The sequence below is a fragment of the Budorcas taxicolor genome, chromosome 13 (genome assembly GCF_023091745.1).
Source record: "Budorcas taxicolor isolate Tak-1 chromosome 13, Takin1.1, whole genome shotgun sequence".
Lineage (NCBI taxonomy): Eukaryota > Metazoa > Chordata > Mammalia > Artiodactyla > Bovidae > Budorcas > Budorcas taxicolor.
Window position 1 is genome coordinate 32,283,503 of NC_068922.1, and position 1,153,433 is coordinate 33,436,935.

General features: G+C 41.4%; 5 protein-coding genes and 2 non-coding genes across 9 annotated transcripts; 5 read left to right on the plus strand and 2 right to left on the minus strand.

Moving 5' to 3' along the window:
• Window positions 1-12,580: 12,580 nt before the first annotated feature.
• CACNB2 (calcium voltage-gated channel auxiliary subunit beta 2) lies at window positions 12,581-429,521 on the plus strand. The gene is made up of 14 exons (XM_052650516.1): window positions 12,581-12,700; window positions 25,719-25,811; window positions 297,194-297,313; window positions 381,313-381,435; window positions 383,802-383,938; window positions 386,919-386,995; window positions 393,375-393,508; window positions 397,195-397,275; window positions 397,736-397,794; window positions 407,275-407,384; window positions 424,901-425,052; window positions 426,814-426,909; window positions 427,940-428,125; window positions 429,036-429,521. Exons 1-14 carry the CDS (start codon window positions 12,581-12,583, stop codon window positions 429,519-429,521), a joined length of 1,974 nt encoding a protein of 657 aa, XP_052506476.1.
• On the minus strand, window positions 421,753-421,859 carry LOC128058950 (U6 spliceosomal RNA). Its single transcript, XR_008200545.1, has one exon. It is a non-coding gene; the product is annotated as a U6 spliceosomal RNA (small nuclear RNA).
• Window positions 429,522-435,182: 5,661 nt separating the features above from the next.
• NSUN6 (NOP2/Sun RNA methyltransferase 6) lies at window positions 435,183-519,621 on the minus strand. The gene is made up of 11 exons (XM_052651112.1): window positions 519,547-519,621; window positions 516,427-516,582; window positions 511,054-511,133; window positions 496,736-496,845; window positions 495,695-495,848; window positions 476,910-476,991; window positions 471,493-471,612; window positions 459,583-459,727; window positions 443,717-443,865; window positions 437,176-437,301; window positions 435,183-435,398 (listed from the first exon to the last, which is right to left on the minus strand). Exons 1-11 carry the CDS (start codon window positions 519,619-519,621, stop codon window positions 435,183-435,185), a joined length of 1,413 nt encoding a protein of 470 aa, XP_052507072.1.
• Window positions 519,622-571,838: 52,217 nt separating this feature from the next.
• On the plus strand, window positions 571,839-667,174 carry EPC1 (enhancer of polycomb homolog 1). 3 transcript variants are annotated; one of them, XM_052650571.1, is made up of 15 exons: window positions 571,839-571,898; window positions 640,679-640,838; window positions 649,211-649,356; window positions 649,771-649,977; window positions 650,334-650,482; window positions 651,602-651,761; window positions 652,737-652,913; window positions 652,994-653,083; window positions 653,170-653,318; window positions 655,261-655,613; window positions 663,021-663,139; window positions 663,219-663,305; window positions 664,283-664,424; window positions 664,530-664,893; window positions 666,872-667,174. In XM_052650571.1, exons 1-15 carry the CDS (start codon window positions 571,896-571,898, stop codon window positions 666,942-666,944), a joined length of 2,379 nt encoding a protein of 792 aa, XP_052506531.1. In that variant the 5' UTR covers window positions 571,839-571,895; the 3' UTR covers window positions 666,945-667,174. The 3 variants fall into 3 exon arrangements, with proteins under 3 accessions (XP_052506531.1, XP_052506529.1, XP_052506530.1); XM_052650569.1 differs by lacking the exon at window positions 571,839-571,898 and adding an exon at window positions 600,993-601,404; XM_052650570.1 differs by lacking the exons at window positions 571,839-571,898; window positions 663,219-663,305 and adding an exon at window positions 600,993-601,404.
• A 101,726-nt stretch (window positions 667,175-768,900) lies between these two features.
• Window positions 768,901-815,153, plus strand: KIF5B (kinesin family member 5B). Its single transcript, XM_052650397.1, has 26 exons — window positions 768,901-769,026; window positions 775,912-775,999; window positions 783,310-783,383; window positions 784,373-784,477; window positions 784,957-785,005; window positions 785,519-785,574; window positions 785,660-785,747; window positions 785,887-786,011; window positions 787,319-787,423; window positions 787,668-787,813; window positions 788,448-788,596; window positions 789,017-789,210; window positions 790,066-790,134; window positions 793,564-793,770; window positions 795,647-795,790; window positions 802,520-802,708; window positions 803,366-803,483; window positions 804,193-804,254; window positions 804,351-804,460; window positions 805,481-805,582; window positions 806,314-806,374; window positions 806,484-806,555; window positions 806,916-807,020; window positions 808,088-808,304; window positions 808,815-808,941; window positions 812,686-815,153. The coding sequence occupies exons 1-26, from the start codon at window positions 768,901-768,903 to the stop codon at window positions 812,690-812,692; spliced, it is 2,895 nt and encodes a 964-aa protein (XP_052506357.1). The 3' UTR covers window positions 812,693-815,153.
• Window positions 815,154-820,539: 5,386 nt separating this feature from the next.
• LOC128058965 (U6 spliceosomal RNA) lies at window positions 820,540-820,649 on the plus strand. The gene has a single exon (XR_008200558.1). It is a non-coding gene; the product is annotated as a U6 spliceosomal RNA (small nuclear RNA).
• A 48,416-nt stretch (window positions 820,650-869,065) lies between these two features.
• On the plus strand, window positions 869,066-984,459 carry ARHGAP12 (Rho GTPase activating protein 12). Its single transcript, XM_052650878.1, has 19 exons — window positions 869,066-869,111; window positions 887,462-888,233; window positions 928,478-928,741; window positions 935,826-935,966; window positions 937,084-937,164; window positions 945,348-945,473; window positions 948,397-948,471; window positions 948,801-948,815; window positions 956,301-956,362; window positions 965,411-965,492; window positions 971,131-971,232; window positions 973,790-973,888; window positions 976,854-976,956; window positions 978,378-978,494; window positions 980,544-980,642; window positions 982,800-982,877; window positions 982,980-983,114; window positions 983,355-983,457; window positions 984,215-984,459. Exons 2-19 carry the CDS (start codon window positions 887,547-887,549, stop codon window positions 984,387-984,389), a joined length of 2,544 nt encoding a protein of 847 aa, XP_052506838.1. The 5' UTR covers window positions 869,066-869,111; window positions 887,462-887,546; the 3' UTR covers window positions 984,390-984,459.
• The last annotated feature ends 168,974 nt before the right edge of the window (window positions 984,460-1,153,433 follow it).

The following is a 1,153,433-nucleotide window of genomic DNA, read 5'->3' on the forward strand; positions in this document are numbered from 1 at the left end:
GAGATGGGAATACCAGACCACCTGACCTGCCTCTTGAGAAACCTGTATGCAGGTCAGGAAGCAACAGTTAGAACTGGACATGGAACAACAGACTGATTCCAAATAGGAAAAGAGTACATCAAAGCTGTATATTGTCACCCTGCTTATTTAACTTATATACAGAGTACATCATGAGAAACACTGGGCTGGATGAAGCACAAGCTAGAATCTGGATTGCCAGGAGAAATATCAATAACCTCAGATATGCAGATGACACCAGCCTTATGGCAGAAAGCAAAGAAGAACTAAAGAACCTCTTGATAAAAGTGAAAGATGAGAGTAAAAAATTTGGCTTAAAGCTCAACATTCAGAAAACGAAGATCATGGCATCTGGTCCCATCACGTCATGGCAAATAGATGGGGAAACAGTGGAAACAGCGGCTGACTTTATTTTTTGGGGCTCCAGAATCACTGCAGATGGTGACTGCAGCCAGGAAATTAAAAGACGCTTACTCCTTGGAAGAAAAGTTATAACCAACCTGGACCACATATTATAAAGGAGAAACATTACTTTGCCAACAAAGGTCTATCTTGTCAAGGCTATGGTTTTTCCAGTAGTCATGTATGGATGTGAGAATTGGATTATAAGGAGAGCTGAGCACCGAAGAATTGATGCTTTTTAACTATGGTGTTGGAAAAGATTCTTGAGAGTCCCTTGAACTGTAAGGAGTTCCAATCACTCCATCCTAAAGGAGGTCAGTCCTGAGTGTTCATTGGAAAGACTGATGTTGAAGCTGAAACTTCAATACGTTGGCCACCTGATGCGAAGAGCTGACACATTTGAAAAGACCTTGATGCTGGGAGGGACTGAAGGCAGGAGGAGAAGGGGACGACAGAGGATGAGATGGTTGGATGGCATCACTGACTCAATGGACATGAGTTTAAGTAAACTCTGGGAGTTGGTGGTGGGCAGGGAGGCCTGGCGTGCTGTGGTCCATGGGGTCACAGAGTCGGACATGACTGAGTGACTGCCCTGAATGACCTAGATGGGAAAAGAATTTTAAAAAGCGTGGACACATGTATACCTGATTCAGATTGCTGTGTGCATCTGAAACTAACACAACATTATAAATCAACTAGACTCCAATAAATTTAGAAAAAAAATCAGAAAAATGGAAAATAGCAAATGTTGGTGAGAAAGTGGAGAAATTTGAACCCTTGTATGTTGCTGTTTGAAATATAAAACAGTACAGCAACTGTGATAAAGATTTTGTGGTACCTCAAAATGTTAAACCTAGAATCACCATTTGACACAAAAACCCACTCCAAAGCATGTACCCAAAAGAACTGCAAAGAGGTAGCTCAGATGGTAAAGAATTTGCTTGCAAGGTGAGAGACCTGGGTTCAATCCCTGGCTTGGGAAGATCCCCTGGAGAAGGGAATGGCAACCGACTGCAGTATTCTTGCCTGGAGAATCCCATGAACAGAGGAGCCTGGCGGGCCTCAATCCATGAGTCGCAAAGAGTTAACACTACTGAGCAACCAAGCACACAGCATTCAAACAAAAACGTGTACATGAGTGTTATAGCAGCACTATTCACAACAGTCAAAAGGTGGGGGAAAGAATGTTAATAATGGATAAATGGATAAACAAGCGTGACTTATCCATGCAGTAGACTACTATTCAACCGTAAAAAGGGGTGAAGTTCTGAAGCATGTTGCAACACGGATGGACCTTGAAAATATTACGGTGAGTGAAGTGTCAGGCACAAAGGGATGGATATTATACGATTCTACTAAAAGAAATGTCTAAGATAGGCAGCTCCATGGAGATAGACAGATTACAGGCTTCCAGGGTCTGGGAGGAAAGACAAAGCACACGTTATTATTTAATGGTACAGTTTCCATTTGGAGAAATGAAAATGTTTTACAAGTAGGTAGAGGTGACAGTCACACAATATTGTGAATGTACTAAATGCCACTGAATTGGATGCTTTCAAATGGTTAGTTTTATCTTATTGGAATTTTATCTCAATAAAAAAGAGATTGCTAAAGTACCAAGTGAAAAAAAAAAAAAAGTACCAAATGATGTGCTAGCTTAAAATAAAACATGAAGGCTCACAAATATGTCACTAAGTATCGTAGTAATTGCTGGAAAGTTTTTGTTCTAAATATGTGTTAGTGACTTAGAAAATAGTGTTTATTTCCATATCCTTTTATAAAGACAACAACCTGAAGCTAAGTGAAGACTCATCAACTAAAAGCATTAGAATGGCTGTAATCAAAAGTACAGACATAAGAGAAAAATTAAGACTCTGACAGCTCAAGTGGCATTCACTGCAGATCTACTTGCCAATAGAAATGTGGGAACAGTTAAAAATAGACAGGATGAACAAATCATAACAAATGGTAGGGACTCGTCTGTAATAAGGTTGAGGTTGAATTCTTCATTGTTTTCACTCGTATTTCTTCCTGTCCTATTGCAATCGAGATACATATTTTGCTACATTTTACTGGTTATGAAATAAATATCTGAGCCCAGAATTGGAAGTGTGTATTGAGCTGAGATTCTGTATCACTTTTCTGAATCTTGGTTTTCTCAACTGTGAGATGGAAATAACATAGACTTCCCTGGGAGTCCAGTGGTTAAGACTTCACCTTCCAATCCTGGGGTTGTAGGTTTGATCCCTGGTTGAGGAGCTAGGATTCCACATGCCTCGTGACCAAAAAACCAAAACATGAAACATTAACAATATTGAAACAAATTAAAGACTCAAAAATGGTCCACAGAAAAAAATTAAAAGATGAAAATAACAATATCCTCTTCCATGCCAGTAAGAAGCATCACAATAGATCATTTACGTAAGGCAGACTGCCTGGCATAGAGTCAACAACTATTAAACATTGAAAAGAAGACCCTTTCTATCCTAGAGCCATCTCCTTGAGATTTCTGCTTGATAGATATTTGCTCCATATTTCAGGTCTCTTCCAGGGAGCAATAGGAGGAGGAGTTACCTCAGTTTTGAAAATGGGAGTTTTTTAAGGAAAAGTACCATGGAGTTTGGCGCTTCCCTGGGGGCTCAGCAATGAAGAATCTGCTGGCAGTGCAGGAGCCGCAGGAGACATGGGTTCAGTTCCTGGGTTGGGAAGATCCCCTGGAAGAAGGCATGGCAACCCACTCCAGTATTCTTGCACGGGGAATCCCATGGACAGAGGAGCCTGGTGGGCTACATCCATAGTGTCACAAAAGAGTCAGACATGACAGCTTAACAATTTAGCACACATGCACATACCTTGGAGCTCTGAAACTAAACATGAGCCTTTTCTGTGGTTTAAGGGCTACTCCATATAAAGTTCGTGATACACTTAGAGATTCTCATCAAGGGGCATCTCTGAATAAGCACATTCCTATTGCTGTTTCTTGGAGAAGGCAATGGCACCCCACTCCAGTACTCTTGCCTGGAAAGTCCCATGGATGGAGGAGCCTGGTAGGCTGTGGTCCATGGGGTCGCAAAGAGTCTGACTCACCTGAGTGACTTCGCTTTCACTTTTCACTTTCACGCATTGGAGAAGGAAATGGCAACCCACTCCAGTGTTCTTGCCTGGAGAATCCCAGGGACGGGGGAGCCTGGTGGGCTGCTGTCTATGGGGTCGCACAGAGTCGGACACGACTGGAGCAACTTAGGAGCAGCAGCAGCATTGCTGTTTCTATGAATATGACTTTCACTTAAATTTTATTTATTTATTTATTTGACTGCACCAGGCCTTAGCTGCAGTACATGGGACCTTCCATCTTTGCTGTGGCATGCAGGATCTTTAGTTGTGGTATGAGGAATCTAGTTCCCTGACCAGCGATCAAACCCAGAACCCCTGCATGGCGGGTGCAAGTATTAGCCACTGGGCCACCAGGGAAGTCTCATGATTTTCTAAATGTTTAATCATCTGAAAATATACATTGAGAATCCAAAAGCTAGATTCTTACCTCATGCCCTATACAAAACTAACTCAGAATGAATCAAAGACCTAAAGGTATGGCCTAAAACTGTAAAACTCTTTGAGGAAAACAGAAGGGATACATTTTATGCCATTCGATTTGGCAATAGGCAATTTAAAAAAAAGATAAATTGGACTTCAAAATCACACACTTTTGTGCATCAACGGATACTGTCAACAGAGTGAAAAGGCAACCCATGGGATGGGGGGAAATAATTGCACATCATACATCTGGTAAGGGATTAAGATCTTATAGCATAGGAGTTCCTTATATGTATGTATTCTAGATCGGACACAGCTGATGTGACTTAGCAGCAGCATAGCTCACAAGAAAGAAACAAAAACCCATTGAAAAATAGGCAAAGGACTTGAATAAACATTTATCCACAGAAGATGAGACAAATGACCAGCAAGCATATGAAAAGATGCTCAGCATTACTAATCATTAGGGAAATACAAGTGAAAACCACAATGAGATATCACTTCATACCCACTGGGATGGTACTAAAAAAGAAAGAAAAATAACAAGTGCTTGTGAGCATGTGGAAAAGCTGAAGCTTTGTATACTGTTGATGAGTATGTAAAATGGTACAGCCACTATGGAAACCAGTATGGAAGCTCCCCAAATAGTTAAAAATGCAAATACTGTTTGATCCAGCAATTCCACGTCTAGGTACATACACAAAAGGACTAAAAGCAGGGATTCAAACAGATATCTATATATTGATGTTCATAGCATTATTCATAACAGTACAAGGGTAAAGCAAGTGAAGTGTCCAGTGATGGATAGATGGATACACATAGTAGATACGAACAATGGAATATTATTCAACCTTAAAGAGGAAGGAAATTCTGACACATGCAGTGACCTGGATAAGCCTTAAAAGTATTATGCTAAGTGACACAAGCCAGTCTCCAAAGGACAAATACTATAATATTCCACTAGTCAATTCATAGAGACAGCAAGTAGAAAGGTGGCTGCCAAGGAGTGGAGGAGGGGAGGACAGGGAGTTTAATGAGGATGGTGTTTCCATCTTGGAAGATGAAAAATGCTCTGGAGATGGATAATGTTGATGGTTACATAACAGTATGAATGTACTTAATGCCACAGAATTATACACTTAAAAATGATAAATTATTTGCTGTATGTTTTATCACAGTAAAAAATAAAAAAAGAAACACTGAATGTGTATGAGAAGAGTTTCATCCCAATTAAAAAAAAATAATAGCAGTAACTTGGGCTATAACTTAGAGTTCAAGAATATTTGGTTTTCTTAGGAAATTCAAGCAGGCACTCAGTCCTCTCAGACAGCACTGTTCAACAGAAATACAGTGCAAGCTAAGGGTCTAATGACAGAAGCAATTCAGATTTTTTAGTAATTGTATTGGGCTTCCCTGGTGGTTCAGAAGAATCTGCCTGCAATGTGGGAGAAGTGGGTTCAATCCCTGGGTTGGGAAGATCCCCTGGAGAAGGAAACGGCTACCCACTCCAGTATTCCGGCCTGAAGAATTCCATTGACTGTATAGTCCATGAAGTCACAAAGAGTTGGACAGGACTGAGCAATTTTCACTTTCACTTTATTCAAAGAGAAATAGGTGAAATTGATTTTAATAATTAATGGATGTATTTTAATACCATAACATCTATTTATTTAACATAATATACTCAAAATAGATCATTTCAACATAGAGTCAGTGTAAAACTGTCTATGAGATATTTTAGTCTTTTGGGTGGGATACATGTAGGGTGCCTCACTTTGGTTTGAAAGTGAAAGTTTCACTTTGGTTTAAAAATGTTTAAAGGTGGAACTAGTTAAATTTCAAGTACTCCCTAGACTAGGGGCTACTAAATTAGCTAGGACAACTCGGCAGCATTTCTCTTTTCTTTGTTTAGTGCTTATTCATTTTTGGTTGCATTGGGTCTTAGTGGCAGCACGTGGGATCTTGGCTGGTACCTATGGGCTCTTCGTTGCCTTGCTCAAGCTTCTCTCCAGTCACGGAGGGAGTGAAGCTGCGGCACCCCCAGTAGTTGTGGCTCACAGGAGCATAGTTGCCTCCAGGCATGGGGGATCTTAGTTCTAAGACCAGGAATCCAACCCACATCCCCTGCATTGGAAGGCGGATTCTTAACCACTGGACCACCAGGGCAGCATATTTTCCCCTGGAGAAATTAGTCTCTGAAACTGAGATGAAACACCTCACAAGGTAGTCACATCTTAAATGATGCTAATGAACAACTGTGGAGGGAACTACTCAAAAGACCTGCCTCAGCTTGACAGTATGACAAGTTAGGAGTATTAAAACGAGCTACTTAAATGCAGAAGTCTGGACAGTACCTGTTTCTGGACCTAAAAGAGAATGAGAGGAAGGAAAGCTTGGTTTGCTCTCTGAGATGTGTTTATTTCTGACTGGGCAGGCCAAGAGTGAGCCAGGAAAGAGTGGAAGGAGGAGAGGAACACTGGAGCAGTGACGGTGGGTGGGGGTGGGGTGTGAAAGAGCAGTGAACAAAGGCGCATCTGTGTTTGGGAGAAAAATATGATTTTATCTCAGAACTTTCTTTTTTTTTATCCTTACATCACTGTATCCCAAGGCCAAAGGAATTTTTTTAGAGGTTGAAGATTGTATTCCCCAAGTGCAAAAGAGTCCTTCTTCCTGTTCCCTGGTTTATGGAGCGAACCCCTAAAGACTGAATCATGTGTTATATGTTGAAAGCAAGGAATCAGAATCAAATACTGACTTCACTTACAGACATGTTAATAGGAGGGTTGATCAATCTGAAATGATGTGTGTTTAGCTGCTTCTGAACAGTTGTGTTCACATAAATTTGCCTTTAAAAATGGTTTATTAAGCTCTGATATTTATTTTTTTGGCCACACCATGCAGCATGTAGGATCTTAGTTCCCCGACTACGGATCGAACCCACCCCCAACCCCTTGCCCTGGAAGCACAGAGTCTTAACCACTGGACTGCCAAGGAAGTCCCTAAGTTTGTGCTAATCTTTAGTGAGTGTGGGACAAGGGATCTAGGAGTATCAAGATGAACACGTCATACAGGGACCTACTGTAGAGCACAGGGAATGCTGCTCAATATTCTGTAATAACCTAAATAGGAAAAAAAATTGAAAAAGAATAGATACTTGTATATGTATAACTGAATCACTTTGCTGTACACCTGAAACACAACACTGTTAATCAACTATATTCCAGTATAAAATGAAAATTTTAAAAAAGATGAACAGAAGCACCTAGTTTTGTGCAGAAGAGAGACATGGTCATTTTCTTTCAAGCTGGTAAGTTCAAAACAAAACAAAACACTTTTTTCTTTTTAAAGCAAGGAAAGGAATTTCATCCCACACCAGAGCAATAAGGGTAAGCTTCCTGGAACAGAATTTTAAAAGCAACTGGTGTTGCTGCTAGTGAAATAGGATGTCCTTCCAGGCAGAGGGCAGAACGATCAACCATGAAACAGTGAGTTGTGGGTAACTGTCCAGCAAAGAGAAATAACTTCAAAGGTGCCATCTTGTACATTTAAAGCATCGCTCATTATAACCTGTGTTGCCTAGTCTACTGTGTATTCAGGAAGTGTAGGAGTCGTACTTCATTCAGTGCCAATATCTCTATTGCCCTGGATTATAGCAGACACACGCGTATACAATGGCATGGATGAATAACATTTCTGCTATTCATAGCAGGCTTATCTCTAGCAAGTACATGAATGCAGTCATCACATGCAGCAATAGAAATATGAAAATCTGTTTCTCCAGCCAGAAATGCAGTCTTAACCTGGGTGGCAGAATAATTGAAGTCCACCAGGCAACTGAAAACAGGTCATAGAGTTGGGGTTTAAAAAACTCATGTGTAATTCCCGCCACTTGTCAGCTATTCAGGCTTGGTGACGTCAGTCTTTGCTAGTTCTTCATCAAAATTCACTCTCCTAACTGGACCATGGTTCACAGCTTGACTTGTAGGTTTTTCATGGGATAGAGTTTTAGCCAATAAAATGTAAGTAGGAGAGATCCAGACCACTTCCAAGGTTGGCCAATAAAAATTTGCAAGCTCTACCTGTCCACCATGTATGTTCCATGGCCACATTTTCCAAAAATTTGGTCCTAAATGTGAGCGTGAAGCAGAGCCCCTTCTGATGGTGAACCACTTATCCCAGCATCAAAGGAATGCATTTCTTGTTCCTTAATCCACTAAATACTTAGAGCTTATTTGTTATAGAAATTTGATCTATGCTAACTTAGGGAACAGTAATACCTACTTCACAGATGAGATGACATATATAAATCCTTAGCACAGGGCCTGGCAACTTGTATGTAAGCCAAAGTACCAGTTGTTATAGTTATAATTTGGATGAGAATCAAATCATAAATTATAAATCAATGTGAAACTAAAAACTAGAAAGTTATACAATATTGGATATTCCAGACCTCTGTCTCTTGGGTAGTTTTAAGAAACTCATGAAATCTTATTACTTCTAATGAAGCCTTTACTTTGGAAGTGAAATTAAGCTTTCCCCAACCACTTACACATCTCAGTTGTAACCTTTCACTATAGGCACACATAACACACACACACAGATGCACACACATGTACAACTCTCTTATATGGCATATATTTGCATCTTTATATGCTTTTAAATAATAATTAATGATTCAGGTCATTCATTTTATACTTTTCAAAAAGCAAGTGTGTAATTTAGTGGAATATATCATAACAGTTCATATACCAGTGACCGATACAGGTATACCCTTATGAAAATGCCATTAATAATGTCTGAAATCTAGAACCATAAACGAAATGGAAAATGATTTACTAAGTAAGAGGGGAAATCACATTGGTGCATATCTGTTCTAAAGAACTCTTACTCCAAGGTCTTAAATACAACCACAAATCTACAGGCAAGAGAGAAGTAAGGTAATTATAATCACTGGTTCTTCCATTTACAAGGGGGGGGGGGGAACCCAACTCTTATAAAACCTCTGGCTTCCTTGGCCAGTGTTTCTTTTTAGCCTCTGTTCTCATCTCAGAGTGTTAATAATGCCCAGAATATGCCTGTCCATTACAACGACTAATGAGCATACCGGAGTTCACATACAGCTTGAACAAATTAGTCATCTGCATTTAAATGACTCGGCTGATGATTGTACCTCCATTATTACTGGGGTGCATCTGCATACCTTTTAACATTGAAAAGAATTGGGCTTTCCATATCTAATTATAGGTTTCATCTGTGGCTTTTAAGTACTGCACAAGTCAAGTTAAAAACAAAACTGACCATAATTTAGAGAACATCCATGATAAATTTCCCAAGAATTTACCCCCCACCCCCATCTATTCTGGCATTATTCCCTTTTTTAGGTAGGCGCAATGTGGTGTTACTTTTTATTTGAAAACTATGACAAGTCAGGCTACAGCCTGAATGGGTACAAAGTTTAATGTTACTGTTCAATATAAGCTAATTAAATTACACAGGTTATAAGGAAAGAATTAATATAATCCTTTCATAAAAGTTGTGATTAGGTAAATGTCTTTGTATCTTAAAATTTGCAAAGTTATATGCTATCTTTTAAAACATATGAAAACAGATCATTCATTCATCCATTTATGCAACAGGAGTTTTCAGGTTCCAACTAAGTGTGAGAGACCATGCTGGATGCAGGAGACACTACCATGAGTAAGACCCAACTGGCTGCCCCCAAGGAACTCTGTCTAGTGGCAGAGACAAACAGAAAACACCGTTCTGTATCATAAATTAATGGAATGAATAAAATACACTCTATCATTTAAACGTTTAATTCAAACTTGACTTGCCCTTTGGCTATAAGCATTATTTTAAATGATTTGCAAGGTGGTTTTTCTATTTTGTGGTCTCTTTAAAAATCTGATGAAAGATAAAATTCTACTTCCCAAATGTTCATAATTAAAAGCAAATGCACAGATAATTAAGTATACTATAAGAAATCCAACAGATGTCATGGGAAAACAAGTTTCATCAGACCTGACATTTTAAAAACAATATTAGAATGCATCTGTCATTCATTCCTTCAAGTATGCATTAACTGGTTTCTAAGTGCTTACTAAGTAGACTGTAAACTACAAAATTCCTGATCTTCATTGTCCATGCTTCTAATCAAGATCCCAAGTGTGCTCAAGTGAATAAGCGTGGCTCCCACACACACAGAATTTACACTCTAATCTAAAACCAGATTTAATGTTATCTGTTCTTTAACGTTCTTAAGAGGGATTAAAACATCCTCTTAAGGAAATATCAGCAGATCATGAAGCTCAAAGAGATTATAACTCCAAAATCTTTAAATACCTAGTCTTTTCCACTTTCTTATTTACATACATGCATACATATACACACACACACATGCAAAACTGCTGCTGATTGTTATAAATGAAACTTAAAAAAAAAAATCTTAGCCGAGGTTTTCAGAAGGCTGCTAGCCATGGCTGCAAAGCAGAGAGTGCCACCTCCCTCACTAGCTGGATACCCACCCATATCCTAACCAGGAGCTTCCTAACTCCCACTCTGTTGCTTTACAAAATGTGATTTTATTATTATTGTGAAATGTTGTTAACCAGTTTTTCACTGCTTCTGTTTAACCTTGTCATGTCTCTTCCCTATTTTGGAAATATTTATTTTTCTTCCAGCTTTATAGAGATTTAATTGAATTACAACACTGCATAAGTTTAAGGTACACAGCATAATGATGTGACTTATGTACATTATGAAATGATTGTCATAATAAGTTTAGTGAAAACCATCATCATATAAATACAAAAATTTTTTTAATAGAAAAAAATAATTTTCCTTGTGATGAGAACTCTTAGGATTTACTCTGTTAACAGCTCTCACATGTAACATAGAGCAGTGCTCATTATATTTCTCATCTTGTACATTACATCCCTAGTGCTTACATACGTGATAACTGGGAGTTTGCACCTTTCATTGCCTTCCGCTGATACCCCTCCCACCTCTGGGAACCACATATCTAACCTCTTATTCTACAAATTTGTTTTTGAACACCCAGTAACATTTAAATTACAATGACAGTATTAACACCAAAGATTAGAAAAATCAGCAATAACATTTTGAATATGCCCAAATCTTTAACCATACCGACACTAGTTCTTTAAGCCTGATTGAAACAATGTATGATGGAGATGGATACGTTTATCTTTGCGAACAAGGACTGTATCCCAGAATAATTTAATGTGTGCTCAGTGGCTTAGTCGTGGGGACTCTTTGCGACCCTGTGGGCTGTAGCCCGCCAGGCTCCTCTGTCCATGGGATTTCCCAGGCAAGAATACTGCAATGGGTTGCCATTTCCTCCCCCAGGGGACCTTCCCAACTCAGGGTGGGAACTAGTGCCTCCTGCATTGCAGGCAGATTCCTTTATCTCATGGTTTAAGAAAAAAAAAAAAAAAGGTATCTGAATGAAGTCTATTGTAGTAAATTTCCATATGTATATTTCAGTATCCAATGTATACTTTCTATTGTTACAAAACAACACTGATGCTGGAAAAACTTGTACTATAGAGTTCCGCCGTAGTAAAAGTTGTTGAAATAAGAGCTACCCTATTTGTGTGTGTGTCTGTGTTTGTGTGTGTATATATATATATATACACACACACATACTCTTACTGGGAAGAGCTGAAAGTTCTGTTGTGAAGGAAACATTCTTACTATGGCTGCTACTCTCTGATCAAGATTCAGAATCCTAAGGAAATGCTTGTTATCCCCAAAACGTGACAGGAAGACTTCTCAACTCTACCGAAAAGTCAAGAAGCGATTTGCAAAGGTGAAGACAAACCGGAGTCGTAAAGGAAAAACCTTCGGACGTGGAAGTGGTCTATTTGGACCCGGCAGCCCAGGCCAGCTGCAGATTCGGGTGGGGGACCGCAGTCCTCAGTTCGCACCCATCAGCCCCACGTCTGGTCCGGCTCCTCACTCCTGCCGTCGTCCAGTGATTTCCACGGCCGGTGGGATGGGAGGTCCTTGGGAGGCACTTGCTCCGCGGGGCTGCTCGAGGCCTCGAGAGGTTTCAGGAGCGCAGGGTTGGCGCGGAGCCTCGCGGGTACCCCGCAGCAGCGACCTGTTCCCGCCCGCGGGGAGCGGAGGGAGTGGAACTGGGCAGCCGGGGGAAGGAAGCCCCCGGGCGCGAGGCCTCGCTTTCGCGGCTCTGAAAACTTTCCAGCGCGCGTGCCACGGCGACGCGCGGCGGCTGCGCCCGGGGCCCCGGCGGCCCGCGCCTCCCGCGGGGAACTTTTGGGTGTTTCGGTGGCCTGTCACTCTCGCCGGCCGACGCGCCTCCCCCTGGGCTCGCGCGGCCGGAGCGCCCTCCCTCTCGGCGAGGACCTGCCCAGGCGCCGGCGGCTCCCGTGCCCGCTCGGCGCTCGCCCCGCCAGCGCCCCCCGCCGCCCGGCTCCCCCGCGCCTTGCGTTTCAACCTGGCCCGGCCGCGCCCCACACCCTGAGCGCCTCGAGCCCCCGGGCGGCCCCCGGAGCGCGCAGGAGGGGAAAGGAGGAGGGGACCCACCGCCGGGGGGTGTGGGGCGGGGGGGGCTGGCTGCTGGCTCCCGGCCGACTTTTCGCCAATGGTCCAGAGCGACCTGTCCAAGTCGCCTCCCACAGCGGCGGCGGTGGTGGCGCAGGAGATCCAGATGGACCTGCTGGAGAACGCGGCTCCCGCGGGGGCGCTCGGAGCGGCCGCACAGGTAGCGAGAGCGCCGCGCCCTCCCCTTCCTTTGTGAGCCGCCCGGGCGCCGGGGCTCCATCCCGCCCGCCGCCTGCTCTGCTAGGGATCCCTCGCCCGGCCGTCCGCTCCGGCCTGGGTCTTCCCCGCCGCCGCCGCCTCCTTCCCTCGCGCTTTGCCACCCACTTCTCCCTCTCCGGGCGCCGGCGCCCCCAGCTCCTCTCCGCCTTCCCGCTCTCCCCCCCAACCCCGGCTCTTCTCCGGCTTCCATTTTCCTCTGCTTCCCCAAAGCCAGTGGGAAGGGGGCGGGGGAGACCTCCAGGTCCTCAGACGCTGCCCCCCGAGGCCAGCCCTCCTCGCCCCTTCCCGGGAGAGGCGCATGGACAGCCATGAATCAGGCGGGCGGACTGGACCTGCTCAAGATCGTGAGTCGGCGGTGGGGGGTGCGGGGGGGGGTTCTACAACTCTGCTCCGACGCCGACCCTTTTAGACCAGCTCCGAGCCGGGGTGGGAGTAGGGGGCGTGTGATGGGGTGGGAGCGGGCAGGGGGGCGTGGGAGGGGGCGCTCTGCCCCTGCCTCCCCACAAGCAGCTGCGACCCCCCTGGGCACCCGGGCGTTACACCGCTGGGACAGCTCGGCTCCCCTCCTGGCACTGGCCAGGTTTGCCTGGACCCCTCGCTCGCTGCAGAAGAGCGCAGAGTTGGGGACGCGAAAGTTTTTATTTTTCCCTTGGTCTTGAAATGTTAGCCATCTCAGAGAGCTCCGAGGCCACCTTCTGATGAGTATTAGCGGTTTCTGGGGAAATTCCGGGTTGCTGCTCGTTGTGAAATAGGAGATGTCAGTTGTAGGCACTGGGCAGTGATAAGGTGGCTTTTACGTAAGGCTTTGGCAGGTACAGTTTGGATTACAGACACCTCCAGTTCTCAGCGGTAAGGAGTCTCTCAACTTTTCTCTTAACAGGGAAATATTTTAAGACTCCTAACTGGGCTGCTTGGCAAAGAGGTTAGGGTTTCATTTCAAGCATCACTTTGGAGAATGTCTCCGCTTAGTGATGCTGGCTTGTTGATTTCAAACCTCTGCTTGCTAGATTGTAAATTGTGGGAAGATTCTATAGTTTTATACTTATGTCAAATTTCCAAGTACATAATTTGTGTACTTGATATTTGTATATGCTGGAGAGAATGCCTTAGTCTTATTTACTGTAGTAAAGTCGGCAGGAGTGGGCCACAGTAATAAAATGTTTGGCTGCTTAATTGTTTTCATAGGTGATAGAAACTGACTGCTTTAGCGATTTTAATACTGTTAATAATGGTAGTTCCAGTGGCATGGTCATGGAGCTTTGTTGAACTTTCTTTATCACTGGGAATTAAAAGTGCAGATTAAAACACACCATTCATTTTGATTTGAAATGCAGGGAAAAAATGTAGAAACCAATCATCTGTTTAATCAGAAATCCACATCTTTTGTAGAGGAATTCATTCTCTCCTAGAGGTAAAACAGCTAGATTTTAGTCAGCCTTGGGCTGTTAGGCTGCCAGAACCGAGTGGGGACATGTAACTAACAACCTACATTTCCATCTGGCCTCTGCCAATGGGCCTGAATTCTTACCAACACCTGTCACGTTTGTTCTAGGCTCCTGATTTTATCTAGATACTCACTAGGTTAGATGAGAGCAAGAAATGCACTCAGGGACTTCCTTTTTTTTTTTTTTAGGATGAAGGTCTTAAATATTGATGGAGAAAAGGACTTTTAGATCCTCTTTTCTCTTTGATCTTCCTTCAGGGTTGTTTTTTTTTTTTTTTTCCTCTCCAGTTTTTATTCTTATGATAAAAATAGAGTTCCTGAATTCCTGGAGATCAAAGTTAGGGCAAAATAGAAAGCATGACTGCATGCAGATAAGAGACACTAATTTACTTAGTGATTTATGTAGTTAAACGTAAGGCAACAAGTATTTGTGATGTTGCTGCAAACATGGAAGTGATTCAGAAAGGAGAAGACGTACTTTCTACCTTCATAGAATGTACATTCCAGTAGCTGCAAGGGTGATGAATGGATGACTATTGTATGGCATGGGGCTCTAAGAGAAATACTGAATCTTAGATGGTTGCTAAGGAAAAGATCACAGATACTCTATTTGGAGTAATCTGTAAGGACTTCATGGAAGAGGTAGCATTCAAGAAGGGGTTTGAAGTCTGGGTCAGATTTCCGCAGACTATCAGAGAGATGCTTCAGAGCTCTTCAGGGAGCTATTCTGACTGCCAAGTAACAGCAGTTACAAGTCTGATACATTTGTAATCCCTAGTTTGAAAAGCGTGGACAGGTACAGATTAGAGCTTAGTCAAGCAGAAGTCTGACAAGGCAATTGAGGCCGCATCTTGAAGGCTTTGGAACCTGAAATGTAATGAACAACAAAAAGCCTTGGAAGAGGTTGAGGGAAGGAGCAGAGTAACAGCTCATGGAGAAGATTCGCCTGGGAGCATGCTGTATGGGAGCTGGGAGTCTCCGGAGTCCAGAGGCAGAGCTGCTGGAGGGGAGACTGATGTAATGGTTTGGACAAGGAGTAATGAGGTCTAACCTGAAAATAGAGAAAAGATAATAGATAGGACAGGACTACGGATGGACACAGTCCAGAGACCCAGTCCATAGGAATTACAAGTGATTGAATGAGAGAGGCAGGGAGGAATGGATAACAGAGGCAGGTAAGAGGCATAAACATTCAGCTGCATCAGCATCCTTCTCCTTGTTCTCCCTTCCAAAAATGAAAGCATTTTCCCCTAAATTGTGTTCATATCACAGCCATTATCTGAGGGAAACATTGCCTTGTTTATTTGATATCTAATAAATCATGTCATCACAGGGCTGTGAAAACTCGGGAAGGCATCTCTTCCATGTCTCTGGGCAGGCTAGGCCAGCAATAAACCACCTGGGGAAAAAAGACTGTCTCTGGAGCATCCCTCTGTTTTGCAACACTGAGTCACTGTAATTCCCCCAAGAAATGGAGTTTTCGTTTGTGAAATCTCTCTCTCTCAGCAGTCATTGGTCTGAAGAATCCTTTCTCTTTCACCTCTGGGTTATACTGCACGTTCTATATGAACAAAGCAAAAGATCTTTTTTCCTGTCAGAAATCCTGCCAAGGGAGGGGGCACCCTCCTACTCTCTATTCCTAGGAGGTGGTCATAAACAAAATAGATCTATTTCTTACATGAGAAGCAAGTGACAGTCTAACTGCAAATGCTTGAGAGTTTAGATTTAAGCACATCACATCCCTTTTAAGGTAACCTGTTGAACAGTCTCAGTGCAAACTTGGACACAGTCTGCCTCCAAAGTCAAGTTGCTGACCGAACGCTGTCCTTCCAAAACTCCAAATCTGTGCCGTCCACTGCAGTAGCCACTAGTCACATGTGATTTCTGAGCACTTGAGATGTGACTGGTTTGAACTGAGATGTGCTGTACGTGTAAAATACACATTTTAAAAGACATCAAAATATAGATCAAATAAGTAGGCAGGTACATATCAACTAAAAATGCAGATAACTTAAAAATACAAAATACACGTGACATATATATATGTATACATATATTTAGGTATACTTAGAGGAGGAGGGCAGGAGAAGGCAATGGCACCCCACTCCAGTACTCTTGCCTGGAAAATCCCCTGGACGGAGGAGCCTGGTGGGCTATAGTCCATGGGGTCACTAAGAGTCGGACACGACTGAGTGACTTCACTTTCACTTTTCACTTTCATGCATTGGAGAAGGAAATGGCAACCCACTGCAGTGTTCTTGCCTGGAGAATCCCAGGGATGGGGGAGCCCGGTGGGCTGCCGTCTATGGGGTCGCACAGAGTCGGACACGACTGAAGCGACTTAGCAGCAGCAGCGGAGGAGGGCATGGCAACTCACTCCAGTATTCTTGCCTGGGAAATCCCATGGACAGAGGGGCCTGGCCTGCTACACTGCATAGTGTCACAAAGAATAAGACACAACTGAAGCAACTTAGCATGCACACACATATATACCTATGGCTGATTCACACTGTATGGCAAAACCAGCACAACGTTGTAAAGCAATTATCCTCCAATTGTGTGTGTACTCAGTCAATTAGTTATGTCAGACTCTTTTGTGACTCCATGGACTGCAGCCTGCCGAGCTCCTCTGTCCGTGGAATTTTCCAGGTGGGAATACTGGAGCAAGTTGCCCTTTCTTTCTCCAGGGGATCTTCCAGATCCAGGGATGGAACCCATGTCTTCTGCATTGCAGGTGGATTCTTTACCTCTGTGCCATTGGGGAAGCCATCTTCCAATTAAAAATGAATAAAAAAAATAGAGAGAGAGAGATGAAGAAATATCAAGGGTATTATCTCAATGAAAGTCAATTTCTTTCAGAGGTTCAGAGGAGACCTGTATTTTGCAGGAGACCCCTGTTTGATTCTGGGTCTGGAATATCCTCTGGAGAAGGAATAGGCTACCCATTCTAGTGTTCTTGGGCTTCCCTGATGGGTCAGCTGGTAAAGAATCCACCCGCAGTGCGGGAGACCTGAGTTTGATGGTGGGGTTGGGAAGATCCCCTGGAGAAGGGAACAGCTACCCACTCCAGTATTCTGGCCTGGAGAATTCCATGGACTTTACAGTCCACGGGGTCACAAAGAGTTGGACACGATTGAGTGACTAAGCACAGCACAGCACGATGTATCAGAAGTGCAATCACAGGGACACGAAAGTGAAAGTCGCTCAGTCGTGTCTGACTCCTTGCGACCCCATGGACTGCAGCCCACCAGGCTCCTCTGTCCATGGGGATTCTCCAGGCAAGAGTACTGGAGTGGGTTACATTTCCTCTTCCAGGGGATCTTTTGAACCCAAGTCTCCCAGCAGGCGAATTCTTTACCATCTTGACCACTGGATGCCCTTTGATACATTTAGCCAGATCCATTATTACAATTCACTTGCTCTGTTGCCTTTTACCATTTTAATAGAACTACTAGAAAATTCCTATTATGTAGGTGACTTTTATTTCTACTGGACAGCATTAGTCTAAAAGCACAGCACTGGGAATTCTCCAGGGAGTTAAACAGATCTGGATGGAGGCTGGGTGGATGCACACTCAGGGTGAAAGGAACTGAGACCAGGATGTAGCAGAGGAGGAAACGGGTGAAGCAAGAGCAGGATCTCAGCACTTGGGCCTCAAAGAGCTGGTAACCAGGACCTCCAATTGCACCTGGAGATGAACGCACAGTAAGCAGAGGGCCTGTTTGTTTTGCTCCTGGCAACGAAACCCGGCTGGCTCCACCCCATCCGAGTTTGCCAGATGCTTCTCAAGCACATTGTCTAATACAGCCTGGTCAGGGCAACATCCTGAATCCTGCAGCAAGGTGCTTTATGTAAAAAGAGCAGCAGCTTTTCCCCCAGGTCAGTACCACTTTCCACAGACTTTTTGGGGTTCGAGGTTCAGTTCAGCCTTTGCAGCCTCTTCGCATAATGGACTTGGGTCCTGGGCTTCCATGTCTTGCCCCTCTAACCTTGCTTGTCTAACCCTTGCTTCCAGCCTCCGTCACTTGCCTCTCTGATGGGATTTTGTTCTGGCATTGCCTGGGCGAAATTTACAAACCTGCTCATCAGGATTTCTGAGCGCGTTTTAAACCTCAAAACATAATATCTGTCTATCTGAGTGACTGGAGATTTAGTTGGTTTTGTGGTTTTATGTTCCTATTCTATTTTATTTTCCTGTTATGTAAAGAATTAGTTTACCTGTTGCTCTATTTGGTTGCATTGAATTATATAATCTGTTGCCTTAGTCCTTTTAAGAAAAGCTGAGTATGGGATGAATTGGGAGATTGGAATTGACATCTACACAGTATTGATACTATGCATAAAATAGATAGTTAATGAGAACCTACTGTATAGCACAGTAGGTTCAGTGCTCTGTGGTGACCTAAATGGGAAGGAAATCCAAAAATGAGTGACTGTAAGTATACATATAGCTGATTTATTTTGCTGTACAGTAGAAACTAACACAACACCGTAAAGCAATTATACTCAAATAAAAAGAGCGAGAGGCTGAGCAAAATGTGTTAATCCTGTGTGTGTAAAGAATTAGCCCTCCTAGATTTTGTGACTGTGGGGACTTGTCTTGGTCCTGCCAAGAGTTTATGGCACAACATGGACTTTCACAATGACAGGGAGTTCAGATTAATTATGACACCACTTAAGTGACTGGGACTGTCTCAATAGTTCTTTCCAAACATGGCTGGAGGTAAACCGTGAAGAAGGTAAGCTTGGCCCTTGACCATCTCCCGCCCTGACCTTGTCTCCTCTCCCTTCTCTACCTGAAGAGCTCTATTTATTCTGTTTCTTGATTCCTTTCTGCTTTCGTGTAAACCAATGCATATGGAGAACTTGCTCTCTTCCCTTTTCTAGGGAGGAGATATCTCACTGCCTTCTCTCGTAGTAAAGGACCTGATAGCCTCGTTCACCCAAAACTGATGGTAAATGAGGATATTAACTGTCTGAGTCCTCTCCATGGAGTTTTGGTTGCCTTTGCTTCAGACCCTAAGATGAGGAAAGTCCGCATTTGGAAGGGATAAATCGCAGTGAATGCTGATCAAGAGGGCTGGAAACTAATTTCAGGTTATCAGCATTATGCTCACAGGGAGCAGTTCATAGGGAGGAGAACTGTTACCTTATTCATCAACCAGAGAAGCTGACATCTTCAAAACTATTCCCAGGGGCCACTAAGCCAACTTTGTGTGCAAAACTGGGCTAAAGTGTCTAGTTAACTGGTGTCTGCTGTAATTAACTACCGTCTGCTTCCAATCATACAGAGATTAGGTTTCAATGATCTGTGGACATGTGACCATTTGCTGAGTTTAAGATTGCAATCCAACTTTAAAAGTTATTTAGTATCAAAGAAAACAGTCTTTCAGATCAAGATGATCTTAACATAATCTTGGTGAATGGTGGATATCTTTTTAATGTCATTCATATATTTGTGGTAATTTCTTAAATTTTTTCCGGTTTCTGAAATGTTACTTGTCTACTGTTTTAGGAGAGGTAATTTATTTTTAATTTTTGTATTGAGGGTATAGTTGCTTTACAATATTGTGTTAGTTTCTACTGAAGAGCAAAGTGAATCAGCTATATATATACATAGATCACTTCCCACCTCCCCCTATTCCACCCCACTAGGTTGTCACAGAGCACCGAGCTGAGCTTCCTGTGTTATACAGCAACTTCCCACTAGCAATCTATTTTACACAGAGTATATATGGGGGTTTCCCAGGTGGCTCAGTGGTCAAGAATCACCTGCCAAGCAGGAGATGCGGGTTCCATCTCTGGGTTGGGAAGATCCCTTGGAGAAGGAAATGGCAACCCACTCCAGTGTTCTTGCCTGGGAAATCCCATGGACAGACGAGCCTGGCAGGCTGCAGTACAGAGGGTTGCAAAAGAGTCGGACACAATTTAGTGACTAAAACAACAACAGTGTACATATATCAATCCCAATCTCCCAGTTCATCCCTCCTTTGCCCCCCACTGCCATGTCTCTGTTCCTGCCTGCAAATAGATTCGTGTGTACCATTTTCTAGATTCTGTCTATATGTTTAATATATGGTATTTGGTTTTGTCTTTCTAACTTATATCACTGTGTATGACAGACTCTTGACCCACCCACATGCCTACAATTGACCCAGTTTCATTCCTTTTTATGTCTGAATAGTCGTCCCTGGTAGATATGTGCCATATCTTCTTCTTTACCCATTGACCTGCCCATGGACATTTAGGTTGCTTCCATGTTCTGGCTGTTGTAAATTGTGCTGCAATGAACATTGAGGTGCATGTGTCTTTTTTAATAATGGGTCTTTTTCAGGGTATGTTCCTAGTAATGGCACTGCTGGGTCACATGGTAGTTCTATTTTTAATTTTTTAAAGAACCTTCATACTGTTCTCCATAGTGGCTGCATCAACATACATTCCCACCAACAGTGTCGGAGGGTCCCCTTTGCGCCACACCCTCTCCGTTTATTGTTTGTGGACTTTTCATTGATGGCCATTCTGACCAGTGTGAGGGGATACATTATTGTAGTTTTGATCTGCATTTCTGTAATAATGAGTGATGTTGTACACAGTTTTCTTTTTTTCCTATTTGCTGTGGTTGACGTCGCTGGTTTTATTAAGCTATGTGCGTGCTTTGTGGTGTCCGACTCTTTGTGACCCCATGGACTGTAGCCCGCCAGGCTCCTCTGTCCATGGGATTTCCCAGGCAAGAATACTGAAGTGGGTTGCCATTTCCTTCTCCTTATTAAGCTAATATAACTATTAATAAGAGGCAATGAGTGGACATTAGTGACTTTTAGACTGTAGGGATGTATCCTAGAGAGTATTATGGGTTACACTTGGCACTCTTGACAGCCCGGCCATGTTCTCTTCCTTTACATCCTGAAACTCTATTAATCATTTCATATATTTAATAGCAGATGTTTAGATACTTAGTGTTGCTAAAAAAAATTTAGAAACCGCATTGCTCATAAAAGTAGCTGCATTTGAAGTAGCCAGTTAAGAAAACTATACTTCTTTTCCAAGTTTAGGCAGCTACATATTTGAATACTTATTCTTTCTTGTCTTTTACCATTTGGGTGAGGGTTGGCCTTCAGTTTGTTTTTTTTTTTTTTAATTCCTTCATCTGAAACAGTCTGATCCTCACTTTCTAGAATTTTGAATAACTTATATAGATGACATTTTAGTAAGTTAGACTCAATTTTAAATATGTATGGAACTTAATGTAGCTTCATTTGGGAATGATAGTATTAATTTTCACTAACCTTTTTAAAAGCATGTAAAGATGGACTATTAGCTTTGCAAAAGTTGCTTTAATTATTTTCTTCTTGATCCTGGATATTGTTATAGGAAATAACTCATTATTGAAGCATCACTCAACAGTTACATTTTTTTTTAAAAGGAGATTATAAGAGAGAAAGTACTGCTGAAATTAGTAAATAGAAGTGTAATTAAGCATATCTATTTTAACTTTTAGTAAACATATATAATGAATAAGAACTTGCTTTAACACTGTTAAGCAGAAACACTTTGAATAAATCATCCCTCATACATTTAAGTGATTGAAGGAAAAGATATTTTTTCTCAGTACTATCACCAGGGGACTTTCCTGGTGGTCCGGTGGTTAAGACTCCACACTTCTAGTGCAGAGGACATGGGTTCGATCCCTAGCCAGGGAACTAAGGTCTCACATGTCGTATGGCCAAAAAAATAAAAATAAATTATCACCAGTTTGTGTGCAATTTAGTATGCTATCTTTTTTTAAGTGTATCAGCTGTATCTTAGTACAGTTGAAACCTATAATAATCCAACTTGGACACATGGCATTTGTAGCTAAGTACACCTGAAATAATGTTTATGAACAGTGTCCCCAGGGGCCAGGAAAAATTAAAATGACTTTTTAAATGTGTTTCATTTTTTGCAGAGAACAGCAGCCTCCCCTGGGACTGGCTGTCTTAAATATTGTGTGGTTCTCACAGTGCCTGCTGGGCAGTGTCAGCAGCCATGAAAAAAGCTTATACTCCAAAGCAGCTGAATAGTAAAAACATATTTATCATTAAAAATCCAAAATAAATGATAATGGTATGACTTCAAAGCAGCTTTTTCCACCCATGTCCAAACAATGCTGTTGGGACACGAACAGCATTTGGGATGATAGAATATTTTGTTTTTATTCTCAAAGATAATTTATACTCCAAATGAAGCTACATAGTAAATTTAACATAGACCTGCCCTCACCTTCCCTCAAGGAAATATGTTAGGCTTTAAAACTGCTTTCAAGGTAATAAGTATTTTACCACATGGAATAATATAAAAAATTTATTTTTTAATTTTAAGGAGACTTTCAAACTTTCACATTGCTAGGCCTTGGAAGACACTTCTGTGCGAACCTTTCCATAATAGTTGGAAAAGGAAGAACATTGTTGAAAGAATGTTATTTTTCAACAGTTTACTGCATAATGTTTACAAAAGTAAGAAGAATATGCTGTTACGTGAAGAGAACCTTGTATTATGAAAGCCCAGCCTAGATTGTCTTTCCTTTTATGAAGTCGAGAGTTAATTAAATGCCATGGAAACACATTTGTATTATATAAATCCCTTCAGTACTTGGAAGAGAACAAACATATTTAAGGCAAATTTTTGCTTTAAAATTATACCACCCCTCTCACTGATTGCAAATTCATCTAAATTACTCATAACACAAATGTTTGTAAGAGATTTCAGCTTGCCTAAGTGCTATGTATATTATGGTTTATATTTCTATTTTAATGAAAACCATATGAATGTGTAAAATATAACAAAAGTAGCATTTTCAAAACCCGAACATGGTGATTTTAAAAAAGCAAAATTTTGTTAATTCTGATCATCCAATGAAGTCTCTGTGGGCCTTCTAAACACATAATACATTTTAGCCCAATTTTTCTCCACCCTTGTCACCCTAATGTGGGTGTCACATTTTATAATATTATTTTGAGCCCTTATCATGTGCTAGGTCTTACAGTAAATGTTATAAATACATTCCTTCATTTAATACCTAAAACCACCTAGAAGGTAAGTCTTACTATTTTAAGGATGAGAAGACTGAGGTTTAGAGAGGTTAAGAAACTTGCTCAAGGTCTTCAGGATCCCTGCCTGTGTCTATTTACCTGTAAAGCTCAGTGCTGAGCTATTTTTTACTTACATTTTAATCTGTGATTTTCTCAGTACCTTTATTCCTATCTAGAATTAACCATAGATGAATGTATAGTTTATTTTTAGTGCTCTGAAAGTAAGCTGTAGATATAGTTTAAAAAAAAAGTAAGTTCCTTTGTAGGTGTTTGTGCTCGGCTTTATCCTACTACTGAGACAAACTGTCTTACCTTTAACATCCTGTTCTTAAATGCTTACTACTGCTACTTATTATTACAATTCCATACAATCTATTTTTCTTGCCTTCCCAGCAGAATAATTGAGTGATTAAAAAGCAGGCTTTTGAGATGAACAAGGTCCTGCTATATAGCACAGGGAACCATCTTCAATATACTGTGATAAACCATCATAGAAAAGAATATAAAAAATAATATATATATGTGTGTGTGTGTATATATATATATACATATATAACTGAGTCACTTTGCTGTACAGCAGAAAGTAACACAGCATTGTAAATCAACTATATTTAAAAAAATTTTTTTTTAAAATAAACTGGTGAAAACCATGCTTTTCCAGAACAGTTCCTCAGAGCTGTCTGAGAAGCTGTCTTTCAGGCTGTAGTTCTCAGCGGCTCAAATAAAACTCTTTTCTATTCCTATTAACAAAAGAACAAGCTTTTCACATCATATTCAAACATTACAACAATGGGCCAGAAAAATTGTACAAAATGTTTTAATTTCATGTAATTCACTACCACTTCCATAGCTCTTTCGACATCTCCCAAAACCAATCTCTAAATCCATACAATATGAAGAATTGACACTGCTTCATTCATATTTCATCTAGATTTATCAACCTATACTAATCTATCTATATGTAAAGGTAGTCAGAATTTATATTGTAAAGGTTCCTGAGCCATCATGTGCAAGGACCACACCAATATAGGAATACCTGTGGAATTACAAATTAAAACATGAAAAGAACCAAAAAGGGGCTGTTCAGCACTGCTGGGAAACAGTATTTCATTATGCTTTCAAACCATGGTGCTGGAGAAGACTCTTGAGAGTCCCTTGGACAGCAAGGAGATCAAAGCAGTCAATCCTAATGGAAATCGACCCTGAATATTCATTGGAAGGACTGATCCCAAAGCTGAAGCTCCAATAATCTGGCCACCTGATGTGAAGAGCTGACTCCCTGGAAAAGACCCCGATGCTGGGAAAGATTGAGGATAGGAGAAGGAGGCGACAACGGACGAGTTGGTTGGATGGCATCATCGACTCTATGGACATGAGTTTGAGCAAACTCCAGGAGATAGTGGAGGACAGAGGAGCCTGGCATGCTGCAGTCCGTGGGGTCACAAACAGTCAGACGTAACTGAGTGACTGACCAGCAACAGCTGCATTCATCTCTCTGAAGGGTTTTGACAAGTTGCTTTCCTCTCACAGTAATTTTGCCCCAGTCCCTCCTACACGTAAATGTTTATTTTTTTAAATGTATTATCTTTAGTGGCCTCTGCCTCTTGACCAGAGATATGCTAACAGAGCTTAAATTATTTTAATTCGACAGTTGTTGTAGTTGTTTAGTCACTAAGTCATGACCAACTCTTTTGTGACGCCATGGACTTGCAGCCGGCCAGGCTCCTCTGTCCATGGGCTTTCTCGGGGAAGAATACTGGAGTGGGCTGCCATTTCTTTCTCTAGAGTATCTTGCCAACCCAGGGACTGAACTTGCATCTCCTGCATTGGCAGGCAGATTCTTTACCACTGAGCCATCAGGGAAGCCCAATTCACCACTATGAAATGCTTTCTCTAGAACCCTCTCCTCCCTATAAAGTCACTGATTTGAAATAAATATTTGTGATTCCACCAATCACTTTTTAAAAAACGTTATTTTATTGAAGTATAGTTGACTTACAATGTTGTGTTAATTTCTGCTATACAGCAAAGTGATCAAGTTATGTACATATATGCATTCTTTTTCATCTTTTCTATTATGTTGAATAGAGGATGTTGAATATAGTTCCCTGTGCTGTGCAGTAGGACCTTGTCATTTATCCCTCCTGTATATGAGTTTGCATCTGCTAACCCCAGACTCTCACTCCATTTTCTCCCCAACCTGCCTCCCTGGGCAACCGCAAGTCTGTTCTCTCTGTGAGTCTGTTTCATAGACATGTTCATTTGTGTCATATTTTAGATTCCACATATAAGTGGAATATGTTTGGTCTCCAATAACTTTTTAATCGTGCTCATGTGATGGCAATTTATCCCTTGTCTTGATCTAGAACATTTTCTGGACGTAGGTCTAGATTCCTGTGTGAGGGTCTAATAATAATCTCACTTGTCTTTGGTTTTCTTTTTTGTAGTCATATGGAAAAGGAGCCAGAAGGAAAAACAGATTTAAAGGATCCGATGGGAGCACTTCTTCTGACACTACCTCAAATAGCTTCGTTCGTCAGGTAAAGGAGCTTTTTAATTCACAGTTTGAAGAAGTCTATGAAAATGAATTCAGTTTTGTTTTTTTAAGAGGTGGTTTTAACAGTGTCATCCCTGTGATTTATATAGTCTTATTGTACTTACTTTTAATTGAAGTGATATTGTTCCATTGAATGTCACAGTCATTCGTTGTTCAGTCACTGAGTCATGTCTGACTCTTTGTGACCCCACGAACTGCACCACACCAGGCTTCCTTGTCCTTCATAATCTCTCAGAGTTGGCTTAAACTCATATCCATTGAGTCTGTGATGCTATCTAACCATCTCATCCTTTGTCGCCCCCTTCTCCTCTTGCCTTCAGTCTTTCCCAGCTTCAGGGTCTTTTCCAGTGAGTCAGTGCTTCACATCAGGTGGCCAAAATATTGGAGCTTCTTAATTAATATATTTAAATTTTAAGTGAGACTATATGTCGTAATTACATTCTTTCCCAGCACGTTGGGGAAAGAGAAATGCAAACTTCATTACAAAGGATTTCTTCATAACAGAGTGAACTCCTATAGAAATGATTCCAGGTTTGGGGGTTCATTGGGGAAGTGAAAGTGGTGGTAGGGGTTGGGGGTGGCAGGCATCCATACCGCCTGCTCTTAGTTGAGATAAGGGTGTTCCTCCAGCTGGAGTTTTTTTCTTCCCATCTGGGGCCTGGCTTGGAAAAGAGATTAGCCCTGCTCTTGAAAAGGCCGAGGGTACTGAGGTCAAATAGAGCACAGGGTATCTTGGAGTTGTAATTGAAACTGCCTTTGGAGACAAAGCCTTTGTCTCAGTTCACGTGGATTCTTGCTCAGGAGTTTGGGACTGCCCCCTAAGCAGTGTCAGGATCCCTAACATCAAAACACTCTTGTCCTCGGTTACAGAAAGAACTTTCATTCCCAGAGAAAGAGCAGAGGCAACCAGATCTCTGAGGACAATAGGTTACAGGTGAGGCTAAAGTCTCATCAGATATAGGTACACGAGCATCTTAAGCTGATGCTTGTCAGTGGCAGGGGAAATGTGGGAGGAACTTGCTAGGGTGACTGCTCTCCCAGTGCAAGGACCTCCCTTTTAGTTAGGCTCATAAATCATCTCTTGTCTGTGAGATCTCACTCCAGGAGATGATTGGCCGCCACAAGCGCTGCGCCATCTCTGTTGGAAAGGAAACCATTTCCTCACCACTTTTCGGGTCCTTTCCCCTTGTTTTTCCCCCAAGTTAGTTAGCACCTGTTCAGCCCAAACATGTTGACCTGTTACGTTCATGGGGACTTTGTTTTTGGCTTGTCGCTGCCTCCTTCCACTTTTCCGACACAGACAAAGGATGACCCGAGTTCAGCCATCCGCTCCCTGCATCAAAGGCACCAACGGTAAGTCTGAGTAACCTCAGTAACTTTCCAGGCAACTGGAAAAACTTTGGTTCTGGTCTCTGCAACCTGGGATATATTTTGGTTGCAGGAAGGTAGAAAAAGAGAGCTATTTAAGAAGGAGTGGAACTTTTGTGGCTCAGAGACATTGAGAAAGGAAGATGAAGCTACGTGAGGGGCCACATTCTGATGGTGGCAGAGTTGCTGGGCAGGGTGTGATGGGCCCTAAGGGGGTGTGTGTTGGCCTGAGGTTGTCGTGGGCAGAATTCAGGTGTTCTGGGTCTAAGTGGAGAGCCTCAATCTTGGCTTAGGTGAGCCCCTTAAAGGAAAATCACCCAAGGCCTTTCCCATTTCAAGCCTCCATATTTATTCTGCCTTTGGGACTGGGAGATTGACCCTGGAGGGCTAGAATCCACACTCTGAGTAATCATCTCAAGACTGAAGACTGAAGGATCTGAAGCAAAAAGAAATAAGCTTCTTAGGAAACAGAGGCTACAGCAAAGCCCTGCGGAGTGACTGGTCAAAATTGCACGGAAAGAAAAACTGCAGTGTTTCTAGTGAGCAAAGATATTGTGATAGAAATAAATTGGGACTCATTGAACTCTAAAAATGTCTTTTTAAGACAGTTGTTGGGCACCATTTTCCATTTGTCCCTTTGACTCTGAATTCTCCTTTCATGAAGTTTTGGTAACTTAATCCATAGGGATTGCTACACTGCATATAGTAACTGGACTTTGTTTTTCCTTCCGATAACTTCCTTTTGCATTGTGTTCTTGGTGATATATGAGATTATGTGCATGAAACAGTTATAAATGATAAAGAGAGCTACCAAGTGACTTAGTATTAATTTAAATATATATTTCCAAAGCACATGTGAGCATGTAAGCAGATTGGAAAAAAGACTATCCTAAAAGTTTGTCTCCTTGAAATAAAGGTTTAGCTGTTTGAATCTCAGTGTAATGAGGTGCTTGCTGTGACCTAGATTTGGGGTATAATTATATAGGCATCATGAACCCCAAGGTGCCCCGTTGATCCTGTCACAGAAGGATAACCAGGATCTTTGGCAAGAATGCTGAGTCAGGCACTATATTTTTCCTTGGATAATTTATTCTCTATTCCATTAGAATCACGTTCATATTTTGCGACCATTTGAAAATAAGCATAAGTCACCCTGGCATTACTAAATATTTAATAGATTAAAGTTTCACTGGAGGATTTGCAGAAATGCGGGGTAGGTGGTAACAATAAGTATGTGTTATGTTAAATCATTTGAAAGTACTCCTTTTCAATGTTTCCTTCTTATCATGTGTAGTTGTTTTGTTAAACAGGTGACCTGTATCTATATTCATTACTTGTCTGTGGCAAGAGTTCGTGTATAATCGGTATTGGAATGGTGTATTGTCAATAAAACCAGGTTCTATTTAAAAATATAATTAGGTTTTTTCCCTGTCCTTGAATTAAAAATAATTTCCATGTAATTTTGAAAACCTTACATTTAAACATTTTCACAAACTGTATATGATGAAGACTTTAAAGTACTTGGGAAACACCTGGTACTTTGAGGTGGTCTTAAAGATAATGAGATTTAAATATTTTAGAGGTTGAAAATGTGAACATTTTACATAAAGAAAAGGATTCTTTTTTTTTTTAATTGAGCGTGTCAGAGAGTCTATTATAGATTGAATTGGGAACCCTCCCAGAGTTCATAGGTTGAAGCCCTAATTGCCGATGTGACTGTACTTGGCAGTTAAGGTAGTAAAGAGGTAATTAAGGAAGGCAATGGCACCCCACTCCAGTACTCTTGCCTGGAAAATCCCATGGAATGAGGAGCCTGGTAGGCTGCAGTCCATGGGATCGCTACGAGTCGGACACGACTGAGTGACTTCACTTTCACTTTTCACTTTCATGCATTGGAGAAGGAAATGGCAACCCACTCCAGTGTTCTTGCTTGGAGAATCCCAGGGACGGGGGAGCCTGGTGGGCTGCCATCTCTGGGGTCGCACAGAGTCGGACATGACTGAAGCGACTCAGCAGCAGCAGCAGCAGCAGCAGCAGCAGCAGCAGCAGCAGCAGCAGCAGCAGCAGCAGCAGCAGCAGCAGCAGCAGCAGCAGAGGTCATAAGAGTGGGGACCTAATCTGATGCCCCTGTAAAGAAGATGCCCCAAGAATGTGCGTGCACAAGAAATAGGCCATTGAGAGGACAGTGGGGAGAAGGTAGGTGTCCCTGAGCCAAGAAGAGAGATCTCAGCAGCCAACAACCCTGCCAGCACCATGACCTTGAACTTCCAGCCTCCAGACTATGAGAAAATACATTTCTGTTGTTCTGTTATGGCAGCCCTAGTAAACTAATACAATTATCTACATATGTAGACAGTTGGGCTTGAAAGTAGATCTATTTTTTCTTTAAAAAATATTATTTTTAATTTTAATATAATTTTAAAAGGTTTTTAAAAATAACTGTAAAAGGCTTATTTTTAACTTTAAAAATTTTAATGTTTAAACATTCTTGGGAATTCCCTGGCAGTCCATGGTTAGTACTCAGCATTTTCATTGCTGAGGAACTAGGTTCAATCCCTGGTTCGAGAACAAAGATCCCACAAGCTGAATGGTGCAGCCAAAACAAAAATTTTAATTAAAAAGATAATCAGCATTCTTATTGATATGTAACATACATACTGAAAAATACACAAATTGTAAGTGTTCAGTCTGAGATCTCACAAAGTGAACCAACTGCCAGGTCAAGAACTAGGTATCAGTATTACTAGCACCCAAGATGCCCCCTTTGACCTCTATCAGTAATTCTTCCTTCATGCTAAAGGTAAGCAAACATTGTCCCTCCTTCTGAGACCATAATTCACTTGGCCTCTTTTGTGGATTTTGTATAAACGGAGTTATTTTCTGACTAAATTCTTTCATTCGACCTTACCATTGTTATGTTCATCTATGTTGTATGTTTCAATAACTGGCTCATTTTCCTTGCTGTATAGTATTTCGTTGGGTGAACATGCCACAATTGGTTTATCTCCCCTGCTGTTGCTGGACTTTGAGTCATTTCCAGTTGGGGTTATTGAGAGCCATGCTGTGACATGCATTCCTGTATCTTCCTGTGATCTTATATGTGAATACATTGTTGTTCATTGAATAGACTGCTGGGTTATATGTGCAGCTCGAGTAAATACTGCAGGACATTTATCCAAAGGGATGAACCAGTTTGCACTCACTCAAGCAGTGGAGGACAGTATTTGTTGTTGCATAGTTTCACCCACACTTGGTATTGTCAATGATTTTTCATTTCAGTCATTGTTACAACAGACAGAGCAGTCATAGCTCATTGTGGTATTAATATCCATGTCCTTGGTAACAAAGCCACAGTTTACCTGTGGCTGGATCTAGGGTGCATTGTGTGATATAAATATGTGTCATTGTGTGGCATATGCTTATAAATGTATGAAGAAGTGAAGTCGCTCAGTCCTGTCTGACTCTTTGCAACCCCATGGACTATAGTCTACCAGGCTCCTCTGTCCATGGAATTTTCCAGGCAAGAATACTGGAGTAGGTTGCCATTTCCTTCTCCAGGGGCTCTTCCCAACCCAGGAATCGAACCCAGGTCTCCTGCATTGTAGGCAGACACTTTTACCATCTGAGCCACTAGGGAAGTCTGTAATTTAGAATACATTTGCATATATAAATGTATATGTAATATGTATTATAAAATATATAAATATATATATATATAAATTTAGAATCTGAACAATCATATGAGAGTATTTTGTTACTCTCTATGGTAAATGGCCCATTAGTCATTGTAATCAGGCCTATTTGTTGGAAAATTAAAAATAGCTATTTGTTGGAAAATTAGAACTATTGGAATATGTTGGAACATATTGAAATATGTTAGCAGATGAGAAGGAAAGAAGGCTACAAGTAAAAAGGTAAAAGCATGGTTTCTTTTCCCAAACTTTTAGTTGTATATTTCTGACCATCATGTGTTTGTGTTGCTCTAAGTAATTCTTTCAGCTTCCCTCATAGCTCAGTTGGTAAAGAATCTGCCTGCAATGAGGAGGCCCGGGTTCGATTCCTGGGTTGGAAAGATCCCCTGGAGAAGGAACTGGCAACCTACTCAAGTATTCTTGCCTAGAGAATCCCTACGGACAGAAGAGGCTGGCAGGCTACAGTCCGCAAGAGTCGGACACGACTTAGCGACTAAACCACCACCAAATAATTCTTTCAGAAGGTTCGTTAGTCTTAAGGAGCGATTGCTTATAGATATGTTTCTACTTTAGGTCCACAAACAGGATAGCAGCTACTGTAAAAGAACTTTTCTTTTCTAGATCAGAACACCATTGTGTTGGTTGACCAGTTCACCCTAAGCTAACCAAATAACGCAGCTTCTGGTTCTTCAAAATCATCGACCTATTTAAAGTCCATGATATTCCAAAGATGGGGATGAGAGGCTCTTTCCCTCATGAGCTTAGTTCATTTCTCCCAGGACATGGTTTCCATGCTGAAGCTCAGGGAAGGGTCTGAGTTCTGATCAGTGAGTATCACTGTTCACTGAGGTTCACATCACAGTCGTGGTCCACACAGATTGTTGGCTGTGTGTGAGACTGTTATCAGTGGGGCTTCCCATGGGCTGTGTAAGGTTCTACTCTGTGTAAGGTTGTTGCGAAGTAGCAGCCTAGATGACCTTGGATATCGTATATTTCAAAGATTGAACTCCTTTTCAGAAACTGCAAGGAGGAACATCAATTAGAAGGAAAGTTAACTGTGGTTGATCTGTTTGCTTTTTCAGTCTCATTCCTTTGTGTTGTACTTAAAATGTTACCGAGATGCAAGACAGTTTCACTACGTACTGAACTTAGAATTTCCATAGTTCTATGTTATATAAATTATGATGGTAGCAAATTTATATCAAAGGTTTTTCTTCAAGAAGAAGATTAATTTTTATTGTCAGTTTGACTTTCTTTGTAAATAGGTATGGGCATGGGAGACAGGCTAAACATTTAATGCCAGCGAAGGTATTTTTGACTAGTTAGAATTCACCACTAGATATGATTAGCTTACTTCTTGGGAACTTTAACACATGTAAAAAAGTATGATGGTAACTAGGTGAAATGAGGCAGGAAGAGAAGTTTTTTAAAATGGAGGAGCTTAGATGCTCAGATGTGGATCTGCCATTTCAGAGGTCATTTGTGTTAGTATGTGGTGCATAATTAACGCTCTGTTTTACAGTATCTGCTGTTTATAGCCTACGTTTGGAAAAAGTACTTTCTGTAATTTACAGGGAAGGTATTTTGTATCTTCCTTCTACAACGGATGGTGCATCTGCAGTCTAGTTTCATCTTCCCACTGACTAGAACCCATGTTTGCGTGGCAGATTTTCCAAGTTTGGATGGAAAGATGTTTAGTGTTATAGGATACAGATGTTCTTGCTTCACAGGTGCCATACCAGCCTTTCAAAAAGTGAGTTTATACCAACCTTGACATTTGTTCCAATAAATTTTTGATATTCATTTAAAAAAAGAGAGAAGCAGGATGGTGATAAGAGCCTGGGCTCTGAAGCCAGTCTGAGTCTGGATTCTGCCTCTGTTATTTACTAGCTGGCCCTTGGACTAGTGGCTTCATCTCTGTGTACTCAGCATCCTCATCTGGGAAATAGCGGCCGCATCAAAAGTTGGTTGTAAGGATCACATGAGTGAAAACTGGTAAATTGCTTAGAATGGTACCTGCTGTCTAGTTAATACTGTTTTCTTGTTGTTCAGTCACTAAGTCAGGACTCTTTGTGACTCCATGGACTGCAGCACCCCAGGCTCCTCTGTCCTCCACTGTTGCCCAGGATTTGTTCAAATTCATGTCCATAGAGTCAGTGATGCTATCTAACCAACTTGTCCTCTGCCACCCCTTTCTCCTTTTGCCTTCAGTCTTTCTCAGCATCAGGGTCTTTTCCAGTGAGTTGGCTCTTTGCTCAGTGAGGTGGCCAAAGGATTGGAGTTTCAGCTTCAGCATCAGTCCTTCCAATGAATGTTCAGGGTTGATTTCCATTAGGATTGACTGGTTTGATCTCCTTGCTGTCCAAGGGACTCTCAAGAGTCTTCTCCAGCACCATACTTCGAAAGCATCAATTCTTTGGTGCTTGGCCTTCTTTATGAAATACTATTTAAGAGTTTATTGCTCTTACTTATAAACACTATTCCATATTTAGAACATTAGTTAAAACCTGAGTAAGAAATAGACCATGGCAGAGGAAATGATAATGGTTGTTGACTGTTACCATTATTTACTGTATATTCTATCTATAGCTCCATTTTACAAATGAGACAAATAAGACCCAGAGAGGCAACTCGTCCACAGTCACATGACAAGTAAGGTTGGGATCCAGGGGGCTGATTCTGCATCTGTGCTGTCACTGATGATGCTACACTCCTTTGTAACAAAGGTCAAAATGAAAATCAGTTGCAAGTGCTTCCTTCTTTCAGCCAAAGAAGACGTGGAGAAAGATTCCTACCAGTTTTTTTAGGATGAATCCAAAGGTATTCTCTTAACTTCCTTCCTTATAGGAAGGTGAGGATGTTACTAGCATTGTCAGTTTTCCCTAGCATCATGATTTTAAAAAGAAAACAGTGTCATTTCCCTCTTCTTTCCTCAAAAGTTGCTCAGATTCCCAGTTGGTGTCACCATTTTTGCAATCTGTTACTCTTACTGATCCCTGAGAAGTATGATTGGAAGAGTGGCTATTTTTTCCTTCCTACTACAAAAGTCACAGAAACAGGCACTCTTTGGAATTGCAAAAGTCCATTTTTTTTCCCTCAGTTTTTGAAAAGATAAATTTGAAAATGAACTCAACTCTGAATCACCTGCAGTATCATGCCATTGGTTTTGAGGTTTAACTGAGGCTGATGTTAGCCCATAAATCATTCTTACTATGAATCTGGGTAAAGTTAGACACGTATACAGCACCTGGGTTTAACATCAGACTCTTAAAAAAATTTTTTTTTGGTTCATTAGGGCCTGTGCTTTGTGAATAGGCACTTTAATTTTAATTTACTAAGGGGTGAAAAGTGTTAAACATGACTTAAAGGCACCATAATTAGAATTAATGAAGATTCTTGCTCAGAGTGTTCATGTCCTAAAAGTTATTTAATATATCAAGCTGTGGTTATCTTGGATTTATTATTAAGATAATTAAGTTATCCAGGCTGTCTTTGATTATAGTATAAACTCTTTGTACTCTTTGGCTGTGTGCTGTGAACAGATCCATCAATAAGAGAACTTCATTTCTCATAATAAACCTGGAAAAGCTACAGTTGTTAAAATCCTTTACATTTCGTGCCCAGCATGAATTTATAGTTGATGATGATAATTAAGTTTTCATAAAAATTGGCTGTTTCCTCCCAACTTAATCTAAAGAAAGGAAAAAAAAAATCTGAGTTCTTTTGTCAGAGATGGAGAGGGAGAGAGAAGAGGAGAGCTGGTCATTTATTTTTACATCAGTACCTAAGCAAGTAAATTAATTTACTGGAAGAAAAATAGGAGGGTAGAAGCAGCAAGGCCTGCTGGCATTGAAGGATAGAACATTTGTGCTGTTCTTTTTAGGAGATTGTGCAAGAATGGCTAACTGTATAAATTATTGGATTCTGCCAAGGTCAGGAGGAACTATGTACATCTGCAAGGAAGTGCTAGTCATCAAAGTGAAAAGCAGCTTGTGAGGGGTGGAACTGCTTCTTCAGTCCCATTACTTCTCTCTTCTACCCTCTTCTCTTCTTCCTCTCTTGATAATTCTTCATTTTCTTAAAGACATGTTCTCCCTGGCTATGTTTATGTACCTGGCAGTATTCCTAGGATGAACACCAAATGATAAGGGGATAACTGCCAGCTAGCTTTATTTTAGTGATCCCTCAGCCTGGCAGCTTTCATTCGGGGTTCAGGGTACCCCATCCTCCGAACTATCGGCTATATTCTGCCAAATGTATCCAGGACTCACCAGCTCTTCCCACCTAATTTTTATAGGCCACCCTAGAGTACCAACTGGGCTTCCCTGGTGGCTCAGATGGTAAAGAATCTGCCTGCAACACAGGAGACCTGGGTTCAATCCCTGGGTTGGGAAGATCCCTTGGAGAAAGGAATGGCTACCCACTCCAGTATTCTTGCCTGGAGAATTCCATGGGTAGAGGAACCGGGCGGGCTATAGTCCATAGGGTCACAAAGAGTTGAACACAACGGAGTGACTAACGCACACAAGAGTACCAACTAGAGTCCTTTGTGCAGAAAGTTGAACCTTAGAAATCAACAAGTATTCTTGCACTTTGTAAGAAGCATCATTATTTGGAGGGAGTGGGTAGGAGGAGGTTCAAGGGGAAGAACTTTGCAACTAATCTTGGATTTTGCTCATCAACCTGTGTATGCTGCAACTGTCAGGAAGTAATCCTGTCTCGTATAAGGGCTTCCAGGATACAAATCAGGATGACAAAATGGAATGAACCACACATTTAACAGAAGGTTGCATGACGCTTTTCGGAACACGGTATTCTAAACACATTCCATTGCTTTCCAGTACCATGTTCTTGGAGCTGCTATTTTAGACCTTTTCTTCGTTCCGATTGGCTTTAAATATGAATGATTAATCACAGAGACACACAGTCTATTTTTTAGTTTTGTTTTGCAGAAGACAGATTAAACTGTGATAATGATTACAGACTCCAGGCCTGTGTGGACTGATATGTTTAAGGTTGGGTAAATCTCTCAGCCCTGAAATACTGGCTTGTTGCCGTGTTAGGCTGTATTCATCACAAACACAACTATAAATAATAATGCAGTAGATTTATTGCCACTGTGATTTCCTGTAAATGTCTTTATATCTTATTAAGCATTCATTTAGATTTTGTGAATGGCAGAATTGGTTCTAAGTTCTCTTAAGAACTCTTCTTAAATATGGCAGTATAAAAATATTGAGCCTTAAAAAACGTTCGCTGTCCTTTCCATGGTATATGCCTTTATGTTACTGAGAATGTTGTACATTTTTCTTTGAGTTGACATAAGTAATTTAGAAAGTATTTTTTAAAGTTTGATTTTGCACTTCAACAAATCACTAGCCTTAACATGTCTTTTTAAAAAATTTATTTTGAATTAGAGGATGATTGATGTACAATATGGTATTGGTTTCTGCCATACACCAGCATGAATCAGCCACAGGTATACATATGTTCCCTCCCTCTTGAACCTCCCTCCCATCTGCACCCATCCCACTCCTCTAGGTAGTCACAAAGCACCAGATTGAGCTCCCTGCGTCATACAGCAAATTCCCACTGGCTGTTTTACATATGGTAATGTATATGTTTCCATGCTACTCTCTCATTCATCCCACCATCTCCTTCCCCCACTGTGTCCACAGTTCTGTTTTCTGTCTGCATCTCCACTGCTTCCTTGCAAACTGGCTCATCAATCTTTTTGAAGATGCTTTTTGTAGGGGAACAAGGGCATGGTTCTACACCAGTCTTCCTCATTTTCAGTTTGTTTTCATGTATTTGGAACACTTACCCTGTAAACTAGGTATGATTAAGGTTCCTCATTATTAGAATAATTTTGTGGATTGACAGTTTTTTATCTTTGCCTATCTTTTCCCCACAGAGTTAAAAATACCAGTTTACAACCCAGAATCATTTCTGCAGGTGTTCTGAGACTTTAGACTCTGAGATACGTTTCAAATTATAATATACTTTCCTTTTATGCCCCATTTTCTTCCATTATTCGTCTTCTGCTTGACCAGTCCATGCAAAGTCCTAGCTAAACTCGCCCCCTAAATTAATTGAGAATGTACAAGTGATCTAATATGGAGTAATTAGAATGACTAAGAAAATAGGTTTTCATTAAACAGTGAATTTCCAAGAAGTGTGTGTTTCTGCTGAACCCTGAACTTAAGGAATCATGCTGAAATGGTTAGTTACTTCCCTCCAAGTTAATGATTCACATGTCTCAGGTCTTCACAGGCATCATACCCAAGTCCGGTCCAACCAAGAAATAGTTCTCTTTTCCCTGTTGTGTCTTTCATAGATGTAAATATCATCAGCATCTTTGTTCTCTATTGACATGTTTTGATATCTTCATACCTGATGATTATCAGATGCTAAGGAAATCCTCTTTGAGAGTTTGACTGATGTCTTGAAAATATTTGCAATAGTTTAACAATTACGTATTCCCATCTTATCATTTTTCCACATTCGTGACCAAGTGTGTGTCTTTATTGCAAAGACCTGAGATGGAGAAAAGGAACTGATTGCCCCAGCCCTGCCCCAGAGCTTATCACAATGCTTCCTTTCACCCTCTGCTTATTTTAAAGTTTGAGAATAAAGGAGGGGGGAAAAAACGGGAAAATGATTCACTGAGGGAGGGGAGAACTTTTATAGAGTCTTCTATTGACTCGTAATTGGGAGAAAATAGAAAGTTCTTCAGGAGGTCCCTTGCTACTATTTCATCATCTGTGTCATCCCTGTAAGCTAGTCCTGAATTTTAGAGGGTTATTTGGCTTAGGGCTTTACATCTCCCTTCATATTTCTTTATGTCTTTGATACACATAGAAAAGTACTAACTTCCGTTCCTTCTTATACTTGACATCTGGTGATAGAAGAGCCCAGGAGACAGCCTGACTCTTTGGACTTCTGACAAGGACACTTGAGCTAGACTGTTTTTCCTCTCCATCCTGAGTGTCTGGGCATTGTGACCTCACCAGTTCCTCTTTCCTGGAAAGTGCTACTTTCTCTGACTCAGGGGTCTTTTTCATGTAGATGTAACCTTGAGGTTTACTCCCATGGGAAGATTTGTTAATTTCTTTGGCCCAGGTGCTGTTATCTCAAAATCGAAAAATGGCCAACCACTTTTTTTTTTTTTTTTAAGCAACCCTCTCCACCCAAAACAAGCAAGGAAACTTTTCATTTTAAAGAAAAATAACGTGGATAATGTATTCCTTTACTAGAGCTCTCATAACAAAGTATTGCACACTGGGTGGCTTAAACAACAGAAATTTATTGTCTCACAGTTCTGGAGGCTAAGAATCTGAGATCAAGGTGTTGGCAAGGAAGGAAGAAGTTGTTCCAGGCCTCTTTCCTTGGCTTGTAGGTGGCTATCTTCATGTTTACATGGTGTTCTCTCTGTTGTGTGTCTGTCTACAATTCCCGTTTTTATAAGGACATCAATCATACTGGATTAGGGCCCATCCTAATGACCTCATTTTAATTTAATTACCTCTCTAAAGACCCTGTCTCTGAATAAAGTCATATTCTGAGGTGTTGAGGGACAGAACTTCAACATATGAATTTGGTAGGGACATAATCCAACTTGTAACAGATAGAAACACTTATATAATTAGCTTCATATATAATTTGTTTCCTTATAGCTCGAGTTTTTCACATAATAATAGACTTACACTAAAAAGCACTGACACCAAAACTGACAGAAAAACATTTTTTTGCTAGAATATTAAAGGAATAAAGAGATGCATTTCCTTCTTTACGTCAATGATTGATGTAGAAATGGAACAACCATGTAGTTTTGCAATCAACCTAATAAACTAACATCTTAATTATGAACCCACTTTAATTTTCTGTATCATTTCATGAACTTATATTTAGATGATTCAGTTTCTTCAGAGTATAAGATCTCTTCCTAAGACTTTGATCCCTTAACGCCAAGGACATGGCCAATATCTGTAAAATGATAAAAGGCCTGAGGCTTTTAAAGAGTCAACTTCTCGGTATAACCCAGAATCCAGTTCTCACTTTAGCATACGGGTAAAATGTGTACAAACTGTGGCACATCCACAGTAGATGTTTTCTTTGCACTTAGCTTCATGACAGCCATGAGTACACAGACATAGACATTTATAGATACATGTGTGAGTGTGTGTTCTGTGACCTAAGTTTTCCTTTTACCCTTTCCCTCTCATTTAAAAGCAGCTATATTTTAAAATATAATCTTACACCTAAATCATACGTGTCAAGATTGGAGCTACTATTTTAAAATAATTTCTGTACTTGCATTTCTCACAGTGAATTATTGTTCACTGCATTCTTGGAGTTATGACTTCAAGCTTATAGATGTTTAATACCAAGAAAAATGAGGAATTAATGTCCTCATGTAATCTTTCTCTCTGGCAATTCTAGGGAGAGCTGCAGCAAGGAGAAAAGCCACATGGTGGGCCAGAATGCCCTGTTACGTGTTAGTGACTCGTGGGGAAAAAAAAATCAAAGCTCATAGGTCTTCTCTTGCTGATTTATTTGAGGATGCTTACTGGCTTGCCAAGGTGAGGCTTATACAGAAGAACATTATTTACTTTCTTCTAAGTCTGATTTCAAGTGGTGTTCCCTGACTAAGCAGGATGTGTTTAAGGAGTCCAGATGAAATCCCTACGAACGATTTCACAGTCAAGTGTGTTGTTAGGATCGAAGCTGGACGTGAGCATTTTTATTTTTAAATTTATTTGTCTGTGCTGGGTCTTTGTGGCACTCAGGATCTTGCTGCTTCACGTGGGATCTGTCGTCATGGTGCACAGACTCTCTAGTGTGGCATGTGGGCTCCAGAGTGCGTGGTCTCAGTTGGGGCCCTCAGGCTTGACTTGTTCCTTGGTGTGTGGGACCCTAGTTCCCCAGCCAGGGACTGAACCCATGTTCCCTGCATTGCAAGGCAAATTTTTAACCACTGGACTACCAGGGAAGTCCTAGGACATGTACCTTTTGGAAATAGTTCACAAGGGGTTCTGATGTTCTCTCATGATCAAGTACTATTACCTGAAAGGAATCAAGGGGTCAGAATGGATCATGAAGGAAAAAATTAGGTTGACAGTGACTACTAGGAAAGTGGTAAACCAAGGCATGACTTACTGACATAGAAATGACCATTCCTGAACTTGTGGTATGTACTATGGTAGAAGAACAGAAGAAAATCCTGTGTGAGCCCTGAATAAGTGATCTTTTATTCTGAATAGTAAGGAGAGAGTGCATCTGAGCATGTATCACCCAAATAGTTTTCAATTTAAAATTTCAATTTAAATTTAACAACAATTTCAAATTGAAATTTTAAGTTAATTTGAAATTCCAAAGGTAAGTGTGCAGTGTGTTTCTGAGATGGTAATTACCTTTTATGTGTGTGGAACCTGGGTGTATGGAGAGATGGATGAGAGGTGAAGTTGGAAGTGAAGGCATGATCTCGGGGGATCATGGGGTGCAATGGCTTGAAGCAGGCCCTTGTCTTCTTTGAAGAAAGAATTCAGCAAAGAGAGATTGTGAAGCAGGTAGAGCATTTATTAGAACCACAGTATGTGTGGAAGAACACCCAGGTAGACTCAGTGAGTTATGCACTATAGGAGTGGCTTAAATCACTTATATGGCGGCAGTTTTCTGGGTTCCTTCTGGCCAATTAACTTGCTCCTGCCCATGTTTGATCTGACTCAGGGCCCTCTCCTGTGTCCACGCACATCTTTCAGCCAAGATGGATTCCAGTGCAAGGGTTTCTGGAAGCTTGGCAGGACACATTATGGGCTGTCACCCCCTTCTCTTCTCTGACCCGTAAGGATCTGTTCTGTGGGCTGTGTGGTCTGGGCGGTCTCCTTGACCTCAAGAGTGAGAAAAATGTGGTTGCCTTATCTTTTTACTCAAGCAGGGCTCTGCTCCTGTTGTATCTTTATCAAGAAGTGCCTGGGACCCAGCTAACTCCTGCCTCAGAAGGGCACCAAACCCCCGTGGCCTCTCTGTCGTGATGGATTACAGTGTGTTGTCCTGAGGTCTGGAAGGGTTTGCAAGAATGCGCTGATGAGTTGGCTAATTGGAAAAGCAATCAGTGTCAAAGAAACTATTTGAATAAAGATGATAGTGATCATTAACGTTTATTGAATGTGACGATGTGCCAGCCACTCTGATAGGCACTTTATTTCATCATTAACATGCTCACTGAGGTGGGCACCATTAGTACCCCCATTTAAGAGAGGATGAGTTGAGGTTTAGATAGAATAGTAATTTGCTCAAGTTCATACACTTAAAAGTACATGGTATTTATTAAGTCAAATTGGTGTCCTCTTGGAAATGTTTAGGTGTTTGTTGGGCAATGAGAAACTTTAGACAATAGTGATGATGCTCAAAGTCTGGAAGAAAGTGGCATGGCTGTCCTGGGTCATTGGGCTGAAAGCAGCGACCTTGACTATTGACTAAGGGTGTAAGGCAAGGGGTCCAGTCTCCCGAGCCAGGACTCTGCCAACACTGGACATAGCCTTGGGTCCCAAGGGCTGAGGTGGCCTCAGGGTCCAGCACAATCAAAGACTCAGGAGGGTCATTTGTTTTGTATTGAATGTATATGGAGAGAGAGAAAGGTGTTCACAGTTAGGAAATCTGAGTGGAGGTTGTATAGGTATTACTTTAAAAATTTTATTGAAATATAGTTGATTTGTGGTGTTGTGTTTAACTTCTGTACAGTAAAGTGTCTCAGGTATACGTACATACATTCTTTTTCTTTTTTCCATTATGTTTTATCACAGGATGTTAAATATTGTTCTCTGTGCTATACTTTAGGACCTTGTTGTTTGTCTATTCTCTATATAACTGTTTGCCTCTGCTAATCCCAAACTCCCGCTCCATCTCTCCTCCAGCCCCTCCCTCTTGGCAGCCACATGTGTGTTGTCTAGGTCTGTGAGTCTGTTTCTGTCTCATAAATCAGTTAATTTGTGTCACATTTTAGGTTCTACATGTAAGTGATACCACATGGTATTTGTCTTTCTCTGTTTGACATAACTTCACCTAGTGTAAGAATCTTCAGGTCCATCCATGTTGTTGCAGTTGGCATTATTTCATTCTTTTTTGTCGCTGAGTAATACTCGTGTGTGTGTGTGTGTGTGTGTGTGTGTGTGTGTGTGTGTGTGTGTGTGTGTACCACATCTTTACTCATTTGTTGATGGACATTTAGGTTGTTTCCATGTCTTGGCTATTGTAAATGATGCTGCTATGAACATTGGGGTGCATGTATCTTCTTGAATTTCACTTTTGTATGGATATATGGCCAGGATTGGGATTGCTGGATCATACGGTAATTTTATTTCTAGGTGTGCTTTTTTGAGGAAGCTCTATACTCTACTCCATAGTGGTTGTATCAGTTTACATTCCCACCAGTAGTGTCGGAGGGTTCCCTTTTTGCCACACCCTCTCCAGCATTTGTTGTTTGTAGGCTTTTTAATGATGGCCATTCTCACCAGTGTGAAGTGGGACCTCCTTATGGTTTTGATTTATGCAGGTATTATTAATTGTGTCTTTTACTTTTTTTAGCTAGGGGCAAGAGGAAGACTTAAGGTGGGAGGATCTAGGCAGGGTGTGAGGTGGAATAAAGGGCCAAAGCTCTTGTGAGAGAGAACAGGACCCCAGGACCACAGTCAGAGTGGCTGCTGGTGAAGGCCTGCCCCACTAGGAGCGCAGAGAACAAGCAGTGTCACCCCTCGGGGAGTGCATAGCCATGACCTGCCTGCCACCTCCTCATAGATGTTTCTCGACTGAAGGACCTGACAAAGCAGAGCTGGCAGACAGAGGTTGATTCTTTCTACTGGCAACTTGATGAAAAGTTTCACATTTTTAAAATCCTTGAAAAAAATGATTTACAGTGTTGTATTAATTTCTGCTGTACAACAAGGTGAATCAGCTGTCAGGTCAGTTCAGCTCAGTCGCTCAGACGTATCCGACTCTTTGCGAACCCATGAATCGCAGCACACCAGGCCTCCCTGTCCATCACCAACTCCCAGAGTTTACCCAAACTCATGTCCATCGAGTCGGTGATGCCATCCAGCCATCTCATCTGTCATCCCCTTCTCCTCCTGTCCCCAATCCCTCCCAGCATCAGAGTCTTTTCCAATGAGTCAACTCTTCGCATGAGGTGGCCAAAGTACTGGAGTTTCAGCTTTAGCATCATTCCTTCCAAAGAAATCCCAGGGCTGATCTCCTTCAGAATGGACTGGTTGGATCTCCTTGCAGTCCATGGAACTCTCAAGAGTCTTCTCCAATACCACAGTTCAAAAGCATCAATTCTTCGGTGCCCAGCTTTCTTCACAGTCCAACTCTCACATCCATACATGACCACAGGAAAAACCATAGCCTTGACTAGATAGACCTTTGTTGGCAAAGTAATGTCTCTGCTTTTGAATATGCTATCTAGGTTGGTCATAACTTTCCTTCCAAGGAGTAAGTGTCTTTTAATTTCATGGCTGCAGTCACCATCTGCAGTGATTTTGGAGCCCAAAACATAAAGTCTTTCACTGTTTCCACTGTTTCCCCATCTATTTCCCATGAAGTGATGGGACCAGATGCCATGATCTTCGTTGTCTGAATGTTGAGCTTTAAGCCAACTTTTTCACTCTCCTCTTACATATCCCATCCATCTTGGACCTCTCTTCCACCCCACCCCTCAATCCCACCCCTCTGGGTCATCACAGAGCACCAAGCTTAGTTTTCCAACAGATAAAACCACATGCCAACACAATACAAGTAGATTTTCCTCATTGTCATCAAGTTGAAGGATAGAGGGTTTATAGCCCCTAAACAGCTGCTTCTCTGAATGTCATGTTGTGGCTTTTTCAGTGAATTTGTGCAAACCCTTTAAACAGGTTCTCTTAACAGCGGTTTCCCCTGGAGTAGGAGGAGTCCTTAGCAGTCTTAAGTGTTGAGAACCAGCCATTCTGTTGCTGCCTCAGGCCATATCTTTGTGGGAGAGCAGTTGTTTGAGAAAATGAGGTTATTTGGTTACCAAGAGACACTGCCCTTGACCCTATCTAATTACCCTCTTTTGGAAGAATTGCTTAGTATCTGTTAGACAACTCTGCATGCTAATGGTCTTTGGGGAGCTGTTCACAATATTCCCATAAAACAGTTCAAAACAACTTCACTAGCATTTTCCACAGTTGCTCTCAACTGCAGTTAGTGTCAGCTGCAGGAAGCATCAGCATCCTGAAGATGTGGCATGTCCTATGAATATAATAAGCTATTTTAATGATTAAGAAATGATTGTACATAGCCAGATTTTTAAAGTTCTTATTAATTTACTGGCTGCACTGGGTCTTTGTTGCTGCATGCAGACTTCTTCTAGTTGCAGTATGTAGGGATTACTCTCTAGTTGTGGTGTACAGGCTTTTTCATTGTGATGCCTCTGTTGTTGCGGAGCTCGGGCTCTAGGCACGTGGGCTTCGTTGTTCAGTGAAATCTTCACAGACCATGAATTGAACCCATGTCCCTGCATCAGCAGGTCGGTTCTTAAACGCTGTACCACCAGGGAAGTCCAGCATGTAACCCGAGTTTCAAACACGATCATTTCAGTACCGCACACCTGTGTTTAGTCTTTTTTATCCAAAAAAAAAAAAAAAAAAAGAGAGAGAGAGAGAGAGAAAGCAACTCTGGGCTCAGGGTTGAAGATATTGACACTTTCTTATGAAATGATGTCTCTGGTCATTTTTTGGTTGTTTATGAAAATGACCTGAGAAACAGACAAAGTATATCTGTACTTCTTGACTCAGACTTTCTTTGTACTAAGTTTACTGGGCCTCAGTTACTCAAAGCTGCTTGTTCATTCACTGATTCATTTATTCACCAACAGGCACCATGTCTTTGCCAGGAATGGGGCCAGACAGAAATAGCAGGGTTCTTTCCAGTTATACGATAAACAAGTCCTAGGTGAGTGCTGCATGTAATGGACAGCATAGTGACTTGAGTTAACAATACCGTTATCTGTGTTTGAAAGTTGCTAAGAGAGTTAAGTCAACAGTCTCATCACAAGAAAACAAAAATTGTAACTTTACATGGTGGTAGATATTAACTGTGTTCTTGCCTGGAGAATCCCAGGGATGGGGGAGCCTGGTGGGCTGCCATCTATGGGGTCGAACAGAGTTGGACACGACTGAAGCGACTTAGCAGCAGCAGCAGCAGCAGCAATTAACTAGATCTATTGTGGTAATCATGGTGATCATTTCACAGTATACACATACATCAGACCATTATGTTGTACCCCTAAAACAAATCCAATGAGATGTGTCAGTTATATCTCAGTGAAATATTAATAACAAGGCGCCTAGATTAAAGTATTAACTGCTTTAAATATATTAGTGCTTTAAAGCCCATCATTAGGAGTTCTGTAATAGAGGTATGTGCACAGTGCGTGGGATACACGGGGAAGGGACTGAACTCTGTCATGGGAAAAGGAGACAGTGTCACCAAGAAGGTCTGGATTGAGGTGGGTATTGAAAGATGGGGAGAAACGTTCTAGGGCTGGGGTCCCCAACCTCTGAGATCTAATGCCTGATGATCTGAGGTGCAGCTGATGTAATAAAAGAAGACAGTAAATGTAATGTGCTTGAGTCTTCCCCAAACTATCCCCACCACACCCATGGAAAAACTGTCTTCCATGAAACCGGTCCGTGATGCCAAAAAGGTTGGGGAGTGGCTGTTTAAGGTGGAGAAATAGGGAAGGATGGGCCAGGCTAAAAAGCTTGCCCTGTGTCAAAGCAAATGTAGAAAAATGGCACATTCCATCTCCTGTGGCTGGTGGGTGGGTGGGTAGAAGATGAGGCCAACCAGGTTATGGAGGAACAGCACCCCTGCTCCTGTGCGCCCCCTAGAGTACACTGGTGGTGTCACGTGCCTTTTCTTGCCAGAACCACCTCTGTACCGGAGGAAATATTTTCATATCTTTCCAATACTTATTCACATCCATCAGTTCAGAATAAACTGTTCAGAACCTACTCCATCTCAACAAACACCAAATAAGGGTTTTCTCTCATAGCTCTCTCTGTAAGCGTGGGGCATTTTAAAGGGCAGGATGGATATTAACAGATGCCATATGCCTTCTTACTTCCCTTCAAGCTGATGTTAGGTTGACCGTGGCTGTTTACATTTCTGTGTTTGAAGAGTTGTAGGTTTCTGGGTCACAAATGTGTTTTATTTTAGATTTCATGTCAAAAGCATCTATTGAGAAAGCTAGGCTCTACATAGAACTTGATCTTACGTCTATAATATGTATGTGACTAAATATGTACATATATATGTATAAATGTGTACATATTTCCAGTGATGTATGACTTTAGAAATAATAGACATAATCTAACATTGTTATTAAGGTCATAAGTATTTCTGTTATACGTTAGCAGTGATTAATCTTAAAAAATCAAGGCAGTTCAAATCTGAATTAATGGATGAGCACTTTATTTTAATCTCCAGACATAACTCTTCCTGTATATGTCTTTAAGAGATTATGTATACTTTCCTCCTTTGAGGGTAGTTATTGGGCACCAACTCTTTTGCCTTATGAGGTATAGTCCCTGGTAGGAAAGAGGAAAAGTGTTGAGGGTCCCCAGGCCCCTCCAGACTGAGGGAGAGAAGGAAAGGAATGAACAGAGCCGGGAAGTCCTTTGAGGTTCTCTTCTAGATCCCACTGGTTTCCCATTTCCCTTCCCAATTATCAAAACTAGAACTGGAAAGTTTCTAGAATCCTGAGGCTAGCCTTACCATCCCCTGTTATCCACCCCCACCCTGTTCTTAAAGGGAAAGTTGCTCAGTGGCTTAGTGGCTAAAGAATCTGCTTGCAGTACAAGAGACAAAGGAAACCTGGGTTCGATCCCTGGGTTGGGAAGATTCCTTGGAGAAGGGAATGGCAACCCACTCCAATATTCCTGCCTGAAAAATCCCGTGGACAGAGGAGTCTGGCGGCTACAGTCCATGCAGTCGCAAAGAGTCAACAGGACTGAGCCCTGCTATAGTACTGCAGTATAACACATACCTAGAATCATTCTTTTGTTGTTGTTTTCCATTCGCTAGTTGTGTCTGACTCTTTGCAACCCATGGACTGCAGCACGCCAGGCTTCCCTGTCCTTCACCATCATCGTGAGCTTGTTCAAACTCATGTGCATTGAGTCGGTGATGCCATTCAGCCATTTCATCCTCTCTCATCCCCTTCTCCTCCTGCCTTCAGTCTTTCCCAGCATCAGGGTCCTTTCTAAGAAGTCAGCTCTTCACATCAGGTGACCGAAAGTATTGCAGCTTCAGCATCCATCCTTCCAATGAATACTTAGGGTTGATTTCCTTTAGTATTGACTGGTTTGATCTCCTTGCTATCCAAGGGACTCTTCAGAGTCTTCTCCAACACCACAGTTCAAAAGCATCAGTTCTTCAGCACTCAGCCTTCTTTATTGTCCAACTCTCAAATCCATATATGACTACTGGAAAAACCATAGCTTTGACTAGATGGACCTTTGTTGGCAAAGTAATGTCTCTGCTTTTTAATATGCTGTCTAGGTTTGTCATAACTTTTCTTCCAAGGAGCAAGCGTCTTTTAATTTCATGGCTGCAGACACCATCTGCAGTGATTTTGGAGCTCAAGAAAATAAAGCCTGTCACTGTTTCCATTGTTTCCCCATCTATTTGCCATGAAGTGATGGAACTGGATGCCATGATCTTCATTTTTTTGAATGTTGAGTTTTAAGCCAGTGTTTTCACTCTCCTCTTTCACATTCATGGGTGTACCTATGGCTGATTCATGTTGATGTTTGGCAGAAAACAACAAAATTCTATAAAGCAATTATCCTTCAATTAAAAATAAGTAAATTTAAAAAAAGAGGCTCTTTAGTTCTTTACTTTCTGCCATAAGGGTGATGTCATCTGCATATCTGAGGTTATTAATATTTCTTTTGTCAATCTTGATTCCAGCTTATGCTTTATCCAGCCCAGTAGTTCACATGATGTACTCTGCATAGAAGTTAAATAATCAAGGTAACAATATACAGCCTTGACATACTCCTTCCTGATTTGGAACCAGTCAGTTTTTTCATGTCTGGTTCTAACTGTTACTTCTTGTCCTGCATGTAGGTTTCTCAGAAGGCAGGTCAGGTTGTCTGGTGTTCTCATCTCTTGAAGAATTTTCCACAGTTTGTTGTGATCCACACTGTCAAAGGCTTTAGCGTAGTCAATGAAGCAAAAGTAGATGTTTTTCTGGAACTCTCTTGCTTTTTCTATGATCCAGCGGATGTTGGCAATTTGATCTCTGGTTCCTCCGCCTTTTCTAAATCCAGGTTGAACATCTGAAAGTTCTCGGTTCACATACTGTTGAAGCCTAGCTTGGAAAAATTTGAGGGTTACTTTGCTAGCGTGTGAGATAAATGCAATTGTGCAGTAGTTTGAGCATTCTTTGGCATTGCCTTTCTTTGGGATTGGAATGAAAACTGACCTTTTCCAGTCCTGTGGCCACTGGTGAGTTTTCCAAATTTGCTGGCCTATTGAGTGTAGCACTTTCACAGCATCGTCTTTGAGGATTTGAAATAGCTCCGCTGGAATTCGGTCACCTCTATTACCTTTGCTCATAGTGATTCTTCCTAAGGAAGAATGCTTGACTTAGCATTCCAGGATGTCTGGCTCTAGGTGAATGATCACACCATCATGGTTATCTGAGTCATTAAGAATCATTCTTAGGTTCTATTTTGTTGTTGTTGTTCAGTCCCTAAGTTGCGTTCAACTCATTATGACGCCATGGACTGCAACATACCAGGCTTCACTGTCCTTTAGCATCTTCCAGAGTTATACTTGCTTTACAGTGTTGGGTTGGTTTCTGCTATACAACAGTGTAAATCAGCTATATGTATACATATATCCCCTCCCTCCCTGCCCATTCCCAGGTCATTACAGGGCACTGAGCTGAGCTCCCTGTGTTATACAGCAGGTTTTCACTAGCTATCTATTTTACACATGGTAGTGTGGGCTTTCCAGTTGGCACTAGTAGTAAAGAACCTGCTTGCCAATGCAGGAGACACAGAGACGTGGGTTTGATTCCTGCGTCAGGAAGACCCTCTGGAGAAGGGCATGGCAACCCACTCCAGTATTCTTGCCTGGAGAATCCCATGGACAGAGAAGCCTTGTGGGCCACAGTCCATCGGACTGTGAAGAGTTGGACACGACTGAAGCACATTAGCGTTCACGGTGTATATGTCAGTGCTACTCTTTCAATTCGTCTCACCCTCTGCATCCCCCTCTGTGTCCACAAGTCCATTATCGCATTTCTATTCCTACCCTGTAAACAGGAAAACAACAGTATAGATTGGGGATTGGGGGAGGTGGGAGTGCAAGGGGGTGGGAGGCCACCCAGCGTTTTCTCTCTCAGTGGGCTACTGTAGCTTGTCTCAGAAATCCTTAGGTTGACTGTGGGAAATTGTATTTATCCTCTTTGAGGCTCTGCTCTTCAGTACCTATGTGACCTGGTAAAGTTACTAGAACTCTCAGGTGCTCTGGGAAGAAGGATCATAATTCAAAAAGGAGCCAGGTGGCTGGTAGGAGAGTCGTTCAGCTTGCTTCTGATATCCATCAGCACGAACACAGCTATAAGGGAAAATGGAACATTCACTAGGTGATTGCAGCTTTAAGCCAAGTGTCATATCCAAGCACCTGAGTGCAGACTACCTACTTACCAAACCACTGAGGCTTCTCAACAAATTCCCCCAGCCCCACACCCCGACCTGTTCCAAGTAGTGTTTACCTCTAAGCACCTTTGGTGTGGAAATTCTGGGAGAACCATTTGTGATGGTTCTTGCAAACATCCCACATTCCCATGCATGTAAATTTTTTTTTTTAATTGTTGATGGTCTGATTTTGACTTCCTTTGCCAAAGAAAGCTCAGGAGGCTAGTCATCAGGTTGAAGGCACTGCTGCTGAATAAACCAGCTACTAGGAGAATTTTTAATCAACACATAATGTGATTTCTCCTCCCCCAGAAATGAGTTCTGAGCAAAGGGTTTCACATCAAAGGACCTTCATTAAGCAAAAATGGGATTTCAGGATGGTCTCTTGGTGTAGATTTGAAATCCACCCCCAGTCTTTTTTCTTCTGAAGTTATATTTCGAATACACCAGTTACTTCTCAGTGCCATTTTGTTCATTCTCTGACTTCAGCAGCTAAAAAAATCCATTTTTTAAAATTAGAGGATTGTTTTACAATTGTTTTACAATGTTGTGTTAGTTTGTGCTGTACAGCATCATGAATCGGCTATATGTATTCATGTATCTCCTCCCTCTTGAGCCGCCCTCCTACTGCCCGCCCCCGTCCCACCCCTGCAGGTCATCATAGAGCACCCAGCTGAGCTCACTGTGCTATGCAGCAGGTTACCACTCATGAGTAAGGAAGTGAAAGTTGCTCAGTCGTGTCCGATTCTTTGCAACCCCATGGACTGTAGCCCGCCATGCTCCTCTGTCCATGGAATTCTCCAGACAAGAGTACTGGAGCAGGTTGCCGTTTCCTTCTCCAGAGGAACCACTCAGGAATTGAACCCAGGTCTCTCGTTTTACACGTGGTGGTGTATACAAGTTAGCGCTACTCTCTCAACTCATCCTACCTTCTCCTTCGTAAAATACCCATTTTGTCCATTCAGCTTTTCACATTCTACTCAAACACTGAATATAAGCTCCCAGTTCTTTTTATTGACATGCTTTCTTCTTTGACTGTGTCTTTTTTTAATACCATGAGAGACTGACTTGGGTGATTTACTTGAAGATTAGTTGGACTATAGACATCCATTTTGAAAAGCAAGTGTATTATTTTCCCCCACATGTAAGACTTGGGGAGTGATTTTTACTTGTGGCTCCTTTATATAGGCCAGTGGTGATAATTTGACCAGTGCTTGTGTTTCCTTGCAAAGACCTTATAAAACCTGCTTAATCTGGAGACTTTATTTTTTTCTACAGTCTATTCATAGGCAAGAGATTTTTAAAAAGCAACTGTTTCCTTCTGTTCAGTTCATTCAGAATCCCCATCTTAAGTGTACATGATAAATACATTATACCAGTAATAACTGCAATAGCATAGAGCTTCAAAGAAATTCAGGAGTGATAATATTGGGTTATTGGTAGTAATTTTTTAAAAAACAAATTGTTTGATAAATGTGACATGGGTTAGAAAAAATATGTCCTGTTGTGTATGAGAACATCTGCATGTTTACAAGGCGATTCCACCTGAAACACTGGCTACCATCATTATTTTATGTTTCAAATAAATAATAAAGTACCAATATAATACTTATAATAAGCTATAATTTTCTTTTTTACATTACACAATTTTATATAAATCCTAAAGTATTTTACACATGAAGTGAAATCCTTTTACTCTCTCTGAAGATGAAAACTATTTTTCATGTAAATTATTAAAATTACATCAAAATCTTTATTACCCCAGACTGCATATTTAGTCAGTTGAGATGTTGCAGCCAGAAGCATGTCATCACCTAGACAATTTATTTGATTTAAATATACTATACTTTATAAGTATACTTTATAAATAATATTCATGTACTATATTGTATTAAAAATACAATTGACCAATACAATCTACATATAAGTTGTAATAGTGTACTGTATATTAAAATACAAATATAAAGTAATAAATATTTTTGAAAACTTGCTGAAAATATATACTAGTATCATTCTGATTTTATGACTACAAATAGGTGTTTTTTCTGAATATAAAATTAATATATGCTCACTTAAAAATAATTCAGAAAATAAAGATTGCACATGATTCCATGACCCAGACCTGTTTATATTTTAAAATAACATGTGAAAGGTTCATAAGAGGAATGGTGACAATATTGCCCTTTGAATAAAGTTCTCTGATTGAACTCATTGGAGGACTTTGTTCAATCGATTTTAGACTTTTGTCCAAATGATTATATTTTACAAGGTGGATATTTTATACAAGGTGGTGAAGACTGACTCCTTTATTAAAAAAATTTCCTTCTCAGGTCACAGTGTTTGTTTCTGTGCTGTTCGGGGTTTCCCTGTTGGCTCAGATGGTAAAGGATCTGCCTGCAATGCCTAAGACGTGATTTTGATCCCTGGGTTGGGAAGATCACCTGGAGAAGGCAGTGGCCACCCGCTCTAGTATTTTTGCCTGGAGAATTCCAAAATGCCTGGTGGGCTACAGTCCATGGGGTCGCAAAGAGTCAGACAGGACTGAGCAACTAACACTTTCACTTTCTTCATTAATGTTTATGGACCCATTCTTCCCCCTGTTCACATCTTCCCTCTAATTTCCCTGTGCTGATTTTCAGAAAGATCCTTCTTTCTGGAAGAGACACGGGTTAGAATCCTCTGTGGCAGGAGGCTGCACCTACAATCAGGCTGGCTTAAGCTGAAAGTAGATTGGTTGGGGCGGGGGGCTCATTGAACTTTCATGCCCAGGCGTCAGGGACAGGAGGGGTGCCTCTGTCCTTGGGGGCTTGGTCTCTCTGCGTCTCTCAGCTCTGCTCTCTCCATGGGTGCGTCATCCTCAGTTGAGGTGCTGGCAGGATGGTTCCCAGCAGCATCAGATCTCTGTCCCCCCACGTTCACATTTCCTTGCGCATCCTAGACTCCGACTGAATGATTGTACAGCCGTGGATGAAGCGCTCAGGCTGTGGTTTCTGATTCACCGATGGCCCAGACCCAAGCCCTGTGCTCACTTGGCGGGGAAGGAAGGAGGAGCAAATTCAGTTCCATCTAAGGCATGACATGGACCAAGTGGGAGAGAAGTGGTGACTTCCCAGGGGAAATACGCAAGGTCTGTTATTGGGGGAAGGGTGAACAGGGGTAGAATGGTGGCAGAAAGAACTGAGGTCCACTTTAGAGGGTGAATGAAGCCTTTTTTTTTTTTTGTAGTTAAAAAATATTTATTAGAGTTTTGCTTATAAATGAAGCCTTTTGCCCTGTGAGCTCCTAAGAGTCCTATTCTTAGATTCCTAGGGGTGGATCAGGAATGAGTGAATCTCAGAAAATATAGCTCCCTGGGAACATACATGTACATTTATCTATCTAGAAATATGTGTTCATGACCATGTGTGGCGCCCCTGTAGTTTTGGAAGTATCAAATCTTAGTCTTTGTTGTAAAACCACTCCAGTTACCAGTATAAAATTTGAATCTTTTAGTGTTGTGTGTGTGTGTTTTTTATGTGTGTTGAAAAAGCCCTTATGGAGTCCAGAGGACTGGCTAAATCTAATTATTATGGTCTTAGTAACATTTGAATGACAGTGATGGACTCAAGGTAGAAGGGAGAGTTTGGCTGGTTGTAGAAACCAGCAAGTTGTGTTCTTGATGATTTTTTTTTTTTTTTTTAGCTTTGAATATAGTGTTTTCAGGTTTTATCACAAGACTAGACATCTTGAGATATTTAATGAAATGTTTGAGAATCTTAGTAATTGGGGGAAATGAACATATTGAGATTGTGCTTTTTAAAGAGCAATGATACCTTTTGCTGAATCTTAATTTAGTGGAAAGGGAGATTTCAGTTGCTAGTTTGTGAGGTGTTAAGCACTATGTGTGTTACCACTGGCTTTGTCATGAAAGTACCTTTGGCATCCATCCAGAGAAAAATACTGTATTTGTTTTCAGATATTTGAAGTAAGGATTTGGGGGGTTGTGAATGTCGTTATCCCATTTCCAGCTCACATAAACAAAAGGGAATGTGTTGCCACTCATAACTGTCAAAGGCGTGGATATTATCAGAAATAAGATGTTGGTAGGACTGTGTCTCCCTCTTTAAGTACTGGAGTCTCTCCTCCCACAGACAACATATCATCATGTAGGCAGGAACATAACAATTGGAAGCTCTAGGCTCCCTTCCTGCCATCTTTCATAACAGAATAAAAGGCTGTTTCTCCCTGTTTCCCCTTTGTAATTCCAATTCGGAGAATCACCAAGAGGGACTCTTCACTGACCTGCTGTAGTTCATGCACCACCTTTGGGACCTGTCTCTGCAGACAAGGGTGAAGTACTATGGTGGACCAGTTTGGTTCAGATGTGTGTGTCAGGGGTGGGCAGGTAGTATGGTTAGAGTGGGGGAAGAGCAGACTAAGGAAAGAGGGTGGGAGGATCTTTATCAGAAGTCAAAAAGGAAGGCAAGGCAAGTCAATTATGAGTGGAAAGAGTTGACTTCGCTTACCCACAATATTTGTATGAGCATTGCTTTGTCCCCAACCCAATGTAGAGAGGAAAGCAGCCATCTCAGAAACATGGGTCCTTATCACTCCCTCTGTCTTCCTCATGAAGGGACAGACCTTGCTTGAGGCACAGATCAGATGAAGGGTCAAGCAAGGGGAAAGGTTAAAAGATCTACTCTCTGCAGGAATTACATAACCAACATTCTTCAAGGTGTGAAATGCCAGCCCTTCTGTCTGACTAGCTGATTGAAAACGCTTTTCTCTTAGTTTGGATTTCACTTTTTCCTTCATTCGAATGTCTTAGATTCCATTCATGTTGTACTTTCTTGTCTCCCATGTATGTTTTCATACATCATTTCTTTTCTTTTTCATACATCGTTTCTTTCCAACTATACATTCTCTTCTGAAGGTATGGCAATAAAAGTTCAAAGAAATTCAGCCCAAAGTCCCAGAGCTAGGAAAGGGCAGAGGCAAGATTAAAAAAAGAAAAAAAAAAAATTTTTTTTTAAATTTATTTGGCTGCATCAGGTCTTAGTTGCAGCATGTGAGATCTTAGTTCCCTGACCAGGGATTGAACTCATGTCCCCTGCATTGCAAGGAGAATTCTTAACCACTGGACCACCAAGAAAGTCCCCAGAGGCAGGATTTAACCCTGGTGTCCTATGCCCATAATACCACCCCAGGCTGTCTTGGTTGTCAAGTTTCTATTCTTATCTTAGGGTCACAAGCATTCACTGCTAAAAGCTGATACCTATTTTATTTTACCTTCAACAATATCTGTCTTAATTGACAAGTGCTAAGACTAGTGTGTTTATATTAGTCACTTAGCAGCAAGATCACCTAGCCATTTTGAGCACAGACTCTGGAATCAGACTGCCTGAAGTCAATTTCAAACTTTCAAGTTCTCTGACTTCAGGCAAGTTACTTACCCTTTGTGAGTCTCAGCTTCTCTTCAAATGGGAAAAGTTATAAGGCCTCTCTTATTAAGCTTTTTCAAGAAATGAAAATGTTGATGTAGATGAAGGAAAGATAATTCATCAAATACTCTGCTTTATAACAGCACCCGGCCTGGTACCAGGTAAATATATAAATATTGGCTTGAAAGGTGCTAATAACAGATTCAGGTCAATGGCTTGTTTTAGGTCACTGTATATATCTTTAGAAGGGGAAAAAGTGGAAGCAGGGGCAGATTTTCTTTTCTTGGGCTCCAAAATCACTGCGGATGGTGACTGCAGCCACGAAATTAAAAGATGCTTGCTCCTTGGAAGGAAAGCTATGACAAACCTAGACAGCATATTAAAAAGCAGAGACATCAGTTTGCTGACAAAGGTCCGTACAGTCAAAGCTATGGTTTTTCCAGTAGTCATGTACGGATGTGAGAGTTGGACCATAAAAAAGGCTGAGCACTGAAGAATTGATGCTTTTGAATTTTGGTGTTAAAGAAGACTCTTGAGAGTCACTTGGCCAGCAAGGAGATCAAACCAGTCAATCCTATAGGAAATCAACCCTGAATATTCATTGGAAGGACTGATACTGAAACTCCAGTCCTTTGGCCACCTGATGTGAAGAGCTGACTCATTGGAAAAGACCCTGATGCCAGGAAAGATTAAGGGCAGGAGGAGAAAGGAGTGACAGATGGTTGGATGGCATCACTGTTCAATGGACTTGAGTTTGAGTAAACTTAGGGAGATAGTGAAGGACAAGGAAGCCTGGTGTGCTGTAATCCATGGGGTTTCACAGAGTCCGACACGACTCAGTGAACAACAACAACAAATATATCTTTACAGGATGCCCACAGGTGAGAGATGTATTTGTAATGGAAAGATTCTAGAATATGTTAAGAAAGGTTCCTGAGAGCTGTAGGCCATAGGAAATTTAGGTTTAATTTTGACTTTGGGAGGTGGGTTAGGAGTCCTTAAAAAAATCAAGTTTGTGGTTTAACATTTTCTACCTTTGAATTTAGAGGTAGATGATGAGTCACTGAAGTTTCTGAATATGGAGAGAGATGTTTCCTATTATCGAATATAACATGTTTTCTTAACACAAAAAGTAAGAACATGGTGTGTTTTGTTGATATTCAGATGTTTGTATCCCATGGTTGGGCTGTGTCTTGTTACATTTTTGTAGGATTTTAAAATGCTTGGCAATTCACTAAGACTTTCAAATGTTTGGATTTAACATTTCCATGAAGTACCACAAGCATCCTTGCAGATAGTAAGCTCAGGGTAGTTTTTCAGCAGCAAGTTGAAGCTGCTAGTCTGAAATGCCCTGTATTAAATGAGTAAATGTATACTGAGTTTGATTAGAAGTTTAGTGTTAGACACTTAAAGAAAGTGAAAGAGATTGTTCTATAATAGCCACTGAATAAAGTTTCTGTTCTATAAGTTACCTTTTAACTGCTTTGAAAATATACCTTGCTGCTGCTGCTACTGCTAAGTTGCTTCAGTTGTGTCCGACTCTGTGTGACCCCATAGACAGCAGCCCACCAGGTTCCCCCGTCCCTGGGATTCTCCAGGCAAGAACACTGGAGTGGGTTGCCATTTTCTTCTCCAATGTGTGAAGGTGAAAAGTGAAAGTGAAGTCACTCAGCTGTGTCCGACTAGTAGCGACCCGATGGACTGCAGCCTACCAAGCTCCTCAGTCCATGAGATTTTCTAGGCAAGAGTACTGGAGTGGCTATACCTTACCTTTGTTTAATTTGACCATTATTTTAGAGAATAAAAATTTAGCACCTTTGAAAATGGGGAGATTGAAAGACTTATTTCTGACTTCAGATTTGCTTTATTGTTTTCCTCAAGTGTATGAACCAGATAGCTGTTCTTTCTAACATTACTCCAAATTTAAATAGAATTTAGACTCGTAGAGCGTGGCCTTTAGATTTTTTCATTGGACTAATGAAAATGTTTAAAAAAAAAAACAAATTCATCTTAAAGAATCAAAACTTTTAACTTTTGTTTCAAGACTTAAATTTAGGAACAGAAGTCAAAATGAAGACTGTTAGAACATTGATGTCATACAATTATTTGGTACATTTGTAGCAACATGGATGGACCTAGAGATTGTCATACTCAGTGAAATAAGTCAAAGAAAGACAAATATATGATATCACTTACATGTGGGATCTAAAACAATGATACAAATCAACTTAATTACAAAATAGAATTACAAACGTAGAAAACAAACTTATGCTTACCAAAGGGGAAGGAAGGAAGAAGGATAAATTAGGAGTTTGGGATTGACATATACACACTATGATATATAAAATAGATAACAAGGGAACTCCACTCAGTATCTTGTATTGATAATGACCTAAAATGGAAGAGAATGTAAAAAAGAATGTATATATAGCTTACCTTCTACCAGTTGACTTGGTTGTATATTAGATGAGCAAGTTGGATGCAAGTCAAAGGACTGGGTCAGAATAAAGCTATTATTAATTCAAAGATTCTATAGATTTACATAAAAGGATTTAAAAACAAGACCCTATTGGGAGGGAAATGCTGACTAGCCAAATTTCTAAAATTTTTTAATGAAATATAGTTGACATACAATGTTGTGTCAGCTTCAAGTATGCAGCAAAGTGATTCAGTTTTTTATATATATATATTCTTTTTTATGGTCTCTTCCATTATAGGTTATTATCAACACAAGATATTGAGTAGAGTTCCCTGTTCTATACAGTAAGTCCTTGTTTATTATCTATTTTGTATGTAGTAGTGTGTATATGTTAATCCCAAATTCCTAATTTATCCCTCTTCCTCCTTCCCTGTTGAAGAAATAATGAGAATGATTGAAATGTCAAATCAGCATTTAGGACCAGATGTTTTAGGAGGAGTGGTCATTTTGTTAAAGTTAAGGTTCCTGTTTGCTAAGCCTTTGGGAATCTCTCCACACACACAGACACACACATCAGTACATGTACAGAGTCATTGCCAGGAGACTAGGAGCTACAGTCTTCTTGATTTTAAATTCAGAGCCATCTGCCCTTGCTCTGCCCTCAACTGTGTGTTGTCCAGTAAAAAACAAACACATTTTGTGCTTTTGCAGGAGAAACCTAGAGTGAGGAGCAAGTTCTTGCTGTTCTACTTGCAGCAGACACTTTAGCATTGAGATTGGATTGAGTTCTGAATTCAGCACATTAGAGATGAGGACGCCTTTTATGTCTTCATCAGTCATTCCTTGTATGCCAAGGAAAACTGCATATTGATTCATGACCACATAGTGTTCACTCAGCTTATTATTTAAGAGTCATTATTGTGAGTGTCCTCGTATTTGGTTTCATAGCATAGGGTGAGGAATGAGAAAGCCTCAGTGATTGTGAGGGGAAGTGACAATGACCTGCCACCCGATACCCACCAGAGGACACTGCTCGATTTGGTCTCTGATCCCTGGAAGCTTACAGATTTCCAGAGGAGCTAAAATCTGCACACTGTGTTCAGTAGAAGAGAGTGGGCGTGTCTTAAAGAGGGAAATAAAGTGCTTCAGGAGCTGAGTATTGGAAGACTGTGTTCTCTTGGGGGAGGAAGATTATGTTCTTACTAGGGAATCATGAAAGGATTGCAGAAGAACTTAGATGTGATCCACCGATAGCGGGAAAGGAAGGGCATTCTAGGAGCAGTGACGAGGAAATGCAGACATGGCAGAGGAAGAAGCTTGGTTTCTGTAGAACAGGGAGGAATCTTTTACCTGGCCTTCAGGGGGCACTAAAAATCCATGACAGGCAAGTGTGGAAAGGTGGGTTGAAGGAAAGGCTAAACAGATAGATCACCAGATAAAGGAGTTCGCATTTAGAGGTTGGAGACAGATGGAGAGCTACCTTCTCCGTTTGAGGGGGCTGTGGTGGAGAGGGCCCCTAGGAAGTAGCTGTAACTCGGAGAAGCCTGGGTCCATTTCAGCGTAACAGGAGAGGGATATGGGCAGTCTGTCTACTTCAGCCTAGAGTTTCAGGGGACAGAGGGGGAGAGCAAGGGGGAAATAAGAGAAAACACAGAGGGGATGCGTGGGGCTTAGCAGAGACATCACTTTGCTGACAAAGGTCCGTCTAGTCAAAGCTGTGGTTTTTCTAGTACTCCTGTATGGATGTGAGAGTTAGACCGTAAAGGCCGAGCAGCAAAGAACTGATGCTTTTGAACTGTGGTGCTGGAGAAAGAAGACTCTTGAGAGTCCCTTGGACAGTAAGGAGATCAAACCAGTCAGTCCTAAAGGAAATCAACCTTGAATATTCATTGGAAGGACTGATGCTGAGTCTCCAATCCTTTGGCCACCTGATGCAAAGAGCCAACTTACTGGAAAAGACCCTGATGCTGGGAAAGATTGAGGGGAAGAGGAGAAGGGGTGACAGAGGATGAGACGGTTGGATGACATCACCGACTCAACAAACATGAGTTTGAGCAAACTTAGATAGCGAAGACAGAGAAGTCTGGTGTGGTGCAGTTCACAGGGTTGCAAAGAGTCAGACACAACTTAGCGACTGAACAACAACGAAGAGTCCCAGAGTTTGATGACAATGACAGTGAGAAGGGTGTAGAGGTGGGCGAGGGGGATACCCTCCATTTTAGACAGTGACTGGGGTAAAGCATTTCACTCACATGGTGGTCTCCTTGTACCTGGGATTTAGGTTGTAAAGACATTTAGTGAAGAAAAAAATACAGAAGCAGAAGTACCCTTTCAGTTCAGTCAGTCAGTTCAGTCGCTCAGTCATGTCTGACTCTTTGTGACCCCATGAATCACAGCACGCCAGGCCTCCCTGTCCATTGCCAACTCCTGGAGTTCACTCAAACTCACGTCCATCGAGTCAGTGATGCCATCCAGCCATCTCATCCTCTGTCGTCCCCTTCTCCTCCTGCCCCCAATCCCTCCCAGCATCAGAGTCTTTTCCAGTGAGTCAACTCTTCGCATGAGGTGGCCAAAGTACTGGAGTTTCAGCTTTAGCATCATTCCTTCCAAAGAACACCCAGGACTGATCTCCTTTAGGCTGGACTGGCTGGATCTCCTTGCAGTCCAAGGGACTCTCAAGAGTCTTCTCCAACACCACAGTTCAAATGCATCAATTCTTCGGCACTCAGCTTTCTTCACAGTCCAACTCCACATTCATACATGACCACTGGAAAAACCATAGCCTTGACTAGACGGACCTTTGTTGGCAAAGCAATGTCTCTGCTTTTCAATATGCTATCTAGGTTGGTCATAACTTTTCTTCCAAGGATTAAGCATCTTTTAATTTCATGGCTGCAATCACCATCTGCCGTGATTTTGGAGCCCCCAAAAATAAAGTCTGACACTGTTTCCACTGTTTCCCCATCTATTTCCCGTGAAACCCTTTAGAGTTCTACAAATCCCCTCTAAAATACAGAATGTATTGTGTTGGCCCAAAAAGTTCATTCGGGTTTTTCCATATGGACAAACCCGAACGAACTTTTTGGTTAACTCAAGATATACAATTCAATACAGCGTTGAATTCATCTGATATTCAGAAAGCAGCTGGCTTGTACTTTGGAGGCATATTGTGTGTGTTTTTGAAGCTAAACGCCCATCTAACAGAGCAGGGTAACCATCCTGGGAGGACAAGATACCTGAGTGATGGTAAGATGTAGTACCCCATCCCTCATCTCAGATTCTCAGGGAACACATGCTCATCCTCGTCCCTCTCCATTGTTTAGTGATTCTTATTGAGGTTGCAGAGTTGAATTGGGATACTGTGGGGATGCTGTGTGTGTTTTCTAGGGATTGAGGTCTTGATCTTTGTCACAAAGTCAGGGCACATTTATTGAGGGCCTACTCTGAATTGGGCACTATTTCAAACACTGATGAAGGAATCAGTCCCTCCACAAGCAATTCCTAGTGATTTTTAAATCATTTCACATGGTTCTTTAAGCATTAAGCATACCTTATTAGTCTTTTTTAAAAGCTTAAGTGATAAGGAAACTTCTGAGATTTATTCTTATTCAGGAAACTTTTATTAAGTATCTTTTTAGTGCCTGCTTATCATCATTTAAATACATGCCAGACACTGAAAATCAGAGGAGTTAATCAGAGGTTACGTTCTCAAGGATCTGATTGACCAACAGAATCTCTTCTTTTTCAATGCATTTTATTTTTATTTCATCAGGGTAAGATAAGGTCCCCAAAAAGATATTGATGGGGGTGGAGGGATCTTTCCCCTTTTATTGTTTCATTTAGCATGACTGATAGAAGCAACTTGGGCTAAAGGTGAGAATATTGGGGGTGAGAGTGCATAGATCCTTTAGATGGAAGGCTTGCAGAAATTCAGATGAGAAATCTGAATCAGCCTTTCTGCTTGTATTGCCTTCTGCTTCTGAAGTTGATAAGGACTGGCCTCGGTGTTGCCATGGGGATGGGGACTTAGAAGGAGCCACCATTAGCAAGTCTATTTGAAACTCTGAGAACCTTTGAGCCACAGGGAAGTGGTGCCGAGTAGGGCTGGTAATGGATCCCTGGGGGACTGCTTGGGTGTTTCAAGGACCAAACCCTGTGGGGAAGGAGGCGAGGGAGTGACCAAATTACAGAGTAGCATCAGACTCTTCACTCTATAGAGAGAGAGACAGTGACCTTCTGGCATCTCTGTGTTCTAGAGAGACATGCACAGGAACAAATCGTTGATTTCTAGGCTTTACTTTCAAATGGGTTCCTACTGATGGAATAACTGCCAACATTTCCATTGCAATGTAATTACCAGGAAATAAATTACCAGGGACTTTAATTTTTCACTTCACCTCCTTTTAGCAGAATGTCAGAAAACACGATAGCATTGTGAGGTCTGGAGTGAGAAAGCTTGTAAAGAGCTTGGACGGTAGCCTTTGCTATCTTGTAAATTGTTGTGGAAAATTGATATTTATCCGACAACCATCAAGGAGTGTCCTCTGTGCCTCTGGATCACAGCGGGGTGATCGGATCAGCGCACCCACAGTGAACTGGCATCACCCGTCTTTCTTTTCGCAGTCCTTTCCCTGCACTGCCACCTCCTTTCCACTTGGTCTCTAACATGCGTGCTCACTCCTGCTGAATGAAACCTTGATGTTTGGGCTCAGATATACCTTTTTTGATATCAGAACCTCCCATAATGAGCCATGCATATTTACCTCCTTTCTTTCAAATGGTTTGACATCTTTGAACAAAGTGAAACTCATATCAGTGAATTTTTAAAGACAGAACTCAGTTTCTCCCAAGGACTTGAGCTGAACCATTTATGTTTGAGTTTGGGCCTTACATGTTTGCCTGATGGCTTCTTGGCTATTGCTTATTTTCTTTTGCTTATTAATAAACATGTGTGTGCTTATGTTTAAGAGGTACTTTACCAGGAAAGAAGGACTTTAAAACTCTTTGCATTCAGATGAGTCATCCAAGCTGCATTTCCCCTCCAGGGGTCTTAAAACAAAGCACACACACACCCACCTTTGGCTCATCATTGGCAAATGATGCTCTCCATGGTATACTCCTTGGGTAGAGATGAGGCTCTAAGAAAAGACGCATCCTGAAGATTCCATCCCTATGCTTGTATGTACAAGTTGGCATGACTACGGGGCCGGCTTCCTCTACTGGCTGGAACCAGGGCTATTTATAGTGTCTTTTCTTGGCTTCTGAGTTAGCGTATCAGTGTGTATTTATGCAAGGGAGAGCTCCGAGGCCATATAAGACTGTAGTTGGGAAACCTAGTAGCCCCATTTGCCTTCTTCATTCTGCAGGGAGAAGAGTGATAGTACATTTTGCCAACACAGAAATGTAACAGGGATGGAGTGACAAGACACATTACTCCAGCTTCACTGAAACCACAGGTGGTGTAGACAAGGCATGAGGCAGAGTCCACACAGGGATAAGAGTCGTCCATGAGTGACAGAGGCCTCATCCCAGATAACAGTACTGCTGTCAGTGGCCCTAGATGGTCATTTGTTCCTTTTGGAGGTGGACAGTACCACAAATTCCCTCTCATTACCAGAGGCCTGGATGTTTTCACTGAGGCCAGTGATTGCCCAGAATGATGCCAGGGCAGGCAGGGTGATGTCATGGAAAGATCACAGGCCAGATAAGACTAGCCTTTCATCTTGGGTCCTATAGTCACGAAGCTGGTGATGTTGTAAAGGTCACCCTCCCCAATCTCCACTTTAGCCTTCTGCAAAATGGGAAAATTATATCGACCCCTCACAGGGCAGTTATGAGGGGCAGGGGTAATATAAACTATAAGTCTGGCACAGAGCAGGTGCTAATCAAATCCTGAAAACTGAGAGAAATAAAAGAAAATGGAGCCAAGGCACTCTTTTCCTTAAGAATCCATATTAAGGGTTTTAGCCAAGTTGAAAAAAGAGACCAAATGTATCTTTGGGGTCCATTTCCCTTTTCTTCTGCCTCTGTGCCTGGCATCCCAGGGTCATCTTGTCCTTTAAATTCTCCATCTTAGTAAGCACCAGGTTTGACCTCATCTCAATCTCCTCTTGTCTCCCACAAAGCTTCCCTCCTATAAGAGACTATGAGAGATTCTCACAGTCAGTAAACATAATCCTAATAGTGAGTATATATAAGCCCAGAACTTTGGTTTTAAACCTTTTTTCCTTTGTGGCACTGGGTAATTTTGCTGACAGTACTTACACTCGGCTAAGTTTTAGGCTTTAGAGAAAATAACCAATTTTCAACGCTCTTTTGTCATAAGGCCACAAGTCAAAGTTTTGAAATGTGAGGTTAATTTTAAGAGCAGCGAAGTGAATCCTAAGAAAACCTAGTGACCTCTGTGGGCATTCTTACAGCACACTGCTTGCCTTTTTTCATACAGGCTGATTTTATTTTTTCCCTTTTTTAAAATTTAAGTATAGTTAATTTACAATGGTGTTAGTTTCAGGTGTACAGCAAACGGATTCAGATATGTTCTTTTTCAGATTCTTTTTCCTTATACTTTATTATAAGATACCAAATGTACTTCCCTGTGCTATATAGTAGGTCCTCGTTTATTTATAGTAGTGTGTATCTGTTAATCTCAAATTTCCAATTTTTCCCTCCCCACTTTTCCCTTTGATAAACATAAGTTTGAGTCTATTTGGTAAGTAAATTCATTTGTGTCATTTTCTTTTAGACTCCCCATATAAATGATACCATATATTTGTCTTTCTGTGACTTACTTCACTTAGTATGACACTCTCTAGGTCCATCCATGTTGCTGCCAATGGCATTGTTTTTTACGGCTGAGTAATACTCCACTGTATTTATCACCACATCTTCCTTATCTCTTTATCTGTTGATGGACATTGAGGTTGTTTCCATGTCTTGGCTGTTGTGAATAGTGCTGCTATGAACATTAGGGTGCAATTATCTTTTTGAATTAGAGTTTGCATCTTTTCTGGATATGTGCCTTGTTGGATCATATGGTAGCTCTATTTTTAGTTTTTTAAGGAACCTCCATACTGTTATAGTGATTACACCACTTTACAGCCTGATTTTAGTATCGCAGAATAGATCTATGGGTGAGTGGCAGATAGTAGGAAGCTAGTAGGGGTCCACTGGGTGACTGGGGGAGCAGCCTACCCTGAGTGGACCGTGGGCTGCCTTCTCTTTGACCCACTTGGTCTGGAGTGCTTGTTTACTGGTTTTGAAACTCAGGTAGAATAGGTAGACATATTAAGAAGTCAAGAGTGAGATTTCCCCACCTGTCCAGTGGTTCAGACTCTGCACTTCAACTGCAGGGGCGCAGATTCAGTCCCTGGTCAGGGCTTCCCTGATAGCTCAGTTGGTAAGGAGTTCACCTGCAATGCAGGAGACCCTGGTTCAATTCCTGGGTCAGGAAGATCTGCTGGAGAAAGAACGGGCTACCCATTTTGGTATTCTTGGGCTTCTCTGGTGGCTCAGCTGGTAAAGAATCTGCCTGCAATGCGGGAGACCTGGGTTCGACCCCTGGGTTGGGAAGACCCCCTGGAGAAGGGAAAGGCTACCCACTCCAGTATTCTGGCCTGGAGAATTGTATGGACTGTATGGGGTCACACAGGGTCAGACATGACTGAGTGACTTTCACAGGGAACAAAGATCCCACTTGCCACCTAGCCAAAAAGTAAAATAAAAATAAATAAAATGGGCCAAGATATAAAAAATGCTATTATAGAGAGAATCAGATAATATTTTGTAGCAAGAACTTTCCAAACACTGTCATAATTTGCTATATTGCTTTTTTCCTAAGCATCCATGTAACACACCCTCATAATAGAAAATGTGAGAAAAGTCTAAAAAGGTTTCAGGAAGAAAATAAAAAATTACTCATCATTCCCTCCACTTAGAGTTGTAACCATTACTGATGTCTTGGAATCTTTCTGTCCAAATCCCTTTGTCTTATCTCTTACTCATATACGTTCAAAGACATATGATTATAACACGTGTATATAGGAGTTGAGAAAACAGTGCACAAACAGAATTGCAGTATTGTTTCCTTTTTTTCACTAATAAGAGACAGGGGAGCAAGGTAGTTGAGAGTCTGTGTGTCTGGACAGACCTATGTTTGAATCCAGCAAAATGTTATCTGATGGTGGAGAGAATTTTTGAGTGTCTCTTATCTCCTCTGTAAACCGTAGATACCAGCACCTCCGCACACACCACGGAGTTGTAAGGGCTTGGCGAGAGGTTCTCTGTAAAGTGTTCCGGGCCCTGCCTGCATCAAGTCCTGGTTCCCTGGCTGGCAGCTGAACAAGCAGGCACTAGCAGGCTTTCCTGTCCCCTCTCTGTATCCTGTCCTTCTAAGCATTTAAGGAAACCCTACTGGACATTTAAAGTCCACTTGACTCCTATGTTCATAGCAGTACTATTTACAACTGCTAAGATACGGAAACAATGCAAGGGTCCACTGACAGATGAATGGATAAAGAAGATGTAGTGCATATATACCATGGAAAGCTGCTCAGTCATAAAAAGAACAAAATAATGCCATTTATGGCAGCATGGATGCAATTAGAGATTATCATGCTAATAATATATTAGATATATGGTATTTGTCTTTCAGACAGATATAACTTATGCAGATGATATAACTTATATGCAGAATCTATTACCAAATAAGCCTGTCTACGAAACAGAAACAGGCTCACAGACATAGAGAATGGATGTGTGATTGCCAAGGGTTGGGGTGGAGGGTTGGCCTGGGAGTTTTGGTTAGCATATGCAAACTATTACATTTAGGATGGATAAACAACAAGGTCCTACTGTATAGCACAGGGAACTATATTCAATATCCTGGAATGAATCATAGTGGAAAAGAATAAGAAAAAGAACATATATATATGTAAAAAGAATATATATATATGAGTCACTTTGCTTTACAGCAGAAATCAATATAACATTGTACGTCAACTACACTTCAAAAAAATTTTCACTTGAAACGCTATCCCATCAGTGGAAACTTTCCACATGTGGGGGATTTTCCTAGACATGGCCCTCCAGTTGCCTCTAGAAGGCCGTGTGGTACAGGGATGAGGAGTTCAGACACCTTCCCAAACTCCCCACATTAAGGACTTGCTCTGTCATTCACTAGGTCTGGACCCTGGGGAGACTTACTTAACTCCTCTAGGGCACTCAGTGCCCGTCTGTGGGGGTGATATAGTTACAGTACCTGCTTCATAGGGCTGTCAAGACACTGAAGAGAGCTCGTCCATGAAAAATGCTTGAAATAGTGCTCAGCCAGTGTTAGCCATTATTTCACACAACATGCTTCCTTAGGGGTTGGTTATTTGGGTGTTGCACTCATTTTTGAGGAAAGCATGGATTTTATCTTAACCATCTTAATTGTCACTGCCAACCTATCCCCATGCCAGGCCTGGGGCAGGTGTTCAGTTTATAGGTGTTGAGGTTAATTGCATTCTGTTGAAAGCTGCAGGAGAAAGGCAAGTTTCCTGAAATGATGGCAAACCTAGATTTTACTGCTGAGGCTTCAGGGTTTGGGGAAGAATTAAGCACCTAGGTTCACAACACTGAAGGAAACTAAAAGCTTTTGTTCACTTTTTGTTTTAAGACAGTTTTAGATTTACAGAATTGCTGTGAATGCGGTATGCAGAGTTCTCACGTGACCACCACCACGTCACCTGGGTACTCAGATCTTGTGAGCTAAGTCGCTTCAGTTGTGTCCAACTCTGTGTGACTCCATGGACTGTAGCCTAGCAGGCTCCTCTGTCCATGGAATTCTCTAGGCAAGAAGAGTGGAGTGGATTGCCATGCCCTCCTGCAGGGGATCTTGCCAACTCAGGGATCGAAACTGCATCTCTCACATCTAACCTGCATTGGCAGGTGGGTTCTTTACCACTGGTGCTACCTGGGAAACCCCACTGAGATTTTAGGTCAGGATGATATGCTCACTACCATATTAGTGAACCAGTACGGATACATCATCACCAGCTAGAGTCCATCTTTCATTCAGATTGCCTCAGTGTTCTCTTTCTCTTCCAGGATCCCATCCAGAACACTACATTCTGTTCAGTCATCTTGCCTTAGGCGCATCGTCGCTGTGACAGACTCTCAGACTTGACCTTGTTTCTGATGACTTTGACAGTTCTGAGGAGTACCGTTGATGTAGTTTGTGGAATGGTCCTCAAGTGGAATTTTTTTTTAAATGGAGATTTCATTGACATGCTCTTAAGAAGTCACCCTTTTCAAGGTTACAGCCAACTAACTTTAAGAGAGTCCCTGGGTAGCTTGATTTTGTTCAACTTAAACTTTATTCACCAAACCAGTTCCCTTAAATTGTATTCAAAGTACTTGCAGATGGGAAACATGTTATTTAAATTACATGTATATGGTGAGCTCAGCTGCTTGTGGTGAGTGTTGATTTGAGCTGGGCTATAGTGCATTTTGGCAAAAGGTACCCAGAAGGTCATCTTGGGTTTGCTGTTGCCCTGGAAATGTTGAAAGGAATGAATTTGTTCTGGCATCTCGGGCTGTTTTGGACACAGTTTCTAGCAGGGTACTTGTTTTTATATACTAACTGAAATAGTACTGATGTCAGAGTAGCTTGCATTTGGAAAACAGAAAGGAAAGTGGAAATACATCTTTTACCTTGACGGAAGGCTGGCAACAGATGGGCAGAGATGATCAGAAAGCAGAAATGAGGATGTGTGAGTGGTACCCTGATGGGTACATCTTTCCTTGCATACTCAGCTCATTCATTCATTCAGCAGTTCTGTATTCAGTGCCTACCGCACTCTAGACACTCTTCTTGGTGCTCAGGACACAGCAGACAGCAATGAGAAAAAAACAGATTCCCGTGGTGCTGACATACTGGTGGTGGTGTTCGGTCGCTAAGTCATGTCTAACTTTGTGATCCCATGGACAGCAGTACAGGAGGCTCCTCTGTCCTCCAGGGTCTCCCGGAGCTTGCTCAAATTCACGTCCATTGAGTCAGTGATGCAGTCTAACCCTCTCATCCTCTGCTGCCCTCTTCTCTTTTTGCCTTCAGTCTTTCCCAGCATCAGGGTCTTTTTCAGTGAGTCCACTCCATGCACCAGGTGGCCAAAGTATTAGAGCTTCAGCAATAGTCCTTCCAATGAATAGTCAGGGTTTATTTCCTTTAGGGTTGACTGGTTTGATCTCTTTGCATTTCAAGGGACTCCCAAGAGTCTTCTCCAGCACAGACGGTAAACAGATCAATGTGTGTCAGGGGTGATAAGTGGTTTTAAAAAGCATAAATTGGAGTCAGGTGATCTATAGTGGTACATGAGAGGTGTTGTAGAAAGACCTCTTTGAGTGGGCCTCTCAACAGAGACACAGATAAGTATCTGATTGAAGGTACATCTACACCATGGGATCTCCCTTGGGAATAAAGTTCATTCAATCAAAATCATTCCAAAAATGAATGAAGTAGTATCTATATAGCTGTCCCTGTGCTCTGGCACTGGGGACTTAATGGTCAGTCGGGTACACTGTCCTGACTTCCGAGGAACTTCCTGCCTTGAGTGGGGACAAGGTGGCAATTAATCAACAAACTGTGAGAAATGCTGGGAAGGAAGGGCACAGGTTGCTGTGAGCCATAAGAGGAGAGAAGAGGAAGTCAGTCAAGCTGGGTAGTCACAGAAGGCTTCTTTGAAGAAGGGACACAAACTGAGAGGCAACAGCAGGGGTGGAATGGGCAGAAGTGAATAGGGCTTTGGAGGAAGACCAGGGATCATGGATACCAGGAGCCAGGGAGAATTGTGAGGAAAAGCCTGCAGTGGCAGAAGCAGCTAGAGCATCAGTTACACATGAGTAACAGGAAGTTCTCCATCACTTGCTGCCATCGCATTCTGGAAAACGGCCATCCTGATCTTTATGAGGCTTCCCTGGTGGCTCAGTGATGAAGAATCCACCTGCCAATGCTGGAGACATAGGCTCGATCTGTGGGTCAGAAATACCCCCTGGAGGAGGAAACGACAACCCACTCCAATATTCTTGCCATGGACCGAGGAGCCTACAGTCCATGGGGTCCCAAAGAATCAGATGGGTCTTAGTGACTAAAACAGCAACAACAGTAATCATATTGTAAAGTAAAATAAAGTAAAAATAAAAATTTAAATTAAAAAATAAATAAATAAATACCCAGTAAATGATAGCATTGACTATCATTTACTATCAAGTTGACTTGCTTGGACATTTTTGTAATTTAGGGTGTACATTCAGTTTTGTAAAGATAACTGAAATATCCTGTTACGTATCAACTTTCTGATCCTTGGTTTGAATAGCGAAAAATGGTTACTTTAATAAGGAAAAGAAGGGATTCTTTTTAGGAAGATGGTCCATAACTTAGCACATAAAGGGTTCTTTTTTTTTTTTCTTTCCTTTTTTAAAAAAAGAGTGTTAAGGGAAATTTTAAAGGAGCTGTTGAGTTATACAATATGGGCAAAATAGCCCTCAGGGGATGTTTTTTCATCTAATAAAATGAATTATCTTTGTTTAAAGCTTTTCCTCTAGTACATTCAGTAACTTAATGATGTGCATCAACTTTTAAGACTGTTTTGATTCAGCACGCTCGAAGTCCAATGACTTTATAAAGACTGAACAATGCTTTTGCTAAGGATGCAAAAATGCCTAATCTCTGGCTTTTAAAATGTTTCTGCCTTTTTAGGAAAATCAAGATGTGATTGCGGAGTCCTTAAATGAAGGGCTCATCCCAGTGGTGGTGGTGAACGATGCCAGGGGCTGGGGGTAGTGTGAGTTTCCTGGACTGCCTTTATCGTGTTTGGATAATGACGCTTCCTCGCAGGTAGACAGACCTTGTCTAGTGACATTTGCATACTGTACTCAGTTTCAGGTTTTCATTAGCTAAAACAACAACAAACACACCCCTCAATGTTCCAATTGCTGTTTAAAGTTTTCTTTCCAAAGCTTCACATTTTCAATCAGCTTAGGGCCATTTTCTTTGTATATTTCTAATCAAATTTTTTATTATAAAAGTAACATACACTTAATTTGGAAAATTTGGGGACTATAGGAAAATAAAAAGATACCTAATTTCAGCTTTTACTAAAAAGTAAAAGATATCTGCCTATAACATATGAAAAGGATATTTTATTAATCTTAAAAAAATTTTTTTGGCCATGCCATGTGGCATATGCACCTTAGTTTCCTGACCAGGGACTAACCCTGTACCCCCCAACAGTGGAAGCATGGAGTCCCAACCACTGGACCACTGTGGAAGTCCCTGAAAAGAATATTTTACATGTTTTTTTTTAATTATAAAAATAATTTATAGAGGTTGGGGTTAACATATACACACAACTATACATAAAATGGATAGTCAACAAGGACACACTGTCTATAGCACAGGGAACTCTGCTCGTATTTTGTGATAACCTATAAAGGAAAAGAATCTGAAAAGGAGTAGATATATGGAAAAATGAATCATTTTGCTGGACACCTGAAACTTACACAACATTGTAAAGCAGCTATAAAACTAAAACCTTTTAGAGAATATATAGTTAGTATAGAAAAGAAAGCTAATATGTAATGCTGCTAAGTCACTTCAGTCCTGTCCAACTCTGTGCAACCCCATAGACAGCAGCCCACCAGGCTCCCCCGTCCCTGGGATTCTGCAGGCAAGAACACTGCAGTGGGTTGCCATTTCCTTCTCCAGTGCGTGAAAATGAAAAGTGAAAGTGAAGTTGCTCAGTCGTGTCCGACTCTTCGCGACCCCATGGACTGCAGCCCACCAGGCTCCTCCATCCATGGGATTTTCCAGGCAAGAGTACTGGAGTGGGGTGCCATTGCCTTCTCCAAATATGTAATGAGATACCCACTATTAAGATATGGGTTTTTTTCTGGTGTATGTGTGAGTTTTGTATTATAAAACTTGAACTCAGATCGGTAGTTCTGAGTTCTGGGAAGAGTTAAGAAATAAACTTTAGAGGATTGTCTAGCAGAAAAAAAAAAAAACCAGTTCTTTCAAAGTATCTGCATCTTGGAAATCTTGGACTTTCCTGTTTTGATAACATTCTGATATTTTCAGAATGCCTAGTTTCATAGTTTTAGTTGTGACATTGAGGGCTTTATTTTGAAAGAGAACTTAATGCTTACAAATAGTCCATTAAAAGTGAAATTATTTAACCAATAATTCTTATTAATGAAGAGGAATTTAAAAAAGAACAATAAGGAGGTAAACATAATTGCATATCTCCTACAATACTGCATTTTTATGTCCTTTTTGGATGCACATATTTGAGAGTATGTGTGTATTTTTAAGGGCTTTCCTGGTGGCCTGGAAAATCCCATGGACAGAGGAGCCTGGTAGGCTGCAGTCCATGGAGCCTGGTAGGCTGCAGTCCACGGGACACGACTGAGCGACTTCACTTTCACTTTTCACTTTCATGCATTGGAAAGGGAAATGGCAACCCACTCCAGTATTCTTGCCTGGAAAATCCCAGGGACGAGGGAGCCTGGTGGGCTGCCATCTCTGGGGTCGCACAGAGTCGGACACGACTGAAGCGACTTAGCAGCAGCTGGTGGCTCAGAGGTTAAACTGTCTGCCTGCAATGCGGGAGACCTGGGTTTGATCCCTGGGTATTTTTAAACAAAATTATTTCATATTATTTGCATAATGCTATCACTTATTTTCCTCCATGACCATTGGGTCCTTTTTCCATTTTGCTTAGCAAGATGTTCTATTAGGGTTTTCAGTGGCTCTATAGTATTTGACTTTCTAATAGTAGTAGTTGAAGCAATTTTTATTATAAAACATTTTGCGTTGTCTTCATTTTTCCCCATTATTATAAGAAGAATAATGGTGAACATTGGTATCAGATTATTGCCTGGAGATAGATTTCTGGTAGTTGAATTGCTTAGCATATGAGTACAAATATTTTTAAAGCTCATATTTTGTTGCCAATTTATTCTCCCAGAACAGTAGATACACTGCCCCCACATTTTCTATCACATCTTCATCAACATTGGATGTTACCATTCTTTTAAATTCTAGCCTACCTATTAGGCAAAGAAAACATCTGTTGGTTTTGGTTTTCCTTTATCTGGATCGTTTTGATACCATATTTTTTACACAATCCATTTGACAAGTGTTTATGGAAGACCTGTGGGCACATTCTGTTGAACCTCAGCGCTTGGCTGATGACCTCAAACACATGCTGCAAGCAAGATGGTGGTGACTTCAGACTCTGATAGGAGAGACTGGGAATGGCAGCCCTGGGAACTCGGAACCTGTTCATATTTGCTTCTACATCATGATGGGTGTACCTGCCGCTCAACTGGAAACTTACTCTTTGTGAGGGTGTAATTTTTAATGAGATATCTTTAACAATCAAGTAGTAATTATTGTAATTTGGGGAGACTATGTGATTTGCCATAAAATGATTTAAGTTAAATTTTATGAAAAATGTTTTCAATGTCAAAATTTCCATTTTTTGCTAATATTTAAGGGCTATAGAATCCTATAACTAGGGGAGCTTTGGGACAACTTGAATATTGGTATTCAAGTGTTTGGAACCTATGACAGGGAAACGCAAATGTGCTTGCATCAAGTCAGAGGTGATCGCAGCTCTCCAAGAAAAGTATGTTTGTTGGTCTAGCGGAGCTTGTCAACCTGCAAGGGAGGAAATCAGCTTCTCCCCTTCCACCATACAAATACACCCAAGATATGGACATTCTTTAGGTCAAAACAGTTGAACAAGCTGAAAATCCCCTTTGGTGAAGGTGATATTGTGGATTGGGGTATGGGATATGAAGGAAGACTGTCCACTCCAGTATTCTTGCCTGGAGAATTCCATGGACAGAAGATCCTGGCAGGCTACAGTCCATTGGGTTGCAAAGAGTTGAACGCAATTGTTGGCACTTGTGGAAATATTCTTTAATTGATATCACCTTTTAAATATTTCTCTCTTCCTAGGGTTTCTTCTTCCCTCCCACTTAGTTCTTAAAAGAATTACATTTTTATATGTGTATAATTCTCTGCCACTGTGCTTTCCTGTGACTGTGAAGATGATAATCCTGATCCATGCCTACAAGAGATATGGACCTCCCTGCCAGAGAAGATGGTTTGAGGGGAGCCATTATTCTGTGGAAAGTGTTTGTTCTATGTTCTTGAATAAGGCTTTCTTTTACTATGAAATGAATGAGTCACATGGGTTTTAAACCTATGACCTTATTCTATAGGGTCGTGTTCTTTTCCCAGCTGATGAGCTGATGAAATGGGACCACAGTCAATGTCAAACATTGGGTTCTTTGAGAGGCAGACTCTGAGGCCGAGTTGAGTAGCTTTATTAGGTTTATTATATTTTTTAAGTGGTATAACTTTAGTTCAACACTGTTGGAAAGACGTGGTGGGAAAGGAAGCAGGCTCTATGAAGGTGCAATAAACATCAGTGATCAAGTTTTCTTGTTTCTTATGCAAACAAAGAAAGGACATTTGGCCCTGAGGATGGAGATAATTTTTATCTTATTGATTTAACTCTAAGGATTGGCATTTGTTCAACAGGGGCGGAATACATCCCTAATGCAAACAAAACAAATAAAAAGAGATAGAATCAGTTGCAGCTTTTGTGTGGAGTCCAAGTCTCCATTTTTAACAGTTCTGTAATGGGAGGTGGTTTCCTTTAGGAGTCAATGATACTTTATCCCCTGTTGGTGGGAAGACTAACTCTCCAGGTCCTTCTGTCCTTCTGACTGTAAGTTGGAAACCTTGAGCACCACACATATTCCTCTTCATGTGGGATTGTGGGTCAGTGGTCACAGATGAAAAAGGGATGTGTGGAGGGACGGATACATTGAGTGCTGAGATTGACATGTACACACTGCTACTATATATAAAATAGATAACTAATAAAGACCTATTAGTCAGGGAACCCTACTCAGTACTCTGTGTGAATTGTGAAAGTCACTCAGTTGTGTCCAACTCTTTGCAACCCCATGGACTATACAGTCCATGAAATTATCCAGGCCAGAATACTGGAGTGAGTAGCCTTTCCCTTCTCCAGGGGATCTTCCCAACCCAGGGATTGAACCCAGTTCTCCTGCATTGCAGGCAGATTCATTACCAGCTGAGCCACAAGGAAAGCCCAATACTCTGTAATGACCTATAAAGGAAAAGAATCTGAAAAGAGTGGATATATCTATACATATAGCTGATTCACTTTGCTGTACACCTGAAACTAACATAACATGGTAAATCAACTATATACTCCAATAAATTTTTTCTTTAATTTTTAAAAAAATAGAAAAAGGGATGTGGGTCAGAGACAGGTCTCAACTCCATGTGGTTGTGCTGGTCATGCTTGTTGATTCCTCTGCAAGAGGGGGATCTGCTAAGCTCCCCCAAGTGGGGCTTGAAATTGACCTGTCTCTCTGGCTGGTCTAAAGGAAGGGTTGCTTCTTTCTAATGAGTCTCTCTGGAGGAGATCAACTTTGCTGATTGAAACAAAGCCACTGTACATGCTGGTAATAGTTCTGCTCAGAGACCCTGGTTGAAGACCATTTTAACTGTGTGTCTGTGTTAAGGCTCCAGTAAAGCTCAGATGAGCAATAGCGTTGTGGTAACATCACAAAGAAGCCTTTGGATGATCTTGCCCCCTGAGCCCCTTCATTATTAGGGCTCCATGAGGCCCCAGGATGTTTAACTCACATTAGTATCCTCTGCACTTTTTATTATAGCAGACTCTCAACAAATGCTAATCAGAAAGGGATTCTCACACTAGCTTTGTTCCCATGACCCCAGAGGCACGACGATCTGTGTAATGAAAAAGACATAGTCACATGGGTTTTTCCAGATACGTAGGGTCCAAGAATATGATGGGTGTAGGAGTAGCTTCAAACCCCTCAAGGATACTTCAGCTACTCTTTCAATAGAAGACCCAACCAGCCAGCCACCCACCTGCCATTTTTCTCTATCTGCTCCTGAGATCTCACCCATCTGAGTGACCCCCCCCCCCATCCAGGATTAAGTGTGGGAGACTTGGTGGGGGAGGGAGGATGTCATGGAACATTTTCTGAAAGAGGCAATGTCTTATTGAAATCTTATGATAGATTTTGATAGAATGTATCCAGGCCAAGGATTGGGGAAGGTGGCAGTGGTGGGAGCCAGGGGGATGTGGGTTTGAGGGAAGTGGAGAGATGGGGAAACTCAGGCAGCATAGTGTGGTCCAGAAACTGAATGTTACCCGTGAATGAGAGACGAGCAGGAGAGAAAAGATGGGGATGTATCATAAAAGGTCTTAAAGCCATTGTGCCGAGGGCAGTGGAAAACTTTTGTAGGGTGGTAAGCAGAGTGTGGCATCCTTAGATCCGGTTTTGAAAGAGCATCTGGTGGCAGAGCAGAGAATGCACACGAACAGTGCACCGTGACAACAGCAGGGGCCCTCCCTAGGTATTTAAGGTCAACCTGCTGTGGGACGATGAGTGTAGCCAACTATGCTGTGATGATGGTTTCAGGCGCACAGCAGAGGACTCAGCCATACATACACATGAATCCACTCTCCCCCCACACTCCCTTCCCATCCAGGCTGCCACACAGCATTGAGCAGGGTTCCCTGTGCTATACGGCAGGCCCTGTTGGTTCTCCATTGTAAGTGTAGCCGTGTGCCACATCTTCTTTATCCACTCATTTGTTCCTGAACTCTCACCCGTCTTTTGACGCTCGTCTCTCTGCCACCTTGCTCAGCACACATGCGAGTCTTTCTAGTTATGACGGCTGATTAGTGATGAGGAAGTCTAGCTACCTGAGGGCCTTGAGCAGCTCTGGGTCCCTGGGATGCGGGAAGCCAGGTGAACAAAAGCTTCTCAGTTTAACTGAGATAGAAACGCAACGTTGTAAAGAACTGTAGGCCATCACTAGATTGTTAGGGATTTTTTTTTTCTTCTCTCTGTCCTCTGGAAGGAACTCCTCGATGATTTTGGACATATTTACAGTTGAGAGCTCAATCCTGTGTAATTCTCAGACACCCTCTGTGCTTCTGGATTGTGCCCCAAGGGCCCCCAACAAAGGCTTGAAGGTGGTGGGTTTCTCTCTGCAGTTTCCTCCTTAGATGAAACTGTTCGTTTGGAGACAGGAGCCCATAGTGAGGCTCGGGGAGAACAGCCCATAGCAAGGCATGGGGAATATGGCCAAGATAGGTTGTAATCTCCTTGTCATCAGGAGATTTGCCCTTGAAAGAGGACTCTGAGGCCATATCCAGATTTGACTTCATCTTCACAGACCTTTCACCATTCTATACTGAAGTTTATGTTTTAGGAAACAAACATCCCTTTAATTATGCTTTTAGCAGCCCCTATCATGGTAGGCAGGGGAACACAGCATAGATTTCATGATATGGCTTGGCTTTACAGTGATGGCTGATCTCGAGTTGGTCAGAAGATGGTTCATTTCAGAAATGAAGTGTGCTTCCCATTTAAACTTGTAGCTTGACATTCAGCATTTAGAGAACTGCATGTCATCTGATGATCTGTAAGTTTATAGTCTCTAAATTTGAATTTTTTTTTATTTAAAAATACATGGCTCAGAATAATGAAGATAAGATGTTGCTTTAAATATCATTTCTTTAAATATCCTGCGATTGCAAAGGAAGAGTTCAAGATCTTCTCCAGAATACTTTTCCAGAATGTAATGGGGTTTGCTCTTTTTCACTTTGGTTATTTTAGGCAGTCATTAAACAATTGTTAGCCAGTTTAGTCAGTTTACATAAAACTACATATTTGGAGGCTTTAAATGCCACAGGAGAAGTTCCAGTGTAAACAGAGGAGAACAAAATCAGCGCTTAAAACGGAAGCAGCCTGCACGGGCCCTCATTCCAGGGCAGGAGACGCTCACACGGACAAGGCTGCGAACACAAGCCGACTCACCCCAGCAGTTAAAGAGGGCCTGGGGTGGTGCATGTCTTCAGGCTAGCAGGAGGGGTCCAGAGGCCAGGGCTGGCTTCTAGGTCCCCGGGAGTCAGCTCGATCCACTCTGTTCTGCGGTCACTGATGATGTCTCAGACCCTGGTCAATGTCTCATAAAAGCATTCCACTCATCAAGAGAGTGTGGATTATGAGCTGCTGGCTCGTGGCCAGCGGGACACTCCACAGCCCTTGGGCAGGCGTGCCAAGAATGTCCTCTGTTGAGACAGTCATTGCCCAACGCAGTGGAGACGGCTCTTGATCAGAGTGACACCTGACTTTGGTGGCGAGCTTGGCAGCCCACTGTGCCTTACAACTGGCTCTGGCCATGGTCGGTTTCTCTGAGGGCTGCTGCTGCTAAAGGAAGACAGAGTAAAAGCTGCTGTTGCACCCTGTGTAATATCCATGAACTTGACCTGACTGTGAGAGTCTCTCCTTTGTGACAGAGCAGCCTGTTACTTGTTCATTAGCTGCAGTGCATTGGTACTCTTTTTCTATTAATTTTAATTGAAGTGTAGTTGCTTTACAATGTTGCGTAAGTTCCTTCTGTACAGCAAGTTCAGTTCAGTTGCTCAGTCATGTCCAGCTCTTTGTGATCCCATGGACTGCAGCACGCCAGGCTTCCCTGTCCACCACCAACTCCCGGAGCTTACTCAAACTCATGCCCTTTGAGTCGGTGATACCATCCAACCATCTCATCCTCTGTCGTCCCCTTCTCCTGCCTTCAATCTTTCCCAGCATCAGGGTCTTTTCTAAGGAGTTAGCTCTTCACATCAGGTGGCCAAAGTATTGGAGCTTCAGCATCAGTCCTTCCAATGAATATTCAGGGTTGATTTCCTTTAGGATTGACTGGTTTGATCTCCTTGTAGTCCACGAGTCTCTCAAGAGTCTTCTCCAGCACTACAGTTCAAAAGCATCAACTCTTCAGGGCTCAGCTTTCTTTATGGTCCAACACTCACATCCATACATGACTACTGGAAAAACCATAGCTTTGACTATATGGATCTTTGTCAGCAAAGTGATGTCTCTGCTTTTTAATATGCTGTCTAGGTTGCTCATAGCTTTTCTTCTAAGGATCAAGCATCTTTTAATTTCATGGCTGCAGACACCATCTGCAGTGATTTTGGAGCCCCCAAAATAAAGTCTGACACTGTTTCCATTGTTTCCCCATCTATTTGCCATGAAGTGATGGGACCAGATGCCATGATCTTAGTTTCCTGAATGTTAAGTTTTAAACCAACTTTTTCACTCTCCTCTTTCACTTTCATCAAGAGGCTTTTTAGTTCCTCTTCACTTTCTGCCATAAGGGTGGTGTCATCTGTGTATGAGGTTATTGATATTTCTCCCAGCAGTCTTGATTCCAGCTTGTGCTTCATCCAGCCTGGCATTTTGCATGATGTACTCTGCATAGAAGTTAAATAAGCAGGGTGACAATATGCAGTCTTCTTGTACTCCTTTCCCAATTTGGAACCAGTCCATTGTTCCGTGTCTGGCTGTAACTGTTGCTTCTTGTCCTGCATACAGATTTCTCAGGAGACAAGTAAGGTGGTCTGATATTCCTATCTCTTTAAGAATTTTTCAGTTTGTTGTGATCTACACAAAGGCTTTAGTGCAGTCAGTGAAGCAGAAGTAGATGTTTTTCTGCAATTCTCTTACTTTTTTCTATGATCCAATGGATGTTGGCAATTTGATCTCTGGTTCCTTTGCCTTTTCTAAATCTAGCTTGAACATCTGGAAGTTCTCGGTTCACATACTGTTGAAGCCTAGGGTGAGGAATTTTGAGATTTACTTTGCTAGCATGTGAAATGAGTACAATTGTGCAGTAGTTTGAACATTCTTTCACATTGTACAGCAAAGTGAACCAATTTTACATATATATATATAAATATATATCCCTTCTTTTTTACATTTCTTTCCCATTTAGGTCACCACAGAGCATGGAGTAGAGTTCCCTGTCCTATGCAGTAGGTTCTAGTTAGTTATCTCTTTTATACATAGCAGTTTATATATATGTGTCAATCCCAATCTCCCAATTCATCCCACCCTGTGTTCCCTCCTTGGTGTCCATAAATTTGTTCCCTACATCTGTGTCTCTGTTTCTGCTTTGCAAATAGATTCATCTGTGCCATTTTTCTAGATTCCACATATAAGGGTCAATGTACAATATTTGTTTTTCTCTTTCTGACTTACTTCACTCTGTATAACAGTCTCTAGGTCCATCCACATCTCTGCAAATGACGCTGTTTCATTCCTTTTTATGGCTGAGTAATATTCCATTGTATATATGTACCAGGTTGCTTCCATGTCCTAGGTATTATAAGTAGCACTGCAGTGAACGTTGAGGCGCATGTCTCATTTTGAATTACGGTTTCTCCAGATGTAAAGTACATCGGTGCTCTTGAAAACCAGATTTCATCTGTGGTCTCTGCTGTGCCTTTTTCAAATTCTGAATTTCTAGTTCCTCCTGCCCACAGCATGACGTGTATTAAGAGTAACAGTAGTAACAGGTGACACTAAGCACTTCTTATGTTCCAGACTTGGTTTTGCAGGTTTTATATATATTAGCTCACTTGATCCTCAAAGTAAACCTGTCCAAAGGAAGCTATGGTTATTATGACCATCCATATTTTACAGGGTTTTCCCCAATAGCTCAGCAGGTAAAGAATCCACCTGCAATGCAGGAGTGCAAGTTTGCTTTCTGAGTTGGGAAGATTGCTGGAGGAGGAAATGGCAACCCATTCCTGTGTTTTTGCCTGGAAAATCCCAGGACAGAGAAGCCTGGTGGGCTGCAGTCCATGGGGTTGCAAAGAGTCAGACACAACGGAGCAACTGAGCACAGTTGACCACACGTAAGAATTCAGGCCTTATTTACAGGTGTGTATACAGAGATTCCATTGCTTTCAACTCCCAGTTTGATATAAAATTGCACCCACCATGTGAAGCTGTTCAAGCACACAGTGCAGACACAGTGACAAGAACGCATTTTTGAGTGTGGCCTTGATGCTGATCCATTGGTAAAGCAAGACTTGACTTTTTTGCTGTCCTCTCATCTCGTGGGTTTCTAAACTCATCTTCCTAACAATGGGCTACTCTATCTTAAAAAAAATTTTCTTTTAACTATGTGCTTTTATTTTTGGTTGCACTGGGTCTCCATTGCGGTGTGGGCTTTTTCTGCTCGTGGCGGGCAGGTGTTCCTCTGTGTTGCACAGGCTTCTCATTGCAGTGGCTTCTCCTGTTGTGGAACACAGGCTCTAAGCTGCATGGGCATTAATAGTTGAGGCATGTGGGCTCAGTAGTTGTGGTTCATGGGCACTAGAGCACAGGTTCAGTAGCTGTGGTGTATGGGCCTGTGGGATCTTCCCTGACCAGGGATTAAACCCATGTCCCCTGCATTGGCAGGCAGATTTTTATCCACTGAACCACCAGGGAAGTCCCTGTCTCTTCTTTTATGCCCCCACTATGAATGAAATGCCTCTGTCCATGTGGCCTACTTTGTTTAAAATTGAGGAAGGCGTTAGAACAGTTGTCTTCCAGGCAACAAATCTTCAAGGACCAGGTAGGTTCTCTATGTTCCTGGTTTTTCCAGTAAAGAGGCTTAAAAAAATTTTTTTTAATTGAAGGATAATTGCTTTGCAATATTTTGTTGGTTTCTGCCATGCATGAACATAAATCAGCCATAGGAATACATGTGTCCCCGCCCCAGTACAGAGGCTTTTGATTCCATCCTATTGAGTCCTCCTTGCTCTTCCTGAATTCAGGATGTTCCATTTGGATTCCCTCCCTCCCCTTTCCTCTCTTTTCATTCTTTATGTGGCACCCACTTTTTTACCTGTGCATTGCTTTCCAATAATGATCATTACATTGGTCAACAATTTTCAAAGTTCTCCGATGGCCGGGGCTGTGTGTTATTCATCATCTCTGTTCACTGAGCACCTAGCATGTGGGCCTGGCACATAGGGACGCTCTGTAGATGTTTACTGAATGAGCAGATCCCTTCCTTCCTCTTCCTTCTCTCCTTCTGCCAATAACCTACTCCAGACACTCATTATAGTTTCATGCCAAAGGTATATACGTTTCGCTGTTGTTGCCTGTAAGTAACAGCAAAGACAGCTCAACCTGGCTCAGGCAGGCAGGAATTTTATTGGCTGACAGAACTCGAAGTCCAGAGACAAAGCAGGCCCCATGATGGACTTCGTCCAAGCCTTGCAGTGTTTCTTTCTGAATCTCTCGGTCCTGCCCTCACTTCAGCCATCAGCAGGATGGTTATGAGAGTTCATATCCCCTTCCTACAATTAAAAATAAATTAAAAAATAAGTTCAAATCTGTAAACCCTACCATAGCAACATCCAAACTTCACTTTTCCTGGAAATGTCTAGGAAATAGCACTTGGCATTTCATCACTTGGAATCAGGTCACAGCTCTGCCCATGAACCAGCTCCAGAGGCCAGAGGATAGCTGAATTCTGATTCATTTGTGAACCAGGCAATGGCCTGGAGGATGAGATTCCTTTGAGATAAAAATGCAGTTGTATCAGCTTCTCCTGAAGTTGGCCTCTTATGGAGGGTAGAGGGGCTTCCCTGATGTCTCAGTGGGTAAAGAATCCATTTCCAATACAGGAGACACAGGAGACGCAGGTTCAATCCTGGGGTGGGGAAGATCCCCTGGAGAAGGAAATGGCAACCCATTCTGGTATTCTTAAGCTGAGTAAACTTGGTGGGGAGTGTTGAAGGGGGATGAATTGGGGGGTGGCGGCATGTCATAGTCAATAATATTCAGTGCACAGGGGGCTTGGCAAAGCTTCCTAATTGGTGTCCCTCCCTCTGGATCCTCCCTCCTTTTCATCCTTTCCATGTCAAGCCATTCAATTAATCTCTCCAAAACATGACATTCATGATAAATACCTATGAAGACATTAAATAATCCCCCAAGGCTGCCTAGAAAATATTCTGATGTTCAAGCCTCTGACTAAGACAATCCCATTTTATTCTTACAGATCAATCACCCAGTTCTCTTGCATCTAAGGCTGGTGCTATAAACTGAATGTGTGTGTCCCCTTCAGATTCATACATTAAAATCCTAACCCCCAATATGATGGCAGTCAGAGGTGGGACCTTTAGTCGTTAATTAGATCAGGAAGGTGGAACCCTCATGAATGGGGTTAGCGCCCTTACAGCAGAGGCCCCAGGGAGAGTTCTAGTCTCCTTTCTGCAGTGTGAGGAGGCAATGAGGAGAAGGCTTTCTGCAATGGAAGGAGAGTCCTCACCAGAACTCAACCTTGCTGGCACCCAGTCTCAGACTTTTAGCCACCAGAACTGTGAGGAACACATTTCTGTTGTTTATAGGTCACCTCATCTGTGACATTTTGTTACAGTAGCCTGAACTGATAAAACAACTGGGATCTAGCCAAATGGATTTACTAATTACTCTCTGATAATGTTGTTCATACCGTTGCTCTTGTACTTTCATTTTCTCCACAGGGAAGAATTGCTTTCCTTCTCTCTGCCTATCAGAGCCCTAACCTTGCTTTCAAGATCCATCATTAATTATTCTCTCTGAAGTATTTTACGACCACTTGGCTTTGAATCAGTCTGCCTCACTTCTCAAATCTATAGCATTTATGAAGATAGCTTGGCACTCAACATGTGTTGCTTTGTAGCATTGGATAATTTTTTTTAAATTTTTTCTAGTCTATCTAAAGATAAAGATATAGATGCACTGGGACTTCCCCAGTAGCTAAGTGGAAAAGAATATGCCTGCAGTGCAGGAGATGCAGGAGATGTGGTTTGATCCCTGGGTCAGGAAGATCCCATGGAGAAAGAAATGGCACCCCACTCCAGTATTCTTGCCTAGAAAATCCCATGGGCAGAGAAGCCTATTTGGCTACAGTCCATAGGGTCACAAAGAGCTGGACATGACTGAAGTGACTGAGCACAGATTCTAGAGCTAAGTTACTGTCTTGCAACTAGTTAGTGCGCACTGAATACTTTATATGTGCCCACTGAGAAAAGTGGTCACAAAGAACCATGGTAAAGGCATTGAAAACAGGAAGGTTCGATCCAGCAATTTGAAAATCAAATATTAACTGATATTAACTAATAACCTATTATGTGTCAATCACTGTTCACAGTTCTGAAACTTACAGCAATGAATCACCCAATGTCCATTCCTTCAGTGAGCTTGCATTTTTAGTAGAGAAACAAGCCAGTTAATATACAGAAAGTCCCCTGCATCCGAACAGATTCTATTCCAAGAGGACGTTTGTAAGTCCAATTTATTTGTAAGTTCAACAAAGTTAGGCTAGGTACCCAACTAGCACAGTCGACTGTAGAGTGCTGTATTAGGTTTATGATACTTTTCACACAAATGATAAAAGACGTAAACAAACACAAAGAAGGAAACATTTTTAATCTTACAGTACAGTACCTTGAAAATGACAGTAGGAAAACACTCCAGCTGGCACACAGGGACACTGTCCCATCTTTGAAAGTTTGCAACCTAAAGTTCACATGGAGGGGATTTAATGTTTAGTGAAATGTCAGATATGCCAACCTCAGGGAAGAAAAGCAAAGGAGGATCAGAGGACAACAGTGGGCTGATATTTTGCAGGTGGAGTTAGCAGGGAAGCCTTCTGATCACAGTCTTGAATGGTACCCCAGGGGACAATATGAGACAGAAGGAAGGCCCAGGGCAGAAGCGCTGGGGAGAAACCTTGCTTGGTGTGCTTTAGAGCAAGCAAGAAGGCTAGCGTGGCTGGAGCGCACTGATGGAGGGGTGATGGGAGGTGAAAATACCCGGGGAGCCAGACTCTGGATAACATAGGACCTTGTGAGCCAGACCTGAAGTTCAATTTTCACTGACACAGGAGGACCTTTGCAAGACTTTGATCGGGGCAGTGGCCTGACCTGACTTACATTTTGAGAGAATCACTTTAAGAGTCTTTTGGAAAGCCATATTGAGGGGAAGAAGACCAGAGAGGAGGCTATCGTAGCAGAACTGGGAAGAATGAGGGTAGCTGGGATAGAATGTTGATGGTGAGTATGGGGTGAAGTGGTTGGATTCTGTATGTTCTTGAAGATAGAGATGGCAGGATTGCTGATGGATTAGATGTGAGGGTGGCTCAGATGGTAAGGCATCTGCCTGCAATGCGGGAGACCCGGGTTCAATCCTTGGGTCGGGAAGATCTCCTGGAGAAGGAAATGGCAGCTGATTCCAGTCTTCTTGCCTGGGAAATCCCATAGGCGGAGGAGCCTGGTAGGCTGCAGTCTATGGGGTTGCAAGGAGTCAGGGGTGTGTGTGTGTGTGTGTGTGTGTGTGTGTGTGTGTGTGTGTGTGTGTGTGTGATTACCAACAAAGATAAAAAAGAGACTCGAAGATAAGTGAGATAATAGTGGCTTTTCAAATAGAATAGTTGTAAAAATTTTTACTGAAGTATGGTTGATTTACAGTGTTGTGTTAATTTCTGCAGATAGCAAAGTGACTCAGTTATACACATATATATTCCTTTTCATATTCTTTTCCATTATGGTTTATCACAGGATATTGAGTATAGTTCCCTGTGTCATACAGTAGGACCTTATTGTTTACCCATCCTGTATGTACTAGTTTACATCTGCTTATCCTAAACTCCCTGTCCTCTCCTCTCCCATTCTCGTCCCCCTTGCAACCACAAGACTGTTCCCTTCAAATAGAACACTTAATTTAGTTTATGTTTTTTAAAAAATCAAATAAACATTTCTAAACAGTGGACATTTTAAACGACGGTTATGAAAATATGTCCAAACGTTCCAAGATTATTTAAAAATGCTGAATAAATTCAAAATAAAATCAAAGCAGACTTAGAATGACCATTTGCATTGGTGACACTTTGCCATTCTGAAATCTCTATATTTCAATCATCTTTTTTGTTACATTGCCTTCATTATACTTTAAAATTTTTGCTGTGTCAAAAATCTTCATTGTAAGACTCACGAGTAAATTGAAAGTATTTTGATTAATAGCCTCCATATATTGTACTGACTTTTAAAATTAATCCTGCTTGGTATATAATCTTTGGTATGTCATTGGGCTTGCCTGAAATTTGAATATGCCTCATTTCCATTAATAAGAGAAAGGGGAAATTTGATTGAATGAGTACACAAGAATGAACATAAATACTTCAAACTATTAAAATCTAAAACTCCTATAAAAATGATCCTTTGTTTTTATAACTCATAGGCATGTTTTCATGTAGGATTTGATTATTCATCATTATCCCTATTTAAATGAATTTTTTCCATTTTTTGCCCCTGATAAACCTCCTTACAAATTGAGACATTTAGTATTTTTATACCAGATTTTTTCTAAGAAATTCAGAACTTTATTAATTTCCTTTTTTAACAATAGTCTTATAATTGTCAAGCAGCAATTGTTTGTTATTCCCGTTTCTTAAGTGGGGACAGTTTAAGAGATGGCAAGATGAGTAATTGCCATTGAGAAATTGCTTTCTCATGCCTCCATGCCCAAGGTTAACCTCCAGCTAGAACACCTTGCTTTTAGAAACAGCAGATTTTGGCACTTCACTTATGTTTTGCAGTGAAATTCACCTCCATGACATTCATGCTTACTCTACACAATGAGATAAGAATTTGATTTTGATAGAATTGTAAGGCTGGTTGGTCGTTGGCTTCAGTTTATGGCCAAATTCAATCTGTTGGATGATAATTTTTTGATGTCCCTTCAGGGGATTTATTTTTTGTTTGCTTATCTCTTATTAACTTGTTAGAGCCATTCATTGCTGCATCACTCCGTTTTTCATTCACTATCTTTTGCTAGCAACTGTGTTTGCTTGTTCATTAGAACTTTCAAAATAGTTGGCCCATTAGATTTCTCACCTACTGCCTCTGACAGACTCCAGTATCATTTTTAAACCTCTCATACCATCTGAGGACCAGGTAGAACAGGTGGAATTTCAAACCTCCCTGCTCTGTGTCTGTTCATCTGCTTTGATTCTCAGATTTTCTTTGACAAGTGACCACATATTTCATTACATCACTAAATAGAAAACGATTAAAGTACTGATCTCTGTTGAAGGGCTCCTTCATGGAAATTTCACTAACTCTGTGTTCAGAGATGCTTCCCCAGTTTGGTGGTAATACTTGCTGCTTGGGTTTCCTGAAACAGAAGGTATAACTAACTTTATTGGGTGAAGGAAGTTGATTAAAACGTTGTGTGTTAAGACAAAAAAAAGAAAGATGATAGATGACTTCCCAGCATTGCCAGGATAACTCTACTGATTCCCTTGGTTGGGATGGACAGAACTGTGAAGGCCATCTTGCATGGTTTGGAAGACAAGTGACCTCAGGGTGAACAGATCTAATTTCCAGTTCCTTTTCTGGTAATGATTGAGAAGACTATCTTCCCTATGCCCCAGTTTCCCCAGTTCTCAAATGAGGTATCTGCTGGAGTCTGAATGTGTCCCCTCAAATTTCATATGTTGAAATCCTAACACCCAAAGGTGATTGTATTAAGTATTGGGCTGGCCGAGGAGGTCATTCGAGTTGGCTGGTAACATCTTATGCAAAAACCCCAATGATGTTTTTAACCAACCCAGTGCATGGGGTCTTTGGGAAGTTATTAGGTCATGAGGGTGCAGGCCTCGTGAATGGGATTAGTGCCCTTATAAAGGGGATCCCACAGGACTCCCTGGCTCCTTCTGCCGTGTCGGGACACAGCAAAAAGGCAATCTCTTAACCAGGACTGGACCATGCTGGCACCCTGATCATGGACTTCCCAACCTGCCGAACTGGGGAAAAGATAAGCTACCCTGTCCCTGGTATTTTATTATAGAGGCCCCCAAACAGACAAAAGCAGCACCAAATGTTATAAATGTTGACAGTCTCTTCAGAGTCAGAGAGACCTGTATCCAAAAATCAGCCCTTCTATTTACTGCAGGTTATTTCTGAATGCCTCGAAACCTTCCTTTCCTCATCTGTAAAGTGAAGATAACAATACACAATTGCTAAGGATTTACAAATATAGAGATGATATGGGTTATGAATTTAGCATAGTGCCTGGAACAGAGACTGGCTAAATAAATGGCAGCCAGACAGCATGAACTGAGAAGTTTGGACCCGAGTCCACAGATCCAGACTCTCATTCAGGTGCTCTCTGGGGATGTTGATCCATCCTATGTGATGCCCATGTTGTGTAACCTCCTTCTGAAATATATCTTCTAGAAACATCATGTTCTTTGCCCCTGATGACTTTGTTTCAAGAGACATTCACTTTGTAACCTTTGATATTTTTACACTGAAACATTGTCTCGACATATACACTAACATTGTAGGATTAGATCAGTGTCTGATTGTCTCTGTTATTAAATAAGAGGAGGCTTCTGTTGATTAGAAATCTCAGTTAACAGAGTTCTCATTAACAGAGCCATCACTGAACACTGTCTCCATTATGTATTTAAGCTTCCATCAGTCACTCTTTGAAAATATCAGACCATGTAGCTCAGGGGCAGGCTTTGGCAATATTCTGCAGTGTCTCCTGAGTACACAGGAAGCACCAGGAAATAAGCACATGCTCTCTGGCCAGAGCATCCAGATCTGATTGGCTCATTTTATATTTCGCTCAACGGCAGGGACATAGACATAATCAGGCTGACTTGAGGGAGGGAGGGATTGTGACGGAGTGGGATCACAGTGGGCAGGCTGTGAGCAGCGGCACACCCTCTTCACAAGCCAGCCAACTGGTATGGATAGTTTGAAGCATGAGCTCCTGACTGAAACACAGTTTTGCACCTGGGCTGGTAACTAGCCATTTTTCCTTTTTTAAATTGAGATGTGATTGACATGGAATTTATATTTGACCCATGTATATTGCAATATGATTGCCATTGTAACCTTGTCTGACACACCTCTTGAGTCAAATAATTATGTTTCTTCTACTGGTGGAAACAATTAAGATCTAATCCTTCCGCAAGTTTGATGTTTATAATACAATTTTGTTGTCTCTAATCCCTGCACTGTGTGTTAGATCTCCAGGATTATTTTTCTGCTGGTTGCACATTTGTGCCCTTAAAAAATATCTCTCCTGTTCTCTGTACTCCACCTCCAGCCCCTGGTAGCTATCATTCCTCTCTTCTGTTTTTTCAAGTTTGGTTTCTCATGTAATTTTATCTATTTAAAGTGAAAGCAAGTTTATTTAGAGAGATACAGTTCCACGGGCAGAAAGCGGTCTGTCTTGGAAGGCAACAGCTCCAAGTTTGGTTTTTTAGGTTCCATATATAAGAGATATTGTACAGTATGTGTGTCTTTCTCTGTCTGACTTATCTCACTTAGCATAATGTCCTCAGGGTCCACCCATGTGATTGATATAGCCATTTTCCCTTGTTTGATGGCTTTCTCCTTTCCTGTGTACATTCTTTGGGTGACACACCATGAATGAGGGCAGAGAAGCTTTCATTACAAAGGTAGTGGGTACAAAGGTAGTGGGTTGTTTTTTGTTTTTTTTTTTCCCCAGATGGAAATATTTTATTATTTTCCATAAGACCTCAACTAGTTTCTTCCTAAAAGAAAGGTGACTTAATAAGGGAGATAGTATAACTAAGTAAGTAAAGACCCATACATACGTACATATGTGTGTGGACCTATAGAGAGAGAAACTTAAAAGTAACTTATGAGTGAGCATTGATTATTTCAGCAGAGGCTGAAGAATGAGCAGTACAATTACATATAAGGTAATGAAGAAGGCACAGTAATTATGTTGTAATTTCCCTACTCTGTTTTTTTTTTTTAATTTTTATTTTGTGTATGACAGCTATTGCAAAAAGCCAGTTGTTGGAATACAAAACACTAAATAAACAAAGACATGTCTTGTTATTATAGCATTTTATAGACTGTCTTTGGAAACATAAAACATTTTCACACTGTGTGTTTCTCTGCTTCTGCCAATTATCCATTGTATTTGTGCTTATTCTTTTATGCATGGAAGTTTAGCAGGAAAATGCAGTCATTTTTGAAAGGCTCAATAAAAACAGGCTCATTCAAACAAAAAACAATCAGATTGCAAAACAGCAAACACAGGAGGAGCTTATCCTTATAGGAGAAAAAATATTAAAATTTAACCTTATGTTGAAATAGACAAAGGGACCTACTGTGGATGTCACAAGTGCTCATTTTGCTTTCACTGCTCTGGGTTGGCTTACAGATGGTCCATGCGATAGTTGCTATAGAAACCAAACCTTTTTCATCAATCTCTCTTTGTTGCTGTGGTGTGTTTGCGGTTGCTGCACGTAAACTTTTGTACTGAGTGTCATTTGTTTTTCGTGACTGGCCTTATAATGAAGCCTATCGATTTCACGTTAACCAACAATGTAACATGAAATGATGCATGACCAGTAACATCAGTTACTAAGTAGAGTAGGTGGACCTAAAATCATTTGTAGATATCACTGTGCGTTTGTTAACCAAGCTAGAAACTAATATGATTAGGAAAACAGGCTTGAATTCAGAGGTGGAATTTTTTTTCTTAAGTGATATTTTTTTTTGGTCTCGTTAGGGCATGAGATCTCCTGAAAGTTAAATCTGTAACAGGATTTGGCATTCCTGCATGGTAATTGTTGCTCTGACATTTGATGTGTGACCTTAGGCAGATCATAGCCTCTGGATTTAATAAAATAAGAAAACTGTGACATAATAGATGTATATATGGTAAGTTCCAGGAGGGCAGGTATCAACCTGTTTTGATTATCCTTGCACATTCAGAGCCCAATTACAGTACCTAGAAAAAAGAGGTTGGAACGTAGTAAACACTCAAAAGTACTTGTTGTGTGAATGAATAGATATGTTGTGGTTTCTAATCACCTGGGCATCTCCTACTATAGTTTCTATGTTAATAGCAATGTCAAGAATAGACATTTATTTCATCTTAATTCAACATATACTTATTGAATTCCTACTAGTGGTAAATGCTTCACTTCCAGCTGGGCTCCATACACTGTACATAGATTTGGCTTGTAGACTCTTGGGATTCTATGATTCTGTATTCTGAATTCTCTGATCTTACTAATCTGTAGATCTCAAGTGACTTTTGCTTTGGTTTCCATATTGTGTATATTTGAATATACATTTCCTGATTTTTCCTTTCAAGTTACATTATTAACAAGACAGTTGTCTATCCAGGGCTTAGAAGCATGAATCTTTGAATCAGACAGACTCTCATGTAAACATACTATCTCTGCACCATTGATAAGGTTAATTCTCATTGCTCACCCTCAGGTTTCTCATCTGTATAGTGGGGATAACCATACCTGCCTCATATAGTCATGGTAAGAATTAAACGAGATAAAGATACAGCGCTTCATAAAGTACTAAGCACAGCATTAAGTGAAAGAAATCTCCATAAATAGTACTTGTTAATCTCTATGTATGCAGAAAGGATGTGCTTGCATCTCATTTGTGGAGAAATCTGTGGGTTTTATCATTTTATCTTTCTCTTTAATGCTTCTAACTGTGCTATGCCAGCTGTTACTTCTCCGTGGGGAAAAATGTCTTGATAACCTTTGGCAGATAACTTATCAGTCATTTCAGGCCATTTTAAAAAAAAGTCTGATGCAATTTAAAATCCCACATAGGCTTCAGTCTAGTCTCCACGACCTCCAGTCCAGATTTCTGAGTCTTGGGATTGGCTGGGGCTTGGTCTGTTTGTCAACTCTTCCTTCTATGCCAGCTCCCTCAAGTTGGAAGGAGAGGGTGGTATTTAACTCTCTCCTATTCCTCATCAAGCCAGACTCCTGTAGTTTAGATGAAAACTCAGGACAGTGAAGATTTTATACCATCTTGAGACATGGGAGAATGTCCTTGGTCTTGCTCTGGTCTGTTTTGATTCTATCCATGGAGGCTGAGGGCTGTGGTCAGCTCCCAAAGAGAGAGTAGGTGTGGTTTTCAGTTTCCATTGATGGTGAAAGTGAAAGTCACTCAGTCCTGTCCAACTCTTTGTGACCCCATAGACTGTACAGTCCATGGAATTCTTGAGTCCAGAATACTGGAGTGGGTAGCCTTTCCCTTCTCCAGGGGATCTTCCCAACCCAGGGATCGAACCCAGGTCTCCTGCATTGCAGGCAGATTCTTTACCTTTACCTTTATTTCATCGGGATCGAACCCAGGTCTCCCACATTACAGGCAGATTCTTTACCAGCTGAGCCACAAGGGAAAGCCAAGAATACTGGAGTGGGTAGCCTATCCCTTCTCCAAGGGATCTTCCTGACCCAGGAATCAAACTAGGGTCTCCTGCATTGCAGGTGGATTCTTTACCAACGGAGCTATCAGGGCAGCCCTTTTGCATTTATTTCTGCCCTAATTTTTAAGATTTCTTTCCTTCTACTAACCCTGGGGTTCTCCATTTCTTCCTTTAAAGGAGTTTTAAAAAGACAGCTCTCTCCTTTTGACTCTGGCAAGCAATCCTCTTCTCCAGCTTTCTCCTCGAGTGGAAATCCTCTTCCCTGGGCTGCTGCTAAGATGTCCCTCCAGCTGCTGCCAACATGGAACCAAGGAGCTGCCCTGCCCTGCAGTCCTGCTCCCCCTCTCCTCTGGTCCCCTTTCTCTGCCATGTTCCCTTTTTTCCCTGATGGCTACAGCTGCTCAGCATGCCTTCCTCTTCCTTTAAGACACATCCAAGGAAATATACAAGATGTCGACTTAGTGTGTCCATGCATTTGCCCCAAACCCCACACTCTCCCATGAACCCCCCAACATGCTCTGCCCCCTCTCTCAAGGGACTGCTTGGACAGGGGGCAAGGGTGCTTCCTGCTGGCACTGTGACTGAGTGGGCAAGACCTCAGGATGGAGTTGCCAGTCTCCTGTAAAGTAAGACATGCTCCCATATACGTATCAGTAAAATTTTAAAATCCATTCTGCACAGGGACTGGTGTGTCTTAGTTATTAATAATAAACATTTTATCCCAGAACGTTGCAACACGTACGGTGGTGGTGGTTGTTCAGTCGCTCAGTCATGTCCTACTCTTTGTGATCCCATGGACTGCAGCACATCAGGCTTCCCTGTCCTTCGCCATCTCCCGGAACTAGCTCAAACTCATGTCCATGGAGTCGGTGATGCCATCCAACCATCTCATCCTCTGTCGTCCCCTTCTCCTGCCTTCAATCTTTTCCAGCATCAGGGTCTTTTCCAATGAGTTGGTTCTTCACACATATGGTTATCCCTTACCAGAAATTAAAGTTTAGAACATATGGAAGGCATATGGTGCACCAAGCTCTAATGTGAACACCTGCAGTCCTGGAAGGCTTAGAAAATCATTTGTACACATTCATTTACCTTTTGATTCTTCATTCATTTTTCTATCTTTTGAAATCTTTTGAACATGTACCTTCTAATCTACATGATGTATTATGTTGCATAGCATATAGAAGAAGCTTAAGCTTCATTTGTTACTTAAGATTGATTACTATGAAACAAAGTCATCATTGTACCAACAGGGAGGAAAAAGCAAATTACTAATTGCTTTGATGTCAAATTCTGCATAGCAAGTTGATGTGTACATATTTTGTATTGCTGCTTTTTTTAAAAAAAAAAATGGTTCTTTTTAAAGTCCTGCATTTTTAAAAGATGCAAATATTAGATGCATTTTAAAGTCAGAAGGACACTAAAAGAACAGTTGAACACAAATACTAAGACCCAGACTTATAAATGTGTAAATAAGCTTTTTTTCTTAGGCATTTATGGGCACTTCAAAAAGACTATTTTATTGGCAGTTCTTTTCAATGAATCTGGCCTGGAGAATTCCATGGACTGTATAGTCCATGGGGTTGCAGAGTCGGACATGACTGAGTGACTTTTCTACATACATATTGCTAATCTTCATTCTTTATTTTTTGGTCACCTTGTTTGTTAAGTTTAAGTCAGCAAATAGACGAGTCCAGCATGAGGGAAGTCTGAAGGCCTTTTATATAGTCATCTTAGCTCTTAAAAGGCAGCTATCAAATTTACTATTTTGGAAGTCTAAGCTGCAGAAGGTACCATGTTTAGGGAGAGAAAGGCGCTTAACACAGACAAGTTCTCAAGAATTCTGAGGAATTGGTAAATGGACCTTTGCATATTAACCCAGGGTGCTTCTTCTCTGTGAGATTCCACGGTGTATGCTCATTGTCTTGTTTGTTGACAATGAAATTGCTTGATGTCAACTGGAGAATGAATGCCCATATTTAAACAGAAGCTGAAATACACCACGCAAAACCAATAGACTCTCTTCCAAATTAGCTGTCTTTTATGATCTACACAATACTTCCTTTGCCTGTGTGGGTCATGGGCTTGACTTCATGTGGAAAATAATGTAAATGTTATGACCTATTCATGTGTCCAGGGAGATCTACCTTAACAATCACTTTTCATTACACTCACAAAAATGTGGCTTAACTTTTTCTTAATCACGTACCTTCAGTAAGAAACAGTTGAACGGCAAGATCAACTTTACAGAGTCCTAAAAATTTTCTTTGGTGGACGGATATGTTTCTCAAGGGACTTTCTGCTTTACCTGACAAATTATTATATTTTCAAGGAAGACCTTGTTTTAATGGTCAGATTTACCTGTTTTTGACTTTTACAGCAGGAAATTGAAGTAATGATGTGGTTTTCCAGATGTTTCCATCTTTTCATGAACTGAGTCATTTTATAATCTCATACCTAATTTTTAACTGAATTACACTGACATTGAGAGGATCTATCTATAGATTTATAAAAATATGGCAATCTTTTCACCTATTTATGCTTTATTGAGTTGGGAGGAAGTTATACATATTAGTTATTGATTATATTTATACATAGCATATTCAAACTTGATATTTTGAACATTATAGTGTTTTAATTAGTGCCAATAAATTTGTCTTAAGGGCAACATGATAGAGGTTTTTTCCTTTAAACTTAGAAACTAGTATTTCCAAAACCATTAATTTTCTTGAGCAGTTTATGTGCTGAATATCACTTTGGACACATTTAACAGGAAAAATCAAACATAATCTGGAAAAAAAATCAAGACTTTTATTTTTTGTGAAGATAAAAATATTAAAATAGTTTGGATCTGCAAAGTAGAAAATAGTGTTTTGTCATTGACAACTAGCAAAAGCTATTTATAAATGTTTGAGTTTTGAAATGGATAGAGGGGGACAAAGGATGTCTTTTTTTTTTTTTTTTTTTAATACCATGAGGCACTTAAGCTTTGCTAAAGTTGATGGAAAAAAATCCCATCTGAGTTTACAGAAGGAGAGAAAGTTATACCCCTCCGTTTGAAAGTGAACTGTTCTCAGACACGTTTCTGGGGGCTCCATTTGGGAGCATGGCAGGGTTGGGGCATGCCAGGCGAGTACTCGGATTTTTAGACTGTATTGAAATATACTCAAGTTGGTGACTATAGTTAATTTTATGCCAGTGTAAGGATGTGAAGGAGATCATGTAGCTCTCTCTATTTCTGTAGAAAGAAGTATAAGCAGCCACATGTTTACGTGCATATGCACACATATAAACTCCAGGAGATGGTGAAGGACCGGGAGACCTGGCGTGCTGCAGTCCATGCGGCCGTAGAGTCAGACACGACTTCGTGACTGAACAACAGGTTTATAATGGTGGTCAGTACTGGCTAATTAAGCTTAGTTACTGTACACCACTCTTAATTTGGTCCTCTTTGGACAAAGGTGAAGAATTTTTTGCCAATAGACTTTGAGAGTTGGTGGCAACTGGGGTGGAATGTCAATCTGTAGAGGCAATAAATGGAGTGTAGTGGTGGCTAAGAACCTGGGCTTTGGGATTGTACAGAAGAGCTGGATTTAAGCACTGGCTCTGCTGTTCATCAGCTGTAACTCTAAGTTATAATTACTTTTTCTAAACCTTGGTTTCCTTGTCAGAAATCAGTTATAGTAAAGGACTGTACTTCCTTGATCTGTTGCTCACATCCCATATACTATGACTATATTATTGTTAGAAAGCCACAATTTAAAAGTCAATTAAGTTTTCCTCTCAAACTATGTAATCTTAATTGAGCTCAAGGAACTTAAATTTTTTTTTTTTAATCAGTATGAAATATTTAGAAGATGTCGTATGTGGGAATTCCCTGGTGGTCAGTGGTTAAGACTTTGGCTTTCACTGCCATGGACCCAGGTTTGATCCCTGGTTGGGGAACTAAGATCCCACATGCTATGTGGTGTGGTGAAAAATGAAAAAAAAAATTTTTTTAATAGAATATGTTGCATGCATATGAGGGAAAGTGGAATAACAGAGATGATAAGAATATGGCTTGAAGACTCAGTATATGGGTCTGGATCATGGGTCCTCCCTTTTCCTGTGCCTTTGGACAAGTTTCTCAACCTTCATAACTTCCTCTTTCTTCAACTGTCAGCGGACATCACTGTAACCACCTTGCGGAATTTGTGTGAAAATAAATAAGGTGAGATCCAAACCACCGAGAATGAGGCTTGGCTCACGATAAGAGCTCCATCAATGTCAGCTGTTGTAACTCTTGTTGGTGTATGAAGAGACTGGGGGAAGATACACTAAATTGGCTTTCAGATGAGCAAGGGTAAGAGACACAGAAGAGGGGAGGAGGAGGAGAATGGGAAATGATGGCAGCCAGAATGGAAAACAGAAGGCAGGAGCCTCGGCTGGTGTTGAAGTGTGACAGTAGAAGTACACGTGTGACTTTCTGCGTAGGCATTGGCATCATCTCTGGAGTATTAGTCTTTGAAATGCATAATTCTCCATTCCTTAGATAAACATTTATTAGGAAATGACTGGTTTCTTTTTTTAAAAAAATCTTATCATGCAGTTTAACAGACATACAAAAAGGCATAAATGATAATAAAATGAAGTATAGTGCACCCATCACCATCACCTAGCTTCATAAAGTGGATTCATTTTTTTATTGCTAACATGCTTGATTCTCTTTGTGTAGCACACCTCCCACCCTGCCCCCAGCCACTGGCAGAAATCACAGCCCTCAATTTCTTAAATCAGTTTCATGAATTTTTCATATTTTTAGCATGTATGTATCTATTTTTAAGCAACAGACACCACTGAGTAGTCTTATACAACTTCCTGTAAGGTGTTTGTACATGTTTCAGTTTTATATAAAGAGTGGAATACTACAGTATGGGTCTAACACATTTTTTTCCTGCTAAACAGTATGGCTCTGATTCACCCATAATGTTACACGTAAGAATGGTTCACCCATTTTCATGCAGTGGAGTATTATATTGTGTGAATTTAGCACGATTCATTCACTCCTTCTTCTGTAGATGGGTGTTTCGTTTCCCTCTTTTTTCCTTTTGGCTATGACCAGTGATGATTCTATGAATACCAAGGGGTGTGAATATGGGTAAAAATGTGCAGGAGTTTCTCTAGGGAAGTCTTTCCCGACCTTCTCTGAGTTATGGCTTATGTAGGAAGTGATTGGGGGGCTGTGCTGGGTCTTTGTCGCTGCACAGGCTTTCCTTTAGCTGCAGCAAGCAGTGGCTACTCTGTAGCTGTGGTGCGAGGGCTCCTCACCACGGTGGTTTCGGTTTCGGAGCACCAGCCCTAGGGTGCATGGGCTTCAGCAGTTGTGGCATGTGGCCTTCGTCGTTGCCACTCCCGGCTCTAGAGCCCAGGCTCAATAGTTGTGGCTCACTGGCTTAGCTGCTCCATGGCACATAGACGCTTCCCGGACCAGGAATCAAGCCCATGTCTCCTGCATTGGCAGGCAGATTCTTTACCAGTGAGCCACCAGGGAAACCCAGAAACTAATATTTTTGCAGGCTGTTCACAGCTTCAGGAACTGGCCCAAGCTTCCAGACCTCAGCTGCCCCTAAAACAGAGTGGATTGATATCTTAGTTACTCCTGGAACTCATTTAGCTGCAGTAGATTAATTGAGAAGCTCTGCTCAAGGTGTGCCTTGGAGTGGAATGGCCCAGCTCTAAGGTATGCATATTTTAACTTTACTAGATGTTCTCAAATTGTTCTCAAAATAGCTGTGCCATTTCCACATCCCAGACAGCAGCATATAACGGTTTTTACTCCCGCATGTCCTTATCAACACTTGGAAATGTTGGACTGTTCATATTTTTGTCCATTTGATCCACTTTTGCTTTTATATTTCAAATGTATATCTTTTGCCATATATCTATCATTTTGTATTGACAGATGCAATCTGTTTGCATTTTGTATTGAGTCATGCTGAGTTTTATTTTTAACTGGAGTACAGTTGATTTGCAATATTGTGTTTCAGGTGTACAACAGAGTGATTCAGTTTTTTTCATATTATATTCCATTATAAGTTACAACAAGGTATTGAAGGTAATTCCATGTGCTATACGGTAAATCCTTGTTGCTTATCTCTGTTTTGAAAATTTTTATTGGAGTAGAGTTGCTTTACAATGTGTTATTTCCTGCTGTATAGCAGAGTGAATCAGCTATACGTGTACATATATCCCTTCTTTTTAAAAAATTCCTGTCCACTTAGGTCACCACAGAGCATTAAATAGAGTTCCCTGTGCTCTTCAGTAGGTTCTCATTAGTTATCCATTTTATACAGAGTGTATGTATGTCAATCCCAGTCTCCTTTTATGTATAGTATTGTGTATCTGTTAATCCCATACTCCTAATTTATCTCTCCATTTTTCCCTTTCCCCTTTGGCAACATAAGTTTGTTTTTTGTATCTTAGTCTGTTTTTTATATAGATTCATATTGAGTTATATATTCCCTGTAGTAACCTTTTCTCAGTTCTAAGTGTTACAAATATCTACTCTCAGTCTATAAGTTGTTTTCCACTCTTTTGAATACATACAAATTTTAAATTGTGAAATTCTCAATTTTAACAGTTTTTTCCCTTTATGTTTTCCATTTCTCATCTTGTAAGAAATGCTTCCCTAATAGTAGAAGGGCACAAAAATATTCTTATAAGTAAACATAGAATTTTTTAAAATTTTCTTCTTTGTGTTTATGATATGAGGTAGGAATCTAATTTTATGCTTTCTGTTTGGATAATGAATTGTCCCAGGGCTACTTTTCAAGTGGTCGTTTTCCCCCCACAGATCAGCAAAGGACAGCTCTATAACAAGCACTGACTCTGATTTTATCTTTAAGTTTGCTAAATTTTGATTTTTGAAATAGAATTAAAGAAAAAAAAAAAAAGCCTGTAATTCTTCTTGAAATGAAAATCACTGGGTTGAAAGTAGGAAGACTTTGAGTTCTGAACCAGATTGAGAGCAAGCACTCCAGTCCTGACCAAAAGTAAACACAGTATATGTGATCTGGGTCAAAAGTGTTAGACGTTTTGGGTTTGAGTCCAAGTTCAGATTCCTCCACTTTGGGAGTTTGTGGAAAAGCCCATGCGCTAGAAAGGGCAGAGAAAACACTGCCTGTATAAATGGTCACCTCATACAACTAGAGGGTCACTTGTGGGAGCAATGTGGTCAGAACTCATTTCCGGCTTGTTCATCGGTGGTTCTTGGTAGCTGCTCACATGATTCAAAGCCTGGATACCGAGGAGTCCCCTGTGGCAGGTCAAGGGGACTGAGTCGTGGTAGACCCTTCGGGTGACAGGGACTCAGCTAAGTAGAGTGAGTCCTTAACCCCTTTGACCTTGGTTTCCCCATCTATTAAGCAGCACTTTCTCATGCCTTTGGTCTCTGAGAAGAGTGTGGTGTGCAGTTGTGTATAATATCAGTCACCGTAAAACCAGAAAGCTGATCCTATGTCTTCCAGAATCTGTTGTCTTTGCTCTTTCAAAAATTGGTGCTGTTTCATTTTATAATGCTTGAGAGCCATGTTTGAAATAAATGTGAATTTAAAAAAATATTTATTTAACTTCACCAGGTCTTAGCTGTGGCACGTGGTATCTTTAGTAGTGGAATGAAATACTTAGTTGTGGCAAGAGATACTTAGTTGTAGCATACAGAGTCTAGTTCCCTGACCAGGGATCGAACCAAGGCCCACTGCACTGGGAGTGTGGAGTTTTACCTGCTAGACGACCAAGGAAGTCCCATAAATGTTAATTTTAGAAGACTCATAAATTCTACTTTTTGAATAATTTATCCACTTCGTTTCACAATGGAGATTATCTTACAAACAGAAGTTCAGTTCAGTTCAGTCACTCAGTCATGTCCAGCTCTTTGAGACCCCATGGACTGTAGCACACCAGGCTTCCCTGCCCATCACCAACTCCTGGAGCTTACTCAAACTCATGCCCATCAAGTCAGTGATGCCATCCAACCTTTTTATCCTCTGGCATCCCCTTCTCCTCCTGCCTTCAATCTTTCCCAGCATCAGGGTCTTTTCCAGTGAGTCAGTCCCTCACATCAGGTGGCCAGAATATTGGAGTTTCAGCTTCAACATCAGTCATCCCAGTGAATATTCAGGACTGATTTCCTTTACGATTGACTAGTTGGATCTCCTTGCAGTCCAAGGGACTCCCAAGAGTCTTCTTCAACACCACAGTTCAAAAGTGTCAATTCTTCGGTGCTCAGCTTTCTTTATAGTCCAACTCTCACAGCCATACATGACCACTGGAAAAATCATAGCTTTGACTAGACAGACCTTTGTTGGCAAAGTAACGTCTCTGCTTTTTAATATGCTGTCTAGGTTGGTCATAGCTTTTCTTCCAAGGAGTAAGCATCTTTTAATTTCATGGCTGCAGTCACCATCTGCAGTGATTTTGGAGCCCAAGAAAATAAAGTCTCTCACTATTTCCATTGTTTCCCCATCTATTTGCCATGAAGTGATGGGACAGGATGCCATGATCTTAGTTTTCTGAATGTTGAGCTTTAAGCCAACTTTTTCGCTCTCCTCTTTCACTTTCATTAAGAGGCTCTTTAGTTCTTCGCTTTCTGCCATAAGGCAGATATATCTGAGGTTATTGATATTTCTCCTGGCAATCTTGATTCCAGCTTCTGCTTCATCCAGCCTGGCATTTCGCATGATGTACTCTGCATGTAGGTTAAATAAGCAGGGTGACAATATACAGCCTTTACATACTCCTTTCCCAATTTGGAACCCGTCTATTGTTCCTTGTCTGGTTCTGTTGCTTCTCGACCTGCATACAAATTTCTCAGGAGGCAGGTAAGGTCATCTGTTATTCCCATCTCTTGAAGAATTTTCCAGTTTGTTGTGATCCACACAGTCAAAGGCTTTGGTGTAGACAATAAAGCAGAAGTAGATGTCTTTCTGGAACTCTCTCGCTTTTCCTGTGGTCCAGCAGATGTTGGCAATTTGATCTCTGGTTCCTCTGCCTTTTCTAAAACCAGCTTGAACATCTGGAAGTTCACGGTTCATGTACTGTTGAAGCCTGACTCGGAGAATTTTAAACGTTACTTTTCTAGCTTGTGAGATGAGTGCAATTGTGCAGTACTTTGAGCATTCTTTGGCATTGCCTTTCTTTGGGATTGGAATGAAAACAGACCTTTTCCAGTCCTGTGGCTACTGCTGAGTTTTCCAAATTTGCTGGCATATTGAGTGCAGCCTTTTCACAGCATCATCTTTCAGGATTTGAAATAGCTCAACTGGAATTCCATCACCTCCACTAGCTTTGTTTGTAGTGATGCTTCCTAAGGCCCACTTGACTTCGCATTCCAGGATGTCTGACTCTAGGTGAATGATCACATCATCGTGGTTATCTGGGTCATGAAGATCTTTTTTGTATAGTTCTTCTGTGTATTCTTGCCACCTCTCCTACAAACAGATCATGGGTGAAATCTTCTACTGGTAGAAATGTGTTCAGCTTTATGGATATATTTTCAGTGACACACATCATATTTTGTGACTTTCTGTGTGACACTGCTGTAGAGGTTGGAGTGGGAAATTATTTCTTGATCTGTAACACTGTGGTCTTAATATACCCCAAAATATCTCTTTTAGACTACTTCTAAAGAAATATAGCCTAATGGCCGAGAGAACCATCTGGACTCAGATCAGAGTTTCACTGGTCATAAACTTGGAGGATGACCTTGTGGAATTAAATGACTTTCTTCTTTCAGTGTTCTTTTTCCTATGAAATGGAGAAAATAAGAGTAATTCATCCGCCTGGTTCTGAATTTTTAATAAGATAACGTATGTGAAATACTAAGTTGTTTGATCACATGCTTTGTCTCCTTGTGTTATTTGATGTATTTCCATGATTCTTGACTTATTGTTATTGAATTAAATCAGCTAACTCACTCTGAACTCTTTACCCATGACTGTGGGTATTTCCCATTTTACTTCCTAATACTCTTAAATTTCTTTACACAGAGTTAATATTATTGGCTTCTACACTTACTTGGATCAGATTTTATCTTTAAAAAGAGATTCCTTTTATTATTTATAGGTGGTGAAAAACTGTGAAGATAGAAAAGTTTATAAAAAATACTCTTAGAGTATTTACCTACTTTTGTGCATAATATAATCTCCAAATTCTTTGGAACGTCAGATTTCCAAAAGACACATATTAATGTGTGTGTGTGATAATGCAGGTTCCATCTCTTATAGGTTAAATTATTTCAGAATTATTTATTATATTGCTTTTCCCAGCTCTGTCTCCTTCTCCAGTTAACAGGATAGACAGAGAAGAATCTTCAGAGGCACGTGTAGGGTGAGGCTGCTGTGCCAAGTGGAGGGTTGTTCTAGTGACTGTAGAGGAGAAGAAAGTGTCACTCAGTTTATGCAGCCTCAAATAAAACAAAAAGCCAAGAGTTCAGACCAAGAAAGAAATATGTTATGTGAGACTTCTTGGTTTTCTTCGTACAGAGTAGAATTACTCCTAAGAGGTCAACTCTGCCTCATTTGCACATGACATTTTTATTGTTAAAATTGCATGTTTTATTCAACACAGTACATCTTGTTTTTCTTCTAATTTAAAGACAAACTTTTATGAGATTTATCTAGCAAGTGAATATAGATTCCTTGCCCTGAAACTTGCATGATATTTTCCATGTGATCATTCTTGTCCTAAGTTCTTTTTTTAATATTCCATTTTATATGAATTTTTCCTAGTAGTACTGACTAAAATACTTAAGAGACTTAAGCGTATGAAATAAATATAAGTAAAAGATTGAGTCTTGATAACTTCCTCAGGTTATCCTAAATGTTGTTCTCTGAACAAGAAGTATTCCTTTAAAGTTCTATTAGTAAAAATCTAATTCCTACAAATCCAATATAAACCCATGCTCATCCATTACTCATGTCCTGTTGTTCTCTGATTAGAGGTTAGCAACCAGGGAACACAGAAGAATTAGTTAATGATAAGGTAGGTTGTTCAAACTCCACATCAGACTTCAAAATATATGTCTTTCATGAGACAGCCCTAGTACTTTTATCTATAAATGTCCTTAAAAATACTTGACTGCCTAGATTTTTTAATTCAAAAAACTTTAAAATGAGTGAACCAGAGAAATGAATTATTATAGGACTACAACCAAGATCAAGAAGTTATTATCTCTCTGCCATTTTTTCTTCTACACACAAACCCACAGGAAGTCACATAAATGGATTTCTAGAATTTTTGCTTCCATTGCCTATTCCTGGTAAGGGTACCGTTGATCTTATTTATACTGCTGTTTATCTACTTAAACTTTTATTTCACACCTGTATCTTTTGATTGAATATTTCTGAGGAAGCAGTCACCTTTCTCCAGAAATGCACATACATCTCACTTCCCATTACTTTATTTCATCTTTTTTTTTTCTTTTTTAACTACCGAGGATCCTGTGACTAACTTGGAAACAAGTGATTCTGCCTGGATTGGATTAAAAACAGAGAAACTGAACTTTTGCAGCCATCTTTACCTTACACAGAGCTGCACTGAAAAATATTTATCAGCTGCTCAGGGAAGTCGCCCGCCATGCCCTTGCTGTGACAGCTTGTAGCTCAGCTGCTGGATAGGAGGAATGTGGGGACAGTTGAAGAGACAGGAGACTGAGGGAGGCTTGGGATGATAACTGTGAACCAGTAAGGATTTTTTTTTTTTTTTTTGGAATGTAGTTGCTTTTCAATGTTGTGTTAGTTTCTGCTGTACAAAGAAATGAATCAGCTATGCGAATACATATATCCCCTCCCTCTTGAGGCCTCCCATCCTCCCACCCCCCGCCCCCAGGTCATCACAGAGCACCGAGCTGAGCTCCCTTGCTGTACCGCAGGTTCCCACTGGCTGTTTTACACATGGTAGTGAATATATGGCAGTGCTACTCTCCCAGGCCCACGCATCCATTCCCTACTTCTGCATCTCTGTCCTGCCCTGCAGATAGGTTCATTTTTTCCAGTTTTCTAGATTCCTCATATATACATTGATATACGATATTTTTCTCTTTCTGACTCCCTTCGCTCTGTATGACAGACTCTAGGTCTTGAGTTTTTCAGAAAAAAAAAAAATTTGTGGCAGATCCTTGGACCTTCTTGGCTGTGCAGTGCTAACTCTGCAGAGCCCAAATCATGATAATGGGACTCAAAGGGCTATTGAACCTCTCACATTACTAGCAGGTTCCCGACGTATCATGGGAGCAGTGACATCTAGTGTCTCCTCTCAAGACAGCAGTGACTCTGAACTAAGTGTGTTTATTTCAGAAATAGCCTAGGTGCACCTAGAGATGATCATACCAAGGAAGTCAGAAAGAAACCAATCGCTGTATGATATCACTTATATGTGGAATCTGTAATACAGTGTACAGGAACCTATCTATGGAACAGAAAGAAACTCGCAGACACGGAGACCAGTCTGGTGGTTGCCAGTGGGGAGGGGGTTGGGGCAAGGGTGGAATGGAAGGTTGGAGTTAGCAGATGCAAGCTGTTAGAAACAGGAGGGATAAACAACAAAATCCTCCTGCATAGCACAGGAAACTTTATTCAATATCCTATGACAAACCATAATGTTAAAAAATATATAAAATAAAATGTATATATATATATAAATGAGTTACTTTTCTGTGCAGCAAAAATTAACACAATATTGTATATCAACTATACTTCAATAAAAAAATAAAAACAGCAGATACTTTATAATGCAGCTACGTGAATAAAAAGTTTATAACTCTGGAGAAAAAAAAAAATCAGGTGGACCTGGATTGAATCATGTTTCCAGCACTAAGATGAGAACTCCTCTCATATTCAATTTCCTTACTATAAAATAGAGATATCACTACCTAACTCACCAGGTAGTTATAAAGATTAAATCAGACAATGTATGGCAGCTCCTTAAAGTGTCTTGTGTATATGCTATATTTAAAATGGATAAGCAATCTACTATATTGCACAGGGAACTCTACTCAGTGGTATGTGGTAGCCTGGACAGCAGTGGAGTTTGGGGGAGAATGGATCCGTGTATTTATTTGCATGACTGAGTCCCTTTGCTGTGCACCTGAAACTATCCTTTCATTGTTAATCGGCTGTACTCCAATATAAAACAAAAAGTGAATGTTTTTTAAAAGTGGTTTGTGCCTAATAGAGTCTCTGTCTCTGTCTCTCTCTCTCTCTCTCTGTATATATATATATATATATCTATCTATAAAAGTTGCCCCGAAAAAGAAAGTAGCCTGCACACAAGATGATTCACCCAGAGCCTGACTTTCATCATGATCCCATGAATCTAAGTCAGGGGCCTGGTCTGTTCCAGATTTTCGAGACCACTGGGGCAAGTTGGCCTGGGAGGCCAGACATTTTCTTGTATTTTGGCCACATGCCACACAGCACTCAGCCCAGAGGTTCCCTGGGAATAATGCACTGCTGGGACCAATCTGAGGATTTGCAGAGCCTAACAAGTGAGCCCAAAATTTATTTTAATAAAAAGGCGGGGGAGTAGGGTAGAGGCTTAAGCCAGGCCCTTTCTGCTAATGCATTTTGACAAAAATGGTCATTTTGAATTAGATGGGATTGGAAAGCTCTTAAGGAATAAAAATGAAAATCACCAAAATCTTTTATGCTTGTACGTGTTCTGAAGTTTGCTGCTCATTATCAGAATTTTTTTATGCCTAGGATTTGATGAATATATATTTTATTTGTACTTTTTGGTGAACACAGCACAGACCAAGTGAGTGAGTTTGAGAGAGAAGCTTTCTAAAAACAGTTGCTACAGGGACTTCCCTGGCAGTCCAGCGGGTAAGACTCTCCTCTCCCAGTGCAAGGGGCACGGGTTTGATCCCTGGTCTAGGAACTAGAATCCCACATGCCGCATGGCACAGCCAAAACATTAAAAACATATATAAAAGGTTGCTGCAAATCCTGTCCACCCTTCACTCCTAAGCCCTGCCACCCCACCCCATCGTCCACCCCTGAGACCATGTTGATATTTAAGAATGGCCTGTATTTGATGGTTTCTATTTCTAGCTTTAGTCTAATGTTAATGGCAAGGAGATGCTGTTTTTTTTCTCAATTGTTTCTTACTTAGAAACATTCCTGCTGGGCTGTGCACAGCTGAGCTTGCAATACTATGGATCTTTGAAATTTCCAAAGATCTCGTTCTTGAACTCTCATTTGATCTCCTTCTAGAATTCCTTTTATTTTAACTTAAAATTAGTCTTAGGGGAATTCTCCGGCAATTCCCCCAGTGGTTAGGACTCCATGCTTTCATTGCAATGGCTCGGGTTCAATCCCTGATTAGGGAACTAAGACCCCGCACGCCATGCAGGCCTGCTTAATTAATTAATAAATAAAATAAATCTTGGGGATAACATTGCCTCTTGCAGAGTCTGTCAGAAGAGCTTTTACATATGTCTCTTCCCTGGTGGCTTAGATGGTAAAGAATCTGCCTGAAGTGCAGGAGACCCAGGTTCAATACCTGGGCTGGGAAGATCCCCTGCAGGAGGGAATGGCAACCCACTCCAGTATTCTTTCCTGGAGAATCCTAGGGACAGAGGAGCCTAGCAGGCTACACAGTCCATGGGGTCACAGAGTCAGACATGACTGAGTGAATAACACTTTCGCTTACTCTTTAGTCCCTTTAGTTTTAAGCAAAAATGAAAAATACATAGTTATTTCATTAGTAGTAAGCATGTTTTTGGATTAGAACTTTTTGTGCCATTATTGGTACCTGACTTGGTTAGTGATGTCAAAAACGGAGTGCTAGAATGCCTCTGTCTCAGTGGTTTTAAGACATTTAGTTGTGGACATGCACACATATGTGTGTATGTGTATATATGTGTGTGTGTATGTGTTTTGAAAGCTTGTGCAGAGTGACATAAATGCTTATCTTCTGTAGGTTGGGTTTGGGGGAAGCAGGCTGAAGCGCCATCTGCTGGTTCCTTTCCTTTTTCATAAAATCCTTCTAGTTTTTTTTTTTTTTTTTTTTTTGTAATACATTACAGTAAGTCCCCTACATAGGAACCTTCAAGTTGTGAACTTTCAAAACGAGAGCATGCGTTCACATGGCCAATCACATTAAGTCAGTTCATGAGTCTGACGTACATTGACATGTGTGTGCACCCTCTACAAGTGTTAATACTTTTGTGTATTTTATTGTACAGCACTGCCTAGAGTACAGTAGTGTGGTATCTTTGTTTCAAGCCCATGATGTCTGGAAGCAGCATAAAAGCAGTGGTGACATATCTGGTACTGCTGTACTTTTCAAGGTCCTGTATTGTGAGATTAAAAATGTTTTCCCTATTTTTTGTGTTTGCTTTTTATGTATTATTTGTGTGAACAGTAATATAAACCTATCACAGTATAGTACTATATAGCCGATTGTGTTAGTTGGTTACCTAGGCTAACTTTGTTGGACTCAGGAACAGAGTGGAGTTACAGACGTGCTCTCCAAAGGGAACTCATTCATATGTAAGGGACTCACGGTATTGGAAATTCAGCAATGCCTCTTCAGATTCCAAAACAAAGGTCTTGTGAAAAGCTTCCTAAAAAGTCACATAAATCCATATATTGTTTTTTAGATTTCCTTCTGGGCTATGCGAACAGTGACCACATAACCCAGTCAGGATGGAGGTGCATTTCTTTAACAAGTCAGTTTGTTTGGACCAAGTTCATCAATGCCTAGAAATAACCCAGAGATCATTCCTGGGCTGTAAATAGATCCTTTATCTTCATTCACTTCTTCATATATTCACTGAGCAAATATTTACTTAACATGTGCTGTGAGGCAGGCAAGGGGGATGCATCAGTGGACAAGTATATATCTCCTTATCCTGGATCCGCTCCAGGAAATTCTCGGCCCACGTGGGTTTACATTCTAATGGGAGATATAGTAATAAACCACAAATCTCGTAAATAAGTCTATTATTTAGTATGGCAAAAGCATGGAAATACTGCAGGAAAAAGTGGAAATGAGGATAAGGGAGATGCATGGGGAGTGTGTGTTTCAGGTTTAAGTGGGAAGGTTGGGATAGTCCTGGTTGAGAGATGGTCATTTCAGCAAAGGTAGATATGAGCGGTAAGTCACGTACGCTTCTAGGCAGAGGGAATAGCCACTGCAAAGACCTAAGGATGAAGTTTACCTGGTGGGTCCAGAAGCACCTAGAAGACCACGTGGCTGGGGTAGAGAGAATGAGGGAGCCAAGGCATCACAGGAGATGAGGTGAGCAAGGAACCAGACCAGCACATAGGCTAAAACATTTCTTGTCACCCTGTCTCCACCCCAGGAAATGCCTGCCCCAAATCATCTTTAATGGTCTTTCCTTGCTTCAGATGGTTGAGCATATTCTGGCTTTCAGTAGGAGTTACACACTATTATGAAGAACCCTTTGTATCTTTGATATCATTCTGTCACGACTGTCTTGGCCACTCAGCTGTGTCTGACTGTTTGCGACCCCATGGACTATTGCCCGTCTCTGTCTGCTGGGATTTCCCAGGCAAGAATTCTGGAGTGGGTAGCCATTTCCTTCTCCAGGGGATCTTCCTGACCCAGGAATCAAACCCAGGTGTCCTGCATTGCAGGCAGAGTCTTTACCATTGAGCCACCAGGGAGTCACAATTGATGTGCCTTTTTATCCCCTGGGTTACATTTTGTGGGACCCTCTAAAGGTTTGGGGGAAGGCTGAATTGTAAGAGATCCTCCCTTCTGGGGCTGGGATGACAAAAGCCTGGCTTTAGCAATTTAATAGAAATATGTCTTGCTTGACTAACTGTAACAAATTTACATTCTTTTGTTAGAGCTTGTCTTACTAAACCCTGAAACTGATTTTTTGCCATTAATAGGATGGCCATCTATCATTTTTGCTAATCAATTCAAGTAAATGACCTATTGATTAAGTCAAATAGACAAAGTGATTTGTTTTCCTGCTATATTGATCCCCATTGAATCTCCTTCAGTTCAATTAATTTGAAATTGTCAAAGTATATATACCGTGGGGTGTGAAATATTCTCCGTTGTAACCATTTTATTCCATAGCTGAGAGTTTTTTTTTTCTTTTCTTACTCCTTTTTAAAAAAACTTATTTATTTATTGGCTGCATTGGATCTTAGATGTGGCATGCAGGATTTTTCCTGCAGTATGTGGACTTCTCAGAGTTTTTTCTGATATACAGCACAACCATTCAATCAGCTCTGTGTGTGTATGTGAGAGAGAGAGAGAGAGAGAAAGAGAAATTTAACTCTTACTTTAAATTCTACCTCTAGAATTCAGCATTTTACTTTTCCACTCATGTTCTTACAAAAAGACAAGTGAATTTCAGAGATGTGTTGTTTACATAAACTTTTCTTTTTTGCCTTAAATATAAAATGACTCAGCAGTCACTACTCTTGCAGTAGGGGTGTAGGGAATACGTGATTTGAGCTGGTGGTGAAAAACTGGTGGAAATCAGATGACCTGATCTTTAGTTTCCAGGTGCTGTTAGGAAAGACATTTGACATTCTCAGAAAGGTCAGACTCTTGAGGACCAGATATTGTCAATTAAAAAAAAATATTGAAGTATAGTTGCTGTACAATGTTGTTAGTTTCTGCTGTACAGCAAAGTGAATCAGCTATCCATAAACATATATCCCCTCTTCTTTGGATTTCCTTCCCATTTATGTCCCCACAGAACATTGAGTAGAGTTCCCGGGGCTATATGGCAAATCCTATTTAGTTATCTATTATATACATAGTATCAATAGTGTATATGTCAACCTCAATCTCCCAGTTCATCCCATCACCCCATCCTGCCTTGGTATCCATATGCCCGTTCTCTATATCTCTGTCTCTATTTCTGCTTTGCAGATAGGTTCGTCGGTACCGTTTTTCTGGATCCCACATTTACGTGTTAATACACAGTATTTGGTTTTCGTTCTAACTTCACTCTGTATGAGAGTCTCTGGGTCCATCGACGTCTTTGCAAATGGTATGATTTTATTCTTTCTATGGCTGAGTAATATCCCACTGTATATATGTGCCGCACATTCTGTATCCATTCCTCTGTTGACGAGTGGTATAGTTCCTAGAAAAGCACTTCCTGATCCTCTGCCATGTCCTCCAGATGTTTGCAACCCTGAAACAAAACAAATTGTCAGATAGGCATGAACTCGCGCAGAAGACCTGTTAGAAATTCTGTGCGCCTGTATCTTAAACAGACAGTTGGGGCCTCTTTTTTAGAGTATAAAACCTTGGGGGGGAATTCAGGTATTATAGGCTTATCTTCTTGTTCCTTTTTTTTTTTTTTTTTTTTACATCTGCAGTTCCCTGAAGTTCAATAGCTTCTATTATTTACCTTCTCTCAGCACTTTTGCTTTCCATCTTAACTTCTCTTCTTAACTGATTCCTTATTGGATATCATTATCTGTTATTTCTAGAGCCTAGAGGACTCAAAAGGATGAAGTTTGAATTTTTCCCTCTTATAGGAAAATATACTCTCCCTTGTGTGTGATACAGAGAAATTAGTTTGGATGGGGCACAGGGCAACTCTGGCTGGCTGGTTGCTTTGCTCTAGTTAGAAAGATGCTCGGCTGAGAGAGGAAATACTGAATCCCAGGCAACCTGCTGGTCTCTTGCAGAGGTTCCCAAAGGTCTTCATCCTTCTTCCTTAAGTCTTTAGAATTTTCAGAACTTCATACCTGTTTCTTTTACAAGCAAATATAAAATTCATTCCATGGACAAGTAGCAGTAATATTGACTGTGGCACAGAGCCATATGGAAATGAAGAATTTAGTGCTACTCATGGCTCACTGCCATTTTCTAATTCCTGGAACTATTGTTTTCTTCCATTAGAATTCATTAGATACGTCACAAGTTTCAATTAAGGAGCTTTTTGCTTGTGAACACTTAAAAACATTTTAGAATACCTTTACAAATCCATTAAAAAGAGGTAAAATGTTTGAAGAGGTTTTCTCTTTCTCCCCTAATAGTTTTCCTTTTCTTCATTGAAGCCAACCCAGAATCTTGGACTGCATTTCATGTCCTATCTTTATCCAAAACTGCAATGTTTGCTTTCTAAAAATAGCATGGACCATGTCGTCTTTGAGGCAGAGTTGCTCTGTATTAAAGTGTTGCAGCTAATAAGTGAAGATGGGATCAAAGACTGTGAATTTCATCGTTCTTCATTCCTGATGATTGGTGACTGGCTGCAAGTGGAGATATTAGTAGTTGCTACCTTGACAAAGGTAGGGAGAGCCTGGATAACGTTCCTCCTGATAGAAGTACAGAACATAAGTATGGAGAGTCCTGGCCAAAGCCAAACATGAATCCGATCAAGCCTCTAGACCTCGCTAACCATCTACACTGAAATATGTAGAATGAAAATCTGGATGCCAAGTCCAGAATGTGTAAGACTTTCCAGGACAAATGGCCAGGTTTCTTCATAACCAAATTGCCAGGGAGATGATGAAAAGAGATGGTAGGAAAGCTGAAGATTAAAAGAGATGTGAGAGCCAGGAGCCAGTTGGAGTGTCTCAACCTCGTTTAGATCCTGATGTAAACAAAAGGTTAAAAAAAATTGTATGAGATGATAGTGCAGTATGAACACAGATTGGACATTTGCCAATGTTAAAGAATCACTCTTAACTTTAGTGCCTCATAGTGATTCTGTTATTAGGTTCTTTTTGAGTGAGTGAGTGAATGAAGTTGCTCAGTCGTCTGTCCACGGGATTTTCCAGGCAAGGGTACTAAAGTGGGTTGCCATTTCCTTCTCCAGAGGATCTTCCCAACCCAGGGATTGAACCCGGGTCTCCCACATTGCAGGCAAACACTTTACCGTCTGAGTCACCAGGGAAGCCTTAGGTTCTTTTTAAGTAGTTCCAATCTTTTGGAGATCCATGCTGAGAAATTTATGAATTAATTGAAAGCAAGTTGTACTGAAATCAGAAAGGACATAGAATACAAATTACGTGAAACCTGTCTTAAAATTCTATTTCCCACTATTAAATTGTTCTGTTTGAGTGTTCTGTGTGTTGCTTATCTGATTAATAAATCAACATCTAATGCAACTTGAGACTCTTGATTTTTAAAAAACTTTTATTGAGGTATAGTTGATTTACAGTGTTGTGTTTAATTTCTGCTGTACAGCACAGTGACTTGGTTACACACAGATGTGTTCTTCTTCATATTCTTTTCTGATACGGTTTATCACAGGATACTGAATATAATTCCCTGTGCTACACAGCAGGACCTTGTTGTTTATCCATCCTGTATATACCAGTTTGCATCTGCTAATCCTAAACTCCCAATCCTTCCCTCCCCCACCACCCTCCCCCTTGACAACCACAAGTCTAGAGAACACTTGATATTTTGTTCTCAATCACATGTGTCTATCACAGGCATTGAATACAGACAGATGGAGCCGCTTAAGTAGAATCCTGAGAATTACTAATTTTGCTTCACAAATAATTATTTTATTTTGGTATTTTTTTCTTAATTTTCACATCTTCAGTCTTCAACTATGAATGATAGTTTAGACATATACTCGACACTCCTACTTATATAATACTGAATATTGATAATTGATATAAATAACCACTACACACACCTCCGTAGGTATCATATCCTTCAAGATGATAGCCAGCAATAAGCATACAGCCAGTATATGTTAAATGAAAAAATGAAAAAATACTAAAAAGAAATTTTTAGTATTGGGTTGGCCCAAAAATTCGTTTGGGTTTCCGTAAAAGCCAGAATGAACTTTTGGGCCAACCCAATATTATTTTAAACTTGTTGTGAAAGCCAAAGAATTTTATGCTCTTAATATATTCTTCTTGTTCAGTAATTACTGATTAACAAATTCTACAAGGTTTTTAAGAGTAATCATTACAATTAAAAAGCACCTTTTAATACTTCTACAGAAAAAGCAAAAACAATGTTCCTTATTCCTTTCTTTTACATTAAGAAACTTTTTCTTTAATAAAAATATTATGTAATCACTAGTGAAAAAAATCAAAAGTACCAAAGAAGCCTTTATTCTGTCACCAGACACAACCACTATTAACATTTTTATTTCTTTCTAGTTTTTGTAAAAACAAAGTTACACTCACATTAAGAAGCATTCCTGTCTTCAATTTTAGAGACAGAATCCCATTGTATCAATATTTTTCTTTGAAATTTCCACTTGGTATTGTTTTTTCTTTAATAAGACAGAAACTTTGAAACTTTTTAGAAAATGGGAACTCTTCTATACAGTGAAATGTGTGCAAAAAGCACAGACCATAAACACAGTCACCACCTTCTGGCAGTATATGACTACACCTTCAAAAGAAGAGGAATGTGTAATTTTTAAAGTTTGTTTATATTCATTGTTTTGCCCTGAAAACTGTGGGCCTATTTTAATTTCTAGGAATAGGTTTAGCTTGTTAAGTCATCCTTTTAGATGGACCTAGGTGGGCTACCACCTATGGGGTCGCACAGAGTTGGACACGACTGACGCAACTTAGCAGCAGCAGCAGAGGTTAGTGTATAGGAACAGATTGTACCAAGATATGAAATATTCCTCCTTTACAATGCTTTCCCTCCCCAAAACTATGCTCAGTTAATGATGCTGTTGAATTTTGTCTTCTTTGACAAAGAGTAGCTACAAAATCTGGAGCAAGCCATCATATGTGTTTTTCCCTATTTATCTGCTCGTTTTATTGGAATATATTTGCTTTACAATATTGTGCTGGTTTCTGCTCTACAATGAAATGAGTCAGCTATATGTACGCGCATATCCCCTCCCTCCTGGACTTCCCTCCCAGTCTCCACCCCATCCCGTCCCTCTAGGTCACCCCAGAGCACCCAGCTGAGCCCCCTGTGCTGTACAGCAGCTTCTCATCTACGTTACAGACTGTCGTGTGGATGTGTCAGTCCTGATCTCCCAGTTCATCCCACCCCCCACCTCCTGTTTTCACATGTCCCTTCTCTATGTCTGCATCTCTGTTCCTACCCTGCAAGTAGGTTCATCTGTACCATTTTTCTGGATTCTACATATATGTGTTAATATATGATGTTTGTTTTTCTGACTGACTTCCCTCTATATGACAGTCTCTAGGTCCGTCCTTGTCTCTGCAGCATGGCACAGTTTCATTCCTTTTTATGGCTAATTTGACTCTGATGCTGGGAGGGACTGGGGGCAGGAGGAGAAGGGGACGACCGAGGATGAGATGGCTGGATGGCATCACGGACTCGATGCACGTGAGTCTGGATGAACTCCGGGAGATGGTGATGGACAGGGAGGCCTGGCGTGCTGCAATTCATGGGGTCGTAAAGAATCGGACACGACTGAGCGACTGAACTGAACTGAACTTCCATTGTATATATATGCCATATCTTCTTTATCCATTCCTCTGTTGATGGACATATACGTTGCTTCCACGTCCTGGCTAGTGTAAATAGTATTGTGGTGAACATTCTGGTACATGAGATCTTTTGGAATTATGGTTTTCTCCAGGTGTATCCCCAGGAGTGGGATTGCTGGGGCCGGGGCCGGGGGAAGCAGTCCATTATATTCCTCCATGTTGGGAGAAGTCAGGGGGATTTCTCATTATTATTAATTTTTATTTTTTACACAATTTTTTTGTTGACTGTATAGAGCTTCTCCATCTTTGGCTGCAAAGAATATAATCAATGTGATTTTGGTGTTGACCATCTGGTGGTGTCCATGTGTAGAGTCTTCTCCTGTGTTGTTGGAAGAGGGTGTTTGCTATGACCAGTGCATTTTCTTGGCAAAACTCTATTAGTCTTTGCCCTGCTTCATTCCATATTCCAAGGCCAAATTTGCCTGTTACTCCAGCCACAGACCTGATTATGGCTCAGATCATGAACTCCTTATTGCCAAATTCAGACTTAAATTGAAGAAAGTAGGGAAAACCACTAGACCATTCAGGTATGACCTAAATCAAATCCCTTATGATTATACAGTGGAAGTGAGAAATAGATTTAAGGGACTAGATCTGATAGATAGAGTACCTGATGAACTATGGACTGAGGTTTGTGACATTGTACAGGAGGTAGGGATCAAGACTATCCCCATGGAAAAGAAATGCAAAAAAGCAAAATGGCTGTCTGGGGAGGCCTTACAAATAGCTGTGAAAAGAAGAGGAGCAAAAAGCAAAGGAGAAAAGGAAAGATATAAGCATCTGAATGCAGAGTTCCGAAGAATAGCAAGAAGAGATGAGAAAGCCTTCCTCAGTGATCAATGCAAAGAAATAGAGGAAAACAACAGAATGAGAAAGACTAGAGATCTTTTCTAGAAAATTAGAGATACCAAGGGAACATTTCACGCGAAGATGGGCTCAATAAAGGACAGAAATGCTATGGACCTAACAGAAGCAGAAGATATTAAGAAGAGGTAGCAAGAATACACAGAAGAAATGTACAAAAAAGATCTCCAAGACCAAGATAATCACGATGGTGTGATCACTCACCTAGAGCCAGACATCCTGGAATGTGAAGTGGGCCTTAGAAAGCATCACTATGAACAAAGCTAGTGGAGGTGATGGAATTCCAGTTGAACTCTTTCAAATCCTGAAAGATGATGCTGTGAAAGTGCTGCACTCAATATGCCAGCAAATGTGGAAAACTCAGCAGTGGCTGCAGGACTGGAAAAGGTCAGTTTTCATTCCAATCCCAAAGAAAGGCAATGCCAAAGCATGTTCAGACTACCACAAATAGCTGTGAAAAGAAGAGGAGCAAAAAGCAAAGGAGAAAAGGAAAGATATAAGCATCTGAATGCAGAGTTCCGAAGAATAGCAAGAAGAGATGAGAAAGATGGAAAAGGTCAGTTTTCATTCCAATCCCAAAGAAAGGCAATGCCAAAGCATGTTCAGACTACCACAAATAGCTGTGAAAAGAAGAGGAGCAAAAAGCAAAGGAGAAAAGGAAAGATATAAGCATCTGAATGCAGAGTTCCGAAGAATAGCAAGAAGAGATGAGAAAGCCTTCCTCAGTGATCAATGCAAAGAAATAGAGGAAAACAACAGAATGAGAAAGACTAGAGATCTTTTCTAGAAAATTAGAGATACCAAGGGAACATTTCACGCGAAGATGGGCTCAATAAAGGACAGAAATGCTATGGACCTAACAGAAGCAGAAGATATTAAGAAGAGGTAGCAAGAATACACAGAAGAAATGTACAAAAAAGATCTCCAAGACCAAGATAATCACGATGGTGTGATCACTCACCTAGAGCCAGACATCCTGGAATGTCAAGTGGGCCTTAGAAAGCATCACTATGAACAAAGCTAGTGGAGGTGATGGAATTCCAGTTGAACTCTTTCAAATCCTGAAAGATGATGCTGTGAAAGTGCTGCACTCAATATGCCAGCAAATGTGGAAAACTCAGCAGTGGCTGCAGGACTGGAAAAGGTCAGTTTTCATTCCAATCCCAAAGAAAGGCAATGCCAAAGCATGTTCAGACTACCACACAATTGCACTCATCTCACACGCTAGTAAAGTAGTGCTCAAAATTCTCCAAGCCAGGCTTCAGCAATACATGAACTGTGAACTTCCAGATGTTCAAGCTGGTTTTAGAAAAGGCAGAGAAACCAGAGATCAAATTGCCAACGTCCGTTGGATCATGGAAAAAGCAAGAGAGTTCCAGAAAAACATCTATTTCTGCTTTCTTGACTATGCCAAAGCCTTTGACTGTGTGGATCACAATAAACTGTGGACAATTCTGAAAGAGATGGGAATACCAGACCACCTAACCTGCCTTTTGAGAAACCTATATGCAGGTCAGGAAGCAACAGTTAGAACTGGACATGGAACAACAGACTGGTTCCAAATAGGAAAAGGAGTCCGTCAAGGCTGTATATTGTCACCCTGTTTATTTAACTTATATGCAGAGTACATCATGAGAAACGCTGGGCTGGAAGAAACACAAGCTGGAATCAAGATTGCCAGGAGATATATCAATAACCTCAGAGATGCAGATGACACCACCCTTATGGCAGAAAGTGAAGAGGAGCTAAAAAGCCTCTTGATGAAAGTGAAGGAGAAGAGTGAAAAAGTTGGCTTAAAGCTCAACATTCAGAAAACAAAGATCATGGCATCTGGTCCCATCACTTGATGGGAAATAGATGGGAAAACAGTGTCAGACTTTATTTTTTGGGGCTCCAAAATCACTGCAGATGATGACTGCAGCCATGAAATTAAAAGACGCTTACTCCTTGGAAGAAAAGTTATGACCAACCTAGATAGCATATTGAAAAACAGAGATGTTACTTTGCTAACAAAGGTCCGTCTAGTCAAGGCTATGGTTTTTCCAGTGGTCATGTATGGATGTGAGAGTTGGACAGTGAAGAAGGCTGAGCACCAAAGAATTGATGCTTTTGAACTGTGGTGTTGGAAAAGACTCTTGAGAGTCCCTTGGACTGCAAGGAGATCCAACCAGTCCATTCTGAAGGAGATCAGCCCTGGGATTTCTTTGGAAGGAAAGATGCTAAAGCTGAAACTCCAGTACTCTGGCCCCCTCATGCGAAGAGTTGACTCATTAGAAAAGACTCTGATGCTGGGAGGGCCTGGGGGCAGGAGGAGAAGGGGATGACAGAGGATGAGATGGCTGGATGGCATCACTGACTCGATGGACGCGAGTCTGAGTGATCTCCGGGAGATGGTGATGGACAGGGAGGCCTGGCGTGCTGCAATTCATGGGGTCGCAAAGAGTCGGACACGACTGAGCGACTGAACTGACACAATTTTTAAAGGTTACTTTCCATTTACTTGTTTTAAACAAAATATTGGCTTTGTTCCTCATGCTGTGCAACACACCCTTGAGCTGACCTTACCCCCAGTGCTGTGTGCCTTCCCCTGCTCCACCCCTATAGTGCACCCTCCCCACTGGGAGCCACTAGTTTGTTCTCGCTGTGAGTCTGCTGCTTTTTTTTTTTAATATTTGCTAGTTTGTTGTTCTTTAGATTGCACATATCAGTGACATCATATAGTATTTGACTGTCTCTGTCTAACTTACTTAGCATAATACCTTCCAGGTCCATCTATGTTCCTACAAATGACAAATTTTCATTTCTAGGCTGAGTAATATTTCATTGTATATATGCATCATATCTTCTTAATCCATTCATCTGTTGGTGGGTGTTTTGGTTGTTTCCCTATCTTGGTATTGTAAATAATGAGCACTGGGGTGCATGTATCTTTTTGAATTAATGTTTTATTTTTTCAGATATATACCAAGGAGAGGAATTGCTTATCATTCTATTTCACTTTTTAGAAACCTCCATACTGTTCTCCATAGTGGCTGTACCAGTTCCATTTCCATTTCCAGTTGCATTTCCCTTTTATCCACATCCTCAGCAACATTCGTCATTCGTGTTCATTTTGATGATGGGCATTCTGACAGGTGTGAGGTGCTAGCTCACTACGGTTTTGCTTTACATTTCAATAGGACCTTTTTAATATTGGATATTACACAACCTGTGGTCAAATGATATGGGGGTGAAGAGAGTAGAAATATGGCTAAGTGGCTTAAAAATTACCTCCATTTTATTAAATCCTGGTGCAAATATCCTATATGGCATTTCAACATATTACAGCAGTCTGTCACAATAAACACTGTTGCCCATTTATCACAACTGGAAGCTGAGGTTCTGGAAGTATGATCTGAGTCAGGATGGACTCAGGTTTTGTGACAATGATCCTCCTCCAAACAATACTCAGGTATTTCACACATTTTTGTAGTGGGGAGCAGGCTGATGAGGAATGCTTTTCTGTCTCTGTTCACCATTTCAGCAGGAGTTGGGCTCATTTTGTCAGCTTTCTAAGAGTGACTGAGCGATCTGAGCTCTTTTGCCAAATTATTTTAACCCTGTTTTAACAGCTTTTGTAGACGAGATCTCTGCTTCCTGCTCCTTAATTTGCTCTGACCCTTCCTAGCTGGTTTGTGACGGAAGTAGAGTTTAAAATATGATCTTCCTGAGACTTCCCTGGTGATCCAGTGGTTAAGACTCTCCCTTCCAATGCAGAGAGCGTGAGTTCAATCCCTGGCCAAGGTACTAAGATCCCACATGTCACAGGGCATGGCCAAATACAAAACCATGATCTTTCATCTGCCAGCATTTCTTAAGATTTGTGAACCTGTGGTCTGTCAGTTGATCACTAGTAAACTAACCCCTTAAACGTCGATTGAGTGGCTACACTCTGTCTTGTATTTGCATATTGTTTTATGGTTTACAAAGACCTTCCACAGCTATCATCTCATTTAAATCCGACCCAGAAACACAGGGATGCCACAACCAACCCTTCTTCACACGAAGAACAGATGTTCTTGTAGGGTCAGGACACTCCTGTCTTTTGACTGCAAATATTATGGTATTATTAACATATAGCTCCTGGGTTCCTGGGTTCCTGGGTTCTTTCTGATGATGCTACTGTCCAGCCTAGGAATCAGGGACAGAAAGGGAGAGGGAAGGAAGGTTACTTAGTAGCTGTGATTTTGAAAACAAAAGACTGGCCACTTGAATGTCACTGTTACTTCGCTCAGAGCTCCAAGGATGGCATTTTAATAGCACATTAGATGCAGAAAAGGAAACCTTCCTTTTGAAAAGACTATGATGATAACAAACTTTAAGTAAGAGTTTTATGTTGCATGATATATTGGGGTCAGTAACACTTCACAGAGGAACTGGGTCTTCCTGAGGGAGTCAAGATTTATCCCAAGCGAAAGGGGGATAAGTGGCAAGACTCTCCTTCCTGAGTAGGGAATAGGAGACACACTCGGAGGGTGTTAGAGAGGGGAGGAGTACGGGGCAGGAGGAAAGGTATAGGTGGGGGAGTGTCTGAAGCTTCCAGAAGCTCCTGTGCCAGATGTTGCTTGGTCAAAGGATGGATGAGAATCATGACCCAGAGGGGAGGGTGGACTGGTAGAGGAAGAAAACCCCAAAATAGGATGCTAACATTCCCTCAATTCCGTACTTAATTCCATCATAACAAACTTAAGATGTTTATTCCGTCAAAAAGGAGAGAGAGTTGCTTCAAGTCTTCAAAAAAATTTTTTTTCTTGGAAGGCCATGCATCGCCTTCATCTGTTGTATTTCAAGTCACTGTACATGTTCTTTTGTGGAAAGCACTGCCTGCTTTTCTTTTACAAAAATACCTAAAAATCATTTCAGGAATGTAGAGAAATATCCAACTTAAATAGTGAAAAAGTGTGCCATAATAACTGCCGCACTGCAGTCATTTCTGCATTTCCCATGTTTCTTAAGTAACTGTCTTGTCTGATTATACATAGTGTAAAGGTACCTGCTTTATATTATACCTAATATAAAGGGCCGTCTCTGGTGGCTCAGAAGGTAAAGAATCTGCCTGCAATGCGAGAGACCTGGGTTCCATCCCTGGGTTGGGAAGATCTCCTGGAGAAGGGAATGGCTACCCACTCCAGTATTCTGGCCTGGAGAGTGCATGGGGTTGCAGAGTTGGACACGATTGAGTAACTTTCGCTTTCAAAGGTACCTGCTTTCCTAAAAAAGAGGAAATGTCAGCCATCAACACCTTTATATCCTTTCAAAAGAGAAGGCAGCCTTTGGTGGTTTAGTTGCCAAGTCGTGTCCCACTGTTTTGCATCCCCATGGACTATAGCCTGCAAGGCTCCTCTGTCCATGGCATTTCCCAGACAAGAATACTGGGGTGGGTTGCCATTCCCTTCTCCAGGGGATCTTCCCAACCCAGAGATCGAATGCTTGTGTCCTGCATTGCAGGAAGATTCTTTATCACTGAACCACCTGGGAAGCCCTATTGTGTTGTACATAAATGCAAACCTTAAAATTAAAAGGTTGGATTATTTGATGGTATCTTTTAGACTCAGGTGGAAAGCATCTTGTTTATCCTTCAAGGCAGCATAGAGGAGCAGTGAAGGGTAGGACCTCAAGAGACAAAATTCCTAGATTGAAATCACAGCTCTGCTCTGTCCTTGCAGTGTGACCTTGGGTACGTAACACAGTGTGGTCACAACACTTGGAAATGTGCTTGTTGGGGGGAGGGGGGCGAGCGAGGATGATTCTATGGTTTATAGTTCAATCCCATGCCTGTTGTGCTTTAAGCAAAACCTAATTTTCACCCATTTCTTGTTTTCGTTCTTCATTTAATTAATTTCTTTGTATTTTTAAAAAGCATCCTTACAGTGGGAAAAAAATACCTATGTGTAAGATAAAATATCCCAGTTGTGTTTCTTACATAATTGTGTGAATAATGTTGGTATAATTAGTAGGATACATTAGTTTTTCATTAGTATGGATAATATTGGTGTGTTAATAAAGAAAAAAAGACCAGAATGTTGCCAATCCAAAGACTAAATCCACAACTGTAGTGACATGATTTTATTTATTTATTCTTAGAAAACAAGAATGATTATTCCCATATTCAGGGGTTGAGGCAGAAGTTCAAAACTTTAGTTGTATTTCTGCTTGGGAAAATAGCAGAGATCTAAAATTAGTCTTAGAAGACCACAGATATGTACCCAGCCAAATTTAATATGGGATTTTAAAGTTCATGGAGTTAAATAGTTTAAGGCAGCACTGTACAAAGCAAATAGAAAGTGCACTTTTAAAAATTTGGTGGGGGGGGGAGTTTTATTTGGTAAGGTATCAAAATCATTTAAGGAATGTATTTACATTTTTATGATAATGATACTTAAAATACTTGGCATCATAAAAATTGTGTTAACTATGATATTAACATAATAAGAGATTTTTCTTTTAAGGAATTTCTTTGGTAGATGTCATATTGGCTACATCAAAAGAAAACACTCCTTTGTGGTAAAAGTTCGTAATTCTAAGCTATGGATTTCTACACTTATACTTAAGTTGCTAGTTATGTGTGGTGATGACTAGTGTTAAAATTGTGATGTTATATCTATAAAACAGAAACAGACTCTCACACACAGAGCACAGACTTGCAGTTGCCAAGGGGAAGGAAGGATTGGGAGTTCGGGATTAGCAGATGCAAACTAGTATATATAGGATGGATAAACAAGGGCCTACTGTATAGCCCAGGGAATTACAGTCAGTATCCTGTGATAAGTCATAATGGAGAAGAATATGAAAAAGAATATTTTTCATCTGTAAGTCAGCCTCAAATCAGTTAATCCTCTGTAAGTCAGCCTCAAATCTGAGGGTGTGTGAATTCAGGTGAGAGCAGTCATTTTTAATCTGAATCACTCAAGGACCAATTCTTAGTTCATCGGTTGTGTTCTAAGACTAGCTGCTCCCAGTTCCTAACAGAGAAAATTGCTGGCATCACATTCTACATAGAAGGTTCAAAAGGGCTAATTTATATATTATTGGAGGGAAGGTGGCAGGAGATCACAGCATCCTGAACCGTCTAATTCTCCAGCACAGGCAGTGCCATCCTCAATGGAATACACAGGGGGACATGATAAAACTTGCAAAAACATCTGAAATCAACAGCATACGTGTCTACAGTAATGTACAACTTCCTTGAAGTTAGAAAAGCAAAGCAAAACAAATGAGCTCCATCTTGTGAGAAGACCATCCTCTATCACATGTATCTGTTAACTATGATTCTTAAGCAAATGAACATAATATGAGTAAAAGTATATCACCTGTGGTATGATTAGAACGATTTCCAGTAAATAAGAACATTCGATAGCGTTAGTGTGCATGCTCATTTTTTGAAATTTAAAAATATTTTCAGGATATATGATACTAAATAGTAATAAGAGACAGAGAAATCATGAGAAAAAGCTAGTTTGTTCTTGGAAAAAAAGGAAAGATTCTTAAAGAATCATAGACATTTAGATCTATAAATGAAGAAATGAAAGTGAAAGTCACTCAGTTATGTCCAACCTCATGGGCTATATGTACTACAGTCCATGGAATTCTCTAGGCCAGAATACTGGAGTGGGTAGCCTTTCCCTTCTCCAGGGGATCTTCCCAACCCAGGGATCGAACCCAGGTCTCCCGCATTGCAGGCAGATTTTTTTACCAACTAAGCCACCAGGGAAGGCCAATAGAAAGAATATTGGACATCATTTTAGTCAAATCTCCTCATCTGACTAGATGGGATGATAGCCTTTATTTCCTTTAAAATTGTAAATTATCACTTACAGTCCCATGAAAACTAGAACTCAACCAGGAGAAGGAGATCCAGTGTTGGGGCAAGTTGCGTTGTTTTTGAAACTTGTAGTCAACAGTTCTATGCATGAAGGGTTTAAAATAAGCTGGAAGTTCCTCAAGGGGGAAAAAATAAAAGAAGGAAATTGTCCAATATGCCTCATATGCAGCCTAGGTCAGTGAGGGAATTAACAGGAAAGTTTAGTTGGCTGGAGTGAAAGAACCAAAGAGATTCTGGTTTGGTTTTGTTTTTTTAATACTCTAACAACAGGTATAGAAATAGCTCTGGCTGGCAATAGCATAAACGCAAACTGGAAGATACTGGCCCAAATCCTAGGTGTCTGGTGATGCCTGATTCATGATGTTGTAGTGGGCTGTTTTACCTTGTATGTGTTTGAGCTCTCTCTCCTCAACTAGACTGTCATCTCATTTCGGACCTGTGTTGTAGATTACAGTCTGTTTCCTGTCCACCACAGCTTACCTGCACCTTAGGTGGCACTTCTTTATTTTTTAACTTTTATATAAATTGAAGCATAATTGATTAACAATGTTGTTTCAGGTGTACAGCACAGGGATTCCATTATACATACAGAGGTATCTACTCTTTTTCAAATTCCTTCCCCATTTAGGTTATTATGGACTGTTGAGCAGACTTCCCTATGCTACAGGGCTTCCCTGGTGGCCCAGAGGTTAAAGCGTCTGCCTGGAATGCAGGAGACCCGGGTTCGATCACTGGGTCGGGAAGATCCCTATGCTATACAGTAGGTCCTTGTTGGTTATCTATTATATATATATAAATAATAGTATGACTTCTTAAAAACTTGATTATCTATTAACTGTTGATTAATAACTGCACTTTATGTTCCTTAGCTATGTGATTCAAAGGTAAAGAATGATGAAGACATACCTTTCCAAGTCAGATTGTCTCTCTGACTCTCTCTCTCTCCAGGAGTTCTGATTCCTTCCTGTGTCCTTTGTTCAAGACTTAAACTAGGAGTGACAGCCCTCAGTACTCCACTAGCTTAAAGCTCTTTGTAAGCAGCAAAAAAATCATTTCCTTTGTAAAAGTCTTAGCCATAATAGTGATACTATCTGCAAAACTACATATTTGGAATATTGCAAACCCCTATGTAAAATACACTAATGCCTTAGTTTGGAAGTTTTCCTCTACTGGTTTTATTTTATTTTTCTTCCCCAAGTACATAAAAACGACCACAGAGGTATTTCTGCAAAATAGTTCAAGCTCTCTTTTGAAGATAACATAATATTTTATGGATTTTTTTTCCTTTTTGGCAGTTAATCACTGAAGGAAATTTTTTAAAGCATAGTAAGAAGAATTAACCTGGAGGGAAGTGGAGGGAGCAATGCCAGTATTACTGACCATGGCACTTTATATGTAATCACTTACCTAATTCTCATGACCTCCCTACCCAGAAGGTGTTGTGATAGTTCTGGCTTCACAGAAAAGGGAATTTAGAAACAGCAAGAGTTAAGTAACTTGTCCACAGTTACTCATCCAAGAACTGGATTCCAGCCCTGGCTCCAGAGGCCGTGTGCTTGATCAGTGTACTTACAGTCCTTGAATGTACAAAACGTATAGGAAAAGGGTCATTTCAATCTCCGATTCATGGCTTGCAGTGTTTACTTCAGGGAGGATAAAAAGTGTATTGAGTTATCTGTGAATCTTTTTTTTTTTTTTTTAATGCTTTTTGTGTTTGTATGGGATGGGGGAGTATCCGAATTATACTTGAACTGTTGACCTCAGAGTGAGTTCATGTCAACCTGGTGGTTTAGCTGAATTCTCTGAAGTCATCTTCTTTTCCTATTGGAATTTTGGGAAAGTTAAAAAAAAAAAAATCCTTTCGTGTATTCATTAATAATCTAAGGCCGAGTGTCCCAGTATCTTTTAAATAGTTTGTACAGCTTGGGAAAACACAAAGATACGTTACCCACATGTGTTTTTGACATGAAATTGGCCAGAGTCCCGCACAGCAGCCACGCCCCCCCATCGGACATGCCCCCGCATCACTGCAGCGTGACTCCAGGAAGACACTGAAGTCCCACAGGCAGCTTCCCGCACCGCAGTGAAGGATGGAGCCCTTGAGTAGGTCTCTCAATTTATTAGCAATGCTGCCTCGCTGATGTGTTTAGTGACCTTCACTTGTAATTTTTGTGTGCTGTTTTAAAAACTTCTGTAAGCACTTGAGACTGGGGAACTAGTCTCTAGTGGAAACATCTGTTTCTTTCTATGACTGTGTCTAGCTAGGTTTCTTTGTGTTGGGTTAAAAAAAGGGATCGTGTCCTAAAATCAGGAAAATGAGTGGGGGAGGGGCACTGCACTGGGAGTTGAGGGCTTGATCCCAGCCTCTGCCAAAACTGTTGCCCTAAGGAAGAAGGGTCAGCTTTTGGAGGGTCCCTGTTGAAAGAGCCAGGCCATTACTGAGTGTTAGCTGGTAGGTGTTGTGCCATGTTCTTGCTTATTGCCTTTTTATCCCACTCTTTTTTATTAAAAGTTTTTTTTTTTTTTTTTGACTGTAATGGATCTTAGTTGCAGCATGCAAACTCTTAGTCACAACTTGCTGGATCTAGTTCCCTGACCAGGGATGGAACCTGGGGGCCCCTGCATTGGGAGTGTGGAGTCTTAGCCACTGGGACACAAGGGACGTTCCCCCACTCTTTTCTAGATTCTATCCCTATATAAGTCATTACAGGGTATTGAGTAGAATTCCCTGTGCTACACATGTAGATCCTTATTAGTTATCTATTTTATATATAGTAGTATGTATATGTCAATTCCAGTCTCCCAATTTATGCATCCCCCACCCTCACTTTTTCCCTGGTAACCACCAGTTTCTTTTCTGCATCTGTGACTCAACTTGTTTTTAAAGTAGATTCATTTGTACCATTTCTTTAGATTCTGCATACAAGCAATATCATATTTGTCTTTCTGTGTTGTTGAGAATGTAAGTTGGTACCGCCGCTATAGAGAACAGTGTGGAGATTCCTTAAAAGCTTATTGCCTTTTATCATCGGGCTTCTTTGAGCTCCAGCTACACGTAAAAGAAGTATTGGATTAGCCAAAACATTCATTTGAGTTTTTTCATAAGATGTTGTACTCTCCCAGGTTCTGTGGGGGCTTGAAAGAACATAAAAGAAGGTGCCTTTTCTCAGAGCTTATCCATCAACACATGGGCTACCTATGTTACAACAAATCTTATTTGAAAATTCATTTCAGTAGTAACTTGGAGTTAAGATTTTTCCCCATGTCCCTTCTTCTGTCTCCTCACCTGTAATAAACAGGACCAGCAATAAGCTTAGGAGAATTGGTCAGTGTCCATGTCTTGGGCCAAGAGGGCTGCTGCCACTAGGTACCCTTCAAACCAACCAAACTCCCCCAAGCCTCCAGTGTGTTCCTACTCAGAGCTTTGGAGGCCCGGCTACTGTAAGCACAGGACTGCAGACCAAAGGGCGAGAATACACATTCCTGTTTGCTGGCACTGAGACAGGCGGGGCTTAGCTATGAGGCTCAGGCTGTGCCATTAGCCTCTAGCCATAGAGGTTATCTTGTTTAATATCTATAACTTACCCTAGTTATCTGGGAGAGACACATGTTCTTTTTCCTTGACCTGAGGTTGTCAGGTGATGTGACTGGGGTCTTGTTTTCCGATGGGCTTTGTACTCAGTGAGGGTGTATGGATCACTTTTTTATCTTCAATGTATCTCAAATGAGGATAAAGAATGCAGCCTTGGTGGGACTATAAATGGTGCAGCCACTATAGAAAACAGTATGGTGGTTCCTCAGAAAATTAAACATAGAATTACCATATAATTCAACAATTTCACTCTGGTTGTACATTCAAAAGAATGATGGGGAACTCAGAGAGATCTTGGAACACCCAGGTTCAGGGCAGCATGATTCTCAATAGCCGAAACCTGAAAGCATCCCAAGTGTCAATCAGTGGATGAGTAGATAAACCAAATGTGGTCTGTCCATACAATGGAATAGTATTCAGCCTTGAAAAAAAGAAGGGAATGCAGACACAGGCTACAGCACAGATGAGTCTTGAAGACATTAGGCTCAGTGCAATAAACCAATTACAAAAGGATAAATTTTCTATGATTCTCTTAGGCATCTACAGCACCAAGATTCACAAAGAAAGGAAACAGAATGCTGGATGTCAAGAAAGAAAGCAACTTCCTTTTCCAGGAGAAAGGAGGGGTCTGTTTGGTTAAACTGTAAAGACTTAATACAAGATGGGTGAGATTGGAGGTTGCTTCAGGCTGGGGGATGTTGCTGCTCTGTGCCTGTCAACAGCTGAAGGCAAGGCAGCTGGTCCCCACTGGCCCAGCCTCAGATGTCAGGCTGCCTTGTTGTGACTGATTCAGTCAGCAAGAGGAGGATGGGATGCTGGCTGGTTAGCAGAGCCCTGGTCAGGGCTTCTGAGCCTCGGGCTCCAGGTGGATTGCATCCTGATCTGGGTTGTAATCCTGGTCTATACCATCACATCATTCAGCCTGATACAAGCCTGGTTGCTACAGCAACACCTAGATCCCTAGAATGAGGGGGGATGACTGTGAGCATAGGTGTAAACGTTTTTGTATGGCCAGTGGGTGGTTTAGTTATTGCCTGGATTTCCAAGGCAAGAATACTGGAGTTGATTGCCATGTCCTTCTCCAGAGGACCTCCCCAACTCCGGGATCAAATCCAAGCCTGGTGCATTGGCAGACGAGTTCTTTACCACTGAGCCACCAGACATTGCAAATCCATGAGGAGCAGAGGAAGTAGAGGAAAGAGAAGGGGGCTCTGCTGTAGAGCCTCTCACTCTCCCTGACAGTCATTCATCTTATCCTTTGGTCCAGAGCCATCCAAGTAGGTCTCCCTAAGAGCGCAGGGCCACCTTCTTCAGAAGGTCGAGTGTTGGTATTAGTTAACATGGATAAAGGGAATGAAATCTACTAGTTTAGCATGAAGCTGTTGCAGAAAAGACACATTCTCTTAGAAGACATGTATTTGTGTCACCAAAAAAGCCAGTAGTACCAAATCAACTATACTCCAGTATAAGATAAAATTTAGAAAAAGCCTGCACTCCCAAAAGAGTAGACACATTGAGCACCTCCTAACCTACTCACTGTCCAGCATCCTTGCTGTTCCCTGAGGCCATCAGCATCCTTGGAGGTGTGGTCTTCAGTGATCCAGACACCCATCTCCCTACCCCTTCCCTTTCTTACCCAGAACTTTGCAGCCTGAGCCCATCCTTCAGCTAAGATCACCTTTTGGAGAATGTTTCATTCTGACATGGTAGCTTATCAAATAGGGAATGTGCCACGGAACTGAATATACTCCAGAGCCCAGCCACAGAGAATTATGCTCTTTCATAGGCCCAGGGATACTGTGCATCAGCCACAGTGCCAAGCAAGGCAGACACAAAAATGGAAAATGGGAAAGAGAGAGAGGCCCTGCTGACCTGGGGATGTCACAGGCTAAGGGATACGGGCACCTCCAATATGGTTACATATGCTATAGATACAGGAAGAATGGTCAAGAGCAAAAAAAAAAAAAGTAGCAACTCACTATTGAGGAGAGAGATGGGGAAAGACACTGTGAATTGTGTTGCCCCAAAAAGATGTGTCGAAGTCCCAATCCCCAGGACCTGGGAATGTGACCTTATTTGGAAAGAGTCTCTGCAGCTGTAATTAAATTAAGATGAGGTCATACTCTTGTTTGTCGGGGTGGGGTGGGTGGGGGCTCATCAGACATGATCGACATCCTTACAGGAAGAGAAAACTGAGATGCAGACGCATCCACAGGAGATAGCCTTGTGGAGATGGAGGCAGAAATGTACAAGCTGAGGCAAGTCAAGGACCACGGGCCACTCCAGAAGCTAAGAAAAGGGCGTGAGACAGATTCTCTCCTAGAACCTTCGGAGAGAAAATGGTTCTGCTGACAGATAAGCAAACACAGAAAGTGGAGGCAGAGGACAAAATGAACTGCTCACAGAGGGGTGCCTGACCAGGTACTGGGACCCACTGGTGTGCCCCCAGATTCCCAGGGCAGAGTGGAGCTGTAAGTAGGAGAGGTGGTGGAAAGATAGGCAGGCATCTGCCCAGACAGGGTGTATGTGCCATGCTAAGACGTCTGGACTTGATTCACTGAGGATTTCGTGGCTGAATGTTGGTGAAAAGGCACTCGCAGCCTCTCACGCTCCGGGTGCCGCTCGTGCCGTAACTTAGAGCATATCCTAGTTTGGACCTGATGTTGCCTTGTCCCCTGGAGTTCTTCCAGACGGAAGGCTTGGCCAGATGCAGGCTGACTCTCAGACTGGAAATATGGAGACTATTTTCTGAAACATCTCTGCTCCTTTGCATTTGGCATCTGGTTTTCTATAGCAACTCCCATCTGCCCCAGACGCAACCTTCTGATTGGCATAGGGTATGCTCAGATTCAAACCGTGATTAAAATCTGTTTTGTTTCTCAAATTCTTGGCACCGTTTCTGCTTCCAATTCCAATCCAGTCCTCACTTAACAAAACCAAAACATTTGATAGCTAGTCTTCCAAGACTGGCTTTCCACGGTGCATTTATTCTGCACCGTGGAAAGCCAGGGTTTTGAGGACTGGTTCAGTTTTTCAATTCTTATTTTCTTATCACAAACCCACTTTAGTCTTCCTGTGTTTCTCATTATTTGATTAAGGATATTTCCAAATCTTTTCTGACTAATATGTTTTCTACCTAATGTGAACCTGGAAAAAAAAAAATCTAAGGGTAATCTAAGGATCTATTTGCTAAAATTTCTGAAAGGACCATTTCTAAGTGGTTTTAAATAGTGTAGCCTGAATGAGTCGACTGCCAAGGGGTGTGGCTGGGGAGTGATTCGAAATTCCTTCATGATCTCCTTGAAGAATGACGTCACATTTGCCTAGAATAGCTTCATTCAGATAATAGTAACTGTTACAGTGTTATTATTTTTAAAACAGTGTGGAGAAAAGTACGAAAGGAAGATGGCAGAGGCCTGAGTCTGAGCCTCATCAGCTAAGCTAACAGCAAACCATTCAACTATTTTTGGCCTCAGTTTTCCAGAAAATGAAGGAAGGTCTGATTAGATTATTTCCAAAGTCTACAGTTGTGCAACCCTGAGCTTCTTTTTTAATTACAGAAGCAGTGTATACTCTGAGGAAATACTTTACCATTTGGTGGCAGCTATAACCCAAATGCTTTTCTTAGTAAGTTTTGAACCTGGTGGGGGGAAAAAAAAAAAAAAAATCTTCAGGGATGGCCGTATTTTTTGGCAAAGTCTGCCACCTAGTGGTGGCAAAGATGGACACAGTCTACAGTTAGCCCAAGTTGACCATTGAATACAATTATTATACTCACTTTTAAAACCTTGAGTCTTTTTAAAAGTAGGAAACTGTTATAAATGAATATGGATCCTTATTTTTTTCAGATCCTATTTTTAGTTTCTAGACAACCCCCTTTCCACCCACCATGCCACCACCCACCATGCCACCTCCCCCCAACTTTCTAATCTTACAAAGCACTAATGCTTTTATTTGTCTCATAGAAGGACCTGTGGGTTTTAGGCCCCAAGTCCACACCGTCAGGGCATGTGTGCCTTATATTTGTTCTGTGTATCCCTTTAGAATCTGGCATAGACAGCTACCTCTTCTGTGTGGCAACCTTACATGACCCTTGAGTAGCCTCATTCTAAAAAGTATTTGAAAATCTTAAGCATGAGTATTATCTTCATAAAAATATTGAATGACTGGAATCATAAGAATAGGTCACGCTCTGAATACTCATCCCAGAAAGTATGAGTATTCTATTGACATTAGAGAAATGCCGAAAACCATATTCTAGTTGACATTTTGCTGGGTTCCACTTGGACCCTCTCTTGGACAATATTAGTTGGCAGTCCAAAAAAACATGTTGCAAAAGATTTGCAGTGACTCAAATAGCTAAGCATCTTTTCTTACAGTTATAAAACAACCCAAAAGATGATTAAAGTCTTTGAAGAAAATTGTTTCCTACTCAAAAGGATCGTTGCCCTCCTCTGCATTTTGGGAATTTGCCTGCAGTGACATGATGAGAAAGTGCAGGCCATAACCAGGTAACTCATTATTCATCTTTCCCACCCACCCTCCCCTGCCCCAGGGAATAATTCCAACTGCTTTCTGAACACCTCCTCTTGATTTTTCTCAGAGATGCCTCAGACTCAGTGATGTCCAAAACTCAACTTCCTTTCATTTCAGTTCAATTCAGTCTGTCAGTCATGTCCGACTCTTTGTGACCGCATGGACTGCAGCACACCAAGCCTTGCTGTCCATCACCAACTCTCAGAGTTTACTCAAACTCATGTCCATTGAGTCAGTGATGCCATGCAACCATCTCATCCTCTGTTGTCCCCTTCTCCTCCCGCCTTGAACTTTCTCTAAATCTGGCTTATTTCCGAACTTTTCTCCCTTAGAAAATGACACTTCTCACTAACCTGTTAGTTAAATGCACATCAGGAATGCTAGAGTCATAACCTTGATTTTTCTTGAAAGCATTTATGCGTTTATTATCAAAGAGTTGGGGGGGGTGGGGAGAGCCAAGCTGTCATCACAAGCATTTTTATGTTTAAACACTTATATTTAAGTTATTTTAGCCGCCGTTTTCTGAAATGAGATGGCTAAGGAACAGAGTGGTGAGGAGACTTGTCCAAGGTCACAGAACTTGTAAGTGATAGACTGAGGATGTGAACCCAGTCACTGGGATTTAGAATCTGTACTCTCATGCAAGAGGCACTCTCTTTAAATCTAGGAAAAACTTAAAGCTCAATGAGGTGGGGGGGGGGGGGGGGGCGCTCTGCAGAAAGAGAGAGGCAGTGGAACTTCCCTCAGCAAAGCAGAGGGGTCCTGAGGAGAGGTGAGCCTGCTGTCCGCCAACCCAGCCCCTCCGCGAGCGAGAGACAATCAGAGGCAACAGGGGTTCTGTCTGAGCAGTTCCGCTTTATTGCCGCAAGCTCCGGGGGGGGGGGGGGGGGGAGGGGTTGCGAGGGACTTTCCATAGTTGCAGCAATCACATTAAAGGTCAAATTGTCATGTGCCATAGTTGCACCAATCATGTTAAAGGTCAAATTGTAATATGCCATAGTTGCACCAATCACGTTAAAGGTCAAATCGTCATGTGCCTTCATTATAACAGGAGTCTATGGTCTTCATGCACTGTCTAGTGCACGGAAATCAAGAGAGCCAATCAAAAACTTTAACATAGACCACGCCCCTCTCTCTTCCGCCAGGCGCCATCTTAGTTTCCAACCTCAAAGCTAACCCATCTTTTTTAAGGTTTCCCATTTAGGGCCCCACAGCTCAAAATCATCATTATGTTTAATACTGATTCTGCAATTTCAGACAATGCAACATGACATGAATTATAAATAAAAATGAATATTGAAAAAATATGGATTATCCCGTTTAAAAATTAATAAATCTATCAAGTGAAAGGCATTTTAGAATAAAAATGTTTCAACAGAGGTTGATACAAAAAAAAAATGCATGAGACACCACTACAAGAGAGTCTTCAAAATTCCTTGAAGAGACTGTAACCAGAAAATGTTTACTTTGCTTATGTGTGCTGCACTATGTTCCATTAAATATACAGGTGACCTATAAAGGTACTTGGAAAGCAGAAATCAAAAGTTAATTAACAGCAGGCGTTAAAGTGAGGCAAGGAAAAATAAACGTAAAAACTAAGGTGTATTTGGAATTTCCAAGGATAAACTTAAAAGACAAGTATATATGACATAATGATGCTACAAGATAAGCATCTTCATTGAGGCCCCCTCTCTAGGGTAAATATGAATATAAGACTTGGAGGGGGATGGGAACATTGGCCAAATGGATAGATTGGCTAAATGGACCTCATTGGACAGTGAAGGATCAACTGTCATAGGTGGCTTCCAAATGGGTAGATTGCATTGGCAACTTGGATAAATTGAAGTGTTATAAATGCAATTAAGGAAAAATAGCTAAATTTTTGAAATATGGAAAAAATATCAGACTTTGTATATTGATATACAGACTAATATTTTTTAGTTTATAAACTATCATTTTAACATTTTTAATAAAACTGAAGCAGGTTTAGCAAACATTCGGCTAGATATGAGAAGAATTTGTTATAGGACTTGCAAGAATGCTAATAAATTCCCTCAATTTCATAAGCAATCTAGACTGGCTCTCATATTAAAAATGACAAAGAATAAACACAAAGTTCCTGGTAAGACACTTATTTAAGTTTTAAAAAATGGTAATTCATTAGACCCCTAGATAGCAGTGTGGTAGGAAATTTTGTGTTTAACAGTAAGACCAGGGACTTCCTTGGTGGTCCAGAGGTTACGAATGAGTTTGATCCTTGATCTGGGAAGATCCCATGGGCATCGGGGCAACTAAGCCCATGAGCCATGATGCCCTAGAGCCTGTGTTCCACAATAAGAGAAGCCACCTCAGTAAGAATCCCAGGCACCACAGCCAGAGAGTAGCCGCCACTTGCTGTGACCAGAGAAAGCCTGAGAGCAGCAACCAAGACCCACCACAGCCAAAAGTAAATACATAAAATTTTAAAATGCATTCCTTAATTATAATAAAAAGGAAAGATGAAGAAACAATAAGGCCAGACTGCCTCCTTACTGGTACCACACTGGAGAATGGGAAAACAGGAAGAAAAAGGAAAGCACCCACACCCCCAAGACAACCTGGTAGAGTTTAAAGAGCCAGGGTTTTGATGTCCAGGGGGCTTTGAGCTGGAATCCTAGCTCTGGCCCTCACCATCAGTGTGTCCCTGGACCTGTCACTTTGCCCGGGAATCCTGTTTCCTCCACTGTGAAACTAGTTAGTATACCAGCAGAGCTGTGTTGTGGGGAGAGATAGGATGCAAGGTGGAAGATGCTGGCTTTTGTCATTGACTGTTTTAATGTGCTAATTAGGAGGAGCCACCTGGCTTCTCCATCCTACAGTGTCCTTGCTATCTGCTGCAATGACCTTGGCTGCAAGCCTATTACAAAATCAGAAGGGATTTTAAGAATTAAAAAAAAAAAAACCCATTCCAAAAAAGTTCCTTTAGGGACTTTCCTGGTAGTTCTCTAGCTAGACTTCACCTTCCAGTGCAGGGAGTGTGGGTTCCATCTCTGGCCAGGGAGCTGAGACACCTCATGCCTCGTGGCCAAAAAACCAAAATGTAAAACAGAAGCAATATTGTGGCAAATTCAATAAGGTCTTTAAAATGGTTCACATCCAAAAAATATTTTTAAAAAGAAATAAAAAATGGAGTTCCTTTAGAACCACAGATATCTGATTTCTTTGCTGAGATCCATATAGAATAAGATCGTGGAATTCAGCAATGAATGTCAAACATTAGAATTTTACTTTTGAACAAAAATCATTTAAAAACTCACATTAAAATTGTGAGACCATTTCCCAACTTCCATTGTCAGTGACAATGGGGGACCCTGAAGAATGTGAGTTTTCCTAATGTGCAAAGTAATCTGTCTTTTTCAGAAAATCACCAGATGTCTGCAGGTGAAACGTGATACCAATTCATGCTCATAGCAGAGACCTCCATTAAGTGCACCTCAGCAGTTTTATCTGGGGGTTTTGATTTCATTAGCAAAGGTCACATTTCTGCACAGCCTCCCCCATCCTTTTGTCAACCTTATCTAGGAGGACTTGAGTGTCCTTAGGGCTTGTTAGAGAAGCATCCTTGGAAGAAGAAGGGCTTGCTGCCCAGCACACACAAGCCCAGTGGCTGACAAATGTCCCCTTAACGAAGTCCACATCTGAAGCCCTCAAACCTGTGAAGATGTTACCTGATGTGGCCAAAGGGACTTTGCAGATCTTGTTAAGGATCTGGACCTGGGAAGATTATCCCGGATTATCCCAGCAGGTCTAATGTAATCACAAGGATGACAGGAGACACAGAATCAGAGAAGGAGATGATGACAATAGAAGCAGAGGTCAGAGGGATGCGATCACTTACTTTGAAGTTGGCAAGGGACCAGGAGCCAAAGAACAAGAACCCAGCCGCCTCTCAAAGCTGGGAAAGGCAAGAAAACAAGTTTTCCCCTCAAGACTCCAGAAGGAACACAGCCCCGCTGACACTTTGATTTTTTTTCCCCAATGAGACTCATTTTAGATTCCTGATCTCCAGAACTGTTAGGTAATAAACCTGTGTAGCTTTGAGCCAATGCATTTGTGGTCATTTGTTACAGCAGCTTGTTGTTGCTGTTCAGTCGCTAAGTCGTGTCCGTCTCTTTAAGACCCCATGGACTGTAGCACACCAGGCTCCACTGTCTTCTACTATCTCCTGGAGCTTTCTCAAATTCATGTCCATTGAGTCAATGATGCTATCTCACCATCTCATCCTCTGTCACCCCTTTTCCTTTTGCCTTCAGTCTTTCCCAGCAGCAGGGTCTTTTCCAATGAGTCGGCTCTTCATATCAAGTGGTCAGAGTAGTGGAGCTTCAGCTTAAGCATCAGTCCTTCCAATGAATATTCAGAGTTGATTTCATTTAGGATGGACTGCTTTGATCTTGTTGTCCAAGGGACTCTCGGCAGTCTTCTTTAACACCACAGTTCGGAAGGAGCAATTCTTTGGTGCCCAGCCTTCTTTATGGACAGCTCTCACATCCATACATGACTACTGGAAAAACTATAGCTTTGACTGTATGGACCTTTGTCAGTGGGAAACTAATGTAGGCACACAGTATGCAAAACTACCCACTGTGTGTCTATGGTATGTTTCTAGGTGAACCAGGCTGAAACTGCCAGAAGTAAACCTACAGTGTTGTTACCTGTGTTCCTTTTTTTTTTTTTTTTTTTGCCAACCGAGTACAGAATACGTTTAGTCTTTGAAGTTAGCCATGTGGTTACCTCTCCTCCACCAAGAATCAAGAAAGTTGGCTCCAGCCAGCCATTATCCACTCGTGCAAGGTATATTCTAGGGCAGAGTATAGGGTTTTAATTTAAGAGAGGTTCAGAATCCTGGAGAGGAGACTTCCCTGGCAGCCCAGTTAAGACTCTGTGCTTCCATTGCAGGGGGCACTGGTTCGATCCCTAGTGAGGGAACTAAGATCTCTCATGCCACACAGCAGCCAAAAAGTAAACAAATAAAAATAAATTTAAAATCCTGGAAAAAATAAAATAAAATAAAATCCTGGGGAGGTCAAGGCATAGGGTTAGAAGTGTTCCTACTTCAAGAATTTGCATTTATTTTTATTTGGGCTGTGCTTTCAAATATGCATTGTTCTTGTATTAATCAGGAGCTGGGAAGCAATCTGAGGGCATCCCTGGTGGCAGTGGGGTGGGGGCTGGTGGAAAAGATGTGAAGCATGAGCATTCACTGTGACCCGAGGAGGAAATGTTCAGAAAGGATGCTTCGTTGGCTGTTCCACTCCAAGAATCCAGAGAATGGCTCTAAGCAGAAAATTCCAGTGCCCCCTGGCTCCCCAAGGGAAAAAGCCTTCAGTGATTGGCTGGATCATTATTGGTTAAACACTAGCTCTCCATTCAGACTTCTCAGCACTGAAGCCCCACTCCACTTCCCCTTGCTGTGTGAGCTTAAGCCAGTTAAGTAACCACTCTGTGCTCAGTTTCTCTGTGTGGTGGTGACAGTTGTTTAGTCGCCAAGTTGTGCTCGACTCCATGCCACCCATGGACTGTAGCCTGCCAGGCTCCTCTGTCCATGAGATTCTCTGGCCAAGAATACTGGAGTGGGTTGCCATGCCCTCCTCCAGGGAATCTTCCCGACCCAGAGATCGAACCCCTGTCTCTTGCATCTCCTGCATTGGCAGGTGGGTTCTTTACCACAAGAGAACTGGGAAGCCCTCCTATGTGGTAAATTGGTACAAAAATATAGCTTGAACAACTGGTGTGGAAGTTACAAGGAAAAAAAAAGTAAAGTGCTTCACACATAGGAAGCACTCCATAAATGTTAAACCATTGCTATAATGCTGACAACCTTGAAGAACGTCAGAATTTTGAAAAGGGGAAACCAATAAGCTCCTAGTTCTCTATTTTTCTAAAAAAATTTTTTTTACTATATTTTCCCTACGTCCTCTGTCACATAAATAAGCCAAAGATGCCCCCTGTGTATTGACCCCTATGTTGTTTATTTCCTCACTGAGAGCTGAAATCTGTTAGCTCAAAAGCAGGCTGGTGCCAAATTCAGATTTGTATATATCCAGTTGTTTTAAACATAGCCCAAATGAGCAGATGTTGACCCTTTTGTGCCTCCTTGATTTGCATAACCCACGAAATCTCACCTCACATCTGCCAGCCATAGATGAGTTAGAGCCTTGTGGTTACGAGGCTCCAGGAGGTTACAGCTCTTTGAGGTCTCTGACCCAGAGACTCCTCGCCACATTCTGAGAGACATCACGCAGATACTGTAAGCCTCGCTTCCACCCCTTCTCCCTGGAGAATTCTCTGGTCATCGTCCCCTTCTGAGTAGCAATCTCTGTGTGCCATAGACTCTGGACCAACATCTGCTGGAAGGGACATCCCCCAAATACAAATCTGTCAGTTGCCTAACAAAGCTTGGGTGACCTTGGGTCACATCTTTTCCTTTGATCAGCCCCCAAATCCCTCAGACCCCCTGCATCCTCTTTTCCCACTAATACCAATTCCCGAAGAACATTCAAGCATATTTTTGCTTCTGCCTCTTGTAAGAAGCCCAAGAGAACCAGTGGACAGAGAAGCACATGTTTTACTTGCTTTAGAGTTGCCCCCATTTGGGATTTGAAGTGTTGGATATGGAAAGATTGTTAGGAATGCCCAATGGCTCAAATGATTCTATTCATTCTGTCCCACGTTTTTTTTTTTTAAAAATCATACACTGTGATCGTAGGTGTATCTGTTGGTACTTTCCAAAATAAAGCTACTGAATGAGAAAAAATGAAATTCAAATCTATAAACTTAAGCTTAGAAAGTCAGTAGACAGGGGACACTGCTCAATATTCTGTAATAACCTAAATGGGAAAAGATTTTTGAGAAAGAATAGATACTGAATCACTTTGCTGTACACCTGAACCTAACATAACAATTGTTATACAGCTATGCTCCAATATAAAATAAAAATTTTAAAAAGAAAGTCAGTAGAAAGCCTTACTTCTGCAGAGCCAATTAAGTTGATGTTAGGACCCAAATGAAAGAGGAAAAATGTTTATGTCAAACATAATGAGTTGGTTCTTTCTAAAAAGGAAACTTCATAGTTTCATAGTTATTTTGCTTTTGGAAATATCTGGCTCATAAATGAGAACAATAAAATACTACTGTGGTCTGATAGTAAAAAAACAATAATAATAATAATTGGGCAAATACATGACTTTTTTTGGAAGTACTTTATTGCTAACCAGATGACGCTCCCCAAGTTCCACTCTCTCTGATCTTAAAATTGAAAGACCATTTTTTGTTACATCTAGCATTCTTGTAGGCTCCTCAACTAATTAAATCAGACAGGGGAAGGGAGAAAATGAGATTGTCTCATCCAGTTCTTTGCTTCTATGTTGCCCCATTGTTAGTGCAGTGTTATTAAAAGATGAACTTCTTTCGAAGGCATCTGAGAAAGGAATGTTTGTGACCTCATCTGACATATCTGAAGTTCTTCCTGTTAATCTGTTCTGTAATTTTATATCTTTATAACCAACATCTTTTCATAGTCCACCCCTCCCATTGTCCTCACTTTCCTCCTGACTCTGTGCAGGTACCGCGATCCAGGCAGACATTTTCCGCGCGCTCTCTTCCCCTCCCGCCTCCGTCTCCCTCTCCCCTCCCCTCTCGTTCTCTCTGTGTGTCTTATTCTAGCTCTCTCCCTTTGTCCAATACTGCTGGGAAACCCAAGCCAGGCTAAATATGGTTCTTATGGACTCTTCGCTTGAACTTGAGTCGATGAACATGGTAGAAGGAAAAAGCCACACTGTAAGGACTGTTTCCCTAAGTTTAGGGCCACACATCTCAACTTGCTCTCAGTGCCACTCATCAGCCCTGGTTCCCTGGCCCTTCCACTTGGCCACTCCTAAGATGCCTCTTGCACATCCTCCCCTTTGTCCTCCATCTCCAATACTTTCTCATCTTCTCACTCTGTTAATCACCTTTCTTCTGATTTCATCTGAGAAAACAAGAACTCTCCCCAAAGCCCTTCCTCCCACTCCCTCTATTAAACCTGGTGGTACCCAAGCCCCTCTGCCCTCCTTCCTGTGCATGGGTCCCATCCCCTCTGGTCCACCCAAGGACTTTGCTCCTACTACAATCTCTCCTGAAGCATCCCTCTCCCTCATCTCTTTCCTGTAATATTTCCATTCAAAGGAAAACATTCCTTATTCCCATATTCTATTGAAGCCATGTTTTCATTTTTCCTCGCCAAAGAATATCTCCTTGAAAACAGCTCTCTCTACTCACTGTAGCAAGTTGCTTTCCCTCCTTCTTAATGGAACTTATTTCAGTCAGTCTTTGATGAAGCCCCTTCATTGACTGCAGTCTCTCATGATCATCAGGAGCCTCTACAACGGTCAGATCTCAGTCTAGTCTACATCAAACTTGACTTTGGTTGGTGTTGAGCAAAGCCAGTTACTCCCCTCCATGCAGAGCATCACTCTCCAGTTTTCTCCCCCCTTCCCTCACTGCTCACTTCTTTGTTGGGTTCTTCTTTTCTTCTCACCTCTCAGTGGTGCCATGCCCCAGGAATCAGTTCCAAGACCCCTTCTCTAACCATATTTCTCTAGGGAATTTCGCTAAAGGTCATGGTCCTAAAGATCATATATGCTGACTTCCAAGTTTATAGCTCAGCCCAAGCCTCTTTCATTTATACTAGGTTGCCTACTTGACATCTCCACATTGGTATCCTTTAGGTCTCCCCAAATCCATATCCCCCTCGAAACTGCTTTTTGTTTGTTTGTTTTCTCCTCCCAAGTCTGCTCTTGCCTAAGTATTCCTCTTCCTAGTGAATGGAACTACCACTCACATAGTTGTCTAACCCTCATCTGTCCCCCTTCCCAAATTAGGTTATTCTTGACTCCTCTTCTTTCCCTCTCCAACATGAAATTCTGGGTCCATTCTGTCACCTAACCTTTATTTTTTAATTTTTAGTTTATATTAAAGTATAGTTGAGTAACCATGTATTAGTTTCAGGTGCACAGAAAAGTGATTCAGGTGTGTGTGTGCATGTGTGTGTCTTCTTTTCCAAATTCTTTTCCCATTTGGGTGATTACGGTGTATTGAGTAGAGTTCTGTGTACTGTACATTAGGTTCCTGTGGGTTATCTGTTTCAAATATAGCAGTGTGTACATGTCAGTTCCCCTCCACCTTTCCCCTTTGGTAAACATAGGTTTATTTTCTAAGTCTGTGAGTCTGTTTCTGTTTTATAAGTAAGTTTATTTATATCATTTTTTAAAGATTCTGCATATAAACAATATCATGTGTTGTCTTTCTCCGACTTCCTTCACTTAGTATGATAATTTCCAAGTCCATCCGTGTTGCTGTAAATGGCATTATTTCATTATTTTTTATGGATAGTATTCCATTGTGTGTACACACACACACACACACACCCCACACACATCTTCTTTATCCATTCATCTGTCAATGAACATTTAAGTTGCTTCTGTGTCTTGGCAATTGTAAATAGTGCTGCCAAGAACATTGGAGTACATGTACCCTTTTGAACTTACACTGTCGGTGGGAAATGTAAATTGGTACAGCCACTATGGAGAACAGTATGGAGGTTCCTTAAGAAACTAAAATAGAGCTACCATATGATCAGCAATCCCTCTTCTGGGCATATATCCAGAGAAAAACATGGTTGCCACCTTACCTCTAAAATATATCCCAAATCCTGCTGCTGCTACTGCTAAGTCACTTCAGTCATGTCCGACTCTGTGCGACCCCATAGACAGCAGCCTACCAGGCTCCTCTGTCCCTGGCATTCTCCAGGCAAGAGTACTGGAGTGCGGTGCCATTTCCTTCTCCAATGCGTGAAAGTGAAAAGTGAAAGTGAAGTCGTGTCCAACTCTTCGGGACCCCATGGACTACAGCCTATCAGGCTCCTCTGTCCATGAGATTTTCCAGGCAAGAGTACTGGAGTGGGGTGCCAGTGCCTTCTTTGATCCAAAATCCTACCACTTTTCACTGTTTTCCCCCCAAAAGACTTTAAGACCAAGCCCCTGTTTCTCACCTGAACTGCTGCAATAGTTTCAAAAATGCTACTTAGCTCCTGGGCGTCTTCATACAGCAGACAGAATGCCACTTGTAAGATGTAAATCAAATCATATGTCCTTTTCAGAGCTCACCAATGGCTTCCATTTGCAACTGGAATAAAATCCAGTCCTTACACTGACCTGAAGATCCTAAATGATCAAGCCTCTGGGTATTCACAGGGCTCCAGCCACAGGTACCATCTTACTCTTCCTCCTGTAGGTCCAGGACACTCCCTCTCCAGACATTTGCCTGGATTTTTTCCCCCAGGTGGTCACATGTCTCACTCTTCTGCTCAAAGTTCATCTTTCTAAAAGGGTTTCCCTGACCAACTTATACATAGTAGAAACTTACACCTCCATTATTCTTCTTTATCCCTCTTCACACAATTCAGAAAAAAATGCATATTGACTCTTAACATGTTTTTTTCATTTCCATTGCCTGCCTGAATCCATGAAAGTTGAAGTTTTGAGCTGTTCACTGGTATATCTCCACTGTCTGAAATGGGGCTTGATTCACAGAAGGTGCTTAGAGATATTTTTTGAGTGAATGGAAAAGTCCAACAAATTCTTATTATTTGCCCAGCAAATAAATGGAAACAGCAAGTAAGTCTTAGCTTAGGCTGGTAACCCCAATTAATTTTGTCTTTCCCCAAGGCCTTATTCTTCAACATCAGCTTTGCATTTCTTCCCTAATCTTTCTCTTTGAATGTTTTTTACTTACATCGGGAAACTTAGCCCTGGTCTGTTGTCTCGCCAGTTGTCCTAATGGATTTAATTTTTCCTCTATTTTTTCATGAATGTGTCAAATTTTCTGTTTTTTTAAAATTTCCCATTACAAGTTCATTTCTTCCTATCTTCTATATTTTAATATAAATAATTATCTTTTTGCATTTATTTTCTCTGAAGGGATTTTTTTCTCACTAAATTTGTTTTGTATATTATTCTCAGTCCTTTGACTTTAGCCTGGTGTTTTCAATGTCAAGGAATATTTCAGGGTATTTATTCATTCACTTATCTAACCAAAAAAACAATTATTAAAACCCTATTACATACTCATAGCATAATTTGAAAAGGACCCAACAATAGTAAAAAAATATCAGTTTATTTTCACAGATGAGCTTAGTAGAAAACAGAAAGTTTGGCAATCTGGGAGAATATTTCTGTGAAATTCTCAGCAAACTCTTAACAGAGTCTGCACACAATTTGACTCTAAGTGTTATTTTCTTTACTTTGTAAATGGAAAAATTTGGATTTTGTGAAGCTATCCAAAGTCTTGTTTAGTGACTATCTACAGAATCTTGGCTGCCCCTTGGACCAGTTAGCACTTCTTCTTAGCTCACACACCCAGGAGGTACCCAGTAATCTTCCTGAACTGAATGGGGCCTCCCAGAGCAATCCTTTCATCTTCCAAAGTAATTAAATTAATCTGGAAGCACTCAGTTTCATATTAGGGTAGAAAAGAATAATACTACATGCTTTCCTTTGAAAAGCATATTAAAGCTTAAAAAAAAAATGCACATTAAAACTATAAAATACAGACTTCCCTGGTGGTCCAGTGGTTAAGACTCCACATTTGCAATGCAGGGGGTATGGGTTTGATCCCTGATTGGGGAACCAAGATCCCACATGGTGCGCCTCTTAGCCAAAAAAGAAAAACAAAACTAAAAAAAAAAGAAAAGGAAGCCTATAAAATAGAAAATGAACCCAAGGTGATATTAATGCCTAATATAGTAGTCTGCTTTTTAGAGAACTTGCTAAGTGATTTTGGGCATTTATTATCATATAGACTTGTTAGTAATTTCAAATGTAGTTCATTTCTCCTAAAATGCGGACAGCCAAATACTCTGCTGTGCCTTTTCTAGCTTCTGTCTAATCCTCCAAAACCAGTCTTAAAGAAATGTGAAAATTGGCCAATTTAATGGCATGCTACAAGGCTGTTACTGTTTGAGTGTTAACACATCTTTTTTGAATTAGTCCTTCGGGCCTGTCTGCCCTCGGTTTTAGCTCATCATTTTTGAAGTTGTCTGGTCTAAATGTAGAAAGGCTTCAGCAACCTAAGCCTTACTTTTGGACAAACTAAAGATTAAATATATCCAGATGGTTGTGAGCATCATATAGCCACACTGTAGTTGAGTGTAGAATGAAAAACACAGCAAATTCCTTTTGAACTTGGGGTTCTTCTGTTACCATCTCCCCATCTCTGCTCTCTGAAGCCCTCATCGAAAGACCCAACATCATGCAGGCATAAGCTCCAACTCCCTCCGAGGTCTGTTCTTATTCTCCGAGTGTACATCTGCTGAAACTACTTTCTTTTTCCTGTTATCTGAAATGTTTCTATGAAAATGAAGGGGTTTAGAAGACAAGCCGTTTGCTTTAACTGCAACCGCAAATGGAGATGGGGTAGGCTTGTCTTTTTTTTTTTTTTTTTTTTTTGGTGGCTGCAGGATCTTAGTTCTCCAGGGATCAAACTTGGGCCCCCTGCACTGGAGCAGTCTTAACCACTGGGTCACTAGGGAAGTCCTGGGGTGACCTTGTCTTAAGTGTTTTCCTCTTTCATTATACTGAATACACCCAGCTTGATTACTCAATCTGTGTTGAACAAGCTTCTTAAAATCAGTCTTAAGATCATCATCATTTAATTTTTATCAGAAGGTCATCAGTCAATGAGAAATAGTATTCAGTGGATTTGTTTGAAGGATAGAGTCCATCACTGTCGGAAACTCTGGAGGCCTAGTGTTTGGGATCAAGAGCTTTGGAGTTCAACAGATCTGGGTTCAAATTTTTACTGCTTATGTGTTGTAGGGCCTAATCTCTGAAGTCTGTTTCCTCATTTTTAATCTAGGGATAAATAATAATGATACCTTCTTCAAGTTGATATGAGGAGTAAAGGAATAATGCGTCCTAATGTCCACAGCAGTAGATGTTAAGTCTTTTGGTTATTGCTCTTGATGATGCTCAGGGATCAAGCCGTATCTGTACAGAGTTAGGTGTCTTGGCCAGCTCATTCTCCCCTGACTCCCCCTGAGTATTTTATTGAATTTCCTGTGGTGTGGGACTTAGTTTCCAGCCCAGGTCAGTCTAAGAAGCAACTCTTTACCACCCATAGTGGCATTTCCCCTTAAGGGTGCCCCCAGGAGTGCTGTTTATCACTTTCCACAATTCTCCTTTTCATGGGGACCTCCAGGAGAACTCAGGGTCCCATGTCAGTGCCAAGCAGAGACATCCTTTTGAGCATTCAGCTTATTTTAAGCTCATGGACAGTAAATTACATAGCTGACCGAGTTTCCCTTCTTGAGTTGGCTGCTGGAAAGCTTAGACCCAAATGGATGGCTCATTTGTCGGCAGTGCGTTGGTTATTATGGGATGCATTTTGTGTCCTTTGCTTTATTGTTTTACTTTTTTTTATTCTCTCTTCTCTTTCAAGCAAATTAAATGTTATTTTACAATTTATTCTTATAAGTTGCCTAAACTAACTGCTGAAGCAAGGTGAGGCATATATAGATAGAAAAATAAATAAAGAAAGTGAAGTCACTCAGTTATGTCCCGCTCTTTGTGACCCCATGGACTACATGTAACCTACCAGGCTCCTCTGTCCATGGGATTTTCCAGGTAAGAATACTGGAGTGGGTTGCCATTTCCTTTTCCAAGACAGAAAAAACAGATACAGATATGTAAAGTAAGGCTTCTAGTAAGCTAGCCTGTATAAATGGCTTAGAGCTTGTCTATCTAGCAGATGTTTAATTTTTGTCAGAAGATACTTGTTCTAGCAAATGAATTTTCCAGTGGGTAAAATTTCAGACTTTGCATGAAAGAGAAAGGAACAGGTTCAAAGATGGGAAAGTTTTGCATGAAGGTAAGTTTGATTTGGGAAGCCAGTAGGGGAACCACTGAGCTCTTGATGGAGAAATGTCTTGTATGATTGGATTAGTTAATTAGCTTATTCATTGTGTACAACCCCAGGGTCAGCTTATAAAATGAATTTTTAACCTTTCATAGAGAGTATAAGACCATGAGCTCAGGAGCCAAACTCCTGATAGAAGTCCTGGCTCTGCCATTTCCTTGGGTAATTAACTTCATTGTGCCTCAATTTCTTTGTTTACAAGTAAGGTATTTTAAAAAATTTTACATATGGATTATATATCTGTCCAAGAATTCTCAAATCTATGAGTGTTTCATGGCAACTTCAGAGAAAATGTGTGTTTTCTTTCTTGGTCTTTCCAAACAAACAGAAAAGCAAAATAGTTTCTGTGAAATATTTTCTTGTGTTAGCATCATAGATTTGTTTGTGAAATGTGACACCATAAATAGTGTATCTTGCCTTTTTCCACCCAAAATATTACTGTTAGTCACTCAGTGATGTCCGACTCTTTGCAACCCCACGGACTGTAGCCTGCCAGGCTCCTCTGTCTGAAATCTTCCAGGCAAGAACACTGGAAGTAGCCATTTGCTTCTCCAGGGAATCTTCCTGACCCAGGGATTGAACCTGGATCTCCCACATTGCAGGCAAGTTCTTCAATATCTGAGCCATCAGGGAAGCCCCTTTCCACCCAAAGGTCAGTGGTTTCTTTCTCACATACATATTGTATTTCCTTAGAGCTATAATGAGTGAAAGGAATGGATGCAATGTATTCTCTGCAAAAATAGTGTCATATGGAAAAATTTTAACACACAAACATTCTTGGCTGTTCCCCCTCTTCTTCCTCGATGCCTCTACCTCTTATACTAAAGAGAATATATCTTGCCTCTTCAGCATTGAAAGAAAGTGAAGAGCTACAGAAATTAAGCAAATCTACCAAATATGAGGCTGCGGCAGGCAGGTTGAGGGAGAAAGAATCTGGAAACTGGCCGCTGGAAAGGGGGTTTATTTGGTGTGTCTATTTGTGTCCAGAATTGAAGGCAGCCTCATCAGGGGCTTTAGGGGAGAAGGGAATTAGGGAGGGAAGGAAAAGGATTTTTTGAGAAATGTTGCAGGAGGGTATAGGATTCTCTCTAATGTTCACTCTGAGCTATGCAATGAAAAATTGACTTTTGATGTTCAATTGATTTTTGTTGTTGGATTGTACTTCTTTCAATAGGATTGAACTACAAGAGATCTGAGTTTTATTAGGGTTACATAGTTTTCTCACAGTCTTGAATTGCACCCTGCGTATTCTAACTTTGTAACACAATCTATGTTTTAAATTTGTCATTTAAGTTTGTTGCACGTTTCATGTTTATTCATTTTAAAAGTATGACTTCATCTCCTCCAATTACTTTGCATGGAGTTATTTTATTTACTTCCGCCCTTCTCTGTAAAATGAGTAGAATAAGCAAATGATGATGCTGTCTTTACTGGGAAGAAATGCCTTGTTGTTGGTCTGAAAAACCACAACAACAAACACTCAGAAAGAACAGCACATAAAAAGAGAACCCAGACACCTTGGTGAGAAGTAGAAAGAAATAAGTTTCAGTCTGTAGAAATTGGAATAAATTACAGGGGTGCGTCTTGGTGGCTAAAAGAGTCAAGTCCAGTGTAAATGCAAAGGACTAGCTAGAGACTCTACTCAGGATGCTAAAGAGAGAAATGAGGATTGGCCAAGAAAAGGAGCAAACTGGGACTGACCTGAAAATAAAGATGGATCATGGATTGCCCTAGCAGAAGCTGCGCTTCACAATGGATGGTAGTATCCAGAATGGAAAGAATTGGGCCACAAGTGTCTTTTCCATTGGTCTTCTTTTTTCCATTTTCTGTACCTGTCTGTTTTTGTTGCCCGAATATCTCATAGACTCCTCCTCTTACCTTACCTACCACCTCCGCCACCATGGACAAGGCGTTGTTTTCTTTCACATGCATAATTGCAGCAGCTTCTTAGGTGGTCTCCCTGTTTCTTTTCTGGACATCTTTCCATCTAGTTTCAGCTCCATTACCAATGTGTGTTTTGTTTTAACTTTGATTTATCTATATATTTATTTTGGCTCTGCTGGATCTTCGCTGCTGCGAGCGGGCTTTCTCTAGGTGCAGCAAACGGGAGCGACTCTCTAGCTGGCGGTTCATGGGCTTCTCATTGCAGAGCAAGGGCTCTGGGCGGTAGGGGCTTCAGTAACTGCAGCGCATGCGCTCAGTAGATGTGGCTCACAGGCTCTAGGGTGCAAGGGCTTTAGCAGCTGTAGTGCACAGGCTTAGTTGCCCCACAGCATGTGAAATCTTCCCGGACCAGCGATGGGGCCTGTGTCCCCTGCATTGGCGGGTTGATTCTCAACCACTGGACCACCAGGGAAGTCCACCAAGGTGTGTTTAAATGATGCTCATGCCTGTCGACTGTATGAATAGAATCCCACTGCTCTTAATGTAAAGGTGAAAATCCTCAGCTCACTGATCTGGCCATCATCTACGTCTCCATCCTCATTTTGTCCCACTCTCCCTCTTAGTTTGTTCTCCTGCTGTTTACAGGTAGCATCTCCCTTCTGACACAAAGACCTTTGTCAGTAACGTTCCTTCCATTGGACAGGGCTACTCTGTCCCCGTCCCCTGCCTCAGCCCTGCTCCATTTGGTTAATTCCTTTCTAGCTTCAGACCGCTGCGTCATAGCTCTTCTTCAGGGAAGTTTCCTGCCTCGTTTGATTCTAGAGGGTGTCTGCTCACTCTACGTTTTCATAGTATTCTGTACTTTCAGAGAACTTACTGGTGCCTAATTATGTTTACCTGATTATGGACTCAACTTGTCTTTCTCCCTCCCTGCAGTCCAAGACCACAATTACTTCACTGGTCCTTTTACCCACTAAGACCAAAGCGGACACTCACACATGGCGAATAGCACTCCTTTGGTGGTGTTGACTGAAGGGATGAATGTGGATGTTGGGCTTCATTTTTTGTTTCTCTTTTTAACTGAAATTAGTGGATAACCTGGATGGGAAAAAAAAAATCTGAAAAAGTAATATATATAACCGAATCACTTTGCTGTGCATCTGAAACTAACACAATATTAACACAAATATTGTGTAAACTAACACAATACACTTCAATTAAAAAATATTAAAAATTTTTTTATTAAAAAAAAATAGTGGAGAAGTTTTTGGTGCTCTTAAGAACCTCCAGTCTCTGGGGGACTTCACCTTCCAATGCATGAGGTATGGGTTTGATCCCAGATTGGGGAGCCAAGATCCCACATGCCTCATGGCTGAAAAAACAGAAGATAAAACAGAAGCAATATTAAAATGGATTCATTACAAACTTTAAAAATGGTCCACATTAAAAAAAAATAAAACATGCTAGACTCTGAGTGGTTGCAGTTATAACAACAACATAGTCTGAAGGAAGAGTTCAGTGGGTACGTATATGGGCTTGCAGTCTCTGGTGAGAGGAGGGCCATTCATTTCCTGAACCCAGAGCCACAGAAGAGTCATAAGCACTCAGGCAGCATCAGCCCCAACAAGTAAGCTTCAGCTCCTCTCTGAAAGCTGCTCCAGATACAGTTTCATTTGTTGTCATCAAAGAGTTTCTCCAAAGCATCACTTTATCCTGTTGGACACCCTCTGTGTACTTTATCCCTTGTAACCGCTAGTAATGGAGAAAGTGACCAGTAAATAAACTTGAATCCTCATCCTTTATAAAGACTGCCCAGAAATAAATCTCTTGGGACTTTTCCAATTCCTGACCTTGAGATCCTAGGCATTCCTTTGCAGTTCTATTGAATGAGTTGCGGTGTCATTCTACCTCTTGTTGTCACTTTTTAATATTTTACTTTTAATATATCTCACGTTTAACAACCAAGCAAATTTAACAGTTCATTAGTTTTGCGATTTGGCTACATGAACCCAATAGCTAGTTTTATTGACCTGATTTGATTTAATTATTTAGTAGACAGACATTTATGGCAGACCACCACAGTAGTTCAATAACTTCAAATTTCTCACTAATAGAGAGTGATCGACTAGTTTTTACAGCCAAACAGGATGGAGCTTTTTTTTATTTCCTGTTTCTTAATAGAACCATGGAAAATTTCATATTGAAAGGCTTTGATGGTTCTGTGCGTCCTACAGGATAAAGTGTAAACTCTTTGCTATGATGTTCAAAGACTTCCATGGTCTCATCCCAGCTCAATCTCCTGTTCCAATCTCCTGATGAGACTGGCTTCTTGTCACTTGTTCCCACTCCCATTCCCTCACCTCCTCCACAATCTGTGGATTAAGCATTTGTTCCAGAAACTCTTTGAGGTACTAGTTGGCCAAAAAGTTCGTTAGAATTTTCCTATAATATCTTATGGAAAAACCTGAAGGAACTTCTTGTCCCATCCAATACTTTTAAAATACAGGTTTAGCATCTGTGGCTGGGGTCTTAAACAGTATAAGCAGATCTCACTGTATTGTGCTTCACAGATATGGCATTTTTTATAAATGGAAGGTTTGTGGCAAGCCTGCAGGTCTTTTGGTGCCATTTTTCCAACAGCATTTACTTTGTGTCTTGTGGTCACATCTGGGTAATTCTCACATTATTGCAGACTTTTCTTTATTTTTCTATCTGGTATGGTGATCTGTGCTCAACACTCCTTGATGTTGCGACTGACTCAATGAAGGCTCAGATGAAAGTTAGCTTTCTTTAGCAGTAAAATATTTTAAGGTATGTACATTGTTTTATTAGACATCATGCTATTCACACTTAATAGACTACAGTATAGTGTAAGCATACCTTTATATGCACTAGGAAACCAACAAACCCCTGGGACTCACTTTGCTACCTTAGCCATTTTATTGCAGTGATCTGGAAGTGAACTCTCTGTATCTCTGAGGTCAGCCTGCAGGGTTTGTTTCTTTTATGCGCTGTATAGCCCAAGAAACTTATGGGAAAAGAATCTGAAAGAGAATAGGCACCTGTATATGTATAACTGAATCACTTTGCTGTGTATCTGAAACTCACACAACATTGTAAATCACTTATACTCCTCTATAAAATAAAAATATGTACCAAATGAACCTATGAAACAGACAGAATCACGAACATAGACAACAGACTGGTGGTTGCCAAGGAAGAGAGGATTATAGGAGGGGTGGACTGGGAGGTTGGGGTTAGCAGATGTAAGCTTTTGTATGTAGGATGGATAAACAACAAGGTCTGACTGCATAGCATAGGAACTCTATTCAATATCCTATGATAAAACCTATTCAAAATCCTATGGAAATAATATAAAAAAGAATGTGTGTGTGTACATATATATATCTGAATCACTTTGCTGTACATTAGAAATTAGCACAACACTGTACATGAACTATAAGTGTCAGTCACTCACTTGTGTCTAATTCTTTGTGACCCCATGAACTGTAGCCCACCAGGTTCCTCTGTCCATGGAATTCTCCAGGCAAGAATATTGGAGTGGATTGCCATTCCCTTCTCCAGGGGATCTTCCCAAACCAGGGATCAAACCTGGGTCACCTGTATTGCAGGCCGATTCTTTACCATCTGAGCCACCAGGGAAGTCCTAGAATACTGGAGTGGGTTGCCATGCCCTTCTCTAAGGGGACCTTCCCAACCCAAGGATCGAACCCAGGTCTCCTGTATCGCAGGCGGATTCTTTACCATCTGAGCCACCAGAGAAGCTAAATGAACTACAATTTAAAATTTTGATTAAAAGGTAATAATGGAATGATGAAAACACGAAAGAGTCTAAATGTAAGCAACATAGGGATGGTTTGCCAGCTTCATTGCACTAGGGACACAGGCTTTCTGACTTGTTGCTCTTTTCTTCTAAATATGAAGTATCCTTTAATGTAAGCAGATGTCCCAGCTCCCATCAGTTTACTTCCATTCAAGACAGCAAGAAAGGAAGAATGAGAAAAGGGAAGGCATTAAGTTTTGGCACATGTTATTTCCACTCCTACCCCACTGAACACAATCTGGTTACCTGGTTGGCCTTACCAAATTGTGAAAACAATTTCTCTGGCGTAGCCCAGGAGCCTCAGGTCCATTTCTATTGCCCAGGATGAAGTAAAGAATTCATGATGAGTGGACTCCAAATATCCATCATACCTAATATGTCTGTGTTACCACACTAAGTGTTAGGGATGGAGAGATGAATAAGGAGTGAGCTTAGCAGAGAACGAATGTATCATAAATATTGAATCTGTATATATTCTTCTTTACATCCTATACAAACAAGATTTATTCTGTATATAATCTGTGGTTTTGCATTTTCTGCCCCCTTGCCTGAATTCTTTCAGCCCCCATTTTCCACTGGATGCAGTTTTACCACTCTGCACAGAGTAGCCCAGTGGGACTTCCCTGGATGTCCAGAGGTTATGACTTCACCCTCCAATGCAGGGGGTGCAGGTTCAGTCCCTGGTTGGGGAGCTAAGATTCCACGTGTCTCCTGGCCATAAAACCAAAACATAAAATAGAAGCAATATTGTAACAAGTTAAATAAAGACTTTAAAAAATGGTACACATCAAAAAAAATCTTAAAAAAGAAAAAAAGAATAGCCCACCTTTGCTAATAAGCCTTCAGTGTTCCTTCCGGGGATAAGTAAGGGTTGTGTTGTTGGTATTTCCATAGCGCTCAGATGCTATGTTCTCTTTTCCTGTCTTTGTTATTAATGGGCAGTATTTTGTTTATTTTCTACCTGTGCCACCTAGGACAGTGCCAAGCAAGTATTAGCAGAGGTGCTCTATTACTGTTTCCCAAGTCAAATTAGGGTTTGGCCTCCTCTTGTGGATTCTAGAATGGCAAAATGAGTGAGATCTCTAATGAACTGTGGATCTCTCTCATATTGTGTATAATAATATCATAGTGGATAGGAAGTTAAGTGAATGCCAAATTAGATTCATGGAAGAAATCAAGTTTCCAATGTTTTCCTCTTATTCTAACTTTGAGTTTGTTTTTTATTTTTATTCATTTATTCTAGTAAATGTGTACTGGTTGAGGATGATATAGGGTCCTTAGAAAAAGCTGAAATTCAAATGATACATTCTCTTATATTACTTGGTATATTTCTCACTAAAGTTGATTTCAAAAACCAGAGTGATATCCTACCTTCTGTAAATCTGTCTTATGAGTTCCAGAAAATGTTGCATTTTTTCTCCAGGACTTACTTCAAAATGCAATGTGCAACATGACTCAAAAATTTTATTTTACTTTAGGCTCCTGATATATTCACAAAAGGAACTTTATTGTCTGTCTGTAGTCTACTGATGTATTCCCAAAAGGAGCTTCATTGTCTGTAGTCCATCCATGATTCCCTTTTGAATCTTCAGCTATATGGAGGATTAATTAGTATAGGATAAAACCACAGAATTTTTGCAAACTTTTTCAATTGTATAAATTACTAGCTATTTAAAATATGATTGCTTATGCTACTTATAAACAAGAGGCTTCCCTGGTGGCTCAGATGGTAAAGCGTCTGCCTACAATGCGGGAGACCTGAGTTCGATCCCTGGGTTGGGAAGATCCCCTGGAGAAGGAAATGGCAACCCCACTCCAGTACCCTTGCCTGGAAAATTCCATAGATAGAGGAACTTGGTAGGCTACAGTCCGTGGGTTCGCAAACAGTTGGACAGGACTGAGCAACTTCACTTTCACTTTCATTTCTAAACAAAACACTTGACCATTTGGAGACTCAGGTCTTCATTAGTCAAATAAAAACATTGAACTAAGGCAGGTTTTTTCAACTCAAGGGTACAAATCATAATATAGAGTTGTTACTTTATATCTTCTTCTTCATCATCATAGCATAGACTACAAATAATAATAGAATTGTTACTTTAAATCATAGGTTTTCAGGAAAGAACGATAAAATGTTGAGAATTAATAGGCTTGCACATTCCATCTGCCTGAAGGGCTTAATGGTGAGGCATCTCAATTTGTGACATGAAATAGTTAAAATATCTTCTCAAGTGGCAACAGTATATGAAGTGACATGGGTGTGGGAGTGAATGTGAATCGATAGCTGTGGCTACATGAATCGTTGCTTATCAGAATGGTTGATATCATATAAATTAATAGTTTAATCCCCAAATGCCGTAATCATTCATCTTTTCAGGTGTGACATGTACAAGGACTTTTAGAAAGAATGTTGCGATTGACTCCTTGTCAGCAAACTGTGTCTTTAGAAAAAAGATGCAAATTACAGTTTAGGAGGAATATTCATTTGTGAGATCACGGGCTTGGAAGGCAGGCTTGTTGGGTTTCTCATATCTAAATCATAGGTGATATATTAGCTAATTAATTAATTAGCTCTGACTCAGATCAGTTTTGCTTGCCAGAGTTACATTTATTTAATGGGCTTTCACGTAGAAAATGAGCATTTTGGCAGTGAGGAAAAAAAAAGCACAAAAATCTGTGTAGCTATAGTGGTTGACTGTGTTGGGTCCTGAAGTCACTCCTTCCTACGGTTCATGTGAAGCACGTACTGCAAGACGAAGCATCTGACAATTTGGAGGGTGGTTGTGTAGTCCTGGGAATCCGGAGTGAATTAAAGTCTAGACTCTGTAATTTTTCAGGGGAAAGGGAGGAGGGAGAAGTCGCAGATCAGATATGCCCAAAGTGATACGGAGGCAACACTGAAGCAGGGATCCTGCTGCCAATCTGTGCACAGGGAGGAAGGCAATAACGGCAGAGCAGCCGCGGGAGCAGCCGCGTTCTCTGAGGCAGTCACATAAACACCATCAGGAGTAGGCCTCCTCTTGCAAAAAAGCAGGAGCCTGCAGGCTTGTGAGATGCAAAGGTTCTCTGCTGTTTGAAAAGCTCCCCAGTTGAGAATGGCTACTGTCAAAACGTTGCCAAGAAACTCTGATGATCCAGACAGTCACAAGTGTGAGTTAGCAAGAGTCATTTCAGGAAAATAAATGATACTTTGGGTAGATTTCTGGTCAGTTTCTTCCCTGAAGAAGAAGAGATCAGATTCCCCAAAAAAAGAAAAAAAAATTAGGGAAAAACAAAGTTTGGGCATGCTTGCAGGAACAGTGGTGTCTTTAGAAACTACCTAGGAGGCAGAAGCTAAGTGTTGATTTGCCCATGCTTCTTACCTGGGAGTGGAAGGTGGGGAGAAATGGACAGTGGCTCTGATGAGAAGCGGAGGCACAGTGCAGCTCGGTGAAACCACACGCTGACTGCGTTCTGCACGGCTCTTCATGCAGTGCTGTGGGCTGGTGCATCGGAGGCGAGCACGGGTGTCCTATGTAAGTTTCTGTTGCTGTAAATTGCAGCTAGGGGCTGAAAATACTATCCGTGTCTGTCTGGTGCATGTTGCCTCTTTCAGATGTTTTTAATCCCTGTGCTGAGGATCAGCCAGAGAATCAATCATTTGTACAATGAGTTTTCCAGCCACCTGAGGTCTATGAGATTCTGAGATTCTTTCCGGAGACTTTTTTTTTTTTTTTTTTATGTATCTTTCATGCCGGGTTACTTTGATAAGGTCGGAAATAGCTTGCACTGGGATTGCTTGGGAAATGTATTTTCTCAGAGGTCTGTATCAGTTCAAACCAGTTGATATTCTCTTTTACGTAGAGTAGTGCTGTTTTCATTTTTGAATGATGGCATGAAAAAAATCTTTTTAGGGAGAAATACCACGGAGTTTGTCAAATTAAAGATAGCCAAAGAAGCTCCTTTTAAATCCTATTTTGAACAGCTTTAGTAAAAGAGTAGATGATAATTATTTGATGCATGACACAGCTGTTGCAGTTACGCTAGCATTTACAGAAGCTTCATCATTCTGTGACTCTTTCACTGAAATAGCCCTTATTTCATGGACCTGCTGTGTTTTGCAAAATGGCTGTCTGAGTATTAAATTCTACAAGGCAGGCTTACACAAACAGTGAAGTATCACTACTTAAAATGATTGGATGCTAATTGAAAGATGCAGTGCAGTATGCTAGCCGACAAGCTCGGAGGAAGTGCTGGCTTTATTTCCAGCCTCCTTTTGCATTGCATGTGGCTACTTGATTTTCGGGGAGTGTTGTGAAAGGCAACAAGAGGTTTATGCAGGCTGGACAAACTGCGGTGCTGAATCGCTTAACACTGATCTGAGATTCCTGGCTGCAAAATGAATAGGAAATAGACAAAGAGCTCATCAGTACTTAAGGGCAGAGTGTAAAGAAATCTGTGACCTTGGAAAATTGGCCACCATAAGAGATATATGTGACACGTCCAGGACAAACAAGGTCAAAATCTGATACGATCAACCTAATAAAGTTATTAGAGACCAGGGCTGTGGAAGGGTGTGAAAGGAATAGTTGTATTCCTATCAGATCCTAAGAGAATATTCAATTTTATTCAATAGTAAAAGCTTACAAAGTCTCTTTAACTTAAAGGTTTTTGTAACAGTCATCTATTCAGGGTCATTTGTCATTTGGACTCAACAGTTGACATGTAAGGAATAAATGTAGTAGTGCCAGCAAGGATTTTTAAAGACGACATCTGCAAGAATGATTTTTTCCAACAGCAAGATTAATTGCTTTTAAATAGGATTTGGAAATAAGTATTAGAAAGTTTTTAAGGTATAAAATTATCCACATAAAGAAAATCTTGAAATTAAAGATAGAAATCATTTGAAATTTAAAATCTGGATTTTTATAGACTCATGAAGATTGACAATTCCTTAGTTTCATGTATTTCTGTTTGTTCTTATATAATGAATGAGAAGAAATCTGTGAATATGTAGCCTTCTCACTAGAGGAATTCTGAAAGAATCTGAAAACCTCAAACAAAATAGTCATTATTTTACCCAGCAGATTTTTGTCCTTTTTCTGACATCATGTAAATAAATAGAAGAGACAGCATAAACCGTATCTTCTGGGGTCTCTACTGAAAGGTTAGAGATTTGGTTCATCTGCTAATTTTCAAACTTTTTTTACCCTATGTTTTGGTGAAGGAGCCACAAAATATACAGCACAAATATACCTTGAAGATTAAAGAAATTCATATGCCTTGGTCACTAGAAACAAGCTTTCCTTTATTTTATACCATTTCTGTCTCGGGAACGCTAACCTGTAACCCACTTGCTGCTCTTCTAGCCTCTTTTCTCTGGCAGTTTAATGTATGGATTGCCGTTTTCTTTATAGATGGTCAACCCAGCACTGTAGTATGTTAAATCTGAAACATGTTTCATTTTCCTTGGAGGAAAAGAACTCTTCATGTATATATCTGACCATGAGAGCTCTCACTTGCCTGCCAAGCAGACAACATGTGGAGTCGGGAAGCTGCTCATTGAATAAACAGGTGGAGAGCAGGGCAAAGGACACACAAGCCCATAGGCAGCAGGAGCGATGAGGCCTCATCCATTAAGGGCACTGTCCTGGTGGCCTTTCTCTAATTGATCATCAATTTAGGGGGATGATGACACTGTCCTGGTGGCCTTTCTCTAATTTATTATCAGTTTAGTAGGATGATTACTTAGACCATGCCAGTACTAAATTCCAACTAAAGCTTTGGCATTAAGTATGTGTATATGTAAAAATGCACATATTAGGTATAATGGATAATTCAGTCGTTTGTATAATCCAGTTATTAGTATAATGAGTTTGTGTGTGTATCTCAGTCCTCCACTACTTCTTATACCTTATTTTAGTATGACAGTTTTCTCAAGGCCTCCTCCTAGTCTCCCATCATCTCAGAAAGAATATATGAAAGTTCTGTGGGTTTTGAATAAAGTTACATACATTTGCAGTGTTCTTGCCTGGAGAATCCCAGGGACGGCGGAGCCTGGTGGGCTGCCGTCTATGGGGTCGCACAGCGTCGGACACAACTGAGGTGACTTGGCAGCAGCAGCAGCACATACAGTTGCTATAGTCCTTTGTTTCTCGGTTTTTCCCTCCCACAGCTGCCACCTTTATTAGACGCCCTCTCCTAACTTGTGTAATGTTGTCTTCATATTCACATATTGTCCACTGACTGCCCTATAGTCTGTGGCCTCTCTCCATCTCTGTAAGACTTGATGCATAAGCCTCTTTTTGGCATTATTGAGTATCTGAAATTACAATCAAGTCTTCAAGATTTTATTTGTACTGAACAATCATTCTTTTAGAACCCAGCTCCTACTTTTATCTCAACTGTCCTTCTATTGTTATTTTATTAAATGACAACAAAATCTGTCAGCTGAATAAATACTCTTAAACATAAAAAGATATAGAAGCCTCATAAGCTGAGTGTGCATCTTGTACAACACTTCTAAAATATGGACATTTGCATGCCTTGGGGGAGCAGAGATTGATACTGACTCTTTTGGGGTAGACTCTATTGAAGTGGAGTTTCCATGCAGAAAAGTGCAGAAATCTTCAGTGTCAAATCTGGTGAAAGCCCCCAAAGTGAACGACTTTGCGTAACAACGGCAAAATGAAGAATCCAAGTATGTCAGAACCCTTATCCAATCCCCCCCGCCACCAGTCAGCTCCCCATTCCTCCAGTTCAGTTCAGTTCAGTCACTCAGTCATGTCCGACTCTTTGCGACCCCATGAATCGCAGCACGCCAGGCCTACCTGTCCGTCACCAACTCCTGGTGTTCACCCAGACCCACATCCATCGAGTCAGTGATGCCATCCAGCCATCTCACCCTCTGTCGTTCCCTTCTCCTCCTGCCCCCAATCCCTCCCAGCATCAGAGTCTTTTCCAATGAGTCAACTCTTCGCATGAGGTGGCCAAAGTACTGGAGTTTCAGCTTTAGCATCATTCCCTCCAAAGAAATCCCAGGGCTGATCTCCTTCAGAATGGACTGGTTGGATCTCCTTGCAGTCCAAGGGACTCTCAAGAGTCTTTTCCAACACTACAGTTCAAAAGCATCAATTCTTCGGTGCTCAGCTTTCTTCACAGTCCAACTCTCACATCCATACATGGCCACAGGAAAAACCATAGCCTTGACTAGATGGACCTTTGTTGGCAAAGTAATGTCTCTGCTTTTGAATGTGCTGTCTAGGTTGGTCATAACTTTTCTTCAAAGGAGTAAGTGTCTTTTAATTTCATGGCTGCAGTCACCATCTGCAGTGATTTTGGAGCCCCCCAAAATAAAGTCTGACAGTGTTTCCACTGTTTCCCCATCTATTTCCCATGAAGTGATGGGACCCAGATGCCATGATCTTCGTTTTCTGAATGTTGAGCTTTAAGCCAACTTTTTCACTCTCCTCTTTCACTTTCATCAAGAGGCTTTTTAGTTCCTCTTCACTTTCTGCTGTAAGGGTGGTGTCATCTGCATATCTGAGGTTATTGATATTTCTCCCGGCAATCTTGATTCTAGCTTGTGCTTTTTCCAGCCCAGCGTTTCTCATGATGTACTCTACATACAGGTTAAATAAGTAGGGTGACAATATACAGCCTTGACGTACTCCTTTTCCTGTCTGGAACCAGTCTGTTGTTCCATGTCCAGTTCTAACTGTTGCTTCCTGACCTGCATATAGGTTCCTCAAGAGGCAGGTCAGGTGGTCTGGTATTCCCATCTCTTTCAGAATTTTCCACAGTTTATTGTGATCCACACCGTCAAAGGCTTTGACATAGTCAAGAAAGCAGAAATAGATGTTTTTCTGGAACTCTCTTGCTTTTTCCATGATCCAATGGACGTTGGCAATTTGATCTCTGGTTCCTCTGCCTTTTCTAAAACCAGCTTGAACATCTGGAAGTTCATGGTTCACGTATTACTGAAACCTGGCTTGGAGAATTCTGAGCACTACTTTACTAGCGTGTGAGATGAGTGCCATTGTGTGGTAGTTTGAGCGTTCTTTGGCATTGCCTTTTTTGGGGATTGTAATAAAAACTGACCTTTTCCAGTCCTGTGGCCACTGCTGAGTTTTCCACATTTGCTGGCATATTGAGTGCAGCACTTTCACAGCATCGTCTTCCAGGATTTGAAATAGCTCAACTGGAATTCCATCACCTCCACTAGCTTTGTTCGTAGTGATGCTTTCTAAGGCCCACTTGACTTCACATTCCAGGATGTCTGGCTCTAGATGAGTGATCACAGCATCGTGATTATCTTGGTCATGAAGATCTTTTTTGTATAGTTCTTCTGTGTATTCTTGCCACCTCTTCTTAATATCTTCTGCTTCTGTTAGGTCCATACCATTCCTCCACAGTACCCTCTAATCTGGCTGCCAGCATCATGGAAGCTGTTTTCCTGTTTCCAAATTTTATATAAATGGACTCATTTCATCTCTACTCTTGTTTTGTTTGGTTAATGTCATTCATCATTCTCTTGGGAGATTAACCCATATGGTTGCACATAGTTACATCTGTTGCCTGCTGCTTCTGCTGGCTGTATAGTACTCCATTATGTGACTCGACCATAATACAATGACCCATAACTGCTGTTGAGAGGCATTCAGGTATTTTACAGTTTGGGACTATTGTAAATACTGCTGTTATAAATATTTGTGACATATTCTTTTATTGATGCTTACGTATGCACTTCTGTCAAGTATAAATCTAGGAATAAAATTGCCAAGTTATAGGGCATATACATTTATTCAGCTTAAGTCAGTACTGGGGAAGAGCTTTCCAAAGTGGTTCAATCAATTTATACTCTTAGCACCGGTGCCTCACCCAAACCTGAAGTTGTCTTTTAGTCAACAAGTGCCCCCATACATGGCTTGACTTGGTATTTCTCTGATGACTATTGAAATCAAGCACCTTCTTGTATATTTATTGACCAGGGGAATAGCTGCTTTTGTAAAGTACCTGTTTGAGTCTCTTGATTCTTTTTCTATGAAGTTCTTTGTCTTTTGAGGCTTGTTTGTTTGAAAAAGAACTGACAAAAGGAAAAGGAACTATGGTTAGCATAATACAATGATTAGTGACAGCGTGGCATATTCAGGCAGAATTAAAGTGTGGAATCAAATCGACCTGGGTTTGATTATTAATGTCATCGTTTATTTACTGTGTAATAGTGGGGAGGTGTTTTTTTTCTTTCTTTCTGAGTTTTAGCTTTCTCATCTGTCTATTTGGGAAAATAGGGCAAGCTTGGAGGTTCTTTTCATTTTAGAGTTAAAGTGAAATGCTGTTTGTCAGCTCCTAGCATATTGTCCGCTCCACAGTTGTTTTTCAGACTCTGCGAGCCACAGTGAAATGAGATCATGAGTTGGATGGACTATAGGAAGAGAGCAGGAGGGGATGGTAGGGAGGAAAATGGCAGATAATCGCTCATTTTAAAATTGAAGTGCAGTTGATTTACAATATTATGTTAGTTTCAGACATACAACATAGTGATTCCGTTTTTTATAGATTATACTTCATTTAGTTATTATAAAATATGGTCTGTATCCCCTGTGCTGTATAATATATCCTTGTAGCTTATTGATATGTAGTCATTTGTACCTCCTTAATCCCTACTCTTACTTCCCCTCCCCACTTCCCTCTCCCCACTGGTAACCACTAGTTTGTTCTCATACCTGTAAGTTCCTTTCTGCTTGGTTATATTCACTTATTTCATTTTTTTAGATTCCATATGTAAGTGATAACATACAGTCTTTATCTTCCTCTGTCTGACGTTTCACTGAGCATAACACCTTCCAAGTTCATCCACGTTGTTGCAAACGGGAAACTTCATGTCTTAGTAATATTCCACTGTGTGTGTGTGTATCTTTATCTAACAAAATACATGGAGCCCTATCATTTCATTCGACGTTAAAACGAGCTTTAAGAGTACAAAAAAACAAGGCAAGTGATAACACCATTTTATAGATGGGAAAACTTCCAATGAGAGAAGAAACTTCATTGCCACAGGCCATGAAATCTGGTAGGGGCCAAGCTGAGATTCAAATGGAAATTTATTTCTCTTCCATATACCACATTTTGTGCATCTCGTTTGGAGTGTGGTTGTAACTTAAACATAATGGGATTATAATTCTATTTAATTAACACTAAATTTTGTAGTGCTTTTGAGTATAAAACCCAGTTATCACTGAACTTGAGAAGTACCAAAGTTGAAGAAATAAAGATTTCTGCTTAGCAGAATTGTAGGTAATGTATTTTTTAATATAGTTTTTCTCACCATTCATACTTCTTCCAAATTATCCTAATTGTCTTATTAGGGAAAATAAATTTAAGCTAAAAACTTATTATGTATGTTCTGGAAATGTGTTTTTATGGCAGAAAGACTTTGTAAAGAGTTTCAAGAGGCATCAGTTTTTTTCTCCGACAGATAAAGGAATAAAGTTCATATGCATAAAAGTTTTAATAGAAATGTATATATCTACATCAGTTCAGTTCAGTTCAGTCTCTCAGTCGTGCCTGACTCTTTGCAACCCCATGAATCACAGCACCCCAGGCCTCCCTGTCCATCACCAACTCCCGGAGTTCACTCAAACTCATGTCCATCGAGTCGGTGATGCCATCTACATACGTATATATTATATGCATATTTATATATTGTATATCTTAAATAATGTAGTCCTTTTCCAGCTCTGTTTTAAGATGTCCTTGAAGGGTACTTCTTGACTTTTAAGACCTGTGTCTTTAAAAGTTAAATTTATGCATGTTTTGCCTGACCTACTCTTAAAGGTATTTTCTCAAGATTTCTCAAGATTTGGGACTCCATGTGTTTTTAATAGTTTTTAATTTGGGCCATATTAAAATCCTTAATTCAATCCCTCAAATTTGTCAAGTGCCGTTAATCCTAAAAATATTTTTAATTCATGCTCATTTTTCTGGAATGTGAAAATATTCTTAAGATGATGGATGCTTATATCAGAGCAGTAGACCTCAGCTTCAGAAATGACAACCATGAGTATTTAAAATATTTCACAGTTAAAATGCTATTTGACGACTTCAGTTTTTCAGAGCTTTAAATTTTGCTTTAATTATAAGCTTTGGTATGTGGGGACATTTTATTAATAGAAAAATGAGAAAGATGAGCAGGCCTATAAATGTTAAGGAGCACAGAGGGGGAAGATGAAATTAAGTTAGCAGTTTGCAACCTCTGGGCGTGTACTGAAAATAAGCTTGTTGATGAAGTTTCAGAGACCGTGGGATCCTCTAAGTTGCTTTTGAGTCTTCTCAGCTCATCTCGTTATCACTCACTGCTTTTCTTCCCACTGGAGAGACAGTTTTGATTGTGAACTTATTTTTAGGAAGATAACATTTAAATTTTTTCAGTTATTTTGAGGTATATATTTGACAAATAAAATTATGAGATATTTTAAAGAGTACCTTGTGATGATTTGATAAATGAATAAATCATGAAAGGATTCCACCCATTTAGTTGATGAACACACCATCCATCACATACTTATCTTTATTCTTTCTTTCTTTTTGATGGGAATATTCAAGTTCCACTCTTGTGGCAGATTTCAGTTCTACAAGACAGTGTTATCAGCTCAAGACACTATGTCATTTATTAGATCCACAGACTTTATTCATCTTAGAGCTGAAAATTTGTACCATTTTACCAATCTTTCCCTATTTCCCCCAACCTCCAGACCCTGGCAACCACTTTACTATTTCTCTGTTCCTGTGAATCCTTTACTTCTTTTTTCAACTCCACATGTAAGTGACACCTTGTAGTATTTGTCTTCCTGACTTATTTCAGTTAACATAATGCCCTCGAGATCCAACTGTGCTGTCACAAATGACAAGATATCCTTCTTTTTCATGGCTGAATAATACTTTATTGTGTATATGTTTGTATGTGAAGTGAAAGTCACTCAGTCGTGTCTGACTCTTTGCAACCCCATGAACTATACATTCCATGGAATTCTCCAAGCCAGAATACTGGAGTGGGTAGCCTTTCCCTTCTTCAAGGATCTTCCCCACCCAGGAATCAAACTGGGGTCTCCTGCATTGCAGGTGGATTCTTTACCAACTGAGCCATCAGGGAAGCCCCGTGTGTACGTATACCAATTCTTAATTATCCAGTGGGGGGTGTGTGTAGACACACTCACATACACATACACATTTATCAGTTCAGTTCAGTTGCTCAGTCATGTCCGACTCTTTTGAGACCCCATGGACTGCAGCATGCCAGGCTTCCCTGTCCATCACCAACTCCCGGAGTTTACTCAAACTCATGTCCATTGAGTCGGTGATGCCATTCAACCGTCTCATCCTCTGTCATCCCCTTCTCCTGCCTTCAGTCTTTCCCAGCATCAGGGTCTTTTCCAATGAGTCATTTGTTCGCATCAGGTGGCCAAAGTATTGGAGTTTCAGCTTCAGCATCCTTCTGATGAATATTCAGGACTGATTTCCTTGAGGATTGACTGGTTGGATCTCCTTGCAGTCCAAGGGACTCTCAAGAGTCTTCTCCAACACCACAGTTCAAAAGCATCAATTCTTCGGTGTTCAGCTTTCTTTATAATCCAACTATCATATCCATACATGACTACTGGGGAAAAAAATATCTTTGACTAGACGGACCAGATATATGTGTGTGTGTGTATACACACACACACACACACACACACACACACACACACACATTTCCCACATCTTGATCTATTCATCCGTTGATGGACACTTAGGCTGTTTCCTGTCTTCCCTCCTGTGAATAATGCAGGAAACTTGGGAGCAGGAAGATGTGCTTTAACATATGTGTGACAGACTGGAGCATGGGCACAGAGTCTGTACATTGTAGGCCTTCGGGCAAGTCACTCCATCACCCTGGGCCTCTGTTTCCCTTTCTGTTAATGAGGAGTTACTGCAGAACCTTACCCATAGGTTGGCCGTAAACATTACACGAGTTAGACAGTGAAAATACTTACGGAAGAAGTGCTTAATTGTGAACTGTTTTAGTTATTGTCATGCCCCCTCCCCCTACATCTGAGCAGTACTTCTCCTGGGGTAAGAAAGTTGCTGAGAAAGAGCCATCACTTTTGGAAGGATGAATTCATTGTTTTAAAGAAGCCTCTGTAAAGTTTATCTAATGACCAGGAACTGTGGTCATCATTGTCCACCCATTCATTCATGAAGCAGTTATTCAGTGCCTGCTCTTTGCTGAGGACTATCCTGAAAGCTCAAAATACAGAAGAGGAATTGAACCCCTAATCCCCACCTTCAGGAAGGCCTAGCCTAATGCTGGAGTTAAAGGAGTATATGAGAACACTACAAATGTGTTTGACCTAACAAGAATATCCAACAGTAGGAAAACAAATAACTTACTATGTGTACAGGGAATAATACCAGCATTAAAGAGAAAGTTGGATCTGTATAGACCAATAGAAAAGGAGGTCTACATTCTGAGAATATGTTATGTTCAAATTAAGTTGCAGAGCATTGTACATAGTATAATCATGTGCTCTATACCTGTGTTTATGTCTATATGGGTATTTGAGTTTATGTCTTTATAAGTATTTGTGTTTATGTCTATCTGAGCACTGAAGAATTGATACTTTCAAATTGTGGTGCTGGAGAAGATTCTTGAGAGTCCCTTGGACTGCAAGGAGATCAAACCAGTCAATCATAAAGGAAATCAACCCTCATTGAAAGGACTGATGCTGAAGCTGAAGCTCCAATACTTTGGCCACTTGATGTGAAGAGCCGACTCATTGGAAAAGATCCTGATGCTGGGAAAGATTGAAGGCAACAGGAGAAGAGGGCGGCAGAGGATGAAATGGTTAGATAGCATCATTGACTCAGTGGACATGAGTTTGAACAAACTCTGGGAGATAGTGGAGGACAGAGGAGCCTGGCTTGCTGCAGTTCATGGCATTGCAAAGAGCTGGACATGACTTAGCCACTGAACAACAACAACTATATGGGTTTTTGTTTCTGTTTGGTATTTGTGTTTATGTTTATATCAGTGTTTGTGTTTATGTCTATTTGGGTGTTTGTATTTATGTCTACATGATATTTGTGTTTATGACTATATGGGTATTTGTGTTTATGTCTCTCTGGGTGTTTGTGTTTATGCCTATATAGTATTTAAGAAGAGGCCAAGAAGGCTATACCAATGTGTGGGTGGCTTACAGAAGTGGGCTTATCAAGGACCAGGTGGGATTTTACTGTTTATGTTGCTAGACTTTAACAATAAGTACTTTTATTTTTATAATAAACATTGAATGTGGTAAATGCCTGTATCCCTTACCTCGCTCCAGAAAGGCTTATCAGATATAAAATAATGTATATAACACCTATCCTAGCCCATTAAAAAACAGTCCGCTTGAAATGCATGGAGTGAAAATAATCCAAAAGTGGAAGAATCTGTTAGCTGAGAAATTTCCATAAGCACTCCAAGTACTTTGACACAAGAAAGGTAGGTTTTGGCTGATTCTTTAGGCCTGTCGTTTGAGGGGGTACTTGATGTGCTCAAAAATGGGAGAGGGCTCAAATACTTTGCATTGCAGGCTAGGAACTGTTTCTCAAAGAATGGTCAAGTTCTTTTGAATTCATACACACTCTGAATTGCCTTAATTGTCAGAATATTTCCTAGGTAAAGGAAGGTCTGAAGGGATATACAAGGTCTGAGCAGAGTAACATAAATCATCTGAGGAGATATTTCCATTAATTTATGCTGGCCTGGTGAATCATCTTCCTCCAGTCAAAATGGGCCAAAGAGTCAGATCCATTGGTTTTGGCCCCATCTGACTCTCTTGAACCATCTCTCTCTTCACTTCTGAGATGCCTCGTTTGCCTGTTTCCATAGATCTCCTCCTATTTCTTCTTCCACACAGAATAGATTTTCATTTTCTTTTTATATTGTTATTTCTTTTCATGGTCATACCTCTGTATTCAATTCTTAGAGAAACTGATGAACACCAACATACATGTGAGGAATGGTTAAAAGAAGGAAAAGCTAAAGAAAAGTGCCTTAGTAGAGATGGCAAAAATGATAGCTGGGACTATTCTGTGTCTATGCTGGTGGCCACTAAATCAGTATGTCCAGCTCAGATCTTTCCTCCAAGTTTCAGACCCGTAGAACCATCCAAAGTCTCCCCCTTTCTTTATCTGGAAACAGCACAAACACTGCAGGCATAGCCAATGAAGATGGAATTCAGTCACCTTTGTCCTGGTCTTCCTCATCTCTGCTGCTCCCTTCCCTCTCCCACCAAACTCATCTCTAATTCCACTGCACAGATCAGATTAAAAGGTGCTCCCAGTGGTCCAAACCAGAAGTGAGCCATTGTCCTTTCTTTCGTCTCTGAGATCCAGTCATCCCTTTCAATCACTTCTGCCTCAAGAGCTCTGGAATCTATTCTCTTCTCTCCTCCACCCAGCTACACCCTAGTCTAGGCTCCAGTTATTTCCCCCCACATTGCTGTGGGAGCTTCCTGACTAATCTCCCTGTCTTAGCCTTCATTCTTCAACTTTCCTTTCTCCACCTTGCAGTCACTGTTGTGATTTTTCTCAAAAGTAAGCATGTTATTTTCTTGCTTAAAATCCTTAGTGGATTTCCATTCTCTGGGAATAACAGGACAATCCAATCAACATGTTATATAATACAAGGCCCTTCTTTTTTTAATTAATTTTTATTGGAGTATGGTTGCTATGGGTTTTCCAGTGGTCATGTATGGATGTGAGAGTTGGACTGTGAAGAAAGCTGAGTGCCGAAGAATTGATGCTTTTGAACTGTGGTGTTGGAGAAGACTCTTGAGAGTCCCTTGGACTGCAAGGAAATCCAACCAGTCCATCCTAAAGGAGATCAGTCCTGGATGTTCTTTGGAAGGACTGATGCTAAAGCTGAAACTCCAATACTCTGGCCACCTCATGCGAAGAGTTAACTCATTGGAAAAATCTCTGATGCTGGGAGGGATTGGGGGCAGGAGGAGAAGGGGATGACAGAGGATGAGATGGCTGGATGGCATGACCGACTCGATGGACGTGAGTCTGAGTGACCTCCGGGAGTTGGTGATGGACAGGGAGGCCTGGCGTGCTGTGATTCATGGGGTCGCAGAGAGTTGGACACGACTGAGCGACTGAATTGAGCTGATGATTGCTTTACAGTGTTGTGTTAGTTTTTGCTGTACAAAAACATGTGGATCAGCCATATGTTTAATATCTCCCCTTTCTTGTATTGCCTTCCCATTTAGGTCACCACAGAGCATGGAGTAGAGTTCCCTGTGCTATATAATGGGTTCTCATTAATTATCTATTTTATACATAGTATCAGTAGTGTATTTATGTCTGTCCCAGTCTCCCAATTCATCCTACCCCTCCTTCCCTGCTTGATGTTCATACATTTGTTTTCTATATCTGTGTATCTGTTTCTGTTTTGCAGATAAGTTCATCTGTACCATTTTTCTAGATTCCACATATATGTTAATATGCAATATTTGTTTTTTTCCTTCTGACTTTCTTCACTCTGACAGTTTCTAGGTTGATACACATCTCCACACATGACCCAGTTTTGTTCCTTTTTGGTGGCTGACTAGTGTTCCGTTGTGTATAGGTACCACATCTTCTGTATCCATTTATCTGTTGATGGGCATCTAGCTTTCTTCCATGTCCTAGCTATTGTAAATAGTGGGCTGCAGTGAACATTGGGTTGCACATATCTTTCTGAGTTATGGTTTCCTCTGGTATATGCTCAGGAGTAGGATTGCTTGGTCGTATGGTAGCTCTATTCCAAGACCCTCCTTGATCAAGCCTTTGTTTGTATCCTAGGCCTTAACCCTTAGCATCTTCACACTCTAATGTCCCAGTAGCGTTAATGTCGTTCACTTCCCACCATCTTTGGCCTCTGCTTCTCATAGAGTGCTCCCAAGTCTAGGGCAGGCATCCTTGCTCTTTTTCAATAGCAGCGCTTCCTCTATCTGATCGTAATCACTCCTCTGTGTGTCTGACACCCACCTCTGACGTTCAGCTTCTGTTTGTTCCCTTTGCAGTGTCCCTATTGTCCAGCAAGAATGCCTGGCCTTTGCCCAATGTTCAAGACATTTTTATTGAATAAATAAATCAGGCTAGAGAAATATTATCAAATTCTTTTCCATGACCACCCTTCTCTTTCTGATGGTCATTATAATAATGCAATTTTAATTCTATATTTACATGAAGTGCATTATATACATGTGTATATGTGTCTAAATAGATGTACACATGTATACACACAGTTTTCTGATCATGTATAAAGTTAGGTTCTTGGTCTCTTTTTTATCTATAAACCAGAAGATTAATTTTGTTGCAAGAGTTTGAAACTATGTAATCATTTACTCTTTGGGCCTCTTTTCATTGAATAGGGTAGATTCTGGTTATTTCTTTAAATGATCACAAGGAAGAATCAGCTTGTTTACCCACGGCAAGGACCTGCTTGAGTGTAGGAGAGAGCCGAGTTTGATTTCAGTGATGATGTTGTTGTTCAGTTGCTAAGTTGTGTCTGACTCTTTGCTACCCCATGGACTTTAGCACGCCAGGCTTCCCTATCCCTCGCCATCTGCCTGAGTTGCTCAAACTCATGACCATTCAGTCTGTGATTAACCCAAATGTTACAAACTAGCTTCATTTTAAAACAGTGATTATTAGGACTCCATGCTTCCACAGGGGGCACTGGTTTGACCCCTGGTCAGGGAGCTAACATCCTGCAAGCTCTGCAACCAGGGGGGAAAAAAAACACACACACACATCTTTCACCAAATAGGTAAATATGTTTTAAAAATGTTTTGTAAAATATTTGCTCAAGAGGGAAGGGATATATGTATACTTATAGCTGATTCACATTGTATGGCAGAATCCAACACTACATTGCTAAGCAATTATCCTCCAATTAAAAATTTTTAAAAATTTGAAAGTGTCTTTAAACACAGCCATTGAAAAATTAAAAACCCACCATATTGTTTTTTGAAGCCTTGAATTAAAGGTTCTATGTGTTACCTAACGTCTTTGCTATATATAACTTGGGGACATCTATTTTAGGAAATGCCTCCATCCTGCTTTCCCCACTGAAGCCCAGGCAGGTAGCAGTGCTCTGATGCAGCCTTTTGTGTTGTTGGTTCAGAGGCCTTCTATTGCCAGATGACCTTTCTGCTCAATATATCTGCTTCCCATTGAGCTAGGCTCCTCTATTTGTTCTTTCTTGGTATCACCTTGATACAACAGCCAATTCTCTTCTGTTTGAATCAGAAGCAGCTTCATTTTTTTGTTTACTGGGTTTTTTCCTCTTGTACTTTTGTCATGAGGCATTCACCATTCTCCTCTCCATCACCAAGAGAATAAATAATTTATATAATCCACTCTGATTTCCAAACAACAACGCAGAATGGACTCTGAGCAAAGCCTCAGAGTTCCTAAGGCCCTGAGTATGTTAGAGTTTCTCTCTCTCACTTTGTGTGTGTGTGTGTTGGGGGGTGGGGGGCGGAGGTTGATGGTCTCTGATTATTTGAAGCTTCCCCAAATGAATCAGTGAGTCCTCATTGGTCATTTCATTATCGGAAAAATCAGATTGTTCTTTTGAGCAGATACAAGACTATGAAATAAAGTGATAGTCATTCAAAGGGGGCAGATCGAAACCTTTTTTCTACAAAGATTAATAGGACACACTGTCATCAGGAACAGAAGCTTCTTGATGATTTTCAAGGGTTCCAATTGAAAGGGGTGAGAGCAGGATGGCAGGAGAGGGGAAATTTAAAAAAAGAATCAATCAAAAGATCAAGAATTTCTCTTCTCTCTCAAGGTAACACACTTTTATGTATTAATCATCACTTTCCAAAGCTTTATAAAGAGAACTTAAGATAATTTAGGTCTTTCCTGGTGGCTCAGATGATAAAGAAGTCACCTGCAATTCAGGAGACTTGGGTTCAATCCCTGGGTTGGGAAGATGCCCTGGAAAAGGGAATGGCTACCCACTCCAGTATTTTGGCCTGGAGAATTCCATGGACAGAGGAGCCTGGAAGTCAGAATTCCCTGGTGGCTCAGATGGTAAAGAATCTCCCTGCAATGTGGGAGACCTGGGTTCGATCTTTGGGTTGGGAAGATCCCCTGGAGGAGGGCATGGCAACCCACTTCAGTATCCTTTCTTGGAGAATCCCCATGGATAGAGGAGCCTGGCAGGCTTGCAATTCATGGGTTGACAAAGAGTCAGACTTAACTGAGCAACTAAGCACAGCACAAGATAGTTTAGTGATACAGGACAGAAATCACCTCTTTTTCATTTAAGCATAGAATTCATTGGCAATTTACAGCGATGTTTTTGAGTGTGTTCTCTGATCACTGGCCTAAGAATTCTTGGAGTTGTTTGTCCAAGAAATGTAGATCCTTGGAACCATCCCATACCCTTAGAATCTGCATCCCATCTTCATTTTAATTTTGATCTTCTCTCAGTATGATTTCTGTACACAGAATTGTTTGAGGAGAGCTCAGAGAATCAAAGAACATTTGAAAATCAGGATAGAAGTGTCGGAAATCATGGCTGGACCCTTCTTCTGAGATGAGTGTAAAACTCATCTCAAGTTGGCTTGTGTCAAGCTTCACATTCCTGGGGGAGAGGGCCACAGAGGATCTTTTCAGGCCAGAATAGGGGAAAACTTGGCAGACTCCTGTCAAGCCAGCATATGATAGAGGAAGAGAATTTCCAAAGGAAACTCTATATCTTGTTTCTGGAAAAGAGAATACATCCAAGATGGCAGAAACCACAGATGATCTTTACGCATACAAAGAACACGATCATATGGTTTTCTTAATGATCTGCACTTTCCTATGGTTAAATCTTAGAAAGTAAAGCTTGAACATCTTCAAGCTTAGCAGTGATGATGTTTCTCAGTTATATAAACAGGGATTATGGACCAGGTAGTTAATGGCAACTGGAGTTTGTAGGAAAAATCCAGAATTGCCTATCCAGTAGAATTAGTGCTTGATAAAAACTTGTCAAGAGTAAAGGCCTGTAATTGTCTATTTCTGTATATCTCTGGTTTTGTTATTAAACTCATTACTAACTTAAAAGAGTAAAGACCAATATTTGAATTGATCTAAGTAACTAATAATGACAGTTAAGATTTTATTCAGACATTTTGTAAATATTGACAACTTATTGAATTATAATATTGAATTACCACTGAAGTTTATAGTATTAGTTAACACTCAAGAGTCTATCAATAAAAGAACTAACGTAAAATAACATATTATCTCCTCCTAAGGTATAGCTTTTATTGCTTGATTGGTTCATGCCATTAGTTTCTCCTTGGGTATCACTGACCTTACTGGAACTGTTGGATCCGAGCAGACACAGTTCTGGTAAATGTCTACCATGAGAGATATAATGTGGATGTCGTACTTCTAGAAAGTTCTTTTGGGGATTTTTACTGACCTCTCATTGTGAAATCATTGTAGGTGCCACAGAAAGAAATAGGATATCCTGTGGGTGACAGTGTGTGGTGGGTCACACTGACAGCTTTCCTTAAAAAGGAAATTGCTGAAGTAAATTGACCTGTCCATTTATTTTGATGAAAATAAATTTCAGCTCTAAAAAAATAGAGAAGGGAGATAGGCGCCCCAAAGTGTAAAGGAATAAGGATTAATGCACAAATGTGGAATCTTAGAAAATGGTACAGATGAACCTATTTGCAGGGCAGGAATAGAGACGCAGACATAGAGACTGGACGTGTGGACACAGGGCGGGCAAGGGAAAGATGGAATAAATTGGGAGGTTAGGATTGATACATATGCCCTACCATGTGTAAAATTGGTAGCTAGTGGGAAGCTGCTGCAAAGCACAGGGAGCTCAGCTCGGGGCACTGTGATGACCTAGATGGGATTAATGGTGGGTAGGAAGTTCCAAGAGGGAGGGGATGTATGTATACATATAGCCAATTCACTTTGTTGTACAGCAGAAACCAACACAAAAAAATTTCTACTCTGCAGATTTGAATAGACAGCAATACAAGCAGACCCTAGAACTTGTGATCTTGTATTTGAGCACTCTCAGCAAAGTTTGCCTAAGTTTTGTCTGATTGAAGGTGGGTGTGGAGGTCAAAGCTTCCACTGGTCATGACCTCTCTTCCTTTGGGATCACAAAACATTCTAAAAGAGAAATGTGTGTACTTTTTATCTTATAGGGCAGATCTCCACTTCAGTGAAATTCTCCTGATTTAAAAATGTATTCTTTTAAGGCACTCTGATCAATCCCTCTTGATACAACCAATTTCATAGAACTTTCATTTCTGAACTATGATTATAATGTACTCATTACCTTTTAAAAATAATAGGATTATTATTTCTACAGCCCAAGAAGCACTAAAAATTTTGAAATGAATCTCTATTTCAAAGGGAGAAGCCATCACTGCTGGACGATACTTCTCTGATTTTTCGTCTGCTCCTTTATTGCACTATTTTTTTTCCATTGAACTTGACTCTTGAGCCATGATTGGCAGGATAATCAGATTAAAGAATACTCTTAAAAGACCCTGATTTGGGTTCTGTTTACCTTAGAGCTTCATGAAAAATGAGATGACAATTTGACTTTTTTTCTGAGTTGATTGGATATTTTGTATTTACTCTACCTTTTTAAGTCCTTGATGAGACTGGCACTTCTCCATGGCATTTTACGTACTCATTAAGTCACTGAGGATTTCTTTCTGTCATCTCTGCTCCATTACTACCTACAGAAAATGGCATTCATTTAGAACTGGTACAGTTTCATCTGTGGTTAGATTGCAGGGTACAGGTCATAGTTAACTGCTAGAGCTCTGAAGGGTCAGTGCAAGTACTGATGTGCCATCTAAACACCAGCTTTCAGAATGTATCTTCCAACATTATCCTGTTAATGCTAGTACTTCTTCATGAAGGGGAGAGATTAGCCTCAATCAGGCAATAGATATGACACGTGTTTTTGAAGATCAGCTCCTAGGAACTGATGGAAGGGCATGCGGAGAGAAGATTTCTCATAGTAAATGAATTGCTGCATGAGGAAAATAAAGTCTATTCATTTTCTCCCACGCAAGAATGGTTTTTCAGTGTTATTTATTTTAAATAATGGCTCTGCTTTTTGTAAAACCTAGACTAACATAATAAGTGTTTTCATTAATGGCTTCTAAAAATTGCTGTGCAGCCCAAGTAAACTCAAGATTTTAAATTTCTGAGTAAAGCTTCCCCATCAGCTTTTATTAGTAGTAATATGAACTGACTTCTCTGATTTCAAAGTATGGGACCTAATTGCAACCAGAGTATGAGACTTTGTTCAGATTAAGTCAAGAATTTATGATTCAACTTTTCTTCATTCCTGGCCAATCCTCCATAAATGTCATTAAGTCAAAGTTTTAAAATATATTTCATAGTCATTCCAAATAATAACTAATCATAAATACAGAACATTAGTGTTCCATGCATTGCTTTCAGGTTCATATAAAATATTCGAATGGTTGCATACTTAGGGCAAAAACACAATGAACTCAGATAATTTCATAATAACTTAATCTTAGAAGCAAAGAGTGAAACAGATATAAACAATATAAAGTGAAAGAAAGTGAAAGTGAAGTTGCTCAGTCATGTCCAACTCTTTGCAGCTCCATGGTCTCTAGCCTACTAGGCTCCTCTGTCCGTGGGGTTTTCCAGGCAAGAATGCCGGAGTGGGTTGCCATTTCCTTCTCCAGGGGATCTTCTTGACTCAGGGATCGAAGGTAGGTCTCCCGCATTGTAGGCAGATGCTTTACCACCTGAACCACCAGGGAAGTCACAAGCAGTATAAAGAAGTGAATAATTATGTCAGCTTATTAGAAATGTCGATCACGTCCTTGCCAGCCTGTAGCCTTTGGTGTTGTGAAATTGCTGCACTCATTGTTCCTGCCACAGGGCAGCCCTCTGTGACCCACATGAACTATACTCTCTCCCACCCCACCCCAATGGGCAGCCAAAATGTGTTGGATCAAGATAAAAGTTTGGCTTAGAAATTTGAGTGGGGAAGACACAGATTCAGTTAGCATTGGAAGCAAGAGCTGAAAAATTGTTGTGCATGAGAGTCATAGTCATTTGGACTCAGGGCCAAGCCAACATTTTGAGTGTAAGTATTCGGTTGGCCAAAAAGTTCATTCGAGTTTTTCCATAACATGAACAACTCAAACATTTTGGTAAACCCAGTACTATAAGGAGACAGAAGCTATGTGATGAAGAGTATATATGTGTGTATGTGTGTGTGTATAAATCTCTCTCTATATATATATAGAGAGAGAGAGAAATGACAAAGAGAGAATTGTCAGCGTCCCAGGGTACAGAAAACAGATTTCTGGAGGCATGAGTTTGAACATACGAAATGGCTCCTAGCCTTCCTGAAAGTCTGATTGTTCAGCTTTTCTGAGTTCCTACAAATATGTGTCCTTTAATCAAGACCCCACCTCTTGGGGGCACGGCAGGGGCTCTGTCCTTTTCAACCAAACAAAACAAGGAAAAAACATAATCAGCTGAGGAGAGTGAATGCCAAATCTTTGCATAAACTTACATAAGGATGCATTATATAAGGGAGAGATGAAATGTATATATAGCAGTTCATAAAACAGGTGATAATTAAAGTGTAATATCTCATGCACTATAAAATTAAACATTTAATTTTTAGCTTTATGTTTAGGTTTATTCATTTGTTCAGTATTTATCTGGTGCCTAGCACATACCAGATTCTGTTATTTAGGGGGCATATAAAGATAAGTCAAATAATCCCTTTCCTCAAGGAATTTATATTAATAGTATTTATAGTAATTAATAGTGTACATATATAATGATAGTACTCATATAATTTGCATAGTATTATATAATTATAGTGATTAATAGTGTATAACACTAATAGTATATAACATAGACTAAAACAGCATCTCTTTTTAAAAAAATCTTACTGTTTTTGAATCCCCAAACTGTTATCCTCATTTAGACAGATCTTCTGTGGGAATTTGTCTGGGAACCAGTTTCCTATAACCAGTTATAATGTGGCTATTTATGCATAAGTTTTGGCTCAAATCCTGGATCTAAGTGTGTAGCCTGAGTCCTGTTCAGAAATAGATATTTTCTGGCAAATGTAAAGATTTGTGTATCCACATATCTAATTAGAAGGAAATGATTGTTCTTAATATGACAGTCACTGCTTAGAGTAATTTCAGGCCTAATCATAGAACTGCTACACATGCACCCCAAGAGATGCAGGATTTGGATTAAGACTTGATGTGGGAAGAAATAAGAAGCTATCTTATTCATTGTAAATTTACCCTGATGTGAACAGAGGCACTCAAGCTTGAAGACACTTTTGGCAGCTTAGACAGTTGGATTCAGATGGGGAAAGAAGGACCCCATTCAGGAGGACCACACTCTCAGATATTCTCAAGATGACGTAGTAAGAGGATAAGAGTCTGAGCAATGGTGGCTGTTGACAGAAGGGAGAAAAGAAATACAAAGACGGTGATCCTGGTTTCTCTTATTTTTACTCATAAAACATGGTTTATTTATTTTTAAGATTTTTTAATGTGGACCATTTTAAAAGTCTTTATTGAATTTGTTACAATATTGTTTGCTTTTTTAAAAAAATACTTTGGTTTTTTTTGGCTGCGAGGCATGTGGGATCTTAACGCCCTGACCAGGGATCAAATTCACATCGACCCTGCAGAGGAAGGTGTAATCTTAACCACTGGACCACCAGGGAAGTCCTCAGTCATGGTTTACTTAAATGAAATTGCGTTTATAATAAAGGAAATAGAAAATGGTTAAGGTAGCCAAAGATAGTCACTCTGCTTTTCACAACATATTTTGGGTTAATTGCTTCTGGAAATTCTTAATTAAAAATTTTTTTGTTAAATTTGGGTTGAAATGGAGGATGCTTGCAAAGCTCATGAATCTTCACTGTAGCCATTCCTTCACCTTTTTTCTTATCGAGGACATTTTAACTGAGTTGGTTGGCCAAATTAATGAAATCTGAATGGCCTTAGCTGTGTTTTTGAAAGCTGTCCCAGGGCTGGTACAAACAAATAGTTCTGTTCTTCCTGGAAGAAGTTCAGACAGCCCCTCCCTGACTCTTCCTCATTGCCACTTCTTCCCTTCTCTGCAGTGTTCAGTCAGAAAGAGCAAGAAAATGGCTTTGCAACTATTGCTCAATGACACATCATTATTGATGAGGCCCTCCAAGGGGGCAGGAAGCTGTGGTTAGCCCCTTGCTTGAAAAGTCATTGTCTTATGACACTTGTCATTTCCTTGCCCTCTCTGCGGCATGCTCTGCTGGGATGTGTCTTTGAAGTTCACTTGGCAGACACTTGTATTATCATTTCAGGCAATATTTTTTTGTATATAATATGTCATAGTAGTATATATTAAAATGATGAATATGGTTCTTGCCCTTGAAGAATTTGTCATCCACAAAAGGTCAGCATTTAGTTGATAAGTCATCACTGGATGACCAATTTTCATAAGAAGTCTCATGACCTATTGACAGAATTTTAGGCAACTTACTAGTAATATTCAGATTGGAAAGACATGGCCAATGGCACAAAAATATGCTTAATACATGCTGGGATAAATAAATAAATGGTAAAAATAGCTTAATTCTGGTTGGCTTTTTTTCCCTTTCCAAATGATTTTTTCCCAGATATACAAAATATGAATGCAACTGAGATTCTTATGCAATAGTTGGGTATCTATTTGTAAGTGACAAAATTTCCTATTTAAATAAAAAAGTAAACATTGGGAAAAACACTCAGATTGATCTAAACTAAATACAGATCTCTTCAAAGTCCTTGGTGTTATACTAAAAGCCCTGACTTGAGCTAAACAAAACAATTCTGACAGCTGTTTCAAATCATCAGAGCCAAGTTTTTATAACCTGTATGTTTCAGTAGTCCATAAATTTATTCATTATAGTATTCAACATAATTAAAAATAAATGTTTATATTGCTAAGTTTATGTTGAATGATTGAGTCAGTTATTAATTTTGAAGGGCCTTTGTGCAGTGCACAGACTGTACTGCTGTGCATGGCAGCGTCACCCGCACTTCCTGCATTGCCTATCATCACTTTTGCAAATCTCAAGTAACTTTCACATGCATGATTTTCTCTGATGTTGGCTTCAGCCACATTAGGTAGATTTGAAAATTATTAATATTAGCCTTCCCTTACAAAAAAGAAATCTAAGACTCAAACAGGTTTATATATTGATCACACAATAAATACATCATGAAAACCAAGCAAGAACCCTGGAGCAGGTAGATCTCAGGCACTGAACCATTGTGTACTTTACTATTCAACATGCTTTACATGTAATTTTATAAAACATGCACAAAAACTCTGTGGCGTTGGTATAACTGCAGTCTTTGTGGATAAGGACCCAGGTCCAATATAGTTAATTACCTTGTGCTAGTTTCAATATTTTGTAAATGCAGGTGTCAGAATTCAACCCTGGTCTGACTCCAAATCTTTGCTCTTTCTGCCATGCTTGAGTCTGATTGTTAGATGTAGATGTGTCCTTATGAAGTAATACTCATCAGTGTTGGATAGCTGGAGTTTAGGAAAAAGCACTGCTTAGTAAGAGAAAACTGCCTATGGAGGATATGCTATGGAAGATACTGCTCGTATTTTTAATAGAATAGGACATAAAGTGGTAATACTTTCAAGAAGGAGAACCACTTACTTGTCAGCCTGTACTAATTGAGCATCTATTAAATGCCAGGCAGCCATTGGGGAACAATGTGAGAAATGACTCTAAAAGTCAAAGCACTTACTCTCAAGGGGACCACTATCTAATAAGGTTACTAAAGGGCCTGTATGTGAAAGCTGCAGCTACTCAGTAATCTCCAAAAACCTCTTTCAGGAGGGGCTCACTTAGTGAATTCGCTGAAGAAACACAGATTTGGAACGTCTGTTCCATTCTCTCCACTGATTCGAGTGGATACATATAATAACATACCTGTTTCCCCAAAGCAGAGTCTGAGACAAGGATTCAGTGTATCCAATCTATTGGGCTTGTGGTCCCTGGGAGATAAGGAATGAGGAAAACCAATATTAAAGATCATTATCAAACTTTCCTGGTGATCCAATGGTCGATAATCTACCTGCTAATGAAGGGAACACAGGTTCCATCACTGGTCTGGGAAGATCCCACATGCTGTGGAGCAACTAAGCCCACACTCAGCAACTACTGAAGCCTGCATGCAGCAGCAAAGACCCAGTGCAGCCAAAAATAAATTTAAAAACATTTTTACAGATCATTATCAAGGTTGTGGGCAAAGGGGACTAGATTCCACCAGCTTCCCTGAGAACTGTACCAAAACCTCCCCAAATTGTCCACTGTCAGGATGATGGCAGTCAGGAACATGTGTTCACCAGCTCCTGCCCTCTGTTCATTCAGTTGACTCTAGAGGCAGTGAATCCCACTGTGCTCCACCCCCCCCACCCAACCACCAACTTCTGGGAAGGCTGGGGGACTGAGCAGATGTTGGTAGAACTGATGCGTTGAATAGAGTGGGAAGTTGCCTGGCTTGGGCTTGAAGTAGGACTCAGAGTAAATGGCAGCCATGGCTGAATCAGAGGTTGGTTAAGAGAATGGGATGCAACAAATCTGTCTCAGGTCTCACAATGGGTGGCAGTACTGGTCAGCTGTTCTTATTATAACTGAAAGATGGACCAACCAACCAAGCAGACAGATGTTGGCATCAGACCATACAGGGTCAGATCCGGGTGCTCCAGTGGTCATTTGCAATTTCCTGTAAATGAAAAGGGTAACAGTCCCTGTCATATAGGTTATTAAGAAGACTCATTAACTCAATGAGATAATGTCTTATAGCATTCTTAGCAGGAATCTTTGGGGAAATACAGACCCTGAAAGACCTATATTAACTGGACCAGGCATTTATTTTTAAGCATTTTTTTTCTTTATAGTCTAACTTGTTAACACACAAGTCTAACTTGTTAAACAGTTTATCTGTTTCTGCTCATTAAAATTCTACTAAAAGGTCAGTTAAGAGATTCATCTGCTGGAGTATCTTTCATCTATGGGATATACTTGGTTGGGCACAATAAAATTCAAATCCTTTATTGCAAACATATGTCCGAAAGGAAAATGCTAAGCCATGACAAGGAATAAAAACTTCTCCCGTTCTCTCCCTAGAAACTAATCCAGGAGAGTTGGCATGGGAATTGAGATGGGTTGTGAGTTCATATTGATAATTACTTCTATTGTATTCCTCCAAAGCTTCCAAAGGCCATGAGACCTTTGCACATCTTAATTTACTGATGATGAAAATTGCTTGATCATTTTGAGGGCACTTTTGTGTTCTTGGCAGTATGCTTGATCTTTGAAATGGAAAGGGTATGAAGACTGAAAAAAAAAAACCCACTAATCTTGTTTTCAAGAAAGATCTCTCTTACTGAAGGAATTAAATGAGAATGATTGAATTTTAGAGATAATGGAGAACTAGGGAGTACTAAATCACACATTTGGCCCCATTTTCACCACCCAGGGCCAAATAAGAAATTCACCAGGAAAGGAATTCATTTGGGACTCTTTGAGAAATAATTAGCTAGATAATTAGCTATGTTGGAGATACAGGTAAGCATGACTAGCAGAAATCCCATCAAATCCAGGTGTACATGCCCAGTTCCTCACCCAGCTGTGTGTGGTGGTTTGGGATGTGTTGTAGCTGGTGTCTACAGGTGCCCCTCTGCCCTCCGCAAGAGCCACGTGGCCAGTACTCACGCCCTTGTACTGTCCCTTCCCTCTGAATCTGGACTGGAACTGTGACTCAGTCCTGACAAGTAAACTATGGTTTAAATAATGCTGTGTGATTTTTGAGGTCAAGAAAGAACCTTTGCCTCTCTCCCTGGGGTATCTTGGAATGCTTTCTCATGGGACACTGTCTCATGGAACCTACATGGCATGCCATGAGACACTGCAGCCACATGGAGAGGTTGCGTGTTTTGCTGTGGTCACCAGCCCCAGCTGAGGTCCCAACAGATGGCCAATGTCATCTGCTAGGCATATGAGTGAGCCATGTGGGATGTCCACCCCAGTCAAGCCTTCAGATGACTCAGCCTCAGCAACCATCCAACCACAACCGCATTGGAGTCCCCAAATGGTAACCCCTCAGCTGAGCCCAGTGACCCCACAGAACCTTAAGAGATAATATTAATTAATTGTTATTTAAGCCATTAAGTTTTGGAATATTGTATGTAACATCAGTAGTTACCTATCACAGAGTATAAATCAATTATTTATCAGATATCAGAATTTTATTTGAGCACATGGTCATTATAAGACAGTTTAAAGATGTGCTTTCTTTTTTCCTTTGTGGAGTAATGTTTATCAGTTTCCTCTTGATACTTTTACAGATGAAATTCTTTTTTCATTGAAATGTAGTTGATTTGCAGCATTGTGTTTAATTTCTGCTCTATAGCAAAGTGACTCAGTTATACATATAATTTTTTCGTACTCTTTTCCATTGAGAGTGGAGCTCCCATCCACAGCATATTGAGTATAACTCCCTGTGGTGTATAGCAGACCTTGTTTATCCGTTCTGTATATTAGTTTACATCTGCTAATCCCAAACTCCCAGTTCGCCCCTCCCCCGCCTCACCTTCCCCTCGGCACTCCCCAGTCTGTTCTCTACGTCTGTGAGTCTGTTTCGTAGATGTGTGCGCTTGTGTCCTGTTTTAGATTCTGCAGGTGAGCAATGTCGTGTGGCATTTGTCCTTCTCTTTCTGACTTACTTGATAGAAAAATCTCTAGGTTTGTTAATGTCACTGCAAATGGCGTTGTTTCATTCTCTTTTTGTGGCTGGGTAGTAAGGCAATGGCACCCCACTCCAGCACTCTTGCCTGGAAGATCCCATGGACAGAGGAGCCTGGTGGGCTGCTGTCCATGGGGTCGCTAAGAGTCGGACACAACTGAACGACTTCCCTTTCACTTCACTTTCATGCATTGGGAAAGGAAATGGCAACCCACTCCAGTGTTCTTGCCTGGAGAAGCCCAGGGATGGGGGAGCCTGGTGGGCTGCCATCTCTGGGGTCGCGCAGAGTCAGAAACGACTGAAGCGACTTAGCAGCAGCAGCAGTATTCCACTGTGTACATGAACCACATCTTTTCCCATTCATCTGTCAGTGGATGTTAAGTTGTTTCCATTTCTTGGCTATTGTAAATAGTGAACATAGGGGGACATGTGTCTTTTGAACTGTAGTTTTGTCTGGATATATACCCAGGAATGGGATTGCTGGATCATATGGCAACTTTACTTCTAGTTTTTTGAGGAATTTCCATATTGTTTTCCATAGTGGAGGCACCAATTACATTCCTATCAACAATGTAAGAGTGTTTTCTTTTCTCCACACCCTTTCCAGTATTTATTATTTACAGATTTTTAAATGATGGTCATTCTGACTGGTGTGAGGTGATACCTCATTGTTGTCTTCTTTTAATTTCTATTTTATATTGGAGTATAGTTGATTAATAATGTTGGGTAAGATTCAAGTGTACAGCAAAGAGATTCAATTATGCATACACATGTATCCTTTTTCAAATTCTTTTCCTATTTTGGTTGTTACAGTATACTGAGCAGTGTTCCCTGTGCTATACAGTAGGGCCTCACTGGTTATCTATTTTCAATATGAGAGTATGAATCTGTTAATCCCAATTCCCAGTTTATGCCTCCCCCCATCTTTCCGTTTTGGTAACCATGAGTTTGTTTAAGTCTGTGAATCTGTTTTGTGAAAAAGTTCAGTTGTATCATTTTTTTTAAGATTTCACATAGAAGTGATATTGTATGGTATTTGTCTTTGTCTGACTTTCACTTAATGTGATAATCTTCAGGTCCATCCATGTTGCTGCAGCGGCATTATTTCATTCTTTTAAGTGGCTGCATAATACTCCATTGGGTGTATATCACGTCGTCTCTATCCATTCATCTGTCAGTGGACATTTAGGTTGCTTCCATGTCTTGGCCATTGTGCATAGTGCTACAGTGAGTACTGGGGTGCATCTGTCTATTTTGAATTATAGTTTTATCTGGATATATGCCCAGGAGTAGGATTTCTGGATGATATGGTAAGTTCTATTTGTAATTTTGATTTGCATTTTTTGGATAATTAGGGTGGTCTAAGTGATGACAAGCACCTTCACATAGCCTATTGGCTAAACAGATGAAATCCTTAAATTTAGTGTGCCTTGGACCCTTTTGTAGTCTGGTAAATCCCTGGGAATTATTTCTTATAACAGTACTTTCAAGTGTATAATATGAGATTTATAGAATTACAAGGGAAACTAATCATATAATGATATACTTTTCAAAATATATTAAAAACCAAATCTTTGATATGGTAATATGTACTTATTTTTACATATTAAATAATAATAGTGATGATTCTACTGAGAAGACTCATGTACTCTCTCTAGATTCTCACTCTAACATTTAATATACTTGTTTTATCACATATCTATCTAACCAGCCAGCCAGCCTTGCATCATCAAAACATCCTAACGTTTTTATGCATGTCAGTGTAAATTGCAAAGCAAATTGCAGGTTTCCTCTAAATAACTCAGCATGTATATTATAAACTAGAAGACAGACATACTTCCAGATATCTGGAGTAATTATAATCTGATATGAAAATATCTGTGATTTCTGTTGCTGGCCTCAGAGGTACTGCCAACACTATTATGGTTTTTTGCGGACATGCATAATTGAAAGAAATGCCAAAATTTTATCTGAAGTTTATTATTGAAAATAAGATGTTAATTTTTCCTTTCAAGGTGTTGAACTTTCTAAATTCTACTCATAGACTCCTTGGGATCTAAGGACCGTAGGTTAAGGAGACTTACTATGTGAAATGTGTAGATAATCCACAAATTAAGTGAAAATTGAAGTCAACTATGTAAAATAATATAGGTATACTTTAAAACTCAAGTTTTAAAAATTCTGACATTCTTACCTTTAGGATTTTGTAGGGAAATTAATAGATGAAGCTTGAACACTCCAGAGAGTCACTGAAAAGAAAAAGAAAGGAAAAATTATTGAATGGACATCAACATTACTTTGCTAGGCCTTCTGTAAGTGCCAAAACCTGGGCAGTTTAAAACAGTAAGAAATATATGGACTCACAGTTCTAGAACCTAGAAGTTTGAGATCCGCCTATCTGCAGGGCCATGCTCTCTCTGATGGTTCTGAAGAAGACTCTTTTGCATCTTCTAGCGTTTGGCGTTTGCTAGCGTTTTTGGCATTTTTCGGCTTGGAGATGCTTTGCTCCAGTCACATGATTGTCTTCTTCCTGCACGTCATCCACCATTTTCCCTCCATGCATGTCTGTCTCTATGTTCAAATTCCCCTTTTCTGTAAGGACAGCAGTCATTTTGGATTAGGGCCTATGCTAATAACCGCGTTTTAACTTGATTACCTCTGTAAAGACCTTATTTTCACATAAGGTCATACCGTGAAGTACGGGGGGTAGAACCTAACCATATCTTTTTAGGGAAATATAATTCAACCCATAACAACATCAGACCGTGACGATACAAAAGAACAAAAGGTTAGTTGTAGTTTGAAATCAAATATTTCTAGTCAGATCTAAAATTAAATGTCTGGAGTTCCATGGTCTGGTCTTACTTTTCTACAACTTCCTTCTCCAACACTCAACTTATGCTGAACATCCCTTCATGAGTTTTAGGAAATATAAACTATAAAAACACACATCTAAATAAGGAATCCCTAGCACTTATGTTTTAGTCAAAACACTAAGTTTCACATTGCTTTCTCTCTTTCTTGATAGTATTAGATAGTAAAAAAAAAAAAAAAAAATTGTAACAGAACATTATATTCAAAGGACCATTTTAAAATTCATAATGGAACAGCAACTAATTAGTCTAACAGCTACTGAGCAACCATGAGTACTGTTTCCCTGAAGAGAAAAAATATAGTAGACATGGACCAAGTCCTTAAGGAGTTCTAGCATCATAAGACAAATGAGCTTCACCCACACACACAGACTTACAGGGAAAATTTTCATCTAAAAAAGCCTTTCATCTCTACCCCTGTGTCTGTTTTAATTTTTCTTCAGATTTTAAATGGGGAAAATTTTTAGCTCATATCTATCATTTTAATTGGAATATCAGAGTTTTAAAAAAATTGCTATTGATTTATACTAACTCAACCAAAATCATCTGAAATCCACTTCATAAGGTAGTTGTTTTGAGTAAGATCAAAAAGATAACACACTTACCACATTTTCAATAAATGTCAGCAATCATTATTGACATACCTATTGAAGGTTTAGCACAGAGTCATGATCAGGTTCTTGGCTTGCTGCATTGATATTTCTGTGGGTAACTGTAGAGCCCCATTTGAGCTATTTTGTACTTTACAAAAATTTGACCCAAAGTATTTCTTACGAGGAGCGCTATAGCATCGTTATTTTCAAGATGAGTAAGAACCATAATTCCAGAGAATTCTTAGACACTTAAGAGCAACATATGATCCTTAAAATACACATGCACACACAGAGTTTACTTTTGGTTTTGTTTCCCTTGAGTTTTCTTTACAAGGAAAAACTTTTTTTCTATTTCTTTAATTTTGTATCTATGTGAGATGACAGGTGTTCACTAAAGTCACTGTGGTCATCATTTCATGGTATATGTAAGTTAAATCACTATGCTATACGCCTTAAAACTTCTTCAGTGTTGTATGCCAATTATATCTCAATAAAACTGGGAGGAGGCAATATTTTATTTCGAAAATTATAGAATAATATACTGGAAAAGATCCAAAGGAAAAAATGCCGATGCCATTTGATTTCACAGAGAGAGGAATCTAAACAGTGTTGCTTTGGCTCAACATATCTTTGTGGAAAGGGATTTAACATCTCTAAATCTTAATTTCTTCCTCTTTAAAGTGATGTACTTATTTCCAGGATTATTTGGCATGAGACTATATAAATTCCCTCGTGCCATTCCTGCATATAATAGATGCTTAAGAAAAGTGACTTCCAGCGAAGCCCCTTCCATGGACTCCCATGACCTCCACCTCTCCGTCAAAGTAGTTACCCTGCCAGGAATAAAGTATTTTTTTCTAAATATATATATTTTATTGAGGTATGCCTAAAATGTTTCAGGTGCACAGCAAGGCGATTCAGTTATACATATACACATATATTGTTTTTGAAATTATTTTCCATTATAGATTATTACAATATATTGACTATAGTTGCCTGTGCTATAGAGTAAACCTTTGTAGCTTAACTATTTAAAAAAAATTAGAAATCTAGCATCAGGAATAACATTTTTGATGAAATGGAAAAATGCTACTCATTATTTTTTTTTCCTGTACTAATTTAACTTTCCATCAGAGAGAACATTAGAATTTGGAAGAAAACCAAAGTACAGAGTGAAATGGCTGGTTTTCCCCTGCTCTGTTTGTATCTGAGCTGCTTCAGGTAGCCAACTTTTCTCCTGTGAGCTAGTTCCCCTGGCAGAACCTTCCAGAATGCTCCAGTCCAGTGAGGAAGACAGCAGCTTTCCAGTCGCTTGATGTGGCTTGCCTGGGGAGAAGGCAGAGGCCTGCCTGTATAATCCGATTTTGTCAACTCAAACTAATCACTACTGGTAGTAGCAAAATTTAGCCTGGATCTGCTTAGTTAATCTAGATTGACAGGAGGTAAAAAGAAACGGGACACAAGGACACAGAAGCAAGGGGAGGGGACCAGCACTGATTTCCAGCCTTGCTCTTCCATCTGGGGCCTCTCATTTGCTCCCCTCTTGGGGCTTCTCTTTTTCTTCTCTTATAAACAAACGCTCCTGGTTGTTAGGAGACCAGCCTTGCACAGAGCAGCCTCACCAACAACAGGTGCAGAGGGAGGCTCCGGGCTGCGCAGAGTGATCTCTCCTGGCTGAGGCTGAGCAGAAGGTCCCACCAGGCGCAGACTGTACCTGAGACTATGTATTATTTATTGAAACTGAGCTCCGCTTTCTCTTTATCCTCCCGGGCAGCCCTGGAGTCAGGCGCCTCTTAAAATGGATGCCGCCAGCAGCTAACCTACCAAGTCTCCTAAATTCAACTTGCTTTCCCTCTTTTTCTTGCTAAGTAACTGTCAGCCAGCGTGGCCAACCTTTTGTTTACTCTTGGGGAATCCTTGGGAGTTGCAGTTTAGCAGCGGAGGGAAGAGTTCCTCTGTGCCTTTGGACATTTCCACCTGGAATCAAGTTGTATATTTTAAGGGGATACTGCACTCTGGGTTTTGTCCGTTTTGTGGACATAGAGGAGACCCTTATGCAGCAGCTCCTGCCCCCATAGACTGGGTAGTTACAGCGGTGATCTGTGATGTGCGTGTTTACATGCTTAGCCCTGAGAAGAAAAATGGGCTCTCTGAAGGTGATCTTTATTTTTACTTATGATATCTGTGTCTGGCAAACCAGGGAACTTTTTGCGTTTGGGTAACAGAGACTTTTGGAATCTGCTTCCCTGGATTGTCCATGCTGGTGAGATTGCTGTTGGCCACCTCAGCCCTGCATGCTGCCATGCTAAAGACACCTAAGGGTAAAAACGTCTCTTGGGTAAGTAGACAGTGATTTCCTCTTTCTTCGAGATAGATCTAAAACAGAAATGCTTTGAGAACTTAAAGACATCTAGGGGTTTCGTGTTTGGGAGAAAGTATTTGCCTTAGAAAATCACAGAAAGATCTTTCTACATGTTAGACATCCTTTGGCAAAAGCTTGATGATGTACTTGCTAAAATATAAACTATAGGACATGAACTCTTTACTTGTTTGGGCATTTTTAAGTTGCCTCATAGTCGCATCTACACCCAGAACTTAAAATTTATGAATCCAAAGTTATGATTTTAAGATGTTTTTAATCCCAGAATTCTTTAGGTTCGATAAAGAGAGTGTCAGTATTTTGGAGGGGCATTAAGTCAAATTTTAAAGGTAGCACATGTAGAGTTTACAGTATTGGGGGAAATTGTTCCTTTTGTGTTAGAAACAAGATAGAAATAGGTATTTCTCAACTTCATTCGATTAATTTCTGTTAATCCATAATAGACATGTATAGTGAAAGCTTAACATTCCAGGAATAACAGTATGTTAATCCTAATCAAATTTGACTCCTTAATGTTGTTTCAAATCAGTTTCCTACCAAAAATATAAACTAGATTGAGCTCAAAATAATGAGAATAGTCTGAAAACTTCTAAAAAAGAATGGCTATAGTTCCCTGGCTGTCTGATTTCCTGAGCCTGATGCATTAAAATTAACAGACAAATGGATTCCCTTCTACTCTCCCTTCTACTGTGCTTCACAAGTTCTCACAGATGAACTGTGTCTCTTACACCAGTGTTTTAGCCGCTGCTCACACCTACAACCCAACTATACTTGTCACAGAATTTGACGTGTCTGATTATGATTACAGTTTTCTTAACTGAGAAAAAGAAAGGATTCCATCTTTTTGGTTAAGAAATCATTTTTACTACCTTAACTTGAAATTCGCTAATTGGGTTTTTTTTGTTTTTGTTTTTGTTTTTGTTTTTTTTACATTTTATGACATAGTACAATTGGTCTGAAAACAGTTATTATGATTTTTTTCTATTATGGATATTCTTTAGGGTATTTAACAAAGACATGTGTCTTAGTTTAAAACACAGCTCCCAAAATTATCTCAAAAAGTTTACAAACTTCTCCAGGTTATTCATTATTAAAAATTAGCATACGTATAGTGGATTCACTAATTGTACACTAGAAATTAACACACTATTGTAAAGCAACTGTAATATCCCAGTTAAAAAAATGAATATTTCTTATCTTGATATTACTGCTTCTGTGGCTTTTTTATCCTCCTCCTTGCCCCCCTTCACAGTATAATCAAGAGAGAAAACTCAAGGACCAGGGAGTTTTCATTCCCTCTCTGTCCAGATGGCTCCAATGGCTAATTCCAGGGTCCATAGGGGTGTCTGCCACTTTCTCCTGGTACATAAACACCGAAGAAAGGAGTAATTTCAAAAGTATATCCCCTCCTTCATCTGCTTAATCCTCCTAAAAGATTAATTCTCCCAAAGCAGTGCCTGCTTAACAGAGTGTTTCTGCCAGGAGGGCAAAACTTGAAACATTTTAAAAGCTTAGACCACTGTTGGGTTAGGTTCCCTTCAGACTCATTTATGCTAATATTTTTTTAAAAATTCAAGTCACTGGCTAGAAATTTAGAAGCAGTTCTTCTCATAGAGTCAGAATACTTGAATTTTCTTAGGTTGGAATAGAATGTTCCTGGTTTGTTGTATTTGGTGACACAATTCTCTGTAGCAGAGTTTGTCAAAAGCAAAGTTTACAAATTTCATGAGTATGACATTATAGAGAATACTGTCATTTGGGAGGTGTGTGTTTTCTGTTCAAGGAATGAATAGTCAATGTTTCTGAGTATTATAGAATGCCTTTATTTGGAATAGAGGGTGCAGAGAGACACTTTCAAATGTTGGCCATCACCTCTATTTCAATCAGTGCTGGTTGTTTTAGGTGGTGAATGACATTTCTCTGAGTCCTTTGACTATATTAGGTGCAGTGAAATGTACCCAATATATCTGCCTTTGCCATCGCCAGTTTTCATTTGAACGTTTGTTTAGACTCAAGTTCAAGAGGAGAATAAAATAATTCATCATGTCTCAGACTACATCATGAACTTTGCGATAGTGAGAATAGGTCCATCCCTGGTTCCTCTAGACCAGGGGTCCCCAACATCTAGGATCTGAGGCCTGATGATCTGAGGTGGAACTGATGTAATAATAATAGAAATAAAGTGCACAATAAATGTAATGTGCTTGAATCTTCCCCAAACCACCCATCCCTGGTCCATGGAAAAATTTTCTTCCATGAAACAGCTTGCTGGTGCCAGAAAGCTTGGGGACTGTTGCTCTAGAGTATTCCTTAGACATACTTGGCTCAAAGTGATAAATGCAAATACGTATTGCTGACAATCACAAGCTCAGGGTGAAAATGAAAGTCATTCAGTTGTGTCCGACTCTTTGTGACCCCATGGACATACAGTTCATGGAATTCTCCAGGTCAGAATACTGGAGTGGGTAGCCTTTCCCTTCTCCACCCAGGATCTTCACCTGGGGATCTTCTCAACCCAGGGACAAACCCAGGTCTCCTGTGTTGCAGGTGGATTCTTTACCAGCTGAGCCATAAGGGAAGCCCAAGCTCAGGGTGAACCACTTTTCTTTTCCAATATCATGGTATCTGGTCTGGGTGTCTGTTTAAACATCCCTGAGAGGTTTCCTGGCTGTAAGGTGAACAAGAAGGTGTGTGCTCCATCACTGAATCATGTCCAACTCTTCTGCTACCCCATGGACTGCAGTCCACCAGATTTATCTGTCCATGGCATTTCCCAGGGAAGAGTACTGAAGTGGGTTGCCATTTCCTTCTCCAGTGGATCTTCCCCACCCAGGGACTGAACCTGTGTTTCCTGCTTTGTCAGGCAAATTCTTCACCACTGAACCACCAGGGAAGCCCTAAACAAGTGCGTAGTAACTACCTATTATTTCTCTGAGATGTAGTGAGAATTAGCAAGTCCTCTTTGTATAAGGGTTCAGCAGTCATTCAGTAGATGTTTATCAGTTGCTTTTTTTATGATAGTCTCAGCACTGAGTCAACAGCAGTGAGTAAGGTACTTGAAAATCTGTGTCCTCAAAGAGCTGAAATTCTAGTAAAGGGAAACAGGAAATATATGAGTAGTGTGTGAGATAGAATAAGGTCAAGCAAGAGACATGGACTTGTCTACGAAACAGAAACAGACTCACAGATGTACAGAATAGGTTTCTGGTTTCCAAGGGAGATGGGGGATGGGAAGGAATGGCTAGGGAGTTTGAGGTTAGCAGATGCAAATTAGGATGGCTAAACAACAAGGTCCTACTGTGTAGCACAGGGAACTATTGAACTGGGATAAACCATAAAGGAAAAAAGTATACAAAGAATCACTAAATATGAATATAAATAACTTGGCTGCACAGCAGAAATTAACATTATATACTTCAGTAAAAAAGTCAAGCAAGAAATGGGTTAGACATTGCTGGTCATTGGAAGAGGGTGTTGCATGTTGGTTGGTCCAGCTATTTATGCAAGGGCTTCCCTGGTAGCTCAGCTGGTAAAGAATCCGCCTGCAATGTGGAGACCCTGGTTCGATTTCTGGGTTGGGAAGATCCCCTGGAGAAGGGAATGGCTATCCACTGAAGAAGATAGCAGAGTCAGTCACAGGGGAAACATAGTAATTGAGCATCTCCGGCAAAGATGTCAGGTGCAAGGTCCAAAGACTGGAGCATGTGAGGAGTGACAAGACAGCCAGTGTGGCTGGACTATGGTTACCTTCTTGAAATTTCCCTGGGTCTCTGTATGCATATGTCTATCTTTGTAATTGTTTCCCTATGGATTCCAAGGCACGCTGACATCCCTCCCTTCCAGTCCCTGGAGAGATGGTAGGTAAAGGCTTCACAGGACGGTACACCTGTACAATCAGCAAGGTGATAGCAGGAAGGACAGAGGATGGGTCATCATGACACACTCATGCTCTACCCATGACCCTTAAGAATCGAGAACTTATTTTTAAAGTAATTGAGACAGTCTCACCGATGAGTGTAATGCAACTTTGACATAACAGAAATGAGAATAAATTTTAAAGTAATGTTAAATTACTTTAAATGTTACCTAATGTTACCGTTAGGATTGAGCCAGAGAATTTAGGAGTAAGAGTCCAGATTTAAGGAACACAGCTTTTCCAAGAGCAATTTTTACTTTTTGGTATGCAATCCAAAACTTCATCGTGGAATCTCTGTGGATTCTTGGACCATAAAAAACTCTTCCAAAAATCTGTTTGGCAGAGTGGGGGACAGGACATGGTCTTGTGGACATTTGTTCCTAAAAGCTGTAGGAACGCCTTAAGGTTATATATCTGACTTTATGTCAGATTGACCTACTTTGTTGAAAAGTTATCTCACCCTCAAAATATAAAAATAACAGATCCCACTTTGTGTCCTGTCACTGTGCAGACTGCCTTGCTATACTTTTAATCCTCAAGATCCGAAATCACTCATACTGAGCCATTTGTTATTCCAAATCTGTGGTCTTATATAAAATAATTGCTCTCTGCATATAGTGTATTTTATTAGTTGTTTTTCCAGTTTTGATTATGTGCCATAAGAAACCAATAAAATTCATTTAAAAAAATAAAGAGAGAATATAAAGAATATAAAGAAATTGCTGTCATTTAACCAAGTGCTTGAGATTAAATAAGAACTCAGAACTTTAGGTCTGCTTTCTAAAGATACTTCTAGCAAATGCATTATTATGTGCATGTTATTCTATTATAAAATTAGTGTTATTAGAAATTGTCTAAAAGACTAACATGAAAACTCAATACACTCCACACACTTGCTCATTTCTGAAGTGGAAGAGGTGTCCTCCAGGGAAGGAACCCATCACCTTTCTTTGGTTATTGGCTCCATAGATGTTTCATCTTATTTTCATGTAGATGTCACTCTCATATTGTCAAGATTCACTGTTCCCCTCATTTTTTAACCTCCCTGATCACTGTAGATATCTGCAGGTCACTGTAGATATCTTGATGACTCCAAAGCTGACTGACTTCTTGATTGTGCTTCATTTGATATATACATTTCACTGCAGCATCCAAATTATTGGTTTCAGACAATAACAGTTTCTGAAAATATCTAATTTTATCTGTTCCTGCTCTGAACATATACAGTGTCATCAGAAATACTGTTTCCCTCTTATTTGCTCTCCTCTCTTTCCTTGTTGAGGTATGTTGGAGGATTTACTAAACTTGTTTCTAATACTTGGGAAGATTTTAATTTTTTCAACTTCACTCACAATTGATAGGAAATCAGGGTGTCTGGTGACAGGGTGTCTGATCAGATACATTGTTTACTTTTGCTCACAGCTGTTAAGATTCTTCCAGAAATTCATATGTGAAGACAGCTATTTCTTCTTCCAATGAGTATTTGTGTTTTTGTTTTTTTTTTAACTCAATAAAAGGACTCTTTCTGGGCTTGGTAAATACTGATGTACGTTACTTTATAGAGTGAGTCATGCAGCACTAAAAGGTATGTATCTTATGAAGCCTGCTACTGTTAATTATGTTTTTAACATTAAAAATAATCATATTTTAAAGATAACCATAGTTCTCTAACTTAGAGAGCTCTCATATGTTTAAAGGGAGCAAATTGTCATTTACTGTCTCCAAACTAAGCTTTTCCCCTGCTTTCCTGATTCATACTTTTTTAAATATAATTGATTCATAATGCTGTGTTACTTTCTGCTATTTAGCAAGATGACTCAGTTACACATATGTATTCTTTTCTGATTCTTTTCCCATTATGGTTTGTCTCAGGATATTGAATGTAGTTCCCTGTAGTTTGCATCTGCTAATCCCAAACTCTCCATCTTTCCATCCCCTGCCCCTCCTTCTTGGCAACCACAAGTCTTTCTCTATGTCTGTGAGTCTGTTTTTCTTTTGTTCTGTTCAGTCACTTAGTCATATCTGACTCTTTGCAACTCCATGGACTGCAGCACTCCAGGCTTCCCTGTCCTTCACTGTCTCCTGGAGCTTGTTCAAACTTATGTCCATTGAGTCGGTGATGCCATCCGACCATCTCATCCTCTGTCACCCTCTTCTCCTCCTGCCATCAATCTGTCCCAGCATGAAGGTCTTTCCAATGAGTTGACTCTTCATATCACCAGGAGCAGAAATGAGAAATACACACACACACACAAACATTAGAATGTTACTCAGCCATGAAAAAGAACGAAATATTTGCAGCAACATTGTTGGACCTAGAGATTCTAATACTAAGTGAAGTAAGCCAGACAAAGACAGATATCATATTATTTAGACATATAACTTCTCTCATATTATTTAGACATAATATATAATTTAGATATAATTTAGATATAATTATATCTTTTATAATTATAATTATACATACTATTTAGATATAATTTCTATCATATATAATTTCTATCATGTATTATTTAGACAATAATCATATTATTTAGACATATATGTGTAAAATGCAACAAATGAGCAAATGAACCAATCTACAAAAGAAAATCCTTCATTGGAAGGACTGATGCTAAAGCTGAAATTCTAATACTTTCTCTGGCTTACTTTACTTAATATGATCATCTCTAGGTCCAACCATGTTGCTGCAAATAATTACTTCATTCTGTCTCATGGCTGAGCAACATTTTATGGTGTGTGTGTGTGTATATTTCTGTTTCTGATGACATCATATTCTCTCATGCACCAACATCTGAAACCTTGTTGACAGTATACCAAAAATGGAGAAAATACAGACTTCAGAGACATTCTGAGTTTGAATCTAGTTCTCACACTAACTGTGAGATCTTGGACAAGTTATAACCACCAAGGTTTAGTGTATTCATCTCTGAAATGGGGATAATAAAGCTTTTTCCATAGGACTATTTTTAAAATAATGTGTATAAGTGCTAATCATAGTGCTAACTCTTACAAATAAGGTGTTCAATTCCAGTGTGCTTCCTTCCTCTGTCCCTTCCTTGCCAGTCCCACTGGTACAGCACTAATTCAGGGATTTCTTTTTTAGTATTTATTTATTTGGCTGCACCAGCTCCTAGTTGTGGCATGCAGGATCTTTAGTTACCATATGTGAACTCTTAGTTGTAGTATATAGGATCTATTAATAGTTCCCTGATCAGGAATTGAACCTGGGCCCCCTGCACTGGGAGCACAGAGTCTTAGCCACTGGACCACCAGAGAAGCTCCAGGGATTTCTTGTCTTGTCTCTGCTAGACCCTTACCTGTAGCAGTCTTCATATTGAGGGCTAACTTCCAAAGTTTCCCTTCTCTAATCCATTCCAAACACTTCTCCTAGTCAATAAGTGCCCCTAAACCCAGATCTTCATCAGTTCTCTGTCAGATCAAATCCTTTACAGATTCCTCAGCATCCACAGCTAGAGTTAAACATTTCTGAACTCAACTGACTCCTTTCACAAAGAAGACAACTGAGAAGTCTGGAATCAGGGGTTGGATGAGCCAAAAATGCTCCTGCTTGTTCCTCTGGCTTCTTTCCTCTTGGGTATAGACAATACCCCAAGAGTTGACTCATAGGAACAGACTCTGATGCTGGGAGGGATTAGGGGCAGGAGGAGAAGGGGACGACCGAGGATGAGATGGCTGGATGGCATCACGGACTCAATGGACGTGAGTCTGAGTGAACACCGGGAGATGGTGATGGACAGGGAGACCTGGCGTGCTGCGAATCATGGGGTTGCAAAGAGTCGGACATGACTGAGCGACTGAACTGAACTGAACTGATTGAGCCTTAGGTATAGACAAAGTGAACTTCCAACTGGTGAAACTTTCTCTTCGCATTTGCTGGGAGGACATCCCCGGTCCTTCTGGAGACAATCTGGGAGTGAGGGAAAGGTTCAGTTCCATTTCTAGTTCAGTGCACCATCCTCGCATGCAGAGGTTCTCCCTGGCTCCAAACATGTTTCCCCTTGGGGTAGCATCTCTGCCTGAGCATTCCTGAGTCTGAAGATCATGACTGAAGGCCAACAGAACGTGGATCAGGAAGGATGAGGAAAATCAAATAATTATCCACAAGTCACCAAGTATTTTTGCTGAAATTGTCCCTCTTTTTTTTTTTTTAAGTGGGCCATTTTTAAAGTCTTTATTGAATTTGTTACAATATTGCTTCTGTTTTATGTTTTGTTTTTTTTGGCCAAGAGGCATGTGGAATCTTAGCTCCCCAACCAGGCATCGAACCCAGGCCCCCTATGTTAGAAGGCAAAGTCTTAACCACGGGACCACGAGGGAAGTCCCTTCCCCTTTTTCTATTTGGGTGAAGGTTAAAAAACATAGACAGTGTACACAATAACCTACATGAAAGATATAATGCAAAATCTAAATGAGAATGCTACATCCAGACTGAATAAGAAGTGTGACATTTCAGGGAGAAGAGGTCAGTCTGTATCCTCATTCACCTTCAGTGCCACAGCTGAGGCTTTGAGGGCCTAAGAATGAGATGACCAATGGGGAATGGTTCCCTAAAATCAAGAGGTGACATAATTTGCAGTGAGTTACCAAAGCCCAGTCTGTTCACAGGGATCTGAGTTGGTGCCCCGTAGGGAGATTTTGTTCTGAGTGTCTTGACCTTTGTGCAAGCTGGCTAGGAATAACAGCCTCTGCGAGCAGTAGCCGCCTTGATCAGCAAGCATTTCAGGGAAAACATTCCCTTGCAGTCCCACTGTTTTGTGGGACTCCTCCTTATATATAGATAGAAGGTACATGGACATGATGAGGATGGAATGGTTACTTCTGCCCTGAGGAAACTGCTGTGTGGGGTTTGGAGGACCCTTGGAGAAATTCGATGGAGACAAGTTAAGGATGCTACTCTTAGAGAAAAAGCCGGAGAGGTCCCAGTGTGAGTGATTTCAAATTAAGTTACTAAATAAATGCTAATCCTGTTTCAAGGATTCATTCACCCTAGGGTGACCGGAAGTCCCATATTAGACCTGTTGGCCCACAATTATTAATAGTGTCTTCTTTCATCCTCAGAAGTGTTCTGGTTTGGCCAACGAATTACATGACCACTCTCATTGATACAACAGAGTATGAATGAATGATTAAGGTGGAGGCGGGTAGGGAGAAGGACTGGGAAAGTGCAAGCTTGAAGGTCAATGTGAGTAGGGAAATGCAGATAGACAGACTAAGAGGATGTCAGACAGGAAGGGCATCAGCCCTGTGTCTTCGGGCAGGTGAATTAACTTCTTCAGAAATCACTTTCTTTACTTGCAAAATGAGGATCTGTATACTTACCTCATGTGGTATGAGGATCACTCTTAAGAATGCAAGGAATATACATGGAGGAAATGGGTCGTGTCATAAGAAAGAGCAGTTAGGCAAGGGTTTTACTTGGCCGTGCTACATGAAATTACCTCAGGTGCCAATCTAGATTTCTTAGCCTGACCTTGGAGAATGTCAAGTCTAGTCCAATCTCAATGTAAGTTTCTAGCCTGGTTCCCTGCCACTGCTTCTTCTTCCTTAACTTTTCTGAGCACACTTGAAGTATTCACACCCGTGTGCCTGAGTTGACTCCCAAATCCCTGAAATCTCATTGCTGCTACTTCTGAGCCAAGTTCCAAACCAAGTCTTGTTGGCAAAGGTCATGCAAAGTAAAAGAGATCATTAGAATTACCCTCACTCTTGTGTAAGGGAAGTTTGCATTTATGTCATTCATACTGGCAGAACATACTATAATAAAGTTCAAAATTCTAGGTGTTCATTATGTCATTAATAATTGACATGTTTGAAATGCAGGTGAAATTTCTACGTTTTTATCATCAGCAATGATATGAGGACTTCTGGAAAAAAATTAAGAGGTTATTCAGAAAGAAATTTCTTCCCTTCTTTCTGGGGAGGAAAGAAGAAAGGGACTTCACCTAAGGACTAAGGCTAATCCAAGAAACTGAGATGAAAAGTGAGGAAAGAGCACTATTTAAATTTCATCCTACCAAAAAAAAATCAAAAGTTAGAGACTCTCAACATGCAGGGGAAGGTCCCATGCCTTTCATAAAAGGAGGCTCATGAGTTCAGGAGTGCAAACATATCAGTATTCACCTCACCAGGGAGGTTTGGTATTTTTATCTCAGCACAGTTTGCTCGTTTTTAGCTCTTACATAGATGATCTTTATGAACTTCCCAAGTCACATCAGGAGACTGAAATGAGCTGGCTTCCCTCTACTCCTGTGAAGGGAAGCAGCCAAAGGTGGGCGACAAACTTCGTCCTTCTCTTCCTCTGGTGAATCAAGCTCTGCGCTGTGGATTTACTGAGCCTTGGTCTATTGCTGAGAAAAGATGTGAATATCTTGCCCTTCCCCAGGCCCAAGAAAAGAACCCAAATTATGCTCTATTTAAGTGAATGTGGCCACAAAAACAGACTGGGAATAAAAATACTCCCAACCTATCAAAGCAGAGGGAAGAGATTGCCTTGACATAGATCCCCCCAAATCACCAGTATCAGGCATCCCCACTTGACACAAGAGGAATCAGAATGGAGTTAGAGGTCTGAGATATTGTCACAGTGATCCCTGGAACTTACCTAATTGGTCAGAGCAGTTTGCTGGGGCTTTTGTTACCACAGTGATCTTCCTAGCTGCTTGCTCCACGTAACCAGAAGCAGCCGCAATGAAAGCACACATTTTTATTAATTTTTTTAAATTGAAGTATAGTTGATTTACAATGTTGTGTTAATTTCTGCTGTACAGCAAATTCATTGTTATTCTTTTTAGAATATTCTTTTCTATTATGGATTATCACAGGATATTGAATGTAGTCCTCTGTGCTATACAGTAGGACTTCACTGTAGTTAACATCTGCTCACCCCAAACTCCCAGTTCTTCTCTCCTCTGATCCCCTCCCCCTTGGCAACCATGAGCCAGTCCTTTATGTCTGTGAGTCTGTTTCTGTTTCATAGATAAGTTCCTTTGCGACATTTTAGATTCCACATGTAAGTGATGTCGTATGGTGTTTGTTCTTTTTGACTTACTTTACTTAGTATAATAATCATTAGTTCCATCATGTTGCTGCAAATGGCATGATTTTGTTCTTGGTGGCTGAGTAGTATTCCATTGTGTATACATACCACATCTTCTTGTTTATCCATACATCTGTTGATGGACAGTTAAATTATTTCCATTTCCTGGCTATTGTAAGAAGAGATGCTGTGAACATAGGGCTGTATCTTTTTGAATTTTAGTTAAGCATCACTACAAACAAAGCTAGTGGAGGTGATGGAATTCCAGTTGAGCTATTTCAAATCCTGAAAGATGATGCTGTGAAAGTGCTGCACTCAATATGCCAGCAAATGTGGAAAACTCAGCAGTGGCCACAGGACTGGAAAAGGTCAGTTTTCATTACAATCCCCAAAAGAGGCAATGCCAAAGAATGCTCAAACTACCACACAATTGCACTCATTTCACATGCTAGCAAAGTAATGCTCAAAATTCTGCAAGCCAGGCTTCAGCAATACGTGAACAGTGAACTTCTAGATATTCAAGCTGGTTTTAGAAAAGTTAGAGGAACCAGAGATCAAATTGCCAACATCCGCTGGATCATGGAAAAAGCAAGAAAGTTCCAGAAAAACATCTATTTCTGCTTTATTGACTATGCCAAAGCCTTTGACTGTGTGGATCACAATAAACTGTAGAAAATTCTTCAAGAAATGGAAATACCAGACCACCTGACCTGCCTCTTGAGAAACCTATATGCAGGTCAGGAAGCAACAGTTAGAACTGGACATGGAACAACAGACTGGTTCCAAATAGGAAAAGGAGTACGTCAAGGCTGTGTATTGTCACCCTGCTTATTTAACATATATGCAGAGTACATCATGAGAAACGCTGGGCTGGAAGAAGCACAAGCTGGAATCAAGATTGCCAGGAGATATATCAATAACCTCAGATATGCAGATGACACCACCCTTATGGCAGAAAGTGAAGAGGAACTGAAAAGCCTCTTGATGAAAGTGAAAGAGGAGAGCGAAAAAGTTGGCTTAAAGCTCAACATTCAGAAAAGGAAGATCATGGCATCTGGTCCCATCACTTCATGGGAAATAGATGGGGAAACAGTGGAAACAGTGTCAGACTTTATTTTTGGGGGCTCCAAAATCACTGCAGATGGTGATTGCAGCCATGAAATTAAAAGACACTTACTCCTTGGAAGGAAAGTTATGACCAACCTAGACAGCACATTCAAAAGCAGAGACATTACTTTGCCCACAAAGGTCCGTCTAGTCAAGGCTATGGTTTTTCCAGTGGTCATGTATGGATGTGAGAGTTGGACTGTGAAGAAAGCTGAGGGCCGAAGAATTGATGCTTTTGAACTGTGGTGTTGGAGAAGACTCTTGGGAGTCCCTTGGACTGCAAGGAGATCCAACCAGTCCACTCTAAAGGAGATCAGCCCTGGGATTTCTTTGGAAGGAATGATGCTAAAGCTGAAACACTTTGGCCACCTCATGCGAAGAGTTGACTCATTGGAAAAGACTCTGATGCTGGGAGGGGTTGGGGGCAGGAGGAGAAGGAGACAACAGAGGATGAGATGGCTGGATGGCATCACCGACTCGATGGACGTGAGTCTGAGTGAACTCTGGGAGTTGGTGATGGACAGGGAGGCCTGGCGTGCTGCGATTCATGGGGTCGCAAAGAGTCGGACACGACTGAGCAGCTGAACTGAACTGATGCCCCAGGAGTAGGATTATTGGTTCATACGGTAATTTTATTTTTAGTTTTTTGAGGAACCTCCATACTATTTTCCACAGTGGAAAACACGGAAAGCACATATTTTTCAAATGCAAGCAACATTTTAAATGTGAACCAGGTGTGCGCAGGCTTTTTAGACTGGCAGGTGGATTGCAGCCTCCTGCAGTCTGGCCTCACAGATGCAGTCTGCTCTCTGCATCAGCTGTGTTATAGATCCACACCTGTGAACAGGCGTCCTTCAAACTTTGAAACTTCACAGGGTCCCTCTCGCACCCTTGGTCCCATGGCAGAGTCGTAGTAAAGGAAGTCAGCTTAGCACCTCACTGGCTACTGCTGCCACTTCCGGAGATGAGGGAACAGACAGAGCTTATTTTTGTTTTTCCCTAAAGGCTGTGAGGGAGGACAGGCAGAAAAAACAAGGATGTGAAAATATTTGAGAGAAGGAGGGAAAAAAAAATCAAGAACAAACACACTTCAGTGCCACCTGTCTCAGATGACACACTTGCCTCTCTCCGTAAGAGCCAGACCTGAAGCCTCAGAAACTGTTGACAGTTCACACAAGTGTCTTCATTTTCTGCCACTTTCTCAATCTTCCTGTAAAAATACTGTAGAGAGCTGTGTCAGAGGACGGCTTCTTGAGACAGGCTCAACATCTGGGTGCCATTCCAGCTCTGCCCTTGACCTCGGGGGCACTAGTCATTTATCTTCATGAAGACAGTGTTTCTAGTCTGATCCACAGGGGAGAGGTCTCTATCCTGTTTGCCTCAGATGGTTCCAGATATCTCTGAGAGAAAGAGTCTTGACACTATAAAACATCACAAACATGTTCCTATTTTATGAAAATGAGACTATAATCCATTCACTTTTGAGAAAAACCACCAGTGTTTTAAAACACAGTTTCAAGTCATGATGGCAGTGAACCAGGGAATTAGAGTCTGTCATACAGAGTGAAGTGAGTCAGAAAGGGAAAAGTAAATATCATATATTAATGTATATGTGTGGAAACTAGAAAAATGGTACAGATGAACCTATTTTCAGGGCAGGAATAGAGACACAGACGTAGAGCAACGGACATGTGGGCATGCAGGGACGGGTAAGGTGAACTGTGTACTACCATGTGTAAATTAGTCAGTGGGAAGCCACTGTATATCACAGGAAGCTCAGCTTGGTGCTCTGTGGTGATGTAGAGGGCTGGGATGGGGGTGCTGGTGGGAGGGAGGGGATATATGTGTACTTTAGCTGCTTCACGCTTCTGTACAGCAGAAACCAACATAACACTGGAAAGCAGTCATACTTCAATGGAAAAAATATTCTGTAGTAACCTTAAAAATAAAAAACAAAAAAATAGACAGTAGGCAAACATGCATTCCCTCCCATGAGGAATTGAACTCCCCTGACCATCTCAGAGAATGGAGTGTAACCAAAGATAATACATACATTCATTTCAAATATTGAGTTGAAAAGATGGCTTTTCCCCAAAATTTTCAGGTGAAGGATAAGTCTGTGCTCATTTTCACTCCATGTTTTTCAGTGTAACCTAAACCTGTTAATATCTATATTCAGCAAAGCTGCCATGGTTGCCTGGCAACCAGGCTTAGTGGGCTAGCAAAGCACCAAAGGAAGAAATCAAATGCAGCTCACAAAACCTTGATTTATGCTTCCGTTGGACAGAAAATTCATCCTCCATGTGTGCTGTGTGGATTGTTATTTTCCAAACATAAGTACATCTTTCAGGATGAAAGCTCAATGCTATTAGGAGTTCTAAAATCATGGTCTATTAGTTAACGTTTGATACATACAAAGGAGAAATCTGTCTCTGCTATTCCTTCTTTAAAACAGAGGTAGTTTTTTTCCTTGTAGGTCAGATTGTACTTTTCACTCTCACTTTTTATTCCCTCTGCATAGAAATATATACATTATTCTTGGAATCAGATGTAATGGAAATTGAAGCATCAACATCAGGAAATAGAGGTTTAGGATTAATTATGGCCAAAGGTTTATTTTTTAATCTAATATAAGGGAGTAAAAGAGAATAATTCAGATGACTTTTCTTATGGAAATTTTTATACCCTTCCATCTTTATCTACTTTCTTCTTATATTTTCCCCCCATGGAGACTTTATCACCTCTAAAACTAAGACTTTATCATCTCTAAGATTGAGAATAAAGAATGGTGTTTGGGTTGTATATCATCTACTTCATGGACTGAATAGATTGTGTGACTGGGAAAGAATTAGGAGTTTGAAACTCATATTATTGGGACTTCCCTGGTAGTCTAGTAGTTAAGACTTCGCCTTCCAGTGCAGGGAACCACGGTTCGATCCCTCATTGGGGAACTAAGATTGCACATGTCTTGTGGGCAAAAAGAAAAAACAAAACAAAACAGAAAGAGTGTTGTAACAAATTCAATAAAGCCTTTAAAAATGGAAAAAATGAAATTCATATTATCTATTGTTTTATTATCTCTTTTATTTCATAGCTCAGATTTTCAAAATTCAATATTCTGAGGAAAAGTAAATGAAAGGATTCTGAATCAAACCCTTTTTGAAAAAAGATTGGAGAATACAATAAAGCAAATAACTGTGATGACTGAAGTGAAGATGTGAAAAAGTCTGACACTGATAGAATGAACTTATAATATGGGTGGGAATCAGCATAAATCCTCAACACCTTCAGTCAACCTACCTTTTGGTTCCCATGTAATAGGGGAAGCAGGCCTTTCATTCTTACTTAGTAGTCAAGTAGTCTTTTATATCTACTTGACATTCTTTCTTGTATCATTATTTCATGGTTGTTATGAATTATGATTGGTCAAGACAAACTGAAATTCCAGATTTTATGTAACATCTCCTAATGTGAATGTGTTGACATCGCTAAAAACTAACAACCCCAACGTGTCAAGCCAGAATATGCTCATGTTTGCCGTTCATTATGCCCAGTGCAAGGAGAGAAGAGGGTTGGTGGGGGATTCCTAGGGGATTCTTACGTGTTAAGAGGCTGCAAATAAAAATGAGGTGCTCTCTGGGAGGTAAGACAAGAAACAGCATCTTCTTTGACACCATACTGTCTAAGGATGGAGAGTTTTCAGGAGGAAGAAGAGAGGTGTACACTGGGATCAAAATGACTTTAGTCTCAAGGGCATTGGTGGGGCTTCCCTGGTGGTCTAGAGGTTAAGACTCTGCACTTCCAATGCAGGAGGCACAAGTTCAATCCCTGGTTGGGATCGAAGATCCCACATGCCACGCAGTGAAGAAAAACAAATGGTGTTGCTGATCATTGGTGACCTTTGAAGAGGAACTTCAAAGGAGTTAGTGATAGTCCAGAAAAAAAGCAATGATTTACAAAGAATGTGTGGGTGATAAAGGCTAGAAACAAGCAAAATACACCCCACATTGTCCAGAAGGAGGAAGTAAACCACCGTCATTGGAAAGGAAGTAAATTGAGGGAAATGTGGGTGTATCTGTAGCCAGAGAACATGTTTCTGGAGCAAGTGGAAGACAATGAAACCAAATACAGAGGTCTGGGGTTAACCTTTGAAAGAGTTAAGACTATAAAGAGAAGCAGAACATGTACATTTGTCTTAATTGCAGTTGTGTTTGAGCTGTTTGTTTTCGATATCCCTCCTCTCTTAAACTGGAGACAAAGATTATATTTCATTTATTTGTTTCACCACTTGAATATAATACTAGTTCCTACCTAGGACAGCAGTGGTTCCCAACAGACATGACCAGTAAGTAGATGTTACACAAATTAAAAGGCAGCAACAGAGGTGGAAAAGGGGGATCACGTAATTTGATGTTCTGGATTTAAAAAGATGTAAGGTCACTAAGGAGTGGGCAGTGTTGGGGAAGTGGCAATAAAGCACCTGTCTCTTGTTAAAAACATAAAAGATAAAAATGTCCAAATCAGTTATAATAAAAGAAATATGATTAATTCAAACATTAGCTCCCCAGAAATATTTGCCATACCGCAACATTTTAGATTTTCACATTCCTTGCAGGATCATTATGAAATGGGAAATGCATTTTAAAACTGCAACTCTGTAGAGGCAGCCACAGGAATTCCTTGGGTAACCGTTGAGTTTTGTCCCAAGGTCACTTTCAACAGCTCATGGGATCTGTTTGTTGGGGTCATAATGCACATGAGTTGGATACACACCAGCCTCCCAAAAACAAACCCAAACATGCCAAGTACAAGAGCCAGTGAAGTTACAGAAGGCAGACAGTATGTTGGACACCTCTGGCTCTTGGCAAAATGAGCCATGGGTATGACTTGACAGCTTTTTTGGTGAACAAGTTGTCCCCTTTGTATGAAATGTCATCAACTCACAGATGTGTTTGCTCATGTCAGCCAGAAAATGAACCACTTTCCAAAATGTCATTTTAACACAAGAGTAATATTTGAACATGAGCTTACTCCAATTCTGATTTGGTTTGGAAGCATCACAGAACTACCTTTCTTTAGTTTTAAAGTTGATACCCTGTAAGTGATAGGGTTGTATTTTCCCTCTCATTGTCAACCACTTTTTTTCCCACTAAAACTAGCATTTTCAGGATTAAAGGAACACTCTTGTCTGACATGGTCCCCAAATTTTGTAATATTAGATGGTAACTTTCTGGACTATAAGTCTTTTATACTTTTTACAAATAAAAGGGAGAAATGAGAGTGAGTCCTGGATTTTCTAAAAAGAGGGAAAATAGAGGAATATTCAGAAACAGAAAATGTCAAAACATCCCCAGCAGTTACATTAATACCAGCTGCCAAGAATTTTAACATTGAAGATAGAAGTTGACTAAGAAGTTGTTTTCCCCTAGAATTGGAAGACTGGTGGTTCTGGATCAGAACCACATGGGTTTCTCTTCACTCATCCAAGGGCTTGAACATGGTAGACCCTTAAGAAGCCGTTGGTTTTATTTGATGCAGGAATTTCTATTTGCTTCAGAATGGATGTCCTGAGAGTCTACTGAGAATGAAGCAGGCATCTGTTTTTAATCATGCGTGTAACAAATGGATTATTGATTAGACAATTAGAATCCAGCTAGAGAAGTAATCTAAAATGAACATGCCATTTGCCAGTTTGAGATAAACAAAACAGAACAGTATCTCTGAGATCAGTTGTTATATGATGAAATAGTGGGTTAGCCAAAAAGTTTGTTCAGGTTTTTCTGTAATATGCAATGGAAAAATCCAAACGAACTTTTTGGCCAACCCAGTATTGTAAGAATATTTATTCTCTTCATCTACCTAATGACTATTGAGTACCTGCAATGGGTCCTGGGGAATATGTGACCAAGTTGTGGCTCTCAAGGAGCTTACATTCTTCTGGGGGCTGGGAAAGGCATGAGAGAAACACACAAATAAATATGCAGGTGGTAAAGACAGAAGAAACAGGGTAAGAAGATTAAAGATGATGACAGGGGGTCTAGGATGGATTTCTCCTAAGCGTAGTCAGAGAAGGCCTCTCTTGATAAGGTACCATTTGACCACACACATGAACATTTGCTCCAGGAAGCTAGAATTTGATGCATGATTCTGTTAATATTCCAAAATGAGGGCAGTGTGACTCACCCAAGCCTATTTGTAGAATACTAAGTTATAAGTTTCTAGTATCTGCTTTATTGTCAGACAGTTTCTTCTAAACTTGGAGTAGTACAGCTCTTTCTTTTTTTCTGTTGGATTTTCAGAAATATGTTTTAAAGCTCAGTCTTGGAAATTCTAGAATTTGCCAGTTATGGTTGCATTTTATAGTTCCTAAACATTTTTTTACCCTCTCTCAAATGAAGTCAACTTTCATGGTAATGATTAGGTTTTTACTCTGTGAGCCAAGAAAAACATGCCATCGAACACTTTTTTTTAAGGTTAGCTATATAAAATATGTAGGTTATTTTTCCAGTGATCTTTTTCTGAAAGTTTTTCCCTCAACTTTTTATGTTCTTGCACTATATATATATTTTTTCTTACCTCTTTTTTTTTTTATTCTGGCCACAGTGAATGCTGTGGAGGGGAATGTCAAAATAAAACAAAATGATATGAATTGAAAAGTAAATGTCTCCCTTCACCCCACAATTCCTCCCTCAATTTTACTCCTCAGGGAAAACCACTGTTAAGAGTGTTTATAAATTTTAATTCATATAGTAAATACTAGTATAGATTTATTTTTTTATAAGCTTATGTTTTATTTTTTTTTTTACTAGATTTAAATGTTAAAATTTCTCCCTTATCTAGTAATTTACCAACTCCAGACACTTTGAAAGAAGAGGAATTTGAAACATATGACCTCTTACTTATCATAACTTCCAGGTTTTGATAGTTGTTTTATTGAATTACACTCTGTTTTGTAACAGGAATAAGCCTTTAGCACCATTCTATAATATGATTTTTTTAATTGAAAACTAATAGTACTTACAAGATCATGATTATGAGAATATCATTTACATATGGGATCCATGGAGAAGGAAATTTAATCTAATGTTGGTAAAAGGTGCCTTATCTTCCAGCCATTCTCTTATTTTCTTTCAAGTTTCCTCTACTTAGTTCCATTCAGCTGACCATGTGGTTAATGTCACAGGAGATCCTTGTTCTTGGACTTTTTTGTGTTGTTTTGCTGGAAAACCTTTGAAAACTAGAGGTTTGTTTATATTCATATATAAATGTATATTTATATATGCACATTAATTACATATACTTACAGTGTATATGTGTACTTTCAAATTTTCTTCGTTTTGATCTTATACTTGATTAATCATTTATCTTGATATGAAATTCTAATTTCAAAATGTATTTTCCCCTCAGAACATTTTTTCACTGTTTGTCTTCAGGGAAGCAGGATTGCTGATAAGAAACCTATAGTAACCTGATTCTTTTTTTTCCCCTCTCTGGGAGCGTTTCATATTTTACCTTTATTCTTGACTTGCAAGTTATCATCAGGACAAGTCTAGGCTTGAATCTTTTTCACAATCATCCTGTTGAGCACTGGGTGGAGATTTCAATCTAAATACATCTATGTTTCTTATATTTTCTTCATTCTCTTAAAAGATAAACGTTAAAACACCAGGAGCGACCCATATTAACCTCCTCCGTATTTTCTATCACTTTTTATGGTTGTTTATATACCTCCACTTTGGTCTTCAAACACATCCATTTTATTAATTATCCTCACCATTGAATTTTTGTATGCTGGCAAGTATATTTTAATTTCCAAGGATATTCTTATTGCCTCATTGACACTTTTTAATAGTTTGTTGTTCTTATAAATGCAATCATCTCTTGACTCTGAAGATAACTAATTTGGAATTTCTGTTTTATTTAAATCTGTTTGTTCTTTGCTTATGTTTCCTCAAGACTCAGTTTTTCTCTTTATTTTGCATCTTGTCTTTTAGCCTGTATTTTTCCTTATATTTCACATCTGGTTTTCCTTATTCATTCATTCATATTTATGAGTGGTTGCTTCCACTGGTTCATATAGGCAGGTGGCATGACCTCACCTACAGGCAGACCTCATTTTATTGCATCTCACTATATTGTGGTTCTCAGATGCCATGTTTTTGTTTTTGTTTTTTTACCGAGTTGAAGATTCTGGCAACCCTGCATCCAGCAAATACATTGGTGCCATTTTCCCAACCCCATTTGCTCACATCATGTCTCTGTGTCCCATTTTGGTAATTCTTGCAGTACTTCCGAATTTTTCATTTTTATTGTATGTGCTTTGTTGTTCTGTGGATCAGTGATCTTTAGTGTTACTATGGCAACTGATTTTTTGTTTTGTATTTTTAAATTTTGTACATTGATTCTTTTTTCAGACATGCTGTTTCCCAGTTAATAGACTATAGTAGAGTGTAAACATAACTTTTATGTGCACTGGGAAGCCAATTCGTGTGACTTGCTTTATTGTGATATTTGCTTTATTGCGGTGGTCTGGAACCAAACCTGTAATATCTCCAAGGTCTGTCTGTAATTTTTCAGTTTTGTTTCTCCAGTAGGCCCATCATCTCTGAATTGCAGGGCCAGCTGGGGTTCTGCAAAGATGGATAGGTCTCAATGGCAGTCAAGCTTCCCTGTAGGGCATGTAATCAGGGAACCACCAGAGAGGAACCCCACAGTCGCCCAGGTTAGGAAGACTCCAACTCTGGAGAATGGAGCACTTCACGTAGTTCACTCCTGGGAGGACCTGTTTTTCCTTCCCTCATAGTAGAGCCTGTCCATGCTTTTCAGGATGTCAGTATTTCCCTTAAAGTGCTTCAGTCTCAACACCTTTTAAAATGCATTTATATATGTAATACCCCTTGTCTTTTTAAAGCATGTAAATTGTCTGCTGCCGGGGTCCAGCCCCGGTGGATCCAGGGTAATTCGAAGGTGGGGACGGAATCGGCGTCCTGGAAAAAACTTAAATAATTACAGATATAGAGGGAGATTAGAAACAGATAGTGTAGTAGGAAAATTAATGGAGAAAAAGAGGCTGAAGAACTGGTTTACGTGGAATACTAATCACCACCTACGTAGGCCACAGGCGTCTTTCCGTTCTCCCGAAGGAGAGGAGGCACTGAGGCCTCCCCGGTCCGATCTTAAAAGCCCCAGCAAAGTTAGTAGGCTTGGTGCGTACCCTCGTACCGGATGGGAATTCAGCCAGGAAAACGGGGAGCGAGAAAGAAATGACACGGGGGAATCAGTCTTTCCAGAAACTGATCCGATTTCTTTATTTTTCAGGTTTGTTTATATACCTTTTTGTTATACATAGGGATGAATACAGAGTCATGCGGGGGTCAGCAGACCTGACCCTGGTCACAATCAGGTGCTTCATATAAAATTATACAAAGGTCTTATGGGTTTTTACATCATCTTCTAGCCATGAGGTCTGCTGACATTTTATGGCCCTTTCTGATACTGGTCAGTTAACCAGAAAACTTATTTTTCCAGGGGTGATTTTTTCTTAAATCAGGCGCCACCCTCCAAATAAAGTTGCATTCCTATAGGGTGAGGGTGTAGTGAGTTACAATCAAGAAAGGAATTTACTTAACCTAAGGTTTAACATGATTAATCTTAAAGGTTAATACTTATTTCTCCTATATGCTAGTTATATTCATTATCAGGGCAGGAATATGGAGATTTAGCAGCAAATATTGGCTCAACAAATGTAAACCCTTCACCAATGTTCCCCTTAAGATCTATTTTGTTTTAAGATAGTGATAAAGTTACATTTTTACATAGCATAGTGATTTATAACAAAGTACAGTGATCTATAACAAAAGAGAAAATTCATTAACTCAAAAAGTCTAGTATTGCTAACATCAAAAAACTACTGTATTTCCTTTTCTATATTCCAAATACATTGATTAATATATTCCCAGGTGCCTAAGGATATGGATGGCAATCATTGACTCATCAATGAAAAAAGCCCTACGCTAATACTCCAAACTCTCTGTGCTGTTTATGGTTGAGAGGTTGTCACACGAGCTAGTCTGTCAGCAGAGAGGTTTGACCTGAGACATCCTTGTCACACCCAGGGCAGGGAATTAGCAGTAATTATTGGCAGGACAAATGAAAAAACCCTTCACCAATATAATTTCTAATCAACCCACTAATACTATACTAATGATCTTCTAACTTCTCAAAAGAGTCTGTATTTAGAAAGTTTTAAAACATCCAGTGCCTCTCACAGTTGGGAGGCTGTAAACAATCACATGCGGCCGGACGAGCCTGATCAGGCAGGCCACAGAACCTTCAGAGTTCGTAAATTGAAACACTCTTGTCACGCCCAGGAATTTTTATTAACTGGAGCTGCAAGTTAACTCCTTCTCTGAGAGAAATGGTTATGGGGGAGAGCTCCCCGTAAAGTACTCTGGTTTTGGGGGTAGATGCTCGGGACCAGGGGGTTTCCTGAGGCTTGATCACACCTTTGCATATGCCAAGCTTCCTTCCTCATGACCTTTGCCATGGGCGGAGTTCCTCACACTGGCTCCCAACAGTCTGCCACAAACTTTCTAAGAAAATCTCATGAAATAAATTAAAATTATAAATATGGTGCAATTTAAAATCTCTTAAATGTTCAGTACATTCATAAAATGAATAAATTTTCAACTCAGAATCCCATGTCTAAATTGATTATAGTCATATATTTTAATTTGGAATGGAAAGGCTCATCTCTTTGCACTGAGCCAAGTTGTCTTAAACTTTAAAAATATATACAATATGAAAGATGCACAACCTCCTTTGCAACAAAATAGTAATTATATCTGTTCAGCCAGTGAAATGATTCCCATCTTAAGTTTTCCTAGACTTACCTACCAAGAAAATAATTTATGTCATCCCATTTCAACCAGTTAAGATTATATAATGACTAGAAATGTTGGCCCAGACTCTAAATGGATCCTTCTCAACAATTACAATGAAATACACCTAACTTTCTCAAGGTCGCTTTCTCCGTGTCCTTTAAATGTGTATGTGTGGCGGGATGAGCTTGTGGGTTAGGACAGGAAAGTGTTCTTTTTTTTTTTTTAAGTAATATTGAAGTATAGTTGATTTACAGTGTTGTGTTATGTCTGTTGTACAGCAAAGTGATTCAGTTATACGTATACATATATCTTACTCTTTTTCAGATTCTTTCCTATCTAGGTTATTACAGACTATTGAGTAGAGTTCCCTGTGCTATACAGTTGCAGTTGTTTCTTTAGTCAGTAAGTCGTGTCCAGCTCTTTGCAACCCATGGTCTGTTACCTGCCAGGCTCCTCTGTCCATGGGATTTTTTCCAGGCAAGAATACCGGAGTGGGTTGCCAGTTCCTTCTCCAGGGATCTTCCCCACCCAGGGATTTCCTGCATTGAAATACCTGCATTTCCTGCATTGGCAGGCAAATTCTTTACCACTAAACTACCTGGGAAATAAACTACCTGTTTATACAGTAAACAGGTAAACTACCTACTACACTAAACTACCTCTTCTATACAGTAGATCCTTTTTATCTGTTTTAGATAAAGTAGTGTGTATATTTCAATCCTAATCTCCCAAATTTATTCCTTCCTCACCTCTTTTTCCCCTTAATAACCATGTTTGTTTTCTACATCAGTGACTATTTCTGTTTTGTAAATAAGTTCATTTGTGCCATTTTTTTTTTTTTTAGATTCTACATATAAGCGATATCATAGGGTATTTGCCTTTCTCTGTCTGACTTAAAGGAAGTGTTCTTAGAATTCATGTGATCCAAGTCCTTCATCTGTCCCTTGGTCTCTCTCCTGTGTGCATGGGGTTGGATTTTTGCCTCTCGCTCTGTAGCTTTTAAGATCTGTGTTTGCCTTTCCACTAACTCTAAATACCTTTGCTAAAACCTTCCTTCTTTTCATGTACTTTGAAATCCTTAAGAACACACAGCTCTTGGAGGGTGTTCAAATGATATCCAGCTGAGCTCCAGAGAGCTCTCATAACACTACTCTCTGTCACAATGTCCAAGGTCACACTGCTGACAATTACTGATAGAAACAAAACAAGTGACTGCTGACCTCTAGAGGATACTTAATGCAATAAATAGTATTTTTCTGTACTAATAACAGCACTGATGTCACAGGGCTTTCATGAATTGGAGTCGAGATAAGGCAAGTCGAGTGCGTGGCACAGTGTTCCATACTCAGGACCACCAGGTGATAATGACTGGTATTTATTCTGGCTGCATTAGGTAAAATGCTGTCAATAACATATTTAGATGAGAGAGAACCTTTTAAGTGCATACTTACATGGTCGGTGTCTTCTGTCTCCCTTATTTTCCCCTTTGTTTTGAGTAATATTAGCTTAGTATGATTACAGTAATAATTTAGCTTTCTAGCAGAGTCTCTCAGCCTTAGCACTTCTAGCATGGCGGCTGGATAGTTCTGCATTGTGGAGGGCTGTTCCTTCCTCTGTAGAGGGTTAGCAGCATGCCTGGTCCCTACTGACTAGACATCAGTAGCAGACCCTCTCCAGCTGTGACAACCCAACATATCTCCAGACCTTGCCTGTTGTTTTCTGGGGAGGGCAAAATCACCCCTGTTTGGGAACCACTGTTTTGTAGTGATACCCATTTGTATAGTTTTTTGTTTGTTTGTTTTTAATGTATTTTCCTGTTTGCTTCTCTGAACTTGGTCTCCTTTTTGAAGAATTCTTTCTTTTGCCCTAAAAGCCTCATGGAACATGTCATTACTTCTTTTTTCTCCCAAGCTCAGCGTCTAAAGATGACCATGTAACTGAGATTCATTTCAAAACTTTATTTAAGTTAAGAATCAATCCACTGGGGGGAAATGTTTCCCATAACCCATCAGATTCTTGTGAGTCTGACTTTGCTTCTTAAGTTCGTTGTTGGTTAAGAGAATTTTGGATGTATTCCACTGAGGGAAGTTGTACACACTACTGCAAAACTTGTATTTTTCTAGTTAATCATTTTCAAAGAACTGTTCTGTCAGTGGTTAAAACAGAAATAATGGCTTCAGGTCATCCATTTATGATAAAGTTAATTCCTTTTCATTGAAATATTTAAGGTTTTGACAAAAGAAATCAATTAACTAGGGATTCTGGACAACCAATAAATACTTTAATTTGAAGTGTAAAACGCCGTATGATTACACAGTAACTTTAGAGTGCTATTAGCTTTTTATAATCAGTAAATATTGAACATTGAATGAATGGATGAATGAACATAAGTATACATTGGATTTTGTCACATAGAAACTCTATATATTTATTTATCATGAAACAGTCCCACTGGTGTAGTTAATTCCTTTTAGAAAAAGGAGTTGTTATAAAAGCTTTGTATACCACTGTTAAAAGTTGAAATGTGGGGAAAGGGAACAGTTTAATTGGTCAACCCGTCATAAAATTATCCTAAGGAATATTTCCCCTGTTAGTGAGTTTGAATGTTAAATTGTTCATTTTTTATAAAGTGAACAATTCAACTAACATTAAATCGTTAAAGTGAAAGTCACTCAGTCGTGTCTGACTCTTTCCGACCCCATGAACTTTAGCCTGCCAGGCTTCTCTGTCCATGGAATTCTCCAGACCAGAACACTGGAGTGGGTTCCCTTCCCTGGGGAATCTTCCCACCTCAGGGATTGAACCCAGGTCTCCCGCATTGCAGGTGGATTCTTTACCATCTGAATCATTTATTGAGGAAATTGTTATATCAGTGAAAATCAGGTTTTTAGGGGTTTTTTTTTTCCTGTTTATCCTCCTTGTTCAAGTCTGAAAATTGCTTGCCAAGAGGTGAAAACGTATTTAGACAATTAAAATTCCACAGTTCGTCTTCCCACATTCATGGGGAAAAAAATTGTGAACTACTAAACACTCATCCAAAATTACCAAGCCAATCAGTTACCATTACTCTCAGTTACCTTTCAAGTACTTTTATTATAGAGTAACATGTTTGTCAATATACGAACACTACTGTACCTATTACAACAAAGAAATTACTATAATACAAAGGTTTTTCTATATAGGAACAGTGGTGTGCCAGTAAATGTTTAATATGAAGCTGTCAAAAAAAAGTTATGATCTGTAGCATTTGCCAAATTTCTGTCTTGTAAATACTCCTGCTGTGGCCACTTTCCAGCTATAATTGTGACTTCTCTGAATTGGAACTGAAAAGAGTTACTCACTAGCACACCTTACATCTATTAATATGAATATTATGGTATTTCCATCATACAGGCACAATAGACATAAATAACCTTGAGAGTATAGATAGTAGCAAAAGTGAAGTCGCTCAGTCCAGTCTGACTCTTTGCGACCCCGTGGACTGTAGCCCACCAGGCTCCTCCGTCCGTGGGGTTCTCCAGGCAAGAATACTGGAGTGGGTTGCCATTTCCTTCTCCAGGGGATTTTCCTGACCCAGAGATCGAACCCAGGTCTCCCATATTGCAGGCAGAAGCTTTAACCTCTGAGCCACTAGGATTACCAGATTTTGATTTTCAAGTATAATCTTTGTTTTTATTCATTTTCCTTAGTTGTACATTTTATGATTGACTGTTCAGTAATCCTGTATTTGAAATTGGCCTCTCAAACTTTGTGAAATTTTAACAATCAGTGAGGCCAACTCCAGGAACACACCACTAAGATTTTTTCAGTTTTATCGAATTGACCAAAAAGTTCATTTATCTTACAAAAAGAGTTAGGAATGTGTTATGGAAAAGCCCAAATCTTTTTGGCTAAACCAATATGTACTTTTTCTAAAAGGTGACTAGGTACTTAAAACACCTATTTCCCAAGTACTTTAAAGTAATTTCTTTGCACTATTAGTGTACATCTCTTCACTTCTGTAGGTCTAGTGCCTCAAATAGGAGCTGACATGTTCTAAGTTCTCAATAAATGTTGGGTAACTGACTGATCTTAAAAATATAAACAATAGACCTCGTAGACCAAAAGAAAGTTCAGTTTGCTCCTGCTGATATTACCTCAAATTATCTCTGAATTTAAAATCCCTATTATTTTCACTTTCCCATGTACCTGAAACTATCACAACACTGTGAATCAACTATACTTCAATAAAAATTTTAACAAATGTTTTGAAGTCCCTATCTGTGAATAGACAAGGTCTTAGTCTACATATAAATCCATGAGAATAAATAAACGGTTCCTCCCTGGATTATCTTCAGGTTTCCCTCCTAGCATCATGCAAAATCTTTATAAAGGGACCCTTGGTCCCAACAGACCCTTCCAATTTCATTCTCAGGTGTTATTTTTGATAATTACCTACCCCAAGGGAGACTACATTTCTTAGGAGAATGAAGATGAGCAAAGGTGAGCTCCCTTTCCAGGAACAAATGCTCCTTCTTACTCCTGCCACCTCCTCAACTGAATAAGAGTCAAAGGAAACATCCTTCTCCCCCGTGCTCTTGAACATAGCAGTGTGCTTATTGTTCCCAGTTTACCCTATGACCCTTTTTACCAAAGCTGTCTTCACAGAGGTCTCCAAGCCCTTCTACTGGCTTAATCTAATGACCTCTTTTCAGCCTCTATCCTACCAGATTTCCTCCTAGAGTTTGACCCTGATGGACACTCATTCTTTCTTGACAGTTTCCTACTTTTAATCATTTGCTAATTCACCAAATGCTTACTGCGTTCTCCTCAGAGCCAGATACCACTCTGGACAATGGAAAATCAGTCACAAATAAGACAGACAAGTCTTTGTCTTTTAAAGTTTCTATTTTAACTGAGAAAGACAGCAAATAATTAAAACAAATGAATCAACAAATTGTGTAATAAAGTGAAGCCTTCTCCTTAGAGGTGACCTTTGAACTAAGACCTGAAAGGCAAGGGAAAGCCACTCACAGATGTATTGGGAGGAATGTTGGAGGTGGAAGCAAGTGCAAAGGCCCTGAGCAGGGCTGAGCCTTGTGTAATTAAGAAACAGAAAGGCCAGCGTAGCTGGAGTAGATGGCCAGGAGTGGGGATATCAGCATATGAGGTCAGATAGGCAGGCAGTGGTTATATTCATGGTTCTGCTTCTCTAGCTTTGTTCTCTAGTCTCCTCCAAGGGCATAGTCTGCTCAACGTCATTTCCCTCTCAGCCCCTGGTCCTTTTTATTGTCTTTCCCTCAAGACTGTGATTTCCTCTGTAAAGTGACTGCTCATTATTAGAATGAATTTCCTCCTCTTTGGTTCTTCCATAAAACTGTTTGGAACTGTTTGGTGGTGTTTTGGGGGACTCTAGAGAGCTCTGATCCCTTATGTCTCAGCGCAGAAAGAATTCAACAAGAGGCAAAGTGATAAGTGATTCATTAGAATAAGATATTTGTGAGGCTTATAAGCAGGCAGGCAATAGGGTGTCACATGTGCCAAGAACTTCATGGGTTACAGTTTTATAATCAAAGGAAAAGTGGGGAAGGAGAAAAAAACTACTTTCTTTCCTCATTCTTGAGTAGATGTCATGCTTCCATCTTCAGCTCCTCCTCCAGGTTGGACAGGGGAATTTTCTTATGCCTACATGATCAAGTCAGGACCATCGTGCCACTATGGAAAACTTATTTCAGGCCTCAGTATGATGAGGGTCTTTTACTTTGAAATGCCACCTTTCCATAAATTATTATTTTTTATGTGTGCAGAGATCATGTCTAGGAATCATTAACTTACTGAGCTCACTGGGCAGAATGTTGGTCTCATGCCACTATTGTTTTATTGTTTGAGGTCATGTCTCTTCTGCTGCAGGGGTTTTGTTGCTAAGCAAGTCTGCTTAATTTTCTGGTTAAGCAAAACTGCTTTCTTGAGCAATTAATAATTTACTGTGGTTGTGGTCTCCCAAAGCCCCCTAAAGTTCCCTCTCTATCTACAATCCTCTAATGGGGTTTCTGAATTATTTGATTATCTTATTCTTTCCCTCTCATGTTGACCCTTTTATACCCAGACCTTATGCACCCTTCAATTTTTCAATCATCCCAGAAGCTTGTTGAGTACAGGGAGTTCATCTTATTTATTCTTCAGCAAGGGCAAGGGCTTTCTTGTTTTTGGTTTGGGTTTTGGTACTTTGATATATAACTACAAAATAATTATTTGTTTAATTGAACAAGTGAGTATTTCATTAAAATATATTGCCCTACCAGAATATGAAAAAACTAGTGCTTTCAACATAGCTTATAAAATTAGGCCCTTGCACAAAAAATGACATCTGATGAGAAAAAGCAGAATATAATGTTTGAGAGCAGAAGTCTGGACCTAGACTTCTGGAACAAAATCTTACCACTGCTACTTATTAACCATGACCTTGGGCAAGTTTCTCAACCTCTCGCCTTTGTTTGAGTCTCTCATCTGTAAAATGGGGATAGTTTTATGCATCCCATAGAGTTATTTTTTAAGGTGGAATGAATTAATACATATAAAGTCCTAGAAAAAAAACCATAAAACTCCAAAGCTACTGGCTCTTCTTTATTAATGGGCTAAAAACTTTATACTGTACTTTGGTAGTTTATAAATGGAGTGTGCTTGATTTTCACTTATGTGTCAAGCTATCCTTGTTTGGTTTTTTTTTACCAAGTTTTGGAGTGCTCCCAAAAGTCATTTCATTGCAAGTAGAATCACCAAAGCCAAGAAACCAAGGGTTTGACTAAAAGAATCATCGCCTTACTCAATTTGCTTGATTTGTGGTTAAAACTACTGTTGACAGCAGGAAAGAGCAACAGAAAGCTCACATTTTTTCCTTCTAAGGAGACTGTTAGTAAACTCTTCACTCCACATGCCACAAACTGCAGTAATTCCTAAAGAGGAACCAGGAGGAAAATTTGTGCCTTAGAAACAGAGGGAACCAGAAAGGCAAGAATTCTGGTTTTTGCTTTCAAGCTGTGAAATTTGGGTGCATCTATGCAGCTCTTGAGATGTTTTCTCAGGTGAGCAAGAAGGTGATCTTGAATCTTTCAACCACCGCCCCCTCACATTCATTATTAGATCAACTTGCACTTTAAACGCAGTGATATAACCAGACTTTGGGAGATTGTCTTAGTATGTTTTTTCTGGCTCTTTACATCCATTCAGGAATGCCATGGTACCTTGGGAATTTAACTTCTTCCACTAGTTGCCAGGAATATGACAAATGAGTGACTGAGAAGGCAATTGTTTATCTGTGTTTCACTCACTTTAATAGTCCAGATATATGCCAACCATGGGGACCATGACCTCTTATGAGTTTTGGCTTATTAACAAAGTGCTTTTTGCTTTCTGTCCTGTTATTTTAAATTTCTTTGGAAAGTTGGGGTTTATCAATAGGGAGAGACCTTTCTAGAACACAGAAGTCCCTTAAGAGTATTTAACTCTGATTTCCAAGAGAACAAAGCTAATGGTAGAAATCTTTAAAAGCAGCTGAATAACACCCAGATGAAAAGTGACTTATCTTTTCATGGATGAAACCTCATGATTTATAATAAGCAGACAGTAGGCAGATATTTTGTGGTTTGTAGTTGTTAATTATTAAGATTCTTTGCTGTTCACTGACTCAGTGTTTTGCTTGTTGTTTTTTTCTTGTATCAATTCTTTTGTCTTATGAAATATCCTACATTTCTCTAATTTTACAAAATGACCTTGGATGAGATGGAGTAAGCAGATTAGAAACAATGAGTTGAGGGCTATGAAATATCTCTAACTACTCCATGATTTTATTTCTTCTAAAGAAAGTTGAATGGTATTTTATATTAGGTACAGTAATCTACGATTTAAGACATGAATCAACATGAAAGAAATAATGACTGTATTTGTGAGCTTACAGCCTAAGTAGATGACACATTGTCAAAATATGACATTAAAGGAATAAATTCTTTCAGTGTCTTATTTTTGCATTAGAGACCACAGCTGGCTAAGTCATTTAGGTTAACGCACTTTAATGTTTTGCATATGCAGCAGTCATAAATTTATAAAATATAATTCCCATGTAACTTCCCCCTTAAAAAGTCTAAAAAATAAAACATTTCCCAACAACCCTCGGAAGTTACCCTCCACCTCCTAATCTTTCCTAATCAGTACAAGGTGGGACCAGTTTCCAGGACTCGTCTATGATATTGGTTTACAAGATATTTCATTGTAGAATCTATATCACGATTTATATATCCACTTCTGCTGATGACCATTTGAGCCGTTTCTAGTTTCTAAGCACTACTAGAATCATAGTGTAATACAGCACAGCACAGCACCTTGAAAATTACAGTAGTACAGCACAACAGCTGGGCACGTTTGCATCTCTGAAAGTTTGTGACTTGAAGGATTGTATGTAGGAGGCTTACTGTAGTGAGTCTCTTTCAGGCATGTTTTTTGGGATTTGCAATACAATTGCAGTTTCTTTAAAACACATCCCTGGGTTGGGAGGATTCCCTGTATGAAGGCATGGCAGTCCTCTCCAGTAATCTTGCCTGGAGAATCCCATGGGCAGAGGAGCGTGGCGGGCTACAATCCATAGGGTTGCAAAGAGTCGAACACGACTGAAGCGACTTAGCACACATGCAAATGGGAAAGCATCAGTCCAGTTATTGCAATCTTAGAGACAGATTGCATGCCATCAATAACCTGTTGATAGACAATAGATAGAGCACTTTGCACAATGGTATGATGTAGGGAAATATACAAAATGTCATAAACAAAGGAAATACTAGTTTAATCATGTAACTGAACATAAGAGTGAAGGTAATAGCAAAGGAGGGGAACAAAATCTTGATTAATATTCTAGTTTACAAAGAATTAATAGGCCACTCATTGTGTACTTATTAGGCATCATCTGTGTTAGACACCAGTGATACTATTAATAATATGAGTGAACAGAGTTTCTCCTCGTGACATGCTACAGACCAGTGGGGAAGGGGAGCATATCAGGTAACTATTTGCTTATACAGAGTGATTGGTGCCGTAACAGAGAATTATGCCAAAGATGACCAAAAGGTCTTTCTCTGAGAAGATCCAAGATCTTCTCAAAGAAAGAGAAGCTAGAATTGGGTCTGAAAATATGGGTTGACCTCCGCCCAGGGAATCCAAGGGGTAGGTCCCTCCCACAGTGCAACTGTGTTGCTGTCATTGTCATCACTAATACTTATTGGGTGAATAGATGATAAAGGAATATTTAAGGAGAAATGAGTAAGACAATTAGAAAAAAGAATAAACAACAACAGAAACATTTTTAATTAAAAAAAAAAAATTTTTGTACTATGGTTGCTTTCCAGTGTTGTGCTCATTTCTGCTGTTCAGCAAAGTGAATCAGCTCTGTGTATGTGCATATCCCCTCTTTTTTGGATTTCCTTCCCATTTAGGTCACCAGAGAGCACTGAGTAGAGTTCCCTGAGCTATACTGTAGGTTGTCAGTAGTTATCTATTTTATAATAGTAGTACATGTACATAGTACATGTCAGTCTCATATTTTTTTAAATAATGTTGATTGGGAACTTATGGGTGCCAGACACGTGTTTAGCATTTTATGTATGTCACTAATGTATTCCTCGTGCTAGCGCCATGAAAGCTGTATGGTTAGTGCACACAGGCATTTGACCTATGCTGTTTAGAAAGGTCCTGCCTTGGGGTTGATACTCTGTTAGTGCTTGCTGGAAATTCTTCATAATTTTGAGCAAAGGGCATCACATTTCCATTTTGCACTGTGCACTGCAAATTATGTGGCCACCCCAGAGTGTCTTCACTGTTTAGCTGCAGCAACTGGGTCCTGTCAACAACAGTCACTTGTCTCCCTGGGCCACACAGCTGTTCAGCAGAAGAGTCAAGACTCAGCCTAGTTCCTTGTGATGTTGACTCTCACTGGCTTCACTCCTGTGCTCATCTTCTTTGCTTTCCGTTTTCAAGATAAATTAGCAGTAGAAGACAAGGGAAACTATCGTTAATTCAAGTAGGATGCTGAAATGGAAAGAAAGAAACTCACTTGTGGAAAGGGAAAAATAAATTGAGAAGTCAGTTGAGGATGAGTGAAACATGGTTCTCATCAGCACTACCTTGAGTTAAATGTGGAAATCCAAAATAAATAGTTGATGTAAAGCCTTTCTCTGGAGCAAATGGAGCTTTGAAATCAAAATCACATTCCAGCATGTCTTTGCTCGGTCTGGGTTACCCAAAGTGCAATCTGGTGTTGACCCAGCTCTGTTCTGTCTTGGTCATTTATGCAAGAAGAGCCACGAACAGAAGACGCATGGTATCACCATCAGGGAAAACAGCAGGTGGGACTGCATCAGGACTGTTGAAGCATCTCACGGCATTATATTACACACTGCAAGTCAGTCAGATCCCGTGTAATGTTTAATAACACAGCCCACTTGAAGAAGTTCTGCCTTAAAAGGTCCCCATCTTTCTGTGGAACATGGAGCTTTACTCCTCAAACCATGGGATGCACTTCAGTTTTCAACTTATGCTTCTTCAAGTTAATTCAGTGAGTAGGAAGTAATGATTTTTAAAAGCACTTTCCTAGGCCACCCTCCCTTGAAGACAAAAGAGTCAATTTTCCATGATATTAAATACTGATATTCGAGAACATTCCTTATTTGTTCATTCCATTGGAGATCAGGCCTGGAAATGTATTCTTATGGTATTCCAAAGCACCTGCAGATTTCAGAGTCCGAGTGAAATGACCACAAAAGAGCATGACTGTTATATAAAGAACATGTTTTCTTGTAAGTATATCCATTATGTGTTCATAATAAAAACAGCATAATTCTCTTTCAGTTCATTTCTTTAGTCTCCAGAGTATCAGATGTACTTCACTGCTATCTTGTGGAAATACGCACATCTGGAAATACTTACTTGCTCCCCCAGTGTTTTTTTTAATGACCACATTCGTGTCTGTAGTCGACGAGGGCAGAAGTTTAAGACAATATCTGACCAACTTCCAGGGTTCAGCAGGCTGGGGCCTTTGGAATCAGGATGGAGTGGGAACCTGCAGGGCTGGTTTGAGATTTGGGGCCAGAGGGAATTTGTGTCAAAGACACAAGTGAAGGCAGAGTGGAAATTGAGGATAGATAAGAAGTGCCAGAGGCTGGAAACAAGATAGTAGGAATAGATACCAAAGAGAACTTCCTGTGGGGAGCTGATGAGACTTCATAGCCAGTTCTGAAAAGAGAACCTAAAAAGATCCAAGGCACCTGGAAACAGGCTGTGTCATGGCAGTCTCTATACAGCCATCTAAGGATATTAAAAGGCATCATGTGCTAGGTTTCATGGTATAAATTCAAGAGCAAAGAGAATTCAAGGTTGAAAGACTGAACAAGAAATGATGAAAGTAGCCAAGAAAACAGGAGAAAATACCTGGCCCTGAAGCACTGGTTTCCTACCTTGGCTGCGTGTTAGAATCACCTGGGGAACTTTGAAATCTCTACCTACCCATGTTGCATCCCAGATCAATTAAGTCAGACTCTCAGGGGGGTGGGATGGAGGCACCAGTACAACTTAAAGCTCCCCAGAGATACCACTTTGTAACACAGCCGAGAAACAGTGGGAGTGTGTACCTGGTCCTTTTGGCTTGGATTATCCACTTACATATCATACACAATGTAACTGACAGGCTAACCACTATTATACTTGAAAATACTCAAGTCATACTTATGTGGTTGGTCTACACATAATGCTTAAGGAGTTCTGCTAACTAGGTCTCAAAACATATCAAAGACTGGGACTTTTTTAAGAAACAGCTCATTCTGCCACCCTAATTTAAAAGGAGTGTATATCCTGGGGAAAAAAACACTCTAATTTGAAAAGATATTTGCACCCCAATGTTCACTGCAACATTATTTACAATAGCTAAGACATGGAAACAATTCAAGTGCCCATCAACAGATGAATGGCTTATGAAGATGTGGTGTGTGTGTGGTGTGTGTGTGGGTGTGTCACTCAGTCATGTCTAACACTTTTGTGACCCTCTGGACTGTAGCCTGCCAGGCTCCTCCGTCCATGGGATTTTCCAGGCAAGAACACTGCAGTGGGCTCCATTTCCTTCTCCAGGGGATCTTCCCAGCCAAGGGATTGAAACCATATCTCCTGCATTGCAGACTGATTCTTTATCACTGAGTCACTGGGGAAGTCATATAAATACATATTACTTATAAATGTATAAATCATAAGAAAAAATGAAATAATGCCATTTGTAGCAACATGGGTGGACCTAGAGAATATTATACTTAGTGAAGTAAGGCAGGCAAAGTTAGACAAACACAATATTTTATCACTTATATGTGGAATCTAAAAAATAATACAGATGAATCTATAGTCAAAACAGAAACAGACTCACAAACATAGAAAACAAACTTATGGTTACCAAAAGGGGGGAAGGAGGGACAAATTAAGAGTATGCGATTAACAGATATAAACTGCTATACATAAAATTGGAGAAGGCAATGGCACCCCACTCTAGTACTCTTGCCTGGAAAATCCCATGGATGGAGGAGCCTGGTGGGCTGCAGTCCAAGGGGTCGCTAAGAGTCGGGCACGACTGAGCGACTTCATTTTCACTTTTCATTTTCATACATTGGAGAAGGAAATGGCAACCCACTCCAGTATTCTTGGCCTGGAGAATCCCAGGGTCGGGGAGCCTGATGGGCTGCCATCTATGGGGTCACACAGAGTCGGACACAACTGAAGTGACACAGCAGCAGCAGCAGCAGCATACATAAAATAGATAAGCAACAAGGTTTTACTGTAGAACACAGGGAATTATATTCAGTACATTGTAATAATCTATGATGGAATATAATCAGAAAAAATTAACTGAATCACTATGTTGTATACCTGAAACTAACACAGTATTGTCGATCAACTATAATTAGAAAAAAAAAAAAAGGCCAGTCTGTATTAGTATTTCACACTAAGACATTTATCCTGAAGAGACTCCTTACACTGATGTAGACCTAGATCTGGGGTACAATGAAATGAATTCTCTGTTATTTGGAGTTAGGCAAGCTGCAGGGCTCCTGACCTACATGTACAAACCAGACCCTAGGTTGGAGATTTGTGGTATATGATCTCATTTGATCTTTAGAGTAAAGAAATGTAAAATTCTTCACATCTCCCCAACGCTTATTTTTATAGCATGTCTAGTTTTTCATGTGGTTCTCAGGGGACAGGTTTGACCTCACAGACTTTCTGAGATGGAGTCTCAGGGTCCTCAGATGCCGCTTGGAGAACCACTGACTGGAAGAATGTGCATCTTGAAAGCAGTCAGGACTCCTAATCCACACATAGAAATAGTTTCCAGTTTTCACTCCTGGTAGATCTCTGTGCTCTTTCCTTCACTTGCAAGGATTTTATTTTTGTTTTTGATTGCCTTTCTGATCTTTTCTTCACTCAGCTGTGGTCCAGGATACGTTCACGTTAAATGTGTGTATTCTGAGCCATTTAGAAATAAATACTGTTGATGTGGATACACAACCGTGCTACTAAAGAGAATGATAAACACTCAGGAGGAAGAAAAGTTTGCCCAAATAAAGTCCAAAGCAGTTGTTCATCACATTTTGAAACATGAAGGGTTCTGCTTGTAATACATCCCAGAGTTCCACAAACAAAACAAATAGTCTCAAGTTTTTCTTTTCAAAAAAGTGAATAATTAATCTTGCCTATTGTGTTTTTAAAACGTGATTGGAATATATTTTTTTCTTGGAGATGGTTCTCCTAAGTCATCTCTTACTATAAAAATAATGGAGTGAGGGAAATATAAGTTTAAAAAATAAATGTTTGTAGTCAAAATCAGGAAGTAAACAATTACATTATTGTGATTCACATGAATTTATGTCCGGAAAGTAGGATTCGTTTCTCTACTTCACTGGAGAATTAGTAAAATGAAATCACATGGTAAGAACTATTCATTTAAGCTCTTAATCTTATTTTTAGCAGTCTTATAATTCATTTTAGTTGTGTTCATTTAAGTGTAGTTGATTTATAGTGTTGTGTTAATTTCTGCTTTACATCAAAGTGACTCAGTTCTACACATATATACATACTTTTTCCTACGTATTTTTGTAGTACCTTTATCCTGAATTCATTGTTTACTCCTGGTCTGTTTTGTTTATTTTATTGTGTTGAATTCATAAATTTGTGCTTTTAAAATGTAGAGGTTCATCGAGAGTAGAATGGTAGTTGCCGGGGACTGAGGGATGGGATAATAGGATGAAAGGGTACAAATTTTCAGCTCTAAGATGAATAAGGTCTAGATTCTAATGTAATCATGGTGACTATAGTTGAAACCACTGTATTGTATAATTGAAATTTCTTCAGTGAGTAGAACATAAATGTTCTCATGCCCCTCCAAAAAAAAAGAGGTAAATATGAGAGATAATAATTAATTAACTTGGAGGAAATCCTTTCATAATGTATTCAGTGGTGTATATCTTGGCTCTAATGAATAGTGCTGCATTGAACATTGATGTGCAGCCTAAGTCTCCATCCATAGATGAATGGGTCAAGAAGATATGGGTGTATGTACAATGGGATATTGCTCTGCCATAAAAAATAAAATCTTGCCATATGTGACACGATGGCTGGATAAATTAGAAGATATTACACTAAGTGAAAAAAGTCAGGCAGAGGAAAATAAATACTGTATGATGGCATTGCTGTGTGAGATCTGAAAACAAAAGAAAAATAGACTAAATACAGAGAGCAAACCAGTGGTTATCAAGGGATGGGAATAGGGGCTGGGGAAATAGATGAAGGGAATTAAGAAGTGCAAATCTCCAGTTATAAAATAAGTAGGCCACAAGGATGTAAAATACGGCATAAGGAATATGGCCAATAAGATTATAATAACTTTATATGGGGACAGATAGTTACTAGACTTATTGTGGTGGTCACCATTTCATAATATATAAATGTCAAATCATTATATAGAATACCTGAAAATAACATAATATTGCATGTTGACTACATTTCAATTAAAAAGTATGTGTATGTCAAATCACCAAGATATACAATTTCAATATCTTACAATTTTACACATCAATTATATGTAGTAAAACTGGAATTTTAAAAGAATTCCAGGTTCTTTTTAATGTTAACATAAATAACTCATTAAAATAACATTCACTATTTAATACTTAAAATGTTTGAGAGGCTCCATATGGGTATATATTATATAATTGAATGCAAACGTAATTAGATATCAAGTATACTCCTTTCTGGAGAAGGCAATGGCACCCCACTCCAGTATTGTTGCCTGGAAAATCTCATGGACGGAGGAGCCTGGTAGGCTACAGTCCATGGGGTCGCTAAGAGTTGGATGACTGAGCGACTTCCCTTTCACTTTTCACTTTCATGCATTGGAGAAGGAAATGGCAACCCACTCTAGTGTTCTTGCCTGGAGAATCACGGGGACGGGGGAGCCTGATGGGCTGCCATCTCTGGGGTTGCACAGAGTCGGACACGACTGAAGCAACTTAGCAGCAGCAGCAGCATACTCCTTTCAGAATTCACTATGGCAACAGCTTTGTTGTTGTTCAGTCAGTCAGCATTGTCCTACTCTTTGCAACCCCATGGACTGCAGCACGCCAGGCTTCCTTGTCATTTACCCATCTCCCGGAGCTTGCTCAAACTCCTGTCCATTGAGTCAGTGATGCCATCCAACCATCTCATCTTCTGTCGTCCCTTTCTCCTGCCTTCAATCTTTCCCAGCAACAGGGTCTTTTCTAATGAGTCAGCTCATCGCATCAGGTGGCCAAATTATTGGAGCTTCAGCATCAGTTCTTCCAATGAATATTCAGGGTTGATTTCCTTTAGGATTGACTGGTTTCCTCTCCTTGCAGACCAAGGGACTCTCAAGAATCTTCACCAACACCACAGTTGAAAAGCATCAATTCTTTGATGCTCAGCCTTCTTGAGGGTGCAACTCTCACATCCATACATGACTACTAAAAATGGCAACAGCTTTAGTTTAAGTAAAAACTAGATGAAAATTAACCAATCAAATATTACTTATTCCAACTAATTTTTTTATCCTCTTGTGAATGCCCTAGAGATTATCATTAGCAGCTCTGAGAATATTACATAAAGACTTTTTCATTGAACATGTTTACTAGAATAATAGTTTTAGAATTGTTCACAGTGGGACAAAGTGATTAACCTCTAATTTGAGTGACCAGTTGAACAAGCTCTTTTTGCATTGAGAGACTCTGACTTCTTGCTCAAGTCACCTAACCAGTCAGTTCATGGCAGCAGAGTGGAAACTCAGTTCTCCTGGCTCTGAGTCTACTGTACTCTTCATTGTCCTGACTGTAAATCCAGGTTTTACTGGACTGTGGACCGGGTGGTGACTCTAACAACAATAAGAGAGTGTGTTCATGGTGGGGACATTAAAGCTGAAACTAGTGTGGTTGATGAGCTATAAATTCTACCCTTATCCCAGTGCGAAGGCCAACATGGTGTAAAAATCATTGTATAAGATGCCCTCAACTGTTGCAATTGCTCTAAAGAAAATCAAATAGGGTAAAGTGAGAGTTAGCAGTTGCACCTCAGTCTCAGAGTTTGGGGGCTTCTTCAAAGAGATGAGTTTTGAAGTGAGACTTGAGTGATGTAAGATGGAGGCAGCCAGGCTCATGTCAACAGGGAAAGTTTTCCGAGCAGCTGCAGAGCAAGTACAGAGCCCTGACACAGGCACGTGCTTGGTGTGGCCTGTGGACAGAAGGAAGGCCAGGGTGGCAGCAGCGTGGCAGGGAAAGGGCAGAGTGAGGGGCCCTGAGGACAGGGATGTGGCCAGAAGCCCGTTCTCACCAAGCCATGAACACTATGGTTTTCTCAGTTGAGATGAGAAGCTACTAGGAGATTTTTAAGCAGCAGAGTGAGAGAAGCAAATCCATGCTTTAAAAAAAGAGACCATTTGGCTTCACTCTCAGGATCAGACAGCAACCCTGCCATGAATCAGGGATTCTCTCTAAGGAAGTCAAGAGACAGGTAATGAAGATTGGCTGCCAGGGTGGACAGGACTCGCTGATGAGTTTTTAGTCTGGATCACAGGAGGGGCTCCGGGTTCTTTTCATCCTAATGTGCGAGACTGCCCATGTAGGGGAAGAATCAGTAGTTCTTTTAGAAGTACGTAAGACTCTTGAAAAGATTCATCAACATGGGAAGGTGTCTAGTTGGCATCAATCCAAGAGCCTGGAACTCAGAGGCTTGAATATTTTGGACCACACCTCACAGAAACTGCAAGAAGGGGTTCCAGGAGTGGGAAGTAATCATTCCTTTAACACAGGTGAGAAGTGGAAATTTCAGGGGGAAAATCCATAAGATAGCAAGACAAAGAAGGGCTGGGGAAAGAGGATTGGGAAATGAGACCAGAGTGGGTATCGCAAAACAGTAGGGAAGAAAACCAACATGTAACGTAACCTTCCTAATCCCCCAGGACACACCTCACAGCAAATAATACAAAGACAGTTGTATTGAGGGGAAATATTGAAACATTAAATATAATATATAATATAATATATATAATATATAATATAATATAAATATAATTGATTTACATAGATCCATTCAACTACTATAGTCATTTTTCTTTTTTCCTGTTTAATTTCTTTTAATTTTTATACATTTTTAAAGGCTAATTTCCATTTGCAATTGTTATAAAATATTGGCTGTATTCTTCATGTTGTACAATACATCTTTGAGTCTGTCTTACACCCAGTAGTCTGTACCTCCACCTCCCTCACCCCTGTAATGCCCCACCACTGGTAACTACTTTTTTTTTTTTCTGTATCTCTCAGTCGGCTTCTTTTGTGTTGTATCACTAATCTTTTTTTATTTTTTGTATTCCACATATAAGTGAGATCATATAATATTTGTCTTTTGCTGTCTCACTTCACTTAGCATAACACCCTCCAAGTCCATCAATGTTGCTGCATGTGGCATTATTTCATCCCTTTTAATAGCTGAGTAATATTCCATTTTATATATGTATCACATCTTCTTTATCCATTCTCCTGTTGATAGGCACTTATGTTGCTGCCATGTCTTGGCTATTGTAAATAATGCCAGCAGCTTTTCTTTCATCTTTAACCATGGAAAGACATTTAATGAAATGAAAAGAGAGTTTTACAATATTAAATGCAGATTGCAAGTACCGAAAAATTACAAACTATACCTTTTCAAGGTCAAATTTACAATGGAACAGAACCATGAAGGTATAAAGAGGTCAGAGGGCCCTCAAAATACCCTCTTCCCTTCCATTATTCCTAGAATTGTTCAAAGTGGCAGCTTTGACTTAAAGTTACTGGGGCTTCTCATTAATAACAATACTCAAGGATATTTTCAAGTATATCTTATCTAGTCACAAGGCAAACAGGAAGATGGATGCTGCAGGAGAGAGTCCCTTTCAGTTTTTGTAGTCAGTTGGTTGTCATATGTTTGAAATTAACACATCTCTAAAAGGAAGGAGAAGGATGAGATGGCTAGATGGCATCACTGACTCGATGGACGTGAATCTGAGTGAACTCCGGGAGTTGGTGATGGACAGGGAGGCCTGGCGTGCTGTGATTCATGGGATCGCAAAGAGTCGGATCCGACTGAGCGACTGAACTGAACTGAAAAGGAAGTTGTTTAGCCAGTGTAAATTCTTAACTAGTGATAAAGTCTATGGAAAAAAGACAGCTATTTTATCAAAGAGGAAAACGGGGTAAGAAACCAGGTGAGTTCTCACTGCTAAATTTTTTATGAAATAAAAAGAGAGGGCCTTTATGTGAGTGGCTCTGATTTAAATGAAGATTTTCCTTTCATTGGCATTTATATGAATTGGGATTTAGAAGAATAAAATCTGAAAAAGGAAATTCAGTAGTACCACTATTCAGGTTAAATAGTATAGTTTTGGAACAAAATTGCTTTGCTCATGCTTACCTTCTTCTCTATCAGTAACCAGTAGCTCTGTTAGAATTGTCCCATGAGGTAAAAAAATAAAATAAAATTTATTAGTAATACAACTGTATTCCAGTAAATATTTTTTAAAATGTATTAGTAGCAACTTAGATGGAAGGAAAACTCAGTTGTGGATGTGACTTTTCTTGTTTTTGTTTTTCAGTCTTTGTTTACTATGACATTTGGAATTGTTTCCTATTTTTACTTCTTAAGAAAACCATGTGTTTGGCTGTTATTTACAAAAAACACATGTGAGGTTTAGAGTATCCACACATGCTAGAGATTTGTTTTGCTGTTATGATTCACTGTCTGGTTAATGCATACCATAATTATCCATATTTGTGCACATATCATGGCCATTTGTAATCAAAGACAATGCTATTGAAGGCATAAACTCTAAACTCGGGTGTGATCAAGGGAATTTTTTTTTTTCACAATCCTTGCTGGTTAGGTAAACAGTCTGGACTTTGAAGTCTGGAGTGGCCATTTGAAATATGTGACCTCTAGAATTCTGTTTTTTTTTTTTTTTTTTTTTTTTGTCTCCTGGCAACAAAACATATTTATCCTTTGGCCACTACCTCCTCATCCAGAAAGGTCTGCTGCTGTTTTAAGGTTTAAAACAACACATGGGAAAGTTGTCTCAGAATGAGGATTTGGTGCAACCGAAGCCATCCTCCAAGGCTTTTCTGTTTACGTAGACAGGCAGTAACCATTGGGAATACAAATACAGCAATAAAAAGAACCCTTCTCTTGGCAGATCAGCAAGCGTGCCTCTTTAGTTATAAAAATAGCACTCAAGGAGTTCTCTGGTTAAAATGTCATTTTCATTAAGCTTTTTTCACAGTGTAGCAAAGACTTGGAGGTCAAGTTGAGGGTGCGGTGGAAGGAGACTGGAAGGCACAGTATTAGGGATGTGCCTGCCAGTTAGGACTGCAGAAACTTCAGGGCCTTCCATCTGAAATCTGACACCAAGCAACTTCAGTCATCTCTGGGGGCTCCTCTCATAGAGAATCATAGAGTAACCAGGCACTTGGCTGAGCTCCCAGGAGCTGTTCTGGAGCTACCGCACGCACAGCGGTCTCTTCTCCTGCCCCTCCCTGCAGCCCCCCCCCCCCATCACCTGCCCCTGGCATTTAGGCAACCTGACAATACGAATGGAATCTCACATCATGTCTTGGGTTATAACTTAAAGTCCTTCCTATCCATGGCATTGATGCAGAGGGCACCTTCAAGTTACTCAAACTCAGCATGATTGCCGCATTGAGCTGGATAAATCTTTGTTGTAGGGGGTGACCCGGGCATTGTCGCATCCTTGGCTTCCATCCACACCACCCCCCATGTGGCAATGTTTCTTAGTCATTGCTAAATGTCCCCTGGGGAGTGAAATCACTCCCAGTTGAGAACTATTGAATTATAGGAAGAAAAACTAATATTTATTTTGCATTTCTGATTATGTCAGATACAGACTCAATGTTTTATGTAATCCTGAACATTATCTTTTGAAGTCTAACCTCCTTTTCAAAGATTGGGAACCTGAGGGGTGGCAAGGATGGTGTGGTGGTGGTATTTTTATTTTTTTTAATTTTTGGTTCTTTTTTTATTTTCCAGTACCCAACAATGAAAATGCATTATAACCAAAGAAATTCTCAGTGACTCCTGTTAATTTTTGCCTAAATTATCACCAGGCCTGTTTTTTCATTCTCAATAGTCTGTCATTGATGCTTAAACTTCTTCCCTAATATCTCTTCCTCAGCTTCTCTCTTCTTCTTCTTCCCAGAGATTACAAGAAAATACCCCTCAATCCCATTTTGAAAGCAAGAAAGAGAAATCCGAGTTAGTGTGTGAAAAGAATGCTATAAGAAAATACTACTGCTTAGTATTAGAAAGTTTATCAGTGCTTAGAAAGGGTTTGAAATCCTTGTATGCCTCATTCAGAATTTCCATACCTTCAGTTCAATTCAGTTCAGTCGCTCAGTCATGTCCGACTCTTTGCGACCCCATGAATCGCAGCACGCCAGGCCTCCCTGTCCGTCACCAACTCCCGGAGTTCACTCAGATTCACGTCCATCAAGTCAGTGATGCCATCCAGCCATCTCATCCTCTGTCATCCCCTTCTCCTCCTGCCCCCCATCCCTCCCAGCATCAAAGTCTTTTCCAATGAGTCAACTCATACCTTACCTTCCTCTTATTCGAACGCCACTTGTCTTTTGCTTGCCTGGCATCAATATTCAGTAAATATTTTTCCATTGTGGTGGCATTTTAGCAGCACGATATACTAATGTGGGGCCAGATGTGGAAAGCAAGCCATCATGTTTGCCACTGTCAGAAAATAAACTGTTTCAAGTTGAAAACTGGTGTCCAAGTATAATTTCCAAAAAATTTTAGATTGTTTCTCTCAAACAAATAGAGAATGAATATGAGATGACGGTGTTTTCGACATTCATTGAGGGAACCAGCAGGATGGTAAAGTCCATTTAAAGGATTATGGGAGAGACAGGGTACTTATAGCTATTGAAAGAAAAAATACTGGGCTAAGATTATTAAATTAGATACACAACTGGTTACTGCTGTGCAGGGCAAAGAAATAAAAATTCGAGGTGTTTATCTTTTATGCAGAAATCATTAGCAGTAGACAAATTCACTTCTGGACAAGTTATTTGCATTTCTGTCGGTTTCCTACGTGTTAATATCTGCCCTCACAGAGACACAAAATATCCCAATCCATAGTAACTACTCAAGTTTCTAATTTCCCTAGAAAGTTAGATAATCCTTGGTTGCCTGTTAAATACTTAAAACTTTTTTTTAAGGTTGGAAAAGTAATAAAAACCTATTGTAGAAAGTTTTAAAACTACTAATTTTTTAAAGAGGAGAGAAAATAACCATGCTCAAAACCACTACCCAGATGCAGCCACTATGAATAGAATTCATATGTTCCCTTACAACATTTTTTTTTAATTTTGGCTGCTCTGAGTCTTCATTGCCGTGGGTGAGTTCTCTAGTTGTGCATTCCAGCTTAGTTGCCCCATAACATATGGGATTTTAGTTCTCCGACCAGGAATAGAACCCGAGTCCCCTGCATTGGAAGAAGGATTCTTAACCACTGGACCAATGGGGAAGTCCCCTCCTTTCAACATTTTTCCTAAATATTTTTAACAGTGGAGTAATTAATGTGAAAAAAATATATAAGGCTATTTTTTATCTTTTCCTTACTAACAAAGATCATGTCATATCCTATCTATGATTTTAACGTCTCTACAATAATCTGGCCTTTGTTGTATCATGATCCTTTTCACTCTTTTTCCTAATTCATTTCTTTATTATGAACTTTTTCAGAATATAAAATAATGCAGACAGCAATATAATGACCAGTGGTGCAGATCCAAACTGGTTTAAGAGAGAAAATATCACTCAGAGAGCTGCCCCTGCCCCCATCAGCCCTCCAAATGTCCTCCTGTCCAGATGGAACCATTCTTCTGGGTTTGGTACTTATTTTCATATTTATCTTTATATTTGTAGCTCATCCATAAAGTATTAGGTTGGCCAAAAAGTTCACTTGGGTTTTTTGGTAGCATCTTATAGAAAAACCTAAGTGAGTTTTTTGCCCAACCCAATTAATGGTATTTTTGCATATTTTCAAACCCTGTTCAAATCACATCACAGGTTCTTAAGGTATTAAGGTCCTGAAACTTGGTCTTTTCTCTCCACCTTAGGTTTGTGGAGAGTGATCTGTGTACTTAGAATTCAGTCACTTTTAGTGCTGAATACCATCTACAACTGTGTTAACCCCCTTTCCTCTTGAGACACAGTGAGGTTGGTTTCCATTTTTTACTGTGACCCCTGTGTTGCTAGGGACATTCTGCACCTGCACCTCCCTGTGTACCTGTGTGAGCGCTTCTCTGGCTGCTTATTGAGCAATGGAGTGCCTATTAGTGGGCCTGCACATCTGCCTCCTATGACATTCTACGAAGTCTTTTACATGACTGTACCAAGTTACACTCCCACCAACAATGCATAAAAGTCTGGTGGCTCTGCATCAGGGACTGGCAAAACTCTGTGAAGGACTGAATAGGAAAGCTTTTTTTAAAATTAATGTATTTGGTTGTGCCAGTCTTAGTTGCAACATGCAAATTCTTAGTGGCAGCATGTGGGATCTAGTTCCCTAACCAGGGATCAAACCCATACGCTCTGCATTGGGAGCATGGAGTCTTAGCCACTGGACCATCAGGGAAGTCCCCTTAGTAGGGGAGCTTTAAGCCGTGATGAGCGACGTGTTCTCTGTCACAGCTACTCAACTCTGCTGTTGTCAGACAAAATCAGCCATGGACAGTTCATAAGTGAATGAGCCTGACAATATTCTAATAAACTTTACCCAAGGACACTGGAATTTGAACTTTGTATCATTTTCATGTGTTCCCAAATACAATTCTTCTTTTGATTTTCTTGAACCATTTAAAAGTATAAAACACAGTCTTAGCATGTGGGTTATGCAAACAGACAGCTGAATAGATTTGGAACCCGGTCATAATTTGCCAATCACTGCTTGACATCTTGTCCAAGATCTGGCATTTTAAGATATGTTAAATGTTTCCACTCTACTGAGTATGAAATGATAAATTGTGAATTTAATTTGCACTCCTGATTAGTAGTGAAGTCAAGCATTTTATCGTGTTTATTAGCCATTAGGATTTTCTCTCAATGATTTATCTCTTCATGGTTTTTTTTTCCCCCATATTTTTTAAGATTGTGGGTATTTTATTTATTGACTTACAGGAGTTCTTTCTATTTTCTGGCTGGTAATCCTTTGTTGCATGCTTTGTAAATGTTCTCAGTGTACTGTGGTTACGATTTCATTTTTGAAGGAAATCTTTTGATGAAAAGTTTTCAAATTAAAACTGAATGTATCCAAGTGATACTTACTTGACTGTGAAAAAAAAAGTTATATTTTTCATACACATTGAGAATGTGAAAGGTAACCACAAAAGGAAGATACCAGGACTTCCCTGGTGGTCCAGTAGTTAAGACTTGGTCTTCCAATGCAGGAGATGAGGGTTTGACCCCTGGTCTGGGAACTAAAATTCCACATGCCTCATGACCAAAAAACCAGAAGATAAACAACAGAAGCAGTGGTGTAACAAATTCAGTAGACTTTTAAAATGGTCTACGTTAAAAAAAACAAAAATCAAAAGGAAGATACCACTTTCTGAGGTGGGAAGAGAGGAAATATTTCTTCACTGGGCGGAAGTAGAATGCGCCTCACTTTTACTCCAGACTGTCTTCAGTTCCACTCATTTCCTTGAAGGGAAACAGTTTTGCAACCTGAGGTTCTCTAGTGAAGACAGTGTCTAAGTGCCGATTCGAACCGGGCTGCCCGAAGGCATGCATCTGATCTTCAGGAAATGTGACTTGGCTTTCACAAGTTTGCAGGCTTCTCAATTCCAAGCCAGCTGACGTCTTTCAGAGGAGAAAAAGGCCCTCCCCCTTGCGTTAGTTAATTGACTCTGATGGACTTCTCTGGCCGCCTAAGTGGTTCTGGAACAGAGAGCACTGTTGTAATCTGAGGAACTTTCGAAAGTCACCCTGGCCAAGACAGCACACCCCCCAAGCCAGCGAGGAAAAAGGAAAGCTGTTGCAATGCTGGTCAGCAAAACAAGACTTGGCTGCCGGGAGCTTTGTTACTGAGTTCTTGCTCCTGTGAAGGCCTCTGGAGAGCTGGGCCCACTTGGAGCTGGGCTGCTATGTTTGACAGACGCCTCATGTCTCCTCAAACTAAGTGCCTTCTTCCTGGGGTAAGCTTGTGGGCAGGGAGGCAGGCCAGATGCACGGTGTGGTTGCAGGAAAACAGGGATGTACCGCCATGTAAAGGAACTCAAGCAAAAAATCACTCGGTGGCTTCCCTTTTTCAAAGCTTTTCTTATCTAGCCAGAAATGTTGGCATTCACGGTGTGACTACATCAGTGTCCATGGAGTGGAAGCCAGTAAGATTGGAATTTGGTTGTAAAAAGTGTATCTTAGTGAGATCGATTTAGTAGCTGGGGAGAGAGAGAGAGGGAGGCGGAGAAATTTGCTGGAAAATGAAAATGCTTTTTCCAGCTGTAGGCAGTCACTTGTCGCTTCAGGGACAGCCCAGCCACTGAGCTGTTTCTGAGGCTTTTCTATGTAAATCAGAATAATGTGACATCCTATGTGCTTGCAATTTAAGATTTGATTGCCATTTGTCACATTAAAAGTTTTTTTTTTATTTAATGAAGTTCAAAAATGAGAGTCTAATGTTTAAAATATTTAAGCAGAAAGCTTTACCTCTCAAGGATGTGATGTTTGGGCCTTTGGATTTAGTTTAGAACCTTTAAAGTAAAGAGCATATTATTACTAGTCCCCTTCCTGGGAAGGCTTTGGGGAAAATAAGTAAATAATTCTGGAACCCAAATATGAATTGTATCATGTAAAATTCACAAGGTTACAGATATCTGTGCAATAGGTTACGAAAATATCATTATAAAATCAATGAAGTACAGCTTGTCGAAAAATTCTTTCTAGGTTACTGCTTTTGTTTCTAATTGTGCCAACCTGTGCTATATTTAATTTCACAGAGGGGGAAAAAAAATACTTGCAAAGAAATGCCTGTAGTTTGGAAATCATTTGTTTTGGGTTGGAGCATACAGAAGCGTGGCACAGGCAGTAAGATGCTTTGCTTAACCTACTGGATTTCCATGATGTTTCATTTTATTTTTTTTAATTGATTTTAGTGACATACAGCTGATTTGCAGTGTTGTGTTAATTTCTGCTTTAGAGCCAAGCCAGTTATATATATATATATATATATATATATATATATATATATATATACATACACACATATATATACACACACATATATATATATACACACACATATATACACACACACAGTTTTATGTATATATACACACACAGACACATTCTTTTTCATATGCTTTTCCATTATGGTTTATCACAGGATGCTGAATATAGTACCCTCTGCTCTACAGTAGGACCTTGTTGTTTATCCATTATATACAAATATGTATATATAAAATGTATTTCACTTGAAATTTTCCAGAGATGCAGTTTTCCTTGCTTGTGTTGGCTCTCATTAGACTTTGTGCACTTCGGTTATATTTCTTAGGCTCTGGCGTGGCTGGCAATGTGTACACTAATCATAAAGGATTTCTAGGTGTTGGATACTTCACATGTTTTTTAGTTTTTCAAGTACCACCCATGTTTAGTTCAGATTGTTCAATACCTGTTTGTTTTAAAAGACATCTGGAATCATCATTTTCCATAAACTTGCCTGCTTTTTAAGAACATCGTCAGATACTCAAAGCTGCTAAAGTAGTAGTTTCTGCTGAGGAATTCTGTTATAAATTCAAAAAATTATAATCTATAACCCAAACTGCCAAGCATCAAAACTGCCAAATCTATTCCACTGATCATTTTCAATATTTTCATCCATGAAATTGGGTGCAAAAAAAAATTATAGTTTTTAAAATTGGAATGTCAGTCTGTGTGATGCTAGAATAATTACTTGAATAATTTATCTGTTGATCTCATCTCTATCTTGAAGTCTTATGGAGAATCTTCACAAGCATGTTTACCCTTTTAAGATGCTTCCTCTCTCCCAATCCTAGAGTTTTATTTCCTAATGCCTAGTCACTCCTCATTTTAACTAACACCTATGTTTGAATAGGGTTGATAAATACAAGGATTTTTGTTTGAATGGTTAAAGATTTAAAATAAATCTTTACAAAGACTTTAGAGGATTAAGAGGTATTAACTTCCAATTATAAAATAAATAAGTCACGGGGATATAATAGCACAGGGAATTTAGTCAATATTTTATAATAACTTTGTATGATGTGTAATATATAAATATATTGAATCACTGTGTTGTACAGTTGAAATTAGTATAGTATTTTAAGTTAACTATATTTGAATAAGATCTTCCCAGGTGGCTCAGCGATAAAGACTCTGCCTACCAAAGCAGGAGGCGCGGGTTTGATCCCTGGGTCAGTAGAATCCCCTGGAGGAGGAAATGGCAACCCACTCCAGTATTCTTGCCTCGGAAATCCCATGGACAGAGGACCCTGGTGGGCTACAGTCCATGGGGCGCCAAGAGCTGGACATAACTTAGTGACTAAACAAAACTTGAATAAATAAAAACTTTATTCTGTTCCCATTTAACACTTTCATCTAGTCATTCCCAAAGTTCCCCAATGACAGTAACTTTTCTTTCAATTCATACAATAAAATAAATGGGTGAGGACTAAATATATGTATATGTATTATAGAATAATTTTTTAGAATGTTGAATAATTTTTTAGAATGTTCCAAAAGCACATTTGGAAATTATACATTTAATACTCACCTTGCATTAAAATAAAATGAGTAAACCAATACAGTTTGGTAGAGGTAATTACTTTTTCATTGCCAAGGGCAAAAAAATATGACTAGTATTAAGTATACTTTTATCTCTATGAATTCTGCTGTTATTGCATTGTAAGTTTCTTTAACATAATATCCTTTATGACAGCAACATGTGCCATTATTTTTAGACCAAGATAGTCACTCCCTCTGTCTCCTTTCCTTCCTCCAAATAAAAATGATCTCTCAGATTTGTACAGGTCTTTCCATTTATTCAGTTCTGTTACCCGTGATTTCAGCTTTATCTGACTGTGATGAAGAGCAAGTGTTTAGAACTCTGCTCAATACTCTGTAATGACATACATGAGAAAAGAATCTAAAAAAGATACATATATATGTATAAATTATTCACTTTACTGTACACCTGAAACTAATATAACATTGTTCTTCAATTCAGCTCCATTGTAACATGAAAATAAATTGGAAGGATTAAAATGAAAAAGAGCAAATGTTTGTATACAGTGAGACCTGATTTTGGATACTACAGTATCCCCTTAATAACTCTGTGATGTGGCAAGTTTTTTTAATCTTCTCTGAGCCTTGGTTTCATTATCTGTAAAAAAAAAAAAAAAAAAAGGTATAATAATATCTGTGTTTCTAGATATTTGTAAGATTTTTTTTTTAATCCCAGTACATATAGACTGTTTAGCATAGCACCTACCCTTATTAAGGGAATGCACATACTCACCTACATTTTCTTCAGTGGCTAATAATAAAAGAATTTAGCTCTGAGATCCCAAAATATGATATCAGGAGAGTCAGCAAAGGAAAGTTATGAGTTGTTTCTTGTTTGCATATTAGAAGAAAGATAGAAAGATTAAAGTAAATAACAACCCTGTGAAATGAGACTCCTAAGTGGATCCAGTACCAGGGGGCCAAGAGGCTAAGTATAAAGCCTCCCAAACTATATGCATATATTTGAGTCCATGTGTAATATATGTCAACATCTCCTAGCATGGAAAGATTCTCCAAGTGATGCTCAACTTCCTAATGGTTCAATAACCAGAGCTCCTGAATGGAAATAAGCCCATGAGAATAAAAAAATATATTGGAGGATAAATATTCCAAGAAGTCTCATAAGTTTTGAACTTTTACTTTATCTTTTTATTTACGTTTTTACTGTTGAGCACTTTTGACGGGGGAAAGGAGCTCTTGTATTCCCATATATTATAAAACTAACAGTGATCTAAGGGTACAGATTTCTGCACCATTTTTCAGGTATAATTTGTATTTAAATGAATGTATAATGTCAGAAAGTCGTGGAGGCTAGTATTTGTAAGGATTCTTTAAAGCAGCAGTCCTCAGGGACTGCTGAAGGAAACCAGGGACTGGTTTCATGGAAGAGAATTTTTCCATGGACTTTGAGGGAAGAGGATGTGATGGTTTGGGATTGATTCTCCTAAGGAGCATGCAACCTAGCTCCATCACGTGCACCGTTCGCAGTAGAATTTGAGCTCCTAGGAGAATCTATTTTTCCTGAAGCGCTCTCTAGTCTTTCCCATTCCCTTGTCTTCCTCTATTTCTTTGCATTGCGCTGACCTGGTAGGAGGCAGAGCTCAGGAGGTAATGTGGGCGATGGAGAGCAGCTGTAAATGCAGAGGAGTTTCACTCTCTTGCCTGCTTCTCGTCTCCTGCTGTGTAGCCTGGTTCCTAACAGGCAAGTACCAATCCCTGGCCTGGGGCAGGAAACGCCCCCACCCCCGGTTTTAAGGATGAACCCATGAATATATGGTTTGTCACCTAGATATGCCAGGATGTTTGATCGCATCTTACCCCCATAAAATAATATGTGAAAATAAAAATTTTCTGCAATCCTAAAGAGATTTGCCACGTTACTTTTATTGTTAAAACTGAAAACCCTTAAAAGAGAGCTTTGCATGTCAAAGTAATTAGAAGTTATTAGAATTAAAAATGGAAGAAATATTAAAGGAAATGTGCCTAGGAACATGCCAGAATCTCACTGCTTTGGGTCAGATATTTTTCTTCTGGCAAATCACATCCCATTCCTTTTCCACAAGCATACATACTTTTTTAGTTGGAGGTACTGTACAGACTGCAGGATTCTGCCTTTTGCCTTCAGCTGTACTTTCTAATCATTTTTGGGATGGGAAGCACTGCACTGGGTCCCTTGAGTTTTGTCTAGTCGGAACGTGTGTGTCTGTCTAGTTGCAGTGTGTAGCCTAGGGGCTTGTGGGATCTTAGCCCTCCAACCAGGGACTGAACCCATGTCCCCTGCATTGGAAGGTGGATTCTCAGCCACTGGACCACCAGGGAAGTCCCTGTAATCACTTTAATCACATAGTGATACAGCATTGTGTGGACTTATTAATGCCTTAACTCTTGCAAATAGAGTGGTCAATTATTGTTAGTTAATTTTAGTTAATTCCATAATTTCTCTTTTATAGATAAACAAATCTGTCACACCAATTTTGAGCATATGGTTTTCAGCAAATAACTTCTCTGAGATAAATTCTCAGATGTGGAATTATTTGCACAGTGAGTGGGTTTGAATGTTCTTATGTCTCTGGCTATAATCATTCTTTTCAAAATGATTATATCAGTCGACGGTGAAAGCATAATATTATTAATATGCTAATTTTGCCACCATACACCCCACATTAGGTGTTAATAATTGCCCTCAAATGTAAATAATTATATAGCATATCACTTTAATTTCTGTTTAGGAGACTAACTAGCAAAGGTATATGTTAATCAGAAATTCGTATATTCTTTGCATCTCTGTGTAAATTATTTTATTAGATTTCCTGTGTTTAGATTGCAGTATCAATTTTATTTGTTACATAGTAAGAGTAGCTCTGTAAAGAATAAACTGTTGGTTTTTCCCTATCCAGTCTCACCTATCAAAATATTTCCTTTCATAAAAGCTAATCGGATATTTATATTGTGAGACCCTCCTCATATCACTGAAGGATAGATTAGTGCCAGGCAATAGGGTATTAATTTCATTAGAAATTGGCACTAGGCCAGTCAAAGGATTAAAACTTCCTTTTGGAAAGTAGAATACAAAGCTTTTGACTTTATTCAGATATCTTATTTTGTGCAGCAGTCAAAAACTAGTGTACAAATAAGAAAATGACAACATCTGACTCAAGTTGCAGTTCATATGAAAAGTGTATTCTGTCTCACCTTGAGGGTCATAGATTTTGCACGTAGGACAGCAAGTCCAATAGATTGTCAAGTTGTTGTTGATTTCGTTGACTTAGAGGAAAATGCGCAACCTAAGAGATGAGAGTTCAGGTTTTATTTGGGGACCTTACTGAGAACTGTAGCCTGGGAGACAGCTTCTCAGTAGCTCTGAGGAAACTACTCTGAAGAGATACGGGAGAAGCTGGTTTCTATATGATTTTTGGCTTGAGGACACAGGCAGTTAAGAATACTTCTTGCTAGAAGATTACTTCTGGTCACAAAGAACGGGGATCACCAGATAATGACTTTAGCACTTTACTCTGTATGGGAAGATGCAAGAATCTGGGTTCAATAAAATTCTTCCCGAAATATGTGTGTGTTAGTCGATCAGTCGTGTCCAACTCTGCGACCCCATGGACTGTAGCCCGCCAGGCTCCTCTGTTCATGGGGTTTCTCAGGCAAGGATACTGGAGTGGTTTACCATTTCCTCCTCCAGGGGAACTTGCCAACCCAGAGATGGAACCTCTGTTTCTGGGATTTCCTAGGCAAGAGTACTGGAATGCATTGCCATTTCCTCCTGCAGGGGATCTTCCTGATCCAAGGATCTAACCTGGTCTCATGCATTCAGGCAGATTCTTTACCATCTGAGCCACCAGGGAATCCCCATACATCTAACTATCCAAGGGGCTTGTTTCTCCGAAGCACCTGGGGCCTCGTCCTGTTTCTCAGCAGGAGCTCTTCTCCCGGCGCACCATCAGGCAGCAGCTGCAGCAGCGAATGTCTTGCTAGAACTGGGTGGTAGGCAGAGCCTTTTGTTTTCTGTTTGCACATCGGAGCTGTCGTGGCTCTAGACCGTGCACCCTTACAGTTTCCTGCTTGGCTCCCCCTGCCAGGGGTCATTCAGGGCCTGTATTTCCCTCTCCGCTAGGGTTGGAGAACTGGAATTCTCTGTACGCTTTCCCGGTAAGGGACATGCCATCATCTCGACCTTAATATTATCTGATGTTCTTTGTGAACCTCACAAACATTACTTACATGTCTTTATCTTTTTCTTGAGGTATAGTTGGTTTATAATGTTGTATTAATTTCTGCCCTACAACAAAGTGATTCAGCTATACACATGTATACATTGTTTTTTATATTCTTTTCCATTATGGTTTATCCCAGGATATTGAATACAGTTTTATACGTAGTTCCCTGTGCTATGCAGTCGGGCCTTGTTGTTTATCCATTCTATGCGTAAAAGCTTGTGTCTGCTAACCCCAATCTCCCACTCCATCTTGACGACCTCCTTTCAGCAACCCCGTCTGCTCTCTGTGTCTGTGAGTCTGTGTTGCATACCTAGGTTCATTTGTGTCATATTTTAAATTTGTGTTATATTTTAAACATATAAGTGATATCATAGTATTTCTTTCTGACTTATTTCACTTAGTATGATAATCTCTAGTTGTATCCTTTGCTGCAAATGGCATTATTTCATTATTTTTATGGCTGAGTAGTCTATGGGGTCACACAGAGTCAGACACAATTGAAGCGACTTAGCAGCAGCAGCAGCAGCAGCAGTATTCCTTTATATATCTATATGATACCATATCTTTATTCATTCATCTGTTGATGGATGTTTAGGTTGCTTCCATTACTTGGCTACTGTAAATAGTGCTGCTATGAACATAGGGGTGCGTGGATCTTTTTGAATTATAGTTTTGTCAGTTGCTCAGCCATGTTGTACTACTTTGACTCCATGGACTGTAGCCTGCCAGGCTACTTAAACGCCTTTAAATCTCGGTTCAATTATGTAGCAATTTTGTTACCTGTTAGTGGCATTTGAGACATCAGAAAAGAGAAAAATCTGATCCCTTTAATCATATCTAAGATCCTTATTGTGCAAGCATTATGCAAAATAGGTCCACAGTCCAGAAGGTTCCCCACACCCTGATACCAGTGCCTCCTTTACAAAGTTAGTGTTGTGCTATCCTGGGTCTCCTAATCGTCTTAGTCACTCGAAAACAGAAAATGGCTTTGATTTGAGAATGCAATGGGAAGCTCAATGCACTGAAATGAGAAGCACAAGATTGTTCTTGATGGTAACTCTGGTTTCTTGGTTTGGGAGGAGTTGATTTACATCTCTAGGCTCACTTTATCACCTATAAAATTAAAGTCATCATTCTTATCTCTCCATCTGCTCAACATGAGAGCCTCTGACAGCCCATCAGCAGTGATGCAAAATTCTTAAAGCGTCTCAGAACAGCTGTTTATTTGTTTTGTCTTTCTTTTGAAGCCCTAGCCATTGTTTAAAGAATGTGCTTTCAATATCAGTATGTATTCAGTCAAGTATTTTAACCTCGGGTCTCTTTTATTTATTTATTTATTTTTTGGCGGGGGTGGAGGGGTGCCTTTTGGGGTCTCTTCTGTCTTGGTACTAACACAGGTGTTTCCACAGCTTGAAACCTGATGAGCCCAAGATCCTTTCTGGGCTTGAGTCCAGGTTTATGACCATCTTCATTACTTAGGTTAATAAGCTTTTATTTGGTTGCTAAGTCGTGTCCGACTCTTTTGCGACCCCATAAACTGTAGCCTGCCAGATTCCTCTGTCCTTGGGGTTTCCCAATCAGGAATACTGGAATGGATTGCCATTTCCTTTGCCAGGGGATCTTCCTGACCCAGGGATCAAACCTGCATCTCCTGAATTGGCAGGCGAATTCTTTACCACTGAGCCACCAAGGAAACCCTAATAATAAGCTTCAGTGCTCACTAAAAATGTATACATGAGTAGAACTTTTCAAGACCCAAGTTCCACATGAGCAAGTTCTGTGCATCCTTCACCACTCTACTTCCAAGGAGTTTACAATAGGGTCCATGGTAGGCTGTGAATAATTAATGCTAATTTGATGTTTGGGGATTTTTTAAAAGAAGTTTCCATGTGCACTCAAATATAGCTGTAAGAAAAAGAAGTAACTTCATGATAGTGACAGAAGTATCAATCACATACAAGTAATGTGTGTTGAGTATGACCCAGGTAAACTTAAACGTGATCTCTATTGTTGGAGAAATTAATATTTATTCAGATAATGTAACAAGAGAAAAAATATGTATGCCACGTGCAAATACTGAAGAATAAAGAAATATAGGTCTCTAGACTTCACTTTCACTTTTCACTTTCATTCATTGGAGAAGGAAATAGCAACCCACTCCAGTGTTCTTGCCTGGAGAATCCCAGGGACAGGGGAGCCTGGTGGGCTGCCGTCTATGGGGTCGCACAGAGTCGGACACGACTGAAGCGACTTAGCAGCAGCAGCAGCAGAATATAAGTAACACAGATGTTTAGAAAATTCTCAGGGTAAAAGATTGGTTGAAAATTCAGAAGTTATGGAATTCAGTACAGCATAACCACCATGGAACAATAAGCTCGTCATCCATCTCTTTAACACAATTTAGCTAAATTATGTATGTTTTTCACTGTAAGCTAGGATATGAAGATCTGAGATGATTACGTAGCTGAAACTGAGCTCAGTAAAAGTTTCTGTTTTTTAAAGAGATTTCCAACCTGTTCTGTCTGTTTTGTCTTTCATAGGAAGAGTGGGAATTTACAGGCCATTGTGGAAAGTGTGACAGGATTCAGAGCTCCCTTGAGAGCCATCACTTGACTGCTTCTACATGACTTTTTAAGAGATGTGATACCATAGCTGGAATGGCTCATTGGTGGAAACACTGAGGGTTGTTTGTTTAGAGAGGCCCAGAAAGGACAGTTGTCAGGGAACTCAGTGTTCATAAGAGATACTAAGAAATAATTTGTGTGAATGATAAATGTTCCCCATTCCTGATGCACTGTCTGCTCTTGGGTTGAGAAAGTACATATTTTATGTATGTATTTTGTTTGGGGTTTGTGTTCGTCACTGCATGCAGGCTTTTTCTAATTGCCATGAGCGGGACTGCTTTCCACCTGCAGTGTGAGGGCTTCTCGCTGCAGTGTCTTCTCTGGTTGTCGAGCACGGGCTTTTAGGCGCAGGCTCAGGAGTTGTGGCGCGTGGGCTATGTTGCTCTGCGGCATGTGGACTCTTCCCAGGCCAGAAATCAAACCTGTGTCCCCTGCATTGGCAGGCAGATTCCTATCCACTGCTCCACCAGGGGCGGAAAATATGTATTTGTTTAATTTCTACAGCCAAATGAGAGTACCTGCCTTCCTGGGACTGTTTTTCATTCTAGCAGCATCCTCTTAGCACTCATATTGCCATTAAAGTAAAAAACATGCTGTAGAAAAGCAGTCAGTCACAAAAGGGCAGATAACTGTATGCTTTCATTTATACGAGGTAGCTGAAATAGATTCATAGAGGTACAGAGTGCAAACGGTGGTTGCCAGGAGTTGTGGGAAGTAGAAAATGGGGGGCTAGTGTTTAAGGGGGATAGAGGTTCCATTTGAGATGATGAAAACAGTTCCACAGATGGATGGTTGTGACAGTTGCCTAACAATGTGAATAGATGTAATGCCACTGAATTGTACATTGAAAAATAGCTAAAATGGCAAATTGTATGTTGTGTCTGTTTTAGTACAATTTTTAAAATGCAATTTAGGGACTTCCCTAGTGGTCCAGTGGTTAAGACTTCACCTTCCAACGCAGGGGGAATGGGTTCTATCCCTGGGTGGGGAGCTAAGATCCCACATGCCCCTGGGCCAAAAAACCAAAACATAAAGCAGAAGCAATATTATGAACAAATTCAATGAAGATTTTTAAAATGGTCCACATCAAAAAACAATCTTTAAAAAAATTTAAAAAACAAAATGTGATTTTAAAGAAATTTGTTAGTGTGCATGTATGTTGCATGAAGCCAAATACTTTCTAGGTATTATCTTATTTAGTCTTCATAGCAGCTCAGTGAAGGAGGCACATTGTCATCTCCGCAGATGAAGAGTCTTAGCACAGCCAGCAATGTCTCAAATCTAGGGCCATGCAGAGGATAGCAATGTAAACAGATCATAGCCCAGTGGTTAGCCTGCTGCACATGTGCACACGCACACACCCACGCACATGCACAGCTTCCTTTTTTTCCTCCCCCAGATAATTGCACTCTAAGTGCTCAAGCAGTCAACTACTGTTGCCTTCATTTAGGAATAAGGATCCAAGTTCATGGGCTTCTCCTTGACATTTGAGCCTTGAAAGTCCTGTAGCAGGTAAGGCTGCCACCCTCCCCAACCCTCCAGGAGTCAACTAGGCCCTAAAGGCCTTTCCAGCAACAAAACCCAAGGCCAGTTGCATCCTGGCTTATTAGGCAGAATCCATGAAAATTACCTAATCAGCTTACTATAAAGATCATCTCAAAATTCACTTGTGTTTCAAAAAACCCTCTCTAAACAAGCCATTTTTTAAAACTTTTTATTTTGTGTTGGAGTGTAGCCAATTAACAATGTTGCAGTAGTTTCAGGTGAACAGAGAAAGGGCTCAGCCATACATATATATGTATCCATTCTCCCCCAAACTCCCCTCTCATCCAGGTTGCCACAGAACATTGAGCAGAGTTCCGTGTGCTATACCATAGGTCTTTATTTGTTGTCTGTTTTAAACAGAGCAGTGTGTACATGTCCATCCAAAACTCCCCAACTATCCCTTCCCCCTGGCAACCATAAATTCGTTTTCTAGTTCTGTGAGTCTTTCTGTTTTGTAAGTTCATTTGTATAATTTCTTTTTAGATTCCAGATATGAAGGATACCATACAATATTTCTCCTTCTCTGTCTGACTTACTTCACTCAGAATGACACTCTCTAGATCCATCCTTGTTGCTGCAAATGGCATTATTTTGTTCTTTTTAATGGCTGAGTAATATTCCACTGTACATATGCACCACGTCTTCTTTATCCATTCCTCTGTCAATGGACATTTAGGTTACTTCCATGTCTTTAAACAAGCCACTTTTAATAACATATTTTTTTTCCTATCTTCTAGACTGGTCTATTGAACATGTTAAAAAAAATAAGCTGTTTTTTCCTCATCTTAATGTCCCAGCTACTTTTCAGGGGAAAAAAAAAAAACAGGCACACAGGCTCATTCCTATAAAGGAATAGATGTAAAAGCCAAATAAGGATATTTTCATAAAGAATGCATGTATACCTTTGTTTCTCTTCTTTTTTTCATTGCTAAAATCTGTATTTCTAACCAGATTTCATTTAAGGTGTTTTTTTGGTTCATTTTTGTTTTGACTTGTTTCTTTTGCAATTACTGACTTTGAATCAGGTATATTCTATACCCCATCATTCTGTTGAATTACAGATTAGAAGACAATTCAGTGATAAAAATTAGTTTTATAAAATTAGGAATAAGATGCTTAGATGAACTGAACTGAGTTAGAGATCTTTGCTGATTCTGCTAAGTATGCCAAGTTGCTTCAGTCGTGTCCGACTCTGTGTGACCCCATAGACAGCAGCCCACCAGGATCCCCCATCCCTGGGATTCTCCAGGCAAGAACACTGGAGTGGGTTGCCATTTCCTTCTCCAATGCATGAAAGTGAAAAGTGAAAGTGAAGTCGCTCAGTCGTGTCTGACTCTTAGCGACCCCATGGACTGGAGCCTACCAGGCTCCTCCATCCATGGGATTCTCCAGGCAAGAGTACTGGAGTGGGGTGCCATTGCCTTCTCCTGCTACCTACTAATTGTTGCCTCTTAACATTTCTTTTTTCTTTTTGGCCACACTGTAGGATGAGGAATCTTAGCTCCCAACCAGGGATCAAACCTGTGCCCCCTGCAGTGGGAGCATGGATTGTTAAGCACTGAACTGCCAAGGAAGTCCCATCTACCAGTATTTTTTTTTTTTTTTTTTACTAACTGAAAAACAACAAAGTATAATTTGTGACCCCATGGTGGACTGTACCCTGCACCAGGCTTCCTGTCTATGGGATTTTCTAGGCAAGAGTACTGGAGTGGGTTGCCATTTCCTTCTCCATACCAGTATTTTTTAACTGGGCAAGATGATGAAATTGAAGGCTACATTCAAAGATTTCGGTGTCTTTCAAAATCTTGCTGGGAACACAGGCTATTTCATTGTTCCCATTTTCTACCTTTTTCTTTCTACCATGGAAAACCAGATGGTCCATAGCAGCTGAGAGAAATCATTGCCAACCCAGCATATTTGCATAATTTTCTCTCTGCCCTTAATCTGGAACAAAGGAAACAAAATAACAGGCCACGATAATGAAGTAAATCAAGTTCTTAATTACAGAATTAGGAAACGTTTTAACAGTATTTAAGATTCCCTGCTCATGTTCCTTTCAAAGTCCTCGAGTCCCTTGTAAAATGTGATTTTCCATTCCAAGGTTTTTCCTGGTGAGTTCATCAATTCAGCAAGGCAGAATGCTGACAGTTTTTCACAAACCTGAGAAAAATAATTATGACATTTAAGATACAGAAATAGACACGCAAAAGTTCAGATCCTCACCCTTCTTGATGCTTTCTCAAGGCCAGTTCAGTTTCTCCTAATAAGGCGTTTGACCTGCTTGCCAAGCTCTGACAGATGATATTTTTTTACAGGTCTGTTCTTTCAGTGTGTTCAGTACAAGGCCTGAGCTGAACAGGCTAGATGAGCCTTATTCACTGAAGGGGAATTCAGCCTAAAAGGACATTTTAGCACCCAAGTCAACCGCATTAGATTTCATTCTTACTCTTTGGAAAGATAATGCCTCTTTATTTGGAATGCATGTGTTCCTTCCAGTGGCGAGAAGTGAGGTGACTTTTATACATCATGTCCCATTACAGGGCTCCTCTGTAGGGAAGCAAGGAAAACATGGCATCTGGGGCTGTTAATTCTTAACAACACCAGTAGGATGTAATTGCTTTATCACAGGGGACCATGAAGATAGCACATGTCAACACCATACGAATGCTCTTAGATTATGAAATCTGGTCAGTGACTTACATTATCGTGGACACGTACTGAAATAGACAACAGTCGGATTGATAAATTATGAAAGAGAAGCCAGTAACAGTCAGCAAATGATAAGCAAGTACATGACTTGAAAACATTCCTGGCGTTTCATTTATCAGAGCTCTTACTTGGGTATGCTCCCTGCTTGTTGCTTTGAAAGAGTTTCTCTTAATTATACTCGTCATTATTTTCTAAATGAAAGTCACTCAGTCACGTCCGACTCTTTGCAACCCATGGACTATACAATCCATGGGATTCTCCAGGCCAGAATACTGGAGTAGGTAGCCTTTCCCTTCTCCAGGGGATCTTCCCAACCCAGGGATTGAACCGGGGTCTCCTGCATTGCACACAGATTCTTTACCAACTGAGCTATCAGGGAAGCCCAAGTATGTATTTAATCGACATATGAATGACAGGGGAAACCAAGGCTTAGTCACAGACCTGTGTTTCACATCAGAAAGGAACCATTTCTTCATATCATTTCATAGCTATTTTTTAAGGGAGGGTGTTTACATGTAAGATTTAACAGCATTTGAAGTGATTGGCTAGTATATTGGATTTTCTCATCTTCTGAGCAAAGAGAGGAACATGTCCATTTGTATCAGTAAAATCTGTGAATGGAATATGAGAATGGGGATATATTTTCTTTTTTAAATTTTGTAATTTTAAAAATTTATTGTTTACTTATTTGGCTGCATTGGGTCTTTAGTTGCATCATGCAGAAATCTTTCATTGTGGCACAAGGACTGTCTAGTTTCAGCATGTGGGCTTGTTTGCCCTGTGGCATGTGGTATATTAGTTCCTTGACCAGTAATCAAACCCATGTCCCCTGCATTGCAAGGTGCATTCTTAACCACTGAACCACCAGAGAAGTCCGCCTGAGGGCGTATTTTGAATCTATCAAATGTAGGATGTCATCTCTAGTAAAGCTGTAAATTATAGTAATATATTTTAAAAAGGTTATTTTTCTTATTCGTGAAATGTTTTAAGATGTTCTGTAGCAGAAAAATGTGATCTGTTCAATAAGAAAAAAATAAAGGGAAAAATCTTCTTGTAATTTTTTTAGAGAAATATGATTCCTCAACAGTAATATGGCTGACACTTTGATTCTGGATGATCTTACATTTTAAAAATAGCATTGGACTTCAAAAATTTTATGATTCTGTAGGAAATCTCTATTTTTATGTACTTGGAAAAATCTTTTGTTAAGAGCATGACGCTTCTCGGCTGTTTTTCACTCAATAATTGTATGCTATGAACTGTGTAAGCATTTCTTTTCTTGACAGTTGACTGCTTTGTGTTGATTCAGTACTAGGTCCACATCAAAGTAAAACGAACCGCAAAGACATCGAAAACTAATTGAAGGGAAAAGAAAGCAAATGCTTCATGAGAGAGCATGTACTATTCCAGGGATTATGAACTATTGACATTTGTTTCTGAGAGTATGAATTTAGATTTCCAGTCTAGTCTTTAAAAAAATTCCCTTGTACTGCTCTGTGGGAGTTGATGGTTTTATGTTAATCATATCTATCTTAGACTGTCTGTTTCGTCTATTCACTCTGACAACAACCATTATCTATTTCTTTGCCCAAAGGCATGATCATGAAATATTACGAGCAAAGTTTTATTCCTACAGTAAACAATAAATCTTCCCAGTCATTGGTCAAACTGTCAGTATTCCAGTTAATATTTTGAAAGCTTTTGATATTTATTAATACCAGCAAGTGGTTGGTAGCTTGATGAGAACTTCATTAAGATTAAGGTAGAATTTATGTTTCTTTAGCCTTAATTAGATGAGTGACATTGAACACATTCCCCACTGTCTCTGACAGTCAGTTGCCTCCTCTTTACAACAAGAAATAATACGAGCCTTCTTGACCTCAAGAATCAAATATATATGAAAATCTTGAATATCAGTTCAGTTCAGTCGCTCAGTCGTGTCCGACTCTTTGTGAATATAGTAAAGCACAAACTTCCTGCCTGGAAATTTGACCTCTCTTGGGAACAGTTCCTTTGATAAAGTCCCATGAGAACTTCCACTGTGCCTGGTCCCAACCCACAGCTCACTCTCTGCCCCTTCTGCCCTCCACCACTTAAAAAAAAATAATTTTATTTATTTTTGGCTGCGCTGGATTTTTGTAGCTTTGCGCGGGCTTTCTCTAGTTGCAGGGAATAGGAGCGACTCTCTAGTTGTGATGGTGCAGACTTCTCATTACAGTGGCTTCTCTTGTGAAGCACAAGCTCTAGAGCACATGGGCTTTGCAGCACACATGCTCAATAGTTGCAGCTCCCGGACTCCAGAGCAGACTCGGCATTTGTGGCTCTTGGGCCTAGTTACTCCAAGGCATGTGGAACCATGTCTGACCAGGGATTGAACTCTTGTCCCCTGCATTGGCAGGCTGATTTTTAGCCTCTGTGCCACCAGGAAGGTCCTCCCTCCACTACTTTACTATGCCCTTGAAGAGGCCAAAAAGCTGTTGAAAGAGTCCTAAGGAGATGAAAATGGCAATGCCGCCAAGACGGTTATAATGGGGCCTGAAGGGAGCAGAAGAGTATAAGTGAGCAGGCAGTCGTGTTGGGTGCTGCGCTTAGTTGCCCAGTCGTGTCCACTGTCAGCAATATTTGTATATTGCTGACACTGTCATGTCTACTTGTTTGTTTTGCAGTTAGGACCCTGGAGAAGAGGAGGCCATCTTTAGAACTGTCTCAGGACACAGTGGGGCCAAAGGCCCAAGAGCAGAAGAATGAATGGGGTACTTAGGAGAAGTAAGTGGACGCAAACAAGAGGAAAGCGCTTCTCTCATTCTGAACCTAAGTTGACTCTCTACATATTCTATGGTGGATTGGCAGGGGTTCAGAGAATGAAACCATAACACAACCCATTAGAACCCCATGTGCTTTCTTTCTTCAGAAGTCACTTCTGAAGGGAAGATGTTACCGTGTGTCATGGTGCTTGACATGAGACTTCCAACACCTCATGGGAGTTTCCCGATTTTGGGGTTCTAGACAAAGGAATTCCCTTTTGTAAATCTTACTTGCAGCTTTTCATTTCTAGGCATGAGTCTCCTTAGAAAAGTCAGGAGTCGTGTCCTCTTCAGTCGTATCTGACTCTTAGAAATGCTCTGTGCTGTGTAGCCTACCAGGCTCCTCTGGCCATGGGTTTCTTCAGGCAAGCATACTAGAGTGGATTGCTGCTTCCTTCTCCAGGGGATCTTCCTGACCCAGGGATTGTACCTGCGTCTCATATGTCTCCTGCGTTGGCAGATGGGTTCTTTACCACTAGTGCCACCTGGGAAACTTAGAAAGTCATTAGATTTTATTTTAAGTTTTTAAAAACCAGAGTTTCCATATGTCACTCACCATTGGGTGTTAATTTTACATATGATTTGTTCTCGGGATAAGTGGTATCACACGAATGATTGAAAAAATCCAGGCGACATTTATTCAACTGTGATTTAATTTCTTTTTATACTATGGCAGAGGCTCCCCTCAAGCCAAGCGCTCTAGTTATAATCAGAGTATCTGGTGTGAACCCCACTGATGAGGCTCCCTGAGTTTGATCTGATTTTTTTCTTTTTCCTGAAAAGAAATATTTAGGGGGGGGTTCTTAATAACTCATTAAACCTCTGGCCACCTTTTCCTTTTTTTCACTTGTAGATTGTTTGGAGAGCTATTTTGCGGGCACAACCTATGACAAAAATTGCCAGTCCCCTTTAAGAAGCCACCTCCCCTGACCCCCAAAAGTAGATGTCAGTTTCAAATGATGTTTCGACATGATTACAACTCATGGTCTTCCTTTTTTTAAAATTTTTTTTTAATTGAAGGATAATAGCTTTACAATGTTGTGTTGGTTTTTGCCATACAACAATGTGAATCAGCCATGCGTATACTTGCATCCCCTCCCTCTTGGATCTCTCTCCCACCCTCTACCATCCCACCTCATCACAGAGCACTGAGCTGAGCTCCTTGTGCTTTAGGTTTCAATGCTACTTCATATTCTTAAACTGGCGTGTTTTGGCCAAAACTCTTGAATTTTAAATATTATTCTCTGAATTCTTTTGATGTGAAGATTGACTTTTATGCTTTCTGCCATTGTGAGTGGCACTTAAGAGCCCAGGGTTGTAAATTTGAGTCTCCAGCACAAAAGGCAAACTAAACTCTTTGGTATTCAAAGTGAGCCATCAGTTCTGGAACAGGGTCTAATGCTGGGAGTAACAGCATCCCAAGAGTGTGAAGTAGCACAATGCTATTGCAGGATAGGCACTCAGGAAAGATGCATTACTTAATAAATTGATGGTGAGTCAACACTGGAAGAATAAGGGAAAGAAAATTGAAATGTCTTTGACATCAGCTCTTCAAACAACCTCAGAAATAGGTGATTTTTTTTTCCCTCTATTGTATCGAGAAGGAAACTAAAGCTCAAAGACTTTGGTTTTTTAAACAAATATTTACTGTGTATTTATGATTAGTTATTTATCCCTAAAAGAGTCATGGGAAATGGGTCTGTATTTCCATTTTACAGATAGGGAAACTGAGGTGCAGAAGTTTTAAGTGATAGCTTTGGTATGGAGCTAAGATATGAAGGGGCAGGGCAGGGCTCAAGGAAGGCAACTTCAGAGATCATCCCCTTGAACTACAAGGCATTTCAGGCATCAGGTTAGGGCCCTGCTGGGTACACAGCTAGCACATAACAAAACAAAGTTGTCAGATTTCAAACCCACCTTGTTTCCACTTTCCTTGTTGAAAACCCAGTGAATTCTCTACTGTTTGTAATAAGGAGCCATGAATGGCTTCTAAGCATCAAAGCCAACGGCTGTTGTCCACCATCCTCACACCTCTTAATCTTCCTTTTCAGCCTCAAGCTCATTCTCTTTCATCAGGTTCTGTTTTTTCTTGCCTTCTCCTTCTCTGAGAATGACTTCTCTCTCTTGGCTGGCTTTTCCCCTGTGGACGTAAAAAGTATGCACAACCGAAAAGTTGAGAGTTATGTTTCACTCGGTGGTAATTTTTAGAACTTCAAGCCCGGGAGACAACATTTTAAGTAACCCTGAGAGAACTACTCCCAGGAAGTAAGGGGAAGGAACCACCTAAGTTTTGCAACAAAGCGCAGATTGTTGGAACATCAAAAAAACATCAAAAGAACATCAAAAGATTATTGTTACTTAAAGAAAACCACATATCCTAAGTTAAGGAATTTAGCACATTTCTGTGCCTGGGAAATGAAATTAAAAGATGCTTCCTCCTTGAAAGAAAAGCTATGATGAACCTAGACAGCATATCAAAAAGCAGAGACATCATTTTGCCAACAAAGATCCATATAGTCAAAGCTATGGTTTTTCCAGTAGTCATGGATGTGAAAGTTGGGCAATCAAGAAGGCTGAACATCGAAGAATTCACATAGTTTTCAAACTGCAGTGTTGGAGAAGACTCTTGAGAGTCCGTTAGACAGCAGGGAGATCAAACCAATCAGTCTTAAAGGAAATCAACCCTGAATAGGAAGGACTGATGCTGAAGCTCCAGTACTTTGGCCACCTGATGCAAAGAGACAACTCATTGGAAAAGACCCTGATGCTGGGAAAGATTAAAGGCTGGAGGAGGGGACGACACAGGATGAGATGGTTGGATGGCATCACCGTCTCAATAGACATGAGTTGGAGCAAACTCTGAGAGATAGTGAAGTACAGGGAAGCCTGGCGTGCTGCAATCCATGGGGTCAGAAAGAGTCGTATATGACCGCAACAAGCAATGGGAAAATGCAGGAGTCTAGGCTGGCTGAAATCATTCCTTTGATGTGCACCTCAGCTGTCTGGGGCCAGTATCTTGTGTTTTTACATCCTGAGTTCCCTCAGGACTCACTGTAGGGAGTGGCTGCAGTCTGATGGCAGCTAGATGGCTGGTATTCTTTTCCTTCCTGAGTTCCCTGAGGTTCACCGGCTCTCGTTGGAGGGCTATAATTCCTGATGTGTATGACGTTGTTTACTGATAAATGGCAGGAAATACTCCATTTCTCACCCCACATCTACTAAAAGTGAGTGCTGTCTGTCTCTTGTACTCCCTGGACTCAACCATCACCTTTACATAGCCAACCTTGAATAAAATTTAAAAAAAAAAAAAAATCCAGTTGTATAAGTGATTTGGCTTGTTCCGCATCTCTCCATGGTTGCTCCACCACTGCTAGCATGCTTGAAGTGAAATTCTTAATTGTTCTTTTCCAATAACCTCCCCTGAGTGCAAGAAGCATAAGCTTAGGAACCATCCCAAACCAATGCAATTTCTAACATCTGTATTATTGTCATCGCATATTTATACAAGTCTAGGTCAGCTTCATTAATAGTGAATGGTCAGTCTGTCTGATTGATGGTTGTTCACCTAATGATTTAAGTCTCTTTTAAGTGTTGCTTTCAATATCCATCCAGTTATCCTTTTCTTTTTAGCCATCTTTTTTACTTGGAAGGACTTAAAGATGTTTGTTTAAAAAAAAAAAATTTCAGCTCAATTTGTATTTCAGAATAGTAATGATCCATTTAGCACTGTGGGTATTTTTGTCTTGAACAACTACTTAAAAGATGTTTATCTGAAGACCTTTTCTTCCAAATGTTCTGTTTGTAGTAATAAATACTTGTAAAATTCTTCAAACTTTGACCAGTTTTATCTAATTATTCCTTTATATTGTGTAATGACTGTTTCCTCCTGGTTTCTTTTCCTGTAAGTGATTATATGAAGGTTCACTTTAGATCCTTAACACAGAAGTACCCTTAGGGGAATTGATTTTAAATTCTTTTTTAATTTTTTAAATTAATTTTTATTGAATTATAGTTGCTTTTCAGTGTTCTGTTGTACAGCAAAGTATATTGGCTATACGTTTATTTATATGCACTCTTTTTTGGATTTCCTTCCCAGTTAGGTCACCACAGAGTGCTGAGTAGAGTTCCTTCTGCTATACAGTAGGTTCTCATTAGTTATTTATTTTATACATAGCATCAAGAGTGTATATATGTCAATCCTAATCTCCCAATTCATCCCCCCCACCTTCCTCCCCTTGGCATCCATACTTTTTTGATACAGGCACTGTGGAGAACAGTGTGGAAGTTCCTTAGAAAACTGAAAATAGAACTATCACATGACCCAGCAGTCCTACTCCTGGGCATATACCCAGAGAAAACCATGATTCAAAAAGATACATGCACCACAGTGTTCACTGCAGCACTATTTATAATAGACAAGACATGGAAGAAGCCAAAATCCTTTTTTTAAATTGAGATATAGTTGACATATAACTTGACATTAGTTTCAAGTATACAGCATAACAATTACATACAAATATATTATGAAATTTGGAAAACTCAGCAGTGGCCACAGGACTGGAAAAGGTCAGTTTTCATTGCAATCCCAAAGAAAGGCAATGCCAAAGGATGCTCAAACTACTGCACAATTGCACTCACCTCACACGCTAGTAAAGTAATGCTCAAACTTCTCCAAGCCAGGCTTCAGCAATACATCAACCGTGAACTTCCAGATGTTCAAGCTGGTTTTAGAAAAGGCAGAAGAACCAGAGATCTAATTGCCAACATCTACTGGATCATCAAAAAAGCAAGAGAGTTCCAGAAAAAAACATCTATTTCTGCTTTATTGACCATGCCAAAGCCTTTGACTGTGTGGATTACAATAAACTGTGGAAAATTCTGAAAGAGATGGGAATATCAAACCACCTGACCTGCCTCTTGAGAAATCTGTATGCAGGTCAGGAAGCAACAGTTAGAAATGGATATGGAACAACAGACTGGTTCCAAATAGGAAAAGGAGTATGTCAAGGCTATATATTGTCACCCTGCTTATTTAACTTATATGCAGAGTACGTCATGAGAAACGCTGGGCTGGATGAAGCACAAGCTGGAATCAAGATTGCCAGGAGATATATCGATAACCTCACATATGCAGATAACACCACCCTTATGGCAGAAAGTGAAGAGGAGCTAAAAAGCCTCTTGATGAAAGTGAAAGAGGAGAGCAAAAAAGTTGGCTTAAAGCTCAACATTCAGAAAAGGAAGATCATGGCATCTGGTCCCATCACTTCATGGGAAATAGATGGGGAAACAGTGGAAACAGTGTCAGAGTTTATGTTTTGGGGCTCCAAAATCACTGCAGATGATGACTGCAGCCATGAAATTAAAAGATGCTTACTCCTTGGAAGAAAAGTTATGACCAACCTAGATAGCATATTGGAAAGCAGAGACATTACTTTGCCAACAAAGGTCCATCTAGTTAAGGCTATGCTTTTTCCGGTGGTAATGTATGGGTGTGAGTGTTGAACTGTGAAGAAAGCTGAGTGCCAAAGAATTGATGCTTTTGAACTGTGGTGTTGGAGAAGACTCTTGAGAGTCCCTTGGACTGCAAGGAGATCCAACCAGTCCATCCTAAAGGAGATCAGTCCTGGGATTTCTTTGGAAGGACTGATGCTAAAGCTGAAACTCCAGTACTTTGGCCACCTCATGCGAAGAGTTGACTCACTGGAAAAGACTGTGATGCTGGGCGGGATTGAGGGCAGGAGGAGAAGGGGACGACAGAGGATGAGATGGCTGGATGGCATCACTGACTTGAACATGAGTTTGAGTGAACTCTGGGAGTTGTTGATGGACACAGAGGCCTGGCATGCTGCAGTTAATGGGGTCACAAAGAGTCAGACATGACTGAGCGACTGAACTGAAGTAATATTATGAAATGACTACCAAGATAAGTCTAGTTAACATCCATCACCACACATAGTAACAATTTTTTTCCTTGTGATGAGAATTTTTAAGATCTACTTTTAAGAACTTTTAAGATCAATAGGTGAAGACATGGGTGAAGGTGATCAAAACTTCGACTTATAACGTATCTAAATCCTAGGGATGTAATGTACATCATGGTAACTAGAGCTAATCACACTGTATTGTATATTTGAAAATTGCTAAGCAAATAGATCTTAAAATCCTTTAAATGGAATAAACAAAAATAATAACCTGTGAGATAATAGATTTTAAAGTCCATAAAAATAATCCACAAAAATATTGCTATAGTGTGTAGCATTGTTAAATGTTGCTAAAATACAGCTAATAAGAGCGAAATCCTCAGCAAACTCTTCATAAGTGAATTCATAAATTAGGTGCTGATTGGTTTTGCCAGTGAAGAAAAGGCTGCTGGTCTGAGTTGACCGCTTATCCCGTTTCTTGTTCACATTCACATAGCGCTCCTCTCCTCCATCTGGTTGATTGATTGACTGAGTGATTGGTTACTACCTAGCAAGTCTACTCACTTGAGAATATCTTGTACCTAGTTCTGTTGATCAGCCAAGCTTGGACTCTCTACCTGCAGGCAGGCTGGCCCCTTGATCACAGTCCCGCTAAGGGGAGCTGGGCTGTTGCATCAGCCAGGCATTGTGCTCCTCGGAAGGAAATCAGCAGCGTGGACATCACCCAGCGCCCTCTGCTGCTGATTGCAGCTAAGGATGAAGAATTTATTTATGTTACAAATTTTACCTAGATGTTGATTCTATAAGAGGTCAGTGCTAGGCTTCATTCAGTGTTCCAAGGCTTTCTGGCTCTTGGTGCGATATTAAAGGAAGGAAAATTCCAATACAAATTTCCAGTTAAAAAAAGGCAAGATATATATGTGTGTATATATATATATGATGCCAATAACCCTTAGGCATGCTCTCTTCTTAGGCCTGGCTCAAATCCTTTTCCTTCTTGAGATCTTCTCTGTTCCCCATGAAGGCCCATCTTCTGATGCTGAGTTCTGCCTGTCCGGCTAGTCATTTGCTGACATGTTTCCATCTCAGATTGTCAGTAGTGTGTTGTCTCTGAAGCCTATATATGAGCCTGAGTACCACTAGTACTATTAATAGTAAGTACTAGTCAGACAGTGTTTAAGAGCATCCTTTTTAAAAAGGTATAACTAAACAGGCAGCATGATCTGGTAGCTCAAATATCTGAACTAGAAAGTCTGAATTCATATCCTTGTTTTATATACTCCTACTACCTATGCGACTTTGGGTATGCTACCTTAAAACTTCTGAATATCAGTTCCGTTGTTTTTTTTTTTTTTTTTTTTGCTGGAATAATAAGCATAATAATACCAACAAAAACATTTGGTTTAAGAGCAAGGAAACAGTTTTGGGGATGCACATTCTATATCATAAGCTGCTGTAAAATATTAATTAATAAAAACATTTATTAATGCTGTTTGAAATAAAGTGGCCTTCAGTGCAGTAAATTCTGCTTTCTCTTGTCTTTCTTTCAACATCCTCAGCCTAATTTTTCCTCTCCTACTGATCTACGTACTGTTACCTGTGACCCACATCTTTTTCCCGGGTGTCTGCCTGTTTTTATTGCTTCCTCTCTCTCTCTCTCTCCCCCTGCTTTTCCGGTTTGCCTCTTCCTGTCAAATCCCATTTCTCATGCAGCTTTCTTCTTCCTTTTCCTCCTCCTCCATGTCGTCTGCTTCCTCCTGCCCTCTCCTTCCTCTCCCTCCCTTCCTCCTCCCTCTCCCCCATCCTCCTCCCTTCTCCCTCTCCTCCTTTCTCCTCCTCTTCTTTTTCAGCTTTCTTTCTTGTTCTTCTGTCTAATAAGGTTTAAAATTGACCAGAGATAAAAGAATTTGAGTAAATTCCAGTTCAGATCAGTTCAGTCGCTCAGTCGCGTCCGACTCTTTGTAACCCCATGGACTGCAGCACGCCAGCCTTCCCTGTCCATTACCAACTCCTAGAGTTTGCTCAGACTCATGTTCATCGAGTCAGTGATGCCATCCAACCATCTCACCCTCTGTCGTCCCCTTCTCTTCCTGCCTTCAATCTTTCCCAGCATCAGGGTCTTTTCTAATGAATCAGTTCTTCACATCAGGTGGCCAAAGTATCGGCGCTTCATCTTCAGCAGAAATCCAGAAGTCAATACAATTTGTGTGGTTTTTTATGATAGCATTTTAGGCAAGTGCTATTTTATTGGTATGCACAGAATCTTGGAAGATTAGATGTGACAGGAGGGAGATAACTTCAAATCCAATCTGCTTGGTGGTTTAAAAATGAAAGCAAATGTCCAGAGAGTTAAGTGACTTGACCTGGATCCCAAAGTCAATTACCGACTGTGTTGATAGTTAAGACTGTTTCGGGTGTTAGAGGACTCTTGTTTCTTTTCACTTCTGCTAGCCACTGTATTGTGTTTCCCTTTTTAGAGTTTAGTTAAGGACATTATCTAGGGGTTTGTTTGTTCCCAGCAAGCAATCTAGCTGATTGACTTTGAGGAAGTTACTTAACCTTTCTGGCCTTCAGATTCTCATCAGAGAATGAGAGGACCAACTACTCTTCCAGCGTCTTTATAATTCTCGAGTTTCCTCCATCATATTTAAGAGCTTTGTGGTGGCCAGTTGTTTACTAGTACAAGGTGAGTTGGATTCTTGTATGCAATATGCCCTTGTGTTTCTTTCCCGGTGCCACCCAAGGTGGAACTTCTTTTGCAGCATTACCGTATTTCAGTCTGTACAACCAGTTACCCTTGTCCAGTATTTGGCTAAATTATTTCTAATTAAAACAGGACAGTTTCCTTGGCGGAAATCCTGTCCTTGTACTACAAGGATGCTTGGCAAGATGTTTGTTATCATTTTTCAAAAAACTGTAGGAAAGTGAAATATTTTTTTTTGGATCACAATGTTGCAACAGAACAATGTGACATTTGTTATTACCTCTGAAAATGGACAGAGGAGCCACATTTTTCTTCATTTAAGGACCAGTGTAGTATTAATCATTCATGGGTTTCTTTGTAAACCTTCCCACACAAATTATTCATAATTTGAAGTAAATGCAGATGGAGAAAGAAAAGAAATGCAAAGAAGTATCTTTGTTGAGATAAGAAGGATAAGAATATATTAGGTAATATAATTAGGTAATTTGTGCAAGATATAAAATTCAGTAAGTTACTAAGTCCTTTAATTTTACCCAAACTAACAAATTTCCTTTAAATTCCTAGGAAATCTTTCTGTTTCTTTAAATAACTGGGAAATTAATCTTTCTTAGTACATTCTTACTATGATTTTTTAAGATTTATTATTTGTTTGTTTTCGGCTGTGCTGGGTCTTCGTTGCTATGCATGGGCTTTCTCTAATGCAGTGGGCAGGCGCTACTCTTCCTTGCAGTGCATGGGGTTCTCATTGTGATGGCTCCTCTTGTTGTGGGGCACAGGCTCTACGCTGTAAGGGCTTCAGTAGTTGCACCACGTGGGCTCAGTAGTTGGGGCACAGGGTCTTAGTTGCACCATGGCACGTGGAATCCTCCCAGACCAGGGATTTAACCCATGTCCCCCTGCACTGGCAGGTGAATTCTTAACCACTAGACTACCAGGGAAGCCCTATAATGTTTTATAATTATTATAATCCTTCCTAGGCCTCCATGAAATGGCTGGGGCATGTAATCAAGCCACTTAACAGAAATATAAATGAGTGTCACCTGGCCCAGCATTCGCTTTCATCTCTTTGCTTTTAGGAATCAATGGCTATAGGACATCAAAAGCTGATTTTGTTTAGTTGTGGAATTTTCACTCAATTTTCCAGACCATCATTTCCTGAAAAGTGAAAGTCACTCAGTCATGTCTGACTCTTTGTGACCCCATGGACTATACAGTCCATGAAACTGTCCAGGCCAGAAGACTGGAGTGGGTAGCCTTTCCCTTCTCCAGGAGATCTTCTCAACCCAGGGATCGAACCCAGGTCTCTCGCATTACAGGTGGATTCTTTCCCAGCTAAGCCACCAGGGAAGCCCCATCATTTTCTGAAGTGCTTGCAGATAGTCCGTTTTTTGGCTTTTGGTGTCTGAGAGCCTATTTTAAGAGCACTGCCAAGCACAGTAAACTAATAGCACTGTATTCCAGCTGTGGAAGCAGTATCACTGTAGTAATGTACCCTAGCTTCCTGGAAAAGGGCTTCTTTGTGGCCATGGTGTGTATGAAACATGTACCATGATGGCAGTGAACATTCTCATGTGGTAAGAAAGTGTTTTCCGTCTCATTGACATCTAGCATTTTTCATCAGTTTGGTTTTATTTTTTTCAATCATTTCAGAATTTGTTTTTAACCTTTTCTCCCAAGTGCTTGATGTCATTACAGTAATACAAAACAAATAGCCTGTATCCAAGGGACTAGCACAAATGTTGAAACAGTTCAGAACAAAGTTTGAAATTAACAAATGTAATTTCTAATTTTAGTATCCAGTGTACTTGAGATTATTTTTGTACTTGAACTTGGATTTGAAATGCTTATCAATATCTTACCATGTCTTTTAAAAAAGTCTTTTAAAAAGTCCTTGTAAGGCAATTTAGATTCTTTAAAAAAAAAAAAATCTCGATTCCCTGGTAAAAATATATGTTAAATATAATTGAAAGTAATTGAATTGAGAGATTTATATGTAATAAAACTTCCTTTGGATAATTTTTTTAAATTGTTTTGTATTGGTGTATAGCTCACAGCAAAGTGATTCAGTTATACACATATCCATGTTGTGTGTACTCAGTCATTCGGTCATGTCTGACTCTTTGTGACCCCATGGACTGCAGCCCTCCAGGCCACTCTGTCATGGAATTTTCCAGGCAAGAATACTAGAGTGGGTTTCCATTTCCTTCTCTAGGGGATTTTCCTGACCCGAGGATCCAACCCATGTCTCCTGCATTGGCAGGCAAATTCTTTACCGCTGACGTATAGCTATATATCTATTGTTTTGCAGATTCTCTTCCATTACAGGTTATTACCAGGTATTGGGTGGAGTTCCCTGTGCTGTACTATAGGTCCTTATTGGTTATGTGTTTTAATTTATCCCTCCCCCACCACCCTAGGGTAGGTAATCATAAGTTTGTTTTCTAAGTCTGTGAGTCTGTTACTGTTTTGAAATTAGTCCATTTATAACATTTTTTTTAGATTTCTTTGGATCATTTATAAGTATTAGTAAAATCTCACCCTAAGAAATGCTTTTTTTAAAACATTAAAAATATGTATTTAAGAATATGTATGCACACACACATATGCATATTATGATATCACATGTTCTCAACCATTAAATATGTAAAAGTTCACATTAATCTATACATAGTGAATATAAGGAAAAGTAAATGTTTCTTATATGCAAATAAAACTGAAGCTAAACTTTGAGTTATAGACACATTTTTGAAATTGTAGAAAGGTATTTTAAACCATATATTACTTTGAAATATTTTATCGTTCAATTCAAATTCCATAATTACATCTCTGGTTCCTTAATATCTTGATGGATTGAGATGATAATTGGATCTAATTTTAGACAAATGTATAAGTTTGACAGTTTGACTGGCAAGAAATAGCCCTGTATGAAAGAATGACTTTCGTCTTTCTGGTTATAGTCTACTGAAAACCAAATTCCCTTGTAGATTTGTGTAGGAGCACAATAGAGGGAGGTAATTTCAATTCTTGTCAGATAGCAAAAATCTCCTGCAAAGCAACTGAATTCTAAACAGAGTAAGTTGAAATCACACAGTTTCCTATTTCATGTGATTTCCTCATTCTGTCCCTCAGAATGGTATTCTTACACTGTTTCAAAATGAGAGTTGAAGATTTTCATTAGAAATTTCAAAATGGTCTTCTCTGGAATGGCCATTATTTTAACAGTAAAAATTATGTATATTACAAATTACAATAAATAGGAAGTTATAATAAATAATAAAAGTTATTTTGTCTCTTGTTCCTTGCTATCAGGTCACCATCATAATAAGCAAAGTTTTTTTTGCAAGACTGGGCTGTGACTCCATTAGAATATTTCCAGGAATTTAAAGTGGTTGTGGGGTTAAAAGTTTTCAGAATGACACATATAAAACTCCTACTAAATAAATAATACAGAATTGCATCCAGTATTGAAATCTTACTTTCTGTTGTCATTATCTCCATTGCATGTGGCTGAGGCAGAATTTTCAAACTATCTAAGAGTTACACATAAGCATGTGCTGTCAAACAGGAAAATGGATTGACCAGAAATTTTGTTCAGATTTTTTGGTAAGATGCTGCAGAAAAACCTGAACAAACTTTTTGGCCAACCCAGTATCTTGAGGAATGATGTTAACATTTTAAACAAAGCATTCCTGATAATGAGTTCCAGGTTTTCATTTTTTTTCTGATAAAGAATATAAACCAATGCAGGAATTACTTCCTAGAATATACCCCCAAAAGTATTTTAGGAATACAAACATTGATGAATTACCCCCATAAAATACACACCTGTTGTATATGATTATGCACAGAAGCCAGTTTTTTCATGAATAATTTGCATCATTTTACATAATTTTTGCATAATTTAAGAAACCATATGCTCTATAATGAAGAAGAAAGTATTTAAAGTCTGCAATCGTGTTAAACAGTTACAGTATGAGTCACTATATATTTTTTTTAAGTGCTGCTCTAAGTGTGACAACAGAAACTTAGAGGATGTGATGCTCATTTGAAGTATGCTATTAATTTAAAGCCGTAAATTCTTTAACTTAGGCCATTTTGGTGATTGTAAGCAAATTTGGAACATTTTTTGTGTTAAGTATTGAAATGTTTTTAAGAACCTGAAAACTGTCTCAGAATATTCTTTGACATCTGAGAATTCAGTGTGTTTGTTCTATAAGGTGAGATCTACATAACTTGTTTCAAAAATTGACCCTGATAATTTTTCTAGGTTTTATAACTTGCCAGAACTGGTTAATTTTACTAAACTTCGTAAAGAACAGTTATATACATGTTTTAAAAGAATTTTTTTCAATTTAATTCCAAAGTCCATCTTCTGCTTTTCTCTCTTGAGTCAAATATTCTATCTGTGCCACTATTTTTTGAAGATTAGTCATTATTATTGAAGATGTTTTGTACTTTACTGTTGCAGAGGAAGCAATAGTCTAAACTTTGATGTTTTTAATGTATCCATACCAGAATTTCTATTTTTGTGAGGAAGTGATATTGCCATTTTCCTTTAAGATTATTGATATAGTTTTATTTTTTAATATTTGTTTTATATTGGAGTATAGATGATTTACAATGTTCTGTTAGTTTCAGTTATCCACCAAAGTGATCCGGTTATACATACACTGTATTTATTCTTTTTAAAATTCTTTTCTCATGTAGGTTGTTACAGAATACTCAGTTTTCTATACTATAAAGTAGGTCCTTGTTGATTATCTATTTTACATATAGTAGTGTGTATAATTAATTCCAGATTCCCAACTGTTATTTTATTTTTAATAAGAGCCCTATGCTAACAAGAAATATATTTAAAATGCTGCATTTGAGAAGACTACCTCATTTAAGAAGGTATATTTCCTTGTTGTCTTGAAAGAGGTTGGAACTGGGGCCAATAGTGGAAGTTGGAAGAAGGGAGAAAGTGTGTTGCTTTTCAGTTTAACAAATAGTAAGTGAATCCACTAAGAAATAAGCCACCAACTTCGCATCTCTAGAAGTATTATATCCTGCTTTGGTCACTCCCTAGCCAGTGCTGTTCAGTAGAACTTTTCCTCACAATGAAAATTTTCTATGTTGCTGCTGTCCAATATGGCATCCTGGACATGACTTTGAGCAGACTCCGGCAGATGGAGAACAGAGGAGGCTGGCATGCTGCAGTCCGTGGGGTCACAAAAAGTCAGACATGACTTAGCAACTGAGCAATGACAATATGGCAGCTACTAACCATGAGTGACTGTTGAGTACTTGAAATGTGGTGACTGAAAAATTGAATTTGTGATTAAATCTGAATGGCTTCTACTAGGACATCCTTGGCAATCCAGTTAAGACTACATGCTCCCAGTGCAGAATGCCTAGGTTGAATTCCTGGTCAAAGAACTAGATCCTGCATGCCCCAACTCGAGATACTTCATACTGCCACTAAGACCCAGCATAGCCAGATAGACAGACAGACAGATGACTTCTTTCTACTCACACTGTGCTTCACAGACCAGGAGTTCCAGCATCACATCCAAGCTTGTTAGGAACGCAGAATCCCAGGTCCCACCCTAAACCTACTGAAACAGAATCCACATTCTAGTGAGATTTCTCAGGTAATTCTTCAGGTCATTATCATTTTGCAGAGCTGGTCTGAAAGGCATTCTTACATAGACTCAATGGTTAGATGAGATGAGTGTTCCATTTCACTCAAGTCTGCAATTCTTTCCTTTCAGAGAAGTTAATTTTTGAGATTGGAAGAGAGGTTAAGAGCATAGACTTTGAGGTTAGACAAGGAGTTGAAACTCAGCTATTCTACTCGTTGGCTTTGAGTGATTTTGGATAAATCAACCTGTCGAAGCCTCAGCTCCCCTTCTGTCAGATGGGGGTGCTCATGAAATGGTACCTGTCCAGCTACCGTGAAGGTGAACTGACATAATATTAGTAAAGTGTTTACAGGGTAAACCATCAATAAAGGATTTTTTTCCTTTTATCTTATTTATTTTTGGCTGTGCTTGGTCTTTGTTGCTATGCGCAGGCTTTCTCTACTTGCGGTGAGCAGGGTCTGCTCTTTGTTGCCATGCGTGGGCTTCTCATTGTGCTGGCTTCTCTAGTAAAGCACAGGCCCTAGCGTGTGTGGGCACAGTAGTTGTGGCACTCAGGCTTAGTTGTTCCATGGCATGTGGGATCTTCCAGGACTGGGATCGAACCTGTGTCCCCTGCATTGGCACTCTGATTCTCAACCACTGTCCCACCAGAAAAGCCCTAAAGGTTGGTTTTAACCCCTATTATTGTTAATGCATATTACATAACCCCTATTATTGTTAATGCATATTACATGCCTTTCAAAGTAAGATAAGCAAACTAAACTTAGCAGGCCTAGATGATTGGATATATCTTTCTTCCAAATCACAATTAGCTTTGCAAAGTCTCAAACGATGGTTACCTGTCTTAAAGAAAAGAAGATCTGAAGTCTTCTGGCGTGATTTTTTTTCACATATTTTATATTTAGCATTAAAGTGAGAAATAGTGACCCAGCCTCTTTGAACCATCAAAGGGTCCTTAAACTGGCGATCAGAGAGCAAAGCAATCACTTCTTCATTCCTTTAAAATTCCTTTTTGCCTTCCTATGGTAGAGGTTATGGAATCCCTCCCCCCAAAAAATGTCTTAAAAGTTCTGCCCCCCTTTATTACTCATGGCTGGGGCCACAGCAAAGTAAATTCTGCCATCCTGGTTGCACAGTGTGGAGGGATATGTCTGGCAGGCCTCCTTGGGAGTACAGCCAGAATTTCCTTTTCAGCAAATTCTGTTTCAAAAAGAATGAACCCAGGGTGAGCTCAAGCTATTAGTCACAAGTTTTCATCTTTATTAAATGGAGCTTCATCAGGGAGCTAGCCTGAGTGGGGGTGGGAACAGTCTGCTAGTTAAAAATAAAAGCTCATACTTATTTAAAATTCCCATCGTTCTTTTGGCACTAAAAAAGTCATCCATGCTTATAGAATATAATTTCCAAAGTACTTTCTGTGATTTAACCATTCTGTCATTGTTGGACATTTAGATTGCTTTGCACATGCATACATGTATGTGTGTATATTACATACGTGTGTGTGTGTGATCCCATGGTGAACATTTCTCGTACATAAATTTTTTCTGCACCTTTGTTTCCTTCACATAGATTCTGAAAAATAGAATTACTGAATATGTACTTTTAGAAGAGAAATATGTCTTGACAAATGGCTGTTCAGAAACATTGCATTAATTTAGATGTCTTCCACCAGCAGTGTTTGAGTTCATTTCACTATAATATTGATTGTCACTTTTAAAAAGGTTAATTTGATGCAATGAAATAGTATTCATACATTAAAAAGTAGGAAATCCTGCCATTGGTGGCAACATGGATAAATCTTGGGGGCACTGCAGTAAGTGAAATAAGTCAGACAGAGAAAGACAGATACTGTATGATCTCACTTAGATGTGGAGTCTTAAAAAAGAAAACAACTCAGAACAGATTGGTAGTTGGCTGAAGTGGGGGGTGATGGGGTGTGAAATGAGTGAAGGTGGTACAAACTTCCAGTTATAAAATAAATCCCGGGAATATAATGTACAACATGGAGACTCTAGTTAGCAATATTTTATTGTCCATTTGAAATTTTCTAAGAGAGTAGATCTGAAAAGTTCTCATCATAAGAAGAAAATTATACCAATGTGTGCTGATGGATGTTAATTAAACTCAAAATAGGTACATATAGCAAATCATTATGTTGTACATTTACAGTGAATACAGTGTTATATATCAAGTTACGTCTTAATTTTTTAAAGAGATCAATATAAACATGGTGGTTGAAGTAGTCTCTGGAGTCACCTGCCCTGAGTTCAGGCCTTGGCCCTGTCACTTACTTGCTGTGGGACATTTCAGGCACACTCACTTGACTTGTAAAACAGGGAAAGTAGTTTCACCTACTGCATGGGTTGTTGTGAGGATTAAGGTAGTTACTCACACATGCTGAGTCACTTCAGTAGTGTCTGATTTTCTTTTTTGACTCCATGGACTGTATCCTGCCAAGCTCATCTGTCCATGGGATTCTCCAGGCAGGAATACTGGATGGGTTGCCATACCCTTCTCCAGGGGATCTTTTTGACCCAGGGATCTAACCCACATCTGTTACATCTCTTGCATTGGCAGGCAGGTTCTTTAAAACTAGCATCACCTGGGAAGAACCACCACTCAGTTCAGTTCAGTTCAGTTGGTCAATCGTGTCCGTCTCTTTGTGACCTCATGAAGCGCAGCACACCAGGCCTCCCTATCCATCACCAGCTCCTGGAGTCCACCCAAACCCATTGTGTCGATGATGCCATCCAGCCATCGTATCCTCTGTCGTCCCCTTCTCCTCCTGCCCTCAATCTTTCCCAACATCAGAGTCTTTTCCAATGAGTCAGCTCTTCGCATCAGGTGGCTAAAGTATTGGAGTTTTAGCTTCAACATCAGTCCTTCCAATGAACACCCAGGACTGATCTCCTTTAGGATGGACTGGTTGGACTTCCTTGCAGTCCAAGGGACTCTCAAGAGTCTTCTCCAACACCACAGTTCAAAAGCATCAATTCTTCGGTGCTCAGCTTTCTTTATACTCCAACTCTCACATCCATACATGACCACTGGAAAAACCATAGCCTTGACTAGATGGACCTTTGTTGGCAAAGTAATGTCTCTGCTTTTTAATATGCTGCCTAGGTTGGTCATAACTTTCCTTCCAAGGAGTAAGCGTCTTTTAATTTCATTGCTGCAATCGCCATCTGCAGTGATTTTGGAGCCTGGGAAAATAAAGTCAGCCACTGTTTCCACTGTTTCCCCATCTATTTCCCATGAAGTGATGGGACCAGATGTCATGATCTTCGTTTTCTGAATGTTGAGCTTGAAGCCAGCTTTTTCACTCTCCTCTTTCACTTTCATCAAGAGGCTCTTTACTTCTTCTTCACTTTCTGCCATAGGGTGGTGTCATCTGCATATCTGAGGTTATTGATATTTCTCCCGACAATCTTGATTCCAGCTTGTGCTTCCTCCAGCCCAGCGTTTCTCATGATATACTCTGCATATAAGTTAAATAATGATCAGTGGAGAAATAACTCCAGAAAGAATGAAGGGATGGAGCCAAAGCAAAAACAACACCCCATTGTGAATGGGACTGGTGAAAGAAGCAAGATTAGATGCTGTAAAGAGCAATATTGCATAGGAACCTGGAGTGTTAGGTCCATGAATCAAGGCAAATTGGAAGTGGTCAACCAGGATATGACAAGAGTGAACATTGACATTCTAGGAATCAGTGAAATAAGAAGGACTGGAATGGGTGAATTTAATTCAGATGACCATTATATCTACTACTGTGGGCAGGAATCCCTTAGAAGAAATGGAGTAGCTATTATGGTCAACAAGAGAGTCCGAAATGCAATACTCAGATGCAATCTCAAAAATGACAGAATGACCTCTGTTCATTTCCAAGGCAAACCATTCAATATCACGGTAATTCAAGTCTATGCCCCAACCAGTAATGCCAAAGAAGATGAAGTTGAACAGTTCTATGAAGACCTACAAGATCTTTTAGAACCAACACCCAAAAAAGATGTCCTTATCATTATAGGGAACTTGAATGGAAACATAGGAAGTCAAGAAACACCTGGAGTAACAGGCAAATTTGGCCTTGGAATACAGAATGAAGCAGGGCAAAGGCTAAAAGAGTTCTGCCAAGAGAACACACTGGTCATAGCAAACACCCTCTTCCAACAACACAAGAGAAGACTCTACACATGGGCATCACCAGATGGTCGACACCGAAATCAGATTGATTATATTCTTTGCAGCCAAAGATGGAGACGCTCTATACAGTCAGCAAAAACAAGACCGGGAGCTGACTATGGCTCGGATCATGAACTCCTTATTGCCAAATTCAGACTGAAATTGAAGAAAGTGGAGAAAACCACTAGACCATTCAGGTATGCTGCTGCTACTGCTGCTAAGTCACATCAGTCGTGTCCAACTCTGTGCGACCCCATAGACGGCAGCCCACCAGGCTCCTCCATTCCTGGGATTCTCCCGGCAAGGACACTGGAGTGGGTTGCCATTGCCTTCTCCAGTGCATGAAAGTGAAAAGTGAAAGTGAAGTCGCTCAGTTTTGTCCAACTCGTAGCGACCCCATGGACTGCAGCCTACCAGGCTCCTCCGCCCATGGGATTTTCCAGGCAAGAGTACTGCAGTGGGTTGCCATTGCCTTCTCTGATTCAGGTATTACCTAAATCAAATCCCTTATGACTATGCAGTGGAAGTGAGAAATAGATTTAAGGGACTAGATCTGATAGATAGAGTGCCTGATGAACTATGGATGGAAGTTCGTGACATTGTACAGAATTAAGACCATCCCCAGGACCCACGACTAGAGCCATCTATATGTAAATCATCTAGGACAGTAATTTTGCACACAGCAAAAGTTATGTGCCATCTGTTAGGATCATTGTTAGGGGGTGTGTATGGCCAAGAGGCCTACCTGACATTTTAGGAGTGTTGCCTTTTTTTATTTTAATTTTTACTTTATTTTGAACTATAGTTGCTTTACAATGTTGTGTTAGTTTCTGCTGTACAGCAAAGTGACTCAGTTATACATATTCATGTCTCTTTTTTTTCAGAATTGTTTCCCACATAGTTTATTACAGAGTATTCAGCAGAGTTCTCTGTGGTATACAAATACAGTAGGTCCTTGTTGATTATTTTATTTTAAATGTTTATATTTATTTTTGGCTGTGCTAGGTCTTCACGGGGGCATGAAGTCTTTCTCTAGTTGCGGCGCATGGACTGAGTTGTGGCACGCAGGCTCAGTAGTTGCAGCCCTCGGGCTTAATGGCTCTGCTTCCTGTGGGATCTTAGTTCCCCAGCCATGGATCAAACCCATGTCCCCTGCACTGGAAACAGATTCTTAACCAGTGGACCACAAGGGAAGGGAAGTCCCTAATTATCTGTTTTAAATATAGTAGTGTATATATATCAATCGCCAAATCCCAATTTGACGCTCTGCCCAAGGAGTGTTGTCTATTTGATGACTGTGCACCATGAAGGGGGAAGTCTCTTAATGGACTGAGAACTTTTGCTATTACTCACCTTTATGCCCCATGAGCCAAAAAGGAATTTCATTCAATGAAAATTTTCCCCATTTTGATTTGGTTCTGCACAACTGCAGTCAGAAATTCTGAGTCCCTTGATGCTCCCCAAAGACCATGCTTTGTGGTTATAATTCCCAAGTGAAGGAGCTCACCAGTTTGGCCACCAACATCTTCTACTACAACCCTCTCTGTCTTGAGAGCCACTGAGTGCCTGCCCAACAGGCTACTGGCAGTCCAAACTGTGTGCAGCTCTCCCTGGAGGTTTTCACTGTGGATGGTTGAAGGAAGCACCCTAGAGCCTCTTATTTAGAGGGATGTGGGGTGGGGAAGCAAAAGAGAACAAAACTTTGTGATGAAATGCAAAATCATTGACCGAAGGAAGATCACATTTTCCTACAGACCAGGCAACTTCAGCGCAGCCCACACTATTCAGAGGTGTCCGACTCTTTGCGACCCCATGAATCACAGCACGCCAGGCCTCCCTGTCCATCACCGACTCCTGGAGTTCACTCAAACTCATGTCCATCAAGTCGGTGATGCCATCCGGCCATCTCACCCTCTGTCATCCCCTTCTCCTCCTGCCACCAATCCCTCCCAGCATCTGAGTCTTTTCCAGTGAGTCAACTCTTCACATGATGTGGCCAAAGTACTGGAGTTTCAGCTTTAGCATCATTCCTTCCAAAGAACACCCAGGACCGATCTCCTTTAGAATGGACTGGTTGGATCTCCTTGCAGTCCAACAGACACTCAGGAGTCTTATCCAACAGCACAGTTCAAAAGCATCAATTCTTCGCCACTCAGCTTTCTTTACAGTCCAACTCTCACATCCATACATGACCACCGGAAAAACCATAGCCTTAGCCTTGACTAGACGGACCTTTGTTGACAAAGTAATGTCTCTGCTTTTGAATATGCTATCTAGGTTGGTCACAACTTTGCTTTATCCCATGGGTTCCTGGAAAATCCAGGTGTCATTGGTACACATTCATATTGGTATTCTCTCCAAGAAGATACTGATATTCAACCCTGAAAGGAATAGAAGTGACTGTAAAAAATAATAATAACCTTCTTCCTTCCCTAACCCCATTTGCATCTGAATGCCTGCATTGATTTAAAGAATAAATAATTACAGGTACATCAGGGTGAGTTAGTGACTCAGGATAGTCAGAATGACAGAAGAAATAGAAACCGTAAAGATACAAAACATACATTCATGTTTTGAAGGACATTGAAAGGGCTGCTTGGATCACCTCGAAAGCCATACTAAGCATGACAGCTGATGAAGGACAAAAAACGTGAACATAAGATGTCATTTGAGGTTTCCAGAAGGTAGAGAAGGCTTAGTGGAAAGACAATGGCTGAGAGGTGCCAGGTAGAACTGAGGGGATGGGTACAGAGGGCAGATGGAATTATAAGATCTCCTTGATGGGTTAATCCTGAGCTAATAAGGAAGGGAGGAGGTAGCTCTTTGGTTTAGAGTAAAGGAGAAAGGGTAGCTTGAGAGATAAAGATGCGAGGGCTTCTCTGGTGCCTCAGACAGTAATGTGGGAGACTGTGGGGTCAATCCCTGGGTTGGGAAGATTCCCCTGGAGAAGGGAACAGCTACCCACTCCAGTATTCTGGCCTGGAGAATTCCATGGACTCTGTTGTCCACGGGGTCACAAAGAGTTGGACATGACTGAGTGACTTTCACTAATAAAATTAGTCAAAGCTCATGAATTGCTGAGTCCTGTTTCAAAGGACATCTCTTGTCACCAGGGGGATTTTCCTTATTCTATAAAATACTTTGCCCTCTCTGTGACATACTTAGCCCCTCCTGTCGTGTATAACAGAACAGAGAAGCCCTACCTGGCACTCGTTGCTGGGCACCTCTGTACCCGCACTATCCTTTTCAAGTATTATTTAACATCACAACAACTCCATACAGGGGGTGCTGTCTCCTCATTTTCCAGGCACAGAAACTCAGCCTTAAAGATGTTCTGTAACGTGTCCAGTGTCACCCAACAGAGTGCTAAGTTTAACATTTGTTACACTGCCCCCTAAAGAAAAGTCCCTTTGAGATGAGTGGGGGAGCTTTTCATCTCATTTACCTAGAGTGAATGCACATATATACAGTGGAGTATTATTCAGCCATCAAAAGGAATGAACTAAAGCCATTTGCAGCAACATGGATGGACCTAGAGATGATCGTGCTAAATAAGGGAAGTCAGAAAGAGAAAGGTAAATATCACATGATATAACGCAGAAGTGGAGTCTAAAATCCGACACAAATAAACTCAGCTACAAAACAGACTCACAGACGTAGACAACAGGCTTGTGGTTGCCAAGGGGGTAGAGAAGTGGAGGTAGAGACGGAGTGGGAGTTTGGGATTAGCAGATGCAAACTAATTTATAGAGGATGGATAAACAACAAGATTCTGCTGTATAGCACAAAGAACTATATTCAATATCCTGTAATCAACCATAATGGGAAAGAATATTAAAATATATATATACCTGAGTCACGTTGCTATACAGCAGAAATTAATACAACATTGTAAATCAACTATACTTCAATAAAATTTTCTAAGTTATTTAGTAAAGACAGAAGGCTGTGTTTCAGAGGAAACCTGAGGAGCAGCTCCTACTTTTTGTGATGTTAGAGACTGAAAATGGCAGAGAGATGAGTGTTTTGTTGCATGCTATTCTTTTTTATTTTTTGTCCTGTAATTTCACCACCCTCCCCACTTTGTGTATCAATGCTGGAAAGGAGAAAGGTACATGTGTCTTTATTAATGTAAAGATAATCTCAGCGTGCTAATAGGGATAAAGTTCTTCATTAATCATTTTCCAAATTCTCTGAGAGATATTATTTACTCTTTGCATTCTGTTTTTAGAGCTGTGCATTAGGAAAATATCTGGCATTGAAATTAGAAAAAGCAGCTTTTAATTGGAGAAGACTCTTGAGAGTCCCTTGGACTGCAAAGAGATCCAACCATTCCATCCTAAAGGAGATCAGTCCTGGATGTTCATTGGAGGTACTGATGTTGAAGCTGAAACTCCAATACTTTGGTGGCCACCTGATACGGAGAAATGACTTATTTGAAAAGACCCTGATGCTGGGAAAGATTAGGGCAGGAGAAGAAGGGAACAACAGAAGATGAGATGGTTGGATGGCATCACCAACTCAATGGACATGAGTTTGGGTGGACTCCGGGAGCTGGTGATGGACAGGGACGTGCAGTGGTTCATGGGGTCGCAAAGAGTCGGACACGACTGAGCAACTGAACTGAATTGATGAAGACCTAAAACAAAACTTTTTGCTAAGTAATTTAGTTCCTTGAAACTGAGAAATAGAAGGCAATATTTGTCACAAAATAGCGCTAGTAAGAAGTGAAAATTCAGTTCTTGTTGAGCTTTATATGGGATGCATGGGGTTTTGGTCTCTGAGCCATGATCTTGATGTTCAAAGGCCTGGACTTGATAATCAGTTGTTCAGTCACTAAGTTGTGTCCAACTCCTTGAAACCCCGTGGACTACAGCACGCCAGGCTTCCCTGTCCTTCACTGTCCATCTCCTGGAGTTTGTTTAGATTCATGTTCACTGATTCGGTGATGCCATCCAACCATCTCATCCTCTCTCGTCCCCTTCTCCTCCTGCCCTCAGTCTTTGCTAGCATCAGGGTCTTTTCCAGTGACTTGTCTCTTCACATCAAGTGGCCAAAGTATTGGAGGTTCAACTTCAACATCAGTCCTTCCAGTGAATATTAGATGTGATTATCAGTAGATGCGGACAGTGAATGACTGGATGAATGGTGTTGCCTGTGTCTCTATTTGAAGGATGGTTTAATTTTCCTGGTTTAAGAATGTGTTGAAAACTACCATGAAGCTGCCCCCACATGCCTTGTACATGGATTTGGAGAAGACAACTCTTTTCTCATCAATTGAGACAGTCACTGGTTTGAAAACCATCTGTACTAAGATATTAATTTAAATATAAATAATTTCTATTAGGGAATATTTCTAAAAGGGAGGAAATTTTTCTTGTGACACAGAATTGTCCTCCAAATATATACCCTTTTTGCTCTTGTAAAAACAAAAAAAAAGAGGAATTGGAGTACAGAATAATTTGATTAAGTATCAGTACTATGTGAGCTGTATAATTTCAAGTCTGGCATATCCCGTAATACAGAAGTTGACAAACTTCCTGTCAAGGCCAAATAGGAAATATTATGGGCTTTCAGGCCATACATTCTCTCTTATCCACTCAGCTTTGCTTTTGTAACACAAAAGCAGCCACAGGAAATGTCGAATTGACTGAGTGTGATTGTGTGCCAATAAAGCTTTATTTATGGACGCACAAATGGGAATTTCATGTAATTTTCATGTCATGTGATATTGTTCTCTTGATTGTTTTGAGCTACTTAAGAACATTATTCTTAGTTCCCAAGGCATACAAAAAGAGGCAGCGGGCTGGCAGGTCCCTGCTAGAATCTGTGTGGTTAGAGCCCTGAGGATATTTTTATACCAGGAAATGTGTAATGCTGTCTCCCTGAGCCTGGTATAAAATCTGGGAGTGTACTATAGATGTCCTTGAGCTATTTTTTTAAGGTTTCTGAAAATTATGTTTGCCAGCACAAATGACCTTTGCTCCTAATTCAGATGTCATGTTTAAATTTCTACCTGGATCTGGAATTAAATGAAAATGATGATTATGAAATACACAGGGTCCTTGAACTCTTCCTTTTGGCTGTTTGGATGGGTCATTGTCTTTATGTTAATTAGAATCCAAGAACATGATATTTCCACTGCTTGTGAAAGATATTAGAGGAAAGATCTAGCCATAGCTTGTGTGTGTGTGTTTCTGTGTGTGTTTGTGTGTGTGTGTGTGTGTGTTGCAGGGCAGAGCAGGGAAGGGGTGGTATGAAGGAGCAGAAACCTGGGAGGATTGAATTACAAGGACCATTGACAAAGAAAACTCAAGACAGCATAGTTGGTGATATGTCAACATTTTAATTCTGAATGAGTGTTAATTGGGTATCTTAGTGCTGAAATTATTTGTTACCTAAAACACTGACACAATCTGAAGGTTTCTGATTTTTATAATTATATAGCACACACAGAATTTCTTTCTCTAGATGTGATTGCTTTATACAGAATGTATTTGAGGCACTCACTGTAGATCAATTAATAATTCAGAACTGTAATTATTAGACTCCACAGTGACTTGTAGTAAAAAAAAAAAAAATCTTCCAGAGTCAGCCTACAGTGTGAGGCTGGTTGAAATTTCAAACTTCAACTTAAGAAATGAAAAAAATATCTCCCCTTCCTCCCTTCCCTATAAGCCCCCTGGATCAAAAAAAAAGGCAGGAGCAGGCCTTGCTTCCTAGAGCTGATTTTCTATCATATTTGTTAACTTATTTAAGTTTGAAAGCTTATGAGACTTTCTCTGTCCAAAACCATGTTGAGGTTTCTTGTAATATTTTTTTATTGTGATAAAATATATGTAGCAAAACTTACCATTTTAACCATTTTTGAAATTTGTTAATTGAAGGATAATTGCTGAACAATATTGTGTTGGTTTCTCCATATATTAACATGCATCTGCCACAGATATACATATGTTGCCTCCCTCTTGAACCTCCTTCCCACCTCCCATCCCATCCCACCCCTTGAGGTTGTCACAGAGACCCGTACTGACTTTCCTGAGTCCTACAGGAAATGCCCACTGGCTGTTTTACATATGGTGCTGTATACGTATCCATGCTAGTCTCTCCATTTGCCCCACCCTCTTCTTCCCCCAGTGTGTTGACAAGTCTGTTCTCTTATCTCCGCATCTCCACTGCTGCCCTGAAGATAGATTCATCAGTACCATCTGTCTAGGTTCCATATATATGCATTAACATATGATATGTTTTCCTGTTTCTGACTTACTTCACTCTGTATAGTAGACTCTAGGTTTATCAACCTCTTTAGAACTGACTCACATGTGTTCCTTTTTATGACTGAGTAATATTCCAGTGTATATATGTACCACTATTTTAACCATTTTTAAGTATACAGTTCTGTGGCATCACGGACATCCATTACTCATGAATTCCCTGCCCTTTCACGCCCCCAGCCCTTGGGACCCACAATCTCCTTTCTGTCCCCGTGCATGTGACCTCTGCTGGTACTTCCTGGAAGTAGAAGCATATAGTATTAGTCCTTTTGTGATTGGCTTCCGTCCTCAGCATAATACCTTCAAGATTTTTTTTAATAAAAGCTGTTTTTAAAATTTTAAATGAAAACTTCTAGCTTTAATGCAGGTAGTTTTAAGCTTTTATCTTAAGAACAAGTGTTCCTAATTCCTTTAAAATATATATATATATACATATATATATTTAACTTTTAGGTAGATTTTATAATTTATTTACTTGTTCCTCATTGTGTTGCATCTTCATTACTGCGCACAGGCTTTCCCTAGTTGCAGTGAGTGGGAGTTACTCTGCCTGGGATTCTTATTACAGTGGCTTCTCTAGTTGCAGAGCACAGGCTCTAGGGTGTGCGGCCTTCAGCAGTTGTAAAGCACGGGCTTAGTTGCTACACAGCATGTGGGATCTTCCTGGGCCAGGGATCGAACCTGTGTCCTCTGCATCGGCAGGCAGCTTCTTAACCACTGGTGTGTTAAGTTGCTTCATTCATGTCTGACTCTGCAACCCCATGGACTGTAGCCTGTGAGGTTCATTGTTCATGGGATCCTCCAGGCAAGAATACTAGAGTAGGTTGCCGTTTTCTTCTCTAGGGGATCTTCCTGATTCAGGGATCGGACCCACATCTCCTGAGTCTCCTGCATTGCAGATGGATTCTTTACCACTGAGATGCTGGGGAAGCCCCACTGGACCACCAGGGAAATCCTAAAATATATACATATATATTATATATGTTAGTGTTAACTGGATCACCAAGCCACGTTTTCATTTTGGCTTTGGTTTAGTCAAACAATAAAAGGTTTTATTAGTTGAAAGTCCTGGAGTCTTACTGTCTAACTATGAAAAACATGCACTCTTTGCATGGGGGTCAAGAACTATTTTTAAGGAAGGTCCTGCTTAAAATTCTTTTTCAAAGTAAGTGAGAAATGATTCATTCGAGAAACTGATTTTTGCAGGTTATTTTTAGAGGAAGGCGCATCAGGCTATTCTGAATTTTTTATATCACTAAAGACAAGACGAATGGGAAAGCAAAGAAATAATATCCCAACTGGGGGAATCCCCCTTTTAGAAAATATGTGGACTTTTCTCCATGCATTCCCCACGTAATCCAGATTTTATATTAATCCACACGTTTCCCTCTCATCATGGGGGACAGTGCTTGTAAGCACTCCCCATGACAGCAGTGGATTCTCTTAAAGTAGAAAGGAAAAAGATCAGCAGAGCGGTTCACTGCGGAGACCATGTCTTCAGAGGCAGTGCCCACTGGGGAAATTGCACTGCTGGCTCTTGTCCTTTTCTTGTGTTGTCAGGAATGACAGATAGGAGTCCCTGCCCCTCCTCCCTAACAGAAGGTTGGTTTCACTGTGACTAAATTGCCTCCAGAGGTTGGAGTATAGAGGGCCAAAATCATAGTAGTGAGCCTGGCCTTCATTAAATGCATGGTTTACATGGACAGCCACGCATTCGTCATGTAGCTCACCCAGCACTCTGAAATCCTGCCGGCTTCAGGCGAGAAAGACTGCCTATTCCAGGCATCTGTCTGGACACTGTGTGGAAACATTCTTAGGGCTTCATGGATATCACAAGATGGTAACTTGAAAATGATGGAACTTCCATTACAGAGATGTTCAAGTATTTTTAACATTATTGTTTTTGTTAAGTCGCTGAGTCATGTCTAACTCTTCACGACCTCATTGACTGTAGCATGCCAGGCTCCTCTGTCCTCCACTGTCTCCCAGAGTTTGCCCAGATTCGTGTCTGTTGAGTCAGTGATACTATCTAACCATCTCAGCCTCTGCCACCTACTTCTCCTTTTGCTTTCAATCTTTCCCAGCATCAGAGTCTTTTCCAGCAAGTCAGCTCTTCACATCAGATGGCCAATGTATTGGAGCTTCAGCTTCAGCATCAGTCCTTCCAATGAATAATCAGGGTTGATTACCTTTAAGATTGACTGGTTTGATCTCCTTGTTATCCAGGGGACTCTCAAGAGTCTTATCCATCACAATTTGAAAGCATCAATTCTTTAGCACTCAACCTTCTTTATGGTCCAGCACTCAAATCCATATATGACTATTGGAAAAACCATAGCTTTGACTATATGGACCTTTGTAGGCAAAGTGATGTCTCTGCTTTTGAATACACTATCTAGGTTTGTCATACCTTTCCTTCCAAGGAATAAGCATCTTTTAATTTCATGGTTGCAGTCACTGTCCAAAGTGAGTTTGGAGCCCACAGAAATAAAAGCTGTCACAAGGAGGCAAGAATATACAATGGGGCAAAGACAGCCTCTTCAATAAGTGGTGCTGGAAAAACTGGACAGCTACATGCAAAAGAATGAAATTAGATTATTACCTAATGCCATACACAAAGATAAACTCAAAATGGATTAAAGATCTAAAATGTAAGACCAGAAACTATTAAACTCTTAGAGGAGAACATAGTCAGTGACATAAAGCAAGGTCTTCTTTGACCCACCTCCTAAAGTAATGGAAGTAAAAACAAAAATAAGCAAGTGGGACCTAATTAAACTTAAAAGCTTTTGCACTACAAAGGAAACTATAAATAAGGTAAAAATACAACCCTCAGAATGGGAGAAAACAATAACAAGAAAACAACTGATAAAGAACTAATTTCCAAAATACACAAGCAGCTCATTCAACTCAATACCAGAAAAACAAACAACCAAATCAAAAAGTGGGAAAGGGACCTGAAGAGAGATTTCTCCAAAGAAGACATACAGATGGCTAACAAGCACGTGAAAAGATGCTCAGCATCACTCATTATTAGAGAAATGCACGTCAAAACTACAATGAGGTAACACCTCATACCAGTCAGAATGGCATCTTCAAAAAGTCTACAAACAATAATGCTGGAGAGGGTGTGGAGAAAAAGGAACACTCTTGCACTGCTAGCGGGAATGTAAACTGATGGAGCTACTATGGAAGATGGTATGAAGACTCCTTAAAAAGCTAGGAATAAAACCACCATATGACCCAGTAAACCCACTGCTAGGTATATACCCTGAGGAAATGAAAACTGAAAAAGACACATGTACCCCAATTTTCATTGTAGCACTATTTACAATAGCTAGAACATGCAGGCAACCTCAATGTCCATCGACAGATGAATGGATAAAGAAGCTGTGGTACATATATACAATGGAATACTGCTCAGCCATAAAAAGGAACGCATTTGAATCTGTTCCAGTGAGGTGGACCAAGCTAGAGCCTATTATACAGAGTGAAGTAAGCCAGAAAGAGATATACTGATATAAAGAATATCTAAACATCATATTACAATAGTACAATATACTATCATAATATACTGTATCTAAAGTATATATAAATATCATATGCTGCTGCTGCTAAGTCACTTCAGTTGTGTCCGACTCCGTGTGACCCCATAGATGGCAGCCCACCAGGCTCCTCTGTCCCTGGGATTCTCCAGGCAAGAATACTGGAGTGGGTTGCCATTTCCGTCTCCAATACATGCATGCATGCTAAGTCGCTTCAGCCATGTCCGACTCTGTGCGACACCATGACCGACAGCCCACCAGGCTCCTCTGTCCACAGGATTCTCCAGGCAAGAATACTGGAGTGGGTTGCCATTTCCGTCTCCAAAATATCATATACTGACACACATAAATGGAATCTGAAGAGATGGCATTGATGAATTTATTTTCAAGGCCGCAATGGAGAAACAGACATAGAGAACAGACCTATGGATATGGTGAGAGGAGAGGAGGGAGAAGGGGAGATATATGGAAAGAGTAACATAGACATTTACAAGGCCATCTGTAAAATAGATAGCCAATGGGATTTAGCTGTATGCCTCAGGGAACTCAAACAGGGGCTCTGCGACAGGCTAAAGGGTGGGATGAGGAGGGACGTCCAGGAGGGAGGGAACATGCGTGTACCCATGGCTGATTCTTGTTGATGTATGACCGAAAACCACAAAATTCTGTAAAGCAATTATCCTTCAATTCAAAACTTTTAAAAAGAATAAAGAAAAGCTGTCACTATTTCCACTTTTTCCCCTTCCATTTGCCATGAAGTGATGAGATGCCATGATCTTAGATTTTTAGTGATGTTTCAAGCTTCTTTTTCACTCTCCTTTTTCACCCTCATCAAGAAGTTCTTTAGTTCTTCTTCGCTTTCTGCCGTTAGAGTGGTTTCATCCGCATATCTGAAGTTGTTGATATTTCTCCCAGCAATCTTCATTCCAGCTTATCATTCACCCAGTCCAGCATTTTGCATGATGTACTCTGCATATAAGTTAAATTGTCCCCCCAAAAAATTTATATTTATAGACAATACCCAAAATAACTCATCAAGTGTCTGATAAGTACCAAGGTGGGTGCCAGCTCATCAGTCAGGAGCAGAAGCTCCAAATATTAATACAGAAAGTCCTGCCCTTGTGGTAAGACCCTTCTCCACTGGGGAAAGGAGGACCTCGGTCTGTTGGCAGAAGATCAATGGCAGACCAGTGGAGTGCATACCTTTACAATGACTGGGAAGGCAGATCTGAATTTAATTGTCCTCAGCTCTCTACACGGGAGCATGGCAGGGAGTAGAGAGCTGGCACACAGCCCCCAGGTCCCATTAGGCTTTATGAAGGTGTGTGGTGTGAGTCAACAGCCAAGCCTATACATTCAAGCCCCTGTTCATCACTCGCCACTCGGCAGACCTGGGTCTAAGAGTCTGCACACAGGTGGAGAGATGTATTCTGAGAAGGAGAAATATGAAGAGAGGCTCACGCAGTCCTGAGAAACAGGCTCATGACCATTTGGCCAGAAAATTCCAGGGTCTCTGGCACCGAGACAATGTAGAGCAACCTTGTATGATATGGTAGTCATAAAATAACTGCTTATTATTCGCCTCTGTCATATCTGGCTCCCTCACTAGAATGTCAAGAGTCCCCACCCCTGCCTCCGCCAACGTTCTCCGCAGATGTGCATATTATCAGCCACGGTTTTTGGCCTCCTTAATCAATAGAGATTCATAAGAGGCCAGATAGGAAATTTAGGCAAGGCTTTCTTGGGGCCTCCTGCTGCACCAGAGGGGAACAAGAACAACAGGTTCCCTTGACCATTGTCCTCGAGGCAGAAGTGAGCTGGTTCCTTATATGGCCTGCGGGTAGGGGTGTGTCCAGGAGTCGGGCTGGAGGGGTAGCTTAGGTAGTTTGCCCACCCCTTAGGTGGTGGAGTATGCAGGGGGCATGCGCAGTAGCCTGCTTTTTTTTTTTTTTTTTCCGAGCGCTCTGCTTTTGCTCCCAGCTCTTCAGAAACAGCAGTTGGATTTTTGGTCTTTTTGTATCTTCTTGTGCATAATTTGTCCTAACTGCAAAAGCACATGGTTATTTGTAGTCCCTTACAGCTTCCCTGGTGGCTCAGATGGTAAAGCATCTGCTTACAATGAGGGAGACCCGGGTTCAATCCCTGGGTCGGGAAGATCTCCTGGAGAAGGAAATGGCAACCCACTCCAGTATTCTTGCCTGGAAAACCCCATGGATGGAGGAACCTGGTAGGCTACAGTCCATGGGGTTGCAAAGAGTCAGACAGGGCTGAGCGACTTCACTCACTTCACAGTTTCTTTGGGCTTTCTAGGTGGCACTAGTGGTAAAGAATCCACCTGCCAATGCTGGAGATGCAAGAGACGTGGGTTCAATCCTTGAGTCGGGAAGACCCCTTAGAGTAGGAAATGGCAACCCACTTCAGTATTATTGCCTGGAAAATCCCATGGACAGAGGAGCTTGGCAGGCTACAGTCCATGGAGTTGCAAAAGAGTCAGACACAACTCAGGATGCACACGCTAGTTTCTTTGTATTTTGTGGCTCAAGGAGACATTTGTCCAGGTAAAAGTACTGCAGTAAAGGGTCTCAGGTTCCAGTCTGTCTCATACACACTGCTGTTGAGGATACAGAGGTGAAAAAAAAAAATCCCTGCCCTTCTCTTGGACATTAGATTCTAATGTATGTGGATGCTGGGGGAAGGGAGATATTTAGTTTTCTGCAATATTATATTAAATGATTGTCGTTTAAATGAAGTAGAAGACATAGGTGTATCTTTGGTTTGGAGTGCTCGAGGTTGGTGTCTGTTTTCACAGTGGAAGCCTCTAGCATATAACATAAGCATACTATAGCATCTGTGTAACAGTATCGCCAGGCAAAAGGGCAAAGGTCAGCAGACATGGCCAGTAGTCACCAAGTCTTCCCTAATCTTTACCAAACTGTCTTCCTACCAAACTGTCAAGCCGTATTTTCCCCTGCCTGATGGAAGTTTTATTATCATTTAAGTTCATTATACTTTTGGACTTAAAGCAAAGCATATATTTTCATGTGTTTTGGTCCATTCAGGCTGCTATTTCAAAATATGAGAGACTGAGTGGCTTATAAACAACAGAAATATCTAGCAGTTCTGGGGACTGGAAGCATGAGATCAAGGCGCTGGCAGAGTCTAGTTCCTAGTTCATAAAAGGCTGTCTTGTCACCAAGTCCTCACTTCATAGGGGGGACAAGGGAGGTTTCTGGGGTCTTTTTACAAGGGCACTAATCCCATCATGAGGGCTCCTGCTTATGATCTATTTACCATCCCAAAGCCCTACCTCCTAATACAATCACCTTGGGGATCCAGTGTCAACGTATGAATTTGGGGGGGATGCAAGCATTCAGCCTATGGTACCATGTATTAAATATTTGCAGTTTAAAAATGCTTTATTATTTGTGAAAACTGAAATACATAAATTTCCTTTTTTAAAAAGTTTGGTTCTGCTGGTCTTCAGTGCTGTGCCCGGGATTCCTCTAGTTGCAGTGAGTAAGGGCTACTCTTTGTTGCAGGCGTGGGCTTCTCACTGCACTGGCTACTCTCATTGCAGAGCACAGGCTCTGGGCGGTCTCGTTTCAGTAGCTGTGGTACATGCATTTAGTTGCTCTGAGGCATGTGGGATTTCCTCAGACCAGGGACTGAACCCCTGTCCCCAGTATTGGTAGATGGATTCTTAACCACTGGACCACCAGGGAAATCCCATGAATTGCATTTTACCAGCAGTCTATGTCCAGTGTTTTCTGAAATATCCTTAATAGAGTCTGGATTTTCTAACATTAATAATAATTAATAGAACAAATGGCATATTTCCAGCTAATCAATCTGAAATTTGCAGCGTATTTTTAAACATGGATTTGTGTGAACCATGTTCACACATGGTTCTTAAATCACTTCCTGAAGGTAGGTTAGCTGCTTAAAGGAGGCAGTAACTGTTTTGGATCAGTAGGGTACTTTATTTCTAAGTACTACATACCAGGTCCTTTTTCAACCAACTCCCTGATCGTGTAACCTGTTTTTAATATTAAATCTCTTTGAACCAAAGTCGTATCTTTCTGGAAGTTTAGGCTTTGAGAGCAGTATATTAATAATGAATTACCAAATTACTGAGTCCTTTGGCCTGCTTCAGTATCTCACCTAGTACCACAGAATTATTTAAGCAGTCATATGAGACAAGCCCAGTGTTTCGGTGGAAACTTCAAATAATTACTTTAACACATTGTCTACAGAGAAATGTGATACTCTAAAATGTTAACATTTCATGCCAAAGTACTTTTCATTTTTGTTTCTTACCTGATATAATTCCCACATCAACATTTACTCTATTTCTTTTCTTGAAATGTGCATCAAGAGTTTTTCAGAAGATCTCAAGTTTTCTTCCCTTCCCCACATGCAAAAAACTTTCAAGGTTAAATCAGCAAATTAGGGACATTGTATATCTGCAAACTCTCTTTTTGCAACACCAAAAAGATTTTCAGAGTGTTTTGTTGCACAATTCATTTGCAACAAGAATGAGGTTTTTACTTCTAGTCAGAAAAATGGCAATGTTACAGAAAAAAAATTTAAATTAACCCCCAAATTAAAAGCATAATAGTCTACTCCTATATCTTCTGTTATTTTTGTGTACTCCCAGCATTTTTACATACATGCATGTATATGATTATGGAAATGATTCAGGTTTTCAAATTTTCTTTACTTTTTTTTTTAACCAAATATTATCACCATAAACATTTGCCTATAATGCCTTTTAGCCTTTGTAACCATTATTAAGGTTGTGTCATAATGTACGTGTATGAACCATAGTTTAAGAAATTTTCTTCTTTATTAATTGATTATTTTAGTTATTTTTGGCTGCACTGGGTCTTCGTTGCTGTGTGCAGGCTTTTCTCTAGTTGCAGCAAGCTGGGGCTATTCTCCAGTTGCGGTCCGAGGGCTTCTCATTGCGGTGGCTTCTCTTGTTGCAGAGCATGGGCTCTAGGGCACAGGGGCTTCAGTAGTTGTGGCGTACGGGCTTAATTGCCCCGTGGCATGTGAGATTCTCCCAGACCAGGAATCAAACCTATGTCCCATGCATAGGCAGGCAGATCCTTAACCATTGGACCACCAGAAAAGTCCAAGAATTTTTAAAGAACAATCACTAGTCTGGATACCTATTAGTCAAGATACGTATCTAGATACAAACCAAAAGAACGTGATTTTCCCAAAGGGCTGTACGAAAGTAAAACAGACTGTCAACAGGATGTGAAAGTGTTGGTTGTAGTGTCTCTCCATAACACTATGAACTGGTATTTTGGCAACAGTACACATTTAATAAGGAAATGCATCTTAATTTAGTGATGCTGAACCCTTTCTCCAGATGCTTATGACTAGCTGATGTTTTGGTGAATCTTGTATCCATATCCTTTGTCTGCTTGTCTATTGTTCTCTTGCTCTGTTTGGTACCAGTAAGAATAACTGCTGTATGCACAGAAAATTTTAGAGGGTAAAATCTTTCAGGACGGAAGCCCTGTCCCTTTTACAGCTCTGGGATTCCCTGGAGGATGCATGTGCTGACTGTCCTTGAATGTCTATGGACTGATGGTTCATTGTCACCTCAGCAAATTTTCCCTGGAAGGTAGGAACCAAGATTCATTGTCTGATGGTTCTGCCACTCAAGAAAAGGCTCACAGCTGGATATGCCATCTTTTGATGTGAACTTTATTTAGTAGTAGAGAGCCTGTGAAGATGTTCCAGAGTTGTTTATTTGTCCAGCTATTACTTGAATTCCTTTTAAATATATGTTGTAAAATTGCTTGAAGAAATATCTTTTTCCTGTGCTGGCTTGATTTTTTTAAAACATTCCATCTTACTAGAAGTTATATGTATAGTCACGCTTTTTTCTGCTGTGAATTTAAACTCTATCCTCCTAGGACTGGCAGGGGTAGTGTATGAGAAGTAACAGTCTGTAAACAGTCATAGAATATGTCATATTTACAATGTATATTCAACCATCTGTAAGAAAACTCTCAAGAATATTCTTTCTAGTAGCTTTGACTTACTGTACTCAGATTGCATGGGGGCAATGAATCTGAGCAGTATTTACATAACTTGCCTGTGGCTACCCAATGAGTCATTAGCAGTTTTAGGATTGGAAATATAAGTCCCTGGACTGAGGGAGAAAAATTAATGGAAAAAGAAGCTTCATAGAAAGTAAGTGTTAATCACATTTTCAGAATGTAAAGTCTCTCTTACATTCCTTGAAGAAGAATGCTATATAAATTTTAAGTATAATGTCTTCTCTTTTTAGTAGTTTGCTTGTTATGGAACATGTTTGTTTAATCTACTGACTTAGAGTTGACATTTACACTAAGTTAATGAACTTGGTATTTATTGAGGTTTATGATAAAATTCCAAGTATATCTTCAGGCTGAAGTTTTTGTTTTATTCTTCTGCTCATCATAGCAAATATTTATTGCCATTAACTATGAGTCAGTAAGATTGCTGTGGGTGTGGGTTTTTTGCGGGGAGGAGGGTTGGCCAAAAAGTTTGTTCTTATGGGAAAAACTCGAACAGATTTTTTGACCAACCCAATAGTAAGGAAAAGACATGAGAATATTTAGGAATGTTTTAAGAGTATTTGGAAACGTTTAGGAATGCTAAGGAGGACCTCATACAGCAGAAGAGTTCAAGCTCTAGGATGTGAGAAAGAAAAGGCTCTGTTTCTCTGGTAACCCTAGTCATTCATTTAACACATGATTATAGAGCATCTGTTTTGTGCCAGGCACTGTTCTAAGCACTTGGGATAAATGAGTAAATTAAACAGGAGAAAAGATCTATGCCTTCTTGGATGTTACATTCTAGTGGAGGGAGAGAGACACTAACCAATAAACATAATTAAACTATATTGTATGTTAGAAGGTGACAGCTCCATTTTTGAAAAGTAGAGCAGGCTAAAGGAGATTAGAGATGCTGGAGGGCTTTGGGAATTGCAATTTTAAATAGGATGGTTAGGAAAGTCCTCATTGAAAGGGCACCAAGACTTCCCTGTTGGTCCAGTGGTTAAGAATCTGCCTTGCAATGCAGAGGATATGGGTTCAATCCCTGGTCGGGGGGCTAAGATCCCCCATGCCTCAAACAACCAAGCCGGCACACCACAACTAGAGAGCCCGTGTGCCACAACTTCTGAAGCCCACACGCCCTGGAGCCTGCATGCCACAACTTCAGAGTCTGTGTGCTTAAAGGAAGGATCCCATGTGCCACCACTAAGACCCTTGGTGGCCTCATTTTAAAAAAAGAAATGAAAGGGTGCCAGCTGAGAAAAGACTTAGAGGTGATTGTACTGTGAAGATCTAAGGAGAAAGCTTCCTGGTGCCTATGAGGAGCTTCAGTGAGGTTGAAGCAAAAAGGAGGTTGTGGGAGAGGTGATCCAACCAAGGAGACTCAGAAAGAACAGCCAGTAGGTAAGAGAAAGACCACCAGAGAGTGGTTTGGGAAAGCAACTTTGAGAAAGTGAATGATAGGATGGGTGCTATGCTAAGTTGCTTCAGTCATGTCCTGTGTGGCCCTATGAACCGTGGCCCACCAGGCTCCTCTGTCCATAGGATTCTCCAGGCAAGAATACTGGAGTGGGTTGCCATTTCCTTCTCCAGGGAATCTTCCCAGCCCAGGGATTGAACCCGAGTCTCCTGCATTGGCCGGCAGATTCTTTACCACTAATGCCACCTGGGAATCCTGAGAGGATGGGGTAGTGGTGGTGGTTTAGTTGCTAAGTCATGTCAACTCTTGCAACCCCATGGACTATAGCCTGCCAAGCTTCTCGGTCCATGGGATTGTCCAGGCATGAATACAGGAGTGGGTTGCCATTTCCTTTTCCAGGGGATCTTCCCAACCCAGGAATCGAACCCGGGTCTGCTGCATTATAGGCAGATTCTTTACCAGCTGAGCTTCAAGGGAAGCCCTGAAAGGACGGGGAGTGATATTAACCTACCAAGTAAGATGAGCACTGAGAATTGACCATTGGATTTAACCATTTATTGCTGATGACCCTGAGCAGTTTTGAGGGCAGTGGTGGGAGAGAGTAACTTTAAAAAAGACCCATAAAGAAGAATTGAAGTGAGCATGAGCTTTTTTTTTTTTCCTACAAAGGAGAGCAAAAAAAAAAAAAAAAATGAGGTAGAAACTGGCAGAGAAAATGGAGTTCAGAGGAGGTCTTCTTAGGCAGAGGAAATAATAGTATCATGTCATCTGCCTATAATGACAGATTTTCCTCTTCCCTTCCAGTTTACACACTTTTATTTCATTTTCGTATCAGATTGCTGTGGCTAGGACTGTCAATACTATGTTGAAAAGAAGTAGTGAGAGTGGCCATCCTTGTCTTTTCCCAGATTTTAGCAGGAAGGCTTTCAGCTTTTTATCACTGTGTATTAGATTGGTTTCGGGTTTGCCATTAATAGCTTTTATTATGTTGAGATATGTTCCCTCTATACCCACTTTATTTGGTAAGAGTTTTTAATCATGATTAGATGTTGTCTTTTATCAAGTGCTTTTTTTTGCATCTATTGAGATAATCATGTGAAGTGAAGTCGCTCAGTCCTGTCCAGCTCCTTGCCCATCCCATGGGCTGTAGCCAACAAGGCTCCTCTGTCCATGGAATTTTCCAGGCAAGAGTACTGGAGTGGGTTGCCATTTCCTTCTCCAAATCATGTGGTTTTTGTCTTTTCTTTTGTCGATGTGATGTATCATATTGATTACGCAAAGGGAAATAATAGTATGTGTGTATGCTGAGCAGACTCAGTAGGAAGACTAAAGGTAGTGATGTTCACTCAGAGTTTAAGGCTGTATGCACACCTGTCATGAATTCCTATACTCCAAATTTCCTATAAGTGCTTCATTCACTCCTTTTTCCTCATTCAATTTTTTTCAGCAATATTTTGAGAAAGTCCAACTCTCCCAAGCCACTATTTTTCTGCTTCTTGCCTATTCATTTCCTTCCTCATGAATGAAAAATGAATTTTTAAAGAAGTTATATTAGCATGAAAAACTTTTGCTATCTATTACTATCAATAAATATAAGAAGCCTAAAAAACTACCCCAGCGCACACACACGGATATTGCTGTAATTATGAAGAGAAATCACTTATCCTATGCTTGAAATCCAAAACTCAAAATAATATGAGAATTTCCATCTAATGTTAGCTTTCTCAAAATGGTTCTTTGTGAAAGTGTCAAATTTTACAAATATTGGACAGAAGCTCTTCTACAAAACATAAATAGCCATCATACCCTTGGTTCGAAGAATAATTGAGTGGTAAGTGTTTTAATGTATTGTAATGTAATGTACTCTGAAAAATACGTAAGTCACATCACTGAGCCTTGGACCTACTGTTTATACTTTTTAATAATTTTCGTTTCAGTGCCACTACAATGGTTCCTATTGAACTGAAAGATTACTCAGGAGACACTTGAATTGCAGCCAGCTTCAGACAAGAGTAGCTGCCAGAGAGGCTACTGAAGACCAGCTTGCCAAACTTATGTTCATTTTCAGGGAAAAGGGGAAGTTTTCAGTAGCCAATTTCTTGACTTCCATTGTTTCCCTATTCTAGTTATCTACTTTCCAATGTAGATAAGTAACAAAAAGAATGCTTTCCAGTTGGGATGCTCTGAAGTGAAGAAGGCACATTGTCACAGGGTAGCAGGCACATTGTCACAAAACTGTGTTATACTGATGAATGAGAAATTAATCTGTTTCATTGCATCTTCATTGTGCCTTTGGGAAGATAAAATTGGAGAATCTGTGAAGGTGTGTGTGTGGAGTGGTTGGAGGGGGAGAGTGTGTCAGAAGGGAGGGAAGAAGGGAAGGGGAGAATGGGAGTGGGGAGAGTGCCAGGTTCAGCAAAGATAGAGCTAAGAACTTGAAAGTCATCATGACAAACTATGACCTTTAAAAATGGCTATGTGTGTGCCTGGCAGACAGAAACATGTTTTCTATAGCACAGGAAACTATATTCAATATCTTATAATAACCTATATCAGAAAAGAATCTGAGAAAGAATATATATGCACACACACACACACACACACACACACACACACACACACACATATACCCCCATATGTGTGCTCAGTCATGTCTGACTCTTTGCACCCCATGGACTGTAGCCCACCAGGCTCCTCTGTCCATAGGATTTTACAGGCGAGAATACTGAAGTGGATTGCCATTCCCTTCTCCAGGGGATCTTCCTGACCCAGGGATGGAACCTGCATCTCTTGTCTCCTGCACTGGCAGGTGGATTCTTTACCATAGTGCCACCGGAGAAGCCCATATGTATATATACATATATATATAATAATATATATAAGTGCATCACTTTACTACATACTTGAAACTAACACAGCATTGTAAATCAACTATACTTCAACTTTTTAAAGAATTTTTTAAAATGTATTTTTGATTAACAGAAAGATAAGTTGCATGTAAGGATCTGTTCTGGCTTTTAATTTTCTAAACTGATTGCATGTATGGAACTTCAATTTAGATTGCTAAAGTTGACCCCTATCTCCATCAATTTTTAGCTTTGTAACCTCACTCAGGTAACTTCTCTATGCTAAAGTTTTTTCATCAGTGAAAAATGGAGAAAAATTAATGATTAAATTATGTAATATTGGTGAATCCACACAGTGCCTAGTACAGTATAGGCGTTCATTCAAGATTAGCAGTGATGTGACTTCCGTGATGGCCCATTGGTTAAGACCCCTGCAGGGGGGATGGGTTCAATCCCTGATTGGGGAACTAAGATCTCACATGCCCCATGGTGAGGCCAAAAGATTTTTTTTTTAATAGCAATTGTTATTATCACTTGTCTACATTGTCTAACCTTAATAAATTGACTGCTTGAATTCACATAATATAGAAGAGTCTCAAAAACCTGACATTAGCCTTTATGAGGTAGTCCTTAATTTAGAAGGAAGAAAATCAGAGAACTCCCTTTAAAATTTATAAGACTTTATTTTCCCCATAATGTGGAATTTACTAACAACTTAAATGCCACTTCTAATTCAGAAAATCAAACTTGTGTAAGAAGTTTTTCTTCGAGGTCATGCCACCTAAATGAAGAGATTCCTAGAATACGTATTCCACACGTATTACCTACAGAGGGAGAAAGAGGAGGAAGCGTAAATAAATACACCAGCAGAATAGCACATTAGCGTCCCTGATCGTGCTTCATTCCTTGTCCTCAGGGCCTTAGCATATGCCATTCCCTCTCCTATATTGCTTTTCCCAGCGCATCCCAAGGCTGACTTGTTTTTTCTTTATCTTTTGGGGTATTTCAGTTTAAATATCATCTTTTATGATGATCTCATCTTCCCAATTAAAGTGGTATCTTCCCACCATCATTCTTTCATCTCAGCCTGTTCAGTTTTTTCACTGTAATTATTTTCTGGTAATTATTTTAATTGACCTTCTTCACTAGAATGTCAGGCTCCATGATGGGAACAAAGTCATATTCCTAGCATTTAACTTACAGTTATAGCACTTATGATCCCAAAGTATTAAGTAATGAATAAATGCTTGTGGTGGGTGTTTAGGTGTTTTGTTTTGTTTAGGGGCAAACTATAATGTCTTCACCAGTACTTATGAAACTTATACAGAGTTTACAAATTTTCCTGTGCTCCTGAGAAAATTGAAGCTAATATTTTAGCTGATACTTAATCATAACAGATTGAACTTGCATAGATTTATTACCATCACCTCTGACACTATTTTTAAGTTTATCCAAATGGCAGGCCAGTCACATCTGAGACATTCATGACTGACTGGGTTTGAATAGTAATTTTGTGACACTGGCAAACCGAAGTAAACAATATTAATGAAAATGGGCTTCATCTCAATAACTTGTGTCATTTTGAACTGTGAGTCAAGAACTCTCATTATCAGTAGGCAATTTATGGTTTTGTTCCTAAAGAAACCAACAAAGCAGAAGTCAGCAATTCATTTTCTTAGAGACATTCAGATGACTTTACAGGGAAAAAGTTAGTTTTTCTAAAACTATGAAAAGAGATGACAATATGAGAAATGAAAGAATCATCTCCCCCAGCCAAGACAAGCATATGATACAAGACAGAACCCTTTTCGTCTTAGTCTTTATCCTTGGAAGTCTATCCCATTCTGCTTTTTTTCCCTAAAAGTTGGCCTGGTCAGTAAGGAAATGGCTTGTCTATCTATGCCATATAACAGGGGTTCCCAGCTTCCAGGATCTAATGCCTGATGATCTGAGATGAAGCTGATATAATAATAATAGGAATAAAGTGCACAATAAAGATAATGCACTTGAAAGTGAAAGTGTTAATCATTCAGTTATGTCTGACTGTTTGCAACTCCATGGATTGTAGCCCGCAAGGCTCCTCTGTCCATGGAATTCTCTGGGCAAGAATAATGGAGTGGATAGCCATTCTCTTTTCCAGGGGAGCTTCCCAACCCAGGGATCAAACCCAGTTCTCCTGCATTATAGGAAGATTCTTTACCACCTGAGCCACAGGAAAGCCCTTGAATCATCCCCAAACCATCCCGCCCTCAGTCCATGGAGAACTTGCCTTGCGCGAAACCAGTCCCTAGTACCAAAAAGTACTGCTGCCATAGAAGGTCAGTTCAGTTCAGTTCAGTTCAGTTGCTCAGTCGTGTCCAACTCTTTGTGACCCCATGAATCGCAGCACGCCAGGCCTCCCTGTCCATCACCAACTCCCGGAGTTCACTCAGACTCATGTCTGTCGAGTCAGTGATGCCATCCAGCCATCTCATCCTCGGTCGTCCCCTTCTCCTCCTGCCCCCAATCCCTCCCAGCATCAGGGTCTTTTCCAGTGAGTCAACTCTTCACGTGAGGTGGCCAAAGTACTGGAGTTTCAGCTTTAGCATCATTCCTTCCAAAGAAATCCCAGGGTTGATCTCCTTCAGAACGGGCTGGTTGGATCTCTTTGCAGTCCAAGGGACTCTGAAGAGTCTTCTCCAACACCACAGTTCAAGTCCACTGTGCCACTGACTTAGCATTGTTCTGTACGTGAGTCCTGTACATTTGAAATCTTGAGTGTCTGAGATGGGATGCACTTCGGTCTACAATCGAGGTAACCTCGGGATACTATATGGAATTTGATTTTGTCCAAGAGCATTGCTTTAGGCATCATATGAAGATTTCTTACAGGATTAGATGACCCACTTGGGATCCAAGAAGCCATTCCTCAATAAACTGATGACTCTTACCCTTTTGGTTTTAAAAGAGGAAGTACAAGAGCACTCAAGAAAAATGTGAAAATAGACATGGAAATAGACATATGATCAAAACAGAGTACAGCATGAAAAAAGCCAACTTTATAAATCCAAAAATATGTGTTAAAGGCAGAAGGCAATGCTTTTTGTGTAAATATTTGACATAAATTGGAAAACAACAGAAACTTAATAAATAGAAGCATCAATTAATACAATTAACTAACGTTTCCTGTAAGTAAAGAATGCACATTTAGAGTAAAGGTCCTGAGCAGATAAGTAAGTGATCCCAGATGAGCTATTGTTAGACATTAGGCACAGGTTGCATTTTGGAACTGTATGATGAAAAGAAGTTGTAGAAAAGGAAACCTGAGATGTACCTGCCAGGGCAAATATTACAAAGTTCAACTAATCGTACTGAAGGAACCCCAGAGATCGGGGTACAGCTTGTGATGAACCTCATTTGGATTTACGAAAATGACCGCCAGCTCTTCATGACAGAAGGCAGAATGACCCAGAAAGTCCTTATGGTCCCAAAGGCGAAAGCTTAATTAGATACACCACTTCTAACTGCATAAATCAACACTTTCTAAAGGAAGGAGATTAATTGTAAGGCACATGTTGGGAGGGTGACTTGAAAACGCAAGAACTCTGGAGGCTAAATTACGCTACCATTTAATAGTGAGGCTTTTTGGGTGGGCAAATTTCAGGCAGAGGTTATCTGTGTGTCTCTTCATTCTACAATGGATTCATGTAACTTCTATAATTAAAAATATTTTGAAAGTGTATATTTCACAGATCCAAAGAATGAAATCCATGAGGACATCTGTTCAAGTCACAGCTTACATTGTAAAGTGGTCAGAGGTTAATATATTGTTGCAGATATTCAAAAGATCATTGTCAAAACTCAATGCAGAGGGTATTTTATGCTGCTTACTTATTTCAACCTGGTAACAGGTCTCAAAATGACTATGTAATTAAAAGTGTCATCTGATTATAATCAAAGGATTTTTAAATCTTACTTTGTTTATAGTGGAACAAGATCACACACAATTGTGTGTGTGTGTGTGTGTGTGTGTTACACTCTTCCTGTCATTATGGGCTTCTTAATAGGAGAAATTTTGTATCTTCCCTGAGGTGTGACCTGACCGTGTGGGGGGCCTAATGTCCTTTATGGGATATAATTGTGCTTCCTGGTAATTTTCTACTATGCTAGTCCTGCTGTGGGCATTCCTGATGGCTCCATGGTTTAAAAAATAAAAGACCCTGCAATGCAGGAGACACAGCTTCAATCTCTGGGTCAGGGAGATCCCCTGGAGAAAGAAATGGCAACCCACTCCAGTATTCTGGCGTGGGAAATCCCATGGACAGAGGAGCCCGGTGGGCTACAGTCCATATAGTCACAAAAGAGTCAGACACGACTGAGGGACTAAAGAATTCCTGCTATAGGAACCCCTCTGAGAAAATTAGGATTACCCTAGCATGTGTACTGGTGTAGAAAAACTCCTATCACCCCTGTGAATTTTAGAAGAACCAAAAAATTGCAGTGCATTTTCTGTGTCCCATGCATTTCATATTCACTTGATAAAAATATAAGTAATCTATTAATTTATGTTATGATACTACAGTGAACGTGCATTTGATCTACAGTGTTTATTCTAAAGCCTCTCCTGTATTTTCTATTTAAGTCCTGAAGATTGGTCTTAACCTAGAAATGAAAGGAATAGGGATGGGGAGGGTTGGGGAAAATGGGGAGAGGGTGGTAGGATGGAGGGAGGGAGGGGAAAAGTAAGGAAGATTTTCTTAAGAATGCTTTCTTTCATTTGCATGAAACTTTACAAAATAATTACTCCCCCCTCAAACAAAACATAGTTTAGAATGCAGTGATAGAATTTTATGTTTACTTTAGGAAACCTGGAAGTGTGTATTTCTTCATAAACTTTCAAAAAAGTAATCCCATTAATACTGGAAATGAATAAGTATGATTCTTCCCCAAGCCTCAGTCACTTTATTTATAAGAAGTTTGGGCTAAATGGTTCTATGCATATTAACTCCAGCTAATAAATCAACCAAGCTTTTACATTTGTTCCTAATTGCTGTGATAGCAATTCACATGGTTATTTATCCCAGTGACTATTTGGAAAGGTAGTTGCTCAGCTGGAGAAGCGGTTCAAAGTCATTTTGAGCTCCGGTAAATTCATTGCTTAGCGCTGTGGTTACTTTCAAGTCCTATTTCAGTGAGCAAATCTCTCTCTTGCATTTTGTTTAGGAAATGGAACCATCAAGAGCGGCTTTATATTAGAATGGATAAGCATGATTTGATTTCGATTGCCCAACAATATCATAGATCATATTTATTATCTATGAATTGCCCTATGGCATAGGATATACTTTCCGCAGCAGATTAATGGAAAGAGATCGTTAAGAGGAAAATAAAAAGGGAGAGAGTACAGGTTTCATCTTTGAGACGTTTCATCTGAAATAGAAGCATGTCAAACATCCCAGGTGCCTGTTACTGTAGAATCAAAAAGCCCTTTCCAGCTGTTTACACTTCAGATGCAAAATGGCAATTTGACAGACTAACCGGGTGCTGTGAGCGTCTGCGTAAAAAGGCTACAGACGGAGCATGCCCAGTGCGGTGAGCGCGTCCTCCGCCCTCCCCCTCCAGATCTCTGAAGATAAGCCTTGAACTTTGCACTTGCAAATGTCACTGCATACGTTTTGCACTAGGTTGGTTTTTTTTTTTTTTTCCCCTTAAGGTTTTCTCACAACTAATGTCTTTGAACAATCCAAGAGGAGGGAAGATGAGAGGGTCATAAGATGGGTGAAGTTTAGGACGAGTTGATGCCTGTCTTTGGATGCGCTTGAAGTGTTATCTTTAAAGCAATCGAAAGCATCCAAGTGTTTGTTTCCCCTTCCCACTGGGATGGGAAAATAAGAATCTCTTTGGATTGGAGTCCTCCGGGGTAAGAAGTGAAAGCCCCGGAGGCAGAAAGGGACGGAGAAGCGGGGGTTTGCCCAGAGCATGGATGGGAAGCGAGCAGGGGTTCTGCGGGGCTCAGCGCGCACTGAGGATCGGTGCCCGGGGCTGCAGCTGCGGACGGGAAAGGCGCTGTCTGGCTGATGAAGGCCACCTGGATCAGGCTTCTGAAACGCGCCAAGGGAGGAAGGCTGAAGAATTCGGATATCTGTGTAAGCTTCAGGGCTTTCGTAGAGGGGAGACGTTATTTTGTCGTTTCTGTCGCTGGTACAAGTGAGGGCTGTCTGGGGCTCCTGTGATTAGTAATATGATGCTGATTGCGAGAGCGGGAGCGGAAGAGAGTCCTCTAATCCTCTAGCTCCTTTTCCTCTGCGGTGGTTTATCGCCCTAGGAGCTCCCCCTGGGCAGGTGTTTTCCCCGTAGACAGCTTTGACGAAATATCTACTTAAAGGGATTGAAAAAGATACGTTGCTTAAAGATTGAGGGAAGCTGGCAGCTGTTGCCTTACAGTTTTGTCAGAGGAGGCATTGGGTGAATCAGAGGTACCAAAGGATGCTTAAGATCAAAGAGGGGGTCATCTATGGGAGTGGCGTGTCAGACAGTTCAAGTTAATAACTCCCTTGACTTTATGTTTGCTATTGGTTTTTTTAAAGCGTATATTCTTCCTAATTGTAAATTCTCACTGTAGCTGTGGACTGTTCTTGAAGCTCTCCTTGAAAACGGTGTGTGTGTCCTTCACTGCACTGCACCACAGAGTCGGTTTAATGATAAGAGAACTTGTTCCGGCTTCCAGAAAGGCTCCTAATTGGACCATAAGATTTAGGAAGGAAAGGTATCAATAACTTGGACGGCGTAACTCTCCTAGTGAGTGGTCTGCAAACCAAAGCTGGATGTAGGTAGCTGGTTTGCCACCAAAAGGGATTATTTTTATTCCTCTTTTCAGGAATGGACAGCACAATCTAGGAAGCTAACTGCCGTGTCAGTGAGACTTTTCTGTGGCCAGCATCCTAGACGGAATCTCTTTTAATGTCCGTTTTCCTCTCCAGGGTTCGGCAGACTCCTACACCAGCCGTCCATCCGATTCAGATGTTTCTTTGGAGGAAGATCGGGAGGCAGTGCGCAGAGAAGCAGAGCGACAGGCCCAGGCCCAGTTGGAAAAAGCAAAGGTAAAACCCTTCCTTCTCTGCCAAGCACTTTGTGCATTGTGCTGAATCCACGGTGGGCCACCTGCGGAAGTTCCTTCTGAAATGTATATCTGGTCTGTTACCGTGTTTCCTTGATTGGCTGTAAAGAGGTACAGGATGTGGAATGTATTGTCTTCCCTTGGTAGAAAAGGGCAGTGTAATACATGAGTGGTCTTGCCTTTTATGTTGTTTTATAATCCATGGGTGGATGGTTTATTTAGATGCAGAAAAATGATCCCTGAATATACAAAGAGGAAAAACTGCTTCTACTAGGAAAAGGATTTACTTTGTTTTGTTTTCAGGAAACCATTTCTCTACTTAGAAAAACAAACTTTCTTCAAGCTGATGTTTATTCTCTTAGACTTGAACAACCTTTCCCCTCACTTTTACTCCTTAGGTGTTTTATAATGGTATTTTTCTTATATTAAAAAAAATGGATTGTATTATGGTTTTCAAAAAGAAAGCAAGAAAGGATTTTATTAATTAAAGATGTCCCTCCCTTTGGAGCTCTTCTTTCTCTATCCTGTAATAATTAAGTGGAAGGGGGACTGGAAACCAGATATGAAACATAGAAGTACAGAATTTAGCGGAGACTGTTTCATTTCACACATTGCCATGATTTGGATTCTTTCTCCCCTGCAGTGGTTCAAATAGCAGCTATTTCTAAAGCATAGACTGCTATTGTTCAAGTTCAAAGGGCCTTGGTGTGTGTGATACTTGGTAATTTTTAAATGAACCTATTTTAACGAGGTCATTGGTTTTCTTTTGAAAAAAAAAATCACTGCTTTGAAAAAAGAGTAAGTGTTGATTTTGCTAAAAAAAAAAAAAAAAATCCCGGGTAACATTAGAATACTTCTGCTGGCTGCTTCGTCTCTAAGATGAGTAAAATCTCTGTGTGTTGCTATGGGAATCATGGCTTGGAGATGCTGGTCTGAATACATGGACTGCCCTTATGTAATATTCATGACCTCTAGCCCAGCTGCCATAGTAGTTTGCAGAGGAGCTGCCAGGAGACCTTGACTTAAAAAAAAAAGTACTTCTGGACATCAAAACAATGTTCTCACCTCAGCGGGCAGGAAAGTCATCTCCAGGTGTGACAGACTTGACTGCAAGAGGACTCAAAAAGGGCAGAAGCAGAAAACTGATAAAGCAAGGTGTGGCCCCATTGCCACAAACAAATCTGCTCTGCTGAAGTTAACCATTTAAAAATTATGATGTGACATATGGGTGAGAGTGGTGGACATATGCTAAGTGAAACCAGCTGATCACAGAAGGACAGACGCTTTATGATTCCACTGATAGGAGGTATCTAAAGTAGTCAAGGAGGAAGGCTCAAAAGGGAGGGGATATGTGTGTGTATATATATATATATGTAGTTATGTCTGATTCCCATTGTTGTATGGCAGAAACCAACACATTGTAAAGCAACTATCCTCCAATTAAAAAAAATTGTAAATAAAAGAATAATAAAGTAGTCAAACTCCTAGAAGCAGAGGGCAGAATGGTGGTTTCCAGGGACTGGAGGAGGAGGAAATGGGGAGATTTCACAGATAGAAAGTTTCAGTTATATAAGATGAATAAGTCCTAGAGATGTCCTGTACACCATTGTGTCTATAATATAGTACAGTTAACAGTTCTGCTCTTCATTTAAAAATTTTTAAAAGGGTAGGTTTCTTGGTAAATGTTCTACTGCAATAGAAAAATTATCAAGTTGAAATTAATGAATGTACAACCAATGGAGTTAATTGCCCCAAATTTGTCTTGTAGCTAATATATGCTGCAACTTAGAATCTTAATTCTGCATTCTATATTTTGCACCAGGGTGCCAAAGGAAAAAAGAAAATAAAGTCAAGGGAAAAAACTAAATAACAGTTTGTATTCCCGAAATAAGAATGTTCTATTTGCACTTATTTATTCATGTGATTTTTCACATGCTAAAATTAAACATTTTCTCCGGCTCATATCACATCATCATACAATCCAGTGTCTTGCAGGTTTGCTTTTCATTAACCACAAAGTCTTTAGTTATCTGTGGATGTATTTTTGTCTCTCACTGCTGTAAGTCCTGAGTTCAGTGACATAGCTGCATAGAACTTTTTTTTGGTCTTAACTGGAAAATAATTGCTTTACAATGTTGTGTTTGTTTCAACAACTCAAATCAGCTATAAGTATATTCCCACCCTCTTGAGCCTCCCACCCACTACCCCCATCCCACCTCTCTAGGTCATCACAGAGGCGGGTTGGGCTACCTGTGTTATATGGCAGAACTTTTTAGTATCTTTCAACCCAGTATGGATCATAATGTTTTCTTTAATCAAGCCAGATTTGTGTTACTTGTCATACAGACCAAAACATTTATAGTTACAGAGAAGTAGAAGATGAAAGAAAATGAAAAGAATTTAAAACAAAAGCATAATAATTGAAGGGCTATATCCTATGTTTAATAAAACAACTTACATTTATTTTTCTTCTTTAAAATTAGGCCAATTATCTTAAACCTCGGGATTCAAATATATAAGTTACACTAAAGTGAATGAGAATTTGAATATGTTCTGAAAGAAGATACAAAGAGTAGGATTTAAGTGTACTTTTGGTTAAAATCATGGTTTGGTAGGTCTGATTTCTTAATTCTGATATCTTTGAAGAAGGTATACAAAAAAAGGGATCATACATGGGTCATTCATGGGGCTATTTTTAATCTATTTTCCTCCTCCAATATATCATCGTGCCTTTGTGGGATCTATTTCAAAATGAAACCTTAAAGTTCAAAAATATATGAAATCATTGTTGATAGTTTTAAGCACTTTTCCCAAGCATTTTGAAAGATGCAAATGTTCTTTACATTTTTTTTGCGCCTATTATAACATCCTTCAAGTAGAAAGCCTTCATAACTTGGTGCTTTTAACTCACCTACCCTGCAGATCACTTGCCTTAAGTGTGTGCAATATCAAAAATACTGATCTTTCAACCAGAAACAATCATGGAATCATAATAAAGACAAATGAACTTAAAAAAAAAAAAAAAAGCCTGTGCAAGAGCCTGAAATAAACCTCAGTGGTGTTTTCAGACCCTGGCACTCTGTAAATATGTAATATATTATCCATTAATTGCCTTAAGAATACGCCCATGAAATAAGGTGATTGACAAGTAATGAAACTAGAGAAAATAGCTTTTGAAATTAACTGACCTACATAAGATTATATAACCTGGCCCTCTGTGCTTTCCATAAAGCCCAGTACTTTTCACTACTGCTTTGTTATGGCTTCTCTTAAACTAGTAAACTCTACAGTGAACGGATTTAATATTTATTTTGAGGCAAATAACTCACATGACCTTGTTTTTTAACTTGATGTTTTCTGATCCCACATGCACTTTTTGATCTTGTTCAGGTTCTCTGTACTTTGAAGAGCCTGCCCTATTAAATCTGGCGCTCTTTGATATTGCCTTAAAGGCAAATAATATAGGAATTTCATTTATTCCCACATTGATCTTTTTAGTAGAACAGCTTTACTGAGATACAATTCACTCATTTAAAGTGTAACGTTTTGGAGACTTCACTGGTGGTCCAGTGATTGACTTCACCTTTCAGTGCAGAGGGTACAGGTTCAATCCCTGGCAAAGAGCTAAGACTCCACATGCCTTGTGGCCAAAAAAACTAAATATAAAACAGAAACAATATTGTAGCCAAGTCAGTAGAGACTTTAAAAATGGTCCACATCAAAAAAAATCTTTAAAATAGTAAATAAAAAAGTAAAGTGTACAATTCCATGGATTTTAGAATATTTAGTATTGCAACCATTACTGTGGTCAACTTTAGAACATTTTCATTGTCCCCCTAAGAAATCTCATGTTCTAAATTAGCAGTCACATGCTGTTCTTCCCACCCACCTCAGCCCTAGGCAACCACTCTTCAACTTCCTGTCTCCATAGATTTGTTAGTTCTGGTTATTGCATATAAATGAAATCATCCAATAGGAGGTCTGTCGTGACTGGCTACTTTCATTTAAGTAACATTTTCAGCATTTATTCCTGTTTCCACATGTATCAGCACTCTGTCCTTTTTCCTTGACAAGTAATAGTCCATTGTATGCATTTATCACATTTTATTTACTCGTTTATCATCAGTTGGTGGACATTTGGGTTGTTTCCATCTTTAAGCTAGGACTGGAAAAGGTCAGTTTTCATTCCATTTGCCTTTCCCAAAGAAAGGCAATCCCAAAGAATGCTCAAACTACCACACGATTGACTCATCTCACATGCTACTAAAGTAATGCTCAAAATTCTCCAAGCCAGGCTTCAGCAATATGTGAACCAAACTTCCAGATGTTCAAGCTGGTTTTAGAAAAGGCAGAGGAACCAGAGATCAAATTGCCAACATCCACTGGATCATGGAAAAAGCAAGAGAGTTCCAGAAAAACATCTATTTCTGCTTCATTGACTATGCCAAAGCCTTTGAGTGTGTGGATCACAATAAACTGTGGAAAATTCTGAAAGAGATGGGAATCCCAGACCACCTGACCTGCCTCTTGAGAAACCTGTATGCAGGTCAGGAAGCAACAGTTAGAACTGGACATGGAACAACAGACTGGTTCCAAATAGGAAAAGGAGTGCGTCAAGGCTGTATATTGTCACCCTGCTTATTTAACTTATATACAGAGTACATCATGAGAAAAGCTGGGCTGGAGGAAGCACAAGCTGAAATCAAGATTGCTGGGAAAAATATCAATAACCTCAGATATGCAGATGATACCACCCTTATGGCAGAAAGTGAAGAAGAACTAAAGAGCTTCTTGATGAAAGTGAAAGAGGAGAGTGAAAAAGTTGTCTTAAAGCTCAACATTCAGAAAACGAAGATCATGGCATCCGGTCCCATCACTTCATGGGAAATAGATGGGGAAACAGTGGAAACAGTGGCTGACTTTATTTTTGTGGGCTCCAGTATCACTGTAGATGGTGACTGCAGCCATGAAATGAGTTATGACCAACCTAGACAGCATATTCAAAAGCAGAGACATTACTTTGCCAACAAAGTTCTGTCTAGTCAAGGCTGTGGTTTTTCCAGTGGTCATGTATGGATGTGAGAGTTGGACTATAAAGAAAGCTGAGCGCCGAAGAATTGATGCTTTTGAACTGTGGTATTGGAGAAGACTCTTGAGAGTCCCTTGGACTGCAAAGAGATCCAACCAGCCCATCCTAAAGGAGACCAGTCCTGAGTGTTCATTGGAGGGACTAATGTTGAAGCTGAAGCTCCAATACTTTGGCCACCTGATGCAAAGAACTGACTCATTGGAAAAGACCCTGATGCTGGGAAAGATTGAAGGTGGGAGGAGAAGGGGACGACAGAGGATGAGATGGTTGGATGGCATCACTGACTCAATGGACATGAGTTTAACTAAACTGGGAGTTGGTGATGGACAGAGAAGCCTGGCATGCTGCAATCCATGGGGTCGCAGAGTTGGACATGACTGAGTGACTGAACTGAACTGAATAATGCCGTTATGAACATGCATGTAAAAATTTTGCATGGACATTGCTGGGTTCTAAAATCATCATTTTTTTATTGAAAGACTTTTTTTTTCTTTTTCCTTTCACTTCCCTCGAAATGATCTTTCCTGTGTGCAGAGATTCTGAGTTGAGAAATCTGGATGTGGAAGGAATTGGGGCAGAAATGAAATAGGTTTGGTGTGGTATTCTTAGAAAAATGAATTAATGTGAAATTCTAAGTCAATTGTTCTCTTACCAGTAAATGTCTATTGTATTGAACTGTATTAGTCACAGTTGATGGGTATAGGAGGCATTGAAAGGCCAGAACCATAAGAAAAAAACAGACAGATAAGCAAAATATCTCTGCAGAAGGCTTCTAGTATTTGTTCAGGGAGAAAAGCTGTGGCCTTAAATCACGCTAGTCAGAAGCAGACTAGAAGTATTTTAGTCTCCAGACAGACTGCCCCCAGCTGGCAGAACAGAAAATTCTTCTTGCAGGTGGTGATGGCTTCAAACTATACCTTCCCATATGGATAGATGCAGTTTAGGTTGTAAAGTAGAAACTGGGGAGTGGAGAAGAAGGAAAACTTGGTAAGCAATGTGAGGAATGGCCAACATTAGGAAAGGCTTGGCAGTCAGAAAACATGGAACCTTCTAGAGGAAGGATTACTTTTCTGAGATCTTGTCAACTTGAAGATGTCTTTGTTCTAGTCTCGTATTTAAGTACTGCTTTGGCTGGGCATAATATTCATATATGAAAAGCATTTTCGCCCAGAATTTTCAAGACATTGCTTTGTTTTCCTCTGGCATCCAGCACTGCTGTTGTGATAGCCAGTCTCATTCTGTCTCTGAGTGCGATTTCTACATGATTTTCTCTAATACTTTGAGAGCTGTTTGAAATTTGAGCTTGATGTGAAGCTTGTTATTTCTGGTGAGCAGCATTTCATATGAATATTCATTGTGAAGGGCCAGTCTCTTCACTTCTGGAAAGCGTGTTGTTTATCTATTTATTTGCTTTTGATCATTACTTTCTCTGCTTTCCTTTTTCTAGTTCTCTCATTTATCAGATGTCTGCTTTGGGTTTTCTTCTCTACTTTTTTTTTTCTTACTATCCTTTTTGTCTTTTTGTTCTGAGTTTTTCTCCACCTTTAACATACTTACTGAAATTTTTGTTTTTGAAAATTTCTAATTCCCAACAGCTTTCCTGTCATTTCTCCTTTTATAGCTTCTTGTCTTCATTACATGGCTATAATATTTTCTCTTATATCCCTTAAGATTTCTTTTAGGTTTTATGTAATGTGTTTTTTTAAAACTTTTAATTGGATTTTATTTATGTATCTGGAGATTTCCTTCAAAAGTTTGATTTTGGGTTATCCATTCATAGTTAAGGATTTCCCAGGTGGCGCAGTGGTAAAGAATCTGCCTGTCAATGCAGGAGACACAAGAGATGCAGGTTTGATCCCTGGATTGAGAAGATCCCTTGGAGGAGGAAATGGTAATCTGCTCCAGTACTCTTGCCTGGAAAATTCCATGGGCAGAGGAGCCTGGAGGGCTGCAGTCCATGGGGTCGTAGAGTCAGACACTACTGAGCAACTGAGTGTTCAAAGCACATTCATAGTTAAGAGCAAGATATAAGGCTGAGTGGAAGCTTTCAGACTGATGGTAAAGCTTCTTGACGGCTAGTTTTGGTAGGGTAGTGGTGGGAGGGAGTTGCTCTTCATCTGGTCAGCGTCCCCAAAGGAGTCCCTGGTCTCTTTACTTTAATTCTCACTCTTTCTACTTCACTAGCTGCCACTGCCTCTTGTTTTCTGTATTCTCAGTTTTTTGTCTACTTCCATCTCATTCGCTGTCCTAAAGCTATGGGTTTAGACTTTTTTCACACACAGGAAAAAAAAAAAATAGTTTCAGGAGGAAGCATTTGTTCAATTGACCAGGTTTTTAATCTTAGTATTTATCAATAAGCATACTATAACAGAAGAAAAATGTTTCTCATATTACCTTAGTTTATAAATGCCAGAATCGTATCCAGTTGGAAATATCTCCTACCTGGCCTTTTCAGAAGAATGAATAAACAGGAATGTGTTCATTCACCTTCAACCCGAAGATGAATTTGTATTTCAAAAAACATTAGACATGTTTCTAAAAATGTATCTTAGTGAGCAAAGCATGTGGGAGGTAGGAGAGATGTGTGTATGCCTAGATCACATAGTTTCTTAAACCCACAAGATAGACTATTGGACAGAATTCAGAGAACATGTGGCAGGTATTAGAGTAGATGGCTCCACATAGGGGGGAAAAACGCATTTAATTGGTACAAAATAAAATCCAGCAGAGAGGTCTCATCATCAGAAACATAAAGTATGGGAGACATTCTTTGGTAAATATTTTAGACTCAGATTATTTTCCCACTGCTCATTTTAGTACTCTCTTAATTTTTGCGTTGAAAAACTGTCAGCCCTCTTTTACTCATAGCAATTACCTTCCAAATAGTGCTAGAAAATTGGCAAAATATGTCTAATTTCCAACATCGTGAGTTAGTTTGTTGTTCAAATATATATTAGGTTAGGCTGTAAGAAAGAAAAAGTGTGTGAAAGCCCCATGGACCTGAAAGGCTTCTGCATAGCTCATAAATATGAGTAGGTCGGTACAGTCATATATGTTGGTGCTGTAATTCCACTCATCTCAAATGTTAGTTGACAATAATAGTAATAACGCAGTAATAATGACACTTATTGAGTGATTAATGTTCATTGTAAGCAATTTGAAAGCTAGAAAAGGAAAAGGCAAAGCTCTTCATCCTAGAGCATTTTGAAATCCTCTAGAGCAGTTATCTAGATAAAAGTAAATCCCTGATGCTGGGCAAGGTGGAAGGCAGGAAGAGAAGGGGACAACAGGATGAGGTGATTGGATGGCACCACTGACTCAATGGACATGAGTTTGAGCAGGCTTCAGGAGTTGGTGATGGACAGGGAAGCCTGGCATGCTGCAGTCCATGGGGTCGCGAAGAGTCGGACATGACTAAGTGACTGAACAGAGCAGTTACAATCATGTAACACAGACAGTATCAATTCCTTTACTATCTTTCACATCAGGACAAACTACTCTCCGTTCAGTGGCTTAGGTCACAATGATCTTCTGTGCATTACTGGCCGGCTGGCAGGTGAGCTGGTGACCGGCTGATCTGGGATGGCCTCTTGCCTGTGTCTGTAGGTTGGCAGCTGTCAGGCTGGGCTGCTCCTCCTCCTCTGGGTGATCTCCCATCGCCAGCAGGCTGGCTGGCTCCTCCTCCCAGTATTCTCAGGGTTACAAGCATGGAAAGAGAGAACAGGTCCCAGAGGGCAATATTCCAGTCTCTTCTTGTTTCCTGTGTGCTAATACCCTCTGGCTCAAACTCTCAGCCTGTAGTGGGTGTGGGAGGGAATGCCCAGGGCCACAGATTCCAGTGGGTAGTTGTTAAAGCCAATTTCAGCAAACCATCTGCTGCACCCATCTTTTTTTCTCCCTTCCCTTTGGAAGAACAAATGTCTCCCTACCTTTTGACAACCCTGGCTTCCTCCCATCCCCATCTCTCCCTTCCTGTTAGTACCAACCTGAATTATACCAGCGTTAGCTCTCACTTCCTCTTCTGTCATTTCTTCCCCACTTCCTTGAAACCAATTTCTGTCTCTCTTTATTGATGGTCTCTAGCGATGTTCACTGACCTCTTATTAACTGGTCCCTGGACTTCTTTGTAAGCCTTGCCTTTTTTTTTTTTTTTCCCATCTCTACTAAGTCTATTTAAAATGACAGGTCCTGGCTACAACACAAGCCTATTTCTACTACCTCTCTTCCTTTTCAATCTCTTTCACCATTTCCCTCCACTGAAGTGTGGAAGTTTATTCCACCAAATGCAACAACCTTGACCTTCTGACTTTCTAAAAATTCTTTTTTTATTTGATGTGTAACTGACTTACAATGTTAAGTTCCACTGCACAGTAAAGTGACTCAGTTATACATAGATATATATTATATAGCTATATATATATATATATATATATACACACATTCTTTTTCATATTCTTTTCCATTATGGTTTAGCACAGTATATTGAATATAGTTCACTATGCTATACAGTAGAACCTGTTGTTTATCCAGTCTATATATACTAGTTTGCATATGCTAACTCCAAACTCTCACTCCTACCCTCTCCCACCCCCACCTTGGCAACCACCAGTTTATTCCCTATGGCCCTGATTTCGTTTCTGTTTGCTAAATAGGTTCATTTGTGTTGTAGTTTAGACTCCACATATAAGTGATACCATATAGTATTTGTCATTCTCTTTCTAACTTGCTTCACTTAGTATGGTCATCTCTAGCTTCATCCTTGTTGCAGCAAATGGCATTACTTCATTTTTTTAATAGCTGAGCAGTATTCCATTGACCTACTGGCTTTTATCTTTGGAGGCATGACTTTGGCTTTCAAACCAAATGCTATTCCTCAGGAGCCACTGCAGAGGCAGAGGGCTGCCAGCAGCTTGTGCTCTGGTGCACTCCTCCTGGATTCAGCTGAAGCAGCTCTGTTATTCATATTTTTTTGGACATATTGGGACTGCTGTGTAATTTCTCCTTTCAATATAGAATTTCATCACTGTAACAAGCTTTACATCACTTCCATCTTTCCTTTTACCATTTCATCCTTCACACTGGTTCATCATCACTTTAATTCTGCACCTCTCCCCGTGACCTCTCTCCCTAGTGTTAGTATCTCACATCTGCCTTTTTGGGAATCTCTATCAATTCAGCTATTTAGAATGGAGCTCCCCAATTCTTTCTTTCAAACCTTTTCTTTTCTGCATTTTTAAAAATTTCTGTCAGTGTTAATGTCATCCTCCCAAACCCATAGACTTAGTCCAGGCATCAGCAGGGTTTATTTCTGTAAAGGGTTAGATAGGAGATATTTTAGTTGCTGTGGGTCATGTGGTCTCTCACAATTACTCAACTCAAGGAAACCTGGGATTGGATTCCATCTCTGCGTAGACTGCTTGACCTTTGATAAGTTATGTGTGGTGCTCTTGGTTTCAGTGATAATTGCATGAGCTGGTGCCTGTCCAGTTCAGAGTTCCCAGGCAAGGGACTGGGATAGGCACAGGCAGCTCCTCCTCCTGCCTTCAACGTCAGTGTCTAATGGGGTATCTGTATTAGAAGTGATGCAGCTCCTCATTTCATTCCCCTTTCAGTTGTGCAAGATCACCAGATGCCATTATATATGGATGTTACCAAACTCACATTTGGCTGCTCGTCACTCAAGAATCCACTAAGAGACAACTGTTGGGTTAAAGGAAAGATAGCTTTACTGAGGAAGTTAGCAATCCTGGGAAGAAAGTGGATTCACGTCTTAAAAAACCAACTCTTCCTTGCTGATCAGGAGGCAGGGGCTTTTAAAGGAGAGTTTCAGGGCTGCGCGTAAGCAGAGGAAGGGAGCTACATTCAGAACAGCAGAGTCAACTCTGACAGTCATCTTGAAATTGGTCATATAGTGGTCTGATCAGTGTCATCTTGATTGTTTTAAGTAAAGTTAATCTTCAGTTCCAGAGTGGTTCTGTTCCCATTTCCTTGAGGTCAGTTCTCAGAATTGTGCAGGATGGAGTAGTTCATATCTCGGCTGTAGTCTGGTCATCATGTAGTTAACTTCTTCCACCTGGTGGGCGTTTCATTCTCTGCCAAACAGCTCAAAGGACAAGGCTCAGAATATTATCCATAGCTCCTGACGAGGAACTAAAGGTCTTTGTCTTTGTTTAATGATGAAACTATTTATTATTTTGTCTTTTTGACCATTTCCCTTTGTATCTACGTTTTCTCATGTCTCTGATTAGACTTAGTCTCTGGCTCAAGTTTTTCTACAGACAAGAGGCAGGCGGAGGACATGGGGTGGAGAATCTGTCTTGGAAAGGCCCTGTAGGGCCCTGCTCTGTTGCTTGGTCGCTACCATATTGGAGTTGCTCCTGGCTCGGTCCTGGGTCCTGGGTAACGCATCTGTACTGGCTGCTGCCCTGTGTAACCTTTGCACTATCACATGATCTTCACAGCTCATCCATGAGGTCCAGTTGAGCCCCTGTCCATCCCCAGGACTGAGGTGGTGTCCTGTCCCCAGCACTAGACTGTAAGCCCCTTGAAAGTAAAGGCAGAGGCTCCATGTTTCTTAAAGGGGCTTCCCTGGTGGCTCAGATGGTAAGAGTCTGCCTGCAGTGTGGGAGACCAGACTTCAGTCCCTGGGTCAGGAAGATCCTCTGGGGAAGGGAATGGCTACCCACTCCAGTATTCTTGCCTAGAGAATTCCATGGACAGAGAAGGCTGGCAGGTTACAGTCCATGGGGTCACAAAGGGTTGGACACAACTGAGTGGCTTGGGCCTCCCTGATGCCTCAGTGGTAAAGAATCCGTCTGCCAGTGCAGGATATGCAGGTTTGATCCCTGGGTCAGGAAGATCCCCTGGGAGAAGAAATAGCAACCCCCTCCAGTATTCTTGCTGGGAAAATCCCATGGGCAGAGAGGAGCCTAATGGGCTACAGTCCTTGGGGTCACACAGAGTCAGACATGACTGAGCAACTAAACACGTGTTCATGCTGTGTAAGGACACTGTAAGGAGAAGCTTCTTCGTCTCATGGTTGCAGACTCCTGCCTCTGTTATCAAGAGCAAGTTAACAAACGATGCTCTCTTGCTCTTCTCATGGGCTCTTTCCTGAGTAACACTTGAGTATTTTAGGAATAAAATTACATGCCGTTCCCTCCTTCTTTATGGTTATATTTATCTTGGCAGTCTACCCAGGAGTGAGTTTTAAGTTTCTTATGGATAAGAGTTACATGTTTAAAAGAGAACCTGATACTCGAATTCAACACTCTCTTCCAGTGGATTTATGGTTTTTATTAATGGAAGTTCTAGGAATCTGAGGTTTGCCCACATTCAAACTGCACTCTGGTGTAAGAACCCTTGTAAAGACTGTTAACATAATACAGACTTGTGGCAGTTTCAAAACCATAAATGGATTGGGGAAGGATTATTATAAACTTTGCTGCTCAAGCATTCTTTTTTGTCAAGAGCTGTAACTGAACATCTTTGTGATATCTTTATAAACATAGCTATAAATACATGATCCTTCTCTTTTTCTCTCTATCATATATGAACGGGGATCAACGCAAAGACTTTTAAGCACTTAAAATAGACAACCTCTCTCTGCTCTTGAGCTTTTGCCCTACCAAGAGCTAAGTGAAAGATGTTGAAAACTGTGAAAGAGCAGAATTTGTTGAATTGGCAAACATTTGATGGGTGGTTTTGTGCTTTTGAGCTAGGAGCTGGAAGAAGGGATGTCAGGGATCTGCTCGATGTGGTTTCTCCCTCAAGAATCTCATGGGCTGATTAACGATGATGCCAAAATGCTTGTCGCTGTGAGAGCTTCCCAGGTGGCTCAGTGGTAAAGACTGCACCTGACACGCAGAGACACAGGTTCAATCCTGGGTCAGGAAGATCCCCTGGAAAAGGAAATGGCAACCCACTTCAGTATTCTGGCCTGGAAAATCCCATGGACAGAGGAGCCTGATGGGCTGTAGTCCCTGGGGTTCCCAAGAGTCAGACATAGCTGAGCAAACCACAGCAGCAGCAGTGAGCCAGACCCTGTAGGGATGGGGAGCAGGTAGGTGGTGGAAATAAGGCTGGGGTGGAGGAGGGCTGGACAGCAGAAACAGGGGTTACGGGTGCCCCCATGGTGCAGTGCATGTCTCTTCAGGGATAGACCTCTGCTGACCAGTGATGTGCTTTTTCTAAGGGTTATCAAGATTGACTGCTAACTGAAGATCTCAACAAAGGCTGTTATTTGGCTTAATTTTGCTTAAATGCCATCTAATTCCAATTTACGTTTTACGATCAATGCACTGAAGTGTTTTTTTTTTTACCTCTCTTTACCGTTTTGAAGTGTATGCACTGCTGAGTCCTGTTGACCATATTCATGTTATGTAATATCTCTAGAACTTTCACATCTTACACACCTGAAACTCTCTACCTGTTGACCAACACCTCTTTCTTTCTACCTCCCTACAGCCCCCAAACTACCTTTCTTTTTTTATCTAATTTGGCTGCACCGGGTCTCAGTTGTGGCTTGCAGGGTCTTCAGTGTTCATTGCAGCACATGGGATCTTTAGTTCCCTGACCAGGTATCCAACTCGGCATTGGGAGCTGGGAGTCTTGGCCACTGGATCACCGGAGAAGTCCTGGAAACCATCTTTCTACTTTCTCTTTCCTTGATTGTGACTACCTGAGGTATCTCATGTAAATGGGATCATACGGTATTGGTCCTTTTAAAAAAAAAACAAATTATTATTTATTTGGCTTTGTTGGATCTCAGTAGCCCTATGGCCTGTGGGATCTTAGTTCCCTGACCAGGGATTGAACCCACATCCCCTGTATTGGGAAGTAGATTTTTAACCAATGGACCACTAGAGAAGTCCCACAATATTTATCCTTTTCTGACTGGTTTCTTTTACTCAGCATCATGTCCTCAAGGCTTATCCATGTTGTAACATGTGACACAACTTCCTTCTTTTTTAAGACCAAATAATACTCCATTATGTTAACAGACCACATTTTCTTCCTCCATTTATATGCTGAGGGATCTGTTGTAGGCTGCTTTTTCCTCTTGTCTACTGCGAATAATGCTGTAAAGAATTTTTTGTGTGTCTTGGACTTTTTTTTAATGATGCTGTTAAGCTTTTCCATCAGCCAACAGTAGCTTATGTTTATATGATGTCTTAGTGTTGAAATCTCCAATATCCCAAAGTATTACTTTGCTTGGTCTTTGCAACTACTCAGTGGGGAGGGCAGAGTTCCCCATTTTAAGAATGAGGAAATTGAGGCAGTGTCTCTTCAAGACATTGAAGAGTCTTGCCCAAGCTCATTGAGCTGTTAGTGGTGGAATTAGTACAAGGACCCAAGATTCTCTCCTTGCTATACATGATTTTTATTTATTTATTTTGGGCTGTGCTGGGTGTTTGCTGCTGTGTAGGCATTTCTCCACTTGGGGCGAACGGGAGCTGCTCTAGTAGCAGTGTGTGGGTTTCGAATTGCAGTGGATTCTTTTCGCTGAGGATCAGGGGCTCTAGGGCGCAGACTTCAGTAGTTGCGGCACATGCAGCTCCCGGGCCCTAGAGCAAGGCTCAGTTGTTGCGGCTCCCAGGCATAGTTGCTCCACTGCATGTGGGATCTTCCCGGAGCAGGGGTCAAACTCATGTCTCCAGCACTGGCTGGGGGATTCCTCGCCAGTAAGCCACCAGGGAAGGCCCCAGGCTTCTCTCTTGTAAGATTCTGTCCTATGTTCTTTCACCTAATCAGTGAGCCCTTCTTAGAAAGATATAAACCGAGAATGCACTAACGTTGCCTCTTTGTTTCATGCTCTGGAGGAGCTAAAGGGATAAACTTGTTTTCTTAAATAACAAAAGCAAGAAAAAAAAGCATGGCAACCGTTAAAACAAGTTTAAAAGTAAAAACACCACCTCTGCTATTTTTTTTCCCTTGCTATTGTATCTAGGTAAGTACAATTAGAGTTGACAAGCAAAGTATCTTTTTTCCCCCGCATTTTAAGTTTAGTTTATGATATTTATGCCACTGATTTGGAATGGGTGCTTTTTTACCTTTTTAATATCCTTAAAACAAAAATTTTGAGCTAAAATGTCTTGAATCTAACCAAAGAAGTAGCATTCAGGATATGTTGTATACTGTATTCTTGGTTAAATGGAGATCCAAATGGAATGTACCTAAAAAATTTTGACTAGGATCTTCCTATAGAGAAATGGAAAACTAAAGACTTCCCAGGTGGTACTAGTGGTAAAGAACCTGCCTGCCAATGCAGGAGGCATAAGAGACACAGGTTCAATCCCTGGGTCCACAGGATCCCCTGGAGGAGGGCATGACAACTAACTCCAGTATACTTGCCTGGAGAATCCCATGGACAGAGGAGCCTGGCAGGCTACAGACTTAGGGTCACACAGAGTTGGACACGACTGAAGTGACTGAGCACACACATTCAAATATCTAGGAAACAGGTTGGGTGGAGAATGCTAAAGAAACATTTTAAGTAGGGCAAGGGAGAGAAGATTGAAATTACAATGAAACTATTTGAAAAGAGATTTCGTAAGTGTTGTTTCCTGCTAAGATTAAAAAAAATGGTGAAAGAATGGTCTAAAAATTATAGCATCCAAAAATGTGACGTTAGATGTTATAATTGACTCAAGAGAGATGAGAATGTGTTGTAAAGAAAAACTAGGAAACTGCCTTAGTGATGGTTTTGAGGAAACTTTTGTGGCTTGAGAAAGTGTTAGTATATTTTAACTAAACCCTGTCTTGAAAAAGATGGAAGATACCAGTAGCTGTGAAAGTTATTTTAGTTCTAGTGATTCCCTACTAATAGTTCTTTCTACCGATATTTGTAGGATTAGCACTTGTTGCTTTAAAAAAAAAAAGTTCTTGAAGACTGAGACTAATATTCTGCTTACCCTACCCTCCCAAAATGGGACCAGAAAGTGTGTTTGGCAGGAGGGAAGCAAAAATATCAGTTGTCAGTCATCAGTCAAGTGGTCCAGTCTTTCTGCTTTCCAGATCCATTCCCTGAATTTTAAACACTTTAACTCTTCCTTTTATCTTCTTAGAGGAACCATGGTCATCTTTGAATCAAGTACTTGTTGGATCCACTGTAACCTTATGTTTGAGTCAACCTATGTTCCTTGCATATGAAAGCCAAGTGACAAGTTGATTTACAAGGCAACTTGATGTCACACACATCCATGCAGAATTATAGCAGATCATTGGCATCTGTGAGTTTAAGTAGTCTGACATGTGTGATAGTCCTCTAATGGAAATATACAATGAAGTAGAAAAAATCCTTTAAATAGACAGAAATCTCCAGATGCAAAGTGAATGAATTATTCATTTGACACACTAGTATTCAGTTACCTCCCTTGTAATATGGGTGATGCTCAGTTCAGTTCAGTTCAGTCGCTCAGTCGTGTCCAACTCTTTGCGACCCCATGAATCGCAGCACGCCAGGCCTCCCTGTCCATCACCAACTCCAGGAGTTCACTCAGACTCATGTCCGTCGAGTCCATGATGCCATCCAGCCATCTCATCCTCGGTCGTCCCCTTCTCCACCTGCCCCCAATCTCTCCCAGCATCAGAGTCTTTTCCAATGAGTCAACTCTTTGCATGAGGGGGCCAAAGTACTGGAGTTTCAGCTTCAGCATCATTCCTTCCAAAGAAATCCCAGGGTTGATCTCCCTCAGGATGGACTGGTTGGATGTCCTTGCAGTCCAAGGGACTCTCAAGAGTCTTCTCCAACACCACAGTTCAAAAGCATCAATTCTTCGGCGCTCAGCCTTCTTCACAGTCCAACTCTCACACCCATACATGACTGCTGGAAAAACCATAGCCGTGACTAGACGGACCTTAGTCGGCAAAGTAATGTCTCTGCTTTTGAATATGCTATCTAGGTTGGTCATAACTTTTCTTCCAAGGAGTAAGCATCTTTTAATTTCATGGGTGATGCTAGAGGATATAAAGTGATTAAGCCTTGGTCCCTGATTAGGAGTTCATTTAAGAGGACATTTAACTAGTAACCCCACGGGAACATACAGTATAATCTTGTTCACCTCCTCACTCGAAAATGAAAGAGACACGTTGATCCCCTGGAGCCCAGCTTCCACAGCTTCTCAGAACTGTATGCTAAGGTTTATGAACTGCCTGAGGACAGTTCTGTGTGGGGGAGGGGGGGTGTGGGGATGGGGAGGGTGTAGTTGCTTTACAACATTGTATTAGTACAACAAAGTGAATCGGTCCTGAGTATACATATAGCCCTTCTCTTGAGCCTCGCTCTCACCCCCTATTCCCACACCTCTGGGTCATCACAGAGCACCAAGCTGAGCTCCCTGTGTTCACCCAAAAGATTTTTTTCTTTAATTTTTTAAAGAAAATAAAATCATTGATATTAATAAAGGTCAGTCACTCTTTGAGAAAAACTATCCATTTGAGTTAGAAAAACAAGGTACCTTACAATCTTAGGTCTTGAAATAATTTCTTATATTTCCCTGAAATGTATATGGTATTTCCTTAGCTGAAAAAAAATGTTTATTGTAACATCATCAATATGGAAACTTTTTCAGATTTTTATTGTTTCCTTAATATTTTAATTTTCTTGGAGTACAGTCAGTCTCTTTACGATGTTGTTTCTCGTGTACAGCAAAGTGATTCAGTTATATGTGTACATATATTCTTTCTTCCTTAGATTATTTTCTCATATAGGTTTTCACAGAATATTGAGTAGGGTTCCTTGTGTTGTACAGTAGATCAAGGATTTTTAGAAAACAGTTTTTTCATCTTTTCTGGATTGTGAATGCCTTTGAATATATGATGAAATCTTTGAGGCTTTTCCAGAGAAACAGTCAGCTTACATACCATCAGCAAGTAGCAGCTTATGTTTATTCAGTGTCTCAGTGTTGAAATCCCCAGTGTGTTACTTTGCTTGGTCCTTGCAACTACACCGTGAGAAAGGGATGACAGAGGCTGAGCCCATTTATGAATGAGGACGTTGACAGTGGCCTTCACAGACCCCTGAAACAAATCCATGTATGCTACGAGTTTACAAAGTACAAGAAGAACCTTTATTAAGAATCCTAGTCTTCCTCCAGTTAGAATGGCTGATGCCTTAAAAACCATGAGTGGATGGTGGGCGGTGAGGGGCACTGTACTCAGTTGTGTCCAACTCTTTTGCTATCCCATGGATGGTAGCCCGCCAGGCTGCCCTGTTCATGGGACTTCCCAGGCAAGAATACGGGAATGAGTGGCCATTTCCTCCTCCAGGGGATCTCCCCCACCCAGAGATCGGACTGGTGTCTCTTCCGAGTCTTGGTCATTGGCAGGCAGATTCTTTACCAGTTCGCCACCTGGACAACCCTATAAACCATGGGCATAGTAGTAGTGTTAGTCACTCAGTTGTGTCCGACTGTTTGCAACCCCATGGACTGTTGCCCGCGGGACTCCTCTGTCCATGGGATTTCCCAGGCAAGAATACTGGAGTGGGTTGCCATGCCCTACTCCAGGGTATCTTCCTGACCCAAGGATTGAACCCTGGTCTCCTGCACTGCAGACCGACTCTCTATGGTCTGAACTAACAGGGAAGTCCCCAAAACCGTGGGATATGGTCCTAATTCTGGGAAGTGTTTTCCTCTGCTCCCAGATACTTGAGGCAATGACCACATACATTCTTCTCGGAATTCTCATTTCAGCTATAGTGTTTAGTCTAGTGTGGAAGCAGAGGTTGGGCAGATATACAATACTCTAAATACTTTATGTGCTGTATAGCTGTAAAGGATGTTCTGGTTTAAACACTTGTCAATGATGAGCGATTTCAATGCTGCTTTGTTTTCATATTTTCCAATAACCTGTAGGAAGGGGCACAAACTGAAAGATCCTTTCAAGTTTCACAGGAAGACAGTGAATCCTCCTGGGTTGGTTTACTGATCTGTGAATTTCTGACTTGCTTTATCTTGTGTTAGCGTCCAGAAAATATCTTCCTATTTGTTCCTGTTTATTCTTGCTTAGGGCTTCCCTGGTGGCTCAGCAATAAAGAATCTGACTGCAGTGCAGGAGACAGGGGTTCAGTCCATGGGTCAGGAAGATCTCCTGGAGAAGGAAATGGCAACCCACTCCAGTATTCCTGCCTGGGAAATCCCATGGTCAGAGGAGCCTGGTGGGCTAGTCTGTGGGGTTGCAAAGGTCAGATACAACTTAGCAACTACCACCACCACCACCCCATTCTTTGCTTAGGCTGTGTGTTGGCTTGGGATAACCGGGACACTGGCTAGCTAGGCGGAAGGGGCCCTACCTGCAGGTTGCAGAGCATTAGGCTCTGGCTCGCTATTGCCTGCTTGCTCTTTTTTTCTTTGATTAGACGGGAATCTCCTGTCACCTTTCTGGCTTCTTGGAAAAATAAATGGCATATTAAATGTTCCCAGGAGGAGACGTTTTCCTGTCAAAGATTCAGGATTCCATTGAGAGGTTCCCTTTCTTTCGGCAGCCATGTGCTCTGGTCTGGCGTAGCCTGCTGATCTGTGCCGCCAGCCCTCCCTGCGTCCTCATCCTTACGTCTCTATCCTGAGCTCCTAAAGAATTCTTCTAACTTTATTTCTAACGTTTAAAAACTTTTGTCTTGGCATATTTAATTGCTGTAGTTCTCTGAAGTTAATTGTTGTATATAACATGAGATAGAGACTTTATTTCATTTAAGGCATCTGTTCTTTCCAGAGCTGTTTATTGAATAGCATGATCTCTCTCTCTGCTGGTCTGAAATGCCTGCTCAGTCACAGGTCAATTTTCAGTATATGAGTAGGTCTGTTTCTGGACTCTTTTTCCTGTGTCAGTGCAATACTACTTAATTACTGTACTGTTAAATATTGGACAAGTCAGCCCACTGTATTCTTCAGGACAGAGGTGGATATTCTTGGACTTTTCTATATAAATTTTAGATAACATGTATGAAATTCAATTGAGAAACAAAGAAAAAAATACAAACCTAACTGAGATTTAGAATTTCATTTAAGTGTGTGGTTTAATTTAGGGTAAAATGCCTTTATTACAATATTGAGTCATCCATGCATATGAAATATCTCTCCGTTAATTCAGTTGTTGAATGTTTTATTATTTTGTCCGTAAAGGTTATGTTTACCCTTTTTGTATTTGTTCCTAAGTATCTTTTTTTTTTTTTTTAGTCACTATTAAAGTCCCTTTGTCTCACTTTTTCCCTTCCTCTCTCTCTCTCAAGTTATAGTTTTTGTTTGCTAATGTATAGAAATGTAGTTGATTTTTTTTGAAAAATCTTTACATTCATCAGTCTTTCTAAGCAATTGATAACTGCTAATAAATTTTCTGTAGATTCTTGAGTTTTCTGTCAGACATAGAGCAGTCTTACCACATGAATAAAGAAAATTCTGTTTATTTCTCCCCGATCCTTTTAACTTTTCGATTTTTTTTCACATGTTATTGTACTGACTAGTCCATCCACTGCAGTGTTGGTTGCCCATGGTAATAGTAGGCATACAGGTCAGAGTTTTTAAAGAGAATGCTTTTAATTTACTCTTAGGCAAGATATTTGATGTGGGTTTTCTATAGATGATTTAACAGGAAGTTTTCTTCTGGTTCTAATTTGTTGGGTTAAAAAAAAATCATGAACCGATACTGAATTTTTTCAAATGCCCCTTTTTGCATCTTTTAAGGTAATCATCATATGATTTTTACTTTAAATTTCTCACTGTAGTTAATTATGTGAATAGATTTTCTATGTTAAACTGACTTTACATATTGGGATAAACAACCTGTTTCGATATTTTGCTGGATTTAACTTTCTAAGATGTGTGTGTCGGGGGCGGGGGGAGGCGGGGGGGTGTGGGTTGGGGGGTGGGTGTTGTATGTGTGGTTGCAGGGGAGATACCCCTGTTTTGTACTGTTACCATGATTTGAAACTGAAGTTTGTTACTCTTGTAAAATTGGTTTGTTAGGTCTGTTTTTTTTTAATTCTCTTCCCTGGGAGCATTTACGCTGTTTCAACATTTCTTCGTTGAATATTTTCTAGAACTCATTCGGAAAATTCCTATACATGCTGTGGTTTTTGTTTTTTGATGGGAAGCTTTTTTAACAATTGATTCCAATTCTTTAGAATATCTTTCTAGTTAAAAGTAACCTATCTTTTCTTAAAAAAGAAAACTTTTAAATTCTGTTTCCACTTCATCTGTTTTAAGACTTCTTAGTCATAAACTTATTCATAGTATTCTCTTCATCTTATTTAATCTCAGTAGTATGAGGGATTGGGGGCAGGAGGAAAAGGGGACGACAGAGGATGAGATGGCTGGATGGCATCACTGACTCGACAGACACGAGTCGGTGAACTCTGGGGATTGGTGATGGATGGACAGGGAGGCCTGGCATGCTGCGATTCATGGGGTCGCAAAGAGTCGGACGCGACTGAGCAACTGAACTGACTGACTGACTGAGTATCTATATTACATTTCTTTTTCCCTTTCAGTTTTTTCCTTGATTACTTTCACTAATATTTATCCATTTAATTAATAATTCCCAAGAATAAAATTTAGTTTTTAATTCTGTTTCCTGTTTTATTAATTCCTCCCTATTAAAAAATTTCCTTCTGATTTCTTTTTTTCATTCAAGTCAGACACGTGGGCCACTATTTCTCATCCTCTCCTCTGTTAATCACATATGCCTTTTACATTTCTATTGAAGAGCCATATTTCCTTTAGTCTATAAATTTTGACATGTAGGATTTCATTATTGTTCAGTTTTAAGTGTTTTCATTTTGATTCCTTATTTCAGCTATGAATTATCAAGAAATGTGCTAATTCCCAAATGTGTGTAGGTTATCTTACTGTTGACCTTTCTCTGTTCTTTGATTTCAGGTCTGTTTCAAATGAGTCATGGCTCAATTCTATTTATTTTGTTCAATATGACAGTTTTTTTCTTTTTAAAATATAGCAATTCATCACCTTCCTTTGGTTAAGATCATACATACTTGTACTTACTTTGCACCACAGTCTTACTTTGTGCGTCGCACCTGTTGTTGTTGCTTACTCTCCGAGTCACGTCTGGATTCTTTGCGACCCCGTGGACTGTAGCCGGCTCCTCTGTCCGCGGGATTCTCCATACCAGAAAAACTGGAGTGAGTTGCCATTTCCTTCTCCAGGGGATCTTCCTGACCCAGGGATCAAGTGCCCGTCTCCTACACTGGCAAACGGATTCTTTAACACTGAGCCATCTGGGAAGCCCTTGTGCCCCTAGCATGTTACAGATTTCTGTTTTATTTCCCATCTCAATATGAGATGATTGAATTAAATCTGTTTTTACTCTTTACTAACTTGGAGGTTATACATTATACTTCTGTTTTTTACTGGCACCTTGGAAATTTCAGCGTGAATTCTTACAGTAATCTGAAGTTAATCAGTAATTTAGCCTTCCTTTTGGACAGTATAGGGACTTTAGAACTTCTAGGGCTTCCTTTGTGGCTCAGCTGGTAAAGAATCCAGATGCAATTCGGGAGACATGGGTTCAATCCCTGGGTTGGAAAGATCCCCTGGAGAAGGGAAAGGCTACTCACTACAGTATTCTGGCCTGGAGAATTCCATGGACCATATAGTCCATGGGGTCGCAAAGAGTTGGACATGACTGAGTGACTTTGACTTTCACTTTTGAACTTTTAAGCCTGATAACTCCTTTCTGACATATTTCTGCTAATAATTTCACCTTATCTGCTTTTTTTAATCCTACATGGTAGATAGTATTATTATTACTACTACTTTTAAAATCAATTCTGTATTTGTTTTGATTTATCCATTTCATAATTCTTGCCTTTGTTCACCATTTCCTTCAAGTATCAAGGATTCTTTCTGATACCATTGTTAGTTTCTTCCATGAGAACATTCTTGGTGAGAAAGTCTCTTTTTTCTGACAAAAAAAGAAAACTCATTTATGAGAGATAGTTTTGCTTAAAAACAATTTAGGTTGATATTTTTTCCGAGCACTGGGATGGTGAATTTTACCATTTTGTGGCTTCTGGCTGTTGAGAAGTCAGTTCTCAGCATGACTGTATACACTTTTTATCCAAGCTGCTCTGAGATTTTCTCTCTGGTGTTCTGCAATGTCAGTATGCTTTGTCAAGATGCAGATTTCCTTTTTTTTCCTTTTTAATTCTGTTTAGGATTCCTCATATCTCTTAAAATCAGAAGATTTGAGTATTTTACCTACCCCAGAAAATTCTCAACCATGATCTCTGAAAGGTTCAAAAACAATAATTAATTTAACATTGTTAGCTATTCTTTAGAGAAATGGCTGTCCAAAATGTCAAGTTTGCCTTCTTGTCAGACTTGGGAGAAAAGCTACATTACTGCATTTGGATTTTGGTAAAATCTTCTACTCATTTTATAAGTATTTACCTACCAAGTTAGACAGAAAATTGAGATGTTTTAAAAAGGGTCATAGTACCCAAAATAAATATAAATATAAATAAATATATTTATATATATTATTTATTTATTATTATTATAATTTATTTCCCTAAATAAATATAGGGAAAAAGAAACTGTTTCTTAGGTAGGCCAAGATTAATATGAGCTCCTCTAAAATGATAAGACTGGGACTTCCCTGGTGGCCCATTAGTTTAAAAATCCACCTGCCAATGCAGGGAACACAGGTTCAATCACTGGTTGGGGAACTAAGATCCCATATGCCTCAAGGCCAAGAAGCCAAAACATAAAACAGAAACAATATTGTAACAAATTTAATATAGACTTTCAAAAAATGGTCCCCATAAGAATCTTTTAAAAAATACTAGATAAAATGATAAAATTGAGTCAGACTTATCCATATAAACATGCCTTAGAGCTTCATAGTAACACAGAGCATTTACATGTAAGGAATTTTTTAAGTGATTGCTGGACATGTTCACTCATGTCCAACTCTTTGCAACCCCATGGACTGTAGCCCACCAGGCTCCTCTGTCCATGGGATTTTCCAGGCAAGAATACTGGAGTGGGTTGCCATTTCCTTCTCCAGAGGATCTTCCCCACCCAGGGACTAAACCCAAGTCTCCCTCACTGCAGGCAGACTTTTAATCGTCTGAGCCACTGGAGAAGTCCAGTGATTGCTGGTCACCTTCTGAAAGTATTTTATTAGAGTTCAGTGTCTCAGCTGGGACTGGGCAGTGTGAAGTGTTGGGACTGTACTGTGAGTTGAGACATGTTTTCAACAGGAAATGAGCAAAAAGAGTAGATAGGATTCTGGTCCATAAATGAGCTAGGAGAAGTGTGATAAGTACATATGTATTCAATTGTTTATCAGGAAGAGCATTTATAAATTTATATTTCACATGTTAACCAAATGGAGGATTGACGTAGATAATCTCTTAATAATTTATATCTGGGTTTAGTCAGATGCTTGTGTAGTTCTATTTATATGCAGATGTGTCCTTTTCTGAGACTTTATATGCTTTTAACAGCTTACAATCAATATCTTGTTTGCCTTCCCCATCCATTTACATTTGTCTGTGGAAAGAGAATGAATCTGCTTCTCTCCTGATGGCTAGAGTATGCCCTGAATTCTTTATCAATTTCCCATCACTACCTAAAAAACTAATTTGGCCTTTTACTATGGTTATTCCTTCTAAGAGGAAATATGTTCTATTTAAATCAGGAAAACCCTTCAGTGAAGTTAGTGAAAATATCAACTTAAACACAGGCTTTCCTTCTGATAACCCATAATATGATAAGTACAGAGCTAACCATGTTTTTCCCTTTGCTTAAAAGCTTGACATATAAATAGCAATATTCTGCTCCTTGAAAGGGCCAAAAAAATCAAGGAAATTAACCAAGGCAGAACTACTGTTCATGCTTCTGATAAAAGTCAAGAAACAAAATGGATAAGCTCCAAGGATATTTTTGTTAACCCCTTTCGTGTCCTTTCTATGAACATATATCTGATACAAGATCATTATTATCTTTTTAAGGAAGAACAGATTCATTTGGGGCTTCCCTTGTGGCTCAGTCAGTAAGGAGACCACCTGCAATGCAAGAGACCTGGATTTGATCCCTGGGTCAGGAAGATCCCCTGGAGAAGGAAATGGCAACCCACTCCAGTATTCTTGTCTGGGAAATCCCATGGACAGAGAAGCTTGGTGGGCTATAGTCCATGGGGTTGCAAGAGTTGCACTTAACGACTAAACCACCCACCCCAGATTCATTTTAGAAATTGTAATGTGATTCTAAGCCTTGTAGAAAAAAAAAAAATGAAAACTCGTTTTAATCTTCCAAAATGTCAAGCTACTCACTAAGACTTTCCCTTGACTCTGAAACTAGACACAGATTGAACAAAAATGCCACATATATTCTATTTGAAATAAGATTTAAAATTTTAAATATGGCACTAATCATATTTGTCACCCCTAGAAGTTTCCTCTTGCTCCTTTGTTATCCTTTCTTCTCATCCCTCCTGATACCCTGAGACATGTTTTGATTGATTGTGGTAGTTCCATATAGTTACAAAAGTTAAGTTAGTTAATTAATTAGTTACAAAAGTTAAGTTACCAAACTGTACTCTGTGTGTTTGCACATATGCACTACTTATGCTTCAATACAACTGATAAAAGTAAAAATACAAAGATAAGTTTTCAAGAACTTATTGGAAACAGAAACTCATTTGGTGTTATATTTCAAAGCAATAGGTAATCCAACCAAAATAAATGTTTTAACACCATTGAAACAAAGATGACTTGTGTCAGCCCCTTCCTACTGCTGCTGCTGCTAAGTCGCTTCAGTTGTGTCCAACTCTGTGCGACCCCATAGATGGCAGCCCACCAGGCTCTGCCGTCCCTGGGATTCTCCAGGCAAGAACACTGGAGTGGGTTGCCATTTCCTTCTCCAATTCGTGAAAGTGAAAAGTGAAAGTGAAGTCGCTCAGTCGTGTCCAACTCTCAGCGACCTCATGGACTGCAGCCCACCAGGCTCCTCCTAATCCTATCTATAAGCATATCTTTCTGTTAGGCTACATGATGCTGTGCTTGTTTGTTTGTTTGTTTTTTAATCTCATTAGAGTGTAACATTTTAGGTAATACTATTTATTTATTAAAATATGTATGTATACAAACACACACACATATATGTATTTGTGTATTTATTTGAGAACCTATTTGTTAGTAGGCAGTGTGCAATTCTAAAGATACATAAAGAGATGATCTAGATAATATATTTTATGCAAGGGGGTCATCATGCTCCCAAAGACAGAAGAGAGGAATATTTGTTGCAAGAACAGAAAATAGTTTAATATAACTGGATGTTTTTGTTCAGTCATTCAGTTGTGTCCGACCCTTTATGACCCCGTGAACTGCAGCACGCCAGGCTTCCCTGTCTTTCACTGTCTCCCGGAGCTTGCTAAAATTCATGTCCATTGAGTTGATGATGCCATCCAGTGACCTCATCCTCCACTGCCCCCTTCTCCTCCTGCCCTCAATCTTTCCCAGCATCAGGGTCTTTTCCAATGAGTCAGTTCTTTCCATCAGGTGTCTAAATTATTGGAGCTTCATCATCATTCCTTCCAGTGAGTATTCAGGGTTGATATCCTTTAGGATTGACTGGTTTGATCTCCTTGGTATCCAAGGGACTCTCAAGAGTCTTCCCCAGCACCACAGTTCAAAAGCATCAATTCTTCAGCACTCAGCCTTCTTTATGGTCCAACTCTCACATCCATACATGACTACTGGAAAAACCATAGCTTTGACAGTACAGACCTTTGTTGGCAAAGTGATATTTCTGCTTTTTAATATGCTGTCTAGGTTTGTCATAGCTTTTCTTCCAAGGAGCAAATGTCTTTTAATTTCATGGCTGTAGTCACCATCTGCAGTGATTTTGGAGCCCAAGAAAATAGTCTGTCACAGTTTCCATTTTTTTCCCATCTATTTGCCATGAAGGGATGGGACCAGATGTGATTTGTATTCTCTTCTCCAGTGGACCACATTTTATTGGAATTCTCCACCATGACCCGTCCGTCTTGGGTGGCCCTACATGGCATGGCTCATAGTTTCATTAAGTTACACAAAGCTGTGATCCATGTGATCATTTTGATTAGTTTTCTGTGGTTGTGGTTTTCATTTTGTCTGCCCTCTGATGGATGAGGATAAGAGGCTTGTGCAAGCTTCCTGATGGGACGGACTGGCTGTGGGGAAAACTGGGTCTTGCTCTAGTGGGCAAGACCATGCTCAGTAAATCTTTTATTCAATTTGGGGCTGTGTTCCCTTCCTGTAATAACTGGATAAGAGACCCCAATAACTAGTTTCTATTTTTTTAAGTTTTTTAAACTTTAAACCCGGCATTTCTTGTAATTCAGTTTTGGTGGCAACCATGTGATGAATGAGGCATCAAGGTCTACATTGTGCAGATTCCTCTTGATAGTATTGTTGCGTTATCAAGACCAACTCCGCCCTCCCCCAAATAGCTGTTGTTTTCACAGCTCAACAGCTTTGCTTGAACTGGGTTGGTTTATCAGAAAATGGGTCAAGAGTGGTAAGAATGTCTAAGAATCTGTATATGCTGAGGCTGACTGGTATTGATAAGCCAAGGAAAACCCTTCCTTGTGCAAATGGCAGGTGTAATCAGATGACGATCTGCGTGATATTTGGAGATGAACTTTTAGACTTATATAAATATCCCCTGGGAAGAATAAATATGTTATGGTGAATTTGGCACTTTCTAGCCTTACGTTTTTTTCTCCACAATCAAAACTATTGTCTTTAATCAGATTGAGTTGTTTTTTTTTTTTTAAGTAGCATAGAACAACTCAGAATGTAAGTATTGGGGTAGAACAAAGTGTGTTACAGTATTCATGTTCATTTCAACAAGAACTCTGGTAGAGTTGCCTGCCTATAAAGCTTTTCAGTTAATTTTGAGCTTTCTCTGAAAGGCACGTAGCATGTTGAATATAGAATAGGCATTTTAAAATAGAACAAACTGAGCATTTTGACCATCAGTTTTAATAGGAAATGTTTTGAGAGGAGATTCTTCTAATTCATAGTGGGAGTAGAGATGGAGGTGGGGAAAAGATTTCCTACTTGATATGATTTTTAAAGATTTATTAAAAATAAATCCACTGTGTCGTATATTGAACATCATCAGTTCAATCCTATTATGGTTTGGTCAAGAAAACAAACACCACTTTCAATATTTCATAGAGGGAGGAATCTAGTACTGGGAATTAGAAATTTACAAAATGTAAAGGAGCTAAAGAAATGAAGTCAGAGAAAACTACCAGTTTTCAGGTTTGCTAGTAGCTTTAGGGGAATTAAGAAGTTGCTCGTTGTGGTTATAAAAATACTTTCAACATGTGGACCCCCAAGTAGATCTCAGCGACTTGTAGCGTTTCTTGAGCCACACTTTGAGAACTGCTGACCTATTTTACTGGAAAACCTCTTGATGGCTGATGGTAGAGCAATATTATGGCTTCTCTCCTGCTTTCTGCGTCTCACACAAGTGCCTTTCTTTGGGGAAATCCAGCTGGGTTCCTTACTGGCAGAAGTTCTATAGACGTAATTCCCAGGCATCCATGCCCTTTGATGTGTGGGAGAGTACGGGGAGTGGCATGGAACTAAACAGGCAGCAGGTAATCCAACACAACATTTTGTTGCAGGAAGGGGGACCCCTTTCAGGGCCTGAGAGTTGGCTCCTGTCTAACAGTCTGAAATGAATTGTTCAAGGAGGCATATATGCTGACAAAGCAAGAGACTTTTTGGGAAGGGGTGCCCAGGTGGAGAACAGGAGGGTCAGGAAACCCAGGGGAACTGCTCTGCCATGTGGCTGCCAGTCTCAGTTCTTATGGTGGTGGGATTAGTTTCTGAGTTGTCTCTGGCTAGTTTTTCTGACTCAGGGTCCTTCCAGATGGCACATGCATGGCTCAACCAAGATAGATTCCAGTGAGGAGGATTCTGGGAGGTTGGTAGGACAGGTGGGCTGGAGTCTCCTTTTGATTTTTCCAAATTTGTCTAGTTGATGGTGGCTTGTTAGTTCCATGTTCCTTACCAGGAACTCTTGTCATAAAAAAACTCACGCAAATGGTTATTGTTGTCCCTAGTCAGAGGGGGTGGTTTCAGTCAGTATTTCCCCTAACAATTTTATTTAAAAGCCATGAAAATCTACCGAGTGTGACACTAGAGCGTCTGCATGAAGGGTCATTTCTATGAGGGTAGGGGCCTTGCAATTTCATGAATTTCCCAAAGCCCTACCCAGTTATACCCTTTGTCTCAGTCTTTGACAGATATAAAGCTATGAAATGAAGACCTAATAAATCTTTGACTATTTTCACCAAAAATTGTCAATAGATTTATCTCTCCTGAAATGCTATTTTTCTGTGTACATATCTATGTATGTGCTGCAGACACACCTCAAAAGCACTGAGATCTACTTAGAGCCCCACAAATTCTGATCCTACTCGGAGAACCATAGCATCAGTGAGCCCAGAATATTAGCCATCAACCTATAAGGCTTGACTGTAGAATAACCTTTTAAGCATCATAAAAATCTACAGTGTTCTTAGATCATTTTTAGTGAATCAATAAGTTTAACAGAGTATTTCAGAATGAAAATGAATATTATACCTTCTATGAAGAATGTTCCAAAGGATAAGAGTTAGATACTACCTTGAAAATTTTTAAGCGAGTTATAGTAAAAGAAGAGTAGAACACACATGGTGAATTAATTTACATTGTCTGTTCATTAATAGTCTGCTAATTAAGTTTTCCCTTCTTTGGTAGATAGGTTGAGAAATGTCAGCTTAATTTCAAATTTGAACAAGATCTTAGAAACCATTTCAAGCATACTTTGCTAAGCCAGCAGTTTTAGTAGGAAAGTATAAATGTGAACCTTCAGCAATAATTTATTCATGGTGAACAAAGCAGAGTCTCACTAATAAATAAAACCTAATCAGCCAGCCAGAACAGTGCTGTTTCGTTTCTGTTAATCATTGCCTGCCCTCTACCAGTAAAGAAAAATTAGACCGAGATTTGTGGATAATGGTGAAGGAAATGGCAGCCCACTCCAGTATTGTTGCCTGGAAAATCCCATGGACAGAGGAGCCTGGCAGGCTGCAGTCCATGGGGTCACAAAGAGTTGGACACGACTGAGCGACTTTACTTTGTGGACAATAGTTGGCCCTTGAAAGGGCTACTTAGACCATATACATGTGTGGGTTAATTCTCTCTAACATGTATGGCTTTATATTCAGAAGTACTGTTGCTTGCAGAGCATACTTGGTATTTTCTCAACACAAAGGCACCTGACAAAATCATCAGAGATTCTTATACATATAAAATGTTACTAGGTTCCCACTCCATGTAAATGCCAAGAACCAAATGAACTTATACAACCAAACAAGAATAAATTGTGTTTATTTTTTCCATATGCACTTAGACAAATTGCAAAAATAAATGTTCAGAAATATAAATTTGCCGAAGATTGACCCATATACCTTGGATATAAAATGAAGCTTTTTCTCCAAACACCCCTCAGAAAAGAGAGTGTCACCTTATATTTAACACTTCTGGTACAGGGAGTACTTTTTAAAAGGTTTATTTCTTTAGTTTTTGGCCGTGCTGAATCTTCACTGCTGCTCAGGCTTTTTCTCTGGTTGCAGTGCTCAGGCTTCTCGTTGCCATGGCTTCTCTTGTTGCAGAGCTTGGACACTGGGTGTGCAGACCTCAGTAGTCATGGTGCATGGGCTTAGTTGCTCTGCAGCATATGGGATCTTCCCAAACCAGGGATTGAGCCTATGTCTTCTGCATTGGCAGGTAAATTCTTTACCACTGAGCCACCAGAGAAACACAAGCACATCCTGAATTACTGTATTTTGAGTAACAAGACATTGTTTGCTGAAGGTGCATTGGCCTGAATCAGTCTTATTGGGGGGTGTTTATATAAGTCACCTGATCAATTGGACTTAAAATTTTAAAGAGAAATTTAATATTTATTTCTGGGAATATGACCTCACAGTGATAAATACGGACTATGGTGAACCTAAAGATTCCAAAAAGTACTGTTTCCAAACACTTGGAAAGGAGTAAGAAGAGTCTGTGTTTCCACTGATAATCATGAGACGTGTGTAAACCTTGTAGAAGGTTGATTTATGAAATCTGAACAAGGGTTTGGAAAGAGGGATACTTGTTTTTGTATTAGTTTATATATGATATGATATTTAAATAGTGTAGTGTAAAACTAAAATTTCCATAGACAATTCCAGGGGGACAAGTAATGCTACCTGCTCTAACAAATTAGCATAGAGATCTCATTGGTCTAACAGGGTAAAGATTAATTTCTCATGTTTGTCACAATCCAACATCCACTGAGTGGCTCTCCTCTGAGCATTGACATGGAGGTGCAGACTCCGTTTTGCAATACTGTCATCATTTTTTAATTTTTTATTGAAGTATAATTGTTGTGTTAATTTCTGCTGTTCAGCAAAGTGATTCAGTTTTATATATATATATATACACACACACACACATATTCTTTTTTAATATATTCTTTTCCATTATGGTTTATCACAGGATATTGAATATAGTCCCCGGTGCTTGTTGAACCTTGTGGGACCTTTTTCTTTATCCATTCTATGTATAAGAGCTTACATCTGAGAACTCCAACTTCCCACTCATTTCTGCCCCAATCCCTTCCCCCTTGGCAACTACAAGTCTGTTTTCTGTGTTCGTAAGTCTGCTTCTGTTCCATAGATAAGTTCATTTGTGTCATAGTTTAGGTTCCACATGTAAATGATATCATATGATATTTGTCTTTCTCTTATTTACTTCACTCAGTGTAATAATCACTAGTTGCATCATGTTGCTGCAAATGGCATTAGTTTGTTCTTTTTATGGCTGAGTAGTATTCCATTGTATCTGTTAACCACATCTTCTTTATTTTTCATCTGTTGATGGACATTTAGGTTGCTTCCATGTCTTGGCTATTGTAAACAGTGCTGCTGTGAACATAGGGATCCATGTATCTTTTTAAATTATTTTGCCTGGTTATATTCCCAGGAGTGGGACTGCTGAATCATATGGTAATGATATCTTTAGTTTTCTGAGAAGCCTCCATACTATTTTCCATAATGGCTGCACCAACTTACATTCCCACAAACAGTGTAGGAAGGTTTCTTTTTATCCACACTCTCTCCAACATTTGTTATTTGTACACTTTTTAATGATGACCATTCTGACCAGTGTAGGTAGTACCTTATTGTGGTTTGGGTTTGCATTGCTCTAATAATTAGCAGGATAGAGCATCTTTTCATGTGTCTGTTGGGCATCTGTATTTCTTCTTTGGAGATATCTCTAGGTCTTCTGCCTATTTTCCAGTTGGGTTGTTTATTGCTTTATTGTTGAGTTGTATGAGCTGTTGAGGAACTGAGTTTGCTAGCCACTGAAATAGAGCTTCCATATGATCCAGCAGTCCCACTCCAAGGCATGTATCTGGATAAAAACATGATTTGAAAGGATACATGCACCCCAAAGTAGCCAAGCCATAGAAGCAATCTAAATGTCCATCGGTAGATGAACAGATAAAGATGTGGTGCATACATACAATGGAATATTACTCAGCCATAAAAGAGAGTCGAATAAGGCCGTATGCAGCAACGCGGATGGACGCAGAGAGTGTTAAGTGAAGTAAGTCAGACAGAGAAAGGCAAATATCATCTGATATCTCTCACCTGTGGAATCTAATTTTAAACATGATGTACATGAACTTATTTACAAAACAGAAACAGGCTCACAGACTTAGAGAATAAATTTAAGATTATGGGGGAAGAGAGGGAGGAATATGTTGGGAGTTTGGGATTGACATGTATACATTGCTATATTTAAAATAGGTAACTGAGAAAGAATGGATACATGTATATGTATAGCTGAGTCCCTTCACTACTCACCTGAAATTATCACCATATTGTTAAGCAAGTATACCTCAATACAAAAAAAAAAGTTATAAAAAATGTCTTTAAAGAAAATAGATAACCAACAAGGACCTACCATATCGCCCAGGGAATTCTGCTCAATATTCTGTCATAACCTAAATGGAAAAAGAATAGATACATGCATATGTAAAAATAAATAAAACATAATAAAATACAAAGGCCCCCCAAAATAAATACTTTTTAAAAAATATAAAGTGTTAGCAGTTTTAAAAAAAATCCACCTTGCTTTAGTGATGAGGCACCTGATGCCAGATTGGTGGTGGGAATGGGGGTTAGTGGAGACCTCGCCTTTCCAGACCACCTGTGTGCTGCTTGTGTTTACACTGTCCACCCTCAGTAGTGATCCAGGTCAGTTATCCATCTGCTGTCCTGCCCTACCTCTTTCCAAAAGGCTGTGTCTTCTCCTCTTGGCCCAGGAGCTGGTGTCCAGTGCCAACAGCTCTGTTGGAAAGCCCTGGTTTATGTACAGTGCAGTCTCTCTTGCTTTAACCTTAACTCTTTGGTGCCAGTGCTTTCTTCCATGGGCCTGTGAAGTATATGATCACCTTCTCCTTAAGACCTATTATCTTCTGGGCTAAAGACCCCTAAGTCCTCATACGATACGTTTTTGTGCCCTTCTGCTGATCGTTCCTATCTGAACGTGCTATAAATACAGCTCTTCCAAAGTAGAGCACACATTGAATTAAATACTTTCATTGTGATCTAGTCAAGCACTAAATCAAATGGACTCAGAAGGCGCGAGGAATGGTGACGAAGTGAAGGTTGTTGGGGAGGAAAAGCTTTTCCTGTTCCCTCTTCGAGTTTTCCTCTGGGGACCTGCAAATTAAACTGGCATCAGACAGACTAACAGGAGAAAAGGCATCCAGTTTTATTAATGTCACATGCATGAGAGTTCACAGAAAAGAGGTGAAACTCAAAGAACTGGTTAGACCCAGGGGCTTGTGTACCATTTTCATCAAAGGAAAGGAAGTTCGGGCTCCAAACAAAATAGAAAATGACTCGGAAATATATAGGGAACATCAGTGGAAGATAAGGGCTATTTTAGTTAGGTTTGTTTGTATAGACTCGGCTTGGGGCCAAGTGCCCACCTCTGGGAATGAGTTTCCCTCCTGTTCCTCGTTTGGGAGAGGAAGACACCTTCATGAGGAAAAAGTACACCCTGAACTTGGGCAGATAAGGGGAGAGCAGAAAACCAAACCTTACTGCTTCTACTGATGCTGAATTGCCTTCATCTCAAAGTAATCCTGACAAAGAGGCTTATTTTGGAGCAGCATACTCTGACCCCCTTCTAGGTATAATCTGATGCCTCCCCCACTGCCCCCAGCCTCCCAACTCCAGTTATTCCATACTGCTTTCCTCTGGGGGCATAAGTCCTCAGCCTCTCATAACCACCTTCAAAATCGTGCTCCAAATCTCTCTTCAGATGACCACATCATGAACTAGGATTCTTGAGGCTCTCTTGTTTTGTGGGATGTTTTTTATTTTTGGCCACGCCTTGCAGCATGTGGAATCTTAATTCCCTGACCCAGGGATTGAACCCGTGCGCACTGCAGTGGAAACTTGGAGTCCTAACAACTGGACTACCAGGAAAGTCCCAAGGTTCTCTTGCTTTGCACTTACAAATTGGCTTGATTATTCAGTCATTCAGCTTCTGTCAGTTTCTCCACAAGGGTAAGAGGTCTCATCTGACCTTTAACTGAAACGCAGACTCATTCTTCATTCATTCATTCAGCTTTGTATATGCCAAGGATTGTCCCAGTCACTAGGAATAGCCATAAACTAAACAAAGCCCATGCCCTCCAGGGGATTATGGTTTAGTTGAGGCAAGCAGGCCACACCCAAACATATAAATATATGCTGTGACATAGTTGCTGCTGCTGCTGCTAAGTCACTTCAGTCATGTCCGACTCTGTGCGACCCCATAGGCGGCAGCCCACCAGGCTCCCCCGTCCCTGGGATTCTCCAGGCAAGAACACTGGAATAGGTTGCCATTTCCTTCTCCAGTGCATGAAAGTGAAAGTGAAGTCGCTCAGTCGTGTCCGACTCTTCGCAACCCCATGGACTGCAGCCTACCAGGCTCCTCCATCCATGGGATTTTCCAGGCAAGAGTCCTGGAGTGGGGTGCCATTGCCTTCTCTGTGTGACATGGTAGAACATGCTAGAAATCAAATTTTAAAAAGCAAGAGGATGCAGAGTTTGGGGAATGATCAAAAATGGCTTCTTTGAATGGGTGGCACTTGAACAGGGACCCAGATGGGGTTAGAGTGTGCACATGCAGGTGTCGGGAGGGTAGAGTTCTGGGCAGAGGGGATGACAAAGGCACCAGTTCAGAATTACCTCCTGGGTTCAGCTGGAAACCAGCGCACCTGAGCTCAGAGAAGGGAAGGCAGGTCACAGGTCACATGGGGACTCAGACCATGGGGAAGAGTTCGGACTTTGCTGTGAGTATTGAGGGCCCAGTGGAAGGTGTTGGGCAAGAAGCAGACATAATTTGATTTAAATTGTACATTGGAAGGAAGGGAGGGAGAAGGGGAGAGAGGAAAACAGAAGAGCAAAGTGAAGCGCTGGCTGTTTTGTGGAAAGCCTGTGGAACTGGGAAAATGTGAAAGCAGGGAACAGTCAGGCAGCTAATTCATTGTCCAGACAGCCATGTTTACCGTGTTTCTTGACCTACCAGTTGAGTAACCATTCAAAAAGAGACTACGGCTTGCTTAATGAGGCTTGTTGTTCATCAGCATTTGCTGACTCCTAGCAATTGTGACTTTATTTTCTAAGTACCGTCAAGCTAGGCTCCTCCCAGTTCCTTCTAGAACATTCCGTGACTGGAAAACCGGTCCTCTGAGTGAGATGAGTGGACAGAGCCAATGTGAGGGGGCAGAAGGGCCTGCCCTTGGTGCAGACACTCCTGGTTTGAATGTGGCTCCTCCTTTTGTCTCAGTGAGGTGATGTGAGACTCAGTTTTCTCACGCCTGGGAGGAGGGTGGCAGTACTACAAAACTTAAGTATGTTCAGTTCGTGCAACTTCAGGGAGACATACGTATAACTGAATCACTTCGCTATACATCTGAAACTAATACAACATTGTAAATCCACCGTACTTCAGTAAAAAAGTAAAATTTAAATGCCATTTGCAGCAACATGGATGCAAGTAGAGATTATCATACTAAGTAAGATAAGTCAGAAAGAGACAAATACTATATCACATCTCACTTATATGTGGAATCTAAATTATAATACAAACCTAAAATATGAACCTATCTGTAAAACAGAAACAGGCTCAGAGACATAGAGAACAAACTGGTGGTTGCCAAGGGGAGGTGGTTGGGAAAAAATGGAGTGGGAGTTTGGGATTAGCAGATATGCCCACCAGGCTCCCCCGTCCCTGGGATTCTCCTGGCAAGAACACTGGAGTGGGTTGCCATTTCCCTCTCCAATGCATGAAAGTGAAAGTGAAGTCGCTCAGTCGTGTCCGACTCTTTGCGACCCCATGGACTGCAGCCCACCAGGCTCCTCCGTCCATGGGATTTTCCAGGCAAGAGTACTGGAGTGGGGTGCCATTGCCTTCTCTGATATAATATCTTATATATCTGCTAAGATATTATATACAGGATGGATAAACTACAAGGTCCTACTGTATAGCACAAGGAACTATATTCAATATCCTGTGATAAATCATAATGGAAAAGAAGATGTTAAAAAAGAATAGGTGTGTGTGTGTGTGTATATATATATGTGTGTGTGTGTATATATATCTGAGTCACTTTACAGTGGAAATTAACAGAGCATTGTAAATGACAATACTTCAATTAAATAGTTTTAAAATTTTAATAAAGAAGTAAAACCCCATGTAAAATTTACCTTTACTTCAAAATGTGATTTAAGAGGAATATTTTAGATACTTAGCAGTTAAAGTAGATAACATTTGCCCATAACTCTTTCAGTAAAATGGACAGTGGTGGGCAATGACTCATGTTTCCCTCTTCGAGTCTTTGGGCACCCACTGCCTGCGTTCTAGACTGAATGGTACACCCCCTACACCCAAATTCCTATGTAGATGCCCTGACGTCAATATATGTCTGAATGTGACAGTGTTTGTAGATGGGGCCTTTAGAAAAATAAGTTAAACCTAGGCCCTAAGTCCTAATTCAGTATGACTGGTGTCCTTATAAGCAGAGATGTCTAGGGTGGCCAAATCAGGGGCAGAAGCTGTGGGGGGGGGGGGGGGGTTCCTGCAGATGACTGGGAGAAAGGGGTCTGTTCCAGACCTCTCTCTTTTCCTTGTAGATAGATAAGTCTTCCTTCTGTTTCTCTACACGTCATCTTCTCTCTTTGTGGGTCTGTGTGTTTAAATTTCCCCCTTTTTGTAAGGACACCAGTCGTATTGAATCAGTGCCCACAATAATGACCTCATTTTAACTGGATTCCCTTTGTAAAGACTCTGCCTCCAAATCGGGTCATGTTCTGAGGGAAGGGCTGCACCATGAATCTTGAGAGACATAGTTCAACTCATAACAGGTCACTGCACGGAGGATGGTGACTAGAGTCTTGTGTTTTTCCCTCTGTTAATTTATACGCGGTGCTTTCTCCAGAGGACAGTGGCGTGAAAAGAGTCAGAAAGACCTGGGTTAAAATTCGGACTTTCCCACTTACTCAGCTGTGAGTTCTCAACCAAGTTCCTGCGTCAGTTGTGTTTTCTGTGCAACAAATATTTATATAAAGATCTTAACAAGTGCCGAGTATTGTTCTAAGTCCTTTAAAGATATTACCTTATTTAATCCTTGCTGTAACTCCAGGAAATTGGTACAGTTGGTATTCTTGTTTTCTTAAGGGAGACCATTAAGTAACTTGCTCAAAATCATACAGCTAGTAACTAAGCAGAACTTAAATCCACCTGATTATTCTCAGGGTTAATGTATTTAACCCACCCTGCTGTGCTGCTGTGGATTTCTGGACTCTGTACAATAATAACTTGACAACAGTTGTGAGAATTCAGTAAATGTTAGTTTCCTGTTCTCTTATTTCATCAATTCATATACAGATAGATATAGATACATACATATAAAATATTATCATATGTCCATCTTATATAACAGATATATTTGTAAATATACATATATTTAGAGGATTAGGGAACATGTAAATATTAAGTAAATATATATTTAGAGGATAAAATGACAAATAAACTGGCTGAAGTTTGGTGAAAACTCACTGCAGTTGGAATCGTAAATTGAGAGCACAAGTGTAAACAATGATGTGGTGAGAAACAGACCAAAAGAAACAGGCTTTTTTTGGACTTTTGTCTAACCCTTTGACTAAGTTTCCCTAGTTTGACCTTTATATTTTGGAAAGATTCAAAACTGTTGTTGAACTAGTCATTCAGAGTTTGGGGTTTCGTTTTTACCCTAGTACCTGTAGTTTGTTGGTTATATAACATTGAGTTGATCATGGTTTCTCCTTAATAGAAACGTCTTGTGTAATGAGGATAAGCGCTTCCCAGGTGGCTCAGTGGTTTAAAAAAAAAACAAATCCACCTGCCAATACAGGAGATGCAGGTTTGATTCCTGGGCCCGGAAGACCCTCTGGAGAAGGGCATGGCAACCCACTTGAGTATTCTTCCCTGGGCAATCCCACAGACAGAGCCTGGCGGGCTGTAGTCCATGGGGTTGCAGAGAGTCAGACATGACTTAGTGACTAAACAACAAGTCCTTTAACATTATTCTCTTTTTCTCAGTTCCATATCAAGTTTCACTGGGAAACTGACCCCATCTGATCTCCCTCAGGGACAGGAGAGGACATTGTCTAGCAGCTGGCACTCTGAGAACTGGTGCAAATTGCTGTGTCTGATAGTTTATCTTGAACTAGGGTATTTACAGCTAGCCACAGAGCCTCAATTTAACAAAATTGCAGCACTTAGTATTTAAAAGAGGCTTGCACTTGAGGGAAGAACAGAGAGAGTTTTCTTTTCCATCACCTATGTTCTTTTGGTAAAAGAGTTTCCAGTGTCATTGGTTTCAAATTTAAGAGCATTCCTTTCCTTTTCTGTGTGCAGATCAATGTGTTTTGATCCTTATTCAGTTATTTCTAGAGCTCTCTGATTAATACACTGGAGAGATGAATACACATGAGAAAGGGTTGAGATGTCCTTACCATGTCTTATTCTGAAGACCATAGACCAGATACAGCAAGTGAGGTGAGCACAGCACTATGGGATTTTAGGAGTGGTGACAATTGATAACTGGAACATCAGGAACCTTCCTGGAATTGGTGGTGGTGGTGCTGAACTGGAGAGAAGTCATATTTGAGAAGCCACGATGTTTTGGGAGAACTTCTCATGAAACAGCAGGAGAAGAGTGTGGTCCAGAGCATAGATGTGAGGAAAGTTGAAGGTCAGTGTCCATATGAGATGAAATACAGGGAACTGAAGGATGGAGGGAGAGAAAGGGATGGCAAACAGACGTTATCCTGGGTTAGAGATGACCTTAAATGTTACTTTCTTTATGATGATGATTGTTCTTTAGAGAAGATATTGAACCAAGGAGCGAAATGACCTAAGCTTTACTTGAAGCCAAGTAATCTGACCTCAAAACATTAGGCTGCATGAAATGTTCAAGAGGACTGGGAACTTCCCTAGTGATCCAGGGAATGTCCAAGGTGATCCCTGGAACCTCCTTTCATCTTCCAGTGCAGGAGATACAAGTTCAGTCTTTGGTTGGGAAACTAAGATCCCACATGCCTCTCAGCCAAAAACCAAAACATAAAACAGAAGCAATATTGAAACAAATTCAATAAAGACTTTAAAAATGTTCATGTTAAAAAGCAATTAAAGAGAAGTTCAAGAGGATGAAAGTGAGATGAAAGCATTGGAATGATTGGGCAAGAAGTTGCAGGGACCTTGTGTGGAGAGGTGACTGTCGGACTGGGAATGAGATCTCTGCAAGGAAAGATCAACCATCCTGGACTAATAATCAGATGTAAGGGGCAGAGATGAGCCAGAATAAAGATAGCGCTCCTGAATGTGTATTGGTAGATGTTCTCCATGACGTTACTTAGCATCACCAAAGAAATTATGATCTTGCCCAAATCACGTTGCAACTCTCTGTGGTGTTATCTTCTGTATTTATACATTTCTCAAAAACCTCTAATTGTCTAATATACAGTGTGACTCTCCTTAAAGAAGATGGCCTTGTCCCAGTCCCTAAACTTATTTGTCCACAGAAACATCTTTTTAAAAAATGAATTTCTAAAAAATACTGCATTTTCCGAAACATTATTTGAGGACATATATTACTATGCTTGAAATATACCCCAAAATAATAATGTTTCTGAAAATGCAAAACTTTTTAGAAATTCTTTTTTCATTTTCTTAATAAATAGGCCTGGGTTCCATCCCTGGGTTGGGAAGATCCCCTGGAGAAGGGAATAGGAACCCACTCCAGTATTCTTGCCTGGAGAATTCCATGGACAGAGGAGCCTGGCGGGCTACAGTCCATGGAGTGGCATAGAGTCAGACACGACTGAGCGACTAACACACACACTGCTATGTTTGGAGAATGATGACGTGATTAATAAAAACTTGGAAATTGAAGTGAGAATTTGATTGGATTAAAAGGATAACACTGACATGCTAAGCTGCTAAGTCACTTCAGTCGTGTCCGAGTCTCTATGACCCCATAGACGGCAGCCCACCAGGCTCCTCTGTTCCTGGGGTTCTCCAGGCAAGAACACTGGAGTGGATTGCCATTTCCTTCTGGAGGTGTTAAATTTTAGATGCCAGAGCCCATGTAAGTTGGAAACATCTAGAAGCATGCATATTTCCTGGAACTTCAGCTAAAAGGAGAGGTTTGGGTAGAAAGATGCATTTGGAGTTATCATCTAGAGATGATCATTGAATCCACCAAGGTAAGATCAGTTCAGAAGAGAAAACTTTCTGGGATATCTGTGAGATAAAAGAGAGAGAAATGGCAACAGAGACCGAGAAAGGGTTGGTCAGAAGGAGAACTGGGATCCTTCTCTTTTAGGAAATAAGGTTGGAACTTTCAAGATTTGGAAGATAAGTTACTGACCTTGGAAAGAATAGTTTGAATAAAATGTGAAAGAGATGAAAGCCCTGTTTAGGAGATCTTGGAGCGACTTAAAGAGAAAGCATGACGGCAAAGTATATTTTATTCCTTGTATAGAGAAAGTTATCAATGAAATAAATATTGAATGTAAGTTTTAGGAAAAGTAGGACTCAGACTTTTCTTTAAGGATTAAGCAAAAGATGAAGTAGAAGAAAAGAGGGATCAGTGGGGGAGAGGGAAATATTTGCTTTACCACTAAATTCATGGATCAGTAGTTCTTAAATTTTGGCCTGCATCAGAATCTCTAGATGTCTTGTTAAAACACAGACTGCCCCAGGACTTCCTTGGCAGTCCAAAGCTTGAGACTTTGCCTTCCAGTGTAGTGGGTGTAGGTTCAGTCCCTAGTTGGGAGCTAAGATCCCACTTGCCTTGTGGCAAAAAAAAAAAAAAAACACCATAAAACAGAAACAGTGTTGCAACAGATTCACTAAAGACTTTAAAGTGTAGTCCATGTTTAAAAAAAAAAGTCTTTAACAAAATACAGACCACTCCACCCTATGCCTAGAGTTTTGGGTCCAGTAGGTCTGGGAACCCAGTGACATATTGGAACCCACTGACATATACAACAAGTTCCCATGTGCTCCTGATGCTGTCAGTCTGGGGACCACAATCTGAGAGCCTCTAGAGAAGGGAGAATGCAGAACCCAGGTTGCAGATCAAAGGTGAGCTTTGAAAGAGAAAAGACACCTGTTTATGAGAAAATGACCAGAAGTGAAAGAAGAAACGGTGGATAAAGGCACATAAAATTTTGAAACAGGGATAGAACAGTGATGGCAGTTTCTGGAATTGAAGAATACGAAGTAGAAGCCAGCAAGTTGTGACTGGGGATACTGAAGTTTTGATGGTTGTTTTGCCACAAGTTTTAATTTTCATCTCAGGTTCAAAGGATTTGTTAACAGAAGAAACCACTTGTTATGCACAAATAAACAATTTAAATACTTAATAGAGAATTATCTAACTTACTTTTGATATACAATCATTAGAAGAAAAGAGAAAGAGAAGCATTAGAGGAGAGTAACAGCACATACCTCACTGAACTGGGCCAACTAACATCCAGATTCAAACGGTGCTGGGAAGTCCCAGTTGGGAAAAGGTCCTGGACAGTGCATCTATCTGACAAGCTCGACGTTAAATTGCAGTTTTGGGGGTTCCTGCTTATAATCCTAACCTGCAAACTGATACTATCATCAGTTTGTGAGCAAAAACACAGCTCTAGTTTCACTTTAACCGTTTTACAATGCTGTTTGTTTTATCTTGGGAGTCACAGGATTTTTGTTAAATCCCAAGCATGGTTGGCCAGACCTCCAGGGGCTCAAGAATTCCAAGACCCACTCTCTATCTTTTCTATAATGCCACTCAGCTTACTGGTAACAACTGGTACACTGGCGAGCAGACACATCATTGGGGCAGTGTCCAGGCAGGTCAGAAGCAAGGTCAGAGGCCTGTCTGCTTTCTTGTCTCTGAAGCCTGAACAAGAGTTTCTCCATTTTAATTTCCCTAACAACAGTGAAGATGGACAGAATAGGGGCTTTTCTGGAAGTTCAATGATTGGAATTTCGCCTCCCAGTGGGATTCAATCCCTGGTTGGGTAGTTAGGATCCCACACTCCTTGTGATCAAAAAATCAAAACAAGGGGAAAAAAGGAAGGAATATTGTAACAAATTCAATAAAGACCTTAAAAATAGACCACATCAAAAAGAAAAAAAAAAAAGGACAAGACTGAAGAAAATGCTCTGAATCCAGTGCTGAAACCATCAAGGAAGGAAAATTCTTTGTAGGGGAGGGAAATTCTCATTCCTTCTACACTCCTAGGTTCTCCCACTTGGGCCCTATAGCGTTAGGTTGACAAAAGACAAAATCACAAGAGAAGAACAGTTGATTAACGTGGGCAGCACACATCACACGGGAGAAACCTGAGTGAAGAGTGACTTCAAGGGATGCTTAGAATTCGGGCTTCAGTAGCATCTTAAGAAAAGGACAATAGATGTTCAGGGAAAGGATAAGACCGAAGAAAAGGAGTTTGGGTTTCTAGGATGAATTTATTCCCAAGTTGTGGGAAGGTGAATAGATGGGGGAAAAACAATGAAGTAAGGTTTGTTGGGAAAAGTCCTTTTGGTACCAACTTTCCATCATCTTCCTGGCCATAAAGCCTCCCTAGAACAAGTGACTTATGACAGTCCCTATTTTTCCAAAGTTTCTACCTTTAATCACTTAAAGGAAGCTACAAGAAAGTTTCTTTCTGCATCTCTTCATTCTCATGTGCCTCCAGCTCTAAAAGAGTCCTTATGCCAGTGTGGCATATTTGGGGTGGTGTATTCTGGTCTCTACAATGGCCATGTGCGAAAGGGATGTCTCTTATATTAGACAGGCCATGACTGTGGGGTCCTGTGCTCTAGACATTGTATCAGGGGCAGCAAAGAACATCTGCGGTCATTTTTATTTTATTATTGGAATACAATCGCTTAGCAATGTTGTGTTACTTTTCTGCTGTCCAACAAGGTGAATTAGCCATATGTGTGTATACACACACACCCCGTCTCTTAGACCTCCCTCCTACCCACCGCCTCATCCCACTGCTCTAGGTCACCACTGAGCTGCCTGTGCTATACAGCAGCTTCCCCCGTCTGTCTGTTTCACACATGTGCTGTGCTGCGCTTAGTCGCTCAGTCGTGTCTGGTTCTTAGGACCCCATGGACTGCAGCCCGCCAGGCTCCTCTGTCCCTGGGGATTCTCCAGGCAAGAATACTGGAGTGGGTTCCATGCCCTCCTCCAGGGATTTCACACATGGTAGTGTATATATGTCAGTCCTACTCTTATAATTCATCCCACTCTCCCCTTACCCTCTACTGTGCCCACCAAGTTCATTTACTTAAAAAGAGTAAGAGAACACACAGCCTTTATTACAGAAAGTCATGAGGGAATTGATGTAATCAAGCTGAGTTAGTGTTTCAGCTAAGGCAGAGTCAGAGGGAATCTAAGGAGACTCACAAGCCCTGCCCCAGCCCTTGGCATGTACCAACTCCTTTCATCCTCACAGGGACCCTGTGACGTTGGTACTGTTACCCCATTTTACAGTTAAAGAAATGAGGTCATGAGAAAGGAAGGAGTTTGCCAAGTTCACACAACTAGTAAATGATGAAGCCAGGAAAGGAATCCAGGCACAGCCTCTGGGGAGCTTGACAGGCTCTCACCAAGCTGACCTGGCATTTTGATTTTCCATCACCCTTCTGCCAGGTCCCTTCCCCACGAGCCAGTGCCCAATGAGGAGACTGTCCTCCCAGGGACTGGCCTTGGAGTGCATCCTAGGGGCTGTGCTCCATCTTACTGCATTATCCCAGAGCTGCAGTTCCTTGAACACGATTGAAGTACATCTGCCGTCAGAGTAGAAAAGAGGCCCCTCGTGGTGTTGCACTTTGCCAGGTTTTGCAGCAGGAGGCAGGATGAGACGGAATGGCTCATAGTACAGACTCAGAGCCCTCAAAAGACCCCCTTCCCACCAGAATAGAAGGGCAGGGTGGGGGCATTAGGCAGAAAGCATTTCATCCACTCGGTGACTTCGTTTCTCTTCGGTATAAAAGGATTTGTTGTTTTCTCTGTTCCTGGGTCTATGTCCTCAAGTTAAGTCTGTAAACTCCAGAACTGGACTGTTAACACACAACTCCAGCAATCCTAAGGAATGATTGATTTACAACAAACACATGTGCTACATTTCTCTTTATATCTCTTCTTTTAAAGATAAAAGTCCAGGGACTTCCCTAGTGGTCCAGTGGCTAAAACTCCACACTCCCAATGCAGGGGGGAGTGGGTTCAATCCCTGGTCAAGGAACTAGATCCTGCGTGTTGCTACTGAAGAAAAAAAAAAAGTCCATGCTCTGCAACTAAGACCCAGTGCAGCCAAATAAATAAAAATAAGTCTTTTAATTAATTTTAGAGAGTCCAGCAATACTGAATCACATGGTTTGAATGAAGAAAATGCTCTTCCTACCCTGGACCAGCAACATGTTCAGCGGGACTGAGAGCATCCTTTCACCATCTCAGTTCTCTGGTGTTTTTTTTGGTTGGATTTCTTTTAATATTTATTTACTTATTTAGCTGCATCTGGTCTTAGTTGCAGCACACAGGATCTTTGCTGCATCATGCAGGATCTTTCATTGCAGTTCACAGATTCTCTAGTTCAGTGGTTGTGGCATAGACTTAGTTGCTCTGCAGCATGTGGAATCTTAGTTCCCTGACCAGGGATCGAACCCACATCCCCTGCATTACAAGGCAGATTCTTAACCACTGGACCACCAGGGAAGTTCCCTCTTGTTGGAATTTTTTTTTTTTTTTGGATACATTTTACCTCCTCACCTTAAAACTAGTGCTTTTAGTGATTATTGGGAAAGAATACATGGAGCTTGTGATGAGTCACATGATGAGGTAACTCACCCAGGGTTGCAGCTGGAGATAGAGTGTGGGTGGCAAGGGAACCCCAAGATCTAGGTGCTCCTCCTCACTTCCTGTCATGAGAGCATTTCAGCATAAGCAGGAGGGAGCCAAATAGTGCAAGAATGACCCTTACCTGATCCTTTTTAGCATTTGTATAAATTCAGGTCACCAGGGTAAAAAAGGTGGTCCAAACTCACATCTGGCTTTACCGCCACTTCCCATCACCACTCCCTCCACATAAACATCTTTCACTAATGCTCCCATGCTAGCCCCTGTATCTTTGTCTCTTTGGGCTCCTGTAACAGTACTGACTGGAGAAGGCAATGGCACCCCACTCTAGTGCTCTTGCCTGGAAAACTCCATGGATGGACGAGCCTGGTAGGCTGCAGTCCATGGAGTCACTAAGAGTCGGGCATGACTTGCGCGACTTCACTGTCACTTTTCACTTTCATGCATTGGAGAAGGAAATGGCAACCCACTCCAATATTCTTGCCTGGAGAATCCCAGGGACAGAGGAGCCTCGTGGGCTGCTGTCTATGGGGTTGCACAGAGTCGGACGCTGAAGCGACTTAGCAGCAGCAGCAACAGCAACAGTACTGACTCATTTGAAAAGACCCTGATGCTGGGAAAGATTGAAGGCAGAAGGAGAAGGGAATGACAGAGGATAAGATGATTAGATGGCATCACCGACTCAATGGACATGAGTTTGAGTAAACTCCGGGAGTTGGCAAGGGACAGGGGGGCCTGGCATGCTACAGCCCATGGGGTCGCAAAGAGTCAGACACAACTGAACTGAACGGAATAGTACCATAGAGGTGTCCCTGGGGGCTCAGCAGTAAAGAATCTACCTGCCAGTGCATGAGGTGTGGGTTCGATCCTTGGGTCTGGAAGATTCCCTGGAGAAAGGAATGGCAACCTGCTCCAGTATTCCTGCCTGGGAAGTCCCGCGGACAGAGGAGCCTAGTAGACTACAGTCCATGGGGCCACACAGTCGGACACAGGTTAGTGACTAGACAGCAACAACAAGAGAATACCCTAGTCCGGGTGACTTAAAAACAACAGACGTTTTTCTCACAGCTCTGGAGAAACATCACTGGCTCGGCCCAAATTCTGCCAGGACTTTTCACTGCTCAAAGATAGCCCCTCACCATGGTTTCCAAGGCTTCCATTGGCCTGACTGCCCAATGCCCATTCCTCTCACTTCCCCACACCACCGTCCCCGTGAGCGGTCTCCCTTCGCTGCCTCCGCAGTCTGCTCCCCAAACTCTGTCCCTCAGGCTTGGAATCCTCTCCGTCACACAGCTGACTCTCTCACATCCTCCATTCTGAGGATCGCATGAGTCAGATACGCTATCATCCATATCTTACAGGTGAGGAAACAGGAACAGAGCGGTGAAGTAACTTGCCCAGAGTCACTGCCAGTGAGTCAGCAGTCAAAGACGGTGTGATGCCAGAGTCCATGGTCTTAGCCATCCTGCTGTGTTTCCGCTCTAATCCTGTTTCTTCGTCTCTAGAGCAGGACTAATACATGGGCCATATCTCACAGGGTCACGTGGGACTCCTGGCACACAGTAAGGCAAATGTCTGCTACTTTTAGTTGGGGTAGTAATTGCCAACAGTTTATTCTCTGCCTTTGCCTTCGGTCCAACAAAGGTCCAACCAAGACCTTAGGTCTTGGGCCCAAAGTACTTGAGCTGAGGAAGACCTCCAAGGTCCTCTGCAGTGGAATACATTACAGTATTCTGTAATGTATTTCATCTCCATCACTGTCATCCCGCTCTGCTTGTTTCCTCCGCAGAACTGTAACAAAATAGCGTATAGATCTTGTCATGAGTGTTTCTCTCTTGTCTGTCTTGGTAGGATGTGAGTGCCAGGAGGCCAGTGTTCTAAAGTCACTTGTTTGCCGCTGTTCTTCCAGGGCTGAGCCCAGTCACTTTCTTTCAGTAGACTGTCTTCAGTCCCCCTTCTCTTGAAGTAAACAGGGTTGAGGGGATGGTCTAGTGGGCAATGATAATACAGCACAATGGTGGGATGATGTGGGAAGGATTCTACATCCTAGGAATATCCTGGAGAAATAGTACCACGTACTTAGGAATGAGAGGAAGTTTCTGAGAGGAAATGTCTAGAAGTTTCAAAGATCTCAAACTAGATTAAATAACTAGATTGGAGGTGACAGTATTACCATTTAATTTCTCATCGTCTTTACATCAAAACCGTGTTTTTCAACCTTTTTTTTTATTATTATTACCCCCTTAAGGGGAAATGTTTTCTAGACAGTATTTTCCTAACCACCATCTCCTCTTCCAAATGTTCATACCACAAATATACTGTGTATCTGTTTATGTATTCTATGTAGACCTATGCTTTTTACATAAAAAGAGTAACCTTTGTTATCTTCTAAGAGCAAATTCTTACCCACTTGGGGATGGGGATGAAATTTCTCCCATTGAAAATGCATGTATTAAACCATTTAATATAGATCAGAAGTCCAAGTTTTGATGAATGCAGTTGATATGTCTTTGTAGTACTTGCTCTTTAAATGTCAAATGGACTGGGTACTGTGGTTTTTTTTAGTTTTTTTTTTTTTTCCAATTGGAGGAAAAAGTGATGAAAATTTTTTAAATGTGATATATGTGCTCATTGAGTGAAAAGTCACCATTAAAATCATAGCAAGAATTTACGTAATAATATCCACCGATGTATGGTCGAGAGCATTAAAGAATGCAGCAGAGGAACTTGTATTTTTAGGGGAAAATGTGACAGACAAATGCACAGTGATCATTACACAGTTTGGAAAAGAACATGTGGGGGCTGGTTGATTCTGAGTCCTTGGTGATATATTGGGAAGATGATTTAGGTGGTGTCTAAGAAATGGTTTAGAAATGGTAATTAAATGATTAGGTAAATGAGTGCTGCTCAGATTACCTGGGAGAATTATGGGTAGGAGAGCTGTGTGTGGAAAGTTCATGGAGATAAGAAAACATGTCCAGAAAAAGAATGAGTAATCTGGCTTGTACCCTACCGCTGCTATGGTTGGAGGTGAATTCTGTTTGCAACAGTTCTGTTCATTAAAACAGGTAAATACCAGGTGGCTGTTCCTTGGAGAGTAAAGAGTGTATAGAAGTGATGTGGAGAAAGCTGGGGGAGGAGTTTTTATCATGGAAGTTAGCCCAAGGGCAAATTATATCTCACTCAACACTTTCCACTAGCTTATCTATCAGGAATTTTAAGAAGGTTAATGCATTAAGGTTGGTTAGATGGTTTAACCGTGTATTCCAGCTGTTACTTTGGAGAAGTACTTTTGGATTTTGCTTCAATATCATAATAAGAAAGGCATAACCCCTACAAGTGGCAGGCTTCTAATTCTGTCTTTTTAGCAGGATTTCTTTTCATTAGCCAAGTGGAATGGAGCTTTCCTGATGTGCAGTGAAATGAGGCGTGACTTAGCCTGATGGTCCATGAAGGATGCTCAGCAAGGGTGACATTTAGTTCCTTTAAAGTTGATGTTCCTATTTATACCAAGGAGTGTTTTTGCAGCTATATAAGAGACAAGATATTTCCTAGTTTTACGTATGTATACATCCTTAGCTTGTTTTTGCCTTTATCTTTTATTGAAGTATAGCTGTGTTATTTATTACTGAAGTAACATGTTAATTTCTGCTGTACAGCAGAGTGACTCAGTTATACGTGTATATATTCTTTTTTATATTCTTTTCCATTATGGTTTATCCCAGGATATTGAATAGAGGTCCCTGTGCTATACAGTAGAGCCTTGTTCATCCATTCTATATGTAATAGTTGGTATCTGCTAACCAGACTTCCGATCCATCCCTCCCCCAACTTCCCCGCCTCCTTGGCAAACATAAGTCTGTTCTCTATGTCTGTGAATGTTTTTGTTTCAGAGATAGGTTGGTTCATTTGTGCCATATTTTAGATTCCACATGTAAGTGATATGTGGTATGTGATTTCTCCTTCTGACTGACTTCACTTAGTATGATAATCTCTAGTTGCACCCACGTTACTGCAAATCGCGTTATTTTGTCCTTTTTCGGGGCTGAGTAGTATTCCATTGTGTATATGCACCACATCTCCTTTATTCATTTATCTGTTGATGGGTATTTAGGTTGCTTCCATGTCTTGGCTACTGTGAATAGTGCTGCTATGAACCTAAGGATGCGTGTATGTTTTTGAATTATTTTATCTGGATATATGCCCAGTAGTGGGATTGCTGGATCATATGGTAATTCTGTTTTTAGTTTTCTGAGAAACCTTCATACAGTTCTCCATAGTGTGGCTGCACCAACTTAGGTTCCCATCCACAGTGTAGGAGGGTTCCTATATCCTTGACTTTTATTCCGTATCCCACTTCCTCAGCTTCCTTCTTGACAGTTCTTCATCTATTTAGTGCCATCTTCACTTTCCTCTGTCCATGGGATTCTCCAGGCAAGCATACAGGAGTGGGTTGCCTTTTCCTTCTCCAGGGGATCTTGCCAACCCAGGGATCAAACCTAGGCCTTCCAAATTGCAGGCAGATTCTTTATGGTTTGAGCTACCCAGGAAGCCCATTTTCTTGACAGATGAATGTAAATCATCCCTTGGATGATGCATCACCCTTAAGGAACTTTCTGCCAATCTGTAATATTCCCTGCAGACTGCTAAACTCATTAAGTGGCTGACCCATGTCACTCTATACTGAAGCTTTTCTTTTTCATTATTCTTTCCAAGTGCAAACTCTAAGATCTAATCTGTTCCTTTTTCTCCACAACTCCCCTTTCACAAGCTTACAGGCTTCCTACTGTTTTCTTCTAGTGCCCCAACCTCTGCCTTCTATTATTAGGCATATTCTGTGTACAGATCTGGGCTGAAATATATAATAAATCCTGTCATACTAACTTCAAAACAAGGTGACCACCCCTTACTCTGAGTCCTAGCAGGGCTTGAATTTGTGGTTGTCACCCTATTTTAGCCCTCCTTTGGTATTGTATCAAGTTACCTCCTGAGTTCATTCAAGATTTAGCTTGTTTTTATACAACCAGTGTTCCAGTCCTTGAGATGGCTTACCACTGTTTGCGTGGACACGCTAGACACATGTCATCTTGACTGCACCAAATAATTGGACGTTATGTGAATTTCACTTGTTACTTGAGCACTTAACTAACAAATGAGAAACAATATTGGATGACAGTTGTTTGTATGAACTATAGACACTTTGTCCCTTAGGAAATTTTTCCCCCTGCTTGCACATTAACAGATTATTAACATGATGACTCACCTCTAAGGAGTTTTGTTTTTGTTTTTTTTTTTTTTTTGAAGTGGGGGAGCATAGGGTAGTGGGGAGGGGGCGAGATTCCCTGGCTATCCAGTGGTTAGGGCTTCATGCTTCCACTGTAGGGGGCACGAATTCGATCCCTGGTTAGGGAACTAAGATCCCACAAGTTATGTGGCATGGCCCCAAAAAAGAAGTTTCTTTTTTTTCATTTTTGTATAATGTTGGAGGGGGTGCAGTTTTTTATTGTGGTAAAGTATATAAATATGTATAACAAAATTAATGTTTTTAACCATTTTAAGTATACTGTTTAGTGTTGTTGAATATATTCACATGGTTATACAACCATCTCCACCATCCATCTCCAGAACTTTCTTTCTCATGTTCTCCAGCTAAAACCCTGTACCCAGTAGACGCTGACTCTCCACACTCCTCCTCCCCTCTCCCCCACCCATAATCACCATTCTCTTTTCTGTTTCTATAAATTTGGGTGTTCTAGGTACCTCATGTAAGTGGAATTATACAGTGTTTACTCTTTTGTGACCAGCACACTTCACTTAACATAATGTCTTCAAGACTCATCCATGTTGGATCATGTGTCAGAATTTCTTTCTTTCTTTTTTTTTTTTTTTTGGCAAAGTCACAAGGTATGTGGAATCTCAGTTCCCAACCAGGGCTTGAACCCATGCCCCCCAGCAGTGGAAGCAGAGTCTTAACCATTGACCACCAGCAAAGTCATCCCTTCCTGTCTAAAGCTGAATAATATTCCAGTGTATGTATCTGCCACATTTTGTTTATCCTTTCATCTGTCAGTGGACAGTTGGGTTATTTCTGTATATTTTTAGGCTATTGTAAATAACGCTGCTATGAACATAGATGTACAATATACTTCCAGGAACTTTTAAAGGAAACACTATTAATTATATTCAGAAAACTTAGGCTATTACCTTATACTATATGGCATAAATTGACATCCTCCTACACAATATAATACTTCATTTGAAACTGCTGCTAGGTAATAGTACTTTTAAATTTAAATTTAAATATATACCAGCTTCCCTTGGTAGAATAATGTTCTTTTTCAGTAGCTTCTTTATAGAGTAGAAGAAGATTAGGGGGAAATGTTTGGAGAACTAAAAATAAAAATCAGCTTAATTTTAGTTGATTATATTGTTCTCAACATGGCTAATTGGTTTAAATAATCACCATTCTTAGACTACAAATGCATTTCACTTAAGTCAGCAAACTATTTTTCAATTATTTTAATGATGCCAAAGGGAACCATTTTACCAATTCTGTAACTTTCTTGCCTTTTATGAAATATTCCCTTTAAATGTATATAAGCATTTGAAGCTGTGCAAACATTTAAGTTTAAAAAGTCCTTTAAAGTGTTCAGTTGCAAGCAAATTCATATCCTCCTAGACAGTAGCAATTCAAGATAAAATATTGAACTCCTATTGGGAAAATATATTTAACAAAACAAATACTGTGTCAGTCTAGAAAACACGTGGAAACTATCCTTATTCACTTTCATGTTCCACAATTGATTAAAATGTAGTGAATTTCGCCTTGTATTGATTCCAGTGTATAAACTGCACGAAGTGGGAATCTTGTCTGTTTTGTTTATTGTATACAGACGACACTTATTGGCTAAAACAAATGATTTATCCCAACAGTGTCATTTGGAAGCTCTTCAGTAGACTTCTTTTGTTCCTTAAAGTAAAATTAATAAACAGAATTTTAAGAAATGTCCTATAGAAGACCAAAAAATAATAAAGGACATAAGTAATAATATCTATAAAATCGAGATTTTTCTTTTTTATTGTCATCCCAACTTTGATTACCAACTAATTCACTGTCTGCTCATGCTAGTATGAAGCAAATTAAGAAGGCCAACTTCTAGTAAGCTCTTTAAAATATTTTGCTCTTGATAGTAGTTACTCAGCATTGAGGACTGATTCTCTTTATGAATTTTTATGACTTTTATTAAAAAAATCTATAGTTCTTGGCTTTTGTAAAAAAGCCAAAGAAAAAAAGAGGGCTGATTGCCCTGAAATTTACAACTGTGCCTGTGGATATAAAAATGTCACATGCATTGATAACATTAGGAATTTGAGATGAATTGTCATTTGCCCCTCCCAACTGACTAACCTTAACCCTAACCGCAACCCCCCACCCTAACTGATGGGCTCTTCCTTCTGCAGAAATGTCACCGTCCTCTGGAACAGTTCTTAGAGGAAAGAGGTGGCCCAGATCATGTACTTCGACATGTTTTTTCCTGGACTCTGATTATTTTACTTGAAGGAGGGTGGCCCCAGCTGACAGATCACCTCTGTAAAACACCAAATGCTTCAGGTTTTGAAGGGCCACGCAGTGATGCTGCCAGTCAGGAGCCAAAAACTCTTCACCTGGGCAGTGTTTCATGATGTAATCAATGCTGAAATTCACCAACATAGCCAATAATCTTTTCTCCACTTAATTTTGTTATCCATTTATTCCTTAAAATATCCAGGTACTTCCCTGGTAGTCCATCAGTTAAGACTTCACCCTCCAATGCAGAAGGGCGTGGGTTCAGACCCTGGTCAGAGAGCTAAGATCCCGCATGCCTCATGGCCAAAAAACCAAAACATGAAACAGACGCAGTGTTGTAATGAATTTAATAGAGACTTTAAAAAAATTGATGTCCCTGGCCTGGAGAAAATAGATTAGATTAATTTTCTTAATATCCATAATATTCTAGACAGTGTGCATGATGAAACTGGGCAGTTCTTACTTTCCAGCATTTTGTAAAAGCAGAATACTAAGATATTCAGGGACTCTCTTAAGAAGATCACATTTTATCATGTCTGTGTGTATGTGTGTGTGTGTGTTTGTATACAGCAGCTTCCCACTAGCTATTTGTTTTACACATGGTAGTGTATATATGTCACTGCTACTGTCTTAGTTCATCCCACTGGAGTCTTATGTTAATTCGTGTTTTACTTCTCTGTTTGTGGCTCTCAAAATATTAACATAAAGCAGATTGGGAAGAACTGAGATCTACTTCTAGCTTAATGGACTGGACTCTGCTTCCACATTTTCAGTCTTCATCTTAGTGATGACTTCTCAGAGGTTGGGTAGAAATTAGTTCTGATGGAAGGCTTTCCCATCTTCATTGCTGTACAGGATTTATACAGTCACAGCTCTGATGTTTAAATAGGACTTTTTTTTTTTAATAGCTGTAGGAATATTTCAAATTATTCATCTTTTTTTTCCCTGTGGGAGTTCTGATGTACACTTGTGTGGGGTTGAGTTGTATGGAGGTTGAGCTATCATTTGGAGTAAAATTCTGTTTTCGGCAGAGGACCGTGTGTTGAAACCCTCTCCTGAGATGGGATCCCTGTGGTTGTTATTTCTCAACCTAGTGTCCCTTCTTCAGTGACCCTCATTTCTGCAAACCGCAGTCCTTGGGGCAGTAGTGATGGTACAGCCCTGTCTTCTGACCTTTGTCCAGAATGATTTTGTGTCTATGGACATATTCCTGCCTGGATTGACTCCTTTTTAATTTTACTTGTTGTTTGAGATCATTTCCCCTGTCTAGTTCCCTTTGAATTCAGTGTCCATGTTTTTCCCCTTTAATTCTATTTAGATAAATTTAGATCTTCAGACTGTATGTCCTTTGTTTTCAGCATATTGATAAAGGTCTTTATCTGGAGGCCATTATACTTCTGGCCACCTGATGCGAACAGCCAACTCATTGGAAAAGACCCTGATGCTAGGAAATATTGAAGGCAGAAGGAGAAGAGGGTGACAGAGGATGAACCGGTTGGATGGCATCACCAATTCATTGGACATGACCTTGGGGAAACTTCAGGAGATGGTGAGGGACAAGGAAGCCTGGCATGCTGCAGTCCATGGGGTCACAGAATCAGACACGACTTGGCAGCTGAACAACATACATCTACCAAAGGCTGGAACTCCTCAGATAGTATGGGTAGGGAAAAACCAATGGCCTCAGTCTAGCCAGTGTCACCCCAGGAGGGAGTGTAGGCATTGCTGTCTCAGAGTACTGAAATCTTCCTGGAGCCCTGGACTTAAGGCTCAGGTTTCTTTTTTTTCTTTTTTCCATCTGGGATGTTTACTTATTCCAGGAATACCTCTCCACCCTCATGGTCCAGAACTCATCCAGTTCTGGGAAATTAATACTCCATCTTGGCCATTTCTCTTGAGCAGAAACCAGTAGTGTGAGATTCCCAGCTCCTCTTAATGGCAAATTTTTCCAGAACTTGCAGGATGTCTAAGGATCCTGGGACAGAAGAGTCTCAATAGAAAACTATGAGGACATATGAAAGTAGAAATAGTTCTCTTTGCTGCCCGTAAGACAACAAATGAGATGGTTGGTTTGTTTGTTTTGGCAGTGCTGAGTCTTTGTTGCTTTGCAGGTGTCAGGAGCCACTCTCTAGCTGCAGTGCACAGGATTCTCATCATGTTTGCTTCGATTGTGTAGCACAGGCTTCAGCAGTTGCAACACACCGGCTCAGTAGTTGTGGCTCCCAGGCTCTAGAGCGCAGGCTCAATAGTTGCGGCACACAGGCTTAGTTGTTCCATGCAATGTGTGATCTCCTGGACTGGGGATCAAACCCTTGTCTCCTGCACTGGCAGGAGGATTCTCTGCCACTGAGCCACCAGGGAGGCCCCACAAGCTATTTATTAATTTAAGCAAGATAGTTCATTTTCATTTAATCCAAGATAATTTTCCCTCCTTTCCTCTCTCCTCAGTCTTCTTATCCTCCTTCACTTTTAGTTATTTTTTTAATACTTTTCACTGATTCAGTTCATCACCCCTTGCTGCACACCCCACTGAGAAAACAAGTTTGCGGATGGTGCCACAATCATCCTACTACCACCAGTCTTCATCTGTATCTGTGTTTTCTTCCTCCCTTCATGTGAGAATAGAAGAGGCATGTCTCCTGCTGTGGGAACCCTCTTGTTTAGCTTCTCCCCTTCCAAGAACTTCCTGCCTCCAGTCATCATCTCTTTCCTACAGCATCCAGCCTTTCCTCTCTACTGGACCATTCATATATGACATAGTATGGAGGAAAAAGGAGTCCATCCTAAAAGCCCCCAAACCCTGGGTTGCCTGTCCTCCAGGTACAGGTTCATATCTCCACCCTGCTTCCCAGCAGACTTTCTCAAAGTCTGCACGAATCATTTGCACTTAACCTCTCCCCTTCCCACCCCTCACTGGTCCAGACTTTACCCCTCAGAATCTCAGCAACCCCAACAAATGGCTCCAAGCCCAGTCATCAATCTCTGTTTTGTCAAAGAAGTCATAAGCTTTGTGCTGCCGTTCTCAGGCTGTCAGCAGCATTCCACGTGGTTGATCACCCTCCAACTTGAAATGTCTGCTCTGGGCTTCTGTGACACCATGTGTTTTTGGCCATCCCTTGACAGTATTTTTGGTGGGTGGGAGGAGAGTTAGCATGGGGCTCCTACCTCTCTTCCGAGCCTCCCAGAGTTGGAATTCTACAGCACCCAGAACTTGGCTGTTTCTTTTCACCCCACTCTGAATTCCAGTTGATATTTCCAACTTTCTCTAGAGCTTTTCACTTACCTGTCCACACAGATGTCAAAGTCAACTTGATTGCCTACCACTGTGGCCCAATGTATTCCTTTCTCAGGTTCTCCATCTCGGGAATGGTCTCAGCCACCAATAAGTCCTCTTATTTCCACCTCCAAAAAGTACCCAGCTTTACCACTGCCACACAGATCCAAACCACTGTCATCTCTCATCTGGGTTCTGTCCTACTCTTGCTCCTTTCCAGCTTGTTAAAGAAGTAAAATTCTTTACTTTGTTATTTTTCATTATTTTATTTTTAAAAAAATTCTTTACTTAACCACTGGTAGTCCAGTGGTTAAGACTTAGGCTTCTAAGGCAAGGGATAAAGGTTCTATCCTTGGTCGAGGAGTTAAGATCCCACTTGCCTTGTGGGCCAAAAAGAGAAAAAAAATTTTTTAACAGAAGCAATATTGTAACAGATTCAATAAAGACTTTAAAAATGGTCCATGGTCAGTAGTCTCTTTTAAAAAGATTTTTAAAAATCTTGAAAAAAAGAAAAATTAGAGACAATTAGCGAAATCTGTATTTCAGCAGGGACACTGAAATAGGAGAGGAGTTGTTGGTGTTCAGTCGCTCAGTCATGTCCAGCTCTTTGCGACCCCATGGACTGCAGCACACCAGGCTTCCCTGTCCTCCACCATCTCCCGAAGCTTGCTCAAACTCATGTCCATTGAGTTGGTGATGCCATCCAACCCTCTCATCCTCTGTCGTCCCCAGGAATACATTACATATATATATTTATATATATTTAACAGGTAGGACAGTCACACTACAGTAAGCCAGTAGGAGAGAACTAAGAGGAAGCAGTCTAAGAAAGAAAATGGGGAAGTTCTGAAGGTTTTGACTCGATGACTTGATTCTTGGACCCGCTGAATTGTGGATAAGCTGATGGATATTCTTGAAGCAATTGGATATAGACAAGTAAAACCAAGCTTTCAGGATTGAATATATAGATATAAGAATCAACATGACTGTTTATACCTGAAGGCATGGAAGTGGATGAAATCCCCTGGGGAAAATGTATAGATGAGAAAGTAACCATGTCAGTCCTGCTTCTGAGCCTCTGGTTGACTCCTTGTATCTCCCCTCTGTTTCTTCCTTCAGATCTAAGTCTGCCTGTCTCGTCTCCTTCCAGCTGCCCGGCCCCTCCATTTACCCCTGGCTGTCTCCTCCCCAGGATACATGCATACACCGTGTCCCCTGTACCTTTTCAGGCTTGTTATTCACAAAGATAAGCACATAGGTCCTCTTTCTTTATAAGGGTTTTGCTGCTGAACATTTTGGCACTCAACAATCTTCAATTATCTAGACCTTGGAGGAGAGTGACAACACTTGACAAACAAATACAGTTACACCTCCTGTCCTGGGGGATGGCTTATCTGACATTCCAGTTTTGGTGCACAAAGCCAAGAATCTCAGAGTAGCACACAAAACCTCTTGGCTGTCAGAGTGATTGTAACATCTAGGCACTAAAAGTGGGGTCTGTTTTCATCTCTTTTACCTAGAAGGGCTTTCCTGGTGGCTCAGATGGTAAAGAATCTGCCTGCAATGCAGGAGACAGGAAGATCCCCTGGAGGAGGGCATAGCAACCCACTCCAGTATTCTTGCCTGGAGAATTCTGTGGACAGAGGAGCCCGGTGAGCTACAGTCCATGGGTTGCAAAGATCAAACATGACTGAGAGACTAACAATTTTACCTGTACTCCCAATGGGCTTGTTTTTATGAATATGGCTGTTAATTTTTGAATTGTATGAAAGTCCCACATGGCAGGTTCTATCTTGAAATTTTGACAAAAGGAAGAAAATCAGATTCTTTGTAGCCACTTAATTTGATCATCTATCATGCTACTGCTAAGTCACTTCAGTTGTGTCCGACTCTGTGTGACCCCATAGATGGCAGCCCACCAGGCTCCCCCGTTCCTGGGATTCTCCAGGCAAGAACACTGGAGTGGGTTACCATTTCCTTCTCCAGTGCATGAAAGTGAAAAGTGAAAGTGAAGTCGCTCAGTTGTGCCCGACTCTTAGTGACCCCATGGACTACAGCCTACCAGGCTCCTCCATCCGTGGGATTTTCCAGGCAAGAGTACTGGAGTGGGGTGCCACTGCCGTCTCCAATCATCTATTATGGGTGTCAGCAATTGTTGAAGGAATAAGAGACTCTCACTTTAATGGACCTCTTTAATGTGACAATCTTCCCTGGGTTTCCCTGGTGGCTCATCTGGTGAAGAATCTGCCTGCAATGGGGGAAACCTGGGTTTGATCCCTGGGTTCGGAAGATCCCCTGGTGGAGGACATGGCAACCCACTCCAGTATTCTTGCCTGGAAAATCCCTGTGGACAGAGGAGCCTGGTGGGCTACAGTCCATGGGGTCACAAAGAGTCTGACATAACTGAGCAACTAAGCCCAGCACAATCTTTATGTAAAAAGTCTGGTTCACTGGTGGTAGGACAACTTCTAGACCAACTATTAGAAACACGCATTCATAAACTGGACCACAGGTTTTATTGTTGTTAAGTCGCTATGTCCGACTCTTCTTGACACCATGGACTATATAGCTCAGCAGGCTCCTCTGTCCATGGGATTTCCCAGGCAAGAATACTAGAGTGGGCTGCCATTTCCTTTTCAAGGAGATCTTCCCGAACCCAGGGATCAAACTCACATCCCCTGCGTTGGTAGGAGGATTCTTTACTGCTGAGCTACCAGGGAAGGCTGACCAAGGAAGCACCACAGGCTTAAATAAATCTAAACAAAATGTGAAATTCATGTAATGTCCAAATAATTCTGACTTAATGTTTCTTTTTAAGGCATATAGCATGATGATTTCATTGATACATGTTGTGAAATCATTACCACATAAGTTCAGCTAACGTCCATTTTCTCATACAGAAACAATAAAAAGAAAAGAAAAAAGGGAAAAATAAACTGTTCTCTTTGTGATGAGAACTCCTAGAATCTACTCTCTTAACAATTTACCTGTATATCATACAGCAGTGTTAGCAATAGTCCTCATGGTGTACGTTACATCCCTTGTAGTTATTTATTTTATAAGCAGAAGTTTGTACCTTTTGACCACCTTCCTACAGTTCCCCTTCCCCACCCCCCACCTCTGATAACCACAAGTCTAATCTGTTTTTCTATGAGTTTGTTTTTGGGGGGCAGTTCTTTGTTTAGATTCCACATATAAGTAATAGCAGTAATAAACAGTATTTATCTTTTTCTCTCTGACTTATTTCATTTCGCATAATGCCTTTAAGGTCCATTCATGTTGTTGCAAATGTTAATGTTTTAAGTGAGATGATAGAAAAAGTCATTATCATTTTTTTGAGAGTCCCAGATCAGCCATCCTAAAGCCATTCTATTGAAATGACAAATTCACATTGCCATCTCCTTGTGTCACAGACATCAAATCTTTACCGATGATGGTCAGCACTCGTATTTAAACTTCAGCGTTAGATAATTTGGACTTCCCTGGTGCCTCAGAGGGTAAAGAATCTGCCTGCAATGCGGGAGACCTGGGTTCAACACCTATGTCAGGAAGATCCCCTTGAAGACCATCTGTCTTCTCTGGAAGCATAAAATCTAACCTTGAGGTCAAGAAATATTCACTGAGTGCCCAGCCTATGGCAGGCATTGGAAACACAATGATATAAGAGGTGGTTTCTACCTCTACAACTTTACTGTTTGGTGTGTAAAATAAGACCTGCATAGAAGATACAGAGCATTATGAAAAGGTCAGTGTCAACTCCTTATGAAGTGACATACATAGTAAATGCTACAGGGTTTCTCAGGGGAGAATCTGGTGAGCTTCGTAAGAGTGGTTGGGGAATCATTTATTCCATCCAGCAGCAGCAACCAGGAACCTGAAGGTGTGCTTATTTGGCTTCTCGCCCCATTCAGGTGGCTTCACCTAATGGAGCTTTTCTATCAGCCTACACGCCTCGCCAGGCAGTTGATCAGTCCCTCCTTGGCAACCCTAACACTTCTGTTCTTTCTCTTTTCCTCTGCTGAAGTACCTGGGGCGCAGTGCAGTTGTTGGCATGTCTGTCTCTCCTTGGAGGTTCTGACTCGTGGAGACAATAGGTTTTGTCTTGTTTATCTTTGAATCCCTCCTGCCCCATATAGTACCTAGAATGTTGTGAGTGTCCCCCCGCGACCCCACCCCCCGAAAAGTGTTCACTGCATGAGTGAATAGAGGAATGAATGAATTTTCCAGGCACAAGTTGATCCCTTAGGAGAGGTTACAACATTGCATCTTTTAAAATATTTATTTGGCTGTGTCGGGTCTTAGTTGTGGCACATGGAATCCTCAGGATCTTGTTTATTTGCAGCGTGTGGGAGCTCTAACTGTGGCATGCAGCACCTGGGACCTAGATCCTTGACCAGGGATTGAACCCAGGTCCTCTGCATTAGGAGTATGGAGTCTCAGCCACTGGACCACCAAGGAAGTCCCTTGCATTTTTAAATAACCCAGAGACCTATCAGCATGTAGTCATCAAAAATAAAGAAAATTAAGTAGCCCTAGAATAGGAATTCTGTTTGCTTTAGGAGAGGAAGTTATTTTCTGGGTACCTCCAGTCTTTATTAAACTGTCCTTAGTTTAAGCCTCTGGATTTTCCACTTCCTCTGGAGCACTAGTTAGCAGAAATTATGGTGCAGTGCAGTTGGAATTATGGGTTAGACTCCAGTCTTTGCCACATAGAGTCATGCGATTTGAGGCCTGCCCTCTGATTTTCTTCATATGCGAAGTAGAAGTAATTATACTTCATTTACACACCAAAAGCTGTTGACATTCTGACTCAGAAGGGATCTTGAAATCTGTAATTCACTGGAGGCACAGAAGAAATGGCTGGGGGAAGAGATGTGTGTCGTAAAAGAGGAACTTGGAAAGATGTCTTAGGCATGGCAATTCCTCTGCAGACGTCGTGCCCCAGCCATCAGCATCATGACGCGCTACACATTTGCTTTCTGCTTAACTGCCTTTGGAGTACCTCCACCACTGCTTTCGGTAAGGTAGAAATTTGCACCCCCACCGCAGATGTGTTAAACCCAGAATCTCCCTGTTTAGCTACAGTCTTGTCTCTGTATGGCTCCTTCACACCCATCAGCTACATCAGCTTTTTTTTTTTCCCCTTTGGCAACACCATTTGGCATGAGGGATCTTAGTTCCCTGACCGGGGATCAAACCGTGCTGCCTGAAGTGGAAGCATGGAGTCTTAACCACTGGACTGCCAGGGAGTTCCCTCCATCAGCTCTTTGATCTCAGATATACTTTTTTCCTTTTTACTTCTTCTGTATTTTTTAATTTTTATTTTATATTGTAGTATAGTTGATTTACAGTGTTGTGTTAATTTCAAATATACAGCAAAGTGATTCAGTTATACATACACAGATATCTATTCTTTTTCAGATGCACTTCAGAAGTCTAGGTTCCTAAATTTCTTTGGTGGAACATGCCTTCCTTCATTTCCCTTTCTATCTTCTTAAACCCCATGATTGGCCATCGGAGTCATTTCTGAATAGGGAATTTCAGTTTCAGTGACACTTGAGCCATCCTTCCATTCCACCTGCCCTTCCTGCTTGCTTCTGTGCTGTCAGCCACTTCCCTAACCTCATGGTAACAGTGGGAAGCTGTAGGGAGTTGATATAAGAGCTTTAGTGCCTTGGTGTCAATTAGGTCTGGTTTCAAATTGTGTCTGACACAGTTATATCTTCGTAATAACTTCTCGGTTTACTATTTTCAGCTCAATTTTTAGAAACCATGTGGCCTTTTAGCAAATCTTCCAGAAGGTTTTAATTCTTCAACTCTGTATTTCTGAGTATTCTGTATAGCTTTGTTAAAAATGCGTGGGATGGGAGGTGTTTTTTGGCCATACCACACAGCATGCAGAACTTCCCTGGCCAGGGAACGAACCTGTGCCTCCTGCAGTGGAAGCACTGAGTCTTAACCACCAGACAACCAGGGAAGTCCTAAATAAAAATGCAGCAGTTTAGATTTGGATCAGACTGGCCATTTGTGTTATTACTAAGCCCCACCCCCAGCAACTGAATCTGATGCAAAACAACATTTGAGCATCACCGCCATAGAATACACTCAAGTGGAGATTCCCATTCCTGAGTATGAGGAGTTGTTAATGAGATAAAGGAAAATTTGCATTGTGTTCTAAGGATCAGTGATTCTTAATTGAAGATGTGTGTCAATCATGGTGATTTAAAAAAAAAAAAAAATCTGTGGTTTGGCTCCACCTGCTGGCATTTCAGTGCAATACTTTTCAGGTGGGGCCCAGAACCCTTTTTTAAAAAAAGTATCACCAACAGGCCATTCTCTTTGGTATACTATGGTCTGATACATCTGCAGTGGAAATAAATGCATGCTGGGGATAGCAGTATTCCAGTTTAAGTTAGTAATGTATTAAATATAAGGGCGATATTGGAGTTGTTTAAAGAATTTATAGGTGTAACATTCCTGTTCAGAGTATGGGTTTTAGAGGACTATTAAGGGGTGTCTTCTGGATAATGTTTTGTGCAATCTTTGTTGCATGCTTTGTACATCTTACAGGAGTGTTTATAATAGTGAACAATGAAAACAACTAAAATGGTTAAGTAAGTGGTTATGTTAATGATGCATCCATGTTGTTAAATATTATGTAGTGATTGAATATTAAGCTTGTTACATGCATAGCTGGGAAGACCACTCATAAGTGAAAGCAGCATATAAAATTTGACTTAAGATATTGCAACTGTGTAATTCATACAGAATAGAGATTAAACTTCAGTTCAATTCACCCAAATAAAATTGTAATTGAGATCTCTGGGAAAAAGTGAATTTATAGATGTAAAATCTCATAAGTCTACAGATTTGCTACCAGTTCTTTTTTTTAAGATATTGCTACGACCAAACCCTGAAAATAATATGATGCTGTTTCTTCCCTCAATGAAATCACATTTAAATTCAGAGTCACCAGTGCTAGTTTACATTCAGCTCAAGACAGCAAGCCTTAAAATAGCCTTAATGACGCATGCAAAGCATTTTCCTAGGAACAGACTCTGGACTTAATAGTGTCTGAAGCCATCCATCAATACTCATCTGGTGCATGGGCGTGTTAGGAAGTGGTGCCAGCAGTGTGTGCTTCTTGCTGTCAGGTACACAGCCACACAGAGAATTAATGTCGCCTGCTTTAATTAGCCAAAGTGAGGAAGGAGATTGACTTCTCAATTGTTCCTGCTTCTTCAAAATACTTGTCTTTTGCTGACCATACAATAGCAATGGCAAATTAAAAATCATCTTCTAAGGTTTCTCCTGTGTTTTTAATGTGCCATAGCCTGAGCCAGGGTGTCACTGGACAAGGGGCTCGGACCCTCAGATGCTGCTTCCTGCCACGCGACTGTCCATGACCTTGAATGAGACCCCAAGTTACTGGGCTTCATCTTTTTCATTTTGAAAATGAGAGGCATGGAAATGAGGCTCATGAAAGGCTGTTTTAGCTCTCAACGTCAAGATGATGAAATGTTATGTTTCAGCATATTTCACTGAAATTTCTCACCTAGGTAAAGGGCCTCTGGAAAATATATAATGAGACTTTGGGGAAAGGAATGGGCTCTCACAGTGAGGGAGGGGAACCTTTTGAGTCTAGACCTGGCCACAGCTTGAAGGATCAGCTCGTGTTAGAATTCAGAGGCACCCACAAATCTGTTACCTTACATACAAGGGCGCGAGGGACAGAGAGGCAGGGTGACATCCAGGAACTGGGGACTCTGTTCTGTCATAGGTTCCTGGAACCAGGCCAGGGGCTTAGTCAGGTTCATGAACTGAGGCGGCGTGATCAAGCTGTACGAAAGTGAAGATGCCAGCTCACCCCGTTTTCCTCCGTGCGCTGTTACTCAGGGGACTGTCCCGCTTTCCCGAGAGAGGAGGCCTGGTTGGGGGGAGGGGAGCGGTGCAGGGATGAGCTTGTAGCTGCGAAGCAACAGGGAAACCTCCAGTTTGCGCTTTGAAAGATCAGACTCACTGTTGCTTTGGTAACCTATGCCTGCTCAGTGTTGTGGCGCCTGCTCAGCCCTGAACCTCATTCTAGGAGTAGGGCTGTAATTTTTATGTGTTTATTTTATGTTGGAGTTTAGTTGATTTACAATGTTAGTTTCAGGTAAATAGCAAAATAATTCAGTTATACATACACATATATCAACTCTTTGTCAGATTCTTTCCCCATATAGGTTATTACAGAGTATTGAGTAGAGTTCCCTGTGGTATACAGTAGGTCCTTGTTGATTAATTAAACCAGTAATTACTGATTTTTGGCTCAAGAAGCACTTCACTGGTATTTCCCCTGACCCTGCCTCCCAGCTCCCAGATAAGCCAGTCTTGCTCTTTTAAGATGTGGGGGTTAGGTTTAGAAAAGTTGATGGACACTGGGTCACACAGACCGTTCATGGCCAAGGATGGACTGTCCAGGCTTTCCCTGTAATATAATGACTATGTCTTGTTTCCCACAGAACCACTGGGAAGAGCCCTGACCTGTAATGAACCATAGCTCAGTATTCTTGGAATTTTGTGATCTCAATATTCCTTTTCAGATAGTTTCCAATTCTAATGTTCTCTAGAACTTGTTGAAGATATTTTTTGTTTTAATTTACTTTTTATTTTATATTGGAGTATAGTTAATTTACAATGTTGTGTTAGTTTCAAGTGTTGGTTATAAGTCTAGGCTTAGGTGATACATATCTGCCCAGGATGACAACTTCTGTTTGTCTGTAAGGCCCCTTAATACAATAGCAGCCTGTCTGCAATTGTCTGAAGTTCACAGTAAATATTCACTTTGGCAAATTTATGCAAAAAGTTGTTTTTTTGCATAAAAAACAGCCATCAACTTTTCTAAACCTAACCCCCATGTCTTAATCAGTAAACTGATTCAGTTAGAAAGGTCCGTCTAGTCAAGGCTATGGTTTTTCCAGTAGTCATGTGTGGATGTGAGAGTTGGACTATAAAGGAAGCTGAGTGCTGAAGAATTGATGTTTTTGAACTGTGGTGTTGGACCTTTCTAACTGAATCAGTTTACTGATTAAGATGTGGGGGTTAGGTTTAGAAAAGTTGATGGCTGTTTTTTATGCCAAAAAAACAACTTTTTGCATAAATTTTCCAAAGTGTATATTTATTAAAAGCAGAGACATTATTTTGCCAACAAAGGTCCATCTAGTCAAGGATATGGTTTCTCCAGTGGTCATGTATGGATGTGAGAGTTGGACTGTGAAGAAAGCTGAGTGCCGAAGAATTGATGTTCTTGAATTGTGGTGTTGGAGAAGACTCTTGAGAGTCCCTTGGACTGCAAGGAGATCCAACCAGTCCATTCTGAAGGAGATCAGCCCTGGGATTTCTCTGGAGGGAATAATACTGAAGCTGAAACTCCAGTACTTTGGCCACCTCATGAGAAGAGTTGACTCATTGGAAAAGACTCTGATGCTAGGAGGGATTGGGGGCGGGAGGGGAAGGGGACGACAGAGAATGAGATGGCTGGATGGCATCACGGACTCGATGGACGTGAGTCTGAGTGAACTCCGGGAGTTGGTGATGGACAGGGAGGCCTGGCGTGCTGCGATTCATGGGGTCGCAAAGAGTCAGACACAACTGAGAGGCTGAACTGAACTGAGCTGGATATATGATAATCCCAAACTCCTAATTTATCCCTCCCTGCAACCTTTCTTCTTTGGTAACCATAAATTTGTTTTCAAAGTCTGTGAGTCTGTTCCTGTTTTGTAAATAAGTTCATTTGTATCATTTTTTTTTTTTTAGATTCCACATATAAGTGATATCATATGGTATTTGTCTCTGACTTATGTCACTTAGTGTGATAATCTCTAGGTTCATCCATGTTGCCACAAATGGCATTATTTCATTCTTTTTACTGGTTGAATGATACTGTTTTACACACACACACACACACACACCACATGTTCTTTACACATCTGTCAGTGGACGTTTTGGTGCTTCCATGTCTTGGCTGTTGTAAATAGTGCTGTTATGAACATAGGGTTGCATGAATCTTTTCAAATTACTGTTTTCTCTGGATGCATGCCCATGAGTGAGATTGTTAGATGTATTTTAATGTGTCCATTAAGATATTTGAAATGTATACAGTGAAAAATAGGTAGCCCATTAGCACAGCCACTTGATTTAGATCATGAAATTCATGAGTAGTAGATTTTCTTTTTGCTCTTATAAGGGGAGGCTGTTAGGAGGGAGCCCAGTGTTGGCGGCCTCCATATTAATCCATGTGTGACCCACTTGGTAAGCTCCTCTTTCACCAAGAACAGAATACAGATACAAACCAGGTTATTTTTAAAATTCATTATTTTTAATAGTTGTTTTACAGTATTGTGTTGGTTTCTACCAAACATCAACATGACAAACCAGGCTATTTTTAAGCTTGAGGCAGACCTCAATATGGAAAGAGCACAGAGAAAAAGAAGCAATAAGGACCACACAGTAGAAAAGAAAAACGTTCTCCGATTTCTGAATAATTGGCGTAGGGTGGTATTGTATTTTAAGAGAGAACCTTAGGAAAAAAACAAATTTTTGGATAAACTTTCTTAAGTGTATATTTATAGCAAACTTCAGACAATTGCAGACAGGCTGCTATTGTATTAAGGGGCCTTAGAGACAAACAAGCTGCCACCCTGGGCAGAGATATATCAGTTTAGCCTAGACTTGTGAGAAAAGGAGGCGTTATGTTACATTGTATAGCAGATTTCTGAGCCACTCACCCATAGAAAGAATAAGTGGCATTAATATAAAACCCTGAAATGCACCATGTGTCATTTGTTGTTGTTCAGTTGCTCAGTTGTGTCTGACTCTTTGCAACTCCATGGACTACACACGCCAGTCTTCCCTGTCCTTCGCTATCTTCCCAGAATTTGCTCAAACTCATGTCCCTTGAGTCGGTGATGCCATCCAACCATCTCCTCCTCTGTGGTCCCCTTCTCCTCCTGCCCTCAGTCTTTCCCAGCATTCAGGTTTTTTCTAGTGAGTCAGCTCTTTGTACCAGGTGGCCAAAGTATTGAAGCTTCAGCATCAGTCCTTCCAATGAATAGGGCTGATTTCCTTTAGGATTGATGGATTTGATCTCCTTGCAGTCCAAGGGGCTCTCCAGAGTCTTTTCCAGCACCCCAATTCAAAAGTATCAATTCTTCAGTGCTCAGCCTTCTTTATGGTCCAGCTCTCACATCCATACATGACTATTGGAAAAACCATAGCTTTAACTATATGGACCCATGTCAGCAAAGTGATGGCTTTGCTTCTTAATTTGTTCTCTAACTTTTCTTCCAAGGTGCAAACGTCTTTTAATTTCGTGGCTACAGTCACCATCCACAACAATTTTGGAGTGATTTGTAATTTTCTTACTTATAATCATGCTTCTGTTGCAACAAGATATGTTGGGCATAGTTTTCATTCCATAATGGAGGTTCCATTTTTCTTAATTCTTCTGTTGTCTATGAAAAGATCTAGATTGAAAGTTCTCTCTAGGACTATCCTCGTGGCTCAGCTGGTAAAGAATCTACCTGCAATGCGGGAGACCTGGGTTCAGTCCCTGGATTGGGAAGATCCCCGGAGAAGGGAAAGGCTATCCACTCCAATATTCTGGCCTGGAGATTTCCATGGACTGTATAGTCCATGGGGTTGCAAAGAGTCAGACATGACTGAGCGACTTTCACACACACAGGACTATCCGTAGCTATTGTTGATAAAGCTGGAATTTTCATTTAAGGAGGTACTTAGAAAAGAAAACTCTCTTCAAATTCTCTTGGCTTTGAATGACTCTGGGCTATTCTAGATAAACTAACTTGTCCTCAAAGGAAAATGAATTATCAATATTTAAGGTATACAACATGCTGTATGTTTCTATTTTGTTGACACTTTCAAAAATTGAATTTTAAATAATTTCACACATGAAAGGAACCCTGGAATAAATGTACTTTGTTTCCAAGAATACCTTCTCGAAGGTGTCACAACTAACTTGGATAAGTTTATATATACTTGATTGGAAAAAAAAAAAGTACTCAGATCATTTGAGGATCACAGTTCATTTTTTAGCTTGTATTTTAAATATTAGAGGTATGGGATTGAAGATATGGAATCTGCTCCCTCCATGGGTGCACTGCAAATTACTCATAGCCTGAACAATTATGCGAAACCCAGCACACCTGAATTTTAATAAAATGACTAAGATACACAGGAGAAAGTATGTACATTGTAATTCATTTCTTCCAAATTCTTCTATTACACGTGGGAAGGGGGAAAAATCCTATAAATCTAGGGCTACTTGGATGCTTAAAATGTTTTAATTTTTAGCATTTCTTTTTGAAAGTAAAAAGATTTAATTTTGTTGGATGGATAGATAATGGTGTAGATATAGCTGGAGATCTCTCTATATATTTATCTATTCCTGAAACCCTTTACCTGAATTTTTTTCTGCCAGGAGGAAACACAAAGAACCACAGAGTCTGTGATGCCCTGGGTGAGAAATTTCTATAGGCATACCTGAAATTCTTAATAAAAATTCCAAGAAGACAACTTTTGAGAACCATAAATAATTAAGAAAACTTCAGGGACCCATGGTAGGGACTGACTCTCTCAACAGGCATTGACAAATTATTTAGGACTGTCTTTCAAGGCAACACTGGAAATACGTGAAGAAGACAGCTCATCACTTCTAGAGTCAAACAATGTTTTTAATTTTAAAAGTTTATCTCCCAGGTTGATCATGATTCATTCAACTTGGCTTTGAATGACTCTGGGCTATTCCAGATAAACTAACTTGTCCTCAAATGCAAATGACTTATCAATATTTAGAGCATTCAGAATAGTACACATTTGACTTTGTTGATGCTTTCAAAAATTGAATTTTAAATAATTTCAAACAGTGGAAGAAACCCTGGAATAAACATGCATTTTATTTTCCAAGAATACCTTCTTGAAGGTGTCACAACTAACTTGCATAAGTTTGTATGTGCTTTGTTAGGGAAAAAAATCACTCCAGTTATTTGACGATCACAGTTCATTTTTTAATTTGCATTTTTTAAAGATTTTTTGATGTGGACCATTTTTAAAGTCTTTATTGAATTTGTTACAGTATTGTTTCTGTTTTATGTTCTGGTTTATTTGACAAGCTCCTAGCTCCCCAACCGGGGATCTTAGCTCCCCAACCAGGGATTGAACCCACACCCCATGCCTTGGAACTTGAAGTATTAGGACCACCAGTGAGGTTCCCTTTAATTTGTATTTTAAGTATTAGAGGTATGAGATTTTTTTTTCTCTTTTTGTTACCAATCTGATTACTGAAAGGCTGATTCTCCTGGACTCTCTAGAATAAGTCCTTCTGTTTAAACACTGACTACAGTATGTACCATCACGTATAATGCAACTCCTTTCTAGAACATATCACAAGTGCCATGAATACTATTGTTGCTTCACTATTGCTCTCCTGCTAGGGTATCAGCTTCATAGAGCAAACACTTTCTCTCTCTTGAGCTCCCATAAAGAGGACATACTGCATTCAGAAGAACTCAATAACTACACAATCAATTAAAGAGGAAATGATTTGATTAGTGAGCTAATTCTACCAAATGTAAGTAGCTGACTGTTTGCGACTCCATGGATTATACAGTCTGTGGAATTCTCCAGGCCAGAATACTGGAGGGGGTAGCTGCTCCCTTCTCCAGGGGATCTTCCCGACCCAGGGATCGAACCCAAGTCTCCCACATTGCAGGCAGATTCTTTACTAGCTGAGCCACCAGGGAAACTCAAGAATACTGGAATGGGTAGCCTATCCCTTCTCCAGTGGATCTTCCTGACCCAGAAATCGAACTGGGGTCTCCTGCATTGCAGGTGGATTCTTTACCAGCCAAGCTACCAGGGAAGCCCAGCTCAGCTGCAGATAACAGAATTCAGAATTTTTATATCACTAGCATATCATCTAGAGGGCTCTCCCAGTGGCTCAGCAGTAAAGAATCTGCCTGCAATGCAGGAGACAAGTTCAATCCCTGGATCAGGAAGATCCCCTGGAGGAGGGCATGGCAACCCATTCCAGTATTCTTGCCTGGGAAATTCCATGGACAGAGGAGTCTGGTGGGCTACAGTCCTTGGGGTCACAAAGAGTCAGACACAGCTGAAGTAATGGAGCACTATCATCTAGATTCCTAGAGCTTAGGATCTATAGTCAGGGTTAAGAGACAGTGAGTAATCATACCGTTTGTGGACAAGAGAATTAGCACATTGTTCTGGAGGAAAATTTGTTAATATGTATCAAATCTTTGCAGATATAAATGCCCTTTGATCTAAAAAATGTATGTAAGGAAATGATTAAGGATAGAATATTTTTTACTTGTTTATTTTTAAATTTTTTTAACTTTTTATTTTATATTGGAGTATAGCTGATTAGCAATGTTGTGATAGTTTTAGGTAGACAGCAAAGGGACCCATCCATATTTATATTCATTCTCCCCAAACTCTCCTCCCAGGATGGAATACTTTCATGTCATCATATGAAAGTTGCTCAGTTGTGTCTGACTCCTTGTGACCCCCATGGACTATACAGTCCATGGAATTCTCCAGGCCAGAATATTGGAGTGGGTAGCCTTTCCCTTCTCCAGGGGATCTTCCCAAGCCAGGGATCGAACCCAGGTCTCCACATTGCAGGCAGATTCTTTACCAGCTGAGCCACAAAGGAAGCCCAGTACTTTAGATGTGTGCAATAGACTGTTTTTGTCCTCTGACCCCAAATTCATATGTTGAAATCCTAGCCCTGCTCAGTGAAGTTATTAAGAGGCAGGCCTTTGGGAGGTGATGAGGTCATGAGGGTGGCGCATTCCTGAATGGGAATAGTGCCCGAATCAAAGGGACTACTGGAGATGTACTAGTATTTTTGTTTTCTAAAAAGCTTGTGTATCATCTCTAAAATGTTAAGCGATTGAATTATAGATGACCTTTTCTTTCTCTGATTCACTATTTTGCAGTAAAATTTTTTAAAGGGACAATTCAGCTGGGTATATTTGGTGGGGGATAAGAATTTCAATGAAAAACTATAAACAAGTGTAAAAGCTATTATGAAGGAACACTGAATTTAAATTATTTGAAAAGTTAGTGCAAATATGAATAAGTGAAACTATGAGAAGTTATGAAATAAGTCAGCTGTACAGTATTGTCATGGGATATTATGACATGTAATAGGAATTGTGGGAAAATTTAAGAATGAGTACAAATAACTGAAAATGAAAGTGTTACAGAAGAGGCTGTAGTCTGTCTTGATAACAATACAGTGTCTATAAGAACATGTGCTTTTGTAGCCCCCAAATACCTTGATTTGAATCCTGATTCTTACTGATTAGACTCACGAGTATAAGATTTTTATGGAGATTAAAAGGCTTTTAAACTCGATTGTTTCTGTGTAGTAAGTACACAATGAATTAAGCATTTCTTAGTTCTTGTGGTCTAATAATATTTGAGAAAATAAGTCTGTTTACCAAGCTAAGCCATGTCTTTCTATTGCCACGGATATGCTCAAGTAAGTCACAGTTAATACATTATTTGTACTCAGTAACCATCTGCTTTCTCTGAAACCTTGACTCACAAAGTCATGGGGAAGTTGGATATATCCCGAACTTGACTGAAGATGTCTTGAGCAGACCTTTGAGCTGCCTTTACCAACAATCTTTAGAGTAACTACAAGTGTTAAAGTAATTAAACCAGGAGGCCATTAGGCGGGTGTCTCTAATGACTTGATAACCTCAGTAAGCACACAAGCCCCTTGTACTTCTAAGTGCATGCTCAGCCAGAAAATAAAATATAAGTACAATCAATCATAAACAGCCAAGCGGGTTTTCCCAAACAAGACGACCACTAAAGCTGTAGCCAATCACATGATTCCTTGCTTTGCTGCTGTATTTTCTCTGTGAACGCCTGGCTCCTATTGGCTGGAACGCCCCTCAGCACTTTTGGTTTGGTGCTACCTGATTTGTTTCGATGCTTGCTCGAATAAAGCCTTGAGGAATTTCCCTGGCGATCTGGTGGTTAAGACTCTGCATTTCCACTGCAGGGGATGCGGATCAAATTCCTGATCGGCAAAACTAAGATCCCACCTGGTACACAGCGAGGCAAAAATAAATAAATAATTTTAAAACCTTGGAAATTTTTATGTGCCTCAGTTTATCCTGTAACATAGATATTGTCAGAGTTTAATGGTAGGTGTTCGAATGATAACTTTGCATCTAAAAATACAACCCAGTTAATATTCAGCATTTGTCATGATTAGAAGAGTATTCATCCTTTAAGCTGATTTCTGCCTTCTTTCAGTTTGGATCCCTTCAGGATGCTGTTCTGCCCTCTCCAGCACAGCGCTAGTTAGTCACAAAGCTTGGGAAAATCTGACACCAATAAGTACGTGTAGCAACATACATTTTTAAAGTGTCCAGAGAGTGACCAGACACGGTCTCATGTTCAGAACTTGCCACCCACAGCTCTCTGCACTGATTCATTCCCTGCCAAAACATTTGGTTTTGGTCCTGGAGATACTCTGCTCTGGTTTTTTGAAGGTTGTTTTTTTTTTTTTTTCCTATTGAAGAAAAACAGAACACTCAGTGTGAAATAAACAATAACAAAGTCAGTACACAACAGACTTGCCTAAGTTTGGATCCCTAGAACTGTGTGGCCTTAACTGAAATCACAGCTGTTGGAGGGAAGAAGAAAGTGAAGATCACAGAATTAAAACAAAATATCATGTGTCTCTCCCTATTTGTCAGCCTGTACTTTGTAAAGGCTTCCCTTGCACTTGTTTAGAATGCTCCCTGGGGTATTCTTTGTAGTGTATAATTTTCTAAATCAGTACAGAATAGACATTTTTATAACAGTTTTAAATGCAAAGCAGTAGTTTGGAAGGGATACCCCTGTTGATTCCTCTTAATTCTTTCAGTCCTTTCCTTGTCTTGGAATAAAAATAGTAAGGAGAACCAGGGTGGCGACACGTTAAAAAAAAAAAAACCACTTGGAGTTAGAGATTCTGGATGATTCTGAGCTGCCCATCGTGGACTGAGTTGTTTCATAGAGCATTGTGCCTGGTCCCTGTCGAGATGGTCTTCCACCACCATACTTTTTATTTTGTTTTTTAAGTTTTTACTCTTCCAGAAAAATAGAAATAGTATAACTTAGGAAAAACCAACTAAAAAATGGGACAGCCACATGGGTGAAATTTTAACAGGTAAGCAAAGAGAATGAATGGAGATGTCAGGTTGTTATTCGGGAGTTGGAGGTAGCAGCTGTACCAAAAATGTAGCCAACCAAGAGCTAAAGAGAGTGAGCAGGTATGTTTGAACCCAGCCTCTTATCAGCTACCTTAGCTGAAGCTGCTGGGTCTGCTGTAGACACAAGTCCTGGCTAGGATCTCGATGGGCTTAAGGAAGGAACCCTGTACCCTGTAGCATCCTGCCCTGTGAAGTTTGCAGTGTTGGATTTTAAACGAGATAGATGCTAAGATGTGTTAGGAAAAAAGGAGTGAATTTTTTTTTTTAGTATTTATCTGTTTGGCTGGTCTGGGTCTTAGTGGCAGCACCTGGAATCTTCATGGCATCCTGCAGGATCCTTCCTTGCAGTGCACAGACGCTCAGGTTGTGACACACAGACTCAGTAGTTGTGGTGCACGGGCTTACTTGCTCCATGGCATGTGGGATCTTCGTTCCCCGACCAGGGATTGAACCCACGTACCCTGTGTTGCAAGGGAGAGATTCTTCACTGGACCACCACGGAAGTCCCAAGGAGTGAATTTTGATTGACTTGACATTTTCCTAGTTTTCTCTGAAAAGTATATAGAAATTTTGGATAATGAAGTAATCTTTGGTTGCAAATGACTTTGATATCAAAATAATGTAGATTAAACTTGTGTTTTTCATTAGCAATATAGACACCCCCCCCATTTTGATTTGCTTAAGGCAACTGTTTAGTCTTCTTGGGCTCCCATAACAAAATGGCATCGTCTGCATGGCTTCAGCAGCAGAAATGGGTTTTCTCAGAGTTCTGATCACACTGTTTCTGGTGAGGCCACTCTCTTTGGCTTGTAGGCGGCCTCCTTCTCCCTGTGTCTTCACATGGCTTTTCCTCTCAGCCTCTGGGGTGTCCTCTTTCTCCTCTAAGGATAGCAGTCCCATCGGATTAGGGCCACACCCTTATGACCATCTCTAAGCAAACATGAGTCCATAACAACTGAAGAGAAAACAAATTTAGGCATTTTACTTTTTCTTCTTCTTCTTTTCTTTTTTTCTGTACAGCACGCCTAAAATAAAACTTGCTTGCTCCTGAATTTATACCATGGGATTCTAAATAACTTAAGAACTATAGTTCTCCTGCTTGGTAAGACTAATCAATAGTAAAATTGAATATAGACAGTTCTGTTCTTCTTAAGAGGCTGGCTTAATTGAAAACAACTTCACCTTTCTTCTCAGGCCGGGAGACAGCTATTTTATAATCCAGAATAAAGTGCAGCACTTTTTCGCCATATTGGTGTCTTCCCCGGTGACCTGGAGGAGCTGCACTGCCTTTTGAAGATGCCGTTCTCGGGAGAGACAGCTCCACGGGGGAAATGAAGCCAGTACACTTTTATTGAAAGCGGAGTTTTATCTTTATGGCTGCGCTGGTCTTCATTGCTGCACGCAGGTTTTTCTCTAGTGGGGCAGGCTGGAGCTACCCTCTAGTTGTGGTGCCTGGGCTTCTCATTGTTGTAGCTTGTCTTTTTACAGATCACAGACTACAGGGCGTGTGAGTTTCAGTAGTTGTGGTGGAGGGGCTCAGTAGCTCTGGCTCCCCAGCTCTAGAGCACGGGCCCAGTAGCTGTGGCATGAGACTTAGTTGCCCCGTGGCATATGGAATCATCCCGGCCCGGGGATGGAACCCATGTCTTCTGCATTGGCAGGTGGATTCTTACCTACTGCTCTACCAGGGAGGTCCAGAGGAGGCTTTACTAATACTGAATGATGGCAGACTGCACCAAAATTGCAGACATTATCTCTCTTCTTTGTATAGAATTTCTCCTTTGATGACTTCCCTGGGGGCTCAGACGGTAAAGCGTCTGCCTACAATGCAGGAGACCCAGGTTTGATCCCTGGGTTGGGAAGATCCCCTGGAGAAGGAAATGGCAACCCACTCCAGTACTCTTGCCTGGAAAATCCCATGGATGGAGGAGCGTGGTAGGCTGCAGTCCATGGGGTCACAGAGAGTCGGACACGACTGAGCAACTTCACTTTCACTTTCTCCTTTGGTAAGCTTATCTATTGGATGGTTGCTTTTCCTGGTAACTGGTAATTAATCTTTTATATGACCTCAGATCCAAAGTGATGAGCTCTCTGATAAACAAATGGGAAAGGTGCTATACATCTTCCTACCTAGAAAGATAGATCTATGTATCATTATTATTCTGATCTTCACCACGTATATTGATTTTCTAACTTTGAGTACTGCCTGATTTCAGCATTCAGAAATAATGTATTTCAATTCAGTTTTTTAAGGTGAATATAATATTTTAAGGATTACCATTATTCACTCCCCAAAACACTTTTGCAAGAGCTTATCTACTTTTTAATCAACTATGAAAAAGGGAAAAATCAGATATTCCTTATCTTTTTCTTTATAAATAAATTTAACATATCAGGATTGTAACTCATTTCAGTGGTGTTTAAGGAGATACAATTTCAAATTTTGTTTTAAATATTTGCTTCTTTGCTTGATTCTTAGTTAAGATAGCTGTTTTCAATTTCATAAATATATATGTACACTTGCACTTATATATATGCATATTAATCATATAAAACAAAATCCTAATGAGACCAGCCTTAGTTCCATAATGATTCATCCGTTCGATTTTTGTGGGCCCTGGAACCATGGTAACAGAACTCTGCCTGGAGTAGGTGCTGGATAAGCTCCTGATGATTGATTCCTCTAACAGAAAGGAATCAATCCTTGAGTTCAGTCCTTTAACCATTATTAATGTGTACCTAGCACTTTGGTAAAGGCTTGGAGGCTGGCATAAAAAATAAATAGGAATATAAATCATTTACCTGAAAAGGGTTATAACCTAGTTGAAAGATCATCTCGGGAAAGTAGGTTAAAATGTTCCCAAATATATAAACTTTATTTGTATATATACTGTACTAGACACATCTATGAAATTGCTGTAGAACATTCAAAACAAGATGGAGAATGGTAGTTTTAAGGCCATTATCTTTTTTTAACTTTTTATTTTATATTGGAATATAGCCAGTTAACAGTGTTGTGATAGTTTCAGGGGGACAGTACAGGGACTCAGCCATACATATAATATTCTGTCTAGTCATGTATGGATGTGAGAGTTGGACTGTGAAGAAGGCTGAGTGCCGAAGAATTGATGCTTTTGAACTGTGGTGTTGGAGAAGACTCTTGAGAGTCCCTTGGACTGCAAGGAGATCCAACCAGTCCATTCTGAAGGAGATCAACCCTGGGATTTCTTTGGAAAGAATGATGCTAAAGCTGAAACTCCAGTACTTTCGCCACCTCATGTGAAGAGTTGACTCATTGGAAAAGACTCTGATGCTGGGAGGGATTGGGGGCAGGAGAAGAAGGGGACGACAGAGGATGAGATGGCTGAATGGCATCACTGACTCGATGGACGCGAGTCTGAGTGAACTCCAGGAGTTGGTGATGGACAGGGAGGCCTGGAATGCTGCAATTCATGGGGTCGCAGAGAGTCGGACACAACTGAGCGACTGAACTGAACTGAACTGAGTCTCCCCTAAACTCCCCTCCTATCCAGGCTGTCACATAACATAGAGCAGAGTTCCCTGTGCTATGCAGTAGGTCATTAAGGCCATGATCTTTTAAAGCTGAGGGACAGTGGTTTTAAATCTGTTATCTCTGTGATGGTGCTCATGACATTCCCACATGGCATGGCTAGCTTCCTATAAATCCATGACCTTGACTCTCAAGTGGGCTTTAGTCCTGCTTGGCGGTCCCACCATAGTTACTTCCCTTGTTCATTTAGTCTTCCACACTCTGGATTACTTCACTGAGTTTTTTCTTCCCTTCTAAAACCTCCAATACCTTCTGCCCTGTCTTTACTCCCACCTTCCTTTTCCACTGGGAAAGGAAAACAATTAGAGAGGACATCACATCACCTCTGTGGCCAGAATTTGCCCTTGATCATGCTGCCTCCTTGCCTCTGTTGGGGGCCCGTCCTCCACTTATAGACTGGATCTCACTGCCTCCTCTGCCAAAGCGAAAACAGTGTTCTAGCACTTCTGTCCTCTGGTTCATAGATCATCACATTTTTTTTCTCCCTCTCTACTGACTCATTCCCATCAGTATTGATTTTTGTTATTTCTCCTACTTTAAATGAAAAAAAAAATCGACTCACTTTTCCTACGAGTCACCCCATTTATTTCTTCCCTTTGTTGAAAAATTCCTTAAAAGAATTGTCTATACTTACTGTATCCAGTTCCTCTCCTTTTAATCTCTTTTAACTCCAATATGACTTTATGTCCAGCAAGCAGCCAAGTGGGCTCTTGTCAACAACGACCTCCAGGTTGTGAATCCATGTGGCAGGTGCCAGCATTCAGTATTTGACTGATGAGCAGTATCTGACCCAGTTGACCACTTCCCACTCCTCGAGACACTCACCTCCTGGAAACCAGGAGTCATTCTCCACTTTGCAGTTATCCACTCTTTGGAAGCTGAGGCACTCTTGTAGTTGGAGTGCCCTCACGTATGTTGATTTCCTTGGCAGTATCATCCAGACTTACCAACTTGTATCTATTTTATTTTTTGACCGTGCTACAAGACATGGAGGATCTTAGTTCCCTGAGCAGGGCTTGAACTCACGCTCCTTTTAGTGGAAACACAGAGTCTTAACGACTGGACTGACAGAGAAGTCCCTGCCACCTTGTATCTTTAGCCCAGATCTTTCTGTCAAACTTTCAGACCTTGAGCCCTCTTCCAAATTCTACTTGAATGTTTCATATCAGCTCAAGCTTTACACATTCAAAACATGTAAAACTTTGGTATAATCTATAAAAACATTGAATCGCTAATTGCACACTTGGAACTGATATAATGTTGTAAGTCAACTATACTTCAATTTAAAGGAAATGTAAAATTTTTTATTTTCGCCTCCTGTGCACTTAGTCTCCCCTGTGTATCACCTGACGAGTACATTATCCTTCTCATAGCTCAGACCCAAAGCCTTTGGCATCATTGTCGGCTCTCTTTCACACCCTTATCAACTCTATCAGCAGATAGATAGATTTAGTTGATTCTACTTTGAAAACATATGCAGAATTGGACCTTTTTTTTTTAAATCACTTCCATTGCTGCTGCTCTGATTTAACCACCTTCATCTCTCCACATGAGTTACTGTGAGCATCTCCAACTTATTTCCCCTGTTTTTACTTCAAAGTCCCCAAATCTTCTTTTCAGTTCAATAGCCATCACAGTCCTTTTAACTTGTCAGACCACATCACTCCTCTGCTGACAACCCTCCAGTGATTTTCATCTCACTTAGAATAAAAGCCACGCGTCTTGACTCTGAGCTACACAGTCAGGTATCACCTGAGAGCTCTGACTTCATCTTTGGCTAGCTTCCCTGGCCCCCTCCACTCAGCCACTCTGAGCCCCTTGTCCTGTCCGAGCTCGTCTGAGCTGCTCCCACGTTAGGGCCTCTGCCCTGGCTCTTCCCTCTGCCTGGAGTTCAGGCACCTGGATTCTCTCACCTCTTCATGCTTTTCTCCAAATGTTACCTCCTCAAGGCAGGCTACGTATACTACCATGGAAAACTGTCCCTGCCCCGTCACCTGGCACCCTGGCTTTCCCTACCATGTTTTCCACAGAATTTGTCTCTAACATGTTCTATACTTTATTTGATTATTATGTCTATTATTTATAGCCTGTCTCTCCCCCTCTAGAACATAAGCCCTTAGAGGGCCGGGAATCTTAGTTTCTGTTGGTCATTGATATAATCCAACTGTCCAAAACAGTGCCTGGCACATAAATAATGGATAGATGGATGGGTGGTGTGGGTGGGTGGATGGATAAAGAGATAACTGAAAACTCAAAAGAGGCTTTCCCTAAACACCTCATTTCACACTGCCAGTCCATCTTCTGCTCGTGGCCACTCTATTCATATAACTTTGTTTTACTCTATTCCTTATTTGAAATCATCAACTATCTTACTTATGATATCTCCTCTACCAGAATATAGGTTAATCTTTGTGAGGGTAAGAACCTGAGATAGTAAGCATGTACTTAATAAATATTCATTAAATTAATCCATTTTAGACAGGAAACTTGAATTTCTCAAATCAGTTAACTACATATGTAAATTTTATTTTATGACAAATCTGTGATTATTTGCTTATTCAGTCTGATTCAGTGTTCAGTTATCAGGATACATAAATGGTTGTTACATTCTTTTTATCACTGTGGTTTGCTTTGGTTTGCTATTAAAGAATTCTCAGACTACCTTTGATACTTTATAATAAATTACCAAAGATTTTTTGAAAGGTCAATGATAGGCAAGTATTAATAAAGCAGATAGCTCTGATCTTATTTCTGAAAGTACCTCACCGTATCTTTGTCTGAGTAATTCCATTGTAAGACTCAATGGTTACAGTCCTACCTGAGTCATTTAAAATCACAGAAAAGCATAGCAAGTTTTATAGGAAATTATTATGTACAAGAAAATGGATCAGAAACTCATTAAAATTTTAAGCTCTCTTTTCTGCAGTCTCTTATAATAGACATCTGGGTCATTTAAACTCTTTACACTTTTCAGTTTCTTTAAAAAATACCTCAAGTTGGAAGTCCTTACTATTTAAGAAAAATCCATTGTAGACTTGAAAACAAACTATGGATTACCCTTATATGTTATTAACTATTAATGGTCTCTGAATGAAAATGGAAAAACACAATTTGCTATTTACATTAATAAAATGCATTAAGAAATTATTAAGAAATGAAGAAATTGATGCCTGAAAGTTCAAGTTACGATTAATCATTGTCAGAATTCTATTTTTATTCTTATTTGAGTGAATTTCATTTTGCTTTTTAACAGTAGATATTCCATCATTAGCACATTTTTAATTAACTGTATGTAAACATTGTTGTAGCCATTAAAATGATTAGCTTCACTCTTAACTCATTAAGTTATTGTTTGGGAGGCAAGCTCAAAAGAAAGCCATAAAGCTGTGATAATTTGTTTTATCCTCCTTCATGACCAGAGATTGGGGGGTTTTGTTTTGTCTTAGAGCTTCCACGTGTAAGTGAGAGCAGACCGTCTTTCTCTATCTCACTTAGCCTAGTGCCCTCCATGGAGAAGGAGATGGCACCCCACTCCAGTGTTCTTGCCTGGAGAATCCCAGGGACGGGGGAGCCTGGCGGGCTGCCGTCTATGGGGTCGCACAGAGTCGGACACGGCTGAAGCGACTTAGCCTAACGCCCTCCAAGTCCATCCATGTTGTTGCAAAAGGCAGGATCTCCTTCTTTCTCATGGCTGAATAGTATTCCTGCGTGTGTGCATGCGTATCTCACATCTTTATTATCCATTCATCTGTTGGTGGACACTTAGGATGGTTCCATGTCCTGACTATTGTGAATGATGCTGCTATGAACATAAGAGTCTAGATATCTCTTTGACGTAGTTGTTTTGTTTTCTTTGGATATATGCCCAGAAGTGGAATTGCTGGATCCAAAGAGATTTTTTAGGTAATGATCTCCTACTTAACAATAATTATTTTCTGACAGCCTTAGGTCTAGCGACTCTAGAAGACTACGAAAAAATAATAATTGCTCCTGCTGTAAACTTAAAACGTATCTCTGACCGGCGCTTAGGGGCTTCCATGGGCCAGGCTTCCAAGGTGCCAATGGAGCTTCTTTAGGTTGTGGGAAAAATCAAGTCCTGTGGCCTCAGAACTGCCCACAATCCATCCCCCTGAACCTGCCAGCTGGGCTCCTATACGGCTTGCTGTGTAAAGCTCCTTATCTAAGGGAAGCATCGTTGGTCGTAGGAGAGCCAGGTAGGGGAGTCACACTCTGAACTGTAATCTTAATCTAAGAACATAAAATCATCATCTGTTGCCCTGATAATCATAGGCTAGCCTTCACCACCTCTTTATTTTTCTTTTCTCAGTGTTCCCTCTTCCTACCACTCCAGTGTCTGAAAAGTTGGTCATTGGGAAAAAGAGAAGAAATTTTCATGGGATCCTTTATAGAGTTGTACATTTAAAATTTAGGTCTTCCAGTGGTTTCAATATATATGTGTGTATGTGCTTGCATGCGCTACACTTAAATTCTGTATCCTCCAAGGAATTTTTAAGAAGTCCCTGAGAGAGATGAGAGATGGTGTCATTAAAAAAAAAAATCTTGGATTTATATTTTAGGGATCAGAAACTCTCTCCAATAGTGGATTGATTATACTCAAGAAAATCCTATTTCTAGTAGTAAAACTGAGTCTAATTAAAACTGCATCTTAGAGAAAAGGGCACCAACGTATACTGCTGGTTGCAGATTAAAATGGCAGGGCCCATTTGGACAGTAGTTTGGAAGAGAATTTTAAAAGGTCTTGATAACTCATGGCTTACTCATGCTACCTCTGGGAATCCATCCCAAGGAGAGAATCCTAAATAGAAAGAGGCATTCTGTACAAAGATTTTTCAAAGCAGAATATTTATCATAATGAAAAAAACCTCTAAACCTATATGTCGAAAAAGGGGTTGAATTATCGAGGTAATTTTTTAAATGGTAGAGTAAAAAGAAGTGTATGACATGAAAAACTGCTATGTTACTTTAAGAATTGGATATGGATTAGGTATGAATTGGATATGAATTATGGTTATAGCTATGGGAAACAAATTTACATATTATTTAAAATTATATTTCCATTTTCCCCTGAAATACCGTTCACATTGTCACACATTGACATATATAGACTACCACGTGTAAGATAGCTAGCTAGTGAGAAGCTGCTGTTTAGCATAGGGAGCTCACCTCAGTGCTCTGCGATGACCTAGAGGGGTGGGTGGGGAGAGAGGGAGGCTCAAGAGGGAGGGGACATATGTATACCTATGGCTGTTTCCAGTTGTTATACAGCAGAAACCAACACAACATTGTAAAGCAGTTATCCTCCAGGTAAAATTAAATAATTTTTTTAAAAACAGGATTGTGTTTCAGTGGTAGAACTATTAGGCAACTTTTACTGTTCTTTAAAGTTCATATTTCCGTACGAGGAATAGCCCTCTTCTATTATTAAAATTCGTAATGGATGTCACGAATTGGATTTCACGTCTTTCAGTCCCCTTCCTGTCTACTGTGCCTTTATCTAGAACCTGGACCTCCTTTCTGCATATTGTGGATGAATCTATATAACCATGGCTCTTCTAAACTCAGTCCTCACCCAGACAGTAGTCAGCTAGAACAGATTAACTATGGAAAATTCAGAACTGAAGATGGGTTCTTTCTATTCTAGTTGCCCCTCATCCTTCATGAGCAGTCCTGATGAAGAGCTCTTTGAATAGGGAGAAACAGCTCAGAAGAAATCCACTTGCCCACATTGTGAAAGAAACCCAGTGCTAGTTAGAGCAATACCTCTTTTCACTATTTCTGAGTTTACCTGGTTTTTTTTTTTTAACCTTGTGATTAAGCAGGTATTGCTTGATAGAGGACAAAATGTATCTGTAAATTTGTGAAGCATCAAATAATGAAAAATAACTTACTGAATGTTATCATCTTTAGTGACTGAGAAAACTCAAGGAGGACAAATATTAAAATAGAAAGTCATTGCTTTCATGATACCCAGCAGCCATGAATATAGTTTTTAATAGTCATAAGATCTAGTCCTTGGTTCTTTCTTCATGCAAAACATAGTATGTTTTGGAATTATGTCATAAAAAAAAATTTTTTTTTTAATTTCTGGCTGCATTGGGTCTTAGTTGTGGCGTGAGGGCTTAGTTGCCCTATGGCATGTCGGGTCTTAGTTCCCCAACCAGGGATCAAACCAGAGTCCCCTGCATTGGAAGATGGATTCTTAACCACTGGGCCACTAGGGAAGTTCCATCTTCTATTATTAATTAAAGTAGATTTGGGGGTGTATATGGCAGTGGCCAAGTCTTTTTCACTGAAACACAAGAACTTGGCATTTCAACCCTGTGTATGTTTCTTGATTTCCATTTGTTACAAGTTTTTATGTTGCAAACACATATTTCAGTAGTTCATCTTTACTTTCATTGCTTGGAGTGCTTTCATAAAGCACAATGGCCTTTTTCTAGTTCAGAAATGGGTGTATGTGGCTGAGCGCCCAAAGGTTTCCCATGTTGCAAATACTAAGATGGTGTTTTGTGATAAAGAACCAAATCGAGGAAAAACAACAACTGTGACATCCGTTATTCTGTGTATGTTTGTATTTTGAGGGGAAAAGAGAAGGAACACTTGTTTCTTTTTTTATTTTTTCCCCCTTTTTCCATTTTAGACAAAGCCCGTTGCATTTGCAGTTCGGACAAATGTCAGCTACAGTGCAGCCCACGAAGACGATGTTCCCGTGCCAGGCATGGCCATCTCATTTGAAGCAAAAGATTTTCTGCATGTTAAGGAAGTAAGGAGAGTAACTGCAATTTCTAGCTGCATGATTTTTTTTGTTTACCTTGAAGCATCATTTCTTACTTCTCATTGCTATGAAATAGCACGTGTATAGCCGTGATTATATAACATACACATGAAATCAGTGCCTCTCAACCTTTTCCAAAATAAATATAGTCTTTTTAAAGAAGAAAAGAGTCACAGGCTTCTTGGAATAACCTCAAGGCTCCCCCGGGCTCTGTGACCCAGAAATCGAGAACCACTGGAGTAGATGGGCCTTTTTTTATACTTAACCTGTACTTTTTCTTTTAATGTTTAACCTTGACCATGTGTCATTTGCCTCTCATGTCCCAAGTTGAAGCATCTGGGGAGAGTTTAATAATAGTATCTAGAACTCACGGTCTCTTCTCTCTGCTAACAAGGTCTAAACTCAGAGCGCTGGTGCACTTTCTCCTTCTTTGGTGGTGAATTGCTGTAGGGGAAGGAGACATGGATGGAATTAGATCCAATGAGACAAGAAATAGATATCAGGAACATCCCTTTTCCTCCACGCCAAAAGCCTCCACTTTCTGTTAACAATGACTCAATCTGTAAATTGGAAAAAATTCACTCTTAATTAAGGTTTATTTTAAGTCAACATTTATCAAAGCCAGCTCTGCCAGAGATTTCCCCTCCATGATGTTCTCAGGCTGTAAGCGTGAGACTCTTGAACCTGTAGGAATTTTACCATTGGAATACTTCCATCTAGGGAACAGCATGTCCTAGGGAGCATATGTCAGTGTAACTGCTCAGACACTAAAGGCTATGAGCAAAAGAGGTGATGACTGCCATTGAAAGAGCCTAGAGAATATAGAGGCTACCATTTCTTTAACTTTTCAAAAGAGCTGTTATTTCTATTCAGCTAGGAAAAATTGAAAGTTAAAGTGTCAGTCGCTCAGTCGTATCCAACTTTTTGTGACCCCATTGGACTGTAGCCCACCAGGCTCTTCTGTTCATGGGATTCTCCAGGCAGGAATACTGGAGTGGGTAGCCATTCCCTTCTCCAGGGGATCTTCCCAACCCAGAGATTGAACCTGGGTCTCCTGCATTGCAGGCAGATTCTTTACCATCTGAGCCACCAGGGAAGGAAGTCCCTTGGCTAGAAGGAAAAACAGAAAAAATTCTCAGAAGTACAACAAGCCTTAACTTTCACTTTACAACAGAAAGTTAGGTGAATCCAGGCTCCCATCCCAAGGGCTGATACTTAGAGAAAGAAAAGAAAAACAGAATGGATTTTCTTCTTTGAAATGCTGACTTTAAAAAAGAAAGAAAAAAAAGCACAACATAAGAGTTCCGAATTAAGTTTTGTTTGGGCCAAAATGAGGCCTTTAGCCCAGGAGACAGCACCTTGGATAGCTCTGAGAAACTGCTCCAAAGAGGCAGGGGAGAAGGCCAGTATCTATGTGATTTTGGTGAAGGAGGAGTATTTGCAATCAAGCACATATTTTTGCAGAAGGTTTCGGTCATCATCATGCAGAACTTTAGTGCTTTTCTAGATATGAGAAGATGTAAGAATTAGGCTCATAAAATCAGCTCCTGAAAACATCTATCTGAAGACCTGGTCTGCCAGTTTTTTCAAAGCACAGAGTGCCTCATTTCTGCTCTCCACCCTGAACGCCTTTCAGGGAGTGTTGAAGGTCAGTGGCTGCAGCAGCACATGATTTAGTCTTTGCAGAGGTAGATGGCAAGTGCCAGTGTGTAGTTGACAGAAATGTTCAAGAACAGGCTTGAAAAATACTATTCATTTGAGAGACATCAAACCAGATCCTAAAGGTATAGGATAAATATTCCAGGCACAAGAGAGAAATTACCAACATTCACATAAGTCGAGAAATCATTTGTGAACACCAGATTGTGATCATTATAAACCTGTTTGCAACAAAGATACATTTTGCTCTGACATCAGGTATTTCAGGTGAATGTCAGTATTTTTCACTTATAATACTTCTAACTACTCTGATTATACAAGAGGAAGACTTTCTGTAACATTCCCTAGTTCCTAGTGGTCTCTTGTCAGGAAGAGCTGTTAATCTTTGAATAGGAAGAGTTTACCCTCCTCATGGTGCCAGCAGCTGCAGTGAATTCAGGAAAATCTCACAGTCAGGAAAGTGAAGGCAGAGTCAAGCCAGAGATGGCTTGTTGAGCATCCTGAAAATACTTCATTTTTCCCATACTCAACACGTGAACCTACAGGTTTCTTGACTTGTGATATTTGAGGCAGAGTTCTCTGTAATTGCCATAATATTTCTCTCCATTGAAAAAAGTTAACCGAGAAGATAAAGGATGTGAAGATTCATTTAACTTCTGTGCACTGATCTGAACAACTTTGGTTTTTTTGTTTAGAAATTTAACAATGACTGGTGGATAGGGCGATTGGTTAAAGAAGGCTGTGAAATCGGATTCATTCCAAGCCCAGTCAAGCTAGAAAACATGAGGCTACAGCATGAACAGAGAGCCAAGCAAGGGAAATTCTACTCCAGGTAGGAGAAAAACATCAAGTTTTTGTGTCAGAGTTCAGACTGTACTATCATTCATGAACTGTTGGCTACTGTAATCTCCAATCTTTATTTTGTTAGAAAACTTACATTGTATTCGTTTCTATAATGATGCAAAAGCCATTGTCAATGACCATATTTTAGTGTCAGCAAGAATTTCTTTTGAGTGCCCACAAACAAGTCAAATAGAAGGTGCTTTGTGGTTTGGAACATCCATCTCCATTCACTAGTATTTTATAACTCTCGGGCTGTTTTAGTTCAGACTGGTGATACGGTTTACTGAGAGCATTACAAATCCTGTGTTTTAAAAACATCACCCAGCCTCTCATTTTCATCCTCTACGAGAGAGAATCAAATTAAGTGTTACCATGAAGGAAAGAAAAGAGCTAGGGTCATAGCGTATTAAATTCAGGCTTTAGTGCAGGGGAGATTCTGAAGTCCTAATCTTGCTGAAAATACTCTGGCATCAAGCAGTCATGGTAACTAATCCCAGTATCCGGAGCTGCCTGGCATGGTAGGAAGATGTTTTAGAAATGACAGTCTCAAAGACCAGCAAAGAGCAGCTCTTGTGGTCTCTGAGTTTCACTTTCACTTAAGAAACTCAATTTTCAGTTCTACCCACTGCTTAACACTTAAAGAGAAACTCGGTAAGAAAGCAGTTAAAACTGTCCTTGCAGATGGCAATTAGATGAGTTATGTAATAAGCTGGAGCCAAATGATCTTTTTTCCTAGGAGTCTTAAGGCTGTTTGCCCTTCACTAGAATCATTAGAAGGGCTCCTCGAATATGGAGTAAATGTGAAAATGACCCCCTTGCAGACAAGTACAGGAATACGATTTGCTTCTTCCAGTGAAAGGATATGATATACGCAAGTCTTTTCTTAAATGCAAACTGCTAAGCTTTTGTTTCCTGAAGTTTATGTTTTATCTGTTTCTATGAGGACAAAAAATCCTTTGTCAAAGTCCATATTTTAGTGTCAGCAAGAATTTTTTTTTGAGTGCCCACACACAGGTCAAATATAAGATGCTTTGTGGTTTGGAACATCCATCTTCATTCACTAGTATTTTTTTTTTCTTTTTTTGCCTAAGTAGGTGAAAATATTGTTTTCTTGCTTTCTTATTCAGAGGTTTTTACATTTGTCTCCAAACATTTTAAATATACTTTTGTTTTGAGGGCATAGCTAGAATTCAGCAGTATTATAAAACTCAGATTTATAAGTGATTAAAAAAAAATCCACAGAAATCAAAAGCAGTAGAATTGGAGCCTGGCTCAAGAACATGACATTTTTATGGAATTGAACGTGAAGGGCAAATTTGCATTCTGAACATTTTGGCTCTTCGCACTGTTTGCCAGTTTTACACAACTCAAATAATACTTTGATTGTTATGAAAATTCAAAGACTTAATAGTTTAGGGAAAAAAAAAAACTTCTGGAAGAAAATGTTTTGGTCTTGCTAATGAGTATTTTTAAATAACTGCCAGAAATGGCTTCTCTAAATACCACTTTTTTACTACTTTTACAAGGTGTCTGGTGTCCTTGTTAAACATGCTAGGGTATCTTTTAAGAACCTTAAAAAGCCATAGAGGCCTTCTGGTGGTTGCTTAAAGCTTTGATGTTTATCTTTTTTACACGTTAAAATGCCAGGATGGTAGCAACAAAATTCAGCCTGTCACTGGTATTTTAGTGGAATTTATATTTTCTTATGAATATTCATAAAATATTAAACATATGTAAATATTTACAAAATCTCACTCTTGGATACATAGACACTGTGGCAGATTATGTCCACTAGACCTGGGCTTGGCAGTGATAATAAACATTTGGCCATAAGATTGTCTCGCTGAAATTCCATGTCACTCTTTTAAAATATTCCTTTCCCTCCACCTCTGTGAGGGGGTCATGTAGTGTATCATTTTGCATGCAAGTCACTGGTAAAAACATCAATGCCACCGATCTTATATTAACTCCAGAGTTTCTAAGACACTAAAGCATGTCTCAGATCAAACTTTAGAATTTGGTAGTTCTGAAGTTCAGATCATTCCTAAATGAGCCAAGTTGAACCCTCCATGTTAGCCATGTTTGAGAAATGTTCGAGGTATACTCTGAGAGTTAAATCATGGAACACTGTCATGCTCTCTCAAGTGTCTTTTAGAGAAGGGATTCCCAACCCTCAGGCCATGAACCAGTACCCCCGGCCCGTCAGGAGCCAGGTCCCATAGCAGAAGGTGAGCTGCACACAAGTGAAGTTTCATCTATATTTACAGCCACTCCCCATCACTTGAATTCCCTCCTGAGCTCCATCTCCTGCTCAAAGAGCTCAGTAAATGTAACACACTTGAATTATCCAAAACCAATCCACACCCTCTGTTCCTTGGAGAAATTGTCTTCCACAAAACTGGTCCCTGATGCCAAAAAGGTTGAGGACCACTGTTTTAGAGGTTGGCAAATTTTATTATTGCTGTGTTGCTGGGTTGCTTTTTTTTAATAGATTGCTCATGAATACTTGAATACTGTACATCTTGGTACACAAAAAAGAAGCAAGCTGCTTCTGGTGTACAAGAAAAAGGAGTAGGAACCCAGTGAAAAAGAAACAAGTTTGGGTGTTAGCCTGCGGGTTCTATGCATTGCTTCCAAGAGTCTTGAAAATGAGAAACAGGAAATCTTTCCTCTTAATCCATTTGCGATCCTGGCAGAGGGTTTGTTGGGTGCAGCAGGTACCCTAGTTTTCCTCAGTCTCTCGGGGCCTTTTCAAATTAAGCCTTGAATCTGAAACGGAGACCTTGACACAGATGTTTCAAGCACTTCAGGAGCCCACTGGGAAATTACTCTTTGCCTCCTTGGAGGCAAGGCAGATTTAAAGTTCAATAAAAAACATAATGAGTAATCATCATGTTTATTGAGCAGTACAAATGTCTTCATCTCTGAAATAAGTGTCAGTTGTAATATAAACTTTTGCTTTACTCCAGTAAATCAGGAGGAAATTCATCATCCAGTTTGGGTGACATAGTACCTAGTTCCAGAAAATCGACACCTCCATCATCTGGTAAGTAGGTAGTAAGTGCTGAACAGTACCTACTGCATTTCATGCTTGTCTCCGTCTTACCTAGCTGTGGGAGTTTCCATAAACCGAGTCACTAGTTAACCCTCAAGACGTTCAGAGGGAGCAGAAATGAGAATGGTGTTAGGAACAATATGGGCAACTTTCTTTCTGCCTTTGAAAAAAAACCCAGAAATGGTGTCAGTGTGTTCACGGTTTAGAAGATCAAGATGATGAGCAGATTTAACTTTCTAGTCCCCCTCTACACGGTGGTCCCTGGCACATTGTCATGGTCTGTAAATGAATGAACGTTCACAATCAATCAGAGTGCCATGGGAGGTAAAAGAGAAGGATAAAAAAAAAGTTTAGAAAAGTGAAGAAAGAAGGACCAAGTGATGATGGATTGATGGGTCTGACATGAACTCTACCCAGGAAGCTCCATGGAACATGGTAGAAGACGTACAGAAACACTGAACAAAAGATGGAAACACTTCCAGGAAGAGTAATGACTGTTTTTTCCCCAAAGCCCTGAAGAAGAATGTGAATTTCTGATTATTTTAGAAATAAGTATTTTAGAAATAATTTATAGGTCAGTATTGTTCAAGACTTACTTGAAAAATGATTCCTTGTCTATCTGCAATTCATTAACTGAATTTGTATTTGCTCAGCCTGGCAACTCTACCATTCTGTGTTGAACTTGGAGTTCTGTATCAACAGGAGACAAATTGGTTGAATGGGGGTGAAAATTTATGATCGGAGTCTTAGTTTGCTAAGAGATGCAATTGAAAGTCAGAGGAAGATGGTAAGGATGGGCCAGTGGAGCATTTGGGTGATTTCTAGGAAGCTAGAAGTGGGAAGAGGTCAAAGACAGAGAATTCTGCCCCTGTGGAGAAATGAAGGAACAGTATAATTGCACCATGACTGCCTGGTCTTAAGGGTCCCCCTTGTTACTGATGATTGTACCTTGTTCCAAGATGTTAGCAGCTTTCATAGACCCATCCTAGCTTCTTTGTTAAAACTGGAGGATTTGTTAAGTGAGCAAAGTCTGAGCACAATAAGAAATCAACTGTATTAGAATGTATATTGATTTCCAAAGTCAAGTACTTACAACTAGCTATAATTCTAAGTTAAGTAAAATAGTATGTTTGAAATGAAACATCAGAGCCCTTTAGGGATGATGTGAGGTTGTCTTCCTCTGATTGGTGGTGATTAGATATTCCCTGAGTGCCCAATGGAAAGGAGGCTTCTCTCTACCTGTCAAATGGGTGGAGTTGCAGCGATTATAGTGCAAACCTTATTCTCTTCCTCTGTGTCTTCAAAACTGTCTTAGAGACTCCTGAGGATTGTCACTAGCTCCTGAAATAGGAAAATGCCAGTTCCTTGTGTTAAACAGCATCCTTGCCCTCAGACTGCCAGCCCCACTTCTGTCAACCCGGAAGTTTTCTGTTTCCTTTAATTGAAATGTAGCCTTCTCATCATCTTGGCGATATAATGAGAGCTAACAACATGCATTTTGAAGAACAAGTGAGTGTGTTTGGAAAGTAACATTTCATTTCTGTAGCGGATGTTATGTGCATATGTGTTAAGTTGCTTCAGTCATGTCCAACTCTGTAATCCTATGAACTCTGTCCATGAGATTCTTCAGGGAGGAAAACTGGAGAATACTGCCATGCTCATTCGTCATTCCTGAACATCAAGTTCAATTAAGAGTTTCATACAATAAAGATGATTTTTTTATTCAATATCCTGTGATAACCCATAATGGAAAAGAATATAAAAAAGAATGTATTATGGAATCACTTTTTGCTGTATGGGAAAAATTAACATGATATGTTAAATCAACTATACTTTAATTTTAAAAAGAGAAAAGTACAAATTATATTCTTTAAAACATAGATAATTTTTGAAAAACAATCTCTTCACCATCATCACCTTACAGTGTGCAAGTGCTGACATTTTCATCTGGTTAAAAAAAAAACTGTGTAAAGAAAACAAAGAGATTTTTAACTTCACCCAAGTTTTATACAGAGACACTTTTATAATTTGGAATTACTTTTCTGAATACCAAGTGCAAACCACCCTGTGAGTAAGTGAACTAGAAATATTAACCACCTACAAAATATGTGACAGATACATTGTAGGCATGTGACTGCTCAGTCTCTCGAGTCGTGTCTGACTCTTCTCGACCCCATGGAATGTAACCTTCCAGGCTTCTCTGTCCATGGGATTTCCCAGGCAAGAATACTGGAGCAGGTTGCCATTTCCTTCTCAGGTGGATCTTCCCGACCCAGAGATTGAACCCATGTCTCCCGCATCTCCTCCGTTGGCAGGTGGATTCTTTACCCCTGAAACACCAGTGAAGCCCTAGTAAGTATGTTAGGCTCCTGCTATGCTTTTGAATCAACACTACAATTTACCTAATAGACAACCTAAGAAAATTCTACAGAGAGGTTCCCCCAATCTTCTTAGACAGGTTCCACGGAAACCTATTGAACCTATCAAATGTGGATTGGCCTCCAATGATTAATCATCATCTTTTGTTTCCCAAGGCCCTATCTACAAGTAAGCTCACCCGTTATAAGACCAAAGAGTAGCAGCACTTGCCCCAAGTAAATATAATTGGAGGGTCTCCAGGATTTGGGAAAGGAAAAATTTCCACCTCGGACGTCCATGGTGGTCCGGTGGTTAAGAATCCACCTGCCAATGCAGGGGACGTGGGTTTGATCCCTGGTCTGGGAAGATCCCACTTGCTGCAGGCCTACTAAGCACACGCACCACAACCACTGAGCCTGTAGGCTGCAAGTACGGAAGCCGATGTACCAAGAGCCCGTGCTCCACAGCCAGGGAAGCCACCACAGCGAGAGGCCCGCACACCACATCTGGAGAGGAGCCCCTGCTCTCACAGCTAGAGGAAGCCCATGCCACAGCAGCAAAGATCCAGCACAGCCGAAACCAAATAACTGTAAAAAGAAAAAGAGAGACAGTCCCACCTCACCCCTGGGGAATGAGGCAGTAGCTGGTTGCACAAGCATACTGTACACCTACACGGGTGTGTCCACACGCTCAACCCTAGCACATCACTCAACTCGACCCAGCTGTCTAAGATTACGCTTAAATTTAGAGTTCAAAAAACATTTCCAAGGCTCTCTGCCAAAAACAAATAATAATTTTTAAAACCAAAGCATGCTCATGAAGAGGACAAAAATAAACTATTTTTAAAGGAGACAGTTTTCCCAAGTAAATACTAACGTTTGCCAAGGTATGCTGATGCAAGCATGAAATTTAAAAGGAGCATCTCACACCTCTCAGAATAAGAACCATCTGAGCCTATTAAAGTATATAGAATCATTTAAAGAGTCAAACATGCTTCTCAACTTTTAGTAAATTTCTTGAATGTGAAGTAGCCAAATGATTTAGATGCTTTTAGATCTAAGTTAACCAAAGTCAAGACTAGAAAACTGTGAAGTCTTCAGTTTGAGATTTTGAGCCCTTATGTCCAAATGCAGGTAAATTGCAAACCTGACTCAGGCTGTGTGTGTGTGTGTGTGTGTGTGTGTGTGTGTGTGTGTGTGTAGCCAAACATCTGGGCTATGGCTCAGCTCAACTTTTTATGCACTGTCACTCTTCCTTTAAATAAAAAACCCAATGGACCAATCATAACATTCAGTTCCTGAACTTTACCATCCCAAGGTCCTGTCAGCTCTGAAAGACCACTGAGTATCCTCAATTTCAGAGAGGTTGTCAAGTGTACTATCCCTTGAATGTAGCCTTTATAAGTCCAATAACAGATTAGAAAGGTAGAGCATATTAGAATTAACCACCAAAAGGGAAACTGATTGGGATGGTGGTTGTTTAGTTGCTAAATCGTGTCAGACTCTCTTGTGACCCCATGGACTGTACCCCATCAGACTTCTCCATCCATGGGCTTTCCCAGGCAAGAACACTAGAGCAGGTTGCCATTTCCTTCTCTAGGGGATCTTCCCAACCCAGGGATGGAACCCGTGTCTCCTGCATCGGCAGGTGGATTCTTTACCACTGAGCCACCTGGGAAGTCCTTGACTTGGATTAAGACGTACTCTAGCAGGGATTCCTAGTCAGTTAGGAACTGGGCTGTCCTGTGGGAGGTGAGCAGCAGGCTAGCCAGCAAAGCTTCATTTGTATTTACAGCTACTTCCTATCACTCGCATTACAACCTGAGCTCCGCCTCCTGTTAGATTAGCAGCGGCGTTAGATTCTCATGGGAGTGTGAACCCTAACCCCTAAAGTCAAGGCATAATATCTTGAGATTGCCACAAAATAGAAATAAAGTGCACAAGAAATGCAATGCCCTCGAATTATCCCCAGACCATGTCCCCCACCAGGTCCATGGAAAAATTGTCTTCCACGATACTGGTTCCTGGTCCCCAAATGCTGGGAGACCACTGTACTGTGGGACTAATGAAAACCTGACCCACACCCTCTCCATCTTATGCAGGAAGACACGAATAACATGCTCCCTAAACTGAGATTCAAGGAAGAGCCTCATTGGGTGGTATACATGTCAGCATTAGTTCAAACACTGGGCACATTTCATAATGTTTCTATTGTACAACACATGCTGATCCTAGAGCTTATCCAAAGGCACAGATGGGATAAAGAGAAAGACATATTTACTGGGCATATCTAACTACCTACCAGGAATTAATTCAGACCATTATGACTCATGGAGAAAGAGCATCCGACCTCAGCTTTATGCACGCAAGAGCTGATATTTGCAACACTGTGCTAACAATGCCAGGTGTTTGCTCCATCCCAGTATTTCAACCTAATCAAATAAAGAGGAACAATTCAACAAGACAGCTCATTTTCGAAAGGCTGAGTGAATCATCTAACATCCATAATAACTTCAACATTGAAAAATAACGTGACGCCTGTCGGATGATCTCTGGTCATTTGGAAAGGTTCACGGTGCCTGTCACAAGCCAGGGCAGCCAGTGTTTCAGAGGGCATGGAAGCTAAGGTGTTGAAACACCAAGCTGTCTGTCCTTTCACAAGAGTAATTTGGTCCTTAAATCTGAATGGACTGTGGTTTATGTTAAGAGAATGACATGAAAAAAGAGAGAGAGTGACATATGTAATATGAGGTTTTCCTGGGCAAGTTGATTTCTTCTTTTCTTCTTCTACTTGATCCCATCTAAAGGACAGAATAATTTTCTAGTGGGCTCAACTCCATAATATCTTCCTGAATCCTGACTCTTGAGGACATGACCCCACTCGGGAAGCTTAGGGAATTGGATGAGAGCACCAGGATTGTTGCAGGACCTCAGCTGGAGAGGCAGCCTGGTGGAGGGATGGGATATAGCACCACAGAGGCAGAAGTAGATACTGAGCTTTTGCCAAAAACAAGTCCCTTCAACTCTGAGAATTTATCTTTTCAGTCTTGAAAAATAAGAGAGTTGCCATTGATTATGCAAATACTTTCCAGCTCTGGTTTCTGCCATGGATCAAATTATGTAGTGATTGCATGTGGATACACTGTATAAACCTCATAAGGAGATGATGAATCTTTTTCATTGAAGATTTTAATTTTTCACTGCTGTTTTCAGAGCCAATGAGTTTGAAAGGTGAAAGCATGTCAAACCACAGACCTAAACCCCTCATTCTCCAGATGAGGAGATCAGTGGTATAATCCCTTGGGTTTTACTGCCCTTCTGCGATGCCTCTCATGTAAATCCAGCGAATTTATATAAAATCATCAGGAGGCTACTTAGGCTGTTGTATAAGATTCATTTTGAGGTCATCGCATCCAGTAGCTTTTAATTAGTTTTCCATCAGACCTGCCTCAAGAGTGCCCAAATCATGGTGAAATCATTTCCATCTGGTCCATCCTGGGACCCTCTAGAGTCATTTGTCTTGTGTATAACTTCTTTATGTCACTGGATTTAGGATTTTCTGTTCTCTCTGTCCCTCACATGCCTTTTATAATTTCAGTGAACCATTTCACACTGCCCTTATGTTCATCTAAGCTCAATAAGAAATTGGAGGCATAAAGTGATCAAGGTTGCTGATTATCTGAAAGCTGGTTTAAGCTATGGGAAGAATCGAAGGTTTTCTGTCCTGACGGCTGATTTGGAAAATATCAATATTATATTTGAAACTACAAATTTAAAAACTTGTTCCTCGAAAAACAAAATCTTATTCAACAGATTGAGAGGATTTTTGTTTAATTTGATGACAGTCTTTATGTGTTTTACCTTGAAACTTGACTTTGTTGACTGTGCTTAGCACTGTGTGATAGATCTTTGACTATGATTAGCTTTGTTTGCTTTTCATCTTATTTTTTTGATAACCAATTTTTTCCTCTCCCATCTACCTGATGATTTTTGAATTGTTTGTCTGTATATAGCTATAGACATAGATGCTACTGGCTTAGATGCAGAAGACAATGATATTCCAGCAAACCACCGCTCCCCTAAACCCAGTGCAAACAGTGTAACGTCACCCCACTCCAAAGAGAAAAGAATGCCCTTCTTTAAGAAGGTAACATGAACTTCCAAGCTTCGTCTGTCCACGCGCTCAACTGCACTGCGTCACATTTCTAGTCTTGTGGACTGTCTGCGTCCTTGATAAAGCCAATAACATGCATGCTTTGTTATTCTTTGTTTCTTTTCCATGCTGCTGTAGCTAAGCAGAAGCAGAAATCGGTAAGTTCACATTGACATAAGCTGTGTTTATCCTGCCCCTGGCATCATTAGCATTCAGTCCCACAGTTAATATTCAACACGATCATTACTGTCCTAAGAAAAGAATGTATCAAGCAGCTAACTGAGTCCATTCAGACCAGCTAAATTCAGTGAGTGACCTGTAGAAGCACCATTACAGTACTTAGCCTTTTTGATGGAATAACAGCTACCACCCAGGGCATTCGTTCCAACATTCTAGGAACGTCCAATGCTGAAGACTCCATTTGTAATGCACCTCTCTCGGGCATGCTTCTGTCTCTATCACTTTCTTTCCTCCGGAAATTTAACTAATAATCAAGCATATGAAAAACCATTATTCGATTCTGATTTATGATATCCAGATACATAGCTTGTACTAAAAAAAAAATTTTTTTTTCAATTCTTCAATTTTTAATTTAGTCAGTTATTTAAACTTCTAATCCACTAGGTGCAAAATCTGCAGATGAACAAGACCAGTGGAAAACTGCAGGCTTGTTTTGGCGGTTTACTGTGAGTTTTTCCTATTGTCATATATAAATCCTCTCCCCATGTTCTTGCCTCCTCCGTCACTCAGATCTCAGCATCCCACCCGTCGGACGGTGACACAGTGGCTGTGCGTAGAGCCTTTGCCACTGGCCAACCAAGATGCTACCCAGTGATCCTCTTGGTTCCCTGACTGGAAACTAGGGTACTGCTGAGCTCTCTTGACTCCAAAATCTGTTTCTTCCACGCACATTTTGTAGCTCTGAAGCATTATTTTTTAAGGATAATCTCCCCGTCCACAATCCCCCTTTCTTTCTTTTATATACCACTGTCCACCGCCTGTTGCACTGTGCTGTCTTTAGAGTCATTCTTTCTAATGTCAGCAAGTCCAGCACAACCTCTCACGACATACGTGAGCATGGAGTAGAATCTCCTCTGTCTCCAGCTCTCCACACCCTGAGCCCTTCTCTTCTGTACAGTAGGATTCTGCCCTGTGGAGGAACTCTGAGTCATCAATGAGGTGTCAGATGCTGAACTATGTTTTGTTTTGTTTTTAAAAATAAATTGTGTTTGCTTTCATTGCGGAAGACTGAGATACTCCAAGCAAAAATTAAAACCCCTGGATTTTTGTGTGAACACCAAAAGCCACAGCCAACTATCCATCCACGACAGTGGGTCCATTTCTCTGGTCCTTTCTTCTTGTCACCACTAAAACTTATAGCCAGGTGACTTAACAGGGTTCAGAGCAGCAGAAACCTAAAAATTCAGCATTGCTCAGCTGCTCTGAGCTTTACCCAACGGGAACATGAATGAAAACTGTGTTCATTGATAGGTTTTTCTGAAGTTTGCTGACTCCTAAATTCCAAAACATGAAAAATGTTTATTGTAATTCTTCCACTAAATAATTTGAACAAATTACACTTAGCAGGAGAGGATAGATAAAAAGGATGGTGTACTGATCCATAGGGTATAAAGTTCCAATATTCCATCAAATAAGGTAATTTCTGTAGCTACCCTACTGATGAAGAAGCTGATTGATTAGCAGCATTGCTATTAATAGTTGGCAGTCACAAATCAAAGGAACCCAAGACCCATCTAATACTGGGCCACTGACTATTAAAGACTTGAAATAAAATTTCTTGGGAGCTAAAATGCATGCAACTGATACTCCTAATTATAATGATGGAAAAGGTATTCTTAGACCACATAGTTATAAGGACTTCTAAATATTTTCAATCTGATCCCAGGTGGTATAAATGCAATAACTGAATAATTTTGCTGAATTAATTTCATGTCATAATCTCATGAATATGCTTATGATGCCTTCGGCACTGGTATTCATTCTTCTTCTGTTATTAATGATGTGGTCAGCTTCAATATAGACTTTTCAAAAACCAAAAAGAAAACAACAACCTGAGATGCAATGATAAGATTGTTTTCCATGTTTTAGGTTGCTTTTAGAGTGATGCTTGTGTGGCATTTGTGCTGTCACTGTACTATGTTTGTCTTGGGTTTGTTGGTTTGTTCGTTTGTTTTTTCTGTTTAAAAATGTATTCTACCTTGATTGTATCTATTAAAATTCATTTTGAGCACTAGATAAAGCTTTCAGCAGTAAAATTTGAGACAGCACAGTCACAGTCATAGCTTCTCCCCTCCGATTCTATTGTCCATGACTATGGGCAAAACTCCAATGGAAACTTTTGAATTTGAAATGCTTTTTCATCCCCTCGCTATGCCCCAAGCAAAGTAAATTGGATCCAAGTCAGAAAGTTGGTGAAGGGCCATCTTCAGCAACAGTAATGTGTTCTTGAACGGCAGCCTGATGCAAAAATGGCATTCACATCTGCAATAAGTTGACTAAATTCTTCCAGCGGTTCAGAGAAGATTTTTCTTTTGGTCTGTGTAATTCTTAACATATATGTATTGTTCAGACACTCCTCAATGCAGGAAGACTCCTGCCAGCATGATTTGTTTATCTCAGTGTCTCAGGCCATAGTTCTGTCTTCCACATTAAAGAAGTCATTTTTTTTCCCAGTCACTTTAACATTTTCTTCTATTAAAATATCCAATTTTAAGATCTTTAAACAAATAAGTTATCTCATTTGGGGGGAAATCTTTCTTGTCATTATTATATTAGAAGCAGAAGAGCTGAAAATTGTTGCAAGTTTTAGAAATGGCTACAAAGTTAGGTCCTCCCCCTGCTCTTCTAAAAAAGAAATACAGTCTTGTGGGAGGGAATGAGTAGTTATGTAAGAGAAACACCTCCTAACCAGTTCTTGAGAAGCACATGAGAACTGCAGGATGACAGTGAAGCTTGTGAGGCCGTGGAGGCCTGCTCGGATATTCAATGCATGAGAACCATCTTCCCTCCAAGACCCATAAACCTGACATTGTAAGTGTTGTAAGTTCCAAAAGACAGAAACCAAAAATCTAAAAATATAAATCCATCAGCTGTGAAGAGTGGTCATGATTCCATTTACTGAAACAAGCATGCAGGCTCCTCCAAACTCTCACAGCAAAATAGAAACTGTCAAGTATTTGGTCACAAAAGACCAAGGTTTTATCCAGGTAAGACCAACATCTAAAACCCAAAGACCTTTCTTTTCTTTGTCATTAACCACATGAGGTCTGATCATTCAACTCTTGAGAAAACTCAAATGCATCTGAAAAGCAGTATTAACCTCCGGTCAAGCCTTTTAAAAGCACCTCTCCTGCATGAGGCATGTATTTGTCTGTTCTAACTAGTTTTTTGTTCAGAAGCAGCCCCTCCTGCATTAGGAACATCAGCAGCATTTGAGGAGAGCCAGAAAACTAAACAACTCAGTCACTTTGAAACATGAGGGAAATAAAACCACCCAGTCTTGGGTTGGGTTTATTTAGAAAAAAGCCAGTGCAAAAAGAATGGCAGTGTCTGGGAAGTTAGTGCCTGGTATCACAGAGTTGAGAAAGAACAGTGTGTGCATTGCATATTTGAGTTCCCTCTGCCTTTTAACCATCTGAAGGCGTCTCCTCTCTCTGCAGACAGAGCATACCCCTCCGTATGATGTGGTCCCTTCCATGCGACCTGTGGTCCTGGTGGGCCCCTCTCTGAAGGGATATGAGGTAGGTAGCTGCCCTCTGGCACATCCTTGACCTTGCTTGCTGACCTGACCTTGCACACCTCCCTCTCGACTCTTGAACTTGGAAAAAAGCTGGTGGCAGCAAAGCATGTTGTTTTCAAGCCACGGGGTACATTGCTACAGTTCTGTTCTATTTTGTTTCCTTGGCTGTTGCCTTGGAGATGTATACATGCCACAGTTGACTCAGTCTGGGGAGACAGTGTCAAATGGAGAATGATGGAGGCCCCTTGCAGTGTTGTTAACAGTCCCTCCAAGAGTGAGTTTGGGGAACTTTGTCTTTTTTCATTGTTAATGTATCAAAGCTCAGCCACAGAAAAAGGGAGTGACCCTCACATGCTACTTTTTCCCAATGGGAAGCCTTGATTTTTAACATTAAGAGGAATAAGACTGTTTTATCATAATTAGTAATGTTTTTTCATGTCTTATTGCTTGCTCAATTGCAGGTCACAGATATGATGCAAAAAGCACTGTTCGATTTTTTAAAACACAGATTCGAAGGGCGGTAAGTATTTCAGAATTCTGGGTTTTGTGGATCTTTTCCTTAAAGATGAAACTGAAACCTGGGTGGGACAGGTGGATGGATCCTAAGAGAACACTGGCTTCTCAAACCTCTGTGGTGACAGGATGTAAGTTCCATTCAGTTCGATCTGATTCAGTACATATTTATCATACTTACTCCACACAACCTCAGCTCTCTGTTCCTACACCTGCATCTGTAGCTGAATTTGGTCAAACCCCTGCTGATGAGTCTCACCCTAAATTCACGACGAGCTGGCCCTCAGTGCTGCCCAGGGATCATATTCTATGTGCCTCTTCCATCCATTTTTCTACTCCTCTGAAAGGCTTTCACAGCATTTCCTTTCTCATCGAGCCCTTCTCCTCTTGAGCTTCCTGGTGAACTTGCTTCCTGTTGCTTTGAGCAAACAGAAGCAAGCAGAGGAGACCATCCAAGTGTTCCCAACAGCCACACACCCATCCCCCTTACTTATTTGCCTGAATGTTCTGCCTTTTCTCCTGTTACTGTGAGCGATGGCAAACCCCCTACCTGGTGCTGGATCCCATTCTTCATCTCCACCCACACTGCTGTCGCAGGCCTTCCCCTTCTCTGCTGAGCCAGGCATTGTGAGGAGCAAAATCAGACAAGGGCCTTGGCTTCACAGAGTTTACTGGGGGTGTATTGAATGGCAGCCTTGAATCAAATAACCAGTAGGCACCATAGTAACATTTCAGCCAACTTCTGAAGCATCAAAGATAGGATTGGAGTCTAAACTGGAAGCTTCTAAATGTAAACTAAGCATAGGTTATTGGGAACCTGGGAGCAGACAGAGCTAGGGTGTATTTCTATATTTTTAATGAGACACACTGGGTGCCTCTCTTCTCCACATTCCTTTCCTTTTCCTGTCTGGCAATACAAGTGCAGTAAATGGAATCTGTAGATTTCACTATTCTTTTAGATCTCTCGCTTTCTTCCTTGAACACACCAGCTGTCACGACTGTTTCTTGTTTATATTGACTTTGGTCATGAGGTAGGAGTTAGATAGGCCCCAGGCTGAACACCTGAAGCTGGCTTTCTGCTGCCCTTTGAAAGACCAGAGATGGGCACAAGTGAGATGATTAGCCAGAGACAACCTGGAAAACTGCCCCAATAAGCAACCTTCTGTTGTGCAAGCTTACTCCAGGTTCCCCCATGTGCTTTCCATGCATACTGTGCTTCTAATAAATTTTGTCTCTTTGTTGAACTCTTTCTTCAAAGACAAGGACCAAGATCTGTTCCATAGCCAGAATCAGTAGGGGAGGCAGGGCAAAGAGGGGAGCTTTTATAGTAGGATATTGTTAGTTCAGTTCAGTTGCTAAGCCTTTTCTGACCCTTATGACCCCATGGACTGCAGCACACCAGGCTTCCCTGTCCTTCATCAACTACCAGAGTTCGCTCAAACTCATGTCCATTGAGTCAGTGATGCCATCCAATCATCTCATCCTCTGCTGCTCCCTTCTCCTCTTGCCCTTAGTCTTTCCCAGCATCAGGGTCTTTTCCAGTGAGTCAGTTTTTGCATTAGGTGGCCAAAGTATTGAAGCTTCAGCTTTAGCATCAGTCCTTCCAAAGAATATCCTGGATTGATTTCCTTTAGGATTGACTGGTTTGATTCCCCTTACTGTTTGAGGAATTCTCGAGAGTCTTCTCCTGCACCACAGTTCAAAAGCATCAGTTCTTCAGAGCTCAGCCTTCTTTATGGTCCAACTCTCATCCATACATGACTACTGGAATAGTCATAGAACTGAAAGCAAAGGACTGAAAGAGACAGAAAATGGAAACTAGAATCTGTGTTTCAAAAAAGCCTTCATGAAACTTCCCTGGTGGTTCAGTGGTTAAGAATCATCCTTCCAATGCAAGGGATGCAGGTTCAATCCCTGGTCAGGGAACTAAGATCCTACACACCACAAGGCAACTAAGCCTGCATGCCACACTCAAAAAAAAAAAAAAAAAAAGCCTGTGCCCACAATGAAGACCCAGCACAGCCAAAACTAAAAAAACAAAGACTTTAGAATCAGAGTCTTCCTAATCAGATGTTCCTCATTAAATAGTTTTGCTTTGCATGACTTTATAAAATATAATTTATTTCATGCTGGGAATCACAGCTTGATCTTTGGGCCTTCAGCTTGGTCTAGGCTCTGGCCCAACCTCTAATTGGGCCCATGTAGCTTTCACTTCTGTGATCTTGACTTTGTCATTTATCATCATTTGGAATTGTCTACATGAACCTACTTACCCAGAAAATTCTGCTAGACCAGGCACTTCACTCTCTATGACTGAGTTAACCCACTACTCTTTTCTAAATGCCAAAGATGGGGGAATGAGATGGGTTCCCTGACCTCTATTTCAACCTGAGTTAAGTTCTGAACTTGGAAGATAGACTCCAGCTACAGGGTGCATCATGGACCCATGTTCTACAGTATTAGCCATCCAGATTGATTTCATTTAAGAAACAAAGACAGTATTTTCAATGTTGTATCAGTCCTCTGTTTCTGGCCCAAAGTAGTTTCCATGTGGCTTTATGAATGGACCTGCCATGGTTCCTCTGAACTCTTAAAACTGGAATTCACCACTGTAGGCCTGTGATCACCAATTAAAAATCCTCAGAGGAAGGAAGGGGCTTCCCTGTTAGCTCGGTTGGTAAAGAATCCACCTGCAATGCAGCAGACCCTGGTTCAATTCCTGGGTCAGGAAGATACACGGGAGAAGCGATAGGGTAGCCACTCCAGTATTCTTGGGCTTCCTTTGTGGCACAGCTGGTAAAGAATCTGCCTACAATGTGGGAGACCTAGGTTTGATCCCTGGGTTGGGAAGATCCCCTGGAGAAGGGAACGGCTACCCACTCCAGTATTCTGGCCCAGAGAATTCCGTGGACTATATAGTCCATGGGGTCACAAAGAGTCAGACACAACTGAGCGACTTTCACTTTCACTTTCAGAGGAAGGAATAGGGTCTGTAAAGCAGAATTTCAAAAAAGTCATGCAAAACGTTAACTCTTTCACTCAAGGCAAGACATCCAGAGTTAGTAAATCACACGCTGTCTGCTTCTGGTCGGCCAGACAGCCATAGAGGGTGGAAACTCATAACAAGTATGAGTGTGGCTAATTCTAAATAGACATGCAGTTATAGAAGGGGAAGATGGATCACTCCTGTGTTATCTATTAAACAAAATACTTTTTTTGGCCATGCCACACAACATGTGGGATCCCAGTTCCCTGATAAAGGATCAGACCCACATCCCCTGCATTGGAACTGTGAAGCCTTAACCACTGGATCACCAGGGAAAACTCAACAAAGTATATTTTTTTTTTAAAATGTAAAGCCCAAGAGGGAAAAAATATGAAAGGAAGGATTGAGGATAAAAAGATTCTTGATAGGAATTATTTTCTGTTCTAAAACCCAGTTAGGTTCTTGTGTTGATGCCCTGGAGAGCTGTCAGAATCAAGACCCTCATTGCTAAAATAGCCTTAAGTGTGTCATGTCAGAGAGATGATGAGTTATTGTTCTTTCTGTTACGTGCACTAGACAAGCCCATTTCAGTCAGATCCACCCTAAACAACCGTGTCACCCCGCGAACAAAGCAATCTTCCTGTTCACTTAGTAGGACAATGACAGGTAAATTAACAAGGAAATTGGGGGCAAGAAAGAAAAGCCACCATCAGTGATTAATTCGATTGTCCTCTCCAGTGATTCTGAAAATGTCAGGTCTTGTCACAGAAGCATTTGGCATGTGTACTGAATTCTTTAGGGAGGGGTCCATGGGGAACCCTGTGCTAAGCAGTCTTACTGGAAATCAATGCTGGGAAACATTACATCACTTTGTCGTGTGGAAAATGTACTTAGGTGTGAGGCAGGTTCTTCTGAACCTGTGGTTGTCTACCCTGGCTGCCAATTTAAAACCATCAGAGGTTTTAAAATGTAGCAGACTTAGGAGATATCCTGGCAGTTCCCTAGTGGCTCAGACAGTAAAGAATCCACCTGCAATGCAGGAGACCCAGGTTCAATCCCTGGGTCAGGAAGATCTCCTGGAGAAGGGAATGGCTACCCACTCCAGCATTCTTGCCTGGAGAATTCCATGGACAGAGGAGCCTGCGGGCTACAGTCCGTGGGATCACAGTGCTTTCACACTTTCACTTTCTGGTGGTTCAGTGCTAGAACTCTGCACTTCCACTGCAGGGCGCAAGGATTCCATCTCTGGTCAGGGAGCTGCTGCTACTGCCAAGTCGCTTCAGTCGTGTCCGACTCTGTGCGACCCCATAGACGGCAGCCCACCAGGCTCCCCCGTCCCTGGGATTTTCCAGGCAAGAACACTGGAGTGGGTTGCCATTTCCTTCTCCAGTGCATGAAAGTGAAAAGTGAAAGTGAAGTCACTCAGTCGTGTCTGACTCTTATCGACCTCATGGACTGCAGCCTACCAGGCTCCTCCATCCATGGGATTTTCCAGGCAAGAGTACTGGAGTGAGGTGCCATTGCCTTCTCTGGGAGAAGGAGCTAGGATCAGGGAGCTAGGATCCTGCAAGCCATGTGGCATGGCCAAAAAATATTTTTTAATTAAATGTCATAGACTTGTATCCCACCTGATTAAGTGAAGCCCAATGTCTAGGATAGGACTTTATCTAACTGTAAAGTCTTCTCAGGCAGCTTTGATACACTGCAAGTGTTGAGGACCACTCCTCTACACTGTATTGTCCCCTTTAGGATTTTCAGGGTCTGTCTTCTGGTGGAACCTCAAGCAGTGACAGTCCAGAAGCATCACGTAAGGAGTTGCAGCAGGACGGTGGCTCTCCTCCTGCAGCCTATAGAGCAAACCACACAAGCAGGGCAGTGGAAGCCCAGCCAAGTGGGGGATAAAACAAAGCCTGTGCTGAAAGGCAGAAAGGAAGTTGGATCACTAAAGAAAATCCTGTCCCCTGGCTGAATCCCCCCAGGCTGACTGTGAGAGGCTTCCGGCCTGGTTTTATATGTCTTGTCACCACTGTATCCCCAGGGTGTCTCCCTCAGGGGGCAGCCTGTCTCCCAGTGAGTGTCCAGGGCTCTTTAGATCCTGGTCCTCAGCAGGCCTTCGGTCCCACTCAGTGGGCCTGATTTAATGACCAGCACTTCAGGTCTTGACTCCTCCTCTGCATACAAAACCCTACCCACAGTATCCACGTGGCTCGACCAAAGGTCACCTTTCCAGAAAAGTCTTCCCTGAACATGAAAATATACCATCCTCAGAACCCGTTCTATGTCCTTATTGTCATGCATAATTTTTTTATTGGAGGATACTTGCTTTACAATGTTCTGTTAGTTTCTGCTGTGCAATAGCATGAATCAGCTGTGTGTGTGTGTCCCCTCCCTTTCGAGCCTCCCCGCCACCCCACCCCTCCAGGTCATCACAGAGCACTGAGCTGAGCTCCTTGTGGTACACCAGCTTCCCACTAGCTCTCTATTTTCCACATGGTGTATTTATGTCAAACCTAATCTAGTTCATCCCACCCTCCCACTCCCCCTGTGTCCACACATCCGTTCTCTCTGTTTGTGTGTCTGTTCCTGCCCTGGAACTAGGTTCATCTGTACTTTTTTCTATATTCCACATACATGCTTTAATATACAATATTTGTTTTTCTCTTTCTGACTTTCTTCACTTTGTATGACAGACTCTATCTAGGTCCATCAACATCTCTACAAATGACCCAACTTCATTCCTTTGTCCTGCACTGTTTTTTTGATGGCATTTAATGCCACCTGACATCAGACATCTCTTTGTCTATATCCCTGCCTCCCTCCACCCCACAAGAATTTGACTTCCATAATAGTGCTCTGAATGAAGATTTGCACCTAGTAGGCACTTCATAAGTCTGCATGGAATGACCGATACCCTCCATGCCATGTAGGTGCTCAACATGAAAGGAATATTGTTACATCACTCCACTCTACCACCCCCACCCCCAAATAAATAAAGACATTTTTAACTAATTGCTGAACACCTGTCATCTGAACTCAACTTGTGAATGCCTTGGGAAGTCAAAATGAAACTGTTTAAGTGGCTGGGTTTAATATTGCTTTTCTGGTTATATCACTTTTTCCATGTAAAGTAAAACTGTCCTCATAGTACAAAAAACTTAATCAAATACACTTAATTATTGTAAATAGGTGTCCTACTCCACAATAAAAAGGAGTGAACTATTGATACAACATCATGAGTGAATCTCAGATCCCTTATGCAGAGTGAAAGAAGCTCAGCTTAAGAGGCTACAGTCATGTTCTGGAAAAGGCAAAACCATAGGGATAGAAAAGAGCCCATGATTGACAGGGGTGGGGTCGGGAAGCTAATGGAACTGTTCCATGTCATGAATGTGACAGGACTTTATGAATTGGTCCAAATTCAGGAAACTGTATACAGTAAAGGTTACAGTATATAAATCAACAGATTTTTATTTTTAATTTGTTTTGCAGAAGCCAGTAATTCCCTTTCCACACTTTACCAAATGTCCTGCTCTCCAGAGGCAACCACTTAACTCCTTCAGTTTTTACTCCTTGCCTCTAAATCCCATGCTTCGTTCACGGTTAGGCATTCTCTCTGGACTTCCTACGATGAAGACTGTTCAGCTGCCTCATGCATAATTCCTCCTGTTTGTGTCTCTCACATCTGCACACCTGCGTCCATCTCATCCTTCACTCTCCCAGCAGTTACATCATAATTTTGGCTGGTTCTATATTTCGGATGCGTTATGACCGTGTAAATAAGATTTCAATGAGCCATGTCATATATTTGCATTACTTTTTCTGATGTGTTTTCTTTGTGGCATCTATGAGATTAATAATTTTGCTTTTTACACATGCTTAATTTTCTATATAGTTGGTGCCAGTCCAGCCACACACTCTTCCCCTGGTTGTTTCAAGTTCCTCACAATAGATTCGCACACATCCAGGTGTCCCTCAGCTGTGTCTTCCTGAACCTCTCTCCAGGAATGTCCTGTCCTGCCCCAGCCTGGATGGTTTGTCTCTGTGTTGAGTGCATAGATGTCACTATGAGACAGCTCTCTTCATTATGCCTATCACCACCTTTTGGGGGTGTGAACCCCTTTTCCCTAGATCAACTGATCTCTGTCAAGATTTACCTCCATCTTTTTTGTCAACAATATCCTCTGACAGTTTCTTTAGAAAGAGGACATTAAAACTTTTTGAGACCCTGCATGCCTTTTAAAATGCCTTTAATCAGCCCTCCTATTTAACTGAGAAATGGTTACAATGCTTATGGAATTCTGATTGGAATAATTCCCTGCCCCACCCCACCCCAGAATTTATAAGGATTTTTGCTCGATTGCCTTCTGTCTCCATTGTTGTGTTTTGGTGGGGGGGGGGGTTTGGAGGGGGGGTTCCAATCTTAATATTTTTTATTGAAAGTGTAGTTGATTTACAGTGTTGTGTAACCGTTGTTGCTGTTGAGAAGAACAAGCATTTCCATTCCTGACCCTTTGTATGGGGCCCGCCTTTTCCTCTGGAAGCTTTTAGGCTTTTCTTTGTCCCCAGTGTCATGACACTTACAAGAATATGTCTTGATGTGGAAGATTCAACCTTTCTGCTGGGCTCCCCCTTTCCATTTGGAAATTCAGACTCTCAATTCTAATTTTTTTTTACCTTCCTGTCTTGTGTTTTCCTTGTTCTCTTTTTCCTGGAGCTCTTATTATTGGAAGTTGAACTTCCTGGGCAATTCTCTAGTTTTTATGCCTTTATTCTCCTATTTTCCATCTCTGTCTTTGCCGGTTTACTCTTTAGAAGATCTCGTTAACTTGGGCTTCCAGCCCCTCTTTTGAATTTTCATTTCTCCTGTTATATTTTTAATTTCCAGAAACGCTTTCTTAGTCTGAGTCTTTAAATAGAATTTTGTTCTAGTTTCGTAGGTATAATCATCTCTTAGCATTCAGCTTTGGGCATTAGTCATAGGTGGTTTTTCTGTTTGTCTTGGTCACTCATGTGAGGAGTTCTCCTGAGATGCCCAGGGATGACTGGTGTGCTCAAGTATAATAATAGAACATCAAATAATCAACTGGAGATTCTGTGCTCCTAAGACACGATGTTTCCTGTAGGACAGCCCCACTGGGCAGTCTCCATGGGAAACCCCCAATGCCTATTCTTTGGGTCTTTTCTATTTGTTGGTCAGATTCCCCCGGAGAAGAATCTTCCATTCTGACACCTAGGGGATATACCCTTGGCTACCAAAATTCTAGGATGTGGAAGAGGACTGGGGGCTCAGCGTTTTGAACCCTTTTCTTCTCTCTGTCCCTGCTCTGTGTAGCAGATGCCCTATTTTACTTCCTGGAGAGACTAGACCAGTCAGTGGTCTTACACCACACGGGAAAAGGACGGCCACCTCATGGCTTGATGTAATAAAGGGGAGGTGGAGGGGTCTAACTGTGGAACAGACTTTTATTCAAATCTCTTACTTCTGGTGCCCCCTTCACCTTCTTCTTCAGAGGTCTGATGAGCCATTTTACTCCACATTTTCCCTGCTGCTGGCTTGTTCATTCAGCCCAGTCTCCAACCTAAGTCATTTACTCTGCCCAGCTCCCAAATTTTGTTGTGCCCATGTCTACCCTATTTGAAATGACCCCCTCTCCTCGACTCATGATTGTCTGCCACAACATCCTCTGGGTCTTCTTCAGAACAGTCCTCCTAACCTGTAATACTTCATTAATTTCTTATTTATGACCCATCTCTGCTGCTCAGCTCTCTTAGAGAGGATCTTGTTTGTCTTGTTCTTATTTATTCCTCATGCTGATCACAGCACCATACTTACAGGAGGGATTACCGCACAGGGGCTACGAATATAGACTCTCGGGAGTTCTGGGTTCAAATTGCAGCTTCATCACTTTTAGGAACAATATAGCCTTAGATAAACAATCTACCCATGATTCTTTTTTTTTTTTTGCATCAACAAAAGTGGGAGAGTATCCTCTCCACTGAAGTTTTTAGAATGATTTAATGAGTTAATCCGGGTAATGAGATAATGCTAAGGGCATGCCTGGCACTTGGTAAGCAACCGATACATGCTAAGTTAGGTAGGTGCAGAATTAAAATGAATGATCAGCTATACCCCAATAGAAAATAAATAAAAAGTTTAAAGAGAAAAATGAACGATTAAGTGCCCTAACATTTCTTGATTGAAAATATGGTCTATATTGTGGCTCAGCTGGCAAAAGAATCCACCCGCAATGTGGGAAACCTGGGTTCGATCCCTGGGTTGGGAAGATCCCCTGGAGAATGGAAAGGCTACCCACTCCAGTATTCTGGCTTGGATAATTCCATGGACTGTATAGTCCATGAGATCGCAGAGTCGGACACACACGACTGAGTAACTTTCACACTTCAGTTCACATATCATATTTGGATGAGTTTGGGGTATGCATTTCTCTCCCCTTTTATTCAGTGAATAACCTCAGATCTTCTGTTCTTTTTCGCCAACAGGATTTCCATCACAAGAGTCACCGCCGACATCTCACTGGCCAAACGCTCTGTCTTAAACAATCCCAGTAAGCATGCAATAATAGAAAGATCCAACACGAGGTCAAGCTTAGGTAAGTGTGTCCATCGCCGATGAGCTGAAGCCATTTAAACCTTTTTTGCTGAGGCTGCCAGTGAGCAGATCTGACTAGATGATAATTCCATGTGTCAGAGTGCATAGGCAAAAGAGACAGGTGTCAGCAGTAGCCACTGCTACTGTCTTAGTGATTTAACGGTATGGAAGGATTTGTTTTGAAAGGTTTTGAGTTAAAAATTCCACAGGCTGTCAGCATGAATGTATTGGATGGTGTCTGTTTTCACTAACATGAGCTTTGGTGTCTATAGACTCTAAATAAACTCCTCGCTTTGACAACAGTGTTGTCACAAGCAAAGTCATTAATATCTTTAAGGCTCAGTTTCTGTTACTGAATCAAACTCGGCTCTGCTCACCTGCAGGCAGTGAAGCCAGGCTACTGATGCAAGGTTGTGGTGAAGGAAAGGGCATTTCTTGCAGGTGCCAAACAAGGAGAACAGGCAGCTCATGTTCAAATGCTCTGAACTCCCTGATGGCTTCAGGGAAGGGGCTTTAAAGGCAGTGTGAGCGAGGGGGCTGCAGGGGAGAAGATCAGCTCGTGCACAGTTCTAGGATTGGTTGGCATCAAGATGAAGTCTCAAGCATCATCAACCTTCTGGTTTCAATCAGTCTAGCTTCTCTGTTCTTATGGTCAGCAGTTTTCATCTGGTGGGGGTCTGCTTCCTGTAAAAACAATTTAGGAATGTGTATCTGGCCTTTATATCTTTCAAGAACTGGGAGTTTGTTGTTTCTGCTATGTGGCTGCTTTATAGTCTAAATCGTTACTAGTTTCCCAGCCCAACAGCTATTCTTTGCTTCTACATTTTCACATTTCTCAATCATTAACTTTTTTTTTTAAACAATGTTGTGATAGTTTCAGGTGGAAAGCAAAGGAACTCAGCCGTAAATATACACGTATCCATTCTTTCCCAAACTCCCCTCCCATCTAGGCTGCCGCATTACACTGAACAGAGTTCCCCATGCTATGTAGTAGGACCTTGTTGTTTTTCCATTTTAAATATAGCAGTGTGTACATGTCAATCCCAAACTCCCTAACTATCCTTTCTCCCAACCCTTCCCACTGGCACCCATAAACTTGTTCTCTAAGTCTGTGAGTCTCTTTTGTAAATAAGTTTGTATGTATCATTTAAGATTCCATGTATAAGGGATGTCATACAGTATTTCTCCTTCTCTGACTTACTTCACTCAGTATGACAATCTCTAGGTCTATCCATGTTGCTACAAATGACATTATTTCATTCTTTTTTTATGGCTGAGTAATATTCCATTGTATATATGTACCACATTTTATTTATCCATTCCTCTGTGGATGGACATTTAGGTTGCTTCCATGTCTTGGCTGTTGTAAGCAGTGCTGCAATGAATATTGAGGTGCACGTATTCTTTTGTACCATGTTTATCTCCACATGTGTGTCCAGGAACGGGATTGCAGGGTCATATGGTAGCTCTGTTATGAGTTCTTAAAGGAACCTCCTTGCTGTTCTCCATAGTGGCTGCACCAATTTACATTCCCACCAACAGTGTAGGAGGGTTCCCTTCTCTCCACACCCTCTACAGCATTTATTGTTTGTGGGTTTTTGATGATAGCCATTTTGACTGGTGTGAGTTGATACTTCATTTTAGTTTTGATTTGCATTACTCTCATAATGACTAATTGCCGGGGTCCAGCCCCAGTGGATCCAGGGTGATTCGAAGCGGGGACGGCATAGGCGAGGAAAAAATTTATTTATTTATAAATATAAGATTAGATTAGGAAGAAATAGTGTCGCAGGAAAATTAAGTGGAGAAAAGAGGCTGAATAACTTGGTTTACGTGGAAAGCCAATAAAGTTCCAGACAAGGAACCTGCACCATCTACATTAGGCCGCCAGCATCCTCTTGAATAGCGGGGGGTGCCCCACCTTGGGCTCCCTCTCGCGTGGATCTTAGAAGCTGGGGCAAGTAAGTAGACATGGCAAGCCTCCACGCCCCAGATGGGAATTCAGCCAGAAATTAGAGTAAAGAGAAGACACGGGGGAAACCAGTCCTTCCAATGACTGGCCCCCCCTCTATTGTCCTTCAAGGCCTTTTATACTTTTGATTATACATAGAGATCAATGGGTAATACAAAGTTATGCAGCGTTAGCAGCCTAGACTCTTATCAAAACCAGGCTTTTCTCTCTGCATACCTGTCTTAGGTAATTTATATCATCTTCCGGCCAAAAGGGCCAATTAACATTTTACAGCCTTTTTTTCTGATAAGGGTTTGTCAACCAGGAGACTTATCTGTGTTGTTCTTCCCAAAGTCTGGTGCCACTCTCAGAAAGCACTAAAGTTACATTCTTACATAGCAAAGATACAGCAACTTATAACAAGTAAAAGGAGTACAGTGATTTATAACAAAAGTAATTAACTCAAAAGTCTAGTGTTGCTAACATCAAAACTATTATATATCTTTTTCCATATCCCATTTACATTGATTAACATCCTCCCAGGTGCCTAAAAGATAAAGAATATGGAGGCTTGGCAGCAATCATTGAGTCAACAGTGAAATCCGTCACCAGTATGATTTTTAGCTCTTTAGAAAAGGCTCTGTATCTTTAAGATGTTTTAAGCTTTGTGCCTCTCGTGGTTGGGGGGCTGTAAGCAATTCACAAGCTGTAAGAGGTCCAGCTGTTAGGCAAGCTAGAGAGTTATCAGAGGGGGTTTGAACTGAAACGTCCCTTTTAAATGCAGAAGACTAAAGCCCTGAGTTAACTTTTTCCAGAGAGTGTCAGAAGAGTGGAAAAGTACAATACAAGAAGGCAGGCATATTCTTATTTTGAGGGGTACATGCTCAGGAGATACCAGTGGGAAAACCTGAGGCCTGACTCGCCTTGCCCATCAGGCCTCTGCCATATGACCTTGTGGGATTCCTCACGCTGGCTCCCGGCAACTAATGTTGAGCATCTTTTCATGTGCCTCTTGGCCATCTTTATGTCTTCCTTAGAGAAATGTCTATTTAGGGCTTCTGCCCATTTTTTGCCCAAATCATTAACTCTTAAGCCAGCTTTTTGAGACTTAGGGAGGTCTGGGAGACTAAAGCAAAAAAGTCTTTTATTTCAAAGGACAAGGACTCAGGGACTTGGATATGGTGTCATTTCATCTAAACCCAAAAAGAGAGAGAGAGAGGAATGATACTAGCTACCTTGTGGAATTACTGGAAAGAGTAAACATAGTACGACTTCCATAAATGATGGCTATAACCCCAAATCCCTTCATACTCGGGTTATATCAGTAATTATATCAGTATCAGCATTTTCGTTTCATTTGTAAAAACAATTTGGAGATTTTAGTTAACACATCTGCAGGTTTGTGTTCGAATCCTGTTTATTATCAAGTACTAATTTGATCAAATGAAATGGCTTTGGCAACTATTCCATCTATTTGGCATTAATGGCTGCTACACATGTAACTTACTATTAGGGTTTTTTTTTATATTTATTTACTTGGTTGCACTGGGTCTTAGTTATGGCATGAGGAATCTTCAGTCTTCATTTTGGCATGCAAAATCTTTTAGCTGCAGCATGGAAATTCTTAGTGCAGCACGTGGGATCTTGTTCTTGGATCAGGGATCGAACCCGGGCCCCCTGTGTTGAGGGCTTCTGTCTGTATCTTCCCCATGAAACGAGTAGGGTGAGCATGAGGACACAGATGTGAAGGACAGCACATCTTCCCGCTCATGTTTCACAGGGAAGATATGGACAGAAGCTACTAGATGTGGCTGCAGACAGTTAACACTCGTGTCAGTGGTTGATGAGTCCTGGAAAAAGACACAGGCCAACAGGTGGAGAGTAGGCCGAGGACGAGGGTATGATTTTATGTGAGGAAGTCAGGAGAGGCCTCTCCGAGGAGGTGACCTTTTAGCAGAATCATTTGTGTTATGAATTCTTTATCCTGGCAGCTACCCGAGAGAAGAGAGAAGTTCTGGGCAGAGCGGGGGAGTAGGTGCAAAGGTCCTGAGGCAGAAGCATGTCCAGTGGGCTGAAGAGGGAGCAGGACAGCCGGTATGACTGGAGTGGAATGATGAGGGTGTGAGATCAGAGAGGTGGTGGAGGGCCGGACTGGGTCGCACTCTCAGGCCTTTAACTGTGGATGTGATAGGAAGAGGCATGGAAGCAGAGGGGTGGCACAAGGTGACTAACATTCCAGGAGGATCTCTGATGGCAAATGTGGAGAAGGGAAAAGCAACAGACAGGAGAGAGGTGAGAGGGAAATTAGGATTCTGTTGTTCTGCCGAAGCAGCTTCAGAGAGAAATAGTGCATTCTGTAGATGAGTAGGTACGTACTGAAACCGGCGCCTCTACAAGCTGATGGGATACAGAGAACAGACTAGTTACCAGTGGGAAGAGGGCAGAGGGTGGAGGCAAGATTAGGGGAGGAGATTGAGGTGCAAACTATTAGGTATAAAATAAGCTACAAGGATGTATTGTACAACATGGGAAACAGAGCTAACATTCAAATATTCATTTACTGGGCTGCACTGGGTCTTAGCTGTGGCACACTGGATATTCAGTCTTGGTTATGGCATGCAGGATCCTTACTTGTAACATGTGGGATCTGATTCCCTGACCAGGGATCAAACCCAGGCCCCCTGCATTGGGAGCATGGAGTCTTAGTCACTGGACTTCCAGGCAAGTCCTTAGAGCCAGTATTTTATAACTACAAATGGAATATAATCTTGAATCACCCTGTTGTACATCCGTGCACCTTATATAATGCGGAAATTGTCCTAGAGTTTTCTCCTTCATGTTCCCCATCTCTTTGCAACCCCATGGTAAAGAATCTGCCTGCAATGCAGGAGACCCAGGTTCGATCCCTGGGTCAGGAAGATGCCCTGGAGAAGGGAATGGCTACCCATTCCCGTATTCTGGCCTGGAGAATCCCACGGACAGAAGAGCCTGGCAGGCTACAGTCCATGGGGTCGCCAAGAGTCAGACACGACTAAGCAGCTGACACTTCCACTTCACTTTCACTTTTCACAGCAACTATACTGCGATTTTTTTTAAGTGGTGCCTTTAGAAGTATCCCTTCAGCAGAGTTGGGTTGTGGCAAGACTTGGACAGGAGGTCACCTAGGGGACTTGTCATCCATCATTCAGGTTAGAGAATAAGAGAAGCTGTAAATTAGTGACAGAGGGAAGGAGAAGACTGGCAGGAATCCAGAGGTGAGAGTCAGGATTTCTCTACTGGATGGAGAACATGAAGGAGAAAACCCCAGGATGATTTCTGCGTATTTGCTTTGAGGAAGATGGTATTATTCTGGGGATAAGGGGCTCAGGATGAGGAAGTCACAGAGGGCAGGGATCTGGGGAGGGGGTGAAAAATGACAGCTCCATTTGTGCACATGTTGGATTTGTAATACTGTGGAACATCCAGATATCCAGCAGGAAGCTGTGCACACGAAGCTGGAACTTCCAGAGAGGGCGGGGCTTAACACACAGTGGACTCTCAACATTCACAGGTGTCATAGTCTATGAAGTCACAGCAAATACTGAATTCGTGAATTCAGGGGAAATGCAGGGTTAGGTTCCTGCAAGCCCCTGGTCCCCACATTTTCATCCACTGACCTGCACATCACCTGGTTGCATCATTTTTCTATTTAAAGACTCCTTACTGGATAACCCTGGGTTCGATCCCTGGGTTAGGAAGATCCTGTGGAGAAGGGAATGGCAACCCACTCCTGTACTCTTGCCTAGAAAATTCCACGGACAGAGGAGCCTTGTAGGCTACAGTCCATGGGGTCGCAAAGAGTCGGACACAACTTAGTGACTTCACTTCACTTCACTTTTACTGGATAATCCTAAGTTCGATCCCTGGGTTGGGAAGGTCCTCTGGAGAGGGAATGGCAACCCACTCCAGTATTCTTGACTGGAGAATTCCATGGACAGAGGAGCCTGGTGGGCTACAGTCCATGGGATTGCAAAGAGTCAGACACAACTGAGCAACTAACACAGACACACATTATTTGATAGATACTGTTGATCCCCTAAACATGTAACTCACAACTACCAGCTCTACAAATCATGCCTGGATTAAGCTTATCAAAGATTTTTCTCCGTAAGAAATACTTTAGCCTTCTTGCCTTTAGAAACACTAGACAGTACTTCAACCCTACACATGGAGGCTGTTTTAAAAGGCACAAAAACAAGAAGAATGTGATACATCATAAGAGGAACACGTATTTACAGCATGAGAGGTGAAACCGGAGGGCACAGCTTCAGCTTGTGTGACTGCAGCTGAGAATGTGGCTGTTGGGGGCTCCAGTGTCCTGAGCGCCTGCAAAAGCCTCTCTTTAAAAAATGTTTTTAATATTTATTTACTTATGTGGCTGCATCGAGTCTTAGTTGTGACATGGGATGTCTGGTTGCAACATGTGGGATCTAGTTCCCTGACCAGGGGTCGAACCCGGGCCCGCACCTGCATGGGGAGCACAGAGGGACAGGAAACCATGGGAAAGATGGATCCCACTGAGGAGTGAGAAGGGTTCATGTCCCACATGCTACAGAAAGGTCAGAAAAGACAAGGTTGGCCAAATGCATTGACCTTGCTGACCGGGAATGTCCATCCTTAGACAGGTTTGTTTCTGCTCAAACAAAGCAGGGGGATTCAGAGGGCAGAGTCCTTAGACCATGTGGAAGGTGGCCTGGGGCCAGAGCCCACCCTGAGGATGGGTGGGAATCCACCCAGGCACACAGGTCATCTGGTCACCTAGGAAACGCAACGTGCACGTGCGCTGTCTGTAGTTTTGAAAGAAGGGGAGTATGTTATGTGTGTTTTGTCTTTAATTCTTTATAAGTACAAGGATTTTTAGTTTTTCCTAGGGTAGAGCAAGGAATAGGTGATTTTACAGAGAAAAAATTTAGTGGTAGGAGAATGATCAGAGGATTTCCCCCTCCCCCCACCAATAAAACATGTTGAATAATACGTTATGGGTTTGATGTGGAGCCTATAGGAAAGATTCTTATTTTGTACAAAACTGGCCCTTTAGTACTCCAGGTATGTAACTATATATACATGTGTAGACACTCGTGAAGATTGTGCATAGTTCTAAATGCTGCCATTTCTTCTGATTTGTAAATGTCGCCATCTTTATTTAATTCTTCTTGCTTTTCTTAGATCTTTCCGATTCTTCTTACTGATTTTAACCTGGCAATTATTTAGTCTTTGTATCCATTTCCCATCTCTAAAATGGTGATACTACCAAGATACCTACTAGGATTATTGTGAGAAGCACATGAAGTAGTTTGTGGCATGTAGTAGATCAGTTAATGGTGGCTGCTGTTATTAGTAGTCTTATTTCTAATTTTTTAAACAGTGCATAGTTTATATAATTCTTTTACTCATTAAAGTATATAAGATATTAATTTAGATCTGATAGAAGAAATATATCCTAGAACTGAAAATTTTAGTAAGTAGTAAGTACATAGCCAGCATGTGCTCAGTCATATCTGAGTCCCTGCGACCCCATGGAATGTAGCCCTGGCCAGGCTCCTCTGTCCATAAATTTTCCAGGCAAGAATACTGGAGTGGGTTGCCATTTCCTACTCCAGGGATCGAACCCACAAATCTCACATCTCCTGCACTGGCAGGCAGATTCTTTACCAACTGCCCCACCTGGGAAGCCCAGTAAGTAAATAGACAAATTAAAAAACAAACCAATTTCTATGTAGCACATTCTTCTCAGTCTGCACAATGGGTTCTCTGTAATGTTGCCTTTTTTTTTTTTTAAGAATATTAGCATTTCAAAGATCTAGGTCAAATTAAATCAGTGCCAATGTTGTAGTGCTTGTGAAACAGCTGGAGACTGTATGCTAGAGGAAAGTTTGGGGCCAGAGAGGATGCCTAAGAATTTTTTTCAAGCATTATTTATTATCCTGGAAGTGCTTTGAGCCCAAGGGCAGGTAGGGCTGAATGCAGGGGGTGGGGGTAGTTTATATTAAAAGCATCTCTTTCTTGTATACACTTAGTAAAAACTAAATTTGAGAAAACTGACCTAAAACTTAATAGATGAGATCAACTGCAGCAATTATTTAGGAAAGGATGAACAATCCAGTACATTGAAGATATGATGTAATAGGTAAAAATTTACTTTATACTTGAGCTTTTCGAAAACCTTCATTACATAAACAAAAGTATAGTATGTTGCATTTGGAATTGATTATATCAATATGCCACCGTATGGCATGAAGGAAAAAACCATAAAAATTTTGCAGCTTTATGTACATCATCAGATTTTCAGAGTGGTATAGGGCTTCTTTGCATGTATGGATGTCTTTATATGGGCTCATAAAAGTTCTCACTTTTTTTCTCAGTAGTAATATTGGTCAGGCATCATAAGTTAAAATGTGTATTAGCTGTGCACACAAATATGCACTTCTATACCTTATAGAAGTAAAAACACCATTTGAATTGAAATAGTAAAAGATCCTGTAATACAGTTATTTGCCAATTCCAAATCCAAACTTTAATAAATAATAAACTTAGATAATTAACTATTGCTTTATAAAATAATTCACCTTAGTGTCTTTAACCCGCCCAAGTTTATACTGTCTGTAACTGTGGTTTGGTTTTATCCCAAGTAGTTTTCTAGGAACAAGTCAATTTAGGAGAATATGCTACATCTTTGCACACATTTATACACAACTGTGCTTCACTGTCACACAAGAGCAAACACTGTACTGAAAGTAGGAAAATACAAGCAAATAAGAGAGTAAAGGAAGTGAAGCTAGATGTAGTTCAGTTCAGTTGAGTCGCTCAGTCGTGTCCAACTCTGCGACCCCATGAATCGCAGCACGCCAGGCCTCCCTGTCCATCACCAACTCCCAGAGTCCACCCAAACTCATGTCCATTGAGTCAGTGATGCCATCCAACCGTCTTATCCTCTGTCACCCCCTTCTCCTCCTGCCCTCAATCTTTCCCAGCATCAGGGTCTTTTCAAATGAGTCAGCTCTTTGCATCAGGTGGCCAAAGTATTGGAGTTTCAGCTTCAACATCAGTCCCTCCAATAAACACCCAGGACTGATCTCCTTTAGGATGGACTGGTTGGATCTCCTTGCAGTCCAAGGGACTCTCAAGAGTCTTCTCCAACACCACAGTTCAAAAGCATCAATTCTTTGGCGCTCAGCTTTCTTTATAGTTCAACTCTCACATCCATACATGACCACTGGAAAAACAATAGCCTTGACTAGGCGGACCTTTGTTGACAAAGTAATGTCTCTGCTTTTTAATATGCTGTCTAGGTTGGTCATAACTTTCCTTCCAAGAAGTAAGAGTCTTTTAATTTCATGGCTGCAGTCACCATCTGCAGTGACTTTGGAGCCCAGAAAAATAGTCAGTCACTGTTTCCACTGTTTCCCCATCAGTTTGCCATGAAGTGATGGGACCAGATGCCATGATCTTAGTTTTCTGAATGTTGAGCTGTAAGCCAATTTTCTCACTCTCCTCTTTCACTTTCATCAAGAGGCTCTTTAGTTCCTCTTCACTTTCTGCCATAAGGGTGGTGTCATCTGCATATCTGAGGTTATTGACACTTCTCCCGGCAATCTTGATTCCAGCTTGTGCTTCCTCCAGCCCAGCGATTCTCATGATGTCCTCTGCATATAAGTTAAATAAGCAGGGTGACAATATACAGCCTTGACGCACTCCTTTTCCTATTTGGAACCAGTCTGTTGTTCCATGTCCAGTTCTAATTGTTGCTTCCTGACCTGCATAGAGGTTTCTCAAGAGGCAGGTCAGGTGGTCTGGTATTCCCATCTCTTTCAGAATTTTCCACAGTTTGTTGTGATCCACACAGTCAAAGGCTTTGGCGTAGTCAATAAAGCAGAAATAGACATTTTTCTAGATGTAGTTGGCATTTGGTTGTAGTTGGGAGGAGAGGAATTCATTCACTTTGTATATTAGCAACCAGGTGGTCAAATAAAAATGTTTACAGCTTGGTAGATGTTTTTAGCCCAGTGGAACAGTCAGCTGAGATAACTTGTTAACAGTTGGTCTCTTCCTCCTTATCCTGGTGGACCTGTTGTGTCTCTGGACTATGGTGATGGATACAGGAAACCACACATGTGATAAAACTGAATAGAACTCAGTACACATACACACACACAGATGAGTACATAAATCTCAGGCAATCTGAGTAAGACGGATAGGTTGTATTAATACTGATATCCTGGTTGTCATGTTGCACTATAGTTTTCCGGGATGTTCCCATTGAGGTATACTAGGTAATAAAGTGTGCTGGGAGCTGTCGTTTCTTACAGCTGCTATGAATGTACAGTTGTCTCAGGAGGAGCATCAGTTAAAGAGTCCCTTAACAGGGACTATGGAACTGGGGTGACACACCTGATAGTGCGTCTCGCTCACTGGTTCTCAGGTGTGGTCTCCACAACAGCATCACTACTGGGAGCATTAGTTTGGAATGAGCCTTCGCAGGCTCCTGTTAAATCAGCAACTCTGGAGGCGGGGCCCTGCAGTCTGTTTCAACAAGCCTGCCAGGTGACTCTGCTGTGCGTGCCAGGGTTTGGGAACTACCGATCTTGTCATCACTGTGCAGTGAAGGATCTAAGGACCGCAGGAAGGGAAGGGATCCGTGTGGTGTAGGTAAGGCACCAAGAAATAAAGCTAAGGCTAGACCCTGGGCATCCAGACTGCTAGTCCAGGATTCCCTCCACTGAGCAGTGCGTGATGTGATTACATTTACTTGACCATCTGCCTTCTCTTAGGAAAAAAATTTATGGGCCTAGTGATCTTCTGAATCTCACTTCCTCCCTCCTCCTGACCTAATTAATCATTACAGGCATAGCCATGTCTATATTAAGAAATTAACACTTTTTAAATTCCACAACATTGCTCTGCTGGCCCAGCTACACATCTCTCCACCCAAAGGGAGTACTTCACCTATATATAGTTTGGCTGCCAAGTTCACGATTAATGTTTTTGAAGATTAAACGAATTTTTTCTACAACAGCAGCTTCTGTCTAATGTATGTATAGTCAACTAAAAAGGCAAATATAAAGAGAAAATACATTGTATATTGTCAGATATACAGAATCTAGAAAAATGGTAGTGATGAACCTATTATTGGCAGGGCAGGAATAGAGCCAGAGACGTAGAGACTTGGGGACACAGTGGGTGAAGGAGCGGGTGGGACAGATTGAGAGAACAGCGTTGACATGCATACACTGCCATGCGTAAAACAGCCATCAGGAAGTTGCTGTACGGCACAGGGAACTCCGCGCGGTGCACTGTGACGACCGAGAGGGGTGGGATGGTGGGGCTCCAAGAGCAAGGGGTGGGAGTATACGTATAACTGATGCACACTGTCGTATAGCAGAAACCAACACAACGTTGTAAACCAATCATCCTCTAATTAAAAAGTTTTTTAAAAGGCAAATATTTGTTACATTATACATATACACAATGATTATATTTTTTCTTTGCCTTTTTAACTCATTCTTTCAACATAATTTTTGAGTGCCAGGTACATCCTAAGCACTGTCCTGAGGGAAGGAATGAAAGTAATTATGTATTATTGCCAGTCTTCCTATCAGTTCACTGCCTGTTGGAAAAGTTTTCAGTCATATCATCAAAACGCAATGTGATACGTGTTAGCAGGTTGGCACAAAGCAATACTTGACCTCTATTAAGCATTTCCTATAGGCAGGCACCAAAATAAATATTTTGCACGCTGATACACTTAGTCCTCATTTCCATTTTCCAGAAAAGAATACTTAGGGGCTCCGAGACATTAAGCCTTGTTACCCAAGGATCACACAGCTGGATTAAGAAGCCATGTTGGTGCCTGGGAAGTGGGTGCCCTGAGGCAAACCTTCCTGGGTCTGGGGAAAGCAGAGGGGGCTGAAGAGGGCTTTAACAGGTTTCCTTTCTTAGGCTAAGTAAAGAAGTTGTCAAAATGAGAAATCTGTGCTTAGCGATTATGAAATGGCATTGGAACTGCTACCACATCACTGACAATCTGCCCTGAATCCCGACAAGTTCGTGTCACGTTTTAGACTCCGCGTGTAAGGGGTGTCACAGGGTATTTGTCTCTTTCTGACTTACCTCCCTGAGCATGGTACTCTCTGGGTCCATCCGTGTTGCTGCAAACGGCGTTATTCTCTTTCTGTGGCTGAGCAAGTACTCCATTGTGTATATGCACATCTTCTTTATCCGCTCACCTGTTGACAGACATTTAGGTTGTTTCCATGTGTTGGCTATTGTGAATAGTGCTGATGTGAATATAAGGGTGCATGTATCTTTTTGAATTACAGTTTTGTGTGAATATATGCCCAGGGATGGGATTGCTGGATCATATGGCAACTCTTTTTGGAAGAACCTCTATGCTGTTTTTCATAGCATCAGCAGCAAGTTTAAATTCAGTAGGTGTAAGAGATTGGGATCTGGACAGATAAACAAGGCTTTTCAGTTTCAGAAATGAACATCAGCAGCACTGACATTTCTTTTTCGAAATAAAATTCTCAGCATGATGTACTCCGTCAAAGAAAAACCACTAGTATGGGCACATTTCTTTTGAAAGCAACATTTTGTACTTGGAAGTTAAAAGCATTTTCTTCAGAATTTATTGGTCATCTTTTTATAAGGTTTATTTACAAATATGTTGCATTGGGTTTCTAAAAAAATCTTTTTAAGTTTTTAAAGAATATCTCATTTTCCACCTTAATTTAAAAAGTGTAAGGTATCTGTGTATCTGAGAATACTAGAATATATGCATATATACACACACGTCCATGATACATATATTAAGCTATTGACATAAATAGATATTATTTTTGGATATATAATATAATGGATTATTTTATGTTTATCTGTTACCCAGATTTAACAAGTATTACATTTATACTTTTTTTTTTTACTTTATTTTACTTTACAATACTGTATTGGTTTTGCCATACATTGACATGAATCCACCACGGGTGTATACAAGCTCCCAATCCTGAATCCCCCTCCCACCTCCCACCCCATATCATCTCTCTGGATCATCCTCATGCACCAGCCCCAAGCATCCTGTATCCTGTATCGAACATAGACTGGTGACTCGTTTCTTACATGATAGTATACATGTTTCAATGCCATTCTCCCAAATCATCCCACCCTCTCCCTCTCCCTCAGAGTCCAAAAGTCCATTCTATACATCTGTGTCTCTTTTGCTGTCTCGCATACAGGGTCATCATTACCATCTTTCTAAATTCCGTATATATGTGTCAGTATACTGTATTGGTGTTTTTCTTTCTGGCTTACTTCACTCTGTATAATCGGCTCCAGTTTCATCCATCTCGTTAGAACTGATTCAAATGTATTCTTTTTAATGGCTGAGTAATACTCCATTGTGTATATGTACCACAGCTTTCTTATCCATTCATCTGCTGATGGACATCTAGGTTGTTTTCATGTCCTGGCTATTATAAACAGTGCTGCGATGAACATTGGGGTACATGTGTCTCTTTCAATTCTGGTTTCCTCGGTGTGTATGCCCAGCACTGGGATTGCTGGGTCATAAGGCAGCTCTATATGCAATTTTTTAAGGGATCTCCACACTGTTTTCTGTAGTGGCTGTACTAGTTTGCATTCCCACCAACAGTGTAGGAGGGTTCCCTTTTCTGCACACCCTCTCCAGCATTTATTGCCTGTAGACTTTTGGATCGCAGCCATTCTGACTGGCGTGAAATGGTACCTCATTGTGGTCTTGATTTGCATTTCTCTGATATTGAGCAATGTTGAGCATCTTTTCATGTGTTTGTTAGCCATCCGTATGTCTTCTTTGGAGAAATGCCTATTTAGTTCTTTGGCCCATTTTTTGATTGGGTCATTTATTTTTCTGGAGTTGAGCTGCGTAAGTTGCTTGTATATTTTTGAGATTAGTTGTTTGTCAGTTGCTTCATTTGCTATTGTTTTCTCCCATTCAGAAGGCTATCTTTTCACCTTACTTATAGTTTCCTTTGTTGTGCAGAAGCTTTTAATTTTAATTAGATCCCATTTGTTTATTTTTGCTTTTATTTCCAGTATTCTGGGAGGTGGATCATAGAGGATCCTGCTGTGATTAATGTCAGAGAGTGTTTTGCCTATGTTCTCCTCTAAGAGTTTTATAGTTTCTGGTCTTACGTTTAGATCGTTAATCCATTTTGAGTTTATTTTTGTGTGTGGTGTTAGAAAGTGATCTAGTTTCATTCTTTTACAAGTGGTTGACCAGTTTTCCCAGCACGACTTGTTAAAGAGATTGTCTTTACTCCATTGTATATTCTTGCCTCCTTTGTCGAAGATAAGGCGTCCATATGTGTGTGGATTTATCTCTGGGCTTTCTATTTTGTTCCATTGAAAAAATATGGAACGCTTCACGAATCTGCGTGTCATCCTTGCGCAGGGGCCATGCTAATCTTCTCTGTATCATTCCAATTTTAGTATATGTGCTGCCGAAGCGAGCACTTACATTTATATTCTTGCCTGGGAAAGCCCATGGACAGAGAAGCCTGGCCGGCTACAGTCCATGGGGTTGCAGAGTTGGACATGACTTGGCGACTAAACAACAAATTACATTCATAATCATTTTTTTAAATAGTGCTCAAACTTCTAAAAAACAAGTTATTTTTAAGACATGGGACTCTTGTGACTGTGTGAATAGCTGTCATTAACTGATACACAGATGAAAATCTTTGTGATCAAATTTCTTTTTTATGAAACTTAACTGACAGGTATACAACATGATTTGACACATGGATATACTGTGTAATGATCACAGAAAGATTACTTACAAGTTTACGTGGTTACAGATTTTCTTCTTGTGAGGAAAACTCTTAAGATCCACTCTCTTAGCAACTTTCAAATAGACAGTATCACTAACTCCAACTACATCCTTGGGACTTAAGTGTACTTTTGATCACCCTCTACCACCCCCTGTTATCTGTATCTATGAACTCGTTGTTTTTTTTTTCAGTTCCCCATTTCAGTAAGATTATATATTTGTCTCTTATTTCACTTGGCATAAAGCTGGTAAGGTCCATTAGTCTTGTTGCAAATGGCAGGATTGTGTGTGTGTGAGAGAGAGAGAGAGAGACTCATCTTATTCCACTGAGCGGTACTGCATACTAATTTTATATCCTGCAATTTAATTCATTTATGAGTTCTGACAGTCTTTTGGTGGAGTCTTTAGAGTTATATATATATATATATATATCTCATCATGTCAGCTACAAGAGAGTTTTACTTCCTTTCCAATTTGTATGCCTTGGTTTCGTTTCCTGCCTACTTGCTCTGGTTACGTCTTTCAATACTATGTTGAAAGAAGTGGCGGGAGTGCGCATCCTTGTGTGGTTCCTAATCTCAGAGGAAAAGCTTCTAGCATTTCCACTGAGTATGATATCAGCTGTAAACTAATCAGATTTCTTCATGGTTGTAGATTGGAACTTTACTACTGGTGATCAGTGGCTTGTGAAAACACAGAGCACAGAGAAGCAAGGTTATAATTGGAATAAAAAATTTAAGAAGCAAGAGGAGAGAGCAAATAACAGTATTAGTAATGTTTTAGAACACAGTTACAAAAGGAATGATTGAAGGAAATATATATGAACAGTATGCTGTAAGAAAGCCCAGGTACTTGTTACCTAGTTTCAACCATTTACTTTGAAGTTAACCCAAGATACTTATATTATCTGTAAATATTTCAGTATGTATTTCTAAACAGTGGAGACTCCTTTTATTTAAACCATGCCATTATCATACCTCTTTTTTTTAATATTATTTATTTGGCTACACCAGGTTTTAGTTGCCACACTCAAGATCTAGTTCCCTGACCAGGGATCAAACCTGGACTCCTGCATTGGCAGCATGGAGTTTTATCACTGGACCACCTAGGAAGTCCCTATTGTACCTTAATAATAACCCCCTGGTATCATCAGGTTGCCACTCAGCCATGTATCATTTCCCAGCTGTCATATACTAGATAGATACAAACACATACATTTTATACACACACACACACACATATATATACACAAACATTTTATTCACTTCTGCATCATAAAATATATAAATTACTATTTGTTTGAATCAGGATCCAAATAAACTTCACACATTGTGATTGGTTCTTAGGTCCTTGAATCTCTTAATCCTGTTTTCCATATATCTTTTATCTCCTTGTAATTTTTTAAAGAAACTAGGTCAGTTACCCTACTTATCCTGCAGGGTATTCAGAGACTGCATTTTGCTAATTACACTGGTGTAGTTTACACAACTGTCTGTTCTCTGTATTTCTTATAAACTGGTCTATTGAGAAGCTTAATAGGTTTTTTTTCTTTTCGCAAAACTGTGTCATGAGTGGTAACGTGACCAAATATTATTTTAAAGCTCGTGTCACTAGTGGTTTGGGGCATTTTAAAGACATCCAGGTAAACAAAAGGACTCTTAGTGGTAAGAGGCAGATGACTAGTGGCTTGCCTTTTCTGGAATAATGCACAAGTTAAAATTGTCTCCAGGAGTCTTCTGCGTGGATGCAAATGCACAAGAGGAACTAAATGGTGTCCTGTAGGTCCAGGCATCTCGTTGGAGTGGCCCTTCATGACTGCAGTGGTCACTGCAAACTACATATTATCCTTTACAGAGCTGTGATATTTAGAAACGTAGTTCCTGGCTATCTAACTTTTATCTGAATCTCAAAATTTTAGTTATTCACATTAATTACATTTCAGGTATTCCATAGCAGTGATACAGTATATATCCATCATCAGAGAAAATATTCTAGAACAGCCCTTTTAACACTCAAGAGAGACAATGGGAAATAGATGAACTGAATGAAAACACTTTGGCATTCAAGTAAATTTTGTTAATATTTTTCTGTAAGTCTGACAGATTATATATCTGAGGTGCTGCTTCCACTACATAACTGCCCTTTTAAAGCATGAATGTTACAGGACCGTCTTTTTGTTGGTGGAAAATACAAGAAGTGTGTTTCTGGCTAGGTTTGTCGTAGACATTCTGAAAATCTGTTTCCTGCTATAGTTCAGCTTGCTCATAAACATCTCTAGACTCCATACCAAGAGCTGGCATGTAAACGCGGATAAGCCCGTGCAGTGACAGGAAGGCTGCTGATGGGTGCTAGGCTTGAGTGGTCAGAAACACACACAAGGAAGAGCTCTCTCCATGTTTCTATTTTACAACATTTTAATAAAATGACTCCACGGAGTGACGTTTTAGAGCCCCCAAAACAAATAAGCACAGAGAGCCAAAAAGTTTGACTCTCATAGACATCGTGGTAAACTGGAAATAAATTCCATAACTGGTTGAGAGAGGAATTCCTAAATTCTCGAGGTGTTGTGAAGGAATGGCTCTTTGCAAACGATGCCTGTTATCAGCTCTCTTACCTGTAGACATCAACCACAGCTCACCTGCCTGAGTAACCATTTTACTTTCTCTCAGTCTGGTCTGGAAATGCTGAACTTTTAAGTAATCAAGTTCTGCTTCACCTTTTACAGCGGAAGTTCAGAGTGAAATCGAAAGGATTTTCGAACTTGCAAGAACACTGCAACTGGTGGTCCTTGATGCGGACACTATCAATCACCCAGCCCAGCTCAGTAAAACCTCTCTGGCCCCTATCATAGTGTATGTCAAGATTTCCTCTCCTAAGGTAAGCAGGGCTGTGACCGTTTGTTCCGCAGTGAAACTTTTCTAAAATGTGTCCTCACAGTCTGCTTTCAGTTACAGACGGGCTGCTGCTTTACCCATCACTAAGGATTGAAGAGAGATGTGGTAGGTGAGAAGTGTTAAGATTCATAGAAGCAGAGAGTGATGATAAGTTTCATGGCTGAGAACAGTGATTTCCAAAGTGTGGCCTGTGGATTCCTGGTGGGGGAGGCTTGGAGATACTTTCAGAGGGCCTAGAAGGCCAATTCCCTGATAATCCTCAGACATTCTCCTCCTCTTCCACTGGCCTGACCTCTGTACAGATGGTGCAAAAGAAGTGGTGGGAAATGTCTAAGCAGGAAGCAAGACCACAACAGCAATAGCAGCTGCTGCGTTCTTCCTCACCATGCACTTCCGGGTTATAAAGTTTCACTTAGTGTCCTAAGCAAAATCCCATCTAGTGCCACTTTCTTAGTGGAGTTTGAAAACATTGGATGCATTAGTTCTGGGCATGTATTTTGATAGGAGATCCTTGCTCTTGTCTAGAGGCATTACTAAAATATAAATCTATGTCCCAGACTAGGTCAGAATAAGGTGCAGATTTTTTTACTGGCAACCTTCAAGTTAGAACAGAAGATGCCTCTTTCGCCTATGATTTTAGATGGATTCTTGTGAAATGTCTGAGTATTAATACGTTAATTGTGCTAGGAATTAAGATTTTACGATCATTAACTCTTTCACAATTTCTGGTGTCCACACTAAAAATACAAAAACTGGTGATATTAGTTTTAAGAATGTATTTTATCTAAGCCAAAAATATCCTATTATTTGTTATTTTAATATTTAGTCAATAAAATGTTATTGTGGTACTTTAAAAAAAAGTTCTGATGAAGTAGCAAAATTGTTTATTAAATTTTGACTCTTCAAAAAGGTGCTACAAGTATTTTTAATATTCTACATAACAAAATGGGAGGTACACGTCAAGTTCTTCAGCTGCATACTCAAAGTCAGTTATTTGAGGACAAGTACTGGTGTGATTATTGGAGTCATCCTTTATTGGAAAGAACAAATGACATGCCATTCAAATTTCAGGACAAATCAATGGAATTTAATAGAGTAGGGTTTCAGATGTCACATGGCAGCTAATCTTTAAAAAGCTACCACTTGTTTACTGTAGTATCAAAGAAAAAATATCCACAGTTATCTGAAAAGGTTACTAAAATACTCCTCCTCTTCTGAACTATGTATCTGGAAGAGGCTGGATTTTCTTCACGTATTTCAGAGTAATGTAATGTGGCAGATTAAATGTAGAAAGAGGAAACATTGGTTATCTTCTGTGAAGTCAGGCTGTAGAGAAATTTGCAAACAATTTAGCTATTTTTATTGAAATAAGTGATATTTGTTAACATGCAACAGGTTTATTCTTAAATGAATTTCACAGTTTTAATGTTTAGTATGTAAATATTCTAGTTCACATAAAAAGCTCTTGGGATTTCTCAACAGTTTTTAAAAACATAAATCATGAGCAATAAAGTTTGAGAAGTGCTAGCCTTAAAAAAAGGTTTAGAATAATCCCCATGCTGGTGGTTTTTGAAGCTTGCAACTGAGATGTATTAATTTTCCAGATCATCTTAAATATTCTATTTTCTTGCCCAGTAAATCATGAGTGCTGTATGAAAAAAGGTCCCAGAGAAAAGAGTGAATAATGAACCTTGTTGTCTACCTGAGTACAGACACTCCTGCTTAAAAACCTCATCTTTTGCAGGTTTTACAGAGGTTAATAAAGTCTCGAGGGAAATCTCAAGCGAAGCACCTCAATGTCCAGATGGTGGCGGCAGATAAGCTAGCTCAGTGTCCTCCAGTAAGTCTCTCTGTTCAGTATAATCCACTTGAAGTCATCAGCCCCTCTTTCTGTTAACAAAAACCAGACACTAGGTAAACACTTGTCCAGAAGAGAACCCTCTCCATTAGCAGTGGGCTTCTTCCCAAAGTGGAGAACGGTCCACCTCTTGCCATGAGCACGTGTCTAGGTCATGGTCGTGGTCGTGGCTTGCAAACGGCTACAGTGTGTTCCGTGGGGATGTTGCTTTGTTAACATTTCCATAGTATCCTAAATGAAACACGACTGTTGTTTCAGAACTTTGGTCGGAAAGATCGATCTATTTGGGGTTGGTTTATTGTTCACTTCTAATCTGGGAGCAAGTTGCTGGCTCTTTATCACCATCTATGAAACTGATCTGAAACCATGTAGACAGCAATTTCCAAACCAGTCAGTAAGCAGATTCTGACACCTGAACCCATTCCTACCTTGAATCCATGTTGTGCATACTATGCTTTGGGACACTATGCTTCTGGGTTTTGTTTTGGCTTCTTTTTTTAATGAGAGGATAATTACAATGTTGTGTTAGTTTCCACTGTACAGCAAAGTGAACCAGCTATATGTACGCATATGTTGCCTACCTGCTAGGTTGTTTTGGCTTCCTCATGTCCTTCCTTTGCCGCAGCTATTTCCAAGATTCAGCTTTTCACAGTCTCTATGTCGAAAACAGACTTCGTCCTATACTGTTTGGCTTATAGTCTTATTTTCTTTTTTACATCTCTCTTCTAATGTAGGGTCAATTCCTTTTTTTCACTATTAGCAAATTTTCTATCATGCCCTTAACAACTTATTACACCTGTCCACTTCCTAGTCATTGATACCAGTGATCCACGTGTGTCAGTCAACACTGACCCGAGGAGGACCGATGCTTGTAAGCTAACTCTAGAGGACAGTGTGTGGAGGAGTCAGGCAGCAAGAGCAGAGACCCGGGGGCTCCCTGCTTTCTCCTCTGAGGTGGCGGGGAGGTTGGGGGCTGGTGTCAGGGTGCCATCTGTAATGTCTGCCCCTGCAGGAGCTGTTTGATGTGATCCTGGATGAGAACCAGCTCGAGGATGCCTGTGAACACCTGGCCGACTACCTGGAGGCCTACTGGAAGGCCACCCACCCTCCCAGCAGCAGTCTCCCCAACCCCCTTCTCAGCCGCACTTTAGCCACCTCCACCCTGCCCGTCAGCCCCACGCTAGCCTCCAACTCACAGGTAAGCGGAGCCCTCATCCATGCCCAGGGTGCCAATGCAGCATTTGTTCCCATCGGGCAGCTCTCTCCTGAGTGAGCTGTGTGCCTGTAAGAAAAGCAGTGTAAGCAGCATCCTGTGAATGTAGATCCCCTCTCCCCATATTCTTTTTTAATTGGTGTAGAGTTGCTTTACAGGGTTGTATGGGTTTCTTCCTACAAGGAAGTGGAACAGCTATATGTCTATCAGCTCTATCCCCTTCCTCTTGGACTGCCCTCCCACCATCCCCCTGTCTAGGTTACCACAGACCACTAACTCTATTAAGACAGGAAAAGAGGAGAAACTTTCTACAGGCTGGCAGCACAGACTGTGGACTCAAGACTGCCTGGGTTCAAATTCCTCCCAGGCATCTAATGGCACCAACCTCATGGGGCTCTCCTAAGGGTTGCATCTCATGACCCTTCATAGATGAGCATGGAGGGTTGTATTAATAATTTAATATATGTGACTATCTTATGCTAGTGCTGGTCTCATTAAGTGCCATTTAAGCATCTGACTTTTTATCATTTTTTTTTTTCCTTAAGGCCAACATTCCCAGAATTTATCTTCCCACCTATATCTGAGCAGAGGTGTGGCTCAGTATATACCCATGTGTAGACAGATCTCAGGAATTTGTATCTGTATTTGAACCACAAGAGAACATATGAAAGAAATCCCTCCTTCCGTCATCTAAAAGAAAAAAATAAAAGTTACTCTGTTCAGAGTCTCTAAAAGGCTGAAATGAAATCTAACCCAGCTTGCTTGCTTAATTCTTTTGGTAACATCCAGTAGCATTTACATTACACTGGACGTGATGTTAATTTGTAAGGGACTGGACTTAAAAGGACTTCCCTTTGTGACGAGGGTTCTACTGCATTTGCTCCTCTGTCTCCAGAGTTCTCAAGGGGATCAGAGGATGGATCGCGGGGCTCCGGCCCGCTCTGCTTCCCAAGCTGAAGAAGAACCTTGCCCAGAACCGGTCAAGAAAGCCCAGCATCGTTCCTCCACCCAGCACCACAACCATCGCAGTGGCACCAGCCGAGGCCTCTCCAGGCAAGAGACCCTGGACTCGGAGACGCAGGAGAGTCGCGACTCCGCCTACGTGGAGCCCAAGGAAGAGTACTCGCACGAACACGCAGACCACTATGCCCCCCACCGTGACCACAACCACCGAGAGGAGCCCCACGGGGGTGGTGAGCACAGACACAGAGAGACGCGGCACCGCTCCAGGGACCCGGACCGAGAGCAGGACCACGAGTGCCACAGGCAGCGGAGCCGCCACAAATCCAAGGATCGCTACTGTGACAAGGATGGGGAAGGGGCGTCCCGCAGACGGAACGAAGCTGCGGACTGGAACAGGGATGTTTACATCCGCCAATGACTTTTCTGCCCTTTTGTGTGTTTTTTTTTTTTTTAAGTCTTGTATACCCACCACCCGCCCAAATCGATCTTGGGGGGAAGGGGGTCTACATTGCAATCATATGTGATTTGTCTTGTATATTTTGTACTGCTGTTGCTTGGATAGCAACAGCATGAAATAGAGTATTAATACACTTTTTTTTTTTCTTTTGTAAGTGCTCTCTCAATTGGCCTGGAAAGGCTGCAGGCCTCTGGTTGTCTACGGAACCTTGAACCCCATCTGGGGTAGCTGCCACTCGAACAAATCTGTTGCCGTCTGAGTGGCATTGGTATTTTAAGAGCATAGCTGATGTTTTCGAAAATGTGGTTGATGTATCCAGTGGGCCAGAACTGGCCCAGATAAAAAGTGGAGTTTCCTGATTCTTGCCGATTTTTTAATATGTAGGCAGTTGATTTGCATATTCATCCATGGACCACTGTTTCTTGCTTGTACCTCCGGCTGACTAAATTTGGGGACAGATTCAGTCTTGCCTTACACAAAGGGGATCATAAAGTCAGAATCTATTTTCTATGTACTAGTATTGTGTACTGTATAGACAGTTTGTAAATGTTATTTCTGCAAACACCTTCTTACGATAATTATATATATTATATATAATATATATATATATCAGTTTGATCACACTATTTTAGAGTCTTAATGCCAAGTCAGCAGACCTGCTTTATGAATTACAGGGACTAGAAAAGCCCACCTTCAGGAAATTTGTAATAGCATCAACTCAATGCCCATCCCCGTTCACTAGAGTCTGTACATACTGTAAATATGTGTGGCTGCTTGACTTGAAAAGGTTTGATTTCTGAATGTTTCACCATCCTTGTAAGTTTATCATTTCTGACCATAAATTATGGGAAATATATAACCAAACTCCAAGGGTTGTTCTACTCCGTGCAGTTCACACTGATTGTGACGACCACGTCCTGCGTAGCTAGTGTCTGAGGTCACAGCACTGGAGTCTAGGAGCTGGAACCTGTGTGCGTGTGGGTCTGGGGGTGAGCATGTGCAAGCAAGTGGAGGGTCTGAGTGTGGAAGACGCAAGAAGCATCCAGCCTGGGCCACCGGCGCACACCCACCTGGCTCTGCCATTCACTCTGCTGCTGCAGGAGCCGCCAGGGCGTAGCGGGGAGCTCGCTGCCAAAGGGGACTCGCTCAGAGAGCTCCCACCTGCTGGCTCCTTGGTCGTGCCCCTGGAGAGGAAAAATACGGGCCGCTTTTAACTGTGAGTGTTCCACTGGAAATGTCCGATCTCTCGTGTGTTCGAGTGTCTGTTGTAGGGAGAAACGTTTACACAGCTTGTAGAATAATTTCAAGGGAAAATCAGAGACCCTGATTCCTCCCACCCCACTGGCTGTTCCCCTCTTATCTCCTCCATCCGTCGCCTCCCGTTCCATCCCCACCTCCCCCACCCACTCCGACACTTTCACTGTCCGTCAAAACCTAGAAGTGCTTCTTATAACCAAAGTTTCTGCTCTTCAGAAGAAATCAGGGCAAAATGAGGTGACTTGAAGTGAACAAAGATGCTGAGGTTTTCCTGCGTGGGACACCTGCCCCGAAGGGGAAGCCAGAAGATGCTGAGCCTGGTGTCAGGGACACGCTGGCGGCAGCCCGCGAGGTGGCTGTCACGCTGAGGCTGAAACCTGCTGTCTCTCTACGTGTCCATCGGTCCAGTAATGCCTGGACAGGTAAGACAGTATTAGGTGTGCACGGACCTGGCACTTGAAGTCTGTTCCTGGAAAACTCCTATGATTGCCTACCTTCAGACCTGGACATTAAAAATTCTTATTTTGTTATATAAGTTAGGCTATTTTTATTTCGCTTCTTTGGTTATTCCAGGTTCTTGCCAAATATTCTTGGACCTTTACAAGTAAAACTGTTTCATGTTTAATTCCTTATTTTCCTCCCCCAAAGAAAACTCAAGAGTTATAAAAATGAATTATACATATAGTGTTTTATCAGATAATAGAGGAACCATTTCCCTCAATCTGTTAATTAGCTCTGTACTCATACCTTTATTGAATATAAGAACACTAGTCATAATATATAAATTTTCAATGTAAATTAGTCACATCATTGGGAAACCATGTTCTAATTAAAGTTACTTTTATAAAATACTTCCGGTCAGCTTTCCATCACGGTAAGATGTCCACTAATCATCGGCCCCCAACCTTTCCTATTCAAGGTTACATCCCAGTTCATGACTTTGGAATATTTAAAATCTTGAGGTATAACTGGTATGTATCTTTTTTGCTGCTACCATTAATCCCTTTCAAAGAACTACATTAACGGATTCCATTTTTAAAAATTTTGTACCTGGACCCTTCATTTCTCACTTTACTGTGAAACACATTAGTCCAAATCAGAGTGATCCTCAGAAACCTCTACTGTAGGACTGACATAAGCGCATCTGTCTGTGAAGACTGTGTAGCGGGTGCATGTGTGAACGGTGTGTACGAAAAATGTAAATGAAGAAACAATCCCAAGGACAGTGGGATATTTACTGACTTGTAGAATGTAAAATTCTAAGTCTTTTCACACAGCAAAGGTTTCAGCTTAACCAACTCGGTTGTAGAATCATGATTTTTGTAGTTAACCTAGAAAATGCTGGAAATGTTCTGAATAGTTCTGTGGTTTTTTTTTTTCCTTGTCAAACCCATTTTGGTTTTTCCTCTGCTCTCTCCTGCTCATTTAAGTTACTGTTACAAAAAGGTGCTGCTAAATGTAGGCCATCTTAGTTATCCTGTACTTTGGGACAATGCCACATTTGAACATGGTCTGCTCTGCATTCATGTTAAACCTTCACTGTCAGCTACACCAAACTGTTCAACAAGCCTGGTTTAAAGTCATTCGTATCAAACAAATAAAGAGCTGGCTTCTGCACTGTTTACTATTAGTAGTATTAATTGCCATTTCAGGAGTGATTCTTGCAGTTGAAAATATGCTAAACACTTCCCTGCACTTCCCTCTTGTGGCTCATCTTCCAGGGGTGGGGAGGTCATGGTATGCAGTCCCCTCCCCATGACAGCTAACAAGTGCCAGCTTCCAGGAGGTCAAAGGTCTCCGGGGGTCTGAGCACAGCAACGTCAACTTCCTCTCACCTTCATCCTTACATGTTCAGCAATTCTTGCCTCTGATGTTGAATTTTATTTTGTCCCTTTTAAACGGATCCATCATCAGATCTTCATTTTAATTCCTCGCCCTTGGCTCAATGACATGATGCTGCTGGTCCAATCTTGTTAACAGGTCAAGAGTCACTCTGGTGGAGACAACAGGTAATTAGATGTCTCTGGGTCAGTGGCTGAATTGTGGCTAAGTTACGTTTTTAAGTATTTGTACTTTACTACTTAAAATGTGATACACGATTTTGAAGTAAAATGTACTCACTGTGGAATTAAAATGCTTCTGTTTCCAAAATAACTATGACAACATTAAATATGTTTAAAAAAGGTATTCGTTCTCCTCCGCACTCCCCTTTCTTCCGTCTATCATGTTTTTTCTTAAATGTCTGCATTCCTTAAGATTTAATGTGCTTTGTGTTCCAATTTGGTTTTCTTTTTTCTTTTTAAAGAAACCCCTGGAAAATGTCTGTTAAAGGAACAAACGTTAATCCTATTTCTTATCTGTCATTACTATTTTCAATATGCAAATATTTTTCTTCTGTTTTGCCTGTACTGGTTATACTTTGGTGTTTGCTGGTATTAATCAAAACTTAGCATGTTTGCTACGAGGCTCCTTCCCGACCATTTCCATCCCAGCCTAGCACCTAAGGTTCTGCAGAGAGCAAGAGAAGGGATGGACTTTCGGTGTTTTAAAATCACGTTGAAAGTTCCAGGGGCATGCCGAGCCCTGGAAACAGAAGGACACAGGTCAGCAGTGTTTCCCTTTAGACATGACAATTGCTGGGTATGAGGCAGAATGAGGGATGGAAAGAAGTCAGTTACATAGTGAATCTTAGGGCACTTGGTGTGGTTTTTTCCCTCCTTCAGTAAGGGTGTAACGGTGATCTGCTCGGAAGCTGTACAGAAAGGGCAAGGTTCCTGCCTACCTGGGGGCAGGGGTCAAGGACATGCCTCGTTTCCCAGGGTGATGTGTCAAGCGCTGTGACAGGAGGAGTCAGAGGTCCAAGGGGTGCAGACAGCCCAGCTGCAGGGAAGAGTGTGAAGAAAGGCTTGCTCAGAGCAGAGGCCTCTGAAGATCTCACCTGATCCGAGACCTTGCATTCTTCACTACACAAGAGTTTCGAGAAATTCCTAATGTAGACCCTTTGTTGTTGTTTAGTTGCTAAGTCATGTCCAACTCTTTTGCAACCCCATGAACTGTAGCCTGCCAGGCTCCTCTATCCATGGAATCTCCCAGGCAAGAATACTGAAGTGGGTTGCCTGATTTCCTTCTCGACGAGATCTTCCCAACCCAGGGATCAAACCTGCATCTCCTGCATTGGCAGGCAGATTCTTTACCACTGAGCCACCAGCGAAGCCCAGTGGAGACCTGTGAAGGGGCAGAGGGAAAAAAACTATTAGGCAATTGTTTCCAACTATCCACTTAAAATGCCCAAAGGCTCAGGAATTTTGAGGTGATTCAAATTAACAAAACAGATACATTTAACATGACATGAGACACCTTTTAACCAATGGTGGGTACTTTAATAGATCTTACCTAAAAAGCATGCGGGATGAAGCGAGCCCACAGTTACAGTCGTTTTACAAAGGCAGTCCACGTATACTGGCCACTATGGGAGATGTCTGGTCACCTCTGTGGTTTGGGTGATTTCAGATTTGATGGTGAAGTGGTCTTGTTTTATCTTGATCTATCCTAGTCACAGCTGCATGGTCTGGGGTTGGTGGTCTAAGGAGTTGGCAGGAAAACACTGGCCGCTTCCCAGCTCTCACAAGACGGTTTTCTCTTTCTCACCAATCATACCTCTAATAATCTGTATATTCCATTAGATGATAAAAGGTACCCAAATTCTATAATAGTCTCATTTCTAATCTACAGAGTTAAAATTCATTTTAGTTTTTAGTTTAAAACATGAAGGAAAAAGAAAACACAATGAAGGGTGACTGTCATTTAGGAGTGATGCAGAACTCATCTGAAAGAGGGGTTGATAAATAGCAAACAGAAGAACAAGTAAAATCCTCAGCTCAGTTCCTGGCACATGATAAGTAAGTTACGGACTACACACCCTGAATTCTGAAGGAACTCATCCTTAGGAGCTCAGTAACAGAAAACATGTTTTATAACCAAATTAAATACTGCTCATTTTATTCCTTTTGTGAAATCCACTCATTTTACCATTAAAAATGACTTGCATTCTTTACAAATTAAAACAAAGACCCCAAATGAAAATACATTCCAGACACCTCCTTTTGTTTATACTCTGCTAAATCCATAAAGGAAAAATTTTCTTAAAAACGCAAAGTATAATCTCAACACACACCCTAATCCCATCCCAACCCTCCAGTTTCTTTCTCTGTGAAGCAGAGTCTCTTGAACTGGTAGAAGAGCTGGCAGCCTTTTCTGTTTCTCCAGCAACCACAACATCAATCACATGGTTTGATGAGAGTTTGGTTTAAAAAATAATAATAATAACCACATGGCACACGTTTGGAATCATTTCTAAAGATCCTCCTACTGTGCACTTTTGCATTTTACAAATTTTGCTATGAAAAAACCTATACAATCTTTATTTGCCAGCCAAACCAGGTCTTCTATGCTGGCGTCTCTCAGAGAACCAATGTCACGGTCCAGTGACCACATTGCAGAGGGATCGAATCGCTGCAGCCGTTTCAACTGTTCAGGTGACAGGCCAGCTCCCAGCATCCCTTCTCCTCCCACCTGTGGGTCCTGCTCGGAAGAACAATAAACACAGATGAACATCCTTGTGTTAGTAAGAGTGCCTGTGCACCATTCATGTTAAAAGAGAAACTAGCCCACCACCAATTCCAGAAACTGAAAAGTCAATACCTGTGTGTGTGTGTGTGAGAGAGAGAAGTGGACATGCTGCTTTTCTGTGTAATAAAGTAGGATAATGGTAAGAGCAGTCACTTGATGACTGAACTCCTAGGGTGGGCTTTATGCTCATCAAGGACCACAACATGCAGAAGGCCTGAGCACCAGTCAGCAACACATGGATTCCAGGTGCAGCTCTGCCACCTCTCAGCTGTGTGACTTTAGAACAGGAACTTGCCTGTTTCCTCATCTACCAAACAGATAAAATACTCAGTTCTGAGGCTTAAATAAATAAGGTGATATCATGCCTGACATACAGTGGGCACTCAGTAAGTGAAACATCATTATCAGTAACATCACGAGATGAAAATTCAGCTTTATTTGTCAGACCCTCCCAAAGCTGACAGAAGGCATCTGACAGGAGGCCTCTCTCTGGCCCATACCAATTGGATGATAAAAATTTCTCTTTTGTTGTTGTTTTTTAAATGTACTAGAGTATTTAAAGAGATGAGAAAACGAAGGCTGCACTGATTAGGAGAATAAAGAATCATAAGGAACTGAGTGATCTGTGCAAACCGCTACTCCAAAAATTGCACAAGCCTAACTTAGGGCACCGTTTCACAGATAAATGTTTATGTTACTGAAGATACATTTTCTTAGGCTTATATCAGAAAACCTACTGTCTACTAACGCATGGTGGGGTTCCATCTCTTGGATTATACATTGAATATATATGCATACACACACACACACAAAATTGGAGTGAATTCTCAAATCTTCTTTTCATCTACAATGTAATTATCTTAATTTTTGAGTCTAGAAAGCATCTCCAGATTGCTTTCTAGTTATGTATCCAATTACTTACTAGAATTCTGTCCTGGAAAGTCTTAAGTTAAACGTACAATGTATCTGAATTAATGTGAGCATTACTACAGATTTAAACCTAGTCTCAAACATCATGGACTGAAAAATCTAGTCATCAATGTATTTTAATAAAAACCAGAACTAAAAGGCAGTGCTAAGTAAAAGAAAGTACATGGGAGTTTTAAAAATATTCTATATCTTATCTAAGAAACCAAAGGAAGAGATAAACCTGCACTATCTTCCCCCGCTTGGCTAGTCTTTTGAATCCCAGTTATTAAAGCCTGTTTGGGCTTTGATATGTCATGAGAAAAAATGCTCACCATTTCCCCTACCAGAAAAATACAGGACTGAGAGAGGGGAAAAGGGTTTTAGAAACAAAATTCCAAATAACATGAACAAGAGCCACAAGTCAAACACGTATCAAAAATCCACCTGAGTTCTACGGTCATTTAAACACATTACTGACTGGGGGATTTTTGCAGAAATTAACACCTGTGGCTGGCAATTCGTTATGTAAGTGAGTACTGATACATCTCCAGTCAATAACATTTGGATAACAAAATACTTGTTAACATATCTCTGGTCAGTAAGAGTGAAGGCCTGGAAATCCTGGATCAGGATGTGAAAATTCCAGATGTTCCAGGACAATCTGGAACGGCTTTCATCGGAGAAACCGCCCTGAGCTCCACCAGATTTGTTTCAGGAGTTTTACATGACGTATCCCTTCATGTAACTCTCTGGGTTTATCACTACACTTACGTTTCCGTGACCTACTGGATCACCCCGAGAGAGCTGCCACGGTCCTCACCTGGTGCTGAAGCTGAAGGGCGGGAAACGTCTCGAGGGCCCAGGCAACCTGTTCCTCATTTTCTGCCAGGGTGACAGTGCACGTGCTGTACACCAGCACACCCCCTGGCTTGAGCAGCTCTACCGCCTGAAGACAACACATTTGAAATGCATATAAATGCGTATGCAAAATCACATCCGGAAGTGGAATAATCTGCAGAGGACATCTACTGAACGCTGGCAGAAGACCTCTGCCTTCTGAAGGGACAAGACAACCTCCACATAACCAGGCAGAAGAAAAAGGCAAGAGAATGGAATCAGGACGGGCCCTGCACCCTAGGGAGAGAGCTGTGAATGGAGGAGGAGAGATTCCTGCACCCTGGCAAGTCCCCTCACTGGCAGTGGAAGAGCCCATCCAGTCTGCAGCACCCAGAGGAGTGGCGCGCTCAGAAGGCCGTCACCTCCACCCCGTGCTCCTCAGTCTGAGATGTCCGTCTGCCAGTACAGGTGGAGACTGGGTATGGAAGCTCGGCCTTTGGAGACAGTCCCAGGGAGAGGCCCGGGGCTGGCTGCATGGGGACAGCTTGAAGAGGCGGCACTGCAGCAAGTGAGGCTGCACGCAGCAGCAGCCAGGGCCTGACGGAGAGGCAAGGCCCCATCGTCGGGGGGGCGGGGCACCCAAGGAGAGGGGCAGAGAAACCATAAGAGCTGCCTTCCCTTGCCTGTTCCCAGGACGATGGTCACACGCTCTGGGGGTGGGCGCGTGCCACCAACACCACTGAGGGCATCACAGGCAGGCCCAGGCCACTGCCACTGCTGAAAGACAGGCAAGCGGGCACTGTCACTCCCCTGCTATCCCGGGAACAAGCAACGGCCACCACACCTGCACATCCGCAATGAGGGAACAAGGGCCAGCAAGCATCCACCCCCTCGATTCCAGACAACACAGAGGAGTAGAAGGACCTGACCTCTCTTCTCACAAAAACACCAAAACCACAACAAACTGCCCAACCACTGCCAACATGAAACGGCTGGAACCTGCCAGTAAAGAGAGTCTGCTTCCAAAGGCAAGGAGGAGGCCACAGCAAGATGGCAGGAGGGGCGCTTTTGCAACATAAATCCCATGCCCACCCGTGGGAGACCCACTAACTAGAAAATAATTATATCGCAGAGGTTTTCCCACAGAGTGAAAGTTTTGAGCATCACGTCAGGCTCCCCAGCCTGAGGGTCTGGCATCAAGAGGAGCAGCCCCCAGGACATCTGCTTTGAAGACCAGCAGGGCTTGAAAGCAGGACCTCCACGGGACGGGGGAAAACAGAGACTTCAGTCCGGGAGGGCACATGCAGATTTCAGGTGCACTGGGACCCAGCACAAAGCAGTGCCTCCACAGGAGCCTCGGCCGGACCTACCTGTGGGTTGTGGAGGGTCTCCTGGGGAGGCGGGGGTTGGCTGTGGCTCCCTGTGGGATCAAGGTCACTGGTGGCAGAGACCCCAGGGAATACCAACTGGCGTAAGCTCTCCAGCAGGTCTTTCAGCGCTAAGACCTGGCCCGGCCCAACAGTCTACAGTGTTGGAACATCTCCGGCCAAACAACCAGCAAGACAGGAACACACAGACTCACCACCCATCAGCAGACAGGACGCCTGAAGCTATACTGAGCTCACCCACAATACTAAATGAAATAAGCCCGACAGAGAAAGACAAATATTGTATGACATCAGTTATGTGTAGCATCCAAAAAAATGATACAAAGGAATTTACGTAGAAACAGAAACAGAAACAGACTCACAGACTACAAAAGCAAATCTCTGATTACCAAAGGGGAAAGGCAGCAGGGAGGGATATACTAGGAGGTGGAGTTAACATATACATAGATACATAATCAGCCAGGAACTACCATATAGCACAGGAACCCTATCAATATTCTGCAATAACTTACATGGGAAAAGAACATGAAAAACAGTAGATACATGTGTAACTGATTCACTTTTCTGTACACCTGAAACACAACACTGTGAATCAACTGTGCTCCAACATAAAATAAAAAAGGGCATGTGCACTGCCGTGTTCATAGCAGCGCTATTTGCAATAGCCAAGGCACAGAGGCAGCATCAGCAGAGCAATGGATAAGCTGCGGTACGTATACACACCTCAGGTTTCAGAAACAGACAGCCACCAGAGAGGGAAGGCAGGAGGGAGGGGTAAATTAGGAGTCTGGGGTTAACACCTTGGAAAAGACCCTGATGCTGGGAAAGACTGAAGGTAGGAGGAGAAGGGGACGACAGAGGATGAGACGGTTGGATGGCCTCACCGACTTGATGGACATGAGTTTGAGCAAGCTCCAGGAGTTAGTGAAGGAGGAAAGGGAAGCCTGGTGTGCTGCAGTCCATGGGGTCGCAAAGCATAAGACATAACTGAGTGACTGAACTGACTGACTGACCGGGATTAATATACACACACTACTATACATAAGATGGGCGTCCCAGGTAGCACAGTGGTAAAGAATCCACCTGCCCAGGCAGAAGGCATGGATTAGATCCCTGGGTCAGGAAGATCCCCTGGAGAAGGAAATGGCAACCAGCCCCAGTATTCTCACCTGAGAAATCCCATGGACAGAGGAGCCTGGCAGTCCGTGGGGTCATTAAAGAGTTGGACATGACTGAGCAACTAAACAACTATATATGTAAGTAATCAACAAGGACCTACTGTACAGCTCAGGGAACTCTGCTCAATGTTATATGGCAGCCAGGACAGGACGGGAGTCTAGGGGAGAATGGATACATGTGTATGTATGGCTGAGTCCCTTTGCTGTGCACCTGACACTATCACAACATTGTTAACTGGCTATACCCCAATACAAAATAAAAAGTATACAAAGAAAAATATGATTATTGAAAAAAAACAATGTTCCAGACCAGATGCATTTCATTAGTTAGAGCTGTTTCAGCCCATCTGGACCAAGACTATTCCCAAATATCATCATTCAGTTTCACGGGTTTAGATACCATTTTTATGCTGAAAATTCACCATTTTTAGGTGAGACTCCTTTTTTATTTCTGTTCCCATATATTCAACTGCTTTCTCCATATTTTTCCCATCCCACACTGAATGCCTACCTTCCTCTGAAGCCTCCCAGAAAAGGATCCCCCCATCCTTCCTGGGGTACAGGCCCCAACTCTGGATCATCTTTTACGCCTCTTTCCGTCACGTTCCTGTCTGTCAAGTAAATCCTCTTGCCTCTACCTTCAGAACAGACCCAGGAGTTTCACGACTCCCACTGCTGCCATTCTGCTCCTAGTTTCATGATTTTTTTTCACCTGGATTATTCCAACTGTTTCCCACCTGCTTCATTTCCTGCCCTCCTCCCATCTATTCTCAACACAGCAACCCAAGTGGTGCTTTTAAAACCACCTCTTCTCAACTCAAAACCCTTCCCTGGGGAGTTCCCTGGTGGCCAAGGACTCTGCACTTTCATGGCTGGGGTCCGGGTTCAATCCCTGGTCAGGAACTGAAACCATGCATGCCTCAGGGGACGGCCAACAGAACAAAAAACCCTTCCGATATTCCTTGTCATCACTTGGAGTCAAAGCTCACGGCCTCAGAGTGGCCCTCCCAACGTATGTACAGCAGCCCCTTGCAGCCTTCCCCTCTGTGTGCCTGGCTTGTCCTGCCTGAGCCCCACCAGCCTCTGCGGTCTGGCAGGTGCGGCACCCCTGACTCAGGACCTCTGCAGCAGCCCGGACAGCCTGCTCCTTCCCTGCAGGGCTTGCTCCCTGCACAGCATCCGTGTCTCTCTGCTTCCACTTTGGGTGCCCCCACTCCTAGCTCCTCTCTTCAGTTTGCTCCACAGGGTCACTCCTTGGATACACAAAATCACTTCCTCATCTCTCTGTATTCCTCCCCAGTTAGAAAGGCAGGTCGCACTAGTGGTAAAGAACCCGCCTGCCAATGCAGGAGATGCAAGAGATGCAGAGTCAATGCCTGGGTCAGAAGATCCCCTGGAGGAGGGCACGGCAACCCACGCCAGTATTCTTGCCTGGAGAATCCCATGGACAGAGAAGCCTGGCAGGCTCGACACCATGGTGTTGCCAAGAGTCGGACTCAACTGAAGCGACCTGCACAGCACAGTACCAGTTAGAATAGAAACCTCACGTAAGCTGTAACAGACCAGTACCAATGCGCTCTTGCAATTGCTTCAGTCCAAGAAAACTGTGCATTGTGTTAAAAATTGTGAAAATTACTGTGATGATTCATTTAGCAAACAGAGGTGGACAGAAGGGTTTTCTTATATATCAAAACTTGTCTATAATTATGTCATCTATGGACCAAAGGAATAAATAAATTACTTTAGTTGGAAAAAAATAAAAGAAACCTCATGTAAAAGGGCAAGGGTTAACTATCATATCATCAGCACCTAGCACTGTAGCATACAGGAGCTGCCCAGTAAGTATTTGTTCAAGAAATAAAGTGTAATATGAAAATGAACCTGTCCCAAATAATTAACGCTTCTTTTTTCAAATCCCTAAATTTTTAAAAAATGTTAATGATAATCTTAAAAAAAAAAAAAGCATATACTAATATCTCTTAACCATAGTAGGCTGATCAAAATTTAAACTTTGCCAGCTGCTGTTTGAGCCTATTACATAGCTTTTCTCAACAAATCTTATCACTGCCAGAAGAATGGTTACTGTCTCCAGTGAGGCAACCCCATCAGGTGGAGGCATCCTCCCCATTTCTCAGTCATGAAACCCAAGTATCCATAGTAACTGATGCGGAGACACGTATCCACAGTCTCAACTCCCACCCTCACCCAAAGGCTCATGTGCTGGATTTTACTCTCTCTTGCACACGGTCAGCTGCTCCTCGTCACTAAGACCAACACATCTCCTCCCAAACGGCCTCTTAAAATGCCTAAATGAGCTGAAACAAACAAAAAGCCAAGTCTCTTAAAACAGGGTCCTAATTTTTTATCCTCGGCCTTCCCTGGTGGCTCAGCAGTTAAGAATCTGCTTGCCAACGAAGGAGACGCAGATCTGATCACTGGGTCAAGAAGATCCCCTGGGGAAGGAAACAGCTACCCACTCCAGTATTCTTGCCTGGGAAATGCCATGGACAGAGGAGTCTGGCAGGCTATAGTCCATAGGGTCCCAAAGAGTCATACATGACTTGGCGACGAAACAACAGGAGCAACAAAATTTTACCCAAACATCAAAGTGGGTTGTAGCTATAAGCAAAGCTGCTTCTTCTGCTTGCTGTCTCAACTTCCAGGATGCGTTCTCTCAAGACCGTATAGAAGGAAAAGCTGAAACGGTCCACTCCCGGTGCCACTTTCAGGTAGGAGAGGAGACACCAGGAGTGCTGAAGAGAAAGGCACTCCAAGACAGCTTCAGAGAGGGAATCATCGGAGCATATCCACTGTTGCTATAGCCTATATGTTTACAGTTAGAGAGCTGAGAGGAAACGGCGGGACCGTCTTCGATCCAGTGCTGCCTGCATCCTGGGAAATCCATGATATCATGTTTGCAAGGCTGAGAGAAATTCTCACGGGTTTTATCAGGGCCTCCTGTGAAACATCCCGGAGACCAGCCTGACTTGCTAAGTTTGCCTGGTCCTTCTACATCCTACACTGGATGCTGTCACGTCCCAGTTTCATGAATGAGTTCACCTCTGTTGGATTTCCCACCTTTAATTCACTAAGATGATTAGGAAGTCTATTAAAACGCTGTTTATTTATCTATTTGTCTAATTATTTTTGCCATGCCACATGACATCAGGAATCGTAATTCCCCATTCAGAGATCGAACCTGCGCCCCCCTTCAGTGCAAGCACAGTCTTAACCACTGGACTACCAGGGATATCCAAATGTTTTACATCAGTTAGTAACTCTATGTTAACAACCGTCTACTTTTAAGATAAAGCAGCATGTTTCAAATTCATTCAATGTCTCAGAGAAGAAATTCTACTACTGCCTGCGATGACAGAACGGATCAGCATGAAGGAAGACTAGGTCTCTGGTGCTCTCTGTGTGTGGTATACATAAAACTTACCACTTTAACCGTTTTTAAGTGTAAAATTCAATGGCATTAAGCATTAATTAATATATTCACACTGGTGTACAACCATCACCGTTATCCATCGCCTGAACTCTTCGAAACTGAAACTCTGAACCATGAAACATTAACTCCTGATTCGCCCTCCTGCTCCTTCAGCCTCTGGTAACCTAAATTCTACTTTCTGTCTCTATGAATTTGCCTTTTCTAGACACTATATAAATGAATCACATACACCATTTTGTGTCTGGCTTATATAACTCAGCATAATATGTTCAAAATTCATCCATGTTGTAGCATGCATCAGAATTTCATTCCTTTCCAAGGCTGGCTAAAATTTCATTGTTTGTACAAACCACATTTTACTTATCCATTCATCTACTCATGGACACATGGGTTTTTCCCACATTTTAATTAATAAAACTGTGAATAATGCTGCTATGAAAACTGCTCTCATTCTTTAAACTATCAAACTAGGTCACCTTTCTTCCACAACAAAGTAGCATCACATACCACAGTGAAGAGTTTTCGCTGTAACGGCTGGTAGGACATCACTTCTTTCAACGTCCAAGTACATGCCATGTTTGGCCTCTGTCCCATTCCACTGCAGGGAGCATCGAGAAGAATTCGGTCAAATGATTCTGGTAAGAATGGAGGTTCTCCTGTAAAGAAAATTATAAACATATTTGTGGACGGGCACAAACAGCTCCAGCACTCTAGGAATTCCACCAGAGGGCTCCAGGATCTTTCCACGCTGTCCTGGGGGTGGGGGGTGGCACAGAGAGCTTCTGCAACTAGGAAACCCATCAGTGGGTGCCAGAACTCACCCTTCTGTCCTATGAGGGCGCAAATACCCACCCCCCTACACACACGCACACTGGGAAACCTATCAGCAGGTGCTAGGACCTGCCCATGGCGTCCCAGGAGGGCACGAATAGCTCCCCTAAGACATTTGCCCAGAAGATGGGCTGAAACCACAGCTGAACCTCAGGGGCTGTGTGAGTAAGAAGGAAGAGCTGAAATCCCTCCTCACAGCTGCTCAAACTGCGAAGTCACATCTCTGTTGACAGCTTCCTAAACTCAGCATCTACAAAACATCCGAAACCGCTCCTGCAGCTGGAGCAGAAGGGACGGGTCTGGCTCTAGCAGCCATGGGTCCAAGACTGAACCAGGAAGAGGCAGAAAATAAGAACAGACCAATCGCAAGTAATTAAGTTGAAAGTATAATTAAAAATCTTCCAACAAACAAAAAAGACCAGAACCAGATGGCTTCATAGGTGAATTCTATTAAATAGTTAGAGAAGAGCTGACATCGCTCCTTCTCAAAATTTTCCAAAAAACTGCAGAGGAAGGAACACTTTCTAAGCTCAGTCTATGAGGCCACCATTAGACAAGTGTTAAGTCACTCAGTTGTGTCCGACTCTTTGTGACCTCATGGACCGTAGTCCACCAAGCTCCTTTGCCCATGGGGTTTTCCAGGCAAGAATACTGGAGTAGGCAGCCATTTGCTTCTCCAGGGGATCTTCTCGATCCAGGGATGGAACCTGGGTCTCCTGCATTGGCAGGTGGATTCTTTATCATCTGAGCCAGCTGAAAGCAAAATGTCTGTGAAAGTCGTTCAGTTGTGTCTGACTCTTTGCAACCCCATGGACTGTAGCTGGTTAGGCTTCTCTGTCCATGGGATTTTCCAGGCAAGAACACTGGAGTGGGTTGCCATTTCCTTCTCCCCTTCAGACAAAGATACCATGAAAAGAGACAATTACAGGCCAATATCACTGATGAATACAGATGCAAAAATCCTCAATAAAATATTAGCGAACCAAATCCAACAACATGGTAAAAGGATCATACACCATGATCAAGTAGGATTTATCCCAGGGAAATAAAGATTTGTCAATATCCACAGAACAATCAGTGTGATATATAACATTAAAAAATTAAAGAATAAAACCATATGATCATCTCTACAGATACAGAAAAAGCTTTCAACAAAATTCAACACTCATTTATGAGAAAAACTCTCCAGAAAGTGGGCACAGAGGGAACATATCTCAACATGAGACAGGTCATATATGACAAACCCACAACAAACATCATACTCAACGGTGAAAAACTGAAAGCATTTCCACTAAGATCAGGAACAAAACAAAGATGTCCACCCTCGCCACTATTATTCAACACAGTTTTGGAAGTCCTAGCCTTTGCAAGCAGAGAGGAAAAAATAAAAAACAAAAGAATCCAAATTGGAAAAGTATGACTGACACTGTTTGCAGATGACATGATACTATACATAAAAAAAATTCTAAAGATCCCATCAGAAAGCTATTAGAGCTCATCAATGAATTCAGTAAAGCTACAGGATACCAAAGTAATACACAGAAATCTCTTGCATTCCTGGACTTCCTTTGTGGCACAGTGGATAAGAATCCGCCTGCTAATGCAGGGGACGTGGGTTTGATCCCTGGTCTGGGAAGACTCCACACGCTACAGAGCAACTAAGCCCATCCGCCACAACTACTGAAGACTCCATGCTCTAGGGCCAGCAAGCTGCAACTGCTTGAGTCTGCACGCTGCAACTACTGAAGCCCGCATGCCTAGAGCCTGTGCTCCACGAGAGAAGCCACCACAATGAGTCGCCTGTGCACTGCAGCTAGAGAGTAGCCCTGCTCTCGGCAATTACACAGAGCCCATGTGCAGCAAGGAAGACCTGGTGCAGCCAAAAATAAATAAATACAGCAGCGTGTACGTCTCACACACACACAAAAAATTGCTTGCATTCTTATACACTAACAATGAAAGATCAGAAATAGACATTAAGGACACAATCTCATTTACCAGCACATCAAAAAGAGTAAAATACCTAGGAATACATCTACCTAACAAAGCAGAAGACCTGTACTCAGAAACTATAAGATACTGATGAACAAAATCAGAGATGACACAAACACATGAAAACATACACCATGTTCTTGGATTGGGAGAATCAATACTGTGAAAATGACTATACTACCCAGAGCAAACCCCAGACTTAATGCAATTCCTATCAAATTACCAATGACATTTTTCACAGAACTGGAACAAAAAATTTTACCATCTGTATAAAAACAAAAAAGACCCTGAATAGCCAAAGCAATCTTCAGAAAGAAAAACAGCAGGAAGGCCCTGGCTTCAGACTATACTACAAAGATACAGTCATCAAAACAGTATGACACTGGAACAAAAACCTGAAATATAAATCAATGGAACAAGATAGAAAGTCCAGAGATAAACCCACACACCTATGGTCACCTAATCTGTAACAAAAGAGGCAAGAGTATACAATGAAGAAAAGACAGCCCCTTCAATTAGTGGTGCTGGAAAACTAGCCACTTAAATGTAAATGAAGTTAGAACACTCCCTAACATCAGACACAAAAATAAACTCAAAATGGAATTAAGACCTAAATGTAAGGCCAGGCACTATAAAACTCATAGAGGAAAACATAGGCAGAACACTCTTTGACATAAACTGTAGCAAGATCTTTTTCAATCCACCTCCTAGAGTAATGAAAATAAAAACAAAAATAAACAAGAGACCTAAATAAACTTAAAAGCTTTTGCATACCAAAGAAAACAAACAAACAAAAAAAACACAGCCCTCATAATGGGAGACAATATTTGCAAATGAAGCAACTGACAAGGGATTAATTGCCAAAATATACAAACAGCTCATGTAGCTCAATATTAAAAAAAAAAAACAACCCAACTAAAATATGAGCAAAAGACCTAAAAAGACATTTCTCCAAAGAAGACATACAATGGCCAAAAAGATTGTCAACATGGCTCATTCATTATTCAGTTCAGTTTCAGTTCAGTCGCTCAGTCATGTCCGACTCTTTGCGACCCCATGAATCACAGCACACCAGGCCTCGCTGTCCATCACCAACTCCCGGAGTTCAATCAAACTCATGTCCATCGAGTCGGTGATGCCATCCAGCCATCTCATCCTCTGTCGTCCCCTTCTCCTCCTGACCCCAATCCCTCCCAGCATCAGAGTCTTTTCCAATGAGTCAACACTTCACATGAGGTGGCCAAAGTACTGGAGTTTCAGCTTAAGCATCAGTTCTTCCAATGAACACCCAGGACGGATCTCCTTTAGAATGGACTGGTTGGATCTCCTTGCAGTCCAAGGGACTCTCAAGAGTCTTCTCCAACACCACAGTTCAAAAGCATCAATTCTTCGGTGCTCAGCCTTCTTCACAGTCCAACTCTCACATCCATACATGACCACTGGAAAAACTATAGCCTTGACTAGATGGACCTTTGTTGGCAAAGTAATATCTCTGCTTTTCAATATGCTATCTAGGTTGGTCATAACTTTCCTTCCAAGGAGTAATAGTCTTTTAATTTAATGGCTGCAGTCACCATCTGGAGTGATTCTGGAGCCCAGGAAAATTAAAGTCTGACATTGTTTCCACTGTTTCCCCATCTATTTCCCATAAAGTGATGGGACCGGATATCATGATCTTCATTTTCTGAATGTTGAGCTTTAAGCCAACTTTTTCACTCTCCTCTTTCACTTTCATCAGGAGGCTTTTTAGTTCCTCTTCACTTTCTGCCATAAGGGTGGTATCATCTGCATATCTGAGGTTACTGATATTTCTCCTGGCAATCTTAATTCCAGCTTGTGCTTCTTCCAGCCCCACGTTTCTCATGATGTACTCTGCATAGAAGTTAAATAAGCAGGGTGACAATATACAGCCTTGACATTCTTCTTTTCCTATTTGGAATCAGTCTGTTGTTCCATGTCCAGTTCTAACTGTTGCTTCCTGACCTGCATATAGGTTTCTCAAGAGGCAGGTCAGGTGGTCTGGTATTCCCATCTCTTTCAGAATTATCCACAGTTTATTGTGATCCACACACTCAAAGGCTTTGGCACAGTCAATAAAGCAGAAATAGATGTTTTTCTGGGACTCTCTTGCTTTTTCCATGATCCAGCAGATGTTGGCAATTTAATCTCTGGTTCCTCTGCCTTTTCTAAAACCAGCTTGAACATCTGGAAGTTCACGATTCACATATTGCTGAAGCCTGGCTTGGAGAATTTTGAGCATTACTTTACTAGCATGTGAGATGAGTGCCACTGTGCGGTAGTTTGAGCATTCTTTGGCATTGCCTTTCTTTGGGATTGGAATGAAAACTGACCTTTTCCAGTCCTGTGGCCGCTGCTGAGTTTTCCAAATTTGCTGGCATATTGAGTGCAGCACTTTCACAGCATCATGGATTTGAAAGAGCTCAACTGGAATTCCATCACCTCCGCTAGCTTTGTTCGTAGTAATGCTTTCTAAGGCCCACTTGACTTCACATTCCAGGTGTCTGGCTCTAGATGAGTGATCACACCGTCATGATTATCTGGGTCGTGAAGCTCTTTTTTGTACAGTTCTTCTGTGTATTCTTGCCACCTCTTCTTAATATCTTCTGCTTCTGTTAGGTCCATACCATTTCTGTCCTTTATCAAGCCCATCTTTACATGAAATGTTCCCTTGGTATCTCTAATTTTCTTGAAGAGATCTCTAGTCTTTCCCATTCTGTTGTTTTCCTCTATTTCTTTGCATTGATCGCTGAGGAAGGCTTTCTTATCTCTCCTTGCTATTAGAAACACAAATCAAAACTGCAGTGAGGTATCACCTCAAACCAGTCTGAATGCCCATCATAAAAAAATCTACAAACAATAAATGCTGGAGAAGGCATGGAAAAAAAGGGACACCCCCTTCTCTGTTGGTGGGAATGTAAATTGGTACAGCCAAAACTGAGAACAGTATGGAAGTTCCTTAAAAGACTAAAAACAGAACCACCATATAACCCAGCAATCCCACTAATTGGCATATATCCACAGAAACCCATAATTCCAAAAGGTACATGCACCATCTCAATGTTCATCACAGCACTCTTTACAATAGCCAAGACATGGAAGCAACCTAAATGTTCATCAACAGAGGAGTGGATAAAGAAGATGTGGTACCTATATGCAATGGAATATTACTCAGCCATAAAAAGAACAAAACTATGCCCATTTACATGAATGGGCCTAGAGACTGTCATACTGAGTGAAGTAACAAGATAGACCCAGAAAGACAAATATGATATTGCTTACATGTGGGATCTAAAAAAAAGGCATACTAATGAACTTAGTTACAAAACACAAGTAGTGTTACAGATGTGAAAGAAAACAAACTCACGGTTACTAGGGGATAAGGTAGGAGGGATAAATTGGGAGAATCGTATTGACATATATATACTACTATTTATATCGCTAACTAACAAGGTGCTATTGTGTAGCAGAGGGAACTCAGTACTCTGTAATGCCCTATATGGGGAAAAAAAAAATCTTTAAAAAGGTTGGGTATATGTATCTGTATAACTGAATCACTCTGCTGTACACCTAAAACTAATGCAACTTTGTAAAGGAACTACCCGTGCTGTGCTTAGTCGCTCAGTAGTATCCAACTCTTTGCATCCCCATGGACTGCAGCCCTTCAGGCTCCTCTGTTCATGGGGACTCTCTGGGCAAAAATACTAGAGTGGGTCGCCATGCCCTTCTCCAGGGGATCTTTCTGACCCAGGAGTCAAACCCAGGTCTCCCACATTGCAGGTGGATTTTTTACCATCTGAGCCAACAGAGAAGCCCAAGAATACTAGAGTGGGTGCCTATCCCTTCTCCAGGGGATCTTCCCGATCCAGGAATCGAATCGGGATCTCCTGCATTAAAGGCAGATTCTTTACCAGCTAAGCTACTATGGAAGTCCTCCCGTAAAAGTTTTTTTTTTTTTTTTTAACTTATTTGCTCTCTGCCCTATTAACACAGAAAACTCCTGAGGCAGATGCAATCATCAGGAATTCAAGATCATAATCTAGAATAGAAAGTAATATGAAACAATTTCTCCATTCAACCAAGTAGCTGGTTAAGCTGATTGATTTACATGTAAAAAAAGATTAAAGACATCATTATTATTGAATAAACTGATATAGCACAAGCCAAAGTTTAATCCAGTGAGACTTAGCACCCTCAATGTCAGAAGCCACACTTCATCAGAGCTAGGACCTGAAATTAATTCTAGTCATTCTAAGGGCTGATATTTTCTTAGGAAATCTTACTGCAGACAGCCCCAGAAAGAGAGGGTACCTTTCAGGTTCTAGTCAAACATAGCAGTTGTACAATTCCTCGGTCTCCTCACTACTGTAGCCATGAGCAAGGCTGTGCTCTAGAACGAGTCTGAAGTGAAGTGAAGTCGCTCAGTCGTGTCTGACTCTTTGCGACTCCGCGGACTGTAGCCTACCAGGCTCCTCAGTCCATGGGATCTTCCAGGCAAGAGTACTGCAGTGGGTTGCCATTTCCTTCTCCAGGGGATCTTCCCGACCCAGGGATCGAACCTGGGTCTCCCGCATTGGAGGCAGATGCTTTACTGTCTGAGCTACCAGGGAAGTCTACATATCCCCAAATCCGATCTCCCATGGGTTTCCCTTTGCATTCACTTACATAACTTTCTCCACTCCAACTTCTCATCTGTTTAGTGTTACTGGAAAAAGTCATGAAACCAAATGGGTCTGCTTATGCTCCTTAACTGTAAGATATTACTGCTAACTGATTTTACACTAAGTTAGCTGATTTCCTACAGCACCCACTGCAATGTTTCAAGTCACATCCCAAGAGAACCTTCTGCTTTTCTCTGACTGCAAAACTGTTAGACACAAGCTCTTATCAATTTAACTTTTCTCTATCTACAACCATCCTTGCTTTCTTATCAATTGCCTCCAAAGAAATATCTTACCAAGGTAAGCAATTATTTTTACAATTCTTAACTTATTGACCAAAGACTTATTAATACATCTTTTGTTACCTGAATGTTATTGACCAGAAACTTAACAAATTGCTGGCCATAGGCATTAGTTTCTACAAAAATTCCCTGGTCAATAATGTGTTAGTACATACTGATAAAATCCTCTTGAAAGATATGCCAATTTACACTACCAGTAGCATGAGTGTAATTATATTATAAACCTTTTTTTTTCTTCATTATATGGTCACACTGTCTTTGTTTCCTTTCCACTGGAAGTTACCATTTTCTCATTGATTTGTTCAGAAGAGCTCTTTGTACATCAAGGATATTAATCTCATCTTTCTTAAATATTTTACAAATATTCCCCACAATTTGCCATCTGCCATAGGTTTTTTAACATAATAAATGTTTGGTATTAAATTTATCTTTTTCTTTGCTGAGTTCTACGTTTGCTTTCATGCTTCAGAATCTTCCCCCTTGTGAAATCATATCAACGTTCATCTATATCTGCTTCTTGTTACCATCCCAGCTTAATTCCTGACAATAAGCTTTAATCCATGTTGAAGTTACTTTTGTGTATGATCCTTTCCCCGCACTGTGCAAACAAAAAAATCATCTCAGAACTATTTATTGACAAATTTACTCTTCCCTGTAGGTTTGTAATGCTAATTTTATCATATGCTAAATTTGTATAGACATTTGAACCTATTTCAAGTTCTGCTCCAAATATGCTAGTAATTAAGCTCTATTTTCTTGAGCTCCAAGTTAACCCATTTCTACTCTGCTGTGTGATGCTGAGGTGGGAACTCTGAAACTACGATACTTCTTTGCCTGCTGATTTCAAGATTCACCAACAGGAGGCAGAGAAGCAATGAAGGTGGATAGAGGATGGACAATAAGAAGGGTAGAGGACAGGAGATGATCCTTCCCGAAGGATTGTTGTTTCTGTCTAAACAACCCCAAGCACAGCCCTTTGCCTCAGTAGCTACAGTTTCCAGGTTTTTCCCTTAAGTATCACAAAACAGATAGAGCCCCCTACCTCAAGCAGCAAGTTCCAGCTACCTGAGATCACCTGCTCTGAATCCTGAGTAGCAGCTAGGTAACACCCGTTTCCTTGGAGTTTTGAATCCTGACTCCAGGGAGCCTCTCCCCTAAACTTTGTGGAGAATCCAGAAATAAACCCGCGCATTTACAATCAATGAACTTATGGCGAAGAAGGCTAAAATATACAGAGGAAGAAAAAGAAAGTTTTCAATAAGTGATTTTGGGAAAACTGGACAACAACATGCAAAAGAATGAAGTTAGAACATTTTCTCACACTGTATATTTTTTTAAAAACTCAAAATGGATAAAAGTCCTAAATGTATGACCAGAAACCACAAAACTCCTCTTAGAGAACATAGGTAGTACACTCTTTTATAGAAATCTTAGCAGTTTTGTTTCACCTCAGCCAAGGAAAACAAAAGCAAAAATAAACAAATGGGACCTAATCAAACCTAAAAGCTACTGGCACAGAAAAAACTACCAACAAAATGAAAAGACAACCCACTGGAGTAAACGAGCTGACTCATAAGGGTTAAAATCCAAAGTACACAATGAACTCATAAAACTCAATATCAAAAAACCAAAAGCCACTCAATTAAAAAATTGAGCAGAGGACTTCCCTGGTGATCTGATGGTTAAGAACCCACCTGCCAATGCAGGGGACACAGATTTGAACCCTGATCCAGGAGGATCCCACACACTGCAGAGCAACTGAGCCCGGGCACCGCAGCCACTGAGCCAGCGCTCTAGAGCCCGTGAGCCCCAGCTACTGAAGGCACAGGCCCTAGACTGCGCTCTGCAGCAAGCGAAGCCACCACAGCGAGAAGCCTGCACACCGCAACTCAAGCAGCCCCCACTCTCCCCAGCTGAAGAAGCCTGCATGCAGTGATGAAGACCCAGCGTGGCCAAAAATAAATAAATAGATCCTTTTCTTTTATAAATGAGCAGGGAACCTGAGCAGGCATTTTTCCAAAGACAAACAGATGGCCAACAGACACATGAAGAGATGCTCAACATCACAAATCAGGCAAATGCAGATAAAACCTACAATGAGATATCATCTCACATCTATCAGAATGCATGCACGCTCAGCTGCTTCAGTCATGGCCAGCTCTTTGCGACCCCACAGGCTGTAGCCCACCACACTCCTCTGTCCATGGGATTCTCCAGGCAAGAATATTGGAGTGAGTTGCCCTTCCTTTCTCCAGGGGATCTTCCCAACCCAGGGATTGAACTTAAGTCTCCAGTATCCCAGGTGGATTCTTTACTACTGAGCCACCAGGGAAGAATGGCTATAGTTAAAAAGACAACAAATAACAAATGTTGGCAAGGATGTGGAGAAAAGGGAACCCTCCTACACTGTTGGTGGGAATGTAAACTCATGTAACCATGATGGGAAACAGTATAAAGGTTCCTCAAAAGATAAAAATAAAAACAGAACCACTACTAATGAAAAGAACAAAGAAGCAGAAGACCAAAAAGGAAAGAGAACACTGTCAACATTATAAACCAACTAGACCCACCAGATAGGTTTTCCCACAGAAAACCCTATGTAACAGTAGAATACGTACTCCTCCCCAGTGCACAGGGATCATTTTCTAAGACAAACCATAGGCAAGGCCATACTACAAAGCTCAACAAATTTAACAAAGGTTAAACTCATACAGTATTTGTTCTCCCACTGAAAGGAAATGAAAATAAAAGTTATTAATAGAATGAAATTTAGGAAATTCCAAGTATGTGAAAATTTTAAAACATGCTCCTAAATAACCATAAGTCAAAGAAATAGACAGGTATATATCATAAAATGCTCTGATGTGAATGAAAACACAACATACTAAATCTTATAGGAAGTAGTGAAATACTGTTCAGAGGGACATTTATAAATACCTACATCAAAAACTCTCAAACCAACAATTCAGTCCATGCATTCTTAAGACACTGAAAAAAGATGAACAAACTAAAAATAAAGAAGGAAAAAAAAGAAAACAATTACAATTAGAGTAGAAATTAATGTAACAGAGAAAAGAAAACAGGGAGATTCAACAAAACTGAAAGATGACTCTTTGAAAAACATCAACAATATTGACAAAACTTTAGCTAGACGGACCAAGAAAGAAGATTCAAAATACTAAAATCAGTAACTAAAGGGGGGACACTGCTCCTGGTCTGAAAGAAGTAAAATTGATTATAAAGGAGCACTATAAACTGTACTGTTGTTGTGTAGTTGCTCAGCTGTGTCTGACTCTTTGTGGCCCCATGGACTGCAGCCTGCCAGGTTCCTCTTGTCTACGGAATTTCAGAATACTGGAGTGGGTTGCCATTTCCTTCTCCAATAAACTATATAAATAACTTAAATGGGCAAATTACTAAAAAGATACACAGACTACTGAAATTTATACAAGAAAGAGAAAATGTGAATAAATCTATAATAAGCAGAGACTGAAACATTTTTTAAAAATCCCACAAAGAAAAGCCCGGGCCCAGACAACTTCACTGATGAATCCACCAAACTTAAATAACACCAAGTCTTCAAAAATTCTTTCAAAAACATAAGAGAAAAGCATAATTTCCAACTCATTCTATGAGACCAGAGACATCAAAACCTGACAAAGATATCCCAAGAAAGAAAATCACAGACCAGTATCTCTTACAAACACGGACACAGATATTCTCAATGAAATACAAGCAAACTCAATCCAACAATATATGAAAATGATTATACACTATGCCCAAGTGAGATTTATCTCAGGAATGAAAGGCTAATTCAAAAATCTGAAAAGTAATAGAACAAAGGTCAAAAACCACATGATCATCTGAGTAAGATACAGAAAAAGCACCTGACAAAATCCAACACCATTACATGATTTGAAATATCCAACAAACCAGAAATAGTAGTAAATTTCTCAACCTGATAAAGGCTATCTATGAGAAACCTACAGTTTTAAGCCACCTGAGAAAAGACTAATCGGGAACCAGATATGGAGGATCCCTGTCACCACTTCTATTCAGCATTGTACTAAGGTTCTAGAATGGGCAATGAGGCAATGAAATGGAACAAATGGCACCCAGATTAGCAAAGAAGAAACTGCAGATGAACTAACTTGAAAGACTCCTAATTCCCAATTTCAAAATTTCCAACATGGGCTTTCCTGGTGGTCTAGTGGTTAAGAATCCACCTGCTAATGCAGGGGACACAGGTTCACTCCTGGTCCAGGAAGAGTCCACATGCCAGGGGCCAACTAACTCCATACACCATAACTACAGAGCCAACGCCCAGCCTCTGCCACAGAGAAACCACCTTCAGGAGAGTTACTGCACTGCAGTGAAGAGCAGCCCGCACTCCCTGCAACTAGAGAAAAGACGACACAAACAGATGCAAAGATATACCGTGTTCTCCAACTGGAAGATCAACATTGTCAAAATGACTACACTACCCAAAGCAATATGTAGATTTAATGCAAATTACCAATGGTATTTTCTACAGAACTAGAGGAAAAAAATCTTAAAATTTGTATGGAAACACAAAAGGCCCCAAACAGCCAAAGCAATCTTGAGAAAGAAAAACAGGGCTTGAGGAATCAGGCTCCCTGACTTCAGACTATACTACAAAGCTACAGTGATCAGAATAGTATGGAACTAGCATTTAAAAAAGAAATACAGATCAATGGAACAGGCAGAAAGCCAAGAAATAAACCTATGCATCTATGGGCAATTAATCTACAACAAAGGAAGAAAGTCTATACAATGGAGAAAGGGCAGCCTCTTCCATAAATAGTGCTGATAAAATGGGACAGCTACATGTAAACAAATGAAATTAGAACATTCTTTAACACCATATACAAAAATAAACTCAGAATGGATTAAAGACCTAAATGTTAGACTGGATAATATAAAACTCTTAGAGAAAAACATGGGCAGAACACTATCTGATATAAATTACAGCAATATCTTTTTCAATCCATCTCCTAGAGTAATGGAAGCAAAAAGAAAACAAACAAATGGGACCTAGTTAAACTCAGAAGATTCTGTATAGCAAAGCAAACCATAAACAAAAGGCAACCCACAGAATGGGAGAAAATGTTTGCAAATCATGTAACCAACAAGGGATTAATCTCCAGAATTTACAAACAGACCATATGACTCAATATCAAAAAAAAAAAAAAAACTTAATCAAAAAATGAGTCAAAAAAAAAAACTCTTAAAAAAACATTTCTCCAAGGAGACAGACAGATGCCAAGAGGCACAGGAAAAGATGCTCAATATAACTAATTATTAGAGAAATGCAAATCAAAACTACAATAAGATATCACCTCATGCCAGTCAGAATGGCCATCATCAATAAACGGCCAACAATATACAGTGAACAGGGTGTGGAGAAAAAGGAACCCTCCTACACTGTTGGTGGGAATGTATTGGTACAGCCACTATGGAGAACAATATGGAGGTTCCTTAAAAAACTAAAAACAGAGGTACCATATAATCCAGCAACCCTACTTCTGGGCCTATATCCAGAGAAAAACATGGTTCAAAAGGATACATGCACGCAATGTTCAGCACCATTTACAACAGCAAATACATGGAACCAATCTAAATGTTCACTGACTGATGAATGGATAAAGAAGATGTGGTATACATATACAACGGAGTATTTGCTCAGCCATTAAAAAGAATTAAATAACGCCATTTGTGGTAACATGAATGGACCTGGAGATTACCATGCTAAATGAAGTCAAGTCAGACAAAGATAAATACCTTATGACATTACTTATATGCAGAATCCAAAACAATGATACAAATGAACTCATTTACAAAACAGAAATAGACTCACAGACTTAGAGAACAAATTTATGATTGCTAAAAGGGAAAGGGTGTGGAGGAGGGATGGACTGGGAGTTTGGGATTGACATATACACAATGCTATATTCAACTCAGATAATGAACAAGGGCCTACTGTATAGCGCAAGGAGCCCTGCTCAATACTCTGTAATAACCTAAATTGGAAAAGAACAGATACATGTATACATATATCTGATGCTGAAGCTGAAACTCCAATACTCTGGCCACCTGATGTGAAGAAATGATTCATTTGAAAAGACCCTGATGCTGGGAAAGATTGAAGGCAGGAGAAGGGGATGACAGAGGAGAGATGGTTGGATGACATCACCAACTCAATGGAGATGAGTTTGACTAAACTCTGGGAGTTGGTGATGGACAGGGAGGCCTGGTGTGCTGCAGTCCATGGGGTTGCAAGAAGTTGAACACGACTGAACAACTGAACTGAAATGATATATATAACAACCACTTTGCTGTATACCTGAAACTAACAATGTTGTTAATCACCTATACTCCAATATAAAATAAAAATTTTTAAGTCACATGAATCAAGCAAGAATATACAATGGAGAAAAGACAGTCTCTTCAATAAGAGGTGCTTGGAAAACTGGACAGCTACAGGGCTTCCCTGGTGGCTCAGAGGTTAAAGCGTCTGCCTGGAATGTGGGAGACCCAGGTTCTATCCCTGGGTCAGGAAGATCCCCTGGAGAAGGAAATGGCAATCCACTCCAGTACTCTTGCCTGGAGAATCCCATGGAGGGAGGAGCCTGGTAGGCTACAGTCCATGGGGTCACGAAGAGTCAGACACGACTGAGCGACTTCACTTTCACTTTTCACATGTAAAAGAATAAAACCAGAACACAAAAATAACACCAGACACAAAAATATACTCAAAATGGATTAAAGACGTAAAATAAGACCCACAACCTATAGTAAGATATGACACTATAAAGCTCTTAGAGGAAAACAGGAGGAACATTCTTTGACATAAATGACATCAAGATCCTCTCTGACCCACCTCCTAGGGTAACTGAAATAAAAATAAACAAATGGGACCAAAACTTAAAAGCCCCTGCACAGAAAAGGAAACCATAAACTGGACATAAATACAACCCTCAGATTGTGTGAAAATAATTGCAAACGAAGCAAGAGACAAAGGATTAATCTCCAAAACATACAAGCAGTTCATGAAGCTCGATATCAAAATAACAAACAGTCAAAAAATGGGTAGAAGACCAAAACAGATATTTCTCCAAAGAAGATGTATGTGTCAACACACACATAAAAAGATGCTCAAAATCGCTCCTTATTAAAGAAATGCAAATCAAACTACAAGGAGTTATCTCCACACACCAGTCAGAATGGCCATCATCAAACAATCTACAAATAATACTGGAGAGGGTGTGGATAAAAGGGAACCCTCTTTTACTGTTGGTGGGAATGTAAACTGATATAACCACCACAGAGAACAGTATGAAGGTTCTGTAAAAAACTCAAAATAGAACTACCATGTGCCCTAGCAATCCCACTACTGGGCACATGCCCTGAGAAAACCATAATTCAAAAAGACCCATGTGCCCCAACATTCACTGCAGCACTGTTTACAGTAGCCAGGACATGGAAGCAACCTAGACGTCTACAGACTGATGAACACACGAAGAAGATGTGATACATCTATCGATGGAATATTACTCAGCCATAAAAAGTGACCAAACGGGGCCATCTGCAGTGATGCGGATGAACCTAGAGTCTGTCACACAGAGTGAAGTAACTGAGAAAAACAAATATCATACATTAACACATACATATGGAAACTAGATAAATGGTACTGACGACCCTATTTGCAGGAGAGGAAGAGACACAGACGTAGAGAGCACACTTGTGCACACAGCAGGGGAAGGAGAGAATGGAATAAACTGAGAAAATAGTATTGACATATATACACTACCATGTGTAAAACAGCTAGCGGAAGTTTCTGTATAACACTGGGAGCCTGGTGCTCTGTCATGACCTAGAGGGGTGGGATGTGGGGGTGGGAGGGAGGCTCACAAGGGAGGGGATATGTGTATATGTACAGCTGATTCACAGTGTTGTACAGCAGAAACACCCAATTGTAAACAATTATCCTCTAATTAAAAACTTGCTTTTTACAAATCACATGAATCAAACAGCATCTAATCAATAAACATTCTAGGAAAACAATCCCCATAATTGATTAAAATATGCAAGTTCCTTGAGTAATTTATGAAATAAAGTCTAAATACAAACAAAGATAGAGAAATAGAGTGATGTAACCAATGCAATATTTTATTCCAGAACAAGAATCATTGCAGTTTTTGCTTTCTAGTTCTATATATCACCAGTTCCTCAAGAAAAATGAAACACGAAGAATCATAAAGCTGAAAGGCTTATATAGAATCTCAACTTCCTGAGCTGTAATATGAAACTAAAACAAACACGCTAAGAATAAAGAGTTTGACCTAGTCTTGGAGGTTTGATTCTGTATTTAAAACCAGATATTCAAAGATGAGATGAAAAGCAAAAAAGACATCTATTATGCCAAAATATCTTAGACCCACGACAGAGTTTCAAGGCCCTATGGATATTTAGGGGCTGGCACAAAGGCAGCAAAATCTGACTGTAAATGCCAATTACAGAAGCCTTTGAAAGATAAAATTTAACTCACCGTCTGTGTCCTTAACCATATCAAGTTTAAGGGCCTTTGTTCCATCAAAGCAAAATGCCCGGATGGAATTTAATCCTAACAATAATGCATTCTGCTTTATTTTTTCTACTTTTTTGGATATTTTATCCAGTGCTATCACTTCTCCCTAAAAAAAAAAGAAAGAAACATAAAAAAGTGCAAATACAAAGGAATCATGAAAATTATCATAGAAAAAATCTCATGAATAATTATATTCTTCCCCACTTTCCTGTTTCCCCCAGTTTTAAAGGTGAATTCATCATCCAAATGTATACTAACTTTACATCGACTACCTATTAAGCATTTCCTTTTCAAGAACACAATCTTGCCAGATAATTTTCTTATAATGCCATCTACTTTTACTCCACAGAACTCAAAACTGAACAGCAGTGTTAGCAATCTTCTCCCAGGTGGTGCTAGTGGTAAAGAACCTGCCTGCCAATGCAGGAGATAGATGTAGGAGACATGGGTTCAATCCCTGGGTCTGGAAGATCCCTTGGAAGAGAACATGGCAACCCACTACAGTGTTCTTGCCTGAGGAGCCTGGTGGGCTACAGCCCATGGGGTCACAGACTCAGACACAACTGAAGCGACTTATCACACAAAGAAACTTTAAAATATTCATTTGAGATAAATATTAAAATATCACCAATTTGATGTGCCCTGCTCACCTCTGGAAGAGCATGTTTTTCTGAGACATTTGCCTTCTAGAACTCTGAGATGCAAACGAATGTTACTTGTAAAATCAGCCTTCATTCCAGTACTTTCTGAGCTATGTACACATAACAAAATTCATGTGAATTCTGACAACTAAAGACAGAAAAATATAAGCCTGTATCACAGCAAAATGTTCTGAACTATAAAAAATAGATCAAAAATAATTTTACATGGAAACACTTAAGTCAAAGTCAATAGGGACTTCCCTGGCAGTCCAGTGGTTAAGACTTCATGTTCCAAGGCAGGGGGGGTGGGTTTGATCCCCACCTGGGGAGCTAAGATCACACACGCAGTGGCACAGCCAAAAAAAGAAAACATGAAAAACAGAACTAATACTGCAACAAATTTAATACTTTAAAAATGGTCCATATAAAAAAAAAATCTAAAAAAAAAAGCTATTAAAGAGAAGAGGCTACAGTTTTCTGAACAGGCTGTGATACTCATAGTCAAAGCTATGGTTTTTCCAGAAGTCATGTATGTGATGAGTTGGACCACAAAGAAGGCCGAGCACTGAAGAATTGATGCTTTTGACCTGTGGTGTTGGAGAAGACTCTTGAGAGTCCCTTGGCCTGCAAGGAGATGCAACGGTCCTGAATATTCATTGGAAGGACTGATGCTGAAACTGAAGCTCCAATACTTTGGCCACCTGATGCCAAGAACTGGCTTATTTGAAAAGACCCTGATGCTGGGAAAGATTGAAGGCAGGAGGAGAGGATGACAGAGGATGAGATGGTTGGATGGCATCACTGACTCAATGGACATGGGTTTGAGCAAGCTCTGGGAGTTGGTGATGGACAGGGAAGCCTGGCGAGCTGTGGTCCATGAGGTCGCAAAGAGTCGGACATGACTGAGCAACTGAACTGAACTGTGATAGTCACGTGGTATTTTATTTTATTTTATTTTTTCCTTTATTTTAATTTACAATACTGTAATGGTTTTGCGATACATTGACATGAATCCACCACGGGTGTACATGCGTTCCCAAACATGAACCCCCCCACCGACCTCCCTCCCCATAACGTCTCTCTGGGTCATCACCGTGCACCAGCCCCAAGCATGCTGTATCCTGTGTCGGACATAGACTGGCGATTCGATTCTTACATGATAATATACATGTTACAATGCCATTCTCCCAAATCATCCCACCCTCTCCCTCTCCCTCTGAGTCCAAAAGTCCGTTATACACATCTGTGTCTTTTTTGCTGTCTTGCATACAGGGTCGTCATTGCCATCTTTCTAAATTCCATAGATATGTGTTAGTATACTGTATTGGTGTTTTTCTTTCTGGCTTATTTCACTCTGTATAATCGGCTCCAGTTTCATCCATCTCGTTAGAACTGATTCAAATGTATTCTTTTTAACAACTGAGTAATACTCCATTGTGTATATGTATCACAGCTTTCTTATCCATTCATCTGCTGATGGACATCTAGGTTGTTTCCATGTCCTGGCTACTATAAACAGTGCTGCGATGAACATTGGGGTACAGGTGTCTCTTTCAATTCTGGTTTCCTCGGTGTGTATGCCCAGCAGTGGGATTGCTGGGTCATAAGGCAGCTCTATATGCAATTTTTTAAGGGATCTCCACACTGTTTTCTGTAGTGGCTGTACTAGTTTGCATTCCCACCAACAGTGTAGGAGGGTTCCCTTTTCTGCACACCCTCTCCAGCATTTATTGCCTGTAGACTTTTGGATCGCAGCCATTCTGACTGGTGTGAAATGGTACCTCATTGTGGTTTTGATTTGCATTTCTCTAATAATGAGTGATGTTGAGCATCTTTTCATGTGTTTGTTAGCCATCCGTATGTCTTCTTTGGAGAAATGTCTGTTTAGTTCTTTCGCCCATTTTTTGATTGGGTCGTTTATTTTTCTGGAATTGAGCTGCATAAGTTGCTTGTATATTTTTGAGATTAGCTGTTTGTCAGTTGCTTCATTTGCTATTATTTTCTCCCATTCAGAAGGCTGTCTTTTCACTTTGCTTATATTTTCCTTTGTTGTGCAGAAGCTTTTAATTTTAATTAGATCCCATTTGTTTATTTTTGCTTTTATTTCCAGTATTCTGGGAGGTGGATCATAGAGGATCCTGCTGTGATTAATGTCGGAGAGTGTTTTGCCTATATTCTCCTCTAGGAGTTTTATAGTTTCTGGTCTTACATTTAGATCTTTAATCCATTTTGAGTTTATTTTTGTGTATGGTGTTAGAAAGTGATCTAGTTTCATTCTTTTACAAGTGGTTGACCAGTTTTCCCAGCACCACTTGTTAAAGAGATTGTCTTTACTCCATTGTATATTCTTGCCTCCTTTGTCAAAGATAAGCTGTCCATATGTGTGTAGATTTATCTCTGGGCTTTCTATTTTGTTCCATTGATCTATATTTCTGTCTTTGTGCCAGTACCATACTGTCTTGATGACTGTGGCTTTGTAGGAGAGCCTGAAGTCAGGCAAGTTGATTCCTCCAGTTCCATTCTTCTTTCTCAAGATTGCTTTGGCTATTCGAGGTTTTTTGTATTTCCATACAAATCTTGAAATTATTTGTTCTAGTTCTGTGAAAAATATGGCTGGTAGCTTAATAGGGATTCCGTTGAATTTGTAAATTGCTTTGGGTAGTATACTCATTTTCACTATATTGATTCTTCCAATCCATGAACATGGTATATTTCTCCATCTATTAGTGTCCTCTTTGATTTCTTTCACCAGTGTTTTACAGTTTTCTATGTATAGGTCTTTAGTTTCTTTAGGAAGGTATATTCCTAAGTATTTTATTCTTTTCATTGCAATGGTGAATGGAATTGTTTCCTTAATTTCTTTTTCTACTTTCTCATTAGTGTATAGGAATGCAAGGGATTTCTGTGTGTTGATTTTATATCCTGCAACTTTACTATATTCACTGATTAGCTCTAGTAATTTTCTTGTGGAGTCTTTAGGGTTTTCTATGTAGAGGATCATGTCATCTGCAAACAGTGAAAGTTTTACTTCTTCTTTTCCAATTTGGATTCCTTTTATTTCTTTTTCTGCTCTGATTGCTGTGGCCAAAACTTCCAAAACTATGTTGAATAGTAGCGGTGAAAGTGGGCACCCTTGTCTTGTTCCTGACTTTAGGGGAAATGCTTTCAATTTTTCACCATTGAGGATAATGTTTGCTGTGGGTTTGTCATATAAAGCTTTTATTATGTTGAGGTATGTTCCTTCTATTCCTGCTTTCTGGAGAGTTTTTATCATAAATGGATGTTGAATTTTGTCAAAGGCCTTCTCTGCATCTATTGAGATAATCATATGGTTTTTATTTTTCAATTTGTTAATGTGGTGAATTACATTGATTGATTTGCAGATATTGAAGAATCCTTGCATCCCTGGGATAAAGCCCACTTGGTCATGGTGTATGATCTTTTTAATGTGTTGTTGGATTCTGATTGCTAGAATTTTGTTGAGGATTTTTGCATCTATGTTCATCAGTGATATGGGCCTGTAGTTTTCTTTTTTTGTAGTATCTTTGTCAGGTTTTGGTATTAGGGTGATGGTGGCCTCATAGAATGAGTTTGGAAGTTTACCTTCCTCTGCAATTTTCTGGAAGAGTTTGAGGAGGATAGGTGTTAGCTCTTCTCTAAACTTTTGGTAGAATTCAGCTGTGAAGCCATCTAGACCTGGGCTTTTGTTTGCTGGAAGATTTCTGATTACAGTTTCAATTTCCATGCTTGTGATGGGTCTGTTAAGATTTTCTATTTCTTCCTGGTTCAGTTTTGGAAAATTGTACTTTTCTAAGAATTTGTCCATTTCTTCCACGTTGTCCATTTTATTGGCATATAACTGCTGATAGTAGTCTCTTATGATCCTTTGTATTTCTGTTTTGTCTGTTGTGATCTCTCCATTTTCATTTCTAATTTTATTGATTTGATTTTTCTCTCTTTGCTTCTTGATGAGTCTGGCTAATGGTTTGTCAATTTTATTTATTCTTTCAAAGAACCAGCTTTTGGCTTTGTTGATTTTTGCTATGGTCTCTTTTGTTTCTTTTGCATTTATTTCTGCCCTAATTTTTAAGATTTTTTTCCTTCTACTAACTCTGGGGTTCTCCAATTCTTCCTTTTCTAGTTGCTTTAGGTGTAGAGTTAGGTTATTTATTTGACTTTTTTCTTGTTTCTTGAGGTATGCCTGTATTGCTATGAACTTTCCTCTTAGCACTGCTTTTAAAGTGTCCCACAGGTTTTGGGTTGTTGTGTTTTCATTTTCATTAGTTTCTATGCATATTTTGATTTATTTTTTGATTTCTTCTGTGATTTGTTGGTTATTCAGAAGTGTGTTGTTCAACCTCCATATGTTGGAATTTTTAATAGTTTTTCTCCTGTAATTGAGATCTAATCTTAATGCATTATGGTCAGAAAAGATGCTTGGAATGATTGCGATTTTTTTGAATTTATCAAGTTTAGATTTATGGCCCAGGATGTGATCTATCCTGGAGAATGTTCCATGAGCACTTGAGAAAAAGGTGAAATTCATTGTTTTGGGGTGAAATGTCCTATAGATATCAATTAGGTCTAACTGGTCTAATGTATCATTTAAAGTTTGCGTTTCTTTGTTGATTTTCTGTTTAGTTGATCTGTCCATAGGTGTGAGTGGGGTATTAAAGTCTCCCACTATTATTGTGTTATTGTTGATTTCCCCTTTCATACTTGTTAGCATTTGTCTTACATATTGCAGTGCTCCTATACTGGGTGCATATATATTTATAATTGTTATATCTTCTTCTTGGATTGATCCTTTGATGATTATGTAGTGGCCTTCTTTGTCTCTTTTCACAGCCTTTGTTTTAAAGTCAATTTTATCGGAAATGAGTATTGCCACTCCTGCTTTCTTTTGGTCTCTATTTGCATGGTATATCTCTTTCCAGCCCTTCACTTTCAGTCTGTATGTGTCCCTTGTTTTGAGGTGGGTCTCTTGTAAGCAGCATATAGAGGGGTCTTGTTTTTGTATCCATTCAGCCAGTCTTTGTCTTTTGGTTGGGGCATTCAGCCCATTTACGTTTAAGGTAATTATTGATAAGTATGATCCTGTTACCATTTACTTTATTGTTTTGGGTTCGGGTTTATACACCCTTTTTGTGTTTCCTGTCTAGAGAATATCCTTTAGAATTTGTTGGAGAGCTGGTTTGGTGGTGCTGAATTCTCTCAGCTTTTGCTTGTCTGTAAAGCTTTTGATTTCTCCTTCGTATTTGAATGAGATCCTTGTTGGGTACAGTAATCTGGGCTGTAGGTTATTGTCTTTCATCACTTTAAGTATGTCTTGCCATTCCCTCCTGGCCTGAAGAGTTTCTATTGAAAGATCAGCTGTTATCCTTATGGGAATCCCCTTGTGTGTTATTTGCTGTTTTTCCCTTGCTGCTTTTAATATTTGTTCTTTGTGTTTGATCTTTGTTAATTTGATTAATATGTGTCTTGGGGTGTTTCGCCTTGGGTTTATCCTATTTGGAACTCTCCATGTTTCTTGGACTTGGGTGATTATTTCCTTCCCCATTTTAGGGAAGTTTTCAACTATTATCGCCTCAAGGATTTTCTCATGGTCTTTCTTTTTGTCTTCTTCTTCTGGGACTCCTATAATTCGAATGTTGGAGCGTTTCATATCGTCCTGGAGGTTTCTGAGATTGTCCTCATTTCTTTTAATTCTTTTTTCTTGTTTCCTCTCTGATTCATTTATTTCTGCCATTCTATCTTCTATTTCACTAATCCTATCTTCTGCCTCCGTTATTCTGCTATTTGTTGCTTCCAGAGTGTTTCTGATCTCATTTATTGCGTTATTCATTATATATTGACTCTTTTTTATTTCTTCTAGGTCCTTGTTAAACCTTTCTTGCATCTTCTCAATCCTTGTCTCTAGGCTATTTATCTGTGATTCCATTTTGATTTCAAGATTTTGGATCATTTTCACTATCAATATTCGGAATTCTTTCTCAGGTAGATTCCCTAACTCTTCCTCTTTTGTTTGGTTTGGTGGGCAACCCTCCTGTTCCTTTACCTGCTGAGTATTCCTCTGTCTCTTCATCTTGATTATATTGCTGCGTTTGGGGTGGCCTTTTTATATTCTGGTAATTTGTGGAGTTCTCTTTATTATGGAGCTTCCTCACTGTGGGTGGGGTTGTATCAGTGGCTTGTCTAGGTTTCCTGGTTAGGGAGGCTTGTGTTGGAGTTCTGATGGGTGGAGCTGGGTTTCTTCTCTCTGGAGTGCAGTGGAGTGATCAGTAATGGGTTATGAGACGTCAAAGGTTTTGGAGTAACTTTGAGCTGCCTGTATATTGAAGCTCAGGAGTGTGTTCCTGTGTTGCTGGAGAATTTGTGTGGTATGTCTTGTTCTGGAACTTCTTGGTCCTTGGGTGGAGCTTGGTTTCACTGTAGGTATGGAGGCATTTGATGAGCTCCTATTCCTTAATGTTCCCTGAATTCAGGAGTTCTCTGATGTTTTCAGGCTTTGGACTTAAGCCTCCTGCTTCTGGTTTTCAGTTTTATTTTTACAGTAGCCTCTAGACTTCTCCATCTATATAGCACCGATGATAAAACATCTAGGTTAAAGATGAAAAGTTTCTCCACATTGAGGGACACCCAGAGAGGTTCACTGAGTTACAAGGAGAAGAGAAGAGGGAGGGGGTAGTTAGAGGTGACTGGAATGAGATGCGGTGGGATCAAAAGAGGAGAGAGCAAGCTAGCCAGTAGTCACTTCCTTATGTGCGCTCCATAGTCTGGACCGCTCAGAGGTATTTATGGAGTTATACAGGGAAGAGGAGAGGGAGGAAGTAGACAGAGGTGGCCAGGAGGATAAGAGAGAGGAATGAGAAGGAGAGAGACAAATCCTGCCAGTAACCAGTTCCTTAGGTGTTCTCCACCATCCGGAACACACAGAGATTCACAGAGTTGGATAGAGAAGAGATGGGGGAGAAAAGAGACAGAGGCCACCTGGTGGAGAAAAAGGAGAGTCCAAAGGAGAGAGTGGTCAAGCCTGTAATATCACTCTCAGGTAAACTTGGGTAGTGAAGTTTGGGTTTTTAAAATGTACAAAATTGACAACAAAAACCGAAGAGCAAAGATTAAAAATCTAGAGAAGAGGTTGGATTTTCAAAAATACAATATTAAAGAAAAGAAGCAGAAGGAAAAAGGAAAAAAGAAAAAAAAAAGCCACAAGAATTATTAAAAAAAAAAACAAAAAAAAAACACCAATAACCACCCAGAGACTATATATGGTGTTTGCCTTAAAAAAAAAAAAAAGTCTTTTTTTTTTGAATATTAATAATAGGTTATAGAAATAAAAATTAGAGGAGAAATAGAAGACTTAACTATTTAAAAAAAAGTGAGAAAAAGAAAAAAAAAAGGAATGATTTTAAAAATAGTAAAAATATATCTGGCCCTTCTCTGATGTTGTGGGCCGTATGGGATCACTTCCAAGGCGGTTCCCTCTGTTTAACTTCTTCTTTATGCTGGTTTTTTAGGCTCACTAGTTCAGTCGCGCTGTGGGGAGGGGGGATGCTGCAAACAAATAGCGCTGTCGTGTGCACACCGTGTCTCAGCCCTGCTGTACCTGTCCCTTCTCGCGGCATACAAACCGCTCCGGCTCTACAATGCTCAGCCGGGAACCGTCTGAGGCCGGCCCTAGGCTGCGTGCACTTCCCCGGTCTAAGCCGCTCAGGTTCGGCGCTCAGGTAGCCCTGAGAGGCACAGATTCAGTTGGGACTGCGTTTTGTGCCCTTCCCGGGTCCGAGTAGCTCAGGAGTTTGGCAAGTGCGATAGCTGCGACTTGTCGCCTTTTCTGCCTCTGCTGCTCAGCTTTCTGGGTGGACCGCTGGCGTCCCCTGTGAGGCAGATGATGACTGTCCAGCACCCCCAGAAGTCTTAGCAAAGAAGCCTGCTTGCAGTTTGGTAAGTGAAGTCTCTCCAGGTCTGCAATTGCCCCTTTCCAGCCCTTATGGCTCTGGCTGCCTGTCCCCGGCGGGGGATGGTCTGCAGCCGGCTTTTTCCGCTCCGTCCTTTGTTCTGTGCTCAGTCCTGGAGGTGTCTTATGTTCGAGCTTTTCGCGTGGTAGCTATCCCACAGTCTGGTTAGCTAGCCCCAGTTAGATCGTTCTGGTTGCGCGTGGGGCGTTCCTGCCGGATTCTTACAAAGCACTGCAGCCCGCGCCTCCCGCGCTTCCCTGTCCCGCCCCCACTTCCCAGTGGCGGATGCAGGCGTCTGTGCTCCTTTTCCGCTGGGGGAGTTACTGTTGGGCTTGTAATCTCTTGGTTTTAATTATTTCTTCATTTTTCCCTTCCTGTTATGTTGCCCTCTGTGTTTCCAAGGCTCGCCACAGACTCGGCAGGGAGAGTTTTTCCTGGTGTTTGGAAACCTCTCTTCTTAAAATTCCCTTCCCGGGACAGGCTTCCCTTCCCGGGACGGAGCTCCCTCCCCACCTCCTTTGTCTCCTTTTTCATCTTTTATATTTTTTCCTACCTGTTTTTGAAGACAATGGTCTGCTTTTCTGGTTGCCTGATGTCCTCTGCCAGCCTACAGAAGTTGTTTTGTGGAGTTTGCTCAGTGTTGAAACGTTCTTTTGAGGAATTTGTGAGGGAGAAAGTGGTCTTCACGTCCTATTCCTCTGCCATCTTAGGACCGCCCCTCTCACGTGGTATTTTAAAACGCTCTGTGAAATGATTCTGCAGAGATAGTGACACAAACTCTTCGATGTATTTTGCTTTTTTTCCCTTCTGGCGTGACATATGCACTGACTGCATAGACTATACAGTACTGAAGATTTGCTCATCATGTTCCTGGAGGTGACACCAGGCTGAGCAGTTGGCACAGTTCCAATTAATACCATGATGGAAAGGAAAACCATTTCAAGTAAGTGGAACTGGAAAAGTAGGCCAAAACCACCAGAATAAGGTTCCAGTGTAACTACAGTGAAGGAGAAAGTGCACTGGCTGAAGGTTGCTTTTAGAGAAGTACGAGACAGGAGGCTACACTTACACGAAGTCTGGTTAACTATATTAAACAAATCAACAATGACAACAAATCAAAAGCAGTAATGAAATCTGGGATTCAGTTCCGACTCAATTATTTCTATTCAGGTTCCTGGGATGTTGCCTAAACAGCCCCAATTTTTCAAGTCTTCACACATTCTCACCCTCTGCTGTTGACCTTGCAACACTCAGCTGGTCCCAGCTGGTCTCAGCCACGTGGTTTCCACTGGCCAATAGGATGACAGCAGAGGTGATGTAGGCAGAGATGTGAAAAGCGCTCCAGCAGCATCCTTATTCTGCGTTGTCCTCTGCCACTGCTGACCATCACTACTGCCCTCTGCTGGGCGAGCACCCTGGCCCCACGGAAAGCTGAGAGACACAGGGGCCAGAAGCAAGACACTTCAGTGGCCTCAGCTGAGCCAATGCCATCCAACCCAAGTAAGCGAGCCCATCAAGGTCATCAGAACCTCTGGCTAACCCATCACTGACCCAGTGCTAGAGCCAGGCAGGCTGGGATCGACTGAATTACACAGACTCCAGAATGGACTCAGGAGTAAGCCGTAAGCCACCCAGGCTGTGTGGCTGCTTATAAACAATGCTGATGCTGAAGCTGAAGGCCACCTGATATGAAGAGCCAATTCACTGGGAAAGACCCTGATGCTGGGAAAGACTGAAGGCAGGAGGAGAAGGGGGCGACAGAATGAGATGATTGATGGCATCACTAACTGAATTTGAGCAAACTCCAGGAGACAGTGAAGGACAGGGAAGCCTGGTGTGCGGCAGTCCATGGGGTTGCAAAGAGGTGGAAACGACTGAGTGACTGAACAACAACGTGGCTGATTTTTCCCTGCCAAATGCCCTCCTCTCAGAGTCCTCCCAATCCAGCAGCTCTGCCTCTCGAGGTTCTCTGGCCAAAACCCTAAGGAGTCACCTTCAGTCACTCTCTCATTTCACAACCCACGTCCAACCCATCAACAACTCCTAACAGCTCCAGCTTTTAGCCAGAATTTGCCCAACTTCTCACCCCCTCTGTGACGTCCCCTGACTTACTGTCTCCTAAGTGGTCTCTCTGCATCTATTCCGCCCTCTTACAGCTTGTCTGAGGCCTCGGCCAACGTAAGAAGCAATCTCCCATCTCTGGAGCAGGTGTGAAGTCCCCTCAGACCCTCGCAAAGCTCCTCCAAAATGCCTCAGGCCTGACCCCATCTCTCTGATTCTCTCCCTCGTCACTTAGTCCACACAGCAAAACTACTTAAGGTTCCCCCCAGAAGTCAAGACAGTCTCCAGCCTCAGCACATTCACCCTTATCATTTCCTCTCACTGGAACATCCTTCCCACCTGTAGATCTTTCCCAAATACCACCTTCCCAGGGCAGCTCTCCCTTGCTACCCAAGTGAAACTGCAAACTCACTCTCCCTTCTTGCCATATTCCCAAGCCCCAGAAGCCTCCCTTTGTGTCACCACAGCCCTTACCACAGTTACATATGCCTTATCTTCTACTCATTTGTTATCTGTGTCCCTTTACTGGAATGTAAGCTCCATGAAGAAGGACATTTTGGTCACTGTGCTTTATTGGTGTACCCCAGTACTCATCGTAAGGATAAGTATTTTTTAAAATCAGTCCAGCAATCAATTAAAATCTGACTCTTGATCAAGAAAGCTGTAATTTCATTGCCTCATTTTACTTTTTTTTAATGTTCTTAAAGCTTCAGCTTATTTACTTATTTATTTTTACTTTGCAATATTGTATTGGTTTTGCTATACATCAACATGAATCCGTCACGGATATACATGTGTTCCCCATCCTGAACCCCACTCCCACCTCGCTCCTCGTACCATTGTCTCATTTTAGATTCCTTTGCTATCCACCTAAAACTATCACAACATTATTAATCAGCTGTACTCCAATATAAAATAATTTTTTAAAGAAATAAAGCTATTGTAACTGAAGCTACTAGCATGTATATTTTAGGAACCATCTGGTTTTATGGATTTTGAAACAAACAGAAAAGGTAACGTCAACTTGCATACATTTCTTGAGCTGAAGAATCTCAGTTGAAGCACAGAGTGGTTACAAAGCCACACGGTAAATATGCATATGAAGAGAACAGTAGTAAAGTCTGAGCTACAGTTACCGAGGACAGACCTTCTTTTGTGACAACGCCTCAGGTGACACCATGAGCAGTTCTGCACGCGGAAGGCCTCACCTGATCGCACATCAGTGCTGCAATGTGTGTCGTTTTGCCTCCGGGTGCTGCACACAAATCTAGAACCTTCTCTCCAGGCTGAGGATCCAGAACATGACTTACTACAGCAGATGGCAAATTCTATAAGGGAAAAAATAAAATGATCAGCTGCCAGTGACTCTAGATCACTTTAAATTTCAGAAACAGAGAAAGTAGAGATTCCTGGAGGGACTTCCGTGGTGGTCTAGTGTGTAAGGATCCGCCTGCCAATGCTGAGGACATAGGTTCGATCCCTGGTCGAGGCAGATCCCACTTGCCGTAGAGCAACTAAACCCGCACACCCCAACTAGAGAGTAGCCCCTGTACCACAATGAGATAAAGCTCGTGCTCAGTAACAAAGAGCCAGAGCAGCCATGAAAAAATAAATAATTTTTCAGAAGACACTACCGGAGGTAACCCAGTACAACATCCTCGGCCAAGAGTATGTTTTTTGTAAATATACCAGTGTCAGAAAATTCTTAACTTCCCAGAGTATCTTGTGATCTCACAAGGCATCTATACACACACACACACACACACACACACACACACACACACACGCATGACACATTTCTGCAACCGATTCACCAAAAAAATGCACACTGTCCTTTTTCAATTCCGTGGTTCTCAACATTTTGGAGGCAAGAGATGTCTTATAAGTGTGAAAAAGCTTTGTATCTTTTTACCCAGAAAATGTACAAAACCTTGCCCCATGAGGTGCTTTGCTAATTCCAACCTAAGAATCTTCGTTTTATGCCACTGATGTCTCTTACAGGCATATCTGGGTTCCTATCTCCCCACCACGACCACACTTCAGCAACAGAAAGTGAAAACATTTTAGCTATTTCTGGTTAGCACTCAGAAATATATTATGAAAGATTACACAAGCCAAAAGTATCTCCATCTATAGGTATAAATTTTTATTAAATTATTAACACATTATTAGTATTCATTATATAAAGACTGGAGGATAACAGGTCAGCCTTCAGTATGATAGAATAACATTACATAATCATTTATTTTAAAAACTGCTTGGCAGGAAAACAAATAAGAGGTTAAGAAGCATAGGGCTATTTTTTATTTATTCAATTTTTTAGTGTTTTAGGCCACACCATGAGGCATCCAGGGATTGGACCTGTACCGTCTACACTGTGAGCACGAAGTCATAACCACTGGACCACCAGGGAAATCCAGCATGGGTGCTATTTTTTAAGTTCAAAGGTTTCCATTCATTCTCACGCTGAAACGCATCGATTCATAGGTACTCAGAAACTTGAGAGGGTTACAGTGCTCAAGTGAATCCAAGATCACCCCTTCAAAAGAGAAAACCAAGGGTGAGGAAGGAGACACAGACAAGCAAGCTCCCCTTCTCTCTGTGCACAGATGGGCGTATACCGAGCACTAAGTCCAACGCACGTCAGTGCTCTGCAGCCTCAGTGCGTGCGGCTGACAACAGGACTTACCAAACATATTTTAAGTGCTGTTTCCCAGGCCACTGAAATTCAGAGCCTTTTTGCTTATTACAATGCCACCTGCAACAAGGAAACAGACCAGCTCAGCAAAGCTGACAAAGAGCTCATCACTTGGGTGATCAGCCTAGCCAACGGGTACACACAGCGTGGTCGTCCACAGTGCCCAGTAAAGGGTCTTCTCGAAGAATCCAGTGCTCTCTGACCAGGTCTGCATTAACTAGAGAAAGTCTGACCTCCCTGCCCAGGAAAAGGCAATGCTGGGATGGGTGCTCGCTATTTCCCAAGCTGATGACATAAGAGATGACCGTTTCAAAAAGCTCCAGGTGCACAGCCTCAACCAAGAAGATACCTGGGATATAGCTGCAATTTCAGTTTTTTATGCCATGTCCAATCACCTTGCTCATTTTGTCAATCTTGTTCCCAACAAAGAATTCTATTGGATGGGCTGAACCAATGATGTCAAAGACATCAGGAGTGAACCTGCTGCTCACAAAATATAAAGACCTGAACAGAAAGATCAGTGTTTACATTTCAAGCATGTTACCTCACAGGACACCACTTGGGAAGTAATTTTTTTTTTTTTAATATTGAATCAATGGATAGGAAAGAAATGAAATAAATTTGTCTGCTGCCTGCTTGATGAGACAGATCTTAAGGAACATTTGACATCTGGGTCTAGGGAAACCTTTTATGTTTTACTTTTGTCGTGATCTGAAAGAAACATCAGGAGCAAAGGAGTTCGGACGACGCTTAAGGTACTTCTGATGAACGGATTGACATCTGTGACTTTCAGCAACACCTGAACATTTTTTAGCTTTTAAAAAATAGAGCTACATAGAAACTGGTCTATACAGACTATGGTTTGAAATAAATTCCTTGTTAACACGATGGTATTTAAAGGCTCTGAGGACTTCCCTGGTGGCACAGTGGATAGGAGTCCACTGCCAATCCAGGGGACACGGGTTCACTCCCTGGTCTGGGAAGATTCCATGTTTCCACAGACACTAAGCCCATGTGCAAGAACTCCTGAAGCCTGTGCGCCTGGAGCCTGTGCCCCACAACAAGAGACGCCACCACAATGAGAAGCCCGCACACCACAACCAGAAAGTAGCCCTCACTCACCACAACCAGAGAAAAGCCCACACAGCAAAGAAAACCCAACACAGCCAAAAATAAAAATAATTTAATTGTTAAAAGAAAAAAATGGGTAAAGGCGCTGGAAGGCAGTGGGGAGATAAAAGCAGGCACGAAGTTATTCTTTCTTTACTGCCTTCTCCATTTAACCTCCAGCAATTTTTGCTTTTTCACTGAAAGGTCTTAAAATCGTGGTCATCTCAATAGCATTTTAGGCCTTGTGTAGTTTCTTCTTATTTTAGGTTTTAGTAAAAATTATTTCAAACAAGAGAGCACTCACATTTTAAGTACAAGTGTAAGAAAAAAGCCAAAATCTGACACACTACTAAATGACTTGTTCTATGTGTTACAAATACCATTGCCTTAAGTTTGTGGCCATCTTAAACTTTTCATGAATCATTTTCATTTATCTAACTGACAGAGATACATGCAAATCCATAAAATGTTTCTGTTTCTACTTGACTTCTTTCAGCTCAGTTCAGTAGTTCAGTCGTCCGACTCTTTGCAACACCATGGACTGCAGCACACCAGGCCTCCCTGTCCATCACCAACTCCCGGAGCTTACTCAAACTCATGTCCATTGCGTCAGTGATGCCATCCAACCATCTCATCCTCTGTTTTCCCCTTCTCCTCCTGCCTTCAATCTTTCCCAGCATCAGGGTCTTTTCAAATGAGTCAGCTCTTCGCATCAGGTGGCCAAAGGACTGGAGTTTCAGCTTCCACATCAGTCCTTCCAGTGAACACCCAGGACTGATCCCCTTTAGGATGGACTGGTTGGATCTCCTTGCAGTCCAAGGGACTCTCAAGAGTCTTCTCCAACACCACAGTTCAAAAGCATCAATTCTTCAGTGCTCAGTCTTCTTTAGATTCCAACTTTCACACCCATAAATGACTACTGGAAAAACCAAAGTTTTCACTAGATGGACCTCTGTTGGCAAAGAATGTCTCTGCTTTTTAATATGCTGTCTAGGTTGGTCATAACTTTTCTTCCAAGGAGTAAGTGTCTTTTAATTTCATGGCTGAAGTCACCATCTGCAGTGAGTTTGGAGCCCAGAAAAATAAAGTGTGTCACTGTTTCCACTGTTTCCCCATCTATTTGCCATGAAGTGATGGGACCAGATGCCATGATCTTCGTTTTCTGAATGTTGAGCTTTAAATCAACTTTTTCACTCTCCTCTTTCACTTTCATCAAGAGGCTCTTTGGTTCTTCTTCACTTTCTGTCATAAGGGTGGTGTCATCTGCATATCTGAGGTTATTGATATTTCTCCCAGCAGTCTTAATTCTAGCTTGTGCTTCATCCAGCCCAGCATTTCTCATCATGTACTCAGCACATAAGCTAAATAAGCAGGTGACAACATACATCCTTGATGTGCTCCTTTCCCTTTTTGGAACCAGTCTGTTGTTCCATGTCCAGTTCTAACTGTTGCTTCCTGACCTGCATATAGGTTTCTCAAGAGGCAGGTCAGGTGGTCTGGTATTCCCATCTCTTTCAGAATTATCCACAGTTTATTGTGATCCACACACTCAAAGGCTTTGGCATAGTCAATAAAGCAGAAATAGATGTTTTTCTGGAACTCTCTTGCTTTTTCCATGATCCAGCAGATGTTGGCAATTTGATCTCTGGTTCTTCTGCCTTTTCTAAAACCAGCTTGAACATCTGGAAGTTCATGGTTCACGTACTGTTGAAGCCTGCCTTGGAGAATTTTGAGCATTACTTTACTAGCATGTGAGATGAATACAATTATGCAGTAGTTTGAGCATTCTTTGGCATTGCCTTTCTTTGGGATTGGAATTAAAACTGACCTTTTCCAGTCCTGTGGCCACTGCTGAGTTTTCCAAATTTGCTAGCATATTGAGTGCAGCACTTTCACAGCATCATCTTTCAGGATTTGAAACAGCTCAACTGGAATTCCATCACCTCCACTAGCTTTGTTCATAGTGATGCTTTCTAAGGCCCACTTGACTTCACATTCCAAGATGTCTGGCTCTAGATGAGTGATCACACCATCGTGATTAACCAGGTCATGAAGATCTTTTTTGTACAGTTCTTCTGTGTATTCTTGCCACGTCTTCTTAATATCTTCTGCTTCTGTTAGGTCGATGCCATTTCTGTCCTTTATTGTGCCTATCTTTGCATGAAATGTCCCCTTGGTATCTCTCACTTTCTTGAAGAAATCTCTAGTCTTTCCCATTCTATTGTTTTCCTCTATTTCTTGGCATTGATCACAGAGGAAGGCTTTCTTATCTCTCCTTGCTATTCTTTGGAACTCTGCATTCATATTGTTGTATCTTTCCTTTTCTCCACCTTATACTGGAAATAATAATAACACTAATGATAAATGCTGCCACCTAACCAGTAGATTGTGACAAATCGTATCAGTTACTGTATATGAAAGTACATCATAAACTGGATAAGGCAAAACAAACTGTTATATCACAGCAATTGATAAGCATCTGACCAAAATCTGCTAATAGTAAACCATCTGAATCTCACTCACAGCCACACGTGGAACATTAATATGTACAGCAAATGCATGCACTATTTAAGGATTAATATGCTGAGATGGAAAGCAATCATTACAATAAGCTATTAAAACAATGTTGGGCAAAGGAAGGGAGAAAACGTAGTTGAAAATCTCAGCTTTTTCTTGCTACCAAAGGTACATCAGAAAATATACAAATACACTGCAAAAAAAAAAAAGTTAACAGAAACAAAACAAATCCTTAGATTTCAAATAATTCACTGAAGGATATTTCAGCGTCACTAAATATTTGTTGTTACAAACACTTACCTGTAAAAATAAGTAGTTGGGCAGTACATTATCAAATGAAGGGCTGAGATACACTGGCTCTGTCATTCTTACGCCTACGCCTCTGAAAAATGGAAATCTAATATTACTCAGTGTAAATTAAACAGTCTATACAAATGGCATTGCCAGCTCAATGGACATGGGTCTGGGCAAGCTCCAGGAGACAGTGAAGGACAGGGAAACCCGGCGTGCTGCAGTCCATGGGGTCGCAAAGAGTCAGACATGACTAAGCAACTGAACAACACAAAGTCCACTTCTAGGGACACCCTCAACTGGTATCTCAAATAGAAGATGTTCCACCTGTTAAAAACCTTTTTCTATTCAACACAAGATACTTAAGAGTATTCCTGTGGATTATTTCTGGATTTTTACCCACAATAGAGCAGGCCACTGGGAGCACTAAAAAGGATAAAGACACATTAGGTACCACTGCATTCAGAGATGTGAACAGACTAAAAAGCAAAGACCCTCTGAGTCTTCTCTCACTGATGCATTCTCATCTTTGGTAATAGATTTATGACCACTATTATTACCCTTTCGATTGAATAAACATTTTGTGAAAGCTTCATTTTGCCAGCGACTATGCTCAGTATTTGTACGAAAAATAAAAATCTATGTAAGAATCATGCTGGTGGTAAGCCATTACAAACGTGCCTCCCTGCTTCCTTCTCAACTCTTTAGAGAGTAACTGCCCAGTGCTGACACAATCCATGGGCTGACCTTTACCACCTCTGTCCCTACTGTGAGTGGCGGTGGAAATGACCACAGAAGGAATGGCCAGGAACCAGGACAGCACAGGGGAACGTGATCCACCAAAACAGATACCACAGTCAGAAAGACTCAGAGTCTCTCCAGAGCACACGAGTACACGTTTGCGAAAAGCCAAGCATGGCCAGGTCCACAGGCCACACCAGAGGGAGAGAGAACAAGGGGGAATCAACGTGCTGTTCCAAGGAGTAGAGGCCACAGAAGGAAGCACAGTCTGTTCATAAAGACAAAGACAAGAATCAGGACATGGGGCTTCTCCAGTGGCTCAGTGGTAAAGAATCTGCCTGCCAATGCAGGGGACCCAGGTTCAATCCCTGATCCAGAAAGATCCCACATGCCGTGGGACAACTAAGCCCATGTGCCACAGCTACTGAGCCCACATGCCACAACTCCTGAGCCCTCATGCCCTGGAGCCCGTGCTCCACAGCAAGAGAAGACATTGCAATGAGAAGCCTGCATATTGCAACTAGCGAGTAGCCCGTGCTCGCTGCAACCAGAGAAAAGCCCATCCAGCAAAAACAGAGAGCTAGCACAGACAAAACTAAATAAAAAATTTAAAAAGGATCAGGATTTGAATGAGTTCAAGGGTACAAGCAGAGAAGAGAGTCCAGCGGGGAAAACAAGACAGAGCCTATAGACACAGCAGGTAGACGAGCTCAGAGCTTATGAACTGGTCTAGGCAGAGAAGCACCTACACAGATGGTGTGGACACTCCTTGCTGTAGGCTGGTGGGCTAATTCTACTCACAACACTTCTGACCACAAATGTGTGGGGTTCTTTCTCACACCCAGCAACTCTCAATCTCTCTGGACACCAAGTGGATAACCTACAATTCAGTTCCCTTCTGACAGACTGCCCAGGGTCATTGTCAGAATCCACAGGTTCAGTCCAACAAGACTGGACCCAAGCCGGGTGCCAACTGCACTGCCCAGGCTGCCATCTGGCTGTGAACGGGGAGGTCACCAGACTCTCGCCTTGGCGTTGACAGCTCACCAGAAGGACTCACAGAACTCGGGAGAACAGTGTATTTACGACTACCAGTTGATTACGAAGGATACAACCAAACAAAAGGGATGCAGGGCAAGTTACAGGAGGGGGCATGGAGGCACCACCACCCTCTCAGCACCTGGATGTGTTCAGCAACCTGGAAACTGTCCACGCACAGTCATTCACGGCTTTTCAGGGAGATTTCATTACACTGTTGTTGTGTAGTTGCTCAGTTGGCCCAACTCTTTTGCAGCCCCATGTACTGCAGCCCGCCAGGCTCCTCTGTCCATGGGATTTCCCAGGCCAGAAAACTGGAGTGAGTTGCCCTTTCCCTCTCCAGGGGATCTTCCCAACCCAGGGATCGAACCCACATCTCCTGCATTGGCAGGCGATTCTTTACCACTGGGCAACTTGGGAAGCCCAGTTTCATTACATACGCTAGACCAATTAAACCACTGGTCACTGGTGCTTAGTTCAATCTCCAGTCCCTTTTTCTTCCCCAGAGATACTCCAAAAGCGCTGTAAGTGCCAGCCTTCTAATCACACCCTTAGCTGCTTTGGCAAACAGCCCCCATTCTGTATGGGGACACAGCTGTCTGGAAGGGATACAAAAACACTCTTATCACTCCTGAGATTCCACAGGTTTTAGGAGCAAGTTGTCAGGAACCTGGGACAAAGATCAAATTTTTATGGACTTTTTTTTTTTTTTTTTTTTTTGGCAACCTCCAGTGGCACATGAACAACTAGCCAATCTGATCACACGAACCACAGCCTTCTTTCTCTAACTCAGTGAAACTGAGCCATGCCGTGTGGGGCCACCCAAGACAGACAGCTCATGGTGGAGAGGTCTGAGAGAATGTGGTCTACGGGAAAGGGAATGGCAAGCCACTTCAGTATTCTTGCCTCGAGAACCCCATGAACAGTATGAAAAGGCAAAAAGAGAGGACATTAAAAGATGACCTCCCCAGGTCAGTAGGCGCCCAATATGCTACTGGAGATCAGTGGAGAAATAACTCCAGAAAGAATGACGGGATGGAGCCAAAGCAAAAACACCACCCAGTTGTGGATGCGACTGGTGATACAAGCAAGATTTGATGCCGTAAAGAGATATATTGCATAGGAACCTGAAATGTTAGGTCCATGAATCAAGGAAAATTGGAAGTGGTCAAACAGGAGATGGCAAGAGTGAACATCGACATTCTAGGAATCAGCGAACTAAGATGGACTGGGATGGGTGAGTTTATCTAGATGACCATTACATCTACTACTGTGGGCAGGAATCCCTTTGATGAAATGGAGTAGCCATCATGGTCAACAAAAGAGTCCGAAATGCAGTACTTGGATGCAATCTCAAAAACGACAGAATGATCTCTGTTTATTTCCAAGGCAAACCATTCAATATCATGGTAATCCAAGTCTATGCCCCGACCAGTAACACTGAAGAAGCTGAAGCTGAACGGTTCTATGAAGACCTACAAGACCTTTTAGAACTGACACCCAAAAAAGATGTCCTTTTCATTACAGGGGACTGGAAGGCAAAAGGAGGAAGTCAAGAAACACCTGGAGTAACTGGCAAATTTGGCCTTGGAGTACAGAATGAAGCAGGGCAAAGGCTAACAGAGTTCTGCCAAGAGAACACACTGGTCATAGCAAACATCCTCTTCCAACAACACAAGAGAAGACTCTACACATGGACATCATCAGATGGACAATGAAATCAGATTGATTATATCCTTTGCAGCCAAAGATGGAGAAGCTCTATACAGTCAACAAAAACAAGACCAGGAGCTGACTGTGGCTCAGATCATGAACTCCTTATTGCCAAATTCAGACTTAAATTGAAGAAAGTGGGGAAAACAACTAGACCATTAAGGTATGACCTAAATCAAATCCCTTATGACTATACAGTGGAAGTGAGAAATAGATTTAAGGGACTAGGTCTGATAGACAGAGTGCCTGATGAACTATGGATGGAGGTTTGTGACATTGTACAGGAGTCAGAGATCAAGACCATCCCCAAGAAAAACAAATGCGAAAGTGTAAAATGGCTCCCTGAGGAGGCTTTACAAAAAGCTATAAAAAGAGAGAAGTGAAAATCAAAATAGAAAAGGAAAGCTATACCCATTTTAATTCAGAGTTCCAAAGAATAGCAAGGAGAGAAAAGAAAGCCTTCCTCAGCAATCAGTGCAAAGAAATAGAGGAAAACAATAAAATGGGTATTTCTCTTCAAGAAAATAAGAGATACCAAGCGAACATTCCATGCAAAGATGGGCTTGATAAAGGACAGAAATGGTATGGACTTAACAGAAGCAGAAGATATTAAGAAGAGGTGGCAAGAATACACAGAAGAACTATACAAAAAAGATCTTTACAACCCAGATAATCACGAAGGTGTGATCACTCGCACTCAGCTAGGGCCAGACATCCTGGAATGTGAAGTCAGGTGGGCCTTAGGAAGCATCACTATGAACAAAGCTAGTGGAGGTGATGGAATTCCAGTTGAGCTGTTTCAAATCCTGAAAGATGATGCTGTGAAAGTGCTGCACTCAATATGCCAGCAAATTTGGAAAACTCAGCAGTGGCCACAGGACTGGAAAAGGTCAGTTTTCATTCCAATCCCAAAGAAAGGCAATGCCAAAGAATGCTCAAACTACCACACAATTGCACTCATCTCACATGCTAGTAAAGTAATGCTCAAAATTCTCCAAGCCAGGCTTTAGCAATACATGAACCATGAACTTCCAGATGTTCAAGCTGGTTTTAGAAAAGGCAGAAGAACCAGAGATCAAATTGCCAACATCTGCTGGATCATGGAAAAAGCAAGAGAGTTCCAGAAAAACATCTATTTCTGCTTTATTGACTATGCCAAAGCCTCTGACTGTGTGGATCACAATAAACTGTGGAAAATTCTGAAAGAGATGGGACCACCTGACCTACCTCTTGAGAAACCTGTATACAGGTCAGGAAGCAACAGTTAGAACTGGACATGGAACAACAGACTGGTTACAAATAGGAAAAGGGGTATGTCAAGGCTGTATATTGTCACCCTGCTTATTTAACTTCTATGCAGAGTACATCATGAGAAACGTGGGGCTGGAGGAAGCACAAGCTGGAATCAAGATTGCCGGGAGAAATATTAATAACCTCAGATATGCAGATGACACCACCCTTATGGCAGAAAGTGAAGAAGAACTAAAGAGCCTCTTGACGAAAATGAAAGAGGAGAGTGAAAAAGTTGGCTTAAAGCTCAACATTCAGAAAACGAAGATCATGGCATCCAGTCCCATCACTTCATGGGAAATAGATGGGGAAACAGTGGAAACAGTGGCAGACTTTATTTTTCTAGGCTCCAAAAATCACTGCAGATGGTGATTGCAGTGATTGCATGAAATTAAAAGATGCTTGCTTCTTGGAAGGAAAGTTATGACCAACCTAGACAGCATATTAAAAAGCAGAGACATTACTTTGTCAACAAAGGTCCATTTAGTAAAGGCTATGGCTTTTCCAGTGGTCATGTATGGATGTGAGAGTTGGACTATAAAGAAAGCTGAGCGCCGAAGAATTGATGCTTTTGAACTGTGGTGCTGGAGAAGACTCTTGAGAGTCCCTTGGACTGCAAGGAGATCCAACCAGTCCATCCTAAAGGAGATAATCCTGGGTGTTCATTGGAGGGACTGACGTTGAAGCTCAAACTCCAATACTTCGGCCACCTGATGCAAAGAGCTGACTCATTTGAAAAGACCCTGAAGTTGGGAAAGATTGAGGGCAGGAGGAGAAGGGGATGACAGAGGATAAGATGGTTGGATGGCATCACTGACTCAATGGACATGGGTTTGGGTGGACTCCGGGAGTTGGTGATGGACAGGGAGGCCTGGCCTGCTGCAGTTCATGGGGTCACAAAGAGTTGGACACGACTGAGCAACTGAACTGAACTGAGTGGCAAGTGGGATCTTAATTCCTGGACCAGGGAGCAAACCCAGGCCTCTGCAATGGAAGCATGGAATCCAAACCACTGGACTGCAAGGTAATTCCCTATGTATTTCTTCTTATGCCACAGCAGAGTAAGTTTATGCTGCCCTGTAAGAGTGACATTATTTCAGATATTTATGACTGTCACTGTAGTGGGTGTGACAACAAAGGTTAACTCCTCTTCTCCTTCATCCCGTGCCTTTTACCCTCACTAGTCTGTTTAACACTCGGTTTCTCCAAATCTGCACCTTCACTCAGAATTAAGACTCTCGTCCTTGCTCCAATCAGGATTAAATCAAATGACTTTTAAATTAAATGATTCTTTCCCCCTGGGGCTTCCCTGGTGGCTCAGAGGTTGAAGCATCTGCCTGCAATGCGGGAGACCTGGGTTCGATCCCTGGGTCGGGAAGATCCCCTGGAGAAGGAAATGGCAACCCACTCCAGTATTCTTGCCTGGAGATCCCATGGACAGAGGAGCTTGGTGGGGTACAGTCCATGGGGTCGCAAAGAGTGGGACACAACTGAGCGACTTCACTTTCACTTCCCCTTAGCAGAAAATACAAAAACCTGAAATGTCACTGCCTCATATTCAAAAGGCAGTTCTTCGTTGAGACAACTGGGCACTTACCTTGATCAACACCTTGCCCCAACCCCCAGAGTCGGGACCAGTACTGCATGCTCTGAATGATCACTCCTCTGTAATTCAAATGACTCTGACCTGTAGGACTCCAGTCCTCTGGAAAATACTGAAACTAACATACACTTGCCACCCTATATCAGGTCCCACCTGTACTTCAGGATCTGGGTCCCCTTTGACTATCTCCTCCTGACCACACCTACCAGCAAAAAAGTATCCATCTGTTCAGTATTTAATTGAAAATAACATGACAAAGAATAATTTTAGCCAGTTACTGCTCATATATGACTTTAGTCTTTCCCTCTAATACTATTTCTGTACAATGTAACTCCATATAATAATGCAAAATATAAGACCTCATAGAATAAACAATCTGTTGGTATATTAATCAATCTGAGCCTGTGAATTATTTGACCCAACTGGCATTCAAGAAACCAACGGGGAAAAATTCACTAACTGAATGTTCCAATATACTATTAGTGAAGTTGGTTCTAAAGTTTAAAAAGAATATAAGCAGTATATAAATGCAGAACTTCTTTGTTGTAGAAGCATGCTTTTTTTCACATAGGCAGACAAAGAAATCCTAACAGAAAGCTGAGTTTAAAAACCAACACCTTCTTGATTTCCTGACAGGATGGTGGAACAGAAGGACCTGCGCTCACCTCCTCCCACGAAAATACCAAAATCACAACCGAATACTGAACAAACATCAACAAACAAGAACCAGAACCCACCAATAAAGATGTTAAAGTTTCAAAGACAAAGAAGAGGCCACAACAAGACTGCAGAAGGGATGCATTCATAATGTAATCAAACCCTGTACCTGCCAGGTGGATGAGCCAGAAATTGGAAAATAATCGTATCACAGAGGTTCTCCCACAGGAGTGAGAGTTCTGAGCCCATGTCAGGCTCCTCGGTCTGGGGGTCTGGCATCAGAGGGATGAGACCCCAGAGCATTTGGCTTTGAAGGCCAGCAGGGCTTGATCACAGGAAAGTCATAGGCCTAGGGGAAACAAATGCCATTCTCAGAGGACACACAGGTCTCATGTGCCCTGGGACCCAGCTGGAAAAGGAGTGACCTCATAGGAGCCTGGGACAGACCTACCTGCTGGTCTTGGAGGGTCTCCTGGGAGGCGAGGGGCACCTGTAGCTCACTGTGGGGACAAGGACAAGGTGCTGGGGAGTATTCGCTGGCACCAAGGCCCGGTCCCACCCAATATATCCCTTAGGATCTAGTGTTGGGAAGCCTCGGGCCAAACAACCAACAGGGCAAAAACACAGTCCCACTCATCACCACACTGCAAAGTCTTCCTGAACACATACCCCTTGAAAAGCCCTGCCCACCAGAGGAACAAGACCCAGTTCCACCCACCAGGCACCAGTCCCTCCCACCAGGAAGTCTACACAAGCCCCTTAGACCAGCCACACCCACCTAAGGGCAGACACCCGAAGAAACAGGAACTACAATCCTGCAGTCTGTGAAACAGAAAACAGAAGGTTAGATAAAATGATACAACAGACAAATATGTTCCAGACGAAAGAATGAGATAAAACACTGGGAAAACAGCTAAGTGAAGAGGAGACAGAAAAAGAATTCATAGAAATGACAGTAAAGATGATCCAAGATCTGAAAAAAGCATGGAGGCACAGAGCAAAAAGACACACGAAATGTTTAATAAACACCTGGAAGACTTGAACAACAAACAGCACTGGAAATACAGTAACTGAAATGAAGAATACACTAGAAGCAATCAACAGCAGAATAAAAGAGGAAGAAGAACAGATAAATGAGCTGGAAGATAGAATGCTGAGAAGCACTGCTGTGGAACAGAATATAGAAAAAAGATTGAAAAGAAATGTGGGCAGTCTAGAGACTTCTGGGACAACAATAAAAAGCACCAACATTCACATTACAGGGGTCTCAGAAAGAAAAGAGAGAAAGGGCCTGAGAAAATATTTGCAGAGATAAAAACTGAAAATTCCCTAACATGGGAAAGGAAACAGTTTACCTAAGTCCAGGAAGTGCAGAGTCCCACACTGGATAAATCCAAGGAGGAAAAGCCAAGATGTGTATTAATCAAACTGACAAAAATTAAAAACAAAGAAAATACTAAAATCAACAAGGGGAAAGCAACAAATAAAAAATAAGGGTTTTCCCATAAGATTGTCAGATTATTCAGCAGAAACTCTGCAGGTCAGAAGGCTTCTGCACGATACATTTAAAGCAATGAAAGGAAAATCTTACTACAAGAATACTCTACTCAGCAAGGCTCCCATTCAGATTTGACAGAGAAATCAAAAGCCTCACAGATGAGCAAAAGCTAAGAGAAATCAGCACCACCAAACCAGCTTTACAACAAGTGCCAAAGGAACTTCCCTGGAGGGAAAAGATAAGGCCACCCTAGAAACAAGAAAATCCTGAATGGGAAAGCTCACCAGTAAAGGCAAATATACAGTAAAGGTAGGAAATAATCCATACACAAATATAATGTCAAAACCAGCAACTGTGAGAAGAGTAAAATGCAGGATAGTGACAATCCACTGGAGATTAGGAGACCAGCAACTTAAAACAATCTTGTAAACATATATAAACTGCTGTATCAAAACCTCATGGGAACCACAAACCAAAAATTTTCTATTGCAGATATACACACACAAAAAGAAAAAGCAATCAAAACACACACTAAAGACTTGGTCATCAAATCACAACAGAAGAGAACAAAAGAAGGGAAAGAAAAAGACCTACAAAAACAAATCCAAAACAATTAGCAGAATGGAAGTAAAAATATATACATATCAATTATTATCTTAAATGTAACTGCATTAAATGTTCCAACCAAAATACACAGACTGGGTGAATGGATACAAAAACAAAATCTATATATATGCAGTCTACAAGAAAACCACTTCAGATTTAGGGACTCATACAGACTGAAAGTGAGGGGATGGAAAAAAAAAGTATTCCACAAAACTGGAAATCAAAAGAAAGCTGGAGTAGCAACACTAATGTCAGACAAAATAGACTTTAAAATAAAAATTATTACAAGTAACAAGGGATCAAGGGATCAATCCAAGAAGATGAAACAATTGTAAATATACACGCATCCAACATAGGAGTTAACATTGAAGGCAAATGCTAACAGCCATAAAAGAAGAAACTGACAATAACACAACAATACTGGTAGACTTTAACACAGATTTCATCAATAGATAGATCATCCACACAGAAAACAAGAAAAAACAGGCCTTAACTGACACATTAGACCAGATGGACTTATTTATGTTCATAGCAAATTCTATCTGAAACTAGCAGAATACACCTTCTTTTCAAGTGCACATGAACATTCTCCAAGATATATCACATCTTGGGCCACATATCAAGCCTGGGAAAATGTAAGAAAATTCAAATCATATCAAGCATCTTTTCCAACCATAACACTATGAGATTAGAAATAAATTACAAGAAAAAAAACTGTAGAAAAAAAACACAAACACATAGCAGCTAAACAATATGCTACTAAACCACCAGTGGATCACTGAAGAAATCAAGGAGAAAATCATAAAGATCGAGCAGAAATATATGAAATGGAAATGAAGAAAACAGCAGAAAAGATCAATGAAACTGAAAGAAAAACTTATGTCTGAAAAGATAAACAAAACTGAAAAACCTTTAGCCCAATTTATCAAGAAACAGAGGAAGAAAGCTCAGATCAATAAAATTAGAAATGAAAAAGGGGAAGTTGCAATGGACACCACCGAAATACAAAGTATCACAAGAGACTACTACAAACAGCTATATGCCAATAAAATGGACAACCTGGAAGAAATGAACAAATTCTTAGAAATGAACACTCGCCCAAAACTGAACCAGGAAGAAATAGAAAATACGAAGAGACCAGTCACAAGTAACGAAACTGAAATGGTGATTAAAACACTCCCAGCGGGACTTCCCTACTAGCACGATGGATTAGAATCCACCCGCCAATGCAGAGGACACTGGTTCAATCCCTGATCTGCCACGGAGCAGCTAAGCCCATCTGCCACAAATACTGAGTCCATGCTCGAGAGCGTGCAAGCCACAGCAACTAAAGCCTGCATGCTCTAGGGCCCGCAGGCCACAACCACTGAAGCCCACACACCCTAGGGCCAGCAAGCCCAAACTGCTGAAGCCAGAGCGCCCAGAGCCTGGGTCCCACGACGAGAGAGGCCACTGCACCAGGAAGCCCGTGCACTGCACCTAGAGAGAAGCCCCACTCTCTGCAACAAGAGGAAACCCACACACAGCAGTGAAGACCCAGCACAGGCAAAAGTTTAAAAAAGAAACACTTCCAAAAAACAAAGTCCAGGACCAAGAGGTCACATAGGTGAATCTTATCAAACGTTTGCAAAAGAGTTAACACCTATCCTTATGAAATTATTTCAAAAAATTACAGAGGAAGGCACCCTCCCAAACTTCTTCTCTGAGGCCACTGTCACCCTGATACCAAATCCAAAGATTCCACACAAAAAAGGAAAATTATAGCCAACATCACTGATAAACATAGCTAAAAAAAATCCTGAACAAAATACTAGCAAACCAAATGCAACAATACATTAAAAGGATCGTACATCATGATCAAGTGGGATTTATCCCAGGGATGCAAAGATGTTTCAATATCTGTAAATCAATAACTGTGACACACACATTAACAAACTGAATAAAAACCATGATTGTCTCTGTAGATGCAGAAAACGTTTTTGACAAAATTCAACACCCATTTATGATGAAAACTCTTCAGAAAGTAGGCATAGAGGAAACATACTTCAACATACCAAAGCCCACACGTGACAAACCTACAGCTAACATCATTCTCAATGATGAAAAGCTGAAAGCATTTCCTCTAAGATTAGGAACAAGACAAGGACGTCCACACTCATCACTTTTATTCAACACAGTTTTCGAAGTCCTAGCCATGGCAATCAGAGAACAAAAAGAAATAAAACGAATGCAGATTGGAAAAGAAAACTATTACTCCAGATGACATAATAGTATACATAGAAAATCCTAAAGATGCTACCAGAAAACTATTAGAGCTTATCAATGAATTCAGTAAGGTTACAGGGTACCAAATAAATATACAGAAATGTCTTACATTCCTATCCACTAACAACAAAAGATCATAAAGAGAAGGAAATGACCCCATTTACCATTGCATCAAAAAGAATAAACTACCTAGGAATAAACTTACCTAAGGAGGCAAAGAAGAGAGGTGAAAAGCAAAGGAGAAATGGAAAGATAAAAGCATCTGAATGCAGAGTTCCAAAGAATAGCAACAAGAGATAAGAAAGCCTTCTTCAGTGATCAATGCCAAGAAATAGAGGAAAACAATAGAATGGGAAAGACTAGAGATCTTTCAAGAAAACTAGAGATGCCAAGGGAACATTTCATGCAAAGATGGGCTTGATAAAGGACAGAAATGGCCTGGACCTAACAGAAGCAGAAGATATTAAGAAGAGGTGGCAAGAATACACAGAAGAACTGTACAAAAAAGCTCTTCACGACCCAGATAATCATGATGATGTGATCACTAATCTAGAGCCAGACATCTTGGAATGTGAAGTCAAGTGGGCCTTAGAAAGCATCACTACAAACAAAGCTAGTGGAGGTGATGGAATTCCAGTGGAGCTGTTTCAAATCCTGAAAGATGATGCTGTGAAAGTGCTGCACTCAATATGCCAGCAAATTTGGAAAACTCAGCAGTGGCCACAGGACTGGAAAAGGTCAGTTTTCATTCCAATTCCAAAGAAAGGCAATGCAAAAGAATGCTCAAACTACCGCACAGTTGCACTCATCTCACACGCTAGTGAAGTAATGCTCAAAATTCTCCAAGCCAGGCTTCAGCAATACGTGAACCGTGAACTCCCTGATGTTCAAGCTGGTTTTAGAAAAGGCAGAGGAACCAGAGATCAAATTGCCAACATCCCCTGGATCATGGAAAAAGCAAGAGAGTCCCAGAAAAACATCTATTTCTGCTTTATTGACTATGCCAAAGCCTTTGACTGTGTGTTTCACAATAAACTGTGGAAAATTCTGAAAGAGATGGGAATACCAGACCACCTGACCTGCCTCTTGAGAAATCTGTATGCAGGTCAGGAAGCAACAGTTAGAACTGGACATGGAACAACAGACTGGTTACAAATAGGAAAAGGGGTACGTCAAGGCTGTATATTGTCACCCTACTTATTTAACTTCTATGCAGAGTACATCATGAGAAACGCGGGGCTGGAAGAAGCACAAGCTGGAATCAAGATTGCCGGGAGAAATATCAATAACCTCAGAGATGCAGGTGACACCACCCTTATGGCAGAAAGTGAAGAGCAGCTAAAAAGCCTCTTGATGAAAGTGAAAGAGGAGAGTGGAAAAGTTGGCTTAAAGCTCAACATTCAGAAAACGAAGATCATGGCATCCGGTCCCATCACTTCATGGGAAATACATGGAGAAACAGTAGAAACAGTGTCAGACTTTATTTTTTTGGGCTCCAAAATCACTGCAGATGGTGACTGCAGCCATGAAACTAAAAGACGCTTACTCCTTGGAAGAAAAGTTATGACCAACCTAGAGAGTATATTCAAAAGCAGAGACATTACTTTGCCAACAAAGGTCCATCTAGTCAAGGCTATGGTTTCTCCTGTCGTCATGTATGGATGTGAGAGTTGGACTGTGAAGAAGGCTGAGCCCCGAAGAATTGATGCTTCTGAACTGTGGTGTTGGAGAAGACTCTTGAGAGTCCCTTGGACTGCAAGGAGATCCAACCAGTCCATTCTGAAGGAGATCAACCCTGGGATTTCTTTGGAAGGAATGATGCTAAAGCTGAAGCTCCAGTACTTTGGCCACCTCATGCGAAGAGTTGACTCATTGGAAAAGACTCTGATGCTGGGAGGGATTAGGGGGCAGGAGGAGAAGGGGACGACCGAGGATGAGATGGCTGGACGGCATCACGGACTCGGTGGACGTGAATCTGAGTGAACTCCAGGAGATGGTGCTGGACAGGGAGGCCTGGCATGCTGCAATTCATGGGGTCGCAGAGAGTCGGACACAACTGAGCGACTGAACTGAACTGAACTGAACTGAAGGAGGCAAAAGACCTATACTCTGAAACCTACAAGACACTGATGAAAGAAATCGAAGATGACAAACAGATGGAAAGATATACCATGTTCTTGGGTTGGAAATATTTTCAACATATTTTCAAAATAACTATATTACCAAAGGCAATCTTACAGATTCAATGCAATTCCTGTCAAATTACCAATGGCTATTTTCAAAGAACTAAAACAATACATTTTTAAAATTTGTATGCAGGGACTTCCCTGATGGTCCACTGGCTAAGACTGCATGCTCCCAGTGTAGGGGGCCCAGGTTCAATCCCTTGTCAGGGAACTAGAACCCAAATGCCACAACTAAGACCAATGAGCCAAATAAATATGTAAGTAAATAAATACATATATTTTTAAAATCTGTGAAGAAAACACAAAAGATCCTAAATAGCCAAAGCAATCTTGAGAAAGAAAAACGGAACCAGAGGAATCAGACACCTTGGCTTCTTGGCTTCAAGCTATACTACAAAGCTAAGTCATCAAAACAGTCTAGTACCAGCACAAAGACAGACTTACAGATCAATAGAACAGGGCATAAAGCCCAGAAATAAATCCAAACATCTATGGCCAATTAATCTATGACAAAGGAGGCAAGACTATATATAATGGAGAAAAGACAGTCTTTTCAGTAAGTGGTTCTGAGAAAACTGGACAGCAACATGTAAAAGAATGAAATTAGAATATATTTAACACCATATACAAAAATAAACTCAAAACAGATTAAAGACCTAAAGGTAAGGCTGGATACTCCAAAACTCTATGGAGAAAAACATAGGCAGAATACTGTTTTACATAAATCACAGCAATAGTTTTTTGAATCCACCATCTAGAGTAATGAAAATTAAACAAAAATAAATGGGGCCTAAATAAACTCGAAAGTTTTTGCACAGCAAAGGAAACCATGAACAAAACAAAAAAGCAATCAACAAAATAGGAGAAAAAGATGCAACTCATCTCCAAAGTATACAAATATCTCATGCAGTTCTATATCAAAAAATCAAACAATCCAATCAAAAAATGGGAAGATCTAAACAGACACTTCTCCAAAGATATACAGATTGCCAAACAGCTCACGAGAAGACATACAACATCACTAATTATTTGAGAACTGCAAATCAAAACTACAATGAGTTATCACCTCACACAGGTCAGAATGGCCATTTTCAAAAAGTCTACAAACAATAAATGCTGTAGAGGGTGCGGAAAAAAGGGAACCCTCCCACCTACACTGTCGGTGGGAATGTAAGTTGGTGCAATTTGGAGAACAGTATGAAGGTTCCTTAAAAACCTAAAAATAGAGCCACCACATAAAGTGATCCCAGTCCTGAGCATATATCCAAAGAAAATCATATTTCAAAAAGATACATATCAATAATGTTCACTGCAGCACTGTTTACAATAACCAAGACATGGAAGCAACCTAAATGTCCATCAACAGATAAACTGATAAAGAAAATGTGTTACATATATACAATGGAATGTTACTCAGCCATTAAAAAGAATGAAATAATGCCATTTGCAGCAACATGGATGGACCTAGAGAGTGTCATACAGAGTGAAATAAGTCGGACAGAGAAGAAGAATTACCATATGCATGTCTTTTATGTAGAATCTAAAAAGAAAATGATACAAACGAACTTACAAAACTGAAAGAGACTCACAGACTTAGAAAATGAACTTATGGTTACTGGGGGGGAAGGGATAGTTAGGGAGATTGGTGGTCATGTACATATTTAAAATGGATAACCACAAGGACATACTGAGTATCACACGGAACTCTGCTCAGTGTTAAGTGGCAGCCTGAATGGGAGGCGGGGTCTGGGGGAGAATGGGTACATGCATATGTATGGCTGAGTCCCTCTGTTGTTCACCTGAAACCATCACAACGTTGTTAATCAGCTACACCCCAATACAAAATAAAAATTCTTAAAAAAACAAACTAAAAATAGAGCCACCATGTGATCCAGCAATCCCACTCCTGGGCATAAAATCTGAAGAAAATCATATTTCGAAAAGATACATGCACCCCCGGTGTCTACTGCAGCACAGTTCAGAACAGTCAAGACATGGAAGCACCTAAATGTCCATCAACAGAGAAATGGATAAAGGAGATGTGGTGTGAGTGTGTGTGTGTGTGTATAATGGAATATTACTAAAAAGGAATGAAATAATGCTACTCGCAAGAACATGAATGAACCTAGAAATTCTCATACTAAGCAAGTCAGACAAAAGACAAATATCATATGGTATCACTTACATGCAGAATCTAAAAAAAAATGATACAAATGAACATATTTACAAAACAGAAACAGACTTACAGACTTAGAGAACAAAAATGGTTACCAGGGGGAAGGACAACAGGGAGGGACAGTTTGGAGGCTGGAATTAACAAGTTGGAATCAAGATTGCCAGGACAAACAGCAATAACCTCAGATATGCAGATGACACCACCCTTACGGCAGAAAGTGAAGAGGAACTAAAAAGCCTCTTGATGAAAGTGAAAGAGGAGAGTGAAAAAGTTGGCTTAAAGCTCAACATTCAGAAAACTAAGATCATGGCATCCAGTCCCATCATTTCACGGCAGATAGATGGGGAAACAGTGGCTGACTTTATTTCGGGGGGCTGCAAAATCACTGCAGATGGTGATTGCAGCCGTGAAATTAAAAGACTCTTACTTCTTGGAAGGAATGTTATGACCAACCTAGACAGCATATTAAAAAGCAGAGACATTACTTTGTCAACAAAGGTCCATCTAGTCAAGGCTATCGTTCTTCCAGTGGTCATGTATGGATGCGAGAGTTGGACTATAAAGAAAGCTGAGTGCTGAATAATTGAAGCTTCTGAACTGTGGTGTTGGAGAAGACTCTTGAGAGTCCCTTGGACTACAAGGAGATCCAACCAGTCCATCCTAAAGATCAGTCCTGGGTGTTCATTGGAAGGACTGATGCTGAAGCTGAAACTCCAATACTTTGGCCACTTGATGTGAAGTGCTGACTCATTTGAAAAGACCCTGATGCTGGGAAAGATTGAGGGCAGGAGGAGAAGGGGATGACAGAGGATGAGATGGTTAGATAGCATCACTGACTCAATGGACACGGGTTTGGGTGGACTCCGGGAGTTGGTGTTGGACAGGGAGGTCTGGCGTGCTGCGGTTCATGGGGTCACAAAGAGTCGGACACAACTGAGCAACTGAACTGAACTGAACTATATATAAAACAGATAATCAAGGACCTACTATAGAGTACAAGGAACTCTACTGAATACTCTGCAATAATCTATACGGGAAAATAATCAAAAGAACAGATATATGAACTAAATCACATTTCTGTACATTTATAACTAATGCAACACTGTAAATATTCTTATACTCCAAAAAAAATTAAAATTTTTTTCTAAAAATCAACATTTTCTTGAAAGATGGCTACATTCTACTCCTACCAACAAAGAGAACAGTACTCAGAAGTCTGTGGACCCAGTTACTGGAACCACCATGTCAAATAAGAAGATGAAATGTGTACCAGCTATAACAAAATAAAGGAAGCAGTCAAACTATCATCTCCCTATTACAGACCCAAAGATTAACACACAGATATATGCATATCTTCATATTCAGAAGCACTTCCAGGATGAAGAATGTACTTGTTCTTGGTCATCTGGAAAGTACTGCCACCTCTAGATGGAGGGAATAGCCTATGTCTTTAGAAGAATTAATATCAACTATAAATTCAAACTGCTAAAGTATGAAAAACTGTCCCAGGAATCAGGTAAGTGGCTCTCTTGTAGGTGAATAAATTCACAGCTTTCAGCGTGTCTCCATTAGCTGTCAACTTTGTAGTAACAGAGCTGTCTACAGAATTTCTGAAACAGCCTGAAAACACTAAGCAAAAAGAAAGACACAAATGAACCTACCTACAAAACAGAAACAGACTCACAGACTTGCGGTTTCCAAGAGGGAGTTGGGGGAAGACGTGGACTGGGAGTTTAGGATTAAGAGATATAAGTTTTATATACAGGATGGATAAACAGCAAGGTCCTTCTGTATAGCACAGGGAACTACATTCAATATCCTGTAATAAACATAATGGAAAAGAATATAAAAAAGAATATGTACATATGTATATCTGAGTCACTTTGCTGTATAGTAGAAATGAACACAACACTGTAAATCAACTATATTTCGATTTTAAAAATTATAAGAAACTGGATTATACACAGATTTAATTTGCTTAGCGCCTGCTGGTAAAGAATCCACCTGCAGTGCAGGAGACCTCGGTTCGATTTCTGGGTCAGGAAGATCCGCTGGCAGGGATAGGCTACCCACTCCAGTATTCTTGGGCTTCCCTGGTGGCTCAGCTAGGAAAGAATCCAACTGTAATGCGGGAGACATGGGTTTGATCCCTGGGTTGGGAAGATCCCCTGGAGAAGGGAAAGGCTACCCACTCCAGTATTCTGGCCTGGAGAATTCCATGGACTGTATAGTCCATGGGGTCACAAAGTTGGACATGACTGAGCGACTTTCACTTTCACTTGTAGCAACCAGAGATGATTTTACACTAACTTGTTCTAATTCAGGCGAGCAGGATTTCCCTGGTGGCCCAGGGGATAGGACACCACCTGCCAATGCCGGGGACACAGATTCAATCCCTGATCCGAGAAGATCCCACATGCCGCAGAGCAGCTAAGCCCGCGCACCACCACTACTGAGCCTGTGCTGAAGCCCCTGCGCCGAGAGCCGGTGCTCCTCAGCAAGAGAAGCCACCGCAGCCAGAAGCCCAGGCACAACGGAGACCCAGTGTGGGAATAAATACATGCACTTTTTAATTAAAAAAAATAATAAAAGTTAGGTGTAAGTCCAAACATTAATTTTTAACCACAAGTATTCACATCAGTACTGGCTTTCTGGTAAATTTTTTAGTTAAAATTTTTCTTTTTAATATTAAAACTATAAGCTTTTCTCACACAGACTGTTAAAAAAGATCTGGAGAGGCCATCTAATTCATCCTTTATCAAGATAAATAATGTTATCAAAGATGCAAAACTTTTCAACTTAAGAGACTCCTTAATCTGAGCATTTATGCTTTTAACTAAAAGCATATTTCCCCCCACCCAAAAAATGGCAGTATGTGCTAAACATGTATTTTCCAATTGAACTTATAACAAAAAAAATTAGTCATATAATGCAATTACACATATTTTTACATTATTTTACATTTTCTTTAAACCACAAAAAGCACGCTTATTTTCCCCAAAACAACGGTTGCTGACATACTTCAGTTCAGGCAGCCCACTGAAGATCTCTTTGCGGCTTAGTTCAGAAATCCCGTTTCCAAGAAATATTTTTGTTCCGTCAAATTCTTTGGCTCCTTTCTTACATTTGCCTTTAATATCAGAGTATACAGAAACATGATCTCCACCTTTCATAACTAGAGGAAAGAAGAAAGCCATATTACACTGACATACCTATTCTTTGGCAGAACCATGAAAACTCTTCAAGCTTTAAGACTGGGAAGGCCTAGGGGCATCAGTAGTGGACATGAAGCAGTCTAACCTGGCTCATGGTCTCACTATAACTTCTGACAGAAAATACAACTGTTTACTTTCAAATGTTTGACAACAATAAATCTATTTTTTTCCCCTAGGAAAACAAAGATGCAGGATAGTCTTCAAAACATCCAACCTCAGGGACCTCCCTGACTGTCCAGTGGTTACAACTCTTAATACACGGGACACCTGTTCAACCCGCAATCTGGGAACTAATATCCCACATGCCTTGAGAGGGTCAAAAAAAAAAACACCACAGCAAACATCCAACCTCAGTTGGAAGCCTTTAGCTGAACAGAAAACAAAAGGTGTCTTCTATTTCAATTATTTTCCCCATATCTAACATTCCTTAAAAGAATAAATTAAGAATACTGAGTTTCATCTCAATATTAAGATCCCAGACTTGGAATGTTTCCCCTGCAAATGACAGTTCAGCAGCCTGAGGTTTCAGCACAATTGGGTAAAGAATGGAAAACAAAATTTCACTGACATCTTCCACTCTTTTCATCAGTCATGATCCTCTAACATCATTACAAATGTCCTCAAAGGGAATAAAAGAAATGGGCAGAAAATCCACATCAGATGCCTGATTCATTAGTCCTTTTCAGATACACACCTCAGTGGGCTATACTAAATGCACAACTTGGCAAAGATCTTTGTTAAAGCAAATTTGAAACGTATCTGAGTGAGGATTTAATGAATTTTCAATTTGATGATACACATAAATGTTAGCAGCTGTTTTACAGAGAAACCTAAACGTTATACTCACATTTTGAGGCTGATACAATTCCAGGGACAAAGACATGGGCTCCTCGTAACACAGCATTGCCACACTGGGCTCCAACAATGACTTCACAAGGTTGTTGTTTTATATTCTTCCTAGAGAAGAGGAGTGAAAGTGTAAAGAGTGATGCACCTCCAACATCAACCAACCTTTTCAGGGTTTCAAACTAACCCTAAATAAATAACCTCTTTAGTCTTCATTATTCCAAATGAACAAATGAGAAAAAGTTGGAAGAAAGAAGATAAATACACAAGAAATAATTTCTTAAAAACTACAAAGGCCTTCCCTGGTGGTCCAGTGGTTGAGAATCCACCTGCCAACACAGGGAGCATGGGTTCAATCCCTGATCCGGGAAGATTCCACACGCCGTGGGACAACTTAAGCCCTTGTGCCACAACTACCAAACCCACATGTCCTAGAGCACGTGCTCTGCAACAAGAGAAGCCACCACAATGGGAAGCACACACAGAACCAGAGAGGAGCCCCTGCTGGCCGCAACCAGAGAAAGCCCACAGGCAGCACCGAAGGAGCCCCTGCTGGCCGCAACCAGAGAAAGCCCACAGGCAGCACCGAAGACACGGCGCAGCCAAAAATTAATAAATAAAGTCTGGGTTTTTTTTAAATTACAAAGAGGATGGGCACTTGAGAAGAAAATCTTGGTGCAAGGTAGTAAGTGGCATCAAAAATTGCTTCATCAAATACAACTGATGAATACAAGAAAGAAGCCGACTTACAGATACGGGGAACAAACTAGTAGGGACAGGGAGATGGGGGGGCAAGACAGGAGTCGGGGATTAAGAGGTACACACTGTTACATTCAAAATAACCCACAAGAGTCTATGATACAGGGAATATAGCCAATATTCTTTTCTATACTGAAGTACAGTTGATTTACAATGCTGAGTAAGCTTCAAGTATATAGCAAAGTGATTCATATATATTTGTATATATATATATGAATATATATTCATATATATGTGTGTATACATACATATATATATACACACACATACACACACACTCTTTTCCATATTCTTTTCCCTTATAGGTTATTACTATATATTGAATATAGTTCCCTATGCTATACAACAGAAGCTTGTTGCTTATCTATTTCAAATATAGTAATGTCTGCTCAATCCATATTGCTAATTTATCCCACATCCTCACCTGCCCCCTTTGGTAACTACAAATTTATTTTTTATGTCTGAGTCTACTTCCCTTCTGTAAATAAATCCATTTGTATCTTTTTTTTCTGGATTCCATGTACATGTGGTTTCACGTGGTACTCATCTTTCTCTGACTGACTTCACTTAGTATGATCATCTCTAGGTCCATCCATGTTGCTGCAAATGGTATTACTTCACTCTTTTTTATGGTATAGCCAATATTTTATAACTATAAATGGAGCATAACCTTTAAAAATTGTGAATCACTATACTGCATACCTATAATTTATATCAACTATACCTCAATTAAAAAAAAAATCTAAGGCAGGACTAAGGTCATAGGAAATAACACACCTATAATTTATATCAACTATACCTCAATTAAAAAAAAAAAATCTAAGGCAGGACTAAGGTCATAGGAAATGACACACAGGGTAGAACAGGCCAAGGCAGCCCTTGGGTCCCAGCCTGGTGTCTGTTATCAACAGCTCTGATGCCTACTGTGTTAGAAGGGACATGATCAAGCGTTTATACTCTAATCCAATGAAGCTCTACGTAGATTAAAACCACAACCCCAAAGGAAAAAAAAATGCTTCATCATTTAACAAGCAGTGCTGTTTCATAATAGCATTAGGAGAGAAGAGCAATAACGTTTATCTTCAAAGACTAAAACAGACAACATGTGAGAAATGCAAAAACATTTCTGAAGTGGTAGACTGGCACACAGTAAATTAATGCTTTAAACAAGATAAAGATAAGTTCTTTCCTCCTCTGCTATCCAACTTTCTTCAGTGTTCTCCAGTTTCTCACCTCCCATCCATCCCTTGAAACTGAAGCCTGGTATCACTTCTAACACTCAGAGCAGACTTTCTCAAAGGTCAGGGGTACCTATGTGATGAGCCCCAAAGAAACATCTCAAGTACTGCACCTCTGATGGGGTTCCCTGGTTGGCAACACGTCATATGTATGGTCCTAACTCCTTGCAGTTTTAAGTGCATTTTAAGTGAATTCAAGGAATTCAGTGTATTTTCTTGTCAAGATCTCCAACTGATCATATCTCAGTAAGCTTCTCAGATTTATCCTCCTCCTTCCAGGTCCCACACTCACTGCTCACTCTCCAGCTATTTCTGGACGAGGTTCATTTCTCCAGGTTCTCAAACATGCCATCATCTCTTCTCGCTTTGTATCCCAAACCTTGGCAATCTCATGGTTTCGGTGACCACTTACAAAGATAACCTATATATTCTTTATTTTACTGAAGTATAGTTGTTTATAATGTTGTGTTAATCTCTGCTGTACCACAATGTGAACCAGCTATTCTTTTTCATATTCTTTTCCATTATAGTTTATCACTGGATATTGACTATACCTCCCTGTGCTATTCAGCTGGACCTTACTGTGAACCCACATATTCTAATGATCAGTCTTTCTAGACTGATTATCTGCAGACAGCTGTGCACAGATGTCCTATAGCTACTTCACACTCAACAAGTCCTAAACAATGTTATGATTCCCTGATCGACTCCTCAAATCCTTGGAAACAGCCCAAAGCTTCATCCTCCTGTGTTTCCAGTCAAAATGACGTTATCTACCTGAGCAGCCAGAACACAAATCCTGGCATCATCTTGAATCACCTCCTAAAACTTCTAACTCAACATTCACTGAGTGACCAAACAATGCCACCTCTAATTCTCTGACACGTCTCCCAGGCCCTTCCACCCCCAACATCAGACTTACATCATCTGATCACCAGATATCGTTTCATCCAGTGATCCAACTTCTGTGTTTTATCTTTGGTTGCTTTCAGACCCTCCTGATGTCTCTGGTGTTCTTCAGTTTCATTCTGAGGCACCTAGTCATGTATTTATCTTTACTTTTGCCTTCAGATACTGTATTTCTTAAATCTGACTTTCATCAATTCTGGAAAATTCATTATATTTTTGAATACTGTCTCTCCCACATTATTTCTCATCTCTACATCTGGGATTCATTAGGAACACGTAGTACCTTTTCATTCTTGTTCTCATGACTCAGTTTCGTATTTCCTATTGCTTTAGACCTCCTTTACCTGCTGTATTCTAGGTGATGGGCCATAAGCCATCTTCTAGTTCATTAATTCTCTCATCTGTTGAGTCTAGAGTTTAACTCACTGAATGACTTTTTAATTTTAATGAAATTTTAATGTCTAGAAATTCTTTTTCAATTCTTTTTTTCCCTCTTAGGGTCTTTTATGTTTTAGATTCTCCCTTTTGCTTTTAATCGTTTTCAAGGAGACTAATTTTATAGTGCCTACCAATTAGCTCTCTTTGCTACATTCTGGGCTTCCCATGTGAACAGCTGGTAAAGAATCCACCTGCCAATGCAAATGCAAGAGACGTGGGTTCAATCCCTGGAGTAGGAAATGGCAACCCACTCCAGTATCCCTGCATGGAAAATTCCATGGACAGAGGAGCGTGGTGGGGGCTACAGTTCATGAAGTTGCAGAGACTCACACATGATTGAGTACACACTGGCTGGCTTCAGTTCTGGGGGAAATCTAATCCCTCAATCTGTTGTACATGCTGGTTCTCACTCATGGTAGTTTGATTCCTAGTGTAGCTTCTAACTATAAGAAAGAAACATGACCTGGGCTGACAGGTGCCACTCTGCAGTGCTTTTGCCAAGCACCTCAAGAACTGGCTTAGGATCCAATTCTTATGTCAATTTCCCAAACCACAGGTGTCAAGACCACATGGGTAGGATGAATTTGAACTCCAAACCCTTACAGGTATGGAACTGCTGTTGTGCATGTCATAGGTTTTTTCCCCCCAACCCAGGCTCCATGGCAAGAGAGCTACAACTCCTAATTACTGCCCTGCACTGACTTTTGGATGGTTCTCACCTCTTAGCACTAACAGCCTGTTGTTAAAACCAACGCCCCTAAGTTCAGGGGACCAAGCACCTTCTCCCTCAAACCCTTCAACCCTTAATCTTAGCTCACGCACTTACTGCTCAATTTTCAGTTACCCTTCATTCTAACCCCCGAGTATCTCACTAAGGTTCTTAATCATTCTGTTGTCCATGTTATGCCCTATTTTTTGTTCAGTGTTCCTAGGCCTAAGTAGCAGAAACAATCTCAAGTTATCTAGTTCACCATACTGCTGGAGATAAAAGACTAAAATAGCTCCCTAACTCGGCTCCAGGCTTGCAATTCATCTTCTGAAAAAAGTGTTTTCAGGCTTTTTTCGCTGCAATCCAATGTGAGAAATGCACTTGAATGGCATCCCAGTACACATGTGTGCCTATCCACACTTACATTTATAGCAACTGTTTCACGAAACACCTTCCCATGTACACTCCAGGATATTATATAATAAAATCCCTATTCCTTAAAAAAAAAAACTATAAACAACCAGTTAAACTGATTTCACAACTTACTAATAAGTCAACGTCTACATGTAGTTTGGGGGAAAAAAAAGCTTTATACTACTACCAGTATTATATTTCTAAAATCATGACTGTAACAAGAGTTATTTGGCTCCTATATTCCATGTGAAAAAATAAAACATTTCTTAGTTTCAAAAAATAACCCTTCCAAAGGACACATGTACCCCAATGTTCACTGTAGCGCTATTTACAACAGCCAGGACATGAAAACAACTTAAATGTCCATCAACAGAGGAATGAATAAAGATGTGGCACAAATATAAATAAAATTATTACTCAGCCATAAAACAGAATGAGACTGGGGCATCTGTAGAGATGTAGATGGACTGGAGACTGTCATACAGAGTGAAGTCAGTCAGAAAGAGAAAAACAAATGTTGTATATGAGCACATAGATGTAGAATCTACAAAAACGGTATAGATGATCTCATTGGCAATACATATCATACATATATATGATACGTATACAAATGTGGCTGATTCACTCTCCTGCGCAACAGAAACTAGTAATAGCACAGCACTGTAAAGCTATACTCCAATAAAAATTAATCAAAATTAAAATGAATCCTCCACATTTCACTCTAGCTCTTCTAACTTCAACATCTTTCACCAACCTCTCTGAAAACTGATAGATTCCCTGTCACTTTTGTCACAAACCACCATGTATTTTCATACCTCTGGACCTTTGCACGTACCTTCTCTCTATCTTGTGAACCCTTGCCTACTTTATCTCATCTATCTCCTTCTTACTCACCTACAAGGCTCAACTGAAATACCATGTCTTTGGAGAAAATCTTTACCTGCTTCTTTGCATTCAGCTCTTCCTCTTCTCTGCTTGGATGGTACTTAATTCATATCCCTCCCCAGGAATCTACTGCAGTTTGACTTGTACCAATATTCACCTGCTTTTAGACTAAACTATGTTTCACCCATCTGTATATCTTGGGTCCTCATACACAGTTCAGTTCAGTTGCACAGTCGTGTCCAACTCTTTGCGACCCCATGAACCACAGCACACCAGGCCTCCCTGTCCATCACCAACTCCCAGAGTCCACCCAAACCCATGTCCACTGACTCGGTGATGCCATGCAACCATCTCATCCTCTGTCATCCCCTTCTCCTCCTGCCCTCAATCTTCAAAAAATATTTTGTGAAATGGAACTCTGTAATGTTAATCAGAAAGTTTTTATGAGAATACCATTTCACTGAAAGGAGAGAATGGGAGACTATGGGGAAGAGCATTGACATAGTGGGCCAGGGACTTTCCTGGTGCTCCAGTAGTTAAGAATCCACTTGAGTTCAATCCCTGGTTAGGGAACTAAGATCCCACATGTTGCAGGGCAACTAAGCCCACATGCCTCAATTAGAGACCCACCACATCCAAAAATAAAAACAAACAAAAAACCACCTTTCTTTGGAAGGCCTGGTGATGAGGCTGATCCTTGGCTAGCAAACTGGAACTCAGAATCAGAGGATTTCCCACTCTTAACTGATTCAGTTCAGTTCAGTTCATTTGCTCAGTCATGTCTGACATTTTGCAACCCCATGGACTGCAGCACGCCAGGCCTCCCTGTCCATCACCAAGGGCAGCTCAATGTGCCTACATTATCTGTAACAATTTGTAAACCAATAATATGGTTTATGGTGGACACTGACTTCCCTTCTGGGAGGATAGAATTTGTGTACCTACCAGGCACGAGCTGCCCACACAACCAGCCCTAAATGAAAACCCTGGATGCCTGTCTCTAAGGAGCTTTCCTGGATGGTGACATCTCACACATGCATGGTCATCCTTGTTGCTGGGGGAGTTAACTGCACACTGCATGACTCCACTGGAAACAGACTCTGCAGTTTACAAATGGTTTTCCCTAGACTTCATCCCAGGCAGCTTTTATTTTGTTGATTTTGCTTCAGATTCTTTCACTGTAATAAACTATGGTCACAAGTACGACTACATGTGGAATCCTCTGAGTCCTCCAAGAGAATCACTGAGCTGGGGAGTGGTCTTCGGGAATCTTTCAACACAAGTAGTAACTGTATAAAAACATAAGATCGTATATATATGCAAGTGTCAAGGTGCAAGTCAGCACTGCTGAAGTTTTAGTGAGGGAATATAAAAGTCAATGTAGGGCCATAAAAAAAATACTAAAAGCTTGATTTTCATTAAAATGTTTTTAAACAAAAGAGTGAAGCAATAGCATTAAAGACAGGTGATGTTCCAAGAATACAGTAATAAAGACTGGAGAAAAATAGCAAGAAGGTGCTTAGAATAAGAGAAAACTAATTAAAACAGCTAAAAATGAGGTGCCTATGAATTAAAGACCCACTAAAGAGAGGCTCAAGATTATGAGAATGCATATAAAAAATACACTTACCTACTTGGCATGTATTTAACTGCATATATTAGCAACCCTTCAGTAAAAGGAAGATAATATAATTTTGAGATATCACACAATCATGATATCTCATTTGCACACATATTATCTGATATCTTATAACCCCGCATCAGAGGTAAGGGGCAGCGGCTGTGCTTTGCTGGAGCAGCCGTGAAGACAGACCCCACGTCCAAGGTAAGAGAAACCCAAGTAAGACGGTAGGCGCTGAGAGAGGGCATCAGAAGGCAGACAGATGGAAACCACAATCACAGACAACTAGCCAATCTGATCACACGGACCACAGCCTTGTCTAACTCAGTGAAACTAAGCCATGCCAACGGCCGGGTCATGGTGGAAAGGTCTGACAGAATATGGTCCACTGGAGAAGGGAATGGCAAACCACTTTCTTGCCTTGAGAACCTCATGAACAGTATGAAAAGGCAAAAACATAAGACATTGAAAGATGAACTCCCCAGGTTGGTAGGTGCCCAATATGCTACTAGAGATCAGTGGAGAAATAACTCCAGAAAGAATGAAGGGATGGAGCCAAAGCAAAAACAACACCCAATTGTGAATGGGACTGGTGATGGAAGCAGGGTTCGATGCTATAAAGAGCAATACTGCATAGGAACATGGAATGTTAGGTCCATGAATCAAGGCAAATTGGAAGTGGTCAAACAGGAGATGACAAGAGTGAACATCAACATTCTAAGAATCAGTGAACTAAGATGGACTGGAATGGGTGAATTTACCTCAGATGACCATTATATCTACTACTGTGGGCAGGAATCCCTTAGAAGAAATGGAGTAGCCATCATAGTCAACAAAAGAGTCCAAAGCGCAGTACTTGGGTGCAATCTCAAAAACGACAGAATGATCTGTTTGTTTCCAAGGCAAACCATTCAATATTAAGGTAATCCAAGTCTATGCCCCAACCAGTAACAATGAAGAAGGTGAACAGTTCTATGAAGACCTAAAAGACCTCCTAGTTAACACCCAAAAATGATGTCCTTTTCATTATAGGGGACTGGAAGGCAAAAGGAGGAAGTCAAGAAACACCTGGAGTAACTGGCAAATTTGGCCTTGGAGTACAGAATGAAGCAGGGCAAAGGCTAACAGAGTTCTGCCAAGAGAACACACTGGTCATAGCAAACACCCTCGTCCAACAACACAAGAGAAGACTAAACATGGACATCACCAGATGGCCAACACCGAAATCAGATTGATTATATCCTTTGCAGCCAAAGACGGAGAAGCTCTACACAGTCAGCAAAAAAAGACAGGGAGCTGACTGTGGCTCAGATCATGAACTCCTATTGCCAAATTCAGACTTAAATTGAAGAATGTGGGGAAAACCATTAGACCATTAAGGTATGACCTAAATCAAATCCCTTATGACTACACAGTGGAAGTGAGAAATAGATTTAAGGGACTAGATCTGATAGAGTGCCTGATGAACTATGGACAGAGGTTCGTGACATTGTTCAGGAGACAGGGATCAAGACCATCTCCAAGAAAAAGAAATCCAAAAAAGCAAAATGGCTGTCTGAGGAGGCCTTACAAATAGCTATTAAAAAAAGGGAAGCGAAAAGGAAAGGAGAAAAGGAAAGATATACCCATTTGAATGCAGAGTTGCAAAGAATAGCAACGAGAGATAAGAAAGACTTCCCCAGCGATCAATGCATAGAAATAGAGGAAAACAATAGAATGGGAAAGACTAGAGCTCTCTTCAAGAAAATTAGAGATACCAAGGGAACATTTCATGCAAAGATGGGCTCAATAAAGGACAGAAATGGCCTGGACCTAACAGAAGCAGAAGATATTAAGAAGAGGTGGCAAGAATACACGGAAGAACTGTACAAAAAAGATCTTCACGACCCAGAAAATCACGACGGTGTGATCGCACACCTAGAGCCAGACATCCTGGAATGTGAAGTCAAGTGGGCCTTAGGAAGCATCACTACAAACAAAGCTAGTGGAGGTGATGGAATTCCAGTTGAGCTATTTCAAATCCTGAAAGATGACGCAAATTTGGAATATGCCAGCAAGTTTGGAAAACTCAGCAGTGGCCACAGGACTGGAAAAGGTCAGTTTTCATTCCAATCCCAAAGAAAGGCAATGCAAAAGAATGCTCAAATTACCACACAATTGCACTCATCTCACACGCTAGTAAATTAATGCTCAAAATTCTCCAAGCCAGGCTTCAGCAATACGTGAACCGTGAACTTCCTGATGTTCAAGCTGGTTTTAGAAAAGGCAGAGGAACCAGAGATCAAATTGCCAACATCCGCTGGATCATGGAAAAAGCAAGAGAGTTCCAGAAAAACATCTATTTCTGCTTTATTGACTATGCCAAAGCCTTTGACTGTGTGGATCACAATAAACTGTGGAAAATTCTGAAAGAGATGGGAATACCAGACCACCTGACCTGCCTCTTGAGACACCTGTATGCAGGTCGGAAAGCAACAGTTAGAACAGGACATGGAACAACAGACTGATTCCTAATAGGAAAAGGAGTATGTCAAGGCTGTATATTGTCACCCTGCTTATTTAACTTATATGCAGAGTACATCATGAGAAACACTGGGCTGGAAGAAGAACAAGCTGGAATCAAGATTGCCGGGAGAAATATCAATAAACTCAGATATGCAGATGACACCACCCTTATGGCAGAAAGTGAAGAGGAACTCAAAAGCCTGTTGATGAAAGTGAAAGAGGAGAGTGAAAAAGTTGGCTTAAAGTTCAACATTCAGAAAACTAAGATCATGGCATCTGGTCCCATCACTTCATGGCAAACAGATGGGGAAACAGTGGCTGACTTTATTTTTCTGGGCTCCAAACTCACTGCAGATGGTGACTTCAGCCATGAAATTAAAAGACATTTACTCCTTGGAAGAAAAGTTATGACCAACCTAGACAGCATATTAAAAAGCAGAGACATTACTTTGCCAACAAAGGTCCATCTAGTTAAGGCTATGGTTTTCCAGTGGTCATGTATGGATGTGAGAGTTGGACTGTGAAGAAAGCTGAGCGCCGAAGAATTGATGCTTTTGAACTGTGGTGCTGGAGAAGACTCTTGAGAGTCCCTTGGACTGCAAGGATATCCAACCAGTCCATCCTAAAGGAGATCAGTCCTGTGTGTTCACTGGAGACACTGATGTTGAAGCTGAAACTCCAATACTTTGGCCACTTGATGCGAAGAGCTGACTCATTTGAAAAGACCCTGATGCTGGGAAAGGTTGAGGGCAGAAGGAGAAGGGGACGACAGAAGATGAGATGGTTGGATGGCATCACCGACTCGATGGACATGGGTTTGGGTGGACTCCAGGAGTTGGTGATGGACAGGGAGGCCTGGCGTGCTGTGGTTCATGGGGTCGCAGAGAGTCGGACACAACTGAGCGACTGAACTGAACTGAATCTGGTATCTCATTTGCATAATATAATTTTGATATCACATGATCATGATATCTCATTTGCATGTCAACCAAATGTTTCTTTTCAGCAGGATTGCTATTTGTATTGAACCAGCAATCTTTGAGCAATTACTTGAATATTCCATTGTATTCACCCTATTATTTCATACATACAAACAGTAATTGAAAACTAAAGTGCTAATTCTAGTGGCAAGGCAACTATGAGAAATGGAAATGGAACGGCTGGAAGAGAAGGGCAAACTCAATCTCATTTGTATCTCAAGATATTTCTGGTACTGAATTATACTTAATTATTAGGGAAAGTTAACTTTCTGACCTGCTAGAAATAGATTTTTATCAAAAAGGAAAGAATACCAACAGACAATATACAGAGACCCTTAAAAATTACAAATTGAATATTGGCCTAAAAAATTCTATTGATTTAAATGCAGTCTTTAAAAAATGATGGTTGCAGTATGGTGTTTAATATACTCTTGTATGGATGCAGAAAACAAACTTATGGCTACCACAGGAGAGGGATAAATCAGGAGAGTGGGACCGTCCTATATACATTATTATAAGTTAAAGAGATAATTATTACTAATAAGGACCTACTCTGTAGCACAGGGAACTCTACCCAACACTGTGTAACCACCTAAATGGGAAAAGAATCCAAAAAAAGAGTGAATATATGTGTATGTATAACTGATTCACTTTCCAGTACAGCAAAAACTAACACAACATTGTAAATCAACTATACAACAATAAACATTTTAAAAAGATACTCTTATACGGGGGGATAAATTAGGAGTTTGGGATTAACATACACACACTAATACATATAATATAGATAATCAACAAGGACCTGTTGTATAGCACAGGGAACTAAACCAAATATTTTGTAAAAACCTTTAAGAGAAAAGAATCTGAAAAGGAATATATAATTAAAGCACTCTGCTGTACACCTGAAACTAACATCACACCATAAGTCAACTATATTTCAATTAAAAAAATGAAAAAAACTTTGAAGCAAGAGAAGACTGGCTTTCAATTTTCTCTTTTAAGTTTTTCAATAAAGTTGACATTGATACCATCAACTTCAGCAGTACCACCTTACTTTAATCTAATTACCATTGGTAAAACCTTCCTAACATTAAAATATATTTGATCAAGACTTTCCTGGCAGTCCAGTGCTTAGGACTTTGCCTTCCATTGCAGGGGGTGCAAGTCTGATCCCTGGTTGGAAAGCTAAGATCCCACATGCCTTGTGGCTGAAAAATCAAAACATTAAAAAAAAAAAAAAATAGAAGCAATACTGAAATAAATTTTAAAACTTAAAAAAATTATTAAATATATACATATATTTGCTAAGTAAATTAAATATCATGTTAAATAAAATGAAGGAACCTGAATTTTATGTTGAGATTTACTTTTTGAATTGTTTTCTCTCTTTAAATTGTTTAACCTATATTTTGATATCCTAAATCGTTGTGAAATGTTGAGCTTCTAGTAAAAAAGATTTGTCAACGAGTACAAGTACACATATATTCCTTTTTCTAAAGCCCACATAAATGGGGGAAGAAAAATTTGAAAGAAAATTCAATTTTCAAGAAATCTAAGCAGCAGCTAAGTGAGATGGCTGGATGGCATCACCGACTCAATGGACGTGAGTTTGAGTGAACTCCAGGAGATGGTGATGGACAGCGAGGCCTGGCATGCTGCGATTCATGGGGTTGCAAAAAGTCTGACACAACTGAGCGACTGAACTGAACTGAAGATGCAAGTGATGAAGAGTAATTAGCTGACACAGTGAAATCTGGATCAAATCCAATTCCTCAATAGGATATGACTGTTTCTGAAAAGGAAAGGCTCTTGGATACCCAAACAATTATTCATTACTCAGCACCAAAGGGTCAGGCAGAAAGAAGGAAGGTCTGGGTATGTCATGTCAGTCCCATTCCTTACGGATAAAGCCAAAAGAGGAATTGGACTGGTAGAAGTGGTTGGTGGAAGTTTTAGGGCAGCTATAAGAAGTTCTTCATTTTTCATAGTGGAAAGTCAAAAGATACCTAATAAAACTGGTGATGAGTTTAAAAGACAAAATAGAGCTGACATGCTCCTTTCAGAAATGAAAGGTAGGTGTATGAATCCACAATCCTAAAAGATTTCTCAGTGCTTTCCTGTTAACTCACTGTCGGTGTTACACAGTTCACTAATGTTTTAATGAGTAGCTTACTCACTACAAAGAATAGGACGAAAGGATTATTATGAAGCCAGTAAGAAGAATGAAACAGAGTTACATAGATTATGGAAAACTATGGGCATCGTGGAATGATGTCCAGTGTATTCTAAAATGAATCTCAGATCTCAGAAGACCTGTGACTGATCAACTATAGTAAGTAGTTGGTTTTAAACTAAATAGGAATGAGAGAAATCAGAACAGTGGTTTCCTAGTATGGAGGGCAGAATGCAGAGAATTTTCTGGTGATGGAAATGGTGTATATCTTGATGGGGGTGAGTCCTGACTACATAGTTGTATGAATTTAGCAAAACTCGGCACACTTAAGTAAGACTCCTCCATTCACTAATGCGATGTTCCTCTTAACAAAAATATACAATAAGGAGTTTATAGACTCAATTTTAACTGCAAAAGTAATACGTGTTTACAGTAAAAAAAATAAATAAACCAGAAATGTTACAATTAGAGCCTCTTCTTACCTAGTTTCTCCCAACCTCCTCAGAGTTAAGCACTCAGAATTAATCCCTGTTAATAGTTGGGTATATTATACCCTCCAGAATTTTTTCTGTGTATAAATAAATATACATAAATCTTTAGTATTTAATTGCAAAATAAATGTGGTTATCCTACACAGAGCATCATACTTTATGTGTTTAAGTAATTGTAAATATCATCATTCATTTGTACATATAATTCTCCCACATTAAAGGCTGTATTTGACCACTAAATTATCAATACTTAAAAGCTTTAACAAAATGATTTTTATGTTTATTACTACTCTTAGGGGTATTAAAAAATTTTTTTATCACAATTAGGGATTTAAAAATGCTCTTTGGGAACAGAATTCCCATTATAATATGAAGGCCTTTTTTTTTTTTTTTCCTTTTTTAAATACATGCCTTCCAAACACAGTAAATCTTCTATTTAGCTGTGCTTAGTTGCTCAGTCGTGTCTAGCTCTTTGCAACCCCATGGACTGTAGCCCACCAGGCTTCTATGTCCATAGAGATTCTCCAGGCAAGAATACTGGAGTGGGTTGCCATTCCCTTCTCCAGGGGATCTTCCCAACCCAGGGATCAAACCCAGGTCTCCCACATTGCAGGCCAATTCTTCACTGTCTGAGCCACCAGGGAAGCCCAAGAATACTGGAGTAGGTAGCCTATTCCTTCCCCAGGGGATCTTCTCAACCCAGGGATGGAACTGGGGCCTACTGCATTGCAGGAGGATTCTTTACCAGCTGAGCTACCGTGGTAGCCCGTTCTACTCAGAGAATACAGTAATTTAACATCACTGTGAATTAATAAAATTTTACAAATGTATCAATTATGAAAATAGGAAACACTGTTGCTTTGTATTTCTGTTGTAGCTCCAAAAAAGTTTTAATTTAGCAGTGGAATCTCTTAAGATATACAAGTAAACAAATGTCTTAGGGAATGAAAAAAAATCAATCACCACTAAATGGAACTAATATGCATTCCTCTCAAGATAGCTGAGTCTATTCCCAGTGTTCTTTTGTAGTATTTTCCACGACAGACAATGTAGTCAACGTTTATCAAGTTTGTGAATTCCTATCTAAATAAAGCTGCTAACAGAGAAACTTAGTTCTATCACCAAACAGCAAAAAAAAGAACCTGTGACAAATTTTTATTTATAAGAATACAATTTGAAAATGAAATAGTTACAAACCTAGGTCCAATAACAGGAATAAGTAAGACATCCTGAAGGTCTGGATGCTGAAGAATAGGAAAACTTAATCCATTAAACTGCTGTTGAAAATAAACACAGAGGATTACAAAGCAATCAACACACTGGGTAAATTTCAAATTACAGAGCTTTTTAGTGTCATTACCTAACAGAGCATAAAGTTTGATTTAGGATTATTTTCATTTTTTTCCATGGGATACTCCAAAAAAAAAATCAAAGACTTCAAAACAACATTTTCTCTATAATTTGATTCTCAAGTTTCTTGACTTCTTTACAAGTAAAAAGCTCAATTTTGTTTAGTGTGACTTTGTAAACACAAACCATGTTAACCTTAAGTGACCTACTTTGAAAACACATATCCAATATAGAGTTGCATGACTAGGACATTAAAGACTGAAATTTTTAAATGCTGTGTGTTATATATTATCAACACTGAATGCCATGTCAGTTTTTTGTTTGCCTGTTTGTTTTTGGTAGCACCGTGGTATATGAGATTTTAGTTCCCCTACCAGGGATTGAACCCATGCCCCCCACAGTGGAAGTGCAGAGTCTCAACCACTGGACCACTAGGGAAGTCCTGCCACGTCAGTTTTGATGATGCTTCCTGGCAAAGGCTGAGGATATTCAGTATCCTCCACCATAGTTGGCCTTCAGACTAGAAACAGGTGCAGGGCCAGCAGCAAAGGTGCCAAGGCTAACTCCCAGTCTCATGGGTATGAAGAAGGAAATGGCAACCCATGCCAGTACTCTTGCCTGGAGAATCCCAGGGACAGAGGAGCCTGGTGGGCTGCTGTCCATAGGGTCGCAGAGTCGGACACAACTAAAGTGACTTAGCATGCATGCGTGGGAGAAGAAAATGGCAACCCACTCCAGTATTCTTGCCTGGAGAATCCCAGGGACAGAGGAACCTGGTGGGCTGCCGTCTACAGGGTCAAAGAGTCAGACATGACTGAAGCAACTTAGCAGCAGCAGCAGCAGCAGTCTCATGGGAGCCAACTGCGCTGGCAGCTTGAAACTGACCAGAGTGGGAGCATTTACACCACAAAAAACAGCAGACACTACAAACCAGCATTATTTTTCCTAGAAAGGGGGTTGTTTGGTATGTACCAGCACACCATGGCTGCAGACAGAAGACAACCGGGCACTCCCCGTGAACAAGGGGAATGGAGAGCAAGGACTCTGTCTATCAGAGGGCCACACACACATACTGGAAAACAAGTCTCTGCTGTGTATGCTACTGATTACATCTTCACATACTGCACCAAAGCAGTAACAATAATAGATACTTGTGCTGCACTGTAGTATCGATACACTAGCTATCGAAAGCCCCAAATCAACCTATTTCTAAGTTGAAAAGGAAAGAGAACAAAAATTCTTCGGATTTTGGAAATCAGACTATATTTCTACCAAGTCAACAGCTCTTCTGAGTTCTGCTTCCTCTGACCAAAGGGAATTTTGAACTAACCATACCCAACAGCATAGTAAGACATCTTGAGGGTGGACTCCTCATTCAAACAAACCTCTCTGTTTTTTCCCCTCTCTTCCTCATGTTCTCTCATTGTCTGATACCCTAGCAGGAGTCCCCAGCCTCTGGGATGATCTGAGGTGGAGCTGATGAAATAATAATAGAAATAAAGTGCATAATAAATGTAATGCACTTGAATCATTCCAAAACCATCCCCCTCTCTTGGTCCACGGGAAAACTGTCTTCAACTGGGAGAATGGAAAAACCAGACCCTGGTGCCAAAAAGGTTGGGGACCGCTGCCTTACAGTATCTAGACTATGATCCTTCCAAGGAGAAGATAATGAATTCTGTCATTTGTTTTTGTTTTGCTTCAGAAGCATTACACTCTCTCCACACTACAGAGATATTCTACACAGAGATCAACCTGCTCGGGCCAAGATTTTCCTTCGCTCCTTTTCTATCAGATATTAAAACAATACAGAAATAAAACTTTCATAAAACCACGTGTGCCTAACTTTCATAAAAGTATCACACACTTTTTTAACCAAACATACCACGGGCTTCTTCTTCTGTTTGTTTCTACCCTGTGCCCTTTTTAAAACAGCCTTATTGAGGTTTATTTTACATACCATAAAATATATCCATATGGAATGCAAAATTCAATGATCTTTATTTTTTTTAGTAAATTTACAGAACTGTGCAACCCTCACTAGAATTCAGTTTTAGGTCCTATCCATCACCACACAAAGATTCTTCACACCTATCTGCAGTCAATCCCTGTTCCAGCCACAACCCCCAGCAACCACTAACCTACCTCTTTCTCTAGAAGCTGCCTTTTCTGGACATTTCATACAAATAGGATCACATACTACAGAGGGTCTTGTGCCTGGCTTCTTGCACTCACTGTGGTGTTTTTGAGGTTCACCCACATGGTAGCATGTATTAGTTCACCACTTTCATTGCTGAGTTCCGTTTCATGGTGTGAACTCAACCACATTTTGTTTTTCTATTCACCAGTCAATGAACATTTGGACAGTCTCCCCCTTTTGGTTATTACAAACAATGCTGTTAATAATATTCATGTCCAAGTCTCTGCATGGACATGTTTCCACTTCTCTTGGATAGATATAGGAGTGGAATTGCTGGGTTGTACAGTAAGTTTATGTTTAGCTTTTTAAGAGACCAGAAACTTTTCCAAAGATGCCAGCCCACTTGACTTTCCCAACAGTGGAGACAGGTTCCAGCTTCTCCACATCCTCGCTAGTCAAATGAAATTTTAAAAGATGAAATTTCAATATGTGACCCAGAGAAATCTGGAGACAAAGCACCCGCTTGTACACCATTCAGGATATGCCTTCGGGATACATGTGAGCTTTGGGACATGGAAAACAAACATTTGTGATCTAAAACCTCCTTTGAGTCCCCTTTCCTGGTAGCAAGAAGCAAGACTCAAACCACCAGGTTCTTACTTACTGCCCACAGCCCCACTTTCTCAGTCTCATCTCAACCTTTACAGAAAGGGACTCAAAGCCCAGAATGATTTCATCTGCCTTGTCTTAGACACAACACCTAAGATTTCTTTCTATAAGACTGGGATCCTAGGTTATCTAAGCTCCAGGAATAATTTTCTAGAAAAGAAAACCACCTGGATCTGCCTGAGTTTTGCACAGAACAGCTTCCTTTATTCAAGCTGAAAATCTATACACATGGCTATATAAAAGTAATACTCTCAGCTGCTTAGAAAACTGTTCACACTGTATGCCTCATACAGTCAATAAAATTATCACTCATTGAAATTCACAATAACCTTTCTCCAAGTTTTACATAATTATTATACTAAGTTCTGGTCTCATACAGACAGAAACTGTGGCTAATTCTTCTTACATCATGGTCATCTCCTCACAACTTGAAGTTTATAGAACTGTTCTTAAAGACAGTATGATAAACATTTCACTGATGTGGTGATATTAAAAACAAAAAACAAACGAATCAAACAACAAGGTCCTAACGTGTAGCACAGGGAACTATATTCAACATCCTGTGATAAACTGTAACAAAAGGATGTGAAAAAGATGATGCATGTGTGTATATATATATATAACTGAGTCACTTTGCTGCACAGCACAGACAACACTGAAAATCAACTATACTTCAATAAAATAAAAAGAATTAGTACCAGTAAAGATGCTCTGAAAATTCCGGAACGTTCTATCCAGAGTAAACTGACAACACAGCCTACGATATACAAATGGGAGTCTTTTAACTATGCTTATCTCTTTCCTTCTCATTTAGGTACTTAGGGAGAAATAGGCCTGCTGACACCCATCTGTGGTTATTTGTTAGAAGAGATGTAATAACAACTGCAAAATGGAATAACTAGAACTATCCCGCATCAGGCACCTTGTTTTCCTCCATCTTACATTTCCTGGGGGACAAACTCAGTGCACGGTGTATGAAACACAAAATGCACAGCTTTGGGGTTTTCTTTCTGGTATTTTTTTTTAAATAATTTTCAAAGGTTATTTTTCACTTACACTTACTGTTAAATATTGATTATACTCTGTGTTATACAGTACATCCTTGAGTGTATCTTACACCAAACACCTAACTTACCTCTCCCACCCCTACAGAGCTGGCCTCCGCTGGTGACCACTAGTTTGTTCTCTCTGTGACTCCGTTTCTTTTCTGTTATATTCACTGATTTGTTGTATTTTTTTGGACTCCACATATAAGTGATATCATGTAGTATCTGTCTTTCTCTGACTTATTGCACTTACAAAATATACAGATTTTGAAAGCATTAAGACAATATAAACAAGAAAATTCTAATATTATCTTTCTATTTGAAACTTTAACAATTTGGGTTAGAACAGACCTCTTATGCATTTTACAATCCATTGTCACTTAGAGAAAATGAGTATTATATGAAAACTATTTTATTAGTTGAACCAAAAAAATCTGCATCATCTTATTTTTAAATATTCTTTATGCTATTTAATTTCCTTTTATTAAATTATATTTAATTAGCAAAGAAACTATCATTTGCAGAGATGTGGATGGACCTAGAGACCATCATACAGAGTGAAATAAGTCAGAAGCAGGAAAATACCATGTAATTACACATAAGTGTGGAATCCAGAAAAATGGTACAGATGAAACTATTTGCAAACCAGAAACAGAGACACAGAGGTAGAGAACCAATGTATGGACGCCACGGGGGAAAGTGGGAGGAGCTGGGAGGCCGGGATAGACATGTATACATTACTGATATGATGTATAAAATAGACAGCGAGTGAGAGCCTACTGTACAGCACAGGGAACTCTACCCAGTGCTCTTTGATGACCCAAACGGGAAGGAAACCCAAGGCAGAGGGGATATATGTATATGCATGGCAGATTCATTTCACTGTACAGAAAAAAACAAACACAACACTGTAAAGCAACTGTACCCCAATAAAAATAAATTATATTATTATATTAAAATTAAAAATACAATCCTACAGGTAATCAGTAGGCACCTCCTGATCTCTGGGCGCTCTTCAGCTATATGATCTGCCCTCATGATCGTTATAAGCTGCTTACGACAACAGCACAAACTTTTTGGGTTAGAACAGACCTCTTCAGCATTTTAAGGATGAAGATGACAAAACAACTGAGGCCCGGAGGGGCTGAGTAACCTATCCAGTTATACTAAATAAATTCAGAATCAGAAGTATTATGTTCAAGTTCTAGCATTAGCATGCACCATATAACCTTAAACAACATTCGTGATCTTCAATTTCCTTATTTGTAAACTTGTAACAGTATATCGTCCACATGATGTTAGAAGCAACATGGCATAAGCTGGAGAAATCTCCTTCTGTACATAATGACAAAAATTTGCACCAACCTTCTGAAGCTCATCAAATAATAGATTTTTCACATGCTGTACTGAGGCTAGATGTGTATTTACTCTGACCGTGGTGAATGATGGAGGATGAGACAAGTTATGTAACAGCGTTTCAAACCTCCTTTCTGCTTCTTGTTTACCTAAAGCAGACAGAATCTGAAAAGAAAAGAACAAGTTACTGTTTCAATTTCATAATACAAATTAAAAACATTAAGATATATGCATATACATTTGTGCCAACTGATGAAACATCATTCCACAATCATGCTCCATTTCACTTTTCTGTTTACATGTTGATAACACTAAGGTTATGGTGATTTTTCACAGGGTTATGCTAATAAACACCTAATGAAACACCTGATGAAAAGGGATTAGAAAATCACTACCTCAACTTCAAACCATTATTAACATTCTGAACATATCTGTTACATTTATTCACACAAATTCAGGATTTCATTCTACTTATTTATAAAAATATTAACTGTTACATCACTTCTGTAGAACTAGTTCCCTGCTAACCTCATACCCTAGAGCAAATTGGCTAGTAACCTTTTAAAACACCAGTATTTGAAGAAAACGTAACACCTGATACTGTCACCCAACAATCTCCCACAACATCAGTTTTTTTAATACGGTAATACTACATGTTAGGCTTCCCAGGTGGCGCAGTGGTAAAGAATCTGCCTCCCAATGCAATAGACACAGGAGATGCAGGTTTGATCCCTGGGTTGGGAAGATCCCCTGCAGAAGGAAATGGTAACCCACTCCAGTATTCTTGCCTGGAGAATCCCATGGACAGAGGAGCCTGGCGGGCTACAGTCCATGGGGTCACAAAATGTCAAGACATGACTGAGCAAACATGCACATTATTATTAAAAGTAACAAGCAGATACTGTCCAAAAAAAACCCAGCAAGATACCTGTCAGAAATAAGAGTTATTAAGACTCAAATAACCAAGTTTCCTTGTAACTAACTGAAGCCTTCAAGACATGTATTTCACCATTTTTTGTCATCTTTGACCATCCCCTGCCTCACAGAATCTTCATAAACCACTTGCCAGCCTAATAATCCACTAGCCTAGAAATATTAGCACTTTCTCAGTGTTTGTTTTTTTAACCGAATATTTTACTACTTTCGATACTTTTTACATAGGTATAGTTTTTCTTTTTGTAAAATCCTGTTGCTGCTGCTGCTGCTAAGTCACTTCAGTCGTGTCCGACTCTGTGTGACCCCACAGACGGCAGCCCACCGGGCTCCCCTGTCCCTGGGATTCTCCAGGCAAGAACACTGGAGTGGGTTGCCATTTCCTTCTCCAATGCATGAAAGTGAAAAGTGAAAGGGAAGTCGCTCACTCATGTCTGACTCTTCGCAACCCCATGGACCGCAGCCCACCAGGCTCCTCCGTCCATGGGACCCTCCAGGCAAGAGTACTGGAGTGGGGTGCCATCCCCTTCTCGGAAAATCCTGTTAGTATGTTTGAAAAAGAACTGGTGTCAAAGACATTTGAATCTTTTATAAAACAATGTTAATCATTTCAAAAATTCTGGAGGAAGAAAACTGCCTCTATTTCTCTTAACACCCTCCCTAAAGTTTTTTGAAATCAAGAAGCTATTTCCTCGGGGACTTCACTGGTGGTCCAATAGGTAAGAGTTTGAGCTCCCAATGCGGGGGGCCTGGTTTCAATACCTAGTCTGGAAACTGGATTCCACATACTGCAACTAAAGACCCAAATGCTGCAGCTAAGACCCAAAGCAGTCAAAAAAATTAATAAAATATTTAGGGAAAAAGGAGAATATTGTATCTTTCCATACTGTGATGCTCTTTAACATAATCTTTGGGAATAAAAACACAGAAATCTAAACCTAGAAGTCATGGCTTCACTAACATCTTTGAAAATGATTAACATTTGCGCGGCTTTACTTTGAATACAACACCAAAGATTCGGAAAATACAAAGTTGCCTACAACCAGGATGGTAGGCAGAGAGCACGAGCCTGGCAATCAATCAACATTCACTGAGGACTTCTGTGCTCAAGGCTGCCAGCAGCGCACAGAAGGAACACTTGTTGAGGACCTACAATGCCAGGTGCTCACCCTATGACTAATAGCTTAACCCTGAAAATTTAGTGCTGTTAAATGTCCTCCAACTTCACAGATGAGGAAAGCAAGTTTCAGACATGTAAAAACGCACTGAGATGCAAACCAGGGGGTTTGGGGTTCCAAATCGATTCCTTTTCCCACTGTACTAACACCTAAGTTCTTTCCCTTCAGATTTCAACATTAGGACCATGACAACAATGTAGATTCAGGAACATAACTCTTTGGACCCTCAGCTCTCTCACCTGTAAAAATGGGGATGAAATATCTACCAAAAAAAGATCGCTAAGATTAAGATGTGGAGTTTCCCAGGTGGCTCAGTGGTAAAGAATCCACCTGCCAACGCAAAGAAATGCAGAAGATGTGGGTTCAACCCCTGGCTTGGGAAGATCCTCTGGAGGAGGAAACGGCAATCCATTTCAGTATTTTTGCCTGGAGAATCCTATGGACAGAGGAGACCGGTGGGTTGCAGTCAATGAGGTTCCAAAGAGCTGGACACGACTGAGCACAGACACAAGATTAAGAAGTTCAAGGTCTGCAAACCACCTAGCACAACCAGTGGCATTTAACAAGCACTCGCTGAATAACAGCATACCTTCCACCTGAGTACGGAGCAGGCGTTGTAAGAACACATGTGTTTCTTCCCTACAGGACGTATAATTCTCAGAGGACACGGATCTTTGCTTGCTCACCCCTGTAACCCCTTCAGTGCCCGACACCTGTCGCCAGGCACACAACAGCTTTTTTCCTCCTCCCTCCTTTCCCATTCGGAAATGGTAAAAAAAAAAAAAAAAAAAAAAAAACACACACACACACACTCCATACATCTCTTAGCTCAGGAAGGATTCATTACATACCTGCAGAAAGACATGAGCATATTATATTAATGCATTGGGAAGAGCCAGTAATAAGAAACAACAGCTATAAACATTTAATTGCCTTTTAGGTTTTTTTTTTTCCCTATCCCTCGTGTGTAAATATTTGAATGTCTGCAAACAGCATCTAATATATTTATCTGACCTACCTCCTTATTCATAAAGCCCGCTTTAAGATAGTTTTCAACTTCAAGTCTCAAAGATATTTTAGGGAAAACAGACATTTTCCTACTGCTTGAGTTCTCCTCTTCTAGGAGAAATGACAGAAAACGGTGATTTTTCTCTGTCCAAGTTGCAATGAACGTCTGGGCAATGAACACCACCCACGACGTGCCAGGACCATCCGATGCCAAAGAAAAGAGAGAGGCTCACGCCCAGTTAAAATAAGAAACGCGGAGGAACTTCCACGCCTTCTAGAGCTGGACCGGCTTGGAGCGGCTTCACCTCCACCGAACCTGCCCCGGGACTTCTTCAGCGACGCTCACGGACACCACTGAAAGGCAATGCCACTCACGTGGCAGGGGTGAGGGAGGAATCGTGAAGAGTGAATCCGCTGTCAACTGCACAGAGATGTGCAAAACCACGCTGGCATCAATTTCAAAACGCGCAACCCAGATTGCTCTGCAGGCAGCGAGTTCCGGAATGCGTCAGTTCCGGCGACGTGGCCCGCCCCTCCTTCCCCCGCCCACCAATCCGCAGCCGTGAATGGCCGCTACGTCACGCCTCCAGAGTGTCCCAGCTCCACCCGTGATGCATCCGGTTGCCGCTGGCCTGGGCTGGCATCCCTTAAGAGGTTGGAGGAGGAGCTGCCTCCGGCCCGCAAACTGGTGGTGCGCTGTGTAGACCTGGCAGGACAGGGCTGGGTGCCAATTGGGAAGGGTTGAGTCATACTGACCTGATTAAAAAAGGCGGGGGGTGGTGGGGTGGGGTTGGGGGGCCGGGGGGCGGCATGCAGGTACACCTGGGTTGAATCCCGGGTGGTAAGATTCCCTGGAGAAGGAAATGGCAACCGCTCCAGTATTCTTGCCTGGAGAATTCCATGGACCGAGGATCCTGGTGGGGAACGGTCCATGGAGTCCCAAAGAGTCGGACACGACTCAGCGCCTAACACTTTCACTTTTTCAATCAGTTCACGGCTAGCTAAAGGAGTACGTCAAGGCTGTATATTGTCACCCTGCTTATTTAACTTCTATGCAGAGTACATCATGAGAAACGCTGGGCTGGAGGAAGCACAAGCTGGAATCAAGATTGCCGGGAGAAATATTAATAACCTCAGATATGTGGATGACACCACCCTTATGGCAGAAAGTGAAGAAGAACTAAAGAGCCTCTTGATGAAAGTGAAAGAGGAGAGTGAAAAAGTTGGCTTCAAGCTCAACATTCAGAAAACTAAGATCGTGGCATCCGGTTCCATCACTTTATGGCAAATAGATGGGGAAACTGTCAGACTTTATTTTTCTGGGCTCCAAAATCACTGCAGATGGTGATTGCAGCCATGAAATTAAAAGATGCTTACTCCTTGGAAGAAAAGTTATGACCAACCTAGACAGCATATTGAAAACCAGAGACATTACTTTGTCAACAAAGGTCCGTCTAGTCAAGGCTATGGGTTTTCCAGTGGTCATGTATGGATGTGAGAGTTGGACTGTGAAGAAAGCTGAGCGCCAAAGAATTGATGCTTTTGAACTGTGGTGCTGGAGAAGACTCTTGAGAATCCCTTGGACTGCAAGGAGATCCAACCAGTCCATCCTAAAGGAGATCAGTCCTGGGTGTTCATTGGAAGGACTGATGTTGAAGCTGAAACTCCAATAGTTTGGCCACCTGATGTGAGAGCTGACTCATTTGAAAAGACCCTGAAGCTGGGAAAGATTGAGGGCAAGAGGAGAAGAGGACCACAGAGGATAAGATGGTTGGATGGCATCACCAACTCAATGGACATGGGTTTGGGTGGACTCCGGGAGTTGGTGATGGACAGGGGTGCCTGGCATGCTGCGGTTCATGGGGTTGCAAAGAGTCAGACATGACTGAGGGACTGAACTAATACTGAACCTCCAAAGAAAGAATTAAACCAGAGTTTGCTTGAACCCTTCAGGCACCCTTTGAGTTTTATGAAATGTCCTTCCCTCTCTTAGGATTGCTGGCCTAATCTCAGTTGTAGATAAACAACATTATTCAATCTTTTTTAAAGCTGGGTTCATGGTGTTTTAATATCTTTATATCCTCAGGTGAAACTTCAAAATACACAGGTAGTTTTTACAGTTAGTTGAATCAGTAAGGCTAACAGTTCCCGGTATGGGAGTTGATTTCTCCTTTAAAGCCCATGAGACCTTTGGTGTAATCTTTGTGTTAAAGGTGAAAAAATTCAAAGGGAGGAGGGACCTAATGAAAAACATAGTTTCCTATCCTTAAATAGGAAACTAGAAATAATTCTTCTGTCTGGAGACAGTGTTCTTTGAAACACACCCAGTGGTCATTAACACCAAACTGTAGGGAAAGTTTTTCCTAAATCTTTTTCTCTTGAAATCTTAGACAGAGATGTTTTTAGAAGTATAATACACGCTCTAACAATGATTGAGAACATCAGGATAAAGACCATCACCACCTGGCTTCTAAAGCCAATACCTATTCTTTCCACCCTGGCATATTTCTTCCATAAATTTATGGACTTCTTCTGTGGCTAAATCATCTGAAAGTGATCAGGAAAATGTCTAGACCAGGCCTTTCCAAAAGAATTTTTGCAGCCTCAGATGGTGACCGCAGCACCAGTTACCTTTGGTATCAGTATCTAAGAGATAAGAAAAAGGAAGGAACAAGTTAAACTAGATTGTGAACTCTGAGAAGGTGGAGACTTTTGCCGCACTGCTGCATACTGAGTGCCTAACACATAAGAAACACTCAAATATGGAAGGAGTAGATGAATAAATGGATGGGTAGCTCTGTAAACTAGAGAAAGAAAGAGCTTATCAGCATATATTTGCTGGATATTAGTTCACTAGTTCAGCACACATCAACAGTGCTGAGGACATTTAGACAGTCCTTGGCTGGACATTATTTTTTATAGTTCACTACAAAAAATTGAATATAGTTCTCTGTGTTATGCAGTGAATACTTACTGTGTATTTTATATATGGTAGTGTGCATCCCATACTCCAAATGTATCCCTCCCCCATTCCACTGGTGGCTCAGATGATAAAGAATCTGCCTGCAATTCAGGAGACCCAGATTCGATCCCTGAGTGAGGAAGATCCCCTGGAGAAGGGCATGGCAACCCACTCCAGGATTTTTGCCTGGAGAATTCCATGGACAGAGGAGGCTGGCAGGCTACAGTCCATGGGGTCGCAAAGAGTCTGACACGACTGAGCAACCAACACATTTCCATTTTGGTAACCATAAGTTTGTCTGTGAATCTGCTTCTCTTTTGTAAATAAGTTCATTTGTGCTATTTTTTTAGATTTCACATGTGATATATTTGTCTTTCTGTAGGCTAGACATTATTGAAGTGACAGTTATGTTGATGAAGAGGTCTCTTGGTGCTCTAAAACTGGTCCATATTACAAATCTCGAGTTGAAATAATAAATACATATTGTCTAAGCAAAAGAAGACCCCTATAGGAATATACCCATAAAAGGGTCATTTGGGCTCTGTGTTCTATGGGGTGATGTGGCCCTTACTGTGGGGAGAGCAGAAAAAAAAAAGTCTTAGATATAACCTTATGATCTTAATCTCGGTTTGTGATGCTCTGAGGCTTGCCTTTAATTACCCCCCCCCCCAAAAATTCATAAAAACCCTATTTCCCAATATTTAATTTATTAAATAAGGCATGAGAGGATTAGGGGGGCAAAGGTCTAGAGAAGGCTGGAAATCTATCAGTCTCAACTTATCTGGGTCTCTTGCATTGCAGCCAGATTCTTTACCAGTTGAGCTACCAGGGAAGATCTATCAGGGGACTAACCTCTATAAACACATATTAAAATGGATCCTAGACCACCCTACGTGTAGAATCTGAATTCATCAAGTTTCTACTACAAAGGCTTCCCAGGTGGCCCTAAGGGTAAATAACCCTCCTGCCAATGCAGGAGATGCAGGAGACTTGGGTTTGATCCTTGGGTCAGGAAGATTCCTTGGAGAAGGAAATGGCAACCCACTCCAGTATTCTTGTCTGAAAAATTCCACAAACAGAGGAGCCTGGCAGGCCATGGGGTTGCAAAAAGTCAGACATGATTGAGCACACACTCACACACAGAACAAAACATAGAAATAACCAGAGTCACCTTGTAGCCAACAAGGTCAAAGTGGTACTCAAGAGACCTTGACCCGCAGGAACAGGATTCAGACCAGGCAAGGGAGGCCCCTAGTGTGCATGCCTCCAGGAGGCCCTCCATCTCAGGTATGAGTCCTGAGAGCACTTCCTTAGATTTGTGATGGTCCCCCTGGGCTTGGCATCATTGATAATTCCAAGACAATAAAGTTTGACAGTATTGCCCAAGCAGCAGCACAGCTTACATCAATCACAGCCTGCATGTACTGAACAACTTAGTGGACAGAATGATTCAGCCCACTGACGTTAGCCAAACTTTGTCTTCAGCCACCCTAGGCCTGGAAGTATGATAATAATAATAATAATATTTGGGGGCATGTGAGAGAAGTGGTCACAGTGGCAGACATAGAGGCACTAAAATAACTACCCAAAGTGCAAGCTGAACTATGATGAATACTGATGTCAAGTTCCACATCAGTTTTACCTTTGTAGCCCCATCCTTAAGGCAGTGCCTAGCACATATTAGGCCCTATGAATGCATGTGTGCTAAGTCGCTTCAGTCATGTCCAACTCTTTGCAGTCCCATGGACTGTACCTGCCAGGCTCCTCTGTCCATGGGATTCTCTGGGCAAGAATCTTATAGTGGGTGCCATGCCCTCCTCCAGGGGATCTTCCCGACCCAGGGATCAAACCCCAAGTCTCTTACGTATCCTGCATTGGCAAGAGGATTCTTTACAAACTAGTGCCAGATGGGAAGCCCATTAGGCCCTATATTGATAGGTAAATAATTGGATGACTAAGTATAAATAGTTCATATCCAGCAAATATTTATTTAGCAACATATAAAACAAATAAATATAAATATAAGCAATAAATCTTGCATTAGGTATGTAGGTATAGCAGCTAGAGAATAGTCAAACCCTCCCCTCCCGCCATAATGTTCAGTCTATTTTGGAAGTAGAGAAAATTAATAAACAGTTACAAATATGGTGAATGTTAAAACTAGGGAAACATGGGATGCATGGAAGAGGAAATGGCAATAAAATCTCATTTATATGCGTTAGTATACTGTATTGGTGTTTTTCTTTCTGGCTTACTTCACTCTGTATAATAGGCTTACGGCGAGGGAGGAGGGAGGGGGGTTCCTGATGGGGAACACATTTATACCTGTGGCAGATTCATGTTGGTGTATGGCAAAACCAATACAATATTGTAAAGTAATTAGCCTCAAATTAAAATAAATAAATTTATATTTCAAAAAATAAAATTTAAAAATCTAATTTAATCTAATCTAAAATGGAATCAAAGAACATAAAAGCCTTTCAGAAAAGAGAAGTGGGCTCCTAGACGAGACGGTTACGTTAAAAGAAGGTTGACTTGGAGTTAGCCAGGCAGAAGAGGCGGGGAGCACTGGGGAAGGAGAGGAAAAAGAACCAAAATCAGAATGTTCCAGCCAGAAGGAACTGTCTTGTGCAGAATGGTATGTAGTATATGAGGGGTTGAGTGGCAAGAGTATAGTTGTTTCTGGTTTTGCTTTTTTTTTGGTGGGAAGGGGTAGTCACACCTTGTGACATTGGGATCTTCGTTCCACAACCAGGAATCAAACTCACACCCCCTGCACTGGAAGGGCAGAGTGTTAACCACTGGACCATTAGGAAAGTCCTGCAAGAGTATAGTTTGGAGAGAGGGTCCAGACCCTGCTTTTGAAGATTCCTATTAGCTCTGATAAGCAAGGAAGAACTTTATCCTAAGGCCAATGGCAAGCTGTTAAAGAGATTCAAAGCAGGAGAGTAACAGGCTCAGATTCCTATCACATCTTTAAAAGATCATGTCAGATGATTGTGGAAAAAGGACTAAAACTGGCACAAGAATGGAGGCAGAAAAATCTATCTGAATGCAGTTCCAATAATCCAGGGAATGAGATCAGAGAGAGCTGGGTAGATGTGAAAGATATTCAGACGTGGAATATAGCAGGACCTAGTGACTAGGCAGATGTGTGAGGGCAGGGAGAAGAATCAAGAATAAATTCCAACTTCCTATGGACCTACCAGTATCAGCACCCATATTTCTGCCTCTCTACCTATTAACTTACATAAATCATAGACACGATTCATTACTATTTGAATTTGGCTCTTTTCTAGAGTTGTCTGGAACTACTTCCTTCCTTGGGGAGCCTTATGCATTAATTGTTATCTTCCAAAAGTTTATACTTGTGGTGCATGTTTGTTCTGAAAATGCAGTTCTATCCTCTGTGTGTGGTAGTCGTCCAACTCTTTGCGACCCCATGGACTGTAGATAGCCAGGCTCCTCTGTCCATGTGATTTCCCAGGCAAGAATACTGGAGTGGGTTGCCATTCCCTTCTTCAGGGGATCTTCCCAACCCAGGAGTTGAACCCGGGTCTCCTGCATTGCAGGGATATCTTTACCATCTGAGCCACCAGGAAATGGCGAGATGATATGGTAGGTTGAATAATAGCCCCCTCTCCCCCTCACAAAGATGTCCATGTCCTCATCTCTGGAACCTGTGAATGGCAAAGGGATTTTTCAGGTGAGGTTAAGTTAAGGACCCTTAAAATGGGGAGACTATCCTGGATTAAGAGGAGGCCCCCAGCGTAATCATAAGGGTATGCTGTACAGTCAGAATCAGACAAGGTGATATGATGATGGAAGCAGAGGTCAGAATGATGTGGCCACAAACCAAGGGATGCAGGTGGCCTCCAGAAGCTGGAAAAGACAATGAATAGATTCTCCCCTGAGCCCCCAGAAGGAACACAGTTCTGCAAACCCATTTCAGACTTCTGACCTGCAGACCACAAAATAAATTTGTGTTGTCTTAAGCCACTATATTTGTGGCAATTCATTATGGCAGCAACAAGAAACTCATCCAGGTGCTCTTAAAAGCAACAGGTCATCAACCTAGATTCTTCTATGTACAACAGGTGATTTTGCCTCTAACCTATTGCTAAAACAGAGGTAATTAATCATGTTTCTTAAATCAAGAATACCTATACACCTAAAAGCTTTATTTGTGCATACCTGTAACCTCCTTTTCATCAATCTAAGAACTTATGCTGTCTGAAACTATTCTCTTCCCCTGTCTCTGTTTTCTAACATCTCATTTCCACCTGGATCTGACTTCATCAAAGATCTCTTGCTCACTCACTCACTCGCTCTTTCTTCCTCCCCGCCTCTCTCTGCCTCCTGTATCTTCACACTCTCTCTCTCAAGAGGTTCTACCCATCAGTCTATAAACAGGTTCAAATAATAGTCACAGCAACATTTATTGAGTCTTTTCTGTGTACCAAGCATTAGACTATGATCTGCTTCATTATAGCCTTTAATCTTCTGAGATTAACCTTTATGAACAGTGGCATCTTTACTGTAAGGCTAATTAACCTTAATCTTCAAAGCATTCAATTGTACAAGTCATACAAAGCATTATCTAATCTTTTATTTTGTGTATGTTTTCTTTAAAAGACCCTCCTAAATTGTATGAACTTCAAGGTTTCACAAAACCAGGATCTATGCCTGTCTATTATTATTGTTAACCCCATATAACAAATAAAGAAACTGTGAAATCGTGATAACTTGCTGATTTATAATTTGCTCAGCATTATATAAACAGTAAATGACAGAGGAATATTTCAACATAATTATTTCTGACTCTGGAGGCTAAAGATTGATAATTTACTCATTCTTTCTCTTCAGGAAATTTCTCAACTTAGCACACCCCTTCCTTTCCAACTTCAGTTTTCCTCCAGTTCATACTTCACCTACCTTTTTTATTTTATAACCCAAAGAATAATCTATATTTACCATCTTGATTTCCTTCCCTGACACTTACTTTCAACTCACTATAATCTAGTTTCTGTCCCCACAATTCCACTACAACTCTTACCAGACTCTTCAATAACCTCCAGCTCAGAAAATGAACATTTTTTATTCATCATACTTGAGCTAACTGAACCATACTTAAATCATTCCCTCTCTGCTAAAGCTTTCTTTCTTTAGTTACTAAAATATGCTTTGTCTCCTCTGTCTCCTCCTTCCTCTAAGACTGCTTCTTCTTTTATTTGTATTTCTTTTTTTTTATTTTTCCCACTTCCTCATCCAACTTTTTAAATACCAAAAAAATGTCTAGGATTCTTTATTCTCCCTCCTCTCACTCAACTCACTTCCTTAGAGTTATTTCATTCTCAGATTTCCTACAACTTTACATAGACCCTAATAGTCACAAGTTTATACTTCTTTCTTAGCCATGTGGGAATCCCAGATATCTCAGTGGTAAAGAATCCACCTGCCAATGCAGGAGATGCCAGAAACGCCAGTTCAGTCCCTGAGTTGGGAAGATCCTCTGGAGGAGGGCATGGCAACCCACTCCAGTATTCTTGCCTGGGCAATCCCATGGACGGAGTAGCCGGGAGGGCTACAGTCCATGGGGTCACAAAGAGTCAGACACAACTGAGATACTGAGCACATCTTAGCCATGTATCATGAATTACAAACCTTTTCACTCAGTCATAAAAAGGAATGAAATTGTGTGCAGAGACATGGATGAACCTAGAGGCTGTCATAAGGATGAAGTAAGTCAGAAAGAGAAAAACAAATACCATACATTAACACATATATGTAGAATCTATTCAGTACAGATGAACCTATTTACAAAGCAGAAATAGAGACACACACGTAGAGAATAAGCATATGGACACCAAGGTAGGGAAGGGAGGGTGGGATGGACTGGGAGATTGGGATTGACATGTATACACTCTTGATGCTACGTATAAAATAGAAAACTAATGATAATCTAGTGTATAGCATAGGGAACTCTACTCAATGCTCTGTGGTGACCTAAATGGGAAAGATGTACAAATGAGGGGATATATGTACTCATATAACTGATTCACTTTGCTGTACAGCAGAAACTAACACAACCTTCTAAAGAAATTATACTCCAATTAAAAAAATTTTAATTACTAGCACTAAATATGGCTATATTTGTTTATACAGATCTACCACATAATACAAAAATGATTGTAAGACATAAAAAAGCCTATAAATACAATTACCTACTGGACATCTTCATGTAGATGCCCTACTTCCAATTTTGCAGTTCTAAATCTAAATTTAACTCTAAATCTGCTCTTGCTTCTAATCTATCTAGGCAAACAAGTCAAAGTGCAGGAACGATACTTAAATCTTCCCATTTTCTCATATCCTACATCTGATCTTTACCAAGGTCTTCTCAGTCTACATTTTATTCCTTCTTCTTTAACCCCACTGGGATTGCTAATTTAGCTCAGACAAGCATCTGTCTGACATCTGTTACCTTAAAAATCCTTCTAACTTGTCTCTACACACATACTCTCCATCCATCCTAAATCCTTACTTCCTTCGGGGCACTTTTTCTAAAATTCAAATAAAATCATATTACTTTCCCTGTTTAAAAATATTCTCTAGGACTTCCTTGGTGGTCCAGTGGCTAAGACCCTACACTCCCAAAGCAGGGGGCCTGGGTTTCAATCCCTGCTCAGGGAACTAGATCCCACACGCCACAGCCAAGAGTTCACATACTATAACTAAAGATCCCACAAGCCGCAACTAGGACCTGGTGCAGCCAAATAAGTAAAAATAAAATATAAAATCATTCCTACCCGATAGGTTCTGGGGAGTGGAGCTGTGGGGCCGGATTCCCAAATCTAGCTTCAGCCTGCTGATGGGTGGGGCTAGTTCCTGACACAGCTCACTGAGAGTTCTGGGGTGTCTCAAAGCTGGTGAATGGGGCTGTATCCTGAGGTGACTGGCTGAGGGGTCCAAGATGTCTCAGTGATGGTGTTGGCCTACTGGTGGGCAGGGCTGAGGGGTCTCAGGGGCTGGTCCTGCTCACTGGTGGGAAAGTGAAGTCACTCAGTCATGTCCGACTCTTTGTGACCCCATGGACGGTAGCCCACCAGGCTTCTCCATCCATGGGATTTTCCAGGCATGAGTACTGGGAGTGGGTTGCCATTTCCTTCTCCAGAGGATCTTCCCGACCCAGGGATTGAACCCAGGTCTCTCGCATTGCAGGCAGATGCTTTACCATCTGAGCCACCAAGATGTTCACTAAATTGAGCCACCAGTGTTCACTAAACTGATTGGGGTAATCATTTCATGAGGTATATAAACCAAACCATTATCTTGTACACTTTAAACTTATCCAGTGCTGTGAGTCAATTATATCCCAATAAAACTGGAGGGAAAAAAAATTCAGAAAATAAAAACATGTGGATCTCAAAAAACAAATGTAAATTTTAATCAGCAAACTCTAGTTGGGTGTCCCTTAATTTTCCTTGCTTAAATATTTTGAAGTAATCACATACTTTCAGCATGCCTGACAAGAAAAGAGGTTATATGAGTTAATACCTTTAACATTTATTTATATATAGACATTCAGATATGAATATGTTCAAATGTGCTACATGATAATTTGTTTTTAAACAGTGTAAGTGAAACTACAAATGGGAAAATGGAAATATTATATCTATATATCTATAGCAACATCTTTTCTGAGATGATATTGTGTAAAAATAAATTCAGAATATGTAACCCAATAGTGTTCAAATTAAATGGTAAAAATATCTATGAGGTCATTTCAAAACATTAAAATGTCGACTTATGGAGAAGCAAATTAAGCCAGAGACATTACAAATTCTTAAGAATGTTACTCTAAAATGGCACACTCTCAATTAAAGTAAAAGGTTTAGTCTGGGGAAAAATAAGCATTAAAAAAAATTTTTGTCTTCCTATTACAGGGATGTGTGTGTGTGTGTATGTGTGTGTGTGTGTGTGTCTGTGTGTGTCTGTGTGAGTGTGTTGGTCATGTCTGACTCTTTGTGACCCCATGGACTGTAGCCCACCAGGCTCATCTGTCCATGGAATTTTTCAAGCAAGAATACTGGAGTGGGTTGCCATTTCCTCCTCCAGGGAATCTTCCTGACCCACAGATCAAATCTTTGTCTCTCCTGTGTCTCTTGAATTGGCAGGTGATTCTTTACCACCGAGCCACCTGGGAAGCCCCACTTTGATCCATACCCCCACCATATAAAATTAAAATGGGTCATAGAGCTAAATGGAACCTAAATCTATAAAATTTCTAAAACAAAATATGGAAGAAAAATCTATGTAAGCTTGGGTTAAACAAAGATTTCTCAGACACTGCCTTAAAAGCATAACTGTAAAACAAAAAATTAGTAAATTGAACTTCATCAAAATTTAGATTTTCTGCTCCTGAAAAACAGTCAAGAAGAATGAGAAGATAAGCCACAGAGCAAGAGAATATACATGCCTGATAAAGAACCTGTATCCAGAATATATAAAAACTCTCATAGCTTGATAATAAACACACAATCCATGAGAAAAAACAGCAAAAGATTTGAACAGACACTTCACCAAAGATACATGGATGGCTGCCAAGCACTTGAAGTTATCAGTCATGTAAGTCAAGGGATGTCCTGGTGATCCAATGGCTAAGACCCCAAGTTCCCAATGCAGGAGGCCTGAATTCGATCCTCGGTCAGGGAACTAGATCCCACATACTGCAACTAAGACCTGGTGGAACCAAATAAATAAATATTTAAAAATAAAAAGGAAGAGAAAAGGATTTGAATTTTTAAAAAAAGCAAATGCAAATCAAGACCCATACATTTAAACTAAAAAGATTTAGTTTATCTAAAACTAAAAAGATTGCCAATACCAAGTGTGAGTATGGATGTAGAATAACAAATATTCATACGATGCCCGTAGGGAAGTAGACCCAGCTTCTGACAGTTTCTTAAAAAGTTAAACATATGTACCGTGTAACCCGGCCATTCTACATGTCGGTATACACTTAAGAGAAATGAAAGTTTGTACATGAATATTTATAGTAACTTTACTTCTTTTTGGGCGGGGAGGGTAACTTTACTTCTGAATGCTGTGTGGGGAAAAAAAGCTAGACAAAAATGTCACATACTGTGTGATCCATTTATAGAAAATTCTAGAAAACTCTGCAGTTTCAGAAGACAGATAAGTACTTCCCTGGGAGTGGGGTAAAGGGCAAGAAGGAGAGGACAGGGTTATTCAAAAAAGGCACAGGGGACTTCTCTGGTGGTCCAATGGCTAAGACTGCACTTTCAGTGCAGGGGGCGAAGGTTTGATTCTTGGCCAGGTCAGAGAACCAGATCCTGCAAGCAGCAACTAAGACCTGGTGCAGTCAAATATATATTTACATTTTTATAAAAGTGATTCCAATAAAGTTAATTTTAAAAAATCAAAGAGGCACAGAAAACTTTTTGAGTAATGCTTATATTGCTTGTCTTAACTGTGATGTAATTGATAAGTGTGTATATATATGTGTGTACGAAAACATTAAAGTACGTACTTTATAGCAACTTACTCTATGTCAATTATATTTCAATAAAGATGCTTCAAAAACAAGTAGAAAATAAGTCTCTGGTCCCCAATCATAATTAGAAATCCAAATTAAAATCAATTGTTAACAATAAATTTATGGAATTAGCTGTCTGCTGTAGCCTGAGCAGTATGCCATCTGCTTCTGAGGAACACAAAAAGGTAGCAGAGGGATTTCCTTGGTGGTCCAGTGGTTAGGAATCCACCTTCCAATGCAGGGAACTCAGGTTCAATCCCTGGTTCAGGAACTATCAATAAGATCCTACAGGCTGCAGGGCAACCAAGCCCTTGTGCCACAACTAGAGAGCCAGGGTGGCTGCAGCTAAGACCCAACGCAGACAAATAAATACATATTTTTTTTTAAAGTAGTAGAGTCCTTGCACTTAACTACCCATCACAACCAAAATACTCACAAGGCAGGTAGTCTATCTCAAGAGCATTACATACAAGGTTGGATGGCATCACTGACTCAATGAACATGAGCTTGAGCAAATTCCAGGAGAGAGCGAAGGACAGGGAAGCCTGGCATGCTGCAGTCCATGGGGTTGCGAAGAGTTGGAAGTGACTGAGCGACTAAGCACAGACACACGTAATTAACTTCAGGCTTCCCTGGTGGCTCAGTAGTAAAGAGTCTACCAGTGCAGGAGATGCAAAAGGCATGGATTCAATCCCTGGGTGAGGAAGATCTCCTGGAGTACTAAGATGGCAGCACACTCCAGTATTCTTGCCTGTTAAATCCCATGGACAGAGGAGCCTTCTGACCATGGGGTCACAAAGAGTCAGACACAACTGAACACACATGCACGTGCATAATTAACTTCAAGACTATATGTGCATACAAACACTTGTGTTTAAGATATATATGCACATACATATATATACATTCTTACACAACAGAGAAATTGGAAGGTATTTATTTTCATTATAGAGTAATATACTAGAGTTCTTGTAAGCACAGAACTGGCCTGTGCATTAAAATACTGTATCTATAAAGAAAGTAATTTGCAAGTGTCTCAGGAATCATTCTCTTGTATAAACTGTAATGTACCTCCTTGTAAATAGATTACTATAGGGAGCAGTACCCTTTAATCAGGGAAAGATCCTTGAAGTAGATGACTTTTAGATGAATTTTAACAGACGTGAAAGCTATAGAATGGAACTTGGGTAAATATTTCTGGAGGAGGAAAATACCTTCTGTGGTATGCCTAAAAGTAAACAAAAAGTGGGGATATCGTAGAGAGCCAGGGTTGAAGGTCACTAACATGAAATGTTTTTTATAAATAAATGAAAATTTAAAACTGGCAAATGTTTCAAAGAAAAGCTATGATAAGAGATATTGGGTATATTTCAACAAGCAATGTTGGCCCCACTTGGAAAATTCTCTACAGCTGGATCATCATTCCCCCTAAATTCAAAATGGATGAAAGACTTAAATGTAAGACCTGAAACCATGGAACCCCTGTGACATCTGTCTTGGTGATGGTTTTGGATATGACACCAAAAGCAAAGGCAACAAAAATGAAAATAAAAAAGTGGGAGGACTTCCCTGGCAGTCCAGTGGTTGAGACTTCACCTTCCAGTGCAATGGGTTTGGGTTCAATCTCTGGTTGGGGAGCTAAGATCCCACATGCCTCACAGCCAAAAAGCCAAAACATAAAACAGAAATGCTATTGTAACAAATTCAATAAAGACTTTTGAAAAAAGGTCCATGTCAAAAAGAATTTTTTTAAAAAGAAGTGGGATTACAGCAAACAATCAACAAAATGAAAAGATATAAAAGGAGAAAATATTTGCAAATTATATATCTGATAAGGAGTTAATATCCAAATATATATAAGGAACTCATACAACTCCAACATACAAGAAGAGCAATCTGATCAAAAACCGAATAGACATTTTTCCAACAAAGATATACAAATGGCCAAAAGCTACAAGAAAATGCTCAGCATGACTAACAATCAGGAAACAAAAATCAATGAGATATGGCCTTACAGCTGTTAGAACAATTGTCATCAAAAAGATAAATGAAAACAAGTATTGGTAAGGATGTGGAGAAAAGGAAAATATGTGTGTTACTGGTGGAAATGTAAACTGATATAGTCACTGTGGAAGACAGCTTGAAGGTTCCTGAAAAAGTTAAAAATAGAAGTACCATATGATCCAGCAATCCTACTTCTAGGTATATGTCTTAAGGAAACAAAACCAGTCTCGAAGAGATATTATATATGCACCCCTATGTTCATAGCAGCACTGTTCACAACAGCCAAGACATTGGAAACACCAAAGTGTCCATCAGCAAATGAATAATAAGCAAAATTCTTTTTCAGCTATTAAAAAAAAAGAGAGAAATCCTGCCATTTGTGACAACATTAACAAATCTGAAGGGCATTCAGTTCAGTTCAGTCGCTCAGTCATATCCAACCCTTTGTGACCCCATGGAGTGCAGCACGCCAGGTTTCCCTGTCCATCAGCAACTCCTGGAGCTTACTCAAACTCATGTCCAGTGAGTCGGTGATGCCATCCAACCATCTCATCCTCTGTCGTCCCCTTCTCCTCCTGCCTTCAATCTTTCCCAGCATCAGGGTCTTTTCAAATGAGTCAATTCTTCATATCAGGCGGCCAAAGTATCAGAGTTCCAGTTTAAGCATCAGTCCTTCCAACGAATATTCAGGACTGGTTTTCTTTAGGATGGACTGGTTGGATATCCTTGCTGTCCAAGGGACTCTCAAGAGTCTTTTCCAACACTACAGTTCAAAAGCATCAATTCTTCAGCGTCAGTTTCCAACTCTCATATCCATACATGACTACTGGAAAAACCAAAACTTTGACTAGACGGACCTTAAAATGAGTTCAGTTCACTTCATTTCAGTCGTTCAGTCATGTCTGACTCTTTGCAACCCCATGGACTGCAGCACGCCAGGCCTCCCTGTCCATCACCAACTCCCAGAGTCCACCCAAACTCATGTCCATTGCGTCGGTGATGCCATCCAACCATCTCATCCTCTGTCATACCCTTCTCCTCCTGCCCTCAAACTTTCCCAGCATCAGGATCTTTTCAAATGAGTCAGTTCTTCGCATCAGGTGGCCACAGTATTGGAGTTTCAGCCTCAACATCAGTCCTTCCAATGAACACCCAGGACTGATCTCCTTTAGGATAGGACTGGTTGGATCTCCTTGCAGTCCAAGGGATTCTCAAGAGTCTTCTCCAACACCATAATTCAAAAGCATCAATTCTTTGGTGCTCAGCTTTCTGTATAGTCCAACTCTCACATCTATACACAACCACTGGAAAAACCATAGCCTTGACTAAATGGACCTCTGTTGGCAAAGTAATGTCTCTGCTTTTTAATATGCTGTCTAGGGTGGTCATAACTTTCCTTCCAAGGAGTATGCATCTTTTAATTTCATGGCTGCAGTCACCATCTGCAGTGATTTTGGAGGATGGAGAAAGACAAATACTGTACAATCTCATCTATATGTAGAACCTTAAAAAGCCCAACTCATAGAAACAGGTGGTTTAGAGGCAAGAGGTGGAGGTGGGGCATAGGAGAAGGTGGTCAAATGGTACAAACTTCTAGTCATAAGATACGTTCTGGGGATGTAATGTACAACATGGTGCCTAAAGTTAATGACACTGTTTTATATTTGAAAATTGCTAAGAGAGTAAATCCTAAAAGTTCTCATCCTAAAAGGGGAAAAATTGTGATCATGTGAGGTGATGGATGCTAACTAAATTTACTGTGGTAATCATTTCACTATACGTATATATTTCAAATCATTATGTTCAACATCCTAAACTAATACAAGGTTATATTCAATGAATATATCCCAGTAAAACTTGGACAGGGGGCCAATGTTGACCCTATTTGGGGTGTTCTTCATAGCTGGGTTATCCCCCTCCCCCACACCCTATCTCCACTACCTCATGGAACAGAGGGAGAAAAGAAATCATTCCAACAGCCAAAAGATTGAATAATAGTTGCTGTCGATTGACTCAGAGAATATTTTCTGCTAACCACCAAGCCTGCGTTGTGCCTGATTCCCAGGAGCAGGCTCTGAGGCAGTGAGCAGTGGCATCCATATTCATCAAAGAGCTTAGAGGAGACCCTAATCACTACATTCAGAAGAGTTCCAGGAACTCTGGGAAGCTGTGCATTACAAACAGGAGGAAAGAACATGGAAAGCCAGGCTTGAAGTGGAGCCTGGAAAGGAATCTAGTCACAGGAGGAATGGGTGTGGAAAAGGCACATTTTAAATTAAATTGCTCAGAAATTCCAGAATCAATGGAGGGTCTACATGGTTAAGGTGTGAAATATACTTTTGTACAGCATTCCTTTTTGCTCATTAAAGTTCATAAAACAATTCTGAACAAGGCGGCTGACAGAGGAGAGAATGTTGGCTGATTCAGGGTAATAAATATCCCCATGTGGACACTGATCAAACAAAGGGGGATATTCATAAGGAGAATACTAGTGACTAGCAGATGCTTTCTAAGAATAGATTACAACTTTCACAGTTTCACCATGGTAATATGTAGTGTTGGGGCAACTTTGATACATAGAGAAATGTAACATTAAATGACACCCAGGGATTTTGGTATTTATTAGAAAATTCATTTTTAAGTGGAAGCTCACCAAAGGAAACTCCAACACATGCTACAACATGGATGAGACTTGAGGACATTATTGTAAGTGAAATAAGCCAGAGGAAGAAAAAGAAAAACTCCATGATTTCACTTATCTAAGATATCTAGAATAGTCACATTTACAGAAACAGAAAGTAGAGTGTAAATATCACAGGATATTGCTTGTATGTAGAATCAAAAAAAAGATACAAATGAGTTTATTTACAAAACAGAAATAGACCCACAGACATAGAAAACAAACATGGACTTCCCTGGAAGTCCAGTGGTCAAGACTCCATGCTTCCACTTCAGGGGGTATGGGTTCGATTCCTGGTCCAGGAACTAAGATTTCACATGTTGTGAGGTGTGGACAATTTTTTTTTAATTTTTAAAAATTAAAAAAAGAAAACAAACTTATGGTTACCAAAGGAACCATATGTGTGCGTGTGTGTATGTATGTACAAAGATATATATTAGTTATATACTATAACTGAATCACTATGCTGTACGCCTGAAACTAATACAACATTCTAAATCAACTATAGTTCAATTAAAAAAAAAAAACTCTGATGAGGAAAAAAAAAAACAACTATGACTTGGCTGGAGGGAAGTATAGTCATAGTTGCCAGGAGCTGGGGAAGAAGCATATGGGCAATTGTTATTTAATTGGTATAGAATTTCAGACTTGCGAGATGAAATGGTTCTGGAGATTGGTTTTAAAACAATGTGAATATACTTTTGAGTACTGAACCTCTTTTCTTAAAAATATTTAAGAGGGTAACTGTTAACTCGTATTTTTTCCACAATTAAAAAAATTTTTTAAGTAAGGAAAAAAAGAAAAGGAAGTTCACCAAGTACCCAGACTTCCTGAAAACCAATTGCAGAAGGACTGAGTAAACCTGAAAAGCACGTGGAATGCATTTGGAAGAAAACATGCAGTTGGAAGAAAAAGTATATGGACATTTCTTGGGTCCCAACACAGGCTCATTACTGCTAAATCCTTCTACATCCATTGTATTAAATTCACACAGTAAACCTGAAAATAGATACTCTAAAGTCCTGTCTTGGACATACTGTCCTGAAAAAATTGGGGTATAGAAAAAACGAATGTGCTCCCTAAGTTCTCACAGCTGATCAGCAGCCTAGGAGAACAGGATTGCCTATTACTGGGGGAAAAAAATCATTACAATGAAACTAATTCTCTTAGAGAGTTAAGAGAAGAATTATTCCCCCTTTTCCACTCTCTTTTCACTTCTCTTTCTCATGTACTGAATCCTGAGAAGAAATTGAAAAGTCAAGTTAGTCTAGCATTTATGGAGGGAATTACAAGGGAAAATCTACGATTTTCTTAATTAGCATAAAACTCTGAAGCTGGGAGTAAAAATCAAGGTGCCTTACAGAAAAGAGTGCCCTGGAACTGAGCCTAAGCAAGTACAAAATGAGTCTCCAGGGGAAAATAAAATAAGGCTGAAAACCCACGCACAGTTCTTGCATAGGTAGGCTTCAGTTTTCTTTTTGGTACAAAGCATGTCAGTCAGAATGCCAAATTAAACTGAACTTCTGCCATTTAGTAAATACTTTTTATAAAATTTAACCAAGGAATGTGTATCGTCCAGATCGCAGCAGGAAACAGATGGCACACTCAGACGGAGCTGTTGGATGGAAGTTGAAGAAGGGGCTATTTGCGGAGGTGAGGCAGGCTACAAGGAAACCACAGGGACAGTGCTAGTGACCAGAGTCTCACCACCCGAAGGCCCGCATGGACAAAAGGAGCGACCTATGACTGAGATGCAGACAGACAGGGCAGCCTGGATGAGGCTATGACCTTTGACCACTGGACGCAGCCAGTCTGCAGCGACCCAACAGGGAGGACGTTCAGGAACTGAATATTTCCACTCCCACTCTCTCTGTTCCTTCTGCCCCGCCCCCCACCTTTTTTTTTTTTTTTTTGATGTGGACCATTTTTAAAGTCTTTATTGAATTTGTTACACTATCCCTTCTTTTTTATTTTTTAATGTTTTGGTTTTTTGCGTCCACGAGGCATGTGGGATCTTAGCTCCCAGACCAGGGTTTGAACCCACACCCCCTGCATTGGAAGGTGAAGTCTTAATTACTTAACCACCAGGGAAGCCCCTCCTTCTGCTCTTCTGTCAGAGCTCCCCGCTGGCCAAACCTGACCTTAAGCCTCTTAAAGCACAGAGCCTTTAAAGGTGGGAGAGAATAGAGCGTGCTTTTGGAGGGGCCAACAGTATCCAGCATGAAGACTGACTAATATTTTATAGGTCATGTGTGAATTTAAAGAAGAACTAACAAAGGGAACAAGTCCTCTGGGGTTTTTTTGTTGTTTGGTTGGTTGGTTTTCTTTTTTGTTTATAGTAAAAATAGAAAAGATACTCTGGGGACTTCCCTGGTGATCCAGTGGTTAAGAATCCACCTGTCAGTGCAGGGGACACAGATTTGATCCCTGGTCTGGGAAGATATCACGTGCCGCAAGGCAACTAAGCAGGTGCAGCCCAGCTCCTGAGCCCACAGGCCCTACAGCCCATGCTTTGCAACGAGAGGTCACTGCAATGAGAAGCCCAAGTACAGCAATTCGAGAGCAGCCGCCGCCAGCTGCAACTAGAGAAAGCCTGCATGCAGCAACGAAGACCCAGCACAGCCAAAACTAAAAAGAGAGAAAGAAAAGATATTGTTAAGTTTGGGGAAATGTATTCCTCAAGTTTTGCTGTGATAACGCTGCATCACAAACAAGCCCCAAGTCTCAGTGGCTTACAATCACACACACTCATTTCTTACTCTCGGGTCCACAAGTCAGCTCTGGTTCAGACACATTTGACTAAGTTCTCCAGACTTAGCTCCAGGCTGTTGGGATCAGTTGTGCCTCTCTTATTCTAGAACTCAGGCTAGATGACCAATGATTACCTAGAGCGTGGCAGATGATAGGAGACCAAATGTAAGAACAGTAACCATAGCATTTCTTAACTTGTACTCGGAACTGGCGGGCTATGACCTTCACCGTATTGAATCAGCCAGTGGAAGACTTTTGACCAAGTCCAATGGCAAGAGAGTAAAGTCAATGGATGGAGAGGGGTAGAGTAAATATTTTATGAATAATAATTAATCTATAATACTTTGTAAAACTGGCTCTGAAAATATGCTTTACATAGAAGACTTCCAGGCAGTATAACTACAAAGAGATTTTACTCCATTAACTGTTTAACTTTAATTTTATTTTATTTTGGCCACTGCAGCATGCAGGATCTTAGTTCCCTGACCAGTGATTGAACCTTCAACCCTTGCATTAGGAAGGAGAAGTCTTAACCACTGGATTGCCAGGGAAGTCCTCCATTAACGGTTTTTTTTAAAAATATAATTTATTTTAATTGGAGGCTAATTACTTTACAATATTGTAGTGGTTTTTGCCATACATTGACATGAATCCACCATGGGTGTACATGTGTTCCCCATCTTGAACCCCCCTCTCACCTCCTTCCCCATCCCCTCCCCCTGGGTCATCCCAGTGCACCAGCCCCGAGTACCCTGTGTCATGCATTGAACCTGGACTGTCGATTTGTTTCACATATGATATGATACATGTTTCAATGCCATTCTCCCAAATCATCCCACCCTTGCCCTCTCCCACAGAGTCCAAAAGACTGTTCTATACAACTGTTTCTATGTGTATATATTTTTCTTATTTAAAGTATCCTCTGGCTGTGATTATACTTTCCCTGCCAATCACATTTACCTTCTACATTACTAAAAAGAACTATAAACACTATTAACTGAAATACCAGCCTGAAAGCATATTACATGTCCCTTCTCATATAAGTATCAGTCTCTGCCAAAAGCATCTAGTGAACATGAAAGCAGTGAAAGTTCACACATTACAGCCTAGTAACATTCATTTTTTCAAATCCATCCCATAACCTTTTCTAAATCATCAGCAGAATAGATACATTTTTTAAATATATTGATGATGGTTTTTATAGATTTTTATGTTTAATGTTTCCTTGCTGCACAGCAACAGTTACAGTATTTTTTCCCAGCTTTCTTCAGATATAATTGACATATAACACTGTGTAACCTTAAGATGCACAATCTATTGAATTGATACCCTTATACCCTCCACTATAATTACCAGCATAGCTTTAGCTAACATGTCCATCAGGTCACATAATTACCCTTTCTTTTTTGTGGTAAAAACATTTAAGATTATTCTGTTAGAAAACTTCAGGTATACAATACAGTCTTATTAACTACAGTGCTGTGCTGCACTTAGTTGCTCAGTCATGTCCAACTCTTTGTGATCCCATGGACTGTAGCCTGCCAGGCTCCTTTGTTCATGGGATTTTTCCAGGCAAGAATACTAGAGGTGGTTGCCATTTCCTTCTCCAAGGGATCTTCCCAACCCAGGGATTGAACCCGCGTCTCCTGTGTCTCCTGCATTGCAGGCGGTTTCTTTACCTGCTGAGCCATCGAGGAGCTTAAACTCCTTTTGATCAGACCGAATCTCTTGGCAAGCATCCTTCGCAACCTTAAAAAAACATCACAGGGTTACTTTCCAGAAGTCTTGTTTTGAAAATAGAGTAATGGTTCGGGTAACCAAAATCTTATCTCTGATGCCATCTTTGTCACTATCCAACCCCAGAACACAGCCAAGTAAGTCACCGTTTCTCCAGGTGGCAGAGCAGACTGGAAAAGCTTGGCATTTGGAGCTAAACCACCAACAATGTGGGACAGTGTAAGAACAGACTCCTACTTGGGTCTAGAAAATTTGGTCAAAACTGAATTTACTGAAAATCTATCATTCCCAGGCATTGTGCTAAGCCTAGACACAGAGTCGTAAACAAGACAGTCATTGCTTTCGTAGAGCTCAAGGAAAAGATGCACATTAAACAATCGAAGGTGTGACCAGCACCGTAAGAGATGCAGGGTCCCACGTGAGCTCACAGTCTGGCAGGCGAGTATCTCCGTGCCATGGTCACGGTCAATCGAACGACCACAGTCTGTTGAGATGGATGGTGGCCCTTGGCAACAAAGAAGACAGCGCAAATATTATTCGAAAACACACAGAGGCATCCAGTAACTCTTTATTCTGGAAGTCCTGGCCAGCAGGAAGTTTCAAGGAGAGAATTTTAGATACTAAGAAGGGTAAGACAAGAATGCTACTTTCTGAAGAAGGTGATGACGATATGTCATATTCTTTTTTCGTTACTTTAGGAAGCGGCTCAAAAGAGATCTAGCTGCCGTTTAGGTCAAAGAATGTTCTGCCTTTGTTTCCCTGTAAGAGTTTCATAGTGTCCGGCCTTACATTTAGGTCTTTATCCATTTTGAGCTTATTTTTGTGTATGATGTTAGGGAGTATTCTGATCTCATTCTTTTACATATGGCTGTCCAGTTTTCCCAGCAACACTTATTGAAGAGGCCGTCTTTTCTCCACTGTATATTCTTGCCTCCTTTGTCATAGATTAGGTGACTATAGGTGTATAGGTTTATCTCTGGGCTTCCTATCCTGTTCATTGATCTGTATTTCGGTTTTTGTACCAGTACTGTACTGTCTTGATTACTGTAATTTTGTAGGATAGTCTGAAGTCAGGGAGCCTGATTCCTCCAGTCATATTCTAGAATGCAAGTCATCCAGGGCAGCTGGCACCTAACATGGAGAGAGTGGGGCTGGGGCGATAAACAGGGACGAGAGTTTGCCTGCATTTACACCCCAGGCAGTGGACCTCTGCCTGACAGTGTGCAGTCTACAGGCATTGGGCCACCACCAGCTTGAAGTTCACGCTTGTCTTCCTCTTTCCAGCAACTCCTAGCATCAAACTGAGCCTCCCGCCAGTGGTGAGTCAGAAGGCTTCTTCTGGCTACCACTTTAACCCCAGTGGTCAAACCCATACTCAGAAGGACTTGTAACTAAGACGGGCTTCATATTTACACCTCAGGGCACAAACAAGAAATAGGTTTCCCCTCTCCTCTCTCTGTCTTTCTGTCTCTTTTTCTCTCTGTTCTGCTTTTCTCAACTTGGAGCCCAACAACTTCTCCTTTTCTAAGAAATAAGTAGCTCAATGTTTATTTTGCCTTTTCCTTCATTTGTCTAAAGGAAATGATAATATAGCCCTTCCCAGAGGCTCAATGGTAAAAATTCTGCCTGTCAGTACAGGAGATGCAGGTTCAATCCCTGGTTCGGGACGATCTCTCAGAGAAGGAAATGGCAACCCACTCCAGTACTCTTGCCTGGGAAATCCCATGGACAGAGGAGCCAGGTGGGGTTACAGTTCGTGGGGGTCCAAAGAGTGAGACACAACTTAGCAACTAAACAACACCAACCCAAAAAAAAAATTTTTTTTCTTGCTATGAGTGATGTTTTCTGAAAGCAGGCTACCAGCATTCGTTGCAGGGCTGCATGGGAAGAGTCTCTTCTGGGACCTCTCAATCCAAAGGGAATAAAGACCCCCCCACTTCTGAAAAAGTAAATTATGCCCCTGTATCTCATCCAGGAGTTATTTTTCTGTGGCTGTGTTTCTTGGAATCCTACTGATGCTCACTTTGTTGTCTTTTTTAAACTGTACAGTTTTGGAACTCTGTGTTAGAAACACTGTTTGCTTAGAGTGCATAGTTGCTTTTTTGGAAATAATTTCAGATTTATAGAAAATTTAACATTCTACTGTAAGGAAAAGCTTTCCCTTCTCCCTGTATACTTATTCACCTGTCTATGGACAAGGAATTCCTTTCTTTTTTATTTTAATTTCTTTGGCTGTGCTGAGTCTTGGCTGCAGCACATGGGATCTTTGTTACTGGGCACAGGATCTTTAGTTGGGGCATGTGGGATCTAGTTCCCTGACCAGGGGTTGAACCCAGGTCCCCTGCATTGGGAGCATGGAGTCTTAGACTGGACCACCAGGAAGTCCAATGTTTTGTCATCTATTACTGGGCTTCCCTGGTGGCTCAGCAGTAATGAATCTGCCTGTCAATGCAGAAGACACAAGAGATGAGGGTTCAAGCCCTGGGTTGGGAAGATGCCTTGCAGAAGGAAATGACAACCCACTCCGGTATTATTGCCTGGGAAATCCCATGGACAGAGGAGACTGGCGAGCTAGAGTCCATGGGGTTGTAAAGAGTGGGATATGACTCAGTGACTAAACAACAAACAACAACAATGTGTTACTATCACTACTTCCTTTGATTCTTAAAATGATCCAGATTCGGCCAGTAGAGACCCCCTTCAAGCTGGCTTCTCTGTCCTTTGACAAGCGTCCACAATTCCTTGTGTATTTCCTCACTTTCTCGAGCAACAGGTGATCACTATCATCTTGTACTTCCTCTACTTCAACCCTGGAGCCAGCCGTTTACAACAAGTTCTGGTTCCTTTCAGTGGATGTTGATATTCGGAAACCAAGATCTGGGCACTCAGAACATTTATTTCCACTGGGCTATTGTTTCTACGGCAGAGACTCAAACTACGAAATAAATGCATGTATACCCACAGACACACGAACATATAGACTCCACAAACAACTGTATTTCTCTACCTCTCAGGCTATCTATTTTTTGGAACTTATTATTTCAAACAAGCAATACTTCCAGTTCCGATCCAGTGCCTTGGGGTTCTCTTCAGCCTCTCTCCTTCCGTACTTGTAAATTCCTTCTCCAACAGTAAGAAATTGTATGTATTTGTTGGCTCGATGTCCCTGTGTGTAATTGATCTGTCTGCCATACCAGCTGCCTCCTGGCCCTCCAGGGACTCCATCAGGGAGAAGAATGGGTAGAAAGGGTGATCTAATTGGTGGGAAGGGAGGAAGGGAGGAAAGGAAGCACTAATTCTATCTAAAGTCGTCTCACTTACAGATTGTTCCAAAAAAATAAATAAAAACCAAAGGCTTACTTAAAGGGAAGTGTTCAGTACTGTTTCCCAGTGCCTAATAGGGAGAGAAATGAAGTCTGATGGGTAGTCAACTGTCTGTGCTTCTCACAGCCACACAAAGCTTCTGTTCACTAACCGTGTCAAGGGGAACTACGGAGGCTTTTCTGTAAACACTGATATTATGGTTGAGGGTGTTAACTGGGCTTCCCTGGTGGCTCAGCCATAACGAATCCTCCACAGTTGCATTTCTCCTAATTCAGACTCACGTGCTCATCCATGATTAATCACCCTGTCACTAGAGCTGTGTTTTGACTTTGTTTTATGGCTGTGTTGGGGCTTCACTGCTGCATGGGCTTTGCTCTGGTTGTGGCAAGTGGGGGGTACTGTTGGCTGCAGGGCCCGTGCTTCTCACTGCAGTGGCTTCTTCTCCTGCAGAGCACAGGCCCTAGGGCATGCAGGCTTCAGTAGTTGCGGCTCCCAGATGTACAGCACAGGTTCAGAGGTTGTGGCGCAGAGGCTTAGCTGCTCCTCAGCATGTGGGATCTTCCCAGACCAGGCATTGAACTCGTGTCTCCTGCATTGGCAGGCAGATTTTTTTTTTTTTAACCACTGAACCGTCAGGGAAGCCCCATAGCTGTATTAAAAGAAGCCTATACATGATGCCGGAGACCATCCTTCCCTAACGAAAGCTTTTATAATGAAAGCCCAGGCTTTTGGAGACTAAATATAAAGACAACAATACCTTTATAAAGAGTTATCAGGGCTTAGAACCAAGGTAAATACAGTTGCTATAAGCACTGAAAAAAAAATTAAAAAATAAAGACCCAGAGGAGATCAGCATGGAGCAAAATTTCAGACTCAAACTTAATCAAAGTATCAGAGCCATGTATGGAAAACAGAACTTTGAAATTTAAATTTCAAAACTAGAAACCCAGGTAGAATAAAAGGAAGGCAAAATGGTATAAAATCACTCAACATCTTGAGTTTATACCATGAGAGAAAGTGGGTCAACAGTGTAACCAAATAAGAAAAATACATTGATTTATTTAGTTTTTCTGCAAAAGAATGATAAGAGTTGGACCTTTCACAGGGAAAGAAATGATGATGAGATTAGTTATCAAAAGAGTATAACCTTTAAAAATTGTGAATCACTATATCATATACCTGTAACTTATATAATACTGCACATCAACTATACTTCAATAAAAATAAATAAATAATAAATAATTTAAAAAGTGAAAAAAAAAGGTTATCAGGCCTTTATCCTCCCTAGAAGAGATCTTGATATTCTTTTTAGACATAAATAGTGATGGTTTCTGGCTTTTTCAGGGTAATGATGATGGATAACAGACTCTGCAATTTACAGAATTCTAAAACATGCATAATTTCGTTTGAGGAAAGATAGGAAATTACCTTATAAACTTGTGTGAGTGTGAATATTTGATTATGCTTGGAAGACCTCAATTCCAATATATGAATAATACTCCTCACTTCTTAAAGAAGACCTAGCAAACCCTGATGATAATCTGGATCCCTTCTTAGCTAACAACTTATCTTTCATCTAAGCGAACAACTTATCTTTATCTTTCATCTAAGACAACTTTGGAAATGTTTCCTCTAAGTCCAGAAGTCAAATTTCTGGGCCAAGTCTGTTCAGCAAGTGATCAAAATGGGGTCCATCTGTCCTCTAACAGTAGAACTAATAAATAAATTGTGATCTATTCCTGAATGGAATATTATTCAGCAATGAGTAATATGCAACAACATGAATGAATCTCACAACATAATTGAACATGAAAGTATATGTTGTATAATTTGGTTTATATAAAGTTTCAAACATAGGCAAAACCAGTCTTTATCCTTATCCAGAAATAAGGATAGTTGTTACTTGTTGGGGAGTAACTGAAAGTGGGCATAACGGGAATTTCTAAAATTCTAACAGTATCCTGTTTCTTGATCTGGGTCCTATTCATTTTGTAAAATTTCATCAAGATATATATACTCTTAAATTTATATGCTTTTTAGAATATATGTCAAATTCAATAAAATAAGTATGACCCAAAAGTCTCCTTGAGTGAAACACCAATGATCCTTAAGGGTATCCACAAGTTTTTAGAGACAAAAGGCCATTCATAGGTCACTTGCTAACATATCCAGGAAAAGTCAGAATTTTTTATGACCGTGGCTATGGTAGAAGTCTTCTCATCTGTCCTGATGCCAGTTTGCTTTGACAAGACTTAGCTTTATATATTTGACTTCAATATCTCTAACACCAAGTGCCTACGATTCTATATTAGAGAACTTTTGGAAGTGAGGAGCCTCCAAGCTTATACCCATATTTCTGAGAAAATTTTCCCAAGTCAAAACTGCTAATACATGATGGAGAACCTACTCAACATCAAGGCTACTCATCCTGAGGAGGTGGTGACAACCAATCACGACAGGTGGACACCGCCAAGAAGGCAGGAAAGGTCAACTACCATCTTGAAAATGTTGAATTTAAGACTAAACTCAATCATACTGAGATCCTGAGCTCATATTCCATCTTTTAGTCTGAAGAGGCAGATGTTTTTGAAAGCCCCCACATTCCCCGAGAGATTCTTTGCCCCTTCAAAATGATGTGAGTCTGTGATCACATTTATAGCTATGGGATGTAAATTGATGGGGAAACATTGGATTTTTCTTCCTCTGGAGAGAAGAAAAAAGAGAAATGGGGACTGCCCTGGTGGTCCAGTGGTTAGAATCCGCCTGCCAATGCAGGGCACATCCCAATCCCTGATCTGGGAAAATTCCACTTGCTGCAGGCAACTAAGCCCAGCAGCCATGACTACTGAGCCCACATGCCCTAGAGCTTATGCTCCGCAACAAAAGAAGCCACTGCAATGAGAAGCCCACCCCCCACAACTAGAGAGTAGCCCTCACTCGCTGCAGCTAGAGAAAGCATGTGGACAGTAGTGAAGGCCCAGAACGGCCACGAAGACCTAGCACAGCCAAAAATAAGATGAAATAAAATAAAAGAGAGAAATAAGATTTATTTCTTCATCTCTTTCTTCGCCACAGGATTCAAAAAACGCTAATCACAGAAAAGTTTTTGAATTGTCATTTGGCTTTCTAGGAAGCAATTTAATCTTAAGGTAACATGTACTTAACTGTTCCCAAGATCCACACTTAATGGAGGCATGCAGCTGCTGAAATACTCACAGCAGCACTGCTCTGTAATAAAGTACTCAAGGGTGATAGCTTATTCCACTTATTCTCAACATTACTATCATCACACCCAAATCTTGCTCAACTGGTTAAACGTTTTTCTAATGCTTTCCGTCGCTGTTGTGTCATCTTTGCAGCTTTTTCTCTTTTACAATAATTTGTAAATATTCTTTATTCTCAACCCAGTTCATAGAATTGTTATAATATCTAACTAGCTGCTGCTGCTGCTGCTGCTAAGTCGCTTCAGTCGTGTCTGACTCTGTGAGACCCCATAGACGGCAGCCCACCAGGCTCCGCCATCCCTGGGATTCTCCAGGCAAGAATATTGGAGTGGGTTGCCATTTCCTTCTCCAGTGCGTTAAAGTGAAAAGTAAAAGTGAAGTCACTCAGTCGTGCCCCAGTCTTAGCGACCCCATGGACTGCAGCCTACCAGGCTCCTTCGTCCATGGGATTTTCCAGGCAAGAGTACTGGAGTGGGTTGCCATTGCCTTCTCCGATCTAACTAGCAGTTTTCATTTTTTCTCCATATATTTCTTCCAAAATCAATCACAGCTTTCCTCTTCCATGGCAAGTTATCCAAGGTTTAACCAAGTTATGTGCTTTCATTCTTGGCAGCTGAATCATTGAATGAATATGTCTGAAACTCATTCCCAGTGGCATTTTAATCAGGGCTCTCATAAAATAATCCCTATATTTGGGCAATAGATGATTTATTTGAATTTTATTGAAGAACAAATTATATTTAGAATATGATCTACATACATTTCCTGAGAGACTTCTAGGCCTTTCTTTGCTTATCCAGTGACAAATAACATCCACAAGTGTAGCTACCACCTAAGCAACTCATGTAGTATTTTGTAAGTCCATAAAAATGTAAAGAAACCTTTCAGGATATGTATATATTTCCAAAATCAAGAGATTAATCTGGAATGATCATTGGAAGCAAAATTTTGCTTAGGAATCAGGACTTTTTATGTTTACCCCTGAGAACATTTATCATCTTTTCTTCTTCCATCTTAAATTTCTCTACTGCTGTGATACTTCTCCTTTGAACAGCTTCTAAGCCCTTTGTTCTAAACTGACACTGTTTTTGCTTTTCTTTACGGGTCCTACTACACAAAATCTGCAAGTGGGGTTCACTTGTTTCCTTCTTGTCTCAGCACTGTGTCAGCTACTGATTCCTTCCTTGTAGTTTCAAACATCTATTAGTCCCTTCCCTCCACAGCCTAATGCCCTACGGTCTCCAGTTACATCTTGCAGTTGGCAAAGGGAACTCTCTGCTTTTCCTCACAGATAATGGCTTATGATGAAAAAGGTAAATGGCTTTGAAGCTTTTTCTGATGGGGAAAGGGATGGCACAAGAAGTTAGAGTTCTTGCATGCTGTTCAATAGTGTACATAGTAGTTTATGTGACTGTTAGAAATAAATGACAGCAGAAGCTAGCACAACATTTTAAAGCAACTATACTCCAATAAAAAATAAAAACAAAAGCAAAAGAGAATAATTTTTACAAAAATAAATGACAGACCTCCTAGTTCCCAATCCCTGCGTCTGCAAAGAATTTGATAGTATAGTCTGGTTGTCATTGTATTAGCTCTAAGATGATCTTCCATTATAGTAAGTGAAACTGTTCTCTCATTAATGGCAGCAACGGAAAGTTTCTTTTTAAAATAATGTATTTAAGTAAAACTGTCATTGAAGAACAGAGAAATAAATTACAGTAAAGATATATATCCCTGGTGGCTCAGACAGTAAAGAGTCCACCTGCAATTCAGGAGACCTGGGTTCAATCCCTGGGTTGGAAAGATACTCTGGAGAAAGGAATGGCAACCCACTCCAGTATTCCTGCCTGGAGAATTCCATGGACAGAGGAGCGTGGTGGGCTACAGTCTATGGGATCACAAAAATCTGGACACAACTGAGTGATGTGTGTGAAGTGAAGTGAAGTGAAAGTCGCTCAGTCGTGTCCGACTCTGCAACCCCACAGACTGTACAGTCCATGGGATTCTCCAGGCCAGAATACTGGAGTGGGTAGCCTATTCCTTCTCCAGGGGGTCTTCCCGACCCAGGAATCGAACCAGTGTCTCCTGCATTGCAGGCGGATTCTTTACGAGCTGAGTAATAAAGATGGGGCTTCCCTGGTAGCTTAGCTGGTAAATAATCTGCGTGCAGTGCAGGAGGCCCCTGTGTGATTCCTGGGTCAGGAAGCTCCCCTGGAGAAGGGATAGGCTACCCACTCCTGTATTCTTGGGTTTCCCTGTGGCTCAGACAGTAAAGAATCCACCTGCAATGCAGGAGACCTGGGTTCGATCCCTGGGTGGGGAAGATCCCCTGGAGAAGGAAATGGCAACCCACTCCAGTATTCGTGCCTGGAATCCCCATGGACAGAGGAGCCTGGCGGGTTACAGTCCATGAGGTCGCAAAGAGTCGGACGTGACTGAGCGACTAAGCACAGCACAGCGTACAAGGTAAAGATGACATGAGGGAGAAAACTGCGGTAATCAAATGCCTAAAGTCTGTGAAACCCCACTCTCTGGGAAACACCATACAGACTGGTGTATAATTTTGGCTGAGACACTGAGATTCTACCGTCGTTCACTCTAGTCTCTGGACGACCGACACCTAATGATGCTTCCAGCACTTCCTGTGACATAGATCTAGGTCACAATGGCAAGAAGCTTTCTGTTCAGCCGTAATCCCGTCAACATAGGACTTCACCACACTTGTTGCTGGCTGGTGATTAAGAGAAGCAGTTTCGAGTCGCCAGGGAATATATTGACAGGAGCCAATCTGTGTGATAGTCTTCAAGCCCTGCTTCCCTCATAGCTCAGCTGGTAAAGAATCTGCCTGCAGTGCAGGAGACCCGGCTTCGATCCCTGGGTTGGAAAGATCCCCTGGAGAAGGAAATGGCAACCCAGTCCAGTATCCTTGCTGGAAAATCTCATGGACAGAGGAGCCTGGTGGGCTGCAGTCCATGGGGTTGCAGAGTCAGGCACGACTGAGCGACTAACACTAACTAAAGAAACAGGAAGATCTTCCCTGGTGGTCCAGTGGTTAGGAATCCACCTACCAATGCAGGGGACATGGGTTCAATCCTTGGTCCAGGGAGATCCTACATTCCTCAGAGCACCACAGCTACTGAGCCCGAGTGCCTTAGAGACTAAGCTCCGCAAGAGAAGCCACCACAATGGGAAGCCTACGCACAGGAAGGAAGAGCAGCCCCCAGTCACTGCAACTAGAGAAAGTCTGAGCACAGCTACAAAGACCCACCAGAGCCAATAAATAAATCGTAAAGGGAAAAAAAGAAACAGGCAAGTTGGCCAGGATCAGGAAGCATACATAGATTTGCATGCCAGCTCACCCTTGGAACACCAGTCTCTGAGTTTCCCCTTATTCCGTCTCTTTCTAGAGGGCGTCCTGGGCAAGTGTACAACAATGGCACAAAGAACAGTGCTCTGGGAAACCCTGAAAGTCTACTAAGGATACTGTAAGCTGGGGACCATCTTTGCTGAATATTTGTGTTCCTGCTGTAATACTAAGTATTATTTTAACTAAAAAACGATAAATAGCTTAAGTGGCAGATAGCTGGAATGGCAATTTTGTTCTTGGCAAAGCCATAATAGGAAAAGCCACATGGTGGTGGCGGGGAAAGGGCAAGGGGTGCTGTAGGGGAGAGGAAGAAGTGGGGAGATGGATACAAAGATCTGGCGTTAGAAGAGGAAGTACATGCTTTTGTTTAAATTGTTAACAATTTACAAAATCAGAAATTAGAACATTTAGTAACCTTGGGAAAGTCTTAATACTTTTATAAGCTTCAGTATCTTCCTCTGAAAAATAAAGACAGCAGCAACTGAGCTACTTCACACCAGCTAATGTGGGGACTGCATACAATTATGTATTTAAAGTACCAGGACATACTAGATGCTAAATAAATGTGACTTCCCACAAAGTCAAAAGAGCACACGTCAAGATCTAAATGTTACTAGTCATGCAATCACGAATCAATTTATTTGTTTATGGCTCAAAGTTTTCCAAAATGTGTATGAGTCAGATTAGACAGAATTCCAAATAATAAAATGAGGCATAAATTTTCAGAATCAGAGAAAATGCAAATTAGAATAGAAAAATCAAGAAAAGGACAGAAAATCTAACATAGCTGTCCAGACCCATAAGTACTATACAAGAACTAACATGTATGAGCTACAAAATTAGCTCTGGGCCTCCTAGCAACCCAAAAGAAAACGGGAAAAATGTTCAGTTATAAAATGCTCCTTTATTCACCATAAGGGGAAAAAATATCAAATGCTCATAGCAAACATGTTTTTCAGGGTATATCACTTCAACTGTCCAAGCTTTAATTTCCTCATCTTTAGATGTTGAAGCTTAAGTAGAATGTGTATGTGGGTTCAGTCATGTCCTACTCTATGGCCTCATGGCCTAAAGCCTGCCAGCCTCCTCTGTGCTTGGGATTTCCCAGGCAAGAATACTGGAGTAGGCCACCATTGCCTTCTCTAGGGAATCCTCTCAACACAGGATTTGAAAAAGTTTTTTCTTGCAAACATGATAAACTATGTAAATGTTACTTATTATTTTATATACCTTAATTTATCCAACAGAGGAGATTTCTCACACAGTTATATCTTTACTTATTTCTGAGCTAAATCATTTTTTAATATATTTTGCTGAAATATATTTGATAGTCAATGTTGTCTTAATTTTGGCTGTACAGCAAAGTGATTCAGTTACATATACATTTTTTAAAATATTCTTTCCATTATGATTTATCACAAGACACTGAATATAGTTCCCTGTGCTATACAGTAGGACCTTGTTGTTTATCCATCCTATATATAACACCTTGCATCTGCTAATCCCAAACTCCCAGTCCATTCCTCCTCTACCCCTCCCTCTTGGCAACCACAAGTCTGTTCTTTATGTCTGTTTCTGTTTCATAGACAAGTTCATATTTTAGACTCCACACATGAGTGATATCACCTGGTATTTATCTTTCTCTTTCTGACCTACATTACTTAGTATGCTAATTTAGCTAATGAGCTAAATTATTTTACCACAGGAATACCTAGCAGGCCCAAGCACTATACTAATAATTTACATGTATTCAATTACTCCTCAAGATAATAGTAGATGTTATCATTATGCCCATTCAGATGAAGAAAGTGAAAGAAAGTGAAGTCACTCAGTCATGTCCAACTCTTTGCAATCCCATGGACTATATACCAGGTTCCTCCATCCATGGGATTTTCCAGGCAAGAGTACTGGAGATGAAACTGGGGCACAAAAATGAGGAACATTTCCAAGGTTACTCAGAGCTATAACTGATATCTGGAAATTTGGTCCCCAAGTTCATGCTCTTTAAAGATCCTGGTCCTCTAATTAAAATTAAAAGCTTCTGCACAACAAAGGAAATTATAAGCAAGGTGAAAAGATAGCCTTCAGAATGGGATAAAATAATAGCAAATGAAGCAACTGACAAACAACTAATCTCAAAAATATACAAGCAACTCCTGCAGCTCAACTCCAGAAAAATAAATGACCCAGTCAAAAAATGGGCCAAAGAACTAAACAGACATTTCTCCAAAGAAGACATTCAGATGGCTAACAAACACATGAAAAGATGCTCAACATCACTCATTATCAGAGAAATGCAAATCAAAACCACAATGAGGTACCATTTCACGCCAGTCAGAATGGCTGCTATCCAAAAGTCTACAAGCAATAAATGCTGGAGAGGGTGTGGAGAAAAGGGAACCCTCTTACATTGTTGGTGGGAATACAAACTAGTACAGCCACTATGGAGAATAGTGTGGAAATTCCTTAAAAAACTGGAAATAGCACTGCCATACGACCCAGCAATCCCACTGCTGGGCATACACACTGAGGAAACCAGAATTGAAAGAGATACGTGTACGCCAATGTTCGTCACAGCGCTGTTTATAATAGCCAGGACATGGAAGCAACCTAGATGTCCATCAGCAGACGAATGGATAAGAAAGCTGTGGTACATATACACAATGGAGTATTACTCAGCCATTAAAAAGAATATATTTGAATCAGTTCTAATGAGGTGGATGAAACTGGAGCCTATTATACAGAGTGAAGTAAGCCAGAAAGAAAAACACCAATACAGTATACTAACGCATATATATGGAATTTAGAAAGATGGTAATGATGACCCTGTTAGCGAGACAGCAAAAGAGACACAGATGTATAGAACAGTCTTTTGGACTCTGTGGGAGAGGGTGAGGGTGGGATGATTTGGGAGAATGGCATTGAAACATGTATAATATCATATGTGAAATGAATCGACAGTCCAGGTTCAATGCAGGATACAGGATGCTCGGGGGTGGCACACTGGGATGACCCAGAGGGATGGTACGGGGAGGGAGGTGGGAGGGGGGTTCAGGATGGGGAACACGTGTACACCCGTGGCGGATTCATGTCGATGTATGGCAAAACCAATACAATATTGTAAACTAATTAGCCTCCAATTAAAATAAATTAATTTATATTAAAAAAATAAAGATCCTGGTCCTCACATGCAACTAGATAGCAACTCCTACTTACAGAGCTGCTGCTAAGTCGCTTTAGTCGTGTCCGACTCTGTGAGACCCCGTAGACGGCAGCCCACCAGGGTCAGCCATTCCTGGGATTCTCCAGGCAAGAATACTGGATTGGGTTGCCATTTCCTTCTCAATGCATGAAAGTGAAGTGAAGTCGCTCAGTCGTGTCCGACTCTTAGCGACCCCATGGACTGCAGCCTACCAGGCTCCTCCATCCATGGGATTTTCCAGGCAAGAGTACTGGGGTGAGGTGCCATTGCCTTCTCTGACTTACAGAGCTATGTGGCTGCAAAAGATACCAACTCATAAGGTGAATATAGGCCAAGCAATAAAACCAGGAAGTTTTAAAATGAAAGTTTAGGGGGACTTCCCTGGTGGTCCTTTGCTCCTGCCACAAACTACAGAGCCCATGCACTCTGGAGCCCATACACCACAATGAAAGAACCCACATGCCACAACTAAGACCCACCACATCCAAAAATAAATAAATAAGCATTTTTAAAATGTAAAAGTAAATAAAATAAAAGTTTTATTTCATGTGACAGAGGTTACTATTACAGTCATCACTGGTTGTAACTTGAATGACAGGTGACAGCCAGGTACTGAGATGACAATTCCCCATCATTTTTCTTTTTCATTCAAATCACTGTAAACCACTTGTTCCTACAGCCTGTTGTGATATTATGTGGTCTTTGCTTGGCATAAATGCATCATTTGCATATTAAGTCAGCTTTGGTTCTTTCTCATTAACTCCCTGATTAGAACAGAACTGCTGTTGCAGGGTGGTGGTTTAGTTGCTAAGTCATGTCCAACTCTTGCTACCCCCATGGATTGTAGTCCTCCAGGCTTGGATACAGAGAAATTGTTTAGATGATCCAATATGTGCTTATATTATCTTTTAAATTATTATTGAAATGAAAGTGCAAAATTTAGAAATCCTCACAGAGAGCTCACAGACATCAGAATCTCTACTCCAAGAAATTGCACTTTGGAATATTCTTTACAAAGCAGATGAGCAGATGACTTCTCTGTAATCTGAGGTTCAATCCTATCTCAATCTGTTGCCAGACATACAGTACCGGAGCATCCCTCCTGCGACTCAGAGTGGGAAGTCTCCCAGTACCATCCACACTTCTTCAGGGTTCCAACCCTTTCTCCCACAGCTCTTAGGGGCATCTAGAGTAGCAAGTCCAGCTAGACTGAGTCCTATTTTTTTTTAATATTTTTAAATTGAATTAAATTTACTTACCAGGCTACACTGGGTCTCAATTGTGGCATGCAGGATCTTTAGTTGCACATTTGAACTCTTAGTTACAGCATGTGGGATCTAGTTCCCTGACCAGGGATGGAACCCAGGCCCCCTGCACTGGGAGTGTGGAGTCTTAACCACTGGACCACCAGGGAAGTCCCTATTTTGATACCACTGGGGAAAGAGAAGAACAGCAGGAAGAGATATGATTACCAAAAAATCTCTTCTAATGATACCAACTGGGGCTTCCCTTGTGGCTCAGCTGGTAAAGAATCCACCTGCAATGAAGGAGACCCAGGTTGAATCCCTGGGTCAGGAAGATCCCCTGGAGAAGGGAAATAGCAACCCACTCTAATATTCTCACCTGGAGAATCCCAGGGACAAAGGAGCCTGATGGGCTACAGTCCATGGGGTCTCAAAGAGCCAGACACAACCAAGTGACTAGGAGCACATGCACAATAGTATCGAATGCTGCATGGTGGCCCAAGGGGCACCGAGTGACCTAGGGCTCTTGGGGTTCTTTTGGCAACAGCAAATTGCCAGCATCATACTCTGCTCAGAGTACCAAGCCTGAAGGATTGCAGCTCTCAATGAGACATCTTACCACAGAGTGTTCCTACAAAGGCAAGTGACCTGAGGACCTCTCTGTAAAGGTTGAAATCCTATTCCTGATAAAGTGCAAGCGAAGTGCAGGTCGCTCAGTCATGTCCAACTCTTTGTGACCCCATGGACTATACAGTCCATGAAATTCTCCAGGCCATAATACTGGAATGTGTAGCCTTTCCATTCTCCAGGGATCTTCCCAACTGAGGGATCGAACCCAGGTCTCCCGCATTGCAGGCGGATTCTTTACCAGCTGAGCCACAAAGGTTCAGCCCTTATTACTCACCTTCCCAGGGTGAAAACTGGTCCAGAAGCACTGCTTCAGGGCTGGTTCAAAATAGAAATGAATTTAGTCTTATTTCCTGGTGTGTGTATCCCTTAAGTTAACAGTTTGCAGACTGAGGTTTGATGGATTGGTTTCCAAACGTGGACAATGAACCCAGCAAACTGATTTGAAAATATAAGCAGCTTAAGATATCTTTCAGTGGACCTTACATTTTTTTTTTAGCTTTTATTCTTTTTTTTTTTTAATTTTTATTTTTACTTTATTTTACTTTACAATACTGTATTGGTTTGCCATACATTGACATGAATCCACCACGGGTGTACATGCGTTCCCAAACATGAATCTCCCTCCCACCTCCCTCCCCATAACATCTCTCTGGTGGACCTTACATTTTAAGACTTGTAGCATGACACTGAATATAATGCAACAGTCACTACAGATAGGACAAGACAGAATCCACCACGCTAGCTTCTAGCTTAGAATTAGTGAAGTGAAGTGAAGTCGCTCAGTCGTGTCCGACTCTTTGCGACCCCATGGACTGTAGCCTACCAGGCTCCCGCATCCACGGGATTTTCCAGGCAATAGTACTGGAGTGGGTTGCCATTTCCTTCTCCAAGCTTAGAATTGCCATAAAACAAAGAGCCAATAGCATAGATCTTCACTAGCAGTTCTGAGAGTGAAGCCTGGATCCTAAAAGAGAGTGACTTTAACTCACTCTTATGACGACGGAAACCTGATCTTGGGTTCAGCAACCTTTCACACTGACTCCTAGGTACTCAATCTCTTTAAAGAACCCTCAGTGAGGATCCACCTGGCCTTTCCTTTGCTTGTGAAAACAGAAAAGGGATCAAAAATTTAAGGATACTAATATCAAACTTGTTGTGTATTTGGTAAAAAGCAAGCTGTTGGCTGCCAACAGGGCTGTAGGTTTGTTTCTTTTTTTTTTTTTAAGTTTACATTAAATGACCATATTTCCTTGTTTATCCTATATAATTCAACCTGTTGCTGCTGCAGCAGCTGCTGCTGCTGCCGCTAAGTCGCTTCAGTCGTGTCCATCTCTGTGTGACCCCATAGACGGCAGCCCACCAGGCTCCCCCGTCCCTGGGATTCTCCAGGCAAGAACACTGGAGTGGGTTGCCATTTCCTTCTCCAGTGCATGAAAGTGAAAAGCGAAAGTGAAGTTGCTCAGTCGTGTCTGACTCTTCACAACTCCATGGACTGCAGCCTACCAGGCTCCTCCGCCCATGGGATTTTCCAGGCAAGAGTACTGGAGTGGATTGCCATTGCCTTCTCTGAATCCAACCTGTTGTCCCAGTGCAATTAACAGTGACATTTTCACTCTTGAAAATGTTCTGGGTTTTAATCTAAATTATCTGATCACCCTATCTGGCACCATCCCATATTATTTTATGCCCCAGTTCCCTCTCCTGACATTTCTTCTCCCTCATCCCCTTGGAGTATCCCATTGCCATTTTTGCCCATTGGCTATTTTCCCATTTTCCAAGTCTTTCATGCCCCAAAGTTACCACTCTGTTCAGTATTCATTCCCATGTAACCCCATTCATTCAGCTCAGATAATCTAAGAAATGATTAGGAAGCAAAATCAAGCTGATGATTTCATTTAAAGTAGTCTGTACTTGTGATTTGACAAATGATTTACAACTATAGAAGGGACAGTCTTCCGAAGCCTCTTACAAAATCTCTGCCCTTTATCAAAGGAGGGTGCGATTGTGTTAATTATGTAATCATTTCCATCTGAGTTATTTTTGTGACTGCTATTATATATACTTGTTCAGTTACATAATAGGGATTTCTGACTTGGCACTCTTGATTCTGAAAGTTTGCCAACACAAAATGAAGTACAAGGAAAGACACTGGAAAGAGTTCCAAAGAAGTGGGACTACAGTGGTTAGTGTGATCTTCATGACAAATTTCCATCTTTTCCAAATGGCTGGTATTGAGTTTATGTTACTTTTACCATCCACACTCCTTCAGGGTGCCTTAAGAAAATAAATATAATATTAATAGAAGAGAATAATATGCAGGAGTAAAGGTCACTTAGAAAATTATTTTTATCAATAAGAAAATCTGAAAGCCAGATTTGACATTGGATAATAGTGTGTAGAGTATAAATGTATACATATATATATTTATCACACATATATGTTAAATAATAATTATTTCAATGGTCAAAATGTAGAAATCAATTATCACACTAGCAATCCAGCTTTGCGAGGACTGTTTCTCTTTTGCTACTTACACTTACTGAGCAAAATCAAGGCCCCCTGCTTCCCAGGGTGAAGGCCCTGAAAATGTTAACCCAACCAGACAGCAATAAGCCTTATAAAACACATTTTCTGTAAGAGGTACTGCTTCTCTTCACCACCTACACTGAGCACCAGAATTTTGAATGCAATTGTCATTTGAGAGCTCTTCAGTCCCCAAATCTAAATTACAACAATTCCTATCATGTTCTTTTAATGCAATACAAATAGATAATAGAATTCATTAAGCACAACTGGCTAAATATTAAAATACAATAAACCACCTGTGTAGACTCTGTCATTAACATCAACCCAACTCCCTCCACACTAAGGAATTATAAGAATTCTTAGCTAGATGTACCTAGGGAAATAATTTATAATTTGATCCTATTAAATTCCTGTTCCTTTGTCATCCTAGGCCTGAATTATTTGCTGACTCTCTTTTAATTTAAATAATAATTCATGTTCCATAATAGTACATGGTCTTCCGTGTATGGAAACTTGTAATGATCTCTTTCACAGAAAATTCTGGTCTCTCTTTGTATGAGTGTTCAGGTTCATAATTTAATCAAGTCTTTATCAATTGTGTCTCTATCCCCATAGCTGTTCCAGTTCCTTTTCGACCTCGCAAATCTATACGATGCAGAAATTCTTGCCAGTTCAGTTCAGTTCGGTCGCTCAGTCGTGTCCGACTCTTTGAGACCCCATGGACTGCAGCACACCAGGCTTCCCTGTCCATCACCAGTTCCTGGAGATTACCCAAACTCACGTCCACTGAGTCAGTGATGCCATACAACCATCTCATCCTCTGTCGTCCCCTTCTCCTCCTGCCCTCAATCTTTCCCAGCATCAGGCTCTTTTTCAGTGAGTCATTTCTTCGCATCAGGTGGCCAAAGTATTGGAGTTTCAGCTTCAGCATCAGTCCTTCCAATAAATATTCCCGACCAATTTCCTTTAGGATGGACTGGTTGGATCTCCTTGCAGTCCAAGGGACTCTCAAGAGTCTTCTCCAATACCACAGTTCAAAAGCATCAATTCTTTGGAGGTCAGCTTTGTTTATAGTCCAACTCTCACATCCATACATGACCACTGGAAAAACCATAGCTTTGACTAGATGGACCTTTGCTGGCAAAGTAATGTCTCTGCTTTTTAATATGTTGTCTAGGTTGGTCATAGCTTTTCTTCCAAGGAACAAGCATCTTTTAATTTCATGGCTGCAGTCACCATCTGCAGTTATTTTGGAGCCCCAAAAAATAAAGTCTCTCACTGTTTCCATTGTTTCCCCATCTATTGGCCATGAAGTGATGGGACCGGATACCATGATCTTAATTTTCTGAATGTTGAGTTTAAGCCAACTTTTTCACTTTCCTCTCATTTTCTTCAAGGGGCTCTTTCGTTCTTCTTCACTTTCTGCCATAAGGGTGGTGTTATCCACCTATCTGAGGTTATTGATATTTCTCCCGGCAATCTTGATTCCAGCTTGTGCTCCATCCAGCCTGGCATTTTACATGATGTACTCTGCCTAGAAGTTAAATAAGCAGGGTGACAATATGCAGCATTGATGTACTCTTTTCCCTATTTGGAACCAGTCTGTTGTTCCATGTCCAGTTCTAACTGTTGGTTCTTGACCGCACATAAATATTTCACAGGAGATAGTTCAGGTGGTCTGGTATTCCCATCTCTTTAAGAAGTTACTGCAGCTTGTTGTGATCCACACAGTCAGAGGCTTTGGCGTAATCAATAAAGCAGAAGTATGTTTTTTTCTGGAACGCTCTTGCTTTTTGGAAATACTTCTAGTAAGACTCGTTTTTTAAAACTATAGTTGATTTACAATATTATTTTAGTTTCAGGTGTACAACATGGTGATTCAACACTTTTATAGATTACACCCAATTTAAAGTTATTAAAAAATAATGGCTGTATTTCCCTGTGCTGTACAACATACCCTTGTTGCTTATCTAATTTATACGTAGCAGTTTGTGTCTCCTAATCCCTTACCTTTATCTTACCCCTTCCCCTTCCCTCTCTCCACAATAACCATTAGTGTGTTCTCTATATCTGTGAGTCCATTTCTGTTTAGTTATATTCATTCATAAAAAAATTTTTTTAGATTCCATGTATAAGTGATCTCATATATTCTGTCTGACTTATTTCATTAAGCATTATAGTCTCTAGGTCCATCCATGTTGTTGCAAATGACAGAATTTCCTTTTTTATAGCTGAGTAATATTCCACTACTCAAGGCTATGGTTTTTCCAGTGGTCATGTATGGATGTGAGAGTTGGACTATAAAGAAAGCTGACCTCCAAAGAATTGATGCTTTTGAACTATGGTGTTGGAGAAGACTCTTGAGAGTCCCTTGGACTGCAAGGAGATCCAACCAGTCCATTCTAAAGGAGATTGGTCCTGGGTGTTCTTTGGAAGGACTGATGCTAAAGCTGAAACTCCAATACTTTGGCCACCTCATGCGAGGAGTTGACTCATTGGAAAAGACTCTGATGCTGGGAGGGATTGTGGGCAGGAGGAGAAGGGGACGACAGAGGATGAGATGGCTTGATGGCATCACCGACTTGATGCACATGAGTTTGGCTGAACTCTGGGAGTTGGTGATGGACAGGGAGGCCTGGCATGCTGCAATTCATGGGGTCATAAAGAGTTGGACACGACTGAGCGACTGAACTGAACTGAATATTCCACTCTGGGCTTCCCAGGTGGTTCATTAGTAAAGAAATTGCCTCCTAATGTAGAGACGCATAGACTTGGGTTCAATCCCTCAGTCAGGAAGATCCCCTAGAGGAGGAAATGGCAACCCACTCTAGTACTCTTGCCTGAAAAATCCATGGACAGAGGAGCATGGTGGGCTATAGGCCACGGGGTCGCAAAGAATCAGACATGACTGAGTGACTGAGCAGTGCACAGCAATATTCTATTTTATGTACGTCACGTCTTCTTTATCCATTCACTGTCCATGTACACAGGTTGTTTCTGCATCTTGACTACTGTAAGTGCTGCTATGAACATCAGGGTGCATGTTTATTTTTGAAGTAGTGTTTTCATTTTGGGGGGATATATAATTAGGAGTGGAATTGCTGGGTATATACGGTATATACCCATATATACTATTCATATGGTAATTCTATTTTAAAATATTTGAAAAAACCTCCATACTGTTCTCCATGGTGTCTGCACCAATTTACAGTCCCACCAACAGTATCCAAAGGTTCCCTTTTCTCCATATCCTCGCCAATATCTGTCATTCGTAGATTATTTGATAAGTCTGACGAATGTGAAGTGATGTTTCATTGTGTTTTTGATTTGCACTTCTCTGATGATAAGCAATGCTAAGATTTTAAGCAGTATGGTCTGTGTCAGTGTGTGAGTTTTTTCATCACTACCCTGCAGTCTGAGGTTGGTGAGGCGGCCTTGTAAGGGAAGGAGTTCTACATAGTCCAACTTTTTAATAGCACAAAGAATAACTTTCATATTGAATACTAGATGAAAATTTCCTTTGTTGTATTTTTACTGATACTTCCAATATCATACTACAAAAAAATCTCCAACCTAAGGTTTTGCTGTTTAATCATTTCACTAAGTTCACAATAGGTCAGAATTCTGATAAGTCATATAGAAACAAGAAACTTGAGTGAGCCAAGACTAAGGGTTCATAAAATGAAGATGGCTGCTGCTGATGGAGGCATACATATTGCTCTCAAACAATATTCAGAGAGTGAATAGTGATGGTATATGTGGTTCTAGAACACTGTGTCAGCAACCTGATTATGGGGAAACATGTAGAAACATTAAGAGAACCATTTTTAAATGAGAGAAATGAGTAGTTGTCTTAGGATATAGATCAAGATTATTGAATATTTTTTAAAATAATTATATCTGTGCAACTCTTTCACATTGCCTATATTCAGATGATCAGATCCCATTGAGACAGAAGGGAAGAGGGCATGGTACAACCCTTAGAGAATGACACAGCCATTGAGAAAAGCTGGATACAACAAAACCTGACTAGAATTGATTAGGCCCAGGAGGGCGGAATGTTCAACTTCCAGTGGAACTTGAGCCTCCTGATAACACTTACTGTACTACATCTGTTGCTATTCAGTAGCTCAGTCATGTCTGACTCTGCGGCCCCATGGACTGCAGCACATCAGGCTTCCCTGTCCTTCACCATCTCCTGGAATTTGCTCAAACTCATGTTCATTGAGTCAGTGATGCCATCTAACCATCTTCTCCTGCCCTCAATCTTTCCCAGCATCAGGTTCTTTTCTAATGAGTCAGTTCTTCACATCAGGAGGCCAAAGTTTTCAGCTTCAGCACCAGTGAATATTCAGGGTTGATTTTCTTTAGGATTGACTGGTTTGATCTCTTTGTTCTCCAAGGGATTTCAAGAGTCTTCTCCAACACCACAGTTCAAAAGCATCAATTCTTCGGTGCTCAGCTTTCTTTATGGTTCAACTCTTACATCTGTACATGACTACTGGGAAAACCATAGCTTTAACTAGATGGACCTTTGTCAGCAAAGTAATGTCTATGCTGTCTAGGTTTGTCATAGTTTTTCTTCCAAGGAGCAAGCATCTTTTAATTTCATGGCTGCAGTAACTGCTGTCAGTGATTTTGTAGTCCAAGAAAATTAAGTCTGTCACTGTTTCCATTGTTTCCCTACCTATTTGCCATGAAGTGATGGGACTGCATGCCAAGGTCTTAGTTTTCTGAATGTCGAGCTTTAAGCCAGGTTTTTCACTCTCCTCTTTCACCTTTATCAAGAGGCTCTTTAGTTCCTCTTCACTTTCTGCCATAAGGATGGTAACATCGGCATATCTGAGGTTATTGATATTTCTCCTGGCAATCTTGATTCCATCTTGTGCTCCATCCATTTTGCATGATGTACTCTGCCTAGAAGTTAAATAAGCAGGATGACAATATACAGCCTTGACACACGCCTTTTCCAATTTTGTTTTTTTTGTTTTTTTTTTTCCTTTCCCAATTTTGAACCAGTCAGTTGTTTCATGTCCAGTTCACGCTGCTTCTTGACCTGTATACAGGTTTCTCAGGAAGAAGGTAAGGTGGTCTGGTATTCCTATCACCTTAAGAATTTTCCACAGTTTGTTGTGATCCACACAGTCAAAGGCTTTAGTATCATCAATGAAGCAGAAGTAGATGTTTCTTCTGGAATTCCCTTGCTTTTTCCAAGATCCAATGGATACCGGCAATTTGATCTCTGGTTCTTCTGCCTTTTATAAATCCAGCTTATACATGTGGAAGTTCTCAGTTCATGTAATGTTGAAGCGAGGCTTGAAGGATTTTGAGCATTATCTTGCTAGCATGTGAGATGACTGCAGCTGTGCAGCAGTTTCAACATTCTTTGGCATTGCCCTTCTTGGGACTGGAAAGAAAACTGAAGTTTTCCAGTTCTGTGGCCACTGCTGAGTTTTCCAAATTGACTAGCATATTGGATGAAGCACTTCAACAGCATCATCTTTTAGGATTTGAAATAGCTCAGCTGGAATTACACCACCTTCACTACCTTTGTGGACATACCTAAGTTCATGTCTCATATCTATGTAATCACAGCCTGCTGCTGCTGCCGCTAAGTCGCTTCAGTCATGTCCAATTCTGTGTGACCCCATAGACGGCAGCCCACCAGGCTCCCCCATCCCTGGGATTCTCCAGGCAAGAACACTGGAGTGGGTTGCCATTTCCTTCTCCAATGCATGAAAGTGAAAAGTGAAAGTGAAGTTGCTCGGTCGTGTCTGACTCTTTGCAACTTCATGGACTGCAGCCTACCAGGCTCCTCCATCCATGGGATTTTCCAGGCAAGAGTACTGGAGTGGGGTGCCATTGCCTTCTCCGGTAATCACAGCTTAGACTAAGTCAAACTTCTTGCCTTCCATAAAGCCCCTCATTCCTCTTCTCAGCCTAGTATTACAAAGCAATTAAAAAGTAGATAGGACTTCCCTGGTGGACAGTGGTTAAGAATCCACCTGCCAATGCAGGAGATAAGCATTCGATCCCTGGTTTGGGAAAATTCCACGTCCCATGGAGCAGCTAACCCTGGGAGCCACAACTACTGGAGCTCTGCACCCCGCACCTAGCCCCCCACCCCAAGAAGTCACTACAATGAGAAGTCACTGCAATGAGAAACTCGAGCGCCACATTGGAGAATAGCACTTGCTCGCCATACCTAGAAAAAACTTGTGAGCAGCAACGAAGATCCAGGACAGTTCAGTTCAGTTCAGTTCAGTCGCTCAGTCGTGTCCGACTCTGCGACCCCATGGACTGCAGCACACCAGGCCTCCCTGTCCATCACCAACTCCCGGAGTTTACTCAAACTCATGTCCATTGAGTCAGTGATGCCATCCAACCATCTCATCCTCTGTTGTCCCCTTCTCAACCCACCTTCAATCTTTCCCAGCGTCAAGGTCTTTTCCAGTGAGTCAGTTCTTCACATCATGTGGCCAAAGGATTGGAGTTTCAGCTTCAGCATCAGTCCTTCCAATCAATATTCAGGACTGATTCCCTTTTAACTACTGATTCCCTTTTACAACCAGGATGGACTACTTGGATCTCCTTGCAGTCCAAGGGACTATCAAGAGTCTTCTCCAACACCACAGTTCAAAAGCATCTATTCTTTGGAGGTCAGCTTTCTTTATAGTCCAACCCTCACATCCATACATGACTACTAGAAAAACCATAGCTTTGACTAGACAGACCTTTGTTGGCAGGACCCAGGATAGCCCAAAATAAATAAACATCACTTTTCTAAAAAGTAAATTTAGAGACTTCTCTGGTGGTTCAGTAGTTAAAACTCCACACTTCCTCTGCTTGGGCATGGGTATCAAGCCTCATTGGGGAAATAAGAGTCCACATGCTGGAAGGCCAAAAAAAAAAAAAGCTGAATTTAACAGAGAAAATGAAGATTACTCTTGTACTAGGAACTGCATTTAGTTATGAGGAAGAGACCCCACAAAACAGTACTTCAAAACAAATTAGTGGTTTTCTAATTTTTTTTCTCTCATGTAAAAAAAGATCCACATGGTAGGGTGGCTCCACAGAGCCTAGCTTTCTTCTTTCTGTTCAGCTACTCATGGCCTTGAGCTCTCCTCCCTGTTGTCAAAACAGAGCTCCTGACTCCACCCAGGTGTGGTGACCACACTCCCAGCAAAAGAGGGCGAAGGTGAGGAGCAAAAGGCACCTCCCGTTGAGTCAGCCCCCTTCATAAGCTTCCTCGACCAACGGACCTCTGATTAAACCTCGTTGTTTAAACCTATGTGGGAAACTTAGATCATCTAGGGGGCAAACCCAATATAAAATCCAATTTTATTAGGAACTACCAACTACAAATTGGCATTTGCCGTGGGCACTTGCCATCTACGTCTACAAGGATTAAATCATGTGCTGCTGCAGTTGCTGACCTTCAACACCTCCTGAAAGGAGTTCGGGGCAAAGATCAGAAATGAGGCGCTCTGTGCTTGAGGGGGTAGGGGGAGGAAGGGACGGAGGGGAGGAACTGGCAGGACAGGTCTTCAGATAGTTAGATATTTTCAGGAGCTGATTTTATGAGCCCAATTCCTATATCTCCTCATATCTAGAAAACCACTAAAAATCCTTCATGGTGATGACTATTCCTCATGACTAGCAGAAAACTTCATGATACTAGCAGAAACCTTCTGCAAAAATATGGACTTGATTATAAGTATTCCCCCCTCACCAAAATCACCTTTATAATGACTCTCCCCCTCCTGCCTCTTTGGAACAGTTTCTCAGAGCCATCTTAGGTGCTATCTCCCAGGCTACAGTCCTCATTTTGCCCCAAATAAAACTTAACTCACAACTCTCAAGTTGTGCCTTTTTATTTTAAGTAGACTAAGGAAAGATGGATACTAGTTAGTCAGCAAGAAGTCTCAGCCACACTGAAGGTCACAAACTGCTCCTGGGAATGACCCTTCTTGAAAATGCCACTTGGCTTGGAGTGGATGAAAGTAATCTAAAGACATCCCACAACGGGTAAAGAGATCTGAAGTAAACACTCTTAGCATTTTTTCCAAATAGTAAAGCATTTGGGAAAGAAAAAAATCTGGTGAGTTGGTGCTTGAAAATATTTTGCCAAAAAAAAATGTAATTAATGGTAAACTTCACTATTCTTAAGAAAAATATGGGGAAAGTCGTAAGGGTAAAATTTAAAGGGTTTGTCCAAGACCACACAAATAACTAAAAAAATTTGTTAGTACCATGTATATTCATTTATTAGGGCCCACACATGGAAATCTGGCCATTTTCAAACTGTAACTTTGTTTATTCCTTTATTTTTATTGAATATAGTTTCATGTGCTATACAGTAGGACTTTATTGTCTTCTAACTCTGTTTATAGTCATTAGGATTATAAGCTTTGTTTTAAGCTAAGAATATATTTTTAAGAAACAACTGGAGGACTTCCCTAGTGGTCCAGTGGCTAAGAATTCGCCTGCCAATGCAGGGGACACAAGTTCAACCCTGGTCCAGGAATATTACACAGCTAACCCCATGCACCGCAACTACTGAAGACTGCCCTCCAGAGTCCATGCTCTGCAACGAGAAGCCACCGTAATGAGACGCCTGAGTACCGCCACCAGGGAGTAAGCCTCCACGCACTGTAACGAGGAGGCTTGAGAGCCTGGAGGGTTCAGTGATGGTAAGGTCCAGAGGAGCTGTGGTGAAGTGGAGAAAAAACTCTACGCTAATTTTGAATTTACATAGCTGGAAAAACAAACAAACAACAGCAAAACAGAACAGGGAATTCCCCGGTAATCCAGCAGTTAGGACTCCACACTTTCCCTGCAAGAGCCCCGAGTTAAACAAATAAATAGATAGATTTAAGAAATGAAAGAACTGAAATGGGATTAAAGTCCATGGTTTCACAATCCCTCATTCACAATTATGAATTCTCCAAATCTTTGAAAACTGAAGGCTTCCTCAAAAGTGCAGTCAGTTTGGTGACAAAAGCTGACCCAAAATGATATGGGGATACTTACGGTCTGTCTTTACTCCATGTAGTATAACTGATCGGGTATTTCAGTACAATGTATTATTATACTTGATTATGGGGTGATTATGAGAAAGCATCATATTATTATTTTTAAATTATTGTAGAAACTCTGAATTCCAAAACATATTTTTCTTCCCCTTACAGTTCTGAGTGGTAAAGATCTTAAAATTTGCATTACCTAATTGGTTCACAATTTGATTTGTTTAGAGTTTCCCAAACTATGGAAGCTCATTTAAAACATTACATATCATTGATTTGACTTGCTTTTACAATTTCTAAGTCCTAGAATCTAAGAAATTGAACATACTATTTCTGCTCATGTGTACACAGGATTTGGTTTGCTAACAATCAGTAAATTAAAAAAAAAACACTATTTATATTCTAGTTATATGATTTAAATTCTAGCTTGAATAATGCTTTGCCTTATTTGTTTTTTTAAAAAAAGTGTTAATTGAGCTTTGATCAACTGATATGAAGTTCTTTGAATAAAAAATACCACAATTGACACTACTGAAGAGAAGCAGAAAACTAAAACAAACAGTTGCCTGAATTCTTCCTTTTGATTTTATTAATAATGTGTATGGTCTTAGATATTTGTTTCTCACTCATATTTATGTATGCACTGAGCCATAATCAATGCTGTCCCAATGCAGACGAAATACAATTTTTTAAACTACAATACCAAAACACTGTGATGCAGCTACAGTTTTGGGGGATGTTTTTTTTTTTTTGGCCAGGTCACATGTCTTATGGAATCTTAGTTCCCCAACCAGGGATTGAATCCAGGTCCCCTGCAGTGGAAGTGTGGAGTTCTAACCACTGAACCACCAGGGAATTCTCCGTTTTGTTGTTGCTTGTTCATTTGTTTTTGCAGCTATGTAAGTTCAAAATTATTACTAGCATGGAGTTTTTCTCCACTTCGCCACAACATCTTTGAATTTTACCATCACTGAAACCTCCAAACTCAAATTCCAGCATTTCACTCTCTGAATAAAATTCACTCCTGTAACTTTCAAACTTCGGTAGCACATCACTACATTTCTGGCTTTTGATGTCATTTTCCCTTTCTCTCAATATGCTGCAGGGCTATTGGCTTCATTTTACTTCCTAGAATACTCCAAGTCCCATTCTGCCTCAGGGCCTTCGCACTTGCTACAACCACTTCCTGCTGCAGCTACTGCTGCTGCTAAGTCACTTCAGTCGTGTCCGACTCTGTGGGACCCCATAGACTCTTTCTCTCCTATTTTTCAACTTTGGCCCCTTCTCATCCTTCAAGTCTAGCACCAATGCCGTGTGCTTAGAAAGAACTTTTCTTACCCCCTTCTCTATGTCTTTCCCTCCCTGTTATTCTGGAAGACTGCACTTTATTTCTTGGTGGCAATTATAATTTCCAATTATAGGTTTTAAAATTATTTTTTAAAATTATATTTGAAAATTATATAAAAAAATTATTTTTATACAATTTGCAATTACTTGCTTGTTTCTCTGTCTTCCCACAAGACTGTAAGCTTCATGAAGGAGAGAAACTTCCTGCTTGTCCATTAATGTGTATGTAGCAAGGAGCATCATGCCTAGTATACCCTAAGATCTCAAGTGAAAGTGAAGTCACTCAGTCGTGTCCGACTCTTTGTGACCCCATGGACTATAGCCCACCAGGTTCCTCTGTCCATGAGATTTCCCAAGTAAGAATACTGGAATGGGTTGCCATTTCCTTCCAGGGGATTTTCCCGACCCAGGGATCGAACCCGGGGCTCCGGCATTGCAGGCAGACACTTTATCGTCTGAGCCACCAGGGAATCCCAAGATCTCAAAAGCTATTTGAATAAACAATGTGAGAATTATTTCCCAATGTCTTTCAGTGATACTTTTTCCAAACATCTCAGTCTACATTTTACCTTAACCAAAACAAAAGATGTTCAAATCATGTATATCATGAATATGGTCTCAAAAATTCTGAAGAAAATTCTGTGGTAGGGAAGTATATAACTTAAACTATGCATATTATGGAAAATGCACAGAATATTCTAATCTATAGATAATAAAAGTATATATGTATATGCCCATCCATATATGCATATATGGGTGCATAACTATATGCATTTATACATAATGAATCTTCGTGTATATATAAGGATGGGGGAAGGGTTGGGAGAGAAAAACTCAGGGCTGGGGAGGTGGTAAGATAAGACAGTAGATAATGAAAATGACCCCTAGCAATTTTTTTCTGTTGGAAGGAAAACTGCTTAAAAATGTATCAAGAATTTTAGTCTACTCTCTTCATTAGATGACTTCTTAAGGATGTTTTCCTAATTATAATCACACGTCATTGAAATGTGCTCTCATCAGGTAACTACTGATGAGATTACAAAATAAAACATTCACTCTCAAAAAATGTCCCGATTTAAACAATAAATTATATGGTCACCCTAGCTATAGCCCTCTTCTGAGAATGTTGCCTGTAAAACGCCAACCGCGAAGAAATACCAGGCCGCGGGGAGAGGCGGGGGGTGGGGCGAAGGGCGGCTGTCGGGGAGGGTTTGTAGGGCACAGGCTTGCTCACTGCTTTCTTCACTCGATTCCTTTAAACCCTGTACTACCGTTGGCTCACCAGAAATTTCTCTGGCAAAGAATTTTATACTGAATGTGTTCAATTAACACATGTATGCGGTATTTGACATATTTCCATATTTGCTGACATTTGTGGCTTTACATTTGCAATCAATCATACTGGAGCGTTCATTTAACGTTCATCGTTTTTTTTTTTTTTAAGCTTTCGACTTCGTTTTTATTTAAAAGCCCAGTTGCAACCACCAAATACCTGACTCAGCTCACAACTAAACACAGAGCATCAAATTTCCCAGCCCACTTAATTTGAAAGCCTGCCAAGATAGGTGAAAGACCTTATAAATATGTAAAACAGGAAGTTCAAATTACAGTCAAGTAAATCTCTAGTGATTGATGTTCTTTTCAAAACAATTTTTTAAAAAACTAATAAAAAGCAGCACATTTTTGAGACATCCCCCCATCCAAGGCTTCACCCGAGTTCAGCCTGGACAATGTACTTTTAGTACTGTATTTATTTTGGATTTTTACCACTTCCTGGAGGCCTGGAGGAGCCACAGTGGGAGGATCCAAAAAAACTCAGTACCACAGCCATTTTGTTTGTAAGGCAGGCTGGTAGGATTCTATCAGTCAGCAACGGTTTCTGAAACAATTTTTTAAGAAGGAGAAAAAAGTACGCATGTCTATTGTTTGTAACGTAGCCGCTAAAATCATTATTTAATTTGTGTTTTCTGCGCAAGAGGAAGTAGTAGTGCTAACCCATTCTAATTTTTTTTTCAAGGAGTGAAAGCTCCCTGACCTGGAGACGACGTGAATTCGGTGCAAGGCTTCTCTGGGTACCTTTGGGATGTTCAATTAAAAAAAAAAAATGTTTTGATGGGGACCATTTTTCACTGGCCACACTAGGATCCAAAGGAGACCACGACGTTGGTGAATGACAAGCTGCTTAAGAAAAGCGTGCTCGTCCTTAAAAAAAAAACACACACACACATTGCAAGAAATAGTGTGGCTGGAGACATCAGAGGGGGCATTTTCCCGAGCTCGCGGGCAGTCGTGGGCTCTATTGTTTTGCAATGTCACTTGGTAGCGAGCTTCAGACTTTGTCGTTTGGGTGGCTGTGTTTTTAAAAGCCCAGTGTAAAATGGCACTCACACTGCATTTTTTTCCGAGCTGCAGGAGGCGGGGGGAGCGGGGGATAGTGCAGACTGTAGGGACGCTGGCCGCCCAGCCAATCAGAGCCCGCCTGCTTGCCATCGCAAAGTTGTTAACCCCAGAGTCTTCTGGCTGCTGCTGCCTCCTCTGCTTTCAATCTTCGTGGATATTTCTCCGATTTTTTTCCCAAACGCCCACAGATCCTGGGGAAGCCACCCCATGCAGCCACCGATAATGGAAGAAAGTCTGACTTTTTCTCTACCAGATATTTTAAAGATGTTGGAAGATCCATACGCTGCCTGGAGGCTGTTGTTTCTAGGGACACAAGTATCCAGCTTATATTGTTACAATTCTTTTTCCAGAACTGGCTTCTTCTTTGCCTCCACTAATGGTAAGTTTGTCATTTTACAACATTTATGCCATTACATCTTTGACTGAGCCACCAGCTAAAAAAGGATTTTCATTGTGTTTCTTCTCACAAAACCAATCTTGGTGTTTTTCTTTAGCTTTGATCTCTGCACATTTCCACCTAATCTTATCTGGTTAATTTTTACCAAAAGAAAAAAAAATTTTAACCTCATGATTAAAGCAAAATATTTATAAATTATACTTTAATTACAATGAGCTAAAGGGAACTCAGCTATCTCAAGATGGACTTGTTTCGTGCCAGCAATGTTGGTAATGCCAAATATGTGCATATCCTCTTTATAAAAATTATGTATTACCTAATTCGTCCAGGACTAAATGATTAGCAGGCAAACTATAGATGTAGTTTGGTTTGGTGTGAAATGGGCCTATTGTAGTTTTCTTGATGGATTGCTTAGATACAAACTACAGAAAAGCTGCCCTTGGTAGAATGAAGGTGGAGATTGACATAACCGGGTTTATATTAAGTTATGGCTGTTACTAAATAGTGGATCTTTTATTTACTGATCAGATCTAAACTTGTATTCCATGTTAGTAGTTCTCTGAGGCTCCTCATTAGATAATCTTTGCAGATCTTGCTTGTTTTTCTCCAAAAAGGTACATTTGGGAGACATTTTGTAATTTTTGGCATTTTTCTAATTTTTTTTTTTTCTATTTGCACACGGTGGGAGATCTTTTTTGTTTTGCATTGATCTGTGTTGGTGGCGCTGTAGCTCTCCTCAACAATTTATGTCAGTTTCACTAAAAGAAAAAAGGAGGAAAAAAAAAAAAGAGGTGGGGCCACATTTGATCTATTATCTTCTCTCTTTATTTCCTTAAAGAAAGTTTGATTTGGTCGAAGGAAATTATTCAGTTGTATTGTTTTAATGTTTTCTGTGAACTGTGAACTATGGGTGAGAAGAGACACGTCGTCATAACCCGTCCAGGGAGCAGCAGGCCAAGCATGCAGTTTGCAGTTGTGTTTGATCTGATCTGATCTGATCATCTCTAGATCACAATATTTTTCAATAATAAGCTGTCTGTTTACCCTTTCTTTCCTCAGTAACATTTTGTATTTTTCTTCTGTTACAATATCATCCATCCAACATCTTTAATTTAACAAAATGTTTTGAGTTTTAGTTCACTGAATGTTGTAAAAGTTGAATTTCATTTTGAACCTAGGGATTTCTTAAATAACTATTCTAAGTTTCTCCTGGGGATTTTCTAGGAGTTTGACATATAATAATGCTTACATTGTTGTTTGTTTTATTTTGAAGTGATACTTCAGTTGAATTTATGTATATCCTTGAGCAAATATTTTAGATTGAGATAATTTTTTAAGAATATGGATACAACTGCTTTTAACTTTTAAAATATTGGTATTCATGTAGCTAAGTGCAGGTTAAATCTTTTCCATCTTTGTTCTTGTTAAAGAGTTATCTGATTAGAGAATATAGGATTTTAGGCCCAAAGCCTCCTAAGAACAAAAATGTGTATTACGATATGACATAGTTTTTACTGGTCTCTGTGAAAATTTTAGATATTTATGAAGATAGTAAGTAAGTCCTTAGTTGAAAAAGAACATAGGAAAAAAATCAACAATTGTACCATAAAACAAATTATTTTGCTAAGTAAAACAAAAACAACTGAGATAGTATCCTAGACCACCTTTTCATATGATTGATAGATGATTTCTTTAGAGAGTAAACATTTTTGGAGTTATAAAGTATCTTTTTTTTCACTTTGAAATATGTAAGTGCTCATTTCACTAATCGTTAAAATTTTCAAGTAAAAGAATGTGTGAGAATGACTAGGAATAGTATTTCTGATTTTTGTGTCTCATATTTACTTATCAGTGTTGAATCCTTTCCTTGAACTTAAAAAATAATTATAAATGATGCCTATATTTTGTTTATACTCTGCTATAAAAATTTGAAAATATTCACTATAACATTTTATCTCATCATAAAATTTCAATCTTCCCATCAAGATTGGTTTTGACATTATAGATTATTTATAGTGAAATACTGCAGGTGTAAATATATTCTGTAACCCTCTGATTGTGCTGGAGAGTTTAGTTCTCTGAAGTTAATCTACTGAATAAAATATGCTTCCCAATATGTTTATTGCTAAAATATTCTGTGATTCAGCTGGTGACTTTGTGCATTGAAGTTGTGAAAACTAAAAATATTTATCTAATGAAGCCCCCCTTTTAAAAACAAGCTGACTCTGTGGAGCCCATAATATGCAATGTTCTTTGTTCTCTTATAGCATCGACTATTACATCATTGATTATGAGTAACCATTATAGTTGCATCTTCACTTTTTAAAATCTTCCATAGATATTTATGGTAAAGATATTCTTCTATCTGTGACTCTTACATCACTAAATAAGGAGGTTTAAATCTGTGAGGCAAAAGCAATTCATTGTTTTATATTATTCTCCATTTTTAAATCCACCTTGTGCTTCATTTTCACTCTTGATTCTTCAGACATTTCTTTATTGACAACATTTTGTAGACATTTAGTTTATGGGTTTAGTGAGATTATGATTAGAATGATTATAATAAACTATGTTTTATCCTGAAAAATCTTATTTATTAAATGTAGTATGTAGGGAACTAACTCAGTTTTTCATAGTAACAGTTGCTAGATCATGAACAATAAAGAATTTTTTTTTGATCTTGAAATGTTATTTCAGTCAACAATTACACACTTATTTTTTTCTGGCACACCTTTTTATCAGAGACAGTAGTAAGTAGCAACACTGACTATGTTAAAATATAGTTACCATTTTTTCTCACCCTGCTTCATCCCTCTGATGGAGGGGAGGGGTCATTGAGTAGTGAAATGGCCAAAAACCAGTTTGCAGAAAGAAGAAATAAATGATGCCAAAGAAACAGAAGATCTGTAAATCAAATTCTAAACAATAAACCTCCTAAATATGAACTTGAAATTATGAGTTTGGTCAATAATGGAAATAAACTGAACATTTTATTAAGACTTAATGTAGTAAACCCACATAATTTCCTAATTTATTCATTTGTATTCATTAGTATTGTTAAAAATTGGGAAAATTTTCAGGTCAGCAAACCTATTAGGAAAAATGCAGTAACAAAGAGAAGAAACATTTACAGTGATATAGAGATGACATCATAAAATGCTGAAAACATTAGCCAGAACCAATCTAATATAACGTGGAATAAACTTTTTTAGGAGAAGGAAAATTAGCTAAAAATTTTGCTCTCTGAAAACCAAGTGGAAGACAGACTTGAAATTATATCTATTTCTAATTCCACCCTCTTTTTGTGTGTGCTTACCTCTTCTTTTTCTCAGACATATCATTACATGTTTTGCAAAGGAAAAGACAGGGAAAGACAAGAGATCAAATGGATGTTTGTGTTATGACTTTGTTTTTTATCTTTCTGAAACAATTCTCAAATGGAACTCTAAAGGGAAGGAAAACAAAGATAATGATTTCTTTAAGAAAAAGATGAAAGGAATGGCCTTTATACTTGATTTATTCAACATTTATTTCTACTTAGGGGTTTGTTTTACATTTTCCTCCTGTTATATGCTGCTATGCTAAAATGCTAGGATACAGTATTAAGACAAAAAGGCAAGGATTCCTGCCCTCAGGGAGTTTACAGTCCAATATGGTTCAACATTTTAAAAATTCTCAAATCTAAGATCTTAGATGTGGGGGGTCCCCATCTGAGAATAAGGGCGAAATAATATTTCTGGGGTAAAGCTTTTTTTTTAAAAAAATAAATCTATATAGGGTTTAACAAGTGTCCTGTTCTTCTATTGAAGGACCATTATTTGGGACACATTGAAGGGAAAATAGCCTTCAGATTTTAGATATATCCCTAATAGATGCTGTATAAGTAGATGGTTAGCTAATGCAAATTACTACTGCAAAGTGAAAACTAAAACATTAACTTATTTGCTTGAGAACAGGAGAGGATCATTCTGGTAGTAGGAATTTTGGGTGTGTCCTTGTGAGGTCCATTTAATGGAAACTTTTTTTTTCTTTAATGTGTAAAGCCTCGTTTTGTACATTTTGCTCTCATTCTCATGAAATAAATGTCAGTGTCTATAACAATTGTGAAATGAAGCAGGGAAATACAATTTCCGTGTTAAAAAGAATTACATTAGAATGAAAACTTTTTTTTAATTGTCTGAAATAATTCCAAGGGTATTTACATGACAAACATTTTTATAATAACCATTTGTATTTTAATTTATGAAGGTAATATAATTAAACATGTAGTTAATGGTTAATTAGTGAAGCACATCAGATATGGAGCCAGGAAAGTAAGATTGCTGTTATATACAGATGAATTGAAAGGGAAGGAGCTGTTCATTAAGAATTCTCTGTGTGTGGTTTAAGATGACCTCCAGAAATGAAGTCAGCAAATTATTTTATCATACAGCCAATTAAAATACCATCTAAATGTATTATATCATATAGTTTGCTTTTGTACTAATATAGGATCCTGTGTAAAAAAAAATGAGGACACTTTATTTCAACGAAATTAATAATGGAGAGTCAAGCCATTTCTAGTCTGGTTCAACAGCTCAACAATATTATCAAGTTCCTTGGTAGTTTCCATTCTTTTACATTGCCATGATGTCAGCAATGCCTTTCCTCATAGTCCCAAGATGGCTGCTGTATCTCCAAGCATCATATCCTGATACTACAATTTCCAGAGTTTCTCTTAAGCATCTTCTTAGAAGGGAAAAAATTCTTTCCCAGAGGCCCACAGCAAACTTCTTCTTACAGTTCTTTGACCAGGTTTGTAGGAAATGCTCATACCTAAACCCTGTCTCTAGGAGATTGAAGTTACCCTAATTGGTTTAGCTAGGGAGGAGCTCCTAAAGAGGTGAATACCTGCCTAGTTTCCAGTGCTCAGTGTGGCTAGCTCCCATTTGCTTTGTGTAAACTTTAACTGCTTTGTAAAAACATTCTTCAATGATAAAACCTGTTTTCATAGAAACCAGACTGGTCACGGATACTGCTAATTTAGAAAAATAAGCATTTAATGAGAGCTTTCTATGTTCCAGCCTTTAGGATAAATGCTGCCTGTATTAAATAGCTCCTTAAATCCTCAAACAAACTTTAGAGGTAGAATAATTATTATACCCATTTTATAAATGAGCAAACTAAGCTTAGAGAGGTTTGGCCCAGGTTACAGTAAATGAAAAAGCCAGAGTTTGAACCTGGGAAGTCTGAAATCAGAACCTGGACTTCTAACTGTCAACATTGGATATTTCTAAATTTATCTTTTATAGATTGGCATATAGTAAATATTTATTTATTTATTTATCTGGTTGTGCAAGGTCCTAATTGTGGCATATAAGATTTAACTCCCTGACCAGGGATTCAACCTGGACCTCCTGCATTGGGAGCACAGAGTTTCAGCCAGTGGACCAGCAGGGAAGTCCCCAGATTGGCATATTTTAAATAAACTGTATGATATTCCTATTTAAATGAGTCCTCTAGTGAATAATTTATAAATCTAATAATCTTTTCTTGACATGAGCAGTGCTTACCTACTTTATCAGTTGTACACATCTGAATTTATCAGGAAAAGAAAAAAAAAAGATCAGAGGGTAGAGATGCAGGAAAGCTTTGTTGAAGTGAGTAAATTCATGATTCATAACACTAGGTCAAAAGAGAATATTGGCTTCTATTTCATAACTCACAAGGTACATTTATGTACAAGATGTTTCCACCTTTTCCATCCTTGGGATATAGGGAAGTTTACCCCTCTGGGACACTTTTGGGGGATTCAATGTAGCCTAGATCAGTGGACCTCAGACTTGAGTGTGCACCACCTAACATACAGATACCTGGGCCCACACCTCGAGTTTCTGGATCAGTGGGTCTGGGGTGGGCCCTAAGAAGTTGAAGCCTCCAGATGCTGCTAATGCTGCTGGTTGAAGGATCACACTTAGAGACTTTGCTTTAGAGAATCAGAGGGTACCTGCCATGGAAAATATTTTGGCTTTGAAATATGCTGAACTTTAAAGGATATAATTTAATAATTGGCAAATATATGAGTAAATACATGTGCAGGATTGAATAGGTGGTCAGGATAGCCTCCTTGAGAGTAGAGCAATGACTTGAAGGAAGAATCATCTTATGTTTCAGCATGAGCATCACATTTGAGATTATTTTTCCAGCAACTCATATTTGTGTGTATTTTTAGCTTTTTTTTTTGAAAAAATAGTAATTCATAATTTACAAATTATTTTTAAAAGCAAGTAAAAATAGAACTGAGTTGTGCTCAGTAACAAGTTACATATGAAAAAGACTTCTGTATCTCATCATTTTGCTGGGTCTTCTCAAGATTTTATCCCACCACCCACTAATGCCCCACGTTCATTAAAAGGACATGGTTTTGATGAGACTGGGAAAAAGAGGCCATCATGCCAGTGACCTATATTTAGCTCTGAAACTCAGGCTACTGCCCCAATCCACTGGAAACTCTCCATCCTCCTAAGACAGAGGTCACAACCTCCAGCTGAAAAACACTCTCAAGTACCAAGGAGCCAAGAGTTTAATTGCTTCACTGCTTTGAGACTTAAAAAATTTAGTTCTGAAAGCTTTTGCTCATTTTTCACTAAGGTATAAACTCCAAGAAACAAACCTCCAACATAAATCAGTAAAAAAAAAAAAAAGAAATCAGTGAATTCAGTGTCCTTAGCATTCTCAGAAGCCTGAATAAACATTGAGTTATTCTTTCATACTGTGGAGACCCCATCAAGAAGCTGGAATAAAGTACTCGAAGAGGCAGGTCTGGGCTGTTTTCATCCATATCATAAAACATCACTCAGCACCTAGGTAATAATAGACTCGGGTCATTTAAAATGGTCTAAATCTGCCAGAACTGTGCTGTCCAGGATGGCAGTCACTAGCCATTTGTGGCTATGTAAATTTAAATTTGAATTAATTAAAATGAAACATTCAGTAGCTACACCTGGCTGTTGGTTACCATATTGGACAACTAATTTGTGGAACGCTTCTTAGTTGTTCAGGTTGCTGTAACAGAATACCATAAACTGGGTGGCTTACACACAACAGAAATTTATTTCTCACAGTTCTAGAAGCTAGGAAATCTAAGATCAAGTGAAAGTAAAAAGTGTTAGTAGCTCAGTCATGTCTGACTCTTTGCAACCCCATGGACTGCAGCCCACCAGGTTCCTCTGTCCATGGAATTCTCCAGGCAAAAATACTGGAGTGTGTAGTCATTCCCTTCTCCAGGGGATCTTCCTGATTCAGGGATCAAACATAGGTCTCCGGCATTGTAGGTGGATTCTGTACCAAGATCAGGGAACCAGCAAATTCTGTGTCTAGTGCAGGCCCACTTCCTGGTTTGTAGCTGTGTCCCACACGTGGATGGGGTAAGGGAGCTCTCTAGGATCTCTTTTACAAGGGTGCTAATCCCTTTCATGAGGGCTCCACCCTCATGACCCCCTCAAAACCCCACCTCCAAATACCATCACATCTGGGGCTAGGATTTCAGTGTATGGATTTGAAGGCTGGGGGATATAAACATTCAGTCTATAGCAGTGTTGATAATTGCAGAAAATTCTCTTGGAACTTCAGACCACAGTAGGCTCACACTGTGGACCAGTGCTTCTTAACTCTGTCTGCACTTCAGTTCAGTTCAGTTCAGTCACTCAGTCGTGTCCGACTCTTTGTGACCCCGTGAATTGCAGCTACTTAGCAGCAGCAGCAGGCCTCCCTGTCCATCACCAACTCCCGGAGTTCACCCAAACTCATGTGCATCGAGTCGGTGATGTCATCCAGCCATCTCATCCTCTGTCGTCCCCTTCTCCTCCTGCCCTCAATCCCTTCCAGCATCAAGGTTTTTTCCAATGAGTCAACTCTTCGCATGAGGTGGCCAAAGTATTGGAGTTTCAGCCTCAGCATTAGTCCTTCCAATGAACACCCAGGACTGGTCTCCTTTAGGATGGACTGGTTGGATCTCCTTGCAGTCCAAGGGACTCTCAAGAGTCTTCTCCAACACCACAGTTCAAAAGCTTCAATTCTTCAGCACTCAGCTTTCTCTATAGTCCAACTCTCACATCCATAAACGACCATTGGGAAAACCATAGCCTTGACTAGATGGACCTTTGTTGGCAAAATAATATCTGTTTTTTAATATGCTATCTAAGTTGGTTATAACTTTCCTTCTGAGGAGTAAGCATCTTTTAATTTCATGGCTGCAATCACCATCTGCAGTGATTTTGGAGTCCAAAAAAATAAAGTCTGACACTGTTTCCACTGTTTCCCCATTTATTTGCCATGAAGTGATGGGACCAGATGCCATGATCTTCATTTTCTGAATGTTGAGCTTTAAGCCAACTTTTTCACTCTCCTCTTTTAGTTTCATCAAGAGGCTGCACTTAGAATCACCCCAAAACTTATAAATTAAATGCCTGTGCCCTATCCTCAGAGGTTCTAGCTGATTTCGGTGGAATCTGAGCATAAGTATTTTCTAAAAACTTTCCATGGGGTTCTAACATGCTGCTGGAGTTGAGGATTGCTGAGTGATCCTATGGAACAAAGCCACCACACCAGATACTGGGGCTACCAGTAGATAGTGTTGCTACTTCTCATCTCTGTCTTTCAAAAGCTACAGTCATCTAGGAAGGGAGGAAGGTTCAGACTGAAAGCATAATTGGACAGTTAAACCAGTTCTGTCCACGTGTGCTGACTGCCTAATGAATACCAGCTTCAGTTGGAAGACAAGCAGTCCAGCTGCCACTCTTCAATTATAAGTTACCTGATGCCCTCAAGAGTAAGTCTTGTATATTGAAAGACTATTCTGAAATCAAGTTATTTAAAAATAATATGAAATGTATTGAAGTTACATACCCAAAGGTAGTTCTTCCTTATGTTTTTAAATTTACCTTACAAATCTTGCAAATTTTAGATATCATGGTCCTTTAAAACTTGGTCTCATTTATGGCATTATTTAATTAAAAACCTCCCAACTTTTTATATACGTTTTACCTTTACTGCATCTGATTGCTTGCTTTGGTACTTTAGCAGGCATTTTCAAGAAGTTAAGAAGGTCTTATCCATCTCATAAATTTAACTTTTAAGTTTATTTATTTTTAAAATTTTGGCTACACTGTGTCTTGGTTGCAGCACATGGGCTTAGTTGCCTGTGGCATGTGGGATCCTAGTTCCCCAACCAGGCATCAAACCCAAGTCCCCTGCATTGGAAGGCAGATTCTCAACTGCTGGATCACTAGGGGAGCCCCTCATAGATTTAACTTTTAAATATGGTGATTCTTAAGTTCTCTTTAATGTCTCAATGCTGCATATAAGAAGGAATTCTATTTAAAAGTGTACTAAGCTGACCTCTTACTCCAAATGTTGTGAAACAACAATTACATAGATTTAAAAACATTTCTGTACTTATTCTAACTCTTTATGAAGTTAAAAGATTCTTACCTACTAAGAAAAAAGTTATATCCTACCAAAAAATTAGAGTGTTGCCTTCTCCAGTTTATTGTTTTTGTCTACTGAAGTTTCTTGATGAGCACAGGTTTTGATTACAACACAATTAGATCCCTGTCTGAGACAGTGACATAATGAACCTGTTTATGTTCACTGTATCAAAAAAAAAAAAGTTTTCTCAAAGCCTATTTTCCTGAGATATTATCATATCTTTACCTTTTTTTCAGTCAAGTTAGAATTGTTGGTCCCCACACAAGTGGCTACATCAATTGACAAGTATTTGGATTCTGCATTTCTTAATCTTTTAGAATATATATAACTGTCCTTGAGAGACCTTTGAACTTGGCAGAGTACTACAGTCCTTCATGTTATGCCTTGTAAGACAATCAGCTCTTGCAGATATTAACGGATAATTAATTGACACTGAATCTCTCTCTTGGCTTTTGTCTATGTGGTTCCAATTTCTAAGGCAATTCTTTTAACAGTTTTTTTTTTTTTTTTAACTTCCAGATAGCTCACTGGAAGCCTCTCCATACACATTTCTGTTGGAGACATCACAGGAACATTTTAAATACACATTTCTTATGTTTTCATTGGGCATGCGGGATCTTAGTTCCCCAAATAGGGATTGAACCCGTGCCCCCTGCAGTGGGAGCTCAGAGTCTTAACCACTGGACGCCACTTCCCTACTGGGGAGGTCCCTAAATACCCAGCTTTGACAGATCTGAATTCCTCGATCAGCTCTTGTTATGCCTATAACCTTCGGCCAGTTACTTAATTGTCCAGACACCCAGTTTCCTCTTCAGTGAATCAAAGTGATATTACCTACCCACCTGACTGCTATGAGATTTGCATTTAAAGCACCTAGAATAATGCCTGACACGACAAAAGCACTCAGTTCTTTTTTTCACAGATACCTCTGGTTTCAGGGATCAAAACTGGCCTTACATTCTGTGATGGAAATTAAAACATTCACCTCACCCTGGTGTATAAAGTTGTTGCAGTATTAGAGAGGCTGTCATCATCCTCCCCATGTCCTTTATGAAGTCTATAAGTCAGTTAGTTGCTCCAAGAATTAACGTTCCTCTGTTAACTGCTCTTCACTCGTTAAATAAATCCTTATCGAGCTTCTACTACATTAAAACAACAACTATATTGGACAGAGCCTGAAAGGATTAAAGAGAGAACGGAGTGAAGCATTTGGCGATTGGAGGAAACTTCATGAAGCAAGTACTTTTGACCAGAGCTTGGAAGGTGGGTGGGCTTTCAACAGGTAGAAATTGAGAGGAGACATTCAAGTAAAGAAAGTAGTGAGAACACAGGCAAAGAGGAGAAAAAATGCTGGTGGCACTGGGAGTACCAGCTGGAAGTCCAGTGTGGGCAGAGAGTAAGCTGTGATGTGCGGGGGGCCAGAGGCTGGGGGGTGGGGGAAGGGACCTCTGATGGTACCTTGGAACCAGCGCAGGGAGGACTTGGAATCCCAGGCTTGGGAATCAGGATGTTGGTCATTACCCATCAGACATCAGTTCAAAAACTTATAAGTGGCGTGGAAATGGTGACGGGATAAATAGGAAGGAACTACCTCTTTGTTAATAGACATCTGTCTACCCATTAGCCTGGTAGAGGAAAACTCCAGTGGTATAGATCTCTAACCAGATTAAGTTTTGTTGGGAAGAGTGAGAAAGGTTGAAAGTTTGGGACAGTTTTGAGTGCAGTGTGGATGCTGGGCGGCAGGGGGCAGCATAAGGGCACTGAAGAGCTGAAAGAATGCATAAGGGATTTATTTGCTTGTTTACTATTTCTTGACAACTGTTGAGTTTATAAGGCTACTTCTATTGATAATAACTTAGTGTTCTTTTCCCCCAAATGAATAGAAATTTAAAGAGAAAAGAAGAAAAATAACAGGCCAGCTAGTGGCAGAACGACATTGCTGTTCATTTGAGAGCATAAACATAGGCAGTTGTCTATATATTATTTGGGCTTCCTTTGTAGCTCAGCTGGTACAGAATCGCTGTATTATTTCCTTTCAAATGCATAAGAACTCAGAATTTTGTATAAAATGTAAAAGTATACATTTTGGGACTTCCCTGGTGGTCCAGTGGCATTGATTCCGTGCTCCCAATGCAGGAGGCCTGGGTTTGAAGAATCCCTGGTCAGGGAGCTAGGTCCCACATGCTGCAAGTAAGATATGGTACAGCCAAATATATAATTTTTTTAAGTATACATTTCAATTGGAAACACGCCTTTATAAGACTCTTTAAGACTTTGCATTTTCTTGGAAGCACACTTGTTCAGCTATACTACATTAAAGGAACTAGTGAAACAGTGGGGAAAATCTGGAGAATAAAATTTGAGTTAAATAAGGAATAGAAATTTAAATGTACATTCTATTTTACATGCCAAATATGTGGAATTTCAATTTTTAGATTTTCATGATTATACAAATTTTATTTTTAAAACTATTTTTTTTCTATTATATCTTAAATTCAAGAATAACCACACTAAACTTCATAAGATTTACCTGGCATAATTCACCTCATACTAACCTTTCTTAAAATTCTGATGGTTGGTGATATTAAGAATGGAAAATTGGAAGGACTTCCCCAGTGGGCCAGTGATTAAAATTCCGTGCTACCAGTGCAAGGGGCTTGGATTCCATCCCTGGTCAGGGAACTATGATCCCACATGCCATGTGGCATGGCCTCCCAAAAAATGGAAAATTGGAATTTCCAGGTAGATTCTTTTTCAGCTCTGGAATTTATCATTGCAAATGCTCCACTGCACTCAACAGAGAATCCCTCTCTCTCTCCAGTGTGTGAGGAAGATGGTATCACACTGCTTCACACACTGCGGGAGGAACATTCCCTCTCTGTTCCTTCATGATCCTCTCATCGTCCGTCGTACGCGTTTAGGAGGTTGTGATCCCTGGGTAGGTCCTTCGTGGCTGCTCTTTGCTCCCTCAGTTCACCTTGTCGTGTATGCTGCTTTCCATGTACAGCCACAACACCTTTTATTTGTCACCTTAATAGCCACAGAAATTACTTAACAAAATTTTTATTGGAGTACAATATAGTTGATTTACAATGTTGTGTTAATTTCTGTTGTAAAGCAAAGTGATTCCATTTTCATATATATATACATTATTTTTCAAATATTCTTTTCCATTATGGTTTATCATTGGATATTGAATATAGTTCTCTGTTTTACAGTGTATGTTGTTGTGTATCCATTCTAAATACAATAGTTTACATCTGCTAAACCCAAACTCTCATTTCATCCTTCTGCCAGTCCACTCCCCCTTGGCAATCACAAGTCTGTTCTCTATGTTTCTATTGCAAAAATAGGTTCATTTGTCGTATTTTAGATTCCACGTATAAGTGATAGCATATGGTATTTGTCTTTCTGACTTAGTATGAGAATCTCTAGTTGCATCTATGTCATTGCAAATGGCATTTCGTTCTTTTTTATGGCTGAGTAATACTCCATTGTACATACACACACCACATCTTCTTTATCCATTCACCTGGACATTTAGGTTGCTTCCACATCCTGGCTATTTTAAATAGTGTTGCTATGAACATAGGGTTACATGTGTTCTTTTGATTGAGGCTTTTGTCTGGATATATGCCCAGGAATGGGATTTGGATCATATGGTAATACTATTTTTAGGTGTTTGAGAAACCTCCATACTGTTCTCAAACAGTGGCTACACCAACGTACATTCCCACCAACAGTGTAGGAGGGTTCCCCTTTCTCTACATCCTCTTCAGCATGTGTTATTTATAGAGTTTTTAAATGAATAGCCACACAAATTGATGGCTGACTATTCCAGGATTGTTAAATACTGATTTCCAACTTTATTATGGAAAATCTGAAATGGTGAATAAACTTTTGGTTTAAGATAGTTAACCTGAAAATTAGTTCTTAAGTATCATGAAAAGAGATGAAAAGAAACTACTTTGTGAAGTAAATTTATGACACATTTCCTGTATATTTTATTAAAATCATTTGTAAATCTGAAAATAAAATGATATAAAATTATTTTAAATGTTCCTTTCAAAACAGGACATTCCAGAATACACACACACGACATACCACCCTATTTGCTTTTATAGGAATTAAGTTCATTAAGGGCAATAGCATTCTTTTCTTTTGTATCTCCCATGGTTCATAATACAATGCTTGCACAGAGATGGGGTCCAATAAATGAAATAATGTCAGAAAAACTTCTACTATGTAAAGCCTATTTTTTTTTCATTTTGATTATAGTTGCTTTACAATGTTGCATTAGTTTCTGCTGTACAGCAAAGTGAGTCACTTATACATACACATGTTGTTGTGCAGTCACCCAGTCGTGTCCAATTTGTGACTCCACGGACGCCAGATTCCCTCTCCCTCACCATCTCCCGGAGTTTGCCCGAGTTCATGTTCATTGCATCAGTGATGCCATCCAGCCATCTCATCCGCTGATGCCCTCTTCTCCTTCTGCCCCGCTTTTTTATTTTTTTAAATCCCTCTTTTTAGGATTGCCTTCCCATTTAGGTCACGACAGAGCACTGAGTAGAGGTCCCTGTGATATACAGCACGTTCTCATTAGTTATCCGTTTTATACATAGTGTGATATGTCAATTCCAACTTCCCAATTCATCCCACACATAACCTTTTTTTTTTAATCTTTTAAAAAATTATTTCTTTATTTCTTTGGCTACCCTGGGTCTTTAGCTGCAGCATATGGGATCTAGTTCCCTGACCAGGGATTGAAAACCAAGACCCAGGGGTTCTTCTTGTCGCTATTTGGTATTTTCTGTCAGTGCTTGGATAATAATACTGTGTTATTTTCTTAGTTTATTACATAGAAATTGTCTGCACTTTTCCGGTGAGAATATTAGACTAGTTGCAGATTTTTTATTTTGTTGTTCAGTCGCTCTGTGGTGTCTCTTTGCGACCCCTTGGACTGCAGGACAGCAGGCTTCCCTGTCCTTCACTTTCTCCTTAAGTTTGCTGGAATTCAGGTCCATTGAGTTGGTGATGCCGTCCAACCATCTCATACTCTGTTGCCCCCTTCTCCTCCAGCCCTCAATCTTTCCTAGCATCAGGGTCTTTGCCAATGAGTCAGCTCTTCGCATCAGGTGGCCAAAGTATTGGAGTTTCAGCTGCAGCATCAGTCTTTCCAGTGAACAATCAGGGTTGATTTCATTTAGGATTGAACTGGTTTGACCTTGGTGTCCAAGGGACTCAATATTCTTCTCCAGCACCACAGTTCAAAAACACCAATTCTTTTGCACTCAGCCTTCTTTATGGTCCAACTCTCACATCATGGTCCAACTCTCACATCTGTACATGACTACTGGAAAAACTATAGCTTTCACTATATGGATCTTTGTAGGCAAAGTGATGTCTCTGCTCTTTAATATCCTGTCTAGATTGGACATAGTTCTTCCAAGGAGCAAGTTTCTTAATTTCATGGCTGCAGTCACTGTCTGCAGTGATTTTGGAGCTCAAGAAAATAAAGTCTGTCACTTTTTCCATTTCCCCCCCATCTATTTGCCATGAAGTGATCGGACTGGATACCGTGATCTTACTTTTATGAATGTTCCATTTTAAGTCAGCTTTTTCACCCTCTTCTTTCACCTTCATCAAGAGGCTCTTTAGTTCCTCTTTACTTTCTGCTGTTAGAATGGTGTCATCTGCATATCTGAGGTTATTGATATTTCTCCCTGCAATCTTGATTCCAGCTTGAGCTTCATCCAGCCCAGCATTTCGCATGATGTATTCTGCATAGAAGTTAAATAAGCAGGGTGATAATTTCCAGTCTCGACTTACTCCTTTCCTGATTTGGAACCAGTCTGTTGTTCCATGTCCTGTTCTAACTGTTGCTTCTTGACCTACATACAGGTTTCTGAGAAGCAGGTCAGGTGGTCTGGTATTCCCATCTCTTTAAGAAGTTTGTTGTGATCCACACAGTCTTTGATTACCAGACTTGATTATTTTGACCATTTCTGCTTTAGCTTTTGTTTCAGTTTGTATCTTTTTTAATATTAATTATGAATCTTTATTTTTTGGTTTTAATGGTTTTTATATTTCAGTTTTTATATTTGTATGCAATGTGGATTTCTCAGCTCACATTTGAATATACAATGCAAGACTAGGGCTTCCCAGGTGGCTCATTGCTAAAGAACCTGCCTGCCAATGTAGATGTGGGTTTGATTCCTGGGTTGGGAGATCCCCTGGAAAAGGAAATAGCAACCCACTCCAGTATTCTTGCCTGGAAAATCCCATGGACAGAGAAGTCTGGCAGGCTACAGTCCATGGGGTGGCAAAGAGTCGGTTACAACTTAGCAACTATACTAAAAACAATGGCAAGACTACTTACACTGCTAAGTCGCTTCAGTCATGTCCGACTCTGTGTAGCCCGATAGACAGCAGCCCACCAGGCTCCCCCGTCCCTGGGGTTCTCCAGGCAAGGACACTGGAGTGGGTTGCCATTTCCTTCTCCAACGCATGAAAGGGAAGAGTGAAAGTGAAGTTGCTCAGTCGTGTTCGACTGTCAGCGACCCCATGGACTGCAGCCCACCAGGCTCCTGCATCCGTGGGATTTTCCAGGCAAGAGGACTGGATTGGGGTGCCATCGCCTCCTCCGACTACTTATACTAAGCATCCTTTTTGCTTAATCATCAATTATCACTAATCACAGTATAACATAATATAACTGGGTCTTAGTTGCAGCACACAGGATCTTTAGTTAGCATAGAAACTCTTTTCTATGGCACGTGGGATCTAGTTCCCCAACTAGGAATTGAACCCAGGCACCCTGCATTGGGAATGTGGAGTCTTAGCCACTGGACAACCAGGGAAATCCCACAGTATAACATCTTGACCCACTCACTGAAATTATTCCCCGTAAGGCATATCTTCTAGGACTTTATTTGCTTTCAGTCTTCTCAAGGGCCTTCTATACTATGTAAATATATAGTCAGGAAACACTGAAGACATCGTTTCCTAAAAATCTCGTATCTCTAATTTTCTTTTGTTAGTTTTTTCAATTTAGAAAATTTCATGTATCCTCAATTTTTTCCTACCAACTATAGAAATGGGGAGATAATCGTCAGATTTGAGAGTTGGAAGTGTTGGAAGGGATCATTAAATCTTAGTCCTTTTCAAAGTTGAAAATACTGAGGTCCAGGGAGATTAAAATCAACATCACACAGCTAGTTGGTGGCAAAGCCAGGATTAGAACCTCCAGCTTCTAAATTAAAATGCTCATAAGTAACTATGTAATACACATGAGATAGCTTACCATGAATTATTTTTGTAATTCATCGATGATGATTATAAAAATGTAACATAGCTTAAAAACTTCTTTGCTTTTAAAAGTAACCTTAAAAACTCACATAATAGATGCAATATTATCATAAAATTAGACTGTTTTCTCTATATTTACAATTGTTTTGTTATTCCCATGAAGAGTTAAGAAAGACCACTATACAGAATAAAAAAAAATAATGGTGAGGAACCATTGTTTTTCAAGGACAACATGAAAGTTTAGTTATTTGAAGCGGGGGCGAGGGTGAGCACAGATTATGAAACAACCCAAGAAAATAAAGGCAAAGAGAATTCTGTAAAGATGGAAGAAGGGTAGGCAGATGCTGGAGAAACACGCAAAAGTGTCCCTAAAAGCCTGATGTGAAGAAGCGTGTAAGGAAAAATATTCAAGAGGGAGCACTCTTTTATTCAGATAGTATTTCTTTCTTTTTAAGATTTGGGTTTTGTATGTTTTTGTTCAACAGAAAGGAGGACTAAACAGATAGGATAAACCCAGTGTAGTGTTTAGGTTAAAATGAAGGTAATCAGGACCTCTGTCACCCTACTTGGGCAACCAATTTTCCACCCTCACCTGGAAACTGTTTCTTAATCTTTAAGAAGAATACTCAGACTTTTTGATGAAATAATAACCAACACTTTTTGAAATCTCACCATAAGGAGAGAGGCATTGGAGCCATCTTGTAAGATTTTATAGGGAATCAGTGAGATCATGCTTCCCTGGTGGCTCAGTGATTAAGAATCTGCCTGTCAAGCAGGAGATAGGGGTTTGATCCCTGGGTCAGGAAGATCTGGGGAGATCTTGACTGGGAAATTCCATGGACAGAGCGGTCTGGTGGGCTATAGTACATGGGGTCGAGAAAGAGTGGAGCATGAATAGGGCCTAACAACAAGAACAAGGGAGAGCATACAGGTAAAGCACCCTGGCCAAGGCAAGAAATCTGTAACTGTGGTAGTGTGGTTTATTTATCTATTCACAACAATACCTGGAGGTATGTATTATCTCAGTATTAGAGGTAGAAGTTAAAATTTTATTCAGGTTCACAGAGCTAGGAAAGAGCAGAATTGAGATTCAAACCCAAATCATGTCTGACTCTGGAGCCAGCACTTTTAACCGCTATATTACATTCTTTTAACAATTTTTCTTAAAGTTCCTGCTTATCTCAAAATAATTCAAACTTACCATACATTTCCTAAAATTTTATATTGTGCTAGACACACTCTCTAAATAATTGAAGAAATATGGCAAGATAAATTAAAAGGGGTGAAAGAAAAAGGCTACTGAAAATAGGTAAAATGGGTGAATTTTGGTGTTGCCTTAAATATTTCCTTTTTAAGGAAGTGCTTAAAGGGCCTTAGACTAGGAATGAAATCTTCTGTGATCAACTGCATGATTTGAACAGCTGAGGGATCTTCTGTATCAGTGGGAGCAAATATATGTATGCCCTTCCTGACCACTAGGGTGAAGTTGAAATAATATAGTCTTCCCTTGTATATTTGTGTGGGAAATTAAAAAAAAAATACTTTGCAACTATCAGTTCTTTTTTTTTTTAAACCATACTATGTTTGTTCTTCATATTGGCCTAAGAGGGAGGAGAGAAAGTATTCTTTAGACCAAGCATGTCATATCACTCAGTCATGTCTGACTGTGGCTCTGTCCATTAATTCTCCAGGTGAGAATGCTGGAGTGGGTTGCCATTTCCTCCTCCAGGAAATCTTCCCCATCCACAGATCGAACCCAAGTCTCTTTCGTCTCCTGCACTGGCAGGTGGATTCTTTACTACTGTGCCACCTGGGAAGCCAGACTAAGCATAAGAGATGCTTAAGGCCCCATGATGAAATCATTTCTGTAAATTTATGCTGCTGGTAAAAGGTAGGCCTGAGATAAGCATCTGGATCTCTCAACCTGGAAGCCAGTGTTCCCTCCAGTGGTTAATGCTGTATCTCACTATGCTCTGTTGCTGCTTTGAATGCAAAATGTTATTTATCATTGGACTCTCTTTTTACACAAAGCACTTACCCTGAGAGAAACAGTAGCAACCTGTACAGAGAGGCCCTGACCCCCTGGAGAGCTTGTTTGACCAGATTTGGAGATTAAGCCATCACTGGGCAACAGCCTGGTGAATCAGTTGTCAGTGGGGGGTGGGGGGGGGTTGTTGGGGGTGGGGGAGGGGTGGGTACTGTAGAGCTTCTTGTAGATTTCAACATAAGAAAGGAAACTCCTACACAGAAACAAAACAGAAAGATTCTAGAAGATGGGTATAATAGTTTACATAGATTATTTTATATATATATCTTGGTCTCTGGTTTCATTTGAGGATTTCTTAGTTTTGTTTTGTTTCTTTAGCCAAGAGTGTTGAAACCTTTACAATCAGTGTTACGTTTTATACTGTGTGCAAAAATAAACCTCAGAAAAGTAAAATGATCTATTAACAGGAAGAGAATAAAAAATATCCTTTTTAAAAAAAATAGCTCATGTGTAATGAGCATGACTTTTGTGTCAGGTCCATGCTAAATTCTTTGCTAATGATTTCATTGAATCAATGTAACAACCTAGGTGATACATTGTGTTAGGAGTCCCATTTTATGGATGAAGAAACTGCAGTTCCAAGAGCTTAAGTTAGAGTAAAAAAACATCTCTGAAGGTCATGGACAGGGAGGCCTGGCGTGCTGGGATTCATGGGGTGGCAAAGAGTCAGACAGGACTGAGCAACTGAACTGAACTGAATCAAAGTTCCATATGTCCTTTTTAGTAGAGAAACTTTTAGAAAGAAATGTAGCTAAGCATTTCAGTTAATTTAGTATTAAACACCAAATACATTGCCAAAGTATAGCAACCTGCACAATTCTAGTGCCTGTCTTACTTGCACTGTTTTTAGCAGGATAAAAATCTTAAGAAGTGGTAATACAGATACATTTTTACATTTATAAGAACTTTATGCTTTTTCAAAGTTCATGTCAGACTTCCTAAGTAATTAAATAACTTGATCAGAAAAAAAACTTCTATTTCCTTGAATTGCCTAGGTTAGAATTTCCCAAGGTGTGCGTTTTCTTTTAATGCTGTTTTCAAAGTTTTATTTTATTTTTGGCTGCGCTGAGTCTTTGTTACTGCACACGGGTTTTCTCCAGTTGCATCGAGCAGGGGCTACTCTAGTTGTGCACCGATTTCTCATGGTGGCGGCTTCTCTTGCGGAGTATGGGCTCTGGGGTGCATGGGCTCTGAGTGTGGTGTGCAGGCCTAGTTGCTCCGTGGTATGTAGAGTCTTCCCAGACCAGGGATCACACCCATGTCCTCTTCATTGGCAGGTGGATTCTTATCAACTGAGCCACCGGGAAGTCCCAAGGTGTACTTTTATAAAACGAAAGGTAGTAATTGATAGTACATGGTAAAGGGTTGCAAGGTGAGATAACTTTGGAAAATACTGTTCTAAGCATCAGTATTTCTGCAAGACTTCTTTGAGCCTGTACATTGTGAGCCTCTATGTATTTTAAAGAGGCAGTTATTTCCCTGACTTACTGGTTTTATATGGAACTCTCATCTCAGAACATAACTTCTCAGATTAGTGCTTTAAGGAACATACTTCTGAAAAACACTAAGCTAACATCTGGGAAGAATATTGAATGAAGTGGGACTATCTCAAATTATATTGAGAAGTGAGGATTACAAGATAATGGACAATATTATTCCAATGTTATAAAACAAGAAAGTGGAAGACAAAGCCATGAAAGACTGGAAGGAATAAAAACGCCAAAAAAGTTAACAGGCTTTATTAATAAATCTATTAAAGTCAAAATATGTGTCCAAATATATGTGCTACCACAGTATCCTTGAGTTGTTTATGGCTGATCAGTCTAGTGTTGCTGCTGCTGCTGCTGCTAAGTCACTTCAGTCGTGTCCGACTCTGTGCGACCCCATAGACGGCAGCCCACCGTCTTTTCACGAAAGTGAAAAGTTAAAGTGAAGTCGCTCAGTCGTGTCCGACCCTCAGCGACCCCATGGACTGCAGCCTACCAGGCTTCTCCATCCATGGGATTTTCCAGACAAGAGTCCTGGAGTGGGGTGCCATTGCCTTCTCCAAGTCTAGTGTTAGGCAAGCCTAATCGGAATAAATTTTAAGATCTAGATGTGGTGTGTATACCTTGGTCAATAACTCACTTAAGTCCAGTTGGTCTTTTGTTTATTAGTTTCTGCAATTTTAAAGATGGAAGATATGGTTTACTTCCTCTTGTTACCAGGATTTTGTGAAGACTGGAGACATAATGCAATTAATTTTCTGCTAATGTATAACATGGGAGGTGCTGATGATGTGTCCCAGAACCTGATTTTTTTTTTGCCCTCCAGGCACTCTCTCTCCTGTGAGCAAGTACGTAGAAAAGTCTCACAAGAAGGCACTTCAAAACTTGACCTGGCTTGACTTGCCTGGTGAATGATTAACATGTTTCAGGCACCACTCAGCCTGTGACTCCTACAGTTGTCTCGGCTCACCAGAGTGAATTTCCTGCCCACACTGTCTGATAGAAATCAGGGTTGCTCTGTCTCCAAGGACCTCCTCATCCTTTTGGTTTCTCCTCACTGATCCCCCTCCTTGAATGGTCACCTGGCTTCTTCCCACCTCCTTTGGTCTCCTTCCTCCACTGTCTCTCGGCCGTCGGTGTTCCCTGGGGCTCCCGTCCGCAGCCCCTTCTCCTTGCTCCATGAATCATTCTTCACACCTGTCACCTCACTCCTCAGCTTTGAAATCACTCACTTTCCCTTCCTTTCTCTGGATGCGCCAGGGTGCTTTTTGAAGCAATTGACACAGTGTCACTGGATGTATGGTAAGGAAGAATGCATCCAGTGAAAGGAAACTGTCTATTTCACTAATGTTTCAGGGGACTATAGTAATAGAAGTAATTTCCTTTCTTGGATCATGCGAGCAATGAGAATTCACACAGTATCTCTCTTGAATGTCCTCGTCCCTGTCCATCCTTCTTTGTCTACTACCCACTGGTAACTTTCACTTAATGTTTCAGCGCAAATTTCTACTTCATGAGCAGTTTTTTCTCGTTTCTGTAAGTTTCATCCCTTCACCCCTCATGTACCATTTATACTATTACTGATCACACTCAACTAGTATGTTTTATGGACTCAAGACTGTAAGGCACAGAGGTTCCTGTGTTTCCCTGTCCCCTCCCTCTCATTTTTATCCTTCTGCCCTTTACAAACTTGGACTCACACCCTGGCTACAGACAGTGTCTGTCAGTAAGTGCCAGTCATTGGATTCAATAACATAACAATAAATTATCAAAATCTAGTTTAGAGAAATACTACCAAAATTTTTTAGTATATGTGGTTTAGTTTTTTCAAATTTTCTAATTTTCTAAGATGGACTTCTATTCTTCTAGAAAGTTAATATATATGACATTCTTCTCTTAAGTACTAAATTACTATTTAAGTTCCAGATGATTTCCTATTTATGCCTCCTGCCACTGATGGCTCAGACAGTAAAGAATCTGCCTACAATGCAGGAATCCAGGTTCAATCCCTGGACTGGGAAATTTCCCTGGAGAAGAAAATGGCAACCCACTCCAGTATTCTTGCCTGGAGAATTCCATGGACATAGGAGTCTGGCAGGCTACAGTCCATGGGGTCGCAAAGAGCTGGACACGACTAGGCAACTAACACACACAATGGCCACCTCCCCAGCTTCATCTAGTGGTGTCCTCGTTAAAATGCTGCCATAGAGGACTCCTCAGCTGCGCACCTAGGATGGTGAAGGAAAGATTGGACTTAGGGGACCTGGGATGGTGGTCTAAATTTTGGCAAAATCCTTGCTGTGCTAGGAATAGTTTTTCTATAAATTTAGGATTTTATGTTACACAATAAGATGTATCATATTTCATTGTCTTCCTTTTTTTTTCCCTAACCCCAGTAGAAATGCTGAAACCATTCTGTGGATTTTGTAAAATTCTAATTCATTCTCAGACAGACTTGTTTGGTTTTAGTCATGTATATTGGAGACACAGTTAAACTGAAATAATTTTGAGTCTGTCCTGCTGTAGTTTGCTAGGGTTAATAATTTGCCTTTTATTCTTTTAAGACATAGGCAGACTGTTTCTGGATGTATTCTGAACTATCCTATTTTCTACAAGACATTGTTCTTAAATATTATATAGAGAATTTCATGCATAAATCAATTCTGTAGAGAAATCAGCCATTCAGATATTGTTCCTGTGACAACCTATTAAAAATGCTGCTGTTTAATTGCAACATTTGCTTTCCAACATACAGCACATCATAAAAGGCTTCTCTTTTTTATTTTCCTAAATGTTATGTTGGAAGAATTACTTGATGCCATTTCTTTATATAGCTTATTATGAAATAAAAAGAAAGGGAGGGAAAACGATTATTGCAGGTGAAAATGTTTTTAGTCCTTTGGCACAGTGCTCTCAATTAAAGCACTGTATCATTTTTAATGTTGAGAGCATTGTGCATTACACATCTTAAAGAAATTAATTTCATATTTCCCAAAGTAAATACATAGTATCTTACTTTATTCTTAGCTCTCAGCTCTGTCTAGCTCTCAGTAAACATCCAGAAAAGATTTGTTGAATGCTTGAAAGGAAGAAGAATCTGGACTCCAGCTTGCAAACTGAAAGCATGATTTTTTTTTTAATCTTACTGTCCCATCAATGAGAATTTAACCTAATTTGATTACTATCCATTCTTGCCTTCCTTCTCTCCTGTCTCAGAGGAACACCATGCTAAAGTTAATCTATTTACATAATTCTTTGCTGTCAACAAACAAACATACCCACATCTTTCCCATCTTCAAGAACAACAAAAGTGATGACCTGAAAAGCCACACACACACACACACACACACACACACACATCCTTTCTTTCTCTCTCCTGACCCAAGCTCACTCTCAGTTCACTCTTCAGTTAATCTGGTTTCTGAGGCTCCAATGTGGAATCAGAACCCAGAGATTCTGGACTCAGCATTACCTCTCACCAGCTTTGTAACCATAGCCAGGACATGCAAACTTTCTAACAGGATGGCCTTCATAGATACTGAGAATTAAGGGAGATGACGTATTTAAAATGTACTTTTGCACGGCCTGACACATAGTAAATGTTCAATAAATGGTAGTTACTGTTCTTACTGATTGAACGATATAAGTTCAGAGATGAGGAAGATTGACGGAGACTTAAGAATGATTTTGAATTCACCTAACTACTTACTCATTCTTCAGATTAGGAAATTAGAACCTAGAGAAGTGATGTTGTCAAAGTGTCATAAAGGAGGTGATCTCTGAGTCGGATTTTGAAGGATGATAACATCTATTGAATGTTTACGGTGGGCCAGAGACCATATAAATGTTTGACATGGGTTGTTTTATTTAATCTTCAAAACATTCCTGTGAAGTAGCATTTCAGTAGCTAGAAGCAGATGGTCTGAAGCTGGACAGGGAGAACAGAGAGAAAGGAATAAAGAAAAATCTGGAGGCAGGAAAGACTTGGCTGATTTCTAAAGATGGTGATGAGACAAACCAGCCAGAGTGAAGAGCTTGTTTGTCTAAGCGTTAAGGAGAAATAACGTTGGAGAGTGAGGCAAAATTATGAGGCCTCAGCAACCATACCCCCCCCAAAAAAATGGCTTTGTCTAATGAGCAATATGAATAAATGACTTGGAGAAGGGAGGACACAGGCGGAAGTGGGGTTTTAGCCACCCTGATTTGGAGGCATGCAGGGCACTTCAAGGGCTTCCCAGGTAGCTCAGTGAGTAAAGAACCTGCCTACAATGCAGAAGAAGGGAGAATGCATTCTACAGTGCCAAAGACGCAGGAGATATGGGTTCAGTTCCTGGGTCGGGAAGATCCACTGGAGGAGGGCACAGCAACCCACTCCAGTATTCTTGCCTGGAGAATCCCATGGACAGAGGAGCCTGGCAGGCTACAGTCCATAGGTTGCAAAGAGTTGGACATGACTAAAATGACGAAGCACGCATGCATGCAGGGTACTGCGAATCCCTGAAGGGAGGTCTGTAGTGTACACAGCTGTGTGCTGTGTACTGTATCTACACAGCCCCAGGGACCCACGGCCTCCACCAGCCACTGGTGATCCCCAACAGGGAATGGTCGGAGAGTACAGCGCAGATTCCTATGAAGTAGAAGCTTCACCAAGGCTTACTGAAGGAATGAGTGACTGAGGGAGGACTTGGACTGAAGGTTGTTTCTAGGTGGGAAGTGATGAGAGCTGAGATGATGGTGAAAACAATGGGAATGGAAATAAGGGTGCAAATCCTAGATGCAGTTTCAAAGAAATACTAAGACTTGGGCTCATATTGGGTGTAAACTAATAAAAGGAGCTGTATTTCAGGTTTCTTGTATACAGCAAAGTACAGAGTCAGTATAGCATTTGACACATTCTCAATTGTTGTTTAAGCAGACGTTCTGTATTTGTTTTGTGTTTTTTTAAAAATACTTTCATTTATTTACTTGGCTGCTCTGGGTCTTAGTTACGGTGCACAGGATCTTTAGTTGCAACATGTGGGATCTAGTTCCCCAACCAGGGATCAGACGCAGGGCCCCTGCTTTGGGAGCATGGAGTCTTAGCCACTGGATCACCAGGGAAGTCCCAGACGTTCTATGCTTCTAAACCAATCGAAATGAATCAAGTTTCAAGGTGATGATAGTATGTGATTATTATTGCCATTAAAATACGTCCCTGTCCTTTCTACTCCTACTCCTTCTGCCCAAGTTCTTGACAGTTTTATCTCACACGTGGGTTGTTGTCATCTCCTCCTGAACCCTGGCCAAGTCAACCTTCTCATCTTCACACATGCCTGCTGGTTGCCTCCTCCCCATTTTCTGTCCATAGAGTTGCCCTCTTCTATGAAGACCTTTTCTTCTACCATTTCATTCCCATTACCAGTTGGAATAGTAGTCATCCTTCAGAACCAAATAATGTGCTGTTTTCCCCATAATGTCTGATCAACACACCTAGACTGCTTTCCTTCTGAACTCCCAGAGCACTACATGTCACTATCAGCCTGGTCCTGGTCATTTTGTTAAGTGGACATCGCTTTATCAGTATTGTATTTATAGCCTCTGCAATGATGGTACTGTGTGTTGCCTAGTTATGTAATAAATATTTGTGGCATCAATCCAAAACTGTATTAAATACTGCAAATTCCTTCCCAACGCAAAGTTTCCCTGTGGGTAAAGGTTCATATATATAGCTTCATGTTAGCAGTATGTATCTTTTGGAAGATGGAGAATTTCGTATCACTGTCGTTGGGGATACTTAAGGGAAAAAAGGAAGTTTTAGCTGGGAATAGAAAAAGTGAAAGGCCGGGCAGGATTAGTCATTCTTGCAGGTGACTTTTTGGTCGGATAAAGGATGCTGAGGAAAATTAAACTGGAGCCTTTACTGCCACACTCCCTGCCCCATAGGAGGGAGGGTGGTGAACTGAATCTAAGAGGTCTGGGACTGCAATCTATGGGTCTTTGGGAACCAAGTAAGATCTGCAAGTCAGAAATCCAGGGCATTGAGCTGAATGGGGATCAGTGGCAGAAAGAAAATGTCTCCTGGCAGGCAGACCACCTGCAAAAGGCAAGCTTAATTTGTAAGGATCTCTCTGAACCCTCCATGAAGTGTGAGTCTAGAATTTCTATTGAACAAGGAACTTAGTTGTATAGTGCCCATTATTGTTTGTGTTGTTGTTTAGTTGCTAAGTCGTGTCCAACTCTTTGTGACCCTATATAGCCCGTCAGGCTCTTCTGTTCACAAATTTCCCAGGCAAAAATACTGGAGTGAGTTGCCATTTCCTTCTCCAGGGGATCTATTGCAGGATATAGAAAATGTTATCTATAGGCTGTTATTGTTTTTAATATCTATCTATTTATTTGGCTCTACTGGGCCATAGTTATGGCACATGGGACCTTTAGTTGCAGCCTGCAGACTCTTAGTAGCAGCATTCAGGATCTAGTTCCCTGATCAGGGATCGAACCCTGGCCCCCTGCATTGGGAGCATGGAGTCTTAGCCTCTGGACCACCAGGGAGTCCCTATAGACTTGTTTTAGTGAAGGTCATATATATATATGTATTATATATATATTCATTTTCTTGGTGCTTCAGTCATGACTTAAGACTATTTTAGTTCTAGGTTCCTAATCAACTGAATTCTGCAAGGATTTTCAGAAATACAATATGTAGCCTGGCGAGACCTACCATACAAATATTCAGCCAGTATTTTCAGAATTGTTAAACGTGGCTAAGTAGCTGTCATGGTCCATGGTGTGGTGAGGATCCCTGAGTGTGACACACCCTCCCAGGGCTCTGGGTCTTCCCATGAACTGTTCACCTGGCCCAAGATACCTTTCTTCTCTTCTTTTTTGCAACCCTTGACCCATACTTAACCTACATAGTTTTCACCCTGATATTACCTCCTCCAAAAATCCTTCCCAAATGTTTTCATTAGAGCCGCTCCCCACGGATTGGGTGCCACTGCTGCCTGGTCCCAAATAGCCTGAGCTTTCATCCTCACACTTACTTCAGGTGTGGCAGTTTCCGTCTACGAGTCCTGCTCCAACCACCGTAAGCTCCTCTGGGAGTCCTGTGGGTGCTGAGTAATTGTCTGTTGTTGTTGTTTCGTCACTAAGTCTTGTCCAGTTTTTTTGAGACCCCAGTGGACTGTAGCCTGCCAGGCTCCTCTGTCCATGGGCTTTCTGAGGCAAGAATACTGGAATGGGTTGACGTTTCCTTCTTGGGGGGATCTTCCCCACCCAGGGATCCAACCCAAGTCCCGTGCATTGGCACCTCGGTTCTTTACCACTGAGCCATCAGGGAAGCCCCTGAATAATTAGCAGGTACTCAAAGGGCCCCTGAGGTCTCAAAAACACGTTTGCTGGTTGAGTCAGTCAATGCATCCTCTTAGTACAGGACTTGTAGGTGAATGTCTGCTACACAGAATTTGAGTTTGATGATAATTTTGGAGAACTGCAATCCCGTTTTCTCCTTCCTTCTCCCCACCCCATCCAGGTGGTAGCTAAACCAGACTGAAAGATAACACCTTGCTTCTGTGCCTTAAGCTAATAACGGTTCCCATCCAACCCATTATTTAAGAAGTGATTATTTTTATTATGTGTCCCCTGGGGAGAAAAGCGGAGGTACAGAGCATTTTTCGATCTCGGTGAATATTTGAAATTTTGCTGCCAAACCTATTAAATCCACCGCGACAGTCTTTCGGGTTTTTAAAATATTCTGCTGGAGAGGGCTCTCTGGATACTCATTTTCGTGTGTAATATAAACCACATGGTAGCCATCATATCCATCTAAATACTCATCTAATAGTTTTTCTTTCTAAAAAAACTTTGGGGGGGGGGGCGGTTGGCAGGAGTGCTGTAAGTCTTCAAATAATTGTAAAAAGTTTTCTAGAGGACAAGTGTCAACCCATGGTTAAATAAGGTAAAGGTAAAAATAAGTGTCAACCCATGGTTACGTTGAAGCAACATTTTCTTCCAGTGCAGAAAAATCATCCGGCTCTCAAAATGTGAACTAGGTCTTGCTTTTATATTTTTTCCGTAAAGGGTTACGGTGCCCGATAATTATTATTCCCTTTACTTCGATGACAATAAACTTGACTGTGGGTCGATAAAAATGCAGGATGAAAAAATAAATAAAACCACCAAAACCCTAGTTGGAGCAAACGTAGGACGCCTCTTGTTTACACTGAGCGCAATGATGGGAACTGACCCAGGATCCAAGCGGAGACAAGCAAATACCGTCCAGAGTTTCCTTACACGTAAAGATAATGGCCAGTTAAAAAGTTCACTCAAAGTAGCATCCCGGCCCGAATGGCGTCTGTAGTTTCGTTATAAAACTTGAGACGCCGCGCCGGCCGGGGCTGGGGGCGCCCGCTCCCTCACCCAGGGCCCGGCCGCCAGCGCTGACAGGTGCCCGGGGCCGCCGCCGCGCCGAGCGGGTGCTGTAGCTTCGCTGCACCCTCGCCTGTCAGCCAACGGCGCCGGCGGGAGCGAGCGCGGGACGGCGGGCGCGCAGGGCGGGAGGCCGGCCGTGGTCCCCGGCGTCCGAGTGCCCCGCGCGCCGCCCAGACCCGGCCGGTCCGCCCGCGACCGCGGGGGCGGGGGCCGAGCTGCCGGGCGCGGGGGAGCGGGGCCGGGCGCCGGGGGTTGGCGGGACGCGCGCTCCGTGCCGGCGCCCGGCCTCGAGCCCGCGGCCCCCCCCTCCCGCGTGCCCGCGCCGCTGCGCGATGCAGTGTGGGGAATGGCTGGGGTTGGCTGAAGAGCGCACAGTGGAGTTTTAATGTCCGCCATGTTGGCCATGGCGTATTGAGGAGAGCGAGCGAGAGAGGAGCGGAGCGTCTCGGCCTCCCACCTCCAGGCGGCTCTGAGTGCCCGGACGGCGGGCTCCGCGCTCCGCCCCTCCAGTCCCCGGCAGCGGTGGGCGAGTGGGGACCGAACCCCCGGTTCTCCATGATCCCGCTGGCCGGGGCCGTTTCCCCAGAGCGGAGAGGTATCTGCTGCGCCTGAGATGAGTAAACTGTCGTTTCGGGCGCGGGCGCTAGACGCCTCGAAGCCGCTGCCGGTTTTCCGCTGTGAGGATCTGCCCGACCTGCACGAATACGCCTCGATAAACCGGGCCGTGCCGCAGATGCCCACCGGAATGGAGAAGGAAGAGGAGTCGGTACGTGTTAACTCCCCTGTCCGACCCGCCGCCGGGCCCCGCTCCCTCCGCTGCCTGCGGCGGCGGCGGCGGAGCGCAGACCCACACAAAATGGCCGCCATCTTCTCTCCGCCGCCGACTCCCGTCGCCGGCCGGGCCTTTACCCTGGGGCCCCCGGCCTCGCCCCCCGGCCGCCGCGGCCCGGCGAGGCCTCCTCTCGGGCCACCCGCCGACCCTGGCCCCTCGGACGCGGGGCCCGCGGAGTTCGGGCGCCCGAAAGGCACAAAGGGGTCACGTGACGAGGCTGCCGGCAGCCATTTTGTGGTCGGAGCGCTTGGGCTGGGCCTTGTGCATCCGGAGAGGGAGCGGGCGGGCGGCGGGGGGTGCGGCGGCCGGGCCGCGGAGGCCCTGCGTGCAGGCCTCTCGGCGGGCCGCTGGGTGGCGCTCTGGGGCCGGCTCGGCCTCCGCGCGCCGCCGGCGCCGGGAGCGCAGGTTCCGGGCGCTCGGGTGGCGGTGCTCTCTCGGCGGCCCGCAGGCTGGCGGGGCTGCGCGGCCCACGTGGACCCGCCGAGAGGCCGGGCGGGGTGGCGGGCGTCCTGCAGCGGAAGGTCGAGGCCGGCGAGCAGCCCAGAGCCGACTTGCGTCCTACGTCCTCTTTCTGGGACTTTTGCATCCATTCCTCCGAGTCCTACTTAATCGGAGGGTTGTCAACTCCTGCTCCTCCTGACTTTTTCTTTGATTCTTGAGAACATGTTGCAGATTTTGAAGGGAACTCCGTGGCTCTTCTAAAGCCTGTGTAACTTTATTATTTCTTTTCCTAATAAAAATCTAAGTTCGCCTGATTGCTGGTTTCTCAACCTACGGGAGACAAGACCCAGTCTAAGTAGATGTTAACAGATCTCCGTTTAGAAAAAGGGTCTGTTTTATCCATCACCGAACTCAAGTGGAGTGAACTCTTAACCGGGAGATGTTTTCCTTGGGGGGGCTTCAGTGTTTAAATGTTGACAGCTTACAAACACTGTCGTAGCTGTGGCTGTCCTTGGTCGTGGAAGTTGGGCTCAGACACAAGACTTCGTCTCGTTTCCCCCAGATCCTTGTCGGTGTCATTCGATGGCGTCTAAGGAATTGCATACCTTGGTTTTCAGATACAGCCACTTAAACAGGGGTCAGTGTGTTGACAGTTCAAGAAGTCGAGGAGTCGCTGGATTGGTACTACAATTTTGTGGTGGAAAACTATACTGTAATACCTCTATTTGGAACTGTACGGAATTTTTTTAATGTAGAAATTTTGCTCTGTACTGTTGATTTTGAAAATAAAGCTGTTGAAACTGTTTGGGTTGTTCAACCTTTTAAAGTCAAAAAGTTGTGACAGTTGACTCTTCCTTCGGAGAGTAGTGTCTTTAGCGTGTGTAGTAGTTGAGATTGTCTAGTCCTGACTCCGAGCACGTTACCTATGAGACGGAATCTCCTAATTTCTTTTACTTGTTACCAACTTTGAGAGTAGAATGGTGCCGTCTGTTTATTTTTAAATAAGTGATTTGTTTTTAAAAATTAAAGTACTTGTGACTGCAGAATCTTGTCTTTTGGTTTTATTTTTGTTTCTTAAGTTTTACAAATAATGCTTTCAAGATGGGGGTTGTCAGTGTTAAGACTGACCTGGAAATTAAGTTGTGGCTATTGTTTTGCCCCCAAGGAGCTGCAGAGCTTTGATAAAAACAGCACTACACAGTACACCTTAGAAACATACTGAAGTCTGGCTTCTTTGAACACTTCGGGCTGTCTCAGGAGCCACAGCCTAAGATCAGAGCTGAACCCAGCTGGAGTACCAAGGCTTATTACATTTTTACAGATAATTTTCATTCACTGAAAGAATTTTGACGTTTGTTATTTTCTAACATGTAGAGTCCCTATTTTTCAGGGGATTTTTTTCACCCTCAGACTACCTTCTCCTATCATCCGTTTAGAATTTGTTTCACTTCACATCCAACCAAAACTATGACCAGTGAAACGGAGACCTCAGGAATAAATACTGAATAGAGGAATGTAAACAGTCCCAGGTGAAACAGCTGCTCTCCAGTCCTGTGGTTCATACTGGCCAGAGGAGGCTGTGTAGCTCAAATCACAGTATTAAAAGTAGCATGTTAATGTTGAAAACGTATACTAAGCACAAATAAAGGTAACTGAATATTGAGTTAGCCTTAGAAAAACAGTCCTTTTGATAATTCGCTAAAGAAGGATATGCTTCCTATAAAGACAAAAGATTAAAACAAACGTCTGCTTCTGCTTGACACATTAGTTAGGGTCAGGAGTTGATCACGAAAGATGGGACAGGATTAGATGACAATAGTTTCGTGTGTGTGTGTGTGTGTGTACCTTATGAAAATTGTGTGGACCATACCTGGTAATTGTTAGCGTATTTTGTTTCTGTGGTAAATGTGACGGAAATGCTAGGTCTAAACACAGAAAATAACACTTATTTTCATTTAATTTTTATATTATAAGCTGAATGCACTGCCTTAATTAGGCATATCTCTTAGTTTTTAAAAAACAACTTTTAAGTAGAAGGTCCCCTCCAAACATGAATTTTGCTCAACTTTAGAACTTAGTTGTTTAGTCCTTTTTTTTTTTAATGAAGATTGAGAAATAATTACAGATTGTAGTGAATTAATGGAGTGGACTGAATCACAGATGCTAGAGATTTATTGTCTGAACTGGTATAATGTGATACCTTGTAACTTGCTACATCAAAAAGTAACAGTTGAGAAGGGCTTTGGTTTAATGAATAACAAGTAATTTTCAAACAATAGGAAATCAATAGACTGTCAGCTCTAAATATGAAATAAGTCTCTTTGGGGTTAAAAGGGACAAAAATTTAAATAGCAGGGCCAGAGGTTGCACCACTGTAATTTTTTAGCATTTTAAGTTTATCATCTTCTAAGTAAGAAATGTTGTATACTACTTAGTGCTATGGCTTTACCTTTAAATAAAAGGATAGTTTTTCCAAGGTATCAGTACTATCGAACGTTTTCATTAAAAGCTGACTTATTTTGGTTCAAACTGGAGCTTACCATTGCTAAAATTCTCCTTTATGGGTCCTGCTCGTTTCGGAAAGGACATTCTGAAAAGGAGGCTTAGAGTGGTGCTCAGCACAGTGGGGCTGCTTGGCTCCTCTAGGGGTTTTGCTTTTTTCCCCATTGGGATGCCAGACTCTGACTCTTACTGTAAGGGTGGAGGCTTAAACTCTCTTCTGTCACAAAGACTGGTTCTGGTAAGGTGTGTGATGCAGTTAAGATGTTAACAGTGATCTCGCCTTGTTACTGTCCTACACAGCCACCTTTGGGACTGTTAGAAGTAGGATCCAGCCATCACAGGCCAACACTTAGTTTTAGTAAGGTTCTCACCAGACAAAATAGTCTCAGACACCTATCTTTTCTTTCTTCAAATTGTTCTTACTGGCCCAGTATACAGTGTTATTAAAACCAAGTTTATGAAGTAGCCAGGTAGGTATTTTTTGTTTTTAATTAGGGGTTAAATTGGGCATAGGTACATATCTTTCTTAAGAGGAAAAGTAGTCAAGCACTACATCTTCAAAACTTTATTTAAAAATATATAGTTTTTCTGTTTTGTAAAAACAAACTTAAATCACTGTGATAAGTTTAAAAGTTTGATTTCTCATTTTTTAAAGAAACTAAGAATCCTATTTTCCTTTAAAATTTTGAAAACCAAAATTTCTTAGTCCTGAATCTAGATTCCTTTATTCTGTGCACTGCATTGGAGTGAAAAGAAATATGTGAAATCTCAATTGCACTAGAAGCAAAGCTTAATTTTTACAGCTAGTTTGAATTAGGAATTGAGAATATTTGGGGTTTTTCCATTAAATAGCAAATAATCAGTTAAAATCAAAGATAACTGAGAAGCAATAATAAAGTCTAGTTTCAGCTTTCTGTCCTGCCCAAGGTATTTTTGAATCAGCAACATAGGAGGATTGAGGACTCTTACCTTCAAAAGGAGCCTCTTGAAAACTGTCAGGCCTGGTGCCTTAAGTGTTAATATTAGCTCGTTTTCAGTGTGCGGTTTGATATTTAGGATTTTGGATTAGTATCATTTGTAATCAGACTTCATTTTCTCACAAAACAAGGCTGAAAACTAATGGGCTTATGCGTCTAATGGTGTTTGGTGGGTGCTTGTGACCTGTAATGAAGTTTATACAGAACTATTACCTTTTCTGTTAATCAACAGCAATTAAAAGTACCAGCTAACTAAAGGAGAGCTTAAATCTTGTAAATAAGGAATAACAATCAGGTTCATAAATTTGTGGCCAAGATTAAATATTAAACTAGCCATTTCTAATATTTTATCTAAAACAGATTAGGTTTTACTACATCACAGTCTGTAGTAGTAGTAAGGGTAAGGTATTAGAGGGTGTATATGTATGTAATGGCAAGAGTTCTGTTTGATATATATGAAGGTGTGGATTCTTGGCTTTGTGATTCAGTTTTTCTGAAAAGGGTATTCGTTACCAGAAGTTGGTTAAAACATAATTTTAAAGCAGAGGATAATGTTTTATATCATGGAATGGTAGTGTGGTTTGTGATTCTGTTTCTTAAAAGAAGACAACCCACAAGGAAATGAGAATTTTGTGTTGTAACTTAGGAATGAAATGAATTCTGAGTCTCTAAGTGCAGAAACAGTATTGAAAGGATGAAATATGCAGGCTGAACTAGATTGTGTCTTTTAAAGTAAGCTTTTGAACCCCTAAGATGTGACTTATATTAATATATTGCAACAACTGGATAAATCAATTTAGGGGGACATCATCAGGAAAACAAGTGATTCGGATGCTTTAGACAACTTATTTGAACTACTCTCAGTGAATTACTTAGAGTTATCTTGATCAAGTTTATTAAGGACTGTGACTATAGGTAATGATTTTGAGAAATTGCAGCATTTTAAACAGAGCAGATACCTGACTTTGCACCTTTAAATATATGAATTGTATTTCATCCACCAGCCTCACTGTAGGTAGATGAAAACCAAAAACAAATTCATAGTTAATAAATCTACTGTGACCCATAATCTCAGATTTCTCTTTAATTAATAGAGATATAATCAGTTCTTTAAAAGATAAAGCCCTTCATTTATGTGTTATAGAGGTTATCGTTAAACAGTTGATTCAACTTTGGATATGCATGGTGAGAGTTTGGGAATTTTGCAACAGATTATTAAAGCAAATCATTTTGGTTGAATTTCCTTCAGTATAGCAAGTATTGGCTGGAGAAATAACGATGCAGGCTTAAGAATAAGTCCAGGGGAAAGATAAGCTGAGGTTGAAAATGTTCTGTGGATGATTTAATATAGGTTCAGATCTTTTTCTATACTGGGATGAATTGTTTTGATTATCATAGAATCACAAGTACCAGTTGTATATCCTCTGAGAAAGATGCACTTTGACATTTGTGGACTTTGACAAGTCGCTTAACCTTACAGGATGAATTTCAGTCTCTTCATGTGCCAGCCTCTCCTGACCTGCTTATGAGGGAGGTGGCTGTCAGGAGTGTCAGATGGTGTATGTGAGGATGCTATAAACACACACTGCATTGTTACCAAATACTGATTGAACACTCAGTGTGGCCTTGCTTTCTGTTGCTGTTCAAAACCACTTACGTTTGTACAGTCCTTTGTTTTTAGAATTGTCTAGTGTAGATGTGAGAGTTGTATGATGTAGGTGTAGAAAGCTGTGTCTTTAAGTTTAGGTAATTATTAATTGGAGAAAGCATCAGACTGGGAGTTATTAGACCTAAGCCCTCACCCCGCTTCCAGCTGTGTGCCCATGTGTGTGTATATGTACACTTGAGTTCGTGTGCTCTCGTGCACCTGGGTTTTCTTAACTGCAAGATGAAGTAGGGTTCTGATAGTTTTCTGTGATAATGGGTATATTATATTATCCCTGCACTAGATCCGTTTCCATATGCATTTTATAATAATCATTAATTTTTAAAATTAGTTGATGGCTTCATTTGCACACATAAACAGTTTACACAGAAGTAAAAGTAGTCTGGGTACATGGGTAATTAGTTCCAGTTTAGTCTAGAAAGCTTGTGTTTTAAAGGACTTAAAAAATATAAGTGAGTGTAGAACACTTTTACTGTTATGAGAATTTGAAATTAGAGGCAGAATTTTGTATTGAGGGTTTCAAATTCATGCTTTTACTGTAAAAGTAATTACTATAGAGTAATAGAGTCTGAAAGGGAAAGAAAATATAAATATGGCTTTTTTGAAGTATATTGTACAGAGACTTAAGAAAATATAGATAAATCCATTTTCATTTACTTTTCAGAGTGCAAATATTTATTGTTCACTTACGGTGAGCCCAGGACTGTTACAGGTCCTGTGGGTCCGACAGTGAACAAACAGTTCTCTTTCTCATGGATCTTGTGTTCTAGCATGCAGGCTCTGTGAGGGTGGGACTTTGTGTCTGCTTTATTCATAGGTGTATTTTTAGCACCTGAAATCGTGCCTGGCACACAGTAAGTGTCCAGTCTTTGTTTAATTGAATGATTGAATTCTAATGGGAAGACACAGACAAAAAGCAAATGAACACAAGTGGCAGTGGGCCAAGACAGCACAGAGTTTCTGGTGGAAGGAGGAGAATTCTGTGTGTAAGAGGGTCAAAGAATGGGCCCTGAAACTTGGCGAGGGAGGAGCCAGCCCTCTGAAGATCTGAAGAACATTCCAGGCAGACCTGAGGCACAGGGCACACACAGCCAGTGCGGTGGGGGCAATGTGGAGAGGGTTGAGGAGTGTGAGCGAAGGGCCCAGAGGCAGTCGGGCCCATTTCTGGTGAGTTGTTACAGGCGACTATACTTCCCTGGTGGCTCAGACGGTAAAGCATCTGCCTACATGCAGGAGACCTGGGTTCGATCCCTGGGTGGGGAAGAACCTCTGGAGAAGGCAATGGCAACCCACTCCAGTACTCTTGCCTGGAAAATCACATGGACGGAGGAGCTTGGTAGGCCACAGTCCATGGGGTCGCTAAGAGTCGGACACGACTGAGCGACTTCACTTCACTTCCCACGGAGTTTGGATTGTTTTGAAATGAAGTAATAAGCCTCTAAAGAGTTTCAGACAAGGGAGGACGTGATCTGAATTCTGTTTTTCAAGGTTATTGTCACTGTGGTGTGCAGAATGAGTCGTACTGGGCAGGAGTGGCTCTGACCTGGGTGGTGGTAGGGAAGAGGAGACGTGGATGGACTAGAGGCACATTTTGAAGAGCTTGGCTGACAGATCAGAATATACTAGAGGGAGAAAGAGAATCAAGGATTCAGTTCAGTTCAGTCACTCAGTCGTGTCCACTCTTTGCAGGCCCGTGGACTGCAGCACGCCAGGCCTCCCTGTCCATCGCCAACTCCCGGAGTTTACTCAGACTCTCGTCCATTGAGTCGGTGATGCCATCCAACCGTCTCATTCTCTGTCGTAATCGCTGATTTTTACCTTGAGCAGTTGGGTGGATGGGTGATTAGGTGGCTTACTGACGGAGGGAAAAATGCAAGAGGGAGGGTTTGTGAAGGATGGAGTTACTCAGTTTGCAGTGCCTCTTCTTCATGTTTAGTTGCCTGTGCAAGAATGTAATGCTTTAGAACAGTCTGCACTGCAGGTACGATTCAGACATCATGGGCTGTACTGTCAATCTGAAAGCCTTTGGGATGTGGGTGCTTCTTAAAACTGCATCGAGCCTCAGACAGAGGAGAAGCTCTTAGAGGATTAGGAAGAAAGTGAGTCTAGAGCTGTCTCAAGAGGGCAGGACGTGTGTCAGCTGTGGCCCCTGGGCAGATGAGTGAGGGAGGGTGGCCATCCAACCTGATGCATGCCGTTGGCCTATCTTGATAGTGTGGTGGGAAGGAAATCATGATTGGGACAGAAGAAATACTGTAAGATAAAGGGTCAGTGCAAGTTTGGATGACTCCTTGGAATAGTTCTGCTGTGAGGGGAGCTGAAGAAATGGCTGGGGAGGGCATGGGGAAATCAACAAATGATTTTTTTTTAAATGCGTTCCAAAGTTACAGTGGACAGAAACCAGGGAAGCAAAGCTGAGTCCTCCATTGCACCGGCCACTCCCTCAAGAGTTCCCAGGCCACAGGAAAAGGTCTACAGAGAGGTCCCTGGGCTCTCCAGCTGAAAAGTGATCTGAGCCTGTCTTCGGGGAAACAGCTGGAAGGGAGGAGGGACGTTCCCGGGACCTCACGTGGGGCAGGGAGTTGGGTCTTCACTGACCAGAGTGGAAAGACCTAATGCAGAGGGCATCCGATACAAGTTCCCAGCGGGCTATTCTAGAGTAAACTGTTCTGGGCTCACCCTAATAAAGACCAAACACTGTCCTCAAAAAGAGCCAACTAATTTCAGATAGCTGTGTCCCAGAAGAAAGCCCCCCAGTGCTTAAAGGAATACTAGAAGGTCCTACAGCATAAAACTAATGTTTGGTGTCCATTAAAAAGAAAATCAGAGATGCAGAAAAGCTGGAAAAGCTAGCTAATAACTAAGGAAGAATTATCAACAAAAAGAGACGTAGAAATAACCCAGATAATAGAATTAGTAAACAAAAATGTTAAAACAGCTATTATAAATAAGTTATTACAACTAATATACTAGTTGGACTGATGTCTTTGAAAAGAATAAGATAATCCTATTTCCTCTTCTACTCAAGGGCTTTATTCATAAAAACTGGTTGCTATCTTTCCCTGGATTAATTTCTTGGAGGGATTGGTCACTGATTAGAGCAGAAGTACTTTTTCCTTTTTAGAAGTAAGAAAGGATACGGTACACAGGTTTGAGCATTGACAGGGGGAGGATGGGGGTGTGTTTCCTCTGGTTCTTTTTTCTTTATGATGTATGAGGTGAGGTCATCACCTCAGAGTGTGGGAGCCTGCGAGACAAAGGTGAGTGTGAGATGCTCACTTACTAGAGAAATGTAACAAGATGTGATGAATCAGCTGGGGCTCAGTATTTGTGATCATTTAAATTGAGACCAGTCCACTGACTTGGGCATATGAATTCAGATATTCAACTCGAGTTCAAGACTAAAGTAGGTATATAATAAGGTTCTTGTGCAGTTGAGGTTTGCCCACCAAGTACAAAGGAGGGGAAAAGGGGGATGAGGAGATTACCCTATGTGAGATAGATGAGCATGATAGACCTGTGGTCTGAACTGGGTAATGAGGGAAGAAGACCTCAGGGAGCTGGTGCAGGCTAAGGGAAGCGCAGGCTGCCCTGCAACAGCGTTGTTGGGAGGAGGCGTTCTGGAATAAGTGAGACTGAAGTCAGCAGGGTGGCAGTTAGAGTGAAAGGCTTGAACTTAGATTTTAGAGGTATCAGTTCCTGGTTAAGGCAGGCCTAGAGGTAACCACAGGAGCGGGGACTGAGAGGGCATAGAGGAAAAGTCAGTCAGTGCGAGGGAGAGGGTCATGATAGGAGGTGTATCATCCGTCACTAGGGATGATGCCCGAGGTGGGGGTGGTTGAGAGGAAGACCGTGAGCTCTGTGACAGCAACCGGGTGGGTGCGGCCATTCTGGGAAGAAGGAGTGATGGTGTGAACATCTGAGGGGTTACGGTTTCTGGAAGGACAGCCAAGAGGCAATGGGAAGCAAGGAGGACCTTTACCCGTCTATGCATGTGTGGGACATGGGGAGATAAGCAGCTTCTTGGAAGGGCTCCAGCGTCAAAATAGGGCGAGAAGAGGAGGGAAAGTTGAAAGAACTTGGACTGTAAAGCGTTTACCTACCGATAAATCTTAATTCTAGAGAACAGCAGAAGAGTTTGGGAGTGTGGGGAAGATTGAGTTAGATTAGGGGACATTAGCTGAAAATGGTGGTAAGAGCTAGAGTGATGCTGTTAAGTCTTGAACTCGGTTGGTAATGGATGTGAGCAATGATGGGCTTTATCCAGCCAACATCAGGTGTACAAAATGCCTTCCTGCAGGGACTTCCCTGGTGGTCCAGTGGCTAAGACTGCACTCCCAAAGCAGGGGGCCCAGGTGCCAGCCTAGTCAGGGAAGTATGAATAGATCCTGCGTGCCACAGCCAACAGTCTCACGTGCTGCAACTAAGACCCAGTACCGTCAATAAATATTGTTTTAAAAATACCCTTCTGCAGCTAGAGATGGAGTTAGAGCCCAAAGGAGGGGGTTGTCCCTCTAGGTAGACGCCGGTGGCTTGATGAACTTCGAGGCCTGTCACTCTTGCTGCACGGTTGTGTAAAAATATCTGAAAAACAGTTCTTTGGTTCAGCACACTTGTTTCACGATGCAGGAGATGGGCCTTAACTGTTGTTACTGAATGTCTGCGAACGCTCCCTCCTCTGCAGTGCTTCTCAACACTGCCATTTGCTCACCCTCAGAACATTCTGGAAAGTCATGGAGATGCTTGTGGTTCTTTTTTGAAAATGTTTAGACATTTTATTTTTTATCAGTTCTTTATTGAAGCATCATTGATTTACAGTGTTGTGTTCATTTCTGCTGTACAGCAAAGTGACTCAGTTTTGTATGTATATACACACACATTCTTTTTTTAATATATTCTTATCCATCATGGTTTGTCATAGGATACTGCATGTAGTTGTCTGTGCTCCACAGATTTTCAGTTCTTGAGGCTCCTTTATGTACATCCATACATTTGAATCTAAGAAAATCTGTTAAAAGATTAGGATGTCTTTTGATTCTGTAGTTGCTCTTTAACTGGTCTCCCTACTCTAGTTTTCAAATTTACACCCCCTGAAAGTTGTCAAGGTGGTGTTTTTAAATGTGAGTCTGGTTGTCATTTCACTGTCTAAAATTCTTAAATTGCTCCTTTTTCTGATAGAATAAGATGCAGAAACCTCTTAGTGGAGTTCCCTGGGCCCTGCGTGTTCTACATTTCCAGTCTTCTTTCCCCTCCTTCAGCCCTGGAGTAGTTAGTTATTGCTGCGTAACAGATTACTTCCAGACTGTTTCACAGCGTCTGCGGACTGGGAATCTTAGGAGCAGCTCATGTCGGTGCTGGCCTTTCATAGAGTCCCAGTAAAGCTGTTGATCAGGGCTGTAGCAGGCTTCCCACGGAGAGAGGGGACCTGAGAGAGAGCAGTCTTCTGTGACTTACCTTTGGAAGTTACACACCTTCACTCGTGTCTCACGCTGTTGGTCACAGAACCAAGCCTGGAAAGTGTAGGCGGGGGCCCTTGGAGACTGGCTGCCACACTGACCACATGCAGAATGTTACTGCTCCCAGAGCCCCCGAAGTCTCGTCCCATTACAGCAGAGGGATCTCACCCAGATTGGCTCCAGGTGCAGCTGAGCTTCCCAAATGTAATATTGTCAGTGTCTCGAGTACAAATCCCTCTCAACCTGTACTGCTGACGAGGTATCTGCTCCCCGCCCTCTGCCACCACCAATATACAGTATTGGGTCAGACCTGGGGTACAAAATATCCCTATTCAAGGGGAGGCAGAGGGTGGGGCTGGTAGGCACCAGGAGGCTCTGGTCCTCAGCATTGTTAAAATCCAGTCAGGCAAATGATGGTAATTCCTTGATGATTCATGCTCTCAGTTTTGCCCTTGGGGCATTTGGTTCACCCTTTGTTTATCCTGAAGGTAAAACATGTATGTTTGCTACTGAGTTTTCTTAACTTGCTGCCTACCGAAATTTTAGGACTCTTAATGACCTTTTTTCATTTTGTATTGTCTTGTTTCATTAAGTCAAGCTGGTAATGTTTCTGTGTTTATAATTATTTTAAAAACTTTTGTGGATCTTATATGAATTTCATTGGAGTCTGTTCCATTGATTGAAAGCCGCACCCATGAACTTCTCTGTGATAAGCCTTTTTCTGCCTTGAGCTCCTGCTGCGAGAAAACAACCCTTAAGCTTCCTAAAAGTCTTGTTCGATTTCGATTGAGGAGGAATCTGAAGCTCACAGTTCTGTTTAGCAGTGTTTTGTCTGGCCCAAATGGTACTCTAAGACACCATCTTTGATCTTTCTGAGGTCTTAACAAAATATTTTATAGTCGCTCCCTCATCGTAGTTTTTAGAGCATGTTTTTCTGTCAGTGCCCGGCATTTGATCTTGACTCAGGATCCATTTCTGAATAGGAGCACTGTTTGCAGTCTGAAACCGTCAAATCCTGGCTCGCTCTTAACTGTTCTTCATTTAGTCTGTCTCTCCTCTCTCTCTTTTTTCCCAGCTGTACGTAGCAGGAGGACAAGGCAGCACTCTGAGCTCTCTGGTGGAAACCTCCTAGCCAAGTCACCTGGTTTCTAGGGACGTTCACCTCACCTTGTGGAACCCTGTGGGCCTTTTATTAGCAGCTTCTTCACTAACACTGTCCTCGAAGACCATGGTCTGATGCCAGACCATTTCAACGATGGAGATTTGTTTTACTCAGTGAGGACACTCAGTACCAACACGTGTTCGCTGTCTATTGCTGCATAACTGCTGATCCACAATTTAGCCACTTACAACAGCAAACACTGATCTTGGTTTCTGAGGGTCTGGAATCTAGGAGCAACTTTACCAAGTGGCTCTGGCTCATACTCTGCAGAACCTATTAGAGGTTGCAGTCATCACCCAGGCCCCGACACCTGGCTCCTCCCAGAGCCGATGATCCAAAAGAAAGTGTGCCAAGGTGGGTAGGAGAGCCCCAGAAAGAAGCTGCCATCTTATCGCCTTGTCCTGGAGGTGACTGCCCTCACTGTGCCTCACACTGTGGGTCACAGACCAGCGCTGGCCCACTGTGGGGTCAGGGGGATGTGCATCGGGGCAACGTGGAGATTGCTGCTCAGGACACTGTGCTGCACGTTCTCTGAGGTCTGCACGCCTGCGTTTGCTCACACTGCGCCTTGACCCCCACATGTTTATTCAACTTTATGAAGCCCTTCTTGACTCAACCTTCCTAGGTGATGTCACCTGGAGTTTTAGAAAGCAAATTCACTTACATGTTTCTTTCACTGCACTTGAAGCCCCTAGAAAGAAGAAACAATATTGTATTTAAAAAACTTAATATCCTCTGGCACAAATGTTTCTTTAATTTATATTTATATAGTTCTGGAAAAATCCAGGTACTTTACGATTATTTACATGCTAAAATGATAGTCAGATACCCACCTTAACTGCCTTTGAGCTTTTGGAGTAAGCTAATAAAAGTAGCGTTTAAGTTATAGTTTTGGTGTTTTTCTCTTAAGATCAGGAGGACATGAGACATTCTGCTGCTGCTAAGTCACTGCAGTCGTGTCCGACTCTGTGCGACCCCTTAGATGGCAGCCCACCAGACTCCTCCATCCCTGGGATTCTCCAGGCAAGAATACTGGAGTGGGTTGCCAGTTCCTTCACCAGTGCATACACGCATGCTAAGTTGCTGCAGTCGTGTCCGACTCTGCGACAGCAGCCCACCAGGCTTCTCTGTCTATGGGATTCTCTAGGCAAGAATACTGGAGTGGGTTGCCACTTCCTTCTCCCATGAGACATTCTAATGATCCAAAATTTTAAGCCAGAGAAATTGTCTTGGCCTTTCCAAAAGTAAGTTTTGTGAAATATCTGCTAAAAGCACTTGTTTTATATTGTGTTGATGTATCAAATATTTGTAAACTTACGCTTATGAAGTATAATGCTAAATATGGGGTCCACAGACATGTCTTTCTGTTTAAGGAACTTACAGTTCATATGGTAAATAAACCATAATCTGAAGCAATCTTTTTAAGTCTCTGTATCTATTTTTACTTTGGATATTTTGTGTGTTATCACTCAGAGTCTAATAAAACCATGTGAGCCAACTTCTAACATCGAGTTCCTGAAAAGTCATCTTTTTTTCTTCCATCTGAAGTAAAGATAGGTAGAATCATGCAAAAATCAAACTTATTTTACTCTAAAGTTTTTACGTTAAAATTCTTTCTCTCTGATCTGAAAGTGTCTTGAGAACCAGAATTTTGGTAGCAATTATCTTATTACCATCTCTGAATTTCCCTTGTATCTATCATAGTGATATCTTGTCATTAGACGTGAAAATTCTGTATGAATCTTTTTGCCTCGGTGAATTTTTCCTTTGTAATGCAATTCCAATAAAATAGAAAAGCCTTTTTTTTCTGTATACCAGGAAGCATCATAGAATCAATTCCATAAAAATATATCCCTTGATTCCTTTGTCTTGTGTTTTTCTGTACATCATTTTAAAACATCTGTGAGTTCTGCGTTATTGTCTGAACTTGTATACTGTGATTTTGTGGGCTATGCTTCAGAAATTCCTGCTGCCTTTCTGAAGTGATGAAGCGTCCTTGCTGAGTTGTCTGTCTGCTTGTCTTGGCTGCGCGGGGCCTTGGTCGCCGCGTGTGCGCCTGCCCGGCTGCGGTGGGCAGAGGCTCCTCTCCAGGTGTGCTGCCTGGGCGCCTCGCTGCAGCGGCTTCTCGTCGCGGAGCGCGGGCTCAGGCCCGTGGGTCAGCAGTCCAGCACAGGCGCTCCTTCACCGTGCTTGCAGGCCCCAGGGCCTCAGGCTTCAGTGGCTGCCGTGGGCGCTGGAGCACAGGCTCAGCAGTGGTGGTGCGCGGCTTCGTTGCTGTGTCGTGTGGGGTCTTCCCGGGCCAGGGGTCACACGTGCGTCCCCCGCATTGGCAGGTGGCTCCTGTCCACTGCACCACCGGGGAAGTCTCCTGTTCCGTTCTCCTTGCAGACGAGCAGAGTATAGGATTGCTGTCTGAATGACAGGGTTAATATTTTTTCCCTAATCTTCCTATTTTTAGGACGAGGCTTTTCCCCTATAAAATTTTTCAGTTGAACCTTATTAATTCTTACTCATATCTAAAACTCTTAATTCTCGAGGATGCCTTATACATTTTATCACTAGCAAGAAGCCAGTTTTAGAACTATAGTGTCCCTTTTTCTGCACCCAGCCATTTAAAATCTTTCCTGGATTAAATCTTACATTTGAATTTTTAAAATCTGTGACTTCTAAGATTCTAGTCTAGAAAGTTTTCACTAATTAGCCTGCCTTATTTGGGAAATAATGGAATATGTGTATCTTTTAAAAGTGTTTCTGGGGCCTGTTGGTGAAATGTTATGCTAACCTTATCATATTGGTGTTATTTGACTAAGTTTAATGGGTTTGAATTTATTGTGAATTAGAGTGGAGAAATTAGAGAACTAGGATGAAAGGTCAGATAGGTTAGCAAGAGTTTAAATTATCTTGAATAAAAATTCCAGTTGTACTAGTGGTGTTCAATTTCCCAAATAGCTGATGTTATCATTGTCAATGTGAAGTGAGTGAAAGTCACTCAGTCGTGTCCGACTCTGCGACCCCATGGACTGTACAGTCTGTGGAATTCTCCAGGCCAGAATACTGGAGTGGGTAGCTGTTCGCATTCTCCAAGGGATCTTCTCAACCCAGGGACTGAACCCAGGTCTCCCTTATTGCAGGTGGATTCGTTACCAGCTGAGCTCAAGGGAAGCCCAAGAATACCGGAGTGGGTAGCCTATCCCTTCTCGAGGGGATCTTCCCAACCCAGGAATCGAACTAGGGTCTCCTGCATTGCAGGCGGATTCTTTACCAGCTGAGCCGCCAGAAAAGCCCATCATCTTCAGTGCTGCTTTCTAGTTCAGGGTGCTAACATCTCTTGCCTAGAGTTTAGTAACTCCCTAAAAAGTTTTCCCACGACCACAGTTATGCCGTCCCAATATTCTTAACTGAGCCAATGGTCCTTTGTAAACTGGAATCTAACTGTGTCACTTTCTGCTAACCCCCTGTAAGGGGTATTCATTGCTCTGAAAGTGGCTTATCTTGGAGGCCTTGTGAAATGTGGTCCTTGCCTCCGTTTTGTCCTTCTAGAGCCTTTTAAGTTCACTCCAGCCACAGGATCACTCTCATTTACTCCCAGGTACTGAAACATTATTCCTCTATAATGGGTTTAGTAATCCCACTGATCCCTCAGATCTAAATTCAAGGTCACTTCCTTAGCTATCTACCCATTAGGGTAGTTCTGTTACATGCTACATGTTATGTGTTACATAGTATCATTCTCAGCAATTTCCTTTTGTAAACTTCTAGGCCACTTATGGAGATCCTTGATTAGTCTTTAGCTCCTGACTCTGCGAAGAGTTGACTCATGGAAAAGACTCTGATGCTGGGAGGGATTGCAGGCAGGAAGAAAAGGGAACGACAGAGGATGAGATCGCTGGATGGCATCACCGACTCGATGGACATGAGTTTGAGTGAACTCCGGGAGTTGGTGATGGACAGGGAGGCGTGGCATGCTGCGATTCATGGGGTCGCAGAGTCAGACGCGACTGAACTGAACTGAACTCAGGATACCTTCAGTGTTGGAGCTTAATACCACCATTATTTGTTGAGTGAATGAATAGATTGGCATATTGCTAACTTATTCATATGTGTCTAGTTGAGTCTATCCAGAGCTGTGTTTAGAGATTAGGAATATAACTCACATGGTAATTTAGAATTACTTGAGGATAGTGATGGTTCTGGCTTCCCTGGTGGCTCAGTGGTAAAGAATCTACCTGCAGTGCAGGAGACATTGGTTTGATCCCTGGGTCAGGAATTGGCAACCCACTCCAGTATTTCTGCCTAGGAAATCCCATGGACAAAGGAGCCTGGAGGGCTACAGTCCATGGGGTCACGAAAGGTTTGGATACAACTTAGTGACTGAACAACAATAAATAATGGTTCCATCAAATTTTGCCATGTAATTACTGTGTGACCAGGCAAGGCACTTAAAATCTGTGACTTAACTGTAGATCTCCTGTTTATCATTTGTAGAAGGAACGTGAACTAGTTGATCAGTGAGCTTGCCTCTGATTCATGTTCAGTGGTGGTAGGGGTTGCCTCCATTTATCGGAGAGAATATGTAAGGTTGTGCTATAAACACAGCGCTGTGAAGTCTCAGTGCCATTATTACAGAGATTGACTGCTAACTCTGCACTGTCTCCTGGGTTGATTTAGGGGTCCTGTTCTGTGCCCTCTTTCCAGGATCCAGATGACAAGACAGCCTCCATTCTCAATATTGCTGGACACCATGCTGGAGGAAAGAGCTCTGGGAGGTCTCGTATCTTGTATCAGTTATTCACATGCTCTGGTCAGAAGCCAGACATGAGGTTCTGCGTCACCTCAACTCACAACTCGTTGGCCAGAACAAGTTACATGGCTCCTTCTAACCATATGGTTGGCCAGGAAATGCAGTCCTACCATATGACCAGATGGCAAAGAACAAAATGACTTGGCGAACAACAGTCATGACAGATCTGCCCTTCTGGCCAGCCAAAGATGTGGATCACTCTCCTTCCCACAGGCAAGATATACTCATCTCTTCCTCCGTGAGCCCGGCTGGAAAGTCCTGGCTAGCCAGCAAAAAAGCTCAGAGTAGGATTTCCAGGTGTCCTGCAGTTCTGTAGATCAGGCTTGGATGTGCTTCCCCTCGGCCTGGAGGTCTGTGAGTGAAAAGATTGTCTGCACCCCTCCCCCTGCCGCACACACACACATGCAGAGTACGTGGGAATAACAGACACGTGATCCCCACAGTAACGCTCCCCTTTGGATAATGGAAAGACAGCAGTTCCCGATCCCTAGAGTCTCACTGAGCTGGCTTTAGAAGCTCTTCTTCCGCTGTATGTGGGGAATGTGCTTGTTTAGGTGCCAAGTGCAGGCTCCTAGAGGGGCTCCCAGTCCGCTGGCTTGTGTGGCTCTTGGCATTGACATCTGGGGAGACTTCCTTTCTTTCTGTCATCTTCCCTGAAGTAGATCTGCTTCAGCCTCCTCTGAAGTAGATACTGGAAGGTAAGCCCTTTGGGGGCCAAAGTTCTTCAAAGCCTGCTTCCTGCCCATGGACCATAGGAGGCCAGTTGTACTTTTGAATCGTTCTGATTTTTAATCTGGGCTCTTGATTTTTGCTTGCTTGTTGGCAGCGCAGCTTGTAGGCTTGTAATGTTTCGTTTAGCTCGGTGTGCAAGATGGCCCATCCTCTCAGTTCTTTACAGGTGTCTCGTCTCCTAAGTGTTAATCTCAGAACCTTTTGCTTTTGCTGGAAGAGCCACGTCCTTAGTGTCTGTCTCTGTCTTTCTCCTCTGAGCATTTTGTTCAACTGAAAGCATTGCCTTTGTGTCCAGTTTTAACTAGGTCTCTGCTCTGAGACTCTAATCCATTCGTGTTTTAACTGGCTATCTAGAGAATACCCTGGTCAGAGGAGTCTGGCAGGCTATAGTCCGTGGAGTTGCAAACAGCTGGACACCGCTGAGCGACTAACACTTTGTCACTTTTTCACACATCAGGGCCCTGCCTTGCTTTGAACCTTACCCTCTTTTTGTTAATCAAGGGCCTTCTCTTGATTTTTTGATTTACTGTTTGAGTTGAGAAGCACTCTTCAAACACTGCAGTTTCTTAAAATTTTGGCCTCTTCTCTTTCATTCCTGTTTACAAACTGGTCAGGTTTTTAAATTTATTTGTTTTGCGTAATACCAAACCCAGAGCAGCGAACTCACCATTTTAACGTCCAGGTTTTTTAACCTGTTTCCCTAGAGTTGTTGTTTAACTGCTAAGTCAAATCCAACTCTTTTGTCGCCCACCAGTTGGATTGTGGCCCACCAGGCTCTTCGGTCCATGGGATTTCCCAGGCAGGAATACTGAAGTGGATTGCCATTTCCTTCTCCAGGGGATCTTCCTAGCCCAGGGGAAAAAAAAACCCATTTCCTGCATTGGCAGGCAGATTCATAACCACTGAGCCATCAGGAAAGCCTAGAACAGGCTTATTAACTAAATGATCTGCTTTGCAAGCTATGGTATCTTGACTTTTACCAAATATTTGTACTGTTTACTAAGGAGCACCCCACTTACAGCCTCTGAGAAGTGTCCCTGCTTCCAGCCTCCCAAGCTAATGGCACATATTTTAGTCTTTATGTTATAGCAGTGCCCCACTTTTGGAACCAGTTTACATCAGTCTGGATAGCCCAGTTATGATGTGTATACAAACAGCTTCAAAGTATAGTTCTTTTTTTTTGTCCCATTTTATGATGGGTCAGTTGGAGAACCAGGCTGATGCAGACATCTCAAACATGGCGACAAGTGGGAGGAGTGCTGTGAAAAATTTGCATCTTCCACCAGTAGTTAAATCCTCTGGACCAGAAGTAGCGTAAGTCACTTTGACTCACAACTCAATAGCCAGAATTAGTCACCTAGCCCCAGCATCTACAGGAGGGCCAGAAAGCATGATCATACTGTGTGCCTCAGGAGGCAGCCAGAAACGACTTGATGTCCAAAACTAAAGGCTGTTACACGTTCAGTAGTTATCTTTGAAAATGAAAAGATACGTATTATAGATTACGTCGTATAACTCCTTGCATTTTTGGCAGTGTGCTGGCCCAATGTTTAGAAGACATTTGTTTAGAAGATGTAACTCCAGCTGGCCCTGTTGTATCTTTTCCGAGCTTAAGGTCTAGTCTGTCCTTCACTCTATTAAAAAAGAAGTTTTGCATTTTGATCATATTCGTCAAATTATAATACAAATATCTCACTAGAAAGCATAGTTTGCTTGTCATGCTCTGATTGAAATAAACAGATTCCTAATTAATTTCAGGTGCACACCGGTCCTTTGGTGCCATTTACTACTGGCAAGTTAATTTGCCTTTTTTCAGTTCAGTTGCTCAGTCGTGTCCAACTCTTTGGACTACAGCACACCAGGCTTCCCTGTCCATCACCAGCTCCTGGAGCCTACTCGAACTCATGTCCATCGCATCGGTGATACTATCCAACCATCTCATCCTCTGTCGTCCCTTTCTCCTCCCACCTTCAATCTTTCCCAGCATCAGGGTCTTTTCCAATGAGTTGGTTCTTTGCATCAGGTGGCCAAAGTATTGGAGTTTCAGCTTCAGCATCAGTGCTCCCAATGAATATTCAGGACTGATTTCCTTTAGGATTGACTGGTTTGATCTCCTTGCAGTCCAAGGGACTCTCAAGAGTCTTCTCCAACACCACAGTTCAGAAGCTTCAATTATTCAGCACTCAGCTTTCCTCACAGTCCCACTCTCACATCCATACATGACTACTGGACAAACCATAGCTTTGACTAGATGGACATTTGTTGGCAAAGTAATGTCTCTACTTTTTAATGTGCTGTCTAGGTTTGTCATAGCTTTTCTTCCAAGGAGCAAGTGTCTTTTAATTTCATGGCTGCAGTCACCATCTACAGTGATTTTGGAGCCCCCCAAAATAGTTTTTCACTGTTTCCCCATCTGTTTGCCATGAAGTGATGGGACCAGATGCCATGATCTTAGTTTTCTGAGTGTTGAGTTTTAAGCCAACTTTTTTGCCTTTTATAGAGTTTAAAAAAAAAAATTGACTACCTGTGTCTGCCACAGTTTGCTTCTTTGAAGTTGAGATCATGAAAGTACACTGCTTATTCTTGTTTATGTGTAGAGGAATCAACCTTTCATTCTGACCAATTTTAACATAACTCCTGAAGTAATACAAACTTTTTTTAGCATGGTTTACTTATTTTTGTAGGAATTTGTCTTAAATATTATCTGGAAGCTTTATTTGGTTAGTTCATTTCTTTCTGCTATGAGATAATGAGAATTTGTGTAATATATAAGTACTAAAGACCTCTGCCAAGAAGGAGTATAATTTCCTTTCTCTTACTTACCAACGAAAGCGATAATAATTGTGTTAAGATTAGACCTGAAAGTGCTGTTAAGTATATTCAAGATTTGCAACCATGTATCCTTCCTCCTTGAATAAAAGTGGTTAAGTATTTTTCTTTCATTTCAGTAGGAAAAAGAAAGCCAGATTTGTTTCAGGTAGCATTAAAAGATTTTAAATGTCCAGGGAGTTTATCTCATATCCATTCTGGGACAAAGTGGGTAGTATAGGTCATCTTTGCAATGAATTACATTGATTTTACTTGTGAGAATGAGGCTTCCTTATAGACTACAATGTATTTTGTTGTTTTGTGTGTGGAGAGACCTCATTGTCTGGTAAAAGCTGAAAAAGTGACTGACTGTGGTTGCTGTAGTGTGGTATCTAAATTTGTTGTGTAAAGTCCTTAAGTCTTCAGGTGAGATTTGATTATCTTCAGAGTTTAGGATTGTTTTGTCAACAGTGACAGTCTACCAGGAAAAATTACTTGGGTGGGACTTCCCTGGTGGTCCAGTGGTTAAAATTCCAAGCTTCCACAGCAGGGGACCTGGGTTCCATCTGTGGTCAGGGAACTAAATATCCCGCAAACCTTGTGGTGTGGCCCTCCCCCCAAAAAAAAATTAACTGGAGGTTTGAAATGTCTTTTTTTGTAGTATTAGTGGGAGAAAGGATTTCTTTTAAGAAAACACAGAGTAAATTTTTGAATTAGTCCTATTAAGTTACTGATTCATGTATATAGCTACAGTAAACAATTTCTATTAATAAATTCAGTTCAGTTCAGTTGCTCAGTCCTATCCAACTCTTTGCAGCCCCATGGACTGCAGCACGCCAGGCCTCCCTGTCCATCACCAACTCCTGGAGTTTACCCAAACTCATGTCCATTGAGTCGGTGATGCCATCCAACCATCTCATCCTCTGTTGTCCCCTTCTCCTCCTGCCTTCAATCTTTCCCAGCATCAGGGTCTTCTCCAATGAGTCAGTTCTTCACATCAGGTGGCCAGAGTGTTGGAGTTTCAGCTTCAGCATCAGTCCTTCCAATAAATATTCAGGACTGATTTCCTTTAGGATGGACTGGTTGGATCTCCTTGCTGTCCAAGGGATTCTCAAGAGTCTTCTCCAACCCCAGTTGGAGTTCAAAAGCTTCAGTTCTTTGGCCCTCAGCTTTCTTTATAGTCCAACTCTCACATCCATACATGACTACTGGAAAAACCATAGCCTTGACTAGACGGACCTTTGTTAGCAAAGTAATGTCTCTGCTTTTTAATATGCTGTCTAGGTTGGTTATAACTTTCCTGTGAAGGAAATTTAGTAATTTAAATTGTTATAATTAGCCTGATATAGTAATAATGCCCCAGAGCTTTATGGTTATAACTTCATTTAATCCTCAGTGCAATCTGGTAAATTAGGTAGCTTCTTCTGCCCTTCATTAGTAGGAAAAAGGGTTAAATTTGTTTTATTATTTATATTACAGTGAGCTAATATAGTAAGTGTGTATTGTACTAAGAGGTTTTGTACTAAGTATTGTACAAAGAGGTATTATACTAAGAGGTTTACCTGCATTTCTTATTTTATGCTTGTAATGGCAATTACCTCATTTCACTAGTAAGGAAATTAGGATTTAGAGATGTTAAGCCACAAGCAGATCAAACCAGTCCGTCCGAAAGAAAATCAGTCCTGAATATTCATTGGAACATCTGATGCTGAAACTGCAATATTTTGGCCACCTGATGTGAAGAACTGACTGATTGGAGAAGACCCTGATGCTGGGAAAGATTGAAGGCAGGAGGAGAAGGGGACGACAGAGAAGAGATGGTTGGATGGCATCACCGACTCAATGGACATGAGTTTGAGCAAGCTCTGGGAGTTGGTGATGGACAGGGAAGCTTGGCATGCTGTATTTGTCCACGGGGTCGCAAAGAGTGGGACACGACTGAGCATCTGAACTGAACTGAGAATTGGAATCCTAATCCAGCTTCTGACATATAAAAATGTGTGCTCTTAAATAGTATGTCTTTTTATTTGATGGAGTATCTTTTTTTTTTTTGGCTGTGCTGCATGGCTTGTAGGATCCCAGTTCCCGGACCAGGGGCTGAGCTAGAGTGCCACCCCACCCCACCTCCCCGCGCCAGGCAGTGAAAGCACTGAGTCCAGGGAACTGGACTGCCAGGGGATCCCAACAGGCTATTCTAATAAAGTCAAAATTTATTTTTCTGTACACTATGTTTTATGTAAGAAAATATCAATATTTTATGGCACCAAAACAGATTAATTAGAATGATTTGAAATTATGAAATGTTTATTTTTCTCTATCAGTGTTTGTTTCTTAAATAGTGAGTGAGTGTAAGTGAGGGAAATAATGTTTTTTTTAAACATAAGTAAGAACATTTTAAGATTATCAGAGACCCTTCTTTTTTTAGCCACTCCAGAAGGCATAACTGCAGAAATTACATGGGAATTTTATGGCTTTAGTAAAACCAAGAGACTTGATTTTATTTAAGAAAAGGAAAAAATTTTTTAAGATTATTTTTAGGTTTGGTCATAAGTGAATAAGTACAATGTATGAAGTATCACTTCTTCCCGAACTAACCATGTTATAGTATTTTCCTGTTATCTTAAAAATGAGCTATCTTAGCATTCATACAAGCCCTAAAGTTTTATATATATATATATTTTTAACCATTTTTAAAAATTTGAAATATAGTTAATTTACATTTATATTAGTTTCAGGTATATCGCAAACTGATTGTTTATATATATATATACATTCATTCTCTTTCAGGTTCTTCTCCATTACAGATTATGTAAGATATTGTATATAATTCCCTGTTGTATACAGTAGGACCTTACTGTGTGTACATAGTTGTGTGTATATGTTAATCCCAAAGTCCTAATTTGCCTCTCCCTTCCCCACTGTCCCATTTGGTAACCATAAGTTTGTCTTCTATGTCTGAGGCTATTTAAAATTTTATATTTTTGATGGGATAAAAGTATTAATAAAAGCAATGTATCAACAGCCAAGTCTTGGTTGCAACATTTACTGGTAAGAAATTACAATAGATAAACCTGTTATTTTTGATAGAACAGGGGATGGTCAAATGTAATCTGAGTTTGTGGCTCTGTTTCAGCCTTATTGGTTTATCACACAGAGTCCTTAGTCCCCTTGGAGTGGTAGGTCATTTGGTATCTGTTCTCTGACTTCTTTATAGTAGATTATATGATAGTACCTAAATGCAGTACTTCTAAAGCCGAATGGGTTCCTTTATAATTTACTTTTAATTGAAAGTCGATTCCCTTCTTTGAGGGAAACTCATAATACTAATTATTTTTATAAGAAGATTATTTTGGCTCCACATTTGGGAAATGGAGTGTCAGAGATAAACAAAGTGTTGAAAGTCCAGGGGAAGAAGTAACAGACTTTAATGTTTTTCTATTGTCCACTCAACACGATAAAGCAGTATTTCTTGGAGAAGAATATACTTTACCCTTCACTGTGAACCTCTGAACATGCGCATGATGGAAAGTAGTGAGCTACACAAGGAAGCATAGGTAAATATCTGGTCTAGGCTCCATCCTGCTTATTCAGGTGCCTGGGTGCTGTCAGTAGTTAAGGCACTAGATGAGCTTTCATCTAGCAAAGCACTTGGAAGAGTAAGAGAAGTGAGGAAGTGTGCCCTTCCTTCCTTGACTTATCCAGTTGTAGCTTCCGAATAATCCTAGTCCCCACGATGCTGTCACTCATTTCTTCAGCTGATTAAAGTCCTTTCTGCTTCTCTGTTAGTATTCTGAGTCCTCCCCTGAATACCAGCCAGAACTCGGTCATTCATGGGAAGGGCAAGACAACAAGGAGGAATTAAACTACAGGGGAAGGACCATGGGGTTCTGGAGTCAGAGCTCAGTCCAAATCCTGCTTCCACCATTTTGAGCAAGCGATTCACCTCACTGAGCCTCACTTTCCCTGTAAAATAGGTGTTAATTGATACAATAATATGCCTTCATTAGTCAGAAAGAGAAGAACAAGTATTGTGTATTAACACATTATACGAAATCTGGGGAAATGGTGCGGATGAGCCTGTGTACAGGGCAGGAGTAGAAGCAGAGAAGATGTGTGGGCGTGGGGGGTAGCGGCGAGGGTGAGGGGTCGGGGTGGATCGAGAGTAGCGTTAACATGCATTTCACCACGCGTGAAACAGACACGGCCAGTGGGGTGCTGCTGCGCAGCACACGGAGCTCGGCCCAGCGCTCTATGGAGACCTAGAGGGCTGAGATGGGAAGGTGGGGGGATATATGTATACTTAGAGCACGTTATAGTCCAGCAGAAACTGACACAACACTGTACAGCAACTGTATAGGAAAGGAAAGTGACACGCTCTCCGAATGAAGATGAGCATCTGATTGCAGGGTCTGGTATAGTGATCAGTTCTTAGTGAACTCCCCTCTTCTGTCTTTTTCACCATGTGAATGGTAGAGTAAGCTTTGTGTGTGCCAGTGATCCACCAGACTGCTGAATCTCAAAAAGTAAACAGAGCACAGATCAAGAATCTGCAAACTTTCCATAACCAGGCAGATAGTAAATATTTTAGGCTTCTCAGAGAGGCCTTACAGTCTCTGTCACACCCACTCTGCTCTTGTTGAACAAAAGCAGCCATGGGCGATATGTAAATGACCCAGTGTTCCAATAATGACTCTGTTCTAATAAACCATTTACAGAAACAGGTGGTGAGCCAGATTTGCCCCTCAGGGAACTATGTGCCAAGCCCTCATCTGTATTAATGTCTGTAAAAGGGAGCCCTGTTGCCAGATATTTCGTAGTCTTAACACAGCTCTCCTTTTCAAAAATAAACAGTGAAAAACCAACTGACTATGAGTTGAACACTGGAACCAGGAGGCTATATTTCCCCAAACTGATGAAATCCATTGTAGAAGACATTGTTTTTTGTATACCCCAGTTTAACCTTGTAACTTAAATATTTACCTTTTTATTACTGAAAAGTAAAAACTTGGTCCCACCAAACATTTATATAAATCACATTAACAACAGTCAGTGCGTAGTTAGGAAATGTTGACTGCTGTATTTATTCATTTGGAAAATCATGGTGCATTTTGGCAAATGTGAAACCGCCAAGAATCCTTCTCGGATTCTTCTCTAACAGTAAAGAAACTGTTAGCCTTGTCGATTACTGTCTGTTACCAAATTGTTTAATCATGTAACACCTAGTTATGTCCTTAGAACCATTATTCGGAAGATCGTACTTTGAGGCTTGTCCCGTTGTCACTGACTTAGGAGTTCATGCAGTTACTTGGCAGCAATTCTGGAAGAAGTTAAACATCTCTTACTCTTGCTTATAGAGTCTGCTTCCCACCCCCCACCCAATTTCCTTTTGCTCTTAGCTTAAAGGAAACAGTTATTACAGTTGACCCGTTAACAGCTTAGGTTTGAACTGTATGAGTCTACTCATATGTGAATTTTTTTCTATAAATATGACACCACTGTAGATCTGTGGTTAGTTGGATCCATGGATGCAGAACCCTGGATGCAGGGGGCACACTGTAAAGTTATTTTCTAATTTTTTTTCTTTTTTTTTTTTTTTTTAAATTTTTTTTCCCAATGATTTTTTTTTTTTCCTCAAAGTTGTACGTGGATTTTCATTTGATGGGGAATTGGATTGATGCTCCTAACCCCCAAATTGTTCAGGGATCAGCTGTCTTTGGAAAGGAGTTCAAAGTTAGAGCAAAGTTGCAAGAAAAAGAGGAGTACATCCATGTACACTTACTGTTAACACTGTGTCTCATTTGCTTTGTCTGTTTTTCCACACACCCTTTCTGTCCTACACACACACACACAGACACAAAATTTTTCTTTTTTCCCCAAACATACACACGCAGATTTTTTTCCAAACCATTTGAGGTTAGTTGCTTATATCATGGCTCTTTACCCTTAAATATTTTAGCAAGTGTTTCACCTTTTGTGATGTAGACATTTTTGAAGATTAGAGTCCCTTTGACCTTTTTTTTTTTAAATAGGGTGATCCCATTTTGGGTTTGTCTGAAATTTTCTCCATTAGATTCAGGTGTTGCTAGTGCATTGTATGCTGCTGCTGCTAAGTCGCTTCAGTCGTGTCCGACTCTGTGCGACCCCAGAGATGGCAGCCCACCAGGCTCCCCATCCCTGGGATTCTCTAGGCAAGAACACTGGAGTGGGTTGCCATTTCCTTCTCCAATGCATGAAAGTGAAAAGTGAAAGTGAAGTCGCTCAGTCATGTCCGACTCGTAGCGACCCCGTGGACTGCGCCTACCAGGCTCCTCCGTCCATGGATTTTCCAGGCAAGAGTATTGGAGTGAGGGGCCAGTGCCTTCTCCAGCACATTGTATAGGGAATGCTGTATTCTCATGGTATCACCTCTGGAGGCATGTAATATTGTTTGCCTCTCTTTGGTGCTGTTAATTTTGATCGTCCAGTCAGGGTGTGGCCTGGTTTCTCCACTGTATAGTTGCTACTTTTCCCTTACAGCTAATAAGCAATTTTGGGGAGCCTACGTCCTTTTGAGAGTGGAGTGTCTTCTTACTGACCTTATTCTTGGTCTTGGTGTGTTTTCCTGCCTGCTGTGCCCTTCCTTTCTGGTATATCTGAGGCAAGTAGTTTAGGGCTCCTAAATTCCTGTCAGGAAATTTTTTTCTGGATTCGAGTTTCCAATAAACATCTTAATTGAATAGATATTTAGAAAATCACCTGTACCTCTTTTGTATGTTACCGTTGTGATAGTGTCATACACCTGTTTTCAAAGACTCTAAAAGAGAGATATCCTAGTAAAATTATGAAGAAATGATAGATTTGGATAGACTTAAAGACAGGGGTAGTGATGGACAGGGAAGCCCAGCGTGCTGCAGTCCATGGGGTCGCAGAGTCAGACACAGCTGAGCAACTGAACTGAACTGAAAGATGGGGTGCAGGGTGTCACATATAGGAGTAACTGGAAAGTTGTTAGACCCTCCCTGTGGGTGGAATGTGGACATTCAGGGTAGAGTGTGGTAAGGTGTTAGACTGGCAAAATTAGCTAGAGCTCACTCCATTTGCCTTGCCAAGATCGTAAAGGCAACAGAAAGCCAATGATTAAGTGTGAGAGTGTGGACAACCAGGGAAGCCCTCTTCCTCTTTTAGAAAAACCACCGGCAATAGCCACAGAGGGAAGTAGACAGTAGTGTGATGCTGGAGGTAAGAAGGCTGACTGCAGCCTGGCTGTGACAGTGGGATGAGAAAGCACTAAACAACTTCTAGACATCAGATGAAGAAGAAATTGACAGGATCTGGTGCCTGATTTGAAAACAGGGACATAGGTAGCAAAAGGGAGTTGGAAAAATAAAGACTTCCTGGGTGACTGGATGTATGATGGTGTGATTCACAGAAATTGATAGTACACGAGGAGGGACAGATTTGGAGAGTTGGCAGGTGGGGAGTTGATGTTACATGGGATATGTCAGTGAATATGTAATAAGAGGTCTTTATACATGTGCCTAAGGTTCAACAGAAATATGGGCTGAAGAGGAAGATTCTGAATTTGTCATCAGCATAGAAATGGTAGTTAAAGCCGTGATTGTGGATTAAGTTGCAGGAGTGAGTATGTAAAGGTCTAAGGACCAAGCCTTGGTATGGCGTCTGCTTGTATTAGGTTATATAAGCATGTTTAGTTTTAGATCAATTTGAACTGGATGTTCAGTTTATTCAGTACTGTTGTTTTAGGATGCTGCTGCTAAGTCACTTCAGTCGTGTCCGACTCTGTGCAACCCCATAGACGGCAGCCCACCAGGCTCCCCCATCCCTGGGATTCTCCAGGCAAGAGTACTGGAGTGGGTTGCCATTGCCTTCTCCAATGCATGAAAGTGAAAAGTGAAAGTGAAGTTGTTCAGTCGTGTCCGACCCTCAGCGACCCCATAGACTGCAGCCTTCCAGGCTCCTCCATCCATGGGATTTTCCAGGCAAGAGTACTGGAGTCGGGTGCCATTGCCTTCTCCGTTTAGGGTGCTAATCTTTGTATTTTATTTGAATGTGTGCATAAAAAGGTATTAAATAACAGCAGATTACTGGTTCTCTGGGGGTGCATTGGAGGTATAGAAATTCTCAGCATAAAGTTTGACACAAAACCCAGAGCCTTTTGAGCTTTTTAAAATTTAATATTAGGGGTACATTCTGATGAGATTGTAACCTTTATGAGAGTAGAGAGAGCCTAATTTCAGTCCCTTCCGTTTCACGTGACCAAACACCGCATCAGGCAGGCCTGCTTGTAACAAGGACACTGCTGACAGCCTGCGTCCATAAAGGGTTATCAGGGGCACAAATAAGGGATAAGGGAAGTACTAAATTGACAGATATTTCATACTGAAGGGAAATAACAAGACTGGAGTGTTTCACCTGTACCTCAGCAAAGGCCTTCCTTTATTGTTTCATTATCTAGAAGTAAAACTAATTTCAGAGTACAGTAGCTGGGAGAAGCGGAGAGTAATATAGACTGAGAATCTTTTGTCATTCATTTCTTGTAAAAATGTAAGTATCGAACTGCTCTTTTTCTTGCCAAATAGTCTGATCTGTCTTCAGCTATTTTAACTGTTTATCCTGAGTATTCTAAGTACAAAACAAAGTGCATTTGTCTTTATGTTTTTGCTTTTATGAAATTTAATTTTTTTTTTTAATGAAATACCTGTCTCAAACCAGAACAGTTTGTGGACATTAAATAACTGGTGTAATTTCACTGGCTCATTTATTCAACAAATATTTACTGTTTTCTTGTATGTGTTAGGCACAATTCTGAATTTTGGGTAAACAAAGCAAAAAATTCCTACCTTTGTGGGTCTTATATTCTGGGAAGAAGAGACAGATAATGAATAAAACAATAAGTAAATTCAGTAGTCTATGAGGAAGCAGGTGCTATCCAGGAAAATAAAGTAGAGCCGGGGAATACAGTAGGATTGAGGGGAGAGGAAAGAGATTCCATACTTTTTGCAATATTTTATTATAAAAAATTTCAAACATACAGTGAGGTTTCAAGAATTTTATAGTGACCACCCATATTCCCAGTAGCTGGATTCCACCATTAACATTTTACTCTACTTGTTATCTCTCCGTCTGTCAGTCCTTCTTATCTTTTAAGGCATTTTGAAGTCAATTACAGGCATAAGTGCACGTGTCCCTAAATATTTCAGCATACATATCATTCATTAGAGTTCAGTGTTTATTGACTTTTTTTTCTTTTGAGGTAAAATTTACATGAAAAGAAATTCACAAATACTTAAGTGTATGTTAGCTGGATTTTAACAAATTCTCATGGTTGTATAATCCAACCCCCATGAAGACATGGAGCGTTACCATCATCCCAGAAAGCTCTTTCATTCCCTTCCCCATTCAGTCCTTGCCTCCACGCGTCAGAAGCAGCTACTAGGTTTTTTGTTTTTGTTTTCTTCGTACCAAAGATTAATTTTGCTTGTTTTTAAACATCACATAAATGGACTAGGAGTATGGACTCTTGTGCAAAGCTATTTCCCTTCGCCCTAGTGTTTTTGAAACTTACTCGAGTTGTGGGTATGTGGTTTATTCCTCTCTGTTGCTGGGTGGTCCTCTGTTGTGTTACTAAACCACAGTTTGTGCACCAGTCCTCCTGAGGATGGACGCTTGGGCTGTTTCCGTTTTGAGGCTATTGTGAATAAAACCATATGAAATTCTGATTCAGGTCTTTGTGGTCTTGTTTTCATTTCTCCTGGGTGAATACCTCGGAGTGGGATGGCTGAGCCATGTGGAATGTGTGTGTTTTGTTTCATGAGATCTGGCGCCCTTTTTCTCACTGGTGATGTGTGCAGTTGAAGTTGTTCCTCATCCTTAGGATTGTACGATGTTGTCACCCTTTTCAGTTATAGCCATTCTGGAGGGTGCAGAGTGGGAGAGCGGGTAAAGAATTGTCTGCAAAGGGGATTTTTGAATCAGGAGTTGAAATTGAGGAAACAAGCTAATTTCTTATAAGTTTGACAAAGAGTAAGGAATCCAGTTTGACGAGAGCAGTGAGTGAAGAGGAGCATGATGCCCAAGAGCAGCAAGGAAAGGGGAATGCCAATCCTACTGGACCTTGTAAGCAGTTTTAAGAACTTTGGCTCTTTTTCTGAGTGAGGGTGGGGAATAATTGGAATATTTTGATGGAAGTATGGCATGGCCTGACTTACCTATTTTTAACAGATTATTTTGTGTGTTCCCATGAAGACAGACGAAAGTAGAAGAGAAATCAGTCAGGAGGCTGTAATGAGCCAGGCAGGAACTGGGTGTTTGAATGCAGGACCTGGGAGCCCTTGCTGGAGCCCTAGACATTTCTGGCTGGTTCTTCAAGATGTCGCTAGGAGACAGGAGAGAAAGTGATTCAGCTCTCCGGTAGCAAAAAGGCCTGGCTCTCCATGCATAAATAATCAGGGGTTTAAACTTCTTAAGTGGCTTCTTACAAATGAGTCATCACTTATTTCCCCACAAGGAGTCTTACACAATATTGTTGCTTTTAATAAGCTGTTTGTTCTTAATTCAGTAACCTAAAAGGTGTAAATGTGGTCTTAATTGTTGTTATGGCTAACTGTTAAAGCCATTATTTGCTTAAATAAATAATGAATATAATTAAATCTTTGCGTAGGAATTTGCACATATAACCTTGAATAATTGTTTCTGGCTTGGCAATATTTATTAGAACTTCCTATAGAGCAGATAGAAATACCTTTTTCCAATTTAGACTTAGTTTCATTTTTCTATAATGATATTTAATAAAATTTTGAGTGCCTGCAGTAAAGCAAAATACAGTTCTAGATGCTAAGTAGATTACAAACGTAATTTAGTTCTCATTCTTTAAAGAATTGAGGCCCCCAGTACTACAAGAGAATACATCTTTTAAAGGAAAAAATATGGAAAAAATATAAAAGTTAGACTAGCATCTATCTTAAGGAGCTCACATTTTGATCAGTGTGTAAATGAATAAATGATTACAACACAGTTTCTTAAGTAGAGAATGTAGTACTACAGGAGGCAGAAGAAAGGTCCTTTTAAACCACGTTTTGAAGAACAAGAGGAAATTTGAGGGGCTTGGGGTGAATGGTGGTCTATCCCAGTGAACAGAGGCACAGAACGGATGTTGAAGACACACTTACAGTGCTTCCCTTCAGGTGGATCTTATCTACAGATAGCAGCTGTCACTCTTAACTGACTCAATGAAAATGACTTTTTCTGATTCCTCAAATATGTGATATGCCTGTACTGCCAATGCATTTATCAAAAAGATTATTAAAAGCCGCCTGAAAAAGCAAAAATTTTCTAGGGGGTAAGCAAAAATAACGAAGAAGGGAAGTAAAAGAAAAAAAACATTAATTGTTAGAGAGGAAAGATGGATAAGAAAAATATGTATATATTACATATTACAAATAAAAAAAATAAACAATAAGTAGCAGAGTGACCTGCTGGACTTGGGAGGAAGTCCCACACTCTTCCAATGCCCGCAGTGAGCAGAAGCAACAAAAGTGGATATTTGGAGCCCACGATTGCAGGGTTCATGGAGACACAAAGATTATTGTTCAGTCTTTTCTTATCCTTTTCATTGTTCACATTGCTATAGATAGAAAACGTTATCTATAATTACTTGCAGTGTGAGAAACTTTTAAAGTAGCTTGTTTAATCATAAGTTACAATTCATCTGATTCCATTTTATATAAGATTGAATATTATAAAGTTCTTTAGATTATTTAATTGTATTTACTTTTTTCCCTGTAAGATCAGATTTGAGAGGTGTGCCTCTGTTGTTTCATGAAAAATTGCAGTTGTTCTTGGTGCTTTGGTGATTAACTCTGAAACTGAGCCTAATATTAAAAATATTCTTTAATATAAAGAAACTTCATATTAAAGTTTCTGGCACCTCCTAAGGTGCCAGACTAGTAAAAACACAGCTATTTCCTTTTCTTAAAATTATCTCTTAACTCCTGTTCTTACAGATTTTGGCTTACATGTCACTTTTCACTGGTGAAAATGATACTCTCCTTGAAATCCCTTTCTTATTTATATTTCCCATAACTCAATTGCTCTTTTCCTTCATAGCACTTAGCACACTTTGCGATTTTTCCTAGGACTGTTTTATTAGTATCTGTCATCCCTACTACTGTGTCAGGAACCGTGTCTGTTTTATTTACCATTGTGTTCTCAGGCCAGGCACACAGTTGGCACTTAGTAAATACAGACTAAATTAATGAGCAGGCTCTAGCCTCGCTGTTCTGCTCTGTATTTCTAGTTGTTGTCCTGAACCAGCATTTCCACACTGTATTACTGAAGCTCTTCATGAGCTATTAATAGATTCTGGAAAAAACGATTCTGTGGTCGTAAATTTGGTATGCCTGAACCCTCCCTCATGAGCAACTAGTTTACATTAGCGTGTTTAAAACTCTCATTCCTAGAGTTTAAAAATCCAGTGTTCTCTCTTTTTATTTTAAACTGTCAGACTCTTTATTAGACTACCTGTTGATAATCTGAAATTAAGTATTCCAGTGAACACAGTTGGGACAGGCTGGCTTACTCAGTGCTGCAGGTAGATGTATTTAAAAGTTTCATTTGATAGATACTATCTTCTGGGAACATCTGACTTTTTATATAATTGTAATTTAGGATAGGATCATCTTAGATATTTTGTCAGAGCATTCAATTTGTAATTATTTGATTCACAGCTCATCTTATTCTAATTTATCTCATGTGCTACTTGGCTTCACTATTTTATTATAATACATCTTCCTACTCAAAGCAAAAATTTCATTTTCACTTAACATTGAAGTGTTACTTTAATATAATTTAATGTTTTTTTTCCGTTAGAAATAAGTGTGTATAGTTTGGGGTTTTAAGAATAACTTTCTTGCAAAGTGTGAGTTGAGAGAGTTATTTTTAGTTTTTTAAAATAGTTAATATTTCTGATCTTAAACCAAAATCCTATCTTTGGATGGTTCTCTCCTCCAGTGCCTTGATAAAGGACCCATCCTGTTTTATATCTGCTTTCAGTAGAATAATCCCAAAGCTCTCAAGCATATTTTGCTTCCTCTATCAAAATTGATTGGTTTTGTTTTATAAATTATTCTCTAAAGCTGGGCCAAGTGAAAAGAACTAATCCAGAAGATAATTTTTGAGAAGATATTAATGGAAAGTACTAAATTAAAATGTAACAACTTAAAAAAAGAATAACTTTCTTTGCCTGCAAGTATAATTTTCACTCTTGAACTAAACTTAAATGGGAAGGGTTTTGCTGAACTAAATAATGTCTTTTAGAAATTACCATTGTTTTAGAAAATCATGTAGTGAGATGTACTCAGTTTTTTTGTGTGTGTCAAAATGAACTAAAAAAGAATTTTAGAAAATAAGGAAAATAAAATTATAGAAGTGTTTCAAAATTGTATCACCTGGAGGTGGTCTGTTAATTGGTGTACATACTTTGAAATTTGATGGGAATGTGTGCATGCTTGCACCTTTGTGCTCTTTGTGTTTATGTATATTCACAGATACCTACATACATATTCATTTCTTCAGTACATATTTAAGTACCATGCATTGTGCCTGACACTATTTTGGGTTGGCTGTTTAGCAGTGAACAAAATAGACAAAAATCCCTGCCCTCATGATGCTTAGTTTGGGATGGGAAGGAAGTGGTGATGCCAGCAAACAAGCCAAATACATGGCATGTCAGAGTGCAGTAACAGCCATGGGAATACAGCAGGCAGGTGGGCAAAAGAGCGCAGAGAGGATTGTGCTCAGCTACTTGTAGACTGTTTGCTATAGTTGTGTACGTTCAATTATGGCTTTTTCTTTTAAAAAAGATTAAAAACAAATATCCTGAACATACAATTTCAGATCTGTTTTTACTTAATAAGTTGATGAATTTTTCCATCTCATTAAATATTACTCTCAAAGCTAGTGGAGGTGGTGGAATTCCCGTTGAGCTCTTTAAAATCCTAAAAGATGATGCTGTGAAAGTGCTGCACTCAATGTGCCAGCAAATTTCGGAAACTCAGCAATGGCCACAGGACTGGTAAAGGTCGGTTTTCATTCCAATCCCAAAGAAAGGCAATGCCAAGGAATGCTCAAACGACAGCACAGTTGTACTCATCTCACACGTTAGTACAGTAGTGCTCAAAATTCTCCAAACCAGGCTTCAACAGTACATGAACCCTGAACTTCCACCTGGATTTAGAAAAGGCAGAAGAACCAGAGATCAAATCTGCTGGATCATCAAAAAAGCAAGAGAGTTCCAGAAAAAAATCTATTTCTGCTTTATTGAGGTTGCCAAAGTCTTTGACTGTGTGGACCCAAACAAACTCTAGAAAATACTTGCAGAGATGGGAATATGAGACCACCTGACCTGCCTCTTGAGAAATCAGTACGCAGGTCAGGAAGCAACAGTTAGGACTGGACATGGAACAACAGACTGGTTCCAGATAGGAAAAGGAGTACATCAAGGCTGTATATTGTCACCCTGCTTATTTAACTTACATGCAGAGTACATCATGAGACACGCTGAGCTTAATGAAGCACAAGCTGGAATCAAGATTGCTGGAAGAAATATCAATAACCTCAGATACACACATGACACCATCCTTATGGCTGAAAGCTAAGAAGTAAAGAGCCTCTTGATGAAAATGAAAGAGGAGAGTGGAAAAGTTGGCTTAAAACTCAACGTTCAGAAAACTAAGATCGTGGTATCCAGTCGCATCATTTCATGGCAAATAGATGGGGAAACAGTGGAAACAGTGACAGACTTTATTTTTTGGGGATCCAAAATCACTGCAGATGGTGACTGCAGCCATGAAATTAAAAGACACTTACTCCTTGGAAGAAAAGTTATGACCAACCTAGACAGCACATTAAAAAGCAGAGACATTACTTTGCCAACAAAGGTGCGTCTAGTCAAGGCTATGGTTTTTCCAGTGGTCATGTATGGATGTGAGAGCTGGACTATAGAGAAAGCTGAGCGCCGAAGAATTGAAGCTTTTGAACTGTGGTGTTGGAGAAGACTCTTGAGAGTCCCTTGGACTGCAAGGAGATCCAACCAGTCCATTCTAAAGGAGGTCAGTCCTGAGTGTTCATTGGAAGGACTGATGCCGAAGCTGAAACTCCAATACTTTGGCCACCTGATGCAAAGACCTGCCCTCATGGAAAAAGAGCCTGATCCTGGGAAAGATTGAAGGTGGGAGAAGGGGACGACAGAGGATGAGATGGTTGAATGGCATCACTGACTCAATAGACATGAGTTTGAGTAAACTGGAGTTGGTGATGGACAGGGAGGCCTGGTCTGCTACAGTTCATGGGGTTGCAAAGAGTCAGCCACGACTGAGCGACTGAACTGAACTGAAATATTACTCTAAACCACTTAAAGGCTGCACATATTCTGCTTTATAGAAATTGATCTATTTTTTTAGATAAGAACTAGAACCCTTCAGACACTAATGCTCTTAGTACAAGGATGAATTCTTAACATGCCCATGGCTCTCTGCATGATTTGATGCTGACTGTCCTGTGCGCCCCTCACCACACTCTGGCCACACTGACACCTGTGTGTGGCCCCCTTCAATCCTCAAGTCCTTGTACATACACAGGGTGACAGTAAATAGGAAAGTTTAAAGTTATAGTTACACCCCAGTTATTGAGGTTTTTCAGGCTTAGAAAACCATAACCTATTTGTTGTATATTATACATACCTTGAGTCCTTATGAAGTTCCTTATGAGGAAGATCTCCAGGGGATCTTCCCATCCTAGGGATCAGACCCAGGTCGTCCGCATTGCAGGCAGATTCTTTACCACTTGAACCACCAGGGAAGCATGAGGAAATTGTGTCAAATATTTTATAAAACAAAAACCATGTGTGAGTTACTTAAAAGCAGTATTTGCTATAATATTGAGAAACAAAAATTTGATTTCACAATTATAGAGAAATGGATATGAACATCAGGAAAAGTCTTTCTACAGAAAGCTGTTAACACTAGGGAGAATATAAATATTAACAAGCATATGGAAAACTTCAACTTCTCTAGTAGTGAAAGGTACATTAGTATGTCTGAAGCATTTTATCTTCACCACAGTCCCCTATGATAGATACACAGTGTACACTTAGGGGTAATAAAACTTGCTGGTATAACTATCTTGTCCCAAGCCCCAAAGTCCTAGAACTGGTAGACCGTGGAGCCGACATACAAGTCCAGAGCACTCCTGATACAAATCCTGTTCTTCACCACCACACTGCAAAACATCTAAAGGCTTTAGTGGTCCCATTTCACGCTGAGAAAGTAAATTTCATTGTGGTTCATCTAGAAAAATAAATGAAATAGCCCGAAATTTTTGAAAAAGAATTGCAAGGAGTGAATTTAGTATCTAAAAAGCACTAGTTAATAAAGTGTAGTCTGAGGCTGCGCATTTGAAAACACGTTAAATAGTGACATAGGAGGCATTTGAATAGAATAAGGAGGCAGAGCTTGGAAATACTCTCAAATGCAAGAGGAAGTTATAAAGGGACATTTTTAGTCATTAAGGGAAATACATGATTTTATGCTAGACATTAGGATAGTGGCTTGCTCTCTCTCCTTACACACAGAAAATCGGTTAGCTATCTCTCACATGTTCACCCACACAGAGACATGCTAATTGATGAAGAACAAAATGCAAATGAAGAATAACACGCCTTGCTCCCTCACTCCCTCCTTGAGTTTGGTGTAAGTAGGGGGGCATAGGTCACAAAGCTGTCCTTGCGTGTGAGGGTGTCTGAGAGGAGAAGGGCACGCCTGTGGCCAGCTGCCCACCTGGGGCCCAGGCTTCCAGGACCAGAGCACTGTGGCCAGGCCTGTTTCCGGTCCCCATTCTTGCCCTGTCCACACTGCTTCCACCAGCTCCCAGGAGCCACGAGGTAGTATGAATCAGAGATCAAATGCATTATAAAAAGCGGTTTTGTCTACATACCAGAGTTTGCAACTGTACGATTTGTACCTGTTATTAAGGATAAGAGTCATCAAGGAAAAGGTTAATAAATTTGACTAGTGAAACTTTCCTACAAGCAAAAAAAATTAAAATGACCAAACTTCAGGTAAATATTTGTCAATTTTATTACGCAGGGGCTAATTTCCTTAATATTGAAATGGAAAATAATCCACTTATTAAAGTCAGGAAAGGGAAAGCAGGCCTGTTGAAAGTGAGCAAATGGCAACACTTAAGGGAAGAAAAACTCACTGTAAAGAAATTAACCTAAAATAATAAGATGGGTGATTTTAAAATTGAAGAGAGATGTTAAGGATTCCTACACAGAGTGGTCAGAATAGGTGTTGTCACCTCATGTACCCTCTGAGCACTTGAATCTCTCCTTGTCCTACAGAGGCTCTCGTGGGCCCACATAGGTATCTCCTATGTATCATAGTATAGGGTTGGGTTTTGCAGCATTTAGGGAGAAGGACAGGTATTTAGATTGTTTCCAGGGTTTTTTTTTTTCTCTATCAATTAGTGTCTGGTTAAGTAAGTAATGGAGTGTATATTCCACATCCACAGAGTGAAAGGCAATTCTGCTGTTGCACAAATTGTAGTAAAAGTATCAGTATGAAAAAATCTCCAGGATATGTCAAGGGGATATGTCAGGGTATGTCAAGTTGCTCAGAAGACTCCTATCTGTGAATTGAAATCTACATATACATAAAGTTACCAGAGGCTACTGATGAAGACTGAAATTTTTTGTGTTCATACTTACTGTTGGAATGTTTTTCATCCCTGAACTTGTGTGTAAATATTTTAAAAACTAGTATTTCAAAACTAGTTTTAATTTAATGAAATGTTTACCAAAATTCAGTGATGATAGGGGTGGGTGAGAACAGGTACTTTTATGGCAGCTAGTAAAAAAAATCTTTCTGTGTGGCAACTCAACCAAAGCTCATTTTGAGCACCTGTTACATGCCAGGCATTATCCTAAACATCTAATGCACATTTATATTACTTAAATCTTTCCAACAACCCTGTACAATTCATTTTTTCTTTTACTGGAGGAAACAGATTTAGAGGAATGAAGTGTCTTGCCACGAGTCACAAACCCTGCAGCCTGTGCTTTCAGTCCCTGTACTTTACTACTGTTCAAAAAGGGCTCTGGAAATTCATAAGAAAGGTTATTACTTGGAACAAAAGAGGTTTGTATCTGTGTCAGTTTCATCAACTAAAAATGGAGAAAATAATCTGTGTCCTCCTCCTTAAGCACTGTATGAATAAATGATTATAATCCATAAAATATTTTTTATACATAGCCTGCTTTCTTCATACAATAAGTTCAAATGTTTTACTCCTTTTTAAAAAAAAAAATTCATCTGCAAAATGCAAACTGTAACTGCTTTGGTCAGCTTTTTTTTTAATCTTATATAATTTAATCCTCAATTTCAGTGTAGTGTCGTTTCTTAAATTGAAATACACAGTGTATCTAACCAGATCTTCTTGTTTATACTCAAAATCTTTTCACCACAACTATATTGTTAGCATCCTTACAAGACTACTAAAAATCCCTCTACTTTAAAAATAAATGAACAAGAAACTTCTTCATAAGGCTGTATGTTCTGATTGCTCATTTTTTAATGTGTAAATGTACCTGTTTCTCCCTCTTTCTAGGAACACCATCTTCAGCGGGCTATTTCAGCACAGCAGGTGTATGGCGAGAAGAGGGATAATATGGTTATACCAGTCCCAGAAGCAGAAAGTAACATCGCTTACTATGAGTCTATATATCCTGGGGAATTCAAGATGCCAAAGCAGCTCATTCACATACAGCGTAAGTGATTAGTCTCTTGATGACTGTATCTTGTAATGTGTTCTTACGTAACTCAACAGATTTTTATGTTTATCTGTTTGGGGCCCTTTGATTGACCAGCATCAGCTTGAGTTATCAGAGCCATTTTCACCTTTTACACTTGTGCTTGAGAGTCCCGCCTGACAAGAAAGAACACGTTTTCAGCCTAGATTTTTATTTTAGCTTCATCTCAACGTGGCATCTTCTGCTACTGTAGATGAATAGGATAAAGAATATACCTTTAGATGTAGAAATCATTTTCTTACTATACAGAAATAGTAATACTACTTGCCTTAAAGAATTTCTCAGTAGAAGTCAGAAGTCAACAAATCTTTTCTGTAAAGAGTCAGATTGTGTTTTAAACTTTTTGTGGATCATTCAGTCTCTGTCAGAACTGTTGTACTCCGCTGTTACAGACAAAATCAGCAATAGATAGTACATAAACAAATGGGCATGGCTGTGCTCCAGTAAAACTGTCTTGACAAAAACATGTGTCAATCCAGTATTGGCCCACAGGCCATAGTTTGCCAGCCCCATCTGTGTTTCTGTTTTTTTCTTTCTTGGCCAAGCCCCACAAGTTCATGAGATCTTAGTTCCCTGACCAGAGATCAAACCTGGGCCCTTGGCAGTGAGAGCATGGAGTCCACTGGGTCCCCAGGGAATTCTCATGATTTTTTTTTTTTTTTTTAAAATTTAGTGTTTTAATTGGTAACTTGTGTCACTTGGTACTGATAGAGGTCTTCATTGGGAATGACCCTTTGATAGCTTAAATCACATTTGATGATGAACTGCTGAGAGCTTGTAAACTTAGGTGAATGTATTTCATTCGTTTGGTCCCCATGTAGCGGACCACTAAACATGTAATTGCAGGGTTGCTAAGGAAAAGGTGTTACGGCTTTCTTTGTTGTCTTGTTGGCCTTTATGATCAAGAGCTCTTTCCAGGGGCCTGTCTAAAACTTTTTCAGAACAGTATAAACCTGTTTTGTTTTTATTGTTCTCTCTGTGGACATAGAGCAACTAACTTTACCTAGTTTCTTGCTTATTAACTACTTTTCTAACTCATTTAACCTTTTCTCCATATGGTCTAATCTTTGTCCTGGATTCTAAGCATTTTTTAAAAACTATTTCTTAAATATGAAAACCACAAGTAAACATGCCCATATTGACTCTTACCAGTTCTGTGTTAGCATTTGATGTTTTTAACTTGTGATGTTTTTTCACCTTTACCTCCAGTTTGCACCCATTAGGAAAAAAAATTTTCCTTTAGAAAAAAAATTTTTTCCAGTTTATTAAAGGTTACTTTGAAGTAAACCAAACAAATGGCATATGTTTTTTCTTGCCTACTCCTGTTTAATTACATATAAAACACAGATATTCTAAACAAAATTTACCAATAATAGGACCTAAAACTTTAGTTCTCTGGAAAATCATGTCAGTGTGAAATTCCAGAATGGATCCTTGCTGTATATGTTAACCAGGACCACATTGCATTCCACAGCCACTAGCTGTATTATTTCATGAATATATGCTATCAGGTTAAAGCAGGATGGAGCAAGATAAAATTACATTACTCAATTTACATTATCATTACTATCAGGAAAAAAAGCTTTGAATGCTTATTTTACAAATAGGTGCTCTTCTGTTGATGACCAGAATTCACAAATTCCATTTTATTGGTAGCTTGTGGGTTAAATTGTGGTCAGAAAAGTCAAGGTACTATATTTAAAAAGGCATTGACTCTGCTGACATTGTAATCAAATAACAGTAATAAAATGGAAGCAGAATTGTAAATTATTTAGGAAAAGTTTTTCATCAGTACAAATTTAGAAAGACATATTACATTGGAAAGTTTATAAACACTCTCAGTCAAAAAATGAGTGTTAGCTGACTTTGAGTTTCTTTTAACGTTGTCTTGCATGATTATAGATTCACAGAATATGTGAAGCCTTGTATATTCACCACCACAATTAAGATGCTCAGTTATACCATCACCACAAGACTCTACCTTATTGCTCCTTTAAATGCACTCCTAGCCTCTGGCAACCACCGGTCTGTTCTCCATCTTTGTAATTCTGTTTGTTGATAAAGGTAACGTGAATGGAATTATGAATGTATATCCCTTTGAGACTGACTCTTTCCTCTGAGCATAGCCTCCTTGGCGTTCATTCAAGCTGTTGCATGTAGCAGTAGTCCCTTCCTTTCTCTCCCTGAGCAGTCTCCCGCACCATGCACACAGCAGGCTGCACTGCTCACTCGCCGAGACACTGGGCCGTTGCCAGATGTTGGCTATTTCAAATAACGCTGCTGTGAACGTTCATGTACAGATTTTTGAGTGAACATAAATCTTTTATTGGGGTTAAATGCCTATAAGTAGTTGCTGGCTCGTCCAGTTTTAGTTTGACAAGAATGTCTACTCTGTAGCTCAGAAGACTATACTTGTTTGCAATATCATCAGCTGTGTATGTGGGATCCAGTTTCTCCTTTATCCTTGTCAGCATTTGAGGTTATCACTTTTTAATTTTAGCCATTCTAGTAGGTATGCAGTGATGTCTCACTGTACTTTAAATTTGTTTTCCTCTAAATGACTAATATGTTAAACATCTTTTCATGTGTTTTTTGCCATCTAGATATTCTTTTTGGTAAAGATTGTGCGTGTCTTACTTATTTTCTAATTAGATTATTTTAATGTTAAGTTTTGAGGATTTTGTCTTGTGTATATATTGTGGACACAAGTCTTTGTCATATGTGATTTGGAAATATTTTTTCCCGTTATATAATTTGTCTTTTCATTCTCTTAACAGTTTTCCACGAGTAGAAGTTTTTAATTTTGATGAGATCCATTTAGTATCAACTCTAAGAATAGTCTTTGTTTTGCCCAGAGTCCAAAGATGATTTCCTATGACCTGTTGTAGAAGTTTCATCGTTTTGCATTTAAGTGTGTGATCAATTTTGACTGTGAGGTTTAGGTCACAGTGTGTACTCCCACTCCCCACTCTGGGCATCTAATTGCTCCAACACTGTTTATTGAAAAAGAGATTCCTCCTCTATTGATTGTTTTTGTTTCTTCGACAAAAATCAATTATGCATATTGATGTGGCTCTATTTGTGGGTTCTGTATTTTACTCCACTGATCCCTGTGTTTATCCCGGGATAGTACCACTGTCTCAATTATTGCAGCTATATGATAATCCTTGGCTTCCCTGGTGGCTCAGAGGTTAAAGCGTCTGCCTGCAATGCGGGAGACGTGGGTTCGATCCCTGGGTCGGGAAGATCCCCTGGAGAAGGAAATGGCAACCCACTCCAGTATTCTTGCCTGGAGAATCCCATGGACGGAGTAGACTACACAGTCCACGGGGTTGCAAAGAGTCGGACACGACTGAGCGACTTAACTAACTAATGATAATCCTTAACATTGGGGAAATGCTTCCTCCTTTTTTTTTTTCCAAGATTGTGTTGGGTATTCTAGGGCTTTTCCCTGTAAATATTTCCCTAAAAATGCCACTAGAATAAGTTTGTGTCTGCGAAGAAACTTGCTGTGATTTTGATAGGAATTGCATTTATATCTGTAGATCATTGTAGGGAGAATTGACATCTTTTCTGTGTTGAGTCTTCTAGTCCATGACCACAATATGACTCTCCAGGTGTTTAGGTCTTTGATTTCTTTAGTTGACACTTTATAATTTTCATTATGAAGATCCATGGTGTTTTAGTACTTCTTTTTTTTTTTTTTAGATTTATACCTGTTTTCTTTGACACAACTGAAAATGGTATTGCACTTTTGATTTTTGTTTCCACCTGTTTATTGTCAGTATGCAGAAATGCAGTTCAGCTGTACGCTGAGCATGTGTCCTGTGGCCTTAACTGAAATTGCATGTTAGTTCTAGAAGGTGTTTGCAGGTTCTTTGGGATTTTCTAAATGGAGAAAAAACAGGTCGTAGTCTGCAAATAGAAATGGTTTTGCTTTCCCTTTCCAACCTGTGTTGTTAATTTCTCTTTCTTGCCTTAGTATAATGGTTAGAACTTGAATACAGTGTTAAAGTAAGAGTGGTGAGAGCAGACATCCTTGCCTCGTTCCTGATCTTAAGGGAAAAAAGTTAGTCTTTTCACCGTTAAGCATTATGTCACCTGAAGGGGTTTTTTTGTAGTTGCTTGTAAGAGTTTGAGAAAGTTCTCTGTTTCTAGTGTATTGGGAGTTTTTATCCTGACTGTTGAATTTGTCAGCTGCTTTTTCTGCATCAGTTAATAAGGTCATGTGATTTTTTTCCTCCCTTCTTTATCCTCTGATGTGATGGGTTTCCTTGGTTGGTTGTCAAATATTGAACCAGCCTTGCATAACTAGAATAAATCACATTTGGGTGTGGGGGGTGTGTGTGTGTGTTTTCCATACATTGTTGGGTGGGATTTTATTGAGAAGTTTTCCATCTAAATTCGTGAAAGATATTGTTAATCTTTTTGTGAATGTGTGCTCTATCTTGTCAGGTTTTGGTATCAGAGTAATATTGGCCTCATAAAATAAGTTAGGTAGTGTTTCCTCTTATTTTCTGGAAGAGATTGTGTAAAAGTGATGTTAATTTTTTAAAAATTGGTATTGACTTTTATATTACAATACACAAGAGAAGGCTAGTTATATTATAAATTTCTGCAAAGTTGCCATTGAACATTGAATGCCAGGTAGTCTAAAACATTGCTTATGAAGGGTACATTGTATCAAATTATGTATATAGACTGGTTCATTTCAATTCTTAAGATTTCTATTTTATAAAACTCTTAAGCTAATGTTTACACAGACTATTCCTTGGAGTTTTCAAGATGAAAAAAAAGTATTGCCTTAAAAAGTAGTGATTAGAAACATTTGAGAATGATTGCATGTTTTATTTCCTTCTCTACCCCAGAGTTATAATACATATTACTCTGTTTGTAGGCTCTGGGAACCTTGCAGTTAAAAAGGAAAGTTTATTTTAACTCAGCATTTTTCAGATGTATTTTTTACATGTTATCTGTTCACATTTCATTGAACATTTATTTGGAAAATCGCAATGTTATTCTTGTTTTTAATAGGTTTAGGAAAGAGATCATACTTTTCTCCCTTTATCCTATCAGAGCAGTGAAGGAAGAAACCTGTTTTAAAACCATTATCCCCTGCTTTAGTTCCAAACTGTTAATACTTCCTCAGCTGTTTGAGAGTGTTGTTCAACATCTCCTGGTCCAAAGGGTCTTAATGTTGTTTCTCTTGATTGGTGACCTGGAAGCTTCTAAATGTCCAAAATCACTGCAGATGGTGATTGCAGCCATGAAATGAAAAAGATGCTTATTCCTTGGAAGGAAAGTTATGACCAACCTAGACAGCATATTAAAAAGCAGAGACATTATTTTGCCAACAAAGGTCCATCTAGTCAAGGCTATGGTTTTTCCAGTAGTCGTGTATGGATGTGAGGGTTGCACTGTAAAAAAAGCTGAGTGCCAAAGAATTGATGCTTTGAACTGCGGTGTTAGAGAAGACTCTTGAGAGTCCCTTGGTCTGCAAGGAGATCCAACCACTCCATCCTAAAGGAGATCAGTCCTAGGTGTTCATTGGAAGGACTGATGTTGAAGCTGAAACTCCAATACTTTGGCCACCTGATGCGAAGAGCTGACTCATTTGAAAAGACCCTGATGCTGGGAAAGATTGAAGGTGGGAGGAGAAGGGGGGACGACAGAGGATGAGATGGTTGGGTGGCATCACTGGTTGGTGACTCAGAGGACATGAGTTTGGGTGAACTCCGGGAGTTGGTAATAGAGAGGGAGGCCTGACATGCTGCAGTCCATGGGGTCCCAAAGAGTCGGACACAACTGAGTGACTGACCTGAACTGAACTGAGATTGTACAACTAGGACTTCTCCTTTCCTAGTCATACTGTAAGAAAGGACAAAACAGTTCTGACCAGAATAGGCAGGAACAAATCTCTCCTCCCTTCCCCTCAGATTTGAGTCTCAAGATTCTCTTGCTAATCTTCAAAGGAAGTCTCTTTTAAAAGGCAGTCTTGTGTGTTTGATATGTGTGTGTGTGTGTGTAAAAATAGAGATCTGTGCATTTCTGGTTCTGTCCACCGGTAAAGCCAAGAAGCAAAAATATTCAGTAGCAATAAGCACATCTAACACCTAGTCCCTGGTCCATAAATAGGACCAAGAATATGTGGAAAGATGGCTGATCCCAGGGCTGGGGGAGGGTAAGTCAAGATAAACCTGAACATCTTGTTACGCCAGAAATTAAGAACTCAAACAAAAATGGCAGAGGCATATCACAGGAGGACATCGGAGTTTCTGCTGGCTAGTTTGGGGATGTTTTATGCAGTGGAATAGTTGAGTACAGTAATGAATTGTGAACCATTGTAAAGGCAAAAATTTCTGAGTTCCATACTGGTAATAAACAGAGTGCTAAGTGGTGGAGAAGACTAGTCTCCTGGTTTTACGGTAGAGTGGTGCTGTGGCGAAGAGAATGATGGAGTAAAGGATGTTAGGAAGTTTGGGATGGACATGTACACACTGCTGTATTTAAAATGGATAACCAACAAGATCCTGCTGTATAGAACAAAGAGCTCTGCTCAGTGTTTTATGGTGGCCTGGATGGGAGGGAAGTTTGGGGGAGAATGGATACATGTATATGTGTGGCTGAGTCCCTTTGCTGCCCACTTGAAACTATCACAACATTGGCTATATACCCCAATACAAAATAAGTGTTGTGTTTTTTTTTTTTAATAAAAATTCAAAGAAACCCAGAAAATCATTTTTGCAATTACATGATCAAGACTGACTCACATAAGAATCACCAATGTGTGTACCTAAGAGGAAATTTTGATGAGGAGCAGGGTATTTGCACGGTCTTTAAGCTCTCCCCACAAACTGCTTATTAGTTACGAGATGGTGGAGGGGGGGCATGAGCCGGAGATACACAGTGGAATATTGGGCAGTTTCTTGACTGGTGATGAAAATTATCACCACTTATGAGAAACAGATGAACATCGTGTGCCTCTAGATGTGAGACCCTGGTAAGGACTGAGGAGGTGAGTGTTCAGTGTTACAGAAATAAATGAGATACAATCCCTCCACTTAAGAAAATGAGCATATTCGAATGTTTAGCAAATAAGATTGTTAAGTATGTATAACAGTAGTACAAAAGAAGGGGAGTGATCTAGGACGGGAATTTTTTACCCTTAGTGCCACAAGCTGTTTTAAGGACATTTGAATTTTCTGCTTATAACTTACGTAAAATAGTATATGTTTACACCATGTTTTTCTGGAGAGAGAGGGTTCATAACTTCTAAAACAGATAAAATAGTTAGGAACCACTTACTGGGTGGGGGCCAGTCCGGAAAGGATTCCACGGGAGTTGATGTCAGGCTGGGCTTTGTAAAGATGAGTCGTTTGCCTGGAGGACCAGGCAGGAAAGAGCTAATGTAAAGGCCTGAAAACAGGGAAAGAGGAGCCTGCTGTGGGAAGCAAATGGAATTTGATGTTGCTGGTCATAATGTGCAGATGAAACTAGCAAGGCCGTCAGAAAGGGCCTCATACAACTGCACAGTTGTGGGTTTGAAGGCGGTGGGAACTTAAGAGGAACTGTTGAAGAAAGGAAAAGGTACGAGACAGATTTTGGTATCAAGCTTCTTATATTTTACTTACATTATTATCAAACTAGTTTAATTTTGCAAAATAATTGAACAACATTTGACAGTATAGTATAAAGCAATGGTTCTTGCCTTTTTTTTTTTTTTTCAAATCCTGACAAATTTTGAAAGGGAAATTTTCCTTGAAAGGAGAACTTCCCATTTCTCTCACTATGACAGTGATTCTCATGAGGCAACAAACCTCAGCAGGAATGAGCTCACTGAGTGACAGCTGTTACCCTTAATGGCAGTGGCTAACACTTCAGCTTTTAATACCACCCCTGAGCTGTCAGTGAAGCGGTTCAATAATTTACAAAATAGGACTTAAGCATTCTAGAAACAATCTTACTTAAAAACCTTATCCTTCTATTGTGGTATCAAATCCCATGAAATTGCTGATATTTTATCATTTTTGAGCTACAGAATTTTTGTTCAGTTCAACCCAGCGCATTTAACAATCTCATTCTGTTTTCACTAGTGGGCTTCTAGCTTGCTTTGTGTGGGACAGGGTCACAGGTCACATCCAGTCTTCTATCACTTGAAGCAGTAAAGATGGTCTTCTTTCTTAAACTTTCAATGCAGGAAGCTTAGATGGTATTCAAGTCTGAAAACAAAATCTGTTTAGGCGTTTCCCTAGAGATAGCCCAGATATCAGTGAGAGGTTTCTGTCCGCGTTTCCACTCGATAAATGATCGCGTGTGGTTTCTTCTGTCAGCTTTTAGTTTGGATGCTGAGCAGCCCGATTATGATTTGGATTCTGAAGATGAAGTATTTGTGAATAAACTGAAGAAGAAAATGGACATCTGCCCATTGCAGTTTGAGGAGATGATTGACCGTCTAGAAAAAGGCAGTGGTCAGCAGGTACAGCTTCACTGTATATGTAATGAACGTGTGTATATAGTATATATATATATAAGTATCTCTTCGTGTGAAAACAGTGTAAAGTTAGAAAGAGGGCAAGTGAGCAGGCTCTGGACAAGCTTGAATTCATATCTCTGTCCATTTCTAGCCTATATAACCTTCAGGAGAAGGTTTAAATTTCTATGTGTGTCTGTTTCCCAATGTGTAAAATAGAGATGACAAACATGACAAGATTGTTGTGAAAATTAAATACAATAATTTACATAAAGCCCCTAGCTCCTTATCTGACATGTACAAGGTACTCAGCATATTTGCTATTAATACTGTTACTCTGGTTATTGTCATTTAAATTAGAAGTACTTTTGAACCTTTTCTTTGTATTATATAAAAATGACATAATGATTTTACATTTAGCCAGTCAGTCTGCAGGAAGCCAAACTACTGCTAAAAGAAGACGATGAATTAATTAGAGAAGTTTATGAATACTGGATTAAAAAGAGAAAAAACTGTCGAGGTCCGTCTCTCATCCCATCAGTAAAACAAGAGAAGCGAGATGGTTCGAGCACAAATGATCCTTACGTGGCTTTTAGAAGACGAACTGAAAAAATGCAGACGCGGAAAGTAAGGAAACCTGGGGAGAGTTTTTTGTAATTTTTTTGATGTAAGAAAATATATTTATAGTTATAAATGCTTCAGCATCAGAAACCTGTTTTGTGTTTAGAAAGACTTTCTACATTTTATAATGAAAAATGTTAATTTTAAATGAATCTGCCTTTAAATTCATTACTGAGTTATTAATGATATATTTTTTATGTTGTTTCATTAAAAACCATATTCAAAATTGATTTCCCGGTGATCCATGTTCCCTTTCAGTGTCTTTAAATTCTAATTTCACCTTTCAAATATATATATACATATGTCACCAGCTATACTCAGAAATGCTTACTGACATTAAACAAGCAAATTCATACTTGCAGAATCGCAAAAATGATGAAGCCTCTTATGAAAAAATGCTTAAGCTGCGTCGAGACCTAAGCCGGGCTGTTACTATTTTAGAGATGATAAAAAGAAGAGAAAAGAGTAAAAGAGAGCTATTGCACTTAACACTGGAAATTATGGAAAAGAGGTAAAGTATGTTTTAATAGCATGAGAAGCACAGCACCATTAGAATTTTGTGTAGAGGTCATTTATTTCCTAAGCAGTTTTCTGTAACTGCAGAAATACATTCTTTTAATAATAGTTAGAGACTGTTGAAATATGTGGTGTTGATGTACTTTGTGTAATTTTACATGCCTTCCTCTCTCTAGTTTCACTTTTAAAGTGACTGGATTCAGTAAAATTGTCATGCAGGATACTTCCATTTCAAAATCATTTTCTTTTAGACTTAACTTGAGTTAGTGCAGAGCTGTGAGGGAGAGAACATTTGTCACTTCTAAAGTTTTTATTTTGTTTACTAAAGATACTGAATTTTTTCTTAACACTTGCTGAGATTTTTTAACAGAAAGGTATAAAACAGGGATGGGGGAAAGGCCCGTATTCTTAATACCTAGATAACCCTTCAGTGTGGCTTCCCTGGTGGCTCAGCAGTAAAGAATCCACCTGCAGCGCAGGAGACGTGGGTTCGATCCCTGGGTTGGGAAGATCGCCTGAAGGAGGGCATGGCATTCTACTCCAGTATTGTTGCCTGAAAAATCCCATGGGCAGAGGAGCCTGGCAGGCTACAGTTCATGGTGTTGCAAAAGAGTTGGACACGACTGAGCGACTAAATAGACACACACAATCCTTCAGCAGAAACACGGTGAAAACTTCAGGCTACACTCCCCTGTTTCCAGGTCCCTATTCCCAAAGGAAACCACTATTCAATTTCTTATGATTCATTTCAGAAAAATTAGTTTTATGGCACAGGCAACTCAAATTAACAGAAAGTTCCTCAGTACCATTTCAGGCATGAATTTCAGCATCTCCACCAAATCTGTCACCAAAATTGCTATGCTAAAATTAAATCCCCCTCTCCCCCACCATGGTTATCTATTAATGGTTGCATGATAAAGCCATAAGCCAAAAAGTAAAAGAAGCAATAGGAATTATGTAATCTTTACTTTTAATAAGCATTCATCAGGTAGTTTACCTGTAATCTTACCTTAAGTTTCATCAGGGTTTATAGTTAATAACTGTGTTAGTTATTAGTCATCATGATGATAAGTGCTTATAAGAACTAACTCTAAACCTTTTCATAACATTTCAGGTATAATCTGGGTGACTACAGTGGGGAGATCATGTCTGAGGTCATGGCTCAGAGGCAGCCCGTGAAGCCCACGTACAGCATCCCCCTCGTCCCCATCGCCAACAGCAGTCAGTTCAAGCACCAGGAGGCGATGGATGTGAAGGAGTTTAAAGTTAATAAGGTGATCAGAATGCTTGTGGTTTTTATCATTAGAATCGGAGTAAAAAGCAGAAATCTGTTTATAAACCCTACCATGAAAGCCAGCTTTTGATTTAAGACTGGCCTATAGATATAGCAGTAGAAACTGCAAAGAGAGATACCTAATAGTTTCATTCACTTTTCTTTAAAAACCATAATGCCATAAACTTCATAAACCTTGATATAAATACTTAGCATGTTTACACAAACATGATACTTGCCATGATCTGTTTCTTCCTACCAAATACCAGTTTTGCCTCTGATCTTCCTTGCCTGTTGCCTCCACCTCAAATTCATCTCTCCTCACCTCTGCTCTCACCTGCCATGTGCATTTCTAATGTGCAACTGTATTCATCACTCTTGCCCTATGTATTTTATCCCTGAGTTGTTTCCTGCTTTAGTGCTTTCATATCTTTATCCTCTAAAACTGCTCCCCATTTGCTTTCAGTGTAGAGCTAGCAAGTCTTTACTACTCTTTATTTTTTTAATACCTCAGTACTATGGATTTGTTTTCACTATGTTTACAGTTATCTGAAGTTTGCTTTGTGTATATGTTTTCATCATTACTTTCCCAGTATTGATTTGTTAATTCTTTAGGATGAAGACTAACTAAAAGTTCCTTTTAAAAAATTATCTCCTAGAATTTTTGTAGAAAGTTGAGAAAAATATATAGAAGCCAGCAGTAAATACTAATTGTAGTTAAAGGATTTCAGGAGAACTTCTCTTCTTTTACTTTAATTGAAACAAAGTATTTTATGATCCTGTTTAAGTTGTAGGAACATATTCATGTTTCCACAGAGAACAACCTCTAAGACTTTTACATTAGAAAATGACAAAACCTAAGAGTCTTGTATCTCCTATGAGTTCTTGTTAGCAGTAAACTTTTTTTTAAAACTTCCCCCAAACTTTGAGTTTGTTGACCATGATTTCTGGTGTTTAATTCATGACTGTATTGCAGCAAGATAAGGCTGATCTTATCCGACCTAAACGTAAATATGAAAAGAAGCCCAAAGTCTTACCTTCGTCTGCTGCTGCTGCTCCTCAACAGGCCAGCCCCACCACGCTGCCGGTCTTTAACGCTAAAGACCTAAACCAGTATGACTTCCCCAGCTCGGACGAAGAGCCTCTCTCCCAGGTAAGTGCAAGGATTTTCTGTGAACGCAGATGAGGAACATAGGAAGGCACACAATCTAACGCGCTGCCTTTTATTTAAAGGTTCTGTCTGGCTCTTCAGAAGCTGAGGAAGAGAATGATCCCGATGGCCCTTTTGCTTTCCGAAGGAAGGCAGGCTGTCAGTACTATGCTGTAAGTGTGGATTGTCTTTGTAAATAACAAACAGTTTACCTTTAGTTGACAAAAAATAAATAACAATTCGGATTTTTCTTTTTAAGCCTCACTTAGACCAAACTGGCAACTGGCCTTGGACTAGTCCTAGCGACGGAGGAATAGGGGATGTGCGATACCGATACTGCCTGACCACCCTGACCGTGCCCCAGCGGTGCATTGGATTTGCACGAAGACGGGTTGGGCGCGGTGGAAGGTGAGGCATCTCTGCTCCTAGCAGAGGGATGTCTTAGATGTGGGTAATGGAGGCAGGCTAAAGTTTAAAATGAGGTGATCCTTCCAAAGAGCTCATTTGTTCCCACCTCCTTTTCTTAACTGGTTTGTGTGTTTTTTTGACTAAGATACTTTGCCACTTTGTTACCTGTGACACAACAGTAGCTTTTAATGCATAACTAGTGGTTCCCTAATGGATCTGCTTTTCTTCTCAAAATTGAAAACCTCAGATATCGGTCCTCAGAGGTAGATGAAAGCAAGTGTATATCATGATTACATAAATTGTATGACATTAAAAAAATGTCGTGTCTGACCCTTTGTGACCCCATGGACTATACCGGCCATGAAATTCTCCAGGCCAGAAAAACTGGAGTGGGTAACCTTTCCCTTCTATGGGGATCTTTACAACCCAGGGATCAAACCCTGGTCTCCCACATTGCAGGCAGATTCTTTACCAGCTGAGCCACAAGGGAAGCCCAAGAATAGTGGAGTGGGTAGCCTATCCTTTCTCTAGCAGATCTTCCCAACCCAGGAATTAAACCAGGGTCTCCTGCATTGCAGGTGGATTCTTTACCAACTGAGCTATCAGGGAATCCCATATGACATTAAAGAAATTACCCAAAATTATTTTAGGCGTTCTGGGAGATACTGAGAAATAGGATTAAATAGGCTAAGAAATGTCGTACAACTAGTACACTGAGTTAACTCATCAGAGGAAAGGCTCCTGGCTTCATGTGGGACCTGATCTTGACCTCAGCTTGTCAGGACACCTGCCTTTGTCTAGACCTGATGGAGTCTTGATGCTCTGGAGGTCTTTAGGTGAGAAGTTGTGTGGGGAAGGGAGGGATTGCCAAACACATGAAAGCGAAGGAAAAGAAAGACTCATGTATGGTATTAGTGAAAAAAAATTAAAAGGCAAAACAGATCAAGGTGCCTTCAGGAAGAAACCTAAGGGTATAATTTACAGTAAATTAATGACTTATACACGTTTCTTTCATTTTTGATCTTAATTGCAGTTGTTACCATTTCATGTCAGTTTAGAATTATACAGTTAAGACACATTTTATTGAGTGCTTTTTCAACCTCATCATTAGTAGTGAAAGTTCTCTATGTTGGCTATAGTTTATTCTATATTAGCATTAGTTAGTGTTAGCATTTTAAGATAGATTCATTTATGAAGTTTATATAAATAAAGTAAAAATAAATCCTCTCGAGTGGTGACTTCAAATATTTTGTCTGTAAGAAATTTTAATAGTGTAAAATATCCAAAGATCACATACTTTTGTTGTTTTTATCCTACCTTTGTTAAGTTAAGTCACTTGCTCAGTCACGTCTGACTCTTTGCGACCCCATGGACTGTAGCCCACCAGGCTCCTCCATCCATGGGATTTTCCATGCAAGAATACTGGAGTGGGTTGCCATTTCCTTCTCCAGGGGATCTCCCCGAGCCAGGGATCGAACCCAGGTCTCCCACATTGCAGGCAGACGCTTTAACCTCTGAGCCACCAGGGAAGCTACCTACTCCATCAAAAAAAAAACAAAAAAAAACTTATTGCTTAAGGAACAGATATGTTAGCAATGCTTCATAAATGTGTTGGTGCTTTGTAATGGAAGTGAAAGATCAAATTCTCTTGTATGGTGACAGTAACATATGGTTAGAAGGCTTTCTGTTGTAAGGTGGACAGCATACTTTATTCTTCAAGGTGGAGTACTTTCTTCTCTAATCGAACCATTAAAAAGTGCAAGAACCTTAACAGAAATTGAGAGTTTAGCCTACAGAGCCAAATACTGAAATGAGCAAATTTATAGCTTTTAAATATTTGGTATGAGATGGCTCTGGGGGACTTGGGGAGGTGAGAGGAAAAAACTCTTGTGTAATTTCTGAATAGCTGTTCTACATACATTTTCTGACTGGTTTTTATCAGGGTCTTACTGGACAGAGCGCTCTCAGACTACGACGGCGTGTTTCGCCATCTGGATCTGGACATGCTTTCCTCACCACAACATTCTCCAGTCAATCAGCCTGCCAATACCTCAGAAACAAATACCTCGGACAAATCTTTGTCTAAAGACCTCAGTCAGATACTCGTCAATATCAAATCATGTCGATGGCGGCATTTTAGGCCTCGGACACCATCCCTACATGAGAGTGACAATGACGAGCTCTCCTGTCGAAAATTGTACAGGAGTACAAATCGAGCAGGCACAGCACAACCCGGGACCCAGACATGCGGTACCTCTACGCAGAGCAAAAGCAGCAGTGGGTCAGCACACTTCGGTACGTTCATTCGTTTTGATGTGCGTTTCTGTAGAAGCCTCGGGTTCCTCAGTTTTGGGAATATGTGGTCTGTTAATTCTTTCAGCAAAAAGTCCCCTTCTCTTAAAATAGTATTTTTTTTAAAATCTAGGTTTAAGTATTTATTTGAATCCCGATTGTGCATGTGTCTTCATTTAAACATATCTGTAGACCCAAGAATTTTAGTGCTGTTTATAATGTTTGGCATTTGTTTCCTGCTGCACTTCATGAACCACCAGGATTCAGCTATTTGTTTTCAAATAATATGGAAAGAAAATGGACCGTAAATTGATGGTGGATACTTTTCTGGGCTTTTACTAGACTGCTTTAAAGTAAGCCAGCAACTTGATAGATAGCCATGCTTTTTCTGCTGACATAGTAATTCAGAATAATTTATAAGAGGGCCACTAACTTTTCAAAGAACATCTAAGTTTAAGGATTATTCTAATAATTTGGAAACATTTCAGGTAATATGTACTTTAGCATTATGCCTACACTGTGAAATGGGTCTCATATAAATGCCATCTACTTAAAATATTCCCCAAATTTTAGTTTTCTATTTTAAAGCAAATGCCAATTGTTTGAGGCATGTAGATTATAGAAATTCACTGTTAAAGTTGTTACTGCAGATATTTATAAAGATAATTTAAATACAGATTTTGAAAGGGCTATAAAGATAATTTAATCTGTCCCCCTAATTATCTGGTAAGGCTACAGTTAAACCTAATAAATATGAAAATGTGCCTCATTACCTTCAGAAAAGTTTCCATAAATTAATATTCTTTGTGATTAGAAATAAAGTACTTCCATGAAAGGGAAGTCTTTCAGCTCATAAGAAATATAAACTCATTTCAGAAATCAAGTAGAAGATAATTAAATTATTCTGAGGCCTACCTAACAGATTACTTATAATCCCATTAATTTTGGAGTCTGTATCATGAAGATTCAGTTTCTCTCTGCTTTTATAGTCTTAAAAGTCAAAAGGATTTTTCAGCATGAAGGTCTTATATGGTGTGAGTGTAGAGATTTTAATAGTATAAACTTATGTTTCCCTGATAAAGATTAAGTTGTTTAAAATTCTTTGGGACTAGATGTAGAAAACTGGCTTGTTAGACCAATTTCTTATCTTCTCCATTTCTTCAAGTTGTATAACTGCCTTAAGGATCTTATATGATCTTTTTCACATAAATTGTTTTGCTATACTACTTAAGTGAGTGTTGATAGTGTAACACTTACTTGATTTATGTTTGCCAATGAATGTTAAAAGATGAACATGGAACAACAGTATTACCGAAAATTTAGCTGAAAAAATCTTTAATAACTGTGTAATTTTCTTTTCTATTATTTCCTTCCCCCATATATGTAATCAGATTAAATGAGTGAGTTTATCATTTGTTTTCTCTTGCACTTAATTCTCAATTTTCCCATAAATTTCCTAGGTCTTTCTGTATACTTACAGAATTGCTTTAGGGTAACACTTTATTCTTTCATGTTTGTGAATATTCCAGAAACCTAAAGCTTTTCGCTGTAAAGTATATAACAGGGAACTCATGTCATGTGTACCTCTAAGTTCATTGAATTCCCCTGGAGGAAAGGAAAACTTGAGCAGTTCAGCTGTTACAGAGGATTCTAAGCACAGTTGAACTAGAAGCGTGAGCCACTCTGGGGATGAGGGGAGTGAGGCTGTTACGGCTCCTTCTGCAGCGTCGGTGCTTGCGTTGCTGCCTTACCCTCTGTTAAGATCTCATCTCGTTTGATGTAGTTTTTTAAAGAAGGTTTTTTTTTTTTTCATTTATCATAGCCCCTAAATGCAAATGAAACTACTCTGTCTGGAATTCAGCCACAAAAACTCTGATCTAGTCTGATGCCAGAGGAAAATCTGGCTGTGTTGGACTTAACTGAAAGGAGATGGACTCATCATGGTACTTGCTAAAGGAATTTTTTTAGGCTTAATATTTACCACACTGACTTTAGACCTTAACCAGTCATTATGTGACATACGAGTCAGCTGATACACTTGCCTGCTATTTTAAGCCAAATACGTGGGTGTCAATTTAGCCACTTTTTATTATTCTATCGTTGTTTTAAATATTAATATGTGTGCTGTGATAGAGTAATGCCCTCTGGACTGATCATCCCTTTTCTGGATAATCCTCTAGAAGTGCCTGTTCTCACTTCCAAATAGGAAGCCTCATGATGGCACCTGAAGCCAGTCGTTGCCAGCACAGGGCGTGTGCCCTAGCGCAGGGTGTGTGCCCTAGCACAGAGCTTCCGTAGGCAAGTGTCAGAGTCTTTTGCTTGCTTCCCGGCTTTCACCGCTTTGCATAGCTGTGCAGCCAGATGGGCCGTCAGGTGCTAGAGTGCTTGGTATTCTGAATACGGCACAGCAGAGTGGCACCATGTAAGAGCTTCTAGAACTAGATTTTAGTACTTAAGGATAAGTCATGTATTTTAAATAGTCTTTAGTAAAAAATGTGATTTGGACAATTTTCAAGAATATTTTTCTCATACTTTTATCTACAAGAATGTCTTTGAGGAATTTGCTGGCAGTCCAGTGATTAGGACTTCACACTGTCTCACTGCCGAGGCTCAGTCCCTGGCCAGAGCACTAAGATCCCACAAGTCGTGAGGTGCAGACAAAAGAAAAAGGAAAAAATAAACAATCTTTGAAAACTTACTGTTGGTTGCATGACTGTTCATTTGCATGTGTTTGAAAGGATAACAGATTCAGAATTAATACCTTTTTTCATAATTAGGAAGGACTAATTCAGAAAGACTGAAAACAGGAAAGTGATTTTTAAACCACCATTATATATTCAAGATTTGAATTCCTGTTTCTCAGTGAAATTTTATCAGCATTTTAAGTCATTTTCCTAAACTTCCATATCTGCAGGGTAGATTTATTTTTGTAAGTCAATGGGAAATTTGTAGCTAGATTGATAGTTTCTAAGTCTCCTTATCTGTAGCTTACTCAGTAGCACAGTTTACTTCTATTTGTAGCATTAAAATTTTTTTTTAGATTTCCATTGGAGTATAATTGATTTACAATGTTGTGTTAGTTTCTGCGGTACAGCAAACTGAATGTTATACATATATTAATACATTTATCCACTCTTTTTTTAGATTCTTTCCCCATATAGGTCATTATGGAGTGTTGAGTAGAGTTTTCTGTGCTGTATAGTAGTAGGACCTTATTAGTTGGCAAAAAATTTTAATCTTATTGTAGGACAGTAACTAGATTTGAACACTGAATGTTTTCATTACTAGATTTTTTTAATTTATAGGACCTTATCCTTATCTAAATATGTTTCAAAACTCCGAATTACTTGCTCAGCAGAGTCTGGGGTGGTCCCCATAGTAAAATACATTAATAGTCCTATGGTTGTGTAGTGAAGTGCGAGAATAGTCACACTCAGTGGCAGGTTTGACCACAAGGAATCTCGTGTTCAAGATGTTTGCAGCCAGATGAATTCAGATTTGGTTGTACTTTGTTATCAAATGAATTACAACAAATTTTTGTTTTCAGATTGGGTATTTTAGATAACTGATAAGTGCTTGTGACCTCCATACTATCAATTCAAGCTTACTGATTAAGGGGTCATACTGTAATACTGTGTGGAGTCATTTCACATATGTTTATTTCTTTAAAGTGACCTCTCTTTCTTGCAATAAAAAAATTTTCTGCTTTATACTGCTCAAAGAAATTTCTAATTGATGAGTATCTTTTAAAATAGACGTTTGGGTTTGTTTGTTTATAAAACATAGTGTATATTCTGATAACCTAGAATCTATCACCTCAGACTGAATTTTCAAATTTTGAAATTGTTTCCTTTTTGAAGTTATCTGTCACTCTCCCCGTACCTCCCCCAATTATTCCACTGATCTGCACCAGCTATAGGAATGTGACTTAAAGGCCAGCAGCCTGAACACCAGACTGTTCCAGGGCTGGTGTACCCGGCACATGATGGTTCCTTGCATAAGAAGTAGATTCATGAAGTTTTAGATTATTTCATCTAAATTCCTACCCTGAGAGAATTGTTAGAAGCTACCCAAACAGCAGTGGTTTCTGGGCTCTACAAGCATGAGGCACACTGTTGCTACATAAAACGTTGGATTTTTTTTTTTTTTTAATGATATTGAATCTAAAACAAACTTTTGTCTATTTCTTTCTGTATTTAAAATCTCATTGGTTTCAGGGTAGTTTAGCAGTTTCCACTACTAAAATCCTTGTGATCTCAAATGAAAGTTTCTTCATCTGTATTTATGAGGTTATAGAGGAAATCACCAAGAAACTCTCCTGATCTAACATTCTTTGGTTCCGTGAAATGATTCAGATTCTAGGTTTAGTGATCTGTTCACCAGACCGGCTTGTCCCTCTCCATGTGAATTGTAAACTTGACCACCACACCATATCTAGAGGCAGACACACACCCTAGAACCTTTCGATAGAGATTTAGGGAAATGTGGTCATTTTGGTTTATTTCCACTTAGAATTTGGTTAGGCTTTGAATTATATGGCATTCAAGGTCATCTTAGTTTCCTGTGTAAGGAACAATGTGAAACCCAGTTCAGCTTTTATTTGCCCAAATTTATTACCTGACGTTTGTCCAAGCTTTCCTTACTCATCCATACAGCCTTTTGGATTGGAATTGTTATTTTTCAGAAGAAATCTGAAACCCTTTAGCATGTTATGTCTTGAAAAGGACTTTAATGATCACCTGATTTAGTACTTGTATATTTTAGATAAATATACTGAGGTCTAGAAGATTAAGTAATTTCCTTAGGTATACTCAGCTAATTATGATAGAGCTGAGAATGAAAGGAAAATAGTATCTCTTGGCCCCTAGACCCATGTTTTTTACTACTGTCACTTCTGGCGTATATGATACTGTGCATTTCTTCTAGAACATTTATCAGAAATGTCCAGAGAAATTTTTATAACTAGACTCTGGAGTATAGAGATATGTAAGAAATAGGCTAACATAGGGATCTAAAATCACAGTGAGTGTTAGTGATCTAAAGTGTTGGTTGCATTTTTTTTAATTTCTAGATCTGCATTAGAAAGTTAACAGTTGTTTAAAAAATGAAATTCACAAAACCCTCAGAGACTGAGGACTGAAATGTTGACGTAAATAGGGTAAAATATTTGGAACCTTTATTGAAATCAATTTATAACTTAATATTGCTAATTTTTAAGTCACAAACACCAGCAAAGTTCTGCAAAAGAATATTTTCATTCATATAAATGGAGTTCTGAACACAGATCTATTCTAGTGAATGCTAAATTATTGTTTTTTAGGTATGTAATGATGTAACCTTCCAGTAATGGGGTTTTTTTTTTTGTTATTGTTGTTGTTTCAAGTTTATTAAGCATCTCCTACCAGGAAATTCAAGATTTAGGCAACTCACTCAAGCTTAGGAAATTAAAGTAGATAATGCAAAAACATATTAGCAATACTTAAGTTGTCTTTTTGGCATTAAGCAATTTCTTTTTATGAAATTTTTTAAGCATAAAGGTAAATATTATGTTAATTGTAATCTGTTTCAAGACAGCCTTATTTAAAAAAATTTTTTTTAAGTTCTGATTTAATTTATTTCTGTTATATGGAAATGGTCATTTTGACAGAAACTTGCTTTTATGAAACTATTTATGGATTATCCTTTTATCAATAAAAAAATGTATTTATCAATAAAAAAGAATTTTTCCTGCAGAGTTCAGAGCTGAGGATTACCAACATAGTAGGAAAAAAAACAGGGCTTCCCTAGTGGCTCAGTTGTGAAGAATCCACCTGCCAATCAGGTGATAATGGGTTCAATCTCTGGGCCGGGAAGATCCCCTGAAGAAGGAAATGGCAACCCATTCCAGTATTCTTGCCTGGGAAATCCTGTGGACACAGGAGCCTGGGGACACAGTCCATGGGGTCGCAAAAGAATCGAGCATGACTGACTAAATAACAAGAAGAATCTCATCACAGGACATATATCAACTTAACAGATGTGTAACACCAAAAATAGGAAAATAAATGGTAGAGTTTTTCCAACAAATGATTTTTTGCCTTTGTGACCCAGGAAATTAGTTCAGCTCAAGTATGAAAGTCTGTGTAAGTACTGCAACTTCAGAGGTTTTCTGAAATATTATGTCACAGTTTTCTGACTTGTTTAAAATATGGTAGAATTTCTACCTAACTTCTAGCTAAGTATTTTCTAGTTGTCCTAGGCAGAAACTCTGCCCCAGAAGATAAAGATTCTCATGAGTTATAAGTGAAAATTGCAAAGCTTGATGATGTAATATTCTAAATAAATTATCAAAACATCTTTAAAGATGACAAATTAGTTGACAGTATTTTGAAGACATTAAACCTTAGATTGAGGGAATATGCATGGTTTATAGATTCCCTAGTGACTGAGGATGCATGCTAACCCTTTTTTTTCTGTTCTGAAATAATTCTTACCCAAACACCACAGGCTTCTTAAAGAAGCCTTAAAGTCAGATGTTGTGATTGTATGTACGTTTTTTTCTTTTTTTTTTTTTAATTGGCAAAAAAAAAAAAGAAAAAGGTTTTCCTTTTTAAAAATTGCACACACTTTTTGGGGGGGGTAATAAATGAACATTTTTTTGTTTGTTTTTTTTAGAACTGAGCTCTCCATAGACAAACATAAGTAGCATAACACAGTGTCTTTCCTCAGACATCATTCTGTACAGTAAGCCAACATAAACAACTCCGTTCTTATTGACTGGATTTTTTCCAGGTGGGTTAATTGGGTGGGGAAAATTAATTAACCTTTGGAGCCTCTTTTCTTCCTGTTAAACTTAAAGGATGGGTTCTTTTTTTAAAAAAAAAAAAAAGGTAATAAACCAACAACCTTATATTTCATATGGAGGAAATATTTGTAATGACTAAAATTCAGAACTATGTAGAACAGCTAGTATTTCTGCACAGAACTGCTGGAGATCATCTGAATGGATTAGGACAATAGTATGAATAAATAAAGACACCAGATGGTAATTATTGTATCTCTTCTTAAGCTCAGTGCAAAGCTGAATTTCCAACATGCGGTTGAAAAAAGCTGGTATTACCTTTTACACTGTCTAGCACAAGTGTCACAGCTTACCAAAAAAATAATGGTTTCAAAGCTTGGGAAGTGAGCACTTCTCTTTGGTATGTGCAACTCAAAGTTTCACTTTATTTCTCTTTAAACTCAAGCCACTCTTGTCAAGTGTGGTTATAAAAATGCTGAAATTCTCATTCAGAAGTGATCTTTAACAGGATGCTCAAATGCTTTCATTTTGCGCAAATTTTTTTAAATGCTCAAATTTGTTTTCGTATATTGTAAGTTGCATGTGATAGCTGTGCGTTTCTATAAAGTGTTCTCTCGTTTTATGTTCAGCATTTACAGCCGAACAATACCAGCAACATCAACAGCAGCTGGCACTCATGCAGAAACAGCAGCTTGCACAAATTCAGCAACAGCAAGCAAGTAGTAATTCCTCCACCACCATGCCACAGGTGAGGGATTTGTCTGTCTTATGATTATCCCTCATGTTTCCCACCAGAGTTCATCTCTAATTACCAACTGTTGTCATAGAACCTTGCATCTAACCAGCAGAAAAGTGGCTTTCGCCTGAATCTACATCATAGCCACTCTATACAGGGTTTAGAAAGAACATTACAGGTGAGTATAGAAGCTGTCACCCTCTGCTTCCTATTGTAAAAAAGTAGAACCTAAAAGCGCAAATGAGATGAAGACCCTGTCTTCAAGCCTGATCTTGTAGTCTGTGAATGTACCTCGTTAACTTACAGCCCCACCCAGCTCATTATCTGGAGAACTTTTAATTCTTCTTAAAATGTATTAAAAATTATGCTAAATAACTTCTTTTACTATTAAAAGAAACCACTTTTGAACCTAAAGCATGATAAATATTGGCCATTTAAGCACATTTATAGAACTTAACGGAAGGCTGAGATTTGTGTCTCTAGACATCTGAGAGGAAAATATCATTTAAAAAATTCAAGGGGCCTGTTAATCTCCAGGCTGAGTTAGGATGCGATTGATGTTTTGTTCCTCTGTTCTAAAGGGGTAGTTACCTTACTGTCCCTTGGCTGCCTTAGGTTGTGTATGTATGTGTGTAAGTTTGGTGAAGGGAGTTTTGCCTACTCAGTCATTCATTATATGAATTTATTCATGCATTGATTCATTGCAAATCATTGAAATGTTTTACTAGCATGTTTCTTGTTTAACACTTTGTGTTGGAGGTTTACCATTTCCACATTTTAAAGGTTTATTTTGGTAATTTCATATTATATATTGTCACATAAGATCAAAATCCATAATCCTTGGGACCTCCCTGACAGTCCAGTGGTTAAGACTCCACCTTCCAATGCAGGGAGTGTTGGTTCAATCCCTGGGAACTAAGGTCCAAAATCCGATGTACAGCAAAAAAGAATTTATTTTTTAACGTTATAATCCTCGGGTTACAAGATGACCTGAACATTAATCAAATTTATGACTGTCAAGAAGAAATGAAGATATTTCAGTGGTTTGCCACTTTCGTTTGTATGCGGACTGATTTTGGCATATAGCTGTGTAGCTTAATAGTCTTTGGAAACTAAGTGGTGCTGATTAGCTCTGCTCTGTGTTTTCCTTTGTAGGGTTTTGTGTCCAAGACTTTGGATTCTGCTAGTGCTCAATTTGCTGCTTCTGCTTTGGTGACATCGGAACAACTGATGGGATTCAAGATGAAGGAGGATGTGGTGCTTGGAATTGGGGTGAACGGCGTCCTTCCAGCCTCAGGTAGGGAGAGAGACGTGTCAGCACGTGATTGTTTTTGTGACCTACGTCAGTGATAAACCAAAAGCAGAGTTGCAGTTGTTGAGCTGTGTCTTTCCTTTTCCCTAGGAGTATACAAGGGCTTACACCTCAGTAGTACTGCACCCACAGCACTTGTCCACACGAGTCCGTCGACGGCAGGGCCGGCTTTGCTGCAGCCTGCAAGCGTGACCCAGACTGCGGGTTCCCACAGTGCGCCAGGTCACCCGGCGACCGCTGCCAACTCCACCACAACTCAGGTTCTGATTGGGAACAACATTCGATTGACTGTACCTTCATCAGTTGCCACTGTAAACTCTATCACCCCTATAAATGCACGACACATACCTAGGACTTTAAGTGCTGTCCCGTCGTCTGCCTTAAAGCTGGCTGCTGCAGCAAACTGTCAAGTTTCCAAGGTCCCGTCGTCATCTTCTGTGGATGCCGTCCCACGGTGAGTAGTTACCGAAGCTCAGAGTGTTGAAAATAAGAGATCTAGCTTAAGTTCTCTGGCACTGCTCTCTACTTGTTTATTTGTGTTTTGTTTCTCCTTTCTGGTTTTCTGGGGGGTTTTTCGTTTGTTCTTGGCCATGCCTTGTGACTTGTGAGATCTTAGTTCCCCGACCAGGAATTGAACCTGAGTCACAGCAGTGAAAGCGCACACTCATAACCACTGGACTGCCAGAGAATTCCCTGTGTTTTTTGCTCTTTTCCTTATATACGTTAAAAGTGTATAGATGAGAATTCCTTATTTTTGTAAGAACTAAACAGGTAAATGTTGTAATTACATACTGCTGAGAATTTGAACTTAATGGCATATAGTGAACATAGCATCTATAATTGGGACATCATTTTCTTTGTATAATAAGAGCTTATAGTACTTTCACCTTTTATTCCACCTTTGGATGGAAGGAGTTCTCTGTAGAATGTTTCTTTTGCTCATAATTTCTTCCACAGCTTTTCAAGTGGACAGAACAGAACCCACCATGGCTAGTCACTAAGCTGCTCTGAATACTGTAAGCAATGTGAAGGGGTACAGTATTCATGCCAGGCCAACTTTTAATCATCATTTATTTTATACTGTGCCAACTTGTTTTCTTAGGTTTCAATAGATGGTTTAGAATGTTTGCCCAGGCTCTATTCTGTTTTAAATATTAATAATAATTAAAATCTTGCTGTCTACAAAGTACTTGGCTGAAAAAATAAGAGAAAGACAAGGAGTTTTCAGTTTAGTTAGAGGACAAGCATAAAAGTGTGAAAAGTTAAATAATAGAATTGTAGGTAATAGGTAAAAATTGTTCTGGCAGTGTCACAAAGCATTATATGCTTGTCATTAATTGTATAGATTGTGGCTATAATTTTAATATATATTTTTACACCCAGGGTATTCTGGGAATGTTCTAGAAAATGAGATTTCATCTTGGTTGGGCAAAGAGGAAAAGGAGAAAGGGGGGGACATACAGATGTGACCGGAAGTTAACAGGTAACTAGTCTGTCTAGAGATTTGGAAAGGTTAGTGGTAGGAGGAGGCTGGACTTTGTCTTGAAGGCCAGGCTGATCCATAGACGTCCTCAGCTTGGAGTGGCCCCAGGCAGGGGGGCAAGCTTTGTAGCAGCAGACTATAGCTATTAGTTTCTGACCCAAGCATCCTTTCTCCTTTTGAACTTTTAAGCATGTGCTCAGTTGCCTCAGTCATGTCTGCCTCTTTGCAGCCCCATGGACAGTAGCCCGCCAGCTCCTCTGTCTGTGGGATTTCCCAGACAAGAATACTGGAGAGGGTTGTCATCCCCTTTTCCAGGGGATCTTCCCGACCCAGGGATCAAACCTGCATCTCCTGCATTGCAGGTGGACTCTTTACCACTGAACTACTGGTGATGCCCCTGAGCTTAAGAAGTGGTCGTCATCTGCTGGAGACTCATCCCATTTTCGTTAGTATTCTGGGTGTAGCTAAAGCTAGTCAATAAATGATTGCTTTTACTTAAGAACAGTGGAAGGGCTGGAGCGGCTAAGACCCTGGTCTTCTGATTGCTCAGCTCCACGTGGAGAAAGAACCAGACTTGAAGGCCTGATGTGAATGACCCTCATTCACTTCGCTCCTCTTTAAAATTCTTAGCAAAAGCCTAATCAAGGAGGAAATTGAAACTCTAAAGTGTGGCGATTCTTTATGTGTTTTCCCATCTAGCTTGCTTGGGTGCTGCTCCAGTCTTACTGGTAATGTAGTTGCTTACGGAATGTGCAGCACAAGCCTAACTTCTGGTCTTGTGTCCCTGATAATAAAGCATCAGGGTTTATAGCCCTCTGCTTGCCGTCCTGTCCCAAGAGTCAGATTTCTTTCGGTTATTAAAAACATCTAGACCTTTCATTGGGAAGATCATCTCGATTGGTTAAGTTGACTGCAGAGAAGTAATCTATTGCCCTCTTTTTTTCAACAGGGAAAATCATGACTCAGAAAAGCCAGCACTAAACAACATAGCAGACAACACAGTGGCGATGGAGGTGACGTAGCTCCTCAGGAGCGGAGCCGCAGCCTGGGGACTTGACTAGGTGCTATGCATCGGGAGCGTTTCAAATGCAAGGGATGGTGGAATGCAGCACATGCGTTTCTGTGGCAGCTGTGGGGACTCGACAGCAGTGCTCATCTCTCATGCTTCAACTTTTCTTTTCTTACTGTTAATAGGAAAAAAAATCAACATCTGTAAATTAAGAATACAGCAATTATCTGTACAGTACTGCATATTTGTAATACCCTTGTATATACGTTACTTGAATACAGAAATGTTCATTTGTGATGCTTTGCACTTGGGGGCGGGGGGGTGGGAGGGAAATAAATTGCAACAAAGAGTGTGAGATGTGAGATTGTATCGAGATGAAGTGTCATCACATCATGTGCATGGTGCGGAACCTGCTGTTTTCTCTATTTATTGTGCCGTGTTTACAGGTTTTTGTACACTGTACCTTCATTGGTCCCTGTGCTGTAGTAAATGTGTTAGGTAGCCGTGGACTCCCTGGTATTTTGTAAATGGTATAACATAACTTGGTTCCCCTCTGGGTCCCTGAGTTTTCTGTGTATCATGTGAAAAAAAAAAAATGGTGACATACATACAGAATTTTACAAAAAAAAAAAAAAAAAGGCATCAGTTTTTAAAAAAAAAAATGGGGAATGTACTGTTCAATGGGGATCTTCCTGGTCTACTCTCATTAGGACAAGTAACAAGCTAAAAATGAAGTCTCTTGAATCCTCCCCCTCCCCACCTGCCCGCAGAGCTGCGGGGGTTCTGGTACTTAAAGCACTAATGTTATGTTGCTGCTCTGCACACGGCCCAGTAGTCCCATTTCCTTCCACACCAAAAAAGTGTTAAATCAAGTATGCAAACGGAGTCCTTACAACTGGAGTTTATGTTGTCTTGCCCTTTTTTTAGCACAAGAAGAAAAAAAATGTACTTTTTTATTGTCGAATTGTTGAAAAGACTTCATTCTTTACTTGTTCTTACAAAAAAAAGGATATAAGGGAGAAGAATGCAGTAATTGCTGTACGTGTATCATCATTCCAGTTTCTAAAAACAGCCAGCCAGCTTTTTTCCTTTTAAGATTCTCCAGAAGGCTGCAAGGCCAGAACCACAAATATCGGGTGCCTTCCTTTGGAAATATTTGACCTCTCTTCTGTGAAGAGAATGGTACTTAACAGACTACTACTAGTGCTTTGTCAGTACCGAAGTCTGAATGCCCAGTCCAATGGCATACATTATCCTTAAGGTTTTTAATCCCACCTGGAAAAAATTGTGATAGAATTCTCACAAAATAAACCCAGGGCATTACATGTTGACAAACTAATGTGTAGTGGTCTTTGCTTTTATTTGCAACCCAAGAACTCTTGTGTGACTTTAAACCATTCAATAAAGGGGTTGTGGGGGGATGTTGTGGAAATGGGAGCAATGACTTAAGTTCACTTTTTCAAGTTATTTATTGAACGACTACTTACTGTGCTTGGGACTATTCTAGGTCCTACACTGGTGAAAAAATTACTGCCCTTGTGAAATTTATCTCACTGGGTGATAAAAGCAGAATGAATCAGTAAAATGTAAATTGTGTTACGGTGAGTATTAGGGAAAAACAAAGCAGCGAAGGGGAGAAGAAGCAGTGCCAGGAGGAGGTGGAGGTTGTAGTTTCAAGTCAGGTGGGGAGGGAAGGGCTCACAGAGATGAAGGAGGGGCAACAGAGTGGGTGCATATGAGGCGGGGCTGCCTGGTTCACTGAAGGAACAGCAGTGCGGCTGGTGCTTAGGCGAAGAAGGGAGGAGCAGGGGGGTTGGCAGGTACCAGGGAGCCTGCTCGTGGGGCGTGGCCTGATAGGTGACTTCAAAGGCTTTGGCTTCTTCCCTGCTGGAGAGAGGGTTTTGGAGCAGAGGAGCGATGTGACGGCAACAGGTTCACTCTGGCCTCGGCTCTCAGGCCAGACTAAAGGGGGAGCCCATTTAGGAAGCACATTGCAGTAATCCAAGTGAGCGACAGTAGGGACACAGGTGGTGGTGAGTCGTCAGATTCTGGTGTGCTCACTGAATAGACCGAGGTATCTGAGAGAAGGGATTGAGGGATGACCCCAAGGTATCTGGTTTGAATAGCTGGCCACAGTTGGAGAGCACTGTGGAAGGAGTGGGCATGGGGAAAGCCCAGTTTTAGACAGTGTGGGATGTTCACTGGACATCCACGTAGGGGCATCCAGTAGGCAGTGGGAGACGTCTGGGCTGGAGATTGGAACTCGATGGAGTTAAAGCTGTGAATGAGGGTGAAACCACCAGGACAGTGGGATTAAACCTTGATATAATAAATACAGCTACCACTGATTGGTTGGAGAGTTGATTCTTACCTTTAAGAGAACCCCCTGTTTCAAAGGGACAGATTTCCAATTTGGATAACTACTATTTGTTCTGTTCATTCTATAAAAAAAAAAAAAAAACAGAAAAAGCTGCCTTTGCAGCTAAAACCCTGGCTGATCAATGTGACTATAAAAATTAAGATTGCTGGGTTCAGGGGTTAAGAATCCACCTGCCAATGTAGCGCACACAGGTTCCATCCCTGTTCCTGGAGGATTCCACGTGCCTTGGGGCAACTAAGCCCATGGTCTGCAATCGCTAAACCGGCGTGCCTAGAGCCCTTGCTCTGCAACATGACAAGCCTACACACTGCAACAGAAGCCCCCACTCGCTGAAACTGGAGAAAGCCCGAGCGCAGCAATAAAGACCCTACACAGCCAAAAATAATCAAACAAAATTCAAACTGCTGGTTAAAAGGTATGCAAGAAGAATTCAGATTAGGATTAAAATTTCTACATGAAACCTAGCACAAGGCCTGGGCCCACAGTCTGCTTGATGAGTGCCTACTGTCCACAGGCTTACAAATGGATTGGAGAACAAGAAATTGAGTCCTTATTGAGCCCATCCTGTTTGAAATATGAGATGAGCGGACAGTGATGGTCAGATCCATGGAGCACTTAACTTTCCTACTTGACTGTAACAAAGGTGAGATGCAGAGAACATCCCAGTTGGTATCATTCACACTTCAAGGCAATTTACTCAAAACTGAGTCTTTGGCCTCTACATTTCTTGCCATCTTTCCATGTACGCCGCTACCAGTGTTAACAGTAGCTGAAATGCAGGACTTAAAAGAGCAATTGAAACACGAAGATCTTAGGAGAAGGAGAACCAGGTCATCAAGGGAATGCTGGCGTGTAGTTACTAACCACCACTCCTGAGTACTTACAGTAACAACTGTGCATTCTCACAGTAATCCTTTAAAAGTAGATAACTGGAATTACCACTGTACTACAGGTGAGATTCACCTGCAGTTCTACAGTGATGCGCAGTCCAGGATTGAACTCATCTGCCAGAGTCCAAAGCTACTGCTATTTGCCCGCCCATGTTTATTGGATAAACCTGGAAGCAAGTTTCTAACCTAACTTCATAACCAACTTATTTAAATAATGACCGAAATTTCTCCAAATGTGATGGTCAATCCACAGACCTAAGGAAATCAACAAACCACAAGCAAAAGAAAATTTGTTAAAGCATATAATCAAACTGCTAAACATCAACTTGACAGATTTCAAAAAGGGCACATGTACAGAGAAAAACTAGAATGGCAGCGGGTGTTGGTTTTAAGTAAGCTAAAAGCGGAGCAATATCCTTACTGAACAAAAAGGAAAAAAAAAAGCTTTCAACTTAGAATTCTAAACCGAGCTACATTATTTTTCAAAAATGAAAGTGAAATATTTCTTGAGACAGAAAAGCTGAAAGAATTCATCACAAGCAGATGTCCAGTACCAGAAATGTTAAGGGAAGTCCTTGGAGCAGATGAAAATAGTATTAGAAGTCTGGATGTATACACACAAAGAACATCAAAAATGGTAAATATGTATGTACATATAAAAACTTGATCCCCGTGTTTTTCAGTCTTCTTAAAAGCCAGTGATGGCTTTTGAAGCAAAAATAATGAGGGTATATGGCATAACACAAGGAGAACAAGGATGAGAGCAGGAGCGCAAAGTTTGGGAGCAAGAGGGCCCAGAGGCTGGATCCTGTTTTCAGAATGGTATCATACCCCTTGAAGGCAATATAAACTGTTAAGTCCTAAAGCGACCACTAAAATAACAGAGAGACAGCTAATAAGCAGGAAAGAAAATAGGGTCATAAACAGTATTCTATTGACCCAAAAGAAAACGGAAAAAGGAAACAGGACAGATAGATTAAATAGAAAAACAAACATGAACATGGTCCATTTAAACCCAACCACATAAATGCTAATGGTCTAAACAACCCATGTGAAAGGCAAAGATTATCAGATGGCATAAAATAAGAAAAACCTGTCTATATAATGCCTTCAAGGAGCCCACTGCAAACCTAAAGACACAAATAGGACCAATGTAAAAGGGCAGAGAAGAATATACCATGTTAATACTCATCAGAAGAAATCTAGAGTAGCTGTCTTAATATCAGACAGTACATTTCAGAACAAAGAGTATAACCAGGAATTCTTTAAAGGTCACTTCACAATGGTAAGAGGCTTACTTTATTAAGAATTCATACATTCAGGGACTTTTCTGGTAGTCTAGTGGTTAAGAATTTGCCTTGCAATGCAGGGGACACGGGTGCCATACCTGCTTGGGGCACTAAGATCTCACATGCCATGGAGCAGCTAAGCCCAGTGCTCTGGAGCCCTAATGCCGCAACTGCTGAGCCTGAACGCCACAGCTGGAGAGAGAGATCCTGCATGACGCAGCAAAGACACTGCGTGCTGCAACTAAGACCCGACACAGCCAAATAAAACTTTAAAAATTAAAAAAAAAGGCATACATTTTAAACATTTGTGCGTCTAATTTTAGAACTTCAAAATTATATAAAAGTGATGGAATTAAAAGACAGCCAACATTCATTAAAATTAAATTCAGTATCCCCTTTCCAATACTTGATAGAACAAGTAGACAGAAAATCAATGGGGACTGGAACATTATCAACCAAGTTGCCCTAATTGACATTCTTAGAACACTATCCAACAAATGCAGACTACACATTTGCTTCAAACATACATGAGATCTTTAGCAAGGTATACCTGTACTGTGGGCCGTAAAGCAAACCTCAATAAAGTTCAGCTCAGCTCAGTTCAGTTCAGTCGCTCAGTCGTGTCCGACTCTTTGCGGCCCCATGAATCGCAGCACGCCAGGCCTCCCTGTCCATCACCAACTCCCGGAGTTCACTCAGACTCACATCCATCAAGTCAGTGATGCCATCCAGCCATCTCATCCTCTGTCGTCCCCTTCTCCTCCTGACCCCAATCCCTCCCAGCATCAGAGTCTTTTCCAATGAGTCAACTCTTCACATGAGGTGGCCAAAGTACTGGAGTTTCAGCTTTAGCATCATTCCTTCCAAAGAACACCCAGGGCTGATCTCCTTTAGAATGGACTGGTTGGAGGGATTTAAATGATGCAAAATATTTGCCCTAACTACAATAGAATTATATTAGTATTATTAACAGAAAGGCATCTAGAAAACCCTTAAGTGTTTGGAATCTAATAAACTTTTCATGTTGGTCAAAGCAGAAATCAAAAGGGGCATTAGAACATATTTTGAAATATAGACACTGGAAAACCATGGATAATGGAAGCACACATATCAAAAGTTGTGAGATATAGCTAAATCAGTACTAAGAGGAATATTTATACCAAAAATTAAGAACTAAATCAATAACCTAAACTTCTACCACCTAAGAAAGCTAGAATAAGTTGAAAGTAAACCTAAAGCAGACAAGAAATGATGAAGATCAGAATGGAAGGAAAATTTAAAAAGTGAAGCAACAGAGAAAACCAATGAAGCCAAATGGTGCTTCCCCTGGGTGGATCAATAAGATTGACAAATCTCTAGCCAGATTAATTAGGATAAAAAGTATATGAGAGAACACTACTACAGATTCTACTGAAATTAAATTATATATTAAAATATAAGGAAATATTAAAAACCATATGCCATTAAGTATGACAACTTAGGTAAAATGGAAAAATCTTTTAAATGACACAAATTACCAAAGCTCTCTTCAGAACTGTTGTTCAATCGCTCAGTCGTGTACAACTGTTTGTGACCTGATGGACTGCAGCATGCCAGGCTTCCCTGTCCTTCACCATCTCCCAGAGTTTGCTCAAACTCAGGTCCTTTGAATCAGTGATGCCATCCAACCATCTCATCCTCTGTTGTCCCCTTCTCCTGCCCTCAATCTTTTCCAGCATCAGGGTCTTTTCTAATGAGTCAGCTCTTCGCATCAGGTGGCCAAACTACTGGAGTTTCAGCTTCAGCATCAGTCCTTCCAAAGAATATTCAGGGTTGATTTCCTTTAGGATTGACTGGTTTGATCTTCTTGCTGTCCAAAATAAACAGATTTTAAATATATATATAGGTTAATATACCTCATGAACATTGATACAAAAAAATGTTTATTCCAATAATATACACTTTGGCCACCTGATGTGAAGAGCTGACTCTTTGTAAAAGACCCTGATGCTGGGAAAGATTGAAGGCAGCAGGAGAAGGGAGTGGCGGAGGATGAGATCATTAGACAGAATCCCTCACTCAACAGACATGAATTTGAGCAGACTTCCGGAGACGGTTGGAGAACAGAGGACCTTGGTGTGTCCCTGGGATTGCAAAGTCGGACCCAACTTAGCAACTTAACAACCACAAATACAAAGGGTACAGGATTATGATCAGTAAGAATCACTCCAAAAATGTGTGGCATATGTAGGCGACTAATGCCTGAGATACTTAAATAGTTTCCCATGGTCTAGGAGTGGCATCGTAAAGTGGCTGAAATTTACCCCATCCTTCTAAGGGGGTATAGATAGAGCTGAGATGGTCTGGTTAGGAGCTAGATTCCACAGGCCACAACGAAGACATGGCACAGCCAAATAAATTTATTTTTAGTCATTAAGATGGTAAATTTTATATCATGTGCTTTTTAATATTTATTTGGCTGTGCTGGATCTTAGTTGTGACACTTGGACTCTTTAGTTGTGGTATGTGGGATCTGTTCCCTAATAAGGGACTGAACCCAGGCCCCCTGCATTGGGAGCGCAGAGTCTTAACCACTGGACCACCAGGGGAGTCCCTCATGTGTTTGTTTGTTTTTTAATTTAAATTTATTTTTAATTGGAGGATAATTGCTTCACAATATTGTGTTAGTTTCTGCCGTACATCAACATGAATCAGCCATAGGTATACCATGTGTTTTATCACAAAATTCTTTAAACAAACAAACACTCAGACCTCATCCTTTCCTAGTCACTTTGCTCTGTTTCTATCGTGTTTACGAGGTAGACATACATGTACAGCTGGGCTTCTGCACCTCACTTCCCAACTCGGCATTCAGTAATATCACGTTCAGTTCAGTTCAGTCAGTTCAGTCGCTAGGTCGTGTCTGACTCTTTGCGACCCTATGAATCGCAGCATGCCAGGCCTCCCTGTCCATCACCAACTCCAGGAGTTCACTCAAACTCATGTCCATCGACTTGGTGATGCCATCCAGCTATCTCATCCTCTATTGTCCCCTTCTCCTCCTGCCCCCAGTCCCTCCCAGCATCAGAGTCTTTTCCAATGAGTCAACTCTTCCCATGAAGTGGCCAAAGTATTGGAGTTTCAGCTTTAGCGTCATTCCTTCCAAAGAACACCCAGGACTGATCTCCTTTAGAATGGACTGGTTGGATCTCCTTGCAGTCCAAGGGACTCTCAAGAGTCTTCTCCAACACCACAGTTCAAAAGCATCAATTCTTCGGCACTCAGCTTTCTTCACCGGAGAAGGCAATGGCACCCCACTCCGGTACTCTTGCCTGGAAAATCCCATGGATGGAGGAGCCTGGTGGGCTGCAGTCCATGGGGTTGCTAAGAGTCGGACACAACTGAGTGACTTCACTTTCACTTTTCACTTTCATGCACTGGAGAAGGAAATGGCAACCCACTCCGGTGTTCTTGCCTGGAGAATCCCAGGGACGGGGGAGCCTGGTGGGTTGCCGTCTATGGGGTCGCACAGAGTCGGACACGGCTGAAGTGACTTAGCAGCAGCAGCAGCTTTCTTCACAGTCCAATTCTTACAACCATATATGACTACTGGAAAAACCATAGCCTTGACTAGACGGACCTTTGTTGGCAAAGTAATGTCTCTGCTTTTGAATATGCTATCTAGGTTGGTCATAACTTTTCTTCCAAGGAGTAAGCGTCTTAATTTCATGGCTGCAGTCACCATCTGCAGTGATTTTGGAGCCCAAAAAAATAAAGTCTGTCACTGTTTCCACTGTTTCCCCATCTATTTCCCATGAAGTGATGGGACCAGATGCCATGATCTTCATTTTCTGAATGTTGAGCTGTAAGCCAACTTTTTCACTCTCCTCTTTCACTTTCATCAAGAGGCTTTTTAGTTCCTCTTCACTTTCTGCCATAAGGGTGGTGTCATCTGCATATCTGAGGTTATTGATATTTCTCCCGGCAGTCTTAATTCCAGCTTGTGCTTCTTCCAGCCCGGCATTTCTCATGGTGTACTCTGCATGTAAGTTAAATAAGCAGGGTGACAATATACAGCCTTGACGTACTCCTTTTCCTATTTGGAACCAGTCTGTTGTTCCATGTCCAGTTCTAACTGTTGCTTCCTGACCTGCATAGAGGTTTCTCAAGAGGCAGGTCAGGTGGTCTGGTATTCCCATCCCTTTCAGAATTTTCCACAGTTTATTAATAGCTTGAAATTGGCCATGATGGGAATATTTGGCATCAAAGAAATTGGTAAACACTACAATTTTTTTTCTGTTGTTTTTGTTTGTAGTGCTGGTTGCTGAACATTTACCAGCCCTCCACTATGGTCAGCATAGTCATAACTCTGGGTCTTGCCTGCCACTGAACAATAAACTCACCACGGGCACGGTGCTAGGGGATGTTAAGGGTGGGCACCGAGTCATGTCAAGAGTGTTAGTTCTGTTCACTGGTCCTAGGGGAAATGGATGCAAAAAAAGATCATCAGGAGCTGATGCGGACAGTGTGTCAAGTCTGCCGTTCTGTTCCAGCGTCTACCCGACTGCTGCATTATTCTGTGTCCTTGCTGCCTAGGACAGCCCAGACCAAATCCCTGCAAACCCAACCAAGCCTGCACACCACCCAACTCTATGCAAATAAATCAAATTATTAATGGAGAGGTGGCCCAAAGCAAGGAATGGTTCTGGAGTCATCCTAATGCCATCAAAGGAAAAAGATCCAGATAGTTAAGGCCATGAAGTGATTGATAAGATGCCCTAGGACTCTTTCTTCAAACACCTGCTAATTGTTTACTAATCTGGCAACTTTGAGGAGCACTCTTAGCATGAGGGGGCTTCCCTGATAGCTCAGTTGGTAGAGAATTGGCCTGCAATGCAGGACACCCTGATTCCATTTCTGGGTCGGGAAGATCCGCTGGAGAAGGGATACCCACTCCAGTATTCTTGGGCTTCCTTGATGGCTCAGCTGGGAAAGGATCTGTCTGCAGTGTGGGAGACCTGGGTTTGATCCCCGGGTTGGGAAGATCCCCTGGAGAAGGGAAAGGCTACCCACTCCAGTGTTCTGGCCTGGAGAATTCCACGGACTGTATAGTCCATGGAGTCGCAAGGAGCAAGAGTGGGACAGGACTGAGTGACTTTCACTTCACTTAGCACTAGGAGGAAATCACCGGTGCCCCCTTGTGGCAAGTTTTGAGAAACAGTGAACCCAGAACTAGAACTGCCCAGAAATGGTGGAAAAGGAGAGGCAGCCAGGTGAAGTACAGAGCAGGGCGAGCTGCTGTGCCCGCACTTGTGTTATGAACGGGGTGAGTGTGGGAAGCAGGTCTACACTGTTTCTAGAAATGTGCCAAGTCAGTGTAACGTTTCAGAAAATGTTTTTAAGAAATAGAGGCAGCTTGTTCTTGTGGAAGGAAAGATGGCACAGCAAGCGTTACCTGAAGCCGTGTCAGCCTCACCCGGTTCTCCATCTGACAGCTTGCATCAGAGTCCTCTTGCACATTGATAAAAACGCACATTCCCAAACATCACCCAAACCCTACAGATTCAGTTTCTCTGGGAGCAAATGTGCAAAACAAGCTCCCCCCATGTGTCTTACGAACACTGATGTCTGAGAATCACATGAATTCAAGGATGAGCCAGAAATTCAAGTGGTTTGTCATCGTTGTCATAGCCATCTGTCGCTGAAAGGCTCTCGTGGTCTCTGTCCCTGATCAAAGGAGGTCGAAGGGGCAGGACGATTAAGTACGATATGTGATCCTGGATGGATCCTGGTCCAGGAAAAGGATATTCGTGAGGCAACTGATGACATTTGAAAAATGTCTGAGGATTAGTTAATAGTATTTCCATGTCAGTTTTGGAATACGGTCCATAATATGAGAATAACTGTGTGGGCACAGATGGTCACTAGGCTTACCATGGTGATCATTCCATAACATATGTAAATGTCAAATCACAAATGTTGTACCCCTGAAACTAACATAATATGGTACATCAACTATATTTCAAGGTCCTTGCCTGTAATTGCCTGGAGATCCAGTGGTTGGTTAGGACTCTAAGCTTTCACTGCCAAGAACTTGGGTTCTATCCCTCACCAGGGAACTAAGATCATACAAGCTGTGGGGCACAGCACCAAAAGAAAAAGTCCTTGTTTTGATAATTGTACTATGATTGCTCAGTCACCTCAGTGTGCGACCCTCTGGACTGTAGCCTGCCAGGCTTCTCTGTCCACGGATTCTGCTAGGCAAGAATACTGGAGTGGGCTGCCATGCCCCCCAGCTGAACTTCCCAACCCAGGGATCGAAACCGCAGCATCTTCTGCGTCTTCTGCATCAAAGGTGGATTCTTTACCACTGAGCTACTGGGGAAGGGGAAGCTCCTGCTATGATTGCTGCTGCTGCTGCTGCTAAGTCACTTCAGTCGTGTCCAACTCTGTGCGACCCCAGAGACAGCAGCCCACCAGGCTCCCCCGTCCCTGGGATTCTCCAGGCAAGAACACTGGAATAAGTGGCCATTTCCTTCTCCAATGCATGAAAGTGAAAAGTGAAAGTGAAGTCACTCAGTCGTGTCCGACTCTTAGCGACCCCATGGACTGCGGCGCACCAGGCTCCTCCTGGGATTTTCCAGGTAAGAGTGCTCGTGTGGGGTGCCATTGCTTTCTCCTGCTATGATTAAATATACTTAAATATATATTTAAATTTGGGAAAGCTGAGTAGGGAGTCTCTAGGAATTCCTTGCACAATTTTTTGTTGTTGTTCAGCCAGTCAGTCAGTCGTGTCCCACTGTCTGGGACCCCATGAACTGCAGCACTCCAGGCTTCCCTGTCCTTCACTATCTCCCAGAGCTTGCTCAAACTCATGTTCATTGAGCCAGTGATGCCATCCAACCATCTCATCCTCTGTCATCCCCTTCACCTCCTGCCTTCAATCTTTCCCAGCATCAGGATCTTTTCTAAGGAATCTGCTCTTCATATCAGGTGGCCCTAGTATTGGAGCTTCAGCTTCAGCATCAGTCCTTGCAAACACAAAATTATTTCAAACTTTTAAGTTACAAGTTTAAAAAAAAAATTAACCCTCCCATTTGATAAGCACATGTTACATCCTTGTTACTGGAAGTGTGGTCCACAGACCAGGAGCATCAGCTACACCTGGGAGCGAGCAAAGAGGCGCACATTCCAGACCGCTAGGTGGCAGGAAGCAGGTGCAACAATGCAGGCAACTTACACGGTGGCTTCTCTTGGGTGCCAGGGCTTCCCCGGTGGCTTAGATGGTAAGGAATCCGCCTGCAGTATTGGAGAACTGGGTTTGATCCCTGTGTCGGGAAGATCCCTGGAGGAGGGCATGGCAACCCACTCTAATACTCTTGCCTGGAGAATCGCCATGGACAGAGGAACCTGGCAGGCTACGAAGTCCATGGGGTCGCAAAGCTGGACACAACTGAGCAACTAAGCACAGCACAGCTTGGGCAGCAAGTACAAAAAGTAGATCTCCACGCCCACCCACCAGAATCTGAAGTTAATTCCCAGGCCTTAATGGGCTCAACACCACCTTACTCTCGCGAGACTGCTTGTGTCCAAGTCAACGGCTGCTCACGCGGGAAGAGCCGGCGGAACACACAGTCCGCGGACCGCGGAGGCGTGAGGGGCAGCCGACGGGCCAGTCCGCTCGCAGGTCACCTATCAGTCACGCCCTCTCTGTGACCTCCTCGCATGCACTTGGACAGCGCCCTGGGTTCGCAGAGGCTGTCCGGGGCTCTGACGCGTGGAGATCTTCGGATCCTCATGGAGACCCCAGCACCCCAGACAGGACAGGACACTGCCGTCCGTTCCAGCCCCAGCCTTCCCTTCAGGTCTCTCTGGTCACCCTCATCCAGGCCCTGCAGCAGCTTGGGGTGGTGGCGTGAAAGACGGTCTCCAAAAGGGGCTTTCATTCAGGCTCACCAAAGCTGGTCTTCAGAGTCCATCAGGTAAACGCCATCTCTGCTCATGTTCTTTCACCTTAGCTGCATGCCCTCCCGGTAGCCCAGGCTGCAGGCCTTTCTCTCGAGCCAGTAGAATCAACCACACTGTCAGATAAGGGCCCAGAGGGACCTGAGTAACCAGCCCACTTGGCAACCTCAGTGAAGCTGCCTGTGGCAGTGGCGGCCCCAGGACCTTGGCAACATGCTCAAGTGCAGAGCAGGGACGAGGGGCACCTCGGGTGAGGGCCAGCCATCGGAAGGCCCTCCAGTCCTCTTAGGTCTCACCACACATTTGTCTTTACTCAGGGCCGATGTCGGGGGGCTCCCCAGATGGCTCTGTGGTAAAGAATCCGCCAACCTGTGCAGGAGAGGCGGTCCGATCCCTGGGTGCGGAAGATCCCCTAGAGGAGGAAATGGAAACCCAGCCTAGTATGCTTGCGTGGAAAACCATGGATTCTTGCCATGGACAGAGGAGGCTGGCGGGCTTCAGCCTGTGGGGCTGCAAAAAGCAAAACACAACTGAGCCGCTGAGCACACAGGCAAGGTCAGCCTCGGAGGAACAGCATGACTGCAGACCAGGAACGCCATCACTGCAGAAAGTGGGGAGGAGGCTGCGCTTACAGCCGCACCCAGTCCCGGGGACCATCGGGAGCGCCTGGAGATGAGCCGCTGGAAGGTCTGAGCTTCATGACAGTTAATCTTCAAAGGCTGGCCTGCAATGTCTCCCGGGACTCCTTTATCTCAGCCCCCGCTGTGAGTGAGTGAGAGTGTGTGCCCGTGCACATGCCTGAGAACCGGACCTTGAGATTGCTGCTGCTGCTAAGTCGCGTCAGTCGTGTCCGACTCTGTGCGACCCCATAGACGGCAGCCCAACAGGCTCCTCCGTCCCTGAGATTCTCCAGGCAAGAACACTGGAGTGGGTTGCCATTTCCTTCTCCAGTTGAGAATGAGAATGACATAAAGATAGAAACGTCCTTAAAAATCCATCCAAACCTGCTGTGTGAAGTCAGAGCCACCTGACTCCACTGGCACAGAGGCTTTCACTTCTGTCTCCCTCTCCTCCCCTCCCCAGCTTGGTTCTCAGGAAACATCATCTTCTAGAAACGAGGTTCCTAAAGGAGAGGGCTGGGCCTGGGGTGAGGTTGGGGGCTGGGGTGGGGAGTCCGAATTGTCAGAGAGGTTTAAAAAAAAACAAATTTATGTATTTATTTTTGGCTGCTCTGGGTCTTTGTTGCTGTCTGCAGGCTGTCTTTAGTTGCAGTGAGCAGTGGCTACTCTATAGTCGTGGTGCACCGGCTTCTCAGTGCTGCCCAGCGTGGGATCTGGCGGGGGTGGGGAGCGTTCAGTTCCTGTAGCTAAGCTACCCCAGGGCATGTGAAATCTTTCTGGAGCAGGGATCCAACCCGTGTCCCCTGCATTGGCAGGCAGAGTCTTAACCACCAGACTGCCAGGGAGATCCTCAGAGAGGGTTTTAAAGCTATTTTTGGAGAAGAACTAGGGCTCCAGTTCTCACGCTCCTTCAGCTAAGAATCAGAGTGGGTGATTCTCACAGGTCTTGGGCAGGACACAGGAAGATGCATTAAAAAAAAAGTTTTTTATTGAGGACTTCCCTGGGGTCCAGTGGTTAATATTCCATGCTTCCAATGCAGCGGGCGCAAATTCCATCACTAGTCGGGGAACTAAGATCCCACAAGCCAGTAGGGGCCTGGCCAGAATTGCAGTATAATTGATTTACAACGTGTTACATTTCTGCTGTACAACAAAGTGATTCAGTTACACATACAGATTTTTTTCGTATTCTCTTCCATTACAGCTTATCACAGGATATTGAATATAGTTCCCTTTGCTATATAGTAGGACCTTGTTTACTCATCCTATATGATACAGCTTACATCTGCTAATCCCAAACTCCTAGTTCTTCCCTCCCCCAGCCCACCTCAGCCTTGGCAACCACAAGTCTGGTCTCTGTGAGTCTATTTCTGTTTTATAAATAAGTTCACTTGTATCGTATTTTAGATTCCACATATAAGTGATATCATATGATACTTCTCTTCTCTATCTAACTTACTTCACTTAAATTATGATAATCTCCTGTTGCTACAAATGGCCTTGCTCCATTCTTTTTCCATGGCTGAATAGTATCCCATTGTCTACATGTACCACGTCTTCCTTATCCATTCATCAGTTGATGGACACTTCCATGTGTCCTGGCTATCGTAAATGGTGCTGCAATGGACATTGGGGTGCAGGTATCTTTTCGAATTAGAGTTTTGTCCAGATATATGGAAGATGCATTATTAGTAAATATTCCTAGGCAGTTCAGATGAGGGAGGTCTAAAGAGAAGGGCTCTGTAGCAATGCTTCTCTTACATGCATTCCTAGGAAATTAGTTCATATGCATGTTCTGATTCAGAGGGTCTGGGTGGAAGATGCATTTCCAAAAATCTCTGAGGATATGCAAATATTCCCATTCTCCAGGCCCACTCAGGGTAGCAGGGCTGCACGGTTTGCAGTCTTGGTCAGTTGTACCCCTGACCCCTATGTTCTCTGTTACAATGTGCTTTGCTCTGTTCTAAGCTTTCTGAGTTTTCAGAACTACAGCCGGATCTAGGAAAGCTACAGTAGTAATTTTGTGTAGTCTTCTCCCTGTTAAAAAATAAATAAAATGTGTGATTGCTTGAGCTTAGATAAAATTGTGTTAGACACCAAACAGAATGCAGTCTTGCCAGTCAGCTCAGAATGAGTCTATTTTGGAAAGGCACATAAAATTCAATAGAAAGTCTGCTGGGACCAGGTGTCTTCCGGTCTTTGGAGACGAAACTGCTAATTCAGGCTCCAGCTGCGAACATTTTTTTTTCCTCAATTTTTCTTTCCCTCATAGGAAAAAGACTTTTTGGTTCAATGACAGCAGAGCTCCACAGCCCATTCAGAAAGAACTTCAAGCATTCTCCAGTGTATTATCTGCTGAACCATGTGCCTCCCAAAGGCTCTGGCGGGGCGGGGAGGGGGGTACACCTGCACTGTGTCCATGGTCATGGGACAGACGACACTGTGGCCTCGGATGATCATGCAGAATCAGACTCTCAGAAAGGCCGCAAGAGGCCCCTGAGATTCTTTAGTTGTTAAGGTGGTTGGAGATGTTCCTCCTATTTAAAAATTTTTTAAATTATGGGGAACATATACATAACAAAATTTACCAGCTTACTTTTTAAAATTAGTTATTTATTTTTGGCCATGCTGGGCTTTTGCTGCTGCTCAGACTTTCCTCCAGTTGCGGTGCACGGGCTCCTCATTGCAGTGGCTTCTCTTGTTGCGGATCGCTGGCCCTAGGGTGGCCCTAGGGGTAGCTGTGGCGCACGGGCTTAGTTGCTCCACGGATGTAGGATCTTCCCAGATCAGGGATCAAACCCGTGTGTCCTGCACTGGCAAGCAGATTCTTTACCACTGAGCCACCAGGGAAGCCCCAGATTAACTATATTTTAAGCAGGTCATTCAGTATTATGAAGTACATTCACATTATTGCATAACCATCACCACTCTCCAGCTCCAGAACTTGTTCACCACCTTAAACTGAAGCTCTGTGCCAATCAAACAAGAACTCCTTTCCCCTCCCCCCAGCCCCTGCTAACCACTGTGCTACTCTCCATCTCTGAATTTCACTACCTAGATACCTCCTAGGTCCCTGTCAGCGCAGGCTGTCATAAAAACTGACCGCAGACTGGATGGCTTATACGACAGACATTGGTTTTCTCATGGCTCTGGAGGCTGGAAGTCTGAGATCAGGGTGTCAGGATGGTTCTAGTGAGGGCTCTCTTCCTGGCATGTGGACGGCCACCTTCTCACTCTGTCCACACCTGGCAGGAGAGTTGGAGAAGAAAGAAAGAGAGAGAAGGGGGCCTTCCCTGGTGGTCCAGTGGCTAAGACTCCTTGCTCCCAATTCAGGGGGCCCAGGTTTGATCCCTGGTCAGGGAACTAGATCCCACGTGTGGCAGCTAAGAGTTGGCATGCCACAGCTACAAGATCCTGCATGCTCCAACGCCTGCTCTGTTGTTCGAGCTGAGCATAAACCATAATGCTGGGTCACAGGTTTGCTTGATACTGAAGACTTCCCCGTGACTTCTGCAGATTCAGGGGAGAGTGTGTTTTATGGTCACCCAGGCCCACAGAATTGTCCACCTCACCTGTATCTCATTTTCTCTGCCATATACTATGTCATTAAGCATTTGACTTAGCAAAAAGAAATTGTCCAGAAAGAAATTGTGACACTTATCAAGATGCGAAAGAGAATTCCTTTCTGTCTGATTCACTAACTATTAAATAGATGTTTATTCTCTACCTATATTCCTCCTAACAGGGAGCCAGCAAGCAATAAACATTTCTCAGCTCGTTATTACACCCCCGTGAGAAAAAGTCACACATTCTGGAGATCCACACCTATGACTGTGTTGCCCCAGAGACCCACATTATTTGACTATACTGCCCCAACTTCCTTCCCTCATTCATAGACCCCTGATCTCCTCCACCCCTACTCTAGACAGTGTCCTGGGAGATTTCATGTAACTATCCCTTCTAACAGGCTAGGCTCAGGGCTTCAACCATTTCTGAAGCTGAGGCTCAGTTTCATATTCTAAAGCCTTGGTGACACTCATCAAGGCAGTATGAGAAGGCTCAAAAGAGTACTAAGTAAATCCTTAGCAATTTCAAGGCCATCATGAGAACTGTACATCGAAGTCTCATCATATCTGTAAAATATCCACAGTCATCACACACCTCAGAAGTATGAGGTTGCGTAGAACTGTTTCCTGTCCTGACTGATGGAAACACATTGCTCATGTTTGGTTTCCAACCTCAGCTGTATCCTCAGCACAGCTCAGCATCCTGCTTCCTGTTCCGCTCAGCTCCCTCCTCCTCCAGCTTCTTGACTCTCCACAAGGCTCGTAACCCTCTCTCCATCTGCTTTCTCAGCTAGAACTTTGTTCTCATTCACAGAGAAAATGAAGTCTCCAACTTCAGTCCATCCCTCTAAAGCTATTACATCAGCTGAAACTGGCTGATTTCCTATTAAATTAAGTCAGAGGAGTAGCGGGGGGGTGGGTGGGGGGGGGGGGTGGATGCCAGGAGGGGCACTCTGCCTGATTACAATGTGCCTTAATTACTTTATCTTGGAATTAGTGTGGTAATAATTAGGAGTCAAACAGGGCTTCCCAGGTGGCACTAGTGATAAAGAACCTGCCTGCCAACACGGGAGATGTGGGTTTAGTCCCTGGGTCTGAAAAATCGCCTGGAGGAGGAAATGGCAACCCACTCCAGTATTCTTGCCTGGGAAATCCCATGGACAGAGGAGCCTGGGGGCTATAGTCCATGGGGCTGCAGAGAGTCGGACACAGCTGAGCTGCTAAGCACGCAGGAATCAAACATTCTTTGTGTCAAGTCTCATAGATCCATACGAAGCTGCATCTCTTTGATTATTCTTTTGCTGTCACATCTCTGTCTCTCTGACCACAGCCAGGAGAGAGTCTTAACTTTTAAGGGCTCGTGGGATTAGATTGAGTTCACTGAGATAATCCAATTTAATCTCCCTAAGGTCCTTAACCTTAATCACATCAGCAAAATCTCTTTATCCATATTGATTTTGTTCAGTTGCTCAGCCTTTTCTGACTCTTTGCAACCCCATGGACTACAGCATGCCAGGCTTCCCTGTCGTTTACTATCTCCCGGAGTTTGCTCAAACTCATGTCCATTGAATCAGTGATGCCATCCAACCATCTCGTCTTCTATCATCCCCTTCTCCTCCTGCCCTCAGTCTTTCCCAGCATCAGGGTCTTTTCCAGTGAGTCAGGTCTTTGCATCAGGTGGCTAAAGTATTGGAGCTTCAGCTTCAGCATCAGTCCTTCCAGTAAATATTCAGGGTTGACTTCCTTGCTGTCCAAGGGATTCTCAAGAGTCTTCTCCAGTACCATCATCTGAAAGCATCAATTCTTCGGGGCTCAGCCTTCTTTCGGAGAAGGCAATGGCACCCCACTCCAGTACTCTTGCCTGGAAAATCCCATGGATGGAGGAGCCTGGTGGGCTGCAGTCCATGGGGTCGCTAAGAGTCAGACACGACTGAACGACTTCACTTTCACTTTTCACTTTCATGCACTGGAGAAGGAAATGGCAACCCACTCCAGTGTTCTTGCCTGGAGAATCCCAGGGACAGAGGAGCCTGATGGGCTGCCATCTATGGGGTCGCACAGTCAGACACGACTGAAGCGACTTAGCAGCAGCAGCAGCCTTCTTTATGGTCCAGCTGTCACATTCATACATGACTACGGGAAAAACCTTAGCTTGGCCTATGTGGACCTTTGATGGCAAAGTAATGTCTCTGCTTTTTAATATGCTGTCTAGGTTTGTCATAGCTTTTCTTCCAAGAAGCAAGCATCTTTTAATTTCATGGCTGCAGTCATAGTCCGCAGTATTTTGGATCCCAGGAAAATAAAGTCTGTCACTGTTTCCATTTTTTCCCTGTCCGTTTTTATCCATATAAGGGAACATATTTACAGGCTCTGGGGATTAGTACCAGGACATCTTTGAAGGGTCGTGATTCTGCCTGTCATGCATGATATATTTTAAATGTTCAATAACTGACTTTCTTATCATAATTCTTTGTAAGTGTGAGAGTATAACACAATGGGTCCAGTTCACTAGTGTGAACTGTTATGTCAGTGACCACTTGTTAAACCCAGATAGAGCTAAAGCCAAGAGGACTTGCTCCATCTATTCAAGCTGTCCTTCCAGAAGTAAAATCTAAAAACCTATGCACTGTAAAAAACACAGAGAAGCCCTCAAATGTCTGGAGATAAAGAAAAGTACTTAGGCATTTAATCAAGATGTTTAAATGGTTAAATTTGTCCATTTTAACTGAACGGTCAACTTTTTTTTTAGCTCTGTGTAGAGATGGGCGAGGGCTTCGGTGGTAAAGAATCTGCCTGCCAATACAGGAAACATGGGTTTGATCCCCGCGTCGGAAAGATCCCTTGGAAAAGAAAATGGCAACCCACTCCAGTATTCTTCCCTGGGAAATCCCATGGACAGAGGAATCTGGGAGGGTACAGTCTGTGGAGTGGCAAAGAGGAAGATATAACTTAGGGACTAAACAACAACAACAGAGATGGGCAGTGACTTTAAATGAATACAGTTTCACATTGAAGCTATTGGTTTTCCCCAGTGTCCTTACAAATCAAAAGGAGAAAGTCATTCTGAAAGACACCTTTTTTCTCAGACTTAGTATGCATGATTAGACAACTTTGGCAATCAGCATAACCTGCCTAACATCTGCTCATCTGAAGAACTTGAAGTGATTCCTACAAAGCAGTAGTCCCCAGGCAAGGCAGAGCGTACACAGTGGTCCTAAAACTGGACCCAGGGAAGCGCACTTCGCTTACTGTGTGTGATTCCTTTCATTAGTTGATCACATTGGTTTTGAACTAAGCCCTAGCTCAAATCTCAGATCTTTTTTTTTTGGTGCTGCAGTGGGTCTTTGTTGCAGCACTTGGGATCTTCGAACTTTGTTGTGGCACGTAAGATCTAGTCCCTGGCCGGAGACTGAACCAAGCCCCCTCCATTAGAAGTGTGGGGTCCCAGCCACCACACCACAGAGGAGTCCCCAAATCCTGCTGAGAAAATTTTGAGCTAAGGAGACTCAAACCACTTAAGTGTTTTTCCAACTCTATTGGCAGCCTCCAATGACTAAGGAATGTGTTTTCCATCACTTTGGGTTTCATCACCAAATAACTCTACGTGAGGACAAATTTTGACAATCTCTTCAGATGGTGTCTTTTGACTAAGATTTGTTGAACAAAAATCACTTTCATCACTTTTGTTAGGAACTGTCAAAAGAGTAAATTCTATGTAATCACTTCTCAAACGAATGCACGTGAATTAGAATTCTTGGTGCAAGTTTACATCAGAATGGAAACATTCTCATGACTGTAGATCCTCATATTTTTTTCTTAAGCTATGCAAAATTGAGCTGAATATCTTTATTTCTTCACTGATCTTAAACACTTTTCTTCTCATTGGAAAACATTTTGACAAATGGATTAAGTATATTTCTCCTTACATTACATGGCTTATTTATTTTTCTTTATGGCAAGTGATGCTAGTTTTTTACTCGTATGTGGTAGTCACATACAATTTTGTTTTAAAATACATTTACAGTAGTAGACATTAGTCAAAGAAAATATGTACATTGAAATTTAGGAAACACTGACAAAATAAAAGATGTTTACCCAAGTGCCTGCAAATAATAAACACACAACAAAAGGTAGCTACTATTTTTTAAGCATTTTGACTTATTTTTTAGTTAAATTATTGTGAAATTATATGGTTACATTATTTCATTGACAATTTAAAATCAACTCAACAAATAGATACTGCCTGCCCATACATGCCAGGCCATGCGAATTCAAAGATGAAAATGAAGGAAGTAGTGCCTGCTTTCAAGAGGCTGTCATTTTGGTGGAAAGAGAGATACTAAGCAACCAGTAATGGCACAATGTTTTATTTCTGGGACTTCCCCAGTGACCCAGTGGTTAAGATTCTGCCTTTCAAAGGGGGTGCGGGTTCAGTCCTTGGTCAGAGAACTAAGATTCCACTTGCCTTGCTGTGCAGGCGGAAAAAAAAAAAAAAAAAAGACCCTTCAAAAAATAAAAAGGACCAATGCTCTATTTCTTATTACAGACCTACGTACTGTGAAAGGAAAGTGCAAAAGGAGTCAGTAGTGGCAAGAGAACTCTCTAAATCAGAGCCAGGAGGCGATCGAGATAATGTGACTTACACATGTCTCAACATGGATGGACTATTACCTTTTGACCGAATGAAATCATCCAGAACATCTGCTAGAAACTTCTCAGTCTTTCAACTTATCAGACACTCACCCTAAAAAAATAGCTTGTGACAGTCTATCCACTTATCAGTCCCCTGCACCCTAAAACAATCTGTGGTTCCTTAAGGACAATATATTTTCTGACTAACATCAGAGTTGATCACAATTATTATGTCAGGCAACTTTGAACAACTCTGTGGCTTTTGCCTTTATAAGCCTTTGACCTCTTCTCTTTTCCAGAACATTCTTTTGGGGGTTACCCAAATCTATTCTGAATTGCAGTTCTTAAATCCCAAATAAACTCTTATTTGCAGCCTCTTGCATTATGTTTTTGGTTGACATTACAAAGTGCTATGGGACTTGCCTGGAAAAGGTGATGGCACCCCACTCCAGTACTCTTGCCTGGAAAATGCCATGGACGGAGGAGCCTGGTGGGCTTCAGTCCATGCGGCCTCGAAGAGTCGGACACAACTGAGTGACTACACTTTCACTTTTCACTTTCATGCATTGGAGAAGGAAATGCCAACCCACTCCAGTGTTCTTGCCTGGAGAATCCCGGGGACGGAGGAGCCTGTTGGGCTGCCGTCTATGGGGTTTCACAGAGTCAGACACGACTGAAGCGACTTAGCAGCAGCAGCAGCAGCAGCATGGGGCTTCCCTGGTTGCTCAGACTGTAAAGAATCTGCCTGACGTGCAGGAGACTTGGGTTTGATCCCTGGGTCGGGGAGATCCCCTGGAGAAGAGGGAATGGCAACCCACTCCAGTATTCTTGCCTGGAGAATTCTATGGACAGAGGAGCCTGACAGGCTATATTAGTCCATGGGGCCCCAAAGAGTCAGACTCAACTGAGCGAGTAACACTTTCACTTTCACAAAGTGCTATAGAAAGGGACTTCTCTGATGGTCCAGGGGTTAAAACTACTCCTTTCTAGTGCAGGGCATGCGGGTTCATCCCTGGTCAGGGACCTAAGAATCCACATGTCATGTGCCACGGGTCAATTAAAAAAAAAAAAAAGGATGATAACAAGTGTTGTCAGACAGCCTATGGAATGGAGAAAAATACTGCAAACTATATATCTGATTGGCATAGACGGTAAAGCGTCTGTCTACAATGCGAGAGACCCGGGTTCAATCCCTGGGTTGGGAAGATCCCCTGGAGAAGGAAATGGCAATCCACTCCAGGACTATTGCCTGGAAAATCCCATGGACAGAGGAGCCTGGTAGGCTACAGTCCACGGGGTTGCAAAGAGTTGGACACGACTGAGCGACTTCACTATTTTCACTGTATTAATATATAAGGAACTCAATAGCAAAAAAAGAAAAGAAAGTGCTGTAAGAGCACAGGGGAAGTGGGTCAGGAACTTTTTAAGGAGGAAAGCGATTGAGCAGAAATGTGAATGGTGAGTAGAGGGAGTGATTTTATGAACAGGAACAGAGGGAGAGGAGGCTTCGTAGGAAGGAACCCTGAGGACCTAGGGTGCTAAGTTTCGATTGCCTCACTGTGGCTAGTGAGGAGCCACTGAGTGATTTTGCTCTGGGAAGAAGAGTCAGATCTGCAGGTTAGAAAATTCACTCAGGCAGGAGCCATGTGGAGAGACCACTGGAGGGAACTAGGCTAGAGATAGGAGTGACAGGTAGCCCATGGGAGAACAGAAACGCCAAATCAGGGCAGGGCAAGGAAAGAATGGGCCACTGGCCCAGTGGAAGAGCCAGCCTCGGTGAGGATGGGAGGTGCAGGGTGAGGGGAGGCCCTCTCCAGGCCTCCCCCCAAATCTTCCAGCTTTCTAGAGAATCCTGCAGTCAGTGCTGCTTTCTCTTAGTCAGACCAGAGCTGCATTCTTTGCAGCCACACGACGACACTGTCATGTAAAATAACAGGAACTGTTTGGTTTCCAAATCAAGCAACTGTTGATTGCCTTATCTTTGGAAATCAGTATTCCATTCACCATACTGCAAATGCGTGCTAATGAATGTGACTGGAACAGATGTTAAAATAATGTTTTGGGCAACTAGGGTGCTCTGTGAACAAGGTTAGAATCTTCCCATTACAATTTTCCAACACCACACACCTGGCATCTTTGCTAATTGAAACTGCTGGATATCATTCACCATAAATTCTCCTCACAGGGCTAATGGAGCAGGAAATTATGCCAACTGAAGCAAAACAGGGCACATAATAAACATTGGCAAAAACCAGCGACTGTGATAGCAGCTTTGCAAATGGAGAATAAAATCAAGTTTTTTTCTTGGAACATGCCTTTTTTTTTTTTTCCTTTAAGTGGGATGCATAAAACAAAATAAGAAATGTTTACTACATTTTCTTTGTAAGGTAAAAATTCACTGGTTATGGAAACAGCAATAAAGATCATATAAAGGATCCTACTCAAGATTTTCTCTGGTTTCTGGGAGGTGATTTTGACAACCTGATACAGGTCTTCCACATCAAATATTCAAGACAAATCTGGCTGTTTAGAGCCAATCACTAAAGACATACAACTCTCCCATCCACTGCAGTGCTTCTCTCTTTCTTTGTGCTCACTTAACTGGAGTGAAGTCGCTCAGTCGTGTCTGACTCTTTGCAACCCCATGGACTGTAGCCTACCAGGTTCCACCATCCATGGGATTTTCCAGGCAAGAATACTGGAGTGGGTTGCCATTTCCTTCTCCAGGAGATATTCTGGACTCAGGGATTGAACCCAGGTTTCCCACATGGTAGGCATTGTCGGCAGACACTTTACCGTGTGAACCACCAGGGAAGATCTGTTAGGTAAAATCTGTTAATTGGGTTAGGTAAACTTTAATGGAGTTTCCCTGGTAGCTCAGCTGGTAAAGAATCCACCTGCAATGCAGGTGGAGATCCCAGTTTGATTCCTGGGTTGGGAAGATCCCTTGGAGGATGGCACGTCAACCCACTCCAGTATTCTTGCCTAGAGTATCCCCATGGACAGAGGATCCTGGTGGACTGCAGTCTGTGAGGTTGCAAAGAGTCAGACGTGACTGACTGACTAAGCACACAAACCTTAGTAATAATAGTAGCAGTAATAATATTGGGACTTCCCTCATGGTCCAGTGGTTGAGAGTCCACCTGCCAATGCAGGGGACATGGGCTTGATCCCTGGTCTGGGAAGATCCCACATGCCTTGGAGCATCTAAGCCTGTGTGCCACAACTACTGCGCCTGCAAGATGCAATTACTGAAGCCCATACACTAAAGCTCGTGCTTTGCAATAAGAGAAGCCACTGCAATGACAAGCCCAAGCACCACAGCTAGATAGTAGCTCCCACTCGCTGCACCTAGAGAAAGCCCATGCACAGCAACGAAGACCCAGTGCAGCCAATAATAATGATAGTAACAGCCACAAGAACTAAATACTTATTGAATGCTTATTATGAGCCAGATACGGGCTAAAAGCTATACATGTATTGTCTCAATTACTCCTCTTGATAATCCTATGAGGCAAGTACTGTTATTACTCACGCTTTTTAGCTGAGGATGCCAAGGCACAGAGAAATTTACCAATTACTGATTTGCTGAAAGTCAGACAGGAAGTGGCAGATTCAGGACTCAGACCTGGGGCCCCCTGACTGCTTTCTCTACTGTCTCTAATCCGGAGGAGGAGTTTGGCGACCAAGCAGCCTGGAGTCATAACTTAGGTTTATACCTTAAGGAGAGTCTCCTGCCTGTACAACTAGATAACTTATCACGTTCTTTGTATTAATGAGACACAGCTTTAAAACATAATTTAAAAGCTAATATTTCATTCACAGTGATGACCTGACCACCACTGGAAAAAAAAAGATAAAAATACTTAGCCGTTAATTTCACTTAGGAACCACTGAGGGCTAGTCAGTGAAAACTACAGGATCCAAGTGGGGACTACTTAACCTGAATTTATCTTTATTAAAGTGTATAGGAATATTTAATATTCTTTCTTTTTTTGTGGTAAACTTTATCAAGAATTTATAAAGGTCTACAAAATGTTCTTTGAGAATTTGAATTAAATTTAATACTTCTGGATTTTCCTGGTGGTAGAGTGGAGGGGGCATGGATTCAGTCCCCAGCCCAGGAAGATTCCACAGGCCCCAGAGCAATAAGCCCACGTGCCTCAGCTCCTGAAGCCCTGGTGCTTAGAGCCTGTGCTCTGCAGCAAGAGAAGCCGCTGCACTGAGGAGCCCGGCCGCTGCAGCAGGAGGAGGCCCTGCTCCCCGTAGCTAGAGGAGGCCCGCGCACAGCAAGACAGAGCAACCAAAAAGAAGTAAGTAAATAAAACCGTAAACATCAAGGACAATAAATCCAAGCTGATGAAAATAAGAACCTAAAAAAAAAAACCTAAAAGAGAAAATTACAGTCCTCCCTTGGTATCCTGGGGGGTTTGTTCCAGGACCCCTTGGAGATACCCAAATCGATGGATGCTCAAGTTGTTTATATAAAATGGTATGTTGCATCCCAGTATGGTGCACTGGGATCACCCAGAGGGATGGAATGGGGAGGGAGGTGGGAGGGGGGTTCAGGATGGGGAACGCGTGTACACGCATGGCAGATTCATGTTGGTGTATGGCAAAACCAATACAATATTGTAAAGTAATTAGTCTCCAATTAAAATAAATAAATTTAAATTTAAAAAAATAGTGTATATTTGCATATAATCAATAAACAAGCTTCCTTACACTTTAAATCCCCTCTCAGACACGACTGAAGTGACTTAGCAGCAGCAGAGTACTTATAATACCTTATAATGTAAGTATTATGTAAATAGTGCAGAGAATTGAACTTTCAATCCATAGTTGGTTGATCCAGATGTGGAACCTGAAGCTATGGAGGGCTAACTATATTTTAAAAATCACAAGTGCCCTTGTCCCAGCAGCAGGCCATTGCTGGCCCACACAGGAGACCCTCCAGCATGAGGAGCACAGATGTTAGAAGCTGTCCTATGCAGATGCCCACATGAGAGAGAACTGAGGAAATTCCCACGGCAACAGAGAGAAACTCAATTCTGAGTCCACACTGAAGCCAGAGGTCCATCAGCAGATGAACGGATAAAGAAAATGCGGTACATATATACAGTGAAATATTACTCAGCCATGAAAAGGAACAAAACTGGGTCACTGGTAGTGGTGTGGATGAACCTAGAGTCTGTCATACAGAATGAGGTTGAAGATGCAGTGGAGAATCTTATGGCGGAAATTGGTGGCTCTTTTCTAGGAACTAAAATGGGTAAGATTGTTGTGGCATAGAATAGAGGCAGGTTTTTTGTTTTTTTAATGAAAAAAAAATAAGGTTCTTCAGAAACTGACTTCAACTGGGGAATTATAAACCAGGAGTATGATAGCAGCTGGGAAAAGGAAACTCATAAATGCTGTTGGAACAAGTCTACAGCTGGGTAGGAGGTGGACAAATCTATTTGAGTCCCCAAACTGCAAACTATTACAAGTGGGTTAAAAAATTAAAACATATAAAATCTATAAAGCACTAGCTCAACCAGCTGGGAAAGAGAAACAAACTTGTGAATGAAGAAATCGAAGATATTATCAGTTCTAAGATGTTGGGATATTAAAAAAAATTTAAAACAAGGAGGATGGACTACCCTTTGTACTTAAACAATTTTTGACATTTCCCACATGACCCTTGGACATCACAAAGATGTAATCTTTTCACCTTATAAATAGAGAGAGACTAGAAATAATTGAGGCTTTCCTGGTAGCTCAGCTGGTGAAGAATCTGCCTGCAATGCAGGAGAACTGATTCATTCTCTGGGTTGGGACGATCCCCTGGAGAAGGGATAGGCTACCCACTCCAGTATTCTTGGGCTTTCCTGGTGGCTCAGATGGTAAAGAATTCACCTGCAATGTGCGAGACCTGGGTTGGGAAGATCCCCTGGAGAAGGGCATGGCAACCCACTCCAGTATTCTTGCCTGGAGAAACCCCATGGACAGAGAAGCCTGGTGGTCTACAGTCCGTGGGGTTGCAAGGAGTTGGACACAACTCAGTGACTAAGCAAAGAAATAATTGAGTTTGTTTGCTATGCTCTATATTTTTTAATTAAAAAATTTTTATGCTGTCATGTAGTTGATTTACAATGTTGTGTTAATTTCTGATGTACAGCAAAGTGATTCATATATATATAAACATTTTTAAAATAGTCTTTTCTGTTATGGTCTATCATGGGATATTGAATATAGTTCCTTGTGCTATCCAGAGTGTGTGTGCTAAGTCACTTCAGTCATGTCCGACTCTTTGCAGTCCTATAGACTGTAGGCCACCAGGTTCCTCAGTCTGTGGGATTTTGCAGCCCAGAGTATTGGAAAGGGTTTCCTACTCCATGCCCTTATCCAAGAGATCTCCCCTAACCTAGGGATTGAACCCTTGTCTCTTATGTCTCCTGCATTGGCAGGTAGGTTCTTTACCACTAGCACCACTTGGGAAGCTCTGTGCTATACAGTAGGACCTTGTTATTTATCCTTCCTGTATATAATAGTTTGCATCTGCTAATCCCAAACTCCCACTCCATCCCTCCTCTCCATATTGCTTTATTAGTTTAACACCATTGTAATAACTTCATGGAATAAACTGTCAAATCAAAAAAGACACTCAGTCATGCCTAAGTTAGGTTTGTATTGTAATTTTCAGTCGCTAATTGTATCCGACTCTTTGCAACCCCATGAACTGCAGCATCCTAGGCTACCCTGTCCTTCACTATCTCCCTGAGTTTGCTCAAACTCATGTCCCTTGAGTCAGTGATGCCATCCAACCACCTCATCTTCTGTCCCCCCTTCTCCTTTTGCACTCAGTCTTTCCCCGCATCAGGGTCTTTTCCAATGAGTCTGCTCTTCACATCAAGTGGGCAAAATATTGGAGCTTCAACTTCAGCATCAGTCCTTCCAATGAATATTCAGGACTGATTTCCTTTAGGATGGACTTGTTCAATCTCTTTGCTATCCAAGGGACTCTCAAGAACCTTCTCCAGCACCACAGTTTGAAAGCATCAATTCTTTGGTACTCAGCCTTCTTTATGGTCCAGCTCTCACATCCATACATGACTACTGGAAAAATCATAGCTTTGACTATATGGACATTTGTTGGCAAAGTGATGTCTCTGCATTTTAAAATGCTGTCTAGGTTTGTCATAGCTTTTCTTCCAAGGAGCAAGCATGTCTTAATGTTGTGGGTGCAGTCACCGTCCGCTTTGATTTTGGAGTGCAAGAAAATGAAATCTGACAGTGTTCCTACTTTTTCCCCCATCTATTTTCCATGAAGTGATAGGACTGGATGACATTTACTTCGTTTTTTGAATGTTGAGTTTGTATTGTATTGGTAAAACAATGTTAATATCAATATTCCAAACTTGTATATTTTATGGGAAGATCTTGGAGATTTATAAATGCCTTCGTTCTCTCTCTTGTATTCTTACTTTCAGGGGAAACACCATTCCTTCTTTATGAAATAGTAAGACACTGACCCTCGGAGAAGGCAATGGCACCCCACTCCAGTACTCTTGCCTGGAAAATCCCATGGACGGAGAAGCCTGGTAGGCTGCAGTCCATGGGGTTGCTAAGAGTCGGGGATGACTGAGCGACTTCACTTTCATTTTTCACTTTCACACATTGGAGAAGGAAATGGCAACCCACTCCAGTGTTCTTGCCTGGAGAATCCCAGGGACAGAGGAGCCTAGTGGGCTGCCGTCTATGGGGTCACACAGAGTCGGACACGACTGAAGTGACTTAGCAGCAGCAGCTGCAGCAAGACACTGACCCCACAGAGAGCTTGACTTTCCTCCATCCTGATGCTGAGTTTACTGTAATCTATTAACATTAACCACAGCTCTTCAGTCTCATGGGCTTCCTTGGCCACTCAGTGGTAAAAAATCCATGTGCCAAGCAGGAGACATGGGTTCAATCCCTAGGTTGGAAAGATCCCCGGGAGGAAAAAACCACAACCCACTCCAGTGTTCTTGCCTAGGAAATCCCATAGACAGAGGAGCCTGGCAGGCTACATGTAGTCCATGTGGTTGCCAGAGTGGGACACAACTTAGCAATTAAACAGCAATAACATTCAGTCTCTTGGTCGTACCTGTGTGTTCTTCCCTTGTCTGAAGGCTCAGAGATAAGATAGGATTTGTTCTTCAGAAAATGGTGGTTGCAGAACACTGTGGAAAAGACTGTAACAGGGCTTATACATTACTGATACATCAAAGAGTAGACACCCAGGTACAGGCTTGTGAGCTGATATTGCTAAGAGAATAATGAGGATATTCAGTGAGCTGAGCAGGGATTCCAGGACTCTTTTTAATCCAGATGCAGACACACTTCAGGAAAGCAAGCTGCCGACCCAAGATCCAGCCACATAAGAATCAATTCCATAGGACTGAACTGAGAGAAATTTCACTGCAGTATTTTGTTTAAAATATTGCTGCCATTAGTTTTTAAGACTTGAATTCCCATGCAAATAGTAGGAAGCCTTTTCTCTGTCTTTTTTTAAAATTAATTTCTATTGATGTGTAGTTGCTATACAATGTTGGGTTAGTTTATGTTGTACAGCAAAGTGAATCAGCTCTATGTATACATATATTCCCTCTCTTTTGGATTTCCTTCCCATTTAGGTCACCACAAAGTTATTGAATAGAGTTCCCTGTGCTATACAGTAGGTTCTCATGAGTTATCTATTTTATACATTGTATCAATGGTATATATGTGCTGATCCCAACCTCCCCGTTCCTCCCTTTCCTCCTTGGTGTCCGTAAGTTTGTTCTCTACGTTTGTATCTCTGTTTCTGCTCTGCAAATAAGATCATCTATACTATTTTTCTAGAATCCACATATGTGTTAATTTTTCTCTGTCTTTTTAAGCTGTAGCTCTCAATTTAGTATCCCATGCTTTCATAAACTGAAACATTTGTACATTTTTAATGGACAAGCTTTTTCAAACTTTTGTCCATTTTAGTGGTATCTGATTTCACTGACCCCTCAGAATTCAGAAAGCAAACACTTTTACTGAATCACCTCAGTTTTCATACTATCATTATTTGTATAGGTTTAATAATAATTCATCCTCCCATTACCAGAAAGTAATGGGAAAATCACTAGCGCAATTAGGATCCTGTCCAGAATGCTCTATTTGAGAATGATTCTTATTTAGTTAGGTGTGGTAAATAGAGTGTCTTAGACTTGGTTGTTGCCAAATTGTGTACGGTTCTACGTTTGCAGAGTAAACTCAAGTTGGCCTAATGGGTAATTAATTTTCTTGCTACACTCATGTTAATAATTAAGCCAACCAAATCCAATGAGACCAGTCTTCTTGTATCAGAAATAATCTTTGGTGATTATTTCTGATTGCACATGAGGGAAACTGTCAGAATAATTATGCAAAACATGGAAACAGACCAAAGAGATTTCTGGCTGTTCTTTCAGTGCAGTGCTAAATTTGCCCTTTGATTTTCTGTCTATCGATTGGATTGTTTTACAGCTCTTTAAGTGATAGTGATACAGAGAATCTGTCTGGTGGAAAAAATAACCACAAAAGTTCCTGTCTATTGCCCTGTAAGATATTGTACAGGTTTTAATCTAACCCACCATTTTTATCCTAAAAATCCTTTATTAAATTGCCTGTAAGTGCTCCACTCTGCAAAGGTTCCTGGAGCCGTTTATAACATCTTTCTGGATTCCTCGTTCATTAGTGAGTTGGATAAAATCTTTGAAATGTGTTTTTATATATTTGCATTAAGGTTATACTTTTACCTATTTTAGCAGAGGTTAAAAATATTTGTTAAATAAATGCAGAACCCCACAGATGCAGATGCAGACTGTGTACTTTTAAAATATATTTATTTATTTATTTGGCTATACCAGGTCTCATTTGCAGCATGTGGGATCTTTAGCTGCACCATGCAAACTCTTAGTTGTGACATGTTGGATCTAGTTCCCTCACCAGGGATCTAATCCAGGTACCCAGTGTTGGGAACATGAAGCTGTAGCTGCTGGACCACCAGGGAAGTCTGCAGACTGTGCACTTTGAAGATGGGAGAAGGGGGCTGAAATTTAGCCCAGGCTACCACCACTAATCCTCTTCCTGTCATGAGGCTGCATCCATTCAAAGGAAGGGCATCTTTTTCTTACACAAAGATGTGCCTCTGGGGATTAACAGATATGCACTATTATATATAAAACAGATCAACAGCAAGGACCTACTTTATAGCACAGGGAATTATATTCAATATTTTTTTAATAACCTAAAATGGAAAAAATCTGAAAAGTGTATACATGTACACTTGAAACTAACACAACATTGTATATCAACTATGTGTGTGCGTGCTTGGTCATTTCAATGTGGTTGGTCGTTCAGATGTGTCTGACTCTTTGCAACCCCATGGGCTGCAGGAGCCTGCCAGGCTCCTGTCCATGGAATTCTCCAGGCAGTAACCCTGGAGTGGGTTGCCAGTTCCTACTCCAGGGGATCTTCTTGACCAAGGGAAAGAACCCCTGTCTCTTGTGACTCCTGCACTGGCAGGCAAATTCTTTACCACTGCCCCGCCTGGGAATGGCGGATCGCATTCCACAATGGGATCTTACTCAGCCATTAAAAATAGTGAGATAGTGCCATTCGCGGCAGCACGGATGCTCCCAGAGATTATCATACCATCTGAAATCAGGCAAAGGCAAATATCATATGATATCACATGTGGAATCTTAAAAAAAATGATACAAATGAACTTATTTATAGAAATAGACTCACAGACATAGAAAACAAACTTAACAATTATCAAAGGGGATAACAGGAGGAGGAGAGATATAAGTTATGGGTTTGGAATTAACGTATACACACTACAATATATAAAATAGTAAACAACAAGGACCTACTGTATAGCATTGTAAACAACTGTGGGTAGCTCAAATGGTATGAATCTGCTTGCAGTGTGGGAGACCTGGGTTCGGTCCGTGGGTCAGGAAGACCCCCTGGAGAAGGGCATGGCAACCCACTCCAGGATTCTTGCCTGGAGAATCCCATGGACAGACGAACCTGGTGGGCTACAGCCCACGGGGTTGCAAAAGGTCAGACATGACTGAGCAACTAACGCACACTGAGGAGCACAGGGAGCTATATTCAAGGTGTCTTGTCAGTTCAGTTCAGTCGCTCAGTCGTGTCCGACTCTGCGACCCCATGGACTGCAGCACGCCAGGCTTCCCTGTCCATCACCAACTCCCAGAGCTTGAAGGTATCTCGTAATAATCTATAATGGAAAAGAAAAATTTACATATATAGATATATCTGAATCACTTTGCTGTTTACTTGAAACTAACACATTATAAGTTAACTATACTTCAATTAAAAACAACTAAAAAAGATGTGTGTACATAACAGCACACTAATAACAACACATTTCAAACACTATACAGAGTTACACGATGCACTATGTCAGTACCTAGAGTGTTTCTATAAACCAACAGTACATGAAAGAGAGCAGAATTTTTAAAAAATGTAAACCACTTGATGGTAGGATCATGCAGCCGTGGCCCCACAACCCTGGTGATAATAGAATAAATTTGTATAGCATGTATGCACTTAAGAGAGGAGGGCAGCATTGTAATTGAGTGTGTAACAGTCCAACTCCATTGCAACTGGAGAGGATTAGAGCCGTGTTGTGGAGGCTCTAACTTCATGCTGTGTCTAAGGAGAGCTGCAGAGTGTTTTTCAAGAAGCAACTTGATGACAGCAGTATTATGGGAAGTCTCGATGATCATTTGGATAAAGATGAATGTGGCATAGAGATGGCTCCAGCATCCCCAGACCTGGAAACTAGCAGGAGATTGAGAGTGAAAGATTCTCCATTTATACAGTAACAGTCTGAAATGTGTATTAATAAATAGTATCAAGCTTGACATTAATTCTGTTTCTGTAAGTTGAGTAAACTACTTTGGTATTCATCTTTTTATATATTTTTATTGAAAAGTACAGTTGAATTACAATGTTGTGTTAACACCTGCTATACAGCCAAGTGATTCAGTTATACATATATATTCTTTCATGTTCTTTCCCATTATGATTTATCACAGGATATTGAATATTGTTCTCTGTGCCATGCCAGTAGGACCTTGCTTTTTTTTTTTTTTTTGATATTTATTTATCTGTCTGGCTGTGTTGGGTCTTAGTTGTGGCATGCAGGATCTTCATTGTATCACATGAGATCTTTCCTTGTGGCGCGTGAACTCTAGTTGTAAACTCTTGTACTCCAGAGCTCATGGGCTTAGTTGACCTATAGCATGTGGGATCTTAGTTCCCTGACCAGGGATCAAACCTATGTCTGCACTGGGTGGCAGATTTTTAACCACTGGACCACCAGGGAAGTACAGAATCTTGTTTTAACAATCTTTCTGTTCAAGTGAAAATATCTTGGCTTTGCATGGGATTATCACTAGAGGGCAACCTCATGCCACGCAGTGGACATCTTTGGAGCCTGCCTGGTCTAGTGCAGCCCTGGGTCCAGCAACATCAGCCTCACCAGGGTGCTTATTAGAAGTACAAGTTCTGGGGCTCCCTTGAGGCCCACAGAATCAGAACCTGTTCCTTGACAAGCTCTCCAGTGACTGAAATGCACATCGGACCATGAGAAGTGCTGCCCGGGGCACACAGACCTCCTTTTTTGTGAATGACATGGCAGCCTTGGTCACTTGTTTGCTTCATCTTGCTCATCCCCACCCTGTTCCTCCATGTTTCCCTGTGGCCTCCATCCACTTTCGCTTTTAACCGCAGTGGCATGCCTGCGTGCCTGAGTGCTCACTCCCTTCAGTCATGGCTGACTCTTTGCAACCCTGTGGGCTGTAGCTCACCAGGCTCCTCTGTCCACGGGGCTCTCCAGGCAAGAACACTGGAGTGGGTTGTTGTGCCCTCCTCCAGGGGATCTTCCCAACTCAGGAATCGAACCCAGGGCCTCCTGCATCTTCTGCATCACAGGCAGATTCTTTAGTGCTGAGCCACTGGGGAAGCCCCAAACAGTGGCATATGTCCATGGAAAGCAGGACAGGAGGAGGTTTAGGAGCTGATCCAGTGGAGCCCTCCCCCACCCCTGCCAGCTGCTCAGCCCTTTCCGAGGACCAGGGCTTTTTAAGGCCAACACAGAACAGCTGTCTCCACCTTCTTGCATTTCTGCAGGATGAGAAGATCCATTCTGTTTTTTATTTACCAAAACAGAAATAGACGACAGCTGCCTTTTAAAGTGTGTTGACCATGGAGGTCACATTTTAAAGTCGGATTTAGCTCTTGAAACCAGGCTGCCCAGAAAACCAAACAGCATCAACAGCCACCTCCCCGCCCCATTCTAAGTAAAAGGCAGGAAGGGAAGAAGGGAAGGGGTCTTTGGACTGGGTGGGACTGGATCCTGGGGAGCAGGAGCCTCTTCTTCGTCTCCACCAGGTACTGCCGGGTTTGGGGCAATATGGTAACTCTTGGCTCCATTTCTGCCTGTTATGCTAATGGCATCCTATCAGCCCACATCCATATTCCCTGACATCTTACTGCTCTGAAAGAGGCAGCCTCAGCTTACACTTGACACAGGGAGAAGGGCTTGCAGTGAGGAGTAGACACAGCAGACTCTACAGTCTTATCCCCTTCCCTCTATTAACAGTTCAACTCCATTCTAAGAATCTAGTACAGCAATTCTCAAACTTTCTAGGGCATCAGAGTCCCCTAGAGGGCCTGTGAAAACACAGATTACTGGGCCCCACCTACAAAGTGATTTAGTGGAACCTGAGAAGGTGCATTTCTACCATGTTTCCTGGAGGCCATGGGAAGACAAATGTAGACAGCATATTAAAAAGCAGAGACATCACTTTGCTGACAAAGGTCCATATAGTCAAAGCTATGATTTTTCCAGTAGTCATGTATGGATGTGAGAGTTGGACCATAAAGAAGGCTGAGCACGAAGAATCAATGCTTTTGAACTGTGGTGCTTGAGAAGACTCTTGAGAGTCCCTGGGACTACAAGGAGATCAAACCAGTCAGTCCTACTGGAAATCAACCATGAATATTCATTGGAGGGACTGATGCTGCAGCTGAAGCTCCAATACTTTGGCCACCTGATAGAGCTGACTCATTGAAAAAGACCCTGATGCTGTGAAAGATTGAAGGCAGGAGGAGAAGGGGGCGACAGAAGGTGAAATGGTTGGATGGCATCACTGACTCAATGGACATGAGTTTGAGCAAACTCTGAGAGATGGTAAAGGACAGGGAAGTCTGGCTTGCTGCAGTCCATGAGGTCACGAAGAGCTGGACACCACTTATGACTGAATTACAACAACCACGTTTCTAGATGATGTTGTTGCTGATTGGTGATCACATGTTGAACAGCATGAAGACGCTCTAAAGCATCATTTGTAAAAATATGTATTTATTTGGCTGCGATGGGTCTTAGCTGCTGCACAAGGATCTTTGATCTTCATTGCAGGCTGCGGGATCTAGTTCCCTGACCAGGGATTGAACCTGAGGCCCCTGGACTGGGAGCACAGAGTCTTAGCCACTGGACCACCAGGGAAGTGCCTCTAAAGCACCTTAATGCACTACACCATGTTCCTGCAAAGAGTTGTGGCAGGCCTGGGGAACTCGAGAAGACGTTAGCCAGCAGTTCTGGCTTTTGCTCCTCACTGAGAAGTCCATTTTAAACTGTGTATGGAACTGAATACAGACTACCTGATTTAACCCAACTCCACCAAAATATGACCTGATTTAGCCCAGCTCCATCAAAGGGCTGAATTACTCTCTGGATTTTGGTCTCGTTTCGCAGGCAAACAGGCCTCCTGCTAAAGAACCCACCTCTTATCTCTCCCTCCAGAACTCACAAGGTGGGACTACTGGGCTGCCACAAAGAATGCTGGGAAAATCCCCATGAGGTGAGGACATCAGTCATGGTCCTAAGGATACCAGAGACATCTTAACTTCAGCTTACAAATGTGAATGTTTCAGGTTACCCATAACCAGTAGCACAGTGTGACCCCAAGAACTCCTGATGGAAGGGTAATCAAGTGATCTGTGGCTCGCAACCCCCCGCAACATGATTATTTCACAGGATATATTCCTGCAAATGCGGTTAGCTCCTAAACATGACGTAAGCACTGTCGCCAGGTGATACTGAGGACACTGGGAGGTAAATAAACATTTAACTTTCAATAAGCAGTGATTACTCCTCCGACACAGAGTTACTTGCCAAGTACTGGCCAGGACACTGCTTTAGACAGTTTTCCTGCCTAACAGCTCATTGCTGCCCACATATTTACGTTTGCCATTATTCAGGACCCAAACAAATAGATTTATATTACTTTGACACATTAAGAGCCACCATGTCATACAGGTAGGGAGAACTCTAGAAATCTTTTAAGGTAAGAGTTTATCAGAGTAGTTTTTGAACCAAAAGTCTGCCATCTGGTGGAAGGAAGGATTAGTGCAGTCAAATGGGTTGCAAAGAAAAAAGTAATGAAAACGGTTTTAAGGGCCTAGGGTGTGCCAAGCATTGCAATTAGCAGTTTATTTCTTTGCACCATTCAGTCTTCTCCACTCTTCTTTGTTATGAATATGTTACTGCTATAACTCATTTTCACGAGCAGAGGATGAAAAGCAAAAGAGAAACTTCTTCTAAATTGTATATGTAGATAAAAGAAAAAGCAGAGAGAGATAGAATTAGGGAGTTCAAAGACTCGCAGATGTGAGCACCTTTTTCCTTGACCATGTAAATTAAATAAAGTAACAGATATAAACAGGGATGTCCCTGGTGGTCCAGTGAGTGGTTAAGACCATGTGGGTTTGATCCCTGGTTGGTGAACTAAGATCCCACATGCCATGCAGCACAGCCAAAACAAAAAGAAAACAACAACAAAAAGCAGATATAAACATTGTCTGGAACATAAGCATTTCCCACAGGGCAGCTACAATGATGATGTTGATGATTCTATAATCAGCTTCTTTAGGCAGAGAACACATTATATATGACTGTATCTCTACCTTCCTCACTTTAGTCTGAGCAAGACAGGTGTGTGTGTTCCCCTTGAGAACCCTCTGGCTGAAAGTTAGTCCTTCCCTGGGCTTCCTGGGTAGCTCAGTGGCAAAGAATCCATCTGCCAATGCAAGAGCCGCAGGACATGTGGGTTTGATCCCTGGGTTGGGAAGATCCCCTGGAGAAGGAAATGACAACCCACTCTAGTGTTCTTGCCTGGGAAATCCTTATGGACCGAGGAGCCTGGCAGGCTACAGCTCATTGTGTCACAAAGAGTCAGACACGACTGAGCATACACACAGTCCTTCCCTGACCACTTTCATTTTCAGCGGATGTTCAAATGAAGGGTCTTTCCTCAAAGAGAAGTGCCCTTATTTTTCAGAAGAGATTTTTTGGAATCTTTTCCCCTAAACTCACTATTGCTATAGCTTCTCCTTCCAAATCAAAAACAGAAATTACATTACAATCTACCTCCCAATTATATATTTAGCTACTTTAGATGTGTAGATATTTGAGATGATCTCATCCATTTTCCTCGTTTTAAAAGTGGAGAGTGAGACCCGAGGCCATCTCTAAGGTCCCACAATTTGTCAGTGGTCCCTGCCTCTGGGCCTCCAGCTTCATGCCCTGCCCTGTGCTCCACACAGCCTCCCCTGGATTCTAAGGTCTGTGATGGAGCTGCTGTCCCTGGCCTCTCACCCTGGTACAATCCCAGGGTTCTGCTGCGTCTTGATTTTTTATTGATGGATTTAAAATCTCTAGGGGTAAAATTATAATGGACCTGGCAAATGCCCATCCTGGAAGCGAGGATCATAAATCCCTTTGACTAAATTTTTTTTGGAACAGAGATTTTTTTAAAAAAAGGTATTTGGGAAGGGCAAATTAAAGGAAAGCAGGAAGGAAAAATCTGAGGAAATGAAAGTCAGTTCGTTTACCTCAAGAGCTGGGAAAATAAGATATTGATTCTATAGTCACCTTGATAGAACAGCATGAAATGAAGGAGGCAGCATGTTCCCTCTTAGACAATATATCACGTTAAATTAACCAGATGTTGTTGATAAGATTACAAAGGTACTACATAGAGTCGCGTGTTAGATATTGTACATCTGTACGTGGTGGATTTCAGAGAAGTGGAGACAATTCTCATTGCATGTCGCGTGGATTTCGGCAGTTGCCTCAACTCAGACCTAGATGGGAACTGCTTGTAAATAGATCATCCTATGGCAGCCCACTCCAATATTCTTGTCTGGAAAATCCCATGGACCACGGAGCCTGGTAGGTTACCATCCATGGGGTCGCAAAGAGTTGGACATGACTGAGCGACTTCACTTCACTAAGCACAAACCAGGAAGCCACTCATCTCAGGGTTAGGTTAGTAAGTGGTTGGCAAGGAGGCCAGCTCCTTTCTGAGCTGGGCCCCCTAACACCATGTCTGTGGTCTCGTGGACACAATGGGAGAAGTCACGCCTCTGTACCCCTGCCCCCCATCCTACAGGGACTGCCTGAGCAATGGCTGAGTGAAGTGTTCAGCTGGCATCTTGTTACCCCCAAGGGCTTGTCTCCTAGCAACCGTTTGGGCTCCTCCTCCTGCAGATCCCTGACATGCTGGTGAGTGATCCCATGTTGGGAAGGTGTTCTATATATACATATATATTGGTTGCACTATGTCTCCATTGCTGTGCACAGTCTTTCTCTAGTTGCCGAGAGCAGGAGCTGCTCGTTGCAGTGGCTTCTTCTGTTGCAGAGCATAAGCTCTAGGGAACACCAGCTTCAGTAGTTGTAGCACATGGACTCAGTTGTCCTGAGACATGTGGGACTAGGGATCGAACCCCTGTCCCTTGCCTTGGAAGCGGATTCTTAATCACTGGACCACCAGGGAAGCCTGGGGAAGGTTTTCCAGCTGCAGGGAGCATTGATGGAACCTCTGCCATTCTCCAGCTGCGTTCCGCAGCCTGTCCCTGGCCCTCCTTCCTTGTTTCCTGTGTATGGTTCCCTCTGCAGGCTCTTCCTTCCAACTTCGGGGGGTACTTTCATCTTTCAAGGGGCGCTTTCATCTTTCAAGGGGCACTTCCCAATTCTGTGAGGCTCTTTTGCCAGGCTGTCTCTCTGGAGTCCCATCCCTGTGTATCCATCTCCTTGCAGGGAGTGTGTCCCCCTGTGTGTTGTGGGACCTCCCCCGACCCCAAAGTGCTGCGGGAGCAGTAGCCATAGGCATGGCCACCGGGCTGAGCTGGGACTGTGATCTGACCACCCTCCAACTCTCTGTGCTGGGTGGGCAGGTGGATGTCTCTGCTAAGGGGCCGTGATTTCGCCCCTTGAGGCTGAGGGTTTGGGGACTGATGCTGGTTATAGTTTCAACTCTGTTGGAACTGAAGCTACATTTTTCTAGAAGAAACATTTTTGGGCATTTGCTGGCAGTCCAGTGGTTAGGGGGCCTTCCAGGTAGTGCTAGTGGTAAAGAACCTGCCTACCAGGGCAGAGGATTTAAGAGATGTGAGTTTGATCCCTGGGTGGGGAAGATCCCTTGGAGATGGGAATGGCAACCCACTCCAGTGTTCTTGCCTGGAGAATCTCGTGGACAGAGGAGCCTGGAGGGCTAAAGTCCATGGGGTCGCAAAGAGTCAGACATGGCTGAAGCGGCTTAGCACACACGCCAGTATTAGGACTCTGCACTTTCACTGTCAAGGGCCTGGGTTCAGCCTGATCAGGTAACTAAGATCCCATAAGCTACACAGCCAAAAAAGAGAAGGAAAGAAAAAAACCAAACATGTTTGAGGTTGTTTATGTTATGACCTACCTGAGACAAGTTGGCAGTTCACAACTATCAGGCCCTGGTAAGGATTTGTGGCTGTGGGTCACCACACAAAGACAGAGGTAGGTGAGTTTGTTCTGTGAAACAACTCTGTATCAGGCAGGTGGTTACAATGAAAGCAAATCTCAAAGAACTGTCACACCTACAAATATTTACTAGCAAGCTGGCAGAGCCTGGGTGTGGAGCTTGTTCTGTAAGTTTCCTGAAGTGGCAGCTCTGCTGTTCTGTACCTTGCATGAAAGGTTTGGCTAAGTCAGGCCCCATGGTATCCTAGCAAAAGGATTGGGCAGACGCAGTCAAGACCAGTTGAGAGATGTCTCCAGAAGCCTGGACACAGGACTGTGTCTGGAACCTTGGGCTCCATTCCAGTGTATACAGCAGTGGGCTTATAGGGGCAGGAGGACCCCAGCCAGGCAGTGATGTTGGAAGCCAGCTCACAGGGCTTCATCCCACTCATTTCACCTAAATCAAGTCAGTTAATAAAACTCATCACTCCAATGATCACATCCCTGCAATGATCAGAGAGACAGAAAGCTAACCGAAGGGCCTAGAGTTTTTCACTCTGGAATGTGCATTTCTGATTAGTCTCTCATTCTAAGTAAGCACTCTCAATCGAAGCCTCATTTAAGAATGGTGAAGAGCAAAATTTACACACATACAACCCACCTTTGCTGAAGTGCACGCATGCTCAGTCGCTCAGTCGTGTCCGATTCTTTTTTGACCCATGGACTGTAGCCCACCAGGCTCCTCTGTCCATGGAATCTTCCAGATAAGAATACTGGAGTGGGTTGCCATTTCCTCCTCCAGAGGAACTTCCTAAACCTGTGGCTCCTGCAGAAGTACTTAAAAGTAAACTACAGACATATAACAGCTGACAGCCTTTCAAATGCCTTTTAAAATGTATTTTTATTGAAGTATAGTTGAATTACAATGTTGTGTTAATTACTGCTGTACAGCAGAAGCAACTTAGTTATACAGATACATTCTTTTTCATATTATTTGCTATTATGGTTTATCACAGGTTGCTGAATATAGTTCCCTGTGCTTGACAGTAGGACCTCGTTGTTTATCCCAAATGCCTTTCTGGACATCCAAATCAGAATTTTTTAAAAAAGCCTTGTACACTTCATTCATATTGGTTAAATCTTGACATCAGTAGACTGTGATAAGTCATGCATGTAACAGATTAGCACAGAGAGATATCCGTGGATGATCGAGTCCAATTATTGGCCCTCCATATTTGGGGTTCCACATCTGATTCAACTAACTGTGAATAGGGTAGCACTGCACTTACTATTGAAGAAAACCTGTGTGTAAGTGGACCCATGCAGTTCAAGGGTCAACTGTATTTCAACATAAGAAGTTTTTTCCCAAAGTGAACATAGGACACCATGATGACATGCGTGGAAGGCTACTAGGAATGTCTACTAGACATTCTTAAAAATGAGGGTATATCTTAACCAGGACTTTCTTGGCTGCAAGTGACAGAAATCTGAATTCAGCCAGTTTACACAAACGAGAAATATATTAGCTCACATAGCTTCATCACTTAGTTTTGCTTCTCTCTGTGAGGTGGTCTCATTTTATCCTAGAGTAGCCAGGCTTCCCTCTAAGATGGGGTAAAGAGCAACCATCTTAGAGCCCTAGATCCAAGGGGACAAAGGAGTCTGCCTGTTTCTCTATCTATCTAAATACAACACCCCAGAAAAGGACCCTGATTTGCCTGGCCTCTCATGAGCCCATCCTGGGCCCATCACTGTTTTTGGGAGGTGGGCTAGAGTGACTGACACAGCCTGCTTCACCCCCTCTCCACCCACAAAATGGGAGGGAAATGCTCTTAGCAGAAGGGAGAAATGCTCAGTGTGCAAATACACATTAGCTGTCCACTGCAGAGTGTCCACTTGCCCTATAGGGATTATAAAAGTGAAGTGGATGATGTGGTTTTTAAAGGAGAGTGAGAGGGTCCCTAGACCTAATTCCATCCCACACCAGCAAGCAATTTGTGGATGCCAGCAGTGTGTCTGAGAATTCAGCTTAATTCTGACATCGTCTACCTGGATATAGATGTCACAGGTAAAGGGCTCAGTCCCACAAAACTGCCCCTCACTACAGATGCTGTTGCAATCCTGTATTTCATATCCCCTTGTTATAAATAAGAGGTTCCCCACCCCCTGCCTTTTGGGTTCAATTAAATTGCTAGAATGGCTCATGAAACTCAGGAAAATCCACTTACTCCCTAGATTACTGACTTATTGTAAAAGGATAGTGGGGCTTCCCTGGTGGTCCAGTGGTTAAGACTTTCTGCTCCAAATGCAGGGAGCATGTGTTCTTTTCTAGTTGGGGAACTAAAATCCTGCATGCCACACAGGACAGCCAAAAATAAAATAAAAAATAAAAGTTTATTGAAGAATACTAGTCAACAGCCAGATGAAGAGATGCATAGGGTGAAGTCCTGAACAAAAGAACCCCTGTCCTTGTGAAGCATGGGGCCAGCATGGTGGCACGTGGACGCATTCTGACTCCCACATGTTTAAGCTCTCCCAGAAAAAAGGGTTGGAAAACTCTTTGGGTTTTGTTTTGTTTTTAATGGAGACATCATTATGTAGCCATGATTGACTAAACCCATTGGCCAATGGTGATGGATTCAACCTTCAGCCCCTCTCCCCTTCCTGGAAATCAAGGAAAATGCCAACCTGTAACTATAGGGTTGTGGTTCTCCTGGCAACAAGCCCCCATCCTTAGGTGCTTCCAAAAGTCACCACATTCTCATATAACCCCTCGATTACTCTCAACACTTAGGAAATTCCAAGAGTTTGAGGGGCTGTAGACAAAGACAAAACATAGATGAGAAATATATTTTTGTCATCTGAATGACCAAATATCTATATCTATATATAATTTTTCCAAATTTGCCGGCATATTGAGTGCAGCACTTTCACAGCATCATCTTTCAGGATTTGAAACAGCTCAACTGGAATTCCATCACCTCCACTAGCTTTGTTTGTAGTGATGCTTTCTAAGGCCCACTTGACTTCACATTCCAAATTGTCTGGTTCTAGATTAGTGATCACATCATCATGACTATCTGGGTCGTGAAGATCTTTTTTGTACAATTCTTCCATGTATTCTTGCCACCTCTTCTTAATATCTTCTGCTTCTGTTAGGTCCATACCATTTCTGTCCTTTATCAAGGCCATCTTTGCATGAAATGTTCCCTTGGTATCTCTAATTTTCTTTAAGTGATCTCTAGTCTTTCCCAATCTGTTGTTTTCCTCTATTTCTTTGCATTGATCGCTGAAGAAGGCTTTCTTATCTCTTCTTGCTATTCTTTGGAACTCTGCATTCAGATGCCTATATCTTCCCTTTTCTCCTTTGCTTTTCGCCTCTCTTCTCTTCACAGCTATTTGTAAGGCCTCCCCAGACAGCCATTTTGCTTTTTTGCATTTCTTTTCCATGGGGATGGTCTTGATCCAAATTTGGAAAACTCAGCAGTGGCCACAGGACTGGAAAAGGTCAGTTTTCATTCCAATCCCAAAGAAAGGAAATGCAAACGAATGTTCAAACTACCGCACAATTGAACTCATCTCAAATGCTAGTAAAGTAATGCTCAAAATCCTCCAACCCAGGCTTCAGCAATACGTGAACCGTGAACTCCCTGACGTTCAAGCTGGTTTTAGAAAAGGCAGAGGAACCAGAGATCAAATTTCCAACATCTGCTGGATCATGGAAAAAGCAAGAGAGTTCCAGAAAAACATCTATTTCTGCTTTCTTGACTATGCCAAAGCCTTTGACTGTGTGGATCACAATAAACTGTGGAAAATTCTGAGAGAGATGGGAATACCAGACCACCTGACCTGCCTCTTGAGAAATCTGTATGCAGGTCAGGAAGCAACAGTTAGAACTGGACATGGAACAACAGCCTGGTTCCAAATAGGAAAAGGAGTACGTCAAGGCTGTATATTGTCACCCTGCTTCTTTAACTTCTATGCAGAGTACATCATGAGAAACGCTGGACTGGAAGAAACACAAGCTGGAATCAAGATTGCTGGGAGAAATATCAATAACCTCAGATATGTAGATGACACCACCCTTATGGCAGAAAGTGAAGAGGAACTAAAAAGCCTCTTGATGAAAGTGAAAGAGGCGAGTGAAAAAGTTGGCTTAAAGCTCAACATTCAGAAAACGAAGATCATGGCATCCGGTCCCATCACTTCATGGGAAATAGATGGGGAAACAGTGGAAACAGTGTCAGACTTTATTTTTTGGGGCTCCAAAATCACTACAGATGGTGACTGCAGCCATGAAATTAAAAGACGCTTACTCCTCGGAAGAAAAGTTATGACCAACCTAGATAGCATATTCAAAAGCAGAGACATTACTTTGCCGACTAAGGTCTGTCTAGTCAAGGCTATGTGTTATTCCTGTGGTCATGTACGGATGTGAGAGTTGGACTGTGAAGAAGGCTGAGCGCCAAAGAATAGATGCTTTTGAACTGTGGTATTGGAGAAGACTCTTGAGAGTCCCTTGGACTGCAAGGAGATCCAACCAGTCCATTCTGAAGGAGATCAACCCTGGGATTTCTCTGGAAGGAATGATGCTAAAGCTGAAGCTCCAGTACTTTGGCCACCTCATGAGAAGAGTTAACTCATTGGAAAAGACTCTGATGCTGGGAGGGTTTGGGGGCAGAAGGAGAAGGGGACGACAGAGGATGAGATGGCTGGATGGCATCACGGACTCGATGGACGTGAGTCTGAGTGAACTCCGGGAGATGGTGCTGGACAGGTAGGCCTGGCGTGCTGCAATTCATGGGGTCGCAGAGAGTCAGACACGACTGAGCGACTGAAATGAACTGAACTGAACTGATATATAATTTTTTTTAATAAATCAAAATTGTGCAGAGAGAAAGACCACAGAAGACATGAGACAGTGCATAAAAGAGGCAGGAGGGTAAATATCAGAAACAGAGGAAGCAGCAGGCCTGGCTCCTTCAGGCCCAGGAAGGGAGCCTGTCCAGCTTTCAGGGAGATATTTGAGATAAGAGTCCAAAGAGCTTCTTGGAATTTTAAAGAGTTGTTACAAATTCCCTTTTTGGAATTCAGAAACCCTAGCAAGTTGCAGACAGAAGATAAATGGGAATGATTTAATTTATAGTTAGGGGAAAGACAAAGTGAAAACCATAGGAAACTGTTTTCAGTGCGTGGACCAGTCTGCAGATAACACAGAGCTAAGTGCGAGCCACATCAGATGGATTAATAGGGAGAGAAACAGCAACAGCAAAAAGAATCAGATGGGAGGGGGTGGCACGAAGCAGACCTGTGTCATCAGAGGACACACGGCGAAGGCCATCGGGTGTGAGTTCAAATTTAATTCTTGAATCTCACCCGTTAATTGTGTCAGAGAAAGAAGATGTCCTGGACTATGGACCCCACAGCCTCTGAGAGGAGGCCAGGTCAACAACACTCCTGTTAGATGACTTGGTTGGAGGGTTCGACATACTTCCTGGAAACTCCCAGGTGTGCAGGGCTTCACTGTGAAGAGGTAGCTATAAACCCCCCCCACCTGCCTGAAACTATAACCAGCAAGATCAACGACTTCCTCTTCATTTTTGCTTTTCTTTCTTTCTTTCTTTTTTTTTTTTTTACTGTGAACAACATGGAGTTTTTTGTTTTGTTTTGCTTTTTGTAAGGCTGAAGTTTACTTGTAAAAGAATGGACAACTAATCAGAGTATAAATTAAGGTACAAAAGTATTCATCTAGAATGAGAAAATAAATCACAATTGACAATTTTTAAAAAATTTTTTGAAGCTACCAAATATCACTAACATTGCAAAATTCAGAAAAATAAAATATTTGCATTAGCTTACTGCCTGACTTACCGCTCTGATTTATCTACATGTTTGATTGTGTCACCTTTGCTTCTACATACGACAATTTTTTGTTAATTTGTTCTGATTGTGGTAAAACTCACATAATATAAAACATTATTTTAACCATATTTAACTGTACATTTCAGTGGCACCAAGTACATTCACATTGTTGTGCATACGTGCTCAGTCTTGTCCAACTCTTTGAGATCCCACCAGGCTCCTCTGTCCATGGGATTTCCCAGGCAAGAATACTGGAGTGGGTTGCCATTTCCTTCTGCAGGAGATCTTCCTGGCCAGGGATTGAACCCTTGTCTCCTGCATTGGCAGGCGGATTCTTTACCGCTGAGACACCAGAGAAGCCTTGTTGTGCATATGTGTTTACAAATACAAGCATAAATAACAATCACCTGCCTTTGCTGTGTACCTGTGGGGCCAGGACTTTTCATCTCATTGGATCACTCGGGCAGCCCTCCAAAGGGGTCCTATTATTGTTGCCTACAGAGGAGGGCACTAGGGTAGAGAGCCAATATGCAAACATGGATGCCAGAGGCTGCATTCTCAGCTTCTTCCCCAAGGCTTTCTTCTGAAAGAAATTCTAGCTATTTTCCCCCAGTGCATGTGAGTCTGCTTTTTCACCTGTACACAACTGACACTTAAAAAAAAAAAAAACAGACATTTTATTATTTTATTTTTTTGGCCATGCCACATAGCATGTGGGATCTTAGTTCCCCAACCAGGGATGGAACCCACACCCCCTGCCGTGGAAGTCCGGAGTCTTCACTACTGGACCACCAGGGCAGTCCCCACAATTGACAGTTTCTTGAGGCAGGGGGTACATTAGGGAGAACTTAGCAACGCACTGGGATATTTTTGTACCAAGTAGAAACTAAAGTCCCAACAATTCGCTGCTGGTTATCAAAACAGAGATGAACAGTCTGAGTCATGCAGTCATTTATTTCCATTTTGGCTTCAGCACGCATTGCTACGTAATTTCAAAAGCGGGCCAGAGGCATGGGAATGGCTTGAGTGATGTCATGATTAGGCAACACAATTCCCACCCTGGGAGGCTGAGGCCTGGATTCCAACCACTGGGCTTACCTCTTGCCACCCCTCCCCCCAGACACACCCATCCATCCAAGTTCAGATTAAGCAAGTTGCTCCCGGTTTTGTGGTTTTTATCTCCTAGTTGTGCAGCTGCCTGACATACTCTCATTCAGGCCGAGTTGCCAATTTTCCTCTCCGAACTCCAGAATTAAGACAAAGAATTAAAGAGTGGGTTGCCATTTCCTTCTCCAGGGGATCTTCCCGACCCGGGGATTGAACCCAGATCTCCCGTATTGCAGGTAGACACTTTACTGCCTGAGCTACCAGGGAATCTACTTAACAGCTTTGCGGGGAGGATTAATGAGAGAAGGGGCGTGCCTCAGAGACCCTGCCCACAGGAAGCAGTAGTGGAGGCAGTTCTTGGTGGGGACGTTGGTCCCAATTACCTGCGTCAGAAATCCGTTACTACCGGTTTACTTGCCCGGGTGGATAGAGGAAGTGATTTGACCTTTCAGTGCCTGCACGCCCTTATCCAAAATGGAGTGGAAATGATAGTAACTCTTCCTAAGGCTGTTGTAGGTATACAATGTGTGAAGCATCTAGAATCATCCTGAGCACATAGTATGTCCTTTATAAGTGTTTTCTACCTTTCTTTTAATAAGTGTCCAATAGATGGTTTGTAAGGATGTATTATTAGGGGAGATCGATTCCTTTTATGTAATTCTGCATGTTGTCTTTAACCCTACAGGTTAGCATTTTAGCTTACAGATGGCCTTAGATAGGCATGGTCATCTTTGCTGGTACATAGAATCAGTATATGGCTACTGGGTCTGAGTTCAGGGGGGAAGAAGATAAATAATATTTGGTGGTGGTTTACTCATTAAGTCATGTCCAACTCTTGCAACTGTAGCCCACCAGGTTCACCTGTTCATGGAATCTAGCAGGCAATACTGGAGTGGGTTGCCATTTCCTTCTCAAGACAGGAGGCAGAAAAAAGACATGAACTTTTAGCATCAGATCAGTCTTCAGATCCTGTCCTTGTCCTTTTCCTGCTTTGTGATTTGGAGTCAATGATTTCTCAGCATTTATTCTCATCTACAGTATATTACAGCACAGAATTTAGCAACTGAACAACAACAATAGTACATGTACCTTCAGGGTTATCATGAGGCTTGATTGAGCCTATACACGTGAAGTATCTGGCACATGGTAATTGCTCAGTAAAGCACTCCTGCCTTGGAAAGGACCTCAGACTGAAGATCTATCTCCCCCTGCTCAATGATGCCTAACCTCACTTTTAACAGGAGGCAGGGTCTTTCACTCCACAGGAGACCATTAAAGAGGCAGACACCCCTTGCTGACAAGAATTCCCACTAAAGTGTGAACATCCGATACAAGATCCTTTCCTGCTGTCAGATTTGACTGTAGCAGGAACAAAAGGACACTGATCTCAGGAAAGGGACGCAGGATCGAGTTTACGTCACGACTCAGTGCTTTCCTGGTCAGTGTTACTTGCTCTAAAACACTATGATTTTTAATGTCTGCTGCTTGTGGAGTTGGCAAACTTTAAATCATCTATCTATTCTTTCTAAGTGTATGTCCCATGCAATATTTATAGCATACTAAGCTGGGAGGAATTGGGGGCAGGAGGAGACGGGGATGACAGAGGATGAGATGGCTGGAGGGCATCACCGACTCGATGGACATGAGTTTGAGTGATCCAGGAGTTGGTGATGGACAGGGAGGCCTGGCGTGCTGCGACTCATGGGGTCGCAAAGAGTCGGACATGACTGAGCGACTGAACTGACTGAACTGAAAACGTTTTTTGTTTTTTTTTTAATTTGAAATTTCAGTTTAACAGGGTATCTTGTATTTTACCTGGCAACCCTAGTTCCTTGATCTGAAAGCTTTCCACTGGGATATCACCCAGACAGAAGGGCTAAAGACACCATCATGAAGCATCCTGAGTTGGAGAAATAGTCCCAGAGCCTTCCTAGCCCAGAAGCTTAAAGTGAACTTTGAGCTACACTACACTCAGGAACATGTGGGCTGGGCCTGGCAAGGGACCTGCTGCCCAAGGGAGTGGTTACCAGATGGAGTGAAGGGAGGAAGAGGAGGAGGGGGCAAGATGGGTCCTCACTCTGCTTTTTAAAATTTTTACCGGAGTATAGTTGCTATATAGTTACAATATTATGTTAGTTTCTGTGCTGTGCTTAGTTGTCAAGTCCTGTCTGACTCTTTGAGATCCCATGGACTGTAGCCGACCATGCTCTTCTGTCCATGGGGATTCTCCAGACAAGAATAGTGGAGTGGGTTGCCATGCCCTCCTCCAGGGGATCTTCCTAACCCAGTGATCTAACCCAGGTCTCCTGCATTGCAGGCAGATTCTTTGCCATCTGAGCCACCAGGGAAGCCCATGAATACAGTGCTGCAGTGGGTAGCCTATCCCTTCTCCAAGGAATCTTCTGACCCAGGAATCAAACTGGGGTCTCCTGCATTGCAAGCAGATTCTCTACCAGCTGAGCTGCCAGGGAAGCCCATGTTCGTTTCCGCTGTACAGCAAAAGTGAATCAATTATACATATACATGTATCTACTCTCTTTTAGTTAGACTCTTTTCCCATAGAGGTCATTACACAGTACTTTAATAGAGTTCCCTGTGTTATACAGTTAAGTCCTTATTAGTTATATGTTAAGCTCTCACGTTAGTTTTCTATTGCTACAAATTATGACAAACAATACCCACTTATTATCACAATTTCTTTAAGTCACCTCTCCAGGTAGGCTTTACCAGATGCTCTGCTTAGGGTCTCAAGAGTCTGAAATCAAAGAGTCGGCCAGCCTGGGCTCTTATCTGGAGGCCCTGTGTCTTGTTCAACTGTCAGCCAGGGGCTAGTCCCACTTTCTGGAGGCTCCCCCCACCTCCACCCCGCTTCACCAGCTCACCACCCTCTCCGAATTCAAAGCCAGCACCAGTGCATCAAAGCCTCGTCAAGCTTCCAACCAGTCTAACTTCTGCTGCATTTTTCTGAGTTTCTGCTTTCCTCTCATGCTAAAACTCATGGAATTACATTGGGCCCATCTAGGTAATTCAGGATAATCTCCTTATTTTAAGGTTGACTGATTAATAATATTAATTACATCTGCAAAGTCCCTCTTGCTGTATAATGTAGTACACAGGCATAACTCTGGGGACAAAGGTAATGGGGCCAAAATTCTGCCTACACCAACAGACTTTGAAAGTCGACAGCTCATTCTGGTTTGGGTGGGATGACCTCCCAAAGCTGAAGCAACTTCCTTGACATCAGGGGCGACAAGTGCTCACTTACCCACTTCTGGTCCAGTGCAAAATAATCAAGGTAGAACCGAAAGAATTCTGTTCTGATCCCAGCTCTGCACCTACCAGACAAAGTCAACTTAGACAAGGCGGCTGACGCCCTGCATCTACCGCATCTTTCTCTGTCTGATGTAACAAACTGGAGGAAGAGTCTAGCTCTTGGCCAAGCACCCACATGTGGTTTTTAGGCCTGACCCTAGGCTCTACCTTCCAGGCCTCATGCATTGCCGCCTCCAAGGGAGCTGCAGTCAAGGACTTGCATGCCCCAGCCAGTCTTGCACTTACACTTGTCTGCATTCCCACCCCTATCTAGAGGCATCTTTATTGAAGAGCTTCAGCAGATGTCTTCTTCAGGAGACAGCTAAGCCCTCTTGATGGGGGAATCTTGAACACAGCTTTACTCTGTGCTGACTTGGTATTCAGAACTCTTCCACACCTCCTCCCCTCTGTCTGCCTGCCCCCATCCCAGTCCTGGGTCCATAAAACTGCAGGCACCTTTTTCTCAGGGCTCCCCCAGTAGAGAGGAAGAGCTGCCACTCCTGACCCTTGCTTGGTGCTATTCAAGGGAAAAATGGGATAGCAGGAATTCCCTGATGGTCCAGTGGTTAAGAATTCACCTGCCAGTGCAAGGGAACCGGTTCCGTCCTTGGTCCAATTCCGCAGGGCAACTAAGCTCATGCGCCACAATTACTGAGCCAGTGCTCTGCAACAAGAGAAGCCACTGCAATGAGAAGCCCATGCACCCCAATAAAGAGTAGCCCCCAGCTCGCTGCAACTAGAAAAAGCCTGAAGATAGCAGTGAAGACCCAGTGAAGCCAAAAACAAAGAAACAGATAAAAATTTTAAAAGGAAAAGAAAATGGAACTGGAGGCACCAGCTTGCACCCCAGCTCAGTCTCTTGCTTTTACAATGGCAATAAATGGTCGGAGCCTTCACTCTGAAGGTCACTGTCATTGTCTTAATGGGTTGCTCCAATACCTCGAAGTTCAGCTGTCCAGCCCAGCCGAGCTCTTGATGACACAGGTCAGCCAGTGGTTCTAGGAGCAATGTGAGCTTCCTGGCTCACTCATTCACTTATTCAGTTACATTTATTTGGGGCTGTAATGGGTGGGGCCTTGGCGGGGTGCCAGGTATGCAGAGATGAGTGAGATCCACTCCTTCTCTGGCAAGAAGGTTACACTGCCCTTGAGGCATGTGACCCATGAATGATGACACAGTGTAGTTAATTCTCCCATCAAGGATTTTATTGAAAGCCTCACTTCTGCTTTGAGATCTCACATAATCCTCAGAAAGACTCTTTTCAAAAGGTGTTTATGTATTTGTTTTTGGCTGCACGGGGTCTTCATCGCTGCACGTGGGCTTTTCCCTAGTTGCACCAAGTGGGGGTTGCTCTCTAGTTGCAGTGTGCCGGCTTTTCGCTGCAGAGGTTTCTCCTGTCACGGAGCATGGGCTCCAGGCACGCAGGCTTCAGTAGTTGTGGTTCCCAGGCTCTAGAGCTGTGACTCACGGGCTTAGTTGCTCCTTGGCATGTGGGATCTTCCCCGACCAGGGATCCAGCCCATGTCCCCTGCACTGGTAGATGGGTTCTTCACCGCTGGACCACCAGCGAAGTCCAGAATAACTCTTTGAGATCAGTTCTATCATTATCTTTACCAATAAGTAAACCAAGGTTCAGAGCATCAAATGTTTTGTTTGGGGTCTCACAGTCAGGCAGTGAGAGATCAGGCTTCAAGCTCAGGACCTCATTTAACCTGAGTGCCCTCTTTGGTTCATCCCAGCTGGATGTAAGTTCTACTGGGAAACAGAGGGGGGACCGATTCTTCGTGGGGTTAAAGAAGGAGAGGAATGCTGTAATTCCTCAGTACTTTGGAAAAGTAGAGTGTTGTATGCGACGGTTGCTGCTGTATCATCACAGTTTATGCTCAGTATCAATACTTTTTAAAAAATTGAAGTATAGTTGATTTATGACATGCTAGCCTCAGGTGTACAGCTATGCATGCACATGTGTTCTTTTTAGATCCTTCTCCACTGTGGGTTATTACAAGTATTGAATATAGTTCCCTGTGCTATACAGTGGGTCCTTGTTGTTTATTTATTTCACATATAGCAGTGTGTATCTCTAACCCCTGATTTATCCCTCCCCCACAGCCGTCTTCTTTGGTAACCAACATTTTGTTTTCTATGTCTGTGAGTCTATTTTTTTAAATAAATAAGTTCATTTGTAATTTTTTTATATTCTGAATATAAGATATCATATATTTGACTTTCTCTACTTTACTTCTAGGTGAGTGATCATACCATCATGATTATCTGGGTTGTGAAGATCTTTTTTGTATAGTTCTTCTGTGTATGCTTGACACCTCTTTCTAATATCTTCTGCTTCTATTAGGTCCATACCATTTCTGTCATTTATTGTGCCCATCTTTGGATGAAATACAAAGATACCTTCCCCTGGTATCTCTAATTTTCTTGAAGAGATCTCTAGTCTTTCCCATTCTGTTGTTTTCCTCTATTTCTTTGCACTGATCACTGAGGAAGGCTTTCTTATCTCTCCTTGCTATTCTTTGGAACTCTGCATTAAAATGGGTATATCTTTCCTTTTCTCCTTTGCTTTTCATTTCTCTTCCTTTCACAGCTATTTCTAAGGACTCCTCAGAGAGCCATTTTGCTTTTTTAAAATTTCTTTTTCTTGGGGACGGTCTTGATCCCTGTCTCCTATACAATGTCATGAACCTCCATCCATAGTTCTTCAGGCACTCTATCAGATCTAATCTCTTGAATCTATTTGTCACTTCCACTGTATAATCAAAGGGATTTGATTTAGATTATACCTGAATGGTATAGTGGTTTTCCCTACTGTCTTCAATTTAAGTCTGAATTTGGTAATAAGGAGTTCATGATCTGAGCCACAGTCAGCTCCCGGTCTTGTTTTTGCTGACTGTATAGAGCTTCTCCATCTTTGGCTGCAAAGAATATAATCAGTCTGATTTCGGTATTGACCATCTGGTGATGTCCATGTGTAGAGTCTTCTCTTGTGTTGTTGGAAGAGGGTGTTTGCTATGACCAGTACATTCTCTTGGCAAAACTCTATCAGCCTTTACCCTGCTTCATTCTGTACTCCAAGGCCAAATTTGCCTGTTACTTTAGGTGTTTCTTGACTTCCTCCTTTTGTCTTCCAGTCCCCTATGATGAAAAGGATATCTTTTCTGGGTACTTAGTTCTAGAAGGTCTTGCAGGTCTTCATAGAACCATTCAACTTCAGCTTCTTCAGCATTACTGCTCGGGGCATAGACTTGGATTACTGTTATATTGAATGTTTTGCCCTGGAAACGAACACAGATAATCACAGTGGTATGATTACTCATCCAGAGTCAGACATTCTGGGATGCGAAGTCAAGTGGGCCTTAGGAAGCATCACTATGAACAAAGCTAATGGAGGTGATGGAATTCCAGTTGAGGTATTTCAAATTCTAAAGGATGATGCTGTGAAAGTGCTGCAGTCAATATGTCAGCAAATTTGGAAAACTCAGCAGTGGTCACAGGACTGGAAAAGGTCAGTTTTCATTCCAATTCCAAAGAAAGGCAACACCAAGGAATGTTCAAACCATCACACAACTGCACTCATGTTACACGCTAGTACAGTAATGCTCAAAATTCTCCAAGCCAGGCCTCAACAGTATGTGAACTGTGAACTTCCAGATGTTCAACCTGGATTTAGAAAAGGCAGAGGAACCAGAGATCAAATTTCCAACATCTGCTGGATCATGGAAAAAGCAAGAGAGTTCCAGAAAAACATCTATTTCTGCTTTCTTGACTATGCCAAAGCCTTTGACTGTGTGGATCACAATAAACTGTGGAAAATTCTGAGAGAGATGGGAATACCAGACCACCTGACCTGCCTCTTGAGAAATCTGTATGCAGGTCAGGAAGCAACAGTTAGAACTGGACATGGAACAACAGCCTGGTTCCAAATAGGAAAAGGAGTACGTCAAGACTGGAAATTATCACCCTGCTTATTTAACTTCTATGCAGAGTACATCATGAGAAACACTGGGCTGGATGAAGCACAAGCTGAAATCAAGATTGCCGGGAGAAATATCAATAACCTCAGATAGGCAGATGACGCCACTTTTATGGCAGAAAGTGAAGAAGAACTAAAGAGCTTCTTGATGAAAGTGAAAGGGGAGAGTGAAAAAGTTGGCTTAAAGCTCAACATTCAGAAAATTAAGATCATGGCACCTGGTCCCATCACTTCATGGCAAATAGATGGGGAAACAGTGGAAACAGTGTCAGACTTTATTTTTGGGGGCTCCAAAATCACTGCAGATGGTGACTGCAGCCATGAAATTAAAAGACGCTTGCTTCTTGGAAGAAAAGTTATCACCAACCTAGACAGCATATTAAAAAGCAGAGACATTACTTTACCAACAAAGGTCCATCTAGTCAAAGCTATGGTTTTTCCAGTAGTTGTGTATGGATGTGAGAGTTGGGCTATTTAGAAAGCTGAGTGTCGAAGAATTGATGCTTTTGAACTGTGGTGCTGGAGAAGACTCTTGAGAGTCCCTTGGACTACAAGGAGATCAAACCAGTCCATCATAAAGGAAGTTCAGTTCAGTTCAGTCGCTCAGTCATGTCCGACTCTTTGCGACCCCAAGAATCGCAGCACACCAGGCCTACCTGTCCAGCACCATCTCCCGGAGTTTACTCAGACTCACGTCCATCGAGTCAGTGATGCCATCCAGCCATCTCATCCAGGGTCATCCCATTCTCCTCCTGCCCCCAATCCCTCCCAGCATCAGAGTTTTTTCCAATGAGTCAACTCTTCTCATGAGGTGGCCAAAGTACTGGAGCTTCAGCTTTAGCATCATTCCTTCCAGAGAAATCCCAGGGTTGATCTTCAGAATGGACTAGTTGGATCTCCTTGCAGTCCAAGGGACTCTCAAGAGTCTTCTCCAATACCACAGTTCAAAAGCATCAATTCTTTGGTGCTCAGCCTTCTTCACAGTCCAACTCTCACATCCATACATGACCACAGGAAAAACCATAGCCTTGACTAGGCGGACCTTAGTCAGCAAAGTAATGTCTCTGCTTTTGAATATGCTGTCTAGGTTGGTGATAACTTTTCTTCCAAGGAGTAAGTGTCTTTTAATTTCATGGCTGCAGTCACCATCTGCAGTGATTTTGGAGCCCAAAAAAATATAGTCTGACACTGTTTCCACTGTTTCCCCATCTATTCGCCATGAAGTGATGGGACCAGAAGCCATGATCTTAATTTTCTGAATGTTGAGCTTTAAGCCAACTTTTTCACTCTCCTCTTTCACTTTCATCAAGAGGCTTTTTAGTTCCTCTTCACTTTCTGCCATAAGAGTGGTGTCATCTACATATCTGAGGTTATTGATATTTCTCCTGGCAATCTTGATTTCAGCTTGTGCTTCTTCCAGCCCCGTGTTTCTTATGATGTACTCTGCATAGAAGTTAAATAAGCAGGGTGATAATTTCCAGTCTTGACGTACTCCTTTTCCTATTTGGAACCAGGCTGTTATTCCGTGTCCAGTTCTAACTGTTGCTTCCTGACCTGCATGCAGATTTCTCAAGAGGCAGGTCAGGTGGTCTGGTATTCCCATCTCTCTCAGAATTTTCCACAGTTTATTGTGATCCACACAGTCAAAGGCTTTGGCATAGTCAAGAAAGCAGAAATAGATGTTTTTCTGGAACTCGCTTGCTTTTTCGATGATCCAGCGGATGTTGGCAATTTGATCTCTGGTTCCTCTACCTTTTCTAAAACCAGCTTAAACATCAGGGAGTTCACGGTTCACGTATTGCTGAAGCCTGGCTTGGAGAATTTTGATCATTACTTTACTAGAATGTGAGATGAGTGCAATTGTGCGGTAGTTTGAGCATTCTTTGGCATTGCCTTTCTTTGGAATTGGAATGAAAACTGACCTTTTCCAGTCCTGTGGCCACTGCTGAGTTTTCCAAACTTGCTGGCATATTGAGTGCAGCACTTTCACAGCATCATCTTTCAGGATTTGAAATAGCTCAACTGGAATTCCATCACCTCCACTAGCTTTGTTCGTAGTGATGCTTTCTAAGGCCCACTTGACTTCACATTCCAAGATGTCTGGCTCTAGATTAGTGATCACATCATCATGATTATCTGGGTCGTGAAGATCTTTTTTGTACAGTTCCTCCGTGTATGCTTGCCACCTCTTCTTAATATCTTCTGCTTCTGTTAGGTCCATATCATTTCTGTCCTTTATCAAGCCCATCTTTGCATGAAATATTCCCTTGGTATTTCTAATTTTCCTGAAGAGATCTCTAGTCTTTCCCATTCTGTTGTTTTCCTCTATTTCTTTGCATTGTTCGCTGAAGAAGGTTTTCTTATCTCTTCTTGCTATTATTTGGAACTCTGCATTCAGATGCTCATATCTTTCCTTTTCTCCTTTGCTTTTCGCCTCTCTTCTTTTTACAGCTATTTGTAAGCCCTCCCCAGACAGCCATTTGCTTTTTTGCATTTCTTTTCCATGGGGATGGTCTTGATCCCTGTCTCCTGTACAATGTCACGAACCTCCGTCCATATTTCATCAGGCACTCTATCTATCAGATCTAGGCCCTTAAATCTATTTCTCACTTCCACTGTATAATCATAAGGGATTTGATTTAGGTCATATCTGAATGGTCTAGCGGTTTTCCCTATTTTCTTCAATTTAAGTCTGAATTTGGCAATAAGGAGTTCATGATCTGAGCCACAGTCAGCTCCTAGTCTTGTTTTTGTTGGCTGTAGAGAGCCTCTCCATCTTTGGCTGCAAAGAATATATCAGTCTGATTTCGGTGTTGACCATCTGGTGATGTCCATGTGTAGAGTCTTCTCCTGTGATGTTGGAAGAGGGTGTCTGCTATGACCAGTGCATTTTCTTGGCAAAACTCTGTTAGTCTTTGTCCTGCTTCATTCCGCATTCCAAGGCCAAATTTGCCTGTTCCTCCAGGTGTTTCTTGACTTCCTACTTTTGCATTCCAGTCCCCTATAATGAAAAGGACATCTTTTTTGGGTGTTCTAAAAGGTCTTGTAGGTCTTCATAAAACCGTTCAACTTCAGTTTCTTCAGCGTTACTCGTTGGGGCATAGACTTGGATAACTGTGATATTTAATGGTTTGCCTTGGAGATGAACAGAGATCATTCTGTCGTTTTTGAGACTGTATCCAAGTACTGCATTTCGGACTCTTTTGTTGACCATGATGGCTACTCCATTTCTTCTGAGGGATTCCTGCCCGCAGTAGTAGATATAATGGTCATCTGAGTTAAATTCACCATTCCAGTCCATTTTAGTTCGCTGATTCCTAGAATGTTGACGTTCACCCTTGCCATCTCTTGTTTGACCACTTCCAATTTGCCTTGATTCATGGACCTGACATTCCAGGTTCCTATGCAGTATTGCTCTTTACAGTATCAGATCTTGCTTCTATCACCAGTCACATCCACAACTGGGTATTGTTTTTGCTTTGGCTCCATCCCTTCATTCTTTCTGGAGTTATTTCTCCACTGATCTCCAGTAGCATATTGGGCACCTAATGACCTGGGGAGTTCCTCTTTTGGTATCCTATCATTTTGCCTTTTCCTACTGTTCATGGGGTTCTCAAGGCAAGAATACCGAAGTGGCTTGCCATTCCCTTCTCCAGTGGACTACATTCTGTCAGGCCTCTTCACCATGACCCGCCTGTCTTGGGTTGCCCCACAGGCATGGCTTAGTTTCATTGAGTTAGACAAGGCTATGGTCCTAGTGTGATTAGATTGACTAGTTTTCTGAGTATGGTTTCAGTGTGTCTGCCCTCTGATGCCCTCTTGCAACACCTACCATCTTACTTGGGTTTCTCTTACCTCGGGCGTGGGGTATCTCTTCACGGCTGCTCCACCAAGGCATAGCTGCTGCTCCTTACCTTGGAGAAGGTTATCTCCTTACTGCCGCTGTTCCTGACCTTCAATGGGGATAGCTCCTCTAGGCCCTCCTGTGCCTGCAGAGCCACCCCTCCTCGGGTTGCTCCTCCAGGCCGCCACCCCTGACCTCGGATGTGGGGTGTCTCCTCCCGGCCGCCACTGACCTTGGACGCGGGGTAGCTCCTCTCGGCCGTTCCTGCGCCGTGGCAGCCTGGCACTCTAGGCCGCTGTCCCTGACCTCGGACGCAGGGTAGCTCCTCTCCGCCGCGCTTAAGTGCGCTGGCTCGCAGCCGCAGTCCTGAATATTCATTGGAAGGACTGATGCTGAAGCTGAAACTGCAATACTTTGGCCACCTGATGCCAAGAACTGACTCATTTGAAAAGATCCTGATGCTGGGAAAGATTGAAGGCAGGAGGAGAAGGGGGCGACAGAGGATTAGATGGTTGGATGGACTCATCAAAGCAATGGACATAGTTTGAGTAAACTCCAGGAGTTCGCAATGGACCAGGAGGCCTGACATGCTGCAGTCCATGGGGTCACAAAAAGTCGGACTTGACTGAGTAACTGAACTGAACTGAACTGAACTGAACCTTACTTCACTCAGTGTGATAACCTGTAGGTCCATCCTTGTTGCTCAAATGGCATTATTTCATCCTTTTTTTATGGCTAAGGAATGTTCCATTGTATATTTGTACCACATCTTTATTCGTTCCCCTCCTTCCTCTGTTGATGGATACTCTCATGTCTTGGCTGTGTAAATAGTATTGCTATGAACATTGGAGTGCATGTATCTTTTTGTATTAGTGTTTTTGTCTCTTCCAGATATATGCCAAGTACTGGGATTGCAGGATCATATAGGAGCTCTATTTTTAGTTTTTTAAAGGAACCTCCCATGCTGTTCTCCAGGGCTTCTCTCGTGGCTCGGTGGTAAAGAATCTGCCTGCAATGCAGGAGATGGGGGTTTGATCCCTTGGTTAAGAAGATCCCATGGAGGAAATCCCTGGAAGGAAATGGCAACCCACTCCAGTATTCTTGCCTGGAAAAGTTCATGGACAGAGGAGCCTGGCAGGCTATAGTCCATAGGTTAGCAAAGAGTCAGACTCGACTGAGTGACTGAGCATGCATGCATACTGTTCTCCACAATGACTACACCAGCTCCCATTCCTACCAACACTGTGGGAGGATTCATTGTTCTTCATACCCTGTCTAGCATGTGTTATCTGTGGAATTTTGACGATGGCCATTCTGACCAATGTGAGCACCTCATTGTAATTTTATTTGTATTTCTCCACTAATTAGTGAAGTTACTCTTAGTAGTTTTAATAAATAAGGTGAAATAAAAGGTCCAAGTCATCTCTAAGCCACCATGCAAAGACCCGCCTCCTCTCTGCAGTGGAAAGTCCCCTGTGGTCTCTGTCACCAACCTCATCCTCAGTCACTTCTTTGGAGCCTGTGCCAATGACACCAATATTCAAAACAGTGGTGCAGGAATTCCCTGGTGGCCCAGTGGTTAAGACTCTGCACTTCCAATGCAGGGGGCGTGGGTTTGATCCCTGGTCAGGCATGCTGCAGTCCATGAGATGGTAAAGAGTCTCACACAACTTAGTGACTGAACAACAACAGGGAACTAAGATCCTGCATGCCCTGTAGTGGCCCCACCCCCTAAAAAAGACAGTGCTGCACATGGCCTTCTCCAGGAGGGATTTTGGAAAGTCTGTTTATACATAAAAACCCATTAAACACAATGACTTTCAAAAACACTGCCCCTTCAATGAGGTCCTTTAAGGATCAGACTCCTCTCTGCACATAAAGCAATCCATTTATTCCATCTCACCCATTTGAAGGGAAATCAAAATGTGGGTGTTCGCAGAATTCAGGGTGACAATACAGGGCGCAGCCCTTAGAGTCAGGAGGAGGGCGGAAGCCAGCATGATGTAATCGTCTCCTCCCTAGAATATTTCCTCTCAGTTTCCAGTGAGGGTGAAGTTGTTGGCAAAAATTTCAGATAAGTGCTCTCCTTAGGATCCACTCACTGGTGCTGGAGAACGTGTTTGGGCAGAGACGGACGCCATGGGGCCCAGCCCTGGCATGTACCCTCAAAGGTGGCATCTTAGTCTCCTTTGTTTACCCCACCCAACTTCCCACCCTTCTTCCTTTCCAGACTGAAAAAGGCACAGTCCACACGCACTCCGGAGGCCCTGCCCCTTGGCTTTGCATCTGCCCGCAGAAACAGTCTGCAGCCACAGAGCAAATGCAGTGTTCTTTTTTTTAATTTTTACTGGACTACAGTTGATTTATAATGTTGTGCTAGTTGCAAGTGTACAACAAAGTGAATCAGCCATGTATATACATATGCCCACTCTTATTTTAGACTCTTTTCCCAAAAAAGTCATTACGGGATATTGAGTAGAGTTCCCTGTGCTATACAGTAGGTCCTTATACAGTAATGTATAAGTCCTGTTACAGTCCTTTCCACAGTGTTCTGCAACGGCCATTTCCTGAAGAATAAATCCTGTCTTATCTCTGAGCCTCCAGACAAGTATCTGAGGGAAGAACACACAGATATGACCAAGAAACTAAATGTTATTGCTGTTTAATTGCTAAGTCGTGTCCCACTCTGGCAACCACATGGACTGTAGCTTGCCAGGCTCCTCTGTCCATGGGATTTCCCAGGCAAGAATACTGGAGCGGTTGCCATTTCCTTCTCCAGGGTCTTCTTCCCTATCCAGAGATTGAATTCAAATCTCCTGCAGCGCAGGAGGATTCTTCACCGCTGAGCCACCAGAGAAGCCCTGTAGTAGTGTGTATATGTTAATTCCAACCTCCCAATTTAAACCATAAGTTTGTTTCCTACATCTGTGGCTCGATTTCTGTTTTATAGATAAGTTTATTTGTACTGTCCCTTTTTTTGGAAAAAAAAAAAAAAAAAAGCAATTCCAATGTTCTTGTCTCAGGTCAGCTCAGATGGACCTAAATCAGCTGTCCCCGATGACCGCTTATGATATGCTTTTCCCTCTTAGATCTCTGTTCCTCCTGGACTGTAGAGCTTCAAAGTACAAACAAAAAAGACCAAATTTTAGTCTGCCAGGTTTGATGGTAGTCACACCATAACTTCACTCAACATCCACCTTCCTAGTTATCAGATCAGACTAGTGCGTGCAATTTTTAAAAATAATTTTATTTATTATTTATTTTTGGTCGTGCTGGGTCTTTGTTAACTGTGAGTGAGCTTTCTCTAGTTACAACACTCAGGCCTTCTCATTGCAGTGCCTTCTCTTGTTGCAGAGCCTGTGGGATCCTCCCAGATCAAGGGTCGAACCCGTGTCCCCCGCGTTGGCAGGCAGATTCTTAACCTCTGGGCCACCAGTGAAGACTGCATGTGCATTTGTTATCTGGAACTTTATACAGTATTTTAAGTTTACTGCAGAAGGATTTGTTGCAGAGTGTGGTGCTGCTCTTGTTCGCTATTGAGTAGAAATAGCAATCATTGGAAACCCCATTTATTTGCACTCCTTCTCTTAATAAGCATCTATTGAGCACCCACTGCATGCAGGGCCCTCTGCTGGACACCCATGGGGCACAGAGACACAACCTCCATCTTTCCAGGACTTAGCATTTCCTACTGAGAGCAAGCAAAGCAGAGTACAGGAAGGAGCCTGGGGTCCTGAGTGGTGTGTCCTATTGGTTCCACAGAACTTAACACTGAACCACCAAACAAGGCTGATGCTGACACAGGTACCTCTTTAACCATTCTACGAGCCAGGCCCTGGAAAGCCCCAGGGCTTTAGAGCTCGCAGGGGTTGGTCCTCTGGTGTCTGCCAAAGGCCAACATAGTACGTTTCAGGCTTATGGGCTCTTTGGGCCTTTGAGCCCTAATGCAGTCATTTTAAATTCATGAGATGCAAAAGAGAAACAGCTGGTTTTCCAGCCTCATCAGGCTGGCCTGAGCATTTGGGAAGAGATGGGAGGAGTCACGCCTCAGTGGGGCTGAGAAAGTGATGATTCACCCTGAGCCATTAGGTAGGGCAGGAAACAGATGATTCCGGGCGGGGCCTGCCTCCCCTGGTGGACAGGTTGCCTTAGGAACTTGGCAAGAGTTTAACTGCAGCTCTCTCTCCTTCTTGGGTTCTTCCTGGGAATTTGGGGAATGAGAGTTGAGCAATAGGATGAGGTAAGCTAGATAAACAGGAAGAAACTGTGGGCTCAGCCATCCCCTCTAAGTGACAGCAAATCGGAACTGTGGGGCCTCTCAGGGAGGTGAGGAGAGGAGAGGGAACACAGGAGAGGAGGAACACAGGACACACAACCAGTCCTTTCTGCCCCGTTTGCTTGGGAGCTCAGAGCACCTGGTGAGAGCCCCGAAGTTGTTTTCCAGGAACCGCTGGCAGCCTGGAGAGACCCCCTTGTGTGAGCTCTGCTGGGTGGAACCTCGGCTTGGCCATGGTGACCTTAGCTGACTTCCATTCTCTGCATCTCAAACATCCTCATTTGTAAAATAAGGATAGTGATATAAGCCAGGATTTCCCCGGTTGCTCAAGTGGTAAAAAATCCACCTGCCAATGCAGGAGATATAGTTTTCATCCCTGGTCCAGGAAGCTCCCACATGCCATGGAGCAACTAAGCCCACGTGCCCCAATTACTGAGTCTGTGCTCTAGGGCCCAGGAGCCGCACTGCTGAGCCCACGTGCCACAACCGCTGAAGTCAGGCACCTACAGTCTGCGCTCTGCAACAAGAGAAGCCTCTGCAATGAGAAGCCTGCACTCCGAAACTAGAGAAAAAACCTACACAGCAACAAAGACCCGGCACAGCCAAAAATAAATAAATTTTTAAAAATGGAACATTGAGTGAACTTAAATAGGTGAAAAGATCTTTCTCTGACTATATTGAAAAATAATGATTTAAGAACTTGTTATGTTTGATAAAGAGGAAGTTTTCTCAGGTTAAAAATTACATCCATGTCTTTAGCTTTCTTCCAGGGTGTTCCAAACAATCTTTGATTTCTGCTAGCACTTTCTTGGATGTGGTTCACTATGAAACATCCTGGGTGAATAGTGATGAGCCTTTCACCCATATCAGTGACAAAAACTGACTCTCATCCAGAGCACGGAGCTGGATTCTAGACAGGGGCTTTAAAATTGACATGAAGAGAAAGTCAGTCCTCCGTGTCAACACACTTTAGTGAGAAATGAGTCAATGCTCTTAACTGCCATTTTAAAACCTTTTTATCAGAATATAGTTGATTTACAATGTTGTGTTAGTTTCACATGTATAGCAGAGTAAATCAGTTATACATATACATAAATCCATCCTTTTTCAGATTCTGTTCCTATGCAGGTTGTTACAGAATATTGGGTAGATTTCTCTTCCCTGCCTTTGATGTTACGTGTAACAGATCAATTTCAATGGTCCCCGAGTTACTGTAGTGACTTTAGAAAGGACATGGCGTGTTTGTTGACACTTTGCATTTTTAACATGTAAATACTTGGAACTATTGGCAACACTATACATAGGTAAAGAGCTTTTGTATTAGCTCTAGTTTTATGTTTTATATATATAACTACAGTTATGAGAAATCCCTACTTCAAAACAGAATATCAACTTGAATTTATTAAACAGTATGTTCTTAATGCTTCCCTTTTATGTGAGTAGCAAGTACTTTCTATATCCGTATTGCTTTTATACACCATATTATAGGAATGAGATATATTGAGAGACTACCCAATATATACCCTTACACTATGCTACCAAGATATGTGTGTTGAAACGAACATGTATTGAATAAGAACGATTCCAATGAATGCATGTAGTCCTAACCACTGAGCCGCCAGGGAATTCTGTCCACCCCAAACACACTCTTTTATTTTTAGAATGATTCAATTCTTTCAGTTCAGTTCAGTCACTCAGTCGTGTCCGACTCTTTGCGACCCCATGAATCACAGCACGCCAGGCCTCCCTGTCCATCACCATCTCCCGGAGTTCACTCAGACTCACGTCCATTGAGTCCATGATGCCATCCAGCCATCTCATCCTGGGTCGTCCCCTTCTCCTCCTGCCCCCAATCCCTCCCAGCATCAGAGTTTTTTCCAATGAGTCAATTCTTCTCATGAGGTGGCCAAAGTACTGGAGCTTCAGCTTTAGCATCATTCCTTCCAAAGAAATCCCAGGGTTGATCTCCTTCAGAATGGACTGGTTGGATCTCCTTGCAGTCCAAGGGACCCTCAAGAGTCTTCTCCAACACCACAGTTCAAACGCATCAATTCTTCGGGGCTCAGCTTTCTTCACAGTCCAACTCTCACATCCATACATGACCACTGGAAAAACCATAGCCTTGACTAGGCGGACCTTAGTCGGCAAAGTAATGTCTCTGCTTTTGAATATACTGTCTAGGTTGGTCATAACTTTTCTTCCAAGGAGTAAGCGTCTTTTAATTTCATGGCTGCAGTTCTTATCCAAGGACAAAACTGAGTTTCCTGCTATAGTGAGTAGTGAAAGCGGACCTTTACAATCAAAAGTCACATAGAAATTAAAGTGGGATTAAACGTTAAATGCCTTAGACAACAGACTATAAAATATAGGAATCTTGGACATCTTATTTATTATAACACAGGACTTAATAGATTAATTCTCAGATGAGGAAGGGTTCTAGTGGGCCAAGGAATAAAAGTGTATTTGGCAACCCACCCTAGTATTCTTGCCTGGGAAATCCCATGCACAGAGGAGCCTGGTGGGCTACAGTCCATGAGGTGGCAAGAGTCAGAGATGACTTAGAGACTACACCACCACCACCCTTTAATTGCCCTTTCTGGCTATCTCTGTACTCCAGCTGTTAGAAAAGTTTTCTTTATTTCTTTGTATATCCCCTGTTTTCTTCCACTGGAAAAATATCTCCCTTTAACTGGTCATCAGAGGTACCCATGCAGGATGTGATGGAGACACCAAGCAACACACACAGGGTTCCTTCCCACAGGCGACTTAGGCTGTAGCTGGGGAGACAGTCCCACAAGGATAAAGCGACGAGCAGAACGAAAGTGACTGAAAGCCACTCACCAGGCACCCAAAAAAAGCTAGTGTTTGACTTCAAGAAGGAAAGGGGAATAAAAAAATCTCAATGAGGATTCGTTGCAGGAAGAGGGACTCCTTCTGGGACCCGAGAGTGGGCTCTTGTCTAAATTTTACAAGGAGATACACATCCTGACAAAGCAAAAGACTTTATTGGGAAGGGGCATCTGGGGCAGAGCAACAGAGTAAGAGAACCCAGGAGGACTGCTCTGCCACATGGCTTGAAGTCTCAGCTTTTATGGTCACGGGGTTAGTTTCCAGGTGGTCTCTTGGCCAATCAGCTTGCATGGCCCATATCTGGTGACTTGGGGTCCTTCCTGGTGGTACCTGTGTCTCTCAGCCAAGATGGATTCCAGCGGGAGGGTTTCTGGAAGGTTAGGGCAGGACACATTGTCTCCTCCCTTGTCCTTTTGCCTGCTCTCAAATTCTCCCAGTTAGTTTTCGGTGGCAGCACCACGTTCTTTATCAGGACTTCCTGATGTGAGACAACTCTTGCAAACAATTGTCATCATGCCTGGCCGAGGCGGGCAGTTTCAGGCAACAGTTCCCTCACAGATTCACGATGTAAGCCTAAAGGCTGGAAAATAGCTGCGGAAAACCAGGCCAACATACTGAGCATCCTGGGAGAGTTTATTTGGCAATAATAGCTCATTTAGGCAAAAGCAGTCTGGTACACAGGCCACAAATGTGAGTGCTCCTGAAATGCCCTTGACAAAGCTCGTTATTGTACATATACTGGGTATGGACAGGCTAGTTCTGGCTCTTCAGTGGTACTAGGACCTACACATGACAACCTGAATATGTTCTGGATAGAAGAGGAGAGGAGTGTATATAGGGATCACCAACTCCGGAGTAACACAAGAATCTGAGGTCCGGTGCTTGGACCTGAATCAGACAGAGCTGGGTCATCAGGAGCTCATCCAAGCTCTTCTGTGGCCTTTGAAGCTGTGTCCTTTCATTTCATTAATTGCCTCTCAGAGAAAGCAGTGGGTAATGTTCGGTCAGGTCCAAGTAAGGACACTTCTTTGACCGTCCGCCTTGAGGGAAAAGTTGGATTAAACCTATGGTGGTTTTATATAGTACTTTTTGGGAGTTATATCTTGGCATTGTGAGTTGCATTCTTGATAAAGCCTGTTCTCAAAAGCATGTTGCTGAGGTTGAGAAGAAAGCAAGAAATAAAAGCCAAGGAACAGTTACGTTTTTAGGAAATGCCACCGGAGCTGAAGAATAAGAAACAAGAGTATGGCCTTGAGGACTTCCCTGGCAGTCCAGGAGTTAGCATTTCACCTTCCTGTTCAGGGGGTGCAGTTCCTCCCCAGGTCGGAGCTATGATCCCACATGCCAAAAACCAAAGCATAAGACCAGAAACAACATTGTAACAAATTCAATAAAGATCCACATGAAAAAAAAAAAGTGTGGCCTTGACAGATAGTTAAACCTTAGAGAATAAACAAGACGAAAATAGTAAGTACACTGAAGAATTTTTTTCTAAATTCATGGCTATATGTTAATGAGATCAAATAGAAAATGACTCATGGTAAGATCTACAATAGCAGAGATAAGATACAAAAACATGTTCTTCAATTCTTCAAGTCTGAGAACTAAGGGGAGATTGTGTCTGCATGGCCACACAAACAGATTTGAAAGGTTAAAAATTCACACAAACAATTACTTTCTTTACTTATGCAAAGGCCCAGATTGCTGCCTTTCCCACTAAATTGGTGAATAGGAGCTTTGTCTCAAGGATCCTTGAAATTCAGCCTTTGTTGAGAATCCCCGGGGGATGGGGAGGAGCAAGTAGGGGCAAGAGAGGAAGTATAAGGTGGTTTAGAATACAAGATAATTTTTTTTAATGAAACAGATTTTATTTTTCTCTTCTTCTTTAAGGTTTCTAATCAGTTGACTTTATTCTTTCCATTACATTTTTAAAACTTTTATGTTGAAGTACAGTTGATGTACAATGTTGTGTTAGTTTCAGATGTACAGCAAAGTGATTCAGTTATACACATACATGTATCCTTTTTCAGATTCTTTTCCCATATAGGTTATTACAGAGTATCGAGTAGAATTCTCTGTGTTATACAATAGGTCCTTGTCGATTATTTATTTTATATATAATCAATTTTGGGGGGGGCACACCACACCACTTTTGGAATCTTAGTTCCTGGACCAGGGATAGAACTTGAGCCCTTGGCAGTGAAATCGAGAAGTCCTCATCACTGGACCACCAGAAAATTCCCCAAAAGACAAGATAATTCTTAATGCAACTAAGTACTTTTTCTTAGAGTCCCAGGATATGTCCAAAATTGTGGAGGCCTACCAAAGCACACTTTTCAGAAAACATTCCTGGCTCTGTGTGACCCCTAAGCTGAGAGCTCTCTGTGCACTGCCCACCCTTCCTGTATTGGGGCTACTTGTCACTCTGCAGTCCAGGGTCCAAGGCCTTGAGTGATCATTGTGATCCTCTAGCCAGCTAAACATACCTGAAATGTGATTAAAGAGAAAAAAAGAAATAAAAAGACATCAGGATTAGGATTTCATTGTTGATTACTGAGGGAAAACAATGGTACTGGATTGGTTAGGAGTATGAGATCCCCAACTCAAACTAGCTAAAGCAACATGATAAAGTTATTTCAGGATCTGTCGGGGTTTTTTTAGTCACTGAGTTGTGGCTAACTCTTTTACAACCCCATGGAGTGTATCGCACCAGGCTCCTCTGTCCATGGGGTTTCCCGGGCAAGAATACTGGAGTGGGTAGCCATTCCCTTCTCCAGCGGGTCTTCCCAACCCAGGGATCAAACCCACGTCTCCCTCTTGGCAGGCGGATTCTTTACCACTGAGCCACCAAGGAAGCCCCTAGTTTGTCTTGGTGTCTAACAATTACAGTTAAATTGTGTTTTATCCCTAGAACCACACTGTCAATATCACGGTGCTTTGCAGAGAGAAAGTAAGCACTGTATAAACAAAACTGCAGCAAAGGGACATTTATGTTTTAATTTGGTGGAGTTGGGTTTTTTGTTACTTTGGTTGAATTACAGTCCTCCACTATTTAGAAAAGAACAAAAAGGAGCAGTTTCCTGATCCACCTGATAAAAAGCTTTCGGGCGTAGACTCTCTTTCATCGTCCATGGTATTGACTCTAAGAGTCAAAACATTAGGTTTAAATAGAAAAGAATGTGTTGCAAAAAGGCAAACAAAGTTCTAATTTTTAAAAAATGAAACCTGAAAGCAGGACTTGAAAGAGAGTCTGAGTATAAAGTTCTGTGTGTAAAGCATGTTTATTGAATTGGTACTCTTTATTTTCTGTCCGGGCAAGAAGCAATCCAGACTTCTCTTCAGAATATGAGCCGTGACATCATCATTTTAGGTGGACTTTGCATTCTCTTCCCCCATTAATAAGCAGTCTTGTTTTCTGAATGGTTATGACTTATTTACATAGAGAAGAAGTTTTGCATAAACTTTCACTTACCAAGATGGGCTTCTCAGGTGGCACAGTAGTAATGAATCTAAAGAATCCTCCTGCCAAGCAGGAGACGTAGATTCGATCCCTGGGGCAGGAAGATTCCTTGAGGGAGGAAATGGCTACCCACCCCAGTATTCTTGCCTGGAAACTTCCGTGGACTTCCAGAGGAGCCTGGTGGGCCACCGTCCATGGGGTCGAAAAGAGTCGGACACAGCTGAGCAACCGAGTGTGCGTGTGTAGCTGCTTGCCAAGCAGAGCCCAAGGGTGCTTCACGCTGTGTTTGTGGAATTCTCTCTCTTTTTTTTTTTTTGGCTGCTCCATGTGCCCCTACAGTGGAAACATGGAAATTTAAAATGAAATTCTGAAAGATGAACAGGAGGAGACAGAGTAGAGTAGAGTAGTAGTCTTAAAAACAGGTCTGCTCAGCCTGCCGTAACAGAATATCTCAGACTTGGCGGCCCAAACAGAAGAGACTCGCCTTCTCACAGTCTCAGAGGCTGGAAATCCAAGGTCAAGGTGCTGGCGGGTTTGTTCCCGTGGGGCCTCGCTCCCTGGCTTGCAGACGGCCTCCCTTCTCACTGTGTCCTCACGTGGCCTTCCTGCTGCTCTTCCGCATTTCTGGTGTCTACTCCTCTCATGAGGACACTAGTCCTTCTAATGGGACCCCACCCTTATGACCCCATCTGATCTTAATTACCTCCTTTAAGTCTCTGTCTCCGAATATTGGGTTGGCCAAAATGTTCGAGTTTTCCCGTAACATCGTATGGAAAAACCCAAGGAACATTGTGGCTAACCCAGTACATTCTTGTGGAGTTAGGGGTTCAAAACAGGGTGGTTTTTTTTTGGGGGGGGGAGGGGGAGACACAATGCAGTCCAAAATACAATGATTTTTTAAAAAATATTTATTTATTTGGCTGTGCTGGGTCTTGGTTACAACATGAGGGATCCAGTTCCCAGACCAGGGACCGACCTGGCCCCCTGCATCAGGAGCGCTGAGTCTTAGCCACTGGACTGCCAGGGAAGTCCCTACAATGATTTTTTAATGTAAACACATTACCACCGTTACACCTGAAAGTAGTAACAGTAGAAGTTATGTATTTTATACTGTGTATAAAGCTACAGGCTATACAGGGAATATACCTAATATTTAATAATAACTATAAATGGAATCGGAGAACGCAATGGCACCCTACTCCAGTACTCTTGCCTGGAAAATCCATGGACGGAGGAGCCTGGTAGGCTACAGTCCATGGGGTCGCTAACAGTCAGACACGACTGAGCAACTTCACTTTCACTTTTCTCTTTCATGCATTGGAGAAGGAAATGGCAACCCACTCCAGTGTTCTTGCCTGGAGAATCCCAGGGACAGCAGAGCCTGGTGGGCTGCCGTCTATGGGGTTTCACAGAGTCGGACACGACTGAAGCGACTTAGCAGCATAAATGGAATATCTGGAGATGGAGATGGCAACTACCCCAGTATTCTTGCCTGGAGAATCCCATTGACAGAGGAGCCTGGCAGGCTACTGTCCATAGGGTCACAAAGAGTCAGACACAACTTAGCGACTAAACCAAACCCTAAATGGAATATAACCTTTAAAAATTGTGACTCACTATGCATGGGGTAACAAAGAATTGGACATGACTTAGCAACTAAACAACATGTTGTATACCTGAAACATATTATGTATCAACTCTACCTCAATTTTTAAAAAAAGAAAAAAAATAGTAACAATAATCTCAATATCAAATATTTAGTCAAAGTTCAACTTTTCCCAGTTATCTTATGAATATTTTTTAAAATAGCCTCAGAGTTTTAGCTCATGGATAGCCTATGAGAATATCTTTTTTTAATCTTTAAAAATCCATCAAAAAGTATGCATTTATTGAAACCTTGCTGTGTACTCAGCATTGTTCTAAGCACAGCAAGGAGCTAAGTGCCCGTGTCAGGAAATGGTTAGGAATGAGGTCAAGGATGCAGGTTGGGGCCAGGTCATGGGAGATATTAAAACTCATAGCAGGGGAGTTTAAACTTTATTTGCTTAGAAATGGAGAGCCTTTGAAGATTTCTGAATTTTGAGATAGCAAAATGAACTTCAGCTTCTGCAGCAAATTAACACAGGATGGTGGCAACTTCATTCACCTCTCTTCACACCTAACTCCTAGGATGGTAGAGAGATGAAGTCAATGAGCGAGCCTTCTATACAGACCTCAACTGTGATGACAAAAGTATAAAGATTAGTTTATAGAAACTTGCTGTTAATAGTCAACTGATGATAATACACATATTCTGCAAAGCAAGGGATATATATGGGGTTGACCAGAAAGTTCATTTGGTTTTTCTGTAAGATTTATGGAAAAATTCAAATGAATTTGCTGGCCAACCCAATACATATAACTATATTTCAACACTCAATAAGAGGTTTTAACTAAAGGCTTTAAAATCATGAAGTAGATCAGTAAGAGCATCCCTGATGGCCAGGAGAGATGGAGTGAAAGAAATTAACTATGAAGACTTAGACATTAGACATTTTCTAAATATACTTTGGTGAAGGACAGAGAAGCCTGATGTGCTGCAGTCCATGGGTTCACAAGGAGCCAGTCATGACTGAGTGACGGAACTGAACTGAAATATACCTTTAAGTTTTTTAATTGTATAAGTCTTCACCAATATTTTAAGATGGTGAAGGACAGGGAAGCCTGGTATGCTGCAGTCCATGGGGTGGCAAAGAATCAGACATGATCAAGCGACTGAACAACAATAACCGATCCTGTAAAAGCCAAGTATATCAACACACACTATATAAGGGAAATTTAACTCTTGTTATTTTAAACTAAAGGGATTACAAAATAAACCTAAGGCCTCATTAGAGGTCAAGTTTTCACAAAGATAGACACATTGAGCTGTGGTTGGCAGGGATGCATGTGACAGAATTTTGAAACTCTTGTCATCTATGAGTCAGTACTTCTGGAATGTTGGAGAAGAAAGAATGGCGGTAATCAATCCAAGAGGACAAAAAGGCATGTGCTGTGAGAGCTGTTCCAAGTCTATTTTAGCAAGTGCACATGTCTTCAAAATGAAAGATACTCTCCAAATGGTCTAATGGCATCTGGATCATATAGGGTTCTTTTAAAAGACTTAAAAAAAAAAAAAAAGAACCCTATATGATCCAGATGCAAAGATACTGCAATATCTTTATTGCAGTAAAACACATGACTCTAAATCAGTGAAAAGGCAGAAGATAGCTCACAAACTATTTTTTAAAATGTTATCGAAGTATTGTTGATTTACAACATTTTGTTACTTTCTGCTGCATAGCAAAGTAACTCAGTTAAGCACATATACATATATATATATATATATATATACACGCATATATATTCTTTTTCATATTATTTTCCTTGATGAACTATCACAAGATACTAAATATAGTTCCCTGTGCTGTACAGTAAGACCATTATACAGTTGTTTATCCATATATATGACTAATATATGCATATACTAGTTTGCATCTGCTAATCCAAACTTCCAGTCCATCCCTCTCCCACTCCCCCTCCTCTTGGCAACCATGTCTGTTCTCTATGTCTGTAACTCATAGGTGTATTCATTTGTGTCACTGTTCAGATTCCACATATACATAATATCATATGGTATTTTTCTTTTTCAGATTTACTTTGCTTAGCATGATAATCTCTAGGTCCATCCATGTTGCTGCCAATGGCATTGTTCTATTCGTTTTAATGGCTGAGTAATATTCCATTGTATATATGTACCACTCCTTCTTCAACCATTCATCTGTCGTTGGACATTTAGGTTCTTTCCATGTCTTGGATATTGTAAATAGTGCTGCTATGAACATAAGGGTGCATGTATCTTTTTGAGTTAAAGTTTTGTTCATATATGTGCCCAGGAGTGGGATTGCTAGATCATATGGTAGCTCTATTTTTAGTTTCTTGAGAAACCTCCATACTGTTTATCACATTGGTGCACCAACATACATTCCCACCAACAGTGTAGGAGGGTTCCCTTTTCCCCACATCCTCTCCAGCGTTTATTATTTGTAGACTTTTTAATGATGGCCATTTTGACTCGTGTGAGGTAATACCTCATTTTGGTTTTGATTTGCATTTCTCTAATAATTAGCCATGTTGAGCATCTTTTCATGGAACACAAACTATTTTTGAAGTTAGTAGAAGACTGTGTTTTGTTTGGTGGCTCACCAGAAGGATTCTTAAGACTCAGTGGCAGGTCACACTGGTGACTAAAATTTGCTACAGCAAAGGATGCTGAGCCAAAGCAACAGGAAACAGGTGTGCATCCGTGTGTCCTGAGAGGTTCAGCACAAGCTTCTGATGTCATTCCTCGAAGGTCACACAGCATCACGTACAACCTGACAAGCCAGTCAGTAGAGCACAATCCATTTTTCCAAGTACCTGTAACTAAATTACCTACAGCTAACAGAAAGAAGATTCCAGGGGCCACATTCTGCCATGCTGGTCAAAGGTCAATCATTGCTCCTTTGGAGACATGGAGAGAGTAAGCATACAGGCCTGCTGTGAGAACTCTTCCATCAGTGATGTTTTGAAAAGAACCAAAGGGAGGAAGCCTGCAAAAAATGTCTTACTCCTGAAAACATGCCTTATTCATCCACCACTCTGCCTTTCTCAAAGCTTTCCCCCAGCAAGACTGTCCTCCACTTTCTCTCCTGTCCTTATTTCTAAATCTCACATATGTGCTCTTAAACTCCCAAGGCATTGGTTGATGACCCAGAGACCCAGTCCAGCTGGTCATTTGTGCACTCAGGACCAGCAACATAATTTTTATGTTGTTCAAAAGTTGTTAAGAATTTCAATATAGTGACAGGAACTTCCCTGGTGGTCCAGTGGCTAAGACTCTGAGCTTCCAATACAAGGGAGCCTGGGTTTGATCCCTGGTCAGGGAACTAGATCCCTTGAGCCACAACTAAGAGTTCGAATGCTACAACAAAGATCCCACATTCTGCAATTCAGACCCAGTGCAATAAAAAAATATTAAAGAAGAAAAAAGGCAATGCCAGAAAAGCATTAAACCAAGTGGCTTTTCCTAGCACAGAGCCCCAGGGAGCTACACTGGTTGCACACCCATGAAGCTCGTCCTAAGTGCAATGGTTATCTCCTGGAGGTTGACCTCTTCCAGGAGACCAAGTTACTGATCAAAAGGTGTAGGGACTTCCCTGGTGGTCCAGTGGTTACAACTCTGCGTTTCCACTGCAGCGGATGTGGGTTCAAGCCCTGTTTGGGGAACTAAGGTCCACATACCATGCAGCCCCTCAAAACAAAAAAGAGTTGGTGAGCCTAGAGTCAGGTAGGAAATGGGGCATTGCCTGGAAGCTGTGCATGATGCATTAACTTAGGGCGGTGGGGGCTTTTGGTGCATGTTAAGACTGCTAAGGGGTGGTGGAGAGCAGGCTTGCCGAGAAGTCAGAGTACCCGTAATTCTGTTCTTCCCAAGAAGTGTGACCTTAGAAAGTCACTTAGTGTCCCAGCCTCCACTTCCTCCTCAATAAAACAGACTTGATAATGGCATTGACTTTATGGAGGCAATTGTGAATGTTGAAAGAGATAATGTACACAAAGGCATTTTGTAAACTAAAGTACTGTGCAAATGTTATTAGCCTTCTCTCTGGAGCTATTTCCATCTAGATAACGAATATTGGTGTATGATTTCCTCTTCCTTGGACAGTACTGGAGACATGCTGGCAAATAGTTTTCTTTTTTTTCCTCTCTCTCACTCTCTCATTTTTTATTGCGTGTAATTGATTTACAATGTTATGTTAGCTTCAGGTGTATAGCAAAGTAATTCAATTTTACATATACATATGTCTGTTCTTTTTCAGATTCTTTTCCCGTATAGATCATTACAGAATATTCAGTAGAGTTACCTGCACCACACAGTAGGTCCTTATTAGTTATCTATTTTATATACAGTGGTATGTATATGTCAATCCCAAACTCCCAGTTTATCCCTCCCCCACTTCCGTCTCTGGTAACCGTATGATTGTTTTCTACATCTGTGACTCTATTTCTGTTTTGTAATTAAGTTCATTTGTACCATTTGCAAATACTTTTTTCTAACTATTTTTCCCCAGATAATAATGCTTCTGTCATTACAGCATTACAACACAACCTTGTATTCTGTTTCCCCAAGTCACAAAATAAAGCTACAGTTATGGTGGATATTTCATCATCCAGATTGAGTAACTCCTACTGATGGCTAGTCTTACGGACTTTTTTGTTCGAATGGACTTCCAATTCAGAGAATGTCATTGTGAGAACTCATCCCTAAATCATGGGTTTGTCACACTCTATAATACCTGTCGCTGCTGCTGCTGCTGCTAAGTCGCTTCAGTCATGTCCGACTCTGTGCGACCCCATAGACGGCAGCCCATCAGGCTCCACCGTCCCTGGGATTCTCCAGGCAAGAACACTGGAGTGGGTTGCCATTTCCTTCTCCAACGCATGAAAGTGAAGTTGCTCAATCGCGACCCCATGGACTGCAGCCCACCAGGCTCCTCCGTCCATGGGATTTTCTGGGCAAGAGTACTGGAGTAGGGTGCCATTGCCTTCTCCCTATGTACAAAATACATTTTGTCCTTATTAATCCTTTAGCTTCTTAACTACTGCTCTGCACACATGAAGATCTTGATAAATTTTTGCTAAGTCAATGAATTAGTGAAGGAATAAATCCAAGAAAGAGATCACTATCTGGAAATACCAAAGGATTCAATGCTGAAACTTGTTTCTGAAACAAACATGATTTCTTTAATGTCTGAGATACTAGTTCTTCTGCACATGTTCATGCTCAGTCGTGTCTTTCTCTTTGCGACCCCATGGACTGTAGCCCACCAGGCTCCTCTGTCCACAGAGTTCTCTAGGCAAGAATGCTGGAGTGGGTTACCATTTCCTTCCCCAAGGGGTTTCCTGATTCAGGGATTGAACCCGTGTCTCCTACGTGTGTCCGGTATTCCAGGCAATTTTTTTTCTTTCCACCACTGAGCCACCTGGGAATCCCACTAGTTCTACGTGTTCCCTGAAGATTGGAGTGAATGGAAATACACCCCAGGCAGATGGGGTATTGATCCCAGGAAAGATGCGGCACTAGCGAAAGCAGCTGCCTGAACTCCTGCTTTCCCCTGATGGGAAAATAGCTCCCACCTTGGGGTCCTGAGTCTGTTTCAGGGTGGCCTAAGGGGTCCTCCCCAGGCCAGATGTGGGTGCTGATCCCTCTAGGAAGGGCCTGTCTGGCTGTCTGTGGTCCCCTCACTTCCTGACTTTGCTTTTCATTTTCCATCTCCCCTTTCTTTTTCCTCCCACTATATAACAAACACACAATCAGGGCCACTGCTGATGGACCTGAGGCCAGATTCAAACAGTGAGTCATCGCGAGGGCTGACCCTGTTCTCACGGAACAACTGATGAGCTGAACTGGTCCTCATAGAAGTACCGCACTGCAGCCTTGGCTCTGAAAGACTAGGCTAGCTTTTGGAGGTGGCCTAGAGGAAAGAAACAAATGGTTCTCCTCTCCAAACCTCTATTTCCTATACCTATTCGGGCCAGGAGTATCATAAAGACTTAACAAATGTGTTGACAAGCTGAGTAGCACTTTCTTCTCTGGGCAACTCACAGAAATGGAACTCATAGTTGAGAATGTGGCTGTGCTCTCAGTTAAGTCGCTTGGCCTGGATGTTGGGAAACTACCCAAGAAATGCCAATAGAAGTAAATTGCCTGCTCTGAAAATGGAAGCGTTCAGTTTATAATGTTATGAAAGAGACATGTGAATGATTCAGAGCACTCAGCCTTTGGATGATTTCAGTTCAGTTCAGTTCAGTCGCTCAGTCATATCCGACTCTTTGCGACCGCATGAATCACAGCACGCCAGGCCTCCCTGTCCATCACCAACTCTCTGAGTTCACTCATGTGAACTTATGTGCATTGAGTCGGTGATGCCTCTCACCCTCTGTTGTCCCCTTCTCCTGCCCCCAATCCCTCCCAGCATCAGGGTCTTTTCCAATGAGTCAACTCTTCACATGAGGTGGCCAAAGTATTAGAGTTTCAGCCTCAGCATCAGTCCTTCCAATGAACATCCAGGACTGGTCTCCTTTAGGATGGACTGGTTGGATCTCCTTGCAGTCCATGGGGCTCTCAAGAGTCTTCTCCAACACCACAGTTCAAAAGCATCAATTCTTCAGCACTCAGCTTTCTTCACAGTCCAACTCTCACATCCATACATGACCACTGGAAAAACCATAGCCTTGACTAGACAGACCTTTGTTGGCAAAGTAGTATCTCTGCTTTTGAATATGCTATCTAGGTTGGTCATAACTTTCTTTCCAAGGAGTAAGCATCTTTTAATTTCATGGCTGCAGTCACCATCTGCAATGATTTTGGAGCCCCCAAAAATAAAGTCTTTCCACTGTTTCCCCATCTATTTCCCATGGATGATTTAAGAAACCCCAGATGATGATGACACAAAGCCCTTGAATGAGAATTGGGAGTCATCTGCAAAACCTTCGAGCAAGCTAAAATTTTCATGACTTGTGCTCCCAAGGTCCCTGGAAAACAAAGTGAAAATCATTTAAGCTTGGGTATTGTAACTCTGACAGCACTCATGATTTTGGAAATGATCTATAGCCCTAGAAAGTTCAGAATGCTTCAGTTATAGTACTAATAATTAAACAGAGTAATAAGTCAAAACAGATGATTCTGGAAGAGCTAATGTTCCCTGGGAGTGGTTTTGATGAATTGAATTTCAGCAGTTAGAATGAGATTGTCCCTGTTGTGAAGGAGTGCCCTTTCTTAGCTATGCAAAGATGAAACTCCCTGTTGATAAGAAAAAGAGATTATAGTAACATATATTGAGATGGAAAAATCAGCATGAACTCTGGCTTTAAAAAGGCATATATTGTCACTAGAGAAGCCCCCATGTGCTGCAACGAAGACCTACCACAGCCAAAACAATAACAAAAAATACATACATTTTCTAGTTCTTTCACAATTAAATTTGGCCGCACAACAATGGCATCGTATTTATTTTCTTATTACAACTGTTGGTACCTAACATTATTCTCTACTATTAGAAAAAAAGAATCCTGGCGATACCTGATTCCATGTCTTGGGACAAGAAATATCAGGATGGGTTTGGAACATCATGTTTTGCCAGAAAGCAAGAATGCTTTCAAGGAGGCTAGAAACAGAGCTAAAGGGCAAAGCAACTTGCTTTAAAGAGTCTCCCACTGTGAAAAAAGCCTCTGGAACAACACATGTTATTGTTAATGCAGTTAGGACAAGCTGAATCAAGAAAGACCATCCAGTTTAGGACACCCCCAAAGAAACAGCAACATAAACTACACAAAAGGTCATTGTAGTGCACTTTCAAAGGAATAGGTGGTTGCTTTTTATGGCTTGGCAAACAAGAAGAAAGGCAATTCTATGTTCAGAAGTACCTTCTTCACTCAGAGATAAATAAAGCCGTTTCTTAGCAGCTCTAAGTGACACCTCACACTGACTGGTGGTGGCAATAGGGCAGAAGTGACCTGTTTCTCCTCTAGGTCAACTTGACGGGTCTTTAAGATAGTGGGAAAGTGCCAACCTTGGTGCAACTTGAAGGTGGATGCTGGAGAAAGAGGTGAGGCACATGCGGCTGGCGCAAGATATGGAGTGAAAGATCAGACCATCAGGTAATGTTTTGGGTGGAATCATGTCCCTCTCAAATCCATATATGAAGCCCTAATCCCCAGGACATCACAATGTGACCGTATTTGGAGGTGATTAAGTTAAAATGCGGCCGTGAAAGTGGGCCCATATCAAATCTGGCTGGAGTTCTTATAAGAGGAAACGAGGACACACAGAGGGGCCCTGGGGGTGTGTGTACACAGAGGAAAAGCTATGTGAAGACACATTGAGAAGGCGGCTGTCTGCAAGCCAAGAAGAGGGGCCCCAGAAGAAGCCAACCCGCTGACACTTTGGTCTTAAACTTTGAGTCTCCAGAACTGTGAGAAATAAGTCTGTGTTGTTTAAGCCTCCAGTCTGAGGTATTTTATTATCGTGGGAAACTAATACATGTAGGATTAGCTAACAGAGGGCTTCGAAGACCACAACACAGTTAAGAATGAAGATGTATCATTTCATTGATGATACCATTTTTAAAATAAAATTAAAAAGGAGAAATCTAGAAAAATGGCATAGATAATATTATTCGCAAAATAGAAATAGAGACACAGACACAGAGAACAAACCTATGGACACCAAGGTGTGAAGGGCTGGGTGGGTGGGATGAATCGGGAGACTGGGATTGACACATATGCACTACGGATACCATGTATAAAATAGATAACTAATGAGAACCTACTGTATAGTACACGGAACTCTATTCAATGCTCTCTGGTGACCTAGATGGGAAGGAAGTTCAAAAGGGAGGGGATAGGTGTATATTGGGTTTCCCTGGTGGCTCAGACGGTAAAGAATCTGCCTGCAGCGTAGGAGACTTGGGTTCAATCCCTGCATTAGGAAGATCTCCTGCAGGAGGAAATGGAAATCCACTCCAATACTCTTGCCTGGGAAATCCCATAGACAGAGGAACCTGGCAGGCTACAGTCCACGGTGCCATGAAGACTCATACATGACTGAAGCGACTTAGCACAAATACACCTTCATAAAGGAAGATGTCTGCAAGGAAGCGGTTGCAGGAATCCAGGCAGGAACATGTGGGAATCAGAATGAAGAGCTGAGAGTTGAAATAGGTGACTTCGAATTGCACCAGAGAAAGAGGATGGCGATTTAAATAGTTCTCATTCTCTAAGTAAACACATCCATTGTCTCTTTTAAACTTCCCAATCCCTGAGAAAGAGAGGGTGTCATCACTGCTTTCCAGAGAATCCACTCCAAGAAGTTAGGAAAACCCTAGGAGCCTGGAGAGAGGTCTCAGATGGGCTGCTGTCAGGTATCAGGACTTGTTTCCTGTTAGAATCCTTTCCATTGATTTTCCTGTCATATGATCTTCCTTGGTTATACTATTTTATATTGTAGAATGAGCTTTTGTATAAAATATAACAGGATTAGCTATCAGGCTAACTCTTCCATTTTAAAATTTATAGACTGTAAATCTCAGAGATGAACAGCAAACTGTTCATCAATCTCCAGACCTAGACAATACACCTCACAATCACATGAAGGGAAAAGAAACCCCAAACATTCCCAAGTCAGACGTTTGTAATGCCTTATTTATTATTAATATTTGGCTTGCTGTGCAGCATGTGGGATCTTAGTTCCCTGACCAGGGATCAAACCCAGGTCCCCTGCATTGAAAGTTCAGAGTCTTAACCCCTGGACCTCCAGGGAACTCCTCATAATGGTTTATTTTTTTAAATGCCTGATTACTGAAGGCCGTAGGTTTCATGCTTCTCCGTATCCCCCATGGTGTCCAGCACCAGGCATTTTTATTACCTGAAGTACAATTATTTCTTAGTTGATTGACCTTGACTAAAGTTTTTATTTATTTGATTTGGAAAAACATAAAGGCATTTCTCAAACTGGAGCAGACTTTAATAGTACCACAAAAGTAATTTTTTTTATTTGTAGATGCCACTGTAAGAAAGCTATGACAAACCTAGACAGCTTATTAAAAAGCAGAGACATTACTTTGTCAACATAACTTTGGCCATCTAGTCTAAGTTATGCTTTTTCCAGTAGTTGTGTATGGATGTGAGTTGGATCGTAAAGAAGGCTGAGCACCTAAGAATTCATGCTTTCAAACTTTGAAGTTAGAGAAGACTCTTGAGAGTCCCTTGGGCTGCAAGGAGATCAAACCAGTCAATCCTAAAGGGAATCAACCCTGACTATTCATTGGAAGGACTGATGCTGAGGCTGAAGCTCCAATACTTTGTCCACCTGATGGGAAGAGTAGACTCATTGGAAAAGACCCTGATGCTGGGAAAGATAGAAGGCAGGAGGATAAGGGGATGACAGGAGACGAGATGGTTGGATGACATCACCTGCACAATGGACATGAGTTTGAGCAAACTCTGGCAGATAGTGAAGGACAGGGAAGCCTGATATGCTGCAGTCCACAGGGTCACAAAGAGCTGGACACAACGGAGCGAATGAACAACAACTGTAAGAATGAACCATCTCATGGGAAATTCAGCTTATTCCTGTTCACATGTAACTGTACACACAAGACTGAAGGGATGACTTCTTACATGAATGTAGAATGGCACCAACTGGATGCCTATTTATGCAAGCATTTATTATAAAGCCTGCTTTCCTTAATAGATGGGAGAGTGTCCCTTATTTACGGTGTTCCTGACACATTTAAATCAATAACCAGCTGTTGACAGAATGTGCTTGTTGCTACCTGATGACGTGGGCATTTTGTATGTGATTTTGTTGAATTTTCTCAATAGCTCCAATGGTACAAATCATTCTCATTGGGCAGATGAGTAACCGCGAGAGCTGACTTATTAGAGATCATAAAGAAAGTAATTAACTTCATCCAATAGGAGTTTGAAACCAGGGCTAGGGACTCTCCTGGTGGCCCGGTGGTTAAGAATCCACCTTCCGATGCAGAGAACTTGGGTTCAATTCCCGGGCAACTAAGTCTTCATGCTGCAGCTAGAGAAACCCAAGCCATAACTTCTGAGCCCTCACATTCCAGAGCCCCACACCACAGCTAGAAAGAATCCCTTGTGCCCCAGTGAGCCAGCACAACCGAAAAAACAAGAGAGAGAAAGCCTGGGCTCTCTCCATTGACTAAAAATCAGGGGACCTCCCAGGAACCACTTATGGACCTGGAGACATTATTAAATCCTCCACTCCTCCTCCCCTTCCCCTTGACCCCCTAGAAAAAGACCCACATACATACTGTTTTCAATGTCCCACTCACTGGATGATAACTGTAATTTCATATTTAGATTTTCTTTTTTGTTGTTTTTTTAAAATTAATTTTTATTGGAGTACAGTGATACACAATGTTGTGTTAGCTTCTGCTGTACAGCAAAGTGAATCAGCTATACATATACACGGATCCACTCTTTTTTTAGATTCTTTTCCCATATAGGTCACCACAGAGCACTGAGTTCCCTGTGCTATACAGTAGGTTCTCATTAGTTCTCTATTTTATATATAGTAGTGTGTATATGTCAATCCGACTTTATTCTCCCCACGTCCCACATTTAGATTTTCTTTAAGTCATGAGTTAAAAACCAGCAGGCAACAGATGGAATCTGATCGAGTAACATATCTTGTTTAGCATGGTGATTTTTTAAAACTTGAGTTTGAATTTTTATACAACTTCCACTGGACCCTGTGGTCTCGGACTAGGCTGTTTTGCTCATCTGTGTTACATGTTAGAGGCAGCCCTATAGAATTTAAATTAAAACCGAGTCCCAGTTAAAGTGAAAATATGTCTGGGGTAGGCTAATACTTCCAACTGTTATTAATTCGTACCTTGTTGTGACTAAGTTTAAAATCCTCTACTGAGGAGAGGTTTTGAAGGGAGAAGTGAGGATGGCAGGGTGGGAAACCTCAGTTCTTCTGTACTTTTTTTTTTTTTTTTTCTGTCTCTCCATCCTCTCTACATCTCAAAGTTCTCCTTTGTTTCTCTGTCTAAGTCTCAAGCACAAATTCCCAGTCAATAGTTTCCCAATAGGTAGCATTCATTTCTCTGAAAAATTAACCACAATAACTAGACAATAAGTGAATAGTATTCTGTAATAATCTGTGACTCAGCTATGCCCAGTGCCCCAACCTTTAATGTTCACTTCCTTTACACCAAAATAGGAATAGTCTGAGCCTCCAGTAGAAGTCCAGTATTCTTACTATTAATAATAATTAACTTTTATTAAGGACTTATTACGTACCGGGTACTTTCATACTAGTTTAAACAAGAACCCACGGACACACATACACATCTGCATGAATAGTCAATCATTTTCAAGGACGGAAAAGAGCAAAAGCACATTTAAGAAAGAAACTGAAAATGGGTCAAGGCAACCTTCTTTTCAATGCAGTCAGGAAGCCCTGAAGGGGGCGCTCTCACTCACCACAGCTTACGGATCCCAGCCTTCTGATCCAGCTGCTCACCGTCTGCAGCCAATGAAGAACCACCCAGCCCACCCCAACTTCCTCCTTCCCCAATAAGAGCAAGTCCCAGTGTTTCCCCACTTGCCTGTGGTTCACCATTACTTTCCATTACTTTGCTGGTCCCAAATTGTGATTCTCTGCTATTCTTGAATAAACTCATTTTGCTGGTTATTTTACCAGCATGGCTCTTTTGCCCAACATTACGTGATCTTAGGCCTTACAAGATCTCTTAATTTAGAAAAGAAAAGAAGCTAAAGGCAAAGGAGAAAAGGAAAGATATACCCATTTGAATGCAGAATTCTAAAGAATAGCAAGGAGAGATAAGAAAGCCTTCCTCAGTGATCAAAGCAAAGAAATAGAGAAAAACAATAGAATGGGAAAGACTAGAGATCTCTTCCAGAAAATTAGAGATACCAAGGGAACATTTCATGCAACGATGGGCACAATAAAAGGCAGAAATGGTAAGGACCTAAGAGAAGCAGAAGATATTAAGAAGAGGTGGCAAAAATAAACATAACTATACAAATAAGATCTCCATGACCCAGATAACCATGATGGTCTGATCACTAGAGCCAGACTTCCTGGAATGCGAAGTCAAGTGGGCCTTAGGAAGCATCACTATGAACAAAGCTAGTGGAGGTGATGGAATTCCAGTTGAGCTATTTCAAATCCTAAAAGATGATGCTGTGAAAGTGCTGCACTCAATATACCAGCAAATTTGGAAAACTCAGCAGTGGCATAGGACTGGAAAAGGTCAGTTTTCATTCTAATCCCAAAGAAAGGCAATGCCAAAGAATGCTCAAACTACTGCACAATTGCCCTCATCTCATATGCTAGCAAAGTAATGCTCAAAATTCTCCAAACCAGGCTTCAACAGTACGTGAACCATGAACTTCCAGATGTTCAAGCTGGATTTAGGAAAGGCAGAGGAACCGTCGGATCACTGAAAAAGCAAGCGAGTTCCAGAAAAACATCTATTTCTCCTTTATTGCCTATGCCAAAGCCTTTTACTATGTGGATCACAACAAACTGTGGAAAATTCTTCAAGAGATGTGAATATCAGACCACCTTACCTGCCTCCTGAGAAATCGTGTGCAGGTCAAGAAGCAACAGTTAGAACCAGACATGAAACAACAGCCTGGTTCCAAATTGGGAAAGGAGTACATCAAGGCTGTATATTGTCACCCTGCTTATTTAACTTATATGCAGATTACATCATGAGAAACGCTGGGCTGGAAGAAGCATAGCTAGAATCAAGATTGCCGGGAGAAATATCAATAACTTCAGATATGCAGATGACACCATCCTTATGGCAGAAAATGAAGAGGAACTAAAGAGCCTCTCGGTGAAAGTGAAACAGGAGAGTGAAAAAGCTGGCTTAAAACACAACATTCAAAAAACTAAGATCATGGCATCCAGTCCCATGTCTCCATGGCAAATAGATGGGGAAACAATGGAAACAGTGTCAGACTTTATTTTTAGGGGCTCCAAAATCACTGCAGATGGTGACTGCAGCCATGAATTTAAAAGACACTTGGTCCTTGGAAGAAAAGGTATGACCAACCTAGACAGCATATTAAAAAGCAGAGACATTACTTTGCTGACAAAGGTCCATCTAGTCAAGGCTATGGTTTTTCCAGTAGTCGTGTATGAATGTGAGAGTTGGACTATAAAGACAGCTGAGCACCAAAGAACTGATGCTTTTGAACTGTGGTGTTGGAGAAGATTCTTGAGAGTCCCTTGGGCTGTAAGGAGATCCAACCAGTCCATCCTAAAGGAAATCAGTCCTGAATATTCATTGGAAGGACTGATGCTGAAACTCCAATACTTTGGCCACCTGATGTGAAGACCTGCCCTCATGGGAAAAGACCCTGATGCTGGGAAAGATTGAAGGCAGGAGGAGAAGGGGACGACAGAGGATGAGATGGTTGGATGGCATCACTGACTCGATGGACATGAGTTTGAGCAAGCTCCATGATTTGGTGATGGACAGGAACGCCTGGCACGCTGCAGTCCATGGGGTCACAAAGAGTTGGACACGACTGAGCGACTGAACTGAACATGATCTTAAACAAATCATACTTCTTTATAGAAAATAATGGAAGAGGACTTCCCTGGTGATTGAGTGATTAAGACTCCATGCTTCCAATGCAGGGGTATGGGTTCCTTCCCTGGTGGGGGAACTAACATTCCACATGGCCCAGTCAAAAATTTTTTCGTAAAAAAGAAAAGAATGGGACTCAGATTTGCAGGGATGTAATGCCCAGATGTTGGAAATACTACTCGGAACAGTGTAGTTCCTCATTATCTTGGATCTGTTTATTACAGAATAGGATCTTTCTTTACCAAAAAGTCCGTTCACATGTTTTTCAAAGAATAGAGGAACAAGAGAATAGTCTGCCCTCAGAGATAAGTTCACGCCTCCTCCTCTGGCAACATGAAACTGAATATTTGAAACTACAAATATCTCAGTTGTAAAGATCCCAGGGACTCAGATAGTCAGAGTAAAGTTATCTGAACTCCTCTCCTTCCAGTTGATCTAGAATCAAGAGCCTGGGTTTGGGAGGAGCATAAGCTCTGTTTACCTTGATCCAGCAAGACTTCAAGTTTCCAACTATTTGATTTTTCAGTCTTAATAGGAAATTACTTTAAATATCAAAATTTCTTAGACATATAATTGAACATTTCAGTTGTGATAACTGCAAAACTATAACCTTACTATATAAAATTATAATAATTTTAAAAGTGTAGTGTTGTATTTAGGGAATAGTGTATTGATGCCTGCAATTTATTTGGAAATACACCAAAGAAAAGATGGATCAATGGATAGTTGGTTAGAGTAATGGACAGCTGGATGGATACATGATAAGGTATAGCAAAGCATCAGTGAATGTAGAATCTCCATGATAGCTATGCCCTTGTTCATTATACAGTTCTTTTGACTTTGCTGTAGGTTTAAATTTTTATTTTTATTTTTTAGAATTTGCTTTAAATTAAAAAAATTAAAACTGAAGGAATACACAAATAGATCAACAGAATGGTTAATCATAGAGAGCCCAGAAATATACCCAAGAGCATACAGGATCTTGGTGTATGACAGTAGCAATATGCAGCAGTGGGGAATAATTAACTATTTAATAAATGGTCCTGTGAAAGGCAGTTGTCCATAAAAAATGGATCCTTACCTCGATTATCCCCATGGTCTAGTATTTTGCACTGAACTGCTTCAGGTTTTTTTTTTTTCCTCTCTCTGTTGTAACTCCAGGGCCTGGTATCTACTAGGTGGAGAGTAAATCTTTGTTGAATGAAGACCTTGGTCCTGGGAGATATGCTGGAGGTTGGAGGATGTCTGTAACCCATTCTGTGCCGGAGGGTTGGAGCCAGAAACTCAGGCTTGAGTCCACCCTCTTTTCTGTTCCCCATCAGCTGCGCTAAAGCAACTGTCACGTTGAGTCCAGATTGCAAATAAACACACAGCAATGAGTGATGCAAGGTTGCCCTGACTTCATTCAGTGACTGAAAGAGCTTCCTTGAAGATTTGCAGTGACAGACTGTTACTGGCTGTTTGCTCTTGCAGAGATTATTAAGGGCGTTTCTCTGGTGGCTCAGTGGTAAGGAATCCACCTGCCACTGCAGGAGATGCAGGTTCGATCCCTGGGTGGGGAAGGTCCCCTGGGGAAGGAAATGGCAACCCTGTCCAGGATTCTTTTTTAAAAAATTTATTTATTTATTATTTTTGGTTGCACTGGGTCTTCGTTGCTGTGCAGGCTTTTTCTAGTTGCGGTGAGCAGGGGCTACTCTAGTTGAGATGCGCAGGCTTCTCCTGTTGTAGAGCATAGGATCTAGGCGCGCGAGCTTCAACAGCTGCGGCTGCTGGACTTGGTTGCTCTGAGGCATGCGGAATTTTCCCGGACCAGGGATTGAACCCGTGTTCCCTGCACTGGCAGGCAGATTCTTATCCACTGTACCACCAGGAAAGTCCCCCAATCCAGTATTCTTGCCTGGGAAATCCCATGGGCAGAGGAGCCTGGTGGGCTACAGTCCATGGAGTCACAAAAGAGTTGGACATGACTTAGCAACTAAAGAACAACAGCAAGGTTATTAAAAGAGGGGACAGGGGACTAGGATCTGAGGTGGGAGTAAGGAGGCATTAATAATGTAGAAATATATGATGGACCTCAAGTTACAGATTATATGTACATACAATATATATCACAAATACATGTATCATAGATGTATGTATATATGTTCACATGTTACATATGTATGTGAGTGTGAGAGCATGTACGGTAGTGGGATTTCCCTGATGGTCCAGCAGCTGGGACTCTGCACTTCCACTGCAGGCGCAGCAGTTAGATCCCTGGCTGGGGAACAAAGACCTCGCCATGCAATTCAGCCAAAAAATAATTTAAAAAAATTTTTTTAAAGAGAGAGAGAGCAGAGAGTTCTATATGAGCTTGGCTAGATCTTGCACACCTTTTCCTTATAGGCCTAAAGTAGCAGAGCAAGTTATTTTACAGTGAGTCCAGTTTGGCAGAAAATACTTTGAACTACTTTCATCTATTGATTTGAAGATTCTGTGGTCAGGACACATGTTGTACTCTGATGCCAATAAGTCATGCACTTGTTCTCAGCCCGCCAATGGTAAAATGGAAAAGCTGCGTGTGTAGTATTTCTCTGCCTTTTCATTATATTTTTTTAAACTTATTGTGTTTGAGGTCTCCTTTTCCCAGGCTTCAAGGAAAGTTGAATTCTTTCCTTGAAGAAGGTTGAATTCATTCTTCCTTTCGGTTTCTGCCCTCCTAAGGTTGGTCCAGTAGTTTGTGTAAGCTTTGTATAGGGTGAGATTTGTGTTGAGTTTTTCTTTGTTTGTTTGTTTTTCCTCTGATGGGCAAGGCTGTGTGAGGTGGTAATCCTGTCTGCTGATGATTTGGTTTGTATTTTTGTTTTGTTTGTTGTTTAGACGAGGCATCCTGCACAGAGTGCTACTGGTGGTTGGATGATGCCGGGTCTTGTATTCAAGGAAACTTGTATTCAAGTTTCCTTTGTGTGAGTTCTCACTATTTTATACTCCCTAGGGTCAGTTCTCTGGTAGTCTAGAGTCTTGGAGTCAGTCCTCCCACTGACTCCAAGGCTCAGGGCTTGATTTCTCCCTAGGATGTCCTCCAACACTGTGCTGATCTCTAGACCTGCAGTGGGGGCAGCTCAGATTCTAATCTGGTCCTACTCCTGTGTGTTCTTGCCTCCAACATCCACAGCTATCAGAACTAGTCGTTTTCTTTTGTGGGAGCTCTCAATGCCCTTTTATATATTCCATAGACACAGAGTCTGCCTAGCTGATCATGTGGATTTAACCTGCACTTTACAGCTGGTGGGAAGGTTTGGGTCTTCTTCCTTAGCCACACTGTCCTTGGGTTTCAACTGTGGCTCTGTTTCCACCTCTATATGTGGGTCGTCCACTGGGGTTTAGCTCGTGAGGCTGCCCTCGAGGACTTGGGTTTGCCCCTATGAGGGCCAGGTGTGGAGGTGGCGCAGCTGCTTGGGTCACAGGGGTTCTGGCAGCACCAGGTATTCAGGGGGGTTGGTAGCTAGGGCAGCAGGAAATATAGTGCTCTAGGAGGGTATGGCAACCAGTATTGGCCAATACGCTCCAGTGTTCTTGCCTGGAGAACCCCCCTCCCTGACAGAGAAGCTGGGCAGGCCACAGTCTATGGGGTTGCAAAGAGTCGGATATGACTGAAGTGACCCTGCACACATAGACGCAAGACTTTTTTTTGCCCGTGGCAGCTCTGCCACTGCATGTGAATTATAGATACCCTATTATGCTTTCCATTTTGACCTGCTAATTCAGTCAAAGTGTGTTTTGTTCCATTTTATGGTAAATGTTAGTATCAACATTTTGGTGTCATCTAACATTTTTACAAGTCTTCTAAATTTTTAGAGGAATAACTCAAATAAAAGTGCTTTGTAGACCTTTGATTTTCCTTAGGTATAACATAAGTTCACATGGAAACTTGGCAACTGTTCTCCGTATTTGAGTATTCTATAGACCGTGTATTACACTGACAACTAATATGAAAAATGCATGCTTCCATAAAAAGAATAGAGCCGATTTTGTCTTTGCTTAAGTCAACCAAATATATCAGCACGGTTACTCTTCCCTTTATTTTAATACATACATCCAAATAACCTTTAGAGTAAAGCTAAGAAGATGAAGAGTTGCCAACAAAAAAAATGTTTAATGCCAGATTCCTCCTACCCAAAAAGCTTTGTTTTTACTATTGATTTGAAAGAAACACCCCATTTTCCTTGTAGTGGTTTCCTTATTCATCAATAGCTCTTTATCCTCGTGAGCGTGAGAACCACCAACTGCAAATGGGCTGTGTACAAACCACCTTTAGAAACTTTGAACAATCACGTCCATTTTAATGTTGAATAAAAAGTTTGAAACCTAATAGGTTCATCTAGCCAGCAAGCCATTATACACTATTTTACTGCCAGTTTTCTTTAATTATCACTCATACATGATATATTTACAGTTCTGGGAAATTACACCCATACATGATATATTTACAGTTCCAGGATCTTGAAAAAGATCACAACTCTTATAAAGATTGTGTTTATACAGCTTTGCCATTGTAAGTTACTTGATCACTTTGCGTATTTGTACAGCTGAGCCCCAAAGGTAGGACACTCCTGCAAAAGGCTTAACTGGAATGGACATGTTATACCATGGTTAGGATTAGGGTGAGAGATATGTCATTTTCTTGACTTAAAGATGTTCCTACATTACCTGTCTATACTGCTCTCCGCCCGGGTGCCCTTTCCCAATAAAATCTCTTGCGTTGTCAGCACATGTGTCTCCTTGGACAATTCATTTCTGAGTGTTAGACAAGAGTCCAGTTTTGGGCCCTGGAAGGGGTCCGCCTTCCTGCAACAAATGGCGACTCTGGTGGGATTCTTCTTCGCTGAGACTGACATCCTGACCACTCGGGGTACTCAGGGGCCAGCTTGCCTGCCAATGGACTAGACCCAGTGGCCGCAACTGGGACCCTTTTTTCCCTGGTCTCCTCCTGACATGGACAACTGGCCAGAGTGTCCCGACCGGTAAGGAACAAGAGACCTTATTGACCTCTATCCCCTCCCCTCTCTTTTTCCTCTCCTTAACCCTTCCTATCCTTCCCTGTTTTTCTAGTCCCCCACTCCTGGACGCAGGAATCTGGTCGAAGGGCCCTCAGCCTGAGCTGAGGATTGGAGATTGATTACCTCCTATTGGCAGAGAACTCGAATTCTGGTTCTGGTCTGGTCTGATTTCTGGTAGGGCCGAGTTCCAGTCCTCCCTTCTCTGGAGGCCCAGGGAAAAGTCCCATAACGCCTGGGCATCTGTAGGTGGCAGGAGACGTCTGCAAGGCCACCCCTTTCGCCCCCCTCTCCCGCCTCCTCCCCCTTCTTCTTTCAACCTGGCTTCCTTTCCTCCCTTGAAATCTTTGATGTTAGTACTTGGATCTGAAGTTCTGTGTCTCTATAGGAGGTTTTCTGAGAGACTGTACTCTTGTATTTAAGGGCTTCCCTGGTGGTGCAGAGGTTAAAGCGTCTGCCTGCAATGTGGGAGACCTGGGTTCGATCCCTGGGTCGGGAAGATCCCCTGGAGAAGGAAATGGCAACCCACTCCAGTATTCTTGCCTGGAGAATCCCATGGACAGAGGAGCTTGGTAGGCTACAGTCCACAGGTCGCAAAGAGTCGGACACGACTGAGCGTCTTCACTTTCACTTTCATGATAAAATATCAGATCGTTTGCATGGTAATTATCATACTTCAGGGCCCCCAAAATAAGAGAGAAAATTGCATTACCTTTCCAGATAGGCTCTGTCCTGACTTCTAGTCTTCTGGGGTGACAGTAAAGAACAGAACTGAAAGGCAGGTGGGCAGAAAGTGTCTGAACTCCATGAAGGTATTCACTGAGAATGGATTTCGAGTTGTCTACCTTGCAGTTCTGCTATTCAGAGATTTGGTTTCTGTTGTGTTTTTGATAAAAGAGGAGTGCACGGAAAGGCATAGACTGACCATTCCTTACTGTATTTCTTTGCAGAAACAGTATAAAGGCTTCCTAAGTGCCTTACAACATTGGTTTAGTGGATACTGTGATGCACCATTCAAGCTCCTAAGTTCCCCATTTTTGCCTGAGGCTGATGGCAGCTCACCATGTCTGTGGGAACTGCCCTGCACAGGGCAAGCTGCTTCATCTAAGATTAGGTTCCCTCTCCAGGGGCAGCCAGTATCCAATGATTGGCCCTCTATCTCAACTAGAACAACTCCCATGGATGGCTCTAGAGACTGTCATACAAGGTTCAGAAAAACAAATATCATACATTAATGCACACATGCGGAATCTAGGAAAATGGTACATATGAACTTATTTGCAAGGCAGAAACAGAGACACAGATGTGGAGAACAAATATATGGACGCCAAGGGGGGAGGGGAGGGGGAGGTAGGGTGGATTGGGAGATGGGGATTTATACGCTACCGATACTATGTACAATAAAATGGGTAACTAATGAGAACCTACAGTAGAGCTCAGCAAACTCTACTCAGTGCTCTGTGGTGACTTAAACAGGAAAGAAATCTAAGGAAGAGGGGATATATGTATGGTTGATTTACTTTGCTGTACAGCAGAAAATAACACAACATTGTAAAGCAACTATACTCCACTAATAAATAAATGTGTATGTGTGTGTTAGTTGCTCAGTCATATCCGACTCTTTGTGACCTACCAGGCTTCTTTGTCCATGGAATTCTGCAGGCAAGAATACTGGAGTGAATTGCCATTCCCTTCTCCAGAGGATCTTCCCAACCCAGGGATCGAACCCTCATCTCCTGCATTGCAGGCAGATTCTTTACTGTTTGAGCTACAGGAAAGTCCTAATAAATAAATCAATAATTTTTTTTAAAAACCAACTCTGACAGGCCATCCCTGCTCCAGAGCTTTCCCATAAAATCACTTGAGGCCTCTTTTAAGCCAGCATCACAGGTCAACTCTGCTTAACCCTTCTGTAAGCAGTGCTGTCAAGAGTACTCCCTGCAAGCAAATTTCGGCCTCAGAGACTTCCCCCCTCAAACCCAACCTAACCTAACCTAAGACATAAAGCAAAATTCTTTGGCAGAATTAAAGATGACCATTTTTTATCTCATGGTAGATTATTGCTCAATTAACCTGGCTTGAGTGAATGAACTGGCCACAGTTAAATTCCTGCTGGCTTTCCTGTGGATCAGTGTGTGGATCCTTTGGGGGTACAGATTTGGTTGTGTATATGTCCCTTTGAAAAGGAGTAAAAATATTTAAGCATTGTAGAATATATACAAGTCTGATATTTAAAAAGTAATGTTTGTCAAATCATAGTAAATATATGAATGAATAGGAGAGACTCTTTAGTTTTTACTTTAGTTTCTACTTTCTCAATGATGTATATTTTCCTTGTAACACAATACATTGTTAATATTGAGTGACTCTCTGAATAAGAATGAAACTTTGGGCATTGAAGACATGACCAAGATGTACCTGGTCCTGTAGCGATGTAGATGAACCTAGAATCAGTTATACAGAGTGAAGTAAGTCAGAAAGAGAAAAATAAATATTGTATATTAACACATATATATGGAATCTAGAAAAATTTTACAGGTGAACCTATCTGCAGGGCAGGAATAGAAATGCTGACATAGAGAATGGACTTTTGGACACAGCAGAGGAAGGAGCTGCTGCTGCTGCTGCTAAGTCGCTTCAGTCGTGTCCGACTCTGTGCGACCCCATAGACGGCAGCCCACCAAGGCTCCCCCGTCCCTGGGAGAGGGTGGGATAAATTGAGAGAGTAGCACTGACATATATACACTGCTGCTGCTGCTGCTGCTGCTGCTAAGTCGCTTCAGTCATGTGCGACCCCATAGCTGGCAGCCCACCAGGCTCCGCCGTCCCTGGAATTCTCCAGGCAAGAACTCTGGAGTGGGTTGCCATTTCCTTCTCCAATGCATGAAAGTGAAAAGTGAAAGTGAAGTCGCTCAGTCGTATCCGACTCTTCGAGACCCCATGGACTGCAGCCTACCAGGCTCCTCCGTCCATGGGAGTTTCCAGGCAAGAGGACTGGAGTGGGGTGCCATTGCCTTCTCTTTTATGCATTACTGTGCATAAAATAGAGAGCTAGTGGGAAGCTGCCGAATAGCGCAGGGAGCTCTGCTTAGTGCCCTGTACTGACCCAGAGGAGTGAGCTGGAGAGAGTAGGAGGAAGACTCAAGAGTCAGGGGACGTATATATACTTACAGCTGATTAACGTTGTCATACGGCAGAAACTAATACAACATTGTAAAGCAACTATGTGCTCAGTTGCTCAGTCATGGACTGTAGCCTGCCAGGCTCCTCAGTCGGTGGAATTTGCCAGGCAAGAATACTGGAGCAAGTTGCCATTTCCGCCTCTAGGGGATCTTCCCAACCCAAGGACTGAACCCGCATCTCCTGTGTCTCCTGCATTGGCAGGCGGATTCTTTACCACTGTGCCACCTGGGAAGCCCAAAGCAATTATACTCCAGTTAAAAAAAAAAAAAAGATAGACCTGGTCAAACCATGGTTTATCCAGCCCAATGTTCTGGAAGATTCTGTGAAAGATCTTGACAGTCATTCCTGACATTGACTTCAACGTGTCAGGAAGTTTACCCCAAATATGTATCCTTTGTGCTGTCATGGCCCTGCTTTTACATAACTTATTTCTGTGATATATACTTATTCTAAATCCCCCACTAGACTAGGACTTCCTCAGTGGGAAATTATTTACATCTGTATCCCTCCCCTCTTAAGCACAGTGATTAATAGGCCCCTATTGAATTCCAGTTTCAATCAGCACAGGATTTATTAGCACTTATGAGATCCTGGGCACCAAGCTAAACATTGTTTGAGAAAATGAGTCACAGTTAACTACCACCCAGGAACTTATTAAATACCTGGGGTTATAACACACTTTAACAGCTGGAGACCATTTGTTGTTGTTGTTGTTTAGTCACTAAGTTGTGTTTGACTCTTTTTCAACCCCAGGGACTATAGCCCACCAGGCTCCTCTGTCCATGGAATTACCAAGGCAAGCATACTGGAGTGAGTTGTTATTTCTTTCCCCAGGGAATGTTCCTGACCCAGGGATCAAACACTTGTCTCCTGATTGGCAGGCAAATTCTTTACCACTGAGCCACTTGGAAGCCCTAGAGTCCATTTAATGGTGGCCAATCAAATATGGTAGGTGAAATATTCACAGTAATCTTTGATTTCTCCTGATGCTCCAGTCAAGTAACAGTACAGAAATGCAAAAACCCTAAAGCCACAAATGTAGAGAAAACTTGAGAAAAGATCATCGGCAAACAGGATTTCAGTGAAACGTTGGAAGTGTGTAACTGCCTAAAAAGCTGGAAGATGGCTAAAACCTAAGCTATCAGGGCAGAAAGCCAAGAAGTCAGTCATTTTCCATACAGAATACTACCAGACACAAGGAGGGAGGGCTGTAGGGTAAAGCTGAAAACAGGAAAATTTATTTGGCAGTTTATATAGGGGTCTGTTAAAATGCAACTCCCCCAACCAAAAAGCCAGAAGATTGCAGCCTTCCCAACACAACAGAGGGAAGGAAGCTCACTGTGGAGAAGTTGAAGCAGGAAATCCATGGATTCGGGGACACCAGACTCAACTGAAAAGAAGGGTGAGTCTGACTGAAAACAGGGAAACAAAATAAAGTCTACAAACTGAATGTTGACATCCCTCAGACTTACTCACCCTGATGAAAAGTGGCCACCAGACTCACGTTGACCTCATAAGAAACTAGAGAATTCCTCTCTTAGGAAACCAGTCCAAAAGAAATGTCTACATTGGACTTCCCTAGCGCAGTGGATAAGAATCCGCCTGCCAATGTAGGGAACACGGGTTTGATCCCTGGCCAAGGAAGATTCCACACGCCACAGAGCAACTAAAGGCCTGCACCACAACTGCTGAAGCCCATGCACCTCAACTAGAGAGCAGCCCCTTCTCTCTGAACTAGAGAAAGACCCAGCAAAGCCGCCCCCACCCCCAACAGAAAAGAAATGTGTACGTAAAGTGACAACTTAGAGTTTTCCTGATGAAATAGGGCCTGCCCAGTCCCACAGTGGTGAAAGCCATCAATCTCCAAACTCTGCTCACGTGTACAGAGCTTCTGAGTGTTTCTCACTCAACATATTAGGACACCAAGGGCTACCACATGTTTGAGAAAATCCTCTAACATGACTGACAGGGACCAAAACAAATCACAGAGAATATTTCGAAAACCAAAAACAAAACAGAGTTTTAGAATAAGAGAAGATACTGTTCTATCAAGCAAGAACTGATTTCACTAAAAAATCCATTTGCAGAATAAAAATTCAGAAAATTATGTCTATATACATATATAACCAACAGAACAGTTGAAAGTAAAGTTGAGAGAATCTCTCAAAAAGGAGAACAAAAACCAAGGAAATGGAAAATAGGAAAGAAAAGAGAAGTATAGATGAAATGATACTAAAAGCATGCCTGGAAGAAAATGCAGATCCTGCGCAAATGATCAGGCTCAGGAAGAATCAGACTTCTCCACCACAACAGGAGCCAGAAGACAGTGGACGAATGCCTTCAAAGTGTCAAGAGTAGCTTTTTTCTTCCAATGAAGATTTGGAATGCATCATCAGCAAACAACTGGGGAAGAATAAGGCAATTATTAGCTCCAGGAACAACAAAAAGTTGTACAAGACAGGAAATGTAATGATGGTATACTACATGGCTAAGCTGTGAATAATGATTACTTCGAATGTAAATGTGGCCTACTAATTTTAAAATGGTGACAAATACATTGGAAAGATGAAAAGGAAGAAAATGTGTGTGTTGATTCTGATGAAGGGCAGTGTAAAGGAGTTAGGACTTCATTTAATAATAAAAAATAATAAACCAATAAACAACAGTAAAACAATGTTATTTAGAAATATGAAGGGATTATCATACAAAGTAAGCCAAAGACAAATATCGTATGATATCACTTATATGTGGAGTCTTAAAAGATACGAATGAACTTACTTACAAAACAGAGACTCTCAGATATAGAAAACAAACTTAAAGTTACCAAAGGGGAAAGGGAGGGAGGAAGGTTAAATTAGGAGTTTGGAATTAACATATACACACAGTTCAGTTCAGTTCAGTTCAGTCATTCAGTCGTGTCCGACTCTTTGCGACCCCTGAATTGCAGCACGCCAGGCCTCTCTGTCCATCACCAACTCCCGGAGTTCACTCAAACTTAGTGTCCATCGACTTGGTGATGCCATCCACCCATCTCATCCTCTGTCGTCCCCTTTTCCTCCTGCCCCCAGTCCCTCCCAGCATCAGAGTCTTTTCCAATGAGTCAACTGTTCGCATCAGGTGGCCAAAGTACTGGAGTTTCAGCTTTAACATCATTCCTTCCGAAGAACACCCAGGGCTGATCTCCTTTAGAATGGACTGGTTGGATCTCCTTGCAGTCCAAGGGACTCTCAAGAGTCTTCTCCAACACCACAGTTCAAAAGCATCAATTCTTCGGCACTCAGCTTTCTTCGCAGTCCAACTCTCACATCCATACATGACCACTGGAAAAACCATAGCCTTGACTAGACAGACCTATATATATAAAATAGATAACCAATAACCAACAAGCATCTACTGTAAACAAAGGGTATTATTGAGTACAAAATACTCAATATTTAGTAATACTGTATAAGGAAAAAGAATCTAGTTCCCTGATCAGGGATTGAACCCAGGCCAACGCATTGAGAGCATGGAGTCTTAGCCACTAGACCACCAGGGAAATCCCAGGAATAGGTATGTATTTGTTTGTTTCATTAAATATGAGACAAATTTTCCAATTGTTCAGTCACTAACTTGTGTCTGACTGTGACACCCCATGGACTGCAGCACACCAGCCTTCCCTGTCCTTCACTATCTCCCAGAATTTGCTCAAGCTCATGTCCATTGATTCAGTGATGCCATCCAACCATCTCATCCTCTGTCTCACCCATCTCCTCCTGCCCTCACTCTTTCCCAGCATCAAGGTCTTTTCCAATTGATCAGTTCTTTGCATCAGATGGCCAAAGTATTGGAGCTCCAGCTTCAACATCAGTCCTTTCAATGAATATTCAGGACTGATTTCCTTTAGGATTGACTGGTTTGATCTTGCTGTCCAAGGGACCCTCAAGAGTCTTCTCCAGCATGTCATAAACAGTGGTTATATTCTCAGACCCCCTCCAACTATTTAAAATTAATCTACAATATAATCCAACCTAAATGCATTTATTATACATAAGCAATATTTTATAGGACTATTTCCAGGAGATAAATTTTAGGTTCCATGCTGTAGGTAAATACTCCAGTTATCTTTTGCTATATAACAAGTTTTTGAAACTGAGTAGTTTAGGGACTTCCCTGGTAGCCCAGTGATTAAGAATCTGCCTTCTGGTGTGGGAGACATAGGTTTGATCCCTGTTTAGGGAGCTAAGATCTCACATACAGTGGGGCAACTGAGCCCATGTACTGCAAGTACTGAGTCTGAAGGCCTCAAAGAAACATCCCACATGATGCAACGAACATCCAGTACAGCAAAAAAAAACAAAAACAAAAACCACTTTTTAAAAAAGAAATCGAGTAGCTTAAACAATAACCATTTTATTACATCTCATGATTTCATGGGTCAGGAATTTGGGCAGGCCTCAGCTGGGTGATTCTTCTGCTCCAAGGGTGCCAACTGGGATTACTCACTGGTACTCAACTGTCGAGTGTGCTGGTCTGGACAGTTCAAGGTTCCTCCCTTGTCTGATGCCTGGGTGGGGATGGCTGGAAGGTTGGGATCAGCTGGGTCTATTGACTCTGACATGGTACTCTCTTTGTAATTGGTCTTCTCACGTGACATGTTAAAATTCCTCAAAAGAGTGTTTCAAGAGACCTAAGCGGAAGCTACAAGACTTCTCACCTAGTTTCAGATAGCATGCACTATCATACTTCTATCACCTTGTACTGGTTCCAAGTGAGTTAAAAGAACTACCAAGATTCAAGAAGAGAGTGGGGACTTCCCTAGTGGTCCAGGGGTTAAGAATCTGCCTTGTAATGCAGGAGACTTGTATTCAATCTCTGGTCCGGGAACTAAGATCCTGCCTGCTGCAGGGCAACTAAGCCCACATGCCACAACTAGAGAGCCTGTTAGCCACAACGAAAGATCCCCATGATGCAACAGAGATCCTGCAACTGTAGGCCTGAGACCCCTTGGAGGAGCGCATGGCAACCCAGTGTTCTTGCCTGGAGAACCCCAGGGACAGGGGAGCCTGGTGGGCTACAGTCTATAGGATTACACAGAGTGAGACATGGCTGAACAACTTAGCACACATGCACAGCCAAATAAATAAGTGAATAGATAAAAAAAGATTCAAGGAAAATGGCTGCACAACAATGAGATACAAGTAGGCATGGGTCACTAGAGCACCATCTTTGGAGGCTACCTCCACAATGGAGATTTAATGTTCTAAATCTGTATAGGTGAAATACCGCTCACATTTTCATAAGGAAAAAAATTATGTTAGTGAGTCTCAAACTGTAGTCTTAAGGAAACCTACTGTCTCACTGTTCATGTTGAATAATGTTGATCTTTCATATATTTGGAATAAAAACTGAGATGAATCATTTTTTAAAAATCAATCTTTTGTTTCCCTATGAAAATATTACTTAAACCCTATTGTTTGATATTCCTCACTTGTGTGATGGAACAATTTTTTGAAATATTTTGTTTTAGGGAATTCCTTGGTGGTCCAGTGATTAAAACAGTGTGTTTACTGCCAGGGCCCAGGTTCAGGCCCCTTGAGGAACTATTAATAAGACCCTGCAAGCCACTTTGTGTGGCCAAAAAACAAGAAAAAGAAACATTTTGTTTTTCACATAGCCTGTTTTCCTTCCTGGTTCTGTGTGGAGTCAGGCTCTTTGCGCTCACTCGCCTAGAAGTGGGGTGTGTGTCAGATTCCAAAGCAGAAAGCTCTCGTAGATACTTCCCTTTCTGGATTTTGTTTTCATAAAGCCTGAGCTTCCAGAATCTGTCGTGCACAAAGAGGAAAGAGGTGAGTTGAAAGGCAACTAAAGGACGCTGAACAGCAGAGCTTCCCAGAGCTTCACAGCTTAGCCCTTCCATCCACCTCGTTTCTCTCACCAGACCTGTGAAACCACCTGAGTCACTTCTTTGTATCCTCTACTCCATGGAGCAGTCTGAAAATCACAGCTCCAGAACAATCATTGCTCAGATCTGAGTTGGGGAACAACTGGGAATGGTGGAATGGAAGTTGAGGAACTTCAGGTACACAGACGCCCATGTTTCTCTTCTGTAGATTTTTAAAAAATTATTTATTTTAATTGGAGGCTAATTACAATATTGTAGTGGTTTTTGCCATACATTGACATGAATCAGCCATGGGTGTACATATGTCCCCCATCCTGAACCCCCCTCCCACCTCTGAGATGAAGAAAACAGTGGAGTTACAGGTGACTGGAACTGTTTAAGCCTGGAAGTATGGAAGAATGTTGATGCTGATCATCAAAAACGGAGAGCTGAGTAGTTGCACTCACTATTAGCAGGGAGTAATTTCATCTTTGGAATACTAATAAATCTGAGGTTAAGGGAAAGCATCCTAAACAAGGTGGCCTGCACACAGCTGGAGAGATGGGAACATCACTCAGGTGAAAAGCTCAGGGCTATAGAGAAGAGACCCCAGCAGTTGTTGAAGTGAGCTCCAACAGCAAAGAGCAGAAGACTGAGGACAGAACCTTAACGAGATCCTGCTACAAAGGTTGAAAACTGGTGACCCGCGGGCTACAACAACCTTCTTCTTTGACTATTGCTTTCTTACTGAAAACGTTGTTCTCTAATATCATAGACTGTCAGAAACTGCCACCCAGAGTTACATCAGTAAGAAGAGAATATTCCATTCTTACCTAAGAGTTTAGGACACAGAGAGGTAGCCTCGATTGATTCTCAAGCCAGGTGCAGAGCTGTGGAAAAGGGGTTTCTGGAGACAATACTCCACATCTATCTTAACTTTGTAGTTAAAAGGAAACAAGACTTTTTGGGTCCACTTGTAGTCCAGATCTGGTATCACACAGCACCGCTTTGTTGGAACCAATCAAAATACAGATTCATTTAAATTTACCTAAATGCCACAATTTCCCCAAAGCTCTGTAACAACTCCATCCTTTTCTGTGTTTGGTGAGATGTCCCAAGATGCCTAAGGTGTGAACTCTTCCCCCTTTGCTGTGGATCAATAAACCTGAATCTTAGACTCTGGATTCATTTCTGCAGGCATTAGCATGATCAGGGGAGGACAGAGAACAACTGGAGGCTCATAGTACACTCCTTTAGGATTGACTGGTTTGATCTTGCTGTCCAACAGACTCTCAAGTCTTCTCCAGTCAATCCTAAAGGAAATCAACCCTGAATATTCATTGGAAGGACTAAAGCTGAAACTCTAATATTCTGGCCACTTGATCCGACGAGCTGACTCATTGGAAAAGACCCTGATGCTGGGAAAGATTGAGGGCAGAAGGAGAAGGTAGCGACAGAGGATGAGATGGTTGGACAGCATTACTGCTTCATTGGACATCAGTTTGAGCAAACTGCAGGAGATAGTGAAGGACAGGGAAGGCTGGTGTGCTTCAGACTGTGGGGCTGCAGAGTCCCACACGACTAAGCGACTAACAATAGTACACGCCTGTATTTTTTAATTGTTTTTTTTATTTTTGGCCACACTGCAGCAGCATGTTGGGTGGGATCTGTTTCTCCACGTGGGATGGAACCCCTGCCCCCTGCATTGCAAGGCGGATTCTTAACTACTGGAGCACTAGGTAAGTCCTACACTCTTCCATTTTACGAACAAAAATCGGGGACTAGGATTAGCGGTCCTAGTTGTCTTCGCAGTTTTTCTGTCTTCACACTCCAGATGTGGAGACTGATGAGTTCCATAGGATTATTACGGAGTCATTGGGACCGCCAGTTCCCCGGGGGTCTTCTCCCACCTTACCCTACTGTTGCACTTTTCTTCAGCACCTTCTAGTCCTCAGACGAAACTTCCTTTTTCTTATTCCTGTCCCCCAACCCCCTCTCTTAGGAATGAGCAACCGCTTGAACCATAAGCCACGTCCCGCCCTTCATTCAAATCTTCCTTTTTCTGGCAAAGCGCTCTAAAAAGGTGGGCTAGAAATCAATGTATCTCCAGACAAAACAGAAAGCGAACACGTCCTAACAGGAATATAGTTTTTCACTTAAACTACAACGTCAAGCACTTTTAACAAGGTCCCTTGTCCTCTACAGAAAAAATCGTTAGGGCACCGCTTAACTCCGTGGAATCCTCTGCGGGGTCGATAGCTCACTCTGCGCTTGCGCGTCCGGTAACTTGGCCCTGCAACCCCGGCGTGGAGCAGCGGCGCGGCCACGGATTGGTCGCCGGGGCGCCGGCCCGCCGCGCGTGCGCAGTTCTCTGTCCGCGCCGCCCATCCCGCCGCCAGTCCGCGGCCTCAGGAGTGGTCAGGCTGCAGCCGGCGAGCCGGCGAGCCGACAGCCGGGCAGGCTGAAGGTGGGCTCGGCCTGCTGTCTCCCAGGAAGACAAGGGGGCTCGCGCTCCCGGTCTCCGGGATCCCTCAGCCCAGCAACCTGCCCCGCCAGTCAAGGGAGAAGCTGAGGAGGCCCCGCCGCCGCCATGGCTGCCATGATGGGTCGGAAGTGAGCCTGTGGGTGACCGTGCCGGCCCGGGCGCTGCCGCCCAGGTCCCGGCCGCCCCGCCGGTGAAGCGCGACGCCGCGGACCGCGGGCCCTCGGCCTTCGCCACGCTAGCCCACTCGGCTCGGCCTACTTCCTCCAAGACTGAGCGGCGGGGAGTGGCTCCCGGCCTCCGGCCCCGGCAGCCGGGAAGATGGCGGACCCGGCCGAGTGCAACATCAAAGTGATGTGTCGCTTCAGACCGCTCAACGAGTCGGAGGTGAACCGCGGCGATAAGTACATCGCCAAGTTTCAGGGAGAAGACACGGTCATGATCGCGGTGAGTGCCCCTGCCCCCACCCAGGCTCCCTCCTTCGGGCCCGGCCGCCCCGGGAGCTGAGAGAAGTGGGGAGTGAGCGGAGAGCGAGCTTTGGGGCGCCCCAGCCTCCCCAGTGGGGTCCGACGGCCCAGGGGAGGGGCTCGGCGCCTCGTCGGGTGCTCCGGGGTCGCCCCACCCCGGTCTGCAGCGCCGGGGACGGGAGGCACCCGCCCTGGGTCCCGGGTACTCCCCTACCTGGGGCGCGGGTGGAGCTGTCGGGGAACCAGTTGAGTGCTCGTTCGCCGGCTTTCTGTGCGCCTGCAGGTTCTGATGTAGATGTAGTCGGTGTGTCAAACCCCCTTCCCCTCAGATTTATCATTCATAAAATAAATCAGAGTTCGGCCGAGAACGTTGGGATCTGCCTTACCGAACTTTAAATAGTAATGATATTTAGTCTTAAATCTTTAAGGTGCGTTAGGCCGTCTTGTTTCCTCCGTGGAGAAGGAAAACCATAACTAACAGTCGCAGTTATGCTGGTACCTTCAGTGTTCACCCAACCCGCTTTTTGAGTTTACAGTCACAAATGGCTAATCCAGGACTTGTAGAAAGTAGTTTTCTTTTGAAATCGAAGCGCTCGATTTTGTCTCATCCACCAACGGATCTCGCCGATCAACGCTGGGTTAAATAAGTAACCAAGAGACTCACTGGGTTTTATGGGGTAGCACTCCGGGAAAGAGTGTTAACTTTTCGTGTGTATATCAAAATATTATAAAAGCAAACTTTAAAAATATACATATGTAAAATTTGATCAGTAAACTAGATTTCTTGTTAGTATCAGATTCCTACTTCTACAATTAGGATCTGCCTTGAAGAAAAATGATTTCGATAATCACAAAGATGGTGAGATAATGTCTTTTGTAACGTGAAACATAACGTGAAAGGTCTTGAAAATAATTCCCAATTCAAGGAGATTAAAATGGAGAGTAAGATAACTGCCTACAGAACAGTGAACTCTGACAAAAAATTAAATTCCTCTTTCTTGCTGATGCCATCTTTCTACATTGCTATCACGCCCCCCAATTTTAGTGTTAACTTTTTCAGCTTACCATTTAGCATAAGTTTAAATATCTTAATGTAGAAATGGGACAGAAATATCACAGGAGATGGAACATTGAAGGTTAGAAGCATTGACATGTAAGACAGAACTCAAGTTCCTTGAATTTTTATGTGAAAGTTTCCAAGTTCCGCTCTAGAAGATTAATGTCATAGCTCCACATTGCTTGGGAGGGTTTTGGCAAACAAGTCATTAGGTTCCGAATAACTGCCAGCTCTTACTGTGTGAAGACTGTCAGGCCGGTTCTTTGTTAACAAGTCCACAGAAAAACCCTTGCTATACATGACATCATGGAGAGGCCAAGAAGTTATGCACAAAACTAATCATCCTTTTCCTTCAGGATGAGATATTTCACATGATTTTAGAGGATGCTCACTAGGCCTGGATTGTTAGTTGGCCAACACTAGTAGGTTGTTAGTTTCTCATAGGATTTTTGTGATTACTCAGCCTCTACAGTGGTTGACATAACCAAGCTATTTTCCTTTCAGATTCGTGTTAAGGCTGTTTTATTTCTTCAGATTTTTTTTGTGTGTGTGGGTATTTACACAAACCTATAGTATTATGAAAATTTATTTGTTGTAATGGTAAGGTTTAGGATTCACAAAATGTTTTATGGTTAGGTTAGAAGATAGCCGCCTATTGCAGGCCAAATATGACATAAGATAGGAGGAAAGAGTTAAAAGAAAATAAACAATTACCACAGGAAGCACACATTTATTTTAGATTGTTTTCCTTTGGATAAAGTTTTTTAAGTTCCTTACTTAGGTTTCCTTAGTACTTAAGTCAATTCAAGTGGTGATATTAAACATCATGGACAGGTAATTTAGTCATAAATCAGTAATGTACAGTTAGTTGACTTTTACATAAACTGGTAAGCATTTTAGTCGTTTTGGGTTTTTATTTTTTTGTTTTTAAGTATAAGCAGAAGTATATGACAACTGAGTGTGATACAGCTTTAGAAAATGTAAGGCAACATGTTTAGTTCATTACTTTCAGAAACCAGTCTTTTGCATGTAGAAGTCATTAATTAAAGTTATCTGAGAATTTGTAACGGCAGCTAGAAGTGGAAATAGAAACCTCTAGGTAAAGTCATCTCTTGTTTTTTCTTCATTTTACTGGATACTCACCCTGATTCAAAGTAAATAGATTGAGAAGGAACTGCTGCGGTGCAGCATTTAAAATTAAATTGTCTGAAATAATTTAAAAACATTTTGTACACAGCCTTCTGGTTAAATCAAAATTAAAAAATAAGTTTAGGGTGTTACCGAATTGTAAGTATAATCAGTGCTCACAAGGAAGGTAATTTTTTAGGATTCTGAGTTTCATCTAAGTTTAGTTTCCAATATATTGTCCGAACTTTTTTCCTGTTACTCATGTAGTCAGTGATTTTAATGTGATGTGACCCCATAGCTGTGTAATCTTTGTACAGATATATATATATATATATTTTTTTTGGTAATTAAATGCTCAGTGAATTGCTATACATATCACATATTGAATGAAATAGAAATGTGTTATTTTTTTCTTTGACAGTGATATGGTAAAACTCTTTGCTTTAGATAAGCAAACTTGTGATCCACAAAAACTGGGGCACAGGGGAAACGCCTTCTGGAGTTCAAAGGAGCCAGCTGAAAACACTGAATAAAAGAAATCAATAAGAAAAGTTATTCCTTCATCTGTTTATGCATCATAAAAGTGGAACATGCATACATGCATCACGTATCTTTACTATCTATCATTCCTTAAATGGTATACTGTAGAGGCCGCCAGAATCCAAACGGACTGTTGTGGTTCATTGAAATTAGACCTAGTTCTTACCTCCAGCACAGCACAGTTTCCCTTTCAAATGAATGATGATTTGATGTTCGATCCTGATTACCTTATATATGAAAATTGAAAAAAGGAGCCATCATAATATACCTTTACAGCTGCAGAATGTTAGCCCACAATCAGTGTCTAACTAAGGAAAATCTAATATGATGTAATCCCATGTGATCTGGAAATCACTATTCAGAATTCCAGAGAAAGACATATTCCTGCCAGAAGTGTGTCCTTTGTAACCAAATTTGGTGTTCAGCCTGGTCTGTGCAGATTCAGATAGGAACCACTCAACTTAAGAAATCTAAGGTAAATAAACATTCCTGTTTGGTTTTGTCTCCTTGAAGCCTAAGTTAGATGTGAATACATCTTGTGTGTTGGAGTATTTTTGAAGATACACATTTTTAAAGGCTGCATAATGTATATTTCAAGACCAAGGGCCAAATTTTTAAAGATATGGATATCCAGATCATGAGTGTTTAATTTATTTGAAAGATTATTAGTTATGGGATGTACCTTTGTTATAGACCATTAGAAATAGTTTTTATGTTTCACAAGTCTCATTTTTCATCCAGGAAGCCAGGATCACATTTGTTTTATTTAAGAAAATTATAATTCAGTTTTGGAATTAAAGTAAGGCTATTTTGTCAACTTAATACTAAGCACTGAAGATAGTTTTTTATTTAACAGTGGTATAATTTCAGACACAACTTAGCCACTAAACCACCACCAACAACTTTAAAAAGCCACTCAATCCCAGCTTTATTATCTTTATATCTGCATGTTCATATTCTTATTCTAATACAGTGGTAGTTTGCATATTTGGTGTGAGGTGATGCCTGAATAAACAGCTGCATAAAGTATCAGCTTTTGAGGCGGACTTTATATTACCTGTTATTTTTGGCATATCTTTTTTTAAATGTTTGTGAGCAGTTTAGTCGATGTAAAACTGAAGATAGGACTTCAGTGGTGTTTGTTCTTTTTATCGTTTAAATGTTTATTTTAATAAAATAATCATTTGCCTTATTTTGGAAGGATGCAGTTGTCATACTGTTACCTGACTTCTACTGATTAACTTGTTTCTTCAAGCAAAATTAGAATTATTCGTGAATTCACTAATGGTGGAGGCTGTCTCTGTTTCAATTCAGTTAACATTACTGATCACTTATATTCAGTTCTCCTATATAAGTGCTTAGCTTACTGTTCGAGAATTTATCCAGCCTTCTCCTCTGTTGTTCTTTGTGCCCTACTCTCATACTAATTAAATGTCATTTCTAAAATTGTGTTACTCGCTTACAATATCTCATACCATGTCGTCATTTGGTCACTAAGTCATGTCTGATTCTTTGCAACCCCGTGGACTCCAGCATGCCAGGATTCCCTGTCCTTCATGATCTGCTGGAACTTGCTCAAACTCTTTTCCACTGAATCGGTGATGCCATCCATCTCATCCTCTGTTTTCTTCTGCTCCTGCCTTCAATCTTTCCCAATATCAGGGTCTTTTCCAATGAGTCGCTCTTTGTATCAGGTGGCCAGAGTATTGGAGCTTCAGCATTAGTTCTCATACCTTATAGATTCTAAATAAATGTTTGCTGAGTAAATGAAGAGAGAAAAATTTTTTTTGATAGAACAAAGTATAAGTATAGTTTATTTCTGTTATTTTGTACTTGTGTTTTCAGAATTACCATGAATACATCTTGTGCCATCAGTGAAATAGTAGATTGTCTTTTATTAGCCACACCTGTAGATTTGAATGTCAGTGTCTTGGAATCTTAGCAGAAGGACACTTTATGTGTGTTGTAGCCAAAGAATAATCAGACGTTGAGAAGCCTACATTTAATTGATGCCAAAGGGAGGTCATCTGAGTATATCCTTCAGGAATGCTTTCAGCTGCAGAGAGAAAACAAACAAACAGATGGTGGTTTAAATAAATAAGAGGTTATTTTTCTTACATAGGAAGTCTGGAGATGGACCTTTACTTCTTGCTGACTCAGTTACCCTCTGTCATCCTTAGTTATTGACTTGTCATCATCATATCTGTCTTGTTTGCAAGATGCATGCTCCAGTTCCAGACATTCATCCCAGAAAGGAGAAAGGGCAGCTTTGGCTGAATTGATTTTCGGACACCTCCCAGCAGACTGTCACTTCATAGTGTCTAGAGCTGGGTCATGTGGCCAGTAGTTACAAGGAGACTCAGGTAGCAAGTGGTTAGTTTCCAGCCTGTCTGGTGGGAGGCCAGAAGGGGAATTGGGAATGGCTTTGGCCTTTAGGGGCTGTTTGTGTCATTGTTAGTGTTATTCCAAGCTTTGGGGAGGGGAATTGTGGGGTATAGTTTCTAAAAACTATGATCTTTTTTAGCTAAGACCCTAGGCAGTATTCTACAAGGTGAAGGATTTTTTCTGGGGTCATGATTGTTTATTTTGGGGCCCAGCTCCCTTCCTTTACTTTAGAAGAGACTAGAGAGCTGGCACGGAGAAGGCAATGGCACCCCACTCCAGTACTCTTGCCTGAAGAATCCCAGGGAGCCTGGTGGGCTGCTGTCTGTGGGGTCGCACGGAGTCGGACATGACTGAAGAGACTTAGCAGCAGCAGCAGAGAGCTGGCACACACTTTCAGTTCTGTGAACCCTCGTGCTCCCTCACTCATCTTTAGATGCTTACTTTCTCTCTCAGATTACTAATTGTTCCTGCCAGCTTTTAAACTTGCTCGGATCTTGCCCATCATAAAACATAGCTTTCTTTGAGCCACAGCTAGATTTCTGTTCAGTTACCTCCTGTTCTTTTTTCACCTCTTTCCAATCTGATCTTTGTCATTGGAGTCTTCAATTTTGCCTTGACCTCTCCACTATGTATGAGATAGTCACTTCCTCGAAAATTCTTCCTTAACTTGCATGGATAGTATATGCTCTGATTTTCATTTCATGCCTCTGGCTCCTTCCCAAGCTGTATCAGCTGTGCTCAAATTGTGTTCTCTAGGCCCTTTAAGGGACCCACAAAATCAAAACTATTAAAAATAATGTTAAAATGTGTTAGTTGCCTTTTTAACCATGTTGACATTTGATTTGTGCATCCTTGCACTTGAGATTGAAAAACATCCTTTGGTTTCTTGACTCTCCAAGTTCTTTGAACCTTGGGATCCGTAAGCATCTTGTTCCCAGTGCCTGGAGTGCTTCCCCACACTCTCTCTCTCGTGAGTAGCATTGACGAGACTGACAGTTGGTGTGCTCTTTATTCTTTGGTTTACTAACATCCCTTCTCCAGAGTGATTCTCTGCTGTTCTTCTGCCTTCCCCAGTCTTAGGTTCTCCCCTAAGTGCTGTCATAGCCCTTCTGAAGTACCCTGTTGTGCAGGATGGAATTCTAGTCACTTAATTATTTGTCTGATATCTGCCCCACTGTTATTTCCACTAAAGCAGAGAGTGAATCTGTCATGGTCATCCTTGTACTGTGGTGTCGAGCATAACTGACATTCCATAAATACTTCAATGGATGAACGGTTGAAATGCTGTTGCACTGCACTGAAAAGCTGAATGGGATAATGGAAGGAAACCTGAACTGAAAGGAGACTTGAGATTGAATTTTAATTTTATCGTTTACATATTTGGACCTTTCACGATTCTAATTCCTTATCTGCAGGATGAGTTAGTGTTGAAAATAGAGTCTCTGTCTGCCAGAAAAGAGACTCATTAAGTAAAAATCACTCAACAGTATGAGTGCCCACCATAGTAACACTTAATTTCTGTGCTGGGCCTTGGAAATACAACAAATATTAAGACAGACATACTTGGTTTTGTGGAGTTTATTTAGTGGGTTTGTTCCTGGGCCCTAAGTAAGGACTTTTCCAGAAAGGTTCTAAGTGATGCATTGTAGGTATCCTATTTTGAAGGTTAAATATATGGTGATGTCTTTAAAGGAGCTTAGAAATGTCTGTTCACATTTAATTTGTGTAGTTGAAACTTCTGTTTCTGTTTTTCAGTCCAAGCCTTATGCATTTGACCGAGTGTTCCAGTCAAACACATCTCAAGAGCAAGTGTATAATGACTGTGCAAAGAAGATTGTTAAAGGTAAATATATTATACCTTCTCAGTCATCCCAGCAGTAAGTCCAGTTTTGTTTGTGATCTCTTCAGTTTACCCAGCTTTCTTTTTTTTTTCATTTTACCTTCCTTTCTTTTTAGTTAGTTGCAGAAGTTTAGATAATAAAAAGGTCAAATATAGTTAAACCATATTGCTCAAATTTCATGAAATAATTTATGTAATGTTGTACACATATCCTTGGAATATGCACTTCTATTAAATATTCCCAAGAGAGTTTCTAAGGTAGCTGTTCTAGAAATCTAGCAGCATGAGAATGAAGACAAAATTACTAGACAAGTTTCTATAAAGTAATAGGAAATGGCAGCCTGTCATTCTCCTGTTCCAGTGTTATTCCTTCCCCAGGGACTTGCCCTGTAGTCAAATGAGAGACCCTTGAGGAATTCACCAGGGGTGCCAAAGATGAGAAAAGTGTGTACATTGCTATTAATACCATTAACCTATGCTAAGATATTTTCTAAAAACAGAATCTTAGAGCTGAGAGGGTGTTGTGATTATCTGGATTTATTAATAAACTTTATAAAAATAAGTGCAGAAATATATCAAAAGGATCTGATGATTAAATAACTATTGCTTTGTGAAATGATTTCTTTCACTCTTTGACAGCTCTAATTGTTAAAAAATACTTCTCAGATTGAGGCAGCATCTGTCGTCTTGTATTGTTCACTGAGCTAGTGGGATTGGGATTCAGTATCAGGTGGTTAGGTTAGGATTAAGTAGGAACACAGACATTTCATCCAGTAACAGGAGGAAACAGAGTTTATGGGTAGAAGTAGGTCCATACCTGTGATGGAAGGAAAATGTTCATTTCATATTAATTTCATTTTGTCTCTGATACAGGGAACAGAGTTGTTAACAGAGAGGGGGGGTGGGGGAGGAAGTGTGAGGAAAAGGTATGAAGTCGTCTAGCAGTGTGGAAGTGAATGGATTAGGGAGATGTGGCAAGATTGCCAGGTAGCATTTAGAACGCACTTGAGGTTAGCTGCCAGAGAGTTGAGTTTACCCAGTTGTGGGTTTACCCAGTTTCTGTGAGTTTGCCAGGAAGTACACAAGAAGGAGAGGAGGGCAGGAGATGTAGTCAGGAGAGTGATGCTAATGGTGAACTGTGGAATCTAAGCTGGCTGAGGGGGAGAAGGATGCAGGTTGCTAGGGAAGGGGGTGATTTACTATGGGACAGTGAAAAAAGGTGGTAAAATTACAGTCTCAGTGGAGTGAAAGGTTTGCTGAAATCAGGGTGATAGAAGGAGTAAAAGGAAGTGAATACTTGATGCTCGGAAGGCAGTGCAGTTGGTAGTGAAACGAGTGTGACCATGGACTTGGTATCTAAAGGAGAAAAGGATAAGACCGTGGAGAAAATGAGGGTAAGGATCTGAGAGGCCAGGATGTCATCTAGTACACGGACATCTAGTAATGGGCTCGCTCACTACTTAGACGTGAAACCACCAAGGGTTATAGCAGGAATGGGATCGGTGTGAGAAGGTGGACAGGAGGGAGAATTAACTGGGATTCTGTAAACAATTGCGAGAAAGAGGAATAGACAGCATTATCTTTTGTTGTAAGCATCAAATAGTTTTCCAGACGGATCTCTCTGTCAGGGACGCAGTTATGCTACATTCTTTGATTTTGGTGTAGTTTTGTCATCAGTACAGCATAAGATTACTTTAGTTTTTTTAATAATATAAAGTTATTGATTCATGAATTCAAGGGCAGTTTAAATGTATGAATCATTTTCATATCCGCTCCAGCCAGCATTAGACCCAGTCTGCACTTGAGTATTGTAGATTTTAAAATCTGCATGCAAGCCTTTAAAGTGCAGATTCTATTCTGTCATTTTAGCTCATAATCCTATTTTGAGTTTTGTTCTTACAGTTGTATTACTAGGGATCTAAATTGGCTATCAGCCTGTTTTGACAAGTCTGTTACAGTGTCAAGGATATTGAAGGCATTTTTTTTTTTTTTAAGGTCATTAAGCACACTGGAGTTTGGAAAGTATTACTATGAATCATTTAAAAGTTCTTAATGGACCATGGTCCTTAGCCTAATCTTCTAAAAATGGAATATGGCTGTTGGCGGTTATTTAATCACACTGGATATTTAACTAACTTAAAATTCTCTTACCTGTACATTTGTCTAATTCTTAGCTTGGCACCATATTCTCAAGAATATGATGGAAAGCTTGCATCCTTTTGTGAAATCATGGTGCATGACTGGTTTTTCCTCACATACTAGTTGAGTGACCAATAAATGAGATTAGTTCAGCCATAGTTTTTCCTTAGTGAAATTTTGGTGTACTTGTCTGCTGTTCCCAGAATCTATCGTTTTTCACTTTTTGAAAATGAGTGTAGTATTTGCAAGTTAGTCATCTTCTTTTACCTCTGTTCTCTGTGACTTTTGTGAAATGTTTGTCCTTGGGATGTAATTCTCTTAAAACTAGATACTTGAGCTCATTTAAAACCATTCTTTGACCATCCTACCCACCTCAATCCCAGACTCCCTCTTAGCAGTGTTTTTTCTGTTCATTTTGCAGATGATGTTGTAGAAAATGGTAATACGTCATTTACTGACATAGGCATCTCTTTTAGGCATTGCAGGTCTACTCATTCGTTATTCTTTTTCTGAACATTTTAAAAGCTCTCTTTAGGGCCTTAGTTTTTGTTTTTGTAAAATTCGTTTATCCCAGGCTTAACCTTTCTCACATTGTTCTAGTGATTTTATCTCTTTTGTACATTTCTCAGTGATGCAGTCTTAACAAGAGGCTCATACTTGCTTTCTCAAAACTCTGTGGTCTGTTGTCCTGACGTCTAGAGTACTTGTTTCTACTACCTTATATTCTGTTTCATTACTATTTACAACTCTTAAGATGACTTCATTCTTTTTTTTTTTTAATCTCTGTCCTTTTCCTCAACATTTTGATCCCTTTTACTTTTTACCTTTTACAGAAGATTTCTGCTTTACTGTTTGGAACCGAGTTCTGAGTGGCAGTTCCCTTCTTAGCAATGTGATTAAGAGCACAGGCTTTGGAATCAGACAAACGGGGTTGAAGTCTAGGCTTTGCCACTATTTAGCTTTGTGACTTGTGGCAAGTCCCTCAAGCTTTCCAAATCTTTGTTTCCTCTATAATAAGCGTAGTGTAAGGATTTAAAAAGATAAAGGTCTTCACTCAGGACCTGGTATGAAGTAAACAATATAACAGATAGCAACTGCTGTTGATTTCCTTTATCTTATAAGAAAAGAAATTACTTTCTTAGTTCACTCTGAACTAAGGATAATTACTTAGCCACAACTGAACTTGGGATAATTCATAACCTATATAGATACTTTCACTCTATAAAATTAGATTTCAAACAAGTTACAATGGAAGGTTTCTGTCTCTGTCTCCCTGTGCCGGCTTTGTAATTTATAGAAAGATATCATGGGGCTATGACAGTTTCCTTTTATTTTCACCCAGAAACTCTCTACCACTTTGGAGGAGCCTGGTTGTAGTAGCTGGTAGAACTTGTCCTGGACAAGATACAAGTGAGGTGGAGTTTCTAATAAATACATAGATTTAAGGAGAGTGACACGGTGGGGGAGAATGATGAGGTGTGAGGACAGAAAAATCAGTTAAATCATGGCAGGTTGGACTTGGGACACTCACTGGCATACAGATCAAGTAGAGGGCCATGGTTAGAAACTGGTAGGCAGGGATCAACACAGTGTCGGGTGAGCTGGTGTTTCTCCTGAGATGTGGACTCAAGGAGCAAGCTTCCAGGTGTGAGGTGAGAGCAGCTAGTGTTCTCTGGGTCCCTCAGCGTCCACCAGGGTTGCGTTGTTTTATAAATTTATCTACAAGTATTTAGCTTATATGTAGGGCTATCACCTTTTCCTTTTTGTAGATTCATTAGATAAATTTTTTTTTCTTTTGAACGTGGTTTATCCACTTGCATTCTCTTGAGTTCTGAACCTGAGTGATGTCTACCAGTTGGTTTCCCTGGTGTAAAGTAGTTGTCATTTATTTAGCATTTGCTGTTTGCCAGGCATCTTACCAGGCCTTCTCCGATTCCCTAGTTTCCCACCATAGCTTCCTTCCCTGGACTGTCTGCCACTGTATCCATTTTAATTTTTCCAGATGTAGCCTGCCATGTGTTTATTTTGGTTCCTCTGTTCCTTGAGAGGTAGTGTGGTAGCTAAGAGAGCATGTCTTTGGAGCCAAGACTGGCTGGAATGCCTCCCAGCTCTACCTTACTAGCTGTGGAACTATAGGCCACAGTTTCTCAGTTTTCTCATCTGTAAAATGGGAATAAAATAGTGCCTTGCATAGAGTTTTGTGAGGATTAAATATATTAATACATGAAAGATTATTAGAGCCTCAGGGCTTCCCTGGTGGCTCAGTGGTAAAGAATCCACCTGCCAATGCAGGAGTTGCAGATTCTATCCCTGGGGCTGGAAGATGCCCTGGAAGAAGGAAATGGCATCCCTCTCCAATATTCTTAGCTGGGAAATCCCACGGACAGAGGAGCCTGGTGGACTACAGTCCATGTGTGGCAAAGAGTTAGACATGATTTAACGACTGAACAGCATAGAACCTGACATACAATGCCTTCAAATGTTAGCAGTAATAATTTTATATGACTTCTAATGTTCACAGCCTTACCCTGAGCAGACATTTTTGCTGATGAGAAAGCTGAAGTTCAGAGAGATTAAGTGACTTTTATGAGGTTGTAAGCTATTGCCTGACTTGCTAAGTGTGTTTCTCTTGTTTACAAAGTATGAAAGTATTATTTGTCCATAGTTCCACCTCCATCTGTTTCTCACAAGAAAGGCAAAAGTATAGAGGGGCGGGACTCTTTAGAAAGGTGAGGGAGATTCTCTGTTTTAGTGTTAATAATAGTCATTCAACAAGTATTTGAGTTCATCCTAAGTGCCAGGCACTGTGCTAGGAGTTAAACACAGCCCTGGCCTCAAGGATTTTATAGGCTCATGAGGAAGACAGTGGTCAGTATTATGATAAAATGTAGGTGCTACAAGAACACATAGGGTGGGACTCTTACCCAGATTAAAGCCTAAGCTAGTCTCAAGGGTGCACAGGAATAGGAAGGAGAGTGAGGTGTGCCCTCCAGACAGATGCCTGTGGGCTAAGACTGTCCACGTGTTGAGGGAAGACATACATTTTGGTATGACTGTGATGTTGAACCATCTGAAATGGGCAGATTCAGCCATTTTTTTAGCAATAAAAACAGTGTGAGCAGAAGGATAATGGGAGATAAGAGTTGAAAAGGCAAACAAGAGCCAGTTCCAAAGGTGCCTAATTTTATTGCTTATAGATGCATACTCTGGGGTTTTCAAAGAGAAGAATATTTTATTTGTGTTTGTTTGTTAAAGGTCTATACTTTTAAAATATTCATTGTATGTAAATTTTACCTCTGAAGAACAAAACTGTGAAACATTGAGTTCTAGCCAGTGGTGTATGCATGCTGGAGTATTTAGATGGAAATGTACTAAAATCTCTGAAATACATTGAATAAATAAAATGGGTGGATGGATACATGATTAAAGCAAACAGTAAAACGATTAAATGTTACTGATAGAATCTTAGTACTGATTATAGAGTTGTTTACTGTAAAATTCATTGTTTTTCTGTATGTTTACACTTTTTTATAAAAAACATTGACAAATTACTCTAGAAAGCAAAAGTCAGGAATGGATTTGGAGATAGGCAGGAAGGGATTATTTTTCTAATTGATAACACTGTTATTACTTTAATGATACCCTGGTGCCTCTATAAATCAGCTAATCCTGGTTCTGTCTCTTGCTCCCAGGACAGAGAGCCTAGATTATAGTTTTCAGTAAACATTTAAAGATTGACTATTCCATAATCTTCTGTTATCATATAAAAGATTTAAGGTTTGCTTAAAGTCCCAAATACAAACATATTGCATACATTTATTATCCTACAAGCCCTCATGTAATGTGTTTCACCTAACACATTTATTTTTAATATATAGACATACGCTATTTATATGATCTTAGGAAAGTCATTTATTCATTCATCTACCAGTATTTATTAAGTAGTTATTGTGGTGCTAGGTAATTGGATCATAGCATGGATGAACATTCATGTATAGATCTACCAAAATTTTGGAGTTTATCCTTAGATTTTGTGTGGTCGATTAAAAGATCTTTTGCAGAGGGTGTGACATTGATATACAGAGATCAGTTATATATATTAAGAAGTAGATTGGAAAGGGTCTAGTGCTTCTTTTTTAACCCAGACGATTTTGTCTTCAGAATTATTAACAGAAATACTGCAGTCTTAATCTGTTTTAACTGTAATTCCTGAAATTATTTTGCTTCTCTTCATGAAACTGGAAAGATATTGAATGAAAGTTTCAAATGTTTGAGATCTCTTAAAATCTTCCCAGAGAAGTAAGTACTAATACCTTCTTTTTCTTATAAATAAATATTTCTATAGCAAATCTAATATCTAGTTAGTCGTGACCAATGTTGGGACCTTTTTTTTCTTTTTTCTTTTTATAAATAGTCAACTTAAAAAAAGACAAGGATTTGCTTGCTTATTACAAATTTATTTTCCACTGTTACCATCTGCTGTTTCCAGCAGAGACCTCAGTTTGTACTTTGGCTTCCTCTAAAATAGTATATGATTTTATAGTACCTTTCTTTTTACGAAAACAAGGAAAAACAATTTTAAAAGTCCCCAACAAACTGAATCCCCAAAACTGGAAACCAGAAGTCACCTTGCTCACTCACATTCCACCACTACTCCTTAGCCTAGTAAAAGAAGCTGCTTAAATGTTAATGGTAGGTCTTGGGGTACACAAAGGGCTAGAAAAAAAAATTGTGTGGTGTTTGTTTTTTTTAATTTCATAGAAACTCCCTGATAATTGATTTTGAGATGGGACTGGGCTTGTTATACTTTGTATAATGAGGAATATTATGAATTTTAACCACCTGTAGGCAACCAATCAGTCTTCCTTCTAAAAGCTAGTTCATAACTGTACATAAACTGGCAGAGCATTTTTTTCCTTTTAGGTCATGCAAAGCTGTAGAATACTGTTGCATTGACATCTAAGATGTACATTGACAGGAGAGATGATTATAAGCAATGGAATTTAAAATTTGTTTCTTACTGACAATAGACAGTAATTTGGCTAAAGAGAAAGGAATTCCTTAGGTGAATCCTCAGTAAGAAAATTACTATTATATATTCTTACCAATTTCCCTTAATGGTCTTGCTTAAGGAAGAAAGCCCCCTATGTATTAAATCTCTTATTTTCTCATAGATGTACTTGAAGGCTACAATGGAACCATATTTGCATATGGACAAACATCCTCTGGGAAGACACACACAATGGAGGTAATGTTTTTTAATCAGTATTTGGATGTAGTTTGCAGCACATACAGTGTATTCATTCATTATTTGTGACATTTTATCATGCTTAAACAGCTTTATTTACTCTTTACTGCTTTGTCTCATACAAATTATATATGAGTAACATGGTTAGAATCTAGTCAGTTCCTGAGTTTGAATAGAAATTGTATATATGAAATCATATTGAGCTTTGTTTTATCTACATAACCACAAAATTTTGGATGTCTTAGAATTAAATAAGAATTCTCTGTCACCTTATAATGGGGAATTTTGAAATTTTTAATGTTTATGTGTTTTCAGTTCTATTTGGAGCACTTAGGTTTTTCTTTCTCTCCTTGGTCGTGTCTCTGCATCTGTCTCATTTCCCAACCTCTAGCCAGGTACTTGTCCCTCTTTGATAATAAGGGCTCCAAAATTATCAGCGCTGCTATTAATAATGAATGTAAACCTGCTCGAGCTTTGCTTCTAGAAAACATCCTATAACCTGCCTCTGGTACAGAGTGTCTGCTTTTGTCATTTATCTGAGCATTCTACATATGTAAAGTAAATGATTGCTTATTTTGGAGTCATTTATTTTCGTCATGTTAAAGTCAGGTAACAGACATTCTTAGCACTTGGATGAATTTGACTTGAAGTAGATAGAATGATGCAGATTTAAATGGTGAGCAACTCACAAACATTTTCCGGGAATGTGTTTATTCACAGATTGCATCATCTGAATCTAATGATTAAAGAAAAGGCTAAGATCAATTGGTAACCTGATTAGCATACATTATTTATATGTAACTTACCAAAATATCTAACAGTTGAATTGTTTTTTTTTAGGTATTTGTACAGCCACATTTTTTCACCAAAAAAATAACAACAATTAGAATTCCTATCCTCTCTTGACTATGAATTGTAAATTAAAAGTTTTGATTTTTAATTTGTATGTTACAGTTTATTTAGGAACTCTAGTTTTGTTTTCTGTTTAGGGTAAACTTCATGATCCAGAAGGCATGGGAATTATTCCAAGAATAGTGCAAGATATTTTTAATTATATTTACTCCATGGATGAAAATTTGGAATTTCATATTAAGGTAAAATATTGGGGAAAGGTGGTATTTTATTTTATATCTAGAATAATTCTGTTCAATGTTTTTTCTTTAAAAAATTTTTTAAAAATTATGGGCAGGTGTAGTTGAAAGATTATTAGAATTTGTAAACTCAGACCCTTCCTCTGACATAGTAAAGGAGTAATCCAAGTCTTTCTTGCCTTAGCTGCCTCCTCTTTAAGATAAAGGAGTTTGTTTTGGTACAAAGCTCAAAAGTTCTGACTAATTAGACCTAACGAGTCTAATTTTAGATGAAGATACCTAGTGGAAAATGCACTTTAGTTACATAAAAGAGCTGAGTGATTTTAAGGCTTCCCATCAGAATATGAGCTGTAGCTGAGTTGTCCCTGGCACTGGTACCTGGCACTCAGGCTGGAATAAATATTTGATGAATAAATAAATAAATTACTTTGTAATTTTAAGTGGTTGATTTCCCCCCCCACTTTGTTTCCTCTGCCCTTTAGGTTTCATATTTTGAGATTTATTTGGATAAGATAAGGGACCTATTAGATGGTAAGTTAAATTCTTGCTCTTTGAGTTACTGTTGATAGTTGTAAATGTGAGACCATTTCTCAATAACCTATATGAAACTGACTTGAATTACAGGAAACATTGAAAAATGTTTCTTTCAAAGTTTTAATTGAATCCATTTTAACTTATTTAAAGCATATATTTGTGGGCGCTTCATAGGTAGTAATTAGACAATTGGACTGGAGTTCCAGAGCCTGAGTCCTATGATCTTGTCTTTTCTCAGCTGTCAGACACTTTGTCCTTAGCAAACCACAGAACCAGTCTGACTTAGTGTTCTTATCTTCACAATATGAGTTGGCAGAGGTTGGCCTGGACCTAAACTTCTCTATAAGTCTTGGTTCTATAGACTCTTGCTTTTGCAGTGATATTTTCATGTTTTTTTAAGTTCATTGTTATTAGGCTGCATGGGGAGAGAAACAAACAATTGAATTAACTATTTCACAGCCATTGTTAGCAGTTAGGAAAATGTTAATATTATTTATTTTTCTTTTTCAGTTTCAAAGACCAATCTTTCAGTTCATGAAGATAAAAATCGAGTTCCCTATGTAAAAGTAGGTATAATTCAGAATGTTTAGAAAAGCCCTATAATAACATTTTTAAAAGGGTGATGACATTCTTTAAAAATCTATTTTACAGGGATGTACAGAGCGTTTTGTATGTAGTCCAGATGAAGTTATGGACACCATAGATGAAGGAAAATCTAACAGACATGTAGCAGTTACAAGTAAGTGGCATATTTAGTAATACTAGTTAAGGCATAGACTGCTTTAAAGTTGATTTTTCTTAGGTGAAATAATGCTTTAGAAATTATTAGTAAGGGAAAGCCTTGTTTGTTGATATTTGGTTGTGTGATTTCTTTGTAGATATGAATGAACATAGCTCTAGGAGTCACAGTATATTTCTTATTAATGTAAAACAAGAGAACACGCAAACGGAACAAAAGCTGAGTGGAAAACTTTATCTGGTGGATTTAGCTGGTAGTGAAAAGGTAAAATCTTTATATTCCGATGGAAGCATTTTTAATGAACTTCAGCTCAGATTTGGGCTTATGTATTTTTCATTGTTAAATTTTGAAAATGTGTGTCAAACTGGGTTTGGTAGTATTTTTGAGAGTTATAAGCAATTATGCCAGTGTCTCGTCATTGCAAATTACTGTCATTTAGGCCATAATCCAATTCTGCCAATAAGTGTTATCCTTGACGTAGGTGTATGCTTTATTGATAATGTGTTGAATGTATGTCATTAAGAATTTTACTAGGTATCCTTTTCCTAATTTTTGGTGTCTATTTTATTCACACTGACAATGGCCTCCCTCTAAAAACTGCCCATTAATTAATCCTTTTGGATTTCGCCGTACTCCTTTTGGAGGATTATTTAAGTATTATATTGTAGTCCTGTACAATCTGATTCTGATTTATGTCAAAATCAAAATAAGTTCAGATGTCTTAATACTGACCTATGTGACCTTTTTTTGTTGTTTGTTCTGCTAATTTGTTTTTTCTTCTGATTAAAGTAACATACCTGCTCCCTTCGACACAAAAATCTTACACACATCCTTCAAAGTCTATCTCTAATTTTGCAAATACGGAGAAGCTGCTTCTTCAGGCATCATTGCTGACATATTATTCTGTTATCTTTATGTATTTTACATTTTTTTAATAGAAGGAAGTTTGCTTATAGAAAATTGATATATATAAATTCAGTCTCTCTCTAACCATCACAACATCAACATTGTGCTTTAGTAAATTTTTTAGTTTCATTTTCCCAGTGCATCGAAGGGGGTTAACAAATTAGTAAGCTGTCAATACAAACCTACATGTAAGTAGGTTAATTTCATGAGCACACCTAAAAATAAAATTTGGTATCTCCTTAATCCCATTTTTGTCATGCAAAAAAACCCAAGGTCTCAGAAAAGTCATACTTGATAAATACTGATAGCTTAGAGTAAATACTCAGGCTTCCCTGGTGTCTCAGCTGGTAAAGAATCTGGCTGCAATGCAGGAGACGTGGGTTCGATCCTTGGGTGGGGAAGATTTCCCTGGAGAAGGAAAAGGCTACCCACTCCACTGCTCTGGCCTGGAGGATTCCATGGACTGTGTAGCCCATGGGGTCGCAAAAAGAGTTGGACACAACTGAGTGACTTTCACTACTACTACTAGAGTAAATACTTGGCAAACAAAGTCTTGAAGCTTTCCCTTTTCTTTTTTACTAGTTATTGATGACCTCTGAACGTTTTAGAAAATTAGAATCACTGAAACATAATTTTGTTTTATTCTTTTGCAATTTTATGTATAGGTTAGTAAAACTGGTGCTGAAGGTGCTGTGCTGGATGAAGCTAAGAACATCAACAAGTCCCTTTCTGCTCTTGGAAATGTCATTTCTGCTTTGGCTGAGGGTAGTGTGAGTACACTTGTTTTCTTTTTCCCTGTTATCTAATGGGAAGTTAAACATAGATAACATACATACCTGTGGATGTGAGTGAGAGGGATTCACTGGATGAATAGGTATGAATAAGTTGTCTTTTAGGGATTTATTTTATAGTATTAGTGTGTATATCCTAATTCCCATTTTAATAACTACAACATATTTTATTACTGAGAAACCCATTTGTCTTCTTTGGTTTTTTGTTTGTTTTTATATGTAGACATATGTTCCATATCGTGATAGTAAAATGACGAGAATCCTTCAAGATTCCTTAGGTGGGAACTGTAGAACCACTATTGTAATTTGCTGCTCTCCATCATCGTACAATGAATCTGAAACAAAATCTACACTCCTGTTTGGTCAGAGGTTTGTTTTTGTTCAGAAAATATAAAGTCTAAATGTAGATAGGCATTTCATTTATTAAATCTAGGTAAGGTTCAGGATAGATATATTCAAATCAGTATGTATTATTAGTGTGCTAGAAAACATTCAAGTCAAGTGTTAACTCGAGTCAGATTTATGTGAGAAGCTTCAGTTCAGTATTAAAACAAACATTTGAATCAGATAATAAAGCAAAAACCTGAGGGATATAATTGTATGTTAAGCCTATTGACATATGTGACCTGTTCTAATAATGGGATAACTATATGAGGTGGTTAGCCAAGGAAAATCAATAATGATGACTTTGACTGTCATTGATAATTGCTTTTCTTAATTCTGCCTTACAAGTGAGTTGGAAAAACAACGGGCCCATGTTTTTTTTTCTTATCAGGTTGCTGATTTGTTTTTTTTAAGCTATTCAGAGGTGTTGCAACTGACCCAAATCTAATGGGTTGTGAATAAACACTATACTAAGTACAGCTCCTAGAATTTAGTCAGAGATAACTAGACAAGAATAGTTAAATTACCTAGCCACATATGCTTATATTACAGAGATATAGATATCAATTGAAAATAATTAAGTCACATTCTTCCCCTCTTCCCCAACTACTTGTCTTAGGGCCAAAACAATTAAGAACACAGTTTGTGTCAATGTAGAGTTAACTGCAGAACAGTGGAAAAAGAAGTATGAAAGAGAAAAAGAGAAAAATAAGACCCTCCGGAACACCATTCAGTGGCTTGAAAATGAACTCAACCGATGGCGTAATGGTAATAACTGAATTTGTTGTTTAGAGTTTGTGGAATAGAGATTCAGAGCTATTTTATAAATTTGAGATTCTGATATAAATGAAAATAACAACATATTAGGGATCATCAAATAAAAATGAATAAAACCTTTTACTTTAAATTCTGATTTTTACCTGGAATAATAAATAGAGGCATAGAGGCCAGCTAGCTGGCTGTTGAAGTCTCAAGATGGCAAGATGTTTAGCTTAGGGTGAAATCAATTAAAAATACAAGATTTGATGATTGGCTTTAGAAGATAAAGGGGACAGTCAAAGATAATTCCAACTTTTCAGATCTCAGGGACTGAGCAGATAAAGTTTATAAGAGCTGCTGAAATTGAATAAAATTAAAATTAATTTTCAACAGGTGGGTTTTATTAACCATTCTATTGTCTTATTTTAGGAGAGACAGTGCCTGTTGATGAACAGTTTGACAAAGAGAAAGCCAACTTGGAAGCTTTTGCAGTGGATAAGGATATTACTATTACCAATGATAAACCAGCAGCCACAATTGGAGTTACTGGAAACTTTACTGATGCTGAAAGAAGAAAGTGTGAAGAAGAAATTGCTAAACTGTACAAACAACTTGATGACAAGGTAAGTATTATTTGTCTTCTATTTTGTTTTAGAACATTATTGACATTTTTATTTTCTAATTTCAATATTAATGGGTCATCATGACTTATGTACATATTCCTAGGTTTCTGTTAACTTTCTCAACATCATTATATTAACAAAAAATATAAAATGACAGTTTCTGTTTCTATGTAGAAACTATGTATAAGGCATACCTTTCTTCCCCTTCTCTTTCAGCTAAAAGAACTTTCCAAAGGAAATTTGACACAGTCCTTGGAGAGTCTTAATGAAATGACCTTTTAGAATCAGCCCTCTGTGGCGCTAATGATAAAAATGATGCAAGAGATTAGACTGAGGGAACAGAATCAAGTGGAAATACTGTCTTCTACTTTGATGATATCAGTAGTATGAAAAATAGCACAGTTATGAAGCAAATAAAAAGGATATGAAAAACAATAGTAAAGAGACTAGAAAAAATTGTTCTGATGTTGTCTTTGATTTTTTTCTTAGTAGGTGATGTTTTTAATGTATTTTAAACAGGGATGGTAGGTAGGTTTGAAGTGGCTGCATGGCATTATTTTCAGTAATAGCTTTAAACATGTTTATTATTTTTAGCATTTAAAGTATTTTGTGAATAACTTTCATAAACATAAGCCTTTTTTCTTATTGCATGACAAGGATGTTGCAGTTACTGATATTTGAAAGAAGCTCCATTTGTTTCAACATCTTTCTAAGATAAGAGATTAGAATAAGCTATGTCCAATTTGGGGAAAACAACTTTGAAATACTGGGGAGTGGGTAGTAATCTTACAGTTCGTGTTAGGAAACAGAACCAGGTTGTGAGCTATTCTGTTAACTTGTAACTGAAAATTCTAGGATGAAGAAATTAATCAACAGAGCCAATTGGTAGAAAAACTGAAGACACAAATGCTGGATCAGGAAGAGGTAAATTGAATACTGCTTCCAGAAAAGCTGTATAGTTTATCATTGTCACTTAAAAGATGAAGGCATCTACAGAGCTCAGAACATACTCCAGTACATTTAAAAATTTTTTGAGTATGTCCATGCTTCACCGTGGATATCCTATGGGAGCAGTACATCATACAGACAGAAGCAAAGATTGACTTCTTCAGGCTTTTTGGGGTTGGGTTTTTTGGGTTTTTTAAGTTTGAGTTAAGTCTAACTGGAGGGGAGAGGATGATTTTCTTTTTTTGCATTTATTCTTTAATATACATCTCCTGGGGTTTTCAACTCTGTCTTTTGCTTTCCTTGTACAGTGCTACTTTGTCTTATTCTCCCCTAAACACTTCTTATGGATCCTTGGACTGGAGTAACCTTAGGTTCCCCCTCCCTTTATGAAAAGTATTTCCACATGGAAATGATGAAGGAAGGAGTATAAAAAACACTTTAACCCCGATATATGTCCAAAGGGATTGTTAAAGAAAAGACTTATTTCTGAATCACATTGGCTTTGTTTTTAGGAATTCATACTTTAGGGTATGATTTTTATCATAGAAATGAGAATGTCAGGGAATAAGATTATTTTTTACTCTACCATTTCTACCCTCCCCTGACCTGTTTCTCATTTCTGTGATCTTCACTTTCATCTTGTTTCTTTCAAGTTCCTTCTCTCTAGTTTGTCACTTTGGACCCTCATTTTACCTTACTTGGCAGTCAGTTCAGTCTCTCAGTCATGTCTGACTCTTTGCCACCCCATAATCTGCAGCACTCCAGGCCTCCCTGTCCATCACCAACTCCTGAAGTCTACCCAAACCCATGTCCGTTGAATCAGTGATGCCATCCAACCATCTCATCTTCTGTCGTCCCCTTTTCCTCCTGTCCTCAATCTTTCCCAGCATCAGGGTCTTTTCAAATGAGTCAGCTCTTCACATGAGGTGGCCAAAGTATTGGAGTTTCAGCTTCAACATCAGTCCTTCCAATGAACACCCAGGACTGATCTCCTTTAGAATGGGCTGGTTGGATCTCCTTGCAGTCCAGGGGACTCTCAAGAGTCTTCTCCAACACCACAGTTCAAAAGCATCAATTCCTCGGTGCTCAGCTTTCTCTATAGTCCAACTCTCACATCCATACATGACTACTGGAAAAACCATAGCCTTGACTAGACGGACTTTCGTTGAGAAAGTAATGTCTCTGCTTTTTAATATGCTGTCTAGGTTGGTCATAACTTTCTTTCCAAGGAGTAAGCATTTTTTAATTTCATGGCTGCAGTCACCATCTGCAGTGATCTTGGAGCCCCCCAAAAATAAAGTCAGCCACTGTTACCCCGTCTATTTGCCATGAAGTGATGGGACCGGAAGCCATGATCTTCCGTTTTCTGAATGTTGAGCTTTAAGCCAGCTTTTTCACTCTCCTCTTTCACTTTCATCAAGAGGCTCTTTTAGTTCTTCATTTTCTGCCATAAGGGTGGTATCACCTGCATATCTGAGGTTATTGATATTTCTCCCGGCAATCTTGGTTCCAGCTTGTGCTTCATCCAGCCCAGCGTTTCTCATGATGTATTCTGCATAGAAGTTAAATAAGCAGGGTGACAATATACGGCCTTGACATACTCTTTTTCCTATTTGGAACCAGTCTGTTGTTCCATGTCCAGTTCTAACTGTTGCTTCCTGACTTGCATACAGGTTTCTCAAGAGGCAGGTCAAGTGGTCTGGTATTCCCATCTCCTTCAGAATTTTCCACAGTTTTTTGTGATCCACACAGTCAGAGGCTTTGGCATAGTCAGTAAAGCAGAAATAGATGTTTTTCTAGAACTCTCTTGCTTTTTTGATGATCCAGTAGATGTTGGCAATTTGACCTCTAGTTCCTCTGCCTTTTCTAAATCCAGCTTGAACATCTGGAAGTTCACGGTTCACATATTGCTAAAGCCTGCCTTGGAGAATTTTGAGCATTACTTTACTAGCATGTGAGATGAGTGCTTTCTTATCTCTCCTTACTATTCTGTATTCAAATGGGAATATCTTTCCTTTTCTCCTTTGCTTTTCATTTCTCTTCTTTTCGCAGCTATTTGTAAGGCCTCCCCTGACAGCCATTTTGCTTTTTTGCATTTCTTTTTCTTGGAAATGGTCTTGATTCCAGGCTCCTGTAAAATGTCTTGAACCTCCGTCCATAGTTCATCAGGCACTGTCTATCAGATCTAGTCCCTTAAATCTGTTTCTCACTTCCACTGTATAGCCATAAGGGATTTGATTTAGATCATACGTGAATGGTCTAGTGGTTTTCCCCAATTTCTTTAATTTAAGTATGGGGGATAATTGAAAAGTGGTCCTTTGTTTGAGGTTCGTTCTGGGGGTTGGAGCAAAGACATAATTTCAGTAAGTAAGCAGTGTCTGAAAAGTGAAAGTGAAAGTCACTCAGTAGTGTCCAACTCTTTGCGACCCTATAGACTATACAGTCCATGGAATTCTTGAGGCCTGAATACTGGGGTAGGTAGCCTCTCTCTTCTCCAGGGGATCTTCCCAACCCAGGGATCGAGCCCAAGTCTCCTGAATTGCAGGCGGATTCTTTACCAGCTGAGTTACAAGGAAAGCCCAGGAGATGTCTACCATCAGTCAAATTAATCCTGGTTGAATCATCTTATTTTTTTCTACTCTAGTAGCATTGTTTCTCCAAGGGGCACTGGTATCATTTGCATAATTCTTCATTTATATTGTTCTGTCCACTTTACAGGACAGTTGGCATCCCTGGCTCCCACTTCTAAGTGGCATTAGCACTCTCCCCCTTTAGAAAACTACAAATTCCAGATGCCCCTACTTCAAAGCAACTGACCCACATGATCTCAGTATCCTCCTAAGAGTCTCTTGGCTTCTTCCAGTTTAGATTTTATTTGCTGATATCATGTTTTCCTCAGACATAGCTCAGATGCCACCCTCTGTTGCCCAAAGAAAACCTAAACTTTTAAAGCATCTACTCATTTCTTTTTTTCTGTGCATGGTTAGGAGCCTTGTGTGTCTTTTTCTGTTAGAGTGCACCTGACAATAATTTTCCTATTCTAGCTCCTCCTCTGTGAATACCCATCCAGAAATATCCCCTTTCCTTACACTGCCAAGCACTTTGTCATGTCCTGTCTCCATTATGGCTCTAACATTTCATTTCGTATTGCATTCGTTTGTGTATCTGTCTTCCACTAGATTTTTCCATCTCCCACAGTGTTGAGCACAGAATGTGCACACAGTAGGTATTCAGTAAATCTGTTAAATGAATAAATGTTACCATGTATAGTAATGTCCACATTTCATTCCCTTTTTGGTGAGCAACTGATAAAAAGTTTGTTTTTTTTTTTAACTTGTGTATGTTTTAAAAACCAGTTACTCAGTGTTCTTTGGATAAAATAGATATTTTTATTCCTTCCTACAGCTTCTGGCATCTACCAGAAGAGATCAAGATAATATGCAGACTGAACTGAATCGCCTTCAGGCAGAAAATGATGCCTCTAAGGAAGAAGTAAAGGAAGTTTTACAAGCCTTGGAAGAACTTGCTGTCAACTATGATCAGAAGTCTCAGGAAGTTGAAGACAAAACCAAGGAATATGAATTACTTAGTGATGAGCTGAATCAGAAATCGGTAGGATACAATTTTTTTTCTTAATACTTCGGTAAAGTATTGTTAATTGAAAAGTTACCTGAGTAACTTATTTCTGTAAAAGCTTAAGACTGATAACATCGATTCTTCAAGAACTCAACTGTCAACTTTATTTTCTCCTATATATGAAGCTTTAAGGTGGAGGAAGAGGGTTATTTTTTTAGTTTTTAAAGGTCTATTAATATGTAATTAAAGTGGTATTTTCATTGGCTACATATTGGCTACTCCAGATATTCTACTGTTCAAAGAAAAAAAAGTTGACTACTAGTTGCCCAGTAAAGTTATTAGCCAACTGTTCAAACTATGATTTTTAAAATGTGCACAAAAAGCAAACTAGCAGGATATATGACTTCACGTAACTTATATTTTGTTCACTGTTAAATTTCTAATACCTGGGCCAGTGTCTTCTGGGACAGTGTAATAGCTTCATCATGGTTCCCCAGGAAATGAAGATTTTTGTTTTCATCACTGTAAGGCAAGAATCCCTGCCCTCTGGCAGTGATGCCAGAAATAGTATACAACTGTGACTGCTTCTGCGATATTTTGAGCATCACCATGGATGAGCTCTCTTTTTCTTAAAGTTTCGTTGTTAATGCTGGCTTCTTGCTTAGAAATCATATTTAAAGTTGGACATAGGATCAGTGCTCACTAGTTGTTTCCTTGTCACATCAAATGTTTAAAGGAAAGCAATCAGCGCTATGAAATGACAATTTTGAAAGCCTTTCTGCTCCTGGAGAAGTTCCTTTTCCCTTTTTGACCTCCCAAGTTACATTTAGCTTGAAGTTATAATTAATACCATGGAAATCAAAATACCTTTATAACTCGAGAGTTGCATTATTAGCAAACCTAATTTCTGTTTGGACAAATGATAGGAGTTTCTTAAAACTCTGTAAACTGTAAGCTGGTTCTTAGCCACTGATTTCAGCCTTTATGACTATTCTGTTTGTGTCCCAGTTTTAATATGAGCATTGTATTGGTAAGGAGTTAGAAACCCCTGAAGTGGTCTGCATCTTTTTATATACTTGAGTATTGCTGTTCGGTTGTTAGAGATATTGTCTGGTAATTTGGACTTGGTAGTATATTGTAGATCAAACTGAGTGAACTCACAATCTCCTGGTTTTCAGACACTTAAGGAAATGACCAGAAGAAATGAGCAGCTGAAACAATGGTATCTTTACTAAAAGATACTGATTAAAAGTCAATAACTTGCATTTAAAATACAGTATATGATCTGTGACACAGCTAACAGTTTTAAAGCAGCCAGATTCAGTTGAATTTTCAAAATTGTGGTGACTTTGTTGCTGGTAAGCCAGCTACTATTTTAAATTTATAATTATAGTAATTAAATTCATATAGTAATGCTACTTCACTGTCTCCTGGATAATTGCATGTATCATAGTACAAAAGTAGTAGTAATTATCAGGTGAATTCTTCTCAGAAACTAAATACTATATAAAAAGCAGATAAAACTTATCGGCCATCTAGAAGACTTAGCAATTCCATACTAACATATATTTTCTCAGACTGTTTCCAAAGGTAATAAATGAAAATCAAATCTAGTTAATTTGAAAGTTTTCCATTTCTAGGTAGAAAACATCCAATCTCAAAAATTTAGTGAAGTAATACAAACTGTCTGCTCTTGATGGAGCTACAATATGGCTACTTTCCATGCTCCTCTTAGGCCTAAAATACATTTTAAATTTGAGCTGAGAGCTAGCCCAGGACTCAGTAGAGAATTCAAGAAAATGAAAGCAGAAAATAATGGTTTTGTGAGTACTGAATGAAAATACCTGTCAAAATTTGAGTTGATCTTTCATTTAATAGATTTCACTGTACTTTTTGTATTTTATTCTATTAGGCAAGTTTAGCAAGTATAGATGCTGAGCTTCAGAAACTTAAGGAAATGACCAACCACCAGAAAAAAAGAGCAGCAGAGATGATGGCATCTTTACTAAAAGACCTGGCAGAAATAGGAATTGCTGTGGGAAACAACGACGTAAAGGTAATTGTAACTACCTGAGAGTAAGCATGATTATCTGTATAGAACTCACGCTTTCATTTTTCACAAAGTTCTTTTCATATCCATCATCTCCTCCTCCAAGACCCATCTGTACTAGAGGGTATTGGCTTCATTTTAAATAGATGAGGAAGAGGGAGAGGATAAAGGGTCCTCAAGGAGACATATGCTCAGTCAGTAGCGTTTATCTGGACTACGTGTTTGGTTTTCTTCTCTATGTAAAGATTTTTGCACTTAGAAATTATTGTTAATAAATTACGAAAGTGTGTAATTGAAACAATAGCTCCAGGAGTAAACTGTAAGTAAATTAGCTTCTGGTTGCTGTAAGTGTTTAAAAAGATAAAAGGTGAGCACTGCTAATTAATTCTTTATATTTGGAAATTTTTTAAACATACAGTAGTAAACAGGACAATATTGTGAACCTTAGAGTTAATCAGTTATCAAAATTCTGTTACATTTTTTCTTTTCTAATAATCTTTTTCAGGGTGCAGATACTTAGTTATATTAGCACTAGTGTGTAGTTAAAAAAAAATTGCAACCTGGTAGATTTTAAAACTTAAATAAAAAATACAAACTAGACTCTTAACTGAAAAAATGTGCACATAACATGAAAGGTTTGTATGTTGCAGTAGATATTTGTATGGACTTCCTTTTTTAAAATTAAAAGCTAATTATAGTGACAAGGAGAGCAAATTTATACTTGAGTTTGTAGTGAAAGTCAGCTAAGCAGCTCTGTTTAACAAGAGTTGGAAATGAAATAAAAGCTTTCACTGTGGAGCACACTTTCCTTCTGTTGTTATTCCGAGCTATTGTTTGTTGATGGAGGCAAGGATTCATTCTCATAATTGTGTTGTTTCTTAATGCTGGCTCACCTGATCAGAACAGAAAAGCGTTGTTAAACATTGAATGATGTGACTTGCTCTTTCTTCACTGTCAGTCTGAACATCCTGCCCTGTCTGTTTGCCGTGAAGTATGTGAGATTGATTACGTTCTGTTGGAATCTTCCGGGATAAAAAAAAGTAGATTTCCTTCATATTCTGAACACTGGAAACATGTTCAAAATTTCTTTGTAAATTTGTGGCTTGTTTTTAGAAAAATCCATCCATTTCATTGGAGAAGAAAATGACAACCCACTCAGTATTCTTGCCTGGAGAATTCCATGGACAGAGGAGCCTGGCAGGCTTAGTCCATGGTGTCACAAAGAGTGGGACATGACTGAGCAACTAACACTTTTCACTTTTTTCATCCATTTCATGTTCAAATAATTTAGTATGTGAAAAAGTGGTAAAGGTAGAGAAAATAAAGAGTAAGACTGGCTTATGTCTTATGGCACAGCCAGTGATAACCAGACATCTAAACTGCTTTTGTCACTAAACCATTGTAGTATTTGAAAACAAGTCAGACTTGCAAATAGGTAAAGAAAAAATGGACCCTCAGTATTCTTGGGTTTTGCAGGTTATTCTCTTCCTGTTAAACACATCAGTAAGCGCTGCTTGAGTTCTCCGTGTTTTGCATGTTTGGCATTATGTTTCACTCTTTGTGTTATACTAGTCTCTGGATTTTGATGAACGCATAATATAGATCCACCATTGCAGTATCAGAATCATTTCACTGTTCTAACAAGTTGCTTGTGCTTTATCTGCTCATCCCTCTCCCCTGAACCACTAGCAAACATTGATCTTTTTAACTGTCTCTAGTTGTGCCATTTCCAGAATGTCATATAAGTGGAGTCATACAGTATTAGCTGTTTCAGATTGGCTTCTTTTACTTCAGTTCAGTTCAGTAGCTCAGCTGTGTCCGACTGTTTCTAACCCCATGAATTGCAGCATGCCAGGCCTCCCTGTCCATCACCAACTCTGAGTTCACTCAAACTCATGTCCATCAAGTCGGTGATACCATCCAGCCATCTCACCCGCTGTCGTCCCCTTCTTCTCCTGCCCTCAATCCTTCCCAGCATCAGTCTTTTCCAATGAGTTAACTCTTCGCATGAGGTGGCCAAAGTACTGGAGTTTCAGCTTTAGCATCATTCCTTCCAAAGAACACCCAGGACTAATCTCCTCTAGAATGGAGTGGTTGGATCTCCTTGCAGTCCAAGGGACTCTCAAGAGTCTTTAACACCACAGTTCAAAACCATCAATTATTCAGCACTCAGCTTTCTTCACAGTCCAACTCTCACATCCATACGTGACCACTGGAAAAACCATAGCCTTGACTAGATGGACCTTTGTTGGTAAAGTAATGTCTCTGCTTTTGAATATGCTGTCTAGGTTGGTCATAACTTTCCTTCCAAGAAGTAAGCGTCTTTTAATTTCGTGGCTGCAGTCACCATCTGCAGTGATTTTGGAGCCCCAAAAAGTCTGACACTGTTTCCACTGTTTCCCCGTCTATTTCCCATGAAGTGATGGGACCGGATGCCATGATCTTCGTTTTCTGAACGTTGAGCTTTAAGCCAACTTTTTCACTCTCCTCTTTCACTTTCATCAAGAGGCTTTTTAGCTCCTCTTCACTTTCTGCCATAAGGGTGGTGTCATCTGCATATCTGAGGTTATTGATATTTCTCCCGGCAGTCTTGATTCCAGTTTGTGCTTCTTCCAGTCCAGCGTTTCTCATGATGTACTCTGCATAGAAGTTAAATAAGCAGGGTGACAATATACAGCCTTGACGTACTCCTTTTCCTATTTGGAACAGTCTGTTGTTCCATGTCCAGTTCTAATTGTTGCTTCCTGACCTGCATATAGGTTTTTCAAGAAGCAGGTCACATGGTCTGGCATTTACATCTCTTTCAGAATTTTCCAGTTTATTGTGATCCACATTTAAGGTTTTTACATGTCGTCTTTTAGCTTGATAGCTCATTTCATTTTTGTGTGTAAAAGAAAGTGAAAGTATTAGTTGCTCAGTCGTGTCTGACTCTTTCCAACCCCATGGACTGTAGCCCGCCAGGCTCTGTCCATGGAATTCTCCAGGCGAGAATACTGGAGTGGGTTGTCATTCCCTTCTCCCGGGGATCTTCCAGACCCAGGGATTGAACCTGGTGTCCTGCATTGCAGGCAGATTCTTTACCATTTGAGCCACCAGGGGAGCCCTTTTGTATGTAGGTCCACATTGGTTACCTCCAGTTTAAAGCTGCTGTAAACAGACATTCATGTGCAGGTTTTTCTGAGTACATAAGTTTTTGATTCGATGGGTTAAAATAACTAAGAGCATGATTGCTAGGTCATAGGTTAAGACTATATTAACTTAGTAAGAAACTGCCAAACTGTGTTCGAAATTGGCTTGTAGCATTTTTTGCTCCCACCAACAATAAAATGAAAGTTATATTAATTCACATCCTCACCAGTATTTGATGTCATCAATTTTTTGGTTAGAGCCCTTTTAACAGATATGTGACATTGTCACACAGTTTTGGTGTTTTGTTTTTAATTGAAGGATAATTGCTTTACAATATTGTGTTGGTGTCTGCTATACATAAACATGAATCAGTCATAGCACACTGTTGTTTAATTTGAGTTTTGGACTCTTATTTTCTTACCTTGAATTTTAAGAGTTCTGTTTGTGTGTTTTGAATAATAGTCCTTCATTAGGTTTGTGTCTGGCTTACTTTTTAATGAAGTCTAGTTTGCCATTCTCTTTCTTCATGGATTGTGGTTTTGGTGTTACACTTTAAAACCTCATCTCCAAACCCATGGTCACCTAGATTTTCTCATTTATTATCTTCTAGAAGTTTTTTGGTTTTGCATTTACATTTAGGTATATGATCCATTGGGAGTTCATTTTTTTCTATGAGTATTTACATGTGGATGACTAGTTTTTCCAGCAGTTTAATGAAAAGACTGTCTATTTTCCATTGAATTCCCTTTGTCCTCTGTCAGAGATAAATTGACGGTACTTGTGTATGCTATTCCTGGGCTTTCGATTCTTTTCTAATAACCTATTTGTTCTTTTGTCAGTACCATGTCATCGTGATAACTGTAGCTTTAGTAAGTCTTGAAGTTGGGTAGTGTCAGTCCTCCAGCTATGTTGTTCTTCAGTATTATGTTGGCTGTTTCTTTTAAGTGATAATACGAATGACATCAGAAAGAGAGGTTTTTTGTTTCAGATTCCCTTGTTTCCTCGTTTTGCTAGTATATTGGAAAGTGATTGACTTTTTTGTAAATTAATCTTGTATCCTGTAATGTTGCTATAAGGTCTTGTTAGTTCCAGGAGTTTTTCTTTAAACAGTCATGTCATCTGCACACAAAGACAGGTTTATTTCTTTCTTCTCAAGCTCCTTATTTTTAAGTTGAAGTATAGTTGATTTACAATATTGTGTTAATTTCTCCTGTAAACCAGGGTGATTGGTTTATACATAGATACACATTCTTTTTCATATACTTTTTCCATTATGATTTAGCACAGAATATTAAAGATATATCCCTGTGCTATACAGTAGGACCTTGTTGTTTATCCAGTCTATATATACTAGTTTACATCTGCTAATCCCAACCTCCCACTCCCTCCCCCCAACCCCCCACCCCGCTGCCCCTTGACAAATAGTAGATGATGCCCAGAAGTGGGACTGACTGCTGGATCATATGGTAATTCTATTTTTAGTTTATTTTGAGAAACCTCCATAGTGTTCTCCATAGTGGCTGCACCAGTATACATTCTCAGCAGCAGTGTCAGAGGGTTCCCTTTTCTCCACACCCTCTCCAGCATTTGTTATTTGTAGACTTTTTAATGTAGACCATTCTGACCAATATTAGGTGGTACCACATTGTATTTTTGATTTGCATTTCTCTAATAATTAGTGGTATTAAGCATCTTTTCATGTGCCTTTTGGCCATCTGTATTTCCTCTTTGGAGAGATGTCTCTTTTAAGTCTTCTGCCTCTTAATGGGGGGTGAGGTGTTTGTTTTGTTGTTGAGTTGTATGAGCTGTTTGTATATTTTGGAAATTAAGCCCTTGATGGTCTCATCATTTGCAAATATTTTCTGCCATTCTGTAGATTGTCTTTTTGTTTTGATTATGGTTTCCTTTTTGCAAAAGCTTGTAGGTTTGATTAGGTCCCATTTGTTTGCTTTTGCTTTTATTTCTGCTGCCTTGGGATACTGAACTTAAGAAAACATTTCTATGATTTGTCAGAGAATATTTTGCCTATAATCTCTTCTAGTTTTATGGTGTCATGTCTAATGTTTAATTCTTTAAGTCCTTTTGAGTTTATTTTTGTGCATAGTATGAAGGAGTGTCTTAACTTCATTGGTTCATCTAGCTGTCCAACTTTCTCAACACCATTTGCTAAAAGACTTTTTCCCATTGTATGTTCTTGTCATCTTTGTTAGAGGTTAATTGTCCATAGATGTGGGTTTATTTCTGGGTTCTCTGTGCCAGTATCATGCTTTTTTGCTGACTGTAGCTTTGTAGTATTATCTGAAGTCTGGGAGGGTTATACCTCCTACTTTTTCCTTAGGATTGCTTTGGCAATTCTAGATCTGTATAAATTTTAGGATTATTTAGTTCTGTGATGAATGTCATGGGTAATTTGATAGTAATCCCATTAAATCTATAGCTTACTCTGGGTAATATGGCCATTTTAACAATATTAATTCTTCCAGTTCAAGAACATGGAATATCTTTCCATTTCTTTGAATAAACATCAGTTTCCTTTATTAATGTTTTGTAGTTTTCAGCATGTAAGTCTTCTGCCTCCATGGTTTAGGTTTATTCCTATTTTATATGTTTATTGATATGATTTTAAAGGATACCGGGGTTTTTTACATTGCCTTTCTGATATTTTATTATTAATGTAAAGAAATGCAACCAGTTTCTATATATTAATTTATATCCTGCTACCTTGCTGAATTCATTTGATCAATTCTAGTTTTTGTGTGGATTCTTTAGGGTTTTCTATATATAGTATGTTATCTACATATGATAGTTTTGCCTGTTTCCTTTCAGTTTGGATATCTTTTGTTTCTTTTTCTTGTCTGATGTGGTTAGAACTTCCAGTGCTATATTGAATAGAACTGGTGAGGATAGGCATTCTTGTCTTGTTCCAGATGTTAGTGGGTGGGTCAGGCTTTTTTTTTTTGTTTATTATTTTTGTGTTTTGGGGTTTGGGGAATTTCTTTGGTCATACATGTGGCTTGTAGGATCTTAGTTCCCCAACCAGGGATTGAACCCGGGCTCCAGCATGAAAGTGAGTCCTAAGCACTCAGCCACTGGGGAATTGACCTGAGCTTCTTATTTTTTGACACTGAATATTGTACTGGAATTTTGTAATGAAACTCAGGAAAGTTACTAAGGAATGTGCACTGACCACAGTTCCTCCTTAGTGAACTTAAAAGTCATTCTTTGCCAACCACCTAAACCTCATTATTTGTTAAGTTTTGAACCGGACTTACACATAAACAGTAAATTTACTGAGCGCCTTTGAGGAAGAAATCCACAAATTGAAAGAGACAGAGTTCATTAGTTTTGTTTGTTTATATGTTATATTTTTTTCCCTGTAGGCATGTGTTAACATTAAGTTTAGAAGGTAAGGAAGGCAAAAATTAAGCTCTCCTTTACTTACCCTTTGGTAAAAACAATATTTAATAAAAAGTTCCAAACTTCCTACAAATGTTGAAGAATATTAAAAGTATTTAATTTTGTTTAAGATTTTAGAACCTAATTGGGTAAACACACACACAAAAAGACTTTTTTCATCTTTCATTTCTATTTTTCCTTTTCTCACAGCAGCCTGAGGGAACTGGCATGATAGATGAAGAATTCACTGTTGCAAGGCTCTACATTAGCAAAATGAAGTCAGAAGTAAAAACCATGGTAAAACGGTGCAAACAGTTAGAAAGCACACAAACTGAGAGCAACAAAAAAATGGAAGAAAATGAAAAGGAGTTAGCAGCATGCCAGCTTCGTATCTCTCAAGTATGTGTTACAGAACAAACCTTCCTCATTTTTTTGAACAGCCACATATAAATTTTATTTATTGTTAAAGTTCTATGAAAAATGACCTTTTGTAGGTTATTTTGAGTAACAACATAAAGCAGTTAATTCAGCTACTTTCTCCTACTCTAGCTGCAGTGTGGTAACAAGAATGATTTAACCGGGTTATATTTGGTGACGTATATGTTAAGTATAGGAATTTACTAGAAAGCAATGGCTGATGACTATTGAATCTGGAATAATTCTAGCATAAGCAAAACTGCAGGGCCAGTTATATGGCTTTGGCAACTAAATGGATGAGACCATTCAGCAGGATAGGAATTGGAGGAGAAAGGTAGAGGTTAATGTTAGTTGGAGATAACAGTAAGAATATTACTTCATAAATCAGCCTTTAAAGTGCCTTATTTTGTAAGTGTTAGAAACTGCACAGATGACCATTTCATGGATTAAATTCTTTATCATTATAAAAACTTGCCCCTGAACATTTTGGTCTTAAGTATCTTGTTCTATAAGTTTATTTTATGTTTAATATATTGATAAATCTTGCTTACTCTCAAATATTCTGAACAACTGAGTGTGTATGAGAGGTTTGCCTCCATTCATTGGCTCCACTTCATAACAGTTTATTTTCCTCAAAAGCATGAAGCCAAAATCAAATCATTGACTGAGTATCTTCAAAATGTGGAGCAAAAGAAAAGACAGCTGGAGGAGTCTGTTGATTCCCTCAGTGAAGAGCTAGTCCAGCTTCGAGCACAAGGTACTCTCTTCCAGTTATTCATGAGTTATATCTATGTTATGAACTGTTACTGACTTCAGTATGATTGTAGTAAACATATTCACACTGATGGAGAATACATTAGTAGGAATACAGACCAATTGGAATAGTAAATATTACATTTTAGTGTGGCTTTGAAACATATTTTTGAAATTGTTTTTGAATATGGAAATAACCAATCTAGGAATTTCTAAGTTGTGTGTGTGTGTGCGCACGTGCATGTGCACGTGTCCTGACACGGGACTGAGAAAGCTGTCTTGTTTCCCTACACATGGTAGCCCATCTATTCCAGAATTTGGCAAAAAAAAAAGAAACCGTAATATCAATACAGAGAATATAACTACGGTTACTAATCAGTATGTCCTGAGTGAAATTTACTATGTGGCATTTGGGTAATTTAAAGTCAAGTACTTTTAAGCAAAGTTGTTTAGTCAGTCATGTCTGACTATAGCTTGCCAGGTTCCTCTGTCCATGGGATTTTCCAGGCAAGAATACTAGAGTGATTTGCCATTTCCTTCTCCAAGGGACCTTGCCCACCCAGGGATTGAACCCATGTCTCCTGCTTTGGCAGGAGGATTCTTTACCACTGAGCCACCAGAGAAAGCCCATTAAGGAACCTAGCCTCATAAAACCCATTGGCCCCTTGATTTGTATCAAGAATCTCTTCTGTTTTCTCTTCCCACCCAAACAGAGAAAGTGCATGAAATGGAAAAGGAGCACTTGAATAAGGTTCAGACGGCAAATGAAGTTAAGGTAAGTTTGGTGTAACATTGGACTCTAATGGTTTTAATTCATCATTATTAATCATGATTAATCTGACTTAAAATCATTTTCCCCCAATTATTTTAGCAAGCTGTTGAACAGCAGATCCAAAGCCATAGAGAAACTCATCAAAAACAAATTAGTAGTTTGAGAGATGAAGTCGAGGCAAAAGAAAAACTTATTACTGATCTTCAAGAGTAAGTGTGCTTTCCTTTCTTCTGAGGTAGTAGAAACTAACTTGGAAAGACTTAACTGTTTAGACAGGAAGACATAAAGGGTCACTGGTGGGTAATGTTTCTAAACTGCATTTTTCTTTGAAACAATTTTTGACTTGAAAATAAAGAATCTTCATTTGTGAGTGGAACTTCTAGTTCCAGTGGAAGTTTTTGAAAATTTTTCTTAGGTCTTTCGATGTAATATTCAATAAAAAAAAAATTCCCCAACTTTAACCATTATTTCAGATACACATCACTGTCTTCTCCAGATCCTTTCCTTAACGTTTTTAAAAAATGATTGTTTATTTTAGGCTGCATTGGCTCTTGTTTGGGGCATGCAGCCCTCTCTAACTGTGGTGCATGGCTGTAGGGAGTCTGGGCTCTGTAGTTTGTAGCACTCGGGCTCTCTGGTTGAGGCATGAGAGCTCAGTTGCCCCACGGCATATGGGGTCTTAGTTCCCCAACCAAGGATTGAACCCGAGTTCCTCCACTACAGGGTGGATTCTTAATCACTGGACCACCAGGGAATTCGTGAGAAAAACTTCATGAAAATTGTGGGTTTTAAAAATGTTTCTTTTAATAGAAGTGGTTGTCTTAGTTTTTCTAGAACATATTTTTCTTACTTCCACAGCCATGCATATATAGCATAGGATTGATAGAAATTTGAGGTCTTTGACCAAATCATGATTTGAGTAGGAGGCAAAGGAGAGTAACAAAAAATGATGACAAAGCTTGGGGCATCGAATTTTTTGTTAATGAATTTAGGGAAAGAATTCAGGAGAATGAAACATACGAAATCAAGATGTGGTTTCAGACCAAACTGAAAAATATATGGCTGAATGTGGCCATATCCTCTTTCTGTCTCTGTCGACAGCAGCCTAAAAGAGGAGGCCTGGTGTATGTGAATGGTGGGACTACAGAATTTAAGACTTTGAAAATTTTTAATTACAGCATTCAGAAAATGATGATTTTGATCTTGTGAGGTGTTTTTTATTTTGTCAGCCAAAACCAGAAAATGATGTTAGAGCAAGAACGCCTGAGAGTAGAACATGAAAAGTTGAAAGCTACGGATCAGGAAAAGAGCAGAAAACTACATGAACTTACGTGAGTAGATGTTTTGATTCAAGTTTAAAAAGAAACTAAATTAGAGAATTGCAGGCATTGCCCTGTTATATTCAGTGGATTAATGTTTCACTTTGTGTAGGCGAAGAGGTGTTTTTCTTAAACCTTCTGAGTTGGTTTGTTTTATATCTAAAAACATACAATGCATTCTTGTACTTTAGTGAAACCAAGGTCTTATATTTCACTGATAATTAAGATTCAGATTACTTCAAGATCCATCATAAAAACAAACTTAAAGCATGACATTTAGAAATTTAGATTTCAGGATCTGCCACAAAAACTGTTTTTGTCAGATTTGATCTTGCATAAAAACACATTCTTTTTTGTCTTCAGTAATTTATAATCTGTAATTTTCCTTTAGAGTTGTTTCTGATATGCTGTATGATAATACATATTCTAAAATTCAGAAAGAACCACTCCTTATTCCTTAAATTCTGCCACATATTCTTTCATCTCTCCCATTGCTATATTATGACAGTTCTTTCCTGATAACCTATAGATTTTAGAAGATTATAAGGCATATAGAAATTTCTTTGAAAGGCTAAACATTGGTAAATTTTTTCAAAATAAGATCTTTTTCATATATGAATTTAAGCATTGATCCTGTCAGATAAAAATATTTGATTGAATACGTGTACTAAATAAAACTAGAACTTATGGACTCAAAAGTTGAGCCCATATTTATTGTATTTGTATATTCTCCTACTGTTCAGGGTTATGCAAGATAGACGAGAACAAGCAAGACAAGACTTGAAAGGTTTGGAAGAGACAGTGGTAAGAAAAACTTGGAAATAAATAGGATTGGGGAATATTAATGGATTCTTCTCCTGGTTTTAGTAAATTTGAAGACCAGCTTCTAAAAATACTGCTTTCTTAATTCAAGGCAAAGGAACTTCAGACTTTACACAACCTGCGGAAGCTCTTTGTTCAGGACTTGGCCACCAGGGTTAAAAAGGTAATAAAATAATGCCAGGGTGGATATTGATGTAGTGGTGCTTGTTGTTTTTGTTGTTCATCGCTAAGCCATGTCTGACTCTTTGCAACACCATGGACTGCAGCACACCTTGCTCCTCTGACCTCCTCTGTCTCCCAGAGTTTGCTCAAATTCATGTCCATTGAGCCAATGATCCTATCTAACCATCACATCCTCTGCCACGCCCTTCTCCTTTTGCCTTACAGTAGTGCTTTCTGTGTCTGATTGTATTCAGAAGGGAAATAACTTTACATTGTCGTAACAGTTTTGGTAGTAGTTAAACTTGGACCTTTTATTTGATCCAGTAATATTTCTTCATAGCATTGATTGATCTTTTTCTAGAGTGCCGAGATTGATTCAGATGACACAGGAGGCAGTGCTGCTCAGAAGCAGAAAATCTCCTTTCTTGAAAATAATCTGGAACAACTCACCAAAGTCCACAAACAGGTAGTAAAGAGTCTATTCCAGTGTCGCTGCAATAAAAACTGAGGAGTGACAAGCATTTGAATCTTAAGGGTCCTAAGGATTTTCATACCCTGAGCCATTCTGTTACTCTGTCATGCAATTATATAAATAAACCACTAGCAATTTTTACATTAGTTACTATTTTTAACAGCTTTTTATCAACAGGCCAGTGAAAAGATGGGTTGTTATTTTCTTTGTAGGGCTTCAGATCTGTCAGTTTCCTTAATTTATTTATGGTCATTTTTAAATCTCTGGGAGACAAGTCTTTAAGTTAAAATACCGTTTGTTTGTTTGTTTGTTTGTTTCTGTCTTCATACAATTAATACCTCAGAGTGTGAAATATATAAAATAACAAGGCAGTTCACTTTTTTTTGTAAAGTAGGGACTTCCCTAGCAGTCCAGTGGTTAGAACTCTACATTTCCGTTACGGGGGTCCAGATTCTATCCCTGGTCAGGCAACCTAAGATCCCACAAGCTGTGCAGTGTGGCCCCAAAAGAGAAATACTTACTGTGGGGTTTGTTTGGTTTACTTTTTTCTTTTATTAAGGCTTGACAACATGATTCAGTTACTTATTTTTTAAGCTCCGTGGCATACTTAATTGTCGTATGCCTTTGTTACTGTAAACCTGGTGTTTGCACTAGAGTGAGATTCAGGAAATTTTAGCCTTTCTTTCAGCACTTACTAAGGACTTGTTAAGTTTACGTTTAGTTGTGGATCTTACTGTATATAAAAGGATTTTCATGTCCACCAGGTGAGTCTCTTAATGAAGAGACCTAATGCTGTGTTATAACATATTGTCATGGGGGAAAGAACAGTCACCAGCCCCTCAGTATTGAATGAAATTATATTTGGGGGGAGACATGTGAGTATATTTATAGATATATGTATTATCTGCATGTGGCTGCCTAAGTTAAACTAGCTGTGGGAAAACCTTAACATAAAATGTAGTGTTTGTTTTTTTTTTTTCCCCAAGAGAAGTTTCTAAATGTTTATATTTTTGCAAATCATCAGTAAAGCCAGAATCCTTGTTTTCTGTGCCTTCCTTTAGCTGGTACGTGATAATGCAGATCTTCGCTGTGAGCTCCCTAAGCTGGAAAAGCGACTCAGAGCTACAGCTGAGAGGGTGAAAGCTTTGGAGTCTGCGCTGAAAGAAGCCAAAGAAAATGCATCTCGCGATCGCAAACGTTACCAGCAGGAAGTAGATCGTATAAAGGAAGCAGTCAGGTCAAAGAATATGGCCAGAAGAGGACATTCTGCACAGATTGGTTAGTAGGATGTGATAAACCCATGAAACTTTGGTTTGAATATTTTTATTTACTTAAGAATGTAATCTGATCTGTCATATGGTATTTGTTAACATTTTCTAGTTTACTAGAGGGTGGCACTGTTGGGAGTGAAGAGCGTTGAGGCATAGCCACCTTAGCAGGGGAAGGAGCTAAGTCAGAACTAGGTGAGCAAGACTGGTCAGGTTTAAAGAAACTAAGAAGAGTACTGTTATTAAAGCAAGAAGAGACTTGCAAGAAAATGTCATCCAGTATCTCGTGCTTTAATTGTAAAGCAGTGATAACAGGAATAAGGTTTTTAAGAGGTTATTAAATTTAACCTTTCAACAAGATTTTTAAGGATTGTGTAGGTCCTCGACAAAAGGATGTAACTGAAAAGAAAAAGAGAGATGGAAGGATTTGCTGAGAAACAAAAAGCCAAAGAAAAAACCTTTGGGAATTTGTTGTAAATAAAAAGAAGAGACTAAAGTAAGCATTTGTTTTTCATACTAGCTAAACCTATTCGTCCCGGGCAACATCCAGCAGCTTCTCCAACTCATCCAAGTGCGATTCGTGGAGGAGGTGCATTTGTTCAGAACAGCCAGCCGGTGGCTGTGCGAGGTGGAGGAGGCAAGCAGGTGTAAGCTCCCCACGACACCCGCGGGTTTGTGAGCTCTCTCTGGCTTCTGAATCACAGCTATCCATGGGAGGTGTTCAGCCACTGGTGGTGGTTAAAATACTTTCTGGATTCTAACATTAGTAGCTTGTTTTCTTTTTATATATGGGATTCTGAAAGTAACTTACCATGGTTTCCGTTAGAGTTTTTTCATAATTCAGATCATAGTATCTGCATATTCAAATTTGTGTTCTTAATGTTTTTAACCTAATATTGGGTCATTTTTTAAAAACTGTTACTTAACTGTTATCTAGTATAAATACCATGGTTTTATGGCTATTTTACTGGATATTTAATTATGTTAATTTTTTCTTTCATACGTGGGATTTTCCAGTGTTGAAATTTTCATGTATGAAATTTGAAGTAATGAAACATCTTTTTATACCTCCTTACTTTCAGATTATTTCCAGAAGATTCCCATAAGTGGAATCACAAGAAAGTGAACATTTGTAAGATTCTTGACACATATTAACACTGCTATTCCATGACTATGCTAAATTACATCATAGCCCAGGACACTGTCTATTTTGTTGCATCTTTGCTGGTATTAATAGTTTTTAAATGTCCAGTTTAATAGGCTGGAATAAGCATCTCATTGATTTGTGAATGAAATGTTTATTGGCCCATTTATATAATTTTTTTTTTCTGGGTCCTTTGCCGTTTTACTATTGTGAGTGGTTTTTCTGACTGATTTATGAGTTCTTACTTGTTTCTTTCTAAATACAAGTAATAGCTGTACCCGGTCAAAGGATAGACAATTATCACAAACCAAGAAAATAGATCTGGAAATGCCACCCAATATATATATCCTTCTGGAACTTTCTTTAAATATAACTTTTAAATTAGGAAGGTTAAAATATAAATAACTGTAACATACTACCAGTATACTATGCTATTCTGAATATGCTGATAGCCTGATTTTTTAACTTGGCAATATATTGTGAACATTTTCTTAGTACAGCATGACTAATTATAGCTGCCTATTATTTTATCAGATTTAATTCTTAGCAAGTCCCAAGTGTGTAGGTGGTTTGGAAACTAAGGAAACTAAAAAATACAGTATAATTATGAGATACTTTACTGGTTTTGTTTCTGACAAACACTAAAGTTGTTTTATTTTAATCTCCCTTGTTTTTACTTTGTCATTTTTGCATAACATTGGCTTGCAATTTGAGTAGAATATTAAGCAGCATTCTGGAGAATTCACATTCCCATAAATTTAATACAATTTTTAGTCCACATAATAGAAGTTTCAAAAGAGAGTGACACAGTGAAAGAGTTAATGGATATTGGAGTCCACCTAAGTTTGAATTCTGATTTTTTTACTTTTAAGAACTTGAGCAAGTTACTTTTTTAACAGTTGATTGCTTTTTTTCACTCCTTTTTAAAAACTGTTAGGCATAAAAGTAAATTATGAAGTTATGACCCATTTAATGTATCTCTGAAATAAAAATTTTTCTATATACCTCAACATTATCACAACTGACAAAATATTTTAATATTATATCAATCCATATTTGCAGAGAAGGCAATGGCAACCCACTCCAGTACTCTTGCCTGGAAAATCCCATGGATGAAAGAGTCTGGTAGGCTGCTGTCCATGGGGTCACTAAGAGTCAGACATGACTGAGCAACTTCACTTTCACTTTTCACTTTCATGCATTGGAGAAGGAAATGGCAACCCACTCCAGTACTTTGGCCTAGAAAATCCCATGGATGGAGGAGTCTGGTAGGCTGCAGTCCATTGGGTTGCTAAGAGTCAGACATGACTGAGCAACTTCACTTTCACTTTTCATTTTCATGTATTGGAGAAGGAAATGGCAACCCACTCCAGTGTTCTGGCCTGGAGAATCCCAGGGACAAGGGAGCCTGGTGGGCTGCCGTCTATGGGGTTGCACAGAGTCGGACATGACTGAAGCGACTTAGCAGCAGCAGCAGCAGCAATCCATATTTGGAACTTTCTGATTACTTACTGATTTTTAAATCTTTTACAGCTGGTTTGTCTAAACCTGGGAATAATCCAGAACTGATGTTTACATTAGGTTATTTGCCTTAAGTCTCTCTTAATGCTAGAATAACACCCCACCCTCTTTTTTTTTGTTTGTTTAATGACATTGACTTACTAAATAGAAAAGGCCAATTTTCTGGAGCATATGCCACCTCTGGTGTGTTTGCTTGTTTCTAGATGCAGCTGCTGTGTTCCTCTGTTTCCTGTTTATTAAAAGCATTTATTGAATTCTTGTGCACATTTTTACAGGATTACATTGTAGGTGGTTTGTGTTTAATATTGTGTCATATCAGCAAACATTACAGTGGTTGTCCTGCCTCTGTTTTTCCCCCTTTGGATTAATAACTTGTTGAGCCTCTTTATTAATAAAATGAAAGTCATTCTTGAGAATTATACAAGTTAAGGCATCACTACCTAGTACAGAGCAGATGCTGAGGAAACGCAAGCTGCCTTTTCTGAAATTGAAGGTGGGCAAAAGAATTTTCAAAGGATACATATAAATAAATACAGGTAAAAGTTTATCTGTTTTGAATATTGTCCTCATGTTAAAAGTCACATGTGAACTTTGAACTCCTGTCTCATTTGCAGATAGCATAGTCCATGACCTTTGTTAAGTAAAGCTAGGTTTTCGCAGCAGATTGCTGATCCAGTGTAATGACAGCGCTTAAGCACTTGAGGGAGTTGGCTAACCTAGCTAACACAGGTTTTCAAGACTTGAAGTAACTATAAAAGTATGATTACGTACAGGTTTGTTTCATTGCTGGTCCAAAGGATAATGGTTATTATTTTTAAAAATCTTCGAGTGATCAATCTTAAGCCCAGATTGAGGAGTATATGATAACTACTTTGTAGAGATTTTTTAATTATTAAGAAAAGCATTTCAAAACACTGGATTTATTTTGGGGAGAGATGGCAATGTATGAATGACAGTGATACTCGTAGTACCAGTTTTACGTGGCTGGTTGGTTCTTCTAGCTGCATGATGCGTTGGACAGGTTGAGGTTTTCTAATAAACACAGAGGTAGATAGGCAGTGGATTACAAGGATGCCTTCAGGTAACTCCTACTGGGATTGTTTACTTTTATTTTATTTTACTTTCTTTTTTTTTTTTTTTCTTTTGGCCACACCTCACGGCTTTTGGGATTTTTAGTTCCCTGACCAGGGATTGAACTTTGGGCCACAGCAGTGAAAGTGCCCAGTCCTAACACTGGACCACAGGGGAAGTCTCTGGGGTTGTTTATTTCATTGTTGCCTTCTGTAGCACATGTACTTTGTGCTTATTGGTACACCCCACCCCTTTTTGTTTTTCACAGCTACCATGTATGTAACATTGCTAGTTAATTAGTGGTCCTTGACTTAATGTCACTGACACTGTCTACTGACTGGCATTTTATTGACCATCTTTTTCTTTTAAAAAAAACTGTAATTTATATATCAGCTTACTCAAGTCTTGGGGTAAGTAAAAGCAAATGTAGGGTTGACTTCCTTTCAATACTGTACTGTCCCTAGACAGCTCTGCTTAGGAGACAAATAAAAGGAAAAGAAATAAAAGCATTCATTGTTGCAATCTTTTTAGTTTTGGGGGAAGTGGTCAAAGCTGTTGGTTAACTGTTTTTAAACTAATTGGTGTATTTCGTTTCATTCTTTTCAAACACAGGTTTTGTATAAATAATATTTCCTCTGCTTTTTTCCATCTTCAGGTGTTAAAAGTAATTGAAGTATGAAGAGGACGTAATTCAATGACTGTAGCCTGTATCCCTTGGGAACTCTAGAATTATAACGTTTTTTAGTGTATAAATTGTACCTGGCCTGTACAGCTGTTTCCTACCCACTCTTGTAAACTCTGCTGCTTCCCAACACAACTAGAGTGCAATTCTGGCGTCTTAGGAGGGAAAAACGACAGTTTATAACTGTGGCCCTATTTATTACACAGTTTGTCTTTCATGTCTTAAATTTAGTCTTCACTGTGCCAAGCTAACTGTATCATATAGGACTGTGCTTTTTGTACTTGTTCGTGTTTATTTTTTAATCTTAGTTTAAGTTACCTAGCTGCTACTGCTTGTTTTTCTTTTCTTATAAAATAATACCTTATTTTAGGGGAAATGGAACTTTTAGATTAAATGTCTTAAATTTTACCACTTACAACACTACATGCCCACAAATTATATCAGGTCAGTACTGTACTTAAAAATCCTTTGAAATGACTTCAGAGTTAAAATTACATGCATCATCTCTGAAGTTTGCTTCTGCAAACTACTCTCTGAGCACTGAAACCTTTAAAACTGCCTAACTAGACACTTGAGACTGGGCAAGGCTACTTAATTCTCTTGTGAAATGCCTACTGCTGAATTATCTTGAATAGAAATATTTCACACTATCAAAAGCAAATCTTTTGCTTTTGTTTAAGAAAAACAGTTTGGAAAAGAAATTCATTTCTCTTCTTCCCAATGCTGTATACACATAGCTTGATGGAATGGAAACACCTTGCTTTGTGAGCCTGTTAGTTAATATATATTAAGAATTGGGTGGATAATAATCTGTCAACTTAATATAATGAAATGAACTAAGATATGGATATTATAGGATTAAACATAATTTTATATTAGTACTGTATTGGTTGATCTAAATTTATAGCATTTGGAAGTTGAGAAAACACGTGGAAGGATGGGACAAATAAATGGCGAATTTATAAATATATAGGTAAATTGTGGTCTGAAAATCCCTGAGGTGTCTTTAACCTGCTACACTAAATCATACACTATGACATACTTCTTATTTAGTCTAGGAGTAATAAATTATTTGCAAGTCACTAATAATCCTCAAATTATTTTGTTGGCGGTAGCTGGTAATTTTATAATTACGTGTATCTGTTTTTGCCACTTCTTCCTCAGATGATTAAACTAAGTCAACAGTTTATTTTAGAAACTATAAAAGTAATAGGGAAAGAGATTTCAATATTTGCTTCACCACTTGGGAGTGGGTAACTGCAACTGTGTTAGCAGAAATTTGCAAAGACTGGGGATGTAAAGTTACTCAGAGGAGAAAGCTGGAAAGTTCTGTGTTAGGATCTGGGTGGCAGAATTAACTTTTTGAAACAGTTTTATATACAGATATTTGTATTAAATTTGGAGCCATAGTCAGAAGACTCAGATCATAATTGGCTTATTTTTCTATTTCCTTAACTATTGTAATTTCCACTTTTATAATAATTTTGATTTAAAAGATAAATTTATTTATTTTTTTAACAGTCAAAAATCCTTGCTGTTCTGATCTGCAGCAACCTTTAAAATGATTGTATTGTTTTTAGGCTTGATCAAAAGAAACACTCCAAAAATTGAGATGAAAACTTGTAGAGCGGCAAGACTGAAGCAATGCAGTTAACTAAACCCGTGCTTCCGCCTGTTGGTGGTGATAGTTTTCTAAATGAAGAAATGTTTGGCTGCGTGCACACAGACATTTGTATTTTGTTTTCAAATGAGAGCTTGCTTTTTGGGGCAGTATTCTTAAATGAAGCAGAAATTTTTTTCTCTCTTTTGTCTGAATATAGGAGTTTCTTTCTTGTAAGATGTATCACAGGTATTGGTGCTGTGTAACAAACAATGAATTGTAACTTGTGTGTGGTTCAGAATACACAATGTTAGGGTTTTTAAAATATCTCAATGGGTTTTTCTATTTATAATTTCAGACTTTCACAAAATGTACAGAGAATTTCATAAATTTGTTTTAATTGAACTGCTTTTGCTATGGTAGGTCATTAAACACAGCCTTTACTCTTATAAGTGAAAATTTCTGATCACCTGGAACATTGATACTTATTTCAATTTACAGGGTCTTTTTTTTTTTTTTTGACTAAATAAATTAATGTTCGTCTGAATGGCATTGATAAATGGTTCAGAGAAGAAACTCAGTGAAATGAAAGTAATATTTATTCATGGTGATCAGTTAAATTATTTGCCTAATTTAAGAAAACTACTGTGTGTAACTCAATTTGGCAGGAGATGATAGAAGAGTCTGAGTCTGCCTGTGGAATACGTTGGTTTCTTTTCAGTGCTTGAATATACATGCAGAGATAATTGGTTTGGGAAGACGCCATATAATTTTAAGTTGACCTGCATGCTGTAAATGTCTTTTATGTTTAAATAAAAAGGAAAAAATTTTTTGAAATGCAGTGACTTTCTTAAAATGTGATTCAGTGATATATCAGGTTGATTTTACATGACCAAGTGGCCTTTTTTCTTGACAGAATAGTCACTAGTGTGTCATTATGTTTAGTATATTTTGTTTCCTAATGAATTGCATGTGCTTTGGATATCAAGTATTAAACAGGCTAAAGAATTAAGAGCTAGAAATGAATCATCAATCTATTACTTTACTGAACTGTGATAAGGACATGTCACTCTGTTATTCTTCCCCCAAAACCAAAACTGATCATGAGAAAAATACCACACAATCCAAATAGAGGGACATTCTAGCAAATACCTGGCCAGGACTCTTCCAAAGTGTCAAGATCATGGAAAACCAGGAGAGACATATCTGAGGGGACTCTGGAGACTTGACAACTAGATGCAGTGATGTGGTATGGTGGCCTGGGTTGAGCCCTGGAACAGTAAAAAGACATCAGTTGGGGCTTCCCTCTTGGCTCTGTGGTAAAAAAAATTCACCTGCCAATGCAGGGGAGGGGTTCAATTCCTGGCCTGGGAATATCCCACATGCCGTAGAGCAACTAAGCCTGAGCACCACATCCATTGATCCTGTGCTCCACATGAAAAGAAGCCACCACAGTGAGAAGCCTGTGCACCAAAACTAGAGAGTACCCCCCATTCTCCGCAACTGGAGAAAAGCCTGCACAGCAAGGAAGACCCAGTACAGCCAAAATTAATTAAAGACATCAGTGGGGAAACTGGTGAAGTCTGTTAGCAGTGGTGTGCTGGCTGACTTCTTGTGATCAAGGTGCAGTGGTGATGGAAGATAGCACTGTTAGGAGGAAGAGTTTGAGGGGATTCTCCGTATTACCTTTGCTACCCTGCTTTAAGTTAAAATTACTCTAAAAGGTACATTTGCTGATTTTTAAAGCCTCAAAGAACAGGAGACAACAAACTTTAACATTTGGGGCAGGAAAGCAACCTCAGCAGACCCCAGAAACCTGACTGGACAAGCAGTGGGGAATGCCAAGAAGCAACTTGGTATTCCCCTTGCCTCCAAAAGACCCCCCAGATGGTCACGAACGTGACCTTTGGTAGGTCTGGAAGTAGCGATAAAAGTAGCCTGAAATGGGACTAATTGAAGGTCTGTCTGAACTGGAAACAGTTTGACCCCTGATGCTGGCTTCATTGCTGCACAGCTTGGCGACTGCCTCTCCCAACACGCTAGCATGATCCTGTTATCTAGAGGGTAAAGGAGAGGGTGTCTGGATAGAAGAGCCAGGAATACTTGAGTGTGCCAGTTAGTGATGTATGATGCCTCTCCTTTCCAAATCTACCTTTATTATAGAGGACGTTTGACATGCACAGAGGGGAGGAAAAGGGAGAAGATGGCCATCTGCAAGCCAAGGAGAGGCCGGAAGAGCCCTCACAAGGAGCCAGCCCTGCCCACACCCTGGATTGCAGCTTGCAGCCTCCAGAAATGAAGCCATCCATCTCGACCTCACCTTGTCTGTGGTGCTTGGTTTCCCCAGCCCCAGTAGACTGATAGGATGGCCAACATGGGCAGTGAGCTGGACCCTCGGTATTTCTTTTCTCCTTTCTCAGCTCTGGCGTGCTTTGGTTTCCTCTTGGGTTTTGTTTTGTTTTAATATTTGTTAGTCTCAGCTGCGTCAGGTCTTAGTTGCGGCACACAGGCTTCTAACTGTGGCATGGGCTTAGTTCCCCCAAGGCATATGGGATCTTAGTTCCCCGACCAGGGATTGAACTTGTGTCCCCTGCCTGCATTGGAAGGTGGGTTCGTAACCACTGAACCACCAGGGAAGTCCTGGGTTGGTCTCTTGTTAAATACCATCCTGTCATCAGTGACATGAAGGGGGTTTCAGTGTGGGCGGCACCCAGGGTGCACAGTCCCTTAGCTTGTGGCACTGGTCATGTGCCCACCCTTCTGGCAGCAGGCTGGGTCTCCTGTGTCCTGTGTGGACAGGCATATCCTGTCCACCTGATCAATGGTCAGGGGTGGGAGGTGGGTGGCCTTGGACCACCTAGATCCCAGCGAAGGTGTTTCCTTCTGCCTGGTCCCAGCCAGCATCTTGACTTGGCCTGACCACCCTGCTTGCCTAGTGACTGTGGACCAGCTGTAGCCTGGGAAACCTAGCAAGCCTCTTCACCATCCCGTGGGCAGCAACTACACTTTTGCAATGAGATCTGAACCCCAAACACTGGGGTAAGGGGGTGGAATTCAAGTCTGTTTCTTCCCTAGGTACTCTTCTTTAGCCCTAGAGTATTCTTGAAAATTCTCTGTATCCATTTATAGTTAACCCCCATGGACCTGGACTGATAATGGAGGGTGATATGAACGTTTGTGCTAAGAATATTTAGAACCTCAACCTTTTCGCCTTGCTTGATTACCTGAGATTAGATTACTTGCAGATTAGAGATTCTGTGAAAAATTTGACAGCCATACAGGGAGTACCCAAAGAATTGTGGTTTCAGAAATGCCACAGTCAACATATGAACGAGTTGCTTCAGGTCAGCTTCATCATGTCCCCACCCTACAGATGTACAGACAGCCAAGGATCACAAGGCATGTGAAAAAAAGTCTTCAGGATGAGAGAATCAAACAAGGAAAAAAATACTATGGAAGAAAGTGGGACTAGGAAAGGGGGAGAAGACATTTTTTAAAAACTAACACTAAGGGCTTCTCTGGTGGTCCAGTGGTTAGGAATCTGCCTGCCAATGCTGGAGACACAGGTTTGATCCCTGATTCAAGAAAATTCCATGTACCACAGAGCAAGTAAACCTGCACTCAATAGAATCCATGGACCACAACTACAGGGAATCCAAGTGCAGCAATGAAGACCCAGCGCAGCCAAAAAAAAAACTTCGGGGGTGAGCTATTCCTCAACCAAGTGAGGAAAGAGGAAGATGTGGGACGTACAAAAGAAGGGATTACAAAGGTGAGAGCATCAAGAGCAACTGGTCCAGATGAGAGCACCCCAGTCAGAAGACTGCCAGAGTTATGTTTCCAAGACGGACAGACAGACTGATGGATGTGTTTGAAGATTTTGAGGGAAAAAAAGGTTTATAGCTGAAGATGAGTTTAGGGTTAAGTGATTGGCACATAGAACACTAAGGGAAAAAGAATTACTGATTCAAAGAAGGATCTTAAGTATAACCCCCCCCCCCCAAAAAAAAAAAAGTAGACTCACAGGTATAGAGAACACACAAGTGATTACCAGTAGGGGCATGTGGGAGGCACAAACTATTGGGTGTAAGATTGGCTCAAGGCTGAGTTGTACAACATGAGAAATAGAGTCAATTCTTGTACATGGAAACTAACTTTAAAAAGTGCCAAAAAGAATCCTGATATGCAAGAAATGAAGTCACCATAGTGTATTACATAACTCAGCTGTAATTGGCACGTTGCATCATAGTAATGGAAGCATGGATTGATAAGTGAATGTACAACACGACCTTATTGAGAAGAGGGGTTGTGTGTACGTGTTGATCGTGGTGAAAGAGGGTTCAAGTTTCATCTTCCACAGGATAAGACAACTGGTATCACTCAACCATGAGTAATCAATAAGCAGAAATTTGGAGACAAAATAAAAAGTGCCTGTGTCTGCCTTATTTTTGACAAAGGAGGCAAGAATATACAATGGAGAAAAGAAAATCTCTTTAACAAGTGGTGCTGGGAAAACTGGTCAGTCACCTGTAAAAGAATGAAACTAGAGCCCTTTCTAACACCATACACTAAAATGGATTAAAGATGTAAGACAAGAAACTATAAAACTCCTAGAGGAAAACATAGACAAAATCCTCTATTACCCACCTCCCAAAGTAATGGAAATAAAATCAGAAATAAACAAATGGGACCTAATTAAGAAGCTTTTGCATAACGAAGGAAACTATAAGCAAGGTGAAAAGATGGCCTTCAGAATGGGAGGAAAATAACAGCAAATGAGGCAACTGACAATCTCAAAAACATACAAGCAGCTCATGCAGCTCAAAACCAGAAAAATAAATGACCCAATCAAAAAATGGGGCAAAGAACTACATTTCTCCAAAGAAGACATACAGTTGGCTAACAAACACAAGAAAAGATGCTCAACATCACTCATCATCAGAGAAATTCAAATCAAAACCACAATGAGGAACCATCTCATGCTGGTCAGAATGGCTGCTATCAAAGAGTCTATGAATAAATGCTGGAGAGGATGCGGAGAAAAGGAAACCCTCTTACACTATTGGTGGGAATGAAACTAGTACAGCCACTATGGAGAACAGTGTGGAGATTCATTTGAAAACTTGAAATAGAACTGCCATATGACCCAGGAATCCCACTGCTGGGCAGACAGACCAAGGAAACCAGAATTGAAAGAGACACACGTACCCCAATGTTCGTCGCAGCACTGTTTACAATAGCTAGGGTGTGGAAGCGACTGAACTGAACTGAACTGAAGGACATGGAAGCAACCTAGATGTCCACTGGCAGATGATAAGAAAGTTGTGGTATATATACATGATGGAAAATTACTCAACTATTAAAAAGAACACATTTGAATCAGTTCTAATGAGGTGGATGAAACTAGAGCCTATCATACAGAGTGAAGTAAGCTAGAAAGAAAAACACCAATACAGTATATTAATGCATATATATGGAATTTAGAAAGATGGTGACGATGACCCTATATGCAAGATAGCAAGAGATACAGATAAAAGAACAGACTGTGGGACTCTGTGGGAGAAGGCGAGGGTGGGATGATTTGAGAGAATAGCATTGAAGCATGTATATTATCACATGTGAAATAGATCCCCAGTCCAAGTTCGATGCGTGAGACAGGGCACCCAAAGCCAGTGCACTGCCACAGCCCAGAGGGACGGGATGGGGAGGGGGTTGGGGGGGGATTTAGGATGCGGGACACATGTTCACCCCTGGCTGGTTCATGTCGCTGTATGGCAAAGACCACTATAATATTGTAAAGTAGCCTCCAGTTAAAATTAGATTTAAAAAATAAAATGAAAAAAGTGGAGGTAACTTTAGAAAAAATTATGTTTCATTAAATATTAAATTCTAATTTTGTCAATTAAAAAAAAGTGGTGTCTGGAGAGTGAGAAAGAGGTGAGGTGGGGCATGGGACCACTGTTCCATTTTCTTTGGGCTGTGGGAATGACTGTTTTTGTATAAAGTGTTTTAGGCATGTTTGACTCTTTTAGGGTTCTACTTGTATTCCATCATCAGGTGGTTCTCTGAGGATGGCTTCAGAAGCTAGTCCCAGATTCTTGACCCAACCTAGAATTCAACTTGCTCATTTGTAGAAAAACACTTGAAAACCTCGAGGTGATTGTTAGGCCCCTTGCTCTGTATTTCTGGGATGCCAAGTCATCTTGTCTAGAGTTATAACATCTGGTGTTTACTTCAGCAGGACATATGCTAAAAATTAGAACAAGACAGAGAAGATTAACTAACATGGCTCCTGCACAAGGATGACACACAAATTCATGAAGCGTTACATATTTTTGAGTAAAATGTTTCTCTGAGTTCAAAAAATATATATAGAGAGATTACATCTGAAGGGCTCACTTAAATTAAGCCTTCATAATCACTGACTTTATGTGAAAAGAAATCCACAGGCTCTCAAACTGAAATCAGCAATTCTTAAAAGTACTTCTTTCTTCAGTAAATGCATGCTTCCAAATTTCGAAGATTTGGAAGAGAAGTGGGTTTGGTTTTAATTGTGGTAAAATAAACATAAAATGTATCATCTTAATCATTTTTAAATGTACAGTTCAATAGTGTTGGAAGAGTCATTTTTTTATATTTGTGTGTGTGTGTGTGTGTGTATGTGCACAAAAATTAGCTCAGACTTGTAAATATTTGAGTCATGATCTACATCAAATATGTATTGTTTTTCAGTTAATATTAGTTTGACAGAATGATGTTAGTAACATTATAAACTTTCAAATATTTCCAGTGGAGGTAAAATCAGAACCAATGACAACTGTTTAAAATATTCAAGAAGTTAACTCATTTTTTTCACCCACTTAGCAGCCAAGAACCATGGGAAATGAAAACTCAAAGTACTGCAACTAAATCTGAGAAATCCCAAATAATTGTCCATTGTTTCCTGAGAGACAGACAAGACATCACCAGTGTAAGCGCCAGGAAACACCCACGTTACCATCTTGGATATATTCTTTTCTCACTGGATAAAAAGTTAGGCACCCAGCTTTTGTATACAATAACTGGAATTGTGCACAGGCCCCCTCCACACTGCTCTGAAAATGAACTTTTGTTTTATGCAAATGTAGGCGAACGAGAATGAACAAAAGGCGCACATTTTAAGGCTGAGAGCATTCATCTGAAAATGAAAAGTGGATTTTTCTTCTGCTAGGAGACCAGCCATGTTTTGCAGTAGGCCAGCTGGGGGCAGACCTGAGGCCTCAGGAGTCCCCTCTTTGCAAGTGACTGTCCACTGGCAAGGACTTTCTAAATGCCTTTGTCGAAGGTCCTGATGTGGCCCTCCTGCAGGAATGAACAGGAAAAAGCCGAGCTGTCTCTGGTTCCTCCAGCCCCATGCGGGTGGTGAGGGCCAGCTCCTCCCCACAATTTTTTTTTTTTTTTTAATATTTATGTCTTTATTCTGGCTGCACTGCATCTTCTAGTTTCAGCATGTAGGATTCAGTTCCCTAGCCACAGATCGATCCTGGGCCCATTGCACTGGGATCTCGGAATCCTACCCACCAGACCACCAGGAAAGTCCCTGCAGATCCTTCATTTTGTTATATAAAAAAATTTTTTTTTGGCCTCATTGAGAGGCATGTGGAATCTTAGTTCCCTGACCAGGGATCGAACTCATACCCCTGCATTGCAGCAGAGTCTTAACTGCTGGATTGCCAGGGAAGTCCTGAATCCTTTATTTTTTTTTTAAAATGTATTTTATTTACCGTTGACTTACAATGTTGTGTTATTTTCTGTTGTACAGCAAAGTGACTCAGTTATACATACTATATATTCTTTTTCATATTCTTTTCCATTATGGTTTATCACAGGATATTGAATGTAATTCCCTGTTCTACACAGAGGGACCTTGTTTATCCACCCTGTATATAATAGTTTGAATAGTTTGCATACGTCAGTTCTAAACTCCCACTCAGTCCCTCCCCACTCACCCTTGGCAAATACAAGTTTGTTCTCTGTGTCTGTGAGTCTGTTTCTGTTTCATAAATAAGTTCATTTATGTCATTTTTAGATTCCACATATAAGTGACATCACACGATAGTTGTCTTCCTGATTTACTTCACTTAGTATGATCATCTCTAAGTCTGTCCAGGTTGCTGCTGCAGACTGTTTAACTGAACTTTCACAGAGGAAGGAGGGCTAGAGACCCCTGCTTAGGAGGCCTGATGAAAAGATGCTTGGTTATTTAGGAATGTTGGGGTCTTGATTCCTGAGTCTGGATACAGAGGCAACCATCAAAGAGCCTTCCTACTCCACCCCCCCACAACACACACACATTCTAACTTCACTCTGATATCCAACAATCACTCCATTGAGAACTCTGCAGCCAGCAGCTCCAGCACCGCGTCTTCATGGCCCCAGCCCAGAGCGATGGCACCTCCGCCCTGTCCAGTTCATCCTTGCTTCTCCACTCTTCACTCTGTCCATTTCCCCCAAGGGACTCTTGCATCCATCCCTTGAACTTGGATGTTCCCATTGTTCTCCCAGCAAAACATGCTTTCTGACATGTACCCTCATGATTTTAATGCAACTATTGATAAACCCCAAATCTCCTTTTTCAACCCCACCTCTCCCATAAATTTCTAACTCATATCCAACTGCTTGCAGGCCATTTACACTCGAAGACCCCATAGGCAACTGCAATTCAACACATCCAAAAGTGAACTGAAAAAAGCCCCAGTGATTAAGTCCACAATAGCTTACTTGAAGTCCTTGGGGACCAATGTTTTACGGAATTTTGAGTTTTTCAGAATTTAGAAAAGATAATACGCAGTATTCAAGAAACAGCACCAGTGAGGTCTGTGCCACGACCTTGTGATAAAACATGGTTTTTCTCTTCAGCAAAATGTACCACTCTTCACTTTCAGTGGAATATACAAAGGCTGAAAACATTCTTATGTCAGTTGACTATCTCCAGCATTTCCAGTTCTAAGAACTGATTCTACTAAAATACACCCATTTGCAAAAATGTATTTTGTAGAAAGATGCTCACAGCATGAGGGAGGAGAATCCTTGGCATGTTTGAAAATCAGAAAGGTTCTGTTATCAAAAGAGCTGCACCAAACTTACAAACAAACAAACAAACAACTTTTAGAACTTTTTAAATATTTTTATTTGTTTGTTTTTAGTTGCAGCATGTGGGATCTAGTTCCTGACCAGGGATTCAACTCAGGCGCCCTGCACTGGAACCATGGAGTCTTAACCACTGGACCTCCAGGGAAGTCCCTAAAGTTTTTTACACAGTAGAGTTGTAAATAAGTGATTATTAAATTTTGTCACCTATGACATTAAAGGGCTAATATCCCTAATACACATGGAGCTCTTTAAAATTAACAAGAAGAAAATAGATGAAAATAGAAAATAGACCGAGCATAGGAATAGACTATTCAAACATAACGCTTTTAAATGTTCATCCATACTATTTGCAAATTGCAAAGCAATGCAACTTGCAATAGTAAGACTTTCTGTTTATCAGATGAGCAAAAATGAAAAACAAGTTAGCAAAGGTATAGAGAAATAGACACATATATTAGTGAGTTAATATTTGGAAAAACCTTAGGACACTTACCTAATTAGCATGCTGCTGCTGCTGCTGCTGCTAAGTTGCTTCAGTAGCGTCCGACTCTGCGACCCCATAGACGGCAGCCCACCAGGCTCCCCCGTTCCTGGGATTCTCCAGGCAAGAACACTGGAGTGGGTTGCCATTTCCTTCTCCAATGCATGAAAGTGAAAAGTGAAAGTGAAGTCGCTCAGTCGTGTCTGACTAGTAGTGACCCCATGGACTGCAGCCTACCAGGCTCCTCTGTCCATGGGATTTTCCAGGCAAGAGTACTGGAGTGGGGTGCCATCGCCTTCTCCGAATTAGCATGCAGGAAACTTTATATAAGTGCTTGTTATATAGATATCGCTGTAAGTTGTTTTTATTTATTTTTGGCTGTGCTGGGTCTTCATTCCTGCCTGTGGGCTTTCTCTAGCTGCAGCAAACAGGTGTGACTCTGTAGTTGTGGTGTGAGGGCTTCTCTTGTTGCAGAGTGTGGGCTCAGTAGTTGGGGCTCATGGACTTAGTTGCCCCCAGACATGTGGGATCTTCCCGGGCCAGGGATTGAACCTGTGTCCCCTGCTTTGGCAGGCAGATTTTTAACCACTGGACTGCCAGGGAAGCCCTGGAAGTATTTATTGGCATAAACTTTTTCAAAAACAACTTAGTAAAAAATCAACATCTACTAAAATTTTAAATATATATGTCCTATTCTCCAGTACTTCCAGTTCTAAGAACTGATTCTACTAAAATACATCCATGTGCAAAAATGTATTTTGTAGGAAGATGTTCACAGCATGAGGGAGGAGAATCCTTGGCATGTTTGGAAAGCAGAAGGGTTCTGTGCTGGAGGGTAATGAGCCAGAGAGGAGAGACTGGAGATGAGGGAAGGGCCCGACCCCACGTGTCGTGAAGTTGTGCTGTGTGTTTAGTCATCCAGTCGTGTCCGACTCTTACCACCCATAGGCTGTAGCCCACCAGGCTCCTCTGAGGATGGGATACTCCAGGGAAGAGTACTGGAGTGGGTTGCCATTGCCTTCTCCAGAGGATGTTCCTGACCCAGGGATCACAGCCAGGTCTCCTGCACTGCAGTCAGACTCTTTACCGATTGTGCTAAGAGGGAGAAGTTGACCTCCTGTTAACCTCCCATCTAGTGATGTGAGTAATGTCTTTTGCCCTTGCTGCTGCTGCTCCTGCTGCTAAGTTGCTTCAGTCATGTCCGACTCTGTGCGACCCCATAGACAGCAGCCCACCAGGCTCCTCCGTCCCTGGATTCTCCAGGCAAGAACACGAGTGGGTTGCCATTTCCTTCTCCAATGCATGAAAGTGAAAAGTGAAAGTGAAGTCGCTCAGTCGTGTCCGACTCTTAGCGACCCCACGGACTGCGGCCCACCAGGCTCCTCTGTCCATGGGATTTTCCAGGCAAGAGTACTGGAGTGGGGTGCCATTGCCCTCTCCGCTCTTGCCCTTAAACCTGGGAAAATCATTAGGACAATTCCCACCAACAGAGTCTGGCAGAAGTGACGCTCTGTAACTTCTGAGGTTGGGCCATGCACTTCTGCCTTGTCTCATTGGGACACTTGGTATTAATCAAAGCCAGCCACCAGATGTAAGGAGGCCAAGACTCCAAATGGAAGGGAGATGTGTGGGTTTCTGGTCAAGCGCCCAAGCGAGGATATCAGGCAACAGCCAGCATCAACCACCAGACTGAGTGTAAGTCTTCAAGTGATTTCAGCTCCCACTCCAGTGTCCAACTTTCCCATATAAGCAAGCGTGGGAGCGAGCTATCCCCACCCAAAATGCAGGTTTGTGAGCAAAATAAATGATTGTTCATCTAATGGCTATTGTAGGCCTCTGTGTTTGAGATGATCTGCTGCCCAGAAACAAATAACCAGAATTCCCACTGAATTGGGTGTTTTTTTTAAACAAAGATCCTTCAATGATCCATATGCACATCTCAGTGTGAGAAGTGTTGGTTTATGTAAAATTGTGTGACATGACCCAGGGAACCCTTCTCAGTGTGGTAGCCTGGATGGAGGGGCGATTGGGGGAGAATGGATCCGTGTATATGTATGGCTGAGTCCCTTTGCTGTCCACCTGAAACTATTACGATGACACTGTTAATTGGCCATACTCCAATATAACATAAAAAGTTCAAAAAATTTTTTAAAATTGTGTAACAGAAATTTTTCTACTGCCCTCAACAGCACTGATTGCAAATTATGAAAAATTGCATAATGAGTGAAAATGCTATTTAGAGTAATTCTTCCAGAAAGCTGGATAACAGTTTTCTGTGAAACCTGCTGTGTTCTTTAGGTATGAGAACTTGTCCAAAGCTTGGGTCAGACTTACAGTTGGCAGGTAGTGGGTTGCCATGAGAGAGAAAAAATTGGCAAAATAATTGAGGCAAGTCAAGAGATTTTAGGGGCCAAGCATCCTGAAATGTTGTAGAGATGAGCGATGAGAGTGTATGACTAATATCTAGTAAATTCACTGTATTTCAGAACACTAATCATCTTAATAGCAGATGGCTTTGAAATCTTTCAAAAACAAATGGTGTCATGCTACCAGATTAAGTGCAGATGAATACATGCAGGTGTTTGCTATTATTAAAGCATCACCACAAAGCTGTCATTCAGATCGTCCTCCTGGGGTGAAGTTTGAAAGCATGTTAGCTCCAGGTCTATGGTTTCATATCGCAGTATACAGGGGAAGCTTTCCTAACTACTAGTAAACCTGGTTGGAGGAGGCAATGGCACCCCACTCCAGTACTCTTGCCTGGAAAATCCCATGGATGGAGGAGCCTGGTAGGCTGCAGTCCATGGAATCACGAAGAGTCGGACACGACTGAGCGACTTCATTTTCACTTTTTCATGTGTTGGAGAAGGAAATGGCAACCCATTCAAGCGTTCTTGCCTGGAGAATCCCAGGGATGGGGGAGCCTGGTGGGCTGCTGTCTGTCTATGGGGTCGCATAGCGTCAAACATGACTGAAGCGATTTAGCAGCAGCAGCAGTAAATGTGGTTAATCCATATCATGCTTCAGGTCTTCGTTCACTTTAGTTAACTGTTCTAAATTCTAAATCTACCCAGATTACGAAGATTGATGAATATCATCAGCCTCCACACCATCTCAAACAACTGGATATTTGAGAGCATCTGAATTTTTCCATGAATTTTCATCTCCAAAATTCCAGACATTTGGCAGTGAGTGGGCACAGCCAGGTCATGTAGCATTTCCTTTTTACTCTCTCAGCCCTCACCTGCCTTTGTGGCAAGAGACTATTCCTGCAAAGTATGGTCCTGCAGCTGTAGTTATATTAAGTGCAGCTTGCCTACTTCATTTTCCAGTTATTAAAAATAACTTACTAATAACAGTTCTTAGTAACAACAACAATCAACAGAAATAAATTATGGCTAATTTAGGCAGAAAAGAATTTACTGGAAGGCTAAGAGGGGCTCCTGAACACAGTAGGAGGAGGAAACCTGGGCTGGAGAAAGGGCAGGGATGAAGCTAATCCCGGCCCCACCCACTTCCCCACCCACAGTACCATCACCTCACTAAAACCATCTTCCCAAAGACCCACCCTTTCTGGAGCACCACCTCCAGAGCCAAAGCCCTCTTAACTTCCATATGTGAAAGTAGATATGGGAGCCACAAACTGCCCTCCTCCTTCTCCCACAGCAAAAAAGATTATTCCCCATAAGAATACTGGGATCTTATAAGGACTTGGGGTGATGCTGGACATCCAAGAGCCTACATATGTCTGCTATAAATAATATGCAGGGTTTATTTCAATTATAAAATAATTCATGTTCATTGTGGAAAATGCATAGTATTGTCTTTTCTTTTTTTCCCCTAAAATTGGAATTCTGTTGAATGTACTATTTATAATCAACTGTTTTTCACCTAACAATGCACTGTGATCATTTTCCATGCCACTGACTGTTCATCTGCAATGTGATTTTCAGTGTTGGGATGGTCTTTCTTCTCTAATATTAATTTTAAATCCTTTAGGCAATTTCTCTCTCTCTGTTTCCACCCGTGTAAAAATGACACTAGACTGAGCATATACTCCTTTTCTTCCTTCTTTAGTTTATGTATATTGAAGCCTCCCCATGTTCCAGGCACTTTGCTAAGTGCTTCTGTGTATTTTCTCATTTACTCTTCACAGCGTCCCATGCGGCGAATCCTATTATCACCATTTTACCGTGAGGAACGTGCTTCCTGGAGGCTATGTCACTTGCCTAAGTTCAACCAGTCTCTGACAGCCACCACTTAGCTTGGAGGTCACACACATGGCAGGTGCAGAACCTGCCTGGCAGCCCCAGCTTGTCCGAGCCCCAGCTCAGGCTTGAACCACCTACCTTCCTTCTTATATAGATATCTTTGCATAATCCATGAATATTTCCTTAGGATAATAAATCAGAAAAAAAAAAAAGGCGGGGGACTTTCCTGGTGGGTAGGGCTTCTCAGTTCCACTGCAGAGGGGGAGATTTCGATCCTTGGTCAGGGAACTAAGATCCCACATATCGCATGTGGTGTGGCCAAAATAAATAAATAAAAACAAATCAGGAGGTGTGGCACTGGGGGAGTAAAGACTTGATACATACAGTCAGTTGCTGTCCTGAAAGTTTATACCAACTCATGCTGCCCCTCCCCCGCTCCTGGAACTAGATTAAGCTGCTTATTTTTCCACGCCAGGTTGGCCCAAACCTGGTGAGTATCATGTTTACCAGAGAACTTTGGCCAATCTAGCTGGTGAATAAAACAGATGTCTTGGTTTTTGTTTGTTTTTTTATTGACATATAGTTGCTGTGTAACATTATATGTTATAGGTGTACGATGTAGTCATTCACAATTTTTAAAGGTTATACCCCATTTATAGTTATTCTAAAATATTTACTATATTCCTTGTGTTGTACAATATATCCCTCTAGCTTATTTTGTACATAGTAGTTAAATCCCCTACCCTCATATTGCCTCTTCCCCCTCCCCTCTACCCACTGGTACCTACTACCTTGTTTTCTGTATCTGGGCATCTTCTCAATTGTTTGTTGGACTTTTAATTAATTTACTTATTTTTGGTTGTGCTGGATCGTTATTGCTACTTGCTGGCTTTCTCTAGCTGCAGTGAGCAGGGGCTCTGAGGAGCACGGGCTTCTCATTGTGGTGGCTTCTCCTGTGGAGCACAGGCTCTAGGCATGTGGGCCTTAGTAGCTGTGGCTCACACGCTTATTTGCTCTGTGACATGCAGAATCTTCCCAGACCAGGGACCAAACCGTGTCCCCTGAATTGGCAGGCAGACTCTTATCCACTGTACCACCAGAGAAGTATGGTTGTATTTTTTAGGTCCCATGTATAAGCGATATCACACAGTATTTGTTTTCCTCTGTCTTATTTATTGCACTTAGAATAATGCCCTCCAAGTCCATCCATGTTGCTGCAAATGGCAAATTTTCATTCTTTTTATGGCTGAATAGAATTCCATAGTATATATAGACCACATCTTCTTTATCCGTTCCTCTGTCAATGGACATTTAGGTTGCTGTCATATCTTGGCTATTGTGAACAGTGCTGCTATGAACATTAGGGTTCATTTGTCTTTTCCAATTTGTGTTTTTGTTTTCTCTGGATGTATACCCAGGAATGGGATTGCTGGATCATATGGTATTAACAGTTCTCTCCTTAGTTTTTTGAGGAACCTCCATACTGTTTTCCATAGTGGCTGCATCCATTTACATCCCCACCAGCAATGTAGGGAGGGTTCCTATTTTGGTTTTTAAATTGTGCATCTTTCGTATTTTGGTACAACACCAGCTACGTTTTATGGTTTCTTGCTACATGTCAGGAGAACGTAAGTGGGGGAGGGTCTCTGTTTTGTTCACTGTTGGTGTCCATTTTGTTCACTGTTGTATCCTCAGCACCTAGCAGAGTGCCTGGTATACAGCAGTCACTCAATAAAGATTTGCTGAATAAACAAATGAACAAGGCAGTGTTCGAGGCACTGAGGGCAGCCCTCCCCCTGGTTCATCTCATCAGGTTCTGACAAATCTCTCTGTTTATCTGCTGTGAATACTCATAGGCGGTGTGCCCAGAAGGGACCCCAAGAGCCTCACTCTGAACTTCAGGTTCTGCTGCCGTAAGGAAGACTTCCCACCTCCCTTGGTTTTCCCAGAATCCCCCCGGAAGGATTCCTAGTATAACACTTAGGCTATATTTAATGTCACACTGGGGAGTTCCCTGGCGGTTCAGTGATTAGGATTCCTCACTTTCACTGCCAAGAGCTAGGGGTCAATCTCTGGTTGGGGAACTAAGATTCCACAAGCCACGCAGCCAAAAAAACAAAAAAGAATAAAAAAAATTAGAATCACACTGCCAGGGCTGGCGGCCAGGAGGAGCAACCCGAGGAGTGGTGGCTGTGCAGGCACAGGAGGGCCTAGAGGAGCTACCCCACATTGAAGGTCAGGAACAGTGGCGGTAAGGAGATACCCCTTGTCCAAGGTAAGGAGCAGCGGCTGTGCTTTGCTGGAGCAGCCGTGAAGAGATACCCCATGCCCAAGGTAAGAGAAACCCAAGTAAGATGGCAAGCGTTGCAAGAGGGCATCAGAGGGCAGACACACTGAAACCATACTCAGAAAACTAGTCAATCTAATCACACTAGGACCACAGCCTTGTCTAACTCAATGAAACCAAGCCATGCCTGCGGGGCAACCCAAGACGGCCGGGTCATGGTGGAGAGGCCTGACAGAGTGTGGTCCACTGGAGAAGGGAATGGCAAGCCACTTCAGTATTCTTGCCTTGAGAACCCCATGAACAGTAGGAAAAGACAAAATGATAGGATACCAAAAGAGGAACTCCCCAGGTCATTAGGTGCCCAATATGCTACTAGAGATCAGTGAAGAAATAACTCCAGAAAGAATGAAGGGATGGAGCCAAAGCAAAAACAATACCCAGTTGTGGATGTGACTGGTGATAGAAGCAAGATCCGATGCTGTAAAGAGCAATATTGCATAGGAACCTGGAATGTCAGGTCCATGAATCAAGGCAAATTGGAAGTGGTCAAACAAGAGATGGCAAGGGTGAACGTCGACATTCTAGGAATCAGCGAACTAAAATGGACTGGAATGGTGAATTTAACTCAGATGACCATTATATCTACTACTGCGGGCAGGAATCCCTCAGAAGAAATGGAGTAGCCATCATGGTCAACAAAAGAGTCCAAACTGCAGTACTTGGATGCCATCTCAAAAACGACAGAATGATCTCTGTTCGTCTCCAAGGCAAACCATTCAATATCACAGTTATCCAAGTCTATGCCCCAACCAGTAATGCTGAAGAAACTGAAGTTGAACAGTTTTATGAAGACCTAGAAGATCTTTTAGAACTAACACCCAAAAAAGATGTCCTTTTCATTATAGGGGACTGGAATGCAAAAGTAGGAAGTCAAGAAACACCTGGAGGAACAGGCAAATTTGGCCTTGGAATGTGGAATGAAGCAGGGCAAAGACTAATAGAGTTTTGCCAAGAGAACACACTGGTCATAGCAAACACCCTCTTCCAACAACACAAGAGAAGACTCTACACATGGACATCACCAGATGGTCAACACTGAAATCAGATTGATTATATCCTTTGCAGCCAAAGATGGAGAAGCTCTATACAGTCAACAAAAACAAGACCAGGAGCTGACTGTGGCTCAGATCATGAACTCCTTATTGCCAAATTCAGACTCAAATTGAAGAAAGTAGGGAAAACCGCTAGACCATTCAGGTATGACCTAAATCAAATCCCTTATGATTATACAGTGAAAGTGAGAAATAGATTTAAGGGCCTAGATCTGATAGATAGAGTGCCTGATGAACTATGGACAGAGGTTCGTGACATTGTACAGGAGACAAGGATCAAGAACATCCCCATGGAAAAGAAATGCAAAAAAGCAAAATGGCTGTCTGGGGAGGCCTTACAAATAGCTGTGAAAAGAAGAGAGGCAAGAAGAAAAGGAGAAAAGGAAAGATATAAGCATCTGAATGCAGAGTTCCAAAGAATAGCAAGAAGAGATAAGAAAGCCTTCTTCAGCAATCAGTGCAAAGAAATAGAGGAAAACAACAGAATGGGAAAGACTAGAGATCTCTTCAAGAAAATTAGAGATACCAAGGGAACATTTCATGCAAAAATGGGCTCGATAAAGGACAGAAATGGTCTGGACGTAACAGAAGCAGAAGATATTAAGAAGAGATGGCAAGAATACACGGAAGAACTGTACAAAAAAGATCTTCACGACCCAGATAATCATGATGATGTGATCACTAATCTAGAGCCAGACATCTTGGAATGTGAAGTCAAGTGGGCATTAGAAAGCATCACTACAAACAAAGCTAGTGGAGGTGATGGAATTCCAGTTGAGCTATTTCAAATCCTGAAAGATGATGCTGTGAAAGTGCTGCACTCAATATGCCAGCAAGTTTGGAAAACTCAGCAGTGGCCACAGTTCTGGAAAAGGTCAGTTTTCATTCCAATCCCAAAGAAAGGCAATGCCAAAGAATGCTCAAACTACCGCACAATTGCACTCATCTCACATGCTAGTAAAGTAATGCTCAAAATTCTCCAAGCCAGATTTCAGCAATACGTGAACCGTGAACTCCCTGACGTTCAAGCTGGTTTTAGAAAAGGCAGAGGAACCAGAGATCAAATTTCCAACATCTGCTGGATCATGGAAAAAGCAAGAGAGTTCCAGAAAAACATCTATTTCTGCTTTATTGACTATGCCAAAGCCTTTGACTGTGTGGATCACAAAAAACTGTGGACAATTCTGAAAGAGATAGGAATACCAGACCACCTGACCTGCCTCTTGAGAAATCTGTATGAAGGTCAGGAAGCAACAGTTAGAACTGGACATGCTGGACATGGAACAACAGACTGGTTCCAAATAGGAAAAGGAGTATGTCAAGGCTATATATTGTCACCCTGCTTATTTAACTTATATGCAGAGTACATCATGAGAAACGCTAGACTGGAAGAAACACAAGCTGGAATCAAGATTGCCGGGAGAAATATCAATAACCTCAGATATGCAGATGACACCACCCTTATGGCAGAAAGTGAAGAGGAACTAAAAAGCCTCTTGATGAAAGTGAAAGAGCAGAGTGAAAAAGTTGGCTTAAAGCTCAACATTCAGAAAATAAAGATCATGGCATCTGGTCCCATCACTTCATGGGAAATAGATTGGGAAACAGTGGAAACAGTGTCAGACTTTAATTTTTTGGGCTCCAAAATCACTGCAGATGGTGACTGCAGCCGTGAAATCAAAAGACGCTTACTCCTTGGAAGAAAAGTTATGACCAACGTAGATAGTATGTTCAAAAGCAGAGATATTACTTTGCCGACTAAGGTCCATCTAGTCAAGGCTATGGTTTTTCCTGTGGTCACGTATGGATGTCAGAGTTGGACTGTGAAGAAGGCTGAGCCCCGAAGAATTGATGCGTTTGAACTGTGGTGTTGGAGAAGACTCTTGAGAGTCCTTTGGACTGCAAGGAGATCCAACCAGTCCATTCTGAAGATCAACCCTGGGATTTCTTTGGAAGGAATGATGCTAAAGCTGAAGCTCCAGTACTTTGGACATCTCATGCGAAGAGCTGACTCACTGGAAAAGACTCTGATGCTGGGAGGGATTGGGGGCAGGAGGAGAAGGAGACGACCGAGGATGAGATGGCTGGATGGCATCACGGAGTCGATGGACGTGAGTCTGAGTGAACTCCGGGAGATGGTGATGGACAGGGAGGCCTGGCGTGCTGCGATTCATGGGGTCGCAAAGAGTCGGACATGACTGAGCAACTGAACTGAACTGAACTGCCCCTAAAATATCCCCAGATTTGGTGAAAATGTGCCCATTCACTTTCCCATGACTTAATTTTTTTATGAGCCTTTTGATTTTTTTAAACAATTATTCCAAAAAGTCCATTTTTTGGTACTGATGAACCTATTTGCAGGACAGGAAAAGAGATGCAGACGCAGAGAATGACCTGTGGACAAAAGAGGGGAAGGAGAAAATGGGACCAATGGAGAGAGTAGCACTGACTTGTATATCCTTGTATATACATGTGTAAAATAGAGAGCTGGTGAGAAGCTGCACAGGCAGCTCAGCCTGGTGCTCTGTGATGGCCTCCAGGGGTGGGAGGGAGGCTCAAGAGGGAGGGGCCATATGTACAGGTATAGCTGATTCACTTTGTCAGAAACCAACACAACATTATAAAGCAATGATCCTCCAATTTAAATAAATTTTTAAAAAATTACACAACTTTACAGAAAAAAAAAGCTCCATTTTTTAAATTTAGCTTTTGGTGACAATCCATAATAAAAAAAATATGAAAAAGAACATCTATGTATACATAAATATTAATATATATATCTGAGTCACTTTGCTGTGCAGAAGAAATTAACACAACATTGTAAATCAACTATACTCCAATAAAATCTAGAAAAAAAATAAGACATTTAAATTTAGCTTCCTGAGTCTATGCTTATACCCTCAACACTTTCCTAATGATTTTCTGCTCCTCAGTAAGAAGAGGACACTTGATCCTGTCACGGACACACTTAACAACCGTGGAGGTGCCAAGGGCCCAGATGACGTGGATTTTTGTTTTCAGATCTCAGTGGGATGCTCAGTCTCACAGCATGAATCCCTAGGACTTGACCTGGGCACAGGCCACATGTAGACTTTGGTGTTGCCCCTCTCTTCTTGGTATAAAAGTAAACAATTCTAATACCAGGGGTCAGGGCAGACTGGTTTGGTTAGAGGCTGTGTCTTAAGTCAGCCTACGATGGTATGCCAAATGTAACCATTTTCACTGCCTCTATCCCTAGAAGAGGAAAGGAAATAGAAAATTTTATTTATGGAGATTAGAAAGAATTCTCTATGTATTAACAATATTAGCCCCAAATCTCTGCCATATATATTGCAGATACTGCCCATTATTTTCAGGTGCCTGTTTGCATTATTTGTGGTATTTTTTTTAAACTTGAAAATGTTTTTTCCCTTTTTTATAGCAAAGTCTAGCAAACTTTCCCATTGTTTTTTCTCCCCCCCTTTGGAATTATATATAGAAGTCTCTTCTGCTCTAAGTAGGCTAATAATCATACATAATAACCATTTCTCTTAGGAATTCCCTGGCAGGCCAGGGGTTAGGACTCTGTACTTTTATTGCCAAGGGCCTCAGTTCAGTCCCTGTTCAGGGAACTAAGATCTTACAAGGTGCATGGCAGGAAAAAAAAAAAAAAAAAGCAATAAAGCCATAATCATCTCTCTGTGGAATTACCTTGAATCGGGATTAAAAAAAAGAAAACTTAGCTTTTCAATGTAAAATCAAGGTGGTACATAGAATCCCTCCATAATAGTGCTACAAGGGCGCCAACTTAGCTTGGCCATGATTCCAGGGCAAACAAACCACTCCCAGACTGGGGTGTCAAGGTTCTTGACTCTGGGAGGGAAGATAGAACTATCACCTCTGTTTCTTCTCCAGATCCTACAGACAGCAAAACATCCAACCTTGCAGATACTGTAATAAAATCTGGGGCCCAACTGCTCTCTGCTCAAAAGCCAGTGAAGAGGCAAGGCTGATGGAAAGGAAAGCTTGCTTTATTTTGGATGCTGGCAACCTGGTGAGGCAGGGGGACTTGCCAAAGGCTGACTCCCACCCCCTGACAACCAGTGGGCAAGAGCTTTTATAGGTGGAGGGAGGGGGCTCCATGTAGAAACGACACAGTCAGTGGTGATGATCATCTTGAAATTGGTCATCAGTGGTCTGACCAGTTTCTTTCTGATCATTTTAAGTACAGCATATCTTTAGTTCCTGGGTCAGATTGTTCCCATTTCTTCGAGGCCAATTCTCAGAACTGTTGCAGCTTATGTCGTGGCTACAGTCTGATCATAGTATAGTTAACTTCTTCCACCTGGTGGAGGTTTCAGTGTCTATAAGACAGCTCACAGGATATGGCTCAGAATATTATCTTTAAGGAGGAAAGAAAGGTCCTTGACTTTGCTTACTGGTCAAAGTATTATTGTTTGTCCTATTCAACTGCTTTTCTTTGTTTTTGTGTTTTCTCACTTTTCTGATTAAACTTATTCTGTGGCTAAAGTTTTTCCGCAGACAAAAGGCAGCCTGAAACATGGAGGGCAAGCACTACAGGGTTCCGCTCCGTTTCAATACTACTTCAGTTGCTTGGGGTCAATGACCTTGAATATATCCTGGCATTATTGTAGGCAATAAGGAGGTATCTTTGTATCAACATGTATATTCAGAGAATTTTTCTCATTAAATTTCTAAGAACTGAAAAACAACAACAAAAATTAAATAGCTTCAGGACTTCCAGGGAAATTAAGAATCTGCCTTGCAATGCAGGGGACACAGGCTCAATCCCTGGTTGGGGAACTGAGATCCCATGTGTGGCAGAGCAACAAAGATCCCAAGAGCCGAAATTAAGACCTGACAGAGTCAAATATATAGATAAATAATTTTTAAAAATTAAAAAAAATTAAATAGCTGTAAAGCAGCCCTCAACATTAGCAGAAAATTAGCTAAGGAAAAAAACCACAAAACACAACTCACCCAAATGAAATATATGTTAAAACATGGAATTGTCTATACATATGAATGAGAATTGTTTAGGATGACAGGATTTGCATTATAAAATTAGTTTACCAGTAACTTGTAATAAATTCTAAGTATTCATTGAATGCCTATGAATTTCAAGTAAAGGGTCCTGCCTCCAACTTCTTGGAAGAAAACCTGGATCCCATAAGAAGTTGGGGGGCATATTAGATGCTTATTTTGAGCCACTGGTCTTCCAAAGTACACAAGCAAATCAAATTTGGTTTTTGGGTTTTTTAATTATTTATTTTGGTTAGCTAGGTCTTTGTTGCTTCACATGGGCTTTCTATGTTGTGGCAAGGGGGGCTACCCTCTAGTTGTGGAGCGTGGGCTTCTCGTTGCAGTGGCTTCTCTTGTTGCAGACCACCAGCTCCAGGGTGTTGGCTCAGTAGTTGTGGCACATGGGCTTAGTTACCCTGAGACATGTGGAATCTTCCCAGACCAGGGATTGAACTCGTAGCCTCTCCACTGGCAGGTGGGTTCTTAACTACTGGACCCCTAGGGAATTCCAAATCAACTTTGTTTTGATTCTATATTGAACGCGCTAATTATCTGGATACAGCTACATCTTATAGAAATCACAGCAAATGCAATTTGTCCCCTGCAGAACTTGTTGGAACCTCCCTCTGTTGTGGAGATTCCTTGGTGGCTCAGATAGTAAAGAATCCACCTGCCAAGCAGGAGAGCCAGGTTTGAGCCCTGGATTGGGAAGATCCCCTGGAGAAGGAAACGGCAACCCACTCTAGTATTCTTGCCTGGGAAATCCCATGGACAGAGGAGCCTGGCAGGCGACAGTCCATGGGGTCACAGAAGAACTGGACACAACTTAGGGACAGACTTTCTCTCTGTTGTATTTGAAAAAATAAAGTTACAGCAGCAGTTGGGGTTATGTGGTGACAGGAGGCATGGTAATCAGCTGCTAATTAGAATTCAGTGAAATATTAGGGCAATCATAGCAGGAAACTCCCACTCAACACTATACATAAGTTAAAAATGCCCAAGGGTAGCAATTAACTTCTGGAAATAGTAGTAGGTATGCGTACTTGAATTCAAGTTAATCAACGCATCTCTATTACCTACACAGTTTACAGAGGCTATAGCTTGATATTTTAATGGAGCAATATTGGTCTGGTGTTTATACCCAGAAGTGTGGATTTATACATTTAAAAATATCTTTTATTTTGATTGTAAAACTGCTACTAAAGAAAATTGGCTTCCACAAGACATTCTTTTGATATTGGACTCTCCTCTTTCTTTTTTCCTTGGAGATTATTTAGGCTTTTCTTCAGGGAGAAGTACTTAGGTAACCTGCAAACACAAGGCATAAACAGATCTCAAAGTAGTATTGACCTTATAGGGACCTTCACTTTGTGGAGACTTGTGTCAGATCTTTTAAATGAGTCAAAGGAAACTTGGAAAAATGATTCTTTTCCACCTTAGATTGCAATTGAAAACCTTATTTGAACCATGGAAAAATTAGAGAAACAGTCCAGAGCATGGCCAAATAGCATAGTCTAGACTTTACCTCAGAGAAGGCAATGGCAACCCAGTCCACTGTTCTTGCCTGGAAAATCCCATGGACAGAGGAGCCTGGTGGGCTGCCCTCTATGGGGTCGCACAGAGTTGGACACGACTGAGGCGACTTAGCAGCAGCAGCAGCAGCAGCAGCAGCAGACTTTACTTGCCTACAGGATGCTGTAATTGCTGGATCTTGATGTAAAATTTGCATTTAAAAAGATGCAAGACAACAACTACACAGTCTGTCTATTTATAGATAAAAAATAATACCCAGTCATTTCATCTAGTGGAGAAAAGTTCGGTTTCTTCACATTCAACCCAGAAGATATTCAAACATATGGCAGAAATCACATATGATATTTCAACAGATTTATTTGCCTGATCCTGTATGTATTTATCTATTTTGGGGCATTTGTACATAAGAACATAAATATTACTTTATTGAACCAACCCCAGAGTATTAGTTACTTATTGCTGTTTAATAAATTGCCTCCATAGTGGCTTGTATAAATAAAAATGCTGCTTCTTTCAGTATTTGTGGAGCAGGAATCTGGGCACAGTTGAGCTGAGCTGCATGAAGCTGCAGGTGAGCAGTCAGCTAGGTCTGGGTTCTCATCTAAAGACTAGACCTGGAGGGTAGAAGCCACTTCTAAGCTCACACACCTGGTTATTATCAGTCTCAGGAAATCAACTTTCAATCTTACTCACCTGAGCCTCTCCATAGGGGCTGACTGACAATATGGTTGCCAGCTTCCGCAAGGGAACCAGGCAAGAGACAGGCAGCAAAAGTTGGGGCCACCAAGATGGAATCTGCAATCCTTCATCACCCAGTCTCAGAATCGACACCATCGCCTCCACCAGATTGTCTTCTCCAGAAGTGAGTCACTCAGTCCAGCCCACGTGGAAGGGAGGGCACCACAGAACAATGTAATACCAGGAGGCAGAGATCAGAGGGGGAGGATTTCAGAGGCTCTTTCCATGATCGGAATCAGTCCATGAGGATCTTATGGAGAGGAAGCAGCTGAATATGCTCTTATTTTTGTCTGCCTCCCATCCGTTTGGGAAGTGACTCCTTGCTCCTTCTCAGTCTCTGTGGCTCTGGAGACTGAAAGCTCGCCTCACCCTGGCTCTTGGGGTTGGGCAGCCACAGTGTCCCCAGCCTGGCCGGTAACAGTGCTGCATCTCTGTGGCCAGAATGACTGGTTTGGGGATGAGACACAGAGTCCTTTTTCAGGAACTGACACAGGTGCTGGCAGAAACCAGGCCTCCTAGGATCACAGGTGCTGTGAAATGTGGGAAACCGGAATTCTTCTGCCTCTTGTGTCTATATATAGGACTCCTTTGCTCCATGTGAAAAAATTCTTAGAATAAAACAAAGCCGAGAGGGGCAGAGTGAGTTAAACACACCAAATCCTCGTATATCTCCTACCCCTCTGAGCCCAGCTCTGCCTAAAGTCAGGCTTGCCTTTCCTTTTGCTGTTTTATCTGGCTGCGGTGCATCATGTGGGCTCCTAATTGTGGCACGTTTTCTGAGTAGTGATCAAACGTGGACCCCCTGCATTGGGAGCACAAAGCCTTAACCACGGGACCACCAGGAAGCCTTTTCTTAGTTTGCTTTGAATCTGGTTTTTAATCACTTTCATCACAACAACAACAACAAAATGGTTCTGATATATCCAGATGTTATGGATGTGGTCACAAATACACTATCTTCCCTTAATAAAACCATCATAGCAATGGCTTTCATAAAGTTGTCTAAATGCATTTAGTATATTTAAATTTTTTAACCTTATCAGCATAATGCTTAGAAAACCAAGCTCCATGTGTTTCCTATTGTTTGAACTACTTCCTTTATTCACCTTAAATTTACTTTTCTCAAGATTCAGGAAACGTCTTCTTGTTCCATTTAAGTTCCCTAAGAACAGGGACAAATGCTTTCCTAATTATTATTTCCTGCCTAACGTGCAGCACAATAACTGGCCACGCAATAGATCCTCAGGAATTGTTAAGTGAATCTTTTAAGTATCCTTTCGATTATTGTTCCATAAGGTCAAGACTTGAGTTGGGGACCTCCCTGGCAGTCCAGTGGTTAAGACTCTGTGCTCCCAATGCACGGACATGAGTTTGATCCCTGGGAACTAAGATCCCACTTGCTGAATGGCCTGGCCAGATAAATAAATAAATACATAAACAGAATAAAAAACAAGACTTTATTTTTGCCCGTATGAAAACCAGTTCAGTATTTTCATGTTAACTTCAGGTTACTCCTATATACTTGGGGTTTTCATAATCACTGCTGTAAACAAGTCACAAAATCATTAAGTGAGACTAATCACAGAGGAATGCCAATGTTTATACTTCTTTCCCCGAGAAGTGCTCCTGAATCCTAAACCATTGTTTCTTGTCTCTAAGCAACTTCCCTCTGCTTCACCCCTAGTCTCCATCACACCATGGTGACTCAATTTCTAAAATAGCCTTTTGTGTGAAACTTTGTGAAAGGCTTTTTGAAAATCTTAATGGACGCCATTCATGAGCTTTTGTACATAGGCGTATGTGCCTCCTACAAGGGATTTATTAGCTCCATGAGGCTGGTTTCCTCTCAGAAGACCATAGAGGCCCCTCCAGCTCCTTCCTTGTCTCTCCAGGTGCATAGGTGTGCGTGCACTTGTCTTTTGGGGAGAAGGGCTTAGCTCTTCTCTACGGATCTGTTTTGATGGGTTTTCAATATGCGGCAGATACTGTAGAATACTGTAGAGTGGAGACTGTCAAAGTCAAACTCTCCTGAAAGAGATGAGTAACTTTGGTTCAGTTAGCATGCTGAGGTCAAAAACAGGGAAATAGGGGCTCTGGTATGGTTAATATGGGCTGAAAACAGGAAGTTAGGTTAGAAACACAGGAAGTTGTGGTTGTCAGCCAAGGGTCAGGAATGTCACAGGTCCTTTAGGAATTTGACAGTGTCATTGGTTTCCTCTTTCTTCAGATTCCCTCCTCTCTTGATCTCTGCACATCATGCTTCCATCCTGCCTTGGAAAATACTCCTTCTCAGTCTTTCCTGGAGGCTCTTTTGTCTCTTTAACGTGATTGTTTTCCATCTTTGGTCTTATTATGTCTCCCTCTGCATGTTGCCATTGTCAACTTCACATCCTCCCTTCGATTTAGGGAGTCTATTTTATAGGCTGATAGAAATGTAAGTCATAGTAATTATAAATGTGTAAATTTGGGTCACATAGTTCTTCTCTGAGCTCCAGATGAATCTATTCACCTCCCTAGAGGACACATCCATGTCAATAGCCCACAGATGTTCCAAACCTGTGTCAGAAATCAAAGAACATCGGAACATGTCCAAGATCATATGCAAGGTCTGTACATAATTTAAGGCCGTTTTTCTCCTTTGGCAATGCTTTGGGATCTTAATTCCCCTACCAGAGATTGAACCCATGTGCAATGGCATCCCACTCCAGTACTCTTGCCTGGAAGATCCCATGGACGGAGGAGCCTGGTAGGCTGCAGTCCATGGGGTCGTGAAGAGTCAAACATGACTGAGTGACTTCACTTTCACTTTTCACTTTCATGCACTGGAGAAGGAAATGGCAACCCACTCCAGTGTTCTTGCCTGGAGAATCCCAGGGATGGGGGAGCCTGGTGGGCTGCCCTCTATGGGATCGCACAGAGTTGGACATGACTGAAACGACTTAGCAGCAGCAGCAGCAGCCATGAAGTAGAAGGACAAAGTCCTAACTACTGGACTGCAGGAGAATTTCCAAGGCCTGTTTCACTATAGATGACCAAAAATAAACAAAAAACCCCTACTGTATTTCACAGAATCTAAGGAGAATCTGGACAGGTTGGGGTACAACTAGGTTCAGAAAGACCTGGAACCAGAACCTAAAATCCTGGTGATTTCTCTCCAAATTATACCTCTATACCTCCCACCCCCCCACCACACCCCCAGTTATCCGTTTCATATCTCCTTTTGATGTGGACTAAATTCTTCTGCTTCTCAGTTTACCTGGTTGGAAACAATAAAGATTTCCATTTTCCCTGCTTTAGTCATGCAGAGAGAGACTGACCTGATTCTTTCTGGGTTTTCAATTCAAAACCCTAAAGAAGAAAGTCATTGACTCAGCCATGGTCAAAGTGCCCACCCATCAGCTGATCAACTTTCACTTTTGGCCTCACATGTATGTGTATGTACTTCAAAGTTGTCCTGTAGTTCACTGATGCTCTGGTCATTCTGCTTTCAACCTTTTTTCTCTGTGTGTTTCATTTTGGAAAGTTTCTATTAGTATGCATCATACTCTTTATCCATTTGGCTACACTGGGTCTTAGTTGTGGCCTGTGGGACCTTTATTTTAGTTGTGCATGTAGGCTCTTAGCTGTGGCATGTGGGATCTAGTTCCACCACCAGCGACTGACCCTAGGCCCCCTGCATTGGGAGCTTGGAGTCTCAGGCACTGGACCACCAGGGAAATCTCTGCATTACTACTCTTTTCTTTAGTTGTATCTTTGCTGCTGCTAATCACATCCAGTATGTTTTTCACTGTAGACATTATATTTTTTGTACCTGTGGTGTTTTTTAAATTTTATTCCATTTTGTTACTTAAAGGGCTTACTCTTTTGTTTAGATTCTTAAACATATGGAATATATAACCACATGTAATTATTAACATAACAACTGTTGTGATGTCTTTGCCACTAATTTTATCTTTGTCTAATGTCCATGTCATTTCTGGGTCTGTTTCTACGGATTGCTTTTTCTCCTCACGATTCATGGTATTTTTCTGCTTGTTTGCATGCCTGGTCATTTTTCACTGGATGCCAGACATTGTGAATTTTACCTTCTTAGGTGCTGGATATTTTTCTGTTCCTATGAAAGTTTTCGTGAGCTTTGTTCTGAGAAGCAGTTAAATTACTTGGAAACAGTTCAGTCCTTTCCACGGTCCTGCTGAGCTTTGCCAGGCAGGATGGGGACGGCCTTCATTCTGGAGCGCATCTTGCCACTCCTCTGAGGCAGTGCTCTTTTGCATGTTCTACCCGATGCCCTGGGAATTGTAAGGTTCTTCATTTCAGGATGAGTCCCTCTGGTCCTACCCTTGAGTAGTTTCCCCACCCTCAGGGGCTGACCAGTCCTCAACCAAAGGCTCTTGGGGACCCTCTGCTGGTCTCTGGAGCTCTTTCCCTGGGTGGCACTCCCATCACTGCCACTGGACCACTCAAGGACACAATGTCACAGCCTCCCTGGACACCTGAGGTCCACCGGGGTCCCCACTCTCTGAGCTGCCCCCGCAAAACTCTCCAGGCAGTAGGCTGAGACAGCCGCAGTGCTCACCTCACTTGTCTCCACTCTCTCAGGGATTGTTGTCCTGGGTGCAGTGTCTGAAAACACTCATTTCCTGTATTTTCCTGTCTTTCAAAATTGTTTCAGAAAGGAGAAAGGTAAATCCAGTTGTTGCTGTCACGCCATCTGGGCAGGAAGTAGAAGTCCAATCTTTTGAAACTAATTGCAGTTTTTTTTTTTTTTTTTAACTTTAATCTCATGAGATTTCCCTGGCAGTGCAGCGGTTAAGACTCCTGGCTTCCAGTGCAGGTGGCACAGGTTTGATCCTTGGTGGTGAGGGGCCTAAGATCCCACATGCTGTGCGTTGGAGCCAAAAAAATTAATAAAATAGGGACTTCCCTGGTGGGCCAGTGGTTAAGAATCCCTGTTGCAATGCCACCTTACAATGCAGGAGATGCAGGTTCAATCCCTGGTTGGGAAAAAAAGCTCCCACATGCCACAGAGCAACAAAGTCCATGTGCTGCTACTACTGAACCCTTTCACCACAGCTAGAGAGTCCACACGCTGCAGCTAAGACCCAAATGCAGCCAAATACATAAATAGTTTTTAAGTGAAAAAAAAAATTAAAAGGTGAAACTCTAGGCTCTTGAACATTTGTGTACTTTGGGGTCCGTTTGAAACATCCTTTCTTTCTACCCCGTCTGCCTGGCAGGACTCAGGGTGGCATCAGCTGCTCCCAAACCTTCCCAGCACCACCACACCCACACCATCCTTCCTCTGTGCTCCATGGCATCATTCACACACAGTGCAAGCTGGGTTCCCTCAGTGAACCCCATACCCTGTGTGCACAGATCAGAGCGTCTTCATCTTTGCATCTTGGACTTTAACATAGCAAGCGCTCAACATATGTTTAGTGAAAGGAATTGAAAACTGTATATAATTACACCCAAACAGAGACCAGTCTTCACTGCTTATTCCACAGCGTTTTTAAAGCTGTTACCTGCAAACGTGGGCTATAATTTAAACATTCCTATATTCTGGACTTGACGACATGTGTTTAAATCAAGTGTATCATTAGCAAAATTCTCAGCCATCAAACTAAGGCGATTCTCAACAAAAGTGGTTTAGTTAGAAGTGTATTTCTGAAGCCCTCCTACTGATGAGGGTGGCAGACGGTTGGCATATGTCTTCTGTGCATTTGGTTTACTGCTTATGTTGAATATGAGATCCTCTGAGTGTGTCACAGATTTTTGAAAAAGGGCTTGTGTATTTACAGCTCATGCTGAGCAGAGTGCAACTGCAAATTCCAAGCAAACAACCTCATCATTTGCTTCCTTGTGTAGTAAAACCCTTCCCTGACCGAAAAGGAAGTCAGACCACAATCTCCAACAGTGCATTTGACCCTGTGGAGGTGCAATGGTTGCTCAGCAGTAACAGATGCTAAAGTTTGATATTAGGTTTTTCAAGAGTCAGACCTTTGAGATTCTGTCATAGGTCCGTCCTGGACTACACATTTTCTCAAATGATAAAAGTCCATCCACAGCCCCTTCCCAAACCTCTGGGACACTTTGTGTAGTTTGAGCTTAAACCTACTTGAGGCCTCAGTGCTTTCTTTTCTAACCTAAATAAAAAATATCCCGAGAAATAAGTGACAATGAATTCCCTAAGTCCAGTGCTTAGGGCTCCGTAATTCCACTGCAGGGGGCATGGGTTCTATCCCTGATCTAGGAACTAAGATTCTACACACCATGTGATGCGGCCAAAATATTAATTAATCAATTTAAAAAAACCTCTCATATGCAGTAATGCAGATGGACTTAGAGATTATCATACAAGTCAGACAGAAAGAGGAATACCATATGATATCTCTTATATGTGGAATCTAAAAATAGGATACAAATAAACTTATTTACAAAATGGAAAACAGACCCACAGACATAGAAAACAAACTTACGGTTACCAAAGGGAAAAGGTGGGGGAGACGGATAAATTAAGAATTCATGATTAGCATATACGCACTGTGTGTGTGCTCAGTTGCTCGGTCAGGTCCGACTCTGCGGTCTCATGGACTGTAGCCCACAAGGCTTCTCTGTCCATGGGATTTTCCAGGCAAGAGTACTGGAGTGGGTTGCCACTTCCTACTCCAGGGAATATTCCCGACCCAGGGATCGAACCCGCATCTCTTGCATCTCCTGCTCTGGCAGGTGGATTGTTTACCACTAGTGCCACCTGGGAAGCCGTATACATACACTACTATCTATGAGATAGAAAATCAACAGTAACCTACTGAATAACTGCTCAATACTCTGTAATAACCTAAATGGGAAAATAATTTGAAAAAGAATAGATATCTGTATATGTATAATTGAATCATTTTGCTGTACACCTGAAACTAATACAACATTGTAAATAAACTATATTCCAATTAAAAAAAAAAACTTGAAGACAAAATGCCCAACCCAAAGGAACACTCTCAAGTGCTAGAGTTCCAGGCATAATGGGGATAAATATTTTGAGTACTTTTAAGTTGCTCATTTCACCCATACATAAGGCTAGCCCTGCCAGAGTATGGATGACAATAGCTCTATCACTAAATAGGAAGAGGGGTACTAGAAGAGACCATTTAAAAAATTACAGATGTACTATTCCACTGCATCCTAAGAGACAGCTGCTTTTACTAACAGCAATGATATAAGTGAAACCTTACTCCCTAAAGGAAAAGTGGTTTGCTACGTTCAGCCTTTTCCAGCAACCTACTCAAGCCAACAATGACCAGTTCCATTGATTTTGTTTATTTTAATCTAATTAAATTACCCAACAGCCACTTTCCTTCCCTTTTATTATTTTGGGAAAATATCATGCTTTGAAGTAGTCTAATCTAGGCTGATAAAAACAATCAATGTTCAGATTTCTTTAGGAAGATATACTAAATTCCATGATGACAGAAATGATGTTTACCTTTATTCTGTCCGTTGACTCCTGTGTCTCATTTTGTGCCAATGCCATGTTTTGATTACTGCAGCTCTGTAGTATTGTCTGAAGTCTGGCAGGATTATGCTGCCTGCCTTGTTCTTTTTCTTCAATACTGCTTTGTCACTGCTGGGTATTTTATGATTTCATATACATTTTAGGATTATTTGTTCTAGTTCTGTGAAAAATGTCATGGGTGATTTGATAGTGTTAGTTCCCCAGTTGTGTCTGACTCTTTGTGACCCCATAGACTGTAGCTCATCAGGCTCCTCTGTCCATGGAATTCTCCAGGCAAGAATATCGGAGTGAGTATCCATTCCCTTCTCCAGGGGATTTTCCTGACCTAAGGATCAAACCTGGCTCTCCTACATTGCAGGTATCTAAGCCACCAGGGAAGCACATTAAATTTATAGATTTCTTTGGGTGGTATGGTCATCTTAGCAATATTAATTCTTCCAATCCAAGAGCATGGGATATCTTTCCATTTCTTTGAATCCTCTTCAGTTGCCTTTATTAATGCTATGTAGTTCTCAGCATATAAGTCTTTCACTCCTTGGTAAGGTTTATTCCTCCTAAGTGTTTTATTTTTTTGATAGAATTTTAAAAGGGATTGTTGGTACTTCCAAGGTGGTTCAGTGGCTAAGACTCTGAACTCCTAATGCTGGCAGCTTGGGTTTGATCCCTGGTCAGGGAACTAAATCCCACATGCCACAACTAAGAGTTTGCATACCACAACTAAAGATCTTGCATGCTGTAACTGAGACCTGGCACAGTCAAGTAAATAAGTAAATATTTTAGAACATAAAAAATAAAATGGATTGTTTACATTCCCTTTCTGGTATTTCATTGTTAGTGTAAAGAAATGCAACCAATTTCCATATATTTATCTTGTATCCTGCTAACTTGCAAAATTCTTTTATCAGTTCGAATAGTTTTTGTGTGGAGTCTTTAAGAGTTTTTTACATATCAAGTTCACTAATCTTTTCCTCTGTATTGTCTGATCTGCTGTTAATCCCATCTAGTGTATTTTCTGTGTGTTTTCCATATTTAAAAGTTCAGTGTGGAAATGTGGGTTACATCTTTTCTTTTTCTTTTGGCCATACTGCATAGCTTGTGGGATTTTACTTCCCAACCAAGGATCAAATCTGTATCCCCTGCAATGGAAGTGTGGAGTCCTAACCATTGGACTGCTGGGTAATTCCCAGATTACATCTCCAAATATCCCTTTGTCATGCTTCTTTAACACACGGAGTATAACAACTGTTTCAATGTTCCCATCCACCAATTCTATCAAAAGTTCCACATGGTCTATTTCTATTTATTGATTTTTTTTCTCACTGTGGGTTGTGTTTTCCTGCTTCTTTTTGTTCTGTCATTTTGTGCAGACACTAGACTGTGAATTTTACATTGTTGGATGCAGGATTATTATTATATTCCTATAAGTATCTTTTGAGCTTTATCCTGATTTGCAGTTAAACAACTTGAAAACCATTTGATCTTTTCAAGGTTCATTTTTACATTTTGTGAGGTGGAGCCCAAGCAGCCTTCAGTCTACAGCTAATCTGGCCCCTCTCCTGAGGCAATATTCTTCTTAGTATTTGACTTAATGTGTAGTAGTGAAGAGGTTTTTGTTCTGGCAGAGGTTTGACCTGTGAGGAGTGTTCAGCCTCCTCCTTACAGGTAGTAGTACTTTTTCTAGCCTTGGGCTCTTTCCTCACAGGAATGTGCTGATCACAGCTCAGCTGAAGACTTGAGGAGTCCTCTGAAGTTCTCTAAAGCTCTCTTTCAGAGGGTTCTTTGCTCTCCTGTACTCTCCCTGCAAATTATAACCACTTTCACTTCAATTCTGTCATTTTCACGTTTCTTCAGAGATTCCCTTGGGCTCCATTTGAGTTTCTCCCTCCTGGAGCCAGAGAAGACTCTTGAGAGTCCCTTGGACTGCAAGGAGATCCAACCAGTCAAGGAAATCAATCCTGAATATTCAGTGGAAGGACTGACGGCTGAAGCTGAAGCTCCAATTCTTTGGCCACCTGATGCGAAGAGCTGACTCATTGGAAAAGACCCTAATGTTAGGAAAGACTGAGGGCAAGAGGAGAAGGGGGCGACAGAGGATGAGATGGTTGGATGGCATCACCGACTCCATGGACATGAGTTTGAGCAAACTTTGGGAGATAGTGAAGGACAGGGAAGCCTGGTGTGCTGCAGTTCTTGGGGTCGCAAACAGCTGGACATGACTGAGTGACTGAACAACTACAACTCCTTGAGCTACAGCCTGGAAAGTGTGGATGGGGAGCTGGGACCCCTCAGGTGTTTCCTGTCTGAGGGAACACTGTCTTCTTTGGCTATGCCATGTGGCTTGTGGGATCTTAGTTTCCCAACCAGAGATTGAGACCAGGCCTTTAGCAGTGAAAGCACCGAGTTCTAACCACTGAAGAGTGAAAGTGAAAGTTGCTCAGTCGTGTCCCGCTCTTTGCAACCCTATGGACCATAGAGTCCACGGAATTCTCTAGGCCAGAATATTGGAGTGGGTAGCCTTTCCCTTCTCCAGGTGATCTTCCCAACCCAGGGATCAAACCCAGGTCTCCTGCATTGCAGGTAGATTCTTCTACCAGCTGAGCCACAAGGGAAGCCCCCTAACCACTGAACCACCAGGAAATTCCCAGGAACACTGTCTTAAGCTTTTTGTGGGTCCCTATCTATGAGCCAGTGTTTTGTATTTCCAATTTCTTAATTAAGGTAAGAGGGTAAATCCAATTCCTACTATGTCATGGCTGGAAGCATAACCCACCTGATGTTTTTGATCCCACTAAGTGACCTTATTCATGGTATTACATCTGGTAACAAGACTAACAGGCCCAAGGAATTGCTAGGTGGAACAGTGGTTAGGACTTGGTACTTTCACTGCTGAGGGCCTGGGTTCAATCCCTGGTTGGGGACTAAGATCCCATAAGCCCCATGACACAGTGAAACAAAACAAAGCAAAAAATAAGACAAACAGGCCTGTAACTGGAATGACACACTCCAGTGAGTGATATACTCACTCAATGATCTACTGTGTGTCAATGACATCTGTATCATAGGCTGACAAAGAAGTTCTCTTTAAAGTTTTTTAAAGACCAGTTTAATTTTTTTTGGTCCCACTTTTTCTGGCCACATGGCATGTGCATCTCAGTTCCCTGACCAGGGATCGAACCCCACTGCCTGCAGTGAAGCTTGGAGCCTTAGCAATTAGACTGCCACTGAAGTCCCCCAACTTTTTATTTAAAAAAATTGAAGCCTATGGAAACTTGAAAAAATTAAACAACGGAAATCCATAAGCCTTTCTGCTAGATTCACAAATTATTATTTTGCTACATATACTTCATTTCTCTATATATACTTTTCAACCAATTAAAAGTAAGTTTTACACCTAAATATTTATTCTGCATCTTCCAAGAAAAAGACATTCTCTTACATAACAAGAGCATTATCTTCTCTAAGAAATTTAACACTCTTACAATATATTTGCTATTATATAGCCTGTATTCAAATTTCCTCTAGTTGTATTTTGCTCTTTCCAGAATCACAGTCCAATCAAGAATCACTCACTTTCTTTGGTGCTTATGTCTCATAAAGCTCTTTTTCTCTGCCATCTTTGTCTTTTATAATGTTGACAGTATTGAGGTGCTCAGATCTGATATCTTGTTGAATTTAGATTTTTATAAACTGTAATAGTGTTAGTAAATTTTATGACAACTTGGGAAAAAGAAACGCCTCATTATTTTGGAATCATATTCATCCTGTCACTTTGAATACTATTAAATTTTGACTATGAATGAATCTTATGTTAAGAACTAATATATCTGAAAATTGCTCAGTGACTCAACTGTGCTATTACAAAACTTAGAAGTAGAAGCAATCTAATACTGTATTTCTCCCTGGTGAAAGGAAAGGCAATTGAGACACTTTAGCTGTTTTGTTTTGTCATTTTTCTGTCTTAAGATCATAGGGTTGCTTAAAAACATAGTGAAACTTCTTTGCAAGCACAGTTCTTATAATCAAAATAGAAAGTCAGCACTTTCATGTTGACTCTTAAGCAGCTGAACTTGCATACCCCTCCCTCCTCCAAGTGAAATGGAATAGAAAAATACTTATTCTATTCTTTTTAACTTTTTATTTTTATTGGAGTATGGGTTCAATCCCTGGGTAGGGAAGATCCCCTGGAGAAGGAAATGGCAACCTATTCCACTATTCTTGCCTGGGAAATCCCAGGGACAGAGGAGCTTGGTGGGCTACAGTCCATGGGGTCACAAAGAGCTGGACACACTTAGTGACTAAATAACAACAGGTGATTTACAATGTTGTGTTAGTTTCAGTTGTACAGCAAAGTGAGTCCGTTATACATACCCGTGTATCTATGCTTTTTTCAGATTCTTTTCCCATGGCCGCCTCATGTGAAGAGTTGACCCATTGGAAAAGACTCTGATGCTGGGAGGGATTGGGGGCAGGAGGAGAAGGGGACGACAGAGGATGAGATGGCTGGATGGCATCACGGACTCGATGGACATGAGTCTGAGTGAACTCAGGAGTTGGTGATGGACAGGGAGGCCTGGTGTGCTGCGATTCATGGGGTCGCAAAGAGTCGGACACGACTGAGCGACTGAACTGAGCAGAGTTTCCTCTGCTACATGGTAGGCACTTGTTGGTTATCCATGTTAAATACAGCAGTGTGTACATGTCCGTTACTTGTCGTTTTCAGATTCCCAGGAATATGCATGAGAGAAAGAAATGCGTTTTTCTTCTGATGAAAACGACTTCATTTTACTTCCAGAAGTTTCAAAACTACCATCTGGTAGTCAACCGTGTTTTTCCACCAGATGGCAATAATCCATAATGGCTGAGCACAATGAATGGAATGTACACAAGGGTGTGAGCATTAAAAGGGCTGTGAGTGCTCAACATGTAATGTAGGAAAAATGATAAGTCCCAGGAGAAGAGGATAAACAGTGGGTTGCTAAGCCTGACCCTCTGGAGGCCAACAACGACCGTCATAAAAGGGATCACGTCACTCATCTTTATTATTGTGGAATTACAGAAGGGAACAATCTGCACCATTTCTTTCCTTTTCTTTTTTTTGTTTCCCGAATCATAGAAAAAAAAAACAGAAGATAAGGTGGAGACGGTGTTGATATGTAAGTATCAACTGCATTTTTTGGTCACATTCACGGCCAAAAAGATGTTGCATGGTTCCTAACAGGAGTCACAAATTCAGGAAGGGTATTTTAAGAAAAAGGAGGAAGAAAGAAGTTGCAGAAACTGCTGATGAAATCTGAAGTTTGTTTCTCTGTCTTGCTGACACCAATTTGCTGGTTTTTCAAAATCTGTTAGTGTATCTACTTGGTTTTGATTTTAGATGGCATCACAAGTATCCAAGCCAACAGTGTACCATCTGGCCCAAATGATTCATGGTGCGCGATAGTCCAAACTCAAGGTGCAGGTGTACTCCTCAACAGGCCTTGGGTGACAGGACTTCCGCCTCCCACCGAATAGTTGTCATTTTCTCCTCCTCTGGGTTCTTTGTTTCTGAGTACTGGATATTTCTCTGATAAAGGCCAGGCTGTTCTTTTTGAAGACTAAATAATACCAACTTTTATCATTGTTTGTAGCATTTTTCTTTTTGAAAAATAACAATAGAGTCACAAAGAAATTTTAAAAAGTTCTGGCTTGTGAGTGAGATGAGAATTCTAGAGTTCACAGTGAACTGGAGAGAATGGAAACAAAGTTGTGTTTTAGGGCACATTCATATAAAATTTCCATGGAAACTGTTAGGAACGTTTCTTTTTGTTTTAATTAATAGATCTATTAAATAGATCTATTTAATATAGGTGAGGATAGTATAGAAATCAAAAAGAAAAAATAATAGTTATGAGAGATGTGATCCAGGGAATTCAGTTTTTCCTTCAGACAACATTTTTAAAGGAGATGGTCACGTTTAGTCACTAAGTCGTGTCCGACTCTTGCGATCCCATGTACTGTCGCCCGCCAGGCTCCTCTGTTCATGGGATTCTCCAGGCGAGAATACTGGAGTAGATTGCCACTTCCTTCTCCAGAGGATCTTCCCAATCCAGGAACTGAACCTGGGTCGCCTGTATTGAAAGCAAATTCTTTACCAACTGAGCTATGAAGGAAGCCCCTTTTAAAGGAGGCTATAATGAAAAATGTTAAGCTTTTATCTTTTTAATTTTTAGTCATATTGTGTAGTATTCTGAGTCTTAGTTCCCTAACCAGGGGTCAAATCCATGCCCCCTACATTGGGAGCTCGGAGTCTTAACCACTGAATGTGCCAGGAAAGTCCAAGCTATTATCTTTTTCAAAAAATATTTTTATCACTATAGTACTACTACTAAGTTGCTGCAGTCGTGTCCGACTCTGTGCGATGCCATAGACGGCAGCCCACCAGGATCCCCCATCCCTGGGATTCTCCAGGCAAGAACACTGGAGTGGGTTGCCATTTCCTTCTCCAATGCATGAAAGTGAAAAGTGAAAGTGAAGTCGCTCAGTCATGTCCGACTCAGCAACCCCATGGACTGCAGCCTACCAGGCTCCTCCATCCATGGGATTTTCCAGGCAAGAGTACTGGAGTGGGGTGACATTAAGTCCTAAATGATCAATATAAAACTACTGAAGAATGCAGAAAAAAAAAAAGAGTTACCGATCTGAAGACAACTCCTATTAACATTTTAGCAATTTCTTTCATTGTTTTCTTTCTTCTAGAAATGTCTTTTGTTTTTCATCTTTATGCAAAACCTGTTTGTTTTCATGGCTTTTCTGACCTAATTTCCACATTATATAATAACATATCTGTTTTCTTACGAGATTAGAAGCACTTAATTTTAATTGTTTCACAGCGTTTTGGTAAGGACGAGTTATACCTAACTAACCCATTATTGGACAATTATTTAGTGTCTCCTTTTTGGTTTAACAAACCACCCTATGATGAACACATCAGTGTATACAAAATGTTTTCCATACCTAGACTTTCTTAGAATGGATTCCCAAGAGTGGAATTACTAGTTCACTGGTGGTCCGGTGGTTAAGAATCCACCTTGCAATGCAAGGAACAGTGGTTTGATCCCTGGTCTGGGAAGATCCCTCATGCCTCAGAACAACTAAGCCCTACAACTGCGCCGTAACTACTGAGCCCACATGCTGCAAGTACTGAAACCTGCATGCCTAGAGCCCATTCTCTGCAGCAAGAGAAACCAGTGCACCGAGAAGCCAGAGCTCTCCGCCGAAGAGAAGCCACCACATACAGGAACCAGGGCTTCCCTGGTGGCTCAGTTGGTAAAGAATCTGCCTGCAGCGGGGGAGACCCTGGTTCAATCCCTGGGTTTGGGAAGGTCCTCTGGAGAAGGGAAAGGCTGCCCACTCCAGTATTCTGGCCTGGAAAATTCCATGGACGGTCCATGGGGTTGCAAAGAGTTGGACGTGGCTGAGTGACTTTCACTTCACTTTCACTTTCACAGAAACTAGAAAAAGCAGAGTGTATCAAGACCCACTACAGGCAAATTTTTTTTAATGAAAACATAAATACATCTTTAACATGAAAAAAGCATGAAATATTTTAATGCTTTAGTTTTGATTTTTATCATTGCCAATTTTCTTTTTTGCAGAGCGGCTGGTTTCCCCTAGCGATGGGCCAGAAAGCAGCTTTCACACTGATGCCAATATTATCAATAACAACAAACAACAAACCACTTCCCTAAATGGTCTCTCATTAGTATTTTAATTTGCATGTCTTTGATTATGAGTGAGGTGGAACCTTTTACCACTGTTTGTCAAAGAACTGAATTTCCTCTTTTGTGAATTGTTTGCTTATGTCCTTTGTCTGTTCATCTCTTGGGGTCTTTGTTATCCCTACTTACAAAGAGGACTAACAAGCACTGTCCAGAGAAAGGCCTTCTGTCTGCAACTGTGAATTCCTCCTCTTTATGTCATTTCAGACTCAGCATCCAAACAGCAGAGTCAAGGGGAAACTGGGAAGAATAGGAAAGATAAGTGATACATTTCTCTCTGTTGTAGAAGGGAAATGAAAGGTCAAGCTACGGAGATAAAAGACTCTGTTCCTTCACTAAACCCTGCTCTCAGTTTAATACTGCTTTCTACACAGTTTCAAATATCACACTATGTACATTACGTATCTTGAGGCATATATCTCAGCATGAGCCTCTGGGAAGCCATGGTGGCTTCACAAAGTGTCCATTCCAGGGAGATTTGTCAACGACTTAATTAGATTTAATTTGGAGTGGCATCCTTAATTTTGTAACCACTTCCTGAAAGGCTGGCACTTCCATGTATTTTTCTTCCCTGGATGCAATAAGAGCACGTACAAGACAAGATGGGGATATAAATACAGACTCCCCAGCTTTGCGGTGATGAGTCAGGAGCTAAATAAACTGTTCGTTTTCACCTTGAGCTGGTGACTATGGAGAAAGTGAAAGTCGCCCAGTCGTGTCCGACTCTTTGTGACCCCATGGACTATACAGTCCATGGAATTCTCCAGGCCAGAATACTGGAGTGGGTAGCCTTACCCTTCTCCAGGGGATCTTCCCAACCCAGGGATCGAATCCAGGTATCCCGCATTGCAGGTAAGCCACAAGGGAAGCCCTGTGACTATGGAGAACTAGCCTCAAAATAGGGCAGAGCTTGAGACTGGTAACGGGAACTCAAATGCTAGTAATGACTGCAGCTGCTCGGTTGCTCAGTCACGTCTGACTCTTTGTGACCCCATGGACTGCAGCCCATCAGGCTCTTCTGTCCATGGGAATTCTCCAGGCAAGAATACTGGAGTGGGTTGCCATGCCCTCCTCCAGGGGATCTTCCCAACCCAGGGATCGAACCCAGGTCTTCCGCATTGCAGGTGGATTTTTTTACCATCTGAGCCACCAGGGAAGTCCAATAATGACTTTGAACTCCCCAAATTTCTGCATCTGGAAAATGGGGATAATAGTTCCTCATCTTATCCAAGGAGTATTTGAAAGATTACATTATACAAGAAAAATATATTGTGGCTGAAAGGAAGAGCATTAAGTGTGATTACACTGCAGTGTTAGTTTTAAAAGTTAAGTTAAAGGGACTTCTTTGGTGGCACGGTGATAATGAATCTGCCCTGCAATGCAGGTGACGTGGGTTTGCTCCCTGGTCCCCACATCGGTAACATCCAGCACGACACGACGAAGCTCCTGTGTGTCGCAACTAAGACCCGATGCAGTTCAATAAATAAATAAATACATTTTAAAACAATTAAGACCCCAGAATGATTTCCTTTGTCAAATATCTTGAGGTGATACAGAGAATCAAGGAACATTGGGGATGAATAGGATCTCATCCCAGCCAGCTCTCTCGGTTCACTGGGGGAGGAACTGAAGTTGTGAGAGGAAGTACCCAAGATGATACTTGTTTAAAATGACACTGCTAATTAATGACAGAAATGGACTGTTAATCTAGGAGTCTAAATTGCCTCCAGAAGTCTTTCTACTGCCTTCCTCTCTCCCCACAGGGTCCAGTGAGTTGAAAGTTACTAAGCACCATCAAGTTAAAGAACTCAATTTGACTTTCTTACAATCTTTTCTTTTTTTAGCGGGGGGTGGTGGCATGCAGAACTTCCCTGACCAGGGATCAAACTGGTGCCCCTGCATGAAAGCCCAGGGTCTTAACCTCTGAACTGCCAGTGAAGTCCATTTTCCTTATCATCTTTGACAGAAACTGTTTCCAGCCCCCCTTTTATTCTATGAAAGCTAAAAAGTTTTTGTATCTATTTATTTATTTGGTTGCACTGGGTCCCAGTTATGGCATGTGGGATCTAGCTTCCCGACTAGGGATCGAGCCTGGGCCCCCTGTATTGGGAGCATGGAGTCCCAGCAACTGGACCACCAGAAAAGTCTCTAAATTTTTGTTCCTAGTAAAAATAATTACTTCACATAGGCTAAACTATGGGTGTAAAAATGTCCGACAACAGAATGTGACTTTATGTAAGTGTAAAACGCTGTACGTCTAAATGCTTAAGAAACAAGCGTCAAAGAGCAGACTTGAATCAGATGGACTCTTCTGGGACTCTCGCGTGCTAGGCACTAGCTCACTCTCTCTGTCAGCCTAAGCAGGACTGTAAACACCCAGGAGAATGAAGGTCACCAAAATGAAGCAGAACCAGTTTGGCAGTGGGTGTGCAATCTCACTTCATTAGATGGACTAGGACGAAAAGAAATAAATCTGCGAGCCACTCATAAAGAGGGCTCTGCAATCTTTTTCTTTAAAAAAAAAACTTATTCATTTCACCGTGCCGAGTCTTGGCTGGGGCACGCAGGATCTTCAATCTTCACTGTTGCACGTGGGATCTTCAGCGGTGGCATGTGAGATCTAGTTCCCTGACCAGGGATTGAACCTCGGGACCACTGGACTACCAGGGAAGTCCTGGCTCTGGAATCTTTATGATTTAAGAAAATATCTCTTTCTTTTCAGTTCATTGTTTAAGGAAAAGTGTGTGAACTCCAGCAATGATGTGGACTGCCTTAAGAGAAGGGAATGTCAGTACACGGGAGAATCTTCTTTATCAGAGCCTGAGTGAACAAGCAACATGTTGGCTTATTTGCTGAAGCTATGGGAAGCTGTATTAGTAGATACATTCAAATGGTCAAGAGTTCAAATACGTGAATTACAAGTTGGGCCAGAGAAGCCACATGCTCAGATGGAGAGCTGAGATCATCTGTCAAACCAAGGGAGAGAGTTTTTTCTTTTTCCTCCCCATTTCTTTGACTATTAAAGAACCATTAAATTTTATTTTTATTTTTTGTTGTAGTTGATTTACAATGTTGTATTAATTTCTGCTGTACAGCCAAGTGATTCAGTTATACATGTACACATATATTCTTTTTTATATTCTTTTCCATTATGGTTTCTCCCAGGAGGTTGGATATACAGTAGGACCTTGTTGTTTATCTGTTCTAAATTTAATAGTCTGGGGGCTTCCCTGGTGGGCTAATGGTTAGGACTCCACGCTTTCACTGCAGAGGGAACAGGTTCAATCCCTGGTAGGGGAGCTAAGATCCCTCATGCTGCCTGCCCCTCAAAGGTAATAGTCTGCGTCTGCTAACCCCAAACTGCCAGTCCATCCTTCCCCACCCCTGCCCTGCCTCCTCCCTGGCAACCACTCGTCTGTTCTCTGCGCCTGTGCGTTTGTTTCTGTTTTGTAGACAGGCTCACGTGTGCCATGTTTTAGACGCCACATGTAAGTGACATGATATGATATTTGTCTCTCTGACTTCCTTTACTTAGCATGGTCACCTCTAGGTCTCTCCAACTACTAAAGAACTTTCATTTTCTATCACATGCTTTCTCTGTCCTAGTTAGGATTTAATATCTTCTTGGATATACAAAATCCTCTCCTTCCTGGCTCTGTGCAGGCCCATGCACATGTGCAAAGAGCACGACCATGTCAATCAAACTGAAAAACAATGGTAAGAAAGTCCTGTGTGGCAAGAACTTTGCTGGTGATTTTTCAAAGCAGCCATAGTATTTACCTAGTTTTATTCTGTCTATTAAACGGAATCTTTTCAATTTTATACACTGTGCAAAAGCCTCAGTGTTTCAGATCCATTAGATGGCTCACTCAGACCTCACAGACCTTTCAGAATTCTGTACAAAGCACAGAAGCTTTACCACAACCCTGGATTTGAATTTGATAGCTCTGACCATTTTAGATTCTACAGATGTTATACCATGGAATGAAGATAAAAAAGATACCTCATTTTAGCCACGAGTTTCAATCTTATCTTTTACTTTCAAACCAAACTGGTAAGCCAGCAAAAAGAACTGTTTTACTCTCCCGATGACCTTGCACCCAAAAGATGACAGTGAAGAATAAGTTGCAAATATGATAATATGTTTTTTTTTTTTTTAAAGGGGGCAGAGGAAGGAATTTCCTGGCAGTCCAGTGGTTAGGACTTGGTGTTTTCACTGCTGAGGCCTGGGTTCAATCCATGGCTGGGAAACTAAGATCCTGCAAGCCAAGAGGTGTGGCCAGAAATAAACAAATAACCACAGAAAACATACCGGCAGCATGTTATTTAAAATACATACTAATATATATGTTTGCCTAAAAGACAAAAAGGAAAGTAAAACCTGCCCATAGCACAAAGTAAAAGTTGGTCTCAAAATCAATGAAAATAGATTTTACAGGACTGTGTAATGAAGCCCCTGAGGCCCGTGTCACAGATCCCAGAGTGGCTGCATTTTATGTCTCATATAAGGTACCCTGACAACACTGAGTGGGAGCTTTGGTATTTTCCTGACTCACAAGGAAGGGAGCGTGCCATCGGCTGAATCACCCTCCTCGCTTCCTGGGGTGCCTGGCTGTTCCAAGATACTAATGGAGATTAAATTCTGGTTACCATGACAGCTATGTAAATGCTGTCATGCTCTTATCAACAGATGTCGTACAGTGTTCCCTGGAAGTTGAATTCTTTTCCCTGTCAAAAGCTCAATTTCAACATAAATTCTTCAATAACTAGGCATAGTGGATCTAAAGAATTGGGGATATCCTTCCTTTCCTTAACTAGCATTAAGATACAACTCATCTTTTACTTAAAATGTATTCCTTCTAGTGAATGGTTCGTCTTATGATGTTGCTTATTGTGTTTTTAGAAATTAAAATGAATAGTATGAATGTAAATAAAAATGAAAAGTATAATCAATTCTCTTAGACTTATAGAAACTCAAATTTGAGAAAACAAATCTGAATACCTAGAGCATTAGCTGGCATCTAGTGGCAATGGGTTGATTTCACCTGTAACAGCACTGATGTAAACTGATGGTGGAGACTGTGTTTTTGGTAGATGTTCTGTCCCTCTCCTTTCTCCATTCCAATGGTTAGAGTCATCCCTGAGAACCAGAGAAGCAGCCGTAGAGGTTCCTGAAAGTATTAGTTGCTCAGTCGTGTCCGACTCTCTGTGACCCCATGGACTGTAGCCCACCAGTCTCCTCTGTTCAAAGAATTCTCCAGGCCTAGTGAAACCTGTATTTTTATTTTAAAAACTTTCCTTTGGAGAGGTTTACAGGTGCTTCTCAGGTGGCTCAGTGGTAAAGAACCCGCTTGCCAATGCAGGAGATGTGGGTTCGATCCCTGGGTTGGGAAGATCCCCTGGAGAAGGAAGTGGCAACCCACTCCAGTATTCTTGCCTGGGAAATCCCCTTGACAGAGGAGCCTGGCGGGGACAGAGGAGTCCATAGGTTGCAGAAAGCTGGACTCGACTGAGCGACTAAACAACAGCTTTAGGATGATTACTGCCAAGCTTCAAGGACTAGGAGCACTTAAAAGTCTTCCAAATCAACATCATAAAAAAAGGTCAATGACCTCCAGAGTTCTTGAAAAGCCTATACTAAATGTGTTCAAGACAGCTCTGAGCACTAGTTGCTTTTTTTCTTTTCCCTGCTTTTTATATAGTATTTTCTCATTTCACTTGCCTTCAGATGTTGGTCATTATTATTTTTGCTGAAGTATTCCTTGGAATCCTTCTAATTTCAGTGGCACAAAAAAATTGCCAAGGGCCTGTTATATTTCTTTGTTTTTTGGTCTGCTTTACATGGCTTGAGGATCCCAGTTCCCCGACTAGGGCTTGAGCCCTGGAGTGAAAGCGCAGATTCCTAACTACCAGGCCACCAGGGATCTCCCAGGCCTGTTATATTTCTAATCTGTTCCTGGTTAGGAAATCAGTTAACCAAATGTGTCAGCCAGGGTCCCATCAGGAAAAGGTCCAGCTAAGTGAATTTAATGAAGGCGCTGGAACTATTCTCAGAAGTGGGGGTGGGGAAAAGGAACAGATAAAGGAGTGAGGTTTGCAGCCAGAAGCCATCCTCAGGCCTGGCCTCTGAGTAGAGGAGGAAAGACCAGGGTCCCAGAGCCTGGAGAGGGTGCGAAGCATGCAGAAGGGCTTCCTCGGGGAACTGCATTTGGGGCGGTGAACAGCTCCCTTTCCACCAGAACTTTCGAGGTAGAGAATGGAGAAAAGTGGACACCCTGGCCTTTCTCTCTGTCCACCCTCTAACCTCTGTCAGCACCTTCCAACCAAGAGCCACAGGGCAAGGGAGCCTGGCTGTGATGCAATTGCAAGGGGTTAGCCTCCAGGGCGTGAAGCAGGGCAGAGAAGGCTGGAGAAGGCATCTGGGCATAGAGGTTGGGGTGGAGAATAACCAGCCTGATGAATTCAGAATTTTGGATCCAGTAAAAGTTCTGTGCATGAACTCTGTTCCGCTTCAGGGCCGACATGCCTTGCCCTTTTTTCTTTTTTCTTATTTTTTGGTTCTCAGCTATTTGGATAGTCTATATCGCCAAGATATCTGATTTATAGTTGATCTGACTTAGAGTTTTATAGTATCATCACATTTGGATTTATGCTGGGAATTGATATGGTTATACTTCAGTGTAGCAATAAAGAGGACAATGTGCATTTTAACATTCTAATATTTTAAATATAATTTGGATTGTACAATAACATGTTTCTTTTTTGAAATTTATTAAAATTTTTATTTTATGTTGGAGTATAGTTGATTTAATGTTGTTATTTTCTGTTGTATAGCAAAATGACTTGGTTATTCATATACCTATATTTATTCTTTATCAGATTCTTCCCTCATGGATTATTAAAGAGTTTTGAGTAGAGTTCCCTATGTTATACAGTAGGTCCTTGTTGATTATCTATTTTATGTATAATAGCGTGTATATGTTAATCCCAACCTCCTAATTTACTCCTCCCCCAAAATGTGACTTTTGAAGTGTGGAACTGAGATAATTCTCCAGGATTGATTCCTCAGTCAAATGTTAGTCATGATTATTAGGGTGAATTGAAAGTACAAAGGCTGCAAACAATGTAAGTTTTACAGGCTCAAGTAAAAGTGGCCTAGGCTCCTGCTGTTGTGGAGCTGGAGGACTCATGGAGTATATTTGGGAAAATGCGTTTGTGCTGGCCAGCTCCATCTGCACGTATGTTTTGAAAATCCCACGAAATAAAGTTTGTATTTGAGCTTGGAGCCGCTCAGTTGTATTTGAAAATAAAAGAGAGGTTATTATTTCTTGGCTCTCAGAATCTCCATAGTGGGATTAACCTCCAAGTGCCTGCAGGCTGGATTCAGCACCCTGGAGGGACTGCCTTCTTTCCCATCTCACTTCACTTCAGTTCAGTTCAGTTCAGTTCAGTCGCTCAGTCGTGCCCGACTCTTTGAGATCCCATGAATTGCAGCACGCCAGGCCTCCGTGTCCATCACCATCTCCCAGAGTTCACTCAAACTCACGTCCATTGAATTGGTGATGCCATTCAGCCATCTCATCCTCTGTCGTCCCCTTTTCCTCCTGCCCCCAATCCCTCCCAGCATCAGAGTCTTTTCCAATGAGTTAGCTCTTCGCATGAGGTGGCCAAAGTACTGGAGCTTCAGCTTTAGCATCACTCCTTCCAAAGAAATCCCAGGGCTGATCTCCTTTAGAATGGACTGGTTGGATCTCCTTGCAATCCAAGGGACTCTCAAGAGTCTTCTCCAACACTACAGTTCAAAAGCATCAATTCCTTGGCGCTCAGCTTTCTTCACAGTCCAACTCTCACATCCATACACGACTATTGGAGAAACCATAGCCTTGACTAGACGGACCTTTGTTGGCAGAGTAACGTCTCTGCTTTTGAATATGCTATCTAGGTTGGTCATAACTTTTCTTCCAAGGAGTAAGCGTCTTTTAATTTCATGGCTGCAGTCACCATCTGCAGTGATTTTGGAGCCCCAAAAGATAAAGTCTGACACTGTTTCCACTGTTTCCCCATCTATTTCCCATGGAGTGATGGGACCAGATGCCATGATCATCGTTTTCTGAATGTTGAGCTTTAAGTCAACTTTTTCACTCTGCTCTTTCACTTTCATCAAGAGGCTTTTTAGTTCCTCTTCACTTTCTGCCATAAGGGTGGTGTCATCTGCACATCTGAGGTTATTGATATTTCTCCCGGCAATCTTGATTCCAGCTTGTGCTTCTTTCAGCCCAGCGTTTCTCATGATGTACTCTGCATGTAAGTTAAATAAGCAGGGTGACAATATACCGCCTTGACATACTCCTTTTCCTATTTGGAACCAGTCTGTTGTTCCATGTCCAGTTCTAACTGTTGCTTCCTGACCTGCATATAGATTTCTCAAGAGGCAGGTCAGGTGGTCTGATATTCCCATCTCTTTCAGAATTTTCCACAGTTTGTTGTGATCCACACAGTCAAAGGCTTTGGCATACTCACTTCCTCACCCCTAACACTGGTCCTTCCATCACCTTCCAATTTTCTTGTACTTTAATCCTTGCCTCAGGTCAGTTACTGGAGGAACCCAACTGAAGAAAGAGGTATACTTTCATCTTCTACCTGTGTAAATCTGTAAACTTTATAACAATTTTATAACAAATTACTCTTTTGCTAAGAGTTGAAAAAAACTCTACAGAACTTCAATTTTATCAATTACTGACCATCTGCCCAATGTTGATCGTGTAGTCCCAAAGTTGTATCCGACTCTTGAGACCCCATGGACCATAGCCCGCCAGGCTCCTCTGTCCATGGGATTTCCCAGGCAAGAATACTGGAGTGGGTTGCCATTTCCTTCTCCTGGGGATCTTCCCAATGTTAGGTGGCAGGAAAAGGGGCTAGCTGCTTTTATCTCATTTAATCCTCCGACCCAGCCTGATACAACTGTCATATGGATTTTATTAACATGATTTGTTTGGATGCTTGGTAGCTCAGCTGGTAAAGAATCCACCTGCAGTGCAGGAGACCGTGGTTCGATTCCTGGGCAGGGACGATCCCCTGGAGAAGGGAATAGCTACCCACTCCAGTATTCTGGCCTGGAGAATTCTGGGACTGTATAGTCCATGGGGTCTCAAAGAGTCGGACATGACTGAGCAACTTTTACTTTCATCAACGATACCAAATTACATACCTTTACATAAAGTGTTATCTGCACATTTACTTATCACCAGTTACTTGCTAAGAAGCACTGGTACAGTAATGACTAGAAGTGGTGAAAGCAGATATCCTTGCCTTGTTTCTAGTTAGTGGAGTAGCTTTATTTTTAAATCAAGAAATAGTATTCCTACCTTAACTATGCTTCACACTGAAACACTGCACTGCTGTCTAGTTTTGGTAAACATTAAACTATGTTGTTCTTGATGCAGTGTAAAAGGCTTAAGTAATGTATTATGGATTATTGATTTTTATTTTAGGGTAATTTCCTTACTGCCTTTTTAAAATGTTAAATACAAAAGTGAAATGAATGCATATTTTGAGGCTATAGGCAGAAAAAATTATCAATACAAATATATTTGATTGGCTGATAACAGTCTAAATTTTACTCATTTTCAGCATTGGTCAGTTTTCATTCCAATCCCAAAGAAAGGCAATGTCATAGAATGTTCATATTATTATACAATTGCACTCATTTCACATGATAGCAAGATTATGCTCAAAATCCTTCAAGCTAGGCTTCAGCAGTAAATGAACCAAGAACTTCCAGATGTACAGGCTGGATTTAGAAAAGGCAGAAGAACCAGAGATCAAACTACCAACATACACTGGATCATAGAAAAAGCAAAGGAATTCCAAAAAACATCCACTTCTGCTTCATTGACTATGGCAAAGCCCTTTGACTGTGTGGATCACAACTATCTGTGGAATGTTCTTAAAGAGATAGGAATACCAGACCACATTATCTGCCTCCTGAGAAACTTGTATGCAGGACAAGAAGCAACAATTAGAACCGGACATGGAACAACGGACTAGTTCAAAATTGGGAAAGGAGTACGTCAAGGCTTATTTAATTTATATGAAGAATACATCATACAAAATGCTGCACTGGATGACTCACAAGCTGGAATCAAGATTTCTGCGAGAAATAACCTCAGATATGCACATGATACCACTTTAATGGCAGAAAGTGAAGAGGAACCTCTTGTTGAAGGTGAAAGAGGAGAGTGAAAAAGCTGGCTTAAAAGTCAACATTCACAAAGCGAAGATCATGGCATCCAGTCTTACCACTTCATCACAAATAGATGGAGAAAAAGTAGAAACAGTGACAGATTTCATCTTCTTGGGCTCCAAAATCAACGTGGACTGTGACTGCAGCCATGAAATTAAGACACTTGCTCCTTGGAAGAAAAGCTATGACAAGCTGCTGCTGCTGCTGCTGCTAAGTTGCTTCAGTTGTGTCCAACTCTGTGCGACACAGCATATTGAAAAGCAGAGACAAAAAAATAAATAAATAAATAAATAAATAAAAAGCAGAGACATCTCTTTGCTGACAAAGGTCCATATAGTCAAAGCTATGGTTTTTCAGGTAGTCGTGTACAGGTGTGAGAGTTGGACCATAAAGAAGGCTAAGCACTGAAGAACTGGTGCTTTCGAACTGTGGTGTTGGAGAAGACTCGTAAGAGTCCCTTGGACTGGAAGGAGATCAAACCAGTCAATCCTAAAGGATATCAACCCTGAATATTCATTGGAAGGACTGGTGCTGAAGCTGAAGCTTCAATACTTCAGACCTGATGCGAAGAGCTGACTCATTGGAAGATCCTGATTCTGGGAAAGATTGAAGGCAAGAGTAGAAGGGGATGACAGAGGATGAGATGGCTGGATGGCAACATTGTCTCAATAGACATGAGTTTGAGCAAACTCAGGGCGATAGTGAAGGACAGGGAAGTCTGGCATGCTGCAGTTCATAGTGTCACAAAGAGTTGCACATGACTTAGCAACTGAACAACAGCTAATTTTCTTGTTTGAGAAAGCCCTACCTATATAATTTTTTTTTCCCCCCAAACTTGTTGGCTGGACTGTACCACCTGTGGGATCTTAGTTCCTGGACCAGGGATCGAACTGGAGCCTCCTACAGTGGAAGCTCGGAGCCTTAATTGCTGGACCGCTGAGGAAGTCCCACCTGCCTTTATCATCTTGAAAAGAAGTTCCAGGTGGCAATTTTCCCTAAGTAGTAATTATTCATGCCTGCACTTGTTTTTAATGGGTGTAAAAAAACTGATTATGTAAATTTATATGGTGAAAATGGTGAGATTTTACAAGACAATATTAACAAAGTTTTTAAAATCCTTAAAGAGATGGTGTTATGTAAATTGGAATGCCATGCCTATAATTATAATTCCCTTTGATATTTCTGGAAATTAAGTCCACAAATAAATACAATCAAATACTGAAACATATTAGGCAAAATAATTTCTAGAGCATCTGTGTAACCTGTGGAAACAGGAGGCAGCTGGCATTACCAAGTGGGCCAGTGAACAGATACATACAGAAACACATGCCTTCAGTGTTTTTTCTCAACCTTAATTAGGAGATGAACAAATGGTCCATAAAATTTTTATTTTAGTATCTAAAATAGAGGATCCAATTCACTAAAACTTAAGTCTCTACTTAAAGAAAAATAAAGCACTCTTGAAAATGTACCTACTTTTGGTATGATTTATACTAAGCCCCAAACTAAATATCATAACTCTTAGATTGTTAAAGATAGTTGAACTTAATGAAAATAACTCTGAATTTTTAAACCTGATAATGTGTACTAATATACCTGATATTCTCATTCTAACCAAGTGAACTTTGATAAAATAGATGAAACCTGAATGTCTTAATAACAAAATAAAGATACTAGAAAATTTTAAATATTTTTTTGTTTGGATAAATCCTCTTCATGGTTTGACTATCAAAGTTTAAATAGGAATACAGTGAAAAGTCCTTTCTATATCTTCCATCCACAGATTTCTCATAACTCAACAGTTACTTTGTCCTAGTTTAATACATATACATGTTAGTACATTATTCTGTTCCATTTTTCTGCTTTTTTCATTGAACAAAAAATCTTGGAAATCTTAATTAAAAAAAAATGTATTTATTTTTTGGCTGTGTTGGGTCTCCATTCCTGTGTGGGCTTTTCTCTAGTTGCAGCAAGCAGGGGTTACTCCCTAGTTGTGGGGTGCAGGCTTCCCACTGCAGTAGCTTCTCTTGTTGCAGAGTATGGGCCCTAAGTCATGGGGGCTTCAGAAGTTGTGGTTCCCGGGTTCTGGAATACAGGCTCAGTTGCTTCACAGCATGTAGGATCTTCCCAGAACAGGGATCGAACCCGTGTCTCCTGCATTGGCAGGCAGATTCTTTACCATGCAGCCACCAAGGAAGCCCCAGAAATCTCAATATTAAAACACAAACTTTTTGTTGTTGTTGTTGTTAACAGCTACATAGTGGTCAAAAGTATGGTTATATCATAATTTAGTGTCTTGTTGATGGATATATTTAAGCTGTTTCAAGGATAAGAAATACCTTGTCCTTTCTCATGTGTGGAACTACATATGTGGGTTAGATCCCTAGAGGTGAAATTGGAGGTTCAGAGTATGCATACATTTGTAATTTTGATAGACACTGCCAAATTCTTCTTTCTATATATTTCAGCCAAAGCAGTGGGGCCAGATATAATTTTATGCCTTTTTCATTTCATTCAGAAATGCACAAACTGGGTTACCTATTAAAGAATAAGGAAGAAAGGACAAATTTATCTGGCAACTTAGAGAACGTTTTCATTCAAAAATACATTCAATAGAAATTTACTGTGCATCTACTGCACGCCAAGTGCTCTTAGGCTTTTGGAACTACCTACCTACACAAATCAGACTCAAATCTCTGCCTCTGTGAAGCATACATTTTGGAACTCTGTGCTACTTCTTAAGACACAAGTTAAATGTCAATATCCTGAAAATGATCTGTTGTGATCCTGGGCACAGGCACCAGACGTATGCTACCAGTGTTATTTAAAACTGACTAGAGGCAATGTTGCATATGATTTCATAGCTTTCCATCAGGTCCTTTTAAACAACACACTTGGGCGAGAGCTCTTTTTATCTGACTCCATCTGCTGTTGGTAGTGATCAGCATACTGTGGGCATTGTGTTAGCATCTGAGACTAGGTTGTGAAATAGGAAGTGGAGTTATGTGCAGATCAGCAAGTGTGTGCAAACTGTTTAGTTCTATCCGAAGCTGAAACCACCGGTGTCCAACTCAGGCTTGGGAAACACGGAAGATAAGGTTATCAGCACATGCCCATCAGGGCACAGTTTCCCTTTTGCTGTCTGTCCCTGTTTTGGTTCTGTAAAGAGATCCCTGGGGTTTTATGGAAAACAGCGTCAGAAGCATACACCAGCAGTACTCTTGTCTGCTGAACAAGGGCATGCAAAATGTTACTTGTTAGAAAGTGAGGGAGACAGAAAGGCCAAGTGATGCCAAGGAAAGTGGGTGTATTGTCCAGTGGATGGTCAGAGAAAGTATGGCCTCAGGCTTGTGCATGTTTTCTTTCTTTTTCCTTTCTTGGCTGTGCTGCAGGCATGTGGGATCTTAGTTCCCCGATCAGGGATTGCTGAGCTTAACCACTGGACCTCCAGGAAATCCTTTTCTTCCTAAAAGACGATCTTAAAACTTTAGCTCCCCCATTAAGATCTAATTTTATAATAAGTCAGTAACCTACAGTTGTTAAAGTCTTGCCAATATCCCATTGGGTTCTTTGCAGTCACTACAGGATAACTGGGAGTTCAGCTTGTGACGGGGAAGTCAGACACAACAGCATCTTCATGATGTGAAGAACACAAAACAGCCAGTTCCAGAGACTGGCTCTTGAATCATACCCTGACCTTTTTTCTTTTGCTTGTTTTATTGAAATTTCATCTCTGCGCCATAATAGACACAATCAACAATTGGTTAGTAACGAATGTTTTCTGCAGTCCGAATACATAGCAGTGATTTTTCTGTCCTTCAATCATAGAAAGAGGCTTTGGACTCGTCAACATGCTCCTTTCACAGTTGAGGTCGAGAAGGGCGAAGTGACAATGGCAGAAGTCAGGTCTCTCTCCCGATTCCCAGTTCGGCAGAACTCCCGCCACAGGCTCCCCAGGGAAACCTGTTATGCCTCCGACTTTTGGATTCCGTGCTGTCATCCTGCAAGCTGGGGTTGACTTTGGGCAATGACATCGTGGCCCCCACGGGGCTTGCACATGGCAGAAGCCGCCCTGGAGCCGCCCGCCCGCCCGCGGAGTGTGCGCGCTGTTTTCGCACTCTGCCGGGTGGTCCCGGCGAAGGTCCGGGACCGGGTTGTGGACCAGGGTCTCCAGAGTTCCCTTCCGTCAGGTGAGGTCGCGAGGGGACTTTCTCCGATTTCTGGGTCCGGAAAGGCTGACCCTCGCCCGGCTGCGCTCCTACCCGGACGAGAAAGGGGACAGGCGGGCCCACGCCCCCTTCTCCCCTGGGCCCCACTCCTGCCACCTCAGGACTCGGGCCGTTTTCCTTCCGCCCTTCCCTCGTTTTCCCCACCGGCCTCTCCTCAACTTTTCCCACTTGGCGTTTAAAAGCGCCACCGCCCCCCTCCCTCGGCGAGCAGCTCGCGCGCCCGGGCGATCCTCGACCCCGGCCCCTCCCCCCGCCTCTCCCCTCCTCCTCCCGGATCCACGCCGCCCGCTCCCCCGGCGCCCGCCCGGCGGTCACGTGCGCCGCGCCCCGCCCCGTCACGTGGCCCCCGCCCCGCCCCGCCCCCGCGCCGGCGCGCTCCGACGTGCCCTGGAACTCACCCGCCCCGGGAGAGCCGCCTGCGGGGACGCGCCGGCCGCGGCCGCCGCTGACTGAGCGCCCTTCAGGTTCGTCTGGGCGCCCCGCCGCCGCCGAGCCGGGCCAGGAGGGAGCCGCCCCGCCCCGCGAAGCCGCCGGGCCCTCGGTGAGGTTGGTGGGGAGAGGGAGCCCGGGCGGAGGGCAGGTCGGGGCGGCGCTGCACAAAGGCGCCCGGGGCCGGGGCTGCGGGGCCGGAGGAGGCGTGTGCGGGCGCGCGGCGACGCCGGGGTGCGCGAGGTGCGGCCGGGGGCGCGGCCGGCGGGGTCCGGGCGCCGGGCCGCTGCCGGCCGCTCGGCCGACGTGGGCGACGGGGTTTTAAATGGCTGGAAGTTGCGGCTCCTCTGCCCCCCGGGTTTCCTGACTTCCTGTGAGAGGGCAGTGCCCGCCGCCCCGCCCCCAGGAAGGAGGGTGGCGGGCTGTGCCTGTGTGTGTGTGTGTGTGTGTGTGTAAAAGGCTGGCGGTGCCGCCCTCCTTTCTGGCCTCCCGCCGGCGGCGAGCCCGCTCCTCAACTGCTGCAGGGGGTGCAACCCCCGCCCGCCCAGCAGCCCCAGGAGCCGACTTGGGGCTCCTCGAAGGCTCTTGATCCCCCAGACTGGGCATGGGGGCTTCTGCAGCTTCTAGAGGTGCCCCGCCCCTGCTCAGTGGGCATCTGCTTCTTTCTAGCCCTTCTGCGAGAATTCTCCTCCACCGTTTTTAATTTCAGAAAATCCTCTGCGCTCTTCTCGGGGGTGTGTGTGTGTGTATGTGTGTATTGTCTTCTAAGGATGACTGTCCTTGACGTGTGGCGTCTGAAGTTACCGCAGACCCTTTGACACGAAAAGGCCACAGGGTCATTCTCGAGGCGTGGTGATGTTTTCCTCCTGACGGCAGCCGCCGTTTTCCAGGCACTTGCGAAGGCGAGCATGTTCAAAGCGTGGCTGTATGAAAGTTCTGATGTGTCTCCAAGTGAAGTATTTGTTGTCGGGACAGGCTGTTAACATTCGTGTTGCTTTATGGTTAATGAAGACGTGGGAGGTAATTTAAAAAAAAAGATTTGTTTACGTTATTTTGAGCAGTGCTGGGTCTTCGTTTGCTGTGCGCAGGCGTTCTCGTTGCGGGAAGCAGGGGCAACCGTTCGTTGTGGTGAGTGGTCTTCTCATTGCTGTGGCTTCTCTTGTGTCCTCTGGGCTCTAGAGTGCGGGCTTCAGTAGTTGGGGCAGATAGTTGTGTCTCAAGGGCTTAGCTGCTCCGCGGCCTGTAGGATCTTCTGGGACCAGGGATCGAACCCGTGTCACCTGCATTGCAAGGCGGATTCTTATCCACCAGACCGCCAGAGAAACCCCGGTGGTAGACTTTTTTGAACATTTAGGCATGTGTTCCTAACGGGAGGTGAATACGGGGAAGAAGGAGGGAACTTTGAATGAAGAGTCCACCCGGATTCTGATTAAGATTCTGCCTCTCAGCTTCTGAAGGTGAGACCTTGGAAGACTCTGAATGTTACAGTGAAGGGTGGCTCAAAAACGTCCAGCTCCTGGCCGCGCCTCTTTCATACCCAGATGCTGGGAAACGGTGGCCTGGAGGTGAATCTATAGCCAGTGTTCCTTACCTGATCCGCAGGAGGGAGTCTGACAGGGCAGGATGTCTTTTGTGTTATCTTTTGGTCGAAGTAGATGGTCTGGCTGCTGGGGCCAGTGTTTCTCTCTTTCTCTCTGTTTTAAAAAATGCCTTGGAAATGTTTCTGAGCAGAGTTTGGCTTGAACCAGCCTCTAAAGACTTGACCCTGAGTGGGGCAACTGGAAGAACCTGAGGAGCTGGGCATGTCGGCGTGACCCCTGGTTTCAGGAAGCTCTGCTGGTCTGGAAAGGGACTCTTTTGGGGAAAAATGAGTTGAATGAAGCCTAATGTACCATATTGCATGTGCATGCCCCAGTATGGGGTGGTAGGCTTCTGTTCCTACTTTATGGAGGACAGAAGTTGGAGAAGATTGCTAACGCACTGATTCTTAATGTGATGCCATCTGTATAGAGGGGTTGTCCACATACAGTCAATGTTTTATGTATCTATAGTTTTTTCTTTTTCTTTTTTACATACTACACTAGTTGTTGTGAGGCACAAGTGGAAATATGTACATACTGCAGAAAAACAGTGTATTATTTGTAGTCAATCATTTGGCGGTTCTTTCATTAATAAAGTATCTGCTGAGTGCTTTTTTTTATTAGGTTGACAGAAAATGTGTTTTACGAATGTAAAGTACTTCAAATGATGCAGTTGACAATTCTGAGAATAAAAAGGGTAACAAACAGTATAAGTTAATTAAGACAGTGACTATGATGCTGTGTAAAATTACTAAATGGTAGCTTCCTTGATGGCACCCCATTCTAGCACTCTTGCCTGGAAAATCCCATGGATGGAGGAGCCTGGTAGGCTGCAGTCCAGGGGTTGCTAAGAGTCGGACAGGACTCAGCGACTTCACTTTCACTTTTCACTTTCCTGCATTGGAGAAGGAAATGGCAACCCACTGCAGTGTTCTTGCCTAGAGAATCCCAGGGACGGGGGAGCCTGGTGGGCTGCCGTCTATGGGGTCGCACAGAGTCGGACACGACTGAAGCGACTTAGCAGCAGCAGCTTTTTTGATGGCTCAGCTGGTAAAGAGTCCGTCTGCAATGTGGGAGACCTGGGTTTGATCCCTGGGTTGGGAAGATCCCCTGGAGAAGGGAACGGCTACCCACTCCAGTATTCTGGCCTGGAGAATTCCATGGACTGTATAGTCCAAAGGGTTGCAAAGAGTCAGACATGACTGATCGACTTTCACACTCACACACTCATTTTTGCTTATATGAGAAAACTGGTGCTAGGAAAAAGCAGTTTAAGGTAAATCTGCCTAAAGTGGGCATTACAGTTTTATAGTAGTGAGAAAGAAGAGTGAAATTAAACTTTTATCTTATATAGAATAGTTTTAGTTGTACTTGCAAATATGCATTGTTTTGTTGAATGAATCAAAAGTGAAAAGGCAGGATGGTACCACACAGCATCATTGTGCTTCAAAATCATGCTCTTTTGAGGAACCAGTTGGGCCGCTACCTTTGTGGTTTCTTAATTGCTAACTGTTCTAATTGTGCCACATCCTCATTTTTGGATGGCTTTGCAGTGATTCAGCCATTTCCCTGTTTTATTGACTTAATATTTTGCAGTTTCAGTGTACAGTTGACCAGTTTTTTAATTGAACTGAACTATCAGATCGTGACCTCTCTAAGCACCCCTTGCCTTGATAGTCTAGGGCTTCTCAAATTTTAATGTACATGGAAATCACCTGAACTTCTTAAACCCCGTGTAATACCAGTGCTGCCAGGACCTCGGACTACTGCTGTCGTGTGGAAATGTGATGCCAGTCACCTTTGTAATTCTCAAACTTTTAGTGCTCACATGATAACTAAGAAAGAGTCAAAGAAGCCATGAGGTAAATCTTATTATCATTTTGTCTGTATGACAGCTTCTGACTCCCATGTGTGTTTTACACTTATAGCACGCCTCAGTTTAGGTTAGCCACAAGTTACATGCTCAGTAGGCGCATTTCTTAGCAGTGGCTGCTGTGTTGAACAGCAGTGGTTCTGGAGTCTGTAATCTAAATCACTGCTGTTCTAAGTGAGCTTTCAGATTGGCTGCATCAGCAACCCTTGGGGACTTGTTAGAAATGCACATTTTTGGGCCCCACCTCAAACCTACTCTCATTGGAATATCTGGGATTTCATTAATCTACAGCATATGACTACAGAATGCGTATGTGGTGTTTTGGATATGATCGTAGAACAGGAAAAGTTCATTAGGGGAAAATTAGGGAATATGGTCATTATTGTCAGTATTGGTTCATGGAGTGTGATGAATATACTGTACTAACGTAAGATGTTTGTAAGATGTCGGGAACAGTGTACAGTAAATCTGTGAATCTAAAACTCGTCTAAAAGAACGTGTTTTTATTTTTATTTTTTTGCCACACTGTATGATGGCATGTGGGATCTTAGTTCCCAGACCTGGTGTTGAACCAGTGTCCTCTTCAATGGATGCTCAGAGTCTTAACCACTGGACCATCAGGAAAGTCCCAAGAATGTTTTTTTAAAGCGGCTCTCCAGGTGATGCTGTCTTTCACTAAAAGTGAGACGCAGTGATCTGGATCACTAATATGACCTGCACTACTACAGCTTGGGTGGGCAGGATGGAGGCTACTCTTAGGTCTCCTAGGGTAATAATAGTATTTTTGTATTAAGAACTAAAACTTACAAAGTACTTAACATGTGCTAGGGATTATACCAGGTGCTTTACGCATATTTACTTGTTTAACTCCCAACATGTGATATATACTATTAATCAGCTCCCTTTCACGAATGGAAAAAATACTGAGGCTCAGAGAGGTTGGTTGCCTTGTCTGAGGTTACATAGCTAGCAAGAGGCAGAAACAGGGACATTTGACAAGGGGCTCATTTTAAAAGCAATCAGTTCAGTTGTGAGTGTTCTCTTTGAGTAAGTGCTAATTAATGTGAATGTTTTGTGTCATGCATCCCAGTTTACAAAGTACGTTTTTTCTTTCCATTTTCATAAGGATCTTTTGAGGTGTGTATTTCTTTTCTTTTTTTTTTTTTTGAGGTGTGTATTTCTTTTGTTTTTTAGATAGTTCAGGTGCTTAGGGCCTGTGAGCTGCTAAATCAAGCCCTGATTTAAATTTCAGTCCTTCATCCCTGAGTCCTGTGCTCCTTCACCACTGGAGAATTCAAACTATTAATACATTTTGAAGTTAGAGCAGTATCTTTAAAAGTTAAGCTGAAAATTGCCTGTATGTTGCTGTATATTACTGGTTTGTTTTAGAAAATAGTTTTATTGCGTTACAATATACATACACTAAAATAAAAGTCAACAATAAAATGGTGTGAGCAGCGACATTGCTTAGCATTGTTCTAAGCAAAACAAGCCAGACATTGAAGGTTATATACTCTATATAGTTGGTGCTTTTCTGTCTCCGTTTGGTTTCCTTGAGGAAGCTGTGATTAATGCGATGCTTTTTTATCATGCTTTATAGTTTACTAAGTACTTTTTCATGTTTTCTCTACTCATTCTCACAGGGATCTTCTGAAGTTTGTGTTTCCTGTTTTACAGAGGGTTGTACCACAGTTGGTTTAGGCATTCACCAGTTGATAGGCCTCTGGGTCATTTCCAGTTTCTGGCTGTTATGAATAAAGCTGTTATGGATGTTCATGTAAGGCCTTTGGAAGGACTTTACGCTTTCATTTTTCTTGGATAAATACCTAGAAGAGGAATTGCTAGATCATAAATGTATGTTTAAGAAATTGCCAAAGTGCTTTCCGTAGTAGCGCTACTGCTCTGCATTACCACCAGCAGTGAAGGAAAGTTCCCAGTTGCTGGTATCCTTGCCCTGCAAAATATCCTTAATATGTATCTAAAGCCATTCTGGTAGGGGTGTAGTGATACCTGGTGTGTTTTTTTTTTTCCCTAATATTTATTTGTTTTTGGCTGCCTTAGGGTTAGTTGTGGCAGGCATGGTTTTCCTTGCGTTGCGCGGGCGCCACAGCCCTGGTCTCAGCAGTTGCCGTGCGCTGGTTCTCCAGTTGAGGCTCTCGGGCTTAGTTGTCTGGTGGCGTGTGGTATCTTAGTTTCTCCACCAGGGATTGAACCCAAGTCCCCTGCATTGGAAAGCAGATTCTTAACTACTTGACCTCCAGGGAAGTCCCTGATATCTGGCGGTTTTAATTTGCCTTATTAGAGTTTTGTTTAACAGCTTTATTGAGATGTAATTGCTGTAAAATAAACTGGACATATTTAGAGTGTGCATTTTGATGAGTTTTGACATAGGAGTAGGCCTGTAGAATCATCACCATTTTCAGGATAGCAAACATACCTATCTTTCACCTCCTAATTTCCTAAAGCCCAAAGGTAATTCATTGCTCTTGTTCCCTGGTAACTATTTCTGTGTATATCTGATCTGCTTTCTGTCACTATTTATTACTTTGCATTTTCTAGACTTATGCAGATATAGAGTATGTGCTCTTTCTTGTCTGGATTATATTCACTCAACCAAATTATCTTGAGATTCATCCAGTTTGTTGTGTATATCAGTAGTTTGTTCCTTTTTATTATTGATTGATATCCCATCGTGTGGATATTACACAATTACTTTATGTGGTCACCTGTTGGTGGTCATTGGGTTGCTTCCAATTAGGCGCTGTTACAAATAAAGCCACTGTATACATTCATGGACAGGTCTTTATATGGACATGTGTTTTCATCTTTGGTAAATACCATGGAGTAGAATCCCTGGGTCATATGGTTGATGTATATTTCAAGGTTTTAAGAATCTGCCCAACTTTTCCCAAAGTAGTTGTACTGTTCTACATCCCCACCAGCAGTATGTCAGAATTCTGGTTGCTCCACATTCTCAGAAATACTGGTATGGTCAGCCTTTTAATTTTAGTCATTCCAGTAGGTGTGTGATGTTATTTGTGTTTTTAATTTACATTTTCCTAAGGACTAAAGATTTTGGGCATCTTTTCATGAACTTCTTTACCATCTATAAATCCTCCTCCTTGGATATGAATACTTGTCCATTCCTATCTTTTGCCCCCTTTTTATTGGGTATTTGTCTTCTTATTGACTTCTGCAGTTTTTGTGTATTCTATAAGTATGAGTTCTTTGTTGGAGATAAGTTTGTGTCTGAGATATTTGTGACTCTGTTCATAAGGGATATTGGTCTGTAGTTTTTCTTTTATAACTTCTTTTTCTGGTTTTGGCATGAAGATACACTGACTTCATAGTGAGTTGGGATGGGTTTTCCCTCTGTTTCAATTTTCTGTAAGAAGTTTGTTTTCAGCTGGTATTATTTTCCTTACACTTTGGTAAAATTCACCAGTGGAGCCATCTTGGCCAGGAGTTTTCTTTGTGGGAAGATTTTTATAGACAGATTTAACTTATTTAATAAACATAGAATGATTTAGGTTATCTGTTTCTTAAGCAAGCTTTAGTAATTTGCCAAAGAAATGTATCTGGTTCATTTAAATTGATGAATTTATCGGCTTAAAGCTGTTCATAATGTTCTCTTATTTTCCTTTCAATGTCTTTAAGATCTAGAGTTACATCCCTTGTTTCATTCTTAATGCTGGTTGTTTGTGTTTTTTGTCTTTAGTCCTTGATCAGTTTGGCTAGAGGATTGTCAGTATTACTGATCTTTTTGAAGAACCAGCTTCTGGTTTTCATTGGTTTTCTGTAACATTTTTCTGTTTTCTCATTTACTGATTTCTGCTCTGATTTTTATCATGTCCTTTCTTCTGCTTACTTTGGGTTTAATTTGCTCTTCTTTAGTTTCTTAGAGTGCAGTCTTACATCACTGATTTGAGACCTTTTTCTTTTCTGATTGTTGGCATTTGGTATATAAATTTTCTCTGAGCACTGCTATAGCTGCATCCCACAAACTCTGAGATGTCACCTTTTCATTTTCATCCAATTCATATCTCTTATTTGATTTCTTATTCAACCTATGGTTTATTTAGAAGTATGTTGTGGAGTTGTCAGAGTACATTATGTTATTCCGGTCCTTACAGATTTATTAAGATTTGTTTCATGGACTAGAATATAGTCAACAGAAAATGTATGTTTATAAGAAACTACTGAACTAGCTGTACCATTTAGCATTCCCACTAGTACTGAGTGTGTGTCCAGTTGTTGGTATCTTTGTCAGCCCTTGATATTGTCTTTGTTTTTAAAAACTAACTTTATTCTAATTGGTGGGTAGTAATACCTTGTTTTGGTTTTAGTTTGCCTAATTGGTTTTCTAATGTTTTGTATAACAATTTAAATTTGAATGAGAAGAGTCATGTTTTTTATTTTTCTTTCCAGTAGAGGACAGGAACCGGTAAGACAGCAGTCCCTAAATTTTTGGGCACCAGGGGTTGGTTTCGTGGAAGACAGCTTTTCCACAGACCCGAGCAGGGTGGTGGGGGCGGTGGGGTTGGGGCGGCAACGAGAGAGATGGGGAGCAGCTGGGCTCCTAACAGGCTGCGCCCCGGCTCCCGTCTGCAGCCTGGGTGGGCATTGGCAGTAGCAGCAGTTCATCACTGTCTGTGTGCTACAGAAGTGCTGCTTGTCAGTCTTCCAAAAGGCTGAATGTTTATTTGCCTTTCAGTATTTACTTTTTAAGAGGATCTGTGAAAGCTGTGTGAGGATTGAAGTGATTTTTATAGTTTTGGGGTAGACTTGTATAAACTGATTTGAATTACATTCTCCATTTTACATTCCCACCAGCAGTGCACATGAACTCCAGTTTCTCCACCTCCTCACCAACACTTGTTATTTCTGTTGTTGTTTTTACAGTAGACACTCTCATGGATGTGGCGTGGTGTCTCATTGTGGTTTTGATTTGCATTTGATTTGCTTATTGGCCATGTGTGTATCTTCCTTGGAAAAATGTCTATTCAGGTCCTTTGCCTATCTGACTCTGCTCATTGCAATTTATTTTGAAGTAGATTGGCATAATTTAAGCTTTATAATGAGTACTTTTTTCTTTTTTTTTAAGTAGGTTATTGATGTCTGACTAGACCTTTGCAATGACCCCACCATAATAATCACTACATTTGTGTTTTTGTTTTGTGAGCTATATGTTTTTGTTTTTTAAGCATGGAATTAGGTTGAATGTAAATAGTCATTTCAGAGATTAGGAGGGTAATGTGTATAGTTGCAGAGGAATATCTGAGTTGGTCAGGGCAGGGTGGCAGCTAATGCTTGGGTAACCAGTGGAGCCCTGAAGTGAATGGAGGCTTTCTTCTAAAGTGAATTATTAGAGGAGTAGAGGTCTTATAAAACTTAGTAAAGACCAAGTTTATGATTTTCTCTTTAATATGTAACAATGATTAGTGATGTGAACTGAGACCCTGGGCAATGGGTGCTTCCCCAGAGGGAAATCAAGGTGTTACAACAAGCACAGTGGGTGGGATGCCACAGAGGCAAGATGAAAATTGTGTGAAGTGTAAAAATGATAATTTCTTTTTTTTTTTTTTTTAAGCTGGTTAGTTAATTTGGCTACGTGGTGAATCTCAGTTCCCTGACCAGGGATTGAGCCCCGGGCCATGGCAGTGAAATCCTGGGATTGTAACCACTAGGCCACTGGGGATCTCCCTTAGCTGATTATTTTAGGAAGTTCTTAGTGAAAAATTAAATTGTGGGACTCAGGTGTTCAGGATCTAGGAGGAAGAATCCATAGACTGGAGTGCATGTAGAAGAGAGTGAGGGCTGAAAAATGTGGAAGCCGAATGTTGATCACAGTTGAGTTCAGTCACTCAGTCATGTCCGACTCTGCCACCCCATGAACTGCAGCACTCCAGGCCTCCCTGTCCATCACCAACTCCTGGAGATAACCCAAACTCATGTCCATTGAGTTGGTGATGCCATCCAACCATCTCATCCTCTGTCGTCCCCTTCTCCTCCTGCCCTCAATCTTTCCCAGCATCAGGGTCTTTTCAAAAGAGTCAGCTCTTCACATCAGGTGGCCAAAATATTGGAGTTTCAGCTTCAACATCAGTCCTTCCAAAGAACACCCAGGACTGATCTCCTTTAAAATGGACTGGTTGAATCTCCTTGCAGTCCACGGAACTCTCAAGAGTCTTCTCCAACACCACAGCTCAAAAGCATCAATTCTTCCGTGCTCAGCTTTCTTTGTAGTCCAACTCTCACATCCATACATGACCACTGGAAAAACTGTAGCCTTGACTAGATGGACCTTTGTTGGTAAAGTAATACCTCTGCTTTTTAATATGCTGTCTAGGCTGGTCATAGAGGAGTGGTTTTAAAGGTTCATGGGAAGCTACTATTGTATAGTTAGCGTTTGGTGACATAGACTATGAAGAAAGAGGAAGTTTAACCTGTTGCATCAAGCAAATATTCTTTTTGTTTCTTAGTCTTTTTAATAACTGAGTTTTTTACCTTTAGACTATCCTTTGTGGTAGCCTATGTCATCCCATTAAAATTCTTTGTGTGTGAGTGAATCCGAAATGATTAAAAGCCAGTTTAATGGTTTTTAATATGAAAGGGCTTGAACAGGACTGTTTAGTACAGTACTGAATTTACGAATATTTTGGGAAGACAGTAGGCTCCTTATTTTCTGCTCTGTCATTTGGGTCAGTATTTATATTTCCATGTATAAGATGAGGTCACTTTAGAATGGACCCAGAGCTGTAACAACCACTGATAATGGAGAACTCCTAGTACTTCTTAAATGTAATTTGTGTTTTGATGAGAAAAGCATTGTATGAAAGTAAACAACAGATGGAATGCAAGTTTATTTAAAGTGGGACAGCATAATGTAAGATATGTTCATAGGAATGTCAGGTACGCATGATACCACTTTTAGTTGAGTTACAGTTTAATAAAGATGGTTCTCTAATGATAGGAAGCATTGAAATCAAGCACATAAAAGCCAGGTTGGGAGAATGTGTCACTGCAGGCTCCAAGCTCATCTTGTATATTTCCAGCCCCAGCCCTTGAATCAGTTATTTCTCCAAAAAACCTTGGTCCTTTTATTTGAAGAATGGTATTAGAGACCAAATCTGAGTGCTGTGTGTGCCTGTTGCTGCTTAGGTGTCGTTTCTACTGACAGCAGGATTTATGTGTGGTGTACGAAGCATATAGACATATATCTCCCTTGTGTGTCTATAAATTCATATTCCAACATTGGGAAACTTGGCTCCCACCTTCTACATTCTATAATAATTATATTCAATTCCAGTGTATGTATGCGCATAGCAGTATCACAATTCTTAATTCATACTCTCACAGGAAATGCTGTTTATGTGTTAGTTATATGCATTTCCTTTGTGTTCTTATAAACTTGACTTATTTCCACAGTAAGTGATGTTAGCCTCTGCCTCCATTCCTGCTCTGTTCGGTGAGGTGAGGTCATTCCGTACATGTGTAATACCGTTCGACCATCGAGTCACATCTGCTTCCCTGCTGGGATCCCCTTGACCTCCTAAATGATTGTTTAGAATTTGAAAACATTGGAGTACATGCTTGTGTTGTAAAGATGAATGGGTTTTGACAAGTGCGTAACGTATTGTGTACACCATTACAACATCATACAAAATAGTTTATTGACCTGAAAGATCTGCAATGCTTCACCTGTGGAAGCCCCCCTCCCTGCCTCCCACCCCTAGCAATCACCGTCTCTGTGGTTTTGACTTTTCCAGACTGCCACACGATAGAATCATTCTATATGTTGCCTCTTCTGTCTATTTTTTTTCACTTAGCAAAATAAATCTAAGACTCACTTCTGTCTTCATAGCTCAAAGCTATTTCTTTTTATTACTGAATAGTAATGAAAGGTCCATCTAGTCAAGGCTATGGTTTTTCCAGTGGTCATGTATGGATGTGAAAGTTGGACTATAAAGAAAGCTGAGCGCCGAAGAATTGATGCTTTTGAACTGTGGTGTCGGAGAAGACACTTGAGAGTCCCTTGGCCTGCAAGGAGATCCAACCAGTCCATTCTAAAGGAGATCAGTCCTGGGTGTTCATTGGAAGGACTGATGTTGAAGCTGAAACTCCAGTATTTTGGCCACCTGATGTGAAGAACTGACTCTTTTGAAAAGACCCTGATGCTGGGAAAGATTGAGGGCAGGAGGAGAAGGGGACGACAGAGGAGGAGATGGTTGGATGGCATCACCGACTCAATGGACATGAGTTTGGTGATGGACAGGGAGGCCTGGTGTGCCATGGTTCATGGGGTCGCAAAGAGTCAGACACGACTGAGCGACTGAACTGACTGACTGAATAGTATTGTTTGTCTGGCTGCCTCAGTTTATCCTTTCACCTTTTGAAAGACATCTTGATTGCTTCCAGTTTGGGGCAGCTGCTCTGAACATTTGCATGCAGGACTTTTTGTAGAAATAAGATTTAAAATCATGAACCTTGTTGCTAGATTGTGTGGTAAGACGACATTCACTTGTGTAGAAACTGTTAAATGACTTCCAAACTGGCTCCACCATTTTGCATCCCCACTAGCAGTGAGTGAAAGCTCCCGTTGCTCTGCGTCCTTATCAGCATTTGGTGGTGTCAGGTTTTTGGATTTTAGCCACTCTAATAGTGGTACAGTGATATCTCATTGTTTCAGTTTGCTATTCCCGAATGACACAAAGTTGGGTATTTTTTCATGTGCTTATGTTCTTTCAGCATGTGTCTTTTCAGATTGTTTTCCATTTAAAAAGTTGGTTCTTTTGTTGAGTTTTGAGAGTTTTGTGTATGTTCTGGATAAAAGCCCTTCATCAGACATCTGTTTTATTTTCTCCCTGTCTCTGGTTCATGTTTTCATTTTCTGTACCTTTCACAGAGCAGAAATTTGTAATTTTAAGAAGGTCCTCTTTAATTTTCTCTTTCATGAATTATGCATTTGGAGGTACATTTAAAAATTCATCATCAAACCCAAGGTCATATTACTTCCTTTAAAAATTGGAATATTTCTGGGACTTCCCTCCTCTTCCAGTGGTTAAGAATCTGCCTTGCAATGCAGGGATCAGGGGCTCAATTCCTGGTTGGGAAGCTGAGATCCCCCTTACCACAGAGCAGCTAAACCTGAGCTCTGCAACTTAGGGAGTCCATGCCCAGCAGTGGCAAGGTCCTTCATGATGCATCAAAGATCTGTGCTGCAAGTAAGACCCAAGTCAGCCAAATAAATAAATATTTGAAGAATAAATTGGAATATTTTCCCACTCTTGTAACAATCCAAGAAAAATTCTTAGGTCCCCCTCATTTCTGACTAAGGAAGACTTCCTGGCATAGATCTTTCTGAAATACTACATGCAAGTATCACTTTTATTAAAAGCTTGCTCTCTGAAATACTTCTTTTGTTGTTTCCTCATTTTTGTTTTGTAGTTAAATCTGGTTTTGAATTTCCTTTATCAGTTTATGCTTGACTGTGTTTTCTACTGCTTTCCAGTTAACTGATTATTTCCTGTATCCTTCCTATTTTTACTGTTTCTTTATGACCAGAATAGTTTATGACAGCAATTAGTATATTTTGCTTGTCTTCTTTAGGCCTAAAGAAATACCTTATATCCTCTATATTTTTATTCTTAGAAAACAGGGATCATGCATTCAGAAGAAACCTTAGGGTCCCTGTCATGGCCTATGGTTTCTTGTTAAGTGAATGATCTAGAGAACTATTTGGTGAAATACTTTCTTATTCTGGAACTTATGCTGGAGTTGTTTTTAACTTTTTTGTTGTGCTCATTAAGGTTTATTTGATTTCTTTAGTAGAGGCCTATTCAGGGAGTGTTAAACAAGTACTTGTAAAGCTGCTGGAGGACTTCATGTCAAGAATTGGTGCTTAAATTGTGGTATTTTTAAGTGGATTGATAGATATGTGACGCTGTATTAGCATTTTGTTGTCCATGGTATTAAAATTGTTAAATATGTAGTACATATATGTATCAAACTTAAATTTGGATATTTGGTCTTAAATTTGGTCATCAATTATGGATGCATTTATCGCAGTCCTCTTGAGACTTTGTTTACTTGTTTACTTCCTGTTGTACCAGGTAATGATCTCATTCTGTGAGATGCAGTTGATTAAAGCAGATGTCCTGGGGGAGGAAGATAGCATTTGCTGAGCTGTGTAATTTGTGCTTGGAAAGAAATGAGAAAAATTGTAGACAGAAAGGAGGAGGCCATTAAGAGTTTAAGATAGCATGGTAGAAACGTATCTGATTTGGTGGGGAGAGAAGTAAAAGCTCTAAACGGTTGTGTGTGTGTTCTTATTGAAATACCAGAACCCATGGGTAAGAAGTGCTTCATGCTGCAAAGAAAGGCAGTGGTTGTTACTGGACAGTAGACGTGCAGAGCTCTATCCTAGTGGTTGGCTTCTTAGTAGCCGTGTGTGTGTGTGTGTGTGTGTGTGTGTGTGTGTGTGTGTGTGTGTGAGATGAAAAAGGGTGGAGGAGTGTGGTAATGGGTGTTGAGCATATTTCAGTAAGTGGAGTGTTGTGTTCAGAGGGTGGTGGTGTTGAATGAGTAAGGATGCTAACCAAAATATTTGAGAGGTTAAGATAGCAGGATACACAGTAGTGTGTAATAGGGCTTCCCTGGTGGCTCAGTGGAAAAGAATCTGCCTGCGGTGCAGGAGAGGAGTTCAATCCCTGGGTCGGGAAGATACCCTGGAGGAGGAAATGGCAGCTCACTCCAGTATTCTTGCCTGGCAGACCCATGGACAGAGGAGCTTGGCGGCCTGCAGTCCGTGGGTTGCAAAGAGTTGGACCCAACTTAGGGACTAAACAACAGCAACAAATAACCTAAAGGGAAAAGAATTTGGAAAAGGGTGTGTGTGTGTGTGTGTACACTAAACAACAGCAACAAATAACCTAAAGGGAAAAGAATTTGGAAAAGAGTGTGTGTGTGTGTGTGTACACTAAACAGCAACAAATAACCTAAAGGGAAAAGAATTTGGAAAAGAATGTGTGTGTGTGTGTGCGTGTGTAACTGAATCTCAGTGCTGTACACCTGAAACTTGCACTATATTGTAAATCAGCTATGATTCAATAAAAAATAAAAAAGAAGAATCCACAGTTTGGGGAATAGGGGAAGAAGCAAACCAAAATTAAAACCATAAACATTTGTTTTAATACAGCTTACGTTTTTAAATGAAAATAGGAGCAACAGTTATCCGCGTAATTGCAGATCAGTCTCCCTTAGGTCTCAGTTTTTAGAATGTGTGTGTGCTGCGTGCTGCCATACTCTTGTTTAGTGGCAGAGTTGTGTCTTACTCTGTGACCCCATAAACTGCGGCCTGCTAGGTCCCTCTGTCCGTGGGATTTCCCAGGCAAGAATACTGGAGTGGGTTGCCATTTCCTGTTCCAGGGGAAGTATTTTAGAGCCATCCCATAATTTTATTTGTACATATAGTTTTTAATAGGGCTTTTCTCTTCATATTTGTTATGTCCAACTTTTCCTAGACCTTGGATTGTAATATATAATTCCTGCGATGTGACTTTCTAAAAGTTTATTATTTTAATCGTCTCAGGGGCTTCCCACTTCACCCCTTACCCCCATTCCCTTGTAGCTCAGTTGGTAAAAAAAAATCTGCCTGCAGTGCAGGAGACCCGGGTTCAATCCCTGGGTTGGGAAGATCCCCTGGAGGAGGAGATGACAACCCACTCCAGTATCCTTGCCTGGAAAATCTCATGGACAGAGGAGCCTGGTGGACTGCAGTCCATGGGGTCGCAGAGAGTCAGGCATGACTGAGCAACTAACGCTTACTTACTTACTGTCTCAGTTCCTGTTATTCCCCTCCTCTCGAGTGCGCCTCCCACCCTGTGCCCCCTCTGGCTCCTGTCACCTGCCTTGTATCTAACTACCTGTTCTGTCTGCAGTCTTTGAACTGCTTCTCCATCTTTCTCCGCCCTGCAGTTCTCATTTCCTTTACAGTAATGAAAACTTGAGTCTGGGCGTCTCTTGCTGAGTGTAGTGAAACTGCCTTATCATTCTCCCTGCCTCCTCCTCCTCCTTATCTGTGTGCAGCCAGTGGGGCAGGTGTGGTGGCCGGGACGCCTCTCACCGCCCCTCGCCCCTCCCCTTGCAGTTTACTCCTTATTCTTGTTACTTTCTTTGCTCCTTTCCTGCGGATCAGTGTCTGACCACCTCTGGTTCACCTGGGCGCCCCTAGCCTTCTGTATATTCCCTTATTTGTTCAGTATCTTCAAAGGTGTTTCTTAAGTTGTTACTTCCTGGAAAGTAACAAATTGCCTGAGGATAAGTATTTCAGTGTGGAATTTTGAAAAGCTGTAGTGAAAAACTTTTCTGTAGGTAAAAGGATTAACGCTCCTAGTGACTAATGTTCTGGTAATGCATGAAAGTAAAGGCTGAATGATTGGAAGCTTAGAATTTCTATTTACCCTGTCAGGAAGGACTGGGTGGATTTGGCAAGGTAGTTTCTGGCGGGGTAGATTCTGGATGTGGTGAAGTTTTAGGTGCCTGTTGGAACACCCCAGTGGATCTGGCAGTTGTATCCTAGTTGTCTTTAATCTAGAAGACTCCCTCATTTCATGAAACTGATTGTTTAAAGCATTCAGGTGTGTTTCTCATAGAATGTCTCACATCCTGGATTTATTCAGTTTTCATAAAAGTTGTTTCTCATATTATTAAAAATTTTAAAAAGTCATTTCTGTCAGGATAACAAAGGTGGTAATGAAGTTGAAGCAAAGTGGAAATAAAGTAGGAGGGGCGGTGGTGAAGTATACTTTGTGTTTTTATGTATTTCGAGGGTGTTGCTGAACACAGCCCTGATGTGCAAAATTGTTGGTGTTCCTTATAGCTGTTGTAAAAAAAGTCATGCACTGCTAGTAACATTGCCTTCCTTAGTCTTCTTGCAGCAATCCTGGTTAAAGTTAATGAGATTTATTTTTTTTAATAGGTTTAAATGTAATCCTGGATGTTTAGTTCTTCTAAGGTTCGTTTCTTATTTTTACTATTTTTTGAAACAACATTACTATATTAAATTCATTATCCAACTAGTTTGTTTCTACAGAGTAAATTTGAGTTGCAGAAACTGTGTGACTAGTTATCACCTGGGCTTTGTCTGTTTTGGAGGATGTCGTCCTCAGGGTGTGGTGGTTGTGGCACATATAGCGTCAGTAATGCTGTGCCCAGTACTTGGGTGCTGAGGAAAATTGGTAGGCTGTTGTGGGACCTTGTGTAAACATCTCTGGTATAGTCAAGAGTTACTCAGGTTTGCCTGAGAATTCTCGAGTATTGGGCTGAGTGTGTTTTCCTGGGGCTGCTGTATCAAAGTGCTGCAAACCGCGGACTTAAAACTGCAGAAACTTGGGTCATTTCCTGGGGGTCCACTGGTGAGGGGTCTGCGCTCCCACTGCAGGGCGTGCGGGCTCAGTCCCTGGTGGAGGAACTGAGATCCTGCATGCTGGGTGGCGCGGTCAAAAACACCACCAAAAAACTGGAAACGTGTTCACTTGTTGTGGAGCCACAGGACTGAGTACTCCAGGGAGGACCCTTCCTCGCCTGTCCAGCCTCTGGTGCCCGCTGGCGGGCCTTGGTGTTCCTTAACTTGTAGCTGCTTCACCCCCAAGTTCTGCCTCTGTCTACATGCGGTCATCTTCCCTTGTGTGTCTCCTCTCCTTGTCTCCTGTCTTCCCTCCTTAGAAATGCATTGGATCTTAGGAAAAAAGAGAAAGTGAAGTTGCTCAGTTGTGTCCAACTCTTTGTGACCCCTTGGACCGTAGCCTACTAGGCTCCCCTGTCCATGGAATTTTCCAGGCAAGAGTACTTGAGCAGGTTGCCATTTCCTTCTCCAGGGGATCTTCCCCACCCAGGGATCGAACCCTGGTCTCCTTCATTGCAGTCAGCCTCTTTACCATCTGAGCCACCAGGGAAGCCCATTGGATTTTGGGCCCACCCTAATCAGCGCAACTCGCCTGAGATTGACTGCATCTGCCAAGACCCTGTGTCCAAGTACAGTCGCATTCACAGGTCCTGTGTTAGGACTTAAGACATACCTCCTGGGGGAACCGCCTTCATCTCACAGTGGTTGGGGCCTGACTTGAATTGAGCAAAATCAATCTCCTGTGATCATTTTGAAGTTTAAATGCTGTATTTTACGAGGTACTAAAATATTTGGAATTGGTATAGAAATAAAAGTGAATCCTAGATTTCTTAAGCCAGTTTAGGACTGTTTCTAGTAGATTTTGAGTGGTGTGTATATAATTTATTTTTGACATTTACCACGAAAAAGATTGGATATTTGTTGGAGTTTGTGGAATTCAGCTTACTGAGGATTGTGGTCCTCCTGGGGTGGTTGTAAGAGGAAACACAAGTAAATTGGCAGTTTATTTTCTCTGTTTGTGTGTGTATTTTGCCTAAAAATAACTATTGTTTTTTTCCCATTAATACTAGGAAATTAAACTTACATATTTGGATCACTTTTTTTTAAATGCTCACTCATGCCCTTGATCATTTTAGAAAATAGAGAATTTTCTAAAATTCATTGAATGACATTCAGGATCATTGAAATTCTAGCTTCAGCTTCAAAGAGGGTTTTAGGTGAGACACACAGTGACCCTGGCTTAATGCCTGGCCCTTGGTCAGTGCCTAACATGTATTATTGTTAGTGAGCCTTTCTAAGAGAGAGAAGGAGGTGTGAGCAGTCAGCAAGGGAAGATGACCTCTCACTTCTTATTTTTGATAGTCATATGTCTGACTGGTTAGCGTATTTGCCATTTTAGTCATTGGTTTGGCTTTGGTCATAAATGATTGAAAAATGTAGAATTCCTTTACAATGAGAGCATTTTTAATGCAGGGTGGTAAACACAGTATTAGGCACAGGTTTACTTTTTAGATTTGAAGGTACTGTTCTTTATTATGTGATGCTTGTGAATGAATATTAAAAATCCAGACCAGGTTAACTTTTTTCTTTATTCTCTTCCCCAGTTAAATAAAAATAGCTGCATTGATCCACAAAGCCACAAAGCCACAATGTGGCAAAGCGTCCTTTCTGAGAGGTGAATATTGCTGAATGAAGATGGCTGACAGAGGCGGGAAGATTCTTCCAGGGCCAGTGTACATCGAGGTGGAGTATGATTATGAGTACGAAGCGAAGGACAGAAAGGTTGTGATAAAGCAAGGGGAGCGGTACCTCCTGGTGAAGAAGACCAATGCCGACTGGTGGCAGGTCAAGCCAGACGAGAGCTCCAAAGCGTTCTACGTGCCGGCCCAGTACGTGAAGGAGGTGGGCCGCCGAGCCCTGATGCCGCCGGTGAAGCCGGCCACGGGGCTGCCGAACCACTCTGTGAAGACGGCGCAGAGTCTCCACCTCCAGAGGTCTTCGGAGAATGTGAACAGGTTGCCCGAGCTGTCAAGCTTTGGGAAGACATCCTCATCTTCTGTTCAAGGAACAGGTCTTGTTCGTGATGCCAATCAGAATTTTGGGCCCAGTTACATTCCAGGTCAGACCGTCAACCTTAGCCTGGACCTGACCCACAATAATGGAAAACTCAACAGTGACTCACATTCTCCCAAAGTTCCTGGCCAGAATAGGACACGCTTATTTGGTCACTTTCCCGGTCCGGAGTTCTTGGAGGTAGAGAAAGCTGGCTTCCCCCAGGAACAGTCTTGTGATTCAGCGGGAGAAGGCTCGGAACGGATCCAGCAGGATTCCGAGTCTGGCGATGAGCTGAGCAGCAGCTCCACTGAGCAGATAAGGGTAAGACCGACCGACAGGCGGTGATGGAACGCTTGTGCCACCTGCAGAACCGTTTGATTATAGGTGTTATTATCTTATTTTAAAAAATTTACTTTATCAAAGTATGGTTGTGTTAATTTCTGCTGTACAGCCGAGTAGCTCATGTATACATATATTTTTTTTTCATATTTTTTCCATATCGTTTACTACAGGATATTGAATATAGCTCCCACTGCTATACAGTAGGACCTTGTTTTTTACACATTCTTTTGTATAGGTGTTATTTTAATTAAAATCTTTGTAAGACTTAAGAATTATCTTGGTTTATGTTTATTTTCAGAGTACATAGGTTTTTTTTTTTAACTTTTATTTTCAGAGTACTTTGTATTTTTTATTTCAGAGTATTTTTTTTTACTTTATTTTAAATTTTTACTTTATTTTCAGAGTACATAGGTTTATCCAGAGTGAGAGAGAGAGAACATGGGAAATAACTTTTTGGCTGATGGAGGTTCACTTTAAGGTTTCCCTAAGTATTCCTGTTCCTCTGTAGGACTAGAACTGCCCCAAGTTTGGACACTTTTCTTTTACTAGAAAATTTTTGTTTTCTGACTGCGCTTACTCTTGCTTGTTTTTACTAAGGCTTCAAGTAATAATGAAAGTAAGGGAAAATGTCATACGAATACTAACTCTTCTTGTTTGAAACTTGTTTATTAACTTTGAATATTCAAAAAATACATATATATATATTTAGAGAGAGAGAGAGAGCTTACACACGTTTATCTGTTCAAGCACTTTTGTGTCTTAAGTGTCTTGGAAAAAACTTTGTGGTTTGATTCCCCACCTCCCCCACCTCCCCCCGCCCCCGCCCTGCCCTCTTGTGTGTTTATTTTGAGATTAGTTTGTGCCAGTTGGTCAAGTAAAGTGAAGTAATTTTAAAAACATGCATGAAATTGAAACTTGAAAGTATTTAGAAAAGTTTACTATTAAGTGAATTTGATAAGTTTTGGGCCTAAAGCTCTGTTGTAAGATCTCATCAAATTAAGTCAGTGAATAATTGCGAGGCTGCTCTTTGGTGTGGTCTGATTGTAATGAAACTAGTATGTTCTTTTTCTTTTATAGGCTTTAATTTTTCTCGTGACTTTTTGAATGGAGATAGGAAAAAGGGAAGGTTCTCTAGAAAATCTTGCGACACTTGAGGTCAAGGCAGTTACGTGGAGAGTGCTGTCAGCTTACCATCCTTCGTCTTAGTCTTTTCTTCAGTCCTTTTGTGATGCTTTTGATGTAGAATATACAGCGTGTTCTGGAATTTTTCTGTACGTGACTCCTTATTGTGCGAGTTGCACTTAGGAAAGGCATGTGTTATTTTTTCCATCTGGCCATCACCACTGTTTCACACTTGAACTTACGCTTTGTGTGTGGGCACACTAGAAGCCCTCTGTTCTATTCACTGTGCTCATCTTAAATTCACTGCGTAGAAGGTCGTGCCTCCCGATGTCTCATGGACTGTTTGGAAATCCTGTTAGATTTCTCTAGACAGACCCTGTCCTAACTCTTCATGGCAGTTGTTTCAAACCTTTTTCGTTTTATTCAGTTCTCTGATTCACCTGCTTTTCCCTGCTCTCTTACCAGGAGAGTCTTTCCTCCTATGTCACAGCAGAAATGTAAGCCTTGGAATGGGAACTGCTTCTGTTTGGGAATGCATGCCCAGCAGTTAATCGAGCTGACTTTAGATTTGAATCTGGGTACATCTCTCTCTCTCTCTTTTTTTTTTTAAACTTTACAGTATTGTATTGGTTTTGCCATACATCAACATGAATCCGCCACGGGTGTACACGGGTTCCCCATCCTGAACCCCCTCCCACCTTCCTCCCCATACCATCCCTCTGGGTCATCCCAGTGCACCAGCCCCGAGCATCCTGTATCATGCATCGAACCTGGACTGGCGATTCATTTCACATATGATATTATACATGTTTCAATGCCATTCTCCCAGATCATCCCACCCTTGCCCTCTCCCACAGAGTCCAAAAGACTTTTATACATCTGTGTCTCTTTTGCTGTCTCGCATACAGGGTTATCGTTACCATCTTTCTAAATTCCATATATATGTGTTAGTATACTGTATTGGTGTTTTTCTTTCTGGCTTATTTCACTCTGCATATCTCTTACCAGCTGAGTGATGATTGCGGCAAATTGCTTAACTTCTGTGTATCTGTTTCCTCCTCTTGATGTGGGGATCACAGGTGAGTTACTTTGTACCTCACGTGCTTAGAACTGTGCCTGGCCTGTAAGTAAGTAGGTAGGTCTCTACTGCTGCTTGGTAACTTACTCCCAGATCTCCTGGCTTAACACAGTAAACATTTATTACCTCACAGTTTCTGTGGGTCAGTCATTTAGAATCAGCGTATTTGGTGGTTTTAAAGGCTTAGGGTCTCTCAGGAGGTTGCTGTCTCATGAAGGCTTGGCCAGGCTGGGGCAGCTGCCTCTAGGATGGTCACTCACACGGGGCTGGTTGGGCCTCTCTGCAGATACTTGGATATTGCATCTCGCTTTTCCCTCAGGAGGAGCTGCGTTGTCTTCTTATGGTCTGATGTTGGAAGTTGCATGCTGTCACATCTGACCACACACCCTGTTCTTTGTGGAGGAGACCACGCAGGGTGTGAGTGTCAGATGCTGGGCCTTGGGGGCCGGCTCTCCTGTGTGCATTCGGTGTCAGAGCTGTCCTCCCTGTTGTCGTGGCTGCTCTTGCTGTTATTTCCACCATGAAACCTACGCGCATCTGCGTCAGCGCGTCAGCAGTCGTCTCTCCCAGCGCAGGCGTGGCCTCTCCTGTCGGAGGGTGGCCTCTTCATATTTGTTTCTTCTTTTTCAGAAACCTCTTGTCAAACATTGTGTAGTGGTGTGCTCATGTGGCTTTAAAGTCATTATTTACCAAGTTTGTCCCTTCAGCGTGTAAATTTGCTCATTTTTTTCTGTTTTAATAAAGCTTTTCAGTAATACCTTCCCCTGCGAGGATCACCGTCCCCTCTTTACTGGCAGCGTCTGGGAAGAGGTGCATGTGTTTACTTCTCTGCATCTGCTCATTCCCTGCTTCTTCCTCAATCTGTTGTTGTATGGCTTCAGCACCCCATGTAAACAGCTTCCGCTGAAAGCTGCTCATGGTCTCATTGTTGACCAGTTTACAGACACTTAGAATATTTTTATATATAATCAGTACCATGCTTACAGTGAACAATATGAATAAACAAAAGGCAGTGTGAAGCACCTTTTCATCGAGGCATATCGCGTAATCCGTTGTGTGCATTGTACTGATCTTGATGGCTCTGTGCTTCTTCACAGCCGTGAGCCCCTCCAGTCGGTAGCCACACGCCCACCCTCCATTTTTCTGCTAGGAGATTTCCGTTTTTCTGACATATTACCATTGATCAGTCTCCTTTAATTAAACTTTGCATTCTGAGAAGATTGTAGCTTCTTAAGCAATTGTAGGAAGTCATATGGAAGGATCGCCCGTGCCTGCTGTCCAGTACCTGCAGTGGTGACATCTTGGATAACACCACAGTTGAAGTATCGACGTGGGTGCAGTCAGATGCTGACCATTTCCATCAACAAGAGGACCCTTACCACCATACCCGCTACCCCCCACCCCCAATGCTACTTAACCAGTAATCTGTCCTTCATTTTTATAACATGGTCATTTCAGGAGTAGTATATAAATGGACTTAAAGCCTATTTAACCCTTTGGGATTGACTTTGATTCAGCATAATTCTTGAGAGATTGATGCAGGTTGTTGCTGTATCAGTGTTCTTTTTGTTGATGACGAGTATTCTGTGGTATGGATGTACCGTGCTTCACCTCACCTGTTGAAGAGCATCTGAGTTTCCAGTTTCTGGCTATTGCCAACAAAGCTGCTACATGTAAACATTCCTGTGCAGATTTTTCTGTGAATTTACCTTTTTATTTCTCTGCCATAAATGCCCATGAGTATAATTGCTGTGTGCATGTTTGATTTTTCAAGAAACTGCCAAACTGCTTTCCAGAGTGGCCATACATTCTACATTCATACCATTAAGAGCAGTGCTTATGATCCAGGTTCTCTGCATGCTCAGCAGCATTTGGTGTTGTCCCTTTTTTTTCCTCTCTCTTTTTGGCTCCACTGGGTTTTTTTGTGGCACATGGACTTCTCTCTAGTTGTGGGTGGACTTAGTTGCCCTGGAGTGTGAGGGATCTTCAGTTCCCCCAAACAGGGACCAAACCTGTAACCCCTGAATTGGAAGGTGGCTCCTTAACCACTGGCCCACCAGGGAAGCCGCTGTGTCACTTTATTGTAGCCATTCTGTTAGGTATGTAGTAATCACTTGTGACTTTAATTTGCATTTCCCTATCGTTGAACCTCTTTCATGTGCTTATTTGCCATCAGTAGATCCTTTTCATTCCATGTTTCTTCATGGTTTTTGCTTTTTTTTTTTTTTAATGTGATGGTATGGCTCTGTGTGTGTTCTTTGGTATTTAGATATTTGTGTGGGACATGACCGAGCAACTGACACTCTCACTTTCACTTTGGTATTTATCGTGTTTTCAGTTTGGGAAATTTCTATTGACATATCTTCACGCTCACTGATTCTTGACCCATCCCTGTCCAGTCTACTGATCATCACTTCACAGGCATTTTCTCTGTTACAGTGCTTTAGTTTGTAGCATTTGTTTTTTATTCTGTCTGAGATTTTCCACTCCTCTGCTTGAATTACTCATTTCTTCTAGTAGTTTGTCTACTTCTTCTTTTACAGCTCTTAAGATATTAAAAGTAGTTATTTTGAATTCCCTGTCTGATAACTCCAGCATCTGTACCATGCCTGAGTTTGGCGCTACAGTGTGGATGGTGTTCTCAGTGCCTTTGGCTGTGCTTGTAGTTTTTGCTGAGAGCCAGATGTGTGTTGTTGGGTGATAGGAACGAAAGTAAATAGGCCTCTAGTGTGCAGTGTTAGGTTGCTGCTGCTGCTAAGTCGCTTCAGTCATGTCCGACTTTGTGCGACCCCATAGACGGCAGCCCGCTCCCTCATCCCTGGGAGTCTTCAGGCAAGAACACTAGGGTGGGTTGCCGTTTCCTTCTCCAATGCATGCAAGTGAAAAGTGAAAGTGAAGTCGCTCAGTCGTGTCCGACCCTCAGCGACCCCATGAACTGCAGCCTTCCAGGCTCCTCCGTCCGTGGGATTTTCCAGGCAAGAGTACTGGAGTGGGGTGCCATTGCCGTCTCCATTGTTAGGTTAACCTGGCTAAAAATTGTTGCTGTTGTTTAGTTGCTAAGTTGTGTTTGACTCTTGAGACTCCATGGGCTGTAGCCCGCCAAGCTCTTCTGTTCATGGGATTTCTCCAGGCAAGAATACTGGAGCGGGTTGCCATTTCCTTCTCCAGGGGACCTTCCCTACTCAAGGATGGAACCCACATCTCCTACATTGGGAAGCAGATTCTTCTTTACCACTGAGTCACCTGGGAAGCCCGTCTAGAAATTGGACTGTTTTTAATGTTTGATGTGGGTATCAGAGGCTTTAACTTCTTCAGGTCCCCATGTTTTTGGCCTCCTCATTAGTGAGAGTTCCTCATTAGTGTCTGGTTCCCCAGTAAATCTCTCTGCTGCCTTCCTGGCTGAGGGTGCTGAAATGCCTCATTACTTGCCCCACATGACCCCACTGACCTGCTCAGGAAGGGCTCCTTGCCACTCGGCAGTGGTGGAAGCTCTGATTCCTCACTCAGCCTCCTCTGTGTGCATGTGTGTGTGTGGTGGGGGTGGGGGGCTGAGGGGAGGTCTTGTGACCATCCTGCAGTGACCGCCCTGGTTACTTCCCCTGCCTTCTCTGACACCACCTTGGTGGGGCTTTGGGGTGTTGTCACCACTGGTGGTCTGTGGGTGGAATCGTTGGTTTGTTCTGTGGCATTTGGCCAGACTGTAGTGGTAATATCCAAAGCTTTCGGTCTTGCTGGTCTTCCCCTTTTCTGGATCTCTTGCTCCATCTGGAGCAGGGATTTGTTGGGGCTTTTTTTGGTCAGCGCCTGTTGGTGTTTCTGGATTTGCTGACTTCCCTCTTCAAACTTGGATGGATGAAGCCACAAGTAAGCTCAGGGAGCTCATCAGCATGTGGTTCCTTGGGTCCTGAGGTCATAGGAGGTTTATCTTTTCTCTGCCTTTGAGTCGTCTTCTGTTTGTTTTATGTGTTTTTATTTGTACCTAAGTGAGGAATAGGACAAGGTACCTTTCTTTCTTTCCCCCAGAACTGGAAGTGATTGGAAAGTTTTTAATGGTAGTTTTAAAGTGTTTTAAGTGTTCGTTATCTTGACCTCCTGACAGTCTTGGTTAGAGGGTGGCCTCTCTGCACTCAGCAGTGGCGGGGGAGGGTTCTCTCATCATAAGCTTCCACTGTACTTTGGTGTGCTCATCACACTTCTGCTTGTTCTCTTTCTTCTCATGAGTCAGTCTATATGGAGTCTCCAAGGCCAAGCTATCTACTGTGTCTTGTTCATTTCTGTATTTCTGGTGCCTGGGATAGTACCCGGGTACCCTGAAGAGGGAAATGGCAGCCCACTCTAGTGTAAGAATACTGTGGACAGTATGGATGCCTGGGAAATCCTATGGACAGAGGAGCCTGGTGGGCTACAAAAGGCTTGGACACGACTTGGTGACTGAACAGCAGCAATGACGCATATAGATGTGCCGGATGTGACGATGATCAGTGCTCAGCTACAGATACACAGAGGGGAGACCTGGATTAATATCCCATCGAAGATGCATGTTTCTGTTTGAAGTCATTTTCTGTTTGAAAGTCATCCAAAAGTCCTGTGTGACCTGTGACACAGCATAGGGTTTATGAAGAATGTTATTAGAGAGGTGAAGTTGGAGGTAAAGAGCTGTGATGCAATATAGAGATTCCAAAATTTGAGTCAAAGAAAATTATAAAATTCAGTTCACCTCCCTGCCCCACCCCCCATTAAAATAGACACATCATATGCAGTGTCTTCATCAGAGCACCATTTTTTTCCTGTCATGCTGTGTGGCATGTGAGATCTCAGTTCCCCAGCCAGGGATGGAACCTGTGCCCCCTGCAGTGGAAACGCAGAGTCCTAACCACTGGACTGCCGGGAAAGTCCCCAGAGCAACAAGTTTTTAGGTCATTTCAGAGTTTATACTAACGGTTGATCTGAAGATGAAACTGAAAAATCAGTGTTAGTTCAGTGCTCCAAGCCTTACAACAGCTTAAAAAGAGTGCACTTTGCTCCTAATGTCCTATTTTTCTCTCATGATCTCATTAATATTCCTTTAATATATGTCTTACCAGCCTTGAGTGTCAGGTTTCCTGATTCCCTGTAGTTCGAAAATGAGGTCTAAAGCTGGAGAGTCGAGATGGTAGACTTTCATCTGTGAGGCTAACGGGATGCCAGAGGGAGAATGATGACTTTAGGAAGAAGGCCAGAATGCTGTCAAGCTTAGAATCATGTTATTTTTAAAATACAATATGAATATTTATGATGACTGTAAATCTAGTAATGTTTAAATTATGTTTATAATAGCTTCTTATGTAGGCAGATATACTTACAGAAAGAATTTCTTCATTGACAGTGCCAACTCAATGTATTTCTGCCCTTTGAAGTCTAATATTAAATTAATCTGGAAAATTTTATATATGGAGCAGTTCATCAACATTTCAAGATGTTATCATTGTGTACTGGGCTCATAAAATCACCTCTCTAATTTGTTACAGATTTGAGCTTTGTGTCTAGTTGAAAAATATTTAAATATTTCCTTTTAGTCTTCATTCCCAAATTATGTGGACTGTTTAAATAGATGTTTATTGTATTAAAAAATACAAGATTTTAATTATACATGCGTATGTACAGCTGTATATTTACAAAGTAAGAATCATACTGTGTGTGCAGTTGCACTCTAGGGAATATTTAAAAGATATCTATTATACAAACAGAATGTTTATTAAACAAAGAAGAATGTTGAGAGATGTAATTTTTCAGGCTAATTGGATTTTTTGGTTGATTCAGGATTAGCTATATAAAAGGTTTCAGTGTTAGAGATTTTCCTAAATCTGTTTCCACAAAGATGGTGCTGAATCTAAAAACAGATATAAATTAGCTTTGTATAGCACCAGCTAATAATGTCCCCTTTCATCCAAATCCTCGTTTTCCATTGGTGGATCTTTCTGTTAAGTCCTTCCCCTGCCATGGTGCTGGAACGAGGACTTAGCTGTCTTAAAATTTGCTGAAATGCTGCTTTGTCACCTGCTCAGACTCACCACAAACTTCCTGTTTAATTCATTGCTTTACAGCAGTTTGGAAATTAGAAATTTTAGGAGATTTGGGGACTGATGACTTCTGCTAGAGAATGGCTTGACTATGTTTTGGTGAATTTGTCTGAAAACCTAATCTTCAGTATTTATATCATAATTATCTTTGGTCAAGTGTGAATGAAGTTCAGTGTCTTACTTAGCAGTTGGAATTGTCCCTTGAGTACTGTTGTTATTATTTTAAAATATTTTCTTGGCCGCACTTGAGGGCAAGTGGGCTCTTAGTTCCCTGACCAGGGACTGAACCCATGCCCCTGCATTGGAAACTTGGAGTCCCAACTACTGGTTTGCCAGGAAAGTCCTCCCCCCTCTCTTGTTTTGGGTGTTGTTTATTTTAGTTTTTAAATTTAGGGCAGTGTGGTATCTGAACTTAGAATGGATGTGGCTTTTGAGATTTGAAACCTGCTGCTGTGTAGTTGTATGTCCACGGGCAAGTTCTGAACCTCAGTTTTCTCATCTCTGAGAATGGAGCTGAGACTTGGGCTCCAGCAGTTGCAGCCCGCAGGCCCTAGTTCACAGACTCAGGAGCTGTGGCGCATGGGTTCAGGTGCTTCATGGCGTGTGGGCTCTTCCCAGACCAGGGGTTGTCCCCTGCATTGGCAGGTGGATTCTTAACCACTGGACCACCAGGAAGCTCCCCTCATTAATTTTCTTATCCTGTTAACTTATCGTAGCAAGTAGTACTATGGTTTGATTGACATTTCAGTTTCATTCCATTTCTTTGACTGTCCCTTGCTTTGAGCATATAAAGTACTAATGGGTGGTAAGAAGTAAAGGAAAAGGATTCTAATAATCTGCAAAAATGATCACCACCTCCACACAATGGAGAGTTGTTTGTATTAAAATGGAATCATATTTCAGTAATATCTTAATTGGTGACATTCCTGAGAGTGACAGGATCAGCAGTGTGTTTTTTGGGTGGTATTGTTAGTGTGACTTTTTCCTCTGTAATCAACCTGATCACAACTGTAAATAAAGAGAGCCACGTTTAGGCAAAACTGTGAGGTTTTCCGCTGCAGCATCCTTTTGGCTTTCTTTTCTTTATATTTTCCTTCTCTGAGTAGTGTTTGGGAAACACCATCTTCCGTTTCTGCTCTCTGGGATGATCATCTGTCAAACTTTTCTACTAAATCAAAACAGGAAAGAATAAAAGTTTTTTTGTTTGGTTTTATGTACTTGACTACATACACGTTCATACACAGTCCCAGGAGTCTTATTAGAATTTGATGGAAAGTGAAAACTCCTTTCTCAAGAAATGCACACACATTTACACCAAATTTTGCTCTAATTTCATGGTACCCAGAAACCCAGATTATTAAAGTGAAGATTTTGGACAATGTAATTATGGAGCGAAAATTGATGAATCTTCTTTAAGGAAGTTTAGGCATAAATGTCTAATTACGTGGAAATTTGGGAGCGAAACTAGATCTGTTTGAAGTTACCCATGGGTCAAACCTGAAGGCAGAATTAATTGAGATCTCTTAGGATGACTGCTCTCATTCTCCTTGGCATGCCTTCTATTCTCCAGGAGAAGAGCACCTGCTTCTAACTGTTGGGGGTCTTCGCTCAGAAACTGCTGGTATTAGAAAGTAAATGCTTTATTATCTGTCGTTAGCTTCCTTCTGGAACAGAGTCTGCTTAATTTAGCATTGATCTGTTTACCAGGCCCCTTTCTCCTGTTTGGTTGCATCCTTTCTGAGCATCTAGTGAAAACCATAGGCCATCTTTCCAGTAAAATGCCTGCATGTATATCCATGCATGCCCCTGGGCTTACAGTCCACATAGAACTTCTTACATTCTCCTCCCTTTCATGTCTTTCCTGACCTTTTTTTTTTTTTTTTTAACCTTTTCCTTTTCTAAGACAAGTAGGTCTCTTCTTTCAGTTCAGTTGAGCTCAGTCTCTCAGTCGTGTCCAACTCTTTGCAACCCCGAGGACTGCAGCATGCCAGGCTTCCCTGGTCTCTTGTTTACCTTTCTTCTAACCGTTACTTGTCCTTCTACCTCATGATTCCTAGATGCATTTTACGTTTTTTCTGCTTTAGTTCTTGTCTGCTAGTCAGAGCTTAGGGGTAGAAACCCAACTGTGTCCTGTTTAAGCAAAACTGAGTTTATTGACTCACATAATGAAATTGCAGGAAGGATTTATTTATATAGGTGTTAAGAATGATTGGAACTAGGGCCTTTTCACCGTCAGGATTCTTTCTTCTTTTTAATTTTCGGCTGTGCTGGGTCTTTGTTACTATGTATAGGCTTTCTCTAATTGTGGTGAGTAGGGATCTTCATTGCAGTGCACGGGCTTCTCATTGTGGGGGCTTCTCGTTGCGGAGCGTGGACTCCAGGCGCACGGACTCAGTAGTTTTGGCGCATGGGCTTAGTGCTCCATGTCACGTGGGGTCTGCCTGGACTAGGGATCGAACCTGTGTCCGGGAAGGCCTGTGAGGATTCCCTTTATCCTTTCTTGCTCTCATCTCTGATTCTCTCTCCACGATGCCGTCATTCTTCCACACAGACGTCTTCCACATGGCTGTAGACAAGTTGCTGCTGGGCACGAGGGTCACATCCTTAGTTTTTCTATCAGAGCATCTGTTTCTCCTCCCGTAATTCCAGTTCAGAAAATCTTGGAGAAGGAATTGACTTGGCTTGGGATATGGTTATGCTTATGACCTGGGCATGGTTGGACCCTACCCCAAACTGCATAGATGACATCTGAGGAAAAGCACTTCCCCTAAAGTGGCAGACGTGCTGTTCCCAGAATAAGGGAGAGTGCCGGGCAAGCAGATAATAGTGGGCGACCACATCCTCTTCTGAGGTTGAGTCTTGGGTCTTCCTCCTTCATGCTCATTCTGTGCCAGCTCAGTCACCAAGTGCTGTGAAGGCCAGGGGAAGAGCTGGCCACGACAACGTTACCAGGCTGATTCTAGTCTGGCACAGGACAAGCAACGTAATATTCCCTGTATATGTGTCCTACTCTTCACATTGTCGTCTTTAAAGCCAGAGATTGTATCCTGCCTATTTCTGCCAGCAAACTTCTGACAAGATACAATACAGTAAATAATCTGTGTGGTGAAGGCAATATTGAGGGTTTTTTTTTAATTAAAAGAACTTTAAAAAATGTTTTGGCCATGCTGCGTGGCATGTGAGATCTTAATTCCCTGACCAGAAATCCAACCCACGCTTGCTGTAGTGGAAGCACAGAGTCTTAACCACTGGATTGCCAGGAAAGTCCCAAGGCAATACTGATTTTTTTTTTTTTTAATAGCAATTTAGGGGAATTCCCTGGTGGTCCAGTGGTTAAGAGTCTGTGCTTTTGCTCCCGAGGGCATGGACTCAATCCCTGGTCTGGAAACTTAAGACCGTCAAACTGTGCCATGCAGCCAAAAAAAAAGGTGGGGGGAGCAACTTAAAATGCTTAATATGATATGTCTGTAATTGGCAATAGATGCACTTGTGACGGTTAAATTTTGTGTCAGTTTGGCTGGACCATGCTGCCGAGATATTTGGTCAAACATTATTCTGGATGTTTCTGTGAAGGTATCTTTTGGGATGAGATTAACATGTAAATTGGGAGACTCTGAGTAAAGCAGATTGTCCTGCACTTTGTGGGTGGGCCCCCTCCAATCAGTTGAAGGTTTTAATAGCAGAGAACAGAACCTCCCCTTGGTAGGAAGGAATTCTGCCGGCAGACTACCTTGGAACTCAGCTGCTGCTCTTGCCTTGGTCTCCCAGCCTGCCTTACAGGTTTTGGACTTGCCGAACCTTCGCAACTTCATGAGCCAGTTCCTGAAAGTGAATCTCTGTGTCTACCTACCTACCTATATCCATCCATCCATCCATCCATCTATTATCTGTCTGTCTATCTTACCTCTTGTAATTATTTTTGTGGAGAACTCTAATACACAGGCTATAGCCATTGAGTGCTCCAGGCATACATCATCACAGTTAGATCCAGAAGAAAGGCCTGAACTTAATATGTGAAATCCTTTGCAGGGACGTCCCCCCTTAGCTTAATTACTCTTGTACTCATCTATGAACCAATTGCTCTGGTAGGTGGGTTGAGCACTCTTATACATCAGCCCCTTCACAAAGAAGGTTTGAGGTGTGCAGGTGGTGTAATTGGTATTTCCATCAGAATCTCATCTTTTGGTGGAGAGCAGATAAAGAAAGGATGGTGCTGGTGCCTAGGTCCTAGAGGCTTAATCGGTAGTCAGAAGCAATAAATGTTCATATGGTACAATTATTTGCTGTACATTGGAATATATCTATCTTTTGGAATGTGGAATGATTGCATTCTTTATGTTTTAGAATTCCTGGATACTATGTAAGATCGATTGGATATAAATTTCTTCACATCTGTAGACTGGTTTTGATAGTCTTTAATGCATGAATTTTCCAACCTATGATTTTAAAAAGTCTTAGACATTGTTTAAAGATTAAAATCACAGTATCAGTTGACTTGAGATTTTAGGAATTTCTCTGTCTCTTTAGATATATGTATGTGTACACACACAGACATAATTTTAGTATGATAGTAGTGAAGCAGTAGAAAAAGATGGTTGAAAAGTTGATATGATTTTAATAGTCATTAAAAAAATGTGTATATTAAAAATGTTCTATGTTTTTACCCTGTTTTCTTTCTTGGAAAGAATTTGTTAATCTAGGTGACATAGCAACAAAAACAACAGATGTGGAAACATTTTTGCTTTTTTGTTGAGAAAAATCTCATCTGTATGCATAGAGTATATTTAGCAATTGCTTTAGTAAATGCCAGACAGATGGTGTAAACTCAGAATGACTCCTCAAACAGTTTTATCACAACAGTTATTTTGAAGCATATTCTAACAACACTCGAGCTCAGATTTCTGGGAAATGATGAATGTAACTAGGTACATAAAGAGGGGAAGGACTAGGCTTCTAAACCAGAGAAATTTGTGTCTGTGAGATGCTTAATTTCTGAAGCCCTCTTTTCGTAACCTATGGTTGAATACTATCTGTTTTTCTGTCTCATGGAGTGGAATTCAGTAACTTAAAAGTGGTTGAGGTAGATGAGTGACAGGTTGGCCTTTAAAGAGAAATAGAAAAATAAAGAGCTAGAGGGAATTCATTGATACCAATATTACAGTGAAAGGGAATGATGGAAGGAGCCCAGTCATTGTTAGCTGGGCATCTTTGCTGTGTTGTGTGCTGGAATAGATGGTTACATGTGTGCTTGCTTCACAGCTCTCTTTTTACATTGAAGAAACAATTGCATATTTTCAGTTTATGAAGTCACGGGAGTATTTATACCCTTAAAATACTTTAAAATAATTATATCAAAATCCTGACTTTGATTGAGCTGTGTGAGTTTAACCAGTCAGTTTTTTCATGGAACACCAATTTTACTTGAAAGAATGGCTGACAAACTGCTTATTCACAGAAGGGCGTTTGTTAGACATTTTCTCAAAAATGAACAAAGTAAGGCTGTCTCTCACGGGAAAAAAAAAAAGGTTTTTGTTGCAAATGATAAAAACCAAGATTTCAAGTGAAAATTAGAATCTTGAAAACTTGCATCTGCTACCATGAGCTTACAGTTTTTCAGTTTTAAGACTTACCTGATGAAAGTGATGATATTAAGGATTTTGTGTTCGGTTTTTGTTTTTGATATCATGTAATGAAATGTTTCAACATTTGGAAAATAAGATAAGCCTAACTCAATGAATTAAAAATTTTCACATGACCAGTGCATGATGGATACAGGAATCTTTCAAGGACAAGGTAGACCAGTGGGTTTTAATGTGACAAAGTACTAATAGTTAATCGGTGTGATTTTATTTAGTTATTAAAAAATTTATTAATGTCTTTTTTGGCTGCACGGGGGTTCTCTAGTTGTGGCAAGTTGGGGCTACTCTCTAGTTCGTAGTACACGACCTTCTCATTGTGGTGATGTCTCTTGTTGAGCACAGACGTGGGCTTCAGTAATTGTGGTGCTCAGGCTTAGCTGCTCTGTGGCATATTGGGTTTTCCTGCACCAGGGATCACACTCATGTTCCTGGCATTTGGCGAGTGTATTCTTGACCATTGGACCACCAGAGAAGTCCCAATTGATGTGATTTTAGATTCCACATTGCAACGAACCTTTAAGAAACTACTACTCATTGAGTTTTGGAGGAATGTCAGAGAATGTCCACAATTACCTGGAAAGCCTGTTAAAATATTTATCCTTTTATTATCTGCATAAGACCATTTTTTTACTTGTGTACTTCAGCTGGAACAACACATTGCAAAGATTTAATGTGGAAGCATATTTGCGAATCCAGATAATGAAGAGATATGTAAATGTAAAATGACGCTGTTTTCCTCACTAGCAGTTTTTGGGAGACCATCGTTATTTTTCTAAATATGTATTCATACTAGCATGTGACAGGTTTATTATTTTGAAATAAATTTAACAACTAATTTAAAAATTTGCTTTTAGTTTTAACTTAAAATACTATACGTCAGTAGATAAAACCTGTGTGAGCAAAAGCTCTTCTGTATCCCAAATAATTTTTAAGAGTGTAAAGGGGCTCTCAGACCAAAATGTTTGAGAATGCTATTTTGGTGAAAGGGTGTGCACGTAGCTCAGAGAAGCAGTATTTGATGGAGGCCTTGCGGGATTCTTCTCAGAATCAAATGCCTTTATGTACAGTTCAGGGTATATGTTAGTGGTTCAGGGCTTGATGATGATACAATTTTTTGGTAAAATGTTTAACAGGCTAGAGACATGTTGGCTAAACTGTATCTCAGTTAGACAGATGAATTATTTGTTAAAAGTCTATTATCAGTAAGTTTGGTAAGCCAGATAGTCATTGATCTTTTAATCATACATAGAATTAAATTTAACTTTTTGTTGTAAATGTATATGGAGTATTATGAATTATAGTAATATTAAAATGCTGGAAATTTTTTTGTATTAGAAATGGTTTATACTTAAGTAAAAAATTACTTACAGTGTACATAAAGAAAGTCCCGTCTCCCCAAGGAGGGCACAGTATGAAAATTATCAGTTTCAAGATTGGAAAACCTTGAATATGTAAAAATAGAAGTGAGAAGAAGTGAAAGACTTGTGTCTCTCTACGGATGGAAAAGAGGAAGGAATGATTTCCCGTAGTCAGACTGCTGGAAGTTTTTTTTTCTGTGTGTGCTGAAGTTAGAAACTGGAAAGGTTGCCAGACGGACAGGGGGAGGGGGAGTATGCCTGTGTGTCAGTTAGGCATGATGCGGTGAGCAGAGATGCCTGCATCAGTGGTGGGACTGTTTTCCTGTACTTTCCTACAAGATGAACTCAACATTTCTCTTCTTTTATCTGTTTAGCTTGATGAATTAACATTTGAAGCAAGTTTGGGCAAGGAGATAATTAACATGAGTCTTAGGGAGTAAATAAATATGTATTTCTCATTGCAGTGAAACCTCAATCAGTTTTTCTGAGGAACAGAAATTTTTGCCTAATTGAATAGCCAGCATCCATGTTTCATTCATCACTGATTAAAGGCTTTCTACGTGCTGAAATAGATGCCATGTCTAGTCTGGCTTCTGCTTTTAAGGAGCTCATAGTTTAGCATATTTCAGCTCACTCTCCAACAGAAGTAAAAGCATATGAAAGGTTACCAAGCTTTTCTTTAAAGAATCAGACTTTTGTAGGCATCATCATTATTACGATTCATTGCCTTTATAGTAGTAAATTTATTAGTTTGTAGTGTCTCCAGGACATATGCAGTGTTACTTTTGAAGAAAAAAAAATAATCATAGTATCAGGTGTCGTTTGTATAATTTGCTAAAGTGGAAATGTTCAAAAATTCCAGATAACAATTTTGATTAGATAGGCTCTGATTACTATAATTTTTAAGTGTAAATGTTTACTTTTCTATATGTCTGACTAAAAAAAATACATCTAAACCAAAAAACTTGTTTCTCCTACTCTGTGATCTGTTTATTTCTGTGTTCACTATTCTGATATTCACTTAAAATCCTACAGATGTGGATTTATTCTGATGACTCTACCTTTTGAATTTTACTTGTTGGCCTCTTAATGAGAGCCCGCAGCGTACGTCTGACCTTATTTATCTTTCTGTCTACTAACTTTTCCACAGATGAAGACCAGAGTCGTGTTAGTTGTAATCGCATAAGGACCCAAGTGCATCATCTAGCGGAAGGTCCGGAGAGGAGACTGCTCGGCCTCCCTGTCTCTTTGAGAAACTAGTGGAGTGGGAGGCTGTCCCGTCCCTGGTTTGGGAGAGCAGACAGGTGTAGCTCTGTAGACAGAAGAGTATGTGAAGCTCATTTTTTTTTTTTCACAAAACCTACTTATTTATTTTTGACCACAACTTGAGTGGGTCTGCATTGCCGTGTGGGCTTTTCTCGAGTTGCGGTGAGCAGGGGCTACTTTCTAGCTGCAGTGTGTGGATTTCTCATTGCAGTGACTTCTCTTGCTGCAGAGCATGGGCTCTAGGCAAGTGGGCTTCGGTAGTCGTGGCTCCCAGGCTCTAGAGCACAGGCTTAATAGTTGTGGTGCACGGGCCTAGTTGCTCCGAGGCACGTGGGAATCTTCCCAGATTAGGGATCAAACTCATGTCTCCTGCACTGGCAGGTGAATTCTTTACCACCCAGCCAGGGAAGCCTGTGAAGCTCATATTTGAAAGAAATGGGAAGGTGTGTCTTGGGAGTTATTTTATAGTTTCCAAGTGATTGTGATTTTTTTGTTTGTTCGTTACTTCAAAATACTGAAGAACCTTGAAAATGAATCTTGAGAATTCTTTTTTTGCTTAAAACTATCTGCTACTGCTAAGTCGCTTCAGTTGTGTCTGACTCTGTGCGACCCCAGAGACGGCAGCCCACCAGGCTCCCCCCTCCCTGGGATTCTCTAGGCAAGAACACTGGAGTGGGTTGCCATTTCCTTCTCCAGTGCATGAAAGTGAAAAGTGAAAATGAAGTCGCTAAGTTGTGTCTGACTCCTAGCGACCCCATGGACTGCAGCCTGCCAGGCTCCTCTGTCCATGGGATTTGCCAGGCAAGAGTACTGGAGTGGGGTGCCATCGCCTTCTCTGTAAAACTGTCTAGTGCCCCATATTTGTAGATGCTCAGGTATTGAATTATGTAATCCTAGTGGAACATACTTTCGCACTGTTAATTGTCCTGCTTTTATTTTGCATCACAAAACTTAGCTGGAGAGTTACCGACATTCGGAACTTGGATTTTTCATAGTGCCATGGTGCAGCACCCATGGTGACACATTTGTTCTGACGAGTATAAGTGAGAATGTATCGATGCTTCTGGGGGTGAGTGGGAGGTAATAGTTGAAATCTGAACTGAGTTGAATGGTTGCCATGCTCACAGAGATGAAACGTATTATTTAATTAGTTAAAATATTTATTGATTACTTTTGCTGTGTTCAGTTCAGTTCAGTCGCTCAGTCGTGTCTGACTCTTTGCGACCCTATGAACTGCAGCCGCTAGGCCTCCCTGTCCATCACCAACTCCTGGAGCCTACCCAAACCCATGCCCATCGAGTCGGTGATGCCATCTAACCATCTCATCCTGTATCGTCCCCTTTTCCTCCTGCCCTCAATCTTTACTGTGTTAGGTTAAGATTTACAAAAAGTATAAAACAGTATTCTCAAATCTTTTACTAAAAGATAGACAAAATGAAATTAAAGTGAAATAACTTAGCACTTAATATTTCTTAGTGTTTTTCTGTTTGTAACTTTAGGGAGAGAGAATGTGCCAGTTATTAAATTTCAAAATATTTTACGCCGTAGTAAGAAAAGTATTCATTAAACACAGCTCTAAGAAGTTGGTTGGGACAGTATGGGTAGTGAGTAATAGCCTGGACTTTGAAATCAAACAGACCTAGTTTTAAATTGTAGTTCAGCAACTTCCTCATGAGGAGCAACTGTGAAACTCGTGGGTGCTGAGAACACTAATGAGATGAGTAAGGCAGGTGCCTCAAACAGAGTATATGCTTAGTGAATATTCATGTCTGTGTATTTTTGTTGTTGTTATTGTGAAAGGAAAGTTTTATTGAAAAAAAAAAGACAGTTCAAAACTCTGGATTTCTATTTGATAATCTTCAAGAAAGATTTTCTAACTTCTAAGGAGGCATGCCAGTTTTTTAAAAAAACACGTGGTTGGCACATTGGTTTAGAATCTCTTTGGAATGTGCTTTGTGTATTTTGTATACTGTATTGGGCCTCTTACATGTATCTGTGGGCCCAGGACATCTGTTCCTGTGAGGGATAATGTGATTGTCTTAGGCACATTTTTATTTTATTGTTTTCCCAAGGAACTCTTCTCTGTCCTGTCAGTCAGGATGTATTGAACGTTTCTTGAATGAATAAGCAAATGAAGGAGAGCACGAAAGACCAGTTAGATTGAAAGACATTCCCTGGTGGCTCAGATGGTAAAGAATCCGCCTGCAGTGCAGGAGACCTGGGTTTGATCCCTGGGTAGCAAAGATCCCCTGGAGAAGGGAATGGCTACCCACACTATTGTTCTTGCCTGGAGAATTCCACGGACAGAGAAGCCTGGCAGGCTACAGTCCATAGAGTGGCAAAGAGTCAGACACGACTGAGCGACTAACACTAAGTCAGTGAAGGAGAGCCTGAAAGACTAGTTAAATCAAAAGATATTAAAAAGTATTACTTCTCAATTCTGTTTCATAATTAACATCAGTGCAGTTCAGTCGCTCAGTCGTGTCCGATTCTTTGCGGCTTCATGAATTGCAGCACGCCAGGCCTCCCTGTCCATCACCAACTCCCGGAGTTCACTCAGACTCATGGCCATCGAGTCAGTGATGCCATCCAGCCATCTCAACCCTCTGTCGTCCCCAATCCCTCCCAGCATCAGAATCTTTTCCAGTGAGTCAACTCTTCGCATGAGGTGGCCAAAGTACTGGAGTTTCAGCTTTAGCATCATTCCTTCCAAAGAAATCCCAGGGCTGATCTCCTTCAGAATGAACTGGTTGGATCTGCTTGCAGTCCAAGGGACTCTCAAGAGTCTTCTCCAACACCACAGTTCAAAAGCATCAATTCTTCAGTGCTCAGCTTTCTTCACAGTCCAACTCTCACATCCATACATGTGTTGTCAAACAGAAATCTTCTTCACGGGCCAAAGTCTTATTCTTGTTTTTCCAATTTTAGCCTGTAATATACTTCCAAAGACTAGTTTTTGTGTGCTTATAGTACAGAAGTTTTTTATAGCTTGTAACTGTTAACCTTTTCTGAAAATTCAGTATTATATTTATAATTTTAATAAAATGTTTACCCGTTAATGAAGGATAGAGGTAGTATAGGATAAGACAGGCAAAGAGCCAGATTGCCCGCTTTTAGTGTTCAGGTGGATCACGTTTTGGTTGTCTAAACCTGGACAAGTACTTGAGTTTTTCTGGAAGTATTTCCCCCTCTGTAAAATGGGACTTATCATAATACCTCTGTCACAGGGTTTTTATGAAGATTAGTTGAATTTATATAAGTTCTTAGAGTACTGCCTGGTCCACAAACTATGTAAATCCTTTCTTAGGTGTACTCTTAGTACTGTTGCTGCTGCGGCTAAGTCGCTTCAGTCGTGTCCGACTCTGTGCGACCCCATAGACGGAAGCCCACCAGGCTCCCCCGTCCTTGGGATTCTCCAGGCAAGAACACTGGAGTGGGTTGCCATTTCCTTCTCCAATGCATGAAAGGGAAGTCGTTCAGTCGTCTCCGACTGTTAGCGACCCCATGGACTATAGCCTGCCAGGCTCCTCCGTCCATGGGATTTTCCAGGCAAGAACACTGGAGTGGGGTGCCATTGCCTTCTCCACTCTTAGTACTAGATAGAGCTATATATTTTTGACTTTTTAATTAAAAATAGAAAAATAACAAAAGCCTAGTTTTATCATGCAAGATATAAAATTTATTTAGCAAGTGAATGGATGAATACAAATCATAGAAATATAATTATCTGATCAAAATATTAAAGGTGGAACTTAATTACTGGGGTAATTTGATGTAGATACTTACATGTGTATGTCTATATTTGATTATTTTCTATGAAGTGATGTAAGGCTATGTTTTCTAGATAAGTATTTTTCTAAAACCATAACAAGGCAGAATATTGAAAACAAGAATCTGCAGTGTCTTCCCTGTAAGAGAAGTTTGGACACATCAAATTAAGCAATAATTTTTTTCTTTTCCAATTGTATCAAGATATATTTGACATATAGTACTGTGTAAGTTTGATGAAATATAGCATGATGAAATGATTACATACATAATGAAATGAGTGATCACAATAAATTTAGTCAACATTCATCATCTTATGTAGATACGAGGTTAAAGAAAAAAAATGAGTTTGATGAGAACTTTTAGGATTTACTCAACATTCATATATAACATACAGCAGCATTAATTATATTAATTAATCATGTTGTACATTACATTCCTACTGCTTATTTGTCTTATAACTGTAAGTGTGTACCTTTTGACCACCTTTTCCAGTTCATCTCCCCCCCCAGCATTCCCCTTCTGCTTTTGGTAACCACAAACCTGATCTCTTTTCCCATGAGTTTGTGTTTTGAAGTATGATTGACCTACAATACTATGTTAGTTCCTTGTGTACAACATAGAGATACTTTCAGAAATCACCACTAAACAATAGTTTTTTGATACCCTCTGAGAACAGTTGACTTTTAATAGAACTGTTAGATTTTTTTCATACATATTTGTTAAATATTTTAATCATTTTTTTAATTTGGAAAGGAAAACACTGATAGAAAAGAATAAAACAGGAATCATGGCTTTAGATTTACTGGAATAATACAGTCACGCGTGCATTCCTTAAATATTTGTTGAGCACCAGCTGTGTATCTTGTGTTGTACAAGGTTGTGGGTATTTGATGGTGAGCACAGAGCGTCTCTTTTAATAGAGCTCTACTTTTGAATGAATGCTGGAAACCTGTGTGGTATCCTCTCCATTGCTCCTCTCTTCCCTCCCGGAAGAAAGTTTTGATTGGACGTTCCCTGACCTCCAGGCATTGCTAAAGGAGAGACCTGCCGGAAACCTTGCAGCAGTGTGCGGGAGCCACGGAGAAGATGGTGGCGTGACTCTGGTAGCGATTTTAGTTGAAATGATTTGATACAAAAACTGCCAGCCTCCTGTCAGTCTGTCAGTCTCTGCTGACTTTTGTTTAAGCTGGCGCCAAATGTAAGCATGTTAGGTGATTTGTGGGGATGCTAGTAGGATAAGGCACCGAACTGGGCAGTAGAAGATAGAAGGTGAAAGGAAAAGCTTACAGGGAAGGATAAGTTAGACAATTCAAACAATAAGTGAGAAAGCGAGAGATTCTGCACTTAATTTTTGTGACTATTTGACTTAGGCTAGATTCTAATAAAGTGAAATGTTTTAAATAAGATTTTCCTTTCTTTAAAGGAAACCACTGAAGTTCTTTGTGATAACTGTCTATTTTCATAGTTAAGCAAGGGAAATTTTCTTGTCTTTGAAATAGGTGTTAAATTACTGTATACATTAAAAAAAAAATGAGTTGACGCTCACTGTTAACAGGAAGGTGACACATAGCTGAAGATTGCATTTTCTCTTCATCCTTTCTGAGGTCTTTATGGAAGGAGAATGTTAACCTTGAAGATCAATTTTGTAGTTATTTGAAGTAATTACTTGGGAATAATGCAGTATAGTGCATATTCATCTAAGTTTTGTGTACTTGGTTTTAATAAAATCTAGCTTACAATGGGGGAGGGTGTTGACACAGGACTTGGCAGACTTTCTCTGAAGAGCCAGATAGCAAATATTTTGGGTTTTGTGAGCTGTATGGCCTTAGTCACAAGCATTCAACTCTACTGTTGTGAAATAAAGCAGCCAGAGACAGTGGGGACAAAGGAGCATGGCTGTGCTTCAGTCAAGCTTCATTTACAAAAACAAGCAGCAGACTGGATTTGTTCCATAGTTTGCCTGTCCCCGTACCATAAAGAAATACGGAAAAGCTGTGGTATTTTTTTTTTCATTTTTCATAGTTCATTTTAAAAGGTATAAAATACAATAAAATATTCAAATACAAAACGGCAGAAACATTGTTATACAGATAACATTTGAGACTTCTGAAACAGAATTGTTTAATTTCTCAAAAAATTCATCAGCTGGTATAAGACAGTTGAGATTTTTATGTATTAAAGGAAACAGGATTTTCATTTTGAAATTATGGAAGTGCAGGATGTTTAAAAATTAAACATTTTAAGCAAAAGTTCATAGCATGCACCTATTATAGTTACAGCTTCATTGGGAACATCAGTTGGTTATACTTGAGGAATCAATTTTTTGGAGATTTTTCTTTTTAATTATTTTCTCCATTTTCCAGTTTTTTAAAAAAGGGAGGTAGATTTCTTTATAGTTAAAATCTAACATTTTGTGCAGCTTATTAATATGTTACTTTTCTGGCCAGCAAAGTGTGGTTTTAAAATTTTATCAGTTACAGGACTTCTCTGACAGTCCAGTGGTTAAGACTCTGTGCTTCCACTGTAGGGAGCATGGGTTCCATTCCTGGTTGGGGACTGAGATCTTGAATGTGTATGGTGTGGCCGTAAATAAATAAGTATATATATTTTTCAGTTATCTGCTAAATATCTCCCTTGAGTATGTCAATTTTCTTTTATCTTGTTTCTATGTCATGTGGATGTTATTGCTAAATACTCAAGTAATGTAACATATGTAGAGATAAAAACATCTCTTCCATGTTTCAATTAAAGTAATTTTTCTCACTGACAATTTTGTTACTGTAATTTAAATGAGATATGGAGAAAAATGGTGTTTTTTCATCAATTACAGTAACTTTTAATGTGTGTGTACTCAGTCATGTCCTGACTTTTTGAGACCCCATTGACTGTAGCCCACAAGACTTCTCTGTCCATGGAATTTTCCAGGCAAGAATACTGGAATGGGTTTCCATTACTTCTCCAGTGGATTTTCCTGACCCAGGAATCAATCCCAAGTCTGTTGCAGCTCCTGCATTGGCAGGAGACTATACCACCTGTGAAGCCCACAATAACTTAACAGCCAGCTGTTAAAGAACTCTTGATATAAGCAAGTGGGGAGGAATGTGGTCTTTTTATCTTTTCAGCTACAGCTTTAAAGACTTAAGTAGGAATTAATAAATCTCAGTGTTCCCCTAAAAACAAAAGGTACTGTAATAAGAAAAATGGTATCAGTTCACTTCAGTCGCTCAGTTGTGTCCAACTGTTTGTGACCCCATGAACCGCAGCACGCCAGGCCTCCCTGTCCACCAATTCCCGGAGTCTACCCAAACCCATGCCCATTGAGTCGGTGATGCCATCCAACCATGTCATCCTCTGTCGTCCCCTTCTCCTCCTGCCCTCAATCTTTCCCAACATCAGGGTCTCTTCAGATGAGTCAGCTCTTTGCATCAGGTGGCCAGAGTATTGGAGTTTCAGCTTCAACATCAGTCCTTCCAATGAACACCCAGGACTGATCTCCTTTAGGATGGACTGGTTCGATCTCCTTGCAGTCTAAGGGACTCTCAAGAGTCTTTTTCAGCACCACAGTTCAAAAGTATCAATTCTTCTATGCTCAGCTTTCTTTATAGTCCAACTCTCACATCCATACATGACCACTGGAAAAACCATAGCCTTGACAAGATGGACTTTTTTTGACAAAGTAATGCCTGTGCTTTTTAATATACTGTCTAAGCTGGTCATAACTTTCCTTCCAAGGAATAAGCATCTTTCAATTTCATGGCTGTAGTTACCATCTGCAGTGATCTTTGAGCCCCCAAAATAAAGTCAGCCAGTGTTTCCACTGTTTCCCCATCTATTTCCCATGAAGTGTTGGGACTGGATTCCATCATTTTAAGTTTTCTGAATGTTGAGCTTTAAGTCAACTGTTTTACTCTCCTCTTCACTTTCATCAAGAGGCTCTTTATTTCTTCACTTTCTGCCATACTCTTTAATATAGTTACTTGCTCTGATAACATACGTGCCATAGATTTTATGTTAGTGCATTAACCAAAATAGAATATGGAGCCTGAGAAGACTGTTCATTCCTGTGACTAACTTTTTCTTCTATTAAAAGGAACCAGGCATTTTGATGCCACTTTCAATATGTCTCATTCTGAAGAGCCAGCAGTGCCCCAAAATGACAAACTAGGCAAGACGTTGGTAAATTTTAGCTGAATGTAGGTCTCTGCTGCAGATCTTATTTGTCTGCTTTTATATGGAGAGACTTCCGAATCCTGAATGAAAACCTTTTTATTTGTCCTGTGAATGTTCAGATACCTAATATAAAGGAACAGACATATAGGGAGGCGCCGTGTCTCAAATGAGCCTTCGAACAGAGCAATAGTGTGTCTTTAGATGATGATTGGGGTTAATTTGACTTAAGGGAAATATGTCTTGTATTTAGGAGTCTTTTCTGAAAATTCTGAACTGAGAGCCATTTTTAATGATGAGAGGTCAGCAGGCCCCTAAAAGGATACAAAGGATCTTGGAAAACAAGCTGTAGCTTTGAGTAGCATTAACTCTCTGTAGACCTGGAGTACATTTGTTAGGTAGATATTGTTTTCTGTACTTTGAAATATAAGTAGAATGGCTTATGTTTTTCTCCCAGGGAATGCAACTGTATGAGGTGGTCAAGAGGAGCAAAAAGAAATTGCTTTTAAACTTAGCTGCTGACTGATTTTCCCTTTCTTTTGGATCAATGTTCTTAGCTTGTGTGTAAGATGTTGGGAAGCAGAAAACACGTGAAGTATCAGTCTTATTTTTTCATAAATGCCCTCTGAAGGTAGCAGTGAGTCTAAAGGAGTTTCAAGAGAAAAGGGCTCTGAGTATAAATCTCTACCAGTCAGGGTTCTCCCAAGAGACAAAACCCACAGGGTATATATAGATACATATCAGAGCAGGTGTTTTATAGCAGTCGGCTCATGCTGTTCTAGAGACTGAGAAGTCCTGCAGTCTGACCTGCTGTCTGCAGACTGGAGATCCCGGAAAGCCAGTGTGTGATTCAGTCTGAGTCAGATACGCTGAGACCTGGGTGGAGGGTGGAGGGTGGAGGGGGTGGTCCAAGGCCCAAGAACCAGGGGGGCCAGAGTCCTTCGAGCAGGAGATGTGGGCGTCTCAGCTCAAGCTGGGAGTAGATTTGCTCTCCCTCTGCCTTTCTGTTCAGCTGAGAGCCTGAACTACTCAGGATCCTGAACAAGATCCTGGGGTGATGCTTGACCCCACTGGTGAGGGCAGTCTTCTTGACGCAGTCTGCTGATGAAACCCTGATCTCTTCTGAAGATGCCCTTACAGACACACACGCAAAAGTAATGTTTTACTGTCCATCGGAGCATCTCCTTAGCCCAGTCAAATGAACTGGGCTAGTCATCACAGGACCCAAAGGAATTGAAAGCAGGGGCTACAACAGATACTTGTGTGTCCATATTCATAGCATTATTCATGATAGCCAAAAGAATGAAGCACCCTAAGTTCCATCCACAGATGCATACATAAGCAAAATGTTGGATGTGCATACATAGAATGGGATGTTATTCAGCTTAAAAAGAAGTAAATTTTGACATATGCTAGAGCATGGGTGGAACTTGAGGATGTTATGAAATAGGCCAGTTACAGAAAGATGAGTATTGTATGATTCCACTTATCTGAAGAGTAGTCAACTTCATAGAGACAGAAAGTGGAATGTTGGTTGCCTGGGGCTGGGGTAGAGGGGGCTGGAGGGTATGGTGTAATGGGTATAGAGTTTCAGTTTTGCAGGGTGAAAAGTTCTGGAGATGAATGGTGGTGATGGTTCCTAAGAAAGAAGGACTCAGAATGATTACCTAATGTCTAGACATGCCTCAACTTGTGAAACTAGGATGAATGGCTCAAAGAAGTGCTAGACTTTTGACCACTGTCATTACAGAACAGTCCCATTCCACCTGCCCTGCTTTATCCATTAGCTACTTGCAGAACTTGCTAAAGGGAGCTGTATTCAGGATCATAATTCTAAGTTCAGTGACTACACCTTTGGTCTAGAATGAACCCATAATACCTATAATCATGATGAAGCACTTCCTTCCTTGCCTGCTCTAGATTTTCTGGGTAAACTTGAAGTTTTGACTATTGACCTTCATGGATATCATAAATGTTCCTACCTTTGTAGCTTAGGCTACAGAACTTCTTAAGCGTCATTCCAGAATGGTTTTGTGGGTTTAAAACTAATGGCCCTTTTTTCCCCACAGATTTTTAATCTTCAAAATAAATGTGCGCTTTGAAGAATAAATTAGAAAACATAGATAAAAACAAAACCAGCCATAATTCCATGAAATAAATTGCAAAAGCTTACATGATCTTTTGAACGTCTTCTTTTGTACATGTATATACGTGTGAGAGTATACATATTTTTATATTTATAGATTCATACTACTGTGTCTTTAAATACCTATTTTGAGTATTTATAAAGGAATTCAGGGCTTTAGTATTTCTCGCTAGGCAATCAAAATGGTGGAAAAGCATTATTTTTTTTTTTCACTTGGGATACTTAAAAGGTTTTCAATATAACTTTAAGGAAGTAATGCTTCAAAACTTAAAACTAACACTCAGTTTGAAATTAATATAATAATAGATTATCCAAGGAGCTGTATTACACTGTTCTCAGGCAGACTTGTTAATGAATTAGGACATGTGGTAAGTTAAAAACACATTTATTTAGTTATATTTATTCAGAATATCAGTTTATAAATTCTTTTCCTTGGATAATGAAAAATTTTCAAAATATTTTATTTCTGGAATCTTTATTTTTTGAAAAAACATCAAAGAACAGTTTGATGGGAATGTAAATTGCTAACAGCCACTATGAAGAACAGTACAGAGATTCTTTTAAAAAGTAGGAATGAAACTACCATACAACTCGGTAATCCCACTACTGGACATATATCCTGAGAAGAGTAATTGAAAAAGACACATGTACTCCAGTGTTCATTGCAGCACTGTTTACAGTAGCCAGGACATGAAAGCAACCTAGATGTCCATCAATAGATGAGTGGATAGAGAAAATGTACATATATACAAAGGAATATTACTCAGCCATAAAAAAAGAATGAATTTGAGTCAGTTCTAGTGAGGTGAATGAACCTAGAACCTGTTATACAGAGTGAAGTAAATCAGGAAGAGAAAAACAATGATCATATATTAAGGCATATATATGGAATCTAGAAAAATGGTACTGATGAACCTATTTGCAGGGAAGGAATGGAGACACAGATACAGAGAACAGACTTGTGGACACAGTCGGGGGAGGAGAGAGTGGGACGAATGGAGAGGGTAGCGTAGACATGTGTAAAATGCTAGCTGGCAGGATGTTGCTATGCAACACAGGGAGCCCAGCCTGGCGTTCTGTTGAGGACCTAGAGGGCCAGGATGGGGGAGGGGAGGGAGGCTCAAGAGGGACATTGTAAAGCAATTTTCCACCAATTAAATTAAAAGAAAAAAGCATTTTTCAGAAAGTGAGAGAAAAGATAGTATGTCACCTCTTTAAATATGTCCCATATTACTATGGATTAATTTTGTATCCTTTTGAAATTATTTTATTTTTTGTTCTTGCTGGAAACCTCAGCATCTAAGATTACATTTGTTCGTGTGGTGCATACTTTCAATAATTAAACAGAGCATTTTTTTCCCCTTTGTAATTGTACCCTAAACTTTTACCCTCTGGAAATTTCAGCAACAGAGTATTCTTTGGTCATCCCCTGGGTGCTGAGTGTAGAGTTACCATTCATGTCCCCAGGGAGAGAGATTTGCAATATGAATGGCAGCAGACCAGGCAGTTGGCCCGGTGGCTTCATCAGCATAAAATAGTAACTAAGTCTCGTTATTTCAGCAGAATGTCCTTCTGAGGAATTTTGTTTGCTTAACCCACCAAGGGCAAGCATCTCTGGCTGAATACTTTCAACACTGATTAATAATGAGGTTTCATCAATAAATATTAGTTTCTAGTGGCTATCTCCTTTACCTTTCTACCTTAAACAATCTGTGGACTGGGAAAACAGAAATCATTAGACTATTGAGTCAGAACTTCAGGGATCTTCAGTTCTAGACTTTGAAAGCCTGTGATAATTAAGACGTGGTCTTGCTCTGAACTCTTCAGGGGCTTACAGTTGACTAGGAGGCAGAATGACAACTAATTACTCTGTGATATGCTGGGAACAGTTAGTACATTTGAGTATGAAGTGCTGCAGCCTGGCAGCCACTGGCCAAGTATGGTTGTTAACCACTTCGAATGTGGCCAGTAAGACCGAGGAACTGAACTTATTTTAGTTACTCCAAGTTAAAATTTTAAAACTGATACTTGATTCATGTATTGGAAAAGTGTTTAAGATGGTTTGGAATAATTTGAATCTGTGAATCTACTTTTCAACTGTAAATTTTATGAAATCCAAATACATATGCAGTATTTTTGATGAAAGTTTTAAGATCTGAACTGAAAAGTGCTGTAGAATACACTCTGGTTTTGAAGACTTAATTAAAAAAAAAAGTTCAATTTTGACATTGATGATACAGTAGAATACTAATGTTTTACATACTGGTTTAAACATATGTTATTAGAATTCAGTTCACCTCTTTACTTTTACCTTTTTAATGTGGCCATTGGGAAATTTTAAATCATCTGGCTCACATGGTATTTGCGTTAGTGCTGCTCTAGATGCACAGGAAATCTGGAAATTCTGCCCCTGATGAACAGAGGAGCATCTCAAAGAGAAAATGCCCTTTGAACCAGCTCTTTGTGGTTTGTATGTGGTTCCTGGACTGGGGACAGTTTATCATAGATAGAGGGATAGTGTTTTAAAATTTTTAGGAGCCTTAAATTCTCTGCTGTGAAATTTGAACTTCTACAATCATTGAAATGTTTGTTAATTATATATACATATATATATATATAAACTTATTTATTGCTGGGCTGGGTCCTCATTGCTGCATGGGCTTTTCTCTAGTTGTGGCTAGCAGGGGCTACTCCCTCGGTGCGTTGCACAGGCTTCTGTTAGCAGTGGCTTTTCGTTGCAGAGCCCGGGCTTGGGTGTGCGGGCTTCAGTGGTTGTGGCGGATGGGCTCTGTGGTTGCAGCCCCCAGGCTCTAGAGCACAGGCTCAGTAGTTGTGGTGCACAGGTTAGTTGCTCCTTGGCGTGTAGGATCTTCCTGAATCAGGGATCGAAGCCATGTCCCCTGCATCGACAGGTGGATTCTTTACCCCTGAGCCACCAGGGAAGCTCTTTTTTGATGTTTTTAAAGTAGGTGAGTGATAAGATCAGATTTGTTTTCGGAGAAGGACTCGTGGGACTGGAGGACCATTTGGAAGAAGATGAGGAAATGGGACTTGTACTCATTCAGCCAAATGATGGAGAGAACCCAGACTGAGGTGGTTGTCTCAGGATAAGAGGGGAAGGAATTCAAGTTAGAGTAGGAGAAAGAGTTGGTGGAAGCTCCTGGAGGTAGAGAGAAGAGACGGGGTGACTCTGAGATCTCCCTGTGTGGAGCTCATGATGGTGTCGTGTGAACTTGTGAAGATAGGAGGACAGTGTATCATGGGCGGAGGTTGTGGCCGAGGAGGTGATGAGTGTGGGCGTCTGTGGAGGAGCCATGCTGGTCTTAGACACCACGTCTGCCATCCAGGGGAAGGAGGTGGGTGTTTGAGAGAGAGTTTGGTTTTACTGAAGCAGTGCTGTCAGTTAAGATGTCCTAGGGAGACTGTAAACACAGGAGTCGGAAATTAGCTTCAGTGCATGGATTTCATGACATCTTCTTTAGTTCTGTCAAAAGGATTTCCCTTCAGAAGCATCCTGAGGGCTTGCCACATGCGGGTGCTGTGCTAGGCGCTGAAGATGAAGAGAGAAACTGGGCAGACGTTTGTGCCTGGAAGGTGATCCAGCTCCAGAGAGAAAGGCACATCTACCCCTGGGATGACAATGCAGTGTTGTGAGTTCCGCAACAAGCTGCTGAGCAGTAAGGCCCAGGGAGGATGCACGTGAGGGCAGCAGGAGCTGATGCTGGAGAGAGTGGGCTTGATCTCCAAGGGGGAATTTGCCATTTATTCCTTTTGGGCAAATCCCTTACATATGATAAACCCCGCGACTGTGTATGTGTGGTCTTCGGGACCCCAGGCTCTTCACTGTGGTATCTGTCAGATCCTGTCCACCCCCCGGTAGGTCCAGAGTTGTGAGTCACAATGATTTTTGTTGGTCGCAGTTTCTGCAGGTTTGGTGGCAGAGGAGTGACTCTATCAATGTGTTTGTGTGGTCCCCGGAAACCAGCATCCGTCAGGCCTCCCCGCTTTCCTGCTCGGGACCTGCCTTGTTTATGTCTATCAGGGAGGTGGCGGCGATGACAGACCTGTGATATGTGAAAGGGGTTTCAGGGTGTTGGCACAGTGATCAGAATGGGGGAGGACAGAAGCCAGGTGAAAGTGGGAGCCTTCAGTAGACGAGTGTCAGGCAGCAAGTCCTAGAGAAGTTGAGCGGCCTTGAGTTGGAATACCTGGAGAACCAGTAAGAAAAAAAAAATTATCTACCATGAAAATAACATCTGCAAAAGCTTTCCACAGCACTGAACGCACTTAGCTCCCAGTTATTGGAAGATTGCATTTCATTTCCTTGGGTTATGTCAGTTTAAAAACATAAGACTGTGTGTACTTGGAAGGTCCCTCCCCACTTCATGGAGTCCCTAGCTTCCTTCTGCTTTCCATAAGGATGCAGTTAACATCTGCTGGGAGTCCTGACCATGTCTTACCCTCTTCTCTCTGTTCAGTGCTGCGCTCACCTCCTGCCGCTGGAGGCCTTTCCTGCCCATCTCTCCTCCTCACTCAGCTGCTGGCCCTGAAAGGCTGCCTCACGTTCACCTCCTGCCTGGCTCATGTTGTTGCTGTGCCCAACTCTTTGCGACCCCATGGACTGTGACCCGCCAGGCTCCCTAGTCCATGGAATTTCCCAAGGGAGAATACTGGAGTGGGTTGCCATTTCCTTCTCCAGGGGATCTTCCTGACCCAGAGATTGAACCTGCATCTCCTGTGTCTCCTGCATTGCTGGATAGATTCCCATCTGGCTCATTATTCATTTTTAAGTGATAGTTAAATAAGTGAGTCACAGAAAATATCAGTATACTGTTGAGAGCCTGAGATCTCAATGCTGACATGCTTTTGTCTCTTCAACTTGCAAGTTTTTGTGTTAAAAAATTATTAAAGGGTAATATATTGCTCCCCCTCAGTTTGACTTTTAAGTGAGAAGATTGTCTGTTGAAAAGTCAGATTTTTCAGTTTAAAATTGATGTGAAGTTTTCAGTTGTGAAACTAAACTTTCACTCCTATTTTAACTGAATATTGGCTTGTTGATAGTTTTTTTTTTCTTTTTGTCCTCATTCTGCTGACTGGCCCTAATGTTATTATAATTAGCAATTATGGTAAAGCAGAGTTTAAACAGGTAAATTACCAAAGGCAGTAAATGTCTTTTTCCACATGAATTAAATAGAATTTAAAAAGTAATTAAAATTCTATTTTGGAGTCTGATGTTTTGATAAATGTATTTTTCCTCCCATAAATCTAAAGATATGATTATAGGTTTCAGGGACTTATACTGATTATTCAGTAATATAATTCAGCATTTATGGTAAGGTAAATATAATACTTAATACTGAAGTATTAGTACAGAGTAGCATAGCACTTGCTAGTTAAGAAACAAGAGGTATAGCTAATATGTGTTCTGTTCTCTAAAATTTATTTTAGAAGCAGTTATTGAACTAATGTCAAAGAGGACAACTGTCAGTATTTTTGGTATTAAAGTACGGATTCAGGCACAATTGAAGTTTAAAGTTACCTTCTTTGTATGTGGTTCCCCAATTTTTCCTTTCTGTGGATAGTGGGAGGACTGTTTTCATCTGTGTATGGATAAAAGTGGAACAGGCCAGATCTTTTTTTAAATACCAAATTGGGTCATGTGCAGAGGTACTGGTCCCAGTTCAGTTGTTAATGAATGACAGGTATGACCCATAAAAGTAACTTTGTTTCTTTGTTCTCTTTTTGAAGTTTTTTTTTTATATGAGAAATCCACTTATTTTTGTTGGTGGCAATTCATGAACAGTTCAGGTTTGTTCAGTTTAAGCGCATAATGTATATATTTGAAAATGGATTTTTCATTCATATATTGGAAGTACTTATTGCTTATTCTTTTCCTTCGAATTATATGCTGAGTAAGAAGTGATTGGTGGTATAGACTTTAAGAATTGTCTTTTAAGTTTATATATATATATACACATATATATATATTGATGGCCCAGACAGTAAAGAATCTGCCTGCAATGCAGGAGACCCAGGTTTGATCCCTGGGCTGGGAAGATCCCCTGGAGAAGGGAATGGCAATCCACTTCAGTATTCTTACCCAGAGAATTCCATGGACAGAGGATCCAGGTGGGGTACATACAGTCCTTGGGGTCCCAGAGAGTTGGACACAATTGAGTGACTAACACTTTCACTTTTTTCATAGTTCAAGCATATTGGACCAGGGAACTGGTTTGCCATAAGTACATTTAGAAAGATTCAGTATCTTCTGAACAACAGTACACATAAAAATCACAAAGGGTACTTAAAAATACAGATTCTTCTCGCCACCCCCCCCCCCCCCAAACACTTTTTTTCTTTCCCTTCCTTCTTAGTTTTTTTCCTTTTCTTGTCACTACTATGTGTTTGGAGCTGATGTGATGACTCTGTGTATAAACTCACTATAACTTTTTTTTTGGCCCTGCTGTGCAGCATGTGGGATCTTAGTTCCCTGACCAGAGATAGAACCCTTGCCCCTGCATTGGAAGTATGGAGTCTTAACCCCTGGACTACCAGGGAATTCCCAAGAAAACAGATTTTTAAAAATTGTAATTTTTAAATTTTTTCCTCTGATTTTATTGAGATACTGTTGATATATGGTACTGTACATGTTTAAGGGTATACATTATGATGATTTGGTTTACATACATCATGAGGTGATTATCACAGTAAGTTTAGTGAACATCTTCTCATTCAGATACAAAATTAAAAAGAAAAAAAATTTTTTTTGTGATGAGATCTTAGAATTTACTCTCTTTCATATATAACATGTGGCACTATTAGTTATATTTATCATGTTGTACATTGCATTTCTAGTACTTCTTTATCTTTTAGCTTTTGACCACCTCCATCCAATTTCCTCTGCCTCTGGCAGCCACAAATCTGATCTCTTTCAGTGAGTTTGTTTAAAGTGTAATTGACCTACAACAGTTCATTGGGTCCTGTTACACAATATACTGACTTAGTATTTCTGTCTTTTCTTTCCTTGCAACTTCATGACTGTCTTTATTGCTGTGTTTGAATTCTTTTCTCTTTTCTGTGTGTACTATTGTAGATTTTTGGTTTTGTGTTTACCATGAAGTTTATATCTGTCTGTCTGTAAGTGATTATTTCAAGTTGCTGATCTCTAAACGCATTTTAACAACCCTGCATTTTTATTCCCCTCTCCCATGTTTACTGTTTTTGAAATCATATTTTACACCTTTTCCTGTTTTGTATCACTTACTGTGAATATAGATGATTTTACTACTTTTGTCTTTTAACTTTCCTATGAGGTTGATTTACTTCCTTTCCTGTATATTTGCCTTTACCTTTTGTAATTTCCATGTTTCTAGTTGTGACCTTTTTTGCTTAAGAGAAGTCCCTTTAACATTTCTTGTAAAGCTGATTTGGTACTGAACTCTTACCTTTTGCTTGTCTGTAAAACTTTCGATCTCTCTGTTAGATCTGAGTGAAAGCCTTGTCAGGGACCCATGATGTTTATGAGCTTTTTTTTCCCTTCATACTTTAAAATTTTAAGTTGGAAGTGAAATGCACTTTTCTATTTTGCTTTTCTCATTAACCTCATAAAATTTTTTTTGTCGTGTTCAGAAACCGTTAACATTTCATTGCTTTTACGGTATTGCCTCGTATATTAGATCATTATTTACTTAATTATTCTTCTATTGTTGGACATTTAGATTGTGTCTCATTTATTTCTGATAAATAACATTGGAATGAATATCTTTGCAGGAATTCTTTTCTATGTATAGATTTTTTGTCTCCCTTTTTCCTGAAAATATTTTCAAAAGCTTTTGAAACATACTGTCAAAGTGTTTTCCGAAAGGGTTCAGCTGGCTAAAATCACCAGCAATAAACTGGAGTTAACATTCATCTTCACCAGCGTTATGTTCATTAAAAAACCTGTAGTTTTGGTTCACCAGGAAAAAATGGTATGTAATTATGGAACCATCCCTTGTTGTAGTCAGTACATGTTTTGTGTACGTATAAGCATAAATTTGGTACTTCATTCTAAGTGTTTTTTCTACCAAGAATTTAAATTTTCAAGAGTTCTTGAGGAAGCAACTTAGTGATCAATGAGTGGTAAACAGTTGGTAATAAACAGGGACAGTGTCTTTTTGCCACGATCGGAATATTGAAAATACTGAGCCCTCTTCTGTTCTCTTTCTATACGTTGGAAATTGAAGGTTTGAGTTGATCTTAAGTTTGTACTCAATCGTTCAGTTGTGTCCAACTCTTTGAGACCTTGTGGGCTGTAGCCCACCAGGCTCCTCTGTCAGTGGGATTTGCAGGCAAGAGTACTGGAGTGGGTTGCCATTTCCTTGTTCAGATCTAAGTTTGGAGTTAGTTTGTTAGAAAAACAAAGTTCTTATTTCTGCTGAAACTATTTGTAACAGCAAATCAACAACATTTCAAATGAACATCTGTCCAAACATTTAGTGGTAAATTAGAGTGTGAAATATTGAAGTTTTACCATTTGTCCATTGTCAGTAAACCTCTTCTAATTGTATGATCTACTTAGATTGCTGTTACGTCTCTTGATTTCAGACGTAACTCTTGTCTCTGTTTCTTGGTTTATCAGTTTTGAAGATTCTCTAATTAAAAAAAAAAATAGGGTCTATTCTTTGTCTCCTTTTCCTTTCTCCTCAGTGTTTGATATTTATGTATTTTCTTTATTTTTTAAAAAATATTTATTTTTGTTTAATTATTATTTATTTGGCTGTGCTGGGTCTTAATTTTGGCATGTGGGGTCTTTTACTTGTGGCGTGTGGCACCTAGTTCTGTGACCAGGATTTGAATCCAGACCCCCTGCATTGGAGTACAGAGTCTTAGCCACTGAACTACCAGGGAACCCCAATTTATATGTTTTCATTTCTTGTATTATTTCATTTGTTACCTTAAGTGGTAATTGTGAGCCTGTATCTCTGTTGTGTTACTAAGATTCCTAGACTCTGGGTTTCCCCTTGAGTTCTGGAAACTGCCTCCAAGTGGAAGTGCTGGGGGGCGATTGGTTCTTGTCCTTCGTTTCTTCTCTTGTGGATCGTAGTTCTGAGCTGCTTGTTTTGTGGTATAAGGCCTGAAAATATTTGTTTCCTGTATTTTATTTACTTTTCTAGTTGTTCATGCCAGGAACATGATTTTGGATCCTCCTGGCTGGAAACTGGAGTCTTTTAATGGCTTCTTAACTCCTGAATCTAGTGATTGCTTCATGGCCCTTGTATTGAAGTCTTCAGAGGGAAGCTAGTTCCTTTTCTTTTTAAATACCATCTTTTCCTGTGAGGCTGCCTACTTCTGAGTTTCTGTCTCCTTTACTGGATCCTCCTACTTTGCCTGGTACCTTACTAATTGCATCAGTAATTGTAATATTACCACCAAAAGTCACCCTTGCCAGACCCCATGCTAACTTGATACCTGTGTTCTCATTTTAATTCATAAAGCAACTGCTTAGTATTCTCTAGGGGTCTGTGTTACCCCTACTTTCCTTCTGTGTATTCTCAAGTTTAGGGCCCCATCTGTTTGCTGATGACTTTTATATTTTTAGCATTGATTTCTATACTGAGCTCTCAATCTGTCTACCTGATAGTCTGAGCATTTCCACCCAGACTTTTAAAAGGAATACTGACCTACTTCAGTGTAAGTGGAAGTCCTCTGTCTTTCTGTGTCCTATTCTTCATCTCAATGTTATTTAACCCATGGTTAAACACATACCAAAAAACAAGCTTCCCACAAACAGACACACTCTGCATGTTAATTTAACTTTCTACTCTCTTCTTGCACCTAGCTCTGCTTCCCCATTCCTGCTCTCCTTGTCTAGTTGCACTTCTCATCTTTGGTCTGTTACTGACCTCCTTCCTAACTGATCGCTGCTTCTAGTTGTGTTCATCTAAAATCTGCAGTATTCTTACATTTTAAATCAGAATATGCTTCCTGGCTTAACTTGTCCAGTGATCCCTTAAATGCTGCTGGGCAACATCTGCTTTTGAACACGACACACAAATCTCCTTGTTCAGGCATTCGCTTCTCTTTACATCTTTCTTGTGTTGCTCCTATCACCTGCCGTCTCAGTCGGCATCCTCCCCGACCACACCATGCTTTTTTAAAATGTTTGTTCTTGTGGCTTCCTGCATCCACAGCTTTGACTTGGCTAATACTTTCGTGTTCATTTTTGAGGCTTATTCCCTTGTTTCCAGGCCTCTTCATTTTTTGCTCCCACACTCTCCCACGTGTAGCTCTAACAGTATGTCTATTATGCATTTAAAGGATCTTTGTTTCACTTTCTTTTACTGTATTAGAGGTCCTAGAAGACAAGACATTTTAAAACTCATATTTGTAACCTTTGCACTGCGGAGTGCTTAACTGTCAGTCCACTTTTAGATAGTTCCTGTCTTAAATGACGACATGATTGTCCATCCTTGTTCCCAAATAGAAATGTGGATGTTTTCCTGGTCACCTGTCTTTATCACGTGTAACCAGCTCCGAGTTTTTCAGTTCTGCTTTTACTGGGGTATATGTGTTTGCATTCTTTTGTTCACTTGTTTGTTTGCTTGTTCATTCAATAAATTTCCCTCAGGGCTACTGCCTCTAAGACTGTGAACTAACTAAATTGCATGCCAAACATTGCATTGAATTTGTAGAATTTATAGATTAATTTTTGGAGGAGTAACATGTAAGTATTAATATAATTTTTGGTCCTTGAGGAAAGTTGTATAAGTATTCCTTTTTTTTTTTTAAAGCTTACTTGTGTTTTAACAGTTCTCTTAGTGTAGATGAGATTTTAAAAATTCTGTTATATTTTCTAATTTGTCATTGCTCATCTCTTGGGAACTGACCAAATGATCATCTTATCTGGCCAACTTACTAAACTTCTTAGTACTTTTCATAGGCTTAGGTTTTCAAATATTGGTTACATCAGTGACAAATACCAGGGTTGTTTTCCTTCGAGTACTTAGGAGTTCACTTATTTTTTTTGGGTCTTAGTACATTTCCTATCTTAGTACATTTGTTGAATAAAAACAGTGATATTTGGCATCCTGGAATTATTCTGGACTTTAATGAAAATGCTACTTTCTTAGCGGTACCTTGCTGAGTATGATGTTTATTTTGAATAATTTGTAAAGTTATTTTAAGGAGGCATCACCTATTCACTTGCTAAGAGTTTTATCCTTAATCCGTGTTGAATTTTATCAGTAACTTGGTTGGCATCAGTGATGATCAAGTTAATATATTAATGCAAAGAATTACAGTAATAGATTTTCTGAAGACAGATCCTCAACACTTCTCCTTTTTCCTGATTTATTTAATGCAGTGCTAGATTTGAGTGCTAATGGTTTATTGAATATATTTTCATTTCCATTTTTAAGTAAAATTGGTTTATACTTTTATTTCACTTAGTTCTCTGCTTTTGTTTCAGAATTATGCTAGCATTATAAACTTGTTAAAGCATTTCACTTTTTATTTAAATTGGAAAAACTGAGTTGTCTTAACAACAGAAATTAATTAGTTATTTCTTAAAGCTCTAGTAGCATGTGTCATAAAATTATTTAGAAAATGGCTATTTCTTGGCATCTTTATTTCCCCAAGTCTAGTAAAGTACCAGGGGCAAAGAGCTTCTTTAACTATTGTTGAATTCTCTAGATAAGTTCCTAGAAAGTGATTTACTATGTAGAATTGTTTGTTATATTAACAGAGTTTGTTTTAGTCGGAGAAGCATTGTTACCCTGGCTAATTCAACAGGATATGGAATTAGTCTGGAAATGAAATACATGGAAATCTGTCTTCATGGATAGATTTTCTTCATAGAAAGATGCTGTTTGGTGATAGTTTGAATTCAAAGCTGACCTTTATAGGAAAATGGTCTCATTAGTATCACTCAATAGAGTATTTGCATAATTACCATGTGTAAAAAGACCAAAGGTAACCATTTTGTAAACGTATTCATGTCTTGGGTTATTTTTACTATTTTCTTTTTTTTAAAGCTTATTCTGTGATTTAGAGTCATTATAATTAATTTATAAGTAAATGATATTTTAGAAGTTAAAGAGCTTTAATTTCAATCAAATTGATTCAGTATATACATTCACATATCCCCCTTTTAAAAAATTCACTGTTTTCAGATATTCATAAAACTCTGGTATATTGTAGAAGTAATGCGACATCTGAGTGGTTCTCAGATTAATATGGCAAAGCAGTGGTTCTCATCCAGGGGCAGTGATGTCCCCACAGAACATTTGGCTGCATCTGGAGACTCTTTAATTGTCACAGTGGGAGGAAACCACTGTCACTGAGTAGGTGGAGGCCGGAGGTGCTAGTGGACATAATGTACTGCACAGGATAGCCTCCTATAAAAAAGGATCTGTCCCCAAATGTTAGTGATGCCAAGGCTGAGAAACTCTGTTGTAAAAGGAAAGCTAATGTACACAAACACCCAACATAAAAATGTGTTCTTAGATGTGTGCTTATTCTTTCAGCAGCTATAACTCTAACTTAGTACAGTTTACAAGGTCCTTATGCAAAGTGTGTGAAGAGTATTCTGCTCTTGACTGACATCTAGTGAGACATTTACAAATAAATGTAAAACTGAAAGTTGAAATTAAATAAGCATGTAAATCAGAGTTCAGCTAGTTTTTTTCTGCTCTTAGGAATTTCACATATAAATAAACCAAGAAGAGAGTAAACATTTGTTTAGGGCTACTGAGAAACAGGCTTCCCAGGTGGCTCAGTGGTAAAGAATCCGCCTGCCAATGCAGGAACACAAGAGATGCAGGTTGGATCCCTGAGTTGGGAACATTCGTTGGAAAAAGGAAATAACAGCCCAGTCCAATATTCTTGCCTGAAAAATCCCATGGACAGAGGAGCCTGGCAAGCTTCAATCCGTAAGGTCAAAAAGAGCCGGGCACAACTGAGCAGCTGAGCACACACGTGCGCACGCACACACACTGAGAAATTATATCTGAGGAGGAGTAGTATGTGGTAAATTCTTGGCTGAAGTACTACTATATCTCCTTTATCTTTTACTTATATTCTTGATTTGATATTAGAGCTTAGGATATAAAATTTTTTCATAGTTTTCTGAGTAAGTGCTGACTTCTGTGCAAGACTTTTTGTATTTTAAAAATTGCTTAAAAATCATTTAGTTTTAGAGCCAGTGGAGACGTAAGTGGTTTAATCCAATTTCTTCACTTACAGAGATTAAACAGTTCTATTTCATAGAGATGAAGCGATCTGATCTGTGGTTTTGCAGCTTGTCAGGCCAGATCTTAAACTGGAGCCCACCGCTCCTGACTTCTAGTTGAGTGTGCTCTCAGGGTGAGGGGAAGTGATTAAGTGCACTCTGGATTCTTCTGAAAACTTTTATGTTTGTTTTTCAAACTATGAATATTAAAACTGTTAAATTCTTATTTTTTCAAACTATGAACATTAAAACTTAAATTCTCATTTCCTTTAAAGGAATATATATATACCCCTCCATATATGTTTTAAAATGAATTTGTATTTATGTTTATAAATCTCATGTTTTATTTAATTTTTATTTATCAGCATTATACATGTGTAAACATGGATATTTCAAATCTTTCATAGGCAACGACACCTCCAAATCAAGGGCGACCTGATTCTCCCGTCTACGCTAACCTGCAGGAACTGAAGATATCCCAGTCGGCTCTTCCCCCGGTCCCCGGAAGCCCAGCAATTCAGATTAATGGAGAATGGGAAACTCATAAAGATAGTTCAGGGCGTTGTTATTACTATAACAGAGGTACACAGGAAAGAACTTGGAAACCCCCTCGTTGGACTCGAGATACGAACACAAGCAAAGGAGATTCCCAGAGTCCAGGGGATCAAGAGGTATGAGGAGCTAGGGGGTCAACCAGTGAGTTACGGAGCTTCTTCTCTTTTCGTTCCTCAGAGAAGTAAATAGGTTTGCTTCTAACCTTTGGAATCTCTAAGATACTAAATCTTCTTTCCAAGTTTTATCATATTTCTGCTTGTTGCTTCCTAGTATGTAGACAGACAGCAGCTAGCCCTGTGGCATGCTTACTTGTCTAGAGTTAACTGGGTTAATGCTGCCTATTGCCCTTGATTTCCCTCACATGCTAGAAGATACTAATCCAGTCATCGTTGTTGCCAAAGCAGTTACGATTTTTTAGAAAAAGAAGGGGAGAAAATATGTGATGTGATTTAGCCAAACAAAAACCCAGTTATTTGATGCTTTTCTTTATGATTTGATGGGACTGGCAAGATACTTCTCAGTTTTTGTTAGAGGTACAAGATCACTTTTTATGACTGTGTATGGGAGATAAGTATAATATAAGTCCTTTGCTACAGGCTGAACGTCCTCTAAGTCTGACAGTTCACTCTAAAAACATTATTTCTTGATTGGCTGGTTGTTTTCTGTTTTTCTGGCCATGCCATGTAGCTTGTGGGACCTTAGTTCCCCTACCAGGGATCGAATCTGTGTAGCTACAGTAGAAGTGTGAATCTTAACCACTGAACTACCGGGGAAGTCCCTAAAATCATTATTTTCTCTGACAAGTGTCCATTCCATTTCCCCAACCTTGGTTTCATAGACCACACACACAGAGACACATACTCAGTGCAGCGCACACACATACCCCTGGAGGGTGGCGTCACACACACACACACACACACACACACACACACACACACGCCCACCCCACCCCCATCCACACACACACAAACACACACACCCTTACCCCTACCCCTCCATACACACACACACACACACACCCTTACCCCCCATCCACGCACACACACACCCCTACCCCCATCCACACACACACGCCCACCCCACCCCCATCCACACACACACACACCCATCCACACCCACCCCTACCCCCTATCCACACACACACACACACACCTACCCCCCATCCACACACACACACACACACACACACACCCACCCCTACCCCCCCCCACACACCCACACCCACCCCTACCCCCCATCCACACACACACACACACACCCTTACTCCCCCATCCACACACACACACACCTCTACCCCCCCATCCACACACACACACCTCTACCCCCCCCATCCACACACACACACACCTCTACCCCCCCATCCACACACACACACACACACACACACACACACCCCTACCCCCCCATACACACACACACACACACACACACACACACACACACACACACCCCTACCCCCTATCCACACACACACACACCCTTAACCCCCCCCCCCACACACACACCTCTACCCCCCATCCACACACAGACCCTTACCCCCCCATCTACACATATATACACACACACCTCTACCCCCCAGTCCCCCCGGAGGGCAGTGCAGTGAATTGGCCAGAGATCCCCTGGGACTGTGCAGGTCTGCAGAGAAGCCTGGGTGGGAGGGATGGAAAGGAGTTAGCATCCTGCTGGTCGGTAGGCGGCAGCCCCTGCACACCCAGGACACCTGTCCTTAGAGCAGCTGACTTGTCCAGCAGAAACAGAGCTCCGGCTAGGTGGGAGCTGGAGAAATCAGGTAACACATCCTGTGTGTAGCAGAGTCTAAGAGCTTTGTATAGTTAATAACCCCTCCTCTTGTCCTGTTTTTCAGTTGGTTATTTATAGCTATGCTTTGGTGGTAGCTTGTATTAAACTTTCAGAGTTGAGGAATGAGGTGGAGGGTTAGTGAGAAATTGTTCACATGTTAGTATAATAAGAGAAGTGTTAGGGAAGTGATTTGAATTTGTGTGTCTAGAAAGATTTGAAAGTAAGTTGTCCTGTGTGTCCATAATAAAGTAAAGTCTTATCAATTGGAAGAATTAGGGAAGTGGCTAAATTATAGAAGAAAAGGATTTAAAGTACACACGGAAACTGGAATAGCCTTTCTTAGGTTTCTGTTACACTTCAGAGACTAGATGGGAGTGATCTCTAAATCGCAGTCTGAGCGAGCTCACTCCTCTACTCTCTGCACATATTGTGTAAAAATAGGTGTTTCCAGAGTGGCCGGGGCACACCTTCCAGTAACTTTTTGAGAAGGGTAGTGTATGGAGGTAAAATTGAGACCATGTGTGTGAAAATGTTGACACTGTACTCTCACATTTAATTGAGAGTTTGCCTGAGTGCAGAATTCTAGGTTGGAGATAATTTTTTCTCACAGTTGCGAGGCATTTTGAACTTGACTTTATGGTGATCTTGGTCAGCTGCATGTTGGATGTCTCCAGTGTTGGAACCGTGAGGTCTTCCCTTTCAGACTGACCAGTCTCTGCAGAAGTCGGATCACTGGCCAGTAAGAGCTGCCCTGGGTGTTGGTAGCAGCATTTATTTCACACACAGCCCCTTAGTCTCCCCTCTTTCTGTTCGGTACCCATGTTCCAGTTGTGCCTGTTGTTTCCCAGCTCAGAATTCCTCTTGAGAGGGAATCAGTCCCTGTGCTTGTGCTGCAGGAAGGGAGGGGGCACACCTGGTGGCCAGGCGTGAGAAGGGGATCCTGGCTATCTCAGTCCTCAGTTTAGTGCCTCGGTTCCAGGAGGAACCCGAGCCATTTGAAGACGTTGCTGTGTAAACTTGGATTTCATCTTTCCTCCTCAGTGCCACCCCAGCCCCCACCCATTTAGATTCTGCTTGCTTTGTGGATAATTTAGGTTTTTGTTCATCTGCTTCTCAGCTTCCAGAGTTCTGCGGCTCTTGTGTCTTTCTGTGTTCTCCTGTTCTTGGGGGTTCAGATCTTTTTGAGCTTATTTCAACACTGTTATCTTATTGGGGTTCAAATGGGAGCAAACCTCTCCTTCATTCTAACTCAGAAGCTTGTTGTTTTAGTGGTTGCCCTAAAACAGTGGTTCTCACCTAGGGCAGTTTTGTCTGTAGGGAACATTAGGCAGTGTCTGGGGATGTTTTGAGTTGTTACAACTCAGGAAGGGTTACCAGTGTCTCGTGGGTAGAGGCCAGAGAAACTATCATGCATCCTGTGATTCACACAACAGCTCCCACCACTAGGAATAATCTGGCCCTAACTGTCCGTGCTGCTGCTGCTAAGAAATGCTACCTTAGAACCTGTAACTGGCGTATGTGTCAACATCTACAATTAATCAGCATCTGCTTGCTCCTTGAAACCCTGTCCCCTGTCTTCGAGTGCTGTGGGGCTTTTTGTTGTTGTTTATTTCCATTTTCTAGTCCCCTTTGCCCCCGACAACTGTTATACATTTGTTGTTTAGTGACTAATTCATGTCCAGCTCTTTTGTGATCCCATGGACACTAGCCCACTAAGCTCCTCTGTCCGTGGGTTTTCTCTCAGCGAGAATACTGGAGTGGGTTGCCATTTCCTTCTCCAGGGATCTTCCCAGCCCAGGGATTGAACCCGGGCCGCCTGCTTGGCAGGTGGGTTCTTTACCACTGAGCCACCAGGGAAGCCTCACTGTTGTACATGGTGACTCTTAAAATTACCACCTCATATTTACCACTTTCTTTTTCAGATTTCTTAGGCAGAATACATTATCTTGAATAATTTTTTTACTGCCTTAAGTACATACCCATACCTTTAAATTTCCTTGGTGAGCCTCCATTAGTGATAGAGTCTTGGTTTTCATTTACCTGGAAATTTATTTTTCATTATTTTTCAAGATTGCCTTTACCTGGTACACAGTTAAAAGGTGATTGTTTGCTTTTTGTTTTTTCCTAGTTCCTTGAGACTTACTCTCATGTTTTCAGGCTTCTGTTATTAATATGCACAATTTAGTCTGTAGGTCTCTTCTTGCAGGAGGCTTTGAGGACCTTGTGCCTGTAATTTCACTGTGATGTGATTAGGTGAAATTATCTTTTTTTATTTCCTGCCCAGGCTTTGTTGGGAATCTGAAATTTGTGGAGTTTCGGCCTTTGATTAACTTTGGGAAGTTCCTATATATCTGTATGCATTATCTATATACAGCTCCTGTCTCATTTTCTCTTTCCTCTCATTTTGGGACTTTGATTAGATAAGTGTTTAATGTGCTTACTCCGTTAGTCATGTTTCTTGATTTCCGTTATACTTAACATTTTATTGCTGTCCCTCTCCGTGTTTTGTCTTCAGTCATTTTCAAGTTAGGTTCCTGTTTGCTGTTTGTCTCTTCATCATGTGTGTTTGTTTGATATTAAACCAACCCTTGAACTTAAAAAATGTGTTATTTTTAATTTGTTTGGTGGAACTACCCATGTTACTAGTTTGAAAAGTGTGAAACATACAGAGAAGTGGAAAGAACAGCTCATTGAGCTCCTATATGCTAGGGACCCTTCATCTGGATGTGCAAGTTGTTACCACTTCACCACATTTGCCTCGTTTCTTTCTTTCTTCTTTGACTGGACTGGGTCTTCCTTGCTTCACGCGGGCTTCTCTAGTTGCGGTGAGCAGGGGCTGCTCTAGTTGCGGCGAGCAGGGGCTACTCTAGTTGCGGTGTGCAGGCTTCTCTGTGGAGCTTGGACCCTAGGGTGCATGGACTTCAAAAGTTGCACACATTTCTTTCTACCTCTCTTCACCCTTCTATCTCCACTATTTTATTCTGAATCATTTGTCCAGACAATGTAATGTTTTATTCTCTAAGTATAAGGACTTTTTCCAGTAAAACAAATTGAAAACATATTGAAAAATGCATTTATCACATCCAAGAAATTTAATATCTGAGTATTATTTAATGCAAAGTTAACATTCGGTGTTTCTCACTGGTTGGTTAATATCCTTTATGTTTTTATTCCTGCAGTAAAGGACCCACCGAATGATCATATGTTGCGTTTATTTGTCATATTTTCCTTGGCTCTTGTTTTCTACTTTATTTTTGATAATTTCAGTAGGTAAGAGTCTGAATATGCTGTTTTTCTGCTGACTCTCACTCATGCTGTTTGTTTTATATCGTGTGTGTATGTTTTAATGCGAGGTGATAGTTGTTGGAAATCATAGGTAACAAATCTTTAGGGCTAATGTTGACAGTTTCTTCCTTCTGAGAGGCTTTCCTTGTGTTTCTCTCAGGTGCCTGGGGAAACTAGTATCCTATGAACATTTGAAACTAAATTTTCAGTTTTAGTTTCCCTAGGCCACCTAGGTAGTAGTAATTTGAATGCATAAAGACTGGCTTGTTGGGTTCTCCCCTGATTTCCCCCAGTTATTCCTGTGATTTTCCTAGTGTGCAGTAGAGGGACAAGATTTGTTTTTGGTTTACCCTGTAATCTACAGGTAGAATTCTTTGGGGTCCCGTGTTTATTGGGGGACTCCCTGCCTTACCTACGTTGTCCCAAGTCCTGTTTCCCAGTACGTATGCATGGTCTTGAAAACTAATGTTTTAGCTCAAGGTTTGGCAAATGCCTTCTTGGAGAATGCTGCCTTTTTATTCTCTTTACCGATCTGGATTCTTGCTTCCAGTTAGTTTTGTTCCTGAGTATTTCTTAACCTCTTGCTGCTTGATGGTTTTGGAAAAAATAGTGATGTAATATGATGTGACGTTTGTATATATTGCCAAAGTGATCACAATGAACCTAGTTAACACCTGTCCCCATACATAGTTTAGAATTTCTTTTTCTGGGAATGAGAACTTTTAAAATCTACTCTTTTAGCAGATTTCAAATGTGCAGTGTTGTATGATTAACTCTGTAACCGTGCTGTAGATTCCATCCTCGGGACTTAATTTGTTTTGTCACTAGGAGTCTGCACCTTCTGACCCTCTTCACCCATCGCCTACGTCTCTGTCAACCACTAGTCTGTTCTCTGTGCTTATGAGCTTGTTTGTTTGGTTTGTTTTCACATTCCACATGTGAGTGAGATCACTGGGTATTTTTCTTCTGCAAGTTATTTCATTTAACATACTGGCATCAAAATCTATCCATGTTGTCACAAATGACTAAATTTTTTTTTTAATGGCTGAATAATATTCTCCGTACAGATTGCCTTTTATTTTGTTTCTAAAAGATTCTTATTGTACCACTCTGATAGTAGCTAATGTTTTAAGTGATCTCAATTAGATTAAAATAATCCTGTTTTTTCAGTTAGGTTTTCCATTTTTTTAAGCCATTGCTATTACAAAACATGAGCAGCTAACTCCATTCAAGACTTTAAGTTGTCTTTGTCAGTCTTTATGGACATGTTACTGACATTAGGATGTTTGTTATTTGTACAACATTGAGAATCTACACATCTGAGTGTTTCAGACCAAATATGGTGGTAGAAAATTTGATCTGTTGAATAGATGTAATTGTAGAAACCGTTCTACCTGAATGTGATCCTGGAAGGGTCCCTTGCAGAATTAGCCCAGTAAATATTACACTGAATTTCTTAATCTTTCGGTATTATGCTTGAATTCATTCACTTCTTTTTTTCTTTTAAAGTATAGTTTTGAATTTGTGTTGAGTGAGTCAGGAAAACTTTATGATCAATTACAAAATAAAATATAGTGTTACAGAGCTAGCATCTTTCCCTCCCCTCTCCCATCCCACATACTTTAAAAGAATTAGCTCAAGATATATTCATTAAGCACTTTTTGCTGGGTGTTTGGCTAGGAACTTGTGATTAATAGGTGAAATTTTCAAGTATCTCAGTCTAATGAAGAGCCCTCACCTCCTACTTTGCTTACACATAGATGTGCGTACATACATTTGCTCTATCCCCATCATTTTTTAACCTGATTTCAGTTGAAAGTAGCACAACATAGAAGGTAGCATTTTTATCTCTCAGTCTGAAAACACTGTTTTCAGTTTCATTATAGTGAACATTTACAGGCTTGCATTAATGCAATATAATAACTTATTAATTTCCCCACACCACTTACAATATACCATTAAAAAGACTAAACAATTTGTTTTGAGAATTAAATATTTGAATATATTCAAGATCTTTTAGTATGTATAGCCAAATAAAGTCAATTGCTTAGATTTTCAACTGCTGTATATGTATATTCTAAGAAGAACAATCCTTATGTTTCTGACTATTTGTAGCTTCTTTCATCAGAAGAAAACTACCACAGCATTTGTCTCAGCCAGTCAGATAGTCAGTGTGGTTCTCCTCCAAGGGGTTGGTCAGAAGAGTTGGATGAACGTGGGCATACCTTATATACCAGTGACTATACTAATGAAAAGGTACATTCTCTTTTTCTCATCTAGTTTTCTTGGCAGATTCCTCTCACAAAATCATTGTGTATGGAAGCTCTAGTAGTATTTTAAAAACTCATGAAAATATTTTCTTGCAATTCTGTAGCCCTGTCAGCTGACAGTCTGAAAACTCAATGTAACTACTGATTCATGGTTTTAAACTGCTTCCAGTTATCATAATTTTTGTGGTGTCAACCTGTTTAAGACAGAACCTTTTTAAGAGTAGACCCGTTGAGTGTCATTCCAGTTATGCCTCTTCAGTAAACATATTTCTTTGTGTTTTTCTTGGCAAAGAGTTTTTTGGGTATAGTTTTCTCAACATGTCATAATAATCCCCCTCACTTCCTACATTGCTTTATCTTTTATAACCAAGTTATGTAAAACGAGAACCATGGATCTAGTGCTTTATGATTAATTAATTAGTGTGAGAATACTTGTAATTTTATGTGTTTATCATCAGAGAGGGTAATGGTTGTTTGTGCTAGTTTAATGAATAAAAGCCTTGGGAATAAATGGAGATAGGTTTTTTCACTCCACATTGTTTCTTTAATTATTTAACACTGGAACACATGAAAACAATAATGTTCATTTATTTCACAATCAAGATCATATGTTTTAGTCTTTACTCCTTCATATTTCCGGTATTACATGAAGTTTTGTTGTCGGTGTTACTTAAATTGTATGAATAAGCTGTGTTGGCTACTGCAGGTAATTAATTCCTAAGGGTTTGTATGAAGTTTGGATTAAATCGTCTATTAGTTTCATCCTTAAAGATTGAAGAAAAATACCTACATATATATGTTGTCCACATATGTATCTTTGTATCTTTATGTTATCCATTTCTTGTTGTGTTGCTAAGTGGTGTTTGGATCACTAGCTTGACACTGGATGAAAGAGAGAAAATAGATTTGCATTTAATATTTAGTTCCTTATTTTTATTGACTTAAAATGCAAGTCTGTTAGTATAAGTTTGTTATATTTCTTTTGGAATGTTTTTGAGCAAATAGAATAAAATTCATAAGAATATCATCTAATACCTATGATTTTATAAGTTAAGCTCAACTCTATTTGTGTTTAAAATATAACACCTGTTTTGTTTTTATAGTGGCTCAAGCATGTTGACGATCAAGGCAGACAGTATTACTACAGTGCGGATGGATCTCGGTCAGAATGGGAGTTGCCAAAGGTAATAAACCTTAGCACTGAGTTTCTGTGTAAAAATAGTGGACGAAGTAATACCTGAAAATGGTTACAACAGGTTTATTTTAAAATTTTTATTCAGCTCTTGAAAAGCAGCAAGACTAGTTTTTCCATAATTCATTGAGAATCTTTTGCTTAAATTACTCTGTGACATACATTTATCTTATAACTATATAATATTGATAATCCCTGTTTAAAAGTTCTTTGATTCAGTTTTTTATTGTTCCTGGATCCAAGATCCCCTTTAAGTGGCAGTAACGTAAAGAGTTCTCTTAAATTTGTTGAGTTTTCTGCATGAAGTTGGTGTTAAACTTACTTAAAAGAAAAACAACTCAGTATTCAAGTTTATTCTTGTATGTAGAAGTGTATTATAGTTGAATCAGTCATTAGCAGCATGTAGTAATGAGACCTTCCAAGGTCTAAAGATAAATGTATCAGGGCTGAGTTTATCTAAAGCAGTAGGTTTCAAAATGGTTGTGTACTTAACCACTGTTAGTATTAAGATATAAGTATATGTAAATATTAATGATATCTGAGCAAACATTTACATTTTAATTGGTACCTTATTTTAACATTTTAGAAAACACCTATGAGTAGCAGATGTATCTGTAGTGTCAATTATCAGATAGACATTAGTTTCTAAATAAATTTTTCTTTTTCCCAAACTAAGTCAATTTAAAGAAAAATATTAGTAGTTTAGAGATACATGGATATAGAAAAGATCATTAAAAAATACAGTGCAGTGGATAGAATAAACTATATTCAGAGGGACAGGAAGATAACAAATATTAAAACATGGTTAAAGGAGATGGAAGGGGTGGAAAGTTTCCTGTATGTACAAATGAGGAATTCTCAAAGAAGAAAATGGAAGAAGTGGTAGAGAAATAGTATTTTGGAAATATAATTTCTTGGAATTTTCTGAAACTAAAGGAAGGCATGAGTCTTCAGCTGGAGCCTTCAATACTGACCAGAACACAGAAAAATAAATACACATATTGACAAATTTTGCTGAATCTGTGGAACTTCAGTAGAGGGAGACAATCTTAAAAGCCATCAAAAGGTAAAAAGCAAGGTTACCTGTGGTGGCAGTTTGCATCATTTGATCCATTCCTCACCCACTCCCATATCAGTGCTTTTTGCTGTGTACCTCCGTAGTGACCTCTTGCTGTGAATGGGGGCGTATTGTTCTGCTGTTACCATGGCTGAATATAGTCTAGACATGTGACTTGCTTCCACTGATGGGATGTGAGCAAATGTGTCCTGAACATGGTATTGAAAAGGGCTTGTACACTAGGGCTTGCTTTCCCACCTCTGCCTCTGCTGTGAGAGGAATGTATGGTCCTAGGTAGAGTAAATAAATACATTTTAAGAAGATGAACAGAGTCTCAGAGATCTGTGGGACCATACAGAAGACCTAACATTCATGAGAATTCCAGAAGGAGTGAAGAAAGAGTGAGAGGCTGGAAAATATTTTCAGAAACAATGTTTGAAAACATCTCAGATTTGATAAAAGACAAACCACCAGATTCACGAAGCTGAGTAAATACCAAACAGTATGGACTCGAAGAAATCCATATCCAGACACACTGTAATCAAATTTCTGAAAACTAAAGACTTCACCTCCCCCCTCCCCCCACCCTGCCCCTGCAAGAAATATCATGAAGGCAACTCAGTGAAACAACCAAGTACTTTGTGGGATAATAATGATTTGAATAGCAGAGGATGTCTTATTAGAAACCATGAAGCCAGAAGGAAGTGGTGCAACATTTTACAGATGCGGAAAGAAAAAACTCATGATTGTACATCTAGCAAAAATATCCTTCAGGCATAAAAGTAAAATAAAGACATTTTCAGATTAAAATAAACCCAGAGATTTATTACCAACAGTCTTATTCTCCAAGAATTGCTATAAGAAATCCTTAAAACGGAAGAGAAATGATAAATGAAGAAAACTTGGAACGTTAAAAATGAACAGAGTATAATGGGAAGGGTGAATATCTGAAGATATTCTATGCAAATAGAAATCAAAAGAAAGCTGCAATAGCAGTATTCATATCAGATGAAATAGGCTTTAAAATAAAGACAGTTATAAGAGAGAAAGGACACTACATAAAGATCAAAGGATCAATCCAAGAAAAAGATATAACAATTGTAAATATATACATACCCAACATAGGAATATCTCCATTTATAAGGTAAATGCAAACAGCCATAAAAGGAGGAATCAACAGTAACATAACAGTAGTGGGGGACTTTAACATTCCACTTTGGTCAATGGATAGATTGTCCAGACAGAAAATTAATAAGAAAACATAGGCTTTAAATGACACCCAAGGCTGGATGGACTTAATTGATATTTAAAGAGCATTCCATCCAAAAGCGGCAGAGTACACATTCTCAAGTGCACATAGAACACTCTCCAGGACTGATCACAGGCTAGGCCACAAGCTGTGCCTCAGTAAATTCATGTCAGGCATCTTTTCCAGTCACAGTGCTTTGAGATTAGGAATCTAATTGCAAGGAAAAAACTGTAAAAAACACAAACACGTGGAGACTAGACTATATGCTACTAGACAACCAGTTGATCACTGAGGAAATCAAAAAAATTATATCTGACCTTTAAAAAAATTAGAACATTTCTAAGGTGGAGATGTTATCTAGGACAACTGTATTGTGAAGAGGGGAGAGTAGTGTGATAATTGTTGGTAAGGTTTCTACATTTCACTTGAAATAGTAAAATTCTGATATTGGTAGACTGGGAGGAATTAAATACATAATTTGTAATAGCTAGAGTAAGCACTAAAAAACTGTAAAGCAAAAGAGACTCAAAGAGCTATAGATTAAACTACATTAGTAAAAACTCAGGATAGTCCATAGGAAGGCAGGAAAGGAGAAACAGGCATGATAAACAGAATATAAAACAAAGCAACAGACTTAAATCCTAACATTTAAATAAATTACATTAAATGTAAATGGTTTAAACAGAGCTATTCAATATTTTTGGAAATGATACAAACCATGACCCAATTATATGTTTCTACAAAAAGATCACTTCAAATGTAATGATACATTACATCATGCTGAAGATTACTTATCATATAGTTTATAGTAATCTCATACTTCATGGTGCCATTGCAGAAGCTTTGCCATTAGAATTAGGTCTTAGACTATAACTTTCCTGTCAATGCTTCTATTCAACAATTAAAAAAAAGAAAAGAGACGCAATTGTTCTTTTATTATTAGAAAATCAAGAGATTTGGCAAACTCAGAACTGTTACTAGTTCAGCAAGTTTGCTGGACATAAAGTCAACCTAAAAACTACCCAATTCTCTAGTAAAAAGTTAATTTGAAAATATGATAGGAATAAAGTTCTTTTTTATATTAGCAGCAGCGACAGTGCCAAGAAGAATCCTAAGATTATACCTACAGAAAGTTTGTAAGATCTTAAGAAAATTTCAGAGCAGAATTGAGGGACATAAAAGATGATCTGAAGTGATGTGATATACCATTATGATCTTGGGTTGGGATGCTTAACATTGTAACAGTGTCCCCATTGATCTGTAAATTCACTGCATTTCCATTTACTGTTCCCGTCTCCGCCTTTTTTGTTTTTTTGAATTGATGCTAAATTTTACTTGCAAGCAAAAGTCTGTGAAGAACCAAAATATTCCTGAGTAGGGAGAATGTCTACTTAAGAATAGGAGAGGGGTGGGGTCCCTTCTCTAGTGATTAAGTTGTGGGCACATGTGCAGAGAAATAGACCAGCAGAACAGAATAGGAACCTCAGATGTAGCATCACAAATCCCTGGGTAAAGCATGGACTGTACAATAAATATTTAGAAGATTATTGGTTATTTCCAGGGGAGGAAAATGAAATAAACATAGATCTTGACTTCTCACCTAATGATTAATTCCAGGTAGATGACAGTCATAAATGTAATAAGCAAAACTTTAAAGGCTGTAGAATGTTGGATCAGAGAATGTCTTTGACTTCAGAGTAGGAAGCATTTCTTCAAAAAGACTGTTTAAGGAAAAACTATAAAGGAAAAGATGGACAGACGTGACTACATACAATCCAGCAGAACACCTTTTAACATTAACAATACCATACACAAAGGGGACAACATGAGCTTTGGGCTCAGAAAAGGTACATTGAATTTGTAAAGCTTACAAAGGCTTAGAAACCAGAATGTGTAAAGAACTTGCTGGTTCTTTATGTACACACTAGTGAGAGAGAGAACCTAATTGAAAATAGGCAAAATATATGACTGTCAGGGGAGTGTGTAATTTCCTTGGTTCTGTCTCATCACAACAAAAATTTGAAGTGACGGACTTTGAAGCCCTAGGTGTGTCACAGCTCTCGGACAGTGTTACAGCTCTGTGTTACAGCTCAGTTTTATTTAGAAAGTAAAGGAAAATATGTCATCTAGGCATGAGGGCATGCTGACCCAAAAGTGGAGGGAGAGAGAGAGAGAAAGAGAGAGAGTGCGTGTGGGAGAGAGAGACCCTGGGCCCTTTGGCTCCTCTTTTTATATGTTTTTCCCTCCCCCTGGGCCTGCCCTATGTAAATTGGGCTAGCCAGGAGTGCTCTTTGTTCTACCTGAGGTCCTCACTCTGGTCCTCAGACCTTCCTTTGTTCTATTTTCATGGGCTTTTCCCTTCTTGTCTTTTAGCCACCACCATTTTGGACTCCTTTTTCCTATTCTAACTACCTAATATGACTAAGCCATACGGAGGAAAGGAAATTCATGAAATAAGTAATTGAAAAGAATTTCCAAGTCACCAGGAGAATGAAAGCAATGAAGTAACATCATACATAGTATATACATTTATTTTCTATACACAAATGCGTATAAATTCAACAGTACCAAGTAAGGCAGTGGAGAGTATTATATTCTGCTGGTTGGAGTGCTGTTAGTTCCCCACCTTTGAGAAGGTTAAATTGTGCTGTCTGTGAAACTGCTAGATGGCGTTTCGCTGGGCTCCAGAGAGCTCTGGTCCTTTGTATCTCAGCACAAAAAGAATTCAGCAAGAGGCAAAGTAATAGATAAGATGTGACTATTAGAATAGGACACTTGTGGGGCTTACAAGTGGGTGGGTGAGAGAGTGACAAGTGCTGAGAACTTACTGGGTTGCAGGTTTATAATCAAAGGAAAAGTAGGGAAGGGCAAAAGACCATCTGTCTCATTCTTGGGTAGACATCATGCTTTCACCATCAGCTCCTCCTCCAGATTGGGCAGGGGAGTTTTCTTGTCCCTGCCTGGTCAACCCAGGGCTGTCATGCCACTATGGAAAACTTGCTTCAGGTCTCAGTACAGTGAGGGTCTTTCACTTTGAAGTGTCACCTTTCCGTAAATTACTGTCTTCTTTATGCCGGCAGAGAGCATGTCCTAGGTATCATTAACTTACTGAGCGCACTGGGCAGGATGTGGGCCTCATGCCACCACTGTTTTATTGTTTGGGGGCATGTCTCCTGCTTCAGTTGCATGGTTTTGCCGCTAAGCAAGCGCGCTTGGTTTTGTGGTTAAGTAAGCCTGCCTTCTTCAGTGGTCATTAATGTATTGTGGTCTCCCAGAGCCCCCTAAAGTTCCTCTCTATCTACAGTCCTCAAATGGTATTTCTGAGCTATTTGATTATCCTACTCTACCCCTATCATCCACATACAATGTAGTGTTATGAGGAAGTGAAGTATAAATGAGTTCGAGCTGCAAACTCACCAACATGGATTTAGTTTTTTTTTTAATCTTTTTTTTAAAATAAAAACATTATTGAGTGAAAAACCAAATTGAAGATTGATATGTGTGATATAATTCCACTTATATAAAATTTAAAAGCCCACAGGTAATACGTAGTTATAGATACAGGTATATGTACTAAAGTGTAAAGTTCCTGAGAATGGTGAAGACTGAGTTATATGGTACTGCCAGGCAGGGGTTAATGTGTGTGTTAGTTGCTCAGTTGTGTCCAATACTTTGCCACCTTATGGACTGTAGCCTGTCAGGCTCCTCTATTCGTGGAATTCTCCAGGCAAAAATGCTGGAGTGGGTTGCCATTTCCTTCTGCAGGGGATCTTCCAGACCCCGGCATCGATCCAAGGTGTCCAGCATTGCAAGGCAGATTCTTTACTGTCTGAGCCACCAGGGAAGCCGTTGCTGGGGAGGGGAAGAGGAACGGAATCTAAAAAATGTGCTCAGAGAACCCTCATATTTCATTTCTTTAGAAATCAGAAAGTTACCTGTCTTAGTTATATTGGAGCTCAGTGGTGGGTGTTTACTATAGTTGCTGTTCTCTTGTATGTTTGAAATTATTCGAATAAAAATGCAATTAAAATTCTTAAAAGAGGTTTTTTAAGAAGATTTTTTAAACGTTTTAGTCATCTTGTTCAGCTAGATGTGTTTGTGTGTTTTAACTGGTGTCTTATTTTTCTTTAATTATGTGACACTTTATTTTTGTCTTCTGTCTACACTAGATTTTATATCACATTTTATTTATGCTTTATTTGCTTTTATGAACATACTGTTGCCAAGTAAAACTGTCAACACCTTTAAAATGGTGATTATTACCCAGTTTACTTTTACATTATTTTTGTTGCCCTGCGGAAAGGATTTCTAAACAGTTGTGGTAATTATAAAGTTCAAAAGCTAGGGTAGATGTCCATTAAAGTTCATAGACAAGCTTATACACAACTGCATATTTTAATTGTTCCTAATAATGATTGTATTGAAGTGATAATACAACTCTACCTAATGACTGGGTTTCTGCAGTTAAGAAATTTATTTCACAGAATTTTGGCGAGGGGTGGGGAGCCTTTAATCCTCATCTTTGTTCCTTCTGTAAGTGATCCTTCTGTGAACTTGTGTGACAGATTTTAAGATTGCTGTTCATTAGGCAACAGTGAGTGAAAGACATACACCCATGTGACTACCTGGCTTTGGCAAATTCTGTTGTGAAAAATGAAGTAACAGCTTTGGGAAACAGTTTACAGGGCCTGTATGGACTCATTTTGGAAAGTGAAGAAATGACATACTGTGGAGAAAGATGTTGGAAGGTTTTTTAAAATAATAAAAACAGTATAAATTATGTATTGAAATTTAATAATAAGATAAAACAATTTAATTTCACTGAAATTACAATGAGTCATTAAAATTTAAGATTTACTGGGGTTTTTTGAAGTAGGTATTAGGAATACTTTGGTTTCAGGAGAAGAATGTGTCCCTTAAAAATAGATGAATTTTCTTTTGTCATTTTATTATAATTTTTTATTTATAATATATTAAAACTTCCTGTATGAAACAGTATAACTCTTAAACCTCACATTTCTCAGATGTTTATGCCTGGTGGTCTACCTGACATTTCAAACATTGTAAGACTTAGAAGCTTATTAATAATGTGTTCTTAATTTTATATGTGATCTTTGTTTGGCAGTTACTACTTATCCTTTGTGAGGAGGGCATGACGACCCACTGCAGCGGAGAATCCCCATGGGCAGAGGAGCCTGGTGGGCTACAGTCCATGGGGTTGCAAAGTGTGGGACGCACCTGAGCGACTAAGCACAGCACTTATCCTTTGTACACAACTGATATATTCATGATTGGTGTCTGGCACTAGTACGGTCACTACTGTTTGACTTGGTTACATTTTACCACTTCAGAGAAATAAATAGTAGTGTGCTTGGCCTATAAATAGAAAGTAAAAGTAAAAACAAAAAGCCCTTTAAATGTGAATATACTGTTGTGTATGAAAGCGTCATTTTAAAAACAAGACAATAACTGAATTCATGTGGATTTTCAAAGTAGAAGGAACTTTAAAAAATTAATTAGTCTGATGACCTCATTTTACAAATCATCATAACTAATATTTTTTGAGACCCTATCAGGGCAACATTTGGCACTTTTTGTATGCTATTTAACCCTCTACTTCTGTTGTATCTGTTTTACAGTGAATGCAGTTTAGACTTGGGGATGTTAAGTGTTTTGCCAAAACTAACATGAACTGGGTCTCTCCAACACCCAGGTGTGTGAACCTGTGCCAAGTGCTGGTCAGAGATGAGTGAACTCCTGTTAGTGTCACATGGTGAGCTTTGCCTGACGCCACGTGTCACTCAGAGCCAGCATGTGTAGATCCCACTTTTGTTTCTATTATTTATGAGGTGTAATTTGTTTTCTTCAGTACAATGCTTCATCTCAGCAGCAAAGAGAAATTATTAAAAGTAGGAGTCTGGACAGGCGGCTGCAAGAACCAATAGTACTGTCAAAGTGGAGACATAGCACCATTGTGCTGGACGCCAGTGACAAGGTAGGACGTTCTGAGAAGATAAATCTGTTGAGAATTTGGGCAGGTTCTTTATGCTTTATTTTCTTCTTTGTTGAGTCTCATACCTTGGTGGTGACTGTTTTATTGCATGCCATATCTGTTTGTCCCAGAGTGGGGATTGGTTTTGAAGTTTTTTGGTTTTTGACCTATGCCATAATGATGTATGTATACATGATACATTTGGGCCTGGTGGGTGATAGGTTTTTTTCATAATCTCCTTTTAAGGTCACACATCATTATTGTTTGTCTTCAGTTTCTAAGAGATTTAATGGTAAAGACATTTAATTAACTTTCCCAGCCCAGGGAAGATTGAAAGCCTGCTCCTCCTGTTTGGCTAACAGCTCTCTACTCAAAGTGCTTCTGAGAAGTCATGTTCTCTGTTTGAAATAGGGAGTGGATTTTGATGCAAACATGAGATTGGAAAAGCGGTAGAATTTTTAACTTCCTTGTGAGTTACATCTTTACCTTGTGACCTCAAGTCTGGTGATAGAATAATTAATTACTACAAATTTGTGGACATCAGACATACTGATGTTAAAGCGGTGGTAATGATGTGAGAGTGGCAGTAACACCCTAAAATTGAAATATTTGGCACTGGGGACTCTTATTTTGCCAACAAGATTCTCTTTCGGCATAGTTAATAGGTTTCCTGCATTTGCAGGCATGTTAGTGAAAGCAAGAGGCCCTCTCCTGAGGCATATTTCTCTGTGTTTGGATACTTTCAGTCCTAAATTCATTTTTAAATGATCTCTATCAGTCTGTCAAATAAGTACTTCTAATTTCTGTTTGTAAGGATATTAGGTGGTGGAGTGTAGAGGGCATATTAAAGGAATGAAATTCTGGAGTTTGTCCTATTGAAGACTTGGAAATATATTAGCATTGAAGTTAACATATGTAGGTAATAGTCCTAGAGATTTTTATTAATAATAAAAAAATTCATTTAACTATAAGAACCAGATTACACTTCAGTGTTTACCAAAAACTCCTGTATTGTATGTGATGAATGCTCTAGTGCCCAAGCTGTGGTTGAACCAACTCTGTTGCATCATCCAGTGGACTCTAGAATAAAAAGGATGCTTGTTTTGCTGATGCAGACTTAAAATTTCTTACCTCTTTGTAATCTTTCTTGAGATTCATTTTCAGTATATTATGAGAATAACATGTGGAGTTCTTATTTCATATCCTTTTTCATCTAATTGTTTCAGAATATGATAATGTGATTTTCTTGAGACCAGACTTATTTCTGTAGAAATGGCTCCCCCCCCCACCTTTATAAATAGGAATCATAGATAATTACTTCATCAGATAAACTCTGTTACTTATCATCATCTTCTAGTATATATGTTTTTAAGATTTCAGATTATAAAAGAGGGACTATACCAGAACAAGCTGGTGGACTAATACAAGGGGTACAATCTGTATAACTTGAAAAGTAATCATAGAAACCTAATACTGTGTGGCAAATGTTGTTACAATGCTATAGGTCCTAATTCAGTTGCCAGACAACCTTGAAGGAGGTAGGTGAGGGTATGTAGTTACCACTCATTATTCAAATAGTTACTTATTTTCTAGTTTATGGGTCATCAAATCTTTCTTCTTTTTCTCACACTGTTTTAATATTAGGCACTCTTTGAGAAGTCAAGAAATGGAAAAGCAAAACTTCTGAAGCTGTTGGAAAAAATACTTAAATGAGGCTAAACTGACATGTGGACATTAAATGTAATTTCTTTTTATAAAGAAATATTTGACATGATTTTAATGTTTTCTCTATTTGAATGTAGGCCTTGGATGTTTGCTTTTAAGGTTGTCCCTTCAAGAATTTTCCCTGTCGCATTTCACTGCTGCCTAGTTTCCGTATTTACAAATTGTATGGTTATGAACCTGAAGACTTTTTTCCAAGTAAATGGATGTTGACTTAACGGTTTTGTATTGTGATTTAATAAAAATTCCCAGGCTCGTCACCAGTATTTTATCCACTTTCATAAGTATAGAAAAGTAGATGATACAGATGTGAAGATGAATGTCCAGAGAAATTATCTGGCTTTATAGGAAAGTTAATAATAGATGTTGGCATGTGATTTTCCTAATTCTCTTTTCCTGAAATTATTCAAAGCTTCTAGGAGAACAGAGAACATTTAAATGGAACTTGGCTGTTGGTACCAATAAAATGTTTCTTTGGTCTTATCCTCCATGAATAGTGTTACAAATACCTGAGGTAGAAATCACATACCATGCTAATATTGACAAAGCAGAATTTCTTTGAAAATGCACATTATTGGCTTGTTTCTATTATATTCTTGTAGGCTTAGACTTTAAAATGTTCTTTTTTTTCTGGTGAGTTATTAATCTGTAAATCTGAGGTTTCTTGTTTGCATACTAAAAAAAAAATCTTTGTTTATTTCTAATAACTGAGGTTAGCTATAATTTATATTAACTATTAATAGCAATTTAATTAAATACAAGTTCTCATTCTGGCAGTTGCCAAGTAGTTCCTGTGAGTGTTCTGTGCCAAATCCTACCAGGATTCACACCAAGAGCAAATTAATATGTTGACTGTTAACATTTTTATCCACAAGTGTGCAGATTGTACTTATTTTAAATATGGTTAATTTAAGCCGATGCAGCGTCATGATTTTAAGGCAGCATGCCTCATTTCTTTTGAGTAATCCTGTATATGATATTTAAGTTTATAGTAATTGGTACAAAATATGCCATATTTTATAAACTTTATGACATCTGTAGTTTTCACATCTGTACCATATTAGTTTCATAGCTAAATACAGAAGGGAAGTAACTAGGAAAAAATTTTTCTCAGCCTCCCTTATTAAGCTCTCCCTCTATGAGTAGAGGGAGAAATATAATTACATGAAATAGAGTAACATTTTTCATTACTTATTTTTTGTAGGAATCTCCATCTGCCTCAAAACCCTGCTATCCTGAACATGAGTCTTCTCCCTCTTCACCAAAGCACCAAGATACAGTTAGTATGATAGCAGCAAGTAGAAAATATAGTCCAATTATTTCAATCAATTTCAGCAAATTAATTTTCTCTTAAGTGTAATGTTTAAATATCTCTTGGGCTTCTATAAAATTTCATTGGTCTCTCAAAAAATAACCACATAATAGGTTTAAATTAAAAATCAGATTTTATTGATTTAAAAATTCCCTGCTTTGTGCAAAATATGGTACCTTCGTGATCAACTTGTATACCATATTTATAAGGGATGAATTTATGTTTGGCTTTTGAACATAAATGTTAAAGTCCCTGGAGAATACTATCAAGTTTACACAATACCCTTTCTTCCTCAGGCCAACAGTCCAAAGGTAAGAAGCACCCTCCTCCTCATTAACGAGCTTAGATGCCCTTTTCCCCTCTAAACCGTCAGATGCATCACCCAGCCTATGCCAGGTAATATTGGCAGAACCTAACTCAACCTGAGGTTTCTCCTAAGCTTGGAAAACTGCCGGTGACTTCTCTTCAGTCTTAACGTTGGAGAAATTCTGCTTGACCTCAGTGTTTGCAGGACACCCCTCCCCAAGTCTCCCTATAATTTGCTGCTGCTCCTCTTCCCCTCCAGTGGCCCCATTTCCTTTCAGAAAGGGGGACTAAACTTCGTGTTGAGGTCTGCGAGACTGTGCCTGTCCTGGGTCCTTAGCCCCGCTGTCTCGCTGCCCTCTGGCTCTTCAGCTCCAGGGCCTTCATGTACTGAAACCCATGTCCCTCACATCTTTGTCCAGTCAACTTCTAGGTCATTCCTTAGAGCTCAGTTCAGACTCAGAATTTTATTCTAATCCTCTAGATTTGGTCAGATTTCCCTGTAGTGGATTTCCCTGGTGGCTCAGTAAAGAATCTGCCTGTAATGCAGGAGACCTGGGTTCAGTCCCTGGGTCAGGAAGATCTGGAGAAGGGAGTGGCTACCCATTCCAGTATTCTTGCCTGGGAAATTCCATGGACAGAGGAGCCTGGCTGGCAACAGTCCATGGGGTCGCAAAAAGTTGAACAGGACTGAGCGACTATCATTTTCACCTTCATACTTTCCCTGTAGTCCTCTTCATAGCATTTAAGTATATGTTATTTGATTCTGTAAAATAGAGCAACTCTTTTCATTTCTTATTTCTTGTAGGAGCTTCCAGCCCTTAGTGAATATCTTCCCCACTAGACAAAGGAAAGCTTCCTTAGAGCAGAACCAGAGTACTCAGTGCGGCAGAGTTTTGGTGTTCCAGGGAGTTTCGCTGAATGAAGAAATGAAATTTGTAAAGTTTTTTTAAAAATAAACTTTTATTGTTATTTCCTTAATTTTAAGGAATAAACTTTATTAGGATACTTCTGATTTCCTAGGGGCACAGATTTTCACAGATGGCACTTTCCTTTTACAGGCTCTTCCTCCCTTCCCTGAGCAAGTCTGGTCTTTTGATTCATCTAACATGTTGTCCGTCAGTCCTTCTGACGTTGCTCAGAAGGTTTCACTGCCTACTCTGCTCCTTGGCTTCTCTGTACCTACAGTTAATCCTGAGCTGACTTGTAGGAGGACTCTGTAGGTCCTGCCCCGACTAACCTCAGCATAACCATATCTCTTCTTTTTCTCTGAGCTCCAAGTCATTGATGGGATCGATGAAGTGAAAGTTACCTTGTGTTCCCCCATCTCCCTGCTGAGAGTTTAAACTCCAAAGGGACTCATAGGGATAGATAGGGGCTGCTTTCTCCTTTTTTATTTTACATTGTTTAACACAGTCCTGGGTATATAAACATCAAATAAAGGTAAAAGTGAATGTGATTTTAGTGCTTTTGTTAAGAATTATCATATGAACCTAAGGTACTGTTACTACAGTATGCTTAATTTATCCATCTATCTAGAAAAAGGAAAAAACCTTTTTAAACTTAAGTATGGGTACTGTATAACTTCTAAGAAGACCTTTTATAAATTATTTATATTTTGGTAAAAGGGAATTCCTAGGTAATCCTAGAAACGTGAGTTTATAAATGTCACATGTAGGTTACAAAGGACTGTTTGCAGATTATTCCCCCAGGCATTTATCCTGTCTGAAGGGTTTGCCAAGCACCCTGACTGTCCCGGACTAAGGGTCCCCTCTGATGGCCGTGGCAGGGAACTACCTCACCAGGATTCTGTTTCATTCTTTATTTTCTTGCACGTGGGAAAAAAATGAAACAACTCTGTTAATTCTGCCTAAGGCTGTTCTGTTTTCTCATAAGTGTAGAGTGTCCTTCCCTCCATCCCCTAGTTCAGCACCCTCCAACCTCACCCCACCCCGCCACCCCTCACCCTGGCCAGAGGCTTCTGTCCCCTGAATATCTTCCTCAGCCTCTGCTCCCTGTCCTCCACTTGCCTTGTTTGAACTGAGTCTTTTACCTGTCTTTCCCACTCTTACCCAATTAATATGAGCAAATATTTTCTTAGTTCTTTGAGTTAAAATCTGGTTGGGATAAAGCCTTACTGGTAAGAAAAAAGAAGCTACAAATGTAGAAATGAAACTGACACTATATTCAGTGTTAGTTACTCGGTGTCATCTTTAAATCTCTGCAAATTGCCCAGCTACCTCTCAAATCTCTCTTTTTTTAAAATTAAAACTGTATTGAAATAATAGAACTAACATACTGTACTGTTCACCCATTTAAACTGTACAGTTTGGTAGTTGTTAGTGTTAATATATTCAGATACATGTAGCTATTGTTACACTCATTTTAGAATATCTTCATCATCTCAAAAAGAAGTACTCATCTGTCATGACCCCCTCTACCGCCACACCCCATCAAGCCCCAAGCAGCCAGTAGTTACTTTCTATCTCACTAGATTTCTCTGTTCTGGTCCTTTCATATGAGTAGAGTCATATGATACGTGGTCTTTTTTTACAAGCTTTGTTCACTTGCATTTGATGTCTTCAGTCTCTTCTAATCAAAGCAGATTAAAATTTCATCCTTTAATACAGATTTTAAACATGTTCATTTTTTTCTTGTTTTCTTTCCAGTTTTCAAATACATTATTTTTCATAGTCACCTGAAGTCCTTTTTAGAAATAGGTAGTGTATACATCTTTTAAAAAATTGATAATGTTTCTCTACAGTGTGACTAGAGCATGGATTCAGTAGGATTTTGTAGGCTGATCTAAAGACCTAATCTCTATTTGTCCCAATGTGCCTATGAGAATATGCGTTTTAAAGTTCAGTTACTGAATAGTGAATACAGTTTTGAATATATAATTTGGAAACAAGCTTTGACCTTAGGTTTTCAGACAATGGTATTAAAGTGCTTTACCCACTTTGGAGCAAAGGACATTTCAACACGTTCTTTAAGAAGAGTGTTTAGTGGACACATTGTCTTAATTTTTTTCCACTGAACATGATTTAGACATTAATTTTTTTTAAATAAAACTGGTTCTTTAAACATTTTTGGAATCTAGGTGAAACTCACTTAACATAAAATTAGTCATTAACTATTTTAAGGGCTTCCCTGGTGGCTCAGAGAGTAAAGCGTCTGCCTGCAGTGTGGGAGACCCGGGTTCAATCCCTGTGTCGGGAAGATCCCCTGGAGAAGGAAATGGCAACCCACTCCAGTACTCTTGCCTGGAAAATTCCATGGACAGAGGAGCCTGGTAGGATATAGTCCATGGGGTCGTGAAGAGTCGGACACGACTGAGCGACTTCACTTTCACTTAACTATTTTAAAGTTTGTAATTCAGTGGCTTTAGTGTATTTACAACATGTGCCTAGTTTTAGGACGCTTTCATCAGGAGACCCCTACCCATCAAGCAGGCACTGTACATTTCCCCGCCCCTTCTCCCCTCCCCCCAGTAAGCTCTAGTTTGAAGATCTGTATGGATTTACCTGTCCTGGAAGTTTCATCACTGTGGTTCTTTTTCGACATTATATTCTTCCTCTTGTGTAGAAAATCTTTTTATTACATTATTATAAGATGATTAACTGAAGATAAAAGTTTTCTTGGGAGATATTGATTTTGATAGTAACAGTTCTTACCCCAAATTGGGAAATGCTTACTTTACTAAATGAATGCAAAATCAGTTACAAATTCTGGAGCCTGCAAAGTGGTTATGAACCTGTGGAAGTTTTCCCAGATTACTCAATGGAACAAATATTTTATTGTTTTCTTGCCTTATTAGGATAAGACAATCTTATTACAGTCTTTTGGTTCAACCTTAACCAATTTTGCTAGTTCTTATTAAAACATTCCTGCTTATTTTCAACTTGAAGTTTCCTTGGGAGTATCAGCATATTCAGACTAAGAAATATTCATGTGTGAGTATGGACATTTTTTAGAGGACTAAGAAATATTTGTGTGAGTACGGACAGATTTTAGAGGACTTAACAAAGTTTTTATGAAGTTATTTTAGTAAGCTACACAAACACATTGATGGACTTTGATCCTAAGTGGAGAAAAGCACACCAAATAGTATGAAATAAAAATCTGTCTAAATTCCTTCCTCCAAAGCTCACACCTGAATAGTCAAACCTGTATCCTCCTGCTCATCACTTTTATGTCAGATGCAGAACTTCAGTGTTTAAGAGCTAAAGCTTCATTTTCTCCATCACTGACCTCTTACATTTCTTTTTTAAATGCCTTCTTTTATTTATTTAATTTTATTTTTTGGCTGTGCCACACAGCATGCAGGATCTTAACTTCCTGACCAGGGATCAAACCCACACCCTGTGCAGTGGAAGAGAGGAACTGTCTGTTTGTTTGTTTTTGGCTGCGCTGGGTCTTTGTTGCTCTGCACGGGCTTCTCTAGTTGCAGCGAGCGGGAGCCTCTCGAGTTGTTGCGCCAGCCTCCCACTGTGGCGGCCTCTCTGGTTCCGGGCAGAGGGTCTGGGTGCACTGGCTCCTACCGTTGCGGCGTGCGGGGTCTTTCATTGTTGCTCTGTGGCACGTGGGCATCTTCCTGGACCAGGAATGTAACCCGTGTGCCCTGCATCGGCAGGTGAATTCTTAACCACTGGACTCAGGGAAGTCCCTCTCTTACATTTCTTAGTAATGTGATAGCACAGCTAGTTTGTTGGTTAATTTCTGACCTTTCCATCACTGACCTCCTCTTATATTTCTTTTCTTAATGCCCTCTTTAATTTTATTTTTTGGCCGCACCACACAGCTACTTTGTGGGTTAATTACTTCAATAAATATATATTGAGCCCCAGGTTGCTGCTAACCACTGTGCTGGGCGCTGTCATACAGCGATGAGCACAGCAGATCTCGTTCCAGCATACAGCCTGATGGAGGGTGAGTAAATTATATGTAATAGTGCTTTGCATTAAGTGCAACACAGTAGGCGAACTAGGGGCCGTAGTCATAGGTGGAGGAGCTCCTACTTGAGGGTTGGGGAAAGCTCCTCTAGAGAATGCCTGGTGGTCCGGTGGTTAAGACCCCATGCATCCAATGTAGGAGGGACAGATTCAGTCCCTGGTCGGGGAATTAAAATCCCACATGCCGCTTGTCGCTGTGAAAAAGTGGGGAAAAAACCCCCCAAAACAAAGAGTGTTCTTGCCGCTGAGGGATCCCCCTCTACCCAGCTGCTCAAGCTTGGGAGATTCCCAGCTCTTCCCATCCCTGTCAATGCTGTCTTCTGAATCACTCTCACATTTGGCCCCTCTTCACTCCTTCACTCTAGTATTCTTGCCTGGAGAATTCCATGGACAGAGGAGTCTGATGGGCTACAGTCCACAGGGTTGCAAAGAGTCGGACACGACTGAGCGACTTAACACTTTCACTCGCTCACAGCCACTGCCCTGGTCCAGGCCTGAGTGTCTCTTGTGGTAGTAACTAGGAATGTTCTGCCTGAGTCCATTCACCTGCGTCTGCTTCATTCTCTCCGCTGCCTCTGTTCTTACTACTTCTCCACCTCAGTACGTGGAGAGAACTTAAGGCTCTTGCAGCTGATTCTCCTTCGGCCTCTGTGGCCTCACCGGTCTGTTACCTCCACCCGCTGTGTTTCCGTCTAGCTCCTCAGTCTCTAGGAAGCTGTTCTGATTCCCTTCCTTCCTCACAGGGGGAGTTAGGTGTGCCTTTCTCACTGCACTTCTTGTTGGGGTGGTCATTGCTTTGCACCTGTACGCTTTGTGGCAGATTTTGTTCTTATGTTCACGTTGGAGTGCTTGCTCCTTAGAGCGCTAGTGTTGGGTCTTGGTCCCTGTGAGAACTTCCTGGGTACTCTGGGCCCTGCCCTTAAACGATGCCTGTACAGGCACGGTTCTGTGCAGTATCGGTCCATTCATAGCTCAGGTAAGAATCCCTGATCCAGAGTGTCTTTTCCTCCCTCAGACTCTGGCCATCTGTCACTGCTGCTGTCCCTTCCGTTTCTCTTCCTGTTTCGATGCTGGCATTTCCGTCATGTCTCTGCTTTTTCACCCACACGGTTCCAGCTTTGGCGTTTTTAGTAGGCTTACTCCTGCTCCTGTGCTTACACAACCAGGGCCCATCCTTTCAGATTAATGTTACTTAGTTTCTGGATCATTGAAAGTATTTTTCCCTCCCCTTCTCTGCTTTTGATAGTAAATCGGGAATGTTCTTAATGTCCTGTCATGTTTTTAACTGTGTAATTGATGTTTTTATTGAGAGGCAATAGAGAGTTCTTAACGAAAAGAATCAGACTTGACATATCTAAGGAAAGCCAACCTTATGCTTTGTGAAAAAAATTGCAGTAGTATGGATATTTCCCAAGTTCCCAGTGTACCAAAAGTGAATAATAGTACGGTTTGTCAGCTTTGTCTATAGATGTGATTTTTTCTTATCAGACCAGGCAAGCATTATCTTTTAGACATTAGTGAGAAAATACTCAATATTTATCTCCCGTACAAGAAAAATTTGGTTGTTTTTCCTAATTAAAGTACATTGAAAACATAGCTGAGGTATGAGTCAAATAGTTAGAAACAAATTCTGAATTGGGAGTCTTTTTTTCCCTGTGTGTGGATATTGTGTGTATGTTTGAGTTGAAATAAAATTGACTGCTTTGTCCTGTGTGTACAGTGTTCACTAATGCTGATGATTGCTATAGGCATTAACTCATTTTGATTAAATTGATTTGAATGTAGGAGGCTAGAGCAGTGAGAAGCGCTCCTTTAGTCCCACCTGGAAGGATGTTAAGATGATATTTAATTTCAGCACAGCGGCTTTTGCCTTCCTAGGGTGTGATGGTAAAGCCGCGTAACTGGTTTTTGCATCCACTAATAGATGTAGTTAGTCTAGAGTCCAGTTCACCATGTGATCATATGTTTAATGGAGCATGTAGTGAATTCTTTATGCCACATTAAGGCCAATTCTATGCAGAGTACCAGTTACTTTAATTTATTAAATACAGTCACTGCATTTGTTCCACCTGGTTATTTTTACCTCCTGACGAAGTGGGTATCTTAAATAATTTTCAGACTATACTGTTGTACAGTGACAACAAAATAAATAATTCCTTTTCTGTGATATTTATCCTTATAGCACTGTATCCCTTGCTTTGAACAGAAAGTCATAAATCACTTTTCCAGTGCTGACTTGTAGTGTTCATATGGAAGTCTAGTTTGACTTTACCTTATCGCTGCTGTTACTTGAGAAGACCAAGTGCTTAATTATAAAATAACTGAAAATAACTTTTTTTAACTGAAAATAACTTTACAGAAGTATTAGAAAATTGTATTTTTAACCTATTATACAACTAAACATATTACTACTGACTAATCTTTTCTTTTAAGCTAATATTAGAGTACCAGATCATTTTGATTCAGTTGTATGTAAGAATTTAGACCTCATTGCCTATATGAATGATGTATAAACAGTAATACCTCTGTTCCATACCATAGGGTCAAGAGAAATATGGATTATTAAATGTAACAAAAATTACTGAAAATGGAAAAAAGGTTCGGTAAGTACACAAATCATTAATGATTTTTTATCTGATTGATATAAATAAAAACTATATAAATTATATTCTAGTAGAAGTTATTAATAGTTTCAAAGCATTTCAAATGTATTTTCTAATATTATATATATATATATAAAAGATTGTTAGGAAGTGTAGCAAAAATTTTCTTTATCTTGACACGTTTCTTAGGGTAAGGTTAAATTCAGAAATGATAAGGCAGGCAGTTCTGAGCAACTATTAGCTTTATTAAAATTCTTTTTCAATAAGTAATAAATGCACATGGCAAAACACAAAGGTACATAGAATAGTCACATCCAGTCAGCAGCCATCAGTTCCCTCCCCAGAGGCAACCAGTTAGGTCTAGTGAGATGTACTGTTTTCCTCCAGAGATAGAAAATATATATATATATATATACACACACACACATATATATATATGCATAGATTACTTTTAACAATCTTTTAACAGCTTATCTTGGAGATGGTTCTGTTTCATTCCATGTACAGTTGGCACATTGTTTTTAACTTCTGCATGTTGATGGTGTTCTCAGTCGTGTCTGACTCTTTTGTGACCCTATGGACTGTAGCCTGCCAGGGCCCTCTGTCCATGGATTTGTCAGGCAAGAATACTGAATTGGGTTGCCATTTCCTTCTCCAGGGGCTCTTCCCACCCCATGGATGGAACTCTTGAATTGGCAGGCAGATTCTTTGTTTCCCCAGAGCCACCTGGGAAGCCCATAGTTATATGGCTGTATCATAGTTTATTTAATTGTTCTTTGCAAGTATATGCCTGTCTATTGGTAGACATTTAGGACTTTTACATCTTTTGCTATTACAAACAGTATTACACTCAGTGTCTTGCACAGCTCATTTTGTGAGTATGTAGATATGCCTGTAGAATAAATTTTATAGAAGTGGAGTTGCTAAGCCATATGCAGTGGTCCCATTGATACAATTCCAGATTATGCCTCAAGGTCCTCAGTCAGTCCCATTTCCAGAAGCCTGGGTTTTCTCTGCACCTTTGCCAGTTCATTATGTTGTCAGACTCTTTGATCTTTGCTACGGAGGTTAGAGAGAAATTGTATTTTTATTTGCATTTCTTTTAGTGGGGTAGAGTGTCACGAACCATATGTATTTCTTTGTTATTGAATTATCAGTTTATACTCTGACTCTCTTTCTCTTGGGTGGTTGGTTTGTTTTTTTTTTTTAATTAGTTAATTTTGGCTGCACTGGGTCTTTGTTGCTGTGTAGGCTTTCTCTAGCTGCAGCAAGAGGGAACTACTCTGGTTGCAGTGAACGAGCTTCTAATGGGAATGGCTTCTCTTACTGTGGAGCGCAGGCTCAGTAGTTGCGGCACGTGAGCTTAGTTGCTCCACTGCTGTGGAATCTCCCCAGGTCAGGGATAGAACCTGTGTCCTCTGCATTGGCAGGCAGATTTTTATCCATTGCGCCACAGGGAAAGTCCAGGTGGTTGGCTTTTTGGGTAATGAATTTAGGAAATTAACTCTTTTTAAGTTACACTTTCTCCGATTAAAAAAAAAAAAACTGTTGAAATGCTGTGGTTTTACAGCCAAAGTGTCAGTTTGTGTAAGAAAGAGTTGAAAATTTACATGCAGTCGAGGTTTTTAGATTTGCTTTAATTGAACTGTCTTTGTCATATTTTGGTACTTAGAAGTTTGTCTCTTAAGTACTCTGAAATAACTTTTACAAGTACTGCAGTTGTCTACTTCTAAAGCTGTTCCTTGGAGAAGTCGGTGAATTGGATCTTTCTTTTGGGAATAAGTAGTGCAAGTAGGTCTTTGGCCACTTTGTCTGTTTTTGTTGTCGTTTTTCTCATGATAGTCTTTTGGATTTTCTACTTTTAGAATCCTTTTCCTAAGAGTACATCTATTTCATTATATTCAGATTTATTCATATTTTGTTGTTCAGTCACTCAGTTTTATCTTGACTCTTTGCGACCCCATGGACTGCAGCACACCCTGTCCATCACCAACTCCCAGAGCTGGCTCAAACTCATGTCCATTGAGTCAGTGATGCCATCCACCTGTCTCATTCTCTGTCGTCCCCTTCTCCTACCTTCAGTCTTTCCCAGCATCAGGGTCTTTTCCAAGCAGTTAGTTCTTTGCATCAGGTGGTCAAAGTATGAGTTTCAGCTTTAGCGTCAGTCCTTCCTGTGAATATTCAGGACTGATTTCCTTTAGAACTGACTGGTTGGATCTCCTTGTAGTCCAGGGGACTCTCAAGAGTCTTCCCCAACACCACAGTTCAAAAGCATCAGTTCTTGCGTGATCAGCTTTCTTTATAGTCCAATTCTCACATCCATACATGACTACTTGAAAAACCATAGCTTTGACTAGACGGATCTTTGTCAGCAAAGTAATTAATGTCTCTGCTCTTTAATATGTTGTCTAGGTTCAGTCAGTTCAGTTCAGTTCAGTTCAGTCGCTCAGTCGTGTCCGACTCTTTGCGACCCCATGAATTGCAGCACGCCAGGCCTCCCTGTTCATCACCATCTCATGGAGTTCACTCAGACTCACGTCCATTGAGTCCGTGATGCCATCCAGCCATCTCATCCTCGGTCGTCCCCTTCTCCTCCTGCCCCCAATCCCTCCCAGCATCAGAGTCTTTTCCAGTGAGTCAACTCGTCTCATGAGGTGGCCGAAGTACTGGAGCTTCAGCTTTAGCATCATTCCTTCCAAAGAAATCCCAGGGTTGATCTCCTTCAGAATGGACTGGTTGGATCTCCTTGCAATCCAAGGGACTATCAAGAGTCTTCTCCAACACCACAGTTCAAACGCATCAATTCTTCGGGGCTCAGCCTTCTTCACAGTCCAACTCTCACATCCATACATGACCACAGGAAAAACCATAGCCTTGACTAGGCAGACCTTAGTCAGCAAAGTAATGTCTCTGCTTTTGAATATACTATCTAGGTTGGTCATAACTTTTCTTCCGAGGAGTAAGCGTCTTTTAATTTCATGGCTGCCGTCACCATCTGCAGTGATTTTGGAGCCCAAAAACATAAAGTCTGACACTGTTTCCCCATCTATTTCCCATGAAGTGATGGGACCGGATGCCATTATCTTCGTTTTCTGAATGTTGAGCTTTAAGCCAACTTTTTCACTCTCCTCTTTTACTTTCATCAAGAGGCTTTTTAGCTCCTCTTCACTTTCTGCCATAAGGGTGGTGTCATCTGCATATCTGAGGTTATTGATATTTCTCCTGGCAATCTTGATTCCAGCTTGTGTTTCTTCCAGCCCAGCGTTTCTCATGATGTACTCTGCATAGAAGTTAAATAAGCAGGGTGACAATATACAGCCTTGACGTACTCCTTTTCCTATTTGGAACAGTCTGTTGTTCCATGTCCAGTTCTAACTGTTGCTTCCTGACCTGCATACAGATTTTTCAAGAGGCAGGTCAGGTGGTCTGGTATTCCTATCTCTTTCAGAATTGTCCACAGTTTATTGTGATCCACACAGTCAAAGGCTTTGACATAGTTAACAAAGCAGAAATAGATGTTTTTCTGGAACTCTCTTGCTTTTTCCATGATCCAGCAGATGTTGGCAATTTGATCTCTGGTTCCTCTGCCTTTTCTAAAACCAGCTTAAACGTCAGGGAGTTCACGGTTCACATATTGCTGAAGCCTGGCTTGGAGAATTTTGAGCATTACTTTACTAGCATGTGAGATGAGTGCAATTGTGCGGTAGTTTGAGCATTCTTTTGCATTGCCTTTCTTTGGAATTGGAATGAAAACTGATCTTTTCCAGTCCTGTGGCCACTGCTGAGTTTTCCAAATTTGCTCGCATATTGAGTGCAGCACTTTCACAGCATCATCTTTCAGGATTTGAAACAGCTCAACTGGAATTCCATCACCTCCACTAGCTTTGTTTGTAGTGATGCTTTCTAAGGCCCACTTGACTTCACATTCCAAGATGTCTGGCTCTAGATTAGTGATCACATCATCATGATTATCTGGGTCGTGAAGATCTTTTTTGTACAGTTCTTCCATGTATTCTTGCCACCTCTTCTTAATATCTTCTGCTTCTGTTAGGTCCAGACCATTTCTGTCATTAATCGAGCCCATCTTTGCATGAAATGTTCCCTTGGTATTTCTAATTCTCTTGAAGAGACCTCTAGTCTTGCCCATTCTGTTGTTTTCCTCTATTTCTTTGCATTGATCACTGAAGAATGCTTTCTTATCTCTTCTTGCTATTCTTTGGAACTCTGCATTCAGATGCTTATATCTTTCCTTTTCTCCTTTGCTTTTCGCCTCTCTTCTTTTCACAGCTATTGGTAAGGCCTCCCCAGACAGCCATTTTGCTTTTTTGCATTTCTTTTCCATGGGGATGGTCTTGATCCCTGTCTCCTGTACAGTGTCACGAACCTCATTCCATAGTTCATCAGGCACTCTGTCAGATCTAGGCCCTTAAATCTATTTCTCACTTCCGCTGTATAATCATACGGGATTTGATTTAGGTCATACCTGAATGGTCTAGCGGTTTTCTCTACTTTCTTCAATATGAGTCTGAATTTGGTAATAAGGAGTTCATGATCTGAGCCACAGTCAGCTCCCAGTCTTGTTTTTGTTGACTGTATAGAGCTTCTCCATCTTTGGCTGCATAGCTTTTCTTCCAAGGAGCAGGCGTCTTTTAATTTCATGGCTGCAGTCACCATCTGCAGTGCTTTTGGAGTCCCCAAAATTAAAGTCTCTCACTGTTTCCATTGTTTCTCCATGTAATTGCCATGAAGTGATGGGATTGGATGCCATGATCTTTGTTTTCTGAATGTTGAGTTTTAAGCCAGCTTTTTCACTCCTCTGACTTTCATGAAGAAGTTCTTTAGTTCTTTGCTTTGTGCCATACGGGTGGTGTCATCTGCATATCTGAGGTTATTGATATTTCTCCCAGTAATCTTGATTCCAGCTTGTGCTTCATCCAGCCTGGCATTTGCTGTGATGTACTGTGTATAGAAGTTAAATAAGCAGGATGACACTATACAGTCTTGACGTACTCCTTTCCCAATTTGGAACCAGTCTGTTGTTCCATGTCTGGTTCTAACCATTGCTTCTTGACTTGCATACAGATTTCTCAGGAAGCAGGCAAGGTGGTCTGGTATTCCCATCTCTTGAAGAATTTTCCACAATTTGGTGTGATCTACACAGCCAAAGGCTTTGGCATAATAAATAAAACAGAAATAGATATTTTTTGGATGTCTCTTGCTTTTTCTATGATCCAACGGATGTTGGCAATTTGATATCTGGTTCCTCTGCTTTTTCTAAATCCAGCTTGAACCTCGGGAAGTTCATGGTTCATGTACTGTTGAAGCCTGCCTTGGAGAATTTCTAGCATTACTTTGCTAGCATATAAGATGAGTGCAACTGTGTGGTAGTTTGACCATTCTTTGGCATTGCCTTTCTTTGGGATTGAAATGAAAACTGACCTTTTCCAGTCCTGTGGCCACTGCTGAGTTTTCCAAATTCGTTGGCATACTGGGTGCAGCACTTTCACAGCATACTGTTTCTGTCCTTTATTGTTCCCATCTTTGCATGAAATGTTCCCTTGGTACCTCTGATTTTCTTGAAGAGATCTCTAGTCTTTCCCATTCTATTGTTTTCCTCTAGTTTTTTGCATTGATCACTGAAGAGGGCTTTCTTATCTTTCTCTGCTATTCTTTGGAACTCTGCATTCAAGTGGTATGTCTTTCCTTTTATCCTTTGCCTTTGACTTCCCTTCTTTTCCCAGCTATTTGTAAGGCCTCCTCAGACAACCATTTTGCCTTTTTGCATTTTTTTTCTTGGGGATGGTCTTGATCCCTGCCTCCTGTACATTGTCACAAACCTCTGTCCATAGTTCTTCAGGCACTCTGTCTGTCAGATCTAATCCCTTGAATCTATTTGTCACTTCCACTGTATAATCGTAAGGGATTTGATTTAGGCCATATCTGAATGATTTAGTGGTTTTCCCTACTTCAGTGTAAGTCTGAATTTGGCAATAAGCAGTTCATGATCTGAGCCACAGTTCCCAGTCTTTTGTTTTTTTGCTGACTGTATAGAGCTTCTCCATCTTTGGCTGCAAAGAATATAATCAGTCTGATTTGGTATTGACCATCTGATGATGTCCATGTGTAGAGTCTTCTCTTGTGTTGTTGGAGGAGGTTGTTTGCTATGACCAGTGCGTTCTCTTGGCAAAACTGTCAGCCTTTGCCCTGCTTCATTTTGTACTCCAAGGCCAAATTTACCTGTTACTCCAGGTATCTCTTGACTTCCCACTTTTGCATTCCAGTCCCCTATGATGAAAAGAACATCTTTTTTGGGTGTTAGTTCTAGAAAGTCTTGTAGGTCCTCATAGAACCATTCAGCTTCTTCGGCGTTACTGTTTGGGGCATAGACTTGGATTACTGTGATATTGAATTGTTTGCCTTGGAAATGAACAGAGATCATTCTGTCGTTCTTGAGATTGCACCCTGGTACTGCATTTTGGACTCTTTTGTTGACTTTGATGGCTACTCCATTTCTTCTAAGGAATTCTTACCCAGAGTAATAGATATAATGGTCATCTGAATTAAATTTGCCCATTCCAATCGATTTTAGTTCACTGATTCCTAAAATGTCGATGTTCACTCTTGCCATCTCCTGTTTGACCGCTTCTAATTTACCTTGATTCATGACCTAACATTCCGGTTCCTATGCAGTATTGTTCTTTACAGCTTCAGACTTTACTTCCATCACCAGTCACACCCACAACTGGGCGCTGTTTTTGCTTTGGCTCCATCTCTTATTCTTTCTGGAGTTATTTCTCTGGTCTTCTCCAGTAGCATATTGGGCACCTACCGACCTGGGGAGTTCATCTTTCAGTGTCGTATCTTTTTTGCCTTTTCATACTGTTCATCAGGTTCTCAAGGCAAGAATACTGAAGTGGTTTGCCATTCCCTTCTCCAGTGGACCATGTTTTGTCAGAACTCTCCACCATGACCCTTCCGTCTTGGGTGGCCCTACAGAGCATGGCTCATAGTTTCATTGAGTTAGACAAGGCTGTGGTCCATGTGATCAGTTTGGTTAGTTTTCTGTGACTGTGGTTTTCATTCTTTCTGCCCTCTGATGGATAAGGATCAGAGGCTTAAATGGAAGCTTCCTTTTGGGAGAGACTGACTTTTTCATACTCAGTTATGGTAAAATTCATGGGTCTGTGTTGCATTTTGCGTGAATCTTTTACCTGTGCATATTTTGCAGTATCTTGTAGGTCATTTGGAAAATACCAGTTTATGAAGTTTGCTGAGTTTTCAAATGTTGGCACATTTTATTTTATGACATCAAAGAATCACAAATCAATATTATCATTGTCAAAGTCACTAAGTTTTGGAATATTGTCAACCTTACCGTGGCATAAGTGCTGAATTTTCCAAAATTCTGCTTTCTGTTTGACAGCTTTAATTTGTTATTGTCAACATATACTATCATTTATTTTCCTTGAAATGACAGGCTCTCTTCATCCGTTTTTGAGATAATGTCTACCTGCCAAAAGTCAAGTTTAAATAATCACAGTGTATCACAGCCAGTAGTTTTTTTTTTTAGGGAAAAAAAATTGGTTCCATGAAAAAAATGTGACTAATTTCTGCCTGCAACTCAGTCACACAGACCTCAAGGGAACTATCATTCACTCAGTATTCAAATATCCATTATTTATCCTGAGGTATACATTCCACAGTTTTTCTTATTTTGAAAATTAAACTCAAAAAGCTTATTTAAAGTGGAAGTATATTTGAAGTGGAAATATATTTTAGCATTTTTCAGAGAGGTTAGTAGATACTATGTAAATAAATATAAGATTGAGTATAAAATAAATTTAGAAATGAAAATAAATCCTTCTAAAATATGTTGCTCATTGAAAGAAAAACGTGCTCAAGAGTGAAGCACAAAGCAAAATCCGGCTCAGTCTTAAAAGAGAGCTCTGAAAAACGATTTAGAAAAATTAAACACAAAGGCATATTAAAGGAATATGAGAATATCCATTTCCATAGAGATAGTAGATAGTTTCAACTAAGGGGGATCACTAACATCTTTAAAATGATAAAGCCCTATGCATCAACTCAGTGAAAACCTAATCATTAGAAATAGTTCAAGTAAGTAGCATAATGACTATTAGCAAAACAGGAAATAAAAGGAAAAATAGACTCCATGGGAGTAAACTTTATTTTACTTTTCAAGGTCAGGTAGATGTAAAAAGTTGTAAAATAACAAAGTAGGTGTAATTGATAGATACTGAATTCTACATTCTGCAAATGGAGAATAAACCTTCTTAGGAGTGTCTATAAAGTTTTCACAAAACATGCCATATGTTTGGCTGTAAGGTAAGCCTTAAATTCCTGTGGAAGATATATTTGATGTTCATTTTAGCCTGCCAGCAATTACATCACCTAAAAGGTAAACATTTTTACCTCTAGATTAGGGATTGAAAGAGAAATGAGGCCTTTCCTTTACACATTTCTGTGCTCAGAATTTTGATAGAATATGTGTGTTGATTTTATAATTTAGAAAAGTTTTTGAATGCCTCACTTTAGTAACCTTAGTGATGATCATTCAGCATGGAATTTAGAATGTACCTACTGCCTAGTCCTTACCTAGTGCAGCCTCATTAGGGGAAGGGTGGTAACTAAGACATATAAAACAATCTACAGTGAGTTAGGTAAGATAATCCTGTTTGTCTACTTTTTGAGTGTGAATAAGAATTCTTGCCAAATGTAGCGTTCCGTTCATATGATTTTGAATTAGTGTCCTTGGTCACAGATGTGCTTGCTAGATTACTCCCATGTGAACATGATTAGATGGGTAGTTATTCTGATAATCTGTATCTCTAATTTACTTCATTTGCTTTGGGGATATAAAATGATTGTAGTTTCCATTTGAATTATATCCCCAGTAAAAACAATAAGAATGTCAGTAATGAGTATAAATTGTGGACCACATTGATATCAGTGAAGTAGATTTTAATTTTTTAAGTTTGGTTGGAAAAATAGGATATGGAGTTCTCATTGGCCATCTTTTCATTACAGAAAGAATTGGTTGTCTTCTTGGGCCGTTTTGCAGGGTTCATCTTTACTCTTCACCAAAACCCAAGGAAGTAGCACAAGTTGGGTAAGTATTTCTTTTCTTTGGAGGCTTTACACATTTGAATTATGTGGACAGTATTGCACTTGAATTTCATAAGGTAGTCCAGAGTCCTTAACTACCACTCATGTGCAAATAAATGAGGCTTTCTTAGTTAAAGATGCATTTTGACTCATAAGAGAAACAAAAGGGCCACTTAGAAAAGTTGACTTGTATTGTTAAAATCCTGACTTTGCTCTTTTAGGTATTTAGTTAGAAAATAAGCTGTCATGTGGCAAGCCCCACCTTGATATGTGACCTGACACTTGGATACTAGTCAGGTTTCCGTGTCTATATGATATCAGCCCCGCTTTCAGAAGAAAATAAAATGTTACTATTACTTGTGGAACTTTGAAGTTGTTTGTATATTTGAGTGTTTACTACTGTTAATTCTTGGTTATTTATAATACAAATACCAAAAATTATAATTTGTGACATACCATAATAGGTTAACATTTTTTGAATCCTGAAAATGTATGAGATACTGTTCTAAGTATAGAGGATGGAAAAAAAAAAAAAAGTATAGAGGATGGTGTGTGTGTGTGTGTGTGTGTGTGTGTGTGTGTGTGTGTGTGTGTGTGTATATGTATATATCTGTATTATTCTCTTAACTTTGGGGGAATACTGTTTGTCATCCCCTCTCCCTCTGTTGGAGATGAGAAAATGAGGTGTGAAACAGTTCAGTGACTCGCTCAAAGTTTTAGAGCTACGTAAGTGACAGATCTGGGTACCATTTTGGCTCCAGAGTCCATGCTCTGGATATGTCCAAAAAGATTTAAAAATGAAATTAAGCTAATATCTTTCGTCTGCTTTATATCTTACCTTAATGAATATTTCTTAAAATTACTCAGTTACTTTAAAATGACTAGGATCTGTTGGCCTTATCTTTGATAAAAGAGAAATCCATTTGTAAAATCAAAGCAAATCTTAGTCACATACCTTTACAGTCATGTAACATTGTTCAGAGCATGCTAGTCCTCAAGTACCATGGTGTAGTAACCTCCAAAACTGTTGGGTTGAGTGCAGATAGGAACTTTCTGGAATATTTCTTCTCTTTTGCTTCTCTGAGGCTTTGATTTGCTCTCTGGTCTGCCAGTACAGTGAAACTGACCTGTGATACGCTTATCCACATTAAACGATTGAAATTTTTATTTGACTTGTCTTAAAGTAAATTGATAATTATTTTTCCTTTGTCACCTGAGGTGAAGTGTATGGTACTTTTTTGTTATATTAACGCATTTCTAGAAGACGATGCATTTATTTATTCTTCCTACTTGTGGCTCAACTTTTATTTGAAATTGAGTGAACAAAGTGAATGAAAGCAATGGAGAAGCAATTAGAGATTAATAAAAAATTCCTGAAGAAAGTTGGATAATGATCATTTATTTGATAATTACCAATCCCTAAAGATTGCAAGTTGTAGTATATACAGATAAAACAAGTACATAGATCACTGTGGTAAGTGAGGCATCATTGAGGTAGGCAGATATGTCCGTGCTGCTAATTTGCTTCAGTCGTATCTGACTCTTTGCAGCCCTATGGACTGTAGCCCGCCAAACTCCTCTGTCCATGGGATTTTCTAGGTGAGACTACTGGAGTGGGTAGCTGTTTTCCTTTTTTGAGGGATCTTCCCCACACAAGGATCGAACCTATGTCTCTTATGTCTCCTGCATTGGCAGGCAGGTTCTTCATCCCTGGCGCCACTGTGACTTAAAGAAAATGATTTTTTTTTTCTAATTAGGGGATGTTAAGTGAATACCCCAGCACAGAACCATTAGTATAGACTAATGGTTGCATTTTAAGAAGGGCTCTTGAAGACTTCACATAAATCAGAACTCATAATTTAAACTAATGCCAGCGGAGGGCATAGGGTATTTCTGTTCATCATCTCAAGTTGGGTTACTGCATTACCATGTGATAATAGCAGAAACATAGTTTAAAATTCACTGAGCTCACCAATTTTGAAATTGTGAAATTCTTAATAGCGTTTTAACTTTAGAGATTCAGTATTTGAGTTTTTGCCTTTAAATGAAATTTTGTTAATATATTGTCAGTAATACATTACGATAATCATTTCAGATTGATATAATTCAATAAAACATAGTCACACTGTGTTTTATAGTCTTAAAAACTAAACAGATGTGGGATATGATAAAATGCTTGATTATGCAGTCAATTCTTAATTTTTATTATATGGCTAACAAAAAAGTCTCAAACCACCTTGCTTTTTCTTCCCATATGTAACACATAATAAGGAAATTGAAACTAATTTAAGTGGCCTAAGTAAAAGCAAATAAAATTATTCAAATTAAAAAATGTGTAAGTATATGTAATATATTTTGGTGTATATACCACTCATAAATATTAAAAATTGAGGAAATATGCAAGATGCTTTTTAATTGACTCTGTAATTAGGATTGTTCACAAAGGATTTGAAAGACTCCTAGCTTTGTTTCTCTACTCAGTCACCAGCTAGATCTATCACAAGTAAAATGTGTCCTGTTTATACAGTGAAATCATGTCTTACCTGAGGCTGGCATGTAAGCCAAAAAGACAAGAATCACCTCCAGTGAAAATTTCCATTGAGTGTAACCTAGGAAGATGCTGTCAAGGGTCAGTCTCTGGCAGAGTCAGTTTTTCCCTTTGCTGTTGGAAGACTTTATGTTTCCTTCAGTTGGGCTCAGATGGTTTGTTCCAGGGCTGTGTTGGAGACGTATGATTCCTCACAGATTAGTTTCATACTAAGTACAAAAACCTCTGCTGATATCCCCTGGAAGAAATAGCCAATTCAGATCTTACACTCACTCCTGGGCATATACGCATTGATGGGATGCTGAGCAAAACCATCCATACTATTTGAGCCTCTGGTTTTAGAAAACCGTTCACGCTTTGTATTTATTTTGTATTTCATGGGTATTTAAGATGGAGCAAATGGAATGTGCACACGCTGCCCGTAAGATAACATTACACCAGTGCACATCATCCAGAATCCAGCCAGCCTCTCCTTCTCGTTTGGGATGGGGAGACATCACTTATTTCCTGGAAAGTATTAGTTGTCCCATGGGTTGTTAGATCAGTAACTTAAATTATACTTGTCTTTTTCTTACCTCCTTTCACCTTATTTGTTCAGCGGGTCATAGCAACAGCCCCACCTCCAGCTCGTCTCCAGACCTTACCAGGTGTTCCCTGGGTGACAGCCTTGCCTCTGGTAGAGAGCCACAGTCCCTGAGTAAGGGGAAAGCGAGCTGGATGGTAGGGCCTCTCCTCAGAGAGATCTTAGACAGGAACCAGAGTACGTGGCCCTGCCAGCCACAGGAAGGAGGCTCAAGGCTTTGTGAGGAGGGGCTGTACGACTCATCTCTGTTACCCCCCAAGTCTTCCCTTGGTGGGTGACAAGTCTGTTAAGGGAGGACAGGTCTGTTCAAAGTAAGTTGTAAAAAGCATTCATCTCAAAGATAACAGTGAATTGATAGAATGACAAAGTCAGAAAATGCCCTGAGGTAAATTCTAGGGCTTTTGGAGAATATTTTGGAGACGTAGCCTTGCCTGTGTTGTGTCTGCTTGCAGAGTTGTATTTTTGTCTCGCCTGGTTCCATTGTGGTTTTCTCTTGTATGTCATTTTGCCATTGTGCACTGTAATGACATCGTCATTTTCTTCCCTCTTCCCATCAAGTCATTCTGCCAGCAGGGCTCAGTCTCTGAGCTCCTGCTCTCGCTGCTTTCTTCCTGGAAACTCTCTGTCCGCCGCCGGCCTGCTGTCGCATATGTAAAATCTGATCCTGTTTCCACTGCCACTGTATGTGTTCTTCTTGTTGCATGTCCCTTGCCACAGCAGTTCTGTTTTCTTTTCCATGAATGCATTGGGGCATTGATTACAGTAGAGAAAAGCAGGACTGGGTTTTGAGGAATAATGGATAGCAAACATGAAATTTTGTTGACCACAGTAGAGCATTTTTATAGCATTCCTTGTCATGTCATTGTGTTTGGTTACTGTAACTTATTTGGTTGGTTATTTATGTCTTAGCTTATAACTATCTACCAAGCATGTCATGATGACAAGTTAAACTGTATTAAATTTTTATCATTTTGTTAAATGTATCCATTTAAGTTTTATAACTTTGGAAATACATCAGATTTGCTCAGAAAGTTATCTGTGCCCATCATAGCTTTGTGATTTAATTACAGTGATTTTTAAATTACAATGTGAATTAATTTTAATGTTTTTTTGAATGACAAAAGGTATAAGAAGGCAGAGGCTCTGTGGAATTTTAAAAATTTGTTTTGTGATTTTTTAATTGTTCTACTAGTTCCATGAAATAGTCTGAATTTTGTTTTGATTCCACTAATAAATCCCATATAATACCTTGAGTTTTGTTTAGTTATGTCACCTATAGTATTTAAGACCAACTGAAAAGATGTAGTAAAAGGGAACAGATGAGTTGAAGCATTTATTAAAAGTGAAATTACAAATGTTGTCACTGATGCTATGAATAGTGAATAAGTTATCACAAGGTTGGTGGGTAAGATTCATTTCTGATGACAAATAGAATTTGAAAATATTTTAGCAAGTGAGATTTTCTATAACAAATCTTTATGAACTTGAAGACTACAATTCATCAGCTTGTACGGATTTTTTAAACCCCCAAATCCTACAGTAACATAGAAATGCTATTTTCTATTCTCAGTTAATAGATGAAACAGAAATTTAAGTTAGTGATGGCAATATATAGAGTAGGTCTGTATTTAACATACATTTTTGTGCTGCTTACTTACTAACCTTTTCCTTATCTGGTTAACAAAATATAATAGCCAACTAAGGGCTGCTGCTTCTCAAACCACCCATGTTCACTGTCTTGCTGATCTGTTCACCTTTCCTCTTTCAATTGCTGAGGCTTTAGAGAATCCGGCTCCAGCTTTTATTTCCAATAAAGGCTGAATAAAAGAACATGGGGCTCAGGATTTTGTTTTTACAAGTTATTGTTAGTTGTTGACAACATAAAGAGTCAATAAGGAAATAACCTTTGAAAGTACAGAATCAGGTTTAGAGAATGTTTGTTTGGTAGAAAAGAACTTGGTTATCTGCCAGATGTTATTTATATGTATATAAGAATATGACCTTTTGAACATGTCATTTTACATAATTACGGATAGTTTAGAATAAATTCAAAAAAATAGAATTGCTCAGCCACAGTGTACATGTGTTTATAAATTTGAAAATACAGTATTAGCAATTTTTCCTCTCCAGGAATTCTGGTTTATAGCCCACTTGAAAATGAGGGCCTATTACTCTCTAGCCTCACCAATGTAATTTTTCATCAAACTTTTTGTTGTTGTTTTTATACTAATGGGTGAAAAAAGATTTTAGCGTGGCTTTACTTTGTATTTTTCTTATAATGATGGAGGTTGAGCCATTTTGTTTCCTTTTAAATGAACTGTATGTAATCATGTCTTACAAACATTTTTCAATTTCAAGTAGGAATTGTTATTTTATGATATAAAAAGAGAAGAATTTGAGGTAACCCTCTGTTTCATTTATTGTTAATACTACAAAATTGGTCTTAATTCTTCTTGGATACATGTATGTACATGAGTATAACAAAGGTTTTTCCTTTTTTCCGAAACGAAGTTTGGGAGTAATCAGTCCAAACCAGAGTTCACGGTGGACCTTAAGGGAGCGACCATCGAGATGGCTTCAAAGGATAAATCCAGCAAAAAGAATGTATTTGAGGTAATAAATTATTGTCTAAGTATAATCCTTATTCTTAACCATAGTAATTTTATGTTCTGAGTTATTGGGGAAGTTGTCTTTCAGTGTGACTAGTTAAGGCAGAGTTAGTCATTAAGTCAGTTTGTATTTGACTTAACTTTTAAGTCAAAAAAGCTGGTGTAAAGATCTAGCTTTATTTGCGTAAGTGATTAGATCTCAGACTTTATATTACAAGCCTTTGTTCCAAGTCTTCAATTTCCCTAGCAACAGTAAAAGGTGTGGTTCCCTTTACCCACAAAATCCAATATTAAAAAGTAAGTTAAAGCCTTCCCAGTGTCATAAAAAGCTCCCCACAGTAACACATACTTATTGCTGCCTAAGAGACCACCCCAAACTCAGTAGCCCAAGAAAAGACGCACGTTGTTTGCTCAGTTTGGCCTGCCCGGAGCGGAGTGGTGGTTCTGACCTCACCCAGGTTCCGTCACCAGGCTTCAGTCATCCAGCAGCTTGAGTAGGGCTGAACAGTCTAGTTGCCCTCTCTGGGCTCAGTGCTCACTGCTGGCTGGGCTCCTTCTCACTGGCTCTCTCCTTGTTCAGTGGAGCGACTCTAGGCTTCTTCACATTCAGGGCCAGAGTGGGAGCCTCGGGGCTTCTTGAGATCTGGACGAAGAGTCAAACACCAGTGTGCTCTGCGTCTTAAAGCAAGTCAGGTGGCCGGCCGAAAATTCAGGGTCCCCCTGCTGGTGGAGGAGCCGCGGTCACACTGTGTGTGGAAAGCAGAGGGGTGTTCATACCAGCTTTGCAAATAGCCTTCCTTTAGAGTCTCCTGTCTGAGGCCTTTTCTCCTGTTGTCCAGGGGGATTGGAAGAGTTGACGTTTCCCTAGTGGAACCTAAGTGTTTCTGTCCTGTTGATTTTTACTCCTGATGAATCTACCTTCAGTACCAAGGGCTGCTAGTCTCTGCTTGTCAAATGTTTCCTCTCTTCCAAGACTCACAATAGAGATGTTGCAAGTTTATGCATTTAAAATAGCACCTGTTTCATGTAGCTGGAGTTAATATCATCTGTAAATTATTTCCCCACTAGATTATCCAAAAAGAAAAAATTTTCAAGCAGAGACTGCATTTTTTGCTTATTTTTATTTTTTTAGCATGTATCAAAAACTTTTATTTCATTCATTTTAAAAAATTAAATCATTTATTTTAATTGGAGGCTAATTACTTTACAATATTGTAGTGGTTTTTGCCATACAGTCACATGAATCAGCCATGGGTGTACATGTGCCCCCCATCCTGAACTTCCCTCCCACCTCCCTCCCCATCCCATCCCTCAGGGTTGTCCCAGTGCATCCGCCCTGAGTGCCCTGTCTCAGGCATCGAACCTGGACTGGCGATCTATTTCACACGTTTCAATGCTATTCTTAAGTGAGAACCTCTAACAGAACAGAGTATCTTATGTGCAGTGAATATTCACTATTGATTGATTGCTTGGGCTGCTCTCTAGGAAGAAATTCAGGGAAGGAAGTCACTTTCCTGAGGTAGCCTTGTTTCATTCCAGAATGAAGAGGGTCCCATGGCCAAATAAATTGGGGAAATAGTGTGTATTTTATTCCTCTGTTAGAAAACCACAGCGCACCCTGGAGGAACAAAACTCCAAGAAGTCTGGAAGGATAGAGTCTTGCTCAGATCTCCTCAATCCAGTATTTTCTAAATTAACATCACATAATGAATCCTTTGTTTATTTTTTGAGGGATATCTTTTAAAACATTATTACAGGAGTTGTTTGAGGAATATATCTCAGAATGTTGTTTGAGAAGCATTGCCATATATTCCTCTGGGAAAAGGGAAATCAAACATTCACCAGCCAAAAAATAGAAGGAATGCTCTCTATGGCTAACTCAAAATCCTTCTTCAGTTGAACCAAGGATGTCATATGTAAATTTGTTATCACATTCATATAGAATCATACATAGTATCCTTACTTTAGTTCGTTCATGGTTTGATAGCTCAGTAATGTTTCTGTCTAAAGGGGATGTGAAAATTATTGTCTTGTGCCCTCTCTTTGTACTAAGTCATTATATTTTCATACTAAGTAGGAAATATTGAAAGTCCAACCCTTCTATATTCCCTGTCTACATTTATTTTTTTTAGCCAGAGAGAAAAAATTTCTCAAGTTTATGTAAAACTATCATAGGTTTTATTTCTTTACAAATTATATTTCAATTCTCATTTAAAATGCATAGCCTAGATACTTGAACTTGTTTTTAATGATGACATATATAAGATTTCAGCAAGTTTTGTGGTGTTTGTGTGATAGTTTGGTGTCCTAAATTATTAGCTTTTCATTGAGAATGTATTGTGAGAAAAACATCATGTTTTGTAAAATAATTCAGCTGGTATTATTTTATACTGAAATAAAGGATAATGGCATCCCTGTGGAATCTGTAACCTTGCATCACCATTAATAAAATATATGGCATCTCATCTTCTGCTGGTGGTTTAGTAGACTTTGAATTAAATCCATTTACTTGATTGAAAGTACTAACCGCATATATATATACTTTTTTCCCTTCTTTAAAGCTGAAAACCCGTCAAGGAACGGAATTGCTGATTCAGTCTGATAATGACACTGTTATCAATGATTGGTTTAAAGTTCTCAGTAGTACTATCAGTAATCAGGTATGTGTTTGACTTAGGGTTTATTTATTTATTTATTTTTTGACCTTAGAGCTGTTTAATCTTTCTTCCTTTTTTTTTTTTTTGGCTATTTATTGTATGTCTAGTTTCCAATTTATGTGTGAAAAAATACTTTTTAAAAATGCATATTTGACAGTGATCAGTTTAGCAATTCCTGGGCCTGATGGGGCTTTCCCGTTGGCTCAGCGGTAAAGAATCCATTCGCAATGCAGGAGACATAAGACATGCGGGTTTGATGGCTGGGTCAGGAAGCTGCCCTGGAGGAGGGCATGGCAAACCCGCTCCAGTGTTGTTGGCAGGAAATCCTGTGAACAGAGGAGCCTGACGGGCGACAGTCGATGGGGTCGCAAAGAGTTGGACATGACTCAACCAGGAGCACATGAGAGGCTGATGAGTGATTTAGCATGCACATTTATAGGATGCTTGCCACCAGTAGATTTCACGTAACTCACGTGAGGCGTTGGTTCAAAAGCAGTTAGCGCCAGAGGCAGGGCCAGCCGCTATGCCCAGTCTGCTCTGTTGTCATCTTGTCATCAACTGGATGTGCTGGAGATCATGCCGTTTGGTGGAAACTGGTACTGAGCAAAATGGTGAGATGAATGCAGTCGTCTGGTCATTCGCACTTTCTCCTGCCTAGTACCTTTTCTACTTACAGTACCCTTGTGTTCGTGGTAAATTTCTTCTCATATGTACTATGTCTAAAATAACTTCCTATTTATATTCTGAAGCTGAGTTAGTAAGAGCAGTAATAAACAACTTGAAGTTGCACTTTCTTAGACTGTATTCCTGCCCCCTCAGCATATGGGGACATGGCTCCTGATTGAGGATCATGTGTCAGTGACAGTAGTGAAAGGAAAGCGGATACTTAGAAGTATAATGATTTTAAACTAAATGGAGACAGAAGAAAGTTGGGGGAATCACTGGTTTTAGTAGAGATTGAGATGTGTCTCAGAGACTTTGTTGGTAATGCTTCATTATTAACAAGGTTTGTGATCATATCCAAGTGTTGTCTTTCTGTGGGTCTCAGTTTTTCTACTAAAAAAAAAAAAATTGGACTGGATTATCTCCAAGTATCCTTTTATGCTCCCAAATTTTGTGATTCACCCAATTTAGAACACTCAGATTTAAAATCTGAATTTTTTTTTTTTAACTCTTCCACCTCCAACTTTTACTCTTCTAGTAAATTATTCACCAGTCTAGATGTGAATTCTTCCTTTGCAGTCTGTAATACTGTATGAAATTTCTGAACCTTGTCTCTTTTCATTTATTTCTGAAACCACGGACAGGTCTTGAAATGTTTATACTAAGAGTAACCCCCGAACAGTTTTCATTACTTCATCTCATACCATCCCACACCAATCCATTCTTAATGCCACTACAGTATGAAACTTCCTAAGTCACTTTTATAATCCTCTCCTGCTTGGAAACCTGATACGATTCGTATTAAAGTTCAACAGCCTGAGCCCAGTCTGTCTATCCAGATGTACCTTTTCCTCTACCCAGAATGGGCTTTCCGCTCTAGTCACAGTAATCCATTCACTATCCTTTGAAAGCAAGGAATGCTGCTGTTGTTCATTTACCAAACGTGTGAGTGCCTTACGCACCGGGATGTAGCAGCGTGCAGCCAGATGCACAGAGCTTACAGTCAAAGGCAGAAGATTACTGAAGACAGACAGCCAAACTGTTACTATAATGAACATGTAAAGACTCTGATTAGGTAGAAGCTAATGCTAGTGGAGGGATCAAGGGAGGCCTTGCGGAGAAAGTGGTTTTTTAAATTAAGGCCTCCAGGTTCAGGGAATAAGCCAACTGAAAAGGGAGGACTATATTATTGATTATAAAAATTTCATATGTATACTGTTTGCAGAGTAGCAAAAGATACTGAAGGCAAGAGATGGGCAAAACTTCTTCAGGGAAAAATACAAAACTTTATTGAGAGACATTGCCAAATCTTAATTAAATGAGAAGTCTATTATGTTCATGGATTAAAAGATTCAGTTATGTAAAGATACAATATTCTTCCAAATGATTTATACATTTTTAGGTTTGAGGTATTTGGATCTCCTTCAGAATCCCAGTAGGTTTTGTGATAGAACTTGACAAGCTTTTTCTAAAATTCATTTAGAAATGCAAAGGGCTAAGGATATGCAAGACACCCTTGCAGAAGACTTGCAGTTTTGTATGTCAGGCCCTGATAAAGCTACCTATCCATAATGGGAGAGATACACAGACCTGTGGAACAGAATAAAGAAGCTGGAGACAGACCCACATACCTTTCAGTGTGCCAGGACAGGGCACGTGCTGGTCAGCTGGAGGCCCAAGGAGAAGCCGGAGCTTTTTCTTACACTGTGCACAGAAATGGATTCTTGGTGGAGTAAGGATCTCAGTGAAAGGCAGAGCAGTGTTTTCAGTTTTGAGAATTCAGTCTTCTTTTTAACTTGTAAAAGTAAACTTAGTTAGGCTTAAATGAGTTCTAGGGTCTGGGAGTAATGATGAACTGTTGACGCAACGTGCAGTTTTAAAAGACTGTTGCTGTGAAACAGTTAAGGTGCCACTGCAGGTAAGCTTTGTCTGTCCTGTTATCAACAATGTAGCCTCATCCTGATCTGTCACCGCAGGTTATAGCCTGACCTTCTAATGGTTATTACTTCCACTTGATCAAACGATTATTACTGTCACTTGAGGCAAGATAGTGTCACTATTAGTACAAACCCATTATCCTTGTGCATTATCAGTAATTTTTTTCTTTATTGAAATTCAGAATTAATGCCATCAATGGGGGATAAAAAGTATTTTTTATAATATTTATCAAATATCTAAGTCATGGATTCTGTATACTAAATTGTTCCTTAAAGTCATTTGGAAGAGTTGATCACTGATCATTCTGAGAATTGCATCTAAAGTAATCGTAAAAGTAATATGTGTTTGGAAAATCTCTACCTAACAGACAGTAGAACCCGATGAAGCAATTGAAGAGGAGATACCAGATTCACCAGGAATAGAAAAGCATGATAAAGAAAAGGACCAGAAGGAGCCGAAGAAATTGCGTTGTAAGTTTTTCTTTGCTAGTGGTTTGAGTGAGCTTATTATTCTCTTAGCTCTTCAAAGTTTTAAAGTAAAGATGTAAATGCTGGGTGGAATCACCGTGTTACAAGAGTTGTAAGAGTCAGTAGTTGCAGCCTCAGTGTTTCAGTGTTCCCTATCTTCATTTACTCACTGTAATTTTTCACCCTAATCATATGTACCCCAATGGCAGCATATATTGCATTACCTTTTCAAGAGAAAAAAAAAATGCACACAACAGAATGCACTTATGTTGAGGTCTCTAGGAAGCTGAATTTTATGAACTGAAAAATATGTAATTACTGTTTGAGATCCTTACACGTTAAGAAGTCAAAAGTTAGGGGATATGTACCATAGATCCAACACCAGGCAGCCGCCTCTGACTCATAGGTGTCTGTGCAGGTAGATGCGTGAATTTAACCTCCAGACAACAGAGTGAGCCAGCAGTTTCAGGGCTTGCATTTTCTAAAGCAGGCCTCTTGTAAATTACATAGTTTAAACAGGCCGTTAGCCATGACTCTGAACTTTGTTAAATCTATTTGAAAAAATCCACATTTAACTCAGAACTTTTGGTCTTCACGGTAACTGAAGGAGTAGAAAAATCAATTCTTTTGTTCTTTTACATTCTGATTGTTCAGGCCTATTACTGACACTGTCACCGTATAACAGTGTAAACACATGAAAATTTTGTTTTAATCCTTTCCTCACATATTGTTTGTGCTCTCAGCTTTCTTCACATATAGTTATTTTCAAGAAATTTACTTTTCAAATTTGTGTTATGGTAATCAAGAAATCAGGACTACAAGAAATGTAGAACATTTTCCAGGTGATCCCATCCTTAGCTCAGGGTAGGGATACTTACGATGAGTCTGAGTTCAGCTTGAAGCACAAATAATGGTGATGGATATGTATATACATACATGTGTGTACATATGAGTACATCTTTATATATATGTATACATACACAACCCCCAGCTCCCCATTCAGTAAGGATAGGGAAGGTTGGAGGCTTTGTTTATGTTTTATAGGATGGTTTCTTTACTTTTTGCTCTTCATTTTATGCTCTAAAACTGGGGGATAGTCTAAGACTATACATAGTATCATTTATTAAATAATGAGTATATATTAGAATAACTTACAGATGTCTTGGCACACATACCAAAGAAGGCACTGTTTGTGGCCAGTGTTTGGTGATAGAAATGGAATGTTTTGTGTGGTGTATTACTTTGAAATTGGGTCTGTGTTCATTTAATTCTTCATGAGTTACTCTTAAACCATATTAAATTTAGAATAGTTGATTTACTGTGATTTTTATATATGAGATTAATATATTTTGAATGCTAGGTGGAAAAATTTTTGTCAAAAAAGCCTTTTTCTTATGAAATGCTTAATATCTATCTGTCTTAAGCCACAAAAGTATCTAGCATAGATTCTTCAGAACAGAAAAAAACCAAGAAAAACTTGAAGAAGTTTCTTACACGACGCCCCACTTTGCAAGCTGTTCGTGAAAAAGGTTATATTAAAGGTAGGTAGAAGTGATGTTTATAGCAATGAACTTTGGCCAGAATCAGAAATAAGACATTTTACATTGATAGCTGAGTAATTTCAAAACAGTAAAAATGTTTTCATTCGTTATTCATTAAGTTATCAGTTCAGTGATTGCAATACATTGGAGTAATTAAAATTGATTTTTAAATGCATGTCAGTTTAAAGCATTGAACAGACATAAATACCAAATTCAGTTTTTAGAAATCCTGCACCAGAGGAACTACACAGATGTGATGGGTTGGGTGGCAAACTTTCAAAGTGACAATTAAGGTTTTTAGTTTTGAGATACACAGATCAGAAGAAATATTGAATAGTCACTAACAGTAGGAAAAAAGAAAGATAATGAACAATTTTATTCTTGATTGTTTGCCTTCAATTCTCATTTAAGGTAGTTACAAAATTAGTATAAAGTGTTTTTTCCTAATTTTTATATTTTCTTCAAGTGTAAGAGTCACAATTCACTAATAAGGTCTTTTAATATTCTTTAAAATAACATGTGCTGTGTATACCTTTAATTCTTAAAAGTGTGTTTAATTTCAAAGGTAGAATTTTCTAGTATCTAACTCAAAAAACAAATGTTCATCAGTAAAAAAATATAATAAAAGGTAGCATAATATATATATTATGCCTCTTTTGTGAAGATTCTAACAGAGACTATTGTTGGGACATCTGTTTGCAAAGCATCTAAACTAAAATATACAAATAAGTTTCAGTAAACATTACTTTGTGTAAAATGGATAACTAAAGAGAACCTACTGTAGAGCACAGGGAACTCTACTTGATGCTCTATAGTGGCCTATAGGGGAAAAGAATCTAAAAAAGAGTGAATATATGTATGTGTAACTGCGTCATTTTGCTGTATACCTGAAATTAACACAACCTTGTAAATCAACTACAGTCCAATGAAAATGTTTAAAAGCAAAGCATTTGCTGGGGAAAAAAGAAACTTCTATAAAGATGAGATACAGGCAAGATAACTTAAAATAGTGATGAGTTCCACAAAGAATTGAACACAGTGATAAAATAGAGTGACTAGAATTGGGTTACCTTAGGTAGCATAGTCCGGAGAAGGCAATGGCACCCCACTCCAGTACTCTTGCCTGGAAAATCCTATGAACGAAGGAGCCTGGTAGGCTGCAGTCCGTGGGGTCGCTAAGAGTCGGATACGACTGAGCGACTTCCCTTTCACTTTTCACTTTCATGCATTGGAGAAGGAAATGGCAACCCACTCCAGTGTTCTTGCCTGGAGAATCCCAGAGACGGGGGAGCCTGGTGGGCTGCCGTCTATGGGGTCACACAGAGTCGGACACGACTGAAGCGACTTAGCAGTAGCAGTAGGTAGCATAGTCAGAGGGTTGTTTTTTTTTTCCCCAATATTTATTTGGCTGCTCTGGGACTTTGTTGTGGCACACGGGATCTTCAGTTGCAACATGTGAACTCTTAGCTGCAGCTTGGGAAGTCTTAGTTGCAGCATGTGAGCTCTAGTTCCCCAGCAAGGGATTGAACCTGGGCCCCCTGCGTTGGAAGCATGGAGTCTTAGCCACTGGATCACCAGGAAAGTCCCAAAGAAGGTTCGTCTCAGGAGGTGACATATTAGCTGAGACCAGAAGTGATGAGAAGGAGCTCCATTTGGGGGGCAAGATTGATCCTGTCCTCTGCACAGGATGAGAAAGTAAGAAGGCAGTCAGGGACTTCCCTGATGGTCCAGTTCTTAGGACTTTGTGCTTTCAATTGCCCAGTGCAATTGAAAAGGTTCAGTCCCTGGTCAGGGAACTGAGATCCTGAAAGCCGCGAGGTGTGGCCACCAAAAACAAGAGCAGAGGAGCCAGGCAGGAGTGAGGGAAGGTGTTCCTGGAGCTGCATGAAGAAGGAAAACCGTGTGGCGAAGTACAGTTGGAAGCAGTCAGCAAAGTGCAGATGAGACAGGCGTGTGTCGTGGTGAGGGCAGCTTTGCAAGGACACCTTCTGTTGCACTCCCAGTGGTTTAGCCACTGTATGACCTATTATTTCTTAAAATCTCTTCCAGATCAGGTATTTGGAGCCAATCTTTCTAATCTGTGTCAGAGAGAGAATAGCACAGTGCCAAAATTTGTGAAATTATGCATTGAACATGTTGAGCAATATGGTAAGAAAAAATTTTTTTTAAATGTTAAGCACACCAGCCCACTGTTTTGCCATTCAAACCCCTAGGATTTTTGATTTTAAGTGTTGGAACCAGTTCTTTTTAGTTGTAAGTTGTCAAGAAACGCATGTTTTGCAAAAAAAAGAAAAACTTACTCTTTTGTATTATTTCAGACTAAGACCTTTGCAGTCATCTGTTGAACGTTCAGTACTTAGGGCTGATTAAGGATATGGTATTCCTTGAAGCCATTTGGAGTTGACATTTGCTTAAAATGAAAGTGGTGATTGTGAAACAGTGTTTATTAAGAAATGATTGGACAGTATTGGAGATGGTGTTTACTTACCAAGAGAAAGTTTCTTCTGTTTATAATAAAAATGAGATGACCTTCCAAAACTGCGAAGTCAACTATAAAGTGTCCAAATAGACAAATCCTCTTTATATCATTTCTTGTAAAAGAAGACTTAAATTAATTTCTGTTTTGGTTAATTTTAGCATGTTATTTATTAGTGTTATTTATACTAGCTTTTAAAATAACAGTATCTTGACTGCAGTCACATTAACTTCCATCAGTATGTCATCAAAAAAATCTTGTGTAATAAAAATGTTTGCATAAAATGTAATTACTGCTGCTTACGGATCTCTTGTCTGATCTTTATCAGCCTGACAATAGAGAAGCCATGGTCCTTGCCTTTACTGGAAGTTAAATGAATAATAAGCACATTAGATAATGTTAATATGTGCATCATCATTTATTGAATATTTGAACTTCGGGGGATTTCATTGTGTGAATTTCAAGTGATTCTATTTTACATAATAAATAACAAATTAATAGCTATCTCAAATGATCAGTTCTTACAGAACCATCATTTTAGTTGCTGGCTTGTATTAAGTTTATTGGGCTTCTCTGGTGGCTCAGATGGTAAAGAATCTGCCTGCAGTGCAGGAGACCCAGGTTTGATTCCTGGGTTGGGAAGATCCTCTGGAGAAGGGAATGGCTACCCACTCCAGTATTCTTGCCTGGAGAATTCCATGGACAGAGGAGCCTCGTGGGTTACAGTCAATCTATGGGGGTCCCAAACAGTAGGACATGACTGAGCGAGTAACACTTCACTTCATATTAAGTTTATTATAAACACTGACTCTTGAGTCCTTTGGACTGCAAGGAGATCAAGCCAGTCTCGGTCCTAAAGGAAATCAACCCTAAATATTCATTGGAGGGACTAATGTTGAAGCTCCAATACTTTGGCCACCTGATGCGAAGAGCTACTTGTTGGAAAAGACGGTAATTGCTGGGAAGGGTTGAGGGCAGCAGTAGAAGAGGAAGGCAGCAGAAGATGAGGTGGTTAGGTAGCATCACCGACTCAATGGACATGAATTTGGGCAAATTCTGGGATGGCAACCCACTCCAGTACTTTTGCCTGGAAAATCCCATGGACGGAGGAGCCTGGTGGGCTGCAGTCCATCGGGTCGCTAAGAGTCGGACATGACTGAGCGACTTCACGTTCACTTTTCACTTTCATGCATTGGAGAAGGAAATGGCAACCCACTCCAGTGTTCTTGCCTGGAGAATCCCAGGGACGGGGGAGCCTGGTGGGCTGCCGTTTGTGGGGTCATACAGAGTCGGACATGACTGAAGCAACTTAGCAGCAGCAGCAGCAGCAGCAGCAATGAAGGACAGGGAAGGCTGGTGTGTTGTTGCAGTCCATGGGGTCATAAGAGTTGGATTCGACTTAGCAACTGAACAACAGCAATAATTTGACAAACATTTTTTAGAGGGTGCCTTAATATGTACATTTATACTATCAAATGATATACAAAGAGATGGGTAGGCTGATTTTATCTACCAGCTTTCTTTACTGTTTGATTTATCCTCAAGTGTTTGCTGAAGTTTATCATAAATTGTTAGTATTTCAAGGTTGAGATGACTTCTGTGAGGTCCACAGTCTGCATGATAAGGTAGATTTGTTGCTGTTTACCAAACAATTCAGAGTGAATCTCCACCCCTCTTTCCCTGCCAAGTAGCTATAAAAAGCCATTGAGAGGAAAAGAGAAATTTTATTTTAGGCTAAATGTTAATACATAAGAATTCTAAGACGTGAAAGCATCTGTAGAGGAGGCCAACAAGAACTTCAATCTGAATTATTGTCATTTGTCTCTTAGGGCTGGATGTTGATGGGATTTACAGAGTTAGTGGCAACCTAGCAGTGATCCAGAAGCTGAGGTTTGCAGTCAATCACGGTGAGGTCATATTCCCTGTTTTTATATACAGAAGAATCACTCATACTGTTAGAATTGGTTTAAAATAATTTCCAAGAATTTCTTATTCCTTCTGTTTTACAGATGAGAAATTGGACTTGAAGGATAGTAAATGGGAAGATATTCATGTCATCACTGGAGCCCTCAAAATGTTTTTTCGAGAATTACCGGAACCTCTCTTTACGTTTAATCATTTTAATGATTTTGTTAATGCAATTAGTAAGTATGTAGTTGCACTCAGTTTTCCCCACAAATGTTGAAAACCCTCTATACATACAGATTAAGCTACTGCAATTCCTTTTGGTCTTACTTGAAACAAATTTTTTTCAGAATCGCTTCACTCCAGAAATTTTAAATATGACCACCAGGTGTCACTGCGTAACACCAAATACCAGGTTCCAAAACCCTGTCACCGCTTTCAGTTTCTTGCAGACTCTCCATTCGTTGTCTTTTTTTCAGAACAAGAACCACGACAGCGTGTCTCTGCTGTGAAGGACCTGATCAAACAGTTGCCAAAGCCAAATCAGGACACAATGCAGATTCTGTTCAGACATCTCAAAAGGTAAGAGTCTCACGGCAGGAGAGAAGGAGTAATTGGGGAAAAAGAAGGTCAGAGAAGTGCACAGGTATGATATGTGGTGTGGGACCCCCGGGGCCAGGCGACCAGACCCAGGTTCAGAGCCCAGCTGTGCTGTTCTGCTGTCTTTGTAACAAAGATAATGTCTCTGAACCTCAGTTCCTTGTAGGTAACATGGTTTGTTATAAAGAATACATTAAAGTTAATTTTATATGTGAAACTTTTATTAATATATAATGCCTAGTATATGGTAAGTGTTCAGAAATAGTTGCTCAAGTTAATTATTATGGAGATGAGATTGGTTATTAAGTGAGGAATATTCAGTTACCTTAAAGTCGGGATAATTAGGTCTAAATTACCATATAGTTACTTTAAAACTTCTGATGGGAAGAAGACCAGTTTACTAAAGTAAGTGATCACAGCATGAGATTTTTTTTTAATAGCAAAAATGAGTAAAATTCAAAGTTTATTCTCTGTGCTCTAATAAGATTTCCCCGTCACTTCAGTAGGGGAATCATTGTTACCTGAATTATAGCAGGTGTTCAGTTATACCTGTCACCTAAGTTTATCCAAAAGAAAACTTTCCATATTATTCAGACTGAATTCTGTTTGGTTAAATAGTTTATATGTACCTTAGGGAAATGAGCATTATTTCTCTTTGCTCAATGTAAACTGTTTATAACACTGAAGAGTTTCCCCAATTTTTAAATTTTCTCTTTTAACAATTTTATTTTCCTCTTAGAGTTATAGAAAATGGAGAAAAAAACCGAATGACCTATCAGAGCATAGCGATTGTTTTTGGTCCCACTCTGCTCAAGCCAGAGAAGGAGACTGGTAACATAGCGGTCCATACTGTCTACCAGAATCAGATCGTAGAATTAATTCTTCTCGAGATAAATTCCATCTTTGGACGCTGACACTTACTGAAGACAACCTGTGGAATAGAAGCTGGATTTCATCAGATTCCAGATCCTTGTACCTGACGTATCTTATGTTTGGACCAAGTAGTGACTCTTTGATTTTGCACTTTTCTGAGGGATCAGAAGGGAACGGAAGAGTCCAGAGGTGTGTTAGGCCCTCATATTTGCTGCTTTGTTGCAAGTTGATAAACCTGTGTGTACCTTTGAATTAATTTTATCCTGAATGTTTGCATTTCACACTCTGAATTTCAGTTAAAAAAAAAAAAATCAAAACTTGTGATTCTAACCAGTCATATACACTGGATAATTTGGTAAGAATACATTTTTTTTTCTCCTTAAACTGGATAATGTAGAATTTCTTCTCATGATTTGATAGGTTCATTACTTGATAGAACAACACTTACAATCAGTTATTTTGAAAACGCTCCTGGGCATTTAAAACAAAGTGAAGTATGTCTGTTTCGAAACCTGTGTATTTCTTTTCCAGGGTTTCTGCATGCAGTGGCAGTCTGAGTGCTAGGACTCATTACAACCCAGACACCATCCCTTGATGAAGGCTGGGTGTCTTCACTGTGTAACACAGCAGCACACTAATAGTACTTAAAACACTGTGATATACTAGAGTTGAATTTAGCATAAGCCAGTTCAGGGTATTTTGGGGCTGTCTATACTACACTGACTTGTAGCTAACAATCCTAATTCTCTCTAGTGCCATATTGAGTTCTTGGTATGACCCTGTGGAGAAACCAACTTTCTTTGATGCAAGTTCAGGCTGAAGACTGTCCTTTAGCTCATGTATATAATTGTGTTGTATAGTCTCAGAGTACATTCTAACCCTTTGTTTCTAATCACGATACTGGTAATTCTTCTCCATGAATATTAGGTTTCCTCCAGAAACAGGCCGTTATTTGAGGAGGTTAACTGTGTGCACTTTTAGATTTTAATTACATTTACAGCAAATCACTGTAATGCAAATGGTACTGGAAAAATGCTGAATAGACTTGCTAAATGGTAAATGCACTACAAGAGGAACCTTTTAGATTATTTAATATGTACAGAATACATTAGAAAAAATTTATTACAGAATTCTAACTCCGCAGTATGAATAGTGGAAACCCATATGTAAATTAGATAGAAGTCAGATCGAAAACGACATTGCTAAATCTGAGAATTTCTTTTTACATTACTAATGACTAATGTAGATCAGTTTGTATAATAAAACAGGGTTTGGAAGGTTTTGTTACAGAGAGCATGGTCTGCTGAAGATTTTTTTAAAATGTATTTTTCTAGATTAACTGCTGTAAATGAAATGTCTAATCCGAATAAAGAAAACTATAAGAGGTTTAGAGATTTTTTCCATTGGAAATGTGCATTTTGGTTTTTAATTTTGTTTTGTTTTTGCATTTACTGGCACACTTTTTATAATACCTCATTTAAAAAAAAAATCAAGTGAATCTGACATTTCCTGTGGCAAATACGTCTCCCTCATGTCATGCCTTTTCTGCTCCCCACCTCACTAGTGCCCTCTCCATCCCCCCGCGCCCCCACCCCCTCCATTCTGTTTCTTCATCAGTATCTGAAAGTGAATGATTAGTAACCAAGACTCTTTTTCTTAGGATCACATTTACAATTTGCAGATTCGCTTTCTTGGGAACAAATATTTTTTGTATGACCTAAAAACCTCTCACCTGAGTTTTGTGGTAAAAGTATTATTTGTGGTTGTGATCTTATTAAATTGATAACAAACTAAGCTATTTGACAGCAGTGGGAAAGCAGATTGTTTGGGCAGGGAGAAAAATCCCCCAGATAAGAATGTTTATATTTGCCTAAAGATGTCTATAACCATATACAGTATGCCCTAGGCCTGGCCTGTGTAGTGATTGTATGCCAGGAAAACAATTAGATGCAAATCAGTGATGTTCTTTCTCTTGGTAGTTACAACATATCGAAGAATAAAATTGTCCTGTGTTTCTTGTTTCAAAGTACACGTGTGTATGTGAAGTCTTAAATGTTTTAATAGTCCACGGCTAATCAGCTTATTGTAATATTGTATGTACAATGAGATCAATGTCTTGTGTTTTCATCCTCTGTGAATTAAAAGTTCTCACTTGTTTTGTCATAACAAAACCAGTAATTTTTCCTGTCTTGATAGCTTGATTTTTAGTAGAAAATATATTAAAGGCTGAAATAAATTGTCAGTGAAATTTCATTTACTAATAAGACTTTCCTTCAGAGTGTCATTTAAAAAACAATAGTTGGAAATGGAAAGAAAAAAGTATATTTAGGTATGTTGTTCTATTTCAATACAAGAAAATACTATTTAAATTTTACTGCCATAAGAAATTTTGCCTTTTACTTTAGAAAAAGTTAATTAAGAAAAAAAGCAGTGTTACCTTTTAGGTAGAGGCAAACCTATAGATTTTTTTTTTCTTATGTGAAAAGCACAAATGGAATAATTCAGCCACTTTGGGCATAGACAGTTGTGTTAATATATGCATACACACATATATGTGTGTGTATGTTGTTCAGTTGCTAAGTCCTGTCCAGTGTTTTGCCACCCAGTGGGCTGCATCACGCCAGGCTCCTCTGTTCATGGGGTTTCCCGGGAAAGAGTACTGGAGTGGGTTGCCATTTCCTTCTGCTGGGATCTTCCTGACCCAGGAATCAAACCTGTGTGTCATACATTGGCAGATGGATTCTTTGCCATTGAGCCACCAGGGAAGCCCGAATGTGTCATTGCTTACATACAAATGAAAACTCATCATTAATAATAGTGGTAGATACCTGGAGACCTTTGTAGTATTTTAATTTTATCCCATGGTTCTTTATAAACCTGTAATATTAAATATTAAGATAGCAGTGAGAGGGAAAAAAGGTTATTCCATAATTGTGCCCCGAGATTTCTTTCTCAGTTCATGGGAGAGGCTTCTGATTAAATGTTTACACATGCCGTTTTTCACAACACTGATCTCTCCAGCATCTTTGAGCATTTAGAAGAAATACATAGAGGAACCTACAACATGCCTATTTAGTGAAAAGGAAATCAGAATAGTCAGATGATGGGTATCATCTTCTCATTGGTCTTATAAAAGTCAACTACTCCAATATTGCATCCATAATGGGTAGAAAATAAGATTTTATTAAGTTTCCTGGTCTCTTAACTCCAGCCGTCTGCACTAACGATCCTCTTTTATAGAAAGCATGCCTAGTTTGAGACCGAGGTGTTTTAATTAGTGAGTTCAGCGTGTTTGTTACAGTCCCTGAGGTGGGGCATCGTTTCTGTTTTTGTTTTTAAACGGTATTCCAGTATAACTAATACAGTCATGTTACCTGCAACTTCAGTTTGAAACCAAAAAAGAAAAAAAAGGCAAAGGGGCTGCAAAACAAGATCAGTAGCCTTACAATGATGGTGATTAGAATCTCTTGAAAATTCACAAGCCCGGAGCCCAGGCACTGCGAAGTCAGCCCTAGGCCTTGGCAGAGAACAGGATGTCCAGAATGCTAATAAGACCTTCTGTAGCTACGGAAGGCAGGGAGTTCTCCTGAAGAATCTCAATTAGGCTTCTCAACTGAAATTTTGTGGACCAGGGGTGGCTGTAAGTGTATTCAGCTGGATTGAGCTTTTTTCAGATTAGCCTTATGTGACTGTGGCACTTAAATGAATTCTTTCATTTCCTTCATTGCTTCCCTTCTCCTGCAGGGGAAAAAAAAAAAAAAATGCAAAAAGCACTTTCATGATACTCATAAACAGCACATCAAGAACAAGGTAACTGTTTAATGCACCACCACAATATGAGTCCAGAAAAGTTTGGTTTCTTAATTTTTCTCATCAACCTGCTCTTCCCTTCATTTTACTTTTTCTCCCAATGTTTTCAGAAGAACAGCCTTTGGTAAAGATTTTAACCGGGAGCCAGATCTTCTAGGTAGTTTTTTGTTTTGTTTTGTTTGCTTGCTTGTTTTTGCTTTTAATATTTTAAAAAATTTGTTTGGCTCTGCAGTGGTCTTAGTTGCTGCATGTGGGAGCTTTTAATTGAGGCATGTGGAATCTTAGTTCCCTAGCCAGGGATCGAATCCATGCTCAATGCAGTGGAAGTATGGATCTCAGCCTCTGGACCGCCAGGGAATTCCCTAGGTAGTTCTAATTGTTGTGGCTCACAGTGCAAGTAGCAGTGACACCTGCAAGTTGTGAACCCTGTGATGTTGATGAAACCTGTACTGACATCAGGAGATGTGACGCTGTGGGAACTATCAACAAGGCCTATGCGTAAGTAGAAGTCAGAACAGCTGTCAGGTCAGGGTCATGACAAGTGGAGACTCAGCCTGGTGTTCAGGGCCTCCTGCTGGACATTCTGAGAGGTTGTTTATATATTTGGTCAAGAGAAATGGGTATCTTAACACTTAAGTATAACAGTCTCATCGATGGATCAAGCAGGACAGACCTACTGGGACCTCACAGTCACAGTTTTAGGTTATGGAGGCCCAGAAGGATGAGCCTAAGGGAAGAAACATTTTAGTTACGTTATTTCTGTTTAAACTTTGTGATGCATTTAGGTAAAGCATATTCTGGCATGTTCACATATTGTTTGATGAAGAAACAGCTTGTCTACCTGTTGTGGGCATCTGTTTTCAAGCTAAGTTCATTTTTATTTATGGGACATATTGAAATTTCTCTTTTATGTGTTAACGTGCATTCTGGTGACTGTGCACGCGGCCTGTCTCAGCAGTTGCTGTTTGCCTTGGACTGTCAGATGAATGGCTGCTCACACAGGCTGTACTGGGGCTTCCTGAGGCCCTTGTGTCCATGGCATCCAGATTTCCTGGAGCAGGTAGACTTGAATCAAGGGCCTCTGTGGAAGCCAGCACAACTGTGTGCTCCCCCCTTTATAGATGGCAGGGTCCCAGTATTTTTAGTTCTATGTTTCCCTGAATTCAACACTCATGTTGGAAACCGGATCAGATGTGTCATTCCTGACACCTGGCTGCACCTTACGACGCCCTCTGATTATGGCTCTGCCTCCTGACCTGTTATGTCAGCCAAATTGATTCTGAGCATGGCCAGTACCAACAGCTGAACCTTCTTACCCGTCTAACCACTCTTGGAAGCAGCTGGAGCATATTCAGTTGGCGTCAGTGTTCCACAAAGCCAGCGTCAGACGATATGAAATCATTTTTTCAGATAACAGGCAGCTCTGAAACATCTCCCACTGCATAGGAGATTGGGAAGACACTTTAAACAGTCTCTAAGATCCCATTTATTCATTCAACAAATTCATTGACTTTGTTTAATAAATATGAATATGTTTTGTTAACAGAGCTTTAACCTTTGGGGATATGATGGTGAACGAAACAGAGTCCCTGCTTTTGTGTTATGTTTTTGAGATTGGTATTATGACAACTGGTGTATATTTAGTTCTGACGTAAAACCCTTACTGAGTAGGTGAACTGAAATGGTCAGTGTCAGTAGTTTTATTATAAATTATGAATATGCCTTCCAGTCAGCTGCTAGTGTTGTATGTGGTCAGGCCAGCTTGCTGAGATTGAGCTGAGATTTATTGCTATGGGATTGAGTAGATTGAGTTGAGAATGACATATATAATTTGAGTACTTGTTGAGTTGAAGTTAGGCAAGTTTGTCAGATAAATACAGGAAATATTGATGGCTTTGATGAAGCATCGTTTCAGTGGATGAGGCCTGGTTTTAAACAGCAGATGGATCATCATGGTGGGAAGCAATAAAATGTGGAGTGGAACATTAGCTAAAGTTTCAGGAAAATCGTGGATTTAAAACAACGTTGTTAGCAGTCACATAAGTAATCCACATCATACCTCCTGTGTGAAGACACATGGAAAGGATTCTGGGAAGATGCTGGTTACAGCATTGTTTTTCAGTTCTCACAATAAAACAGCGTAATGACGACAGCAAAACCAGGTAACATACCCTCACAACCCCCAAAAGACAAGCGACTGTGGATAAAGCTCCACCAGCTCCAGGATCTGCAAGAATACGGTATCTGTGAGAGGAGCAGGAAAGAGACCATAGGGTAGCATCTGACAGACCCGAGGACAGGAGAACTGCAGTATAACCGCCAGGACTGGAGGGGCTGAGTCACTCTCTGCTAGGAATTCTCAAAGCCAACTTGTTAGAGGTCCCTTTCAGGGCAAGGCCTCTCCTTGAAGAAGGGTTGCTGGGAGTGGAATCAAAATTGGGCAGGATGGGGACAGCGGATCAACAAGGTTGTCTACATCAGGTTGCACAGGGGAGATGGAGCCAAGAAGTCCCAGAAAGCAAACTGCCGTGGGTTTGTTTTTTTTTTTTCCTTGTGAATAACTTTATTATCTAGGGTCAAAGGTGAGGTACAGGTTCAGCACTCCAGGACATGGGTTGGTGGAGGGGGTCTGCAGCTTTTTCCTCTCTGACTCAGCCTCTGTGAGTTTGACGGTGGAGAAGGGAGACAGGACCATCCTGAGCTCAACAGCTGCTGGTGTTGAATTGCAGGTAACATTGAGCTATACGTTGATTGGTGTAGATTACTGAATTCAGAGAATTCTGCTGAGCTTTTTGCTCCTCAACCAGCTGCTGGTTGAAGGAGCCTGCTGCTGCTGCTAAGTCTCTTCAGTCCAACTCTGTGCGACCCCATAGACGGCAGCCCACCAGGCTAGCCCCCTCCAAAATTCAGCACGCAGCACCCCTCCCCTGCTCTTCCATAATGTTTAACACAATTCACAAACAACACCAGAATGAATCTGATAAGGTAATGAACCTTTCTTGAATCCTTAGTCCAAAAGTTCAGGAAGATTACTTTTACCTTAAAATGAGCAAAATAATAGCATCAAAGCCAACTCTCATATGAAATTATGAGGAAAAAAAGAATTAGTATAGTAGCATCCCTATGGAAATGGAAGCATTCCAGAAACATGCCCATAAAGAAAACTGTAATCTTTTATTTCAAAATGAACTCAAGGTTTTTAAGGAATAGTATAAGACATGAAAGAACAACTTCAAATCAGAATTACAGGAACTAAGATGACAGAACTCGACAGAATTAAAATGTTTCAGAATTGTAAATAGAAACAAGAGCAGATAAACAAAACATAATGCCTTAAAAGATGTGAAGAAAATTTTTAATCAAAAATGACAATGGAGATAGATAAGGTCAAATACAGAATCAATAGGAGTTCATACGAAAACCAGGGGCAAGTAAAAGACATTAAAAGTATTTCAGGAATACTTTCCTTAAGTTAAAAAAGAAATTAGAACGCACCAAATAACATTAATATAGCTAACATAAAACTAATATCAGTATAACAAGATAACCATCAAGACATTTAATGGAATTACTGGACTGTAAGGAAAAGCGAATCTTTGGGGCATCTGTTTGAAATGACACATGACTTGTAAAGGAAATTATTAGATTATCAGAATTTTCAACAGTAACACATTATACCAGATGCAAATAGAAGCAATGTGTTTAAGATTCTCAAGGAAAGAGTCAAGGGATTTTTCTATCCAGCTTTGAAGTAGAATAGGCAGACATTGTCATCTGCATTTAACAATTCAAGACTATGATCCCATCTTTAGGATCAATTACAGAAGTTTAGATTAGTTTCAGGCTACCAAAATGTCTCGGAAACATCAGCATAAGGACTAGTTGTGTATTAAACATTTAACTGCTCATAGAAATAAGACTCAGCAAGGACCAACAGGAGGGTATATAGTCCTTAATGACTACATACACCCTGCAAGTGAAAATTTAATGCCACTGTTACAGAGAATGAGAAGAAAGTATGCCAAAGTTAATGTTTTCAGCTATCGTGTTGGTGAAGTAATCAGCTTTTTTCGTAACATCCGATCTCTTGTCCTCAGTTCCTAAAAATTCTTCACAGCCATAAACACGGGATGGTGTTTCTTCCCCTCCTTCTTTTGTCTTGTCTCTAGTAGTTTTCAATATTTCACTTCTGTTAGTATAGCTATTAGCTGTATATTCTTTACTATTCTTTCATGATTACCAGAATCTGTTACAGATGAAGGGCTAATCTCCCTCATATTTAAAGATCTGTTAGAAAGTAAGAAGGAAAAGACCAGTAATCCAGGAGAAAAATGAATAAAGGAGTAAAGACAAGAGCAATGATGAAGTGATGTGTTTCATGGATGCTGAACCAGCAAGTGGAAGGTGAACGAGAAATGACACGTTCCTCCCTTTTGTTTCATTCGTCCCCACACTACAGGTGCTGTGTTTTCTGTACACTGAAGCCCTTGCTACACCTTTATTATTATCATTCCTCCCTCCCTTCTCATATCAGCCCTCAGCATATCTGTGGTAAACAGAGCTAGGATGGACCTTATTAAGCCTTAGAAACTGCCTTTTCCCTCTTTTGGCATTGCTCTTGAAATTATCTTTCTGCTTCTAAGAAGACATTATCTTGAAACTTTTCTTGGATTCTCAGCTACTTTGTTTGATAGCTGGTCATAAGGGCCACAAATGGTAAAATTAGGAACATTGAAATTACATTTGAAGAGCAAGGAATCTAAACTTGTTTTCAAAGTTGTATTCCATCTCATTGTTTTTTCAGAACAGAGCATTGGGAAGAATAATTTCTCCTTATGACAGGAATGTTTGTGTGTGAAGCTCATCTCAAACAATTCAACAATTTTTGAAAACCCAATTTCTGAAAAGTCTGGTAGGCAGGGGGAACCTGCCATCATTTCTGGATGAGTTTATACCTGGGCTTAGGGCACCAGCGTAAGTGTGACATTTATTTATGTCACATATTGATGTAAGGTTTTTAACAACTTTGTCCTGTGTTGCTTTGGGATGTGATAACCTGCACAGAACTGTCAACTCTTTTAAAAATGACCACATTCTGCATGACATTCAAAAGGGAAAGAGAGAAACAGCTCTCATTTAGTGGGTATGGAAGTTATTTGTGTGGAGAATGTCCTGTTTCCCTTCATTTCACCTAAACAGAGTGATAAATCTGCATGGTTTTCCAGCTGTCACCGCAGTCATCAATAAAAGGCACATGGACTCTTTCTCCAAGTAGCTGAGTCTGCTTGAAATTGTAATAGTACTATTTTATTAGCCAAACTGCTTAAAGTTTTTCTCTTAGAGAATGATTATATTTTACTGAGAATAATTGTGCTGCCAGGTAATGGAAAATAAACATTAAACACTGATACTATCGGCCTCTTGACTTGTCTAATTTTCCTGGTTCATAATGCACTGTGGATAGACTGATGAAATCAAACAGTTAATGGTAAATTACCTGTCAGCTTGATTTGTCTACTCTGTTCATTATCTTTGGTGAAAATACGGATGAGACGAGTGTCTGTGTGTGTGGTGTTTTAATTTCCTTGAGCTTGGAGTAGGAGTTGGAAATGTCTCTTTGCAGAAAGTAAACTTAGTATTTAAGATAGCTACCCACTCACAACCTGGTTAGACATTCAAAACATAATTATCAAGCTCTTACTATTTTGACTTTTTTGGGGGGGTATTTTTTGTTTAGAGTAATTAATCTTAGGGTCCTAGAAAACAAGAGTGGAACCTCTTCTGGTTGTCACTTCAAAAAATTTGTTTTTCAGTTTTATTTTTTTTCTGGTTGTCAATTTTTTTTCAATTAATATTTATTTTTGGTTGCACTGGGTCTTCATTGCTGCATGTGGGCTTCTTCTATTTGTGGTGAGCCAGGGCTACTCGTCATTGTGGTGCAAATTATATGCAAAGAACATCATGCAAAATGCCAGGCTGGATAAAGCACAAGCTGGAATCAAGATTGTCGGGAGAAATATCAGTAACCTCAGATGTGCAGATGACATCACCGTTATTGCAGAAAGCAAAGGGGAACTAAAGAACCTCTTGATGAAAGTAAAAGAGGAGAGTGAAAAAGCTGGCTTAAAACTCAGCATTCAAAAAACGAAGATCGTGGCATCCAGTCCCATCAGTTCAGGTCAAATAGATGGGGAAACAGTGGAAACAGTGACAGACCTTCTTGGACTTCAAAATCACTTGGACAGTGACTGCAGCCATGAAATTAAAAGGCGCTTGCTCCTTGGAAGAAAAGTTAGGACCAACCTAGACAGCATATTAAAAAGCAGAGACATCACTTTGCCAACAAAGGTTGTACAGTCAAAGCTGTGGGTTTTCCTGTAGTCATGTATGGATGTGAGAGTTGCACCATAAAGCTGAGCACCAAAGAATTGTTTTGAACTGTGGTATTGGAGAAGACTCTTAAGAGTCCCTTGGACTGCAAAGAAATCAAATCAGTCAGTCTTAAAGGAAACCAACCCTGAATATTCATTGGAAGGACTGGTACTGAAGCTGAAACTCCAATACTTTGGCCACCTGATGTGAAAAGCTGACACATTGGAAAAGACCCTGATGCTGGGAAAGATTGAGGGCAGGAAAAGGGGATGACAGAGGATGAGATACTTGGATAGCATCACCAACTCAATGGACCTGAGTTTGAGCAAGCTCTAGGAGATGGTGAAGGACAGGGAAGCCTGGCATGCTGCAGTCCATGGTGCGGCAGAGAGTCTGACACGACTGAGTGACTGAACAAAGGGCTTCTTTATTGCAGTGGTTTCTCTTGTTGGGCTTCAGTAGTTGTGGCACACAGGCTCAGTGGTTGCAGTGCACAGGCCTTGAGCACCGGTTCACAAGTTGTGGTACATGAGTGTGGTTGCTCCGAGGCATGTGGGATCTTCCTGGACCAGGGATTGAACCTGTGTCTCCTGCGTTGGCAGGTGGATCTTCATCCACTGAGCCACCAGGGAAGCCGCTTGCTGTCCCTCTTCATCGTTACTCCCGAGAGGTATTTTAAGGACATACCTGCACACACCACCAGACAGAGCACTGAACACAGAGGGTTTTTCTGCTCCTTCTGTGACTGACATTGAAAACAACTTGCCATAAACACAGGAAGGCCTTCCAAAGAGCAGAATGGAAACTGTACATCTATTCCAAAGTGGACTAAGTGTGGTTCTATTCAAACACTTAGGAAACAGTGCTTTTGGATCTGGAGACAGTAGCAAAAATTTAAAGCTGGATTTTGTCTTAGGTTGAAAGATCACTTTTAAAAACACGTTTCTAAATTGAAAGAGCGCTTCCTTTAGTGTCTCTCACTGCGTGATCTTATAGACACTTGAGGGCTGTTTGAACCTCACACCAGGGAGTGGAGGGCAGGGTAAGGAACATGAACTGAAGCAGATTTTGGTGACATGAGGCAAGTGGCCCCTTCACTGGAGTCAGGGAGATGCTGGCACAGTGGCGGAACTGGGATGCTCTGCAGAACTGGGTTTCCCCAGGAGATCCGGGTCCTTGCTCAGCTGTCCTTATACTAGGGTATGCGGTACTCTGCATTCCAAACTTCTAGTGAGTTTGGGAAGGACATGGAAAGCAGTGACCCTCGACATTCCCTCCTGGATTCTAGATGGCCAGCAGCTGGTCGGTTCCAGGGTAGTGCTGGGTGAGGTGCACCCTGGGAAGATCTGGAGTCGGGGTCAGGAGAATATGGGCACTGGGGTCAGAGAGACCTGAGTTCCAATCTCGTATTTCTCAGCTGGAGTTGAAGCAAATTTCTTGAACTTTTAAGGACTTCAATTTCTTTAAATGTAAAATTCAGACAATTATACCTTCAGTTCTAGGACAAGGATTAAATGAGAGAATGTCTTGGAAGCACCTTGCGTAGTACCTGGTTTATAGTAAGTACCTAATCATTTGTGTGTGTGTGTGTGTGTCTGTGTATGTGCGTGTGTATGTGCATGTACTTCAGTTGTGTCCAACTCTGCAACTCTATGGACTATAACCCGCCAGGCTCCTCTGTCCATGGGATTCTCCAGGCAAGAATACTGGAGGGGGTTGCCATGCTCTCCTCCAGGGGATCTATCTATCTATATATTTGGTTACACCTCGTGGCACACAGGATCTTAGTTCCCCCACCATCTATGGAACCCGTGTCCCCTGCAGTGGAAGCATAGAGTCCTCACCACTGGACTGTCAGAAGTACCATACATTGATTTTATTTGGTCCTTTTAAGAGCCCTGGGAATTGTGATGTTTAACAGACATTTTTGCAGTTTCAGATGGCACTTTTAAAATAAAATTCTCTCCTAATGATAACTCGAGCCCAGCCACTCGATGGGAGAAGCAGCAGGACCTGTAGGATCTTATTTGCAATTGACACTCTCTATTGTAATTTTGTTCTTGGTTATTTTTCAATCTTCGTTTTGTTTCAATGGAAAGGAAAGATGCTACTCAGTTTTAAATGTTAAAAGGGTACAAGTTGCTTTGTTACAAAAACTAAATTTTGGCAAGATCAGTGGCTGACAAAGGGCACAGAACAAGAGGCAAAATTGAGACAAACCCCAAGTCTTCTAAGCTGTTTGTTCAAAAACAATTTTGGGTCCTTCCAATGTATGAGATGCTGGGATTATGATGAATGTTACCAGATATGTTTCCTGCTGTCCGGGTGTTTATTGTCTAGTGAGGGATAGAGATGTTATTCAAATCATCCTACTAATAAATGTTTAATTCAAAACCGGCGATTTAAGTGCTCTGAAAGCCAGGAACTGGGTTTATAAAAGGGTAATTACAGAAGGGCCTGGGTTAGATTTGGGGTCAGAGCAAGCTTCCCTGAGGAAACGCCTCTGGGGCTGAGGTCAAAAGGATGAGAAGGTTTAGCTGGTCGCACAGAGGATGTCCAGCCCATGCGGGGCTGGGGCAGGAGAGAGGAGATGGGGGGCTCCCAGGAAATGGCAAGAAGGCAGAGCTGTGGACAGAAGAGGGGCAGGAGGCAGGGGGTGGAGGGGGTGATGGGGAGGGATCACAGCAATGAGAGAGGCTGCCAGCATCCGTTAGCCTGTGCCGAGCGGCAGGTGGGCGCGTCTGGGACCACCTGGCACCGCAGGCTTGGCTCGAGTTTCCCCGGGAGTCTAGGCTGCAAGGCCTTCCTGCGTTTCTGTGCAAGTCTAGCTGCAAGCTGCGCGCTTGCCTTGCCTTGTCAGCTGCCAAGGTCGTTGTCACAGGTGCTGCTGTGCTGTGTATGCTTCTGGGCAGAGACAAAGTGTAGCCCCAAGGGGGGGCATCCCTGCAGGCAGGGCCTCCTGTTGGGCACTTATCACAGTGGTGGTTGTGGGGGCAGGCCTTTGTTCCTGTTTCTTTGCCCAAAGAGGCTGTTAAAGCTAAAACCCATCAGTCTGCCCATTTTGACGACGGTTGAGCAGCTGAGATGCTCAAATGTTCTGTTACCTCTCTCACTGCTCAGCTTCATGGTGTTTCTATTGTCTCCAGGATTTAATTGTTTCTTCAGTGGACAATGTGATCTGGAAATCCGGCGTGGTCTTACAGGAATCAGAAGTTCACCCAACACTCTTGCTTGCCGCTTCTCCCAGCCTCTGGAGGCCTGAAGCAAATCTGGGAGTGAAGTGGGTTTTTCTGCTGAGGAATTAAGTAACTGAAGAATTGCTTTTAATGGTAGTAAAATATACACACATGAAATTGATGATTTTAAGTATACAATTCAGTGGCACTAAGTATATTCATTCAGAAATCTAAAATCATAGCATCCAGTCCCATCACTTCATGGCAAATAGATGGGGAAACAGTGGAAACAGTGGCTGACTTTATTTTTGGGGGCTCCAAAATCACTGCAGATAGTGATTGCAGCCATGAAGTTAAAAGACGCTTACTCCTTGGAGGGAGAGTTATGACCAACCTTGACAGCATGTTAAAAAGCAGAGACATTACTTTGTCAACAAAGGTCCATCTAGTCAAGGCTATGGTTTTTCCAGTAGTCATGTATGGATGTGAGAGCTGGACCGTAAAGAAAGCTGAGCATTGAATGATTGATGCTTTTAAACTGTGGTGTTGGAGAAGACTCTTGAGAGTCCCTTGGACTGCAAGGAGATCGAACCAGTCCATCCTAAAGGAGGTCAGTCCTGGGTGTTCATTGGAAGGACTGATGTTGAAGCTGAAACTCCAATACTTTGGTCACCTGATGCAAAGAGCTGACTCACTGGAAAAGACCCTGATGCCAGGAAAGATTGAGGGCAGGAGGAGAAGGGGATGACAGAGGATGAGATGGTTGGATGGCATCACCGACTAAATGGACTTGAGTTTGAGTGAACTCTGGGAGTTGGTGATGGACAGGGAGGCCTGATGTGCTGTGGTTGGGGTCGTAAAGAGTCGGACACGACTGAGCGTCTGGAATGAACTGAAGTATATTCACAAGGTTGTGCAACCATCACCACTATTCATTTCCAGAAGTTTTTCATCATCCCGAATAGAAACTCTGTCCCCATGAAACACTTACTCCCTGTTCCCCCTTCCCCAGTCCCTAGTAACCCCTCATCTCCTTCCTGCCTCTGTGAATGTCATTGCTCTCAGCACCGCATGTGAATGGAATCATACAATGTTTGTCCTTTTGTGAATGGCTTATTTCATTTAGCATAACATTCTCAAGATTCATCTGTGTTGTGGGATGTGTCAGAATTTACTTCCCTTTTACAGCTGAATAGTATTCCATTGGATATACACCATCTGTTGTTTATTCCCTCACCCACAGATGGACACTTGGCTGTGTCCTCCTTTTGGCTGTTGTGAATAATGCTGCTGTGAACATGAGGGCACAGGTATCTGTTTGAGTCCTTGCCTTCAGTTTTGGGCACATGCCTGGGAGTGGGTCATAAAGTAATTCTATGTTAACTTTTTGAGGAACTGATTAAAAAATTGAAGTACAGTTGATTTATAATACTGTGTTAATTCCAGGTATACAGCAGAATGGTTTGGTTACACACACATATATATTTAATACATGTCTATATCTATAGTCTTTTAAACAATTCTTAGATTAAATATTAATACAAGATATTGAATATAGTTCCTTGTGCTATACAGTAGGCCCTTATTAGTTATCTATTTTATATATGGTGGTGTGCATATTAACCCCAAGCTCCCAATTTATCATTCCCTTCTCCCCTTTGGTAACCATAAGTGTGTTTTCTGTATCTGTGAGTCTGTGTCTGGTTTGTAAATAGGCTCCGTTGTGCTGTTCTTTCAGATTTCCACGTGTGAGTGGTATCGCGTGATATTTGTGTTTCTCCGTCTGACTGCTCTTGGTATGATCGTCTCTAGGTCCATCCATGGTGCTGCAGATGGCACTCTCCATTCTTCGGTGTGGCTGAGTAGTATTCCATTGTTTCTATGTACCACGTCTTCTTTATTCACTCATGTGTTGATGGCCATTTTGGTTGTGTCCAGGTCTTTTTTGTTTACTGTAAATCAAATCATGTATTTCTTTTCTTCTTCTTCTTTTGGCTGCACTGCATGGCTTGTGGGATCTTACGTCCCTGACTGTGGATTGAACCCAGCCTTGGCAGTGAAGGCATGGAGTCCTAACCACTGAAGCGCCAGGGAATTCGGATCATGTATTTCTTGAAGTCAGTTTTTGTGACATGAACTTTATGCCCTAGGCCCCTCCCGGCACAAGTCCTCAAATGTGATCCTCCCTACGACAGTGTCCTGCCTGTGTGCTCCTGCAACCCCGACCCTGGCACTGTGACCACACAGACAAGACTTAGGTGCGTCTCCTGGGGGTTCTGGCAGGGCAAGGTCTGTGTCTACCAGATACAGGTTCTGGCTAGCTGAATCAATTCTCTTTAATGGTCGTTTCCCTTTCAGTGACTGTGGCCTTGGAACATGGCTTCTGAGAACTGTTTCCCTATTAATTAGACTTATTGCAGGTATAGCCTGGTCTGAATGCTCTGAGCTCAGCCCTGCCCTGACTCTGGCCTGGGGGACACAGCAGCCTTGGATCTGCCCTAGCTCCTAAGGGTGCACGTAGAGGGTGCAGCAGGGTGCCTGTGCCAGGCACCACTTGTTGGCTGGGGCTGGGAGCTTGCCTGGGCCAGCCCTCTGGGCTCAGTGCTGTTCCAGGCTCCTGGGAGGACAAGGGCTTGTACCATCTCTCTAGAGGCCAGATCTTAAAACATGGACCAGTCTTTTCTTTATTCCCATTAGGAGATTTCCCCATTTAGAAAACGATGTTAAAATACACATAACATACAATCTACCATTTTAACCCTTCATAGTAAATAAATGTCAGTTCAGTGGTAGCACACTCTTAGCGTTGTGCAACTTTCCCATCCATTTTAGAAAGATCTGTATTTGTGTTCAAAAGAGGTTTTGCTTTTCTAAAAGCAAAGGGTTTTACCTGAGGGAGGTGGGTGCCCCCCAGCATGTGTGGTTCTCCTGAATTCGCACAGAGTTACAATCAAGTCCACACAGCCAGGCTGGCCCTGGGCTGGTGAAGAGACCACGGGGACCAAGAACGGGGCCTCTCCCCGGGCTCCTGTCACCCCATCCTGCCTCTCCTTCTCCTCCACCCCCTGCTTTGTTTGCACAGTATTGGAAGTCGATGTTCACCCCCTCCCAAGGCTTCAACATCTTTGAGAGGCTACACGAACACTGCTGCTGTGTGAACAGCAGTGATTAATTCCTGCCTTTGTCTGCAGGAGGTGATGGGGGTGGGGGGTGGGGACAACACTAAAGAGCTGGAGCAGAAGGCTTTCTTATTTTTACCAATCACTAATTAAAGCTAGAAACCTGTTAGCTTTTGTTTCAGCGTTACTGTTTCCGAGCACAAGTGCCATTTCAGAAACCAAGCAGCCACAAAGCGGAGCCTTGTTGCCTCAGGCTACTGAGGAGCCTGGGTCCTGCCCTCAGCTTCACCCTTAACCTTGGGCATGTCTGTGATATCTCTGCAGCTCAGGTCTCCTCATCCACAAAGCGCAGGAGGTGGGCTCCATGCCTGCTGGGATCTCTCTCCCCGCTCGGAGGTGCTAGGACCATCCTCCTTCCCGCCTTCAGCGGGAGTCTCTGCCCAGTCAGGATAGGAGGAGCTGGAAGGATCAGAAGGAACTAACTCTGCACCGACTTAGCAGAAGAGATCACTGTGGTTCTCGGGGAGAGCACCTTGGAGCTGCGTGGATGCAGGAGCGGAAGCAAATCCTGCCGAGGGACCTGCATCTCCTCAGCTACTACAGGATTGTCTGCTGTGGACTGGGCAGCACTGACCCATGTCGGCCACCCTAGGGGTTCTGCTACTGAACCAAACGTAAGGTCACTTGCCCTCAGAGCAGCAAAGCCAGCTTACTGACCGAGCTGTGATGGAGGAAGTTACAGCATTTATTGCAGATGCCAAACAAGGAGCAACTCATGATTAAAAGACCTAAATCCCCTGATGATTTTCAGGGGAGCGTTTTTATAGGCCACATTCGTGGGGAGGGCTGAAGGATGCATGACTTTCTTCTGATTGGTTGATGGTGCAGGGTGATGTTGCAGGAATCTCAATTGTCAACTTCTGGTTCCAACCAGTCTGGGGTCTAGTGCTTGTGGTCAGCATGTGGTCAGCATTCTCCACCTGGGGGGCAGGGTGTCCTTGGTTCCTAAAGAAAAAGTCAGAGATACCCACTAGATCACTCTGCCTATCCCTGAAGGAGGAACTAGGACACTGTTTTATTTTTGGCCACACATGGCATGAAGGATCTTAGATTCCCAACCAGGGATCAGATCTGAGCCCCCTGCAGTGGAGTGTTAATCACTGGACTACCAGGGAATTCTGAACTAGGACTGTTTTATTCCTGAACCAGTGTCATTATTCTTTCTTAACTGCATTTTCTTTGTTTCTGTGTTCCCTAGCTTCCCTAACTAGCAACTGCTTAAGTCTGGTCTGGTGGCATAGCGGTAAAGAATCTGCCTGCCAATGCACAAGAGACGCAGGTTCGATCCCTGAGTCAGGAAGATCCCCTGGAGGAGGAAATGGCAACCACTCCAGTATTCTTGCTGGGAAATCCCATGGACAGAGGAGCCTGGGGGGCCACAGTCCATGGGGTCACCAAGAGTCAGATGCGAGCGTGTGAGCGCGCACACACACACACACACGCACACACACACACACACACACACACACACAGCCTGCTCTTTGGAATTCAGACAAGACCTAGGAGACTAAAGCCTTTTTCTACAAACAGGAAACGGGCTTTTGTGCCAGGAGGGCCACAGGAGGGCCACACAGGGCCCTTCTTGGTTTCAGTCCCCTCTTTCCTTTGACACACTTCCATCTTGAGAAGGGGTAGAGGGCAGGAAAGGGAATAAAGTTTTGGATAGAGTAATCACAAACTCGGCAGAGGAACTGGGTTTAAGGGAACCTGGTTTTGGTTCAGAGCCCTGGGATTCTCCTGGGGGAATTAGGGAGTTTAGGGATTCCTGAGGTTCTTTCCCTAACTCTGCCCTCAGGACCCTGTTCTCAGTCATGGAGGACAGCCACTGACCCCTTCTTTGTTTTTTTTCTCCTCTTTTCCCAGGCAGGAGGCTTGCAGGAGCTTTCCTGAGATGTGGGCCCACTGTTGATTTATGAGAACGGCCCCCCTGTGTGTACCAGGTGGCATCCCTTAGCGAGATCTGTCACCTTCTATAGTTGGCCATGTGGCCGGGGCCAGGCAGCGGGCAAGAGTGGCTGCCTCCTGGCCTCTGTGCTCTCACCCGCCCAGAAGCAGGGGCCCCTCTCCTCCCCTGGGATGAGGGCTGATGGCCCTGCCCCCCAAGTGCTCGCCCTGCACACAGTTTATGAGAGTGACGGTGAGCAAAGGTCCTTCATAAACACAGAGATGTGGGTGGTAGCATTAGCTCTTTAACATTGTAATCGGCTCTGCTGGTGGCCTCTTCAACTTGCCTGGGGCTTTCCTTCCCCCCTATAAAATAGGAGGTCAGAGCTGGTGAGAGAGGAGCACATGTGGGCTCTGGCACCTCAAACTAAAGTACCTCCCCAACCCCGGCTGGTGAGAATCTGTGTCCTCTTCAACACACGCCTGGACATGTGCTCACACACACAGACACACTCACACATGCACACTCATGCACACACACTGAACATGCACTCACATACTCACATGTGGACATGAACTCATCCACACATGCATGCACACACACACTGGGCATGTGCACACACTCACACAAGCACGCACACACTCACACAAGCACACACGCCCTCACATGCATCTCAGTGGGCTGAGCTGGGGGCCCAGGAAGCTGGATAATCTGCAACACGGGCTCACTGCAGACTCAGCTATATTCCATCCAGATTTTGGCTGCCCCCCATCCCAGCCGCCCTCCTGTCGAATCTCAGTTCTGTCCCCTCCACTCTGTCCTCCACCATCTCAGAGAAGAGCTGGTACGGTTTGGGAAAGCCTGGTCCAGGGACGTTTGCGGGGCTGGGGAGTGAAGTCCTAATGAGTGGGAGGGACTGTGTCTGGGAGCCTGTGCCCACTGCTGCCCCAGGGGCCACATGCCAGCCAGCTGGTCTGCCCTGTTCTAGGTGGGTACCATAGTGGACCTTGGGACAGTTCACGAGAGGGCTCTGAGGGACCTGCTGACTGGTCAGACTGCTCAGTGCTGTCTCCAGGACAGACTGAAGGGTCCCCAGACACACTCCCGGGCTCACAGGTCTGGCTTCCCGCTTTCAGTCTGCGAGATGTCTCTCAATTTATTTATTCAACTTCTCCGAGCCTGTTTCCTCATCTGTAAGACTGAAGATGAAAGAGCCGACCATCCCAAGGCTGTTGATGGGATTAAAGACAGCACGTGTGCAAACGGTCCGTGGTCTGGGGTTCGGTACACGGCAGGTGCAAGAAATCACATCTTCAACTTCTCTCTCCGGCCTGAGGCTTAGATCCAGGTACAGGATGCACCTGTTGGCCCCACACACCGCCGCGCCCAGCACTGGTTGAGCAGCCAAGCTGGTGGGAACCTCATCTTTCAGATGAGCGTCTGCGAGGGAGGAAGCCCAGGCCCTGTGGGGTGAAGCTGACTCAGGACCCCTGGCTCATCCCCTCCGGCCAGGGACAGGCAGTCAGTACCAGGTCACCCCAGGGATCTGTGCTGGGCTCCTGCCGGGCCTGGGCGGCCTCCCAAAGTAGAAGTCAGAACGAAGGCTGGGTGCCCCCATTAGCTGTTCCAGATCAGCCTGGGCCTGAGGCCAAAGGAACCCCCGCATTGCTGGGCGGGGTGGGGGAAGGGAGGGGGGGCGTGTGTGGGGGCGGGGAGAGATGTGCATGGCGGGCGGGGAGAGGCATGTGTTGGGGACCTGGGGCACGAGGCCCGTGTCAAATGGAGGCCGCGGTACCCGGACGGAAGGCTGAGCAGGCCCCGGGCAGCAGGGAGTGCGGTCCGCAGCCTTGGACCACCGGCTTCCTGTTTCTGATGCCTCACCTCTGTGTCACTTGGGAAGACTACTCTCTTTGGACCCAGGACCCAAACATTGTTGGACACGTGAGCCCAGGACGTTAAGTCTGGTAAGGATCCTTTGGAAAAATAGCGTTAGAATAGCACCGGTCATTGCTGAGACCAAGCTGACAGGCAGTCTTCTGCCAGGATCAGGGCTGGAAACTGGGAAATGGGCCGCTGCCCCTTGGTCCCCCGGCCCCAGCATCTGGGACCCGACAGCTTTGGGCATCTTCTGGCTCACCCTCCACCCCCATCCTGCATCAATACCCCAAGCACAGAAGTTCAGCTCTGCTGCTGTGTTCACTCTCTCCTTTCCAGGAGGACTTGTGCACCCCACACCCACTTAGCCCAAAGGGTGCTGGTCTGCATGGTTTATGACAGCATGAAGCTTTTGCCCCTGCCGTTTATGTAATAAATGTCATGTGCATGTATACACCTTTTTCTTTTTAAATTTATTTTATTGAAGTATGGTTGATTTACAATGTTGTGTTTGTTTCTGGTGTACAGCAAAATGACTTAGTTATATATTAGATTCTTTTTTAGAGTCGTTTCCATTATAGTTTATTACAGATAGAAAATAGAAGGCCTGCTTTAACCAGAAGATTCTTGAACTTCAGTAGATAGACATAGACACGTAGATACTGGTCTACCCAGTGGGGAATATAGTTCCCTGTGCTATAGGATTAGACATTGTTGTTTATCCCTTCCGTATATAATGGTTTGCATTTGCTAACCCCAAACTCCCACTCTGTCCTTCTATCCCCCCCTCCACGCCCCCACAAGTCTGTTCTCTGTGTGAATCTCTTTCATAGATAATTTCATTGTGTCAGATTTTAGATTGCACATGTATGTGTTTTCATATGGTATTTGACTTCCTCTTTCTGACTTCACTTAGTATGATAATCTCTAGGTTCATCATGTTGATGCAAATGGTGTTTTAATTTTATTCTTTTTAATTGCTTTGTAGTATTCCATTGTATATGTCACCACATCTTTATCCATTCTTCTCTGGATGGACCTTCAGGTTGTTTCCATGTCTTTGCTATTGTAAATAGTGCTGCTATGAACATTGGGGTGCATGTATCGTTCCAAATTAGAGTTTTCACCTTTTCTGGATATATGCCTAGGAGTGAGAATGCTGGATCATATAGTAGCTCTATTTTTATGTTTTTAACGAACTTCCATACTATTTTTCATAGTGCTTGCACCAGTTTACATTCCCACCAACAGTGTAGGAGGATTCCCTTTTCTCAACACCCTCTCTGGCATTCATTGTTTGTAGATGTATACTTTTTGCGGATGACCGTTCTGACCAGTGTGAGGTGGTGCCTCACTGTGACTTTGATTTGCATTTCTCTGATGGTTAGAAATGCTGAGCATCTTTTCACGGGTCTTTGGCCATCTCTGTGTCTTCTTGGGAGAAGTGTCTTTTGCCGGTTCTTTTGAGTGGATTGTTTGTTTTCTTGTTTTTGAGTTGTATGAACTATTTGTGTATTTTGAAAGCTAAACCTTTGGTGGTTGTACCATTTGTAAGTATTTTCTCCCACTCAGTAGGTTGTCCTTTTGCTTTGTTTATGGTTTCCTTTGAGGTGCAAAAGCTTATAAGTTTGATTAGGTCTCATTTGTTTATTTTTGAGTTTATTTCTGTTTCCTTGGCAGACTGATCTAAGAAAACATTGGTATGATATTATGTCATTGGTGTGATGTAAATAATCTACTTTATTTTTGGCTGTCCCGGGTCTTCATTGCTGCGCACGGGCTTTTCTCTGGTTGTGGCAAGCAGGGGCTACTCTTTAGCTGCAGTGTGCAGGCTTTTCAGTGCTGTGGCTTCTCTTGTTGTGGAGCACAGGCTCTAGGGCATGGGGGCTTCGGAAGGTGCAGCACGTGGGCCCAATAGTTGTGGTGCACAGGTTTAGTTGCCCTGGCAATGTAGGATCTGGGATCCAACCCTTGTCTCCTGCATTGGCAGGTAGATTCTTTACCACTGACCACCTGGTTACAGCATTTGGTGAGTTCTGTTTCAAAAACAAAACACACGAATTATGTTTTTGTAAGTCACTTCAGGAAGGATAATTGAAGGGTGTATATTCTCAGCATTAAATAATGCTTTCAATAATGGTTAAAAACAGCAATAACAAGATGTAGGTAGAAGAGCAGATAGAAAATTCTTGAACTTCAGTAGATAGACATAAACACATAGATAGTGATCTGCCCAGTGGGGAAGAACATTATCCTTGCAACTGGACCATCATGGTTCAAATTCCAGTGCTTCTGTGTGACTTGAACAAGTTACTTGACCTCTCTGGGCCTCAGGTTCCTCACCTGTAAAATGAGGATAATAATTGTATCTGTATGAGACATACTTGCAAAAGTTAAATGAGCTAATGTATGTAAAGTGCTTAAACTATGCCTGACCCCTAGTAAGTGTTCCACAAATAGCTGATAATTTATGCCTTGCTCGAAATTTATTTATGAACAAATTACTATAGCAAGGAATTTGAAACTGGAGTGCAAAGTTCTACACTGAATATCAGGGACGTGGCTCCACTTATATGGACTTCCCTGATGGCTCAGTGGGTGAAGAATCTGCCTGCAATGCAGTATACATAGGAGATGTGGGTTTGATCTCTGGTTGGGGAAGATCTCCTGGAGCAGGAAATGGCAACCCACTCCAGTATTCTTGCCTGGTTCCATTTATAAAACAAAGCTTTAAATATATAGCAAAATCTTTATGATAATTTTTAAGGACATGGGGAATGACCAAAAAAAACCTTTTATGTACACAGGGTTGGATGTGTATCATGCACCAAATTACTTTAAAAAGCTGATAAATATAGGAATTTGGTGGCTTCTCATACTGTGTCACTTAACTTTCAAAACAAACACACAGGATCTTCCCTTCAGGTTTTGGTGACATTTTAACAATGAAAAGTAGTGCTTTTTGAGTGAAGTAGTGAGAACATTTTGATTTCCAATGTTATGCTATTTTGTTGCTTGGAAAAGTGCAGTTATATATACACACTCTCATATTTACTCACTCAAAAATGTGGATAAGAATTTTCTAACTTGTTTTAAGATCTTCCTATGAAACTGTTAGTGTTTTGGTTTCATTCATTAAAAATATTTAAAAATGTAGACTGGATTAATTGACATCATAGAAATGGGAAATTTACTTAGCTCAATTCCAGTACAAATCTCATATACTAAGCATGTATATAAGAATGAAAAATTAATTGATTTGTTATGTGCCCAGGTATGGCTTTCTCCTATTTGTATCTGCCTTCACAAAAGATTGTTTTAGATTATGGCAGCTTTCTAACCAAGCAGAGAAATATATTGAACTTTCAACAGTTGTATCACAAAGTGGTACCACTAAGGATTTTAAGAAATAATTTTTGTTGTTCAGTCGCTCAGTCATGTTCGACTTTTTGCAGCCCCATGGACTGCAGCATGTCAGGCTTCCCTGTCCTTCACTATCTACTGGAGTTTGTTCAGATTCATGTCCATCGAGTTGGTGATGCCATCTCATCCTCTGTCGTCCCCTTCTCTTCCTGCCTTCAGTCTTTCCCAGAATCAGGGTCTTTTCCAGGGAGTCAGCTCTTTACATCAGATGGCTAAAGTATTGGAGCTTCAGCTTCAGCATCAATCCTTCCAATAAATATTCAGGGTTAATTTCCTTTAGGAGAACCCCATGAACAGTATGAAAATGCAAAAAGAAATAACTGAGCATGTCCAAAAAATCACACTACTCTCTTGAAGCCTAAATGTTGCTGTGCTATTAATGAATAAAATAAAAATTTAAAAATTAAAATACTGCTTAAAATGCCCATATTATGTGTTTTAAATGCACATAACATGTTTAGTGCTATAGTACCTGTACACAACTTATTATAAATAAATACTCATTTATCAGGATGTGTACTCAAATGTTGCATTTGCTAGGGGTCTGTAACTGTTGTCTCAAAGTACAAGACACCTTTCAGTCCCCTGTGATTAGGCACTTGGGTTGTTTCCCGTGTTTTCCTGTTTGCCATGTTCCTGGCTTAGCTTTAGGGGTTGGATTCTTAGAAGTGGAAATGCTTATTCAGAGCACTGTACATTTTAAGGGAATGTTTTATGTTTATTTATTACAAATTGCCTACAGTGACTTAGGAAATCTGTTACAACTATTGTGCTTACCAGCGTCCTTCAGAGTGCTCTCCCTCAGCCCTGGGTCTGTCTTCATGTGAATTCATCTGCCTGCTGGAGGAGAGGACCGTGGTCTGTCTGGGGCATTTGTGGAGCCCAGGGGCCCCAGGGAGGGCAGTTCTGGGCAGGAAGCCTGAGTGACCTCAGACAGTGGCCCCCACTGGCATCCTTTGCCACAGGCCCCTCCTGTTCTGCCAGGATGAGTGTCCTGGCCCCGGGTGGTTTCGGGGGGCAGGATGACATGGGGACACAGTCACCTCCCTTAGAGGTGGGTGTGAACCAGCCAGGGAGGTCCTGTTGCTGGTAACTGTCTATGGGATGATAACTGTTCACATGCCGCAGTGTCCAGGGATCAAGCGATCAAGCGCTGGGGCAGAGAAACCTCCTGTACTTAGACCCTGGGGAAAGCATTTCCTTCCCTCTGGACCCCTCGCAGGAAGACAAAAGCAGACCTTGCTGAGTACTTTGGCCCCAGCATTATCCCTGGCTCCCTCCCTCCTTCTCTGTCTTTTTGCTAACAAAAGTGGGGCTCCCCCTCAGAATCTGGAAAGTCAGGTTTCCCAAGTGGGGTGGCCTCGCACTAAGGTGGTGGCATTTTCTTCTGCATCTCTTGGTCCCCTAAGCCGGCACATGGAGCTTGTCTCTCTGTCTGGAGGCTCCGGCTCCGGCTCCTTCCCCAGGAAGGGGGTGGGTGATCTGACACAGGAATCAGACCAAAGCGTTGAAAGCGGCTTCTGGGGGAGGCGGCAGCCTCACACTCGGCAGGCGTGGGTGGCCTGGATTCCCTGGGTGGTGGGGGACAGTGGCGTGGTCGGCAAGCTTTGGCACCGCCTGGCACTGCGATGGCACCCACCAGCGTGCAGGGAGCGGTCGTTGCTCATCACTCAGTTATGTCCGACTCTGTGACCCCACGGAATGACGGACGGAGGGGCCTTGGGAATCCGAGGACCAGCCTTGTGGTTTGGGTAGGGGTGGATTCTGCTTCCATCGTTGTCTCTGGCCCCACAGGGAACGCTGACCTGGTGTCTCAGCAGCCTGCACCTCCCTTCTTTCATCTTGGGTTCTCCTAACACCGCAGGGGCTGGAGTGGAAATCGAGGGAGGTGGAAATCCTGTGGCCCAGAGCGGGGGACGCAATCGTGGGGTCTGAAGAGAAGGGGATTTATTTGCCCTCAAGGAGAAAGCACTTGAGGAGATTTATGATGCTTGCTTCAGGCCATTTTCTAGGTCTCCAGGCAGCTAAGGAGCTGGGAAGGTGGACTGAGGGCTGAACCAGAATAAGCAGGTGGCCGCTGAAGAGGTGAGATCAGCGTCTCCATTGCTGCCCTTGATCATCTCTTCTCCCCTTGGACCTTTCCCTGGCTCTTTCCAATGTGTGCACACGTTACTTCCATCCCACTAGCCAGCCAGCCAGCCATCTACTTGGTATTTCGTTGGTTCATTCAGCAAACATGACTGGTTTTAAGCAGAGGGTGAGGGACTTGCTTGGTGGTCCAGTGGTTGAAACTTGGAGCTCCTGATGCAGGGGCCTGGTCCTTGGTCAGGGGACTAGATCCCTCATGCCACAACTAAGGATCCCATGTGCTGCAGCTAAGACACAGTGCAGCCGAATAAATCAATATTAAAAAAGAGAAAAAGGCAGAGGATTGTAGGCAAGAGACCCTTGCAGGAAAGACTTTGGACAAAATCTAGTTCATAACTTTGCATAAGAGAATATTTTACGAACCTGGAGGTCCCCAATCAGTGATGCCCCAAGCCAGACTGGGTGGAATGAACAGTCCCCTCCTGGAGCAGATTCAAGTGCAGAAGAGGATGTCTAGTCACGATGGCTGCGTGGATTTATTCTCAAGCCAAGAAGACTCCTCTCTGGATAATGCTGCATAAGCCCCATAGCAGCCAGAGCGAATTTACAAACGTGAATCAGATCACGCAGCTCTGCTGCTTAAATCCTGCAGAAACTTTTCATTGTACTTAAGATACAGATAAAATTCTAACTCTTGACGCTGAGTATGATGCTCTGGGAGATCCACCCTGCCCCCCAACCTCGTCCCCTCTGAGAACTTGGCCCCAGTCACGTCTCCCTCCTCTCATTCTTGCACTGTCCAACTTGAACCCTTCACGCTGTTTCTGAGCTGGGGGCCCAAGCCTGTGGGCTCTGAGGGGCCTGGACTTGCCTGGCTCATTTGCTAGTGTACCCCCAGGGCCGGCACAGAGGAGGTGCTCCAAGTGTTGGTTACATGAATGAGTGATGCAGTTAGTGATGGGTAGGCTCTGCTATGAACCTGGTGATAAAAGATTTTGGGCTTTGTTCTATAGGGTAAAAAGGGATCCATTTGTATTTTATTTTATATTGGAGTGTAGTTGATTTACAATGTTGTGTTAGTTTCAGGTGTACAGCAAAGTGGCTCAGTTATACATATACCCATCCTTTTTCAGATTCTTTTTGAAGGGGATATATTTCAGCCCTTTGCCTTCTGTTTTTTCTTCTTCTGTTTCCTCTCCTCCTCTTCCCCTCCTCCTTCTTGGTGACATCACCTTCCAGTTACTGCAGTTGGTGAACCGGTTTGGCTGATTGCTCTTTGGCTGTCTCAGAGCAGCACTGGACAAACTTTGGAGGCAACGGAGAAGTTGGATTTCGGGAATTAGCTAGAAAACTAGGAGAAAACCATGGGAAGCCTGAAAAGTGTTTTGAATTGGCATGTGTGATGGGAAAGCAGGAGGCCACAGCCCTGGGTGGAAGGTGGGCAGAGGCAATAGGGCGAAAATAGACCAGAGAGAGGCTTCTGAGATTACCTCTTGTCTCATATGTGCTGAGACTATATAGGAGTTCAGGAACACATGATGCTGGGTAAAGGAGGTTATCCAAGATGACAGGCAATGAGGTGGGTTTGGTAAAATGGAGGAATTGATTCTGGGATGACAGCTGTAAGGCTTTGCAGGTGACAAATCCAGTGGATTCTGTTCTGTGGATTTGGGGAAATGGGGAAATAGAGGATCTGCTGTCTTTCTGACCCCCATCACTCTCCTCTTTAAGGCTTTGAAAATTTGTGAAACCAGCTGCAAGTCCTGTAAAGCGGAAGCCTTTGTGTTGCAGAATCACTAGCATTTTCAGAACTTCAGATTGTGGCCAAGTTAAAGGCAGCCCATTCTTCCTTTTTAAAAGGAATGTGCCAGTCGCTCAGCTTGGTCCTGGCCTCTGAAGTTCCACGGTTGGATTGTATGTTTCCTGGTATTAGTGGGCAATATGAGAGGAAGAAGAGGGGGCGGCACAGGAAAAGGGGGTCCCTACATTAAGCAAGTGGCCAAAGCTGTCCACGGTGGTGTGTGGCAGCAAGGGCATTGATTTGTTCCTGGCCCTGACAGCTGGGCAGCCTTGCACAAGTCCTCTAGCGTTTCTGGGCCCCAGACTCCTCATCTGTAAAGCCGGTGGGGGTGGTGCTGGGGGTAGTGTTTTATGCGATTGTTTATCAGCGCTGTCAGCTCTGGCATCTGACACTTCTATCAATCCTCAGCCCAGAGCAGTCCGGTATCTCCTTGACTTGGAAGGGAAATTCATCTCCCTTGCAGATTAAACACCTATTGATTTTTTTCCTCTGGCAAAGTGGAATGAGACAGCTCTTTCTTCTTCTGCAGAGATAGGCAAAGGGGAAAAAAAGCGAAGTTAAATCAGCGTCCCACTCAATGCTTTCCCGTTCAAGTCTGAACGATGAACAGCGTTGGGTCCCGTGCAGTAACTTAGACTCGGCAGCTCAGAGAAATCTGGAGTTGGAAGGGTTCTGATAGACTATCCAGGCCTTCTCTCTAAACTGAGGACACCGAGGCCCCCCGGATGAGAAGTGACACTGAATCAGGAAGTGATGGAGCCTGAACTCCAGTCTAGACGGACAGACATCCAGGAGTAGTCAACCTGATGACTCTTTGCACAGACATGGTCCAGAGCCGGTCATTAGGAGCTGCTTTTGCTCTGGGATTGCTCCTTTATATATACGCGATTAGATCGTCCTGCTTGCTTTTTGCTGCTTCGATTGGAGTTCATGTTAACCTAAATTAAGCCATCAACCTAGCTTTCATCTGAGGGCAGCTTCTGGCCAGAAGGTGTCTCTCCACCCTTTGTAAGGAGACGTGGCTGGTGATTGGTGGCTTCAGGGAGCGCTGGAACGTGTGGCCAATGGGGAGCAGGGAGGCGGGGCTTCCAGGGGTGGGGCGTGACCGCGGGGCGGGGCGGGGCGGGGCGGGGCGGGGCGGGGCGGGGCGGGGCGGGCGCGGTCGCTGTGGTTACCGCTGCGCTGTAGACTGAGGTTAAGCCTAGCGCGTGAGTCCGTTCGCATGCCGGAGGCTGAGAACTTCTTAGCCCTGCCGTACTTTGCTGTGGTTTTAACTTCACGGCTCCTGACTTCGAGTCTGTCGGAGCACATCTACGTCACGTGCAAGGCTTCCTGACGGGACGTCAAGGGCTGTTGCTCGAAGGAAGACTGCTTTCTCCATCACAGCAAAGCCTCCTGCACAGGCCTGGTGGGCGAGCCCTGGTCCCTGATGGAGCAGAAACACCGCTTCCTGTGCGAGGGCCGTGGTTGCCCACCTGGACGCCCGGTAGGGATGCAGGGTCAGGGCTCAGGTAGAGCCCGACTCCTCTCACAGGGGCAAGTGGGCACTCACCACCCCCTCCCCTCCCCACTGCCCCACCCACCCACCTGTGCGTGGGCTCTAAAGGGCCTTGCACCCAGCAGTGAACACCCATCTACCGTCTTCCCAGTCCCGGGACTCCGGCAGGCTTGTTTCTAAGTATTTGGTGAAATGAGTTGGTCTGCAATCTTTGTATTCAGGGTTTGTTTTCCCTCCGAGTTTTAGAGAATTCCGTTTTTTCCACTAGCGCCCGTGACACAGTCTGACTGATGAATTGCCCCAAGGATAAAGTGGACCCGTTCGAAATACATTAGTTTTGTAAATTTCAATTTCACTGGGGCTGGAAGGCCAAGAATTAGGTGTATGAGCCTTTCAGGGCCCTGAACGGCAGCTCTTTCACCCCCTGAGAAAAAAAATGTTCTTCCATCATTACTCTGTGCAGAACACCTAAGATGATACCTGGTTTTGCCCTCAAGTACTAAAAACACAAACTCCTACCTTTACCACCTGAGGCCTGGAACTACTGCTCTAATTAAACCAGACGGGCTATGTTGTCCCCACTTCTGGGCTCAGTTATGCTGGAATCCCTTTCTCTTCTCCTCTGACTCCTTCCCACCCTCCACGTTCCCTTTCTCCATCCACATCCGGTCAGCCCCACAGTCCAGCCCATAAGGGCATCTACCTCCTTAAGTACTAGCAGAAAAGGCCTTTCAAATGGGAGGGTTAGTCCAGTCCTGGGTGAGGGGCCATCTCTGCCCTCCGTGTGGTCCTGGGTTTATGGAGCAGTGTAGAATTTACTTGTCATCAGCAAGCATGAGTGAAGATGAGATGGGGAAGTTGAGAGGTGGTAGCTCAGATCAGCATCCTTGACAGCTGAGACCCGTTTGGAGTTTGTCCCAAGCTCCATAATAACCCCAAGTTTGAACCAAGTCTGGGAGATGGTGAGGGACAGGGAAGCATTCTGCAGTTCATGGGGTAGCAAAGAGTTGGACACCACTTAGCGACTGAACGGCAACAACCACATAACCCCAGACAAGACAGCAGAATAATTTGGAGAGCTGTTTTTCCCTGTCACCTTATGACTGGCTGCGTCTGGCTGAGAAAAAGGAGTTGGAGGAAGCAGGCCAGGAGCGATTTGCCAAAAGGCACTGTGACTGAGTCTGAAACCCAGGCTGGCCAGAAATTGCAATTAACGTGGAAATGAAGATCTTTTCAGAAAAGAAAACAGCCCCAGTGCTGGTTCCCTATTGTATATCCCCTCCCCTGGCGCCCACCCAGACAGCCCTGAGACAGCACCTGGGCTCACAGACCTGCTGCCAGGACAAGGGGGAGCGTCTCCTACCCTTACCTGCTCCTGGAGCTGCTGTGGGCCTGGTGGCAGGTCCCCCTCAGCAGGAGGAGGAGGGCCTGCTCTCCTGGGGTCCTGAACATCAGCTTTTGGGCAGTGTTTGTAGTTGGCCTTCCAAGGAAACCCTGTAGTCAAACTGTGCAGTGCTTAAAAGAGTGTCCAGAGATCAGCAGGTGCACTTCATGAGAAGACTGGTATGCTACCCTAAAGTCAGAGGACACAAAATTGTTCATGGTTTTTGGCGATGAAGAGGATCGGGTGTTTTTGCATTTCCATCTTCCTTTTAAAACATTTTTTTGATGTTATTTTTGTCTGCTCTGGGCTTTTGTTGCTGCGTTTCTCTAGTTGCAGTGAGCAGGGGCGGCCCTGTGTTGTGGCACACGGGCTCCTCATTGCAGTGGCTTCTGTTGTGGAGCACGAGCTCTGGAGCACAGGCTCAGTAGCTGTGGTTCTTGGGAGCACTGCCCCACAGTACGCGCAGTCTTTCTGGATAAGGGATTGAACCTGTGTCCCCTGCATTGGCAGGTGGACTCTTAACCGCTGGGCCACAGGGAAGTCCTCATCCTTATTTTGTTTGCCTCCTGTGAGTGGAAGGGGCCTCATGATGTCCCTTGTGATGATGCTGGCCATCACTTGACGGCTTGCCCCTGGGATACATGCCTTCCATACCTCCCACTCCTCTCACTCCTTCTCCTTCATTAAGTACTGGGGTCGCAAGTCATTACTTTATATATGATTGTGCATATATTTCAATCCCAAACCCCTAATTTATCCCTCTTTCCTTCCCCTTTGGTAACCATAAGCTTGTTTTTCATATTGTGAGCCTGTTTCTGTTTTGTAAATAAGTTCATTTGTATCATTTTTTAGATTCCACATGTAAGTGATATCATATGATATTTGTTATTTGTCTTCCTCTGATTTACTTAGTGTAGCAATCTCTAGGTCCATCCATGTTGCTGCAAATGGCATTATTTCTTTTTTTTTTTTTTTTATGACTGAGTAAACGCAGCATTCAAAAAACGAAGATCATGGCATCCAGTCCCATCACTTCATGGCAAATAGATGGGGAAGCAATGGAAACAGTGACAGACTTTATTTTCTTGGGCTCCAAAATCAGTGCAGATGGTGGCTGCAGCCATGAAATTAAAAGTTGCTTGCTCCTTGGAAGAAAAGCTATGACCAACTTAGCACATTAAAAAACTAAGATATTATTTTGCTGACAAAGGTCTGTCTAGTCAAAGCAATGGTTTTTCCAGTAGTCATGTATGGATGTGAGAACTGGACTATAAAGAAAGCTGACTGCTGAAGAATTGATGCTTTTCAACTGTGGTGTTGGAGAAGACTCTAGAGAGTCCCTTGGACTGCGAGGAGATCCAACCAGTCCATCCCAAAGGAGATCAGTCCTGAATATTCATTGGAAGGACTGATGCTGAAGCTCCAATACTTTGGCCAGCTGATGCAAAGAGCCAGCTCATTAGAAAAGACCCTGATGCTAGACCCTGACTGAGGGCAAGAGGAGAAGGGGACGACAGAGGGTGAGATGGTTGGATAGCATCACCGACTCAATGCACATGAGTTTGAGCAAGCTCCGGGAGTTGGTGATGGACAGGGAAGCCTGGTGTGCTGCAGTCCATAGGGTCATAAAGAGTCAGACACGCCTGAGTCCCTGAACTGACCTGAATATTCCACTGCATATATGTGTTACATCTTTCTCCATCCCTCTGTTGATGAGCATTTGAGTCGTGTCCATGTCTTGGCTATGGTGAATGATGCCACTGTGAACATTGGGGTGCGTGTGCCTTTTGAAATTATGGTTTTCTCCAGGTATATCACCAGGGGTTGGATTACACTCAGGTGGTAGCTCTGCGTTTTTTTTAGGAGTCTACGTTTTGATCAGTCTCCCCAGATGATCCTGACAGCTACATGAGGACTCACATTTGAGACCCCCTTCTGCACCTTGCCTGAGATACACAGGACACACTCTCCCGGATGTCTTAGCAGTGGGGCAGAAATCACCCCTGCAGTGGGTGTCTTTCACTGAGAGTGTCCTGGCCTGACCGATGGGAGCACCCCTGACCAGGCGTCGTGTGCTCAGCAGAGTCAGCAGTTCTGTGGGACAGCACCTGGGGCCAGAAGGTCAGGTCTATATCTGTTCCCCAGGGCGACTGTTACAAAGTGTCAGACAGGGAGCTTAAACAACAGAAATACATCCCCTCACAGGTCTGGAGGCTGGAAGGCAGGGGTGGAGGTGCGAGCAGGTTGGTTTCTCCTGAGGCCTCCCTCCTTGGCTGCTTCTGAGCCTTTCACAGGTCCTCCCTCTGTGAGCATCTGTGGCCTAGTCTCCTCTGCTCGTCAGGACACTGGAATATTGGGTTGAGGCCTGCCCCCAGGACCCTGTTTGCACTTGACTACTTCTTTAAAGACCTCAGCCACATTCTGAGGTGCTGGGGGTTAGGACGTCAACCTCTGATCTTTGCGGGGGCCACTTCAGCCTGTGGCAGGAGCAGCCTGGGGAAAGGGGGGAGGAGGAGGTGGGCCCACCCTCCTCCTCGGGGCCCTCCTAGCCTTTCCTGTGCCCTGGCCTCCGAGGGCTCACCTTTCCATGGAAGGGAGCATTGGGCTTGCCTGACCCTCTCCTGGTTCTGATCCCATTTGTCCTTCACAGCCATCCAGTGAGGCAGGCAGGACGTGTTTATTTTGTAGGGAAACAATTTCAGAGAAGTTAAATGGTGGATCCAAGGGTGCCGTGATGGGCACCCAGAGCACTGTTCTTTCCATGGGTGCCCTGGGCCCCTGTCGTGCCTTCTGCATCCTTATTCCGGGCTCCCAGGGGCTCAGGTGCAGAGTCTGAGGACAGCTGAGAGCTGCATGGGGCGATGCAGGACAGGTTCCCTCTCTCTTTTGTTTTGATCGCTTCCCACACTCTTGTCTCTGGAAGAACTCCTGGGAGAGTAAAGTCCATTCCGTGTCTGTGGCTAAGTGTTTTCCCCCTTTTGCCCTATTAAAAGCATGGGGCTTGTCTCATTCATTAAAAATACATGTTCCATTTGCTATGGTGTGGGTGCTGAGACAGCTGAAGTGTCAAGGAAACCATGCTGGCTCGCGTTGGGCCGGGCCCTTGGGGCAAGGCCTGGGGGATGGCTGGCCTTGGTGAGCCATCTGGAGGATTCTGTTCAGGTCAAGCGTACCCCATCTGCGACCACAAATAAGTGCTGCCGCTGCTGTCCCTTCTCAGAACTAGAGAGGCAAAGAGTCGCATCAGCGGACGCCGTCAGTGTCATGGCAGCATAGTGAGCAGAGTAATGAGATGTGAGCTTCAAGGCCCTCAGTGATGGCGTGCAGACGGGGCAGCGGGTGGGGAGGAAGGGGGAGAGGAGGGATAAAGGAGCTAGGCAGGGAGTGATGCTTACCCCAGTGTGTGTGTGTGTGTGTGTGTGTGTGTGTGTGTGTGTGTGTGCGTGCATGTGCACACACAGGCTCTTGTGATGTGCTGTGATATACATACACACACACACACACACACACATGCATTATGGTGGACACACAGACACACGCTCCTGTGATGTGCTGTGACACACACACACACACACACACAGACACACACACAGACACACAGACACACACACACACACACACACACACACTCACTCTCTCTCTCTCTCCTGTAATGCACTGTGATGTCCTGGTCTGCTCGAGGACCATCCATGCCCGAGCCATGCAGGGGGAAGCTCTGAGTGATTCTCACGACTCCCCAGGCCTCCCTCCCACTCTCTGCCAGGGCTGGAGCTTCTCAGAACCCAGCTGGGGGTGCCCAGCTGGGCAGCGGGGAAGTGACCGGAATGAAGTGTCACGGGACTCCCTGCCTGACGCTCCCCTAGTACACGAGCTCCTCTGCCTAGGAGTTGTTCTGATGCATCTGAGTCACCAGGGGTGGGAAGGAAGGTAGAAGTGTGATTTGCAGAAGCCAGAAACATCTGGGCAGATGTGATTCCAGCCTCCACAGTGACAGGGCCTGGAGGTCACGCCATCGCCACCTGCCGCTGAGTTCATGGCTTCCTATTCTGGGCGCTGCTAGCAGTTGCCTGGAGAGAAGTCATTCTTGGGCCACAGAATAGTCTAGGCCCCGCAGTCACTTTATAAACTGCTCTCTCTGGCGAGACTAGGGGCAGAATACTGCTTGCATGTTGTTTTTTACATCCTTATGCTAATGAGGGGATGATGACAGGCTTTTTACTTGCTTCCAGCCAGGCTCATTAGAAGTGGGTTGGGGTCCTTGATGTTGGTTTTCACCCCCAAACTAATTCCCCCCGCTCCCAGGCCTGTGTCCGCAGCCCCCTGCTTCCCCGTTCAGTCGGGAGCTCTGGCCAAGGGCGAGAGAAGACCTGATTGGAGTTGGGGGCTGCTGCTTCGCCTGACGCCAGGGAGGCTCCAGGCTGGTGATGGAGTGACAGGGGCCTCCCGCTCATCTGTCACTTGTGGTCCCAGCCCCACACTGCCCTCCCCGCCCACCCCCCGCATGCCCATATCTGCGTCAGACCAGGCTGGGCAGTACCCTGCCCTGGCCTGGCTGGGGCCCAGAGCTGTGCTCAAGGAGAGGCCTGAGGTAGGGGGTGCAGGGCCCCCGGGGCTGCCTGGACAGCCGCCAGCAGACGGCTTTGTTTGTGACACTTCTCTTCCCGAGACGCCAGCTGACGGGGGTTGGGGGGGAGAGGAGCAGGCATGAAAGGCGTGGGGTGGGGACCCGCTTGGCACAGCTGCAGCGAAGGGACTGCCCCCTCCCAGCTCCTGCATCCACCCCTCAGATCTCAGGGCCAGGGGAGCAGATGTCTTGCCAGAGAGGCTCCCCATCCAGAGCCCCCTCCTCCCTGGGGCCCAGCGGGGCAGGCGCCGGGCTGAGGGATGGCCTGCCAGCTGTTGGCTCCCTCGGGCGTTGGCCTGGCCGGGCTTTGTGTGTGCCAGGCGGCAGGTGCCATGCAGAGGGTGGGGGCTGGAGTGTGCAGGGGGCTCTGAGGTCGGGGTGGGGGGTCGGGGATCTGGGGCTGCTCAAGGGGCAGCAGGTTGTTGAGATGAAGGGGCAGCTGGCTCTTCAGGATTCCAGCCCCCCACCAGCATCAGCTCCAAAGTGAACTCAGTGCCAGGTGGACAAGGGGATCAAGTCTTGGCCTCAACCAAAGAGACAACGTCTTTCCCTTTTCACATGAAAAAATGCTTTCCAACCACATTCTCTCCTCTAGGCCTCAGACTTTCCCAGGACGTCGAGACAGCGGCGAGAGCATGTGGGTGCCCGGGGGCCTTTTTCAGGCTGGCCTGGCAGCGTGTGCTCTGAAGTAGCCCCTGGATTCTGCTGGGAGCCACGGGAGAGGCTGCGCAAGAGACCAGGGTTTCCTGAGGCTTCAGGCCTCTGTGGGGCCTGCCCTGGCCCGACTTGCAGCAGAAGTAAGCCCTTCAGACACCTTCCCAAGGGTGGGGACCGTAGCAGCTGCCGGTTGAGAGGTCACCATGGTGATGGGCGACAGCCGGCAGCCCCTGCCTGCTTCTTCCCCCCACCTCCAGCCTGGCAGGCCTGCCCCAGCTTCCAGCCCCAGGGACCAGCAGGGCTGCAGGGCCTGCCTACCGGCTGCCCTGGGGCCACTTCTCAGCCTCTGCTTTTCCTCTGGCAGCCCGGATTCAAAAGCAGATTCTAAGTTGAGTCAAATGCACATAAAAGCATCTCTTGAGAACTCCAAGGCTTACAAGTGTAAGCTATTGTCCCTGTTATAAATAAAATCGAACTCATTACTCAGGAGATAATAAAAATTATGATGTCAGTAAGAACCTTGCCTGGTCAGAGTGGCCCAATTTTTCCTCCTGAGGATCCTCGGGGCCTGGTGATACATTCTTCTGTTTCCTGGGGTCCTGCTGAAATCTGTGCTTTAAGATGGTTTACTTCCATTTTGTCTGAGGTGAGGAGTAACTGATCAACTCCCTTCTCAAAATTCTTCAGCTCTTTTAAGGCCAGTGAAATCTCTTATGCAAGCTAAGCCACCCCAATTATTCTGACTCTTGCTTTTAACAACTGAACATCTTTTTTTCTTTCAGGATGACATTGACATATCTGCTCAATAAATTAGCACCAGCTGACTTATTTGGCTTGGCCAGGTCCTCCAGCCCATAGGAAAAAGAGAGGGGACCAGAGGATTAGAGGAAAGGGCTGGGGAGTCATCTCAGCACTTATCAAGGTTAGAGGACCAGCACCCATTTTTTAATAAAAATGCATTAATTGTAACCTTTTTTTGAGGGTCCATTTCTCATGTCTTTAATCATCTCTGTTGCTCTTCTCTGAGTCCCTTAAAGTTCTCAATGTTCTTTTGAAAGGATGTTCATAAAAATTCCCCATCATTCTGATCAGGGGTCAGGGAGCTACATGAAATCACAGAAGAATCACTTTTGAATCTCTGTAAGTCATACAAGCACCCATTATTATAGCCCAGCTGTCAGGCTGGCTTGCTTTCTCTGCATCTAGTAACATGACTTGTCACTTCACAGTCAGAGCTTCTGGTCAGCTGGGGTCCCTGAAGTTTTGTCTTTGTCTTCTGTCTTCCAGACCCAGTGCCTGACTAGCAAGGACTTTGTGTTTGTATGGTGTATCTCTCTGCCATTTTATTTAAAATATTTTCACTGAAGCAGAATACACAAACACAAAAGTGCTCCTGTAAGAATACAACTCGATACATTTTCACAAACAGAAAGAGCCCATGTAACCAACATTTAGATTGAGGGACATTACATTGTCAACAGCCCAGAAGCCCTTCCTGTGGCCTTTCCCCACCTTCCCCCCACTGCCCCCCACCCCCATCTGCCCGTGTTAACCACTGTCCTGATTTCTAAGGTCGTAGATTAATTTAGCCTGTTTTTATTCTTTGTAAAATGCAGTCTGAATGTGCACTCTTTTGTGTCTGGTTCATTCACATTACTCCTGCTCTCTTTTGTTAAGCTCACCCTCTTTATTTGGATTCCTAGAAGGATCCAGAGACCTGAGGACCCAGACATTTCAACCTCGGATGTGGCAGTGTCAGCTGTGGCTAACTAACCTAGTCCCCGTGACACACCAGGGTTCTAGGTAGAATTTTTCTTTACCATTTACTGGTTATTTTGTCCCTCTTTTTCCTCAAAACCCATCGTCTCCTCCCAGGTTGAATCATACTGTTACCTCAGGGTCCTCTCAGAAGACATTGCGTGTGTGTGTCTTGCCATATAAAAAACCCAGAAGGAGGGTTTTAACCCTGTGGGGAGTTATTCTTGTTATTTTGAGGGAGATGATTATGAGAGGCGAGGCTGTGTTTAGGGAGATTCCATTTGGCGATCAGTCCCTGGTTGTTTACTGTGCTGTAGGCCTGGCAGGTGTCGAGGCAGGGAAATGAGGGCCTCTAAGATGTTAGGGCAGAGCTTCCAGCCTTTCCCACCACATAGCACCCAAGAAAATGGCACTATGTACATGGCAAACTGCGGTGCATGGAGGAGATATTTCTGTAGTAGTAAGTGATAGAATATAATACAATGCTTTATACCATTCACATACTCAGAGCTGTTGCAGTTATGTATATATTTATATGTAAACAAATAGAATACATTTAAATATATTTAGTAAATATGTGTAATATATGTATTTCTCTTTTTATATGGATGTATATTTAAGGAATCTTAACAGCTCCTTCTTCGTGCCATGTATAATGGTGACTTGTGTCAGGGATGATGTGACTGGGATTTTGAGTCCACATTAGTTTTCTATTGTTTGGCTGCCCAGTCGTGTCCTACTCTTTGGGACCCCATGGACCACAGCACGCCAGGCCTCTCTGTCCTTCACCATCTCCTGAGGTTTGCCCAAGTTTATATCCATTGCACTGGTGATGCCGTCCAGCCATCTCATCCTCTGACGTCCCCTTCCCCTTCTGCCTTCAGTCTTTCCCAGCATCAGGGACTTTTCCAGTGAGTTGTCTGTTTGCATCAGATGACCAAAATCCTGGACTTTCAGCTTCAGCATCAATCCTTCCAATGAATATTCAGGGTTGATTTCCCTTAAGATTGACTGGTTTGATCTAAATTAAACTAGTTCAGTTCCCATCAACTCTTTTTAATAAAGCAGTTCTTACTGGCATAGTGAACATGCCTTTTTAGAGTTATGCTTCCTCCGTTAGCTTAGATGGCTCAAAGGCCCGTCACTCAAAATCACAATGAAAGTGTCCAGTGTAAGTGAAGCTGAGGTTGAGCTGACCCTGCCCACAGCCCCTCCCCACTCCCACGGGCCTTCTCTGGGCACACGGAACACAAAGTCCTCTGGCAGCACACGGGCCCCTCGTTCACGGGCAGCAGCTGCAGACTCTGTGGCTGGCTGCCTAAGCCCAGGGCCAGGTGGCGGGGCCGCAGGTGTGGGGCGCTGTTCTCCTGTGTGCCTTCAGGACCTTGAGCATGCCATCGGACCCCGTGCCCCTGGCTGCCGGCCCGGGAGCCTTCAGTGAGGCGGCACAGCTGCTCAGGACCTGCCCAGCTTCAGGGGAATGGGGTCCCCTCCCATGGCCTTCCTGGAGCTCGTTTGCAAGCATTCCAGTTGGCCCACCATTTGGGACATTCTTCCTAAGATGTTGCCATGAGTCCAGTGCTCCAGAACCCTTGCCTCAGGCCGTTCAGACTGGTTAACAAAGTGCTATGGACTTGGGTAAATTTATTTCTCATTGTTCTGGAGGCTGGTGCCAAGATCAAGGTGCCAGCATGGTCAGGCTCTGGTGAGGGCCTCTTCCAGGTTCCTGACTCCTAACTTCTTGACGTCACCTCACGTGGTAGGAAGAGAGGATGGAACTCGTGGGAGTCTTTTGATAAGGACATTAATCCCATTCATGAGGGCTTCACCCTCATGACCTCATGACCTCCCAAAGGCCCCACCTGAAACATAACATAGAGGTTAGGGTTTTGAGATGGGATTTGGGGAAAACAGATTCAGTCCATGACACCCCTCCAGCAAGCAAGCTAGTGTTTGAACCAGGTGAGACCGCTGTAGAGCCTTGTTGGGCAACTTCTTGACTGTCTATTCAGAGGCTGGTGAAAAGATGTCTGAACATGTGTGGGGCTGAAGACCTTTACATAGGATGCACACAGGTGAGCCATGGACTGGCGTTATTGGAATAAACCCTCTGGTGCATTTTCTTTGCACATAAAGAGCATTTTTTCCTGGTCTTAGGCAACATGTGATCTATGGTGAATAAGGCATTATTCACCTTTAGAAGGTGAATAATTCCCTATAGAGGGAATGATGGTGCTGGCAGAGTGTTATGGTCATGGAAAGCAACACTTATGTAGACTGTTGCATCTGTTCCTACAAGGCGAATTGCGGCCCCCACCATGGTGGAAGGGATTCAGAGTCATCAACCTGTCCCCAGGTGACTGATGATTCAGCTCAGGGAACAGTGCTGTATGGAGAGTGTATCTGCATACCTCTTCCAAGCCCACCTCATCACCAGTCTTCCAATCTCGTTCTGTTTAAGTTCTTGACTAGCTGGCCAACCCATTAGTCTCTGCTCATGAATCATTGTAGATCCAGGCTTCAGTCATTTCCATTTTGTAATGGATCAGAGCAGCATACCCAAGTGTGATGTGTGTGAAACCCCCAAACCCACAGGTCTACCAAATATGGTATCTCTTTCTTTGTATTAGGAAGTGCACTTTGTCACTCACTCCTGACATTTTTTGGACCCCTCGGTTAGTTCAGTCGCTCAGTTGTGTCCGACTCTTTGTGACCCCATGGACTGCAGCATGCCAGGCTTCCGTATCCATCACCAACTCCCGGAGCTTGCTCAAACTCATGTCCATCGTGTCGGTGATGCCATCCAACCATCTCATCCTCTGTCATCCCCTTCTCCTCCTGCCTTCAATCTTTTCCAGCATCAGGGTCTTTTCCAATGACTCAGTTCTTCAGGTGACCAAAGTATTGGAGTTTCAGTTTCAGCATCAGTCCTTCCAATGAATATTAAGGACTGATTTCCTTTAGGATGGACTGGTTGGCTCTCCTTGCAGTCTAAGGGACTCTCAAGAGTCTTCTCCAACACCACAGTTCAAAAGCATCAATTCTTCAGCGCTCAGCTTTTTTTATGGTCCAACTCTCACATCCATACATGACCACTGGAAAAATCATAGCTTTGACTAGATGGACCTTTGACAGCAAAGTAATGTCTCTGCTTTTTAATATGCTGTCTAGGTTGATCATAGCTTTTCTTCTAAGAAGCAGGTGTCTTTTAATTTCATGGCTGCAGCCACCATCTGCACTGATTTTGGAGCCCCCAGAAATAAAGTCTCTCATTGTTTCCATTGTTTCCCCATCTATTTGCCATGAAGTGTTGGGACTGGATGCCATGATGGTACTTTTATAAATGTTGAGTTTTAAGCCAGTTTTTTCACTCTTCTTTCACTTTCATCAAGAGGCTCTTCACTTTCTGCCATAAGGTGTCATCTGCATATCTGAGGTTATTGATATTTCTCCCAGCAATCTTGATTCCAGCTTGTGCTTCATCCAGCCTGGCGTTTCCCATAATGTACTCTGCATGTAAGTTAAATAAGCAGGGTGACAATATACAGCCTTGACATACTCCTTTCCTGATTTGGAACCAGTCTGTTGTTTCATATCCAGTTCTAACGGTTGCTTTTGGACCTGCATGCAGATTTCTCAGGAGGCAGATAAGGTAGTCTGGTGTTCCCATCTCTTTTAAGAATTTCCCAGTTTGTTGTGATTTACACAATCAAAGGCTTTGATGTGGTCAATAAAGAAGAAGTAGATGTTTCCTGAAATCCTTTTTTTGGACCCCTGGGTCCCTAGAAAATTCATAGTATGAAACACCTCCAGACTTTCATGGGGTTTATCTCCAGTCCCCTGAAATGCATGTGACTTACTAAGGCACCTAAAATATTTTCTACTTCCTGCTCACCAGGTCCAATTTGCACAGTGACACCAATGAAACGCAGTGATGTTCTCTGAGCATCTAGATGAGCAAGTTCTTGTGGACTATGGTACAACAGAGCACAAGTTGATATGGCCCTGACATAAAGCCTCAGGTGGAGCATACGGGCATCCCCGCCATGTGAAGGCAATCAGCTTAGCTACTTGGAATCAAAGACATGCTCTCCCTAGGACTGTAGCTTCATATCAGGTGCCAAGTGTGTTTTTGCCTTGTTCTAGTACAGATACCCATCTGGAACTGAGTTTGCACTTGGCATCACCATATGACCACTCTCTATAATCTGTAGTCATTCTGTATGATCTGTTTGGTTTCTGCACCAGTCAAATGTGAGTTAAATATTAATGTGGTCAGGATCTCCACTCCTGCATCTTTTAAGTATCTGATGGTTGCACTAAGCTGTACAGTTCTCTAAGGGGTTTTGATATTTCTTTGGGTTCACTATCTTGGTAGCAGGGGTTGCGGGGAAGTTCCACTTGAAAGGAGATAGTTTCCTGTTGGTCTTTACTACCATAATGGGCTTCATTCCATGAGTCAGCGAGCCACTGTGAGATTCAGGGAATGATAGTAACTTATCTATTACTAGGATACATTCTGGGAAAATGACAACAGGATAGACCCTCAGGGACCCACTGTAAGGCCTGATGTCCATGAGTTCACACTCTGACTGAGGGACTGTTACGGAAATTTGAGTCTCCTGTGGTTAGCATGAGATGAGAAATATTAATAGTACCTAATAGTCCCTAGAAAGTCTGGATAGTTCCCTTTCCCTCTTCTGTTCAGTGGCACCAGGTCTCTTTTGGGGAGGATTCGGGGGAGGTTCACAATAGACCTGTGGCTGCATTGTACATGCTTGCTCACAGAGATCCCTGCCCCCACCCCCAAGTCAAGGGATCCTGGGCCTTTGGGTCCAAACACAGGGTAAGTTTTGTTTCTCCACTGTGATTTTGCCCACTAGACCCAGGATTTCTCTGCTTGTATATGTCAAGCAGCACCTTTTCTTTCTTCGGTGTTCATTTATTCTGCTGCTTCGGGTCGCAGGTGCAGCATGTGGCGTCTCTAGTTGAGGCCCATAGTAGCTGCAATGCCTGGGCTTTTGCTGCCCTGTGGCATGTGGGATCTTAGTTCTAGCAGTCGTACCCACATCACCTGCATTGGAAGGCAGGTTCTTAACCACCAGGGAAGTGCCATCAAGCAGCATCTTAATAGCCTACACACGTCCTGCAGGCCAGGGACCCCATGATCCGTGAGCCAGGGCCAGAGGTCCCTGGAGGCCCAAATGTTCCCGTGGCCGCTCCAGCCCAAGTTCTTATGACTGTGTGCATTGTGTCTTTGAAACCCCCCCGACCCCTCCTCTGCTGGAATCTCACTTCTTTGCCATTAACATCAGGGAGCCTAATTCCACTACAGCCTCTCCCACTGTCATTTCCTGCTTCCAGGAAACAGCCAAGAAGAACTTCTCAGGGAGGCCTGTGAACACTTGACAATGGAATTCTCTGGCCCCGTGGAGGGAGCTACGGTCTGGGCCTCCCAGGGAGGGGGTAGGTGTGGCTATGATGTTGTGCAGAAGAGGTCCCGCCAACATTCCTCATGTCCTGAGCCTACATTTTCCTTTCCTTCAGAGCGCTGGAGAAGTCCTCCTTCTCTGCCAGCCACTGTTGAGTCCAGCGTAGCTCAGGTTCCCCTCCCAGGGGCTGACACCAGCACATGGAATTCTGACTCTTCAGTGAGCATGACTTTCATTAAATTCTCTCTGGTCCAGTTTTATGTTTTATTCATCTCCACTCAGTGCCCTTAGAACTTCCTCTGGAAGATGCTGCATGGATTCCTGCTGGTTCCCTATGAACCTTTTGGCCCACAGGCCCTCTCCTCCTATTCCAGGCTGTGTCCATCTCCATCTGGGCTACCCTAGAATAGAACTCTGATCATGGGCTTGGATGAAGGCCACACGAAGGGTGTGGGATGGTTCTGAGGTGACATGGCAGCCACGTCTGTCTGCTCAAAGGTCCCAGCCTGTGAGTCGGGATCCCACCTTTTGCAACCAGTGGGAAGGATAAGAAATCTGGTGGAGTTGAAAATGTAATTGCATGTCTATCACCTGGTTCCCCTTATAATCAGTCCCTGGGAATATCTGCCCAACAGGACATCAGTGACTCCCTCAAGACTACCCCGAAGGACTTGGGGATCTCTACCCATGTTCTGAGTTGGTCATTCAGGACCTTCAGTTTGTCCCTTCTCTGTGTATGGTCTCTGGGGCTGTCAGAGAAGACCTCCTACCCCACAGACCTGTAATCACCACTGTCAGCACAGCCAAGCCACTCTGTCTGCCGAAGTCTTGCCTTCCACCTGCATTTCTCCAGTACCACTGCTGGGGATAATTTGAGCAAGTATGATGCTACTGTATTTTAAAGGTGACCTGCACCTTCTTTCTCTCTGGTGAAGGGTTCATCCTGGTACATCTCCAGGATGTGAGCAGTCCCATCCTTGAATTTCACATGAGTTATGTTCCTCTGGGTCCTTCCTTGATACCAGTGACTTAATCAGTCAGGGTCTCAATGGGAAAGAGATGGTGCCGGGAAGTGGGGTAATTGAAGAGGGTTTTACAAAGAGATATTTACAAGGTTGTGAGCAGAGTGAAAGTAAAGCAACAGGTACAGCACCTTTGGGCTGGGAGGAACTGGGATCCCCTGTCTTATCTGGGTCTGAGTGGTTCCCAGAACCTGGAGAGAGAGCTGTAGGTGTAGGAAGAGGATCTGTCGTTTTGGGAAGAGGAATGCTGTTCTGGCAATCTTCTGAAAGGGCCAGAGAATGTGGGAGGAGGGCAGCGATGTTGGCAGGTGGGTGCTGGGGAGGGAGAGGGGCAGCCTTTCAACCCAGTGCTCCTCTGGGCACAGAAGACCTTCTGTCAGCATGCCAGCCTGGAAATCCTCAACCTCTGTCTAGACTGGCCACCTCAAAAGTGGTAGTGACACGTCCTGATTTACGGCTGAAGTCATGCTTCTCCATTAGAATGTCTTTAGAAGATAGTTTGTGAAGTGTGATGAACTCTTGTGGACAGTAGGGAAATAGCTTTCATTTTCAGATGCAGTTTTTAAAACGTCACACTGTCTGTATCATACTTTAAGACGGTTCAGGCAAAAAGGAAACTATGTGGCTGTAAATACAGACGCAGCCACGCTAGCAGTTCTTTAGTCTGGGTGGTGGGTCTGTGGGTGGTCATCCATGTAGTCTTTCTCCGTATGTTTGAAATTTTTCAAAATAAAAAGTCAGCAACACGGTAGGGCGTCTGTGGCTTCCCGTACACTCACAGAATTGGGAGCAGACGGACGTGTGTGACAGTTCGCAGCTGTCTGGCCACACAGGCGGGGCAGCATTTCTCACCTTGGGGTCACTCCACCAGCCTGTATGCAAATACCGAGGGAGCTGGATGAAACGCAGGTTCCTGGGCACCGCCTGCCTGAATCGGCGGTTATGTCGGGGGTGGGGGGCAGTGGCATCTGCCTACAGAAAGGACTCCCTAGATGAGAAGCCTGACTGTGGTCAACTACCCACCCAACTAAGGGTCAGGAGAGGAGTGAAACAGTTTGATTCTGTTTCCCACTGACCTTGGGCAGTTGACGTTGGGCAATTGGCCTAACTTTCCAGAGCCCCGTGGTGTCATATGCAAAGTGGTGACCTGACATGAAAACCAGCTTCCCTGCCTCACTGGTGAGTTTAACTCCATGTTGTGTTTTCCTTAATGCTTTCTGAGGTGCTTTCCAGGTGGAGGTGACAAGCTGGGCAGTGAGGAAGAATTATTGTTTACTGAACTATCATTATTAATTTCTGTTAGCATGGCAGTTACGACATTGGGTTCGATGCTCATAACAGTGGTTAGAGGCACAGTGCTGACCCTCCCTTTCCAGAGGAGGAAATGTGCTTGTCCAGGTTTGTGTCGGCTTTCCTGCTGCCGCTGCAATGAGTGACCACAAATGTAGTGGCTTAAAACTACACAAATCTGGAACTTGCCTGGAGGTCCAGTGGTTAAGATTTTGCTCTCCCGATGCAGGGGGCACAGGTTCAATCCCTGGTTGGGGAGCTAAGATCCCACATGCCACACAACTTGGCCAAAAAAAAAGAAAAGAAAACTACAGGTTTACAGTTTTGGAGGTCAGATGTCCTAAAATAAAATTCAACAGGGCTGTGTTCCTTTTGGAGGCCCTGGGGGGAACTTATTTCCTTCCCTTGTCCAGCTTCTAGAGATAGCCGACATCCTTGGTGGGAGCCCCTACTTGCATCTTCACCCTGGCTGTGTGGCACCTTCCAATCACTCTCTCTGACCTTCCCTTCTGTTGTCACATCTCCTCCTCTGACTGTGACCCTGCTTCCCCCTTAACAGCAAGACCCTTAGGAATACACTGCGAGCATGCACGTGTGCTAAGTCGCTTCAGCTGTGTCCGACTCTTTGTGACCCCAGGGACTGTAGCCTGCCAGGCTCCCGTGTCCATGGGGTTTCCCAGGGAAGAATACTGGGGTGGGTTGCCATGACCTTCTCCAGGGGATCTTCCTGACCCAGGAATCGAACCCAGGTCTCCCGCACTGCAGGCAGACGCTTTACCATCTGAGCCAGCAGGGAAGCCCCAGTGATTATGCTCTGCCCTCTCCTGAATAACCCAGGATCATCTCGCCACCTCAAAATCCTTCATCACGACTGCAGAGTCCCTTTTGCTGGGTAAGTAGCATCATATCCTAGACTTAAGTTTAAAATAAAAATGTAAAGCAAAAATCGAGTACAGGTGAAACTAATCTTGAAGAAAAACTCTTACACTTCATTAAGGCCACTGGAAACTCAAAGCTGAGAATTAACCATTTGTAGGTCTCTCTCTTTTTAATCTGTGGCTTCTTTCCCTGGGGCAGCAGGGGAAATGTGGCTAAGAAGGATTGATAGAGTAAATGAAGGCATTTTTCCTGTTTCTGTTCCTTTCTGTTCCACCTCCTCTCCTTCCCTTTCTCAGTTAAGCACACATCCGCTTCATCCCCTACATGGATGCTCTGAGGGGTAACGCCCAGACAGTGCATGTGCTGGGGCGTCCGTGGGCACACGTGAGCCTCTTCCCCTTCCTCTGATGAACGCCAGCTGGTGCAGGTGCATCCTGTCAGCGCCTCCCCTTGGCCTCTAGATCTCTGTCCTGGGGCTCTCCTAAGCCTTGGCATGGGCAGTGCCTGCAGGCTGTTCACACCCCCAGGTGTGCCATCCGGAAGCATCAGTGCCTCAGAGGCTTCTTAGACCTGTGGCCACCGGAGCGACTGTGGGATGGCTTCCCCTTCACACTCAGGTGGGCACTGATAAAACTGGGTCCCAGTGTCCACCTAAAGTGACTTGCTGACAAGTTCTCAGGCTGGTTCCCCTCCTCCCCTGTTTCCCACCCTTTTTCTGCACTGCTCCTTCCTGGGGTCACTCCAAGCCCATTTCTTGGGTAAACTAGGATGAGACCTGGGACCCAGGACCCTTTACTGCAGTGCTTACAGCTGAACAGACATCTCCTCCAGCAGAGAAACTATACAGGACTAAAAATAACTACACTCAGGCACAGTCAGGGCATTTATGAACAATAAGATATAGAAAAGCCGCAAACTAACTGCCACTTTGGAGGGGCTGGGAGCAAAAGCAGGGGGTACTGTGCAATGACCCCTACACAAAGCGGCAGCCACCTAAGCCACGCCTCCATTGGGACCCACGATCCACGCCCACCATCACCTTATTTAAGGAGCCAGCTCGCCCTCCTCCCAGGGGAGCAAGGGCACCCGTCACTTGTTCTGCTCCTTCCTGCTGCTGCGTGAGTCCCATGCTTGATACAATTTTAGTCTTCTTAAATGTATTAAGACTTGCTTTGTGGCCTAACATACAATTTTTTCCTGGAATGTGTTCCATGTGCCCTTGAGAATAATGCATACTCTGCTGCCTTTGAATGGAAAGTTCTGTGAATGTCTGCTAAATCCATCTGGTCTAATGTGCAGTTTAAGTCTGTGTTTCCAGACTGACATCTGTCCTTTGTTGGAAAGCAGGGTATTTAAAATTTTTTTAAGTCTATTTTTGGCTATGCCGAGTCTCCGTTGCTGCTCATGGGCTTTCTCTGGTTGTGGCCAGTGGGGGCTACTCTCTAGTTGTGGTGCATGGCCTCTCACTGCGGTGCCTTCTCTTGTTGCAGGGCTCTAGGCGCACATGCTTCAGTAGTTGCAGCACAGGGGCTCATCAGCTGTGGCTCGTGGGCCCTGGGGCGTGCTGGCTTCAGTAGCTGCAGCTCGCAGGCTCTGTGAACTACTGAACCTGTGCTGTGCTGTGCAGGTTCAGTTGTTGTGCCACATGTGAAATCTTCCTGGACCAGGGATAAAACTCACGTCCCTTGTATTGGCAGGCAGATTCTTTTCCATTGTGCCACCAGGGAAGTCCAGGACTGTCTTGATTACAGCTGGTTCCCCAGCCTGATCCAGCGGCTGGCAACCATGGGGGCTGCAGAAGTGTTTGTTGCATATCAGACAGGTGCTTGGAGTGGAGACTGGGAAGGGTGAGTTCATGTGGGATGTTAAGGAATTGGACAAAAAAAGGGAGAAAGAAGAGAAGAGGGCATGGTTGTATGAGAAGGATGTTGGGTTGGGAAGAACAGGGGGAACTAAGTAGTTTGCTGAGAGGAGAAGGCTGTGTCAGTAGCAGAACTGGGAGATGAGGGCGGGAAAGAAAGCCTGGCGTGAGAGTGGAAGAGGCCCTTGTTCCAAGGTCCAGCTCCTCCAGGAATCAAGGTTTAGAAGGGGTCCCTGTGGGGTGGGAGTGTGGGTTTTCCGAGACTGCAATGACTTGAACTTTACTCTGGGTTCTACAATCATTAAGTGTGAAATCAACAGAGGACAACAGGGCATCCCATGATTTGTGGAGGCTGTTATCTCTTGGAGATCCCCGAATGAGAGAGCTGCTCTGTTATAGACAAAAAGCCCACTCAAGGCTGCACCAGAATTCTTCTTAGGGAGAGAATTGTCTTTGTTTGGGAAAATATCTTGACTAAACTTTTTTGGGACACAAAATGACACTATGAAAGGCATGGTTTTGCGAGAGACCCAAGCAATGAAAGATCTTTTTAAACTAGACTTCAGAAGAAAATGAGAACTTGATCTCAGAGGCGAAGGGAGAGGAACTGTGAGTTGGTGAAAGGCCATGTGGCCACAGGAAGCAGGAGGTTTCTTAAAGTGGCTGGAACGTGGGAGAGGAAACAGTCTCCCATGAGACGGGGTCTGAGGTCAGTGGTTCCGGAGGACCCAGCTCTTCCCCACTGTCCTCAGCCTGGGGACCCTCCCTTCTGGTGGTGTGACATCTGTCCAGCTCTGGGCAGACAGTCCTCTTGCCACTGCATTTGAAGGCAGGGCAGAAGGGGATCAGGAGAGAGTGTTTCCTTTTGTATCTTATAATTTTTACCAAGAAGGAACTTGTTTTCCAGAAGCTTCTAGGAGGCTACCCGTGGCTAGCTCTGATTTCCCTGTTTGCATGTGTCCATACCTTTACCTGTCCCTGACCAACATCAGTGGGATTGTCAGGATCAGTCAGGCTCATTGTGGTTCATCCACTGGTCCTGTGGGAGGGCTCACCTTTGGAGAGCATAGCCCCCAAACTTGAATAAAAATGAGGTTTCGTTACCTGGAGAAAGGCAGGAGGCAGCTGTTAGGGAGACATCTCATGGTGTCTGATGTGAGTGAAAAGCACGAGAGGTGGGGGCCCTGATGGGGGTGTCACCACAGTAACTTTTTGAGTAAGAATGATGATCTAAGATTGCTTGGCATACAAATGACCTCTCCTCTCAGCTTTCAACAGTTTGTAAAGTGTGTGTGCCTGTGGGAACTCTCTGCCTTGCTTGCTTGCTTTTGTTCATCTGGTAACCATGGTGGGGTCGCCCCAGTGCTTATGCCCTGACGGGCAGGTACGTCTAGTGCCATCCTGAGTGTGCATAAGTCAAGGATGGTGTGATCGTCACGTCTTGGTCAGAAGGCTGTGAGTCCAAGATTTCAAGGGGAGTGGCAGAAATGATGTGACAGCTGAAGCCCCTAAGTGAGTGTGTGACATCTCTGAATGCCCGAGGGTCATGGGAGAAGAAGTGGAGCCAACCTTATATAGATTCTAAGTGGACTGAAGATTTAGCTGACTTGCAGGTCCCCACTGCATGGTACAACCAACTCACCATTGATGGGGAAGTACAGGCTCAGGGCACTTTTCAGAGAAGACTCGGAAGGGTCTTTAGAGTACATCTTCATCCTCTCTCTTTACTTGCCCTGGATTCTTCTTGCTCCTTCTCCCCAGAGTTCATCAAGACCTCGCTGGGGGAGGTCTGTGCAGCTGTAGCCCCTTGCTTCCTCCTCAGACCTGCCAGTCATCTTAAAGAGGAGTGGAGTCCCATTTCTCTCTCTCAGCTCTGGAAAGAACAGTAGGAGCTTCCACCTGGGCGGACCACCTGAGGGCAGGGAGGCAGGAATCAGGGGTCCAAGGCTGGGAGGATGCTCCTGAGGGTGTCAGGTGGGGTCCCTACACCAGTGAACGGGGCTGTTTATCTAAAAGGGATTCTCAGGCATGTTCATCCTACATGGATTACTCACACGTGGGGTCCTGAGACATAGCTGCTTTTGATTCTCTTGCATATAGAGCCAAGGAGGTGTTTGGCAGCAATTGTGAGGAGCTCTGAATAAGACCTGCAAAGACAGTTATTAAACTAATCCAGGATAAAGGCAGGAAGGGGTGTTAATTGTACCCAGCTTGACACCAACCTAATTTCTCTGGCATCTTTCTACAAGCTGAAAGTGGGTAGGAGGCCTAGCTGATGCAAAGAAGAATGGCATCTGGTTATGCAGAGCAGGTGACAGCTGACTTGCAACTTTAGGAGGTGAGCATCTCAGGCAGTGCTTGATAGGGGGAAACTTGGCAAAGAGGAACCCAGATACCTTTCCCATCAGGCAGGAGACAGAGCCTCCTCTGAGGAGGCCAGTGCTGTGCCTCCACCTTCCAGCCTCTTCTCTTTGCTGGCCCCAGATTCACCCAGCCTTTGGGGAAATTGTGCTCACCCTAAGGTCAGCCAGCCCCCTGGGCTCGTATATCTTACTGCTCCGTTGTGCTGTGCTCCGTTTGACAAGTTTACCTCGTGCCTGTGATGGCTGCTTCAGCTCTAGCACTTGTCTCTGCATTTCAGCCAGCAAGAAGGAGAAAAGGGGAAGATATGGGCTCATCTCCTCCTTTCATGATACCTAGAAATTGCACACACCATTTCTGTTAATGTCCAATTGTCTGGAACCCACATGCAGTTGTGAAGGAGGCCAGTTTGCCAAATGAGGCAGAGAGACATCTGAGTCTCTTTGCTGGAGCCTGTTATACAGAGTGAAGTAAATCAGAAAGAAAAACACCAATACAGTATATTAATGCATATATACGGAATTTAGAAAGGTGGTAATGATGACCCTACATGCAAGATAGCAAAAGAGACACAGATGTAAAGAACAGACTTTTGGACTCTGTGGGAGAAGGTGAGAGTGGGATGATTTGAGAGAAAAGCATTGAAACGTGTATATTACCATATGTGAAATAGATCGCCAGTCCACGTTCAATGCATGAGACAGGGCGCTCAGGGCTGGTGCACTGGGATAACCCTGAGGGATGGGATGGGGAGGGAAGTGGGAAGAGGGTTCAGGATGGGGGACACATGTACACCCATTGCTGATTCATGTCTGCTGCTGCTGCTGCTAAGTCGCTTCAGTCGTGTCCGACTCTCTGTGACCCCATAGACGGCAGCCCACCAGGCTCCCCCGTCCCTGGGATTCTCCAGGCAAGAATATTGGAGTGGGTTGCCATTTCCTTCTCCAATGCATGAAAGTGAAAAGTCAAAGTGAAGTCGCTCAGTGGTGTCCAACTCTTAGCGACCTCATGGACTACAGCCTACCAGGCTCCTCTGTCCATGGGATTTTCCAGGCAGGAGTATTGGAGTGGGGTGCCATTGCCTTCTCCACTGATTCATGTCAATGTATGGCAAAAACCACTATAATATTGTAAGTAATTAGCCTCCAATTAAAATAAATAAATTAATTTTAAAAATAAAAATTATTAAAAATTATAATGTGGCAAAGGAGCTGGGAGCAGTGGGACAGAATAAGCACAGCACCTGAGGGAAGAAGGCAGCAGGGGCTCTGGGCTTAACACTAGGCTCTCCCTTGGCCCATCCAGACCTGGCCCTAGGCTTTCTACAGGTCTGGGAAGCAGAAACTGAGGCATGGAAGGTATTCCCTGCCAGAGATGGATAAGGTAGGTTGGCAACACCTCTTTCTGCAGATTTCATGATTAGAACTTTTGCGGTAATAGCATATAATAAGGATAATCATATAAAGACTATTTTGTTCTGATAGTATTTCATCATAAATGATCACGTTACTGAGTCCAAGCTCAAACTGCTCACCGCATAAGTCAATAAATGGAGAGACAATTTGCTGGGAGAAGGAATCGTGAATTTATTCAGAAAACCAGCAGACAGAGAAGATGGTGGTCAGTGTCCCAAAGAACCATCTTACCCGAGTTAAGATTCAGGCTTTCTTCATACTAAAAAGGGAGAGGGTTGTGGCTCGTTGTTGAAGACTTCCTGGTTGTGGGAATCCTCTGTTCTTGCAGCTGTTCCCATAGGTCTGGTCACAATGTTCCTATAAACCTCCAACCACAGGCATCTGGTCCCATCACTTCATGGGAAATAGATGGGGAAACAGTGGAAACAGTGTCAGACTATTTTTTTGGGGCTCCAAAATCACTGCAGATGGTGATTGCAGCCATGAAATTAAAAGACGCTTACTCCTTGGAGGGAAAGTTATGACCAACCTAGATAGCATATTCAAAAGCAGAGATACTACTTTGCCAGCAAAGGTCCATCTAATCAAGGCTATGGTTTTTCCAGTAGTCATGTATGGATGTGAGAGTTGGACTGTGAAGAAGGCTGAGCCCCGAAGAACTGATGCGTTTGAACTGTGGTGTTGGAGAAGACTCTTGAGAGTCCCTTGGACTGCAAGGAGATCCAACCAGTCCATTCTAAAGGAGATCAGTCCTGGGTGTTCTTTGGAAGGAATGATGCTAAAGCTGAAACTCCAGTACTTTGGCCACCTCATGTGACAAGTTGACTCATTGGAAAAGACTCTGATGCTGGGAGAGATTGGGGGCAGGAGGAGAAGGGGATGACCGAGGATGAGATGGCTGGATGGCATCATGGACTTGATGGATGTGAGTTTGAGTGAACTCCGGGAGTTGGTGATGGACAGGGAGGCCTGGAGTGCTGCAATTCATGGGGTCACAAAGAGTCAGACGTGACCGAGTGACTGGACTGAACTGAACTGAACTGAATACAAGTGTTATTCTCTGTTCTGCAACTTTTTATCTCTATGAATGGGAAAATGTTATGCCTTTAAAGGTCAGGGCCTTGAGAATGGACTCTCCTGTATATTTCAGGCAATAGAAAAAGCACAGACTACAAAGGTTAAAGTAAAGGAAACATCTAATATGGAGTCAGATTTGTTCTTCTCTGTTAAAATAATGCTATTGACAACCGAGTTATACCCTTCATTGTGCCTCACACTCAGGAGGCAGGAACATAAAGCATTGTGACCAGAAGTGTTTACAAAGTTTCTGTTTCTGCTGCTTCTTGCAAACTCTGCTCTTAGCCTTAGTTCGTCTGTGTGTGTGGTGGGGGTGTGCTAGCTAGAAGGATCTCACGTCCTTAAAAGCTTCACATCTACTCTTGGCATTATCTCCACATGATGCTTTAATAGTGTTGCATTTGTTTATATTTTTATAAGTATTTAAAGTGTTTGTCAAATGTTATTATATTTGAAACCTTGTTTTGGCATTTCTTAATTTCTTTCTATGTGGAGAGGTTCAGAAATGGAAGTGACTCATGTCTTCCTGTGTCCACCCTGTGGGTGTATCTTGGCATTTCCTCTCCCTGCCTAGCAGCATTGATCAGTGATCTGCATGGAGCCCTGCTCCCCTGCGCCAAAGATTCTCTGCCCTCCGCTTGCCTGTTTTCTTTTCACCTTCATTAGATTTTGGTGTCATGTTTATGTGATTTATTAAGTAAATTAAATAACTTTCCTTCCACTTTTTTTGTGCTTTCTGAAAAAGTTTACATAACATAGGGGTTAATCACGCATTGACAATTTAAAGAAATCTGCCAGGAAATCCACCAGAGTTCCAGGTCTGCTTTGATGGTGGTTCTCACATAACTTTCTCAGATCTTGTTCTTTTCAAGCCTTCTAAATCTAATTGCATTGATTTGCATTGCAAAAGCGCTGATTATTTATATTTACTATGAGAAGCATTTTTTGGGGGTCATTTCCAAGTTTATTACCGTAAAATTGTGAATAGTTTTAATCACCTTTGTACCTTTATCTCCGATGTTTATCACTTCCTCATATCCAATTTAGTAATTTTTTTGTTAAAGCTGTTTTCTTTATTATATTTGCCAAATGTTCTTCAATTTTGTTTCTTGTCAAAGAACCAGGTTTTTTATTAATTCATTTTTTTACTAACTTATTATTTCTGTTTCTATATTCATTTTAAGATAATTTTCTTTGTTAAATGTTTTATATAAAAAGAATATTTATGGTTATGATGGACCTCCCTGGTGACTCCGTTGGTAAAGAATCCACCTGCAATGGAGGAGACCCAGGTTTGATCCCTGGGTCAGGAAGATCCCCTGGAGAAGGAAATGGCTACCCACTCCAGTATTCTGGCCTGGGAAATGCCATGGACAGAGGAGCCTGGTGGGCTACAGCCCATGGGTAGCAAAAGGTCAGACACAACCTAGTGACTAAAGCAGCGCAAGGCTATGATGTTTCCTCCGATTTTAACAGTTTTTTTTTTTTTAAATTTTAAAGCAGACTTTATATTTTAGAGCAGTTTTATGTTCACAGTAAAATTGATTGGAAGGTATAGAGATTTCCCATAAACTCCCCTCCCCCCACATACGTTGCTCCCCCATTATCAACATCCCCCACCAGAGTGGTATGTTTGCTACAGTTGTCAAGCCTGCATTGACACATCACAATTACCCGAAGACCAGTTTACATTAGGCTTCACTTTTAGTGTCATACATTCTATATATAGAATGGGTTTGGACAAATGCAAAATGACGTGCATCCATCCTTATAGTATTGTAGAGTATTTTCACTGCCCTGAAATCCTCTGTGCTCCAGCAAAAGAAACTGTGAGCAAGGTGAAAAGACAACCCTCAGAATGGGTGAAAATAATAGCAAATGAAACAACAGACGGAGGGTTAATTTCCGAAATATACAAGCAGCTCATACAACTCAACACCAGAAAAACAAACAACCCAATCAAAAAGTGGGGAAAAGACCTAAACAGACATTTTTCCAAAGAAGACATACAGAGGGCTAACAAACACATGAAAAGGTGCTCAGCATCGCTCATTATTAGAGAAATGCAAATCAAAACTACAATGAGATATCACCTCACACTGGTCAGAATGGCCCTCATCAAAAAGTCCACAAACAATAAATGCTGGAGAGGGTGTGGAGAAAAGGGAATGCTTTTACACTGTTGGTGGGAATGTAAATTGATATAGCCACTATGGAAGACAATATGGAGATTCCTTAAAAAACTGGGAATAAAACCACCATATGACCCAGTGATCCCACTGCTAGGCATATACCCTGAAAAAAACAAAATTAAAAAAGACACATGTATCCCATTGTTCATTGCAGCACTATTTACAGTAGCTAGAACATGGAAGCAACCTAGATGTCCATTGACAGATGAATGGATAAAGAAGCTGTGGTACCTGTACACAATGGAGTATTAGTCAGCCATAGAAAGGAACACATTTGAGTCAGTTCTGATGAGGTGGATGAACCTAGCGAGTGAAGTGAGTCAGAAAGAGAAAGATAAATATAGTATTTTAATACATATATATATGGAATCTAGAAAAATGGTACTGAAGAATTTATTTGCAGGGCAGCAGTGGAGAAACAGACATAGAGAATAGACTTATGGACATGGGGAGAGGGGGGAGAGGGTGAGATGTATGGAGAGAGTAACATGGACACTTACATTACCATATGTAACATAGATAGCCAACAGGGATTTGCTGTATGGCTTAGGAAACTCAAACAGGGGCTCTGTATCAACCTAGAGGGGTGGGATGGGGAGGGAGATGGGAGGGAGGTTCAAAAGGGAGGGGATAAATGTGTATCTATGACTGATTCATGTTGAGGTTTGACAGAAAACAACAAAATTCTGTAAAGCAATTACCCTTCAATAAAAAATAAATTAAAAATCCTCTGTGCTCTACTTGTTCATCTCTCCTCCTTTTTTATCTCATCTTTGAGCAGTTGGTTTCAAAAGTGATCTCATTATTATTTTTCTCAAAATAGCCTGCCATTATATTCTTAAATTTCTTCTTAAACCATTGCTACTTTAAAGGGTATTTTTTAAAATATCCAGCTGATTAGGGTTTTAAAAATCATTGTTTTAGTATAAAACTTGGATTTTATCATTTGAGATCACAGAAGATGGATTGAAAATTTTTCTGAGCAAAATTTTATTAGGCATGTCCGACTCTTTGCGACCCCATGGACTGTAGCCAGTCAGGTTCCTCTGTCCATGGAATTTTTCAAGCAAGAATACTGCAGCGGGCTGCCGTTTCCTACTCCAGGGGACCCTCTGACCCAGGGATAGAATCCACATCTCCTGTAGCTTCTGCTTTGTCAGGCGGATTCTTTACCACCAAGCCAACTGGGAAGTTCTTGACATCATAAATCATCTGCAAATGCAAAGATTATGTAATCTTTGGAAATACATTCATTGAAATGAAAAAAAAATTTATTAGGCAATTTGTTTTTTTTTTTAATTTGTTTTTGTTACTTAGCATTTTATCAGTTTTATAACTTTCACATAAACTCCAAAAGAATGTGCTTTGTGTGTTTCTTAAGAGCCATCAAATAAGTCAACAGAACAGTTAAGGTTAGAAAATACACTGTGTAATATTTCTTCTTTTTAGTCAATTTTTATTGGGGTATAGTTCATTTACAGTGTTGTGTTGGTGTCTTCTGTATAGTAAAGTGAATTAGCCATACGCATGGACTGGCTCTGCTGGGTCTTCGCTGCCGCAGGCGGGTTTTCTCTAGTTGCGGCGAGTGGGGGCGACTCTCCAGCTGCGCTGCTTGGTGTTCTCATTGCAGTGGCCTCTTTGTTGCAGAGTGTGGGCTCTAGGTGAATGGGCTCCAGCAGCTGCAGCTCTCCGGCTCGAGAGTGCAGGTTGTGAAGAACAGGTTTAGTTGCTCCAAGGCATGTAGAATCTTTCCAGACCAGGAATCGAATCTGTGTGCCTTGCATTAGCAGACAGATACTTGACCACTGTGCCACCTGAGAAGTCCCCGCTGTGTGCTGTTTCAATCCTTTGATATTCATGGAGACTTACTGCCCAGTTTATGGCCTACTTGGTGTCCTAAAAAGGTTAATTCAGTTCAGTTCAGTTCAGTCACTCAGTCGTGTCCTACTCTTTGCGTCCCCATGACGGGTCACAGGCACGTCAGGCCTCCCTGTCCATCACCAACTCCCGGAGTTCACCCAAACTCACGTCCATCGAGTCGGTGATGCCATCCAGCCATCTCATCCTCGGTTGTCCCCTTCTCCTCCGCCCCCAATCCCTCCCAGCATCAGGGTCTTTTCCAATGAGTTAGCTCTTCGCGTGAGGTGGCCAAAGTACTGGAGTTTCAGTCTCAGCATCAGTCCTTCCAATGAACACCCAGGACTGGTCTCCTTTAGGATGGACTGTTTGGATCTCCTTGCAGTCCAAGGGACTCTCAAGAGTCTTCTCCAACACCACAGTTCAAAAGCGTCAATTCTTCTGCGCTCAGCTTTCTTTATAGTCCAACTCTCACATCCATACCCAACTACTGGAAAAACCATAGCCTTGACTAGATGGACCTTTGTTGGCAAAGTAGTATCTCTGCTTTTAAATATGCTATCTAGGTTGGTCATAACTTTCCTTCCAAGAAGTAAGCGTCTTTTAATTTCATGGCTGCAATCACCATCTGCAGTGATTTTGGAACCCCCCAAAATAAAGTCTGACACTGTTTCCACTGTTTCCCCATCTATTTGTCATGAAGTGATGGGACCAGATGCCATGATCTTCGTTTTCTGAATGTTGAGCTTTAAGCCAACTTTTTCACTCTCCTCTTTCACTTTCATCAAGAGGCTTTTTAGTTCCTCTTCACTTTCTGCCATAAGGGTGGTATCCTCTGCATATCTGAGGTTAATTAGGTAAAGCTAATTGATCATATTGTTTTAGTCATCTGTATTATTACTGGTATTTTCTTCCTGTCAGTTATTGAAAGAAGGATGTTAAAAATTCTTCCACTATCTCTGTGGCTTTGCCTATCCTCCCTTTAGTTTCTTTGATTAAAAAATATTTTTTTATTTGGCTGAGCTGAGTCTTAGTTGCAGCCTGCAGAATCTTTAGTTGCAACATGTGGGATCTAGTTCCCTGACCTGGCCCAGGAATAGAACCTGGGCCCCTTGCATTGAGAGTGGGGTATCTTAGCCACTGGGCCACCAGGGAAGTCCCTGGTTTCTTTGATTAAAAAAAAAAAAAGTGTTTTGAAGACCACTTACGAGTTGCATGGATTTGTTTTCTTGACGGATTAATCCTTTTATTATTAGGAAGGGATCCTCTTTAGTAATGCTCTTTGACTTAAAGTAATACTCTTTGACCCAAAGAGTCAATATTCTTTGTCTTAATACTCTAGTAATACTCTTGTACTTAAAAGCTACTTTGATAGGTATATAGCCATACCAACCTTGGTGGCTCAGACAGTAAAGAATTTGCCTGCTATGCAGGAGACTCAGGTTTGATTCCTGAGTCAGGAAGATCCTCTGGAGAAGGGAATGGCAACCCACTCCAGTATTCTTGTCTGGAGAATGCTATGGACAGAGGAGCCTGGCGGGCTACAGTCCATGGGGTCACAAAGAGTTGGATACGACTGAGCGACTAACACACAATTCTGTCATGATTAAAATTTGCATGGTATGTTCCACTCTTTTGCTTTCAACCTGTGTCTTTATATTTAACTATATATTTCATCTTGCTTCTATACTCAGTCTGTCAAATTGACCCTTAATTGCTATATTTAATCCATGTTCATTCATTGTCATTATTATATGATTGGGTTTATGTCTCCCAATTGAATTGGTTATTATCCATCTCATTAATTCTTTATTCTTTCGATTTTTTTTGTCCCTAACTTAAACACTTTATTGAAATTTGACATACAAAAAACTGTCTATATTTAATGTACACACTTCAAGAATTTGGAGATAAGCGCACGTCTATAAAATCATCACCACAATCAGTGCCTTAGTCCTATCCATCACCTCCAAAGACTTCCTCCTACTTTCTCTTTGCCTTTTTTTTTTTTATGTGTACTTCTGTGTTTTTGTTGCTTTTATCTTTTTTTTTAAATAAGAACACTTAAGATCTGTACTCTTAGTAAATTTTGAAGAATACGATAGAGTATTATCAACTGTAGACTATGCTATACAATAGCTTCCCTCACAGCTCAGTTGGTAAAGAATCTGCCTGCAATGCAGGAGACCTGGGTTCGATTCCTGGGTCAGGAAGCCCCTGGAGAAGGAACTGGCAACCCACTCCAGTATTCTTGCCTAGAGAATCCCCATGGACAGAGGAGGCTGGCAGGCTACAGTCCACGGGGTCGCAGGGGTCGGACACGACTTAGCGACTAAACCCCCACCACGCAGTCGATCTTCAGGGCTTCCCTGGCGGCTCAGATGGTAAAGCGTCTGTCTACGATGCGGGAGACCTGGGTTCGAGCCCTGGTTTGGGAAGATCCCCTGGAGGAGGAAATGGCAATCCATTCCAGTACTGTTGCCTGGAAAATCCCATGGACAGAGGAGCCTGGTACTCTACAGTTGATCTTTAGGACTTATTTATCTTAGTTGAAACTTTGTACTGTTTGACTGATACCCCCTGTCTCCCCTCCCTCCATTTTCTGCCCATTTTTGGGGTGTGAGAACGTGTAATAACATTGAATATTCTGTTTCATTTCTTATATTGACTTTTTATATCTTTGTTATATTTCTTGTAGTGGTTGCTCATGCTGTCTAATAATACATCCTTCATGAGCTATGTAAGAATTTCATTTGTTCCAGCCCATATTTTGTGTTCTCATTGTCTTATGTTATAATACCCACAATGCATATTATTATTTTTGGTTTAAATGACCAGTATGGTTAAAAATTATTTTAGAATATTATATACATGCATGCACGCACATATACACATTACTACGAAGATGAAGTCTTTTATATTAACTATTTGCACTGATATTTACCCTTCTTGTTGGTCTTCATTCCTTCCTGCAAATCTGGGGTTCAATCTGGTATGTTGTTTCCCGTCAGAAACTTATAACTCTTTAAGTTTGGAAAGTCTCCTTAGCATTTCTTGTAGTGCAAGTGTACTGGAGACAAGTTTTTAAAGTTCTTATGTGTCTGGAAATACCATCATTTTGACTTCAGTTTTGAAGCAACTTGGTATTGATTGGGTATAGTATTTCACGTTAACAGTTTTTTTTTCTTTCAGTGTTAAAAGAGATATTCCATTACCTTTTGCCCTACATTGTTTCTCATGAGAAATAATATGTCCTTTTTCGCTGGTTACTCTTAAAATTTGCTCTTTATTTTTGATTTTCAGTAGTTTGATCATGATGTGCTGAGGTGTGGTTTTCTTTTAATCTGTCTTGGTTGAGATTTGCTGGGTTTCCTTGATTTGTGAATTTGGAAGTTCACTGACCATTATCTGCCTGAATAATTTTCTGCTTTTTCCTTTTTTTCACTCTCCTTCTGGGACTCCAATTACACATATATTAAGATACTAGATATTTGATATTGCCTCACAGATGGATCTCAAATTCTTTATATTGTTCTTTTCTCTCATTTTTCCTTTGGTTTCCTTCCATCTGAAAATTTCTATTGCCCTGTCTGTAAGTTTGCTGATTTTTTCTCTTTGGTGAGTCCAGCCTGCCATTAAGGCCATCTGTTGAGTCCTTTATTTTTAATGTGGTTTTTAATTTCCAACATTTCCATTTGATTCTGTTACAATTTCTATGTCTCTGGAAATTACTCATCTCATTATGTTTTCCACCTTCTTACTAGGTCCTTTGGGCTTCCCTTGTGGCTCAGCTGGTAAAGAATCCGCCTGCAATATGGGAGACCTGGGTTCAATCCCTGGATTGGGAAGATCCCCTGGAGAAGGAAAAGGTCACCCACTCCAGTATTTTGGCCTACAGAATTCTGTGGGGTTGCAAAGAGTCGGACATAGCTGAGTGACTTGCAGTTTCACTTCACTTCACTAGTCCTTTAGCATTACTTTCATAGTTATTCTAAAATCATTGCCTGAAAAATTTAAAATTTAGATCACAGATTACTATTTGCTTCTATTGATTATTTCTTCTTTTGATCATATATTATATTTTTCTGATTGTTCAGATGTTTTGTGATTTTGTATAAAATAACAGAGAGTGAAGTAAAGAATATTTACCTCCAGATGGGGACATTAAAATTGAGGAGCTGAGTTAAAGTTCGTGAAATTGGGGCTGAGTTTTATTTCATCTTTCTTTGAGTGACAAATAGATGAAACTGTTTTGAGAGTATAATCAAGACTTTCCCTCCTCTAGGCCTTGGGGATCTGAGTACCGCTATGATTCTGGAGAATTCTTTGTTCTTTTCAGCTGGGTGACCAGTTTTCTGAGCCATAGGTGGTCTCTCCTATTGCATTACAGGTTATCAGGATTCTGAGTTATGAGGCATTTTCTTTGCTCTCTGCTTTTGCTCCAGGCTTATTATACCTGTATAGAAAGGTATTCCTAGAACAGTTTCTCTCAGCCACCCTTCCCTGCCTCCATCTCTTGGAAGCTGGCAATCCGGTGCACCTTGTATTGATTTTTCTTAGCTTTCCTACTCTGCTCTCACTCTGCCTTCACAGATTGGCTGCCTTGAACTTGGTGGGGCCCCACATACTTCAGGTGATGTCTCTCTCAGATCTCCTGTTTGGCATCTCATCCTTTAGCATATGGCTCTGAAAACTCAGTGAAGTCTGTGGAGAAGCAGTGTTGGGAATAGACTGAGTTTGATGCTGTGAAAGTGCTGCACTCAATATGCGAGCAAATTTGGAAAACTCAGCAGTGGCCACAGGACTGGAAAAGGTCAGTTTTCATTCCAATCCCAAAGAAAGGCAATGCCAAAGAATGCTCAAACTACTGCACAATTGCACTCATCTCACATGCTAGTAAAGCAATGCTCAAAATTCTCCAAGCCAGTCTTCAGCAATACGTGAACCGTGAACTTCCTGATGTTCAAGCTGCTTTTAGAAAAGGCAGAGGAACCAGAGATCAAATTGCCAACATCCGCTGGATCATCAAAAAAGCAAGAGAGTTCCAGAAAAACATCTATTTCTGCTTTATTGACTATGCTAAAGCCTTTGACTGTGTGGATCACAATAAACTGTGGAAAATTCTGAAAGAGATGGGAATACCAGACCACCTGTCGTGCCTCCTGAGAAACCTGTATGCAGGTCAGGAAGCAACAGTTAGAACTGGACATGGAACAACAGACGGGTTCCAAATAGGAAAAGGAGTACGTCAAGGCTGTATATTGTCACCCTGCTTATTTAACTTCTATGCAGAGTACATCATGAGAAATGCTGGACTGGAAGAAACACAAGCTGGAATCAAGATTTTCGAGAGAAATATCAATAACCTCAGATATGCAGAGGACACCACCCTTATGGCAGAAAGTGAAGAGGAGCTAAAAAGCCTCTTGATGAAAGTGAAAGAGGAGAGTGAAAAAGTTGGCTTAAAGCTCAACATTCAGAAAACAAAGATGATGGCATCTGGTCCCATCACTTCATGGGAAATAGATGGGGAAACAGTGGAAACAGTGTCAGACTTTATATTTTTGAGCTCCAAAATCACTGCAGATGGTGACTGCAGCCATGAAATTAAAAGACGCTTACTCCTTGGAAGAAAAGTTATGACCAACCTAGATAGTATATTCAAAAGCAGAGACAGTACTTTGCCGACTAAGGTCCATCTAGTCAAGGCTATGGTTTTTCCAGTGGTCATGTATGGATGTAAGAGTTGGGCTGTGAAGAAAGCTGAGCACCAAAAAACTGATGCTTTTGAACTGTGGTGTTGGAGAAGACTCTTGAGAGTCCCTTGGACTACAAGGATATCCAACCAGTCCATTCTGAAGGAGATCAGTCCTGGGATTTCTTTGGAAGGAATGATGCTTAAAGCTGAAGCTCCAGTACTTTGGCCACCTCATGCGAAGAGTTGACTCATTGGAAAAGACTTTGATGTTGGGAGGGATTGGGGGCAGGAGGAGAAGGGGACGACCAAGGATGAGATGGCTGGATGGCATCATGGACTCGATGGACGTGAGTTTGAGTGAACTCCGGGAGACGGTGCTGGATAGGGAGGCCTGGTGTGCTGCGATTCATGGGGTCGCAAAGAGTCGGACACGACTGAGTGACTGAAATGAACTGAACTGAACTGAACTGAGGCCGGGACTCCTTGGAATTCCAGTGATTCCAGTCCACACACGGTTGTTAAAAGGGCTTTTACAGTTTCAGCTGGTTTCTCTTTATCCACAACTATGGAGGATTCTTCCTCCTCCTGACACTACCAGAAGTGAGAGAAGCTGTAGGTATCTTATCTATCTCAAATAGCTTGTCATGTTTGATGGTTGAGCTTACTTTGCATCCAGTGTTCCCTGACAGGCTCAAAAAAACTATGGTTTTGTAGTTTATCCAGATTATTTTAGTTGTTAGGGGGAGAGTGAGAATCTCTTGCAACTTTCTACATCCTACCCAGAAGCAGACTCAACACAAGATGTTACCATTATTGTTTAAAACTGTTTTTAAATTTACTTTGTCTAGTATTCGTGCATCATGGATCTATTGATATATCCCCTGGCAATTGTGTTTCTGTCAATATGTGTAAATAAATAGTTTTTTTTTTACATTACGTAATTTGTTGTCATAGTCGGCAAATGGATATTCAGACTGTTTTGCTCAGAAAGCATTGGATTGAATAAATAAATCCTACAATGATTATTTCGCATACCCCTCAACAAACAAATGAAACCCATAAAAATAAATAATTCTGTGGCAAATTCAGTTGCTTTTATCTATGATAATATAAAATTATTTGATTTAATGATCTGTCTTAAATTCTACTTCTGTATCAATGTTGTCAATTCCGTTTTCTCTGTGCTCATGTTTCTTTTCACATTTCATTCAGTTCAGTTCAGTTCGGTGGTTCAGTCATGTCCGACTCTTTGCGACCCCATGAATCGCAGCACGCCAGGCCTCCCTGTCCATCACCAACTCCTGGAGTTTACTCAAACTCATATCCATCAAGTCGGTGATGCCATCCAGCCATCTCATCCTCGGTCGTCCCCTTCTCCTCCTGCCCCCAATCCCTCCCAGCATCAGAGTCTTTTCCAGTGAGTCAACTCTTTGCATGAAGTGGCCAAAGTATTGGAGTTTCAGCTTTAGCATCATTCCTTCCAAAGACCACTCAGGACTGATCTCCTTTAGAATGGACTGGTTGGATCTCCTTGCAGTCCAAGGGACTCTCAAGAGTCTTCTCCAACACCACAGTTCAAAAGCATCAGTTCCTCGAGACTCAGCCTTCTTCACAGTCCAACTCTCACATCCATACATGACCACTGGAAAAACCATAGCCTTGACTAGACGGACCTTTGTTGGCAAAGTAATGTCTCTGCTTTTTAATATGCTACCTAGGTTGGTCATAACTTTCCTTCCAAGGAGTAAGCGTATTTTAATTTCATGGCTGCAGTCACCATCTGCAGTGATTTTGGAGCTCAAAAATAAAGTCTGACACTGTTTCCACTGTTTCCCCATCTAATTCCCATGAAATGATGGGACCAGATGCCATGATCTTCGTTTTCTGAATGTTGAGCTTTAAGCCAACTTTTTCACTCTCCTCTTTCACTTTCATCAAGAGGCTTTTTAGCTCCTCTTCACTTTCTGCCATAAGGGTGGTGTCCTCTGCATATCTGAGGTTATTGATATTTCTCTCGAAAATCTTGATTCCAGCTTGTGTTTCTTCCAGTCCAGCATTTCTCATGATGTACTCTGCATAGAAGTTAAATAAGCAGGGTGACAATATACAGCCTTGACGTACTCCTTTTCCTATTTGGAACCCGTCTGTTGTTCCATGTCCAGTTCTAACTGTTGCTTCCTGACCTGCATACAGGTTTCTCAGGAGGCACGACAGGTGGTCTGGTATTCCCATCTCTTTCAGAATTTTCCACAGTTTATTGTGATCCACACAGTCAAAGGCTTTAGCATAGTCAATAAAGCAGAAATAGATGTTTTTCTGGAACTCTCTTGCTTTTTTGATGATCCAGCGGATGTTGGCAATTTGATCTCTGGTTCCTCTGCCTTTTCTAAAAGCAGCTTGAACATCAGGAAGTTCATGGTTCACGTATTGCTGAAGCCTGGCTTGGAAAATTTTGAGCATTACTTTCGTAACGTGTGAGATGAGTGCAATTGTGTAGTAGTTTGAGCATTCTTTGGCATTACCTTTCTTTGGGACTGGAATGAAAACTGACCTTTTCCAGTCCTGTGGCCACTGCTGAGTTTTCCAGATTTGCTGGCATATTAAGTGCAGCACTTTCACAGCATCATCTTTCAGGATTTGAAATAGCTCAACTGGAATTCCATCACCTCCACTAGCTTTGTTCATAGTGATGCTTTCTAAGGCCCACTTGACTTCACATTCCAGGATGTCTGGCTCTAGGTGAGTGATCACACCATCATGATTATTTTGGTCGTAATCTTTTTTGTCCAGTTCTTCTGTGTATTGCCACCTCTTCTTAATATCTTCTGCTTCTGTTAGGTCCAGACCATTTCTATCATTTAGCAAGCCTATCTTTGCATGAAATGTTATCTTGGTATCTCTCATTTTCTTAAAGAGATCTCTAGTCTTTCCCATTCTGTTGTTTTCCTGTATTTCTTTGCATTAATTGCTGAAGAAGGCCTTCTTATCTCTCCTTGCTATTCTTTGGAACTTTGCGTTCAGTTGCTTGTATCTTTCCTTTTCTCCTTTGCTTTTCACTTCTCTTCTTTTCACAGCTATTTGTAAGGCCTCCCCAGACAGCCATTTTGCTTTTTTGCATTTCTTTTCCATGGGGATGGTCTTGATCCCTGTCTCCTGTACATTGTCATGAACCTCCCTCCATAGTTCATCAGGCACTGTCTATCAGATCTAGTTCCTTAAATCTATTTCTCACTTCCACTGTATAATCATAAGGGATTTGATTTAGGTCATACCTCAGTGATCTAGTGGTTTTCCCTACTTTCTTCAATTTAAGTCTGAATTTGGCAATAAGGAGTTCATGATCTGAGCCACAGTCAGCTCCTGGTCTTGTTTTTGCTGACTGTATAGAGCTTCTCCATCTTTGGCTGCAAAGAATGTAATCAATCTGATTTTGGTGTTGACCATCTGGTGATGTTCGTGTGTAGAGTCTTCTCTTGTGTTGTTGGAAGAGGGTGTTTGCTATGACCAGTGTGTTCTCTTGGCAAAACTTCATTAGCCTTTGCCCTGCTTCTTTCCATATTCAAAGGCCAAATTTACCTGTTACTGTTATGCCCAGTGTCTGAGTCCCCAGAACTGAGAGAATAAGATGTCCACAGCAGTGCAAAGGCATAAAGGGGTTTACTGCTAGCTTGAGCCAGGGCTGCTGTCACAGCCAACACAGTGGAATAGAACAAGAGCCCCGAGCCCAGATGTACAGCAGTGTTTATAAGTTTAGAACAAAGACAGGGAGTTGGCAAGGGTTGATTGGCTGCAGGGGTTTCCTGGTATTTACTGATTGGTCAGTTATCATCCCTCTGATTGTCCAGAGTTATCATCCGCGGAATTCCCGGAAGCATGACTCAGGGATTATTTTTGGCTTAGTGCACCTCTCTGAGCCTGTCATGCCTCTGGTGAGGTTGTAACAGTTACCCCAGCTGTTTCTTGAGTTCCTACTTTTGCATTCCAGTGCCCTATAATGAAAAGGACATCTTTTTTGGGTGTTGATTCTAAAAGGTCTTGTAGGTCTTCATAGAACCATTCAACTTCAGCTTCTTCAGCGTTACTGGTTGGGGCATAGACTTGGATTACTGTGATATTGAATGGCTTGCCTTGGAAATGAACAGAGATCATTCTGTCATTTTTGAGATGGCATCCAAGTACTGCATTTCAGACTCTTTTGTTGACCATGATGGCTACTCCATTTCTTCTAAGGGATTCCTGCCCACAGCAATAGATATAATGGTCATCTGAGTTAAATTCACCCATTCCAGTCCATTTTAGTTTGCTGATTCCCAGAATGTTGACGTTCACTCTTGTCATCTCTTGTTTGACCACTTCCAATTTGCCTTGATTCATGGACCTAACGTTCCAGGTTCCTATGCAATATTGCTCTTTACACCATTGGACCTTGCTTCTATCACCAGTCACATCCACAACTGGGTATTGTTTTTGCTTTGGCTCCATCCCTTCAGTCTTTCTGGAGTTATTTCTCCACTGATCTCCTGTAGCGTATTGGGCACCTACTGACCTGGAGAGTTCCTCTTTCAGTATCCTATCATTTTGCCTTTTCATACTGTTCATGGGGCTCTCAAGGCAAGAATACTGAAGTGGTTTGCCATTCCCTTCTCCAGTGGACCACATTCTGTCAGACCTCTCCGCCATGAACCGCCTGTCTTGGGTGGCCCCAGAGGCATGGCTTGGTTTCATTGAGTTAGCCAAGGCTGTGGTCCGTGTGATTAGATTGATTAGTTTTCTGTGTTTACCACAGTCCTATTGTATGTAGCATTTGGGGGCCATGCATTTTATATTTGAGATATAACTTTCAAATATTTTTGTCTGTTTGGCTGCACCAGGCCTCAGTTGCAGCACATAGGATCTTCGGGTTTTGTTGCAGCAGGCAAGATCTGTGGCTGTGGCATGTGAACTCCTAGCTGTGAAACGCAGGCTTTTAATTGCGTGTGAACTCTGTAGCTGTGGCCAGTGGACTCTAGTTTCCTGACCAGAGGCTAAACCCTTGCCCCCTGTATTGGGAGTGTGGAATCTTAATCACTGGACTACCAGGGAAGTCTCTAGATATAACTCTTAAAAGCAAAAAAGTTTAAGATTTTGTTTTTCAATTTAATCTGAGGCTTTGAAGAAATTTTAGCCATTTATGTTTATTGTCATAATTTGATACTTAGACTTTACATATTTATCATATATTTATTGAACACCTTTCTGGAAATAAATACATGAACAAAGCAGAACTTTTGCATTTTGGGAGATCACACAGTCTAGTAAAAGACTGTGATGATCACCACCAACAGTAACTGTAACCAGGGAAAATGAAATACTGTTATGAGGACTGACTCTAGAGAAAAACTGATTTTAAATTCTAATCTGTTATTCAGTCCAACTGATATGAGGATACTAAAACTATGCTTATTCCTTGGTTTTTTTTTTATGGTTACACAGAAGACCTTTTTCCCTATCAAGTAATATGTTGTAAAAATAAAAGAGTTTTCTTGGATCCTATATTCAGTGTATGATGTTTCTGGAAGAATAATTGTATCTTTGTAACCATGGGATCATTTCAGTGTTATTTCAATGTAATTTTTGCCTAGAAGTTGAGGATCAGGTATGTAATAGAATACCATTTTGTAGGCCAGTGGATTGTTTCTACCCTAAAAAAGAATACCTTTTTCAAATAAATGGGCAAGTTTCCATCAAACAGTTAAGACCTTTTTGATTTTGGTGGAAGTGGGGAGCAGATCTGAGGAGAGAAAAGTTAAAATGTAACTGCTTCAGATAATTTGCCTCTGAAGACAGAGGAAGTTGTCTTTATAATACTGCTGGCCTGGTCGGTTGATGGGAGGCCTGGAAGGATTTCCGGTCTGGTCCTCTAGCCTTGCTCAGGACAGGGAGCATCTAGATCAGTGGATCTGTCACTGTGTCTTTTAGAGGACGATGGAGAACGCCTTCACCCTGGATCTTTGGACCAGAAGCCAAGGATGAGTGAGTGTATCTATCTGCCTTGATAGCTACCACAGAGGCTGGCTTGCAATTCCAACCTCAGGACTCAGGACTCTGTTGTTCTTTGCGGCTGGAGAGGATGCTGGCAGAACTCAATTACTTTGCTAAGAGCAGCTGGCAGCTCATGCAAAAAAAAGTGACCTGGTTTTCTCCAGTCCGTAGTAGAGCCCACCTTTCCAGGATGAAAAAATCCCCTCGCTCCTTATTCCTGACTCTCGCATGGCTCTTAGTCAGGCGTGCTGGCTGACCCCTGCCTTCCTTGCCCTCTTTAACCCCTCCACCCATCAGACTTAGGGTCACTTGGGTGTCGTATTAAAAAGAAACCGAATGGATGACCAACATTGGAGCCAGCACCAGTTTAGAGCTCCCAGTTCACAGGGTGACTATATGTTCCAGGTTGCCTGGGACAGTCACCCTCTAGACTTGGTGTTTTGGCATAATTATGAATAGCTTTCCTTTTCACTATCAACAGTGTCCAGATTTAGACAAGAAATGGTATGGTTACTCTGACTTTTCCTCTGTGACAGGATCCATTCTTTGGCTTATACTGACACCTGTAGGCTTGCAAAATGGCTTTGAAGAAAATGACAAAGTGCCAGGTTTTCCCCTAACCTCAGCCTCCAGGATTTCAGCCCACCTCCTGAGGATCTGAGAGCCCTAACTGCGGGGCGTACTCAGAAGGGGGCCAAGGCGGGAAAGACTTCACCGGAAAGTGCTGCTCACTCTGCTGCCGTGAGGGTCCGGGGTTGGACTGACCCTTGGAGTGACTTTTTGTTTGTTTGTTTCAAATTCTTTATTATGCATTTTGGTTGCACAGTTTCAGGCTGTGGAGCGACGTTTTGATTACTCCTGTTGGCAACAGGAATCACTCTCAGTTTTAGGTGAAAACGAGAGCCCAAACAGCTCTATGAGCTGTGACGATGGTGCCTGGGTTGGGAGGTGTGGCGCTCTGGGCTGGGGAATCTCGAGGCTGTGGGTTTTCACGGCTGGGGAGCCTTGGAAAAGAGAATGTAGGCAGGTCAGTTTCAAGGTCCCCCAGCTCATCTGTTGGAAATTAGATGACCCTGGGTTTCCTTGGACCAAGAAGATGCGGACAGTGGAGGGCGGATGTGAGCTGCAGTACCCTGGTGTCTCACGCTCTCATCTCCCTCAGGCCCCGTCTTGACACCTGGATTCCAGTTTGAACATTGAAAGCAACACAGTGCACTTAAAAAAAATGAAATTCAGAGGCCAGGACAGCTTCAGGCAGGACTAGTCAGCGTGCTGGGGTGTCACAGCGATGGATGTGAGACACATTAAACCGTGGGCTCCCGAGCCTAACAGCCCCGAGGGCACCCCCTCTCCCTGCGAGAGGCTGCCTTTGAGGGGGGCCCTGTCCCCCCCAGAGGCCACTCCCTCCCCCTGCCTCACATCCCCGAGCAATGAAAATAGACCGTTGCCAAGATAAGAAAGGAAGGCTAGAAAGGGTGCTGCCTCCTTGGAGTAGATCAGGCTGGGGAAGGGAAGCACAGGATGCCTGGCTTCCGGCTATTCTTGTAGGGTTTTACTGGCGCTCTTGTTTTTGTCGTCGTCTTCTTTTTTTTTTAAGACACTAATGTTGTAAAGTCCCTGGCAAGATAGAAACCTTGGCATTCACCAGTTCCCTTGGAAAGGGCTTGCACTGGGTCCTTCCAGACTGTGAGAAGACCCTGGCCATGCCCCCTGACCTGCATCTCAGGGAAAGGGGGGTGGCGAGCGGGCTGCCTTCTGGCTGTCGCTCGCTGAATGAACAGACCATAATGAGTCAATTCTCTGCCGTCTGCTATTTAAAACAACGGGTTCCTTCCTGTTTCCTACGCGCTGACTGAGGCTTCTTCTGTGTTAGAGGAAAAAAAAGGAATTCAGGGATAAAGTGGGCCCTCTGAGCCTGAATGAGCCATACATCTCGGCCCACAGTGGCACAAAAGCTCCTAACTGTTTTATCTGTACAGATGGCTCTAATTTGGTGTTGGTGGCATGACTCTGTGAGCTAATTTTCCAAATACTTGGTTCATTAAAGTGGAAGGGAAAAAAAAAAAAAAAAAAACCAACCCTGTAAGCCAAGTGAGACTCCTCAAAAAAATAGAAGTCCTGAATGTTTCACTGCAGTGTTGCTTCCGACAGGGCAGGAGGTGGGGGGGTGAGAGCCTCCAGGCCTCAACTGAAGAGGCTCTGGATGCTGGCTCCTTTGTCCCCCACCCCAGGGAAGTCCAGGCACCCCCTGGGAGTAAACCCCTCACCTCTTGCCCATGACCTGGTCCTGGGGGGAGCTGGACGGAAGGGACGAGTGAGGCCTCAGATGATGGGCTGGGGTCTCAGTGATGCCACGTCAGGGGCTGACTGGGGCTTTTTCTGTTTCCCCAGCCAAGTGTAAGGGTTGTTAGGAGGGGTGTGACTGTGGTGAGTTTCAGCAGCAGCCGTAGGAGGCAGGGCAGCCCTTCCCCCTACCCCACCGCCCACCTCCGGGACACTGCCTTGCTTCTGCTGGGGCCTGAGACTGCATCATCCCCTGGTGTTCACAACCCTGTGGCTCTGGGGCTGGGGCTTCCTGGGGGTGACCGAGAAGCTTCGAGAGCACGTGGAACACTGCAGGGACATCTGCTCGCTCGCTTCTGTAGCAAGCATGCTGAGCCCTGGTACTGGTCTTGGGGCACATAAGATTAGTGACTCCTGTCCCCTCCAGAAGGGGTCGTCATCTCCACCCCCCTGCCTCCCCCTCAAGGCAGACGCAAGAGATGCAGGTCTTCACTCCGCCCAGCAAGCAGGCGTGGTGCCGCACAGGGGGCGCTGTGGAGCCTAGTCACAGCGGGTGGAGAGGGGAAGGCTCAGAAAACCCGTGCGCGGTGTGCTTAAGAAGTGGTGACAGGTGTCGTCTCCCAAGTGCAAAGACTTGTCAACTCTAAATAGTCACACATATGAAGGAACAGATGGGCATAGTCTGCACAGGCATGTGCACATGTGGGTACGTGGGTGTTCATGTGGGGGTGTGGGAGGAGGAAGGTGGGATGCATGGCTTTACCTGGTGGGCTGGGACAAGACTGAGAAAAGCCTGTGGGCAAAGAGGAGCCTAGAAAAGTTTTTAGAGCCTCAAAACAGGTAAGAGTTGGTTGGAATGAAATAATCAGACAGGTATTCCCAAAGTTCCTTGTAGATACCGTTGGGGAAGTGCTGGAGGGACGCTGGCTGGTGAGGAAGTGGCCGCAGGGGCAGAGGGAGGGACTTGGGGCTGCGGAGACATAGCCAGAGGCCAGGCCAGAGCTGGAGCAGTAGGGGTGGCGGGGAGGGCAGGGGTCGATGGCCCGCAGACCACCCACTGGGTGCTGACTATGGGGAGCAGCGGAGTCAGGGAACGAAGGTGAGTTCTATGCTGTTGAACTGTGGTTCTGAGGGGGCAGCAGGACCAAGCCCATCCCACGGTCACCAGGCCTTGTAAATGGAGGGGAGGGACAGGCAGGGCCTCGGAGGCAAGACAGCAGGAGCTGATGGAGGAGACAGATGCTGGGCAGGGAGGGGTGGGCATGGAGCCCGCCTGCAGTGGGCGTGGGAGCAGATGGCTTGGAGTCAGAGGTAGGAGGCACAGGACTTCCTGCCACAAACGTGAGTCCTTCCTGCTCTGGCCCCAGTTTGGAGATCTGGACTCAGGGGACTGTGCATGTTAGTTGTTCAGTCATGTCTGACTCTTTGCATCCCCACAGACTGTAGCCCACCAGGCTTCTCTGCCATGGAATTCTCCAAGCGAGAATACTGGAGTGGGCTGCTATTCCCTTCTCCAGAGGATCTTCCTGACCAGGAATTGAACCGTGGTCTCCTGCATTGCAGGCATATTCTTTACTGTTTGAGCTACAGGGAAGTCAGGGGGCTTGTGGGGGCCAGATGAGGGGGGAGAGCACAGGTGTGGGGCCAGGTGGGGCCATGGGGAGGGACGTGTATCCCCCTAACATACCCACCCACAGTCAGACCCCACGGCCAACTCCACATCCTGGACTTGAGCCCTGATTTCTTGTTTCAGGAGGGTCCTCCTGGAGTGGGTGGGAATGAGGGTTGGTTGGTGGCTCCTCTTTCCAGGGAAGGGTGGAGAATTTTCTTGGTACCAGTGGTATAAGAATGGGGCACCTTCTACCATGAGCTTCTCAGGGTACAAGGCTCCCCTTTTTCTCAGAGGCATGTAGTATGGGGGTAGGGATTCTTACAAGGAGAGGAAAAGGAAGAACTTCACCTGTCGATTTGGTGAAGCCTGTAGATTTCTCCCCAAACCAATGGGGGCCTGGAGCCAACAGTTGTGAGTGGAAAAGCACCCTTCCTCTAGTTCTACTGAAGGGCCTTTGGCCTTTACCAGAAAGGGGAACCTGGGAGAAGACTTCAGAGAAGAGAGAAGGATAAATGGCCCAGGTGGGGTCTCTGCTTCTTCCCTTCAAACATCCGGATGAGTCACTGTGTCTGGATGAGGCAAGACCACCTACTGTAGCACAGGGGTGTCTTGGAGGCGGTCCAGGTGTGATGGGAACCAGTACTGGAAGGTAAGGTCTGAACCTCCCTGAAGGAGCCGCAGGCAACTAAAAACGAAGTCAGGGATGGGTCGGTGGTGAAGCAGTCAGGAAGGTCTGAGGTGTGAGCCAACGCCCGAGGGTTGTGTACCCAGGGAAGGGAGTGGGAAGCCAGTCCCATAGCAGAGCACACTGGAGACTCTTGCCTTCAATATGCTTGGAGAGAAGAGAGCGAGGAGCTCGAGCTTGGTCTGGGGGGTGCATATGGGTGGAGTTAGAATGAGCTTGGAGTCATGAAAACCCGTCAAGCCTTTAGACTGGTGTGTGTAGGCCACCCTGGTCCCCACACTCTGAAAAAGTAGCTTTGTCCCCTAAACCAGTGGTCCCCAACCTTTTTGGCATCAGGGCCTAGTTTTGGTGAAGACAGTTTTTCCAAGGACGGGGTGTGGAGGGACGGTTCTCAGGCGGTGATGTGAGTGATGACAGACGCAGCTGCCATCCACTCGCCCACCTCTCACCTCCTATTGTGTGGCCTAGTTCCTAACAGGCCATGTTCCAGGGTTTGGGACCCCGGTCCAAATGGCTTGCTGGGAGTATGCTCCATAAGTAATTCTTGCAGACCTGGGGGAGCCTCTGGCCAGGCTTGTGATCTGAAGAAGTTGCTTCAGGGAGTCTGCGGGAGCTTCCCACCCCAGTAAGAAGCCCACACCCACACGGCCTGTGGGGTCACTTGAAGGTCACATGTTCTAATGGGACAGCCACAGTGCAGGGGGCCACCCGGCCTGCTTTGTACGTCTAGGAGTGAAAGAGACACCCGCATTTCAGGGCCTCTTGTTTGTGTTTTGTGTGTGTCTTTGTGGGTACCGTGGACCACTCTGTCGATTTGGTGAAGCCTGTAGATTTCTCCCTAGAAATGTGTGTGTTTTTAATCAAAAAGCATTTTTGGGGGGGTTATCTGAAAGTGGGTAAAATAGAGTACTAGATTAAAATTCCTAGTCAAATACAGTAAAATATGAAAATTGTGATAATTTAATATGTACACTTCTTTATTAGTCCATTATAAAATAAGATACAGGGGGAGATTTCATAACTAGAATCCTTTTGAAGTAGCGATGTGTATAAGGGTATTTTGATATAGACAAAGTAACTTGTAACTTGATGTGAAAATGCCTAATTTCTATTACAAATACTACCAATACTAATGTGACTTATTGACTACATTTATTATTGAAGAAAGTGCTAAGTTTAGAGAAAATAAAGATGTAGTTTTTTCTTCCATCTGGGTTCACAGCTCCCCTGAATTCTGTCTAAGATTCCTGTGGGGATGCTGGGCCTAGATTAGGGGACTTCTGTGGTGGTCCAGTGGTTAAAACTTCATGCTTCTGATGCAGGGGGCATGAGTTCAATCTCTGGTTGGGGAACTAAGATCACACATGCTGTACAGCATGGCCATAAAACCCATAAAAATAAAACAAGAGCCCCTGTTATTGTATAAAGCCATGGAGGTTTGGGGGTCCTTGTGTCCCAACAGCAGCTATTATATTAATTATCCTAATACATTTGGTGGTCTTATTTGGCCATGACCTCCATGTCATCTTATTGTGAAGGCCGAATAACGCCCCTTCCCCCTCTGGAAACATCCATGTCCTCATGTCCAGGATTGTGAGGATGTGACCTTATGTGATGAGAGACTTGGCAGCTGTGATTAAATTAAGGACTTTTAAGATGAAGAGATTATTGTGGATTATCCAGATGGGCCCAGAGTTGCTGCAAGGATCCTTACAAGAAGGAAACCAGGGAGTTCCCTGTGGTCCAGTGGTTAGGACTCAGCACCTTCGCTGCAGTGGCCCAGGTTCAGTAGTCCCTGATCCCGGGACTGAGGATCACTCTGCAAGCTGCGGGGGCATGGCCAAAAAAGCAAAGAAGGAAACCTGGCAACAGTGGCAGTGTGACGACAGAAGCGAGAGGCTCCGGTGATTTGAGACAGGGCCGCGGGGCGAGGGACGCAGGTGGCTTCTATAGGCTGTTCAGGCAAGAAGAGGCTCCTCCTCAAAGCCTCGAGAAGGAACTCAGGCCTGATGATGCTTTGACGGTTCATTTGTGACCTCCAGTGCAATCGTACATTTCAGCTGTCTTAAGCCACTGCCTCTGTGATAATTTGTCACAGCAGCAACAAGAAGCAAATGTTGTTGTTCAGTCACTCAGTCATGTCCGACTCTTTGCGACCCCACAGGCTGCAGCACGCCAGGCTTCCCTGTCCTTCATCATCTCCCGGAGTCTGCTCAAACTCATATGTCCTTTGAGTCGGTGATGCCATCCAACCATCTCATCCTCTGTCATCCCCTTCTCCTCCTGCCTTCAATCTTTTCCAGCATCAGGGTCTTTTCTAATGAGCTCTTTGCATCAGGTGGCCAAAATTGGAGCTTCAGCTTTCAGCATCAGTCCTTCCAATGAATATTCAGGACTGATTTCCTTTAGGATTGACTGGTTTGATCTCCTTGCAGTCCAAGGGACTCTCAAGATTCTTCCCCAATACCACGGTTCAAAAGCATCCATTTTTTGTTGCTCAGCCTTCTTTATGGTCCAGCTCTCACATCCTTACATAACTACTGGAAAAAATCATAGCTTTGACTATACAGACCTCAGTTGGCAAAGTAACATCTCTGCTTTTTCATATGCTGTCTAGGTTAAGGAAGCAAATATGCTCATGTAGGACACAGCATCCTGCTTTAAGATGTTCTCTGGAGGTGCCTGCCTGCCTGCATGCAGCACAGTGGTCTCACACACACAAGTCACTGTTTAACCTTTATACTCCGTGTAGCCGCCCCCAGACCAAGGCATGGGGCATCCCAGCTTCCAGGCAGTAGCCCCGTGGGACCCCCTTCCCAGCTCGATCCCCACGGATCAGGTGTCACTGTCTTCGGGTGAGTGAGCGCCCCTGCCACTGTCTGCTCGCGCCACGCAGCGTCATGTCTGCGCGCTGCAGCCGCGCTGCTGCCGCTCACTGTCCATGCTCCATTTGGTCCGTTCATCTGCTTGGTGTGGTCCCTGGTGGCCCGGACGGTAAAGAGTTATCTGCAGTTCAGGAATCCCAGGTTTGATCCCTGGGTTGGGAAAATCCCTGGAAAAGGAAACGGCAACCTACTCCAGAATTCTTACCTGGGAAATCCCATGAGCAGAGGAGACTGGTGGGCTACAGTCCATAGGGTCGCAGAGTTGGACACGACTTAGCCACTAAACCACAACCAACCACAGATATACCTGTTCTTTTTCCGAGTCCTCTCTATAGGTTGTTACAAGATGGTGAATGTGTTTCCCTTTGCTATACAGTAGCTTGTTGTTTATCTATTTTATATATAGTAGTGTATATCTGTTAACCCCAAACTCCTAAGAGAAATCCAGTTTTAAGGCTGTGGCCATAGAGGCTTTTACATTATTTCTAGTGTTTCCTTAAGCACTGGTTGGTTTTTTTTTTTTTTTGGCCAGCATTGACAAGATTTAATTTTTAATTTTTTTTTTTTTTTTTTTTTTTGTAGGTGGGGTTTGCAGCATGCAGCTTACAGGATCTCATTTCCCCAAACAGGGGCTGAACCTGGGCCATGGCAGTGAAAGCCCGGAATCCTAACCACTAGCCCACCAGAGGACTCCTATTTTTCATTTTTTAAAAACCAACTTTAAAATTTTTGTACAGTTTTTAAAGATGTCTTTCCATTTACAGCGATTACAAAATGTTGGCTATCTTCCCTGTATTGTACAAGACATCCTTGAGCCCGTCTTAAACCCAGCAGTTTTATACCTCCTGTTCCCACACCCCTAAATTCTCCTCCCCTCCTCCGCGCTGCAACCACTAGTTTTTTCTCTAGCTGTGCCTCACTCCCCTTTTTCGTTAAACTGACTCCTCCAAACTTCCAACCCTCCTGTGTGAGAACGAACTATAGCCTGTGATTTGAAAATAAGGGCAGCCAACACAAAGTGGGGGCTAGAGTCAGGGGGCGTTTATGAGTTTTATGTAGGGGATGCTGGGGGTGGAACAGAGGGAAGGGAGGAATTCTGCCCCCGGGCACTTTTCCCCTCCCTCTAGGAAAATCCCCCCCACACCAGGACTGCAGACAAACCCCTTTAAGACAGCCTGCTGAGTTTTGTTTAGAAAGCTGCTCCTCATTCCCTCCAGGAAGTTCAGGTGCCTCAGCCTCACCAGGGTTTTAAATAAGAACGATTTGTTGTCCTACCCTTTTGAGTTCTTTCTTTCTTTCTTTTTTTTTTTTAAAGAAAAATGAGCTCAAGAAAAAGAAGTCTGCACATGAAAACATCTCTAGGCTGAGCTGGAGGGGCGAGAAAGGAGAGGTACCTACGATTCAACCTTGTAAACATCATAATCCTTGTAACACGGATTTCAACAGACAGCTATAAATAACGTCTGATGTTTGCACTCAAGAGTTTCAGGCTCTCAGGTGATGGCCTGGACAAGTGGCCGCCAGCCCTGCCCTACTGGCTTGCCGCCCGGTCACCTAAGCCTCCCTGTTTTCAGAGGTAGTTTCTGCATCTCACTCGCCAGACCCTCACTTTCCAGACCCTCCCTTGCTGGACCCCGGGCCTCCCCGCCCCAGGAGATCCAGGAGACCTGCCCTTTGGCGGGAGGACACGTAATGGAGGGGCCGCTGGGCTGCCAGTTTCCTTCCTCAGCGACTCACAGGCCAGCGGCCTCGCACATGTGCTCTCTGGGTTTGTTTTGATAGCTTGTTTGAAAAACAGTTCCCATCCACCAACTGCTCAGATAATAATCTTCCAAGTGGCAAGCAACTGGGATTGTTTCGGTTGCTGTTTACCCTTGGCAGCCTGGCTCAGCTGGAAGATACGGGACTGGGGGAGGCCCCTTTCTGGCTCTGGTAGTTGTCGCCCACATCGGCCATAGGGAAGTCTCCGTTCCAGCTTTCCTCCATTGGGAGCCCCGTGTTCCAGGGGAGAAGAGGAGGGACGGGAACCTGGTGGGAGGGACGGGAACCTGGTGGAAGCTTCGGGAATGTGCGTGCTGTAATCGGTGACCCTCACCCAAAGGCAGACCATCTCACCACCAGCATCAGGGGCTTTTGTATCCACTCATGTAGGATGGGGGGAAGGCCCTGCTCCAGGGTTGATCTGGTTCTTTGAACTTTCCCTCCAACGCCCAAAACCTTCCAGCCTAAAAATCAAGCATCCCACATGTCCACAGAGCCCCAGCACCCCTGCCCTCTTCCCTAAGTGTGCAGGAGGCACCCACTGCTCCCCAGGCACCCAGACCAGGCCTGCTAATCCCTGTGACCTGTCCCTTGGCCTCCAAAGTCAGGGGTTTGCCAAGTCTGGCTGATTCTCCTGGGGGAATTTTTTTTTTAATCTCTCACCTCTATTTTGCCTTCCCCATCCTCACTGTCTCCACCTACAGGTGCCCCATCAGCGGTCCCTTCCACTGTGGCAGGAACTTTCCATCCCAGTTCCAGCGTCTTTCTCCTCTTCCACCACACCCTCCCACCCCTGCTGGGCTTGGCTTCCTAAAGCCACCCTCTGGGGTCACTTGTCTGCCCAAAGCCCCTTGGCCCCTGCCCACTCTTCACAGTGTGGAGTGACAGCACCTTGCCTGGTGTCTCAGGCCCTCTGCACTCCGGTTGCAGCCTCACCCTGGCATCTGATCTCCCGCTGCTGCTCTACCCAGCTCCCTCCCTGTGTCTGGTGAGCTATTTCCTGATCACGTCTGAGCTTTCCAGCAGGGCAGATTCCAGGGGACAGGCTTGACAGACTCCATGAATGCATTACCTGGAGCTGTCAGCCTGTACGACCAGAGGGCCTCGGGCCTTTGTGCCTGCTGCTTCCTTGTTCTAGAGGGCTATCCTCTCCCAGCCACCTGTGAAAACCAAACTCTTCTTCAAATGCCACTTCTTCCAGGAAGTCCTTGGGGATCACCACTGCTTGAAAGGGTAGCTCATGTAAATGGATCTCTGAAAAAATAAATTGTACCTTCCATTTATGATTGTTTTGGTATTTATGTTAATTTTGTTTAGAACATAAACCTCTACATGGATAAAGACTGAATTACTTTTCTGTATATCATTTGCTGTGCCTCGTACGGGGGCTGGCACACAGTAAGTGCTTAGCACGTTTTTGTTGACTAATGAAAGAATGAATGATTTCTGTTGGGCATGGCTCTGCCACATTTCACTGTGAACCTCTGGTCCAATTTTAATTGAGGTCCACAACCTCTTCTCATCCTTATTTTCTACTGGAAGCAGAAAAGGAGTGAGTCAAACCCTCAGGATGTTCCCTCCACTATGCGGACTCATGATGGTGAATCAGGGGTTCTCAGGTATGTGAGCCCATAGAGTACTATTAATACCTGTCCATTGCTCAGGGTCCCAGGATATGTCTCTGGGTGAATGAGCATTGAACCCCAGCCCCCACCTCAACCAAATCAACTCTGCTTATATCTGTCTCACACCTTGAGGTCTGGTAGACACTGTATTCAACCAGAGGCCAAAACATGTTTTAACGGAAAACCAGAAATTGCAAAAAAAACCACATACATATATATGTAGTTCAACTGGACTTCCCAGGCTGGCACTAGGGGCAAATAACCCGGCTACCAGTTCAGGAGACATAAGAGATGTGGGTTTGGTCCCTAGTTGGGAAGATCTCCTGGAGAAGAATATGGCAACCCACTCCAGGATCCTTGCCTGGAGAATCCCATGGACAGAGGAGGCTGGTGGGATATAGTCTGTGTGGTCACAAAGAGCCAGACACGACTGAAGTGACTTAGCATGTAGCATGTATAATTCAACTGGGTAGACATTCAAAATTCTTAGGAGAAGCGCCTGTCTAAACATATTTGTAAGGACCTTAAAACACAGTGTCCAGTCCAGAGCCGTCACCTGCTCGGTCACGGGACAGCCCCCCCACAAAGAGGTGTTGGGTCCAAGTGGCCACTTTGTCCAGGGACAAGCAGGAGGATGGGAATCGGTGCCAGGGTTTAGCCCGGTTCTGCCCGGAACCAATTGTGTAACTCACACCAGGTCCTTTTCCTCCCTCAATGCTGTAGCTCATTTACCAGCGCAAGAGCAGGGAGTGCCCCCCACCATGGGAAGGCAGGGGGCACAGTGGTTAGGGACACCCAGGTGTCACCTGACAGGGGCAGGGACTTTGGGGAGAGGGTACCAGGGCGGGAGTGCTGAGTGCTGGTCGCCCCGGTCTCTGCCGAGCCGGTTGATCTGGGCGGCCTGGTCCAGCTCCGACACTCGGAGCCTGACTCAGCCAGCAGCCATGGGGCCCGGGTTGCTGGGGGAAATGCTGTCGGCACATTTATTCTGGGTTTGGATATTTAAAGAGCTGGGTGTGTTGCACGACATTTCGGAAGTGCTTGGGGAAAGAGGGGGTTGCAGCCCAGGCATCTTTTTTTTTCTCTTTAAACCATTATAGATATCCTGTCCTGATCTCTCGGTCCACAAAGAGTGAGTTTCTTCCCCTAAGAGTCTGACGTGGGGCCTGCCCATTGTGTCTGCCTGGCTCTGCAGCCCGGCAGGAAGCAGGTGGCCCAAGGTGGGATCTGTGCCCAGCTCCGACCCTGGCCTGCCCAGGTCCCCATTCAAGTGCACGCTGCTCCCTGGACTAGGAGCCTGGGAGCCTCCCTCCCCGGGGCGCCGGCTGTGGGGGCAGACAGAGCCGTGGTCTGGGTCCCCAAGGGCACCTGAGGCAGGTGCTCCTCCACCTGGGGTGACAGGATGGAGACCTCTGGCCTTAGAGGCCTCAGCGTGGGTGGTAGCACAGGGCCCCCGGGGGGGGGGGGTTCTGGGGGCACCAGCTTCCTCTTCCTTGCTGGCTGCACTCACCGGCTCAGGAAACGCCGGCTGAAAGCTGGGACTTTGTTTTCAAACCCCTGCGTCAGTTTTACTATTTGAGTGGCCACTTCGGGCTTTTAGGAATGTGGTTCTTTTATCACTTCTCACTCAGGATGTTGTTGCCAAGAGACTTCCTCACAGACACTGCGTGCTGCCTTTGTTTTCCTTTCCAAATGCATATGGAGGAATCTTCCAGAACTGAGGCCCCAACAGTGAATGGCACCTGCAGTGCGGTGAGTGGGTGTGGGGTAGTTTTTCTCTCATGACATTTATTGTTTTCATTTCTGCTCACAGAGGTCATTTTGTCCACACACTCATGATGGCAGATTTGAGAAACAGGAAATAAACACAGGTGATCTTGGAGGAAAATTAGTATCACCCATGGTTCCGCCTGAGCCAGAGATCCACACTTAGCAACCTGGTGTTGTCCTTGTTTGTTTGTTTGTTTCAACTGGGCTCATCCTGCAGACATTGTAAAGGAATCAGCTTTTCACACCCAGCACCATAGCATCACCGATGTCCCCACCCTTGAAGTCTCATGGACGCCATTTTCAAGTGTCATTAGCTCTTCTTTGGTTCTGTCCCCAGCAAAGTGATGTTCAGGATGTTGGCCCGAGTTAAGGAAGCTGATGTCAGATGGGACAGGGAGACTGCACAGCAGAATCCGAGTCTACGTGTGGAGTGCAGACGGGTGGGACTGTGAGTGACTTTTATTTAGTCGTCATCTCCTCTCTCTTCTAGGTCCTGCACATTTTTCTGTAACAAGCCCGGGAATGGAGCCAGGTGATGTGATCTAAGGTGCAGCCTCAGGTCGCAGGCGGGCTGTGGTCAGTCCTGCCTTCCAACCAGTGAGTTGCTTGGCCATTCTGGGCCTCATGTCCTCATGTCTAAAGCGTGGACGGTGATGCTGCCTATCTCACAGGTATGTTTTGCAGATCAGGTGCATGAGAAAGCCCAGGAAACACCTATGAATGGGACTCATTGTGGCTTTATAGGATAAGCATACAGATTCTAAGAGTTACAGCCCAGTGGGCTGATTTACATCCCCCAAACACTCATTGACATCCTAACCCCCAGGACCTCAGGAGAGTGAAAGTATTTGGAGACGAAGTTCTTTATAATGGTGATTACATTAAAATGAGGTCCCTGGGACGGACCCTAATCCCATGTGATTGGTGTCCTTAAAAGAAGAGTTGGTTGGGACACAGACATGCATGGAAGGGAGACCACGTGAGGATACAGGGAGGAGCCGGCCTCTCCCAGCCAGAGAGAGGCCCGGGAGGAGACCTTCCCTGCCGACGCTCTGATCCTGGGCTTCCAGCCTCCACATTGCTTAAGCCTCCAGCCTGTGGCCCTCTGTTAGGACTACCTGCATGAACTGACATGTGTGCTCAGTAGGAATGTCCGTGTCATCTTTGTTCATGGTCCCTCTCTCCACCCCGAGATCCTTAAGATCTAAGAGCCGTGCTGAGAGTTCTCCTTCAGGCAGACACAGCCCGTCCTGCTCCCGGCCCCTGGAGCCCCTCCTCTTCCTGGGCGCCCAGGGTCCTGGGCGTGTCCCTGGGCGCCGCATCCTTCTGTCACTCCCCGCCTTCCCGGACTGTTTCTCCCCAGATGATGGCTCCGGACTCCCCTGGAGGGAACGTGAGTCTCTATCCTTCCAGAGCCTCATTCAGCCGTTTTCTTGTTCAAGATACTCCCTCCCGAAGGTGCCTCTGCCCTTCAGTGAGATGGTTTAAAACTCTCCGGACACCAGCAGGAGAATGTGTTCATTTAGGCTCCAGTGGGATCACCAACACCATGGTCTCTTGTGGTGGGGTAAGTTTTTTTTTAATGTTTAACTTTATTATGAACTTTTAAGAATGTTGGTGTGTTAATAACACTTAACTTGAGATCCATCCACTTAACAAAATTTTGGTTTTGTTTTTCTGGCTTGTAGGATTTTAGTTCCCTGACCAAGGGTTGCACTCAGGCCCCGGCAATGAAAGCGCTGAGTCCTAATTTCTGGACCACCAGGGACTTTTAAAAAATTTTATTTAAATTTACTATTATTTTTATTGATATATAGACGCTTTGTAATCTTGTGTTGGTCTCTTCTGTACAGTCCAGGGCTTCAGGTTTCCAGAGGGCTTGTTACAGGATATTGGTTACAGCTCCCTGCACTATGCAGCAGATCCTTGTTGTTTATCTATTTTATGTTTAGTAGTTTGTATCTGTTAATCCCCAACTCCTAATTTGTCCCTCCCCCACTCCCTTGGCAACCACAAATCTCTTCTCTATGTCTGATTCTGTGTTTTGTAATTAAGTTCATTGGTGTCACTACATGTCACGTATCCTGTAAGTGACATCAGATGATTATAATCCATGACTGTTGACTGTTGTACAGCAAACCCTAGAGTTTGTTCGTCTCACTTGACTGAAACTTCCTGCCTGTCCATCAATGACTTCCCTTTCCCCCTGTTTCCAGTCTCTGGTAACCAGCGTTCTGCTCTTTGATACCATAGGAATTTGACTTTTTCATTTCAGATACCTCATATAAGTGGAGCCAGGGTTTTTTTCTGATTGACTTATTCACTGAGCACAACATCCTCAAGCTTCACTTGTGCTGTCCCATTTTGCAGAATTTCTCTTTTGAGTCTGAATGGTGTTCCTTTGCATGTCCCTGTCGCATCTTCATCTGTTCATCTTTTGCTGGACATTTAGGTCATTCCACATCCTGGCTGACGTGAGTGATGCTGTAATGAACACTGGAGTGCTAAGACCTCTTTGAGATTCTGATTTCAATTCTTTTGGACAACAACCCACTAGTGGGCTTGCAGAGTAGGATTCTGAACATGGAGAGGAGCCCACTGGGGCATGTGTGTGCAGCGCTCCCTCCGATTCTAAAAGCACTGCCGGCCCTATACTGGGAGCATAGTAAAGTGGTTGTCAGGTGGGGATATTTTTGTGTTTGCAAACTGGAGGTCAGCTCTGTCTCCTGGGCCAGGGAGTTAGCCACTGGACCTCGTCTGCTAAGTCATCCCCTCTTTTCTCAGGAGACAGTCTTATAAATCTGGCTAATAACTCCCATTTCATTTCCCGAAACTCCATTAGAGGGAAATTATAATGAAGCTCAAATACTCGCCAGGTTATTCATGGGAAAGACCTTTGGCTCTTAAAAAATACATTTTAGATGACTGGATTAATCTAGTGGCACATTAGAATATGGCCCTGCTGAAGTTTGCAGGAGACTCCTGGCACCAGGCATTGTGCCTTCCACAGTGCTGCCAAGGAGCATGAATTATCTTTACAGGAAGAGGCAGGAATTAATATGTCAGATGCAAAAGACCCAGGGGCAGCACCCTATGGAAGCCTAGGACCCTTGTTCCTTGTCAAGGTTCTGCAAGGTTGGAGTCATAATCACATGATTCCAGAGCAAGCTCCCTTAGCCAAACCTCCCTGAGAAGGGCACTTGACTAGGGGCTTAATTTATGACAAGCACGTTGGAAAAAACATGCTGATTTCATTCCTTTTATTACCTCCCTGGCGCAGCAAGTTAATTAAAAAAAAAGTATGATGACTGCTTTGTGCTCACATAAGAGGTTGATTTGTAATGTAAATATATTCATGTGTATGGTACATACATTAATATAGAAGTAATAATAACAGCAGGTTAGTATCTATCACCAAATGAGGTTTGGACCCTGGCAAAGGCATTATGCACAGATTACTTATAACTCTACCAAGCTGACATTATTCAGTTCATTTTGTTGATGGGGAAACTGAGGCTCAGAGTGGTTAAGGAGCTTGCCCAAGGACATATGGCTGATGTGTGATGGGATTCAACCTAAGTTATAAGATAGTGTTTATGGCAGGGTGAACTAAAGCTCCTCTTTGTATGCTCTGCCTCAGCCTTACCATTTGCCTCCATTTAATCCCCATCAAGGTCAAGGAGAGAATTGAGCATGAGTGTGAAGGAAGATTGATGGGCCCTGTTCATTGTTGTGTATGTGAAGAAGCTGAGGACTCTAACCAGGAGAAGGTTGTATCCTCCAAGAAAGGCAAAGTTATTAAGACACAAATAGGTTAAGAGTGAAAGGACTGAAAAAAGATACGCTAGCTCCTAATCGAAAGAAAGCTGGAGAGAGAGTATTAGTATCAGAAAAAGCAGATTATAGAACAAATAACATCAGGGATAGAAAAGTGTCATTTCATAACGACTAAGGTATCCATTAATCAGGGTGAATAGCAATTCTAAATGTTTATGCACTGAATAACAAAGCTTCAGATGGATGAAACAGAAACTAACAGACTTGCAAGAGGAAACAGAGAAGCCCACAATTACAGTCAGATTTCAGCACCATGCTGTCACCAATCAGTAGAGCAAGTGGACAGAAGATCAGCAAAGACGTAGACAACTTGGATGACACCCTCCACCAACTCAGCCCGATTGACGTTTACAGATCACATCACTCAGCAACAGCGGAACACACTTTCCTTGCTAGTGCACGTGAAGATTTACCAAGATGGGTCACACTCCAGTCTGAGACTAAAAAAAGTCTATGCACATCTATCAAGATTCAAGTCCTACAAAGTGTGTTCTCTGACCATGGTGGAATTAAATCACAAATCAGTGACAGATACTTGGAAAATCTCCAAATAATTATACATGGAATGATAATTTTATAACTAACCAGTGAGTCAAAGAAGAAATTATATAATTATCTCAGTAGCCATAGAAAAAACATTTAACAAAGCCCAACATTTGTTTCTGATTAAAAAACAAAACTCCGGTAGTAGAAGGGAGCTTTCTCAGAGGAATAAGGGGCAGCTATGAAACAAATGTATAACTAACGTAATTAATGGTGAAAGGTGAAATCCTTTCCTTTTCTAAAGATCAGAAAGAAGACAAAGATTCCTGTTCTCACAACTTGTATTTGACATTTGTAGTAGAGAAATAAAGGACATTCAGATTGGAAAGTGAAAGTCGCTCAGTCATGTCCGACCCTCTGCGACCCCACGGACTATACAGTCCATGGAATTCTCCAGGCCAGAATACTGGAGTGGGTAGCCATTCCCTTCTCCAGGGGATCTTCCCAACCCAAGGATCGAACCCAGGTCTCCTACATTGCAGGTGGATTCTTTACCAGCTGAGTCACAAGGGAATCCCAAGAATACTGGAGTGGTCAGCTTATCCCTTCTCCAGCAGATCTTCCCAACTCAGGAATTGAACCAGGGTCTCCTGCATTGCAGGTGGATTCTTTACCCACTGAGCTACCAGGGAAGCCCTCAGACTGGAAAGGGGGAAGCAAAAGGTATCTTTCTCTGCAGACAGTACGACCATCTATGGTCAATATGATCAACTAATAAGTAAATATTGCACGCCTGTAGGATACAATATCAATCAATATACAGAAATAAAATTTATTTATATATACCAGCAATAAGCTATCCAGAATTGTAATTAAAAAAATATCATATATTGCATGCTAAGTCACCTCAGTCATGTCCAGTTCTGCGACCCTACACACTGTAGCCTGCCAGGCTCCTCCATCCATGGGATTCTCCAGGCAAGAATATTGGAGTGGGTGGCCTGGCCCTCCTCCAGGGGATCTTCCTGACCCAGGAATTGAACCCAAGTCTCTTATGTCTCCTGCACTGGCAGGCAGGTTCTTTACCGTTAGCACCACCTGGGAAGCCCAAGTACAAAAGTAATTGCAGTTTTGCATTGTTGAACTTTGCTGTTTGATAATGTATTACATTCTTAAATAAATGTGGTTATGTTATACATGATTTTAATGCACATTTCTCACTTTATCTTTGTTAATGATTTATTACTTGCTGTGTATTTTATATTTATTTTAGACTATGGAAATGATAGACAAAAAGCAAATTAGAGTGATTTTCTTATTCAAGTTCAAAATAAGTCATAAAGCAGTGGAGACAACTCGCAACATCAATAACACATTTGGCCCAGGAACTGCTGATGAATGTACAGTGCAGTGGTTGTTCAAGAAGTTTTTGAAAGGAGATGAGAGCCTTGAAAATGAGGAGTGCAGAGGCTGGCCATTGGAAGTTGACAGCAACCAACTGAGCGCATCACTGGAGCTGATCCTCTTACAACTACATGAGAAGTTGCCAAAGAAATCAGCATCGACCATTCTACAGTCATTGGACATTTGAAGCAAATTGGAAAGGTGAAAAATCTTGATAAGTGGATACCTCATTAGCTGACCAAAAGTTTTTAAAAATCATCATTTTGAAGTGTCGTCTTCTCTTACTCTACGCAACAGCAATGAATCATTTCTCTATTGAATTGTGACGTGCAATGAAAAGTGGATTTTATATGATAACCAGAGACAACCAGCTCAACGGCTGAACTGGATTGAAGCTCCAAACCACTTCCCAAAGCCAAACTTGCACCAACAAAAGGCAATGGCTTTGTTTGGTGGCCTGCTGCCTGTCTGATCCACTACAGCTTTCTGAACCCTGGTGAAACCATTACATCTGAGAAGTATGCTCAGCAGATCAATAAAATGCACCAAAAACTGGAACACCTGCAGCCAGCATTGGTCAACAGAAAGGGCCCAGTTCTTCTCCATGACAACACCCAACTGCGTGTCACACAACCAATGCTGCAAAAGTTGAATGAATTGGGCCACGAAGTTTTGCTTCATCTGCCATATTCACCTGACCTGTTGGCAACCGACTACCACATCTTCAAGCATCTTGACAACTTTTTGCAGGGAAAATGGTTCCACAACCATCAGGAGGCAGAAAATGCTTTCAAGAGTTTGTCGAATTTTGAACCTCAGCTTATTAAGCTACAGTAATAAACTTATTTCTTGTTGGCAAAATATGTTGATTGCAATGGTTCCTATTTTGATTAATAAAGATGTGTTTGGGCCTAGTTACAGTGATTTAAAAATTCACGGTCCGAAATTGTGATTGCATTTGCACCAACCTAATACAATAGCATCAAACATATGAAATTAGGAATAAATTTGACAAAAGATAATATGTAAGATCTGTATACTACAAGCTGCAAAACTTTGTTGAAAGAAATTAAACAAGACCTAAATAAATTGAGAAATGTATTTACCCTGTTATGGGATCAGTAGACTCAATATAAATTTTAAAATGTCTGTAGATTTAAGGCAATATCTACCAAAATTCAGTAGTTTTTATGTAGAAACCGTCCACTGATTCTAAAATTCATATGGAAATGCAAAGGACCTAGAATAACCAAACAACTTTGAAAAAGAAAAACATCACCTGAAATGGGGACTTTAAGCTCTTTCTTGCATCTCTTTTTAAGAGCAAAACCTTGTTCATGACTTCACAGAAGTCTTCTCATTGATCCAAGGATGATGATTGAGGTTGTGGGGAGAGTGGGTCCCCAAGGAAAATCTGGGGGCTCTTCTAGAGAAGGGGGAATGGATATGTATAGGACAGGCAGAAACAACAGATTTTTTAATATTTATTTGTTTTTAATTGATTGATGATTGCTTTACAATATTGGTTTGATTTCTGTCATACATCAACATAAAGAACCCATAGGGGTACATATGTCCCCTCCTTCTTGAATCTGCCTCCCACCTCCCATCTTTTCACACCCCTCTAGGTTATTACAGAACCCCAGTTTGAGTTCCCTGAGTCATACAGCAAATTCCCATTGGCTATCTATTTTAGATATGGTAGTGTATATGCTTCCATGTTACTCTATCCACTCATCTCACCCTCTCCTTCCTCTCCGCAGCCTGTGTCTGTAAGTCTGTTCTGTATGTCTGCATCTGTATTGCTGCCCTGCAGATTCAGGTTCATCAGTACCATCTTTATAGATTCCATATATATGTGTTAATACATGATATTTGTTTTTCTCTTTCTGACTTATTTCACTCTGTATAATAGGCTCTGGGTTCATCCACCTCATTAGAACTGACTCAAATGCATTTCTTTTTATGGCTGAGTAGGCTGCAGTCCATGGGATCGCTAATAGTCGGACACGACTGAGTGACTTCCCTTTCACTTTTCACTTTCTTGCACTGGAGAAGGAAATGGCAACCCACTCCAGTGTTCTTGCCTGGAGAATCCCAGGGACGGGGGAGCCTGCTGGGCTTCCATCTATGGGGTCGCACAGAGTCGGACACGACTGAAGTGACTTAGCAGCAGCAGCAGTATTCCATTGTATATATGTACCACAGCTTCTTTATCCATTCATCTCTTGATGGACGTCTGTGTTGCTTCCATATCCTAGCTGTTATGAATAGTGCTGCAATGAACATTGGGCTACACGTGTCTTTTTCAGTTTTGGTTTCCTCAGGGTATATGCCTAAAAGTGGTATTGCTGCATCATATGGTGGTTTTATTCCTAGTTTTTAAAGGAATCTTCATGTTGTCTTCCATAATGGTGGCATCAATTTACATTCCCACCAATAGTACACACCCTCTCCAGCACTTGTTGTTGGAGGACTTTCTGTTGATGGTCATTCTGACTGGTATGAGGTGATTCCTTATTGTAGTTTTGATTTGCATTTCTCTAGTAATGAATGATGGTGAGCATCTTTTCATGTATTTGTTGGGGAGCCTGGTGGGCTGCCGTCTGTGGGGTCGCACAGAGTTGGGCAGGACTGAAGTGACTTAGCAGCAGCAGCAGCAACAGATACTTTGTTGCCCCGAGCCCACTGGAATAAATACAATTCAGTCTGAGCCACTGTTTTTTTTTTTTCCTCTGGCAATTCCCAGTAAAACATATGGCTTCAGGGGCTGTGTCTGTGCTGGTCAGGCTCCAAACCTCAGGGCCCCAGAGCCTGGGAGTCAGTGGAGGGGGTACCCAGGAGAGAAGCCTTGATAAAGAACTTGACTCGTTTCCCCTCGTCAGGCACACACAGTCCAAGTGAGCAAACCTTCTGCCTCTGTCCCTCCTCCAGGAACGTTACCTGTGGAATTGTCCCTACCACCCAGTGAGGAATTTCTCACAGGAACTACATCCCGGGGCCCTGTCCTGGCAAAGGTGAGCAGGGCCATGTGGCTGATGGAAGCTGGAGGGACTTACCTCTCCCTCCTGGTGGAGGGCGATGGGAAAGGTGGGGTCACAGAAAGACCAGGAACTCAGGGCTGCCAGAGAAAGTCTGAGGGAGAGAGAGAGTAAGACCCAGTCCTCAGATGATGCTGTGCAATAGAACAGCCAAGGGCTGTGGCCTGAGCACACACGGAAGAGAAAGGGACTCTCAGCTTCTCTCAGGAGTAGCTGCTCTGAGGCCACAGACCCAAACCTGACTCAGGGCCCCTTTTCCTTACCCTAGCTTACCTGCTGGGTCCACGGAGCTGGGGAGTATGTGCCCCCACTATCGGAAGCCTCCAGGTGGCCGTCTCCTTGCCGCAGGGTCCAGGGAAGCAGACAGGAGGCTCACAGAGAAGACAGTACTCCCCCGCCCGCCCACTCCAAGCTCAGTTCTTGGCCCCAAACCATCTTCCCAGGCGACACAGAAATACGTGCATCCTTGGGCCTTTGAGAGACTTCCCCAGAACACTGGGAGGAGGATAAAATTGCAGAGCTTACTTAGCTCCTCTAAGTCCTGGATGCCCACAGCCTTCCAAGGCAGTTACTGTCACTGTGCCCACTGAACAGTTGCAGGGAAGGGTGTGGCCATGTTAGTGACTGAGCCGTGACTCCACAGTGTGTGGGGGCAGAGGCTGACCTCTGAGTCCAGGCGGATTAGTTGCAGAGCCCACCGTGATCCCATAGAACATATGGTTCCAGGGTTGGGACATTCTAGAATCTTCTGTCATAAACAGCATAATGTGTGAGATGGCAAGTCTGACTCGGCACTCCTGCCCTGTCTCTTTTCCCGGGCCAGGGGGAAGCAGGTGACCCCACGGACAGGAGCACTCCAGGCTTCCCTGACCTTCACCATCTCCCAGAGGTTGCTCAGACTCATGTCCATTAAATCAGTGATGCCATCCAACCATCTCATCCTTTGCTGTCCCCTTCTCCTCCTGCCTTCAATCTGTCCCAGCATCAGGGTCTTTTCCAGTGAGTCGGCTCTTTGCAATCGGTGGCCGAAGTATTGGAGCTTATGCCATGTAGTATACACCCCCCCAAAACGAGACATTTCTCCACAGAAAACAACCACGCCGTGCTGTGAACACACACTTCATGTTACTAAGAGAAGTGCTAACTTCCATGTCTTTTCCAAATTACATTCGGTTTCCTCAGCTGGTTCTTAACTTTACTGTCTTTGGCTTAAAGCGGTCTTTTTGTTTTTTTTTTTTCCCCCCAGGAAAAGGAGCATTTTGTCCTAAGAGAACTTCATATCTCCTTGGAAGACCAAAGCTGCAGGAACTTTGAAAATGATAGTTTTCTAACTGCCAGGTGGGCCAGGGTGTTCGGGGTGTGGGGGGAGCGAAAGAGCGGGAGCCTGGAACTTCACTAGAGTTCCCACCCCAGAGGATATCAGACCTGATGTCAGAATCCAGACAGATCTTTTCAGCCATCATCCCTTCTCTTCCGAAGTAATTGTAGGTTCCCTGGAAGCTGTGAAGATGGTGGAGAGAGGCCTTGGGAACCACTTATCCTGTTCCATGCAAAGGTAACATCTTACGCAACAATGGAACCGTGTGGAAGTCAGGATTTTGACACGGATACAGTTGTGTTATACATAAGTGCCGTCTTATCACGTGTGCATTTGTGTAACCTTCCACTCACCATAAAGGTCTCCCTGTTCCCTCTCATCATTCCTATCCCTTGATGAGCTCTTTCATTTTATCATTTAGAAAATGTGATTTAAGTAGAATCATCCTGGCAGCTCCGCTGGTAAAGAATCCGCCTGCAATGCAGGAGAGTGAAAGTGAAAGTCGCTCAGTCGTGTCCGACTCTTTGCAACCCCGTGGACTATATACAGTCCATGGAATTCTCCAGGCCGAGTACTGGAGTGGGTAGCCTTTCCCTTCTCCAGGGGATCTTTCCAACCCAGGGATTGAGCCTAGGTCTTCCACCTTGCAGGTGAATTCTTTACTGTCTCAGCCACCAGAGAAGCCCAAGAATGCTGGAGTGGGTAGCCTCTCCCTTCTCCAGTGGGTCTTCCCGGCCCAGGAATTGAACCGGGGGCTTCCCTGATAGCTCAGTTGGTAAAGAATCTGCCTGCAGTGCAGGAGTCATTGGTTTGATTCCTGGGTCAGGAAGATCCCCTGGAGAAGGGATAGGTTACCCACTCCAGTATTCTTGGGTTTCCCTTGTGGCTCAGCTGGTAAAGAATCCACCTGCAATGTGGAAGACCTGGGTTCGATCGCTGGGTTGGGAAGATCCCCTGGAGAAGGGAAAGACTACCCACTCTAGAATTCTGACCTGGAGAATTCCATGGACTCTCTAGTCCATGGAGTCCCAAAAAGTCAGACATGACTGAGCAACTTTCACTTAACTTACTTATTTGCTACCGACTGTTTACTTTCACGTAATTTTCGCTATGTGAAGGGCCTAAGTCTGCCCTTTTATTTTTTGTTTTCTATTCTTTGCTTTTATTTTCCCATCTTACTTTTGGTTACTTGAACATCTGTTTTAGAGTCATGTTTCAATTTTTCTATAGTGTTTCTGAGTATATCTCTTTGTATAGCTGTTTCAGCTGTTGCTCTGGATATTATGTTATGCATACATGATTTATAGCAGTCAACTGCTGTTGACATTTTACCAATTTGAGTAAAGTGCCCAAACTTTACCTCCCACTAAGTCCTTTCACTCACCCTTGTTTAAAATATAATTGTTTTAAGTATTTCTTCTGTATATATTTAGAACCTCATTGAACAATGTTAGTATTTTTACTTCGACCAAACAAAATTTACAAAACTCAAGAAAAGAAATCTACTGTATTTATCTTATTTATATGGTCTTTCTTCCTTCTAGGTGGCCTAAGAGTACATACGTAAATATAGAATTCATTTATTTTATAAATATTTAAATGTTAATTTGGCAAATGTATGTTAAATATTTTAATATATTTATTATTAAATGTAAATTTATAAATAGAAGTACATGTTAATTCCAGGGTTTCTAGTTGTACTTTATAGGAAGAATAAAGAGAGGTGTATCTACTCCATCTTGGTCTGGAGACCTAATCATTTAAGAAAAGAAAGTCTGAGGGGCTTCCCTGGTAGTCCAGTGGTTAAGACTCTGTACTCCCAACACAGGGGGCCTGGGTTCAATCCCTGATCAAGGGACAGAGATCCTGCATGCTGCAGAGTGTGGTCAAAATAAATAAAATAAAAAGACACCAAATAAGAAACCCTGAGAAGGGACAAACAGAAAGTCTTGGCACTCCTCTGCCCCGCTACACCTTTGAGACAGCGTGGATAGCAGCCTGGGAAACCATTTCTGCAGCATTCCACTTGGTCCTCAAGCATCTTTTGGGGAAGACTATGGGCATCCTGGAAATACAGAGCAGGACTGAAAAAATGCAGAAGGAAGTGGGATGCGGGGGTACCTGAGTTACCTTGTCTCCCTCCTGAGATATGGTCAATCACACACAAGGAATGTTCTGCACTTGTCTCTTTAAACTCTGCCAGTGACAAACCAGGAAGTTATGGGCATCTAAAAACACTGGGTTTTGACTCAGAATCCAACAGCCTTTCCTTTGTCCACCAAAAGCCCTTGCTGAGGCTTGTCAAGAGACATTGCTACACTCTGCTTCCTCAGAGTAACCCCCCCCACCACCACCACCGCCGGAGTCTGGGTGTCATCCCTACCTCTGTGTCCCTTATCCCCCAAAGGAGCCATCCACACCAAAGTATTAATACCAGGTGGAGGATTATGCTGACCACTGCCAAGGACCCTGCAGCAGCAGCTCAGTGGACAGACCACCAGGATCGGAGCAGGAACTGTGCAAAGCAGTGACCACCCAACCTTCAACTCTGAACACAGGCTTGACCCATTCAGTAGGTTACAAATCCTCTCAGCTAGTTTACTTCCTAGATTTTTGCTTTAAGAAACTTTGGGTCATTCGCAAAAATAAGCCCACTTTTCAAAAGTGAAAATTTGCTGTTGTGGGTTGCTATTTCCTTCTCCAGGGGGTCTTCCTGACCCAGGGATCGAACCCAGGTCTCCTGCATTGCAGGCAGACTCTTTATCTTCTGAGCCACCAGGGAAGCCCCACAATAAAAAAAACTTGCCAACCATGAAGATGTTTCTAGGAATATTGCTGAAATGCACACTGGCCTCCAAGGGAGCTTGTTTATTTGGAATATCACTTCTGAAGGGATTGTTTGTCAAACAAAACCAAACAAAAATAAGTCAACTTCCTTTAGACATAATCACTCCCATCTACCTTCAGTGGCTCATGGGGACTCCTGGGGGCTTCTGTATTCTTACGACTTCCTGGAGAAAGGCTAGACTCTGGCCTCAAATAAATCCACAGTAATGTGCTGCGTGCCTGGCATGGAGGTGCTGATGAAAGCAAAGGATTGGCTCTATTCCTGGAGGTGTTTCAAGATTCAATGACCAATTTCTCCTGCAAATAAGTTCCCATCTCTTGTGGCTCAGACGAATCTGCCCGCAATGCGGGAGACCTGGGGTCGATCCCTGGGTCAGGAAGATCCACTGGAGAAGAGAACGGCAACCCACTCCAGTATTCTTGCCTGGAGAATTCCATGGACAGAAGAGCCTGGCGAGCTACAATCTATGGGATCGCAGAGTTGGACATGACTAACTACAAGCCAAGCTTCACAAGAAGCCCCACATTTCTACCAACTTTCCCCACCTCGAAACCTTCCCTCATTTACTCATTCAGTAAGTATATACTGAACATTTATTTTGTACCAGTTACTCGACTAGGTGATGAAGAGTACATTGAAGAAAACACCCGAAATCTTGCCTTTATAGGAACTTACTTTCTCATGGGAGAAACAGATGATAAGCCTAATACAAATAAAGTAAATGGTATGTTATCAGTAGAAGGTATTAAGTGCTCTCTGGACAGTGAGGCAGGGGTGCAATTTACAATGAGGGAAAGCCTCGTTGAGAAGGTGACGTGCAAACAAGGACTTGAAGGAGGTGGGGAGTGAGACCTGGGGGTCCCAAGGCAGGACGCACCGGGCAGTGGTAACAGTCCTGAGCTGAGAGGGCTTCTGGTCTTGTCAGGAACAGCGAGGAGGCAAAGGAAAAGACTGTTTTGCACTGAGTGAACTTCTAGTCAGGTCAAATACAGACCAGTCTTTTTTTTTTTTTTTTGTAGCTTATTGCTACTTAGAATTTATTTGGCTTTGTTTCTTTTTTTAAAAAAAATTTAATTGAAGTATAGTTGCTTTACAATGTTGTGTTAGTTTCTGCTGTCTAGTGAAGTGAACCAGCTCTATGTATACATATGTCCCCTCTGTTTTGAATTTCCTTCCTGTTGAGGTCACCAAGAGCACTGAGTAGAGTTTCCTGTGCTCTCCAGTTCTCATTAGTTCTCTGTTGTATACATAGTGTCAGTAGTGTATATATGCCAATCCCAACCTGCCATTTCCTCCTACCCTGTCTCCCCCTTTCCTCCTGCTATCCATACCTTTGTTCTCTACATCTATGTCTCTATTTTATAAATAAGATCGTCCATACCAATTTTTTCAGACTCCACATATGTGCATTAAGACATACTTGTTTTTCTGACTTACTTCCCTCTGTATGACAGTCTCTGGGTCCATCCATGTTTCTACAGATGACCCAATGTCATCCCTTTTTATGGCTGAGTAATATTCCAAAATAAAGTCAAGTCTTGCAAGCAGGATCTTCCAGGGAACCACCAGACAGGTATGAGAACAGGGTTTTGACCCCTTTCTGCCAGTTCACTTCAGTCGCTCAATTGTTTCTGACTCTGCGACCCCATGGACTGCAGCACGCCAGGCTTCCCTGTCCATCACCAACTCCTGGAGCTTGCTCAAACTCATGTCCATCGAGTCAGTGATGCCATCCAACCATCTCATCCTCTGTCGTCCCCTTCTCTTCCTGCCTTCAATCTTTCCCAGCATCAGGGTCTTTTCCAATGACTCAGTTCTTCCCATCAGGTGGCCCAAGTATTGGAGCTTCAGCTTCAGCATCAGTCCTTCCAATGAATATTCAGGACTGATCTCCTTTAGGATGGACTGGTTGGATCTCTTTGCAGTCCAAGGGACTCAAGAGTTTTCTTGGGGACTGAAGGTTGTTGGTTTTCAAGCGTACTGGGGAGAGAGGGATGAGAGTAAGGGAAGTTCCAACACCATAAAGCTCACCATTCTTTCTGAGATCCTGCCTTTCTCCACTAGCAAACACTCCTTGACTGCTGCAAGCCTTTCGTTAATTTTCTGAATTCTGCAAAAGATGATTTTTGCACAGCAGTCCTCAGGGTGTTCAGGAGCCTTCACCATCCTTGCTGACACTACTCTTGAAGGAACACTTGGGGGCTGGAAATTGACATAAACTGGACTGAGTGGATGTGTGATTATGAGAAGGGAGCAAGATTTGGCTGGATTGGGGGCCCCAGGCAGCAGGGTGATGGGAATCAAGGCAGGATGGGGAGCTGGGAGCCCTGTGCAAACTGGTGTCTGAAGCTTTCAAGGAGAAAAGTGAACATGGATCTTTTATGAAGGTTAAGCCGGCAGGGGGCCAGGAGATGAGCTGGAACAGAGGGAAGAAGACCAATGACTTTACTCAGACGGGATACTGTGTGCCTGGGAGAAGCACCAGTAAATAGGCTGGATGGGAGAGCAATCCTCAGGAGGCTTCTGTTGGTGATGGGTCACTGGGGAGGCTGGGTAAGTCCTGTTGCTGTCTGGAGACACCCGGTCACCCTTCAAGTTTTCTTCTTGCCAGCCCAAAAGTTATGTCAGTCCCAATGGGGTCCTCTTGGCCTCACCTTTATACCGTTTGCCCCCTGTGAAGGACCCTGACATGTTGAATACCTCGAGTATCTTGAAGTTCACGACCAGTGATGCCCCCTCCCGGGTGGGGAAGCAGAGCTGAGTTCAAAGAGCTGGGCTCTGCCATAAACACAGGAGGTTCTTGAATCCTATGGGGCCCCTCCTTTAAGGAATCAATACCTTTGTCATCCATCTGCTGATGGCGGGGGGCACTGTGCAGAGAAAAAGAGGGGCTTGGCACCTTGCTTCTGGGGGATCACTGATGACCAAACCGTCTCTGGTAGGTCCCATCACCTGAGGGTAAGAGTTGGGGGAGGAGAACACACAGCTGGTGCCCAGAGTGCCCTGGGCTGCCACATCTCCAGGTGGTAGGCCCTAATCCTTCTTCAGGACATTTGGATCTTTTCAGACAACCTGAGATATTGCTCAGGTTCCAGTCCAGCTCAGGCCAACAGTAACCTTAAAAGTGGAAAGTGGAAGAAATAACTTGGTCAGACACTGCTCTCAGGAGGACTTGGAGAAGACCTCAAGCTGGACCCCCAACCCCAGCCCGTCTGCACCAGAGCCTCCCGCAGCCAGGCCCCCGGAGCTGCCCAGTCACCCCGGCCATCTCCAGCCAGCGTCTGGTTCACACTGCTTCCTGATTTGTGTTATTCGGTTCTGTCTGAGGAGACTTTCCTCTGCTGAAGCTGCTGCTGGGCCAGGCCTGGGGACAATGCAGGCCTCAACCTCCTCCACCTCCAGCGAGGCCCGGGGCTCAGCTCACAGAGGTAGCTTCCATCTGTTCTGGAAAGAATTCTCCCCCTGGCCACCCAGACCTGCGTGGAAAGCCAAAGCTTTGGTTTCCAGCAAGTCCAGCTGGGGCCTGTCACAAAGTTCTGCTTGGTCACTGCTCCACTCCAGGGAGGCATGTGGATGCCAGCTTTGTGTGTCTAGTGGAAGCAACGGAAGGCCTGTGTGGGGTCACCCAGCCAGAACAGACCGTTTCATCCGGTCTTTCCTGGAGGATTAGGCCAGGCAGGCCCAAGCCCTGGGTCTCGCAGCACATTCTGTGTCTGGTGACCACACGGAGGTTTTAGCCAGGCAGCCGCTGAGGCTGAATTCGAGAAGCTTGGGCAGAACTGTGGTTCTGCAGGTATAGGAGCACACAGCACACACGCACGCACGCCAGTACCGCCAGCTGCCTCCGTTCACCGCCTACAGGGAGCCACGCCCATCCACACCAGGTGCTGCGAGTTACGCCGGATTTCAGATAGCCCGCCTCCTGCCCTCAAGGCCCACACACTGACACCCACTTACCAAGCAAAACTTCAGGTCTTATTCAAGGTAAGTCACCAAACTTAACTAGTAGTTATGAATGTCTAAACCACAGAACACGTGTTAAACAGTGCTGCCATTTTTATTAGCTCGTGTTTTGTCGCTTCGTCGTGTCCAACTCTTCTGCAACCCATGGACTATAGCCCGTCAGGCTCCTCTGTCCATGGGATTTCCCAGGAAAGAATAGTAGAGTGGGTTGCCATCTCCTCCAGGGCGTTTTTCCGACGCAGGAATCAAACCCATGTCTCCTGCATTGGCGGGCAGATTCTTTACTGCTGAGCCACCTGGGAAGCCCTTACTAGCTTTTGGGTGCCTCCAACCCCAGCTTTGCTACAAGAGCAGGATTTTTAGGAACACCTTTGTTGGATCATAGCAGAATCAACTGTACTGTCATATCCACTTTAAAGATGAGAAAAGTTGAGATTTAGAAGATGCTGCTCCCTCCTGGTAAGCATAGGACCCTGACTCAAATTCCTGGCTGAGAAGTTAGACTCTGACTGGCCCTGTGCCCACCCCTTGCACCCAGGTGCAGAGCCTCAGCTCTGCCTCCTCGTAATGGGAAAGGTCACGTGGAGGAGGCCCTCTTGTGAAGGTTTCCTCATTGGCCTTTGCTCCCAGCCCCGCCCCCCTGGCACAGTGGTCCCGCCCACCTGGCTGTGGTGCCCTGCGCGAGCTAGAAGGTTTGGCTACGTCTCCCTACTGTCCTGGTCCTAGGTGTGCTGGGCAGGGCCTGGCCCCTGACTAGACCTCAGAGATGTTTCTGGAGCCATACTGACCTGAAGACGAGGCTTGGCTGCAGAGAGCTGGCAGAAGGAACTGGAGCCAGGTTCCTGGGCAGCCTGGGGCAAAGCAGCAGGGCCAATGGCTGCCCTACAAAACTCCAGGTACAGTCAGAACCCGCCCCACTAAGAACGGGAGCCAGGAAGACAGTGCCTTGCGCCTCAGGACGTGGTAAACTCCCCTTTACACTGGAAGACTTTGCCTTCTAATGCAGGGGTAAGGATACCTGGTGGGAAGGTAAGATCCCACCTGGCTCCTGGCCAGAAAATCAACAAGTAAAATAGAAGCAATATTGTAACCAATTCAACTTTAAAAAATGGTCCACATCAGAAAAGAACCCCACTTGCATTTCATAGCTGACCCCACACTTCCTGGGTGTCCAGGGAAACCCCCATTCCCCGCCACCTGCACTAGCGTCGCTCTGTCCCTTTAGTGCCCTGTGATTCTTCGGTGCCCTGTGGTTTCTGTGCTCCTTCTGTCATGAGTCATGTCATTTGGTGATGCCCCAGCTTCTCATATACAGGCAGAGCCCAACTTAGGGATTTCTGTTCTCAGGCGAATTGTAAGTGGACCATCAGAGAGAACTTGTGTTCTGTACAAGCTGTGAGGATGCAGGGCGGGCCCCCAGATGAACTTAAAAAAGCCTAACAACCCACAATGTGGCTGATTTGGGCCATAGCAGGGTTCTCAGTACTGGGGTGGTTGGGGAGGCATGCAGGAGAAGGTGGGCAGAAAAGAGTTGCTGCTGCTTGAGCTTGAGAGCAGCTGTGGGGAAAAAACCAAACAAACCCCAAACACTGGAACAGTTGGATGTAAGTGCCTCCATCTCACCTGGATTGTTCTTCCATATGCTGTCACCCTCTCTTCGGCGCTCAGCTTTCTTCACAGTCCAACTCTCACATCATACATGACCACTGGAAAAACCATAGCCTTGACTAGGCGGACCTTAGTTGGCAAAGTAATGTCTGTGCATTTTTAATATGCTGTCTAGGTTGGTCATAATTTTCCTTCCAAGGAGCAAGCGTCTTTAAATTTCACGGTGGCAATCACCATCTGCAGTGATTTTGGAGCCCAAAAAAATAAAGTCTGACACTGTTTCCACTGTTTCCCCATCTATTTGCCATGAAGTGATGAGACCAGAATTGATGGCTGAAGAATTGATGCTTTTGAACTGTGGTGTTGGAGAAGACTCTTGAGAGTCCCTTGGGCTGCAAGGAGACCCAACCAGTCCATTCTAAAGGAGATCATTCCTGATTATTCATTGGAAGGACTGATGTTGACACTGAAACCCCAATACTTTGGCCACCTGTTGTGAAGAACTGACTCATTTGAAAAGACTCTGATGCTGGGAAAGATTGAAGGCAGGAGGAGAAGGGGACAACAGAGGATGAGTTGGTTGGATGGCATCACAGACTCAGTGGGAATGAGTTTGAGTGAACTCCGGGAGTTGGTGATGGACAGGAAGGCCTGGCGTACTGCAGTCCAAGGGGTCGCAAAGAGTCGGACACGACTGAGTAACTGAACTGAACTGATGGGACCAGAAGCCATGATCTTACCTTTCTGAGTGTTGAGCATTAAGCCAACGTTTTCATTCTCCTCTTTCACTTTCATCAAGAGGCTCTTTAGTTCTTCACTTTCTATCATAAGGGTGGTATCATCTGCATATCTGAGGTTATTGGTATTTCTCCCAGCAATCTTGATTCCAGCTTGTGCTTCATCCAGCCCAGTGTTTCTCACGATGTGCTCTGACTTACTTGTCTGACTTACTTCAATTATTATGATATTTTCTAGGTCCATTCCATGTTGCTGCAAATGGGATTCTTTCTTTTTTTTTTTAATGGTTAAGTACTGGCACCCCACTCCCGTACTCTTGCCTGGAAAATCCCACGGACGGAGGAGCCTGGTGGGCTGCAGTGCATGGGGTCGCTAGGAGGCAGACATGACTGAGTGACTTCACTTTCACTTTTCACTTACATGCATTGGAGAAGGAAATGGCAACCCACTCCAGTGTTCTTGCCTGGAGAATCCCAGGGATGGGGGAGCCTGGTGGCCTGCCGTCTATGGGGTCGCACAGAGTTGGACACGACTGAAGCGATTTAGCAGCAGCAGCAGAGATGACTGCAGCCATGAAATTAAAAGACGCTTACTCCTTGGAAGAAAAGTTATGACCAACCTAGATAGCATATTGAAAAGCAGAGACATTACTTTCCCAGCAAAGGTCTGTCTAGTCAAGGCTATGGTTTTTCCTGTGGTCATGTATGGATGTGAGAGTTGGACTGTGAAGAAAGCTGAGCACTGAAGAATTGATGCTTTTGATGCTTTTGAAGAATTGATGCTTTTGATGCTTTTGAAGAATTGATGCTTCAGTCCATTCTGAAGGAGATCGACTCTGGGATTTCTTTGGAAGGAATGATGCTAAAGCTGAAACTCCAATACTTTGGCCACCTCATGCAAAGAGTTGACTCATTGGAAAAGACTCTGGTGCTGGGAGGGATTGGGGGCAGGAGGAGAAGGGGACGACAGAGGATGAGATGGCTGGATGGCATCACTGACTCGATGGATGTGAGTCTGAGTGAACTCTGGGAGTTGGTGATGGACAGGGAGGCCTGGCGTGCTGTGATTCATGGGGTCACAAAGAGTCAGACATGACTGAGCAACTGAACTGAACTGAATATTCTATGGTAAAAACGTACCACACCTTCTTAAACCGATCATCTGATTATGGACACTAAGGACACTCCCTTGTCTTGGGTATTGTAAATAGTGCTGCTATGAACAGTAGGGTGCATGTATCTTTCCAAATTAAGAGTTTTCACCTTTTCTGGATGTATGCCCAGAACTGGGATTGCTGGATCATATGGTAGCTCTATGTTTAGGTTTTTAAGGAACATGTATACTGGTTTCCATAGTGCTTGCACCAGTTTACATTCCCACCAACAGTAGAGGAGGGTTTCCTTTTCGCCACACCCTCTCTGGCTTTTATTGTTTGCAGACTTTTTATTGATGTCCATTCTGACCAGTGTGAGGTGATAGATACCTCATTGTGGTTTAGATTTGGATTTTTTTTATAATAAGAGACGTTGACCATCTTTTTACGTGGTTGTTGGCCATCTGTATGTCTTTGAAGAAATGTCTATTTAGATCTGCCTATTTTCAGTTGTTTTGTTTTTTAATTGAGTTGTATGAGATGTTTGTATGTTTGTGAAATTAATCCCTTGTCATTATATCATTTACAAATATTTTCTCCCATTCTGTAGGTTGTCTTTTTGTTTTATTTATGGTTTCCTTTGCTGTGCAAAAACTTTAAAGTTTGTTTATGTTTCATTTATTTATTTTTGCTTTTATTTCTATTGCCTGAGGAAACTGAGCTGAGAAAATATTGCTACAATTTATGTCAGAGAATGTTTTGCCTGTGTTCTTGGAGTTTTATGGTGTCATATATATTTAGGTCTTTCAATCATGTTGAATTCATTATTGTGTATGGTGTGAGGGAGTGTTCCAACTTCACTGATTTACATGTGGCTGTATCACTTGCTGAAGAGACTGTCTTTTATATATTCACCTCCTTTGTTGAAGGTTAATTGACTGTTTGGGTTTATTTATGGGCTCTCTTCTATTCCACTGATCTATATGTCTGTTTTTGTGCCAGTACCACACTGTTTTGATTACTATAGCATTGTAGTATTGTCTGAAGTCTGGGAGTGTTATGCCTCCAACTTTGTTTTTTTTTTCCCTGAGGATTGCTTTGGCAATTATGAGTCTTTTGCAGTTCCATATAAAATTTAGGTTTATTTATTCTAGTTCTGTGAAAAGTATCACGGGCATTTCGATAAGGATTGCATTAAATCTGTAGTTTGCTTTAGGGTAGCATGGCCATTTTAACAACATTAATTCTAAATATATGAACGAATTTTAAATTATTTTTGGATACAGGTTGGGCTTCCTTCAAAGATGGCCATGTGCTCCTCATTGCTGTGGTTCAGGAACCATTAAAAGGTGAGGGCTGTCAGTTGGTCAGAAGATGGAAGAATGAGGGAATGTTTCAGTTGACTCACATGGGTAAAAAGTTTGAGCCAACATTAAAATTTGGGAGATTTTACATACAATATCAAGTTTCTGACCTCTGCTGAGAAAATTGGAGGATCTGTCAGCATGAGCCCCTCTTTTCTGCATGTTGATCACAATCAGCCAGAGCTAGTTGTCGCTTTCTCTTGGCCCTAGGCTGTGTTCTTCAGCGCCTCAAAGTGTTTCCCATCATTCAGTGCATCCTCCCGACCAGGTCAGTTTAGCTCATTTCTATCACCCGCCCCATGAGTTGTAGGCCCTGGAACTGACACTTCTGTAGTAGAGGAAACTCAGCTGTTAGATATGGGCACAGCACCCCCTCAGCCTTACCCTGCTTTCTAGTGGGGGCTGCCCACCCAGGGCCCCTGCAACCAAACAGCTGTGTTTTGTGTTACGTTCCCCCATTTTTAACTGAGCAGTTGAGGTTGATGCCTGATACTGGGGCTGTCAATTCACAGGCTGACGGTGACACATGCTTACTTGGGCCTGGAGGGGGAAAATGTGCTGAGCCAATCAAACTTTCGCTCTTGGCTGTAAAAACTGAGAAGTACAGCGTGAAGCAGCAAGTTGGCAATGGTTCTGTGCCAGGGAGAGGCCAGAGGAGTCACAGAGGGCCCCGAGCAAGCTGAAACTGGGAGGCACTTGGAAGAAGTTCATTTTGGGAGGGGTGGGAGGGAGCATGTGGACCGAGAGAGGCAGCGATCCCTTGGGGAAGAGAGAGCGCGCCTTTGGCCAGAGAGAGAGAAATCTAGTTCTGGGTCCCAGAGCTGTCTTGGTTCCTTAGAGTTTTTCAGCTTCATGGCCAGTTCATGTGTTTTTCTATAATAAACTCTCAATTCCTTGAGTGAAGTAAAGTGTTCTCTTGTCCCTGCATTCAAGAAAAGCTAATCAGGCACTCTTCAGGCCTCTGCTAACTGGAGAGTCTGTGGTTTTGCCAGTTGAGTTAAGGGTTTACCTCTACGGTATGCCCCACCCCCCACTATTGGCAGATAACAAATGGTGGACAGAAAGCAGATGCATTAGGAATCAAACTTAACTACTTCCTCTTCTTTTTTTTTTAAGTTGATGTTTTAAAAAATCAAAATATAGTTGATTTACAATGTCACATTAATTTCTGCTGTACAGCAAAGTGATTCAGTTATACATATATATGCATTCTTTTTCATATTGTTTTCATCAGGGTTGATCACAGGATATTGAGTATACTTCCCTGTGGAGTAAGACCTTGTTGTTATCCATCCTGTATATTCTAGTTTGCATCTGCTAACCTGGAACTCTCAATCCATTCCCCTCTGCAACACATTGGCAACCGTTAGTCTGTTCTCTCTGTCTGTGAGTTTCTGTTTCTTAGATAAGTTCATTTGTGTGTCACATTTTAGATTCTACATATAAGTGATATCCTGTGGTATTTGTCTACTTCCTCTCCTTTTGCTTCTGCAACAAAGAAAGGTATGCCTGTGATTCTCAAGGCACAAACATGCAGGCATCTTAAGGTCTAATTTTATTACATTATCATATTCCCAACAAGAAAAAAAAAGTGTAGGTAAAGCTGCTTGTTTTCTTATATACATCTGTCAGCCCTAATCAGACAAACCCCACTTGGGTAATAGAAAACTATTCAGGGGTTGTCATCCTTCTTGTGAACCTGAAGAATATTTAACTTGTTGATTAAGCACTTAACATTACAAATGAATGCAAAACCGTCTGTCAGTTCTGGTGTGATTATTTTGGAAATGGTGTAAGTGTTTAGGTTGCTGTGACAATGAATGACCTTTGGTATAATTAAGGCTGCCATGTTGCATCAGCTTTGCTGTGGAGTTGCCGTGCGTGTTCCAAGGAGAAGAAAAGAATGATGCGTATTCTAGCTCATCATAAAGTCGCTGATTTGTGTTTTAAGCAACCGCTGCCTAGATGAGATGACAAAGAACTTGAGGCTGTAGCTGCCCCAGTGAAGGGAGTTGAGGAAGGGTAAAAAAAATTGTGTCATTGGGGAAAGCTGCCAACTATGATGGTGTCTCCGTGGCACCAGCCAAACAGTCTGAAACCTGAACAGCCACATAGATGCGGGGGACGCACAGAGATGAAACAGCTGGGGATTGACCGAAGTTTCCACTTTGTAGCCAAGTCTTGGCGTCATGGAGATTAAGACTAGACTGATCTCACTGGAAAATTGTTCAAACCTTTGCTGTGCTCTTTTTACATAGATCCTCATTTTGCATTCCTAGGGAAAAAAACAATACACACCTGCTTAATCATTTCAAACACAATAGAGTGCATTTGTTACAAATTAGAAAAAATCGTTTCTTTTCATTTTTACTAGGATTTCAGAGATGTCATTTGTCAGAAAAAAATGGCTTGGCAATTTCTAATAATAAAGACAAATTAACAAGAAAGACTGTCAGGGATAACAGGTTTTATTCTCTGGTTAAATTTATTTTTAATTTATGTAAAGTACAAAACAGTAAAATATGTCCTTTGTGGTGTACAGTCCTGTGGGTTTTGACAACTGCATATTTCTAAGAATTGTATATCCAAGAGTATAATTAACTGTATAGGAAAAGTTCCAACCCCTCATATTCCCTTCGGAGTCAGCCCTTCCCTCCATCCCCAGTTCTGCCAACACTGGTCTGTCCTTTGCCTTGACAGTTTTGCCTTTTCTGGAATATTATATAAATGGAATCATACAGCATATAGTTTTTTTGTTTATTATTAATTTATTAACTTAAAAAATATTTGTTTGGCTTTGCTGCATGTTAGTTACAGCACGCAGGATCTTTAGTTGTGACATTCAGGTTCTTTAGCTGTGATATGTGGGATCTAGTTTCCCGGCCCCAGATCAAACCTGGGCCCCTAGCACTGAGAGAGCAGTGTCTTAGCCACGGGACCACCAGGGAAGTCCCTATTAACCTTTGCTGATGTTTTCTCCATTTAATGTTCTGTGTAGAGAGAAGAAAAGAGGGGAAAATATTTGAGGCTGGGTGAATCTTGGAAGACAAGGTTGAGGAAGTGGGGACATGACCAGCCTCATCTTCAGAATTATCTTCATTTGTGCAAAGAATATATCTTCAAGGCAGTGAGAAGTCAGTGCAAGGGTTTGGGCACCTGAGTTAGCCTCTACACACACACGGTTCAAAGGAAGCACCATGCGCGTGGCCTTTGGCTGTCTGTCACCAGCGCTGGGATCTGACCCAGGGCTGGGTAATTAACATGCATAATTAGCTCCTGTTTAGTTTTGAGGGCAGCAGCGGTGCAGGCAGCGTCAGGCTCGCGGAGAAAAGCACAAATTAACTCTGCCTTTGTGCTCTGGAGCAGCCACCCTTATTATGCTTTATCAACACAGCAGCTGGATTAGCCCTGTATTCAGTTTGCTTTGCCTCATTACAATAATTGCCTGGTGAACAATGGCATGAGTCAGCGTGATCCTCCTTACTAGGGGGACAGGTTTGTTTGTACAAGTGAAACTGCAGGCGGGAGGGGCAGCTGGCTGGGCTAATATTTGGGTCTTGAGGTTGATATTAAGGTTTTTTTTTTTTTTTTTAGAAACCATTTGAATTCAGAATTGAATCTGGAGACATGAGTTTATATCAGAACTATACCCAGCTGTCCAGTCATGCAATACACACATCGGTTGAATTCCTTTTGGAAATAATGTGGTCAGTTACATGGTGCCTGGAGTCGGGGTTAGGTTTCACCTCTTCCGTGCATGTGCTAGATGGCTTTAATCCCTCTGCTCTGCAGTCCTGAATGTTTATTTATTTAAAAATTATTTTACTGAGGTATAATTTACAATGTTAATTTCAAGTGTACAGCAAAGTGATTCAGTTATACATACATATATAAATATATGCTTCCCTGGTGGCTCAGACGGTAAAGAATACACCTGTAATTCGGGAGACCTAATTTCGATCCCTGGGTTGGGAAGATCCTCTGGAGGAGGGCATGGCAACCCACTCTAGCATTCTTGCCTTGAGAATCCCCACGGACAAAGGAGCGGGCTATGGTCCATGGGGACCCAAAGAGACACAACTGAGTGACTAGGCACACAGATATAAATATATATTAATTTATTCTTTTTTTACATTCTCTTCTATTATAGGTTATTATAAGATATTGAGTAGAGTTCCCTGTGCTATACAGTCGGTTCTTGTTTATTTTACATATAGTAGTGTGTATGTGTTAATCCTGAACCACTAATTTATCTTGCTTCTTTCCCCTCCCCTGTATCCCCTTTGGTAACTTAAGTTTTCTATGTCAATGAGTCTATTTCTGTTTTGTAAACAAGTTCATTTGTGACACTAAGTTTTGAAAACCAAGTTAGATCTGCTCTACAAGAGAATCTTGGAAGGCTTGCTCTACATCAGGCGCTGTGCTGGGTGTATCCACACACTTGTTTATGATTAGCCCTGTTTTTCAGATGAAATCTGTGTCCCAAGAATTCCCTCCAACTTCTCTGCCCTCTAGGTTTCCCTTGTGTCTGTGGGCTCTGGATGGTTTTGTCCTTGCGGGAGCTTTGACGGACACCCTACAGGATGGTCACCATGGTGACCAGCTTCCACTCAGAAGTGACGATGCCTTCACAGGAGTCACACACTATGTTTTGTCAAAATCCATCCCTGCAGGAAACCTCCTGCTGCTGCTGCTGCTGCTGAGTCACTTCAGTCGTGTCTGACTCTGTGCGACCCCATAGACGGCAGCCCACCAGGCTCCCCCGTCCCTGGGATTCTCCAGGCAGGAGTACTGGAGTGGGGTGCCATCACCTTCTCCGCAGGAAACCTCCTGAGAGCTTCACAACCACCCCGTGAAGTAGACTGAGGGCAGGGAAGCCCCTTGAACTCCTGGGATCCTGTAGAATGGCTGCCACCACACCCTCTCCATGGGCTCCTCCAGCTGTAGCTGGCAAGGAGCTGAGCCCTACATCATCCCAACAAACTCGGGAGGTGGCCCCAACTCAGACTCTCTGAAGGGGACCTTGATCCTCAGAGCAGTGAGTTAGCCCCTGCCTGGCCACTGCTGGGCACTGCGCCACTGCTGGGTGGGTGGGTGGGGGGGGGCGCTGTGCTGTGCCCCCTGCAGTGTCTGAAGCTCCCTTTTGTCTCTTTGCAAGTGGTTATTTCATAAAGACTGTGTGTGCGTGCGTGCGCATGCGTGTACATGCTCACATATGCAAATTGGGAGGGAAGGAAGATACAAGAAAATGGGAAAGACAGTCCAGTCTGTTCTTGGAAAGTTTGTTGGGAAACAAAACCATCTCAGATGACATGGTGACACCCATCCTTAAGACGGACACATCCCCAGGGCCAGATCCTGGTAGGAGAGGTGGGACTAGCCTGGCAGGGGATGAGAAGCTCAGGCTGTGGGGTCAGCGAATTGTAGCCTCATTTTCTACCTTGCGCTTACCCTCTGTGGGACCCTGAGCAAGTTTCCGAGAGCCTCAGCTTTCCCATCTATAAAATGCAACACGGTATGAATACCTTTGTAGGGTTAGTGTGATAAATAAAATCACACCCCCAAAGCAAATTATCATTTGACTCCAAAATCCACGCTCTTAGGCACTAGACACATACGTACTGTTTTGTGTATGTGTGTTATGTAGATAACCCTGTGTGCGTGTGGGTTTCCATGACAGCTTCGTTGAGAAAGAAACCCACTGAAGTGTCTTCAATTCTGAGGGTCCCAGGAAAAAGCCAGGAGGCTGCATGTGGATGTGTAAGGCCTGTTAAGAACTGCTAATAAGTATTTTGAGTATAAGATGGCATCTTGGCCTCCTCCATGACTCTACCTACTAGCGCTGAGAGAGGGGTAGTCTGTTGGAGCTTTGTGATTAAGTGGTTTCTGCCCAGCCTCGGGCAGCAAGCAGTGAGCATGTCGTGATCTGGACGGAGTATAAAAGCCTGATTGTGGAGGGATTATGTGCCCTGGTTCCAGCCAGCTATTATCTAGTGGTTTTATTTATGGTTAGTCAAGAGAGAATGACAACACAGAGAGCCACCCTGGGTATGATTTTTTGTGGGTGGTGTGGTGTGTTGGACACCACGTGGGCTCCTCGCCCCGCGGCTACACGGCGGAAAAACAGCATGGCCACAAGCAGCACACACATCCACTCCTGCAAACCACACCCTCCGCGCCTGCCAGGGACATCCCTAAACCGTGGGTTATCAGTGCTTGTTTATAAGACACCTGCCAGGTGTGCTTTCAAAAAAAGAGTATAAAAAAATGATCCATTATGTGTTTATGGTAGAAAAATGGGAAAATAGTCAAGAATAGGAAATAAAGTAATAGTCACCGACAGGCCCCTCTCCCTCCTGCAAGGTAACCACAGCTAACGTTTTGGCATGTGTCACTTCACGCTCTTCTAAATGTATGTACACGTGTACACAACACAGGTAGAGTTGTGTGCATATGTGTGTTTATAGGAATGGGATTGCTCCACACACAGTTTATAAGCTGAATTCTTCACATACTATCTCATGACTATCTCCAACTTAGGAAGCCTTTGAGGCTCCATGTCTCTCTATAAGGGGCGCTCCCTACAACATTAGGGATCATGTCCCTGCAGAGTGGTCCAAAGAGGCCTGGGCCCGGCATCTACCCTTTGGGTGGAGTGTGAATTCAGGGAGCTTCCATGGGCTATGGGAGTGCCACGCCGCCCATGCTAGAAATCAACTTCTGCAGACATCGAATGAGACCCAGGGTTCTGGTGGCCGCTTCCTAAAAGTGGACTGGAATAGTGATTGCAGCCCCACACCTCAGCCTGCAGGCACCCAGGGGCCGCCTATGCACATATGCAACCCAAATAAGGCATCCAGCCCTGAGCAGAGGATGGACCACAGGGCCTGCCAGGCTGGGAAATGCTTCCTTGTCACTTCTTTGGCAAGGAACCCGGTCTTCTTACCTCTGACCTACCACGAACCCGCAGCTCATTCCCTCTGCAGAAACCACCTCCAGCCTCTGGACCTAAGACCTGAGCTCAGCTTACCAGCAAGCTCTGTATTCCTTTGCTTTTCTTTTTTTTTTTTTAATTGAAGTATAGTTGATTTACAATATTACGTTTCAGATGTACAGCATAGTCAGTAGCTTTGCAGATTATATTATGGATTACTGCAAGATGATAATGAGTTTATTTCTCTGTGCTGTAAATATATCCCTGTAATTCTCAGCAGCCCGTGCCTTCTAATCTCCTGCCCCACTCTGCGCCTCCCGCTTTCCCTCTCCCGAAACCTGTGTAGCCACAGGTTTGTTTTCTAGACCTGCCACATTGTTTCTGTTCAGCATATACATTCATGGGTATTATTTTTAGATTCCATATATAGTGACGTCATACAGTATTTGTCTTCCTCTGTCTGACTTATTTCACTAAGCATAATATGCTTTAGATCCGTCTCATTGCCGTACATGGCAGAATTTTATTCTTCTCAAGGCTGAGTAATAGTCCATCGTATGTATACGTCACGTCTTCTTATCCATTCTTCTGCTGGTGGACATTTAAGTTGCTTCCATGTCTTGGCTGTTGCAAGCAGTGCTGCTGTGAACACTAAGTTGCATGTATCTTTATGAATTTGAGTTTTCATCTTTTCCAGATATATGCCCGGGAGTGGGATTGCCGGATCACATGGTAACTCCGTTTTTAGTTTTCTAAGGAACCTTCATGCTGTCCTCTGTGATGACCATACCAAATTACATTCTCACCAGTAGGATAGGAAGGTTCCTGTTTCTCCGCATCCTTGCCAGCACTTGTTATCTGTAGAGTTCTTGACGTGAATTCCTCAGAGAGAGCTTTTGTGTTGTGTCAGACCAGTGAGTCTTGGTGCCTTGTTTCTGACATGAGCTAATCCTGGAGGTTGGGGAGAAAAGGGGTCTGGATGTCATTTCAAAGTGAAATTAATGTAATTAACCGTAACTATGAACCAGCTCTAACTAAAGATTTCTAAAGTTGTCCCTAACAGGTAGACAGGTAAGGGTGGGCTAGTTCTGAGATGTGGGGTGTTTCTGTGATTCCTGGCAGAGGTTCCTCTAGCCTCCTGGGGGCTGGGCGGAGCACTGCCTCTCAACCCACAGCTCAGCCCCACAGTGGGTGATTGTGTTCCCTGGGGCCGCCTCACTCTTGGTGACAAGTGATGCTCTGCAGAACCCACTGAGGCCTGAGGAAAGAATACATTGAGGGGACTTCCCTGATGGTCCAGTGGTTAAGACCTTGCCTTCCAGTGCAGGGGGTATGGGTTCGATCCCTGGCCGGGGAGCCAAGATCCCACATGCCTCTCGGCCAAAAAACCAAACTATAAAACAGAAGCAGTATTTAGCAAATTTCAGAAAGACTTTAAAAATGGTCCACGTCTAAAAAGTCTTAAAGAAGGACAGCGGTGCTTGTGGGCCCCAGTGGCCTTGTGGCCATGAATTGTGCCCACTGCCTGCCTCTCTTGCCACCCAAAGGCCCATTTCATTCTCTGCACGGGAGCATCTCTGTAGCTTCTGCCAGCAGGGCCCTCAGGGCTGGAGTGTGTGTCCAGCTGGCCTGGTTGGGGTCCCATGTCCCTGGTGGGTGGGCATGGGTACCATGACTGCAAGCCCTCTACAGCCTTGTGGTTGGAATGCAGGGGAGGGTCGTCTAAAGATGATGACCCTTCCTCAGAAGTGGACAGATGAAAAAGGAGAGAGACTCAAGCCCTCCCATGCAGTTTTATTTTTCAGCTCTGAGACAAAAGCTATCCGCACATCGATCTCTCCTGGGTCCCCTTCATCCTCTGACCACCTCTGCTTACTTGCTCTTGTCTACACCAGTCTCCAGGCCCAAAGCTTCCTGCCTCCCTGTCTACCCAGATCCTGCCCGGTTGGTATCTGGGGGCTCATCTCGTCAGGCAGCTCTCCCCAGCTCCTCCAGCCTCTGCCTGCGTCTCTGCCCCCCACACCACCTTGCCTTCTGCTCCCTCTGGTGCTTCTCTTGAGTCTGTCTTCTCTCCACGGCCCTTCCAGGGAGCGTGGACCCTGTTCTAGCTCCGCCTCTTCATTTCCATCGGCAGCTTTAACCCATCTCACTCTGGGGACTCTTCTGGCATCCACCTTCCCCAACGGCCACCTCTTAGTGTTTATCTCACTTGACCTTTCAGAAGTTAAAGTTTTCAACGAAAAGTTGACCCCCCATTTCTGCCTTAAAACTCTCACTTCTCTGGGTTTTTATGACACCAAGCTCTCCTGTTTCTCTCCACTTTAGATATTCCTAACTTAGTCTTTTTAATTTGTTAAAAATTTTGTTGGAGTATAGTTGATTTACAATAAATTAGTTTCTACTGTACAGCAATATGATTCATTTATACACACACACACACACACACACACACACACACACACACATACACACACATATATTTGCTCTTTTTAAGAGTCTTTTCTCATACAAGTTTATCCCAGAATATTGGGTAGACTTCCCTGTGCTATATAGTAGGTCCTTCTTGGTTACCTGTCTTATATTTAGTAGTGACTATATAGTCATCCCAAGCTCCTCATTTAGCCCTCTCCACCAGATTGTTCCCCCTTTGGTATCTGTTAAGTTTGTGTTTGATATCTGTAAGTCTGTTTCTGTTTTGTAAATAAGTTCATTCATATTATTAAGAAAAGCTAGATGCCACTTATGAGTGATCTCATATGCCTCAGTCTTCTTTGAAAAAAACACTCCTTCTCTGACCGCTTTCCTGCTGTCTTTCACCATATCATCGTTCACCATTTTCATGATTTGACAAACCAGTTACAATGCCCTTGACCCCCACACTTACACCTCACCTGCCTCCTCTGAGCTTCAGACATATGCATCCTGCTATCCATGTGATGGCTCTGCTTGTGTGTCTCATGACAGGTTAGTGTAATAAGATAGAGCCGCTAAAGGTAACCAGCTGATTCACATGCTAGTCTCAGAATTAAGATGGCCCCCAATGAGCAAATTTCCCCCAGGAATTTGGCTCTTTTCCAGGCTTCCCTGTTTGAGGAATGGTGTTTGCATGTCCGTAGCTGCGCAACCGGAAACTGGGCTTGTCGCCGCCCTCTCCACGCTCCCCAGGTCCGTCCCCACATCCCAACTCTGCCCTGTATCATCTCTTTCCCTCTGTCGCCACCGTCACTTCTCATTCGTCATCACCATCCTCTTGCTAAGCTTTAACTCACCTGCTTCCTTCTGAGTCTCCCTTCCCACCCAGCAACCAGCGTCATCCCTCTGCTCCAGGACTTTGCCAGGGGAGTTACTGCTCTCAGAATAAAATCCCCAAATCCAAACCCTGTCCTGTTCAGACCTGATGAGATGCCAGCCTCCTTTTCCAGCTTGGTTTCCACACCAGCTCCTGCCGACAACTCCCAGTCTCCCTACCAATCTCTGTGTTCCTTCAGCCTCTGAGCTCCTGTGGCCCTAGCCCCTCCCACGGCCCCTCCTGTGGCTCCTCAGTCTGGAACTTTCTTTGCTCACTCTCCGCCTGCCTCTCTTGGGTCACCGTTTAGGTCACTGCTAAGACAGGCCCTCCCTTTCCCCAAACTAAACTGAGACCATGTATGATCTCTGTCACAGTACTCCTTTCCTACACAACCCTTTATGACGGTTTGTATTCTGTTTTTCTATTAGTCTTTTATTATGTATTACTTGTGTGTCCCACTAAATGGTCCACTTCAGGAAGGTAGGGAACCAGTCTTGTTCATCACCATTTGCCCAGGAACACAGTGTCTGTGCCACAAAAAAGTATTGAATGAAAGAACAAATAAATAAATACAGCTAGATTTTAATATCCCCCAGGAGCAGAGTGGGGGGATATTCTTTTCACCCTCCGCCAAACATTTAATAAATACTTATTGACCTCAATAGTGTATTATGGGGGGAAAAAAAAGAACAACAGTAACAACAACAAGGAAAAGAATGACAGCATTAGAAGTCAGTGTGATTGAAGGAAAGTCACGGGCTGTAATATAACCAGTCTCAGCAAATGAGGGACAGGATTATAGCCATAGGATCTCTGAGTTTGTGAAATAGCCATGTGCTTAATAATGTAAGTTTGTTTTGCTTGGAAATAGCAGATGAATTGGATGCACATCTGGATATTTGGCATCGTGCAGACGAAAACATCTGGATGATTGGCCGAATACTTCAACTAAACTAATGTGTTTCAGAGCTGTGTAAACAGTTAGAGAATGACTCTGAAATTATGTTTTTTGGGAGGCGGCCACGTGAATAAGTGGAGGAGGAGAGTTCTTGTTCCAGAAAGACGATGGACTCAGAGACTTGAAATCCCTCCTATCCCAAACACACAGCAAACTCAGGATGCATGTGACCCTTGGAAGCTCCACAGCCAAGGCCATGAGTCTTTGAAATGAGGAGGAGACTGAAAATCAGAGCCATGTGAGCCCATGAACTGACCTAGGAGTCTGTTTTTGCTCCCAGTAAACCTTGGGGGCTTGGGCTTGAAACCCAGTTGAGGACAGGAGACAAGGTCTTAGAATCCTGAGAAGTCTTAAGTCAGGATATCTGAAGAGCTGAACTCTCAGTGGAAAGGGGGATCAGAAGAAATCTGGCTCTTGGCACAAGGAGGAGACGAGGAAGCTGGCTTAGCTCGAGTGGAAGGAAATAGTCTCCCTAGAGAAAAATGAAGCCCTGGGCTTGCCCTTGGGCTTTGGGTCCAAAACATGTCTTTACTCCACTCAGAAAGCATGCAAATATCTCTGCAAGGCTCAGGAAAACTCCAAGCAGAGAAATAAACATAACAATCTGTCCCAGAGTGAACACCCCTGGAATGTCTGCCCTCCTGAATCACCCAGCAGTGATTCTCCAACAACACTGGCCTCACTGTGCCTTCTCAGTAAATGAGCCTCATTAAAGATGAGCTCATGAGTTTAAAAATTTAGGAAACATACAATGAAATAATTTGCTGTGAGCAAGAGTCAGCAGACACAACAAACAGCAAGATTCCAGTCCCTTGAAGTTGAGCCAATAAAGGCACAATCAGAGAGAGGGGGAAAAGTATGCTAAAAATGCTTAAAATCATGATAGAAGGAATCAAGTCCTGGAGGGAAGATCAAGACACTGTAAATAAAGATGGAAAGTTTGCAAAATAATGAATAGGCCTTCTAGAAATGTGAAATATATAAAGTTTCGTTTTTTTAAAGAAAGATTTATTTGGCTGCATCAGGTCTTAGTTACGTGGGATCTTCAGTCTCCATTGCAGCATGCAGACTCTTGGTTGCGGCTTGTGAGATCTAGTTCCCTGACCAGGGATCAAACCCCAGTCCCCTGCATTGGGAGCATGAGTCTTAGCCACCGGACCACCAGGCAAGTCCCTGACATATACTCACTGAACAAAAATCTCAGTGATTATACTGAATTAGCTTACTGGAGGAGAGAATTGTTGAACAAAAGAAACAGCACAGAGAGATAAAATGGAAAACATGAAAGGGAATTTAAATAATGAAAACGTCCAATAACAAGCTAATAAAAGTTCCAGAGGGAGCTAAGAGAGAAAGAATTAGAGGAAATATTTGAGGAGAAAATAGATGATAATTCTGAACTGATGAAAGCTGTGAACCCTCAATGGAAGAATTCCAGGAAACCCCAAGCTGGCTAACCCCACACCTAGATACTTGTATGAACATTAAAATACTAAATAAAGGGAGAAAACCTGCAAAACAAAGAGCAATAAGAGATCACATCCAAAGTAACAGTGGTTAGAATGACAGCAGATTTTTCAGTACCAACGACAGAGATCAGAAGAGAATAGAATGGTATCTTAGAGTTATAATCAGGAGTGAGGGAAGGGGACTACCCTGGTGGTCCAGGGTTAAGACTCCATGACCCCCGTGCAGGGGGCCTGAGTTCAATCAGGGAACTAGGTCTCACGTGCTGCAACTAGAAGTTTGCATGTCACAACCAAAGATTCCATGTGCTGCAACCAAGACCCAGTGCAGTCAAATAAATAAATATATATTTTTTAAAGTGAGGGGAAAAATGACTGTTTTAGCTAAAAGCAATGTAAAGAATGATTAGAAAATGTGTCTATGAAGGAAATAGGTGGAAGGAGGGACAAGCGTTAGCTGTGTAAAAGAACAGTACTGAAGATTCACATGTTCCAGTGACTAGAATGGACATCTTTGGAAGCCACTAGTCTGCCTACCATAGTGTGCTTGGCACTTTTACTTTCAGCCATCCTAGCAGGCATGTCACTGGTGGTATCTTCTTGTGGTTTTAATTTGCTTTTCCTTAGTGACTAATAATGTTGAACATATTTTCATTTATTTTCCATTTACATATTTCTTTTGTAAACAGTCTGGTCAGATTTTCTTATTTTTATTGGTTTATTTTTATTAGTGAGTTTTAAGTGTTTTTTTTGAACTTAAGTTCAGAACAATATATGTTTTATAAATGTTTTTCCCAGTCTGTGGCTTGGTTTTAAATTTTTGAACACTGTCTTTGAAAGACAAAAGTTTTAAGTTTTGATGAAGTCCAATTTTTCAAGCATTTCTTTAATGGTTCTGCTTAATTTAGCCTACCTAAAAGGTCTTAGTTTAACTCAAAGTCATAAGCATTTTGCCTTATGTTTTTCTTCTAGAAGTTTTGTAGTTTTGAGTCTACATTTAAGTCTGTGATCCATTTGAAGTTAATTTTTGTATGAGGCATAAGATAAGGGTTGAATTTCATGTTCTTGCATATGAATATCCAGTTATTACAGCACAATTTGCTGAAAAGACTGTCTTTTCCCATTGAATTATCTTCCTACTTTTGTCTTACTTGACCATATGTGTGGGGTCTGTTTTTGGAGTCCCTATTCACTTCATTGCCAATATCACACTATCTTATTTACTAGATTTTATTAGTAAGTCTCTAAATCAGATGATGTAATTCCTCCAACTTGTTCTTTATCAAAATTGTCATGGCTACTTCAGATCCTTTGCATGTCCACATAAATATTCAAATCAGCTTATAAATTTCTACCAAAAATGTCTTCTGAAATTTTATTGGCATTTCCTTTAAATCACAGATTAAGTCCAAGAGAACTGACAGCTTAACAACATTGCGTCTTCTGATCCATGAACATGATGTATCTCTCCATTTTCTTAGGTCATCTTTCATTTCTCGTGGCAGTATTTTGTTAATTTTAGGTGCATTGGTCTTGAATTTTTTTTTTTTTACTGTTAAATATCCCCATAATAATTAATACATTTGATGCCATTAAAAATGGTATTGTTTTTCAGTTTCAGTTTCCAACTGTTTCAATATTTTATGTTGAACTTTATTTCTAGCAGCGTTTTTGTATATTCTTTGTTTTTCTCCAGAGATGATCATATTGTCTCTATGCATTTTATTTCTTTTTGTTGCTTAATATCTTTGCCTAGGTATTCCAATATAATATTGAATAGAAATAGTAAAAATGAACATTATTGTCTTGTTCTCAGTCTTAGGGATAAAACACTCAGTCTTTCACCATTAAAGGCAATATTAGCTGTTTTCATATGTGTCCTTTATCAGGTAGAAAAAATTTGTGTAAAATGGGTATTACTTCTTCCTTTAAAATATAGTACATGTAGTAGAGTTCACTACATGGAGTTTTATTTGTGAGAAGAATTACAACTACAAGTTTATTTCAAAACTAACAAATGTTGGGCTATTCTGGTTATCTTAGTTTTTTAGTGGGCTTTGGAATTTATATATTCCCAGGAATTTGTCTATTTAAGTTGTCTAATATATTGACATAGAGTTATTAATAATATTTTTTTTATTAAAATGACCATCTTTTGACTTTATTGATATTCTTAATTGTTTTAAAAATTTTACTTTTATTTCTTCTATTTCATTGATGTCTGCTCTTTTGCTGTTTCTTTGCTTTTGCTTTCATTGGGTTTAATTTGCTCTTGTTTTTGCTTTCTTAAGGTAGATGCTTAGTTAATTGATTTGAAACTTTTCTTTCCTAAAGTAAGCATTTAATACTACAAATTTCCTCTAATCACTGCTTTGACTGTATCTCATAAGTTTTGTTATGGTGTGTTTTCATTTTCATTCAATTCAAAATACTTTTTTTTTTTGACTTATGTTCTTCAGAAGCAAGTTTTTTAAATTTAGAGTATTTGATAACTTTCTAAATATATTTCTATAATTGATTTTTAGTTGTGTGAATTGCATTACATTCAGATAAAGTACTTTGCATGATTCCAGTCCTTCTAAATTTATTGAGACTTACGTTATGGCTCAGACTTTGGTTTATCTTGGAAAATGTTCTGTGTACCTTTTAAAATGATGTGTAATCTTACTATTGTTGAGTGAAGTAACAGATCAGTTAGGTCAAGTTGGTCAATAGTGTTATCAAGTATTCTAGATAATTACTGATTTTCTGTTTGTTCTAATGATTACTGAGAAAGGAGTGTTGAAATCTCCAAGCATAATTGTGTACTTACCTATTTTTCCTTTCACTTCGACTAATTTTTGCTTTATATAAAGAGGTCATGGTGAATTGACCTCTTTATTATTATGAGATGTCCTTCTTTAACCTCATGTAATCTGTGATAACAGGGCAAAATGAAGCAGGACAAAGACTGACTGAATTCTGCCAAGAGAACGCACTAGTCATAGCAAATACCCTTTTTCAATAACACAAGAGACAACTTTACACATGGACATCACCAAATGGTCAATACTGAAATCAAATTGATTACATTCTTTGTAGCTGAAGATGGAGAAACTGTATACAGTCAGCAAAAACAAGACCTGGAGCTGACTGTGGCTCAGGTCATCAGCTTCTAATAGCAAAATTCAGGCTTCAACTAAAGAAAACTGGGAAAAACAACAGGCCAGCCAAGTATGATTTAAATCCCATTTGAATTCACAGTAGAGGTAACGAATAGATTCAAGGACTAGATCTCGTTAACAGTGTGCCTGAAGATCTATGGACTATGGACAGAGGTCTGTAATACTGTACAGGAGGTGGTGAACAAAACCATCCCAAAGAAAAAGAAAGGCAAGAAGGCAAAGTGGTTAGCTGAGGGGCTTTACAAATAGAAGAAGAACAAAGAGAAGTACAAAGCAAGAGAGAGAGGGAAAGATACATCCAATTAAACGCAGAGTTCCAAAGAATAGCTAGAAGAGACAAGAAGACCTTCTTCAATTTGTTTGCTTAATAATAGAAGCAAACAAAAGAGGAAAGAGTAGAGATCTCTTCAGGAAAATTGGAAGCATCAAGGGAGCAATCTTCCCCTTTATGGGCACAATAGAGGATAAAAATGGTAGAGACCTGGTAGACACTGAAGAGATCAAGATGAGAGAATATATGGAAGAACTGTATAAGATACTAATGAACCAGATTACTATGATGGTGTGGTTAGTCACCCAGAGCTGGACATTCTGGAATGCAAAGTCAGGTGGGCCTTAAGAAGCACTGCTGTTAAAGTTAGTGGATGCGATGAAATTCCAGAAGAACCATTCAGATCTCTAAAGGATGATGCCATCAAGGTTTTGCATTCATTACATCAGCAAATCTGGAAGACCCTGTAGTGACCACAGGACTGGTAAAGGTCAATTCTTTACCCCAATTCCCAAGAAGGGTAGCACCAAAGAATGTGCTAACCATCAGAGTCTTACTCATTTTCCATGCTAGTAAGGTCATGCTTAAAATCTTGCATGCTAGTCTTCAGCATTATGCAAACCAAGAGCTTCCAGATGTCCAAGCTGGGTTTAGAATAGAAAGAGGAACTAGAAATCAAATTGCCAGCATTTGCTGGATTATAGAGAAAGCAAGGGAATTTCAGAAAAACATTATCTCTGTTTCATCGACTCCATTAAAGCCTTTGATTGTGTGGATCATGACAAACTGTGGAAAGCTCTTAGGTGGGAATACCAGACCATCTTACCTATCTCCTGAGAAACCTGTGTGCAGATCAAGAAGCAACAGTTAGAACCTTGTGTGGAACAACTGATTGGTTTAAGATCAAGAAAGGAGTAAGACAGGGCTGCCTGCTGCAACCCTGTTTGTTTAACTTATATGCTGAGCACATCATGAGGAATGCCAGGCTGGATGAGTTACAAGCTAGAATCAGGATAGGCGGGAGAAACATCAACAACCTCAGATATGTGGGTGATACCACTCTGATGGCAGAAAGTGAAGAGGAACTAAAGAACCTCTTGATGAGGGTGAAGGAGGAGAGTGAAAGAGCCAGCTTAAGACTAAATATTTTTAAAAAAATGAATATATGGCATCCAGCCCCATTACTGCATGGCAAAAAGGGGAAAAGGCGGAAATAGTGACAAATTTCCTTTTCTTGGGCTCCAGAATCACTGTGGACAGTGACTGCAACCATGAAATCAGAAGGCAATTGCTTCTTAGCAGGAAAGTGACTGACAAACCTAGTCAGTGTGTTGAAAAGCAGAGACATTACTCTGCTGACAAAGGTCCATATAGTCAAGGCTATGGTCTTTCCAGTGGTCATGTGTGGTTGTGACAACTGGACCATAAAGAAGGCAGAATGCCACAGAATTGATGCCTTCAAACTGTGGTGCTAGAGGATTCTAGCAGGGAATCCTGGACAGCAGGGAGATCAAACCAGTCAATTCTATGGGAGATCAATCCTGAATATTCATTGAAGGACTGATGCTGAAGCTCCAATATTTTGGTCATCTGATATGAACAGACAACTCATCAGAAAAATCCTTAATGCTGGGAAGGATGGAGGGAAGAAGGAGAAGAGGGTGTCAGAGGATGAGATGGCTGGAGGGCATCACTGATGCAATGGACATGAACTTGGGCAAACTCTGGGAGATGGTGAGGGACAGGGAGACCTGGCATGCTGCAGTCCATGGGGTTGCAAAGAGTTGGATGTGACTGAGTGACTGAAGAACAGTAACAATCTCTGATAATATTTCTTTTTTCTGAAATCTACTGTTTTATAATAGTATAGCTACTCCAGCTTACTTTTGATTACTGTTTGCATGGAGTATATTTTCCATCCTTTTAGTCTATCTGTGTACTTAAGCATAAGTGGGTTTCTTATAGACAACATGTAGTGGTTGGGTACTTGCTTCCCCCTTGTCCCCAGTATGACAGTCTCTGCCTTTTAATTGTGGTGTTGGAACATATACACTTAATATATTTTATTATGTCACTGGATTTAGATCCGTCATCTTACTGCCTCTTTTCTGTTCATTTCATCTTTTCTGTGTTTCTTTTTTCGCCTTATCTACCTTCTTTTGCATTAGGCATTTAAATGATTGCATTTTTCTCCACTCTTGGCTTGTTATACATGCCTCTTTATTTGTGTGGTTGATCTAGGGTTTAAAATGTACATTGTTAACTTATAACTGTCTATGTTCAAATAATACTAAATCACTTCATTTCTGGTGTAGGACATTTACAACAATAGTGAGGTGTCCCTTGTTCTCCTTATTGCTATTGTTGTTCTTAATTGTCCTACATGTGTCATAAACCAAATACTATACTATACTGTTATGCTACTGTGGGCGCAAATCCCTTGGAAGAAATGGAGTAGCCATCATAGTCAACAAAAGAGTCCGAAATGCAGTACCTGCATGCAATCTCAAAAATGACAGAATGATCTCTGTTCATTTCCAAGGCAAACCATTCAGTATCACAGTAATCCAAGTCTATGCCCTGCCTAGTAATACTGAAGAAGCTGTGGTTGAACAGTTCTGTGAAGACCTACAAGGCCTTCTAGAACTAATACCCCCAAAAGGCGTCCTTTTCATTAGAGGATTGGAATGCAAATGTAGGAAGTCAGGAAATACCTGGAGAAACAGGCAAATTTGGCCTTGGAGTACAGAAAGAAGCAGGGCAAAAGCTGATAGAGTTTTGCCAAGAGAACGCACTGGTCATAGCAATACCCTCTTCCAACAAAATAAGAGATGACTCTACACATGGACATCACCAGATGGTCAATACCAAAATCAGATTGATTATATTCTTTGCAGCCAAAGATGGAGAAGCTCTATACAGTCAACAAAAACAAGACCAGGAGCTGACTGTGGCTCAGATCATGAACTCCTTACTGCCAAATTCAGACTTAAATTGAAGAAAGTAGGGAAAACCACTAGACCATTCAGCTATGACCTAAATCAAATCCCATACAGTTATACAGTAGAAGTGATGAATAGATTCAAGGAATTATCTCTGATAGAGTGCCTGAAGAACTATGGATGGAGGTTTGTGACATTGTATAGGAGACAGGGATCAAGACTATTGCCAAGAAAAAGAAATACAAAAAGGCAAAATGGTTGTCTGAGGATGCCTTACAAATAGCTGTGGATAGAAGAGAAGCAAAAGGCAAAGGAGAAAAGGAAAGGTATACTCATTTGAATGCAGAGTTCCATAAAATAGCAAGGAGAGAAAAGAAAGCCTTCCTCAGTGATCAATGCAAAGAAATAGAGGAAAACAATAGAATGGGAAAGTGTAGAGATCTCTTCAAGAAAATTAGAGATACCTAAGAGAATATTTCATGCAGAGATGGGCACAATAAAGGACAGAAATGGTATGGACCTAACAGAAGCAGAAGATATTAGGAAAAGGTGGCAAGAACACAGAAGAACTATACAAAAAAGATCTTGACAACCCAGATAATCACGATGGTATGATCACTCACCTAGAGCCAGACATCCTGGAATGTGAAGTCAAGTGGACCTGAGGAAGCATCGCTACTAACAAACCTAGTGGAGGTGATGGAATTCCTATTGAGCTATTTCAAATCCTAAAAGATGATGCTGTGAAAGTGCTGCACTCAATATGCCAGCAAATTTGGAAAACACAGCAGTGGCCACAGGACTGGAAAAGGTCAGTTTTCATTCCAATCCCAAAGAAAGGCAATGCCAAAGAATGCTCAAACTACCGCACAATTGCATTCATCTCACATTCTAGTAAAGTAAAGCTCAAAATTCTCCAAAGCAGGCTTCAATAGTACGTGAACTGTGAACTTCCAGATGTTCAAACTGGATTTAGAAAAGGCAGAGGAACCAGAGATCAAATTGCCAACATCTGCTGGATCATCAAAAAAGGAAGAGAGTTCCAGAAAAACATCCATTTCTGCTTTATTGACTATGCCAAAGCCTTTGACTGTGTGGGCCACAACAAACCTGGAAAATTCTTAAAGAGATGGGAATACCACACCAACTGACTTGCCTCTTGAGAAATCTGTATGTAGTTCAAGAAGCAACAGTTAGAACTGGACATAAAACAACAGACTGGTTCCAAATCAGAAAAGGAGCATGTCAAGGCCATATATTGTCACCCTGCTTATTTAACTTATATTCAGAGTACATCATGAGAAATGCTGGGCTGGATGAAGCACAAGCTGGAATCAAGATTTCCGGGAGAAATATCAGTAACCTCAGATATGCATATGACACCACCCTTATGGCAGAAAGGGAAGAACTAAAGAGCCTCTTGATGAAAGTGAAAGAGGAGAATGAAAAAGTTGGCTTAAAGCTCAACATTTAGAAAACTAAGATCATGGCATCTGGTCCCATCACTTCATGGCAAATAGATTGGGAAACAGTGAAAACAGTGACAGTCTTTTTTGCAGGGGGCTCCAAAATAAGTGCAGATTGTGACTGCAGTCATGAAATTATAAAACGCTTGCTCCTGAGAAGATAAGTTATGACCAACCTAGACAGCATGTTAAAAAGCAGAGACATTACCTTGCCAACAAAGATCTGTCTAGTCAAAGCTGGTTTTTCCAGTACTCATGTATGGATGTGAGAGTAGGACTATAAAGAAAGCTGAGCACCAAAGAATTGATGCTTTTGAACTGTGGTGTTGGAGAAGACTCTTGAGAGTCCTTTGGACTGCAGGGAGATCAAACCAGTCCATCCTAATGGAGATCAGTCCTGAATATTCATCAGAAAGACTGATGCTGAAGCTGAAACTCCAATACTTTGGCTACCTGATGCGAAGAACTGACTCATCTGAAAAGACCCTGATGCTGAGGAGGATTGAAGGTAGGAGGGGAAGGAGACGACAGAGAATGAGATGGTTGGATGGCGTCACCGTCTCAGTGGACATGAGTTTGAGTGAACTCCAGGAGTTGACAATGGACAGGGAGGCCTGTTGTGCTGCAGTCTATGGGGTCGCAAAGTGTTGGACATGACTGAGCGACTGAATTGAACTGACTGATACTGTTATTTCTTTTTTAATTTGGCTTTATTGACTATGCGAAAGCCTTTGACTGTGTGGATCACAACAAACTGTGGAAAAGTCTGAAAGAGATGGGAATACCAGACCACCTGACCTGCCTCCTGAGAAACCTGTATGCTGGTCAGGAAGCAACAGTTAGAACTGGACATGGAACAACAGACTGGTTCCAAATAGGAAAAGGAGTATGTCAAGGCTGTATATTGTCACCCTGCTTATTTAACTTCTATGCAGAGTACATCATGAGAAACGCTGGACTGGAAGAAGCACAAGCTGGAATCGAGATTGCCGGGAGAAATATCAATAACCTCAGATATGCAGGTGACACCACCCTTATGGCAGAAAGTGAAGAGGAGCTAAAAAGCCTCTTGATGAAAGTGAAAGTGGAGAGTGAAAAGTTGGCTTAAAGCTCAACACTCAGAAGACGAAGATCATGGCATCTGGTCCCATCACTTCATGGGAAATAGATGGGGAAACAGTGGAAACAGTGTCAGACTTTAATTTTTGGGCTCCAAAATCACTGCAGATGGTGACTGCAGCCGTGAAATTAAAAGACGCTTACTCCTTGGAAGGAAAGTTATGACCAAACTAGGTAGGATATTCAAAAGCAGAGACATTACTTTGCCAACAAAGGTCCGTCTAGTCAAGGCTATGGTTTTTCCAGTGGTCATGTATGGATGTGAGAGTTGGACTGTGAAGAAGGCTGAGTGCTGAAGAATTGATGCTTTTGAACTGTGGTGTTGGTGAAGACTCTTGAGAGTCCCTTGGACTGCAAGGAGATCCAACCAGTCCATCCTGAAGGAGATCCGCCCTGGGATTTCTTTGGAAGGAATGATGCTAAAGCTGAAACTCCAGTACTTTGGCCACCTCATGCGAAGAGTTGACTCATTGGAAAAGACTGATGCTGGGAGGGATTAGGGGCAGGAGGAGAAGGGGATGGCCGAGGATGAGATGGCTGGATGGTATCACTGACTCAATGGCCGTGAGTCTGAGTGAACTCCTGGAGTTGGTGATGGACAGGGAGGCCTGGCGTGCTGCGATTCTTGGGGTCGCAGAGTTGGACACAACTGAGTGACTGAACTGAACTGAAATGCAATTATAGACAGCATTTTTTATAGCAACAAAAATAGCAATAGGATATACTATAAAATAATGTCTTTATTAAAAAATTACAATGCGTATCAAAAGATATCAAAATAAGTGCAGAGATATCATCATGATGGAAAGGGTTGATGTTGTAAAGTTCATATTTCTTCTATGTTAATTTATAAATGCAATGCAGTTCTACTCCTGACTGATAAATGTCTAAGTTGATTCTAAAATAATTATGGTAGAGTAGAAAAGGCCATCGGAGAAGGCAACAGCACCCCACTCCAGTGTTCTTGCCTGGAGAATCCCAGGGACGGGAGAGCCTGGTGGGCTGCCATCTCTGGGGTCGCACAGAGTTGGACACGAGGCCACTTAGCAGCAGCAGTAGCAGCAGCAGAAAAGGCCATGAATAGTAAAGGTAGGTATGTGGAAGACTAACGGCTGGGCAGGGTGGGGGACTGTTGTAGATACCAAGGTTATTATGAAGTTGTGATAAAGACAGTAGAATTGCTGAAGGTTGGATGAACAGACCAGTGGGACAGATTATCAGTTCAGAAAAAGACTCTGTGTTTGGTAACTTGGCGTTTGACAGGGGTCTCATCACACATCCACAGAGAAGACACGGACTATTCAATAAACAGTGATGGGACAATTGGCTCTCTCTAGCTAGGAGTCGGGCACAACTGAGCGACTTCCCTTTCACTTTTCACTTTCATGCATTGGAGAAGGAAATGGCACCCCACTCCAGTGTTCTTGCCTGGAGAATCCCAGGGACGGGAGAGTCTGGTGGGCTGCCGTCTATGGGGCCGCACAGAGTCAGACACAACTAAAGTGACTTAGCTGTAGCAGTAGAGAAAAAGAAAAGTATGTTTTTATATTACTTCAGTTACAAGTTATAGACTCATGTTATGAAAAACTGTAAAACTTTAAGAAGGAAACATACCAGCATACTTTTATGACGTCAGGGTAGGGGAATCATTCTTAGGGTAAGAAAAAAACACAAATGACAAAGGACAAGCTTGGTCATTTGACTAGATTAGTGTTAACCATGCATCATAAATGAGACCATAGTAAAAAAGACAAGCCACAGAGACAGATAACATATCTGCAATCTCTGTAAGTGACAAAGGATAAATCTACCCTGTATAAAGGAATCATGTAAATGAGTACAGTTATTCATTTACAGAAAAATGAGCAAAAGATATGAACAGATCATTCCAGAAAGGGTTCTAGAGTGGTCAGTGTGGAGATCTCAGCCATACTAGTAATCCAGGAAAAATTTTAAAATGGCAACAACTTATCAGAAAGGCAAAGATTAGAAGTCTGATAAGAACTGGCAAGGATGTGGGGGATGTGGGGAAATGGGAACCCCAGTAGCTTGCTGGTGGGAGTATACATTGATACAGTCCCAATAGAAAGTGGGTACTCTGTGTGCTTGAAGATGTGCACATGCTTTAACTTGGCAGTTCTTTTTTTTCTGGATGCACTGTGCAGCATGTAGGATCTTAGTTCCCCAACAAGGGATTCAACCTGTGCCCCCTGCATTGGGAGGACAATCTTAACCACTGGACATCCAGGAAAGTTCCATATTGGTCATTCTTAAAGGAGCCATGTGCAAGGCTATGTGTGGCAGTCAGCTCTCTGTGTAGCAGAGTCATTTCACCAGGGATAATACCATGCTGTGTTTAACATGAAACATGTGATCTAAATTACCAACCGTGCCCTCTATCCCCAGATACACACTTCTTATCCCCTTGTTTTCCTTAAACGATCTCTTTAGCATTTACCACTGCCTTAGTGTATTTTCATATATGCAATATTTCATATAGATCAGCATATGTATTTTACTTATCTTTTTAATTGTTCATCGCATGAGAATAGGGGTTTTATCTTTGTCCTCTTTTTTCAATTCTGCTACCCCAGTACCCCAAAACTTGCCTGGTTTATTGTAGACACCCTATAACTATTTATAGCAAAAATAAGTGAAATCACAAAAACATAATACTAAGTGAAAAAAGAAAGATGCAAAAGGGTGTGGATACCATGCATGTAAATTTGAAATAATAGTGCAAAGTTTATGGCTACCTAATGGATATGCCATTATATGCGTCTTCACTTCAAGATCATGTCAGGGGAAGTTTGGGGGTGGGATTTTAGTCCTATCTATAACATTGTGTTTCTTAGAGAATTCAGTTGATCTGATTTACATTTGGCAAAATGTTAATTTAACATTGGTCATCTCTGGCGTTTGAAACATTTTGTAATTTGTTTAAAGTAAAAAGTGAAAGCGTTAGTCACTCAGTTGTGTCCTACTCTTTGTGACCCCATGGACTATAGCCCACCAGGCACCTCTGTCCATGGGGATTCTCTAGGCAAGAATACTGCAGTGGGTTACCATGCCCTTCCCCAGAGGATCTTCCCAACCCAGGGATCAAACCTGGGTCTCCTACATTGCAGGCAGATTCTTTATTGTCTGAGCCACAAGGAAAGCCAGTTTGTTAAATTTGCAGGTAAATAAAGAAGAGAAAGCCTGTCAGGTTGTCCTTATATTAGGTCTGTTCCTGGAGTTCTGATGCCAAGGCCTCTGTAGGTAGATAGAATCCTTCGCGTTAATCTCACTCTCATGAAGGTCACTGTTGCCGCCCTAGGCCATCAAGCACAGGTGTTCCTGGTTCTCTTCATGTTGTAAGATCTAATTCCACCATGTCTTATTTAATCAGGGCTCTCTTTTCCTGGGAGGAGAGGGCATCAAGTGCCAGAAATGAGCCCTTGCCTGCATTCAGCCCCGGCAACCCGTCCCCTCCCTGGGGGGAGAAGCAGATACAGTCTCCTCGTTGATCAGATAATGGGTGTCTGCCAGTGAAACCAACTCCAAGGCTGGAGCAGACACAGACGTTTATTAACACAGATAAGTTTTTATTGTGTTAGGAGCAAGCACTTAGAAGGCAGACTCTAGAGAGCAAAGGGATTAAGTCATCTTGAAACATTGTTCTGTCATGGGGGCTAGTGAATATCATCTCGGTCATCTGATTCTGATCCACTCAAGTTGGTGGCGTGGCAGTCAATGGAGGTGACGGAAAGTGCTCATGGGCAGTTTCCAAGGAAAGGCACCCTTGGTGGGCATCAGAAATCACCTCCCTACAGGACAGTTCCGTGACCAGAATGTCCACTACTCTGATTCCAGAGGAGGGTGACTTGTGAGGTACCATGATTTTTTTTTTTACTATTAAAAATACAAATGTTGATATACTTTCCTTCCTTGATCAGTTTCTATCAATAAGGGTCAACTACCTTACATGGGATGTCTACCATCTTCAGTGGTGTTTATTATGATCCTCACTAAACAGAAAGGCATGAAGCTCCAGGGAGGTTAAATAATGCTGGTCATGGGGCTTCCCTGGTAGTTCAGCTGGTAAAGAATCCACCTGTAATGCAGGAGACTCTGGTTTGATTCCTGGGTCAGGAAGATACACTGGAGAAGGGATAGGCTACCCACTCCAGTATTCTTGGGCTTTCCTGGTGGTTCAGATGGTAAAGAATCCACCTGCAATGCTGGAGACCTGGGTTTAATCCCTGGGTTGGGAAGATCCTCTGGAGGAGGGCATGACAACCCACCCCAGTATTCTTGCCTGGAGAATCCTCTGTTCATGGAGTCTCAAAGAGAAGGACATGACTGAGCGACTAAGCACAGTACAGGGGCAGGGACGGTACTCCAGGTGCCAGAACTTCTCTCTCTTCCCACTGCTTTTGCCCCTCCCCCCTCCCCCTTCCCCCCTCACCTCCCCCCTTCCCCCCTCACCTCCCCCCTTCCCCTCCCATCTCTTTCCTCCCCTTTTCCTCCTTCCCTCCCTCCCCCCTACTCTCTCTGTCTCTCTCACACACGCACATTCTCGACTCTGATGACCAAGCGTCTTTGGCTCCCATCCTGAATATGAAATTGTGTGTGAGGGGTGGTTGCACATATGCTGAACTGAACTAATACTGTGTAACCCTGGCATTCCCGCGATCATTTCTATTTCCCAAGATTCCTAATCGGTGCTTTTTCCTGTCCATCTTTTCTTGTCTCACTGCTTCCTAGTTTAGTTTCAGAAAGTCTTGTTAATATTCCTGCCTGGTGGTCTTTCGTGTCTTCAGGAGCCAAGCGTGCTCATTGTAAATCCCTCCTGAGATTGCTTCTGTTGCACGCATTTCCAGAGAGGCGGTTTCTCTGTTGATTGTTGTGTGTGGGAGCCCTTTATTGGGACTGTGTTTCCAGCATCCTTTAGACCTTTTGTTTGCAGGGTTGCCTGAACCGGGAATTGTTTCTGATTTCTTGATTTTTCTCCCTGCAGTCACCTCTACCTGCTCACCCCCCAATCCCCCGAGAGGGCCAGTGTCCCTGGCTCAGGTTTCTGGGTCCTCAGTGGTAGGAACCCAGGTGAGGCCCTCTCTGATCCTAACTCAGCTATGAGGATGCTTTTTTTTTGGTACTAGCCACTCTCTCCATTTCTGGCTCACTCCCAGGAGCTGGCTCTGGTTTTTTTCCAGGAAAGGGAAGCTTTCAACCCACTTCTCTCCAGGATTGAGCTTGACTTCCTCTACCTGCAGCCCCCCAGGCCTGTGACATCAGCATGCCCTACTGTGTGTCTGTTCAATTTCTTGTCCTTGGATATGTTTCTTTTGGTTCTAAATGCGACCCTGTCTCTTTTATGTAAAGAAAAGTTCATCTCTGAGTGCCCCACTTGAAGAACAGAGGACTCAAAGGGTAAACCCACACTATCGCTTTGACCTGCAGCCCCCAAGCTGCTATTAATTTCTTTTTTATTCTTTGAACAGGCACGGATGTTTTGTTTAACTGTTTTTCTTTCCTCCTCTAATTTTTATTTCACCTAAAAGAAGAATGCAGTGGAAAGACTCAGTTTCTGAGGGTATTGCAGGACGGTCTGGATATTTTTTTTCAGATTTTTATGGTCGCACATTCAGCTGTAATGGGTGGAGCCTGTCCCATTCCTGTATTAAGAGGACTAAAAATTGGAGGAAGGGAGGGAGGGGATGAAAGCTGCATTCCACGCCTTATCTTTAGCATTTACAAGAACTCTATAAATGTATTCAAAACCCCTCAAGCAGGAAGAGAGTAGTAAAACCCATGTGTTCATAGGAAATTCCGGGGCTATTTGTCCTCAGTGGGTTTTGGAAAGAACCAAGAGGTAAATAACCAGCAGGGAGGTGGCCTGGGGGCCCAGAGAGGCCCACTGCAGCTTTCCTCCTCCCCGAAGCCACCATGCCAGCCCCCCCCCCCCCCCTCCCCGCTTCAGCTTCTCCTGGGTCCCTGTGGATATACAGTGACATTGGGGAGCCAGGATGGGTTGGTGGCTGGCTCCAGGCCTGACACCTGCATCCATGTGTCTGGGTTTTAAAAGGTCTCAGGATTGAAAAGTTGGAGAGACTGTCTTCCTGCTTGACTGCCCTCCACTTTCCGCAATCAGACGAGAGATCAGAGTCTGCTGTCCAGGGTAGCAAGCAGCATGGCGTTAGAGATCAAGAGCGCAGACCTAGGAATCAGGTTAGCATCGCAGTGCAGTCACTCACTGAGCTGTGACACAGGCTCCTCGGTCTGCCTGGACCTCAGGCCCCTTAGCTGATGGTAAAAATGGGACCAAGTACCTGGCTCCTGTGAAGGCTTTTGTGAAGATTAAAGAAGGGAATGCATAGTAAGCACTTAGCACAAGGTAAATGACTCTGATTTGCATGATTTTATCATCTGGGCTCATAAAGGCATGGCAGGCAAATCAGAAAGCCAACATTTTTGTTCTGGGGCCAAGTTCCAAGCACTAAGCCCTTCCTCCTGCGATCCCCACCCCAGCCCCAACCAGGACGCCCTTTCAAATTAATCTTGTAATTCTAATCACGTGTCTATGTCTCTTAAGGTTTGTTGGGTCTTGATTTCTGCTCCCAGTCTATCTGAAACTCTGCTGTTTCCATAAAAGTCAGTTAAAGAGCACATCTCCTCAGGGATTCAAATGCCTGCTGAGGAGGCAGCAGAGAGGGCCCTGAGCCTGGGGTGAACCGAAATCTCACCACCCCTGCCAGCCCACTAAGAGAAGACAGTAGTCAAAGAGACCAGCAGTGATCACTTGGATCTGTTGGTCCCGTGTTGCTGGGTCTGCCTGCTCACCGCCTCCACCCTTCAGGAGTGATATGGAAAATGAGAAATTGTTGTTCTTGTCACAAATTGCAGTGGGCTGGGTGCCACTGTTTTCAGTGTGAACCACAATTGTGGAGAGTCACAAATCTGCCTCTGACGTGACTCCTGCTGTAGTAGAAGCATGAGCAAGAACATATGTGCCCGTTTTCAGGCACATTTTAGCTATACTTTTTGTGCTCCAGGAATATAAATATGATTAATCTTCAAAATAGGTTTAATTTTATTTTAATCCGTGGTGTTTTTTCCTATTAACGAATCATTACTTCTCTGCATTGTCTGCTTTTTGAATCAAGCTACTTTCCCTAGTCAAACCTGACATTTTTGATTTGTTTTTTAAAAATATTTATTTATTTATTTAGCTGTGCCAGGTCTTAGTTGTGGCATGCAGGATCTAGTTCACTGACCAGGGACTGAACCCTTGGCATTGAGGGTATGGAGTCTTAGCCACTGGACTACCAGGGAAGTCCCAAACCTAACATTTTAGAATTAATTTTTTCACAGATTGGTGCAAATTCTCTAATGATTTTCTGACTGCTCTGAGGGCCCCAGAGGTCCAAGGACTAGGGCGAGGGGGAAGGGGCAGAAGGTGGAGAACAGCCAGGGTTAGCAGGGGCTGCCCTACTTGGTTGTGATCCAGTCAGCTCAGGTTTTACATAACTTACTGGACTTCTAGCTTCCCTTGTAGCTCAGTTGGTAAAGAATCTGCCTGCAGTGCCGGAGACCAGGGTTTGATTCCTGGATAGGGAAGAGCCTCTGGAGAAGGAGATGGCAACCCACTCCAATATTCTTGCCTGAAGAATCCCAGGAACAGAGGAGCCTGGCAAGCTACAGTCCATGGGGTTGCAAGAGTCAGACATGACTCAGCAACTAAACCACTACACCATGGGACTTCTGCCTGAGATTTTGCTTAGAGGAAGAATTCTACTGTTGCAAAACAGCTATTCCAATGCATTTTGTGTTTCACACCTAATGGATTGTTAATGTATGAGTGTGATTAAAAGAATGTAACTGTAGGGACTTCCCTGGCAGTCCAGTGGTTAAGACTCTGTGCTTTCATTGCAGAGGACCCAGGTTTGATCTCTGGTTGGGGAACTAAGGTGCCACAGGCTGAGTGGCATGGCCAAAAATTTAAAAAAAAATTTAAATACATGAAGTTTTAAAAAAGAGTATAAATAGTTATCAACAAGAACTCATACCTGATTTTAGTGGTTTCTCTTTGAAGTTGTCACATTGACACTGTAAACATAGTCCTGTGATATTGTAATTTCTCAAAACATTTTGGCATTTTAAAATAATTGATTCCAGGGCTAATTTGTATATTTCTTTGGCTATTTTTACTAGACAACAAATCTCGTATGTAAAATGGAGATAAAACTAGCACTTCTATTGTTGTGACAAAGGAGAATTACTTAGGATTTACTTGAATGAGTGAGTGATAGTCACTCAGTCCTGTCTGACTCTTTGTGATCCCATGGACCGTAGCCTGCCAGTGGAATTCTCCAGGTAAGAATACTAGAGTGGGTTGCTATTTCCTTCTCCAGGATTTACTTGGCAAAGTGTAAATCACTGAACAAATTTTATGTTTTAAAAACTTCTCTGAGCATGGGCTACATTTTTTGAATGGCTCCAGATCATTGTGAATGAAAAATATTAAACAAGATGGGTAATCAAACCAAGTAGTATAGTAAATGGTCCAAAAATAGGAGTGATTAATACAATGAAGTTGAAACTTTCTTGGTGGTTTAACCTTGATTCTGAAGGCAATTCCAGAAAGCTTTCAAGATTAGAATAATATTACAGGATGATACCTTTGAAAGACATCTTTGGTGGATGTATTCTGCTTGTTGACATTGTAGCCCCACAGCTGGGTAAGGGGATTTGTACAGTGTGGGTCCCTTAAAGAAGTGAATGTTTCTAATCACTGTCCCCAGAACCTGGCACAGTGGCAGGTAAAGAATGGATGTTAGTTAAAAATAAAGCTTTTTCAAAGCTAGTTATGTACATGTTTATAGAAATATGGATTCCTAAAAGGCTAATTTTATAAATGGCAAACTAGATTTGATAACTTATATTTTTCTTATATCTTTGTTCTTTGTCTTGGATTTTCAGATGACCCAGAGACACTGAGTGACTCACGCATAGTCACACAGCAAACATGTGGTAGAGTGAGGACCAAACCCTGAGCTGTGGGCTCCTGGCTCAGTGCTCCCTGCCTCCTACCTCGTTGCCCATGACCCAGGCCCGTTCTTGGACATCTCACCTGTGCATTCACCCAGGGGCCTGAGCTTGGTTTAATAATCTGCTATTGCTGTCTTGAAATTTTTAATAATTTTCAGAAAAGGGACCCCACATTTTCATTTTCCTCTGGGACCCACAAATTATTTGCGCTGCTTTGCTGGGACCTTGGTGGGTGTGATTCAAGGATTAGTCATGTTTCCTTGGAGAACTGTGTTCCAGCTCTACAACTTCCTATGTTCTACCTTGAGGATCAAAGACAGAAGCTGATAGCAAAGGAGCATCACCCAGGACTCTGTCTCTCCTTGGCCTAGACTTCTGTTTGGTGCTTCACGCATGGCAGCTGCTTACCAGCTGGTGTGTTCCATGCCAGCTCTTCCTGGGGCTCCTCCCTGTGCTGGATGGTGGCCTGGAGCAAATGCCAACAATGCCACCAGAGTCGACCAGTGTCAGAGTAGCTGGTTGAAAAGTAAAAAATCCTCTCCTTAGGTGTAAGCACTGGCTCTTTGGTATATTGCCAAGAGTTTAGCTATTGTTTCTGTTTATTTTCTTACTGACACAAATGATTTTTCAATGAATTGCCTGAAATGAACAGTTAGTTTTTTTTAATTTTTGTTGTTTTTTAATATTTTTTTATTTGGTTGCACTTAGTTGTGGTACACAGCCATGGGATTAGTTGTAATACCTTGTCTTTCATTTAAAGTTTTATTTATTTTCATCTTTCCCCTTTTTTCTTAGTCTAGCTAAATAGTTGTGAATTTTTTTATTTCAAAAAAAATCCACTATGTTTTATTTTTATTTTTTCCTATTATTTAAAAAAGATTTTTCTGATATTTATTATTTCCATCCTTCCGCTAACTTTGTTCTTTGTTCTTCTTTTTCTAGTTCCCTGAGATGTAAAAGTTAGATTGTTTGAGATCTATTTTCTTAATGTAAACATTTATCTCTATTGGAGCTGAAGCTCCAATACTTTGGCCATCTGATGTGTAGAGCTGACTTATTGGAAAAGACCCTGATGCTGGGGAAGATTGAGGGCAGGAGGAAAAGTGGATAACAGGATGAGATGGTTGGATGCTGTCTCTGACTCAGTGGACACGAGTTTAAACTCCAGGAGATATAGTGAAGGACAGGGAATTCTAGTGTGCTGCAGTCCATGGGCTCTCAAAGAGTAGAATATGACTTAGAGCCTGAACAACAACAGCAATCTTTATAACTTTCCTTTTGGAGCTGCTTTTGCTGCTTCCCATAGTTTTTGTATATTGTGTTCCATTTCCATTTCTTTCAAGATAATTTTTATTTCTTTTTTAACTTCTTTGTTCAGAAGCATGCTGTCAGCTTTCCGTATTTGTGAATTTTCCAGTTTTCTATTCTAGATTTCTACTTTTCTATTGATTTCTACATTGTGGTTAGAAAAGACATCTGACACGATTTCAAACTTCTTAAATGTGTTAAGATGTGTTTTGTGGCTCAACATATGATCTGTTCAGGAGAATTTTCTGTGCACTTGAAAAGAATGTGTATTTTGCTGCTGTTGGATAAAATGTACTATTTATGTCTGTTAGTTCCATTTCATTTAAAGTGTAGTTCAAGTCCAATGTTTCTTTACTGATTTTCTGTTTGGACCATCTATGCATTGTGGAAGTGAAATATTTAAGTTCCCTTCTATTATTTTATTGCTTTCTATTTATCCTTCTGGTTTATTAATATTTGTTTTATATATTCAGGTAGTTCAATGTTGACTGCATATACATTTGCAGTTGTTTTATCCTGTTAATGAACTGACTTGTTTTTCATTATATAGTGACCTTCTTTGTCTCCTGTGATAATTTTTCACTTAAAGTCTGTTTTGTCTTGATAATAGGTCTGTCTACTCTGTTTTGGTTACGACTTGCATGGAACATCTCTTTCCACACCTTCACTTTCACCCTATGTGTATATTTAAAGCTAAAGTGACCCTCTTGTAAACAGCATCCAGTTAAATCGTGTTTCTTTATCTGTTTTTTGTATTTAATTGTGTCTTTTCATCCACTCTGTATCTTCTGATTGGAAAATGTAATCCATTTATATTTAAAATAATTGTTAATAGGTAAGAAATCTGTATGCAGGTCAGGAAGCAACAGTTAGAACTGGACATGGAACAATAGACTGGTTCCAAATAGGAAAAGGAGTACATCAAGGCTGTATATTGTCACCCTGCTTATTTAACTTCTATGCAGAGTACATCATGAGAAATGCTGGAGTGGAAGAAACACAAGCTGGAATCGAGATTGCCGGGAGAAACATCAATAACCTCAGATATGCAGATGACACCACCCTTATGGCAGAAAGTGAAGAGGAACTAAAAAGTCTCTTGATGAAAGTGAAAGAGGAGAGTGAAAAAGTTGGCTTAAAGCTCAACATTCAGAAAACAAAGATGATGGCATCCGGTCCCATCACTTCATGAGAAATAGATGGGGAAACAGTGGAAACAATGTCAGACTATTTTTTTGGGCTCCAAAATCACTGCAGATGGTGACTGCAGCCATGAAATTAAAAGACGCAGACCAGGCGCACTTAAGCGCGGGCGGCTGCGACCCGGCGCACTTAAGCGCGGGCGGCTGCGACCCGGCGCACTTAAGCGCGGGCGAGAGGAGTTACCCCACGTCCGAGGTCAGGGGCAGCGGCCGAGGGTGCCAGGCTGCGACGGGGCAGGAACGTCCGAGAGGAGCTACCCAAGTCCAAGGTCGGGGGGGAGGGGGTGGGGGGGGCGGCCGGGAGGCGCTACCCCACGTCCGAGGTCAGTGGTGGCTGGGAGGAGACACCCCATGTCCGAGACCAGGGGCGGTGGCCCTGAGGAGCCACCCCGTGCCCGAGGCCAGGGGCGGTGCCCGAGGCCAGGGGCGGTGCCCGAGGCCAGGGGCGGTGCCCGAGGCCAGGGGCGGTGCCCGAGGCCAGGGGCGGTGCCCGAGGCCAGGGGCGGTGGTGGGGAGGAGCAACCCAAGGAACAGTGACTGTACAGGGGTAACAGGGCCTAGAGGAGCTATCCCACGTTGAAGGTCAGGAAGGGCAGCGGTAAGGAGATACCCCTTGTCCAAGGTAAGGAGCAGCGGTGAAGAGATATCCCACGCCCAAGGTAAGAGAAACCCAAGTAAGATGGTAGGTGTTGCAAGAGGGCATCAGAGGGCAGACACAGTGAAACCATACTCAAAGAAAATGAGTCAATCTAATCACACTAGGACCACAGCCTTGTCTAACTCAATGAAACCAAGCCATGCCTGCGGGGCAACCCAAGACGGGCGGGTCATGGTGGAGAGGTCTGACAGAATGTGGTCCACTGGAGAAGGGAATGGCAAACCACTTCAGTATTCTTGCCTTGAGAACCCCATGAACAGTATGAAAAGGCAAAATGATAAGATACTGAAAGAGGAACTCCCCAGGTCAGTAGGTGCCCAATATGCTACTGGAGATCAGTGGAGAATTAACTCCAGAAAGACTGAAGGGATGGAGCCAAAGCAAAAACAATACCCAGTTGTGGATGTGACTGGTGATAGAAGCAAGGTCCCATGCTGTAAAGAGCAATATTGCATAGGAACCTGGAGTGTCAGGTCCATGAATCAAGGCAAATTGGAAGTGGTCAAACAAGAGATGGCAAGAGTGAACGTCGACATTCTGGGAATCAGCAAACTAAAATGGACTGGTATCGGTGAATTTAACTCAGATGACCATTATATCTATTGCTGTGGGCAGGAATCCCTCAGAAGAAATGGAGTAGCCATCATGGTCAACAAAAGAGTCCGAAATGCAGTACTTGGATGCAATCTCAAAAACGACAGAATGATATCTGTTCGTCTCCAAGGCAGACCATTCAATATCAGTTATCCAAGTCTATGCCCCAAACAGTAACGCTGAAGAAGCTGAAGTTGAACGGTTTTATGAAGACCTACAAGACCTTTTAGAATCAACACCCGAAAAAGATGTCCTTTTCGTTATAGGGGACTGGAATGCAAAAGTAGGAAGTCAAGAAACACCTGGAGTAACAGGCTAATTTGGTCTTGGAATGTGGAATGAAGCAGGGCAAAGACTAACAGAGTTTTGCCAAGAAAATGCACTGGTCATAGCAAACACCCTCTTCCAACAACACAAGAGAAGACTCTACACATGGACATCACCAGATGGTCAACACTGAAATCAGATTGATTATATTCTTTGCAGCCAAAGATGGAGAAGCTCTATACAGTCAACAAAAACAAGACTGGGAGCTAACTGTGGCTCAGATCATGAACTCCTTATTACCAAATTCAGACTCAAATTGAAAAAAGTAGGGAAAACAGCTAGACCATTCAGGTATGACCTAAATCAAATCCCTTATGATTATACAGTGGGAGTGACAAAAGGATTTAAGGGCCTAGATCTGATAGATAGAGTGCCTGATCAACTATGGAATGAAGTATGTGACATTGTACAGGAGACAGGGATCAAGACCATCCCCATGGAAAAGAAATGCAAAAAAGCAAAATGGCTGTCTGGGGAGGCCTTACAAATAGCTGTGAAAAGAAGAGAAGTGAAAAGCCAAGGAGAAAAGGAAAGATATAAGCATCTGAATGCAGAGTTCCAGAGAATAGCAAGAAGAGATAAGAAAGCCATCTTCAGTGATCAATGCAAAGAAATACAGGAAAACAACAGAATGCGAAAGACTAGAGATCTCTTCAAGAAAATGAGAGATACCAAGGGAACATTTCATGCAAAGATGGGCTCCATAAAGGACAGAAATGGTATGGACCTAACAGAAGCAGAAGATATTAAGAAGAGATGGCAAGAATACACAGAAGAGCTGTACAAAAAAGATCTTCACGTCCCAGATAATCATGATGGTGTGATCACTAATCTAGAGCCAGACATCCTGGAATGTGAAGTCAAGTGGGCCTTGGAAAGCATCGCTACGAACAAAGCTAGTGGAGGTGATGGAATTCCAGTTGAGCTGTTTCAAATCCTGAAAGATGATGCTGTGAAAGTGCTGCACTCAATATGCCAGCAAATTTGGAAAACTCAGCAGTGGCCACAGGACTGGAAAAGGTCAGTTTTCATTCCAATCCCAAAGAAAGGCAATGCCAAAGAATGCGCAAACTACCGCACAATTGCACTCATCTCACACGCTAGTAAAGTAATGCTCAAAATTCTCCAAGCCAGGCTTCAGCAATACGTGAACCGTGAACTTCCTGATGTTCAAGCTGCTTTTAGAAAAGGCAGAGGAACCAGAGATCAAATGGCCAACATCCTCTGGATCATGGAAAAAGCAAGAGAGTTCCAGAAAAACATCTATTTCTGCTTTATTGACTATGCCAAAGCCTTCGACTGTGTGGATCACAATAAACTGTGGACAATTCTGAAAGAGATGGGAATACCAGACCACCTGACCTGCCTCTTGAGAAATCTGTATGCAGGTCAGGAAGCAGCTGGTAGAACTGGACATGGAACAACAGACTGGTTCCAAATAGAAAAAGGAGTTCGTCAAGGCTGTATATTGTCACTCTGCTTATTTAACTTATATGCAGAGTACATCATGAGAAACGATGGGCTGGAAGAAACACAAGCTGGAATCAAGATTTTCAGGCAAAATATCAATAACCTCAGATATGCAGATGACACCACCCTTATGGCAGAAAGTGAAGAGGAACTAAAAAGCCTCTTGATGAAAGTGAAAGAGGAGAGTAAAAAAGTTGGCCTAAACCTCAACATTCAGAAAATGAAGATCATGGCATCTGGTCCCATCACTTCATGGGAAATAGTTGGGGAAACAGTGGAAACAGTGTCAGACTTTATTTTTTTGGGCTCCAAATTCACTGCAGATGGTGATTGCAGCCATGAAATTAAAAGACGCTTCCTCCTTGGAAGAAAAGTTAAGACCAACCTAGATAGTATATTCAAAAGCAGAGACATTACTTTGCCAACAAAGGTCCATCTAGTCAAGGCTATGGTTTTTCCAGTGGTCATGTATGGATGTGAGAGTTGGACTGTGAAGAAGGCTGAGTGCTGAAGAATTGATGCTTTTGAACTGTGGTGTTGGTGAAGACTCTTGAGAGTCCCTTGGACTGCAAGGAGATCCAACCAGTCCATTCTGAAGGAGATCAGCCCTGGGTGTTCTTTGGAAGGAATGATGCTAAAGCTGAAACTCCAGTACTTTGGCCACCTCATGCGAAGAGTTGACTCATTGGAAAAGACTCTGATGCTGGGAGGGATTGGGGGCAGGAGGAGAAGGGGATGACAGAAGATGAGATGGCTGGCTGGCATCACGGACTTGATGAACGTGAATCTGAGTGAACTCCAGGAGTTGATGATGGACAGGGAGGCCTGGCATGCTGTGATTCTTGGGGTCGCAAAGAGTCGGGCACGACTGAGCGACTGAACTGAACTGAGCTGAACTGAGCTGAACTGAGGGACTTACTATTCCCGTTTTGTTATTATTTTTTTTTTATTGCTTTGTAGTTCCCTTGGTGGTTTTCTCTTTGTGATTGCCATGAGACTTACATAAGACTTCCTCTATTTATTATAGTCCATTTTGTGCTGGTAACAACTTTAGCCACATACAGAAACTCTACATTTTACCTTTCCTTCTCCACATTTTATGTTTGATGCTGCAGAGTACATTTTTAATATTGTATACCCATTAGCAAATTATTATAGCTATAGTTTTTAAAAATGCTTTGTCTTTTAACTTTATACTAGAGTTAAAAATGATGTATATACCACCATTACTGTACTAGAATATATTCTTACCTTTACAGTGACTTTTCGATATTCACGTGTTTTCAAGTTGTTGGTTAGTGTCCTTTAATTTTTACCAGAAGAACTCCTTTTGCCATTTCTTACAAGGCAGGTCTGCTGGTGATGGACTTCAGCTTTTTAATTAAAATAATTTTTTTTAAATCTGGCAAAGTCTTTTATCTTTTTTTTTTAATTTCTGAAAGACAACTTTGCTGGATATAGTAATTTTGGTTGTTATTTTTTAAATTTTCTTAAAAATTTTTTTTTATTGGCGTATAGTTGATTTAGAGTGTTGTATAAGTTTCAGGTACACAGCACAGCCACCCAGTTATATGTATACATTTGAAAGTGAAAAATTGAAAATGTTGGTCATTCAACCATGTCCATTTCTCTGTGACCCCATTGACTCTTGCCTGCCAGGTTTCTCTGTCCATGGAATTCTCCAGTAAAGAATATGGGAGTGGGTAGCCATGCCCTTCTTCAGGGGATCTTCCTGACCCAGGGATCCAACCTGGGATTCCTGAATTGCAGGCAGATTCTTTACTGTCTGAGCCAGAGGGAAGCCCTGCATATAGATACATCTCTCTTTTTGAGATTCTTTTCCCATATAGGCCAGTACAGAGTATTTAGTAGAGTTGCCTGTGCTGTACAGTAGGTTCTTACTAGTTCTCTATTTTACATATTGTAGTGTGTATTTCATATATTGTAGTTTTGTATTTGTATTTTTTTAAAGTCTTCCAGTTTATTCCCCCCACCCCCCCTTACCCCTTGATAGCCATTAGTTTGTTTTCTACATCTGTAACTCTATTTCTGTTTTGTAGATAAGTTCATTTTTACCTTTTCTTTAGACTCCACATATAAGCAACATCATATGATGTTTGTCTGACTTATTCAGTATGACACTCTCTAGGTCCATCCATGTTGCTGCAAATGGCATTATTTCATTCTTTTTTATGACCAAGTAATAGTTCACTGTATATATGTACCACGTCTTCTGTAACCATTACTCTGTGAATGGACGTTTAGGTTGCTTCCATGTCTTGGCTATTGTAAATAGTGCTTCATTGAACATTGGGGTGTATGTATCTTTTCAAATTATGGTTTTCTCTAGATATCTGCCCAAGAGTGGGATTGCTGGATCATTTGGGAGTCCTATTTGTAGTTTTTAAAGGAACGTTCATGCTGTTTTCCATAGTGGCAATACCAGTTTACATTTCCACTATCTGTAGGAGACTTCCTTTTCCCAAACCCTCTTCAGCATTTATTGTTTGTAGATTTTTTTGATGGTGGCCATTCTGACTGCTGTGAGGTGATCCTACATTGTAGTTTTGATTTGCATTTCTCTGACAGGGATGTCGAGCATCTTTTCATGTGCTTCTTAGCCCTTTGTATGTCTTTGGAGAAATATCTATTTTGATTTTCTCCTCATTTTTTGATTTTTTTTTTTATATAGAGCTGCATGAACTGTTTGTGTATTTTGGAGATTAATCCCCTGTCAGTTGCTTAACTTGCAAATAGTTTCTCCCATTCCAAGGGTTGTCTTTTTGTTTATATATGGTTTTCTTCGCTATGCAAAGCTTTTAAGTTTAATTAGATCCCATTTGTTTGTTTTTATTTTCATTTTTGTTTTTACTTTAGGAGGTGGGTCTAGAAAGATCTTGCTTCAGTTTATGTCAAAGAGTGTTCTGGCTATGTTTTCCTACATTTAGGTCTTTAATCCATTTTGCGTTTATTTTTATGTATGATGTTAGGAAGTGTTCTAATCTCATTCTTGTACATTTGGCTGTCCATTTCCCCCAGCACCGCTTTTTTAAGGTCTTTTATTTGTTTACTTTTGGCTGTGCTGGGCTTTCTGTAGCTGTGGCGAGCTGGGGCTACTCTAGTTGCAGTCCATGGGCTTCTCATTGCAGTGACTTCCCTTGTTACAGAGTATGGACTCTAGGGCACGTGGGCTTCCGCAGTTGCGGTGCACAGGCTTAGTTGCCCCAAGGCATGTGGAATCTTCCTGGACCAGGAATGGAACCTGTGTCCCCTGCATTGGCAGGTAGATTCTTAACCACTGGACTGCCAGGGAAGTCCCTAGTGATGCAGGTTGGGTTTTTTTTTTTTAATGTTTTGAATGTATTTTCCCACTCTCTCCTAGCTTGTAAGATTTTTTATGAGAAATTCACTGATAGCCTTATAGGAGTTTCCTTGTACATGACAAGTCACTTTTCTCTTGCTTCTTTCAAAATTCTCTCTTTTTCTTTAACTTATGAGAATTTGATTATAATATGTTTTGGTGATGGTCTCTTTGTCTTTAGTCTGTTTGGAGTTCTTTGGGATTCATGGATTTGGATGTTCATCTACCTCTCCAGATTTGGGAAATTTGCTCTCATTATTTTTTAAAATAAACTTCCTGACCCTTTCTGTGTTCCTTCTGGGACTTAATAGTATATTGGTTTTGCTGATGTTGTCCTATAATTCTTTTATGCATTTTTTTCTTTTTATTTCTCTGACTTAGTAATTTCAGCTGACTTATCTTTGAGCTGCTGATTCTTTCTTCTGCTTATTTGATGTTGAAGTTCTCTTTTGAATTTTTCAGTTCAGTCATTGTATTCTTCAGCTCCAGAAATTGTTTGGTTTTTTAAAAAATTGTTTCTCTTTGTTAAACTTCATATTTTGTTCATGTATTGTTTTCCTGATTTTGTTTAGTTGTTAATCTGTTTCTCTTATAGCTCACTGAGCTCCTTTAGGATGATTATTTTGAGTTCTTTGTCAGGCAGTTCATAGATTTCTCATACTTTACAATCAGTTACTAGTGCTTTATTTTCTTTCTTTGGTGGTATTATGTTTCTCTGATTATTCATGACACTTATTGCCTTGTGTTGACTTCTGTGTATTTGAAGAAGCAGTCATTCCTCCCAGGCTTTACAGACTGGCTTAGGCAGGGAAAACTCTTCATGAGTCAGTCTGTCCAGAGATTCTGGACAGGTCAGCTGATGGGTTTTATAGGCTGGCTTGCTCCTGGAGTCCTCAAAGTGCTGGTATTTTGCCAGGTCACTGGCAGGTAGGCTTGGCACTGGATCCATTGGGGCCAGCCTGATGCCAGGGTCTGCAGGGGTGTACCTGGAGCCTGAGTGCACCAAGGTGGGCCTGGTCTCACAGGTGTGAGGCCTGGATCCTGGGTCTGTGGAGATGGTCTAGTTCTGGGGTCCACAGGGCCAGGCTTGGAGACTGAGTCTCCAGGGGTATACCTGGGGCCTGAGTATTCTGAAGTGGGCCTGGAGACTGGTCCACAGGTATAGAAATGGATCCTTGGTCCACAGAGGTGACCTGCTGCTGGGGTCCATAGTGTCAGGCTAGGAGACTGAGTCTGCAGGGATGGTCCTGGAACCTGGGTCTGTGGCAGCCAGCCTTCTGCTGGGGTGGTTTTAGAGCCTGAGTCTTCAGGCCAGTTTGATGTTGGGATGGACCTGGTCTTGAGTCTTTAGGGGCTAGCTTGGCACCAAAGACCACAGGAGCAGGCATGGAGGTTTGCCTGGAGCCTGAGTCTTTGGAACCTGGTGCCTGGGTTCCTAGGGGCAGGCCTGGAGCCCGGGGCCACACAGGCTGGCCTAGCATTGGGGTTCACTTGGCCAGGCTTGATGCTGTGGTACACAGCAAAGATGGGTGCTCATTTTACCCTCCTTCTTCCACGCTGTACTGTAAGGGGTTGGAGAGGGTGGTGCAGTGGCTTAGTCCATTCAGGCTGCCATAACAAAATACTAGACTGAGAGGATTATAAACACAGTGTCCTGGAGGCTGCAGACCAAAATCAGGGTGCTGGCATGGTCAGGTTCTGGTGCATTGCAGAGTGCTGACTTCTTGTGTCCTCACGTGGTGGAAAGAGCAGGGGAGCTCTCCTGGCCCTCTTTTATAATGATACTAATCTCACATGTGAGGGCTCCACCTCCCAAAGGTCTCTCAAAGGCCCTATCTTCAATTCCCATCACAGTGGACATTAGGTTTCAGCCTATGAATTTTGGGAGAACACAGACATTCAGACCATAGGACATGGGTGATATGAGGTCTCTCAAAGTCCCTACCTTCTGTTCCTATCACAGTTAACGTTAGGTTTCAGTCTATGGATTTTGGGAGAACACAAACATGCAGACCATAGCATATGGGTGATGTGGAACTGCCCTCCCTGCCTTCTTCCATGCGTCTTTTCTTGCTTCTGTGTGCACTCAAGTGCTGCACACTCTCACCTGGATTCCTTAGCCCTTGTGAGGGTATTTCGTGTAGGGATGGTTGTTCAAAGAGATATTTTTTGAGGGACAAGTGCTGGGAATGATTCTGCTTCTTTGCTGATATCACTCCTAGTAAATGTATTTTCTTTTTTTATGCATTCTTGATATTCTGGCATTTGGGGGTCTTAGACTCTGGGGGAACCTGCCCTTTCTGAGCTAGCTAATTTATAGAGATAACAAAGGGGTTAGCCAGGAGCACATCTTTCCCATGAAGAGCAAACAATCCCAAGTCTATGCCTCCAACCACCTCTTCATCTAACTCTCATGCACCAGGTCAGTATTTTCTGTGTCCTAAACCATCCCAGGGCCAGGTACCAGGCAACTAGAGACCTCCCATATTGCCCAAAGCCCACTGGAATTGTTCAGTCTACTGAACCCCAAGCTGTTTACCCTACCCTCTTCTGCAGAAGCCCCAGGACAGGCTTTTCCCTCACTCCTATCTTCTGCCTCCTGCCAATCCTAAGCTTTCCCTGTAGCCCTGCTTGGAGTGGTGTTTTCCTTTCTCTTGGGAAATATATGTCATAAATTCTTCTTTCCATGACATTGGCCTGTCTGTGTCTCCTTCATAAATTAAAATCCTACAGTACATTTCAGAAGAGAAGGTGCCTAATAAATACTTGACTGTCACAATGAAGGAAAGAATGAATGGATGAATTAAAAATAATGTCCAGCAATCTTAAGTGGCTCGTCCCAAAATCGCCCAGCCGAGCAACAGTTAGAAATTGAAACCCTCTGTCTCTGAACTTTATTTATTGCTACCTTATTTATTGCTACCTTCCTTAGTGACTCAGAGTACTTGCCATATTGGTGAATACAGAGTGGCATATCCAAAGAATACACAAGCCGACAAGATACAACTCTGTCACATCATAAATTTGATCTCTGAAACCACTCTTTCAGGCTGTCGTAAAATGTGTATTTCCTTCACAACTATGTTTGCTTTTTCAGAATTTAAGTCATTTTTAGGAATGATTCCTATGTTTCTTTTTAAAGCTGTTTAAGATACTTGTAAGTGCCCTTAAGAATTTTTAATTTTGACGAAGTTCAATTATCAGCTTTAACTTGTTGCTTGAAGTTCTGTTGGCATATTTAAGAAGCCATCACCTAGTCCAGGGTCATAACAGTTTATCCTGTATGTCTTCTTCTGACAGTTTCACATTAAAAATTTTTACATTGGGAAAATAGAACAGGATAGGATAGAATGGAACAGAATAAAATAAGTAAAATTTGTCTCAGGGAGAGGGGAACGAAAGCTTTCTTTTTCTTGCATTAATTTGCCCTGCAGCAAACAGAAGGTTCCAGAACTGTCCCAGTGATGAATCTTCTCAAAGGCAGTTATCGCCTCTTCCAAATGTTTGAAGGCATTGCTGAGGGACTTCAACTGGGAGGGCTTGGAAACAGGGTCTCTGGAATGTTTTTTCATATCATTTCAGTGCTTTGCCACCTCCCACGACCAAGGAAAGCCTGAGGGGTGATAGTGAAGGGGAGATGGCAGAAGCAGAGGTCTTACAGATTGGAGACCTTCTCCTGTGGCCTTGCTTCCCCTTGTTGCTGCCTGAGTGCAGGGGGAGGCCCTGCAGGTTAAACCAAGGAATGACTGCAGGCTCTGGGGAACCATTCTTCTATGAGATTATCTGAGTGGTGAAGGATGAGAGCAGGGAAGGGCAATCTAGAAACCAGGGACCGTCTATAGTGTGATGGCTCAGAGAGGAGTCGTCACGCAAGCCAGACGTGGGTTTGGATTCTGCCTGTACAACCATGAATGTGCTGACTTAGCCTCAGTATGTGCATCTTTAAAATGAGACTTAAAACACCCACCTTCTCCTGTTACTCTTAGATGATAGAGTAGTGCGGAATCAATTAAGTGCTCACCAAAAGGAAGCTATTGTTGCGTTTCTTGGGCAGGTCTACAGGAAAGTGGAAGTCTCACAGAAAAGGCCTTGGGTGTTTGATGCCAATAAAGGGGTGGTGGGCTCAGTGCCAGATCACCATAAAAGCCCAGGCTCTGAGACTTCAGGGTAGAGGAGAGAATTGCAAATTTGGACACACTTGCAGGGTCACTCCTTCCTGGAGCTGGGAGGCCTGCCAGGGGAGCCCAAAAGATCCTGATCTCATTTCTCTGTTCTCTGTGTGTATCCTGGGACAGAGGTTGGCTGGTCACCAGCTAGCACCACGGTTAATGGGGTGTGCTGTGTTCTAAGAACTGGATAGTCAACAAACCAACCAAACCCTTGGCAGACTTTATTGATCACCTGCTGTGTACAATGCACTAGGCTTATAGAGTCTGTTCTTATCCTTCTGTATGAACCAAGTGATAAGCTGAATATTCCTGGAAGCGAACAGGCTGGAAACTACCTGCTCCTGTCAAGGGTTGAAGTTGTCCAGAGCACTGTGGAAAGGAGTCATTGTTGATCATAAAGTCACTGGCTATTTGGGACTTTCCGCTACAGTTTAACCAAAGGTCATTGCAAAAATTCAGGAGGAAAAGGTGGAACAATGTGATTTTCAAAGCTGTGAGTTTCTGAGAAATAAAAAGGTAACAATACAAGGGTAATTTTTTTTTTAAGATCTCCTGTTGAATTATCTGCGACATTTAAAAATAATTTTATTTCTTATTTTCATAAATTTTTATTTTTTAAGTTTTAAAAATAGCATATACACTCTTACTATATGTAAAAATTAACTCAAAATGGATCAGAGGCCTAAACTTAAAGGGTAAAACTTTTTCTTTTCGAAGAAAATTTGGGAAAGCTTCATGACACTGGAGTTGGCATTACCATAGGTAATAACAACAAAATAGACAAACTGGACTTCCTCAAAATGAAAACTTTTGTGTATCAAGGACACGATAGAGTGAAAAGGCAACCCATGGAATGGAAAAAATATTCGCAAATTATATATCTGATAAGGGATTAATATCTAGACTATATGAAGAACTCCTACCACAGCTAAAAATGGACTTGCGAAAAAGGACTTGAATAGACATTTCCCCAAAGAAGATGTACAAAGAAGACATACAAATAACCAATAAGCACATGAAAAGATGTTCAGCGTCACTAGTCATTAGAGAAATGCAAATCAAAGTCATGAGACACTGCTTCACATCCAGGCTGTTATTAAAATGCCAGAAGATAGCAAGTGTTGACAAGGGTATGGAGAAATTGGAACTCTTGTGCTTTGCTGGTGAAAATGTGAATGTGTGGAAAACAGTTAAGAAATTCCTTAAAAAGTTAAAAATGGAATTGCCATAAGATCTGGACGTCCCAGGTGGCTCAGTGGTTAAGAATCCACCTGCTAAGCAGGAGATGTGGGTTTGACCCCTGGATCTGGAAGATCCCCCAAAGAAGGAAATGGCAACTGACTCCAGTATTCTTGCCTGGGAAATCATGGACAGAGGAGCCTGGCTGGCTGCAGTCCACGGGTCACCAAACAGTTGGACATGACTTAGCGACTAAACAAACATACCATATGATCCAGGAATTTCACTCCTAGATAATATACCCCAAAGAACTGAAAGCAGAGACTTGAACAGACACTTACTTACATGCCAATGTTTACAACAACATTATTTACAATAACCAAAATGCAAATGCCCATCAACAGATGAATGGATAAGAAATACGTGGTGTATACATTCAATGGAATGTTATTCAGTCCTAAAATGAAATTTTGACACATGCTGCAACATGAACGAGCTTTAGAGACATTTATACTAGTGATATAAGGCCGACACAAAGAGACAGATATTGTATAAATCTACTAGTATGAGGTGTCTAGAGTAGTCAGATTCCTAGAGATAGAAAATGAAATGGTGGTTTCCAGGGACTGGGAGCGAGGAGCTGGGGAGTTAGTGTTTAAGGGAGATAGAATTAATGTTTGAGAAGATGAAAAAATTCTGGAGATAATGGTGGCAATGGTTGCACCACAGTGAATGTACTTTACACCACTGAAATGTACACCTAAAAACTGTTAAAATGATAGATTTTATGCTATGTGTATTTAAACACAAAAAGATGAAATTCTGATACATGATACAACATAGATGAACCTTGAAAGCATGCTAAATGAAATAATCCAGCTACAAAAGGACAGATATTGTATGATTTCACTTATATGAAACACTGAGAATAGGCAAATTCATAGAGACAGAAAGTAGTATCAGTTCAGTTCAGTCGCTCAGTCATGTCTGACTCTTTGCGACCCCATGAATCACAGCACGCCAGGCCTCCCTGTCCATCACCAACTCCCGGAGTTCACTCAGACTCATGTCCATAGAGTCAGTGATGCCATCCAACCATCTCATCCTCTCGTCCCCTTCTCCTCCAGCCCCCAATCCCTCCCAGCATTAGAGTCTTTTCCAATGAGTCAACTCTTCGCATGAGGTGGCCAAAGTACTGGAGTTTCAGCTTTAGCATCATTCCTTCCAAAGAAATCCCAGGACTGATCTCCTTTAGAATGGACTGGTTGGATCTCCTTGCAGTCCAAGGGACTCTCAAGAGTCTTCTCCAACATCACAGTTCAAAAGCATCAATTCTTCAGCACTCAGCCTTCTTCACAGTCCAACTCTCACATCCATACATGACCACTGGAAAAACCACAGCCTAGACTAGACGAACCTTAGTCGGCAAAGTAATGTCTCTGCTTTTCAATATACTATCTAGGTTGGTCATAACTCTCCTTTCAAGGAGTAAGCGTCTTTTAATTTCATGGCTGCAGTCACCATCTGCAGTGATTTTGGAGCCCCCCAAAATAAAGTCTGACACTGTTTCCACTGTTTCCCCATCTATTTCTCACGAAGTGATGGGACCATATGCCATGATCTTCGTTTTCTGAATGTTGAGCTTTAAGCCAACTTTTTCACTCTCCACTTTTACTTTCATCAAGAGGCTTTTGAGTTCCTCTTCACTTTCTGCCATAAGGGTGGTGTCATCTGCATGTCTGAGGTTATTGATATTTCTCCCGGCAATCTCGATTCCAGCTTGTGTTTCTTCCAGTCCAGCGTTTCTCATGATGTACTCTGCATAGAAGTTAAATAAGCAGGGTGACAATATACAGCCTTGATGTACTCCTTTTCCTATTTGGAACCAGTCTATTGTTCCATGTCCAGTTCTAACTGTTGCTTCCTGACCTGCATACAGATTTCTCAAGAGGCAGGTCAGGTGGTCTGGTAATCCCATCTCTTTAGTAATGAGAAGTTATTGTTTCATGGGTTTCTGTTTGAGATGGTGAGAAAGTTCTGGAAATGAATAGAGGAGATGCTTACATCACATTGTGAATGTACTTAATGTTACTGAACTGTACACTTAAAAAAGGATAAAATTGTAAATTTTATATTGCATTTATTTTACCATAATAAAAAAGTCATGTGTGAAAGTCAAAACCATTACACAATACAAATAGTATCAAATGAGAAGAGAACACCTCACCTCCCTTTCTCTCTCCCCCTCCTCACTTTCGTGTGTTGCCTGTTGTTATCTCTGTGACTCCGAAATCAGAGTATCTATCTCTGTGCATTGATTCTCCCAGGGTAGATGGTGTCTGACCTCCTCTCAAGAATGGACGAAGGGTTGAGAATAATTTCGTTAACTCCCATCAACCATCTGCCTTTATCACCTGCTTGTGAATACTTACATTATACTTTTGGATATTCTAGTGGCTATTTTTTAGCTTTAAATAACACACTTAAAGCTCTGTCTTCTAAAACTTTTTTAATTATGGAAATTTCAAACATATGCAAAAGTAACATTCAGAAAACTAAGATCATGGCATCCGGTCCCATCACTTCATGGCCAATAGATGGGGAAACAGTGGAAACAGTGAGAGACTTTATTTCTGGGGGCTCCAAAATCACTGCAGATGGGGACTGCAGCCATGAAATTAAAGGACACTTGCTCCTTGGAAGAAAAGCTATGACCAACCTAGACAGCATATTAAAAAGCAGAGACATTGCTTTACCAACAAAGGTCCGTCTAGTCAAAGCTATGGTTTTTCCAGTAGTCATGTTTGGATGTGAGAGTTGGACCATAAAGAAAGCTGAGTGCCAGAGAATTGATGCTTTTGAACTGTGGTGTTGGAGAAGACTCTTGAGAGTCCCTTGGACTGCAAGGAGATCCAACCAGTCCATCCTAAAGGAGATCAGTCCTGGGAGTTCATTGGAAGGACTGATGTTGAAGTTGAAACTTCAATACTTTGGCCATCTGATGCGAAGAACTGACTCACCGGAAAAGACCCTGATACTGGGAAGGATTGAAGGCAGGAAGAGAAGGGTATGACAGAGGATGAGATGGTTGGGTGGCATCACCAACTTGATGGCCATGAGTCTGAGCAAGCTCTGGGAGTTGGTGATGGACAGGGAAGCCTGGCATGCTGCAGTCCATGGGGTTGCAAAGAGTCGGACATGACTGAGTGACTGAACTGAACTGAAGATCTGGTGCAGCCAAAATAAATGCATACATACATGAAAAGATAAAGCATAGCTGCAATGTCATTACCACAGCTAAGAAAAATTTCTTAACAGCCAGCTACTTTAATATCAATATTTTAGTCTGTTTGTTTTTTTTCAGTTCAAATCAGGATTCAAATGAGACTCTTCTTACATTGTAGTTGGTGGACCTATCTCTTTAAATTCTAATCTGTAGACTCTTCACTCCTCTTTTTCTTCCCATACAATGTAATTTATTGAAGAAACAGCACTGTTTGATTTGTAGTTTCTACAAGTCTGGATTTTCTTGGTTGCTTCTCAGTGGTGTCATTTAAATTGTCTTTTCCTTGTGTCCATTGTATTTCCTGTAAATTGGTGATTAAGGACTGACTCAGGCTGAGATTTGATTTTATGGCAAGAATACTTCATATATAGTTTTGTTAACTTTTACCCAAGTGGTTGTATCTTTTTTAATGATTCTAGCAGCCACTGATGACTATTGCCCAGATCCTTCAGTTCTTTAGAAATCTTCCTTGATTTCTTGGTTCTTACTTGACAGTAGGAATGCTTCTTTAAAAAGAAATTTCTCCTTTGACTATTCTGTTATCCTAAAGTGCAGAAGAAGCAGAAGTAATTGTTTTAATCACTGAAAAAGTGTTTAATTACCAGTTCTGAAAATATTTAGTGGATTCCTGAGCATCCTATAATGGTTACCTTTGAGTTCCTTTTTCTTTTTAAAAAAAAAATTATTTTAGAATATGGTTAATTTAAATGTTGTGTTTCAAGTTTACAGCAAAGTGATTCATTATACTTATACGTATATCCATTCTTTTTCAGATTCTTATCCCATATAAGTTCTTATAGAATATTGAGCAAGTTTCCTGTGCCACACAGTAGGTCCTTATTGGTTATCTGTTTCATATACAGTAGTGTATATATTTGTTAATCCCAAATTTCTAATTTATCCCTCCCCCTGGATTTCCATTTTGACAACAGTAAGTTTCTTTCTGAAGTCTGTGAATCCATTTCTCTTTAATTGAGAAGTTCATTTGTATCCTTTTTTTTCAAAGATTCCGTGTATAAGTGATACCATGTTTGTCTCTGTCTGACTCACTTCAGACATGATAATCTTTAGTCCGTCCATGTTGCTGCAGATGACATTATTGCATTGTTTTATGGCAGAGTAATATTCCATTGTATTTTTGTACCACATCATCTTTATCCCGGTTCCTTTTTCTGTTAGGATCATGATGAACCCATATTTGGTTTATTTCAAGCCATCGCATTTCAGGTCTTACTGAGGTTCCAATTATCCTGTCTTTGGCCCATGAAAGCCTCTTCACACTCGGTCCTGAATCCTCTTGGCTGATTCCAAGGGTCTTTGGTAACGTGCTTGTGTTCTATCTATAGTATGAACAGATGGCTCAGGCTTCTGTGATATTTACATTTGCTGCCCCAGACCTGGATTAACCATTTCTCCAAGGAGTTCTGGTTCCTTTTAGTTAGAAAATAGTATTTGGAGATCACAGTTTGGGCATTTGAGTGCTCATTGCTACTACTAGTTTGCTTATTGTTAAATCTTTATTTCTAAATCCTTAAAATCCAGACCAGAGTTCTTAACCCCTTCCACAGAGCCTCATTGCCTGGGGCAGGGGGAAGGCAACTTTCTTTCTTCAATCGTGTCCATTTCTGTCAGTTATAACATGACTTTTACCCATCTTCAAGACTTGTATCTTTGATATTTGGCTTGGAGACCATAATTAATCTTTCTTACTTTGTAGGCTGATTATAAAAACTGTAAGCCAAAACTCAGCATTTGCAAAATTACCATTACATAAATATCATCCAGTTATAAACCTCAAAACAGTATGATTAGATCTGTGGCAAAGGAAAAACTGTGTTTCTATGCCACTTCCCTGGAACCCTGGAATGAAATCTTTGTAAACTTTCATGGCTGAATGGATTCTTTTTATAATTGCAGTCAATTGCTTAATGTCATGACACTTTTTATTCTGATCTGTGTTTGTACTCTGATGTCATACAGCTCTTTGCCCTGGACTTTCTAGCTGTGTTAGTTGTTGTTGTGTTGCAAGAAGAAACATACATGCTTTCATCTGATGAAAATTTTCCAGGTTCCTAATCGTTGAATTGTGTAACGAAATACACTTGTATTTTGAAAACTGCCATGGTGGAGTCCTTTGATGCCTCCCGTTTTAATTTTAACTTATCATTTTCCAGGCCTGTTGCAGAGTTTCAAGCTAAGATTTATTTTGATTGCACTCCTGAGTTAATTTTACTTTTCTCATGGATCATAGATATTCCTTGGATTCCTATTTGCTGTGATGGCATTCATCTTCAAATACCTTAAAAAAATTTTTTTTGAGAAAGTTTATGGAAGGTAAACTTCCAATTTTTTCCTACCTAAAACCGTGTTATCTCCTCTCTGATTGATAGTATAGCTAAGTACAGATTCTCAGGTCTGAAATATTTCTCTTCTAGAATCGTAACTGCATTTCTCTGTTGTCTCTTAGCATTAAGTATTGTCAAATTATAAATCTCATATCTGTCTTCATAGCAGCTCTTGGTAATAAACTTCTTACCATCCAGTCTTTCCTTTTATTCCTTTTTACCAAACCCTGATTTTGTTCATGTGTCAAGACCATTGTTTTGAAGGAGGGGGCCCTCTTCCCCAACCCCAGGGAGGGGCTTATGCTTTATTTAGGCCAGTCAGGAGAAATCCATTCTTCACATCAGTGACTGACTTACTAATAGGCTTTCAAATGTTTATGCTGGAGGATTTGATGATTCTAAACTGTGGCAGGCATTCTGTGACCATGAGAACAAAATGTCAGCGACAGCAGAATAGACTAAAAGAATCTGAGTTATTGATAATGTGATCACACAGTTGAATTAGCCAACCCTGAAACGATCTGAGTTGACCCTTGAATAAACTAGGGGTTAGGAACACCGACCCCAACACTGTGCAGTGGGGATTCCACGTATAACTTTACAGCCAGACCTCCCATATTGGAGGTTCCATATTTGGGGATTCAGCCAGCCATGAATCATGCAGTACTGCAGGATTATTTAACAAAATCTAATCCGAGTATAAGTGGACCTACACAGCTCGAACCAGTGTTGTTCAAGAGTCAGCTGTAGGACTTCCCTGGTGGTCCAGTGGTAAAGAATCCGCCTGCAATTGCAGGGGACACTGGTTCACTCCCTGATCTGGGAGCTTCCACATACCACGGGGCAACTGAGCTCACGTGCCACAACCGCTGAAGCCTGTGCACCCTAGAGCCCATGTCCCGCCACAAGAAAAACCGCTGCAGTGACAAGCCCACTCACCGCAGCTAGAGAGTCGCCCCCACTCACTGCAACTAGGGAAAGTCCATGTGTAGCGACAAAGACCCCATGTAGCCAAAAATAAAAAATCAATAATTAAAGAAAATTTTCAGTTGGAAAAATAAAAGATATCCTGGAGGTGAACAAGTTCAAAACATAAAAGAGTAAAGAAAGTGTTGTTTTAAAAAAAGAATCAGCAGTGTTTTGTCAAATTTTTATTTGTAAATAGATTATAGACAGTCTCTTGGTTTGAGAATCACTTTTTCTCTTGAAGAGATCATATTTATCACTATTCCTAGCTCCTATTTTGAATCATTGGCATCTGAACATGGCTGATTTTTGTGTTAAACACTAGGCACCTCAGGCCTAATGGTTCTCCAATGTCTTCTTCACAAAGGGGTGAGAAACTTAAAAAAAAAAAAAGAGCATCTATACAATAAATTTGATAGACTTGCAGAACTGAAAAGACTGTCAGGAGTTAATTGAGTCCATGCCCGGGCTCTAAGCAGGTCTTATGAGGAAGTGCCCCATAATATTGCTTCATATGCTTTTCATAGGCACAGAAATGTCATCGCCTCCCTTGCTTTGGTGCATTCCAGCATGGCTTTAGAGTTTTATTCCGAAAGAAACGGTGTGATATTTGTCTGAACAGAACCAGTTGTTATTCTTAGCATGTGGGAAGCATTTCTTGTTGCAGGAAAACCAACTCATGTGCAAATTGGTAAAATAGATTCAGGGAAGTGAGAGTTTGAGCTGCAGAAGTGACTTGGTTTTTACAAAAGTTTTCCTAGAATGTTCTTTAAAACACAAAGCTCACCAAATGGATTAAAAATGGAACTTCATCTCAAAAATAAAAATCCCAGATGCTGCCGATCTAATGGAGCATTTATTTTAAGTGCACATGCTGTCAAATATATGAAACCCCTCTATTAACTGGTAGCCGAGGAGAAACCTCTGGTTTGGGAGTGGCATTTGCCTTTCCCCAGCCGGGGCTTTCCTAGGGTGGGGACCTGGTTGGCTACCCTAATTCCTTCCACGTGGAGGCCCCGGCATCTGCAGTTGTAAACCACGGTTTTCTGACACGCAAATCCCAGATGGTGCTTTGACTTTAACGCCCATATTGCCTGCAGATTTCCACCACATGTGGTTTAATTTTTTCCCCCTCACTGTTGCTCAATGCATGCTTGTTGTGCAGGAAGAAAAGTAGATAAATATATAACAAAAATAAAGAAAACTCCCGTAGCCCCACGGCTGTTCACATTTTGAAATTGATCCTTCTACATGGTTTCTGGGTATGTTCATTTATATGTATAACTTTTCTTTTTTAATTGAATTTTTATTTTATATTTGAGTATTTTTTATATTTGAATGTTTGTAAATAGTTGATTTACAATGTGGTGTTAGCTTCAGGTGTACAACACAGTGATTCAATTATACATAAATACACATATATGTTCTTTTTCAGATTCTTTTCCCATGTAGATGATTGGGCTTCCTGGTGGCTCAGATGGCAAATAATCTGCCTGCCTGCCATATGGGAGACCCAGGTTCAATCCCTGGGTTGGGAAGATCCCAGGAGAAGGGAATGGCTACCCACTCCAGTATTCTTGCCTGGAGAGTTCCATGGACAGAGGACCCTGGCAAGCTACAGTCCATGGGATCACAAAGAGCTGAACACGGCTGAGCAGCTAACACACACACCCAGATGATTACCGAATATTGGGTAAAGTTCCCCCTCCTTGTTGGTTGTCTGTTTTATATATAGGAGTGTGTATATATATATATATATAAATCCCAAATTTTAATTTATCCCCCCACCTTTCCCCTTTGGTAACCAGAAGTCTGTTCTCTCTGTCTGTGAGTCTGTTTCTGCTTCATCGATAAGTTCCTTTGTGTCATATTTTAGATTCCACATATAAGTGATATTATATGGCATTGAGCTTTCTTTTTCTGACTTACTTCAGGTCCGAGTTGCTGCAGATGACATTATTTCATCCTTTTTTATGGCTGAGTTGTTGTTCTTGTTGTTCAGTTAAGTCATGTCCGACTCTTTGCGACCCCTTGAACTGAAGCACTCTAGGCTTCCCTGTCACTATCTCCAGGAGTTTGCTCAAACTCATGTCCATTGAGTCAGAGATGCCATCCAACCATCTCATCCTCTGTTGCACCCATCTTCTCTTGCCCTCGATCTTTCCCAGCATCAGGACTTTTCCAGTGAGTCAGTTCTTTGCATCAGGTGGCCAAAGTATTGGAGCTTCAGCATCAGTCCTTCCAATGAATATTCAGGACTGATTTCCTTTAGGATGGACTGGTTTGGTCTCCTTGCAGTCCAAGGGATTCTCAAGAGTCTTCTCCAAACCACAGTTCAAAAGCATCAATTCTTCAGGGCTCAGCTTTCTTTATAGTCCAACTCTTACATCCATACATGACTACTGGGAAAACCAAAGCTTTGACCTTAGAGGTCCATAGATGGACCCTTGTTGTTACGGCTGAGTAGTATTCCATTATATGTATGCACCACATCTTCTTTATCCATTCCTCTGCTGATGGACATTTAGCTTGCTTCTGTGTCTTGGCTTTGAAGTTTGGGATGTATGTGTCTTTTCAAATTATGGTTTTCTCTAGATATATGCCCAGGAAGGGGAGTGCAGGATCATGTGGTAGCCCTACTTTTACTTTTTAAAGGAATCTTCCTACTGTTCTCCATAATGGAACTTTATTTATTTTTAATTATTTTTTACAAAAATGGTGTTGGACCTGCACTACTCAGGCTACTCCCCATTCTGTGTGTCATGCTGTGGATGTCATGGCTCACAGGTGACCCAGATGTACCCATCACAGGCTACTGCTTATGAGCTGCTACTGGGCAAGGGCCCATCAGCTCACCATAGTCAGCTGTGTTCACCAACATGAAGGGAGAAGCATGGGGCCATTGACCCTAGAGATACCATGTATTGAGCACCCACTATTTGCTTGTGGAGATTCTACATGCATTATTTCTGCTTTCCAGACTTACCCCAGGGAGAGCTGGTTCCCACATTTTGCGGATGAGAACATTGAAACTTGGTTAAGTCAGATTTAGACTCAGATCAGTTCGGTTCCAGTGCCTGTATTTCCTGAGTCCCCTCAGTGCTTCCAGCTGGGCAGACCAGCGGGGTCTGGGGTGAAGGCAGCAGGAAGGGGAGGATGCTCTCCCCGGAGAAGGATGGAGGTGGGGATGGGATGAGCTAGACTGACGGACCTGTGATGGACTGAGCAGGGCGGCCAGGGGCTGTTTTCTGCTCAGTCGAGGTGGGGGTTGAGGGCAGTGACTGAGCCTCAATGGGAGATACTTCTAGGGTAGATGCGTCCAGAGATAGAATGGGTTCCTGTGGGGCAGGGTTGGCCTGGGGAAAGCCATGGGACTGAAAAAGCTTGGTTTTCACTCATGTGCAAAGCTCTCAAGCTCCTCAGGCCCCTTAAGTCCCATCAGGGGTCCCAAACACCAGACCTGCCTCTCTGGTCTTCTTGGGTGAGACTCTCCCAAGGTGTAGATCTCCATGCTGTCACATCAGAGCCCTCACAGGCAGTGGTCCAGCTCTCCGAAGGCTTTTTCTGCTAACTAAGAAAGTGCAGGCACTGGTGGGTTAATGGGTATTACTGGCTCAATATACTTCTCTCTCCTAAATACTTGCACTGGAACAGCATTGTTGGTAGTGGGGGCTGAAAATATAAAGAGGAAGCCACCTTCTCTTAAGCAGCTCATTATAATGGGGAGGCGTGACAAACATGGTGGGGAGGACGCAGGTTTGAAAGGGTGTGATGGAGGTGCGCACCACAGGTCACGCTGCTTTGTTGTTGTTCCTGTTGTTGCTTTTTTGTTGTTTTTCCCCTGGGGAGAGGGGCCTGAGAGTAGCCCTGAAAGGAGATACTGGAGTGGGGTTTTGAGGGATGAATAGGAGCTGTATACCAGGCCGAGGAGTCACTGTGCTGGGAAAGCAGCTTAACCAATTCCTGGACACAGTGATGGCCTCTGCCTGGACTGGATCATGGAGGCAGAGGCCATAGGCTGGGCCAGGCTGAGGAGGGCCTTGGGTGACATCCTGGGACATTGGAGCTCTATCCCTCGGGCAGATTCTAAAGCATTTTAATCAGGAGAGAGACTTAATCTAACTTGTATTCTGGGAGGATATTCTTGGTAACTGTGAGGAGGCTGGATGAGTCACTTGGAGAGCGGGAGGCCGTATTGCAGAAAGTGCAGCCATCTGGATGTTTTCTGCAGATGCTGAGGATGAGTTTGGGTCAAGGTGGCTTTTTCCCTGGGTTCCAGTGAAAGGAAACATCCTCAAAGATGTATGGCAGGTGGTGTTGGTCCCCAGGGAGGCAACCGGAGCAGTCACCCCCAGCCCCTGGGCCTCATGCGGTATAGCCCGAGGCTGCCTTCACAGCCCCTTAGAGAAACGGAAGGCATTGGGCATTCATGAGCTGCAGTGAGTCCTGATGTTGGCCTGGGCAGGGGAGGAGGCCCTGGACACCTTTCCTATGTTCGCTTTTAATGGCCATCAGGCTTTGTGAAGCTTTCCTGCTTCCAGAGGTGAGAAGCCACATAGGATGCAGGCCCCACACTGGACAGGGGTGTCCAGGTGGGCCGGAGGGCTCTGACCCTGGTGGAGCCAGGAATGGGCAGGGCCTGGTCTGCCAAACACCTCTTGAGTGGAATGTTTCCTGTGCTTAGTCACTCAGTCGTGTGCAACTCTTTGCGACCCTGTGGACTGCAGCCCACCAGGCTCCTCTGTCCATGAGGATTCTCCAGGCAAGAATACTGGAGTGGGTTGCCATTCCCTTCTCCAGGGCCTTCCAAACCCAGGGATAGAACCCAGGTCTCCAGCAGGCAGATTCTTTAGTGTCTGAGCCACCAGGAATGCCCAAGAATATTGGAGTGGGTAGCCTATCCCTTCTCCAGGAGATCCTTCTGACCCAGGAGTTGAATTGGGGTCTCCTGCATTGCAGGCAGATTCTTTACCAACTGAACTGCCAGGGAAACCCTATACTCCAATACAAAACAGAAACTTTTAAAACAAGAGAAAAAGAGAGGCCATGGAGCGTTCTGGTTCAGAGCCAGGCTGTGGGTTCAAATCCTGGCTTCGCCACTTCCTTGCTGCATATCTTGGAAAAGCCACTTTTCTCTCCATGCCTCGGTTTTCCCATCTGTAATATGGGGGCAATGATGATCCCACGTTGCGGGTTTATTGTGAGGATGAAATGAGGTGATGCATCCACAGCATTTGCAGCAATGAGCGTCCTGCTAGGATCAGGTGCCTGCTTGCTTTTCCAGGGACCCAGGGCAGCCTGAGCTCTCAGGAGGTCAGCCACCCAGACCCACCCTGACCCCAGGCTCTTCCTCCTCCTCTGGCGTATGCACAGCTGCACCCTGAGACACCACCCTTCTCCCCCTCAGTTCAGTTCAGTCGCTCATTCGTGTCCGACTCTTTGCGAGCCCATGAATCGCAGCACGCCAGGCCTCCCTGTCCATCACCAACTCCCGGAGCTCACTCAGACTCATGTCCATCGAGTCAGTAATGCCATCCAGCCATCTCATCCTCGGTCGTCCTCTTCTCCTCCTGCCCCTTATCCCCCCCAGCATCAGAGTCTTTTCCAATGAGTCAACTCTTCGCATGAGGTGGCCAAAGTATTAGAGTTTCAGCTTTAGCATCAATCCTTCCAAAGAAATCCCAGGGCTGATCTTCAGAATGGACTGGTTGGATCTCCTTGCAGTCCAAGGGACTCTCAGGAGTCTTCTCCAACACCGTAGTTCAAAAGCATCACTTCTTCAGTGCTCAGCCTTCTTCACAGTCCAACTCTCACATTCATACATGACCACTGGAAAAACCATAGCCTTGACTAGAGGAACCTTTGTTGGCAAAATAATGTCTCTGCTTTTCAATATGCTATCTAGGTTGGTCATAACTTTTCTTCCAAGGAGTAAGCATCTTTTAATTTCATGGCTGCAGTCACCATCTGCAGTGATTTTGGAGCCCCCCAAAATAAAGTCTGACACTGTTTCCACTGTTTCCCCATCTATTTCCCATGAAGTGATGGGACCGGATGCCATGATCTTCGTTTTCTGAATGTTGAGCTTTAAGCCAACTTTTTCACTCTCCACTTTCACTTTCATCAAGAGGCTTTTGAGTTCCTCTTCACTTTCTGCCATAAGGGTGGTGTCATCTGCATATCTGAGGTTATTGATATTTCTCCCGGCAATCTTGATTCCAGCTTGTGTTTCTTCCAGTCCAGCATATAAGTTAAATAAGCAGGGTGACAATATACAGCCTTGACGCACTCCTTTTCCTATTTGGAACCAGTCTGTTGTTCCATGTCCAGTTCTAACTGTTGCTTCCTGACCTGCATACAGATTTCTCAGGAGGCAGGTCAGGTGGTCTGGTATTCCCATCTCTCTCAGAATTTTCCACAGTTTATTGTGATCCACACAGTCAGAGGCTTTGGCATAGTCAATAAAGCAGAAATAGATGTTTTTCTGGAACTCTCTTGCTTTTTCGATGATCCAGCAGATGTTGGCAATTTGATCTCTGGTTCCTGTGCCTTTTCTAAAAGCAGCTTGAACATCAGGAAGTTCACGGTTCACGTATTGCTGAAGCCTGGCTTGGAGAATTTTGAGCATTACTTTACTAACATGTGAGATGAGTGTAATTGTGCGGTAGTTTGAGCATTCTTTGGCATTGCCTTCTTTGAGATTGGAATGAAAACTGACCTTTTCCAGTCCTGTGGCCACTGCTGAGTTTTCCAAATTTGCTGGCATATTGAGTGCAGCACTTTCATAGCATCATCTTTCAGGATTTGAAATAGATCAACTGGAATTCCATCACCTCCACTAGCTTTGTTCATAGTGATGCTTTCTAAGGCCCACTTGACTTCACATTCCAGGATGTCTTGCTCTAGATGAGTGATCACACCCATCGTGATTATCTGGGTCGTGAAGATCTTTCTTGTACAGTTCTTCTGTGTATTCTTGCCACCTCTTCTTAATATCTTCTGCTTCTGTTAGGTCCAGACCGTTCTGTCCTTTATCGAGCCCATCTTTGCATGAAATGTTCTCCCCCTACTTCCTACAAATCCAAGGACTAACTGGTGCCCACACACACCCAGTTAGAGGGCAGGGGAGGAGCTGCATAATACCCTCGCCCAGCCCTGGAACCCTGGCTGGCCAAGCCGCATGCCACCAGGGGAGGCAGACTCCCCTTCCAGAGCGCCCAGCTGTACCTGGACTGACCCCTCCCTCAGCTGTCCCTTTGCCTGGAACTTCAAAGAGGTCTATTTTTTCCTTTTGCATTTGGATTCCAGGAATATTTAATGGGGCATGTTAGAGCAAACAGCCCCACTCACAGTCTTCTTCCCGAGATTAAACAGGTGCTCTGGCTTCTTTAGCCAGGCTTGGCAGCTGCCTCGGCAGAGAGCTCCCCCCAGGGGCCTCTGCGGCTGTACTTTCCTCCTGGCTTTGGGCTGGGGGATGGGCCCAAGTGCCCCTCTCCCTGCTCTGGACCTGCCCCCTACTTCCCCATCAGCCTGGACTGTGCAGGGCAAAGCATCTCATCTGTGAGGGAAGAACAAGAGAGTAGGGTCCTGCCGTCAGGTGTGTTTGACTAAATCCACAGAAGTTCTGGGGGCGGGGTGGGGTGAGGCCCCAGTGGACACCCCCGGGACAGGCCTGTGGAACCACTTAGGTGGCCGTCCTCCTCTCTCCCAAGGGAGGCGTTGCTGTGTCAAGGCATTGGGGACTGTCCCCCACCCCCTGCCCGTCTTCTGTGACTTGGCTCAGCTCACGAGGGGGGGCCCTGAAGTCCGTCTTCCACTGCCCAGGCCAGCAGCCCAATTGCCCAGTGCGGTGAGCCCCACCACCCCTCTCTTTTTTTCTGGAAGTTTCACAACCATGTTCAAATGTAAACACCATTGTGTGAGAGCCCAGCGGCCCCTCGGGAGTCCCCTGCGGTGTGATGGATGAGCTGGGGACAGAGCCCACATCAGTCAGCTCTTGCCTGGCCCTAGCGCGGGCTGTCAGCCCCGCCTGACTTGCATCATTTGTCTCCAAGTACCAGGGGATTTTCAGCAGCTGTGGAGCCAAGCATTTCAACAGGGAACATAGTTCTGGTCTGCGGTAAGAATAACACACGCTGCCGGTTTGCTTCAGCAGCCCAGCCTCCGCATCTCCTGGGCTGGGCGTGGCAGCCCCCATGGTGTCCCCTCGCCCTCCCCACAGCTCCTCCTGCAAGTGCCTGCGCTGGACAGGAGCCCCAAGGGTCCCAGACTCAGGGCGCACTTGGTGGAGGACGTTCCCCCTTCTTCCTCTTGCCCCGAGACCCTATTTCCGCCTGACTCCCAGGGGCTGTGATGCTGGAAGCCAAGTCCTGGGCCCAGAAGGATGTTTCCTTCCACAGATGTAGCATCGTTTTCCTTTCTTCCTCTGCCCTCTCTCTGTCTCTCATTCCACCCCTTCCCTCCTCCTCATTTTGTGCTTTCTCCACCCAGAGAGGCCTTGCTCTGAGGAGGGATGGATGCAAGGCTGGAGGAGGGACCCCAGCTCATGGTGCTGGTGTAAAAAAAGCAAGTACAAAAAGTAGACAGGGTGTCAGAGCTGATCATCAGCCGGACACAAGGGCCCGAGGAGGAGGCAGACACGTCAGTGGAGCACAGAGACCCTGTGTGGGAGCCACTGAGAGTCCCTGAGGGAGAGGAGAGGGATGAGGGGAGAGAGGAGATGGAAGGGGAGGTGGCTGGGACCCTAGGGCCTCAGCGCAGCATCCCTTAGCCAGACTCTTGGCTCTGTGATGGGGCTGCGTCTGGAGGTAGAACTGGAGGCTGGAATTCCCTGTCCTCCTTCCAGAACTGCCCGCCCACACTGAAGCAGAGGGCGATGGGCTCTCCCTACCCACCTGTGCAGCCAGGGCTGCTGGCAGACAGGGAGCCTCTGGGAGCCGAGCCTTATCGGGGCCTCCCAAGCATTGTATCCAGTTCAGTTCAGTCGCTCAGTCATGTCCGACTCTTTGTGACCCTATCAATCGCAGCACTCCAGGCCTCCCTGTCCATCACCAACTCCCGGAATTCACTCAGACTCACGTGCATCGAGTCAGTGATGCCATCCAGCCAACTCATCCTCCGTCGTCCGCTTCTCCTCCTGCCCCCAATCCCTCCCAGCATCAGAGTCTCTTCCAATGAGTCAACTCTTCGCATGAGGTGGCCAAAGTACTGGAGTTTCAGCTTTAGCATCATTCCTTCCAAAGAACACCCAGGGCTGATCTCCTTCAGAATGGATTGGTTGGATCTCCTTGCAGTCCAAGGGACTCTCAAGAGTCTTCACCAACACCACAGTTCAAAAGCATCAATTCTTTGGCGCTCAGCTTTCTTCACAGTCCAACTCTCACATCCATATACGGCCACTGGAAAAACCATAGCCTTGACTAGACGGACCTTTGTTGGCAAAGTAATGTCTGTGTTTTTCAATATGCTATCTAGGTTGGTTGCCGGGGTCCAGCCCCAGTGGATCCAGGGTAATTCAAAGGGGAGACGGAGTAGGCGTCCTAGGAAAAAACTTATTTAATTACAGATATATATAGAGATTAGAAACGGATAGTGTAGTAGGAAAATTAGTGGAGGAAAGGAGGCTGAATAACTTGGTTTATGTGGAATACCAGTCACCACGTACGTAGGCCACAGGCGTCTTTCCGTTCTCCTGAAGGAGAGGAGGCACTGAGGCCTCCCCGGTCCAATCTTAGAAGCCCAGGCAAAGTTAGTAGGCTTGGTGAGTACCCTCGTACCAGATGGGAATTCAGCCAGAAGAGAAGAAAACGACACGGGGGAATCAGTCTTTCCAGAAACTGATCCGATTTCTTTATTTTTTAGGTTTGTTTATATACCTTTTGTTATACATAAGGATGAATACAGAGTCACGCGGGGGTCAGCAGACCTGACCCTTGTCACAATCAGGTGCTTCATATAAAATTATACAAAGGTCTTATGGGTTTTACATTATCTTCTGGCCATGAGGCCTGCTGACATTTTATGATCCTTTCTTTCTGATAACCAAAAAACTTATTTTTTCCAAGGGTGTTTTTTCTTAAACCAGGCGCCACCCTCTGAAGGTAGCAGATAAAGTTGCATTCCTATAGGGTGAGGGTGTAGCGGGTTACAATCAAGAAAGGAACTTACTTAGCCTAAGGTTTAACATGATTAATCTTAAAGGTTAATACTTATTTTTCCTGTATGCTAGTTGTATTCATTATAAGGGCAGGGAATATGGAGATTTAGCAGCAAATATTGGCTCAACAAATGAAAACCCTTCACCAGTGTTCCCCTTAAGATCTATTTAGTCTTAAGATAGTGATAAAGTTACATTTTTGCATAGCAAGGACACAGTGATTTATAACAAAGTACAGTGATCTATAAAAAGAGAAAATTCGTTAACTCAAAAAGTCTAGTATTGCTAACATCAAAAACTACTATATTTCCTTTTCTATATTCCAAATACATTGATTAATATATTTCCAGGTGCCTAAGGATATGGAGGCCTGGCGGCAATCATTGACTCAACAGTGAGAAAAGCCCTATGCTAATTAAGACTTTCAAAATACTCCAAACTCTCTGTGCTGTTTATGGTTGATAGGTTGTCATACAAGCTAGTCTGTCAGCAGAGAGATTTGACCTGAGACACCCTTGTCACACCCAGGGCAGGGAATTAGCAGTAATTATTGGCACAATAAATGAAAAACCCTTCACCAATATAATTCCTAATCAACCCACTATACTATACTAATAATTTTCTAACTTCTCAAAAGAGTCTGTATTTAGAAAGTTTTAAAGCATCTCGTGCCTCTCATGGTTGGGAGGCTGTAAACAATCACATGTGGCTGGATGAACCCGCTCAGGCAGGCTAGAGAACCTTCAGAGGGGTTTGTAAGTTGAAACACTCTTGTCACGCCCAGGAATTTTTATTAACTGGAGCTGCACGTTTACTCCTTCTCCGAGAGAACTGGTGGGGAAGTCAGAGGTGTAGGTGAGAGCATGAAACAGTAAAGTAGATAGACTCTGGTTTTGGGGGTAGATGCTTGGGAACAGGGGGTTTCCTGAGGCTTGATCAGGCCTTTGCGTATGCCAAGCCTCCTTCCTCATGACCTTTGCCATGGGTGGAGTTCCTCACGCTGGCCCCCGGCAGGTGGTCATAACCCTCCTTCCAAGGAGTAAGCGTCTTTTAATTTCATGGCTGCAATCACCATCTGCAGTGATTTTGGAGCCCAAAAAGATAAAGTCTGACACTGTTTCCAACTGTTTCCCCATCTATTTCCCATGAAGCAATGGGATGCCATGATCTTCGTTTTCTGAATGTTGAGCTTTAAGCCAACTTTTTCACTCTCCTCTTTCACTTTCATCAAGAGGCTTTTTAGTCCCTCTTCACTTTCTGCAATAAGGGTGGTGTCATCTACATATCTGAGGTTATTGATATTTCTTCCGGCAATCTTGATTCCAGCTTGTGTTTCTTCCAGCCCAGCGTTTCTCATGATGTACTCTGCATAGAAGTTAAATAAGCAGGGTGACAATATACAGCCTTGACGTACTCCTTTTCCTATTTGGAACCAGTCTGTTGTTCCATGTCCAGTTCTAACTGTTGCTTCCTGACCTGCATACAGATTTCTCAAGAGGCAGGTTAGTTGGTCTGGTATGCCTATCTCTTTCAGAATTCTCCACAGTTTATTGTCATCTACATAGTCAAAGGCTTTGGCATAGTCAATAAAGCAGAAATAGATGTTTTTCTAGAACTCTCTTGCTTTTTCGATGATCCAGGGGATGTTGGCAATTTGATCTCTGGTTCCTGTGCCTTTTCTAAATCCAGCTTGAACATCTGGAAGTTCACGGTTCATGTATTGCTGAGGCCTAGCTTGGAGAATTTTGAGCATTACTTTACTAGTGTGTGAGATGAGTGCAATTGTGCAGTAGTTTGAGCGTTCTTTGGCATTGCCTTTCTTTGAGATTGGAATGAAAACTGACCTTTTCCAGTCCTGTGACCACTGCTGAGTTTTCCAAACTTGCTGGCATATTGAGTGCAGCACTTTCACAGCATCATCTTCCAGGATCTGAAAGAGCTCAACTGGAATTCCATCACCTCCACTAGCTTTGTTCGTAGTGATGCTTTCTAAGGCCCATTTGACTTTGCATTTCAGGATGTCTGGCTCTAGGTGAGTGATCACACCCATCGTGATTATCTTGGTCATGAAGATCTTTTTCGTACAGTTCTTCTGTGTATTCTTGCCACCTCTTCTTAATATCTTCTGCTTCTGTTAGGTCCATACCATTTCTGTCCTTTATCGAGCCCCTCTTTGCATGAAATGTTCCCTTGGTATCTCTAACTTTCTTGAAGAGATCTCTAGTCTTTCCCATTCTATTGTTTTCCTCTATTTCGTGAGCAGGAAAATCCCAGAGCCCAGAGACTCAGCCAGGGGTTGGCCAGCAGGCAGAGCGCTGCCTTCAGGAGGTCTCTGCTTCTCCCTGCCGAAGCAGGGCCCTGTGGCTTGGGCTGTAGGAGCCTCCAGTGGACACTTGGAGGCCGCAGGATTGGGACTTGCCTTCTGTGCTCCCAGCAGGGTCTGGGGAACTGGAATGCTTCCTGCTAGTGGGTTACATCCTATGTGGCCCTCAAAGCTGTCTCTGTAGGGAGAAAATTCCAGTCTGGGGGACATCAGCCCACAGTGCAGGCAGGGTCGCTAATGACAGCACAAGCAGGCTACCTGGGGACACATGTGCCCCTGACTTTGACCCAGATGACTTTCCCAATGGGCAACCAGGCTTTGCTAAGTCCCCCCACCCCCTTCCTGTCCCCTTAGGGTGTGTGAGGAGGGGGCGTGTGCTGCTTGATACACATGCCCACAGGCACATGTGTGCAGTCAGTCACTGAACATATCACATTACAGAACACTTAGGAAACAGGGACAGAGGAAACACCCGCCACCACCGGGGTCTCACCTAAGAACTGCTGACCAATATCAGGAGTGTCTCTAAAGAAAGCAGTTGTTGTTGTTTAGTTGCTAAGTTGTGCCCGACTTTTCTGTGACCCCATGGACTAGCCTGCCAGGCTCCTCTGTCCGTGGGATTTTCCCAGCAAGAATACTGGAGTGGGTTGCCGTTTCCTCCTCCAAGGGATCTTTCCAACTCATGGTTCACACTGACATCTCCTGCATTGGTGGACAGGTTCTTTACCACTGAGCCACCTGGGAAGCCGAAAGAAAGCAATATAAGAATGAGAAAAAGTAAAAGGGTCAGAAAAGAGTATTTCCTCCTTACCCTTTAGAATTTTTTTTATTGAAGTATAGTTGACTTACAGTATATACATACACACGTAAATATTTATATATATTCTTCTTATATTCTTTTGCATTATGGTTGGTCACAGTATATTGAACATGTTACTAGTTCCCTGTGTCACACAGCAGGACCTTGTGGTTTATCCATTTCGTAGTGCGGTGTCTGTTAATCCCAATCTCCCAGTCTGTTCCCCTACCCGCTCCCCTTGGCAACTACAAGTCTGTTCTTTGTCTGTGAGCCTGATTCTATTTTGTAGATAAGTTCATCTGTGTTGTATTTTAGATTCCACAGGTAAGTGATATTATATATTTGTCTTTCTCTCTCTGACTTACTTTAGTATAATAATCTCTAGGTCCATGCTTTTTGCTGCACGTGGCATGATTTCATTCTGTTCTATGGCTGAGTAGCATGCCATTGTATATACGTACCACATCTTCTTTACCCGTTCATCTGTTGATCGACCGGCAGTGTTCATTAACAGATGAATGCATAAAGGTGTGGTACGTATATGCCATATACTATGATAACCATACTACTTGGCTATAGTAAATAATGCTGCAATGAACATTGGGTTGCATGTATCGTCTTGAATTCTACTTATCCTTTTAAATATGCAAATACTAATATAAGACACAGTTCAGTCATTCCCTCCTCCCATCTGTGGTTTCAGTTATCTGCATTCAACCACAGTCTAAAAATACTAAATGGAAAATTTCAGAAATAAACAGTAGGTTTTAAATTGTACGCTATTTGAGAAGCAGGATGAAACCGTCTGTCCACAATGTGCAGCATCCTTTTGTCCAGCGCATCTGCCTGTTGGCCACCTTGGAGCTACTAAGTTGTCAGATCTGCCGTCATAGGACCACAGTGCTTGTGTTCAGGTGACACTAATTATGCTTCATATGGGCCCCAAAACACGAGAGCAGTAATGCCAACAGTTCGGATATGCCATTGAGAAGCTGTAAGGTCCTTCTTTAAGTGAAAAGGTGAAACTTCTCCACTTAATAAGGAAAGGAACAGAGAGCGTATGCTGGGCTTGCTAAGATCTACAGTAAGAACAAATCTTCTACCTGTGAAATTGTGAAGAAAGAAAAAAAATCCACGTTAGTTTTGCTGTCGCACCCCAGACTGCAAAAGTTACAGCCACAGAGAGTGACAAGTGCTTCATTAAGATGGCAAAGGCATTACATTTATATAATACATTTTGAGAGAGAGGCCAGATTCATATAACTTTCATTACAGTGTACTGCTATGATTATTCTATATTATTAGTCATTGTTGTGCATTGCTTACTCTGCCTAACTTGTAAACTGA

Coding starts and splice junctions, on each gene's coding strand:
- KIF5B (XM_052650397.1), top strand. CDS start 768,901: ATGGCGGACCCGGCCGAGTGCAACATCAAAGTGATGTGTCGCTTCAGA. Junction 804,461..805,480: donor CTTATTACTGATCTTCAAGA/GTAAGTGTGCTT, acceptor TTATTTTGTCAG/CCAAAACCAGAAAATGATGT. Junction 806,375..806,483: donor AAGGTTTGGAAGAGACAGTG/GTAAGAAAAACT, acceptor TCTTAATTCAAG/GCAAAGGAACTTCAGACTTT.
- NSUN6 (XM_052651112.1), bottom strand. CDS start 519,621: ATGTCTGTTTTCCCTAAAATATCTTTGAGACTTGAAGTTGAAAACTAT. Junction 471,613..476,909: donor CCAACTACTTATTTTTACAG/GTAAGTGTTTGT, acceptor TTTCCCTTATAG/AATTTGCCATCTGCTGTAGT. Junction 443,866..459,582: donor TATGGTTAAGGACACAGACG/GTGAGTTAAATT, acceptor TTTTCTTTACAG/GAGAACCTCCATTCTTACCA.
- ARHGAP12 (XM_052650878.1), top strand. CDS start 887,547: ATGAAGATGGCTGACAGAGGCGGGAAGATTCTTCCAGGGCCAGTGTAC. Junction 976,957..978,377: donor GGAGCCGAAGAAATTGCGTT/GTAAGTTTTTCT, acceptor ATCTGTCTTAAG/CCACAAAAGTATCTAGCATA. Junction 980,643..982,799: donor TGAACATGTTGAGCAATATG/GTAAGAAAAAAT, acceptor TTTGTCTCTTAG/GGCTGGATGTTGATGGGATT.
- EPC1 (XM_052650569.1), top strand. CDS start 601,252: ATGAGTAAACTGTCGTTTCGGGCGCGGGCGCTAGACGCCTCGAAGCCG. Junction 653,084..653,169: donor CAGGCTGTCAGTACTATGCT/GTAAGTGTGGAT, acceptor TTTCTTTTTAAG/CCTCACTTAGACCAAACTGG. Junction 663,140..663,218: donor CCTCCACCACCATGCCACAG/GTGAGGGATTTG, acceptor CTGTTGTCATAG/AACCTTGCATCTAACCAGCA.
- CACNB2 (XM_052650516.1), top strand. CDS start 12,581: ATGGTCCAGAGCGACCTGTCCAAGTCGCCTCCCACAGCGGCGGCGGTG. Junction 297,314..381,312: donor CCCAGTTGGAAAAAGCAAAG/GTAAAACCCTTC, acceptor TTTCCATTTTAG/ACAAAGCCCGTTGCATTTGC. Junction 407,385..424,900: donor CAACACGAGGTCAAGCTTAG/GTAAGTGTGTCC, acceptor CACCTTTTACAG/CGGAAGTTCAGAGTGAAATC.